The 985,126-nt window shown below is 34.5% G+C and overlaps 149 protein-coding genes, 23 long non-coding RNA genes, 12 other non-coding genes and 77 pseudogenes across 355 annotated transcripts; 128 read left to right on the plus strand and 133 right to left on the minus strand.

Moving 5' to 3' along the window:
* The first annotated feature begins 4,491 nt into the window (after positions 1 to 4,491).
* On the plus strand, positions 4,492 to 4,987 carry AT3G00690. Its single transcript, NR_143847.1, has one exon. It is a non-coding gene; the product is annotated as an uncharacterized misc_RNA (transcript).
* A 1,795-nt stretch (positions 4,988 to 6,782) lies between these two features.
* Positions 6,783 to 13,201, minus strand: AT3G43546 (annotated as a pseudogene; the record flags this gene model as incomplete). Its single annotated transcript has 1 exon — positions 6,783 to 13,201.
* A 1,740-nt stretch (positions 13,202 to 14,941) lies between these two features.
* Positions 14,942 to 16,364, plus strand: AT3G43550 (GDSL-like Lipase/Acylhydrolase superfamily protein; the record flags this gene model as incomplete). The annotated part of the gene is made up of 5 exons (NM_114223.3): positions 14,942 to 15,185; positions 15,276 to 15,406; positions 15,495 to 15,719; positions 15,808 to 16,067; positions 16,171 to 16,364. 5 exons carry the CDS (start codon positions 14,942 to 14,944, stop codon positions 16,175 to 16,177), a joined length of 867 nt encoding a protein of 288 aa, NP_189941.3. The 3' UTR covers positions 16,178 to 16,364.
* An 8,880-nt stretch (positions 16,365 to 25,244) lies between these two features.
* AT3G43563 lies at positions 25,245 to 27,176 on the minus strand (annotated as a pseudogene; the record flags this gene model as incomplete). Its single annotated transcript has 1 exon — positions 25,245 to 27,176.
* A 671-nt stretch (positions 27,177 to 27,847) lies between these two features.
* Positions 27,848 to 33,112, minus strand: AT3G43566 (annotated as a pseudogene; the record flags this gene model as incomplete). Its single annotated transcript has 1 exon — positions 27,848 to 33,112.
* Positions 33,113 to 39,651: 6,539 nt separating this feature from the next.
* On the plus strand, positions 39,652 to 41,072 carry AT3G43570 (GDSL-like Lipase/Acylhydrolase superfamily protein; the record flags this gene model as incomplete). Its single annotated transcript, NM_114225.1, has 6 exons — positions 39,652 to 39,895; positions 39,987 to 40,117; positions 40,206 to 40,430; positions 40,535 to 40,622; positions 40,710 to 40,790; positions 40,879 to 41,072. The coding sequence occupies 6 exons, from the start codon at positions 39,652 to 39,654 to the stop codon at positions 41,070 to 41,072; spliced, it is 963 nt and encodes a 320-aa protein (NP_189943.1).
* A 4,255-nt stretch (positions 41,073 to 45,327) lies between these two features.
* Positions 45,328 to 45,540, minus strand: AT3G43572 (uncharacterized protein; the record flags this gene model as incomplete). The annotated part of the gene is made up of 1 exon (NM_001125290.1): positions 45,328 to 45,540. The coding sequence occupies one exon, from the start codon at positions 45,538 to 45,540 to the stop codon at positions 45,328 to 45,330; it is 213 nt and encodes a 70-aa protein (NP_001118762.1).
* A 585-nt stretch (positions 45,541 to 46,125) lies between these two features.
* On the minus strand, positions 46,126 to 46,335 carry AT3G43574 (beta-galactosidase-like protein; the record flags this gene model as incomplete). The annotated part of the gene is made up of 1 exon (NM_001125291.1): positions 46,126 to 46,335. One exon carries the CDS (start codon positions 46,333 to 46,335, stop codon positions 46,126 to 46,128), a length of 210 nt encoding a protein of 69 aa, NP_001118763.1.
* An 891-nt stretch (positions 46,336 to 47,226) lies between these two features.
* AT3G43571 lies at positions 47,227 to 48,645 on the plus strand (annotated as a pseudogene; the record flags this gene model as incomplete). The annotated part of the gene is made up of 1 exon: positions 47,227 to 48,645.
* Positions 48,646 to 53,554: 4,909 nt separating this feature from the next.
* AT3G43573 lies at positions 53,555 to 58,255 on the plus strand (annotated as a pseudogene; the record flags this gene model as incomplete). Its single annotated transcript has 1 exon — positions 53,555 to 58,255.
* A 1,511-nt stretch (positions 58,256 to 59,766) lies between these two features.
* AT3G43575 lies at positions 59,767 to 64,098 on the minus strand (annotated as a pseudogene; the record flags this gene model as incomplete). The annotated part of the gene is made up of 1 exon: positions 59,767 to 64,098.
* A 4,224-nt stretch (positions 64,099 to 68,322) lies between these two features.
* Positions 68,323 to 69,945, plus strand: AT3G43580 (Beta-galactosidase related protein). The gene has a single exon (NM_114226.3). The coding sequence runs from the start codon at positions 69,299 to 69,301 to the stop codon at positions 69,911 to 69,913; it is 615 nt and encodes a 204-aa protein (NP_189944.1). The 5' UTR covers positions 68,323 to 69,298; the 3' UTR covers positions 69,914 to 69,945.
* Positions 69,946 to 73,080: 3,135 nt separating this feature from the next.
* AT3G43583 (uncharacterized protein) lies at positions 73,081 to 73,383 on the minus strand (the record flags this gene model as incomplete). The annotated part of the gene is made up of 1 exon (NM_202651.1): positions 73,081 to 73,383. The coding sequence occupies one exon, from the start codon at positions 73,381 to 73,383 to the stop codon at positions 73,081 to 73,083; it is 303 nt and encodes a 100-aa protein (NP_974380.1).
* A 591-nt stretch (positions 73,384 to 73,974) lies between these two features.
* On the minus strand, positions 73,975 to 75,608 carry AT3G43586 (annotated as a pseudogene; the record flags this gene model as incomplete). The annotated part of the gene is made up of 1 exon: positions 73,975 to 75,608.
* Positions 75,609 to 75,833: 225 nt separating this feature from the next.
* On the plus strand, positions 75,834 to 78,881 carry AT3G43590 (zinc knuckle (CCHC-type) family protein). The gene is made up of 7 exons (NM_114227.5): positions 75,834 to 76,374; positions 76,539 to 76,679; positions 76,772 to 76,933; positions 77,032 to 77,190; positions 77,445 to 77,561; positions 77,700 to 77,933; positions 78,035 to 78,881. Exons 1-7 carry the CDS (start codon positions 76,060 to 76,062, stop codon positions 78,560 to 78,562), a joined length of 1,656 nt encoding a protein of 551 aa, NP_189945.1. The 5' UTR covers positions 75,834 to 76,059; the 3' UTR covers positions 78,563 to 78,881.
* On the minus strand, positions 78,139 to 83,852 carry AAO2 (aldehyde oxidase 2). The gene is made up of 9 exons (NM_114228.3): positions 83,550 to 83,852; positions 81,639 to 83,470; positions 81,356 to 81,565; positions 81,061 to 81,279; positions 80,021 to 80,977; positions 79,831 to 79,926; positions 79,650 to 79,748; positions 79,385 to 79,574; positions 78,139 to 79,314 (listed from the first exon to the last, which is right to left on the minus strand). The coding sequence occupies exons 1-9, from the start codon at positions 83,680 to 83,682 to the stop codon at positions 79,085 to 79,087; spliced, it is 3,966 nt and encodes a 1,321-aa protein (NP_189946.1). The 5' UTR covers positions 83,683 to 83,852; the 3' UTR covers positions 78,139 to 79,084.
* A 30-nt stretch (positions 83,853 to 83,882) lies between these two features.
* AT3G43610 (Spc97 / Spc98 family of spindle pole body (SBP) component) lies at positions 83,883 to 90,403 on the minus strand. 3 transcript variants are annotated; one of them, NM_001339101.1, is made up of 15 exons: positions 90,082 to 90,403; positions 89,092 to 89,793; positions 88,454 to 88,651; positions 88,060 to 88,368; positions 87,561 to 87,676; positions 87,366 to 87,483; positions 86,380 to 87,254; positions 86,101 to 86,242; positions 85,852 to 86,008; positions 85,607 to 85,770; positions 85,337 to 85,419; positions 84,924 to 85,023; positions 84,621 to 84,682; positions 84,328 to 84,487; positions 83,883 to 84,252 (listed from the first exon to the last, which is right to left on the minus strand). In NM_001339101.1, the coding sequence occupies exons 1-15, from the start codon at positions 90,232 to 90,234 to the stop codon at positions 84,079 to 84,081; spliced, it is 3,513 nt and encodes a 1,170-aa protein (NP_001325538.1). In that variant the 5' UTR covers positions 90,235 to 90,403; the 3' UTR covers positions 83,883 to 84,078. The 3 variants fall into 3 exon arrangements, with proteins under 3 accessions (NP_001325538.1, NP_189947.2, NP_001325537.1); NM_114229.3 differs by having other exon boundaries at positions 86,380 to 87,483; NM_001339100.1 differs by having other exon boundaries at positions 84,328 to 84,490; positions 86,380 to 87,483.
* A 1,301-nt stretch (positions 90,404 to 91,704) lies between these two features.
* Positions 91,705 to 92,370, plus strand: AT3G43620 (annotated as a pseudogene; the record flags this gene model as incomplete). Its single annotated transcript has 1 exon — positions 91,705 to 92,370.
* A 1,116-nt stretch (positions 92,371 to 93,486) lies between these two features.
* Positions 93,487 to 96,456, minus strand: AT3G43622 (annotated as a pseudogene; the record flags this gene model as incomplete). Its single annotated transcript has 1 exon — positions 93,487 to 96,456.
* Positions 96,457 to 98,491: 2,035 nt separating this feature from the next.
* On the minus strand, positions 98,492 to 104,799 carry AT3G43625 (annotated as a pseudogene; the record flags this gene model as incomplete). The annotated part of the gene is made up of 1 exon: positions 98,492 to 104,799.
* Positions 104,800 to 105,122: 323 nt separating this feature from the next.
* On the plus strand, positions 105,123 to 105,725 carry AT3G43630 (Vacuolar iron transporter (VIT) family protein; the record flags this gene model as incomplete). Its single annotated transcript, NM_114231.1, has 1 exon — positions 105,123 to 105,725. One exon carries the CDS (start codon positions 105,123 to 105,125, stop codon positions 105,723 to 105,725), a length of 603 nt encoding a protein of 200 aa, NP_189949.1.
* A 1,746-nt stretch (positions 105,726 to 107,471) lies between these two features.
* On the plus strand, positions 107,472 to 112,229 carry AT3G43635 (annotated as a pseudogene; the record flags this gene model as incomplete). Its single annotated transcript has 1 exon — positions 107,472 to 112,229.
* Positions 112,230 to 113,178: 949 nt separating this feature from the next.
* Positions 113,179 to 114,661, plus strand: AT3G43640 (annotated as a pseudogene; the record flags this gene model as incomplete). The annotated part of the gene is made up of 1 exon: positions 113,179 to 114,661.
* Positions 114,662 to 116,089: 1,428 nt separating this feature from the next.
* AT3G43650 lies at positions 116,090 to 117,418 on the minus strand (annotated as a pseudogene; the record flags this gene model as incomplete). The annotated part of the gene is made up of 1 exon: positions 116,090 to 117,418.
* Positions 117,419 to 118,468: 1,050 nt separating this feature from the next.
* AT3G43652 lies at positions 118,469 to 121,270 on the minus strand (annotated as a pseudogene; the record flags this gene model as incomplete). Its single annotated transcript has 1 exon — positions 118,469 to 121,270.
* Positions 121,271 to 121,661: 391 nt separating this feature from the next.
* AT3G43654 lies at positions 121,662 to 126,017 on the minus strand (annotated as a pseudogene; the record flags this gene model as incomplete). The annotated part of the gene is made up of 1 exon: positions 121,662 to 126,017.
* Positions 126,018 to 126,707: 690 nt separating this feature from the next.
* On the plus strand, positions 126,708 to 127,075 carry AT3G43645 (uncharacterized protein; the record flags this gene model as incomplete). Its single annotated transcript, NM_001339102.1, has 3 exons — positions 126,708 to 126,803; positions 126,883 to 126,908; positions 126,988 to 127,075. Coding segments are annotated over 3 exons (210 nt in total), but the record flags the coding sequence as incomplete, so codon positions are not given.
* A 717-nt stretch (positions 127,076 to 127,792) lies between these two features.
* Positions 127,793 to 128,422, minus strand: AT3G43657 (annotated as a pseudogene; the record flags this gene model as incomplete). The annotated part of the gene is made up of 1 exon: positions 127,793 to 128,422.
* Positions 128,423 to 131,530: 3,108 nt separating this feature from the next.
* Positions 131,531 to 132,354, plus strand: AT3G43660 (Vacuolar iron transporter (VIT) family protein). The gene has a single exon (NM_114234.2). It carries the CDS (start codon positions 131,639 to 131,641, stop codon positions 132,233 to 132,235), a length of 597 nt encoding a protein of 198 aa, NP_189952.1. The 5' UTR covers positions 131,531 to 131,638; the 3' UTR covers positions 132,236 to 132,354.
* A 1,019-nt stretch (positions 132,355 to 133,373) lies between these two features.
* On the plus strand, positions 133,374 to 136,291 carry AT3G43670 (Copper amine oxidase family protein). The gene is made up of 7 exons (NM_114235.4): positions 133,374 to 133,885; positions 133,991 to 134,462; positions 134,572 to 134,870; positions 134,952 to 135,065; positions 135,143 to 135,595; positions 135,670 to 135,767; positions 135,849 to 136,291. Exons 1-7 carry the CDS (start codon positions 133,451 to 133,453, stop codon positions 136,039 to 136,041), a joined length of 2,064 nt encoding a protein of 687 aa, NP_189953.1. The 5' UTR covers positions 133,374 to 133,450; the 3' UTR covers positions 136,042 to 136,291.
* An 862-nt stretch (positions 136,292 to 137,153) lies between these two features.
* On the minus strand, positions 137,154 to 137,433 carry AT3G06645. Its single transcript, NR_141269.1, has one exon. It is a non-coding gene; the product is annotated as an other RNA (long non-coding RNA).
* Positions 137,434 to 137,721: 288 nt separating this feature from the next.
* On the minus strand, positions 137,722 to 141,352 carry AT3G43675 (annotated as a pseudogene; the record flags this gene model as incomplete). The annotated part of the gene is made up of 1 exon: positions 137,722 to 141,352.
* Positions 141,353 to 142,762: 1,410 nt separating this feature from the next.
* Positions 142,763 to 144,576, plus strand: AT3G43680 (annotated as a pseudogene; the record flags this gene model as incomplete). The annotated part of the gene is made up of 4 exons: positions 142,763 to 143,048; positions 143,124 to 143,804; positions 143,875 to 144,237; positions 144,287 to 144,576.
* Positions 144,577 to 145,198: 622 nt separating this feature from the next.
* Positions 145,199 to 150,736, minus strand: AT3G43681 (annotated as a pseudogene; the record flags this gene model as incomplete). The annotated part of the gene is made up of 1 exon: positions 145,199 to 150,736.
* A 159-nt stretch (positions 150,737 to 150,895) lies between these two features.
* Positions 150,896 to 151,733, plus strand: AT3G43682 (uncharacterized protein; the record flags this gene model as incomplete). The annotated part of the gene is made up of 3 exons (NM_148826.1): positions 150,896 to 151,092; positions 151,429 to 151,491; positions 151,541 to 151,733. The coding sequence occupies 3 exons, from the start codon at positions 150,896 to 150,898 to the stop codon at positions 151,731 to 151,733; spliced, it is 453 nt and encodes a 150-aa protein (NP_683668.1).
* A 105-nt stretch (positions 151,734 to 151,838) lies between these two features.
* AT3G43684 lies at positions 151,839 to 153,412 on the minus strand (annotated as a pseudogene; the record flags this gene model as incomplete). The annotated part of the gene is made up of 5 exons: positions 151,839 to 151,928; positions 152,005 to 152,346; positions 152,434 to 152,667; positions 152,760 to 152,986; positions 153,282 to 153,412.
* A 614-nt stretch (positions 153,413 to 154,026) lies between these two features.
* Positions 154,027 to 157,254, plus strand: AT3G43686 (annotated as a pseudogene; the record flags this gene model as incomplete). Its single annotated transcript has 1 exon — positions 154,027 to 157,254.
* A 1,319-nt stretch (positions 157,255 to 158,573) lies between these two features.
* Positions 158,574 to 163,701, plus strand: AT3G43688 (annotated as a pseudogene; the record flags this gene model as incomplete). The annotated part of the gene is made up of 1 exon: positions 158,574 to 163,701.
* A 784-nt stretch (positions 163,702 to 164,485) lies between these two features.
* AT3G43690 lies at positions 164,486 to 167,105 on the plus strand (annotated as a pseudogene; the record flags this gene model as incomplete). Its single annotated transcript has 1 exon — positions 164,486 to 167,105.
* A 955-nt stretch (positions 167,106 to 168,060) lies between these two features.
* Positions 168,061 to 170,205, plus strand: BPM6 (BTB-POZ and MATH domain 6). 3 transcript variants are annotated; one of them, NM_114238.3, is made up of 4 exons: positions 168,061 to 168,672; positions 168,809 to 169,154; positions 169,243 to 169,531; positions 169,616 to 170,195. In NM_114238.3, the coding sequence occupies exons 1-4, from the start codon at positions 168,251 to 168,253 to the stop codon at positions 169,804 to 169,806; spliced, it is 1,248 nt and encodes a 415-aa protein (NP_189956.2). In that variant the 5' UTR covers positions 168,061 to 168,250; the 3' UTR covers positions 169,807 to 170,195. The 3 variants fall into 3 exon arrangements, with proteins under 3 accessions (NP_189956.2, NP_001327387.1, NP_001327388.1); NM_001339104.1 differs by having other exon boundaries at positions 168,071 to 168,672; positions 169,627 to 170,205; NM_001339103.1 differs by having other exon boundaries at positions 169,243 to 170,195.
* Positions 170,206 to 170,838: 633 nt separating this feature from the next.
* On the plus strand, positions 170,839 to 171,418 carry AT3G00700. The gene is made up of 2 exons (NR_143848.1): positions 170,839 to 171,078; positions 171,169 to 171,418. It is a non-coding gene; the product is annotated as an uncharacterized misc_RNA (transcript).
* A 496-nt stretch (positions 171,419 to 171,914) lies between these two features.
* Positions 171,915 to 173,051, plus strand: AT3G43710 (Galactose oxidase/kelch repeat superfamily protein; the record flags this gene model as incomplete). Its single annotated transcript, NM_114239.1, has 1 exon — positions 171,915 to 173,051. One exon carries the CDS (start codon positions 171,915 to 171,917, stop codon positions 173,049 to 173,051), a length of 1,137 nt encoding a protein of 378 aa, NP_189957.1.
* A 121-nt stretch (positions 173,052 to 173,172) lies between these two features.
* AT3G43715 lies at positions 173,173 to 173,913 on the minus strand (annotated as a pseudogene; the record flags this gene model as incomplete). The annotated part of the gene is made up of 1 exon: positions 173,173 to 173,913.
* A 4,930-nt stretch (positions 173,914 to 178,843) lies between these two features.
* Positions 178,844 to 179,143, minus strand: AT3G06655. The gene has a single exon (NR_141270.1). It is a non-coding gene; the product is annotated as an other RNA (long non-coding RNA).
* Positions 179,144 to 181,692: 2,549 nt separating this feature from the next.
* On the minus strand, positions 181,693 to 183,616 carry LTPG2 (Bifunctional inhibitor/lipid-transfer protein/seed storage 2S albumin superfamily protein). 2 transcript variants are annotated; one of them, NM_114240.4, is made up of 3 exons: positions 183,043 to 183,616; positions 182,170 to 182,250; positions 181,693 to 181,992 (listed from the first exon to the last, which is right to left on the minus strand). In NM_114240.4, the coding sequence occupies exons 1-3, from the start codon at positions 183,404 to 183,406 to the stop codon at positions 181,856 to 181,858; spliced, it is 582 nt and encodes a 193-aa protein (NP_189958.1). In that variant the 5' UTR covers positions 183,407 to 183,616; the 3' UTR covers positions 181,693 to 181,855. The 2 variants fall into 2 exon arrangements, with proteins under 2 accessions (NP_189958.1, NP_001030803.1); NM_001035726.2 differs by having other exon boundaries at positions 181,698 to 181,986; positions 183,043 to 183,456.
* A 4,857-nt stretch (positions 183,617 to 188,473) lies between these two features.
* AT3G43723 lies at positions 188,474 to 192,991 on the plus strand (annotated as a pseudogene; the record flags this gene model as incomplete). The annotated part of the gene is made up of 1 exon: positions 188,474 to 192,991.
* Positions 192,992 to 195,636: 2,645 nt separating this feature from the next.
* On the minus strand, positions 195,637 to 196,392 carry AT3G43726 (annotated as a pseudogene; the record flags this gene model as incomplete). The annotated part of the gene is made up of 1 exon: positions 195,637 to 196,392.
* A 3,827-nt stretch (positions 196,393 to 200,219) lies between these two features.
* On the plus strand, positions 200,220 to 203,249 carry AT3G43730 (annotated as a pseudogene; the record flags this gene model as incomplete). Its single annotated transcript has 1 exon — positions 200,220 to 203,249.
* A 7,066-nt stretch (positions 203,250 to 210,315) lies between these two features.
* On the plus strand, positions 210,316 to 211,995 carry AT3G43740 (Leucine-rich repeat (LRR) family protein). Of its 2 annotated transcripts, NM_114242.4 has the most exons (6): positions 210,316 to 210,657; positions 210,895 to 210,966; positions 211,057 to 211,200; positions 211,343 to 211,414; positions 211,521 to 211,592; positions 211,681 to 211,995. In NM_114242.4, exons 1-6 carry the CDS (start codon positions 210,434 to 210,436, stop codon positions 211,751 to 211,753), a joined length of 657 nt encoding a protein of 218 aa, NP_189960.2. In that variant the 5' UTR covers positions 210,316 to 210,433; the 3' UTR covers positions 211,754 to 211,995. The 2 variants fall into 2 exon arrangements, with proteins under 2 accessions (NP_189960.2, NP_974381.1); NM_202652.3 differs by having other exon boundaries at positions 210,350 to 210,657; positions 210,895 to 211,200; positions 211,681 to 211,991.
* Positions 211,996 to 212,766: 771 nt separating this feature from the next.
* AT3G43750 (RING/U-box protein with C6HC-type zinc finger domain-containing protein) lies at positions 212,767 to 213,873 on the plus strand (the record flags this gene model as incomplete). Its single annotated transcript, NM_114243.1, has 2 exons — positions 212,767 to 213,045; positions 213,112 to 213,873. The coding sequence occupies 2 exons, from the start codon at positions 212,767 to 212,769 to the stop codon at positions 213,871 to 213,873; spliced, it is 1,041 nt and encodes a 346-aa protein (NP_189961.1).
* A 646-nt stretch (positions 213,874 to 214,519) lies between these two features.
* On the minus strand, positions 214,520 to 215,729 carry AT3G43760 (annotated as a pseudogene; the record flags this gene model as incomplete). The annotated part of the gene is made up of 3 exons: positions 214,520 to 214,632; positions 214,694 to 215,312; positions 215,619 to 215,729.
* A 1,164-nt stretch (positions 215,730 to 216,893) lies between these two features.
* AT3G43770 lies at positions 216,894 to 217,307 on the minus strand (annotated as a pseudogene; the record flags this gene model as incomplete). The annotated part of the gene is made up of 2 exons: positions 216,894 to 217,094; positions 217,245 to 217,307.
* Positions 217,308 to 217,610: 303 nt separating this feature from the next.
* On the plus strand, positions 217,611 to 219,341 carry AT3G43780 (annotated as a pseudogene; the record flags this gene model as incomplete). Its single annotated transcript has 1 exon — positions 217,611 to 219,341.
* Positions 219,342 to 221,625: 2,284 nt separating this feature from the next.
* On the plus strand, positions 221,626 to 226,433 carry ZIFL2 (zinc induced facilitator-like 2). Of its 5 annotated transcripts, none has more exons than NM_001339105.1 (18): positions 221,626 to 221,891; positions 221,972 to 222,012; positions 222,095 to 222,155; positions 222,228 to 222,330; positions 222,423 to 222,525; positions 222,638 to 222,691; positions 222,787 to 222,849; positions 222,936 to 222,985; positions 223,081 to 223,156; positions 223,393 to 223,587; positions 223,709 to 223,796; positions 224,076 to 224,161; positions 224,373 to 224,480; positions 224,554 to 224,598; positions 224,694 to 224,782; positions 224,896 to 224,939; positions 225,067 to 225,158; positions 226,140 to 226,433. In NM_001339105.1, the coding sequence occupies exons 1-17, from the start codon at positions 221,750 to 221,752 to the stop codon at positions 225,153 to 225,155; spliced, it is 1,437 nt and encodes a 478-aa protein (NP_001326438.1). In that variant the 5' UTR covers positions 221,626 to 221,749; the 3' UTR covers positions 225,156 to 225,158; positions 226,140 to 226,433. The 5 variants fall into 5 exon arrangements, with proteins under 5 accessions (NP_001326438.1, NP_189965.2, NP_001326437.1 ...); NM_202654.1 differs by having other exon boundaries at positions 221,691 to 221,891; positions 224,896 to 224,957; positions 226,140 to 226,393; NM_114247.4 differs by lacking the exon at positions 226,140 to 226,433 and having other exon boundaries at positions 225,067 to 225,539.
* A 643-nt stretch (positions 226,434 to 227,076) lies between these two features.
* On the plus strand, positions 227,077 to 228,294 carry GSTU27 (glutathione S-transferase tau 27). Its single transcript, NM_114248.4, has 2 exons — positions 227,077 to 227,562; positions 227,735 to 228,294. Exons 1-2 carry the CDS (start codon positions 227,236 to 227,238, stop codon positions 228,089 to 228,091), a joined length of 684 nt encoding a protein of 227 aa, NP_189966.1. The 5' UTR covers positions 227,077 to 227,235; the 3' UTR covers positions 228,092 to 228,294.
* Positions 228,295 to 229,306: 1,012 nt separating this feature from the next.
* CAM7 (calmodulin 7) lies at positions 229,307 to 232,776 on the minus strand. Of its 4 annotated transcripts, NM_001339107.1 has the most exons (3): positions 232,587 to 232,776; positions 230,930 to 231,299; positions 229,307 to 229,693 (listed from the first exon to the last, which is right to left on the minus strand). In NM_001339107.1, exons 1-3 carry the CDS (start codon positions 232,660 to 232,662, stop codon positions 229,495 to 229,497), a joined length of 645 nt encoding a protein of 214 aa, NP_001326523.1. In that variant the 5' UTR covers positions 232,663 to 232,776; the 3' UTR covers positions 229,307 to 229,494. The 4 variants fall into 4 exon arrangements, with proteins under 4 accessions (NP_001326523.1, NP_189967.1, NP_001326524.1 ...); NM_114249.4 differs by lacking the exon at positions 229,307 to 229,693 and having other exon boundaries at positions 230,439 to 231,299; positions 232,587 to 232,775; NM_001339108.1 differs by lacking the exon at positions 229,307 to 229,693 and having other exon boundaries at positions 230,649 to 231,758; positions 231,941 to 232,776.
* A 2,053-nt stretch (positions 232,777 to 234,829) lies between these two features.
* On the minus strand, positions 234,830 to 236,083 carry AT3G43820 (annotated as a pseudogene). Its single transcript has one exon.
* Positions 236,084 to 236,529: 446 nt separating this feature from the next.
* On the plus strand, positions 236,530 to 241,011 carry AT3G43825 (annotated as a pseudogene; the record flags this gene model as incomplete). Its single annotated transcript has 1 exon — positions 236,530 to 241,011.
* Positions 241,012 to 241,515: 504 nt separating this feature from the next.
* Positions 241,516 to 242,139, minus strand: AT3G43826 (annotated as a pseudogene). The gene is made up of 3 exons: positions 242,070 to 242,139; positions 241,847 to 241,962; positions 241,516 to 241,764 (listed from the first exon to the last, which is right to left on the minus strand).
* A 1,550-nt stretch (positions 242,140 to 243,689) lies between these two features.
* On the minus strand, positions 243,690 to 244,316 carry AT3G43828 (annotated as a pseudogene; the record flags this gene model as incomplete). The annotated part of the gene is made up of 1 exon: positions 243,690 to 244,316.
* An 851-nt stretch (positions 244,317 to 245,167) lies between these two features.
* AT3G43830 lies at positions 245,168 to 246,157 on the minus strand (annotated as a pseudogene; the record flags this gene model as incomplete). The annotated part of the gene is made up of 1 exon: positions 245,168 to 246,157.
* Positions 246,158 to 246,644: 487 nt separating this feature from the next.
* On the plus strand, positions 246,645 to 247,130 carry AT3G06675. Its single transcript, NR_141271.1, has one exon. It is a non-coding gene; the product is annotated as an other RNA (long non-coding RNA).
* A 1,469-nt stretch (positions 247,131 to 248,599) lies between these two features.
* On the minus strand, positions 248,600 to 249,181 carry AT3G43832 (annotated as a pseudogene). The gene has a single exon.
* Positions 249,182 to 253,860: 4,679 nt separating this feature from the next.
* Positions 253,861 to 255,080, plus strand: AT3G43833 (uncharacterized protein). Its single transcript, NM_001035727.2, has 2 exons — positions 253,861 to 254,416; positions 254,663 to 255,080. The coding sequence occupies exons 1-2, from the start codon at positions 254,013 to 254,015 to the stop codon at positions 254,937 to 254,939; spliced, it is 681 nt and encodes a 226-aa protein (NP_001030804.1). The 5' UTR covers positions 253,861 to 254,012; the 3' UTR covers positions 254,940 to 255,080.
* A 2,066-nt stretch (positions 255,081 to 257,146) lies between these two features.
* On the plus strand, positions 257,147 to 258,509 carry AT3G43837 (reverse transcriptase-like protein; the record flags this gene model as incomplete). The annotated part of the gene is made up of 5 exons (NM_001339110.1): positions 257,147 to 257,600; positions 257,865 to 258,064; positions 258,096 to 258,153; positions 258,174 to 258,393; positions 258,445 to 258,509. Exons 1-5 carry the CDS (start codon positions 257,304 to 257,306, stop codon positions 258,507 to 258,509), a joined length of 840 nt encoding a protein of 279 aa, NP_001326026.1. The 5' UTR covers positions 257,147 to 257,303.
* Positions 258,510 to 258,623: 114 nt separating this feature from the next.
* Positions 258,624 to 263,873, plus strand: AT3G43835 (annotated as a pseudogene; the record flags this gene model as incomplete). The annotated part of the gene is made up of 1 exon: positions 258,624 to 263,873.
* Positions 263,874 to 266,658: 2,785 nt separating this feature from the next.
* AT3G43840 (3-oxo-5-alpha-steroid 4-dehydrogenase family protein) lies at positions 266,659 to 268,150 on the plus strand (the record flags this gene model as incomplete). Of its 2 annotated transcripts, NM_001339111.1 has the most annotated exons (4): positions 266,659 to 266,753; positions 266,907 to 266,961; positions 267,058 to 267,432; positions 267,919 to 268,150. In NM_001339111.1, the coding sequence occupies 3 exons, from the start codon at positions 266,659 to 266,661 to the stop codon at positions 267,160 to 267,162; spliced, it is 255 nt and encodes an 84-aa protein (NP_001319677.1). In that variant the 3' UTR covers positions 267,163 to 267,432; positions 267,919 to 268,150. The 2 variants fall into 2 exon arrangements, with proteins under 2 accessions (NP_001319677.1, NP_189970.1); NM_114252.2 differs by lacking the exon at positions 267,919 to 268,150 and having other exon boundaries at positions 267,058 to 267,468.
* AT3G06685 lies at positions 267,391 to 267,800 on the minus strand. The gene has a single exon (NR_141272.1). It is a non-coding gene; the product is annotated as an other RNA (long non-coding RNA).
* A 241-nt stretch (positions 268,151 to 268,391) lies between the features above and the next one.
* Positions 268,392 to 270,698, minus strand: AT3G43850 (uncharacterized protein; the record flags this gene model as incomplete). Of its 2 annotated transcripts, NM_114253.1 has the most annotated exons (4): positions 268,392 to 268,557; positions 268,626 to 268,782; positions 269,880 to 270,175; positions 270,266 to 270,459. In NM_114253.1, 4 exons carry the CDS (start codon positions 270,457 to 270,459, stop codon positions 268,392 to 268,394), a joined length of 813 nt encoding a protein of 270 aa, NP_189971.1. The 2 variants fall into 2 exon arrangements, with proteins under 2 accessions (NP_189971.1, NP_001326682.1); NM_001339112.1 differs by lacking the exons at positions 268,392 to 268,557; positions 268,626 to 268,782 and having other exon boundaries at positions 269,612 to 270,175; positions 270,266 to 270,698.
* Positions 270,699 to 273,260: 2,562 nt separating this feature from the next.
* Positions 273,261 to 276,296, plus strand: GH9A4 (glycosyl hydrolase 9A4). 2 transcript variants are annotated; one of them, NM_001339113.1, is made up of 9 exons: positions 273,261 to 273,714; positions 273,803 to 274,015; positions 274,125 to 274,325; positions 274,505 to 274,582; positions 274,691 to 274,840; positions 274,917 to 275,025; positions 275,120 to 275,283; positions 275,425 to 275,783; positions 275,879 to 276,296. In NM_001339113.1, the coding sequence occupies exons 1-8, from the start codon at positions 273,490 to 273,492 to the stop codon at positions 275,743 to 275,745; spliced, it is 1,461 nt and encodes a 486-aa protein (NP_001327805.1). In that variant the 5' UTR covers positions 273,261 to 273,489; the 3' UTR covers positions 275,746 to 275,783; positions 275,879 to 276,296. The 2 variants fall into 2 exon arrangements, with proteins under 2 accessions (NP_001327805.1, NP_189972.2); NM_114254.3 differs by having other exon boundaries at positions 275,425 to 276,296.
* A 4,906-nt stretch (positions 276,297 to 281,202) lies between these two features.
* AT3G43862 lies at positions 281,203 to 282,948 on the minus strand (annotated as a pseudogene; the record flags this gene model as incomplete). The annotated part of the gene is made up of 1 exon: positions 281,203 to 282,948.
* Positions 282,949 to 283,380: 432 nt separating this feature from the next.
* AT3G43863 lies at positions 283,381 to 284,136 on the minus strand (annotated as a pseudogene; the record flags this gene model as incomplete). The annotated part of the gene is made up of 1 exon: positions 283,381 to 284,136.
* A 225-nt stretch (positions 284,137 to 284,361) lies between these two features.
* On the minus strand, positions 284,362 to 287,097 carry AT3G43864 (annotated as a pseudogene; the record flags this gene model as incomplete). The annotated part of the gene is made up of 1 exon: positions 284,362 to 287,097.
* A 1,207-nt stretch (positions 287,098 to 288,304) lies between these two features.
* Positions 288,305 to 292,945, minus strand: AT3G43867 (annotated as a pseudogene; the record flags this gene model as incomplete). Its single annotated transcript has 1 exon — positions 288,305 to 292,945.
* A 1,537-nt stretch (positions 292,946 to 294,482) lies between these two features.
* Positions 294,483 to 295,457, plus strand: AT3G43870 (uncharacterized protein; the record flags this gene model as incomplete). The annotated part of the gene is made up of 4 exons (NM_114255.1): positions 294,483 to 294,567; positions 294,654 to 294,752; positions 294,847 to 294,929; positions 295,161 to 295,457. The coding sequence occupies 4 exons, from the start codon at positions 294,483 to 294,485 to the stop codon at positions 295,455 to 295,457; spliced, it is 564 nt and encodes a 187-aa protein (NP_189973.1).
* Positions 295,458 to 304,479: 9,022 nt separating this feature from the next.
* On the minus strand, positions 304,480 to 304,923 carry AT3G43880 (uncharacterized protein; the record flags this gene model as incomplete). The annotated part of the gene is made up of 2 exons (NM_114256.1): positions 304,480 to 304,622; positions 304,803 to 304,923. 2 exons carry the CDS (start codon positions 304,921 to 304,923, stop codon positions 304,480 to 304,482), a joined length of 264 nt encoding a protein of 87 aa, NP_189974.1.
* Positions 304,924 to 307,603: 2,680 nt separating this feature from the next.
* AT3G43890 (Cysteine/Histidine-rich C1 domain family protein) lies at positions 307,604 to 309,919 on the minus strand. Its single transcript, NM_114257.2, has one exon. The coding sequence runs from the start codon at positions 309,758 to 309,760 to the stop codon at positions 307,775 to 307,777; it is 1,986 nt and encodes a 661-aa protein (NP_189975.1). The 5' UTR covers positions 309,761 to 309,919; the 3' UTR covers positions 307,604 to 307,774.
* A 6,609-nt stretch (positions 309,920 to 316,528) lies between these two features.
* On the plus strand, positions 316,529 to 316,895 carry AT3G06695. The gene has a single exon (NR_141273.1). It is a non-coding gene; the product is annotated as an other RNA (long non-coding RNA).
* A 798-nt stretch (positions 316,896 to 317,693) lies between these two features.
* On the plus strand, positions 317,694 to 318,996 carry AT3G43910 (MutS2; the record flags this gene model as incomplete). The annotated part of the gene is made up of 5 exons (NM_114259.1): positions 317,694 to 317,855; positions 318,307 to 318,412; positions 318,498 to 318,544; positions 318,637 to 318,756; positions 318,844 to 318,996. 5 exons carry the CDS (start codon positions 317,694 to 317,696, stop codon positions 318,994 to 318,996), a joined length of 588 nt encoding a protein of 195 aa, NP_189977.1.
* A 697-nt stretch (positions 318,997 to 319,693) lies between these two features.
* Positions 319,694 to 327,166, plus strand: DCL3 (dicer-like 3; the record flags this gene model as incomplete). 6 transcript variants are annotated; one of them, NM_001339114.1, is made up of 24 exons in its annotated part: positions 319,694 to 319,988; positions 320,079 to 320,250; positions 320,384 to 320,497; positions 320,894 to 321,028; positions 321,125 to 321,194; positions 321,336 to 321,373; positions 321,449 to 321,580; positions 321,677 to 321,829; positions 321,960 to 322,089; positions 322,175 to 322,280; positions 322,360 to 322,552; positions 322,641 to 322,801; positions 322,884 to 323,209; positions 323,409 to 323,680; positions 323,766 to 324,286; positions 324,367 to 324,461; positions 324,569 to 324,798; positions 324,887 to 325,096; positions 325,179 to 325,646; positions 325,737 to 326,009; positions 326,108 to 326,434; positions 326,506 to 326,638; positions 326,740 to 326,851; positions 326,933 to 327,137. In NM_001339114.1, 24 exons carry the CDS (start codon positions 319,855 to 319,857, stop codon positions 327,135 to 327,137), a joined length of 4,710 nt encoding a protein of 1,569 aa, NP_001325812.1. The 6 variants fall into 6 exon arrangements, with proteins under 6 accessions (NP_001325812.1, NP_001325811.1, NP_001154663.2 ...); NM_001339115.1 differs by having other exon boundaries at positions 320,076 to 320,250; positions 326,953 to 326,962; NM_001161191.3 differs by having other exon boundaries at positions 319,707 to 319,988; positions 320,076 to 320,250; positions 326,933 to 327,166.
* AT3G43930 (BRCT domain-containing DNA repair protein) lies at positions 327,124 to 329,713 on the minus strand. Of its 3 annotated transcripts, NM_114261.3 has the most exons (10): positions 329,363 to 329,637; positions 329,127 to 329,218; positions 328,922 to 329,024; positions 328,643 to 328,848; positions 328,432 to 328,563; positions 328,240 to 328,347; positions 328,086 to 328,175; positions 327,798 to 328,003; positions 327,548 to 327,701; positions 327,124 to 327,464 (listed from the first exon to the last, which is right to left on the minus strand). In NM_114261.3, exons 1-10 carry the CDS (start codon positions 329,568 to 329,570, stop codon positions 327,255 to 327,257), a joined length of 1,509 nt encoding a protein of 502 aa, NP_189979.3. In that variant the 5' UTR covers positions 329,571 to 329,637; the 3' UTR covers positions 327,124 to 327,254. The 3 variants fall into 3 exon arrangements, with proteins under 3 accessions (NP_189979.3, NP_001030806.2, NP_001327092.1); NM_001035729.4 differs by having other exon boundaries at positions 327,204 to 327,701; positions 329,363 to 329,713; NM_001339117.1 differs by having other exon boundaries at positions 327,204 to 327,701; positions 328,086 to 328,162.
* An 858-nt stretch (positions 329,714 to 330,571) lies between these two features.
* AT3G43940 (uncharacterized protein) lies at positions 330,572 to 331,678 on the minus strand (the record flags this gene model as incomplete). The annotated part of the gene is made up of 6 exons (NM_114262.4): positions 330,572 to 330,700; positions 330,845 to 330,965; positions 331,036 to 331,091; positions 331,181 to 331,327; positions 331,448 to 331,529; positions 331,605 to 331,678. 6 exons carry the CDS (start codon positions 331,676 to 331,678, stop codon positions 330,572 to 330,574), a joined length of 609 nt encoding a protein of 202 aa, NP_189980.1.
* Positions 331,679 to 332,667: 989 nt separating this feature from the next.
* Positions 332,668 to 333,321, plus strand: AT3G43950 (Protein kinase superfamily protein; the record flags this gene model as incomplete). Its single annotated transcript, NM_114263.1, has 1 exon — positions 332,668 to 333,321. One exon carries the CDS (start codon positions 332,668 to 332,670, stop codon positions 333,319 to 333,321), a length of 654 nt encoding a protein of 217 aa, NP_189981.1.
* A 1,805-nt stretch (positions 333,322 to 335,126) lies between these two features.
* AT3G43955 lies at positions 335,127 to 339,936 on the minus strand (annotated as a pseudogene; the record flags this gene model as incomplete). Its single annotated transcript has 2 exons — positions 335,127 to 339,514; positions 339,597 to 339,936.
* Positions 339,937 to 340,359: 423 nt separating this feature from the next.
* On the minus strand, positions 340,360 to 342,180 carry AT3G43960 (Cysteine proteinases superfamily protein). The gene is made up of 4 exons (NM_114264.3): positions 341,488 to 342,180; positions 341,054 to 341,295; positions 340,832 to 340,969; positions 340,360 to 340,731 (listed from the first exon to the last, which is right to left on the minus strand). The coding sequence occupies exons 1-4, from the start codon at positions 341,933 to 341,935 to the stop codon at positions 340,429 to 340,431; spliced, it is 1,131 nt and encodes a 376-aa protein (NP_566867.1). The 5' UTR covers positions 341,936 to 342,180; the 3' UTR covers positions 340,360 to 340,428.
* A 1,534-nt stretch (positions 342,181 to 343,714) lies between these two features.
* Positions 343,715 to 344,473, minus strand: AT3G43970 (uncharacterized protein; the record flags this gene model as incomplete). Of its 2 annotated transcripts, NM_001339118.1 has the most annotated exons (3): positions 344,406 to 344,473; positions 344,041 to 344,304; positions 343,715 to 343,868 (listed from the first exon to the last, which is right to left on the minus strand). In NM_001339118.1, the coding sequence occupies exons 2-3, from the start codon at positions 344,262 to 344,264 to the stop codon at positions 343,715 to 343,717; spliced, it is 378 nt and encodes a 125-aa protein (NP_001326894.1). In that variant the 5' UTR covers positions 344,265 to 344,304; positions 344,406 to 344,473. The 2 variants fall into 2 exon arrangements, with proteins under 2 accessions (NP_001326894.1, NP_189983.2); NM_114265.2 differs by lacking the exon at positions 344,406 to 344,473 and having other exon boundaries at positions 344,041 to 344,303.
* A 108-nt stretch (positions 344,474 to 344,581) lies between these two features.
* On the minus strand, positions 344,582 to 345,667 carry AT3G43980 (Ribosomal protein S14p/S29e family protein). Its single transcript, NM_114266.2, has 3 exons — positions 345,481 to 345,667; positions 344,952 to 345,051; positions 344,582 to 344,870 (listed from the first exon to the last, which is right to left on the minus strand). Exons 1-3 carry the CDS (start codon positions 345,540 to 345,542, stop codon positions 344,862 to 344,864), a joined length of 171 nt encoding a protein of 56 aa, NP_189984.1. The 5' UTR covers positions 345,543 to 345,667; the 3' UTR covers positions 344,582 to 344,861.
* Positions 345,668 to 347,183: 1,516 nt separating this feature from the next.
* Positions 347,184 to 348,141, plus strand: AT3G06705. Its single transcript, NR_143916.1, has 3 exons — positions 347,184 to 347,289; positions 347,540 to 347,642; positions 348,061 to 348,141. It is a non-coding gene; the product is annotated as an uncharacterized misc_RNA (transcript).
* Positions 348,142 to 348,844: 703 nt separating this feature from the next.
* AT3G43990 (Bromo-adjacent homology (BAH) domain-containing protein) lies at positions 348,845 to 351,491 on the minus strand (the record flags this gene model as incomplete). The annotated part of the gene is made up of 5 exons (NM_114267.2): positions 351,228 to 351,491; positions 351,003 to 351,065; positions 350,000 to 350,674; positions 349,090 to 349,155; positions 348,845 to 348,925 (listed from the first exon to the last, which is right to left on the minus strand). The coding sequence occupies exons 1-5, from the start codon at positions 351,483 to 351,485 to the stop codon at positions 348,845 to 348,847; spliced, it is 1,143 nt and encodes a 380-aa protein (NP_189985.1). The 5' UTR covers positions 351,486 to 351,491.
* Positions 351,492 to 353,533: 2,042 nt separating this feature from the next.
* AT3G44000 lies at positions 353,534 to 355,046 on the minus strand (annotated as a pseudogene; the record flags this gene model as incomplete). The annotated part of the gene is made up of 1 exon: positions 353,534 to 355,046.
* A 6,677-nt stretch (positions 355,047 to 361,723) lies between these two features.
* On the minus strand, positions 361,724 to 362,323 carry AT3G44005 (annotated as a pseudogene). The gene has a single exon.
* Positions 362,324 to 362,439: 116 nt separating this feature from the next.
* AT3G44006 (uncharacterized protein) lies at positions 362,440 to 363,144 on the plus strand. Its single transcript, NM_001339119.1, has one exon. The coding sequence runs from the start codon at positions 362,545 to 362,547 to the stop codon at positions 362,722 to 362,724; it is 180 nt and encodes a 59-aa protein (NP_001319678.1). The 5' UTR covers positions 362,440 to 362,544; the 3' UTR covers positions 362,725 to 363,144.
* Positions 363,145 to 365,787: 2,643 nt separating this feature from the next.
* Positions 365,788 to 367,534, minus strand: AT3G44010 (Ribosomal protein S14p/S29e family protein). Of its 2 annotated transcripts, NM_001339120.1 has the most exons (4): positions 367,378 to 367,534; positions 366,571 to 366,670; positions 366,086 to 366,490; positions 365,788 to 365,950 (listed from the first exon to the last, which is right to left on the minus strand). In NM_001339120.1, exons 1-3 carry the CDS (start codon positions 367,437 to 367,439, stop codon positions 366,482 to 366,484), a joined length of 171 nt encoding a protein of 56 aa, NP_001319679.1. In that variant the 5' UTR covers positions 367,440 to 367,534; the 3' UTR covers positions 365,788 to 365,950; positions 366,086 to 366,481. The 2 variants fall into 2 exon arrangements, with proteins under 2 accessions (NP_001319679.1, NP_189987.1); NM_114269.3 differs by lacking the exon at positions 365,788 to 365,950 and having other exon boundaries at positions 366,167 to 366,490; positions 367,378 to 367,507.
* Positions 367,535 to 367,678: 144 nt separating this feature from the next.
* Positions 367,679 to 369,162, plus strand: AT3G44020 (thylakoid lumenal P17.1 protein). Its single transcript, NM_114270.5, has 4 exons — positions 367,679 to 367,994; positions 368,087 to 368,123; positions 368,633 to 368,716; positions 368,816 to 369,162. Exons 1-4 carry the CDS (start codon positions 367,689 to 367,691, stop codon positions 368,866 to 368,868), a joined length of 480 nt encoding a protein of 159 aa, NP_189988.1. The 5' UTR covers positions 367,679 to 367,688; the 3' UTR covers positions 368,869 to 369,162.
* A 1,137-nt stretch (positions 369,163 to 370,299) lies between these two features.
* On the plus strand, positions 370,300 to 373,255 carry AT3G44030 (annotated as a pseudogene). The gene has a single exon.
* A 1,482-nt stretch (positions 373,256 to 374,737) lies between these two features.
* Positions 374,738 to 376,957, plus strand: AT3G44035 (annotated as a pseudogene; the record flags this gene model as incomplete). The annotated part of the gene is made up of 1 exon: positions 374,738 to 376,957.
* A 2,424-nt stretch (positions 376,958 to 379,381) lies between these two features.
* On the minus strand, positions 379,382 to 380,363 carry SADHU3-1 (annotated as a pseudogene; the record flags this gene model as incomplete). The annotated part of the gene is made up of 1 exon: positions 379,382 to 380,363.
* Positions 380,364 to 383,845: 3,482 nt separating this feature from the next.
* AT3G44045 lies at positions 383,846 to 384,457 on the plus strand (annotated as a pseudogene; the record flags this gene model as incomplete). The annotated part of the gene is made up of 1 exon: positions 383,846 to 384,457.
* Positions 384,458 to 384,817: 360 nt separating this feature from the next.
* Positions 384,818 to 391,418, plus strand: AT3G44050 (P-loop containing nucleoside triphosphate hydrolases superfamily protein). Its single transcript, NM_114273.4, has 21 exons — positions 384,818 to 385,329; positions 385,583 to 385,738; positions 385,819 to 385,902; positions 385,986 to 386,105; positions 386,188 to 386,301; positions 386,385 to 386,477; positions 386,844 to 386,933; positions 387,056 to 387,126; positions 387,201 to 387,275; positions 387,361 to 387,448; positions 387,549 to 387,607; positions 387,703 to 387,766; positions 387,858 to 387,923; positions 388,000 to 388,152; positions 388,282 to 388,386; positions 388,482 to 388,717; positions 388,797 to 388,866; positions 388,951 to 389,046; positions 389,165 to 389,224; positions 389,311 to 389,390; positions 389,473 to 391,418. Exons 1-21 carry the CDS (start codon positions 385,045 to 385,047, stop codon positions 391,097 to 391,099), a joined length of 3,792 nt encoding a protein of 1,263 aa, NP_189991.2. The 5' UTR covers positions 384,818 to 385,044; the 3' UTR covers positions 391,100 to 391,418.
* AT3G44060 (F-box/RNI-like superfamily protein) lies at positions 391,245 to 392,698 on the minus strand (the record flags this gene model as incomplete). The annotated part of the gene is made up of 3 exons (NM_114274.1): positions 391,245 to 391,517; positions 391,603 to 391,746; positions 391,832 to 392,698. The coding sequence occupies 3 exons, from the start codon at positions 392,696 to 392,698 to the stop codon at positions 391,245 to 391,247; spliced, it is 1,284 nt and encodes a 427-aa protein (NP_189992.1).
* Positions 392,699 to 394,459: 1,761 nt separating this feature from the next.
* AT3G44070 (Glycosyl hydrolase family 35 protein) lies at positions 394,460 to 396,130 on the minus strand. Of its 2 annotated transcripts, none has more exons than NM_001339121.1 (2): positions 395,589 to 396,130; positions 394,460 to 394,997 (listed from the first exon to the last, which is right to left on the minus strand). In NM_001339121.1, the coding sequence occupies exons 1-2, from the start codon at positions 395,783 to 395,785 to the stop codon at positions 394,484 to 394,486; spliced, it is 711 nt and encodes a 236-aa protein (NP_001327478.1). In that variant the 5' UTR covers positions 395,786 to 396,130; the 3' UTR covers positions 394,460 to 394,483. The 2 variants fall into 2 exon arrangements, with proteins under 2 accessions (NP_001327478.1, NP_189993.1); NM_114275.2 differs by having other exon boundaries at positions 394,471 to 394,985; positions 395,067 to 395,612.
* On the plus strand, positions 395,799 to 396,048 carry AT3G06715. Its single transcript, NR_141274.1, has one exon. It is a non-coding gene; the product is annotated as an other RNA (long non-coding RNA).
* A 5,808-nt stretch (positions 396,131 to 401,938) lies between the features above and the next one.
* AT3G44080 (F-box family protein) lies at positions 401,939 to 403,433 on the minus strand (the record flags this gene model as incomplete). Its single annotated transcript, NM_114276.1, has 4 exons — positions 401,939 to 402,217; positions 402,305 to 402,445; positions 402,518 to 402,729; positions 402,902 to 403,433. The coding sequence occupies 4 exons, from the start codon at positions 403,431 to 403,433 to the stop codon at positions 401,939 to 401,941; spliced, it is 1,164 nt and encodes a 387-aa protein (NP_189994.1).
* A 613-nt stretch (positions 403,434 to 404,046) lies between these two features.
* Positions 404,047 to 404,258, plus strand: AT3G06725. Its single transcript, NR_141275.1, has one exon. It is a non-coding gene; the product is annotated as an other RNA (long non-coding RNA).
* Positions 404,259 to 405,429: 1,171 nt separating this feature from the next.
* Positions 405,430 to 407,066, plus strand: AT3G44090 (F-box family protein; the record flags this gene model as incomplete). The annotated part of the gene is made up of 4 exons (NM_114277.1): positions 405,430 to 406,374; positions 406,478 to 406,564; positions 406,652 to 406,903; positions 407,001 to 407,066. 4 exons carry the CDS (start codon positions 405,430 to 405,432, stop codon positions 407,064 to 407,066), a joined length of 1,350 nt encoding a protein of 449 aa, NP_189995.1.
* A 6,001-nt stretch (positions 407,067 to 413,067) lies between these two features.
* AT3G06735 lies at positions 413,068 to 413,380 on the plus strand. Its single transcript, NR_141276.1, has one exon. It is a non-coding gene; the product is annotated as an other RNA (long non-coding RNA).
* A 1,969-nt stretch (positions 413,381 to 415,349) lies between these two features.
* AT3G44093 lies at positions 415,350 to 419,769 on the minus strand (annotated as a pseudogene; the record flags this gene model as incomplete). The annotated part of the gene is made up of 1 exon: positions 415,350 to 419,769.
* Positions 419,770 to 425,674: 5,905 nt separating this feature from the next.
* AT3G44096 lies at positions 425,675 to 429,473 on the minus strand (annotated as a pseudogene; the record flags this gene model as incomplete). The annotated part of the gene is made up of 1 exon: positions 425,675 to 429,473.
* A 2,766-nt stretch (positions 429,474 to 432,239) lies between these two features.
* On the minus strand, positions 432,240 to 433,841 carry AT3G44100 (MD-2-related lipid recognition domain-containing protein). The gene is made up of 4 exons (NM_114278.5): positions 433,490 to 433,841; positions 432,934 to 433,032; positions 432,663 to 432,823; positions 432,240 to 432,576 (listed from the first exon to the last, which is right to left on the minus strand). The coding sequence occupies exons 1-4, from the start codon at positions 433,578 to 433,580 to the stop codon at positions 432,469 to 432,471; spliced, it is 459 nt and encodes a 152-aa protein (NP_189996.1). The 5' UTR covers positions 433,581 to 433,841; the 3' UTR covers positions 432,240 to 432,468.
* Positions 433,842 to 434,937: 1,096 nt separating this feature from the next.
* On the minus strand, positions 434,938 to 437,563 carry J3 (DNAJ homologue 3). 2 transcript variants are annotated; one of them, NM_180322.2, is made up of 7 exons: positions 437,214 to 437,563; positions 436,787 to 436,952; positions 436,568 to 436,706; positions 436,141 to 436,417; positions 435,844 to 436,042; positions 435,691 to 435,750; positions 435,101 to 435,523 (listed from the first exon to the last, which is right to left on the minus strand). In NM_180322.2, the coding sequence occupies exons 1-7, from the start codon at positions 437,364 to 437,366 to the stop codon at positions 435,486 to 435,488; spliced, it is 1,032 nt and encodes a 343-aa protein (NP_850653.1). In that variant the 5' UTR covers positions 437,367 to 437,563; the 3' UTR covers positions 435,101 to 435,485. The 2 variants fall into 2 exon arrangements, with proteins under 2 accessions (NP_189997.1, NP_850653.1); NM_114279.4 differs by having other exon boundaries at positions 434,938 to 435,750.
* Positions 437,564 to 438,232: 669 nt separating this feature from the next.
* On the minus strand, positions 438,233 to 438,435 carry AT3G06745. Its single transcript, NR_141277.1, has one exon. It is a non-coding gene; the product is annotated as an other RNA (long non-coding RNA).
* A 2,789-nt stretch (positions 438,436 to 441,224) lies between these two features.
* On the plus strand, positions 441,225 to 441,763 carry AT3G44115 (ECA1 gametogenesis family protein (DUF784)). Its single transcript, NM_148835.3, has one exon. It carries the CDS (start codon positions 441,298 to 441,300, stop codon positions 441,643 to 441,645), a length of 348 nt encoding a protein of 115 aa, NP_683677.1. The 5' UTR covers positions 441,225 to 441,297; the 3' UTR covers positions 441,646 to 441,763.
* Positions 441,764 to 443,007: 1,244 nt separating this feature from the next.
* On the plus strand, positions 443,008 to 443,431 carry AT3G44117 (annotated as a pseudogene). The gene has a single exon.
* Positions 443,432 to 444,705: 1,274 nt separating this feature from the next.
* AT3G44120 (F-box and associated interaction domains-containing protein) lies at positions 444,706 to 446,137 on the minus strand. Its single transcript, NM_114280.4, has one exon. The coding sequence runs from the start codon at positions 446,068 to 446,070 to the stop codon at positions 444,916 to 444,918; it is 1,155 nt and encodes a 384-aa protein (NP_189998.1). The 5' UTR covers positions 446,071 to 446,137; the 3' UTR covers positions 444,706 to 444,915.
* Positions 446,138 to 448,176: 2,039 nt separating this feature from the next.
* AT3G44130 (F-box and associated interaction domains-containing protein) lies at positions 448,177 to 449,945 on the plus strand (the record flags this gene model as incomplete). Its single annotated transcript, NM_114281.1, has 3 exons — positions 448,177 to 448,972; positions 449,697 to 449,809; positions 449,913 to 449,945. The coding sequence occupies 3 exons, from the start codon at positions 448,177 to 448,179 to the stop codon at positions 449,943 to 449,945; spliced, it is 942 nt and encodes a 313-aa protein (NP_189999.1).
* Positions 449,946 to 451,383: 1,438 nt separating this feature from the next.
* On the minus strand, positions 451,384 to 451,687 carry AT3G44140 (uncharacterized protein; the record flags this gene model as incomplete). The annotated part of the gene is made up of 2 exons (NM_114282.1): positions 451,384 to 451,575; positions 451,664 to 451,687. 2 exons carry the CDS (start codon positions 451,685 to 451,687, stop codon positions 451,384 to 451,386), a joined length of 216 nt encoding a protein of 71 aa, NP_190000.1.
* A 2,109-nt stretch (positions 451,688 to 453,796) lies between these two features.
* AT3G44150 (Expp1 protein) lies at positions 453,797 to 455,186 on the plus strand. The gene is made up of 3 exons (NM_114283.4): positions 453,797 to 454,244; positions 454,534 to 454,641; positions 454,724 to 455,186. The coding sequence occupies exons 1-3, from the start codon at positions 453,924 to 453,926 to the stop codon at positions 455,033 to 455,035; spliced, it is 741 nt and encodes a 246-aa protein (NP_190001.2). The 5' UTR covers positions 453,797 to 453,923; the 3' UTR covers positions 455,036 to 455,186.
* On the minus strand, positions 455,147 to 458,295 carry AT3G44160 (Outer membrane OMP85 family protein). The gene is made up of 11 exons (NM_114284.4): positions 458,088 to 458,295; positions 457,433 to 457,499; positions 457,281 to 457,316; positions 457,013 to 457,157; positions 456,756 to 456,914; positions 456,588 to 456,658; positions 456,420 to 456,498; positions 456,195 to 456,310; positions 455,945 to 456,092; positions 455,781 to 455,850; positions 455,147 to 455,695 (listed from the first exon to the last, which is right to left on the minus strand). The coding sequence occupies exons 1-11, from the start codon at positions 458,119 to 458,121 to the stop codon at positions 455,532 to 455,534; spliced, it is 1,089 nt and encodes a 362-aa protein (NP_190002.2). The 5' UTR covers positions 458,122 to 458,295; the 3' UTR covers positions 455,147 to 455,531.
* A 2,801-nt stretch (positions 458,296 to 461,096) lies between these two features.
* On the plus strand, positions 461,097 to 461,564 carry AT3G44170 (plant self-incompatibility protein S1 family protein; the record flags this gene model as incomplete). Its single annotated transcript, NM_114285.1, has 1 exon — positions 461,097 to 461,564. The coding sequence occupies one exon, from the start codon at positions 461,097 to 461,099 to the stop codon at positions 461,562 to 461,564; it is 468 nt and encodes a 155-aa protein (NP_190003.1).
* Positions 461,565 to 464,873: 3,309 nt separating this feature from the next.
* On the plus strand, positions 464,874 to 466,634 carry AT3G44175 (annotated as a pseudogene; the record flags this gene model as incomplete). Its single annotated transcript has 1 exon — positions 464,874 to 466,634.
* A 467-nt stretch (positions 466,635 to 467,101) lies between these two features.
* AT3G44180 (syntaxin-related family protein) lies at positions 467,102 to 468,023 on the plus strand (the record flags this gene model as incomplete). The annotated part of the gene is made up of 3 exons (NM_114286.1): positions 467,102 to 467,443; positions 467,520 to 467,663; positions 467,901 to 468,023. 3 exons carry the CDS (start codon positions 467,102 to 467,104, stop codon positions 468,021 to 468,023), a joined length of 609 nt encoding a protein of 202 aa, NP_190004.1.
* Positions 468,021 to 469,935, minus strand: AT3G44190 (FAD/NAD(P)-binding oxidoreductase family protein). Of its 2 annotated transcripts, NM_114287.3 has the most exons (4): positions 469,588 to 469,935; positions 469,193 to 469,449; positions 468,663 to 469,114; positions 468,021 to 468,583 (listed from the first exon to the last, which is right to left on the minus strand). In NM_114287.3, the coding sequence occupies exons 1-4, from the start codon at positions 469,707 to 469,709 to the stop codon at positions 468,311 to 468,313; spliced, it is 1,104 nt and encodes a 367-aa protein (NP_190005.1). In that variant the 5' UTR covers positions 469,710 to 469,935; the 3' UTR covers positions 468,021 to 468,310. The 2 variants fall into 2 exon arrangements, with proteins under 2 accessions (NP_190005.1, NP_001326703.1); NM_001339122.1 differs by having other exon boundaries at positions 468,069 to 468,583; positions 469,193 to 469,915.
* Positions 469,936 to 472,654: 2,719 nt separating this feature from the next.
* Positions 472,655 to 478,347, plus strand: NEK6 (serine/threonine-protein kinase NEK5). 2 transcript variants are annotated; one of them, NM_001339123.1, is made up of 15 exons: positions 472,665 to 473,192; positions 473,277 to 473,343; positions 473,408 to 473,473; positions 473,560 to 473,606; positions 473,732 to 473,777; positions 473,864 to 473,944; positions 474,031 to 474,073; positions 474,164 to 474,213; positions 474,598 to 474,679; positions 474,755 to 474,804; positions 475,023 to 475,096; positions 475,330 to 475,381; positions 475,479 to 476,123; positions 476,203 to 477,674; positions 477,931 to 478,263. In NM_001339123.1, exons 1-14 carry the CDS (start codon positions 473,095 to 473,097, stop codon positions 477,670 to 477,672), a joined length of 2,871 nt encoding a protein of 956 aa, NP_001327688.1. In that variant the 5' UTR covers positions 472,665 to 473,094; the 3' UTR covers positions 477,673 to 477,674; positions 477,931 to 478,263. The 2 variants fall into 2 exon arrangements, with proteins under 2 accessions (NP_190006.2, NP_001327688.1); NM_114288.4 differs by having other exon boundaries at positions 472,655 to 473,192; positions 476,203 to 478,347.
* Positions 478,348 to 479,327: 980 nt separating this feature from the next.
* On the minus strand, positions 479,328 to 481,628 carry AT3G44205 (annotated as a pseudogene; the record flags this gene model as incomplete). Its single annotated transcript has 1 exon — positions 479,328 to 481,628.
* Positions 481,629 to 482,576: 948 nt separating this feature from the next.
* On the plus strand, positions 482,577 to 483,639 carry AT3G44210 (uncharacterized protein; the record flags this gene model as incomplete). Its single annotated transcript, NM_114289.1, has 5 exons — positions 482,577 to 482,653; positions 482,749 to 482,827; positions 482,983 to 483,073; positions 483,330 to 483,469; positions 483,595 to 483,639. The coding sequence occupies 5 exons, from the start codon at positions 482,577 to 482,579 to the stop codon at positions 483,637 to 483,639; spliced, it is 432 nt and encodes a 143-aa protein (NP_190007.1).
* Positions 483,640 to 484,234: 595 nt separating this feature from the next.
* On the minus strand, positions 484,235 to 484,438 carry AT3G44212 (annotated as a pseudogene). The gene has a single exon.
* A 1,107-nt stretch (positions 484,439 to 485,545) lies between these two features.
* AT3G44215 lies at positions 485,546 to 489,997 on the minus strand (annotated as a pseudogene; the record flags this gene model as incomplete). The annotated part of the gene is made up of 1 exon: positions 485,546 to 489,997.
* Positions 489,998 to 494,245: 4,248 nt separating this feature from the next.
* Positions 494,246 to 496,146, plus strand: AT3G44220 (Late embryogenesis abundant (LEA) hydroxyproline-rich glycoprotein family). Its single transcript, NM_114290.3, has 2 exons — positions 494,246 to 494,825; positions 495,635 to 496,146. The coding sequence occupies exons 1-2, from the start codon at positions 494,523 to 494,525 to the stop codon at positions 495,950 to 495,952; spliced, it is 621 nt and encodes a 206-aa protein (NP_190008.1). The 5' UTR covers positions 494,246 to 494,522; the 3' UTR covers positions 495,953 to 496,146.
* A 2,294-nt stretch (positions 496,147 to 498,440) lies between these two features.
* On the plus strand, positions 498,441 to 499,055 carry AT3G44230 (uncharacterized protein; the record flags this gene model as incomplete). The annotated part of the gene is made up of 1 exon (NM_114291.1): positions 498,441 to 499,055. The coding sequence occupies one exon, from the start codon at positions 498,441 to 498,443 to the stop codon at positions 499,053 to 499,055; it is 615 nt and encodes a 204-aa protein (NP_190009.1).
* Positions 499,056 to 499,590: 535 nt separating this feature from the next.
* On the plus strand, positions 499,591 to 500,270 carry AT3G44235 (uncharacterized protein; the record flags this gene model as incomplete). The annotated part of the gene is made up of 2 exons (NM_148836.1): positions 499,591 to 499,942; positions 500,023 to 500,270. 2 exons carry the CDS (start codon positions 499,591 to 499,593, stop codon positions 500,268 to 500,270), a joined length of 600 nt encoding a protein of 199 aa, NP_683678.1.
* Positions 500,271 to 501,630: 1,360 nt separating this feature from the next.
* AT3G00710 lies at positions 501,631 to 502,700 on the minus strand. Its single transcript, NR_143849.1, has 3 exons — positions 502,523 to 502,700; positions 502,326 to 502,427; positions 501,631 to 501,924 (listed from the first exon to the last, which is right to left on the minus strand). It is a non-coding gene; the product is annotated as an uncharacterized misc_RNA (transcript).
* Positions 502,701 to 506,490: 3,790 nt separating this feature from the next.
* Positions 506,491 to 507,210, plus strand: AT3G44240 (Polynucleotidyl transferase, ribonuclease H-like superfamily protein; the record flags this gene model as incomplete). Its single annotated transcript, NM_114292.1, has 1 exon — positions 506,491 to 507,210. One exon carries the CDS (start codon positions 506,491 to 506,493, stop codon positions 507,208 to 507,210), a length of 720 nt encoding a protein of 239 aa, NP_190010.1.
* A 2,080-nt stretch (positions 507,211 to 509,290) lies between these two features.
* AT3G44245 lies at positions 509,291 to 510,871 on the minus strand (annotated as a pseudogene). Its single transcript has one exon.
* A 3,940-nt stretch (positions 510,872 to 514,811) lies between these two features.
* On the minus strand, positions 514,812 to 516,552 carry CYP71B38 (cytochrome P450, family 71, subfamily B, polypeptide 38; the record flags this gene model as incomplete). Its single annotated transcript, NM_114293.2, has 3 exons — positions 515,934 to 516,552; positions 515,561 to 515,847; positions 514,812 to 515,426 (listed from the first exon to the last, which is right to left on the minus strand). Exons 1-3 carry the CDS (start codon positions 516,529 to 516,531, stop codon positions 514,812 to 514,814), a joined length of 1,500 nt encoding a protein of 499 aa, NP_190011.1. The 5' UTR covers positions 516,532 to 516,552.
* A 1,762-nt stretch (positions 516,553 to 518,314) lies between these two features.
* Positions 518,315 to 519,653, minus strand: CAF1a (Polynucleotidyl transferase, ribonuclease H-like superfamily protein). The gene has a single exon (NM_114294.3). It carries the CDS (start codon positions 519,360 to 519,362, stop codon positions 518,520 to 518,522), a length of 843 nt encoding a protein of 280 aa, NP_190012.1. The 5' UTR covers positions 519,363 to 519,653; the 3' UTR covers positions 518,315 to 518,519.
* A 1,192-nt stretch (positions 519,654 to 520,845) lies between these two features.
* Positions 520,846 to 520,974, minus strand: AT3G44261 (Pol polyprotein/retrotransposon; the record flags this gene model as incomplete). The annotated part of the gene is made up of 1 exon (NM_001125298.1): positions 520,846 to 520,974. One exon carries the CDS (start codon positions 520,972 to 520,974, stop codon positions 520,846 to 520,848), a length of 129 nt encoding a protein of 42 aa, NP_001118770.1.
* Positions 520,975 to 521,444: 470 nt separating this feature from the next.
* Positions 521,445 to 522,553, minus strand: AT3G44265 (beta-galactosidase-like protein; the record flags this gene model as incomplete). The annotated part of the gene is made up of 1 exon (NM_001339124.1): positions 521,445 to 522,553. A coding segment is annotated over one exon (1,092 nt), but the record flags the coding sequence as incomplete, so codon positions are not given.
* Positions 522,554 to 523,192: 639 nt separating this feature from the next.
* AT3G44262 lies at positions 523,193 to 523,400 on the minus strand (annotated as a pseudogene). The gene has a single exon.
* A 1,293-nt stretch (positions 523,401 to 524,693) lies between these two features.
* Positions 524,694 to 526,127, minus strand: AT3G44264 (annotated as a pseudogene; the record flags this gene model as incomplete). The annotated part of the gene is made up of 1 exon: positions 524,694 to 526,127.
* Positions 526,128 to 526,629: 502 nt separating this feature from the next.
* AT3G44267 lies at positions 526,630 to 528,080 on the plus strand (annotated as a pseudogene; the record flags this gene model as incomplete). Its single annotated transcript has 1 exon — positions 526,630 to 528,080.
* A 919-nt stretch (positions 528,081 to 528,999) lies between these two features.
* AT3G44270 lies at positions 529,000 to 530,135 on the plus strand (annotated as a pseudogene; the record flags this gene model as incomplete). The annotated part of the gene is made up of 1 exon: positions 529,000 to 530,135.
* A 1,919-nt stretch (positions 530,136 to 532,054) lies between these two features.
* AT3G44274 lies at positions 532,055 to 532,558 on the minus strand (annotated as a pseudogene). Its single transcript has one exon.
* A 2,263-nt stretch (positions 532,559 to 534,821) lies between these two features.
* On the minus strand, positions 534,822 to 537,507 carry AT3G44280 (peptidyl-prolyl cis-trans isomerase G). 2 transcript variants are annotated; one of them, NM_114296.5, is made up of 3 exons: positions 537,234 to 537,504; positions 536,684 to 536,870; positions 534,822 to 535,237 (listed from the first exon to the last, which is right to left on the minus strand). In NM_114296.5, exons 2-3 carry the CDS (start codon positions 536,837 to 536,839, stop codon positions 535,067 to 535,069), a joined length of 327 nt encoding a protein of 108 aa, NP_190014.1. In that variant the 5' UTR covers positions 536,840 to 536,870; positions 537,234 to 537,504; the 3' UTR covers positions 534,822 to 535,066. The 2 variants fall into 2 exon arrangements, with proteins under 2 accessions (NP_190014.1, NP_001325489.1); NM_001339125.1 differs by having other exon boundaries at positions 534,871 to 535,377; positions 537,234 to 537,507.
* A 433-nt stretch (positions 537,508 to 537,940) lies between these two features.
* Positions 537,941 to 538,906, plus strand: AT3G00720. The gene has a single exon (NR_143850.1). It is a non-coding gene; the product is annotated as an uncharacterized misc_RNA (transcript).
* AT3G06755 lies at positions 538,162 to 538,395 on the minus strand. The gene has a single exon (NR_141278.1). It is a non-coding gene; the product is annotated as an other RNA (long non-coding RNA).
* A 73-nt stretch (positions 538,907 to 538,979) lies between the features above and the next one.
* Positions 538,980 to 541,557, minus strand: NAC060 (NAC domain containing protein 60). Of its 2 annotated transcripts, none has more exons than NM_001339126.1 (4): positions 541,146 to 541,557; positions 540,066 to 540,319; positions 539,692 to 539,925; positions 538,980 to 539,574 (listed from the first exon to the last, which is right to left on the minus strand). In NM_001339126.1, exons 1-4 carry the CDS (start codon positions 541,324 to 541,326, stop codon positions 539,557 to 539,559), a joined length of 687 nt encoding a protein of 228 aa, NP_001326748.1. In that variant the 5' UTR covers positions 541,327 to 541,557; the 3' UTR covers positions 538,980 to 539,556. The 2 variants fall into 2 exon arrangements, with proteins under 2 accessions (NP_001326748.1, NP_190015.1); NM_114297.3 differs by having other exon boundaries at positions 539,071 to 539,554; positions 541,146 to 541,490.
* Positions 541,558 to 546,575: 5,018 nt separating this feature from the next.
* Positions 546,576 to 546,856, minus strand: AT3G06765. Its single transcript, NR_141279.1, has one exon. It is a non-coding gene; the product is annotated as an other RNA (long non-coding RNA).
* A 2,649-nt stretch (positions 546,857 to 549,505) lies between these two features.
* NIT2 (nitrilase 2) lies at positions 549,506 to 551,842 on the plus strand. The gene is made up of 5 exons (NM_114298.3): positions 549,506 to 549,766; positions 549,838 to 550,017; positions 550,565 to 550,858; positions 550,951 to 551,232; positions 551,325 to 551,842. Exons 1-5 carry the CDS (start codon positions 549,658 to 549,660, stop codon positions 551,477 to 551,479), a joined length of 1,020 nt encoding a protein of 339 aa, NP_190016.1. The 5' UTR covers positions 549,506 to 549,657; the 3' UTR covers positions 551,480 to 551,842.
* A 1,088-nt stretch (positions 551,843 to 552,930) lies between these two features.
* On the plus strand, positions 552,931 to 555,812 carry NIT1 (nitrilase 1). Of its 4 annotated transcripts, NM_001084765.1 has the most exons (6): positions 553,171 to 553,337; positions 553,430 to 553,609; positions 554,239 to 554,532; positions 554,626 to 554,907; positions 554,994 to 555,201; positions 555,284 to 555,332. In NM_001084765.1, the coding sequence occupies exons 1-5, from the start codon at positions 553,208 to 553,210 to the stop codon at positions 555,146 to 555,148; spliced, it is 1,041 nt and encodes a 346-aa protein (NP_001078234.1). In that variant the 5' UTR covers positions 553,171 to 553,207; the 3' UTR covers positions 555,149 to 555,201; positions 555,284 to 555,332. The 4 variants fall into 4 exon arrangements, with proteins under 4 accessions (NP_851011.1, NP_001078234.1, NP_001319680.1 ...); NM_180680.3 differs by having other exon boundaries at positions 552,931 to 553,337; positions 554,994 to 555,812; NM_001339127.1 differs by lacking the exon at positions 553,171 to 553,337 and having other exon boundaries at positions 553,381 to 553,858; positions 554,994 to 555,393.
* A 3,753-nt stretch (positions 555,813 to 559,565) lies between these two features.
* On the plus strand, positions 559,566 to 562,118 carry NIT3 (nitrilase 3). The gene is made up of 5 exons (NM_114300.4): positions 559,566 to 559,855; positions 559,951 to 560,130; positions 560,883 to 561,176; positions 561,260 to 561,541; positions 561,646 to 562,118. Exons 1-5 carry the CDS (start codon positions 559,726 to 559,728, stop codon positions 561,798 to 561,800), a joined length of 1,041 nt encoding a protein of 346 aa, NP_190018.1. The 5' UTR covers positions 559,566 to 559,725; the 3' UTR covers positions 561,801 to 562,118.
* Positions 562,119 to 562,878: 760 nt separating this feature from the next.
* On the minus strand, positions 562,879 to 566,229 carry AT3G44325 (annotated as a pseudogene; the record flags this gene model as incomplete). Its single annotated transcript has 1 exon — positions 562,879 to 566,229.
* Positions 566,230 to 567,185: 956 nt separating this feature from the next.
* Positions 567,186 to 568,470, minus strand: AT3G44326 (F-box family protein). The gene has a single exon (NM_001035730.4). The coding sequence runs from the start codon at positions 568,329 to 568,331 to the stop codon at positions 567,240 to 567,242; it is 1,092 nt and encodes a 363-aa protein (NP_001030807.1). The 5' UTR covers positions 568,332 to 568,470; the 3' UTR covers positions 567,186 to 567,239.
* Positions 568,471 to 572,814: 4,344 nt separating this feature from the next.
* AT3G44330 (M28 Zn-peptidase nicastrin) lies at positions 572,815 to 577,428 on the plus strand. Its single transcript, NM_114301.4, has 14 exons — positions 572,815 to 573,352; positions 573,429 to 573,589; positions 573,684 to 573,787; positions 574,082 to 574,148; positions 574,649 to 574,741; positions 574,812 to 574,976; positions 575,088 to 575,228; positions 575,307 to 575,384; positions 575,797 to 575,909; positions 576,025 to 576,085; positions 576,237 to 576,404; positions 576,518 to 576,619; positions 576,736 to 576,825; positions 576,916 to 577,428. Exons 1-14 carry the CDS (start codon positions 573,061 to 573,063, stop codon positions 576,976 to 576,978), a joined length of 1,698 nt encoding a protein of 565 aa, NP_190019.1. The 5' UTR covers positions 572,815 to 573,060; the 3' UTR covers positions 576,979 to 577,428.
* Positions 577,429 to 577,853: 425 nt separating this feature from the next.
* CEF (uncharacterized protein) lies at positions 577,854 to 586,643 on the minus strand. 5 transcript variants are annotated; one of them, NM_114302.3, is made up of 26 exons: positions 586,508 to 586,633; positions 586,354 to 586,378; positions 585,272 to 586,231; positions 584,792 to 584,971; positions 584,614 to 584,688; positions 584,415 to 584,513; positions 584,072 to 584,183; positions 583,668 to 583,795; positions 583,177 to 583,296; positions 582,927 to 583,007; positions 582,559 to 582,636; positions 582,367 to 582,459; positions 582,051 to 582,105; positions 581,791 to 581,867; positions 581,525 to 581,596; positions 581,306 to 581,389; positions 580,843 to 580,962; positions 580,688 to 580,756; positions 580,355 to 580,432; positions 580,084 to 580,222; positions 579,807 to 579,971; positions 579,277 to 579,422; positions 579,009 to 579,188; positions 578,551 to 578,639; positions 578,420 to 578,451; positions 577,854 to 578,339 (listed from the first exon to the last, which is right to left on the minus strand). In NM_114302.3, the coding sequence occupies exons 3-26, from the start codon at positions 586,178 to 586,180 to the stop codon at positions 578,230 to 578,232; spliced, it is 3,291 nt and encodes a 1,096-aa protein (NP_566869.1). In that variant the 5' UTR covers positions 586,181 to 586,231; positions 586,354 to 586,378; positions 586,508 to 586,633; the 3' UTR covers positions 577,854 to 578,229. The 5 variants fall into 5 exon arrangements, with proteins under 5 accessions (NP_566869.1, NP_001326945.1, NP_001326943.1 ...); NM_001339130.1 differs by having other exon boundaries at positions 586,354 to 586,408; NM_001339129.1 differs by having other exon boundaries at positions 586,354 to 586,633.
* Positions 586,644 to 587,305: 662 nt separating this feature from the next.
* AT3G06775 lies at positions 587,306 to 587,655 on the minus strand. The gene has a single exon (NR_141280.1). It is a non-coding gene; the product is annotated as an other RNA (long non-coding RNA).
* A 1,226-nt stretch (positions 587,656 to 588,881) lies between these two features.
* Positions 588,882 to 590,826, minus strand: NAC061 (NAC domain containing protein 61). Of its 2 annotated transcripts, NM_001125299.2 has the most exons (3): positions 590,638 to 590,826; positions 590,000 to 590,283; positions 588,882 to 589,427 (listed from the first exon to the last, which is right to left on the minus strand). In NM_001125299.2, exons 1-3 carry the CDS (start codon positions 590,792 to 590,794, stop codon positions 589,143 to 589,145), a joined length of 726 nt encoding a protein of 241 aa, NP_001118771.1. In that variant the 5' UTR covers positions 590,795 to 590,826; the 3' UTR covers positions 588,882 to 589,142. The 2 variants fall into 2 exon arrangements, with proteins under 2 accessions (NP_001118771.1, NP_190021.2); NM_114303.2 differs by lacking the exon at positions 588,882 to 589,427 and having other exon boundaries at positions 589,769 to 590,283; positions 590,638 to 590,817.
* A 4,645-nt stretch (positions 590,827 to 595,471) lies between these two features.
* On the plus strand, positions 595,472 to 595,893 carry AT3G06785. Its single transcript, NR_141281.1, has one exon. It is a non-coding gene; the product is annotated as an other RNA (long non-coding RNA).
* Positions 595,894 to 596,576: 683 nt separating this feature from the next.
* On the minus strand, positions 596,577 to 601,580 carry AT3G44370 (Membrane insertion protein, OxaA/YidC with tetratricopeptide repeat domain-containing protein). 2 transcript variants are annotated; one of them, NM_114305.4, is made up of 14 exons: positions 601,042 to 601,580; positions 600,747 to 600,853; positions 600,506 to 600,633; positions 599,897 to 599,968; positions 599,627 to 599,728; positions 599,421 to 599,477; positions 599,145 to 599,210; positions 598,599 to 598,646; positions 597,839 to 598,018; positions 597,696 to 597,751; positions 597,477 to 597,594; positions 597,298 to 597,384; positions 597,097 to 597,206; positions 596,577 to 596,978 (listed from the first exon to the last, which is right to left on the minus strand). In NM_114305.4, exons 1-14 carry the CDS (start codon positions 601,452 to 601,454, stop codon positions 596,822 to 596,824), a joined length of 1,701 nt encoding a protein of 566 aa, NP_190023.2. In that variant the 5' UTR covers positions 601,455 to 601,580; the 3' UTR covers positions 596,577 to 596,821. The 2 variants fall into 2 exon arrangements, with proteins under 2 accessions (NP_190023.2, NP_001325751.1); NM_001339132.1 differs by having other exon boundaries at positions 600,747 to 600,866.
* An 841-nt stretch (positions 601,581 to 602,421) lies between these two features.
* On the minus strand, positions 602,422 to 603,523 carry AT3G44380 (Late embryogenesis abundant (LEA) hydroxyproline-rich glycoprotein family). Its single transcript, NM_114306.3, has one exon. It carries the CDS (start codon positions 603,119 to 603,121, stop codon positions 602,561 to 602,563), a length of 561 nt encoding a protein of 186 aa, NP_190024.1. The 5' UTR covers positions 603,122 to 603,523; the 3' UTR covers positions 602,422 to 602,560.
* A 1,046-nt stretch (positions 603,524 to 604,569) lies between these two features.
* Positions 604,570 to 604,817, minus strand: AT3G06795. Its single transcript, NR_141282.1, has one exon. It is a non-coding gene; the product is annotated as an other RNA (long non-coding RNA).
* Positions 604,818 to 605,625: 808 nt separating this feature from the next.
* On the minus strand, positions 605,626 to 605,907 carry AT3G44390 (annotated as a pseudogene; the record flags this gene model as incomplete). Its single annotated transcript has 1 exon — positions 605,626 to 605,907.
* A 5,061-nt stretch (positions 605,908 to 610,968) lies between these two features.
* Positions 610,969 to 616,110, minus strand: AT3G44400 (Disease resistance protein (TIR-NBS-LRR class) family; the record flags this gene model as incomplete). Of its 5 annotated transcripts, NM_001125300.2 has the most annotated exons (6): positions 610,994 to 611,333; positions 612,479 to 612,508; positions 612,596 to 613,660; positions 613,769 to 614,113; positions 614,191 to 615,271; positions 615,401 to 616,110. In NM_001125300.2, the coding sequence occupies 4 exons, from the start codon at positions 615,973 to 615,975 to the stop codon at positions 612,638 to 612,640; spliced, it is 3,024 nt and encodes a 1,007-aa protein (NP_001118772.1). In that variant the 3' UTR covers positions 610,994 to 611,333; positions 612,479 to 612,508; positions 612,596 to 612,637. The 5 variants fall into 5 exon arrangements, with proteins under 5 accessions (NP_001326550.1, NP_190026.1, NP_001326548.1 ...); NM_001339133.1 differs by having other exon boundaries at positions 610,969 to 611,333; positions 612,479 to 613,660; positions 615,401 to 616,078; NM_114308.3 differs by having other exon boundaries at positions 610,986 to 612,508; positions 615,401 to 616,089.
* A 138-nt stretch (positions 616,111 to 616,248) lies between these two features.
* Positions 616,249 to 617,548, plus strand: AT3G44405 (uncharacterized protein; the record flags this gene model as incomplete). Of its 4 annotated transcripts, none has more annotated exons than NM_001339136.1 (3): positions 616,249 to 616,575; positions 616,709 to 616,782; positions 617,124 to 617,242. In NM_001339136.1, the coding sequence occupies exons 1-2, from the start codon at positions 616,428 to 616,430 to the stop codon at positions 616,747 to 616,749; spliced, it is 189 nt and encodes a 62-aa protein (NP_001326554.1). In that variant the 5' UTR covers positions 616,249 to 616,427. The 4 variants fall into 4 exon arrangements, with proteins under 4 accessions (NP_001326554.1, NP_001326553.1, NP_001326552.1 ...); NM_001339137.1 differs by lacking the exon at positions 617,124 to 617,242 and adding an exon at positions 617,312 to 617,548 and having other exon boundaries at positions 616,267 to 616,575; NM_001339139.1 differs by lacking the exon at positions 616,709 to 616,782 and adding an exon at positions 617,312 to 617,334 and having other exon boundaries at positions 616,293 to 616,575; positions 617,124 to 617,192.
* AT3G06805 lies at positions 616,432 to 616,676 on the minus strand. Its single transcript, NR_141283.1, has one exon. It is a non-coding gene; the product is annotated as an other RNA (long non-coding RNA).
* Positions 617,549 to 620,677: 3,129 nt separating the features above from the next.
* On the minus strand, positions 620,678 to 622,355 carry AT3G44410 (annotated as a pseudogene). The gene is made up of 3 exons: positions 621,321 to 622,355; positions 621,085 to 621,237; positions 620,678 to 620,954 (listed from the first exon to the last, which is right to left on the minus strand).
* A 248-nt stretch (positions 622,356 to 622,603) lies between these two features.
* On the plus strand, positions 622,604 to 623,151 carry AT3G44420 (annotated as a pseudogene; the record flags this gene model as incomplete). Its single annotated transcript has 1 exon — positions 622,604 to 623,151.
* Positions 623,152 to 623,311: 160 nt separating this feature from the next.
* AT3G06815 lies at positions 623,312 to 623,594 on the minus strand. The gene has a single exon (NR_141284.1). It is a non-coding gene; the product is annotated as an other RNA (long non-coding RNA).
* Positions 623,595 to 624,037: 443 nt separating this feature from the next.
* On the plus strand, positions 624,038 to 626,692 carry AT3G44425 (annotated as a pseudogene; the record flags this gene model as incomplete). The annotated part of the gene is made up of 1 exon: positions 624,038 to 626,692.
* A 7,007-nt stretch (positions 626,693 to 633,699) lies between these two features.
* On the minus strand, positions 633,700 to 634,032 carry AT3G44428 (ECA1 gametogenesis related family protein; the record flags this gene model as incomplete). Its single annotated transcript, NM_001084766.1, has 1 exon — positions 633,700 to 634,032. The coding sequence occupies one exon, from the start codon at positions 634,030 to 634,032 to the stop codon at positions 633,700 to 633,702; it is 333 nt and encodes a 110-aa protein (NP_001078235.1).
* Positions 634,033 to 634,563: 531 nt separating this feature from the next.
* Positions 634,564 to 636,057, plus strand: AT3G44430 (uncharacterized protein). Its single transcript, NM_114311.3, has one exon. It carries the CDS (start codon positions 634,608 to 634,610, stop codon positions 635,226 to 635,228), a length of 621 nt encoding a protein of 206 aa, NP_190029.1. The 5' UTR covers positions 634,564 to 634,607; the 3' UTR covers positions 635,229 to 636,057.
* On the minus strand, positions 634,925 to 635,353 carry AT3G44435 (uncharacterized protein; the record flags this gene model as incomplete). The annotated part of the gene is made up of 1 exon (NM_001339140.1): positions 634,925 to 635,353. The coding sequence occupies one exon, from the start codon at positions 635,351 to 635,353 to the stop codon at positions 634,925 to 634,927; it is 429 nt and encodes a 142-aa protein (NP_001327845.1).
* Positions 636,058 to 637,146: 1,089 nt separating the features above from the next.
* On the plus strand, positions 637,147 to 637,563 carry AT3G44440 (uncharacterized protein; the record flags this gene model as incomplete). The annotated part of the gene is made up of 2 exons (NM_114312.2): positions 637,147 to 637,381; positions 637,432 to 637,563. The coding sequence occupies exons 1-2, from the start codon at positions 637,289 to 637,291 to the stop codon at positions 637,561 to 637,563; spliced, it is 225 nt and encodes a 74-aa protein (NP_190030.1). The 5' UTR covers positions 637,147 to 637,288.
* Positions 637,564 to 637,977: 414 nt separating this feature from the next.
* AT3G06835 lies at positions 637,978 to 638,458 on the minus strand. Its single transcript, NR_141285.1, has one exon. It is a non-coding gene; the product is annotated as an other RNA (long non-coding RNA).
* A 297-nt stretch (positions 638,459 to 638,755) lies between these two features.
* Positions 638,756 to 638,944, minus strand: MIR849. The gene has a single exon (NR_141644.1). It is a non-coding gene; the product is annotated as a microRNA ath-MIR849 precursor (primary transcript).
* Positions 638,945 to 640,071: 1,127 nt separating this feature from the next.
* AT3G44450 (uncharacterized protein) lies at positions 640,072 to 641,236 on the minus strand. Its single transcript, NM_114313.5, has one exon. The coding sequence runs from the start codon at positions 640,883 to 640,885 to the stop codon at positions 640,535 to 640,537; it is 351 nt and encodes a 116-aa protein (NP_190031.1). The 5' UTR covers positions 640,886 to 641,236; the 3' UTR covers positions 640,072 to 640,534.
* Positions 641,237 to 645,738: 4,502 nt separating this feature from the next.
* Positions 645,739 to 648,213, minus strand: DPBF2 (Basic-leucine zipper (bZIP) transcription factor family protein). The gene is made up of 5 exons (NM_114314.5): positions 648,129 to 648,213; positions 647,223 to 648,041; positions 647,007 to 647,078; positions 646,864 to 646,893; positions 645,739 to 646,508 (listed from the first exon to the last, which is right to left on the minus strand). The coding sequence occupies exons 2-5, from the start codon at positions 648,027 to 648,029 to the stop codon at positions 646,422 to 646,424; spliced, it is 996 nt and encodes a 331-aa protein (NP_566870.1). The 5' UTR covers positions 648,030 to 648,041; positions 648,129 to 648,213; the 3' UTR covers positions 645,739 to 646,421.
* A 2,045-nt stretch (positions 648,214 to 650,258) lies between these two features.
* AT3G00730 lies at positions 650,259 to 650,586 on the plus strand. The gene is made up of 2 exons (NR_143851.1): positions 650,259 to 650,340; positions 650,428 to 650,586. It is a non-coding gene; the product is annotated as an uncharacterized misc_RNA (transcript).
* A 475-nt stretch (positions 650,587 to 651,061) lies between these two features.
* AT3G44470 lies at positions 651,062 to 652,875 on the minus strand (annotated as a pseudogene; the record flags this gene model as incomplete). Of its 2 annotated transcripts, none has more annotated exons than one of them (4): positions 651,062 to 651,269; positions 652,244 to 652,294; positions 652,446 to 652,496; positions 652,579 to 652,875. The 2 variants fall into 2 exon arrangements; another variant differs by lacking the exon at positions 651,062 to 651,269 and adding an exon at positions 652,149 to 652,157.
* Positions 652,876 to 656,766: 3,891 nt separating this feature from the next.
* On the minus strand, positions 656,767 to 662,784 carry RPP1 (Disease resistance protein (TIR-NBS-LRR class) family). Of its 5 annotated transcripts, NM_114316.3 has the most exons (8): positions 662,533 to 662,784; positions 662,168 to 662,353; positions 661,537 to 662,080; positions 660,303 to 661,410; positions 659,917 to 660,216; positions 658,396 to 659,809; positions 658,277 to 658,306; positions 656,822 to 657,192 (listed from the first exon to the last, which is right to left on the minus strand). In NM_114316.3, the coding sequence occupies exons 2-8, from the start codon at positions 662,346 to 662,348 to the stop codon at positions 657,185 to 657,187; spliced, it is 3,585 nt and encodes a 1,194-aa protein (NP_190034.2). In that variant the 5' UTR covers positions 662,349 to 662,353; positions 662,533 to 662,784; the 3' UTR covers positions 656,822 to 657,184. The 5 variants fall into 5 exon arrangements, with proteins under 5 accessions (NP_001326422.1, NP_190034.2, NP_001326419.1 ...); NM_001339141.1 differs by having other exon boundaries at positions 656,767 to 657,192; positions 658,394 to 659,809; positions 662,168 to 662,721; NM_001339143.1 differs by having other exon boundaries at positions 662,168 to 662,784.
* Positions 662,784 to 663,707, minus strand: AT3G44485 (Low molecular weight phosphotyrosine protein phosphatase; the record flags this gene model as incomplete). Its single annotated transcript, NM_001339145.1, has 5 exons — positions 663,426 to 663,707; positions 663,269 to 663,354; positions 663,025 to 663,043; positions 662,939 to 662,981; positions 662,784 to 662,794 (listed from the first exon to the last, which is right to left on the minus strand). The coding sequence occupies exons 1-5, from the start codon at positions 663,468 to 663,470 to the stop codon at positions 662,784 to 662,786; spliced, it is 204 nt and encodes a 67-aa protein (NP_001326882.1). The 5' UTR covers positions 663,471 to 663,707.
* Positions 663,708 to 663,785: 78 nt separating this feature from the next.
* Positions 663,786 to 664,906, plus strand: hda17 (histone deacetylase 17; the record flags this gene model as incomplete). The annotated part of the gene is made up of 6 exons (NM_114317.2): positions 663,786 to 663,860; positions 663,952 to 664,042; positions 664,127 to 664,197; positions 664,292 to 664,390; positions 664,470 to 664,536; positions 664,620 to 664,906. 6 exons carry the CDS (start codon positions 663,786 to 663,788, stop codon positions 664,691 to 664,693), a joined length of 477 nt encoding a protein of 158 aa, NP_190035.1. The 3' UTR covers positions 664,694 to 664,906.
* A 2,817-nt stretch (positions 664,907 to 667,723) lies between these two features.
* Positions 667,724 to 672,388, plus strand: AT3G44500 (annotated as a pseudogene; the record flags this gene model as incomplete). The annotated part of the gene is made up of 14 exons: positions 667,724 to 668,066; positions 668,861 to 669,150; positions 669,201 to 669,389; positions 669,501 to 669,875; positions 669,983 to 670,018; positions 670,100 to 670,222; positions 670,305 to 670,412; positions 670,503 to 670,559; positions 670,666 to 670,728; positions 670,810 to 671,051; positions 671,129 to 671,210; positions 671,690 to 671,791; positions 671,879 to 672,127; positions 672,230 to 672,388.
* Positions 672,389 to 674,406: 2,018 nt separating this feature from the next.
* On the minus strand, positions 674,407 to 677,623 carry AT3G44510 (alpha/beta-Hydrolases superfamily protein). 5 transcript variants are annotated; one of them, NM_001203079.2, is made up of 4 exons: positions 677,294 to 677,623; positions 676,711 to 676,922; positions 675,420 to 675,681; positions 674,407 to 674,908 (listed from the first exon to the last, which is right to left on the minus strand). In NM_001203079.2, exons 1-4 carry the CDS (start codon positions 677,444 to 677,446, stop codon positions 674,558 to 674,560), a joined length of 978 nt encoding a protein of 325 aa, NP_001190008.1. In that variant the 5' UTR covers positions 677,447 to 677,623; the 3' UTR covers positions 674,407 to 674,557. The 5 variants fall into 5 exon arrangements, with proteins under 5 accessions (NP_001190008.1, NP_190037.2, NP_001326142.1 ...); NM_114319.4 differs by having other exon boundaries at positions 676,711 to 676,934; NM_001339148.1 differs by having other exon boundaries at positions 676,711 to 676,934; positions 677,190 to 677,495.
* A 1,358-nt stretch (positions 677,624 to 678,981) lies between these two features.
* AT3G44516 lies at positions 678,982 to 679,528 on the plus strand (annotated as a pseudogene). Its single transcript has one exon.
* A 2,276-nt stretch (positions 679,529 to 681,804) lies between these two features.
* On the plus strand, positions 681,805 to 687,841 carry HIRA (histone chaperone HIRA-like protein). Of its 4 annotated transcripts, NM_114321.3 has the most exons (11): positions 681,989 to 682,440; positions 682,976 to 683,251; positions 683,348 to 683,599; positions 683,749 to 684,140; positions 684,412 to 685,408; positions 685,832 to 686,042; positions 686,145 to 686,246; positions 686,333 to 686,573; positions 686,662 to 686,784; positions 687,007 to 687,121; positions 687,195 to 687,791. In NM_114321.3, exons 1-11 carry the CDS (start codon positions 682,333 to 682,335, stop codon positions 687,552 to 687,554), a joined length of 3,177 nt encoding a protein of 1,058 aa, NP_190039.2. In that variant the 5' UTR covers positions 681,989 to 682,332; the 3' UTR covers positions 687,555 to 687,791. The 4 variants fall into 4 exon arrangements, with proteins under 4 accessions (NP_001319681.1, NP_001326052.1, NP_001326053.1 ...); NM_001339149.1 differs by lacking the exon at positions 686,145 to 686,246 and having other exon boundaries at positions 681,805 to 682,440; positions 687,195 to 687,841; NM_001339150.1 differs by lacking the exon at positions 686,145 to 686,246 and having other exon boundaries at positions 681,887 to 682,440; positions 683,345 to 683,599; positions 687,195 to 687,825.
* A 1,879-nt stretch (positions 687,842 to 689,720) lies between these two features.
* AT3G06845 lies at positions 689,721 to 689,930 on the minus strand. The gene has a single exon (NR_141286.1). It is a non-coding gene; the product is annotated as an other RNA (long non-coding RNA).
* FAR4 (fatty acid reductase 4) lies at positions 689,733 to 694,337 on the plus strand. 3 transcript variants are annotated; one of them, NM_114322.5, is made up of 10 exons: positions 689,733 to 690,461; positions 690,957 to 691,060; positions 691,199 to 691,404; positions 691,565 to 691,665; positions 692,109 to 692,301; positions 692,390 to 692,551; positions 692,653 to 692,734; positions 693,275 to 693,544; positions 693,688 to 693,815; positions 693,917 to 694,337. In NM_114322.5, the coding sequence occupies exons 1-10, from the start codon at positions 690,386 to 690,388 to the stop codon at positions 694,074 to 694,076; spliced, it is 1,482 nt and encodes a 493-aa protein (NP_190040.3). In that variant the 5' UTR covers positions 689,733 to 690,385; the 3' UTR covers positions 694,077 to 694,337. The 3 variants fall into 3 exon arrangements, with proteins under 3 accessions (NP_190040.3, NP_001327210.1, NP_001319682.1); NM_001339153.1 differs by having other exon boundaries at positions 692,653 to 693,544; NM_001339152.1 differs by having other exon boundaries at positions 690,328 to 690,461; positions 692,653 to 693,544; positions 693,743 to 693,815; positions 693,917 to 694,225.
* A 263-nt stretch (positions 694,338 to 694,600) lies between these two features.
* On the minus strand, positions 694,601 to 695,031 carry AT3G06855. Its single transcript, NR_141287.1, has one exon. It is a non-coding gene; the product is annotated as an other RNA (long non-coding RNA).
* Positions 695,032 to 703,882: 8,851 nt separating this feature from the next.
* Positions 703,883 to 708,577, plus strand: FAR5 (fatty acid reductase 5). 2 transcript variants are annotated; one of them, NM_114323.4, is made up of 10 exons: positions 703,883 to 704,442; positions 704,817 to 704,920; positions 705,023 to 705,228; positions 705,333 to 705,433; positions 705,528 to 705,723; positions 705,812 to 705,973; positions 706,139 to 706,220; positions 706,364 to 706,633; positions 707,298 to 707,425; positions 707,551 to 708,577. In NM_114323.4, exons 1-10 carry the CDS (start codon positions 704,367 to 704,369, stop codon positions 707,714 to 707,716), a joined length of 1,491 nt encoding a protein of 496 aa, NP_190041.2. In that variant the 5' UTR covers positions 703,883 to 704,366; the 3' UTR covers positions 707,717 to 708,577. The 2 variants fall into 2 exon arrangements, with proteins under 2 accessions (NP_190041.2, NP_001325959.1); NM_001339154.1 differs by lacking the exon at positions 703,883 to 704,442 and having other exon boundaries at positions 704,682 to 704,920; positions 707,551 to 707,853.
* A 2,394-nt stretch (positions 708,578 to 710,971) lies between these two features.
* On the plus strand, positions 710,972 to 712,029 carry AT3G44555 (uncharacterized protein; the record flags this gene model as incomplete). 2 transcript variants are annotated; one of them, NM_001339155.1, is made up of 2 exons in its annotated part: positions 710,972 to 711,084; positions 711,552 to 712,029. In NM_001339155.1, exon 2 carries the CDS (start codon positions 711,592 to 711,594, stop codon positions 711,913 to 711,915), a length of 324 nt encoding a protein of 107 aa, NP_001325960.1. In that variant the 5' UTR covers positions 710,972 to 711,084; positions 711,552 to 711,591. The 2 variants fall into 2 exon arrangements, with proteins under 2 accessions (NP_001325960.1, NP_001325961.1); NM_001339156.1 differs by having other exon boundaries at positions 710,993 to 711,084; positions 711,552 to 711,852.
* A 5,400-nt stretch (positions 712,030 to 717,429) lies between these two features.
* FAR8 (fatty acid reductase 8) lies at positions 717,430 to 720,914 on the plus strand. Of its 3 annotated transcripts, NM_114324.3 has the most exons (10): positions 717,430 to 717,559; positions 717,873 to 717,976; positions 718,123 to 718,328; positions 718,423 to 718,523; positions 719,004 to 719,199; positions 719,289 to 719,450; positions 719,602 to 719,683; positions 719,867 to 720,136; positions 720,302 to 720,429; positions 720,539 to 720,914. In NM_114324.3, exons 1-10 carry the CDS (start codon positions 717,484 to 717,486, stop codon positions 720,702 to 720,704), a joined length of 1,491 nt encoding a protein of 496 aa, NP_190042.2. In that variant the 5' UTR covers positions 717,430 to 717,483; the 3' UTR covers positions 720,705 to 720,914. The 3 variants fall into 3 exon arrangements, with proteins under 3 accessions (NP_190042.2, NP_001327123.1, NP_001327122.1); NM_001339157.1 differs by having other exon boundaries at positions 719,867 to 720,429; NM_001339158.1 differs by having other exon boundaries at positions 720,302 to 720,914.
* A 3,797-nt stretch (positions 720,915 to 724,711) lies between these two features.
* AT3G44570 (retrotransposon ORF-1 protein) lies at positions 724,712 to 726,142 on the plus strand (the record flags this gene model as incomplete). The annotated part of the gene is made up of 4 exons (NM_114325.4): positions 724,712 to 724,860; positions 725,209 to 725,662; positions 725,750 to 725,985; positions 726,060 to 726,142. The coding sequence occupies exons 2-4, from the start codon at positions 725,448 to 725,450 to the stop codon at positions 726,140 to 726,142; spliced, it is 534 nt and encodes a 177-aa protein (NP_190043.4). The 5' UTR covers positions 724,712 to 724,860; positions 725,209 to 725,447.
* A 502-nt stretch (positions 726,143 to 726,644) lies between these two features.
* Positions 726,645 to 728,144, minus strand: AT3G44580 (uncharacterized protein). Its single transcript, NM_001339159.1, has 2 exons — positions 727,665 to 728,144; positions 726,645 to 727,312 (listed from the first exon to the last, which is right to left on the minus strand). The coding sequence occupies exon 2, from the start codon at positions 727,308 to 727,310 to the stop codon at positions 726,819 to 726,821; it is 492 nt and encodes a 163-aa protein (NP_001319683.1). The 5' UTR covers positions 727,311 to 727,312; positions 727,665 to 728,144; the 3' UTR covers positions 726,645 to 726,818.
* A 1,871-nt stretch (positions 728,145 to 730,015) lies between these two features.
* Positions 730,016 to 731,304, plus strand: AT3G44590 (60S acidic ribosomal protein family). Of its 2 annotated transcripts, none has more exons than NM_114327.5 (4): positions 730,016 to 730,191; positions 730,286 to 730,377; positions 730,608 to 730,828; positions 730,939 to 731,304. In NM_114327.5, the coding sequence occupies exons 2-4, from the start codon at positions 730,290 to 730,292 to the stop codon at positions 730,963 to 730,965; spliced, it is 336 nt and encodes a 111-aa protein (NP_190045.1). In that variant the 5' UTR covers positions 730,016 to 730,191; positions 730,286 to 730,289; the 3' UTR covers positions 730,966 to 731,304. The 2 variants fall into 2 exon arrangements, with proteins under 2 accessions (NP_190045.1, NP_974384.1); NM_202655.2 differs by having other exon boundaries at positions 730,157 to 730,191; positions 730,283 to 730,377; positions 730,939 to 731,238.
* CYP71 (cyclophilin71) lies at positions 731,242 to 735,611 on the minus strand. Its single transcript, NM_114328.4, has 13 exons — positions 735,324 to 735,611; positions 735,071 to 735,156; positions 734,894 to 734,982; positions 734,448 to 734,687; positions 734,234 to 734,355; positions 733,871 to 733,946; positions 733,635 to 733,742; positions 733,377 to 733,553; positions 732,718 to 732,935; positions 732,422 to 732,554; positions 732,094 to 732,317; positions 731,841 to 731,994; positions 731,242 to 731,758 (listed from the first exon to the last, which is right to left on the minus strand). The coding sequence occupies exons 1-13, from the start codon at positions 735,506 to 735,508 to the stop codon at positions 731,675 to 731,677; spliced, it is 1,896 nt and encodes a 631-aa protein (NP_190046.2). The 5' UTR covers positions 735,509 to 735,611; the 3' UTR covers positions 731,242 to 731,674.
* A 6,141-nt stretch (positions 735,612 to 741,752) lies between these two features.
* AT3G44605 lies at positions 741,753 to 746,762 on the plus strand (annotated as a pseudogene; the record flags this gene model as incomplete). Its single annotated transcript has 1 exon — positions 741,753 to 746,762.
* A 7,673-nt stretch (positions 746,763 to 754,435) lies between these two features.
* Positions 754,436 to 758,672, minus strand: AT3G44610 (Protein kinase superfamily protein). The gene is made up of 3 exons (NM_114329.3): positions 757,870 to 758,672; positions 755,097 to 755,530; positions 754,436 to 754,949 (listed from the first exon to the last, which is right to left on the minus strand). The coding sequence occupies exons 1-3, from the start codon at positions 758,412 to 758,414 to the stop codon at positions 754,573 to 754,575; spliced, it is 1,356 nt and encodes a 451-aa protein (NP_190047.2). The 5' UTR covers positions 758,415 to 758,672; the 3' UTR covers positions 754,436 to 754,572.
* Positions 758,673 to 759,980: 1,308 nt separating this feature from the next.
* Positions 759,981 to 762,140, plus strand: AT3G44620 (protein-tyrosine phosphatase). 2 transcript variants are annotated; one of them, NM_114330.5, is made up of 5 exons: positions 759,981 to 760,530; positions 760,927 to 761,062; positions 761,222 to 761,289; positions 761,359 to 761,445; positions 761,667 to 762,140. In NM_114330.5, the coding sequence occupies exons 1-5, from the start codon at positions 760,165 to 760,167 to the stop codon at positions 761,727 to 761,729; spliced, it is 720 nt and encodes a 239-aa protein (NP_190048.2). In that variant the 5' UTR covers positions 759,981 to 760,164; the 3' UTR covers positions 761,730 to 762,140. The 2 variants fall into 2 exon arrangements, with proteins under 2 accessions (NP_190048.2, NP_001190010.1); NM_001203081.1 differs by having other exon boundaries at positions 760,136 to 760,530; positions 761,222 to 761,445.
* A 14-nt stretch (positions 762,141 to 762,154) lies between these two features.
* On the plus strand, positions 762,155 to 767,532 carry AT3G44630 (Disease resistance protein (TIR-NBS-LRR class) family). 4 transcript variants are annotated; one of them, NM_114331.3, is made up of 8 exons: positions 762,155 to 762,385; positions 762,571 to 762,767; positions 762,855 to 763,398; positions 763,525 to 764,713; positions 764,794 to 765,099; positions 765,203 to 766,610; positions 766,702 to 766,733; positions 767,176 to 767,532. In NM_114331.3, exons 2-7 carry the CDS (start codon positions 762,599 to 762,601, stop codon positions 766,728 to 766,730), a joined length of 3,645 nt encoding a protein of 1,214 aa, NP_190049.1. In that variant the 5' UTR covers positions 762,155 to 762,385; positions 762,571 to 762,598; the 3' UTR covers positions 766,731 to 766,733; positions 767,176 to 767,532. The 4 variants fall into 4 exon arrangements, with proteins under 4 accessions (NP_190049.1, NP_001327594.1, NP_850654.1 ...); NM_180323.4 differs by having other exon boundaries at positions 762,224 to 762,385; positions 762,574 to 762,767; NM_001339160.1 differs by having other exon boundaries at positions 762,167 to 762,385; positions 766,702 to 767,532.
* On the minus strand, positions 765,430 to 766,402 carry AT3G44635 (uncharacterized protein). Its single transcript, NM_001339161.1, has 2 exons — positions 766,206 to 766,402; positions 765,430 to 765,631 (listed from the first exon to the last, which is right to left on the minus strand). The coding sequence occupies exon 1, from the start codon at positions 766,372 to 766,374 to the stop codon at positions 766,246 to 766,248; it is 129 nt and encodes a 42-aa protein (NP_001327596.1). The 5' UTR covers positions 766,375 to 766,402; the 3' UTR covers positions 765,430 to 765,631; positions 766,206 to 766,245.
* Positions 767,533 to 773,846: 6,314 nt separating the features above from the next.
* Positions 773,847 to 775,365, minus strand: AT3G44640 (annotated as a pseudogene; the record flags this gene model as incomplete). The annotated part of the gene is made up of 6 exons: positions 773,847 to 774,319; positions 774,401 to 774,629; positions 774,700 to 774,867; positions 774,960 to 775,081; positions 775,153 to 775,225; positions 775,297 to 775,365.
* A 790-nt stretch (positions 775,366 to 776,155) lies between these two features.
* AT3G44650 lies at positions 776,156 to 778,471 on the minus strand (annotated as a pseudogene; the record flags this gene model as incomplete). Its single annotated transcript has 1 exon — positions 776,156 to 778,471.
* Positions 778,472 to 781,270: 2,799 nt separating this feature from the next.
* hda10 (histone deacetylase 10) lies at positions 781,271 to 782,092 on the minus strand (the record flags this gene model as incomplete). Its single annotated transcript, NM_114334.1, has 6 exons — positions 781,271 to 781,344; positions 781,428 to 781,494; positions 781,574 to 781,672; positions 781,767 to 781,837; positions 781,915 to 781,995; positions 782,056 to 782,092. The coding sequence occupies 6 exons, from the start codon at positions 782,090 to 782,092 to the stop codon at positions 781,271 to 781,273; spliced, it is 429 nt and encodes a 142-aa protein (NP_190052.1).
* Positions 782,093 to 782,403: 311 nt separating this feature from the next.
* AT3G44665 (tyrosine phosphatase) lies at positions 782,404 to 783,116 on the plus strand. Its single transcript, NM_001339162.1, has 3 exons — positions 782,404 to 782,471; positions 782,543 to 782,617; positions 782,916 to 783,116. Exons 2-3 carry the CDS (start codon positions 782,552 to 782,554, stop codon positions 782,976 to 782,978), a joined length of 129 nt encoding a protein of 42 aa, NP_001326879.1. The 5' UTR covers positions 782,404 to 782,471; positions 782,543 to 782,551; the 3' UTR covers positions 782,979 to 783,116.
* AT3G44670 (Disease resistance protein (TIR-NBS-LRR class) family) lies at positions 783,113 to 788,029 on the plus strand. Of its 2 annotated transcripts, NM_114335.5 has the most exons (7): positions 783,113 to 783,364; positions 783,544 to 783,717; positions 783,831 to 784,374; positions 784,501 to 785,626; positions 785,716 to 786,015; positions 786,123 to 787,467; positions 787,557 to 788,029. In NM_114335.5, exons 2-7 carry the CDS (start codon positions 783,549 to 783,551, stop codon positions 787,730 to 787,732), a joined length of 3,660 nt encoding a protein of 1,219 aa, NP_190053.3. In that variant the 5' UTR covers positions 783,113 to 783,364; positions 783,544 to 783,548; the 3' UTR covers positions 787,733 to 788,029. The 2 variants fall into 2 exon arrangements, with proteins under 2 accessions (NP_190053.3, NP_001078237.1); NM_001084768.2 differs by having other exon boundaries at positions 783,113 to 783,717.
* Positions 788,030 to 792,825: 4,796 nt separating this feature from the next.
* HDA9 (histone deacetylase 9) lies at positions 792,826 to 796,316 on the minus strand. Its single transcript, NM_114336.4, has 14 exons — positions 796,023 to 796,316; positions 795,267 to 795,379; positions 795,028 to 795,145; positions 794,880 to 794,954; positions 794,586 to 794,805; positions 794,436 to 794,499; positions 794,254 to 794,346; positions 794,062 to 794,170; positions 793,905 to 793,954; positions 793,720 to 793,810; positions 793,572 to 793,642; positions 793,379 to 793,477; positions 793,233 to 793,299; positions 792,826 to 793,149 (listed from the first exon to the last, which is right to left on the minus strand). Exons 1-14 carry the CDS (start codon positions 796,057 to 796,059, stop codon positions 793,076 to 793,078), a joined length of 1,281 nt encoding a protein of 426 aa, NP_190054.2. The 5' UTR covers positions 796,060 to 796,316; the 3' UTR covers positions 792,826 to 793,075.
* Positions 796,317 to 796,991: 675 nt separating this feature from the next.
* AT3G44690 (uncharacterized protein) lies at positions 796,992 to 800,617 on the minus strand (the record flags this gene model as incomplete). Of its 2 annotated transcripts, NM_001339163.1 has the most annotated exons (2): positions 799,902 to 800,594; positions 796,992 to 799,811 (listed from the first exon to the last, which is right to left on the minus strand). In NM_001339163.1, exons 1-2 carry the CDS (start codon positions 800,520 to 800,522, stop codon positions 796,992 to 796,994), a joined length of 3,441 nt encoding a protein of 1,146 aa, NP_001327662.1. In that variant the 5' UTR covers positions 800,523 to 800,594. The 2 variants fall into 2 exon arrangements, with proteins under 2 accessions (NP_001327662.1, NP_190055.2); NM_114337.3 differs by having other exon boundaries at positions 796,992 to 800,617.
* A 1,987-nt stretch (positions 800,618 to 802,604) lies between these two features.
* AT3G44695 (uncharacterized protein) lies at positions 802,605 to 803,402 on the minus strand. The gene has a single exon (NM_001339164.1). It carries the CDS (start codon positions 803,286 to 803,288, stop codon positions 802,650 to 802,652), a length of 639 nt encoding a protein of 212 aa, NP_001327661.1. The 5' UTR covers positions 803,289 to 803,402; the 3' UTR covers positions 802,605 to 802,649.
* Positions 803,299 to 804,100, minus strand: AT3G44700 (uncharacterized protein). 2 transcript variants are annotated; one of them, NM_001339165.1, is made up of 2 exons: positions 803,647 to 804,096; positions 803,303 to 803,565 (listed from the first exon to the last, which is right to left on the minus strand). In NM_001339165.1, the coding sequence occupies exons 1-2, from the start codon at positions 804,041 to 804,043 to the stop codon at positions 803,402 to 803,404; spliced, it is 561 nt and encodes a 186-aa protein (NP_001326187.1). In that variant the 5' UTR covers positions 804,044 to 804,096; the 3' UTR covers positions 803,303 to 803,401. The 2 variants fall into 2 exon arrangements, with proteins under 2 accessions (NP_190056.2, NP_001326187.1); NM_114338.2 differs by having other exon boundaries at positions 803,299 to 804,100.
* A 1,677-nt stretch (positions 804,101 to 805,777) lies between these two features.
* Positions 805,778 to 810,981, plus strand: AT3G44703 (uncharacterized protein). 4 transcript variants are annotated; one of them, NM_001339166.1, is made up of 7 exons: positions 805,778 to 805,910; positions 807,168 to 808,026; positions 809,624 to 809,719; positions 809,806 to 809,880; positions 810,066 to 810,143; positions 810,309 to 810,389; positions 810,553 to 810,927. In NM_001339166.1, exons 3-7 carry the CDS (start codon positions 809,632 to 809,634, stop codon positions 810,735 to 810,737), a joined length of 507 nt encoding a protein of 168 aa, NP_001326189.1. In that variant the 5' UTR covers positions 805,778 to 805,910; positions 807,168 to 808,026; positions 809,624 to 809,631; the 3' UTR covers positions 810,738 to 810,927. The 4 variants fall into 4 exon arrangements, with proteins under 4 accessions (NP_001326189.1, NP_001326191.1, NP_001326188.1 ...); NM_001339167.1 differs by lacking the exon at positions 805,778 to 805,910 and having other exon boundaries at positions 807,563 to 807,739; positions 807,836 to 808,026; positions 810,553 to 810,981; NM_001339168.1 differs by lacking the exons at positions 805,778 to 805,910; positions 807,168 to 808,026 and adding an exon at positions 808,666 to 808,929 and having other exon boundaries at positions 810,553 to 810,856.
* AT3G44704 (uncharacterized protein) lies at positions 810,500 to 810,655 on the minus strand (the record flags this gene model as incomplete). The annotated part of the gene is made up of 1 exon (NM_001125301.1): positions 810,500 to 810,655. One exon carries the CDS (start codon positions 810,653 to 810,655, stop codon positions 810,500 to 810,502), a length of 156 nt encoding a protein of 51 aa, NP_001118773.1.
* Positions 810,982 to 811,258: 277 nt separating the features above from the next.
* AT3G44705 lies at positions 811,259 to 816,512 on the plus strand (annotated as a pseudogene; the record flags this gene model as incomplete). Its single annotated transcript has 1 exon — positions 811,259 to 816,512.
* Positions 816,513 to 818,108: 1,596 nt separating this feature from the next.
* AT3G44710 (transmembrane protein, putative (DUF247)) lies at positions 818,109 to 819,842 on the minus strand. Its single transcript, NM_114339.3, has one exon. It carries the CDS (start codon positions 819,761 to 819,763, stop codon positions 818,249 to 818,251), a length of 1,515 nt encoding a protein of 504 aa, NP_190057.1. The 5' UTR covers positions 819,764 to 819,842; the 3' UTR covers positions 818,109 to 818,248.
* A 6,669-nt stretch (positions 819,843 to 826,511) lies between these two features.
* On the plus strand, positions 826,512 to 828,791 carry AT3G44713 (uncharacterized protein; the record flags this gene model as incomplete). The annotated part of the gene is made up of 3 exons (NM_148838.1): positions 826,512 to 827,456; positions 827,632 to 828,069; positions 828,294 to 828,791. The coding sequence occupies 3 exons, from the start codon at positions 826,512 to 826,514 to the stop codon at positions 828,789 to 828,791; spliced, it is 1,881 nt and encodes a 626-aa protein (NP_683680.1).
* Positions 828,792 to 829,352: 561 nt separating this feature from the next.
* Positions 829,353 to 830,568, plus strand: AT3G44716 (uncharacterized protein). Of its 2 annotated transcripts, NM_001125302.2 has the most exons (3): positions 829,353 to 829,867; positions 829,952 to 829,996; positions 830,317 to 830,568. In NM_001125302.2, exons 1-3 carry the CDS (start codon positions 829,537 to 829,539, stop codon positions 830,343 to 830,345), a joined length of 405 nt encoding a protein of 134 aa, NP_001118774.1. In that variant the 5' UTR covers positions 829,353 to 829,536; the 3' UTR covers positions 830,346 to 830,568. The 2 variants fall into 2 exon arrangements, with proteins under 2 accessions (NP_001118774.1, NP_683681.2); NM_148839.4 differs by having other exon boundaries at positions 829,952 to 830,568.
* Positions 830,569 to 830,618: 50 nt separating this feature from the next.
* Positions 830,619 to 831,519, minus strand: AT3G44717 (annotated as a pseudogene). Its single transcript has 2 exons — positions 831,391 to 831,519; positions 830,619 to 831,257 (listed from the first exon to the last, which is right to left on the minus strand).
* An 898-nt stretch (positions 831,520 to 832,417) lies between these two features.
* Positions 832,418 to 832,621, minus strand: AT3G44718 (Plant thionin family protein; the record flags this gene model as incomplete). Its single annotated transcript, NM_001084769.1, has 1 exon — positions 832,418 to 832,621. One exon carries the CDS (start codon positions 832,619 to 832,621, stop codon positions 832,418 to 832,420), a length of 204 nt encoding a protein of 67 aa, NP_001078238.1.
* A 5,196-nt stretch (positions 832,622 to 837,817) lies between these two features.
* ADT4 (arogenate dehydratase 4) lies at positions 837,818 to 839,720 on the plus strand. The gene has a single exon (NM_114340.4). It carries the CDS (start codon positions 838,066 to 838,068, stop codon positions 839,338 to 839,340), a length of 1,275 nt encoding a protein of 424 aa, NP_190058.1. The 5' UTR covers positions 837,818 to 838,065; the 3' UTR covers positions 839,341 to 839,720.
* A 4,073-nt stretch (positions 839,721 to 843,793) lies between these two features.
* On the plus strand, positions 843,794 to 845,222 carry AT3G00740. Of its 7 annotated transcripts, NR_143858.1 has the most exons (4): positions 843,813 to 843,919; positions 844,012 to 844,175; positions 844,491 to 844,637; positions 844,929 to 845,192. It is a non-coding gene; the product is annotated as an uncharacterized misc_RNA (transcript). The 7 variants fall into 7 exon arrangements; NR_143852.1 differs by lacking the exon at positions 844,012 to 844,175 and having other exon boundaries at positions 843,794 to 843,993; positions 844,929 to 845,222; NR_143857.1 differs by having other exon boundaries at positions 844,491 to 845,210.
* Positions 845,223 to 850,139: 4,917 nt separating this feature from the next.
* Positions 850,140 to 857,435, plus strand: KP1 (kinesin-like protein 1). Of its 4 annotated transcripts, none has more exons than NM_001339171.1 (18): positions 850,140 to 850,528; positions 850,839 to 851,008; positions 852,157 to 852,320; positions 852,519 to 852,665; positions 852,831 to 853,208; positions 853,350 to 853,418; positions 853,513 to 853,740; positions 853,874 to 853,955; positions 854,038 to 854,133; positions 854,221 to 854,400; positions 854,574 to 854,680; positions 854,786 to 854,964; positions 855,059 to 855,223; positions 855,316 to 855,569; positions 855,661 to 855,824; positions 855,904 to 856,098; positions 856,190 to 856,935; positions 857,012 to 857,435. In NM_001339171.1, exons 2-18 carry the CDS (start codon positions 850,912 to 850,914, stop codon positions 857,157 to 857,159), a joined length of 3,399 nt encoding a protein of 1,132 aa, NP_001327609.1. In that variant the 5' UTR covers positions 850,140 to 850,528; positions 850,839 to 850,911; the 3' UTR covers positions 857,160 to 857,435. The 4 variants fall into 4 exon arrangements, with proteins under 4 accessions (NP_001327609.1, NP_001327610.1, NP_001319684.1 ...); NM_001339172.1 differs by having other exon boundaries at positions 850,283 to 850,518; positions 857,012 to 857,385; NM_001339170.1 differs by lacking the exon at positions 850,140 to 850,528 and having other exon boundaries at positions 850,931 to 851,008; positions 857,012 to 857,355.
* An 18-nt stretch (positions 857,436 to 857,453) lies between these two features.
* Positions 857,454 to 858,771, minus strand: PSK3 (PHYTOSULFOKINE 3 PRECURSOR). Of its 2 annotated transcripts, NM_001203082.1 has the most exons (4): positions 858,694 to 858,771; positions 858,356 to 858,428; positions 858,193 to 858,257; positions 857,487 to 857,805 (listed from the first exon to the last, which is right to left on the minus strand). In NM_001203082.1, exons 2-4 carry the CDS (start codon positions 858,423 to 858,425, stop codon positions 857,695 to 857,697), a joined length of 246 nt encoding a protein of 81 aa, NP_001190011.1. In that variant the 5' UTR covers positions 858,426 to 858,428; positions 858,694 to 858,771; the 3' UTR covers positions 857,487 to 857,694. The 2 variants fall into 2 exon arrangements, with proteins under 2 accessions (NP_566871.1, NP_001190011.1); NM_114342.3 differs by lacking the exon at positions 858,694 to 858,771 and having other exon boundaries at positions 857,454 to 857,805; positions 858,356 to 858,669.
* Positions 858,772 to 862,159: 3,388 nt separating this feature from the next.
* AT3G44740 (Class II aaRS and biotin synthetases superfamily protein) lies at positions 862,160 to 864,277 on the minus strand. 5 transcript variants are annotated; one of them, NM_114343.6, is made up of 6 exons: positions 863,869 to 864,277; positions 863,481 to 863,624; positions 863,165 to 863,359; positions 862,837 to 863,061; positions 862,707 to 862,761; positions 862,180 to 862,637 (listed from the first exon to the last, which is right to left on the minus strand). In NM_114343.6, exons 1-5 carry the CDS (start codon positions 863,992 to 863,994, stop codon positions 862,717 to 862,719), a joined length of 735 nt encoding a protein of 244 aa, NP_190060.5. In that variant the 5' UTR covers positions 863,995 to 864,277; the 3' UTR covers positions 862,180 to 862,637; positions 862,707 to 862,716. The 5 variants fall into 5 exon arrangements, with proteins under 5 accessions (NP_001319685.1, NP_190060.5, NP_001326391.1 ...); NM_001339174.1 differs by having other exon boundaries at positions 863,705 to 864,277; NM_001339175.1 differs by having other exon boundaries at positions 862,199 to 862,460; positions 863,869 to 864,182.
* Positions 863,963 to 866,183, plus strand: HDA3 (histone deacetylase 3). 2 transcript variants are annotated; one of them, NM_114344.4, is made up of 8 exons: positions 863,963 to 864,364; positions 864,599 to 864,669; positions 864,754 to 864,979; positions 865,086 to 865,121; positions 865,192 to 865,286; positions 865,413 to 865,566; positions 865,655 to 865,733; positions 865,829 to 866,183. In NM_114344.4, the coding sequence occupies exons 1-8, from the start codon at positions 864,352 to 864,354 to the stop codon at positions 865,890 to 865,892; spliced, it is 738 nt and encodes a 245-aa protein (NP_566872.1). In that variant the 5' UTR covers positions 863,963 to 864,351; the 3' UTR covers positions 865,893 to 866,183. The 2 variants fall into 2 exon arrangements, with proteins under 2 accessions (NP_566872.1, NP_001190012.1); NM_001203083.1 differs by having other exon boundaries at positions 864,286 to 864,364; positions 865,095 to 865,121; positions 865,829 to 866,154.
* A 149-nt stretch (positions 866,184 to 866,332) lies between these two features.
* Positions 866,333 to 869,087, minus strand: AT3G44753 (uncharacterized protein; the record flags this gene model as incomplete). Of its 2 annotated transcripts, NM_001339177.1 has the most annotated exons (3): positions 867,838 to 869,087; positions 867,472 to 867,568; positions 866,333 to 866,426 (listed from the first exon to the last, which is right to left on the minus strand). In NM_001339177.1, exons 1-3 carry the CDS (start codon positions 867,935 to 867,937, stop codon positions 866,333 to 866,335), a joined length of 291 nt encoding a protein of 96 aa, NP_001327689.1. In that variant the 5' UTR covers positions 867,938 to 869,087. The 2 variants fall into 2 exon arrangements, with proteins under 2 accessions (NP_001327689.1, NP_001327690.1); NM_001339178.1 differs by lacking the exon at positions 866,333 to 866,426 and having other exon boundaries at positions 867,272 to 867,568; positions 867,838 to 868,071.
* On the plus strand, positions 868,141 to 869,038 carry AT3G44755 (uncharacterized protein; the record flags this gene model as incomplete). Its single annotated transcript, NM_148840.2, has 4 exons — positions 868,141 to 868,408; positions 868,508 to 868,624; positions 868,712 to 868,906; positions 869,000 to 869,038. Exons 1-4 carry the CDS (start codon positions 868,310 to 868,312, stop codon positions 869,036 to 869,038), a joined length of 450 nt encoding a protein of 149 aa, NP_680094.1. The 5' UTR covers positions 868,141 to 868,309.
* Positions 869,088 to 870,353: 1,266 nt separating the features above from the next.
* On the plus strand, positions 870,354 to 870,922 carry AT3G44757 (annotated as a pseudogene). The gene is made up of 2 exons: positions 870,354 to 870,577; positions 870,646 to 870,922.
* Positions 870,923 to 871,080: 158 nt separating this feature from the next.
* On the plus strand, positions 871,081 to 871,355 carry AT3G06905. The gene has a single exon (NR_141289.1). It is a non-coding gene; the product is annotated as an other RNA (long non-coding RNA).
* Positions 871,356 to 871,628: 273 nt separating this feature from the next.
* Positions 871,629 to 872,685, plus strand: AT3G44760 (uncharacterized protein). The gene has a single exon (NM_114345.2). It carries the CDS (start codon positions 871,955 to 871,957, stop codon positions 872,522 to 872,524), a length of 570 nt encoding a protein of 189 aa, NP_190062.1. The 5' UTR covers positions 871,629 to 871,954; the 3' UTR covers positions 872,525 to 872,685.
* Positions 872,686 to 872,797: 112 nt separating this feature from the next.
* Positions 872,798 to 873,037, plus strand: AT3G06915. The gene has a single exon (NR_141290.1). It is a non-coding gene; the product is annotated as an other RNA (long non-coding RNA).
* A 1,701-nt stretch (positions 873,038 to 874,738) lies between these two features.
* On the plus strand, positions 874,739 to 875,779 carry AT3G44763 (uncharacterized protein). The gene is made up of 3 exons (NM_001349594.1): positions 874,739 to 874,794; positions 875,355 to 875,402; positions 875,641 to 875,779. Exon 3 carries the CDS (start codon positions 875,685 to 875,687, stop codon positions 875,721 to 875,723), a length of 39 nt encoding a protein of 12 aa, NP_001336524.1. The 5' UTR covers positions 874,739 to 874,794; positions 875,355 to 875,402; positions 875,641 to 875,684; the 3' UTR covers positions 875,724 to 875,779.
* AT3G06925 lies at positions 875,664 to 876,015 on the minus strand. Its single transcript, NR_141291.1, has one exon. It is a non-coding gene; the product is annotated as an other RNA (long non-coding RNA).
* A 535-nt stretch (positions 876,016 to 876,550) lies between these two features.
* AT3G44766 (uncharacterized protein) lies at positions 876,551 to 876,972 on the plus strand. Its single transcript, NM_001349595.1, has 3 exons — positions 876,551 to 876,641; positions 876,738 to 876,811; positions 876,897 to 876,972. The coding sequence occupies exon 1, from the start codon at positions 876,552 to 876,554 to the stop codon at positions 876,585 to 876,587; it is 36 nt and encodes an 11-aa protein (NP_001336525.1). The 5' UTR covers position 876,551; the 3' UTR covers positions 876,588 to 876,641; positions 876,738 to 876,811; positions 876,897 to 876,972.
* A 1,309-nt stretch (positions 876,973 to 878,281) lies between these two features.
* AT3G44765 lies at positions 878,282 to 880,334 on the plus strand. The gene is made up of 10 exons (NR_143946.1): positions 878,282 to 878,367; positions 878,468 to 878,645; positions 878,742 to 878,779; positions 878,877 to 878,947; positions 879,043 to 879,115; positions 879,217 to 879,322; positions 879,398 to 879,522; positions 879,899 to 879,945; positions 880,060 to 880,118; positions 880,223 to 880,334. It is a non-coding gene; the product is annotated as an other RNA (non-coding RNA).
* Positions 880,335 to 881,039: 705 nt separating this feature from the next.
* On the plus strand, positions 881,040 to 881,789 carry AT3G00750. Its single transcript, NR_143859.1, has 5 exons — positions 881,040 to 881,103; positions 881,190 to 881,263; positions 881,353 to 881,429; positions 881,537 to 881,639; positions 881,754 to 881,789. It is a non-coding gene; the product is annotated as an uncharacterized misc_RNA (transcript).
* A 127-nt stretch (positions 881,790 to 881,916) lies between these two features.
* AT3G44769 (uncharacterized protein) lies at positions 881,917 to 882,229 on the plus strand. Its single transcript, NM_001339179.1, has 2 exons — positions 881,917 to 882,009; positions 882,097 to 882,229. Exons 1-2 carry the CDS (start codon positions 881,993 to 881,995, stop codon positions 882,173 to 882,175), a joined length of 96 nt encoding a protein of 31 aa, NP_001326495.1. The 5' UTR covers positions 881,917 to 881,992; the 3' UTR covers positions 882,176 to 882,229.
* A 9-nt stretch (positions 882,230 to 882,238) lies between these two features.
* AT3G44770 (transmembrane protein, putative (DUF626)) lies at positions 882,239 to 886,014 on the plus strand (the record flags this gene model as incomplete). Of its 2 annotated transcripts, NM_114346.2 has the most annotated exons (9): positions 882,387 to 882,562; positions 882,713 to 882,766; positions 883,026 to 883,242; positions 883,309 to 883,443; positions 883,538 to 883,742; positions 883,823 to 883,935; positions 884,013 to 884,096; positions 884,192 to 884,280; positions 885,321 to 886,014. In NM_114346.2, 9 exons carry the CDS (start codon positions 882,387 to 882,389, stop codon positions 885,763 to 885,765), a joined length of 1,518 nt encoding a protein of 505 aa, NP_190063.1. In that variant the 3' UTR covers positions 885,766 to 886,014. The 2 variants fall into 2 exon arrangements, with proteins under 2 accessions (NP_001154664.1, NP_190063.1); NM_001161192.2 differs by lacking the exon at positions 885,321 to 886,014 and having other exon boundaries at positions 882,239 to 882,562; positions 882,965 to 883,199; positions 884,192 to 884,618.
* A 1,893-nt stretch (positions 886,015 to 887,907) lies between these two features.
* AT3G44780 (Cysteine proteinases superfamily protein) lies at positions 887,908 to 888,911 on the minus strand (the record flags this gene model as incomplete). Its single annotated transcript, NM_114347.2, has 4 exons — positions 887,908 to 888,256; positions 888,333 to 888,405; positions 888,568 to 888,771; positions 888,891 to 888,911. 4 exons carry the CDS (start codon positions 888,909 to 888,911, stop codon positions 887,931 to 887,933), a joined length of 624 nt encoding a protein of 207 aa, NP_190064.1. The 3' UTR covers positions 887,908 to 887,930.
* Positions 888,912 to 894,527: 5,616 nt separating this feature from the next.
* AT3G44785 (Zinc finger C-x8-C-x5-C-x3-H type family protein) lies at positions 894,528 to 894,755 on the minus strand (the record flags this gene model as incomplete). The annotated part of the gene is made up of 1 exon (NM_202656.1): positions 894,528 to 894,755. The coding sequence occupies one exon, from the start codon at positions 894,753 to 894,755 to the stop codon at positions 894,528 to 894,530; it is 228 nt and encodes a 75-aa protein (NP_974385.1).
* A 248-nt stretch (positions 894,756 to 895,003) lies between these two features.
* AT3G44790 (TRAF-like family protein) lies at positions 895,004 to 896,842 on the plus strand. The gene is made up of 4 exons (NM_114348.2): positions 895,004 to 895,196; positions 895,302 to 895,450; positions 895,564 to 895,838; positions 896,120 to 896,842. Exons 1-4 carry the CDS (start codon positions 895,099 to 895,101, stop codon positions 896,570 to 896,572), a joined length of 975 nt encoding a protein of 324 aa, NP_190065.1. The 5' UTR covers positions 895,004 to 895,098; the 3' UTR covers positions 896,573 to 896,842.
* A 362-nt stretch (positions 896,843 to 897,204) lies between these two features.
* Positions 897,205 to 898,203, plus strand: AT3G44793 (annotated as a pseudogene; the record flags this gene model as incomplete). Its single annotated transcript has 1 exon — positions 897,205 to 898,203.
* A 3,277-nt stretch (positions 898,204 to 901,480) lies between these two features.
* Positions 901,481 to 906,325, plus strand: AT3G44796 (annotated as a pseudogene; the record flags this gene model as incomplete). The annotated part of the gene is made up of 1 exon: positions 901,481 to 906,325.
* A 2,276-nt stretch (positions 906,326 to 908,601) lies between these two features.
* Positions 908,602 to 909,321, plus strand: AT3G44798. Its single transcript, NR_143947.1, has one exon. It is a non-coding gene; the product is annotated as an other RNA (non-coding RNA).
* A 318-nt stretch (positions 909,322 to 909,639) lies between these two features.
* On the plus strand, positions 909,640 to 911,141 carry AT3G44800 (Meprin and TRAF (MATH) homology domain-containing protein; the record flags this gene model as incomplete). The annotated part of the gene is made up of 4 exons (NM_114349.3): positions 909,640 to 909,737; positions 909,836 to 909,996; positions 910,086 to 910,381; positions 910,668 to 911,141. 4 exons carry the CDS (start codon positions 909,640 to 909,642, stop codon positions 911,139 to 911,141), a joined length of 1,029 nt encoding a protein of 342 aa, NP_190066.3.
* Positions 911,142 to 916,701: 5,560 nt separating this feature from the next.
* On the plus strand, positions 916,702 to 917,744 carry AT3G44805 (TRAF-like superfamily protein; the record flags this gene model as incomplete). Its single annotated transcript, NM_148841.1, has 4 exons — positions 916,702 to 916,887; positions 916,965 to 917,272; positions 917,370 to 917,451; positions 917,574 to 917,744. 4 exons carry the CDS (start codon positions 916,702 to 916,704, stop codon positions 917,742 to 917,744), a joined length of 747 nt encoding a protein of 248 aa, NP_680095.1.
* Positions 917,745 to 924,802: 7,058 nt separating this feature from the next.
* On the minus strand, positions 924,803 to 926,290 carry AT3G44810 (F-box family protein; the record flags this gene model as incomplete). The annotated part of the gene is made up of 3 exons (NM_114350.1): positions 924,803 to 925,090; positions 925,147 to 925,293; positions 925,379 to 926,290. 3 exons carry the CDS (start codon positions 926,288 to 926,290, stop codon positions 924,803 to 924,805), a joined length of 1,347 nt encoding a protein of 448 aa, NP_190067.1.
* A 138-nt stretch (positions 926,291 to 926,428) lies between these two features.
* On the plus strand, positions 926,429 to 926,713 carry AT3G06935. Its single transcript, NR_141292.1, has one exon. It is a non-coding gene; the product is annotated as an other RNA (long non-coding RNA).
* An 882-nt stretch (positions 926,714 to 927,595) lies between these two features.
* AT3G44820 (Phototropic-responsive NPH3 family protein) lies at positions 927,596 to 931,057 on the minus strand. The gene is made up of 3 exons (NM_114351.5): positions 930,669 to 931,057; positions 930,387 to 930,456; positions 927,596 to 930,006 (listed from the first exon to the last, which is right to left on the minus strand). Exons 1-3 carry the CDS (start codon positions 930,716 to 930,718, stop codon positions 928,171 to 928,173), a joined length of 1,956 nt encoding a protein of 651 aa, NP_190068.4. The 5' UTR covers positions 930,719 to 931,057; the 3' UTR covers positions 927,596 to 928,170.
* Positions 931,058 to 935,196: 4,139 nt separating this feature from the next.
* AT3G44830 (Lecithin:cholesterol acyltransferase family protein) lies at positions 935,197 to 938,750 on the plus strand (the record flags this gene model as incomplete). The annotated part of the gene is made up of 6 exons (NM_114352.2): positions 935,197 to 935,591; positions 936,271 to 936,493; positions 936,669 to 936,955; positions 937,082 to 937,421; positions 937,519 to 937,784; positions 938,177 to 938,750. 6 exons carry the CDS (start codon positions 935,197 to 935,199, stop codon positions 938,661 to 938,663), a joined length of 1,998 nt encoding a protein of 665 aa, NP_190069.1. The 3' UTR covers positions 938,664 to 938,750.
* Positions 938,725 to 940,066, minus strand: AT3G44840 (S-adenosyl-L-methionine-dependent methyltransferases superfamily protein; the record flags this gene model as incomplete). The annotated part of the gene is made up of 3 exons (NM_114353.2): positions 938,725 to 939,138; positions 939,237 to 939,881; positions 939,998 to 940,066. 3 exons carry the CDS (start codon positions 940,064 to 940,066, stop codon positions 938,806 to 938,808), a joined length of 1,047 nt encoding a protein of 348 aa, NP_190070.1. The 3' UTR covers positions 938,725 to 938,805.
* Positions 940,067 to 940,549: 483 nt separating this feature from the next.
* Positions 940,550 to 943,570, minus strand: AT3G44850 (Protein kinase superfamily protein). The gene is made up of 4 exons (NM_114354.2): positions 943,035 to 943,570; positions 941,646 to 942,614; positions 941,500 to 941,547; positions 940,550 to 941,307 (listed from the first exon to the last, which is right to left on the minus strand). The coding sequence occupies exons 1-4, from the start codon at positions 943,236 to 943,238 to the stop codon at positions 940,924 to 940,926; spliced, it is 1,605 nt and encodes a 534-aa protein (NP_190071.1). The 5' UTR covers positions 943,239 to 943,570; the 3' UTR covers positions 940,550 to 940,923.
* A 2,307-nt stretch (positions 943,571 to 945,877) lies between these two features.
* FAMT (farnesoic acid carboxyl-O-methyltransferase) lies at positions 945,878 to 947,741 on the plus strand. Its single transcript, NM_114355.3, has 3 exons — positions 945,878 to 946,064; positions 946,171 to 946,815; positions 946,914 to 947,741. The coding sequence occupies exons 1-3, from the start codon at positions 945,996 to 945,998 to the stop codon at positions 947,244 to 947,246; spliced, it is 1,047 nt and encodes a 348-aa protein (NP_190072.1). The 5' UTR covers positions 945,878 to 945,995; the 3' UTR covers positions 947,247 to 947,741.
* A 784-nt stretch (positions 947,742 to 948,525) lies between these two features.
* Positions 948,526 to 949,912, plus strand: AT3G44870 (S-adenosyl-L-methionine-dependent methyltransferases superfamily protein; the record flags this gene model as incomplete). Its single annotated transcript, NM_114356.2, has 3 exons — positions 948,526 to 948,652; positions 948,743 to 949,378; positions 949,478 to 949,912. The coding sequence occupies exons 1-3, from the start codon at positions 948,584 to 948,586 to the stop codon at positions 949,910 to 949,912; spliced, it is 1,140 nt and encodes a 379-aa protein (NP_190073.1). The 5' UTR covers positions 948,526 to 948,583.
* ACD1 (Pheophorbide a oxygenase family protein with Rieske 2Fe-2S domain-containing protein) lies at positions 949,902 to 952,651 on the plus strand. The gene is made up of 7 exons (NM_114357.6): positions 949,902 to 950,578; positions 950,882 to 951,117; positions 951,212 to 951,338; positions 951,427 to 951,563; positions 951,647 to 951,806; positions 951,879 to 952,163; positions 952,257 to 952,651. Exons 1-7 carry the CDS (start codon positions 950,165 to 950,167, stop codon positions 952,509 to 952,511), a joined length of 1,614 nt encoding a protein of 537 aa, NP_190074.1. The 5' UTR covers positions 949,902 to 950,164; the 3' UTR covers positions 952,512 to 952,651.
* A 50-nt stretch (positions 952,652 to 952,701) lies between these two features.
* Positions 952,702 to 955,030, plus strand: RPL9 (ribosomal protein L9). Its single transcript, NM_114358.4, has 7 exons — positions 952,702 to 952,964; positions 953,299 to 953,426; positions 953,583 to 953,628; positions 953,770 to 953,867; positions 953,951 to 953,998; positions 954,150 to 954,306; positions 954,555 to 955,030. The coding sequence occupies exons 1-6, from the start codon at positions 952,812 to 952,814 to the stop codon at positions 954,268 to 954,270; spliced, it is 594 nt and encodes a 197-aa protein (NP_190075.1). The 5' UTR covers positions 952,702 to 952,811; the 3' UTR covers positions 954,271 to 954,306; positions 954,555 to 955,030.
* On the plus strand, positions 955,031 to 957,889 carry CHX4 (cation/H+ exchanger 4; the record flags this gene model as incomplete). Its single annotated transcript, NM_114359.2, has 3 exons — positions 955,031 to 955,294; positions 955,385 to 956,443; positions 956,537 to 957,889. 3 exons carry the CDS (start codon positions 955,031 to 955,033, stop codon positions 957,665 to 957,667), a joined length of 2,454 nt encoding a protein of 817 aa, NP_190076.1. The 3' UTR covers positions 957,668 to 957,889.
* A 481-nt stretch (positions 957,890 to 958,370) lies between these two features.
* Positions 958,371 to 960,886, minus strand: CHX12 (cation/H+ exchanger 12; the record flags this gene model as incomplete). The annotated part of the gene is made up of 3 exons (NM_114360.2): positions 958,371 to 959,441; positions 959,516 to 960,544; positions 960,674 to 960,886. The coding sequence occupies 3 exons, from the start codon at positions 960,884 to 960,886 to the stop codon at positions 958,371 to 958,373; spliced, it is 2,313 nt and encodes a 770-aa protein (NP_190077.2).
* A 2,345-nt stretch (positions 960,887 to 963,231) lies between these two features.
* Positions 963,232 to 966,231, minus strand: CHX11 (cation/H+ exchanger 11). Its single transcript, NM_114361.3, has 3 exons — positions 965,820 to 966,231; positions 964,546 to 965,571; positions 963,232 to 964,457 (listed from the first exon to the last, which is right to left on the minus strand). Exons 1-3 carry the CDS (start codon positions 966,030 to 966,032, stop codon positions 963,345 to 963,347), a joined length of 2,352 nt encoding a protein of 783 aa, NP_190078.2. The 5' UTR covers positions 966,033 to 966,231; the 3' UTR covers positions 963,232 to 963,344.
* Positions 966,232 to 966,582: 351 nt separating this feature from the next.
* Positions 966,583 to 967,525, plus strand: AT3G06945. The gene has a single exon (NR_143917.1). It is a non-coding gene; the product is annotated as an uncharacterized misc_RNA (transcript).
* Positions 967,526 to 968,197: 672 nt separating this feature from the next.
* Positions 968,198 to 971,131, minus strand: CHX10 (cation/H+ exchanger 10). Its single transcript, NM_114362.3, has 3 exons — positions 970,767 to 971,131; positions 969,560 to 970,585; positions 968,198 to 969,477 (listed from the first exon to the last, which is right to left on the minus strand). The coding sequence occupies exons 1-3, from the start codon at positions 970,977 to 970,979 to the stop codon at positions 968,365 to 968,367; spliced, it is 2,352 nt and encodes a 783-aa protein (NP_190079.2). The 5' UTR covers positions 970,980 to 971,131; the 3' UTR covers positions 968,198 to 968,364.
* Positions 971,132 to 975,309: 4,178 nt separating this feature from the next.
* Positions 975,310 to 975,917, plus strand: AT3G44935 (uncharacterized protein; the record flags this gene model as incomplete). Its single annotated transcript, NM_148843.1, has 2 exons — positions 975,310 to 975,624; positions 975,900 to 975,917. 2 exons carry the CDS (start codon positions 975,310 to 975,312, stop codon positions 975,915 to 975,917), a joined length of 333 nt encoding a protein of 110 aa, NP_680096.1.
* A 3,723-nt stretch (positions 975,918 to 979,640) lies between these two features.
* On the minus strand, positions 979,641 to 981,626 carry AT3G44940 (enabled-like protein (DUF1635)). The gene is made up of 2 exons (NM_114363.4): positions 981,391 to 981,626; positions 979,641 to 980,869 (listed from the first exon to the last, which is right to left on the minus strand). Exons 1-2 carry the CDS (start codon positions 981,439 to 981,441, stop codon positions 980,168 to 980,170), a joined length of 753 nt encoding a protein of 250 aa, NP_190080.2. The 5' UTR covers positions 981,442 to 981,626; the 3' UTR covers positions 979,641 to 980,167.
* Positions 981,627 to 985,126: the final 3,500 nt, after the last annotated feature.

Consider the following 985,126-nt stretch of genomic DNA (forward strand, 5'->3'; position numbering starts at 1 on the left):
TCACGGCTGAGTTATAATGCTTCACAGAAGACGAAAGGTTGCATATATCTATATATTACGGCTCAGTTGTCATGAATAGACATGTTTGTGTTTCTTTATCCAATTACCGGAACCAACTCTACACTCTATATCGTTTGTGTTAAATACATATTTGTATTTCTTTACCCAATTATCGGAAACAACAATTCCTGGAACCGGATCAATCATATCGGCAGAAGGATGAAAGAAAACTACCAAACAAACATGTAAACGAACATGTAAATCACCCTAAATAAATCAGCCATCAAAGAAAACTATAAGTCAGTCGCAACATGAATACTATTACAGTAATTAAAAAACAAAAAACGGCAAGTTAATTCAGCTGTTTAATGTCATAACTCAACCGACAATCTTGAACTCAACCGTATCGTTTAATAAGTCGGCCGTAATTGCATGCTATTCTAGTAAATAATCTTTCGCTACTAAGTTAGCTGTAACTAGGCCGAGTCTTCCGTTAATCCAGCTCATTACAGCTGATTTATGACACTCGAACGTAAATCAGGCGTAACGACATCCCATAACTAAGCCGTCTTTAATAACTCAGCCAAAATTTTGACAAATCAACCATCGGGTAAAAACTCAGCCGTAATTTAGGCTGAGTTATGCTCGAAATCTCATAACTTAGACAAATTTTACTAAGTCAACCGTAACTTAGGCAGGGTTATGCTCGAAATTCCCATAACTCAGACAAATTTCATTAAGTCAACCATAACTTCAAGCTGAGTTATGCTCATAACTCAGCCATTTTTCCTTAAATCAGCTGTAACATACCGTAACTCAGCTGTCATTGCCGCTATATCGCTTTACGGCTGAGTTCATTAAAACACGTGGCAACGCGCTTTTGCTGACGTGGCAATGTAGTTCCTCGTAATTATGTTTTTTCCTGTAACGTTTAGTAGGGACACGATGGGTATACAAAATATACCTAAAATATGATAGTAATAAAAAAGATCTGTGGTTCTGGTAAATACACCTAATTTCTATAACATTTGAGTAAATCTCCCTTTAAATCATCAGTTTATCATTTTTTTCTTTAAAGCATGAACTCTGAACCTAGTGATTAAAATCCTCAATTCTATGTTCAAGAATTCTCGTTGACTAAGCCAATTGAGTCACAAATTCTTTATTTTTGACTCCATCAGTTGATCTAGAGACAAGAGATTACTTCGAATTCAAAGAAGATGAAAGAATCCAAATAAGAAGAGAGAAAGAATCAGAAATCGATTTTGGGAGTCTAGGGTTTGTGATTTGGAGAATTTCTAACAATGTGCCTTAATTGGTTTAGTCAACGAAAATTCGCGATTAAATATTGAAACAACCCGACCCGATTTTTTAAACATAATTAAATAATCCTATAAATAATTAATTAAACCAACCAATGAAGCAACATTTAAACAGCAAGTCAAAAATATTATTTATGAATAAATAAATAATTCAACCAACAAAACCAAGAATGACTAACAATCCTAACACAACCCTAACCGGATTCCAATAACCAAAACACAAAAATAAACCAAACAAGTTCCTAGATCATCCTCTCTTCCTTGTCATGATTCCACGATCACACTTTATCTTTACTTGCACCAAAAAGAAAGAGATGCGTAAGTATTAACACAAATACTTAATGAGGCGATCCTCCCATCTACGAGCTATACACACAAGCAAATAAAAGGGATATAATCACAAATACAAACCAGTCATTGAACAATTCACCCAAAACAAATCATACAACTCAATCGCTCAGATAAGCTCATGGTCACGCATTCACCTTAACAAATTGATCCTAACAACAATTAAACCCACGAGAGACTCTCTATGCGTCTGAAACAGTCCAGAAACGTCCTACAACAAGTCACACAACCAAAAGCAACCTTGAAGCAAACTGGACATGAAAATCAGAAACAAACAGTCTCAAAAAAGAAACCCTAAAATACAAACCAATCGTTCACTATCGAATCCCTCCGGTGAAACGCTAGCCTTAGAAGTCACGAAGCTTCCCACAAAATCTCGTGCCGATCGGAAACCAGATGAGACCAAGACCTCAGTTACAATCTCCGCTGGTCCTAATTCGCGTATGAGAAAACGTGTCTCACGAAACTGCGAATAACTCAATAATCCAAATCCATTTCTGAAAAATGGAGAATGACGATAAAAGACTTGGGAATAACTCTACCAAATTTTGTTACCTTTGACAACGATTTGATAAGCCGAAACTGTTTCCTCCCAAACCCTAACGATTATGGTCCTTCTCTTTCTCTCTCTTTTTCTCCTTTTAAAACGAAAAGTGGCTAATTAAAGCCCTAATTTCGAGTTTCCTTCTTTTCTAGGCACACTCTAGGGTTTCCATTAACCCAACTGATTAAACCGGACGATTTAAAAATAAACCTTAACCGATTTTCCGGTTCACGGGCGTTACAAATATAATTGAAAGTCAACATAAAATTGAAGATTTAAAATCACAATTGAAAGCTCAAGAGTTCATGCTTTAAACCATCGAAAATAGAAACTGATGATTTAAATAACATTTTTCCTAAAAGAACAATATAAAATATAGATCAATTGTGGACGATACTATATTTATAATGCAAATCTGACTTTTTATCGGCGCAATCGTGGACGAATGTGCATGTGCATACCGGCGCAATCGTGCATACCGGCGCAATCGTGAGGGGACCGAATTCATCCGACCAGTATTGCGACAAAAGAACAGAATAATCTCATGCAGAGCCTACAAGTTATATCAATGCCGCCTTTATTGGACTCGTCGCTGCTCTGATCAGTTCTTCCCAACAAACCTACGTTTAGATTTTTTTTTATATCATATCATTGTATCATATAAAATTTAATAAATATTTTCACGTTAGACTTTAGTATTTCACTTCTTTCTATTTAGTAAAGTATATATTAGACCGTAAATATCTAAGAAACTATAGTAGCTAGCTAAATTAACAAATATAGCGAATTTAATTATTACTTTTGTATTTTGTACATTATCACTTAAAAGAGGCGGAGGATTCATGGTGGTCGACGGTCGGCTAGGGTTTCCTGGTGGTCTAGGAAGACACAAAAATATTACAAACAAATAGGAAAAAAAACATCAAAACGCAAAAGTTGGGGATTCAAACCCAGGGCATGGGATAACATACCCAAGCGTTGCCACCAGACCATGACGATATGATTGTAAAAATGATACATAGATTCCATATAACTATATTAAGACGCAAGGTTGAAATTTAACACCGTTAACTGCTTTTGTAACGTCCGTCAACGGATGTTAAGTAACGTGTCGTAATCTACAAATAATTTAAAGATGAGGTGTTTTTTACCAACTATAAATAATTAAGGTATTTTTGTTCCAAAAAACATATTAGAGGTATTAAACGGTCAAATTTAAAATAGATGAAGGTTTTTTCGGGGTTTTCCCTTATTTCAAAAGAAAAAATGATAATATTTTAAAATATAAATTCTTTTGTCAATATACTATATAATAAATTATAATTTTTGAATGATATTATAATTGCGGTGACTGCGTTTTGCGATGCGGGAGAAGTGCGGTGCGGTTCAAATAGTAACGAAAATACATAGATACACATGTATATATAGACATTTTGATATTGTTACAGCACTGTTGCGGTGCGGTTTTGGGTGCGGTCTATGTCACCATTCACCATACATATGTATATTTTAATATACTCTATCAATTCACTATGTATACTAAATTATCTCAACATATTTCATGTATTTACTATATTTAGTATGAACTTTATTATATGATATGCTATTAGAAATGTTATTTTTCAACTTTCTTTCTACAAAACAATAAAATGAAATGAAATGAAATTATTGCTGTGAAAATTAGTTTTCAGTATTCGACAACTTTTCCGTAAAGATTACCATTTGAAAGAATATAATTTGACAATATAGGTTTAGTATAAGATGTAAAATAGAATAACACAATATGTATTTAAAGTAGAAACTCTATAATTAATAATGTTGGGATCATGAAATTTATTAATTTATAGTGATATTAATTTATCGTATAAAATAATATTTATTAATACATAGGATAAATTAAGATTTTTTAATTTATCGAAATATTTACGCAAAATATAATACTATATTCTTTGTAAAATATTTTTTAATTTAAATTTTCTTATACTAAATCATTTTCAGTCATTTCTCTTTTCCACTAAAATTCCTATATCACAATTTACGTATCTCACAAATGTATCTTACTGATTATTTCTATAATTTTAAATAGTAAAGTGACTATTTTACAAATTAAAATAGTTTAAGAAGTGTGGTTCAAGAATTCTTATCCTAAAAAAAGGCAAATAGACTTTCTTTTTTCTAAAAACATAATTTACAAAACAAATGTGTGATTGGTAACATTTTGCGGTTTTCCAAAAACACTCTTAAAATACGCAATTGTAAAAGTCTCCAATCAAGGCCTAAGTTTCAAAAGCATATGAAATCTTCGACTCATCGATTTTCAAATCGGTAAGAAAGAGTCACCCGTCTCTATATTGTTCAGCCTCTAGGTTGTTGTAGGTGTTAGAATTGATTTTAGCGAGAGCTGTCCCATCTGATACAACAAACGTAACACAAATTTCTTCGTAATAGCCATGAGATTGGAGATGACTGAAAAGATTGGGATTAGTAGACTAACGTCAAAACCATGAGGAAGAATGGGAGCATTCTCATAATTGCTAATCACTTAGATTCTTCGACAATCTTTCTTCAATTTATTTATTTTAATCTCTAAAACAAAACAAAAAAATACAAATCAAAAATCAATTTATGGGTTATTTTGATTATTTTCTAAAGAAAATACCACATATATTCTCCATTTCGCTAGATTCAGATCATTTTCTCTTTGTGAGGATGAATTTTTCGGAGGATTCGAAGCATTTAATTTAGATCATTTTCTCTTTCTTGGGCCGGAGGATTTTTTGCAGATCAACCGAGACCAGAAAAGATTTGACAAAATAAAATAAAATAAGGTTTAGATTTTCTCACAACAAAAAAAAAATAAATAAATAAAAGTCTTTATATATTGGGCCGGCACAAGCCCAAAAACCCAGAAAAAATATTATGTAGAGATGAGTAAATATTCGATTCTCTTACAAATGATAATTAAGAATAAGTTCTCTCCAATATGCTAACAATTAAAATAATAGAAAAAGGAGAGAAGGAGAACTAAACATAAGAGAATCAGCACTTCAATCTCTCTTTAGAGGGGCGGTGAGAGTCATTTGAGAGCTCACCGTTAAGGGTGCTCTATCCACATTAGACATTTTAATTGGGTGTTTTCTCCTATAATAAAATAGAGAAAATTTTGAAAAACAATCTCAACTATTTTTTATTAGAACGTTTAATATCCAATAGTTTTCGGTTGGAAGAAAAATACATATACTAATTACACTATGCAATTTAATACCCAAAACATAAATTTTGTTATTTTCATAATCACAATCTCACAACAAAAATAAAATTTGAATTTTACCCTTACCATCTCAATTAATTATTAATTTTTAAATGATGTGGCATTAATTTTATAATTTTACTGAAAAATTAATTTTATTAACTTTTTTTACATTGTCTCAAAATTTTAAAATTTCGTTTTTTATTATAAATTTTTTATTTTAAACTCAACATAAAAAATTAGGAAAAAGTTAAAATATTTCTTTTTACAATCTTATTCCATCATTGCAATATCAAAAAAGACGTTTTTTCTTGGGATTTATTCTTCGATTCTAGATTTTCTCGAATAATCACTACGAGAATCGCCGATAAAAAATCTTCATCGCCCTCTTTTGCCAACATCAAATTCGATAATCGTTCACGATCTCCTTTTAATACTATCCAAAATTTCAATTGCCATTAAAATCAATTTGATTTCATTCGTCGTAATCGATATGATATCAACAAGCATTGATATGAACTTTTTCTTCGTCGTGAGAAACTCTCTATTCGAATTTATTTTTGACAAAATCTCAATCCATACCTCATTATCTTTCTCAAGATTTATCAATTCATAAAAATAGTTTTTTTTTTCTTTTTTTTACCTTTTTAAAAGATATTTTCTAATTTTGTTTTTTCTTGATTTTTTTTGGGATAATATAGAAACGAAATATTGATAAAAATTAAAGTTTAAACTAAATAAAATTAATGAGGACAAAAAAAAAAAAGTTATATAAAATTAATGCTACATCACCCAAAAATTAATAGTTAATTAAGCTAGTAAGGGTAAAATGAGATTTTTATTTTTGTGGTTAGATCGTAAGTATGAAAATAATTACATTTAATTGTTTGAGTATTAAATTGAACAATTTTATTATAAAGACGGAGACGATCCCAACTCAGCGACAAAGTGATGATTTCCTTTTCGAAAGGAGAGGGAACTCTAGGCGACGAAGGTTGAGGAATGACCAGAAATCAAGGGAATCGATGCGACGGAAGTTGAGGAATGACCGGAAATAGGTTTTTTGGTGACCGGAAAAGAGATTTGTGGTGTCGAGGGAGAGTTTGATTTTCAGAGAAAAATGATTTGCTTTTGTTTAAGTGTGATGAGAGTGGCGGAAAAACTAAAGTTTTTTTTTGCCGTCTAAAGTGAATGATATTAATAAAACTTAGTCTCACAATGGAATACAGAACATGAAAAAAAAATAGAGCATAACAGCCCAAAACAAAGCACTAAACTCCAAAACAAAACAGCTATGTGAATCAATCATGACTAAACACAATTATCTTCGTTTTTCTTCTTCAATCCGAGTAAAGAGCCATGTTGGTCCTCCTCTAGCTAAATAAGAATGCATCCGTCGATCTCTTGTAACGCTTGAAGTTATCTAACGAGCAATTTGATTTGCTTTTGGCGCTGAGAACATGAAGGATATGTCCATGAAGTCCGAAATGAGACCATGAATTCTATGGAGGTAAGAACCATAGCGCGACCAATTTAGAGGATCCTCGATAGCTCTGATGGCAGCACCACAATCTGACCAAATCTCAATGTTATCCAAATGCAAATCTGCTAAACTGTGTAGCGTCCAAATGATCACTTGTAACTCTGCAGCAATGCGATTCAAGACAGGCATAAACACATCTCTCGCATGATATTCAACATCGCCATGATGATTCTTGACTATCCAAGCACCACCACATATATTCAAGTTATTTACCCACGAAGAATGCACATTACACTTGAGAATAGTTAAAGGGGGTTTAAACCAAAACTTTCCAAACCGACCCTAAGCTATTCCACAATTGAGAACCTGTGATGGTGCCTCCCTCAATTTCTTCCACACCATTGCTTCTTCAAAAGCATGAGCTACCAAGGCATTCAAATCACCTTGTTGAGCAGCGTAAAGGATTTTGTTCATATCTTTCCAGATTCCCCATAATATCCAAGGAATACCCCTTCGCACATTAATGTGTATACCATCATCACTCATTACTTTCAAAACTAAAGTGAAATTGACAGAAATAGAATCTGAGAATCCTTGAACAGGTATTGGTAGATTAGCAATCCTCCATACATCACGGACTAGCCAAGAATGAAACAAAACATGGCTGATCGACTCCCTAGCATTCTGACACTGGCTGCAAATAATATCCTTATTTATACCATGGGCATGTAAACATTCTGACACTGCCAAAGCACCGAATAAAGCTCGCCATAAGAACATTTTAATTTTTGGAAGAGTTTTAATTTTCCAAATCTTCTCTTTAAGAAATTTGTACTCTTGTTCCTATGGAGAAAGCGTTACGGGTACATGTTTCTGTTGCGCTACTAACCAACTCCCACTCTTTACTGTATAACACCCGTCCTGATTATAACCCATATGTGACTATCTTCCATGGCAATGTTAGGTGGAAACGATAGTATTCTAACAACATCCGGCGGGACAAACAGCTCCGCTAACAAAGATTGATTCGAAGAGCCTTGAGGGGTAATAAGTTGAAACCGTAAGATCTAAATCTATAAGAGTCTTTTTGTTAAAATGTTGTCGCGGTATTTTGTCAAAGATCCACTTATCCATCCAAACGTTCGTCGACCTTCCATCTCCAATGTTCTTTAACAGCCCTTGATCAAGTAAATCTCGACCATGCATGATACTCCGTCATGCATAAGAAGGCCTAGAGCCAATGAGAGCCTCCATAAAGCCCTTCTTCCTATAGTAACGTGTCTTATACACTCTAGCCAATAAAGATGTGGGTTTAGTAAGGACTCGCCATGCTTGTTTTGCTAACAACGCTTGGTTAAAACCCCCGATATCGCGAAAACCTAAGCCACCATCTTTTCTTGCTCTACACATCTTTTCCAAAGAAACCCAATGCACTTTCTTATGTTCTTCCTGAGAATTCCACCAAAAACTCGTCATTGCACTAGTTATCTGCTGACATTGGTACTTTGTTAGCCTAAAACATGACATCGCATACACCGGTAGCGCCATAGCAACAGATTTAAGCAGAACCTCCTTACTACCTAATGACAGAGTCTTGGCATACCAACTTGTAGTGATGTATGCTAGCAACACACTTTTAGAACCACTAAAGCACTCGGGAAATCCTAAGTACATTCCTTCTCCTCCTTCTTTAGTGATACCCAAATATAGACCTAGCACATGCTTCATAATCGGATGAATCTTATTTCCATAGATAATCGACGATTTTTGCAGATTAATTTCCTGCCCTGGACATCCCAATAGAGCTTCAAGCATTTTAAAATTTTTGTACCTTCCCTGAAAGTAGCTCGGCTCATAAACAGGCTATCATCTGCTAAAAGCAAATGCTGAATCGAAGGACATCTTCTTGTGAGGCACAAATCGGAAATACGACCTTCAGATTCAACATTTCTCATGATGTGAACAAGAGCCTCCGCAAATAGGAGAAAAAGGAATGGCGAAAGGGGGTCACCTTAGCGTAGACCCCGTTCTGGTTTAATAAAACCATAAGAATTCCCATTCAGCAGCACCGAGTATGTAACCAATGTCACACATATAATTATCCAAGCAACCCATTTCCTATGAAATCCAAGACGTGTGAACATCACTTCCAAAAAATTCCACTCCACACGGTCATATGCTTTGGATATATCAGTTTTGATCGCCATAAAATCTTCATTACACGCAGGATTAGTATTTAACGCATGTATCATTTCATGTGCCAAAAGCATATTATCTGATATTAATCTTCCCGCCACAAAGGCACCTTGCGTATCTCACACAATCTCCGGAAGTATAGCCTTTAGCCTGAAACACAGAATCTTTGAAATTATCTTATAAGATACGGAACATAAGCTTCTTGGTCGAAGGGAAAGAACCAGACTCAAAAAAATCCTTCATCTCTTCACAAACTTGCTGCCCCACAACTGACCAATACGACTAAAAAAATAGGTCCGTCATGCCATCAGCGCCTGATGTACTGTTTCTTCATTCGTGACCCGTTTTGTTGAGGTTGCATTCAGCTCAGCAGCATGCCCGTCTCTGACCCAGGGCAGCATGGTCAAATGCCTAAGGTCCAAAATAAAAAAGGTCCAAATTTTTTTTTTTGTTGTAAGATTTGGGAAAAAAAAATTAGAACAAATAGGCTCATTATAAAAAAACGTTTAAGAACAAAAGGCCCAAAAAAAGTTAACCTACTTAATTAGTAAGAGAGGAAATCAAAACGTCGTTGGTTTTTGTGACTCACTCTCAGATTATGATCAAAATCTGAAACCCTCTCAAGTCTCACCTCACGATTCACAAAACAACTAATCATCTTTTCTTATTCATCAATTTATCTATTTCAAGCAAACTGCAGTTTTGATTTTATATTTTAGGTAAACTTTTCTTGATTCTAGTAATCTTCTTTTACTTACCAATCTACTGAACACAATGGAAAAAATTCTCATAGCCATATCTAATATTATTTTTCATTTTTGGATTTTTATAGTGGTTGGATCTTGGACGCAGAACGTCACACAGTCGATTTTTTTAAAACGTGCATTTCTCAATTCACAGGTGATATTGTTCTTTTTTATATTTAATCATGGTGTTGTGTGGGAATGACAAAAAAAAAGAGAAAAAAACTGAAAAACAATTTATAGAATCTCAAGGAGGATCTATGGAAAAGTTTGTTAAAAAAAGATCTGCAGCTAGTGTGAATTCTAGTGAGGCTGGTCCTAGTGTAGCACCTAGTTTAAATCCTCATGATCATTCAAATGAAAATTTAGATAATAATGTGAATGAGTCTCATGAGAACATGTCAAATCCATCTAATATGGAAAATGTGAATGTTGATGATGAACTTCCTCCTTTTGATCCTCCTTCACCTCTTCACGAACTTGCTGACCCACAACTGACCAATACGACTGAAAAAATAAGCCCGTCATGCCATCAGCGCCTGGTGCACTGCTACTCTTTATACTGAAGGCGGCTTGTCTTATTTCTTCATTCGTGACCCGTTTTGTTAAAGTTGCATTCATCTCAGCAATAACCGTGTAGTTCATCCCAGCTAGAAGGTCTGCAGCATCATTAGGCTGGGAAGAAGTAAAAAGCTTCTGAAAATAAACCACTGCTATATTACCTTTGGACCCATCATCAAATTGTTCGACGTCATTCTCATCAAACAAGGAGAAGACTTTATTCTGAGCCCGTCTGCCTTTAACACAGCCATGAAAATATTTAGTATTTCGTTCACCATCATCAAGCCATTTCTCCGAGCTCTTTTGTTTCCAATATACTTCCTCTTCGCGATATGCATCAGCTAATTCTCTTTTCCACTTAATTAGAAGGAAAAATCTGGGAAATTGTTTACTCCCTTCCTCCACTAGCTGTTCACGTAACTTCTTAATCTTGGTTTTAGCATTCAATTGAGAAGAAGAACGTTTCCAGCGAGACAAGGATCGACGACATGATGCAAGTATATCAAAAAGACTTGTAGGACCATTTAAAGTATTACAAGTCCAACCTTGTTTTACAATCTCTTTGATTTCTAATTTGGATACCCATCTTCGATCAAACATGAACCGCCCTCTAAATTATTGTTTTTCATTAACAAACCGAGTTAACACTGGACGATGATCAGATCCTACTCGCTCCAAATATTCAGAACTCACTCGTGGGAATAAACGGAACCAATCAGCATTACCAAGAGCTCTATCAAGCCGAATCTGAATCCACATACCATTGCGTTTACCCGCCCATGAGAATTTATTCCCAGAAAATGGAATTTCCTGCAGCCTACAATCATGTACCATGGTACGAAAAGGCAAGAAAGATGATTCTTCTTGCGCTGGACCTCCAAGTTTCTCGGAGTTCTCCCATATCTCGTTCAGATCCCCCATAACAAACCAAGGTTCATTTCTTGTAAGTCCTATGTTGGTTAAGTTATCCCAGACTTCTTGTCTTAAGTTCCAAGCACCATCTCCATAGACAAATGACGCATAAATTCCAAGGACCAAAACTTGATCTTCGTGTCGATGATTCTCTTATCTGAGTGTAACACTTCTATGTCGTATGACGATTTCCAAAATAAAGCTAGTCCACCACTCAAACCTTCAGGATCAACGAGGTGGGCATTATCATAACCCATCCACTTCTTAACTTCCAAAACTCGATTACTGGAGTTCTTGGTCTCCAGGAGGAACATAATATCCGGGAAATGATCACGCCTCATTTCCTATAGAATTGGAATTGCCAGTAAGCTCCTCAATCCCTGACAATTCTAGCTCATTATACTCATAACTAATTGGGCGGTTCCTCACGCGGAACCACCTCTAATTCAGACCGCTTAGCAATCTTTGGTGATGATACTCCTTCCTCAACTTCTTTCCTTTTCAAGGACAAACCTTCTTCCCCTACTTGTTTAATTTTTCTCTGTAAACCTGTGCACTTTCCGACCTTCTTGAGCTATCTTAGCAGCTTGTGCCTTCCTTTTATGCTAACTAGGACGACGTCAATATTTCTTTATCACCTCTCTTGCCCCGGATAGACTAGCGACACCGCCATATTTAAAACCCATAGAGCAAGAGGCATGATCAATAGAATTTCAACCGGAGCACTCTGAGCAACCACCAACTGATCTGATAATGACATCGTGTTCTCACCTTTGTTTCTTGAAACAATATCTAACGTTCCCGAAGTAGTCATATCAGTTTCTTTATTACCAAAGTCAAAAACCAACCCTTTACCTTTATTCACTTCAGTTGTGACTATTGTAGCAGGCTCCAACCTTAGGAGAGTCTTCCTACCTTTAGGATCCCCTTCTAGATCCCAAAGTAACTTACAAACCCTATCAATGCGGACTTATTTTTCAGTAGCATCTACCACTGACAAATAGCTTCTCATCTCATCAAGCACCTCTTTAGATATCTTAGGTCTTCATGTGACAACATCAATGCCCACATCGTCGTTTGTTAAAACACCATAGAGTGGATCATCTGGGCTGATTTATGAAGTTACACTTCCTGTTCCAATCGTAGCCACATTCATCCTCCCCATAGCATTGGCATGCCGGTTCTAAGTATTCAAAGGGCATCTCGATCTATCATGAGTCAGCCTCTAGCATTGGAAACAACGTTTTCTCACACGTTCATACTCCACACCAATAGTTACCATTTCTCCAGTAGGCAATTCCACTTCTTTGAATTCCACAGTGACTTATTGATATCAAACAAAATTTTCACCCATACAAAGCCTTTGCTCTGAGGCTTTAATGGATCAAAAGCCACCGTTCTCACTTGCCCAATACTTTCCGCAATCTCTTCAAAGGTATCCACAGTATAGAAGTTGACCGGAATGTGACGTAGACGAATCCAAAGGGATAAGATTTTCAAGTAATCTTCTGGTGACTCTCCACCCATCTCTCAAGGACTCCAATCCTCGTACTTCCAAGCTCCACCCTGAAGGATAGCCTCCAGATCATGTTCGTTATCAAAAATATATTGAAAATTTTCCTCAGATAACGATATACCCTGAGCTCTGTTATTAATGTGCCAAAGTCGTGGCATATCATGAATGAAACGCGACATCTTCTGGTTTTCCGGACAGAGTAACCTTCCCATGAGGCTACAAGCGTTTCTCTCACATGAGCTAAACTTCGGTAAGTTCTTCAGTTTTAGAGGTTTGTTCTCTTTAATCGACATCTCTTGCAAAGCTTTGTCCAAAGCAAACACCATCTCTTGAGCCAAAAGCGAGAGCAAACAATTTTGCCAAAACAATTCAAGGGATCTCAAAGCAATTGTGCGGCGGCGTTTCTTGGAATTTTTTAGATCTAGGTTAAAAACCAATAAAATTGGAAACTCACGACCGACTATGATCCAGAAAAGGAAACATAGCAAAACAAATCAGGTGGAATAAGGAAATTCCCCAGTGACCACCACCTCTCTCATCGAGCTTTGAAAGCCTCTAATTGAAGAAGAGGAACCTAAGCCCAAACAAGGGAAATCCTCCAAAAAAAAAAATCGAACTTTGAAAGCCTCTAAAGTTTTGGCTAAGTGTTTTGCCTGTAAAGTGATTTTTTCTGCTATAGTAATGATTTTTGGGTTGCCGCCTAATGAAATCATTTCCCAGCACTAAATTAATGCTACAATGTAGTTGCCATCCGATTTTATCACTTTTAGTAGCAGTTAGTGAATTAGTGCTACAATCATCTGCTACTAATGGCCAAATTTTTTGTAGTGTAATGTTTAGCTTACTTGATTAAGTTCTTTTGAATCTTTATGATCATCACTCTCATTTCCATTTTTATTTTCATCTTTTATTATTTTATAATTCTTCTAAACATATTTTTTATTCTATTTACATTTTTTTCTTACCAAATTTTGGATGATATTTTCTTAACTGAGTTTTTAATAATTAAAAAGGCCACAATTATAAATTTAGCCATAGGCCTCTCAAGGATCATAAGCACGGCATTGCCTAGAGAATCTAGCTCGACATTTGCATATGGTTGTTGATAATGTCATCGTCTAGATTAGGATCCTTCTTGTAGATGCGGATGATCCTGTTGCTTGTAGGACAGATCCTTGAAACCTTCTTGTCCATACAAAAACCATCTTTCGAACAAGTCGACTACTTGTTTTGACGTAAAGACTATCACTACCACCAACATAACACCATCTCATATAAGCAGCGTGTTGAAATCTAATGGTAATGATCTTTCCCCATTTCTGCAAGACGTTATATAGTCGATTGTTTGACTTTTCGATTTTTAGAGGTAATATTTGTTTCAAACATAAATACCCAATGCCATGAAGATATATATGTGGTACAAAACCAAGTGAGAGAAGTCATGGTTAAAATCATTTAGCAAAAAACAAAGTCATGGTTAAAATCTTTATTTGTTTGAGACAAATTGTGGAGAATTGGTTTTCAAGAATCTATTAACCATTATAAAACGTTTCAAATTTTTTTATGTAAATGTTTTTACTTTTCTTTTTGTTAGGCAAGGCAACAAATTATGAAATCTAACGTAATGTGTGGTTGGTAACAAGTAAGTTACCGTTGAGTGTTGTTGACAAAAGAGAAAATTGAATTAATTTACATTACTATATTCTGAGAGATCATGTTCAGTTAGACTACCATATTACTTATACTTTTCTTTGTGTCTTAATTAATTTACGGTTTTATTTATGAAATTGGTGTTAATCCCAAACATAGTATTTTCACGTGATATACCATTTTGTTACCATTTTATTGGTAAGAAATAACAATTAAATTTCGTTATCGTTCCAACTAATATCAAAGTAATAACTAACTAGAAATTTCATATATAGAACCTAACAACTGTTGTTTGAAAGAGTTATTTTTAGAAGTACAACAAAACGAAACCATTAACCATGTATATATGTGGACATGTCTTTGAATGTAAAATGCAAGCCAATCTCGAGGAAAAAAGTTACAAACCAAAGAAGAAGATGAAGCTTCAAATTATATGGCTCGCTTTGGTTTTAATCGCCGTTGAGACTTATGCAGTTAAGCAAGGGAAAAACGTAACGATCCCCGCGCTAATAGTTTTTGGAGATTCAATAATGGATACAGGAAATAACAATAATCTTCCCACTCTTCTTAAATGTAACTTCCCTCCATACGGTAAAGATTATCCTGGAGGCTTTGCCACTGGAAGATTTTCTGATGGAAGAGTTCCTTCTGATCTTATTGGTAACCATTTGAGTCATTTTTTTATAATTTAGAAAATTATAGATTATAGCTATTTATATATTCTGATAAGTATGTTTAAAAATAATTTAGCGGAAAAATTGGGATTGGTTAAGACATTACCAGCATATATGAATCCATATTTGAAGCCACATGATCTTCTTAAAGGTGTAACATTTGCATCTGGAGGAACCGGTTATGATCCATTGACAGCAAAAATTATGGTACAATATATCTTATGTTTCACCATCACGATCATTAGTTTTTTTTATGGGTGATTCCTTTTTCGTACATTTATGTTTATTTTTGTAGTCAGTGATATCGGTGTGGGATCAACTCATATATTTCAAAGAATATATATCAAAGATCAAGAGGCATTTCGGAGAAGAAAAAGCCAAAGATATCTTGGAACATAGTTTCTTTCTCGTGGTGTCTAGTAGCAATGACCTTGCTCACACTTATTTAGCTCAAGCTCATAGATATGATCGTACCTCTTATGCCAATTTCTTGGCTGACTCTGCTGTTCATTTCGTGAGAGTAAGTACTTTATTTGTAGTTATATATATATCAATAATATATTGTTATACCCACTAACTACTTTATCTTAACTATAATTGATAATTAGGAATTACATAAGCTTGGAGCTCGAAAAATTGGAGTGTTTAGTGCAGTCCCTGTTGGTTGTGTTCCACTCCAAAGAACAGTTTTTGGAGGTTTCTTTACAAGAGGATGTAATCAACCTCTAAACAATATGGCAAAACAATTTAACGCAAGACTTTCTCCAGCACTAGATTCTTTAGATAAAGAGTTGGATGGTGTTATTATTTACATTAATGTTTATGATACTCTTTTTGACATGATCCAACATCCTAAAAAATATGGCAGGTCCATCTAACATAATTTATATATATTTAAAATTTATCTTATAATTCATTTTTATTATCTATTTTAAACTAAATTTTATTTAAATTATCTCATTTTGTTTCAGGTTTTGAGGTGGCTGATAGAGGATGTTGCGGTAAAGGACTGCTCACGATCTCCTATTTATGTAACTCATTGAACCCATTTACGTGTTCTAACTCTTCAGCTTATATATTTTGGGATAGCTATCATCCAAGTGAAAGAGCTTATCAAGTTATTGTCGACAATTTACTTGACAAATATTTGAGCAAAGTATATTGATGTTGAGGAATCAAAGAAAATTGTTTCTTTTTGTCTCATTGTCTTCTTTTTTTTTTGGATCTCAACTCATGTCTCACTATGTATTCATTTTTTAAAATTTAGATATTCAATGTATCATTCATTTTTTACTCCTCAGATTATTAACTTTAAGACTCATCAATAAGAATTTGCATCTTATTAACTCACGAGATCATGACACGTATCAAGTCTAACGATAAGATGTTTCAATGTGTCATTAAAGATTTAACTTTTTAACTCTCTTAAAAAAATAGAGAACCTAAAAAGTAAACAAATTTACATATATTAATTTTTATGTCTACATATATATAAGAAATTCTTTTTACTAACCAAAAAGAAAATTAACAAATTTGTTTTTACATGTGTTATTAGTCAATTAAATAAATCTAGCATGTATTAGTTTAAAACAAAATCATTAGTATGGATAATAACTAATAAAAAAGATCACTGCAGTTTAAAATAATAAACTAATTTATTTAACATATATTTAATTGGGTAAAATTGTATTTTTCAATGTAATATAATATTTTATTTGAATACTCGATGAGAATATTTGTATAGTTATATTTATTTTTTAGTCTAAGAATTTTAATGCATGTAGTCATCAGTGAAAACACCAAAATTAGAAAAATAAGTCTTAGAGGGATTGATTTTTTTTTTAATATGATGAAAATGTTAATATAAAATTTTAATGTTTTATTTATAAATTTTAAGTCATTTAATATGAGTTTGATAATAGGTAAAACTAACTGATGAGATTATAGAATATAGCAAAACTATATCTTAAACAATGTTTCATTTCTAAAACAAGTTGTGGTTTTTTTTTTGGTTCATTATGTTTTGTTATTTGTAATTATTTTAATATGAAGTAATTATATTGATTAGATATGATATACATATTATTTTGATATAAAATTTAAGTACTTATCTATTTAAATAACGTGTGCATAATCAAAATTGGGATTATTATGATGAAATAAATAGTTAAATTGTATAGCAAAATATAATCTATAAGATTAAAATTTTGGTTTTAAAAAATTACTAAACAAAATACAGAAAAAGTGTGTTGACTACTATTTAGAATTTAAATATCATCAATAAGATATAGTTAAAGTCATTAAGGGGGGTGTATTCAATCAAACATTTTAAGTGATTTGTGTCAAAATAACAAATCCTATGTTATTCAATTATAAATTTTTAAAAGTCTCATGAAATCTAATGTTATCGAACTTGTGATTTTAAAATCTACTTTAAAATCCTCTATTATTGAAAACATTTTAAAGATTGAATTATTTAAATTTTAGGGGATTTCCTTAGTTAAAAATAAAGAATTTTAAATCTCATGGTTTTAGGTGGAATTTGAGAGGATTTTACAATAAACTAGATTTTAACTCGCGGTATACCGCGGGACGATTTAGTTTTTTAAAAGTAATATATATTAAAACTTGCAAATTTTATTTTTATAAAATATTTATATTTTACAGTTTATAATTGTTATTAAGTAACAGTATACCACGAATCCATGAGATAATTGTTAAAAAACTGAAGTTTTAACCCCTATTAAAACAGCATATTAATAATATTTTTAAATTTTATAAATATTGATTCAAATACATCCATCATATAACTCAATTCCAAAATAGAACTCGTTCTGTAATTTTTTTACCGTCCCGTGATTTTTTTTAAAAATAGTAATTTTTAAAATTTAAGAATAATTTTTTATATAGAAAAGTTTTGCAAATTGTATCATTCTCTAATACATTTATATCTATAGTTTAATTTTATATATAGTAACATTATACATACCACATAACATTTTTGGTTTTATATAATCTTTTCTAAATTAGGATGATTTGATATGTTCAATATTAGTGGTCTTAATAAATAATAAATTAAAGATTTAACCCGTATTGAAACGGTGGATTAATTATATTTTACTTTTTTATTAATGTTGATTCAAAAACCCGTCCCTCCAAATCCGTCTTGCCAGAAAGCTATTTATTTTGTTAATATTAATTTTATTAATGATATGACTCTGAATTAGAATCTAAACATTTTAGCTAATAACATAGGAGTGCACCATATTTATTTAATAGGAGAATGTATCATATAACCCGAATGCACTTTTATCCAAATCCACCAAAAATGTCTTGCAAAAATACTATAGAGATAAGAAACGATAGTCGATTTTGAAAGGTATAAGATTAGTTAAAGAATACAAATTGAAAAGGTATATTACACTTTATTCGAATATAGTATCAAAACTTATATAACACAGAGATTTGATAATTTTTTAATTGATGAATACTTTTTTGTGCTAATTTTTATGTGATTAAGATTTAATTGATTTCGTATATAAAATATTAAATTGACTTATTTGTTTATAATTTGGTAACAAATAGATATTTGAATATTCAATATATTTTGCTTCAGTTTAAGAAATTTTTGATGATCCGTCTTTAGATCCAATAAGCCCTATAATCTAGATATTAACCTGCGGTATATATTTTAGTTAAACTAAAATTTTTTATTGTAAAGATGATTTAAAAATATTTGATATTATTTTATTTGATTTTAAATGTATAGTAAACTGTGAATTTTATATGTTTTGTTGATATTATCTATATTGTTTAGTGTTTAAGATTATACACTTGTAGTTTGATTGTTAATTTAAGAGTTTCACCTGTAGTATACCATCTTGTATTAATATCGATCTAAACATAGCATATATATACTAACAAATAAAACTACACAATTAATTGAAAATATATACAATAAATTATAAATTACAAAACTACAAGAAAACAAATATATACAAAGTTTTTAAATATACCTACCATACATATATATTTTGAAATTTGAAATATTAAATTTCTATATAGATGTTTTTTATATTTGAGAAATTATTTTTAGTTTTTAATTTTTATGTATTCCAAATATAGAAAATACAATAGAAAAGACTTATGCTAATTATTTTCAATTTTCAGTTTTTCAGTTTGTATCTATTCCAAAAATACAATTGCAAAGACTTATGTGAATTCTAGAGAGATCTATAATTTTTCAAATATAGAAGATGTCTTTATATATATAATTAAATATTTGAAATTTAAAATATATTATGGTAAGTTTATTTAATATTTTTAATTTTTTTTTTTAATTTTGTTGTTTTTAATTTATTGCATATATTTTTAATTAATAGTATATTATATTTGTTAGTATATGTATGCAATGTTTGTTATTATTGTAAATTATTGTCGTAGCTCAGCGGTATATTGCCCCATATGAGTCCAATAGGTCATATGTTCGAGCCATTGTGGACGAGGATTTTGCATCATTATTTTCTAATGAAACGACGTCGTTTTGGAGATCTAAAAACGACGTCGTTTCGATTTAACAGAAATTTGTAACAGAAAGTTAATGCTGTTAACGGAAATTTAACGACGTGCCCAAAATGGCCAAGTCAAATGAAACTTTGTGATGTAAATGACATTTCGAAAGTTCATGCTTTTTTCGTCCCAAATTTGAAAGTTCGCGCTTTTTTGACATTTTTCCCAATTAAATTTTGTTTATTATACTATTACTCTATTAACTTTGAGCCAAATCAAAGATATGCTCGTCATTTGATACTTATTTACTTTCTAATTCATGAACTGAAACTTTTTCGTTTAATAAACTATTCATATTTTTGCATTTGTCAAAAACAGATTTCAAGATTGAATTAATTGATGATTGAAATATTTTTTTGTCAAAAATGGTAAAGAGATTCCTACCCAAGTCCATGGTCGCAGCTTTGCCTATATATGATAGATCTAATATTGTTTCCATGTTCGTAGCTTTGCCTATATATCTAATATTGTTTCTATGGTAACAGTTTTTCCTAGTGCAATAGTAAAATTTTGGTGGAATTCGTATAGCGAACAAAAAGTTAATACTGGCTGCCGTAGAAAAAAATGTGCTAGAACAAAAGGGAAATTGGCTTCAGAACCATTGATTAATTCAACTCAGCCCTATAAGCAAAACAACTTAGGACTTCCCATAATTACTCTTTGCAAAAGTTTTTAAGAGATAGATACTTCCAAAAATACAACTTCACTAATACAGTAAAATATTGTTTCTCTTTCTAATGAATGGATAAGCACCATATCGACTTGACCCCTAAGTTTTTACCCCATGCTACTCGTGGAGTTATTTGATATATTTTGGTGAAAATTATATTTGAGTGATGATAGTTATTAAATATAATCGTATAAATTATAATGTGTTGTTTTCTAAATTTTTTAAATTACCATTTAAAAAAATTCATTTTTCATATTCAAATTATTGCCAACACATGTCTTTGTATACTCTTCATATTTCTTTTTGTTATCTTTATTGTCAAATTTTCATGACCATGGTAGTCGTTACTTTCACCGTCTGCGTCGTTGTTATTCTCTTCTTCTTCCTCTTCCCCTTCCCATGTCTCGTCTTTTTCCTCATTTTCTTCCTCATTCTCTCCATCTTCTTCAACGTAAAACATTCGTTATTATGTGCTTGAAAAGAGAATAAATTTAAATTTACTAACCTTAACGAAACATAGCTCCATAAGCCTATAAATAAACAACCCGAAACAATATTGTTCATTTAACCTTTTGAACTCGAAATTCGATGTCTTTTATACCAAAACTTAGTTCCACGTCTCCTACTAAATTTCAGATCATTCCAAGTATGTTTGGATGTTCGTTTGATGTGTATACGGACTTGTCAGATTTAAAACTTTAGAAGAAAAATAGTTTCGAACAGGTTGAAGAAGCTTAGATAAAATACACATAAAAACGTTGGAATGTATATCGCACCACTCAACCTAAAGACATTAATACCAAAAACCTCTAAATATATGAACCAAATGTTGCTTTCAAAGGTCATGTCATAACTATTTTCTCCATTTTCTTTTCCTTATCTAATAATATAATCTTGTCTTATAATGTCACAATATGATCTCTTCTTCCTCACGGCAATGAATTACTGTCTATATCTATCTCGCTTCTCGCAAATCTATCCACATTTATCTCTTTCTCCTTCATTTTAACATGGAAAGCAAGTTGTTACCTAAATTATGATATTAATTGTTCATAATACAAGAGAACTCTCATCAATTAATTTTTTTACCTTTTTCTCGTTCTTGATTGAAATTGGTACTCCAAAAAAAATAATGTATTCCACAGTTTCAACACAAGTCTCCATATATTTTGCCCTGTTAGATATCATACAACTAAAGTATAGTCAACCAAAGTTTTTGAAAAGAACCACACAATAAATTACGTCACTAACCATAGCTGCATATACACTTACAGTTTCATGTAAACAATTTTCACTATATGAGCCTAAACAAATTTCCCATCAGAACTTCCTTTCACGGTCTTACATGTATGTAGTTACATGTCCTACTGTTCAACAATGATTTTTATAACGTAATAAAGAAAAGTCGAAGCTATAAGCTATTAAAGGACTCTAAGTCCATGTTTTGCTCCTTTTAGACACTTAATATCAACCTTAGTCTAAGACACAACATATGTCTTATAGCTTCAGGTCTGCTTATGGTGAATGTGTAATTCAGTTCAATTCCCCTAAAACACAAACATGTCGTTGCAGCTATAGGGGGTGTCAATCCAGTCCACTGTATTGCTAGCAATCAAGATGTGTACAGAAACAACTAAGTCAAGCCAGATTATAATGATGGTGGGTTTCTAGTAACAATCCTAGGTCAGGATTCAAACAAGTGAAAGAAAGAGAACTTAAGAGCCCTACTCGATCATTGGGTCGAGTAGAACCAACAGACAACAAAATTAAATAACCTAAATGCAATCAACAGGGGATACAAATAGGGGATACAAATAACAGGTAAATAAAAGTGCAATCAACATGAGATACAAATAAATCTAATAGAAGTTCTAAGGATGGATTCATTGATAAGGGCAACTCTAGGGTTCATCAGATGGCTAATAGGCGAAAGGTAGATACCCATGACGATAGATTCAAAAATCGGGTCAATCCACTCTCGTGACAGAGACCCCCATAACTCTACCACTTCCTAATCTCAACTCTCGTTGATGAAACATGGAAGAACGGGGTTTAAGAAACAATCAACCAAAGTCAATAGGCAGACAAGCCAATCCCTTGGTCGAGTCTACAAATCTCTGGAATTCGTAGGTCAGACATCCATTTGAACGTCTTTTGGACGCTGGACGTCTATGATCGAATCTCCACATTAGCAAGCGATAATCGCATAGGGGCCAAGCGAATCCAGAAGGGTATAAACCTAAACACTAACCACCTAATTAACCTAGAGATTACCCTAATCTAATCCATCCTCAAGATTCCTAATCACTACTCAAGCAACATTCTCAATAACACAAACCCAGAAGTTACTAAAATCATACCAAAATGTAGATCTAAACAAGCTAAGCAACTTTACTTAAACAATCAAATGCAAAAACGAAATAGATTAAGAGTAATTAAGGTTTCAAGATTCATAAACACAAAGAAAAACTGAAAGATAAAGCATAGATCCTTTGGACAAATCCCAAAGTGATCTATTTATACTAAAATGTTGGAAATCCTAGATTCACTAGAAGACAAGAGACTTGAGGCGGTTTGGGCGAATACTCGATCTTGGGGATCGCGTAAAGAGGGTGCTGCAAAGTTTGCGCCTTTGTGTCTATGCTCCGAGTGATCAATTGGTCGAGTAGATGCTTCATCCTCTCCTATCCGTATGCTCAGATGTCTGGTTGAGTGGGGAATGAGGAGAATCCGAAGACGCTTTGGTAGCTCAATAAGTCTTGTAGAGATGGTCACCCTTGGTCGAGTAAATGGATCGAGTAGGAGGGGCGAATAGATCAATTTGCTGTTTCATCTGAGGTTGCCTTGATCGAGTAAGAGGTTCGAGTAAACTGCAGCCTCCTTTGTAGCATCCTGGATCGAGGAAAGAGGTCGAGTAGAGTGATGCCTCTTCTGTAGCTGCCTGGATCGAGTGAATGGATCGAGTAGAGTCCTTTTTAGCTCCTTCTGCACCTGACAACACACCAAAACATGCAATGCATATGCAAGATGATCCTAGATGCCTAAGTGTGCAAAACAAGCTAAATGGTACAAAATGATATGATACAATGAGCAAATGCAAAGCTAAATGATGATAAACATACACCTAAAATGAGTAAAATACAGTGTTATCAACTCCCCCAAACTTATCTCTTGCCTGCCCTCAAGCAAACAAAAAAATCTTAAGTTGAAGGAGAGGTTTGAAGGTGGGGATTCAAAAACCGAAGCATGCATATAAAACGGGTAAGCTCAATGTCCATGTAGCTAACTCTAGGTTGTAAGATGATAGACCCTTACTTAAAAACGTTAGCCATACTCGTCACAATGAAACCTAACAACTTGCCTTAATCTATTCAAGCATTCACACCAACCAATTCCCTTTAACATTCATTAAGCACGAACAGTGGATCAAGCAATGCAATGGTTATGAACTCACTTGGTTTCGGGCTTAGGCCAAGAGACAAAAATCGTCCCTCTAATGGTTTGGTCGAGTAACAGGGCACGCTCAGAGAAAAGATTGAGCTTCAGTAGAATGCTAAAGGTAAAACCCAATGGACACATACAAGAACAGACTCCCATCTACCCAATGATATAGTATGATAGCTCAGAAAATGATCCCAGTCCCATAGATGTCCTAACTCTACCCTTTTTCTCATTCTTTCTCTCTATTTGGTTCATGTTCTAAGGGGTTGTCTTTGAAACGATTTAAGAGTCTAGCGGGTTTGGTTTTTTAAGCTTTGACAAACTAAAGGCTTTTCTTCTAATTTTAGCACATAGGGCGTTTTACCCTTTTCTTTGAATCACAATGCCTAACTTCTTTGAATTCCAAATCCTTTACTAGACTTAACACTTTTGTATCCCCCTTAGAACTCTAAACTCTTACTCTCTTTTTTTTTCTTTTCTTTTCATTCTCATTCTCACTCTCGTTCCCATTCATTCCATACACATTCCCAATCCCAAATACAAGTCTCCACCTAGTCCTAGCTAATCTCAAAAGCGTGGGCTAGGTCTACATGAAATACTGCTCTTGTCGGCTCATACCTAACACGTTATACCAAGTTCAATCGAAAAAGACTTCACAATCACACACAAATGATCTTTGGCTTGAAATAAGGTTAGGCTAAGGGTATGGGAAACTGCTCTAAAAATGAGAGACAGCTATTTGGATTAACATAGGGTGATGAAATGAATAAGATGATCCAAGTATGTATATGGTAGCCATGAGTTCACAAACAATGCATAGACATGATAATTGCAAATTCAGTTCAGGTTCTAATAGATAGGGAATGGCATCAGATAAGCGAGTTTCGATCAAAGTTGTGTAGTCAAGTTACAAATTCAAAGCAGAGTGCGGTCTTACTTCAGAGATACAATCGGTTGTGCAACAGAGAACTAACAACCTGGGCATTGAACTGACTTCATTGAATCAAAACATGCTTATCGGTTTGAAATCATCATTATCCCCTATGCAAATGAGCAATCCTAAATGCAAACACTCTATATACAATCCTAAAATGATATGCAATCTACATGACACTCTTTTTTTGTGAAATAATTTTCTGAATTTTTTTCAAATTTTTATGGTTTTTCTATGCCTTAAATGATGCAAAATTTGAAATAAGAAAAGAGAACACAATGTTAAACATGTCTAGAACCCTCCCCCAAACTTAAATTACACAGTCCCTTGTGTAATAAAAATCTGAAAGAGAATTCAACACCAAAGCACAAAACACACAAGAAAAATAAAAAGACGCTAATGGTATGTACAATGAGTGAGGTGGTGTTACCTCAGTTGTCAGAGGTGGGTTCCTGCTCGTTGATGCCATGGTAAGCATCCCAATTCATTCTCGAGTACTGCCCATCTTGATCCCACTGATTTTGCTCTACGTTCTGCTCGTTCTGAACCCACGGATTCTACTCGACACTTTGCTCGATATCACGTCGAGTATCTTGGTCGAGTGATCTTCTGCTGGACATAAGGAGGTCCTTGCTTCTTGGACGAACAATTCTTGTTTTTCTCCTTCTCTTCTGCTCGCGGTGCTCATGAGATGAATGTCTTGCAGGAGCTTGTGGGCGACTTACCTCTCGTTGCTCATAGGCAGATTGCCTTGATGGTGAAATTATGTGCCTTCTTGAAACCACTTCTTCAGGGCGGTTTTCTCTCACCATGGTGGCGCCTGAGGACGAACAGCTCAATACAGCCTGAATTGCGGCTATGGCCTTGCCACATTTTTCCAACATCTTTTCTTGAAACTTATTCCAAGCACTAATCGAACCAATATTCTTGTGCGCAACAGTCAGACTCTTACTCACTCTTGGTGGTGGCTTGTGTTCCTTGAAATGGAACCTACTCGCATTGTAGTTCTCCCAATTCATCTCCTCTGCTTCTTCATTCTCATCTCCTTCTTCATTCTCAGCTCCTTCTTCACTCTCAACCCTTTCTTCATTGTCTGGAGCCTCTCTCGTCGGGGGTGCTCGTTCCATGAAGAAGAGTTCTTCATTAGGCGGGTTGAAATCGATGTTACCTCTCACTGTGATGGTTGTGAGCTCTTGGTTGGGTAGGAGAAGCCTGGCATCCATTTCCGTTCTATGCTGAAACTTGAGAATATGCATCCCCTCATGACTCTGATGCTCAATAAACAAAGCCCATCTCAGGTGAGGAATGTCGATCCATCTAGGGGCAAAGGGAGTCGACTGAAGTGGCACTCCACAAGCCATTAGTATACGTGTTATCACCCCTCCTATAGAAATGGTTCTCTTCTGCTTATTCGCTAGTGCCTATTTCGTGAAACCACAAAGATGATTCAATAAACGCATTGATGGTGAAGCATAGTTGGTGTCACCCTTCATAGGCACTTTGTTCTTGGTGTAGACTAGGATATCTTTTAGGGCAATATCCAGCAGCTCTATCTCGCCATTGTTAATCGGTCCGGTCTTCTCCCTTGCGTAGAGGACGTTAGCCATTGCCTTCTGGAAGTACCGAATGCAGGGGTTTCGGATTGCGTTGCTCTTGGCCCTTGAGGACGAGAATTGTGCGTCATCACCTATTGTTACCCAAAGATCCGAAAGCTCCTCTTTCTTGAACTTAGGTTTAACATTAGTCCCTCTAGGGAATCCGAACATATCCTCAAGAGTTTTGATAGCCAAAACATAGTCTTTTTCATAGACTGCGAATGTGATATACCCAAGCCCTTCTTCTCTTGCTTCATGGCTAGATAGCCCCTGAAACAACTCTACTTCCAGAGAAGAAGAAACTGAAGCGCTTCAAGTTTTGTAGGCCGAGTGAGGGTTGGACATGAGACCCAAAAGACCACTCTTTTCTAAGAGGTACTCGACATCCTCTGTTATGCCAAGCTCATTCATGGTTTCGGAGTGGGGGTATCGAGTGCCATGGAATTCGTGAGCTGCCAAAAGCTCATAGTATCCATCCGGTGATAGCTTAGTCTTCTTCATCAAGGACTTAGTGGCTCTTGGAGTCATTTCAGGGACATAGTCTTCATCCCCACCAAGGTCTTCATCGACAAGACTTCTCTCTTCGGCCATAGCTCTCTTACCTCTTGCAATTTCCGCTCTTCTTCTATCACGAGCTAGGACCTTGGTGGCGTATTGACTGAACCGCCTATACTCTTCCATCTCCCTCTCAGGCCTAGTAGACCAAGATTCAGCCTCATCCACGTTGAATTCGGCGTCCATGGAGGATTCGTTGTTGTTTGAACTCATGGTGAAGCTAAACTTTCATAAATCAAAACTAAAGCTTAGTAGGTAAGTCTCAAACAAAGAAAACACTTGCAGTATGGATCGAGTGAAACAGGGGGGGGGGGCAAGTGATTTTTATTTTTTGGAGGAAGCCGAAAGCTGAAATTTTTGAGATTGTGTGAAGCAGAAAACAAATGACAGAGATGGTGTTGAAGTGTGCACAAAGAAGAAGGTGAGAAGAGTGATATCTTATCTTTTGGTTTTGATTTGAATGAGTGGAGGAGGATGGTCTCCTATGCTTTTTTTGTTGGGATAAGGGTGTTGACCAAATAGTGATTGAGCATGATGGGTAAAGGCTTTGTCCACCGAGTAATAGAATGACGGGGAGACAAGTGGGCCACTCGATCACCAAGCTTGGTCGTTTAGTTGCTTTACTCGACCAATTGATAGAGTAAAATGGTGATGCAACTTTACTCGATCAATTGATAGAGTAGAAATGCTTATGTTGTAGATATTTCTTGATCACAGAGTTCACAGCTCTACAAATCCTGATTTATTCCTGAATTCCAAAAACACTAAAAAGCATATCAAAATATCAAAATTAAATATGTACAGAGATAGACATGGGATTTCCTCCCAAGTGAGCTAGTTTAAAGTCTTAAGTTAGACTTCTTACTATTTTAGGCATTGATGGGTTCCTGGAGGTCAACTGTAGTTCCTTCAGGAATAGGGCAATCTGCACTATAACGTTTGACCCTCTGCCTATTCACAGTAAATTCAGAACTTCCCTCCTTAGTAAGAGTAATTGCCCCATATGGCAGTACCTCTTGATGGTGAAAGGCCCAGACCACCTGGATTTTAGCTTTCCTGGAAACAACTTGAGTATTGAGTTGAAAAGCAGAACTTGGTCTCCAATGTTAAAATGTTTTGGTGAGATCTTTTTGTCATGAAAAGCTTTTGTTCTTTCTTTGTAGATTTTTGAACTATCATATGCTTCCAGCCTAATCTCTTCCAGTTCATGCAGGTCGACTGCTCTTTTCTCTTGAGCTCCCTTGATTTCCAAATTCAAAAGTTTGGTTGCCCAAATGGCTTTATATTCTACTTCAACTGGTAGATGACAAGATTTCCCATATAGAATCTGGAATGGGGTTCACCCAATAGGCGTTTTGTATGCGGTTCTATAGGCCCATAAAGTCTCATCAAGTTTAGCTGACCAATCCCTTCTTGAGACACCAACAACTTTTGTGAGTATAGCCTTGATCTGTCTGTTTGATACTTCCACTTGGCCACTGGTCTGAGGGTGATAGGGGGTGGCAACCTTATGCTTAACCCCATGTTTTCTCAATAGACCTTCAAAGACTTTTTTTATGAAATGTGAGCCTCCATCACTTTTCACTACCTTCGGAATTCCATACATAGGGAAAATAATGGATTTAAACATTTTCAGGACTACTTTGTGGTCGTTGGTTGGTGCTGCTATTGCTTCCACCCACTTGGAGACGTAATCCACTACTACCAGAATATAAGCATTTCCATATGAGGGAGGGTTGAACGGACCCATGAAGTCTATTCCCCACACATCAAAAACTTCTACCTCAAGAATTGGATTCTGTGGCATCTCATTCCTTCTGGATATGTTCTCAACTCTTTGGCATGGATCGCATTTCGCTATAAATTCCTGAGTATCCTTAAACATTGTGGGCCACCACATACCTGCTTGCAAAATTTTCTGAGCAGTCATGAAGGTTGCGAAATGCCCTCCATAGGTGGATCCATGGCAATGTCCTAGTATACCTTGAATTTCCCCCTTTAGAGACACACCTCCTGAATAGCCCATCACTCCCCTTTTTATACAAGTACGGCTCATCCCAATAGTAATGGTGGATGTCTCTAAAGAACTTCTTTTTTTTATATGCATCCAAACTCTGGGGATCATACCACTAACCAAATAATTGACTAAATCTGCATACCAGGGCAACTTTTCTTCTTCAACTACATATGCTTCTTTCAGCATGTCCTTTGTGTTGAAGCTTTTGTTAACAAGGTCGTAGAACATAAGCTGTTCTTCAGGCATAGTGTCATCTATCGGGACCGAATCTTCAATTCTCATCCTAGAGAGATGGTCTGCAACTCCATTCTCAACATCTTTCTTGGCAATGATTTCCATGTCAAACTCTTGAAGCAATAGTATCCACCTTAGAAGTCTTGGCTTGGTTTCCTTCTTGGCACAGATGTGCCTTAGTGCTGCATGGTCTGTGTAGACCTTCACTTTGGAGCCAACCAAATAGCTTCTAAATTTCTCAAAGGCGAAAACCACAGCTAATAGCTCCTTTTCTGTGGTTGCATATTTTGTTTAAGCTTCGTCCATCGTTCTACTTGCGTAGTAGATGACGTGAAGTTTGCCATCAATCTTTTGGCCTAGGACAGCTCCAACTGCTTAATCGGATGCGTCACACATGATCTCAAATGGGTGGTCCCAGTTAGGTGCTTGAACGATAGGGGCAGACACCAATGCTTCCTTTATCAAATGGAAAGCTTTGAGACAATCTTCATCAAAGTTGAACTCAGTTTCCTTGCACAGCAATCTAGTGAGGGGTCGAGCAGTCTTTGAAAAATCTTTTATGAACCTCCTGTAAAATCCTGCATGGCCTAGGAAGCTCCTGATATCCTTAACTGTCTTAGGGGGTTGCAGCCTTTATAAACATGGTTAGCTAGCCTTCTAACATTTGATCAATGAATGGCAAGGGAAAATGGTCCTTTCTAGTTGCAGCATTTAGTTTCCTGTAATCAATGCACATTCTATGTCCTGTTATAGTCCTAGTGGGAATGAGCTCATCTAAATCATTTTTAACTACAGTCATTCCTCCCTTCTTGGGTACACAGTGCACATGAGAGACCCATGTACTGTCAGAAATTGGGTAGATTATATCAGCATCAAGCAATTTAAGAATTTCCTTTTTAACCACATCTTTCAAATTTTGATTTAATCTCCTATGTGGTTCAATACTAGTATATAATTCATTTTCAAGATGAATCCTATGAGTACATAAACTAGGTGAAATTCCTTTAATATCAGCTAAAGAATACCCAATTGCCCTCCTATACTTTCTAAGCTCATTCAACAACTGGTTCACTTGTTCATCACGTAGTCCATCATTAATAATGACGGGATAAGTGTCATTTGGACCGAGAAACGCGTACCTCAGACCTTTTGGAAGAGGCTTAAGGTCAACCTTTGGAGCTTTGAGTTCTGACCAGTCATCTGAACTTATATTCTCTCCTCCATGGTCGAGCATCTCAATAGAGTTTGTTTTTTCAGCGATTAGGCTCATGGTGCATCCTGATACTGCTTCTTCTGAGGGAACAATCAATTCCTCAAACACTCTTCTGGTCCGTCCAATGGTATGTGGGCGTCAAGATACTCTTTGTACCCTTGGGTTTCTAAGTGTAGGTACCCTTCTTCTCCATCGTTGGTTAAGGCACTTGCTAGGTGATCTCCTTCTATAAGTTCTTCCAGTAATTCGTTAGTCAATCTATCCATTTCTTCGATCCAAAAGACTTGGCCATTGATTGTCGGTTTTTTCATAGCTTTGTTAATGTCGAAGGTCATTTTCATCTCCTTCCCTAGGTTTAGGTCGATTTTTCCCTTCTTGACGTCGATAATAGCTCATACAGTAGCTAGGAATGGTTTTCCTAGGATCAATGGGTCTTTTGGCTCCTCATCCATCTCCAGTATTACAAAATCAGTAGGGTTGTCTATTGATCCGACTTTAACAGGCAGGTCTTCGAGAACTCCATGACGTATTCTGACTGATCTGTCGGCTAATATCAGTTGGATACCGCATGGCTTGTATTTACTAAAACCCAATCTTCTGGCTACAGATAGGGGTATGAGGCTAATTGAGGCACCCAGATCACATAGGCATTTACTGAAAGATAATGGTCCTACTGAACAAGGTAGGGTGAAGGATCCAGGATCTCTCAACTTTCTTGGTATTATATTTTTCTGGATGATGGTGCTGCATTCATGGCCTATTAACACCATTCCCTGCACCTCCTTGGTTCTTTCCATAATCAGATCTTTGAGGTACTTGTGGGAGTGTGGAATGAGCGTGAAAGCATCCATTAACGGCATTCTTAGCTCAATCTCCTTTAATTGCTTATCAAAAAGGGTTTTGTATTTTTCTATCAATTCCTTCTTGAATCTTCATGGGAAAGGCAAAGTCGGTTTGAAGGGTGGCGGAGCAAATTCTTTATTTTTTTCTGAAGCTGCGACTTTTCTTTCCTCAAAAGTAGGCTTTGCTCGATCGAGTAGAGGGTCGAGTGAGTCTGAAGGTTGATCAAGTTTAATTGGTTCATTAGTTTGAACTTCGTTTTGATGCTGGTCCTCCCCTTCTTGAACTTCATTGTCCTCAGTGATCTTTTCTGTTGGCTGGTTGTTGATCAATTTCCTTTCACTACGGAGTGTGACTGCGTGTGCATATTCCTTGGAATTTTGAATGGCCTTTCCTAGATGTTGTCCTGTATACGTTGAGGAGGTATTGAAAACAGCTTGTCATTCCATGTATGTCATTTTAGATGTGAGATCCTCATATTTGCTTCTTAACGCATTGTAGGAACAGTCAACTTTACTATTAATCTCAGCCAATTGTTTTTCCAGAACTAGAGCTCTAGTAGTTTGACCCTGGATGATTTGTTGAAGCATTCGTTTTGTGTCAGGATCTTGAGCTACTGGTGCTTGTTGTGGTTGTTAAGTGAATCCTGGTGGTGGATTCTGCTGTTGGTAGCCTCCATTAAACTGTTGTGTAGGGACATAGCCTTGGTTGTATTGAACAAATGGCTTAGACTGATTCTATTGTGGTGGATACACTTGATCTTGAGGGTTAGCTACATTAGTGCTTCTGTAGGAGAGGTTTGGGTTGGGCTTGTAGTTGTTGTACCCCTTGTTGAACCCTCCTTGGTTCTGGATGTAGCACAGCTCTTCAGTTTGGTCATTCCCCCCTTCTTGCATTTGGAAGTGCTCCTCATCAGTGATGTAGTGTATCTGCTTCTGCTGAGCCAGCAGCAGCTTGTCTAGCTTTTCATTCAGAGCCTTGATATCCTTGCTCTTTTTATCCTCACTTCCTCCAGTTCCTCTCATTGAGCGATCATAGTCTTCATTGTAGCACCCATCAGATTGTGCTACATTTTCGACCAACTCCCATCCTTCTGCTACATCCTTGTTCAGGAAGTTTTCATTGGAGGCAGTGTCAAGTAGCATTCTGATCTTTGGTAAAGCTCCTCTGTAGAGTGTGCTTAGTAATGAAGCCTTCTTAAAACCGTGATGGGGGCACTGAGTAGTGTAGCTCTTAAACTTCTCCCAAGCTTCACAAAAAGTTTCATTGTTTTCCTGGTTGAAACCTGAGATCTCGTTCCTCAATCTAGCGGTGCGAGCGTTAGAGAAGAACTTGGCGAGAAAAGCTTTCTTACAATCGTCCCATGAGGTGAGTCTGGGGGTAGAGTCTTCTCCCAGTGGTGTGCCTTGTCTCCCAAAGAGAAGGGGAATAGTCTGAGCTTAAACATATCTTCAGTGACACCATTGATCTTGGTAAGGCCACAGAGCCTATCAAAGCTGTCAAGATGGTCTGGGGGTCTTCCATAGGTAGACCAAGAAACTTGTTTCCTTGGATCATTGAGATGAGACCACTCTTGATCTCAAAGTTGTTGTTCTGAACTGGTGGAGGCACTATCCCTTGTCTTTGGTGATGATTCCTTGGGGCATCACCAGCACCAATGTTTCTTGGTTGATCAACATTAGGTGGGTCTTGAACATCAACTGGTCTGTTATGTTGATCAATAGCAGGTGGTCTGTTCTGATCACAAGCTGCCTTTGCTTTGGTTTCTTGTAACTCACGAGCTATTTTGTCAATTCTGTCTCTGAATGGTAGTAGGTGTGCAGAACCTTTGGATCGAGTTTGCATGCACAAAGATTAGTACCTATACCACAAAAACAAGCAGACGAAAATATGAGTTCGTAACTTGATAAATGTAAAAGAACTTGATCTTAAAAGTTTCTGATATCTTGAATGTAACAATGCAACTATGAATTGGCAACGGCGCCAAATTGATAAACAGGTTTTTCAGGCCTGCTTATGTTGAATGTGTGATTCAGTTCAATTCCCCTACAACACAAACATGTCGATGCAGCTATAGGGGGTGTCAATCCAGTCCACTGTATTGCTAGCAATCAAGATGTGTAAAGAAACAATTAAGTCAAGCCAGATTATAAAGATGGTGGGTTTCTAGTAACAATCCTAGGTCAGGATTCAAACAAGTGAAAGAAAGAGAACTTAAGAGCCCTACTCGATCATTGGGTCGAGTAGAACCAACAGACAACAAAATTAAATAACCTAAATGCAATCAACAGGGGATACAAATAACAGGTAAATAAAATTGCAATCAACATGGGATACAAATAAATCTAATAGAAGTTCTAAGGATGGATTCATTGATAAGGGCAACTCTAGGGTTCATCAAATGGCTAATAGGCGAAAGGTAGATACCCATGACGATAGATTCAAAAATCGGGTCAATCCACTCTCGTGACAGAGACCCCCATAACTCTACCACTTCCTAATCTCAACTCTCGTTGATGAAACATGGAAGAGCGGGGTTTAAGAAACAATCTACCAAAGTCAATAGGCAGACAAGCCAATCCCTTGGTCGAGTCTACAAATCTCTGGAATTCGTAGGTCAGACATCCATTTGAACGTCTTTTGGACGCTGGACGTCTATGATCGAATCTCCACATTAGCAAGCGATAATCGCATAGGGGCCAAGCGAATCCAGAAGGGTATAAACCTAAACACTAACCACCTAACTAACCTAGAGATTACCATAATCTAATCCATCCTCAAGATCCCTAATCACTACTCAAGCAACATTCTCAATAACACAAACCCAGAAATTACTAAAATCATACCAAAATGTAGATCTAAACAAGCTAAGCAACTTTACTTCAACAATCAAATGCAAAAAAGAAATAGATTAAGAGTAATTAAGGTTTCAAGATTCATAAACACAAAGAAAAACTGAAAGATAAAGCATAGATCCTTTGGACAAATCCCAAAGTGATCTATTTATACTAAAATGTTGGAAATCCTAGATTCACTAGACGACAAGAGACTTGAGGCGGTTTGAGCGAATACTCGATCTTGGGGATCGCGTAAAGAGGGTGCTCCAAAGTTTGCGTAAAGACATAGCATATATATACTAACAAATAAAACTACACAATTAATTGAAAATATATACAATAAATTATAAATTACAAAACTACAAGAAAACAAATATATACAAAGTTTTTAAATATACCTACCATACATATATATTTTGAAATTTGAAATATTAAATTTCTATATAGATGTTTTTTATATTTGAGAAATTATTTTTAGTTTTTAATTTTTATGTATTCCAAATATAGAAAATACAATAGAAAAGACTTATGCTAATTATTTTCAATTTTCAGTTTTTCAGTTTGTATCTATTCCAAAAATACAATTGCAAAGACTTATGTGAATTCTAGAGAGATCTATAATTTTTCAAATATAGAAGATGTCTTTATATATATAATTAAATATTTGAAATTTAAAATATATTATGGTAAGTTTATTTAATATTTTTAATTTTTTTTTTTAATTTTGTTGTTTTTAATTTATTGCATATATTTTTAATTAATAGTATATTATATTTGTTAGTATATGTATGCAATGTTTGTTATTATTGTAAATTATTGTCGTAGCTCAGCGGTATATTGCCCCATATGAGTCCAATAGGTCATATGTTCGAGCCATTGTGGACGAGGATTTTGCATCATTATTTTCTAATGAAACGACGTCGTTTTGGAGATCTAAAAACGACGTCGTTTCGATTTAACAGAAATTTGTAACAGAAAGTTAATGCTGTTAACGGAAATTTAACGACGTGCCCAAAATGGCCAAGTCAAATGAAACTTTGTGATGTAAATGACATTTCGAAAGTTCATGCTTTTTTCGTCCCAAATTTGAAAGTTCGCGCTTTTTTGACATTTTTCCCAATTAAATTTTGTTTATTATACTATTACTCTATTAACTTTGAGCCAAATCAAAGATATGCTCGTCATTTGATACTTATTTACTTTCTAATTCATGAACTGAAACTTTTTCGTTTAATAAACTATTCATATTTTTGCATTTGTCAAAAACAGATTTCAAGATTGAATTAATTGATGATTGAAATATTTTTTTGTCAAAAATGGTAAAGAGATTCCTACCCAAGTCCATGGTCGCAGCTTTGCCTATATATGATAGATCTAATATTGTTTCCATGTTCGTAGCTTTGCCTATATATCTAATATTGTTTCTATGGTAACAGTTTTTCCTAGTGCAATAGTAAAATTTTGGTGGAATTCGTATAGCGAACAAAAAGTTAATACTGGCTGCCGTAGAAAAAAATGTGCTAGAACAAAAGGGAAATTGGCTTCAGAACCATTGATTAATTCAACTCAGCCCTATAAGCAAAACAACTTAGGACTTCCCATAATTACTCTTTGCAAAAGTTTTTAAGAGATAGATACTTCCAAAAATACAACTTCACTAATACAGTAAAATATTGTTTCTCTTTCTAATGAATGGATAAGCACCATATCGACTTGACCCCTAAGTTTTTACCCCATGCTACTCGTGGAGTTATTTGATATATTTTGGTGAAAATTATATTTGAGTGATGATAGTTATTAAATATAATCGTATAAATTATAATGTGTTGTTTTCTAAATTTTTTAAATTACCATTTAAAAAAATTCATTTTTCATATTCAAATTATTGCCAACACATGTCTTTGTATACTCTTCATATTTCTTTTTGTTATCTTTATTGTCAAATTTTCATGACCATGGTAGTCGTTACTTTCACCGTCTGCGTCGTTGTTATTCTCTTCTTCTTCCTCTTCCCCTTCCCATGTCTCGTCTTTTTCCTCATTTTCTTCCTCATTCTCTCCATCTTCTTCAACGTAAAACATTCGTTATTATGTGCTTGAAAAGAGAATAAATTTAAATTTACTAACCTTAACGAAACATAGCTCCATAAGCCTATAAATAAACAACCCGAAACAATATTGTTCATTTAACCTTTTGAACTCGAAATTCGATGTCTTTTATACCAAAACTTAGTTCCACGTCTCCTACTAAATTTCAGATCATTCCAAGTATGTTTGGATGTTCGTTTGATGTGTATACGGACTTGTCAGATTTAAAACTTTAGAAGAAAAATAGTTTCGAACAGGTTGAAGAAGCTTAGATAAAATACACATAAAAACGTTGGAATGTATATCGCACCACTCAACCTAAAGACATTAATACCAAAAACCTCTAAATATATGAACCAAATGTTGCTTTCAAAGGTCATGTCATAACTATTTTCTCCATTTTCTTTTCCTTATCTAATAATATAATCTTGTCTTATAATGTCACAATATGATCTCTTCTTCCTCACGGCAATGAATTACTGTCTATATCTATCTCGCTTCTCGCAAATCTATCCACATTTATCTCTTTCTCCTTCATTTTAACATGGAAAGCAAGTTGTTACCTAGATTATGATATTAATTGTTCATAATACAAGAGAACTCTCATCAATTAATTTTTTTACCTTTTTCTCGTTCTTGATTGAAATTGGTACTCCAAAAAAAATAATGTATTCCACAGTTTCAACACAAGTCTCCATATATTTTGCCCTGTTAGATATCATACAACTAAAGTATAGTCAACCAAAGTTTTTAAAAGAACCACACAATAAATTACGTCACTAACCATAGCTGCATATACACTTACAGTTTCATGTAAACAATTTTCACTATATGAGCCTAAACAAATTTCCCATCAGAACTTCCTTTCACGGTCTTACATGTATGTAGTTACATGTCCTACTGTTCAACAATGATTTTTATAACGTAATAAAGAAAAGTCGAAGCTATAAGCTATTAAAGGACTCTAAGTCCATGTTTTGCTCCTTTTAGACACTTAATATCAACCTTAGTCTAAGACACAACATATGTCTTATAGCTTCAGGTCTGCTTATGGTGAATGTGTAATTCAGTTCAATTCCCCTAAAACACAAACATGTCGTTGCAGCTATAGGGGGTGTCAATCCAGTCCACTGTATTGCTAGCAATCAAGATGTGTACAGAAACAACTAAGTCAAGCCAGATTATAATGATGGTGGGTTTCTAGTAACAATCCTAGGTCAGGATTCAAACAAGTGAAAGAAAGAGAACTTAAGAGCCCTACTCGATCATTGGGTCGAGTAGAACCAACAGACAACAAAATTAAATAACCTAAATGCAATCAACAGGGGATACAAATAGGGGATACAAATAACAGGTAAATAAAAGTGCAATCAACATGAGATACAAATAAATCTAATAGAAGTTCTAAGGATGGATTCATTGATAAGGGCAACTCTAGGGTTCATCAGATGGCTAATAGGCGAAAGGTAGATACCCATGACGATAGATTCAAAAATCGGGTCAATCCACTCTCGTGACAGAGACCCCCATAACTCTACCACTTCCTAATCTCAACTCTCGTTGATGAAACATGAAAGAACGGGGTTTAAGAAACAATCAACCAAAGTCAATAGGCAGACAAGCCAATCCCTTGGTCGAGTCTACAAATCTCTGGAATTCGTAGGTCAGACATCCATTTGAACGTCTTTTGGACGCTGGACGTCTATGATCGAATCTCCACATTAGCAAGCGATAATCGCATAGGGGCCAAGCGAATCCAGAAGGGTATAAACCTAAACACTAACCACCTAATTAACCTAGAGATTACCCTAATCTAATCCATCCTCAAGATTCCTAATCACTACTCAAGCAACATTCTCAATAACACAAACCCAGAAGTTACTAAAATCATACCAAAATGTAGATCTAAACAAGCTAAGCAACTTTACTTAAACAATTAAATGCAAAAACGAAATAGATTAAGAGTAATTAAGGTTTCAAGATTCATAAACACAAAGAAAAACTGAAAGATAAAGCATAGATCCTTTGGACAAATCCCAAAGTGATCTATTTATACTAAAATGTTGGAAACCCTAGATTCACTAGAAGACAAGAGACTTGAGGCGGTTTGGGCGAATACTCGATCTTGGGGATCGAGTAAAGAGGGTGCTGCAAAGTTTGCGCCTTTGTGTCTATGCTCCAAGTGATCAATTGGTCGAGTAGATGCTTCATCCTCTCCTATCCGTATGCTCAAATGTCTGGTTGAGTGGGGAATGAGGAGGATCCAAAGACGCTTTGATAGTTCAACAAGTCTTGTAAAGATGGTCACCCTTGGTCGAGTAAATGGATCGAGTAGTGGATCGAGTAGGAGGGGCGAGTAGATCAATCTGCTGCTTCATCTTAGGTTGCCTTGATCGAGTAAGAGGGTCGAGTAAACTACAGCCTCCTTTGTAGCATCCTAGATCGAGTAAAGAGGTCGAGTAGAGTGATGCCTCTTCTGTACCTGCCTGGATCGAGTGAATGGATCGAGTAGAGTCCTTTTTAGCTCCTTCTGCACCTGAAAACACACCAAAACATGCAATGCATATGCAAGATGATCTTAGATGCCTAAGTATGCAAAATAAGTTAAAATGGTGCAAAATGATATGATACAATGAGCAAATGCAAAGGTAAATGATGATAAACATATACCTAAGAGTAAAATACAGTGTTATCACCTAGTTGGGCCAAGGGACGGATCTAGGAAGGGAGGTGTTGGGGAGCTGCCCCAGCGGCTTTCCTAAATTTTTATTTTTTGACATTAAATTTGGAAAATTGAAGACTTCAAATGGTAATTTCCTTTTATAGCACTTTGTAAATGTTTATTCAAGAATCATTTAGCAAAAAACAAAGTCATGGTTAAAATCTTTAATTGTTTGAGACAAATTGTGGAGAATTAGTTTTCAAGAATCTATTAACCATTATAAAACGTTTCAATTTTTTTTTATGTAAATGTTTTTACTTTTCTTTTTGTTAGGCAAGGCAACAAATCATGAAATCGAACGTAATGTGTGGTTGGCAGCAACTAAGTTACCATTGAGTGCTGTTGACAAAAGAGAAAATTGAAATAATATATATTACCATATTCTGAGAGATTGTGTTCAATTATACTACCATATTACTTACACTTTTCTTTGTGTCTTAATTAATTAACTGTTTTATTTATGAAATTGGTGTAAATCCCAAACATAGTATATTCACGTGATAGACCATTTTGTTACCATTTTCTTTTGGTAAGAAATAACTATTAAATTTTGTTGTCGTTCCAACTAATTAGAGATTTCATATATAGAACCTAACAACTGTTGTTTGAAAGAGTTATTTTTAGAAGTACAACCAAACGAAACGAAGTCATAGTTTAACCATGTATATATGTAGACATGTCTTTGAATGTAAAATACAAGCCAATCTCGAGCAGAAAAGTTGCAAACCAAAGAAGAAGATGAAGATTCAAATTATATGGCTCACTTTGGTTTTAATCGTCGTTGAAGCTAATGCAGTCAAACAAGGGAAAAACGCAACGATCCCGGCCCTAATAGTTTTTGGAGATTCAATAATGGATACAGGAAATAACAATAATCTTCCCACTCTTCTTAAATGTAACTTCCCTCCATACGGTAAAGATTATCCTGGAGGCTTTGCCACTGGAAGATTTTCTGATGGAAGAGTTCCTTCTGATCTTATTGGTAACCATTTGAGTCATTTTTTTTATATTTTAGAAAATTATAGATTATAACTATTTATATGTTCTGATAAGTATGTTTAAAAATAATTTAGCGGAAAAAATAGGATTGGCTAAGACATTACCAGCATATATGAATCCATATTTGAAGCCAGAGGATCTTCTTAAAGGTGTAACATTTGCATCAGGAGGAACTGGTTATGATCCATTGACAGCAAAAATTATGGTACAATATATCTTATGTTTTTCTATCACGATCATTAGTTCTTTTCATGGGTGATTCTTTATTCTTACATTTATGTTTATTTTTGTAGTCAGTGATATCAGTGTGGGATCAACTCATATATTTCAAAGAATATATATCAAAGATCAAGAGGCATTTCGGAGAAGAAAAAGCAAAAGATATCTTGGAACATAGTTTCTTTCTTGTGGTGTCTAGTAGCAATGACCTTGCTCACACTTATTTAGCTCAAGCTCATAGATATGATCGTACCTCTTATGCCAATTTCTTGGCTGACTCTGCTGTTCATTTCGTGAGAGTAAGTACTTTATTTGTAGTTAAATATATATATATATATATATATATCAATAGTATATTGTTATATCTACTAACTACTTTATCTTATCTATAATTAATAATTAGGAATTACACAAGCTTGGAGCTCAAAAAATTGGAGTGTTTAGTGCAGTCCCTGTTGGTTGTGTTCCACTCCAAAGAACAGTTTTTGGAGGTTTTTTTACAAGAGGATGTAATCAACCTCTAAACAACATGGCAAAACAATTCAACGCAAGACTTTCTCCAGCACTAGATTCTTTAGATAAAGAGTTGGATGGTGTTATCCTTTACATTAATGTTTATGATACTCTTTTCGACATGATCCAACACCCTAAAAAATACGGTAGGTCCATCTAACATATTTATCTTATAATTCATTTTTATTATCTATTTTAAACTAAATTTATTCACATTATCTCATTTTGTTTCAGGTTTTGAAGTGGCTGATAGAGGATGTTGCGGTAAAGGACTGCTCACGATCTCCTATTTATGTAACTCATTGAACCAATTTACGTGTTCTAACTCTTCAGCTTATATATTTTGGGATAGCTATCATCCAAGTAAAAGAGCTTATCAAGTTATTGTCGACAATTTACTTGACAAATATTTGAGCAAAGTATATTGATGTTGAGGAATCAAAGAAAATTGTATCTTTTTAGTCTCATTGTCTTTTTTTGTTCCATCTCAATTCATGTCTCACTATGTATTAAAATTTAGATTTTCAATGTATCATTCAATTTTTACTCCTCAGATTATTAACTTTAAGGCTCATCAATAAAATTTGCATACTATATATAACTTAGTAATATTATAATTAAATTCCATATTTAAAAGTTACCCATTTAAAATTTTAAATCAACAAAAAAAAGAGAAATAGTTAAAGTCAACATCTCTTAAGTAATTACATGTAAAATCTTACGAACCGTTGACTAAATAGAAAACAAATTACGAACTAGTCTAATTGAATTTTGTTTGTTATACTATTACTCTATTAGCTTTGAGCCAAATCAAAGACATGCTTGTCATTTGATACTTATTTACTTTGTAATTCATGAACTGGAAAACTTCGTTTAATAAACTATTGATATTTTTGCATTTGTCAAAAACAGATTACAAGATTGAATTAATAGATGGTCGACAATTGTTTTCTTAAAAAATAGTAAAGAGATTCCTACAAAGTCCATGGTAGCAGCTTTGCCTATATACATCTAATATTGTTTCCATGTTAGTAATTTTGCCTATATATATAATATTGTTTCTATGGTAGCAGCTTTCCTAGTGCATTAGTAAGATTTTGGTGGAATTCGAACAACAAACAAAAAGTAAATACTAGCTGGAGTAGAAAAACATGTGCTAGAACAAAGGGAAATTGGCTTCAGAACCATCGATTAATTTAACTCAGCCCTATAAGCAAAACAACTTTGGACTTCCCATAATTACTCTTTGCAAAAGTTTTTAAGAGATAGATATTTCCAAAAATACAACTTTATTAATCCAATAAAATATTGTTTCTCCTTCTAATGAATGGGAAACACCATATCGACTTGACTCCTAAATTTTTAGCCCACATTACTCGTGGTGTTAATTACTTGATATATGTTGGTAAAAATTATATTTAAATGATGATAGTTATCAAATATAATCTTATATAATTATAATGTGTTGGTCTCTAAATATTTTAAATTACCATTCAAAAATAATTCATTTTTCATATTCAAATTGTTGCCAACACATGTCTTTATATACTCTTCATATTCATTTTTGTTATCTTTATTGTCAAATTTTTATGATTATGGTCGTCGTTACTATCACCGTTCTACCTTTATTATACTCTTCTTCTTCTTCCCCTTCCTCTGTCTTGTCATTTTCTTCTTCATTCTCTCCATCTTTTTCAATGTAAAACATTTGTTATTATGTGGTTGAAAAGAGAATAAATTTAAACTTACTAACTTTAACCAAACATAACTCCATAAACCTATGGATAAGTTTGACTCCATTATTCTGAATTTAAATAAGTTAATGTCAACGTGATTAACGTTTGAGTTTAAATGAGAAGAAACATGTTAATAATGACTCTATAAATTAAAGTATTAGTTTTATGTATAAATAGCTATTTATAATTTAGAACGGAACACAGAAAGAGCAAACGTCATATTCTTAAAAAACAAGAAAGATAGAGCTTACCTTCAACATCCTCCCCTTCCATCAAAATACTTTCATACTTGGTTTTAATCGAGATTAAAGTAATGATAAACATCAAATGTAACGCCCGTGAACCAGAAAATCGGTTAGGGTTTGTTTTTAAATTATCCGGTTTAATTGTTTGGGTTAATTGGAAACCGTAGAGTGTGCCTATGAAAGAAGGAAACTCGAAATTAGGGCTTTAGTTAGCTACTTTTCGTTTTATAAAGGAGAAAAGGAGAAGGAGCAGAATCGTTAGGGTTTGGGAGAAATCAGTTTCGTCAAATCAAATCGTGGTAAAAGGTAACCAAATTTGGTAGAGTTATTTCCAAGTCCTTTATCGTTATTCTCCAGTTTATAGAATTGGATTTAGATTAAAATTGGTTGAGTTATTCGCAGTTTCGTAAGACACGTTTTCTCAGACGCGAATTAGGACCAGCGGAGATTGAAACTGAGATCGTGGTCTCGTCTGTTTTCCGATTGGCACGAGATTTTGTGGGCAGCTTTGTGACGTCTGCAGCTAGGAGTTCACCGGAGCGATTGAATAGTTAACGGTTAGCTTGTATTTTAGGGTTTCGTCTTTGAGACTGCTTGTTTCTGGTTTTTCCTGTCCAGTTTGCTTCAAGGTTGCTTTTGGTTGTGGACTTGTTGTAGGACGTTTCTGGACTTTTTTGGACGCAAGGAGAGTCTCTCCTGGGTTTAATTGCTATTGGAATCAATTTGTTGAGGTGAGTGCGTGACCATGAGATTATCTGAGCGATTGGGTTGTGTGATTTGTTTTGTGTGATGATATGTAGGTGTGGTGAATGTGTTTTGGGTGAATTGTTCAATGACTGGTTTGTTTGTATTGTATTCGTGATTATACCTTTGTATTTGCTTGTGTGTATAGCTCGTAGATGGGAGGATCGCCTCACTAAGTATTTATGATAATACTTACGCATCTCATTTTGTTGTTGATGCAGGTAAAGATAAAGTGTGATCGTGGAATCATGGCAAGGAAGAGAGGATGATGTAGGAACTCGTTTGTTTTATTTTTGGTGTTTTTGGTTATTGGAACCCGGTTAGGATTGTCAGTTATTCTTGGTTTTGTTGGTCGAATTATTTATTTATTCATAAAAATAGTATTTTTGACTTGCGGTTTAATTATTATGTTATTGGTTGGTTTAATTAGATATTTATGGGAATATTTAATTATATTTAAAAAAAAAAAATGGGTCGGGTTGTTTCATCTAACAACGGATGGGTTAATATGTATAGATTTCAAATCGACATGTTATATTAAAGGGAACCATATCAGAGTGGTTTCAAGGAGAAATAATCGGATTCAGAACTTTCTCAACTGTCAGTATAGCAACAAATACTAGATTCTCCAGCAACTTCCCAACTCTTATGTCCATGAAGTTGACCGATTCATACGGCACCGCTTCGCTTTCGAACGAGAAATTGGTGTTGGAATCACTCGGTGATTGCCCTGAGATAGTGCGGTACAAGAAAACCTGCCTTTTGGGACTCTTTGTTGTGACATTATTTTCGGTCGCAAACTAAACCGACGTTTTTGTGACCCCTTTGCGACTGACTAACGACTGCAGTTAAAATGAATGCAAAGCCGTCGCTTATTAACGAAACAATAAACTGGTCGCAAAACAATCTCAAATCAGCGACTTTTTGCCAACGACTTAGCGAGAAAAAAACATAGTCGCAAAAACATTGCACTTTTGCTACAGTTAAGCTACGTATTACGGACGCTCGAGTCTTACATTTCAAAATTTGTATTGTGAGGTGTGTTTGCAAGTTTTCTTATACGTTAATAGTTTGATTTGATCGATATTAGTTATAAGAATATAATCAATCTCTTCAATTCCAATGTTTACAAACTAAACATTCAAAAATCCCTAATCTATATCAAATGTTACGTGTTTAATAATCGATCGATCCCGAGCTGGCAGGTGAGTTTCTTCGTTAGATGACTCGCTCGCGGATGATTTGTCTTCGACAATAAGTGGTGGATCGATCGATCCCCTCCTCGGATCGATCGATCCGGAGTTGCGGACCCCGATTTGTCGATTCTTGCCATCGTTTCTGGTCCAAATGAGCCCAATAAGTCCCGTAAGCATCTTATCCCGCTTAAACACCTAAAACCTGCAAATGACTCAAGACACAACCGAAAAGACGCAAAAAACGGACTATGACACGACAAACGACTCAAAACTAAGGGACTTAAGACACCAAAAACGCAACATATCAATAAGTTATGAAAGCAAAATATTTACAAACCTAACATTTATATATGTACTATATAGTACTAAATTATTGAGAATCAATGATTTATGGATCAGACTCATATGGAATACAAACATTTGTCTTGTGACGTATTATATTTGGTCACAAAATAGTCACTCTTGACCTATATCCGACTTATTTTGTGACTAATTACTTTCTTTTTTGTGATTAAAGTCCGACTAATCTTTCAATTAAGTTGTGACTGTTTCTTAAGTTCAATCAATTTCACCAATTTTTTGCCTAAGTATTTAGGCGCTCAATATTCCCTCCAAACAATTTACTTTGCAACACTTTTTCGACTAAATTGAGACTCCACTTTTTTAATAAATAAATTATAAAGTCTCGATTTTTTCTTTGTATTGATTCTTCTTCTCCTCTTTCAATCTTTCTTTTTTTTTGTCAATAAGCTTTGGTTTCATTCAATCACTCAAACTTAGTACAAAGCTTAGGAGAATATCATTCTCAGAGTTTAGTACAACAAAGATAAAAGCAATAAAGATAGAAGTACAATAGTCCGATGATAAAACCATGCTAGCTCGGAGACAAGAGTTGTAAAACACAATGCCACATGCGAGAAGAAGGTAAATCGGAGACACAACCTCGGTCGATCCGGGAAGTGGAAGATTGGTCATTGTCACAAGACATAATGATGTTGAGAAGGAGTAAGGGTCTGTAGTCAAACTCAAAAAAATCGCTGAAGCAATAACCAGGGTTCGCAAGAGATATATGTGAAACTGCAACAAAACAGGTGGATTCTCTCTCGCATAATGTCCTTGACTATGGAGATTAAGAATGTCACACAAAGTTAGTCTTTGGTTTAACACAAGTAGAAGATTACCAGACCTGAGCTTCAAGGTTTTCATGAGCATAAGGAGTTTATCACTGAAATTGATAGATTTCACAAGAGAGAACTCGGTGATTGGAAGGTGAGAAAGTTGCGGTAATCACCGCACCTTGGTGACGGGACCATAATGCCGCACTTTCTCAACCTTTGCAAATGGCTTCGATAAAGGGATCTAGAAACAAGAGTAGAATCCCTAGGTGACTTTGGTAACCAGGTTCTCAAAGAAGGTATGTACCAGCAAAGCAACGATGATTGATTATGGATTAATTGACATCTAACAATTATTTTGAGCAATCGACACAAACGTTGGCAGATAAAGAACAAGGGAAAGTTTAGCCAAAACCTGGGCCTAATGGATAAAGGAGGTGGGCCGTCACTTATGACAATGGGCCAAGAGAGAAATGGGCTGAAATGGGGGAGGCCCAATAACAGGAACCCTAGTGTCTCTCTGGCTGCGATGAAGAGTTGGTGACTGTGGCGGCAGGACTTCGGCAAATTGAAGATCAGAGTGGAATGAAGCTTCACCGGAGGTTGTGGCACAAAAGTGGTCCAGAGACTCAAGATCAACGAGTGACGGTACCATTTGGGTTGAGGAACTGCAGATTCGGAAGTGAGAGATCTCGTTAGCACTAGGGCGGGGTAATAATCGTCGACAGTGGCCACTGGAGTAGATCGACGGAGTGAAGCAACGTTGAAGGGTATGGTTAAGTGATCTCCGAGAATCGAAGATGGATTTAATGGAAGGTTGATGTGGTGTTCGGGAAGATGGAGAGAAAAGCTTAAAAGGGTTACAAAAGTGATGCAAAGATAATAGAGATTGAAGCGACTTGGGATCTCCCGACGCCGGTGAGCAAGAGCTCCACCGGCGTCGGAAAGTTTGATTGGGAAGCTGTCCTCGAAAATGGTGCCCGAGAAAGTAGCGTCGATGTTAGAATCACAATGAAAGTAATTTAGGGTTTATGCTTAAACGCTCTCACCTCTCTCCTCTTCTCATTTTATCAGAACACCCTCAATCTTCAATTCAATCTAGGGTTTCTAGATTTATGGTTGTTGGTAAGGGAAAATCAAATAGAGGTCAAGGTCGCGAATCGTCCTCCGGTGTCCGTGTCTTCCATGGTAAAAATCCAGATATAGGTTCGAGTGGATTATCAAGAGCTGTTGGTTTCGTTACTAGCCCTTCCAGGTCGAGAACAGCTTCCACTTCTGTTTGAAAACCATATCCATGGGATCGAGACTCTCTGGAAATTTCTATCTTTTTCTCCTTTTATAGATTTCATTTTGCATTGGTGATTGAGCTCAGAAACCAGTTGTGTTTGTGTTTGACCATTTGTTTTGAGAGTGTTTTTAGTTAAGTTGCTAATTCTTTGTTGGTTGCATATACTAAAAGTCTTTGTAGTTTGTATACTTACGAGTTATTTTTGCATTGTCTATTGTGATATCAACTTAATAGTTTGTCTTTTGTTACAGGTTTAACCGGCACAAGGGTAAGCTGTCTAGAGTGATTGCTGGAACATTTCGGAGGAAGTTTGATAGGCCTTACTTCAGTTAGAAGGTTACACCAATACACATTCAAGAGAGATACTTCAGGAAATTTGCGGTAATATCATATATACCTTTCATTCTGTTATTGTATATATAAAGTATCTTTGCTAACTTACCTACTTGTTTTGTAGCAGAAGTATAATTGGGATGGTGGGATTACTGAGCTCGTTAAAGAAGGATTCTTGGTTATAGCCAAGAAGCGGATGAAAGGGATTGTCAATCAAGGAAAGAAGAGTGGTATACAACCACCATGGATTCGAGATAAACTTTGGGCTCGGATGTGGGAGCATTGGAACACTGAAGATGCTATTGACAAGAGTGAGAATGCTTCACAATTTAGAAACTCTACTCGTGGAGGTCTTGGAGTGCACAAACATGTAGCTGGTCGGAAATCGTTTATGCAAGTTCATTAAGAGATGGTAAAACTTCTCTTATCATCCAAACGATTCACTTAATAGATTATCTAATATTTCTTCCATGATTTTAATCTCTTTTATTTTCATTGTAGGAGTAACGTTTGAAGCGATTTGTCTCACTTGGGGAAGTTTTTATTGAAACACATACTAGGGCTGATGAATCTTTTGTGGATCAAAAATCTCAACAAGTTGGTGAGGGATATGCGGAGAGCCTTGAAGAGAGGATGTCTGAAATAGAGGAGGATGGTCCTCAAACTTCTGATAATTCCTCTCAGTGTTCAAGTCATCGTACACTCAGCCTTGAAGAAAAGAATGAGATCTTTCTAAAGGTAACTCATTTCTGTTTTTATTATACTTAGAATGCTCGTCTTTGTTTGCTTGGAAATTATGATTGTCTTACTCTTTGTTTGATGAGCGATAGATGCTTAGAGTAATGATGATTTTCTTTTTGTGATACTCATGATTTAATTCATTTTATATGTGCCTTTGTCTTTTTGTTTTAGTGTACTCATACAGATGGCAAAGGCAACCCTTATGGCCTTGGATCGCTTGTGGAGACACTGACCAAAAGAAAAAGAAAGGAGTGTTATGCGAGCTCTTCTACATCAACCATTGTGGATCTTCAAGATCAGATGCGGAAGAAGATATCAAAACATGAAGCTCAAAATGCAAAACGTGATGAGGAGCACCAACAATATCAATCTCGGATGGAGAAGCTTCTCCTCTTCATGAAGGAAAAAAACCCTAAGTTGGCTGCTTTTTTGTCTACAGGACAAGAATCACCCCTCCGACCAACCACCACAGGCACCGAGCCAGACATCCCAACTCCATGCACATTTCCAACCACCACAGACACCCCAGAAGACACCAGATTAGGGACCACTCCATTAGCCTCCACTTCAGCTAATTTGTCTAACTCTTCTTCTTACCATTGAACTTGATTTTCTAATGGTTTCGTTGAAAAACTTATCTTTTGTTGAAAACTTATTTAGGATAATAATATATTGTATGAGTGGATGATTTTATGAATGTTAACTTGTTCCATGTTTTTAACCCTCTTTGTTTAGTACTAATAGCTTCTCAATTCAAAATCTAATCATGTTTAGGTTCGGTAACAAAGACAGTAGAACAAAGAGTCTTACTTTAGTCACAACCGCAAAAGACTCATTGCGACTAAATTGTAACTAAATAGTACAGATATTGCGACTAAAGTGGGACTACATTTTGTTTTTCACCCACGAAATAGTAGTCTTTAACTGGTCGCGTAACTCCGACTGTTGTTTAGTCCCAAATCAGTTGCCACTTGAGACCGACAATTTTTGTCTCAAAACTGTCTCTAAGTGAGCCGCGTTGCGTTTTAGTCAGAATTCTGCAACTTCCTCGAATAATCAAATATCAGTCGCTTATGGAGCCGATTGGTAACGACTGTTAATTTTTGCTGTAGAGACTTTTCTTCTAAGAACTTTCATTGTAGAGAATTTGGCTGTAGAGACTTTAACTATAGAAACTTTGGTTGTTAAAGTATGATTAGTAAGAAATAGACAGTAAAAACTATATCTTTTATTTTTATTATATAATTTTTTAGAAATAGAAATTATGCTAAAAAAGAGTTTGTTTGGTATATATATGGACAAAATAAATTTATAAATAATAAAGTTGTACAAAAAATATTAAATTAATAAATAAATAAATGATAAATATTCTCAACAAATAATAATAAGAAAATCCATATAAAGATCTGGTGTGATTTTTGGATCAAAGAATCATCACTCTCACGCAATTGATAATGACTTTTGATAGTTGTTCATGCAAAAAAAAAAAAAAAAATGGATCTTACAAGAACAGAAATAAAAAGTTTATTGTTATTAATCAAAATATTTTTGAGATAAATTACTCATAGATTAAAAATTGATGTTTTATTTATCATGGGGAAGAAGAAAAAGGAAAATATAGATTTCATTTAATTATTTATTTTATACACTTTAAAAGGTCTCATATTTGTGGCTTTGAAAAATTGAAAGTGAAATGAAAAAAGTAAGCAGTTAGATGTTAAAAACTTTTAAAATAAATAAAGCCTTAAAAGTGTGATTGGTTGATTTTTGGCTTTTAAGACTTGAAATTAAATCAAAAGTTTTTAAAGTCCCTTCCAATCACCCCTTATGTGCGAATGCAAATCGCGGTATGATAATGGTCGTAAATAAGCGACCATGTTGCGACCAATTTAATTAGCGACCGGTTACAAAGTCAGAAAACCCTTGTTTGCGACTGATTTGGGACCAAATTGAGGGTTGCAAAAGACAGGTTGTTGTTAAAGATTTTGTGTAGAAGTGTTTTGTTAAAGATTCTAAGGAAATATGAACGACTGAAATGATTTTAAACAATTTGTTTGTAGCCGTTGATTTTGATCAAGATGATCACCGAGAAGACTTTGTTGTGAAGGTTAAGGAAGATGAAAAAGTATTCATGTCCAAAGTGTCCTTTTGAGTTTCATGATTGGGAATCTTATACATCGGATTCACACACGTCATTGGATTCTCCGGTAGAGAGATTTGGGAGTTTAGTTAGTGGTTCGAGCCTTGATTGGTCTGTAGGCGGGAATTGGATCACAGTCCGGTAAAGGGAGTGATATAAAAACATAGTTGAAGGCAGAGGCTTTTTTTAATGCTTGATTATAATTTTCAATGGCATAATGTAATGGATGAAGCTAAACAATGAGCTACATTATTTCCATCTATAATTGTTCAAATTCTTCATAACAATCATTAAAAGTTTTGGAAACATTTTTACATATTTTAGTAAAAATGAGTGAACAGATTAATCTTTAACATAAAAAATAAATTTAATATTTATTAAGAATAAAGAGCGTTAGGTGCAGTAAGCGTAAGGGAAAAATAACCTTTTTCGTATTCATAACTATAAATAGTGTGTTGACTAAGAATTTCTTTTTGGAAGATGAATTCACTTTAGTATGTTTGTAAATTAAACACTGTTGAGACGATATTAAACTTGACATGAAACAAATTTATAAACAACACAAATGATCCAAAGAATAAAAATAAAAGAAAACTTATGTTAAAAAAAATCAAAAATAAAAGATTATAGTACTTTTGCATTACTATATATCAACTAGATTTTAACCCGCCGTATACCGCGGGACGATTTATTTTTTAAAGGTAATATATATTAAAACTTGCAAATTTTATTTTTATAAAATATTTATATTTTACAGTTTATAATTGTTATTAAGTAACGCTATACCACGAATTTATGAGACAATTGTTAAAAAACTGAAGTTTTAACTCTTACTAAAATAGCATATTAATAATATTTTAAAATTTTATAAATATTGATTCAAATACATTCCAAAATAAAACCCGTTCTGTAATTTCTTTACCCGTCCCGTGATTTTTTTTAAAAGTAGTAATTTTTAAAATTCAAGAATTATTTATTATATATAAAAATTTTGCAAATTGTATCATTCTCTAATATATTTAAATTTTATAGTTAAATTTTATATATAGTAACATTATACATACCACATAACATTTTTGGTTTTATATAACCTTTTCTAAATTAGGATGATTTGATATGTTTAATATTAATGGTCTTAAAAATAATAAATTAAAGATTTAACCCGTATTGAAACGGTGGATTAATTATATTTTACTTTTTTATTAATGTTGAATCAAAAACCCGTCCCTCCAAATCCGTCTTGCCAAAAAGCCATTTATTTTATTGATATTAATTTTATTTATGATATGACTCTGAATTATAATCTAAAAATTTTAGCTAATAACATAGGAGTGCACCATATATATTTAATAGCGGAATGTACCATATGACCCGAATGCACTTTTACCTAAATCCACCAAAAAACAAATATATTAGTTAGCTTAAATTAGTTAAAGAATACAAATTGAAAAGGTATATTACACTTTATTCGAATATAGTATCAAAACTTATATAACACAGAGATTTGATAATTTTTTAATTGTTGAATACTTTTTTTCTTGTGCTAATTTTTATGTGATTAAGATTTAATTGATTTCGTATATAAAATATTAAATTGTTTTACGAACTTATTTGTTTATAATTTGGTAACAGATAAATATTTGAATATTCGGTATATTTTGCTTCAGTTTAGGAAATCTTTGATGACCCGTCTTTAGATCCAATAAGCCCTATAATTAAGAAATGAATATTTTCGTTAAATGATTTTGGTAACCTTAATGATGTTATTAAAGGATTTTATTTTTGATTAAATTTTTCTAATGACATTGTCATGTAATTAGTTACAAAAATTAAGGTTACATTTTAAAATGTACTTTCCAAATAATATAGTAGGATATATAATTATTTAAATGATTACTAAACCCAAACTTATATTAAAATAATTGATACAAACAAACTCCTACGTAGCAGGGATTAATGACCTAGTTTTAAATAATAATCCTTTATTATGCAATTATTTCGAATCGTTTCAAGCCATAGCACTATAATAAAAAACAAAAAAGCTCATCTTCTATTGGTCATTACCAAAGTCGCTCTTGTACAATTTTCACTTTCAAAAGTTTTAAATATTAAATGTTACTCACATATGTTTTTTTTTTTTAAATGAAAAAATACTGCCACTACATTTAAAACAGTGCATTAATGTTAAACTATCATCTGCACTATTAAACATTTATCTAGTTAAGAGTAAATATTCAATCAATATGTGGAATTTATCTAGATAACTACATGTGAATATATGATTATGATGATCCTTTTGGATTTCTTACATTAAACATTTGTTGCATCAAGTGTTTTTATTGGTTTTAGCATCATTTTTAAGAAGAAAGGTCTCACTAATAATACATGGAAATAATATCTGATGTTGGTAATGTATACCAAAAATTTATATTTAGAGAAATTATAAGTATAAAACTTCCACTAAGTTATGAAGTCCCCATTCTCCAAGCTAAGGTGTTACAAGTCGAATCTGATATTGTATAATCTAGATAACTAGTTATTTTGCAATTGTATTGGCAAGAAAATACGTAAAATTATTTAATTATTTGAAAGAAAGAGGTTGTATAATTTATCTAATTAATATTTATCTAGTTAAATATACTTGCAAATAAATTTTTGTTGTTTGAAATCCAAAATATTTAAATTTTGGCGGCATTGCATTCTTCTCTGGTCTTGAAAGGGGCAAACATTTGAGCAGACTGAGCTATTACGGTTGGTATATCTAACATTTATACATCTAACGAAACATATCAATCCAAACTAAGATATACTATGTAGAAATCCAACAAATGTTTAGTTAAACCTTCAAAAACATGTGAGAGATTTTGATTCTTTTAAGGTATCAAGAGCAAAAGGAGGAAGAGAGATATTGGTTGTGGTGTCATAAATAAGTTTATTTGAAATAATGTTTATCTATTTATGACTTAGTATAATATCATAAATAAGTTTCCATAACCTTTGCAATATATAATGTTTATTTGAAATTTCTGAATTTGATTTTAATATTATTTTTAAGTTAATTACTTGTAATATCATATTAAAGCTACTATATGTGACACAACAAAGATTACAAAAATAAATTTTCCAAAGTATTGTCAAATAAAATACCCACACTTCATTGCATCCCTTCATTTTGAAGTTTTGTATTTTCAATAATTTATCTATTTCCAAAGAATAAAAATGCATAAAAGTTCGATGGGAAGCTTCTCCCTGTTCTAGGTTTGCCTAATTTCGATCAAATTTCAGTCCAATCTGGTCTAAAATCTTCTGTTTCTTGATCTCTATCACTTTCTCTCACGCATCTAACCACTAATTTCATCTATCCTGATGAAATATGAGGAGGAACTTTGGAGATCTTTTCAACAATTGAAGATTGGTGCTGACCAAAAAGCTTGGGTGGTTCATCAAGAGGCGCAGCAACAATTTGAGAAGGACCATAGACTCTGTTTGGTGGTTAAAGGGCTCAATCACAAACACCAAAACCTAGACGCTATGAAGAACACTCTTCCAAAGGCGTGGCATCTTGAGGGTAAAATTGAAGGACAGGTGAACGATGATGGAACTGTTAATTTCTACTTCGATACTGAACATCATCTACTCACTGTCTTAGAGAATGGTCCTTATACCTTTAAGGGGTGGATGGTAGTCATCGATCGTGGGCAGCGAATGGAATCCCCAACTTATCTTCGCAAAATTCCGTTTTGGATCAAAATCTTTCAGCTTCCGAACGTTTATCGACGACATCAAATTGTTAAGAGTATTGGTTCGAACTTGGGGCAAGTAGAAGAAGTTCAGATTCTGCAGCCAACTGCTACTCGTCCTGCACATGTGTGGATCAAGGTGTTGTTTGATGTGGATAATTGTATCACTCTAGCTCGTAAAGTCCAAATTATGAGAGTTGGTGATCCAATTGAGTTAGAATTTCGATACCAAGGTTTGGAAAAATTTCTGCCTAAATTGTGGAAGCCTTAAGCATGGCTCGGAGGATTGTACGCATTCGCAAATTCAAGATAGTCATCTATCACACATAATGCAACTTTGTGAAGATCTAGGCTATAGCTCTGTACCTTCGGCTGGGCCTAGTCTCCTGCAATCTCATTCATCTACCTCTACCACAGAAATTGGAGAATCATCTCGTACGCAACGCACTTCGCCATCCCGTCAGCTAGGCCCTATGATCACAGCTCCTAGCCAGCCAAGGATCTTACATGACACTCCTCCTCACCAACAAGTTTCTATGAATACTGATCTGTGTCAACTAGGAGTTACTCAAGATATCCCTATGATTGTTGCTGAAAGAAGTTCTAAGAGGAAAATCTCAGACACAGATTTTCTAGATCAGCCCACTCCATCAAAACAGAAAACCACTCAAGCTACTGCTGTGGAAGGATTGGTAACTACCCGGCGGAAAGCACAAGACCCTGTTTCTACATTGGCTAAAGGGGAGGTGGCAACCCCGAAGCCACCCCCACCAAAATGAAGATACTACATTGGAATTGTCAAGGGCTTACGAGGAACCCCTTGACAATTCCATATATCAAAGACATCAGGAAGTCTTCTAAACCTGATGTTATGTTCCTCACTAAAACTAAAAAACGGTTATACATATGTTAATAGTCTGTGTAATGACCTCGGCTTTCCTCACAATTTTGGGCTTCCATCAGACGGTCTTAGTGGAGGACTGGCTAATTTTTGGAACAACACTGTAAATATTGACTTTGTGCATACACCCTCCTTAAACTACACGGACATGTACATATCCAAGCCTGGTAGTCCATCCTTTTTTCTCACCTACATCTATGGAGACCCAAATCAACGTCATCGCAACGCTATGTGGGAGAAAATGATCTTTTAGGCTGATATGGGAATGTACAGAAGCAAACCAAGGTTAGTACTCGGTGACTTTAATGATGTTAAGAGTAATGATGAAAAGATGGGAGGTCCTAAGAGGAGTGAAGCTTCGTTCAATCTGTTTAGAAGGATGCTCTCTGTTTCTGGACTACATAATATTAAAACGATGGGGGGTAAATATACATGGGCTGGGCAACGATATTCACATGCTATCCAAACTAGGATTGATCGTGTTGTGGCTTCAGCGGACTGATTAGATATATACCCCAAAGCTTATGTACAGCTTTTAGAGTGGATTGGATCAGATCATCGGCCCCTCTTAGTGCACACAGGAGACCGCAAATGGAAGGGCTACTCTACATTCAGATATGACAATCGATGGAGATTTAATGATGAGCTCAAAAAGGATATGCAGAACACCTGGCTCTTTGAATGTCAGAATTTACCTGGAAATAAGTTCCATTTAGCCTTGTAAAAATGCAGATCTTGTTGTTCTAAATGGAAAACCAGAAATTTACAAACACGGAGAGAAAGATTCATAGTCTGAAGCATCAAATCGAGAAAGCGTATGAAGCCAAACCTCTTGATTTTGCTAAGATACAATCTTTAAAATCTGAGCTTGCTTTTCATTACAGGATGGAAGAGGAGTATTGGAAAACCAAAAGTAGAATTCTGTGGCTCCGTGCTGGTGATAAGAACACAAGACTCTTCCATGCCAAAACCAAGCAAAGACGGAGTTATAACCGAATCAATGCAATCATGGACAATTCTGGGCAAATAAGAAGTAATGAAGAAGAGATACATAAGGTGATTGTCGATTACTTTGAGCATCTGTATAAATCTGATTCGACAGAGGCTATAGATATAGTGGTCAACAACATCAGGCCACGAGTTACTTAGGAAATGAATGCAGCTTTAATTTGTCCTTTTACGGAAGAGGAGTTATATCAAGCGACATTCAATATGGCAAGAGACAAAGCTCCAGGACCAGACGGTCTTAATCCCGGCTTTTATCAAGACCATTGGTCTACTATCCGCTCAGGTGTGCTTAAATTTGCTCAATCTTTTTTTGAGACAGGCAAGATTGATTCTGAAATGAACCATACTTACATATGCTTGATCCAGAAAATAGATCATCCTATGGATGTGAAAGATTATAGACCAATCAGTTTAGCCAATGTGGCTTATAAAATTTTATCAAAAGCTTTATCTGAAAGGCTTAAGCCATGGTTGAACTCTATTATCTCTGATAATCAATCCGCATTCATTCCCGGGCGGTTTATTACGGACAACATTCTCATTGCCCATGAGCTGATTCATTCACTTCAGACTAAAAAAAAGTGTTACTCCTTTTGTAGCTGCAAAGTTGGATATTACAAAAGCTTTTGATAAGCTCGAGTGGCATTTCTTTGAGGCAGTAATGGCGAAAATGGGATTCTCGGACACTTGGCGTAAATGGATGATGGAATGCATCACAACAGTCAAATATTCTGTACTCATTAATGGTCATCATGTTGGCAATATTTCTCCTCAGAGAGGCATCCGTCAAGGTGACCCTATATCGTCATACTTATATTTGATATGTACTAAAGGTCTATCTGCTTTAATCCAAGCCTCTATTAGAAAAAACAGTTACATGGATTTAAAGCTAGCAGGAATGGGCCAGCAATCTCACACTTGCTTTTTGCAGATGACTCTTTGGTGTTATGCAAGGCAAATGAAGAGGAATGCCACTCATTGATCAATATCCTTCAGCAATATGAGCAAGCTTCAGGTGTTCTTTATAGCTTCAGGTGCTGTAAATTTTCAGAAATCAGCTGTTCTTTTTAGCCAAGGAATAGATTCTCAAGTGCGCAAACAACTCACTACAATACTGGGAATTTATAAAACGGAAGGTTTTGGCAGATACTTAGGCTTGCCAGAGTTTGTAGGCCGAAATAAGACCAATGCTTTCTCTTTTATTGCTCATAGAATGGAACAAAAGTTGGATAATTGGTACAATAAGCTTCTTCCACCTGCAAGAAAGGAAGTGCTTCTCAAGTCAATCATTACTGTCATTCCAACTTACAGTATGTCATGCTTCCTCCTTCCCATGCGGCTTATTTATCAGATTACAAGCGCTATACGGCGGTTCTGGTGGTCAAGCACTAAAGATAAGCATAAAATTCCATGGATAGCCTGGACAAAACTCAATGAGCCTAAGAAGCTTGGCGGTTTAGCAATCAGGGATCTTAAGGACTTCAATATAGCCTTGTTAGCGAAACAGGGTTGGAGGATCTTGCAAAACCCGCATTCGCTTATTGCAAGAATTTTTAAAGCAAAGTACTTCCCTAAACAAAGTCTCTTGGAAACTGAAGCCACAAACCACTCAAGCTATGCGTGGAAGAGTATCCTTCAAGGTGCTAAGCTTCTTTCTCATGGATTAAAATATTTAGTAGGGAATGGTCACAATATTAAAGTCTTGAAAGACAATTGGTTACCATTAAATCCCTCTCGCCCAGCTAACGGTCCAGGAGCCTCTGTTTATCCTAATCTGAAAGTTAGTGACTTGATTACAGATGGCAATTGGAATGAAGAACGTCTTGCCCAATTAATCAACCCTGAAGATGTTCCTTATATTCGAACTATCAGGCCTTCAATCACTGGAGTTGAAGATGCAATGTCCTGGCTGTTCACCAAGAATGGTAACTATTCTGTCAAGTTAGGTTATTATCTAATCCGTCAATTATCTCCACCTCAACATGACATATCACCTTTGAATTTAGCTTCTGCAACAAATTTGTTTACCAATATATGGAAGCAAAATGCACCACCAAAGATCAAGAATTTTTGGTGGAGGGCAGTTCATAATGCATTACCTACTGCAGATAATCTGAAGAAACGTAAGGTGACTATAGATGATACATGTCAGAGCTGTGGAGAAGCACCAGAGGATGTTAATCATCTCCTATTCCAGTGTAGAGTTAGCAGGGAAGTATGGCAGCACACACCTCTTCAATCTCCTTAAGGTAACATTCTAATGCTCAACTCACTTATACAAAATGTGGAATTACTCCGGAATTTGAACCATGATCCAAGAAAGGATGCAAGTTTGTTCTCTTTTATTGGATGGAGAATTTGGAACACTACAAGAAAATTGACTTTTTGTAGCGTCCGAATAACGCTATCTAACTATATTATAGCGTTTTAACAAGCGCTCTATCATAGCCCGTGATAATAGGTCGAAGACTTAATATAGCGGATTTTCTTTATGCTATCGTATTTTTAGTTATTATAGCTCATTTTTGCTGCAATATTAGATTTTACAACAGCACTTCAATTTTGTTATTAATGATGTTATTCAAAACCATTTGAATTTCAATTTTAAAATTTTCATTATGAATTTAAATTTTTAAATTTCGCATTTTGGATTTTAAAAATTAATTCATAGTTAAACAGAAAAAATAAATCATTTTATTGATATAATAATTTAACATAAAAATTCAAGTGGAAAACAAAATACAAAGCAAGCAAGATCGAACTTTTGCTTAGGCTTTTACTACATTGAGATAATAAAAAAAATCATGGTTGCTACGGCCACACTTCTTCTTCTTTGCAGTTCACAGCCCTCCGATGAAAGACGAGCATTACCTAACAGAATATGTTAAGTTACATTAAAACACAAAACATTGTAATTCCATTAACTTTGCAAATAAAATTAAGATTCTATGTTTTCAAGCTAAGTCACTCCTAACAAAGCAAATTATGATTAATAGTGACAGTACCATGAAGTCAAGGAGGCAATGGTTAATCTAGAGAAGCGAAGAAGCAACCGGAATAGAAGATTTTAAGAAACTGCTTATGGAAAAGTCTAAAACCACTTGTTAAAACACTAAGAACACACAAGTGAAGTGGCGAGATGGAATCTAACCTGAGCAAAGCTGTTCTATGAGATGAGATAGAATCTAAAACCTGCACACACAAAGTTCTCATTAACACTTCGCAAAGGGGAATCATAAGTATTAAGGAGAATATGTGACAAGTAAGGAGAATCCTAAACACAATGTATTATTAACTTAACACATACATATAGTTCACTAAAATCTAAGCTAGGTTCACATGAACGAAAGGATTACGCTACCGTAAGACACATCATAGCCATGAGTCCAAGCTGTTGTCACAGTTGACATTTCCCATCTTAAAATCAATGAAGTACAGCTACAAATTTCCACATTCCTAAAGGGAAGGCATATAACTATAGAGAGTTAGGAAATTACGCTGGCTTTGGCTTCAACAAAAGCACCACTCTCAAGGAGTAGTTTTGTAACTCGTTACTTGGCTATATTTCAATTGGAAATAAAAGAATCTGCACCTCAAAAAGTCAATCTATTAAACTCATTATATGATTTAACAATAACAATAATTAAACTCCAAAGTAGACAACATGAACATCAGAATAAAAAACTAAACATATATCTCAACGAGGTTCATATATTAGAAGCCTAAAACATATATCACAGATTCAATCACTATAGCTAAATATCGGACGATAGAATTCATTGAATGAAGGATCTAAAACTTAACATTATTAAGTAAATCTAACATGTTCATCTCTATCTCTTTTTTGTGATTTCCATGAGAACTAACAGAGATTTCCAGTAAGAAAATACAAACTTTGAAGCAATTATCATCAGAGTTCAATCTGAAATTGAGGAAAAGAAGAAGAATTACCGAGATTTGTGCCTTGAGTCTGTGATGTGATGAGAATTGTTAAATGTACCATTTTTTTTTTTTTTTTTTTTGGACAAAATTTTTCCTTCAATTAAAATTACAAACCGGCCGGTACAATTGTTCTAAGAACAAACTTTGCAATCTCATCAGTTGTGGCTTCAAGAAATGAAAGAAAAGCTAGAGAATTGAAATTTAGAAGATAGAATCAGGATATCATGGAGAATCCCGTGGAGTTCCAGTGGTGGATCCTCCGTGTTGATAGCTTCGATCACTTGTTTTGAATCTGAAGCGACTGAAATCTGAGAAAAACCCAAAGTTGATGCCTGGCGGAGAGCTTCGTGGATGGCGAGAGCTTCTGCTAGTAAAGGTGACCGTACATGTCTCATTGTTGCAGATCCAAACCTACTCATCTCGATGTTAGTGGGATTGAAAATCCATCCTAGTCTGGCCAGTTTAAGATCCTTATTCCACGCAGCATCGGTGTGGCAGATCACAGTGTTAGGCGATGGTGGTCAAGCAGTATCCAGAACCTTAAGCGCGGGCTTGAGTTGGGGGATGTCTTGAGCCGTAAGCCATTCGCGGGCTAGAGCGAGGGCTCGGGTTAGGGTTTCTGCTGCTGAGGTATGACGATCCTTGAAGATTAGGTGATTCCTAGAGAGCCAGATCGACCAAATCAGCCAAGGTAGCAAAGGTCCCAATCTGATACCCGTTGGTGGGAGACACACAAATTGTTTAGCTTTCTCGAACAGGTCTTTGAGGGATGAGAAGAGACTAGAATTGATGTTCTGTTTAAAAGGTGCTGCGAGCCAGACTTCCGTTGCAAATCGACAGGTGAAGAAGAGATGAAAGGTTGTTTCCTCCTCTCCGCCGAAAGGACAACTGGCTTCTTCGAGGATCTGTCGAGCTCGCAAGTTTTCACCCACTGGTAAGGCACCTCTCATTGCTTTCCACATGAAGAACTTAGTCTTTGGTGAGGTATTGACTTTCCAAATCTTTGTTGTCCATTTGAAATCAACAACGGGCAGATTAGTGATGGAAAGTGCCGCTACGTTTGCTATGCTTTCATAGTAGCCGGAGCTGGCTGAGTAGGAACCATTTTTCGCAGGGAGCCACGCAAAGGTGTCCTTAGCTCCAAGTCTACTAAGACGGATCTCCAGAATTTCATTCTCAAACTCTGGGAGGGTTTGCTGTATTTTTGTTCTGTCCCAATCACCGGTCGATGTTGAGATGAGGTTTGACACAGTCCAGTTGTGGGATATCTCCGTGGGTGGTCCCATTGGGGTACTAGGAGACTCTAGAGAGAGCCATGGTTCATGCCACAACAAAGTCTGTTTGCCACTGCCAATAACTTTACCCAGTTTCTTCTTAAGCAGCTCTTTTCCAATACAAATACCTCTCCACCCGTGAGACGACGACGCCGGTGGTGTACTTTCTAAAAAAGTTGAGGTATGGCAGTACTTGCCCAGTAGAAGTCTAGCTAGAAGGCAGGTTGGTTTGGTGAGGATTCTCCAACTCAGTTTCGCCAACAGCGCCTCATTGAATTGTTGTAAGTCCCTGAATCCTAATCCACCTTCTCCTTTAGATTTAGTCAGGTTTTGCCAAGAAACCCAACACATGTTTTTCTTATCCATGCTAGAGTCCCACCAAAACCTCGTCAAGGTAGATTGGATGCGCTTGTATAGTGAGCATGGCAGTTTAAAACAAGACATAGTGTAGGCAGGCATTGCTGCTAACACTGATTTCAACATGATCATCTTTCCAGCTGTGGACAGAAATTTAGAAGACCAGCTGCAGGCTCTCTGACGGATTCTATCCACAATAATGGTAAATAAATCCCTCTTTTTCCTACCAAAAAGTTCAGGCAATCCCAGGTATTTGCCCAGTCCTCCCTCTTTTTCAATTCCCAATAAAAGCTTTACTCTATCTTTTGTTTCTAGGCCAGTCCTTGCAGAAAAGGTAACCGCTGACTTCTGAGGATTGATAAACTGACCTGAAGCTTGTTCATACTGTTGTAAGATGATCATCAAAGTTTCACAGTCTTGAGGGTCTGATTTGCAAAAGAACATAGTATCGTCTGCAAATAACAGGTGGTTGATTCTAGGGCTTTTCTTTCCCAATTTGATTCCCGTAAAATCTCCTCTAATTTGAGCCTTGTTGCAGAGTCCGGATAAAACCTCGCTACAGAGGATAAAAATGAATGGTGATAGGGGGTCACCTTGGCGGAGCCCTCTTTGAGGTGTGACTAGACCTTGAGCCGTTCCATTAAGGAGGTAAGAGTATGATACCGTTGTTATGCATTGCATAATCCATCTTATCCATATTTTGTGAAAACCAAGTCTCTCCATAACTAGTTCTATGAAGTCCCATTCCACTCTGTCATAAGCCTTGCTCATATCCGTTTTAACAGCCATGAAACAAGTTTCTTTTGCCTTTGAGTTGTGCAGATAATGCAGGGCTTCGTGTGTAATCAGCACATTGTCAGCTATAGCACATTGAGGAACAAAAGCAGACTGGTTCTCTGAGATTAAAAAGTGGAGAAATGGATGTAGTCTTTTGGTGAGAAGCTTCGCAATGATCTTATAGTAAACTGAGCACAAAGCAATAGGTCTGTAATCCTTCATAGATTTTGGACTTGAAACTTTTGGGATTAATCTAACATGAGTTGCATTGATGTTCCTTGGTAGGTTCCCAGACGAGAAAAACTCTTGTATTTCCAGGATGATTTGGTTACCTACTGTAATCCAGTTTGTTTGAAAGAAGCTAGCAGAGAATCCATCGGGTCCTGGTGCTTTGTCCGCATGGATGGAGAAACACGCTGCCTTTATCTCTTTTGCATTTGGCAATCTAGTAAGTTTTCTGTTTGTTTCCTCAGAGATGCACGGTTGTAGAGCAGCTTCTATGACTGATTTTCTTTCTCATGGTTTTGTAGTAAAAATCTACTGATAGTACTCTGAGATGACCTTAAGTATCTGATGTTCTTCATAAAAAGTAAGACCTGCATCATCTTCAATTACAGAAAATTTATTAACCGCCTTGCGTCCTTTAGTGCTAGCATGGAAAAACCCTGTGTTTTTATCACCCAAAGTTAGCCACAGTTGTCTACTCCTTTGTTTCCAATGTTCTTCCTCAGCCAAGTAAGCTTTTTTCAGATCTTCATTGATGTTGTTAATCAGGCTTTGGTCAGAGGTTAGGCAGGTCATGCCATTCTCAAGCTTTAACCGATATTCCTCAATCTTTTTCTGGCTATTTAAGTGCTTCTCACGGCTCCAGGCAATAATAGCCTGTCGGCAACGGTTAATTTTAAGCTCAACTTCTTCAATCAGGTCTCTCTGCCAATTCTCTTCTACTAGTTGGGTAACTTCTTCATTATCCCTGAGCCTCCTATCATATCTAAAGAGCCCTTTCCTTTTCTTCTTTTGCAGGTCGAAAAAAGTAACAATTGGTCTGTGATCTGAGCCTTCAAAAGGTAAGTACTTGCTTCTACCTGAAGGGTAGTTGACATCCCACTCACTGTTTGACATCGCTCTATCAAGCCTGCGGAAGACCACATGATCATTTCTTTTACCTCTCCAAGATAAGAAGTTCCCAGTGTAACGGAGGTCAAAGAGGTCACAAGTGGACATGAAGGTTCTTAGGTCCACAAAGGAACCCTCAGGACGAGCAGGGCCTCCTGACTTTTCAGATGAGTCAATGATCTCATTAAAATCTCCTGTAAGGAACCAGGATTCTGATCTGTTCTGTCCAAGAGTTGTTAGTTGTTCCCATATCTCCTTTCTCTTGGATTTCTCAGGTTCTCCATAGATAAAAGTGGCAAAGAAAGACCGACCTTCCGCTTCAATGAAGGTATCAATGAAGTTATGGTTTTCTGATAAATTTTGAATTGATATCTCTTTGTTCCAGAGAAGGGCTAATCCACCACCACCATGACTATGGGGTGCGACTAGCTTAGATTCAGTGTAGTTTAAACATTGAAGTGCAGTGAGAACAACCTCATTTTGGTTTTTTGTCTCCGAGAGGAAAATTATATCTGGGGAGATGGTCCTGTGCATCTCCTTTAGTCGTTGAACTATCATGGGATTCCCTAGACCACAACAGTTCCAGCTGATTATCTTTAAGGAAGAGGAGGGGGTGGATTTGGAAAATCCACCTTTTTCTTGACTATTGCAGGTACAATTGTGTTGAGAGGAGGAGCTACACTTGTAGAAGGAGCTTAGATAATGGCTCTTGCAGCTGGTTGCTGTCTTGCTTGTTTAGCTTTGATGATTTCTCTAGCATCAGCTGTAGATGATCCTGCAACGTCAGTGCCAAGGCGTCCTTTAGGTGAGGTATGCAGACCCATCAGATGTCTTTTACTAGATTTCACTCCTGTTATCCTTAGAGGGCTTTTATTGCCTGGTCTGTTGGCTGCCTTATTCAATTGGGGTCTTCCTCTCTTTTTCTTTGAGGTTGGGCCTGAAGCAGCTGGGATCTCTGCTGGGTGAACTGGCAGATCCTGAGATGGACTCATGGAAGGGGGCCGGTGAGCTACAGAAAGATCTGGGTCAGCCTGTTGACATGCCAAGCTAACTGCAGAGAGGATTTGGTCTGCAGTTTCTGTCATAAGGCCTCTAGCTTCCCCTTGTAAGACTCTCTGTTTTCTAGCCATACTTTCAGTGGGGTCTGCACAACTAGTGTACTGCACTGTAACTTCCCGTAATTCTCCCATTATTGTTTTCTTTGTAGGCAAAGATACTGGTAAAGGTGTTGAGACTTCAGTGGTCATCTCTCTTTCAAGTGGGGGGCGTCTTGTTCTAGAGGTTTCAGAAGACTCTTGCCATGTAAGTTCTCTTGGTAACGGTTTCTCTCTCCACTGTAAATTTGGATTATCGCTAATATGATTATTCCTGCTGAAAGTTCTGGGAGGTTCTCTTCTGAAAGAAGGAGTGTGTCGAGGGGGAGAGTGTCGAGAGATTGGAGATTTGAAGCCATGGGATCTTGAGTCAGCTTCGTGGTTTGTTCTCCCATACATGTCCTCTGTCTTTCTCTTATAGGGGTTCAGCGCCTCTTTGTTTCTCGAAAAATCTGAAAGGTGAGACGACCCATTTTCCTGAGATAACCTGAGGCCTTGATTGTTAGATCTGTGGCCTTCCTTTGGTTTTTGAGCTGTTCTCTCAGGGGGAACTTGATTTGTCCTTTTATTTGTCTCGTCAGCTTTTTTAAGGCCAGGGCAATCAACTTCTACATGAGATAAGCGGAGACAATGGTGGCAATGGCTTTTCAAATTTTTGTAGTCCAGACTAACTACAACTTCACTACCATCTTGGAACTCCACTGTTGTTTCTTTTGTAAGAGGTTGTAAACCGTTGATTAAGACTCTTATTTTAGCTGCAGATGGGGAGATATCATGGTCCACCACTTTGCCCACCTTCTCTCCAATCGCGTAGAGCATTTCTTTTATCCAGTAGTGCATTGGTAGTCCCTGGAGCTCAACCCAGAAGGGAATTTCTGAAGGAAAGGTGGGTGAAATGATCGGTTCCCATCTCTGAAGAATGACCATCCATTGGTCAAAATGGTAAGGTCTATTGTCTAAAACCTTTTCATACTCCTCATACTCAAATCTGAACTGGAAACATCCTCTTCCTAGGTCAGATCCCGTAGCTTTGCCCTTGAGATTCCATCTGTTTAAGAGGAAGGGAATGAGAGACCAAAGCCGCTGACTAGCAGGGTTAGTGAGTCTTCCCATCAAAGCCAGGGAGTTCTCTCTCATCAGCGCTGAGTTATCCAAGGTTGGAGCTCTGATTCTCTTCTTTGGTGGAGGTGAGAAACTTCTCTCAGAACCATGATGCCTCTCATGATATGATGTTTCTCGTCTCCCAGACTCTTTTGAGAGCTCTTTGTTGTTACTGTTGGAGTAAGATTTCTGATTGTAGGCTATGCCTTTTCCTTTTGCAGCGTAAGGTATTCTTTTATCCATAACTATGTTGAGGTTGGTAGCACAGTTAAGTGGGCAACAAACCCAGAGCTTGTTTGTGCCGAAGAAGTATACACCAAGTCTTGAAAAAGTAGTCAAAAAAGTTCTTCACACAAGGTGAGAGGGTTTGTCATCTTTGGTGGATGAGAAAAAGAGCATGACCTAAAGTTTGAAAAGGTTCTTCACATATAGTGAGAAAGTTCGGGAGATTGTACAACAAGGTTAGCCATTAATGAAGACATAAATGCACAATTCCATTTGTACCTTAGGGTTCATGAAGGCATGTGGTTGAGCATTAACTCTGGTGTACACTTCAGGAGATGGGAGAGCTTGCTGAGGTCCTCAAGGGCGTCTAAATTTCTCTTAAGCAGCACTCCTAGGTAGAAAGCCGTCTAAGGTTCTCCCCACGTCATTGTTTGGTCAAACTCCGGTCAGAAAAGCAGGGGATAAGCCTGAGAAGAGCCGGAGAAGTAGAGCCGATGAACAAAACTTTCATGTTTTAGTAACAGAAAGTAGCTGAGATCTCCTTTTTTTGAAAACCTGAACTTCTTTTAGGACCTAGGTAAACGTGCCTGAGAGAGAAAATTTCTTGTAAAACTTATTAAATGATATTCTATTCAATTAAATGTACCCTAGCAAGTCTGATAAGTGATAAGCAAGATTAACTCAAAACAAAATTGGATCTAAAACCGTGTGAGCCGACGGAACGAGATTGAGCATGATTGAGAAGAACCGAAGCCGCCATTGACGAGTTCAGAAGAGAAAACGGGAACTGAGTAGTCGCTTCAAGTTGTCAGACGATTGAGAGGGCTTTGTAGATCGATTTTGTAACTGACGATCGAGATCTAGAGGAATTGCGACTGAGCGGGATTGCGACTGAGAGGGATTGAGACTTAGAAGGCTCGAGAGTGAAAGATGAGACATACAAATTGGGATCGTTTGTGAGAGGGTTTCTAATCGAGTAGAGAGAAGATATAACCTAAAAGTTTCAGATCTAATATCCAACCCAATCTAATTTCTTTTCTTTTAATCTCTATTTCTTTATTTTCTTTTCTTACTTAGTAAAAAATTTGGAGCCAACAAAATTTTTACTTTCCCGGTTATCTCTATTATAACGTTTTGAATGTCATATATGCTATCATAAAGCCAAAAACTAAGCGCCACTACGAAATATTTTTGCGGTTAATCTACCATAGCGTTTGTTTTTTCGAAAACGCTATATAATTTTTTTCAAAACACAATTATACCAGAATCATTGAAAACGCTATATTGTATTACTATTAATACCTTCATTTCCTGTAGTGGAAAATGCGGAATGATATCATTTTCAATAATAAACGATGGTCTATTCGGGACATTATAAACAAAGCTCTCATTGACAAGCAACAATGGAATGAGAGTCTACGGTGGAGTGACGCTAACAAATAGCGAGATTCAATTCAAAGAGACCCTAATACCACAACACCTATTACAACCAAAAGAGGACGTAATGACTATTATTCATCAAGCAAAAACTTATTGTTGTTTTGTGGATGCTTCATGGGTCTCTTCTACTGCCACTGTAGGCATAGGCTGGATCATGTACACTCCAAATGCGCAATTTGTACTTTGGGGAATGTCTGCAATACGACCAACGAGTTCGCCGCTTGAAGCAGAAGTCGAGGCCTTAAAATTAGCTATGATTCATCTTTGAAGGCTCGGATATGATGAAGTTCTATTTCCGGAGATGCAGCAGAGCTTTATGAACCCCTCCACTCAGCAATCCACGGGCTGCAACATTCACCTATATTGACATACCTCCAAGAAGTACGAAACTTGGCATCAGGATACAAGTCTTTTGACTTCCTTAAGATCTCACGTAATATCAATCATGTAGCGGATAGAATTACTAAGGATGCTAGAGCTAAAAACTTAAGCCTTGTAATATCCTGAAATGATGTATCTTGATTCCAAGTTAATGCAAAAGGTTGACGACAAAAAAAAAAAAAAAAAATTTATTTCCAAAAAATAATTAAAAACAAAAATTAAAGAATTTTTTTTAATCATATTTCTTGTTTAAAAAGCAAAAAAAAAAAAAAATTAAAATAAATATAAAAGAAAAATATACTAGAGAATATTCTTTATTAAATGGAGGAAGAAATTATTATTAACTGATGTAGCAACATCTACGTCATTATTATTAGGCTTTTAATTATGTTATTCTTTAAACTTGTGTTGGGCTTTATTTGGGTTTTATTACGTCGGTTTGTGTTTGCTTTGGCAACAAGCTTTGACTAGGATTTCTTTTATGTTTCGACCATAACCAGTCTGCTTCTTAGGTTCGTTAGACTTGGTTGTTTTTTTTGATTAATAAAGAGAAAGCTTTTCTCAACTTGAAGTCATTAATACACAAAGCTAAGAACTCCTAGCTACAAATAGATCTTTGAGAATCCATTGATATCCAAAGACTCTTTTTGTACTTACCGCTGCACTATTAACTCACTTAACCATGGTATGCCACATATCATGTTATTAAGAACATGAAAAAGTGTATGTGTAGATAGATTTACCTTCCAAAACCCATCACTCCATCACAAGATAATTTTGGATTTATCTATGCATTAAATTAGAAAATTATAATTAAAAAAACAAAAGTTAACTAAAATAATATTTGCATTAAATTTATCATCCATATTTAGAGAGAAAAATAGAGTGACTAAACTAAAACTCTTTTTTCTCTCGGGTACTAACATCGAGACGCAGTCCCTAACCACCTATTCGGCACCGGTGAAGCTTATGCTTGTCGGCATCGGGAGATCTCCTCCTCTTGTCCCTGGTGTGATCTAATTCTGCTTTTGGCCGTTTTTTTCAATCTACATGTATCTTCAACCGCTTGCCTTTGTTCCACGGTGCCTCAACCCTTCGAGACAGAGACAGGAAGAGCTCTTTCTTGATCCTCTTGTTGTCTGCTCCGCTCTCAACCTATCTGTCAAAGTGGACAAAAGAAGCTTCTTCAAATCCGAGTGAAGCTTCTACCCACCCGTCTTCGTGCATGACAAGAGCTCCACCTCCCCATGCGCATCATTTGGATCCCCCATGGCTCAGTCCCAAGCTATTGGTTTGTTTCTGGTGGCTGGAAATCCTTGAACCGTCAGCTACGACGATTGACAAAACCCTAATCTCGCTGGAGGCTCCTTCTACTGGGCTTGGCCCACATTACCAACAAAAGCACCAGGGCCCAATGTTGATTTATTCGTTGACCATCTTTAAGAATTACGGCCCAACATTAAGAATCATAAAAGCCCATCTACCAGGTTTTTATTAAAGCCCAGATTGTATTTATGCACAATCCAAATGGCAGCCCAAATCCCCTGACTGCTCAATCCAGGCCCATCTGTATCATTTTTTTGGCCAGGAAATTAATAAGGCATCGTCCATTCCCATCTCTGCCTAGGTTTGAGCTGAACTCTCTTTCGTTCATTCTTAGCAACTGTTTGTGTCGTGTTATATGTATAATTGATTGTGGACGTCAGTTGGAACATAATTCACTTATGTTGATAGTCTGATACAAAGTTTTTTTGGGAACCATGCCCTTAAAACCGCTTAGGCACATTATCCATGAAGTTAATAGATTGAAGAAGAACGACATTATCATCCCATTTCTAAGGAGCGGTGATTACCGAAGCTTCTTCAATCTGTCCTTAACCTTTACTCCGAATCGAATCCAGCTCCCACATCAAGAATACTATCTAAGATTGTCGAGGATGCACGACGTTGCCTCCTTTTGCGCAGAACTCATATTTGGCCTTAAGGGTCTTTGGCGCAATAGCTGCTTCACCTTGGAGGGAATTTCAGCTCTGCCATCCTCCTTATCGAGAATTGCTTCAAGTCTTTCCGTTTTCTCCAAGTGGTTCACGCCGGAAACCATTGAAACTAAAGAACATTTTTCAAAGTCACGAATTCTTTTGATAGTGACTATTGTTAAGCTCCCCGAATTTTTTGCCAAAGTGTCTTTGACACACCATGATTTCGCTTGTGATATGTTGCGCAGCTCCTGTCTCCGAGTTCTTATGGATTTATCTCCTATGTTTAATGCTCTCTCAACCTTCCTAGCTACCCTTGATGTAATCTTATGCTTAATCTGCTTTATGTACCCAACCATTCAGTTGATGATCTGTACTCTATATCCTTCTTTGGTTTAATGAATGGATAAGTGGTTCGACAAGCAAAAAACAATTAGAGAAAAAAAAGAATATAAAGATATTGTGGTTTTAACTATAATCATCTATACTATTAATTGAGAATCATTGAAAATAAACAACCTTATGAAGGGTAAAAGATTACATAGAATTCCATTGATTGTTAATTTTTAAATAAATTCATTAAAGATAAAATAGTAATCACAAAATTAATAGATTTAAATTAATATTTTATTAGTTTTCCAAAATTAAAATCATTTTCTCTTTCCTATTAATTATGGACGAAAAATTAAAATTTATTTCTTAAAATTTGTTAACCAATAAGATTTGAAAAACTAGGATTTGATATCCAATTATACTATATTTGTTTTTTCTATATTATTAAACTAACATTTTGGAAGTTAATTTTTATTTTAAAAGATTTTAAAATCATAAAACTTCTTTGATACCATTAATAAAAAATCATAATTTGCAATAGATAAATAAATACAATTTTAGAATTTTGGGTTAAGTATTTTAAAAAATAAAACAAAAATTTTAAGGTTGAAATATCACAATTTCTAAAAAACGAGATTAGATATTACAAAGATTTATAGTTATTATGAATTAAACTAAAAATAACTAATTTAAATTAATTATCATTATGCCGTTCATTTAGAAATATCTAAACAATAAATTGTACATAATAATTTCGAAATATTTTGGGTTTTCTTTTTTGAGTTTTTCTTTTTTTCAACCGGATCTTTCTTTAAATAAATCCATAATATATTATTGCACAAACTTTTTGAAATAATGTAAACTAATTATACATTTTTCATTCCATATCCAGCAGTAATAAATTGCTTTTATACAAAATTTTAATTATATTCCAAAAATCCAATTAATTATGATTAAACAAGGGAAAGAAGAATATTGGAAATGTAGCTAAGGAAATAAACATTATTACATTTGTTAAAATATTTTTTTTTACAAAATTATTTGTTAAAATATTTTTTTTACAAAATTATTTGTTAAAATGCTATTCATATTTTTGTAAACTTTAACATCATATATGTTAATCCGCAAAACTCATTCATATATAACATGGTATTTAAAGGTAAGCAAATAAGAATTTTGAAACATATTTTTAATGGAATGAAATGAAAATACAAATTATGAGACACGAACGACATGAAAAGAGACGAAAGCACTATATAAAATAAATTGAAACCAAACTGAACATCAAATTAAATATCCAACTGAGTAGTTTGGGTTGTGAGCTCTATATAAAATAAATTTATTTACACACATAACCATATATGTATATATTTTGTGACACAAATTCTATTTGTGATGGATACGGGTTGGTAGTATTTTTATTTCACAAATACAGACGGGTTATGGGACGAAGAATTTATGATAGTTAGATCACATTATGGATTTTTGCGTTCCAAGATAGTTACGCCTAGCAATGAAATAACCCAAACTAAAACCAAATCCATATCCTATTTTACACCGGTAATCAAACTGTTGTAATGTTTTGATTAGTTTAGAAAATAAAAACTTACAATCACTAACTTTACAGTTAAGTTATATCTTAATGTTATCTTACTAATATAATTTCTCCGTGTGAGTTCGGATCTTAAAATGTAACTATACACGAACGCAATTGAATTTCGATCATTACTGTTAACTTTATAATATCTATACTATTACAAAGTTTACTCATAACAAAATATAATATATTTTTAAAATCTATTAAACAATTTTTATATTTTGCAAGTATATGCGAATTCATATCTAATACATTATATTATAATATATATCACAAAATAACAAAATAATCTACATTAAATTAAAAATATGAAATCTCGCACGTATGTGCGGGTCAAGATCTAGTATATTATTATTTGGAAAGTATTGTAAACAAATGACATTAGAATGCCATTAAAAAAATCTAATCATAGACCAAATTTATCCACATCATTAAAGTTATGATCCACTTCTTAATCTCGCGGGTCAAGTCATCAAACGGGTTTTCATACATTACATAAACTTTAATATCAACTAATTAGATAAGTGATTATTGAGAAAGATTTCGTAAACAATAATATCAACTAATTAGATAAGTGATTATTGAGATAGTTTTCATAATCAATAAGATTAAATATTCAGTTAAATCTTCTAACTATGGAACATATACAAACACAATATTTGATAACTGAATAGAAACAAAATCTTTGGCATCAATAACCTTCTATCATCACAAATCTTCAAGAACAATTTAAAATTTTTCTATCAAAATTAATATACTCAGAAAATAACATATTTAAAACATATTATTCTACAATTGTTTGTTGAATTTTCTAAAAACATATACTCAAAAAAACCTAATCTTAGACCATATTACTCTGTAAAACATTCTAAAGAGCGTCATTTAATTCATATAATCCCCTCCAAACTCATAAAAGTTTATAAACAATGATAAATTAATTCATCTCATTAAAGATAAACAAGTCAAATACTAATTTATGCAATTTAATTAATTGTAACGGTGTCAAAAGAATATAAACTGTTCATTCTATAAAGAAAAAATTGTAACGGGTCAACACTTTAGGCTTTAGTAATATATTTCTTTTAAACAAAAATTTTGACTGAGTAACGGGTCATAATTTGAATATTTATATTCAATTTCATGCTTTTTTTTTGAAATGTAAAATTTTATATACTTCAATAAACTTTTTCAATATTTAGTTTGGAATATTTTAAGATAGTTTTACTTGATATTTTTAAAGAATATCATCAACACTTAATAAATCAAAATTTAAAAATTTTTAAAAACTCTAATTTGCTTCTTTTTAAAAAACTTATATATTTAAAATATTTATAATAGATGGCGGGTTAAATATAATGTTTTATGATGAAATGAGTTATGATCTTTATAAGTATTTGAATATTTATATTTTTTTATTTTCTACAATTCTTTTTTTGAAATTCATAATTTTATATATTATAATAAACTTTTTAAATACTATAGTTTGAAACATTTTAAAATAGTTTGATTTAATATTTCGAAAGAATATCAAAAAATTTAAGAGTGAATTAGGTGAATAACCATATTTGCAAAAGTTATTAAATAACTAGCACTATAACATACATAATTCAGTAACTAACACATGTGGGATATGTAATTACAACCTACTCCTTATGGCAACGGAAGTGACTCCGGCGACGGTGGTGGCTCCGGCAGCGTGGTTGCTCCGGCGACGGTGGTTGCTCCGGTGACAATGGAAGCTCCGGTGACAATGGAAACCCTGACAATGGGGTGGTGGCTCCGGTGACGATGGTTGCTCCGGCGACGTTGGTTTCTCCGGCGACGGTGGTGGCTCCGGCGACGGTGGTGGCTCCGGTGACGGTGGTTTCTCCGGCGGACGATGATTGCTCCGGTGACAATGGAAACCCCGACAATGGGGTGGTGGCTCCGGTGATGGCATTTGTTCCGGTAAGGGTGGTAGCTCCGGCGACGGTGGTGGTGGTGATGATGGCGGCGACGGCGGTGGTAGTGGTGATGACGACAGCGGCGGTGGTTGTGGTGGAGATGGTTGTGATGGTAAGAAACAAGGGTATAATGACAAATATTGTAGAAAATATATCGAATATCATCCACTTTTTTTCTTTTGGTTAGTTAGTGAATTATTAAATTTTTGTAGGTTATTGATGCAAATTTCCCAAAATTTAATAGATCAAAAAGCTAAAATTATAGTTACTCTAATTTGATATTTTTACATCTATATTTAAAATATTTATAGCATATGGTGGGTTATATGTAATATCTTTTTAATAAACGGCATGTTAAGATTATATGAGGAGATAGGTTGAATAAGGTTTGACGCCTCTAAATATTTAAAAATAACAAATGATGGATTGTGTAAACAATAATTTTTAGAAAAATGTTTGATCCCTCTAAATATTTTAAAATTTGATTCTGCAAGCAATTTTAAAAATAACGAATGATGGATTGTGCAAGCAACTTTTTAATTGCGATTATAAAAATGAAAATATAAACTTCAGTCACATATAGAACTTTTTTTTTTTGTCAACGGATTTTATTTAGAGTTCAAAAGAGCCAATTGTGAGGGAAATTGTTTACAAAAGTGACATGAAGCGGTTCAGTACGAATTTTTTGTGCCAATTTGTCCGCCTTTACATTTGCAGTTCGAGAAATTAAAGATAAAGAAAATTTTGTGAATTCCTCTTTATCGGTTTTTAATTCCTCCAAATAAGTTGAAAACGCTGGTCATTCGGTTGGAGAAGACACCATCTTCACCATGTCTGAACAGTCTGTAAAAAATGCTACTTCTTGGTTGTCGGCACCAATCATACACTTCATCGCCCAAAGTAGAGCTTCGACTTCTGTATGGAGTGGAGAAAGACTTCTACGAAGATTAGCAGCTCCCATGGCTGGCGAGTCTCCATTTGATGATGTGCAAAACCACCATAATCAAGAAAACTTATAGCTTCCTTTTCAAGATCCGTCCACAAAACAACGCAAACCAGAATAAATATTATCGTGTGATATATTCTGGACCCAAATTTGTTTTTCCGATCCCATGGAACCGTTATTTTCGGAACTGAGCTCAAATTGAGCTAACTACCATGATTGTGCCTCTTTTTCTGCTAAACATAATACGTCTAACGGATCTTTATCCACATTTTCAAATATTTTTTCGTTCCTTGCTTTCCAAATATACCAGATTATCCATAGAAATGAAGATGAATCAAATTCTGAAGGTATTCTTGAAAATAAGTGATCCAAATTCGTAAAAATAAAATCCGTAGGAAAAATTCCTGGAACTGTAGAAATCTTTGAGAGAGCTCATATCTGTCTAGCCGGATGACATTGGAACAGAGAATGGTTTATTGTTTCCGTAATAGCGCCACATCTGACACATCCTGTATCACAATTTATACCTCTTCTCCGTAAATTCTCCGTGACAGGGACACAACCTGACAATGTTTGCCACAAAAAATGTCGTAACTTAGGTGGACATTGCACTTTCAAGCATGTGCTTTTAGAACGTTTATTTCAGGACCAATGAAAGATGAATTATCCTCCAATTTTTCTAACCTTGCTGTATGATAACCAGATTTAACTGTATATTTTCCGGATTTTGTGAAATGCCAACCTAGAGTATCCTCTTTTGTTGACGTACCCAAGTGCAATGCACTTATTAGCTGGACATCTTCCGGATCAAAGAGCTCATTCAAAAGATCAATATTCCAAAAATTTGACCGGCTATCTATTAAATGTTGGACTTTTAAAGATGGGTCAATAATTGAACCATTACTTATTGCTGGTCTCAGGAATTGAGCCGGAATCCACGGATCCTCCCAAACTGAGATAGATGCCCCTGAACCAACTCTTTTAATAAGTCCTTTATTAACCAGAGATCTAGCTGAACAAAGACTTCTCCATCCATAAGACGGAGAGTATAATTTTATATTTTCCAAAGAATTGGATTTTCGATAATATCTCCCTTTGAAAACCTTTGCAAAAAGAGAATCTGTAACCGTTATCAAACGCCATAACTGTTTCGATAGTATAGCTGAATTAAAATCATCTATACTCCGAAAACCTAAACCACCTTCCAATTTGCTAATACACAATTTATTCCAAGCCATCTAGTGCATACCTCTAAATTCACCATTCGAATTCCACGAAAGTCACATATAGAATTTGATATTATTATATACCAAAAATATGTTCATAATACATGCTAATAATTGCTAAACTATGTAATTAGCTCCAAAAAATCTCTATTTCAAACTAACTACCTAAGTAGTACGGTTCATGATCTGGTTAGTTGTAGTTAATTAAGCACTTATTTCTATTTATGTTTATATCAACCGTAATTAAGCACTTATAGTTACAGTTGTAGTTAATTTTTAAAAAACATAATAACTTATCGAGGGGTAAAATTGTAAAACGACCAAAAAACAAACCCTACCCTAATCTTCTTCTTCCTGCGCCGTATCCCAAAAAAAACACAGAAGAAAGAAAAAAAATTCGAACTTTTCTGAACCAAATCATTCCAAGCCTTTGCCGCTTAATCCTCGCAATCCGATTTCTAGGGTTTAGAAATTAGATTTTGGGTTTGGATCTCTTAATCATGCCGAGGCAGAATAAAGATGAAAAATTTGTTTTTGATGACGGAGAAGACGAAGACAGAGAAGATCCAGTAGCCATTACAGAAGTCGACAACGGCGAAGAAGAAGATGATGATGAAGCTAATGAAGATCTAAGCTTGAAGATTTTAGAGAAAGCATTATCGAGGCGTGATGTTGGGAACAAGCTTGATTCTGATCTCTCCTCCGATTCTGGTGTAGTTAGTACTGTGATGGTTAATGGAGTAAAGTCTAAGGTTAAAAAGTCTGAGAGTAGTAAGAAGATGAAGAGAAATAAGCTTGAAGCTGACCATGAAATTGTAAGTATGAACGATTCTCTTCTATATCTTCTTCTCATTACAGTTTCAATTATTGTCGTATTAATTGCTTTATAGATTTGAGAATCAGTAGTCTTTGATTTGCAATAGGAAAGATTGATTTGAGAATCAGTAGTGTTTAATGCTTATCGGTTTTTGTATAACAGCCTATTGTTTGGAATGACCAAGATGAAGAGAAAGTGGTGGAGGAGATAGTAAAAGGTGAAGGAGAGGATGATGAGGTTGAGAGATCTGATGAACCAAAAACTGAAGAAACAGCTAGCAATTTGGTTCTGAAAAAGCTTCTTGTGAGTTGATTGAATTGTTGCTCTTATCTCAAAATTGTGTAACTTGTTTGTGATGATGACCATTGTTGGGGTCTTGTTGTTGTTGTTGTTAGCGTGGAGCAAGATACTTTGACCCTCCTGATGCTGGTTGGGTGAGTTGTTATAGTTGTGGGGAGCAAGGTCATACAAGTTTCAATTGTCCAACTCCTACTAAGCGTAGAAAGCCTTGCTTTATATGTGGGAGTTTGGAACATGGTGCAAAGCAGTGTTCAAAGGTGCGGTTTTAAGTTTGATGGTAGACCCATGGAAGGTTTAGGACTAGTCTTATTTTACTGCATATGGTTGCTGAGTAAAGTTTTCGTTGTTTTGACAGGGACATGATTGTTATATATGCAAAAAAACTGGACATCGAGCTAAAGATTGTCCGGATAAGTACAAAAACGGGTCTAAAGGAGCTGTATGTTTAAGATGTGGAGACTTTGGACATGACATGATTTTGTGCAAGTATGAGTACTCTAAGGAAGATTTGAAGGTAACTTTGCTGATGATTTCTTTCATATACCTTACTGTTTTGTTTTTAAAAATTTAGTCAAAACAAACTCTGTTTAAACGAAAAGGAACTGATCATGACCATGTTTGGATTTATCATTTTTTTTCCTGAGTTTCCTTAACTTGAGGAGATATATCTTCTACACACAGCTGGTTTCACCTTTCTTGAGTTTCTGGTTGCTTTGCTATAAGATAGATCATATGGTAATGCTATTTTGCTGTATTTTCTTTGACCAGGATGTACAATGCTATATCTGTAAAAGCTTTGGCCATCTATGCTGTGTTGAACCTGGTAATTCACTGTCATGGGCTGTATCTTGCTACAGATGTGGTCAACTGGGTCATAGTGGACTGGTAAGTTATTGAGATTCTGATTTTGAATTATCCACACTGTGGATTGAGTTTTCCTCTCTAAACAGAATGTCATTTTAGTTAAAATAAATATGCCTAAAATGATTCTGCCACTCCAGACTCAAGTAATTTTCTCTCTAGGCATGTGGTAGACACTATGAAGAAAGCAACGAAAATGATTCTGCCACTCCAGAAAGGCTTTTTAACAGTAGGGAAGCCAGTGAATGCTATAGGTGTGGGGAAGAAGGGCATTTCGCACGTGAATGTCCGAATTCGTCGAGCATAAGCACTTCACATGGCAGAGAGTCACAAACTTTATGCTACAGATGTAATGGATCAGGACATTTCGCTCGTGAATGCCCCAATTCCTCCCAGGTAGGCTCTATCTCTCTCTACATTTGGTGCTTTGAGGTCTTCACTTCTTTCCTTTCTCTCACATGTTATGACTCACAGCGTTTCCGTTTTTCTTCATATAGGTTTCTAAGAGAGACCGTGAAACATCTACAACATCACATAAATCTCGCAAGAAAAACAAAGAGAACTCAGAACACGATTCTACTCCCCATGAGTCCAATGGAAAGACAAAGAAGAAGAAGAAGAAGAAAACACATAAAGAAGAACAGCCCCAGACTTCACCAAGGAAACGAAAACACAGAGGCGGTTGGATCACAGAGGAACCGGAAGAAGAATCTTTCCAAAGAGGAAAGATGAGAAGGCCAAAGTCTCCCATTACACCATCGGGTTATAACAGGTCACCCTCTACACATATTGGTCATAACTATAGATCGCCAAAATTCAATTCTGGTGGGCATTACCCGGGTTCTCAGTCTAGTAGGCATCACTCGGGTCCTTCACCTTCAAGGTGGCAGCCTTCTCATCAGCATCATCATCATCATCAGCATCTTCATCATCATCATCAGAATCACAGTTATGAACCTGCACCACCAAGGCATGGAAGAGCTAACCGCTATAGTGAGTTTGCAGGGAACTATGAACGGTGGTAGTATCAATTATATGATGATCAATGATCAAGGTCAAAGCTGGAGACTATCTAGCATGAAATCTATTATGCTTGATGGTGTGTTTCCTGGGATCAAAGGTAGCTTCCCTAGACCTCTTGTATTTGATTTGGGCTTTGGTGCAGCTTCTTGTTGTTTTGTTCTCTTCTCTTACACAAGTAGTTTGTTCAGTCCTCATTTACCCAAGTCACTTAGATTTTCCTTCGTTATGTTTGTTTAACTTATTATGAAGAGAATTTTGTATTTGTTATCAAGGATCATTACTATTATCATTTATATAAACTGATTCTTTATTCATCTGAAAGTGGCTGATTTTTTCTTACTCGAAATTTATCTACTTTATAAATTGGCAAAATCCCAAGTCATATCATCAACACCAGAAACAGAGTGTTTTCAAAGAAATAAACAGAGCAAAAGAGAAGATACTCCTGCACAGCGATTAATCTCCAAGTTTAAGAAAACAGTAGGAAACAAATTACCTTCTTTCATGTATTGTTTGTTGTTTACTCATAGGTTTGAGTTGTCGTGTAACTTCCACTCCAAATAGCTTTCAATGATATCTAGACCGCATAGCTCCTTCACAACCGGCATTGTAGCTGGAACTGGCAACTGAAACGCTGAACCGGAGGAACCATTCTCACCTTTCCACATACATAGCTGTTTGCGTGCTTCTTTAACAGCCTGTCTGGTAGCGCAGTGCACCGAAGCTGCCAGTAGCAACGGAGGCTCTCCCGAGGCTGCACTTACACAAACAATATGATCAAAAATGTTGATTGCATATGTTTTGCGTAGGAATGAGTGACTGACCTTTAGAAGAGAGTACGCGTTTTTCATGACATCCACCATTTAGTATCTCGACATTGAACTGTTTAGGAATGGTGTCAACTGTTGGAATCTTGTATGTCCATGTGCTATCCGTCAGAAGGAGTCCTTCTGGATCTTCTATGTACTCTTCAAGCATGAAAAACCCAAGTCCTTGAACAAAAGATCCTTCAATCTGAAGCAGAAACACACAAAACACATTACAAAAAAGATTCATTTGCTTTCTGAGGTCTCTCTTCATATATATTACCTGTCCTAAATCGACAGCGGGATTGAGACTTTTTCCACAGTCATATAAGATATCTGTCTGTAGAACTGTGGTTTGTCCCGTCACAAGGTCTACTTCAACCTATTAACACCATGAAAACACCAAAGTTACTTCATTTCTCCACTCCAATTTCAGATTTTTGAGAAAGGAAAAAAGAGCTTGCCTCGCTGACCGCAGTACCATAGTTCAGGTACTGCATGGGAGTGTCTTTTGGAGTATACAAGTCACTAGCTGATAAGTTCACGGATTGTGCATAAGCCTGAGTTTGGACATTAAAATCTTGAATCAGAATGAAGAAGCTCAATCTTTAATTCGTTGACACCAACAATAAGCAGCAAATCAAGGAAGAATACCTGAGAAATCAACTCATTCCAGGTGATTGGACCATCTGATCTTTCCATTAAAGGTTTCAATCTTTCGACTAAGGTTTCGCAGCAGAGACGAACAGCTGCGCAGCTTCCCTCGGATGTTGTGCTACCTCCTGTGAAATTTCCTTGGACCATGCTCAATGAATCTGATTGTATAACTCTTATCTTCTCCAAGAGTTCTTCCGTTCCATCGCATTGTAGCATACCAAGAGCATAACTAGTCATCTGCTTCACCTTTGTCCATAACCCTTGTCCTAGCTCGATTCCACCAATCTCAACAACAATCGTCCCATCGCTCAAAACACTTACTCTCCCTGGAGTAGCAAACAATAAAACCTCATAGATAATAGGTACTCGAGATATCCCTCGTTTTCTCCACATGTTAGACTCGTTGAACTCTCTGACAACAGAAACCCTCTCCTCAAACTTGGAAGATACGCCAACCTTATCCCACATCGAAGATAAAGTATACTCATGTGGTTCACCAGCACCATCCTTGTAGAACAGGGCTAAGCTCTCATGTGTATGGAGATTAATCTTTCTTATTGTATCAACCTCCAAAGAGAGGCTAGAGGCTATATTTTCGATGATGGCTTCAGCAATATACGTACCCTGCACGTCCCCCGGGGATCTCATGATTGCTCTGCTTAGAAGATTTGTTTTACAAAGTTTGATATCAAAAGATAAGGCGCCCCAATTGTACTTCTTTAGCGACCCTATGAGATTTGATGGAATAAACATACTAAAACCATAACTTGCCCCAGCATCAATTAGTATTTCTAGCTCCAAAGCTGTGATCTTCCCTGTAGATTTGAACCCCACACTATACGTTATCTTCATCGGATGCCTCCCACCAGTCATTATCATATCGGTCTTGCGGTTGACATAAGTTCTCACAGGACGCTGCAGTTTCTTAGCAGCAAGAGCGCACGCTGTTGCAACCTGAGACAGTAGAAAGCTTTCAGGTTTCGGTCCATTTCTTGCAGAAAGTGAGGGGAAAAAGAGGACAATTTTTGAAAACTTACTGGCATTGACTTGACAGATTTCCCTCCAAAACCTCCACCAACACGTCTGGTTATGACACGGATGTTATTTTCAGGGATGCCTAGGCAAGCAGCGACCGATGACTGTACGTACTGAGGGGTCTGTGTTGAACTATAGACTACAATGCAGTTGTCTTCATCTCCCACTGCAAGAGCTGTTTGTGTCTCCATGTAGAAGACGTATTGCGATCCGAGTCTTATCTGTTTCACATCAAAAGTTACAACGGTTGAACATATATATCTAATTTTTACAGTAAAAAAGGACTATATTACATACTTCCGAGCTGAGAATTTGGTGATCAGCTTCAGCCATTCCTTTTGATGTATCACCAACTTGTTGTGGATAAAGGAAAGGGATAATGTCAAACAGACTAGATTTCTTGACCGCGTCTTCTACAGATAAGATTGGTGGTTCCAAATCCTCTGTCTCGTATTCAACAACTGCAAGGTTTACTGCAGCATCCGCATGTCTCTGCGTATCAGCAACCTGCAAAAACAAAGTGTTGCTAAAAATGCTGCTGATGGAACTGATTCTCATGGACAAATATGATTGAACTTACCACGAAGGCGATGCATTCGCCTACACTAGTGGTGAAATCCTCTGCGAACAATTGGTCGGAGCCTAATCCAATCTTCATACCAATATTCTTTCCGCCTTTAGGAACATCCTTGCGAGAAATGACTGCAACAACTCCAGTAGGTACCAAATCGTCCTTGAAGTGAATACCTTTTATCCTAGCGAATGGCTTTTTGCTATAGATAAATGCTCCATAGAGACAGTTTGTGGGAGATGGAATATCGTCCACATAAACAGCCTCACCAGAAGCCTGAAGGGAAGCTCCAACTTTAGTAACAGGCTGACCAACTGGATTATATTCATTGTTTATAGGAACATTTTGTGAAGAAGACAACATTGGCAACGGTTTTGGTGGATCCAAGTGGTAACCATTTGAAGGTTTATCTGTAGTAGGATGGGTCATTAAGGTGTGAAGGAACTTGAAAAGGAAGCCAGGCGCCAAGCTTGACCTGTAAGCAGGATTGCTTGTACCGTCTTCAGGCACCACAACATTGCCAAGTAAGGTAATAGCCTCATACAGAACTTTGTCAGTGATTACTTTACCAGACAGGAACTCTTCGATTTCCTTACACCTAATGGCGTGTTTGGTCCCGTAAGCCCCGAAAGCCAATCTACAGTTAACTACCATTGTATCCTTCACTTCAGCCAAGAAAGCAGCATTCAGGTAAGCCAGAGCGCTTCCATGTGGACGAGGTGCAGCTCTATAGGTTTCAAAGAACAATTCAGAGTTTGTTTCAGAATGCCAAAAAGGAATTTCAATACTCAGAACCAGATCATGAGCCTCAAGAGGAGAACGTTCAAGGAACTCTTCAAGTGTTAGCTTTTCGAGTCCTCTTGATGAGCTCATTATGTTAACAAATGCACCAGCTGCAAGAAGTATTGTAGCCATATCAGAAGGAAACTGTTTCCTCTGAGCCATCACAAGGTTTCCACCAATGCTACCAAAGTTCCTGATAAATCTCGCCGCTATCATTTCCATATGAGTAGCAAGTTTTCCAAATATCTTCTCCACTCCCGGTGAGACCCTAATCTCCTTCAGAGCAGCAATAACTTTAGAGATTGTTACCACTGATCCTATCTCAACCCCATTCTGGTTTTCTCTGATCTCTTTAAGGTGCGGGATTCGAGTTATATCTATGTATTTGTCGTAATTCTGCTCTCTTTCATCTTTATAGTATCCCATACTTGTGTTACCAGCAACCAATTTCATAGAAACTGTATTACTATTAGCCTTGCAAGCTTCCAATAAGCTCGAGAGTTCCTCAACACTCGCTGGGCTGCACCATCGGTACATTCCAGAATCCACAGACTTAATCTCATCCTTGAGAAACTCTGGAAATGTACAAATACGCTTCTCACTATCAAACCGAGTTAAACTACTAGAATCTTTATCCCCTTTCCTACAAAAAGAGTTTAATCCAAGATCCTCAATGTCAACATCCGAAGCAAAGCTCTTACAAGCATCAACAATCGGACGGTAACCAGTACACCGACATAAGTTTCCTGAGACAGCCTTCTCTGCTTCCACAACCGTAAGGTCGGAATATTGAGACTTGTCAGCATCTAAAAGAGCAGAGAAGAGAGAAACAGACATTCCAGGTGTACAGAAACCACATTGAGAGGCATGGAAACCGGATAACCGCTTGTGAATCGGGTGGAAACCGTCTCTGCTGTTCCCAAGTCCTTCTGATGTCGTAATATTGCAGTGGTTGACGCTGCAGAGGAGTGTAAGACAAGAGCTCACAGTGAAATCTTCGACTTTTTGTAAGACAGGATCGAACTTGGAGAGAAGAACAACACAAGCACCACATCCTCCTGAACCAAAACAAACACAATAATATCAGACAAAGAACCATAAAGAGTAAGAAGAAAGGATAAAAAACAAAGCAATCACCTTCACCGCAGCTGAGCTTGACACTCTTGAAAGAAGTCTGATAACGAAGAAACTCCAACAAAGTTGTTGAAGGGTCAACAGAGGAGAGCTCAAGCTCGAACCTTTGTCCATTAATGGCGAAAACCAAGCTCATTATCTCTCTTTTTCTCTTTCTCTCTATCTGTGTCTGTAAGAGTGTAACGTATCCGAAATATTCCTTGTCCACATAGAAAGACCTCGATGAGATCTTGAAGCCAGAGTGAATATCGCTTTCACCACTAAATCGGGACTTTTGACTTGTTAACTAATACATTTTGTGTACACTTCTCTGCCTCTAAATGGTAAAAAAGATCTGCCCACAAAAATATAATATAATAACATGTCTAGTTGCAAAAAGAAGACTATTTTAATAAGAGAGTGATAGAGGAAAAGGATCAATAAAGACAGCTCAATTATTTGTGTGAAAACTGTACCGCAATAATATATGGAAGTGAAACATATAACACAAAAATATACAACACACACATAAGAGTATATCATATAATGACTTCTAAGGAATAAGAGAGAAGATGTTAGAGTCATGAAGGATATCTGAATAATAAAGGTTGAAGTTGAGGTAGTCCCAGAAGCGAGAGAGCCCATATTTCCCATGTTTTGGTGATCTCAGGTGACACTTATGCAGCTCCTTTAACTCTTTGTCAAAATTCTGCTTCACCATCATCACCTGTTTTATGTGATTATAAAACTTAGCTCTCGCAACAAACTGAAAACACCCACGTAAAAAGGATTTGGTATATACCTGAGATGTGTTTATGCCTAATGTTTTTGTCCATGAATCGTTTGGGACTCGATCTGTACTCTGAATACCTCTGGGAAGACAAGACCGGAAGTCCAGTGCGCATTGCAAGATGTTCTCTATGATGTTAGATATGATTTGGGTTTCGTCAGATAGGAAGCATCTGCTAGTGTTTGATAAAGGACGGTTAGATTATATCATGTCTTTCATTATATCATTAGATCAGGTCACTCAAATTACAGTGACACAAAAGGGTCAGAAGAAATTTTTTGCTTTGCAACTGAATTATGACTTACATGCGCAAAGCCTCACTTAGATAAGCCATATGCACAGATTCAAGATCCATCATATCCTTGACCTGAAAAGCCAGGGGAAACAATTTAAAGAAGAAACTAGGCACTTTGGTTTTAGAGTAGCCAAGCAATGACGTTCAACCAGTACCAACAATAAGCTAGAGCAACAGAAGTTCGCTTGAGATGCTCATACTCAAAAATTATACAAAGATTCCCACTTTTCGGTAAAATAACATTTCAGCAGACCATCATAGAGGCATGTTTTATTTTGACCAAATAAACTGTAAGTGCAAGGTGTGCCCAGACCTTATTTTTCAGGGAATGAAGGAACTTGGACCATGATACGTGAGACAATTCTGAATGTACATATTGCTGTAGTGCTGTTACAAAATGGTTGACCTGATGCCTGGCACACAGAAGAAAGACGTCAAAGATAGCCAGGGGAACACAGAGACTCCAAAATCTGAAAACTACATTGTGTATCAGACAAGTACAGTGATGAAAAAAACAATACAAATGTTCTAAAGACATATAACATTTTCACAGATAGTGCATGGATTGGATTGATATCAATAATTTTTTGTTACTCTCATAAATGGTCATGCCAGAAGAAATATGATCACTGTACCTAATCATGCAGTCACAATGCCTAATAGATACTTAGCTCAACGAGTCACCAGGAAATTATGAAAGTGTTAAACCTTTGTTTTTAAATTTACCTTAGTTTCATCAATATGTTTAACCACCGGAGTTCTTGCTTCAATATCTTCTCTTTCTTCTCATGCATCATATGTCTTACATCCTAAAAGAACAGTGCAGTCATTGTGCCATTAACCCAGAAGATAAATAGTGCCACGAGAAATATCAGGTAGACCATCAAAAACAATTTTCAAATAACATTTTCCACAACGAATTCAGAAAATTGCAGATAAATTTAATGTTAGAGGGGCTTTGCCACAAGGAGTGAATCAACAAAGTTGAACCTTTACCTTCAGTGAACACCAGACATCAGTTAATACGTAGGCTGCTAGTTTCACTTGAACCAGGAAACTAAATACATCAGCATACGCTGTCAGGGCATCGCATGTTAAAATTATACTGATTGGCCAATCCACTCGATAACCCAACCTTAGGAAATCAAAGGAACGCACTCCTACAAATTTCCACACATCAGTATAAGATTTAACATTCACCACGCACAGTAGTAATTAATTTGCTAAGTGCAAGACCATACCAATGGTTGATGGTGGGATATGCATTGTGCCTTGTCTTTTGTACAAAAATATCCTGTCCTTACAAATGTCTCGTTCACATGATGATCTCTGAATTGATGATTCTAGAAACCCTTGAATTTCTGCAATTCTCTTATCTGCCTCTGTAACAAGCCATTTCTGAGAATCCAAATGAGAGAAAATATATATAAGCATCATCTAAAGATGTTAAATAGAGTCATCACGATATAATAGATTGATAGCAAACTTACATGATGCCAAAGTGACACTACAAATACATCTGCCCAGTCTGCTAGTTCCATGAAATGATATCTACGTAGAGCTAGCAGATGTTCTTGCAAGCCAAATCCTTCTTCGAGCAACTTGATAGCTAGCTTACTGACAAAGTTATATCTATTGTCTGTTAAGGAAAAAGTGATATTGATATGTTATCACGAGAAAAACATTCTAGACAGAAAATGACAGCCAACTGACAAATTATTAACCTAAATATGTATATTTCTAGCAAATGGAAGTATCGAGAAGGATACTGAAGATGTATTTCCTGCAGTAGACACTTGTCTATAACAAAATCAAGTGGCAATTCAAATGTGCCAGAGGAGTCCTGTCTGCGATCACTAAAGGCACTAGTTTCAGGGTTATTTGATCTACGAAGCATACTCTCCCATCTACCTCCACCAAATGCATTTGATTTTTTTTCTTCTGCGCAACCTTTTATACCAGAAGATAACTGACTGGAAGAAACTTTAGGATCTTCAACATCAAACCTTTCTTGGTTGGCATGGCGATGACTCTTTCTATCAGTCTGAGGACTGTGAGATTCTTTCTGAAAATCAATAGGGACTCGTACAGGTATCCTGGTAATACATGTTTTTGAAGGGTCATCCACCGCGGAAAAATCAAACCAAGGCAATGATTTCCCCTGGTTCCTCTTGTTTGTGTTACCATGCTTGCGCAAGAAATCACATCTCACTAAGGGATTCATACTGAGGACATCATTAGGGTAGTTTACCTTTGTGTCTTTCATCAAATCTAATTTCGATGAAAGACAGTTTTCCAGCACATCATGTCTTCTCTCGTGCTTTGAACAGCTGCCACTGGTGGAAATGTTGTTTAAAAATAGTTTTCTTTCATCAGTATTCATTAAGTGCCTCTGTTCCATCCTAGCTCCTGAATAATTTCTTGGATCTTCGCTGTCATCGTCTGCAGACTTCTTATCAACACAAAATGGATTTCTAGGTAATCCGCCAAGGGGCCATGACTTAATCAAAAGAGGGCCCCTAAATTTATCATCTTCACATACTCCAGTTGACTCTTCTGGCTTAGTATCCACCCACTGATGATTAATATCTGCCTTCTCACCTTGCCTCACAAGATTATTGTCTATATAACCTGAATCACTATGCTGAACCAGATTCTGATTACAATTCCCATTAGAGGCAACAGAGAAACGTAGAGCTGATAAATAATTTGGTGGAGGTCCCACTAATGTACTTTGTGAATCAAGGAGTCCAACCTCGGATGCTTCCAAAGAATCCCTAGTCGATGAACATTCAGATGAGCATGATGCATCTATCTCTGAAAACCATCTGTCTTCTGTATTCTGATCATCAGAATCAGAGCCACTCTGGTCCCTGAAATCTCAAGAAAATGTCGTCAATTCACGTTCATCAGGCTAGGGGTAATCGATAAATAGAATCAGGAAGAACACCTGGTCAAGTCTATTGCCATTGTTGAAGGAATTAGTAAACTCTCATCCAGTGTGAAATAAATGGAATTTTTGTCTCCGTCGCCATAGGAGATTGGTAAAGATATTGCTCCAGGAACCTAAGAATTAAAATGTCAACATAAGACAGAACTGAAAAGAAATAACTTCCTGTTAGCTCCAAGTACAACCAAAAAAAGAATCACTTTTAAGGTCCCTATATTTTTCACTTGCACCATCAGCTCACAGTTAAGAAAACCAGAGAATGAGACGCTTCTACAATGCTGAATGGTCTGATATGAATGAGACGCTTCTACAATGCTGAATGGTCTGATATGAATGAGTCCTTAATTTACCTAAGACAAACTTGATTTCACAACAGAGTAAAACCACCTATGGCCTATAAGACGAGTAAAGTAAGGACTAGCATAGCAACGAGAGAGTACATGCAGACACGTATACCAAAAAGACTCCAGCTTCAGCAAAAAAATAATAAGCACAATACCTGCCCAGGGAACACTTCAAACTTTTCTGAAAAGTCACCAAGTTTTTCTTGCATCATTCTGTAGTAATCGTCTCTTTTCTTTATCATCACTTCTATATGTAATTTGCTGAAAGTTATTGGAGATGGGTACCCTGGACTAGTGGTAGAAAAATAGGTCCAACACGGAAGAAGATCTGTGTAATTTTTGTGTCCAGACGCAGGAAGATTACACAGTTCCAGAAGTTTTGTAATTACTTGAAGCTGTTGACCAGCCCTTACTATAGGTTCCAAGAAGCCGTTTAAGAAACACGGAACAAGCCCTCCTCGCTCCTAGGGGCAGAATATGAAGCAATTTGATACCCATGGTTTAAAGATACCAAAGTCAAAGATGCAGTAAACGCAAATAAAATATTACCCTTACGCTCTTCAATGGGGAGATGCCAGGCTTATTCCAAGAAAAAGATGTTGACTCACTGCGACATTCCACAATGAACTCCTTGTGAGGATCGTTAAGTTCGGCTTTAAACATCCAAGATCTTATAAACTCACAATATGGCTCACATGTTTTGAGGAACAAAAACTTCAGCATAGCACTGTGAGTAGGATCAGCAACCTACAACAGAATATGTCGGGAAAATAGTCAGACCAAATCAAGTGTATATTACTTACTTTAAGCATAACTCCTGGTTCAGAAAAGTAGCTTAAGCGAGTGTGAATTTCAGACTCGCCAGGTTATGTATATTACTTACGTTAAGCATAACTTGCAACTATAATCACCATATAAAGTGGTCCACATTAGAAAGTGCATAGAACAATTTAAATGCCATGACCGATATTCTTTCAAATCTCTATAAAATATGTAAATCCAGCAGTTACTGATATACAGAATTCAGAGAGTAGAGAGTACAGAGATGCAAAATTTAATGAAGTAAAACCGAAGAATGGGAAACAACTAAAACCGAAGGTGCCTCTAGGCTACATTAAACGATAACTATGCGCCTCATGAAAGAGAAAAAGGACGAATACTAAATGAGGAACATAACTTAACCTGACCTGTAGTTGTGAATATAAGTAAGTAAGAAGGTCACTTCCTCTGTAGAACCCATGAAATCGCGTGGTTGCTTCAGTAATGAGACATTCCCAAGGAGAGGCACAGTAAGAAAGGGCTATATCATACAAATCACATATGTTTGCCAGAGCTTCAATCTGTGTTCTTAACTCTCTAGTATGCAGAAAAACTTCCAATAATGTTATCTTTGGATGAACGACGTTTGTAAGGCTGCCTAACCGAGAAGAACCATGGTCAGACCCATCAACAATGTTTGATGAACGCCTCAGTTCTATCGATGCACATAATGTATCAAGCCCAGATATATAGCCTTCTAGGACCCTCCTCACAGCAATAGCAAAAGCCTGATTAACAAGAGTATAGCAGCTTTTGTTATTGACTTCTTCATTTTCACCAATTTTACAGCTCCCCTGTCCCTCAACAGCTGATTCCACATCCAAATTCAATCTTGTGAAATGGTCAACGAACTTATGGAGAAGAAATACCAAAGAACCGAAGCAGCCTATATCTCTAAGAATCTGTCCCAACGCATCAGTGCTTGACAACCGATGCCACAAGCTCGGAATTTTGTGGAAGGTCCTGTCAGCTGGCTCAGAACAAAATGCAGAAGAGAGCTGTTCTATACTAATAAGAGAAGACTCAACTCCTTGCAGAGCATTCAGCGCCAACCTGACCAAGCTCGATTCCTATCACAAACAACAAGATGTAAGAAATGAGAAGTAGGTTCAATTACAAAACATTTTTCTCTAAATAACGCAGAACTAGACTATGAAAGGACTATCTACATATCTCATCTAAGCACTAAAGACAGTACATCATTCTCAACAAACCCTAGATTGAGCCCTAATCAAACTCAATCAATAAAATAACTCACTGCAATTGAAGTTTCCCAAATCCCCAATTAGGGTATCCGATCTAAGCCACACAGAAACAGATACATTCACACAAAAGCAAAATGCAAGTTCGAAACTTACAGAGACAAAGGAAGAAGATGAAGAAGAAGAAGCAGAAGAACGAGTTGGAGGAAGAAATCGGCCGCTTTGAGACGGTAAAGATTCCCAATTTCGCGGAGGAAGGTATGGCTCCTCCACTTTAAGCGAAACGAGACTCGTCGCCAGCACCGGCATTATTACTACTGCCTTGACTGGAATGGTTTTAGCGGAAAAGGGTTTCGTCGAGTTGCTTCTCGGATCCCAGAAAGGAGAGATCTTTCGTCATTCCCACAAGCCAAAAAGCTGAGAATGGTGATGATGAGCTTTACTCACACAGAGAGATCACTGGAGGAGGAAAAAAAAAAGGTAAGGATGTTTGAAAAGAGAGTGTAATTCATGAAGATATGGTCCAATGGGCCTAACTAATCATTAGAGATAAGCCATTAAGGCCCACTATGTTCATATAATATTTTTCATAATCTTTTGACAGAAAGAGTAATTTTTGGTTTTTTGAGAAACGGTTTAAAAACAGTCATTTCTACCCTAATTATTTTCATCGTGATTATTATGGAACCATGTGTTACAAAGTGTATATAAATCTTCTAATAAATTATTTTCATGATTGCTTATATTTTTGGTTTGGTTGAGTTCAACTAATATCACAATTCCAATTTTTTTTTTGGTGCAAAGAATAAATCAAAACAAGTATTAAGAAAAAGTGATTCAAAGATCATAAAGTTAATAACAGAATTAAAATAGGCATTCTCCAAAACCAAAACATGATAGATAAAGTAAGACGACATATAAGCTATGAGAGCTTTAAAACACAAGCTAAGAAGCTTTATTGCATATGCGAGATCACGGTTAGTCACACAATTTTCCACGAGTGAATCGATGGATAAAAAAATATGGTCATTGTCAAGAGACGAGGTGATGTATCGGAAAGGAGATGAGTAGTGACGGGTCGAGAATCGGATGGGGTTGGGATAGAAAGCTGAGAAAGCTTCGGTAACCCTCGCTCCATGGAGACGGTTCATAATGCCGTTTTTCCTCGAGCTTTCAAAATCATGACTAACAATCTTAATGTTGTTGAATCGCAATGAATTGATTTCAGTAATCGGAGAAAAGGATAAGGAGAGATTGAAGAGACTTCGGTAACCACCGCTCCTTCGAGACGAGATCATAATGTCATTCTTCTTCAATCTTTTACTAGCGCGAGATGACTATTTAGAGATATTATCAAAAAGTTAGAAAACTTCTTTGAAATCCTGAGAAATATGATATAGGAAATGAGCATCAAAAGAGAGGGCTACTTGGAGGACAAAGATTGGTCGAAGCTGGTGAGACGCGTGGCAGAATAACATTGGTTGAAGCTGGAGAAAGTTGTTATGAAGATTCTTTTAAACGCAGTCTCTGCTGCTATTCATCATTATGCTAAAATTTGAGTTTGTTATCTTCTTCTTCTTCAATTCTCTCTATAAACTCTTTAGGGTTTGATATTTCATTGTTGATAGAGCTGTTTCTACTTCTAAGCTCTACCACATGAGATTTGGATTCTCGTTTTATGAACGATGATTCAATTGCTGTAACTTGTACGATTGAATTTGAGTGAGATATAGTTTTACAGTATCAAATGTATCAGAGCCATCTCTTTCCTCAGAATCGATGGGCGTGGAAACACGTGCACCGGTAACTACGGCGGACGATACAGTCAGAACTTGTAATCCATCACTGAGTATGGCTCCTCATGATCGGTCATCATCAATGGTGTTAGGATCACCAGAATCACAATCGGGGTGTTCAGATCCAAACCATGATGTCAGATCTGACTCTCAATACCATTACAGGCGTTTAAGAAGGTTGGGTAAGGTTGATTTTCCACGGTTTAATGGTGATGGCATTAAGGATTGGTTGTTTCAGATTGAACAATTTTTCTTAATTGATCATACTCCAGAGGAATTAAAAGTTGATATAGCTTCAATTCATTTTGATGACATTGATGCGACTTGGCACCAATCAATTGTACAATCAATTATGTGGAGACATGTTAGGCATGATTGGTGGAATTATAAACTCTTGTTGCAAGTGAGATATAATAAGCATGTGGATGATTCGATTGCAAAACTGAAGCTGTTGCAGGAGACTGAAGGAATTGAGGTGTATCATGCTCGTTTCGAATCGATTTGCACTAGAGTGAAGTTAGATGAAGATTTCTTGGTTAGTCTGTATTTGACAGGACTTAAAACTGATACTCAAGTGAATATTAGGATGTTTCAACCTCAGACGATTCAACAATGTTTCAACCTCAGACGATTCAACAATGTTTCTTGATTGGGAAATTGTATGAGCGAGCACATCCACTTAAGAGAGATAGTGAGTTGAAGGCAGAGGAGGATAAAAAAGTGGTAGAAATTGTGATTAAAACTGAGGTTGACACAACATCAGAATGAGCGTGATCAACAGACACGAGAATGATGATGATCAAACATCGGAAGTTGGGAAAACTGATTCGTCGAATCATGTAGAATCTATCCAGCAACTGGAGTGGAGAGAATGTGCAGAGAAGATGGAGACAGAGAAGATGGATTCAGTTCTTGAATCGCATTGTGTTCAACATACGAGCTTGATTTCACAACATCAGGTTCCAATCTCATCCTTGTAACATGGCCTTAATTTTTGTAAACCAACTTTGGATGTTATTGAGGATTATGGGATTGGGAGGAGATATCAAGCTCAGTCACATTCTAATTTTGGAGGCGTCAATGCAAATGCCTGCCTAGTGTTCGATACAATTTTACTGAGAAGACAAGGGTTATCAAAGGGACATAAGAATATATTTCCCAAGACTTGGAGATTCAAATTCAAAGGGAGGCAAAGTTTATTAAAGGTTCCACATGTTGGTGTTGAAAATGTCAATCATGCAAAGGACGCACATCAAATATTTGATAATATGCCTTGCAATGGTGTCAGAATAAAGAACAAGCAATGGTGTCCACGTTTTCAGAAGGTGGCGAGTGTAAAGGCAGATTGGCTAGAAGACACATGGTTCATTAGTAATAACCTAAAGGATATTCAAGGCGTAAATTTTGTTGCGGGTACGCTACACTTCAATAGAAGTCTCTTTCGAAGCACCCGAATCCAGCGAAGGAAGAAAATGGGGTTGTCTCTTAAATCATGGATGTATAAATATAAAAGGGAGCACTAAAAACTACTCAAACCTACTTTTTCAAGAGCTGTGAGAATGGTTGAAGTTGGAGAGTGGTTTAAAAATGGGAACATGTATATGAGATTGTTTGTACAGATCAGACATGCATCACAAGCTCTTTTAAGAAGATACGACTTGTAAAGGAAGATGTAAACACTGATGTGTCCCAAATCCTGGAAATTTAAGTTTAAGAACAGGGACTTGAGAACTTCTAAAGGGTCTCTTCTCCTCTTAAACAAAACCGGAGCTAGATCCCATACCTTTTTAGCAAAAGGGCAGAGAAGAAGCAAATGTAGGGAGGTCTCTGGACGACCACACCTTTTACAGTTCAAATCTGCAATAATATTTCTCCTTGCTAGAGCCTCGCCCAAAGGCAAAGCGCTTTTCATTGCTTTCCACAGGAAATGTTTCACTTTTGGCGAAGTATGGAGCCTCCAAATGTTTGTCTGCCAGTTAAAGTCCAAGCGTGAGTCCGGAAGTGAGTTTAGCTTGGCTAGCGCATAACTTGTCTTGGTGGTATTGTCCTGACTTCACAGGTAACCAGACCATATAATCCTTCAAAGGCAAGACGTTGATGGTAATTTTCCGAATTTGATCCTCATATTGAGGTAAATGTTTTCTTATAGCTGTTATATCCCACATCTTCAAATCATGACAAATAAGGTCAGAAACCAAAAGGGCCTTATTGTCCAACGTTGGTGGTCCGATGGGCAAAAATGGGATTAGAGGTGAGAGCCAAGCGTCAGACCAGACATTGATATTATCCCCTTGACCAGCAGACCATCCTAACCCTTTTCTTAACAATTCCTTGCCTGCTAAAATGCCCCTCCAACCATGAGAAGCAGAGGAAGGAGTTAAAAAGGATGAAGAGTTACAGTTTTTCCCAAGTAGAACCCGAGAGAGAAATGAGTTTGGTTCCTTGAGAATTCTCCAACTGAGCTTAGCTAAAAGTGCATCATTAAACTCTTCAATTTCTCTGAAAACGAGACCCCCTGCATTTTTAGGGAGTGTAAGTTTGTCCCAAGACACCCACGCCATCTTCTTCTCATCTTGTTTTGTATCCCACCAAAACCTCGTGAGAACCGATTGAATCTGCTTACACAACGATGCAGATAATTTAAAACATGTCATAGCATCAGATGGCATGGCAGATAGCACAACTTTAAGCAGAAACTGTTTCCCAGCACTTGATAGAAATTTGGAGCTCCAACTATGTGAGCGTTGTCGAATTCTATCAACTATCGACGAGAAGATGTTTCTCTTCCTTCTACTTAAATGTTCCGGCAGTCCCAAGTATTTCCCTATGCCTCCTTCATTATCAATAAGTAGAGTGAGCTTTACTCTGCGCTTAATATCCTGGGGCGTTTTAGAGGAGAAGGTGATGGCTGACTTGGCCAAATTAATGCTCTGACCCGAAGCCAATTCATACTTCTTGAGAATGTTACTGAGAGCACCACAACATGTGGGATTTGTTTTACAAAAAAACATTGTATCATCCGCAAATAGAAGATGATTTACTTGGGGACTTCCACGGGCAACCCGGATTCCTACCATAACCCCTTTTTCTTGAGCTTTGCGACACAACCCCGAGAGAACCTACGTACACAGAATGAAAAGATACGGAGAGAGGGGATCACCTTGACGCAAACCCCGCAAAGGTATTACACAGCCGTGAGGCGAGCCATTGATAAAGAATAAATATGAGACTGTATAAACGCACTGCATCACCCATCCTATCCATTTATCATGAAAACCAAGCCGCTTAAGCACCTCTTGAAGAAAATTCTACTCTATGCGATCATACGCTTTACTCATATCCGTCTTGATTGCCATTGAACAATGTTTCTTTGCACCCGAGATTCTTAGAAATTGCAGTATTTCATGCGTAATCAACATGTTATCTACAATAGCCCTCCCCGGAACAAACGCTGATTGATGAGACGAGATCAAATCAGCAAGCCAAGGTTGTAGCCGCCTAGTAAGTATTTTAGCAACAATCTTGTATTGAACATTACAAAGTGCAATAGGTTTATAGTCCGCTACTTTCCTAGGTGCTGAAATCTTGGGGATGAGAGTAACATGGGTTTCATTAACTCGGGTCGATAAACCATTATCCTCAAAAAAAGACCGGATGTCCCGGGAAATGTCTTCACCAATAATATCCCCGTAAGCCTGATAGAATGCAGCCAAAAAACCATCAGGTCTGGGTGCCTTGTCTGCGCTAATAGAGAAAAGAGCCTCTTTTATCTCTTGCAGCGAAGGTAGCTTGATCAAATCCTCATTACAATGAGTGGAGATAACCGGGAGCAAGACCTCATTAACCACTTGTAGATCAGTGTTGTTACTTGAGGTAAAAATATTTTGGAAATAGTTCGATATAGTGGCTGCAATCTGTTCTTCCTCATGAAACTCCTGACCCTCTCCATCTTCAATGACAGAGAGTTTGTTCATCATTCTTCTACTTTTGGTAATAGCGTGGAAGTACACAGTGTATTTAGCCATTGAACCCAACTTCTCTGCTTCCAGAATAATTCTTCAAGTTTATAAGATTCCTCTAACTCTTTAGTAATAGACGCAATGAGAGAATTATCTGGAATATGTGCTGATAAAGCAGACTCTAAAGCCTGTTGAGCTGTTTTTATCGTCTTTGCACTATTGGAGTTTTGCTCCTTAGTCAATTGAATAATACTTTGACGACACCGACTGATCTTGTGAAGAACAGAGTCTTGGCGAGAAAGATCCCATGCTTCTTTTACAAGTAATTGAATCTCCTCTTTTTCTTTTAAACGCGTATCAAATCGAAATGGTTTTTTTTTCTTCTATGGTGGTGCACCAAAGTATGTTACTAATGGCCGGTGATCAGAGCCCTCTAATCTTAGATACTCACATCTACTTTGAGGGAACAATTCCGACCAGGAACAATGACCTAAGGCCCTATCCAATCGGGATTTGATGAAGTGAGAATATCTTGTGCCTCTCCAAGAAAAAGGGTTCCATGAATGTTTAATATCCCACAGACCATTCTGTGATACAAAGCTCCTGAAAACAAGGAAAGAGCCCTCCCAACGTAAAGGTCCCCCTTGCTTCTCTGAGTTATCAAGAATGTCGTTAAAATCCCCTGTAAGAAGCCAAGCAGAAGTTCTCTGAGCTCCCAGCGATGAAATTTTCTCCCAAAACACAGAACGGTTCTCCACTTGCGGAGCACCATAAACAGGGTTCTCATGGTTATTCAACCATAATAACACAGGTACCTCATGGTCGAGTTGATGTCCTCGATCGAGTGGTATCGATGAATGTCTTTGTAATTGGCTAAAGATGGACAAAGAAAAGTTGAGATCAGACCTGGGCTTTGGCAAAAAAAAAATTTGGATCACCTTTTAAAACATTGGGCCTTCGACACTTTAATGGGCCAACACCAAAAAAGTCCACCAGTTGTAACCCTAGGGTCCCTTTGGGTGAAAGCGGAGGGTCATGAAGGCGGGGGTATTGTACGGCGATTACAAGAGATTTTGCGGTGGAGCATTCATCTCTGGTGAAAATAGGATCGACGGTTGGAGGTTTTGTTCGGGACATAAGGCAGAGGAAGAGAACCATAGGAACTTGGTTGTTCCGGTAACTGAAATCGTGTACCAATGAAATAGCTCGTTGTGTCTCGTAGCTTGGGGAGAGATTTCTAATCGGGTAGACGAGATCTTAGAATGATACTTTGATGGTTCCAACAGAGATGACTTCCACAAAGGTGTTGCATATTGAGGGTAAAAGATAGAGATCATCGGACACCATTCTTTTCCTAAATTGATACTTGAAGTTTTCACTAGAAGTTAGCGGATTAAAAGGACTTGAGACAATTTCAAAAGGGAAAAAAAATAACTAACAAAGAAAGAGAAGCACAACTACAAAGGAGACAAAGAGAAAAATGAGCAAAGGAAATGGAGGGCTTCCGACGCCAATGAGCAAAAGCTCCACTGATGTCGGAAACATGATAGAAAAGAAGTCCTCGATATTAGTTTTGGGATTATTTTTTATCCTGCTTTTATAATTCCACGTTTTAGTAAAATGACTACTTTTTGAATTATGTTTGAAAAAGTAACTATTTTCAACTTATTAGTTTAAATTAAATGACGAGATTCTAACCAATTCTATAAGAACAACTTATATGATAAAATATGTGTATATGTTTATATATATGAAATAGTCTAACCAATTTTTAATACAAAGTAAATATATAAATTAGTAATTATTACTATATGTTTAGAGCACGTAAGCGAATACGTATGCATGCATATATATGAAGAATCATTGCACGTAGATGTGAATGTGTGAGTTTAACAAGTGATGATAATGATATTGGTGTGGAAATCAAACTACGCTCGTCCCTCTTTCTATTATTTATTTCTTAGTGCTTTTTCAATTTAGCAATCCATTTTTTTATTAAAATTAAATAATCTTTTACTTTTTTCTTTTACGAAAACAGATTCAAATCTGACATCTATCTAAATAGAACCGAACCAAATATTTATAAAAGTTGAACTGGTAATAAATTAACTTTTTTACCTAAATTATCTGAATCAAAAAATTCGAACCAAATCTAATCCGAAATCAAATACCCATGCCTAATCCCTCCTATTATACGGAACTTATAAATAGTAAATTAAAATACATCATAAATCGTCATACTAAATTATCAAAATCGTATCGGTTACTGTGGTATTATATTATTCTATTTATTTTTTATTTTTCTTAAAACATTTTAATTTATTAGAAATTATGTCTATAAAATAGAAAACTTAAAAATGAAATAGTGGATAATCATATAAAATTATTTTATTTTATTTTTTTTGTCTACAACGATACTATTTTTTCCTACTAAAAGTTGCCTTTCATTCATTCATGCCACTGTGATATTATAAAAAGTGTATCAGTGGACTAACCACTTACAAAGCTTTGAGGCAAACATAACAACAAGTTGATACTTAGAAGTAAAACTAAAACATTAAACAAGAAACATGAAACAGAACAAAGTTAAGGATATGTCAGAACCAAAAAACATATCCAACTACTTGAAGCTGCGAACCTAGATTCCCTGCAGTCTTCAACAAAAAATGGCAGAAGTCTTGTTAGAGTGTACATCTCTTCTTGGGAAGTTTCAGAATCTCTCCCATTCTTGAAGCACTGTTTTGACGAGTCTGAAGTCTAGGATCCTCTGCTTCTCGTCTTACTTCTTGTCTTTTTGAGGATTGACCTACTTCAAAGACTGTTATTACCATGATTAGGAAGGTCTGCTCTTGTTGGAGTGGTACTAGAACCCGATGACCATTGTTGTCTTGCAGTACTAGATTCTCCAACATGTAAAGTATGAGTATCTCTAACTGATGCATAGTATGGATACGCAGCTCTCAATTCTTCAGGATTCAGCTGTGGTTGAGCAATTCGAGGAGGCGGTGTCACAGGAGCAGGAAACGAAGTCTCCGTCATCTGCGATTGAGAGTTCAGGCTTGACCTATGAACACTGTCTCTGAAGGCAGCTCTTTCTCTGGCTATGCTGTGAGGACGTGGTCTATAGGGACAATAAGCTCTGTTGTGCGTAAACCTGAAGCAGCTGCTACAGATTCTTCTGAGGCGTTCGTATTGAAATCTGATGGTTACCACTTCTCCCGAATTAAAGATGATTCGTTGGAAGAATCTGAGCCTGTCTGTGATGCCAAAACGCACTCTTACTCGGATATAAGTAATTTGAGTAGATGTCGCGTCATGGTGGTCCAGCATGATGACTTCTCCTAAGTCTCGAGCTATATCTAGAGCCGTCTCTTCACACACATAGGGAAGGGGAATTCCTCTAATCTGCACCCAAAGATCAATAGAAGTAACAAAGTTAAGAGCAGGAGCCGGTTCCCATCTTTGAGTAGCCACGAACCAGTTGTTGAATAGCCATGGTTCTCTTCTTTGTTCTGACTGCAAGTCAATTTCATTTTGGAAGAGAAATTGAACATAAGTTGCATCAAGAATTCTTCCATGGACATGCACCGTCAGTCCCCAGCACCGAGGTAAGGCTGCAATCACCGCGTTTAAGTTTTGGACTCTTGGGTTGAGAGGTCTTGCAATTATACTCAGTCGATTGAACTCTTCAACATACACATAAGCTTCATGGGGAATGAAGAGGGCTGGATCCTCAGGACCTAGATTCAGATCTTGAATTTCATCCCACAATTCGTCTGCCGTGGAGGTAAGATTGTAAAAGAGAAAAAGTACAAGGAAGACAGAGAACTAAAGAAGAAAAGGACTAACACACATATATATATATATATAGACTCTAACCTTAATGAAAAAAAATTAGGAAAATAAATAAAAGAAAATATTAAAAAAACTAAACCCGACGAAAATATGTGTTAGTCCTAAACTTACTAAACCTTTGACTGAAGAAAACAATCATTAGAAAAGGACAAAAACTAATCCACCTCCACACCTAACACTCTATTTGATTAACAACTCATGAGTTAACTGAGCAACGAAATCCCACAGTTGACACCTCCGACTGACTTGATAATCTGGATTAAACCACCTGTAACCAAAACAAACTTCGATTGATGACTGTCACATTCTTCCTGGCTGAGTCATTTCTGAAGCAAAGAGATCTCCTAGCCAATAGGGAAAACCCCGTGAAACATAAGACTGCCATCTGTGCCCAGTAATAACACTCTTAGCAATCTCATAAGCTCCTGTATTACACAATTTTGGTTCCAAAGCCATAAACCAGCCACTTTTCTTTTGCGATAACTTCAAAAGCTGAGTTGTATGGCCTAATAATGCTGGCCATTCCTCTAGTTTGTAGAGAGCTTTAATAATATCATGTGTTGAGGCTCCAAAGGTGACTCTGTCAAAATGATGTTGTGCTATGCTTGTAAGAGCCCATTCCCAACTTCTAATCTTTGCATCCAACATAGAATGAACATGAGAATAAGATCTCCTACTATGAAGTAACATCTTTCCCATAGCATCTCTCACTACCCAAGAGGCACCAGAAACTTGAAAACGATTAGACCAGGCCACTCCTATATTGCATTTAAGCTCATTCTATGGAGGAGGACTCCATTTCAACTTTGACTTTGAGTTCTTGATACAAACACCTTGTTGAGCTGAACACCATTGATTACAATCCACATAAGCTTTGTCTACAATGCTTTGAGTCACAAAATTAACTCCCTCAAATAGAATCTTATTTCTATGTTTCCATAAGACCCAGATTATCCAAGGACTAGCATAACTCACATTACTAGAACTACTCAACTTCTGACAATAGTTCAAAACATGATCCATATTAGTAAAGATTGAAGACCCAAAACCTTTTTCAGGGGATTGCAGAAGAGACATCGCCCAAACTTGTCTTGCCAATGGACATTGGAACAAAATGTGGTTAATTGTTTCATTCTCCTCATTACACATTAAGCATCCATCCACTGCCTTGATACCACGAGTTCTTAGTCTGTCTTCCACTGCCACAGCTCCTTTTAGGACTTTCCACAAGAAAACCTTAATTTTAGGCACAGTATGGAGACTCCATATACTGCAAAAAAGAGGGTTTAATGAAGGGTTCGCTGCAGCTTCTTGAAAAATCTCTGGATGAGCTTGTCGACTAATCACATCATATCCTGATTTAACCGTGTAAATGCCATTATTATTGCCAGACCAGCAATAAGAATCATTTTGATTTACCATCGGTCTTTGTTTCAGCATAATCAGAATATCCGACCATGGAAATAACTGACTCATAAGATTCAGATTCCAGTTTCCTGAAATGGGGTCAATGAGGTGACTCACTTTCATGCTAATATCCATCAAAGAGTGAATGCTCGAAGGTCTTCTATTTTGACCATCAAAAAGCCACTTATCAACCCAAACACTGGTTTGTTTGCCATTGCCAATAATCTTTTTCAATCCCTTCTGCAATAAATCACGACCATACAAAATACTCTGCCAAGCATACGAAGGACGTGTTCCTTTAGAGGCATTAAGGAAATCAGTATTGAGGAAATACCTGCTTTTAAAGATCTTGGACATAAGACTATCTTCATTCTTAAAGATTCTCCATGCTTGTTTGGCCAATAAAGCTTGATTAAAGCACTAAAGGTCTTTAAAACCAAAACCTCCTAGAGACTTGGGCAATATTAATTTTTGAGCCCCAATCCAATGAATCTTCTTCGTATTTTGCATTGTATTCCACCAAAAGTCAATCATAGCACCAGTTAACTTTGTGCATAGAGATTTAGGTAGCTTAAAGCAGGTCATTGCATACACAGGGAGAGCCATCGCAATAGACTTCAACAGAACCTCTTTACCACCCTGGGATAAAGTTTTAGCGTACCAACCAGTGAGTCTGTCTTGTAATTTTTCCTTTAAGAACTCAAATAAAACCTTCTTCGAACCCCTTAAGCATTCCGGTAGCCCCAAATACTTCCCATAACCACCTTCCAATTGGATTCCTGATCTGTTTTTAATCCATTCTTTTGTATCATCGTCAATTTTGGCTCCAAAGGTGATAGCTGACTTTTCCAAGTTAATCACTTGTCCTGAGATATGTCCATACTCTCATAAACAATGCATAAGCTCTTCACATTCATTCTTTGTAGCTTTACAAATTATCAAAGTATCTTCAGCAAACAATAAATGATTGATTGAAGTACCCGCCTCATTAAACCGAATTCTTGTCACTTTCCCATCTCTTTCTGCTTGATTTAGAATATGCACCAAAGCTTCCGTACACAAAACAAAAAGAAAAGGGGATAAAGGATCCCCTTGTCTTATACCTCTTTCAGGAAACAGTTTACCAAAAGCTTGACCATTTATCAAAACAGAATAAGAGACTGAAGTCACACAATATTCCTTGTAAAAAAGGTCATTCAACCCTATCAGATGCCTTGGACATGTCTGTTTTGAAAGCTAAAAACTCTTTGGAAATCTTATCATTAGTTCTCAAATTATGAACTATCTCATGAGCAATGAGTATGTTGTCAGAAGCTAACCTCTCAGCGACAAAGGCAGATTGGGTTGGGGAGACTAACTCTGGTAAATGCTTCTTCAGACGAGCAGATAGTATTTTTGACACTATCTTGTATAAAACCGAACACAAGCTGATCGGTCTAATGTTTGCCATTCTTCTTGGGGTTGAAATTTTTGGAATCAAACATAAATGGGTGTGATTCCATTGATCCGGCATGATTCCCGTTTGAAAGAAACCCAAGATGTCCTCAATTATTTGCTTCTTTACTAAAGACCAATGAGACTGAAAGAATAGAGCAGTGAAACCATCAGGACCTGGTGCACTCTCTGCATTTATAGAGAAAACCGCATTGTAAATCTCCTCCTCTGAGACATCTTTAGTAAGGTCATTATTCATTGCGAAAGTGACTCTTGATTGGAATCCATTTAAGATTGATTGCATATTAGCAGGATAGGACGAAGTAAAGAGATCTTTGAAAAAACTTAAAGCAATGTTGCCTTTCTCTCTAGCTACAGTATGTTCATTCCCTTCTTCATCAACTAAAAAACTTAGTGAGTTCTTAACTCTATTAGCCTTGACAGAAGCTTGGAAAAATTTAGAATTCTTATCCCCTCCATCTAGCCATTTGTCTCTACTCTTTAACCTCCAGAAAGATTTCTCTTCATAAAAGGCAGCACTTAAAAGATCTTGTAACACTGAGACTTTAGGCCAAGAAGGAAACTGAACACTTTTTTCCTCATCCAACTCTTTCCTCAAACACTTTATTCTGTTCTGTGCATTGAAATTATTCCCCTTTTTCCATTTACCAATAGCTTTCCTGCATTCAACTAATCCCAGCATAGACGATGAGACTTCTGAAGAAACAATCTCATTCACAGAAGTACGAATAGCTTCTGCACATTTAGGATCATCCGCAAATCTTTTATCAAAACGAAACTGACCCCGGAAGACTTCCTGATCATTCACAAACTTTACAAAAACAGGCCTATGATCTGAACCCATTTTTTCAAGAAACCATTGATGTGAATTTGGAAACACAGAAAACCAAGCCGAATTTCCAAAGCCTCTATCTAATTTACACTGAATCCATTGATCATTACGAGTTCCTCCCCAAGTGTAACTGTTCCCTGAACTTCCTAATTCATGCATATCACACCAGCTAAGCATATCTTTGAATGGTTGAAAAGAAGAAGACAGTCTAGAAGGGCCTCCTAACTTATCTTGATTAGATGTGATATCATTAAAATCACCTATCATACACCAAGCTGATTTCCTGAATTCACCAATAGAGCATAACTTGTCCAAAAGCAGATATCTGAGACTTGCCATTGGATTCCCATACACACAAGAAACAAACCAGCTTTGAGATCCCTTAGTCACTTTTAAATCCAAAAGATTCTTGTCTTCATACAAAAACTCAATTTCTAAGTTATTTTTCCAAAAAAGAGCGAGATCTCCACTTTTTCCTTCTGGTTCTATTGTATGAAAATAATCATACCCAAGCCAAGTAAAGATTTTCATAACAAAAGGATCAGAATTCATGGTCTCCATGAGGAAAAAAATATCAGGAAAATGATCTTTCTTCATTTCCTTTAAGTATCGAATTGTCCAAGGATTCCTCAGTCCTTGGCAATTCCAGCTAAGGACGCCTTATTGATACTGCGACAGTTCACAAGGAACAACCGTAGAGTCCACACCCTTATTATCTTGAGAATTCCCAGAACCAACAACTTGATTTCTTCTTTTAGCCTCTGTATCACCTTGGAAGTTTTAAGTCTTCTCGACTGAGTGACTTCTTTCTCAATGTGTAAACTTTCCTTTTTATCGGGTTTTTCTGCCTAATACTTAGCCCTGACGAACTTGCTTCCTCTAAAGTAGTCTGAGAATCAGATGATAATTCCATGTCCAAAAATCCAGACAGAGCTTCAGATTCTTGGATCTTCTTGAGGTTAGCTTTGAAAGGAAAAGGACCTCTCTGTATCTCCTGAGATAACTCAGTCAAAGGAACAGGAAAGGCTGGATAAGTAGAATTATCCTGAGCATCCTTCTCTTTCTGAAAGTTAATCAAATCCATATTTTCAGTACTTTCAAAGGGAGCCATAGAGGGAGACTGAAGAGATAGAGTCTTGGGTCTAGACTCTGAACCTAATTCTCCTTTCTTTAAACTTGCATCTCTAATAATCTTCTCAAAATTAGATTTATTTCTTTGCTGAGAAAACGGACAATCACCTTTCTCATGAGTCAGACGTTGGCAAAGAAAACACCTCTTCCTGATTCTTTCATAATCAAAAGTAACCGAGACAACCTCACCGGTAGGAATCAGAACCTCTTTACAATTGCGCAAAGGATTTCGAACATCAAACAGCACCTGAACTCTGACATAATCCTGAGCTTGAGACTTTTCTGAGTCTAATTCCACTTTTAAAACCTTACCAACACAAGACGCAATCTCCTTAATCGTATCAGATGTGTAATAGTTGACAGGAATATTACGCAATCGAATCCAAACAGGAAGAAACATTAGATAGTCCTCTTTTGGTTTCTCCACCCATCGATCCATTATCACACACCATTCATCCCGAGTCCAAACTCCAGTTTTTAAAATTTCAAGTAAATCATCCTCTGATTTAAAAAGAAATTGAAATCTTTCTTGTGAAAGAGCTCTAATTATTATTATTACACCTCGAACCCTTGAGTAAAGTCTCAAAATTCTCATAAAATTATTATTATTTTCTCTAAAATTAAATACTCATACCAAATTTCTCAATAAATAGAACTCAACCTTGGCGTGTGTTCTCCACACTTCACTGATATTCTCCACTTTCATTTTCAGTCTTTCTCATTTAACAAAACAAAGCAAAACCAAACTATTTAAGTTTAACCATGGAATCTCACAACACCTTGAACCTAGACATGGAGAAAGATCAAGAAAAGGCTTTTGACTACTCCAAACGAGCTCAATGGCTAAGAGCCGCTGTGCTTGGTGCCAACGACGGTCTTGTCTCGACGGCTTCACTTATGATGGGTGTTGGTGCGGTCAAGCAAAACGTCAAGATCATGATCTTAACTGGTTTTGCCGGTTTAGTGGCCGGAGCTTGTAGCATGGCGATTGGAGAGTTTGTCTCTGTTTACTCTCAATATGACATAGAGGTAGCTCAGATGAAGAGAGAGACCGGAGGAGAGATTGAGAAAGAGAAGCTTCCAAGTCCAACACAAGCGGCTGCAGCATCTGCGTTAGCGTTTTCTCTTGGGGCGATGGTGCCGTTATTGGCGGCAGCGTTTGTGAAAGAGTATAAAGTGAGGATTGGTGCAATAGTGGCAGCGGTTACGTTGGCGTTGGTGATGTTTGGATGGTTAGGGGCGGTTTTGGGGAAAGCACCAGTGGTTAAGTCGTCGCTTAGGGTTTTGGTTGGAGGATGGTTAGCTATGGCCATTACGTATGGTTTTACAAAACTCATTGGGTCACATAGTCATATGTATGTGTGAGTTTTACTGACCAAACTCACTCTTCTTCATGTTTCGATGTTTCATGCTTCAAGTCTATAAACTGAAGAAAAATATTGTCTAGTACGAATTCCATATAAAATTTACAAATATAATTTACTGAATTCTCATGAATACATTTTATATATTTTAAATTTATTTCAACAAAAAACATATTATTATTTCAAACTTTTATGAGACTGTATGTTTATTTTAACTCATCAACTTTATCGCAAGAAGTTAAACCTACCTACTATGCTTTTAGTTTCTACACTACTCAACCTCTAATTAATTTTAACATTACTTAATCAATGGGACTTTGAATTGAGCACAACTAGTCAAATCAATTTTGGGTAAAATACAACTTTTTCTTGTGCGCACTACAAAGTTCTTCATGTGTTATTTTTGTACATTAATAATGGTGTAACAACACCTATAAATTTGTATACTCCAATTTTTTAAAAAAATTTCAATGTTATGAGTCTTTGTTAAATCAAGTAATGAATTAATTGAAGGAATGTCGAGAAGCTAGTGACCGTTCCAGATTTGAAATTAAACACATAGATGTTCAGAAAAATCAAAATTAAAACAAGCACATTAACTAGACATTATTTATAACCAGGTTAGGAAAATAGCAGATCGTTTGTGTCCTAAGAAAACATGGTAAGATATGATAAGAAAACAAGTATTCTAAGAAATTAATTTAATATGATAAGAAAATAAGTATTCTAAAAAAATAATATGATAAGAAAACATGTATTCTAAGAAACAAATTTAATTAGTCTAATTGTCTAAAATATCATTTCTAGATTTTTGTAACTCTTAAGTTCACTTAACTACTTGACTCATTTTCTCAGGTGACTCACTGCAATGAATCACTAACACGTGGAGACTGCAAGAAACTCATACATGTGCCATAGACCTATAGGTATGTTTTGCGTAAGGTATATATGTTCTTCAAGTGAATACATTGCTACAGAAAGTTATGATACTTTTTCTCCATAGGCTTAATCATTTGGTCTTTTTGAAACATACTCATATTCAGGATTCATCTAATAAGAAACCAATCAGCAAAAAGTACATCAACCAAAAAGTTGTAATACTACAAGAAAACATTGAAGAAACAGAGTGTCTGAAGTTCTACAGGCGTGTATGAAACAACGCAGAGCAGAACAGAGGAACAGAGGAAGCGGAAAAGTAGCAGTTGCTTTTGCGAGCGTGGCATGTTGATTGGAGTGAAGGAAAGGCGTATCACTTTAGACAAAGGAGACGAATGCGTCAGACATAGGACGTGTGCCTAGTGTCAAGATAATGATGAGGAGCTACACTTGAACCTGCTGGATAAAGTGGAGCATCCTGTCTTTTCCGAGAAACTACATAAGAGAAGTTTTGGTCTCTTATTAGGGTTAGCCACTTTACTTGAGAAAAGTGGAAGAGAAGAAAAGTTAAGTAGAACTTGTTCTTGTGGGTTTCATTGGTGAGTGAACAAAGAGAGCACATGGCTGTTGCTGTGTTTGTGAGCTGGGTAGTTTTTAGGTTCTGACAGTAGCAAATCAGGTTGTTGATGTTGCATAATACTGTCCAAACTTATCTGTGATTGATCAGTTTGAAAGTTGTTCTAATAAAGTGTGTTTATTGGAGTTGTGTTCTTTATCTTGTCAAAGTACTTAGGGTTCTTTTACTTCAATTGGTATCAGAGCGGGTAACCAATCTGAGATTAGTATATCTGAACAGGTTAGATCCTAGTTGTGGAACCAACGGATGTTAGTACTGGTACATGCAAGGTATTACTGCTAGATACTAAGCGGTATGGATACTGGAAAGTTCGTATGACACAAATCATTAGAGGACAAGGTGAAGATGCTTGGACTGCTGTAGAGGAAGGTTGGGAACCTCCGTTCGATCTAACAGAAGATGGGTTCAAAATCACTAAACCGAAGGCGAACAGGACAACAGAAGAGAAACTTCAATCAAAGTTTAATGCAAGGGCTATGAATGCTATTTTCAATGGTGTTGATGAAGACGAGTTTAAGCTTATTCAAGGGTGCAAGTCAGCGAAACAAGCATGGGATACGTTACAGAAATCTCATGAGGGAACTTCGAGTGTAAAGAGAACAAGACTGGATCACATTGCTACTCAGTTTGAGTACCTCAAGATGGAATCAGATGAAACAATTGTGAAGTTTAGTTCAAAGATAAGTGCTCTTGCGAATGAGGCTGAGGTTTTGGGAAAGACCTACAAAGATCAAAAATTGGTTAAGAAACTGTTACGGTGTCTACCACCGAAGTTTGCTGCCCACAAAGCAGTTATGAGGGTTGCAGGGAATACTGATAAAATATCATTTGTTGATCTTGTGGGAATGCTCAAGTCAGAAGAAATGGAAGCTGATCAGGACAAAGTCAAACCATCGAAGAATATTGCATTTAATGATGGAATGGCATTGCTAGCTAGGAATTTTGGGAAAGCTCTGAAATGTGTAGAAAGAGGTCAGAATCGTGACAGTACACCCTGGAGCAATAAAGATGGAGAGAGATCACGTGGAAGATTCTCCAGATCTAAGAATGATGACTCAGGAAAGAAGAAGGAAATTCAATGCTATGAGTGTGGTGGTTTTGGTCACATTAAACCGGAATGTCCAGTCACCAAGAGAGAAGAAATGAAATGTCTTGAATACAAAGGTGTGGGTCACACTAAGTTTGAGTGTCCTAACAAGAGCAAACTTAAAGAGAAATCTCTTATAAGTTTCAGTGATTCAGAGTCTAATGATGAAGGTGAAGAGCTGTTAAACTTCGTGGCGTAAGGACAAGCTGAAGTTGGTAAAGGAAAAGCTAACCCTAGAAGCGAAACTTGCTAATGTGAGCACAGCGGATAAGCAGAAACTGAGTGGAATCACTGTTGATGGGAATTCACAGGACTACTATCAAAAGAAATTTGACTGCCTTCAGGAAGAGTGTCACAGGGAAAGAGATAGAGCTAAACTTCTGGAAAGAGAGTTGAATGACAAACACAAACAGATCAGGATGCTCAACAAAGGGTCAGAAAGTCTAGACAAGATATTGGCAATGGGCAGAACTAATTCTCAACCAAGGGGTTTGGGTTATCAAGGTTATACAGGAAAGATCAACAAGGAAGAAGGAAGAGTCATCAACTTTGTCTGCCCATTCAAAGCGAAAATCAGAACACTGTGGAATTTAGCAAAGTGCTACATTGAGCCATCAAGATTCTGCACTGTGTGGATTAAGAAGAAAGATCTGTATGGTGATATGGAAGCTGAAAGGTACAATTACAAGTTAGAAAGAATGTATGAAGAAGAGAAAATGCATTACGCTAGTGTCTGCAATCTGGTCAACAAAGAAATGCAAGACGAGGCAAATCTTGTTTGCAACTGGAATCTTTCAGAATTGGAGGACTGCACTCCACAAGCCAAAGTGGCTTATACTTCAGCTGTTTCTTAAGACAACAAAACGTGGTATTTTGACAGTGGGTGTTCTCGTCATATGACCGGTGTTCAATCTGTTCTAAATGACTTTTCTGTCATCAACAATGGGAAGGTCACTTTTGGAGATGGTGGAAAAGGAAGCATTAAAGGAAAAGGGAAGATTGAGATATATGATCAACCGCATCTGTCAAATGTGTACTTTGTTGAGGGACTCACTGCTAATTTAATAAGCATAAGTCAACTGTGTGATGATGACTTAACTGTTACGTTTACAAAGACTGGATGTGTTGCGCTCGATATTGCTGGCAACAATGTTCTATCAGGAGTTGGTTCAGGCAACAACTGCTACATGTGGAAAGACTCTGAAGTCTGTTTGTTTGCAATCACATCCAAGCTTGATTTGTGGCATCAACGGCTTGGACACATGAATACTCAAAGCTTGGTTAAGATTGTACATGCTGATGTTGTCAGAGGAATTCCAAAACTTGAAGCCTGTACAAGTGTTGTCTGCAAAGCTTGCAGCCAAGGCAAACAAGTTAAAGTGCAACATAAGAGGGCCACGCATATTGGAACTACTAGTGTTCTTGAATTGGTACACATGGATCTTATGGGGCCAGTTCAGACAGAAAGCTTGAGTGGTAAGAAGTATATTTTGGTTCTGGTTGATGACTACTCTCGGTTCACATGGGTGAGATTTCTAAGAGAAAAATCTGAGGCAGCTGAAAGTTTCAAGATTCTGGCTTTACAACTTCAGACTGAGAAAGGGAATCTTGTTCAAATCAGAAGTGATCATGGTGGAGAGTTTCAAAATGAAGAATTTGAGAAATTCTGCAGAATTCAAGGAATCAGGCATCAATTCTCTGCACCTAGAACACCACAACAGAATGGTGTTGTTGAGAGAAAGAACAGAACTTTACAAGAAATGGCTAGAGCTATGATTCATGGGAACAATGTGTCACCAAGATTCTGGGCTGAAGTTGTCAACACTGCTTGCTACATCGTGAATAGGGTGTACGTAAGACCTTGGACAAGTACAACTCCTTATGAGATATGGAAGGGGAGGTCACCAAATCTGTGCTACTTCCATACTTTTGGTTGTGTGTGCTATGTTCTGAACGATAAGGATCATCTTGGAAAGTTTGATGCAAGAAGTGATGAAGGGATATTTCTTGGTTATGCCACAAACAGTATGGCGTACAGAGTCTACAACAAGAGATTGAAGAGAGTTGAAGAATCAGTTAAAGTTGTGTTTGATGACAAGCATCCTACAAGACTCTTCACGGTGGAACAAGATGATGATGAGCAAGTAGAGGAAACAAGACATTCAACATCTCTTGTTGAATCTAGAACTTCAAAAGATGTTGAACAGACTACTGAACCACGTACATCATCATCTAGCCTCACAGTCCCCAAAAGTCACTCAGAAACTGACGTTATTGGAGAGTTGGATGGAGACAGAGTTACCAGGGGGATAAAGATGAATTACAGAGATATGATTCTGTTTACCTGTTTTATGTCAAGCATTGAGCCTAACAACATTGAAACTGCCTTAGAAGATGAATTCTAGTACCAAGCTTGCCATGAAGAACTAAATCAGTTCAGTCGTCATGAAGTATGGGATTTAGTTCCAAGACCGGTTCATGTCAATGTGGTTGGTACTAAATGGATTTTTAAGAATAAAACTGATGAAGAAGGCAATGTGACACGTAACAGAGCTCGACTGGTTGCTCAGGGATACTCTCAGGTTGAAGGAATTGATATTGATGAGACTTTTGCTCCGGTAGCTAGGCTGGAATCTATTCGTCTTCTTCTTGGAATATCGTGCTTGTTGAAAATCAAACTGTTTCAGATGGATGTCAAGAGTGCTTTTCTGAATGGGGTTATTCAAGAAGAAGTGTTTGTATCTCAACCTAAAGGCTTTGAAGATTCAAACTTTCCAGATCATGTGTACAAGCTTAAAAAGGCTCTTTATGGGTTGAAGCAAGCACCCAGGGCTTGGTATGAGCGTCTCACCTTGTTCCTAATAGAAAAAGGTTTCAAACGTGGAAGTGTGGACAAGACCTTGTTCATTCTTGTTGATGAAAAGGACATTCTCATTGTGCAAATTTATGTGGATGATATTGTGTTTGGAAGCACAAAACAGAAACTTGTCTCTGACTTTGTGGAATCCATGACCAAAGAGTTTGAGATGAGCATGGTTGGAGAGATGAACTACTTCCTGGGTCTACAGATTAAACAGACTGATGAAGGAGTTCATATCTCTCAGTCTACGTATGCCAAAGGGTTGATTCAGAGATTTGGGATGCAGACAGCTAAGACCTCAAAAACTCCCATGAGTGCTACTGCTAAATTGTCTGCAGATGAAGCTGGTCTGAGTGTTGATGAGAAGCTGTATCGTGGAATGATTGGGAGCCTTCTGTACTTAACAACAAGTAGACCAGATCTGTGTTTCAGTGTGGGTGTGTGTGCACGTTATCAGGCAAATCCAAAGCAGTCTCATCTGAATGCTGTGAAACGTATTCTCAAATATGTTAAAGGTACAACCGATGTTGGTCTGTTTTACTCTAAACAAACTAATCAAAATCTTGTTGGATTCTGTGATGCTGATTGGGCAGGAAACCTGGATGATCGAAGAAGCACAACAGGAGGGTGTTTCTTTTTGGGAAACAACTTAGTTTCATGGCACAGCAAGAAACAAAGCTGTGTATCCTTATCCACTGCAGAAGCTGAGTACATTTCACTAGGGAGCTGCTGTACTCACTTGCTATGGATGAAACAGATGCTTCTGGATTACGGTATGACCTCTAACACCCTGCTTGTATACTGTGATAATATGAGTGCAATTAACATATCAAAGAATCTTGTGCAACATTCTCGAATAAAGCATATTGACATCAGACACCATTTCATTCGTGAGCTTGTTGAAAACAAGATTGTTGAAAACAAGATTGTTGAGATCTCTCATGTCTCCTCTGAAAAACAGTTAGCTGATATATTTACAAAACCATTGGATTTGAACAGTTTCTTGAATCTGAAAAAATCGATTGGGCTGAGTGAATACTAATGTGTCTTGGTGTTAAAGCTATTGCAATAGGTTCCTTTGTACAGAGTTGCATTAGCTTTATGTTTTCATCCATATGTATATATATATATCTATTGTGTTTGTCTTTCTGGTACTTCATTTCAAGAAAAATAGCTGCTCTTCATGCTCTTCCTCAATGAAGCTTCCAAAAAGGATGTGTGTGTTATGTGTAATAATAAAAAAAGGCAAAAAGAAAAAAAAAAAGGCCTGAAGGAATGAACAAATGAAAGTTCAAAAAGAAAAAACAACAACAACAAAGGTTGTGTGTTGGCAGGAAAGGGATTGGTATTCTTTCTTCTCTTGGGGTATATATGTATCTATGAGTACCCCCACAAAACATTGTTCTTCATTACAGGCTCTACCAATCCCCCTGGCCGTGTTACACACACACATCATGAGGTTGCTTCTTCGGAGAGTATGACGAGTGTAGACTATCTTGTCTTGATCAGTGTGTATGGTTCATCTCACTGGGCCAGGAAGCTGCTATTTTCTCCATACTAAAAGTAAGCTATGCACCTCTGTACTTTGGAATTTGTCCTTCTCGCTTGGATACATTTCGCATGTGGGTTCCTTGCCTAGTAGAAGTTTTTTTAAGCTATGTAGTATAGAGGTCTATATCTTAAATTTATGCTTTGTTTTATCTTTTAGAGGATTACTTGATGAGATCTCACATTCAGTTTGAATCACAGTTCTTGAATGACAGTGGCTGTTAATTTCAAGTGTTGATTTGGTTGAATTTGTGGTTCTATATGGTTTAGTCCTTCTTTATGTTGCAATCATATTATGTACATATGTTGGCTGTCTACTACGTCTCTGGGTTTCTGTTGTGAATTGTTTTTGGGCCTGGTATAAGGCCCTGTCGATTGTTTAACGGATCTGGTTTAGTGTTTTGCAGCCTGTCTTGGTTTCTGTGCTGTTTTTAGGGTTTCCCTTGATGCGCTCGTGCCTTTTAAACCTAGCAGCTCTCACAGAAGGCTCATTCTCCTTCTCTGCTTCTCAAACCTCAAAATTCAAAGGGTTTCTTTCTCTAAAAACACAAGTCACCATGAATCAAGAAGCGACCTCGTTGACTGGAGTCTCTAGTGCTGGTCAGCCTTCCTCTGCAACTCCTTCAGACCCTCCACCGCCTCCGGTTGCTCCAATGTTCATTCCAAAGACTGAACCAGGCATCTGCATGTCTAAGAAAACAAAGTCCAAGGTCTCTGCTCCGACTCAGCGCAAGAGACAGTGTACGGCTGCATCTGCCAAGTCCAGATCTAAAGCGCCTGCTCCTGCTCTCCGACGTCTGTCAAGCAGGAAATCCAACCGATCTGCCTCTGCTGCAGGACAAACTGAAGATCTTGTCCGTGACTCTTCAGATCTGCAAGATGGTGATGTCACTGAGATTGCTCCGCCTCTGTTTCTGTCTCGTTACCGAGAGAACCGTCGGCTTCTTGCTGTTCGTGATCGTTAGTATCCGGAGCTCAAATTCCCATCGAAGACTCCCTACAATAGCTGTTTTTTGACTGAGGAAGGTCTTGGGCGCTACAAGGTCATCGGGAATCGCTGCTTCAACGACATGCGTTTCCTTCCTCTGGATGGAAACAACACTGCGAGTACTCAACAACTTCTCTTCAATGCTGGTCTGCTTCCTACTTTCACTGAAATTGACTCTTATGTGCATGAGGTTGTCATGGAGTTCTATGCAAACCTTCCCGATGGTGAAGAAGCTTCCAAATCCTTCCTATCCGCTGGATGGTGTGTCTGAGATTCAAGTTCCTGAGTCCATGGATGAAGTTGCGATTGCTCTGTCAAACGGCAAAGCCAACTCCTGGAAGATGCTCACTTCTCGGCTGTTATCTCCTGAGCTAGCTCTGCTCAACAAGATCTGCTGTCACAATTGGAGTCCCACTGTGAACCACTCTGTTCTGAAGCCGGAGAGGATGACTCTGCTTTACATGGTGGCCAAAGCTCTACCGTTCAACTTCGGGAAACTCATCTTTGATGAAATCTGGGCGTGTTCGAATGCAGTTGCGAACCCCTCCTCTACTCTCCGACTTGTGCTTCCGAACCTGATTGATCAAATGCTGCGCTTTCAGCGCATTGTTCCCTCTGATGAAGGAGATACCACTTCGTCTGCACCATTGAAGTTCACCATGGAAGTGAAACCTGTTCCTGTGCTACAGTCTGACAGTCCAACCTTGGATGCAGCTCTGGAGACCCTCATTGCATCTCTCACAACGATGCGTGTTCGTCTGGCAGGTAAGCCTCTCTCATTCAACTTACACTCTGTTATCTTTTGAGAATGGTTTTTTATATGAGTGTGCACTCAAGCAGGGGGAGAGTATTCTGATGTGTCGTACTCTGTTCCGGATGATGTGGGAGATGAGAATGTGGAGGAAGAGGACGATGATGATGAGTTAGATGACAGCACTTAATTGCTTAGTCCTGGTCGTTTTTAGTTGTGCATTGTGTTAGGGGGAGTTTGTCCCTGATTGTTTTTGTGTGTTTGTGAAAACTCCTTGATCTTGTTTCTTATCGGCTTCTTATCGGATCTTCTGTGTGTTTAATGATTGGTCTTATGTATGGAACCAAGAACTTATTTATGTTTCATGTTTAAATGGTTATGTCTTTTGGCAGTAGTTGCTTAAACTTGAGCCTTTGGTTTCTATGTTTGGTATGGAATATTGCTTGGCTTGTATGTGTGGTCTCTACTCTTTTGCAGATTACTTGAGGTGTCACACTCAGAGAAAAAGGGGGTGATTGAAGAAACAGAGTGTCTGAAGTTCTACAAGCGTGTCTGAAACAACGCAGAGCAGAACAGAGGAACAGAGGAAGCGGGAAAGTAGCAGTTGCTTTTGCGAGCGTGGCATGTTGATTGGAGTGAAGGAAAGGCGTATCACTTTAGACAAAGGAGACAAATGCGTCAGACATAGGACGTGTGCCTAGTGTCAAGATAATGATGAGGAGCTACACTTGAACCTGCTGGATAAAGTAGAGCATCCTGTCTTTTCCGAGAAACTACATAAGAGAAGTTTTGGTCTCTTATTAGGGTTAGCCACTTTACTTGAGAAAAGTGGAAGAGAAGAAAAGTTAAGTAGAACTTGTTCTTGTGGATTTCATTGGTGAGTGAACAAAGAGAGCACACGGCTGTTGCTGTGTTTGTGAGCTGGGTAGTTTTTAGGTTCTGACAGTAGCAAATCAGGTTGTTGATGTTGCATAATACTGTCCAAACTTATCTGTGATTGATCAGTTTGTTCTAATAAAATATGTTTATTGAAGTTGTGTTCTTTATCTTGTCAAAGTATTTAGGGTTCTTTTACTTCAAACATGTCATTTGCGAGGTAGGTATTCCTCTCGGATGCATCGCAAATAGCACTTGCATGTAATTTGCGACGAATTTGAATTCGTCGCGAATCTCTTGTCGCAAACTTGAATTCGTCGCAATTGTGTCGCCATTGTTGCGATAAAACAGATCCCTCGCAGAGCCCACGCTAACGTCGCAAAATACATGGAACTTTGCAATGAAATAGGATTGAATGTTTCCGACGCAATATTGCGTCGAATTGGCGTCGAACGTTTTCTTGCAAGTTCGTCGCTAGTTAGCGATGAATACGCTAGTAAATGTGTCGTGTAGAGCGAGAATTTTGCGAGAGATAGTTCAAGAATCCAATTTAAACTTTGTTTCACAAATTTGGTTTTTGTTTGAATTTAACATTAAAAGTAAATTGAAGAAAAAAACTGAAATCAAAAGTAAATATGAATTCTGAATAAAACTGAAAATTGTTTGATGTTCTAAGAAAGAAATGCATAGAAATAGTTAGGTTTTGAATACAACAAAAAAAAAGCAAAATAATTGGATCATATTATGATTGAGGAGATGGCTGAGCTGCTGCTACTTCGGTTTGTGTTTGGTCTTGTGGTTCCTCTGTTTGCTCTTGTGCTCTTTGTGTTGTAGGTCTTTGAGCTCTAAGTGTTGTTGCTAGAGCTGGACAATCTTCAGCAATAAGGTCAAAGAAATAATCATGGATCCGTTTTAGAAGTTCGTCATACTGTTTCTTCTCCGCTTCATAGGTCTCCCGATCAACAGAATCATTCCTAGCATGTCGATCAACAGAAGTAGATGGGATAATTGGAATAGAACCAACACCATAATACCGTCCCTTTTTATTCTTTGGAGTAGCCTGAAAAATCAAACAAAAACAGATGCAACTTATAGCTCACCAAACACATCACCAAACAATCTATCTTAATAGCTCAAAAGGTTCAATGATGCAACTTATATTCAATGATGCAATTGAATAAGACTTAAAAACTCAAACAAGATTGAAAAAAGAAGGGAAAACGTGAAGAACTAGCATGTTGCAGTTTCATAGGCTGAGACAATTCAAAAATAATTCCTCGAACAAGATTTGATTCTTTGCAGTTGTTGATAAGCCACCAGGTTGGCCAGAATCACCCGGAGAAAGCTGAGACTCCTGCTCTAAGATCTTGGCTTAAACTTCCTTGCAAATTTGCTCTGCAAAACCATCAATGAAATCTCCATTCTTTCTCTTGTGAGTCTGCTCCATGATCTGGACAATTGGAGGGAGTTGACCTCCATTCTTCTCAGCCTAACATGAAAGTTAAAATACTAATCATCATCATGAAACTGGGAAAATGAGAAAAAAGTGAAAAGCATAAATTACTTAAACTTTCTAATGCACGTTTAGCATAAGTCTTTTGATCTAAGGTGTTTCTACTCAGACCATGACCGGCCACACTAGTGTTGTGAGATTTTGAACACTTACCACTTTTATTTCTAGACTGTGGATCAAGCCAAAAAACTTTGAGGCTCTTCCATACCGTTGGATTCATCCACATAGGCATTGCTTTATCACCTATTTCCTTCCACATATTTTTCCACTTGCTAACAATATCACACAAGCGGATTCCTGCCTTACTTGTAAATTGCCTCTTAACCAATTCGTTAATTGAATTGTCCCAGTTATATTGTTGCTGTGATAAAAAAAATAAAAGCAATTAACACCGCAAACCTACTTCTACAAATCAAAAACAGAAATCTAATCAATTTTCGCAAACATGTGAAACCGAGTGTCAACAATCTTCTTAGGTGCCTGTGAGATGTTAGCTTGAGGTTCAGTGAAGTATCCTTTGATGCAGTTAGAGACTACCTTCCCAACTTCATTATCAACCTCTGAGCAGCAGTAGACCCATTAGACCGTTGTCCTCTATTAGTCGTAAAGTTTCTATAATGACCCATTCCTTGCATCTACAATTATAAACACCAAGAGATATGAAATTTTAGCTATGAAGTTTCTAAATTCAATATTCACATAGAGGAACAATCGATTAATAATGAACCAAGGCGTTGAAGTCAAAGTAATAAATCAAAAACGAAAGTGAAACCAAAAAGACAGCTCTAAGCCTTTACTAGTACCATGAGTAAATGAAACAAGTTACACAACAGAACTAAAAACCTAGGAATCAAACTTAAAGAGTGCGTTAAACAACCAAACATAAACATAAAGATGTTCAATCTCTCAATCCATAAGCAAAACAAAAGCCTAGACATAAAACAACAAAGAAAGAAGCATCAGACAATTGATTGACCATGAGTGAATGAAATATCTAGAAATCTTGATTCTAACACATAAAGAGCCATTTGGCTGAACTTTATATAGGCCTTGCAATAATATCTAGAAATCTAAACAATGGCAGAACGGTCACCGAGCTAGCATTCCAAAGAGCCTTAACCTAGACATATTGTATATCAACACTTCGAAGGATATAGTAATCACATAAGCAACATAAATATGCTTCACGAGAAAAAAATTTGAATGATTAAAAAAAACATTCGAGATCTCAGTGTCTATATATAAAACAATTCATCCAAGTGAGACAAAAATGTAGAATAATCTTAATCAGAGGCTAAGATTCACAAGAAAACAAAAACTTGTTCTTTAAAATCTCATCAGAAGTGAGAGCTTTCATAACCAACACAATCACGGAATCAACAAGTAGTACATAGAAAATCAAAAATCGAATATCAATATTTATTAGCTTGTATCTACAATGCTCGAGATTAGATTGTATCTCTTGAATTAACGTTTATAAACATTAGAGAACACACACTTAGCTAAAGCAGACAAAAGCAATTACAAGCTAAAGCCGACAGAAGTAATTAGGTTCTTCTAGTTGTCGATTGTCTTGATCAACATGTATGATGCTTTCGAGTGTATGTTCTAGAACATGAATCTCTCCTTGTGTGTTTTGTAGTGGTACTTATCAGAGACTACAACAATACGACCTCTTGGTGAAATTTCAATGACAGATAACCACGATACCGCAATTTGCCGAATTCTGGGATATGGAATGAAACTGACTTCTTGAGCTTGAGCGGCAAGGATAAATGGTTCAAATCTTTGATATTTTCGAGACTCATTAACATCTACAATGGCGAAATTGTTTATCCTCACACTGCGCTTGATAACAGGATCGTACCACTCACATTTGAATAATATGCATTTTAAATTAACCAATTCCGGATATTGTATTTCTATGATTTCTTGCAACACTCTGTAATCTGTTTCACCACGTAATAAAATACCAAAGTTTGTTATTGTCCGATGCTGACCGTGAGCTTGCACATGAAAAACATATCCACGGGTGAAATACATGGGTGCAGTAGTAATCTTCGCAAGAGGACCTTAGATCAACTCGTGAAACCAAACGGGATATGTTTCTATCCCATAATGTACCTGTAAAATACAATATTACTATTTAGATAAACATATATAAGATCAAATACTACTACAATAATTTGATATATAAGAATTATTAAGTTATTCTACATATTGTTTTAACCATCCCGCGAAGTTCCTGTCTCTTTGCTTCGATATTTCTTTCTCAGATATATCGGGAAATGTTTCTTTCACTTGTGTTATGAAAATACTAAAATTAGAGAGGAACTTGTTAGCAATGATATTAAATTAAAATATTAATAAAATTTGTGTTTTAGAAGAATGGTTGAACGTATTCGCAATTTAGAAGAATATACGTGTGGGCACTTTGACGATCTTTATTGGATCACCAAATTTCTTTAAGTTGTCCACTTAGTCATCTAATTTGTGCAAATATATCAGGAACACCTGTAACAGGATATACAAGTGTCACACCACCATCATCATACCATCTTGGGGCCCTTTTCCGGGTTCGAACTGTAGGCGGAAAGTAGTAGGAAGAGAAATGAGACGTTTCTTCAGTCAAACTCCCTGAAACAATCGAGCCTTCAACTCTTGCAAGATTTTTAGCTTTTCCTTTTATATGTTTCATGAATCGCTCAAATGGGTACATCCACCATAATTGAACTGGACCTCCAAGGGCTGTTTCATGTGGTAAATGGATGGGTAGATGTTCCATAACGTTGAAAAATGAGGGAGGAAAATTTTTCTCTAGGTTGCACAATAAGATCACAATGCTATTATCTAGATGATCTATTCCGTCTTCCGTAAGAGTCTGTGTGCAAAGATCACGAAAGAAAGTTCCAATACCTGCATTCATAGCAAATTATGAGTATAATTACATATATGGCTAACTAAATTAATTAAATTATCACACATACCTGCAATTGCCTCATGAACATTTTTTGGTAATAGCTCTTTGAAGCAAATGGTAATAGGCGCTGCATAAAGACATGGCAGTCATGGCTTTTCATACCCGAAAACTTTTGGCCTTGCTCAACATTCTTTGAAAGTTTTGACACATAACCATCTGTGAATTTTACATCAGATTTAACCCACTCAAAAAGCGCCGTATTTGCTTCCGGGGATAATCTAAAGGTAGGAACTGGAACCTTCTCATCTCTAGTAAGATGCAAATCAGGTCGCGAACATATATCAGGCAAATCCAATCTTGTTTTTAAGTTGTCTTTACAACGTCGCTGCACATTCAAAAGTGTATGCATCATGTTATCAAAAAAGTTCTTTTCGATATCCATTACATCAAGGTTGTGCCTCAACAGAAGATCCTTCCAGTAAGGAAGCTGCCAAAAAATGTTTTTCTTGTGCTACTTGTGATTAACCAGATATCCATCTCGCATATTAACGGGGATGTGCCAATTACCCCCACATGGAACAGTTTCTTAAGCACCCCAATAATCTATCTGCTCAAGCAAGGCTTCTCCAGACACATATACAGGTGGAGGTCACGTACCACTTTGTTCTTCTTAAAAAACTTTTTGTCCTTCCTGTACGTATGACTCATCGGAAGAAAACGACGATGACAATCAAACTAGCTTGTCTTACGACCATGCTTCAGTTGAAATGCATCCGATTTGGACAAGATAACCTACCATGTGTAGTCCAACCTGATAGCATTCCGTACGCAGAAACATCACTTATGGTCTACATAAGCATTGCATGCATTGTAAAGTTTTATTGTTATGAGTAATCAAATGTACGAACTCCAGTATACCAAAGCTGTTGTAAGTCATGGATCAAAGGATGTCAGAAAATATCAAGAGAACGTTTAGGATGCTTAGGACCAGGGACTAAAATACTCAAGAATAAAAATTCTCGCTACATACACATAGATGGAGGTAGAATATTGTATGGTGTCACGATTACTGGCCACAAAGAATACTCCCGACCGGACATACCAAATGGACTAAACCCGTCACTGCATAGACCAAGATAAACATTCCTACTCTCCCTTGCAAAGTCAAAATGTACCGTGTTAAAATGTTGCCAAGCCTTCGCATCTGATGGATATGTAACCTCTCCATCTAAACGTGAATGCTCAGCATGCCATCTCATTGATGCAGATGTCCTTTCTGATTGATATAGTCGCTGAAGTCTATCGGTTATTGGAAGGTATCACATACGTTGGTACGGGATCTTGGTTCGTCGTGAACTTGGCTTATATCTTGGCTTCCCACAAAATCGACATTCCAGCAATTGGTCATCTTCTTTCCAGAATATCATGCAATTATCAATGAAAACATCTATCATCTCTGAAGGCAACCCAATACTATATACTAACTTGTATCTCATAATACTACAAGAAAACATGGTGATATCCTACCAATTTTCCTACGAAAAGTTTGGTAAAAAATCTTTCTTACCAAGTACTTACGATTTTCCTACGAAATTTCCTACAAAACATACGGTAGGAAAATGGTAGGAAATTTTCTACGAAAATCCTATAAAATGTAGAGTCGTAGGAATATTTGTAGGAAATCGGAAGGAATTTGATGGGAAAATACTTGGTAGGAATTTGGTAGGAAACTTTCTTTCAAATTTTCTACGAAACTTTTACCAAATTTTTTTTTATAGAAAATTGGTAGGACATACTCCTTCATATTTCCTACGAAAACAAAGTCGTAGGATTGTTGTAGAAATTTTGTAGGAATAATATTAATAGAGTTATAACTATTTTTTTCTTGAGCTGAGAGACGTGAAAGACCGAGTGAATCATGGAATCTTGTGGTAGCAACAGCTTGTAAGCGACCTCGCCACATTTATCCACAATCTTATAAGGGCCATAATATTTGGGAGCTAACTTCTGATTATACCTCATCACCACGGAGCCTTGTCGATAAGGCTGGAGTTTAACAAAAACCATATCTCCAATGTTGAAACTGCGTTCAGTACGGTGAGAGTCAGCAAATTGTTTCATACGATGTTGTGCTCTTAAGAGATGAAACTTCAGCACCAACAACATATTTTCTCGCTCTTGTAAGCTACGCGCCACCACTGCCTCTTTGGATTCACCAGGTAAGTAGGGAAGGTGTATTGGTGGAGCTTGACCGTAAACAGCCTCAAATGGGCTCATCTGAATAGAAGTGTGAAAGGTAGTGTTATACCAGAATTCTGCCAAGGACAACCATTCACTCCAGAGGTGAGGTTTATCACTGCACATACAACGTAAATATGTCTCCAAACACCAGTTAACAACTTCGGTTTGGCCATCGCTCTGAGGGTGGTAAGCACTTGAAAACTTAAGCTCCACTCCTTGTAAAGCAAAAAGCTCTTTCCAAAATGTACTGAGGAAAACTGTGTCTCTATCACTAACAATGGATTTAGGACAACCATGAAGCTTAAAGACATTGTCCCTGAACACTTGAGCAACAGACATCGCTGTGTAAGGATGAGCTAAAAAGCCATGAAATGAGCTGCTTTTGTAAGACGATCAACCACAACAAAGATCAATGTTTTGCCTGCAGATGGAGGAAGACCATCTATTAAATCCATGGAGATATCAGTCCAAATGGTTTCAGGAATTGGGAGAGGTTGTAGAAGTCCAGGAGAAGCCGTTGTATCGTACTTACACTGCTGACACACACCACAACTTCTGATAGAATTCTAAATATCCACTACCATGCCTTTCCAGTAAAAAAGACTTTTAACCTTTTGATAAGTATCGTCTCTGCCTGAATGTCCTCCACTACCCGAACAATGCATCCACTGCAAGATTGAGTTCCGCAACTGCACATCATGTGGAACCACTATTTTGCTCTTACGCCGCAGAACAAATTGTGTCCAAGAGTAATGTTTCTTTGCTGCAGGATCTCCTTTTAAAGCCGTAATCATCATTAAATCTTTATCTGTCTCGTAGTGTTTCTGAATATCTTTGAGAATATCACATTCCAGAACTGACATAGCCATATGCAAAACCTCAGCTCCCTCTACCCTGGATAATGCATCTGCTGCCACATTCTCTTTACCCTGACGATATTGAATTTCGTAGTCAAACTCCAGTAACTTAGGCAACCATTGTTGTTGTATAGGAGTGTTCAACCTCTGTTTTATTAAGTATTTGAGACATCATTGATCCGTTTTGATGATGAAGTGATTGGGAAGAAGATAATGACGCCATTTTTGAACTACAAACACCACCGCCAGCAGCTCCTTCTCATAGATAGACAGATTGAGTTGCCTACCCTTCAAATGACGGCTAATATAAGCCAAGGGGGGACCCTCTTGCATTAACAATGCCTCAATACCTTCTGTACATGCATCCGTTTCCACAACAAAGGGTTTATCAAAGAGTGGAAGTGCTAAAACAGGTGCATTGCATAAGGCGGACTGCAATTGTTGAAAGGATTCCAAAGCCTCTTCAGACCACACAAATGCATCCTTCTTAGTTAACAAGGTAAGAGGTCTTGCAATAGTACCAAAATTCCTGACAAACCTTCAGTGACTGAGGAATAAGCCATTTTGCTACTGCTTTAATTTATCTGGATCAATGGAGACTCCCTCCGCAGTGATATAATGGCCCAAGTATTCAACACGGTTTGTAGCGAACTCACATTTGCACTCCTTAGCAAATAAGCTGTGTTCTCGCATTGTTTGGAATACCAACTCTAAGTGTTGTATGTGCTCTTCAAGAGATGCACTATAGATGAGAATGTCATCAAAAAATATGTGGACAAACTTCCTGAGAAACTTCTTGAAAATGTCATTCATTAAGCCTTGGAAAGAAGCATGTGCATTCGTTAGGCCAAAAGGCATAACAACATACTCAAAGTGTCCACAATGTGTTTTGAAGGCTGTTTTAAAGATGTCAGCAGGTTCCATTCTCACCTGATGATAACCAGCTCGAAGATCAATCTTCGAGAACACCACAACCCCTCCCAGCTCGTCCATAAGATCTTCAATTAAAGGAATGGGGAACCGGTCCTTAATAGTGACTCCATTCAGTCCTCTGTAATCTACCTCCCTTCGTCGAGCCTTTCCGGGGTTGTTCCTTCCTTATCAGAACTTGGCGGGCATTCTTTCCAGCCGGGGGATGGGTTTTGTTTGAACATAGGCTCTACGCAGAGTCTCCAAGTGCCATCTTTTTTTTACTAGAACGACAGGAGAAGCATAAGGACTAGAACTCTTCTGAATGGTGCCTTTAGATAACATATCCTCGAAGATTTTTTGTCAATCTCGGTTTTCTGGTGCACCGCATATTGATAGGGTCTTTCTTTGATTAATAGGGTCAGACCCTTCTTTGATAGGATTTTATGATTGTGGTTCTCCCTGAAGGGAGGTAAAGCTGCAGGCTCCTCAAAAATATATGCATATTCTTCCTGCAACTTCTTAATGATTGGAGAGACTGAAGTGTTCTCATTGCTCTCCAATTGCATTGTGTTTGCTTTGTTCCTTGTTTGAGCATAAATCATCAAGATTTGCACTTGACTCTCCTGTTTTTTGTTAAACTTTAATGTTTTCACCTCTCTGACTGAGCCTTGTTTAATGCCATGAAGCAGAACCTTTTTATGACCAGTAACAAAACTCATTTCCAGCTTTTGTAGATTCCATGTTATATCACCCAACGTCACTGACCATTGTACTCCCAATACCACATCACAATTTCCCAATGGTATAACCATAAAATCAGCTTGAAAATTAGAACCATGGAATTCCCACTTGAACTTATCCACTTTCCCTCGGACTTCAAGTTGATTACCATCAGCCACAGAGACTGTAGAACAGACTGCATGACTCATCTTAACTCCCAACAACTCTGCTGTTTTAGGGTACATGAAATTATGTGTAGATCATGTATCGAGCAACAGAAAGATCAGACGTTTTCCATGAGTGCCACGCACTTTCAGAGTGGTATAATCTGCAACCCCGGAAACTGCACTTACTGAAGCTTGTGGCCTATTGTTCTCCTCCTGAACGACCAATTCATGTTCAGTGCTTGTATCCATGTCAGATTCCTCCACTTATGCTTCTACTTCAATCATATAAATATGAGTTTTCTTGTGTTTGAGATAGTGGTCTAGTGTGTATTTTTCATCACACTGATAACATAGACCTTTAGCTCTTCTTTGACTCATCTCTTCTTGAGATAAGAATTTCATTGCTGGCATTTTCTTCTCAAAGGGTGTCACTTGTTATGTGTTGAAATTAGTCTCCTTCTTCACCAGAGGTTTATGATAAGTACCACCAAGTGATTGTTTAGGTGGAGGGTGAGCTTTCTCATACAACCTTCCCAACACTAAACACTGCCTAATAGTTTGCTGATCAAACATCCTTACATGGATTTGAGTCTCCAAACGCAGACCTGCCAAGTAAGTGTTGACCAAATACTCCTCAGAAAGATCCACCTTTGTTTTGATTAACTCAAACTTCTCATGGTAATCCTCAATTCCGTTAGTCTCTTGCAATCGTTTTAGTTCACCAACCGGATCCTCTAACACATCCTCAAACCTCTCCATAATCAGCGATTTATAAGCATACCAATCTCTCAACCAACGCTTAGGATCTGGAGTCTGAACCATAGTATGGTGCCAAGTAGAAGCTCTACCATCAAAATGTATGGCTGCCATTTTCACTTTCATCTCAGGGGGTGTAAAATCAATCTCAAAGAATCCTTCTACTTTAACCAACCAATCGCGGATCTGAGTACCATCAAAACGAGGGAAACCCACCTTACCAATTCGAGTGATACCTGCGTAATAAGGCTGATTTTGACCGATCTATAACTCCGTTGAGCTTCAGACCGATCCTCAAAGTTTCCCGGTGACGCTGAAACCATCGCAAACGTGTTGTCTGCTATGTTTTTACCACTGGATGATGCTTGATGTCTTGGCATCAGCTTCACTATCTCGTACATTTCAGCCATGTTCTTATCAACCCGCTTATTTTGTTCTGCCATCGTAACCTCCAACGCCTGAATCCGTTTGATCATCTCCTCCAAACGAGCTCTGATCGTCTCTTCCACCACTTCCGATTGTTCTTGTGTGTCACCCAACTCAGATTCAACAGCTCGAGATCGCGTTTGAACCACCATCGTTTCCGAGAGTCAATTGGCTTTGATACCAGTGATAACGAAAACAACATGTTGAAACAGAGTAACACAAAAAACAAAGTAAAACTGAATATTCCGATTGATAAACTAGATATAACGTTCCTAGAAACGCGTTACCAACGTCTCACATGCAAGAGTCTCGACGAGAGAACCTCCGGCAAACGATGAGGAAGAGTCTAGAGAATTCTAGAAAGATTACAATCAGATATTCGTGTGTAAAAGCATGAGCGTACATGTGCTCTTAATAAAGTAAAAGAAGTAAACGTTAATAACATCTTCAGTCACCATCCAATGTCGTTAAACCTCAAGTTGATTGCCAGCTCACCAAAGCGCATGTGCTACTCTTCTTAACCCAAACTTCCCACTGCCAACTGATCTTCTAGAATGCTATATCAGAATCCAATTGAATTATGATTATGAAATCATGATGAATATTTGGTGCTTTAGGGTTTCAGATTTAGCTTAACCAATGGTTTATAGTCAAAGAGATTATACACTGAATTGGATTTGGAGTAGGAATCTCAATAATTTTCGAGATGACACTTTAAAAGAATCTGAAGAATTATTATGATTTATTGTGAAGTCTCATTCTTGTATTGTTCATGTAGAGAAAAGAGAAGTATCGTTATCCTATTCTTTCAAATGTAAACAGGTGAGAGAAGTTAATTCACTGGCCAAGTTAAACCGAAACCTTCACCACGATCTTTTTTCTATCTCCTGAGAAGGCCATTGTTTGCAGAGGATCTACCTGAAGAAGCGCAAGCCACTAATCTGGTATTTACTTTTCACTGCTGATTATGAGTGTGCACGTGTGTGATCGTTGTTGTTAACTTGTACAATGTTTGGACCCTAGACAAAATGCACGTTCGTAGAGTTCCGGTAACAGAAGATAGACCCAATATTTTGTTAGGCATTGTAAAAACTGGTTTTGTTTATACTATATATTCAGAAAATTTAGGCATCCTTCCTATCAACTAACAAACATTACAATTGATTTCAGGGTTACAATGCTGGCCTTGTCAATCTTGGCAACACGATCTACATGAACTCAATGGTACATTGCAGAATGGAATATACTGTCATTTCTGTTGGTTATTACCATAACTTGTTTCTCTACTCCATTGCTTGTAAAGTCTCCATTTGTTCTTTAAATAACTAACATTTTAATTTTTTATGCAGTTGCGTCGATCTGCTAGCTCACTTGATAGCTGCTCAGCTTGGGACATGCATGAAGTTTGATGATCATCAATCCATGGTGGCATCACAGCTTCGAATTCAGGACCAAATCGGAGACATCATGAAGAGTTGTAGGTTTAACGTATATTAGCATTAGTATTAGTAAAATAAATTATACATTTAATTGATTATATTTGTAGAATAATTTGTACATTGAATTGATTATTTTTTTGTAATTGATTTTGTGACTAATTACGATGATTATTGTTTTGGGAAATTTTAATTTAATTTTCAAAATTAATATAATTATTGGGAATAAATTAATTAATTTTATTTTTTATTAAGTTCGTAGGAATATGGTAAGAAAATTTGGTAGGAGTATGGTAGGACCGTATTTCTTACAAATATTTTGGTAGGATAATGGTAAGACTAGGTCCTACCATATTAACTACAAACGTTTTTCGTAGGAAATTGGTAGAAAACAAACATTTCCTACCAATTTCCAACGATTTTGGCCGTAGGAAAACGATTTATTTCTTGTAGTATGACTCAGGAGCTAAATTATCCTCTGCCAAAAATATCGTTAATTAATTCAGCCCATGAATCCATGCAAATCTCATATAAGTTGTTATCTGTTTTAATGTTCATTATTCTAGATGCAACTGATAATCTAGACATTCCTTCTCTACATCCATCGTAGATCGATTGATTTGCAGCATCTAACATATCATAAAATTGTCGAACATCTAAATTAGGTTCCTCATGGTTATCGGTGATTGTTGTAGTTTCATGAAATACATCATGGACCATATATTCAAAACTATTATGGTTTTGTTGACTATAATCAAATTGTTAAGGCTCAAAAGTGATATTAGGTTCCTCTTCATGTTGAAAATTAGAATTACTAGACGATGCATTCACCATATTTTCTTCACCATGCCAAAACCAAATATAATAATTTGACATGAACCCTCTATTATATAAATGCTTTCGCCCGTTTTGACAGAAAAATAACGACCATTTTTGCACTTTCGACATAGAAAAGACATATTACCAGTTTCTTGCGTGAATGACAGTTGATTTGCGTTTATCATGAATTCTTCTAGTCCATCTGCAAACTCTCTTGTCACTGATCTATCAACATATTTGTGCTTATACATCCACTCCCCCCGGATATAAATCTCGTGAGACGCCGACATATTATATATATTTATTTTGAAGATAAAAGGAATATAAAATTTGAGAAGAAAAGATCTGAAAACGAGATTTGAAGAAGAATGCTTAATATTGAAGAAGAGAGATTGTGATGTTCCTTACTCATCCCAACATGGCTTTATATAGGCATACAAATCTATTTGCGACGAATTTGCGATGAATTTTTGCGACTATATTGCGAGGAATTGTAAACTAGTTAGGTAGCACATTTTAAAACGTTTCTCACCTAACATATATATATTCGTCTCAAATGCGTTGCACAATTGCGTCGAATTTTTACACGCAAATTCCACGCCAAATGTGCATGTACTTTGCGATGAAGTGGATTGGAACTGTTGACTTCCACTCACATTCGTCGCTAATTAGATGCTTATCCGCCTTGAATTAGCGAGTCATTATATCCAAGAATATTTGCGACAAAGTTGAGTTGAATTACACTATTCCATCCTAATTCGTCGCTAATTATACACTTATTTGCCTCGAATTAGAGACGAAAATTTTCCAAGCAAATTCGCGATAATATTGAGTTGAGTCGTTAATGCGATGCTAATTCCACTCTAATTACATGCAATTTAGCGACACATTTATTTCCACGCAATATTTTCACGCTACTCACATGTTTTCTTGTAGTGTAATCACATATGCTCATAACTGCACCTCACCCCATATCTCTCCTTCGATGGCTTTTAGAGAAATTGACGTGATAAAGATCTTTGTTGGGTCAGAGTTTTCAGTCACAAGGAGCTTTCCATTACAATTCAAAAGTTTTGCTCTATTTCCAAACTTGGGTAGCTTTTGCTTTCCCTTGACACGAGCCCATACCTTCTCATGCATGTACACCTTGATTTGGTTTCGTTTTTGATTGAAAGAGTAAAATCGCTTGTTTATCACACATAAACGCTTGAGAATCCTGTGGTTTACAACCTCCAATCACAAAAAGTATGTATTTGATGAGATCGGTCTCATGACATGAGTGGAAGGAAAGTTGGGTGTCGGACGCAAGACGTACTCATCGATGTAGGCTTTTTTTGCATACCGATTTTTGAATTTTGGTAGCCTAAAACATACTTAAATAATATAATTTTTTATTTAATTAAAAAGAAATCATCGAAATATATTTAAAAAATATCAGAAAAGTCATTGAATTTCTAAAATTTAGTTTTGTATCATATTTATTACCTAGTAACTAAGTTAACTAAACAAAAAACAAAGTAATAAAAAAAATATAACTTGAAGGACTTGAACCAATAATGTACGTTTGCCAGTGTCCTACGCAAAACTTACAAGATTATTAAAACTGTTAAAACCATAAACAAATTATTATTGAATTTGCATCTTTCTTTTAAAAGCCAATTTGCAAGAGACGAAAGAAAAAATCTATAGTGTTGATTATCATGTAGGTCAGTTTTTTTTTCAATCGAAGTTAGGGGTTTTTGGTCTTCTTTTTATAGTTAAATCAGGATTTCTGTTGATGATATAATTAGTTTGTCTCTAAAAGCCAATATTATTTTTCAAAAAGACCCTACAGAATAAATTTGTAGTTTTAATAATATATATATATATATAATTATTATAAAAAATTATTAAATTATTTATCGATAATATTTTAATTTGGTATAGTAAATACGGATTCACACACTTTTTCTAATATTTGACTTAGGAATTGTTGTATTAAATAAAATTTAATTATTTTCTAAACAAAAAGGAAAATTAACAAATCTGTTTTTTCATGTGCTATTGGTTTATTAAATTTAGCATGTATTAATTAAAAAATCCTTGAATAAGGATAACAGTACTAATTTTATAATGTCATTGAAGTTTAAAATACCAATATGATTTATTTGATATTAATTTAATTAGATAAAATTGCATTTATCATTGTAATATATTAGTTTTATTCGTTAAATTAAAACATAAAATAAAATTATTAAGCTTGTAAGAATAAATTTTGAATACTTAAGTTTAATTCTAAGAATTTTAACGCATCATGTGATGGAGGGTATTGCATCCTTTGATGTGTTACTACAAGCATATACTGATGTTTTATTGTAAGAAGTTTAACTCATGTAGTCATAAGTGAAAACATAATTTTTTTTTTGGGAAATAGCTTATAGGATTTGACTTATCAATTCCTTAATGAGAAGTTAGTGCATTTTGATTTATTTATTTTAACTCATCTAGAATTAGTGTGTATGAGGTAAATTAACATACGAGGTTACGCCATATAGATTTGATCTGATATAAATTTTATTTTAATATGAAATTGTTATCACTTAAGATAATGTGTGTAAAATAAAAATCAAGTTTATCATGATGAAATAGAAAGTTAAACTATAATGCAAAATCGAATGTGTAAGATAGAAATTTGTTTTTAGTTAAATCCTAAATTGAATATAGAAAAAGTGTGTAAACTACAATTTAGAATTCAAATATTATCAATGAGATTGAGTGTGTAGAATTAAAATGTATAAGGAATAAAATGCATAAAACTAGAATTTGGTTTAAAAAAAAAATTATTAAATTAAATATCCTAAAACTGTATAAATTACTATTTTATTATTCAAGATTCAAATATTATCGATAAAAAATTATATTTATGTCTTAGACGTACCTGAATAGGCGGGCTTTACCTAGTATATTATATATACGCATTACTTTGATCATGAAAACGTTGTAAGGCCCGTAACTACTTCAGATTGAAAGGATGTTTAATCAGATCGTATAATTGTTTTAGCATCTTGCAACAAATCAAACAGAATGAAAAAAAAAAAAAAAAACTAAAGGTGAGGTGATCACTTTTATTTCAAATTATATAGTCAATAAAATACATATTATTAACATAAAAAAAGAATAACTACAGCTGTTAATATAATTGATTTTGTGACTAAAACCAACCTTTTGTTTTGGTAAGTAAACCTCACAGTTTGAAAATAATAAAATCAGTGATAAGAAGGAATCAGGTGAGAGTTGTCTAGTCCACATTTTCTTTTCCCAATATAGTAACATTATAAATTATTTCCATTAGTCACACTATTACTAAATTTGTAAGAAAACTAAATACTCATACAGATTTCTCCATAAATAGAATTCATCATAGGCGTGTGTTCTCCACACTTCACATCCTAGGCGTGTGTTCACCACACTTCAATTCTCTTCTTTCATTTTCACTATTTTTTTTCTCGTTTAACAAAAGAAACCAAAACCAAAAGGTCCTAACCATGGAATCAAACAACAACAACTTGAACCTAGACATGGAGAAAGATCAAGAAACGACTTTCGACTACTCCAAACGAGCTCAATGGCTACGAGCCGCCGTGCTAGGTGCCAACGATGGTCTTGTCTCAACGGCTTCACTTATGATGGGTATTGGTGCGGTGAAGCAAGACGTCAGAATCATGCTCTTAACCGGTTTTGCCGGTTTAGTGGCCGGAGCTTGTAGCATGGCGATCGGAGAGTTTATCTCCGTTTACTCTCAGTACGACATAGAGGTGGCTCAGATGAAGAGAGAGAGCGGAGGGGAGACAAAGAAAGAGAAGCTTCCAAGTCCAACGCAAGCGGCTATCGCGTCTGCATTAGCATTTACTCTAGGAGCGATTGTGCCGCTATTGGCGGCTGCGTTTGTGAAAGAGTATAAAGTTAGGATTGGAGTGATTGTGGCGGCGGTTACATTGGCGTTAGTGATGTTTGGATGGTTAGGGGCGGTTTTGGGAAAAGCACCAGTGGTTAAGTCGTTGGTTCGGGTTTTGATTGGAGGATGGTTAGCTATGGCCATTACGTTTGGTTTTACAAAACTCGTTGGGTCACATGGTCTTTGATATGTATGTGTGAGTTTACTTACGTGACCAAACCCTTCTTCATGTTTCATGCTTCAAAAACTGGAAAAAAAAATGTAATAAGTAGAATTAATTTCTAATGAATTCCCTTTACAATTTTTAATGATCATGACCATCAAAGACAGTTTATAAATTTAAAATATTAGTCAAACAAATAAATTGATACTTTAAAAACTTATATGAGTACTAGATAAGGTTCGCCCAAATAGACGGGTATATAAATGTAAACTTTTCTTAATAGTATTTGAATTTTGAATATAGTAATTTATTCTTTCTTCTTGATATTTAATTTAATATTTTTTGTTTTAAAAATTTCAGTTTTATGCATTCTATTTTATTATACATTTTAATACTATACGCTCAATCTTATTAATGATTTTTGAATTCTAAATTTAATTTAGTATTTAGAAAACAAATTTTTATATTACACATTCAATTTTGTAATATAGTATAATACATCATAATACACTCGATTGTTTTGCTAAATTTAGTTGACTACTAATACATGTAAAACAAATTTGTTATTTTTCCTTTTGGTTAAGAATTTTTTTTACTAGATACATGATAAATCTAGTTGACCAATACACATGTAAATTATTTTGGTTAATAAAAAAATAGATATAAATGTATAAATTAGTATATATAAATTTGAGTTTTTTTTTTTATAATGTTTTCTAACTTTTTTAAGAGAAAAAAGTTAAAAAAATTCTGATACATATCAACATTTGTTCGATTGAGTTGATACGTGACACAATCTTATGAATTGCTAACTTTAAAAACCATACTTTAGATAATAAGATATTTAACAGATTTACTTTGTTAGAAAAATCTAATATTAAACAACATTATTCAACTTGAATAGACTTTTAACCATGTAAACATATATTCAAGTCACCTAACACCAAATTTGGATATACTCGATTCTTTTTATTTGGTCACTACAAAGTTGTTTATGTCTCTTTCGATGTACACTAATAATGTTTTAAACAACACTAAAAAATGTATCTATAGTCCAAAAATACTTTAAAATTTGCAAGCAATTGATTGAAGTAATAAATTAATGTGGAGAAAATAGAGTAGCTAGGGACCAGTGAAGATTTCTTGAAGATATAAATATAATCAATAATATTAGTTGTTGACAAAAAAAAAACAATAATGTTACTTATCTTCTGATCTTCCCAAAAAAAGCAACTAACAATGGTGGAACTTTCGTTCTCTCAGCTCCTTGTCTTACTTTTAAGCTTACTCTTTCTCTTCACTACTCTCGCGTCAAGTTCCAAGACCCCCCGATTCAAGTATTCGTTAGAGAAGCCTCACCACCCACTTGACCCACTAACGACACCTGAAATAAAGAGAGTCCAAACCATCCTCTCGGGTCATGATCCGGGTTTCGGGTCCGGGTCAACCATCATTCACGCCATGGCTCTCGACGAGCCGGATAAGCAACGTGTCATCCGGTGGAAGAAAGGTGATCGTCTCCCGCCGCGAAGAGCGGAGATTCTTGCTATGTCTAACGGCGAGAGTCACGTGCTCACGGTGGATCTTAAATCCGGTCGGGTTGTTTCTGATTTGGTCAACCCGACTTTTGGATACCCGATTCTTACTATGAAGGATATCATCGCAGTCTCACAGGTCAGTCCGGTTTAAATTCAATCTGTGTCAACCGGTTTAATTATTTAAATTCAAACCAAATCTGAGCAGACCGGTTTCCACAAACAAAATTCCCCCAAAATGTAGGTTCCTTACAAGAGCGTGGAGTTCAATCGCTCAATCGAAGCGCGTGGGATTCCGTTCTCCGGTTTGATTTGTATTACACCGTTCGCCGGTTGGTATGGACCGGACGAAGAAGGACGACGAGTCATAAAGATCCAATGTTTCTCAAAGCAAGACACTGTCAATTTCTACATGAGACCTATCGAAGGACTTTATTTAACCGTCGATATGGATAAATTAGAGATCATCAAGATTGTAGACAATGGACCGGTTCCGGTTCCCAAGTCTACCGGTACGGAATATAGATATGGGTTTCTTAATGAAACGGTATATATGGACCGTGTCAACCCAATGTCGATGGAGCAACCGGACGGTCCAAGTTTTCAAGTTGAGGATGGATACTTGGTTAAGTGGGCGAATTGGAAATTTCATATTAAACCGGATCAACGTGCCGGTATGATTATCTCACAGGCTACAGTTCGTGATTCCAAGACAGGTAAATTAATTATATCACAAACAAGTCCCTTGAATTTAGTTATTGTTAGAAATTGACTCCAAAAGTCTTCCAAGTTACAATGAAACCCAATTTGTTGAGGTTGAAACAGGTGAAGCAAGAAGTGTAATGTACAAAGGTTTTGCGTCGGAGTTGTTCGTACCGAATATGGATCCAGGGGAAGGTTGGTATTCAAAAGCTTACATGGATGCTGGAGAGTTTGGTTTAGGACCTTCTTCAATGCCACTTGTGCCACTCAACGACTGTCCTCGAAACGCTTACTACATTGATGGTTTCTTCGCTTCTCCTGAAGGCATTCCAATACTTCAACCTAACATGATCTGCTTGTTCGAACGCTACGCGGGTGACACTAGCTGGCGACACTCTGAGATTCTTCTCCCTGGTGTAGATGTAATGTTCTATTACACAACACTATTATTATTTTCTTTATATGATATGATACTTATGAAAATGTAATTTGGATATCGACAGATAAGAGAGTCAAGGGCAAAGGTTACACTGGTAGCTAGAATGGCATGTTCTGTTGGGAACTATGATTATATTTTTGATTGGGAGTTTCAAATGGATGGTGTGATTCGTGTTACGGTATGGTTACATTATGTGTATGCTTAAAAGTGTCTCTTAATAGTTGTTATAATGAATGAAAAACGTTATAAATATAGGTCGCGGCCTCGGGGATGTTGATGGTGAAAGGAACGGCTTACGAAAACGTTGAAGACTTGGGTGAGAAAGAGGATGATTCTGGACCGTTGATCTCAGAAAACGTTATAGGAGTCGTCCATGATCATTTCATATCGTTTCATCTAGACATGGACATTGATGGGTCAGCCAACAACTCCTTCGTTAAGGTTCATCTAGAGAAGCAGAGACTTCCACCTGGAGAATCAAGGAGAAAGAGTTACTTGAAGGTCAAGAAATATGTAGCCAAGACTGAGAAAGATGCTCAGATCAAGATGAGCCTGTACGACCCCTACGAGTTCCATCTTGTGAACCCTAACCGACTTTCTCGGTTAGGGAACCCGGCTGGTTACAAGCTTGTACCTGGTGGTAATGCTGCAAGTTTGCTCGATCATGATGATCCACCGCAAATGCGAGGCGCTTTCACAAACAATCAGGTACTCGGTTTAAGCTCGGTTTGACAGGTTCAACAAACTTAAATGTATATAATGAATGAGATCTATTGGTTTAGATATGGGTGACTCGGTATAACCGGTCAGAGCAATGGGCTGGAGGGCTTTTGATGTACCAGAGCCGTGGTGAAGACACACTACAAGTTTGGTCCGACAGGTACACCATACTTAATTGCTCCTATTGTCTTTGGTTTAACTATAAGCTTTATCTTTAACTGCTGTTTGTGTGATGAAACAGAGATCGGTCCATTGAGAACAAGGACATAGTGTTGTGGTATACACTAGGGTTCCATCACGTACCGTGCCAAGAAGATTTTCCAGTGATGCCAACAATAGCATCTAGCTTTGAACTTAAACCGGTCAATTTCTTCGAATCGAACCCGGTACTTGGGATTTCACCTTTCTTCGAGAAAGACTTACCAGTCTGTTAAACCAGATGCTTCATCTTATTCGACACTGTGCATTTTCAAATGTCATGTGTAGACTTTTCTGATTATAAATGTTGTGCATATTCTATTGATATATGTATATCAGTATATGAAATCAACATGCTCTTGATATTCAATTATTTATCTGCAACAGTATATGAGTATCATCTAAAGATGTTGCAGAGCACATTTTGGTATTATACAGTAGTTACTTTGGCAACGAAAAAGTGACCCCACTAGAATGAAGAAGTAGAGTGATGCATTAAGAAGGTAATGAGGATAATCTAAGAAACAGAGAATGTTGCAGAGTTTTCACTCGCAAAGACTAACTCAGACAAAAGAGATCAATTTGGCATCCATTGATTAGACCACCTTAAATACACAAAAGAAAGTTCAAGTTTTTTTTTTTCAGATACCTTTCTTAGAGACACCCTTGCCTTAGTGATGAAGGAGAATTTCTAAACACTTATTATTGAAACTAAAGTAGCTTTGAGCTAATTTTGAAGACAAGTTTTGTGTACTTTACAGGGAAAATCACAAAAAGGCTCAGCCTTGTCGTATTCTTACAAGATTAAAAAACAATAAACAACATGAATCTACTAGAGATCGTTACAAACACAAAAACATAAATGGTAATTATTACCTAATGAACAGATCAATTTAGAGTTCAAAAAAACCCTAATTAACTAGTGTTAAGCTATAAACTAACTAAACCAGAGGCCATTCCATTGCTTCTTCGCTTAAGTATTCACTAATATCGATCATAAACTCGTCTTTTTCGTTAGTTGAGGAATGATCTTGAAGTGGAACCTCAAGGTTTTCGTTATTAAAATCCTTGAATAGATTTTCCCAAAAGCTCTGATCCTCAGTGAAAAGCGTTGATGTCTGTGTTTCTTGGGGTACACTCATTCCGTTCTTCTCTTCCTCTATTTCACATAAGCTGTCAACAAATCCAAGATTAACATTAACCAAGTAACCAGATTGATCATCATTAACTAAGTAACCAGATTGATCAAATAATGACTCATCAACAAAGAAGATATGATTTTGATCAAAACAAGTAACTTGTGACGACCGAGGCTCGCCATGGTTCTGATAAAAGCAAACAATTTGTGAGGAATTCGGAGAATAGGTACTAGGGTTTTGACCAAAATTAGAAGCAATTTGAGAAGAAGACAGAGTAGAGGTACTAGGGTTTTGACCAAAATCAGAAGCAATTTGTGAGAAAGGAGAAGAAAACCCACCATGATTGAATATCTCGTCGGTGCTAGGTTTTTGATCGGAAACAAATTGTGATTTTTCTTTCTTTTCGAGACAATCCATCAGATGCTTCCTCGTTCTCATCAGACGATCCTCAATTATTTTTAATTCAGAGATATCGTCGCAGTTACGGTAGAGGTCAGGGTCTTGATAAGCCTGTGACTTATCGGAACAAGAAATAAGGGTAGAGTGAGAGATATACGCCTTATGCGACGGAGAGTTAAGAGAGAGAAATAGAAATGATATTGAAATGATTATGTTTGATAACAACCCTAATGGGGAAAGTTTTCCTTAAATACTAAAGACCCCCAAAACCCTTAAAACACATAAACCCTTAACACCACAAAACGGTGCGCTTTGTCCTTAGACTTATTGAGTAGAAGCAGAGCTTCTGAACCATCCAGAGTCTCTTCTTCCTTAGCCACTTTTGTTCAGGACTTTCCTGAGATACTTCTCCAAAGCTCTTGCCTTTCTTCCGCCACTTCTCATCTTCCTCCTCATCTTTCCCAATGCAACCCTGAGCCTATCAATGCTCTCCCGCAGGAGATTGATCTTGTCCTCAAGATCGAACTTTGGAAACTGTTGCACAAGTGTGATCAAAGGTTCCAGCTCGGATAACCCACTCCATTGCACTAAAACCTCTGCACTGTTTCCTGATTCTGCTTTTCTGATGTCAAGTAGCTTCTCAGGACCCACCGCCCATTCCAGCAAAGGGGTCATGATCTTGGGTAGCTCCTGAGGGCTGTAGGCTGCATGCACGGCCAGCTTCAGCTGGGGGACATGGAATACCGGGTCAATGTGGCTGTGAGCAGGGAGTTTCAACTTATAAGCCACATTGCCCACTTTACTGATTATCTGATACGGGCCAAAGTAACGGGGAGCTAACTTCTCATTCTTCCTGTGAACCACTGAGTTCTGTCTATAAGGCCTCAGCTTTAAGTACACCCACTCGTCAACTTCAAACACAACATCTCTCCTGTGTTTATTAGCATCTTTACACATCCTGTTCTGTGCTAGGACCAAGTTTTCTCTCAATTCCATTAGGATACCATCTCTGTCTCTAAGCAGCTCTTCAACATTAGCATTTGGAGTAGGGACATCGCCATACCTGATCATTGCAGGAGGCTCTCTTCCATAGACTGCCATGAATGGTGTGGTCTTAGTAGCAGAATGGTAGGATGTATTATACCAGTATTCCGCCCAAGGCAACCATTGAATCCAAGTAGTTGGACGTCTACCCGTGAAGCATCGCAAATATGATTCCAAACACCTGTTGTCCACCTCGGTTTGGCCATCCGTTTGGGGATGGTAAGCAAAGCTCTTGTGAAGAGCGGTACCTTGTAACTTGAAGAGCTCAGTCCAGAAATGGCTCAAGAATATCTTATCTCTATCAGACACCATCATTGAGGGAAACTCGTGCAGTTTGATTACATCTCTGATAAATGCCTCTACTACTGTCTTTGCTGTGAATGGGTGTTTTAATGCAATAAAGTGACCATATTTGCTCAACATGTCTACCACCACGAGAACCCTCTTGAGACTGGCAGTCCCTCCACGAAGTCTAAACTGATGTCTTCCCAAGTCTGTTGAGGTATCGGAAGAGGAGCTAATAATCCAGCTGGAGAGAGTGTTAGAATACTTGTTCTCTTAACATACTTGACAGCCTTTGATGAACTTAACAACATCACTTCTTATGCATGTCCAACACACCTCCTTAGTCAATCGTTTAAACGTTTTCAGAGCTCCTTCATGGCCTCCAACAACGCTTGTGTGGAACGTTTCCAGTAGTTTTGGAATGAAGGGAGTTACTACAGGTACTACAAGACAACCTTTCCTGTAAGGCACACCATCTTCCACAGTAAAATCTCCATTTTTCTGACAGCCTTGTTCTATATCCTGCAACAGCTTACTCAATTCTTTATCTGCCTTGACTGCTTCTTTTAGAGCTGTTATGTCGATGGTGTGAGTAGCTTGCAATGTTAGCTGTGAGAACACCTCAGTCTGGGGTTTCCTGGACAGTGCGTCAGCCACCTTGTTGTCCACACCAGGCTTGTATTCAATCTTATACTTCAGCCCTATTAACTTCGAAGCCCATCGTTGCTGTATTGTGGAGACTGCGTTTTGATCTAGGAGGTGTTTCAAGCTCCGCTGATCTCTCTTGATAACAAACTCCTTTCCCGCTAGGTAATGTTTCCACTTGGTAACAACCATTACTATTGCCAACAACTCTCTTTCGTAAACTGATTTAATCCTCCCTTGGCTTGAAAAACCTTGACTGAGAAATGCAATTGGTCTCTTTTCCTGGGAGAGCACAACACCAATTCCTGTACCAGATGCATCGGTTTCCACAGTAAACTGCTTCTGAAAATCTGGTAGAATCAAGACAGGGAGTTGAGTGACAGCCTTCTTCAATGCCTGAAACGAACTAGTGGCAGCCTCATTCCACAAGAAGCCATCTACTTAAGAGATCTGTCAAAGGTCTTGCAATAAGGCCATAGTTTTTTACAAATCTGCGGTAGTAACCCGTTAAGCCTAGAAATCCGCTCAATTCTGTAACTGATTTTGGTTGAGGCCAGCTTAGTAATTTTGATCCGCAGCCACTCCTTGTGAAGAAATGATGTGTCCTAGATAAGATATCTTGGTACTTCCAAACACACACTTCTTCTCATTGACGTAGAATTTATGAAATTTCAGCAGCTGAAGTACCGTCTCCAAGTGCTTCACGTGAGTCTTCATGTCGGGGCTAAAGACTAAGATGTCGTCAACCCGAAGGGCATTACTAAGAATTCGTAATGGCCTTGATGGGTTTTAAACGTAGTCTTCTCGACATCCTCCGCCTTCATTCTTATTTGAAAATATCCTGACTTTAAATCCAGCTTGGAGAACATCGCAACTCCTTTGAGCTCATCTAGTAGCTCCTCGATAACAGGAATGAGATACCTATCCGGAATAGTAGCTTTGTTGAGCGCTCTATAATCAACGCAGAATCTCCAGCCCCCATCTCTCTTCTTGACCAGTAGGATAGGGCTAGAGCAGGGACGGATCCACGTTGGTCTTGGGTGGGGCATGTGCCCTATACTGAATTCAATAAATATTATATAAGTTTGCACTATGTAGTTAAAAATGTACTTGGTGTAGTGGTTTTTTACTTAATGGTGCCCCACATTAACCCAAGTTCAAGCTTTACTAATGTCTTTTTATTGATTTTTTTTTAACTGTGCCTTATATAGAATCATATCCTGGATCCGCCACTGGGCTTGAGTATTGGATTATACTCGGACGTATAATCTGAGAGTCCAGCATCTCTCTGACCAACTTTTCAATCTCGTTTTTCTGTCCAAAAGAGTGCCTATAAGAACGCAGATTAATCGATGAGGTACCATCCTACAAAGTGATCGCATGTTCCCTGTTACGGGAAGGAGGAAGCCCCTTTGGCATCTGAAACACTGATCCATAATTATCCAAGACTCTCTTAATGTCTTGCACAATTGCCTTTTTATCTTGCGGCTCATATGATCAAATAAAGTAGATAACTCCAGCAAGTAAGCTGCTCCAGTGTATTTAATCACCCTTTCCATGGCTCTCAGAGAGACCTGTTCTCTGCATAATTCGGGATCACCATGAAGGGTAACCCATGTGTTACCAATCTGCCAGCTTAGTCTGAGTTGTCCCCATTTTGCTCTTGTGTCTCCTAACCTGGCCAGCCAAGAAAATCCCAACACCACATCTAAATCCCCCAAATCAAAAAGCAAGAAATCCTCTATAAATTCGATGCCTTGAACTTCCAGTGCTATGTCTGCACATTTACCGCTTCCTCTTATTACTCTACCTCCACCAACCTTTACTCCAAAGCCTCTGGTTTCTGTGACTCGCCAACCTTTGTGTTTCACTATGCCTTCGTGAATGAAGCAACTCGTGGCCCCAAAATCTATCAGTATTACCACGCTTGTGCTCCTAATGTATCCACGCATCTTAATGGATTTACCCCTCGAGTTTTCTTACATAGTGCCTAGTGAGAGTATCTGCAAGCCTTCCTCTGCTTCAGCTTCTTCATCATCCAAAGGTTGTGAGAGTCAAAACTCGCACAATAGAAATTGTTTTAAGGGTTTCTTCAAAGAACGAGTCTTTGTGAGATTCTCAAAGAACAACAGAATTGTTGATTACCGCAGACGGTGTTCTTGGTTGTATTATTGAAATAGTAAGAATTTGATCGTACAAGTGTTTTTGAATATGAAAATAAGTGTTTTTGCTTTCAAAGTCAGAGCGTTTTTGATAGCCTTAAGTTGAGAGCCTCTCTCCTTTTCTCAGAAGTTCTTTATATAGGGCTTTAATAGATCGCTTCTCGCGATATTCTCGGAAGATTTCTCCTTATCTCAGAGCTGGCGAAGGAGATTTATCTTTATCTTCCGAAGATTCTGGAAATCCCTATATTTGGTGATATCCTCGGAGATTTTCTAATCTCTTCCGGGTTTTTCGGAAATGGTATGTTTGATCACATATTGGTTAAGTCATTTCTTGAATGTTCTGTCCCGATCCGATGTTCCTCCGAGCCGGGTTGAGTTGGCTCTCAGGTTGTGGTTGAGTGGCTCGGACTTTGTTAATCGAATGATGCGCTCCTGAGGCATCTTAAGGTCCGCCTCGGGGTGATTCTCCGGATTGCTGTCCGAGGCGCTTCAAGATCAGGTCGGGGAATCCTTTGTGGCGATGTTCCGAGGCGTTTTTGGCGTCGCCTCGGGACATTTCCTCGACATAATCCCCGAGGTGTTTTGGGCTTGGCTCGGGATGGTTCTTCGACAAGGTCGCCGAGGCGTTAAACATGGTCGGCTCGGTTTATTAGGTGGAATCCGACCCCAACAGTTTGTCCCCCAGCTCATTGACTTGGCAGTGAGACGATGAGCTTCATAGATAGGTTCCCAAGCCGACTGTTTATCTCTTTAGACTTAGTTGTCGCTTCATCTTCCCGGACGGTCAAACTTCCGTTGCGTGCCGCCGATTTTATTTTTTAAGAAGTGGAAACGTTTCTCGCTTATTCCCGAGGATGACGCGGGTGTTTCCTTCTTCCGAGCCCACGCGCTTAAACGCGTTTCAATTGTTTGATGCGGACCCGACGCGCCTCCAAAAATTCTATATATATGGCGAGCTATTCCTTCGGGAGTTCACTTGAAGTTTTCGAAGAAAATAAACAAGGTTTGCTTCCTTCTCTCTGATCTTGATATTTCTATATCGTTCTTTCTTTTCCGGTGAAGCTCCCCCGTTCTTTTGTCATTTTTGGTCGTTTCTCATCTCATCGATCGTCCCCGAGCCAAAAATTAGTTCCTGTCAACCTCTTTCGACCCCGAGCGCTTCTCTCGTCGATTCCAGCGACTCGAATCACCCAGACGACCTTCCTCCAATCTATAAATGGAGAGCGGTTTGGACGTCTTCTGAAGATGAAGCTGTATCTTCTTTGAGTGCCCCCGAGCAGATGACCTCTTTCATGGCTCGGGAAGATACCAACGTCGATATTGCTCGAGAATTGGATCTGCCCGATGATCCCGAGCCGCCTCTCGTTCGGAGATCCCTTGCTCCTATGGTTGATGAAGCCGGGACATCCAATTGGCGAGATGTGCCCGAGCCTTTAATGCCGACGATAAAGAATGCCGACGATGAGTCGTATACCGACAACTTCTTCTACGTGGCTCTCGGAGATGCTGTTCACAATGATCTTCTCGGGACGGTTCTGACGAGATCGGGAACTTTGGGTAGTTGTAGTTAGCGATCTATTTATGTCCGACGCGATTTATATAATTTGTTTCTTTTTCAAACTAGTTTTTCCTTTGTTGCAGAACGCACCCTCAAGTTCCTCGAGCCGATTCCTGACGATTTCCTCTCGGCTTATCACGCGTTATCAGCTCGGAAGTGTGATTGGTCGAAACATTTCTCTCGGGATCGAGTCAAACAAGCCCTCCGTCTTCTTCACGGCGTTTCCTATCCCTCCAGTTTAGAATCTTCAGACCATCGTACTCAATTCTTCGTCGATATGCAGTCAACTAAACTCAGTTTGAGGGAGGTGTACGCGAAGAAGAAGGAAGATAAAGAGAGACGTTTGGCCGAGGATAAACGCCTCGCAGAAGCAAGGTTAATTTCGCCGCGGGCGGCTTCTCCAGAAGCGACTCAAGACCAGGATGTTGCTCCCGATGTTGCGGCCCCAGTTGACCCGGCGCCTGCTGAGTCTCAAGAGGTCGATCCTACCGCTGCTGCGCCTTTGCCCGAGGCGATTGTCGCGCTGCCTGCGAGCGACAAGGCGATGGGTAAACGTGTGCGGACGGATGATTCATCGTGCAAGAAAAAGAGCAAGAAGAAGAAGGCCTCGAGTGCCGAGGCGGGAAAAGAGCTCCCTATCTTTGAAGATCGGGTAGCCTCCGCGAACCTCCTCGGTGGGTGCGCCTATCCTTTGCTTTCTCCTCCGGATACTCTTCTGGAGTCGCGGAAGTATGCTGAAACGGCTTCCCACTTCTTGCCGGTAAGTGCCTATTCAATTTTTTCATTTTTCATGTCTGGATCTCCGATCTGTAATTTTCTTTCTTTGTTCTCTAGGTTGTCGCCTCATTGAACCGAATGGTGCATTCGTACGATTCGGCCATGAGGAACAACATGGAGGCGGCCAACAGGTTGGCCGAGATGATGCTCGGATCCAAGCTGCCGAGCGAGAAAGAGATGAGGCGCTCTCCCAAGCTGCCGCGCCGAAAATAGCGAAGGAGGAGGCCGAAAAGGAGGCTTTCGTGAACAAGGCGAACGCCATTAAGATGGCCGAGCTGAACCTGAGGGCGGACTCCGAGGTTGTTCGTCTCAAACGCATGCTGACCGAGGCGAGGGGGCTCCGCGATAACGAACTGGCTCGGGCTTCTCAAATGGCAAGGCGCGAGGCCTCCGAGGCCAAACTTAAGGCCGCCGCAGAAAGTGTTGCTTCTTGACGGGATTAATGATCAGTTTATGTATTTATCCCAAGCGCGGGGTAATGCGCAACTGATCAAGGCACTCGAGGAGGGTGGAGTGCTGGCGACCGAGAAGGACCAGGTTGAGGAATGGCTGAAAGACTTCGCCAATGTCGAGGTTGACTTTGCCAATTTTATCGCCGAGCTGAAAGAGGAACTCAAGGCTCCTACTCCCGACCCCACTCCTTTAAGTCCGGGTGGTCACAGATCGGTCGAGACTCTTGCCGACGAGGCGGGGGTCATTGATCAGTTTGGATCACTTCTGCCTGCCGAGGATATTCGCCTGTCTGAAGAGCTCGACTAAATACCCGACGCGGGGTCTTTTGTTTTTTTTTGTCATTGTTTTTTTTTTGTTTTGTTAATCTGTTCGGTTTATTGTACTTGCGCCTGGATGGCTTTATCCAATGATTTGTAGAACCTATGCCTGGACGGCTTTATCCATTTTGCAATTTGAAATACTTGGTGGGATTCTAAAAACCCGAACCGTTTTATTGCCTGATATGATTCAGTTTAAGTGTGGGTGAAGCTTTTCGGTTGCGATCCGATCCGATTCACCCTTTGACCAGCGTTTAAAAACGAGCTGGGGTACCGGTGAGTGAGTATGACCGGGTTTCCGAAGATAGAAATTTCTTTTCAGAAATAATCTGAAAGAATTTATCTTGTATTTATATAGCGCGCTGTAGCCGAGCAGGCGTAAAAGATACTCCGAGCCGTCGTTCATCGTATTTAGCCGAAGCGTTTAAAAGTTGTGAATCAAACTTATTATTTATGTCGAAGCCAGTACTTGTACAAAATAATGAGTGGGAGTATGGATATACGGACCCATTCCCCCCCTTTTTAATGGGGGGGTAGCTGAACTCGTCCGAAGACGAGCTGCCTACATACCCTTTTCAGGGATCAAGCCACCTCGTAGTTCAAGTTTAGTCACCTCGGATTTAGTTGTAGTATTTCCTTAGGTGGATTGCGTTCCAGGATCTTGGAACGGCTTTGCCGCTTAAGTCTGCGGGCTCATATACTCCGGGTCGGATAACTTTAGAGATCAAGTATGGTCCTTTCCAGTTTGTCTCGAGCTTTCCAGCGTTTGGTTCAGCGGTGTTCTGAAAAACTTTTCGGAGGACCCGATCTCCTTCATGGAATCTTCGCTGTCGAACGTTTGAGTTATAATGACGAGCCGTTTCATTCTGATAATTTTGTATGCGAACCAAGGCTGAATCTCTTCGTTCATCGATCAAATCGAGTTCGTCGAGGAGCCTCTGAGTATTATCAGAGTTGTTTTCGGGAGATAGACTCCTACGTAGGCTCGGTACTATCATTTCGGCCGGAATTATGCATTTCGTTCCGTATACTAAGGCGAAAGGGGTTTCTCCTGTGGCTCGGCGAGGAGTTGTTCGATGCGACCATAGAACACCTTCGAGTTCGTCAGACCAAGAGCCCTTTTTAGCATCGAGCAGTTTTCTCAATCCGTCGAGGATTGTTTAGTTAGCAGCCTCGGCTTGGCCGTTTCCTTGGGGATATCGTGGTGTTAACTTGCTAAGTCGAATTCCCCATTTATCACAGAAGCCTTGGAAGCGGGTTGATATAAACTGCCACCCGTTATCCGTAACGATCTCATAAGGTATCCCGTGGCGACATAGGATATGTTTCCACACGAAGTTCTCGACTTGAGCGTCCTTTATACTGGCGTAAGATTCGGCCTCTATCCACTTAGAGAAATAGTCGGTCAAGACGAGAACTAACTTTTTCTGCTTCGAGGGATGCATAGGTCCAATTATGTCCATTGACCATCGCATGAATGGATACGGCGAGGCGATTGATGATAAGAGCTCGGCTGGCTAATGGATTGTTGGCGCATGCCTTTGACATTTTTTGCATCGTTTTGAATAATTTTCGCAGTCTTTGATCATTGTCGGCCAGAAGAATCCGTGGCGTTTTATTTTAATGGCTAAAGCTCTTTCCCCGGAATGATTTTCGCACGAGCCACCGTGAATTTCCTTTATGATCTTGCTAACCTCTTCTCCTTCCACGCATGTCATCAAGGGTCCGGATAATCGCCACTTGTAAAGTTTTTTATTTCCTAGAACGAACCGTGCAGCTTGAGCTTTGAGTTTCCGAGCTTTCCATTTGTCTGAGGGCAATTTCCCTTCGGATATATAGCTTTTGATGGGTTCTATCCATTCTGGGTTGTAGTCATCTGGGTCGTCTTGATCCGCACCGATTTGTATTAGGAGGACGTGTTCTTCTTTGCCGAGTTCAATACTTGGCTTCTCAATGAATTTTATTGGGATGATTCTTCTCAGGCTCGGGTCGGATGTCGAGGCTAGAGCTGATAATGCGTCCGCCGATGTATTTTCTCCCTGAGGGATCCTTGTTAACTCGAATTCGTCGAAATCCTTCGCCAGATTTTGTACATGAATTAGGTAGGCTTCCATCTTTTCGTCCTGAGCTGTGTATTCTCCGTTGAACTGATTCGCGACGAGCTGAGAATCGCAAAAAGCTCGGATTTTTCCTATCTTTAGCCCCCGAGCTAGATTAAGTCCGGCAACGAGCGCTTCGTACTCGGCCACATTGTTGGTAGCCTCGAAGTTTAATCTAAATGACTGCTCGAGGACCTCTCCTCTTGGCGAGGTGAGGCGGATGCCCACACCCGAGCCTTGCTTTGATGACGAGCCGTCTACGTGCTGTAGCCAAGTTGTGTCGAGTGGATTTTCTTGGGCCTCCTTAGTGGGCAGTTCAACGATAAAATCAGCTAGGACCTGGGATTTTGCACATGTTTTGTTCCGATATTCGATGTCGTATTCGCTGAGCTCGATTGCCCATTTAGCCAGGCGTCCTGATTGGCTTGGACTGTGTAAGATGGCGTGGAGTGGCATGGATCCCTTTACTATGATGGAATGGGATTGAAAGTAGGGTCGCAGCTTCCGAGCCGACATTATGACTGCTAAAGCAAGTTTTTCCATTTGCCGATAGCGAGATTCCGCGCCGGTGAAAGTCTGCGAGACGTAAAAAATCTTCTTGAGTTCTTGAAAAGCTTCTTCGCATCGGGTCGTCCATTCGAACTTCTTGTTTCCCCAAAACACATCGTAAAAGGCCAAGCATTTGTTGGTTGAGCGAGAGATGAAACGGTTAAAGGCCGCAACTCTTCCGGTTAGGGGCTGCACTTCTCGCTTGTTCTGAGGTGACGCCATTCCCAACAATGCCTCGATTTGCTTCGGATTTGCCTCGATGCCGTGGTGCGTAACTAGGTACCCAAGGAACTCGCCGGATCTTACTCCGAAGCGGCACTTTGCAGGATTGAGTTTGACGTTGTAGATGTTAAGCTGCCTGAAACATTCGCGTAAATGGGGTATGTGATCTTTCTCTGCCATAGATTTCACTAACATGTCGTCGATGTAAACTTCCATTTTCTTGCCGATCTCTAATGCGAAGATTTTGTTGACGAAGCATTGGTAAGTTGCCCCGGCGTTTTTGAGTCCGTAGGGCATCACTCGGTAACAAAAGATGCCTTGTTCTGTGTAGAAAGCGGTTTTTTCTTGATCTTCGGGTTCATCATGATCTGGTTGTAACCGGCGAAAGCGTCCATGTACGATAGTAGCTTGTTTCCAGAAGTTGATTCTATGAGGCGATCGATGTGCGGTAATGGGAAACTGTCTTTCGGGCAGGCTTTGTTAAGGTCAGTGAAATCTACGCAGACTCTCCATTTGCCGTTTTTCTTTTTTACTACGACCGGGTTTGCGATCCAATCATGATATTTTGCCTCGGTGATGGAGCCGATCCTCAGCAATTTCTCTACTTCGGCTTTCACGGCTTCTGCTCGCTCCCGACCCAATTTTCTCCTCTTCTGCTTGATAGGTTTGAAAGTCAGGTCGATGTTGAGCTCGTGTGAAAAAATGTCAACACTTACTCCGGGTAAATCTTCTGGGGACCAGGCGAACGTATTGACGTTTTCTTTGAGGAAAGCGGTGAGTTCAGTTGTTAACTCTTCTCCTAGATCTCCGCCGACTTCTACGCATCGCTTGGGCTTTTCGTCGTCAAGGGATATGGAGATTACCAGATCGGGAGTTGGTGTTGCAGTTTCCCGAGCCTCCTCGATCTTTAGTTGCTATAACTGCTCGGAAATTGATTTTTCTTCAGCTTGGCCAAGCTTGGCCTTCTTATGACTCACGTCGGCCGTCGATTCAGTGACGGGGTTCCTGAGCTTGTGCGCTGCCATGAAACAGATTCGAGCGTTTTTCTGATTTCCCCAGATGGTTTTCACGTCGTCGCTTGTGGGGAATTTTAGGCAGAGATGATATGTCGAGGCGACGGCTCAGAATTTATTTAACCATGGTGTACCGATGATCGCGTTGTACACGCTCGGCTGGTCGGTAACAGAGAAATCGACGATTTTTGTTACCCCTTTGGCTCGGACTGGTAACTTGATGGTCCCGAGAGTCATAGTAGTTTCCCCAGAGAATCCGAGCACAGGTCGTGGAGTTGTACGATTTGCGTCATGTCGATCTTCATTTCTCGCAGAGTTGTAAGAAAAATGATGTCCAGTGTGCTTCACGTGTCGACTAGGACTCGTTCGACGTTGAAATCACCGATTGTCAGTGTAATGACTAAAGGATCGTTGTGCGGACGGTCTAAACTGTTGGTATCGCTTTCGTGAAAAGTTACTTCGTCATTTGGCCCGTTAAATGGCCGCGTCCAGTTATGATTCGCGTCGGCTTTCCTTTGATAAGCTTTGATTGATGCCGCAGTGTCTTGACAGAAAGCCAAATCTCCTAAAATTGTGAAGATCCTCCCCCGAGCAGCTTCTGGCTCATCGTCGTTTGCTTCGCGATTACCTCGACCTCTTTTGGGTCCTTCGAAGTTCGCTGCGGGGGCCGCCTGCTCGGGATTGGCCACAGCATTGACCTGCTCGGTTTTACCCTTTTCCGCTTCCAAGTCTTCGATGGTTAAAGCTCCACCGATCTCTCCTGCTAGGAATTTTGCAGCCAACTTTGCTCCGAGGCTACGACATCTGGAAGTATGATGGCCGTAACTCTTATGCAACTCACAATATTTCTGCTCGTTTCCTGCGAGTTGATCCTTCGTCCAAGTGTAGGATTCTCGACCGCGTCTACGACCGTGGTCTCGTCCTCGGCCTCGGGCGGCCTCGCCTCGCCTCGACCGCGGCCTCGTCCTTCATGGTGAACGAATGTCCCGCCTTGAGCGCCCTTTTTGTTGTTTGGAGCACTGGTATCGATGCGAGGCGTTTGCTTGGATGGTTCGTGTCTTTTGGATAGTAGTTCCATTTCTTCTTCATGGGATACGTAATCCGAGGCTCGGTGCAAGGCGTCTCGGATTGTCTGTGGTTTGGACAAGTTTAATTCTTTTCGAAATTCGGATTTGTACCATAGTGCTTTCTTGAGAGCAGATAGAGCCGCTACGTCGTTGATTCCTTCGACTTTGGCTAGGGTAGATCGGAATTTTGCGAGGAAGTCTCGAAGCGGGTCATTAGGCTACTGAGATACTGACCACAGGTCGGCGTCTGATGTACCGGGATCGATTAGCACCGAATATTGCTTCAGGAAGAGTGTCGATAGCTCCTGAAAACTGTCCACAGAATTTCCTTCGAGTCTCGAGAACCAATCCAGAGTTGGCCCTTTCAAGTGCTCTACGAACAGGTGACAGAGATCGGCGTCTCTTTCTTCTGGTCTAAATTTGGCTCGGGCCACGGAGATGATGAATGACTTCAAGTGTCCTTTCAGGTCGGAAGATCCGTTGAAGTATTCGATTCTTAGTTTTCCTGGATCTGAGATTATCGCGTTAGAGATCCTGTGTGTGAATGGTGTGTTGTGGGACTCTTCTAGAATGCGGTCGATGTTCGGGGCCGAGGAGACTGCGTTATGCATTTGGGATCTTACGAGCTTCATTTCGTTTTCTGCCTTGGCTAGGGAGAGCTTGATAGCGCTTATTTCCTGTTCTCTGGCGTATTCCTCAGCCCACCGAACGTTCTCTTCCGAATCTTCATCGTCTGAGACCCCGATCTGATCGGCCTCGGCAACTTCTGCTCGGGGAGGAGGGAGCTGCGGTTCGTTTCCTCTCGCTCGATTCGTTTCCCGATTTCCCAAGATCGCCGGTTCGGTTCGATCTCTTCCAATTTCCGGTGCGGTTTGGCGGACGGGCCTTGTAGTATTGCGAGGCGTGTAGAACACGAGCCGTGTTGGGTTGAGGTCTACTGCCGCTCGTCGATCCTGAAGATGCCTCGCGCCGAAACGAGTAGCCCTGATCTGTCCTTGGGAGGTAGCTGCTTCGAGTTGTTGCGCCAAGGATCGATTTGCCTGTTCTTAATCGTTCACCTTCTTCTGAAGTTGAGCCATCATACTTCTTAGTTCTGCTAGGGCCGCGGGAGCAACGTCTTCAGGAACGTCTGTCTGGTTTGGAGGGATTGGGTTTCCCTCTGAACTTCCAGTGCTATGTCTGCACATTTACCGCTTCCTCTTATTACTCTACCTCCACCAACCTTTACTCCAAAGCCTCTGGTTTCTGTGACTCGCCAACCTTTGTGTTTCACTATGCCTTCGTGAATGAAGCAACTCGTGGCCCCAAAATCTATCAGTATTACCACGCTTGTGCTCCTAATGTATCCACGCATCTTCATGGATTTACCCCTCGAGTTTTCTGACATAGTGCCTAGTGAGAGTATCTGCAAGCCTTCCTCTGCTTCAGCTTCTTCATCATCCAAAGGTTGTGAGAGTCAAAACTCGCACAATAGAAATTGTTTTAAGGGTTTCTTCAAAGAACGAGTCTTTGTGAGATTCTCAAAGAACAACAAAATTGTTGATTACCGCAGACGGTGTTCTTGGTTGTATTATTGAAATAGTAAGAATTTGATCGTACAACTGTTTTTGAATATGAAAATAAGTGTTTTTGCTTTCAAAGTCAGAGCGTTTTTGATAGCCTTAAGTTGAGAGCCTCTCTCATTTTCTCAGAAGTTCTTTATATAGGGTTTTAATAGATCGCTTCTCGCGATATTCTCGGAAGATTTCTCCTTATCTCAGAGCTGGCAAAGGAGATTTATCTTTATCTTCCGAAGATTCTGGAAATCCCTATATTTGGTGATATCCTCGGAGATTTTCTAATCTCTTCCGTGTTTTTCGCAAATGGTATGTTTGATCTCATATTGGTTAAGTCATTTCTTGAAGGTTCTGTCCCGATCCGATGTTCCTCCGAGCCGGGTTGAGTTGGCTCTCAGGTTGTGGTTGAGTGGCTCGGACTTCGTTAATCGAATGATCGCTCCTGAGGCATCTTAAGGTCCGCCTCGGGGTGATTCTCCGGATTGCTGTCCGAGGCGCTTCAAGATCAGGTCGGGGAATCCTTTGTGGTGATGTTCCGAGGCGTTTTTGGCGTCGCCTCGGGACATTTCCTCGACATAATCCCCGAGGTTTTTTGGGCTTGGCTCGGGATGGTTCTTCGACAAGGTCGCCGAGGCGTTAAACATAGTCGACTCGGTTTATTAGGTGGAATCCGACCCCAACAAAGGTTCAGCTAATTCCTCTATTAATGGGCTCTCTTTTTCTTCTTTAGTGACTTCGAGAGTTTTCAACCTTTGCTGCTTGCAGCGGTGACCCAGAAACCACCTATCACCACAGTGACGACAAGGGTTGTGATTCCTGCCTTCTCCAGTATTTCCTGAACCACTACTTGAGGCAAGATTGCTGTTGTTAATGGGTTCCAACAGTCTCTTAGACTAAACTCTGTCGTAAACCCTCGCAGCGGCAGGTGACAAGTTACTTGTAGCAGGAGGACGGGATTGTTGTCTCACATGATAGTTATGGTTATCTTTTTCTTGAGATTCAATCAGCCTAGCAATTTCCACAATATCAGTCAAATTTGTGGGTCTACACCTCACCACTTGATCCTTTAGACTCTTTCTCAATCCATTCAGAAAAGCAGATTCTAATAAATCGGCAGTAACATGTGGCAACTCCACTATGAGTTCTTCGAAACGACCTCTATACCCGTCCATAGTACTGGTCTGCCTAATATTAAGCAAATGGTCCATAGCTGAACTACCTCTACTAGGCTTCAACCTTATCTTAAACTTATCCTGAAAATCCTTCCAAGTATAAATTTTCTCCCTATCCTTTGAACATCTCTACCATGTTACAAAAGCACCAGTTAGACAAGGAATTACCTTTTCAAGCTTAGCTTCCTCCGCAATGTTGTGTAACGTGAAGCATTGTTCCACCCTAAATAGCCAGTCATCTGGGTTACCTCCTTCATAATCGGGTAAGTCTAAGCCTCTCGGCGCCGGTAATGTTGCAGGAGGTGGTACGAGACCTTGCTCAACAGGTGGGATGTGGAAACGGACCTCTCGAGGTCGCAGCTGAGTCGCAGGCGTCGGACAGGGTACGATTGCGTCTCTGTTCTGCCTCTCTGAGCTCGAAGCAGGTGTACTCTAAAACTGCGGGGATGGAATGGGTTTGAAAAAGGCCAACGGAGTAGACTCTCTTCCTTCACGAGGAGGGCCATAGATCTGAAAGCGTAAGAGTTGTTGAATGCCTTCTCTGATGTACGCCATTTCCTTCTCCATAGTATCAACTCTGTTTTCCAGTGGTGGGGGTGGCGGAGGAGTTTCGCTGGGAGGGGGGCTGAGTTCTGACAGGTCAGGATTAAACTCGATGACAACGGCTTTTGGATCGATGGGAGCCATTGCAAACTCTCGATGAAAAGCACCAATGATAAGCCTGTGACTTATCGGAACAGGAAATAAGAGTAGAGTGAAAGATATGCGGCTTATGCGGCGGAGAGTTAAGAGAGAGAAATAGAAATGATATTGAAATGATTATGTTTGATAACAACCCTAATGGGGAAAGTTTTCCTTAAATACTAAAGACCCCCGAAACCCTTAAAACACATAAATCCTTAACACCACAAAACGGTGCGCTTTGTCCTTAGACTTATTGAGTAGAAGCAAAGCTTCTGAACCATCCAGAGTCTCTTCTTCCTTAGCCACTTTTGTTCAGGACTTTCCTGAGATACTTCTCCAAAGCTCTTGCCTTTCTCCCGCCACTTCTCATCTTCCTCTTCATATTTGCCAATGGAACCCTGAGCCTATCAGGAAGAGTTGTCAAGCGGGCCGCTAGCCCGCGGGCTTTGTCCAAGTAGCCCATGGCGGAGCGGGCTTGGACGTTGATTTTTTTGTCCACAAATTAGCGGACCTCGCGGGCAGGCCAATTACGGACTGCGGATTATAGCGGACAAGCCCGTTGCGGACTGCGGGTAGCCCACGAAAGAAAAACCAACTCTTTTAAAACCCTTCATTTCTCATAGAGGCTTTCAAACCTTTTCTCTCTATTAGAGTTTCTTGTGCAGTTCAAACCCTAGAAGTAGCAGTTCACGCTCAATTGCTTAATAAGGAAACTAAAAAGTCATTCTCTATCTCTTCAAGTTTCTTTTTTACGATCATTGAAGCTTCTTAGATTCAGATTTCAGATCAAAACAGAGCATCTAACACTTGTAATGGTATGTTATTTGTGACTACACATAAACAATTAGATGTTTTACTTTTGTTTGATTGATTTGCTAGTCTTGACTAGTTTTTGTATTTTGTTAATGATAGGATCCGTTGGATTCTGTTGATGCTGAGTATTTGAGATCATTAGATGTGGAATCTCGGAGAGTCATTGAGTTGGAACAAGCTAGATATGAACAACAACAAGCTAATGATGAAGCATGAGGATCTAAAAAGCTGAAAAGAAAACTGAGAGATGAAACAGGAACACCTATGACGCAGAGGAAAAAAGTGTGTGAACCAGAAGCATCAAAAACCCAAAGAAGAAGCAAGGGTGATGAAGCTTTTGCCTCTAAAACAGAGAGAAGAAAAAAGTCTGAAGCTGAAGCATCTACAAAACCGAAAAAAGTGTTTGAGATTAGTGATGAAGAGGAAGATGATGATGATGATGAAGAAGATGACGATGGGGACAATGGAGCTGATGATGTTGATGATGATGAGGACAATGGAAAGTCATCGAAACCAAAGAAGAGAAGGCAATACTCAAAAGTCTGGAACGATTTCATAGTGATTAAAAAGGTTAATCATTTGGGAAAAAGTGAAGAAAGAGCTATGTGCAAGCATTGCAAATCAGATTATGCGTACAATGCACACAAAAATGGTACGAATACATATCGACGTCATTTGCAAATATGTAAGCTCGTGCCTAGAAATGGTGATATTAGTCAGATGATGGTGAATGCTAAGACAGATCAATCTGTTTTCCGCGAATTGGTAGCTAAGACAATTATCCAACATGATCTTCCATTTTCTTATGTGGAGTATGAGAGAGTTAGAGAAACGTGGAAGTATTTAAATGCGGATGTCAAGTTTTTTAGTCGAAACACAGTTGCTGCAGATGTTTATAAGTTTTATGAGATTGAGACGGATAAGCTGAAGAGAGAGTTAGCTCAACTTCCTGGAAGGATTAGTTTAACTACAGATTTGTGGTCTGCGCTCACTCATGAAGGTTATATGTGTCTTACAACACATTACATTGACAGAAATTGAAGGACTGGGGAATTGAGAAGAAAGTTTTCTCCATTACGGTAGACAACGCGGGTAACAATGACACAATGCAAGAAATTGTAAAATCTCAGCTTGTACTCCGAGATGATTTGTTGTGTAAAGGAGATTTTTTTCATGTTAGATGTGCAGCTCACATTCTCAACATCATTGTTCAAATTGGGCTGAAAGGGATTGGTGATACATTAGAAAAGATTAGAGAGAGTATCAAGTACGTTAAAGGATCAGAACATCGTGAGATCTTATTTGTAAAGTGTGTGGAAAACGTTGGTATTGATCTGAAAGCTGATTTGTTGTTGGATGTGGCAACTAGGTGGAATTCAACATTCAAGATGCTTGATAGGGCTCTGAAGTATCGAGCTGCATTTGGTAATCTCAAAGTCATTGATGCCAAAAACTACAAATTTCATCCTACAGATGCGGAATGGCATCGACTACAGCAAATGAGTGACTTTTTAGAGTCGTTTGATCAAATAACCAATCTTATATCAGGTTCGACATATCCAACTTCGAATTTGTATTTTATGCAAGTTTGGAAGATCCAAAACTGGTTAACAGTGAATGAGTCCAAAAGTTATCAGAAACATGATTGTCCTAATGAAAGAGAGTTTGATAAGTATTGGGCAGAAGTAAGTGATATCTTTGCAATCGCTACGGTATTTGATCCAAGGTTGAAGCTTACACTTGCAGATTATTGTTTTGCAAAACTAGATATCAGTACTCGTGAGAAAAGAATGAAACATTTGCGTGCTCAACTACGTAAACTTTTTGAAGTTTATGAGAACAAGTCCAATGCGGTATCACCTACAACTGAGTCTCGTGAAGATGTTACACATGATGATGAAACTGCAAAAGGGAATTTTAGCAATTACGATGTAAGTTTCTTATGTTTTGTTTTTGTTAGTTAATATGCAGTTTTTTTATGAAAAACAGCAAGTCATTAGTTTTTATGTTATGTTATTTTGATTTCTTATCTTTGTTATAAGATTTCTTTGCTTTTCGCAAAGCAAACGTTGTTGCCAATGGAAAGTCGACGTTGGATATGTACTTGGATGAACCGGCAATGAACGTAAAAGGGTTTGAGAGGTTAGATATTCTCAATTATTGGAAAGATAACGGTCCACGGTTTGGAAAATTGGCTTCCATGGCTTGTGACATTCTAAGCATTCCTATTTCAACAGTTGCGTCCGAATCATTGTTTAGCATCGGAACTCGAGTTCTAAGCAAGTATAGAAGTCGTCTTTTACCGAGAAATGTTCAAGCATTAATATGCAATCGCAATTGGTTAAAAGGTTTTGAATCTTATGAAAATGGTAAGTAAGTTGTTTTCATAAGTTTTATAGTCACACAGTCTTAGTCTATGAATTAACATTGTTAGTTTGTATGATATTTGTAGAGGAGTATGAAAAATTTGATGCTGAAGATGAGACTCTACCTTCCTTCCAGTCGCTTGTGGATGATGCAGATGGATGTTGAGTTGCAGATTTTATTTTAAGTTTGATATTCATGTTTGGATTTGAGTTTTAGTTCATGTTTCAGTTATCATGTTTGCGTTTAAGAAGTTGCAGGTCTTTCTCTTGACTTAAGTTCAATTTCTGTTTCACATTTGAGTTTAACTTGTTACAATTAAGGTTTGAATATGAGTTTAAGTTCAGATTAAGGTTTACAAATGAGTTGCAAGATGAGACACGACATTGTTCCTTTTAGGATATTTTGGATTTGTGTTTAAGTTAAGGTTCTGATAGCACGATTTCGCAGCTTAGAGCTATCTCAGATTATCTTGCTTCAGCCAAGCAGGCTGCAGTTCTTCAGGTTCTTTTACCTGCAAATGTACAAACTGATATCGATCAGATCGGATCGAAACTGGATTTCTCTGTAGCTATTATCACTGAGAAATCGACTAGTAACTCCAATCACATAAGACATTTCCTTGATTCTGTGTAACAAACTCCTCCTAACAGTCTATCTGTTACAGAATCTTTGGATTTTGAAAAACAAATGTATAATAGTCATTTCTGTACTCGCAGGAGAGTGGCGCTTATCGTAGTTTCAATCGTCATGCTTGTTATCATTTCTTTTGCTGCAGTTTCTTCGATTTGTACTGCAGACACATGTGTGGCAATGAGCGAATGGGTTGAGAGACCATCAAGCAATACGGCTATGGACGAGATATTGCCTTGTACAGACAATGCCACAGCTCAAGAATCCTTGATGCGTAGCAGAGAAATGCCCGCGGGCCGACCCGTATATCTGCTGGGCTTTGCGGGCCGGGCTTGGACACTGATAATTTTGTCTGCGGTCCTAAACGGGCCAACCCGCCGCAGCCCGAAAAAAGAAAGCCCACTGCGGGGCGGGCTAGATGGGCGCGGGCCGGCCCGTCTGACACCTCTACTATCAGGTCTTCCCACCAAAACCCTAACTCGTTGGATTGAGTAATCTTGGGAGGAGACTTGTCGTTGAGATAACAATGAACAATTTCAGATGCAGAAGAGTAGCCTGAGAAGAGAAAGAGTAAACAACGTAGGAGTTCTCGTCCGGAGAAGTTACGAAAACGACCATGTTGGCTCCGGAGAGAAGACATAGATCAGCCGCTTTGGAGAAGAGAGTTAGACGGCGTTTGCTGCAAGCTATGGATCGTTGTTCTTTTGTGAACCGCTTCTCAATTTCAATCTTTCTCTTTGTTCCTCTCTTCCTCCTCGTGCATGTCTCTGATACGTTAGACGACAGCATTCTTAGGATTTTTTTTTTCTACAGAGAAAATAAGAGAGAATAGAATCGTTAAGAGATAGAGAGAGAGAGAGTGAAAAAAGAGTAGTAGAAGCGAGGAACCACTTTTATAGGATTTGATACCCTAATGTATTTTCCTTTTTTACTTACTATATAAATTTATGAAATTTTTTTTACTTCTACTGAATTTTTTATTTTATTTTTGTCAACATGTACTGAAATTCATTTAAAATGTACATCTATCATGGTCCAATACCACATAATGCGGTAATGAGACAACAATCATCTTCAGGATCTAATGCTAGTCTACCAAGGGAACATGAATTTCTATAATTCTATCAAGGGATGCAAGGAGATTTGAAAATAGAAAACCTGCAAGGAGATTTGAAACTGGTGGGTCATCAAGAAATATGGATATAGGAGAATCTTCTGAAGATATATAGATGTTTGAGCACAAGGCGACTCTGTGAAGCACATGAAAGAGGTGTGCGCGGGAAGCAGCGAGACTCAAATGATGATGATGTGGCGAGCTGCGTTTGGTTGCTGGAGTTACTAGAACGTGATGAACAAGTCATTCAAGATATAAGCAAATCATGGAAAGAAGATTTGAAGATATCTTAGAATTAGGAAATAGGTTAATGACGCTTGTGTCGTTACCTATATAATCGGAAGCTAGACTTTAGGTTTAGGTAGCCGTCTTATCTCACAAGATTTGTGAATCTCAAGATCTAAGCTAGAAGCTATTAGGGTTCTTGGTGAGTGAACAAAGAGGGATACATAACTGTTGATGTGTTGTGAGTTGGATAGATTAGGAATTGGTCAGTAACAGGTTGTGTTAACTTGTGTAAAACTGATTAAACAGATCTATAAGATTGTTTAAGTGATTTTTAATAAAGAGAAGAAGTTCTTTTCAACCTATCGATATCTCTATTATTCTCATTTGGTATCAGAGCAGGAAACCGACCTGAGTAAACACTCAATACATGTTGAGATCCTGCTGATTAAGGATGTCGAAGTCTGAACTCATGCGACCTGTACCTCTCGATCACAGAGGGTATGGGTACTGGAAAACACGGATGATACAGCTAATCAGAGGACAAGGAGAAGATGCTTGGACTGCTGTAGAAGATGGCTGGGAACCTCCTTTCAGCAAAGGCAAATTGGACTGAAGAAGAGAAGAATCTGTCTAAATTTAATGCTAGAGCTATAAAATGCTATTTACTACTGTCTAGATGACAACGAGTTTAATCTTGTCTCAGGGTGTGAATCAGCTAAGTAGATGTGGGATACCTTGCAGAAACTGAATGAAGGAGATGTTAGTGTAAAACGAACCAGATTGGATCAGCTGGCTACAGATTTTGAGAACATGATGGATCCTTCAGAAAAAGTTATTGAATTCAGTGATAAACTGAGTAAGATTGCCAATGAAGCTAAAACTCTGGGAAAAACCTACAAGGAAAAGAAGTTGGTGAAGAAACTTCTCAGATGCCTACCACAGAAGTATGCTGCACACAAAGCTATCATGAGAGTCTCGGGCAATACAAATACTCTCAAATATGAAGCATTGGTTGGAATTCTGAAGTCTGAAGAAATGGAAGCTGCTGAAGATCAATGAAACCTGAACAAAGGGATAGCGTTTAAGGCTGAAAAAGAAAAAGTTCCTGATCCGCTGCAGGAAATCAAAGATGATCTATTCCTTATGGCTAGAAATTTTGGAAAAGCTCTGAAGCGCGTTGAAAGAGGCAGAACCAGAGACAGTCGTGATGCAAGAGAATCCAGTCGTTGGAACAGAAGTGATACAGAAAAATCAGGCAGCAGGCCTGTGAAGAACGAGAATTCTGGTAAAAGGCGCGATGTGAAATGTCATGAGTGTGGTGGTATGGGACACACAAAACCAGAATGTCCTGTCACAAAACGCAAGGATATGAAGTGCTATGAGTGTGATGTGATTGGTCATATCAAAGCTGAGTGTCCAAGTATTCAGAAAAGCAAAGAAAAAACTTTTCTGAGTTTCAGTGACTCTGAGTCAGACAGTGAGGATAAGACAGGTGGTATGCTGAACTTTGTTGCTTTCAGTGCAAAGGATGACAATGAATCGAGCAGTGAGGATTCTGAGTCAGACAACGATGAGACACAGATTACAAGTGAGAGCTATCGCATCTTGTATGACAGCTGGTTACTGCTGAGCAAGGACAAGCTGAGACTTACAAAGGAGAATCTGCAGTTGTCAGCAAAACTAGATCTCTTGGAGGAAGAAATAAAGGAAGAAGCTATTGGTGAAAAGCTTCCATTGCCTGATAAACAGATAATAGAAAGAAAGATGAATTGTCTCCAGCAGAGTCTGAGTCAAGAAAAGGAGAAATCTCTTTTGCTAGAAAGAGAACTGAGTGAGAATCACAAGAAGATCAGAATGCTGAACAATGGGGGTTAGAATCTTGATGAAATTCTGTCTATGGGAATAGTTGGATCTGATCACAGAGGATTAGGTTATCAACCTTCTGTGTCCTAGACGCCTCTTGATAGACCTAAGACCATGAACTTTGTAAAGAGTACAACGAATCATGAAGAGGAAGATAGTAAACTCAAGTCAGCTCTACAGAACACAGTCAAGTAAGAGCATAAACCGATCAAGCAAAAAATGACTCCCAAGGCTTCAGTATCGCATCAGAAGACTAGTTACAGAAAGGTGTGGACCAAGTCCAGACGAGGTCGAAGGGTGTTTGACTGTTATCACTGTGGAAAGACTGGACACATCAGAAGTTTCTGTTACAAGTTCAAAGACAAGGTCAAACAACTCTGGCAAGCTCGAAAGTGCTTTATAGAGCCTTTGAAGTTTGGCAAAGTATGGGTTAATAAACTGGATCTGTACAGCAAGTCACAGGAGCATGATGAGGAAAAATACAACAGAGTTGTAGATGAATCTGAGGAAATCAACCTGATCTGCAACGCCTCATTGATGCAATTAGATGAATCAGCTGAAGATGAATCTGAGGAAATCAACTTGACCTGCAACGTTTCAATTATGAAACTAGATGAATCAGATGAGGACGAGCCTGTAGTAGCAAAGGTGGCCTACACATCTACAGATGGATCAGCAAGCAATCCTTGGTATTTCGATAGTGGATGCTCCAGACATATGACAGGTAACCCAGGTGTTCTTTCAACTTATACTGAAGAAGCTTGTGGAAAAGTAACATTTGGGGATGGTGGTAAAGGACATATCAAAGGCAAAGGGAATATCGAGTGTGTTGATAAACCACCATTGGCAAATGTTTTATTATGTTGAGGGACTAAAGGCTAACTTGATTAGCATAAGTCAGCTGTGTGATGATGGCCTGAAGGTGACGTTCACAAAAACTGATTGTCAAGCTATGGACGAGAATAAAAATGCAGTGTTGTCTGGGTTACGTTCAGGAAACAATTGCTACATGTGGACGACATCAGATACCTGTTTGTCTGCAACTATCTCAGATCTGGAGTTGTGGCACAAGAGACTCGGGCATATGGATGTTCAAAGCCTGGTCAAAATTGTGAATGCTAGAGTGTTCGTGGTGTTCCAAAATTAGGAGATAAGCTGGATTATTTGTGTGGTGCCTGCAACAAGGGGAAGCAGATCAAGGTTAATCATAAAAAGGGTTCTGAAATTGGTTCGAAGAAGATACTTGAGCTAATTCACATGGATCTTATGGGTCCAGTTCAGGTGGAAAACATAAATGGGAAGAAGTACATTTTTGTATTAGTAGATGATTTCTCAAGGTATACATGGGTTCGCTTCTTACGAGAAAAGTATGAAGCAGTAGAGAGTTTCAAGATTCTTGCTCTGCAACTTCAGAATGAGAAAGGGAACATTGTTCAAATCAGAAGTGACCATGGAGGGGAATTTCAGAATGAGACTTTTGAGAAGTTTTGTCAGTCTCAAGGTATCAGACATCAATACTCAGCGTTAAGGACACCACAACAGAATGGAGTTATAGAAAGGAAAAATAGAACACTACAAGAGATGGCCAGAGCCATGATACACAGAAATGATATGTATGAAGGTTTCTGAGCAGAAGCTGTCAGCAGAGCATGTCACATCATCAACAAGGTTTATGTAAAACCTGGAACAAAGACCACCCCATATGAAATCTGGAAAGGAAAAAGCCATAATTTAAGTCATTTTAGGGTTTTTGGTTGTGTGTGCTATATTCTTAATGACAAGGAGCAGCTACGGAAGTTTGCGTCTAGAAGTGGTTAAGGTATCTTCTTAGGCTACTCCACAAACAGCTCAGCATACAGAGTTTACAACAAGAGAACCAAGACCATCAGTGATTCAGTAAATGTTGTGTTTGACGACAAAGCCAGATTTGTATTACCTCCTGTGTCAGACGAACGACCAGTAAAAGCTGCATCCAAACCAATTGAAACACCTGTTGCACCAGTAGCTGAGGAAACAGAAAACGAACAACCTGATGATCAAAAGGAATCTGTGGAATCTCAGTCACCTGTGGTGACAGCTGCAGCCAAGAAGCTAATTGTTCCTAAAAATCACAAAGTTGGTGATGTCATAGGTGATCTGAACACAAAAACAACAAGAGGGGTTTAGATTGATTTTCATGAGATGCTGCAGTATTCGTGTTTTGTGTCTATGATTGAACCTGCAACAATTGTAGATGCGTTGGAAGATGAATTCTGGTATTGTGCTTGCACAGAAGAGTTGAATCAGTTCTCCAGAAATGATGTCTGGGATCTGGTCCCTCGACCAGCACATGTAAATGTTGTTGGCATAAAGTGGATCTTTAAAAACAAGATTGATGAATCTGGAAATGTGGTTCGCAACAAAGCCCGGCTGGTAGCTCAGGGTTACTCTCAGGCTGAAGGAGTGGATTTCGATGAGACTTTTGCTCCTGTTGCAAGGCTTGAGTCTATCCGTCTACTTCTGGGAATTGCAGGTATACTGAAAATCAAGCTGCATCAGATGGATGTCAAGAGTGCATTCTTGAATGGCTTCCTTCAGGAAGAAGTCTATGTAGCACAGCCAAAAGGATTTGAAGATCCTCACTTTCCTGAACACGTTTACAAACTAAAAAAAGCTCTCTATGATTTGAAACAGGCACCTCGCGCTAGGTATGAGAGACTAGCTCAGTTTCTGTTGGATGACAATTTTCAGAGGGGAAATGTCGATAAAACCTTGTTCATAAATAGAACAGGAGCACACATTCTGATCGTTCAGATGTATGTTGACGATATTGTTTTTGGCAGTACTGATCCAAAGCTGGTGAACAAGTTTGTCAAGACAATGACTGAGGAGTTTGAAATGAGCATGGTAGGAGAATTGAATTATTTCCTTGGACTTCAGATTACTCAATCCAGCACTGGTATTTTCATCTCTCAGAGTACTTATGCAAAGAATCTCATCAAACGTTTTGACATGCAAACCTGCAAGACAGCATACACTCCCATGAGTAAAGCGTCAAAGTTATCAAAGGATGAAGGAGGTCATGCTGTTGATCAGAAACTCAACAGATCAATGATTGGAAGTCTTATGTATCTTACAGCAAGCCGTCCAGATCTCTGTCACAGCGTGTGTCTGTGTGCTCACTATCAAGCCAATCCTAAAGTTTCGCATATGAATGCTGTTAAACGTATCATCAAATACGTGAAAGGTACAATTGAATATGGTTTGTCTTATACTATACTAATGATAATCTTGCAGGCTACTGTGATGCAGATTGGTCAGGCTGTATTGATGACAAACGTAGCACATCAGGAGGATGTTTCTTTCTGGGGAATAATTTGATTTCATGGCATAGCAAGAAGCAGAATTGTGTTTCCTTATCATCCACTCAAGCTGAATACATTGGCATGGGCAGTTGTTGCACTCAGTTACTGTGGATGAAACAGATGCTTGCAGATTATGGTATGACTTCTGAAATTCTCATAATACACTGTGATAATACTGGGGCTATTGATATCACAAAAAATCATGTGCATCACACTCGCACGAAGCACATAGAAATCAGACATCATTTCATTAGAGAACTTGTAGAAGGGAAACTTGTTGAAATTCATTACATTGATACTGAGAAGCAGTTGGCTGATATTTTCACTAAACCACTTGATATTAATACTTTCTCAAATTTGCAAATGGCACTTGGCATTTGTGAACACTGACCTGGTTTGGTTTTTAAGGGAGTGTTGTAACAGGATCCCTGCACAGGAGTACATTTATTTTTTGTGTTTCGTTTCCTTGTACATAACAAGCAAAACCTCCTATTGGCAACTTCATTCAGGCAAAGAGCTGCTCATCATGCTTTTCTTCAGAGATGTTCAACAGAGACAGCCTGACTTGTACAAAAAGAAAAAAAGAAAAAAAAAAGTTGTTTTGAGAAATTCCTTTTCTCGCTGTGATAATGATTGAACCTCTCCTGTTACTCCTAAGTGGTCAGAAAGTTGTTTTGAGAATGTCTCTGAGTCGAGTATGCGGATGTGTAGACTAATCTGAGTGAAAAAGTGTGTGCAAACTATCCGACCGAGAAATAGCTACCTCACTGAGAAAAGAAGCAGTGGGTGTGAAAGCTCCTCAACTGAGAAATAGCTGCCTCACTGAGCTGTATGGTTGATCATGTTTTTCCTCTGTTACTTCAGGCTGGCTCTTGTGTACATCATGCTGCTTCAGGAACTTTTAAGCTTAAAGGTATGACGTGTCTCCTCATCTGCTAAATGGCAATCTAATGAACTTAATTTTCTATATGCTGCTTCTTGTTAAAGCTGTTTTTGGATGTTAGACATGGTAACTTCGTGTTCTCTGATGGCTTTTCACAAATGTCTGGTAGTGCTGTGCTAGACAGAAAAAATGTGTATTGCACAGGATAAATGTGTATTGCACAAGAAAAATTTCAAAATCGATTGTGTCAAAAACAAAATTTTAAAATTTTTTCCGTCTACTAATCAATTTCTAGACTGTTTTTGACTAAGCATTTCAGGGTTGGCCCAGAATAAAGCAGATCCGGTTTTGGAAGCTGAAACGTTCCCGCTTATATTCATAGTGTTTCATCGTATTGCTCTCACAAACCCTAGATCGATTTTGTTTTTCTCTCATGTCCAAAGACAAAGTCTCTTCTCCCACCGCCGATCTCATCCCGCAGCTTGCTGCTACACTCGTCGCTGCTCTTGGCGCTCAATGCTACCGCCTCACACTACCGCCGTCTCCTCCGCCCAGAATCCTGACGCCGCAAGTGCCACCTTCGTCTGCTACCATGGCTTCCTCCTTCAATCCTACCCGAATCCTTGACCATCGCGCGAGCTCTCACCGGAATCGTCGTGGGGCTTTTCCGGCTAGCAAACGTCGCCGTCTGGTCGATGAGCCCATCGATTACCCGGATCTCTCCAACCCGGCTTACCAGGTTCTCTCCACTCCGCTTTTCGCCTCTGGAATTGGGTCGATTCGCGAGCTTCTGTCGTCCTCTCCTCCGCCGACGACGTCTTCTCAGCCTCCGTCTGTCTCGATTCCACCACCGTCCGCTCCACCGCTCGTTCTCAGCGATTCTAAGGATGCCGAACCCGCTGGTCTCACCAATCCGTCTGCTCCTCCGTCCCCGTTGGCTCCCAAAAACATCACTCCGGTTGCTTCACCGGTCGCAGACGTCCCGATGCCTGATCCTCTGATTTCGCCCACCGCTGAGACTGCAGAGGGTGCTAGTGTGCCAGATGCGGCTGTCTCTTATGCTGCTCGTGCTGCAGCTCATCGTCAGGTTTTTGCCGAGAGAGATGAACTGGATAGAACTCTTCGTCGCCCTTTGGTGCCGCCACACACCAAGCGTTTTTTGTCTGCCGCTGCTGCTGAAAGGTACAAACACATCGCTAAACGCGATTTCATATTCCAGAAAACTCTGCCCTTAGATCCTGAGGTCCTGACCGCCACCAAGTATTTTCTGGAACACTCGGGTATGGCTCAGACTGTCGTTGCGGTGGAACAGTTTGTCCCAGAAGTTGTTCGTGAATTCTATGCGAATCTGCCAGAGATGGAATATCGAGAATGTGGTCTTGATCTGGTGTATGTTCGGGGCAAGATGTATGAGTTCTCGCCTGCTCTTATCAATCACATGTTCTCGATTGATGACTCCGCTTTAGATCCAGAGGCTCCGGTTACCCTCTCTACAGCTTCTCGTGATGATCTTGCTCTCATGATGACAGGTGGGACTACACGACGTTGGCTCCGCTTGCAACCTGCTGATCATCTAGATACCATGAAGATGCTGCACAAGGTTTGCTGTGGAAATTGGTTTCCAACGACCAATACCAGCACTCTTCGGGTTGACCGTCTCCGGTTGATTGACATGGGGACTCATGGTAAGAGTTTCAACCTGGGCAAATTGGTGGTAACTCATACCATGAGTTTGGCACGTTTGGGACCCCTTTCTTCACATCGTCTGGCTTACCCAAATCTGATCTACCAGCTGCTCACCTTTCAGCGTGATGTGCGCTCTCGTCCTCGTGATACTCTCTCTGACGAACCGGGTGTCTTTGTCAACGATCCGCCACCCACGCAGCCTACCCAAGCACCACCTCCGATGGGTCATAAACTCCTTCTTGAAGACATTAATGATCTTCTTGAGATAGGGAAGCGCATACGACGTCGCTTGACAGGTAAGTTGTTTTCTTGCTTCATGTGGTGCTTTGCTTATTGTGTTCTTGCCTTGTGTTTTCTGGAATTTTGATGTTGTGGCTCCTGTAGTTGAGGAAGAACCTAGGAAGAGGAAGAGGAAGAATTTGATCCTGGCTGAGTTACTATAGCTTGGGGTCTAGTAATAAGGGGAGGAAATGTGTAGTGTAGCTTTTGTTTTTTGTTTTTGTGTGCACTACTAAAACTCTGTGTTTGTCCCCTTTGTTTCTTCGGGTGGTGTGTCTGCTTGCACCTTATTCCGTGATTTGAGTTTTGGTTCTTGAATCTTTATGCTAATGGATGTTGTTTTTCAGAATTCTTGTGATGTTGGGATATATGTTGTCTTTGTGTTCTTGTGTTTTTTTGTTGGACTAATCATGACAGGATCCATTGGAGCTTGAGTTGTCACATTCAAGTAAAAAGGGGGAGAATGAAGATATATAGATGTTTGAGCACAAGGCGACTCTGTGAAGCACATGAAGGAGCTGTATGCGGGAAGCAGCGAGACTCAAATGATGATGACGTGGCGAGCTGCGTTTGGTTGCTGGAGTTTCCAGAACGTGATGAACAAGTCATTCAAGATATAAGCAAATCATGGAAAGAAGATTTGAAGATATCTTAGAATTAGGAAATAGGTTAATGACGCTTGTGTCGTTACCTATATAATCGGAAGCTAGACTTTAGGTTAGGTAGCCGTCTTATCTCACAAGCTTTGTGAATCTCAAGATCTAAGCTAGAAGCTATTAGGGTTCTTGGTGAGTGAACAAAGAGGGATACATAGCTGTTGCTGTGTTGTGAGTTGGGTAGATTAGGAATTGGTCAGTAACAGGTTGTGTTAACCTGTGTAAAACTGATTAAACAGATCTGTAAGATTGTTTAAGTGATTTCTAATAAAGAAAAGAAGCTCTTTTCAACCTATCGATATCTCTATTATTCTCATCTTCAAAACGTAAGTGTTTTATTATATTATTATTCGTTTATTATTACTTTAAATTTTATTTCTAGTATTGTTTTTCATGGTTATTGCAATTAACTATTTTCTATAGTTTGTATGTTCACATGATGTAGAAAAAAAAAGAACTTGTACTCTTAAAAATATAAAAAGAGATTTTTTTTAATTCTTTTGAAGTTGTTTAATTTATCCAAAGTAAATTTTATAGTAAGGATAACTTGTCATTTCATAAAATAAATATACTTTTAATTTTTATTTAAATGTTATTTCATACACATGAGTTTTATTACTTATACATAAGAGATTGATGTATGATTTTTTAAAGGTTATTTATTAAATAAAATGATATAATATTGTTCTTTGTTTATGTATTTGTAATTTTAGGTAAACTCTTGTTTTATTTGTTTGATGATTTTTTGTAATTTTATTAAATATCTTTATCTTGAAATTATTGAAACATTAACACCCGAGATTCTTTCAAACTTTGATATAGCTGATTAATTTGGTTGTAGGAAAGTTACAATATTAACAGTTTGATTCATTTATTTGAAAGTTAAACTTTTGGAAAGTTATAATATTAACATCTTGATTTACTCGAGATTGTTGCATTGATTCATTCAACCAATTTGATTATAGGTGTGTGATATTTTGAAGGATCCGAAAAACAGAAAATAGATCAAATATCCGAATTAAAAACCGGGTCAATAAAAAAAACAATCCGATTAAATTCCTTAAAATGTACTTAAAAATTGTTAAGTAGATAGAAGGGAGCTTTCAATTTCTTCTATCCACTTTAACATTGTTCTTCTACACAAATGTCTACTCAAGAACGTAACAAAAACCACAACAAAAAATTAAATAAACATTTTCATCAAGATCATCAACACAAACCGGATTAGAGATAACCTTAACCGGGTTTATTTTAGACTCGCAACCAAACAATCTCTCTACTTATTGGGGTTTTCCTTAAGACAATGACAATTATACCCTCTTCATCAATCATCATCAATTTTCGTCTTCCCGTTTCTTCTTTGTTTGAATTTCCCCCAAATTGGGAATCCAAAACCCTAGAAATCTCCATGAGAGAATTCTTCTCCATCTGAATCCAAATGTCAAAGCTAATGACCAGAACCAGCGGATCATCAAGCCCCAACACGATTCCAGACCAAATCGAATCACCAACAAGCTCAAGATCGGTGACGCAGACGACAAACGGATCGCACCAATTCGTGATACAAGGATACAGTTTAGCTAAAGGAATTGGTGTAGGGAAACACATAGCAAGTGATAATTTCTCCGTAGGAGGTTATCAATGGACTATCTTCGTCTACCCTGACGGTAAAAATCCAGAGGATAACTCTTCTTACGTCTCTGTGTTCATCGTTTTGGCTAGTGAATGTACTGAAGTTAGAGCGCTTTTTGAGCTTTCTCTTGTTGATCAAAGTGGTAAAGGGAAGCATAAGGTTCATAGCCATTTTAATCGTTCACTTGATGGTGGTCCTTATACGCTTAAGTACAGAGGAAGTATGTGGTATGGCTTGAAAGTCTTTTCAGTATCTTCAATGGCATATATTATTGTTTTTACACTCGTTTTGCTGCTATATTGAACTGCCTTCTCAGGCTCAGAGCCCTCTAATTCTTGTTTCTTTTCTTTGGATTTTGAATAGGGGATACAAGCGTTTCTTCAGACGGTCCTTGCTTGAGACATCTGACTATCTTAAAGACGATTGCTTGAAAATTAATTGTACAGTTGGAGTTGTCGTTTCAGAAATGCATTGCCCACGGTTACTCTCGATTCATGTCCCAGACTCAGAACTTGGATCACATTTTGGAAAGTTGCTGGATACTTTACAAGGCTCGGATGTCACATTTGACGTTGCCGGTGAGAAGTTTCAAGCTCATAAATTGGTTTTGGCTGCACGATCTCAGTTTTTCAGATCAATGTTTTACAATACTCTAGCAGAGAACAACAGCGACGTAGTGATCAGCGATTTGGAACCTAAGGTTTTCAAGGTACAAATTTCGAGTTTATAGCTTCTCGTAATATTTTTCTCGTATTGTTTGTTGGTACTTATCCAAGTCGATGGTCCACCTTATACAGGCCTTGTTACACTTCATGTATAAAGATTCCCTCCCAGGAGATGTGGAACCATTAACGGCTCATTCATTTGACCTATTAAGGCCGTCCGAAATAGATGATACACTGATTGTAAAGCTTCTGGCAGCTGCGGAAATGTACAATCTGAGTAGGCTCAGATTATTGTGTGAATCTCACATCTGCAAAGGCATATCTATCAGCTCCGTGTCCAAGATCTTAGCTTTATCCGACAAATATAATGCATCCGAACTAAAAAGCGTTTCCTTAAAATTCACTGCAGAAAACCTAGCAGGTACGATCAAGATCCAGTTTATGAGATCACGTTGATAGATAATCTTCTTCAAGTTTGATTTTTTTACTGTCTTGGAAATTATAGCTGTTCTGCAGACAAAAGCATATGAAGATCTGAAGGATGACTGTCCAAACCTCCAGTCTGAGCTACTAAAGGCGGTCGCTGGTTATGACGACACAAGTAGCAGCGGAGGAGGAAAGTCTCAGAGTGTTTGGGCTCAACTCTCTAACGGTGGTGAGACCAGTAGCCGAAGGGTCAGGCAGCGAACCACTTAGAAGTGCTTCTTCACATGTTGTTAACAAACTACTTTTGCTTACCACTCGTAAACAGATTAACCGGTTTATCTAGTATGTACCGAATGAAAGGGAAGCGGAGCCAGAAATCTTGTACCACAAGAGAAGAGCTATGCGGCTGTGCACTAGTGATTAACCGGTGCTTAACCGGTGCTTCACCTTTCAGTTCCTTCACGTCTCTGTGGATTTTTGTTGTTGAGTCTTTTTTTCAAATTCTTTTCCCAGCTTCAAATTACTAGAAACTTATGATGATATAATAGAAAGAGTTAACTATATTCCTGTATGGAAGTTATAATCTTGCAACTTGTAACACAGAATCCTAGGTTACATTTTTAGAATGCCTTTACATGATACATTAATGATATTTTTTTAATATTTTTCTATCACAATATTTTTTCTCGCTTCAAAAAATATCACGTTTTTCTACGGCGAAAAACGAAAAAAAATGGTCAGAAACAGACGTTTTCTACCATTTTCCTACCACAAATGTTCCGTAAGAAATCAATTTTGGTAGGAAATTTGATTGAAATTTTCTACAAAAAATATTCATAGGAAAATTTGTAAGAAATCTAGTAGAAAAGTGAAAGAATTTAAAATTTACTTTAATTTTTTATTTAATTTTAAAATACGATATTCCATAACTTATAGTTTCCTTCATATGTTTAGATTTATTTTAATAAATAAAATATCTCAATTAGGTTCTACCATTATTGCAATTATTTAGTACTATATATTACAAAGTTGAAGTGTATAAATATGTATTGATGACTACTATAAATTACCTGGACCCAAAGCTACCTAAAATCTCCTTTTTTATCTCTAATTATATTAGAATTTGACTCAGACTAAATAAGAGGGAGAAAGAAAAAAAGAAAAATTCCAAATATACGACCATATAGTTAAAGTCAAATCGTATCCGTGGAATAAACAAATAAAATTCCTTGCTCTCCAAGACATAAATGAAACCTATATAACTTTAAAAAAACAATAAAATCATTGAGGAAAAAAAAAAAAAAAAAATCTAGTAATCTACCAATAAAAATTTCCTTTTATTTAATCAAAACAACTTTCCAAAACCTAAAAAGTAAATCAGATAGATTTGGCCTCTCTATATAAATTGAGTTATCTAATTAAGTGTTTTGTGTGTTGAACCAAGATGGAAGAAGCAACGACGACCGGTGAAGAAACGATGTGGTGTGGTCACTGCTGCGTTAAAACTCCGATCCGCCGTGAAGGGAACGCTGGTTCTGTCAAGTATGTTCTCTTACCAAATTCTTTTTTTCCATTAATCTTTCTAATGTTTAACTTTTGTGTTTATAACTTGGATATTAAAATAATTCGCAGGTCGTGTGATTGGTGTGGAAAAGTGCTAGCAGATGAAACTGGAACCGCTGAAGAATATAATCAACTCTTTCTTCGATTTCAAGCTTTGCAAGACTCTCTTACTCTTACCAACATGAGAAGTAGACGAATCAAGAAAACTAGACGAATCAAGAGAACTAGACGAATAAACTGATTTTATTTTGTTCATGTTTTTTGAACAGAGATTAGGGTTTCATCTCTTGGCCGGTTTAGTTTGGTTAGTGAACCCGAGCCGGTTCTAGGTTTTTTTTTTTTTTGGGTTTGATGTTTGTGGGTTGGGCCTTCAGGATTTGTATGGGTCTATTTCTAGAAATAGCCCATTGACATTATTTATAAAATTTGAAACCTTCTAACAAAAAAAAAACTGATTTTATTTTTTCATTGAATTTTTTCAGACAATGAATTTTAGAAAATCTTATATTTGAATAGTTAGATATTATCGGAAATCTTTTATATTCAGACTTAAGTTTTATCTCTTAAATTGTAAACCAATATGGATATGGTTGTAAATCTTTTTTTCTTCTAAGAGATAAATAAGATACTTTTTGATAAACACAAATAAGATATTATATATATCCAAAATATTTGTTACACGCTGATAAACAAGTATCACCCAATGAGATTAGACTTAACAAAAAGTAATAGAATTAATCAGTTAGGAATAGGACGAGTGGATACATATACATATAATCGTGGAAGTGGTGAAGGAAGAGGTATAATTACAAGAGATGGAGACAACGCCAAAACGATCCAAGACTTTGTTAATGTCAAACGGAGAAGAGAGAAGAAGCATGACGTTTGGTATTGAGATGCTTCCTGATGATTTAGTATTAAGTTGTCTAGCTCGTGTGCCAAGAATGTACTATCCAATTCTCTCCTTAGTCTCCAAGAGATTCCGTTCTTTCCTCACTTCAACGGAGCTTTACCAAACCCGAAACCTCTTAGGCAGCACCGAGAGTTTTCTCTTCGTGTGCTTACGAATCGTCAACGATTCTAACCCACTACGTTTGTTTACTCTCTGCCGGAGACCAAATAGCTTGACGAAAGTTATGGTCCCAATTTTATCTCCCGATTCTATTCCCAAGTTCTTGCCAGATGTTGTACTGGTTGGTTCTAATATCTATGTCATTGGCGGTTTAATAAACAACAATGCATCTCATAAAGTCATGGTCATGGACTGTCGTTCTCACACATGGCGTGAGGCCCAAGGCACGTGTGTCGCCCGTGTGAGCCCATCTGCTTGCGTTCTTGATGGAAAAATATATGTAGCAGGAGGCTGCAAAAATCTAGATGCAACTATGTGGATGGAGGTATTCGATACAAAGACTGAAAGTTGGGAGTTTGTGTCGAGTCCTGGCGAGGAAATTTGTAGGGACCTTACTAGCTGCGAAAGCATAGGGTATGATGGAAATGTCTACGTGGAATCTATGAAGACGTATGGACTTTACGAGCTGCATAAAGGGAGATGGAGAGAAGGACAATACTCGATGAGTAGGGGTGGTAGTTTATCATCTCAATGTGTGATCGATAACGTGCTCTATCGTTCTTGGAGCTATATGGTCGAGTGGTACGACTCTGAGAACAAATTGTGGAATAGCTTGAAGGGTTTGGAGAAATTGTTTATCGTTACTAATCAGTATGTTCCTACTAAATGCGTGAATTATGGTGGAAAATTGGCGGTATTCTGGCTCGAGAAGGTGTATGCTAAACATCTTCATCAAGAGACAAAGATTTGGTGTGCGGTAATTACGATTGAAAGACGCAAAAAAGAGGAGATCTGGGGGACTCGTGAGTGGTTCGACCTTGTGTTTACAACTAATGAGGAAATGGTTGACTTAACGCATGTTTTTGCTGCTACTCTTTAATTGATAGATCGTCCTGTTGTTGTTTTTATTAAGGGATTATATTGTGTCCTCCTCGATTTATGTAACTACAAAAGAATTTGGTTCTAGAGTGTATGATTCCATCTTCTGAAACTCTTCTAATTTACATGCATGTCTTTTTTGTTATCATTTTTCACTTCCGGCAAAAACACCTCAAATGTCCGGCAAGATTGTTGCTTAATGGTAGCCTTTTACGACAATCACAGTAATCTTTTTATAATAATGTGTCAAAAAAACAAAGAAAATATTGAGACACAGGTTTAACTTCTTGTTGGAATTGAACGGGGTGTGAGACCAAGATCTTTGGCTTGTTGGAGAGCTAGAAGCATCGCCAGAGCTTCTGCCGTGAGAGCCGATCTGATGTTTCTTGCTAAGGATTGATTAGAGAGATCGGCTTCATGAAGGTGACTTTTAATTATCCATCCGAATCCTGCCTCTTTAGTTTCAGCTTTCCAAGCCGCATCAGTATAAATCTGAGTATAACTTGTGTCGATTTTCCTTATGGTTTGTACTCGGGTAGGAGGGGATGGCTTGGAGGAGGTTTGTTGAGTGATACTCCATTCTCTAGCTTGTATGATTGTTTGTTGCAAAGCTTTTGGTGGGGAGATGGTTCTATCTTCAAGTAGTTTCTTGTTTCGTGCTGTCCAAATAGTCCAGAAGATCCAGGGAGCTAGGGGTACTGCACCTAATCCTGTCGGGGGTAGATTGATCAGTCGATACGAGGCTTCTATGCCTGAGCACAGTGAGAGGATTCGAGAGGGTTCCAAGATGGTTTTAAAAGGAGCGTGTGTCCACAAGTGGGTGGCAAAGGTGCAGTGGAAGGTCTAGGTCTAAGTAGAAGCATGGTGCAAGTGTGTGTACTAATAGAAGTAACCCCAGCAATTGAAGTAGACATTATTTACTGTAAAATTATTATCAGTAGTGCTAATTAACATTTATGAAATTATCTTTATTTTCTGTTCCTTTAAATTTTTGTAAAATAGAAAAAACTAATATATGAAGGAAAAAAAAAATTTGAAAATATGAAAAGTTTTCTAAATATTTTGTTACCAAATAATATAAAAAGTATAAAAATGTAAATTTTTATTTTATTAAATTTATAAATGAAAATAAATTTTTTTATTATTAGTGTCTCTAAATTTATCATTATTTCATCTTTAATTACAATAGACAATCACAATAGCTATCTCATTGAATGATATTTTTAAAATTTACGAGTTTGATATTTAAACAACATTATAAATATGAGAAAATATGACAATACATTGAAGCAAGATGTATATAAATATAGTTATTAGAATACATTTAATAATTCATAGTAGTCTCACAATTTTGATTATACTATCATAAGTGACCAATCGCGATTAGTCGTATCACTAATTGATACTTTCGACATCATGTTAATTAATATTTTTAAATTATAATATTATATATATATTAAGATATTTATGAAAAAGAAAAAAAAAAAGAATTATATATGTATAGAATAGAAATGTAAGCTTTTGAAAAACAACATATGAATAAAAATATATATAAATAAAAAATCTAAATTTCTGAAAAAAATGTGAATACATTAAACTTCTATATTAATTTTGCTAATCTTTTATTTTTTTGCGACTTTGATTGAGGTAAATTTTTGGATTTAAAAAAGAAGGATAGAATATTTGCATACATCACTTGAAACTTGAGAGGATAGCCAATCATATTCGTTATAATTAATATGAAGCCGACGAGCAAACAGAAAAATCTGACCAATAAAAATTAAATATGAAGATAAAAATAACTTTTGCGATTTGGGTAAAAAAAAGTAACCACCGTCTATAAAGATTAAAGGATAGAATAATGTTAATTACTGTGTTATTTTCCGGTTTCTTGAGAAGTTGAAACTGGAAAGAAATCATGTCTATCGAATCTGACACGTCGTTTCATCGAAATCTCTTCGGCTGACGACTGTTTTCTTGACAATCGTTTTCTAAAGGATAATTTCGTTTCACTCACTGGAGTAACCACCAAATATATATATTATATGGCAGAAATGTAAATAATTTTAATACTGGGTGGCCCGATTCAGAGACAGTGACACTTTAATATCTGAACATATATTTTTTAACACGTTATTTCTTTCCAAAATATTGGTGCAAAATAGTAAAATATGCTATCTTGTGAGAATATTTAGGAAAATTTAACGACCAGTACATAACTAATATGAGATAATCAACTATATATGCTATATATGCGTCTTGATCTTCTTTAACATTTTCCTACAATTCAAAATTGTCTTTTGTCCTTTTTTCTTGATATAATATTTCTTTTTGTGCGGTCATGTCTGTAATAACAAAACAAATTATAAATACCCAAACCAGACCCTTATGAAACTTCAAGAATCCAATTTCATGTGTTCCATCTTCAAATACGGGTTAAAAGTTGAAACTTGGTGAAGTTGGAGGAGATCTCTTGCAAGACAAGATGACAATTTGAACGATACTTTAATATGGGGCACGTTAAAATGTCACGTAAAATCTGTTGTTATTCAATCAAGACTTTTTAAAAGTATGTTAAAGTTTTGTGTTATTCATTTAAGATTTGTAAAAAGTAATCTAAAATTTTTATAAATTTTGGGTTATTGGATTCATACTCTTATAAAATGAGTAAAAGTTTTGTGTTATTCAATTAAAACAAAAGAATCTCTGATTGTTAATGATTTCAATTATTATGTTATCAGTTCATGACTTTCTACATTTTTCTTCACAAAATAAAGTCATGAAAAGTCATGAAAGGTATTATCAAAATAGAGAGATTGTTTGAGAGACTTTACAAGATTATAAAAAAAAATTAACAAGCTTATAAAAAATCTCTAACAATAGTTTTTAGGATTTGATTGAAATCATTAAAATTCTTTGTAAATCCGAAACCAATAACACCCCCTAAGTTTCGTTACTTAGAATTTAATAAATGACTCCAATGAAACAAACTACACAACTTAATGTAGGGGTTCTAAAATTATTAGCTTAGGTATGCTATCGATGATACTATATATATATATTTTAAAACATCTCTCTTCTTTTTATTATTTTGAAAATTAACAAATTCCGCTACAAAAACTAATAATGAAAGAATCATGTTTATAAAAAAACTGAATTCGTTAAATAAAATAATTAACATATCGTAGTTGGTTTAGATTAAGGACGGAAAAAAATACTAAGCTACACCAAGTATGATGAAATACATGGCCACACATGCCAAGTTTAGAAATGTACAACCAATTATACGAACTACATGTATTGCATGTCCACATATACCAACTATATGACGACATGTGGTCAATATCACGAACATCTTTTTCCGGTATATCAATCGTCAAAATTTGGTGTTGACCATCCTTGACCGGCATTGACCAACCAAAATATTCAAAAAAAAAAAAATTTAAAATAAAAAGATATTCAATTGAATCGTTTCTACTGTTATATAATTTAAAAGGAAACATATTATATATTAAACATAAATATATTTTGTGTATCTATTTAATACATTGACTATTATAATTAGATAGTTTTTCAATTTCAAAAGTAAAATAAAAGTGAAATAAAAATAATTAAGCGAATTTATTGTTTTTACATTGTCAATAAAAAATTAACGTCTTATAGTACAAATGTTTTTGCTAAAATTGTTATCGTTAATTATCTATATATTAAAAAAAAACTTTGCGACCTATTTTATTTAGACTAAAGAATATGTAAATTTTCTATATTTTTTAACTATGTATTTTGATTTTAATTTTGGCAAAAAAATTATATTTCTTTTTACCATGTAAAATTTAGACTAAAGAGTCATCTACTTAATTTGTTCCTAATGAAATTAATTAAATATATTTTCATTTCCCTTTTAATTTAGTTTTGAAATTGAAAAAAACTAAATAATAATAAGAATCATACAAAATATATTTTAGTTAGATATACAATGTGTTTATTTATTCTAAAATACCATAAACTATTCAATAGAGTAACTTTCTAAGTAATATCAAAAATAATAAAAATTTATATCTTTTGAATATTTTTGTTGGTCAATGCCGGTCAATGATTGATTTTGACAATTCGTATGCCGGAAAAAGATGTTCGTGATGTTCACCACATGTCGTCATATAGTTGGTATATGTGGGCATGCAATACATCTAGTTCGTGTAGTTGGTTGTACATTTCTAAACTTGGTATGTGTGGTCATGTATTCTGTTATACTCGGTGTAGCTGAACATCTTTTTTCCTATTTTTAACTATGTATTATGATTTTTATTTTGGCAAAAAACTTTATACTTTTTCTTTTGCCATGCAAACTTTAGACTAAAGAGTCATCTACTTAATTTTTCCCTAATGAAATTAATAAAATTTATTTTCATTTCCCTTTTAAGTTAGTTTTGAAATTGAAAAAAAAAAAATAATAAGAATCATACAATTTTTTTTGAAAAAATATAGAATTTTTTTATTTATTCTACAAAACAGTAAACTATTCAATAGAATAAATGTTTTAAGTAATATTATAAAAATTCATATTTTTAAATATTTTTGTTGGTCAATGTTGGTCAACGATGATCAACACCGGATTTCGACAATTGGTATACCAGAAAAATATGTTCGTGAGGTTGGCCACATGTCATCATATAGTTGGTATATGTGGGCATACAATAAATCTACTTCGTGTAGTTGGTTGTACATTTTTGAACTTGGCATGTGTTGGCATGTAATCTGTTATACTTGGTATAGCTGAATATTTTTTCCCTATTTAAAATGGTTGTATAAAATGAGCTAAGAAGGTCACTATCAATATATAACTACATAAGACCTTAAGAAAAAAACACATTAGCTTTAAGAACTGATACATTGTCATAATGAAAATTTGGGTAGTAAACAAAAGAGGTAAAAGACACATGGCTTAAGTAGACCATTTTTTATAGTTATTGTTTTAAGAAAAAAAAATATATATATGAAAATATATTACATATATAACAAAAATATTTATGAAAATTTGGGTATTGAACATGTCACTTAGTGTTTAGTGTTTCTCTATATATACTGTAGAATAATGGGTTTAGTTTCACACAAGAAAAGAAAGGAAGAAAGAAAGAGAGAAAAAGAGAGAAAGAACTTAGCTAGTTGAATCAAAAGAGTCATTTCTGAGGAATGTTGTTTATATACGTGATATGATGCGGTTCGGTACAAACTTTTCATGCTAAATTGCTCGCTTTGACATTTGCATTACGAGAAATTAACACTACAACATTTTGTATCTTGATTGTACTAAAAATGTCCATCTATATTTTGATTGGCTAGTTAAGAGGAGGGAATAAGAAAAACAAATTTTGATTGTTCTTTGGTTGATTTTTAGTTTAATAAAAAAAAAAATGACTAGTAATTTCATGAGATTAACTATCAAAATTTTATGAGTTTTTGTATATTAATGAACATAAAATATAATAAGAATTTAAGAAATTGTTAGGAATGCCCATCCAAGGCTACCCCTTTTAAATTCCACCCCTTCTGGTAATTTATTTTCATTTATACACTTTTTAATTTTTAATGAAAATTTTACACCTATTTGAAAATGTTTTAGGTTAACATAATGAAATAGTGATTTTTTCTGCCAAGAATATTCCGAAGATACTTTTTCCGCTAAAAATATTCTGACGATATTTCTTATTTAATTGTATATAAAAAGATAGGTTGAACTTCCTTGCCTTGTTAAAAAAGCTTCAGAAGCCATTATCATGAATTAAAACATAGGAGTTCGTAAACAATACCACCTCTCTCTACTAAAATTTTAAAAGCAGATAACATATGCTCTTTTTGTCTGGCCTCATACCTAGTGCATAATCCACATCATTTCACAAAAGGCAAACCTCGTGCCCACATTATTGATGCACCAGAATATGTATCATGCATACGTTTAACACCATGTGAGCCCAAGATTGACAACACATACTGAAACTTGCCAAGCTTTCTGAATCTAGCAATAGTTGATTTTGTATGACATTTCTATTGGGAGATCGATGAGATCGACCTAAACCGAGTCGAAACCGATAGAGATTACAAACCAAAATCAAGATATGATTATGGAAATATTGTGGATTGTCAATATCCGAGTTTAGTAAATTTGATATTATGTCCAATTATATTATTTACATTGTGGATTGTCAATATCTGAGTTTAGTAAATTTGATATTATGTCTAATTATATTATTTACATTAGAGTTTATCATTTTGATGAAACTTAGATTTATTTTATCTTTATATAAGACAATAAATCTTGCATCTTTATTATGATAATAGTCTAATATAATTCTTCCTAAACACTTTTGTGTTCTTTACTCTCATCAATTTATCGGTTACTAAAATTATCTTAACCCATAATAAGATGGTTGTTATGAATATATTGTTAGAAGTTAAAGCATGTTAGGTAGATTGCTTGTATCTAAGACCATCTTCATTGGGAGTATCTCAATAGAGTTTCTCATAATAATAAAAGTGTAAATAATAAAAAAGAAAAAGAGAGAGTGTAGAAAGTTTCTCATATGAGAAACTCTTAGATACTCTCTCTATCTAATGATAACATTTCTTTCTATAACATTGGTTCATTTTTATAAAAAAAATTAAAATTTAATCATATAGCTAAATTACAATAAAATACTAAAAAAAAGTTTTTTTGAAAACCTTGTTGAGTTTCTTATTGATGGAGATGCTCTAAGGTTGTGTGTTATGATGATTGTTGTATAGCTTAAGAAATTGTTCTATGTTTCGTTCACTGAGTAACCCCCTTTTTCCCCTTCTTTACGAGGTGAAGATGATGTTGAATAGCTGTTCAAGCTTGTCTCTCTTCATGGTGTTCTTTGGGATTTGGGTTTATTTTTCAATAATACAAAGACATAGTTTTTCTTTAAATTTCTTTAATTATTTTTACGAGTTTTCGGTGTTACTTTTATGAATTTACTAAGAATGCTTCTTGAACAAGGTGAATGTGAAAGTGTTAAGGAGAAATAATAAGTATGGAATAATGTTTTCTAGGAAAAGTGGTACGCCTTTTCAGTATGAATATGTTACTTAAGACAAGTTATTTTTATAAATTTAATAAGAATGCTTCTTGGATAAGGTGAATGTGAAAGTGTTAAGGATAGATAATAAGTACCGAATAATGTTTTCTAGGAAAAGTGGCACGCCTTTTCAGTAGTTTGGGAGGAGGTGTTACATACCGCCTCATATTCTTGCCACCAATCGTCATCCATACCGATAACTCCAGTTCTGCGATCCGAACTTACACTTGTTTTATCCATTAAATCTACCTATTCTTTGTAATTTTCCTTCAATGTATCTATCTTGTTTTTAGCCTTTATCCAACTATTAACATGTTTTTTTGTCCTCTTTAATAGTTCGCTCATAATACGATTTCGATATGGTATATTTAGACCATATGTATTATAGTCTACTTTAACAAGCTCGGCTTCATATAGTTCAAGCACAATATTCTCTTCAGAAGGCGACCAATATTCTTTCTAAAAAATATGAAAATATTTAAATGTATATATATATATATATATATATGAATGAATCGTATAAATGGGATATAAAAAAAATTATATAACTTACATTCTTTCGTCAACGTGAAGAGGTAGGACCTTCAATGTAGGCAAAATATTAATTATGACAAATCAATTTACTAAAATTTTAGTAATAATTTATATTTTACAATAATTAATAATTCTAATTATAAAAATAGTACAAATACGATCTTATAAAATTATTTTTACATTTCAACAAAAATGTAATCATTAAAAAAATTATAATATGAATGTATTAAAAAATGAATGTGTTCTATAAGACAACTATATTATAAATATTAAAGTTATATTTACATAATATTTTTTATTTTAATTATAAATTAGCAACGTAAATAAATCTTAAACAATAATTATTACCTTGATCTTATATAACTGAAAATGAAGTAGTGTATTCTACTCTTTTTCAAGATTATGCTGAGAAATGAAATCACTCGTTTCTGAGAAGGAACAATTTGTTTATAAAATTTGCTTTGTTCTTCTTTAGGAGAAGAATGTTATACTTTATAATATTTATTTTATTAATAAAAAATAATTCAGATAAAAGAAATTTTAATCAGCCAATAGCATTACGTATGTATGATTCACGTGTTATCTCTTAACGTGAATGATTATTTTCTTTTTGGTTTTACATGAATAATTTTTTTAAATTGAGGAGAGATAGAGTTTCTTGAAGATACTGAAGACCGAAGATAATGCATACAGTTATTTTAATATTACACAGTTTTTTTTTATTGATTTTGTTTGTACAGCTTTAGTAACACTTTTTTGATCGGTAACAAAAGTTTTATACAACTTTCATTTTAGTCACCAATCAAACGCAAGGTTCCACCATAGTTAGAGATAAACATGGTTGTTGCTTACGGATCCTTATATGACCATCTCAAACATTCATCATCTAGTTATATACCACTGCGCATCACATATTCCATGATTATGGAAATGTGCTTTTGAAATTTCACATATAGCGATTAATGGTTGCAAATTGTAGTAAATAATTTTGAGTTTTGGTTCGGTATTTCCCGGTTATTGAAAAAAAAACAATCTTTATTCAATAAGATGAATGAAGAAATAATCCGTGGATACACAAAGTAATAAATTCAAGAACATAGCCTACAAAAGCAATAATACTCTTTTAAGAAAATACATAACAAATAATGGTGTTGTTAATGGTTGGAAGAGAATGAAATCAGCAAAAGATGTAAAATGCAAAAGCTAATGGGAAAATTATAAGATTGAGAAAAAGAGAATAAGGTGCACTGCTTGGTGCATCGCTCCCTCTACTAGCCGAAGGACCCGACCCAAATCCTCCTGGTGATTCTGCACCTATCCAAATTTCAATCACTATGGTTAATTAATCGGTTGACAAAGTACCGAACCAAACCAAACCAAAATACAATTCTTTTATTCAAAGTACAAAAATAATTTGATTTTTTTACTGTGGTGAATTTTCTCTTTAACCGGTTCAAGAATCTAAAAAGAGAAATGAAGTGGATCGTTTACCTGACATCGAACCTGGAGCATAGGCTGGGGAGGCTCCCTCGTCTCCCATAGCTACAGGTGCTCCAACAGGAATTCCAAAAACTGGTAATAACAGAAATTTAATTAGAACTCTTGTTGAGAAGATATTTTGAGTCACTCATCAATTAGTAAGAACTTTGTTCTTTTGATTTGCATGAATCTGAGCTTAAAGTAGATGAATTGTAAAGTTGTGGGGTAAATCTATATTTCAGTAACTTTAACATCAAGAAAGGGCAATAAAATAAGACACAAAGAAATACTTTTCGACGACCGACAAAAGTGGTTGAGTAGTAAAGTTGGATGGCTCGCCTAATCAATAAATGAATTCACATTTTCTATCGATTCTTAATTTTAACAAAATTCAAAACATTAGTAAGACACATACAGGAATAATTTTATTCATTCTTAAAACATTTCTCAATATATAAATCTATATCCACATTAGTTCATTTTCTAGAATTCCACAAAGAAAATTTAACTATTTATATGAATAAAAAATCACCTATCAAATGCAACTTTTATTTTCATACTTTTCGAATATCAATCGGTAAATGGTATAACATAAAAATTATATATAGTACACATTATTTCATGTTTTTGAAAAAATCACTAAAGATTTGTCTATATTTTCCTTCAATTTCTATCTCCTAGATTTCAGTTTCAAAATATCTATCTCCTAATATACTCAGCTTCTTATTATCACAAATTTGAATAATATAAGTTTATACATTTGAGTTATTATTGGTCATGAATAGTCATTAGTGGTCGTATAACTATATTTGCATGCAAGATTATTTCTTAACAACTCTCATGAATATGCAAACCAAGAACTAGAAAGAAGGTCAAGAAATATACGAGAACAAAGTGAAGGATCGGGAGTGATCACGCCGCAAACTCCGGGAAGTTTGAGAGCCTTTGCCTTATCAATCTTGATTCCAAGTTGTGCCGCCATGTCACCGGAGAGGAGGTAACATAAGCATTGCGGCGAGCTCTCCACTAGCCCCGCTAGCGCCGGACAACACGTCTTGTCCGGCTTGGCCGCACCACCACCTTCTCCGACCGTAACGTACGAGAGACAGCCTGTCATGTTCATTAGGTTCGCCATGCAGTCTGGTGCACCCGATGGTCCTGACGACGGAGACATATCCATTTGTGCTGACACATGTCCTGTTAGCGATGCTACGATGAGAACAACGGCGATTACTACAACGTTAGACATTGTTCTTTTGCGTTGGTTTGAGAGACGAAAAAAAATTGTGAAGATAAATAATCTCGTGAGCGGAAACAAAGCTATATTAAAGGATTTTAGTTAGTTGCCATTAATGCGTGTTAATAACTTCCACCTACCCTCTTATTTTATTTTCCTGTATTTAAAAGTTTCTTATTATAAAACAAAAGCTAATAAAAAAGTTGTAAAATACATAAAATGCTTATTAATTTGTTGCGGTATATGAAATGAACTGTGGTGGCGAGATCAAATCAGTCGAATAGATAATGTGTTATGTTTTCCTTTGGCTGAGTAAGAAATTATATGTTGGAAAATTATAAGATTTTTGTGATAGTATTATGAAAACCATCAGAATTCACAATCTGTACCATCTCTTAAAATAGTTATGTTTACATCAAATTAAAGTAACGAACAACAAACCGTACATGCAAGGGAATAAATCATATGATGATTATATATGTGAGCAAAATGGTGTTGTTGCTAAAGTAGAACAAAAAATTAAAAAACAAAAACTATAAATAACAAGAAAAATTATTTTAAAATAACATCTCTCTGAAGAAAAACATATCTAGAGTAAATGTTTTTGAAAAAATATTTAACATATATGAACTTTTGGTTTTGTTTGATTTTGGTTCGAAGTGGATTTATTTGATGTTTAGAAAGTTGAATTTGTAGATTATACCATGAATGATAGTAATTTTTAAATGAGTATTTGGATTTTACTTTATACAAAAATATTTCATTGTCCAATATAGATTTTAGTATAAAATACTTTAACATTTTCTATTTTATTTGAAAGACTAAAATTAACTTGACTGTACATTTTTCATTAACTTAGAAATTAAAATTTAACAAGCGAAAAAATAAATTTTTTAAAATAGTAAATCAAAATCTATTTTAAAGCCTAAATATAATTTCCATCTCCATGTGTTACCGACCTTTGTGTGTATTGACTATTGAGTAGGCAGTTGATACGTTGGAAAGCGTTTGAACGCATTAAAGAGAGACCACATGTGATACGAATATGATAAGACAGATATGAAATATTACTACATTTTTCAGAACATGATTTTTTTCCTTCATAAGCATAGTGAACAAATGTGACTATATGAAGATATAAAAATTTAGGTATAGATGTAATTAATGAAGCCACCATTCTCTTACCGATTTAGATAAGCAACCACATGGCCATCTTCATAACTTCCAGCTGTTTTGGTCTTCACGTTATTTTTTTGTGGTTCTCAAATAACACCTCTTTCTTAGTTGAAATAAAATGTCTCTTCATAAAAAATTTCTTAGCAATGATGAGAAAGATGATAAGGAAAGTGAATTAAACCAAATCAAAATCATTTTTAATTTTGTTAATATTAATTTCCGAATCAATATTATAAAACTAAAATAAAATCTAAAATAGTTTGGGGGACTGACACAAATATTATTAAAAAAACTTTATTATTTTCAAAATGACTGATTACTAACGCAGCGATTACAAAAAGAACAATGTCATTTCTTTTCAAAAGCCATAGAATTTAACAGCAAAAAACTTAGAGACAAGTTCAAGTAAAATGAGATAAAAAGGTAAAGAAGAACGTGTCGAGAAATCGCTGTCCATAGAGGTTTGTTCATTTAACTCTGTTAAGATGATCTTTCCGATTGGATTTTAAAGTTTTAAAATACAAGTCCAAGTTTGATTTTATATACAAAACATCTCAGATATAACATAAATGATTACAAATTCAAGGGAAGAACGTGTCCACAAGTCCTTGTCCACATAAGTATTGTTCATTTAACTCTGTTAAGATGATCTTCTCGATTGGATTTTGAGATAAAAAAAGTAAAGAAAAACATGTACAGAAATCGTTGTCCACAGAGGTCTGTTCATTTAATTCTGTGAAGATGATTTTCTCAATTTTGCACCAAAATGTAAAGAAGAACGTGTCCAGAAATCAATCTAACATCTGTGAATGAAAATTAGTCTCAAATTTAAGGTAAAACCTCCATCAATTTCAGAGAACCAGAACTAGCAACAAGGTTCTTCAATAAGTGAATCAACCATCAAAAAACTTATAAACCGTTTATGATGAATACATAAGATAACCAGATTTTCTGAAAAGATACAACCCAAATATAATCATGAATCAAATCCACATAACAGGAACTAAGCAACGAGTTCCATCAATTAGTGATTCGACCATTGCTATCAAACGATTCGAAGTCCACTACAAGGCTTTAATCCCAATTCAAGAGAAAAATCTCGAATATGTAATTGGAGAAGCAAGACAAAGAATCAAAGAGCAAGTAATCAAATTAATTTTACAACAAACAGCAAAAACATAAAACGAAAAGCAAACCACAAATCCAATTCAAGCATTCAACGAGTCATGTAACTAAATTAGCCAGATTCTCAAATTGATGGTCTGAAAAATTCTCCTTCAAGTCAGATCAAAGCAGACGCGGAAAATTTAGAAAGCTGAATCTCAATCTCTCTTTCTCATAAAAGCTGATGATTTGTTGAAGAGGGCGAAAAGAAAAAGTAAGAAATCTATTTTTTTGGCTTGATTTTTGTTTATTTTTCGATAAAGTGAGAGAAAGAGAGAGAAAGGATAAGAGAGAAAGAGAGAGAAAGGATAGGAGAAGGAGAGAGATAAAGCGATATGTGGTTAGAGGGTAAATGAGTCAAATTATCCATTCAAAGTGCGTTCTCTTTAGAAAGTGCCTAACCACGAAAATGTTTTTTAAAAAGTGTTTTAGAGTGTAATATTCTCATTAATTAAATAATAGAGTTTGTTACTACCATTTGTGTCAATCCTCCAAATAAAAATGAGAGCAAACACTATTTTAATATTAAATTGAATCAAAAACTTTTTTAAATAGTGGAAATATATATCCTAAATTGGAAATAGAGAACTCAAATATAATAGCACAAACTAATTTTAAAATAAAAAATCACTTTTAAATGGTGAAAATATATACCCTAAGTTGGAAATTGGGAACCCAAATATAATACCATAAACTAATATTAAAATAAATCAAAATTTCTTTTAAATGTTTGAAATATATACCCTAAATTGGAAATAGAGAACCCAAATATAATATTTTAAATTTATTTCTAATTTATTTTGGTTGAATAATTTTTATATAAAATTGTGGTATTATTGAAAAAAAAATTAGTGATAATACTTTTAGAACAAAAAACTTCATATTAAATCAAGTAGTGCTAATTTTGGAAGTTTATGGAGTGTGTGCTATTATTGTCCGTAAAACTTGTTTTAGTGCTATTTTTAGGAATTTCTCTAATAATTTTTTTTCACCAATATATATTTCAACATATTTGTATTTTAAAAAAAGCTGAAATTTTATCTAAAAATTAAAAATAATTAAAATATAAAAATTAATACAGATTTCGAGATGACACATGGATTTTTAATTTTTCTGAAACAAATTGGTCAATCTTCTTGTATTCTTTATTTAAGTTAGTTTTTTTTTTGTGGTCTAAAATTTTATTATTGATCTTAGATTGGAACCAAGGTGAAATACAAAGTCCAAAAGAGGAAAACTAATGCCAGACGGACGACATGAAAGTCCCCGGAATCAAAATCGGTGGAAGACGAAATTTCCCCGGAAACTAAGCCTTATAGAAGGGAAACTAAAAACAGTAGTACAAAGCAAGAGCTTTCAAACCACAAACGCAAGAGGTCGAAACCCAAAACTAAGAAAGAAGCAACAAGCTTAAACCTTAACAAAAACAAAGGACCACAAAAACACAAGTAAACCAAATCTTCTAAAGCACATGCGATTGAGATTTACCAAGGATGCCCGCGGCCAACCCAAAGATAACATCTACCTCCTCCGATCACGATGAGAGCTGATCTCTCAGAAACCAAGAACCAACACTTCATAACTCGGTAAGCAAGACAAATGAGTTAAGCGAACCTCGAGCACACTTCCGAATACGACGATCGACTGCTGCGTCCAACTGCGTACTAGAAACCTTCAAAACATGATCCTATCAAAACAGATCAAGAAGGCAACGACAAGAGGAAAGGCCTAACCTCTCGAAATCACCACTCTTAAGACCAAGAATAACGAAGAACCGAGATAGATAACAACCACAACAAACAACATCATGGAGAAGAAGGCCTTGTAAACTTAGAGGTCCATCGATCTAAACAAACAAAACGAAACTTCTTCTTAGCAAGGAAACAAACTCAATAATGTGATACAAAGGTTTAGACGAGCAGACTAGGAACGGGAGGAATAGCAAAGGCTGGACTGAACCTGATTAAAGCCCAAACACCACTCAAATTAGTTTATTTTCTTATTTTCCAATAAATATATTTTTTAAAAATAAAATCAAGCAACATGTTGACTAATAAACAAAACTATCTATTTAGTGCGTCACAAGTTAATGAGGAAAATATCATTCTTTTGCTTTCAAGCTGATGAGGAAAATGAAAGAAAAAAAAACTAAAAAAAACTAGACATAAAAGAATTTTTTCGAACGAACAACCTCTTTATCTAAGATTGACCTATTTGTTTATTCGGAAGAACAATCTCTAAAGGATTAACAACCATGTTGCGCTAAGATTGCATAAGCTGAAATAGAAGCAGACATGTTGATTAAAAAAATTGGAACATAAAGACTCTGTTTAATGAAGGGAACTACCGCCACAACTTTACGATCTCGAATATTACTTAAGTCTGTAGTGTCAGTTTCAACCTTGAGATCTTCAGTTTTTTACTTAGGTCATCAGTGTTAGTTTGTATTAGATTGTATATATAGACAGTCCGGTTTAGCCGGTTAACTTAGATTGTAATTGGTTTATTCGGTTTAGTGTAGAGTATATAAACTCATATTTGTACATTATGGTACGATGAGAAATACAGAAAAAATTTCACATATCTCTTTGATTCATGTTCTCTATCATGGTATCAGAGATTTTTTTTTGCGTCTTTCGAGTTGATTTTACCTTCCGATCTTCGATTTCTTCATAAATTCTTTGATTATTCGCTTCTCTTTACATCGATTGTTCTTCCGCACTCTCGATTTTGGCGAAAATGGTGAAGAAAGGTGGAAAAATGATGAATCTCAATGTTACACCTGACGATGGTGGTTCTGTTGCTCGATCTACTCGTAACTCGATGATTGTTGAAGATCCTGAAGTTGCGAGAGCTCAACAACAGCTCAATCGGTGATTCGAAGCTTCTGAGGTCCATGGATCGATGTTGAAGAAAACTGATTTTTTTGACAATCCATTGGTTCTCCATTCATCAGATCATCCAGGTTTATCGATTGTATCTCACATTCTTGATGGAACTAATTACAACAGTTGGTCGACTGCGATGAAAATTAGCTTAGATGCAAAGAACAAGCTAGGCTTAGTTGATGGATCGTTGTTTAGACCTTCTGAAGATGATTTGAGTTTCCATGTGTGGAGTAGATGAAATCGTATGGTGAAATCGTGGATTCTTAATGTCGTGAACAAGAAGATATATGATAGCATATTGTATATTTAGGATGCTATGGAAATGTGGGATGATCTATTCACTACGTTCAAGGTTAATAATCTGCCAAGGAAATATCAACTTGAACAGGCTGTCATGACACTCAAGCAGGGAGATCTGGATCTGTTAACATACTTCACTAAGAAGAAGACATTGTGGGAACAATTGTCAAACACAAAAACTCGGACTGTGAAGAAATGTGACTGTGACCAGGTTAAGAACTTCTTGAGGAAGCAAAGACAAGTCGTGTGATTCAGTTTTTGATGGGATTGAATGATAATTTCAATAACATGCGTGGTCAGATATTGAATATGAAACCAAGACCTGGATTGAATGAGATTTACAACATACTGGATCAGGATGAGAGTCAAAGAATTGTTGGATATTCAAGACCGGTGGTGTGTACTCCTTCTGCTTTTCAAGCTCAGGCCATTCTTACTGAACAGAACAATATTCTGAGGGCACAAGGCAATTCACAGAAGCCTAAGTGTTCTCATTGCTTCCGTGTTGGTCATACTGTGGACAAATGTAACAAGATGCATGGTTATCCTCCTGGTCATCCAAGGGCTAAGAAGAATAACTATGTGGGCAGTACCAATAAGACTAGCTCAGACCCAGTGTTGTCTCAGAATGATTCTATGGTTTTTCAAAAAGAGAATTTGTCTGAAGAGAAGAATGCAGACATGTCACCAAATCAACTTCAATAAATGATTTCTTATCTAAGCTCCAAATCTAAGCTCTAAGCTCCAGTCAAATACTATCTTTCCATCTCCTGATAAGGCTATAGCCTCGTCTTCCACTTCCGTACCATCTATCTCACAGATAACTGGTACATTTCTTTCTCTTTATGACTTATCTTACTATGACATGTTGACTTCATCTATACCTCATGAAACTGAGTTGTCTCATAGAGCTTGGGTAATAGATTCAGGGGCTAGTCATCACGTTACTCATGAAAGGGAAATCTATATAGAGTACAAAAGCCTTAGATAGAACCTATGTCTGGTTACCTAATGGTCAGACTGTGAAAATTGAGGGTGCTAGTTATGTTCAACTTACTGATGCTTTGTCTTTACATAATGTGTTACAGATTCTTGAATTCAAGTATAATTTGTTAAGTGTGAGTGTTGTGACTAAAACTTTGAAATCTAAAGTCAGTTTTACTTCTGATGCTTGCTCTATTCAGGCAATTACTCAGGAGTTAATGATTGGGCACGGTAGTCAAGTTGCAAATCTATATGTCCTGAATGTTGATAAGTCTCTTAGACATGCTTGTGAGTCTTCTTAAGGTATGTCTGTTTGTGCTAGTGTTCATGTTGAACCTGATATGTGGCATAAACGATTAGAAAATCCATCTTTGTATAAAATTGATACTCTTTCTGAAGTTTTATTGTTGTCTAAACAGAAAATTAATAAAACATCTCATCATTGTCATGTTTGTCATCTTGCTAAACAGATGCATTTGCCTTTTAAATTGTCAACACATATGCGTAATCAACCATTTGAATTGATTCATATTGACACATGGGGTCCGTTTTATGTGCCTACTATAGATGGTTTTAGATATTTTTTGACAATTGTTGATGATTTTAGTCGTGCTACATGGATTTATATGCTTAAACAGAAATCTGATGTCTTACATGTTTTTCATGGTTTTCTTAATCGTGTTGAAACTCAATACAATGCTTAAGTTTGTTCAGTTAGGTCAGATAATGCTAATGAACTGAAATATACATCTTTATATCTTGAAAAATGAATTAAAAGCTTTCATTCTTATCCTGAAACTCCTTAACAAAACTCTATTGTAGAGAGAAAGCATCAACATCTGTTGAATGTAGCTAGGGCACTCATGTTTCAATCATGAGTTCTTTTAAAGTTTTGGGGGGGATTGTGTTTTAACAGCAGCTTTCTTGATTAATAGATTACCTTCCCCAGTCTTGGAAAACAAAACTCTTTATGAAAAGTTAACTAGTGAGAAACCTGATTATCAATTTCTTAGAACATTTGGTTGTTTCTTTTATAGCTCAACTTCCCTTAAGAATAGAACCAAATTTGATCCTAGAGCTAGAGCTTGTGTTTTTCTAGGATATCCATCAGGTTTTAAATGGTATAAGCTATTAGATATTGAGACATACTCAGTTTCTGTTTCTAGACATGTTATATTTCATGAGGAAATTTTTCCTTTTTCATCATCCACTATCTCGGATGATGTTAAGAATTTCTTTCCTCAATTTTCTCTTCCTGCACCAAATCATGATGGAAATTTGCCTCTAGTGCAACCATCTTCTGATGCTCCTCAAAATCAAGATGAATCATCATCCATGGTTTCTATTCCTTCTGAATCTAAACTAACTAGGCAGAGAAAACTGCCTTCCCATTTGCAGGATTTTCATTGTTATAATAATACTTTTAAAACATTTACTAAAACTTCCCCATATCCATTAGGCAACTATATTTCTTATTCATACTTATTTGAGCCTTTCAGTGCTTTTGTTAACATCATCACCAAAATAAAAATACCATAAAAGTTTTCAGAGGCTAAGAATGATAGGGAATGGACTGATGCTATGGGTAAGGAGATTAAAGCTTTTATAAGAACTGAAACTTGGAGTATCTGTGACTTACCACAAGGTAAAACTGATGTGGGATACAAATGGGTTTTCACCATCAAATTTCATGCGGATGGCAGTATAGAAAGATATAAGGCCAGACTTGTTGCAAAGGGGTACACTCAACAAGTTGGGATTGATTTTATCGATACCTTTTCTCCAGTAGTAAAGATGGTTACGGTTAAGGTTGTTCTATCTTTGGCACCTAAAATGAGATGGTCATTACATCAGTTAGATGTCTCAAATGCATTTCTTAATAGTGATCTTAGTGAAGAGATATACATGAAGCTACCTCTTGGTTATGGAGAGTTGATGGGAGTAGAAGTTTCTCCTAATTCTGTATGTCGTCTTCATAAGTCAATTTATGGTTTGAAACAGGCTTCTCGCCAATGGTTCTCGAAATTTAAGAGTACTTTGGTGGGTTTTGGTTTTGAGAAATGTCATGGTTATCATACATTGTTCATGAAAGAAGCTAATGGGCATTATCTGGCGGTGTTGGTGTATGTTGATGATATTTTGATTGCAAGTACTCATGATGAAGCTGTTGTGGAATTGAAGTCACAGTTGAGTTCTGCTTTCCAACTTTCGGGATCTTGGTCCTCCTAAGTTCTTTCTAGGCATTGAAATTGCTAGAAATGATCAAGGTATTACTCTGAATCAACAGAACTATGTTCTAGACTTGTTAGCATCTTTTGGTTTTTCTCATTGCAAGCCATCTTCTATACCTATGGAACCTAATCAGACCCTTTCACAAGACACTGGTGTTGTTCTTGCTGATTCCAAACAGTATCGTCGTCTTATTGGCAAGCTTCAGTACTTGTGTATCCCTAGACCAGACATTACATTTGCAGTTTCTAACCTTGCACAATTCTCATCAGCTCCAACAGATGTTCATCTTGTAGTGGTTCATAAAATTCTTCGTTACTTGAACAGATCTATTGGACAAGGTCTGTTTTATGGTACAAATGCAAATTTTGATTTGCGAGGGTTTTCAGATGCTGATGGAGGAACCTATCCAGATAGTCGGAGGAGTGTGACTGGATTTGCTCTTTTTATTGGTTCTTCTTTGGTATCTTGGAGATCAAAGAAACATGATGTGGTTTCAATGAGTACTGCTGAAGCTGAGTATCGTGCTATGGTTGTATCTACTAAGGAGCTCATATGGATTGGATACATATTGACAGCTCTTAAGGTTCCTTTCACAGCACATGCTTACTTATATAGTGATAATGAAGCAGCTTTACACATTGCTAGCAATTCTGTGTTTCACGAGAGAACAAAACATATAGAACGTGATTGTCACAAGGTCAAGGAATGTATTGAAGCTGGGATTCTCAAGACCATGTTCGTTCGATATGATAACCAGCTTGCAGACATGTTTACTAAACCTCTTTATCCGGAGCTCTTCAGAGCTAACAACATCAAGCCTGGAGTTCTTAACATCTATGAAGCTCAAGGTTGAGGGGTGCTATTAGATTGTATATATAGACAGTCTGGTTTAGCCGGTTAACTTAGATTGTAATTGGTTTATTCGGTTTAGTGTAGAGTATATAAACTCATACTTGTACATTCTGTTACGATGAGAAATACAGAAAATATTTCACATATCTCTTTGATTCATGTTCTTTATCAGTTTGAATACTATAGTGGCAAATCAACTAATTTAAACGGCTTTATAACCTCATTTCGCTACCAGATGTCATTCTTATCAAATTACTTCTAGATTTAAGCAATTGACTGAGTAAATTTACAACAACATTTATCGAATGCATTTCCTCAATGACGTGAGATGTTCCAGTACCACTGACGAACCCATTATTGAGAAAGTTAGCTATGAGTTTATCAAACATCCTAAACAACGTCTAAGAAATGATTGCATTAGAGAGTTGAAGCAGGAATGAAAATATAACTAGACACAAATTAATGTTCATTACCAAAGATAACTAATGAGATAGATGTATGGACTATGAATAATTTCATACTTAGTCCATATGCAAGTTTCAAAATTTAATATTTTTATAAAATTCAAATTTTAAAATATTATGAGGAGATTTTTTGTTTTTTTTCTTGTTTTTTTTTAATTGAAGACTTTAAGGATGAGTTATTTATATGATTTTTAAAACAATTGTCAATAACCTATTATTATATCTTATATATAGAAAAGCTTAATAAGTGAGCTGAAAACTTTTCTCTCATAAGTTTTTTTTTCTTGATTTAAGGCTTTAAAACTTAAGAAACATTTTATCAAATCATCTATGTTTACTGTGATTAGTAGCCTGCTTATTCACACACCTTAGAGCAAATCCATTGAGGAGTCCTAATTGAAGCTCCTTACATTTTTATAATATTAATTTTAAATAATTTAAAGTTTGGAGTTTTTTTGTTGAATCTTTACATTTTTTATTGTCCAATAGTGAAGTTTTTAAGTAGGTTTATTAAATATATATATATATATATATATATATATAAATATAATGTAGTTTTTTATTTAACAAAACATAATAATTATTAGAAATATTAAAATTGTAAATATAAAAGTAAAACAAAATACATAGAAATGAAAAAATTGAATAACAATAAAATTTAAGCTTGATTCGGACCAAATTTTTGTCATCTATGTTCAACCAAATCAGTTTCATATTACCGAGATTTGAAGGCATATATGTAGAATAGGTAAGATCCACTTGTGAAAACCTGATTGATTCCGAATGTGTGAAATCGGATACATCATACTGAGTGTACCCATCTCAGATGTTGTGAGATTTGGTATGGAATCTAGGATGTTGTGTAAGCTAGTAGAGAATTATATGGTGGTTAGGACTTGACTAGAACTGTTTCTTACATGGAATTGATTTGTATGATCATGGTAATAAGCCAGCGAGATCGGGAGTTTCCATGTTTTTCAAACCTCTTCAACAGGTTCAGCTTTATGTTTTGCTTGAGGGCAAGCAAAGGCTAAGTTGGGAGAGTTGATATATCATGATTTTTACTGATTTCTAACATAGTTTTAGAATAGTTTTTAGAGTTTTTCTAGTCCTTTTCGTATGTTTTGAGCCATTACATGTGTAATTATACATTTGAGAGCTATGGAGCTTAATAAAGAATTTTGGAAACTTTTCAGCAGTGAAGACTATCAGAGACATTTTTCAAGCGATGGACATCACGTCTATGTCGATCGACACCCTTATTTGGCAAAGAGAATTTCTACGTTTCACCAAGTCTTTAAGAAGTCTCTGAAGTTTTCCTTATTTGCAAAATAGACCCTGCATATTTTTAGTAACCTATATACATAATTTTATGGTCATTGTTTAGACCTATGAAAGTTTTGTAAGAGATATACTTTTGGAGAGAAGAATCTTATCCCTGCAAAGAAGATTATGAACTCCTTCTACTCTTCTTCATATTATAATTCAATGAAATTTATTCAGATTATGATTTGTGTTCCTTTGATCATGTCCGAGTAATCACCTTGTTGGGTTTAGGGAGTCTCACTAGAGATTTAGATTGATTAGTAGATCGATAACCCCTTAGGATTATTTTTAGAGTCTTTCATCTATAATTGTTCTTACTTCTGGTTTCAGATTGATCACCTAGAACTTGATATTAGAAAATAGATATACACACCATAAGTATATGTTATCAGAACTATTAATTATAGATGAGCCTGGTTTATAAGTGTGCAATAAGAATCGGTCTATCTACTTAGGTGAACTTATCGAACTCGGTTAGCATGCATGTTTAGGTATAAGATTTCACGGCACATCACCAGAAATCTAAGCTCTAGGCATAGTGAGTTTCACGAAACATCACTAGTTATTCTATAATTAGAGTTTAAGTTCAAGGATAGTTCGATAACAATTTTGATCATAGCTAGATTTAAAATTTATCTACTTCCCGACACCATCCCTAGACCTGACACTTTAATCTCCTGAATCTACAACTCAATTTGCTGTTTTATTGTTTTTTACTTTTATCTACTTAGTCTAGCTTAATATTAATCATCATAAGTTTATTGTGTGAACAACGAGAGCTTAGTGGAAATTGACCCTTAAGTGCTAACGACGATATCCTATTTGAGGGAGTAAGCTTAAGGTAATTTGAGCTATATCATATATCATCAAAACAGGTGAGCGATCGAGAATATTGATATCGTTTAATGTACCTGTAGGTCCAAAAAATGCGTGCCATATCCAAAGATCTTGGAAAGCAACAATCTCTAAAACGATTGTTGATTTTTCAGATCCAAGTGTATATTTCCATTTCTAAGCGGTGGGGCAATTCTTCAACTCCCAGTGCATACAATCAATGCTTCATAGCATCCCGAGAAATCTACGTATCTCTCCAATATGGAGTAGTCGTATACGATCTTCTCGTATGAGTCTTCTTAGATACTCATCCCCAAAACAAATATATGATTTCTTCCAAAAAAAATTCCAAACATAACATCGAAGTACTTTCACCAATCTGGAGGTATTCGTCAACCGCATCAGCCGCTAAACCATACGACATCATACAAATTGCTGTTGTAGCATTCTGCAGTGATGAGAAATCGAGTTTTCCGTTAGCATCTCTTCTTTGTTCGAAGTATGGAATTTTATTTGAGAGTCGATCAACAATACGCATGAACAACGGGTTATTCATTCTAAAACAGCGTCAAAATATATGCAGAAGAAATGTCAAATCTCTTTTGAAGTAATCGTTCCATAACTAGATGTGTCCTTTTTCACGGTCTCTTTCAATATATGCTCTTTTTTGGTGGCTAGCCTTGGCGACGATCACCATAATTCTCTAAAGCTTGATCGATATATTGATGACATTGTCATCCATCATTTTGTCGAGATTATAATGCGAAGAACCAACCATTTTGGATGAAGACCAATTTTGGATGAAGTAGAATTTCTTTTCTTTTTACTTAAAGAAGATTGTTTTTTGGATTGGAACAAAGAAGAGTGAAGTTGAGTGGAGAAATAAGAGTGGTTTCGTATGATTTTATAGAGAAAATTATATAGTTTTCAATATAAGTACTTGTCTCAATATTGTTTTGTGGTCTCAAACAAAAGTGATACAAAACCAAACTAGTGGTAAAAAACAAAAGTGATATAAAACCAAACTTATGGAAAGAAGAGACGACACAAAGACTCACTTGCACTCGTTTGGTTTGACATCACTTGTGTCTCTTCTTCGTCGACAAACACAAGACAAGAAACCAACATTAAGAGCAAATAAAGACAAGAAACCAACATTAAACTGAAGACAAGTTTAAACTTCAAACTTAAATTGAAGACAAGTTTATTTAAACTTAAACTTAAACGTAAACTGAAGACAAGTTTAAACTGAAACTTAAACTTAAACAAAGATGTCATATTAGGAACATAAACTCAAACAACAATGTCATATTTTAGGAACATAAACTTAAGAGTCCACTCAAGTTCACTCAAGAGTGCGTAAACACAAGAGTAAAACAACAATGTCATATTGGGAACATAAACTTAAACAAAGTGAAACAAGTCATATTGAAACTTAAACTAAAAACAACAGACATACAAGTCATATTGAAACACAACAAGACTAAACATTGTCAAATAAGAAAACATTCAACTAGAATACTGAAACACAACAGACGGGTTATGCAAGAACATAAACTAAAAAACATACAAGCAACAAGATTAAGACAACAGATCAGTGATTACCTTGTTATTAAGAGTTATCTCTATGGCAAAGAGACTATCAAACAATTTAGTCAGACTAATCTTCTCTTATTTGTTAATTAGCTTCTCTCTCAAAGCCAAATATTTCTCCTTAATATCCCAAATAAGTTGTACCTCTTTCAGATTGCCATTTTTTTCACCAAACATAATACTTGGCTTAGCTTTGGCTTTTGCTGCCTTAACACCAGGGGAACATATTTGGCTTTGGCTTTGGTTCTCTTCAATGCCAACTGGAACAGAGGATGATGACTAAATAGATTGTTCAAAGCACTTTCTTCTCTTTGATGTTCCATTAGTAGTATACTCACTGCACCATTTCTGCTCATGGCAAACCACCCTACAAGCATGCTCAAAGGTGAACTTGGTACCATAGTCTTTGTAAAAGATCTGATGAGCCAAGTTCACCAAATCATCATCATTTTGGCCACTGGTTTGTTACTTGGTTGCAGCAAAAAAGCTTCTCACATGCTTGTTCACACCCTCATTTATCTTTGCAAACCTCTGCTTACATCATAATGTGCTTCTCTTTTCCAGACCTTTGAGCTTCTGACTTGCTGCAAAATACTCTGATATGCGTTGTCAGGAAGCTTTGCCTTTTTGCTCGTTGGAAACAACAAATCCTTTGACGTGTTCAGCTAGACACTTATAAGGACCAAAAGTTGGAGACCATTTGCATTTTGATTTCTTCTCTACAATTGGCGCTTCAACTTCGCTTGGATCATCAGACCACTGTGTACTAAACACATGGACGTTTGATGATATGGTTGGTGAAAAACGTTCATATTGAATTGGTAGAACGGTTTGGTTCTCTTGTTGACTAGTTAAGAGGTTTAAAAAGCTTGAAAGATGATTACGAAAAGGGTTGAAGGAATCCATAACCTTCTTATGAGTTTTAAAAGATAAGACAAATATTTTATAGTTTGAAGTTATGTGCTTTAAGCAAAGAAAAGCTTTGGTTTTAATAGCTTCAAAAAATGGTTAGGTGTTAAGTTAAAGTATTGAAATTAAACATAGAGAGAAAATCAATCACAGAGAGCTTTTACTTAGGCTCCGAGTGGTGACAGTGGATGATGCGGTGCGGAACAAGCGGTTTAGCAGAAGCGGTGAGGTTTAATTGTGATTCGTTCTGAAGAAACGCATCATGCGGAACAAGTACGGTTAGTGCGGAGCAAATGTGCGAATCAATATTTGAATGGTGAAAAACATATTATGCGATTCTAGACAAATATTTGAATGGTGACGAATACAATAAGCAGTACGAGCTAAATATTTAATATATTAAAATAGATTAGTAATACTAATATAATTACATTTTTGTATATAACTAATGATTAATGACCAAATAAGCAAACATTTAAAATCAAGATTCTCTTATATTTTCTTTGAATAAATAAATAAATATATATATATATATATATATATTTACAAATTAAAACTCATGAACTGATAGAAAATTATACGAAAATATTGAAATAAATCATTAGATGTGTAAGTAGAACTATTAGATGCGTGATTATATATATAAATATATAGAATTGACTAAAAAGATTAATAATAACTATAAAGATATGTAACGAGTGAACTTATTTATAAGTTTAGATTTTTTATTAATAATTCTATAAAATAATCTAGTACTAATTTATTAGTTAGTGTATAATATTCAGTAATTAATAAAGTTAAATGTAAAATTAATTTATTAATTATAGATTTATGATTTAAATTTTTATAAGAAACTATAAACAACTAAAATGAAAGACATGTACATTGTCTCACTTACATATTGAATAAAACTTTTTTGAAATATATTAGAAGTAATAAAATATTAATTTGTGTGTTGTTGTTATTATTAATAATTATTTATCTTATATAAAATAAATATTAAACAAAAAAAGATAGTGGACTGCATACGAACCACACCCTATTACATGTGTTCTTCAATTTTACTTTTATATGATTAAGAATATTGTTGCGGTCCAAAACTTTGCTTATTTTTGATGTTTTAATTAAAATTATTAACTTATAAAAGTGAGTGTGGATGGTGACAAAATGACTTACCACACTTGGAACCACAGTGTTCCGCGCTGCACATTCACTCCCTTACTCCGAATGGTTTAAGCGGACTAGGTGGTGCGGAACAAGCGGATTAAGTAGTGCGATGCGGTTTAACTGCGGTTTAAACGAGAGAAACGCATTATGCGGAACACATGCGATTGTTGCATAAGAGCGGTTTACAATAATATGTGAATGATGAATATTACAATTATGGTACAGATGTAATAATTATTAAATTTGATTAATTTATTTTAACATCTTAAAATTCTCAAAACATTTTTTTTTGAATAAAAGAATTTAAACTGATTATCTTTATTTGTGTAAAAACTTTCTGATTTTTTGGAATTAAAAAGAAATAAAGAAAAAGATGGACCGCACGGAAAATTATCTATTATGCCATTTTTTCACAAAAATAATTCTACTTTGCCACCCATATTTATCTAATTTTGTTTTCATTTAATTTTAAATAGAAAACCATGATGAATTACTAAAGAACCTTGTGTCTTTAGGAAATTTACAAGATCCAACCGCATATCCGCGGTTAGAACCGGATCCGCCCAAGTTCTAATTGGTTTCCCCTAAAATCGAAATATTTACCCTAACTATCAAATGAAATTTTGTAAAAAATCGAATCGACTACCGTATTCTTCTTCGACCGACAATTTCGATCGAAAAACCTTTCTCGTCGAGTAAATCTCCCTCCCGTCGCCGTATCTCTCCAAATCTCTATCGCCGGATCTCTCTCCTCTCTTCTTCTTCACCAGTCGCCATTATCATCGCCCTTAGAATCCGTCGTTTTCCGCGGCCGTTCCAAATCTCCATAGCCGGATTTCTCCTATTGTTTGTAAGTTCCATAACGGCGTTTTGTTTTGAATGCGAACCCTAATTTCTTTTTTAACCAAAATTTGGTTGTTGTTTTGCAAGGGAATTATGGTTTGTGCAAAGTTAGTCGATCCTTCAAATTCGAGTGAGAGTGAAGATGAGAGGATCCGTGATGACACGATCCGTGAAGCTGATGTGAACCGAGAAGAAGTGGAAGAGGAAAAAAAAAGTGGAAGAAGAAAGCTGTGAAGAAGAGGAAGAGGAAAAAGAAGTGGAAGAAGAAAACCGTGACGAATAAAATCCGGAAAACCTTCACGAATCGGAAGAAGAAAAATCTGAAGTATATACAAATATCTGAAATTTTTGTTAGGATATTGATATAGTGTATAAAGAAAACTAGAAAATAATTAGTATAACTTATTAGTATAGGGTTGTGTGATTGGTGAATGCAAGGGCGGATCTACGTATGGCAAGTAGGGGGAACTTGTCACCTCCAAATTTTCTAATTTCCTTATACACTTCTAAGAATTTAACAGATTGTCTCCCTTAAAAAATTAATTCTGCCCCCACTAAAATAACCACTTCTCAAAACTGAAAGTTATTTCTAATTTGGCATTACTTTGTTTCCTTTTTTCCACACATAATTTCTTATTTCTTTATTACAATACAATCAATATCTTTTATCCAACATAATTTTTTCATTTTCCTTTTCTTAATTGATTTTTGAAGTTAGAAAATCAATATTTCATGATTCGACTAACTACTTTTTTTTTAATTTTTTGAAGTACTAAATAGTTATTATATATATTTTATTCTTAATAATCAAGTCTTTTAAACATTTTTTGAGTGAAAAAATATTTATGCTACAAATATTTTCATTTTTTATATTTTTGTGGTCCATGGAAAAGTATAATTTTTTCATTTCATAATTTTCTTTTGGAGATATCTACTTTTTTAAAAATAAAAAAGTTGTTAAGTAAAATTATTCTTCCAAATAATAGTGTAGAATTGTTTTTAAAAAAAATATATTTTGTTATTTTTTTGAGAAAAAATATTTTATTTTTTGGTATATATAATATTAGCTCCTGGTAAAATAAATGGCTAGATCCGCCATTGGGTGCATGGATTTATACGTTAACGTGATCAATCATATATTGGTTTGCATTACAAAATTATATTCTGAGAAAAGTTGATAATGTTGGGCTGAGATAACTAGTACAACTATTGCAACGAACTCTTTAATTTTATGTTTGTGTATGAATTTTCTGGAAATTGATGATGAGGAACAACAAATGCAGCCACAAGGATGTTCTTTGGTCCAAGCGAATACCAAAAGACGTGTAAGGTAGGGACGAGATGCACTGTGCAGCAGACAGTGAAGTATTTGGAGGGGTTTAAAGAAGATTTGCCATGGTTCAAAGCGCATTCACAGTTTAGGCATGTATTCCACATGCCTGAGGAGAAAAACCACATGACTCAAGGCATGTGGATGCTTTTGCTTCGCACATCACAGACAGAGATGGATAGAAAGTGCTGGTTTGTGGTGAATGGAGTGCCTATTAGGTACTCCATTAAAGAGCATGCGCTCTTCTGTGGTTTTGAGTGTTATGAGTACCCTAAGGAGTTCTAGCCCAGTATGATTATCAAAAAAGATGTTTAAAAATGTATCAAGGATTAAAATCATATATGTTGAAAAGAAGCTGAATGAAATGAATGATTGTGGAGAAAGGAAGAAGGCAGATAGAAAGAAGTTATCTATTTTGCTATTTTTGTGCAAGGTGATTGTTGCAAAGTCAAAGGTTGATGGTAACATTGATCGTTTCTTGCTGAAAATTATTGATGATGTGCATGCATGCGAGACATTTCCATGGGATCGTTTCACATTTGATGGATGTATGGAAGGGATTAAGTCGATAATAAACAACATGAATGGGAAAGCAAAAGTGGAGACATGTTTCTCTGGATTTATTTTTCCATTAGAGGTAACAATTTATAGTATTCTATATGATGAAATGCATTATTAGACTTAAAAATAATAGTTATGTGACGTTTACATTGAATGTGTAGATTTTATCATTTGAGGCTATCCTATAGTTGGGACAAAAGTTTAGAGACCCTATAAGGTTCGAGAATGAGTGTCCGAGAATGTGTAATAGTAAATTCTCTAATAGTGTCATGAAAGAGTTCTCATTGGAAGAGATAATTGAGGAGCTTGGAAGTGTAAATGTAAGATTTGTGAATTATATCTTATTATATGTGACTATGTGCTTGAATATAATTATTTTGATGTTTGAATTTTTATAGGATATCTCTAGCATTTTTGAACCGGATGACGAAGAGAAATATTTGTTGAGACGCATTGTAGATGGTAATGTTGTTGATGATGGGATAAGTTTTGTTGATCCAGTTGTTGATAGTTGGAGAACCTGTTTAATCAAAAAGAGGAAGAAAATATGGTGGAAGGACTTGTTTGACGAAGATGTGCGTTCTCGAAGCGGTGAGCCAACGGAGGAACATGTCTCAAAAAATGGTCCGGACATTAGCACTTTGAGAGAAGCAATTGATGCAGGCTTTAAGCAAGTTGTGGAGATGTTAGGAGAATACAATCAAATGCTTATAACCACTGTAAGAAGACAAGTTGGTGAGAATGTACCTCCATTTAACGAGAATGTGAATTCCGATGTGAATGTGGAGAAGGAAGATGGTGAGAATGTTCTACCATTTGAGGAGAATGTGAATTCCGATGTGAATGTGGAGAAGGAAGATGGTGAGAGACATCCACCATATGAAGATAATGTAAATGTGGAGAAGGATGTTGGTGAGAGTGTTCTACCATTTGAGGAGAATGTGTATATGGAGAAGGAAATTGGTGAAAATGTGTCACTATTTGAGGATGTTGGTCCAAATGTAGTGAAAAAATGCACTGACATGGTTCTTTATGTTAGAGGCTCTCCAAAAGGTATATTCTTATGTCAATCTTTGATCGTTTTTAATATTTGATGTTTGTTGGTATCAATGGTTCTGTTTTCTTTTGAAGGACATGTTCAAGATGAGACCGAAGGTAATAAAGCTACTGAAGCGGATATTTGTGTTGATGAGACGCAAGGCGATGATGAGACGCCGAAGAAGGAAAACTAGAAGAAAGGGAAGTAGGGTAAAGGGAAGTGTAATGATAAGAAGAATGACAAGAAAAAAAGAGATGAGGATGAGAACGAGGGTGAGGGTGGCAAAAAACCAGAGAAGAAGCGTAAACAGAACCCATCGAGATTCCACAAGCCACCTTATACCACAGAGAGAATGCGAGGGACCATTGGTCCTGTTTATGTTTGGAGAAAAATGGATGAAACACTTGCGTCATTGTTTTTGTGTGAACGGTTTATTTATGTATTTCATGATGTATGTTTTTTGGGATGATTGATCTTGTTGTTTGGGATTTATGGTATTTATTTATGTGAATACTACACTACAAAAAAAGTTTAGTTTACATCATTTTTTTCTTAATATTTGTATTAGTTGTAAATGATGTAAAAGACTTTCACATCACTAACATAAATGATTCGGATAGTGATGATACAAATAATTTACATCAGTTAATTAACAACTGATGTCAATATACAAAATATTTACATCGATTATTGTAATTAATGTGAATATGTATCAGTTGCAGAAAATGATGTTAATTTTCAATCAATTTATTTAAGTGATTTTAGTATTAGTGTCGATTAAAAGAATTGATTTCAACTATTTACATCACTTATTAACAACTGATATTAATATTTGTGTTTTTTTTTCAATAGACGATAATAGTAAAACTTTGTATTTTATTAATATTTTTTGTATAGCAAAAGTTATTTTCAATATCTACTAAATCTTTTATAATTTTTATACAAATAATTATTGTACCAGATCGTCATTTAAAAAATGAAAAAAATATTTTAAATTTAATTCAACTAAAATAGCTCATTAGAGATTTTATAAAAAAAAAAAAAACAAGCCAACGAACAAAAAAACAAAAATGTTATATGAACTTCACAATCTATCCATGATTTCTTCTAGAAACACATCTCTTCAAGTGTTATATATATAAACACACAAAAAAAAAATATAATATCAGAGCCATATATACGTGAGAAAATAGAAAACACAAAAATGAGAGAAACAAGAAGAAAAATAATTTTGGGTTGGAGATATACGTACCTGGAGCTGATTCACTGATACCAATAAATATAACTTGATTCACATAAAGTTAACTTCTATGGTTGGCATCCTTCAAAGAAGAACTTCTGGGAAAATTGTTGTTTTTGGACAATTCTCTTGGAAGGATACGTGTGATCACGTCTAAAATTTTTTTGTTTGTGTTATGCAAAACTTGGATAAGAATTTCTGAAAAAAATTATATTAAAAAAGGGGTTCTCTAATTTTATATACAACAATTTTAATTAAGTAGTTTCGGAGAGATGGTGGAGTGTTGGAATAGTGGAAATGATTTTTTTAATTTTTCAAAAACCAGTTTTTATATACAACCGAAGAAAATAATGAAAGGTGAGGAATTTAAGGAATAAGGAATAACAGTTTTTTGACATTTAAAAAATAGAACACAATCTTGATTCCAAACAGAAATATTTGTGAATATAATTATAAACAAAAAATGATAAATTTAGTATGGATAAGATTTGTCATATATTGCTTAATTATTTTCAACTACTTCTGCAGCTTTTACAAAAATGTTACTTAAAAATACAATTATTTAAAACAAATTTTAATTATATAGATTACGAATGAGTGGATAAATGACTCAAAACAGGTACAAAAATACAATAACTAAGTGGCATTATTTGCTGTAGCCAAACACATGAAAATCAAAAGGTAATAAAATTCAAAATTCAAACCCTAGATCTTTAAGAAAATCCAAAATCCAAACCCTAGAGATTATCAAACTATCATAAACGGCAACCTTAATTCCATTCCAAACCATAATTCGATGCAAAAGGAGGAAAAATCAAAACTTTAATTTTATTTCAATCCAACTTGAAACTTACCTCTGGAGCTTAAATGGACGTCAGAAAACTTGGATCCGGCGGCAGATGCGGAAGATTCGGGGGCGTAGGCGGAGGTTTATCGGCACTGTTATTCGACAGAAAAGGAGAGAAGAATGAAAGAGAGAAGAAAAAGAGAGAAGAAAGAAATGTAATTTATTGAGAAAAAAAGAAGAGAGAATTAAAATACAGAAATACAAAGAAAATTAAAAGTAAATACAAAAGGAAATAAATAAATACAAGAGTTATTACCAATAAACGTGGAATGTGTGGAAAATGTATTGTGGGCCCCAGACAAAAGACTGCGAAGAAGGCATAGTTGTCCCATATTTGGGTTTTGATTAACATCATCAATTCACATGGAAAAATTTTTACCAATCCATGAATTTGTAAGTTGTTCTTTAAGTTTTGAGAAAAAAAAAATTGGGATTAGAGAAGGGAGGAAGGAAGAAGACAAAGATGCAATTTTTTTTTGTTTTTTTTTTTAATTATTGTTTAAACCTTCTTAATCCATTAGAAGATTTGGATTATATTATTGATGTTGAATAATAACATTTGATATTTATTTCGGGTGATAACTCGAATCGGTTTTAATTCGGTATAGTTTATTTGGATTGGGTTTGGTATCGGGTTTGACACAGTAAACCAAAGATAAACCATAAAATTTGAATATATGAAGACCAAGGATTCGAACTTTCGATTTAGGGAGAAATTGGACATTAACTTTTATTTTGTGGGGACTGAAATAGAGGTTCGAATTCGGTGTAGTTGTTGTGCAATATGAAACTTTCTGGGGGGGCCACATGTCGTTCACCCAATCATTTATTCTCCTCAATTACTCATTAAGGAGATAAGGGTAATTGCACACTCTTGAGTGGTACTTTAAATAATTAGTAGCACGCCAAAATTGTTTTCCAGTTTTTGTGTCAAAATAGATTGGTTTTCGGACCGTACCTTGCAATGTCCTAACCACACTAAAATAGACATATGCTAAAAATATTATGCGGTTTGCTAAAAGTTGAACCACACTTCCCTTTTTGATTTTTATTATAATTGATTATCAGAAAAGATAAAAGGCAAAGTAGTGATGAATGGTAAGAAAAATTAAAAGCACACCTAGCTGTTTACGGAACGCGCTGCACATTCAGACCCTTAATCTAAACCTACCAAGCATTCAATGAAAAGAGAACAAATCAGTCATGCATTTACAAGAGAGAAATCAATCACACAAATCAATCACAAAGACTTTCAGCTAAATTAAACCATGATCAACAAACTAGTTAACATGCATTTATCATAATTCAAAAATAGATATCATTCTATGATGTAATGCTATCACAATTCATGATACCAAATCAGATAAACAAAATAACAATGAAAAACACTTAACTTTTTGTATAGCTTCAAATGTAAACGTTTGAATATCTCTCAAAGAGATAATTGTATTTTTTGCATCTCTAGATGAAGCTTCATTATCTCTTCTATGTGGTTGTTTAGAAACTCTGGTGGTCCTGAAATCTTCAAAATTCAAGAGAGCAAAGACTCATTCATTTGTAAGAGAAGATTGAGACATATTTTAATGCTACCTAATCTGAACTTGCAAAATTCAAGAGCTTACATCATCAATGCTACCTAAACTAAACCATACGCAACAGACTAATTAACATGCATTTATCACAATTCAATAACATATAACATTCAATGATGTAATGCTATTACAATTCATGTTACCAAATCAGAGAAACAAATCATATATATGAAAGTTGGTCAACGCTCTCCATATGATTGCCACATCATCACACAAGAAAATTACATATGTCATTCTACATTATTTAACAAAAAGTTTAGCATAACTAATTGAGGGAAAATGAAAAGTCTTCTATTGTGTTAAATCTTCCATTAATATCACTTTTAACTACCTTTTTAAAACTTTAAAAAATACAAAATCATGCTCAAGTACCAAACACTACTTTACAACTTATCATATGACATTTTTATTTTTTATTTTTGTGTCTAATAGTAAATTGGTAACAAAAAGTTTTTTTCATGTAATGAACCTTTGAGACATTAGACATACCAAAAAGTTAAAAATACGAGACTTTTTAGCTATATGGAAAGAGAGAAATCTAAAGTGTTTAATTAAATTACTAGCATATAATGATATGGTTGGAACAAAGAATTTTTTGTTTAATATGAAGTTAGACAAGTTTTAAACCACGCAAGTAAGATAATTACATGCTATTGTATCAATATATTTTATATTGTTGTTGTATGTATCCATGATAGTGAAAAGATTAGGATCTTAGGTCTATAAATAATCAGATCAGATATATATATGAGAAAAGTATAATTGATGGTTCGAGTTAAAGATGAATCTAACCATTACAATTATAACTATATATATATATAAATAAGACAAATAAAAACATATAAAAATTAAATCAAAGAACTAAGAATCTTGAACAACAACCAAAAAGCTATTCAAGCTCATTGGTTTTTCTTATATACTAATATAGCTGAACTTTTAAAAAATAATTACAAGTCATAATTATGTTTCAAAAATAATGCATTTAAATTTATTTATATGAAAAGATATTATATAAAATAGTAACACATAAACCCGCACTACGTGCGGGTATTCATCTAGTTAACAATGAAAAACACTTAGCTTTTTCTATAGCTTCAAATGTAAACGTTTGAATATCTCTCAAAGAGATAATTGCATGTTCTGCATCTTTAGTTGAAGCTTCATTATCTGCTTCTATGTGGTTGTTTAGAAACTCTGGTGACACTGAAATCTGCAAAAATTCAATAGATCAAAGAATCATTCACTATAAGCTTTTCGAGTAAGAAGTAAAGTTCAATAGAAGCAAAATTCAATAGAAGCAAAGAATCATTCACTCCAAACCAACAGACACTGAATTCTGATTAAAAGATATTTATATTAATCAACCACCAACCCTAACCTAGTCTCAGGAGTCCTAACCCTAAATTCCGATCACATAAAATCCATAGATCCATTCAATTTTACAGCGAATCTCCTCAACGAAAACGACAACTAGATGAATTGAGCTGATTAAGAAAAAATTGATTTGAGAGAAAACGTCGTGCTGAAAAAAGGCCGTAATTTTAAGCGGAGGAAGCAGATGCAGATAAATCAAACACAATCAAAGTTTTTTTAGCTGCAAGCTCATGAAACACATCTAATTTCACCGATTCAACTTAATCCACCGGTGATGAAGACATGGCGAGATTTGATGGGGATCGTGACAGATCGAGACTTGACGGATCACAGATCTTGTGGATCATGATAAGATGATGAGAAGAGAGAGATGATGAAAAGAGAGATGATGAAGAGAGTTCATTTGTCGAGTTTCAGAAAAATCAAGGGAAGAAAGAGGAGAGAAAAAGAAATCGATTTGCGAATAAAAGGAAAAAAAAAACTTATTTTGTCTAAATAATCATCCAATAATATAATGCTACATAAGTGCACTTTATAAATTAAAACACCTAAATAAGAACTTGTAAGATGTGTATCTTATTTAGGTGTTTATATCATTGGATGACTATTTAGACAAAATAAGTTTTTTTTTTAATTTGGCCGTTTAATACCTCTAATATTAACTAAGGTATTTTTCTTTCAAATTTAATACTAGAGATATTAAACGGGTAAATTAGAAATAAATGGTAATTTTTCCTAGTTTTTTTACCTCTTATTTAATATCAAAATTCTGATTTTTTATTTGGTTTATGTTTTTTTTTTAAATTCTTGTAAAAAACTCATAAAGTCCCTACAATTTAGTTGGTCTTACAAGTTGCCGTTTCGAATTATGTAATTATACGTAGAAGTCAAAGTCTTCTGCTTTTTTTTTACCAAGAGAAAGTAACGTATTTGACATGTAAGTTTGAAAAACTAAGGCTCTGAATGTTTTGTAGTTTTTAATTGGTTCTTAGTTTCTAGTTTTTGGATTTTGGTTTTTAGTTTTTGATTTTTGTAGTTTGTGATTTTTGTTGTAGATTTTAAATTTTGCAAAATCTTGAATGGCAATTTGTTTAGCTTTTAGTTTTTTACATCCCTTTATTATTAAAAGGGAAGTACAAATTGAAATTTTGTCTAATTTGGCCTCAATTTTGATTTCAATTTTGGATTTTGTTCTTTGCTATTCAAAATCATTAAGGGTAATTTGGTCTTAACAATCTCCTAAACTTTATATGATCCGATGCAATCTAAACTGTTCAATAAAATTAATTCCCTTCAATCTAAACCGTTCAACAAAAATAAGAAATTTATGTCGTTTTTGAAATCAAAATATGATCACATTCCATCCCTAAAAACACTATATTCAATCACGAAATCAATAATCAATAATATCTAAATCATATATTACGATTCTTCACTAATCACTAGAAATTTATATTTATAAGTTTAGGATATCAAATTTATTCAAATATTTAGTATAAGAACTAAATAAACCGATTGTCCGCGGTTTGTTAAAACCTAGTAATATTTATTTTTCAACGTTTTTAAGTTCTCTATTTTAATTTATAGTTTTTTTTTTCTGTTTAAAAATTACTAAAACAATGATAATAAATATTTTCTTAATAATAAAAAATTTAAAAGATGCAGAAAAAATTAAACATAGGTATATTGCATATAAACATATATTTTGTAAATAAAACCAACTCTTACATAGAAATTAAATGAAAATCTCATATTAATACCAAAACAATGATGTAGAAAAAAAAACATAACATATTTAAAAAAAAAAAAAAAATATCACATAAATCTTCTAAAAAGCTCACAAAATTTGGTTTTTGGATTTTATGAAGAAATAAATAAAATCTCTTAAAATCTAGTTTCTCTTTTTTTAAGAAATCTACTTTTTTCTTAATCATGAATGGATAATTATTAGTTTTTGCAAAATTAAAATCCAAAAACTGTTCTAAAAACTGCAGCCATACAAAGCCTAAATCATTTTTTTTTGGTTTTGGTTTTACAGAATCAATTTTTAAAAAAACAATTATCAAAGCCACTGTCGTCTTATATATGTTGCTAAAATACTAAAAACCTCTTGTATTTTATTCATATTTTTTGCACACTAGTAATTTCAAATTTTAAAAATTTTGAACACTGAGAAAATTGCAAATCAGAAAATGGTTATTTATTCCAATGTTTTTCTTACATTTAAATAAGCAAAAAAACATTTTAGTTCTTGAGACCAAAACTTGTAAAAGGGTTTGAAAAAGTCAGATTACGAAACCCTAGTTCTCTCTCCGGCGAAAACCATGGTGGCGCAAAACAGTCGGCGGGAGCTTCTAGCAGCTTCCCTGATCCTAACTTTAGCTCTAATTCGTCTAACGGAAGCAAACTCCGAAGGGGACGCTCTTCACGCGCTTCGCCGGAGCTTATCAGATCCAGACAATGTTGTTCAGAGTTGGGATCCAACTCTTGTTAATCCTTGTACTTGGTTTCATGTCACTTGTAATCAACACCATCAAGTCACTCGTCTGTAAGATCCTCTCTCTGTCACATTGTTTTGATGATTCTTGAATTCGTTTCTTGTACAAGTTGTTCAATTTCAATTGGAATCTATCACTGTAATCTTGATTTCATTCTTTGATATAGAGAAGAACAGAAAAATACTTCATTGTTGAGAAACTTCATATACTTATCTGATTCAACATTAGTCTCTGTTTTGCTCTTATATTTGGCTTCTTAGTTTCCTAGTATGTTTTCTTCTTGGCAGGGATTTGGGGAATTCAAACTTATCTGGACATCTAGTACCTGAACTTGGGAAGCTTGAACATTTACAATATCTGTATGGAATCATCACTCTTTTGCCTTTTGATTATCTGAAAACATTTACATTATCAGTCACACATATAACATTTTGCTTTGAGTCATATAGTGAACTCTACAAAAACGAGATTCAAGGAACTATACCTTCTGAGCTTGGAAATCTGAAGAGTCTAATCAGTTTGGATCTGTACAACAACAATCTCACCGGGAAAATCCCATCTTCTTTGGGAAAATTGAAGTCACTTGTTTTTTTGTAAGTTTTGAGGAAAGGATATGAAGTTTTTAGTTTTGTATCAGTAGCTGAATACGCTAGTGAGTAGGTGTTAGTGTTACTTTCTTTTGCTTTCTCTCTGTGTTATGACATTGTAAGTAATTGCTTGACATGAACGACACAGGCGGCTTAACGAAAACCGATTGACCGGTCCTATTCCTAGAGAACTCACAGTTATTTCAAGCCTTAAAGTTGTGTAAGTCCAGCTATTACCAGCATTGCTAAGTACCATGCCACACAATTCTTTGAGTATATTCGTTCACTTGATATTGATACACTTTCTTTGTCTTATCTTTTTGCAGTGATGTCTCAGGGAATGATTTGTGTGGAACAATTCCAGTAGAAGGACCTTTTGAACACATTCCTATGCAAAAGTAAGTTCTGTTTTTTCCTTTTTTTTTTATGACCAACATTTTCCCTTACCACATGCTGGTTTTCTAACACAAAGCTCATTTGGTACAGCTTTGAGAACAACCTGAGATTGGAGGGACCAGAACTACTAGGTCTTGCGAGCTATGACACCAATTGCACTTAAAAAGAAGTTGAAGAACCTATAAAGAAGAATGTTAGGTGACCTTGTAAGAACTCTGTACCAAGTGTTTGTAAATCTATATAGAGCCTTGTTTCATGTTATATATGAAAGCTTTGAGAGACAGTAACTTGCAATGTATTGGTATTGGTAGAAAAAGTTGAAATGAGAATTGCTTTGTAATTGGATTTGTGTTTCTTATGTAACTTGAATTTTCTTATTAAAGAATCATATGAGTTTCAAGACAGTAACTTGCAATGTACATGGTAGGCCTGAGTAAATAAACCGAACCGAATGTACCAAACCAAAACCAAAACAAAAATAATCGAAACGATCTGAACCGAAAATTGGAAAATAAACGAATGGATACTAAATTCTATAACCAAAAGAACCAAAACATAAAATATCCGAAATAGAAATATATTTCCAAAAATATTAGTTATATCTAGACTAAATAATTAAAAATAGTTGAAAAATATATAAAATACTAAAAATACTCGAAAATAACCAAAAATATCTAGAAATATCCAAAAATAATCAAAATTATCCAAAATTAACCGAAATATCCGAAAATATTCAAAGTAAAATAATCGAATGGATACTAAATTTTAAAACAGATGGAACCGGAACCAAACCGAAACCGAACAGAACTTTTAAAATAACTGAATGAATACAACCGAAACCGAATGGATAACCGAACGCCCATGACTAGTATATGGTATTGGTAAAAAAAAAGTTGAAATGATAATAGCTTTTACATTCTTATGTAATTGAATTGTGTTTTCTTATGTCACTTGAAATAGGATTTGTATTTTCTTTGTCTCTCTTAAACTGTACTTTGCAAAGTTATTAATTTTAACTTTTGGATAAATATGTAATGTAGAAACGTGTAAAAAAAGTTATCTAGAAAATATAATCCTAATTGGATTTGGACTCTCTCCTATTCTCACGAGTAAGCATATATCCTCTGTTTTCTCTATATATACGCTCTGATGTAGAAGAATCTTCACATCAAATCTATGGAGGAAAGTACTTTAGTACCATCCGGCGCCATATACAAGCTTTACTTTAAGGGTATAGTAATCGAGGAAACGAGTCAGTTATTGGCGGGATTTGGGGTTGCAATTTTTGACCAAGACGATAAGCTCTTGTTTCAGATGAAGAGACCAATTCATGGCTCGGACATTACGGTTTTGGAGGCTGAACTTACGGCATTGAAACAAGGACTAACCGAAACTATGAAGTTGGGTCTAGATCGTATCTCAATTTGTTGCGATCATGATCATATTTACGAATTGGTAAGTGTTTCCTTGGCGTTTAAGTTTCTCACATGTTTATACATAATTGATTATTTTTCTTCCTAGGTCATGGGGAGATCCACGCCGGAGCAAGATAACATTGCCATGCTAATGAATGATGTGCAACGCATGAGACAACAATTGAGATATAGTAATCCTATTCTGGTGACTAGAGATCAAATTAGCTTTGCTTATAAGCTTGCAATGGAAACAGTAGTTTCCGAGATCAGCATATGTATGCCTGCGACTTGCAGCATCTGTTTCAATAATGTTTTGGAAGCTGAGAAGATGTTTTCTGTTGCTATATGCGGTCATCAATTCTGTGTGGAGTGCGTGAAACATTATATAGAAGTGAAGCTACTCGAGGGAGGTGTACCGAGATGTCTTGATTATCAATGCGAGTCTAAGCTAACTCTTACAAGTTGTGGCAATCTTTTAACACCTAAACTAAAGGCGATATGGAAGCAAAGGATCGAAGAGGAGTTGATTCTTGTAGCGGAGAGAGTTTATTGTCCAAACCCGAGGTGCTCGGGATTAATGTCGAAAACCGAGCTCTCTACATCAACTGAAGAAGATGTAAGTACTAGGACTTGTTGTGTTAAATGCGGTGAACCCTTTTGCATCAACTGCAAAGTTCCGTGGCATAGTAACTTGTCATGCGATGATTACAAGAGATTGGGTCCAAATCCTACAAAAAATGATATAAAGCTAAAAGTTTTGGCAAATCAGCAAAAGTGGAGTCAATGTGCAAAGTGCCAACACATGATTGCACGTATCGAAGGATGCAACGTAATAATCTGCAGGTATCATCATCGTTACATTCTCTAACTATTATAATTTTGGAATATGATTATGTTATTTGTTTTGGCCTAATTAAGATAGGAATTTTCTTTGGTTTGATGGATAGATGTGGATATAAGTTTTACTATAAATGTGGAGCCGAATGGAAGGAAGGAGGTTGCACTCATCGAGTGACGTACGGGCTGATCATGTGTGGAATCATCACTGTACCTGTTTTGATAGTTGGCTTTCTAGTAATCCTTATAGCTTATGGCTAATCCAATAACTAAAAAAATTGTACCATTTTATATTACCAATTAGAAGACCTTTTATCATGTTGAACAGAATATTTAAGTAAATTTTTTTTTTGAAAGTAATGTTAAATTAGATTCAAAAAAAAAATAAACGTTTTTACAACTAGTGCATCGTTTGGTTTATATGAAAAGGATTGAAATCAGAAAATTGAATGAACAACTTGGAGATTAACTTCGACTTTGAAGCCAGCGTTGGAAGCTAGCCTTGTATCGACGGTCTCTCTTTCGTTGAATGGTGGTGATTCTGTTACGCATTTGCTTGTCGATCCCTTGTATTAGAGTGGCTGCAGATTTGGGGGCTTCATCATGACGTCTTCGATTCCTTTCATGCCAGATAGTGTAAACGGTAGTTTGAAATATGTATTTCATCAAGAAGCATGCTACATTGTCCTTGCGTTGAGCCGAGACAATGGTGAGAAGTTGATTCCACTCACTAGTATAGTGTTGCTGAAACAATCCTCGAGCAAGCGCTTCCAATATTTCAGCTGAATAGCTGCAAGAAAAAAAGATATGATTTCTGGATTCAATGCAGTTCGTACAGAGGTAGCAGACACCCGTTTCACCTCTGTTCCATCTTAACATTCGGCCACCTATAGCAAGTCGAACATGAGCCGCTAAGCAAACCGAGAAGGAGTGTTTCGGGGTCTCATGTGTAAACCAAACTCCTCTATGCCGATCCATTGTGTTCGAGGTAGTCCGAATATGATTCCAAGTATCTTTAGTAGAGAACTTTTCTTTGAATATATCATGAGTACCTCTCCACATAATTTTGTCTCTCCGATCCGTCCTTTCTAACCATTGGGAATGCAACACATCCTCTATAGCATTAAGAGCATTGTTTCGGTGTCTTCTCCTGTGACGTGTTCTCCAAGCATCTGCTACAGTCATCTGCCGATTAATACCCATGTCGATTACACCTCTATCCCCAGCTATGTCATATAATCGACCCAAAGGCGACCAAGAGTCAAACCAGAAAGAGGCGAGCTCTCCATTCCCGACTTCTACCTTGCATAATGTTTTTGCAGCATCTCTGAACTTGATAAGTTTCCTCCAAATCCAAGATCCTGCACTTGTGTTCTCTTTAACTGTCCAAAAAGGCTCCTTCTTGAGTAAGAATCGTTCTATCCATTTAACCCAAAGCGAGTCTCCATGAGATAGGATTCTCCAAATCAACTTCAAGAAGGGTCAAAGACCAGCGAACCGAGTCACCATATTGTGGGGATATGACTGTTGCACTTTTTTCCCCTTATCTAGGGTTTGTCCCAATGGGTTTACCTAGAAAGGTTTTTAACGAGGCAACATCAAGTCATCAAATTTACCAAGCTAATGATTCGAAGATATCATAAGTACATATATCTGATGTACTTGCTAACAGACCGGTTGAACTATTCGCGGAACTACTTGATGAACTACCTTCTGAAGTACCACACGAAATGAAGCCAAACAAGGAAATCTTCCTTATTCTACACGTGGACGCACCTCAAAGCTACATATGGAAACTAGGAGAACATCTAGACCACACAAGACATGTACCACACGAACTTTGATACATCTTACCACCAAAGAACATGCGGAGTTACTACTTGCCATATATGGAGCCGAAGGAGATCAATTTCCAACAACTCTTTCCTTCTTTGTTTGTGCGCTTATGTGAGAATCTTGAGACCCTCCAGAACCTTCCAAGACGTCACAACTTCCTCCCCAAGTTGACAAGATACAAGGCACACCTCACTTGCCTTATTTGGACATATTCTACAATTAATGTCCAATATTTTCTTTAATGTTTTGTTTCTTTTTTTGAAGTCTTAGAACGTTGTACTCAGCTCTATATAAGCTGATTTCTCATTCATTGTAAAGCACCCTTGATCATTTTAAAGTAATAGAAACGTTTTCTTGTCAAAGTTGAGTCCTTTGTCATTTTTTCTGTAGTTCTTTGTGAGTGAGTCACTAAGTACGTCAGGAATCTGCGGATTAAGTTTGTTGAGTGATTCAACATCCTTCATTCATTCATTGATCGAGTGAGTCGATTACCCCACTGATTGAACGAGTCAATCATCCTTCTATCCATCAATTCCCCTTGAATCGATCCCACACGAGAGAAGCGATCGCTATCGTGTTAGATCTCCATCATCGACCATCTTTTCTTCACAAGAGAGAAGCGACCGCTAGCTTGTGAAGCCACCATCTCTATCAGATACAAAGCTCACCACCGAGTCTTGTATCAGGAACACATAAGACGACAGTTTACATCTAGTATCCCTGTTGTGGTGATTAAAGAACAAGCTAATTTTGTTTCTAAACTTGCTATAAAAACAATAGATTGTGAGATCAGCATACATATGCCTATGACTTGCGCCATTTGTTTCGATAATAGTTTCGAAGCTGAGCAGATATTTTCAGCTGGTTTATGTGGTCATCAATTCTGCATGGAATGCATGAAACGATATAGAAAAGTGAAGGTACTCGAGGGAGGTGTACCGAGATGTCTTGCTTCTTCTTTTAGAGATATAATAAAGAACACAATATAAAAAATAACTCTCTTTATTTCTTTAGGAAAATAACTTAAAACCTAAAGCCCTCTAGATCTTTCAATCTCTAAAACTATTAAGGAATACCACACCTTGGTATCTCTCTTTTATAGAGAAAGAATTAGACAATTTCCTTAACTAAATAGGAAAACATACAAATAAAGATTATAGGCAACTTCGTGTAATGTCTAATCCCAATTTCCTTTTTACTTGAATAGCTTCTTCTTCAAATAAGCTTCAAGCTTACTCCAACATTCTCCCCTTTAAGCTTGAAGCCATATTTAACCACATCTTGAACACTAATGAGATCTCTCATCTCTTTGACTTTCATTCTTCCAAGAGCTTTAGTTAGGATGTCTACCTTCTTCTCATTTCCCGGAATATGGTCCACCTCCACTTGTCCATTTTTGACGCATTCTCCGATTGTCTTTTAAGCGGTGAAAATCCACTAGATTTATTGGTCGAATCCTTATCGGCGATGACTTTTTTCACCGGAATCGGTGGTAGACGGCGGAGGCGAAGTCGGTTTTCTTTAGATTACTCATCTTCCATGTGTTTAAAGTTTGTACTGGTTGACGACATATGTTTGGGATGGAGTCTCAATGTCAATCCTCTTCATTAGGCTTTGGTTTTGAGCCATGTTGGGTTTTAATGAATTCTTGTAAAATCATAGTTGTGGGGATTTTATTTAGGGAATTGGACATGTTTACGAACTTCTACAAACTTTTATTCTTTTTGAGGCACTTCTCACGTACAAGGCACTTTTCCTTGTTTTTTAAAAATAAATGGATAATTATATCCCCACTCATCTAAACCAAAAATTTACTTAACCGGTTAGAAAGATTTTGTTTTGATTTGGTTCCCTTCTAATAAATCAACAGTTGATATTTACAGATGAGAAAAGAAAGTTACCTTCGCCGACTGAAATTATCTCACAATATCAATGTCGATGGTTGTTAATTCTTCCGACCAAGCAATTACTATGGAAAGTCTCGGAATCTCCGGGTCACTGTTTCTTGAATTGGTTAATATTACTGTGCAACGATCTCTCTCCCTTCAAACAAAACCTCTGGAACAATTTAAATTGTGTTGCCTCCGCCTTAACCAAGGCATTGTGACGATGTTTTTTGCAGCGAATTAACCGCCACTGTGATTGGAGAGATGACGTAGAAGTCGATTAGGAATCTCCCCCTGATTCGGGTTATCGTTTGGATCTGACTCTGTTTCTGCATCGTCTCCTCCGGAAGAAGTTTTAAAAAGGAAACGACCTACAAGGCATGATATACCGATTGGTGTTGATGGATTTGTAGCTCCGATTTCTTCATCGGCCGATGTAACTGTGACGTCGAGGGAGGAATGTAGAGAGGTTGAAAGAGAAGTGATGATTATTCTGTTTATTGTAAGAGAGGAAGACGAGAAGCTAGAGAGGTTGTATCAAGTTGGGCTCCAATGATAATGTTAGATGAGCAAACAAAAAAGTGCTAATTTTATCGATCTATAAACACATTCGCAGCAAATCAAAGACATACTTGTCCATTAATGATTGTCCAAGCAGTCCAGTCCATATGGTCATCAAATGACTCACATGGTAGTTTCATACTAATACATAAGTTTATACATAAACAATAAACGCCAATCCAAAGTACATTATCCATGTCTATTTGACCATTTATCCACATGTGTATAGACATGTTGAGACAATTTTATCGAGTTATAAACACATTCACAGCAAATCAAAGACAGACTTGTCCATTAATGATTGTCCAAACAGTCCAGTACATATGGTCATCTAATAAGTCATATGGTAGTTTCATACTAATACATAAGTTTATACATGAACAATAAACATCAATCCAAAGTACATTATCCATGTTTCTTTGACCATTTATCCACATGTATATAGACATGTTGATATAATTTTATCGAGCTATAAACACATTCACAGCAAATCAAAGACAGACTTGTCCATTAATGATTGTCCAAACAGTCCAGTACATATGGTCATCTAATAAGTCATATGGTAGTTTCATACTAATACATAAGTTTATACATGAACAATAAACATCAATCCAAAGTACATTATCCATGTTTTTTTGACCATTTATCCACATGTATATAGACAGTCAGTTACGTAGACCTCAGTAGGTTAAGGAACTTCTCCAAATCTGCCAACATCTCTACATATTTTAATGTAGACGTAATAGGTTGGTTTGAGGATATGAGGACACCGTCAACAATGAGGAGATAAGCAAGCCGAAGTCTGTGGTAAGAAGATAAGGTCTTGTGATTAACATTTTTGAAATATCACCTAACGTAGCATTCATGTCTTCACCTATTAGCTCTTCAAAATGTTGGATATTATAAATAAAATTAGCACACGATTGAATAATTGGAGCAAATAAAATGATTGGAGAAGATTAATACCTTACATTTGAGGACCGAGTAGAAGTTACTAGCACACGCCGGAAACGACGAATCGATTGAGAGACAAGAAAAGGAAGACGATGACGGGAGAACAACTGTTGACGACGACGACGGAAGAGGACGAATTAATGTCGGCCGATTGAAAGCTTTGTTGACGATAACGACGAGAGAGGGACGAGGAAATGACTTTGCCGGTAGAAAACTCGTCGGGATGATCGCCGGAGTCGAGATGATGTTATCGGCGTTGTGATGATTTTAACTGCCCAGATAAATGAAACTGTAAAATCGTCGTGAAGGATTGGGTGAGAAAGAGAAGTTTCTCACAAATTGGTTTTAGTTTAGATATTGAGATTAAAAAATTAAACCCAAAAACCGGCTAAATTTGTTAGGTTTTGTTAAACCAACGATTTCAGGGTAAAAGGGTAATTCTACTGAGTTAAAGTGACTAATGCTTTTAAAGTGTCTATTTATGGCCAAAGTTTCTAAATAGTATCTTTACGGCCAAAGTTTCTAAATAGTGTCTTTACGTGTAATATTCTCTTTTATTTATTTTAGTCAATGTTTGTTGATTCAATTTAATAAAATCAGACACTTGTGAAAAAAAAAGAGACGTATTCAAACAAAATTATTTGTCCACATTAAAAAAACAAACATAAAGTATTAATATAACAAATACTACAAAACAACGAAAATATTGGGCATAATCATTTTAGGACCAACCTTTGTATTATACGAAACTTTAGGTTTGGGATCATGGACCACGTTTTAAAACTCTGAGTTTAAAACTTTAACCTTGTACCAAAAAAAAACTCGGCGTTTAAATGTCTATGACAATAACACAATAAGTATTAAACACAGTAATTATGTTACAAAAAAGAAACAAAATAAAAAAATAAATTATGTAACTGTTCAAATTAATTGTTTTCCAACAAACCAACCAATTTTTAAATTTTTTTATGCTATTACCTATTATTCTAAATGTCACATCTTTTAATAACCACAGTTCTAGAAAATATATGATTAATGAACAAGAAAATCAATGTGTTAAAACATTCTTCTTTAGCTACTATTACTAAATCTATACTTTTTATTATATACTAGAAGAAAATCCGGGCTACGCCCGGTAATAATTTAACAATTGACATTTTTAGGTTAATTAACTTAATTTTAAATTTAATTTTATTTATACAATGAAAAGTTATATTTTTTTTTTAACATTTTACTAAATATAACCTATATGATACTATTAGTATCATACTATTGATCTATTCATTCTAATTGTTAATTACAAATTGAATTTTTTTATTTTTTTGTTTCTTATATAGTTTTTTCTCATCTATATCATCTCTAATATTTATAATTTTTTGTTAACCATCTCTAATTTAATTGTAATCGTCTCTAAGATAAAAAAAAATTCTTGTTAACCATCTCTATTAGATTCAATCATATTATTCTTTATTTTTATTTTCATAAATTATTCATTTCATACTTTCTTTCCTAACTTTGTGGTCTTTTTTTTTTTTAATTTTTTCTTCTTCCATTTTGACCTTTTGTAAAAGTTGTATGTGTGTGTTTAAACTCATCTAATGTTTCATATTATATTAGATTTCAAAACATAATTTAGAGTTACAATATGAAAATCCTACGCAATGTTATAGTCTAAACATTAACAAAATTACTTTTTTTTTCAGGTTGACAAAAGAAAATCACTCGCCTTAAAAAAGGTAGTTTTGGATTTGGCTTAAAAGATTTGGATTATTTTTGTGTGTGTTTGGGCTTATAGCCTATACGTGTTTTTTTCATTTTTCATTTTTAAGTCTATTAAAATGTTAATGTAACCGAGTAATTAATGAAGCCTAATAATAATAAGTGTGGCGTTTGATTTTGCAAAACTGAAATTGAATGTTCATAGAATGGCTGATGTGGCATTAAAATTTATTTATTTATTATTGAAAAATTTGAAGCTTATGTGGCATCATAAGAGCAACTATGAAAATGCTGATGTGGACACATGAAGAAGCCTCAATGAGCTTCTTTTATTAGTAGTAAATTTTAATTACCTAAATCAGTCAAAAACATCTATATGCAAATCATATATTTTATATATCACCACTCGGCACATATATATGATCAAATAAGATTAACGTAAATAGCACAAAAAATTTTGTTTTCAAAAATAGCACCTCATTTGAAAAGTTTCATAAATATCATCCAAAAAATTAATTAAATATTAAATATAAATAACTAATATAATTAATATTAATAAAGAAAAGTATATATTTCCCGCCAAAAAATTATCCGTCAATTTTTTCGCAAAAAAAGATTTTTATCAACAAATTTCGGCCAAAATAAATCCGTCAAATTCTTTTTTTTTTTTATTAATTAGTCGAGCAGATGGGCGGGTCTATTTTAGTTCAAAGATAAAAAATCAATTACAAAAAGTACCACTTGGATTAAAATTTTGTTTGTAAAACAACACCACTGAGATATTTTATTTGGTTCTCTTCAGAATCATTTCAGCTTTATTTGGCGCCTTTAGAATAACCTTTTTCTTAAAATCATCCGAAGAAAATAATTATCCTAAAAACAAATTAAATAATTTTGGAATGAAATAAAAATTAAATTATCATCAACCAGTCCGACTCAGTGGTTCCGATCATGGCCGATGATGAGTCAAGAACCATCCTGTTGGAGAAGAACGAAGACTGCCCTGGCTGTATCATTGATCGAACCAAGCAACAGCAACGAGGCGTTCCTTACTTGCACCTCTCCTTCATCTGGCTCGTGTCACTCTGCACTGGTTAATAAGATTTTTTCTCCTTTTGTGCTTTTGTTGTGTGTTTCTTATACTAATGTTTCAAAGCTTTTGCCAAATTTCAGCTCTTCCAATATCTTCACTGTTTCCATATATTTATTTCATGGTAAGCTAAGTTGTTGTTGCTTCTAACTCCATTGAATTAGCTTGGTTTGAGTTTAGAGAATGACCAATATGTATTGTGGCAGATCAGAGACTTCCATATAGCAAAACAAGAAGAAGATATTGGTTTCTATGCTGGTTTTGTTGGTAAGTTTTGGCTCTTTGTGGTTGCTTGAAAACTAATCTTGGAAGATTCTTGATGTTGATAACTTTTGTTAGGATCATCATTCATGATTGGAAGAGCTTTGACATCTATTTTCTGGGGGAAATTAGCTGATCGTTATGGTCGCAAACCTATTATTCTCATTGGGACATTCTCAGTGTTAGCTTTTTTACTTTGTTCATCAGAGTAAAGATGTATTGATTTTTCTTGTCTACAGATTTTTTATCAGTAGGTTTTTTGACTCTTTTCAGGATCATATTCAATACCCTCTTTGGTCTAAGCACAAGTTTCTGGCTTGCAATTTCCGTTAGATTTCTTCTTGGCTGCTTCAATTGTTTACTTGGAGTTATAAGAGTATGTCTTAGTTTTGTGAAAGAATATACCACTATATATCTTTCTATATTAAGTGACTGCTCTAGATTTGAGCAAATGATCAGGTTTTGTTTTCTACTTTGCCATGTTTCAGGCATATGCTTCAGAAGTCGTTAGCGAAGAGTATAACGCTCTTAGTCTTTCTGTCGTGAGGCTTTTGTCTACTCTTTATTTTATTTCGTCATTATTGCCAATGTTTACTTCGTCTTTAGGAAGAATAGTTTTGTTGCATTAATGTTTCAGGTGAGTACATCAAGAGGTATAGGATTGATACTAGGTCCTGCTATTGGAGGTTATCTTGCTCAGGTACTCTTGATTCTAAAAATCTGAGCTAGTAGCTTTTATACCTTTCCTGCTAGGCTTGACTTGGCTTCTGTTTCATGTTCTGTTAGCCTGCAGAAAAGTACCCAAATATATTTTCCCAGAGTTCAGTTTTTGGGAGGTAGTTTATTAAACTATTACTATTTGGCTCCATCCATTTTCAAATGCTAGCAAAAATTGTTTCCTCAATAGGTGCTTTGGTGTTGTGCATTACAGGTTTCCATATTTTCTGCCGAGCTTAGTTATATCCGTCTATGCTACTGCGGTTCTCATCGCTTGCTGGTGGCTTCCTGTGAGTATGTTAACATAAAATAGTGTACTTGTACACAAAAACCGTAATCATATTTTTTCATCAACAAGTTTTACTATATGGTAATATTTCTTTGCAATACTTATGATCATAAATGAGTTCTTAAGAATTCCAGAGCTATTGTGTGTATGACTTGATCATATTAAGATTTGAATGAAGCTAAGACTGCAAATATTAACTCACAAATATAAGCTTATAATCTATATAAATATATACAGGAAACTCTTCATACACGTTGTAGAATTGCACAAGGGAGACTTAATCCAACAGAGCTAAACGATGATGAAAGTAGAGGAGGAGGACTTGATGAACAGAAAATAATTAATAAGCCAAGTCTCTTGAGGAATCGTCCATTGATGGCTATCATCATTGTTTATTGTGTTTTTTCCCTCCAAGAGATAGCATACAATGAGGTAAGAGTGTTACAATTCACTTGCATACAATCATATGGGGGTATCTTTAACTGTAGCTTTTCGATTGATTCTTCGATAGAGGATATGATATTTTGGGTGCCCTTTTCTGTAACTTTGCAAGATATTCTCACTCTGGGCTGTTAGTGACCGAAGCTATGGAGGATTGAGCTTCTCATCTCAAGATGTTGGTGAAGTTTTAGCTATATCAGGTGGCTGTTCTATTTACCTTACATTGTTTGGTGGATCGGTCCAGAAAACTATGTCTACTTATTTGCAATTTCTCTGTGAAGGAGCTCATTGCTTAACCAGTCGTTGTAAAATCTATCTATTTAAAATCTTTAGGCTTCACATCTTTGTGGTTCATACTGATTTGGTTATTGTTTTGTATACAGTCGTTGTTTTCAACTCTGTTTCTTTAGTTTCTTGATGTATTGTCTATCCATCTCCCCCTTGGATGTTTATCATGATTTGAGTTACAATTCTTTCAGGACTTGGGCTTCTGGTGTTTCAACTTTTGGTATACCCGCCATTGGAGAAATCCGTGGGACTCCTTGCGGTTATACGTCTTTCTGCGGTAAATCTTCTTTATTTTGAATGATGTTATGTGCTTTGATATATTAGGAATGGTGTAACACCCCGGTTTGAAGAATATGGTAATTCAGACGGAGAGGTTTAAAAGAATTGATTTGACCACCTATGTCACCAAAGTGCTCTTATTTTTTCGGAGTAGGAATGGGTTGTCCAATAATCCCATCCTGTTCATTTCTTTACATTTTGTTGTTCAGGTATTGCTGATACCGCTGCTTTCGTGTTACCCCTATATAGCTTTGCTTTCTGGGGTGACTCTCCATTTGGTGATAAATTGTGCATCCATCATAAAAAACGCTTTGTCTGTGAGTTCTTGTTATAACCCTGATGCTTTTCATAATAAGCAAGATTCTAAATATGTTTCCGTGTAATGTGCAGATCTCACTTGTCACAGGACTGTTTATCATGTTGAACAAAGCTGTGGTATAGTTCTTTGGCTAGTGTATCTCTATCTTTTACATCGGTAACTTCCTCTGCCATGGCTCATACTCTCACTTTTCTTTAATATAACATTGTAGCCTCAGAATCAGAGAGGTGCTGCTAATGGCATTTCTATGACCGCGATGTCTGTTTTCAAATCATTTGGCCCTGCCGGTGGAGGGGTCTTGTAAGTATTGTCAAATGCACTCACATTCTTGCAAAAACTATTAGCAAGTACAAGATGTAGACAAGCTTCACATTGCTAATTCACCTTTTATCCATGTTTTGTTAACTCTACAGATTCTCATGGGCGCAAAAGAGACAAGACGCTACATTCCTTCCAGGTCAAATTTTTGCACCATGTACATGTTAAACTAATTTTTTAGCCGTGGTTTAAAAACTGCGAATCATCATCAAAAATTTTATGTGAAAGACAGTGTTTTAATTACTTTATGAAAACTACACATACAGGTGATGAGATGGTGTTCTTGGTGTTGAATTTGGTACAGCTCGTAGGATTGATACTAACGTTCATACCTTACATTTCCCAAATCCAGTAAAAGGTAAAATCCATTACTCTTTCTCCTTATAGTGAGGAATCAATGGGAAACTATGATTCTCTATGATTCCAGTAAAAGGTAGAATCCAGTTGAAGTGATTGTGTTTCTCTATGATTCGGCACCAAAAGACTGACTAATAATGTTCATATATTTTTGTATGTAATACTATCATTTACTAATTTGTTCACTCAAAGTCAAGGTGTTATATCTTTCTGGTCAAAACATATAAGTCATTTTGTAGGTAACGGATCTACTAATACATTTAATTCAAGCCAATAATTTTAGGGAAAAATGTCGCAAAAAATCGAAAACTTTCAAATTTGAGACGAAAAATATGAATTTTTGAAATGTCATTTAAATTTTAAAGTTTGGTTTGACTTTATAATTAAAATGGTTATATTTTGTTGACTGAATCATTTTAGACATGCCTTTAAATTTTTCTTAACTAAAGAATGACAGAGTTAACTTTCTGTAGTATTTGGGTTTAAAATGATACATTTTAATGACATTTCTAAAGTTAATGTTTTTTCGTCTTAAATTCGAAAGTTCGTAACTTTATTTTTATATTTTTCTCAATAATTTTATATATTGTCAGAATTGTTTTTTGGTCTGTGTACAGCTCAGTTTTGAGAAAATGAGTCACATAAAGCAACTGCATTATTTTCTTAGAAAAGCTAATAATGATTGCACGAGATAAGCTGATAAAGGAGAAAACGAAAGAAGGCAAAAAAGAAAACAATATTATAAAGAAGAACATTGACTTATAAGCAAGTAAGGTCCATAGAAGCTAGTTCGTTTTGGTCTACCATACATTATATACTGTATTTGGTCTTGTTTATGTCCTTCATTCAATTAACTCGTAGTTGCTACAAGTTTTTTCTTTCAAAGATTATTTAATAATCTGTTTCATTTCTTGATTATTTTTTCATGCTTCAGTAATCAGTAGTATATTTCTTTTAAAACATTTCATTTTGGTAGAAGCAGATACAAGAGTTGTCACGACGCACGATTGGGACGCGGACCACATGCACCGTTTTGGTAGAAGTAAATGCAAGAGTGGTCACGGCTCACCACTGGGACTTGAACCACATGCCCCAAAACATAACTGACATGGGCTATTATAAGTTTAATTAACTATTTCTTCTGTTTTTTTTTGTTTGATTGTTTAGGAAAAACACATATATTAAGGTAAATATATTACATTTGGTTTTAAATGTATTAGTGTTTGTGTTTTACAATTTCCTATGATTTTAAGCCAATAAAATTCAATTATTTCTACTAAAGTTTACAATTCATTAATAAGAACTAATAAATATGGCATAGAAAACTTAAAAAATCAATCTTTTTGAAACAATTTTTTTTTTTAGAAAATAAAAAAAAGGAATAGAGGGAGTATTATACAAGAAAAGCATAGAGAAATTAATTTGTTTTTTGTTTTCTTTGGAGTCATTTAAAAGTTTATTATCCTAGAAGAAAAAAAAAATAGTAGGGCAACATTAAAATATATAAATATTTTTAAACGATACGCCTATAATTAGCCAAATTCTAGTAAATGGTTTTAAGTAAACAATTATAAATTTGGAAGTTTTTTCTTCTTATAATTTATGAGAAATTAATCAAAATGATAAACAGCAATGGAAAAAAATATTGATTGATTTATTTTTCTGAATTGTAGCAGTTCAACGTTGTCGTATTTCACTTGCAACATTGTTTATCAACAACATATATATGTCTTGAAAATATTGCTTTTTCTTTCATATAACGCCGATTATAAATGGACAAGTCACTACAGTTAAAAACAGAAAAGAAAAAAAAGAACCACTTGCGACTCATGACGTATCAAACGAAGTTATCTATAATCTATTGGATTAAACAACATTACCTCACATGCATCACAAAAAAAATATTAAATCATAATCATTATTGATCCACCTTTATATGATTATTATTTTTTATATTTTTTGTCAACTGCCCTTATAAGTTAAGAGCCATAAAAGGGCTTTGATCTCCACCAAGTTCATTTCACCAAAAGAAAAGTCATTGAAAACCAAAAAAAAAGAAGAAGATCAAAAAAAAAAGGATGTCAGAAGAAGAAGTGGTGGTGTTGAACTTCTGGCCAAGCATGTTCGGAGCAAGAGTGATCATGGCATTAGAGGAGAAAGAGATCAAGTTCGAGTACAAGGAAGAAGATGTGTTTGGTCAGAAGACCGATCTATTGCTCCAAAGCAACCCGGTTAACAAGAAAATTCCGGTTCTCATCCACAACGGTAAACCGGTATGCGAGTCCAATATCATAGTCGAATACATCGATGAGGTCTGGAAAGACGATAAGACTCTCCGTCTACTACCTTCTGATCCTTATCAGAAGTCACAGTGTAGATTTTGGGCTGATTTGATTGACAAAAAGGTACTACTAGACTTTCTTAAAACGTTACATTTTTGGACGATACTTAAGAATAACAAATACAATCTACTAAATACTTCATAATATTAAATGTTATGGTGTGTATATAAAAAGTTCAACGAAAGGAGACTAAAAGTTCAATTTCATTGTGATTCATATACAAAAATATAAACAGGTTTTTGACGCTGGAAGAAGAACGTGGACAAAGAGGGGCAAAGAACAAGAAGAAGCGAAACAAGAGTTCATAGAGATATTGAAAGTGTTAGAAAGAGAGCTTGGAGATAAGGTCTACTTCGGAGGAAACGACAACGTTTCGATGGTGGACTTGGTTCTCATCTCCTACTACCCTTGGTTCCACACATGGGAGACTATTGGTGGTTTTAGTGTCGAGGACCACACTCCCAAGCTAATGGACTGGATCCGTAAATGCTTAACCCGACCCGCTATCTCGAAATCTTTACCTGACCCGCTGAAGATATTTGATCGAGTCACTCAGATCATAAAGGTCCATGAGTTTTTCTATGGTTATTGATAGTCTAAATCATATGCTCTATTTATGTAAGTTAACCAAAATAATAAGAAATGTTGTAATGCTTAAGGAAGTAGTTGGTGTGAAAAAATTTATTTTTCATTTGATATTATAATTGAAATAAAATGGGTTTGTTGTTCTTGATATATCATAAGTTATTTTTATTATTATTATCCTATGTTGATGGAAAACTTTTAGAAATTCCTATGTTATTCAATTATATAACAATGTCGATATTTGGTAAAGAATTCAATTATATATCTTACTATAGTTTAACTTAATTCTTGATGTAGTTTCTTGTGGAATGGTATATAAACACCATTACTCTCGATCTTTATTTTGCCATATCGTCTTTCGATGCGAAGGAAATGGGAACATAATCCAATACATCATCACCAACACACTGATTCTCGTAATGAAGACTTGTCCAGTCTTTTTCTAGTTTTAAACAAAAAACCATTCAAGAATAATAAAATCTACAATATGGAGTAGCAGCAATAGTATATTAAGTCTTGGTCACTAAGTGTTGAGCAATAAAATCTTCCATGACAGTAAAGATGATGTTGATATTACATGCGAGTGACTTACGAGATATTATCATGACATTATATATGGTTAAACATTTTGATAGATTTTAACTCATTTGTTTTTCTACTTTTATCTCTCAGTTGTTACAAGACTGTTTAGTGTGTTATAGTTTTTGTTTCTTTAATTTTTTTAACCTTTTTCTTTGAGTTTGTTTAGAAAACAGTACATTTCCGTAACTTAATTGGAGAAGTAGTACAATTACTATTTATAATTACTAAAATATTCGAAAAAGTTTTTGTTTGGTGAGAGAGAAAGAGAGGTGTAACAGATTTAAATAAAGAGAAAGAGAGCATTTGAGAGGGAGACGTGGGTCAAAAAAAATTTTCTAATTTTTTTTTCTTTTCTTTATTACATTTCATTCTCTCAAAGTTTAATAATTAAAATACTTGTTTGTAAATTTTATTTTTCTAAAATTGATCATAGAAAAAAAAATCTATGTTTATCGTTTAATTGTTAACATTTCGGCGGTTGGAGACACTACTGGTTTTGTTTATCGTTTATCGTTTACAAGATGAATATAAATCTATAAAACTGTTAAAATTCTAAATTCCTAGAGATAAACTTGGTAACTTAATTTTTTTTCTTAGGACTAAACTAAATGGTTTGAATCCAAGTACATAATTGTTAGTCCTCTACCAGCGGCTCGCATGGTAATCCACCAACCAATCTTTTCTTTATGCCATTACGTAGCCTATATACAAGGTTATTATTATGTTTTTTAAACAATCCCTCGATATATGCAAGTTATCTACTATTAGCTTTCACTATTCTTCGTCTTCATTGTTTTAAGTTAGTTCTTGATCAGCAAGTACAGTGAGCTATAGAATCGAGCAAGAATGAGAGCGGTGGCAGAGGAGATTCAAACGGCTAGGAACGCGATGTGACTCGGGCTGTGAGGGGTTATGCTGGATCAATTCTTTCTCATTCCTTTTAGCATTTTTGGTCTTCTTCTTTTTCTTTTTCTTCTTCTTCTTCTTCCTTTTCTTTATCAATTTACTTGCGCATTCCCAAACATGACTGAGAACAAGAAACAATAAAAACCGAGTAGTTGGTTCCTTCTTTCTTTGGGGTTTAGAAATGAAGAAGATAATAGAATTAACTGTAAAATGTCAATTCTTTTTTGTTTCTTAGTTCGTCACAAAAAAAAAAAAAAGAGAAGAGAGATATATGAACTGAATTGCATAAAAAGAGTCTTACATATTACTAAAGAAAACTTAATGAGCTTGAATGTTAAATTGACAATAACTAAATTAGAAAAACTCTATAAAAACAAACTTATAGTTTATACGGGCCGACCGGATCAGTCGATAAGATTTATTAAAAAAACAAAAAACAAACAAATTTATGGTTCTATTAGTATATAGTTGATACTAATACTAGAACTATGAGTCTATGACTAGTATAGTGGAAATTATAATAATTGTTATAAATATAACTTTAATGACTAACTTGTAAATACTAAAAGTTGATTTTGCATAAAATAAAATATAATTCAATTTTAATATAGAAAAAAATTAAACAATTGAGGAAAATTTATATCTATAATTAAATAAACATATAAAATAAAATTAAATAAAAAACATATAGAACAAACTATTATATACGTTTATGTGTATTATAAATCCAAATATCAAATTCAAATTAGAGCTAATGTTATAGTAAGAAAAATGTCTATACGTAGATAAATTAGTTTTTTTTCAAATATAATCTAGGGGAGAACCACACAAGATGGAGTAGTTTGACAGTACTATTACTCACAAGATAGGCCTTCATCAGCTAATAAACCCTCACAACCTTAACAGCCTTATCAACCATACCATTGGGCCTTAAGTGGGTATTTGAAATAGAAAATGTTTGATCCCAAGAACTTTTACTACTACTTTGTTCTTGCAAAGACACTAAATTTTAAACAATTACAGTGCACGTTTTTGCAACTAGTAAGCAATTATTTCTCCACGTAATGGATATAATTAGTCGATCTCAATAAACTGCAATATTTTAGAGAAAAGAGAAAATAACATCATCAAGTGGTCATGACTCGAGAGACTAAAGCAAATTATGAGTTCAAACGTCACGGACAATAACAAAACCAAAAGGCAAAGAAGAAGCAACGTTACCAAAAAATCACGATCAACAAAACAAACAAGGAAGCAAATCTCTCTGTTTCTTTTGGTTCAATAAATTACTTTTCTCAGTTTTAAAGATGTAAAAGAAAAACATGCTTAGGATTTCGAGGGATAAGAAGAATCTCACTTTGCCATCATGACTTTGACGAACTCTTCATAGTTGATCTGACCATCACCATCGACGTCAGCCTCTCGGATCATCTCATCGACTTCCTCATCCGTCAACTTCTCCCCAAGATTTGTCATCACGTGACGAAGCTCAGCCGCCGAGATGAAACCGTTCTGGTCCTTGTCAAAAACCCTGAAGGCTTCCTTAAGCTCTTCCTCTGAATCAGTGTCTTTCATCTTACGTGCCATTAGGTTCAGGAACTCTGGGAAATCTATTGTCCCGTTCCCGTCTGCATCCACTTCGTTGATCATGTCCTGGAGCTCGGCTTCTGTCGGGTTCTGCCCAAGTGATCTCATCACAGTCCCAAGCTCCTTTGTGGTGATACAACCTGCAATCAAACCAAAATTGGACACAACTTCAGATTTTGTAACGCAAGAGTTCCGAGTATAACTTTATGAACACTAATATTGTCAACAAGATCAGGAAGATATATAAACCAATTATCTTAAACACAAGTAATATGTCAAGTTTTCAAATGCAAGAAAGCTCAAAAATGCTCTTAGTAAAATATCCTTACACTACTAACCCCAATCATAGTATATCTCATTTAAAAGGACGACGATTCGACAAGTAAAACTGATTGTTCGGAAATCATCTACCAAGTTAACAAAGAAACTTCTTGCACACAAACCACCAAGCAACATTTAAAGCCTCTTTCTAATCAAAGGCCAGGAAATGCACAATGTTCTAAATATGATGGTATTCTCTTAGTAATCAAAGGCCAGGAAATGCACAATGTTCTAAATATGATGTTATTCTCTTAGTAATCAAAGGCCAGGAAATGCACCTATTCTCACAAGAAAGCTCAAAAATGCTCTTAGTAAAATACTCTTAAACCCCAATCATAGTATACGACAAGTAAAACTGATTGTTCGGGAAACATCTACCAAGTTAACAAAGAAACTTTTTGCACACAAACCACCAAGCAACATTTAAAGCCTCTTTCTAATCAAAGGCCAGGAAATGCACAATGTTCTAAATATGATGGTATTGCCAATAAGCATCACAAAATGCACACCGTTGCAAGTTCTCAACTATTGTAAAGAAGAACAACAGAGATGATATTATCAACTTCTTTCTCTATTTTTCTATTTGGCAACATCACACAATAAACCAAATTTCGTTTTTTAGATTTTGAGTATAAACATCTGCAGATAAATCTACATGTTACAATTGAATCTTAAAACCACAATGCCACTAAATTTTGTGAGAACGTACAAATCCGCATGATTATAATCACAGGATTTGTTCAGAATCATAGTAAATCACAGAGAAACAACTAGATTCCAATGTACGATTCCAATGTAGGATCTAGAATATGATGAATAACCTAATTAAACAAGATTCCATAACTACAAATCTTAGTAATCATCAACGAATATACTAAAGGAGATTCTACATATTCTAGATCCTTCTATAGAAGCAAAAATCAACCCTAAACACTCTGGAGATGTGAGCAAGACTGAACGAATCAAAACGAGATCGTTCTTCAAATCACATGAAACAATAAACGAAATGTGCAGAGATTCACGATCACCGCGAAGAAATCTAAAAAAAAAACGACAAGAGAAAGAGATCTGAGAGAAGAAGAAGAAGAAGAAGAAGAAGAAGAGACCATCTCCGTCTTTGTCGAATAGGCTAAAAGCTTCCTTGAACTCGGAGATCTGGTCATCGGTTAGCTGATCCGCCATTTTTTTTGTCTTCTTCGGATTTTCTCGAGAAAATTTTTGCTGTGATATTTTCTTGTTTCTGGAGAAAGTTGAAGCGCGTGAGAGTGAATGTTCCTTCTCCTTTATAAAATGAGATCTCACCAGCTACAGGTAAAATGAGGTATTTTTGAATTGACGATTTTGCCCTCCTAAACGTCTTTCTCTTTTAATTTCTCAGACCAAAAAATTAAGAAATTCTAGTTTTGGGAGAAATTTGTTTTTTAGGTTTGCAACTTAGTTTTTACTATTTTAGGCTAATCTACTAACTACTTATGTCCAGATCATGAACTTTCTGCTAATAGTTTTGAATTTGATATTTTTGTATTATTGTTATGGTATCTTGGTATGATATATATTGATGTAACCTGATATTATACATTGATATCCAAACATTGGTGTAGGCAATTTGATAAAATTCATTTTCTATTTGCTAAGTTTATTTTAGGGTAATATTAGATAACCAAATAAAACATACAAATTAAGAAACTAGTAGAGAGAAAGTTTTTTGTTACAAAATAACCATGGACCCATGTTGTCGGAAGAAATGAAATAACAAAGCTACCTTTCATTTGTTGTAAGATGAACTGTAAACGAAACACATTCGTGTAATTTTTCAAAATAACATGTAACATTAAAATTTCACATGTTATATTTAGTTTTAAAACATGCTATTTAAAAAAACGTCATGAATTTTTAAGAAAAAACATTATTATGAAATTTTCTTACATGAACATAATCCTTAAAAAAAATTTATATGTGATTTTAATAAAACCGTGTATTACTAAAAAATAAGAATATATTTTTAAAGAAATCACGTGTGATCTTAATAAAAAATGTGTATTACTACAAAATATCATGATAAAAAGAGATATTAAACTGAATAGAATGTTTTTTCCATAAAATACCATGTGCTTTTTATAAATACTATGTAATAAGAGAAAATAACAAGATAAAAAGAGATATTATGTTATCGCATGTATTTCGGAAAAAAAACATGTTACAAAGGATATTTATGTAATTACATGTGTTCTCCAATATGTTTCCGACAAGCTACTGTGACTCAAGGTTAGTTTGTACATTCTTTTCAAATCTATAATCATTTATTATAAATTCTCTTTATTTTATCACATTTCAAAATTATAACACAAGAAAGAAAATGGTTAGACAATAAATATTAGTAGACGATTGAGAATGATTTTACGGTTTTTCCGTAATTTAGTAGAAAATTTTTGTAGAAAAATTTCCCGCCAATTGCGTTGATTTTACGATTTTTAAAAAATTTATATAATTGTCATCAATTATTTTTATAGTTTACAATTATTATTAAGTAGCACTATACCACAAAATATTTTTTGATTTTATATAATCTTTTCTAATCAGACTGATTTGATAAGTGGTGCTAAAAATAATAAATTAAAGATTTAACCCGTATTCCAAAAAATAAAAAAATTCTAGTTTTGTGACAAATTTGTTTTTTAGGTTTGTAACTTAATTTTTACTAACTTAGGCTAATCTACTAACTACTTATGTCCAGATCATGAATTTTCTGCTAATAGTAAAGCAAAAATCAGATTTTCATATTGAATTTGATATTTCTGTATTATTGTTATGGTATCTTGATATTTCATATTGAATTTGATACATTGATGTAACCTGATATTCTATATTGATGTCCAAACGTTGGTCTAGGCGATTTTAACGTTAGTATATATTAAGGTTTACAACTTGTATCTATTTAAAGAAAAATTATATTTTATAGTTTATAATTGTTATTAAGTAACGGTATAACACGAATTCACAAGACAATTGTTAATAAACAGTGCAGTTATATGTTTCCCTTTGTATTCTGACTTCTTATTGTTGGAGGCTTCTCTGACTTTTTTTTATGTTTGTGATGGTAGCTCTTTTTGAATAGGTATGTGTGAAATGCGAGAAATGCAGAGGAATTTTGACTTGCCGGATATATAGCTTTGATCTATTGTTTGTTCCCGTTATTGTTTTGATGGTAGATTATTGCGTTGAGGTTAAGGTGTTTGCTTTTTCTTAGTATTATATCATAGAGCTTCTTTTTGGTATGGATCATTCTGTTCTTTTTGTTATGATTGACTTCCCTTCGTTATAGGTATGTTGAAGGTATAAAGGGTTTTTTAGTCGAAGGATGGCTTTGATCTATCCTTATTATTGTCTAACGATTTCATGTGAATCAATTTGTTCTTTCTTAATGGGTGGATAATTTATAACGCTGGATAAATAAAAATCACCAAAGATCATACATTTCTGGCCATAATGACCTTATGGTGGTTCCAGAAGGATGAAAAAGAAATTTAATTTTAGCTTGTTTAAGTATACAAAGTAACATGACTTGTAAAAGCTTTTAGTCAATTAACCAATTCAGTAGCAATTTACTACTTAAGTGGGTACCTGTCTGACCAAACCTGTGGCGTATCTTCACCACGGTTCTGGTACATCAAAAGCCCTCCAGCCCATTTCTCTGACCGGTTATACCGAGTCACCTATATTTAAACCAAAAACTTTCATCGATTATACATCAAGTTTGTTGAACCTGTCAAACCAACCGAGCTTAAACCGAGTTCCTGATTGTTTGTGAAAGCCCCTCTAATATGTGGCGGATCATCATTATCGAGTAAACTTGCAGCATTACCACTAGGTAAGAGCTTGTAACCGGCCAAGTTCCTTAACTAAGACTGCCGGTTAGGGTTCACAAGATGGAACTCGTAAGGGTCGTACAGGCTCAACTTTATCTGAGCATCTTTATCAGTCCTGCAGGCTACATATTTCTTGACCTTCAAGTAACTCTTTCTCCTTGATTTTCCAGGTGGAAGTCTCTGCTTCTCTAGATGAATCTTAACGGAGTTCTTAGCTGGCCCGTCAATGTCCATGTCTAGATGAAATGATCGTGGACCACTCCTATAACGTTTTTTTAGATCAAAAGTCCAGAATTAGCGTCTTTCTCACCCAAGTCTTGTACGTTTGTGTACATTTGAGTTTGAGGCTGCGACCTAATTAATAACGTTTTTCATTATGAGAACTATTCAGAAAAAATTTGAATGGATGAGCATACATAATGTAATCATACCATAACGCGAATCAAGCCATCCATTTGAAACTCCCAATCAAAAATATAATCATAGTATCACATCGTTTAAAGAACATAATAATAATAATAGTGTTGTGTAATAGAACATGCCATTCTAGCTACCAGTATCACCTTTGCCCTTGACTCTCTTATCTGTCGATATCCAAATTACATTTTCATAATTAAGTATCACATCGTTTAAAGAACATAATAATAGTGTTGTGCAATAGAACATTACATCTGTACCAGGGAGACGAATCTCATAGTGTCACCAGCGTATCGTTCGAACATACTTATTTATATTACTGTATACCAATATTTTCCAACCAAAACCGTAAACCGACGTTTTTTCACCAAAACCTAAAATTTGTATTTGTCGCTAAAGTTTTGTTTTGCAAAAACAAATTCACTCACAAAATGATATTTGCTGCCAAAATCGTAAAGTAATATCAACATTCACAGTAATATAATAATTTATCAATATTTAATAGAATAATCTGTAAATTTTAAATAACTATTGATTATATTATGTTGTTAAAAACAATGTTATATGGGTCTAAATGGGTTAAGAATATTTTAAATAGGTTTAAATGAGGATTATTGGGACAACATTATATATCCTCATGATATATTGAGATAAGGTTATAGAGCCTATATTTTAGGGATTTGAGTTTATCAAAGCTAAGATCTACCAAAACATAAGAAATTTACTCTCTTTCGTATTTTCAATCAAGTGTGTTCGATTCGGTTAAGTTTTCTTCTCTTTGGTTAAGAGTCTCGTATTTTCGTGTGAGGAAAACATGTCTCTCGTTGATGATGGCTCGTCTGCCAGAAACGGTGAAAGTTTCACCTTATATGTTATCTAGCTCCGACACTCCTGGAGCTATGATCTCGTCAGTTTACTTATCTAGTGACAATTACAACTCTTGTGCAACAGATATGGTGAACGCACTCCAAGCCAAGCGTAAAACAGGGTTCATCAATGGTTCAATTCCAAAACCACAATTTATTGATCCAAACTTTGAAAATTGGAAAACAGTCAACTTAATGATTGTTGGTTGGATTCGAACTTCCATTGAACCGAAAGTAAAGTCTACGATGACGTACATCTCCGGCGCTCACCAGTTGTGGATGGACTTAGAGCAACGTTTCTCTGTGGGAAACAAGGTTCAGATTCATAAACTGATTGGTCAACTTGCTGCGTGTAAACAAGATGGGCAATCAGTTCTTGATATGGTCGTTTGTGTAATCTTTGGGAGGAATATCAAATCTTCAAGCCAGTCACAGTGTGTTCTTGTGGGTTGTGTATTTGTGGTGCTACTAGCAAACCAACAAAAGAAAGAGAAGACGAGAAGATTCACTTGTTTGTTTTGGGTCTCGACGACTCTCGGTTTGGTGGTTTAAGCACAATGCTTATCGCAATGGATCTGTTTCCTACTCCTGGTGAAATATACCCTTGCGTTATCAGGGAAGAACAACGCCTTGCTTCAGTCAGGATTCGTGAGCAGAGACAAGAAGTGGTTGGCTTCGCAACACATGGCGATCAAAGTAGTTTGACATCTTTGCGACAAGAGATACGCGTGGAGGACGATCAGACTCCTCTATCACTAAGCCTCGGTCCATGATGTGTTCCAATTGTGGTCGTTCGGGTCACGAGAAAAAGGATTGTTGGCAAATTGTCGGTTTTCTCGAGTTGGATTGAACGTAATGGCGGGGTCGTGGTTCTAACACCCGTGGCAGAGGAGGTCACAGTTCTGGTCGTGGCTGAGGACAACCGGTGACAGCTCACGCAACGAGCTCTAATCCATCTACCTTATTAGAATTTTCGCAAGACCAATTGCAAGTTCTCGCATAGATGATCAAGGGACAAATGGGCAATCCAAGTTATGATAAACTGTCCGGTAAGACAAAATTTGGCAATGTTATTCTCGATATTGGAGCATCTCATCACATGACTGGGCAGCTCTCTCTTTTGACTAACATTGTTCCTATACCCCCCTACTCGATGGGATTTGCGGCCGGTAGCAAAACCTTTGCTTTGAATATGGGTGTGTTCCCTCTTTCAAATAAAGTCGCCCTAACTAATGTTCTTCATGTGCCCAAGTTGATGTGTACTTTGATCTCCGTCTCAAAAATTGTGAAACAAAAAACTGTATTGCCACTTTTACCAATACAATTTGCGTTTTGCAGGACCATTTTCGACGACTTTGATTGGAAGCGGTGAAGAGCGTGATGGGGTTTATTATCCTACGGATGTCGCTACCGCAAAGATTCATACAACGAACGTCTCTTCTGATCAAGCTCTATGGCATCAGTTTAGGAAATCCTAGTTTTTCGGTGCTTTCTTCTTTACCGGTGTTTTCTAGTTCTTCTAGTTAGACGTGTGTTTTAGAGCTAAACAAACAAGAGAATTTTTCCTCTTAGTATCAATAAATCGATAGAGTGTTTCTCTTTGATTCATTGTGATGTTTGGGGTCTATATCGCATCCCGTCATCTTGTGGTGCAGTTTATTTCGTATTGTACTTACTAATTTCTTGGCATATACAGAAAAACAATTTGGGAAGTCTCTCAAAGTGGTTCTTAGTGACAATAGGACATAGTTTATGCTTATATCTTACTTTAGGGAACATGGGATTATTCACCAAACTTTGTGTGTCGTGACTCCACAACAGAATAGTCGTGTAAAACGTAAATACCGACATATACTTCATGTTTCTAGGGCGATTTTGTTTCAAGCTAGTCTCCCGATTATATTTTGGGGTGAAGCAGTTCTTATAACTGCATTCTTAATCAATCGCTCTCCTTCATCGATTCATAATGGGCTTTCTCCTTACAAATTTATTCATAACTCCAAGCCAAATTATGATCAGCTGCGAGTTTTTGGTTCAGCTTGTTACGTTCGTCGTGTCTCTCGTGATAAAGATAAGTTTGGGGAGCGAAGTCGCCTATGTATTTTCGTAGGTTATCCTTTTCCCAAGAAAGGTTGGAAACTGTTTGATATTGGGAAGAATGAGTTCCTAGTCTCTCGTGATGTTTTTTTCCGAGAAGATGTTTTTCCTTTTGCGACTACAGACACTAATCCCGCTCATGTGTCTTCGGCTCCTCTTGTTGTCGATGAAGATTGGATGGTTTCTACGACTAATCCGGACAGGGGGAGCTCCATTGTTGTGTTTGATAATAACACATACTCTGATTCTATTTTAGCTGAGGACTCTGTTTCTAAACTGGATTATGTAATTGAACCGAACTCTGTGATTGAACCAGATTTTGTGAATGAACCGAATACTGCTTCTGAACCGGTTTCTGTTTCTACACCGGTCGAAGTATCCCCTATTTTTGATACTCCATCTACTCCGAACAAGGGCTCTGTCTCCGGTGATAATACAGTGTCTACCAACGTCTCTCCTATTGTCACAACTCTGGATCGTAATCCCCAACCCTTGGTAGGTGTTGAAAGTTCGGTTGTTGAAATCACACCTCCACGTCAAGGAAAGCGACCCATTAAACAATCTATTTGAACTACGTGCTTTATAATGCCACAAGCTCTCCAATAAACCCTCACGCTCTCTCCGACTTTCTTGATCAGTCCTCGTCAACGGTCCAAGGTACTTCCTCTTATCCTCTAACCAATTATATCTCCGATGAGTGTTTTTTCCCAGGTGATCAAGCTTTTCTCCCTGCCATCACGACTAACGTCGAACCTAAACATTTTAAAGAAGTTGTTCAGATCAAGGTTTGGAATGATGAAATGTTTAAGGAGGTTGATGCTCTAGAGATTAATAAGACATAGGATATTGTCGATTTGCCGCTAGGAAAGTCGCTATTAGAAGTCAATGGGTCTATAAGACTAAGTATAATGTCGACGGAACAGTGGAATGATACAAAGCTCGTCTAGTAGTTCAAGGAAACAAACAAGTTGAAGGAGAAGATTACAAATAAACTTTTGCACCATTTGTGCGAATGACTACGGTTCGTACTCTTCTTTGTTTTGCTGCTGCAAATCAATGGAAGGTTTATAAGATGGATGTTCATAACGCTTCTTTATGGTGACCTTGAGGAGGAAGTCTACATGAAGCTCCCTCCTGGGTTTCGTCACTCTCATCCCGACAAAGTTTGTCGTCTTCGTACGTCATTGTACGGCTTGAAATAAGCTTTGCATTGTTGGTTTAAAAAATTGTCAGATTCTCTTTTGCGTTTTGGATTTGTTCAATCCTATGAAGATTACTCACTCTTTTCATAAGCACGTAATGGCATTGAACTTCGCGTGTTGATCTATGTCGATGACCTCTTGATCTGCGGTAACGATGGGTACATGCTTCAGAAATTCAAGGAGTTTCTCGGGCGTTGTTTCTCCATGAAAGATTTGGGGAAGTTGAAATATTTTCTTGGTATTGAAGTGAATCATGGATCTGAAGGTATGTTTTTATCTCAGCGCAAGTACGCTCTCGACATCATTTCTGACAGTGGTAACCTTGGCTCTCGCCCAGCCCTAACTCTGTTAGAACAAAACCATCAACTCGCTTCCGATGATGGTCCATTGCTTCAGGATTGTAAACTATACCGTCGACTAGTTGGTCGTTTGCTCTATCTTCTTCATACTCGGCCTCAATTGAGTTATTATGTTCATGTCTTATCCCAGTTTATGCAAACTCCTAGGAAAGCTCATTTCAAGGCTGCATTGCGTGTTGTTCAAATTTTTAAAGGCTCCCCAGGTCAAGGTATTTTGTTGAAAGATGATAAAGATTTGACCCTCGAAGTTTATTATGATTCGGATTTTCAAACATGCCCTTTGACTCGTCGGTCTCTTAGTGCTTACGTTGTGTTGCTGGAGGCTCACCTATTTCATGGAAGACTAAGAAACAAAAGAATGTGTCTCACTCTTCTACAGAAGCCGAATATAGGGCAATATATGCTGCTCTCTGTGAGATTAAATGGTTCCGTAAGTTGTTGAAATAATTAGATATTGAACAAACTGCGCCTACTCGTTTGTATTGTAATAGTAAAGCTGCTATTATATTGCTGCTAATCCTGTTTTTCATGACCGTACTAGACATTTTGAGTCCGATTGTCACTGCGTCCGCGATGCAGTACGAGATAGCATTATCAAACGCATCATGTTCGTACTACGGAATAACTAGCTGATATATTCACTAAGGCACTTGGTCGCAATCAGTTTCTTTATCTTATGTCCAGGTTAGGCATTCAGGATCTTCACACTCCAACGTGAGGGGGAGTATTGGGATAATATCATATATTATCATGATATATTGAGATAAGGTTATAGAGCCTATATTTTATGGATTTGAGTTTATCATATACGATGGCTCTCTTGTATAAATACTCATGTTCATAAGTTAATAAAGTTGACATATTTTGATATCTGATTCTACAGGAGTGATGAATAGATGTAAACTTAAATGGGATCAAATGGATTTAGAATAATTGGGATATGTTTTAAATGGGGTGGGTTAGTTTACAATAACATCCCTAGCGGCAACAAGGCTAAAGAACAAGATAAAATGAAATCTATAGACTTTCTCGTTTCTCAAGACTAACGCTTTGAATAGTTCCAGGCGGATGGAACAAACAAAACTATTTATGGGTTGAGACTTGAGATGTTGTTTACCATTTATGGGTTGACATTGTAAATGGTTGTGCTACACAAGGAAAACGACTAAACGAATCTTGATACAAAAAAAAAAAAGAAAATTTAAAGAGAAGAGATTATTTATGTAGTCTAGTATAGAAATTTGTCTTTAAATCATAAAACAAGATTCGAAATAAAAATAAAAAATGAAACTTTTTGTCTTTAATTATGTTCCTATTTCTCTTTTCCCGCCCTTTCGAGAATCTAACTAAACTCATCCATGGTGTGTTTTTGGACTTTGGTTGCTCTTTTTTCGACGACGTAAAGTCTCGCAGATTGCCCTTCAGCTAGTTGCTGCTCTAGCGTCATCTTTGTTTCTCTCATCAGCGTAGTCTCCACCTAAGCATACAGACCATGTTACTATAACTGAATAAAACATTGTAACAAATACTCATGAATAACTCTTCCACATACGGTTTACCATTGTGTTGCTTTTGCAACCAACTCAACAAGTGCAAGAAGCTTCTGAACTTGCTCAACCTTCTTGAGCTTATTCTTGGTCTTGTTATCAAACAACCCACATAGCTCAAGAATTTCCTACAACCTTACAATTCAAAATCAGATAATAATAATACTATGCAATCTTCATTATACATCTAAAATTTTCATAACAAGGGGTAAAACATAAAACTAAAAGCACTCACGTTAAGGAATTGTTGACATTATTGAGTCAAATAATCCTCCAACGTCTCTTCGTTCTCTTCCAATTCATCGCCACCCGTAAAGACAATTATTATATAGTTAGTGATTTACTAATCCAAAAGTTGTTAAAAATTAAAATAGAATATAAATGAAAATGACTACATGAAAGGATAAAATAAAAAAAAAGGTAGTTTTGGAAGGACATTCTTAATAATTATTCAAAGTAAAAATTAAAAATACGATAATGTGTCGTACAAAATAGAAATTTTTTTTTAATTAAAAGTGCAAAAATAAAAGAGAGAAAAAATATGAAAACAAAAAGAGGGTAAATAATAATAATAATAATCTTATTTTATTCTATATTTCTATTATTAACGAGACAATGTACCTAACTACAATGTCTAACTAATTTTTACATGGACATTGTACGTAACTATATATATATATATATATATAGAAAACAACTGAATTGCGAGAAAACATTGTGACGAAAATAATCTTTCGCAAATTTGCTAGGAATTTGCTATGACCGTAGTGTCCTTCGCAAAATCCTTGCAATTTGCGAGTACTTAGCGACACGTATATTTCTCTAGCAAAATTTGCGATGGCTTTACTACTTGCTGATGAATTAGATGGGCATGTTTTTAATGAATATAACAACTTATTTGATAAGTGAGAATTCATTGTAAATCCCTAGCAAAATATATGATCCCGAGCAAGTCTAAGGCAAATATTCATAGCACTTCCCTAGCAAAAACAAATTATTTGCCTATAAATATCAAACGTAAGAAAACCATACATCATAACTCAAACATACACAAAAAAAAAATCTACTTACAAAAAAAAACAGTTTACAATAATGTCTTTTGGAGGAGAACGTGAAATCTACACATTGCGGAGATGGATGTACAACCATAGAGATCCGTCGACCAGTGATGTGACGAGAGAGTTTGTTGATGAATTGCGTGGTTTTATGTATCAAGTAGGCCTGGGCATTCGGTTAACCATTCGGTTTCGGTTCGGTTGCGCATGGTTTCGATTATTTCGGTTATAGTAATACAAGAACCATTTGGATATTTGAGGAATTTTGGTTCGGTTCGGTTCGGATATTAAACTTGGTAACCATAAATAAACCAAAACCGAAATAACCGACTAAAAACCGAAACAACCAAAAAATTTGACCAATAACCGATATAGAACGTACGTAAAAAAGACATATTCACAACTCACAAAGATGCAAATATGGTCCATTCACAACTCACGAAATTCAACTTGCAAACTAATAAAGAGAAGAACATAGTTAAGTGTCAATACATACAATATATATGATATATTATCTATCATACATATATGCTTTGGTTATCCTTTGGTTATCGGTTACTAACCTAACCAAAACCGAAACCGAAATCTAAGACATATAATATCCAGCCGGTTATTTTAAGCTATTCAAACCCGAACCGAACCATGTTTTTCGGTTCGGTTCGGTTCGGTTAATCGGTCAGCGGTTTTTTTGCCCAGGCGTAGTATCAAGCAACAAACGAATCATTTGCTCGTGAGAATGGTACAATATTCTGTCCATGTCGTAAGTACCTCAATGATAAATATTTGGATTTTAATTTGGTGAAGAAGCATTTATATAATAGAGGATTTATGGCAAACTACTATGTATGGTTACGTCATTGGGAAGGTTGTAGAGATAGCGCAAGAAGTATTAGTATGAAAATTATAAACATCTAACATATCATAAAAGCGTTGTGCATCTACGTTGGGTTCTTCATTAATATTTTTAGCAAATGCAGCAGTAGTTTCATGAAATATATTTGTAACCATACTATGATATCTATTTTCCTGGTTATACCGATAACTAGAATGACCAGATTATTTATGACCATAATTCATATCATTATAATTACTAGGTTGATAGAGACACCATTATTCCTATTACTATTTCTTGCGCTATCTCTACAACCTTCCCCATGACGTAACCATACATAGTAGTTTGCTATAAATCCTCTATTATATAAATGCTTACTCACCAAATTAAAATCCAAATATTTATTATTGAGGCACTTACGACATGGGCAGAATATTATACCGTTCTCACGAGCAAATGATTCGTTTGTTGCTTGATACATGAAACTATGCAATCCATCAACAAACTCTCTCGTCACATCACTGATCGATGGATCTCTATGGTTGTACATCCATCTCTGCAATGTGTAGATTTCATGTTCTCCTCCAAAAGACATTTTTAAACTGTTTTTTTTAAGTAAATTTTTTTATTTTTGTGTTTGAGTTATGATGTATGGTTTTCTTAAGTTTGATATTTATAGGCAAATAATTCTTTTTAGCTAGGGAAGTGCTATGAATATTTGCCTTAGATTTGCTAGGGGTTTACAATGAATTCTCACCTACCAAATAAGTTGTTATATTCATTGAAAACGTGCCCACCTAATTTATCAGCAACAGCAAAGCCATCGCAAATTTTGCGAAAGAAATATACATGTCGCTAAGTACTCGCAAATTGCAAGGATTTTGCGAGGGACACTTCGGTCATAGCAAATTCCATGCAAATTCCTCGCAATTTTGCGAGGGATTATTTCCGTCGCAATGTTTCCTCGCAATTCAGTTGTTTTCTTGTATCCATTTTAAGCTTCTACGTTTCCTTTTTATAGTTTGACGACGGACTTAACTACTCTAAGGTCTCCGACTCACGCATCCAACCTTTTCATAGGGCTCGCGTTATCGAGCTCCAAGGCGGTCAGGGAAGGCATTGGGATATGAATATGAGACTAACACTTCTTATTACATCATTCTCGAATGGGTGCGTTTGATGCCAAACACAACTCCATTAGTGCGATTTATTGAAAACCACTATTAATAACGGGTTTCAAAAACAAACTAACGGTCTTTTAATATTTTTTGAAAATCAAGAATAAAAAAATATATCACTGCATGTAAACAACACCATAGTGACCCCAAGCTTGAGTCACACTATTCCTCAACTTCATCCTCACCAACGTTCGGTTATGTATCTTCCTAATCTCTTGCAGCCAACACTTGTCTCTTAGGGGATGCTGAAAATTGTTTCTCATTCCACTTAACCTTCCTGCTTCCCATCAAAAGGCATTCTACAGTCTCTAGCTATGTGTCCGGCTACACCACACCTGTAACAGGTCACTTCCTGACATCTTCTCTTACTATGCCCGGTTTGGCCATATGATCCCATCGCTTCCTTTTCTTGAGCGATCCTCTTATACCGAGCCTCTTCTTCAAGTCCTATCTCCAGCGAAGCTGCCTTCTCAACCAAGTCAATCATGTTGTCGAAGTCCCGAACATGGCAACACAAGCGTATATCCACTCTCAGCCCCGAGATGAATTTATGAATCAACTCATGCTCTCCTCTTTTTCTTCTCTCAAATCTTTCGAGACTGTGAAACTCCTTCTCATATTTTCTTACTGTCTTGGTACCTTGTTGAAGTCTTAAAAACTTCATTTCAAGATCATCTATGGTCTCCTCTGGGAGATATCTTCTAGTGAATTCCTCTTTGAAAAAAGACCATTGATCCACACATCCAACTTGTTCTCTCTGCTTCACACGTTCCCACCACTCTTGTGCTTCACCTCTTAGGTAGCAAGAGGCTAGATCCCTCCAAAACTCAACTGGGCACCTCATTGACTTGAATTTGCACTCCAACATATTTCTCCAGTTATATGCTTTAACCGGGTCTGTCCCACCATTGAAAGTCTCTATATCTAAATCTCTCATGAACCTCAACATCTCCCAATAACTAGGTATTTCCATTGGTACTGGCTTGACTACCGCGACTCCTTCGGGATCACTAACCACAAAATTATTTTGAATGATTTCTTCAAACAAGTCTCGAATCCCTTGCAACACGGCTGCGCTTACTGTCGTACGATCTCCTACTTGAGGAACACCAACTACCAGTTGCACCAATACTTGTGTATGCTCATTTCCACTAACATACTTTACTGTTTGTTCTCCATTTCTTGCACTCTCGGCTGAGGTGGTTGGAACCTCCACTCTCTGTTTGGCAGCACTTCTCTGAGCTCTCGTAGGTCCCATTCTGATCACACACAAGACAAAATTCACAACCAAAACTATAAACCATAAACTAAGACACGTTTTCAAAATATTTTGAAAAAAAAAAGAAACAATTTATAAACCGACCATTCATGTAAGATTGTGGGCTTAACAAAGGTTTTGATACTTATTATGTTCCTCACTTCAGATAGAAGCTGGCGGTCGTCAGATCATCATAGCATGATTAGCATCATCAACCATACTATGACATTCTAGATCTTTTCATGATTAGCATCATCATACTATATCTTATATTGTAATCACATCATCTAAATAGCGTATCAACACATCACATGTCGTCACATGCATAACACACATAGATCAATCCATATGTTAAATGAAACATGGAAAGTGAGAAGATAAATCGAGTATTGTGAATCCACATATCACTCGCTCACCTTTAATTTGCAATGACGTGGCTGAAATGCTAGGGGTTTGTGAAGATATCTTCTTACTCTCTTCTCGGAGGATCCTTTTTTCTCTGTCGGAGGAGCTCTCTGCGTGTATCTGCGTTCTCCTTTTCTGTTTTTGTTTCTTTTTGTTTTCTAAAGGTTTCGAGAGACCTAGCTAGCTTTAGGGTTTTGGACTTAAAGAGACAAAAATATGGGCCTAGCCCGAATTGTTGGGTTTTGTTCGTTACATATAAAGTCTAATATATTGATCTCCTCTTGCTTTCGAGTATATCTATTGGTGTTAATTATTCTCCAACTGACATCGAGCGAGCATCAATAAGGACTGAGGAGATAAGAGGAACAAATCATAGTGATTATTATTGTTTAATTAATATGAATTAAAGTTTTTATATCGCCTCTGGTTTTCGTGACACTAGGCACAGTTCTCGTACTACTTGGAATACTTTCCTATGACCGTAAATGCAATGAATGGTCTAATATAATAAAATAAGGTTTTTACAACACTCAAGCAAGATTAGTATCTCTCCTTTTGATATGTGTCTTTTTTTTAAAACCTAAATACATTAGTATCTATTTTAGTTAGCATTATTCACATAATTATATTTATAAGTTACATACAAAAAACATTTAGTAGTTAAATATTTTTCGAATAAGGGTGTAAAAATAGGTAGCCCAACTAAACTCAACTTAAATTTAGGGTTAAATGAATTATGGGTTGACCCATTTAAATAATAATTTATTTAATAATTATTATAAAACAAGAATAAATAATTATCATCATCAATAATTTATTATCATCAAATTTGGGATATTTACGGATTCATAATTTTTTACGGGTTTACGTTTTTTGACGGAAAAATTATGGGTTTCGTTTCTATTGGCGAAAAATTCACGGGTAATCGTTTTTTGGCGGGAAAATACTGGTTTACGTTTTTTTGGCGAGAAAATTACGGGGTTACGTTTTTTTGAGGAAATCATAGGTTTATGTTTTTATGGTGGAAAAATCACGAATTTACGTTTTTGCAAAAAATCACAGGTTCATGTTTTTGGCGCAAAAATTACGGTTTACGTTTTCTGACAATAAAACTAATGCATTGTAACATTATCCGGTCAACAAAACTTTTAGTTAAAAAACTTCACTTTATTACAACAACTCACGATTACAAGAATGTCTAAATTTTCATTCATGAGTTTTGAACAAAACACAAGTGAGAACCTCACTCTCACTCTCACAATCGAATAACAATCGTCTCTTCCTTGTCAATAAAATTGTATCTCGATATTGGTTTAGATGTGTTGGTTAAACTTAAATTGACTTTGGTTTAGAAATTTTAATTGGTTTAATTCAATTTTACAAAACTTAATGGGTTAATTGGGTAAACCATTAAAACCATTAACCATTACAACTCAACTCATTTTATTCATCAAACCAATTGACCCACTAGCTCATTTGATCCATCAACTCATTTGAGTCAAAAAATTTAACTCATTAGGGTTCATGGGTTGAGTTGAGTTGAGTTGACCCATGAATCTTGACCCATTTTGAACTCCTAGATGTACTAATATCTATTTTAATTAACGTTATTCACATAGTTATATTTATAAGCTATATACAAGAATATATTTAGTAGGTACATATTTTTCTGTATGAATAATTTATCAATATTTTTAAATAATTACCATAATATTTTCTATAGAAAAAATCATCATTTTTTGTTTACCCTCTTTTGTTCAATATCTCAAATTTATTCTATAACTTCTACTTTTATCTTTCTTTTTATTGTTGCTTATAGAACAATATGCTTATGTTTTGCTTATGTTATGCTTATGTTTTTCTTATTTTTGTTCGATTATTTTATTTTTCTTAGTTTATTAGTCAGGACACATCAAAAAATTGCTACCATATTGTGACAATCTAATGAACACATCAGAAAGCCAAAGAAACTGGAGAAATAAGTGTGTGTTGGGCATAAAAAAAGAATAGAGATTTGGTGTTGATATGGTTTAAGACTCATGAATTCATACGACATGACCCTCCATAAAATATGTAACTACCCCAATCCTTTCTAAACATGACTCTGGTGTTGTAGAACTTATGATCGTCTACTTTTACTACTACGTCTTGAACGGGCTTGATTATGTTGTTATATACGATCTCCAAGTTGCGAAAGTAGCTAACTTTGTCAAAGCCTTCATCGGAGAAGTGACCAGATCCCATCTGTGTAATTGTGTGTCAGCCAAAACTTTGCGAATTCACAACCTCACCACCCCATTGCACGTCGTATATATAAGCTAAATTTGGAAATTTGCAGTTAACCAATATCCAACCAATGAATGGTTGGATCCCAAACTTAGCCACCAGTTCCCAGACTCTTGATCCTATATAATTGTTTATCAACGATGATATTTAACTTTTAAATTAGAAATGTAAAATTCATTAACTAAAACAAAAGATACAATCTCAAATATTTTTCCTCGGATGTAGAGACGGAGTAATGGTGCCTCCAACAACAATGTTGTTACTTGTTTGTATGAAACCAGGACATTGAAGGTTGTAGCATCCGGTTACATTGTAAGTGTCACTTTGAATATAATTTTATAGTATTTTTATAAGTAAACTTATCTTCTTTTTTGTGTGTGCACCAAATCATGAGAATTAACTTAGAAGGATACATGACGACAAAAAAAAAAAAAAACTTAGAAGGATACATGAAGATAAGGCTTATCCGGACATACTCGAATAGAAGAGTTGAGAATCAAATCATAACCGGATTATTATCAATTTTGATATAGATATAAATATCAATTTTGATAGCATCTATTAATTTCCGGTTTGACAATAATCTATAATTTAAATATACAAAATTATTTTCGTAGCTTATTTGATTTGATTTATTTAAGTGTATTTAATATAATTGATTTAGTATTCAAATATAATACCATAACTGTTATTGTATATCAAATATGTTATTATACTTCCTAAATCAATACTATTATTTGAGAAATACGTTTAGTGAGGTGGACAAAAAGTGGGAAAAAATATCAAGTTTACCATTGGATTAAAAAATTTATGTCATAAAAAGTTCGTTTAGAAAAACGCAGATCCTTTTGACCCGGGTTTTAAATATAACGGGTCATAACTTCTAATTTTAGCCATCTATTACAATTAATAGAAGTCGTTGCTTTTTTCCAGTAAAAATAAAATCCTACAGCAAGATTTTAAGGAGAAAATCTTTATTTATTTCTAAGTAATTTATTCACTTATTCAATACCATTCATAATTACGTGTGTTTCAAATTAAAAAACTAATAATACACATATATCCTAGGAATTTATAATATTCATTATATGCTTAAATATTACTAATTCAATTAGATAATTTTAAAAATCTTTCCTAATTAAATATAACAAATCTGTTTTATTTATATATATATATATAACATTATAAATATCAAATTAATATGTTTGAATTTGAAATTGGTTTAAATATTCTAAATTTATTTAAATAACTGTAAAAACAGTTAATTAGACCATCTTCTATGTTTGATAGTTAAAATATATAAATATGTCTAAAATATTTAAAATAAAATTAATTACATTTTTTGTTTGATATTAATTTTTGTTAACTAAATTAAATGAATTTAAATTTTGATAGCAATTATGTATTTAAATATCATTTTTGATAGTATCTATTAATTTCCGGTTTGAATTATCAAACATAAATTCTTTTTTTAGCAACCAAATCATATTAATTTAAAATATTCAATGTGTATATTCTTTTGTAGAATTCGAATATATCACTTCTCCATAATTAAAGGTAGTCAAATATTTAGTTGAATATTCTTTTTTTATTTAACATAAAATTTCTTAACAATTTTCATAATTAAATAACTACTTATTCGATAATAGCTAACAATCTCCTGTAATTATGTTATTCATCATAATCACTTAATTTGAATTCTACGATTTAATATTTTGTGCATATTTTTAAATTATTTTAAAAATCAAATATGGTCTCAACCTTTGAAGTATAAGTTCATGCCATCAAAACGAGAAGAATATGCCAACCGTTGTGAGAGATTTGTAATTCAAGAAGATTGGAAAGTTATGGAGAACTGTGGATTGAGTCATGAGACCTTTTTTTATACAATCAACATACTCGTGAGACTAAAGGTTCTCCTATATTGTGTTGATGATTTATGAAGTTAGAAGACTTTTATGTTTATTAAATAAAGTTTATTGATAGAAAGATGAGTTGAATCTATTTCTAATGATGTATCCATTATATTTATTGTATTCATAGAGGCAAAGTCAGAATATCCCCTTATATTTTGTTTGTTTAATGATGGACTATTTTCTGTTTTTTTTAAATGCACTTTTTTATAGGTTGTATTTATTTAACTTTTTTAATCCCGTTATATTTTGATTATCTTTTTCTAAATGACCAAATTGAAATCTATTTCTTTCAAGAGTATTTTTAAAATGGATATTGATTGATATGAAAATAGATATTCTGTATTTAATAATATTTGTTTCAATTTCCAAGTCATAAAAAAGATTTGTTGGTATCCGAAAACCTCTCACATATTAATTGAGATTTTTTTCACTTTACATACTAAATCAATTGAACAAAAAAGAATTCACAATTTAACATTAAAATTAGAAATTTTAATTATCAATAACATTAATAAAACTTAAAACAATAATCATTATAAGTACTTTAATTGATGAACATTGTAACTTGATACCATAGGGCTATAAAGTTGAATATCGTAACGGGACGACAACGGGTAATTTGAAACATAGAAAGAATATTTTTATAGGTTTTTAAAGAAACCAGAGGTTAACAATTAAAAAATACATTGTCGTTTATTTAATTCTTATTGAGCAACAATGGTTGTAAAAAAATCACTGGTCAACAATAGAAATACACTTTAGTGTTTATTCCATCTTTCGTATTGAGCAACATGTCTCTTGACATTTTGGTATTTAATTCATCTTTATTGACTAACAATTCTTGTAAGTTTTTATTAATAATTCTTTTAAGTTTTTTTTTCTATATTTCTGATTTTGATAAAAGTTATGTTTGTCTTATTAATTTGTCAAATTTGATAATTAATTATGTATACAACTACATATACAAAATATACAATTATGTACACAAAGGGACACATCAATTCTATAATAAATTCAATAGTATCCATGTTAAATGATACCAATAATAAATTAAGAAACTTTTAAAATTTATAAATTATACAAGTAAATATTTATAGACAAACAAAATATTAACTATATTAGTAATATATAAAGAAGCAAAATGTATAAAAATTTAGCATGAATACCATGCGATGCATGGGTACTGACCTAGTTTTCAAGTATTTTCAGATATTTTAGTATTTTTTGATAATTTTTCGAGTATATTTTGGTATTTCGGGTATTTTTAGTTATTCAATTTATTTTTTTAAAAAGATAAGGTTGTAGTTTGTTTTTTCGGTTTCAATTCCGGTTTAAAACTTCCGGTTTGGTTATTATGCCCAAGCCTAGACTGAATCATACAAAACGGTTTGGCAAACTATATCATGAGAGTATATTTTGTTAAAGCTTTCAACACACCGTATGTAACTCCACATAAAACACATATCTTCATGAAGAAAACATACTTAGAAAAAATAGAAAATGAAAACAAAATACCTATGACATTATTATAAAATATCTTACACATTATTTAAAAGTATTTAAAGAACAAAAAAAGCAACATTTACATGGAAGATAAACAAAATTTATAAAAAAGTAAAAATGGTCTCTTCTATTAACCAATTAAAATTTTCTATATCACTCATAAATAATGTATATGTATAATAGTTTTTTTTTTATAATTATATATAATAGTTTGCTATAAAGCTTTACAATATAAATTAGTTCGTAAAACTAAAAAGTTCATGTAATACAACAAGAAAGTTAAAAAATCAAAAACATTATAAAAGAATCACTTTATATTTATCCAGATTTAAAATTGAAAACATAATTATAATCATTAAAAATTAAAAAATATTGCATACAAAAGTTTAGAAAAAAAGAAAGAAACAAACATACCCATAGTCAACCTTTTGGACACTCCTTTGAATACACAAATACACATACCTTAAACACATTTTTTAAACATATAGGCCCTCCATACTTGGATCTCATCATTGGATAATGTCAAGAATAAATCTAGTTCAAGTGTCTATTTTTAAATTTTTCATTATAAAAATTATAAAACTTATTTGGATCTCATTGTTGTAGAAGCTCTAAGAGACATGCATCCCTAGAGTTAATAAACTTATTTTAATGATTTATTTTTAACAATCTCAAAAACCTCTCAAATATATATGGCGCATTTGCAAAAATATATTTTTTCAAAAATACCACAGTCTATTTTCAAAAATATCTTTTTCATATACAAAATGACTAAATTACCTTTAATGAGAAAATGAAACTATTATGCCAAACAAAATTGGAGCCAAAAAGTTTTTAGTAACGGAAAACAATTATCCGCGAAAAGTTGAGTTTAAAAATCCTTGTAAATATTTCAAACCCTTTTAAGATCCTTGTATATATTTTAAAATTCCTCTTATTAAATCCTTGTAAATCTTTTTAAATCTTTTAAAACTCATATAAAGTCTTTAAAAGTACTTGTGAATCTTTTTAAAACTCTTGTAAAGTCTTAAAATACTTTTAAAAGGATTTACAAGAATTTTTGAAGGGTTTTAAGACGATTTTCAAATATTTTAAAACCCTTATAAATCCTTTTAAAAGCTTTTTAAAACCCTTGTATATTCTTTAAAAAATCTTTTCAAATATTTTTTAAATTCTTGTAAATCATTGAAAATCTATATCCAGCAAAAACTTCTAGAATCATGTTCACGCCAAAATTTTACAAGATCATTTTTCCTGTCAAAAAAAGGCAAAAAAGTTTGGGCAGGAAATTTTTTTGTCAGAAAATATTTTGGCGAGAATTTTTTTTGTCAGAATTTGTTATTGTCTGATATAGTTTGAGGGAAAATTCATTCACTCATTTTGGACTTAATTATTTTTCAAGTAGGGGTAATTGATCACTAAATATTAAAAGAGGGCATGAATGAAAATAGACTACATAGGATGGTAGTATTGAAAAAGAATGTCAATAGAAGGGCATTCCTTTGCGGAGGTCATCCTAGAGAAGTTCTCTCTCATACACGCTTTTCGAGGCGCTGTTAGTTTTTTTCTTAGAGATAGTTTTTCTTCACATGCGAAGTTCCTCCGGCTTGCCCCTCTCCTAATCGACGACGGCTCTCACTCTTTCAGGTCATTCTCATCAGTTACCGGAGTTCATTCCGGGGTGTTTTCCAGCTTTTCTCCGGAGTGCTTCCGCTTCTAGTGGTGTGGTTCTTTTTTCTGTTCAAATGGCTCGATCTCTGACTACGGCTTCTCTGCGACCTTCTCCTTCGTTTCCAAAGGATCTCTGTGCTTTTTTAACTCTGAGGCGTCCACCGGCATCGACTTTGTCAATTATTCCGCCTTCTCCACCAGATCCGCTAGAACCTCCAGACCCTCTTGATCCCTTGCTAGTACGGAATTTCGCCGGTGTGGTCTCGTGGCCTTTGTTGATTTGTTTCGTTTCCTCTCTGTCTCCGGCAAGTCAGATTTCTAAATTTTTAGATCTGAGCTCAATCCCTTTGGTGGCTTCGTTGAGTGCCTTATCACCTATCGTTGGGTCTTCTTGGGGTGCTCTTTTTGCCTTTAGGCACTCCCTTATTGCAGTATGCAGGCTATATTCCGGTTTTGATCCAGCTCACGTCCCTACCAGGTTTGATTCTGGGTTTTTAAGCTCTATCTCTACATTCTATTTGATTTGTTGGTTAGATAATGAAATCATTAGCCTTACTCGATGTATTTGTGTCCATGTTTTGGTCACCCTTTCCTTTATGAATGTGATGGTAGTATATAAGGCTTCTATGGTTAGATTGCCTTGGTTGTGGTTTGACATTCTTTGTCATGTTTACTCCTTTATGCATATATATATGTCCTCTCAAATGCCCCTTTTGGTGGAAAGATTTATTGTAGGGAAGAAGATCTTCTGCGGTGAAGCTAGGCTCACTTTCGCATCTCTATGTGATATGGATTGGTGGTTCTCGATCGTCATTGAAGTTCCCCTTTTCGATGGAATTGTCTGTCGTAATGTCGCATTCGCATTGCTAGCGAAAGAACGTAGCTTGAAGGCCTCCTTGGAAGCAAAGGATGGTGCTAGAATCGGTTGTCTTGGTTTAGTTGTTTCTCGGATTAAGCTTGTTAGCTCCCCTCTATCATTATTTCTCTCTTTGAGTTATTGATTTTGCTTAAGCTTTTTCAATTGCTCGACTAACGTATTAGTCGTTAGTTTGATTTGTTTGGCTCTTAGTAGCCTTTTGTATCCTCTTCTCATAGAGACAAAACTCTTATAGTTTGAATGAAATTCCAGTGATCACCAAAACAAAGAAGGACATTCCTAATAGTTTCTCAATATACAATAAGGAAGATTGGAAAAGAAGGTGTTATCTAACGAGCAAGGCCACCATAAGTGTTGAAGTTATATATTTGTAGATTTACTTGTTCCTTTTAAACTTCTTGTTTTTGGAGATTATAAATTTTAGTGGACTTATTATTCAGGTGAAAAGTGTCATATTCATGGAATTGAGAAAGCTCTGATTCCTTACACACCAGTTGCAAAGGAGTGAGTCATTTACCTCATGAGATGATATATATCTATCATTTATGTATTGAATTTGTATAGTTGTTGAGAAAAATTATGAGTTCATATGGTTTTGATAATCAATGATTTCTATTAGCAGGAAAAAAAAGTCAGTTATGATCCTAGTAAAGTGCCTAGAACTAAGGTATAGGTAGCATGACACACGTATGCGGACAGGAGATGTGTGAGGCCATAATTTGCTCATCCTATTGTAAGAGTTACCAAGTTCTTATTAAGTGTTTTGTTGTTAAATTTATAATTATGAATTTTCTCACTAGATCAAGTTTATAGTATTTCTAGTATTACTAGTGGAAAATTCGGGGTACGTCTGGTATAATTTAAACTATTAATATTTTAAAATTTATTTTATGATTTTTACTGTTTTTAGTTTTTTTTTTTTATATATATAGAATTTGCTATGTATAAATATAAGAATAGTTTGAGATGCTTGTATATTTACATACTACCTATCTATTTACGATCTTTGAAATTAAATTAAATTAGTTTTTAAAACAAATTACAGTTTGTCAATTTATGTAATTATGGTTGTTGATGTATTCTTGCGTTGTTAATGGTGTCACTACTACCTCTAATACAACACCATGGGACGGACGAGAAAATATGATAGCTAACAAATATTAGATTTTATAAGCTGAATACCACAAGAGATATACAGTAGAACACGCATCACGAGAATAAAACAAAAAAAAAAAAGATTGATACAATAGATTAATCGAGAAATGCAAACTAAGGCATTTGAATGTACCTTTGACCTTTCGTGCATAATTATTTTTCTATAAATGTCTATGTACACTCCTAATCGGGAGACAGTTAGAAAAATTAAAGATAGAAAGACAGTAACTTCACTCACAATTACTACCACCGTTGGTCCTTTCCTATTGCTATTTGCTAATTGGCAGCTTTAGGCTTTCTACCTGCCATTCGTTTATCCACACCTATAATCATGCAATACCGGCACAAAGAAACCAGATTTACTGAACAAAGTGATGTTGTCCTGTGGAAATGAACTATATAAACGCTAAAAGAGCTATGTTAGACATTCGGACATGTCATAAGGGTGACAGATAGGTACTTATGTGGTAGTAAAACATAATTAAATTTTAAATCCATCAACCTCAGAATACCATCTCCCTAATGGTCTTTTTCTTATCTTGCTTATTGAGGTGTGAGGATTAATCCCCATCTTTGCAAAACCTAAAATATATCGTGATATATAAAGGAGAGGTCTATAAACTATGATTAATAATATAAAGTCTAAGTACCTCATATGAAAATCTTTTACGGCTTTCATCTGCATCACCAATAGGTGGGTTTAAATTTAGGGCTTATCACATATTCCTCATATTTCTACATTTTCCCAACTCTTTGCAGTGTTGTTAAGAAAACTTGTCAATCTAAAACATAATATTAAGTAATTTTTTGTTTTTGAAACAATGTATGAAGTAGTGTACAATAGATATACTACGTGTTTGTAGATAATTAACATCATGAATTAGTGGATGTGTTTGCTTCTTTATCATTGTCATCGTCTTCATATTCCTGACCTCTTTTTTTATTAGACCTATTTCAAAAACGTGGGAATTAAGAGGCAAAGGTTAATGGTCTAATCTTTGGACGATTGAATTTCTAAAATTATTGGATTCATTCTTTGTTCAGTCGAGGGATCTAACACCTATTTGATAAACCTAAAAAAGGTACTTAGCTTGTATAATAAGAAGACAGGTGGAGCTACACTAAAAGCAGTAACGACGGTTCGCCCTAATTGTCTCTCCCAGGCACAGAAACCAAGGAGCCGCTTCCCTTGGAGATATGAGCTTCTTCCTCCGACGTTACTTCTCCGGTAGCTTCCTTGTCTGATCGGTGCTAGCTGCTAATGCGAGATCTCTCAGGCGGACCTTTTTTTTTGGCGATGCTGCTGTTTTTCCGGTGAGACTTTTCACCTGAGATGACTTTTTTGCATTTGTTTTCTAGCCACTCTCATCGTTTTCTGATGTCTTCGGTTGCTTTCCTTGATCTGAGGCCTCCTCCTGCTCCACCACCGGAGTCTTCTTCTCCGCGGACTCCACCAGAACCACCTGACCCCCCTGACCCTCAGATCTGCCTCTCCTTTAATGTATCTCTTACTCAGTCGCCCTCGACGACGAGAAACCCTCTTCTTCCTGCAAAGCCACGCAATAGTTTTGGAGTGCTGCTTCTCGACGAGTCCCTCTTTGCAAACTGGTTTGGAGAGATGTTCTCCCAGGTTTGCTTGTCCTTCTCGTTCTCTAATTCTTCTAATATGGGAAGGAATTTGAAGTTCGTTGAATGTGTGGTTCTGGTTTTGTGGAACTCGTGGTTAACTCAATCGATTTCGATGGATTTAGATACTTTTGTGTTTACGTTTTTGCTCTCCTCTAGCACCCTTATCGCCTTGTTGCGATCGCTTACTGTAGTATGCAGATTCTCTCTCGATTTAGCTCGGCTTGAAATTGTCTCATGGCAACTTAGACATAGTTCTTTGTTTCAGTTTAACCGGCCAGCTGCCCGTAACTTATTGGTTTTTGAAAATAGGAGTATCACTGAAGCTAACACTTTGTCTAAGGCTCTCTATGTTGCGAAGCTGACTTGTCAGGCTCCTAAACGTGGCATACCTACAACTCTACCTCTTATTGAGGCGGCTCCCCTATCTTTACCTTGTATTGAGGTTCTTTCCACCAGCATTCCTCGGTCTGAGGCTCTTTCTCTTGTCTTACCTCAGTGTGAGGATATTACTTGTTTCACGGACGCGGCTTGAAACGCGTTCTCTGGCTCCTGCGGTATGGGATAGATTTTTAAGACTCAACACCAAAGAGTTATCCATCAGGGCTCGTCTTCTCGACTTCATACACCTTCGGCCTTAGCTGCCGAAGCCCTTGCGATTAAATCGGCGCTGACTGCAGCGTTGCGAATGGAATTCACCTCCATCACAGTTTGCTCAGACTCTCAAGTCCTCACATCTTTGCTCAATACAGAGACCACATCGAATGAGCTTCAGGGGATACTTCATGATATTACATGTTTGTGTCGTTCACTCCTATCTTTTAAATTCTGCTTTATTTCACGTTTAGCTAATGTTTCAGCTGATGCAACAGCCAAAGAGGCTTTGTTTTCTTTGGATTTCCCTGTTGTATGAACCTTTTAAGATTACTTAAATGAAGATTACAATTTAACCAAAAAAAATAAAAATAGAAGATTACTTAAATGAAGATTACAATTCCACCAATTTGTTTTCACCACACCACAAACCATGAATGAAGTTCTCCGAAAATCTGTTCAGGATCTCGATTTGGGAATTGATGATATCCCAATTGCTTTGTCACCGGAATTTGTTTCTCAAGCGGCCGCTGTCAACCGCTTCTCGCTAATTGTCACCACGGTGAACCCAAGGAAGCAAAACCTAAGAGCGTTAATTGGTCAGATGCCAAAGGTTTGGGGTTTTGCAGACCATTGTGTTGGTCGGATTGTTGGTCAAGGGAAAGTCCAATTCAAGTTTCAATCAGAGGAATCCATGAATCTGGTTCTGCGTCGTGGTCCCTGGTCTTTCAATGACTGGATGTTGTCTGTGCATCGTTGGTATCCAAACATCACAGAGAATGAGATGAAGATCATACCCTTTTGGGTCCAAATCAGAGGTATTCCGCTTCTCTACTTGACTAATGCAATGGCTAGAGTGATAGGGAATAGATTGGGACATGTCTCAGATGTGGACTTAGATGAGAACACAAACCAAACGGGCTTCATTAGGGTTAAAGTGGCTTGGAACTTCAACAATCCGTTGCGCTTCCAGAGGAACATTCAGTTTGATATGAATGATAATACCATCATCAAGTTCAGATTTGAGAGACTCAGGAATTTATGTACTAAGTGTGGTTCCCTCAAGCACGACGTGAAGGAATGCGCTCTAGCCTTCGAGGAAAATGGCCCTGACAATGAGGATGAGGGATATAATGATGATCATCACAACCAGGATCATGATGCACAGAAGATGTCGGATGAGGACTGACTTCCTAGCATTGATCCAACAACTCTAATTCTGGGACTTCAGAGAAACTCTCAAACTCCTTTCAACCAGGGATCGCCCTCAGACTCAGTCCTATCTGATCTGGCAAGTGCATTCGAGGACACAAATTAACAGCGGAACGACTCAGGTACCTCCATGCCAAACATCTGCGTGAGTCTTTGATGAAACAAAGGGAAACATGCCTTCTTGAAGAAGTCTTTGACAATGCTACAAATGAGTTTGCTTTTGTGAAGCGTAAGCGGGTCAGTTTTGAAACATTGTACAACCACGCGGAGGCTGCAGAGGAATCAGCAGTACTAGGTCATCTTCGTAAGAAAGACAGGAGAGTAAGCTTTGCTGCATCTGTGACATCTCCAATCTCAATGGACGGAGGCGCGGGGGACCCGGTACCCCCACAGCCCCCATGAGGATCGGTTCCTGGAACTGTCAGGGTTTCAGAGCGCCGCTGACTCAATCGCGTCTTACTAATCTATGTAAATTACTTAAGTTTGATGTTTTATTCCTCATTTAAACTCTAAATTAGTGTGATGTTATAAGTACTCTAGCAAGTATATTAGGATTTCCCAATGTAATAACACAACCCCTCAAGGTCATAGTGGTGGCTTGGCCTTGTTGTGGAAGGATAATGTGTGTTTATCCAAGATTTCTCAGGATGAACGCCATATCGATGTAAATCTCTCTATCAATAATATCAACTTCTATTTGTCTTGTGTGTATGGTCATCCATGTCAAAGTGAAAGGCATTATTTGTGGACACACTTTGAAACTTTATCACTTACACGCAATGATCCTTGGATATTGATAGGAGATTTTAATGAGATACTGTCAAATGCTGAAAAGATTGAAGGACCACCAAGAGATGATTGGACTTTCAGAGATTTTAGAAGAATGCTTGCAACTTGTGATATGGAGGACATAAGGTCAACAAGTGACAAATTCACTTGGGTGGGTGAACGCCATAATCATACAGTGAAATGTTGTTTGGATAGAGCCATCATCAACACGGAAGGAGCGGCTACATTCCCCTATGCAGAGCTTGAATTTCTGGACTTTACAGGGTCAGACCACATACCATTACTATTGACTCTAGAGAAGCTAGAAACACCAAAAATAAGACCTTTCCGCTTTGATAAAAGGTAGCTAGAGGTTCCGGATTTCAAAACGTGTGTTCGTAATGGTTGGAATGAAGAAACTTCTAAACAGAGTACTCAAATCTTTGATCAAGTGCGAACCTGTAGAAGAGCAATGGCTACTCTGAAACACAAGTCTAATATGAACTCACGTATTAGGATTGATCATTTACAAGCGTCGTTGAGCAAAGCTATGTCCAGTGTGATTCGAGTAGAACGGTTACTTATACCACGTATACAGAGCGATCTCACCAAAGCATTTTATGATGAAGAGAAATATTGGCAGCAAAAGAGTAGGAACAATTGGATGAAGGACGGTGATCGTAATACAAGCTTCTTCCATGCTTGTACAAAGACAAGATTCTTCGTAAATCGAATAACAACTATAAAAGATGCAGAAGGGAGGATCCGCAGAGGCGATAAGGAGATAGGAATACATGCTCAACAATTTTTCATCAATGTCTACACAAGCAACAGACGACCTGTTTCTCAAATTGATTTCGCCGATTTCAAATCATTAGTCACAAACCATATGAACGATGATCTCACAAAAGACTTCACGGACACATAAATTTTCAACGCGGTGTGTCAAATTGGAGATGATAAAGCTCCTGGTCCAGATGGGTTAACAGCTAGATTCTACAAGTCTTGTTGGGATATAGTGGGACAGGATGTTATCAAGGAGGTAAAATATTGTTTTCAAACATCATACATGAAACATCCATTGAATCACACAAACATATGTATGATACCTAAAATAACCAATCCTGAAACACTGTCGGATTATCGTCCAATTGCACTTTGCAATGTTCTATACAAGATCATTTCTAAGTGTTTGGAGGGTCGGCTCAGAAGTCATCTTAATAACATAGTCTTTGATGCTCAAGCGGCTTTCATCCCGGGAAGACTTGTTAATGATAACGTAATGATTGCCCACGAAATGATGCATGCTCTAAAATCAAGAAAAAGGGTCTCACAATCTTATATGGCCGTGAAGACGGATGTAAGCAAGGCCTACGATAGAGTCGAATGGAATTTCTTGGAGACTACAATGCATTTGTTTGGTTTTAGTGAGAAATGGATAAGGTGGATTATGGGTACAGTACGATCGATTCATTACTCAGTTTTAATAAATGGGGTTCCTCACGGCATGATCAAACCCCAAAGAGGCATTAGGCAAGGGGACTCTTTGTCCCCTATCTTTTTATATTGTGTGCTGATGTCCTCAGCCATCTTATTAAAGCTAGAGTCTCTGAGGGTGATATCCGGGGAATAAGAATTGGAAATGGTGTACTAGGGGTTACTCACTTACAATTTGCGGACGATTCTCTCTTCTTCTGCCAAGCTAATGTCCGTAACTGCCAAGCTCTCAAAAATGTTTTTGATATCTATGAGTATTATTCAGGCCAAAAAATAAATCTGGCTAAATCAATGATAACTTTTGGATCAAAAATGCATAGAGTTGTTCAAGACCGCCTTAAAAAGGTACTGAGCATCCAAATTCATGGAGGGGGAGGTAAGTACTTGGGGCTCCCAGAGCAGTTTGGTCGGAAGAAAGGAGAAATGTTCGAGTACATCATTGAAAGGGTAAAGAAAAGAACATCGAGTTGGAGTGCGAAACATTTGTCACCTGCGGGAAAAGAAATCATGCTAAAATCGGTAGATATGGCAATGCATGTGTATGCCATGTCTTGTTTCAAGCTACCTTTAGGTATTATTTCTGAAAAATTGAATCTCTTCTTATGAATTTCTGGTGGGAGAAGAATGCTAAAAAAGGGGAATTCCATGGATTGCTTGGAAGAGGCTTCAATATTCAAAAAGGGAAGGTGGTCTAGGTTTCAAAGACTTAGCGAAGTTTAACGATGCTTTACTTGCAAAACAAGCATGGAGGATTATCCAAAACGTGCAATCTTTGTTTGCCCGTAATATGAAAGCAAGGTACTTCAAAGATGATTCTATTCTGGATGCAAAACCAAGAAAATATCAGTCTTATGGATGGGCATCCATGCTTGCGGGACGAGATGTGATAAAGAAAGGAAGTAGATATTTGATTGGAGATGGAACATCAATACGTATCGGCCATGATAATATAGTTGCGTCACATCCACCTCGACCATTACACCTCATTAATTTGGGGTCAAATGATACAATGGATTCTTTAATCGCCACAAAAGGAACATACCGTTATTAGAATGAGAACTTGATCTCCCAAACAGTTAGTCTGTCTGTTCATACACACCTACACAACTATTATCTCTCTCGGGAACGTACTCCAGACAGGCTGATATGGAATTATACTACTACAGGTGATTACACGGTGAAATCAGGCTATTGGCTTCTATCACATGATCCAACAGATACCCAAGTCAAACCTATTGTGCCTTGTGGTTTGGTTGAGCGAAAAAATAAGATTTGGAAACTTTCATTAATTCCAATAATCAAATACATGTTATAGAGAACCATTTCCAAAGCTTTGCCTACTTGCACAAGATTAACCACTAGAGGCATGAATATTGCTACAACTTGTCCTTGATGCCTTGCTGAAGAGGAAACGATACGTCATGCTCTGTTTAATATTTCTCACTCCAAAAGGATTTGATGCCTTTTGAATATTCCGACATTACTAGGACACCAGTTCACAAATGATGCTGAAGAAAATTTATCATTTCTTGTTGATACTTTTTCAAACCATACTCTCACAATTCGACAGAAATTAATTCTTCTATGGCTCATTTGGAGAATCTGGAAGGACAGAAATAATTTGTCTTCAACAAATTTAGAGAGAATCCCTCAAAGGTGGTCTTACAAACAGAGGCAGAGGTTAATGAATGGGTGAACAACATGAGGAATTCGTGGAACACTTCACGACCGTCGGGATCAACATCAACATCACAAACTTCTTGGACAAAACCAATTGCTCCATACGTCAAATGCAACTTTGATGCAGGTTTTCACCCTCGCAGTACGAGTAGCTCTGGTAGTTGGATCATACGGGATCACGAAGGCTCAGCAAAAATAAAGGATTCATCATTATTGGAGCGGGCTAACACAACTTTGGAGGCGGAGACGATGGCTTTGATAGTGGCTATGCAACAAGCTTGGGTTCGGGGGTACAGGAGAGTACAATTTGAAGGTGATTGCGAAATTCTCATCAACACGATCAATGGTTTGACCACTCGCATGGATATTTCTAATCTACTTCGGGACATAGATTTTTGGGCTTCTAAATTTCTCTCAATTATGTTCACATTTACCCATCGTTCTTGTAATAATGTAGCACATCATTTGGGCACTTCTATGTACACATCTAGAATGTTTCAATCAGATATAGGAAATCAGCCACAATGACTAAGAAACCTTTACAGATAACATCATTAATATAAATTCAGTTTGCAATTAAAAAAAAAATCTTTGACAAAAAAAAGAAGAAAAGAGAGATTATGTCTTACGAGGAAGCTGATTCGTTTGATCGTTCGTAACGTATCTAACCACCGTCTTCATTTATTACGAAAATAGCACTAATAGAAAAATATTAAAAGAGTGCTACGTGAGTTATATTGATGATGTGGTATCGAGAGAGTATTTTATAAAAGTTGATGTGGATGATTTGAGAGGCCTTAATGAGTAACTTTTATTAGTGGTAGATTTAATTATTAATTATTAATAATAACTATTATAAGTATGCATTAAATGAACATTGTAAATCATTTTTAATTTTATTGTAAAAGATATTGTTGTTTAGGTGGACACTTTAAGAGAAGAAATTAGTAGCCCTCATATATATTGATTATGATTATTATTACTACTTCAAAAATTAGTAGCCATTTTGAATTTTAAAAAAAAATAGTTTTTGTTAGTTTAAATAAATTTAATGTAACAAATAATAATAATCATTTTTAACGAAACATTTAATATATATGTTATAGAAAAAGTAGTATATCATCATTTTAAGTAGGGTATTATCATTATCTATAGTTGGAAAACTCCAAAATTAAGTCTTCGAATTTTTAACTGTTTCCAATAATATCTGCTGAGTATAATGACACATGTGCCTCTATATTGTGTCAGACGGCAACATAATATTTTTAGATTTTTTTTTTTGGTTCTGATCCAACATCTGTTATACGTTAACTTAAATATTAACATATACTAAATATTTCTTGTTAACCATACTCCCGAAGAAACTATTACCGTTGTACACTAACATTTAGATGCTAACCATTTTAATAAACCATTTATTTTTAATACTGTTCCTTTTGAATTTCTCTTTCGAATAGATGACTATTTTTGTTCCGATTCAAGGAACTGTTATTCGTTAATTTACATATTAACGTAATCGCATTAGTAGATGCTAACTCTGATTCAGAACACATGAATTCAACATTCTAATAACCTTGTCTGTTTGGGTGGATTTGATCAATAAATAACATTTATTCGATAACTTAATTTTAGCATATACTAAATATTTGTTGCTAACTCTGCTCCAAAAGAAATTGTTACCATTGTACGTTAACATTTAGATGCTAATTATTTAATAAACCATTCGTTTGTTTTATATTGTTATCTTTGATTTTTCCTCGTTAAGTAGATGCTAACTATTATTGTTCCGATTCAAGTAACTGTTATACGTTAATGTATGTATTAACCTAAATACATTAGTAGATGCTAACTCTGATTCATAACACATGCATTTAACTATCTAATACCCATTTATGTTTGTGTGGATCTGAGGAATAAATTACCATTATGTGTTACCGTCCATATTAAAGTAAGAGAAAACTTAGCAACTAACATAAATATTATGTAAACCCTTCTAATATCCTTTTGTGTTTGGGGATGGAACCTTTTGTTGTTCTGTTATAAGCATATATTATCCTTTAACATATATATTTTCTTTCACTAATGATTAGATACTAACATTACCAAAAAACTCTATTCACTCGCCAAAAAAACGTCTTCTTATCCCAGCTAAGGACCCTATAAATTTTTAATTTGTTGTTAATTAATTTTATTTTTTAAAAGAGTTGTTAATGAATAACACTTTTATTATCGTGATGGGTCCTCTGTATGTTGTCTTATTTAGTAGGGTTTTGTCTCTACATTTAATGGGAATATTAAATTTGCATGTTTCTCTGAGCAATAGGATTATAATGGGAATATTAGATTTACATGTTTTATTACACCTAAATATAAAAATGTCATGTATACTTTCTTAATTAATTTATCCTTCATATATATATATATATTTAACTAACCCTTTTAAGTATCTTCGTATTACTATACAGATATCTAATATAAAAAATTTAAATGAATTTCAGTAGATGTTGACTAATAAAAATAAGAAGAATTTTAATAGATGTAAAAAATATCGTAAATTTAAATGAGTAAAAAAGGAAAATACAACCTATTCAAAAACATAGTAATTTAAAAAAGGAAATAAATTAGGATATCAAATCCTACTAAAGTGGTGCCTCGCTTCTAGACTTCTAATACTCTTTTCACTCTATGTATCTTAACGATTTCATTCTCTCTCTTAATTTTTCTGTAAGAAAAACAAAAAGAAAAACCCTAAGAATGTGGAAAATCTATTCAAGGATTTTAACAACGAAAACCTTGAGGTTCCACTTCAAGATCATTCCTCAACCAACGAAGAAGACGAGTTTATGATCGATATCAGTGAATACTTAAGCGAAGAAGCAATGGAATGGACTCTGTTTTTGTTACTTTATAGCTTAAACACTAGTTAATTAGGGGCTTTTTTGAACTCTAAATTGATCTGTTTCATTAGGTAATTACCATTTGTGTCTTTGTGTTTGTAACGATCTCTAGTAGATTCATGTTGTTTATTGTTTTCTATCAGATTTTGTGTTGTTAAAATTGAGAATAGAGTTTCTTGATGAAAGAACTTATAGGCCCATTAAAAGCCCAACTTATAACTAATAATCAAATCCTTTCGACGAATTGCATCAAATTTCCAGTTTTGTTTTGTTTTGTAAGAATGTGTTAGTGAATTTGGATTTTATGAATCTCAAAATCAACAGTTTTGAGTATTCAATTTCGAAGGGACAAGCGTACCTTGTTTGTTTTCTCATTGGCTTCTGATTCTGGTGGGGTTTTGCTTCTGAGTTACAATGTCGGTTTTGATGATGATGGTTATGGCTGTGGTTAGTGAGACTAATTGTGTTGTAAAGTTTGTAACTTTGCCTAATTTTCTGTCAGCTTTTAAGTAAGTTTTGATATCTGGTTCATGTGAACAAAAAGGTTTGAAATTTCTTCTTATAATCATCATTTTGTTGCAAATCTGATTCAAAAGCATGGCACTTTAAGTTTCAATTTCAGAACTGTTCTGTTTTGGATTTGAGACTGTTTTAGTTATCAGATATGAGGTTAAAAAGTCTGCGAATTTGCCCATCTGGTTACTCTTTGGTTTTGTGGTATGGTTCACTCTCTTATTTGCAAGATCCACTAATGGAATGCTTTGTTTCTAAAGGTTGTTTGGATTCTGAAAATTTGTCTTTTTTCTTTTGTAGGCTGCTAATCTGACATACGCGGCTGGAGAAACGCACCGTTGGTATCTCGCAAAGTTTGAGAATTATCCGGCTAATCGGCATGCCATTTTCCCTTATGTCTACTAAATGGTTAAGAGTTAGAACACAACTTAGCCAAAATATGGAACATTCTGTGGGAATTCTCATTATCTCCATATGTATGGAACATATAGTTATAAAAAAGTCCTGCAATAGTCTAGGTTGTGAACTTGCCGTAGTAGTTTGATAGTGTTATTTCTGTTATGTTGTTTGTGTTGAGATTCTACAGTTTGTTTTTTACTTATGTATAGCAGAGCACTTTAAAAGTTTGATACTACATCGCTGATGGGATAAAATCCTCCAGAACCGGTCCAAAAGGTATATCCAGTTCTTTTTTTCTTCGTTTTCGTCAGCGCGGCTTGCTTTGATTCTCGGTATTGGTCGGATGGATGTGAATAGTAGTGATTAGAGGCTCTTCTCTTGTTGAAAATGTATGTTGTTTTTGATGCAATCTTTAGTAGACATTTGTGTAGAAAAGAACAATGTTGCAGTGGCTAGGGATGATATAACATTTTGGCAAAACTAGAAGAATTATGAATTTGGCAACAATACAGTTTCATGACTTCTTGTATGTTGTAGATTAATGTAAGGAGGAAGTTGGAACATTAGGGTCCATTGACTTTGTAGTTCGAGTGGAAAAGCATCCATATACACACCTTGTTGATTTGCTGTTTCAACGTGGTACATGCAATGGATGCAAAATTGATCTTGTAGAGTTGATGATCTCTCTTTGTCTGAGTTAGTCTTTGTGAGTGAAAACTCTGCAACATTGGTTCATTGCATGATTTGTATTTTCTTTCTCAGGTGAATATGGAGAAAGTTTGATCTGGTGAAGATGGAATCAAGTAAAGGTTCAATGATTGGATCTTACGATTTGGGATGTGACTTTGGATTAATGTTGTATGCATTTTGCCCAATGGTACACAAGTGTAACACTTAGTGTTACTTTGGCTCGAATCGTGAAACCAAATGATGAACAAAGTTCGTTTTTAGATCATACATTAGCACATGCTAAAAATGAAAAGCAGTGGCCATAAAAAGAAGAAGAGTTACTACATCTTTATTAACCTTATAGACTTAAAGAATATGATGAAAATGTTAAACAGACACAAAATGAAGAAGTATCTGATTCCTAAGAATAGTTATGTTAATGTTGCGTGGCTCACTAGAAACATATATTAATGTTTGAACCAAACTGCTCTATTCACACAAAGCTTCTCTTCCAAACAAAACATCTGAGTTCTCAGTTCAATTCCCTCAGCCAATTTCTTGCAAACTTAATCAGTCCTTCCCAAGAAATACAGAGAAGTGTTGAGAAACAAACAACAAGAAGATTTAGGAACACAAGGATCTCTCGACTTCTTGATGGAAATAGGATCAAGGTTTACATTATCCAGGAAGTTTTCGGCCATCAGCTTGTCAATACTAGCCATGCTTTCACCGCTCTACGTAGAAAGTTCAACAGAAGACGATCAAGAACCTGAAGACGAACCCTTGAGCTTTTTCTTTACGCTCTTCTTGCTTCTGCTATTGTTGATCTTGGCCATTGCCTTGTCTTTATACTGTGACCAGAGCTTGACCAGGTTTGATTCACAGGCTTTGTGGCTCCTTTGGTGGCCTTCTTGTGATCCTCATCCGTCTCGCTTTTGTCTTGAAATGTAAAAGCTTCTGCTTAGAACATAACACAAAGTGATTCTAGAGGACACTTAAAACTTTCAGATTTATTATAAAAAAAATGTTAACATTGTTAAAACGAACGCATCAAGTTTAGACTAAACTTATCCTCTCATTTGAAATATAATCAAATCAAAATCAACTATATTTGTTATAGATAGAAAACAAAACAAGGTTATAATTATATCTTCAACTGATCTGTTTCTTTCATAAGTTATTTACTTATTTTTGTAATATTTTCATAATTTTATATCAAAACATCGGTTATATGAATGTTAAAAACATTACCTATTCGAACTTATTATATATATTCACATTTAATTTATATGAAAACTAAAATAATTTAGTCCCAATAACTAAAAAGATTGAGATAATTTATAATTTACAATTCTAGTAATCTAATAAAAAAAAATTCTTAATGAAAGAGGGTCTAATTTTTATTTGACAAAACCTAGTTTATCTCTTTGGTTACTTGTTCATATGTTACACATAACACATTTCTAAGACTGAGGAGGTCCCTATCACCTTAATTATGTTGACTTGATAATAAATGATTTGTTTAGAGAAAACTTTGAAAAATTTAATTAGGTTGACCTATATAATAAATGATATATGTAAAGAAAACTTTAAAATAATCGTAACTGTCGGGGCTTGAGCAGAGCACACGCTTTGGAGTATGACAGAAACAAAAAAAAAAAAAAAAAAAAAAAAAAAAAAAAAAAAAAACTTACATAATTTTCTTGGGTCAACATTTAAAGATTTAGTCATGTACACTACATAATTATAAATGATTTGCTAATAAATAATTGTAAACACATTTTGGATAGGAAAAAAAAAGAGATAAAAGTGTTGAAAATCTTTAAGAAAAAATAAAGTTGAAAATTTCACACACAAAAAGTGATATATTCAAAAGTAACAATTACTTCTTAACATAATTAAATCTGAGATGTAACATCAATGTAAAAATTCCAAAAATAAATTCCTCAATAACAGAAAGAAAATAAAAAAGGTCTAACAAATAATATTATGGATGTTCCTTCCCGCCGCCGTCTGGAAACACCGCGGCGAATCAACAACGGGAACACAATTACCAAAACTCCCTTTTCTCAGCCTCGGCGTAAGAGTCTTATGATGCTGCCTTAGAGTCGGAAGAGAATCATCACCGGAGGAAGAAGAGTCTCCTTCTCGTTGACTCATCGCTAAAACACTCTTGAATGGCTTCTTTGAGATCCCACCACGACTACATATCCGGTGACTGAGAAGATTCCTCCTCCGACGACTATAAAGATTCTCCGGTTTCGTCAAGTCCTTCACCGGCAAAGATGAAGTTTCCGATAAGCTCATGAACGACTTTGACTTCCCTTTGTAAAACTTTGATATAGCTCTCCTAAAATGAAGTCAATATTCAGACATTAAAACGTGTTCCACGTTCAGACATTAACCCTAGAAACAATCAGACAAAAACAATGACACTTACTTGATGGGCAAGGCTTCTTCAAGAGATTCCATCATATCAAGAGGACCATTGTAAGAAGACTCAATCTCATTCTCTCCACCTTCATCGTCGTCACTGTTCTCCCCGATCGAATCAGAAGACGTCGACGACGATAAGCAAGCAAATTCTTGATCCACCGTGAAAGTCCGATCAATCTTGTCAATGGCAGTAAACATTTTTTTAGAGAGAAAAGGTGAAAAATCTTTGTCAATCCATAGAGAAATAGAAGATAATGAGATCTTATAGATTTGAGTTTCTGTTTCCGTTTCTATGTGCTCTTCTTGTTTTCTCCATAAAGGAAAATAAAGATATAAAAATCTTTATTATTATTACAAAAGAGAGAACAAGATAAGAATTGAAAATATATTAGCTCTTATCCTAAGCCAACTCACTCCTTCCTTGATGTATGCATTTTTGTTTTGCCATAAAATCTTATACCCATTTGCGGGATGGGATCTATGAGGCCCATTCAGGTGTAAAAAATTGTAATATTTTTTAGCGGGAAAAAGAACGATAAATACAAAATAATAGATAGCGATAAAGACAAATGGTGGTATCATTTTTTCTGTATTACTAAATTATTTCGGTGTTTTTTTGTTTATGATTGCTAAACATGAAAGTTATATACATCTTGTAGTTGCGAAAAAGTGTTACTAATCAATCAAACCCAAAAATGGAGGTATAGTTATTTAAAGGATAATATAGCTATCTATACCGAGATGAATCAAAAATTATGATTATACCAATGTTTTCTATATAATTAGTTCTCTCTCTATAATTTATGTAAGTTAGACAAAAACGCCCTTATTGCATATATCAAATTATTTAGCAATGTAATAAAATAGTTATCGATATTTTTGTCATCAATTTCTTCAAGAATAATATATTATGAATTAGATGATTATCTATATGATAATAATATATATATGCCTGTAAATAATAAAAATTTATGTTAAAACATATGATATCGCGATAAGAAGAATGTTAAGGAGATATACAATTAGTAATGTGTTAAATTTATTTTTAACATACTAAATTATACAATATATTATATAAACTTGTCAATATATTTTAATCTTTCATTCATCATGACATAAAAGTACGGTAAAAATAACTGTAACGTACTAATGTTTCATTTAGCAAAGTATCTAACGTAATAATATAGCAAAAAAGTCTTAATCCTCTTTTATTGTGCTGAATATACATACATAAAAATACAGATTTATAATTTTAAATCGATAAATATTTTTCAACAAAGGATTTGTAAACTTATCGCGATATCATAGTTTTTAGCACGTTAAACAAATAGTTATATACTTATCATCAATATATTACGATTATTTTTATTCAATGGCATTTTTGTAATTAATTTAAAAGAAAAGGATATTTTTGGTTTATATATTATTTCTCCTTTATACTTACCTAAATAACTAATAGTTATGCATAGATTCTTAATTTCTTCATCTTCTATGCATAGATATTAATATAGCCCTTATTTAAAAGAGATATAATTAGAGATAACATTACTTTGAATCTTTTTTCTTCCCGCTAATTCTTTTTGCTTGTTTAATTGGTATGTCAGCGGAGGCACACGCGTAAGTACTTGAGGAGGAAACAATTTAGCTCAATCGTCCCCTGATTTCCGGCTTTTGAGCTGAGGTCATATGTATGCACAATAAAATTGAACCTCACTATCTCATTCTCAGCCTTACTCACAAAACAAATTCTAGACTATTGATCAAATACAGATGAATATGAAACAAACAAAATGTGAAAGAGTGAAGAAAGCACCAAAGTTTTTACGAGTTATGACTCGATAGGTATAATCGAATCTACGTCTAAACCAGATTAATTCAACAATCCACTATACGAAAATATTACACATGTAGGCATGTAGCTCGTACAACAAGAACAGAGCTCGCAACAGCAAGCGGAATCAATTGATGAAGTTAAACGGAGAAGATAGCAAACTGAGTACTTATACTCTTATCATACTAAATGATAAACCCTCTATGAGATTTGAAGAACTTCCTTTGTTTTCCTTCAAGAATACCTTTTGCGGTTAGAATCTTTCTTCAACTTTCCCCGTTAACACATCCAGCTCACAGCCTAATTGAACCTCGCGATCTTTTCCTTACTCACAAATGAAACTCAAAATAATTCATCAAACACAAATAAACATGAAACACCGAAATATAAAAGAATGAACAACACTAAGGATTACACTTGAATCTAGATTTGGGAAATCTAAATATCCAACATATGATAGTGTTACAACAAGAACCGAGCTCAAAATTCAAAAGATGAAGTTAATCGGAGAAGATAGCAAAGCGTAATTATACTCTATCACATACTAAATAGAAAAAACTATGAAATATTTAGAGACTTCTCATATGTTTTCCGTTTAGCATAGTCTCTTTGATTAGAGTCTTTCTTTAACCTTATAACTCAACCGAACCAAGAAACTTAAGTTTCCGCTGCACGATTATAATAAACTTAAGTTAAATTGGGTTATATATTTTTTTATTTAATTTTTTTGAATACTCAGAAGATTTGATCATGAACTACTGAAACAACGTTTTTGGCCAAGAAATAAGAATTTCTACATCAAATTTGTCCATATAGATCTTATGATCATTTTCACAAACAAGGTTTCAATGCTTTTGGGTACGTTGAACTTTTTCCACGGACGTTGTAATACCGTGTGAAGTTTTATTCATGTCCTCTTGTTTTTTCCAACGAAATACTAAGTTACGTCTAACCATCCAAAGAGGAACAATGTATGATCTAAATTAATTGAAAATTCGAAGAATCCAATCACCTTTTTTTAGGATCTTAAAAATTAGAAAGAAAAAAAACAAGACAGAAAAAACTAGTGACCGATGGATGTGAATCTCTAAGTCAAGATTAGTAAACCTAAACTTAACCTTCTACGAAAAATTCTATTATAAGTTCCCACTAATCGTCCCGCCATTTTAAAAAGATATAAAACCGTGGGGAGAAGTAGAAATAAAAACAATAAAACAATTAACAAAACAAGAAAAAACGAAAAGCATGCAATTGTTTTTCGTTTTTTGTTGAAACAAAAAACAAACTTAACTTCACCAAAAAAACTACAGAAAAAAAAAGATTCAGTTTCCTTTTCTTTGTCTCCACTTCTTATATAAGAGTTGGGCATTTTTATTACAAACATAACTTTTGAAATCATGGCTAATTATAAAGGAAGAGGAAATGTTATGATACGGAGCATGTTATTGGGTCTCTATGGCATCATAAACATTGTGTGTGTCAATGGTACTTTCATAAACTACAAAGATGCTTTAACCAAATCCCTCATCTTCTTGGAGGCTCAAAGATCAGGCAAACTCCCTCCTAATAATAGGGTTCCATGGAGAGGTGACTCTGCTCTCGACGATGGCAAACTCGTAAATGTAAGTTTAGGTTATATTACAAATAATGTTTATTCATAAATCAGATTTTAAGGTTACAAAAGATAATGAGATAATTATGTATGTATAGGTGGACTTGTCTGGAGGGTACTATGACGCAGGAGACAATGTGAAGTATGGTCTTCCAATGGCGTTCACGATCACAACGCTTGCTTGGTCCACAATTACCTACGAGAAAGAACTTCGAGCCACGGGAGAGCTCGAAAACGCTCGTGCTGCTATCCGTTGGGGTACGGATTATTTCCTCAAATGTGCTTCTCGCAAGAACCGCCTCTATGTTCAGGTTTCAAACGAATAATCAAATTTGTGTGTTTGCAATTACGTTATGCTAGAAACATGAACGTACCGTTTTATTACTTAAAATGGTTGTGCCTATGAATATGATCAAATAGGTTGGTGATCCAAACGCGGACCACCAGTGCTGGGCGAGACCTGAGAACATGAAGACACCAAGGACGGTGTTGGAGATAAGCGATAAAGTTCCAGGAACCGAGATCGCGGCGGAAGCCGCTGCTGCATTCGCCGCTTCCTCCATCGTTTTCCGCCATGTCGACCACAAATATGCACGCCGGCTTCTCAACAAAGCCAAATTGGTATGCTTATCAATCTATGCATCTTTTTATACATAAATACTATATTGTTTAAAACTCTTTTGTTAATGTTTAAAACAAAGACTATTTTGTTGATTTTTGGTAGAAAATGTGATATATTTTTTTTAGAGTTCCTTTAATCAATAAAAGAAATAAAGATCTGATCAAAATCTCAATTTCAGCTTTTCAAGCTAGCCAAAAGCCACAAGGGTACATACGATGGAGAATGCCCCTTCTATTGTTCTAACTCCGGTTACAATGTAAATCTCATCTCTATCTTCCAAATCATTTTTTCCTTCAAATAAATACACTTTTTGTTGTCTTTGTTCATGTTGTAATTGATATTAATTTTGACAAATAATGTGAAGGACGAGTTGATATGGGCGGCAACATGGCTATACAAGGCGACAAGGAATCATCTATACCTTAGCTACCTCAAATTCGAAGCCATAAGCGCTTACGTTGCCGAATTCAGCTGGGATCTCAAGTACGCTGGTGCGCAGATCCTCATCACCAAGGTACATAACACATCAAAATTTAACTTCTTTTTTTCAAAACCAATTTATGTATTAAAATATATGTAAATGCATGCAGTTGATCTTCGAAGGCCACAAAGGACTTGATCTATACAAACAACAAGCCGATAGTTTTGTATGCTCTAACCTCCCTGGCAGTCCTTACCACCAAGTCTTCACTACCCCAGGTTTTGCCTCCATGAAATAACATATATACATATTTGTAAAACTTAATGTATACAGTATGATTGATCATATATAGTGTGATCTTCTTGCTTAAAGGTGGTATGATTCACTTGAGGGATGGTGCCAACAGTCAATATGTCACCGCCACCGCCTTCTTGTTCTCGGCCTACGCTGATATACTACAGAAACACAACCAAAAGATCTCTTGCGGTAGCCACCAATTCGATTCAACACACCTCATGGCTTTCGCTAAAAAACAGGTATTATATATTTTTCCATAAGAATGCAAACCAAACATACACAAAATATTTGTGTTCCTTATTTTTCACATATGAGTTATGAAGTTATATATAATGTGTTAGATATATACCTAATGTGTTATCATTATATGCATGTTACAGATTGACTACATACTAGGGCATAACCCACAAGGAAGATCGTACATGGTTGGGTTCGGACCAAACCCACCAAAGCAAGCCCATCACAGAGGAGCCTCAGTGCCCATGCATGAAGCCAACGCGCCGCTAAGCTGCCCATTGAGCTTCGTGAAATGGTACAACAAGAACGTACCTAACGCTAACGAGCTCACCGGAGCCATTTTGGGAGGACCTGACCGTCAAGACAAATTCCAGGATCTCCGATGGACCTCCGTGTACACAGAGCCTTGTACTTACATCAACTCTATCGCCGTTGGTGTTCTCGCTAAGCTCGCTGCGGCTTAGAGCCTTTTGTACCACATTCGAGACTACTTTGATGAAAAGTATTCTTCTAGGGTTTCCCTTACCTACTATAATTGCATACACCTTTGTGGCAATGCAATGTAATTCTATTTTTCATTTTTTTTTGCCTTTGTAGGTAGCTTTTTGGAATCATGTTTTCTCCAAAATATAAAATTGCATGGGCATAATAATAAGCTCTAGTGATTTGAAACAATAATTAAGCGAAATTAATGAATAGCCGGAATGATAATTCTCATTCCGTTTCACGTAGATTGTTGTTTTAAACTCTATCTTTTGTTTCATGTAGAATGATGTGTTTTTGTTGATTTCCGCGTAATTTGCATAACATTTTCTAATCTATTTTTCATTTCAAATAATTGTTTTCAGTTCTAATATGTGTCTTTAAAAACACTATAATAATTGTTGTCAAAGGAAAAAACAATATTTTACGACGAAGTGAGAGTGACTAATGAAGGAAAGAATATAATCAGGTCTTAGAAGAATCTTGCGAGCAGAAACTTGCTCAGAATATTTAGAATATATATAGCACATATTCAACTTCCCATGTAATAGTTGACTCAACAAAAAATTAAGTGGGTGAAAAATGTTACAAGGAAGAATTGGGCACTCCAAACCATTTTGCCACTTTAAACATTTTGTATAGGTTAAAAGTTTAACTTATATATTTTCTTGGCACTCCAAAAGAGTTTGAAGACGAAATCTTTGGCTTGTATCACTTTAGAAAGAGCAAAACAGGCGTAACCATCTCCGATGACATCATTACACGGCCATTGATAAATCCATACGTTCTAGGATCTCTTCACTGCAATACCTAGCATATAGAAAATATGCAAGCCTTCTGGACCATTGGAGTCAAACTCACCAAAACAAAAGCTTTTTGCTTAGGTTTTTCCTCTTGATACAAGATCTGTTTTTGTGTGGCTCTGACGCACAAGTTACAACCTTCTCTTCAAGATACTTGGAATGTAGTTCAAAATTGTGTTTCTTGGCTTGAATTCATTATATCTACTCTTGTGATTGCTGCAACAGTAAATGATACACTTAAAATGATCAGCAGAAATTAAAGGTGTGAAAAACTTTATTTTTTTTTCTGTCTATTCTATTCTAAATGTGAAGATTAACACACCACAAACCAAAAACGTTTAGAGCTTTGAGAACCAACTTTGACTTTGAACCAAAAACAGAACCTTTGTAATGAGAAATGCAGAACAGAACACACACACAATGGTAACCCAGTTCACACCAATGGTGCTACGTCTGGGCCGGGAACTCTCTCCCAGAATCCACTATATCAACCTTTAGAAATTTACAAAGAGATTTCTTACCCTCTCAGCCCCTTACAAAGCTAACTAAGATTCACTCTCTTTCACTCACTGTTTCCCCAAGAACACCCAATACAAGTTTACTCTTGATTAAGTGCCTCTATGTTTCTTAACCTTTATCTCTCTACAATGTCCCTCTTCTCCTTCTGGATCCTTCTCGGTTCCTCTCCTCAATACGCTCCTCTGCAGTAGCCTCCAAGCTTGTCTTGTAGCCTGCTTTGGTTCAGGCTTAACGGCTCTTCTGCCTTCCCACACAAGACAAGAGTTGTTTCCTCCATACACCATTGCTTTAGCGGACAAGCAAAACATGTACTCTTTGTCTTGTGGTCCTGCATCTCCACGCATATCAAGCTGAGTTGGCATTGTTCTCCTTTTCTCACTTCAATTGATGTGTTCTTCTTTACTAAATCCTAACACATCTCCACCTAGTAAGTAAGAACAAACAACAATAACGACTGAAGCAGTGATACCTTCCTTGAGATAGGTTGATCATGATATAGCTTTATGATTCCGTTCCCGGACTTGAGCTTGATTACTAAGTCTTGACCCTTAGCAAGTTCAATGCTGCCTGAAACTTGCTAACTGGAACAATCTTGGTGAAAATATCTGCAGGATTACTCAGTGTAGATATCTTCACAACCTCCACAACTTTATCCGCAATGACTTCCTGGATCTTGTGGTACTTGATGTCAATGTGTGATAATAGGTTTTTCAGTCAATTATCCCAAAACACCAATCATGTCGTTGTAGTATTTTAGGTTGTCAATCCAAATGGGTGTGATGCTAACAATCAAGATGTGATCAGAAGTCACTAAGTCAAGCCAAGCAATAACAGGTTTTGGTGTGTTCTAGCAATCCTAAGTGAACAAGCAGGAAACAGAAAATAAAACAGAAACAGTAAAACACTCGACCAACACAGCTCTTTGCAGAGCCCTGGGTGAGGTCGAGTGACAGGTCGAGTTACAGAAAATGAAACAAAGATACTCGACTGCACAGTCTGTTGCCAGACAACTGGATGGTCGAGTATCAGGTCGAGTAACAGTAAAGAATTGCAGAAACTAAGCAACAGGTGACAGGATGCAGTAAACAGCAGTAGAGTAAACAATAAAATCAATCAGACAAAGAATTCCTAAGGATGGGGTAATTGAGTAGTTTCGTTTCCTCAGTTTACAGGTGATTGACATGCTCAACAAATTAACCCTAGACAACAAGTTCGTTAACCAAATCTAAGTGCCACCGCAACAGAGACTCTCAAGCTAACCTAGTCCCAGACTCAATCACCATTGACGAGAGCTAACCTAACAGGCATTACGAATCAACAAGTTAAAGCCAAAACGCTCCCTGCAACCAATACCTTGGTACAGGGTCACGAATCTCTGGAATTAGTGGTTCAGGCATTTCATCGAACACCTTTTGGGCGCGGAAATGTCTGGGCTCAAATTCCAGTTGATCAGAAAGCAATAGGCATTAAGAACAACTAATCCAGAAGGGATCTATCAATCAATACTCAATCACCTAGCATACTGAGAATTCTACACTACTCTAACCCATCCTCAGAAACCTATTCACTACTCAGACATCATCACAGAAAGCATAAACGTTGAACAGGTTGAAGACATGATAACAGCAGTATGATAACAGAATGAATAACAGTAAACAAAAATCAAGAACAGAAACTGAATATTGAATACTGAATAGATAAAGAGAAATCCGGATTACAAAAAGTCTAGAACACAAGGTCTGCGGAAATAAAAACTAGGTAAAAACCAACTTGTCTGCGAAAATGAGAAGTACATGCTACTTATAGCCAAATATCCCGAAACCCTAATACTCAAAACGACGAAGTATTTGGACGGGTTAAGAACTGTACTCGACCCACGTGGTCGAGTGAGAGCTCGAGTGAATAGCTGGAGTCTTCTTTTCTTCCTTGTGCTCGAGTGTCTGGATGAGTGCGGAATGAAGAAGGCTCTGAAGCTTGTCATCGAGTATGCAGTCGAGTGGTGTGATGGAGATACTCGACCTCTGGGTAGAGTGAGGAGGTCGAGTGATTGTCTGATGATGGAGGTGAAGGCACTCGACCTCGAGGTCGAGTGAAGTGATCGAGTGACCGTCTGGTGATGGAGATGATGGCACTCGACCACGGGGTCGAGTGGTTAGGTGAAGTGGTGATGTGCTCTACTCGACCTGGTTGTCGAGTGGTCTCTTGAGATCTTGAAGCTCCTACTCGACCTCTTGGTCGAGTGGTTTGTCATAATCAGGTCTGCTTCTTCCAGATAGCTCGTCAACAGCTCCAAATCACCTGAAATCAACGCAAATATGCAACATGCATGCAAAACTATCCTAAACATGCAAAGTGATGACAAATGATGTGAAATGGTATAAAACAGTGATGATATGATGCTAAAGTGATGACAAATGGATGCTCAAAACATGCAAAATACACACTTATCAACTCCCCCAAACTTAGTCTTTGCTTGCCCTCAAGCAAACAATCAAGAACAAGCTGGAGGTGAGGTTTGAAAGCGGGGACTCAGAGCCAAAGCACTAGATAAACCAGATGAAATCAATGTCCAAGTTGAAAGTTCTAAGCTGCAAGATCGAATTCTACTTAAAAACGTTAGCCATGCCTCATTAATCAATCAATCCGACTCATATGCTCGACCTACATAAGTTTTCAAATCCACCAATCCCTTTAACATTCATTAGTTCTGGAACGTGAATCAAGCAATGCATCATCAAAGAACTCATTTGGCTAAGGTAAAAGGTCAAGAGACAAAGATGGTCCCTTACAGAATAGGCTTTAGTAACAGGGGATCTCTCAAAAAAAAAAAAAAAAAAATGATTAAGCTTTAGTAGAATGCTAAAGGTAAGTCCCAATCTATGCATACAGAGATAAGATCCCATCTACCCAGAGTACATCAAATGAAGCTCTAATGGTAATCCTATCTCCAATCCCAATACAAGAACTAAACTCTACCCTTTGCGTTCATGAATCTTTTAAGCCCTTTTTCTAATCATTCTTTTCTCTTCTCTTAACTCTAGGCGAAGCTTCAACACCTTGATATATCTAGCGGATTTGGATTTCTTTAACAACTAAGGTTCCTGTTTTTAACATTTTAAAACCAAGGGCTTTTGCCCATCTTCAATAGCTAACAAGAACTCTTTCTTTTCTTTACAAATCCCAAAACCTTTACTAGACTTTTTCTGCTTTTTTAGCTTACTTCACCTAGAGTCCTTTACCTTTTCTCATCAATTAATCAACCTCCCCTTTTTTTTTTCTTTTAAACACATCCCAACCCAAAGTATAAGCACCCACCTAGTCCTATCTAGTCCGGAAAATGCGAACTAGAACTACATGAGACACTATCTCTGTCGTTACGAACCTAACACTTTCTACCAAGCTTAATCGGAATAAGACCTCACAAACACTCACAAGTGATATAGGGCTTGAAAGAAAGTCTAGGTTTGGGTTTGGGTTAACTGCTCTAATAAGGAGAGTCAGCTACTTGGATTAACAAGAGTGATCAAAATGAATAAGAGAATCCAAGTATTTTAGGGTATCCATGAGTTCAAATTTGATGCAGACATGATAATTAAAGATCAGATTCAGGTTCAAATTGATAGGGAATGGTATCAGATCATGACAGTGTGGTCGAGTGAGAGCAATCTAGGCATGGTTCAGTTTTATTTCAAATTCATCGACTATGCAACAGACTACTAGCAACGAGGGCACTGAGTTTATCCGGTGAATCAAAATGCTTACAAGGCTATCTCATCATCATCCCCTATGCATATGCAACAATCCTAAATGAAACACTCTAGACTCGATCCTAAATGTGATGCAACTACATGAACATTCTTTTTTTTTTTATGAAATCATTTTCTGAAATTTTTCAAATTTTTTTGGTTTTTTCTATGCCTTAGATGAGTGCAGACTCAAAATTATACACAATGCAACACACACTTCCTGAGCCCTCCCCCAAACTTAAATCACACAGTCCACTGTGTGAATAAACTTGGAAGAGAGTACTCAGGACAAATCCAATCACAGAAACAAAAAATGAAGAAACAAATCACAACAGACGGTATAATACAACGGTGAAGTGAGGCGCTTACCTCAGTCGAAGAATGAACGTAGTTGCTCGTCAATGGCTGCCTGCGATTGCTCCCAGGCCATAGACGAACCTCCTTGTTCTGTATCAGCTCCAGCAGATGGGTACTCGACCTCATCAGCTCTGTGGCGGCCAGCACCACTCTGAGGAAACTCGACCTCTCTCCTTCTGCTGCGGCCAGCACCGCGGTCGCGTAAACTACGAGACTGCAGAAGTCGTCCGCTCCTACTGCTAGATCGAGTGAGTGTGGTCCTCCTCTTCCTCCCAGATTCACGAGGCTCGAATGATGAATGCCTCGCAGGGACATGCGGGATCTCCTGCTCTCTAGGCTCAGGCCTGCGCCGACTTGGCTCGGGCGCGTCATATCTCCTCGAAGGCATGTCCTGAGGGAGATGTCCTTGCGGAATAGCTGTAGTGGAAGAGGAGCAGCTGAGCTTGTCCTTCAGAAACTTGATAGCCCTTAAGCACTTGGCGAGTAACTTGTCCTGTTTCTTGCACCACTTCTGCAGCTTGCTGTTGTTCCTGTGAGCTTCACTCAAACTCTTGCTTTTCCTCGCAGGAGGTATATGCTCACTGAAATGATACATGCTCGTGTCAAACTCCGCTTCATCTATATCATCCGTCTCATCAACATCTTCTGTTGTAGCTCCTTCGGTGTGACTAAACTCCTCGGTTGGCGGACTGCCCTCGAAATAAAGATCTTCAAGCGCAGGCTTGAAGTCAATGTTCCTGCCCTCAAGAATCCTAGTAGCGTCAATGCAGGGGAGAAGAATGTTGGCGATTCTAATCGATGAATGCTCGAACCTGTAGCGGTGAAAGTCGCCAGCCATGTCAAACTCCAAGAACTCACATCTGCGCAAATGATCCAAGTCCATCATCCTCGGTGCTAAACCTGGTTCCTTGAGCGGGACTCCACAAGCTTCCAGAATTGGCGTCACAACGCCACCTACGCATAGTGCTCCTCTCACCTTCTTCTTCCGGTTTGTCAACGCCCACTTCCTATATCCACACAGATGCATCAACAGAGGCATTACTGGTGGTGCGTTGTTGAGATCACCTCTCAAGACATTCTTCCCCTTTGTCCGGCGGAGAATCCCTGTAAGCGCATAATCTATCATCTCCATGTCCGTGTTAGACACGGTGCCTGTAGACTCCCTGGAGTAAAAAACGTTGGCGACCGATCGCTGGAAGTAGCGGATCACAGGACTTCGGATTTGGTTGCTCTTGGACCGCGCCGAGTTTAGCGGTAGATTGTTCCCTATAGTGGCCCATAAATCCTTAAGCTCCTTTCTGTCAAATCTGGGTTTGGTTCCCTTTCCACTAGGGAAACCAAACAGTTCTTCTAACTTCTTGATCGAAAGCTGATACCGCTGTTCATTCACTGAGAACGTCAAGAAGCCTAATCCCATGGTATCCAGCTCAAAGTCTGTGAGTGCTTCATACATCTCCACTTGCAGCGTGGAGAGAAACTCGATTGTCTCCTCCTTATAGGAATGGTAAGGGTAAGACATGAGTGTCTCCAGATGACACTTCTCGAACAAATGCTGTACGTCCTCCAGTAACCCCAGCTGGGCTAAAGTCTCATAACACGGATACCTCGTTCCCCAGAAGTCATTCATCTTGAAGAATCTGATATACTCCTCCACTGTAACCTCGTCGGGTTTGTTCAGCAGCTTCGTCTCCCTGCGCCATGACTCTGGCTCATACTCAGTCTCGATATCCTCATCAATCAGCTCATACCTACTTGACATCGCCCTCTTTCCTCTGGCGATTTCAGCTCTTCTCTGATTATGTCAGTCTGTAGAGCGTTCGAGTTCGTCCCTGAAACTCTGGTAAACATGTTGCTCTCTCGGTCTAGCGGACCAGGACTCAGCTTCATCCACGTTGTAATCAGGGTCCATAGATGATTCTCCACTATAGTTACTCATGATGAAACCTTGAAACAAATGTAACTCAAAAATAAACGTTAATACGTTAGTTCCAACAAAACTAAAAACACAAACCAATAGAGTAAACCGGTCGAGTGTACCAAAAATTCTTAAAAAATTTTTTTTTTATTTTTTTTTTTTTTATTCGGTTTTGTGAACACGTGGTCGAGTGATCCCTTGGTTGTGCTTGGCGATCGAGTGACCGTGAGAGGCGAGAGATGGTTAAGCGGTTTGAAAGACGTCGAGTTTGGTTGCTTAATCGAGTGAAGCGGCGATGACGAGCTTTCGTGGGGATGAGAGCAGCGGCGATGGAAACGATGGGGAGGCGTTGAGAAGCGGCGAGATCGAGTGACTGTGCAAGGTCGAGTATGTTGAGAGATGGTGGTGAGAGCGATGAAGTTGTGAAGGAGCAGCGATCGAGTAGCTAGTGGGTTTGAGACGAGCTGCGGTCGAGTGAACTTGAACTCGCGGAAGAGAAGAAACGGTGGTGTTAACGAGTGATGGCTGGATTTGAGAGATGAGAGAATGATGGCACCTTGGTCGAGTGATGAGAGACGGTGGTGAAGAGGCGAGTGAGAAGCGGTCGAGTGCGTGGGGAAGAAAGATGGTGAGGTCGAGTGACGGAGAAGAAAGGATAAGGTGAAGAGTGTTGGTCGAGTGTTTGAGAGAAGAGTGTTTGAGGATAAGAAGTGGCGAGGTCGAGTATTTGTGGAGAGAGGGGCGATGGGATAGAGTGAATTGATAAGATGAGGTCGAGTGGTGGGGATAAGGTGCGTTGAGGTCGAGTGGTGAGGAGAAGAAGAAGATAGATTCTTGTCTTTTGGTGGTGTGCATGGGAGACATGGGCGTCAGCGGCGGATCCCACAGTGTCTTCTTGTCTCTTCTCTGTTCACTAGAAAACCTCCGGGAAATCCCACAATCTTCTGTAAACTTGATAAACTTCCTAGAAGACTCTGTAGGTTCTGTTGGTCGAGTAAAGTGATGATTAAAATTTTTTAGGTTTTTAAACATCACTCATACTCGACCAATATACTCGATCTCTAGGCCATCAGTAGAGTAAAAGTTTTGAATTTTTACTCTACCTTCACGTTACTTTTTTTTTTTTTCCTGAGAACCACAAACACAACCAAAACAAATCAAAAATAACAAGAAAGTAAAAATTATTTACAAGGATAGTCATGGAACTTCCTCCCAAGTGAGCTTGTTTTAAGTCTCTAGCTTGACTCCTCACACTTATCAAGAAGAAAATGAACTGTAGAGAGGGTCAGCATAATCCTCTCTGATACCATCATCATATTCAGCGTCCTCCCTGGAAAGGTCTGCAGCAGAATACTCAATCCCCCTTTCTTCAAAATAGGCTTCCTTCTCTTCTGGAGGATAATCTGTATCTTGAGACCATCTTGAAGTGAATTCTTTTCTCGGGATAGTGTTAATCCCACCTTTAGGTTGAGCTTCCTTCTGCATCTGATTCAGCTTACTCCTAAGTTCCTCAATGGTGTTGGCTAGCTTCTCTATAGTTTCATTCTGCTTATCAGACCTCTTTCTAAGCTCTTTCACTCTTTCAGTCTCATATCCTTCTCTTGAGATCGCTCTATCATTTCCAGAGGTTCTTCCATCTTCGGTTGACCCTTGTGGAGTTTTGTTGATGCCAAACTGCAACTTGATATGCTTTCCAAGGTTGAGACTAATTTTCCCTTCCCTGACATCTATCACTGCTCCCACTGACGCTAAAAAGGGTCTTCCCAGTATTAAGGGATCCTTATGCTCTACTTCCATATCCAGCACCACAAAGTCTGTAGGCACTTCTACGCCATTAATCATGACTGGTAAGTCTTTCAGCATGCCGAACGGTTTTCTAGAAGACCTATCCGCAAGGATCAAAGTCAGGTCACAAGGTTTATATTGAATGAACTCTAACCTTCTTGCTACAGAGAGTGGCATCAAGCTAACAGAGGCTCCGAGATCGCACAGACAATCGCCGAAAGCAAATTCCCCAATGGAACATGGTAGAGTGAAAGATCCAGGATCTTCTAACTTCTCTTGAACAATCCTCTTATCAGCAGCTCGAGATGGAGTGGCATCACTTTCATCATCCGAATCGTGATACATCTTGATCCTTTCCAGTATCAAATTTCTCACATCTTTGTGAGGATCAGGAATCAGGTTAAGAACTTCCATTACTGGCATCACTGCTTCAATCTCGTCCAACTGCTTCGCTGCAATAGACTTGTATCTCTCCATCCATGCTTTCCTGAATGTCCACGGAAGAGCACGTGAGGGTAGTGGAGTGGGTTTGAATCGTTTTACCATTCTCTCGATTATGGCGGCCTTCTCTTCTGAGGTGGATTGAGTGAGATGGCGAGAACAAGCAGAATGGTTGAATTCAACAACAGAGACTTCAACCTGAGTAGAAGCCTCCCCTTCTTGAACATCACTGTCCCCAGTGATGAAATCAGGGACAGGTCGAGTTGGCAGCTCTCGATCCTGGCAGATGGTGATGGCGTGAGCGGTTGCATACTCTTTTGGATTCTGTATGGACTTCCCTGGAAGTCCTGTAACTTTTGGTGCAGAGGTAGATGCTGATTGGCCTTCCAAGTATCTGACTTTGGTATTCAATGCCTCCACTTTGGCATTCAGGTCATTGTAGCTGCAGTCCAGCTTATGGTGCAATTCAGATAATTTCTTAGCCATTTCCATTGAGCTAGATGCTTGTCCCTGTAGCAGCTGTTGGACCATCTGTTTCATATCAGCGTCAGGAGCAGCAGGACCTTGGTGTTGCTGAGGTGCAAACCCAGGTGGTTGTTGCTGGTAGTTCCCCTGGAATTGCTGCTTAGGAATGAAACCTTGGTTGTAGGGAACAAAAGGTTTGTTCTGACTTTGTTGTTGCTGTGGAGGATACACCTGATCCTGAGGGTTAGCAACGTTGGTGCTGCGGTAGGAAAGGTTGGGGTTGTTGGTTTTGAAGTTGTTGTATCCTTTGTAGCCACCCTGGTTGTTGTTGATGTAGCTTACTTCTTCCAACTGGTTACCCTCCCCATCTTGGACTTGATATTGCTCGTCATCAACAAGGAAGTGCACATGCTTCTGCTGGCTAAGAAGAATCCTGTCCAGCTTGTCATTCAGCGCTTTGATCTCTTTCCTGTGTTTGTCATCAGAGTCAGCTGTTCCTCTGACGGTCCTATCACAGTCTTCGTTGTAATTTCCATCTGATTGAGCAAGGTTCTCAACCAATTCCCAGCCTTCTTCAACATCCTTGTTCTGAAAATTCCCATTGCTGGCGGTATCCAGAAGCATTCTGATGCGTGGTAGGACTCCTCTGTAAAGAGTGCTGAGCAGAGAGGCCTTAGTAAAACCATGATGAGGGCATTGGTTGGTGTAACCCTTGAAACGCTCCCATGCTTCACAGAAGCTTTCACCAGTCTTCTGTGAGAAACCAGAAATCTCATTTCTGAGTCTTGCAGTTCTGGCATTGGAGAAGAACTTTGACAGAAAAGCCTTCTTACAATCATCCGAGGTGGTGATTGAGTCATGGGGCAGATTCTTCTCCCAGATATGTGCTTTGTCACCCAAGGAAAATGGGAACAAACGGAGCTTGAATCCGTCTTCACTGACACCATTGATCTTCGTTAGGTTGCAGAGCCTATCGAATTCATCAAGGTGGTCGAGTGGATCCTCCATTGGCAAACCATGGAATTTGTTCCCCTGAATCATCGAGATGAGACCACTCTTAATCTCGAAGTTGTTATTCTGGATAGCAGGAGGTGCGATTCCCTTCCTCTGACGATGATCACGTGGTGCATCTCCGGCACCAATGTTGGCATGGCCATTTTGCTGATTCTGTTCTTCAGCCATAACGAGTGGTTGCTGAGGTACAGGGTTGACTGTGGTTCTCCTTTTTCTGATTTCGCGGGCTGTGCGGTTGATATTGTCGTTGAAAAGGAGGTTCTGGTTGCCTGTTGATCGAGTTCGCATACAGTAGAGGTGTACCTGGATCAAGAAGACAACAAGAAAAACACACAGTTAGTAACTAAAAAGAAAATTGAAAAAGAACTTGATCTAAGCAAGTCTGAAATCTCAAATGTAACAAACAAACACCCAATTGGCAACGGCGCCAAATTGATAATAGGTTTTTCAGTCAATTATCCCAAAACACCAATCATGTCGTTGTAGTATTTTAGGTTGTCAATCCAAATGGGTGTGATGCTAACAATCAAGATGTGATCAGAAGTCACTAAGTCAAGCCAAGCAATAACAGGTTTTGGTGTGTTCTAGCAATCCTAAGTGAACAAGCAGGAAACAGAAAATAAAACAGAAACAGTAAAACACTCGACCAACACAGCTCTTTGCAGAGCCCTGGGTGAGGTCGAGTGACAGGTCGAGTAACAGACAGAAAATGAAACAAAGATACTCGACTGCACAGTCTGTTGCCAGACAACTGGGTGGTCGAGTATTAGGTCGAGTAACAGTAAAGAATTACAGAAACTAAGCAACAGGTGACAGGATGCAGTAAACAGCAGTAGAGTAAACAATAAAATCAATCAGACAAAGAATTCCTAAGGATGGGGTAATTGAGTAGTTTCGTTTCCTCAGTTTACAGGTGATTGACATGCTCAACAAATTAACCCTAGACAACAAGTTCGTTAACCAAATCTAAGTGCCACCGCAACAGAGACTCTCAAGCTAACCTAGTCCCAGACTCAATCACCATTGACGAGAGCTAACCTAACAGGCATTACGAATCAACAAGTTAAAGCCAAAACGCTCCCTGCAACCAATACCTTGGTACAGGGTCACGAATCTCTGGAATTAGTGGTTCAGGCATTTCATCGAACACCTTTTGGGCGCGGAAATGTCTGAGCTCAAATTCCAGTTGATCAGAAAGCAATAGGCATTAAGAACAACTAATCCAGAAGGGATCTATCAATCAATACTCAATCACCTAGCATACTGAGAATTCTACACTACTCTAACCCATCCTCAGAAACCTATTCACTACTCAGACATCATCACAGAAAGCATAAACGTTGAACAGGTTGAAGACATGATAACAGCAGTATGATAACAGAATGAATAACAGTAAACGAAAATCAAGAACAGAAACTGAATATTGAATACTGAATAGATAAAGAGAAATCCGGATTACAAAAAGTCTAGAACACAAGGTCTGCGGAAATAAAAACTAGGTAAAAACCAACTAGTCTGCGAAAATGAGAAGTACATGCTACTTATAGCCAAATATCCCGAAACCCTAATACTCAAAACGACGAAGTATTTGGACGGGTTAAGAACTGTACTCGACCCACGTGGTCGAGTGAGAGCTCGAGTGAATAGCTGGAGTCTTCTTTTCTTCCTTGTGCTCGAGTGTCTGGATGAGTGCGGAATGAAGAAGGCTCTGAAGCTTGTCATCGAGTATGCAGTCGAGTGGTGTGATGGAGATACTCGACCTCTGGGTAGAGTGAGGAGGTCAAGTGATTGTCTGATGATGGAGGTGAAGGCACTCGACCTCGAGGTCGAGTGAAGTGATCGAGTGACCGTCTGGTGATGGAGATGATGGCACTCGACCACGGGGTCGAGTGGTTAGGTGAAGTGGTGATGTGCTCTACTCGACCTGGTTGTCGAGTGGTCTCTTGAGATCTTGAAGCTCCTACTCGACCTCTTGGTCGAGTGGTTTGTCATAATCAGGTCTGCTTCTTCCAGATAGCTCGTCAACAGCTCCAAATCACCTGAAATCAACGCAAATATGCAACATGCATGCAAAACTATCCTAAACATGCAAAGTGATGACAAATGATGTGAAATGGTATAAAACAGTGATGATATGATGCTAAAGTGATGACAAATGGATGCTCAAAACATGCAAAATACACACTTATCAATGTGCTTCGTTCGATCATGATGCACATTGTTCTTTGACAATGCTATGGCGCTTTGGGAGTCACAGAAAATCTCCACAGTCTCTTGCTCATAGCCAAAGTCCTTGAGCAGCCCTCTAAGCTATATTGCCCCTTTAACAGCTTCTGTGAGAGACATATATTCAGCTTCTGTAGAGGACATAGCTACTACCTTCTGTAGACACGACCTCCAACTAATGGTGCTGCTACCAAGTGTAAACACCATTCCACTTATTGACCTTCTGTTGTCAACATTAGCAGCTTGATCTGAGTCACAGTATCCTCTAAGAATGAAGTCTAATCCCCTTTTGTAACACAACTTCATCTTGAGTGTTCCTCTTATGTATCTCAGCACCCACTTAACTCCCAACCAATGTTCCTTAATTGGTAAACTCATGAAGCGACTGATGATACCAACCGGATAAGCTAGATCGGGTCTTGTTCCGATCATAGAGTACATTATACTTCCCACCGCATTAGAATAAGGTACTGACTTCATGTACTCTTCATCATCCAGGAGTTGCTGCTCTGAAGCAGCCTGCATCTTAAGGTGAACACCAAGACGAGTCATCACCGGCTTGCATTGCTCCATTTTATAAAGCTCCAATACCTTATTTAGATAATCTTCTTGAGACAGTGTTAAGGTTCCTTTACTTCTTTCTCTTGTGATCTCCATACCAAGAATTTTCTTTGCAGCTCCAAGGTCTTTCATTTCAAATCTCTCACTTAACTTCTGCTTCAATTCTGAAATGACCTTCATGTCTTTTGTAGCCACCAACATGTCATCTACATAGATGAGTAAGTAGATCTTTGAACCATCCTCCAGTGACTTTATGTAAGCACAACTATCACGAGGACTCTTCTCAAAACCAATCTCTAGCATGTAGCTATCGAACTTCTGGTTCCATCTTTTTGGTGACTGTTTCAGACCATATAGGGATTTGTTTAACAGACACACTTGATCTGACTTAAACTGATCTTCGAAACCTTTAGGAGCTTCCATATAGATCTTCTCTTCCAATTCTCCATGAAGAAATGTAATTTTAACATCAAGTTGCTCCAGTTCATAGTCCTCCTCTGCAACAATGGCAAGCAGAATCCTTATGGAAACGTGTTTCACCATAGGAGAGAAAACTTCAGTGTAATCTATCCCTTCTCGTTGTGCATATCCCTTAGCAACGAGTCTTGCTTTAAATCTTGCCATCTCTACACCTGGAATTCCAGGCTTACGCTTGAAAATCCATTTGCAGCCGATCACTCTCTGTTCTTTAGGCTTTGTGACTACAGTCCATGTATCATTTCTCAACAGTGAATCCATCTCTTCATCTATGCCTTCCTTCCACAGAACCCAATCATCATCTTTCAGTGCTTCTTGATAACTTGCAGGTTCGATGGTATCTCCATCAAAAGTGGTGACAAGGGCTTCAGCATTTAATGATTCCTCATCATCTGCAGACTCACTGTAATAGCCTTCCACATCAAAGCGCCTAGGAGCTCTTACCTCCCTTCTTTCTCTATCTCTGACCAAATGGTAACTGTCAAGAGTATTAGTCACCACTTCATTGTTCTCTGAATCATCATCTTAGAGATTGACCTGAGTTTGTGAAGGACCTCCCAGGGATCCTGTTTCTTCCAAGAGGTCTCCACCTAAACTCAAATCTCCAAGGCCTTCTAGATAAATGTCGAAAGAATCTCTTGATGTTTCAGCTTGATCTTGATCATCTTTGTTTTTTTTTTTGCATCAAATCCTTGTAAACAGCATTTTCCTGAAATGCTACATTCCTGCTAACTGTGCACTTCTTTTCATCCAACACCCAGACTTTGTATCCCTTTACCCCTGCAGGATAGCCTAGAAAGATGCACTTCTTTGCTCTAGGCACCAGTTTGCCTTCACCGGCATGAACAAAAGCAACACAGCCAAATCTTTTTAGATAGCTATAAACCGGAGACTTACCTGACCAGCACTTATCAGGAATCTCAAAATCGATTGTAGATGACGGTGTCTTGTTGAAGAGGGTGACTGCAGTGTTCGTAGCTTCAGCCTAGAACGTCTTTGGTAAGCCAGACTCGCTTAACATGCTTCTGACCTTCTCCATAATCGTTATGTTCATCCTCTCTACAACGCTGTTTTGTTGAGGAGTATAGGCACATGTTCGAGGTCTGACTATGCCTCTATCCTTGCAAAACTCATTGAACTGATTATTACAGAATTCTAGACCATTGTCGGTTCTTAGAATCTTAATCTTTCTATCCGTTTGGTTTTCAACCATAACACACCACTCAGCAAATGTTCCAAATGCCTCATCTTTATGCTTGAGAAAGTAAACCCACGTTTTTCTTGAGTAGTCATCTATGAATGAGATGAAATACTGACACTTTCCCAGAAATAAAGGAACCGATGGTGCTCCCCATAAGTCAGAGTGGATATAGCTTAACTTATCTTCAGTTCCATGAGTTGCGTTCACAAAAATTAACCTTCTTGCTTTAACATAGATACATTCTTCACACATTTCAAGTCTTGAGACTCTCTTTCGGTCTAGGTACCCTTTCTTGACCAAGATATCCATATTCTTTTGACTTATATGGCCTAATCTTCTGTGACATAAGACTGTATCATCTTTCCTTCTCTCCACAGTCATTGAATTACTTATCTCAGGCTTTCCTTGGAGTAAGTAAAGCTTCTCATGTTTGTTACCTATCAGTACAGCCCTAGTTCCTTCCTTAACCACTAAGACTCCTTTACTTGACTCAAAACTATAACCTTGTTCATCTAAGGTTCCCATAGATGGTAAATTATGATCCATGTCAGGAATGTACCTTACAAGGGTGAGTAAGAAAGATGTTCCATCCTTGTTTTGGATTCTAACCCTTCCAATGCCTTTGACCTTTGAGGTTGTCTTGTTCCCAATTCTTACAGATCCTCCTACATCTTCACTCAAATCCTCAAACCATTACTTCTTGTGAGTCATGTGGTAACTGCAACCTTTGTCCATGATCCACTCATTCTCCAGATTTACGTCAGTTGAATGTAATGCCTCTGACACATAGTATCCTAAGCCCTCAAATGTGTTCTTTGTAACCAAAGGAGCTTCGCCCTTGCTGTTGTTCCCTTGGTCTTTCCCTTTGTTATGTGGCTTTCCCTTGTTTGGACATGACGCCTTGAAATGTCCCTCTTCTCCATAGATCCAACAACCTTTCCTAGTTTTAGACTTAGATCTAGATCTAGAACAGTTGTTCTTGTTGTCATTTTCCCTCTGCTCTGGTCTACCTCTTGTCTCGTTCTTCTCTTTGACATACAGACCCTCAGCTTGTCCTCGTATACTCTTCTTATTTGAGCCAAGTTCCAGCTCCTTTGAGTAAATAGCTCCAACTACTTCATCGACTGAGAGAGTTGTTCTTCCTGAGCTATACTTAAGAGTATCTTTCAGTTGATCAAACTGCTTCGGTAAGGACATGAGCAGCAGAATAGCTTGATCTTCATCTGAGATTAACACGTTTGTGTTTTCCAGATCAGCTATTAGGCGGAGAAACTCATTAATGTTTGCCTCAACAGATAAGTTCTCTTGCATCTTGAAACTGTATAGTCTTTGTTTCAGATAAATGCAGTTTGGAAGAGCCTTAGACATGTACAGTCTGTCTAAAGCATCCAACATAGAAGCTACAGTCTTCTCTTTCTTGATCTTCCTTAGCACTTGGTCTGAAACGCTTAATACTATTGTGCTCCTTGCTTTCTGCCTTTTCTCCTCCATTATGGCTTCTTTCTCAGGTTCTCTTCCTTCTTCTAACGTCTTTGAATCTGAGACCATATGTGATTCTTTGAGAGCTATGGTTAGGCCCAACAGATCCATGTGAGCCATTAGCTTCTCCTTCCACATCGTGTAGTCTCCTCGTTCGTCAAACTTCTCCATTTCAACCCTTGCTGACGACATGGCTTCTTTGTTTTGTAAGGACTTTACTGAACCACCAATACAAAGAACCTTCGCTCTGATACCACTTTGTGAAAATTAACACACCACAAACCAAGAACGTTTAGCACTTTGAGAACCAACTTCGACTTTGAACCAAAAACAGAACCTTTGTAATGAGAAATGCAGAACAGAACACACACACAATGGTAACCCAGTTCACACCAATGGTGCTACGTCTGGGCCGGGAACTCTCTCCCGGAATCCACTATATAACCCTTTAGAGATTTACAAAGAGATTTCTTACCCTCTCAGCCCCTTACAAAGCTAACTAAGATTCACTCTCTTTCACTCACTGTTTCCCCAAGAACACCCAATACAAGTTTACTCTCTATTAAGTGCCTCTATGTTTCTTAACCTTTCTCTCTCTACAATGCTCAGCTTATATAGACTTAGAGGTTTTAACTTAGTCTCCTTCTGGATCCTTCTCGGTTCTTCTCCTTAATACGCTCCTCTGCAGTAGCCTCCAAGCTTGTCTTGTAGCCTGCTTTGGTTCAGGCTTAACGGCTCTTTTGCCTTCACACACAAGACAAGAGTTGTTTCCTCCGTACACCATTACTTTAGCGGACAAGCAAAACGGGTACTCTTTGTCTTGTGGTGTAACACCCGAAACCCAATCCCTTGAACCCACCCTATTTGTTTTGTTAAAAACAAAAGTCCATGGAACCCATTGAAGCCAAAGTGAAGCAAGTCACAAAATAATAAGGGTTTTGTTACATGTGTATGTATATATGCTTATATCGTCATCTTCCCGCAGCCTTCTCACGTCATCATCTACAGCAACTCATTACTAACCTAAGAACATCAAATCAACTTGATCCCAAGCCACCATCACCATTGATGTTGAGATCGGAGTTGTTGGAGCGTGTGGTTTTGTTTTTGATCACGTACAAGTGTGGAGTGAAAGCGAATGTCACGGATCATCACTATCAAACAACGACTTGATTGGATATATCAAGTTAGCTTTTGGGTTTTTGTGTGAATATGTGAAAGAAGGAAACAGTTCAAGTGGTGGAATTGGTGATCCGTTTCCCATCACGTCCGAAGGAGTTTGGGCGATTTCTTAACGTTCTGAATAGATCTCGTTCCCAAGTTTTCAGAACAGTTTTTCGATCCAAAATCAGAGGTAAGATCAATCGGAAAATTGCGTTTAGAGTTGGTGAATAGTCACAGTTTTCAGAGCGCAGTTTTTTCTAAAGTATCTGAGAAACATTGTAGTTTCAGGTAGAGGTTTTCAGGATCAATTTCCCGCTGAATCAGAGAGAATCAAGTGTGGCGTGAGGTGTCATTGCAATAATCATAATGTTAAGAATCCATGGCCGCTGACAGAGATAGAATCGAGATTATATTAAAGAAGTTATGAGTATTTCCTTCTGGGCAAGTAACTGTAGAAGCTGTCCAAATCTGTGCTAAGTATAAATCCAGAACAGTGTGTGACTATTGGTTTTGCGATGCGTTTTCCCGATGGACCAAAAGGAATTAGATCACGATCAAGACGTCTATGGAAAGATCTTGCTTCAAGGAATTTAGAGTAGCTGACATCTTGACCATCGGATTTAAGCTCCATCCGTATTTGACTTTGAAAGGTTGCCCAGAATCATCTCAAGTTGCAGAAACCTAGATATCAGTTCTGATGCATCATATTCAGAAGAACGTGGGAGATTCATGTGAGGTCTGATCGAGATGAAACGTCGTGGACTTATTCGTGATACTACTGGCTATATATTAAACGGTGGGATCACGTTTCTAACGGTTAGTTCTCGACTTATGAGTATGTTACTGAGACAGTTTTGTATAGAGTAAACCATGACAAGGTTTTATTGTTTGAATGGGAAACGGGTTCGGTTGGAGCTGAAGCTTTGCAGAAGCCTTTAGGACTCATGGAGTAAGGTTTTGGTTGATGGAGAAGCAAGGTGGAGCTCAAGAGTATGCAGTTAAAGCTCCTATAGTATGTTGGTTTAAAAGGAGAGAAAGGAGAATAGAGATGTTCTTCATCTTCAACTAGGCTAAGGTGAGGGTGGTATTTGCGGAACATGGTATCATTTTCTTTTGTTATGCTTCTTGACGCATGATATGTAGGCTTAGATATGATTGTATAGGATAAGATTACATGATGATATGATTTTATGATTGTTGAGTATGATGTTTGATAATGTGATGTTATGTATGATATTATAAGTATGTGTATGTTAAGTATGATTATGAGTATGTATGTATGATGAATGTAAGATTGGGGAGAATCGAGCTATGGGCCGTGGTCTCCCTAGTGATGTGGACAGTGATGGACCGACGGGTTAACAGCTGGTCAAGAACGGCTGACGAGCCCGGAATGGGAGTGTCTGAGCCACGAGGGCCAGCCTCCACCTATGAGGTTCTAGTCGTCACGAGGATGACTGGACCTAACGATGTGTATGTTTACATTAATATAAATAAGATGATTGTTATGAATTTGTTATTAGAAGTTAAAGCATGTTAGATTGATTGCTTGTGTCTAAGTTTATATGTTATGATGATGGTTGTATAGCTTTAGAAAGTGTTTTATGTTTCAGTGGGCAGAGTTGATTCCTCTCCCTGAGTATTCTTTACTCACCCCCTTTTCTTCCTTTTTCCTCAGGTTAGTAAGCGTGAGGAGTTGTGTGCAATATTTTGTTCGAGTATGAAGTTTAAAGAAAACTTTTTTGGCAAGATCAGATGAATAACATGCCGTCTTAATCTATATTGCGGGGCGGGTGTTACATGTGGTCCTGCATCTCCACACGTAATAACACTAAATTTGGATAATCTCTAGCTAATTATATACATTAATTGTAACAAGTTATAGTTGTTGGTCGTAATTGAGTTTCTAATGTTTGTAATGTAGTTAGTTATTAATTAAGTGTCGTGTCTGTTAAGTAAGTTAGTTATGTTTGTTGTGTCACAAGAAAGAGGAGTTAGAACTCTTGACTTTCATGTCTGTTGGTTTATATTTAAGTTCGTTGTTGTAAACCTTGTAAAACAGTTGTTGTGTTTCACCTTTTCTACAATAGAAAGAGAAGTTCTTCTATTTATTGTTCTGTTGACGATCAAAACAATTGTGAGACAAAGTCTGATTCTCTTTCTTTGTTCTTAACTGTGTTCTGTTTCTAGAAAGAGGTTTCAGTTTCCAACAATAGTGTCTATAATAAAACTCTTTCATCACTCCCTTCTCAAAGTAAAAATTAGATCATGAATCTTAGGTTTTGATTAAAAGGCCAACCAATTCTTGTATATACGGACTCTAACCATGAGCCTGATCTATGAGATTGATTTTTCTACACTAAAAATTATTTTCTAATCAAACATATGATTCATGTTGGTAGTAGATTCTTCACTAGCTAGCTATTAGAATATGTCCCACATCGAGACTTTGATAAATTGTGGAGCAATATATAAGTATGTGGTAAACCTCCACTCATTGAGGTAGCTTTTGGGTATGAGTTAGGCCCATACTAATATTGTATCAGAGCCAAGTTTCAATGTGTCTCGATTGTGTACCACCCGTTGATGTCCAGTCCCACAAACTTCACGCTTCAAATGTTCAATCCTGAGCGTGAGGGGGTGTATTAGAATATGTCCCACATCTAGACTTTGATAAATTGTGGAGCAATATATAAGTATGTAGTAAATATTTAATTTTTCTTGGATTTATTTTTTCATTAATTTGTTAATAATAACCTGTTATTTGACTTCATAAAATGTTCATCACATATGTGTCAGCACAAGCCAATGTTATCATATATATGACTCTGCACAAAATGGGCAAGCAAACTTCTCTTGGAAATCATGGTCTCCGTTTATTTCTTCAAGGGGAGGAGATCATTTAGCATAATACAGGGAAAGGTTTAGTAACATATTATCTAATCCTCATAAACTTTAGGATCTAAACTAAAAAAAAAATTCTCAATTAGAGAGGGTAGAAAAGAAAATACAAACTAAACAATACCCAAAATCCTAAACAAAACCGGCCTATAAGGACATATATTGCAACTTTATTTCAACATCCTGAGAAAAAACAACCTCAATTGTAAATTGAACTGCAAAGAAACAAGCTAACACTAATAAGTGAATATCATACTTCCTCTACTCTGTATATATATGCTAAGAACATTTATGAAGATTCTTAAAAGAATCTTGGTATAATAAGATATGAATTATATAAAAGTCCAGCACATAGATATGATTTTACAATTTTGGCGAGAAAACATGATTTTACGATTTTGGCGGGAAACATGTTTTTACGGTTTTGGCGGAAAATATGATTTTACGGTTTTGAGAGAAAAATATGATTTTGCAGTTTTAGCGGAAAAACATGATTTTACGGTGTTGTCGGGAAAATATGATTTTGCGATTTTGGTGGAAAAATTGAATACAATTTTGACGTAAAATAATAGTCCGTGATTTCCCAATTTATACATTTTTTTGGTGCAATATGTAATTTTAAAAAATATTAAATAAAATTTTATAGAAAATTAGTATTATTGCAAAGGTTATATTTGTCATTTATTCATTTTGACTAAACCATCTCCATCCAAATAGTCAAATCAAGTTTATCCAAATGAGTTTTAAAAGTTTGCCTAAACTTACAAAGTCATTCAGATGGATCATCCAAGTGATTCATTCAAAATATCTGTTAAATTGTCAAAAACAAACATCATTTTTTATCTCTATCTAAATGATCCATTTGGATGAAGAAACAAACAGGGCCGTAGTGAAAAAAAAAAAAAAAAATTGGATTTCACTGTCTTTTCTCATAATAAAATTCACAAGCAATAGATTTATAACAGCTTCATAAACACAACCTCTATATAACATACAAAACTAGAGCCGGAATAAACTCAAAAGAGAGCAGAAACTATTATATGACTCAGACATTTATTTCACATGTTTAACTCACAAAACATCAACGTACGAATATTAATTTAACTTATACATCTGAATTCTCTTAAGAAGAAGAATCTGGCATTCATCTCACTTGATACATGCAAATAACCGACTAATCACTAACTTATTCTCTAATTTTCATTCATTCATTAGTGTCAAATGTCGATTATTTAGGAAACTTTCTATGTACTTTTTTTTTTTAACTCAAGCTTTTCTATATACTTATAATTTTTTTTTTGATTTGATTTGTACCCACAAGTAAAAATTATTTGGTGAAAAATAAAAAAAAATATATAGTATATATAGCAAATAATATGTATGTATATATAAATATATATTATATATATATTGAGCCCTCTATGTTTTTTCTTTAATAATTTCTAGTATTTCTTTCTTTCGCTCTAGAGTTTCACAAAATAGTCGTGATGAAGAAAAGACGCGAAAGAGACCTCACCATCCCCGACACAACTTGGTCACGGTGGAATCTCCACAAGAGACATCAATATTCCTATCGATCTAATAGTGGAGATACTAAAAAAACTCCCCGCAATCTAGTGAAGTTCCAATGCGTCTCGAAGCAATGGTTATCAATTATCAGGAGATGTAGAGACTTCATAGATTCGATCGTGACTCGGTCTTTGACTCAGCCTCCTCATGATGCCCATCTCATCTTCGAGCATAATTCAGGCCCCCTCAACGAATGGTTCTTAGTGTTCTCGTCTAATACGTATACAAGAAGATACGCTATTTTTAACAGACAAAATCGTCGAAATAACGTTAGAAATAGCCGTTTTCGATTATATAAATTGGTCGATTTGATCTCATCGGAAATCTGAATGTCGTCGCAAACGTGTTACAAATTATCAACAGGTTTCCGATGAGGTATTTTCCGATAATTTTTCTACGCTTTTCTAACAATAACATTAGTTGGGAAACCAGTTGGAAGTGGAACATAGTTGGAAATGATCGTCGGATCCTCATTGAAAATATTTTCTGACAATTTTTCTACGCTTTTCTGACAATACATTGATTGAGAAACCGGTTGGAACATAGTCGGAAATGATCGTCAGATCCTCGTCGGAAATATTTTCCGACAATTTTCTAACGAATATTAATGACATGCATTGCATCAGAACTTTATTGAAAATCGGTCGGTATCTTCTTCTGATGGTTTCCCGACAACGTTATTCCCGATGGTATACTTATAAGATTAACATATAATATGTATATCATTCTATATGTATCATTCTGTACAGTAGTATCTATCTGTACAGTGGTCTTTATCTGTACAGTGGTCTATATCACGTAATATTCTCTTTTTTGGGAATGTTCCACTATTAGGCATTTTTAGATAATGTTTTTCTGTTTGAGGCACTTTATAGAGAATATGCACTTTTTCAACTAATTCTTTTTTTTTAAGACTTTTTTACCCTCAATTCAATATTTATGTTTTTAATTCTCAATTTCTCTTTCTTGTTATTCCTCTTCCACGATCCTTACCCAAAATAAATAAAATCTCTCTCTCTCTCTCTCTCTCTCTCTCTCTCTCTCTCTCTCTCTCTCTCTCTCTCTCTCTCTCTCTCTCTCTCTCTCTCTCTCTCTCTCTCTCTCTCTCCACGTCTCCATAACTTTTGGAGAAGTTTCGTAAACAATTCGATCTCAATTATCTTAGGAATTTGGTAAAAGTTCTATGTCCATAAGGTCTTGGAGGTGGAGGTGTCTGCAAACTGTAAGAAAAATCAACAAACAATTTTTTGGTGTCCATAATAATGAGTCCATTTAAATATATCCATTCAGAAAACTTTTTACTGATTCATATTCATTCTAAATACCTTTTTTTTTTTTTTTTTTTTTTGATCAAAGATTCATTCTAAATACCATGTCCATAATAACAGGAGATTCGATTAACCGTGGTTTATAAAGAAACCAAAGTTCCATGTCCATAAGGTCTTGGAAGTGGAGGTCTCTTCTAACTGAAAGAAAAATTAACAAACAATTTTTTGGTGTCCATAATAACAAGTCAATTTAAATATATCCATTCAGAAACCTTTCTACTGATCTATATACATTCTATATACCATGTCAATGATAACCTTTTTACTGCTCTATATCCATTATGTATACCATGTCCATAATAACAGGAAATTCGATTAACCGGAATCTCGATGCTACATAGATGAAACGAGTTTGACACATGAGAGAGAACAAAAATCAAATCAAGCCGCCATTGTTGAAGAAGAAGAGTTTCTTAGATAACTGAATCTCAAATTTATCTCAAAACAAATATTTAAATTGCAAAAGAAATTACAATCTTAAAGAAACCAAAACCTCGTATTCTCCAATTAGTCCAAAGAGAAGAGAAAGCCATCGTGTAGAGTGGATTTGGAGATTAATTGCAGATTTGGAATTGAAGATCTTCTAGAAAATATTTTTTTTCTTCGATAAAGTGAAAAAAAAAAAAAAAAAAGAGAGAAGAGATGGGAAAAGGAGAGATAAGAGATGGCCGATGGAAAAAATGTAGTTAAAAGGTAAATAAATAAAATAATTTATCTAAAGTGCCTTCTCCATTTAAAGTACCTAATTAGGAACTAACTTTCAAAAAAGTGTCTAATCACGTAATATTCCCTTTTTTATATCCCTTACACACCTCTCTCTCTTTCTCATCAAACAAAAACGTTTTTTTAACTACTTTACTAATTATAAATAGTAACCAAACTACTTCTCCAATTTTTTTATAGTTTGCTACAACAACCACAAATGTATAGTTTTTCTCACTAAACATAATAACTATAAACCATCTTATAACAAAAAAGGTTTCTTACAATAATCTAGAATGAGTAGAATTAATTCAAATACCATATTTTTAGAAGTTCTTAAACAAAAATTATTAATTTTAAGTGTAATTGAATTATAAATTAAAATTTGGTTTAGTAAGATTTGGTTATGCATGAAGTCAGCTGACTGAGGAAACAAAGAGAGCACACAAGAGGACTTGTTGGATATGTCTAAAGATGACAGGTTCTTTAGCATGGATGAATTGTTCGATAATGCGGAAGAACATGATATTGTCGTTACTTAACATCAGCTAAGTACACCGGTTCTTTGTTCTGGGCAAGGTCACTATCTCGATACTCAACGGCAACAACAACAACAACAGCAAATAGTATCAGGATCCGGGATGGTGACGAGCAACGACAACCACTTCCAAGAAGACTGGTCGGATGTATTTAATGCGAGTACTTTGACATGGATGCAATATTGAATGATATGAAGACAGAGCAAGACGTCCGTCTACCTGAGAATGTATAATAATATAGTGGATTTTCCGGGGTACCAATTTCTGGTGAGATGTAGGGTTTCCACATTAGAGACATGAACTCGTTAATTTTTTTTGTCGTTAGCTTTCTTTATTACAAAAGAGAGATCGATATCAAAAGTGAGATGAATTTAGCATTGTCATCTATGTTTGGATATTAGGGTCATGAATCTAATCTTGTGTGTTCTTCTATCAATGATACAAATTCACGTTACAAAATCATGAAACTCGTTGCTATAAATATATTGTTGAAGGTTTATGGTGGAAAACATAAATAAATCTGAAATAAAACACAAAAATACATAAATAAAAGTGTAAATAAACATAAATAAAATGCTTACTATTGTAATTCTTAATCAAAAATTAAAATGGTAAGCATTTTTCTTTCTGATGGAAAATTAAAACACACAAAAATCAAATCAAACTCCATAGATACGTTGAGATCAACTGCTTTTATTTTCTTTCTTTCATTCCTTCCTTCACGATGTCTTCTAGTAAACCGGTATTGTTTGACACTCTTGAAAATGAATCAGAAATAAAAGAGTAATCTATGATGGAATCACTAACACTCTGCGTTTTTGGTTGTGGAGGATAGAAAATTGCCGACAGTTCATCAAATGGAGATGAACGAGGAAGATTTTGTTGTCGTTTCTTCTTCTGCACCCGACCATGATTTGATTGTTTTTGTAAGTTTTTTTCATGTGAGAAACATTTACCCTTAGAAGTCGGTTTTTTGTGAACTAAATATGATTCTAGCATGCGCGGTGAATTTTCTGACAAATGGTTGATGATCTACTCATTGTCCGTTCTTCTTGCATGTTTACTCCATTTTGTAGCTTCAATCATAAAACTGCCAATGTTCTTGCATGTTTACGAATGGTTGACGATTTACTCAAAGTCCTTCGTCTTTTGTCTATTCCGTTATAGTATTGACAATTATTTTTTTCGTTTGTGTATGTTCATGGCATTTTTCCTTATGAATAGTTGTCTAATTAAATGTTTGTAAGTATTGAATTCTCTGTATTCGTCCTTCTTTTTTAATAACTAGGTGAGTTGCCACGCTACGCGTGGATTGTTGTTTTGAAAATTGTTTAAAAATAATTATGTTTAACTATTTTTATTGCTAATTTTGGTTATTTTGTGTATGTTATTATGTAAATAAAGTTGTATATTCATTTTATGTAACTTTTTTTTGTATAGTTAGATTCACTTTTGATTCAAATATCAATTCTATTTTTTCATGTATAAATCTTCTTATCTATATACCCAAGATTCTAATCTTTTTTAACTATCATAATTACATCAACAATATATGATACAATGGTATACAATTATGTTACTTATTTTGTTTGAAAGTTGCTTAACTTGATTCTAAGCAAACAATTTGTTATTACATGCATTCTCTCCTAATCTAGTATTACAATCACATCATGATAAGCTCATGGCTAAGTATTGGAGTGACATAATTTAAATAGCAAATGTATAACTAACTATTCATTTGTTTTAAAAGTTTTCACATGAAAGAGAAAAAAGAATGCAAAAATTAAATAGTCTTTTTGGTCAACACTTTTAGGTTTCTCTTTTTTCATTTGCATATAGCCATATTGAAGAGAGTGTCGTTGTGGTGAGATCCCAAATCTGTGTAGTTGTGGTGCTATATAAAACTTCTTAGGAGGACACATGTCGTTTACCCAATCTTCTTTTGTATCGTTTTCTTCTTCAACAATAAATTCTTCAATTGTAAATGTGTACAACATTTTTTTTGGTTCTCTTCCATGTTGAATTATTTCAGCTTCTTTTATAGCTTATTGTAACATCGGACGTGTTTTGCTTACTTAGAAAAACGCTAATTTGATAGATTGTGTAATAAATTATATGAGTGATATTTTGTCTGCCTAGTGCCAAATTTACTATAAGAGAAGAACAATCAAGTCTGAAATTAATCACAGAGGTTCTCATTTTCAAAGGTTAGATATCTTAACTGTTTCTTTCCCTTACTACATTAAGTAATAATTATTTGGGTTTAAAGAAATGATTAGAGTTGGATATCAAATTCTCTTTTCGTGTTTTGTTTTTTAGAATCATTTAGTTTAACTAAATAAAATTAGTCAAAATCAATAATAATAATAATAATAATTTATAGTAAATATACAGAAAGACGTGTCATCGTCTTTTTTATATAATAACATAAGATGTCATAATTGTATTGTAACATAGGAAATGTTTTAAACTTTGAATCATGAGTTGCATATAAAAATAAGAGAAAGTACGTAAATATGTACTTTATTCATTATCTCTTTTATGTATATTCCGTAAATAATTTTGTTTTAAGTAATAAACAATTTTTTTTTTGAAATTACAGAATGTGAATATTGAATATATTGTTCAAAATGGTTGACGGCACCACTATTTCATATACCGTCAGTGTTGACGAACCTTTAAGGGATGCATGTGGGCATTCAATTATTATAATCGCAAAATTATACTCTACTCTAGGAGCACAACCAGTACAATTTCAACGATGATATTTGTGAGCAACAAGCAATTCAAAATTCTTTTGATTCATGGAATCTCATACCAAGACATGCTACTCAAGATTCAATTAATTTTTTGCAACTGATTATCTTCATGTCAAACCAAAGCAACGTAGAAGAAAACAACACAATGTGTGTTATCTGTCAAGAAGAGTTTGTTAATGAACAAATTCTTTTCGAATTGCCATGCCACTACAAGAAATATCTACATTATTAGCTAGAGAAAAAAGCTATTAAATGTCATCAATAGCATTTTCATAAACGCTGTCTTATGTCCCTGTTATGGTAAACCCTCCATATACGATAGCGTTTTTTCGTATGCTACGGTAAAGTATTCTACCATAGCATTAGTAAGACGCTTTCATATATCGACTTATAATAGCGATATATAGACGCTATGATCTATAATTTTTATGATGCTATAATATTCAGTGCTATAACTCTACTTTTATGCGATTGTTTTCAAAATATCTAATATATATATATAATAAAAAACATCCAAAAAATATACATCATTTCATAAACCAAAAAATAATGTACATAACACAAGTCTCAATCCAATACTTAAACTAATATCCTAACTTCTATATACAAAATCCTTACTTCGTTCATTACTTCTAAAGTCTCAATCCAATACTTAAACTAATATCCTAACTTCTATGTACTACTTTTGCTAAGGCAGTTATTTATGAGATCATGCAAAATCCTTACTTCGTTTTCTAGATATTGAACTCGGTTCTTTAAGGAAGTTAGCTCAGCTTCATAGGTTGTTGTAGTCTCTTCCTTTCTTTTATGTTTTCAGAAAATACTCTACCTTTTCTCTTAGGTTTTCCCCAAATACTGCAGTCTTCATCTATCTCACTTTCTTCAACGACGAGATTCATAATATCTTCTGTTAGAACAAGAAATAAAACAAGTTAAATTCAGTTTATTATTGAGTCATGACCACAAACTTGAAATACAAAATCCTTACTTCGTTTTCTAGAAATACAACAAATAAAACATGAAATAAAACTGTCTTGACCACAAACTTATTGAGTCACTTTATTAGTAAAGAAAACTCTTTATACACCTGAAAACTCAACTTGCGACTGAGACATATCTTTAGCCTCAGAAGAGACTAATTCCATTTCCTTTGTACCTTTAATTTCTCCAAGAAAAGCAAACTCAAGACCATTGCTTGTATCCATCATCGGTGACTCATAGACATAACTCGAACACCACTTACTTAGATCATAAACTTCTGAGAATTCTGAAAATAGAAGTGAAGAACCACATAAGTGAAATAAATGTAGCTAGTCTAACTAACCACTAACAATCCACAAAATAATGTGTTTGATGCAGAACGCCTTGAAAAATGGTTTGAGACAAATCATAAATGTCCATGTTGTCGATTTGAGTTACCTTCTATAGTATATTAGATTATTTTAAATTGATTATTGTAATGCTTGACATTTTAGGTTTAGATATTTTAAGAAAAATTCTTTCTAATGCCCTTTTCATGATGCCTCTTTTCAACTCTACCCTTTTGTTTTATTCATTTTCATTTCTACCCTCTTTAAATTTTTAATGACCATTTTACCCCTATTTGGAAATTATCTTATGTTAACAAAAATGTAACATTAATATTTTTTTGCCTAAAATATTCCAAAACAAATTTCCTGCCCAAATTTTTCCGCCAAAATATTTCCCGCAAAAATTATTTTTTCAAAAAACAATTTCCCGTCAAAAACAATTTTTTGGCGGGAAATAGATTTACAATGGATTTTAAAAGGATTTTAAAAGATTTACATGGGATTTTAAAATAGTTTTAAAGTATTTACAAGGAATTTTAAAAGGAAAATTTACAAGAGATTTTAAAAGATTTACAAGAGATTTTTAAAAGGTTTAAATGGAGTTTAAAGGATGTACAAGGGTTTTTAAAAGATTTTTGAAAAATTTACAAGAACACTCTTTAAAAACTCTTGTAAATCTTTTTAAAACCTTTTAAAATCCCTTGTAAATATTTTAAAACCCTTTTAAAATCCCTTGTAAATATTTTAAAACCCTTTTAAAATCCCTTGTAAATATTTTAAAATCCTTTAAAAATCTCTTGTAAATCTTTTAAAACCCTTTGAAAATCCCTTGTAAATCTATTTCCGCCCAAAAAAAATTTACAAGGATTTTTAAAAGCCTTTTTTGGCTGAGAAAAAATCTGTTACGAAAACAAAATTGGCGGGAAATTTTTTTTTGGCAGGAATTTTTTTTTGGCGGAAAAAAAGTTTGGCAGAATTTTGTTTTGGCGGAAAAAATAAATTTTGACGCCAGAAATTTGGCGGGAAAATTTCAGTTTCAAATTACATGTTCCAATTAGATGAGGGTACTTTGGTCATTTTTGGCAAGGGAAGGGGTATTTTTAAAAATGGACAACATAAAAAGGTATTGTTGCAAAAGGGTAGTAAAAAAGGGTAGTTTTGCAAATCTCCCATGTTTTAAATACAACGTTCTTATTATATTTGAGATGCTATATTTATTATAAAATATTTATTGTAGTTTAAAGCAATTTATTCATATTTTAAGTAGGACTAAATAAAATGTGCAAAGTATATCATAACCACTTTAATAGTGGGTTTATTTATTCTGTATATAATAGAACTAACACATCCAAATAATAATATTTTTAAAAAATAATATTAAAACTCGTAATCAGTCTTCTTCTGAACAATATATTCATAACACTATACATTATTACATTAAAGTACCCATATAAAACTTAATCATAAAATACAAATTTATAAAATAAGCTCCAACGCGATATCGGGCGGGTTCATTTCCTAGTTAAATTAATGAAAATAATATTTAACAAAAAAAACTTTAAAACGTAATTTTTTATTCATGTTGAAGCAAGACACGTTAAATCATATATATGAAAGTTGGTCAACTCTCTCTGTATGAGTGACACATCAACACCTAAAAGAATGTCACATGTCCAAATAGAATTTAAAGCTAAAAAGTTAAAATTAAGTTTTACCTTCCAATAATCAATGACTTTTATATACTTCTTCAATTTAAGATTATCATCAACCCTTAAACTTCTCCTCTATCATTTTAAAGCATCGACTCTTCATAAAACTATCATTTTCATGGCTAAAGTAGGTTTTAGACTCCATCACCTCATAGCTAGCTTTATATGCATCAAATAGTTTAAAGCTAAGTTATCAAGAAGTTTGTAAGGTTATTTTAAATGTTTATATCTACATTGCTTTTACTAATATTAATACCGTTCTAGCACTTAACTGAGTAAAATGCACAAAAAAAAGAAGAAAACATGAATATAATAAATGGTAGCACACAAAGTCAATCATTTTTGTTCTTACACCTTCTTATCCATACAAATACAAATTTTGTGTATATTGTTGTAAGGTAAATTGAACAAAGTGAATGATTGTAGGTTCTATGTGGCAAATAGTAGTTTGATGAATTGGCTTGCGTACATGAAGCCGAGTTTTTGGATTTAGAGACAAAGTTAGCAGAATGTTTAATAGAAACATAACCCATGACCATTATTATTATTCTTTCTGGTTGTAGATGAGATTCAAATTATTTTGGTGTAAGAGAAAACTCGTGATGTTGATTTTATGATTTACCTCAATCTAAAGCGTACACTAAAAAAAAACAAATTCTTCTGTGACTTGATACACAATATTACCAACATGATAATAACCATGCATCTCACAGTGATGACTTTGTTATAGTGAATTCTCTTATTTCTCTCACAAACTTAATAACTCTATTGTCATCTATAGTTTAGATTTATTAATTTTACAAAATTTATTAGTTATATGATACTATGAAATTTAATAGTTCCATATGAAAATAATTTCAAAAAACTACAAGTTCTTAGAACGAATGAACAAGTAAAGATAATATAAAAAATCAAAGCTAAACATAAGCCCACGCGTAGCGTGGGTACTCACCTAGAATAGAAAAAAACATGGTCGCAATCAAATAAATCAAAATCACACATCAAATATAAAAAGCTCGAAAACAACATATATAATAAAATTAGGAATAGAAACAAGCTTCAGAGCAATAATATTCATTACGGAGGCAGCTTTCATTCCATGTTTCCAAGATGACTGGAAATATGCAACGAGACTTGCATTGTTTGCAAAGTGGTCGAGACATACTGTTGTTGCGAACCACCTTAACATACATTTCGAAGTCGTCGATGTACATCGATTCTTCGCTTTCTGGCTTGAGACCTCGAAAATCGCCGAGCACACAGTCTGTATGCAAAGTAAGCTCACAATCCTTAGAGGTGTAAAACCATGTTTTTGGATCCATTTCTTTCTCACAAATATCACACCAATGTTTACCACTTGCATTTTCTTCACCATAGCACAAAGAGAGAAAATGTTGGTCGACACTATGCTTTACCTCATATGGTAATAGAGCGCACTTATAGTCCATGATGTATTCACAACCATCTTCAACGCATCTGAGCACATGAAGATGATCTTTCTTGCAAATACTGCAGATTCCTTGTGGCGATGTGTAAAATAAGGGATGAGGATGAGTTTTATGGAAAAATGGCTCAGTAGTTGAAGCACATCGCAAATCCAATGAAGTTTGCGTTGTTTCGTATCTAAAACCATTGGAAAGCAATCTACAAGCCGAACATCTAATAAAATAGTCCCAATATTTATACTCATGTCGTTCGTTGCTTACCACATGTCGTTTCCATAGAGGCAGATAGGCGCAACTCTCGTGAAGAATGAAACTACAACTCATGCAGCTATAGAAGGAGTGGTGATAGATAGGATAAACACATGCCTCACAAATCCTCTCCTCAATAAAAATACCAGACTTGTCAAGTCTTAGGTTATGCTCTTTATGGCTGACATGTTTTATTGTGTTTTCATCGATTATCGTGAATGGTTGAATAGCTTCCTCTTCTTCAGGTTCGTCTTTCATTTCTTTGCCGTCCCAAACATCTTCTCTAGTAGCGCATTTGGTATGAAACACATAGCTCGAACACTTCTGACAAGAATAACCCCCACAACTCCAATCCATTTTCTTGCGACAAATTCCACATACTGAATTCACCACACCAATAAGGGAAGTGCGAGAAACACGATGATCATGGCGGTTGATGTTTATGACCCATGGATATCCAGAGCAATCATTGTGGCTTGTAAAATCGCAAGGAAGACATACGTATGGGCTCCGATCTCCATTTAGCCCGCAAGTGGTACAGGTAAAAGAGATGGATTTTGGCATAAGAGTGAGTGGATGGTCATGGATGTTTAGGTCGTGAGGATTTTGTTTTGGTGGATGAAAAACACATTGGAGATCTAAGCTAAAGTTACAAGCGGAGCAATGATAAAAGACTTCAAAATTAGCAAGTTTTTCTCCACACAAACGACATTTTCCATCAGTGTAAGCAGGTGGTTCCCCCTTGAAGAGTTTTAGAGGGTGTAAGAAGTGGGAAAAATGGGTTACCTCTGCCGGATACTTTTCGCAATTCACATGAAACGTCAAATTACATTCCTGACATTTGTACGAATATCCGTCACCATCTTTTCCACAAGCAGCACAAGTGAAGCTGCTTATCACCATCTCTAGCTTGAGTTTATGGTCATGGTGCTGAGGAACATCAATAACCTCCGAAGGTGGGTATTTAGCACAGTTGAAATGGAAATATGAAGAACCACCAAATCTGCTTCCTTTTCTTCTAGGTTTTAAAACACAGTCGTTACATACAAAAAATAAGGAATCGTAGATCTTTTCTCCACATTTTGCACATCTCCACTTGCCGCTATCAAAATTCACTGTATGATAAAGAATGATGCCACACGCTTGAGAAGGGTGGGCGATATTCTTATCGTTGGCGCATGTCTTGTGGAATAAAGGAGTGAAACAGGAATCACATTGGTAGCCATCAGATATGTGTATGAATTTGATTCCACACCAATCACACTTCGACTCCATTTTCACAGGCGTTAATGGATGCTCGTGGAACGGTAGGTTAACCTTCAAATCGTCCATAACGTACGTAAGTATTTCAAGGATTGCGTACGTAGATTATAGAAACGAGTGAAGGAATGAAAGAAAAAGAAAAGAGTGAAGACAAAAAAAAGGGAAGAAAAAAGACTGAATATAATCTGATCAAGTAATGGCTTTTGTCTCTTTTCCTATAAAATTTCGAGCTTAGGTTTCTCTAATCTCAAGTAATAATGTGTTATATAACAATTAACTTTTTAATTATCAATCATTAGCTGTTTAAAAATAAACTTCAGATCTAACAGGGTAACCACTAACCATCTACCATTTTATATAATCCTAAAGTCAACGAGGCACGATTTACATGATAAACTGTTATTTTTAATAGAGTGTTGATGTTCAATTAGCAGTTTTTAAATTATTGATATCAAAATAATTCAACTTGAAACATTAGTATACACTACTTATAGATCTGACAGATACCTACTAACAACCCACCATTATTATGTATCGTGATAAAGATAATAGAGAGTAATTTTTAATATTTATAACCTTGCCACTTGAGTTCTATATGGCCAAAATATTTTGTAAGACTTGCTCTAACAGGGTAACCACGGAACCATCTACCATTTTATATAATCCTAAAGTCATCGACGCACAATTTACATGGCAAAATTATTACTTTTAATAGAGTTTTGATGTTTTGTTTTTCTTGGTCACTAGAATTTTATTAATCAAACCAAATATGTTTACGAAGCCAGATAAATCGGAAACTTAGCCAAAGACTTTAATAGGAAATAGAGCTTGACTTTAATGGGAAGTAAAGCCGGCGAACAACAAGATGTTCCTGGAAACAAAAGCTTAAACGAGAAAAACATAGTCTAAACAAGAGAGATATAGTCTTAAGGTACAAGAAGACAACATACAACCAAAACAATTTAGCTCAACAAGAAAAGTCTACGACCAATGCACTAAACATGACCACATGTTCCAAAAAAAACCCTACCAAATATTCTTATAGAAACTGTAAACGCCAGATAGTAGCAGGAAGACCGGAGAGTTTGATGTTCAATTGATAGTTTTTACATAATTGATATCAAAAATAATTTAATATGAAACATTAGTATACTACTATTTTTAGATCTGAAATATACCGATTAACAACCAACCATTATTATGTATTGTGCTTAAGATAATTAACAGTTTCTTAATATTAAACCTTGCCACTTGAGTTCTTTTTTTTTCTTTTTCTTTTTTTTTTGTAATTTGTAAACGCCACTTGAGTTTTATATGACCAAAGTATTTGTCTGTTGGTTAAGACTTCATATAATATTTACTTGACTTAGCAAGTTAGTATATTTTGTTGAGTCATTATATATTGGTTTAAATTATTTATCCTACAAATATAATTATTATCTTAAACGTTTTGCAAATTAACAATTTTAAAATATATATATATATATATATATATATATCATTTTTAGTGGGTAATCGAAATGAAAGAATAATCCGCTCTCGCTTTTACTACTTGCTTTATGGGATTAGAATAAAACAATCTAGCGAGTTAATATCGGATGTGCAATTCAAACAATCAAAAGTAATATAGACACTTCAAAAAGGTTCAATTGCATTGATTAGATTTCATATAAAAAAAAAATGATACTAATTTAAAATTAGTTATTTATAATCGGTACAACAATTAGAAATTAACGTTAGTTGCAATAATTGATGTCAGTATAATCACATCATTAAATTATATCACTTTCATAATATATATATTCATTTCATTTAAAAATGATTGAAAATTTAAATCAATAATAACTGATGTTTAATTAAAGATTAAGCATCAGTTGTAAAAAGGGAAAATCACGTTTTTAACTTTTAAAGTAGCAATAAGTAGCATTTTTAACCTTAGCATATTTTTACTAGCACTATAAACCTCCAAATTAATTTTACTAATACTTTAAACCTCCAAATTGAGTTTTCTGTTTATGTAGTCCTAAAACATAGCAGAACAGTTTCTCCGGTTGATATAAAACCTCCAAAGTAAAACAAATCTTTTTTTTAACGAAATAGTTTTTAGTTTTTGACTTGAAGTAGTATTTGTGTGTCCCGTCAATCAAAATTTTTTACTTTTGACATTAAAAATGATATAGTTTTATTTTTTGACGTTAAAAATGATATATTTTTACATTTTGACGTTAAATAGTTTTTTTTGTCTCGTCATTCGAAATAGTTTTACTTATTGACGTTAAAAAATTATGAAACAAGTTACTATAAACTCTCAAACTTATTTACTAATCTTGTAAACCTCAAAATAATTTTTATGTTTAGATCTCCTTAAAAGATAACAAAACAGTAACTCCCGTCAACATAAAAGTAAAATGTGTTCTATTTTTTATTTTTTTTACGTCAAAAGTTTAAACTATTTGTAAGAATTAAATTATTTTTAACGTCAAAAATAAAATTATATTTTTAATGTCAAAAGTAAAAATTAAAAGTTAAAACTATTTGTAAAATTAAATTATTTTTAACGTCAAAAAGTAAAATTATATTTTTAATGTCAAAAGTAAAAATATTTTGACAGACGGGACACATAAATACTATTTAACCTCAAAAAGTAAAATTATTTCGTTAAAAAAAAAATACTTTTTCCATTGACGGAAATTACGATTCCATTATCTTTTAAGGCGAAACAGATAGAAATCTTATTTGGAGGTTTAAAGTGTTAGTGAAATTAGTTTAGAGGTTTATAGTACTAGTGAAAATATGTCAAGGTTTAAAGTGTTACTCAGTACCACTTTGAAGGTTAAAAATGTGATTTTCCCGTTGTTAGATCGAACCTCATCAGACAAGGAGTAATCAAACCAGAGAGCAGAGCCTATTCTCTCATATCCCAAATTTTCTTACTCATAATAGTCGATTTTGTCATATCTGAAACGATCTTGCTGCGCCAATTTATGTTGATAAACAAAGCAATGGAAGAGGAAAAAGAAGTAAGTTCTTAATCTTTCGTTTGAGTAAATATATAGACTTTTGGGAGACGTAAGTTCTTGTTGTTTATCTCTCATCAAACCTACATTTTTAGGGTCCGAATGATGACTGCGTTTTGCGGTGCGGTTCAAATAGTAACGAAAATACATAGATACATATGTATATGTAGAGATTTTGATACTGTTACAGCACTGTTGCGGTGCGGTTTTGAGTGTGGTCTATGTCACCATTCATAGCCAAGACTCCAATGAATCTATGATTGATTGTACAAAAAAGTTGTGGACATTGGTTGGTTACATGATACATAATGGTTTGTTTAGTTCTACGTTTGTGGTTCATTGTTACAAACTTTGTATGAATTCGAATGTGAGTTGGTTAATTAGTTTTGTACTTACGTTCCTTACTTCCATGATTCTTGTAGAGTATAACTAAGGGCAATGACTTTCTCCTCTAAGCTCAAATCTTTCTGTTCTCGATATTTCTCCTCACATGAGAAGGACAAATATAAGGCTTTAATGAAGCAAAAATTGTTGAATCCTCTCTCTTCTTCTTCACCAAACTACGACGAGATGATTCAAGAGAATTTTAAGCCACATTGGATCATTGGGATTGACCCTAACTTATCCGGAGCTTTGGCTGTGCTGAAATTTGATGACAAGGGATCTTGTTCTGCTCAGGTGAATCCCTACTAATTAATTTCCAAAATAAAAATATTCAGTACTATATTAAAAACATAAAAACAAACGAATAGAGAAGATGATTTCAAATGGGTTCCTAAAGTGATTAGTAGGGATAGAGATCTTGCCAAGGATAGAGATATTCGCCAAGGATTGTCAAGAACCCAGATCTTCAATTGGTAATTATTTCCAATTTTATATTTAAGTTTTGTTTTCACTGAATTTTGTCACCAAATAGGAATTTGATTAACAAAACTATAATCTAGATGAAAATCTAAATCTAAGCCTAATTCTTTCTTATAATAGTTTGGTTATAATTTTAGCACTCATTAATTTTGTTTCTATATAGATTTCTATTTATTACAAACATAATGATGTTGACAAAAGAAGAGGATGAACAAAGATAAGTTTTATGAATCCATTATTACAAAACAATAGATCTTTAAATATATATATATATATATATATATATATATATATATATATATATATATATATATATATATATATATATGTAAACCTGATGCTACAAAGTATATTGTATTCAGGGCAAGAATCATTTATGAGTAACATTCTTATGGAGGAGGCAGATTTGATGTTGCCTTTGGAGCTATTCATAAATCTTAAAGTAAAGGTTAGCGAGATAATAAATGATAACACTTTTGTTAATTAGAGAAGCATATATATCTACTGTTATTCATTTTGAACTAGATGAATAAATATAGAAAACATTGTTTTGCCATCGTCGAAGCAACATCATTCCTTGTCTTCAATTTTTCTTTTTTTAACACCAACTCCTGATCACGTTAAACCCAACTTTGTCATATAAACCCGAAAAGAAAAAAAAGAGTGTTATAGTAGAACATAGTTAGTTAAAAACATAAACCATACTGAACAACCAAGACGGGCTCAATATTTTCCCTGTCCCTGTACAAATTTTCAAATTTGGCCCTTTTTATACTAAATGTTTTGAGTTTGGTCCTTAAATTTAGTTAAAATTTTACTTTGGTCCTCAGATTTAGTCAAAATTATCTTTTTATCCCTCATATTTAATAATGTTTTTTATTTTACCCATTAATTTTGATCAAAACTTTTTTGGACCCTATGCAATTGCTCCTCTTGCACTACCCCAACGCCACCCCTGAGAACAACATTAGTTGTTACCTCTTGTAATCAAATATTTTTTACATCAAACATATGCCAAATAATAACTTTGACCAAGATTTCCAGTTATAGTTAACTTGAACTTTAACTTGAATAATTACGAAAAGTTTTAAAGAGTAGCGAGTGGAAGAAAACGGATAGTCGACTTGAATATTTATAGGAAAAGAAGGTCGGCTAGCTGATTTTTTAAGGTTAAACTTTTTCATATCTAAATAATATATTTGTGAATCCAAGTTTTGGATAAAGTTTTAAGGTATATACTCAATTTGAAAGGAGTAGAATATATTTGGATATCTTTCTAACTAATTTTTGTTACCTTTACTATTCGAAACATTTAACATGACAAAAACAATTTTTTATCCTTATTTACAATTCGAAATTAATGGGATAGGTTTAAGGTATATACTCAATTTGAAAGGGAGTATAATATATTTTAATTGTAACTTTTGGTAAATGTATTGAAAACAACCATCAGAATTGGATACTTTTCTAACTAGTTTTTATTACCTTTACTATTCAAAACATTTAATATTACAAAAACAATTTTTTGTTCTTATTTACATTTCGAAACTAATGGGATACGTTTGTTATATAAATATCTTTAAATGATAACTGTCATTTTTGGTTTGACATTAGTTTTGTTTTGTTTAAATTGCAGGAGTATGGCAAAGATTCCCAAAATCCCAACCAGCCATCCAATCGAATGATCCACATGTTTATAACAATATTGCCATATTAGATTTTTATCCGCGGTCTACCGTGGGATTATATAATTTTTTTTAAAAATAAAACATTTAATTTGTTTAGTAGATTAAAAATATATATGATTTAATGTTTTTTATTTTCTAACTATACAATTCTTATATCTATAACTTTTTAGTGTAAAATTACTCTATTAGATTTTGTTTAAAAATATGGGAACAATAACATACAGTTCATTATGTTAAAATCTAAACTATAACAATAATTAAAATTGAAATTATATTTTTTGTTAATATTGTTTCTTTTGTATAGTGTTTAAAATAATATAATTGTATTTTGATTGTTATATCTAGAATTTCACCCGTGATATACCGTCTCAATTTACTATTGACCAAACCCGTCCTACCATCTAATGAATTTCACCCATGGTATACCGTCTCGTATTACTATCGACCCAAACTCGTCCTATCATCTAACCCCGTGCAGTGAAATTAAACATTATCTTATTATTTTTGTTTAAGTAATATTTTAATTTAAAAGATATATACAATTCAAATCAATTTAAAAGATATATAATTCAACAGATATCGTAGAGTAGAAATCTCGGAAAATGTATGTTGGGAGTAATTAGTTGATGAAAAAAATCTCAGATTATAGATATGTGAATAAACCCGTGTAGAAAGTTTTGAAGAGATTTTTGGAAACGTTTGTTGAGCGCAATATAAAATTTTTAAATTTTCAAATCTGAATAATTAATACCAATTAGATATATTGAGAGATTTTTGGCAACTATTATTGAATAGAATATTTCGTATTTAATTAGCAAAATAAAATATTTAATGCCACTGGCATGCCATTGTAAATAAGTGTCAAGTACATGATTTATTTGCTAAAATGGTTGCAAAAATGTAGGTGTAGATTCCAACCGGCCGGATCGCGTGTTATCCGAATTTGACTGGATATAGATCCGACCCATATATCCAGAATCCGTGTGTCAGAATGTGTTAAATTGCCCATTTTACCCCTTGACGAAATCTCTTAGTTTGCCTTAGTTTGAGAACATTTTATGTAATATTTTACCCTTTATATAGTTATTTATTTTTGAGTAATTTCCAATTAATATTATAGATCAAACTGTTTCTAACTATTAAGTTAGTGCGTTTTGTTATCTATTCCTAACCTTAAGTTAAATAAGACATGCTTTGTACACTGTTTTCTTGGTGAATAGAGAGGAAAATTCACTTTAGCATTTTGATATATATGGATTTAGTTTTGTGTGTTAAATCTATGAAGGTATATGATACTCCTGTGGAGGTGTGGAAAACTTTGTTATCTTTTCTGTCGATTCTATTCTAAATTTGGATAATCTCTAGCTAATGTACATTAATTGCAACAAGTTCTAGTGTCTATAATAAACTCTTTCATCACTCCCTCTCTAAGTAAAAATTAGATTATGAATCTTAGGTTTGGTTAAAAGGCCAACCAATTCTTGTATATAGGGACTCTAACCATGTGTCTGATCTATGTGATTGATTTTTCTCCACTAAAAATCATTTTCTAATCAAACATATGATTCATGGTGGTAGTAGATTCTTCACTAGCTAGCGTAGCTTCTTCTTATGTGTTGAATTTTGTCTCCCAACTGAGTTGGTCATTCTCCGTTTTTTTATATTTATCTAATTATTTTTAAGTTGGATTGTTAATGAAATTTTATTTTATGTTGATAATGTCGTTCAGCTGAGTCATGTTGGAAAGGTAAAACGTAATATCTCTCTGGGATGTACAATTATGTACTTGTTTAGTTAAATAAATATTTAAACTTTTTTGGATTTATTTTTGCATTAAACAAAACAAAAAAAAAAAACCTAAAACGTAATAGACGACTAATTTGAACATTAAATAGTGACTCGTTTCGTTGCTTCAGATAATATTTGGTAGATCACACCAGATTGCAGAGCATATTCTCTCATATCCCAAATTTTCTTACTTCCAATAGTCGATTTCGTCGTATCTAAAACGATTTAGCTGCGCAAATTTATGTTGAATAAACAAAGCAGTGGAAGAGGAAAAAGAAGTTAGTTCTAATTAATCTTTCGTTTAAGTAAATATATAGATCTTTGGGAGACGTAAGTTTTTATTGTTTATCTCTTATATAACCTACACTTTTAGGCTCCAATGAATCTATGACTTATTGTACAAGAAAGTTATGGACATGGGTTGGTTACATGATTACATAATGGTTTGTTTAGTTCTACGTTTGTGGTCCATTGTTACAAACTTTGTATGAACGTACGTGAGTAGGTTAATTAGTTTTGTACTTACGTTCCTTACTTCCCTGATTCTTGTAGGTATAACTAAGGGCAACGACTTTCTCCTCTAAGCTCAAATCTTTCCGTTCTCGATATTTCTCCTTACATGAGAAGGACAAAGATAAGGCTTTAATGAAGCAAAAATCGTTGAATCCTCTCTCTTCTTCTTCACCAAACTACGACGAGATGATTCAAGAGAATTTTAAGCCACATTGGATCATTGGGATTGACCCTAACTTATCCGGAGCTTTGGCTGTGCTGAAATTCGACGACAAGGGATCTTGTTTTGCTCAGGTGAATCGCTACTAATTAATTTTCGAAAAGAATATTGTTTTTCTTCTGAAACCCTAGAACTGTGAAACTACAAGATTCTAGGGTTTGTGAAGTAAATTAAGATATTCCATTGGGTAATCTCAGGACATGCACTTGGTTAGTCATAAATTATATATACAAGGTTCGATATTTCATTGGGTAATCTCAGGCAGATGGACTTGGTTTATCATAATTTATATATACAAGGTTCGATTGTTATCTATAGGAATTATATGAATGAAATTAATATTGGATGATAGAAGATTTACAACTAATTAACCTGTTTGTAACTATTGAGTTAGTGAGTTTTGTTATCTATCCCTTAAGTTAAATAAGACATGCTTTGTAAACTGTTCTCTTGGTGAATACAGTGGAAAATTCACTTTAGTCATTTTGATATGGATTAAGTTTTGTGTGTTAAATCTGTGTGAAGGTATATGATACTCCTCAGTTGGAAGTTGTAGTTCAAAACATCCGAACACGTAGTTTCAACGAAAAATCAATGCTAGAACTGATTCGTAGTCTAGATGTTCCATCCGGTAAGAACGATATTTCACTGTGTTTTTGTTGTGGCGTGTTCTTTGCGTTATGTTTAAAATCAATTTGGTCTCTTCACTGTTGTAGGAACCAAGGCATTTGTAGCGAAATATATTCATCCTGAAAACGCTATTGTAAAAATTACTCATCTCTTTTTTTTTTTACTTCAGTACGTTTATGATATGGATTCGATACACTGAAACATGATTGTGTCTTTATATCTTAGACTGCCTACAATGATGGACTTGGATGTGGATTATGGACACTTCTCACATCTAGCATTTCTGTTATTTACGTTACTCCTTCTACATGGGACAAACATTTTAATCTTAGTATTTGGAGTTTGGTGATGAATCTTAACTCTCAAACTTTTATGATTTCATGTCTATCCTCACATCAATTGCAATAAAAATATTTGCTTTTCTCTTCGTAGGATGGTGGCAGGAAACTCGCACTGGAAATGTTTCCATCACTTAAATTGACAACGAAAATTGACGACAATGCTCGAGCTAATGCACTACTCATTGCTGCATATGGTCATGCTACAAGTGATACAAGATATTACTCATTTTCTCAAATTAAGTGACATATCTAACATGTAAAAATGAGTAATGTTTTGGTGATTTCACTTATATATTGCATCTCTTTCTCTGCTCCTTTGGCTTTCAGAAAATTCTTCACTAATTAGAAAAAAATATTTTGTTTATTCTTTTTCCGTATTCAAAATCTCTCAAAATTTGGTCATTTTTCGATTTCTATATTTATCTAATTTTCAAGGTGAGAGTTGTTAATGTAGTTTGGTTATGATTTAACCCGACCGAAATCCTCATGACCTAACAAATTATAAATAATCTCTGACAAAACAAGGTAAATTGTCTCGGGTTGAAAGAGACATTAGAATTAGATGATATTAACATAAGTCAGCCCCTCTTCTACATTTTTAGCTTTCTTTTAGTCGAAAATCATTCCAAACTCGGAACATACATTGTGGTGTTTATTTGGGAAGAAGTCCACGCTAAAGTATTTTAGTACATTTCTACCAGATTACCCGGATAAATAAAAAAAGCGAAGTTACTTACAACATGAAACAGCTTGCACATTGAAGAAAAGTAATCAATCAGCAGTATATCCAATGAATCTATGCATCTTGTCAGGTCCATTGGGCCTTAGAGGCCTAAATATTTGAAGAAAGAGTAAAATCAAAAATAAAGTATCGAAAAAAGGTAACCCAAAAATTAATATAGTTTGACTAATTTTGTTGCAGTTTTTTTTTCTAGTTAAAAATTCAACATTCGAAACTCATGTTCTGACCTCATTTATACACTTGCCCAGTGGTCAGTGCAGAAAAAGAGAAAAAGAATCACCTTTTTGTTTTAATCTCAAAGTCGAAATTCGAAATTCCTCTACTCTTCCCGTTAAGTGTGTTCCTTTTTATCCGTTCGTCATGCATTCGTCGTTGGAGCCGGAGAAAATGGAGGAAGGTGGGGGAAGCAATTCGCTTAAGAGAAAATTCTCTGAAATCGATGGAGATCAAAATCTTGATTCTGTCTCTTCTCCTATGATGACTGACTCTAATGGGTATCATCATCTTCCTCTCTTTGTACTTGATTTTGGGTCTTATGGGTTTTTAGTCTTTTTCACTAAAGTTTACTTTTTTTTTGGCAGTAGTTATGAATTGAAAGTGTACGAGGTTGCTAAGAACAGGAACATAATTGCTGTTTTGGGGACAGGGATTGATAAGTCAGAGATCACTAAGAGGCTTATCAAAGCTATGGGTTCTTCTGATACAGACAAAAGATTGATAATTTTCTTGGCCCCAACTGTGAATCTTGTTAAACAGGCAAGTCTCTTGTTTGATTGTAAAAAGAAAAACTGTTTCATTTGGATTTTAATCATTTTGAGTTGATGATGTTGGCTAATGAGTCGCCTTGGGAGCTTATTTTTGAATGTTTTATTGGTGTGTGTGGTTTTAGCAATGCTGTGAGATCAGAGCACTTGTGAATTTGAAAGTTGAAGAGTACTTTGGAGCTAAAGGAGTTGATAAATGGACATCTCAGCGCTGGGATGAGGAATTTAGCAAGCACGATGTAAGTTTCTGTTTCTTTTTGTGTATATTTGGCTAGTTATACGCCAACAAAGTGACTTGCTTGTAGTTTTGGTGATTTTATATCAAAATTTCTTTGTGTGGTTAGTGAAACTTTGGCAGAATGTTGTAATCCACTTTGACCAGCTCATTGTTGTATTTTGAGTCATGAATGTTCTCTGAGTTAGTTAAAAGCCCATTCCAATTTGTTACTTTTGGGGTTGGTTCTTCTTCCAATGCTGATTATTTCTTAATTATTTTGTTTGAACTTGTTTGCTTGAGCCCTTGACGTAGATTTGTGACTGCATTGATCTCACTAACAGAATCACATACTTCTCTTTTGTTGCCGAATCCACGTGAGTCTATTATCTGCAATGAAATTATGTTTTGTATGGTTCAGGTTTTAGTTATGACTCCTCAAATATTATTGGATGTCCTTAGAAGTGCATTCCTGAAACTAGAGATGGTATGTCTTCTAATAATAGATGAATGCCACCATACCACTGGCAATCATCCCTATGCGAAGTTAATGAAGGTGTGTTTTCTCAGTAATGATAAGCTCTATTAGTTTTTTCATAATAGAGTTTCCATAACTTGTCAACGAACTAGATTCTTTCTTGTTTTCATGAAGGAATTCTATCACGAATCCACTAGCAAACCGAAGATATTTGGATTGACTGCGTCAGCCGTCATTAGAAAAGGCATGCTATTTAAAAGTTTCTTATTTCCTCTGTATGCCAAACCAAAGATCCTGCTTCCTGTAACTACTTTTTAATGTTTGAACTTCATGTAAGGAACATAAACTCATACTACAAGTGTTTCCTCTCCCTCTAACTATGCAGCTCAAGTATCAGAACTTGAGAGACTCATGGACTCAAAGGTACTTTGTTTTTGTGTAACAAGGAAACAGATATAGTTTACAAATTAATGCTATGCAATCTTACTTTGAATTCAGATTTTTAATCCTGAAGAGCGTGAAGGAGTGGAAAAGTTTGCTACAACGGTTAAAGAAGGTCCAATATTGTATAACCCATCACCATCCTGTAGTTTGGAATTGAAAGAAAAGTTAGAAACTTCACACCTCAAGGTATATAATATATGCTCACTGAATATGATCCAGAACATGACTCTTTCCTATTATGTTTCAGAGTGCTTGAAAAATATTCTGTTTTTTTTCGTACAGTTTGATGCTTCTCTTAGAAGGCTTCAAGAGTTGGGAAAAGACAGTTTTCTGAATATGGATAATAAGTTTGAGACATATCAAAAGAGATTGTCTATCGACTACAGAGAGATTTTGCATTGCCTTGATAATCTTGGCCTGATTTGCGCACACTTGGTATTTTTCTACCAGTTTAGTTTTTATTACCAGTTCTTCATTTGCTTACTCATTGTTACTTTTTTCTCCCGCTAGCATACCTGTTGTGCTGATTATTTTTCTTTTTTTTTTCATCTTGCTTTCGCGATAGGCGGCTGAAGTCTGCTTGGAGAAAATCTCAGATACGAAAGAGGAAAGTGAAACTTATAAAGAATGCTCAATGGTGTGCAAGGAATTTCTTGAGGATATTTTATCCACCATTGGGGTGTATTTGCCGCAAGGTAATGTATTCAAAGCTCTATATTGCATTGAGTCCTCTTCTAGTCACTAATTTTTACACTGTTTATCATTTGTGTTATTTAACAGATGATAAGAGTCTGGTAGATTTGCAGCAAAACCATCTGTCAGCAGTAATTTCTGGGCATGTATCTCCAAAGCTAAAAGAACTCTTCCATCTATTGGATTCCTTTAGGTAAATTTAAATTGTTTATCCAACTCCCAAAATTGCACCAAGATCTCCATCTGTTCTGACAATTTCAATTTGCTTGCAGAGGTGACAAGCAAAAGCAGTGCCTTATTTTAGTTGAGAGAATTATAACTGCGAAAGTGATCGAAAGATTCGTTAAGAAAGAAGCCTCTTTGGCTTACCTTAATGTCTTGTATTTAACCGAAAACAACCCCTCCACCAATGTATCGGCACAGAAAATGCAAATTGAAATCCCTGATTTATTTCAACATGGCAAGGTTACCTGTTCTTCATCACAGTCAGATGTTTTATAGATTGAGAAATGTTTTTATTTTGTCTTCTCTGAAAGCTTTTTAATGCATGTAGGTGAATCTTTTATTCATCACAGATGTGGTTGAAGAGGGATTTCAGGTTCCAGATTGCTCATGCATGGTTTGTTTTGACCTGCCCAAAACAATGTGTAGTTACTCGCAGTCTCAAAAACATGCCAAACAGAGTAATTCTAAGTCTATCATGTTTCTTGAAAGGTAGGAAGCAATATTTATTTAACACAAAATGTTTACCAAATTCCAGTTTTTGTAGCTTATTTCTGAATACTAATTATTGTAGAGGGAACCCGAAGCAAAGAGACCATCTGCATGACCTTATGCGAAGAGAAGTCCTAATTCAAGATCCAGAAGCTCCAAACTTGAAATCGTGTCCACCTCCAGTGAAAAATGGACACGGTGTGAAGGAGATTGGATCCATGGTTATCCCAGATTCTAACATAACTGTATCTGAGGAAGCAGCTTCCACACAAACTATGAGTGATCCTCCTAGCAGAAATGAGCAGTTACCACCGTGTAAAAAGTTACGCTTGGATAACAATCTCTTACAATCCAACGGCAAAGAGAAGGTTGCCTCTTCTAAAAGTAAATCATCTTCATCGGCTGCAGGTATGTTTTCTAATTTATTAATTCGTCAATTAGCTGGTGTCGCTGATTTTAGTCTTTAGTTCCTCTATCAGCCGCTGTTGTATCACACACATACACGCACACATCAGCAGTTGCATATCATATGTCTATGTCTAAGGTCATGGAGCTTGTCTTAATTTGTTTATTTATGTATACATTTCTTTTTCTTTTCGCTGAACAGGTTCAAAAAAACGTAAGGAGTTGCACGGAACAACCTGTGCAAACGCATTGTCAGGAACCTGGGGAGAAAATATTGATGGCGCCACCTTTCAGGCTTATAAGTTTGACTTCTGTTGTAATATTTCTGGCGAAGTATACTCGAGTTTCTCTCTTTTGCTTGAGTCAACTCTCGCCGAGGATGTTGGTAAAGTTGAGATGGACCTTTACTTGGTCAGGAAGCTTGTCAAGGCTTCTGTCTCACCTTGTGGCCAGATACGTTTGAGTCAAGAGGAGGTACATAACTCTGATCCCTAGTTATAAACAGTTTCTTGTTTCATGGTTTGAACTTGATGTCTTCTTCTTTGTGTTTTGGATGCAGCTGGTCAAAGCAAAATATTTTCAGCAGTTTTTCTTTAATGGCATGTTTGGAAAGTTGTTTGTTGGATCTAAGTCACAGGGAACAAAGAGAGAATTTTTGCTTCAAACTGACACTAGTTCTCTTTGGCACCCTGCCTTTATGTTTCTACTGCTACCAGTTGAAACAAATGATCTAGCTTCGAGTGCGACAATTGATTGGTCAGCTATCAACTCCTGTGCCTCAATAGTTGAGTTCTTGAAGAAAAATTCTCTTCTTGATCTTCGGGATAGTGATGGGAATCAGTGCAATACCTCATCCGGTCAGGAAGTCTTACTAGACGATAAAATGGAAGAAACGAATCTGATTCATTTTGCCAATGCTTCGTCTGATAAAAATAGTCTCGAAGAACTTGTGGTCATTGCAATTCATACTGGACGGATATACTCTATAGTTGAAGCCGTAAGCGATTCTTCTGCTATGAGCCCCTTTGAGGTGGATGCCTCATCAGGCTATGCTACTTATGCAGAATATTTTAACAAAAAGTAAGTGATATTCTAGCTTTGGCTGTTCTTTCAATCTACTTATCATAACTCTCTAGTTAATGTTATTCCCTTTTAATCAGGTATGGGATTGTTTTAGCGCACCCGAACCAGCCGTTGATGAAGTTGAAGCAGAGTCACCATGCGCACAACCTTTTAGTCGACTTCAATGAAGAGAGTAAGTTGATTCTTGAGAATTTCTCCAACATATGGAATCATTGTGTATGTTCTCATGATATTGTAGTGTGTGAGCTCTAAGATGTTGTTTCCAATGTAAATGGACAGTGGTTGTGAAGACAGAACCAAAAGCTGGCAATGTTAGGAAAAGAAAACCGAATATCCATGCGCATTTGCCTCCAGAGCTTTTGGCTAGAATTGATGTACCGCGTGCTGTGCTAAAATCAATCTACTTGCTGCCTTCAGTGATGCACCGCCTAGAGTCTCTAATGTTGGCCAGCCAGCTTAGGGAAGAGATTGATTGTAGCATAGATAACTTCAGTATATCAAGTACATCGGTATGGTTTTTGAAAACTATCTGTCATTTAGAGATGAAACTAGATATCTTGATTGTCATTAAACTCTTGTCTTGGTTCAATAAATCAGATTCTTGAAGCAGTTACAACACTTACATGCCCCGAATCATTTTCAATGGAGCGGTTGGAACTGCTCGGGGATTCAGTCTTGAAGTATGTTGCGAGCTGTCATCTATTCCTTAAGTATCCTGACAAAGATGAGGGGCAACTATCACGGCAGAGACAATCGATTATATCTAACTCAAATCTTCACCGCTTGACAACCAGTCGCAAACTACAGGTATCTTCTAACATTTGCAAGTAATGTCTTACATCAGTCAGAACACCAAAGAAATATCTTTCCATGGGGATTGGTTTGATAGGGATACATAAGAAATGGCGCTTTTGAACCGCGTCGCTGGACTGCACCTGGTCAATTTTCTCTTTTTCCTGTTCCTTGCAAGTGTGGGATTGATACTAGAGAAGTACCATTGGACCCAAAATTCTTCACAGAAAACATGACTATCAAAATAGGCAAGTCTTGCGACATGGGTCATAGATGGGTAGTTTCAAAATCTGTATCAGATTGCGCTGAGGCCCTGATTGGTGCCTATTATGTAAGCGGTGGATTGTCTGCTTCTCTCCATATGATGAAATGGCTCGGTATTGACGTCGATTTTGACCCAAACCTAGTCGTTGAAGCCATCAATAGAGTTTCTCTACGGTGTTACATTCCTAAAGAAGATGAGCTCATAGAGTTGGAGAGAAAGATCCAACATGAATTCTCTGCAAAGTTTCTTTTAAAAGAGGCTATCACACACTCCTCTCTTCGTGAATCCTATTCATACGAGGTATGACTTCATCATTTTCAACCCCTGCATTATTTGGCTGACTTATTCCCAGGTTTCCAACCTCATGCTATCATTTTTTTCCTCAAACAGAGATTAGAGTTTCTTGGCGATTCTGTACTGGATTTTCTAATAACCCGTCATCTTTTTAACACCTACGAACAAACTGGGCCTGGAGAGATGACCGATCTTCGTTCTGCATGTGTAAACAATGAAAATTTTGCGCAAGTTGCAGTGAAAAATAACCTGCATACCCACCTTCAACGCTGTGCTACGGTTCTCGAGACTCAAATAAACGACTATCTGATGTCCTTTCAAAAGCCAGATGAGACTGGTAGATCAATCCCTTCAATACAGGGCCCTAAGGTAAAAAATATACTTGCATGACCATTTAAAGTCCCTGCCTGAGATTTCAGATTATAAAGAGAGCAAATAGGTTGACATACTTGTCTATTTTGGTTTAGGCTCTTGGAGATGTTGTGGAGAGTATCGCTGGAGCATTGCTGATCGATACGAGGTTAGATCTCGATCAAGTGTGGAGAGTCTTTGAGCCGTTGCTTTCTCCACTTGTAACTCCAGATAAACTTCAGCTTCCTCCATACCGGGAGCTCAATGAGCTATGCGACTCTCTTGGGTATTTCTTTCGAGTGAAATGTTCAAATGATGGTGTCAAAGCACAAGCCACGATCCAGTTGCAGCTGGATGATGTTCTTTTAACTGGAGATGGATCTGAACAGACAAATAAACTGGCCTTGGGAAAAGCAGCTTCACATCTGCTTACACAACTTGAGGTATATATATTCTGATGTTTCCACTTGCGTGTGTGTTGGTGTGTGTGCTCAAACTTTCTTTGGTTCTTCAGAAGAGAAACATTTCACGTAAAACCTCGCTCGGGGATAATCAAAGTTCCATGGATGTCAATCTTGCTTGCAATCATAGCGACAGAGAAACTCTGACTTCAGAGACTACTGAAATCCAGAGTATAGTGATTCCATGTAAGCACTGTTATTTACCTAGAGAGATTCTTCTTTTCTTCTTCAGTTTTTTTTTTTTTTTGTATCAAGGGTTATGCATTTCATGGTTTTATGTGTTTCAGTTATTGGACCTATAAACATGAAGAAAGGCGGGCCTCGTGGAACTCTACATGAGTTTTGCAAGAAGCATCTGTGGCCAATGCCTACTTTCGATACCTCGGAAGAGAAATCCAGGTGACTTCTCATTTTGGTTCCTTTTTTCTCTGCTCTCATGTATCCCGAGTCCTGACCAATCTGAGACTGATAACTGCACAGAACTCCGTTTGAATTCATAGATGGCGGTGAGAAGCGGACTAGCTTCAGCAGTTTCACATCGACCATAACCCTAAGGATACCCAATCGTGAGGCTGTGATGTATGCTGGAGAAGCAAGGCCTGACAAGAAGAGTTCCTTCGACTCTGCAGTCGTGGAATTGCTTTATGAGCTCGAGCGCCGCAAGATCGTCATAATACAAAAGTAGACTAATTTAGACTGTACTATATATGATTCACATTTAGTCATCTCGAGCAGATCTTGGAAATGCGAGAACTCCCAAATAATAGTTTTGTATCTGAATCTCTAATTTATATGTTAATTGTTATGCCTTAATGATAAGCTCATAGACATTACTACAGTTGAAGCTACTAACACGTTTTAGCATCTCGAAACCTTTCTCGGATCCGAGAAACTGAATACGTTTGAATACAGTCTTCCCGCCTTTCATCACCGAGTCCGCTGCTCGGAGCTTTTCACTGTGCCTCGAGTTGGTGTGAATAGCTGCTTTGAGTTCTTCCTCGGACATGTTTTCCTGCGACAGTACATACAACACACAAAACTACTTTGAAAATGGTTTCGTCAACGAGATACTGGCACATATGAGGACATTGCTACCTGATAGAATGCATAGATGTTTTGGAGAATCTGCTGACATGTAAAGCCGGTTTCACTGAAATACGACCTGGAAGAAGGTCCCATTTCACCATACCAATCGATTGGAAGTAGTAATGTTATAAAATGGTTTTTGTATACCAACTCCATTCTCTCACTGTCATGCCATAACAACAATAAACAACATGAGCTTTATAAACTTAAAAGAGTAGCTTGGATCTCAAGTTACATAGATGAAGTAGAACATAGGAACCTTTCTGTGAGCAGTCTCATGGAGTGAGTGAATGAATCATTAGATTTAGCATCAAAGAAGGCAGATAAAGATTTTCTTTCGATATCGTCGTTGTTGCTGAAACTATCTATGATAACACTAGCTGTTGAAGTTGGTTCAGATATTGTCCAAGAGATAGAATCTAGAAGGCTGCTCAGATTTAACGGCTGGATCAGAGTCTTCCCCATCTGTTTTATGAACAAAGAAAATATAGTTCGGTTTAGCGATTGCTCGGTTTTCGAAGATGAAATAGAGAAAAAGATGAAATGCCTTTGCGTGGCGATTTGTGACAGTCTTTTTGGCGGATTCCACAATCTTCTGCCTTTCTTTGTGTGGTCTCGTCCTATCTGTAGGAGATTCCTGTAGGAGCACAAGATTAAAGGACTAGAGACTTCATGAATACTTATCTACAGACAAAAGATACCTTCCCAAGATTCTCAATCATTGTCCTAAGATCTCGTGCCAAATCATCTGACATTTGAACTAGATTTTGCGTTGGTTTCTCTTCCAACGTCTTCTGAAGCCATAGTGGCTGAAACAGGCGACAATTTTACATAAAGCAACCAAAGGATAATGTACCGCAAACAAGATGGAAAATGAGTTCTCATTAGCTTACTGTAACAAGATTGCTAGAGTGACCAAGATATCTTAAAACAGAACCACCTTCACATACAACATGACTAGCATTACATCCAATGAACCATTGAGTCATAAGCTTGGCACCTCCTTCAACAGCCACCTGTGAAACCTACAAGAATTGGAATGTAGCCGTTGATCCACGGGCGTTGCTACATACGTTTAAAACTCATAAGGTGTTTAGGACTAACCTGGCGTCTCACTTCCTCTGAAATATCAGCATCGATAAAAACCGAATAGCCTGACAAGGCCAAGTCCTTGCTTCCTGTGACCTCTATTCCTTGAACTCCTCCTCCTCTATGTAGTTTTTCTACCGCGTAAACCGACTTTAATCCATCTTCATTCACCTTAGTCTCTTCGGGATTTTTGACCGCGTAGAAAGACTCACTCAGCTTAACTACAACAAAATCACATCTAGTATGAGAAATAATCAACAAAGAATGTGCAAACTCGGTTAAAGACATACACACCATTTCTACAGACACTGTCCACAAACCACCCAAGCGTAACGATATACAAAGTCTCTCTTCTTCCATGTTTCAATGCATGCTCAAACTTCCGTCCATCATAATTGTATACTCCTTTTTGTGTTAAGAAACTAACACAAAGCTACATAAATGTTCATGTTTATAATTTCAAAAGATTACTCTAAATTCTATAGTAACATAAGGATATCTGAACAACCAAATGTGTACATAGAGAATGCAAAAGTGCACTGTATTCACCACCAAGTCTCTCTGTAGCTTCCTTGACCTGTTTCCTTGCCTCTACATACAACAATTGATACTCAATTCATAAAACTAGCTCAGAGTTCTTTACAAATACGCTGATTGATTTTGTCTATTAACAAAAAGTTGAATAATCGAGGTATTAATTTATCGAGTATTAATTTATAAATGTTTTGTTGGTACCTTTAGAGAGACCAGTTACGCAGATGATTAGACCAGAGAAAGGTCCATCGGAACGAACCGGTGGATGGAATCGGGAGGTGGTGGTGGTGGTGGTGGCCGGAGAAAAAGGCTCCGATATACGACTGCCACGTAGTGAGGGCGTGAAATCCACGCGCAGCTTCGAACACCTCTTTGTATCAATCACCTCTGCTCTTCTAACACCTTCCATAAGAAAATATGTTTGAATCTTGGAGTTCAAGGAAGAGGACGAAGATTACAAGCGTAACTTATGAAAACATAATAAACTAATAAAAGATTGTTGAAAGAAAAGAAGATTATGAGTATCTGAAGAATATGTATAGTAGAGGTGAGCATGATCGTTTATTTTAGGAAAGTAAATCCTTCGTCATTACAATCAAACGACTTCGTTGATATTTTAGTATTAACGCAATTAGTTCTCCATTATTTTATTTAAGAAAAAAGATTTTTTTTTTTTTTGACATATATCAACATATGAACGATAATTTGACATGTATCATATGATCACGCGAGTTACTAACTTTAAAAACTATATTTTATATAATAAAATTATATGACATAATATTTTAATTAACACGATACAAAATTTAATCCAATATAGAAAAAAATCACGAAACAAAATTTTAATGTAAAAAAATACATTAATATGTATCAAAATCTAATAATAGAAATGGTTAAATATGGAAAAAACTTCTTAAGAAAAAAAAAACTAGTCAAAGTAACAATAATAGTTTCAGTTTGCTGGAAAAAAAACATAGTTTAATTGGAAAACGAAATACATCAAATCATAATGCAATCATATGTATACAGGATAGTGTTATATATATCTTAACCACATAATTAAAAGACCAATTTTTATTGCAATCATATATATACAAAATAAAGTGTTATATATATATATATATATATTAACTACATAATTAAAAGACCAATTTTATTTGATTTTCTGATGTAGACAAATATTTATACATGTTTAAAACACGTACCCGTCTATACATCCGCGGATATATTTACATGTGTAAAGCTCAAGTTTCTTTTTTTAAATAGGAAAGGGGGAACAAATATCCCCCAATTTATTAATTAAGTAAAAAATTAATTACAACCAAATATTTTGTGGAAAGCTCGTCCAGTTAGAATCCTCTAACATTATTGAATGGATCACATCAGTACAAGAATCAAAAGAATGAAAACCTAACTATAAAAAAAGGCATAGTTTGCTAACCCGTCAGTCAGAAGGTTAACTATAAAACCTTCTGACTGACGGGTTAGCTTCTCGATATACGTGAATAACCCAGACTTACCAATTTCTTGTGATAAAGCCTTGGCAAAGATGTATCAAGAAAGACAGCGGATGAGCATCACTCAACCTTGTTCGTAGAAGTCCAACCACCAAATCTGAATTCAACTCCAACTCTATTCGACGAAATCCTGTCTCCCAACCAATGACCAAACCGTAGTACACACCCCCATAGTTCTTCCGTCGCTGTTGAGCATATACCTATGTTCAGCGTGAACCCTCCCAGCCATAATACCTCCCCATCGGATCACCCCCAAGCAGTGGCCAGTCCCGAGTTTCCACGAGACGCTCCATTTATAGTAAGTTTAACCCACCTTATACTCGGTGTGTTCGTTTTTCACCAAAAACATCACTACACCCCACTTCCAACTCCACCAAACCGCCATACTGAACAATGTAGGCCAACCTTACTCGCTAGTGCTTCCTCCAGTACTTAGATTTTCAAACAACCATTCCAAAAGAGATTTGGTAAAAAAGCATGTTGTCGCCGTTGAGGCACCAACCTCCTCCAAATACCATCCATCGGGGCAGTCTCTCAGCAAATGAATTATTGTTTCACTAGCAGCTTTACACACTTGGCAAATCTCACTTTCTCTAATATGACGTCTAAAACGTTCTACATTCGTCATTATTACTTGATGGCTAACCAGCTAGAGAAAAACACGCACTCTCTCCGGCGCTAGCACATTCCAAATCCATTTGTAGTAATTTGCGATACATGATCGGTGTTCCATATCCAACGTTAATAAAGAATATGTCACCGTACGTACCGAAAACTCGCCATTAGGAATACCTTGCCAAGACAACTTATCGCCTATGCCCGTCACACCTTGCACCACTACCGCAAACAACCTCTATATTATATTAACTAGAAAGTAGTGATTTAGTCTCACCATATCCCCTCCCGACCATTCTAGCTAGTAGCACTCTATGAGTTTTCCATCTCCTCTGGAAGTAACGGAGACGTAAGCCGTAGTGAAAGTGGATCCTCCAAGAACCATCTATCCATCCAAAAACGAATAGCTTTCTCATCTCCAGAGACCCATCCTATCCCATGCAGTACAACTTCTCGAATCCTCAATACCACACTCCCCCATGTGGATGACCAGCTTCCAAAGCTCAAGTTCTTGGATACACTCCACAACAAATAGTAACATGTGAAACTGAATATTTCGCCTTAGGGGATTACGGGCTTCGAACCAGAACCTCCTGGATTAAAAAAAAAAAAAAAACTGAATATTTAGGATGATATGGTTATCTCTATTGATATTTGTTACCTATATGTAATTTTTTTAACTTAATTTTTAATTCGAAAATAAATCATATGAATCATGATTCAACAATTAAGTCAATATTGATTCGAATCGATGATGTTGTAGTCTGTGACTTCTGTGTTTGGCCGTTTGTGTTTTTGAGGAGTGATCACGTCAAGTCTATCGAACAAGATTATTGTTGGGAATGACTGTTCAAATAACTTTTGTCACTGTCACTGATAGTGATCATTCATAGGCAAAGGATATTTTCTTAATAATTACGCAATGTGGAAAACAAGAAAGCAAAGAAATGCAAAAAAGAAAGTAGGTCCATATAGATGTGATTTATCTTATAACTATATACCAATCATACATTAGTCTCTTAACTATATACCAATCATAAATGAAGCAAATCTTATTGTCTTTTCTTGCTTTGGTATTGTATTCAAAGTTGGAATATGCTAAGAGTTGAAACGTTAAAAGTTAAAACACGTCGTAATTAAACATAGTGGGCTTGCTGGATCGGCCCAAATGCTTTTCTATTTTATCAAATACGTTGACCCATTAATTCTTCCAACTCTTTCAATTATCAAATGAAAGTAAAACGCAGCGTTTCATTAACATTCTTCTTCAACCTCTAAACCCTAATATTTGGAAATTGTTGATGGCAGAAGATTTGCAGACAGACAGATTTTGTTGGGGTTTTAGTCAAAATTTCTTTGGTGTTAGTGAAAGTGATGGCAGGCTGCTCAATGATGAAAGTGGATCGAACATTTCCTGATCTCAAGGAGATTCCGGTAGATCTTGCTACTCGTTTCCGGCAGATGATAGAGTGGTTGGAGATTGCAAATTCAGAGTGTAGATTGACTCCATACAAAAAGATAAGTCATATTTATCAGATTTTCCATTCACAAGGTGTTCTTGAATGTTTATTTAGGAGAGGAGAAGATGATATAAGTTTTATGATAGAGGCATCTGTGTACTTATTGGACCATCCACTAGATGGTTCAAGATCATCATCTCCAACCATTTGTGACTTTGCTGGAGTGTTGCCCACGATTTTTGTGACCTTTAGAAACAAGCGACTTGGAACGATGGTATCCGGTGCTTCGGTGGAATTCATGGAATTCGCGCATCACATTCAAGAACACATTCATCGTACGAGCTTTCCTGAAATAAGAACGGCCGAAATACACAAGATTTCATTGATTGATGTACGTTTTGGCAACATGGATCGCAATGCCAAAAACATTATCGTCAAAGTAGAAGATAACATACCCCATTTTGTTCCCATCGATCATGAAATGTGTTTCATTAACACAGGGCAAAACTACAACTTGTGTAAGCCGTATTGGTTATCTTTGGAGGATAGTAGTATTTACGAAGCATAATCTGTAGAGTGTATTGGCTATGTGGTAGATCTCGAATGGATGCAAGCATCCACATCGAGATCTGCCATATAGCCATAAATATTATTATAAAATGATGGAATAGATTTGCGTCCAAAACCCACTCTATGATGATAATGTGAGAACACTAACTACATTTTTTTGTTTTAAAAAAGTTTCAAAATCACTAACTGGGTTGTTTTTGAATCAACATAACACCTCCGAGCATTCTATACGGCTAATGGTAAAAAATACCTGGAAAAATCATATTCTTCTGGTAATAATATTCTTACTTGGATGAAATGACTGTTCATGTGTAGGTTGTGCCAACTGTTTTAATTAAACCAGTGGTCGAGTAGGTGCACATGACTTTACCCGAGTTCAACTCCATGAAGTGACTTCCATAGGTCGGCATTGTAACACAATTGATCCAAATTACTGTCCACCAATCACATTTGTGATTATCATGAAACAATATATCACAACATTGGAAGCTCAACATAGTGACAAGAATAAAAATGTCTTTGGAGGTTCCTCCTCATACCTCTTAAGACTTTATAATTTAATCTTAACATATAATTAACATACATGTATTTCTTCTTTAGGTATTGTGGTTGAAACCTCCATTTGTCACCCTTATGATCAATTCGATTTCTACTGAAAGTATTAAGGTATCAAAAAGTTTCTCAACCAATTAAAAATCTCCATGGTCTCTCAATAGAATTATAAGTTTTGTTTTTTTGTGTCTAAATGCTATAAGCTTTCATCATCAAATCCATTTTTGGAGCTTTAAACAGTTACCACTGCAATCTGCAAGATTTGGAATGTAACATATGTAACGTATGTACCATTTATGTACAAGCGTGAATACATTCAAATAAAAACATTCAAATAAGCTCATAGCTAGCCAACAAGCGTAGCGTAACTACATATAAGTAATCAAATGTCGGATAAATTCTTTGTATTTGCTTGCTCTAACATGTCATTATATTTTAGTTTTTTTAAGACATAAACTAGTAAAGATTTTTTAAAAATATTGATTCTCAATTAATTGGTATGTTATAGCCATGTGAACACATTAATGAGAGATATTATTAATGAACAAACATTATAAAACTACTTATTTTTGTATGTGTTTTAACGAGCCATCAAATACCGGAATTAAACTTCGTATGTATTGATATTCATTATTTCTTAAAATAATCTCTTGTTTTATGTTATTACTAAATAAGATCCGTTTATATAGACAGATGAAAAATAGTAATTTTTTATCGATTATATTTAAACTCTTAAATAATCCATAATTTTTTAATATTTAATTTATTAGTTTGTTTTAAACCAAATTTCAATATTATATATTCCATTTTTCTATACACTTTAATTACCTAATTTATAATATACACTTAACTATATTTTTACAAACTCTATATTATTGATGATATTTGAATTTCATTAGTATCACCCAACACATCTTCTCTATATTTAATTTCGTATTTTTTTTTAAACTAACTATAAATATTACTCATTTTATTAATAATACAACTTAATTATTTATTTCATCATAATAAAATATATATTTTTCAAAATATTATAATCTGATAAAATAATTTTGATCATGTTAAACTAATTTTAAATGACTCAAAAAGGATTTACTCCTAGGAATGAACCGAAGAATTTTTCTAAAGTAAAGCAGTTCTAGGTTGATCATGATGCTTAGGACTAGATAACACGAATCGTCGTTCATTAGGTGGACTTTAATGCTACAATAGCCTAGATGTTACAGAAGAGTTTGTTACGGAGAAGAAAATAAGAATCTCATATTATTTCTTAATAAATCTGGACTTGATTACAGACTCGTTTATATAAGGAACATTAATACCCGGTTCAATCCGGTTTACAGACTCAATCATGGTTTATTCTAAACCATACTCTAATAGCCTCCCTCAAGATGGCAAGTATATTCATTGGAGAGCCATCTTGCCAACAAGAGCCTTGAATTGAGTCGGAAATAAGGGCTTGGTAAAAACATCTGCAACCTGTTGATCAGTTTTAAGGTGCAAAGTCTTAATCAAACCACTCATAACCTTGTCTCTAAGGATGTGGCAATCAAGTTCCACATGTTTGGTTCTTTCGTGAAATACTGCATTATTTGCAATATGTATTGCTGCAGTTGAATCACAGAAGAAAGCAACGGACTTTAGCTGAGGTGCTTGAAACTCTCTGAGAAGATTAACAAGCCAAGCAACCTCACGAACTGCAAATTCCATTGCTCGATACTCAGACTCAGCTGAAGAATGAGATGCAGTCTGCTGCTTCTTTGACTTCCATGAGATCAAAGATGTGCCTAGAAACATACAGAAGCCAGAAGTGGAACGTCTTGTATCACGACATGAAGCCCAATCTGCATCAGTATATGCCTGTAATGTCATATCACAATCAGCTGAATAGAAGAGACCTGTTCCAACAGTCCCTTTAACATAGTGTAAAACCTTGTGAGCTGCCTTCATATGTGATTCTTTTGGAGCTGAAGTAAACTGACAAAGTCTATTCACTGCATATGTAATGTCAGGTCTAGTGATGGTAAGATACATCATTTTACCCACTAAGCGTCTGTAAGAAGCTGGATCTTCCATCGGAGGCTCATCTCCATCCGATATCAACTTTATACTTGGTTCCATAGGAATATTAGATGGCTTACAAGCCAATAAACCTGTTTCTTCAAGTAATCCCAACGCATACTTACGTTGACAAACTGAAATACCTGAAGCATTACGAGCTATCTCCAAGCCCAAAAAATACTTCAAAGTACCCAAATCTCTCAGTTTAAAAGCTCTTTCCAAGTCTGCTTTTAGTTCAACAACCTCTGCATCATCATTACTTGCGATGATAATATCATCAACATACACAAGTACTGCTATATATTTCCCATTCACATTTCTCACAAACAAAGTGTGATCAGCCTGTGATCTTTGGAATCCTAATAGCATTAAAGTGGTACTAAACTTCAGAAACCACTGTCTTGAAGCTTGTTTTAAACCATAGAGAGATTTTTGCAACTTACAGACTGCATTAGGTGGAAGAGTCTCGCCTTCTTTAGTTGTGTAACCCGGAGGAAGAGTCATATAAATTTCTTCTTCAAGGTCGCCATATAAAAAGGCATTCGATATATCCAACTGATGCAAACTCCATTTCTTTGCTGCTGCAACAACCAACAATGTTTTGACAATAGTCATCTTTGCCATTGGGGAAAAAGTGTCAACAAAGTCAACACCCTCCTGCTGTGTGTAACCCTTGGCAACTAACCGTGCCTTGTAACGCTCTAAACTTCCATCTGCGTTTAACTTCACTTTATAAACCCATCTGCAGCCTATGGCATGTTTATCAGGTGGTAAAGAACATATCTTCCAAGTTGCTGTTCCTTCTAGAGCCTTCAATTCATCATTCATTGCCTTTAACCAATCATCAGATTTCCTGGCTTGAGTGAAAGAAGTAGGCTCTGCATATTTTGTTATAGAACAAATATATGCTCGGTGTGAATCAGCTAAACCATCATAGTTCAAGAAATTTGAAATTGGGTGCTCCACTCCATTAGTAGACAAATTACAATAATAGTCTTGGAGGTAAGCAGGAGTCTTACTTGTTCGGCCTTTACTTGTCTTATCCGTAGAAGAAACTGCAGGAATAGTACTGTCAACAATATCATTAGTATCCGTAGGAGATTCACTCACAACTACAGGATTGATATTAGATGGAGTGACAGAATCATTCACAACTGCAGGTGCTTCAGAAGTAGATGCTTCAGTAGAAGATGCATCAACATTAGATGTTTCAGTAGCAAAATAATCAGGAAGAACAGTAGATCCACTTTTAGCAAATGGAAAAATGTCTTCATGAAAAACAACATTGCGTGAGACGTATATGATATTGGTTTCCAAATCCAAAAGTCGATAACCCTTAACACCTGGTGGATAACCAAGAAACACACACGCCTTAGCTCTTGGTTGAAACTTATCTCGATTTTTGGTTGATGTAGAACTGTAACAAAGACAGCCAAACACACGAAGACCATTAAAATCAGGCATTTTGTTAGTAAGCACTTCAAAAGGAGATTTGTCATGAAGCAATGGTGTAGGCAATCGATTGATGAGAAAGACTGCAGTTAACACACACTCTCCCCAATATTCCACAGGCACTTGAGCTTGAAACATAAGAGAACGAGCAACATTCAATATGTGTTGATGTTTCCTTTCCACCACCGAGTTTTGTTCTGGTGTTTCTGGACAAGAGAAATAATGAATGATGCCCTTTTCTTTAAACAACTTCACAAACTTCAATTCTGGTGCATTGTCTGATCTAACACCTTTCACCTGACTCTTGTACTGAGTCTCTATCATTTTCAGAAAATCTGGGAAGATAGTCAACACTTCATTCTTGTTCTTCATAAGATACAACCAAGTGACCCGTGTATGATCATCAACAATGGTTAGAAAATATCGAAAACCATCTGGAGTAGGAACATTGAATGGACCCCAGACGTCGATATGAACTAAATCAAAAGCTGAGTCGCAAACATGATTCTTGGAAACAAAGGGAAGACGCTTCTGTTTTGCAAGAGGACAAATGGTGCAATGAAAAGATCTTTCATTCCTTTGTTTAAATCCAAGTACATCAGTAACTATATCAGAAGTAGTTACAGATGGATGACCTAGTCTACTATGCCAAAGACTAGAATCAACAACAATGTTTGCATGAAAACTTATTTCCTTAGTAGGAAAATCCTTAATTCTCGGAACATCCAGGACGTATAGATTGTTGATCTGCTCACCTCTACCAATCATCAGCCCCTTGACATGATCCTGTATAAGGCAATAATCCTCATCAAATGTCACTCTATATCCCAGATCTTTAGTCAGCTGACTGACACTCAGAAGATTAAGGCGAAAATCCGGAATGTAAAGCACATTATTCAAGACGAGGAACTCATTCAGCTTCACTGTACCTATACATGTGATCTTAACTCCAAAACCAGTAGGTAAGGTAACTGAACTATTCATAGTTTCAGATAATCTCATAAGCAAATTCTTATCATGACAAACATGATGAGTTGCTCCACTGTCTATTATCCAAGTTTCCGAGGATAAAACATTAACAGTAGCTTTCAAAACACCAATAAAACCAAGAGTAGAGGAGGAGAAAGCAATACCAGGTAATGCGGTAATAGTAGCACCAGACGAGGAAGCAATAGAGGAATTCTGCATTTGAGAATTGAAGTATGCAACAACTCCATTAATTTGATCCTTGGTAAGAACCTTAGTCAGACCATTAATAAGATCATTTGTAGTACTATCTGTCAAAGCCATATGAGCAACAACAGGTTTAACTGTAGAAACTGATTTTTCCAAAGAAACACTCTTATCAGATTGGTTCTTATTCTTGTGTTTAAAACCAAGTGGATATCCATGAATCTTGTAACAACGATCAACAGTATGTCCTGTGTAACCACAATGAGAACATATGACTTTCTGTGGTTTCGCATTGTTGAATGTGGCATTCACAGAAGGTTGAACTTGTTCTGGCGCAGATACAATAAATGCAGCTGCATTAGAAGGAACCGGTGTGAAGCTGCGTTGACTGTGATCTTGATCCAACAAATTGTAAATCTCAGCTAAGGAAGGCACATGTTTCTTCATGATGATTTGGCTTCTAATGACGGCATATGATTCATTCAAGCCAGCCAAAAACTTTATCACACGAGCATGTTCAGCTTTCTTATCCATAGCTTTGCAACAATCACAACGTTTACACAAAGTCACACAATCAGAACCATCCAATTCATTCCAGAGAGTCCTCAATGTCGTATAGTAAGTAGTAAGATCCATAGTCCCTTGTTGAAGTGACCAAATCTGTTGAGTTAACGGATAAGATCTTGGAAGATTAGTAATGTGATAACGAGTTGAAAGATCATTCCATATCTCTGAGGCATCATCGAAACGAAGGATACTCTTATATATTGGTTTTGACACCGAATTCAAGAGCCAAGACTTAACCAAGCTGTTACATCGGGACCAAATTCGAAACATAGGATCTGATTCAGGAGGTCGAGGAACAGATCCATCAATGAAAACAAGCTTATTCTTCGCATCTAAAGCAATCTTGATCGAAATTTTCCAATCATCATAATTCGTTCCATCAAACACTTCAGAAGTAATAGAAGCTCCAGGATTATCACTATTCGTAAGATAATAGGGTGAATGTATACTATCATGAGATTCAGTTACCGGATTTCGAGTACGAGCTCGAGGTTCAGGTGAACCTTCAGGTGAAGAATCATCGCGATTTGCCGATCTACGAGCTGAAACAGGAACGCGAATCGTGCGACGAGTAGAGATTTTACGTCCAGGCGCCATTAGAGAAGCTCCAATTTCACGGCAAAGGAAGAAATTTTTGTTGAAATTTTTGGTCGATACAACAGTTTCTCAGTGACGAGACTGAAGAAACTGATCGAAATGAAAAAGAAAAGAAGAAAACGAGGTCAAGAATCGTATGAATGATTCACCATTCATGCTCTGATACCATGTTACAGAAGAGTTTGTTACGGAGAAGAAGATAAGAATCTCATATTATTCCTTAATAAATCTGGACTTGATTACAGACTCGTTTATATAAGGAACATTAATACCCGGTTCAATCCGGTTTACAGACTCAATCATGGTTTATTCTAAACCATACTCTAATACTAGATCTAATTGATTTAGAATTTAGGAAATTTGTTGCCTCATAGATGTTGTTTAGGAGGATATAACTGAGGTAAGCGAAGCTGTCACAATGTGATTATTTGTTTTCTTTCCAAGATATATAACTTGTCTTGGAAGCTCCCTCTCATTTTTTCTCTCTTTTTTTTAACAATGAAAGAACAAGAAAGCCATAACATCTAAAGAACCTTGATGGTCTTGTCCAAAAAACTAGGATCCTAAAGAACCTTGATGGTCTTGTCCAAAACATCAGGTAGAGCTAAAATGATAGCTTAGTTCAAGCTATAGGTTTGCGACGAATCTTGTTTCCTTTATTAAACCAAAAACCAACGAACTTGAACACCGATAAAAGTATATTTCAAAGCAAGGCCAAACTAATCAACTGAAAAACAAATAAAACAACCAATTTAAACACACTTGGAGACAACAAATGAGATGAAGAGTTCGACTTGATTGGGTATACAGGAGCTACAGCGACTGCACATTTCCCGGTTGGTTCATGGAAGTTACGTTGAAGCCTAAGGTACCCGCCTTCTCCCCACTCTGGTCCCCAAGAATTACGAATAAGCCAGTAGTCTCCTTCATCTGATGATGTTCCATACCCCACAATTAGCACATTGTGATCTCCCCACAAATTACTACATGCTCCTTTATACACACCCTAAAAAACAACACAAGAGAAACCAAAAAGAAACTTGATCATCACAACTAAGTATTGGAGTCTTAAGAAAATCAACGGTGACAAAGTCATTTGTTATTACAGATTTGTAGTCGCTCATGTTTGCAGCTGATATCATAACACTAATAGGTTGATAAGCAACAGCTTTCTTCAAAGACATCTCATCGTTTACAGGAACAACCTCATGACCATTAATGGTAACAACCCGAGTGGTTTTCATCTGCAAGACGAAAACATAGATTAACAAATTGAAACCATTATCAAAACTACAAAAAAAATGTCATTTATGTTTGGTTTTACAAACCTCAATGGCCTTGCATGCGGCAGTATCTTCACCGGTATAACCATAAACTTCATCGGATACAATACCACCGTTCTCCTTAATGAACTCAAAGGCCCATACTGCTCCACCACCAGCACATCCAAAGTTGTCGTTCCCTCTATCGCAGTCAATGAGTTCTTGTTCCGATAAAGATACTAATTCTCCGGTTGTGATCTGGTTTATACCTTCCACCGCTCCAGTCGCGGCAAACGCCCAACAACTTCCTATATATATAAAAACCACCAATCTCAACCACAAGCACAATCAAAAATCAAATAATGCAGCAACGTGCTGTTGGCCCAGTGGTAAATCTCCTAGGTGGAGGTGCTGGGTTCGAGACACAGACATTTGGGTCTGAACTTCCAGATATTAAAAAAAAAAAAATCAAATAATGCTAAGGATATTGAAAATCATACCACACTCTCCTTGTCTTTTGACTCTTGGAACAACTGCTCCTCTCTCCCTCCAATCAACTTCATCAGGTAAAACATCTCCTTCTTTGTACTGATACCTCTCCGCTACATCTGATAGGCTTTTCTTTTCCATCTTCCCACCTAAGTAACTAGCTTGAAACTCATCAGCCGTTAGATCCGAAAACTTGTTCAACCCGCGTTCATAACTCCGGTTTGGATCTGAATTGTGTTCTTCGATGCGCTTCAAGTTGTCTTTGAAGATCTTGAACCGTCTCTCCTTCTCTCCAAGACCGTTATAGTTCTTCCCATTCTCTACAAGCCATTGCTCGTACATTGTAAGCACCTCCCCTTCATTCCTCTGCGACTCTGTTGCTGTGACGACGCCGAGAGATATGGAAATTAGTAACACCGAGAGGGTCAAAAGAGCTAGAGTTCTAAAACTTATTGCCATTTCTCCTTCTGTTTTTTTTTTAACTTGATATTTCTGCAACTCTTAAGTCAAAGTATTTGTAGAAAGAAAAATTTTGGTCGTCGAGGCTTGAGAGAAGTGGGAAAACAAAAAACAAAGTAGAAATGGAGGAGGAGAGGGTTAGTTGGATAGATGTATTTTTCGTATGGGCACTAACTATTATGACAAGTTGGCCTAATAATGAATAATGACAATCATTATTTACGTTTTTTAGTTTTTTTATTTGTGACACGCATTATTTAAAATAGTTTTGGCTTGAAACTAACTTTTATGGTTTGGCAAAAGAATGAATTTGAACGAAAATGTCCTTTGTTTCGAATTTGGACGAAACAAGGAAAAAATGCGTAAAATTTGTAGTTTTCGCCATAAGAAAGAGAGATGGGTGGGACATGTACATGTGTTGTGTCAGACAAATAAATGAATATGCCATTATTTCAATATACGTTTTAACGTTCATCTTCTCATAATTACAAACTTTTTATCATAAACAGTCCCAACATAAATTATATAGGTATATTTTTATAGCTCCATTGCAAAGCACTATTTAAAAAAGTATTTTTTCATAAAATAAAATCACTTTTAACTTGTAAGTCACATGGATTGGTAAAGTGGGAACTAACCTCATGTTTTGGCAAGAGTAATGAATTTGGACCAAAATACCATTCGTTCGAACAAAACAAATAGAGATGATGCATGAAAATTGTGTTTGTCGATGCAAGAAGGAGAAACTAGATAGTTATATAACATTTTATGCATTTCTATGTTATTTTATTTGACCATGTAATAAAATAGAAATGCATAAAAATTGTGTTTGATAATGTATTAAATCATACTAGGTAACATAGAATTCTTTTTATTACATGGTTTATTTGTTTAAATAATTCATCTAATTAGATAACATAAAATGCTTTCCTATAAATGCTAAATATATTTTTTATTATTTTCTATAAATTTATGTGTAAATGCCAAGTAAAGAGATGGAACAATTTTTGGTCATATAATGATTTTTATTTTTATTTAGTTTTTCAATTGTTACAAAACAATGTATCCCCATATAGATTCGAAATGTCTAATTTGAAAATAAAAAACATTCAAAATATCTAAATTTGGTATAAAAATGTAATGTTTTTTTGACAATTTACAAAGTTACAATTTTAACTGTTATGGTAAATATGGTAACTTTACATATAAAAAACTGTTAACCAATTTTTTTTTTACGATTAATAATTACAATTTTTAACTGTTTAATTTGATTATAGTCTAATTACAATTTAAAAATGGTACAGTTATAGTCCTAAATACGATTACGGTTTGATTTTGATATGCCTAAGTAAATTAGAAATTTCAACAACTAGACATCTATTAAAATATGAGCAAACCACCATATCCTTCTAGGACATGAGCTAGCTGGGATAGAGTAAAGTTCAATTTTTGAGAGTGAAATGCAGAGATCTCTGACATCTTTAGTATAAGTTGTGTTTCCTTGTTCACCATTAAAACTTTTATTTTTATTGTAGTTATACCTTGATGATCTTGACGGTGGTCTTTTTGTATCACTGACTTAACCAACAAAGTCTCACAAGTTGATAATGACTCCATCGAGTGTTGGCTTGTGCAACACGACTTCAAAAGCTCTCGTCTAGTCTTTGTCGGCACATGAAAGTTTTAAAACTGTAAACTCTGCAACATGATTTCTTGCTGAGATTGTGGAGATCCCATGATCTAGTGAAGTGACCTCTTGATCCAGGAATGCAAAACATGTCATCTTTCTTGGACTAATGACACGGGAGGGGAAGGAGCAGGGGTTTGCGATGATGATCCACTTGAAATTTTTGCTTTGAGCGGATCTATAATGCTAAATTGAGATCCCAAGAACTTGACAACCACAACCAGCTCCACCCAAAGAAATGATGACCTTTGGGCAAAAAACGTTTTTGGGCTTTTTAGTATTATAATTTATCTATTTTATTATTTGTAATATTTTTGGCATTTTATTATAATCAAAACAAATTATTTTTAAAATTGTGGGCTTTTTTCAGTCTTTTTATTAAAAAAAAAATGGATCTTTTTGTAAACAGAAAAAACACCAAGCTGCGTTTTGAATCGCCACAACAGAATCCATCCTAAGGATAATGGCATTAATACGTTGGTAACAATTTTGGTTTGGCAATGAGGCATGAGGTCGCAAGCTGCGTCTTGGATCTCTGTCCGACGCAACCGAGTTTAAGTCATCTTGGAGACGCAGAACTCCATCGTCCTTTGAAGTAGCTACCCAGTCATGAGATGACCTGATCGTTCCCATTTCTTTCATCAACTCCGGAGGCAGCTTCTTTTTCAAGTTCGAGACGTCTCTGATATCCGCTCCACAAGGATCAGCGCAAAGAATGGAACTAGGAAAGGTTCGTTTCACTTAAGATGAAAAGCCATTAGAAAGAAGCGAAGAGGAACTTACCACTTAAGATGGCTTCAAGGGATGGTTGACAAGTTTAGACTGTAAAATTTTGAAACTAATTTTTAATTACGGTAATACAGAAACTAAAATTTTGGAACGTACAGTTAGATTAGAGAATTAACGAAGTGAGATAATGATGTTAGTACTAGGTTTCTTTATCAGATTGTGTAGTTCAGCTGAAGCATAAGGCAGAGCTCACATTGCGAAATCAAAACCATATAATAAAAACATTTGGATTTTCAAGGATTCTGATGTCTAAACGTCTTCAAGAAAACCTAGAGATTCTATGCCAAAATGGTCTATATTAACAAGCAAAATATTAATCAAAACCAAAAGATCATTGTTCCAAATAAGAGATAAACTTTAAAGAAGAATGCAACAACAACTTAAAAGATTCAAGGCCAATTCATCAACACCAACATGTTTGTGTATTATAAGCATCAGTCAAAGGCCTCTTTAACGGTACTGCAGAGACAAGAAAACATATATCAAGAGTTTAACAATCATAATAATGAAAGGAGATACAAAATCAGTAACGAATTTTACCTTAATGAATCCGATCTCCTTGGCGTTACTGCGGAAACACTGTCTGCAGCAATTCAAACCATACTTCCTGATAAGCCCGTGTGAGTTCCCGCACACACGGCTACATACATACAACAATTTGCATAATACAAAATCAGAATCTTGATTTCCACGTATAACACAAACTTCATCTCATACATAACATAAGTCAATCTCAAATGGTGAAGACATAAGCTAAATATAACACAAACTTAATTTCAGACATAAGTCAATCTCAAATAGTGAAGACATAAGCTAAATATAACACAAACTTAATTTCAGACATAAGCCAATCTCAAGTGGTGAAGACATAAGCTAAGTACAACAATGTCAGACATAAGCTAATCACTATAATCAGTGACACAGATACAAGAATTTGCAAATTTAACACATAACTAATCTCATTCACATAGCTAATGTCACATTGTAAAGACATAAGCCAAAAACAACAATCTCATACAAAAAATTTGAGTGCTTAAGGGCAAAAGTAGAGTGAGGAAGATGATTATACCATAAACGAGATCCAGGACCGTACTTCTTCGGATGAGAGTTCCAGACATTAGAGTGACCCATTTTGTCGATTTGCTCACAGAGGAATTACAAACGGCGACGAGAGACTCTTCAAAACCCTAGAAATATTAGTCTCGTTGGAGGAGAAGATTAATTTTATCAACAGCGGATTTATTAAAGAAAACAAAATAATACTAACGGGCTAGGTTGTAGGCCCATTAATAGCCCAACATTGGCCTCCTATTTTTTATTCCAAAATAAGCAGATAAGACATGTGATTAAGTACTTGATTAAGAAAGTGGAGCGTAATTTACTTTATCCTTTCTTCGTTACATAAACCATTGATTATCTCTGTAATCTCATTGATAATTTTGTATACACTGATTCATATTAATGAAGTATTTTTTAGATGAAAAAAAAAAAGACATGTGATATTGTTAAGTCAAGTTCTCTCAATGGGTTCTCTCAACAAAATCGTGAAAAAATATATCAAAAACGACAGCGGTCTCTCTTAATAACAAAATTCTTCTTCAACTCTACTCTATAATTGACTCAAAAATAGAGATTTCTACATATTGACTCTATACATAGAGCAACTCTATTCTCAATTCTATTTTTAGTTCAATTTTTTTTTCTATACTTTAGTCCCTCAATTTCTTTTTTTTATTTAATACATATAATCATTTTACAAACAACAGTTACAACACATAGTTTTATAAACTTAACAAGCAAACAAGTACTAAATATAAAATAATTTTATAAACTTAACAACAAACAAATACTAAATTTAAAATAAACAACATAAGAAACCTAAAACTTAAAACTAGTAATTTAATAGTCCGATAAATTGCTTGTAGATCCGCCAAGCTAAAATATGAGTGTGTTGGCAAACTAGTCATAGATTACTGTATATATATATAGACCAATGTACAGATATGATTACTGTACTGATATAGATCACTGTACAGATATAAACTACTGTACAAATTGATGCATCTGTTAAACGAAATCATAATTTACTGTTAATTAATTAATTATATGTACACACTTTTATTTATACAGCATATTTAATATTCATATTTATAACAAATTTATACAACTTAATTTATTATTTAACAACATATCTCAATTTTTTTATACACTTGTATACTTTTAACTATTTGATTCGTACACTTACATCTGTACAAACACTTTTAGTGTACATATGTATATAAATATACACAACGCCATATCTGTACAGTAGTCTATATCTGTATAGATATATATTATTTATACTGTGTCATATAATATAAAATTTAAAAGTCATTAAACAAAATGCATTTCAAATGATAGAGAAAAAAACATAGATTTTATTTATATGATCAATTTTTAAAAAAATATAATTTTATTAAAGAGCATTTTAATTATTAAACTTTGTTGGGATATGTAATAAAGAAAGAAAAAGATTTTTTAAAGAAAATCCTAACGCACTAAGGTCCCACACGTTTCTCTCTCTCACAATGGCATGTTGGTAAATATAGTTGTTTCTATGGGGTATAATCGATTTTCTGATTAGTGGGGTAAGAGGAGAGTGACTAAATCTACAATTATAAATAGTAACTTGCCCTATTTTATAATTATGTTCTGAAAAGTTACTAGTTTGCAATTTAACCATTAAAATATTGTCCAAATGAAGTAGATGGAGGAGAAGTTTTTTTATCTTGATTTTGATCTTGTTGTTGGACACGTCGTTTTTGTAAAATCCGTGCTTGTTCACTCTCAATCAAAAGCTGCCTTTTGAAGCCAATCTTTCCAAGTTATTACCAATGTGGTAAGACCAAACATCGATTAGAGATTGGTTTTTTGATTCATCTCTCCGTGGTGATGGTTCTAATTAGTTGTGTGCTTAATTGTCAGATGAAGTCAACGCTCCATTCTTCTCAGATTAATTTTATTGATGTAAGCACTAAGTAGAGTTTTGAGTGCTTATACTCAGGTTTAGAGTGACGAATTAGGATTAGCAACTGATAAGCTTATAACAATACGAGTGGCTAATGTTTTTGTGTATTGCTATTGCATAGTGTGTTGCAGAACAATAAGTCGGCTAAGATGAAGCAGAACAAGCTTGGTCTCCGTCGTGAACAATGGCTTTAAAGGGTTCCTGGCTTGATACTTTTTGGTCTTGTAAGATTATTTCATTGCCTCAAAAACAATTTCAGTTCGTTCTTGTTTGCAGCTTGAGTCTATTAATTCTGTAGTATCACTTGAGAAGGTTATAGTTGATTTATCAGCTCAGATTTAACATTTTCATAGTTGAGTTATAATGCCAACTTGATCGAATATATGACTATATGATGAAGGTTATCTTTTGATGTGTCATGTATAGTTCCATCATCAACATGCATCTTTTGATGTGTCATGTATAGTTGCATCATCACCATCACCAAATGCATACACGTTTGTAATTGTGGTTTACTTGTCGGCTCATATTTGTATGTTTCTTATATATATGAAAGTGGCTGCAGTTGATGTTGTTGCAATTCCTTCTGAAACAAACTATGTAGCTTTTGATGCTTTACGTCTTGGTCGCTTTACTCAACAGGTTGTTGGTCGCCTACTTCGTTTTTGGGATGCTCGCAACATCAAGAAAGATGGTCAATTTCATGGGCATAGTCCTCCTGTTACTCAATGAAAAAGTAAATCTTTTTAGATGTTTAATGTATTTTTGTTTCATATGTAATTGATGTTTAATATCCTTCAAAATTTTGTGAAAAAATATCTTTCAAAATCAAAAAGTAATATGTATATACACAAAAGAGAAATGTGTCCTTTTATTAAAAAAGTTATTTATTCTACAATTTCTTTTTAATGAAAATTGATTTCGGCCGACTCTCATAATTCATAAATTATAGTTCGGATTCAGATAACGGATTTTTCCAAGTGGCTAAATCAAATATATCAATTGTGCTAGTCCCTCAAACGACTTAGGGGGTATTGAAGAACTGAATTTAAAAGAATTAAAATGGGTGGAAAAATGAAAGATTTGAAACATTCTATCCAAATCACACCATAATATGTGGGATTTGTTTCTTCACGTTTTTACCTTTGATTTCTATTAAATTCTAATCAAATCACATTAGCATTAAAACAATCTTAATAATGAATAACAGTAGAATTTAATAGAATTATAAATTCAGTCAACTGAATAACAATAGAATTTAATAGAATTATAAAACCATTAAATTGAATAACACTAGATTTAAAAAGAATTCTAAATTCTTTCAAATTCTTTCAAATTCAATAAAAATCCTACGTTCAATAACCCGATTCAAAGAAAAGAAGAGCAAGATACCATTAAATATGTTATTTAATGTTCGGTATCTTGTTTAATCGAGACAATCTTTGTGCCCAACATTTTCGGAGGTGGATGCAACATCTTCCACCAATTTTGGTTCTTCGAAGTCGGCCTATATTTCATCAAAAGTAAAAAAGTAAAAAAGCTAGTCGTAGATTTAACATGTCAAAATCACTTAAGATGTGATTATATAAACCAGTAACTAAACGATTCAGGTTCAGTGGTATTGGCTCAACAGAAACATTCTAGTTTTACTAAAAGAAATCCATAGATTACCATCTTTATAGCTTGTTCAGGTTTTAATTCGCCATTGAGAAGTCTTGTAGCTAGCACTCTTGAATTCTGTAAACAAGAGATCACAACTAAAGACTCAAATTAAACGAGTAATAAATGAAGAAACTAAAAGCTAATTTCAATGGTAAACAAAATGAGAACATCTATAAACAATTTATTGGAGACAAGAATATTAGTGTAGAACTTACTTGGATCATGTAATTAATGTCAACCAAGATACTATTGATGTAAGTATATATACAATATAGATATATATAAGGTGTACGTAGCTTATTTTAAAACATTTTTTTAATAATCATTAATTCGTTAGACATCTCTTAAGGCCAACAAAATTTCATATTTTAGAATGAAGTAATCCCTTTATTATTACAAGAGAAGTGCAAATTGAAATTTTGTCTAATTTGGCCTCAATTTTGATTTCAATTTTGGATTTTGTTCTTTGTTATTCAAAATCATTAAGGATAATTTGGTCTTAACAATCCCCTAAACTTTATATGATCCGATTCAATCTAAACCGTTCAATAAAATTAATTCTCTTCAATCTAAATCGTTCAACAAAAATAAGGAATCTATGTCGTTTTTGAAATCAAAATATGATCACATTCCATCCCTAAAAATACTATATTCAATCACGAAATCAATAATCAATAATATCCAAATCATATATTACGATTCTTCACTAATCACTAAAAAATTATATTTCTAAGTTTAAAATATCAAATTTATTCAAATATTTAGTATAAGAACTAAATAAACCGATTGCCCGCGGTAAACCGCGGGTTAAAACCTAGTTGTCATGAAAGCCTATGACTTAATTCTATTAACAAATGCATGGCAAAATAAATCAAGAACACAATACAAAAAAAAGTAAGGAAATGGGAACTAAACTAACCTTGAGTCTCTCAACCAGAAGCTCCAACTTGTAATTATACTTTGGTACATCATCCGCGAAAGAATCATATAAAGCCTCCTCAAGAGCAAGTACCATCTGAACAACATCCTTTCGACTGGTCCCCGTACTTTCACAACACATGTTCTTAAGTACTACTTCTAAAAGCTCCAACAATGTCTTGTCACGATCCAAAGCACTGGATGGTAACGACTCTAACTTCTCCGAGATCGGGTTAGAACTCATTCTCTCACACTTCCTAACAATTCTTTTACGCCTCGGAATCGTAGTCGTTTGAACTTTCTCAACGTCAACGAGATTTCCAATTCTCGAAACCGTCTTTGCCACAAGCATATCAATCTCAAACTTTTGCTCCTCTTCAAAGCCTTCATGAGAGAACTTCCTCACCTTTTTGCGAACATTATCATAAACCATTTGCACGATGAAGCCGGAATGATGAATACGGTTTGGGATTTGCTTATCATCTGGCACGAAATATACAAGACACTTGTACTTGACAGATTCAGCAAACACTTCATCACAATGAAAACTGAAGAAAATTTCCCTTGGGTTTTCGGTTTTCCACTTCCCAAAATGTTTTTCTTCGATATCTTCTCTACGGTAAAACCACTGCACCTCCATCTTCACAAGTCCATCTTTTTCTTGTGAATAAATATCCTGTCCAACAAACAATCAAAAAATCAAATCAATTGTTGATTATAATAGGAACAACTAAAAATCATATTAACATTTTTTTCATCTTATTTTTTTTTTTTTTTTTGAAATCCAGGAGGTTCTGGGCCAAAGCCCGTAATCTCCCCTAGGCCCGAAACCACATCATGTAATATTAGTTTCGTCCCAAGCGTTACTCGAACTGCCGACCTCTAAGCTTCGCCTAGGGTCTTTACCAATTGAGCTAACGACACTTAGTCACGCTTAACTGCGGAGTTCTGATGGGATCCGGTGCATTAGTGCTGATATGATCGCATCCCATCTTTTCTTTTACCTTGATGATCGCAATGTATTCCTTTTGTTTATTGTCTTCTGGATACAATAGCACAAAGTCTTTCTACAAAACAGAAAAGAAAAATCTAATGTAAATGGTACTAAAATAACTACACAGATAGAACTTTTATTCTTATCACACAACTTTTTTTTTTTTTGTCTAATCGTAAGTTGTAACTCTTATTGTTTTTTAATAAACAAAATCTTAAAACAAATCAAAACTCACCAGTCTATATTGTTTGCCATGAAACTCGAATGTCTCGTAATGACATTTCTTGTTTTGTCCCTTACCAGTAAACTTAATCGGTTTACCAATTGACTTCGCACAATCGCTCGGTCTCTGCTCGAACTTTGCTTTCTTCTTCACTTGCATTTCCTTACTCTCCTCCACCCTTCTCTTCTTTGTCGTCGTTTCTTTGGTGCTTAACGTCGACAATGGAACATTGTCAATCACAACCACTTCATTCGATTGCTGGATGGACATGTCTATCGTCCACAACTTTCTTATACGAGTCACAATGAAATTATAAGTTACAAATCCGTTTTTCACCCTACAGTTGTTGAATCAAAAAGAAACATTAATAACTATTAACCAATAATTTTCAAATAGATTAGTCACTCAAAAGTGTACCTGATTCATATCCCACCAGACCAATGTTTAGATATGTCTTGGAATATGCTTTTCTCAGCCTCTTTCTTATAAACTGGATTATATCAACAAACAAATACTACACTACAAAGAATTTAGTTCATATTTTCCCACTTTTAAATAAACGCTTAATAAGAAATATAAGGAGGAAAGAGGGAAAATGAAAAAAAGAGATTTGAAATCAGTAGATTTTGTCCATATAATGTTTTTTTTATTACCTGTTAACAGAAAAACAAGAAAAAATAATTATATAAGGGAGTCAACGAAAAACTTTTCTCGTTTTGGTCATTTAAATTACAAAGATTCTTTACCATGCAATGTATTTTGTTAATGTGACCTGTACAGAAATAACGTTCTAAAACTGGATTATCACGCAGTCTAGAACTAACACTATGAAGATCATACATTAAATTTCATTGAGAAATGGTCAGCCCTTACATATTTGGGAGACATGTAATACGCCAAAATCCACAAGAAGATTGGTGTATATATTGGCAAAATAATGGAGTAGTCTTTTCATGGCGTACTTTGCATCTTACCTGAGTTTGTGCTTAACAAGGTAAAACCAGTTATATTATGATATATGGTTTGATACGGTTTGATCCGGTTATCTTTGGTTATTGTAACCATGGTTTAATGTATTTATATGATGTATATATAAAGGATGTCTGTAGCTGGCAGATCTACAGCCGAAGATCAGGTGGGGCTCGTGCCCTATACTCTTTTTTAATAATTAAACAATTGACTACAGTGATATGAATATATGTTACCTTTTATTTTCTTTGAATATAGGTTACCTTAATTGGTAAGAGTGCTCCACATTAAATCTAGGCAGCATGGTTCGATTCCCATTACATACAACTTTCTAATTTTATTATTTATCTTCTTTTTTTTTGCCGTCAAAATTTATTATTTATTACAAATTATGAGAACTGTTTCATAGACGATTCTACCACGGACAATTTCTTCTGAACCTTATTAGATCCACGACAGACGACACTTCCTTCTCCTTCTCCATGCGCTTGATGGACACCTTCAATATCTTCTCTGCGTAGAATCTTGGCGAACGACTATAATTGTACATCGTTGTAGATCTCATGCACACTTGCCTCCATTAATCTGCAAATCTGCTAATAAATCGCAATAGCTGAGACTCGAACCTCAGACCTCTTGGTGTATAAGCATTAATGAACCCTTGGTCAATCATTGGGTCAAGGAGGCTTCCACTATTATTTATCTTTAACATTTTTTATTATTTAAAAAACAAAATTATGAGTTAAATATAATTGATGCCCTATATAAATTTATTTCCTACATATGCCACTAGCTGGCACCCTATACTATAGTTGCTCAACTAGAGTCAACCTATATTGTCGTCAGCAAAATTCAACCTACACAAAATTATAAACTTCTCATTCCACCTAATCTCTAAATCTCTACTCATTTCACCAAATTCAATTAATCTACTCAGTTGTGTTTTAAAATTCTACTTTGGCGATCACTATACTGCGATTAGATATAATTAATCGGGTTAAATTTAGTTAACCCGACTATAATGGTATAGTCCATATTGAACCCTTCTTCCTGAGAAAGAGGTTTCGTTTTTCCCTTAAAACAAAACACATTTGTAAACGAGGACCAAAATTCTTGTTAAGACCTATGTTTTGTTTGTAATGAAAGTGCAAGAAAAAACATCCAATTTAGTCTCAAAACAAAACCAAAACATATCCAATTTAATCTAAAAGCAAAAGCAAAACACATCTGATTTAGTCTAAAACTAAAACACACGACAATAATGTTGTTGATATCTAAAAGCAACAGCAAAAAACCATGCAACATAAAAAAACCATACAACACATTCAACTGCCAGTTACCAAACCTAACTACTCTTGTGTTGCTGCAGACGGTTGGGTGATTGAGATCGTCTCCTGACCTTGAGTCTTCTTCTCCTTCTCACTTTTCTTCTTCTTCTTAGTCTTTATCTCCTTCTTATCCTTATTCTATGTCTTAGCCTTCTTTGCTTTATTTTGAAGCTGATACTAATAGTTGTCACTAGGAAGCTTAAATTCCAGTTAAGATAAAATTAAAAAACTTTAAACCAGAATAATACCTCATATATTCCAGCATTCTTTGCCTTTCTCTTCCTTGGCACCTTCTCCTTAGGAAAGTTCTTACATCCTAATGCTTTGTGACCAGCTTCACCATAGCTCTTGCAATGAATGACTATTCATGTCCGACCAAGTTTATCTACTTCATTCTTGTTCTTCTTCTTTTTTGGTGAATCATTTTTACCTTTGATCCTTGCAAACTTCTCTCTTTTTCTCTTTGATCCTTTTCTTCTACTAGGAAGAGGAGGTGGTGGTGGTGCGATTACCAACCTGTTAGTTGAATCCATCCAATAATTACCAACCTGTTAGTTGAATCCATCCAATATTTGGGTCCCCTTAATGGTAAGGTGGTTGTATCATAGGTGCTTCTCCATAAATATGTGGAGAAATAACCGGATATGTAGTCCTCCGCGTTGAAACCAGCTTTTAACATCGCAACATAAACATGCTCACAAGGAAATTTAGTTATTTGCCATTTCCCACAGAAACATTTTTTCTTCGGTATGTCCACTCTATTACCATTTCCATCTAAATATACCTCAAATATGCCATGTGTGCAACAGTATACTGTGCATTTATCTACAACTATCTTCTCAGAGGCAACTATCTTCATAACATATTTTAAAAATCTTCCTTGGTGCTTCAATGATTTCTTGTTCCTCTTAACGATACGTGTCATTTCTTGCCTCCTTATGGTTTCCAGCATTGGAACCAATGCCTTTGCTCTTGCTTTGATGATGGTGGAATTGAATGACTTGGTAGCGTTGTTGTCTACATCCTCTAAACAACTACCAAGTCTATAAAAGGACAGCGACCATGTATGTGGCTCCTCTCTCATCACATCATCAGACAAGGCATCATCATAACATCTCAAGATGTTAAGATCGGCAGCATACTCTTTCTCATTGTAGCTATAGGCTAATTTCCAAACTAATGTCTTTAGCATATCTTTGTTGGCATGTTGATATCATGCATTTTCTGTTAGGGTGCAAGTATGCAATGTACATGATGTCTTGATCACAAAAAGTTGCTTCGTCTTGACAAAGGAACAATAAACTTGCCACTTACATTTACCACCCACGCCGCACTTGAATGCAAACCTTTCCTTTTCCCACTCATTTTGAACCGCATTAAAATGGTTCTAAGAACACTCCAAAATGGTTTCTTTGAACTCAATACTTGTGAAGAAAGTACTTCTGACAACCAATTTATCATCCATAGCCCTTTTAATCCTTAGATCCCTCATCAAAATGGGATCCTCATCTTCATCTGAGCTATCTGAAATCATATTTCGGCCAATTTGAATCTCATCTGCAAAACTAGCTACTCCATCCCCTACTTCATAGTCAAAACACTCTAATGGATCTTATACCTCTCTTTTTTTCTAAGCTGTCTTCTTAGATGGATTCTTAGATTTTTTCTCTTTCTTCCTTCTTCCACTTTCCTCAATCTCCTCTTCACTTTCAGATTCTTCTTCAACCTCAATTAACGATACGATTGATATAACCCTGTTTTTCCTGATTTTAACTACGTTTTAGATTTAGGATTTTGAGTCTTTATGTTATTTCTCGAGTCTTTTTAGAGTCTTTTCAGGTATTCTATGCAGTGGGACAACAATGGTGATGAGGAGACATTTTGGAGCAAAAGCTAAGGAGAAGGAAGCTAAGGACGATTTCAGTTCCAGATTCAGTGAGAGTGTCGATCGACACAAAGGAGTGTGTTTTATAGGGCATATATAGTTTTAGTCCCTGAACGTTTTATAGGGCATATATATAGTTTTAGAGGTCATTGTTTAGACCAAATTTCTTTTCTACCAAGTTTTCAGAGAGACATAAGCTATTCATCCATATTTTCATAGATTCATTTAGTTTCCAATACAGTGAAGAGATCCTTTCATACTATAATCTTATTTGCTGTGTTTATACTTTCTTACTCAATTATATTGCTTGTTTCAAACTATATGTCTGAGTAGTTTGCCTGTTAGGAATAGGGTTTCTCATTAGGAATTCATATGGTTTAGTAGATCGCCCCCTTTGCTAGGTTATCTGTAGAATTCTTCATCTTTAATTGTTCTTAATGCTAGATCTAGAGTAATTAACTAGAACTTGAATCCAGACAATAGATATACCCGCCATAGGTATCTGTAGTTGGATCTATTATTGGATGAGCCTGGTTTATAGGTGTGTAATAAGAATCGGCCAATCTACTAAGGTGAACAATTGAACTCGTTTAGAATGCATGTTTAAGTTAAAGATCTCTCGGCTTCTCTGATTATTCTTAAGCTATAGACATAGGGAGTTTCGCGAAACGCCACCAGTTATTCCATAATTAGAGTTTGAGTTTAAGAATGGTTCGATAATAACCTAGCTATAACTAGATCTACTAACCATTACTTTCCTGAGATTACTCTACTCCTAGCTCTTTATTTTAATCGTTTCATATTAAATCAATCTGTTGTTTTCTTATTTTGTTTACTTTTTATTTCAATCATTCCCTGCTAGCTTAATCTTGACATTCAATTCATTGTGTGAACATTAGAACTTTGAGAAAATTTGACCCTTAAATACTGCAACCGATTTCTTATTTGAGAGAGTAGGTTTAAGGCAATTTAAACCATATCAAATTTGGCGCCGTTGCCAAAGTTCTTGGGAATCACCATTGAGTTTAGTTTAGAGATTTCGTCTAGCACGCGTTTCTTGTTTTCTGTGTTTCAGGTGTATGTCTAGGCAAACAAGGAGCACACCACAGAAGGAGCTGATCAACTTGTATGTTCTTGACTTGGGAAAACTCGAACGCACCAACCGCAAAACTCAGAGATTAGCAATGGCTAACAGAGTCATCAGAGCTGATGAGGAAGGAGTTTTGAGAGATGATGATGGGCAAGACTACAATGAGGCTGGTCAGAGATTGGATGATCATGGACTCATCCATCCAAAGGGCGTCAATGAGGATCAGGCGCGCCTCAATGCGCAATTAGCTCAGGGTTGAAGATTTTGGTGAGATTTCGAGACCCTTCTTTACCAACTTCGATTTGAATATTTTTGGGCAACTTGTGACCGGATTTTGTTGTGAATAGGTTGATCATACTTCTCCATATTAGTGCTTTAGTTCAAGGTTGTATTCAGCTTTGGTAGAAGAGTTTGGTAAGCCTCACCGTCTTCCTTCTTTAATTTTTCTCGATGGAAGTGAGCTTTAAGCTCTTTAATGGTGGATTTCGTCTCAGGTAGAATTAGAATTTGATTTATACCTTTTAAAAAGATCTCGTCAATACGAATCCCACGTCGGTGAGATCTCGTTAAAATAAAGTCAGAATTGATCGAAATTTGATTGGTAAGTATTTTCGATTTTGTTGATTCATGGTCAAATCAGGATTTTTATACACCGGTTCTTAGGGTTTTAAACCGGTTTTGTTATGGTCTGGCTACGTAGAATACTCGTTTAAAAAAGAATTTTGAATTGGCTGAGTTTTGAATTTCAACTGATAGTAGTTCGGACCGGTTCGGCTTTGTTTTTACCGGTTTTGGAAAATCTGATACCTGAATAAGATTGAACGTGAATTTATCTTTCGAACGGTATATGGTTCCTAATTGTTTAATCTACGGTTGAATATAGGTGAATTAATTATTGATTTGGAGTATGTGTAGAATTGCAGCTAACCGTTCGTTCAATCTGAAAATATTTTCCCGGTGAGTTCTAACTCCCTTTTAATTATTATACATTTGTATAATATTTTAGGAGTATGATAAAAAGAATAAATGAATTATTTGTTTATTTCAAAAATTGATTTCTTTGATTTCATAACTAATTTGGTTATGATAATAATAATAAAATATGTTATTTCGTTAAGACCGATGTATATTTGTATAACATTCGGAAATAAAATAGAAAGAAAATTTGAATTATTTGAATATTTGAATTCTGAAAATTGATTATTTGATTTAATATGATTATTCTAAATATGATTCTAATGATGAAATATGTTATTCTGCTAAGACAGGTATCAGCATGCGACTCTGATTTAGCTAGCTATATTGAGCAATCTATGGCGGCCGGCATAGCCAACAGATGTATTGTGTATCATGTTAGTCTGTTAGTGGTATTGAGGTCGGTTAATACAGTGGACCGTACTTCTTTATCATCTCGTTAGGGCCAGCATCCCTATCGAGTATATTATGTAAATATTCTGTTAGTATATGTGATATATCCTTATTTTTACTGTTTTTAGCTATGATTTGGGTAGTAGTTTTAGAGTCTTTTTGTTATTTCTAGAGTCTTTTTGTTATTTTTAGAGTCTTTTTTAGTCTTTTTCAGGTCTTTACATGTTTGAGATTCATTTAGAGATAATGGAGCATTCTGGAGGAAAACATAGAATTTATGCTGTTGAAGAAATCCGGAGACTAAAAACCGCGTAGGTGTCGAACGACAGCAATACGTGACGGTAATTCGACGACGCAACTTATTGAAGTTTTGAAGATTTCCAAATTCGGCTCAGAACTTTCTCTTATTTCTATATATATATATATATATAGATTTTAAGGTCATTGTTTAGACCTAAGCTTGGAGACGCTATTCTCCTTATCTCTTTTGTTCTTGGGAGCAAAACCATGTGGAGACTCCCTTTAGAGAAGATCTTTCTGACTCTATTCTTCTCTTGTTTCTTACATTGATTTCTTATTCAATCGTGTTTTGTTCTTCTATGATCATGTTTGAGTAGTTTTCTTGTTAGGGTTAGGGTTTCTCATTAGGAATTTAGATGATTTAGTAGATTGCCCTCTTGCTAGGTTATCTGTAGGATTCTTCATCTTGATTGTTCTTAATGCTAGTTCTAGAGTAGCTAACTAGAACTTGATCTTAGATAATAGGTATACCTACCATAGGTACCTGTTATCAGAACTATCATAGATGAGCCTAAGTATTTAAGAAAAAACACGTAGGCTCATAGAAGGGCTCTCCTTTAGATATCTAGGTGAATTAATCAAACTTGATAATAATGCATGTTTAAGTATATGATTCTCGGTTTCTCTGGTTATCTTAGTTCTAGGCATAGAGAGTTTCGCGGAACGCCACCGGTTATTCTAGTATTATAGTTTGAGTTTAAGAACGGTTCGATAACAACCTAGCTATTTCTAGATCTACTTTCATCTATTTCCTAAGAATAGTCTAAGTCTGACGCTTTTAATATCTTATTTCACAACCAACCAATCTGTTATTGCTTACTTTTTGTTTCTATTTATTTTTTTACTATTTTACTTAGCTTAATTCGATAGCCATTAGTCTATTGCGTGAGCCTAGAAGTTTGTGAATTCGATCCGTAAGTGCTGCAACTGACCTCTTTATTTGAGAGAGTGGTCTTAGGATTAATTTGACTTACATCATTATGGTTTGGGTCGACCAATGCTGGAGTTGTACCATTGCTAGATACCTGGTCGTTCTGTTCTGATGTTATTATTCTGTCTGATGATATTATTTTGTTCTTATGATTTATTTATGTATTTTGTCAGCATAAGTTATGATGTACTTTACTTTATTTAAAATTAATTGAATTGAAACTATGTTTGTTAGTACCAACACGTGAACATCACTTTGTGTGAGATCAGACCATGTTGGTATTTGTTTGTTGGGTTTGTAGTCTCACTGGGCGAGTTTTCGCTAACATAAGTTATGATTCCGTGCGGAGGGCTTTGACGAGGAGCGTTATGTAGCTGAGGTTTTGAACTTGTTATTTTTAGAGCGAGACTTGATAGATTTTCTAAAATTAATTTATTTTGATTTTGAGATTTGGAGTTTATACAAGATTTCAACTTTATATATTTTGGAAATTTTGAGTAATTTTATTATAGTAATGCTTCAAAAAAAAAATTGAATTTTCAAGGCGTTACAGATTCCGAACCACCATTGTAGTCGATATCATCTGGTTTGTCACTACAATTTGTTAAAAAAAACATCGTCATCTCTCTGTTATTTTTCAGAAAGCAACACAAATCTAGACAAATCCTACTTCAATAACAAATAATTTAAGAGAAACTTACGACATCTTTTCTGGGTTAGCGAATGATTCATAACCCAACGAAGCTTCAGATTCCCGACTCTTATCCAATTCAATCACCACCGGAGACGACGACACACTAGCAGATACGAAGAATTAAAAGAAGAAGCTATGAGACAACGAAGAAGACAAATCAAAATCTAGAGACTCTCGGTAGAAGGACAGTCATGACCGTTGAAACCTAATTTCTAAGTTTTCCCCAATTCAAATTTAATAGGTTTTGTGTTTAAGGGGATATCAAAACTTCTTTCTCAGGGAGAAGGTTTCAATTGAGGCTATACCACTGTAATCGGGTCAACTAAATTAAATCCAATTTAGATCTAATCGTGGTACAGTGAACGCCAAATTAGGATTTTTAAACGCAATTGACTAGATTAATTAAATTTGGTGAAATGGGTAGAAATTTAAAGATTAGGAGGAATGAAGAAGTTGCTAATTTGTGCAGGTTGAATTGGACAGAGGACCAAAGTATAGGTTGTTTTTAGTTGAGTGACTATAGACTATAGTATAGGGTGCCAGCTACAGGGAGCCCCTATATATTTTCAGCTACATAAGTTTCTCTTAGATTAGTTTTGAGTAGTTTCTAAATCTAGTAAAGAAAATTTGTTCTTTAATCTCTTGTGTTGCTGAATTATGTCCTCAAACATTCAGCATCTAAGTCAGAGCATGTCGGCTTTGATTTGATGTGAATTACAATGGTCACACAGCGGTAGAAATAATGTTTCTTGGGCAATATATATGTGTTGTAGTAATCCTCAACCTTTGAGTTAGATTTTGGGTGTGCATTAATTAGTACTTGAACTAAAGTATAAACTGAGACACTTCTTTGGTAAAATCAAATTTTTATTAGAAAATTTGTTTAGTATATGCATTTACAAGTTTCACTCAAAAATGATCTAATCTCTCGCATTCAAGGATTTATTTCAATCCACGAACCTCTCAAAACAAACCCCTTAAACATTGATGCATGTATAAGAATTTTCTTGCTCTCTCTTCTGAGTTATGGTAATCTCTCTACAAAGACTTAATTAGCACTCAAATTAAACAAAATAAGTGGTGGTTGTACAAGCCTAGTTTTAATTCTACGGATCAGTACTAATCCTGAATGGAAATTGACATGTTTTTTTTTTTTGAATATCTGGAAGTTCAGGCCCAAAGGCCTTACATCTCCCAGAGGCGGGACCCATACCAGAAATTCATCTTCTTTGGAAAAGAGATCCTTCCCAACGTGTCTCGAATCCAGCACCTCTATCTGAGAGATTTACCACTGGGCCAACAACACGTTGGTGAAATTGACATATTTTCTTTTTGTAGATGAAAAAGGAACTTCTTCTTATGTTTAAACTATACAAACTTCCAATATCCTTTCCAAGACACCATCTCAACAACTGTCTCTTGGATCGTATATTGCCATTTATGTGTTGAGCTCCTCACTCCAGCTCCATGTCATTTATTACATTGCTCTGTTGTATCACTTCCTAAGCTACTTGCAACTCGTTACTTATGGGAGTCGAAAGTTAGTCAAAGTATTATTCTTCCATATAAATGTTTTTTTGCCGTCACTTTTTCTAATTGACTCTAGTCGTTCGGAATTATTTTTGTTGAGGAGGAGTCATAAATTTTACAAAACAAGAAGAAGTAATATTCTAAAGAAATTTATAAATATGTGTCTCTCTAATTTGTTGTTATAATTCTCAAGAATTTCCAATGGTTAAGCTATAATTATTGACTTTTCCTTGAATAAGAATCTTTTGAAGATGTTGGGAATATAGAAGAAAGATACTTCGCCACGGATGGATTAATGCATCTTGTAATTGTAATCACATCAAGTTACAAGAAAAAGGTAATGAACAAGTAACATATACAATTCATTTTTTCTCTTCTTTCCAGTGAAAATATCCATTAATTCATGTTTGAGTTATCTTCTTCTCCGAGATTGTGAGAGAGTGTGGAAGCTTTTTGAACATTGCATCTCCCACAGCCATGCCTAACCTTATATAGTCATTGACGTTTTCTTCTATTGTTTAGTCCCTCAATACGTAAAACACACGCAAAGCTTGGAAAATCTTTAAGGTGGTCGGATCAAAACCCTTCTCAATGACCTCCTTGATGGCTTTTTTGGCTTCTTCTTTTCCATTGATCAAGAGGATTAACAACTCTTGAGGCACACCTAGTTGTTTCAAAATAAATACATCTCGGATTACATTGTCCTGCTTACCCTGCGGCAAAATCATACTATCCACTTATTTTTCGTCTCGTGAAATGTCTCTAACGTAATCATTGTAGCAGCTCATAGAGCTTGAAGCTCTTCTGAACTGGAGAAACTCAAGTTTTGTATATATCACCTAACTTGTGCCCCAACTTTAAGCTCCATACAGACGCTTAATTCCCTTCTATCCCTTTAACCTTGAGACAATATAAGCCAACTAGACTCATCACTTGACTATATATATAGCCTAAAAAACCTAAAATCGTCGAAAGGAAAACGATTTTGACGTTATTGAATATGTATTGAGGCTTTGTTTTTTTTTTTGGTGGAATGTATTGAGGCTTTGTTTGGGCCTATAAATATTGAGAGATTGAAATTTAGAAAAACAGACGGTGGAAGAATTCTTCTATTCTTTTATTTTTTTTGTTCGGCCAAAAAGTTCATTTAGAAGCCCAATAAGCAGTTACAGAGGAAAAAACCCAATACAATACAGACACAATTTAAACGGTCCAGATTAAATCTAATCTTTGGATGCTGATACGTGTTATAAAATGCTGGCACTTCACCAAGCCACGCGTCAGGTATTCGAGCGCCGCCGCATGCATCGTGTTGAACACCGTCGAGTCCGATCAGCCATCGCCGGTTAGTCCTGAAACGGTGGATAGTCTCCTCCTATCTGTTGATCTCGAATCCAGACTCAAGGAAAGTTGAAAATCTTCTAGATAAAGTCCATGAAAGCCGCTTCAAAAATTCTCTGAGAATTGCCATCGCCGGGAAAGCTCCATCTCTGACAATATCTAAGGAGATGTAGTCGGTTTTGTGCTCATATATGAGCAAAAAGGATTGATGAAGATTTTATTCCTCGAACTTGATTGGCTGAAACAGATGATTTGTGAAGGTAACAGAGACATCGACAAGTCATGGATAGAGATCTGAAAAACGGATAGAATCGGTAGCAGAAGTCTGACTTAAATCAGAATTTATTGAGTTCGCCTAAGCGAAATATACAAAAAATCCGATTAAACGGAACAAAAGAAAAACAAAAAGCTACATCTCCGATTAGAACGGAGAAGAGAGCTCTCTCTCTCTAAAGGATGTTGTTGAGTTATTTTGGCGAGATGATAACCTTGGGTAACATGTCCAAGGCAGATCCCAGTATATTAGATTTGTTCTTTTAAGTTACTTTGAATAAAACGGGAGGCTATGCCGCCCGATCACTTACCAAAAAAAAAAAAAAAAGCAAATGATAGACACTTGTCTAATGTCATTCTGTAATGCGAGGTCACCTAAAATATTAATAAATTAAAGGTCAGGACATAAATCGTTGGTTAATTTAATCATTTAAATTAATTTTCAATTAACCACTACAATTAAATTGTATGATTTTTTTATTTTTTTGGGTCAAAAAATTGTATGATTAAATATTTGGATTCGTTTCATGTTTTCAAAAGTTCTTACAAAAAAATACATGTCTACTTTACAAAAATCTTTTTAAACCAATTATAAGACTTTTTGTAAATTCATGCTACTATATATCCACAAGGAAGAAAATATTTTTATACATAGAGCAGAAGATGCAACGGAATTCAAAGTTTATGGAAAACAAATAACTGTACAGATTTTTTTTTTTTTTAAATCACACTTTTTAAGCTTTCAGTAATAAGAAGATAACATGCTTGAACAAACAAAAAAAAAAAAAAAAAAGAAACCACATATCTAAACAAATCGCCTTATGGCTTTTTTTTTAATCTACCCATGGCTCTAGATAATATAGTATAGCTTTGATGAGTATTCTTTCATATCATCAATTATTCCTTTTGGTGTTATAAAGTTCCTCTTCAGAATCCTTCTTGTGACGAAAAATTTGAAAGCAGATTGGTTATTGGTGATTTTGTGGCTGTCATAAGCTCTCCTCGTTTCAAGTGTATGATAATGACTTTTGTTGGGGTAAACCGATCACAGCTCGGGCTGGACCAAGCTCTATTGAAAGTGGCACTGATGAGATTAAGACCAATCCAACCAAACTACTTGAACCACAAGAAAGCGAGGAGCAGCTTGTACCGGAAGAAGCATTAATCGTTTCGGAAGATCTTCTAACAAGATCAAGATCCAAGAAGTTCAACCAATCCATCCATGGACTACTAAAGAAACTAAAAAAAATCAAGAAGACGTATCTTAATCCTCCTTCATAGTGATCACAGTTCAAGAGGTTCGGTAAAGGGTTAAGTGTTGCTTATGCACTCTTTTCCCTTGTCAAGTTTTGTTCCAATAGGTTTTCTTGATAAGGTTTTTAATGAGGCATAAGTAACATTTTCAAGTCTCTCTTTATCAGTCCAAATCGTGGTCCAAGGACCTTGGACCACTCACAATGCATTGGCCCATTTTCTCTTTTTTAATTCAAACTTGCATTTATTGCTTTAGTTATTTCCAAGACTCTTTGCATGAGTTTGCATGAGTATGGACTTGTGCATGCTCTTGCATGTTTTTCTTCTCTCCCCTCTTCTCCTTCTTCCTCCTCTCCTATATAAACTCATTGTAGCTCTCATTTGCAAAGCATCAAACATTTTAATCCAAAACTCTCTCTTTCACTTGTTTGATCCAAAAAGTATGTAATATCTATTCAACTTGTTTTCTTCTTAGTGTATAATATCTAAGTTGGATCCAACCTCGTAGTCTAAGAGTCTTTCATCACTCTTACAAGTATAACTCGTTCCCCCTTTCATTTTGCTGCATCCACTCGATCTCGTCGTCACCCCGTTCGTCGTCATTTCGCAGCTTTGTTAAAGATCAATCCATTATTCACCATCAACTAGATCATTTCCATTTCAAAACCAACAAAGTGTGTCATTGGAGAATTGATCTACGTCCAGGAGAGTAGACTTCTGGACGTGGATCTACGCTCCAAGGACACTTTGTTATCAGGTTTTCATTACATCATTCAAAGATATCATTTTCATTGAGTTTCTTCCCAAGTCTAAAAAAAAACAGTCATTTATCTGAGCTATCTAGCAGAGATATATTACAACTCCATCCATAAAAACGGAGGTATAACTTTTTCCTTCTTCTCCATTGCATACCACATCTTTTCCTCTTCGTAGCAATACTTATTCTTCAACGTGTTGGTTGAATTAGGTCCTTCGTCATCTTCAGGTTCAGATACAAAGGAGGAGACGGAGAAGGAGATCAATGGGAACGAGAAGAAAAAAAAGAAGAAGAAGAAGGACGACTTGTTTTCATGATCAGAGCGATCTGTTCAAAATGTTTTTTGTCACGCCCCAACAGCCCTATCAATGGGCCCCACGTCCTCTCTCGGGTCCATGGGCTCACCCCTGTCTGACGGTCGGTACGCTACATCCGGGATTAAATACTTGTTACCGACCCTATAAATTACCATATGATCTTTTTCATGTTTTGTCCTCACTCATATGGTTCCGACAATCAGTTTCCGGAAGGTCACTTTTCTAAGTTAAGCATGCTTAATTATGGAGTTCTCTCAGGACGTCTAACCGAAAAGATAAGTGTACTTTGGTGCATAGGTGGCTAAATCAATACTTTTAAATTTCTCCACATGCACCACCATATTCCTGAAACTAAAGGTGTTATATTTTTCAAATTAAAAGAAGCTTTTGGTCTATTGTTGAGAAGACAAATTATTTGGTCTTCATGATCAGTGCATTCTAAGTTTGGTCTCTTTCTTGCATATAAATTTGTTATATAGGTAGAGTTTGATATTATGGAGTCCATGCTGGAACACAGTTAACTGATTATGATTTATGAAGCATTTCATTTTCGTTATGATTGTTTTATTGCGTTTCAGCTATTTGCAATTTAAGAAATGATCTAAGGTGTTTTTGCTTTGTTACCGTTCGGTTTTGAAGTCATCGACTCTTCTCTAGATTTTCATATTTGTTGCTATCTTGTTTACTTCAGTCGCAGCCTGCAGGATCTATCTTTGGTTCTGATCTCAGAAGCATACATGGACCTCGGCGAGGAATATCTCCTCTCTACAATTATGATCTCATTTTGTGACAGATTCTATGGATTTTGACTGTAAATAACTAATCTTGTATACCTTAAGCAATCATCCATCAAAAAACATAGGAGCTGGATGGATTGTAAGGGCTAGTTTGTGTATTTCCCTACAATTAGCCCGTGAAGATTGGACACTCGTTTACTTGGATTGGAGACGCATTAATCAAATGGGATTTTGGTAGACTCTTGTGATAGCTAATAACAAGCAAATTCTTCTTAGTCAAATTTGACTGATAAAACAAAAATACGAGAATAGCCAAAACATCATTAATCCAAAATAAGACATGCTTAATGAGGTTCAACAACTTAATTAACTCCCAAAATAACAATGGTTCTCAAAAGTAAAAATTTCAAAAACTACAAAAGCTTAAAAGCCATACCCATCGACGCCTTCATGTTTATATCATTAAGCATCAATCATGAAGTTGGTGCTTGATTAACGGTACTGTAGAAACGAGAAAACAAAATCAGAAACAACAGTCTTGTGTAATGATGTTAACACAATTCATAGAGTTTGGAATTTACCTTAATGAATCCAATCTCCTTAGCGTTGCTACGGAAACACTGTCTGCAGCAGTTCAAACCATACTTCCGGATCAGACCGTGCGAGTTCCCGCACACACGGCTACACACACAAACAATGATTGCATAATGCAAAGTCAGAATCATAACTTGACTTCCAAATATAACACAACTAATCTCATATCTAAACCAAATACAACAATCTCATACATAAGCTAATCACTATAATCAGCTACACACATACAAGTATTGCATAATACAAAGTCAGAATCATAACTTGACTGCCAAATATAACACAACTAATCTCATATATAAACAAATATCACAATCTCATACATAAGCTAATCACTCTAATCAGCTACACACAATACAAAGTCAGAATCATAACTTGCCTGCCAAATATAACACAACTAATCTCATCTATAAACCAAATATATCTCATACATAAGCTAATCACTATAATCAGCTATACACATACAAGAATTTGCAAAAATTACAAAGTCAGAATCTTAATTGCCATATTAACACAAAACTAATCTCACATAGTTAAGATAGAAGCCAAGTATAACAATCTCATACAAATACTAATCTCTACAATAAAGAGAAGAATTGACAAACTATACAAAGTCAGAATCTAAAATTGCCAAAATATAACAACACATATCTAATCACACATGTAACAACAAATACACAAATCATCAATAGACGATCAGATCCATTAGAGAACAAGGAAATGGTGTTCAAGTTCTATACTTCTAAGAACCAAACAAATCAAAGCAAAACGCGAGAGGTAGAGGAAGATGATTATACCATAAACGAGATCCAGGACCGTACTTCTTCGGATGAGAGTTCCATACATTAGAGTGACCCATTTCGTCGATTTGCTCACAGAGGAATAACAAACGGCGACGAGAGAGACTCTTCAAAACCCTAGAAATTTAGTCACGATGATGAAGAAGCTGAGTTTTTATAACTAGTACAATTTTTATCTAAATGGGCCATATTTCTAAAGGCCCATTAATTGGTGGATTCTTTTTTTTTTTTCTTTCTTCTCCATCCACATGTTCTTTGCTTTGAATGATCCTTAGCTTTTTTTTTTTTTTTTTTTTTTGAGTGAATCCATGGCCAGTCGACCTCTCATCTCTCTGCAACTTCTTTCTTCTTCTTCTTCATCTTCCTCGTTAAAACCAACAACAAAACTTCTCTTCTTTCATAAACCTGAACTAATTAGCCACCACCATAGAAACCGTAACAAGTTGTCACGGACAAGTGTTCATCAACACTCAGCTAATCTCATCATTCACCCTTCTGTTCTTTTCCTAAGTAGCGCCTTCGATGGCGGTGGAGGATTCATCGATACACAGACTTTTATTGTCACCATTAGTCTCGTTGTAGCCATTGCTCTCTCACTATTCCTCGGCTTCAAGGTTTTGTATCAATTATTCTTCTCTACTTAATCGTTCAATAAGTCATTTTGGTGAGTTTTTGATCTTTTTAATGTCTTATTGATTTGTTTCAGGGAGATCCAGTTCCTTGTGAGAGATGTGGTGGAAACGGTGAATCTTTTACTCTGTCTCTCTTTGTTTGCATTATGATTAGTATATGTCTTATTAAATTTTTAGTCACCTATATCATGAAATCAAAATCCATTAGGTTCTATGTAAATTATCTTAAAAAAAATTCTAAACTAGTTTTACTATGTAGCATGCTTGTCTTTTGATTGGATACTTATGCATTGTTCAATGAAAGTAAACAATGTATACTGTAGTTTCACAGGTATTCTAGATCAACTTAACATTGATATACTACAAGAAAACATAGAGTTTTCCTACCCGGTTTCCTACCAAATTTATGGTAGAAAAAATTATCTATCAAAATTCTACGAAATTGTGACGAAAAATATATTTAGTAGGAAATTCAAAGGTTATTTCGAAAATTGATGTCAGAATTTCGAAAGAAATTTCCTACAAAATTCCTACGAAAACTTGAAGGTATTCTAGCGCATTCTCTTTTCCGAGTCTAATTGTCTTTGTAATCTTTTGTGTTTTATGGGTTGCGCACAAAGGCGGAACGAAATGTGTATTTTGCCTAGAAGGGAAGATGAAGGTGGAATCTGGCATGGTTGATTGCAAAGTCTGCAAAGGTTCAGGTACTTAATACTTAAACCATTTTCTTGGTCTGTTTTTTTGGGTGCTAAATACAGTAGTCTCTTGATAACATATGAATAAGTTTTGTTTTGTTAATGTAGGTTTGATTTTTTGCAAGAAATGTGGAGGTTCCGGATATTCTCGCCGTTTATAAGAAGTCCTTACTATTTTCAATATTTACATTGGTCCTTTGGACTATGATGATATACTTTCTAACTTGTTTATAGTCATATAACAAAACTGTGATGCATTTTCTTGTTTAATTGTCATCCACAGTTTTTGTTACATCGGTTCAAATACGAGTAAGTGATTGTTAATTACTAAAGAAATAGTTTCCTAGACAAAATTATAAGGCAAGTTGATTCAAGGTACAAAAGATGTAATTCATGAGCTTAGTGATGTTTTAGTTTTCACACTACAAAACTAAAATTAGTGAACACTACAAACCCAAAAATTAGTGTTCTTAGAGCAACCCCAATGGCAAGGGACCATGAGGGTTTCTTCCAAATTTTTAATCATAAATTTTGAAATTTTTAAGTTTAAAAGTTTCTGTTGGTCATTAATTTTTTGTTCGTCTAATGGTAAAATTCTTCAATGGGTTTCTTAAAAAGAAAAAAATTTATTATTAAATTAACAATTACAAATATTTTATTTCGTAAAATTTAATAATTAATACAAATACTTAAATTGTAAACATACATCGCATATATTTTTAATTTGTTTTCAAAATGTTTTGTGGTTTTTAGGCAGTGAATGGAGACACAGTATTCGCGGATTTTAAAGTGAGAGTGTGGAAAAACGTGACTTTTCACCAATCAATAAAACTAAAAGATAAATTGCGTTTTCCAAAAAAAAAAAAAAAAACAGATGCGGATTTCAAAGGATAATAACACAGGACCGCACTTCAAAACTGCCACACTCCAGTTAAGCAGTGGTCCAGTAAAATTCGCTGGTACAATATTATCTTCTTTTATAATTTCTTTTTCTATTAATTGTTTCTTCCTTATATATTGGTAAATTAGTGTAGAGAGAATTTACGAACAAAACACAAAAATTCATTCTCTCTCATTACACTCTTTTTTTTTTTCTACTTTGATATTAAAGAAAGTTGCCAATCCCCATTAAAAGTAATTATTTGTGTATAATTTTGTTTATAGAGTTTTTTAACCACACGACACTATCAACTTAGAACAAGATTATATTTTAAAGAAATGGATATAGAATTCATATTCCGGTTTATGTGAAAGCCTGATTAATCCATTGAACATCCTGCTTTTATTTTTTTGTAATATACGTGTATGTTGCATAGTAATTAGCTTAGTTTGTAACTAGCTTAGTTTCTCAACTAGTTTAGTAATTAGCTCATATACACGTGTATGTTGCATACATGTTTAATATACATGTGTAACTAGCTTAATTTGTCAAATAAAATCAATGATTTATATCGTATTTTATATAAAAGTGTTGTTGTAATATGTATAAAGTTATAAAAAAAAATATATAGATGCAAGACTAAAGTACAAGACGTAGATATATAATAATTTATTTTCTAATTTAGAAATTGTTGGATTTTATTGAATGTAGAATGGCTTCCAATCGTCGACGGAGCACAAACCCTTCTAGACGAACAGATTCAACTCATCCCACTAAAATTTTAACTCCTCCTACAAAAACAACAATACGGGTAAATTTAATATTATATATATATATATATATATATATATATTAAAAATTTACTTAAATTTGATAGAATAAATAACATTGTATTCACGAAATATGTAGAATAAAGACAAGTACAAATGGACGTACATACAGGAAAAAACATTAATTCAATTGTTCGACGAAGCAATTGCCATGAATAATTATACTCTCAAGAATCCTACTGCTATCGGTAGAGAGTATATGGTTGAAAATTTCAATATAGCATTCAACATGAATATTACTTATGGTTTTTTCAAAAACAAACTTGATGAATTCAAAAAAAGTTACAAGAGATGGAAAGCTCTTACGCACAAAACAGGCATCACGGTTGATCCTAATACATCTTTCATAAATGCATCTAACGCATGGTGGACAGAACAAGAGTTTGTAAGTACATCAAATATTTGTATTAATCAATTATAATTCAAAATTTTTGTATCACGTATTTATATTATTTTAAAATTACAGGGATGCAAATTAACAAAAAGCTTGAACCGAAAACCACCTGTATTTTGGGACGTAATGCAACGATGTCTCGTATTACATGATGTTCAATCACAATCTCAACATTTTGCTCGTCAAAGAAGAGAACAATTGATCCACGAGCATGGAGTTGATGAAGAAGGTGAAGATTACTCAGATAGTGACAGTGGTAACATGCCACAAACCAAAGTTCCTGAAACGCTAGAAGAAGAAGAAGTGTATCGTGTTACCATTGATGATGATGAAATATTCCAAAATTCTGCCGCTAGAAGGCAACAACGAGGTAGGCCAAATTTTCAGTCAACCGCTAGACGTGGAAGTAGTGCACAAAGATCTGGAGGAAGCTCACAAGTTTCTATTGGAAGTGGTTCACGAGGAAGTCGGCGACGACAATCCTTTGAAACAACAATACAAGACAGCATCATTGGCTTCAGAGAATTCCAACGACAAAGTTTTCAACAACTTCGTTCTGGTGCTTTTGACCAAGATGATTACGATGAATTTAAAAAAGCGGAAGCGATATTTATCGCGCTAGATCTTCCCTAGCACACTAGATTTCATTGGGCATGCATTAATGCACTTAAAGAGCTAGTATTTTGGCGTAAGTATTTCATTGATATAGCTGCAAGCACTGACGAGGATAAGGTACAACTGTTAGAAGCTATGAGTGGTGTTTCACGCAACAACCAAGATATGCCAAAACAGTTAGGTTCAGACCATTCATTTGGGAGTCCAGATTCAGGAGGTATATCATCTGGAAGTCCATCTTCAGTGGGTAATAATTTGGGAGGGCAAAATTCACCCGGTTTTTGGGGTCCCATTTATCCACAGTGGGGAACACCACCAAACGTTGCACAGTGGGGAACACAACCAAATACTCCATAGTGGGGAACACCACCAAATGCACAGTGGAGCACGTCACCAAATGTTCCACAATGGGGAATATCACCAAATGCTCCACAATGGCGGCAAACAGAAAATTTTCAACAAGGTGGTTCAAGCGGAACGACTCCAACAAATGTTCAATATGGTTTTTCAGTTGGAGGTCAAGGAGATGGTGCAACAACTGAAACTCCACCAATAATTCAACAAACATCATCATCTGGTCTCGGTTTCCCAAATTATTTTGAAACTGGACAAATGCCACAAACACCTAGACGAGGGGGTCTCTTTAATATTTGGGGAACTCCGCAAGGATCCAACGCAAGTCATCACAGTGATGTAGGAGATGAAGATTAGTTTGTGTTATTTGTGGTTTATCAATCTCATTTATGTTTTGAAATGATTTATGTTTTTTTTTGTTTAATGTTAATTTATTTTTTGTTAAATGATCGCAACTTAAATAATCTATGTCTAATGCAAGAATTCGTTTGTATTGAATTTCAGGCATTTCGTATATGTCAGTTGCGATCACAAGACCTTAACAATCTAAGTTACGAAGAAAGAATTGAATTGTGGAATTTGGAAAATGAACAATTTGAAGAGTTAGTAATTCAACCAGCTTTGAATTATTATGACCGATATTTCAAAGAGCACCCGTTCAAACTGATAGAGATTTGGGATGGAGAAATATATGGCGTCGGCTACAGCAAGATGATGCTGCTTGTCTTCAATTATTACGGATGTCACTTCCATGTTTCACGACATTGTGTAATATGTTGCAAACAAATTATGGTCTTCAGCCAACATTGAATATAAGTATTAAAGAAAGTGTTGCGATGTTTCTACGGATATGTGGGCACAATGAAGTTCAAATAGATGTTGGTTTAAGATTTGGACAAAATCAAGAAACTGTGCAAAGAAAATTTAGAGAAGTTCTTACGGAAACTGAATTATTAGCATGTGATTATATTAGAACTCCGACAAGACAAGAACTTTATCGAATTCCTGAAAGACTTCAAGTAGACCGAAGATATTGGCCATATTTTAGTGGATTCGTTGGAGCTATGGATGGGACACATGTGTGCGTAAAAGTAAAGCCTGAGTTACAGGGAATGTATTGGAATCGACACGATAATGCATCCTTGAACATCATGGCAATATGTGATTTGAATATGTTATTCACATATATCTGGAATGGAGTACCAGGTTCTTGCCACGATACAGTTGTTCTGCAAATAGCACAACAAAGTGATTCCGAGTTTCCTTTGCCTCCGTCAGAGAAGTATTATCTGGTTGATTCTTGCTACCCAAACAAACAAGGATTTCTAGCTCTTTATAGATCGTCACGAAATCGAGTTGTGAGATATCATATGTCTCAATTCTATCCTGGTCCTCCTCCTAGAAACAAACATGAACTGTTTAACCAATGTCACACATCTTTACGTTCTGTTATCGAGAGAACTGTTGGAGTTTGAAAAAAAAAATGGAGAATTCTTTCTGATTTTCCAAGATATAATGTTCATGTTCAAAAAAGAGTGGTAATGGTTAAAATGGGATTACATAATTTCATCAGAATTTCAAACTTCTCAGATGCAGATTTTGTAGATGTAATGACAAAGACAAATATAAACAACAGAGATTTTAATCATGATTTAGATGACATAGAAGCAACTGATATAGCAGATGAAGAATATAAGATGCAAATAAGAGAGAATATTGCAAATATATTATGGGAAAATCAAAGTAATAGATAATACTTTTTTAATATTTTTATGATGAAATTAGTCGACGCATGTAACAATATGTATGTTACAAAACTAAATTTCTATTTTGATTAATTTTTATATTACTGGTTTATAAATATCTGTTATTATTTATTTATTAACATAAAAAATTAATTAATTATTAATATATATATATATAATTTATAATCCGCACCGCAAATATTATTTCACCAATCAAACATTATTCTGTACCGCTTATTTTGTATAAACCGCACTTGTCCTACAAATATATTTCTCCCACACGTACCGTAGTTGAACCGTACCGCACTGTAATAACGCTTTTCCCACACAACAAAAAACGCGGTTACCATTCAGACACTTAGTTGTAGAAATGTTATTTTTTAAAAATTGGATCTTTTCAAATAGTTTTTTAAAACCAAAGTTGGATTTTTAAGATATATGTCTTAAATTAGTGATATTTTTGCTTTTCGTATTAAAAAAAAAAAAAAAATTGGCCACGTATGAGAAATAAACGAAACTCACAAAAAATAAAACCAAACACAAGAACTTTTTGTTTGTCTTCACTTGAAGAGCCAATAATAATTGGCCACGTATAGTCCCTCTAATGTAAAAAAATCTCTTCCCTAAGGAGTAGCCTGATCCAATTTCATTTTTTCTTTATTTTTTGGTCTTGTGGAAGGACCTTACCACCTAAGAACCTGACGAGGGACGTCTGTTGTGGCCGACCCATTTAAACCTATTTAATTTTAAGGTTTATTAGGGCTGCCCATTTAAACTCATATACCCATTTACACAATCTACCTCACAACTTACACATCTCTTTCTCTCCCACAATCTACCTCACAACTTACACATCTCTCCCTCTCCCCTAGCTCTTGCAAATCCTGAACCTGAAGAATGGTAAACGTTTTGTCACTTCCTCTTCTACTTGTACGTAGACTACTTACACATCTAGATTGATCATTTAAATCCTCTTATGTCTCTCTTCTTTGTTTCTACGTACGTAGACCACTTCTTTAATGGCTTTATTCCAAATTACCCAAATAGCAGATAGAATCGAAAACCCACATTGCATAACTAGCTATAAGCCTATAACTAAGCAAATCATGTGACGTTTAAACAACATATCTTCATAAACTAAGCAAATCCTTAATTCAAATTCACAACTGAACCAATCCATTACCAAATTGAAAACAATAGAGAGGAGTTTACAATGGAACAGCTCAAGGAAAAGTTATACCTGAGAGAGGAATCAGAAAGGGCGATCCTCTTTCACCATATCTTTTCATCATTTGCAGCGAAGTTCTCTCTGGATTGTGTAGGAAAGCTCAACAGGACGGAGTTCTAACCGGATTACGGGTCTCAAAAGGCAGCCCTAGAGTGAATCACCTTCTTTTTGCTGATGATACGATGTTCTTCTGTCGGTCAGACCCTAAAAGTTGCAAGGCTCTAATGCTAATCCTTAAGAAATATGAAGATGCTTCTGGCCAAATGATCAACAAGACAAAGTCAGCAATTACTTTCTCAAGTAAAACGCCTGAACACATCAAATCAGAAGCTCAACTCATCCTTGGAATTCAACTTATTGGAGGACTAGGAAAATATTTGGGATTACCTGAGATGTTTGGCAGAAAGAAGAGAGATCTCTTCAACAATATTATTGACAGAATAAGGCAACGTGCTTTAAGCTGGTCTTCTAGGTTTTTGTCTACTGTGGGTAAAACCACTATGCTGAAATCTGTACTATCTTCAATGCCCACTTACACAATGTCCTGTTTTAAACTCCCGAACACGCTCTGCAAAAGAATTCAGTCAGCTCTGACCCGCTTCTGGTGGGATTCAGCTGCAGACAAAAAGAAGATGTGTTGGATAGATTGGTTAAAAATGGCTAAAACTAAGAAAGAAGGTGGACTCGGGTTTAAGGATATCACAAATTTTAATGATGCCTTACTTGCAAAGGTGAGCTGGCGGATCCTGACTTCACCATCTTGCTTGCTGGCTCGCATTCTGCTGGGAAAGTATTGTAGATCTTCCTCCTTCTTAGACTGCACTGTAGCTTCATACTCTTCACATGGTTGGAGAAGTATCTGTATGGGTAGAGATCTCATCAAGTCTAATCTGGGTAAAGTCATTGGCTCGGGTTCAGATACACTCGTTTGGGATGAACCATGGATCTCGCTTTCTTCCCCGACAACTCCTATGGGTCCATCACCTGAACTTTTCTCTGGTATGACAGTTGATCACCTTATCTGCCCGGTATTGAAAACTTGGGATAGAGAGAAAAGAAGAAGTATCCTTCCCAGCTATGAAAAGGATATCCTTTCTCTGAGACCTAGTAAACTTGGTGCTCGAGAACGTTATGCTTGGCTACTCACTAAGTCCGGTGATTATTCGACAAAGACTGGCTATCACGCAGCTGCTGCTCTCGCTAAACAAGGACCCCAACCTCCAGATCCTCCATTGGAGTTCAGTTGGAATAAGGAGATTTGGAACTTAAAATGCCTTCCAAAATTGAAATTTCTTCTCTGGAAATCTATGAAGAACCCTCTTCCCGTTGGCGAAAACCTGAGGATTCGAAACATCAACCCTCTTGCTAATTGCCCTCATTGTGGTGAGGATGAATCGTGCCTTCATCTGTTCTTCCTGTGCCCTTTTGCTCTTCGGACTTGGGAACAAGCACTATTCAGGACCACTCTATTGGCTTCCCGAATTACCAGTATGAAGATGGGCTTAGAAGCATCTCGATTCCTTATCAACCTCCCACCATTTGGAATTGGACAAGGACTTCTCTTCCCTTGGATTTTGTGGAATTTGTGGAATTGTAGGAATAAGCTGATATTTGAGCAAAAACACATCTCGAGTCTGGATCTTATCTCCCAATCGATTTCTCAAGCCAAAGAATGGTTAGGAGCTCAGATCCAGGCATCGTCTTCTCAGATCGTGAAATCTTGGATTCCTCCCACAGAGATCGATTCAGACACGGTTAAGTGCTTCACAGACGCCTCCTGGCGTGAGGAGTCGCTAGAGGCTGGATTCGGTTGGATCTTTGTGGATCATTGGAATCATACTGAATCACATCATCAATCTGCAGAGGCTAATATCAATTATCCCTTAATGGCAGAGTCGACGGCTCTCCTCCTTGCCATCCAACACGCTTCAGACCTTGGCCTAAAAAAACTTGCTATAGTTTCAGACTCGCAGCAGCTAGTCAAAGCACTGAATGGTGGGTCTCCTCCTTTGGAGCTCCATGGGATTATCTTCGACATCTCAGTTCTCTCCCTAAACTTTGATGAAATTTCATTTTCCTTTGTTAAGAGAGAGAATAACTTTAAAGCTGATGCATTAGCTAAAGCTGCTTTGAATCCTATTTACTCTATACGGTTCACAATTAATGAAAACCAACCATTTAACAAAAAAGGAGTTTACAAATAAAATCAAAGAGAGAGCTGAATAGAAGCTTGACCCAAAAACTAATCCCCAACATCTTACTATTTGTATATATGGAATTCGTTTTGTGAACAATGTTTTAAAAACTTATTAATTTAGCTGAAACAATGCTCAATTTTGCCTTCGGTGAAATATATAACCAGCTTTTGTTGGCTTCTCAATAAATCGTAAACTTTTGTTAATTTTTTTTGTCGGCTTAGTGATTTCTTATTTAATCTTAACTTTTGTTGTCTTTGCTGAATTAAGATGATAAATTTCGAACAAAACTTTTATTGGATATGATTAATTTGAGCCTCCAGTCAAATGGATTTTATAAGTCATCGCAAGATGTTATGATATCAAGTTTTTTCAATATCACGTTCATCAACTAAAGTAAACAATTTTTTTTTGTTTTGTTTTACATATAGTGATCTAAATTATTTAAAACGAATATATATTATCTAACTGACGAAAAATGTGTCTTCGACGTTTCACATCAACTAAAATATTTAGCTAATTTTTTAGAATTATATCATAGATATGATCAACTTTAATAAAATAAATAGTTTTTTTATAGATATGAGAGGACGGGTTTGGCGGGACTGGGTTTTGAATCAACATTAATAAAAGATTTTAATATATCATTAATCCACCGCTTTAATACGGGTTAAATCTTTAAATTATTATTTTTAACAATGTCAATATTAAACATATCAAATCAATCTAATTTAGAAAAAATTGTATAAAACCAAAAATGTCTCGTAATATAAAAATACTTAATAACAATTGTAAACAATAAAATATAAATGTTTTTATAGTATGATACAATTTGCAAACTTTTATATGTAATAAATGATCATTAAATTTTAAAACTCACTACTTTTAGAAAAGAAATCACGAGAGGAGATAAGAAACTACGAGAAAGGTTATATTTTGGAACGAGTTATATGACTGACGGATTTGAATTGGTATTTATAAAATTTTAAAATATCATTAATATGCCAGTTTAATCCACGCTAAATCTTCAGTTTATTAACATTTGTCTCATGGACTCGTGGTATACAATTACTTAATAATAATTGTAAACTATAAATATATAAATATCTTATAGATAAATACATTTTACAACATTTTATACATATGAATCTTTTAAAAATAAATCGTCCCGCGATGTACTACGAATTAAAATTTAGTTAGACATTAGTTTCAGTAGCGAACAATATAAATTTTGTTACTTTATACCCAAAAAAAAATGTTGAAACCCCATAAATCTGATTTTTCTAGCTTGCTCTTTCTTTGAATTAAGGGTAATATTAATTAATTGCCAAATAAACATACACAAATTAAGAAAGTAGCATAGAAATTTTTTTGTTGCAAAATAGCTATGGATCCACGTTGTGAGAAAAAGTGAAAAAAAAAATTATCCTTCGTTTGTTTCAAGATCAACAGTATACAAGACAGTTTAGTGAATTTTTCCAAAATAGCATGTGATATTTGAATATCACGTGTTATATTTCACTAAAAAACATGATATTTCAAAAAACATAGTTATTTTTTGAAAAATAAATTGTTATAGAAAATTTTAATCTGAATTGAATCTTTTAAGAAGAAATCACATCTGAACTTAATAAAACCGTGTATATTAGAAAATAAGAAGTTTGGGTTCGAGTCCCAGATACTGCGATTTATTAGCAAATTAATGGAGGCAAGTATGCAGTAGATCTCCAACGATGTACAATTATAGCCGTTCGACAAGATTCTACGCAGAGAAGATCATTGTAGGTGTCCATCAAGAGCATGAAGAAGGAGGTGGCGTCTTTCTTGGATCTAATAAGGGTAGGAAAGAATTGTTCGTAGTAGAATCGTCTATGTAACAATTTTCATAATTTACAATAAATAATAAATGTAAGACGGCAAAAAAAGTAAATCACATGTGATCTTAATAAAAAACGTTTATTACTACAAAAAACATGATAATGAGAGATATTAAATTGAATAGAATATTTTTCCAAGAAATATCATGTACTCTTTATAAATAAGTTGTAATACCAAAAAATAACATGATAAAAAGATATATTAAGTTATCACATGTAATTCGAGAAAATATGTGTTATAAAGGACATTTATGTAATTACATATGTTTTCCGACATGTTTTCGACAAGTTACTGTAGCATATGGTTATTTTGGTAAAGAATAAGTTGGAATATAGTCACTAATTTCAAACATAATTTATAAAGTAATCACTTTATTATTTACAATTTTCAAAATATTCACTTTTTATTATTTATTTCCATACACTAATATTCGTAAAACACATCTTACATATACATTTTTGCAGCCATTTTGTGAAATAAATCTTGTAGTTGAAACTTATTTACGATGGTTGCCACTGGACTTTAATGTTATTTTTGATAATTAGAAAGAAAATCTTCGAATTAAATATTTGATATTTAACAATCTTCCCAAAATCTCTCAACATTAACTACATGATTAGTTACTAAAATAATTTTTTTTTTTTTTTTTAATAATTAAAATCATCCCAATGGGCAATAGGCTCAAGGCCGAACAACAATAGTACGGTTACAAAATGAGAAGAAACGAAATGACAAAACCGGAGACGCGAGATCGGATTTGGAGGTTGATCGGAAAACAAAGAAACACATCCATTAAAACCGGCGATTACAAGAAGCACTGCTTTGCGGCTACGACGGTGGATCCGAACTCATTGACCGAAGTAATCGGTTCCAGTCGCTATTTCGACCCCCCGAACAAACCTGAACCTGCAACACTTCTCCCGACATGAACCGTTCCCCAGATAATCCGGAACCCAATCTCTCTAATCTTCGACCTAGCAAAAAGAGAGAACCTAGAAATCTAACACCCAGTCTCCAGCACTGACAATAAATGTTATCTTCTCCAAGCAAAGCAAACCTCAGATCCGGCCTGACGAAAACAAAATCTTGGAAGCTGGGAGGATCAGTGGCTCAAACCAAGCCTCAACAACCAAAATCCGAGAAAAGCCAAAACAGATCCATTGGATCTGTCGTTAATCGTCCCGACAAACAGCCTAACCCACCAATCCGCCTTCATGACTTCCGCCGCAATCCACAGCCCTCACCTCGAGAAGTTGAGCCACGAGAATTCTCCACCACCATAATTCTAGCGTCCATGACCAGAAAAAATAGCATCGGGAAAATCCTCAAACTTGTCGTAGAGGAAGCCATAGATGCATCACGAACCGGAACTCCACACCACAGCTATCGGAGAGGAGAGCTCGCTCACCACCGTTTCATGGAGCAAGAACCCTGACCTACAACGAAGATCTAAAAGCAAAAAAGAAAAGCGAAAGTAGATCTGTTTTTTTTTTCTTAAGGAGAGAGAAGAGAGAGACGTGGAACGATTGTCCTCAATTGTAAAAAAACGTCAGTCAAAAAAATATTTAACAACTCCAAAAATATTCAAAAAAAATAAAACTTTCAAAATATTTAATATCATCTAATTATTACAAAATTTTAATTTTTATGTTGCTTTTCTGCATGACTATAACAATTCAATTATAATAATCAAACCGGAAAGATATTTAATAAAACATTTAATTACTACAAAATTATAAAATAATAAGACAATAATTTATAAACATATCATAAATAAGATCAACATTAATAAAATAAATGATTTTTTTTACAGGACGGGTTGGCTGAACGAGTTTGGCAGGACGTTACTTAATAACAATTGTAAACTATAAAATAAAAATATTTTATAGATAGATACAATTTGCAAACTTTTATATATACTAACTTTAAAAAATAAATTGTCCCCGTGGTGTACTGCGGGTTAAAATCTAGTTTAATATATAAATATACAAGATTTATAGGTATTTTTGTCTGTAAACTAAATGTGTTGTATGAATTTTAGTGTAAGCAAATAATAAAAAATGCCTATTTGTAAATTGTGAATAGTAAATTTGTTATGAATAAAGATGGATGTCCATTATAAGGCCCATCATCTAAGCCCATCATCTAGATGTTTGTAGGGTTTTACCCTTTCCTTGTACTCCTATATAAAGAATCCTTTATCTCAATGGAATAACACACTTATTTCCTCTATCTCTTTCTCTGTTTATAACACGTTATCAGCACGAGTCCTACCTAGCTGAGTAAACCCTAGCCGCCTAAGAAAAAAAAAAAAAAAACCTAGCCGCCTAAACAAACAAAATCTTAAGCTAACAAGATAAGTTTTCTGTTCATATTTGTTTATGCACAGATTATCTATCATCAGATCTGTTTGTATTTCTGCACTAATTATGAACTGATTATCTATTATCAGATCTGTCTATTTATCTATTATCATATCTGTTTGAATCTCTGTACGAATTATGCACTTATTATCTATTATCATTTCTGTTTGTAGTTTTGTACGATTTATGCACGGATTATATGTTATTGATTCTGAACTGTTTTATGCATTATATCGCAGAAACCCGATTTTCGCACAAATTATCATCATCTGGATTTTCACACGAAAGATAAGTTCTCTTTCATATTTTTATAAAAATAAAGATCTAATGCTTCTTTAAAAATTAAACTTTAATAGTTGATGCACTATTAGTTTTACGTTAATAGAGTTGATCATGAATATTGTTTACCCTAAATTTGCACGAAAAAATTTGTTTAAAAGATCTGTATTAATCTTTTCTAAAAAAAAAAAAAAAAAGAAAAAAAAACTAGAAATTTCAAGAGTATATTTGGCTTAACCGGATTGGTCATCCTGGTTTAATGATGATGCGAAAGTATTGAGAATTATGTGGACATTAGGTGAAAAACCAGAAGATTCTCCCTAATGATTTATCAATTGTTACTTGCTCAGAAAGCAATATGATAAAGTGATTTTTAACGAGTCAAAATAATTTGGACTTTATCTATTCGTTGGTATATACAAGGAGATGATTATGGGTTGATCACCCACTGTATGACATTTAGATACCTAATGGCTATAAAAGATGCATCGATTCAATGGACGCATTGACTCGATTGTTGCATCGACTAGAAGGTCATATTTATCCTTGTTATAAACCCGCAACATAGAGTTTGCGAGGTTACTTTCTTGATTAAAGTACAAGAGTATTTCAGTGTTTATTTATTATAACCATTATTGGATATCCGTTGGGATAAGTGTTCATACACAAAATGGTTTAGTAATATCGATACGCATCAAGCCAATGAATAATTAATAGTTTTCCCCATCATTATTGGTTTTGGGTCAGAAACCAAATAGTTTTCATCTAAAATCTTTGAATGTAAAAAGTGATCCACCACAGCACGCTGAGATGAACCCTCAAAAGAGGATAAGTATACATGTTGGATACGAATGATAACTAAGCCATCCTAGAAGGATTTATATACCGCTCATTTTGAAGACTATCATATTATATAATCAGCTATTCCAACATAAGGGGGAGAATGTATACAGCTGGTGAAAAAAAAGATAAAAAGAAATGAATTATCAATGATCCTCGGAGTAAAGAATGTATATTAAGAGTCTAAAAGATAATTTAATTATAGAATTTAGCGTTGTAATTGCCAGACGCATTTGCTGACCCAAATAAAGTGATGAAGTCACTTATACCAGTTGTAAATTAAATGCTCCAGAATATAATGAATGTCCTGTAAGGACCAATTTCAAACTGCTATTGAGTCTTAAGATCGCATGAAGCGTAATAGACCTTGGTTCCAAATATAAATATCCTCGTAAAAGTGAAGGAGCACAAAATTAAAAATGACCAAATTGAGGAAATAAATATTTTGATGATCTCTTGAAGAGAGTGAATGATCCCTAAAAGAGACATAAACATGACAAATGAAACATTCAAGTACTTGACAATGAAGAGATCTAGCTAGCTATGTCATGTCAAAATATAATGGAATCAAAAGCAAATCGACGTCGTAATATATTTGCATGCTATGAGCAGTTGAAATTATAGACAAAAAGGAGGATCATGAAAGAAAGTCTATTGAAAAGTGTACACAAAGTAATGATTAGCCAAAAATGGAAAAGAAGAAATAGACATATAATTATAATCTCTAGTAGAGATATTTAGACTAGTAGTCTATGCACATGATGTGTAAAACCAGTGGAAAATAAATGAGTCTTTATGTGAAAGAATAGTGAAATTAATGATAAGAAATGTATTATGAAGAGATATATTCTCTTGTGGTGGATGTAATATTTTTTTTTTAAGTATCTAAAGTCTGGCAATAAGAGACGGAACACTGGATATGACATTTATATGAAATTCTTGAAAGATATAATCTCTGAAGGATTAATTATATGAGAATTATGTTCTCTAGAACTCTACTCGATCGAATAAAAAAAAAAAATATATGTAACATGACATATAATCATATAAATGTATATTTATGTTGAGTTTGCAAAATATATTGATCAAACTAATATTTGTTTTGAAAATCATTAAAACTCCTAGAGAGTTATCATAAGTAATACGATGACAATAATCTATGATAAAATATCACTAGATAATGATATTTATAAGTCTATATGAAAACCATATAATTTTGATCATTAAGATTATGGTTATTAATTCCAACGAGATATTGTATTTGATTGAAAATCATCTCCTGAAGAAGATGTTTCCGAGGGGGAGATTGAATGATATGCGTGGATGTACCCTTTTTCCTTATCATAGTTTTTATCCCACATGATTTTTCTATGACAAGGTTTTTAACGAGACATTAAAGAACACGCAAATAATACACTTGATGAATGTTAGGAAATTCTATCAATCATCCAAATGAATATTATACACTAATGATATTTAGAGAAATAAATAAGATGGTCAAGATAAATCATCTAAAAGATTCATGAGCAGCAGAAAAATGGCGTTGTACTTTATCCAGAAATTTGTTCAAGAGAAGAATTGGCAGACTTATTCTCAAATACTGTTTATTCTCTGCCACATCTTCTAATCATGCAGAGATTTTACCAATTCATGAAGCTAGCCGCGAGTGTGTATGGCTAAGATCCATAGTTCACCATATACAAGAAGACTGTGGTATGTATGCAGGGAAAAAGACTCCAACAAATATGTACGAAGACAATGCAGCATGCATAACTCAAAGACGGATACATCAAAGGCGATAGAACAAAGCACATCCTACCAAAATTCTTCTTTACCCACGATCTACAAAAGAGCGTCGATGTACAAGTTTTACAGATCCGTTCGAATGATAATCTGGCTGACTTATTCACCAAGGCGCTACCTATTGCTACTTATTCATCGTATCGGATTACGCCGTCTCAAAGATCTCGACGAATATACTCATAAGGGGGAGTAATTGTGTGTTGCACTCTTTTTCCCTTAACCATGGTTTTTCCTATTGGGTTTTCCTGGTAAGGTTCTTAATGAGGCAGCATTTCAAATACTTTACGAGTTATGATACTATAATGGTCATCAGGGGGAGTGTTATGAATAAAGATGGATGCCCATTATAAGGCCCATCATCTAAGCCCATAATCTACATGTTTTTAGGGTTTTACCATTTCCTTATACTCCTATATAAAGAACCCTTTATCTCAATGGAATAACACACTCATTTCCTCTATCTCTTTCTCTGTTTATAACAAAATTTACTATTTTTTAAATTATGTTTTAAAATGTGATTACTTTCCAAACTCACTCTTTTGTTAATTATTATGATTTATCTTCAAAAATTTGGCTACTTAGTCAATATTCTCATGAATCAATACAAAATATCCGGTTCAACTATCCCCGGTTTGGTGTAATCATAACCGATGCAATCATATATTTAATGAATTAAAAAATAGAAGAAGCGCAACGTTTCAGAAATCAAAAAGCCCCAACGTTCCGATTAATTTCAAAAAACTGAAATAAATCTCAGCCGTTCATTAACACGCTCCTTTCACCCTCCGATCACATCTCGTCTTCTTCACAACGTTTCCTTTACTCTCTCTCTCCATCTCTTCCCCCTTGAGACCCAAATTTCAAATTTCTCTCTTCTCTCTCTCACTGACTCAGTGAATTCTCATCTTCTCTCATCACCCAACCAAATCAAGCATGCCGTTTATCTCCGAGACTGCTAGTGCCATCAAGCGCCGGTTCGGATTCAACGACCGTCCCGCTCCGTCGGAATCTCTCCGCTCTGTACCTTGCACGCCAGAAGCTAACACCGTCTCGAGAGATAATCACACTCATCAGTCTTTGCTTTTCTCTTCCGCCGTTCGAAGCATGCCTGAATTGGACGAAGATGGTGCGATTTGCGCTGGATCTGCTCAGATATCGAGGTCTCAAAGCTTTGAGTTCAATGAAGATCCCGCTTTTTGGAAAGATCACAATGTTCAGGTATTGAGCGGTTTTGGTGATTGATTCGTGTAGATTTGATTTCGCCTAGCTTCTGTGTAGTAGTCACAATGCCTAGTTTTTGGTTCAATTGAATTGGTTGCTCTTGAAGAATCTTAATGACGAAATAATTTTCGGATTTTGTGGTTTTAACACATTAATGAATTGATTTTGAGAACATTTTAGGGTTTTGTTGATTTTTCTGGATAAAAGAAAACTAAGTTTGTTCTATCGTTTCTTGGAATGTTGAAAATAGGTTATCATAAGAACTCGTCCACTTAGTAGTTCAGAGATTTCTGTACAAGGCAACAACAAATGTGTAAGGCAAGACAATGGTCAGGCAATTACTTGGATTGGGAATCCAGAGTCTCGGTTCACATTTGATCTCGTTGCTGATGAGAATGTTAGCCAGGTATTGCCGATTGTTTATGCATCTTTTTTTCGAAGCTCTAGAATGTTCCTGAGTCTGCTTGCTTTTATTTGTTCTTACAGGAGCAGATGTTTAAAGTGGCTGGAGTACCTATGGTAGAGAATGTTGTGGCTGGTTACAATAGCTGTATGTTTGCATATGGCCAGGTGAGTTTTCTGACTGTGAGTTTTATCTGTATTTGCTTTCTAGTGTTTCCAGTCTGATGACTGATGGTAGTCTTAATTTGTAGACTGGAAGTGGGAAAACTCATACTATGCTTGGAGATATCGAGGGAGGAACACGTAGACATAGTGTCAACTGCGGGATGACACCTAGAGTTTTTGAGTATTTGTTCTCAAGGATCCAAAAGGTTTGGTGTGTTTGTCTTTCTGTATGCATATGCTTTAGCTGTGAAATGCTGTGTTCTAACTTATCTGTCTTTTCTTTACCAGGAAAAAGAGGTTCGCAAAGAGGAAAAGCTACATTTCACATGTAGATGCTCATTTCTGGAGATTTACAACGAGCAAATCCTTGATTTATTAGATCCATCGTCTTATAATTTACAGGTATACATACCAATTGTATCATGGCAACTTGTGATCTGAATTTCGTATCTTATGTGGGATTAACCAAATATCCTCTTTTGCAGCTAAGGGAAGACCACAAAAAAGGTATTCATGTTGAGAATCTAAAGGAGATTGAAGTTTCAAGTGCCAGAGACGTGATTCAACAATTGATGCAGGTAATTTATTTTTATTCTCTTAGCTATTTGATATTAGGTGCACTTTGTCTGTTCTTCTTGGTTTTTCTGACTCTGACCTGCTCCCGTACTACTTTTCCTAAGTATAAAAGTTTGATCCTATGTAAGATTAAATTTCTCAAAATAACCTGTTATGTCAAATTATTCAGTTTCCATGGAGAAGCTTTAATGACACTATTTTCTTGAACTTTCATCTTTTCTTTTGCATCTACTAACTACTTTGCATGCTAGATGCTCTTTCCTTCCATAGTCAGAAAGATAATGCAAGAAGTAGTTGACAATTTGCTCATGTCATTCATTTATTTCATAATAGCTTTCTCATGCAACTTCCACATCTTTTATGTGTAGGGTGCTGCAAACAGGAAAGTAGCCGCTACTAATATGAATCGTGCAAGTAGTCGATCCCACAGTGTATTTACATGTATCATCGAAAGCAAGGTAATTAATTGCATTCAACTTGCTACTTGAGTTCTCAGGCTTTATTTCTGAAATCGTTATGATGATGTATAGCTTATCAATTTCTCAAAGTAAAAGTTATCCTGATCTGTGTTTTCTATTAGTGGGTATCTCAAGGTGTAACTCATCATCGTTTTGCACGGCTTAATCTTGTTGATTTAGCTGGATCTGAAAGGTAATGGCAGCTATAAGTTTCAAACATACTACCCTTTCTCTGTTCAAGATATTCTGCTAACATCTGGAATATAGGCAAAAGAGTTCAGGAGCTGAAGGTGAACGCCTCAAAGAAGCTACCAACATCAACAAGTCTCTTTCTACATTGGGGTACGAATACATCTTGCAGAAGCTTTTCTAGTTTGGTGTTTGTTATATAGTTTTTTAATGATTTGTGGCTACACTGACTTTGCAGGCTTGTAATCATGAATCTCGTAAGCGTTTCCAATGGAAAATCAGTTCATGTTCCTTATCGAGATTCGAAGCTCACATTTCTGCTTCAGGTAAAAAACTTCTTAAATGATGTGAAGCATGGATTCCTGTATTGTGGTTCTCGCACCCTAATTGCCCCGATCATTGACCGTCACTCTTATATATCTACAGGATTCTCTTGGAGGGAATTCAAAGACAATTATAATTGCGAATATTAGTCCATCTAGCAGGTAAACTGATACTTGTTTGTTTATCATTCCATGACCTTTCTGCCTGAAACATTCATTGGACTGTATCTCATGTTTCTGTCTTTTCTATTATTCAGTTGCTCATTGGAGACCCTAAGTACCTTGAAGTTTGCACAGCGTGCCAAGCTTATTAAGAACAATGTAATGAAATTATTCCTTGCCATTGTTTACTAAGTCATGGATCTGACATAGTTGGAAAGTTTAGTTGTATTAATTATATTAAATCCAACAGGCAATTGTCAACGAAGATGCGTCTGGAGATGTTATTGCTATGCGGCTTCAAATTCAACAACTCAAGGTAGTGTTTTAGCAAAGACTGTTGCTTTTTCTCTCATATGAACATGTTATTAAGTGTCTGAAGTCATAATTTACAGAAAGAAGTAACCCGCTTAAGAGGAATGGGTGGAGTAGACAATCAGGACATGGACACTATCTCAATGGGTTGCCCTGCCTCTCCAATGTCTCTCAAGTGGGATGGGTTCAATGGATCATTCACTCCTCTGACAACTCACAAAAGGATGTCTAAGGTTTGTAATTGGATTTTCCCTGATAGGGAGTTTCTATCGGCTAAGCTATTTCTTTTTCTTAGGAATCTGATCCTCATTGTTCAGCATTTGGTTTGTTTTTAAACATTTTCACTTGTATGGCTTTTGTAGGTAAAAGACTACGAAGTTGCACTTGTGGGTGCTTTCAGGAGAGAGAGGGAAAAGGACGTTGCTTTACAGGCTTTGACTGCTGAAAATGAGGCCTCAATGAAGTTGGTACGTTAGAAATAGATTCCTCACTTTTGAGATTCACATACTGTCGAAAATCTTTCATCATGAGTTGATCAACTTTTTTTTTTGTCTCCAAACAGGAAAAGAAAAGAGAGGATGAAATACGAGGGCTGAAAATGATGTTAAAGCTCCGAGATTCAGCAATCAAGAGTTTACAAGGTGTAACTTCAGGAAAGATCCCTGTTGAAGCTCATCTGCAAAAAGAAAAGGGTGACCTTATGAAGGAGATAGAGGTGCTACGTGCTCAAGTTGACAGAAATCAGGAAGTTACCAAATTTGCCACGGAGAATTTGCGATTGAAAGAAGAGATCCGCAGGCAAGAAGACTCTCTGAAGATTTCCTATTTGTGGACCCTCAGCTATATACATCTTTTCTAACTTTCACTTGCTACACAGATTGAAATCACAAGGTGAGGAAGGGGAACGGGATATCTTAAATCAACAGATTCAAGCGTTACAAGCCAAGGTGAGTAATATATTCTGTCATTTCGAGACCTCAGAAGTTTGTTTACGATTTTTATTAGTATGTGTAACTTGAATCTATGTACAGTTGCTAGAAGCTCTTGACTGGAAACTCATGCACGAGTCAGATTCCTCCATGGTTAAAGAAGATGGTAACATCAGCAATATGTTCTGCTCAAACCAGGTAAGGGCTTGATTCTCTTTCATCTGAGCTGATGTTGCCTCACAAAGTCTGTTAATTTCTGGCAAGCGAATAAGTTGTTTTTTCGCGTTCTGACACTTGTTCTTGTTGTTTTTTGCAGAATCAGGAATCAAAGAAACTTTCGTCTATCCAAGATGAGAATGAATTTCTCCGGATGCAGGTTAGTCTTGCATTGAGTCTGACTATTCAGTCAAGGTTTATGCCATTAAGTTGTCTAACTTTCTTGATTCGTTTTGTAAAATGAAGGCTATTCAAAACCGGGCAGAAATGGAATCTCTTCAGAAGTCCTTAAGTTTTTCACTTGACGAGAAAGAGAGATTGCAAAAGTAATTCACTGCACACACTATACATTTCATTTTCAGGGTCAATTATTAAGCCTCAGCTCATCTCTTTGGATTTCTCTTGCAGGCTTGTCGACAATTTGTCTAATGAACTTGAGGGAAAAATAAGATCCTCAGGCATGGTTGGTGATGATGATCAGATGGAGGTTAAAACAATGGTTCAAGCCATTGCATGTGTTAGTCAAAGAGAAGCTGAAGCTCACGAGACAGCAATCAAATTGTCGAAAGAAAATGATGATTTGCGCCAGAAAATAAAGGTCTTGATTGAGGACAACAACAAGCTTATAGAGCTGTATGAACAAGTAGCCGAAGAAAACAGTTCCAGAGCTTGGGGAAAGATCGAGACAGATTCGTCAAGTAATAATGCGGACGCTCAGAACAGTGCTGAAATTGCTTTAGAGGTTGAAAAAAGTGCAGCTGAAGAACAGAAGAAAATGATAGGAAACCTGGAGAATCAGCTAACCGAGATGCACGATGAGAACGAGAAGCTAATGAGTCTGTACGAAAATGCGATGAAGGAAAAGGATGAATTGAAAAGACTTCTCTCTTCTCCTGACCAAAAGAAGCCTATTGAAGCTAATTCCGATACTGAAATGGAGCTGTGTAACATTTCTTCTGAAAAGTCCACAGAAGATTTAAACTCAGCAAAGCTGAAACTTGAACTGGCGCAGGAAAAGCTTTCAATATCTGCGAAAACTATTGGAGTGTTCTCTTCGCTTGAAGAGAATATTTTGGACATCATCAAGCTGTCAAAGGAAAGCAAAGAGACCGAAGAAAAAGTTAAGGAGCACCAGTCTGAGCTAGGATCTATCAAAACTGTTTCTGATCAAACTAATGCAAGAAAGGAAGTTGCAGAGAAAAAATTGGCCGCTCTCAGATGCTCACTATCAAACTTTGCATCATCAGCAGTTTACTTTCAACAGCGAGAAGAACGAGCAAGGGCGCATGTAAACTCATTTTCCGGTTATCTAAACCAGAAAAATGAAGAACTCGATGTTATCCGTTCTCACAAAAGAGAAATCGATGCTGCTATGGGTAAGATCCAACAATCTGAGGCAGAGCTGAAGAGTAACATTGTAATGCTGAAAATAAAAGTGGATGAAGAGAACAAGAGGCATGAGGAAGAGGGTGTTCTTTGCACGATAGATAACATTCTGCGTACAGGAAAAGCCACAGATTTGCTGAAATCCCAGGAAGAAAAAACAAAGCTCCAATCGGAGATGAAGCTTTCTCGGGAGAAGCTTGCTTCGGTTAGAAAAGAAGTTGACGACATGACTAAGAAGTCTTTGAAACTGGAGAAAGAGATCAAAACCATGGAAACAGAGATAGAGAAGAGCTCAAAGACTAGAACCGAATCAGAAATGGAATTGGAGAACACAATTCAAGAGAAGCAAACTATTCAGGAGATGGAAGAACAAGGGATGTCTGAAATACAAAACATGATAATCGAGATTCATCAGCTTGTCTTTGAATCGGATCTGAGAAAAGAAGAGGCGATGATTATAAGAGAAGAGCTTATTGCAGAGGAGCTTAGAGCCAAAGATGTGCACACGAATATGATCGAGAGAGTCGAGAATGCGTTGAAGACACTGGAGAATCAAAACAATAGCGTATCAGGCAAGATTGAAGAAGAAGTAGAAAATGTTTTGAGTTTAGTTCACGAAGCCTCGAGGTTGCTTGAAGTTTCTCACTGATAGTTCACGTTAGAGACTCTGATTGCTGTGTACGAAATATTTTTCGTTAACCATAAATCACTAAAACAGAAAAAAAGAAAAAAAAGAAAAGAAGTTACTATTAAATTTCTGAAATATGTAATAACTTGGTTATGGATGAGGATGATCACAGGACTTGAATCTTGAGCTTGCATGAAGCTGTGGGAAGCTTTAACAGATCCTCTGTGAGCTGCATCTTTTTGGGGTCATCCAATGCAGCTGCAACGTTGACTTTCATAACTTCAAGACAATCCATATTCAGTAAGAAATGACTAATGTGTTTCAGTACAGTTGCACTTCCTTGGTACTGCATGATACGCAGTACCTTTATTTGGTTATTCGGGGGAATTGGAATCCCTACAAACCGATGTCTTCGTCCAAATGTGTAACGATGCAGATCCTGAAGCATCAAGAGAAGATACTACTTTAATCACATGTCACAATCATACATATAAATGAAGATTTGTTCAGGGTTTTCTTCATACCGAGAGAACCAGAGTTTCAAGGTTTGGAGAATTCTCTAGCAGAAGAGGCAGAAGCACTCTCCAACCTTCCTTTTTACTCGAAAACACTAACTCAACAAGGTTGTTGAACATTGGTAGTCCACCTTTGCAGTATACGGAAATCACCTGATAACACACACACAAAGAATGTTTGAACTTGGACAGCTTTTTAACAGAAAGAATCATGAGAGACGATACATTAAGAACTTACCTCGACTGTAGAACAAGTCAAGTGAAGGGTCTTGACGTTGCATATCTCCCTAATGAGATTTTTCACATCAGCGTCATTTTGCACCTCGCGATTGTTATTTTCTATGAAATGAAGGTCCAATGTAACTTTCGCAAGTGAATCTAAATGAAAAAGTGGAGCGTTATGCCGAGGGGAATCAGAGTAGTAGAGGTCGACAACACTTGGCGTGTCAAGTGTAAGAATATAACCAGCACCATAATAACCACTGTTAACGCTAAGTGAAAGTTTCTTAATGCTTTTGCTGGATATGACGCATGGGTGATACGTGTGATGTATGGTTAAGTCCTCAAGTGCAGGGCATGCAGCGAGAAACACATTAGATAATTGATCATCCCGAAACAAGATTGAATCAAGGAGCAGAACCTTTAGTGCTGGGAGAGATGTATCCGGAGGAAAACTTGGGCAGTATAGTCTCGATCCCAATGACAGCTTAACCAGTGTTGAGCTGTTGAAAACTTTAGATGGGATAGAAAACAACCACGGCCACGATTCATGCATTAGGTGTAGATGAAGTTCAGAGACACCGTGTTCCAGGGCATTACAAATCCAGCGGTCAAGTACGTGATATTCAAATGTTTTAATTTTAGTATGAAGTGAGAACTTTTTTATATGTTTACCACCTTGAAAAGCTAATGAACTGTCCACGAAATCATTGAAACTCTTTAGGATATCTTCGGGGCGCCCGGAGATGGGATCGTGAAAGTCAAGATTATCACTGCGAGTAAACAGAGTCCTCCATCTCTTGGAGAGAACAGAGGTTGAAACAGCCTCTTTCGTGGGAAGTAAATATAAGATTTGGACAAGGAGATCATCTGGAAGACAATCCATTGAAACCACGCAATCCATAGAGACAGAGTTTAAGACAGTATACCCTAAGGGTCAACGCTTCAAGGTTCAGTTTAAACCCAAAAACCCTAAAGGTTGAACTTTCAAGCTTTCTCTCCGGGACATAAAAGAAAAATTGTATACAATACTTAGATGGTGCTATTGGTTTATGATTTCAGAAGAGCTTTAATGACTTAAATTATCATGTACAATCTGTTGTTATTCAATCAAGATTTTTTTAAAGTAGGTTAAAGTTTTGTGTTATTCATTTAAGATTTGTAAAAAGTAATCTAAAATCTTTATAAATTTGGGTTATTGGATTCATACTCTTATCAAGTCAATAAAAGTTTTGTATTATTCAATAATAAAACAAAAGAATCTCTGATTATTAATTATTTAAATTATTATGTTATTGAGGTTCATGACTTTCTATATTTTTCTTCACAAAATAAAGTCATAAAAAGTATTATCAAAATAGAGAGATTATTTAAAAAACTTTACAAGATTATGAAAAACTAATCAACAAGATTATAAAAAAAACTCTCTAACAATAGTGTAGAATTACAAATCTATTGTGACAAAATTGCTCTTGGTAAGGTTTTTCTTTGTGTTGGGATGATAAATGCTATATCTGGTTCGGTTCAATGTGGCAAACCAACTTATTTCCGGTTCACCTTGGTTGCTTCCAATTACAAATCAGATCTTGTTTCTTATTTTTTTTCTAATCATTACTATAAAAAGAGTCGAAGCTATATAAGCTTCTAAAAACGTACACATAAGATTGTAATCGAGTAATCGCGGTTAGCCATCTTACTATTTAACATTTTTTAGGTTCTGATAGTTTTTTATATTAAAATTTTAGTAAAAAGAAAAAAAATTCATAAATAAATATTTAAAAATATGCAAATATTCCTAATTATTATCTTATGTTAATAAAAACATAATATAAAAATAATCCTAATGTAAACGACTAATCGCGGTTGGCCATCTCACTATTTAACATTTGTTAGGTTATGATAATTTTCTATATTATTTTTTTTACGGAAAAAGCCATAAATAAATATTTAAAAATATGGAAATAAATATTTAAAAATATGTAAATATTCCTAATTATAATCTTATGTTAATAAAAACAGAATATTAAAATAATCCTAATGTAAATTTTTAATTTTGTAAAGATTATTATATATAAAAACAAAAAGTCTAAATATATGAAATAATTATATTACTATTTAAAAAATTTTAGATTATGATAATTTCCAGGGAGATTGACAAAAATAGCATTTCTTTTGAAAAATTTCACAAATAGCACTACAAACTTTAATTAAATACTAGGTTATAAATCCACGCCACGCGTGGGTCTATTTTTAAAACTTTTAATGATTTTTTGTGTAACTAAAAATATTTACTGAAAATTTGAGATATATGTTTAGTATGTCTACTTATTGTTAATAATTTAAATTTCTTGAGTTTTAAAATTACCAAAGCAAATAATTCAATTTAAATACATAACTACAAAGAACTCTAATAAAACTTTTAGGTTTTACAACATTTATCAAAAGAACATTTTTGGCTCATATTTTGTTAAATGTTGTAATCGTTTTGATATTTTGGATGATGACATCTTTTTACGTAAGACATTTTGATTGAGTCTGATGAAATAAATTGTTGTATGAAGAATAATTTCGACGTCGCAAATTCACTATTGTTTTTTTTTTTTGTATACTTCACTAGATTAGTTAGTATACCTTTTCTTTCTTTTTTGTCAAAGGTTTGTTTTTCATTCCATTACCAAGGAAACCAAATACAAAGATGGAGGGGAAATGAATTCCCAAAGTTTAGAACATCACAATAAAGGGCATACCCCAAAGAAAACATAAGATAAGATAACATAAGAAACATAAAGGGATAGATAGGGTTAATCGATATCAAATCCTTGAGGGCTTTGAACCAAAAGCTAGGTAATTTGTTGGTGCAAGTGAGATCAAAAGAAATCGACAAATCTTCCAAGAGCAAATCAAAGGAAGAACAATTCGTCATTGTCAAGAGACGAAGTGGCGTTGGTGTAAGGGTCAAAGACGTGAAACTCGGCGGCACCAAACAAACTACACGAGGTAGTGCTTTGACAAGGGCTCGAGCAAAGACGGTACTCCGATGCGTGAGGTTGAGAGGTAGAGCTGCCGTAAGATGAGACTGGAGCTTGGGCAAGCCATAGCGAATGGAAGTAGTGTAGAGGGTGAATGGCTTAAAGTCTTCTAGAGAGCTTGATGAAAGGTAGTCATTTGGCAAGCTTCCAAAAACACTATCAAAACTCCCGCATGTAAGATTCAAGAGCAATAGACCAGGGACTTTTAAGCAACTAAACACACACCTCAAACCATTAGAGGAAGCAAAAACAAGGATTCGTAAATGTCGGGTAATAAAGCGTAACAAAACAGGTGGGTTCTCTCCCACATGGAGTTCTCGGCCATGGAGATTAAGAAATCCATACAAAGTTTGTCTTCGGTTTAACCCAGAGAGATGATAAAAGGACATGGGCTTCAAAGTTTTGAGAGTGTTAAAGGTATCACTAAAGATGATAGATGGCACATGAATGAGTTCAGTAAACAAGGGATATGGAGATAAGAGGTCGAGGAAGTTACGGTAATCACCGCTCCTTGGAGCCGGGATCATAATGTCGTTATTCCTCGACAAATTCATTTGGCCTTAAACATGGTTGCTAAAAACAAAAGTAAAACCCCTAGGTGATTCTAATGGCCAGGTTATCAGACAAAGTTTGAACCCACATTGCAACAAAGTGTGATTAGGATCCAATCGGCGTCCATGAACAATTGGTTCCATAGATCGACACAACAATTTGCAGTGAGGAATCGGAGAAGAGATAAAGCAGAACCTGGTCTTTTGCAGAAGAAGGCGTGGAAAGCACCTTAAAGGGGTGGGTCTCAATGAACGAAAATATGGGCTTGAGCCCAATAGGCGAGAAACAAGATCCAATCCAGAGGCATCTTCATATGTTAGGGTTGCGCCGCCCCCTGGTTGCAGTTTCCGGTGAGAAACGGCTTCATGGGAAGACGAGAGAGATCCAACCATAGCACATCTGGGCAGGCCGGAGCAAATCGTCACAGTTGCGAGTATGGAGTCTCGCTGATAAAGGATGGCTCCTCGAGGTTCAAAAGCGATGGATAGATCGTGGGTTGAGCTTGGCAAGGGAACGGGGTTGCCGGGAAACGTCTCTTAGCTTCAACATCCGAAGAAACATCAAAGAGCTTTGGATTAAAGGGGAATAATGGGGCTGACTGAGATAAAGGCCAACAATAGCGAGATACAGGGGATTTAGAAGAGCCAATGAAAGCAGAGAAACAAAGATCCTGACGCCGGCAAGCATAAGCTTTACCGGCGCCGGTGGAGGAAGCCAAGAGAATAACCTCAATAATTGGATCATGGAGGATATTTCTGAAGCTTTTGTTAGTGAATGGTACGAAAAAATTGGTCGACTTAAGATATGATTAGTATACCTTTTCTAAAAATAAGATTCTATACAAAATATATTCATAAGCTTATCTATACGTTTTTTAACAACTATACTTTTTCACATGTTTTTTCAATAATTCCGTCTTCACATCTTTTTCGAAAGAGCTATCACTCTTTCTATCTTTTTGCAAGGACTCATTTATTTGTTTTCTTCTTTCATGTTGACGTATATCAAATTACCCTAAGACCACTCTCTCAAATAAGAGATCGTCAATTGTACTTAAGGATAGAATTTCACAAAGTTCTTTTGTTCACAAAATGAACCTAAGTATTGAGATTAAGCTAGATGAGTGTAAGAAAATAAAAACATAGTAAATAAGCAAATAGCAGGATTGGTTGGTTGTAAATCAAGCTAATAAGATGCTTGGGTTTAGGGTATTCTCATTAAACAATTGATTAGTAGATCTAGATATAGCTAGGTTGTTATCAAACCGTTCTTAAACTCAAATTCTAATATCAGAATAACTGGTGATGTTCCGTGAAACTCACTATGCCTAGAGCTAAAATTCCCGGTGTTGTGCCGTGAAATCCTATACCTTAACACGCATGCTAAACGAGTTCGATAAGTTCACCTTAGTAGATAAGCCGATTCTTATTACACACCTATAAACCAGGCTCATCAAATAGTAGTTCTAGTAACAGATACCTATGGTGGGTATATCTATTATCTCGAATCAAGTTCTAGTTAATTACTCTAGAACTAGTATTAAGAACAACTAAAGATGAAGAATTCTACAGATAACCTAGAAAAGGAGCAATCTACTAAATCATATGAATCCCTAGTGAGAAATCTTAACTCTAACAAGCAACAACTTAGACATGATAGATGAAACAAACAACATGTATGAATAAGAAAGTATAAACAAATCAATAGAGAAAAGAGTTAGAAAAGATCTCTTCACTAGTAATGAAATCTCTGATAAAACTCTGAAAACAGGGGATGAATAGCTTATGAAAGTACTCTGGAAAATAACTTGGTTGCTAGGAAACTTGATAGGTCTAAACAATGACCTTTAAAACTATATATATGACCTAAAAAACATGTAGGGACTAATAATAAAAATAGAGAAGTCTTCTGGGGCAAATTTCTAATTCTTCAAACTTAAAAGCGTCATGAACTTCTTTCGGCCGCAACTGGTGTCGATCGACACGAAGAGTCTGTGGATCGACACTATCAACTGGATCTGAAAGTGAATTCGTCCTTTAGCTTCTTTTCTTCAGCTTTTGCTCCAAAATGTCTTCTCATCTTCATTGTTGTCCTTCTCCATAGAATACCTGAAAAGACTCTAAAAAGACTCTAGAAATAACAAAAAGACTCAAAACTCTATATTTAAAACATAGTTTAAAACACTAAAAATAGGGTTATATCACATACGGTGTCTCTTTCCATCCTCTTATGATTTTGTCTATGCAGTACGTGTCATACCTTCCAAAATTTTCACATGCTTCATATTTCTTCTTCGAAAATCCATCCCTTTCTTCATTAGTAATTTTCTTTTGAGCTCGTCGAGAGGTAGTTAAGTCAAGTCAATAAACTCTTCGTTTGAATTTCTATGAAATTTTTTTTCTTGCTCTATATTGTTTTTTTTTTTATTATTCTAATAAAAGGTTTTAACTTCTAAATTGGTTAACTCCATCACTTCTCTCCTTTGATGTTGCATTTTAGATTCTCTTCACCTTCACGTTTCCCAGACTAAAAGACCTCATCTTATATCTTTGAGAACTTGATTCAAATTGATACGATTAGAAAACACCACCATCAAAACATGTCCTTGTTGCTTTAACGCTTCACAGACCAAACACACCTTAATCTCTCTTCACTTCATTTTGTTTTGAAACACATATTTCACATACTTCTTTCCTACGGTGTCTCTTTCCATCATCTTATGATTTTGTCTAAGCAGTACATACCCTACCTTCCAAACTTTTCACATGCTCCATATTTCTTCTTTGAAAATCTTTTCTTCTCCTTGTTAGTGAAAGCCTTTTTCAAACTCGTCGAGAGTATCTGAGTCAAATCAATAAATTTTCCTCAAGAATAAAATCGTTGTTTTGCTTTATTGTTTTCTATTATTCTAATAAAAGGTTTTAGCTTCTAAATTGGTTCTTAACTTTATCACTTCTCTCCTTTAATGAGGCAGTTTAGATCCTCTTCACCTTCACGCTTCCCAGACTGAAAAACCTCAACTTATATACTCTGAAACTTTATTCAAGTTGATATGACGAAGAACAACATTATGAAACCATGTCCTTGTTGCTTTAACGCTTTACAGACCAAACACACCTCAATCCCTCATCACTTCACCTTCTTGTGAAAAAACTTTCACATACTTCTTTTTTCCTATGGTGTCTCTTTCAATCCTCTTATGATTTTGTCTAAGAAGTACGTGTACTACTTTCCAAACTTTTCACATGCTCTATATTTTTTCTTTGAAAATCCCTTCTTTTCCTTGTTAGTAAAAGCTTTTTCAAGCTCGTCGAAATGTATCGTAGTGAAGTCAATAAACTCTTTGTTTGAACTTTTAAGAATAAAATCTCTATTTTGCTCTGTTTTGTTTTCTGTTAAACTAATAAAAAGTTTTAACTTCTAAATTGGTTTTTAACTTTATCACTTTCTCTCATTTGATGTTGTTGTTTAAATTCTCTTCACCTTCACGTTTCCTAGACTGCAATACCTCAACTTATATATTCTAGAACTTGATTCAAATTGATACAATTAGGAACACCACCATCAAACCATGTCCTTCCAAAATTTAATGCTTCACAAACGAAATACACCTTAATCCCTCTTCACTTCACCTTCTTGTGAAATAATCTTTCACATACTTCTTTCCTACGATGTCTCTTTCCATCCTCTTATGATTTTGTTTAAGCAGTACATGTCATACATTCCAAACTTTTCACATGCTCCATATATGTTCTTTGAAATCCCTTCCTTTTCTTATTAGTAAAAGTCTTTTTCAAGCTCGTCGAGAGGTACCTTAGTTAAGTCAATAAATTATTTGTTTGAATAAAATCTTTGATCGGCTATCAATGATCCATAGATGTTTATTTATATAGACACCATAGCTTTATTATTTTGGACTTTATTAGTTTCTTTGGTTGTTAAGAAGAAGTTTTCATTTACGTCATTAAGGTTTTCCTTTTCGTTTAAACTTTAATTTTCTTAAACTTTCGAAAAACTTCTGCTCGATTATTTATTACTATCTTTCTGTCAATTTTTAGAAAACTACTTCTTTTATTTCACAAAAAATTGTTCGTGAAACAATTCCTGAATTAGTGAAATCTTTCCTGAATTTTGTAAAATCCTTCCTAAATTTCGGAAAATGATTATTTGAAAGATTACACGAAATTCAGAAAAGATTTTACAAAATTCAGGAAGGTTACAAAAAAAATATATATTTTGAATTTCGTGAAATCTTTCTTGAATTGCTTAGAATCTTTTTTAAAAATTTTAAAATCCTTCCTGAATTTCTTTTTTTGGCAAGAAAATGGGCTCGTAATTTGTTTTGGCGGAATTTTTTTGACAGAATTATTTTTGGGGGAAAACGATTATTGGAATTTTTTTGATGGGAAAATATTGTCAGAAATATTTTGGCGGGAAAATATTGTCTGGAATTTTTGGTAATGAATTTGTGTATTTTTTGGATTTTCTTAATTGTTTATTTTAATAATTAAAAATAAACTAATTACTTGAGTGTTATTTATATCTAAAAAACTTTTGAGGGATTTTCAAAAGTACTATTTTTTACTACTTTTTGCAACAATATCCTTTTTTGTTGTCTATTTTTAAAAATACCCTTTTTCTTGAATAAAATGACCAAATTATCCTTATCTAATGAGCACATGTAAATAGAAACTTAAATTTTTCCGCCAAAAAATTTTGGCACCAAAATTTTTTTTTGCGCAAAAAACAAATTCCGCCAAATAATTTTTCCCGCCAAAATTTGTTTCCATAACAAATTTTTTCGTAGCCAAAAAATACATTTGAAAATCCTTGTAAAATTTTTGAGAACCTTTTAAAAACTCTTTAAAAAACTTTGTAAAGTTGTTAAAAAGCTCTTGTAAAATCATTCTAAAACCTCTTAAAATTTTTATAAAGTCTTTAGATACATATGTAAATACTTTAAAACTCCTTTTAAAATCTTTGTTAATTATTTTAAAACCTTTTACAATGGTTATAAAAGATTTACAAGAGTTTTAAAAGGATTTACAAGGATTTTAAAAAAATTATAATCTAACATTTTCAAAAATTTAAAACACTCACAAAAAGTTACACGAATTTTTAGAAATTTACAAAAATTTACATATCTCTATGCCTTACGTTTTAATCACTTGAATTTACACCCTTATAATCTGCTATTGCTTGCTTTATTTTTTTTTTTACTATTTCGTTTAGCTTAATTTCAACACTATAACCTCTTGTTTGGACAAAAGAATTTAGTAGAAATCGATCCCTAAGTATTACAGCTGACCTCTTATTTGAGAGAGTAGTCAAGGAGAATTTGAACATGTATCACTTTGCTTTCTTGTGTTTTCGGTATACCGACATTTTGTTACATTTTTTCAGTTTTTTGTGTCTGTTTGATTTGGTCGTCTTCATAATATTTAGTTGAGAGATATGCGCTTAATTAGCTGCCACATTGACAATGATGGGAAACAACATGAGAATAACAAAGCTTAGCTTGTTTATATGGAGAGGTTCAAGTGAAGCAAGTGTGGAGTAAAAAGAGAAACAGACACTAAGATTTATAAAAACAAGAAAATAGTTTCTCATCTTTGATCTCTCTTTTTGTTTTTTTGGGGGGCTAAAATTTATCAAAAAGTTGTTTCTTTTGTTTTTGCTGGGAAACCAAGTCTCAAGATAAACTAGAGAAAAAAAGAAAGTACACAATATTGCATAGTTAGTCTGCCTATACAATATGCCCATATTCATTTAAATTTATTCTAAAATATTTAAAACTCAAGGTCCTGAATCAACAATTTGGTTATAGTGTGGAGCCAAGCTAATATTCTATTATAAATGGAAAAAAAAGTGAGAATTTTGAGTGAAGATCATGAAACACATGGAGTAACAAAGTTCCCAAAATTATCAGTTATTTGATAAGCATTGGAGAGCTTATTTTAGAAGGAGAATCGAAGATGACGTGGCAAGAGAGAAGAGTCTGTACGAATGTACCTACTATAAATAGTAAGAGAGAGTAGAGAAAAAGATATCTTGCGTGATCATTGTTGTGTAAAGAGGATTAAAGCTTCATGTAACTCCAATTAAGCTTATCAATTTAGGACTTTGATTCATTTGTAATTGGATTAACGGATAAGAAAGACAAAGGATTATGTTTCCGTTCTTATCCATTATTCTTCCAAGAAGAACAGATTTTGTGATACATTTTGTAAAGATTCATGGCCTTAATAATGCTTATAATTGACCGGAAAAAAGTTCATAGATGAACAAAATCATATAGGCAAATTAGATGGACGCAAATCATAACAACGTTCTTTGAAGAACTAAGTCATCAATTATTATTAAACACAAATATCAATAGCTAAATGAAGACCAAAGACCTAAGTCTTCATCAGTTCAAGAAACTCACTCTCTCCAAAACAGCTTTTGCACAAAATGCTTTCAACTTTTCTACGATCTTCTCTCCTTCTTACTTTAACGATCGAATGACTCTTTTCTGCTAATTCATTAACTTCCTTTATGGATGATTATGATCCCATGACTTGTATCTTGACCTTAGATGAAGCTGCGGGAAGCTTCACCTCATCCTCAGTGAGTTGCATCTTTTTAAGGTCATTCATTTCAGTTGCAAGATAAACTTTCACCACTTCAAGACACTCCATTTTCAGTAACAAATGGCTTATGTGTTTCAGCTCGGTTGCACTTCCTTGATATTGCATGAAACTCAGCATCTTTATTTTGTTATTCGCGGGAATTTGAATCCCTACAAATCGATGTCTTCGACCATATGTGTAACGATACAGATCCTTAAGCATCAAGAGCATCGAGAACACTTTAGTTTCATGCCACAATCTTACATATAAATTAAGATTTGTTCAGGGTTTGTTTCACACCGAAAGAATTAGAGTTTCTAGGTTTGGAGAACGCTCTAGTAGAAGCGGAAGCACTTTCCGATGTCGTTTTCGACTCGAAAACATTAATTCAACAAGGTTGTTGAACACCGGTAGTCCATCTTTGCGGCATACCGAAATAACCTGAGACAAACACAATGAATGTTTTCCTGTTTCTAATTTAAATTTGATGAGAAATCATACATTAAAACTGACCTCGACAGCGGAAGAAGTTAAGTGAAGGGTCTTAACGTTGCGTATCTCACTGATGATATTTTTCACATTCGCATAATTTTGCACCTTTTGATAGCCATATCTTAAGTAATGAAGGTCCAACGTAACTTTGGCAAGTGAATCTAAATGACAATGTGGAGCTTTACGCCTAGGAAGATCAGAGTAGTAGAGGTCGACAACATGGCGTGTCAAGTCTAAGAATGCTAGAATGATTATGTATAAGACAATTATAATAACTATTATCAATGGTAAGTGAGAGCTTTTTAATGCTTTTGCTGGATATGACGTATGGATAATTCATGTTATGTATGGTTAACTCCTCAAGGACAGGGCAAGCAGGCAGAAACACATCAGAGAGTATATTACCCTTAAACCAGATTGAATAAAGGAAGAGAATCTTAAGTACTGGGAGAGATGTCTCCGGAGGAATTTTTGAGCACACTAGTCCTCTTCCCAATGACAGCATAACCAGTGTGGTGCTAGTGAAGAATTTGTAAGGTAATTCAAACTGCGAATTTATGCATAGATGTAGCTCAGAGACACCGCGTTCCAGGGCATTACAAATCCAGCGGTTAACAACATCCACGCCAAGTCCAAATGCATATAATTCTCTACTTTTTAGTGAGAACGTCTTTATATGGCCACGGAAAGCCAATGTCCTCTCTACGAAATCCTCGAAACTCTTTTGAATGTCAGGCCTATACCGATGATAACCGTCTTCCCGGTGGAAAAGGATGTAGTCGTCAATGTCAAGATTATGCACGAGAGAATATAGAGTCTTCCACCTCTTTGAGAGAAGAGAGGTTGAAACTGCTTGTTTCGTGGTAAGGGAGGATAAGATTTCGACAAGAAGTTCATCAGGAAGACAATCCATTGAAGCCGGATTCAACTGTTCCATATCAAGAAGCTTCAGTTTTGAGTTGTTCACTTGCTTCTTGGTTGTTTTCTATGGGAAAGGATAATGGAGCTCTCTCGGTAGGGATTTAACTTTTATAGCTTGTGGTCTTAGCCATGTGTCATGATATTAATTTTAAAAATTTAAAAATTAACTATATTCAGTGTCATATAATCTGTAATATTAAATAAGATATGAGATTTAACTAAATTTACTTTTAATTAAGTTTCCATCATCACTAACATTTCTTAAATTTGTAATTAAAATGTACTTTATTTTTATAAAATCAATAGTGTTTGGTACTTTAAAGACTTAACCATATATATCCTCATTTTATATAGGAGAATTGACACAAATAGCACTAAAAACTTTATTATCCCAAAAATAGCACCTTCTTTTGAAACTTCCAAAAATAGCATAAAATTTTTTTAATCCTCTATAAATTAATTAAATAAAAAAGTTTTTTTATTATCATTTGTATCAATCCCCCAAATAAAAATGATAGCAAACACTAATCTAATATTAAATTGAATCAAAAAAAATTAAATAGTGAAAATATATAACCTAAATTGGAAATAAAAAACCCAAATATAATAGGCCTGGGCACAAGTACTCGCTACTCGGCTTACTCGCTACTCGGTTCGTATTCGCCTTGAAAATTCAAGTACTCGTCATAGGCAAGTCAAGTAACAAGTCGGTTTATTTTATTACTTGCAAGTGCAAGCCAAGTATCAAGTATCATAATTTTTTTTGATACTTGCCTCGTTACTTGCCTCATTTTGATACTTGCCCCGTTACTTGCCTCGTTACTTGCCTCAATTTGATGCTTGTCTTTTTACTTGCTTTGTTACTCGTTATTTGTACATGTGACTTGTGGGATCAGTAATAATTAAGTCTGGATATAATTTTTTTCTATTACTTACCTTGTTAATTGTTGAGCATTGTATACTTGTTACTAAAATACTAATGCTTAAATTATTATAATAGATTTATAATTTTGGTTTGGCCTATAAAAGCTAAAAATTTAAATTTATTGTAACAAACTCATTGACCTTAAATATTATGTATGAAATAGTTTTTTTTATTCTAAATATTTTAGGTTCAAGTAAAAGTATTTAATTTTGGCAAGTAAGAAGGCGGATCAAGTAACTTGCAAGTAATTAAAATTTAGACAAGTACTTACTAGATCAAGTACTCGTTTTAATAAAGCAAGTAACAAGCCAAAAATCCAATTACTTGGACAAGACAAGTCGAGTCACAAGTACCTCCAAATTGGCAAGTACTTGCCTTGTGCCCAGCCATAAAATATAATACTATAAACTAATTTTAAAATGAAAAATCTCTTTTAAATGGTGAAAATATATACCCTAAATTGGAAATAGGAAAACCCAAATATAATACCATAAACTAATATTAAAATAAATCTAAAATTCTTTTAAATAGTTGAAATATATACCCTAAATTGGAAATAGAGAACCCAAATATAATATTTTAAATTTATTTCTAATTTATTTTGGTTGAATATATTTTATATAAAATTGTGGTATTATTATTGTCCATAAAACTTGTTTTAGTGTTACTTTTAGGAATTTCTCAAATAATTATTTGAGTGCTATTTATGTCTAAAAAACTTTTTTATGCTATTTTTGTCCAAAAAACTTAAAATTGTGCTATTTGTGGGTCTCTAAAATAAACTATAGATCATTGATCATAGGCATCCAATATAAAAATTAATGAAGTTAAAAAAGTTTTTTAAGAAATGTTAGTGATAATGGAAACTTAATTAAAGTAAATTTAGTAAACTTTACTTTGACTTTAATTTTTGTTTGTTTCATTTTTTATGATCTCATATTATTTAATATTTCAGATTTTGTGAAACTAAAAATAAATTTATAATTAACGTCATGCCACATGGTAAAAAGTAAATTTGAAAAGGAAACCAATCATTATACGTATTTATAAAACCCCATTATCCTTCACAAAAACAACCTAACAACAAATGAACAACTCAAAATCGAATCTTCTTGATACGGAACATGGAGATAAAGTTGCTGAACAAATGAATCTAGCTTCGATGGATTGTCTTCCAGATGATCTCCTTGTCCAAATCTTATACTTCCTTCCCACGAAAGAAGCTATATCAACCTCTCTTCTCTCAAAGAGGTGGAGGACTCTGTATTCTCTCGTGCATAATCTTGACTTGGACGATTACATCTTTTGGCACCATGAAGACGGTTACAATCAGTACTTTAGTAACGACATTCAAAAAAGTTTTGAGGAGTTCATGGAGAGGACATTGGCGCTCCTAGGTGGTGGCCATATAAAAACGTTCTCACTAATAAGTGATGAAATATATAGATTTGACCATGTAGTGGATTCTATTAGACCCTGGCTATATTATAACCTACAAAAAGATTCTTTGTGGCAGTTTGGATTCCCATACAAAGTCTTCACCAGCACCAAACTGGTTAAGCTGTCATTGGGAACACGACTAGCCTGCCCAAGAATTCCTCAAGATACATCTCTCCCGGTCCTAAAAGTCCTCCTACTTGAATATATATGGTTTGAGGATAATCAATTATCTGATGTGTTTCTCGCAGCTTGCCCTGCACTTGAGGACTTAACCATACATCACATGTTTCGCCCATTCCTCATATCTAGCAAAAACCTTAAGAAACTCTCAGTTACCATTAATTTTAGCTATTATGTTGATCGTTCTACAATTCTTACACTTGACACGCCGAATGTTGTCGACCTCTACTACTCTGATTTTCCTCGGCCTATAGCTCCACATTGTCATTTAGATTCTCTAGCCAAAGTTGAACTGGACCTTCATTCCTTAGAAGATGATAGTCGCCAGGTACAAAATGACGCGGATGTAAAAAATCTCATTAGTGAGATACGCAATGTTAAGACCCTTCACTTAACTTATTCTGCTGTTGAGGTCAGTTTTAATGTATATATGGTCTCTCATCATTTTTTGGTTAAAAGTAGGACGACATTCTTTTTTGTGTTTTTTCAGGTGATTTCCATATTCTGCTGTTGAGTTGATGCTTTCAAGTAAAAAACGAGACTGGAAAGTGCTTCCACTTCTACTAGAGCGTTCTCCAAACCTAAAAACTCTGGTTCTATCAGTAAGAAGCAAACCCTGAACAAATCTTAAATTATAAGTAAGATTATGGCATGAAAATAAAGTGTTCTCAATAATCTTGATGCTTCAGGGTCTGAATCGTTACACATTTGGACGAAGACATCGATTTGTGGGGATTCAAATTCCCTCCAGTAACAAAATAAAGATGTTGAGTATCAAGCAGTATCAAGGAAGTGCAACCGAGCTGAAACACATAAGCCATTTGTTACTGAAAATGGAGTGTCTTGAATTGGTGAAAGTTTATCTTGCAACTGAAATGGATGACCTTAAAAAGATGCAACTCACTGAGGATGTGGTGAAGCTTCCCGCAGCTTCATCTAAGGTCAAGATACAAGTCATGGGATCATAATCATCCATAAAGGAACTTAATGAATTAGCAGAAAAGAGTCATTCGATCGTTAAAGTAAGAAGGAGAGAAGATCGTAGAAAAGTTGAAAGCATTTGGTGCAAAAGCTGTTTTGGAGAGAGTGAGTTTCTTGGACTGATAGAGACTTAGGTCTTAGGTCTTCATTTATCTATTTTTTATTTGTGTTTAATAATAATTGATGACTTAGTTCTTCAAAGCATGTTGTTACGATTTGCTACCATATAATTTGCCTATATGATTTGGTACAAAAAGAAAACCATAAAGGAGAATGAAAATCTTACAAAACAAGAGTTCATCTATTAGATTAAAAGATTTTCTCAGACTAAATGCTATATTGCATGATTAAGGCAAAAAACTTTCTATTTCTTAATTTATTTTTTGTAATTTATATCACAATTTAAGAATAAATAATAGTGTAATATTGAAGTTGTTTTAAAAAATTTTGAATTAGTAATTACGTTTATCAAATAAAAAGTGTTACTTATATACTTATATATACAAGCTCACCTATCAACTTTCTAATTCATATCACTATTTATTTTTATTTATTTTTTAAGAAGATTTCTAAATTCTCAAAGTGTTCATTATTAACACTTCATCCAAGAGAATTGTACCTATGCTATTTCTCTTTTCTTTGGTCAATTCAAATTCTTAAATTCTACATCTTCTTTTCATGTCATCGACTCCTCTTTCCCCCCCCCCCCCCATTTCTTCATAAGAATACATTGTATCGCAAATGTCTCTAATTAGAATTGTATCTTTAAAGAGGGAATGAGCGAAAGCTGCCAACTATTTCTTCATGGCATATTCAAGTGGTGTAAGCAAGTTTAGATCAATGAAAAATTTAGATATATGGAATAAGAACTGACAATGTAAACACTTAAATTATTACCAAATAAGTATTCAGTTTTGTCATGTATTGCAAAACAAGGATTTATGGAATTCAAGTAGTATTACTCATATGGTGGTATTTGACATCAAGATAATGATGTCTTTCCTCGGCTATTTGTTCCTTCATTTGTTGAAATTTCGCAAAAAAAAAAAAAAAAAAAAAAAAGAAGACATATAATGAGATTCAAGAATGTGAATATCACTTACTACAATTTTTAATAACTAATTAGTTAAATATTAAAAAATAAATTACCACATCCTTGTAGCTAGAAAATTTTGAATGGCTTTTCATCCGCTTTTTAATTTTTTTAATAAATGTCTTCATAAAAATCATCAATTTTGTTTATAATAAGTCTACAATTTAAAATTTTAGTCTACATATTTTAGGGCTGTTGAACATGATTTATTTTATTTCTTTTCAACAAAATATTTTTAAATTCTTTCTATGTTAACATAGTCAAGTGTTAATTAGTTTTAAATATATAGGTATATTAAGTTGTAATGATTTTGTTAAATATTTATAGATTAGAAGTATTAGAAGACATCACCAAGTTACAAATTATCAGAAATGTATTTTTTTGTCAAAAAATGTAAAATTACTTTCTAACGAAAAAGCTATTTTACAATTAATACTTGATAGTGCGCTGAGTTTTAAAATTTAAAACAGATGTAGAGGATTAGAATCTATTATTGTAAAAGTGAATACTAATATGATTGATGTGACTTATTTTAATGTGAAAAGAAAATTTAAACAATTGCTAAAGTTATATCAAATAACTCTAACAATCTTTGTTTTTGATCTAAATGTGAGTTAACATTACAAACTGTTATTGATGTTTTATGTTTTAGCGACTTTAATTTAGATATTTTGCAAAAAAAAAAATTTAAAAAAAAAGATTAGTTCAATATATTTATTCATGATTACTTATGTTTGTCTCCTTATATTTTTCATATTAGTTTTTGAGAAACTTTTGGTAGGAGATGTTTTATCATTATCAATCATTTGCTTAAAAATGACATGGATGTTGAGCTACCAATAATAAACAATTCATATGTATATTTAAAATATATGGTGTCAAATGATATCTAAAACAGTTTGAACTGATTGGAAATTATGAATTGAAAGAGCTATAGAGTTGGTGTAGTAATTATTTGAGAATTTTGTGTTTGTGGTATCTAAATTCATAAGAGACGAACAAAGTTCATGTGGTTTGTGGCATAATGATCACAGAAGCAGATGAATTTTAAATAATTAAATAAATTAATTTTTATTGTAAACTATTCTATTACTTAAACTTGCATAAAGAAATGAAAAACATTGATTTTTATGATGAATTTTACAATAATAATGAATTCATGTCGTACTCACCAAAAAAAAAAATGAACTCATGTCGTTTGTGGCCCAAACGTGTGAAAGTCGCCGACCTCCCTTAATTATATGATCTCTCTCTTTACTTTCGTCTGAATTATTAGAAGTATATATCTATATTTAATATATTTTTGTACGAAAAGTGAAATAATTGGGTGAGAAATGGTTATTATGGGTGGTTGAAAAATATTCATATAATGAAATTAAGCCGACGCAGATAGTGAATGAAGAACAATAAATTAAAATAAAAACATTACATGAATGTTAAAGTTTCTCTACAAGACCCACGAGATCCACTTCACTTACGTTGACGGTGTTGGTCCTTGTTGTGATCATCTAGAGCCCTCTCATTGCATAAATTTTTGTCACAATCAAAATTGATATTATACAAAAATTGAACAATCAAAAGAGAGTCAGAGAAAAAGAGGCCTGCGAAATGGACGACTCCTTCATCCATTGAGTGAGAAAAACATAATTCTTTATCAAATAATAGATTAAAGTGAGTTTGAAGAAACAAAGCTTCCAAAGTGTATGTCACACCATCAACAATGGCAAACAGCCGCATCAAATCTGTGTTTACTGCACTATCAAGAGAAGCCTACAAAGAGAAAACAATTTTTTGAATAAGCTTTCCTGATTAGGAAAGTAAGAGGCCAAGTGTAGTTGTAAATCTTTGAGAAAACACAAATATGCACGAATGATGAGACTGACCTGCATTGTGTATGAAGTTGGTCATTAACACAAGGCTTAAAGCTTGTGTAAGAGTTTTAAACTTAATGTAGGTTAGAATTTGATCTTAATATTATGTTTTTTAGGCGACAAAAACTTATAAGCTTCATTTTTATGCATATGAATGGTGATTAAGGTTAATAATACTAAAGTCCATTTCAAAACATAGCCAATAAAAAGCAATTATGTGACTTAAGTAAAATGCGCCAAACATAATTTTTTAAAAAGTTTTTTAGCGAATTATCAAATTTGAATTCATAAATACTAAAACAAAAATTATGTAAAAAAATATTAATTTAATTAGTTTGAAAAATATTTAGTTTCACAGCATTGCATAATTTATTATATTAACTAGATTCTGACCCGCACGTTCGTGCGAGATTTTATATTATAAGAAATGTGTTGTATAAAATTTACATTCAATATAGTTTTTTTTGGTTTTAGTCATATATATTGTAGTATATATAAAGAAAATTGTTGATTGTTAATTATGTTTGTTTATGACATAATAGCTAATATTGTGAACTATAAGTCAAATTGTAGAGTTTTAAACTGAAAAATAGATTAGAAATATCTTAGATGGAAAATTATCTTAAGTTATAGTGATGTTAAGTATTGTTATATAAAAAATTATGGTTAGAAAATTGTAATAAAAATTTGTGTTATCGATGGTAAAACACAAGTTAGTTTTGTTAATGTTTATTTTTCAAAATTTTAATGGTATGTATGAACTAAGAATTTGTGTTACCATGTTAAAATATTTAAATACCGATGCATTTTTTGTATATGTGTTGTGGGCAGTGTTTTCACGCCAGACCCGGACCGCCCGGTCCGACCGGTTGAACCGTGACCCAAACACTTTTCTGGTTTGGGTTTAGTGCTAAAACCCGACAAATTCAAACCCGAAAAAACTCACAAAAACTCATCAATAACCCATGACCCGTTGAACTGGCCGGGTGTGGGTTTTAAAATATTCTCTTTATTTTGGAATATAATATAGGATTTTAGACTTTATTCAATCATTTTTATAAAAAATTCAGTTCCTAAACTCATTTGATGTTTTACATTTTGATGAATACTTCACAATGCCGCCTTAAAAAATGAATCGAATGGTGAGTGAGAAACCCGATATTAGTTGTGTAAATTCACGATGTTTTATTAGTTTATTTCCGACATTGGTGATCTCCTACTATATTTGTTATGGTATTAGACGTTTAGTTGGATTTAATAAATTTAATCACTTTATTATTTTTATTTGATTATATATATATATATATATTTTTTATTTTATTTTGGTGTAAATGAATTTATATTTTATTAAATATAATCTGATTTTATATTTTATAAACATGATTATTTTTGTTTTTAAATTTATAAGAACTCTAAAATCTCTATTAATATTAAATTTATTATATAAATTTTAATCACTTGACCCGTGGTCTGACCTGCTTAACTCGATGACCCAATGACCCAGAAGGTAGTCCGGTTCACTATCCGGGTCGGGTTTAAAAACATTGATTTTGGGCTATATTTAATTGGCTGCTTGTAAATCAGTATTTTGCCAAAGTAACTTAAACAAAATAATTGCAAAGAGAAAACTTTAATATCAGTAAACATATTATCTATAGTTGGCCCATGTAGAACTTGTAAATTTTTTTGTTAGTATGGATTCGATTGCAAAGCTGAACTAAGTCCTGTTTTCTATCATTGTATGTTAATTTTTTTTTATGCATATGTATAGTAAGAATTCTCTGATTTAAATGATTCTTGTTATGTCAATTAACAAATCCGCAGAATATGCTTCATTTTGAAGGATAGTAATCTTTAAATTTTAATTAAAAGAGAAAATATTTGAATTAATGCTAGAATTATTTTCTAGTACAAATCTAAAATCCAAAAAGTATTTGTTGAATATGCTATATTTTAAATTTAAATGATGGTAGTTTAGATTATATACAATTTTGAATTAAGTAGTTTGATTTGTTATGGAAACTTTGTTAAACGATTTACAAAAAATATTGGGTAGTTATTCATTTATTGATTTAATTTTGAATTTGTGTTTTTTAGTTGGTAAATGGAAAAATATCGGAAAATATTTATAACATAAATATTATTAATTATGTTATATTTACCATTAATTTGATATAGTTGGTAAATGGAAAAATATCAGAAAATATTTATAACATAAATATTATTAATTAGATTTTATTGTTAAAATATTTTGTATTTTTCAATTAATGGTATTTGATTTATGTTGAATTTTTTTGTTTAATCTCTAACAAATTGAGAAATAGAAAATATTTCGATTTATATTCAAAATAAATATATTGATGATGAATATTCAGTTATAATTTAATAAATTGTAATATTTGTTAATTTACTAAATTACCCATATAAAAGTTCATTTAGTTAGTATTAAACTACCCTCACAATGTTGTAGTTCACAAAATGTTTCCCAATTAATAGTATAAATTCAAACTCACGCAATGCATAAGACTTTTTCTAGTAATCCATAATTTTGGAATTTTTTTTACTCCATGTATATATATTTGATGATCTTCACTCAAAATTCTTACGTTGTTCATTTATAATAGTTATTGGCTTGGCTCCAAACTATAACCAATTTGTTGATTCATGACCTTGAGTCTCAACTATTTTAGCATAAATTCTCATGAATTGTCTACTTGTGTGATATCCAAACAAAGATTGTCTCTTAAAGCTGTAGTTGATCTTCTGCATTAAACACAAACTAATCTATCCCTAATGAAATGAGAAAAATTAAAAACTTAAGACCCACGCATCAATTAAGATCCGATTTGTCTTGTAACCGAAAAGCAACCAAGTTGAACCGGTGAGAAGTTGGTTTCTCAAATTGAACTAAACCAGATAAACAAGTTCCAAGTTCCAAGTGATTTCAGATCATAACTTACGTCTTATGTGGGACAAAAACCCTAAAGGTTTCACGGCGCAAGTTAGCAACCAACAAGGTGCTAATCAAGTTGGACATTTTTACGAACTCAAATTAAGAAAGTTTATTTCATTATTCCGGGATCATAACCTAAACTCGACAGAGCTGGATACCAAAAAAAAACTCAAAACTAAACCGTGGAGGAGAAGTTGCTGGTGGTGTGCGTCTTTGTATCCCTTTGTTTATTTATTTTAATTTGATGAATGGTTTTTCTATCTATCTCTTGGATATTAAGCTTGAACCACCAAAATCAAAAGAACTCAAAGTTGAACAACCAAATTTGTGACGTATATAAGAAGTCACTGATTGTTTAAAGTCTTTGTATATCGCTTTATTTTGTTTTCAGTTTGATGAATGACTTTTCTATCTATCTATTGGAGAGAAAGCTGAGACGGTGTTTCTGAGCTTCATCTACACATGAAAAGTACAGGGTGGTATCGTTTTCCATCCCAAGTCTTCACCAGCACAACACTGGTTAAGCTGTCATCGGGAACAGAACAATACATACATAGGTTTTCTTCGGATACATCTCTCCCAGCACTAAAGGATCAATTTTCTAATCTGTTTTAGCTGCTTGCCATGCACTTAACCATACGTTAATTTTGAGGACACTCATACGTCATATCTAGCAAAAGCATTAAGAAACTCTCAGTTACCATTAACTATCTTAATTGTGTTTATAACTCTAGCATTCTTACACTTGACACACCGAGCATTGTCGACCTCTACTACTCTGCTTTTGTCATTTACATTCACTTGCCAAAGCTTCATTGGACCTTCATTCCTTAGATAGGCACATCAACATGTGCTAGATGACACGAATGTTACAAATCTTATCAGTAGGATACGCAACGTCAAGACCCTTCACTTGACTTGTTCAGCTGTCGAGGTAAGTTCTTAATATATTGTCTCTCATGATTCTTTTTGTTAAAAGGTGTTGTCGAGGTTCAAACAATATTCTTTGTGTTTGTTTTCAGGTGATTTCCCTATACTACAAAGGTGGACTACCAATGTTCAACAACCTTGTTGAGTAAAAAGGAAGGTTGGCAGGTGATTCTGCCGCTTCTGCTAGAGCATTCTCCAAACCTTAAAACTCTGGTTCTCGGTATGAAGAAAACCCTGAACAAATCTTAATGTATATGTATGATTGTGACATGTGATTAAAGTAGTATCTTCTCTTGATGCTTCAGGATCTGCATCGTTACACATTTGGACAAAGACATCGGTTTATAGGGATTCCAATTCCCCGAATAACCAAATAAAGATGATGTGTATCATGCAGTACCAAGGAAGTGAAACCGAGAGGTATTCTGGATAGGCGCGTCTTCTCCACGCGTCCCCAAACACTTTTCTCCCAAAGCTTTTTTCTGCGACAACCCTAACTCCGCCGCATCTTGCCTCTCTGGTGACTGGTTGCGACCAGCGCCGTGAGAGGGCTCACAATGATTTAGTTCACTTGTCTTGTTCTCTGGAGCTTGAAGCGGTCTTTGGGTTGTGTTTTGCTCTTAAACGCGGTGAGTGGGAGGAGTTGATTTCAGATCTGCGCTTCTCTCTCGGTGGAAGCTCCTTTGTGTGCTTCGATCTTGTCCTTCGATGTCTTTGGGTGGAGGATCCGCCGCTCGATCTACTATCACCGGCGGTTTTGGGCTGCTTCTAAACGGATTCATCGTTTGAGGACGGTGGTGTCTCAAAAGTTGTTGCCTCTATCCCCGCCGTTGTAGGTCCTCTTCGTCGGTCGGAGCTTGTGGCGTAAGGAGTGGTCTTCGGTGATTGTGGTGAAGCTTTCTCGTCTTGATGCCTTGATTGTCCTTCACCCTCTTTGGTCACTGTGGCCTCGGCTACTCTTGTCACGCTTCTTCAGATAGGTTTTCAGAGCAATGCTTTTTCGTTAGTATTTTTGATTGCTAGCCTCGACGTTATGACTTGACAATTGGATGGTAACTTCTCTGTTGGTCAATTCTGCTAATGGACGACATCAGAACTTTTAGGAGAGTTTCCGTTGTGGTGCGTCAAGTGTGTGGCTTCGTCATGGGCTTCTCAATTTGTGCCCTCGTGTAGCTATGATGGTTATTGGCTTTGATAACGGTTTAGCCTCCAGTGGAGGCTGTTTGTTGTCTTCAATTGTAATGCGGTCCCTCTTCAAAACTAGAGATTGCTAGAACATAAGACAATTGGTTTGGGTAGTAATGACTACCTCTTTTTGGGTTTTTCATTGATTTATATGGAAGCAAATTGGAACTACACGTTCCTACAAAACAGGAAGCAAATAACAAAATGGAAAGTGGAAAAGAGAACATGTCATACTCTGATCCTACAAACCAGGAACAGAGAAGACCAGTACTTATTCAACCAATTAATAAATAAAAAAAACAAAAGACTTAGTCGTTGTACTTCGGGTTTGGTTTTCTCCCGTGTGTTGACTTCCTCCTCTCAACGACTTCATCTTCACTAGTGACGACCCCATCAATACCCTTCCCTTGAAGACGAACCTTGTCCTCAAGGTTCAAGATAAACTCAGGAAAACTGGCCTCAATCTGATCTTACTCTTCCAAAGTAGCATCTTCAATGTTTAGTTCCTCCCATTGAACTAGGAGATCAGCAACCCGCTTTGTCCCATGAGTCCTCCATCGTACCTCCAAGACTGTCGTTGGTTGCAACTTCAATTCGCCATTGTTACGCAAGGGTGGTAGTTGTCCTATATCCGGCTCACCTTCACCAACCCAAGGTTTGAGTAACGACACGTGAAAAACTGGATGGATTCGTGTACCTTCAGGAAGAGTGAGACGATAGGCCACATTACCATGTTTCGCTGCGACTTGGAAAGGGCCATAAAAACGATGCGAGAGCTTCTGTGAACTGCGGCAGAACAGAGTTTTCTGACGGTAAGGTTGGATACGAAGCAGAACCCAATCGCCAACCTGAAAGCAGACGTCGCGACACTTAGAATCGGCTTGTTGCTTCATGCGGTTGTTGGCGGTGATGAGGTGCTGCTTTAATTTGGATAACAACTCATCACGGGCTGCCATCTGCTCGTCTAGCTCTCCACATAAAGCTGAGCCCAATTCATAGACCATAGAGAGCCTGAAATGGAGTCATTCGCGTAGAGGCATTGAACGTTGTGTTGTACCAATACTCAGCCCATGGAATGAACGAACTCCATTTTTGTGGGTGGTGATGGACGAAATACCTCAAAAATTGTTCAATGCAACGATTCACAACCTCTGTTTGGCCTTCTGTTTGCGGGTGATAGGCGGTTGACATACGGAGTTTTGTTTCTGAGAGTTTCCAGAATTCTTGTCAAAACAAGCTCATAAAAATAGGATCACGGTCACTTACAATGGAACGAGGTATGCCATGAAGCTTCACCACATGGAACACAAACTTTGCAGCAACGGATCTGGCGGTGTAAGGGTGAGACAGAGGGATTAAGTGTGCAGACTTGCTCAGACGGTCTACCACAACCATGAGTGAGTTATGCCCTTTGGATTGGGGTAATCCGTTAACGAAGTCAAATGTCCTCCCAGACTTGAGCAGACACTGGCAAAGGCTGTAAGAGACCGGCTGGTGAAAGAGAAGAATACTTAGCTTTTTGACATATCTCGCATGCAGCTACATATTCCCGAACAATCTGGTGCATTGACGGCCAATAATATTGGTGTGCAAGGCGGCGGTAAGTTTGCAGAACCCCCGAGTGACCACCAAGAGGAGTGTCATGGTGCTCCCTTAGTAGCTGCCTAATGAGCGGTGACGACGGTGGTACCACGATCCTGTTGTGGTAACAGATGAGACCATTTTTTCACTCATATTGGTTCCTTGGTTTAGCTGTGGCGAGAGCCCCTATTCGCTGTAAATACCAGTCTGTTTCATACAACTCCTTAATCTCATCCCAAAGCGACGATTGTGGCACGAAGATAGCATCTAAGGTGGGACTACCGTGAACACTGGACAAAGCATCAGCGGCGGAGTTGGTCTTACCCGGCCTATAAGTGATCTCATAGTCATAGCCTACCAGCTTCCCCATCCATTTCTGTTGTTCCGGCGTGAGGATGCGTTGTTCCAGCAAGTGACGGAGACTCTGATGATCCGTTTGTATTGTAAACCTGCGGCCGATGATGTAAGGACGCCATGTGCGAACCGCAATTACAATGGCTAGTATTTCCCGTGCATACGTTGACCAAGACTGCTTTGTGACTCCCAAGGTTCTGCTCATGAATGCAATGGGTCTCCCATTTTGAGACAAGACTGGCCCCAATTCCTTCACCCGAAGCATCTGTTTCGATCACAAAGGATAGTGAGAAGTCGGGAAGTGTCAGTGTTGGTGTTGTCGTGAGCGCTTGCTTCAGCTTAACAAACGCTTCTTCTACTTCAGTACCCCACCCAAATTGACCCTTGCGTAACAGGTTGGTTAGAGGTCAAGCTATGATCCCGTAGTCACGCACAAACTTGCGGTAGTACCCAGTGAGACCCAAAAATCCTCGCAGTTCTGTGACCGTCGTCGGTTGTGGCCAGTCCAACATTGCTGCAATCTTGGTGGGATCCACCTTAACTCCATCACAAGATATTATATGAACAAGATATTCTAATTCTTTTTGCCCAAAATCACATTTCTTATACTTCACTGCGAGCTTATGTTGTTATAGAAGAAAAAATACCTCACGTACATGTTGAATATGTTCTGACCATGAAGAACTATAAACGAGTATATCGTCAAAGAAGACCAGAACTGACTTACGAAGCAGAGGCCGAAAGATCTCATTCATCAGCGCTTGGAATGTTGACGGTGCGTTGCATAAGTCGAAAGGCATTACGAGGTATTCGTAGTGACCATTGTGTGTCTGAAATGCTGTCCTTGGTGTGTCAGAAAGATGCATACGGACCTGGTGATAGCCTGCTGTGAGATCGAGCTTAGTGAAATAGACAACTCCATTGAGCTCATCGAGCATATCGTCCACCGTGGGAATAGGGAACCAGTTCTTAACCGTAACAGCATTCAAGGCTCGATAATCAGTGCAGAAACGCCATGACCCGTCTTTCTTCTTGACTAGCAACACTGGAGACGAAAACGGACTCGAGCTCGGTCGAATAATGCCCGCACGACTCATCTTTTTGGTAAAACGCATAACGATAAGGCCGCACATTCACCGGATCGGTCCCTTCTTTGAGTGCTATGCGGTGCTCTATTGGCCGCTCCGGCGGAAGCTGCGTCGGCGTCTCAAACAAACCGGCAAACTCCTCTATCAGCTCTTTTATTTCGCCATCGGGTGTATTAGGCGCTAGAATTATGGGCCATAGTGATTGCAAAAATAGTCTGAGCCATTCGAGCCTCTTTCCTGATGGTTTTATGTTCCACCCCTCTAAGCCCAGTGGGCTTAATACCCATCAACCTTACTTCATCTCCGGCCCAATGAAACTGCAGCGTTTGTTCCTTCCAATTACAAAGTGTTGGGCCCAAAGTGGTGAGCCATTGGACTCCCATGACCAAATCCAAGCCCACTAACGCTAAAGCATAGAGCGTGACAGGGAACACCACACCGCCCATCACCACTGGAATCGCCTCATACCTACTCCGACAAACCAACGACGTTCTGTTCGCCACTCTCACGGTAAATGGTTTTGTTGTTGTGGCTTTGAGATTCATTCCTCGAACAACTTTCTCTCCGATGAAATTGTGAGTAGAGCCGCTATCGATCAAGGCAATTAGACGATTTCTATGGATTGTGGCTCGAACTCGTATGGTGCTCGCATTGTCAACCATTCGAGCGCGTACAACGTGATTTCTGGTTTCCCTTCTGCCTTTATATTCTCCTCCTCAACCGCTTCGTCATCATTCTCCCCTTCCATGAAGAATAGTTGAGGTTGTTTACATTTGTGTCCGGCGTATACCTCTCATCACAGCTGAAACATAAACCCAAACTCCTTTTTTCCGTAATTCTTCCCAGCTGAGTTTCTTTAGCGCATGTTCCTCTGTCTCTTTGCGCACCACCAAACGGTTAGGGACAAAACTGCGTGGAGATGGTGAGTAGCTCGTTCCCTTCTTTTGTCTTTAGATTTGCCCTTCCATCAAACGCGCATAGTTGATTACTTCTCTTAGAGATCGAGGCTGGAACATACGAATCCCATTAGAGATGGAGTAATGCAATCCATTCATGAACGTTCCCACCAACGCCTCTTGAGTCCATCCGTAAACCTTGTTCTGTGGCCTTTCGAATTCCTGTTGATACTCATTGAGCGACCCGGTCTGCCGGATTTGCATCAACGGTTCATGAAAGTTCTCTTCGTCGTTGGGACCAAATCTAGCCCACAACTCAGCTTCAAACACCTCCCATGTGATTAGCACCCTATCGTGTCGGAGCGCCTTCGATGTAGCCTGCCACCACCGTTAGCCACCCCGTCAAGATGAAAAGTGGTGAATCGAACGGCTTGTTCCACTGGCACCTCGTGGTATTCAAAATATTGCTTTGCCTTGCTCAGCCATTCCGTCGTGTCTCCTCCATGGAAGCGTGGAAAATCAAGTTTTGATGGTCTGGCGATGGCGTTGTTGTTGTTAGACGTCACCGCAACGAATAGGTTATCTAGTTCTCCACGGTTCCCTGTCGATTGGCACTGGTTCCCTTCGGTCCGTCGACTTCCTCTTGAAGTCGCTGACCCTCCACTGTCTCTCTGCGTCACTGCCTCTGTCAAACGTGCGAGAGCCTCCTCCAACCTCCTATGGCGGTCCTCGTTTTCTCCCTTGAGATCAACCATAGCCACCGTCATTCTCTGCATCTTATCTTGCATCATGCCCTGACTCGTTTCCAACTGCTCTAACCGGTCCTTGTTGGTCGCCATCGGCTCTACGGTTATCACCGGAGACACGACCTGCTTCCCTTTACGTTTGGATCGTCGGAGCGTAATGACTCTGTTTTTGTGAAAAGAAAAAAAAGAACTGTACTCTGATACCATTTAATGCGGTCCCTCTTCAAAGCTAGAGATTGCTAGAACATAAGATAATTGGTTTGGGTAGTAATGACTACCTCTTTTGGGTTTTTCATTGATTTATATGGAAGCAAATTGGAACTACACGTTCCTACAAAACAGGAAGCAAATAACAAAATGCAAAGTGGAAAAGAGAACATGTCATACTCTGATCCTATAAACATGTCATATTCAACCAAATAATAAATAAAGAAAACAAAAGACTTAATCGTTGTACTTCGGATTTGGTTTTCTCCCGCGTGTTGAGTTCCTCCTCTCAACGACTTCATCTTCACTAGTCACGACCCCATCAAATTGATCCTCACCTCATGTATCCATGTCTCTTTGATTTTGCCTCAAGCCATGTTTTTTATTGTGTCTTGCTATTGGCGTTGCTTTGAGTAGGAGTAAGTCATGTGATGGGGTTAGTTGCTTTTTGTTGCGTTTTGGTTTGTGTCCTAGAGGAGCTAGTAAGGCCATTGGTGATCGTTGTGGTTTTGGAATGTTTTATCTTGCTCTGTGCTAGCCGACTTCGGGATTGAACTTGGTAGAGGGAGCTTGCAGCGTTTGCATAATTTGGCTCGCGAGGTTCCATTTTGGGAAAGCTCATGGATGTGATTTTCAGGTCGCTCTCACATACCGGAGAAACGCATGTGATCGAGGATTTTGAGTTATCTGTCGTTGACGGCTCAATTTCGGACGTCCGGTGAAAGACTTCTAGTGTTTACAGTTTTCTGCAATTAGGCTCTTTCTCCTTGCATTAAACTCTTCTTTTCCAGCAACAAATTTGGAAAGAACAATCAAAATCGTCATCGCTTCATCTAACTCCCTTAGCCTTACTGCTTTGATTGAGTGGATGGACCGAATTTTAGTTATGGTTTATGCTTCTATGTTTTTACTTTTTTTTGCTATGGAACCATTTCTATAGGTCTATAATCATCGATTGTAAACTTAAATTGTTTTCATTTTTATGAAATATTTATATTATTAAAAAAAAAAAAAGGAAGTCAAACACATTAGTCATTTCTTAATGAATATGGATAGTCTAGAAGTTGTGAAAGTCAACGTTGCCCCTACAATGGATGATTCTATGAAGATGCAACTCACATATATGATCTATTGAAACTTCCCGCATCTTCATCCAAGCTCAAGATACAAGTCGTATGATCATCAACATCCATAACTAAGTTCATGAACAATACCCAAATTAGGTATATATCTTCAAAAATTTAATAGTAACTTTATTTTCTTCTTCTGTTTTATGTGTTTATGAGATCAGTCTTAATATTTCATACACCTGCAACAATCACAATCTCTAACGTATGACTCAAGTCACTTCTATCAGTGAGAAACTTCAAGCAACCTTGTGGCTTCTGAACTAAAACCCAAAACACTTTCTACTTCTTCTTCAATCTTGCCTGATATGTTATTGTTCTCATTTTGCTAATTAAATATTTTAATATTTTGATAATACATATTTTAGAGTATCAAACATTTGACTAATTGAAAATTTATTATTAAGTTGAGAATTCAGTAAATAAAATTATGTTCTCGTCGACAATATTTTTGTTTTTTCTTGTTTTGTTCTTAAAAACTAGAAGAATAAACATGTGATGTCATTAAACATTGTTTTCAATTGAGTAAGAGTAATGCCTATATGCATCATCAACTTCAATATGCATGTAAGATGCTAGCACTGATGCTTGTGCTGATGTTTGGGTCACTTGGGATTTTGTTTTTTGAGATATTGTAGGATTTTTTTTCTTTGTCATCAGATATTATTTAGGACTTAAACGAGCCAAAATTGCGGAAAATTGTTAACATAAGTAATGTGTAGAGATATTGTAGGTTATAGGATGGAATATCCGAGTAATCCATCTGGGTGTTATTGTTTTTTTAAATTATTGAACATTCCCCAAAAGTATTATAAATTTTACAAAAGTTTCAAAAATTATGCAAAATAGCCGTTCTGAAATTTATTTTTATGAAAAAATAGTGTTTATTTGGATAGTATTTTTAGATATCCTAATCTTTTTATCCTCTTTTGGAATTTATTTTAATCTAAATTAGTGACTATTTGGATGATCTTTTTACCTACTAGAATATTTTTAACCAGTTCATTTTACTCGGAATCTCATGTCTAATATTTTTTGGGGAATATTATTTTACAATACCCAAATTATTCATTACCGACCTTTATCCAATTTTTTTTACCTAATACCCCAATTGGTTACCCTGCTCTAGTAATTGATGCACCACATAAATAAAAAGAAAAAAATAAGAAACTAATTGAAATTTGAGAATTTGTGTTTAAAAATTCTTAATTAAAGAGTATCTTTTAATTAATTTTTGAATAAACTTATTTTATAGAATCATGATGATAAAAAACAGAGTTGATATATATTGTATTCTATTTTCATTTTATTTATAAATGATTTTAAAAAATAGAGGATGTAACTAAAAATATTAAATATCTAAAGAGAAATTCCCCAAAATAGCACAATTTTAAGTTTTTTGGACAAAAATAGCATTAAAAAGTTTTTTTGACATAAATAGCACTCAAATAATTATTTGAGAAATTCCTAAAAGTAAGACTAAAACAAGTTTTATGGACAATAATAATACCACAATTTTATATAAAATCTATTCAACCAAAATAAATTAGAAATAAATTTAAAATATTATATTTGGGTTCTCTATTTTCAATTTAGGGTATATATTTCAAATATTTAAAAGAATTTTTGATTCATTTTAATATTAGTTTATGGTATTATATTTGGGTTTCCTATTTCCAATTTAGGGTATATATTTTCACCATTTAAAAGAGATTTTTCATTTTAAAATTAGTTTGTAGTATTATATTTAGTTCTTTTTATTTCCAATTTAGGATATATATTTTCACTATTTAAAAGTTTTTTAGTGCTATTTGTGTCAATCCCCCTTTATTTTATTTAACTTAGTTTTCTAGGGGTGGGCATTTCGGTTTAATTTCGGGTTCGGTTTGGGTTCGGTTCGGTTCGGTTTATTTGGGTTTTGTAAAACTCTAACCATACTCAACCGAAGTTAGTTTGGTTTGGTTTGTGTTTGGGTTAGTTCTAGTTTGGTTCAGTTCGGTTTGGTTTGGTTTGTGTTTGGGTTTTGTAAAACACTAACCATACTTAACCGAAGACTCTTCTTTATCAAGTTATGAATAAATGTTTGTTTTTGTAAGACTTCACCATATATAGCACCATTTTATATTTTAGTTGCATCCTCTATTTTTGAAAATCCATATATAAATAAGATGAAAATATAATTTTTTATATCACTCCTCTTTTACCATCATTATTCAATAATTTATTTAAAAATAAATTGAAATACCATAAGGTCATATATAATTAGTTATTTTTATTTAGTTATATATATATTAAATTATTTATTTAAAGCTAGATAAAATATGTCTAAGAACAATTTTGAAAAAGATAAGGAAAGAAAAATAGAATATGTCTAAAAAATAGTATGTTTGATTTTAAAGATTTGTAGCCATTGATGCGTGTTTTAATCTACCTCAAAGTTTTACCTTAGAGATCACATGATTACTGCAAGGGCACATTGAATCGTCTGTAGTATTTAAGGATCGAATTACACAGAGAGAAGATGTTTAAACGAATCTATCACAAGAGAGTAAAGCTATGACAAATCTATAAAAGGGGTAAATTGCAAGTAAAATAAATAAGAAAGTAAAGTAAAGTAAATAAGAAAGTAATCGAAGGCAAGTAAAAGCAAGTAAATTGTAAGTAAAGAAAAATAAGAGACAAACGCTGGGCATTCAGGTAAATTGTAAGTAAAGCAATTCCAAGTCTCAAACATACAAACACTAAAGTTCAACTCACCCTAGGTTATAGGAGAGAGTCGGCTAAAATCCATAAACTCAATTACTCAACTCACGCAAGTAACAATGCATACGTTAAAGCAATAAGATCAAGTTTGATTTTAGTTCATAAAGTGCTATAACTCAACTTTCGCAGGTTATAACACGATACACATTCGTAAGCTAGGTTCAACCATACTAAGCAACGTTTTGAGAAACTTAGACACTTGAGATCATGGGTTAGTTCATGACACCAACCACATGCATTAAAACCAAACTTAACTAGAAAGAATACTATATAAACGATCAAACCAAAATCCTAATATCGCCAATCGGACAACCGATCATTACCCCCCTTTGATTAGCCCTTGAAACCCAACTAGAAAACTACTCTAGCATGGTGGAAGAACTCATCAAGGGTAGGTTTGATACACACATAAGAAAGAGATGAATAAGAACTGAATAGGGTTTACAAATTACTTCTTTGAATGTCGAATGCAAGAGGTAAGACTTCACCTTAATAGATCTTAGAGTACACAAGAGAAAAAGAGATATTTGGTGTTCTTCAAAGCTTGAGATTTTCAACGAAGGGTGTGGATTCTAGGTGAGCAAGGTAACGAAGGGGATCTCGTTTTGGGGCAAGAAGAAGCAAACCTAGGTTTAGGGTTTAGAAACAAGTATTTATAGGTTTTGGGGACCAAGGAGTCAGTTTAAGGGCAAATCCGTCTTTTCTTCACATTAGATCAAGTGTTGGACGAATGGGCTTAGCCCGGTCACGTTATTTCATGACTGTTCTCATCAAGGGGCTCCGGAACGGTAACGAGCTTTGTGACCAGTCCCAAGTGGGACTTCTCCACCGGTCGCGGGCATACGTCTGAGTTCAGATAAGGCTTCACTTCAAGAGGCCTTAAAATCAATCGTTGATCGTATGAGTCCAACTCCAGATTTATGCGAGTCCTGACTCTTCTATATTTACATAGAGTCCAAAATATCTCAATTCCATGCACGGGGAAGTGATCAACAAATGCAAAACCTTCGCAGCTACGAATCTGTCCGAAAACGCATATCGATCTCCTTTTGGCCAATTTTCTGTTAAAACTCTTGAAACCTTCTTGACTTCTAAAATACTTGATTATCTACTTGTTCTATGATGACACCAAATACTCCCTAAAACATAAGAAACGTATAGCCAAAAGTGGCTAAAATGTCATGTTATTAACCATTTTTTAGAACAAATCACAAAACAAAAATAGAAAGTGAATTAATGCTAAATGAAAAATAAACATGTGAGGTATTAAATTAAGGAATCGATTGTTGGCATGGGGTCATTACGAAAACTTTAAACGAAAATTTTATGGGGGTCCTGCCTATAAAATTTTAATGAGACTTACCTTAAAAAAAAAATCATAAATGTTATGGAGGCCCTGTCAATATAGCCTACAAATATCTCAAAAGAAAAAAAAATAAAATAAAAAAAAAAATCCATGTGAACCAAACATCAGTGTGTGCTATTCTCAGTACATGCATTAGTGATATCATCTTACAGGCAAAGGTATATTAATTTTTGAATCAATGAAGACATAAATCAGAACCGATCAGGAGACCATATAATCAGGATAGATATCCAAAAGTTTAATTACTGCATAAGCAAGATTGTTGATTGGCTCTCTCAGATTGTGAAATTACAACCTGCAACTTCTTAATCTATTTTATTAGTTCTTACAATAACTCATATTGAGCCAGATCACATGAGTCTGATTTAACATTGAAGCAAGATTTAACTGTTCCCGCAACTTCTTCTCCGGATTCAGTATGAAACCAAGATTCTGAGTCTTTGTTGTTCAGCAAATCTTTTTTTTTTTTGAAAGAATGTAAAATTATATTCACCCAAAAAAAACGTTTGTTACAATGAATGCGACATGATTTTAAAGAATCTAAAAGAGTTAAGAACAATTAGAATGATTTCTAGCTATGGATTTGAAACCAAAACTGCAGCCCGCCTTGGAGTCGTGTATTCCCAGACTTTATAGCCGTGCTGAATCTGTTTCGAATATTCTTGTCGATGATCTTTGCAAGTTGCGTTACCGGGATAGCAAGCCCCCCATGTCGCCTACTATTACGCTCTCGCCATAAACTGTGGATCGTTGCTTGGAAAGTATAACGAAGAGTGAAGAGATGTAGATACTGACGGGATGTATCCAGCAGATGTGGAGTGATAAGGCTCCAACTCGAGATGCGTCGACCATGAAAAAGACCTTTTGTCAAAGAGCACCAGATTTGAGAGGAATAGGGACACGAAAAAAAAAGGTGATCTCGTGTCTCCAATTCCTCATCACAGAACACACAACCATGCCAAGCTTCAGAATTCCATTTGCGGAGTTTATCACCCGTCGCAAGTCTGTTCTGAAAAGCAAGCCAAGTGATGAACGAGAATTTCGGAGTAGCAGAAGAGAACCAGACCCCCCGATACCAATCGCAGCTTGGGTTTATGGTTCTTATTTGCTGCCAAGTAGTTGAAGAAGAGAAAAAGCACTTAAAGCTGTCCTCCTTTTGTTTCCAAAGTGAGCGATCACTCTCCGTGCCTCTGTTTTGTATAGCCAACGCTATGTAATTCTCAATCTGATTTAAAAGATCCACTCTGTGTCTCTTTCTCCGATGAGTATTCATGACCTCAGCAACTGTAGCATGACTCGCAATACCCAGATCTATTATTCCCCGTGACCCTAACAGTTGATGAAGTCTGCCAAGCGGACACCAATGATCATACCAAAAGGATGTGGAAGTTCCAGAACGTACTTCCATTCGATGGAATAGACTAGCTTTGTCTCTCTGCTGAAGTATTTTTTTCCAAATCCAAGATCCCATACAAGAATTGCCCTTAACAGACCAAAACGATTCCTTACGTATCAAGTTTTTAGAGAGCCATTGAACCCACAAAGAATCCCGAGCCGACAGTATTCTCCATATAAGCTTCAAAAGACTAACCTCATTCGTTTCTTTTAAAGTCTTTAAACCCAACCCTCCTTCTTTTTTTGGCTTACACACTTCCGACCAAGCTACTTTAGCTCTCTTAGCATTGAGTTCAGGACCAGACCACAAAAAAGCTGAGAACAACTTCTCTATCTCAACAAGACAAGCCTTCGGCAATCGAAAAACAGAGAACCAAAAGTTAATGATGCTAGAAAGAACGGACTTGATCAGTTGTAATCTACCCGCAAAAGACAAGAACCGAGTGGTCCAGGATGTAATGCGAGTTCGTATCTTCTCAATAAGAGGAAGATAATCCATCTGCGACATTCGCTTAGTAAGTAGAGGCAGGCCAAGATATTTAACCGGTAATGTACCTAACGCAAAAGGAAACTGTTGAAGAATAGCTTCCTTAGCTCGTGGAGAGATTCCTGCCATGAAGGCTGTTGATTTCTCCAAGCTTATCTTTAACCCTGACATAGCCGCGAACCTATCAAAAACTTCAAGAGTGCCCTTGATGGATTTAGTAGTTCCATCTGAGAACACCATTATATCATCGGCAAAACACAAGTGTGTGAGACTCATATTACGACACCGAGGATGATAACCAATCCGTTTTTCCTCAACTGCCTTGTCAAGCATACAAGAGAGAACGTTCATACAGATGACAAAGAGGTATGGAGATAAAGAACAGCCCTGGCGAAGACCCCGTTCACTGCGGAAATAACCCGAGAGCTCTCCATTCACCTGAACCGAAAAAGAAGCAGTACTTATGCAGAGTTCAATCCAATGGATATAAATATCTGGTAAGCACATAGCCTTTAGAATATTTAACAGAAAAGACCATTGTACAGAGTCAAAAGCTTTCGATATATCAATCTTAAGAGCACTCCGGCTAGATATACTTTAAAGACCATTGTTCAGCAAATCATAACAACGTACTTTGAAGATCCTAAGCTTTATAAACCCAAACCAAGTTTTTTTTTTCTTTTTTTTTTCTAGTTTTTATGATTTGCATGATAAGAAATAATAAATCACTATCACTAAAACAAAAAACCTTACTTTGAAGACCTATAAATAACTTTTGGATGATGATGATCACACGACTTGGATCTTCAGTTCTAATGAAGCTGCGGGAAGCTTCAACAGATCCTCTGTGAGCTGCATCTTTTTGAGGTCATCCATTGTAGGTGCAACATAAACTTTCACAACTTCAAGACACTCCATATTCATTAAGAAATGGCTAATGTGTTTCAACACGGTTGCACTTCCTTGGTACTGCATGATACGCAACATCTTTATTTGGTTATTTGGGGGAATTTGAATCCCTACAAACCGATGTCTTCGTCCAAAAGTGTAACGATGCAGATCCTGAAGCATCAAGAGGATCGAGACTAGTTTAATTACATGTCACAGACTCACAGACATATATAAAAATTAGAAAAAAAATTAGGGTTTGCTTCATACCGAGAGAACCAGAGTTTTGAGGTTTGGAGAACGCTCTAGCAGAAGAGGCAGAATCACTTTCAAACCTTCCTTTTTTACTCGAAAACACTAACTCAACAAGGTTGTTTTTTTTTTTTTTGCTAAACTGTTAATATCATTAGAAAGAAAAATGAAACTGTTTGGCTTTTACAAAGTAGAGCCATTAGCTTTGAGACCTTGGCAAAAAGAATAAAACAAGATTTCAAAGAAGGGAAAACACAAAAGGGTGTTTATGATATCCAAAGCGGCATCAAGTCACGAAAACGTTTCCGATGTCGACAATGTTACGAACCTCCCTGTTAATAATTCTGAAAATAGAACCCGGAGGGATGGAAACCTGATTATGAACAACATTGTTTCGTTGCTTCCAAATATGGTAGATCGTTGACTGCGCTGCAATAATCCTCAACAAGGTTGTTTAATTAACATTGGTAGTCCACCTTTGTAGTATACGGAAATCACCTGATAACACACACACGTTTGAACCTAGACAACGTTTTAACAAACAAAACATGAGAGACCATACATTAAAACTGACTTCGACAGCCAAGCAAGTCAAGTGAAGGGTCTTGACGTTGTGTATCTCCTTGATGAGATTTTTTACATCCGCGTCATTTTGCACCTGGCTATTGTCATCTTCTAAGAAATGAAGGTCCAGTGTAGCTTTGGCAAGTGAATCTAAATTACAATGTGGATCTTTAGGCTGAAGAAAACCAGAGTAGTAGAAGTCGACAACATTGGGTGTATCAAGTGTAATAACGCTATGATGACCATCATAACAACTACTGCTATTGATAACTGAGAGTTTCTTAATGCTTTTGCTGGATATAACGTATGAACTTCCTCTAAAATTATTGTAACGTATGGTTAAGTCCTCAAGTGCAGGGCAAGCAGCGAAAAATACATTTGCTAATGGATATTTCCAAAACCAGATAGAATCAAGGAGGAGAACCTTTAGTACTGGGAGAGATGTATCAGGAGAAAACTCATAGATGTGTTGGGTTTTCCCCAATGACAGCTTAACCAGTGTTGTGCTGGTGAATACTTGGGATGGGAAACTAAGCCACGATGTAGATATTATCTGTAGGTGAAGCTCAGAAAGACTGTGTAGCATGGCCTTACATATCAAGTGGTCAATGTCATCCTCTACTTCGGATATTACTTCGGATATCTTCGGGACGCCCGGAGATGGGATCGTCAAAGTCAAGATTATGACTGAGAGCAAATAGAGTCCTCCACCTTTTGGAGAGAAGAGAGGTTGAAGCAGCTTGTTTTGTGGCAAGGAAGGATAAGATTTTGACAAGAAGATCATTTGGAAGACAATCCATTGAAGCCACGCAATCCATAGAGACAGACTATACAAGGTAGAGGTTCAACTTTCAAGCTTTCTCTCCGTAGATAGATACAAAAACCCTAAGGGTTGACCTAGAAAAATCATTCGTCAAATTAAAAACGAGAATATACAATACTTACAGGATCGGCAACTTTAGATTGTTTTGTTTTCAGGGTTTTGCCCTCGATAGGGTTTTTCTTGAGGGAAATTGTCAGAAAATTATATTTGTGTCGATGGTTCAAGAGACGATGGGATGATATATAAATGCTATATCTGGTTCGGTTCAGTGTGGCAAACCAACCTCTATTTTAGTTTTTTTAACATAAGTCTCTAATAAATTATTAAGACTAGCCGTCAATTTTACTAACTAAGACTATCCTTAAAAATATGTTTCCAATTGAACCGGTCATTAAACCGAGATTAACCACAAATCCGCGTTTACTGTACCGCGATTGTGATTTACCCAACTAATCACTCACACCGTTAAGAAGACAACGTTGTTTTGTAAGTCTACAATGGAGCTTCAAAAAAACACCACAGGGAGCCGATACAGTCACACTCACACAGAGAAGCAGTCTATGTGATCAATGAGAGTAGTTCTAGTTCTTTATTGATTTAGATTGTCATTGGAACAATTTTCAACCTCTTTTGTCTATTTTGGATGATATATTTTGGGAAGTTGATTCTATTTAGGATGTTATTGTTTAGGTTGACTGATTGATTTGGAGTCTTATCTATCCTTATGATTAGGAGTTTTATCTATTTCGATTTGTCATTTTCCTTACCAATTAACACAACACATAACATATATAGATAGATTCACATTATAAAACAAAGACAAAACGACGTCGTTTTCTTAACGGGTGTGGGATTAGTCGGGTAAATCACAATAGCGGTACAATAAACGCAGATTTGTGGTTAATCTCGGTTTAATGACCGATTCAATTGGAAACGTATTTTTAAGGATGAATCTGAAAGTACATGTTGCAATTTTAAGAATTATCAAAGTTTATGGTGGAAATTTCAGGAGCAAAAAGTGTGGGGGGGGGGGGAAAGCTGAGAATGCAATAATTAGTTTATGGCTATAAAATCATCCAACCCTTTTCTTAATGGATATAGGTGATGAATCGGGTAAATCGCAATCGCGGTACAGTAAACGTGAATTTGTGGTTAATCTCGGTTTAATGACCGGTTCAATTGGAAATGTATTTTTAAGGATGAATCTGAAAGTACATGTTGTAATTTAAAGTATTATCAAAGTTTATGGTGAAAATTTCAGGAGCAAAAAGTATAGGGGGAAAAGCTGAGAATGCAATTAGTTTATGGTTATAAAATCAGCCAACCCAATTTCGAATCTTGTTGGTATAGTTTAGTAGAGTTCTTTTACTTACTAATAAGATTAAGATAAACTTAATCGGTAACCTTGAATTTTTACAATAGACTCCACTTGAATCTTTGGGAGTAGACTCATCCGGAGAAGAAATGGTTTAACAGAATATAAAAATTTATTTGTGATGGAATCAACTGCTTGAGACTTTAGCTTTGGATCGTAGTGTTGATGAAGAAACCGAAAACAGAAGCATGCTTTCGCTCCGAAATTGGATGCTATATATGGAATAAATTAGTATTTACGCTATGAGCAGAGGGATGATGTCTTTTGTGATGAGAATTCACAAGTGGAACCATACTTATAGCTAGGGAAAGAGCTTTGTGAGATGGTTAACCAAGTTACTGTTAGAATATGTCCCACATCGAGACTTTGATAATTTGTAGAGCAATATATAAGTATGTGGTAAACATCCACTCTTGAGCTAGCTTTTGGGTGTTAGTTCGGCCCATACAAATCTAGGTTTTACGTGTTTTGATTGTGGACCACCCATGTTTGTCCAGTCCCACAAACTTCACGCTTTAGATGTCCAATTCTGAGCGTGAGGGGGATGTGTTATAATATGTTTTACATTGAGACTTTCATAGTTTGTGGAGCAATATATAAGTATGTGATAAGCCTCCACTCTTGAGCTAACTTTTGGGTGTGAGTTAGGCCTAAACTAATACTGTATGAGTTTGAGGTTTGAACAAAGAGAAAAAATGTTGATTGGTTTGTCTCAGATTGTGAGACTAGTACAACTTGCCACTTGTGAAATCTGAATCTATTTTGTTTAGCTCTATCAATTCTTACAGAAACTCATCTTGAGAAGGATTCTATGATTCACGTGACAAGGAAATAGAGGTGGTTGACTTGAAGCACACGACAAGGAGCGTGAAACAGAGGAAGTTGCATAACCGACTTTGTTTGTTATGTTCCATGAGAGAGTATAAATAGAAAGGATCGGAGAGGCTATCGTAGAGATCATCATGCCTGACCATTGAATTTTGTGTTAGGGTTCAGAGCTTGTGTGCTATGTTCATGGTCCTTAAGCAATATAGATTTTTAGTAAGAAACTTAACTAGTAGAGACCGTAAAACCTAATGTGATCTTGAATTTGAAGGTAACACAGATGACAGACCTGGAAACTCTTTTCCGCGAGTCATTAACTTCCTTTATGGATGATGCTGATCATATGACTTGTATCTTGAGCTTGGACGAAGATGCCGGAAGCTTCAATAGATCATCAGTGAGATGCATCTTTTTGGATTCATCCATTTTAGACTTTTACTTCTTCAAGAGACTCCATATTCAATAAGAAATTACTAATGTGTTTCAGCACTGTTACACTTCCTTCAGCATCTTTATTTGGTTATTCCGGGGATGATAAATGCTTTTGAAGGAAGAGATTATCATAGATTGCTTCTAACTTGATTAGTATGTTATCTTGATGACTGCTACCTTGCGCAGTGGAAACGTTAGACAGATTGGTTTGTGACTCTTTGTTTCATGTAGATCAACTCAAGTCTCTAAAGAGCATTCTTTATTTGGACACCACAAAAGTAAACGAGAGAGAGATTCACAAAGACACAATTTACACCATAAAACTTAACTAGCAAAGACCGCAGAACCTACTGTGATCTTGAATTTGAAGCTGATACACGTTAGTCTTCCGCCATTCTTGTCGTTGATTGTCATCTTTAGCGTGTAAGTACCCTGTTTCAAAGAGACGTATTGTTAGACCAGAGAAGCCACTCTAATAGGATATAGATTTGTAGATAATAAGGGTTAAGAAATCTTACAGGTGGTGTAATTGAAGGGAGTGTTTGAGAATGAGAAAGCACAAAGCTGCCAGGTGCAACCGGACATGCCGTCTCATCGCAGAGGTCATGAGTTTCGGTATGGACAGGAATCCCAACGTATAAAACCCTGATCACTACTTTTCCTCCAGAGATGTCTTCGCCTAGTACACACACCACACACAATAATATTATCAAGAAATGTCAAGAAGGTAAAGAATGTTATGATTATGTAGTGCTGAAACTTCTTAAGGAAGCAGGAAGTATCATTTACCAGTAGAACCAAAAATCTTAAATGTTGCGGCTGCACCACTCACAACAGGGTCAGGGGAGATCTTCACACCCGTGACCTTAACGGGATCGAGCCTCTTATCTACAAAGAGTCAGCAACAGTTTACAAATAAGATTCAGACTAAACAATACCAAGGAAAAATCCAGTTCATGACAAGCAAACAAAAGACATAGATAGGATCATGCCAATCGACAAAGAAGAATAAACAAGCATGGATAATCGAAATTTCTTCTGCAAACTAAAAACTTAATGCAGTTTAAACATAGAACAACACTATTAAACTGAAAGTTTCTCTCTTCTTCTGAAGTTATTGCTAAATCTGTAATAACATAGTCAAGAATTGACTTTTTGAGAAATTTCACCCTTAAATCAAACCATGCTCTAAATATTAATCTGAACCAAAATCACAATAAAGATTCAATCTTTATGGAAAGTGAAGTGTTTTAAACATAGAAAATACTGGATATTTTCTAGGTACGATCCAAAACACCCCTAATCTGAGAGAGGAAGAAGAAGAGAGTAGTAGTAAGGAACAAACCGCAGTAGGTGAAAGAAGTGGCGTGCAAAGCAGGTAAGAAGAAGACTGATAAGAGGAGAAGAAGCAGAGGCTGAGCTTGAGAAATCGCCATTGATGAGTGATTGAGAGAATTTGGTGAAGATGGAAGAGTTTTGGGTAGTTTTGAGTCTTTTGACAAAGAAATGGAATCCAACGGTCTCTGAACACATCTAACAATCTAACGGTTCTAGATTTTTTTACAGAGAAAATGTTTTTTATTTAGTCGTTTTGACTTATTGGGAATTGATTTATTTATTTATTAGAATTAGGTGCACGTGTCTCATCACTAAACTAGCTGTAGCTGCTTCCAGCACCAGGGCTCCATGTTGCTTCTCTATCTCTATTCGTTCTAAATTACATGATGTTTTTTTCAAACGAAAACCAGAAAAGACTCTGACTACGCGGCATTAACCAGTCCACCACATCAGTTGTGTGGCTATGGTTCTATGGGCTTAAGCCCATTTGACCTACGGAAGTTTCGCAAGGTAATATGTTATCTATTCAGTTTCAGTTTGAAACCATTGGATTATCGGGGTTTTTTTCTAAAGTTTAATATCTATTCGATTATTTTGAAATTTTGGTTCGGTTACAGTTTAATTTTGATTCTTTCGGTTTTAAATTTAATATACATTCGACTATTTAATTTTGAATATTTTCAGATATTTTGATTATTTTTGAATATTTTAGATATTTTTGGTTATTTTAGATATATCGGATATTTTTTATTATTTTTAATATTTTTACTATTATATATATTTTTAAATATTTTTAATTATTTAGTTTAGAAATAACTAATAGTTATAAAAAATATTTTTATTTCTGTTATTTTCGATTACCCAAAATATTTTGATTCGGTATCGATTTAGTTCGGTTCTTTTGATTATAAAATTTAGTATTAATTCGGTTATTTTATTTTCTAATTTTTGGTTTGGTTTGGTACAATTTTTTTGCTAATTTTAAAACTAATTTTATATAAAATTTTTGTTCAAGCTACAATTACAACTCTTTTTAAAATACAACTGGTATGATCTCTATTGTACTCACATAACTATTTGCGTATTTGATCCGTCATAGTTGATTTTATAAAATCTTTTATTTGAGAAAGCATTGCTAAGATTTGTGTAAAGAGAAATTGGATTAAACTTTCATGTTTATGTTTACGTTTACATTCACGTTAATTTCGTAAATATACAGTCACAAGATATTGCCAAAAAATAAATTAAAGAAGTCAAAGAAAAATAAAAAGCTGACATAATTATATATGCAAACAACAAAGCATATAGAAAATTAAATTAAGAAACATTTTTAAAAAATATAATATTATATTTTACGTAAATATTTCTATAAATTAATATTTTATTAACTTATAAGATAAATTAATAAATATTAGTTTATAAAATAAATTAATATCACTATAAATTAATAAAATTGCGTCGTCCGAACATTATTAATACATTTTTTACTAATTTATAGAGTTTTTACTAATTTATAGAGTTTTTACTGTAGTTCGTACGTACATGTCATCGGAGTTAACACCCAAAACATGGTGACATATACAACAAAAAGGATAAATATGAACATCTTAGACTATATAGCAGCATTTGTTCTGCATGAACACAAAAATTATTGAATTTTAAATCCATATCAATATAGAAAACACACAGTATATATGTTCTTAGACATTAAATTACTACAAATTTAATCATAAAGAAAAAACACAAAATTGTAATAAGGCCTTAATTTTTAAAGTCAGAGGAAAAAGAGAAAACAAGTTTCGATGTTCCACCGAAGTGGGCAAATTCTTAAACCGTACCAAACTCCCATAAAGACTCCAATACACTTAGAATGAAAAAGCAAGAGACAAATTGGTTGGAGCCCAAACCCATGTGGGTCAAAGTCTCTCTAAGGAGTTACTTACTGCTGGGCACATTGCACCCTTTGAGCACCACCCGGATGGTCATCATCTTCATCGTCATCATCATAAGCCTCTCTTTGAGCTTGTGCCTTCCTCCTCATCTCATCCTCAATGTTGACATCGTGGAGCGTGGTCTCCTCGCATTCATCTATCTCCATGTCACTCAACTGAGCTGTTGACGGCTTAGGTAGAACAGCTTCCAGTGCTTTGGTCTGATCTGGGCTCAACGAGTCCGGGAACTCCACTGTGAAGTGGATGTAGAGCTTACCCTTCATGAATGGCCTCTGGTATATCGGCATTCCTTCATCGCTTATTGCCTTGTATGAATCTGTCAAACACATAAGATAAGTGATCATGTTTCAATCAGAGACAGTTATAGTAACTGTAAAATCTGAGTATGACGATGCATCTGAATACGTACCAGGTTTCACGACCTCCCCAGGATTAGATTTAATGAGAAGACTTCTGCCATCCAAGTGAGTCAGAACAAATTGGAAGCCACACAAAGCTTCGGTTAGAGAAAGTGTGTGCTCCACAAAGAGGTCTTCTCCCTTTCTCTTGAACTTTGGGTGCTCTTTCTGCTGAAGGACAAACACTATATCTCCAGTGACAGTGTCAGGCTGCACCAACACAAAAACATAAAACAAAAGGTTAGTCTCCAGAAGAAAAGTAAACATACTAGTAATCAAAGCTGGAGTAAATGTATGAGAGTAGATACCGCTTCATCTGCTTGTCCTTCAAATGTGATCTTCTGACTGTGTTGCATTCCCTTCTCCACATTCACTTCAAGCACCTTCTTCTCAGGAATGACCTTGTCTCCTTTGCATTGTGGACACCTGTCCCGATCATTGATGGTCTCACCTGTCCCTTTGCATTCATTACATGCATGCTGCATCTGCTGGATCATTCCAGGTCCAAGCTGCCTAATAGACACCTTCATACCAGATCCCTGACACCCTCCACATTTCAAGGAGGCTCCAGATTTTGATCCCTTTCTGCAATCACAAATTCAGAACCTTTTAACCAACTGGGGTCACAAATTGAGATAAAGGGTTTCTGTCAAAACTTAAGCTAATTCATATTATTATGAACCTAGGACACATATAGCTACACCAAAAACGCAAGATCGAGTCGAATGTACTAACCCGTTACACTTAGAGCAGAGAGCATTCCTAGAAAGTGAAAGCTTCTTCATTGTACCAAGGTACACATCCTCAAGAGATACCTTCAAGGGATGAACAACATCCTCACCACGCCTCTGCCTCCTTTGCCGGCTGGTATTACCTATTCAAAAACAGAAACATATTCAAACGAAAATTCTCAATTGCGATATCATAAAGTGTACAGTGTCCAAGGAGACTCACCTCCAAAGGGGCCTCCACCAAAGAAGGATGAGAAAATATCAAATGGATCATGTCCACCTCCTCCACCACCCATTCCTTCCTTGAGTGCATCCTCTCCATACTGGTCATAAATCTCACGCTTCTCCGGGTCACTAAGCACTTCATAAGCTTGTGCTAACTCCTTAAACTGCAATCAACACATAACACAACAAATCAAACTCATAACCTAACAAAGAACCAAACTTTAACCACTCAATTATCAAAGCAAGACACATCTATATCATCAAAACCCTAATTTTTGATTAATCGCCAAAACTCAAACTTTTTTATCAGATCGGATCAAAATTCAACATTAAGAAACTAACAAGACAACAAATCAATCGAAAAAAAAAACACAATCAAACAATCGAATTCGAGAGAATCTAAGCGGATCTAAGAAATTATTCACCTTCTCGGGATCTCCACCCTTATCAGGATGATTCTTGATAGCGGCTTTTTTGTAAGCTTTCTTGAGATCTTCTGGTGAAGCGCTCTTAGGAACACCTAAGATCTCGTAGAACTTAGTGTTGTCGCTCTTCTTCGAGGGTCCTCTACCGAACATCTTTTCGCCGTTGTAACGAAAACCCTAGAGAGATTGGAAGGAGATAGAGAAAGAGAGAGAGAAAAGTGTCTCTCTTTCGATGTTTGGGTTGGTTGATGTGGCTGCCGTTTCTCTGAGAGGACTTCTCTCTTATGAAGAGGCTAAATTGCGTTTGCTTTTGTTTGAGGTTTTGTGGAGTTTGGAACTCTCTAGAATGTTTTATTACTTTCTTTTTTCCTTTTTTTCTCTTAAAAACATTATTACTATATTTGATATTTCCAACATGTAGAGATAAATTATTATTTTTTTGAATACAAAAGAGGAAAATTATATTATTTGGGTAGACAGAAAAGTATATTGTAGATGTTTGTTGTACAACAACGACTACTAAGATTATATTGACTTGTTTGACAAAAAAAAGATTATATTGACTTTTTTTTTATGACGATTTTTTTCAAAAAAATTTGTTTTGTTTTGTTACAATATTAAGTAAATAAATTTTTATACGAGCAACATAATAACAAATTATAAAACTACATGAGTTTTATGTAACTCACGTTACTTTTTATAAAACTCACATAAGTTTTTTATGTAAAAGAAAAAAAAATTGTGTTATTCTTCTCAACATAACTAAAAAATTTTACAATCGATTCACAAAAAAAAACTAATTATTAGAGTTTTGTTAAAGAGCGTAAAAAAATATTTTTTCATTTGATAATTTAGAAAAATATATTTCGTGAAAGAAATTTAATTTTGTTATTTTTTTGTTTGGTTTTTTATCTTTGTATATTTGTTTTTAGAGTCACTGACAATTGTCGGTTCGTCGGCGACTCTTTTTTTCTTTTTTTTCTTAATTCTCTTCTAAAGTAAATAATTTGTATTGTCGGAGTTACAACTGTAAAAGGTGACACTAGCGATTGAACTTTGATTTTTATAGATTTTATTATCCGCTTACTCGATCGCTCACCATCACACTTCTCTCTAACTATCAAGATGAGGTTCTGGATTCCCAAGTTTTGTTACGATTTTCTATCGATTCTATCTTCACTACTAACGCGATCGATCAAAGTGCTCTCCATCGTGTGTCCCTTGGTCGCCGATCTTCTTTATCGTTCTCACAAACTCTATCTCCATCAATTGGTTTTGTCTCTAAAGAACACATTCGTGGTTATAGCAATTTGTTGGTTGAAAACGATGACGGTTTCTTTCTCTTCATCTTTAGAGAGCGTCATATTGGTAAGTAATTTGATCATCACTGATTTTACCATCTTCTCTGGGATTTATAATAAGGATTACTCAGGTCCGAATGTTTTCTTCACCATCCCTTCAATTGATTGGTGTTATCTTGAAAACATTTTGAAGTTCCTCAACCCAAAATTGTTTGGTGTCATCACTACTGACATTTCATCTTTCTTTTACTTATAGAAGAAAATCAAATTGAGATATTGTTTGATACTTATTTCGGATTTTTTGAAGATTTGGGAAACTCTCTAGTTGAGGATTGTGTGGCTCTAAAAACCAAGACACATAAAAGTAGGAGTTATATGATCCAGATAGATTTGTTGGAAGAGATACACATGGATGTTGGGGATACATGCTATCATTGGATGATGTGGAGAACAATGTGATATATATATAATTGCAATCAGAAGATGGCTCATACTATACTGAGACGTCATAATTTATTCTCGGGATATAATGGTGAGAGAAAACAAAGTCAAAGATAGTTAAAGTGATTATGATACGGAAGTTTTGGTATCATAATGTTGATATTTCATAACTGTTATCAGAAGCATATGGTTTTAAATACGGTATGCGATATGGAAGTTTAAGCAAGAAATGCTATCCAGAAACATAATTTGCATAAGCGTAAGATCAAATACGAAAAAAATAGATTTAATAATCTGTTAACGAGTAAGACTTATATGTCAAAAGCATCGTCAATCACTATAGTTTGTGTATTTTTCTCATTTTATGGTGCTTACGTTATAATTTTCGTTCGATGTTTTGTACAATGACTTTATAGTCTTGATTTGATATTAACGAAGGTAAAAATAAAAATAAAAATTATCTTTGTTTTATGCTAAATATTTTATTTCATAAAAGAAGTTTAAAATATATATATTTTTTTTTATAATATTTTGTTTTGCAAAAAAAAAAATTTACATAAAATAATATTATTTTGTGAATAATAGTTTCTTGTTAACATGCAAGTAGGTTGGTAAATAAGATGACATGATAATCTATACTATTAATTGGAAACATTTTGTGAAATACAACCTCATGAGAGTAGTTTAAGACTAAGTAAATGATTGTTTGCATGGGTAATTAGGTAATTAACAACTAGTACAACTAGATAACGGACAATTCCTTCTGACCCTTATTAGATCCACGACATACGAAAATTCTTTCTCATTTTCCATGCGCTTGATGAAAATCTTCAATATCTTCTCTGCGTAAAATCCTGGCGAACGGCTATAATTGTACATCGTTGTAGATCTCCTACACACTTGCCTCGATTAATATGCAAATCTGTTAATAAATCGGAGTAACTGGGATTCGAACCCCAGACCTCTCGGTGTAGAAGTATTAATGAACCATTGGTCAACCATTGGGCCAATGGGGCTTCCAAACTTAATATTCAGCATCAATATATATATTTCGAATATAAATCGAAATATTTTGTATTTTTCCATTTATTAGAGATAAAACAACAAAATTCAACATAAATTAAACACTCATAATGATATATATTTAGAATACTTAATATTTGAACCTTGTACTTATTTTACTTAAAATTTTATCCATGTAAAATTCGAACATCATATCCACTAATTTGGCATCGAATATTGATACAGTTTTAAAATTTAATCCTTCAGTTTACAAGCTGAATTTGATATCACTACTTGCTTTTATTTTGTACTAGATGAGTATCCGCACTACGTGCGGGTTTATATATTACTATTTACAAATTGTTTTATATAATGTTTATTCATATAAAGTAAAGTTAAATGCATCGGTTTTGAAACATAAATATGAATTGTAATTGTTTTCAAAAAGTCCAACTATATTAGTTCATCTGAAAACGAAAGTGCTTGAGTTGTTTTTTATTGTTGTTCTAGATTCTCAGTTTTTTTTTAATTTATATATTCTTGTTCTTTTGGTTATATATTTAGTTTGTGATACGAGGAAATTTTAGAAAATTTATTTCTTACATTAAAAATATAACATGTCTTTATTAACCATGTCTCTGCATATCCATTCTAATCATATTCAACTTGATGTTCTTGGAAAGTTTAGTTAATTTCTTGTCATAATCTTATATCTTACGTATTAGTTATAAGGATAGCTCCTCAAACATCTTTCAAATTACTTGTTTTCTTAGCATAAATCTCGAAAAGCTTAGATATATTTAATCTGCATATTCATTTAGTTTCTTTCATAATAATCGTTTAATTTTTAGGTAAGGAATATGTGTAACATGTTTGGATCTCAAAATTAAAGAGGATATATTGAATTAAAAAAATGTAGAAAGAGTGATGATTCAAGTTCTGATTAATTATATCCTCATATTTTAGTTATTATGTTGAATTAATTACTAATTATGTATTATTTATTTTATGAAGTTTAGGTGGCAAGCTCTCATTGCTGATGTGTCAAGTTGTGGGAGAGAGTTGGCCAACTTTCATATATATGATTTAAATTTCAAAAAACAGATTGACTAGATAAATTTTAACGTACGATGTTTATTTATTTATCAAGAGGTTAAAAAATTCACATTAATTACTGAAGTTAATTTTATAATATTTTCTTTAGTTACGTTAGATATTCAGTCACTTATAAATAGTTTACATAGCTTCATGTCTAAAATACCAAATAAAAAAAATAGACTTCATTACATTCTTTTAATATAATAATAATAAGTCGATAAATTCTAACCATACGAAAAAATATGGCTAAACTAAGCTCTAATGTTACTGCGCTATTCATTGTTGTAGCTTTGATGTGTGCGTTTGTTCCTGTACTTTCTGTCAAAGAAGCTGAAGCAAAATCATTATGGGACACTTGTCTAGTTAAAATCACTCCTAAGTGTGCATTGAATATAATCGCTGTTGTTTTTGGAAATGGAACCCTCATTGAGTCTTGTTGTCACGATCTTGTCCAAGAAGGAAAAGTATGTCACGATAATCTCATTAAATATATTGCTGACAGACCAAGCTTAATTGGCCGTGAAACACAATACTTGAAGAAGAGGGATGATGTGTGGACTCATTCTGTCTCAATCTCTAAAACTGCTTAAAATATGTGTGTTTTTAAATATTAATTTGATCGAATATATCGATATTTGATTGTTCTAACATTTTTGTTTCCGGAAAATTAATTTTTATGTATTTACTTTAATACAAAATAAATTAAAGCAATCTCTCGTAAGATGAATAAATTTCAAGCTTTTTATATCAAAAACAGAAAAATGATCAAACTTAATATAATCCAAAAATGAAAATGTACGAATAAGAGAAAACATTGTTAGTTTTATTTATATATTTTGATATTGGGCTAACTTTACTATCTAATCAAGGTAATTACGGGAAAAAAATATTTTTTGTTCATTTAAAACAAAAAAAAATAATTTGTTTTTAATACATTTTAACTCTTTTATCAGAAAAATCCTTAAATCAAAATCTCATCACACTAACAATGGCTTTTTATTTTTCAAAATCTACACAAAACTTCAACTCTAAGGTAAAGATAACGTTTGAAAGAGTGTGCAAAATCCGTTTCTGTAGTAAATTGAATCATTAATCTTTTGAATTTTATATAAGTATTACTTTTTAGATTCATGTAATAGTTGTGGTTACAGCTCATTAGACGTCCACCCCACAACTAGGCTAGCTTAACATTGAGAATATTGAACACTCAGTCATTTTATTATGTCTAGTTCTCCGTTGCTACATTTTTCAATATTTTTTATGGAGTTTCTTGATTTAAATCCAAGTTCTTCCAAATAGTTATACTTAATATAGGTTCAGTGAAATATTTTTTATGTGTCCACTGATAGAGATCATCTATTTAGTTTTTGGTGGACGTCTTGCATAACTATTAGTTATGGATTTCAACCATATCCGTCTCTTTTAAATATATTATTCAAGTCCCGTTAATTATTATTTTTAGATTAAACCAATTGTTCAAATTTTCTTTCTAACATGACTACCATCATCAAACAAAATGTGAGTAAGACTTTTAAAAACTCATAATGATATATATTTAAATTACTTAATATTTGAACCTTGTAGTTATTTTACTTAAAATTTTATCTATGTAAAATTCGAACATCATATCCACTAATTTGGCATCGAATATTGATACAGTTTTAAATTTTAATCCTTAAGTTTACAAGCTGAACTTGATATCACTACTTGCTTTTATTTTGTATTTAAATTTCAAAAAACAGATTGACTAGATAAATTTTAACGTACGATGTTTATTTATTTATCAAGAGGTTAAAAAATTCACATTAATTACGGAAGTTAATTTTATAATATTTTCTTTAGTTACGTTAGATATTCAGTCACCTATAAATAGTTTACATAGCTTCATGTCTAGAATACCAAATAAAAAAATAGACTTCATTACATTCTTTTAATATAATAATAATAAGTCGATAAATTCTAACCATACGAAAAAATATGGCTAAACTAAGCACTAATGTTACTGCGCTATTCATTGTTGTAGCTTTGGTGTGTGCGTTTGTTCCTGTACTTTCTGTGAAAGAAGCTGAAGCAAAATCATTATGGGACACTTGTCTAGTTAAAATCACTCCTAAGTGTGCATTGAATATAATCGCTGTTGTTTTTGGAAATGGAACCCTCATTGAGTCTTGTTGTCACGATCTTGTCCAAGAAGGAAAAGTATGTCACAGATAATCTCATTAAATATATTGCTGACAGACCAAGTTTAATTGGCCGTGAAACACAATACTTGAAGAAGAGGGATGACGTGTGGACTCATTGTGTCTCAATCTCTAAAACTGCTTAAAATATGTGTGTTTTTAAATATTAATTTGATCGAATATATCAATATTTGATTGTTCTAACATTTTTGTTTCCAGAAAATTAATTTCTATGTAGTTACTTTAATACAAAATAAATTAAAGCAATCTCTCGTAAGATGAATAAATTTCAAGCTTTTTATATCAAAAACAGAAAAATGATCAAACTTAATATAATCCAAAAATGAAAATGTACGAATAAGATAAAACATGGTTAGTTTTATTTATATGTTTTGATATTGGGCTAACTTTATTATCTAATTAAGGTAATTATGGAATAATTATTTTTTGTTCATTTAAAACCAAAAACAATAATATCTTTTTAATACATTTTAACTCTTTTATCAGAAAAATCCTTAAACCAAAATCTCCTAACACTAACAATGGCTTTTTATAAACTAAAAATAAAAAATAAAAAAATGGCTTTTTAATTTTCAAAATCTACACAAAACTTCAACTCTAAGGTAAAGATAACGTTCGAAAGGGTGTGCAAAATCCGTTTCTATAGTAAATTGAATCATTAATATTTTGAATTTTATATAAGTATTACTTTTAGATTCAGGTTATAATTGTAGTAAAAGTTTTTTATACCCCCACCCCACAACTAGGCTACCTTAATATTGAGAATATTGAACACTTAATCATTTTATTATATCTAGTTCAATCCATTGCTACATTTTTCAATATTTTTAATGGAGTTCTTTTATTTAAACTAGAACTTGTAAGGAAGTGAATTGGGTGAAAAAAGAAACATAGTTTGAATTAGGAAAGCTTAAATTTTGAAACATAATTCTCTCTTCTTTAGACATCACTTATTAGCTTACCGTCTCTGTACGAGAGTATATATGTAAGGAAACATGATTTGATCAATAACACTTTAAGAAAAACTAATGTACCACTTGTGAATATGATATCAGAGCTGAAAGGAATATTGAAATGACTTGACGACCAAGACAAACAAAAAGAAACACACAAAGAAAGATATAGCTTATTTAGTCACCTCTCTTACTCTGTTAGGGTATTCATGCAGCAAATGACAAAATTTTCATTGCTCTCGTTTTCAATACATTTATTTGCTTGGTTTTACATTAAACCACACTCAAAACACCTTTTGTGTTTCAACTTTGGTCCAAAGTTGTGGTTTCAAGTAATTTGGGTGGCTTATTGATTAGTGAATATAACTGGAAGGTTACTAGTGGGTTGGATGTTATCTAGCTGTACAACTTTGTAAGGGAGTGAGTTTGGTATCGAAAAGAAAACTCAGTGCAGAGACAATGAGAAAGCTTTGTTAGTATATGTTTTAAGAATCACTTTTGTCATAGAATTAGAAAACATAAATATTCTCTTCTTAAAACATTATGAGACATGGTTTGATCAACAAAAATAAAACTGTGTTTAAAGCAAGAATTATAACACACTAAGGCAGTTGAAACATAAATATCTCATAATACCACATCTTCATAAAAATACTAATTCACAGGATGAAAACAGAAAAGGGAGAGATTAAATGTAGAGCTTGTTTTAGTAATCTCTTTTCCTTTTGCTTCCAGCTAGCTCGATCTGACCCAAACTTGGAACATAATTAACAATAATTGGCGAATATCCTCCAATTGTCTGAACTCCAAAATTCAGTAGTATGAATTTAGTATCCTCCCCAACACTGTAAACATTCTCCTCGTCTTCTTCCTCCATCCATCCCTTACTCTTACAACACAAGACGACTTTCTTCTCCTCGTCTAGCAAGAAACTTAGGCCATGCCAAAAACCAACGTCAGGCTTCGGATACAATGATAACACCTTGCTCCACGACACCACATTGGCCTCACCAATCTTACTTGTCACCCATACCTCAGTCTTGGATGTAGAACCGCCCTGTACTAACACCGAAAGCTTCTCGTCTCCGACAACGGAAAGATTAGAAGCCTCAAAACCATGCACTTGACAGGGGGGAGGCAGAGAAACATAACCAAATCTCTCTGTTCCAAAATCAAATTTGATCAAGGTTATGCGAAGGTCCGGTGGCCTTCGTCTTCTATCTATACCCAACCAGTAAGTGTTTCCCTTCAAAGAGAAACACTCTCTAAAGTAGTCCATGTAGTGGGGTGGCTTGATAATATCATCAATAACCCTCCATGAGTCAGAGCTAAACTCGTAGATTTCAGAATCCTTGTCTAAATAATTAAAGCTCATGGCTTTGTAGCTCTTATTACAGGACTTGTTGTCATATCCAAGAATAAAAGCCATACCTTCGTTGTAACGATCACCGAGTTCGATCCACTTGGTTACACCAGTTAAAGGGTTCCAAACGACGAATCTTGAATCTTTTTGGGAGGTGCATAACAACAAGCCATCACAGTGAAAGACTCGATCTATATTGAACTGAGCTGCTGAATTCTTAGAGTGAGGATCGACTAAGCTGACCTCATTTTTAACCTCTAGAGATGGAGTAGTTCCATGGAGATTGACGTTTATAGGACAAATCCTGTAGTTCTTCGTCAACGTGAGAGGTTGAAACTGCTTTGCGGCTTTTTCAATGTGCTTTCTTGCGAATCTCTTGTCATCTTTGAATAAACGATTCCATTCTTTGCAACTGGATCGTAATCGCTTCAGAGATGTGGCCGGAACAAAACAGAGTATCTCTTCTACTAAATCCTTTGGAAGCTCCGGTAACGTCATTTTTGATCACTGAAGAAAACGGCAAGTGGCTCTCAATATAGTCTAGGGCTTTCCATCTTTCATTTCAAGATAACTGGTTATGTGCATTTAGTTTAAAATTATAACTTTTAACCGGATAAACCGATAATCAATACCAAAGGATTTGGATAAGTTTTTTTAGTCACTCACTTTATCTGCCAGCAAGCAACACAACAAAACCGATAAGTTTTGGCCTTAGAATCCTCCTTGTCCTAAATTAAAATATCATTAATAAGAATCTTCCATTAATTAGTGGATCTCTTATCAATAGATTTAGTGCATGATTTAGCCTAAATTTTTTTTAAAACTTTGATTACTTACCAATCGTGTTGTAATTTTATTTTTAAACTTACAGCCCAGTTTTTCTTTTTTTTTTTAAGTTGTAGTAGAGTAAATTCTCAAATCCTTATTTTCTTGGCTGTAGAGATTTTAATTCATTAAATAAATACAAAAAATTGAAATTATCAACATAAATATATAACAAAAAAAATAAAGATAAGTTTTTTAAAAAACTGATAATTATCAAACTTAAAAGAAAAAAAACAATTTATTTTATCAAGAATTCATAGGATTTTTTTCTATCATCATAATATATTTATTTAAAATAGTAATACAAGGCATTTTATTTACTATAAAAAATATATTTTATTACAATTATTATATTTATTAATCTATTTTTTATAAATATTTAAAATCAAAACTTACAGCAATAATTCTATAGCAATAAAACTATAAAAGCTACTATTATAGCCAACATAGCTACAGCAAAATCTCTATAGAATTTGTTTTACAGTTACAGCCCAACCAATCACTCATTTAGTTCCTTAACTTTAAGTAGTGTATTTGTAAGATAGAGAGAAAAAACACCAATTAGTATATTTGCAACATAGCATGATTGGCTTTAGTGGTAGAACTGAAGAACTTTAAAAGTGAATGAGTGATGAATTCTAGTTGTACAACTTGTAACTTGGGTGAAAAGATAACTCAGATAAAATACCAGTAGAAAAGCTTTGTTCATGTTTAATGAATCACTTTTGTTAAGGACATAGAAAAGCTTGAAAAATTGAAACATAATTATGATCTCTTCTTTAGAAATCTGCTCTACAAGAAGAGATTTGATCATAAACTTTAGAAAGTTGTGTTTAAAGCAAGGAATAATACTGAGCAATTGAAACATCTGACAATACAACATCTTACATCTGACAATACAACATCTTAATGAAATATCAGTTCAAAGGATTATTCAAAGCAAGATAAACATCGATCTGTCTGATTTGGAGTTATTGTTTTGGAATGTTTTTGATTGTGTCAGCTGCTCAACATTTGATGTGATTGATTAGTCTCTGTGTTGGTATTTTGTGGAAAATTTTAGAACTAGCTTTCAAGTTGATCAATGAAGCTGTAGAGATCGCATAGGCAAAACCATAGTCCTATAAAAGTTAGGTTATATGTTCTGTGTCAAACCTACCGACCAACTACCTTTAGCTGAATTGGAAATTAAGTTTTGCATTGAAATCAATTCTTGTAATCTCGTATAATGGGAATCAATCTAGTTTCTTGTTAGATTCTGCTGATTAATTGTTTATATATATACTGAGAAAACCAATAGATCTTCTCTATTTTTGTCGTAAACCAGATACAAAGTTATAACAATTAAAAACAGAATATATAAACATGATATTTCTCCAAATATTGTCTCCTTGTTCTTAACTCTTAAGAAATGAATAGTTTTTTCTTATTTCTTACAAAAATATGAAGTTATTATTGAAATATATATTTCTTTTTATTTATAACAACTTACAGATTAATTGTTTTTTATTTATTCCTCAAATCTATGTTCTTAACTTCTTATCCTTGAGAAATAAATATTCAGTAATTTTATTATTGGAAGATAAATCTCTTTCCTTTCCAATTATTAAGAATTATATGACACTTACTTTTGATATATTTTTTAATATTGTCCCAAAAAAGGAGGGTGTTATTTCATTTTCGTAACAGATAAAAAGATCATTTTTCATATTTATTAGAGTCGCACGCGGTGGTGGTATATAGATTCTCCTCTAAAGCTACCGAAGTCGGAGAAAGGTAATGGCGTCAGGGAACCTTCCGTGGGAGTTGGAGGAAGAGATATTGTGTCGGCTTCCACTTGGATCTCTTGTTCGGCTAAGATCCGTATGTAAACACTGGAACGATTTTTTCAACGACAAATGGTTCATCAAGAAAAGTTTGGGTTGTGCACGTCCCCAATTCATAATCCTGCCCGAATCCAAGATTTATTCGATAGGAACCATCGGTCTGGACGGCGTTGATCCGAAGATAGAGGTGCGTGAGCTAGCTTGTCAGTTTCATTTTGAGGCTGAGAAGTGGGCATTTACCGCGGCTTGCGATGGATTATTGTTTCGTGACTTTTGGAATCAAGGGGTTACCATTTGGAATCCATGGTTAAGACAGGTTGGGTGGATCGAGTATAAGGAGAACAGAGATTTCCGTTTTTGCGGTGTAGGATACGATGCTGGTAAACCCGAAAAGGGCTACAAGATCTTTGGGTATTTTAATCGTTTCTATGACACTAAACTGAAAATCGACCATAGATTTGCGATCTTTGAATGTGCGTCTCAAGCAGTTAAGTTCATTGATTCCCCGGAATGGCCAATGCTGGCAGGTCGAGGTGAATATGTGTCCTTGAATGGGAATTTGTATTGGACTGCTTACAATGAAGAGACTCGTGAGCATTTTCTCGGAAGCTTTAATTTCTCCACGGAAATATCCATGCGCTTTTGTCTCCTTCCTTGTGCGAAGCATGTTTCTGGCTTACGAGATAAACTTGTCCTCACTGTATTTAAGGGCGATCGGTTTGCATTGTTAAAGCAATCTCGTATATCAAGTAATACAGAGATTTGGGTAACATAGGACAAGATTAACTCTAGTAATAACGTGGTGTGGTTAAACTTGATGACATTGTCAATACCTGATTTTCCCTCGCTATTCCATCAGCTTTCTGATATTAGTTACTTCATCCATGACATGACCCTTATCCTGTGCTGTGACGACAATCAAACTGGAGTGGGTTGCATCTTTATTGCGAGGGGAGACTTCTGCAAGAAGATTCAAATAGATTCTGTCTTTCTTGGGTTTTCTCAATGTGTCTATCTTCCAAGTTTGACCTCGGTTCCTTTGGAATTCAGATCACTACAAGTTTAGAATTTCGATTTTTCGAGTACAAATAGTCTTTGAAATGTGATTCTGTTTTCATGTCCTTTATATAATACTAAATGAATATCACGCTACGAGTGAGTTTGTTTTGAAAATTGTGAAGCGTGAGTTTGTTTTGAAAATTGTGAAAAAAAAATTACTGATTGTTCTTGCTAATTTATGTTTATTTTTTATTCGTTATTATGTAGTTAATAAAACTAAATCTATCTTATGTAATTACAATTTTTTAGATTAGAACTTATTTTCGTACTTGAAATATAACCTGGCAAAAAGACTTACTTGTCAGCTGAGACCTCTTGCTTATTCGCGTAATATCCTTCATCGTCCTCATGGCTCTAAGTTGTTTTTATCCTTTTTAAATGGGATTTATTAAACTTTCTCGTTTATATTTTCAGAGGATACAAAAGTTCTAACTGCACAATACGGACCTAAAGCAAGAACGAAAAAGAACGAAAATGCTGAGAAGGCTTGTTTGAAGTCATATGGAAGCCTTAAACCGGATAGATTGGTAATCGTAAACGCGTTTAGTTTTCAGAAGGAGGCTTGTTTTGTATAGTACAGGTGATTCTTGGTTTTTAGATTAGAATTTCTTTTGCTTTGAATATTGATAGGAAAAGTTGAAAAAGAGTATGAAACGATACTAAAAAGGACGCTACAGAGTATTTGTGTTTTGAGAGTTGTTCCAAATACCACCACCTCAGTGATAATTCAGGTGAGTAGCTATTCAATGTTGTGTATGTATATTGTCAACTTGAGTTGTATCTGATGTTTTCATTTTGTAATTTCCGTGTAGGTTGTACATGATGGTGGTTCTGTATCGTTTTTATGTTCCTTGCACCTTGGTAAACATTTACTAATGCTTTCTGAAACACATATGGTATAAACAATGTATGTTTGAGTATTTATAGAGTTTATAGTAGTGAAAGTTTGTAATCCCATAAACTGAGAGTGTGAATATGTTTTTGTGTAACTTTTACTGTAAATTTTTCTTTTGAAATGGTTATTTAATTTTATATATTTCATATATTAGATATATTCTAAACGTTTTTTGTTAAATATTCTAAACATTTTATAAACTTTAAATAACTATAATATTTATCTTTAATAAAGTATAACATTAATAAAGTCCTAAGATTTCTCCTTTTTAAAAGTAATTAGAATTGATGGAGATATATTAGATAAGGAAATGCTAATAATTAGGAATATTAATTAAATTATAATAATTAATGCCAATGGGATTCCTTGTAAATAAATTCCAACTTGAGGATTTATTGTAAAATGGCTGTAAAAATGTATATGTAGATATTGAATCAACGTGATTTAGATGAGATTGTACATAAAAAAAAAATGTCATGTGGTGTACTGGTAATTAATAATCATTATAAATCATAACCTATAAATGTCTTATAAAATAATATAATTTGAAAACTATTATATATAATACATAATTATTAAGTTTTAAAAATTAGTATTTAACAAAAAAAATTGTCCCCGATATATTGTGGGTTAAAATTTTGTTTAAGTAATGCGATATTAGCTAAAAAACAATCTTGAAAAATATATAAAATATATTTGGCCAGCTTTTCAGTACTTTTTAATTAAATATCAATTATATGGATGAAACTCGATTCTCGTAGGGGTTGATATATTAAAACAAAGGTCTCAAAATATAATTGAAATGGGAATATGTTTAAATTCTTAAGAAAATAGCTTGCATCATTGCTTTTTTTTTACTATCATTGAAAACTAAACGCAATCTTCCTCTGTATTGAAATGACCTTATATGCAACAACGGTATTTATAAGTCTAAAGATCAAATTGATTTAACTTCATAACATACAAGTTTATTGTAATTATTAAAACATATTAAAAATAATAAATTTGACTTAACCACAACACACGTTGATCTTTGTCACCACACATTGATCTTTATGCAAAAAATAAAATCTAAAAATCGCTCATTATTCCTAAACTTAAATATTTTTTGGGAAATATGGGTGTATAACCAATAAAAAAATTATAAATTAAAAAACTAAACTAAAAAACAACCTTTCATTATATTTTTTGTGTAATGTATATTATTTACAATTTTGTCCTCATCACCATCACTAATAACCACCACCAAATCATAACACGGCCACCACCACAGGCTACCGTCGCCGCCGTCACCACCACCACGGCTGCCGCCGTCACAGTCATCACCACCATTGTTGCCGTCATTACAGCCACCGTCACTGCCGCCACCATCACACCACAGTCCGTCACCACCATCACCTTTAATCATCCTCACCACCACTTTTAATCACCATCACCACCACCTTTAATCTCTCCCATCAGCACCACAACCTTTTGCCACTCCCACCAGCACCGTGACCATAACCACCATCATCACTACCTTTGGTCACTAGTCACTACCACCATCACTTTTGATCACCACCACCACATTTGGTTATTATATTTGCCCTCTATGTTAGTTTTTTTAATTTATACATATAGTGTTATATAGTTAAATAGTTTATCAAATATGGTTATTGTTGCAAATGACCCATATTTTTTTGTGCGTTAAAGCAAAATAAATGAAATTAGTCAAAGATGTTTTTGTGCAAATAAAACATTCATTCATGTTTACTCTCTTGTCTCTTATTATGATTTCGAGATTATCAATGTTTCCTTTCTTAATTTGTTAACTACCATTAGACAATATCAATGAGAATACTTATCAACTACTCTATTCAAAAACAGATCAACAAAAAACTCTAGGTCTTTCTAGAAGGCAAAAATCTTCACATTTTTGTTTTATAGTATATTTAAGTTCACATAAAAACTATATTTAAAAAAAAACAAAATGATTTGATGTCAGATGTTTGATGGTATTTTTGGTGGAGCGTGAATAATTTATTTTAATGAATTTGGTTAAATAACAAAAGATCTTTTGAAATGTTGAGTATTGTAAAAAAAATTATGGTATTACATTTTTTATCGGTTGTGGATTTTTTCTATATATATTTTGAATTATTGAAATTATGTATAGTTAATTAGAATGTTTATAAATCGTATACTATTGAGAAATATAATTTATGTACTAGTTTATTTAATACATAAATTAGATTTATGTGATATTTATAATGTATGAAAATTTTAAATACAAACATGCATAATCACATAAACAAAACATATATGATTTTATTGACTTTACGTTTTAATCGATTCTAAATCATTTATAAATAATATTTTAATTTAGAAATATAGAATAATTGCATCGCATCCATATCGCAAAGCTATCTATAGTTTTAGCTAAACATATTACTTCATATTGGAATCGAAAGCATTTACAACGGATTATCGTTAGGATCTTTAAAACTTTAATGTTATTGCACATATTTCGGCTAAAACATGTTTCCTCCTCACAACTTTTTTTATCCAATATCCATCATTTTGATGAACTCAATATCTGTATCATAACTCTATACCGCCTCATATCGTTTTGCTGAAGAGAAAAAAACAACAACGAATTACAACCTTTTTTGTTTGTTTTATAAAAATATTAGCACAAACTCAAAATGATAAGTGTGGCAAGAGAAAATATTAAAAGAGAAACCATTTTGAGATGTACCACTAGCACAAGCATGAATCCACTTTGGGATATTTGTAGAGCCTAAGATGCGATATGACCACAATTTGAGAATTATTACGAAACAAAATGGGTTTTTGGACTTGAAAATAAATAACTTGAGGTTAAGTTTATTAAGGTATAGAATTTTGATGACTTCAATCAAATCTTAGAAAGTAAATAAATGAAAGATTTTAAACGATTGTTAGAGAATTTTGCTTATTGCATCAGTGAATGATTAGATAATAAAAATTATATTTAAATTAAATAATACAAAAAAATCCAAAAATAAACCGCGGTGTAGCGCGGATGATCAACTAGTGTAAAGTAAAATTTACTCAAATTGACTCTAATCTTAACAAAAGTAACTAGAATGACTCCATTTAGCAATGACGAACTAAAATGACTCTAATCTTAAGTAAAAAGACTAATTAACCTTAATCAAAATTAAACCATATTTTTAGCAAAAAAAAAAGAGAATTTTGAATAAAAATAAATACAAAAAGATAAACTAAAAAATAAATAAAGCATGTGGCCGCATTAGGTTTTATTTCCCCTTTCAGTCTTATTTTTTCTCTTTGCATGTACCTTCTTTTTCGATTTCTAAAATCGAAACCCTAAACTAAATTGGCTTGAATCCAATTTTCCGATTAATAACTAGGTCCATACCTAGCAACCGATTAACGTCTAGCTTTTTTTTAACAAGGGGTAAACCAATTTTTTTTTTTAATTGGGCAAACAATAACAAATTACTAAAGAGTTAATTTTAAAACAGTAAATTTGTTATTACTAAAGAGTTCATTTTAAAACAGTAAATTTGAAAAAAGGTTTCTCAGAGAAGCATGGAACTTTTAACGAAAAGATAATACAGTATTCTTTAAAAAACAAAACTTTTGGAATTTTCCCATTCGAAAAAAAGCCAAACGTGAAAAATCCACAGAGACTCACTTCAACATTCACACACACTCTCTTCCCCAAAACCATTTCCACAACAATTTCAAAACAAAACAAAATGTTCTCTTCGAAAACCCTAACACTCCTCGTCTTCTCCGCCGTGATTCTAACCGTAGCCTTAGGCGGAGACAGCGGAGGTTCAGGTAACACCAACACTATCTATTCACCATGCTCCGACACCCGAATCCAAAGATCCGATGGATTCACATTCGGTATCGCATTCTCTTCTCGTCCCTCCTTCTTCATAAACCAAACGGTTCTTCTCTCTCCCTGTGACCGCCGCCTTTCCCTCGCCGCCATGAATTCACAGTTCTCTGTTTTCCGTCCTAAAATCGACGAGATCTCTCTCCTCTCCATCAACACCTCCGCCTTCTTCCCGGTAATTAAATTCCTTATTATCAATCGAATTAGTTTAGTTAATTCAGATTAGGAAACACTTAATTAATCTCTGTTCATTATATAGATTTGGTTGACTTTAGTGTTGACTTCGCTCGATTACTACTAATTAGATTACTTCATAGTCTTTACTAATAATAGTAAAAGTATCAGATTTGGTTTTATGTGTAAACTATTATGCAAAATGGTATTATAGTAAGTATACTTGAATTGGTAAGTGTATGATTTGACAATTCATGAACCCTTAATTTGTGGATGTATAATATCTTCAGGACAACTATGGTGGATATATGGTAGCATTCGCGGGTCGAAAATACGCAGCGAGGTCTATACCGGCTTTTATTGCTAATAGCACCTTCATCGTAACCAGTTTTACTTTGGTATAGCATTTTTGTATATCATATGGTTCAAGTCTTATACATGTATAGAGTTTTTATTTATGGTGTTCTTATGTTTCTTAAGGTGATGGAGTTTCAGAAAGGTAGGCTTCAGAATCTGTATTGGAAGAGAGACGGGTGTGCGTCGTGTAAAGGGAATCAAAATTTTGTGTGTCTTAATAAGCAAGATTGTGCGATAAGAACACCGAGCTGTAAAGGTCGGGGAGGTGCCGTGGACTGTAGTCTCGGGATACAGCTGGCGTTTTCCGGGACTGATAAGCACTTGGCGGTTCTCAACTCGTGGTATGAAGTTGAGAATCTTAAGCAGTATTCTCTTTATGGTTTGTATTCAAACCTCAAGAGCTCTTTAACCAATCAGTTCAATAATTTCTTTTGAGCTTCTTGAGGAGTAGTATTTGTTTGTTTGTATCACGTAAGTTAATCTCTTTGGTGACTTCTCTAATGGTTTATGAAATGTAACACGAAATTGCGGAAATAGTTATGGTTTGGTTCAACCACTACTTGTATTCAGAGTTAGTCGAGAGTCGAGCCATAGATATACGTACAAATGTAAAAGCAATAGATACTAATTCGCAACAGTGCAACACCATCAAATCAAATGTGTGTTCTCTTCTCTATGAAACCTGCAGCTTTTCAGACAAAACTCTGGTAGCTGTATATACCAAAACAATGAAAACTTATACCCGTGTAATATTACATGATTTCTAATGACAACACTACATTTATCTTCTCAAGATCTCTGTCATATACAGCTTCTCCTTGGACTGTGTTTGCCTCATCTTGTGGCGTTTCTGGTTCCAACGCAAACACAAATATATCTTTGAATCAAGACATTGAATATGTGCTTTTCTTGATTGCTTTATTCTATTTGACTATGTTGATGAAGCAAGATTGGTGACACCGAAGTAAAGAGTCTTCTGGTTGAAAGCATTTATGGCATAGTCAACCTGAAGGTGACCCAATGGAGACTTGAACCGTAGCCCATATCCGAATCCATACCCAAACCCTGGCTTCCCTTGTCTCATTGAAGGGTTTCCTGAAACCAATTCCGCAACAGCTTTATCATTTTTGTGTCTCAACTTCTTTATGATTCTTGTTCGGAGAAGGTAAAGTGAACTTACCGGGGACAAGGCGGCTTGAGCCTAGGTCTGTTCCACAATCCAAGAAGATGGTCCCTTCTGTCATCTTGTTCTGTACACAAAAAGACACCAAAGCTCAATGAAAGCTTAACAGGGGAAACCATTTAATGGTTCTGATGACCAAATCATGCAACAGCTCCACGTACCAAAGGTAACGCCAATTCTGTATTGGCAACAAGGCATGACCGACCGGATCCAACAGCACCCTCACCATATCCGCGAACACTGCCTAGCCCACCAATGGCAAATGCTTGATAAGGTGCCATGTCTCCTACAATTGAACCACCTGTCAAGCTGTCACAGAAGAGGTAAGAACCACGGCAAAACTAGGACATCTTTACAAAGCATCTTCTACGTGTAGTTTTCTAGATCAAGTGTGTACGATTCTGTCAGTACCTTGCTAAGAGAAAAGCCGGTCCAAACCTGACACCTTTTGATGCAACAAATTTGAAACGGTTGAAGATAAGCCACTTGGACACAACCGGAATACCTTGTTCTATTTGCATGCTAAACTGAAAAAGCAAGAAACCAGTATGAAAGAAAAGAAACGTTGACAAAGTTACTGCAAAAATGGCTGTGTGGTTTGCCTAGGCTATAAAACAGAAATGAAGAGTCTCTTACATGAGAAAGACCTTGGTCGGTAGCCTTTGCAAACCGGGATTCTTGCTTTAAAACTACCATACTGTCATGGGTATTTCCACTGCATAGCAGAGAATTCTACACATGTAAATATCAGTTTTATGCTAGTACTTAAAGAAACAAATTAAGGGAATCGAGATCTAATATCACCTGCATGTTATAGGAAATCCGTCCAGATCTCTGGTTATCGCGCGTCCATCATCGTTAATCGGACGCACATGCTGCACCAATGGAAAATATTACTCTTTTATACCAAAGCAAAACAGCAAAGAGAAAAATATTGTTCTACAATGTCTGAAGAAGGTAATGTGCGGGCACCTCAAACTTTATGCTGGTTGTGCTGCTCCATTTTGAACTCGCTGGCTCACTCAAGTCTAAACCAAGAGCCAATTTAGACAGATTTACACCTCCACTTCCTGACCGAGAAAAGTTGTCGACTGGGGTGCCGTGGACCCCTATCTCGGGTGAGAGAGAATGCTGCGCCAGATTAACAAATTTAAATGTAACATAGCTTTAAAATTCACTTTCTAAGATAGCTTCACAGATCAGTACAATAACAAATAAGCATTGAGTACCTGTATGAAGAAACACTGTTGTGGACGCCATTCAGGTCTAGGTCTCCTAAAAGCCACAAGTACATTGGAATCATACAATCCTTTATCCCATGATACATCAAGCTTCTCGCTTCCTCCAAACAAATTTGGATGTTTGATACAGAGGCTGCAACAAACAGATCCAAATGAACACTTGAATCGAAAAGAAAGATATGAAAATTTAGTTCTGCAGATTATATGAACACCAACAATATTTCTGTAAGCTGTAGCATTAAGTCTCGAAACTTGCCTGCCAATCACTAGAGAAAGAGGACTGCTAGTGTCCCTGTTCAAAAAGTAACAAACTGAGCTTTAATACGTCGAGAAAGCTAAAGGCGGTACAGTTTCATGAGTATTAGCTAAAATGTAAGTGACGTCAAAGTATGGATGATGAGAGCAAACCTGAAAGCAGGAAACATTAAAGAAGTACAAAGCTTGTGAGTGAAGTCCACATTAACATCAATCTTGGCTGCAATCAACAACACAAGAATATCAAAATCAATGCCGCTGCTAGAAAACTACATTGCAATTGCAAACCAGTCCGATCTTAATCTTTCACTATATTCAACAGAAAGACATATTCGACATGATGAGTTAGTAACAAAAAGATACAGAAAAAGTTACAACATTCAGATCAAAATCGATACTTTTCCCCAAAAAGACATTTAGGAAATCCACATATCAAAACCAATCTTTCACAAAACCCAAAAGCAAGACGTATCACACATAATGGTTGGTAACAAAAGTCTTAGAAAAATGTTTCTTTTACCAAAAAAAACAATGTGTACTCATGCCTAAAACATTCTAATTCATCAATTACCACAAACATAAACATCATCATAACTATACAAATGAAATGAATCATATCTTATACATTGAAAATGAATGTAAGATAATAGAAGAAAAATGGAAACAAAGCAAAGCCCTCCATTGGTTAAGGTTAAATCCACAATCAAATTCCAGAATCGTACCATTTCCAGCACAGTATCACATTACCTACTGATCCAGCAACAACACAAAATTCGAAAAATCGAGAATCTAAGATAAGAGTGATGACCTCTACCAGCGTGGATACTCTTCTGAGCTCCCATGGCGATGGAATGAGAGAAGAATCAACCATGAAGAGAACCCAATTTAGGAATTGGCATTAGACAAGCAATGACCAGAAAAAGGAGGAATTTTTATTTACTTATTTCTTCTTTCTTCTTCTTCAGGAGTGAATGAATTAGCAGAGAGGTTAAGGATTTGATGCTTTGGATATTTTTAGAGAAGAAAGCAAGTTTGGGTTTATGTTTTATCTCTTTCGTCTTTATTCCTTTTTGGGCTTTTATCCACGTGGGCCTGATCTACAACTGTCAAAAACACATTACCATGAGTTATGAAAAATATTACTAATCATCATCATTTGTTTTTTAAAACTTGAGTTTAGCTGTTTGAGATTGAGGTCTGATGAGTTATGATTCGCTTATCTTTTTGAGTTATATTTTTGTAAAATTGTTAAGTTAAAACTTAACCAAAAAAACACATGCAACTTCTAAGAAGAATATTTTCTTTGTCTTAAATCAATTTGAATAATGGGAGAAAAATTGTTGACGAAAAAAAAAAATAATAATGGGAGAAAAAATGTTGTTATTATCTGAATTTTATTCAATAACATATCATAAAAAATAGTTTATAATGTCTTATATATTTGTAACATTTTTGAATTTTTGAATTTATGTTTTCTATTTTGGTTAAAATCAAATCCTATTTGTAGACATATATGAAAATGCTGATTTTTTTTTTGTTTAAAAAAATGCTGAAATTTTAGATATGTTTAAGTTAGTATTACTTTCTTATATTATTTAAGATAATTCATAAACTTTTAATAAATATTACTATAGTTACTAGGTAATGAACCCAGCAATATCGCGGGAGAACTTATTTTCAACAAATTTTTGTATTTATGGATTAAATTACAAAAACAAAAATTTGATTGTGTTTATATATTAAATTATTATGATGATATATTCAATATTTGAATATACAAAAATTGTGATGTAAAAATGAAAGAAATATAGTAAAGAGACGTAACATTAAATGAATAGATGCAACTATAAATACACAACCATAAAGTAAAAAATACAACTATAATTGAACAATATAATTATTGGAAAAATAACCGTAAATATTTTTAAAAAAAGATGCGATTAAAAATATACAACAGGGAAAAAATAAATCATCAATATTTTGACGAAAAATTACGATACAAAAGTACAACTAGAAAAAGTAATCATTAGTATTTAAACGGAAAAGTTACGATAAAGTAAAAGAAAAAAAATAACCGTCAATATATAAATAAAAACTTGCAATAAAAAATACATAACCAAACAAAATAAGTTAAAACAATAACCTTAAATATTTCAACGAAAAGATGCGATGAAAAGAAACAATTGGGAAAAATAACCATCAATATTTTAACAGAAATTTTGATAAAAAGACATAACCTAAAAAAATAACTGTCTGTATTTCAACAAAAAGTTACGATAAAATGACACAAAAAAAACAATAACCGTCAATATATGAACGGAAAGTTACAATAAAAAGATACAACGAAACAAAATAACCGTAAATATTTTAACCAAATTATACAATAAAAAGACACAACCCAAAAATAACCGTTAATATTTTAAAAGAAGATTGCGTTAAAACGAAATAAACGGAAAACAATAACCGTCATTACATCAATATGCATTTTATACCACATATTTTAATATAATTCACATCAAATTACAACATTGAGTGGGATTCAACGTTAATAACATGTGTTACTAGTGGAGCCACAATATGGAAAACTATAAAAATATACATAGGAAAAATAAAACCTAATTCAGTTTGTAAAAAGCCAGAGAGACGGTACTTCGTGGTGCAAAGTGTCTCCGCATGTGTCTTTCCCCTCTTTACTTGGAGCTGAAAGCTTTAATTTGGGGTATGAAGAATATTTTTTCAAGAAGGATCGACTCTCAAACATTCGAAATTGATTGCACAAGGCTAACTTCGATGGTGCAGTCACCTAAAGAATGTCTTGCTTTCTCTAATCTTTTAGATGAGTTTGGTTTGCTCTATGCTTATTTTCCTTTTTTGATCTTTTCTATTTTTCGATTGAGTAATACTAAGGTGGATTGTTTAACACAGTTTTCTAAATTATTATTTTCTGAAGTAACTTGTGTAAACTCTTATCTTTCAAATTGGGCAACCAATAATGGAGCATGAACAGTTTTTGGGATGTGCAACTAGAGTAAATATGCAGGGTCTAAAAAGTATTTGAGTAAATTTGAGGCCCAAAATAAAAAATTTGAGTAAATTTGAGGGCCATAAATAAATATTTGTATAAATTTGATGGTCAAAACAGAATTTGACTAAGTTTGAGGGCCAATTTCCTTTTAAGTTTGTACATGAAACTTAAAATGTTTTGAACGATTCTGGTCATGAAATTATATTTTAATTAATGTGTGGTTGATTAAAAATAAAATAAAAACAGAGAGACGTTGTTGGGATTGGTTATGGGTTGTAAACCCAAATGGTGTCAAAACGGAAAAAAATTAAAAGAGAGAGACCTTAATTAGGAATGGAGGGAGAGAAGAAAAGATGTGGGAATGTCCCGCAAAAGATTGTAAAAGCATTATTTTTTATGAAATCCGGTGAATCAAAGTAATTCATAGAGTTCCGTGCTCACTGCTAGTAGCTGGTGTTTATATATAGCTAAGTAGACGTATAATTTCTAGAAGCACATGTACATAAACCATATTTCTATTTTTAGTAGATTGTTTATACCTCTTTAGTACCAACCAGGAAGGGAAAGAAACAGACGAAAGAAACAAATGAAGAGATTGTATATATATGAGTAAAGGAGCACCGTCCGTTATAGCTGTTTTCCCTCTATTTAGTGCACCAACTAAGTTAACAGAAACGTATTAACGAGAAAAACAGTTTCCAAAAAAATATTTATATATAATAAATCCCAAAAAGTTGTAACATCGAAGATAATTTATGTAGAACAAATAATAATTGGAAAAAAAAAAACATAATGAGGATGAATCACAAAACCCTAGTTACAAATTTTGTCATCTTTCTCCTCGTACAAATCTCAAACTTATCATTAGAGGTAAATTCGTTAAGTGCGTACAACAAGAAAGACTATAGATCAGAATTTAAGGTACGGCCAAATACGGTTGTACGAATGGTCATCACCAACGATCTATTTGGTGTAAAGAATGGAAACGCGGGTTTTGTATGCGCAAAAGGTGGTAATAAGGTATGGAAGAGGAGCAAACCAGGAGACCGTTATGTCGTGGTCGAGTTTAAGTATGATGGTAAGATGAGGCACACGTTCACGCATTGCCATCTCCGTTCTAATTTCGGGTTTGTCAACTTCCCAGTTAGCGTTCATCCTGACACATCTGCTCAGTGTTACCCTAGCTACGTTTGTGGTTACTCGGTTCGGAAAGATGGGGTTTTTTACAAGCCTGAGAAGAAGCTTTATCGATGGAAGTGATTTAAGATCATATATTGAGGATACATTGAAACTTATGGGTGTAATTACTTTAAGAAAAATTCTGTATAAATTTTTGTTTCCCTTTTTTCTGTAACGTAAATTTTACTTGAAATCAATGATTTTGTTTTGGTTTATATGATTTGGAACCTTTTTTTTTTTTGTCAAAGATATGATTTTGAACCTACTTGGATATAAAATAAAGCAAATTTGGCGGATGATTTGCAAGGATATAGTGATGTACTGTTCTTTTAATTTATTTGCATCAATTTATATATACATTTTTGGTAGATTTTTTGACCAAAAATCCCTATACTATTTACTATTAATATTCAGGTCCTTGCAAATTCTATCTCAACCAAATATTCTATTCCTAAGAAATTATACATCGTAAATTTGCATTAAATTCTTGAATTAACTATTTCCTAAACTTTTATCCTTAATCAAATCTTTCTTTATTGAACTATATTCGATTAAGACTAATTTTCTAAAATGTATATCAACATTAAATAAAAATATAATTTTCTGTCACTATTTTTATATCTAATTTATTTTGACTTTATAATGTAATACTATAAAAAAACAGACATATAAAAAAAAATCAAAGATGACAAAATTATGTAAAAGATTCTGAATAAGAATGAGTGGAAACTTTGATTTATCAGACATCCAAAATTCAAAGTGTTATTCGGTTTACTCCGACTCTTTATTTTAAATAATTAAAACTTTAAAAGTTTCAAAATATTAGATATATTTAATCTTTATCAAAAGTTAAGTATTACAATTTTTTAAACTTTTTTAAAAGTTAAACTTTATACAAATGACATTCACATTATACATCATGTACCACCTTGTTCTAAATTCACACAACTTCTTTTCGAATCTGCTGCTTAACGGCACAGGCTCCTGATTGATAGTCTCACGACAAATTTTAGGTAAACGTCTCCTACTCGCTGAATCTCGAAGAACACAAAAATAATGTCACAGCTCCAAGAATAAGCATCTCCGTCTCAGTTTCTGAAGCGTCGTAAAACATCGAAAATGCAGATGCTACGAACCCAAAACAGAGATCGAAATCCTCTCTGATTCTGAAGATCACCATTACTAGGACAAGTTGGAGATAGACGCTCACACACAGTAATCTTATCGACAATCTCTTACTAGCATCTAGTTTACAACCCAAATAGTTAAAGAACCACAATGTTAGAACTTGGCCAAAACTCTTTTTTGAAAAGATCTACCAAACCAAAATAATCATAACACATCTCTTTCTAGTATATAGCCCACCACAAATATTAATTTCTTTTAATATACACCAAATTTTTTATCCCTCATTGACTAGAGTCGTTTTCGTTTTTTACATTGATTTAATTTGTAAATCACACAATGGTAAAAGCTTCTGATATATGAATTTAGGATTCCAGCTTTCTTAGGTTTCTCATTACAAGTCTTCCTTCTTGACTTCTCATGTTGTTGTTTTGTACTTAAATTTGCTTACATACATGATTGAATATAAATTTGCTTACATACATGATTTAGTAAAAATTTGCTTACATACATGATTGAATATAACACCGGCTGCTAAGCCTATTTTCGAGTCTAAAATGTTAGTCAACATGAAATAAAACACGTTTTTTTATTTGTTTTGATTATTAATCAACTTTAAAATAGCAAATATTAAGAAATTTGAAATCAATAGTTGCCAAAACCCGTGTGTGATATTATACTTTTTGAGGCTCCATAATAATGACGTGAGATTTGGTTGTGAGGAAGTGGAAAATAAAGTTAAGCATGTCTTTTTATTATGAAATATCATTTGTTTAATCCTTTTTCTTATAATAAAGTATGGATGTTGAGCAAAAAAAAAAAGAAGGTAATCCACCTTTCTCCAAATAGAAAGGAAGTAAAGGCAATGAATGTGAATATGACAAAATCCATTGCATTTGCTTTTAAATTCTTGTAAGAATTTGAAAGAAAAATATCTTATCAACTTTTAGAGATGATCTTTGTGGCCAAAGAGAGAACCACGCAACTTAAAAATTATAAAACAAATAATTAGAACAAAATTATAAAATTTAAACAGTTTGAAGAATATAAAAAGATTATTATAAGGAAACTATACTTTTAATAATAAAATTATATGTTTATTTCTATAAATATAGAAATTAGAAAATTATTCTAAACGTTTTAATTATAAGTTATTAACTAAACAAAGAAATAGAAAAATAGAAAAAGGATGAAGAAAATTATAGGATTAGTTATTAATCTTTCAAGAAAAAAGATTGTAAATACTCATATTTATATAGAAAAATATATTATCATATTTTCGGAACGGATCAGGAAAGATCTCTATTGGCCCTAAACCAAGCTGTTCATTTCGGCTACCGCAAGATCTCCATTACTTCAGATTCACTTTTGTTGATCAAAGCTATCAATTTGGAGTCTCCCTCAAAAGAACTCTACGGGATTCTACAAGACATCCTTCAACTCTTTCTTGATTTCGAGGAAATCTCTTTCTTTCATATTTCTCGTTGGTTAAACTTAAGGACAGATGCAATTGCAAAATTTGTATTCAATTCTGCATTTATTGTACCAGCCTCTGTACCGGTTTAATTTAATGAAATCTATCCTTAAAAAATTATTCTAAATGTTTTAATTATAAGTTACTAAATAAACAAAAAAAAAATAGAAATATAGAAAAAGGATTAAGAAAATTATAGGATTAGTTATTAATCTTTCAAGAAAAAATATTGTAAATACTCATATCTATATAGAAAAATATATTCTCATATTTTCTCACCAAATAAATTAAGTCATTGATTCAAAATAATTATGAAAGTAGGCAAATAGCCATGAGTAAAAATCATTTATGTTTCATTCGCTAGCTTTATGACGAATAATTTTAATTTTAGTTCTTCATATAAGTATACCAAGAATTATTGTTATGTGATATACTTTTAATTCAGAAATTTTGAGTTATTACTATATGATATATTTTTCGTTTAAATTATTTTTAATCAATAATGTTAGTGGTGAAAAAAACAATACAACAGTAAAAATAAATATTTTTTTTGTAACTTTTGAAAGATAATTTCTGCTTTCAACGTTGTTAATTAATTTTTTGATAAATTTAATTTTAATTACAAGAAAATAAATCCGTCTATGGGACGGGTTCTTTTCTAGTATAATATACAAAAAAAAATGTACTAAATAAAATTCAACCAATTCTGTAGCACGTTTTGCAAATTAAAATAAAAATACACTATAATTTTTTTGTAACCTAGTTTTGCAAATTTCTCTAGTAAGATCGAGATGTGGTGAAAAGTAAATTAAAAAAAAAAAACAATGGCTGGCTGGCTAAGTATTTGTCAAAAGGTGGGAAAGAAACAATGATCAAGTCAGTAGCTTTGGCTCTTCCAAACTATGTCATGTCTTGTTTTAAACTCCCTCAAGAGTTAACAACTAAGTTAACTAGTGCAATTTCTAATTATTGGTGGAGTTCTAACGGAAAAGATCGTGGAATCCATTGGATAGCTTGGGAGAAAATGTGTAGGGATAAAGGAGAAGGAGGTTTGGGCTCTCATTTTCTAGATAAGTTTAACGATGTTATGCTGGCTAAGCAGGCGATTAATCCAATATCCAAATTCTTTAGTAGCTCGGGTGCTAAAAGGTAGATATTTCAAGAATATTCACCCGCTACAAGCAAAAAAAACCAAGCTCTCCATCATTTGGATGGAGGAGTATTTTTTCGACTAAAACATTGGTTGAAATGGGAGCAAGATGGTCCCTAGGTTCAGGATTTAGTTTATCGGTTTGGAGAGATCCTTGGATTCCTGACGTCATACCACGCCCCGCAAATGGAAGAGAAAAATTCCTCCATCCTAATCTAATGGTTAACCATTTAATTAATCCTGTCACGAAAGAGTGGCATATTCCTATTCTACAAGAATAAATGGATCCGGTGGATATTCCAATTATCAGAGGTCTTCCTATCAATCATTCTTATAAGCCGGATAGGTTGATATGGCATCACACGAAATCAAGGAGATATACGGTTAAATCAGGTGCTCGAGAGATGACAGATACAATAGATTGGGGCCCAAATTGTAATTTAATAAAAGCACAAGCTTGGAAGGTCAAAGACCCTCCAAAAATAAAACACTTCTTATGGCAAATTGCTTCGGGTTCCTTAGTAGTTACTTCAAAATTATCACATCGTGGGATACAGTGTGATATAACTTGTAGAAGGTGCGAGATGGCAGAGGAAACAATAAATTATGTTCTATTTGAATGCCCACATTCTCGGAAAATTTGGGAATTATACGAAAAGCCAATGGTATCAGATAATTTTCCTCTAAGTTCAGAACTTTTAAATCTAGATTATCTTTATTGGAAGTTACCACTCCCTTTAGGTGGGGGAGAGAAAACATATTGTCACGCTTGGATTTTGTGGTTCATATGGAAAGATAGGAATATAAAAAGTTTTCAAAGGAATACAATCTGAACCCGCAGATATATTAAGTCACGCTATGAGTGAAAAATTAATGTGGGAAGAAGCTCAGTTTTGGAACCGATCGACTCTACCACTATTACGAGTTCTTTGGACAACCCAACTCAATCTATAAAAAGTCAGTTTGATGGCTCATGGAAATCTTCGGATTGAAATATGGGTTTAGGTTGATGGTGTTTTCAAGGAAATGATCAAACAATTTTGTTTGGTGCTAAAAGTCTTAGGAGGGGCACCTCCCCACTTCATTCGGAGTTAGAAGCTTTAATTTGGGCTATGAAAAGTATCATTTCAAGAAGGATCAATTGTCAGGCGTTCGAAACCGATTGTTCAAAGCTAGCTTCCATGGTACAGTCACCTGAAGAATGGCCCGCTTTCTCTAATCTGCTAGACGATCTTGGAGTGCTTCGCGTCTCTTTCCCCTTTTTCTCTCTTTCTCTTATCCTCGCTCATGTAATGTAAGAGTACACTGCTTGGCACGCTCTTCTAGAATTTTATTTTCTGAAATTACTTTTGTATACACTATTCCTCCTAATTAGGTAACTAATCATAGAGATATTAGTTTTTAATTAATGTGTGGTTGATTAAAAGAAAAAAAAAAAAAAGTTAAACAAAAACCCTAGCTCCACTATCTTCCACCAAATATAAACCACCCAAAGTCTCCACCGTGCAGGCAAATCAACAACAAAGACTCAAAGCTTTGAAGAAGAAGTTGCTGAACTGTTGAATCCGACTTCAATGGATTGTCTTCCAGATGATCTTATTTTCCAAATATTATCCTTGCTTCCCACGAAACAAGCTGGTTTGACCTCTGTTCTGTCAAAGAGGTGGAGGACTCTGTTTGCTTTCAGTCATACTCTTGACTTTGACAACTCCATCCTTTTGCGCCCTAAATGTCGTTATAAAGAGTACTGTAGGATCGACATTCAAAAGAGTTTCATTGATTTTGTGGATAGAACATTGGCTTTGCAAGGCGGTAACAATATAAAGAAGTTCTCACTTAGACTTTTTCATAATGAAAAAGATAATCAACATGACGTTCACCGTTGGATATGTAACGCATTGGAACATGGTGTCTCCGAGCTTCATGTACGTCATATCCAACAAAACCATTAAGAAACTCTCGGTTACCTGTTTGAACTGTCGTTATTATGGTACTGTTCCTAGAAATATTTCATTTGACACACCGAATGTTGTTGATTTCAACTACTCTGATTATCTTCGTCGTGAATCTCCACAATGTCACTTGGATTCACTTGCCAAAGCTACATTGGACCTTCATTTCTTCGAAGATGACAAGAGAGCAGATGTGACAGATCTCATCAGTGGGCTACATAATGTCAAGACCCTTCACTTAACTTCTTCTACTGTCGAGGTCAGTACTTGTGTGTATGGACAATCATCTCATGTTTTGGTTAAGAACAGGACATCATTCATTGTGTGTGTTTCAGGTTATTTCGGTATGCTGCAAAGGTGGACTACCAGTGTTCAACAACCTCGTTGATTTAGTATTTTCTAGTAAAAAAGAAGGTTGGAAAGTGCTTCTGCCACTTCTGATAGAGCGTTCTCCAAACCTCAAAAATCTAGTTCTCTCGGTATGAAGCAAACCATCTACAATTCTTACTTTATATATATATGATTGTGGCATGACATTAGAGTAGTCTCTCTTCTCGATGCTTCAGGGTCTGGATGGTTTCACATGTAGACGACATCGGTTTACTCGAATTCCTCACATGTAGACGACATCGGTTATAAAGATGCTGAGTATAATGAAATGTCAAGGATATCCAAGCGAAATGAAACACATTAGATATTTATTAGTGAATATGGAGTGTCTTGAAGTGGTGAAAGTTTATGTTGCAGCTGAAATGGATGACACCAAAAAGATGCAACTCACAGAGGATCTGTTGAAGTTTCCTGCAGCTTCATCTAAGCTCAAGATACAAGTCATGTGATCTCATAAGTTATTATATGTCTAATACAATTAGTAAGTTATTTTGTTTCTTTAGCGCTGAGCTATATTGCTTCATAAGTTATGGCTTATTGAACAACTTTGGTTCCTTTTAGAGAAATCGAACAGATTCTTTACAAATCATGTTACAACAAAAGCAAACAACACTCCACTCTGAGAATCCACAAACAGGAGAGTGGACCAAATCAACATACAACAAACGTGTGATGAAATAAACGACGAAATGCGCCTGCACAAGAAGAATCTCATCATGAAGATAAGCACAATCACTCAAGGCTCCACAAGGTTAGGATCCAGACCTCTTGCCTTCCTCGTCTTCCCGACAAACAGATCCTTAGATTTGATCAAACCAGGTATGCAACCCGAGACTGTCATGAATGGGAACTGAGCAACCGAGTCCTTTCTTCCTAAAGATATTATGGCAATGTCCGGACCAGGCTTGTAAGTCGACATCTTCTTCTCGTTCCCACCAGACATCAACAACTTTATGTTCTTTGTAGCTACAGAGGCGTGTTTCTCAGCAATGTAGCCTTGTTTCATCTCCTGTCATAGGAATCATATACATCTTCAGCTGATATTTATAGTAACTAAAGAAAGAAGAAAACATTCTGATATCACTTACCGGGACATCAGTAATATCACCAATAGCGAATACATTCTTGCGACCCTTAACTCTCAAGTACTCATCGACCATAAGCCTTCCTTTGCCATCCAAGTTATCTTTCAGAACAGTTCCTTTTAGCCATTCTGAAGACAAAGGTTTTCCAGTACAGAGGAAGTGACAATCCGCGTGTATCGTCTCTCCACCCGATGTTCGGTACGTTTTACTCCCATCTGAAGCTGAACTCAAATCAACCCTTTGGTTCAATATCACTTCAACTCTCTTGGACTTCATCCAGTCTAATGCCTTGTCTGCAGCTTTCTGACCAACAAATTCCAGCAATCTCGGTCCATTGTGTACTATAGTAACCTTTTTCTCAGGGAAATCGACAGCTATCTCCGCAGCGAGCTCCACACCCGACGGACCTCCACCAACAATCAGAATCGACTCAGATGACTTGATCTTCTCATGTTCTGCAACCAAATACTTCAGATGTAACAAAACATATACCTAACCAAATACTTGCACTCGAAGTAAGATCATATTCATACCTGTTTGGTATTGAGATAACTTCTCTTGCCTAGTTTTAGGAAGCACATCATTGTGACCAGTAGCAATAACAAGATAATCATACCCAAAGACAAGACCATCCGCGGTCAAAACATCGGTGTCTGTGATATTAACCGCTGGAGAAGTCACAACACGACCATTTTGTAAATACTTCTTGTGGTTTATCACCGATCTTTCAGCAAAAGCTGGCTCTACCATTGACCTTAAACTTGCCCAAATAATCTCAAAATACTCCTTCCTAAATTGAGATTAATCAAGATTAAGACACATCTAAACTGATCAAACTATGTCATGTCCTAATTGAAATTAATCAAGATTTAAGACAAATAAACACACAATGTCTCCAACATTTGAAATTAATGAACCAAAAGCTTACGGATCAATGAGGGTGAGATCGGAATCGAATTGAAGAAATTTCGAAGCGAGAGAGCCGGCGATTCCGCCGCCGATAACAATCACTCTCTTCCCCTTTCCTGATACAGATTCTGTTTTTTCCATGTCTTCGTGATTCAAAAATCCAAAGCTTCTCGAATGTTCTCCAATTTGAGTTTCGATTTCTATATCAATCAGATTTATATACAAACACCGGTTTAAGTTGACGGAGAGAGAGAGGAATAAACTTAATTGTGTGGTTTACGTGTTGAGGTGACGTCAGGAGCGACGTCGCCGACGGCGGAAGGATCCTGGCGTGGTTCCGTGATCTTACGTCATTACTCAGGTAAGCCAACTCATTATTATTCTTTTTCAAAATATTATGGGCCTTTAAAGTTGGGAAAGAGGCCCATTAGTGGTATAAATTTAAGCGGGCCATTGTTTGCTACCCATTATTGGGTTAAGGTACCCGGTTTAACTGTATCCGTACCGAATAAACCAAATCGAAACGAGAAAGTAAGAAATGTGATTGGATTTCAGTTTTTTTAGGGGACAATCCCATTAAAAAAAAATCTAACAAAACCAACAAATCATAATTGCAACGAATTATTAACAAAATATTCTAACTAATTCATACATTTCTCATTTAAACGTACTCGTACCTAGTAATATTATAGTAAACCAATAAATTACCATTGCAACTATAATTAGTCTGTTTGTTTCGTCACCGTATGCGACAACGGTAAATTTTACCACAGATTATTGTTCGTTTCGTCGCTGCTGACGTATAATTTATTTTTGTTTGATGATGCTGACGCCGACTCTGCCGTTGCCGCAGATGTTTATGTTAAGGGCAATGCAAATCTAAATCCAATTAACTCCAATGGTTATATAAAGAGTAGAGAACAACATATGATTTAAAGCAAGTAAGCATTAGTGATTTAGAACCATATAGTGAAAAAGACCGTAAGTATTAGTTCCAAACATTCAGACCCATTATACAGAAACAGACATAGAATTTGGAAATTTAGAATAAACCCACCAAACTAAGAGTAGCTAAAAAAACACAAATCAAAAAGAAACTCAAAATTCCCAAGAGATTTGAATCAGTGAATAACAAAAGTACCTCGGAATAGATATTTAACGTCGTATCAGAAGTAACTAACGACGGGAGATCTAATTGAGCTAAAATCACCGAAAAAGCGAGATTGAGACGGCGGAGAGAGATTAGTTTCAAAGAACTTGAGATCGATGACTATAAGAAAGAAATGATGAAAGAAGAAGAAAAAATAAGGTTAGGTTTGTTTGTAGTTTCCCAAACATAGTAAGGATAGTCTTGTCATTTACCACATATAACGCAGCTTTTAATCGTTTAACGCTGATTTTAATTAGCGATAATAATTTTTAGCCGCAACGACTTACGTTTACTGCATCGGCATGCATCCACCAAACGAACATCACCATTTGTGTCTGCCGCTGCAACTTACGACGACCAAACGAACACACTAAATTTATCAAGTTATAAAATACAACACCTAAGATTCTCTGTTCTAGATTGATAGTTCGTAGAGGTGGCAATGACTTGCTAGCTCTCTTTTGTTTTCCAAAATTATTTACCACCTCAAAATCTTGAAAACTTTTAAACCACAAGATGTATGTATAAGAAGTGTCTCTAAGTTTAGCAAGTGGTATGAATGATTAAGTATCCTTTTACTCAACGCTTACATTTTTTTTTTCGTTTTTTTTTTCCTTTTTTCTGTTTCCAAAACTTTTAATGGTATATCTTAAACTAAGTTTTTTCGTAATTTATGGTACTTTTTTCGTTGATTTTACATTTTAAAAAAAAAACAGAACTTTCAATACTAAATAATAATATTTGAGATTTTAAAAATGATAAATGTATGAGTTGACCTATAATGCTAAAAACCTACAAGTCTACAAAAACACATGAATCAATATGCATAAGCTATAAAACCTATATGGACTTGACCTTAAAACCTATATATCTTGACCCTATCCTAAAATTTAGGTTTCAATCACCATATGACATATCTATCACATTTCGAGCAGAATCTAAAAAACATATCCTATTTATATGATTTTGATTTTTGGCCTTAAAACCCAAACACATCCTAAACTTTAGGTTTCAATCACCATTGACATATCTACAATGTTCTATCGCATTTCGAGAAGAATCTAAAAAGAAAAAACTGATTTGAAGCTTTAATTTATTATACAATTAAATAATTTGTTAGACTTTTAAAGGATTTAGTCACGTTGAGGGATCGGCCACGTCATTTATAAGAATAAAATAATATCAAATCATTATAGTTATTATTAGTAACAGTGGTATAGAGGGACAAGGAGATAAGCAGGTATCGTTTCCATTAAAACAGCTGGATTTGTCGGCACTCATTCCCATTATTGTATTTATTTCACCATATCTGTCTTATGACCAAAACTACAATAAACATATAAATAAAATAATACGCAAATAAAACAAATAATCCTCAACATTTTCTGATTTTTAACAAAATCTGTCTTAAATTATAATTTATTTTAAAATGTTGATCACACTCAATTTAAAAGTATTACAATTTTCACAATTGGAAAATTGTTATTAGTGAAAGTACTACATTATATAAAATACCCCAATTACGTCTTGAATAACCTAAAAGAATACAACAAAAAATAGTTTGAAGAAACTCATTATTGTTTTTAATTAAAAAATTGAAAACTTGCTTACAACAGATTTGATTTGAAAATGTCACATAAATTTTATGTTCACTTTGTTTATAAGCAAATGTATTATAATCAAATTAATATGGAAACTCTTTAAACTATATCTGATTAGCTATCTTATTATATACTAATAAATAAATTTAATTAGTAATAAAAACACGTTGCATAATTACTTTAACAGAATTTTGTATAAAGTTCTCATTTATATTAATGGTACTTAAAGAGGTATTTTATAAAAACAATTATAGGGAAAATCTTTAAATTGATTATATTGAATAAATTGAATTATTAAGAAAACACGTTGATTAATTAGTTTAACTACACAAAAACTTAAATTGACTTAAAACTACTCTCCTAATCTTTGTTAAACCAAACAACCCAAATAATTTACTCTGAATCTTTTTTTGCCGTCTAGATTCGTACTCTGCAACAAGTGAACTAAACACAGAAGAAGAAGAAGAAGAAGACGAGACGACGAATCCAGAAACAGAGAGAGAGGGAGAGAGCTTTGAATATCTTATTGTACACAATCTTCTTCGCATGGAAGATTTCTGTTTCTCGTCACTCTGATATCCAAAAATGTCTGGATCTGATTTTGATTTCGCGGCGTTTCGAGTTCAATGCTAAAACATCGAAGCGGTTTCGAATCTCTGAGAATCGAAGGAAAACGAAGCGTGTAGGTTAGGGAACTTAAGATTACGTTGAAGAGAAGCAAGTTCTCTTAAATCGCAACTTTGGAGAAGTTTCGTTGTTGGTTTTTGGTAAAGCGATGGAGTCACGAATGGATCAGTACGAGCTTATGGAACAGATCGGGAGAGGAGCGTTTGGTGCTGCTATTTTAGTTCATCATAAAGCTGAGAGAAAGAAGTAAAATTGGTTTCTCCATTTATAAACTCTTTTCTTTGAAGATCCTTAGGTTTTTGATTTTTGTGTATTGGTGTGTATTTTTAGGTATGTTTTGAAGAAGATCAGATTAGCTAGACAAACGGAACGTTGCCGGAGATCTGCTCATCAAGAGGTAAAATTCGAATCATTTGAATTTCGAGATTTCGATAAGGACTAACATTGGTGAAATTCTCTAGATGTCTTTGATTGCAAGAGTTCAACATCCTTATATTGTGGAGTTTAAAGAAGCTTGGGTTGAGAAAGTAAGTTTTACATCACTTTGATTTTTATGGATTTAAAGTAGATTTGGTTAAAGGATTTTGATAGGAGCTAGATTTGAAAAATGCAGGGTTGCTATGTTTGTATTGTCACTGGATACTGTGAAGGAGGAGACATGTGAGTTTTAACTTTCTCTAAAGATTTTGTAGTTAAGTTGTCTTTTTTTTTTTTTGTTGTTTTGTTCACAGAAGTCAAAGAATGTGTTATAAATCTTTTGGTGTTGTGATGGGTTTTGGTTACAGGGCTGAGTTGATGAAAAAGTCAAATGGTGTTTATTTTCCTGAGGAGGTACTGAGATTACTTTTCACCTGAAAGGTTCTCTAACAAACAGGATTTTGTGGTTGATTTTTTTTTTTTGTTCTTATGTTGTGCAGAAACTTTGCAAGTGGTTTACTCAATTATTATTAGCTGTTGAGTATCTGCATTCTAACTATGTTCTACATCGGGATCTAAAGGTAAAAACTTTGGCGCAATGTTAGTTGTTTGAATCACTGTGTCGTGCTTAGTTTTTTATGGACTTATTTGTGGTTTGTACTTCCAGTGTTCCAACATTTTCCTTACAAAAGATCAAGATGTTCGCCTTGGTATGTTTTTGATTTATGTTCCACTCAATGTGACCTGCAATAGAATGCAAGCGGATTTTTAAATAATGTTTACATTTGTGTTGTATACAGGGGACTTTGGTCTTGCCAAAACTTTGAAGGCGGATGACCTAACTTCCTCGGTATGTTGTAAAAGTCTCTGCAGTTTGTGCATGTAAAAGATGCTGTAGGAGAACAAATTAGTCCTGGTAGTGGTAGATTGCGGCTTTATAAGCACATTAGCAAATGAGCAGATTTGACATGGGTTATGCAAACAAACTTTGATGCATGAAGATATCTATTGCCTCGTTTTCAACAAATGAATTTTAGGAATTCTACATCGAAAAGAGATAATATCTTACTATGATTTATAACAGTCATAGGTTACTCCTCTCATTGCCATTTGGTTAGGAGATGGAACACAACCTCCATAATGATTATTATTCTTAGGATTGCTCTCAAGCTTCTGAACTAATACTTAGTGTGATAGAAAATGGTGTTTATGACTCATGGAATTTTATATTTAGGTTGTTGGAACTCCAAACTACATGTGCCCGGAACTGCTTGCTGATATCCCTTATGGTTTTAAGTCAGATATCTGGTCCTTAGGTATGTGTAACCCTGTCCTTTGTAAAGTTTAAGATTTTTGTTATTGTGAAACTAAGCCTGTATGCTGGTGAACAGGCTGTTGTATATATGAGATGGCTGCGTATCGACCTGCTTTCAAAGCTTTTGTAAGTTACTTATTCACTTAGATAGTCTTAATATCTCCCGTTTGTAACATTCTTTAAGAGAAGGTTAATTTCTCTAGAAGAGAAGAAAATGTTAAGAGCTATATATATAGACTTGTGTATATCACTGAAGTTAATGGATGGAGTATTCTTGGTTCCCCTGCATTTGATCTCTTCAAAGTATCTTATGGCATTTGCTTTTATGTTATATATGATTTCAGGATATGGCAGGGCTTATAAGCAAGGTTAATCGCTCCTCAATTGGTCCGTTGCCTCCGTGCTATTCACCATCTTTGTAAGATTCTCTTTCTAATGAGCTTGTGTTTTTTTATTTATTAGTATGCCGATTTATACTTATAACATGCCAGCAATATAAAAAGATAGAACAGAACATTTTGGAATCAGCGAAAAGGATGATAAATGCATCTGTAAATGATCGAATATTTCATCAAGTATAATGTGTTGAAAGGCCTGGTTAAATGACTCTTTTCTCTTCTTTTTCTGTATTGTTTTGTTATGATATTGCAGAAAAGCACTCATCAAGGGAATGTTAAGGAAGAACCCCGAGTATCGGCCAAACGTATGGTTTTTCATGAACCAGAAATTGTCTGCTTAAATGCATGCAGCCTCCGGAGTCAAATTAACTAATCATAAATTTTTCTTCATTCTCTGTTCAGGCCTCCGAGATTTTGAAGCATCCTTATCTGCAGCCATATGTTGAGCAGTACCGTCCAACGCTTTCTGCGGCGTCTATAACTCCAGAAAAGCCTCTCAATTCTCGCGAGGGTCGGAGGAGTATGGCTGAAAGTCAGAATAGCAATAGTTCAAGTGAAAAAGATAACTTCTACGTGAGTGACAAAAATATCCGATATGTGGTTCCAAGTAATGGTAATAAAGTCACTGAGACCGATTCAGGTTTTGTCGATGATGAAGACATCTTAGACCATGTGCAACAATCAGCTGAAAATGGTAATCTCCAGAGTGTTTCAGCAACAAAACCAGATGGCCATGGGATTTTAAAGCCCGTACACAGTGACCAGCGACCAGACGTTATTCAACCAAGGCACCCAAAAACTATCAGAAACATCATGATGGTTTTGAAAGAAGAGAAAGCTCGAGAAAATGGTTCACCCATGAGATCTAATCGAAGTAGACCTTCTAGTGTTCCGACACAGAAGAATAATGTTGAAACTCCATCAAAGATTCCCAAACTTGGTGACATTGCTCATAGCTCCAAGACTAACGCAAGTACGCCTATTCCACCATCAAAGCTGGCCTCTGATTCCGCAAGGACTCCAGGATCATTTCCACCAAAGCATCATGTACTTCTCAGTCCCTCACTCTAATTTCTAACTTTTGTGGATATTCTAAGGATTTCATATGACAACTTCATGTTTGCAGATGCCAGTGATTGACTCTTCTCCAAAACTTAAGCCTAGAAACGACAGAATTTCACCTTCTCCTGCTGCTAAACATGAGGCTGAAGAGGCGATGTCAGTTAAGCGTAGGCAAAGAACACCTCCTACTTTGCCAAGAAGAACGTCTTTGATAGCGCACCAGTCGAGACAACTAGGAGCAGATATTTCAAATATGGCAGCAAAGGAAACCGCGAAGCTACATCCATCTGTGCCATCAGAGTCTGAAACTAATTCTCATCAATCTCGTGTTCATGCTTCTCCTGTGAGTACGACGCCAGAGCCAAAGAGAACCTCTGTTGGATCTGCCAAAGGAATGCAGAGTGAAAGCAGCAACTCTATCTCGTCGTCGTTGTCCATGCAGGCATTTGAGCTCTGTGATGATGCTTCCACCCCATATATTGACATGACAGAACATACAACTCCTGATGACCACAGAAGATCCTGTCACAGTGAATACTCATATTCATTTCCAGATATCTCCTCAGAGATGATGATCCGTAGAGATGAACATAGCACCAGTATGCGGCTGACTGAAATTCCCGACTCTGTTTCCGGTGTACAAAACACCATTGCCCATCATCAGCCAGAAAGAGAGCAAGGAAGCTGTCCCACTGTGCTCAAAGATGATAGTCCTGCAACATTACAGAGCTACGAGCCTAACACATCACAACATCAACACGGTGATGACAAATTCACAGTCAAAGAATTCGTCTCCTCTGTTCCCGGACCCGCACCATTGCCTTTGCATGTTGAACCATCACACCAAGTGAATTCCCACTCGGATAACAAAACAAGCGTAATGTCTCAGAACTCAGCTCTTGAGAAGAACAACAGTCATTCCCATCCTCATCCCGTGGTTGATGATGTCATACATGTTATTCGCCACAGCAGTTTCCGAGTAGGGAGCGACCAGCCGGTCATGGAAAGTGTTGAAGTCGGTGTCCAAAACGTCGATATGGGGAAACTCATAAACGTTGTGAGAGATGAAATGGAAGTGAGAAAAGGAGCCACTCCCTCAGAATCACCCACCACAAGATCGATCATCTCAGAGCCTGACTCAAGAACCGAGCCTCGTCCTAAAGAACCAGACCCCATCACCAATTACTCAGAAACAAAGAGCTTTAACTCCTGCTCGGATTCTTCACCAGCTGAGACCAGAACTAACTCATTCGTGCCTGAAGAGGAAACAACTCCGACTCCACCTGTTAAAGAGACGTTGGACATCAAGTCGTTCAGACAGAGAGCAGAAGCGCTTGAAGGTCTATTGGAACTATCTGCGGATTTGCTGGAACAGAGCAGGCTCGAAGAGCTAGCCATTGTGTTGCAGCCGTTTGGGAAGAACAAAGTTTCGCCTCGAGAAACCGCTATTTGGTTGGCCAAGAGTTTGAAAGGAATGATGATCGAAGACATCAATAATAATAATAGCAGTGGCAGCTCCAGGAATTGTTCATGAAGGTAAATTATCATACAAGCATTTGCAACCAAACTCTCTTCTGTGTTACTTTTTTTCTCTATAACATTTATATTGTCGTAAAATAACAATTCTTTCATTACAAAAAAAAATCACAAAAGAAATCACTCAAAAAAAGGAAAAAAACCTTCATTTCGAAATTTTGCAAGTACAGATTTGTCTACATTATTGTATATAGAGACTGTGATTATTGGTTGGTTATTTTTTCGTCTTCACTAACATATATTTGTTGGTCTGTAGTATATTGAACAACTATGTGAATGGTGAAAGAAAAAGTGGACTGGTTCGACTTTAGTTTGGTACACAACATACCGACCAACCCATTCAAAGCCATTTTTAAGAAAATTTTCTTTGAGGAATATAGGTTTGTTTGTTTCTCAATGCTACATCCAAAATGTAGCCTCCAGATCTGCATCTACATTATGTTTGTTTTCTAAGTTTGGTGTAAAGGTCTTGCTCGAGGATAGTACTCAAGAGTTACATTGGATCATGTGTTCCAGACTCAGCTCTTGTATCTCACTCGGGATATTAGAGCCTCATAAGAAGCCCAAGAAGAGTTTCATGAGAAAATCCACAAACCCATGTAATTAAGTTATCTAAACAAGAGAAATTATAAATATTATCAAAATTTTGGCAATTTGTGAAATTTCACTATTTATTACTCCCTCTATTTTTTAAAGATTGATTATTTAGAAAAAACACATATTAAGAAATCATATTAAAAGTTAAATATAAAATTATTATTTTTGTGCTTTATATTTTTTTATAACTTTAAACCAATGATATTTAACCATTTTTCTTGAAACTTATCGTTCACCAATAACAATCAATAAATATTGCATTGAAAAATGTAACACCCCAAACCCAATCCCTTGAATCCACCCTATTTGTTTTGTTAAAAACAAAAGTCAAAAGAGTCCATTGAAGCCCAAATGAAGCAAGTCACAAAATAATAAGGGTTTTGTTGGGAAAATGGTCATTAAATTCCCTTACTATTTGAAATCGACACTTTTATTCCTCAATTTTTATGTGAACAAATTAATTCCTCAATGTGTAGTTGACTGGACACTTTTGGACAAAGAAATAGTCAACGTTTATTATTTAACAGCAACGTTAAAAACTCGAATAAAAACTTCATCAGCCCAGAAAATCCCAAATTATTTTTTTTCTTCCTCCAAATTAAAACGTGTTGTTTTGTGTCATTTTGGTTTAATCATGTTGTTATAGTCTCTCTTGAATCGACCTCTTAACATCTCCTTTGGTTCAATTTTGTTGTCTTTTTGGTTCTATATTGGAATGAAACGATGAGATAAAATGGTTCAAAATAAAATTGTATTTGTCTTACAGAACAATGTTAAAATGAACAATCATGATGAAGTCTTACACAAACAAATATACTGAGGCTTAAACAGAATATGCATGGACTAAAAAGAGAACCCAAATCTTCATTGTGATGATCCCCCTTGTGATGCTCTTACTTGAGAAGAGCCTCCTTGTGATGATCCAGCTTGAGAATATCCCTCTTGAGAAGCTCCAACATGAAATGAATCTCCCTAAAATCAAACAAACCATTAGACCAATTAAGCAAACCATTACACCACCAAACAATTAATCAAATCATTAGCTCACCAAAAAAACTACTTACATAAATACCATGTTCTTTTCTTGGACGACCTCTTGGTCGTGTTGCTTGAGGAGGGGCAGTTGGATTATGACACCTAGTCTTATTATGTCCTTCTTTTTTGCAGTTTGAACATGTTATAATACGACCATGGCGAGATAACTTGTACTTATTAGATGCAGACTCATGTGGAGACTTTCTCCTAGCATGATCATGTGGTCTTCCTCTGTTGAATCTAGGTGGGGGTGGCAGAACAGGTAACCTTCCCAACTGTGGCCACATATTCATCCCTTGGACTGGTTTAATTCCTTTCTCGTACAATGAACGCCATCTTGAAGTCAAGTAATAATCAGAGACATAATCATTAAGATTTAACTTTGTGGTGTTGATGACACACATTGCATGCATACAAGGTATGCCATTCAATTGCCAATAGCCACAACCACAAGTTTTCTTTTCCATGTCGACACAAAAAATATCATCTCCACATTCAATCTCATGCAAGTAACCTGTGGTCATGTACCTTTTCAAGTCCTTTGCTTTTTGCCTATTTAGTTCAATTTCTCTGGCTGCTCTTGGTGTGAACCTCTTCTTCCACCTGTTAGTTATAATTGTTCTCTTGGCATTCCTCTCCATACATTTCCTCCTCACTTCTGTTACAAAATCAAGTAATGGCTTCCTTCTTGATTCTCTAACATTCCTATTGAAAGACTCTGAGAGATTATTCAGATTATCATTGCAACATGATCCAAGTTTGAAGAAAGCCCGAGACCATGTTGTTGGTGCAGTGCATTGTAGTGTGTCATAAGCAGCTTGGTTGTACCTCTTCAATACTTCTAAGTTAGTCGCAAATGATGCCGTAGTGTAACTCCTTGCTATTTTCCAGAACATACGCTCAAGTTCAATATCCTTATGTGTCTTCTTCCAGTTTTCTAAAATGTGTCTAGCACACAATATGTGTTCAACTTTTGGCAGCTCATCACGAACAGCATTTAGCAAACCCTATTACCACAAGTAAACCTTATTAGAAATTTCACAATTAACTTACCTAACATCAAAATGACAAATTGAGAACAAGAAACTTACATGATGCTTATCTGAAATGATTGTAATGTCAGCTCCGTCTTCAAGGCTTAAATCTTTTTTCAGTAATCGTACAAACCACATCCAATTATCAATATCCTCCACCTCTACGACAGCCCAAGCAATTGGAAATATCCTGTTATCACCATCTCTACCAACTGCAGCTAACATTTGCCCTTTGATATCCCATTTCATAAATGCTGCATCCAATCCAATAATCGGCCTACATGACTGCCTCCAAGATGATTTCGATGCTTCAAAACATACATAGAGACGATAAAATCTTTGTAAGCCACCGGGAATTGGCCCAGGAATCGTCTCAATCTCCATCGTTGAACCATCATTAGAGGTACGTATCTCTTCTTGATAATCCCATATTCTAGCAAAATGGGATTCATGGCTAGCCCTTCTCTTTTTTTCTTAGCAACTTCTTAGCTCTCCGACACTGATGCACAATAGCTATCATATTATACTCTCTCTTAATTTCATCTACCATCTCCTGTGATTTTATTTTAGGATTCAGTCTCAGTCTTTCTTCATACAACTGAGAAATAGTTCCGCTCTTCAACAGCTTTGTGTAACCAGATCTTACACAAACATGCTCATTCCGGAATGTGCTTATTACAAGCTTGCTTTTACTCTTCTGAAAAGAACAATACACCATCCATGGACACTTTTCTTCGATGTGTTGTGTGCACTTTGCCCCAAGTCTATTAGATGATGACTTAAACATTTTGATATCATATTCGGTTTTAAGAGAATATCTGAGGAGTGCATACTTAATTTCATTTGCATTGTTGAATGTCTTATGCAATGCTAATAGATCATCAGGTTGAACTCCATCAGTGAATGGTCTCTCAGCTTCCTCTTGGTCATCGTCGGATAATGGATCAGGGATCTTGTCGTCGTCCCAAATGTCGTCTCCGCTGTCATCACAATTTTCACCTGTTGTTTCTTCACACGCATCATGCCCAAAATGGTCTTCTAAGTTGTTGCAGATTTCAACATCGATGAAACCTTCATCTTCTTCCTCTTGATTTCCAGCCAAACATGGTTCCACCTCTGTATATCCTCTGTTATCTTCCACGATAACTGGACAGTCATCTTCATCATCACTAGAATCATGAGATTCGGCTCCTTCGCCTTCAACTTCGTCTCTCTCCTTTGTGACTTCGAGTTCGATTCGGGAATCACGTTCAAATTGATTTTGAAGCTTCCTCTTTCTTTTTGTCATGGTAGTGTCAGGAATCACTCTTAACTGAACTCAATTTATGGGTTCGTCAATTTCAGAATTGCTTAAAAACCCTAGATTTCAATTTGGGGGAAGAAGAGAATAATTGGGAATTTTTATGGATAATGAGATTTTTAATCGGGCTTTTAACATAGATGTTAACTAATTAATGTTGATTTTTTTTTGGTCCAAAAAAACCCAGTCAACTACACATTGAGGATTTAATTTGTTCACATATAAATTGAGGAATAAAAGTGTCGATTTCAAATAGTGGGGGAATTAAATGACCATTTTCCCGGGTTTTGTTACATGTGTATATATATATGTTTATATCGTCATCTTCCCGCAGCCTTCTCATGTCATCATCTCCAGCAACTGATTACTAACCTAAGAATATCAAATCAACTTGATCCCAAGTCACCATCACCATTGACGTTGAGATCGGAGTTGTTGGAGCGTATGGTTTCGTTTTTGATCACGTACAAGTGTGGAGTGAAAGCGAACGTCACGGATCATCACCGTTAAACAACGGCTTGATTGGGTAAGGAAAACCTAATCTATTTATGCCTTCTTTCTACTGGAATTGTCTCTCTTAGCCATTGAATTTGTAGCAGTTAGATCAAGTTAGCTTTTGGGTTTTTTGTGTGAATATGTGAAAGAATGAAACAGTTCAAGTAGTGGAATTGGTGATCCGTTTCCCGTCACGTCCGAAGGAGTTTGGGCGAGTTCTTAACGATTCTGAATAGATCCCGTTCCCACGTTTTCAGAACAGTTTTCGGATTCAAAATCGGAGGTAAGATCGATCGGGAAATCGCGTTTAAAATTGGTGATTAATCACAGTTTTCAGAGCCATATTTTTCTAAGTATCTGAAACTTTGCAGTTTCAGGTAGAGGCTTTAAAGATCTATTTCCCGTCGAATCTGAAGGAATCAGATCGTTAATTTGGTGTCTATGGAAAGATCTTGCTTCAAGAAACTTAGAGTAGCTGACAGCTTGTCCATCGGATTTAAGCTCCATCCGTATTTGACGTTGGAAGTTTGCCCAAAATCATCTCAAGTTGCAGAAACCTAAATATCAGTTCTGATGCATCATCTTCAGAAGAACGTTGGAGATTCATGTAAAGTCTGATCGGGATGAAACTTAGTGGAGTTATTCATGATACTACTGGCTACATATTCAACCGTGGGATTAAGTTTCTAACGGTTAGTCTTTGACTTCTGCGTATGTTTTCGAGACAGATTTATATAGAGTAAATCATAACCGAGTTTTATTGTTTGATGACGCAAATGAACTCGGCTTGAGCTGAAGCTTTGTAGGAGCTTTTATGACTCATGGATTCAGGTCCTAATTGAGGGAGAATCAAGTTAGAGCTTATGATCATGGTTACAGTAAAGATTGTCTAAGGGAAAAGAGAAGGAGAATTGAGTTTTCATCTTCACTAGGCCAAGGTGAGGGTGGTATTTGCGAAACATATCATCATTTTCTTTTGTTATGCTTCTTGACGCATGATATGTAGGCTTAGATCTGATTGTGTAGTATAAGATTACATGATGATATGATTTTATGATTGTTGAGTATGATGTGTGATAATGTGATATTATGTATAATATAATAAATATGTGTATGTTAAGTATGATTATGAGTATGTATGTATGATGAATGTAAGACTGGGGAGAATCGAGCTATGGGCCGTGGTCTCCCTAGTGATGTGGACAGTGATGGACCGACGGGTTAACAGCTGGTCAAGAACGGCTGACAAGCCCAGAATGGGAGTGTCTGAGCCACGAGGGCCAGCCTCCACTTATGAGGTTCTAGTTGTCACGAGGATGACTGGACCTTACGATGTGTATGTTTATATATATATATATATAAGATGATTGTTATGAATTTGTTGTTAGAAGTTAAACCACGTGAGGTTGATTGCGTGTGTCTAAGTTTATATGTTATGATGATGGTTGTATAGCTTTAGAAAGTGTTCTACGTTTCAGTGGGCAGAGTTGATTCCCCTCACTGAGTATTCTTTACTCACCCTTTTTTTTTCCTTTTTTCCTCAGGTTAGTAAGCGTGAGGAATTGTGTGCAATATTTTGTTCGTGTGTGAAATTAAAAAAAATGTTTTGGCAAGATCAGATGAATAACATGCCGTCTTGGCCTATATGGCAGGGCGGGTGTTACAGAAAACCTAAAACATCAATCTTTTAGAAACTATTTTTTTCCTAAAGAAAATCAATCATTTAGGAAAAGGGTGAGTATATACATCATAAAAAAACGTGTTAACACGGAAAAGCATGGTCATTTTAATCATTGTATATGGTCATATGGATATTATCACAGTTTAACAACACAAAGAAAATTACATCTAGATGTATAGATAAAAGCCATTAAAATTTTGATTATTCTTTTTTTTTTAAAGGAAACAAATTGATTATTCTAGGTGACAATCCGTTTGCACGTACTCGTTCGAACTTCGAAGTAACTTGAAACCCAAAAGCTATAATCATAACTGTTGGAATCCCTTTATATTAATATTATTTGTAGTAGATAAATCGCAAACATAGAGCTTCTCAAATTTCTTAAATCTTTGAAAGAGGGAATGGATGAAGATTAGGTTTAATGACATGTATGATCAGCCTCACAAGCTTCTTTGGTAGGTGCGCATAATCTAGGTCTAACATTTCGGCAACAAAAACATTTTTTTCTGCCCTCACAACGGCCTGGCAAGCACTTTGGTAAGTTTAACTTGCTTGCCTCAAAACCTTCCAAGTTTGTACCTGTACTAGATTTTAACCCGCGGTACACCGCGGAGACAATTTATTTTTTTAAATTAGTATATATAAAATTTTGCAAATTATATCTGTTTATAAAATATTTTTATTTTATAATTTACAATTGTTATTAAGTAACGTCCTTCCAAACCCGTTCCGCCAAACCCGTCATGTAAAATAAAACCGCGGTACCCCGCTAACTTAAATTTATAATTAAAATAAATATTTTACGGGATTGCAATTGTGTTTTAGTTTATCAAACAAAATTTTGTTTTAAATAATTGTCGAAATCTAGTTCAAATTTGGAGAAATAAGATTTAGTGAATTGATAAAAAATGTATTTAGTTGCGTGTTGCTCATTTTAAGGGATTGCAATTGTCTTTTGGGTTGTCAAACATTTTTTGTTTTAAATAGTTGCCGAAATCTAGTTCAAAGTTTGGAAAAATCTGCGTGATATATGGGATTGGAATATATTTGGAATATTTTTCGTTTGTTAATAAATTTATTGCTGAAAAAGACCAATAATTAAAAGCCAGTGGCAGCCATTGTAAATAAGTTGCAACTCCAGGATTTATTTCACAAAATGGCTGCAAAAATGTATATATAGATATATATAGATGTTAATGATGGGTTAAAATTCACTGGATATCCGAAACCCACCTAAACTTTTAAGCCCATAGATCTATTTTTTGTATCAGAAAAATTACGGGCTCAAAACGAGCAGGTCTTATTTACTTAAAGTCTTACACGGGTTTTACCCTATCAGATTATGGGTACCCGTGGTTTTTTTTTGTGAGTTAAAACTAAGTCGTTTTTATATTGTTGATGATATTTCAAACATGTCTGAGTTCTAACCATCTTCGCCGCCGACATTCTACTCCGACCAATCCAAACATTTCCGATCGTTTCACTCTTCTCCGACTCTCTTTCCATATCTCTTAACCTCTTTTTCCTCACTAACTATTAGCAATTAAATCTCATTCTCATTAATTTGGAAAATAATACAATTGGGGGTTTATATACAACTTAACCAAAGGCCTAAACCATAAGCCATAAACCAAAACTTAAACCAAAACTAAGATTGATTTATAGAAACATCAATCTGTACATACTCTCTACACTATAAGAAAACTATATACAATAATAGTCCCCCTCAAGATGGGACAAAAAGATTTAGGAGACCCATCTGGCTCATGAAAAGCTTGAAGGGAGCAGGGTATAGAGGTTTGGTGAATGGATCTGCAAGTTGTAAATGTGTGTTAATATGAAGTAACTTAAACAAACCTGAAACTAACCTCTCACGGACTCTGTGGCAGTCAGATTCAACATGTTTGGTGCGTTCGTGGAAGACAGCATTGTTGGCGATGTGTATAGCTGCAGTGTTGTCACAGAAGAGCAGTGTAGGCTTGGACAAAGGTACTTGAAGTTCCCTGAAAAAGAAAGTCAACCACACAAGCTCATCTGTAGCAAAAGAAAGAGCACGATACTCACCTTCAGCAGATGATTTGGAGACGACTTGCTGCTTCTTTGATTTCTAAGATATGAGAGAAGTGCCCAAAAACATGCAATAGCCATTGGTGGATCGACGTGTATCCTTGCAAGACTGAAAAGAAGCATCTGCAAAGACTTGAAGTTGTAATTGAGCTTGTGAAGAGTAAAACAGACCTTGACCAATGGTGCCTTTGATGTAGTGAAGGATCTTCATGACTGCCATTTGATGAGCTTGACGAGGAGCATCAGAGTATTGGCTGAGCTTGTTAACGGCAAAGCTAATGTCAGGGCGAGTGATCTGAAGGTACATGAGGCGACCAATGAGGCGTCTGTAAGCTTTTGCATCAACAAAGTCACCACCAGTCTCTCTGGAAAAGGTGATACTAGGATCCATAGGGACACTAGAAGGCTTGCAACCCAAAAGACCTGTTTCATCAAGAAGATCCATGGCATACTTCTGTTGGCAAACATGAATACCAGCAGCGGAGCGAGCAATTTCCAAGCCTAAGAAGTACTTCAATGGACCAAGATCCCGTAGCTTAAAACAGTCTTTGAGTTGAGACTTTAGTTCATCGACAGCAGCATCATTGTTACTAGCTATAATAATGTCATCCACATAAACTAAAACACACAAGTAAATGTCAATAGATATTTTCAAGAAACAAGTGTGATCAGAATGAGTCTGAACATAACCCAAACCAGTGAGAGTCGCTTTAAATTTCAGAAACCACTGTCGTGATGCTTGTTTGAGTCCATATAAGGATCTCTTCAATCTACACACAACATTAGGTGGAAGAGAGTCCCCCTGTCTGTTAGCATACCCAGGTGGAAGCTTCATATATATTTCCTCATCCAAATCCCCATTCAGAAAGGCATTAGAGATATCTAATTGATGGAGAGTAATGCCATAGATAGCAGAGAGAGCTAAAATGAGCTTAACAGAAGTCAACTTACAGACAGGAGAGAAAGTATCATTGAAGTCGATGCCTTCTTGCTGTGTATAACCTTTGGCAACGAGACGAGCTTTGAACCTTTCAATAGAACCATCCGAATTATACTTGATCTTGTATAGCCATTTACAACCAATAGGCTTTTTATTCGGAGGCAAAGTGCAAATGTCCCAAGTATGATTAGTCTCCAAAGCAACAACCTCATCATCCATAGCTCCACACCACACAAGAATTTCTTTTGCTTCAGTGTAGGTTGAAGGTTCTTTGGTTTTGTCAATACAAGTAAAAAAAGCAAGATGAATTTCTGAAATTTTATGATAAGAAAGATATTGGGAGAGTTTATGGAGGGTTGAAGAAGTTACTGAATTACAGTAATAATCTTGAAGATAAGCAGGCTTTTTGGTTCTCCTATGTGATGTTTGAACAGAAGGTTTAGGGACATTGATAGGACTAGCAGAAGGCATAGTCTCTATAGAAGATGAGGATGTAGAAGCATCCTGATCAGATATAATAGGTGACATAGGAGAATTGCTAAGAAGATCAGAAAAAAAGTTTTGGGATTCCTGAGACAAATCTGTCTTAGCAAAAGGAAAGAGCTCTTCATGGAACACAACATGTCTGGATATTATAATATCATTAGTTTCCAGATCAAGCAGCTTGTACCCTTTGTATCCAGAAGGATAACCAAGAAAAGCACAAGCACGAGCTCGGGGATCGAATTTAAGCCTATTCTTGGGTGAGGTCGAAGCATAACAAAGGCAACCTAAAACTTTTAACTCGTCATAGTTAGGTTTCTTCTTTGTTAAGACCTCAAATGGACTGATGTCCTCAAGCACAGGAGCCGAAAGTCTGTTTATAAGATGAACAGCAGAGAGCACACAATCTCCCCAATAAGGAAGAGGAAGATGTGATTGGAAAAGAAGCGCCCTAGCAACATTAAGAATGTGTTGGTGCTTTCTCTCAACAACAGAATTCTGTTGAGGAGTTTCAGGGCAAGAATGGAAAGAAACAATTCCTTTAGATTGGAAAAGTTGAGTGAAATTGAATTCTTGAGCATTGTCAGACCTAACCCCCTTAACTCTAGTCTCAAACTGAGTCTCTACCATAGTTAGGAAACTAGGAAATATATGTAAGACATCAGACTTGTTTTTCATCAAATAGACCCAAGTAGCCCTAGAATGATCATCAACAATGGTCAAAAAACATTTGTAACCATCATGAGTAGGAGTAGAAAAAGGACCCCAAGTATCTATATGAACCAATTCAAAAGGAACCTTACATATATGTTGACCAGAAATAAAAGGGATATGTTTTTGTTTTGCCAAATGACAAGTTTTACAGTGATGATTTTTCTGTATATTAGGTTCTTTTGAAAAGTTTAAAAGACTGGAAAGAGACTGAAGTTTATAAAAAGAAGGGTGGCCTAACCGTTTGTGCCAGAGATCATGTGATGTGACTGAGGCAGCAACCGGTGACTCTTTATTTAAGGGAAGAGCAACAGATTCAATATCCAGGAAATATAGGTTTGCCACTTGTTTACCCAACCCAATCATTAAGTCCCGAGTAAGATCCTGAAGAACACAAGAACTCTCATCAAACCAGACTTTACAACCCATAGACTTAGTCAAACAACTGACACTAAGAAGGTTAAACTTAAACTGGGGAATGAAAAGGACATTTTGGAGCACAAGATTTCTAACCAAAGTAACAGTTCCTATACCAACAATGCTCACAAGACCACCATTAGCAAGATTAACATTGGTGTTTTCAAGAGTTTTGAAATTGGTGAAGGAAGTTTTATCATGGCAGATATGATTAGTGGCTCATGTGTCTATAACCCAAGCGTTAATAGCGATGAGATTGCTATTTGTAGAACAGGCATAAGGTCTATCAACACTGGTAAAAGAACAAATGATAGAGGGATGAAAGATACCAGGTGTTGGACCAGTGGCTGATATAGTAGGGAGGGAAGGCATTGAAACAGCCTGAACTTCAGGTGTGGGAGAAGAGCTATGAATTCTGGTGTTGAGGAAGGAGACAATCTTCTGCATATGTTCTGTGGATAGGTCATCATTTCCTATGACATTGTCAACAACTGCATTAGCTTCAATATCTCCATCCACCAAGACATTAGCCGCAGTAACTGGAGCCTTAGAAGACTTGAAACGTGGATGACCAACAGGATAGCCATTTTTCTTGTAACATTTATCCATGACATGACCAACACGTCCACAGTAAGTGCAAATTGGTTTGTCCTTTCGCTGAAACTGAAAACCACCAGAAATGCCCTGAGCTGACTGTTGAGAGACTTGGAAAGCTGTAGAATCCAATGTACCAGTTTGAGCACAAGCTGACCTCTGAGAATCATATTGATCCAACATATTGTAGACCTCAGACAAACTAGGTAAGCTCTTCTTCATCAAAATCTGACTTCTGACAGTATCATAGTTGCTATTGAGTCCCATAAGGAAATCAATAACACGATTGGTTTCTCTTTCAGCTAACAAAGCTTCAACAGATCGAGCAGTAACCTGAAGACTGGATAGTTCTTCCCACAGAGATTGAGTCTTAGTATGATAAGTAGAGAGATCCATGGTACCTTGACGAAGAGAATGTATCTGTTGACGCAGCTTGTATAGTCGAGGGAGGTTTGATTTGTGAAAACGAGTATGAAGATCCTTCCAAATCTCAGATGCAGTCGCAAAGTACAAGATGCTGGAGTAGATCTGCTTCGTGACACTGTTCAATAACCACGATTTGACCATGTTGTTACATCGCTTCCAAATCAGGTAGTATGGATCATATTCCTCAGGTCGAACGATAGTACCATCCACAAAACCAAGCTTATTCTTAGCTTCAATACTAGTGGTGATAGCCACAATCCAAGTTCCATAGTTTGTTCCATCTAAGAGATCGGGAACGAGAACTAAACCTGGATGATCGGAGCTGTGAAGATGGTAAGGACTGTGGATGTTGTCCGGTGAGTCAGAGATTTCAAACGGATGAGCAGCGGAACGAGAACGAGCAGCGAGAGGCGGATGCATAGAACCAGAAGCTCCATACACAGGCGATGCGCTACACGATTTGTCATCAACGATCGGAGATGCAATAACCGGTGGATCTGGTGTAGATGAGCGATACTTGGAGTTAGTCTTTCGTTTTCCCATCGAGATCGAGAGAAAGCTGGAAACAACGCAAAGGAGCTGAAACCGAGCTAGATCCGAAAAGGAATCGAGAGAGGACAAGTCACAAGAGGTCTACAACGGAGATCGAGAACGGAATGTGCAGAAGACGGTGGCGAACAAACTTTTTCGGTGAAGAAAAGTCGTCAGCAGGAGAGAGAGATTGTATTTTGCTCTGATACCATATTAGCAATTAAATCTCATTCTCATTAATTTGGAAAATAATACAATTGGGGGTTTATATACAACTTAACCAAAGGCCTAAACCATAAGCCATAAACCAAAACTTAAACCAAAACTAAGATTGATTTATAGAAACATCAATCTATACATACTCTCTACACTATAAGAAAACTATATACAATAATACTAACTTCACCGAAACAATGATCACCACAACTACAATAACCGAAATTCCAATCCCGGTTAAAACAATCCACCACCAATTCTTCCGAACCAACACTGGTTCGTGTTTCGGTTTGACTTTCTCCTGGTTTAGGACAACAAGTGCGTAATGCCCATGAGAATTCGTAGTGGCACACTCGTAATTCACGCTCCTTCGTATTGCTGATGTTCAACAACAAACCATTATCCCCAAAGACGATGCATTTGACTTTTGAACGATCACGAGAAGCGTGAGGATTGAATTTGATCAAGATTGGCTTGTCTCTCTTGATCGAAAGATTCAAAAGATTCAATTTTTTTAGATCATTCATGTTCGTGGCATCCGGTGAATCCAATAACCGGAGAAATAAATGAGTAATTATCAGCTAACCGGAAGTAAACCGATGAAGAGTGATCAAAGAAACTCTCAAAGACAAAAGCTATTCGATAAAAAAAAATCAATTTATCAAAATCAACATTTTAAGTAATTTAAAATCAAAATAATATATTTCAATTTTTATAAATAAAACTGAATTTTTTAGATAAATATATACCAAGATTTAGATAAATATGAAAAGAGTATAAAATACAAATACATATAACATATAAATACATATAAATCCAAAGAAGAAAAACTCAACTATAAGAATTTGGGTACTCACAGGTAACCCGAAACCCATCGTTTTTTTTTTGGGTTTACTAACTAAAACTCAAAACCCATTGGGTTTTTCAAATTCGGATTTTAAATGGGCGGGTTTAATTCGAGTTTGGACTGGGCTGGTTTTTTTACCCACAGCAACATCCCTATGTATATATATAAAGGATAAACCATTTAAAAGACTACGTATAACGAATTACTCTACAATAAATGATGTATAAAATCTTAAAGTTTATGTGGATAATACATACATTCATAAAGACTGGCAAGGAAAAAGAGGATGATAAAAAAGATAGCAAATTTGGATGACGACATTTTGATTGTTCTCTTTAAACCTTTTGTGGCTTAATGATAGAAAACCTTACATGTAAAAACATATATAGAAGTTTCAGTGGCACATCTTTTGTAGGGTGAGCCAGAAAAAACTGTACAATTTGTTTGACTAGATTAAAATTTTCCTTTTCATTGTAAAATATTGAAGTTAAATCTTTGTTTTATGGATCAAAGAATTTATTTTGGATTTTATGTTTCGATACCAATTTATAAATCTTGTTTGATATATATCACTATAAATAGAAGAAAAACACAATTAGCAAAGACCAATGTTGTGTGATCTCCAAGACACTTAAATTTTTGTTAACTAAAGGTTTAATCATTAGATCAACTCGTCGTTGTTCAGGCAAATCAAATCATTGTTGAGTTGGTTATCTGCACCATATATTAGAAGTGATGTGATCATTTTACAGTTTAATTGAATTAATTACAACCAGAAAAGAAAATAAATGACAATGGAATATAATATCGAATAATAAAAATTCGAATCAAAACTGAACAAAAGAAAAGGAACCGAGCTGAACTGAAACCGATGAAATAATCGAATAGATCCTAAACTTAAAAAAAAAAAACTGAAATTATACCAAACTAAAATATTTCGCACATCCGAATGAACCAAAAATATAAATATATATCCACAAATATCTGAATAGTAAAAATTATCCGAATATAGCCAAACAGAGAAAATCACAATAACAATTTAGCTATTGTGATATCAATATATATTTATATTTATTCTAAAAAGACCTGAAAAAATATCCAATTTTTTTTGAAAATACAAGAAATAGCCAAAAATATATATTAAATGTTTTTAAACAGCAACAATACTACTACTGCGGAATAAGAAGACACTAATTAGCAAAAAAAAAAAACATTTTTTGACTTCGGCGATAATGTTTTAATATTTTTCTTTAATTTCTTTTTTGGTTGCACAAAAAATAAACACTATTAACAAAGTAGTTTTTTTTGCCACCGCTAATTAGTTCCTCCCTATTCATGATCTGTAGTAGTGCGAAGAATTCAAAAACTCTAATCCAATTAATCTTAGAATGAATCTTTAATTTAACCACCATGAATTAGTACTTCAAACAAAATTTCTTTTTCAATAAGCATGTAGTTAACCCAAATAGAACTCTCCTAACTAAATTGACGTGATCAATAAATAAATAAATATACATTTGATTTATTTTTCGTCTCACCCACCCCATTACCTCTTTACTAAGTCTTCAACTCTTCATTATATCCCCACCTCCAAAAGGTTAATTAATAGCCAAGCTACCACTTAATTTGATACACTATCAAAGTTTTAATGACAGATAAATGTAAAAATTACATTGCACACTCTTTTCTGATAAATTAATCAAATCATATATATGAAAATTGACCAACTCTCTTCATATGAGTGAATACATCATCACACCAGTGAATGTCACATGTTATTCTAAATTAATATAATTAAAAAATAATAAAACTTAATGATAAAAATTTAAAAAATTCACATTGTTTTAAATCATTCATTAATCTCACTCTTAACAAAATATCTTCATTTAAAAGAAAAAATATAAAAAATCATGTTAATGTATCAAACACTACTTTCATTTTACTTTTCTTATTTTGCTATTTTTATAATAGTCATTACTTGATAATGACTAGAAATTTTCGTGTATTACAACTTAACTGTTTGCTACTTAACTTTTCTTAGTTTAGTAATTTTAACTTAGATTTTTCTTTTTATTACATTTTTTTGTTTACATGATATGATCTTTTTGTGTATTTATGATAAATTGGTAACATTAATAATGACATGCATATTTTTTAAGTAGTGATCTTTTGAGACATTAGATATACCAAAAAGTTCAATATACGACACTTTCTCTAATATGGATATATGCAAATGCAAAGAGAGAAACCTAAAAGTGTTAACTCAAAAGACTATTTAATTTATGCTTTCTTTTTTTTCTTTCATGTGAAAACTTTTAAAGCAAATGAGTAGTTTATATATTTGTTATTCAGATTATGTCAATCCAAAATTTAGCCATGAGTCTATCATGATGTGATTGGAATACTAGATTATGAGAGAATACATGGAACAAGAAATTGTTTGCTTAGAATCAAGTTAGACAACTTTCAAACCAAATAAGTAGCATAATTGCATACCATTGTATCATATTGTTGATGTAAGTATTTCATGATAGTTAAAAAAGTTTAGAAACTTGGGTATATAGATAAAAAAAAACTATACATAAAAAAAATATAATTGATATTTGAATCAAAAGTGAATCTAACTATACAAATATATTACATAAAATGAATATAACTTTATTAACTACGAAAATAACATAAATTAGCAATAAAAATAGTTAAACATAACAACTCATTCGTAGCGTGGGTACTCACCTAGTCATTTACTAAAGTTTATGCGTTGCTTGATTTCGTTATTTGTGGTTTGTGTTTAGTTTTCTTTTGTTGTTGTCAACGTTAGTAGTTTAGCTTTATTAATGGACATATCGCATTTTGTTAGAATTTTCATTTTAATGTGTTTTGGTGTTATCGAATAGTTGTTACTGTAAGAAAAAAATGAATTTAGATTCACTTGCAATATATATACATTTATATATAATGGCGCAACGATGCTAAGGAAAGAAGATTCTTCACCCACCTCCAAAGTCCTTTACAGTGAGTAGAGAAGCTTTTTACAAACTATGTTTATGTAATAAACTCTTTAGAATGGTTAAAACATTGCAAATTTTTTGATAGGAATATAAATATATTCCTTAGTTTTTCACTAAAGATAAAGTTAAAAAGTGAACAAGCTAAAGTTCACGAATATTGGTTTTCATGAATTAATAATACGTTGACAAAAAAAGAAAATATAAACTTACGTTTTCGCATTTGCAAATTGCAATGATAATTGTTTTTTTTAATATACATTAACTTATCATAGCAAAGGCTCCGTTTGTTGTATGATGACTCTATATATGTAACTCCATAGTAACTCACTGTCTCTTGATGTGACAATAAAAAGAAGAGAGTACCTCTCTGTCTTTGTTATATAAGAAAACATCAACTTCTTTGCTCTCTCAACGCAACGCACTAATCTCTTTCCACCACCAAACGCTAAACGCAACAGCCAAGATGACTGAGAAGGAATGTGAACATCACCACGACGAAGATGAGAAGATGAGGAAACGTATAGGAGCATTGGTGCTTGGGTTTCTCGCAGCTGTTCTTTTCGTGGTTTTCTTGGTGTGGGCGATACTTCACCCACACGGACCACGTTTTGTTCTTCAAGACGCAACCATTTACGCGTTCAACGTTTCTCAGCCTAATTATCTCACTTCTAATCTTCAGGTCACTCTTTCTTCACGAAATCCTAATGACAAGATCGGAATCTTCTATGACCGCCTTGACATCTACGCATCTTACCGCAACCAACAGGTATTGTAGAATTAGCGTTTCACGTTTTTAAACTCATTTTGAGGATTTCTTTAATGCAATTCTTACAAGAAAAAAGTGTTTATAAAGAATGGACCGACGAATCTTAGTATTATATGCGACCGATTCTCAAACGAAAACTGTTTAGTTATGTTTCATAATTGGTTTTCTCCAAAAAAAAACCTCTATCTCATCTATTTTTACAACTTTACCCTTTACTTCCAACATATGTAGATTAATCTTATGAAATCTAAAATAATACACAATATAACTTTTATACATATATTATAAACGTTTTTACGATCGTATAAATTAAAATTTTAAAATTTTGAAAGTAGAGTTGAACTCTTCATTGTAAGAGCTTCGATTTAATATATTATAATATCAATATTTTACAAAATTAGTGGTATAAAAAAAAAAGTAAAAAAGATTATAATGTGTATTATTTTAAATTTCATAAGATTAATCTGCATATGTTAGAGATCGAGGGTAAAATTGTAAAACTGGATGAATTCCAGGTTTTTTTTGCACAAAACCTTTCATAATTTGAGACATCACACATATATATAATTCTATTTCAACAAACTGATTATATATGATAAAGATTCATGTTTACAAAATATATATACTAATGGACCGACGACGAATCTTGTTAATAGGCCGTTCTCAACGTAGTCTTAAACAATATGATTTTGCATGTGAGGTTTGAATTAGTTATATTTTAATAATCTTTGGGATGTGAATTATTAATTAACTAAAATTTGTTCCTCTTTTTTTTTTCTTGTTAATCGTTTTTTTTTTTTTGTTATAAGGTGACGTTGGCGACGTTATTGCCGGCGACTTACCAAGGCCACCTTGATGTGACAATATGGTCGCCGTTTCTGTATGGAACAACTGTACCGGTGGCACCATATTTTTCTCCGGCGTTAAGCCAAGATCTAACGGCGGGGATGGTGCTTCTGAATATCAAGATCGATGGTTGGGTTAGATGGAAAGTGGGAACGTGGGTCTCCGGTAGGTACCGCCTCCACGTCAATTGTCCAGCTTACATTACCTTAGCCGGACATTTTTCTGGTGATGGTCCAGCCGTGAAGTACCAGCTTGTCCAACGATGTGCCGTTGATGTTTAAACAAAGGGATCATCATTATTCTTTAGAGAGACTAGAGTACTTTTGTTGTGCTTTTAGTGTTAGTTAAGTAAATTCTTCGAAATGTTATTATTCATAATAATAATATATTGTTTGTCTTTTTTTTCTTATGAGATTTAAGTTTAACATAATAATTACTAGGTCCCTCTTTTCCATTCTTTAAAATAAATACCAAGATATATAAAAAATAAATAAAAACATAATTTAATCAAGATTTGTTGTTCAAGTGTTAAGAAACCAATTGCGTTTTGAAAACTATTTTTTTGTTTACTGGCTAATGATCGTAATTACTGGGAGTCACCAATAAATTGATTAATCATTTTTTGCATTATTTGTGAATATTTCTTGAATTTTGGAAACAAAACTTGATTTTTGAATAGGTGACATTTGCATAAATTTTGGATCATGTTTCTTGGGGACATGACAAGATCATATATATTTGCTTGGTACTAAGTAAGCAGTTTTGGGTCAACTAAATTTCTAACTTAAACGACTTTTGTCTTCTCTTTTTCAGATGAATGCGAACTTCCCAAGTAAATCTGTTTTCTAGATCCTCATTTACAAAATTGATTAAATCTTTTTATTTATTTTATTTAGTTTATAAACTTCAACATATTGGAAAAACAAACGAGTGAAGAGAGACTTGTAAAAGTTATTACTGTATTGAAACTTGAAATTCGTGGAACATTTCTTTTTATCACTTTGGTATACTATTAGTTAGTTTAATTGGTTTATAATAAAGTAAGTAAATGGATTCGTGAGATTTATACTTTTTTTGTCAAAGTGATATGTATGCTTATTGATGACTTAATACACGTGAGAGGTGAAAATCGTGGTCATGTATGTGACATTTGCACATTTTCAGGTGCAATGCGCATGCCATTTATGTATTTTTTTATACTTTAGAAAGTTTCTTGATGAGATCTAAATTTCATTTTAAATAAATTGAATAAAATATACATCGGCAAAAGCTAATTTCGTTCTGGATAACAAAAACAAAAGTGCTTTCTTTATCATTGAACTTTAACAAAGTTTTTTTTTTTTTTTTTTTGGTTCGAAAAAGACTTTAACAAAGCTTAATTTTGCAGATGCTTAAAGGAAAAATGAAAATGATTCATATTCGCCCCAACAAACTCTCTACTTGCCACGTGTTATTGTAACTTTAGTGACGTTGTATTTGATTTTGTCTTAGCTAGCAACAGAGAATTACAACCAAAAAGGAAAGTTTATCTAACTAAAAACAATTCATCTATTTCATGTAAAGGTTGATAATTACATTGGCTCTATATAATATTGTCAATTGAAATTCAAATTTGGTTAAATACAGGGAATCCTTAGAAAAACCATATATAACAAAATAATTTTTGTAAAGCAAGGGGCCAAGGGGCTTCCAGCCAAAATTATTTTGAGAAATTATACAATTTATATTACAAAAATTATTTTTCAAACTTCTGTTAATACTTTTACACTAAGAGATTTGGGGTTCGAGTTCCAGCTATTGCGATTTATTAGCAGATTTGCAAATTAATGGAAGCAAATATGCAAGAGATCTACAACGAAGAACAATTATAGTTGTTCGCCAAGATTCTACGCAGAGAAGATATTGAAGGTGTCTATTAAGCGCATGGAGAAGGAGAAGAAGATGTCGTCTGTCGTGGATCTAATAAGGGTCGAAAGGAATTGTCCGTAAGGGAATCGTCTATATAACAGTTCTCATAATTTATAATAAATAATAAATTTAGACGGAAAATTTTCTTTGGCTACGATGCCACGTTTCTGGAAGGCATTGCCGTTAATTTTGTCTGAATTAGTTGATAAAGCAATTAACATTATGTTTATCATTGGCCAACTACAGAATGTTTAATTTTTATTTTTTAAGAAAATGACTTTCTTAATAGTTGAAAACTTGTTGAAGACTCCTTGTCCCATTGGTTGACCAATTGGTTGATTCAAAACTTTAATTGCAAAAAACTTTTTTCTTGTGTCTAATAAATCCATTAAACACATCCCCAAAGTTAAATGTCAATGGGGCAGAGTGCAACCTTGTTTACTCTTATTTACATAATTAATAGCTTAAGTAACATGTTGGACAATTTCGCTTGCTCCATAATAATTTCTTTTTCCTTGCATTTTATTTCTCGTACTTTATAATGTTAGACAAACTCTTTGGTCCGATGTGGAAAACCACACAAGACTTAATTTAGTAAATGTGGGGTTTACCAAAACATATAAATAGTTAAACAAAGTAGATTGGGTTATTAGTTTGGGTTAAAGAAAAGCTTGAATTGGTTTTGCATGTTCCTTTGCATTCTAAATATAGTTAGTCATGTTTTTCTTTTGTCACATTTATTCCTTAGGTTAATTTATAATAAAGGAGGTATTTCATGTACTATCATTCCTTCTCCCTTTCCTTTACAATTAGTTGAAAAACACACAAAAGTCGCTCAACAACTTGTGTAACAAGAGCAAAATGGATTACCAAACATTAGAGATTGAAGACCCAAATGATGTTAACATTCCCGATGCTGAGAACTGCTTTGTGGAACCAGGTTGGGCTGCCCTGTTCACCCTCCTAGCCGTGTACGCTATCTTATTTTCCATCGACAATTTGTTTTCTTGTAAGGCCAACTTCTCAATCCAATCTATATCCGTCTCCGCCTCCTCTTCTGAATCGGTGTGGATCGTATATTTCATTGTGAAGAAACCTAGCTTTATGTGTTCTATCTCTTATGAACGCGAATACGTGTCAGCCAATCTTAGTCCCCTAAAAAGTGCCATTGTAAACGTCTCTCACTACCAACGTTCCAATGGCTTCACGGATTTTTCCGTGGTTTTCGCGGCTGAGACTGAGGATATTGGACCAGCCAATGGAAGCAACGTTATTTCAGGTGTCTACAATCTTAATATTACACTTCTCATGAAGCATAAACAAATTGCCGCGAACAACAAACCAGGACATTTCAATGTTCAGTGTAGAAATTTTACCCTAGTGTTCTCATCGGATATGAAGTCGGGAGTGATGCTCGGTGACAAGAAAATTGAATGTCACTCATCTTTTCTAAATTTGAAAGAGCCTTTTCCTTGATTGTTCTTAGATTTTTCATGTTATTATTATTAACTACTACATTTTCAAATAAATACATCCCAAACCATTGTTATCAGAATCATTTGTTAGATTTACACTGACTACTAACTCACAATCCTCAGATTAAATATGTTTAAATATGGATGAACAAGATTCAACTCATGAGGGTACAAGTAAAAGTAAAATATTTTTTGATAGAAATTGTTACATTACATACAAAACTTATTAAGATATCTATTTCTTCAAAGTAGGATACAAAACTCTCAACTTTTTGCGGATCTACAACCGAAAATTCAACAGATTGATTTCTTTTCGCGCCACAAAACCAGCTTCACTTGTCTTAAAACATCAAGTTATTTATAGATAAGTTATTGTTATTGTTAGGAAGAACAAAACTTATAGTGATAACACCTATAAATATTTAGTTAAAGAAAAAATATCATGTTTTCTATTGTTGTCTCCTGAACTGTTCTCTTAGAATAAGCTGATTATAATACTTTAGCATAATATGTACTAAGCCTTCCATAATTCCAAAATGTCGTGGTCTCAAATTGAACCTCGTGATCCTAATTTAACGACTTGGTCTCAAATAACATCATCTCGTGATCCAAATTCAACGACGACTGAAGATGAAGACGGAGATGGCGAGATAGACCATCCTATTCGAAATTATTGTAGAATGTACGTAATACTGCTCTATACTTTTGGTTTTTGGTTGTATCTGTTGATAGGGCTAATCAACATTAGCAGATGTTACTTAGACCTATTCGTCGACTCTGTCTCCGTCTCCAACAATACGAACTGGAACGTCTCATTGGTTGCTGATAGTCCTTTCACATTTTGTCAGTTATCTCTCTTCACAGTTAACGGCCAACTCTTACAAGGAGGTAGGGTTATGGCTGACAGGCTGAGTCAACCACACCCTACTCTTGTGAGCAATTAGTTAATCACACACCAATTTCAACAGTCGGCTTCACCACGCGGAAGCTAGACAGCATAAAAGATGGCCATGTGGTTTGGGACACCGGGGTCAAGATCATTGCCCGCGTCCAAGCGGGCACTAGTCTTAAAAAAAAGGGATTGTTGAGGGTGACAGGCAGTGATTTGCCGGTTAGGTTTCTGTTGGATCCAGAAGGGAACATGAAAGGATCGTTGGTCGGAAACATGAAACGTTGTGAATACTTGTTTAACAGCAGCTTGGATAATTCCCTTTAGCCTTGGGCTAGCTTTTGGTTAGAATGTTATGAACGGTGACAGTGGTTATGATTGAGAGGAACATATGTGGTGGTCCCAAATATTCGAGTTATCTTTTTATATTGTTTGTTATCTATAGGCTTATTTATTGTTGTTTTTTTAACTTCATCGTTTATTAGTTTGCAATCCCTCAAATATGAGTTTTCTTAGACCTCGAATTGACTTACATTGCATAGTAAATATAAGAGCTTGAAAATCCCCTTCTAAGAGTGACAAAACTTTTACTCATTTAGTTTTGACCCATTCCTTTAACCACACCATTTTTTTTTTTTTAAAACTCTATCGGCTGATCCGGTCAGTCCCGGTAGAAATGCACTGAAATACTTTAGAGTGGACTTCTTTCAGAAGGATCACCACACTGTCTGTTCCGAGTTTGAATGCTTTCAGACTAATGCTAGGGGATAGTCAAACCACCTACATTTCTGACTACCAGATAAACCAATTAGGTCAAGACCCAACTGACAGACTTTCCAAACAAATGTAATTTTTTGTTTCCAGAGAGGATCGAACTCAAGTCTGAGAGTTTCACCTTTCCCCAAAGTTTCCCCTACCACTGGACCACAGATGCTTGGGCTTAAACACACCATTCTCATCGCGTATGATCTAACCAGACTTAATACATCCTTCTTGTGATCTCACACAATGTTTGTTCTCATCTTTTTAGTCCAATGTTGTATAACGTGCTAGGCGCTTGTTGGTAGCACACCTAGATGAACAAAACTATTTTATTAATGGAAATTCTACTTCTATATAGATTCTTTATAAGTTTTCATTTATTTTGTAGAATACAAATTATTTTGGTTTCATTTAAAAAAAATTATAAACGGTTTTTTTCCAGTTACTTTGTGTGATTAGAGAATTATATTTTTTGTAAGAAATGTATCCCTACTTAATGGTTTATTGTCTAATATAGCATTGGTATTGTGATTTGTGTTATTCTTTATTAGAAAAGGAAAGAGTCGTTGGTTTATTTGCTATAAGAAGATGATGTGCTTAGTTTTAAATTGAAACAAAGAACAGAAAATAATGTTTCATACACGTTGTGTTAAGTTTGTATTGATGATGAGTTTCGGAGAGACATTTTTGGGAAGAGGTTGATGTCGTTGTAAGGATCATAGAGTAAAGACTTTCTCCAAGGACACATCCATGATAAAAGAGGAATAAAAGATTTTGCTTTATATAACTTGTGTAGAGGTGTTACTTCTATAGTGTACATGTCTTTCTAAAGTTATCCAATAAACTCTTTTTGTAGTTTAGCTATATTACTATGTTGGTTTTGAACCAATTCAACAGTAAATATAAAAGATGTCATCTCACGGGTTAAAGTTTGTGGGTTGTTTCTCCATTCTCAAACTCATTTACAAATATTTGAAAAGTTATTCTCGTCAACAAAAAGGATTGCATTTTTATGTCTGTTATCTTGATCTTAAGGCATAGGGCTTGGGTTAAAATATTGGGCCCATATACTTAACATTTTTGAAATACATTTTAAGGAATCCAATCGGGTCGGATTTTTTTAAATTTTTTGACCCGGATATCTGTCAATCGGATCCTTCCATATTTAAATTTTTGACTCGAATTTGTTTGAATCCGATCTCTCCTTAATAATAGGTACCTACATTAAATTCAAACGTCATTTACTCCCTGATTGTTACAATATATATAGCGTATATGTAGTTATAACAAATAGATATTCACAAAGTCAAATGTTTCCTATTATAATGCTATTGATTTGATTGCATTTAGCATTTGTTTTCAAAAATCTAAATCGATATTCATTTCATCTATTAGATAAAGAAATTGTTTCGTAACTAAATTATTTTATTCTTATTTGTTTAAGCATCAATCTAGCAGATTCTCTGTTTTCCCTAATTTGAAAATATCCAAAGATACCAAATTCTTACTCATCAAGATTTTAAATATTCTCTGAACCCTAAACCACACTCTATAAATAGTTGCTCATTTTCCACTTTTCTCAGTACCATTCGATATATAGCAAAAGATAAGAAACCTTACCAGTAACAATGGCAGCTTATAGGCTTATTCGAGGGACATCAGACCTTACAAAACATGTTGCCATGTGCAACACCACTGGTGAAACGCTTAACTTAGTCTTCGCTGATGAACATGTAAAAACAGTTTATTAACACTATGTTATTGTTAATATAGATCATGTTTGTGTCATAGAAAAATGCAAGATCAGAGACTCTTACGAGCTTTTGATGTGTTTTCCCATTGTGTGGCCGATTCTCTTTTAGAGTAACATTGATTCAGGGTTCTCGATGTGTCCCTTAAATGCCTTCAACCATTCAGCTCCAATGGCACCTGCACTAAGAAGAAGAAGATTAAATTTATACAATGATGATGAAAGAACCAATGACATGATTGAACTGAATTACCGTCTACTACGCGATGGTCACAGCTCAATATAACAAGCATGTACGAAGCAAAGTTGAATTGATTTGGACCGTTACCAGGGACAACTCTCTTTTCAGTTTTTTTTTTTTAAGAATGACACAACACGAATTGGTTATTGGATGTTTTGGTAAGGACGTAAAAACTATATGAATTATGTACTCAAGATGATAATGAACTCTTATATTTGTATGAGATACATTCCTATAAAGCGAAGCTTTTTAGTTAGGAAAACCTTATTGTCTCTAATCATTGCATCGTTTGAGGATGTAAAGAATCTATAAGTTTATTCTTATCTGTATCACCAAACTTGATCCATTGGTTTCACAATCCGAAGGATAACTCCGTATTAAGAGATGCCTAAATCAATCTAGCTCTAGATACAATTAATTTTGATTTCAAATCGAAGAAATCACATCTATATCTACAAAAGATAAGAGACGAAAGGGAGGACCTTACCTAGAGATATACTTTTAATCCCTTTCAATTACATAAACTTAAGCTTCGACTTTAGGAGTAAATAAATATGGAAGAGGTCGATTAGGAGTAAATAAATAAAATATGTGGATGTTAACTTTGTTAAAGTTTCCATCCAATTCCAATATAAGTCATCAACTAGATAAACAAATTATACTTTTTAGTGTTTTCAAATATAACAGATAATCCAAAAAAATATTGACATTTCTATCTGTGGTCTTTTACCAATTTCTCGTTTCCCAAAATTCAAAATTGTCATAAATCAATTGAACTAGAAAATATCTAGGTGGCAAAAAAGCTTAATATTTGCAGTTGATGTATACCAAAATTACTCTATGATATAAAAATATGTTAAAAAAGTTAGTCCTATTTTAGGTTACTGATGGTGTAAATCCTACTATATTATTTGGGAAGTACATTTTAAATATAACCTTAATTTTTGTAAGTAATTACATAGGTATGCCATTAGGAATAAAATTTTAAAGAGTAAATTAATTTATCTCTTTAAGGATTAAAAAGTCAAATACTAATTTAATTAATTAAATTTAATTTAAAAACGAAATACATTATTAATTTTCAAAAATAATAACCAATCAAAATCAACATATAAGATTTGATATCTAAATTTTAATTAATTTGATTTAATTAGAAAAATAAAATACATTATTAATTTCCAAAAAAGTAACCAATTAAAATCAACAAATTAGATTTGATATCTAAATTATCATATTAATGTTTTATTAATTATTATAATTCACTTCTCATCTTTATATGATTCTATTTTTGCAAAAAAATAATATCATCATTATAAAAAAATAATTAGAGTTTTTTCGCATATGCAATAATTAGAATTTTTAAAAACGAATATAAACTGTTAAATACATGAAAAAATATTATACCGGGTGAAAAATAGATTTAAGAAAACTTTCTACTGAGTAACGGGTCATAATTTGAAATATTTATATTTAATTTCATACATATTATATTGAAAATTTATAATCTTATATACTATAATAATTTTTATGTGTATGATGTGATTCAATTTTTAATACAAGCTAGAAAATCCTAGAATTGACGGGTTTAGATCGATATTAATATAAGATGGTATACTACAGGTGAAACTCTTAAATTAACAATCAAACTACAAGTGTATAATCTTAAACACTAAACAATATAGATAATATCAACAAAACATATACAACTCACAGTTTACTATACATTTAAAATTAAATAAAATAATATCATATATTTTTAAATCATCTTTACAATAAAAGTTTTTAGTTTAACTAAAATATAAGCCTACCTGCGGTATACTACAGGTTAATATCTAGATTATAGGGCTTATTGGATCTAAAGACGGGTCATCAAAGATTTCCTAAACTGAAGCAAAATATACTGAATACTCAAATATCTATCTGTTACCAAATTATAAACAAATAAGTTCGTAAAACAATTTAATATTTTATATACAAAATCAATTAAATCTTAATCACATAAAAATTAGCACAAAAAAAAGTATTCAACAATTAAAAAATTATCAAATCTCTGTGTTATATAAGTTTTGATACTATATTCGAATAAAGTGTAATATTCCTTTTCGATTTGTATTCTTTAACTAATTTAAGCTGACTAATATATTTGTTAATCTTATACCTATCAAAACCGACTATCGTTTTTTATCTCTATAGTATTTTTGCAACATTTGTTTGGTGGATTTGGGTAAAAGTGCATTCGGGTCATATGGTACATTCCCCTATTAAATAAATATGGTGTACTCCTATGTTATCAGCTAAAATATTTAAATTATAATTCAGAGTCATATCATTAGTAAAATTAATATTAATAAAATAAATGGCTTTTTGGCAAGACGGATTTGGAGTGACGGGTTTTTGAATCAACATTAATAAAAAAGTAAAATATAATTAATCCACTGTTTCAATACGGGTTAAATCTTTAATTTATTATTTTTTAAGATCACTAATATTAAACATATCAAATCATCCTAATTTAGAAAAGATTATATAAAACCAAAAATGTTATGTGGTATGTATAATATTACTATATATATAATTAAATTATAAAATATAAATGTATTAGAGAATATACAATTTACAAAACTTTTATATATAAAAAAGAATTCTTAAATTTTAAAAATTACTACTTTAAAAAAAAAATCACAGGACGGGTAAATAAATTATAGAACAGGTTTTATTTTGGAATTGGGTTATATGGTGGATGTATTTGAATCAATATTTATAAAATTTTAAATTATTATTATGCTGTTGTTTTAATAGGGGTTACAACTTCAGTTTTTTAACAATTATCTCATGGATTCGTGGTATAGCGTTATTTAATAACAATTATAAACTGTAAAATATAAATATATTTTAAAATTAAAAATTGCAAATTTTAATATATATTACTTTTAAAATCGTCCCGCGGTATACCGTGCGGTATACCGCGGGTTAAAATCTAGTTTATAGATAAAGCCAATACATTTCCTTGCTAAATTCAACATACTAACAACTAGATTAGTAGAGCTACAATTGCAAATATACCATTCCTTTTACAATATAATTATTTTAAAATAGGTTTTACTAGAACGATTCATCTTAATTAATATAAAATAGAAAAGAAAGTTTATTTTTAAATTTTTGCCTTTTTAACATTTGTAATCTTATCACACTAATATTGTGATGAATATATTAGAAAGTTATTTTGATTTTAGGAAATTGACAGTCTAAATTTTATAGATACATGAACTCATTTACGGACTAAATTCAACATACTAGCAATAACAGCTACAATCACAAATATAGTATATTCTTTTTGATAGATTTATCTGAAAATATATTTTTCACTAAAACAATTAATCTTAACTAATAAAATGGAAAAAGAAAGTTCATTTATGAATTTTTGTCTTTTTAACAATAAGAGTCTCATCACATTAATATTGCTAGTGATGAAATATGTTGAAAAATAGGTTTACTTTTGGTAGTAAACCAATAAAAGAATAATCTGAATTTGTAGCATTGATTTCTTATAATATTGTGAATTTTAAATACCTGAAAGGTGAATTTAAATGATCAGTAATTACAATATTAGTCTCGCAAGAAAACAAGAAATTTCCTTTTCCAAAACCGAAATAACTAATAAAATCAAATCCAAGACTTTTGCGGCGGTGACAGACTCTATAAAGAAGTTTCAGTCCCAAGACTCCCTCACATTATTTTCTCTCGCTCTCGAACAAAATGGTCGTGAAATCTGGAATTGAAATAGGAACAAGGAGATGAGTTTAATAGAAGATTGTCTAAGAAGCTACCGTTTCATTGCAATAGACACAGAGTTTCCATCTACTTTGAGGGAAACTACACAACATGCGACAGATGAGGAACGTTACATGGATATGAGTTTTAGTGTGGACAGAGCAAAATTGATCCAGTTAGGGCTAACTCTGTTCGATATCAATGGAAGAATTGGAGGAACATGGGAGATCAATTTCTCTGATTTCGGAGTTGACGATGCTAGAAACGAGAAATCCATTGAGTTCCTTAGACGCAACGGTCTAGATCTAAGGAAGATTAGAGAAGAGGGCATCAGAATCGAGGGTTTCTTCTCGGAGATGTTTTGGATGCTGAAGAAGACGAGGAGGAATATTACTTGGGTCACGTTTCATGGATCTTACGACATCGCCTATTTACTCAAGGGTTTCACCGGAGAAGCTTTACCTGTGACTTCAGAGAGGTTTTCTAAAGCGGTCGCGAGAGTTCTCGGTTCTGTTTACGATTTGAAAGTCATGGCGGGTCGATGTGAAGGACTAAGTAGCAGGCTTGGTTTGGAGACTCTAGCGCATGAGTTCGGACTTAACCGTGTTGGTACTGCACACCACGCCGGTTCCAATAACGAGTTAACGGCGATGGTTTTCGCTAAGGTACTGTCTCCGTTTCCTCTCTTTCTTCGTTTTGGTTCTTTGGAGTTAAGAACTATAGAAAGTGAAGCAATAGTGTAGTGTGTGTGTGTGCTTTGTGCCTTTGTCTAATCCTAAGACTGATCAATGATATATGTCCGTTCAATTATTTTTCTAGTAATGAGATGTTTTCAAGACTCAAGATACATTGAAGATGGAGAAGTAGCAGCATACACCAAGAATAATTTGACATGGCCCAATTGAACAAGATCATTCCCATCCTTTACCATGTCTTGTGATCCTAGCTTGTGTTTCTGCTGTGTATTGATTTGTGATCTTAATTCAACACTAGAACTTTTTCTTCATTACATGTTGACTTGACTAAAATGTTGATACTAATATACTACACAATCATTTAGATGCATGAATGATCAAGTTCTATTCTGATTGATATTGTCTTCATAGAACTTAGTGATTAACTAAATTTTATTTATACACTATTATTCAAATAACCATTTGTATCGTATTCTCATTTACATGGCTTTGATAGAATTTAGTAATGCTCAGTTTATATAAATTGCCAAATATGATACCAAATATTTGTGCCTCGTCATAGATCATGAATTAAACTACTGTATATGATTATCTAGTTATTATTTTTATTATTTTAATTAAGTCCGAACTGTATTTAAAATGTTTAATAAAAATAATTTATTAACTTCAAATATTTCATAAATATCTCATACAATGAGCTCACAGGCAGAAAAAAAGAAATAAAATATTCAAAATCTAAAGTTCCTACCTGCTATTTTTCTGCAAATTCTCTCACTTCACTAGATATTTTTTGATTAAAATCGAGAAAAGTAAATGGTTTAAAGATGATATTTTCCGATTAGTAACCACTTTTGAGGAAAAAAATGAGTAGGAAAATCGTGTTCCTCTTTGTTCCTAATTTTGTTTTAGCATTTGCAAGGTATTTTTGTTCCAATTTCAGACATGTGGGTCCTACATTTTTCCTCATCATTCCTAAAAAAAAAAGAATAATAGAACAAAATTGTTTCACCCCAAAATTGTAGAGGAACCAAGAGTAACAAAAAAAATAAAATTCGTTTTTATTTATTAAATAAATTTAAAATAGCTTTTATGATAATATTTATATTTCTATATATAATATTTTCCATGTCTTTAGTATATATTGATATATAATTTTTTTTATCAAACTTTCAATTTAATGAATGTTATGAATTTATTTTAAATTAGTATAAATAAATGTTTTAAAGTGAAATTTATTTTAAATTTGCAAAATAATTTAAAATTTTACTATAAAATAAATAAATGTTTTGGAGAGAAATTTATAATATAATTTATTTTAAATTTATACAGAACTTTAATTTTAAATGAAATTAATAAACAAAATTCAATAAATAATTTTTTAGTAATTGTTATGTTAAATATTAATTCACCTTTTTAGTTACCATTTACCATAATCATTTTGTTCAATTCCTATGTTCCTCCTGGTTCCTACTTATGACCATTTTCCTTTTTCTTTCTTGTTTCATTTTGTTCTTTTTCATTCATATTCCTATCGTTCTTTTTGTTATCACCAATCAGAGCCAAAATAAATCTTTATGTTTATGAGTTTATCAGTACGCTAAGCACTCGTAAAAGCAGTTTTTTCCTATTTATAAACTATAAAGCATCCTCATTGAGGATGCTTATGGAGAGTCTTTAAATATAAAATGAATACAAATAGTAATAGTAAATAATTGAAAGAATCAAGAAAAGATGTGTGTCTTTCTATGGACACTAAAACCTTTTAACACTTATTTAAAGATATTTTCTTCCATGTATCTCATTTTAAATGGTCAGTCTATTTTTGATATTAAAATATTAACTATTTTGGTCTTGAGACATTCAAAAGAATGGTTCACCAATGAGGATGCTCTTATACTGCATTTAATGCAATTATAAATTAGAAAATAAATAAATTTTGGAATATTACTTTTCAAAATATTCAAGAACGAGAAATGATTAAAATAATATATATTTTATTTCTTTTTTCACTTTTCTTTTTAAAATTACGTAAAGGATATTACCGTAATCTTACACCCAAAAAATATTACTTTCTCAAGTTCTTGACTTTATGGACAAAAGTAAAAATTATAATCGCTTTGGATTTGTTAGCTAATTATCCCTTGATATGTACCAAAATTACTCTATAATATCAAAATATGTTAAAAAGTTATTCTGATTTTTAGATAGTGACCATCTAAATTTTGTAGATACAACCAATGCATTTAGTAGCTAAATACAACATACTAGCAATTACAGCTACAATCCCAAATGTAATGTTCTTTTAACGAAATGTTTATCTAAAAATAGATTTTACTGAAACAATTCATCTAAGTTAATATAAAACAGAGTATAATTTTGAATTTTTGATTTTTTAACATTTTGGGTCTCATCACATTAATATATCTAGTGATGAAATATGTTGAAAAACAGGGTTATGTTTTTGTTTAGATATCAAACCAAGATTTTAATAATCTGAATTTCTACCATTATTTTATAATATTTGGACTTTTAAGTCTAGTGACACTCAAAGTGATGACTACTTTTATATATCAATAGCCAAAAATAAATAAAGATGTCAAAATTTCCAATCTGGCTCGATTCATTTATTCACGCTTTGCAAAGACAAATTGTATTTTAAATTTTAAATATCAAAAATTACCAAATGGTAATCCTATATCAGTTAGGAAAGACTTGAAAAAGAATTTTTTTTTTTTCCAAAATCCAAATCATAGTCGACAAAAGAAATCCAAATCACTAATTGAAGAAAATCACTTATTGATGAAAAAAAATAATCACTAATTGAAGAAAATCCAAGCCTCTCTATAAAGCTCGAGTCCCAAATACTCCCCTCACATTAATAAGTTTTTTCTCATACAAAAAAACGATGTTAGAGGTACAAAAACAAACGTGTCGTGAAGTCTGGTTTTAAAATCAAAAGGAAGAGATTAGGTTAATGGAAGAGTGTCTATGAGCAACCCTCCAGGGAAGAAATAGGCGAACGCCAAGGTCTCGAGGTTAGTCTCTGACTCAAGCACCAGCTCCTCCACTCTCTCCATATCAAACGAATCGCCCTCGTGGAAGTTTTGCGAAAGAAAAGACTATAAATGAAGCAAATCATATTTATTCGGTTACCAATTTTTATATGTATTTGGTTACAAACTGTCCTTCGTTCCCAGCATTAGGATCAATTTTATTCTCTCTCTTTTATGTAATTGTAAGACAACATTAGACAAAAGCTATGGAAATGTAACCAATCAGCTGATTTATTAATTTTGGCAGACGAATTACAGATAACAAAAGAAGATTACAATCATAATATCACTTTGCTGACAATAATCAATCAATAAATTCTAAAAAAATAAAATTAAGATATAAAACATCCATAGTCTCCCTTTCTTTCTCTTAAACAAGAACAAAAAGAATGTGAGCTCTATTCAAAAGAAGTTGACAAAAAAAGAACAAAAAGAATCATATATCAATAAGGCTAACCTTAAATTCTTAGAAGCGAAAACAGAGGAAAACATTACGGGAATAAGATCTCAGCAGTAATTTATCATAAATATTTCACACTCATCGTAAATATCCCAGGTGGAGGTGTGTTCGAGACACGTTGGAAGGGATCTCTTCTCCAAAGGAGATGAATTTATCCTGGTATGGGTCCCGCCTTTGGGAGATGTAGGTGAATTCGTCATTTAATGTGATCAAATGACAAATTTGTGCAAAATCAGAACAAGGACATAGGTAAAAGGTATTTAAAAGAATGAATTAAGAGTGAGAATAGACTTTGCAAAAAAATAAAAAATAAAAATTTATTGGACAAACATATTTTTCAAATTTACACTATATAAAAGTTGAGATTATTAAAATAAGATTAAAATGAATAGAAATAACTGTTCATATTTGTTAAAATAACTATTAAAATAAGATTACAATGAATTGAAATAGCTTCTAGAGTGAAAGAAGCTCAAAAGCTTTGAGCTTGAGCTTTCCTTGAAGGTAGATCACTTTGGAAGTAAAGAGACCGAACACCTTTTCGGTTTAGAATATTTCTCAAACACCGCGACTAGCTTGCTCTCCCCAACTCCCGAGTGAATGGAGCTCAAAAGCTTCGAGCATTCCCTGAAAGTACATATTATCCTCACATTTACTTTCTTTCTAATGAGCATCTTATTCCACATTTTGATTAAATTCCAGTTAGGCCAATATAAAAATCTGGACACGTTTATTGAACTTTCTAAATTTGGGGTAATTGGCATAAACTGACATCAACTTAAAAGCACCTCCATTGGTAAATTAATGGAGGGGTGAGTGTCTTTAAAAGAAAAAAAAATACTCTCTCTATTCCTAAATAATTTATTTTTTAAACTTTTCACACATATTAAAAAAAAAATAAGAATGATTATAAATGTATTACTTTTTATGATTTACAATCATCTATAATTTAAAACCAATCATATTCAATTATTTCTCTTGAAATTTACAATTCATTAATAATAACTAATAAATATTACATAGAATACCTAAACACTCTATCTTTTTGAAACAATTTTTTTTCTTTTCTAAAATCTATTACTCCCTCTGTTCCTTTTTGTTTAATTTTGTAGGAAAAAAAATTGTTTCAAAAAGATTGATTTTTTAGGTTTTCAATGCAATACTTATTAGTTATAGTTGATAAATTGTAAATTTCAATACAATTATTGAATATCATTGGTTTAGAGTTATTGAAAATTGTAAATCACAAATAATAAAACATTTAAAAGCAACATTTAATATGTTTTCTTAATATTTGTGGTTTTCCTAAAAGATCAAACAAAAAGGAACAGAGGGAATATTTAGGAACTGCAGGAGTAATAAATTTAGGTTCAAAACACCCAATCTTTTTTTTGGTCATCCTTAAGACAATAAAGACACCTAACATCCTACTTTTTAGACATTTATATTAGACTCTAATAAAATTAACTATAAAAATGTTTTAGACACCCATATTGGGTATCACCAATAAAGATGCTCTAAAGAAATAGCAATACTGTACTCCCAAAATTTAATATCTAACTCCTTGAAGAGCAGCATAGAAGTTAATTTTAACAAGTTAAGCAAGTTAATTTTTCGGTTAAATTCTTGAAGAGCAGCATAGAAGATTGACCCCACAGTTTTGGTCTTTTACAAGTAACATTTTTTTTTTTCAACATCTTTTACACTTTAACTAGATTTTGACCCGCACATATGTGCGGGGTTTCATATTTTTAATTTAATATAGATTATTTTGTTATTTTGTTATATATATTATACTATAATGTATTAGATATGAATTCACATATACGTGCAAAATATAAAAATTGTTTAATAGATTTTAAAAATATATTATATTGTGTTATTAGTAAACTTTATAATAGTATAGATATTATAAAGTTAACAGTAATGATTAAAATTCAATTGCGTTCGTGTATAGTTACATTTTAAGATTCGGACTCACACGGAGAAATTATATTAGTAAGATAAAATTAAGATATAACTTAACTGTAAGTTAGTGATTGTACGTTTTTATTTTCTAAACTAATCAAAACATTACAACAGTTTGATTACCGGTGTAATATAGGATATGGATTTGGTTTTAGTTTGGGTTATTTCATTGCTAGGCGTAACTATCTTTGAACACAAAATCCATAATGTGATGTATCTATTAAAATTCTTCGTCCCATAACCCGTTTGTATATGTGAAATAAAAATACTACCAACCCGTATCCATTACAAATAGAATTTGTGTCACAAAATATGTACATACATGGTTATGTTTGTAAATAATTTTATTTTATATAGTGCTCATAACTCAAACTAATCAGTTGAATATTTAATTTGATGCACAGTTTGGTTTCAATTTATTTTATATAGTGCTTTTATCTCTTTTCATGTCGTTCGTGTCTCATAATTCGTATTTTCATTTCATTCTATGAAAAATATGTTCCAAAATTCTTTTTTGCTTACCTTTAAATACCATGTTATATATGAATATATGACTCAGTTTTACGGATTAACATATATGATGTTAAAGTTTACAAATATATCATAAATTAAAACACACAAATGCCTTTTCTTGATTTGTTTTCTTCTTCAAATTCAAAGATATGAAGAGCATTTTAACAAATAATCCTTTTCTTGATTTTTTTTTCCTTCTTCAAATTCAAAGATATGAAGAGCATTTTAACAAATAATTTTGTCAAAAAATTATATTTTAACAAATGTAATAATGTTGATTTCCTTAGCTACATTTTCAATATTCTTCTTTCCCTTGTTTAATCATAATTAATTGGATTTTTGGAATATAATTAAAATTTTGAAATACACCTAAAAAAACAATTTATTACTGCTGGATAATTTGTTTGAAAAATGATGATTACTTTACATTATTTCAAAAAGTTTGTGCAATAATATATTATGGATTTATTTAAAGAAAGATCCGGTTGAAAAAAAAGTAAAAAGAAAACTCAAAATATTTCGAAATTAGTATGTACAATTATTGTTTAGATATTCTAAATGAATGACATAATGATAATTAATTTAAATTAATTATTTTTAGTTTAATAAATAGTAAATATAAATCTTTGTAATTTCTAATCTCGTTTTTTAGAAATTGTGAAATAAATTTTTGTTTTATATTTCAAAATACTTAACCCAAAATTCTAAAATTATATTTACTTATCTATCGCAAATTATGAATTTTTTTAATGGTATCAAGGATGTTTTATAATTTTTAAAATAAAAATTAATTTCCAAAATGTTAGTTTAATAATATAGTATAATTGGATATCAAATCTTAGTTTTTCAAATCGTATTGGTTAACAATTTTTAAAAAATAAATTTTAATTTTTCGTCCATAATTAATAGGAAAGAGAAAATGAGTTTTTTTTTGGAAAACTAATAATTACTTAAAAGAATATTACCATTTTTTAATTTAAATCAATTAATTTTGTGATTACTATTGTATCCTTAATGAATTTATTTAAAAACACTAACAATCAATGGCATTTTATGTAATATTTTACCCCTCATAAGGTTGTTTATTTTCAATGATTCCAATTAATAGTATAGATATTTTATCAAATTAAAACGTACGTTTTTATTTATTTAAAAGACCATATCAATAAAAAATAAAATATACAATTATTGTAAGATTTTTTTTCCGTCTAATTACATCACTAGAGGTATCTGCTACGTGCATCATATGCCATCATGATGAACAGCTTTCACGAACAATGATTCCACGGCGAAGCTCTCGCCACAACATTTGGATCTTTAACGGACGATTTTGCATGTACGACATCTTTGCGATAGACATGCTCTTCCCACAATACTCAGATCACTACAAACGGCTCTACATACGGCAGTTTGGACTTCCGAATAGCTTTACACCATTAATTTACAAGAAATTACGTTTAGAAGTATTAATGAACCTTTGGTCAACCACTAGCCCAAAGAAACTACGTGTAAGATTAACATAAGTAATTTTAAACATGAAATATATCGATTACAAGACATAATAAACGTAAAACAAAGAACAAAAGAAAAACAAAACCCGATAGTAAAGTACACAAACATATAGAAATCTTGATCTTATTTAAACTTTTACATTTTCACCAGCGATGAGAAGTTTGTATGAGAACAAGAGGGACTTTCTTGGCGATAGCGAACCCTTCGTCTTCTTCCATGTCAATATCTTCAATAGTCATTCCATTGGGCAAACTCCAATCGAAGAAGTAAAGAAGGTTAAGAAGCCCGAGCTCGACCATGGTGATCCCGGTGGCCATCCCAGGACAGATCCTACGTCCAGCTCCAAACGGTAATAGCTCAAAATGTTGACCCTTATAATCGATAGGGCTATCAAGAAACCTCTCGGGGATGAACTCACCAGGTTGTTTCCAATATTTGGGATCCCGTCCTATTGCGTAAGTGTTGATTTGGATCATGGTGTTCTTGGGAATGTTGTAGCCTTGAATCTTGATGTCGGACATAGTTAGTCTTGGGAGCAAGAGAGGAGCTGGTGGGTGTAATCTGAATGTTTCCACCATCACCAATTTCAAGTACTCAACTTTCTCTAGATCTTCTTCTGTGATTCTCTCTTTGTTGGGTCCAAGCATTGCTCGTATCTCTTCTTGGAGTTTTTTCATCACTCTCGGATGTCTGCTTAGCTCTGTCAATGTCCATATCATTGTGTTGGCTCCCCCGTTCACTCCAGCCAAAAAAATATCCTGATCAATTGACATAATACCTATCAACAAGAGAAAATATTTTTCTATAACTTAAGTTAACTTGCTTCCCAAGGTATAATCTTGTTCTTCAAGTTAGAAATTCAAAAGATTTTACTATAATTATATGTACTCACTGACATGACTCCTTTAAGATGGTCATAAGTGACTTTAAACGAATCAGCTTTTGTGGGTTTATTGATCATATCCAACATGACACTGACGATGTCCGAGTGATCTTGAGGTTGTCCAGTCTTCAAATGATCATCGATTACATGTTTATAGAAATTGGTGAGTTTGTAAAAGGCTTTGTTCACCCTTGAATGTTGACCCGAGATCCTATCTATGAGCCACCCTCCAGGGAAGAAGTCAGCGAACGCGAAGGTGCCGAGGTTGGCCTCTGATTCAAGCACTAACTCTTCCACTTTTTCCATATCAACAAAATCGCATTGGTGGAAGTTTTGTCCAAAACTCATCAGTAGATTTGAGGAAAGTCTTTTTCTCCTTCACGGCTAGCATCAACAAAATCGCATTGGTGGAAGTTTTGTCCAAAAGCAAGTCTACAAATGATGCTAGCCGTGAAGGAGAAAAGGACTTTCCTCAAATCTACTGATGAGTTTTGTGTTTCGTCAACAGATTTTGATATTTTCTTGACCAACAATTCGCTCTCTTCCTCTCTAATATACCTGAAAGATTTAAGTTTTTTCACGCTAAAGAGCTCGAGCGTTGTGATTTTCCTCATCTCTCTCCAGTCGTCGCCAAAAGGAGCAAAACCAATGTCTTTAAAATTGTAAGTAAACAAGCCAGTCGCTGCCGTTTTAGGTCGGGTACAAGTCTCAAGATCATGAGTTTTGAGCACTTCCTCAGCTCCTTCTTTGGAAGAGACAACGATGACAGGGACTACCCCTAAACGGAGAAGTACCACCGGTCCATATTCTTGGGAGATTTTGTGGAAAGATTTGTAAAGCAATTTTCCAAGCTGGTGTAAGTTTCCGATGATCGGAAGTCCAATAGGTCCCGGAGGAAGCTTTCCTTTCGATGGTAAAAGCTTTTTAAAAAGGATTAAAGAGAGAGGCAAGAGTAAGAGGAAACAAAGGAAGATAGACATTTTCTTGTTATTGATTTTGTTTCCTAACTCACTTTGTATTTCGCTTTTATTGTGCTCTCATTGACGTAAAATATGGATCGAGATAGACATATGTATGTGTGGTTAGGTTTTTGACAAAATCAAATGCATTGCGAAAAAGAATTATTGAGTTCTCAACTTCTCATAGACACACAATATATATCCATATAGACAAATGCATGTGGTTGGGTCTAAATCATCGCATTGTGAGAGAAAAGAATGTGTTCACAAATTCTCATAGACGCAAAATATAGATCCATATAGACAAATGCATGTAATTGGGTTTTTGACAAAATCAAATGCATAGAAAATGAGCATTATTAAGCTAGATAGAAAACGATATTGAAGATGAAATTTTATTAAATTCAATGAAAGGCAAAAAGAAAGAACTTTAGGTTGTCACCAAGAGATAAATTGATTTTGATTAATGAAGTCAAACAACTCTCAAAGTTATATTTCTTGATCAAATAACACACATAGGCTTACAAACACATTAGGATTGTTTTGGGATTGTCCCTTGAATGGTCTAATACTACCCTAAAAGCTTGGCGTGAGGTGAAAGCAACACGACAACCTCGATGAAAATGACTTTGACAAGAGCACGCAATATATAGTTAAAGCAAGATCGTTGTGATGTAGTAGAGTTATTTACCATGGAGAACAAAACATTATTGTGAGATCTATTCTTGCCTATATTTGGAGAGTATCGCATGGCTCCCTCAAAGATATTTGTTGATACTTAGGAGAGCTAAGTTGACCTCTCTCAGATGTATTTATTACCTCTCTGTCTCACTAAGAGTCATGGTTTCCTTTACCTGTGTCACTCCTTCATCAGTTTCATTACGAAGATCTAAAGAAAATTCTGATTTTTAAAGAGGATTAACGAGAGAGTGTATTATAGTAAGAGGAGACAAGGAAAGATATACATTTTCTTGTTCTTTGTGTTTGGCTAACTCACTCTCGCAAAATATGGATACATAGACAAATACATGTTGTTGGGTTTTTGAGAAAATCAAGTTCATTTACTCTTCTTCTTTTTGTCACCAACAAAGTTTCACCTAATTATTGTTACAATAATATCGGATTTTTGTAAATATTAGATATAAAATACTTGCAGAATTGGGTAGATTTATAAGTTTTTCATAACTAAAGTCTCTTGCTCGACTATATGTATAAATATTCTTCTGTTTGTTTCAAACGTTCAATAAAATTCAATCGCTCCCTTGTTTGTAAAGCTAGATTATGGTTGGGGATATGAGCGGGAAATATAACTTTTACTAGATTAATTATCCTTTCAATTTTATAAATATCGAAATAGATTTCTTTAGAAATCAGATGAATGGATATATCATATCTTAGTATAGATTTATCAATTATTAAAAATTCTAATTAATTATATGAAACAAGAATCCTTTCTTCTTCTTTTTTTTTCTGGTTTGGTACCAAAGTTATTGTCATATTTCGCTGAAAAATCATAGGAGAAAACACTTCACTAGTGTTTCAAATTTTTATTTTTTTTGTCGATATCTTTATTAGATTAACTTAAATGAGCCAATGCTGAAAATATTGTTTACATATGTAATATAAGATATGGTTGGATACGAACATTTCGTATGTTCTGAGCATTTTGTTTTGCATTTTTCGTATGTTTGTTGATTATGCATGAATTATAATCATCAAGTGTTTAGACATGTTTTGGGTAATCTTTGTTAAAAACTTACGTGGTTTATTGGTTTATGTTTTTTTTATAAATAACTAATTCATTTGAATCTGTTTTTAAATTCATATCGATTTGTATATGATTTAAATGTGGACTAAACAAATGAATTTTCAAATTTCTAAAATTTCTTCTTTCCAAAGAACGTTTAACTACAAGGATCAATTGAGTTAATTAATTGACACTACCAAAAAAAAATAAAAAAAAAATGAGTTAATTAATTGAATTTGAATTATAAAAAAAAAGAAACCCCTTAAAAAACCTCAAGCCCATACAAAACCCCAGCATGTTTCTCCGGCCCATCTTGAACAAAATACAAATCCCTCATCCTCTGAAACGCATGCCACGTAAGCAAACTATCCGAACCAGCTTGATGACATTTCCCAACCGCCCGGTTAACCTCAAGCGTCCTTGCAACCCGGTCCAAACCACCAAACAATCTCCTTTCACAAAACTTCATCATATGCTTCACATCATACACACGCTCCCCAAACAACACTCTCATCACGCGCTTAAACTCCCCCAACGCGCCGGGCAATTCTCGGCGCGTGAGAATCTTCATCAAGTAACCGAAATCATACGCGCTATGAAACGTCACCCAGCTCACTTCCTCATTACAAACAAGCCCCGACGACATCATCAGCTCCGCAAACCTCTCCGACTCAACACCGTCGCGACAATTCCGCTCAAAATCGATACCTTGCCGACGAAGCAACTCGATCGAATCAGGCGCGTGTGCGTCACGCGCCACGTCGAAGTCACGGAAATTAAACTCCCAGATGAATCCTCGGTGAAGATCGTCACCGAGGTCTGGGAGGTTACCGTTAACATCAGAGAGAGTGAGACCGACTTGGATTAAGCTGAGAGCGTCGACGTTAGCTTTAAGAAGAGTATAAAGATCGTCGGGATTCGTAAACCGGAGATCGGATTTGAAAATCACGCCGGGAAATTCTGTGTCCATTGAGATAAATGGATAATCGTCGATGATTTCGCTGATTAGTTCAAATTCTGATTCGAGATTCTCCGCCCAGACTTCACGAGTCACGACTGTGACACCGTCCGGTTTGAGATCTCGGTTTGGTTTAATGATCGCCATTGAAACTGAATTTAGAAGCTTTGGTTTATGATTTGGTGATTAGAGTTAGTTTGTGTTATATATATGTGAGAATGTGTGTGTGAAACAGAGTGAAAGAGTTGCGAGGAAGAAGAAGTGGGGACGAGAAACGCGTCAAGTGGTGGGGTTTGAGTGACTATGTAACGTAACTTGACTCGGTCCAAGTTGGCCACTCTCTACTGGGTTTAATTCTTTTATTTATTGTTATTCGTTTTTTCTATTTTAGTATTTGTCATTATTGGGTTATATACACTGAATATATGTATGTTGTAGGAAAATTCAAATTTCATAAATGTTGTTCATCTTGGATTAACTGTATCTCTATTATTGGGAAGATCCAATTCATATCTAAAACGAATGTATATTTTCTTATATATATAATTGAATGAGTTTATTTTTGTAAAAAAATAACATTTTTCTAAGAAAGTAACTCTAATTTAAAAAATAAAAAATAAAAAAAAATTCAACAGTAGTACTATAAGTTAATTGTGTCAATAAACTTTTTTTTTTAAAGTTAAATTAGATATTGTGGAGGTAATGGTAAGTGGCTAAAATTTCGATCAATATTATAATTCCAACAGTAATAATATTTAAGTCAATTGGACAGACTACAAAAAGGGAAAGTCTCAAGTTGATGGATAGTCCAAACTTCCAAGTGTGTTTTGCGTATGAAAATCGTGTCGTAAATCGTGTATTCTTTGAATATTTTTCATTTATTTAAGGGAAAAAGGGTCACTATCTTAAGTAATTGATCTATTTGATTTTGGAATTAGGTCGATCGTCAAACAAATACATGAATTGAAAACATTTCTTGGCTCTAGAGTACATTAGTGTTGACCAACACAAGTTATCTTGTTTGAAACTTTTGAATTTAGGGTGAATTAAAAATTTATGTTCAGAAGACTTCAAAATTAAAAATCTATGCATAGTTTTTATATTATTAGCTTTCTCTTCATAATTTATGTAAGTTGATAAAAATGTTCTTCTATATATAACAAATTAGTTATCGAAGTTTTTCGTTTTGTTTTACATAGATTTCCATCAAATATGTAAGTAAGAATATATGATAAGTTATATGATTATCTATTCGTTTAACACGATAACACAATATATATCAAGCAATTTATAAATATATGATGTGAAATCATATTGTATCGCGATAACTTTATAATTGGTATGATAATATTTATATTATCATTGATAATATTTATGCTAATAAATGTGATATATAGATAATATTTATATTAATGTGTATAACAATGTTAATATGATAACAATAACAAAAACATGCTTTATTCTAATTCTTTTCACCAACAAGGTAAATCTAGAAAACAACATAATTATGTTTTCTCGCCGCCAGTGTCTAATCTTCAATCATTAACTCTTCCATCTCCATCTCAATCTGACATAGTTTTCCGACCTAACGCCACCACTGCTTGTGAAATCATCGATGTTGGTATCATCATCACCACCACCAATCCACCATTCCATCACTATCTCCATCTGACGTAATTTTCCGACCAACGCCATCACTGCTTGTGAAATCATCGATGTTGGTATCACCATTACCCCACCAGTCCACCACACGTGACATGAAATCATCATTGACGGTGTCACTTTTACCTCCTCATTTCTCACAATCATCATTGATAGTTTTCTAAACCGCTTATCTGATAATTTTATTGTTAACACGAGTGGAGGATATTTTTGGTATTAAGTTGAGTGAGATGAGAGAGAACTAAATAAAGAAACTTCAAGCATAGATTCTTAATTTCTTGTTCTTCTGAGCATATCCATTATAATTTCCCTTGAATTTATTTTTTCTTTTGTTAGCAGTTAGTCTTCCTACACAAATACTTTCCAAATTTGAACATGATCTTTGAGTAAAGAAGACCACTCACGAGGTGTATTTTTTTATGTGTTTTTTTAGTGGCGGAATCAAAAAAAGTTTTTACCGGAATCAAAAAACTATACTAGGATTATATTAATTTATATACCAAGAAAACATTAAAATTAAGAATATACCTATAATTTTTGTATAATTAGTTCTTTTTTTTTTTTTTATCAAACAAGATTTGTATTCATTCCATCAAATCCCATAAGGGCAAGTTTACAAAGTTCTCAAAGATGAAACAGGTTACAAAGATCTTAAAAAAACATAAGCTAGCAACAAAGAGAGATAACTTGAGAAGATAGACCAATGAGAGTCGGAGACAGAGGCAAACAAGCCACATACCACACACGACTTCAAAGTGTGTCAAAGACACTTCCACGAACACTTCGGGGAAATATGAAATATTCACTATCAAACCAAGATAAAGTGACGTTGAGAAGAAGTCCTTTGCCTCATGGTTCGGCGACGCGAAACGCATAGAGGGCGTTGAGACAAGAGGGTTAATATCCTGAGAGATACAGATAAAATCGGGTATGATCTTGAGTTCCAAACACAGTGGGCTGGGAGAAAAGAGTTTGGAGAAGAATGGGTAATCACCGCTCGATATTAACGGGATCATAATGCCCATCTTCATTACTCTTGTAGAATCCTTAGGTAGATCTCTGATGATGCTAAGAAGCAAAAGCGACTGAATAAATTCAATGGATAGGTGCAGCAGAGATGACAATTTGAAAAGAATGCGGTAATCACCGCTCTTTGGAGGCGAGATCATAATGCCGCTCTTTTCCAAACTCTTACAACCATGGAAGAAGGATATAGGTGTTTCTAGTGGCAGGGTTCTCAAGTAAATCTTGAACCAACATAGCAATAATGAGAGAGTATGCTCTAATTGACGTCCACAATCAATAGATGACATGAATCTACTCAAAATTATATTAAAGGAGAGCAAGAGAAAGTTTGGGTCAGACCTGGGCTTCTGAAGAAGACGTTTTGGAACACCTATTCTGCAAATGGGCCTCAAAGGTAAGGAGAATGGGCCTAAGCCCACCTGGGAGAAAATTAGGTCAGAACGTGAGGCAACCAAAGTAATTAGGTCATCGCCGCCGCTCACCCTAGCTACCTTCACCGGAGAGAGCGTTGGCCGGAGGCTCCCCAACAGTAAGAATCCCGAAAGCTCAAAGACGAGACATGAGGGATTTGGTTGAAATGCAGGGGGAGGTGAAGAGGTAACTAAAGGCGACGAGACACGGTGGAGAAAGGTTTCAGGGAAAGCGAGGGAAAATTAGAATCGATAGATCTGGGCAAGAGGGAGGAAGAAACGTCGTTCTTCACTTGAAGACGCATGGGAACCGTAGATGATTGAGAAAGTGGCCGCGCAAAGGAGGAAACATATATCATTGTGAAGCAGAGAGAAGCAAAGAAGGAAAAGTCCCGACGCCGGCAAGCATGGCCTTTACCGGCGTCGGAGATGGTGGTCGAGATAGTGTTCTTGATTATCGGGCCATAGAGCTTTTACCGTGGACGAGGTTTTCTGAAATTGTATAATTAGTTCTCTTTCCTCAACTTCTATAAGTCGGACAAAAATACCCTCCCGCTCATAATAAATTATTTAACAACACAAGAAAATTATTACCGACGTCATTTATCTGATTTAAATGATATTGTTTATTAAATATATAAGTAAGAATATATTATGAATTACCTGATAACTACTATATTAACAAAATAACAAAATATATATCAATAAGTTTAAAAATATATTGTGTTAAACTAAATTGTATCATAATAAGTTTATAAATATATTATGTTAAATTATATTGTATCGCGATAAATTTATAAATATACTGTGTTAAATCATATTATATCGTGATAAATTTATAATTTATGGGATATATTATATTAAACCATATCAGAGCGAATCTAACTCCGAGGATTTTTTGGTTACAGTTACGAGGACCGAATCTAGCTCCGGATTCACAAATGTTTCTCCACCGTTTTGGAACCGGTCTGAGGTTGAGATCTGAGAAACTCATCCGCTCCGCCCAAATTCCGGTATCGAAAACGCAGATGATTACATCTGATCCGCAATCAGATTCTGAATAGAGTCCTTTTATGTATTTGTAGTCTTAATTTTTATGTTTTCTGGTTTTATAAATTAACTATTTTGTTATCTTGTTAACATAGTCATTAGTTAATTGATAAAAAAAAAGAGAAAGAAATTATAAAGGGTAAAATAGTCTAAAATATGTTAACAATGACATTTATACAGTTAACAACCGGTCAAACTAATTATAAGGTCTTCCATGGATATAGAATGATATTACCCAAAAATTAACCCAAAATTAATCTATGAAATGCCAAAATGATACTACACTTAGATATATTCTACGTTATCCATAAGTGACGAAGAGGTAATAATTAATAGATAAAGAGTTTTTATCCTACAAGTATAAAAGACACAAGAAACAAAAAATTAGTTAGCGCATCAATAATTGAAGTTCTAGGTTTTTTCCTGTTCGGGTGAGGAAAAGTTTTGTTATTTTTTTGGCATAAAATTAGTTAATTTGACTGAATTTGTTTAGTAATAACTCATCTATACTATATAAAAATTGAGGCTATTTGCTTCTAAAGCCGTCCACCTAAGCTTTTAAACGACGAATCGGGAATTACCACGTCAATAGTTAACATATTTAACATCTTATTAATTAACATTTTGCAAAATTCTAAGTAAAAATCTACATCTTGCTTTTCATTTTGCAGGGTGGCCTTTGTCTTTCGTAGATTTGTGGTCGACCCAAATGGATATGCTGGGCCTTGGCCTTTTCTTTTTTTTTTCTGGCAAAAACAGGTATTGGCTTTTATAATAGTGTTTACTTCTTTGTTTATCAATAGTTCTTTTTGTATATATGAAAATTTATTAGTAATATGTTTCAGTATTAAGAAATTGTTTTAGTTGATTAATAGGAATTTTTTTAACAAAAATATATAAGACAAACATCGAAAAGCCTAAACATGTACATATTTTGATAATTTAAGCTGCAATAATTTCTAAATATAATGATGTATAATATTATTAATATGTTTTACACCAGAATTTATATTAAAATTTCTGTCTTACTTATTAAAACAAAATTTTAGATTAAAAAACACTTACGTAAAAAGAAAAGAATAGTCCTTTTGCATCTATATCATCAATGTATAGTTACTTATGTGATTACTAAAATCAGAAAATTATATTAAATAATCAATAAAAAACAAATCCCCGCGTAGCGGGGTTTCAAGTAAATTATAAAGATTGTGTAAAACAGAGTATAAAGTATAAAAGTTTTTCTTATTCTCATTCATCAATCATACAATGTTTATATACATATAGAGGATCCATTACTTTCTCTCCAAGCTAACTTTTTCTCCAAGGTTAACTTATTAAAAAACTCACATGAGAGTATTTACAAGATATTCACAAGATATTCACTACGAATATCCTCCAATAATGATTTCAACCATTTAAGCTCACACGTAGCTAATACCATAGACAGATACTCAAATTCAGCGGATGATCGATAGACAACATCTTGTTTCCTTGTTTTCCATGACACCGGTGAATCTCCAAGTGTAACAAACCACCCACCAACTGATTTCCTAGTAATCGGGCATCCCGCATAATCAGCATCACACCAACCAAACAACTTTAAATTCGAATTAGCACGCAAAAGTGTGCCTTGCGCTAGCATCCCTTTCAAGTATCGAACAACACGTAACGAACTATTCCAGTGATCCACTCGCGGCTCTTTCATAAATTGTGACAGAGCGTGTACGACATATGCCAAGTCCGGTTGAGTGGCCAGTAAATAAATCAATCTCCCCACAAGTCGTCTATATCGATCTGGATTATCCATAAACGGTTCTTTAGACAGAGCAAGCTTCTGTTGTTGCGCCATTGGAGTGCTCACGGATTGTGATCCTAACAACCTAACTTCATTAATAATATCAAGAGTGTATTTTCTTTGACATAAGAAAATTCCTTCTTGATTTTTTGCAACTTCGATTCCCAAAAAATATTTCAGAGAACCCAAATCTTTCATGTGAAAAAAATATTTCAGGAATTCCCAAGTATTTCTTAAAGCTTTCTATTCCAGCAGAATCATTGCCTCCAATAATGAGATCATCAACGTAAACTAATATATATATTTCCGAGTTTCTTCTCCATAGATGAAACAAAGAGTAATCTGCACGTGATTGACAAAATCCATACTCAAGCAGTGAACTCTACAACTTCGTAAACCAACACCTTGGTAATTGTTTCAAGCCATAAATCGATTTTCTTAATCGACACACCAAGTTCTTATCTCCAGTTTGGAAACCGGGTGGCAATGTCATATACACTTCTTCATCTAGATCCCCATGAATAAATGCATTATGAACATCCATTTGATGTAAAGCCCATTTCTTCTTAGCAGCTACCTCCAAAAACGTTTGAACAGTGGACATTTTTATAACAGGTGCAAACGTTTCTGAATAATCAACCCCTTCTTCTTGTCTATTTCCAAGTGCTACTAAACGAGCTTTGAATCTCTCAATCGTCCCATCAGCATGATATTTAATTTTAAAGATCCACTTACATCCAATAGCCTTTACTCCAATCGGAAGTGTCGTCAAATCCCAAGTTTTATTGATCTCCATCGCATCAACTTCGTTTGACATAGCAATTCTCCACCTTTTATCAACCACTGCTTCTCGAAACTTCTCTGGTTCCGTATTCACACTCACGACTGCAAGGAACGCAAGACATGGTGCTGGAAAAATTGTTGTTCAAGAAATTGTGACAAAGGATACAAACTCTTTTCATCAGATTTGACTTGAATTATTGTGTTCATCACATAATCTTTAAACTTTGCAGGAAGTTGTGTTTGTCTCTTCCCAGGTCCCAATATCACTTCAGGTCCATTTATAACAACCTCTTCATCAGAATCTGAAAGATGAATCTCCTCTGTTTCAACCTGTTGATCGTCCTTTGTTTCAAGAGAAGGATCTTTGTCTGTTTAAACAAAAAGATCTACATCATTATTCAGCTCATTCACTTCTCGTGAATACTGTCCTCGACTTCGACGTCGTCTTCACCTCGCGGCGTGATCACTTCGCCCATAATCTTCCTTTCGACCAGTAATCTCATGGGCCTTACTCTTTATGGGCTTACTCTCCATCTACGTGGCAATCTTCGGTTGGTCCCAAACTCCGGTGCAGGATCCGACACCAACAATGTTGGAATCTCTCCAAGAACAGTGATATGGGAGAGATTCAGGGGGAAGAAGAGTCATCAAACCGCATGATTCTATTGATCCATCGGCTGTTATTCATTGGACATATGTTATGCAAGGGGAGTTTGAACAGTTCAAGCTAAGCGGAGTGTAGAATGTTATGGATTCTGGTACGATCTTCCGTAACCAGAATACTGAAGATGGTGTGGCTATCAGACACAAGACTAGGTTGATTGCTCAAGGATATACTCTGATGGAGGAAGTCTCAGTTCGTTTTGTTAGATTTGGCTCCATCAGGACACTGCTTGGTATCGCGTGTGCATCAAATTCCAGGATACATCAGATGGTGGTTAAGAGAGGTGTTCTAAGTGATGAGTCTCAGAAGGAACTCTATGTTGATCAACCAAAAGGTTTTGAAAACTCAAGTCATCCTTAACATGTTTATAGATTGACAAGAGCTATACACTGTTTGAAGCAAACTCCGGAAATCTATTATGAACGGTTGCCGACTTTTCTTGAGGATCAAGGGTATGTACGGAGCAGTCAAGACAAGATAGTGTTTGTTCTTACAAATGATAGTGGGATGCTAATAGTTCACCTCTATGGGGACAATATAAATTTCGGTTCTACCAGTCAAGAACATGTTGAAAGATTTATCGAAAGCATTACCAAGGAGTTTGAAGTGAGTATGTACGGCGTACTGAACTACTTTCTGGGCTTGTAGATTAACGAGATGTATGAAGGCATCCTCATATCTCAGAGTACATATGCCAAAACTTAGATTGAGAAGTTTGGATTGATGGCCAATGAAGAAGCTAGAAAACCAATGGGTGTTTCTGACAAAGTCTCAACTGATGAGGAAGGAGAGGGTATGGTAAATGCATGTACGGAAGTATGATTGAAAGTCTTCAGTATCTGACTGCCATCAGACCATACATCTGTCAAGCAGCAAGTGTTTGTGCTCAATATCAGGTCAAACCAAAAATCTCCCATATGACGGCAGTAAGAAAGATCCTCAAGTACGTGAATGCTACAACAAACTTGGGCTTATACTACATTAAAGACACTACCGGGAGTCTCATGGGTTATTGTACTGCGGATTGGGCTGGATCACTGGAGGACGGACGGAGTACTAATGGAGGGTGTTTCTTCATTGGAAACAACATGGTTTCATGGCATAACAAGAAACAGAACGACTTGGCTTTATCCACACCTGAAGCAGAACTCATTGCTCTTGAAAGCTGCTGCACACAACTCATGTAGATGAAACAAGTGACTGAGGACTGTGGTATGATCTTTGACTCTCCACTAATTTTGTGCAATAATCAAAGTGTTGTAGGTAGTTTCAAATAACCTATTCGACAGTCTCATACTAAGCACATTGGTCATCAACATCATTATATTCATGAACTTGTTGAGGCGAAATTGATAGCTATTGACCATGTGGGTACTAAACATCAACTCGCTGATTTATTTACCAAACCTTTGGACTCTAACAGATTTTGTAATATGCAAATGTTCATTGGAATGTTTGAGATGTTACTTGTTTGTGAGTTGTGCTGATCTAAAACAAGGGCGAAAAGATCAAGAACAAGCCATCGAAATCCAAAGATGAATAGAAGATCAGTACTCTGTAAATAAAGATATGTGGAAAATAGTTGTCTGTCATGCCGATTCCAATTAGACGTAAAACATTGTCGTCTAATAGGAGGTCAAAGAGCTGAGGAGATCAATGCATTGTGTGACCCATGTCAAGTAAAAAAAAAAAGAAAAAAAAAACTTGTCAAGATCACTATGATCAGATATCAGCAGTTGAGAAGTCAAGTGATATTGCTGGTATGGCAAAAATAAAAAGGGAGTTGTGCAAGTGTTCATATTATCACACTTTTGTTGATAACCCTATCTCCAAAGGAAAATTCCAGCTGCCTGTTACACGTTGATCTGATCTACTGGAATTAAAGGCATGACAGTGTGAAAGACTACCCACTGAACATAGAGCTGAACTATCGAATATGAATGATTATGGCAGTTTCTTGTTAAGTCCTGAACAAGTGGTTGGCATAAAGCACTTAACAGAGCACAAGGTATAGGCCAAATTGAAAATTAACAAAGTTCTTGGTACCCATTTGTGTCAATTGTCTATTTGGGTCACTAAACAAGTTCATAATTAAGTTGTTGTGAAATATTATCAATGCTGGAAAAACATGTGTTAACAGAATGTTGAGAATCAATGGTTTGACTACTTGCAAATGTGCACTAATTAGTTTGTTAAGTGTCTCAGATTAACACGATTTTTAGGTCCAAGGCCATTTGGAGTTTCAAGAGCCCATGAGAACAAAGGAAAATTCGCTTGGGTATTGGAGGGAAAAAGAGGAGTTAGGGTTTGACAGATCAAATCAACCATCCTAGGAAGACGAGAAGGCGAAAGCTTGTGCCCAAAGAGAATTCATCAGAAATTGAGTGAGAAAGAATGGAATCCATCTTCTCCGATCTTCAGCGCCTTGTCCACCAGAAATCCAAATCAAATTCCTCCGCTGAACAATCTCAGACGAGAGCAGGCTACGAGAAGCCTAAAATTCCAACACAGACGGAAGCAGAATTTCAGGTGTCAAAGCCAGTCAAAGAATCAGAGGAGCTAGACAATCGGTGGGGTATGGTTCTTTAACATCTCTGCCGCCCCTAGTCATCGAGGTGGAGGAAAGTGTGCATTCTTCAATTGATCGTGTTCAGAAGACTGAATCGACTGTACCAGAGGTTGCAACATCTCAACCCTCTATAGCATATCGTTTGCATAAGAGGAAACAGTCGACTGCTGCTCAGGTTGACAAAAGGCAGAAAAAGGGCAAGGGCAAAGGAGTAGCCGCTTCATCTACCTTCGAAGAAACCCGGTTTGTATCTCGAGAGGCTGAAAAGAGGTATGCTTACTTCTCCCATAAGAATATTATTGTGGAAGAAGGTCTTTCTCGAAAGACTGATGATAAGGTTAGAGAATTTATCTATGATGCTGGGTTAATCCGGACTGTGACTGAGCTGAAACCGTTTGAAGAAGAACTTGTGTTCGAGTTCTGGGCCAATCTGCCAACAGTAAAGGTGGACTCTACATCTGTTAGTGTCATGGTGAGAAATTGAGAGTATGATTTCTCCCCTGAAAAGATCAATGTGTTGTTTGGTTTGGAATCTGATGTCAGACAGCAACAAATGGATATGGCTGGTCTGCTGGAAGATGAGGTGGCGCAGTTCTTGACTGATGGGAAAGTTAAATTACTGAAGCGCCTACTGTTGAGTGCCTTCTCTTTGCCAGGACGTGAGCTGTTTAAGCTATGCTGCACAAATTGGTCACCAACATCAAACAACAGTTATGCACAGCCGGACAGAGCCAAACTTGTGTACATGATCATGCACAAGATGCCATTCAACTTTGTAAGATTGGCTTTTGATCACATTCTCCAGCTGGCACTGAAACCAGAAACCAAGTTCTTCCTGCCATTCCCCAATCTTGTGTATCAGCTTACTCAGATACAGCATCCTGTCAAGATCACAGTGAACCCACCAGCACCAAAAGCCTCAACGATTAAGAAGAAGGTGAAGAAGAACTCAGCTGCATGATCCGAGATTAAAGGATCTACCAACCGCAAGGCTATGAGGATTGTCATCGACATTCTGAAGGTTGCCTTAGATGCAGGTAAGTGTTTTCTCATTTCTATCTCGAATTCTCTATCTTGTTGTTGATTTTGTATGGTTTTTGACTAAGTTATGCCATCAAGCAGGGGGAGATGTGTCGGATTCTGATGTGGATGGGGGGGAGATTAACTTGTGGGGGAGCTTAGTTGTTGTTTTCCTTTTTTTTAAGCTCGTTTGTATTTCAGACCAAAACAATTGTGTGTGTTTTTTGTTGTTCTTTTGAACCGATGATTGTATCATCGTAAACATGGGTTTGTAATAATTTTTGAACATGGCTTTTTAGACTAATTGCAGTTTTTTTATGCTAGACTGTGCATCTAGATATTTTCTATTTGTTGTGTGTTGTGTCTCCTGTTTGACTTTCAGGTTAGTTCAAAAGAGGAGTGCTTGAGTATCAAACTGAGTCAAAAAGTGGGAGATTGAAGATGAAGATTCCGATCAACCAGCTGATAGCGATCAGGACGCTGTTGGGTTTCAGGAAGCTGCATCGAATCACATCAGACGTTTGAGTTTTTGACATGGAGGCGGGAGCTGACGTGACAAGCTAAGGCGAATGATGTGATAAACCAAGGAGGGAAGCTGACTTAACGCTGTATCAAAGACAAGATTCATCGAGAAGATATGGAAGATATCCTCTCGAAGAATAAGGACGGAATAAGCTTGGAAAACAAGAAAGATTTCTTTTAGGAATTCTTGGAGATCCTAGGTTTAGGGTTCTGGAGAATATGTATAAGTATTCTAGAGATGAGCGTGGAGCCGCTTGAGCACTCTAGAATACTGTCATATGATTGTAAACTTCAAAGCATTGTAAAAGCTTGAAGGTGAGTGTGTTAGTTCTCTTTATCTTTAAGTGTGTGTGAGAAGAAACAGAGGAGAGAATTAAGTTTAGTTATTCTTAGTCGGAGTTGATCATTTGGGTAGAATAGATTAAGTAAGATCTGAGATAATACTTGTAACAGAGTTGATTATCAATAAGAATAAAATTTAAGCAATTCTCTGTGTTGTGTTGTTCTCTATACCTTTTACAGTGAATTTTGCTATTAGATTTTGACGTTTCCCTTGAGACCACACTTAAATAATGGTAGCCTTTTGGATCCTTCAAAGCCTTATTTTGTAGGTTTAGAAATTTTTTCTTTTGCAACCAATGGACATGGTGAATTTCCCTAATGATCTTTGTATTGATTCGATTTCGATTTATGAGAACATCAAGCTAGCTCTAATAAGGGTTACCATGGTATTGTATCAATATGTGCTTATTTTGATATTAATTAGTGAACACAGAAGACTTTGAATCAAAGTTTGAACAAGCAAGAGATAAACGTGCAAGATTTAATACGATTTTAGAGGAACTTATGTTCTAGGAAATGGACCAAAATATACCATCAAATTTTAAAGGCCATTTTACGAGATATCTCAAAAGTCAAAAGACTATCTATACGTATGTTAGTAACTTAGGTCTCTTCGTTTTGGAAAACAAGACATTATAATCTTCTCTAAGCACATTATAAAAGCTTAGTACAACCATCTTATGATGCCAATCAGGACTCATGACTCAAGAGTGTTAATTAGTAATGTAAGTTCACAACCTAAGCGAGAGATAATCGTAGGATTTATATGATTCTACAATAAGATCTTATCAATCATATAATGAATAGTATAATCCATCTAATATTTTTTTTTTAGTTTGCTTATGTGTATACATAACGACTTCAAATAAAATAAAGAAAGCTTATAAACATTTAAACATTCAAACATTATAAATGGTATTATATTTATTCAATCATCCTCTTGGTTACATTGATTTGATAAATTATAGTGAAAACAGAAACTTTTTTTTTTCTTTCTTAAGGACCATCTTCCCATTTAAAACAAGAAGACAAATATCCCCCTTCCCGAACAATACGACAAATATGGCCGTTATCACCATATTTTCCTACTTCCCACATACATTTTTTACAAACTGAAAAATGTCTTGTTGGATTATCATCTCTAGATACTTTAAAAATATTAAAGTAATGAGATCCGCTATTATGCCAAGTAAAGTGACAACGAAATTTCGTATTTTTCCAAAAGTTGACATGAAAGCTAAAATCCCATGTACCATTCCAAGGAATATGGACCCACCCAAAATCATCTTTACTGGATCTACAATGTACATTCAAAATTTCTCTGTTTTTTACCTTGTTGCGGATTACAACATGTTTTTTGGCTAGAGGTAAGAATCCGTCAGGATCCTAACTTGGTGCTTCCGCGGGAGCATTAGGAAAATGTAGTGCAGATACAAAAAAAATAAAAGTAGAAGAGATCATAAATAATATTATAAAATAAGATTTATTATTGCAAGTCATGACTATGTAAATTATGTAGGCGTGATTAGATAAAACTTGAAAACACCTTATTTGTAGATATAAGAACATGTTAATATATTTGAGAGTGAAGGTGACTAGCATTCATGTAACGTTGAATACATGTACTTAGTCTATGTTAGTATTCAAAGATATAAATTTTTAGTGTTTTCCTTTTTAAGTTATAGATTTATTAGTTTTAATAAGAAATATATATATATATATATATATATATGTTTGGTAAGAAATATTTTCGGAGTATATCTTAATATTTGGAAAAATAGTTAATCTTTTTGAATGTCGAAAAAAAGGAAAAAATCTTTTTGATGCTTTGACTTTGTAAAACTATTAAAAGATCCCAAAGTCTTTTTTTTATTGAATTTTATATAAGACCTATGATTTTGTTTCGTTTACACAAAACACAAATTAACTGGTTTGGGTGAAAAGATGACAAATATATTCAACGGACTTCGTCAAATGGGCTTTGCAGCTGATGGGCTTTACACGTTCGTTCTTCGACCCTTTATCAGTCCGATCAACTTATATATAAATGAACATCAAATCAGATTTTGCTAATGAGAATTATCATGGTAATTAACGTATCAATCAATGCACATTCTGATACTAATCAGAACACAAAAGACTTTGAATTCATCGGAGGTTAAACATTACACACCTAAGTAAAGAGTTAAGAATATGATTCCATCGTATTAAAATGTTCCACATTACTTGGGATTAAGATTTTTAGGTATTATATAAAGGATGTGGCAATCCTTAACTCTTGAGCTAGCTTTTGGGTTAAAGTTAGGTCACATTTCTAATATGCTATTAGAGCTCAAGGTTGGCCCAACAAGCAAATTCTCAGAAAAATGGTTTCACACCTATGTGGCTCATACAACTGGCATAAAAAATGGGACAAAATCTTTAGCTCTTAAGCTAGCTTTTAGGTGTGAGTTAGGCTCATACTAATATGGTATCAAATCCCATGGTTTCAATGTGTCTCAATTGTGGACCACCCGTGGATGTCCACTTCCACAAACTTCACGCTTCAGATGTCGAGTCCTGAGCGTGAGAGGGTGTGTTAGAATATGTCACATATCAAGAATTTGATAATTTGTGGAGCAATATATAAGTATGTGGTATACCTACTCAAAAGCTAGATTTTAGATTAAGTTAGACCACATTCCTAATACATTGAACTACCAGAAAAATGATATTAACTCAAATTGATTCTTCGTGTAATAAATAAAAATTGAATCTTTCGACTTCAAAAAAGTTCTATCTTCCTCGTCTTCTTCTTATGTGACAAGAACGAACAATCCTCCACTGACCCAAACACTCTTTTCGAAAATTTCAACAAATCTTCTTCTTCTTATTCTCCTATTCATTTCTTCATTTATCACTTCATCTCTGTCAACTCCGTCGCCGGCTGATTCTCCTCCTTATCTATGGCCGTTATCGACAGAGTTTTCGTTTGGAAACGAAACTCTCACGGTGGATCCCGCTGTGATCCTAATCGTAGCTGGAAATGGAGGTGGATCTTCTATTCTTTTTTGAAGAATTTAGATGTGAAACATGAGTAAAAAAAAAAGACCATAGGCGAAGCTTAGAGGTCGCCAGTTCGAGTGATGCTTGGGATGAAACTAATATTACATATTGTGGTTTCAGGTCTAGAACGATTATGGGTTTCAGCCCAGAACCTCCTGGTATTCAAAAAAAAAAAACCATGTAAAAAACTATGAATTTGGATGGGCTATCAGGCTTACAATATAATTTTCTGATTTCACGTAACCCAATTTTGTTTAATTGTTTTTATAAAAAATAATTGAAAAAATAAAAACCTATGTGGCAAATTTTATTGGTTAGGTGACTTGTGATATATAAGATAAAGAATTTGGAGCATTTGCAAAAATACTCATTTTCTTTTTTTTTTCAAAAATACCTTTTTCTATTGTCAATTTTTTAAATTATCCCTTGTATTTACAAAATAACTAAACTATCTTCTTTTTATTGATAACGAAAAAGTAAAAAAAAAAAGTAAAAATTCCCGCCAAGCGAAAGATGATCAATTCAACGGAAACAGAAAGTAAAAACTCCCGTTAAACGAAAGATGATCAATTCAACGGAAACAGAGACTCAAAACGATAGATGGATCATATGAATGCTCAAAATTTTAGATTTTAGAAATTGAAACAAACTCGCATATCCTTCAAACGTTTTTTTTTTTTTTCTAGAAAGCGTTCATAAGCTTTAAAATATTTTGCTGGCTTAAAAGTCAATATTTTGCTTGCTTAAAAAGTGACTTTATCGGTCGTCGATTATTGAAAATTGCCTTTACGTTGGGTTGAGCATTTAACATTGGACATTGATTTAGCGAACGACATAAAAAAAAACCGACGTCTTGTTCTTGTACAATACAACATCTCAACACAAAAGTTAAAAGAGTGATTTCTTTCACAACTTGTACATTACCAAAACAGTTATTAAAATAATGTTTTGTCGCTGCAGAGTTTAGCCTTCCAGGATTTGTTTCCTTTCGACCTCGATGAATTGTTTATTTATATGATAGCTTTTGGTGGCATTTTGGGTCTCATTCTCTCCCTTGCATTGCAGCAACTGCAATTGAAGACTCCTGACTAGCTCATTTAGCCTCTGGATATGTCTCTCTTGTGATATAATGATCTGTAAAAAACAGTGAACTTTGCTGTTAGATTTTGACGTTTCCCCTGAGACCACACTAAAATAAGGGCAGCCTTTTGTAGATGGTGACTGAAAATACCTAAGTGAGAACCATTCTACGAGCAGATGAAGTAAACAATCATCTGAAACTAACCTGGAATGTGTTATTATACAGATGAAAAAGAGTACAAGCCCATAACTTATATCATGTTGAGTCCCAAAAGCTACGAGCTACTAATCCATATATCTAACTTCATTTCAACTCTTGGATTTGCAGCTATTACAAGTGTCATTGTTGTCTAAATGAAAACTTGTGATCCTAGCATAGATAATGATAGCCTCAAGATGGATTAGCATGGAAAGATATAGATTACTAAGATGGAAGTTGGTAGAGAATACATTGAGATCAAGACTAAGTGGAAACCCGAGGTTACTCGATGGTACTAAAATATAAGATCAAAAGAAGTTATGTTTAATATAGTCATATAGTTTTGAATTCTTACTTATGCATCAGAGAAAACGCACTAAGCAATCCAAGCAAAGGATACAACACATTTTTGAGAAATCTTATTGAATTATTTCATACATAACAGCAGAGAGGAACAGAACAAGACACGGAAACCTATCCAAGAAAACATATAGAATCGTAGAAAGTCCAAGAAAACGTAATCAATTCAAAAACAATAGGTCAAATGGTAATCAATACACCTTCTAAGACAGCAACCCAAGGATTAAAAACTGATTTAATGAATGCATACACTTAGGTATGACGCCAAGCAACAGATATATAAAGATGAAGCGTAATCATCATGACACTAACGAAAGGTAACCAACCACTACATCTAGGCCATAAGGTCACCATCCCAAAACTATATCATGTATCTTACATACAACTAAACAAGCTCTTCTTTTAACGGGAAACCGCACAGAAACATGCATGAAAGAATTGGGAACCAGTGCCTTCCAATTGGATCCTTATAGTACTAAAATGTAAAATCAAAGAAGTTATGTCTAAATTAGTCTTATGAATTTTCCACTTCTCTCAATTAGTCTTATGCATAAGAGGAAAACCTACTAAGTAATCCAAGCAAACAGTTGAACAAAATTTTCAGTATTGGAGAATTCCAATACACAACCGCATAGACTAACAGAATAAGACACGAAATCCAATCCAAGAAATCGTTTAAAGTTGCAGAAAGTCCCATAAAAGATAATCAATGCAAAGAATAAAGTCGATTCAAAAACAACGTGGTTAAAAACTGATTTAGTTAATGAAAACATATGACCCTTAAGCACGACACTAAGCAACATATATATGAAAGTGAAGCTTCATTAACAAGACACTAAGGTACCCACTACACAGGGCATAATCCCAAAACTAGATGTTGTATACAACTACAATTCTCGTCTTCTAAAAGGAAACACACAGAGAAAGTTTGGAATCAGTACCTTCTCTTTGACAGCTTCTTCCCTATCTGAAATTTGCTGCTGTTTCTGAGACGAGCTAGTGGCTGTATCTAACTCAACAAGTGGTTGCCTCCATTCAAACTGAGAGGTAACTATAAGTATAACTAGTAGACACACGAGCAGGACCGGTTTCGACATTGTTTAATGTTTACTTCAGTTTTTAAAACACCTGCCACCCCAAACACCCAAAAGTTTTAGCCAATTCATAATCCAATACACTATTTACAAGCCTAGCAACTCAAAGACTACACATTTCCTTTGGATTCACAAAGCAATTTTAACTATTTCTAGGTAAAACAAAAGTGGTGGATTAACAAATTCAATTTTATTAATCCATCATCATCAAATTATATTTGGAAAGTTTCTAAAATCTGCAATTACTAAAGTCAAGCAATAACACATTTAAGACCTATCTATCAACTTGGGCTTTTATCGGCCTCTAAGATCAAAATTCAATTTTTCTTGTAACCCTTTTCTCAGAATCGACAAAAATGAAGACCCAGTGAAGCGATTAAGATAATCTTGAACTTACAAATCGAATTTGACCAGAGGAAGAACGAAACTTCATGATCGACCTCTTCCTCCGTTAGGTTCCGTGAATGGTGAAATTGAACGAGATCTTTCAAAAATCGAATTTTGAGATCGAATTCGCAATCAGAAACAGAGAAATGAGAGTTTTTGTGTTAGTAGAGAAATCCAAAAGCTGAGGTTTTTATTTGATTGATGATGAATTGCGCAAAATCTTTTCTTTACAAAAAAGAAACAGAACTAATGACGTTTCAGATTGACCCCATAATTTAATTTTTGTTCTGCTAAAAGTAATCCTAGATTTTATTACTTTTAGTAATTTAGCTTGAAATTTCAAATTGTCACAAACACCCCTAGTTCCCTACCCAACATTGTATTAATTGAGGAGATAAAGGTAGGAAACATATTATACAGAGATAATAAAGTTTATGTTTATAGACCAATTTTAGGCTAAGTCAAATATATGTGAAGTATTAGTATCATTATTTTCTTTTGGATATTTGATCTGTTACTTAAAAGATATTTTTAGCCATAACATAAAAACTCATTACTAAAAAAAATTATCTTTATGAAAGAGACTTTTAAGACAATTTAGAGAGAAAAATGTATTGTAAAACCCAAATTAAAGATTTGGAAAATAATAACTAAAACCCAAATAAATCGATCTCTATAATTCTATTATTGATATCATAGACTCATAGTAACAAAAGACTTTTATACTACATGAAAACAAAAGTTAGAATAGTCGGTTCTCTCTATTCTCTCTATTGAATCTTTCAAAGGAGACTCATTAAGTTTGTTGCCGTCCGGATCTTTTCCGGTTATCAAATCCCGTGTAACGGACTCTTTTCCAACATGCACCAGATTTTTAAGGTGTTTGGTTGGCTTTTATCCTACATCAATTGACTTTTACAGTCGAGATGATCAAGTTGGCTGTCGGCGTTTCTTGCTGCTTTGCTCTCGGTTGTTCATGACCGAATAAAGTTTATGTTGTGATGGTCAACTAGGTGCCCAAGCCATAGATTCTCGAAATCAAATTTTGATCCCTAGTTCTCATGCTTCCTCAAATCCTTCAGATTTAGCTTCTCTTCCCTAGGCCTTCAACCGATTTATCCACCTCTCTCATCTCTGAGATGAGTGATGTTGCGGTTAGACGGTTCCTTCAGTTTCCTCCAACAAGATTTCACAGTCAAATTTGGGTCAAGACCTGAAAAGTCTACTTCGGCTTATCGGTCTTCCATCAAATGAATCTCGAATTTACCGGTGTCAACATGTATTTGATGATTCCAAAGCTTCATCATCGAAGCCTCATCAAGTTGGGGTTGTAAGTAGATGTTTTGATTTCTTAAATCTAGTAATTATCAAGAGATGACGCGTAGTTCAGAGTTTTCCGGTGGTTGTAATGATCTCCGTCATCACTAACAAAATTCAGTTCAGAAAAGAAGTGGTGTTCACAGATGGCATCTCAATTGGAGCATTAGGAATTAACTTTTAGATTTTGTTTGTTTGATTCTGGTTTGGTACCTTTAATTGGCTTTTGTTTTTGTGTTTTAGATCTGAGGAATACTCGTTTCCGCCGGTTAAATATCTGTGGACTTACATGTGTCTTCCGGCTTTGTATCTTAAATGTGTGTTTTTTTTCCTTCGTTTGAAAGTGTTTGATTGTAAAAAAAGAATAAAGACTCATAGTAACACCAAGAAATACTACAAAGTGTAAAAGAAGTCCTCTTTAACTTGATAATTAAAACCAAAATAAAATATACATTTTCCACATCTCTTTTCTACCTGAAAATCTCATTGACAATGAATTTATAAAGATAGAAAAATCTACCTGATACAGAATTCATATATATCTCGAAAACCACACAGGTTCATATACTTAGAACACATAGATGCTACACGTAAACTAAGCCTAACAAGAACAACATATTCTCTCAACATTAAGAAAGAACCAAGCAAACTGCCTAGAAGATGTCTTCTTTAACCTCACACTAAATAAAACACCAACACGGCTATCATAACGAGTAACCAAACAACAACGTCCCATCGCGCTCGGTTTATAGACTTAATCGAGTAGATACCGATAAAGCAATTTGACATGGATATGTTGTTCTCTTCTCCAGTGTCATTTTGTAATGGTAGTTTCTGTAGCAACGATTGCATTTGTTTGTCTACCATGTCAGGTAAAGGTAGTACTCTTGTGGTATTGGACTCTGTTTGAAGCCTTGGTACATTGATCAGTGTATTACCGGATACCGCCGGATCATCTAGCTTTACTATTTCATCCCTCAGTATATCGGCATAGAAATCTTCTTCACTAGGAACCTTTAAACATGGAAAAATTCCTGGGAATCAAATCATGAATTTAGACCTCACCATTTGGGTTAATGTGCTATGTCAACCCGCAAATGCATCATGTGACATACTTAATGATACAAAGAACTAATTAAAAGAGGACCAACCTGTGGATTTTGTGAAGATTGTGAAGATTCTGCTATTTCACTAAGTAGTTCTTGCCCTGACTCACTTGATAAGTAGAAATCAACCATAGTTTCCCAACCATAAATACTTTCTGAAATAGCTTCATTCCGCAAGTTTACGTGCTTATCCAGTGGTAAACTTGGTTGTGGTGGCTTTTGAATTGTACTCCCTTGAAATTCAGTATTCCTCCTAAGTCGGCAAATAACCAGAGCATCCTATATAACACTCAAGAAAATTCAATAAACATAACAATATTCTATTTGCTAGTTAGTACTTTGAAAAGCCTTGTGTTTCAAATATATAGTACTACTATTTTGTGGCAAAATAAGGCTTCAAGGATCAGAAAAAAGTTTACCAGTGATACTCCAATCATGCAGTACTCATGCATAAGCCATTCCGTTCTTCCTCCTTTTGGCGCGCGGCCAATGTGGAATACAAGCGTTCTCTTTGTTCCAATGACCTCAGAACCTGACTTCACATTACGCTCTTTTCCTGTGGCTTTCCAATATCCTATCTTGGTTGCTCTTCTGTTCTGTGAACCGTGGGGATACTTCTTACCGCGAGCACAGAAGAAGAACCATTCGCTATCCGATTTAACGATAGACTTATCTGCGAGAAACATGTAGAAGAACTTGTTAAGAATAAAAGGGAGACACATAAATTTTTCTCAGACAATGGACAAGAAGATTTTGTTGAACAAAGCCAACAGTACCTCAATTGTCATAGTCCTCAACTTTTTTTCATGCAAATATAAATTAATTTCCACGTGAATACTTACAAATGCAAGAGCAGTTTGTAGCGGTTCAACGCACAATAACTACAAGTATGAGCAAATCAGGACAGGCATATCAAGCAAACGTTGAAACAAAAAACGCGTATTTTGATTACTTTGATGCATTTAACTAGTTGCATATTAGAAGCTACCAACACAAGCCAAGTAACCACAACTTCAAACCAATCCATGGTTTTGCTACTTAGTTGATTAGGTTTTCAACAAATCAGCCTCCAAAAATAAACACTGTACCATCAACGTGAAGAAAATGGTAAAAACTAATTAACCGCATGACTAGGGATTCGATTCACATGTGTAATGAGTAAGCTTCACAGTCCAGTAAATTGCTACAATCATATACCAAATCAGCTAAATTTCAAAAAAATTATGACATACCCTAAGTTGTTGACATAGGGGACTCAAGAATCAATGAAATTCACACACGAAAATGCTACAATTAGTTCCAAATTTGTGACCCGATTTTTTTTTTTAAGAAAATAACAAAATTCCCATGATTCCAAAATAGTACGGTCTACTCTTTGTCTTTTTCTTCCGACAAGAATAACCTAGTCCTAACATAACAAACTTGAGGAAAAAAAATTACAGAACAAGAAGATTAACTTTGTAAGAAGAAGAAAAAAAGGGTAAGTATAGAAAACGAACCAGGTAAATCCCAAGGCTCGAAGTTGTAAATCTCAACCTCAGGTATAATCTCAACAGATCTCTCCAAACCATCCATCTTCCTCTTCAAGTAATAAGATATAAGTTCGATGTCGGTCGGGGAGAATTTGAAGCCAGGGAACGTCGTCGTCACCGCCGGCTCGATCGGTGGTGCAGCTGCCATAAGGGTAGAGATGATGCAAAGAGAGTCTTTCCGATCCTTTGGCTTCTGATAAACTTGAGGAGTCAAAAAAAATAAAAATGTTCTGTCTCGGGAATCGGAACAAGACTCGTGAAGAAGACAATACAATATAGTACAAAAGAAGGCGATGATCGAGTGCTTTGCTCACTCACACCTGCGTTTCAGTTTTTCTTTTTTCTCCACAGGTGTTGCTCTGCTATTGAAATATTTACGTATGACTTCCACGTTACTACTCCTGCCTCAAATTTTAATTTATTAATAGGTCACTAAGGACGATTTAGATTATTCAAAGAATTAGCGTCTGATTGTTGTAGGCTTGTAGCTCTAGTCTCTAGAATTGTTATATATATATATATATTTTACTGTATAATTATGTTGGCTGTATTATAAGTTTTTGTTTTGTAAGTTTTTTCGTGTAATTATTTTTAAAATAAAAACATAAAATTGAAATTTGTATTATCAGCCTTGTGGGAAATTCCTCGGCTGTAAAAATAGACGAATGTATATCATTGTAGTATGTACGTTCTGTTTTTTTTTTTTGTGTGTGTCAAAATATGTACGTACGTTCTGTTTTACAATAAAATTTTAAATTGTATTCATAATTTACCTCATTATCAGAAAAATTACTGATCTGGCTAAAAAAAATCTATAGTAAAAACTCTATAAATTAATAATGTTGGGACCATAAAATTTTATTAATTTATATTGATATTAATTTATCTTATAAATGAATAAATATTAATTTATATAATAAACTAATAAATATTAATTTATAGAAATATTTATGTAAAATATAATACTAAATTATTTTAAAAATATTTTTTTATTTAGTTTTTCTTATGTTTTGTTGTTTGTATATTCAATTATGTTAAGTTCTTATTTATTTTTTAATTTATTTTCCTGCAAAGATATTGTGACCGTATATCTACGACGTTAACGTGAGGCTTAATCAAATTTTTCTTTACACAAATTTTAGCAATGATTTTTCACATATAAAAAATGTTACAAAACCAAATATGACGGATGAAAGCAAAGAGTTATGTGAGTACAAAAGAGATCATACAAACAATACTCTAAAAAGGGTTGTAATTGTGCTGTGATTTGAACAAAAGTTTCATATAAAATAGTTTTAGAATGTATGCTTAAGATTTATGATTATTAATTTGTAGTATTATAGAGACCATATTTTTACATAGAGATTTCAAAAAAAATTATTATCTTATTATCTTATCGATTTTGGTTAATTTTTACATTGACCCGACTTGAGACCGACAAATTTTATTAATTTATCGTGTTTATTAATTTATCGAGTATTAATTTATAGAGTTCCTACTGTGGAAAGAACAGCTGTAGAAGGACAAGCAGAATCTAAAAAAAACCAGATTATAGAATATTTTATTTTTTAAAAAATAAAATAGATTATAGAACATTTTACTGATCTGACTAATCGGTTTTTATAGGAAGAGAAATAAAACATTTTCTTATCAAGAAAATTACAGATTCGGTTAGGAGGAGGTGGGAAATGATCAAATATGGAGAACGAGTTCAATCTATATATTAGAAAAACGATTATGGAAGAATAAATAGGAATGGAAATAAAACGTCTTTTCAGGAAAATTACCAATTCGGTGAAGAGATGAGAAAGAACTAACTTTGGACGGATCAACAAAATCTAAAATGAAAAGAAACCAGAAAATAGTCATGTCACTCACAGACTAGCTCACATACACCATATATATAATTAGATAAGGCCCGTCTATTTAGGCGGATGTACGATACAAAAATAAATATTTATCGATAATATTTGAATATTGTATAGCAATCTATATATTTTTCTTGATATTTAATTTAATAATTATTGATTTAAACAAAATTTTGGTCTTATGCATTCTATTTTAATTATATACACTCAATCTTATCAATGATATTTGAATTGTACAAAGTAACCGACCATTCTTCTATATTTAATTTAGTATTTAGAAAAAAAAAGAAAAAACAAATTTGTATCTTACACCATTCAATTTTGTAATACAGTTTAACTATCTATGTCATCATAATAAACTCGATTTAAATTCTACAACTTCATATTGAGTGATAACATTTTTATATCAAAATAATATTTATGACATATCAAATCTATATCCTATTTAGTATTAAAAATAATTAACAATTAACAAAACATAATTAATAGGCCTAGGCATAATATCCAAACCCGAAGAACCGACCCGAAAAATCCGATCCGAACCCAAACCCAAAATTTTCAAGTACCCGAACGGGTCTAAAATTCAAAACCCAAAAAACCCGAACCCAAACCCGAATAGGTATCCAAACATATCTCAAATATAAGTATATATTAATATTTTCACGGGTTATACTTATATATAGAAAATATTACGATTTTTTAGATATTTTAGTTATTTTTGTGTATTTTTAGATATATTCAAACAAAACTACTCGTGTTGTTTTGGGAATTTTTGAAATTTTCAAGTAATTTAATAGATTTGCACACAAAATTTGATATTTCAATATATAAATAAACTCGAACCCGAATCCGAAGCCAAACTGAACCCGACCCGAAATTTTAAATTACCCGAACGCGTCCTAAACTTTTAAACCCAAAAACCCGAACCCAAAATACCCGACCCGAATACCCAAACGTTTAGGGCTAATAATTAATAAAAAACCAAACATTGTTGAAAATATATTTTCTATATATGCCGTAATCTCGTAAGTTAATTTTACATCATGCAAATTAATATTAGATGAGTTAAAATTAATAAATGAAAATAATTGAAAAGTTAAATCCTATAAGTTAAGCTATTTTTTTAAAAATGTTCTATTTTCACTTATGATTACATGAGTTAAAAACAAATTTGTTAATTTTCCTTTTGTTGAATAAATCTTAATTGTTTATAAATATATAAACATATAAATTAGTATATGTAAATTTGTTTACTTTTTAAGATTTTCTATTTTTTTTAGAGAATAAAAAAGTTAAATTTTGAATGACACATGTAAACATCTAATTGTTTGACTTGACACGTGGCACAATCCTATGAGTTAGCAACTTTGAAAACCATACTTTATATAATAAGATATAAAAATCTGGAAAATTGAGAAGTTTAAGAATTGTCGTTACCATTTTTTTTTGCATGAAAATAACAAAAACAGCTATTGTACATGCTCCAACTCCACCAGCAAATGTTCCCACTAAAAGTCTAACTAAGTCAAATTTCTAAGTAGCTATAGTAGTCGTTCTACGATGAAAATCATAAGGATTTAAAAAGCAATTTAAACCTATATATCGAAGCAAGCTATCCTCTAGTAGTCAACTTTGCAAACTTTGGCATCAATAGTAGTTAAAATCTCTTTCATTTCAATAGTTCTTTTTCTTTTATAATTAAAATAAGAAAAAATGTACTGTGCAATCTGTGTACATTAAATAAGTATAAGAATCAAATTGAGTATATTTATGTACATATGGATACTAGAAAAGATATATTTATATACAGATCACATTACTATTTCTATCTAAAAATTAAACAAAAATTATTCATAAATAATAATATATAATTTTATTATTAGTGGCATTATTTTGTAATTACATCATTTGATTGAGGACTTGACAATCATACAAATTGTGTCCAATTGCGAAAACTGGGTATTTTGCTAATTTTGAATAGTAAAAAAACAACTACTTTACTAGGTATTTTTCAACTTATCCCTAAAAAACTGAGCACCATAGTTATAAGAAAATGGGATAAAAACATAAAATCGTAACTATCATTGTAGACATAGTTTGAACGAATATCTTTAAATTTGTCTTCTATTTATCATCATTTAAACAATTCTCCTTAGTTAAACAAAGAAAATTATTCCTCTTTAAAAATGTTAGTTAAGTTGTCGATTCATAATCATAGTCTTAGCATCAACTACAGAAGAAAGCGGAGATCTATATACGAAGGATTTTAGTATTGAGCTTTTGATTACATACTTACCCAATTTTCTCATTATATCGGTCCAACTAGATTGAAGTGTAATTCACTTTTTGTGCAATTTTATTATTTACATTTTTAATGGAAGAGTTAGTAAACAAAATCTCAAATACACTTGCCATGAAGAGTTGGGTTGAATGAAATATGAATCATATTTAGAAATATATCCGAATATTTCAAATTAGCTCTAAGTTATGATTAAAGAAAAAACTAATTTCTTTAATTATTTAAATGTTAATTCAGTTAATCACAAGAGAAACTAAATGTGCAACCCTATTATTTAGTTAGTTTATGACTGTTCTTTTTTCTAAAATGTATATAAATGTTTATCTTGAATTATTATTTTCAATCACCACTAACCATTGAAAATCACATCCAAAATAAAATTGAAGGTAAACATTTATATCCATTTTAATTTTCAAATAAAATATTTTGATTATTTTTCTCCTAATCTCCTATATTAGTGGGTACTAAAAACAATTATATTTCATATTTTTGTTTATCGACTTTTTCTGTTGCGGGTGCAACTTTGAAATATTTTTTTTTTACGATAAATAAAACGACCACATATAATCGTAAAGTGGATGTCTTTTTTCAAGTGATCTTCTAGTTTCTCTATTAAAAATGATAATGTATTTAGCATTATGGCAAGCAAAACAAATATAAACCGATTACAAAATATTATGATATACCTTTAAAAATAAATTTTTCTAAATATTCTTTATTTTTATTTATTTTTTCCATCCAATAATATTATCATTGCAAATTTTTTACATCATTGTTTACAAACGGCTTTAAAAAGCTAGGACATGTTTGATATAATTCAAAAGTTGTATTGCTATCAGTAGCTTTCTTAGCCAAGACACTAGCGCAGCCGTTAATATTCTTTAATTTTCCATCAAGAATATATATATATATATATATATATAGGAATATTTATGCAATTTTTAATATTAAAAAAAAACAAATTAACCCATATACACAACTTATCCGCCTCTACCACTGCTTGACGTTGTGTCGGAGTGTGATGTACGATCGTTAATTGGAACAAAGGATTGAAATTAGGTTTTCATCTACTGATTGCATAACTTGTGCCACACGCATACGACATACTCTATTTTAATAATGCTTTGTGAATTAGTTATTTAGGTTTCAAATCGAAGTTGAAATTTTTTAATTTTATGTCACACGCTCTGTGCCTAGTGCAAAAAAGTGAATGCATTTTTTTTTTTTTTTCTCAAGGAGAGGTTTGAAATTTTAGTAAAATCATCACTTAGGTTAACATGCACCTCGTAAAGTCTCAACTAATATCTAAACCTTTCACATCAAGTTGTTGCTGAAAACTTTCTAAAAGTAAAACTGTAAAGATTGGCTTATCGATATCGTGATTCCTACGCTCCCGCCATGCCACCGTTAAACAACTCCATGCTGCAATCTCAATAAAACATAGTTGTTTTCATGTGTTTTTGTACCTGCCTCCACTTACAAACAAGTACGCCACAAATTCGTAAGAACATAAAATGGCCCTTATCAAGAACATAACTCTCACAAAACTCAAGATTCAAAGCTTTTCTTAACAAGAACACTTCTCTTTGGACTCATATGATCAAGTCTGTTATGCCATGAGTTGGTTTCGTCTTTGCCTTGTTCAATGTGATTCTTTTTGACAGACCCTTAAGACCCTTTCTGATTTTAAGATAAGCGTTGTAGTTGGTTTATGTGGGCCGATAAGGCCTATTTAGTTGGTGAAATACAAGGTATGTCGGCGCCAAGCTTTTCTCTGTACATCGTTGGTTGATAGACCTTGAAGAAATTGAACCGTATCCGGTCCGCTAAACCGGACAACGTAGCTTAATTTAAGTCGAGATGCCATCGGACCGTATTTCGATTAGAGTTTAAGAATTATCAACGACAGTGAAGAGAAATTGAATCCATTTAAACCATATAAAATATGATTAAGTTTCACATTGAATATGTCAGTTTGGTTCTTTTAGGATTGGATCTATTTAACAAGATTGAACACCCCTGGCGAGGAATAAGCATGACTTTTCCACAGCTACAGTTAAAAGAGTATGATCCAATTGCTTCTTGTGGATGATTTATCGGATAGAGTTGATAAGATCAGATTTTACACGTAAGTGCACAGTTATTGTGTCGTATCGATAAGTCGATAACTACATCAAAACTACAAGAAGTAAGCAATCATCACACGTTGGGTTTCCAAGAGTATATTTAATTAAGACGGAACCTTTTTCATTGGTTTTGGGTTTGTATAATTATGACTTATAACATAATTTAGAAATTAAAAAGAAACAAAAAAAAAGTGCCATACTCTGACGAATGTATTTTGTAACACATACTTATACTTTTGTTATAGCTAATTTTCCATTATTTAAGTTAAAATCTGTAATCAACTAATCATATTTATGAACCATAGTTCATTTAGCTAGCAATTGTTTATATATATATATATATATATGAGTGAAACAAAGTTTGTATTTTGATAAAAACAAAGTTTACCAAAAAAAAATTAATTTGACCTTGTTAAATTATATATATAACGGGTCCAATAATGTAATATTCAAGGGAGGAACTCGACCTTGTTAGGAGGACTCAATAATGTAATATCCAATGATTCACTGGGATTGATCTGAAAATGTCAAGTTTTTCTAGGTGAAAAATGGTCCGTTACAAATACTATTAGTTGAACGTTATTTGACATTTGTAGTAGATGTTTGAAAAAAGTTTTTTTTGTAGTCTTTTCGTATTAACGAACATTGATTTCCAAGATAGAAACATATCTCCAAAACTTTCACTTTCATCAGCATAATTTTCAATTTAGTTATAATAAAAATAATGATAAGAAAGAAAAAAAAAACGTTTTCTTACTCGTCCTAAAATAAATAAATGCAGTCAACTTATTAGATAGATATCTACATTTACATTTTTTCAGCCATTTTACCAAATAAATACTCAAGTTGGAATTTGTTTACAAGAAATATTGTTAACATTAATTATTATTAATAATTAATATTGCTAATTATTTGCATTTCCTTATCTAATATATCTCCATCAATTCTAATTACTTTTAAAAAGGAGAAATCTTAAAACTTTATTAATATAATACTTTCTTAAAGATAAATATTATACTTATTTAAAGTTTATCAAATTTTTAGAATATTTAACGAAAAACATTTAGAATATAAATAATATATAAAATCTATAAAATTAAATAACTATTTCAAAAAAAAACTTTTAAATTGATTGGAATTATAAATCTTTTATTAAAAAATTTATTAGAACAAAAAAAAATATTTAATTTTACCAAACTAGATTAGATGGTAAGACGGGTTTAAAATATTATGATGTATGAATTTTATAACAATTAAATAACTATTTGAAAGAAAAAAATTAAATTAATTTGAATTATATATCTTTTAAATTAAAGTATTATTAAAACAAAAATAACAAAAACAAAATGTTTAATTTCACTAAACGGGTTTAGATGGTAGGACGGGATTGAGTCGACAGTAATACGAGACGGTATACCAAAGGTGAAATCCATTAGATATGTTTAGTTTTACTTAACGGGATTAGATGGTAGAACGAGTTTGGGTCGATAGTAATATGAGATGGTATACCACGGATGAAATCCTAATAATAACAATCAAAATACAATCATATTATCTTAAATATTAAAAAAACAAATAATATTAATAAAATAAATATAATTTAAATTTAAATTATTTAGTTATAATTTAGATTTATCTTAATGAACTATATATTATTGTTTCTATATTTTTAAACAGTAAACATCAAAATAGTAATTGTATACTAAATAATATATAAATATAAGAGTTGTACATTAAGAAAATACAAAACATTAAATCATATATATTTTTAATCGAATAAACAAAATAAATTTTTATTCTTAAAAAAACAAAATAATCTCACGGTTTACCGCAGATTAAAATCTCACGGTGTATCGCAGATTAAAATCTAGTACGATCGAAAAACAAAAGTAGGAAAAAAGAAGAAAGAAGAAAAAAAAGATTACACCATACGAAAATAGAAAAAATGCATGGAATAATGGAGTAATAATATATTTTGTTTAATTGTCAGTCTATATTTGGGTGAATATTTTTCCAAATTAACTGTAGCAAATAAGAAGGCAAATATAATTTGATAACAACTATTAGAGAATCTCATAATCTTATCTTCTTACTTAGTAACCATTGGTCATAATGTTATATATATTGCGAGTCAAGTCTCTCGGTAATATCGAAGTAAGACTAAAGCTCAAGTTAAAACAGAAAAAATGTCAACTTCAGAAAACACTCCGTTTAATGGCGTTGCCTCATCCACCATTGTTCGAGCTACCATTGTCCAAGCCTCCACCGTCTACAACGATACTCCCGCCACTCTAGGTAATCTATTAATCATTTTCATTTTAGGTAGGTCAAGTTTACGTAACGTTCTACATGAATTTTGTTTTCAGAAAAGGCGAACAAGTTTATTGTGGAGGCTGCAAGCAAGGGATCGGAGCTGGTTGTGTTCCCGGAGGCGTTTATCGGTGGTTATCCTCGAGGTTTTAGGTTTGGTTTAGGGGTGGGAGTTCATAACGAAGAAGGGCGTGATGAGTTCCGCAAGTACCATGCTTCTGCTATTAAAGTTCCTGGTAAATGCTATTCTGTTGACTTTTTTCTCTTATTGTTTTTTTGGACAACTTTAATCTTTGATAAACGTCAAAACAATTGTGCTTGATTATCTGAATATCCATGTACACCACCTGATCTCGGATCCCAATCTCTGATCCAATCATATCGGGTCTGAAAAATTGAGTATCCAAATCAGTTTTGTGTAAACTAGGTTTGGACACTGATCCGTAGTCATATGCCCTATATCTGATCTTTGCAACAATTCACTATGTATATGCGTTATTACCAAACCGAAAGATACCCGTTTAAAACTATCTCTACATATTTAGTATTTACATAATTACATATAATCTTATTTAAGAGAAAACAATTATATTTGAAGTTAGAAATCATGGTCTTTGAAATATGATGTTAGCTTTGAATATTATAATTTTTGGTTAAATATTCTGAAAAGAATATGACTTTTTAAGCATTAAAATGTTATAAAAGTATGAATACTGACTAAAACGTAACTTATAAAGTATTATTTTGTTTATATGGTACTTTTTTTGTGTGATGAACCTGTAGGCCCTGAAGTAGAAAAGTTGGCGGAGTTGGCCGGGAAGAACAATGTGTACTTGGTAATGGGAGCGATAGAGAAGGATGGGTATACACTCTATTGCACAGCACTTTTCTTCAGTCCACAAGGTCAGTTCTTGGGTAAGCACCGTAAACTCATGCCCACAAGTTTGGAACGTTGCATTTGGGGTCAAGGAGACGGATCAACCATCCCCGTTTACGACACTCCGATTGGAAAACTCGGTGCTGCTATTTGCTGGGAGAATAGGATGCCCCTCTACAGAACTGCTTTGTACGCCAAAGGTCAGCTCTTGATGCAATTTAGTTTGAGTGTTTGACAAATGTAGCCTTTAATAAAAGATTCTAACACTTTTTTTTTTTTTTGGTGCGTTCAGGCATTGAGCTTTATTGTGCACCTACTGCTGATGGTTCGAAAGAATGGCAATCGTCGATGCTTCACATTGCGATCGAAGGTGGATGTTTCGTATTGTCGGCTTGCCAGTTCTGCCTTCGTAAAGATTTCCCTGATCATCCTGACTACTTGTTTACCGATTGGTACGACGACAAAGAGCCTGACTCTATTGTTTCCCAAGGTGGAAGTGTTATTATTTCACCTTTGGGACAGGTTCTTGCGGGACCAAACTTTGAATCAGAGGGTCTCATCACAGCTGATCTTGGTAAAAATATATATAATCTTCTTTAGTTTTTATCTTAGGCTATAGAAAAGGATAATTTTTTTAGCTAATCATATTTTATTTTTGTCATCAAGATCTTGGTGATGTAGCAAGAGCTAAGTTGTACTTCGATTCGGTTGGACATTACTCGAGACCAGATGTTTTACACTTGACCGTAAATGAGCACCCGAAGAAACCGGTCACATTCATTTCGAAGGTGGAGAAAGCGGAAGATGACTCAAACAAGTAATCGGTTGTGATTCGTCAGTTCATGTCACTCCTATGAAGGAGTCAAGTTCAAAATGTTATGTTGAGTTTCAAACTTTTATGCTAAACTTTTTTTCTTAATTTTCGTTAATAATGGAAGAGAACCAATTCTCTTGTATCTAAAGATTATCCATCTATCATCCAATTTGAGTGTTCAATTCTGGATGTTGTGTTACCCTACATTCTACAACCATGTAGCCAATTATTATGAATCTGGCTTTGATTTCAGTTGTGTTCTTTTCTTTTTTTTCTTTGCATATTTGCATTTAGAATGTTTAATAATTAAGTTACTGTATTTCCACATACATTAGTTCCAAGAATATACATATATTAATTTATTTTTCTTAAAAATGTTTTGGAATGACTAATATTGACAACGAAAATAGAAGCTATGCTAAACCATTACGTATATGTGACTTCACATGTTGTTGTTTTACATTCCCTATATATATGGATGGCTGTCACAATCAGAAACGTGATCGAAAAAAGACAAACAGTGTTTGCATAAAAAGACTATTTCGTTTCATTGACAATTTGTGTTTATTTGTAAAGAAAAGTGGCAAAGTGGAATTTGAGTTCCTGCAAGTAAGAAAGATGAAATAAAAGACTTGAGTGTGTGTTTTTTTCTTTTATCTGAAAGCTGCAATGAAATATTCCTACCAAGCCCGTTTGATTATTAATTGGGGTTTGGTTTTCTTGATGCGAACTAATTGGTTATATAAGAAACTATACAATCCATGTTAATTCAAAAATTTTGATTTCTCTTGTAGGAATATGATTTACTATATGAGACTTTCTTTTCGCCAATAATAGTAAATCCAAAGATATTTGACCGGACCAAAACACATTGATCTATTTTTTAGTTTATTTAATCCAGTTTCTCTGAGATAATTCATTAAGGAAAACTTAGTATTAACCCATCCTAAGATTAAATAGGAGCCAAACTCACATTTCAAATATTAAATAACATAAAATGGATTTAAAAAATCTATACGTCAAATTTTATTTATGACATTTCTTATTTAAATTTATATTTAATGAAATACAGCTAAGACAAACCAAAAAAAAAATACTTTCTAAGTGGTCCAAAACATCAATTCCGTTCAATATTATTAGGTAGAATCGTACGACCAAAAAAGGTAGGTTAATACGAAATTACAAACATATCTATATACATAGTATATATTATTACCTATTATGAGGAATCAAAATGCATCAAATATGGATTTAAGGAATCCATAAAAGAATAAATTCTACGGAAAAAAAAAAAAGAATAAATTCTTTTAAGTTTTTAATTTGTTTTTTATTTGGTAGTTCTCCATTTTGTTTTATTTCGTTTGGATTTATTGTGTCCAAATACTTTGTAAACCACCGTTGTAATTCTTAAACGGGGTTTTCACTTCTTTTTTATATTCAGACATAAAGCATCGGCTGGTTTAATCAATCAATAGATTTTATTTTTCTTCTCAATTATTAGTAGGTTTGATGTGAACTTTACAAAAAAAACAAAAACAAATCAATGCAGAGAAAAGAAACCACGTGGGCTAGTCCCACCTTGTTTCATTTCCACCACAGGTTCGATCTTCGTTACCGTCTCCAATAGGAAAATAAACGTGACCACAAAAAAAAAACAAAAAAAAAGTCTATATATTGCTTCTCTCAAGTCTCTGAGTGTCATGAACCAAAGTAAAAAACAAAGACTCGAGTTGATATGTCTAGTACTAAAGATATGTCAACTGTCCAAAACGCAACTCCTTTTAACGGCGTTGCCCCATCCACCACCGTGCGAGTTACAATCGTCCAATCCTCCACCGTCTATAACGATACTCCTGCCACTATAGGTAACCAATCCATTAATTCATCCTCTGACCTATTTTTATTTTTATTTTTTGATATGTAAAATTTATCGAAAACGTTCCATTTCAATATGTAGACAAAGCGGAGAAGTATATTGTGGAGGCGGCAAGCAAGGGAGCAGAGCTAGTGTTGTTCCCGGAGGGGTTTATCGGTGGCTATCCTCGAGGTTTTAGGTTCGGTTTAGCGGTTGGCGTTCATAACGAAGAAGGGCGTGATGAGTTTCGGAAGTACCATGCTTCTGCTATTCATGTTCCTGGTATTACTATTTACTTCCATTATTTGTATTCTTTTTATTATCATCTTATCTTGTATTTTATCCATAAAATGATTTTTGATACATTTTTAACCAATCAATGACTTTGAACCATATCCTCAATTATTGCATGCTTATCCTAGGCCGAGTGTATTCAAAGTATACACCACCCGATCTCGGATCCAAGCCTACCAAAAATTTGGATATGCGGATCTAGATGACAATATTTATCCTGATCTTTATCTTTTAAATGTATAAATTACTATATGTTACATTAAATTTTATAATTTTTACACCAAAAAATATAATATTAAATCTCTTTAATTAAAGATTTTTTTTATTTCTCCTTTATTTGGTTGCTGGATTATGATTTTTAGTTGGCTATGGTTGGAGTCTTGGTGATGTGTATAAGTTTTGGACAATTGAATTTTATTTGGAACAAAGTAAACTTAACTTTGAGGGAAAATATGTTTGATTTCGAGTTCTCTTTTTTTTTGTCACGTTTAGATGAAATTTAATTGGAACAAGCATCTAATTAATGAGTGTTCTTGCTCTAGTTTAAATTTAGTTGAGCACTCTCAATATCTTGGAACACAAAATGACTCTTTTTGGTTTTTGTGATGAATCTTCAGGCCCTGAAGTAGCAAGATTGGCTGACGTGGCTAGGAAAAACCATGTGTACTTGGTAATGGGAGCCATAGAGAAGGAAGGGTATACCCTCTATTGCACAGTTCTTTTCTTTAGTCCACAGGGTCAGTTCTTGGGCAAGCACCGTAAACTCATGCCCACAAGTTTGGAACGTTGCATTTGGGGCCAAGGGGACGGATCAACCATCCCCGTTTACGACACTCCCATTGGAAAACTCGGTGCTGCTATTTGCTGGGAGAATAGGATGCCCCTCTACAGAACTGCATTGTACGCCAAAGGTCAGCTTTTAATGCAATGCCGTTTGAAACATCTAGGCTTTTACAAAAAAATCTTACAAAGTTTTTTTTTTATTTTTCGTTTTTGGTGTTTAGGCATTGAGCTTTATTGTGCACCTACTGCTGATGGTTCGAAAGAATGGCAATCGTCGATGCTTCACATTGCGATCGAAGGTGGATGTTTCGTCTTGTCGGCTTGCCAATTCTGCCAGCGTAAACATTTCCCTGATCATCCTGACTACTTGTTTACCGATTGGTACGACGACAAAGAACATGATTCTATTGTCTCCCAAGGTGGAAGTGTCATTATTTCACCTTTGGGACAAGTTCTCGCCGGACCAAACTTTGAATCAGAGGGTCTCGTCACAGCTGATATTGGTATGTATATGTATATTTACACTCTCATTTGATAGTCATCTTAGGTTATAGAAAAGGATAACGTTTTTTTTTTTTTTTCCATCAAGATCTTGGTGATATAGCAAGAGCCAAGTTATACTTCGATTCGGTTGGACATTACTCGAGACCAGATGTTTTACACTTGACCGTAAATGAGCACCCGAGGAAATCGGTTACATTCGTGACGAAGGTGGAGAAAGCTGAGGATGACTCAAACAAATAGTAAGAGACTTGAAGTTCGTATCTGCTGGAGTTATGTCAATCGTATGGAGTCAAGTCCAAAATGTTCTGTTGCGTTTTCATTTTATGTTCAAGTTTATTTATCTTTCTCTTCAATGGTAAGATCTATGGAGTCAAGTAATAATGGTAAGACTTATGTTGTTGAATAAAACGAATTGGTTCTCTCCTCTTGTATTTTAAAACTGTGCCATTATGTTTATCTAATTTGGGCGTTGGGCGTTGAATCTCAATTGTTGTTCAGCCGTATAACTATTTAGCCAACTATTATGAATTAGGCTTTTGAGATCTCTGTTTTTTTTTTTTTTTAATATCAGGAAGTTCTGGATCGAAACTTGTAATCCTTCCAGGCCCGAAACCACATCGTATAATATTAGTTTCGTTCCAAGCGTTACTCGAACCGATGAACTCTAGCTCCGCCTAGGATCTTTACCAATTGAGCTAACGACACTTGGTTTTTTCTCTCAGATCTCTGTTATGATCTTTCTAATTTTCTTTGTACGTCAAAAACATATATTTTCATGTTTTAATAATTTTCCTATTGCATAGAATCACAAGGAAACATATATAGTCAAGACTTGAAAATCATCCATTCGAATCTAATGAGAGTTTGAAAAGAGTCTACCAAATTACTCAATTGTCAAAAGCCGAATCATATAGGATAATGATGGCTAACCAAAACCAGGAAATTCAAGTCACATATAGGATAACTAAGAATTAGTGAGTTATTAAGTCTCAAAAATTAGAACGTCGTTTATTTATTTTGTCGTCAATTTTGCTATACTTCTATGGTTGTAGTATTGTTTGGGGTCAAATATATCAACCACCCCGCTCTTTACATAATTAACTAGGTGTTGTTCCATGTCTTGCGTACGTACGTCAGATTCATTTTAAATATGTGGTTTAGACATGTGCATGTGAAGAATACTTTCCGTGAAGAATACTCCCTTTAACGAAGACAATTTGGTTATAACATAAATACATAATTTGAAGTCTAGTTGCGATGGTGTTTGAAATGGTCTTAATTATAAATCACAAATTTGGATTGTAATTGATGAACATGGATTTTGAAATACTTGATTGAAAAGGAATCTATGTCACGTAGCTTTTTAACGAGTCAAAGATTGCACAATCGAAGCTACAAGCAAAAAGTTGTGAATAGCTGTATGCAAGACGTAGACGTTGCATTGCGAAGGAAAAGGAAGTCTCTATAAATTGGAAACCTTTGAAAATTCTAATCAAAGCGATCATTATATAATTATGATAACTCACAACTCGAGTTTTAACCCAAATACGAACTTACTTAACCGCGCATATTGGACAGTCAAATGCATGTTAGTAAGTCATAGCCAAAAGGGTCACACACCAGAAAATATTGGGGTACGTAGAACTTAAGTAAGACGAAATAAGTTTTTTTTTTGCCTTCGTTGTCAGAAAAGAATATCAAAGCATTATGCATATTTGCATGAATTCATGAATGTACAAACACACAAAGCACCAATAATGGGATTAAGAGTTGAAATCGTTCTAGAAGTCATATAACGAAATTAGATCAATCTTCTTTCAAAAAGTATAACCTAAATAGTTCAAATATATATGAATCATGTGCCATCCTTTGGATGAGAGAAATTTAAGAAAAGTTAAGTCGAAGTTGACCAGTTCACAGAAAAAAAAAAACAGCTAAACATTAACATTGATTAGCCAAATATTTTTTGCTCCTCTAAGTTACTATACGCATTTTAATTAAAATTTAGGTGATCAATCAAATATTAGCACGAAGATCATCCTAGATGGAAAACTAATTGAATAAATCTCTAAATCATCATCTTTAATCTAACAAGCAAAACAACTCCTTGATAATCCTAACCCCAATTGAGGATCTAACTTAGTCATAACAAAAGAACATAAGAAATAAATATAGAAGAAATATGTTAAAATATAAAATAAAAAATCCAGGTTTTTTTATTTTTTTGGTTTTTAAAAAGTTAGGTTTCATAAATGTTTTTAAATAAAAAGTGTAGAGTCAAAGATTCGATTCACCAAACTATCTCTTTGCCTTTCTAAGAACCAGAATAAAATACAAATTAGTTGAGGTGAAATGATATGGTGTAATTTTGTTTTTTTATTTTCTTGGTCCACAACATAATATGAATAATAACACATGAATGACACTAACACAGACCATAACTCACACCAATTTAGTATAATTTGTTAAATATATTTGCTTAAAGGTTTTTGTAGTGAGAAGTTACACATGAAAAGTACATAAATAAATAAAAAAATTACACAAAAAGACCTTCTTTGCTGTCGATTGAATTAATAAACATGTGCAAATTAATGTAAATATAGAAACACGACACAGCCAAAAAGAAAATAACATTTTCTTAGTGGTCCACAAATGACAAATTAAGTACATACAACTTCTTAGATAGAACCAAACGAAGAGAGGGGAAAACAAAATTACAAAATAAAAAATATTATCTATCACGTGGAAACAAAATGCATGAAACTATATATGGGGTAATAGCCTAATAGGAATTAAAAAAACAAAAAAAAACCTAAACAAAAAAAAATCCATAAGTTATACACAAAATGTATTTGGCTTGTCTTGTGTCCAGATTCTTTATAATGTTAATGGTACTTTTTCTCTTTCGTTGAAGGCATCAAAGATGGTTTGATAGTGTTACTTTTTTGTTGTGCAAAAGAAAAACCTTTAGTCCTATTATCTTCCATTATCTTTGTATATTTTCACTATAAAGTCGATATAAACGTTCTTTATTGTGAACTGTAATCTTTCTGTATTATTGAACATGCGTTAAAAGAAATTTTTTTTTGCAAACCTTTCACTTTCATCAATTTAATTTTCAATTCAATTAGTGGTCCTACGTACAAAGTAGTTGTACAGTATACAACTTATTAGATAGTATGGCGAGACAATAATTAGAAAAAGATTGGACTGCTTGAAAATTAAAGGAAAAAAGATTCATAGCAAAATCGTAAGTAAATAAAAATTATTACTTCTTATGATGAAGCAAAATGTTTGGGATATGAAATAATATGAACAAAAGAAAAAATCATTAAGTTCACAGTTGAATAAGTGGTGATGGTCTAACGGTTTTTTAAATAAATGAAATATATTTTAAACACGATATTATCAACGATTGATATTTTATTAGTTTTAAAAATGAATACTTAAAATCACTAGTTAAATTCTATTTTTCTTTTAAATCTTAAATCTTATAACAAAAATCCGAAATTGCTTAACTTTTACATACAAGTGTGTTTATAAATTTGTAGAGTTTTGATTACTCAGATTGGAGATATCTTGCTAATGATATTTTTTCTTCTTTGGGATGTGTTGCCTTCTTCGCTAAAGGAGAGAGAACCCCATTTGTGAATTCTGACGTCTTCGGAAATGTAATGAGGCTACATTTGACAAACTTAAAAATTGCTCAGAATCTTATTTGCTCCTAAACCAAATGATGGAGAAAACAGTCTTTTACGGTAATTTTTATCTTTTTCTTGTCTAATTTTTCTATGAGATTTTTTATTTAAATAGTCAGTTATAAACATTAAAATATTACTTGATATTTTGAAAATTAAAATGATATATGCTATGAAATAATTTTGATTATTTTAAATATATCATCTGTTAAACGGTCGTCCAATATTAGTATAGTACCACTTTCTCTCTACAATCTCTTTAGCTTTATATACATTTTTATAGGTTTTCTAAACGTCTTTGTCCCACAATAATCTCTCTAAGTACATTTTTATACATTTTCTTTACAAATATTTGTATACATTTTATATACGTATTTTTCTATGCTTAAGAGTTTTGGTTTACAAATAATATAAATAATTGAGTATGTGAATCCGACATCCACGAGATAGTCTTAATATAAGTGACAATAGTTTTAAAATATAAGTAACAAAAACTAGAAATATGTTTTTTGCAGATTTTTTGAATTAAAAGCATTTTATGCAATTGATGATTAAAAGATTCAATTGAAAAAATCTCAAACTTGTTTTTCTTTTATCATGTAATAAAGTTGTAGTTCCACTTGAGAATATGTTTTTTTTTTCCTGATATATGCTTCGCAAATTACATATATATCATTTTTTAAAAATGTTACATATCACTTATTAATTTTTTTAAAAACAATTAACGATTTATTAATTTATCGATTTATGTCATTTTTTACATTGTTTCAATTTGAAATCGATTTTTTTTTATTAAATTATAAAAATGATTAATTTATTGAGTATTAATTTATAGAGATTTTATTCTATATAACATTAGGTGGAGAATTACATTTATATTCTTCTTACCTTCATATTAGGTGGAGGATTACATTTATATTCTTCTTACATAAGATAAGAAAAAGAACACGTGAACTACTGAACACGTGAACGCGTGATCCACCACCGGTTCGTTCTGCAATACCGTCTCAAGTATAAAACTAAAAATTGATCGACAAAAAAAAAAAGACTATATATAATGCCTCCCAAGTCTCTTCAGTGTCATCAAAGTATAAAGTAAAAACAAAGACTCGAGTTAATATGTCTAGTACTGAAGAAATGTCATCAGTCAAAAACACAACTCAGGTTATTGGCGTTGACCCATCCTCCACCGTACGAGTTACCATCGTTCAATCTTCCACCGTCTATAATGATACCCCGGCCACTTTAGGTAACTAATTAATCCATTAATTATTCCGCTATATATATATATATTTTTTTTTTTGATATGTAACATTTATCAAAACGTTCCATCTCAAATTGTAGACAAGGCGGAGAAGTTTATTGTGGAGGCGGCGAGCAAAGGAGCGAAGTTGGTGTTGTTTCCCGAGGCGTTCATCGGCGGTTATCCTCGAGGTTTTAGGTTTGGTTTAGCGGTGGGAGTTCATAACGAAGAAGGGCGTGATGAGTTTCGTAACTACCATGCTTCTGCTATTAAAGTCCCTGGTAAAATCATCCGTTGACTCTATTTTTTTTTTGTATCTCAGTTTGTAGTTTCATTTTATTATCTTGTTTAAGTAAATTGATATTTTGATAGATTTGGGACTAATTTATCAGTAACATTGAACAAAAATCTTCAATTATTATGTGCTTATCCCCGAGTACGACTATTTCAAAATCACCACCCGATCTTATCGATTTTGTAAGATTGGATATGAATGATATAATTAATATTCAGGATCCGTTAGAATCGGATCCATATGTTTAATTGTATATAGTATTACACTTCATTGTCTTTTTACTTTTGGCAACATATGATACTCTGTTATTATTATTATTATATATATTTTTCTGTCAATACAACATATAAAGAGTTTCTTACAAAAATTACAAAAGTGTTTTTAATTTTTTTCTCTGTCCACATCTTGTTTGTTTTCTGCTTGTCTTGTTTTGTTTGATTTTAACGTATCCGGATTCGTTGCTACCCATAAGGGTTCGGAAATCCGGATTATGGTTTTTATTTGGTTATGCATGTTAGCTGCTGTTGTTGGAGTCTTAAGGACAGTTAAATTTTATTTGGAACAAAGTAAACTTAACTCTTAGGAAAAACATGTTTCTGCTTCATGTAGAGTTCTCTGTTTTTGTCACTATGAGTGTTATAGCTCTAGTTTAAGTGAGCACTCTCAAAGCTTGGATCACAAAATGATTATTTCTTGCATATGTTTGGTACTCTTGTAAATGATGTAATGAATCTACAGGCCCTGAAGTGGAAAGATTGGCTGAGTTGGCCGGGAAAAATAATGTGCACTTGGTAATGGGGGCTATAGAGAAGGATGGTTATACACTCTATTGCACAGCTCTTTTCTTCAGTCCACAAGGTCAGTTTTTAGGTAAGCACCGTAAAGTCATGCCCACATCTTTGGAACGTTGCATATGGGGTCAAGGGGACGGATCAACCATCCCCGTTTACGACACTCCTATTGGCAAAATCGGTGCTGCTATTTGCTGGGAGAATAGGATGCCCCTCTACAGAACTGCATTGTACGCTAAAGGTCAGCTTTACAATGCAATGTAGCTTGACATATCCGGCTTGTAAAGTAAGATTCCTAATAAATATGCGCTTTTTGGTGTGCAGGCATTGAGATTTATTGTGCACCTACTGCTGATTATTCGTTGGAATGGCAAGCATCGATGATTCACATTGCGGTAGAAGGTGGATGTTTCGTGTTGTCAGCGCACCAGTTCTGCAAGCGTAGAGAGTTCCCTGAACATCCTGATTACTTGTTTAATGACATAGTAGACACTAAAGAACATGATCCTACTGTCTCCGGAGGTGGAAGTGTCATTATTTCACCTTTGGGAAAGGTTCTCGCCGGACCAAACTATGAATCAGAGGGTCTCGTCACAGCTGATCTTGGTATATATATACACTCTTCTAGTCTTCTTTATATTCATCTTAGGCTATCGAAAATGTTGACTTTTTAAGCTAATCATATTGATAACGTTATTTTTTTCATCAAGATCTTGGTGATATAGCAAGAGCCAAGTTATACTTCGATGTGGTTGGACATTACTCAAAGCCAGATATTTTTAACTTGACCGTAAATGAGCACCCGAAGAAACCGGTTACATTCATGACGAAGGTCGAGAAAGCAGAGGATGAATCAAACAAATAGTCAAGATTTGCAATTCGTCTACTGAAGTTAAGTCAAGTTCGAAATGTTTTTTTTTCAGTTTTAAAGTTGATGTTCAAGTTTATTTTTCTTTCTCTTCAATAATGTAAGAGGACTATTTCGATATGTTAAAATAAAACCAATTGGTTCTCTCCTCTTGTATTCAATTGTCGTGTAATAATGTTTTGTTCAATTCGAGTGTTGATTAAGTTGTATTCTTTATTTTTCCTTTGCATGTCAAACACAGATTTTTTGCTGTTTAAATAAGTTGCTAGCTAAGTCTAGATGTGAGTTTGAAAAGTCACTACAAAACTACTTAATTAATTGTCTATTGCAGAATCAGAATTGAAAACACATATAGGAGTAGAACTAATATATATCATGAAGAAGTTTTCTCAGAATGTAGTCGGTGATTTCCAACAAAAATGTTATCGGACCTTCGTTGAATATTTTGACAGATCTCAACCAATCGCTCGATCTTCCAATGTAGTTGGTCGTGTGTAATTTTCGATAAATTTCAACGTTAATTGTCGTCGGAATATGATCCATCTTGCCATTGTCAACATCTTATATGCATGAAAACAGGAAATATAATTATTATACATTTAATTAGTAATTTCAAAAACTAGAAACTTTAGTGAGCAAATTTAAACGACCATTTCGTCTTTAGGCCTATTGAATGTTTTGGCATCGTTGTTGTTGTGCATTATAATGGCTCACCCCAGTCTTTGGTCTGATGTGTTTCTTTATTTGATATTCTCGAGCAAAACTAAGAAGGTTCCAAGATATTTCAGTTTGTTTGGATAACAAGTTAGGTTTTTGCTTAAGAACGAAGAATAAGAGCTTAGGTTTTATTTATAGATTTAGAGATCGTAATGGAAGAGAAATGTATTTCCAATATATTCAGAACTGAGATTACAAGCGTTTAAATAAATTACACACACTATCTTAGAGGATCTATGGAGATTATATCTACATCACAACAAACTAAGAAAACCGAAATATATGGAACAACTTCTTGTTCTGTTTTATTGTGTAACTCACCGCATAATCCGCTCTATTATTCTCCCTCAAGTTGGAGCATGCAGGTCATGGATGCCCAGCTTGATGCAGAATTCTTCGAACTCCCGTCTTCCCAACGGTTTAGTGAAAATGTCTGCAAGTTGTGAGTCTGTCTTGACATGTAACAAACGAATGTTTTTAGACATAACCTCATCTCGCACAAAGTAACAATCAATCTCCACATGTTTAGTGCGCTCGTGAAAGACTGGATTAGTGGCAATGTGAACTGCTGCTTGACTGTCGCAGTAGACTTGCATCGATTGAGTGTGTGGAGCTCCCAACGCCGATAAAATCATCTTTAGCCAAATTAATTTATGTTTCAAAAACGCCATTGCTCTGTATTCTGCCTCAGCAGAAGAACGACTCATTGTTTTTTGCTTTTACGTTTTCCATGAACAAGAAGTTGTTCATGCGATGAGTTACACAACAAAACTGAACAAGAAGTTGTTCCAAATATTTCGGTTTTCTTAGTTTGTTGTGATGTAGATATGATCTCCATAGATCCTCTAAGATAGTGTATGTAATCTATTTAAACGCTTGTAATCTCAGTTCTGAATATATTGGAAATACATTTCTCTTTCATTAATTGACCAAGAGAAATCAGATTTGATTGAAAATCCTCAACATAATAAACTGAGTGAAGATACATTAACTCTCGACTTTCTCTCTCAGACACGATTACCAAGGCACCTTATCCAAACAGCCTTTCCGACGTCGGTGAAGTCTTTGCTCGTAGGCGCCGGGATTCCAGTTGCTTTTTCATTTTGACATCGCATCCTCTCTTTAGTTATCTTCTGTACTTTTCCCCTTTGATGTTTTTCCCCAATTTGTTTTCTCTGTTTAATCCTTCTCAAACCCCTTTGAACACTTTCTACCACCTTGCAATTGCATCGCATCCAGGCTGCTATTTAATCACAAGCGACAAAGGAAGGATTTGGGATCTGACAAATCACGCTTCCCTCTTTTACCTCGCAGCTCTCTCCACAGATCTTTTCCTCTGGGCTATTGTATTTCATGCCGGAAAGGATCCAAACTCTTGGAGCTATGCTTTTGACTCGGGCCAAGGCCATCGCCTGTTACCGCAGATCCGTCATGCATCGGTGTTGATCTCTGCGTTGCAAATCTCATCGTAATTCACGGACGGTGGCCACAACCTCCTCTCGATCTGGCAATCCACAGTGAAACTAGGGTTTTCCCCAGTGGACCTTGTTTCCAAATTTGACCCATCCCATCCAAGAAGGCCCAAACCCATCAAATATGCAAAAAATTCAAAGCCTAATACTCTCAGGTCTGTTTTCATAAGCCCTATGCTAAGCCCAAAACTTTACTTGCGTCGATCTTCTTTACTCTGTGGTTGTGACTCCATCGAAGAGAGGTATCACCATTAACGCTTTGGTCTTTCATTTACTCTTTGCAAACCCTGGTATTTGTTGCTCTTAGGGACTTGTGGTATGTTTACGAAAGCTTGAAGATCTATAATCTATCTATCTCGAATCGTCCTTGCTGGTGGTTTAATTGTTGTCTTGTTCTAACCTTTCGTTAATGACCAATGTTCCCCAAGCAGTTCTTATGTCGTTTACAAGTTTTGTACCTTCATCACCATCTCCATCATCCAGATCCTATGCTATCCAATGTTTGGATCTATCTATCGAAGTGATCTCTACCTTCCGCTTTGGGTTTTAAAGCCTCCCTCAACCGACTATAGCACCATAGTCTCTTGAATCTCTGTCATAGCATTATTGTGGGTATCGCAACGTGTCCTGACGAGAACCTTAACCTTGATTCATTCTTCAACGTCGCAGCGTCTTTCGACCATGACCAATCTATCGTCCTTCAAAGAAGACCTCTCGATTCACCGTGATCTCACTTGTTGCAGTGCGCTTCCAAGCCCTTGTTCCAAAGTTCTCATGGATCTACAATCGAAGACCTTTATCTTTCTTGTCTTGGCATTGGGGAACGTCATTTATTGTATGGAATTATGTTCTGGGTTTTCTAAAACTCTTTCCTCTGTACTTGTTCTCGTTCTTTAATGAAAGCAAGTTAGTTTGATAAAAGAAAATAAAAAAATAAAAAAAACAAAAAAAAACTGAGTGAAGTATCAAAGTTGGCCCAAGCCGTACTCATCCTTCTTTTACTGACAATCTTTGCCTACCATCAGCTAATAGAACACTAACTGGTTGAATATCCTTAACATCTGTTAAATGATGCGAAGCACCTGTATCCATTATCCAAAGGTTTACGTACCAGTCAATTTTCAGATTCGTTGACCTTTCCAGCATTGAGAAGAGTCTTTATCACCTTCCATTGTGAGTCACTGAATCCGCTCACACCATCTGTGTCTCTGTCCGTTACCACATAGTTTGAGCTTTCGTAGCTCACAGGCTCATGCACTTGGACATCATTAGCATATGAGACATTGTTACGACCTCTCCCAGCCGCTCTATTATGTCCTCCGTGGCAACGTCCGTGACTCGATGATGTGCAAGATCTTGGCCTGTCTCCTCACCACTCGGGGTACCCTATCACTCCGTAGTTGCTTTCACTCGAATGACTGGCGTGATTACAATGTTTACAAAACATTGTTGGTTTGTCTTCCTTATGAAATTGTTGAGTTGTTTGGACCGCAAAAAGCATTCACGTCTTGGCTTTCGTCGACGCCCTTTGTACAATTCCTCACTAAATTCTCCTCTTGTCTCACAATGTTATAAACCTCCTCCATGGGCTGAATCGGTACTCATGACACCAAGGTAGACCTCACTGTTCGAAAAACATTGTCATCAAGTCCAAAGAGGAATTGATGCTCTTTGTCATCTTCACAGTCTTTCTCATGCAACTCACCAAGATTGCATTCACATTTACCACACTTGCATACTCTCAATGGTCGATAAGCTGCCATACTATCCCAAATGCGAGTAAGCTTTCCGAAGTACGCTTCAATTGCAAGTCCTCTGTGCTTGCAACACGCCAATTCTGCCTTGATTTGTTAGATCTTTGGCCCATTCATGACAGAAAAACGCTTTTTGAGATGATCCCACAAGTCCTTAGCTACATCTCGATGGGAGATGTTCGATTTCAGATTCGAATCAATCGACATCTTGATCCATGACACGAGGAGTGCCTGAATCGTCCACCAGTCTTCAAGGTCTGGTGATCCTTCAGCCGGTCGAGCTATAGATCCGTCAAGGAATCCAAACTTCTTTCGTGTAAGGAGAGACGTCTTCATTCCGCATGCCCACTCATCATAGTTCGTTCCCTGGAGCAGAGGATGCGAGATCACGACTCCTGGGTTGTCGGCAGCAGTCAAATCGTACGGAGAAATCGTTCGTCGGACCTCCGTGGCTGCTGGTATCGTTGTCGGGTTGGGTTGGTTTGCCGTCGAAAACAAGAAAAACAGAGTTTAGATTGAAATTTCAGGCTCTGATACTATATAGATTCAGAGATCGTAAAGGGAAGAGAAATGTATTTCCAACATATTCAAAACTGAGATTACAAGCTTTTAAATAGATTACAAACACTATCTTAGAGGATCTATGGAGATCATATCTACATCACAACAAACTAAGAAAACCGAAATTTATGGAACAACTTCTTGTTCTGTTTTGTTGTGTAACTCACCGTATAATCCGCTATATTATTATTTGGTAAAAATTGCGGATCTTTTACATACAAAAGACTCCCTATTTTATACAAAAGAGACTATTTCACGATATATAATACTTCCTTCTTTCCCAAAACGGATATATTTTATTCTTCTTGTTTTTTTCGATTTTAGTTTTATCTTTTCTATTTTTACTAAGCAGTCGAGTCCGAACTTAATTTAAATTTGTTGACCGATCTTCACGAATCTCGGTCCATCTACAAATAATGTTTTCTCGTAAAATTTTATTTATGTCAAATACGGATCTTTTGTGTTTTTCACTATTTTAAATGTTTGATAAGGTGCTAAATTGATGACTGAATACTATTTAAGTTTGAAGTCACTACAAAGTGGCTAATTTGTCCTTAGCAGAATCAGACATTATATAGTGACAGACTAACCAAAACCAAATGAATAGAAATAAATAAGTAACATGCAATTATTTGAACGTCAAATTAAGATATTGCTATAGCAGTATAGGCTTTTCCTTTCAAGAAGGGGTTTCCGATTTAAGGCATAAAGAAAGAAAAATTACGAAAGACTAGACCAAGCTTTAGTGTTTTGTTTGGCTAGCAACTAGCAAGGCCAAAAACATATAGTAGTACTAGTGTAGTGTAGTTAGTTACATCTTGACTCTTGTAATGGTGCAGTAGTTGTGGGTTCAGTGGTTGAGAGATACCGATTCAATTCCTCTTTGAATAAAGCAATTCCATTGAAGTTTTGAATCAAAACATATTATTTAACTATTTTATTAGTTTTTTCATAATAGCTACTAAATTTTTATGCATAAACAGATAAAAACACAAAAGGAAACCAAGTAAGAGGACGGCGATCCAGCACGCCGCCGTCTCCATAGCCGTTTCTTTCCCTCGCCGCCACTTCATCTCCGCCTTCGCGGTCTTCCTCTCCATATATTCTATGTACTTCTCTTTCCCTTCTTCTTCCCCTCCCGCCCTAAACCTACGTTTCATCCCCATGGCCGCCACCAAAATTTCCAAACTAACCTTCCCTCCTAAATTCCTCCCATCCTTGTCCTCTGCTACTAGGCTCACCTCTCTTATCTGCATCACTGCTGTCTCCTCTTCCCTCCGGTTAAACACCGCCAGCACCACCGTTACAGTGAACTCCACTTGCTCCGACCTTTTCTTGTTGCCCACGACAAAAATAGAGGAGAATTTTACGTGGACTTCTCCGGTTAACCAATGACGGTGCACCGAGACAGGTTTACGGGTTGATACATCCGCCGCACGTTTACATGTCGGGTCAATGAGTATCCAGCTCAAGGAGAGATTCTCTTCCAAGTCACTTTTCCACGTGTCATCCTTACATTGGTCCGTAACCAAAACTCTGGTCGGAATTAGTTCTTTCGGTTCGACAAGATCGACACGCATAGGTGAGCAAAGGAACCAACCAGAGACTGTCTCTGTAACATGAACCCTTGAGAAAATCACGTCATCTTTGTAGAATATATCAACGGCTGAGATTAACTCCGAGGTATCAACGGACGGTGGGAGATTGATCCCAACATCATGTTCAAGAAACGGAAAGGAATCGGAAAAAAACGTCCGGTGACCGTCGGGGAACGTTGAGATGATGCTTTGGACACGTGTATCCGAGGTAGAAGGCCATGTAGCGGAACATTGTTGCCTCCAGAGGGACTCGTCGGAGCAAAAAGAGTTTAGGTTGGAGCACGTGCAGCTTAGGGCGGCGAGAGAGGAACCGTCGAGGCGGGTTAGGATGTTAGACCGTAAAACATCGGAGGACACGGCGTTGATTCCCGGACTTCCGCCACGTGATGGTTGCTCCACCGTTGACGAAGACGAAGACGAAAGCATGAGATAAAGATTGAGTTGAAAATGCAAGAAAAGAAGAATTTATTGAATAGTCCAAGCATTTTCCATTAGTTCATTATTTATGGTGAGTAGTAGTACTATACAGATAAAATCTATTCGAATTTATAAATATATTAATTTGGGAGAATTAGCTAAAAAACAAATCTTTTCTTGATATAATAAATTAATAATACACCTAATTATAAAATGTTTTACGCACGTAGCTTAAGAAGACCGTCTACGTGGTCTACATATGTTTGTTAATTGGTTGGAATTAGCATTCTTAAATAAATAATACTATTAAACGCGTTTGCTTTTGTAGCAATACAGTTTCACGTTTTTTATATAAGAATACAAATATACAATGATGTTGACTTACATGGTCCAGTTTGTATTTTGTATATTATAAACCAAATTACCAAATATTATACACGATCTATAATGATGGGATCGATGATCTTCTCGTTGTGTAGGGAATCAATCAAACCAAACCAATCACGATCTTCTCATATTCAATATACCATGATATTGTTTTTATTTTGATCACTACCAATGGCCAAAGTTAGTTAGGTACTTACTTATCATTAATGTACAGTATAGAAAGAAACAAATCTACTTTCAGTTTTACAGTATACAATTCTATTATCATTTAAATTGCCTGTCTTGTAAAACATACAAACTTTGATAAGTAGAAACAAATCTACTTTCAGTTTTACAATACAATTCTATGAAATTTATAACTTCTTTATATATATATATATATATATATTACAAATGACTTATGTATACACAACAGGTATGCTTATGTTTTGAGAATTCGAATGATGATCTGACCAAGATGTGATGGGCATTAGCACCCAAAGCCACATAATATGTCATTATAGGTTGGTGTAGCCAGTTAGGAGAACTTGAAGATTGCGAAATCGACTTGAAAAAAAGTTAATATTTTAATTTGTATATATTTTCTTATGTTAATATTTGTATATATTTTCTTATGTTAAATAGATAGGTTTCATATTATCGAATATGTAAAAGAACTTGTCAACAAATCTTGTTATGATCATGTATAAATAGGCTAGTGTCTAGTAAATAAAAATGAGAGTGATTTGATAATAGGAAGCATCATGACTTGTGTTCATTGTTTGAAGTATTTATATACTCAATAACTAGGAATCATAATTAATTAAGCTACAAACTGAGTTATTCTATAATCTTGATCCATGAGAGAAGAAGTCAATAACGAGGAACCATAATTAATTAAGATACAAAGTGAGTTATTCTATAATCTTAATCCATGAAAGGAGTCAACTAAGTAGATTCAGCTCAAAAACAATCAAGGAAGATCAATTTTCGTCCATGGGAAAGACTACATTTAGTTATGTCTATTTTTCTCTTACGTGCACTTTAGAGTTTGATTTTCATCTTCCAAGAGTATGTTAAGCAACTATTATGGAAGAATTGCTTGTAATTACTCTATATAATGAGGTTCATGCAATGAATAAAGAAAATAAGCATGTTTGATACTTTTGGAATATTTGAGTGTGATTTTTTATTTTTCATCGATGGTGTATAATATTATTGGTTTGGTTAATGATGTGTAATATCCATTGATCAATACATGATCCGTCTTGATGCATCATATCCAGGAGGATTTGTCGAGAGTGGTTCTGATTTTCAACACCAAAAAAGAAAAATTTAATCATTATTCTAATTGATTAGTTATAATTTAGTTACTTGGTTAGAAATTGGTTGACCCAAAAAAATTTACTTGCTTAGAAATTAATAATATTAGTTAACAATTTAAAAGTTGGACAAGTAAAGTTACAAATTAAAACTAAATTGTTTTGGTAAAACTTGCATCCTACATTCATTTTTATAAGAACAAATTTCAATTACATGAAATTTATTAAAACTAGCTAATGTAAGAAAAAAACTAACTACATATTAACTTTAAAATTTTTGTTGTGTATATAAACTCTTATATTGACAGGACTTTAATTATCCTCATATTTAGATCTCCAACTACCACATTATATGTCCAATATAGAATAATCTTATCAAGTATCAAGTTTAGGTATGATTACACTTGCATTATTCTTTCTTTTACAATTGAAACGTATTAAATTCATTTTTAAAATACGAATTAAAATCTAATTGTGGGGTTTTCCACGTTTATATATTTGTAATTAGAAAATTTGAAATCGACCAATATCGCGCACTGGATAAAGTTATTGTATTAAAATATATTGATAAATAATAATGCTATCATAACATATCAAATATAGTTGGCTCTTAGCATCTTTAGTTAGGAGATAATTTTTAATTAGAGGATGTCAAAGATCAATTATATTGGATATTCTTAGGAATATAGTAATAGATGTAGAGATTTTTGTGAATTAATAATTCAGTATTCATATCCTCTATGAATATTTTATTGATATGTTGTAGATATGGTAGATTAGAGATTATATGTAATTTGTTATTCAGATTTTCTTAAGGTACAACACGCATCGTTGATTCTTTTAGTTCTTTATCAATATCTAGAAACCCCGAAAATTATATTTTGACTTTGAATGGTTACATTTGTAATAATTTCGAATATATGAACTCTTATTTATTTGAAAATCACATTAAAGGTTATAACTTTTCATTTTTAAAATACTACACAAAATGACTGACATTTGTAAACAACAAATATGTGATAGTTCCAAAGATATTTTTCCGAAGAGAGGTGAATTTTTGTTTAAAAGTTCGAGAATTAAAGGTAATATTTTTTGTTTAACACATAACATTTTTGTTATAAAAAAACAGATTAGACTAATAGATGAATAATTTCATTTGGAATACTTTTTTGTTTTTGTTTTAATAAGTACTAGATTCGTAATTGCATCCTGAAAACCATTACACCCTAACGGGCTCAGCCCAAAAAGCTCATTGTTTCGACTAAACCCGGCTAGTCCACAATGGAGAGCCAAATTTATACCAACCCAACATGGTTTATTGACCTCTGTACAAGATTAAATCCAATTTGACACTAAAAAATTATAGGGTAGGGCAAAAAATCCTAACTTAAGTAGGATCCAATCCCCAACCCAAAAAGCTCGATTCGAACTGGTTTTAGAGAAATACAAAAATGGAGTTTAGAGACTAGTTACTTCATGTATCGAGTGATACTCAATCCAAACTAAAAATGTCGAAGTTTCGGGTAATTCATATACTTTTGAGTCTTTGAAAAAAATACCTTAATCGGAACTAAACTGGAAAAATAAACTAAACCGAATCGGAATCAACGTAAATGTCAGAATGGATCCTAAACTTTAGAAATAAAAGAATTAGAACCAAATCAAAATATATCAGATATCCAAAATACTCAAAAATATATACACTCGAATAATTAAACAAATACTCAACCAAAAATCCAAAACCGAATGAACTCAAATTGATATAACCAAAAGTATAAGAAAATACTCAAACTCAAAAATTCCCGTATTCTTTTGGATATTTGGGTATCTTAAAACGAGAACCAAAATATACGAGTTTTTAATCGGTACTTAATTAACTACTCAAATTGAATAGTACTTGAATCGAAACATAATCGATTTCCTTTCGGCTCCTATATGGATTCTAATGTTGAGAATTGAAAGAACAAGAATCAAATGAATCAAAACCGGAACTAGGCCTTGGCATTCAGATATTTGGGTCAGATTTGGGTTGGTTTTTCGGATTCGGATTTTTCAGATTTAGAAATCTAGGACATGTTCGAATATTTTAAAACTTTGGGTTCAGATCGGATATTTCGGGTTCAGATTCGTGTTTACCCGAAGTATCCAAAGATAAAAAATTTTGTATCCGATTCTATGCAAACATTTGAAAATACCCTAAAAAGTACAAAACTCGAGTATTTTTTACCCGAATACAAAAGTAGCTAAAGTACTCAAAAATTTATTCACATTGAATATTTTATTCACTTAGATTATTACAATAAACATTATAAGTTACTTATCTAGGTAACTGGGTTCGAACTCTCTGGTTGTGAAGTTTAGAACACGTTAGAATATTATAAATTTTTGGGTTTCGGTTCAGGTTGAGTTTTGCAGGTCGGGTTCGGTTTAGTTCTTCCGATTCAGGTATTATCCCCATGCCTAACCGGAACCAAAATGAATACCAACTGCCCACTACTACTTTCGAGTATTTTCAAGCAGATGGATAGTTTTTACTGGTGTTTTGGGATATTTTAGATACTTTTCAGTAGTTTGGGTTGTATTTTACCAATTTTTTTAGTTAATCCAAAAACTTTTCAATATTTTTGTGTAATCCGGAACCGACCTAACCCGAACCGGCGAACCGAAATTGATATATATTAGAGTAATCCACACCAAACCAAACTAAACTAAAAAAAACGAATCCAACCTGAAATTTAGAAAAACCCAAATGAGGCTTATGAGCTTATCACCCCCCATAAACCAGAATAAAACCGAGACTCATAGTTCAGAAATGTACCGATTCAGCACTAATAAATGAACGTGCATAGATCATCTTTCATCTAAAAATTGTATATATTTTTCTTGGTAAAAAAAAAACAACCGAAAGTGAAAAAAAAAGAGAAAAACCCAGAAGTCAAATAACGATAAACTAGTGGTGACTACTAAAACTCATATAATAGCTTCGGATCAAATCCCAGATCTCTTCTCTTCTTCTTCCACATTTACACAAAAACCCTAGATCCACAACAATGGCGGAAGAGAAGAAATCGAAGCAGAGACATCGAGTCATGGTCTTCGAATCCATGTATCCCATCCTCGCTCTTATGCTTATACTCGTCGCTTGCGTCGAGCTTTGCGATGCAGCTACTGTTGTAGATGTTTATCGTCTAATCCAGTACGATATCTCTGGTGTTCCTTTTGGTTCTCGTTTCTCTTCTCTTAATCATCATGCTGCTTCTCTTAGCTTCCAACGTGGTGCCGATCTATCTCGTTCTGTACTTATACTTCCTCTTCGTGAGCTTGACATTGCTTTTGTTCAAGGTTTGGATTTTGTGGATTAGCTTAAATCGGACTTTGATTTGGATTTCTTTTGCTTAGATTTTGTTACTGTTGGCAGATTACATCTCGCAAAAGCAGTCGCTTGGTGGATTGTTGATTTTGCTTCCTCAGACGTTTAGGCCTGGGAATGTTGGTGGTGGAAGTTTAAGCTCTGAAAATGATGGGTTTAGGAGTTTATTAGGTCAACTTGAGAAGTTACTTGTACATGGAAACATACCTGTGAGTGTTTTGTTTCGTTTGTGTTAGTGAAGTTGAACAGTGTAGTACTACTTAACATAGCTTCTTATGGTGACAATTGTTTATTTTTTTATAGTTTCCTGTGTACTTCGCGTTTGAGAATGAAGAGACTGATGCTATGTTGGCTGATGTAAAGAAAAATGATGCACTTGGTCAGCAAGCTACTGCTACTACTGGCGGGTTAGTACTATCATGAAATGTTGTAGCGATATGCCCTCTGGCTAACATTTTTGTTATATACTAAGTATAACAATGCTGATGTGTGAGTTCAAAGATTGAGGAAGCTACATATTAAATACAAGTCTACTACTAGCACATTTGTATATATAGGTAGATGCTTGAAGGTGTATTGAACTGTGTATCAGTATTTGAGTATGCTCATTCTATCTACGATATTGCTCATTTCCAAGAAATGCTGTACTCATGGACAGTAATTTGAGTGTGTAAACTATTTCTTTCTGTGACTATTTTCAGATATAAGCTTGTTATCTCTGTATCAGAGCCTAGGAAAATTGCATCTCCAACCATCACAAACATCCAGGTACCTCATTAGTCATTACATATAATTTAGTTCTGATAATGCCATGACTAGCTTTGATATATCTGTCGTGTCTTCAACTATTTGCTAATTTAGTTTTGGAACCTAGGCTGACTGTATCTTAAGATGAGTAGGATTAGCATGACAGCTTGTGTAGACACCTCAGTTGTTAAACGCTGATTGTCTGGTTTTTGGTAGCATGCATATGTGCATCCCCTTGCAATGCAGCAATCGTTTTCGCTTTCATCATCTTTATAGATCAGTTTAAGATCTTCCGTTTTTCAGCAATTAGGAATTTGGTGTATAGTTCCTTCATGTTTAGTACCGTCGAACCTAGATTGAACATTATTACTTTATCTTAATATTGATCTGCCCACTCCTTGTAGTTACTATTAGTAACTGTTACTTATTGGATCTGGACATGTGCTCTTTCACCCTCTTTTACTTGTTAATATTCGATGCTTGACATACAGAACAACTAAGACGATGTGGTTTGTGTGTAGGGATGGCTGCCAGGATTAAGAGCAGAAGGAGATTCCAGCCAGCTTCCAACAATTGCTGTAGTTGCATCGTATGATACCTTTGGAGCAGCTCCGGTATGTAATATGAGTAGTGGATCTTCTTACCGTAATATCAAGTACATACCTGACAAACTTGTATATGTAGGCATTATCAGTTGGAAGTGACAGCAATGGAAGTGGGGTTGTGGCGCTTCTTGAAGTGGCTAGATTATTTTCCGTTCTGTACTCAAATCCCAAGACGAGAGGGAAATACAATTTACTTTTTGCACTAACATCTGGTGGACCCTACAACTACGAAGGAACTCAAAAGGTACTCGACCTAACTTATTGATTCTACTAAAACCATATCCTTCCTGCTTCTTCTGTTTGGTGCATTTGTAAACTTGGTTGTATCCTTCATTAAGCATCATATCTTCTGCAGTGGCTAAAGAGCCTTGATCAGAGGATGCGTGAGAGCATTGATTATGCCATTTGCTTGAACAGTGTTGGTTCTTGGGACAGTGAACTATTGATCCATGTGTCAAAGCCTCCGGATAATGCCTATATAAAACAAATTTTTGAGGTAAACAAAATAGTGCATGGATTATTGCAGTGACTAGCTATGATGATAGTTTATTGGTTAATGGATTCGTCTCTGCAGGGCTTCTCTAATGTGGCAGAAGACTTGGGTTTTCAAGTTGCTCTGAAGCACAAGAAGATTAATATCTCTAATTCACGAGTGAGTCAATACTCCACATTTTGAAAGTCTTGCGTGCACTTTTTCATCTTGATCCTGGAAATCGTAGGTTCCAACTTCCAACTGACTGTTAGAACTGTCCTGAAATTTTGATAGTCAGAATTTTCATGTCATGATCTGAAAATTCTAATGTTTTGTAGCATTAAAATTGTTATCTCCAGTGAGTAGGCACTGCCTTTACAATTTTCAAGTTCTAATTCTTTATAATAACCTACCCTTTGCTGGTTGAACAAAAAGAAAAGACCTACCTTGTGCTTAGTTATATGATATTATTTTCACTTCCTTTAATTAGCTTCCTATGCTGGGGTTATTGAGAGTAGTTTGACTTTACTATGTTCTCTCTCCGTCAATTTATAGACCCTTTCTAATTGAATTGTGTTGCTGAATTATTTAGGTTGCTTGGGAGCATGAACAATTTTCAAGACTCAGAGTAACTGCAGCCACATTATCTGAACTTTCAACTCCACCCGAGTTACTGGAAAATGCTGGAAGTCTGTCTGACACAAGGTCGCAATTACAAAACTAATCATATGTCAACCCATATCACTTTTTACTTTTCTGTTCTATCCATCAAGAATTTTCATTATCCTTCAGACTAAATCTGGCGATGCTTTTTCTGCAGGCAATTGGTGAATGAAGATGCTATCATTAAGGGTGTCAAGTTGGTGGCTGAAAGCCTTGCGGTAAGACAACCACTCAACTCAAGTACTTACTTCTTATTCTGTCGTTTATTTAGTTGGAAAGAAAATGTGTTTCAGGTTCACAAATCGTTGAAATTTGTATTCTTGTTATGTTTCCTGATAACTGACTTAAATAACATATTGTCTCCCGCAGAAACATATCTATGGTCACCAAGGAAAAGACATTAAGATTTTTGCTGATGACAGTAGTTTGGCTGTAAATCCATTCTATGTGAGATCATGGTTGGATCTTTTGTCACAAACACCTCGGGTAGCACCGTTTCTCTCAAAGAACGAACCATTAATCATGGCTCTGAAGAAGGTATATCATCTATTCTCACTCTCACCATGTTGTTTGCGGTTTCTCTCTACCTCATCCTACCCATCAATTGTATATGATTTCTGGTGTTGACTACGTGAGGTGCCTCTTGGCAGGAACTAGAGGATTATACTGCTGAAGTGAGTGTTCAACATGAATCTTTAGATGGAAGTTTCACCTTTTACGACTCAACAAAGGCTAGCCTTAATATATACCAGGTACTTTCATCAGTCTCTTTAATATTTTATAACACTAGCTTTGCTCAAACAGAGTTTATTCTTTTCTCGAACCACTGTTTTGATCCGTGTGTCTATTTTGATGTTTGTGTTTGTAGGTGGCAAGTGTAACGTTCGACTTGCTCTTGCTTCTGGTTCTAGGATCATACTTGATAGTGCTTTTCAGTTTCCTCGTCATCACAACTCGGGTAACTATAATAAACTGATTTATCGATACATATACGGGTATGTTAATTATGGAATCAAATTTAAGTGAGATTTATTTGAAATGATGACAGGGTCTGGATGACTTGATAAGCTTATTTCGCCGGCCTCCTTCCCGGAAAGTGAAAATGGGATGATTTTCTTCCTTTTCCGGTAACTTTATATTCTTCTCATACCTGCCTTTTGGCGATTCACTCTCAGATATGTTTTGTGAGTCGTTAGAATTTGAATCATGAAGAATTCAAAGGAGAAGAGGCAACAAGAAAAAATGAGTGTTCGTTGAGTTTTGGCCCCCCTTTCGACTTTTTGTTTGGTTGTATGCCTCTCTATAGGCTATATGGCTTCTGATTATTTTGCGTGGGCGGCAAAGAAAATAAGATCGAACATTGTAGTTTTTTCTTTGGTTTAAATTAGTCTTTTTCCATTACCTCGTAATTGGTCGCCCAACAAATTTGCACCAAAAGATCCTAATGCAACATATTCTTAATATGATAATTTGTGGTTAAAAGATAGGAACTTGGGGTCTTAGTTGTAATGAACAAAACGATCAGCAAGAATTAAAATGAATTTTGTAATGTTATATTGATGGCCACCCACCATCGAGCCAACCGAGCTTCCACATGACTGAGTGGCAAGATTTTTATGGCGACCTCTGCCTCCACTGAAGCACTATTGTAACAATCGACTCTGTGAGATCCAGTTGACGCTGTAGCGCATCAACCCCAACCTCTCTCCTGTGGGTCCATCTGGCCCACATATAGGTTATTGGTGCGCTTGGCGTTCTTCAAACCCAAGATCTCACTTTTTAACAACTTTTCTACATGACAAAATTAATTGGTAACAGCTTGTCCTCTGAGAAAGTTGTGGACCAGATCGGTCGATGCGCTGCAGCGCCAACTGGGTCCCATATGACTGGTTGTTACAACTTTAATGATCTCTTAACACTTCACTAAACACGATGGTATTTGAAGTTTTAACTAACACACAAAAATGCCTCGATTATTTCAGTCGACGAAATTAATTTTTGCTATTTCAACTTGAAGCAACAGAAAAAATTGCAAAATAGCAGATAACAACACAGGGATAGACCCAGAAAACACTGTCGTAATGTCGTTAAATATTGTAAAACCTTTTTTCTGAAGTATACGCCACTACAAAAAAACTGTTGTATAAATAAAAATCCACAAAAAAGGCAGAAGAATATCTAGCTCTCTCTCTCAATCTGTCTGTCTCTGCTCTCTCTATCTTCCATTGAATATAGAACTTTCTATCAAGCACATAAGAACTTGAAGAATAATTATAAAGTTTCCAACCGAAAGTATGTACAAAGGAAGAAGATTGTCTTTCCTTTTCTTCTGCTTTGCTCCAGAGGAGACTAGAGAGACCTATCAGTTCAGTTTGTGTTGGATTTGACGGTGAACTGAAACGAGAAAATCCACGTACGAAGCCCCACCCGATCCCCTGTCCTCTACCATATACGATTGGAACAACATATTTCCTGAGAGAAACAGATTACAAGATTGATCAATCTCTGCTGAACCGAAAGTGATCAATGGTTCATTAAAAAAATTAACTCACCAGCTGGATCTCCTTTCTTGCACAATTTAATGCTGCAAAAGAACGAACACGAATAATTTTATAAGGTTAGAACGGTAATCATTCCAGGAGACAAAAAAAAAGAAGATAGATAGTGAGATTTTGTTTGATACCGTAGGTAAGAACTTCTTTGCCTCCTTATTTCATTCACCACGTCATTGAACTTCTTTGATAGCTGATTATCATACTTTTGCAGCACATACTGTGAAGGAAGTAAAACACAAAGAGTATCATTTTAAGCAGGTTTCACTAACTTAAGTAAATATGTAGAAACAATCATTTTCGAGCGTGTAACATGGAATGAGCAAGTAATTCATGATCTGTTAGGTCAGGAACTATGGTCCGATTTGAATCGGAGAGGTCAATTCCGTTCCACTTAACCCCGTATGGTTTTAGTTGGAAGCCGGTATGGGCGGGCAAGTTTAGGCAAAACTCGACAATATCAAATATCACATATAAAAGTGTTTCTTACATAATGTAAGCTAAGCATCATTGGCTTGGTCAACCAATCAGGTAACAGACAGATCCTACAGAATATATATACCATGTGCTAAGATGATGATTAGTTTACCTGACTTGGAAGTTCAGCAGCTGAGCGAACATTAAAGAGCTTCTGTAGGATATCTGAATTTACTGATTCTCCAATATATATCAAACCATCTTCACCGTTCTCAAGAAAATAGACTCCCTCATCGCTAAGGTGTTCACTTTGTAATGGGATTGGACAAGGAACCACATTTTCTTCATTATCCTGATAGATTAAAGAACAATCATCAAATCTTTTGAAAGTTAGTAAATTAAGGAATGACAATACCTGAGCTATAAGTTTAGCTCCATACATTTGCATCAAGGTCATGGACAGCAATCATCCTTGGATAAACTAGCGGAATAGCCAAAGGAGTGGACAATGAAGACACATGGTTTATCCAAAATGATCGGTCATCAATTCTCCCGTCCATTCGTAACCCCACACCTTTGGTTAAGGCTGAAAAAGGAGAAATAATGAGATCACTAGTTGCATTGAAAAATGGACAAAGCAAGAATTGTACCCATAAATCACGGAACAGAGGATTAAATACATCATAATGAAAAATAATGTCTAACTTGCTCTCGCATATGACCAGTATCAAGCATGTAACAATGTCTCAAAAGTTAGTAGAAAAGGAGTACAGCAGTCCCTAAACGCTTTTAATGCAAGCACACATCTTTTCCTATTGTATATTAATATCCCAAATAAATCTAAGGCAAGAATTAGCTAGCTTTTGATTCAAGACAAGGCATAGAAAATGCCTTGCACACAAGGAGAAAACCAACCTAAAAGTTGTGTAAAATTCTTGTTTTAAATGGATTAAAAGGGACAAGGAAATACCGAGAGTATATAATGGCAAAAGCTTGAGTGCTTCAGGTAGAATAAGTTGTCCAGTTGATGTAACTGTAGCGCAGAATTTACGATAGGAATGTAGTATGGTGATGCAATCATTAGTTGCTTGCTCCTTTACCAACGGAAGTGCCTTCGAAGGGATCTCATTAGCCGCTACATAAGAAAAATATCATAAGTATAGATTATATATTACACTGAATGGTTTTTTGCGCTAATATCATTAGATGGCTAGCAGTAGAATCAGAGACTAAATAAAGAAACCTACCTTGTTTCAGCATACAAGCAAATTGGGAATCTAGGTCAGCTGAGCGGAACAAGTTACTGAGCATGTTTGTACAAGGGATTGATAAGTTAAGAACCCTAATTCTCCTTTCTCCAGATATGGTGGTATACAGAAGGGCACACTGAAAACCAAAGAAAAATCATAAAACAAACGTAAACATTTTATAAAATGAGACAGTGTACCAACATTTCAGCAAAGTAGGGTCTTGCCAAAACTATTTCGAATGGCCAATTAACATGAGTACAAAGTATACCTGAAAACCGCATTCAGCTCCATCTTGTAGTTTGTCATCATGCTTTAATGTCACCATTATAGCTTTGTCACAGTCAATCTGCATGGCACTCAAGGCTCGTCAAAAATGTAGTAAATTTATACCAAAGTGCTTCTCCAAGGTAAACTTGCAGCAAAAACATGTGTTTCCCTCTTGACTAATATTATACGTTTTAGGTAACAAAGCAACATGAACATAATGTTAGCCCCGAAACCAAAAACGAGAAATATTCATTTTTGGTATTGACACAATAAACACATACATGGAACGCATCAGAGACAATTAATCGTAAATTTTGAAGGAGGATGCACCCACCGCAGGTAGATCGATGTCAGTTGGTATGCGCTTACAGAAGTTCCCTGAGTATTCTTGCACTTGAATACCCTACAATAATCGACAAAAGTGGTATTTATCAAATAACCTCAAGCTGAAATTTGACTTGGACAGAGCTCTCTGCCACAAAACATTACCTGACTGCATCTGACTCGCATGACAGCCTCAAAACCTTGGGGCCTCGTGATATTCCATCTAAGATCGTTGTATAACTTTGGGGGGTCTGAAAGAGCTGAGAAAGGGTAATAACAATAAACCTGGAAACAATTACAATGGGAAGTTAAAATCAAAACATAGAGCTTAAAATCCATAAAAGATTCCCAGGAAGACATATCAAGTAAGAAAAACTTTCACAGAAATTTTAAGAAAGGGTGATGCTCGTGCCACAGTAATACAATAGACACATGCTTTCTTTCGAAACAATATACACATGCTTCCATGGGAAAAATAATCAAAGTATAGAGATGAGATTCCACTATGTTAACAAGTATTCTTATTGAACTATGTAAGTTATATCAATCATTAATGGAAAGAAAAGCAAGTCATTTTCAACTAAAAGAATAAGTAAAAACCTGAAATGATAAAGAATATTGAATCTACCTGTCCTCCAGTTGTTCTTGGGATCTCAGAAATTGAAGCCATGTCAACATACGCTTGAGTTGTGATAAACAAATCTACACAGACCTGAAGCATGTCTGGATGCATTAGATAGGGAAAATATTGCAACAACTAAGAGAAAGTGATACGCAGTAGATGATTGATATGCAGATGGTAACACTATTGGTTAATTTTTTCCGACATAGATCTATATTGGTATACCTGGTATTCAGCAAATTCAATAGCCATGGTCCTTAAAGTTTTGTCTGCGGGTTGTAGTAATTTATGGGCCTCCTGAAATCATAATAAAGAGGATTTACTTTTTAGTAATGGTACAGAGAAATCTTAGGAACAGAAGCCATTCAAGTTTTTAAACAAAACAAGCCAGCAAAAGAAACCAAGGAAAGCATTAAAAAAACTATAACTTCAAGACCTCTAACGCAAAGAGTCAGAATGCACAATTAGAAAGAAAAAAAATGCATATGTACTTTTTCACCCGCAGAGGCATTAGCTCTCCCATCGGCTTCTCTAGAAGAAAGTGCTCCAATGCCAACAGAAGGCAAAACTGTGGAGGAGATGGTAATCATATCATTTAAGCTATACAGGTACCAAACAGTAGACTAGTAAGAAGAAGAATGAACTGGTACTAAACAAAAAAATACATAACCATCAAAGTGAATAGATATATTTCAGGTTATTCAAGATACACAAAAGAATTAGTCTGATGGCACAAACAGAATAAGCAGACCTGATTGGAACACCATGAGCTTTCCTCCAGTGCTCTTCATCGCTAAGAATGCGGCCTAGCAGGAAAAAGATAGTAGATACATTAGTCAATGGCAGAGGAGAGTAATAGAGGTAATCTTCATCATTTGCTAATAGAAAATCGTGATTACATTAAAAAGAGATTGGCCAATTGGTCCACAAAACCAACTTAACTTCCTTTATTGTTTTTCAAAAATGATTAACCGTTTTACGCTTACTAATTAACTTGTAAAAATTAAGGATACCATCTACCTGCATCCAATTTATACTTCAAACATTTACATTAGGCAATCACATACCTTAACTGCTGCACCAAAAGCAGATTCAGGACTCTTACTTTCCTGAAACATTGTTGGGATACTTTCCAGCAAAATCTCTAGGTGTTGACGGCACTGAAATCCAGTAGAATAACAGAGAATAAGAAAGAGATTAGGAATTGACACTGTAAGAAATATAAGCAGGGCGCACCCGGAACAATGACAAGAGCTTACCTCAGATAGCTGAACAATGACATCTGTTTCTAAAGGTGTATACACATCTTGAACATCCGGAACAATGAGCATCAATGGCTGCATGTAAGCAGAACAAATTAAATTCAAATGGAATCCAGCAAAACCTTATTCTAAAAAGAGAGCACACATTCTGGAAAACTATAGCGACAGGGAAGTGCCTTTCAAGTGAGAAAACAAAACAGTATAAATTTATTCAGCCAAGTGACAGAAAAGAATCTTTGCTGCAAGATAACATCACATCAACGATACTATAGGAAGAAAGATCTCCGCAGAAAAAGATCACTCCATTTCCCCTTTTATATGGTTTAGCAAAAGAAACAAGGATATAAAATAACGTAACAAATCACCTGCTGCAGTGCACGCTTCAAATTATAAAAGTGAATTGTTGAGTCAAACGTGGCAATTCCAACAAATGTCCTAGGACCTTCCTGCAAAATGTATACAAGACTTTGTTAAAATAATGTTGAAGCAAAACATGTCTATTTAGAATCATTACTCTAGTGACCATATCCTAGCCTCATTTCCCAACTCAACTGTTTATAAGAAATAAAAAATAAAAAATACATGTCTATCACTGGAAAGAGCGAGAAGATTTACAGGAAGGTCTGAGAGGACTTGCTGGATTGCACTGCAAGCAGCTGCAGTTGCACCTGTTTGAATCGCGTTCATTGAGACATCAATGAGGAAGAAATATACTGCTGGCATTGGATCTCGTACCTGTAAAAAAGATACTGATATTTATCTTCACCTGGTTGCAATGGATAAAGTAGCTTGCTTCGCATTACCAAGCAAATATAATCATCATACATTCCTTCATAGAAACTCAATCTCTTAGCTCAAAACCAAATCTTAATTTATAAGGGTTGTTTTTAATTTGTGGATCAACATTAGTAAGAGGTCTCGCAATAACACAGAAACCACAATTTCTGCCTTAGAAAGTTCCAATCTTCTGAAAAACGAATGAAGATGAGTACTGACCACTTCGTAAAAAACTATGATGTTTTGTCTGAGAGCCAATAAAAGAAGACATCTTATAAAGGCATCACATAATTTTGACGTAAAATAGTCAGAAACGTTAACAAACTAACCATATATTCTTTTGTAGCAACAAAGTCAACAGTTCCCCTACACAGCTCAGGCCTTTCATCAGCATCCCTACGTCTACCATCTGGACCGAGATTACACTGGTAGTCACGAGGAGTCTCATCAGTGTATCCTGTGCAAAGAGAGTTGATGAGAAAATGGATCACAAAACCATTCCACATTATCAAAATCCTAAAGTGATTAGGATGATAGCAATTCAAAGGGAGTCCTAATTCTAGGTGAATTCCAAATTCACATAATATTTCCTTCAAATCAGTAAAGTAAACCAGACTTTAGTTCTCGCGTATAGTAATTATAGTTTCTTTCATAACCTGGTACTCATTATTGCACTTGATATAGCAGTAACCCATTTTATATGGCTTTTCTATACGGAAAGAGTAATAATTACCACACAAGTTACATATGAACTTCCTTCCTTGGTCAATGAACTTCATGAAAGGATTCACGTAGCCCTTACAACGTGAACATCTAACAGGGCCACTCTCACCAAAGTCCACAACCTGCACAATAACATAGGTTCATGTCAGCATGAAGTTTTTCTAAAATTCTTAGAAAGCATTGAATTCTGATTTTTTTCATCAAAACATAAGATTCTATGCTCAATTAGAAACTTATAGACTGGTCAATAATAGAAGAGAAGACAGTAAAATATAAACAGTGCAAACAACGAATGCCAAAAAGCTCTAAGTGATCAGAAAAGGCAGTATGTTAAAGAGTTTAATCAATATTACTTGGATAGGCTCTTCAGATGGATGAGAAAGCGCCATTGGTTGGACTATTAGTGCCAGTTGCATACCAGATGTAGATAGAAGATCAACAGTGCATGGGATCTATGGTGGATAAAGGGAGGCAAGGTATCAATATCCGAGGTCAAGGGGCACAGTACATAAAGAGTTACATTTGGCTCAAGAAATTTCGCTTTACAGTTACCTGATTGATTGTGCATCGCATGTAACGCGGGCTGGAATTTCCAGTGTCTCTAGTTATATAATCAACAGTAGTAGGCTTCAAAAAAGAAAAATATGAGATTCAGGGGAAATAAATAGCAGATTTACACTCTCACTTGAGATCAAACAGTAATTTCCAAAATTAGAGTTATATGACATACTGGTGGAGGATTAGCCTTATTTTCCACACGAGTTTCATACACAATTGGACTGGAGCTTGAACCTGGCCTTGGTATCTGATTAAGATCAATCTTTGAGGGGCTAGAAACAGAGGTCATTGACTGATTTTGCATTGGACCCATGCCATAGATTGAACCAGGAGTGCCAGGAGCAGAAGGTAGCTACCAATTTTCAAAGTGGTAAAGCAATCATAACGTGCAACACAAAGGAAATACATCAGTTGTGAAATAGATGAAAGGCAAAAATCTAAAGATACTACATAAATTGTCCCCTATTCTATTACTAGGCAGAAAGATCCATAAATAAAATAAATATTGTTCCCTTCTGGAAAGATCCCCAAGTCACATCAAGAATATGTTTCACTGTCATCTCTAAAGGCATCGCCTGTTTCATCAATTCAAAAGTCGACTGGGCAATTACTGCTAGACAAGAACATACATAATGAGCTTCAATGGATGTACCTGTTGTGGTGGTGCTCCATAAGGAAAGCCTCCTGGCATGGGTGGTCTGCCATAAGGGACACCAGGAAAATTTGTCGGCGGGGGTATTGAATGAGCAGGAGGTGAAGATAATGGTGAATTTCCCGTAAAAGGGCCTGCATTAGGAGGCTGTCCATATGGTGGCGGTGGAGCCATCATAGGACCACTTGTGAATTGTGATCCTCTGGGAAATGCCCCCGGACCCATCATCGGAGGAGGAGGTCCATTACTCAACGGACCGCCAGGCATGCCAGAGGGAGGAGGCCCATTGCTCAAATGACCGCCATGCATGCCAGAGGGAGGAGGCCCATTACTCAACGGACCGCCAGGCATGCCAGAGGGAGGAGGCATGGACATACCAGGTCCCATAGGTGGAGGAGAACCAAAACCAATCGGACGTGCTCCTGAAGGAGGACCAGAAGGTACACCTCCTGGTGGACCTGAAGCTGGAAAACCACCAGGCTGAGGAAATGACGAACCACCACCAACCAACGGACCTGTAGATGGTCTTCCACCAAACGGTGGCTGATTAGAAGGTGGAGCAACGGGTCTTCCAACTGGCGGAAAACCACCAGGTTGCGATACCTGAGGAGGTCCACCTGGTCTAGCCATAGCAGCAGGAGGAGGAGGTCCAGGTCTAGCCATTGGAGAAGGCCTTGGTTGTTGTTGTTGTTGTTGAGGAAAAGATTGTGGTGACTGACCAAAAGGTGGAGATGGTCTAGGACCTGAACCAGGCATAGGAGGAGGTGGCCGATTAATGTTCAAATTCTGCATATTAGCAGCTAAAGAATTGGGGTTTCCTTGTGAACCAGGAACAAAATTCGGAGGACCACCAGAGTTTTGCTGATTGTTATTAGGTCTATATGCTCCTGGAGGCACTGGAGCAGCCATGCTTGTTTACCAAAGAGATCAACAAATCCAATTTCACGAACGTTTACAAATCTACGAAAATCGAAAAATCATGATCATCAATCATCAACAAATGCATCAAAACAACAAGATCAAATTCCATAACCGTAAGCGATCAGTGATACAGAAATCGAAAATTGAAGAAATCGAAATACCTGTAAACGAAGAGAATCCTCGGATCTGTGACAATGAGAGGAAATAGGATCAGATCTGATGAATTCGAATTGAAACGATTAAGGTTTAAGAGAGATCAAGAGAGTAATCGCAATTTGGTGATGAATAAGAGCAAATGCAACGAAGATCACGAACCTGGAGAGTAGAAGGAGATTACGAGCTTTGAGTATCGATGAGTGAGGAAGGAGAAGAAGCTATGAGGGCCCTTTGAAGCTATATAATACTGTCGCGTTTTAATTGAAACTGGTAACGGTGCGTTGCATCGAACCCGAGACACTTGATATAGATCCGGTTATAATAGAACCGGACGCTCGTCTACTTTTTTGGTTAATTTTAGTCCGGTTCTCATGTTATTTGTTCGGTTTAAGTTCGGTTATATAATGAAAAGGAAAGTATATCATGTAAAGGGAAAGTATGACATAGTCTATCCAATTAGAATTTAACATATCATTTCTATTTTGTATTTAACTTGATTTCATAACAAAATTAGAAAAATTCTATTCTCTCTGTTCCTTTTTATTTGATTTTCTAGGAAAAAAATTTGCTTCAAAAAGATTGATCTTTTCCTAATTTCTATGCATAAATACCTTTATATTTCCTATTATATCTTTCTTTATTCTTTGTATTTGTTTTCAAATTTATTAGAATAAAATAAATTAAGAATATGAAGAATTTTATTTTGATGCTTAGGTTTACGCGAAATCAGCACTAAATGAAACAAAATGTTAATTCACATAACTATTATCTTGATTGTTTTATAGAGTATATGTGGAAAAACGAATGCTATTTTGATCATCACAAGTTTTTTTTTCATCATCTTCCTCTTGTTACGTTTATTCTCTTTGCTTCCATGATTAACGTTTCTTCATCTTATTATTCCAGCTATTGATTGTTTTTTCTTATTTTCCTCTCTTTGACTCAAAATTCTTTTTGATCTGTTTTTTTCAAATTCATAAAATATTTTCAAAACAAGCAATAATGGCAATGGTCAAAACATTCAATGGTCAACCAGAACAAGCAATAAGGCAGCCGATCGCCTAGCTAAAGCTCATTATAATGGCAATGTTTCTTATGTATCTCATTCTTATGTACCAACTTTTCTTGTACAAATCCTCCATGAGGATTACACATCATCACTCTAATAAAGCTTCATGTTGATGTTAGAAAAAAAAAAATATTTTCAAAACAAGATGAAGACGGAAGAAGGTTTTCATGTTAACAATTTCAAAGTTAAACATGAATTCGATTTGAACAAGTTTCATGAGATTAACGACGACATAGAAATGGTGGAAATTGTTCAACCAATTCATGGAGATCATTCTAAAGTAAATCATCAATTCGACTTGAACAAGCTTCCAAACTCAATTCAATTATTGAGAATATATATAGCCATTTGATTAAACAAAACATACTAGTTTTGCCGGTAAACAAAATTGGAGTAGATTTCTAAAAAATTTGGCTCCAAATTTTAGTTTTTTAAAAAAGTTTACGTGAGTAATTGAACCAACGTAGAAGTGTGTAGAATTTGTTAATAATGCTGACGATGTTGACAAGAATAATTGTTGTAAATGCATGGGGATCTTACACATGGGAAATGGATACATAAATACAAAAATAACCCATACCTGCCTTTCTTCTTTTTTGCGTATGTTTATCAGATTTATAATTTTATTAAATAAAATTTTAATAATTCAAGATTAATTAAAATTGTCATTTTTAAATTTACTTTAATATGTGTGTTTTTCCTAAACAAAAAAATAGAGTATATGAAATTAAAATGGATCATTTGTTAGATAAAAATTAGTTTATAATTTATAGAAATGTTGATTGACGATGAACTTTTATAATTATTAATTTATGATATTGATAAAACAATCAGTTTACATAGAATTTTCAATAAAACTTTAATCATTAATTTCCAGAAAAACGAATTAGACGTGGACAACCTAACTGACATCCCTAAGCACTTGACCTTATTTTTTGTAAGAGTAATTTGCACCATCGATAAAGCATAAGCCATATTTCAAAATATGTACACCTCACTCAATAAATTAATTTAAAAAAAAATGTTTTCTTGTCTCATGTGTTCTTTCTATATTGCAAACATAATGAAAAAAAATCTAAGAATTGTTTTACAGTTTTTATTTCGTGGACAGAAGTTTGAACGACTAACAAAGAGCTTCAACGTGATCAAAGACATGACCCGGTTGAGATGCTTATACTCATTCAGTCATCCTTGTCTTTTTGTGTCGATCTAATGAGAGATCACATCTCTATATATATAAGAACACCTCTAAAACAGATGGTGAGAGTTAAAATGATCACACATACAATACTAAAATGGAAATAAAGAAAGTGCAATAAGTGTCGGCGGATTTATATTGAATGTGAGACTGATCTAATTGATTGAAGCTAATTTCTATCGATTTTTTTTTTTTTTTTAAGAATAATACATGCAAAGTAATCTAAATATCTTCCATGATCAAGTAGAACTAACCTTTCAAAAATTCTCTACTCATTCAAAACAAAAAGCAAAAAAAAAAAAAAAGGTACACATGAAAATAAAGGAAAAAAGACTTGCGTGAAAAATAATGAATCTTCAAGCTTAGCCTAATAATCAGGTTAGGCTTAAAAATGTCGTGGTCATATACTACTAGTTGGCGACTGAAAAGAACAAAAGTTGCCACAAATCTGACGACTTGTTCTTTTTTTTTCTTATCTTCTATTGTATATTTAGTAACAAATGAACATAAGAAGTAAATTAATACGTTTAAGACCAATTCATTTGTTCCCACTCCCAAAAAGGTTGCGATAGCTCATCAACCATATCTGAGATGCTTTGTGTAATAGTAGTAGCATTCACCGGTAAATCAACTTGGTTTCCTCCTGAATGTGAAGTTTCTGGTGAGGTTGATATTGTGGCACGAGATGATGTCTCAACTCCATTGCTAGGAAGATTTCTCTCTATCGCATAAGCTTCTGTGGGACGTCTGTCAAAGGCTCTCGAGCTTCCTGACTTTATGTAGATTCGACAGATACTGAATTCGGGCCTCAACTATATTGAATAGGAACAAACTTCGTTAGAACCTGTTTTGATAATGAAAGCTTAACTATTGTTTTACTAAAATATTATCAGTAACTTAGATATTATAACATTATGCATCTTAGGGAATCCCTAATAGGGATGGTAGAAATTCTATAACTCTAATATATAACCAATAGACAAAAGAATGCATGCATGAATATTTTGGTTTTTATCATTTATGTATGCATGATATTTAATTGGATAGTTTCAAATACTTAAAAACACATGTAATTTTTCGCACACTCTTTTACCACATATATAACTTTTGAAAACAACGATATATGTAAGACAAGATTATATATGTGAGATATAAAATAACCATGATAAAGATTTTTGACATGAATCAAAGGGTGATTCGTTTTTAATAATCTCTGTTTGTAATAATTGTATTAAAGATTATTCTGCTAGTTCACTGCACATGCTTGTCCAAAAAGGTGTTGAGACATCAGTTATTTTTATATTGGAATCCCACAAATAGAATTTGGTATATTTGAGAAAAATTATTTGATGAAAGTCTTCATTTTAAAGAAGTGATTATGCACCTTTGGGATGGTAGATACACTGGCTGTTTCAACTGCTTTATATTCATTCATCTTCCACTTTGTCTTTCTCCCAGTAGGTGCTTTTCCGGTATAGAAAACCATCGTCTTCTTTACTCCGATCACTCGGTTATCCGGCGAGAACACGGGTCCAGGTGAACCAGTTGCTTTCCAGTATCCTGAACCAGTGGTCCTACTTGGTCTGCCTCCTCTAGCTTCACGCTCTTGTCTTGGCACAAAGAAAATCCATTGTTCTGCATCTCCTCGACACCTCTCTCCCGCAAGATCTACAAACAAAAAAACACACAAACCAATAACACACCTCTCAATTTTTTTTGTGTAAATCCTCAGTTTATGTGTATACGTTTTCCTTAATTACATGTAAAGTTAAACTTTGTCGAAAATGAAATTGTTTAATTTTAGAAATGTGATTGTTTGTAAAGTTTTTTTTTGTAACTTATAATTAACCACGAAATCAAGAAACACAAACCTAAATCTCATGCATACAATCTCAAGATAACGTTAGTCACGTTACTCTACTCAAGAAACGCAAGAAGGAAAACTCTACAGTGAAAGACTACACATATATACGACAAATATATCATCGACATTATTTATATAGCTAATGATTGCATACGTACTTGGAAGCTGAGTAGGCTCAACGCTAAACACATCGAGGATCGGTATGAGACTATGAATGGTGGCATTTCCTCCACCAAGCTGGATTCTTAGGTAATACGTAAGGAGCTCTACTTCGGTCGGATAGAACCGAAACCCTACAGAAAGCTCTTCTCCCATTTTTTGGTGTGTTACAAATTTGCTTCTTGAATAAAGTGAAACCACATGGACTCATGATGAGTTTAAATAGGTGCAAGTAGAGATTAGTTTTCTCCGAGTGAAATGAGAAAAGTTTTACGCGTTTGGACTTTAGTTTTTTGTTCATGTATTATTACTTGTCTTTTCATATTTTGTTGGGGAATTGGACACGGGCCCATCTTTGTGATAATTTCGTGCCATTTCTATCATCTATACGTGAGACAGTGAGTGCTTTTCACAAACCACGTACTTTATCATTGAATAAGTCAAGGTTTATTCTTACTAGTCTTCTTCTAATATTCTTTATTATATCCTCCTATTTTTTTGTTACCTCAATGAATGTCTGTTTTTCGTAGAAACGTAGAAAATAATAAATCATATAAATATATTTGATTTTACAGTTTTTTTTTACTAAAAATATATGGATAAATGAAGTAAAGTAAATATCAATATTGCATATATTTGATCTTACATTTTACAATTTGAAACGAGGTAAAATCATCTTCAAGTGATTTTTGCTGAATTTCGATCATTTGGTCTACTACATTTTAGGTTTGGATGAGCTATATATATTATTGAAGTTCAAAGCATAAATCATCCATTCTAGTGGCATTTAGTTTTAGATGTTGTGGATTAATACAATCCGCCGAAGCTACTTAAGCTAAAAAAAACATTAAAGGAAATTAATACTACTACCATTTTAGTTGTACGGAGTCGTTAGGCGGGGTATCACATTGACACATTGGGATGTGGAGGTACTGTTTTTTTACATCAGCTATGACGTTTCTTTGTTTGAAATCAGCTATTAGTCTCAAATTTATGGTTTAAGAAATTTCTTTCGCCTTTTATAGAGAAAGAGATTGTTAATTGTTTTATGCGACACAATTGTTTTATCATGTCGCATATTAAACAAGTCTACGAGAAAAATAATAGGCAAACCAAAATATGTATTGTGTGATACAAACATGCATGATTATCCACATACCTATTCAGAATTAAAAAAATTTGAGAGTTGAAGACATTATTCGAATAATTTAAATATGCCTGAATTGAATAGTAGTTGATTAATCAATGATTTTTAGTGTGAAGTAAAATATAAGAATAATATTGTGTAGAAATAATAAACTGATGCCAATATAATAATCTTTTCAAATCGAATAAATAATTCATAGTTTTTACTTTCGGTTTTAAGATTTTTTAAGTTTTAAGGGTTAGTGTCCGAATTTAGAGTTCTATGATTTAATTTTAGTCTTATAGAGTTCAAGAGAATGTGGTTAACCAAATTTCTGTATGAACAACTATTTTTTAATAGAAAAATTCAATAGTTCTTGGTAAATGGATTAGGCCCTATGAGCTCCAAATCCAAATTGACACCATTAATAAAAAAAAAGCTATTGTAAAAATATCTTGTTATTTAATTTATATTGTCAAAAATATTTCTTATTTAACAGATTTATTGTTGGAGTGGACCATAACAACAACAAAAATCGACATAACTTTGTGCCAAAAGGCTTCCACGAACAAGACAAGTTTTGGAAGGAAGTATGAACCAAGAAGTCAAGAGACAAGGCAAGGTGAGATATAAGTGTTGGTGCGGTCTTCTGAACATTAATCCAAGAGTGAACAAAAGATAATAAATCGGTTGAAAAGTTTCAATTAACAGGTGATACCGTACAAGTAGTGAATTAAAAAAATAACTAAATGGTATCGAAAGAAAGAAAAAAGAAACCCCAATAACTTAAGTGCAAGTGTCAAACATTCCACGAGCAGTGAACGTTAAGACTAATTGGTCCACAAGACCTCATACTTGTGTACTTTATATGTATACAATAAATTTAGTTGTATAAATATTTATTGGTTGAAAATTTTTAAGGTTTCATGCTTGTGTAGTAAATCAATCTTTCAAGCAGTTCCATGATTTTCTTAATATATAGTGTTTCCGATTAGTCATGGGGTTTATAGTAATGTTAGAACATCACAAAATTTTCGGAAAGCACTACTATAATCAAATATTTAAAAAAGGGTTCGTATTTCTGTAGAAAAATGGTCTGCAATATGATCTATTTTTTGTTTGTTTTTTCGGGTTTTCACTAATCCAAAATGCTTTAGAAAATAGTTGGTTCCTCTCAATAAATATTTGATCTTTTAAACATTGGATAGATGAAAGTATATATATGAAAAAATGAAAATAAGTTAGATATATATGAGCTATAACGAGCTTTTTGTTTTGTTTTGACATCAGCTCTGACGTAATGAATCTCAAACTTTTACTCGATGAATTTATATAGTTCCTTCGTATTAGTCCACACAAGACTCTTTCCTAGTGAAATTGATGGTTTTATCATGCCGCTCAATAAATTTTCTCGTAGACTTCTTATATATATATATGCATCCAAAAAAAAGACTTCTTAGATACATAAATAGTCAACCAAGATGTACATTGAAAAGAAAAAAGAAAAAATATGTACAGTTAGCCATAAACATATTTTTTTTGTTAAAGAGCCATAAACATATTGCAGACCATTTCTCGACAGAAATATATATATATATATTAGCCATAAACATTTTGCAGACCATTTCTCGACATATATATATATATATATATATATATATATATTAAAAGGGAAAAAAATTCAAAAACCAAATTTAATATCGCATACGATTATAATATCTTTGTAAATCTTATTATTTGTTAATTATTAAGAATTATAATAGTAAGACTAAAGGATGGTTCCTGCTATATATGCATGAAACAAAAATAATATTTTAGGTATTAAACAAATTAAATATTTTTATTTTATGTTTGAGAATGGTAATGATATTAATTTAATCCGAATTTTAAGTTACATTGAGACTAGGGTTAGTATAATCATAGGGTTTATTATTATATTGACCCAAACAATTATCAATATAATTTATGACATATAAGAAAGTAGTAAAATCATCCTATTTACGATGGAGTGGATAAACCTAAGCAATGTGGCTCTTGCTTAAATAGACTCAGAGTAAAGAAAAAATAGGAAGCTACAAGTTCATATCAAGTGGGTTCATTATGTCCTCAAGTTCACATATTCATAAATCAGTAAAAGTGGTGAGTGTTCAAACATATGCACAAGTAGTGAACGTAAGACTAATTGGTCCAAGTGTATATCGAACTTTAAAGTTTCATGCATGCGCCGTAAATAACTTTATTATTTTATCTTTCATGTAGATCCATGATTTTTTTTCTTGATTGTAGTTTTACTCGGAACATACAAATTATTTAACAAAAGGCGTCAGTAATGTATGATACGCTAATTATTTCTATACATGTAAGAAGTCTCCTAGTCGCACCATATAGGATTTATGTGGATATATGTTACACAAAAAAAAAAAAAATCAAGTTCATCATTAATGCAGTTTAGGTCTTAAACAATGTAAGATTCGTTTAGGTCTTTACAAATGGGAAGTGAGTTTAGAGAAAAGAACAGACAAAAAGTTGCATCAAGTACATGTAAAATAGTCATGCCCGATTTTGATTTCATTATTGCACAAAGTAAGTTGTGAAAAAAAAAAAATAAATAATAATAATAATAATAATAATAAAAAGAGTTGTGTGGAAATGATAATTTACATGTTTTCATGTAAGACAACCGCAGAAATTTTCTCGGAAACTGTCTTTCGCTTTTGATTGCGGAGACCCAAAATGCAAAAAGTCTTGTTTCTTTGGTCTACATTGCGGAAAGAGATGACGAAAAGGTCAAATCAAATTCTCTTCTTCTTGATCTTCTTATTTTTTCGGAATAACAGATCTTCATATTGATTATATTTTTCATATTTTTTTTTCTTTTTTTTTTGGTGAAGAGTCTTAGCTTATTCAATGAGGTTTATATACTATTCAATTAAAAAAAATTATCGTCTAAATTTATATATTAAACAAATATTTTCTCACATAATTATTGTGTATGCAGTTTTATTTTTTTACTATAAGTTTAAATTGAATATATATTTTGTTATAATTCTTATCAACCGAATTTTTTATTACCTAATTAGCTATGAGATCAAATCATCTACTCATCTCTTCCTCACTCTATAAAATTCATATTTCTAAAATTATCATTTTCAAACTACATATTTCTTAATTATACTTTTAAAATGACCCCTTTTACTGTAAAAACACACTCATAATTTTAACTTATATAACTTTTTTATAATTTGATAAGATCACTAGGCTTTCAAAGCACAATTTGTATAACGGCATCATACAAAAAATTCATAAATAAATTCATAAATATAAAAATTCATTTTACAAATTCACTATTTTAAATATTCAAATTGGATCTCAAAAAAAACAGAAAAAATAAAATTAGAATTAATCAATAGATTTTTTTGATAATAAAATATGAATAGTTTTTAAAAGAGTTTTGTAATTGTATGAGTAAAGAAAAAATATATTTGTTTTGTTTTATTATTCTCTCTCAAAGTGAAAGTCTGGTTTATGAGACTTTAGAAGAAAAAAACAAAAAGAATAGTAAATGGAAAGAGAAAGACTTTAAAGGCTTTAAAAACTAAATACTTTGCTTAACACCTCGACTAGTTTAAGATAACCTAATTGTATTTAGCCGATCTGCGTTTGCTTATTCATTCTGTATTCTACCGATTTCCGGTTAAGTTCAATAAGAAGTATCTTGTTTCGGTTCTACTTACAGTTCAGTTTTAAGTTCGAGTTCGGCTAAACGATCATTAGACTGAACAACTATTTTTAATATATATGTGATACTAATTCTAAAAATATATTATTACAAGTTACAATAACAATATCAAATTCTACTTCCAGTCTTCCACTATAATTTAATACAACTCTCCCTGGTTCCTTCACATCAAATATGCTTCGCTGTCATCATTGCATTGATTTTCCATGGGTAGTCTTGGATCTTCCGAAAACAAAAAGATGAATGTCCATTTATAAATTCCATATATAAATTTAAAAACCCTAAAAAAAGGTTTTGTGGGTTTATACAGGAAGTAAGCAAAACACATATGACTCAAGAAAAAGCTTTGATCTCCAAATTATAAAGAAAATATACTTATATGCGATTAAGATAATATACGTATAAAAAATAGATATATATGGATTCATTTTCTTGCGACAAACATGAAAAAAAAAAAAGTATAGATCTTTCGTCGAATCTCTTAAACTATAGATAATATGAAAGGTACTAGATACCTTAAGCTGTGTAAAAGCTTACTGATTTCGGAAGATAAAAGAGGCCATGGAAAATTAATGAGATGATGATAATGAAGTATATGCAGTGTGAAAGAACTATCTTTTCTACAAAACAAAGAACAAATTTGATTAAAAGGAGAGAAATGAAGTTATATATACCACTGCAAGATTTAGTATATAGTAGTGAGATTACGGATTCAACTAGTGAAAATAGAAGTGTTTATAATGGTATGGGAGGATTTGAATTGGTTAACAAAGAGCAATGAGACTGATACCAAACACCTAATTATTAAATGTCTACATTGAGATATAACGGGTGAGTATGAGCTGTTTTTGTTACTATTACATGTTATGTGTGCCGGTAAGGTAACATATAGCCAACCTTATTTCCTTAAGAGAACAAACAGTTACATATGTAGCTTGATCGGTTAGTTTTTTAGACTCCCTAGATGTAGATTGCTCTTGGTAGAGAAACGTTAACATTTTTTGTTGACAAAGATGATTTTCTTCTTTCTCCAATCCAATCACATATTTACTTCAGGAACTTTCTTTTTTCTCCAAGTCCAAAGCATGTGGAAATCTTAATGTGTGTATCAAGCCGTTTTACATTTTGAAAGTAAATATGTCTATCTGCTTTTCTTCTCTTGTATAATCATATCCGTATACATTCTTATTACAAATATAGTAAAAGAAAATAATCTATCCACACGATTTAACCAAAAAAAGAAGAAAATGGTGCAACCCCAAGAGAAAATCAGTAAAGGATGGAAGAAAGATACCAATACGAAAAAAAATTAAAAAACTTATGAAGTTTTGCTGGTAGAATTAGATGAAGAAGAAGTGGGAATGGTATCATCTTCTTCGCATTGTTTCAACAATTCACTGAAGGAAGGATCATAAGCCACCACTCTTCTCAAATACTTTGCTGCTTCCTCTCTCCTTCCTTCGTTGAATATCGCACTGCACACATAATGATAAGAACAACAATTCTCAGATTCACATATTCTCTTAGTATTTCTGAAATTACATGTCACAAGACCAAACTCATGAGAATAATTTACTTGTTTTTGTTTTTTACCTTGAGTAGAGTACCAATGCATCCAAGTAATGAGCTTTGCTCTTAGGATCGTCGGGCTCTTTCATGTTTGCTACTCTTTCAAGGTGTGTGATTCCTTCTGATGTCTTCCCCTGAAGCCATGAGCGAACATTTCTTTGAGTATTTTCACATCAATGAGAATAAAACGATAAGACGAAAACAAGCTATTTGAGAATAATGCACCTGACGTATATTGGAGACACCTGCCCATTGGGATGCAACAATTAAAAGATCGACTTCTTCAACTTCGGTTGGACTGGTATCAAGAAGCTGAGAGGATCATAATTACCTTCGATTAATACGATTATAGGTTTCTTATCAGATGTCCTAAAGAATGAGATCAAAGAACATCAAAAGCTCACCTTTGAAGCAGCCTGCTCTAAGCATTTTGCAGCTTCCGCGAACTGGTCTTTCTGATATAAAGCCTGTCCAAGAATAATCATAGCTTGAAGGTATTCAGGATCCTTTTCTAATGCCAATCTGAAAAAACACAACTTAAGTCACTGGAACAGCCACATCGACAAAGACAGGTCAAAGGAAATGGTTTTCGCAATGAGAAGCAATCATAGCTACATAGTTACCTTAATAGCGGAATTGATTTATCCTTGTGCCCTCCGGATAAGTATTTAGCAGAAAGCTGACAAGAAAAGCTGCTAACGTTAGTAACAAAGATGTGGAAGATTAAATTACTGTTAGAACATAATGATCCATGACATTGACTTACAGCAACCAACTCCTTAGGGGTTAAGTTATGCACTGAGATCAACCGTCCTTTCGAGGATGGATCAGTGAGTTTCCCTTCATTTATATTTGTTAATATAGGATTGCCAGCTTCTTTCTGTACAGAGTCATTTGCTTGTAGGCCCAACTTTGCACTTACAACGGGATGGTTAAGGATTGATTGCTACAAAGCCATTGCGCTTTATAAGATAATCGAAAGGCTACTTACATATTTAATGTTAAAGGGAAGGTAGAGTTGTTGTGAACAGAGATTCAGACCATAAGAATCTAAGAAATAAAATCAGATTATTTTGCTCATATGAGCTGGATTGAACGAGGAGTTCCTCTTAGATAAACTTCTGTCTACCCATAACCAGCACAAAGACCAAATCCCCTAAACATACTAAACTTCTTGAACTAATTACTACACTATTTCAGTAACTTAGAACCAACGTCTAAGAAATGATGTTGAACCTTAAGTCAAAAGCCCGCATCATTCCCCCTGACTCAAAAAGCCACTCTTTAATTGGGTGTTTAGTTTACATGAATACAAGATTAAGTACATCCTCAGAAATTTATTAATATCCCCATTTTCACAAATTAATCATCTTAACAGGTTTGACTAAGATATCAAGTTTTGCCTGAATTCGAGACAGAAAAGTACTGAGCTCCTCTCTTATCTGGTCCAAACAAAGCTTGTCCCAATTGACACCATATCACACAAAGAAGTTAATAAACCATAGATTTCAATCATTAGAACAAACCTGAGCAATGCTGAATGACAAATTGGTAGCCCAGTAGAGTAGACTTCCCTGAGAAGTAATTGTGAAACAAAATGAGAAGAAATTAAACTTTTGAACAGGTAGCAGTTAAAAAATACAGTATTTTCCTAATAGAAAGAATGGAGAGAAAATAGCTGTTCCAGGGGGTAATAGTAAACTGAGAGCAGCAGCTCTTAAACAGAACTCACTCAGATACTAGATTAATAATAAACTCCATGTGACTCTGAAGATGGTGTAGTTTGAATGGCATAGTTTCAAGATTAGTCACCATTAAGGGTTTTAACAAAAGAGTAAGAGTCAAGTAATTTGAACTTTTGCATTTTAAGAGACTTAGTTGAAGGACCTTAAGCTAAAACAGAATCAAAATATAGTCATGGCCACAAAGATAAAGCATACCCAGAGTTCGCAGTATCATACACTAACATGTTCAATTAGAAGATGTCTTTATTAGAACCTCTTTGTACCAACAAACCGGAAACAAGAATATGTGAACTTCAAAAGGCGGTATATTATCAGAGATTAATCTACCTGAGGCATTTGGAATGAAAGGAAATACAGAGCACATGTCAAAAGATTCAGAAATGTCTTGTAAGCCTGCAGAAGAAAAATGAACACCCATCAATTGTTAAGTAGCATAATGAACACTTAAGATGTTCTTCTTTTTCGTCAGAATTTGGTATTTTTACTTAATGCCAGGCAACCAAGTCCCAGTTACTTTTTCGGCCAAAGTTCTTTGAAGTATATATGATCAAATATAGACATCCTATAATCAAACTGCACAACAAAGTAGAAAAAAAAACTCACTTTTGCCAATTCCGTGAATTTATCAACTTTGTGAACTGAGGATGCTGTAAAAGTTATCTGCAGGAAAATGTATATATAATTCAAACAAGCAGGACTGCAGAAAATAACAGGAAGTATAGTTCAAAAGAAATGATTATAGTTGATGAGATGTAGCATAATTGTTACTTAACGTTTCATGATCCAACAAAGAACCAAACAGTACATACCTGTGTGTTTGTGTAATGCAAACCAGCTATTAAAAAGGGGAAAAGTGGACCATAAAGACCATTGGGAATTTCGGTCAAATTCTGAAACCATAAAGCTCCACCCTGAAAGCAATGGAGCAAAGGATTCTATCAAAGTGTAGCAGAAGACATTTTCCAAAAACATTGACTAAATGACAGTAGAAGGGCAGATATACAAGAAAACAATAGTCCTACAATATACAATTCAAAATATGCTTAAAAGTGATCCCAATATACTGGCTGGCGACTTACCGAATCAAATCCAGGATGATGATCAAGTGACATTCTTCTGATGCTAGTTATCCACAAGAAAAAACATGAAATCTGCAGGAAGGAGAACGGGGGAGTAAGCCTACAACTTCTTGCCACTCAAAGAATTATACTTCATGATATCTGTAATTCTGTATACCATATATTTACACTCATTGTTGATGTTACTGTAACAACCCGCCCCGTGGGACCCGCTCACGTGGCCACTCTCTGCCACGTGGCGTCCAGTTGGCGCTGCAGCGCATCAACCCTAACCTCTCTCCTGTGGGCCCTTCTGGCCCACCAGGTAGGTTATTGGTGCGCTTGGCGTTCGACCAACTGGACGCCACGGGTAGGTTAGGGTTGATGCGCTGCAGCGCCAACTGGACGCCACGGGGCGGGTTGTTACAGTTACAAGAGTGGTAATAGCTAAAATACGCACTAATAACACAAAACTAGCCATCTAAGCTCTATAAATATGGTCTCATGATTCACTCATGCTCTCAACAGGGCTGCGAAAAAATAACAGTTTCTAAATTTCTACAGAAATATGAACGGCATTGAACAACATCATATCACGGTCTAGTTCCACAAGAAGATACGAAGCATCACCTGGATGGAGAAATAAGCAGGAACCCACAAAAACGAAGGGCACCCGATATCTTTTCTTTCCTTCCGAAAAAGCTTCAATTGATCAAGAACACTCCTTCCTGAACCTTGTGGAGGCCAGAAATGCGGTACTACAAAAAAACCACTATCAAATTATCAGCATCAAGTGAACAAAAGATTTCACTTTATAATGCTTTAACAACCACCAGTGTTGAAGAAACAAAGGGATAAAAAAAATGCTCACGCTTAGGTAAGAACTGTGAGATCCTTTTAGTTTGCTTCCGTTGCAAAATCAGTATAGGAAGCAAAGCCGTTCTAAATGCCACAGTAGACGTAGCAATAACCACCCACCTGACCAATTCATCTGATTCAAATTAACAAAACTAATAAACTTCGCAAAACTTTTCAAAAGACACAAACTACGAAACTGAAACAAGAATCTTAATTTGTTAATTAAGATGTGAAAGATCGAAACTTTCGATTGAGAGCTAATCATACGATAAAACCCCAAATCAGAAATCAGAGAACTTTGTATTTACCAAGGCAATCCAGTGATGTCATGGTATGAATCAAGCAACGAGATCACAGGTTGAGTCAAGTAATCATAGTTTGACAAATCCTGGCTCAAGTCACCGAACTCTAATCCATAACCATTGCTTCCCAAGCTACCGATTGAATCGCCGAACTCTAAGCCATGACCATTGCTTCCCAAGCTAGCGATTGAATCGTCGAACTCTAAGCCATGATCATTGCTTCCAACGCCAGCGATTGAATCGTCTCTGAATCGAGTTAGCTCAGAATCTAGGTCAGATGGAGTGGAAAAGAAGCGGGATTGGAAAAGAGCGAGCGCGATTGAAGGTTGGGTTGTGGCGGAGACATGGTGAGGAGAGAGAGAGGAGCAAGTGTGGTGAGATCGGCGGAGGTGAGAGAGTAAAACCCTACGAAATGCCATTTCCGGTGAAGAAAACTGTACGGTGTAGCTCTTTGATATGTGGAAAGTAACTCCGTTCACGGTAAAATTTTAATTGACTATTGACCATTTAAGTGTAAATTGTGTTTATCTAGTTAAAATATATGTAATTTAATCATTGGATTTGATTTGTAAATTGAAATCATGTGTTTCAGTAATTAACGATATTAAAATATAATATACATATTCTACCAAAGTGTCAAAAACAAAAATTATGTAGGCAAAGACTCAGAAAATAAATTACTAATTTGAAAAAATTAAAAAATATTTTTTTATCATTACATATACATATTTCACTAGGACAAATTCTACAGGTCAATTGGCTAAATTAAAAAGAAAAGAGTTTACAAAAATTTACATTAGTAAACGTAATTATCTAGTTTACAAAGGAACATAGTAAATTTGTCTTACATTACAGCAAATAATGCTATTTGTATCCTAATTTTATTTTTCTATATCAGTTATAATTGATGTAAATGAAAATTACATTATTTGTATAAATGATTCTAAAAATAGTTATGCAAATATATTGAATCGAATTGATATAAATATTTTATATGTAACTATGTAATTAAAGAGGGAAAAATAGTGATCGCCTATTACAAAAAAAAAAAAGAATATCTAGTGATCGCGGCAAGGTGGTGATGATGTTTGCGGTGGTTGCGGTTGACATGGTGATTGTGAAGGTGAGGACATGGTGGTGGTGACTTCGTGGTTGTGGTGGTGGTGGTGCTGCTGCTGGATGGTAGTGATGAACCTACTAATGAAAAAAGAAAAGAGGGTATAATATTATCTTTCTTTTTCTGTTGCAGATTTCTTAATCCTAATAATAATAATTTATAAGCCCAAATAAAAATTGTTTTCTAAAAAATTTCAAAAAATACTTGGGGTTTTTCCATAATTAACAAAAATGGTTAGCATTTGGAAGAAATGTTGAATTAAAATCTTTTTGCTGCATCGTTTATATCGCCGTTGTATAATTAATAGTATTATATCTCGAATTTAAGGTTAACTATAGAATTCAAAAGACTTTTTCAATTACTGAAAAATAGTAAACTAAATAAAAATGGTACAACAATAATTATTTTTTAAGTAAGAAACAAATCCATCTGAGACTTATTCTCTTGACCAATAACATCAAGAAAAACAGGATCAACGGTGACAAAACTATCCACGTGAACCCTAAAACTATGATCCCACCACAAAACCTTAGCCGCTCCTTCAATAGTAAGCTTAGCCTCAAGTTTCATCTCTCTATTCGCCACGTCAGAAAAGAACTGCCGCGCGTGTTGCGCAAGCTCCATACCGTCCAGACGCGCCGGTAGCCGGAGAAGCTGACAAGATCTCGCCGGTTGCGAGCCAGCTTTGACCTCAGCTGAGCCAAGAACCGTGCCATCGTAGAGGATTGTCATCTTGGTGGAGGAGTAATGGATGGCTGCGATGTTAGGGTTAGTGACGTGTACGGTAAGCATTAGCTCTGCGTCGAGGACAGGGAGGTTTAGTTTCAGTGAGGTAAGGTCTATGGAGATAAGGTGGAATGTTGGATCTTTTGGCTTGGCGCTTAGGAGTGAAGCTGCTGCTGTTGCTGATGCTGCTCCGATTAAGGCTGAGCTCCAGCTCCATTTTACCTTTTGGTCCCTTGACCCCATCTCGAAATTACAGTCTATGCCCTTGCGATTTGAAGAGGAGAAGTTCGATTTTCAATTGTGCCGACCAGAACGAGGAAGCTATCGAGATAGAGAAGAGTTACAGACAAAACAAAACTACTCACAAAAGTGTCAAAAATACCAAAATGACCTACGATTCTGTACTTGTTGTCGTAAACGTGACAGAGGTGTTTCAGTCATTTGTTCAACTAGTGGGTGTTATTTTTAGTGGTGTTTGTAGGGCCCACTAAAAAATCACGGACCAAGGGTTATGTATGAATTGCAGTTGTAGGCTAATAGGTATTGGTTTTGGACATTTTGTTTAGATTAACAAGTTTACATATAATTTGCACCCCAAAAAAAGTATAATTCTGATATCAGATGACATATTGGAAAGAAACAACCCGAGTGCATCGAAATACACTATCCCAAAAACTCTCATTTAAACATATCACTGTCAAATTCAGCTAGTAGTCTAAATAATTTTGGATGATATTTAATATTTTAGTTAGCGTAGGTAATTTATAGAGAAATTCCTTAAAATAACACTAAAACAAGTTTTATTAACAATAATAACACATGTCTCTTTAACTTTCAAAATAGCACTATTTGATTTACTATGAAGTTTTTGTTCTAAAAATATTATCACTAATTTATTTTTTTAATAATACCACAATTTTTATATAAAATCTATTCAACCAAAATAAATTTAAAATATTATATTTGGGTTCTCTATTTCCAATTTAATTATAAATTTCAACCATTTAAAAGAAATTTTGATTCATTTTAATATTAGTTTGGTATTATATTTGGGTTCTCTATTTCCAATTTAGGCTATATATTTTCACCATTTAAAAGAGATTTTTTTTATTTTAATATTAGTTTGTAGTATTATATTTGGGTTCTCTATTTCTAATTTAGGGTATATATATCCATTATTTTAAAAAAGAATTTGATTCAATTTAATATTAGATTAGTGTTTGCTCTCATTTTTATTTTCTATCTTATATTTTAATTAAGTTTAATTAAAGTTTATAGTGCTATTTTTGAAATTTTAGAAATGTTGTGTTAATTTTGGAAGAAAAACTTTTTTTGGTGCTATTTTTGTCAATTGCCCTAATTTATATGTGTATAATTCTAATTACTTCTATGATCGCCTTTGTTATGTGCTCATGAAATTGCAAGTCAGGTGGTCTTAAATTCTAATCCTTGATGAAGTATGAATAAGATGGCCCAAAAAATTTTAACCATGCATTATTGAAAGCAGTTGAAAATTAGGCACTCATAGGTGATGATTGTAATTTAAAAGCATAGATGAAACAAAAACCAAATGAAAAAAAAAAGCGACTCCACATAGAACTAAAAGGAATAACGAAACCAAGTTATGAATGAATCAAGTCCCAGGGAGAAACCATCGAGCATCCTTGAGAATCAAGTTGTCTAGTCGAGGGAAGCAAGTGTTGTTTGACGGTCTTGGTTGCAACATTGAACACACAAATGTCCAGATCCAAAGGGACCCGGAGACGGGAACGGTCATGATGGGTGAAATAGATAGAGTTTGGTTGGAAACCAATGGTATGGTTAGCAGACACGGTAGTACCCAAGTCGACAAGCAGGGCCTCATCACTAAGAGAATCTAACTCACCAAGATAGGGCCCAAAATAATTATGATTATGAACCTTCTTGAAGAGGCAGAAGCTCCTATGGTTATTTGCAGAACTTTGTTTTTAGTTTAACAGATAGTGATTAACAAATAACTAAAAGAACGATCATTTTATTGGAAGTATTAATAATATAAATTACCGTTACATGAAAAACAATATCTAAGGATTGAAAAAATGTGATTAAAAAATGCCTAACCTGAAACTCAAACCAGAAAACATTCAGTTTATATATAAGTTTGTACATTTGAAGATTTTTAGAATTATGTTTTCCTTTTATATCACCCAAGTACATGCATATAATCCTAAATGGTATTCCAACATGTTTAACTTTAACCTATAAATATTTACAATAAAGATCTATTTGATATCATTCTTTTGGCACCTTAAAAATGAGACAAAAATAATCTCATAATTAATGATGTACAAGAAAAAAAGAATGATACAAAGTGATAAAGTCTTAAAAAAAGAATAATAATGAACTAAACACTGGTAATTTGTAAGAAATCTTAGTCTTTTGAAGAAAAATAGATAACAAAGGGCCAAAAAAATCCATGCTGTTATAAACAGAGAAAGAGATAGAAGAAATGAGTGTATTATTCCATTGAGATAAAGGGTTCTTTATATAGGAGTACAAGGAAAGGGTAAAACCCTAGAAACATCTAGATGATGGGCTTAGATGATGGGCCTTATAATGGGCATCCATCTTTATTCATAACACTCCCCCTGATGACCATTATAGTATCATAACTCGTAAAGTATTTGAAATGCTGCCTCATTAAAAACCTTACCAGGAAAACCCAATGGGAAAAACCATGGTTAAGGGAAAAAGAGTGCAACATACAATTACTCCCCCTTATGAGTATATTCGTCGAGATCTTTGAGACGGCGTAATCCGATACGATAGACTAACTTCTTGAAAGTAGCAGTAGGTAGCGCCTTGGTGAATAAGTCAGCCAGATTATCATTCGAACGGATCTGTAGAACTCGTACATCGCCGCTCTTTTGTAGATCGTGTGTGTAGAAGAATTTTGGTAGGATGTGCTTTGTTCTATCGCCTTTGATGTATCCGTCTTTGAGTTGTGCGATGCATGCTGCATTGTCTTCGTACATAATTGTTGGAGTCTTTTTCCCTGGATATATACCACAGTCTTCTTGTATATGGTGAACTATGGATCTTAGCCATACACACTTGCGGCTAGCTTCATGAATTGGTAAAATCTCTGCATGATTAGAAGATGTGGCAGAGAATAAACAGTATTTGAGAATAAGTCTGCCAAATCTTCTCTTAAACAAATTTCTGGATAAAGTACAACGCCATTCTTCTGCTCATGAATCTTTTAGATGATTCATCTTGACCATCTTATTTATTTCTCTAAATATCATTAGTGTATAATATTCATTTGGATGATTGATAGAATTTCTTAATATTCATCAAGTGTATTATTTGCGTGTTCTTTAATGTCTCGTTAAAAACCTTGTCATAGAAAAATCATGTGGGATAAAAACTATGATAAGGAAAAAGGGTACATCCACGTATATCATTCAATCTCCCCCTCGGAAACATCTTCTTCAGGAGATGATTTTCAATCAAATACAATATCTCGTTGGAATTAATAACCATAATCTTAATGATCAAAATTATATGGTTTTCATATAGACTTATAAATATCATTATCTAGTGATATTTTATCATACATTATTGTCATCGTATTACTTATGATAACTCTATAGGAGTTTTAATGATTTTCAAAACAAATATTAGTTTGATCAATATATTTTGACAAACTCAACATAAATATACATTTATATGATTATATGCCATGTTACATATTTCTTTTTATTCGATCGAGTAGAGTTTTAGAGAACATAATTCTCATATAATTAATCCTTCAGAGATTATATCTTTCAAGAATTTCATATAAATGTCATATCCAGTGTTCCATCTCTTATTGCCAGACTTTAGACTTAAAAAAAAAATATTACATCCACCACAAGAGAATATATCTCTTCATAATACATTTCTTATCTTTGTGAAAATCTCATTAATTTCACTATTCTTTCACATAAAGACTCATTTATTTTCCACTGGTTTTACACATCATGTGCATAGACTACTAGTCCAAATATTTCTACTAGAGATTATAATTATATGTCTATTTCTTCTTTTCCATTTTTGGCTAATCATTACTTTGTGTACACTTTTCAATAGACTTTCTTTCATGATCCTCCTTTTTGTCTATAATATCAACTGCTCATAGCATGCAAATATATTACGACGTCGATTTGCTTTTGATTCCATTATATTTTGACATGACATAGCTAGCTAGATCTCTTCATTGTCAAGTACTTGAATGTTTTATTTGTCATGTTTATGTCTCTTTTAGAGATCATTCACTCTCTTCAAGAGATCATCAAAATATTTATTTCCTCAATTTGGTCATTTTTAATTTTGTGCTCCTTCACTTTTACGAGGATATTTATATTTGGAACCAAGGTCTATTACGCTTCATGCGATCTTAAGACTCAATAGCAGTTTGAAATTGGTCCTTACAGGACATTCATTATATTCTGGAGCATTTAATTTACAACTGGTATAAGTGACTTCATCACTTTATTTGGGTCAGCAAATGCGTCTGGCAATTACAATGCTAAATAGTAAATTCTGTAATTGAAGTGACTTCATCACTTTATTTGTGTATTAAAGTTAATAATTTTATATATGTACAATTAAAGAAACTGATGCTGATAAAATATTAAAACAAGATTTAAACTGTATTATTACTTTTGGTTGATGATATTATAAATTTGTATTAATATCGATCCAAACCCGTCCCACCATATAACTCTCGTGAGATATTACTTTTTATAAGTTTTAATATTTCAATAATCTATTTCAAAAATTAATATTTTTTTACCTTTTACGTAATGACATATTTTGTAATTCTTACTAAACAAAATAACTCTACAAAATGTAGTTCAATTTTTTTAATGTAGATAATGTTATAAATAAATATTTAGTTTAGTCATAATTTGTGATTGATATGTACTTGAGTTTTTGGACTACCTGTATTTCACGTCATTTAATAGCCTAAATTGGGTAGTTTTGTAACATTATTTGAAACAATAATATTATCTTAATACATGTACATTTTACTAACTGAAAATATGAGATTGATTCTTTATATTACACTGAAAATGAATGATTCAAAGTAAAGATCAGAGTGTAATATAGTTTAGCTTAGAAAATAATTAAAACGATTTTATTTATATATTTAGTTTCCTAAATTTTAGTTTAGATTCAGAAAATAATTGTTTAACTTCCTTAGAAGATGATAAACATATATGGAAGATTTGAATCTCTATTCATATATATTTAAAAAATCAATAAAGTCAATATAATTAAAGGATAGATTAGAAGAAATTTTCTTGAATGCTAAATAATTAATTTGTTATTTATAAACGAAATATTAGATGCTGTAAAAAACGAAATATTAAATAAATATGGAAAGAAAATCATACCTTAAAAGATTTGTATAATTGAAACTGATTTTTTTTACAGCAAATTAAAACCAAAAATTAATAAATACTTATGAGAGGTTTTAGGAATGATAATTTTTGAAGTAATGCTAGATTTTTTTTGAAGTAATGGTGGAGTTAATATAGAGAGATTTTAGGCAATATTTTTGTTAGGTAAATATTTGATTTAAAATGTCGATTGAAAAAAATATATTCAGTGGCATTGACTCGTAAATAAGTTTCAAGTCCAAGATTTATTTGTTAAAATGGCTGCAAAAATGTATATGTAGATTTTACCCTTATTTGAAAAAGTTGAAGGTTAACAAAATAAAATAATAATTTTTCCCGCAAAAAAATTTCGACAATAATTTTCTGCCAAAACTCTTAAAAACTCTTGTAAATCCGACTTTTAAAAATCTTGTATATCTTTTTAAAACCTTTTATAAGGGTTCACAAGAGTTTTAAAATAGTTCAAAAATATTTACAAATGTTGTAAAATATTTATAATAATTTTTTTGAAAAGTTAAAAAATGATTTACATATGTTTTTGAAGACTTTATAAGAGTTATAAGGATTTTAAAAACTCTTGTATATGATTTTAAAACCTTTTACAGTGGTTTTAAAAAGACTTACAACGATTTAATGGATGACGATAACAGGACGATGAAATTTTTAAATCGACATTACCAAGTTTTAAAAATTTATATTTACATATTTTAATAAGCATTAACACAAAATTGATTAAACAAAAGATATTTAAGCGGAATCTTGCCATATAAAGTATGGTTTTCAAAGTTAGTAACTCATAAGATCGTGACACATGTCAATTTTATCGATCAGATGTTTACATGTGTTATTTAAGATTTAACTTTTTTATTCTCTTATAAGAATAGAAAACCTAAAAAAAGAAACAAATTTACATTTACTAAATTCTATGTCTATAAATTAATAAAAATATTTATTTTTACGAACAAAAACAAAAATTAACAAATTTGTTTTTATATGTGTTATTGGTCAATTAATTTTTTTTAGCATGTATCAAATATAAAACAAAATCATTTAGTATGGATATTAACTAATTAAAAAGAACATTGAAGTTTCAAATAACAAAATAATTTAATTAACATTATATTAATTGATTTCAATTGTATTTATCAATGTAATATAATATTTTTATTTGAATACTTAGAGAGAATATTAGTATATTCATACTTGTCTTAGTCTAAGAATTTCAACGCATGTTGTCATTAGTGAAAACACCAAAAATTAGGAAAATATGGTTTAGAGGGATTGACTTTTAATTATTTAATAAATTTGATGTCATTTAAATTAGTTTGACATTAGGTAAAACTAACTTATGAGATTATGGCATATAGCAAAATTATATCTTAACAATGTTTCCTTTCCAAAATATTTTTTGAATTATTCATTTTTGTTTTGTTTATTATGTTTTGTTTATTATGTTTTGTTATTTGTTAGTTATTTTAATATGAGCTAATATATAGATTTGATATGATATACATATTATTTTGATACAACACTTAATTTTTAATAAAACTCCGTACTTAAAAGGTGATTTGCATTAATAATTTAGTAAGATGTTTTATATTGACTGATTATTAATTGAATGGTTTTTTCATTGGACTTTCTTACATGAGGGTTTTTTTAATTAAAAATTAAGTTTAGGGTTTTTTCATTAAAATTCTTTAATGGGCCTTTGGGCTTCCCAGCGGCCCATATCCACAACGATTTCTACAAAAACGACGGGTCCATATTCGACCTCCGGAATCGATTCGCCGGTAAACACAAAACCTCCGTAGAAAGGTCCAACGGCACCAATACGGCAATGTCAGACCCATTTAAGAGAAGTTCTCTCTATCTCTCTTATCTTTTTTTTCCAGAGATCCTTCACTTTTTTTCTTCTCCTTGAGGTCAAAAACTCTATTTCACTTACCGGCAATCCAATCTTCTCTTTGGAGAGTGTATTCAAATTAGAATTTAAAATGATTTGAGCTTTCTTGAGTTATCTATCGATTTTAAAATTTCATTCTCGACAATTCACTGATGCTTGTAGATCATGTTTGTTTTGATGGTCTAATCTAAATTTGTAGGGATTTGGATCATTGTTCAATACTCAAGTCTTGTTTAAGTTTATGAACTATATCAATGGATAAAGCAGAACTAACTTTGGAACAAGTTTGTGATTTGATTTTGCAATATAGTTAATTATTCATTATGTAAGTAAATCTCCAGAATTGATAGGATACACCAAATTTAATTCAATCTCTATTGTTGTTTGTACCTTGTAGGTCTGTTCGTTTGCTCATTTGGGATGTCCATCCAAATGATTCATCTGACTAATCCATCTAAATGATGTTCGTTTCCATTTTTGGTGGTTCAGTAGGATGATCCATCTAATTGTTTTTCTTAAAAAAAATTTGCTTGTTTGTTCATGGATGATCCATCTAGATGTTTCTAATAAAAAATGTCTAAAATGCCATAATTTCATCTAATTATATTTTAATTCTTAATCTAACCATATTAATTTTTATTTTACTGATCAAATCCATATTTACAATCAAATAAATTTCAAATTATTATATTTGATATTTAAACTTCCATTTTCATGATTTTTTTGTTTTTATATAAAAACCAAAGCATATAAGCATATATTATGAAATTAAAGAAACTCCAAAAATCTTAATATCTTCAGTGTTATATAAGTTTTTACCAAACATAGATAAAACATGATACATACGCATGAAACGAGCATATCTGAAACACATGATCTATTTATTGACTTGTGATGATCTCTCAGAGAGAAAAAGAAACAGATTTAACCAAACAAACACCAAGAGACGCAAAGAAAACACTGCAAGCAATCAAGCTCATTACAGATGGAAAATTATTACCAAAAGGCTCACTTAGAAGAAAGAACAAGTCCAGAGGCTGAAGCAGGATTTGGATCACTTAGAAGCAGTACGTGATACCCATTCAACACACAATGGCAGCTCCTATTAAAGATTTTCAATCACCTGCATTTATCACATCAATGATATGTCATCAAACATAGACGAATACTAAAATAATGTACAAGAATCAGATAGAATTAGCTCAAATGATGAAACCAATCAAATTTGATAAGGATGAAGTCGATTAGTATTTAGAAAAGACCAATCAGATTCATTAAAAACAGAACTTGCAACCAAAAATGCCAACAACATACACAAATAAATCAAACGCAAGAAAATATTTGCAAGAAATATTAGCAGTTTAAAAAGTAACATGTCATTATATAACTACATTAGCTTGCCAAATCCGACTCAAATGATTAATCAATGTGTAGTTTGCAAACGGTTTCCAGTAGCTAGACACAATGTTTATGATACATAAATACCATATAAGTGGTCTTTAGAACACTAGTAAATACTCATACTTACGACTAATTGACAAAATCAGTAGAACTAACCTATCTAAATTATTGTCTTATCTTACACATCTTGGAATGTGGTAATTAAAGCTTCTTTACTTAGACTAGCGATTGTGTCCATCACAATCTTATAAGTTTGCTTTGTTTTTGAAAATTTCCTAACACTAACATATATAAAAAAGGCACTTATTACAGAAGACAAACAACAACAACAACCACAACAACAACAAAAATGCCAGAGAATTAGAAACTTGCAAGAAATGAAACCAGCAAAATAGACATATCCATCAATCAAGCATTATATGACTTTACACGACTTTCATGGCTAAACTTAAGTCTTATTGATGATCCCAATCACTTTCACAAAAACCAATCGAAAGTATTTGGTTAGATAAATAGCAAAAGACAAAACAAAAACCACACTGCAGAGATATTGAAAGAGGCAAAAAATAGCAAGCTTTGAACATCAATGTTTCATCTTTAAGATAATCCTTCGTAGCTATCTATACAGATAAAAAATAGCAAGCTTTGAACATCAATGTTTCATCTTTTTATAAATACACGACAGATACAAAAACCCATGAAAAATTACAGCCTATAAGCATCATAAACTCAATACAAAACCCATGAATCTTACTTTTCCAAAACGAGCTACCACATATTTCACAGCTAACTCCCATTCACACAAAATAAAACCAATAATCGAATCCATCGAATGACTCAAGGAGAAATCAAACCCATGATTCTTACCTCTCAAACAGTGGTCCTAGCTAGAAACATCTGAAACCCATTAGGAAAAATCGAATCATTAACCAATCCATGAGACAGGGAGATAGAAGGGGAGAGTGTGAGAGAGAGAGAACGCACGAGAAGATCCCGACGAGAGATCCGGCGAAGAATGTCTCCTATCTATCTTTGGAGTATCCCGCATTCTCCTATCTTCCAATTGCTTCTGAATGATATGAACTCAAAGACAAGCTCCGTGGAAGTCACCTCCTCTACTTCAAGTTCAAATGTGTATATATGCTCTGTTAAAACTGGATATATATGATGATAGCTTGGTGTACACTGAACTTTGATAGCTTGGTGTACACTGATGACAATGTCAACGCTCATCGATCTCTGATCATAACTCATTTCTTCATTAACCTTAACAAGCATGATACAAGCCTTAAATCTCAAGGTTGTAGGAAAAGGCGACTCCTTCAACTTGATTTTCAAGTAATCCCCAGAAGTAGCTCGGTGAATGAAGCAGGCAGGCACTTGTGTACCGGGTAACATCGCAAATCTAGAAGTCGATGTGTGCATGATGAGATCTCTGGCTTCTTGATTCAGTTTGAAGCAATTGGGAAAATATAGACTAATCTCTGGATTGTTAAAGCAACAGTCCAGTCTCTCGAGGGACTTACAATTATCTGCATATATGTAATCAAGGGAGTCTGGAAGTTGGGGGAGTGATACCAGATTATTGCAGTTGTTGAGTGTCAGAACACGTAAACGAGACATTCTCTTGACCCATGAAAGAGGGAGCTCTATTAGACTTGAGCAATTTTGGAGCTTCAATTCACGGAGATTAGTCGCATTCTCGATAGCAGGGAGCTCCACAACACGTGAACAATTTCTTAGAGACAATTCCTGGAGATTATTGGCATTGATAGATGGTGGGAGCTTCACAAGACTCGAACAATTTTCAAGATCTAGTTTCTCAAGTTTAGTTGCGTTTCCAAAAGAGGGAAGCTCCACAAGACTTGAGCAACTGTGGAGATCTAATATCTGGAGACTGGTGAGTTTTTCAATAGAGGAGGGGAGCTCCACTAAACTTGAGCAACGTCTAAGCTTTAATTCTTCGAGATTAGTTGCAGTTGAAAGATTGGGAAGCTCTTTCAAGTCTTCAGAATCACTCAAATCCATCCACTTGAGATTTCTAAGTTGCTGCATTTGACAAAGAAGATCATGTTGATACAATTGGCTAATAAACATTTACGGAAACAAATTATAGATTTAAAAAAAAAAATGAAAGTTTTCATCAAAATCACTTACTTTAGTTCCTTCCCATAGCTTCCGAAGCTTGCTGGAACTCATATCTAGTTCGACGAGAAACTCTGGATTAAAAGTAGAAGGCAAACATATATTCTGGTAACCAAACCATTTCAATGATCTAATTCGTGGAGAGTGATAAATCAGATCTTCTAGTGCTAACTGCACTCTCTCAGGTTGATGTATAATCTTGAAGTGAAGCAGTTTCTGTCTCTCCTTATGAGTAAATACGTCATTGATTCTAACGAATTGAAAATCATGCATTCTTTCAAGTGTTTTCTCACTTATTTTCAATTCTTTCTCATTCTTACGTAAATCCAAATTTATCCCTATAAAACGTCTATTATCCTGAAACATGAGCCAAAAAAAATATTAGTAATCAAATAAACTCAATTAACAGGGGGAGATGCAATGGCAAAACTTACTCTTGTATCATCGTCGAGCACTTCACATATATCCCTTTCACCTACCAAAAGTTGATGTTTCCTATAGCCATGATGAACGAATTGCTTACAGGAAGTTTCTCTTCCAAATTGTTCTAGCAGAGTATGCATCCGTATTGTTTCTCCATAAAAGGATATGAGAGATTTCTGAGCTAATACGTGAAGACCTTGTTTCACATCCAAGAACTTTCCAAGAAGCTCTTTCACTTTGGTTGTTGATTCGTAGTTAAAAAGGCAGGCTATATAAAGAAATAGATATTTATCTTCGTCACATAAGGCATCGTAACTGAACTGTATAATGTTCCCGATTTTTCCGTCGAGGCTAGTTCTTAACCTTGGTAGTGTTCTTTCCCACTCTGGCTTGGACATCCCCCGCAAAGCGGAGCCTAGAACCTTCAATCCCAAAGGGAGTTCACCAGCTAATGCCTTAACCTCCCAAGCAAGGTCACAGAAACCTTCACATGGTTGTTTCTGACCAAAGGCATTCATACAGAAGATTTGAAAAGCCTCGTCATTTGATGGATATCCCACTTTGTAAACATGATTGATCCCATGGGCCTTCAAAACTCCTAGATCTTCTGTTGTGATAATAATCCGACTTCCAGGACCAAACCATCGAGTTTCTTTCGCCAAGGCATCTAGTTGTCCTAAGTGACCCACTTCATCAAGAACGAGAAACACTTTCTTGTCTTTCAAACGTTCTGGTGCCACTCCTAAATGAGAAATCATGGTATCTTTCTGATTGAAAATCTGAGACAACATTTGTTCTTGTAGTTTCAATTGTGCATTGCGCTCATTCAAACAAAGTCTTGGATAGCATTCTCTGATATCCGTCATGATTGCAGCAAATGGAAATCTCCTGGAGAATCGATCAAACATACATGTAGCGATGGTCGTCTTACCAATCCCAGGCGGACCCAAAATCCCAATCATCCTTACTTCATCCAAATCTAGGCGTAACAATTGTTCCGTCCTTTCCATATGAGCTGCCATCCCAACAAAATCATCGAAATCTTTTGAAACATCAGTGGATATCTTTTCAATCATCTCCGCTTCATCGCACCTAACATTGATGGATAACAATTAGTCATGAAATATTCTCATATATACACATCCAAAACATATGTATATTTCTTGTCTTAATATTTTTTAATTAAGGTAATTAAGGTAAGTATAAATCAAGAAGACAAACCATTTGTGAGAATGATATCCGGCGATTGTTGCCACATCCTCCAAAGCTTTTCTCCATCTCTCAATATGCTCTTTTGTTTTACCTCTACATGTTTTTGTGAAGGCTTTTCCGAATTCACCAGTCTGTTTCTTTATGTCAGTTGGCTCCACTTCATAGAAAATGGTCATGACAATCTGACCCACCATTTCCCTGCATTTCATGATCTCGGCCAACTCATCAAGACACCATGACGAAGAAGCATATTTCCTTGAGAGCAAAACGATTGCGATCTTTGATCCTTTGATAGCTTCTTTGAGCTCAGGACCGATCGACTTACTCCTCTCTATATTATTATCAATGAATGTGTCAATTCCCTTTCTTCTGAACGATTCCTTGATGTGACTAAGAAAGGTTCTTCGGACATCTGCCCCATGGAAGCTCGGGAAGACATCGTGTTTCCAGTTTCGAGACACAGAAGTTGCAGGAGATGGAAGAGATAAAGAAGAAGAATTACTTTCTTGGAATCTGAATTTTCGAAAAAGTATGAAGAAGCCTATAGCAGCTGCGACTACGACAAGGAAAAAAGAAGAATCCATTAGAATGGTGAAGGATGGAGCAAGATCCTAGATGGATGGAAGAAGGATTTTAACAAGGAAGAAAAGGATCCGTGTGACCGTTGACTATTGGCACAGAAACTCCATGGATGTTTCCTAGAAAATGTTACAAACGACAAAATCTTTAACATCCCCAATTCTATAATTAGTAGTTGGGCCAGTTTGTTGTTAATAAGTTGCAGCCCATTTAGCCCAATGACTAAATATGACAAGGGTTTCTTTGTTACATTTGTGTGCTTGTGTATATCGCCGTCTCTGATTTTGGACGAAATAAAAAGAACTATTTTGAGTTAAACCCTAAGCCACCGTTAGCGTGATCGAGACTATGCCTCACCGTTGGTTATCCAGCCACCTTCTTTAAAGCCACAACCACCGTGATTATGAGAGAGACGATTGAGCCACCGGTATTGTTGTCATCGTGCTGTTGTGTTTGAATGGATCGAGGAACTTGTCAGAAAGGAGAGATCTTTGTCGTTCATCACCACCACCACCGCCGTGTGTTGCCAGAGGTTTCCAACACGAGTCACATGACGTTAGCCACTGTCACCGGAGCAGTCGTAGACATTGTCGAGGCCGTTAAGGGTAAGAAAGCCCTAGATTTAATCTGTAACTTGTGCTGGAAGTTTCTGGCTTGCTTTATGATATGTTGATATGTTGTTGTTTAACTATCGACCCATGAGGGCTAACCACCATGGCTTGAACCGCCACATATCAGATTGCTTAGCCGTCCACTTCACCGTTCCAGCCGCCGTGTAAACAGTCCCGCCGAGATCCAGTGTTGTCGAGAAGGTATCGGCTGAACCTTATCTCGTGTCGTTGATATCAGATGGATTATTAAACCGATGTTCTATGAGGTGATTGATTATTATAGGGATGGATTGAACCAGCCTAAATCATGAGATTCTACGTGTAATTGATTCCTTTAACTGAAACTTGACGTGTAGTGATTAACTATGTGAATCGTTGACGTGTAGTGATGGGTTCTCTACAGTAAAATTCGGGACTTGTAGGTTACTTGGGAGTGGCAATGGTTATGCCATTCTAAAGTCCTATAGACTAAATCACCATTTTGATAGACAACCTCTAATGACTAATTTGGAGAAAATTTTGGTTTTCGGTATATATAACAGAGCTGACTGGTGAGACTTTCCAACGTCACCAGTTAAGAAATGAAATTGGGACATTCACCACTCACCAAAGTTAAGGTCATTTGCGTATCTGCTGAGACTCTTGAGATATGTTGTTAGTGTAACATTGCTTACAGAAATTTTTAAGTTAGTGATTGAAATTTAAGTGATGATTTTTGTTTTTGTTTCAGGTATACTTACTTTTTTGTTGTAAATCAATACCGATCGTCGACAACCTGATTCATTTAACTATTAAGACTTATTGGAAAGAAAGACAGAAAGCTTTCGTCGAATTTACTCGAGAATTTTTCGAATCTGGAAACCCTTGTCTTCGAAGTACAACCACATATGACATATCATTGTTCTGCATCAACCAGGAATATAAGCATTTCAATAGAAAGACTCATTAAGAGAAGAGCAAACTAAGCCACGCATCTATCGACCGAGCTAACTGCCAAAACGACCTTCTTTTAAGGAGCTACCTAGCTATAGTAACTTATTGACTTACAACTAAATAAGCTCTAAAATGATGCTTGGGGAGCAACTTTCTAAACAACAAACACTAACGGTACCTTTTTATCTTGATTTCATCATGCTGTGTCCGATGACGTGGTGGAGATCATGCTGATTAAAAAACTTTATTTCACTTTTCTATGTCCGATCTTATCTTTTTTTTTTTATCATGCTGATTTCAATAATTTTTTAAAAGATATTGGAATTGCGTTTGCTACTTGATCTAACTATTTTTAATATATTTACAGTTCCCGGATGTTTGTAGATGAGATCGTATTTGTTATGATATTAAAAATGGTCAAATTTGTTATAACCTAATTTGGGTAGTACTCTTTATATAACAAAATTTGTTATTTTGTGGTTTAATCTCAGAGTAGTATTTGATTTTGGTGCCTTGGTTGTATAACATTTATGTAACATACAGCCTCATTTACATATAGTGCTAGGCTAAATCTGGTAATGGTGTTATTTGTTGATGGAGAAGCTTCAGGGTTTTTTTTTTTTTTTTCCGTCGAACATTATTTATGTATTAAGTAATCTGGAAGAGACTCTCTTCTATAGAAAACCATTCATGAACCGATTTGCTTACATGAGAAAACAAACTATTACGAGCACGTGCTTTGTTCCGAGGCAATGCCCCCTCACATTAAATCAACGAGAAAGGAAATTAATACTAAATGAAGGAAAAAATCAGACAAGGGAACCAAAAGTCGCTATCTCAGCTACTAACGTCGGCCACTCCGAAAGTTTCTCAAGGATAGAGATAAGATCTGCACAATCGGTTGCAAAGGAGCAACTCGTAACACCTATCGAGATCATACATTCCATTGCCAAAACAAGGAATCAACTTCAGCATGAAGGGGTGATAAACTTCTACGCACACTCTTCAAAGAAACATATTACTACAATTGATGAACATTCCCAATTATTTGGTGGAGTAGCTTAGAGCGTCTCCATCAGTAGTCTCTCACATGGTTTTTTATTAACTAAAAAATATAAAATAATAATAAAATAGAAAAGAGATAGGAGAAAGTTTGAAAATAGTTTCTCTGCAGATAAACTTTAAAGTAATGATTGAGAGATTATGTGTATAGATGTGTGTTTATAATTGGACAGAAACTAAATTATAATAAAATATTATTATATATTTTTTTTGAGAAACTTTTAAAGTATCTCACCAATGGAGATGACCTTAGTGCTCAGGTTTCTTCTTCTTTTCTCTTACTCTCCTTCCTCTTTATTTTATTTAAGGGGGTGTATTGAACTATGTATTTTGAAAGAGTTTACTATTTTTTTGAAATCATCTCGTATTGAATTAGTGATTTTGAAATACATTCACAAATCTCATGTTATTGAACATGGAATTCAATTTAAAAAGATTCGAAGTGATCTACAAGCACTTGTTATTCAATCTGTGATTTATAAAACTCTTACAAAATCTGGTGTTAGTCAAAAGTTTAGTATTATTTTTAGAGTACCTTTTGATAAGGATTTGAGGAGACTTTTGATACAATTTTAGTTAAAAATATGGGTAAGAAATTATCATCTCCTGACATGGAATGTGGAGATTTTGTCCAAACAAATGAATACGATGTGACTCATACAAAAAATGCATAAATTTTTTCCCATTAGAAATCTTATCTTTCCACCATTATCAAACTCATTCTTAAGCTTCCACGAAATCTGGTTTCAGCCAAATCAATTAGACTTTGGGATCTGTAGAACAATTGGGAACAACCTTTTCACGATGCCACAAAACTATTCCCAGTGAAAAATAAGTCTCTCTCCATGTGGAATTTGTGATTGAATCTTACCAAATCACGAATAGAATTGACCTTTTTTTCAATGAAAACCCAAATTAGTCACCCGAACCTCCTTAAAATTCATCATAAGTCCCACCAAATCTAAAATCCACCAAATGACTTCAAGTCTATGTTCAGTGGTATAGCATGTAGATAGTGGGACTGAAGCAGTTAACATTTTTTTGTTTTTGAGGAAATCAGCAATAACAATTCTAATTCATCTCTCCATGCATGCCTTTGTTAGGTTACGCAAATCCCACACGAGAACGCTGAGTTCACCAAGAACGCCTGCTTGTGCATCCAGATGCTTCCCTTGGGTGCTAAGTATGCTTTTATGTACTTTGGTTGCATGGTTTTAGTTCAGATACGATTCTGCTGCTTGTTATGTGACTGCAACAACAAGACTTACATTTTTTTTAGTGCAATCGATTATCACAGCATATTAGTCAATAAGAATCTGCTCAAATATTATTATTTTAAGAAAAAAAAAATCAGAGAAAGAAACGATACTCTGGTTTTAGTTTGGACAACATGCTTCCTACTCTGGTTTCAGACATGAAGCTAAAATAAAATGGGTATTTGGTCTTTTAACCCAAAAATTGTGTTAATCAAGTAAACCACAATGTTTGAGTGTTAATTTACTTATTTTTTCTATATCTGGGTCAAGCTAGGTAAATTCCAGTAAATCAAACTAGTAAAAGTTGCTTTACAAACTTTATTTCACTTTTCTGTATCCGATTTTATCTTTTTTTATCTTTTTTTATCATGCTGATTTCAATCATTTTAAAAGATACTGGAATTGTGTTAGCTACTTGATCTAACTATGTTTAATATATTTACGGTTCCCGGATGATTGTTGATGAGATCGTGTTTGTTATGATTAAAACTGATCAAATTTGTTATAACCTAATTTGAGTAGTACTCTTTATATAGCAAAACTTGTTATTTTGTGGTTTAATCTCAGAGTAGTATTTGATTTTGCTGCCTTGGTTGTATAATCCAAATTTATTAGATACAGTTTGGAGCAGATCTGTACATGCAGAAGCTCTTTCAGGATACATAGTTACGGGTTTTGACTTTTATAACATTTATGTAACATACATCCTCATTTACATATAGTGCTAGGCCAAAGCTGGTAATAGTGTTATTTCTTGATGGAGAAGCTTCGGGTTCAAAGAAACATATTACTACAATTGATGAATATTCCCAATTGTTTGGTGAAGTAATTACTCTCCTTCCTCTTTGTTTTATTTATTGTATATGTTCAGTGGTATAGCATGTAACTAGTGGGACTGAAGCAGTTAACATTTTTTTTTTTGGAGGAAATCAGCAATAACAATTCTAGTTAATCTCTCCATGCATGCTTTTCTTAGATTACGCAAATCCCACACGAGAACGCTGAGTTCACCAAGAACGCCTGCTTGTGCATCCAGATGCTTCCCTTGGGTGCTAAGTATGCTTTTATGTACTTTGGTTGCATGGTTTTAGTTGAGATAAGACTCTGCTGCTTGTTATGTGACTGCAACAACAAGACTTACATTTTTTAGTGCAATCAATTATCAACGCATATTAGTCAACAAGAATCTGCTCAAATATTTATATTAAATAAATAAAAAAAAAAAAAAAAAAAACAGAGAAAGAAACGGTACTCTGGTTTTAGTTTGGACAACATGCTTCCTACTCTGGTTTCAGACATGAAGCTGACTCTCTATGTTCTCTTTTCAAAAACATAACCATGGTTTTTTAGATTCTACTCATGACTTCTCCTCGTCTCTATCTTTGTTTTTATTTTTTTTCCTTATCTGCAACTTAAGCCAACATTAGCTACACATTGATAACATACACAAGTTCAACACAAGATGAAAATGGTAGAGAATTTCAATACCTCCTCCATCGATGCCATCTAGAAGCTTTCATCATGCTCATGAATATGAAGGGACCTCCATGATTTGGAGTAGCCCGCATTCTCTAATATTCCACTTGATACTGCTTGTTCGGAACTCAAAGACAAGCTCCATCGAAGTCACCTCCTCTACTTCAACTTCAAATGTGTATATATGCTCTGTTAAATATATATCTACTTCATGGACGCTTGGTGTACACTAAACTTTGAGATCATTTTGTTTGTCCTTGACGTTAATCCATACCAACGTCGAAGACTCACGAATTTTATTTGCACGTATAACCAGCCTGATACAAGCCTGAAATCTCAAGGATGTAGGAAGAGGTGACACATTCAACTTGATTGGCAATAAACCTCCAGCAGTAGCTCGGTGATTGAAGCATGCTGGAATTTGTGTACCGGGTAACATCGCATATCTAGAAGTCGATGTGTGCATGATGAGGTCTCTTGCTTCTTGATTCAGTTTGAAGCAGTTGGCAAACTGGAGACGAATCTCTGGATTATTAAAGCAACAATCCATTCTCTCAAGAGACTTACAGTTATTTGCATCTATCCAAGATAGGGAATTGGAAAGTTGTGGGAGTGATACCAGATTGTTGCAATCGTAGAGTCTAAGTACACGTAAACGAGACATTCCCTTTACCCATGGAGGAACTTCTTGTATATCTTTGCTCAACTGCAGCTCCGTGATGATGTCAAGGGCATGTGGGAATTCCATGAGGCTTTCAGAGTATGACATTTCAAATTTAGAAAGACGAGACCACGACGTGACCGACAAAGGAACATTCAAAGTACATCAGTTCGATCAAAGTGCAGATTTTGGAGAATTTGCGATACATTCAACACGCTCCAAGCGTACAGATGCAGGAGGTAAACTCAGATCATCATAGGACACATTGATGCTTTAATCTATCTAACACGGATCAGTTTTTTTACTTGAATCTCTTAGGTTCCACCGGATTTCTACATACCGGATTTTGATGAAGACGAATGAAACCCGGATGTACTTTGTAACAACCCGTCCCGTGGGACCCGCCCACGTGGCCACTCTCTGCCACGTGGCATCCCGTTGGCGCTGTAGCGCATCGACCCTAACCTCTCTCCTTGGACCCCAAAGCCCACCAGGTAGGTTATTGGTGCGCTTGGCGTTCCTCGAACCCAAGACCTCACCTTTTAACAACTTTCCATAGGACAAGCTGCTTAACCTGAAAATTCAATGAAAATATTCTGAATATCTTCTAAAAAGAGTTCTTAAGTCCATAAAGGTCAATCTGGCACACACGAAACCAGAAAGTGTTCAATCGTCAACAGATCCAACCTGAGGAAATCATGCTCCTTGCTATCTTAAGAGTGAAAGAATGACAAAAAGCACAAACCAACAAAGCTAAAGGGCAAGTGATCAAAACCCGAACCTGTACCAAGACTTCCCATCCCGAGCTTGTGATCTGCAATACGAATGCAGCGTGGAAGGATGATAGAGCCACAGGTTTGGCTTGGGTTTTCAAGAGATCTGAGATCCAATTTGGAAAAGGATCAAAAGGGATTCGAAATATTGGCTCGCCATTAATGGCGGAAGCTTCAGCAGTCCTCTCGGCAATCCAACATGCAATTGAGCTTGGGATTCGCCATCTTCACTTCGCTTCAGATTTGTCTTCACTAATCAAAGCGCTAAATTCGGAGACTCTCTCAAAAGAACTCCATGGGATTCAATACGATATCCTTCACCTATCCTTTAATTTTGATGTACTCTCATTTAATTTTATCTCCAGAGCTTCAAACAAAGCAGCAGATGTGCTTGCTAAGGAGACTCTCCGTGTATTTCTTTCCTCGTCTTGAATGAGAAAAACGAGTGTTTGCCAAAAAAAAAAAGTCCAGCAAACAACAACAAACACCTCTAATGGTATAAACCAGAAATTAATATCCGCATTCAGCTTCTCCAGTCTCTTAATGGAAATTACCTTCTCAAAACTTTGAGCTCCACCATAATATGGATCATGAACAAACTTGTCATTGTGTTTCTTGCAATAAGAACACATTAGCTTAACCTGAAAATTCAATGAAAATCTATCAACTAAATAGAGTTCCAAAGTCCTGCAAACAAACACCGACGGTACCTTCTTATCTGCATCAGGCGGGAAATTCCCTCTCGCTTTCTATACATTGTAAGCCTTCAATATATCCTCTGCAAACATCAAACATTCAAACTCATATTCACTACAATTCTCCATAACTAATCAGATCTAACCACACAATTCCTCTATTAAGTTAAATAAATTACTATTTGTTCTACGTTTGTTTTGTTCATCCATTGCAAGAATGAGATCAAACTCTATGATCTTATAAAGTCTGCAAACCATTGGTAAATCATTTTAAAAAAAACCCTCAAGTATCAGCAGATCCATTTTAAAATTCTAAACTATATTATTAATAAAAACCCTTACCTAAGAGATTTAAGTGACAAAAACCCTTAAGTACTAATCGATCTATTTAAAACCTCTACACTATTAACAAAACTAACCCACAAATATTTACAGATATATTTTAGACTCCTCAAGTAAAGATCTTTTAACCAATAAACTCACTTGTCTATAGTATCGTCATAATCCTAAACGACTGTTATCATATAAATATTATTGTGTTTTGATTTAATAAAAGATGATGTGTATATCGTCATGTTACATCAAAACATTCTGTAATTAAAAAGTGGGTGGAGGAAACAGATTTTCAGTTTGGATGCTTGTTGGAGACAAGGGTTAAGGAGAAGAAAGCGGAGATATTAAGAAGTAAAATGTTTATGGATTGGACAGTGATAACAAATTACGAGTTCAATCCAAGGGGACGTATATGGGTAATGTGGAGAAGTAGCACGAGGCTAACTCCATTTTTTAAAAGTGCTCAGATGATAACTTGTTCAGTTAAGCTTGTTGATCGACAAGAAGAGTTTTTTTGCTCTTTTGTTTATGCGTTGAACACAGTAGAAGAAAGGAAGACCTTGTGGCAGGAACTGAAAGATCACTACGATTCACCAATTATCCGGGGAAAACCTTGGCTCATTTTTGGTGATTTCAATGAAACTTTGGACATAGAGGAACACTCCCATGCGGATGTACACCCTGCAGTAACGTCTGGTATGAAGGATTTCCAAGATACAATGAGTTATTGTTCTATAACAGATATGTTGTCACATGGTCCACTTTACACATGGTGTAATAAGCGGGAACATGATCTAATTCTGAAAAAACTAGATCGGGTGCTGGTTAATGATGTGTGGCTCCATGATTTCCCGCAATCTTACACGTTTTTTGAGGCTGGAGGATGCTCGGACCATTTGCGAGGTATAATAAACCTCCATGGTGGAGAAGAAGACAAAACAAAATGTAGGAGACCTTTTAAGTTTGTCAATGTTATTGCAGAAATGGAGGAGTTTAAGCCTTTGATTGATAACTATTGGAAGGAAACAGAGCCGATATTCTTGTCCACTTCTACTCTTTTCCGCTTCAACAAGAAATTAAAGGGGCTTAAACCTAAGATAAAATCGCTTGCCAAAGAAAGATTAGGCAATCTGGTGCAGAAATCAAAAGAAGCATACGAAGTCTTATGCAAGAAACAAGAGGAAAATTTATCTCACCCGTCATTGCATACTATGGAAGCAGAGAATGAGGCTTACACGAGGTGGGATTTTGTGGCTGGACTTGAGGAGAAGTACCTAAAGCAAAAATCGAAGCTGCATTGGATGCAAGTGGGAGACAAAAATAATAAAACTTTCCATAGAGCAGTGGTAGCTAGAGAAGCAAAAAACCAGATCAAGGAAATCCAATGTTCAGATGGGAGTGTGGTTAAAGGTGACGCAGTAAAAAAGGAAGCTGAAATTTTTTTCCGAGAATTCCTGCAGTTCATCCCCGAAGACTATCTAGGTTTTGAGCTTAATGAGCTTCAAGATCTGCTGCCTTTCCGGTGTTCCGAGAATGACCAAGAGATGCTTACTAGTGAGGTGTCTGCGGGAGAAATTCAGAGGGTCTTGTTTTCCATGCCGAAAGATAAATCCCCAGGCCCGGATGGATATACTACGGATTTCTATACGGCAACATGGGATATCATCGGACCTAAATTCACAATGGCAATCCAATCTTTTTTTGCTACAGGTTTCCTTCCTAAGGGAATAAATTCCACTATTTTGTCTCTGATTCCAAAGAAGTTGGAAGCCAAGGAAATGAAAGATTATCGACCTATCTCATGCTGCAACGTCCTCTACAAGGTTATTTCGAAAATCATTGCAAATAGATTAAAAGTGCTATTGTCAGAGTTTATCGCAGGGAATCAATCGGCGTTTATAAAGGACAGATTACTTATTGAAAATCTACTTCTCGCTACAGAACTAGTCAAGGACTACCATAAAGATTCGATCTCAAGTCGTTGTGCTATCAAAATAGACATCTCAAAAGCGTTTGACTCGGTCCAATGGTCTTTTCTCATTAATGTTCTAGAGGCCATGAACTTCCCACCCATGTTCATACATTGGATAAAGCTTTGTATTACTACGGCTTCGTTCTCGGTCCAAGTTAATGGAGATCTTGTCGGTTATTTTCAAAGTGCTAGGGGTTTACGACAGGGCTGCTCATTATCGCCATATCTTTTTGTAATAAGCATGGACGTCCTCTCTAAGATGTTGGATAAGGCAGCGGATGCACGTCGGTTTGGTTTCCACCCGAAATGCAAGAGCTTAGGCTTAACACATCTTAGTTTTGCAGACGATTTAATGGTCTTATCGGATGGCAAAGTACGTTCAGTTGAGGGAATAGTGGAGGTGTTTGATGAGTTCTATAAGCATTCAGGGCTGCGGATTAGCATGGAGAAGTCGACGATGTATATGGCAGGAGTTCCACAAATCGTAAGACAAGAAATTGTTGGGAAATTCCCTTTTGATATTGGGCATCTGCAGGTGAGATATTTAGGTCTCCCCCTAGTCACTAAAAGACTCACGGCTGGGGATTATGCACCTCTTATTGAGCAAATTCGAAGACGCATTGCGTCATGGACATCTCGTTTTCTCTCATTTGCAGGTCGGTTAAATTTGATACACTCTATACTATGATCAGTTTTTTTACTTGAATTTCTTAGGTTCCACCGGATTTCTACATACCAGATTTTGATGAAGACGAACAAAATCCGGATGTACGTGTGGATCGTAAGTATCGATAACCACCTTCAAGTAGTCTACTTTAGTCCCTTTGTTTTCTCAATGACTAATGTTATATATTGTAAACGGTTTGAATGTTTCAGAGCGTTCACGGGATAAGCAGATCCAGAGGGATGATGAATATTTCGATGGAGACAACGATAACGATGCGTCGTAAAACATCGATTCTTAGAAATTGTTGGTTAATTTTTTTGTTTAGTTATGAGATTTGTAATGATATCAACATTTTAACGGCTATTGGGGCACCAAAACCGCTTCTGATTGATTCCATCTTCTTCATCTTTTCGTCTTGGTGTATATGAATGAAGCTTTTTGGTTCACTTTCTCATCATTGTGACTTATATAGTGATCAAATTCGTTATATATTGTACAGTACAATTTGCACTTGATCAAATTCAATTTTATTTTTAGGCACCCTTGTTAGTAAAAAACACTAAAGATTAATAGAAAAAATAGATTTAAAAACGCTAGTGAGAAATACGCAGAGAATTATTAAGATTAAACAGAAAAATACATTTGAAAAGCAAAATTCAGTGATTATTAACAAAATCTGAGAAAGAACAGAAAAAAAAAGATCAAGGATATGATTTTTCTTGATCAAAATTTGCATCAGAGTCATGGAAGTTTTAGATTTCCAACACTGCTCAATTGAGCTTCTTTTATCAATGGTGATTTAACTCATCATTTGCAATCAGATGGATGTATATGTATATATATAAATCGAGCAACTTAAGACTCGATGTTAAATAAAAAAACATTAGAAAGAATATACAACGAAAACACAAATGAATAAAGAAATTTAGAAAATGATAAGCAATGGGGAGACTGAAAATAATTGTTTTCCTGGTGCAGAGGTATTTATTGGGGGCTGCGAGAGAGGTAGGTTTTTTTTTTGTTATATAGAGGTGGTCAGAATCTAAGCCCTAGGGTTAAATTTGTTAACCATGGTTAAGTTAACATTATAATTTTAGATATTCCATTAAATATATGAAATTTTTTTATAGAAAAAGGTTTGGTTATTTATTTATTTTTTTGGAGTTTGAAGTTTTCAAGTTTGTCTGATCAATTATTTTTCGTGTTTAGGATTTTCAAATTTGGAAAATATAACATAAAGTCTGAAATGATTAAAGTTGATGGAGCGGACAAAACCGTCTATGAATTATACTTTTTTTTTACCATTCTTAAATTAGACAAATTGTTAGGAATGTCTTTCCAAAACTATCATTTTTTAATTCTACCCATTATGTAATCTATTTTTATTTATAGTCTTTTAATTTTTAATGAACACTAGATTTTAACCTGCGGTATACCGCGGGGCTATATTATTTTAGAAAAAATCAAAATGTAATATGCTTAATTGATTATCATTATTATATAACCTATTATTTTGTATTTTTTTGAATATAAAAACCTTATATATATATATATATATATATATATATATATATATAATTTAGTGTACAATTTTAGGATTTAACATGTGGTACGACGGACAATTTTTTTTATTAGTATAGACAATAATGTTAGATTTTACGATTTTTTTGTGTATTAAAGTTAATAATTTTATATATGTACAATTAAAGAAACTGATGCTGATAAAATATTAAAACAAGATTTAAACCGTATTATTACTTTTGGTTGATGATATTATAAATTTGTATTAATATCGATCCAAACCCGTCCCACCATATAACTCTCGTGAGATATTACTTTTTATAAGTTTTAATATTTCAATAATCTATTTCAAAAATTAATATTTTTTTGCCTTTTACGTAATGACATATTTTGTAATTCTTACTAAACAAAATAACTCTACAAAATGTAGTTCAATTTTTTTAATGTAGATAATGTTATAAATAAATATTTAGTTTAGTCATAATTTGTGATTGATATGTACTTGAGTTTTTGGACTACCTGTATTTCACGTCATTTAATAGCCTAAATTGGGTAGTTTTGTAACATTATTTGAAACAATAATATTATCTTAATATATGTACATTTTACTAACTGAAAATATGAGATTGATTCTTTATATTACACTGAAAATGAATGATTCAAACTAAAGATCAGAGTGTAATATAGTTTAGCTTAAAAAATAATTAAAACGATTTTATTTATATATTTAGTTTCCTAAATTTTAGTTTAGATTCAGAAAATAATTTTTTAACTTCCTTAGAAGATGATAAACATATATGGAAGATTTGAATCTCTATTCATATATATTTAAAAAATCAATAAAGTCAATATAATTAAAGGATAGATTAGAAGAAATTTTCTTGAATGCTAAATAATTAATTTGTTATTTATAAACGAAATATTAGATGCTGTAAAAAACGAAATATTAAATAAATATGGAAAGAAAATCATACCTTAAAAGATTTTGTATTACTGAAACCGATTTTTTTTACAGCAAATTAAAACCAAAAATTAATAAATACTTATGAGAGGTTTTAGGAATGATAATTTTTGAAGTAATGCTAGATTTTTTTTGAAGTAATGGTGGAGTTAATATAGAGAGATTTTAGGCAATATTTTTGTTAGGTAAATATTTGATTTAAAATGTCGATTGAAAAAAATATATTCAGTGGCATTGAGTCGTAAATAAATTCCAAGTCCAAGATTTATTTGTTAAAATGGCTGCAAAAATGTATATGTAGATTTTACCCTTATTTGAAAAAGTTGAAGGTTAACAAAATAAAATAATAATTTTTTCCGCAAAAAATATTCCGACAATAATTTTCTGCCAAAACTCTTAAAAACTCTTGTAAATCCGACTCTTTAAAAATCTTGTATATCTTTTTAAAACCTTTTATAAGGGTTCACAAGAGTTTTAAAATAGTTCAAAAATATTTACAAATGTTGTAAAATATTTATAATAATTTTTTTGAAAAGTTAATAAATGATTTACATATGTTTTTGAAGACTTTATAAGAGTTATAAGGATTTTAAAAACTCTTGTATATGATTTTAAAACCTTTTACAGTGGTTTTAAAAAGACTTACAACGATTTAATGGATGACGGTAACAGGACGATGAAATTTTTAAATCGACATTACCAAGTTTTAAAAATTTATATTTACATATTTTAATAAGCATTAACACAAAATTGATTAAACAAAATATATTGAAGCGGAATCTTGCCATATAAAGTATGGTTTTCAAATTTAGTAACTCATAAGATCTTGACACATGTCAATTTTATCGATAAGATGTTTACATGTGTTATTTAAGATTTAACTTTTTTATTCTCTTATAAAAATAGAAAACCTAAAAAAAGAAACAAATTTACATTTACTAAATTCTATGTCTATAAATTAATAAAAATATTTATTTTTACGAACAAAAACAAAAATTAACAAATTTGTTTTTATATGTGTTATTGGTCAATTAAATTTTTTTAGCATGTATCAAATATAAAACAAAATCATTTAGTATGGATATTAACTAATTAAAAAGAACATTGAAGTTTCAAATAACAAAATAATTTAATTAACATTATATTAATTGATTTCAATTGTATTTATCAATGTAATATAATATTTTTATTTGAATACTTAGAGAGAATATTAGTATATTCATACTTGTCTTAGTCTAAGAATTTCAACGCATGTTGTCATTAGTGAAAACACCAAAAATTAGGAAAATATGGTTTAGAGGGATTGATTTTTAATTATTTAATAAATTTGATGTCATTTAAATTAGTTTGACATTAGGTAAAACTAACTTATGAGATTATGGCATATAGCAAAATTATATCTTAACAATGTTTCCTTTCCAAAATATTTTTTGAATTATTCATTTTTGTTTTGTTTATTATGTTTTGTTATTTGTTAGTTATTTTAATATGAGCTAATATATAGATTTGATATGATATACATATTATGTTGATACAACACTTAATCTTAATATACATTCTTTACTCCGAGGATTATTGATAATTCATTTCTATTTATCTTTTTCACCAGCTGTATACATTCTCCCCCTTATGTTGGAATAGCTGACTATATAATATGATAGTCTTCAAAACGAGCGGTATATAAATTCTTCTAGAATAAATTAGTTATCATTCATATCCAACATGTATTCTTATCCTCCTTTGAGGGTTCATCTCTGCGTGCTGTGGTGGAGCACTTTTCACATTCAAAGCTTTTAGATGAAAACTATTTGGTTTCTGACCCAAAACCAATAATAATGGGGAAAACTATTAATTATTCATTGGCTTGATGCGTATCGATGTTACTAAACCATTTTGTGTATGAACATGAATTTCAAAATGTTAAACACTTATCCCAACGGATATCCAATAATGGTTATTATAAATAAACACTGAAATACTCTTGTACTTTAATCAAGAAAGTAATCTCGCAAACTTTATGTTGCGGGTTTATAACAAGGATAAATATGACCTTCTTGTCGATGCAACAATCGAGTCAATGCGTCCATTGAATCGATGCATCTTTTATAACCATTAGGTATCTAAATGTCATATAGTGAGTGATCAACCCATAATCATCTCCTTGTATATACTTACGAATAGATAAAGTCCAAATTACTTATACTGGTAAAAATCACATTATCATATTGCTTTCTGAGCAAGTAACATTTGATAAATCATTAAGGAGAATCTTCTGGTTTTTCACCTAATGTCCACATAATTCTCAATACTTTCACATCATCATTAAACCAGGATGACCAATCCGGTTAAGCCAAATATACTCTTGAAACTTTTAATTCTTTTAAAACTTCTAGTTCTTTCAAAACTTCTAATTTACTTTTCATTGCTTATCAGTTACTCCCTTAATTAGATCTTATAATCAAAATTACTTCCATGTATTTTAATAATCAATCATATGTTAATAAAACAATAACGAGATAATAATTAAAATTTTAGATTCTAATATAAACGATACTAAATTTAATTTGACTAGCTATGTAAGATCTTATATTCACTTCAGAATATGAGTATTACTTATCATCAATAACTCATATAAATTTCTTTCAAATATTGTGTCTACAGGACAACGATACTTGCGTAAAAGTTTAATCGTCTGTTTTACCATCTCCGCATCAGAGATATTCTCTTAACAATGTGAGTTATATTCAAAAAGAGACTTCAAGTCTTGAAGTTTTAGTAATAACTAATTATAATTTATTTTATCTAATAACACATTCATATAAGAATTGCTTCATACAACTTTTAGATCTTTAGTAGTCAAAGATTGAACATAATCTTCTGGATATGTCACTTATTATCCATTCATTACTTCTCCTTCTCGAGATGATGAAACTTCAAGTTCATCCATCTCGTATTGAATTCCACTCTAGAATCATAATGTATTTATATCTCATCATATTAACTTTGAGATTTGGAGAACTATACCGCATCGATAATTTTAATTTTGTATTCCCATAGAAAACAATGTATATGCTCTTCTAGAGTCTTTTAATAAGATTTTATACTACTTGATATACTAGATTATTTCATCGTTAGAATTTTTTTTTTTTTTTTTTTTTTTTCTCAACTTCTGATGATAATTTAAGTTCTTGAAAAAAAAACTTTGACCATCAAAAATATGATATCTTCTTAAGATACATTAAACTAGTCATTCATGAAAATTTCTATAAGTGATTATACCTTTAAATTAAGTTATTTATCAATCAATTTATTTTATAAAATAATCAAGTATTATATACTAATACAATTTTAATGCAATATTGTAAAACCAATCAGAATAAAACTATTTTGTGCAAAATCTGGATTTTACATATATCTTGAAAAAACTTTTATTTAGGGTAATATGAATGCGTGCAAGATTTGGGTAAAATGATTTCGTGCAAAATTAGGGCAAAACCATGAACAATTTTTTTTTTTTTTTTTATTTAGATACCACAAAGATTTAGAGAAAAAAATCTTATAAAAAGAAAAATTATCTTGGAACGTTTTTAGTAAAAATAATAATAACACAATCAAATATATGAAAATCTTATAAAAAGATTTAGATAATAATAACACAAAGATTTAGATATATGGAATCTTATAAAAAAAAAATTATTTTGCAACATTTTTAGTAAAAATAATAATAACACAATCAAATATATGGAAATCAAATATTTAATATGGAAAAGTCAATATCTAAAAGTGATAAGATATGTATAACGTTTTAATCAAAAGAGTTAAATAAGGGATATCATATCAATCATAAATGGATTTTAGACAATATAATATTTATAAAATGATATTGAATATAGATGCAACTATTCAAAACTGGAATGCTAAAACATTAATACATGCTTGCATCACCCACCACCGGGGTATGAATAGTTACAAAATTAGTTATATAATTATAAAATTGGTAATTTATATATTCAATATTGTAATAGTAAATCACAAAAATTAACAATTAACAAGCATGATTCTCTTCTTTAACGATTTTCTTTGTAGAATCATTGAATCATGCGATAGTAATTATAGAAACAAATGATAAGCATGATTCTCTTCTTTATTGAATCATTGAAAACATGCTTTTACCGATCTATACTATAATCATCGATCGGCTCATATTGTTTTGTTTCAATAATAGAAAATAAGTACTATGAACCATGAGTCGATAAATAAACATGGTTCTTAAAAAAAAATGTAAGAATCTCTATATCTACCTTTTAGAGCGTGCTGATAACGTGTTATAAACAGAGAAAGAGATAGAAGATATGAGTGTATTATTCCATTGAGATAAAGGGTTCTTTATATAGGAGTACAAGGAAAGGGTAAAACCCTAGAAACATCTAGATGATGGGCTTAGATGATGGGCCTTATAATGGGCATCCATTTTTATTCATAACACATGCATATCTTTTTTTGTTTGTTAATTAGTTACAAATACGAGGAATTACCGATCGAGACCCTTATATCGATTCGCTGGGATATAAGATCCCTTCTAACCAAGAATCAAACTATGGGTCAATCTTCTCGCTCCCAACAAAGAGTCTCACAACCACTAGACCAATGTTTAGTTAGTAGAGCCAACACATTATTTTGTACTTATTACAAAACAATTTAGGTAGTGATTAACAAATTACTAAAAGAACTATCATTTTATTAGAAATATTAATAATACAAATTACCATTACATGAAAAAAAATATCTAAGGATTGAAAAAATTGTGATTAAAAAATGCCTATTAATTTGCATGTCATCTTAAGTATAATACGGTAGTAGAAACGCATAGGAAATAAAATCCCAAAACAAACTTCGGGAAGACCGAGTAGAATAATGCAACATTCTTGTTTTATATCTTTCACAATGCCTTGTTTCACTGCCTCTACACAATCTGGAATTTTTCTTGCGTCAGCCACACAAGACAATGGATTTGGAAGCAACCCTTGTTCTGACATTGGAGCCATAGCCAAATCATTATTACCTTTCGTATCAGAAAGTGATAGTATTACAACCATCACTGTTAAGATAGACGCACACACTCTTTGTATGTTCTCACCCATTGTTAAATGTTTGTATAACTTGTATTTTATCTTGTGATGCTACTATGACATATTGTTTATAGTAATTATATATCTTGTACGGTTATGAATTTTTTTGATGAAATATATATATTGCCTTTTTCATAGATTGTATACATGTATCATGTATGTGTTAGTTGTCCTTGAACATTGTATGTTCTTGAGAATAAGAATACTATGTATGTAATCAAAATAAGAAGAATAGAATGTAATGCACGAGCTTTTTGTTTTGGGGTCAAAAGTATTGTGTTAGATTATTTTACTTTTCTCTCTTTAATTCGTATTTAATTGTTATCAAATAATTAAAACCAAAAAATGTTTTAATCTATAAATTGTCAAAAGACTTTGTGTTGTTTTCAATAGAAAATAAAAACTGTATATTAGTTTTTATTATTTTCAATCATAAATAAACAAAAATTTGAAAAATATTTAACCAAATGATATAGAAAGAAATTAAAAAATAGTTCTAGAGGCAATAAAATGAAATTTAAGTAATACATTTTATCTGGACAAATTTTTTTCTCCCAGACCCAGTTATCGAGAAGCTTCTCTCGAATATGTTTTCTGACGCCGGCGGAGGCGCAAATCGTCGGCGTCGGGACTTAGCTCTTCCGATCAATTTGCTTTGGTTACTTCTTATGCTTTTGTTTACAACTTCTGTCCGCTACTCGAAAACTCTGTTTCAACCCTCTCGAATCATTTCTCCTTCACCGGTTTTCAACGGCGGCCAAAAAACCAGCTACGGAGGAAGACGATGTGGTCCGGCGTTTGCCCTCCTGTTCCACCCTCTTCTCGCAAATTCTTCGCCAAAATCTTTCTTTTCCAGCGATGCAATCCCTCAATCAGAAGCTTTTATCATCTCTCCGCCTTTTATTTACAGATCTAGATCTGTTTCAACCACCCCAAGAGAATACTCACACCGGAATTCGTTGATGGCAAGAGATGTCTCTTGGACCGTCAGATGCGCCATCTCCGGTGGAGTCGTCGTCGGCGCACGACGTTTTCTTCTTATGGGTGATGGTTCCATGGCTCTCCGACAAGCTTCCAAAGCAGCTGCACGCTTCACCGACGAGGGAGACAACAAAAGCCAAAACCCTAATTGCAAATGTGGGCTCCTCTTTGAAGATGGGCCTCTCTTTTCATGGCCCAATAAGATATCTACTTCGGCCCAATTCTGATTTTTTGGGTCAAACCTAATTAACTTTTGGCCCAGGTCCGTTTTCTTTATTCTTTTGGCAAACCCTATTTTATTTAAGTCTTCTAACTTTGCTGAGAAGAATGGTCGTGGACTCCATTCTTGCATTGTTATGACATTGATAGATAGGGTTGTTCAAATTCATCTAATAATCCTGGTGGAAGATATCTTTAATGTTGTCAATCGTGGTAATCCATCTAAGAAACCTGTGATACAACCTTCCTCTTTAATAGAGAGAACCTTTGCTTGGTCTCCGACCACTTTGTTGCAAAATCATCTATGGACCTTAACCATCTTTTTAGAAGCCGTGTGTACCAATCCGAGAATATCTATGGTTAAGGCTTTCCTTTCAACGTCACTATGCCTTTATTGGAACGTGACCAATCATCAATCTCCCAAAATCTTCGTGGAATTGTCTTCGACTCACCAATCTCTCGCTTGTGGCAAGCTACGATCAAGTTCTTGTCTCCGATATTTGGATCTTCCGTCGAATTATCGTATGTTCTAAATAACAAGTATTAGTCACTTATGGTGGGTCACTAATTTGCCAAGTAAGTTGTGAAACCATTGACGGTCACCTATTTGCGTCAAGTTAATAGCGGTAATTTTGTAATTGTCTCTTATCTATTGCAAGTTTGTGTTTGCAACAATTTCGGTCGTTGCTTTAACCTTGTTTTATTATTGGTTCTAGCTTCTATGTTAGACTCGGAGAGTATTCTTGTCCATCTCAGTACAAGTAACCTATGGTTAATAGATAACTAATTTATGTTTAGACAGTTGATATATAAATAGCTTTTAAAAGATAAAATTTGAAACCATGATATTAACCATACATAAAACTACTAACCTGAAACTTAAACCAGAAAACATTCTGTTCATATATAAGTTTGTACATTTGAAAACTTTTAGAATTTTGTTTTCCTTTTTTATCACCGAAGTACTGTACATGCATATAATCATAAATTATTCAAGGGTGTTATTAGTAGATAGCCAAATTTGACATCATAATTAAGAAAATAACTATACGTCAGAAATGTTAGGTAAATGACTCTTTTTATGGGGGGCTATTGTCTAAATAGAAACTTATTTGACAAAAAATTTGAAATTAGGCATTTATCAACTGGGCTTACAAGAATAAGCATTTTCAAGTATTTTAATTGACGATGTTGCCCCTGTGTTTTACTCCTTCTTCTTTCTTCTTCTTTCTTCTTCTTTCTTCTTCTTTTTCACCGTTCTTCTTCTGCTTTTTTTTCCTTCTTTTACTCCAGAAACTTTAAATGGGTTTTGATCATTCAAAATTAATAGAACTCAAACAAGATATGATATGTATCTTTTAAGGCGATCTTCGTTTTCGATTTGTGGTAATGAAAAAAAGAAAATAATTTTGGTTTTAAATAGTTGATTCTCTTGAGATGAATTCAATGGATCCAATTAAACAAGCTTTCATAGAGAAAATTTAAACTCTAGAAGATAATATATATGAAACCCAAGAGTTCTAATCTTAGATTCTCGTCAAATCAAATTTGGATCCAATTAAACAAGTTTTCATAGTAGAAATCTAAACCCTAGAAGATAATATATATAGAACCCAATTGTTCTAATTTGAGATTCTTATTAAATCAAATTTTTGATGGTAAAGAGAAGAAGAAGATGAGCTTCGCCACCATTGAAGAGAAAACACACGCTCGTGGATCATGATATTGTTTTGTTTTCAGATTTGCTTTTTTTTCGATGGGATTTGCTTTATATTGGAAAGGGTAAAATCGTAAAAGTGAAGAGATAGAAGTACTTAAATTTGTAAGGCATATGAGATATGCCTTTTTTGACAAAGACATAGACTTAATTGTGTCAATCCCATAATTGATCCCTTTTTATGGTGGGGTAAGGGTGAGTAAAAGACCAATTAACCTTCTGAAATTATAGATTTTACAAAATGATATATCTACTTTGTAAGTTGTTGTAAAAATTCGGTGAAGAAAAATAGCTCTAACGGTGGAAGCGGTACAATAGTCTTGGAACCATGATGAATGTGGTATAGAAGTGATGGTGGTTTTAGAGGAAGCAGTAGTGGTGAAAGATTGGGGGAGGAAAAATAGATACCATGGTGGAAGTGATACGAATGAAAGTGATGAGGAGGTTAAGAAAGTGGCCGTAATGAAGAACCGAATGTTATAAATTTGGTAAAGGCAGTGGTGGTTGATGTTGATATGATGATGATGGGTGCAGAGAAAGTGATGATGGAGAAGATCAAACCAAAGATAAAGATCTTTAGTGGTGGAGATCAAGAAAAAAGAAAAAAAAAAAAAAAAAAAACATGAGAATTCGAAAAATTACATGTGATTACGTAAAAATACATATAATTTTGTTGAATCTTGTGAAATGTTGATAAATATATAGAGATTTGTTTTAATAGCATGTTTTTCAAAAATGTTACTTGTATTTTTTAATATATTTTTGGTTAATAGAACTGTTATAAAATATGACAATTCTAAAAAACACGCTTTTAAGTAAAAATAACATATATCTAAAAGAAAAGTATATATATTTTGTTGAATAACATGAAAATTATCTAAAAATACATGGGATTTTGTTAAATCTCATGAAATATTGATAAATATAAAGAAATTTGTTTTACTAGCATGTTTTCCAAAAATACTACTTGTATTTTTCATACAGATTTGGATCTAAGAAATCGATTTATGAGTCATAGATTCGTATGGTAATTGTAGAACATGAAGATGGGTTACGAAGAATATCAAAATCAGAGAGAAATAAAAGAATATGGAAGTGAAAGAGATATGCAAGAGTAGAAAGAGACATGTGGCTCTTGAAATCAATGGAGGTGGAAGAAAATTGAAAATTCTAAATGACTAAAAAGATTAGTGAATTTTTCTTTAGAGCTCTATTGCAATGTCAGAGGAAACAAGGATTGTAGTGGCGGTGGAGTTGAGGGTGGTGTTGATGATGATGGTGCCATGGTGGAAAGATCAAGTTTGAGGTTTAATAATGGTGGTGAGAGAAAGATAAACAAAAAAGAGAAAGAGTGAATGGAGGTTATATATGTCATTTTCTCTATCTCTCCGACATGGTTCTGTAGATCATAGTTAGTTTCTTCTTTGTTTTCAAGTCAAATGTTAGTTAATGCATATACTCATTATTCAATGGTATTCTAACATGTTTAACTTTAACCTATAAATACTTACAATAAAGATCTATTTGATATTATTCTTTTGACACCTTAAAACTGAGAAAAAAATAATCTCATAATGATTTACAAAAAAAAACAAATGATACAAAGTGATATAGTCTTAAAAAATATATAATAATGAACATACATCACTAGTAATTTGTTAGAAATCTTAGACAATATATATTTTAAAGAAAAATAGATAATAAAGGGCCAAAAAATATCAATGCATGTCTTTTTTTGTTAATTAATTACAAATCCAAGGAATTATTGGTCGAGATTCATATATCTCTTCACCGGGATATAAGATCCCTCCGAACCAACAATTAAACCAGGGATCAATCTTCTCGCTCCCAACAATAGAGTCGGACAACTACTACACCAATGTTTAGTTAGTAGATCCAACACATATTATTTTGTACTTATAACATTGGATGTACTAACTAAACATTGGTCTAGTAGTTGTCCAATCATAAATAAATAAAAAATGTTGAAAACATTTAACCAAATTATATAGAAAGAACCAAATTATATAGAAAGAAATAAAATAAAAAGTATTAGCTTCAGGAGTTCACATCCTTTCCAGCATGAAAAAACATAACCCAGAAGAAAAGCTCACCGTCCGCCGACGACGTCTCCACCGGGTAAGGTATTTCTGAAGGTTTAAGAGTAAAATCTCCTGCCATCAAATAAGCTCGGTGAAAAGGTTCTTCAGGGTTGAATAGTTTTACAAAAGTCGGAAACTTTTGGGCAACAAGATCTGCCGAGAGAAAAGGAAGAAGCGTGATTTTTCAGATCCCAAATCTTTCCTTCTTCGTTTCTTATTAAAAAGCAGCCTGTATATATGCCATGCAATTGATATAAAGTGTTCAAAAAAGTTTGGTAAAGATTAAACCGAGAAATGTTTTTGATAAAAACATCAAAAACAGAATAATAAAGAAAACAATTAAGGAAAAGATGCGATGTCGAAGTGAAATGCAGATGGGATCCCAAAGCCGGTAAGCAAAAACTTCACCGATGCCGGAAAAAATGTTTAGTAAAGGTGTTTTGGTAGTCGTGTCTGAAAGGTTTTTTGGAAGCCTCTCTAAATATTATAAAAAAAAAAAAAACATAACGATTTTGTTAATTATAATTTAACAGTAAATAAATAAATTTTGACTAATGTACTTTGTTTTTTTTTGTGCAAACATAGTTGTATTCATTCAAACCCAAGAAAGCCTCTTCCACTTTAATAACGGTACTTAATAACGTTTTTTAATATATGGTTGGATCGATCAATGTCATGGACAATAGCATTCCCCTATGCTGATCAATTACTTGTGATATTTAATTTGTTGCCTTCCAAATGATTTATTTACTTTACGTATATAGTATGAGGGGATATATTGTATTGCGATGGGTAGTTTTATAATTCTCGGACATTTAAACATTTTTCATCGCCTTCTTTTTTGATAACTAAAACCTTTCTCATCTTGTAACATCCCTAAGGAAAAAGTAACATCAAAAACGTAAAAGAGTAGCTGGGAGAAGTTGGTTCTACTTATTAAATTTATGTATCTCTCTTAAGGAATAAAGCTATGGTTCACATTCGAGAGACTACGAATCAAAAAATCAATAATTTTTATTTATTGAAAAGAAATTGAAAATGGTCATTAAATAATCATAATAATAGAGAGTTTGATAATAACCCTGAAAATTCAAAATCTAAAGTTGATCACCAAAAAAAAGAAAAGAAAAAGTGAGCCAAAATGTCATGATAGGAAAACAAAAAAAAAGTATGAAAAAAAAATAAAAAAATCTGACTTGCATGTTATCAGAAAAGCATGAATCCTTCACTTCACTATACAATTCTTAATCAATATCTCTCAATTTTCAACAGAAAATAAATTACTCATCCCAACTATATAATGGCCAAATTGTCTCACGCACATGCAAATTCCATTTACAAATCAATTCAATTAGACAAGTACTATATGAAACTTTGAATAATTGTATCAATGGTTCAAAATTTCAAAATCAATGTGAAGATAAGGTATCTAATAATAACATTCAAAATCATGATGAGAGTATTATTTCATAAACATTTCTCTAAGACAATGAAATCAACAAGAACTCTCAACTCGAAGGCGTTGAGGCCTACTTCCTCTAGCTCCGGCATCGTCTCCTGAGTCAGCCATTAACGCAGCTCGAGCAGAGACAATCTGGCTAGACGTAAAAGCAGCGTCGAAGGTCGAAAAATCCATCCATCCCATAAGCAATCCTTCTTTTCCCCAACTATCCGGTATAGGAACTTTTCCGGCAACCTCTTCTCTATGTCTCTTTAGCCTATCACGTCCTGACAACACCGTTGTTTCCGGGAAACATGTCTTTGTACCTGTCTTGTTTTGTTTCCGGTGAGAAGATCCTGGAGAGATTGGTTCCTTGGTTTCTTCAGGCAAATTGGTGTTCTTCATTTTGAACTCTTTTCTTTATTTTTACTTTTGTAGTAGAGATTTTTATTGGCTTCGACGTGTGTGTTGTATATATAAAAATGTTGAGATTTAGAGAGAAATAATAGAAAGAAGAAAAATAATATACAAGGTTGAAAACGAAGGAGAGTGTGACAGAGATTTGTGGTGGCCGTGTCTTCTTGTAGGATCACATATAATAGTAATACCATTATATGGTCGTTGACGTTTCTACGTCTCATGGCATGTTTGGTTTTTCCTTCACCGGTTATCTAGACCCGGCATGAGCATCTAACGTCTAGTCGAAGTATAGATGACCGCTTAAACCGCTTTGTAGAACATGCATAAATGTTATACACATAGAATTCACTGATTTTTATTTTATTTTTGTGAGTTCTTTATTTATTTGATGAGTTAGCTACATTTTAACATAATCTGTTATTTATAGACATCACATACATAATTTATAGAGTTCGATTGGTAATATAGTTTACACATAACGGTTTAGAGCTTCTTTAGTGGTTGTTGAAAAAACGGTTAGAAACAATGTTAGATAAAAGGCGGTTAAGTTAAAACCAAGCAGCTAAATTTTTGGTAATTGATAAGAAGTGGTTGAATACTAAAAAAGTTATAATATAAAATAAATTAAAATATAAATAAATTCCAGAAATTTTTTATTTCTATTTTAAAAAATTCCTTTAGATAATAGTATAAGAGAATATTAATATTTAAAATTTTAAAAATTAAAATATATAAGAAAAAGTCCAAGCATTTCATTGCCAAACAAATTACCTTAATCTTTATAGGTGGCGGGCAACAATCTCTTCAACCCACTATTTCCAACTGCTTCTTCTAATCGCTATTGATCGGAATTTTAAAAGCGGTTTGTTTGCGAAGCGGTTAAAGATTACTAATCAAACTCAAATCAATCAATTTGTTGTAGCATTTTAGTTATATATTCATTATTTTTGCCCCCTTCCCCTCTAAAAGAAAAAGGTTATACATTCATTATTATTTACTTATTATTGACTTAGAAAATATTTATTTATTTAATATCAGAAGAAAAGATATATATATATATATTTAATTGATATGTGTGGTTTTGCTACATCCTAGATATTTTTTTGGGTCTCTCTTCTCAGATCTTTCGTTATTTCCACTTTGGGAAGAAAACAACGTAGCAAGAAGAATCAATTTTGGCTCTCCTTTACGTCACAACTCACACGCAATGAAAGGCACATCTTTATTTTTTTCCACACCAGTCAAATTGATTAATTGTGAAGATTCAGAACATAAATATTCGTCACACATTTCTCAAAAAAAAGAAAAGAAATCAGCATACATGAGGAGAACGTTTCATATTTGATAGTTTATCCGCTGTTTAATACATGATCAAGAAAAATAAAATCAAATAATGAATAAACCCAACCAAAAAAAACAATATTTTGACTAACGTAATCCATTATCAAACCAACCATTTTTTTTTTTTTTGTTAACTCTAATTTAATTTGAAGAAAAATCATATTTATTTTTCTTTAATTCTCTGTGTTGATTGGCCCCATGTAAATTTAAAGCATCAAAATCAAAAGGTTGCGTCAACTTCAATTCATTTGTAAGCCACAAAACAAGATATATTGCAACTTGCTAAAGCAAATTTACTGTCCACTCATGTTGTGATCATACTCATAATTTCTTTTTGTCTACTGAAAGCAAATTTATGAAAACTGACCATTTTTTTTTTTAAAAAGGAGAAACTAGGTTACCGACAATAATTTTCTTGTAATGAACCTAGTTATATTGACCATCCTAATTAGAGGCTCTTAATTGATAACTCTCTTGGGCACGATTATTGAGGCAACTCTCCCTTATCCTACAATGATCACATGTACTTGGTCATATGTGAGTAGTCTCATCAAGAAGTTTTAGGGACTCCAAAGGGAATGACCATCTAAACACTTTTTTTTTGGTAAAAAGTGAAATTTTATAGCATTTTAGTTTTTGACAGACGCTTACAAAGACAAATGAGAAGCAGAAAAAAGATCGAAAAACTACAAAGGAAGAAGAAGAAGGAATAACAAACACAAACAACTACTAAACCGGAAAAACAAGGAAGACCTGAGACGAAAAGAACCACCATCTAAACACCTTTCTATGTATTTCTCTTGATATGATTCAAATTTGTTGTCTATCTTTATTTGTTCTTAAAGCCTTAGATGAATTAGGCTAATTCACCTATTGTCAAAGCTTCTTTAAGCAACCTAGCCACAAGTTGTTGTTATCAAGCTTTGTGAATTTATTAGATTCTTTTCTCAATGCTTGATTAAATTATTTAGAACAAGTCTAGCCAATGTTTATGGATTTCTATAGTCTCTTCATATGAATTATCACTAAAACGCCATTAGAGTAATTCATAATAGAAATCTGATTTGTATTTTCTTTTATGATATTTTGTTCTTTTGTTTATATTCTATATCTATAATTTATTTATTTTGTTTTTACAAACTTCACATGTGTTCCTACAACTCTCTATTATTCTACTTTAGTTTTCATAATAGTTGTCATTTTAGATTTTCAATGTAAATATTTAGTACAAATTCCAATTATATCCTCATTGTTCTAGTGTGTTAACCACTAAAAATATTAGAAAATACATTAAACAAGGGTATAGTAAAAAAATTTAGTTGTTTTATTAATTCGTGTACAAAAACCTTAAACGACTAACTATTTTAAAACAGAAAAAAAATATTATAACATATGTTTTTTTTGCCTCTATGTATTCGATCCTTAAATACTACAGCGTTTATTTGTGCACTTGCCTAAAAGTTATAGATGAATCAATGGGGAGGATAGCTAGAGTGCCATAAATCCATTGAACTTGATATCAGCAGCTTTCAATTTCTCGTGAGTGTATTGAAATGTTTGGTAAGAATTGCAAGAATCTTCAGGTTAGGAAACCGAATTATGTGGATCCTATATTTACTTTGGGGAATATTGATGCTTTTACAAATTCGAGATACATGCAACATGTTAAGCACCTGGAACTTCGATTCAACACATTGACTGATAAGGGTTTGCCTCTATTTATAAACAATGTTTAAATCTAGAGTATCTCGACTTGTTCGGGTGTCCAAACTTGACGATGGATGCCACACTAGCTATGTGCGTTTGGGTATTCGTTTGGGTTTGGATTAGTTATTTTCGGTTTTCGGGTTAAGAGGTATGGGAACGGGTTTAGATTACCCATAATTCCTAATAATCAAAAAAATTTATAACTAAATCTATCAAAATATGCAAATATCTAAAAACATTGAATAATGTTTACCTAAACATTGAATAATGTTTACCTAAACATTGAATAATGTTTACCTAAAATAGATTAAATACCCTAAAATATTTAAAATATCTAAAAATCTAAATATTTTGGACAATTAGGTTATTACAAATATAAATATTATTACTATATATTTAAATTGTCGGTATGTTTGAGAACCTGTTTGGGTTCATGTTTGGGTTTTTGGGTTTGGAAGTCTAGAATCTGTATGAGTATTTCTTAATTTAGGGTTCGGGCTCAGATCAGATTTTTTGGATCGGGTTCGGATCGGATGCTCGAGTTTGGATATTGTGCCCATTCTTAATAGATGGTGTTGTTAGCGGTATCTCGAGTTTGAAGAATTTGAAGGAGATCAAAAAGCCAAAATTTATAGCTTTATTTTATCTTGATCTCTTATAGTTTTGTGTTAATACTATTTTCTTGCCTTGGTTGAATTTGAAAATGCTAGTTAAATTCTTCTTCTGGGCATTCCTTTATATCTTCTTGTAATTGGTTTTTAATTTTACAACAAAACTAAAATGTTACAAATTTAACAAATTTGTAAGAAAATGATTGTGTTCTACTTTCTTTGTTTCACAAAAGTTTATCTTTATTGACTAAATTTTCTCTTTTACATATATTATTGTCTTAGAAGTATAATGTAACTTTTGGTAAAATAAACTAATTATCTCTTGTTGAATTAATACAAAATCCAGAAAAGACAAATTGATACAGGTTCAACTCAATTTTCTACCACTACACACAATATCATCAAAAGAAGATGAAAAAATACTCAACGCAAGATAATAAGAGAGGTTGTTTAAGCCCATTGGCATAGTAATCAAGGATTGAAAGGCTTTTATTCTAGATATAGGGTTTGATTACCAAAGAAGGTCTAATAAAAAAATTCAGAATGCTGCAGAACCGTCAGTCGTGTTCTCGAGTGTTAGATGTAAGATTGTTCATCGCTGGTATGGTGCAAGGAACAATCGTCAATAGATGATCCAAGTGTTGTGGGGTGAGATGCTGGTATGGTGCAAGGAAGAACCGTCAATAGATGATCCAATTGTTGTGGGGAGAGATGCACGTCGTGGATGTTGCAACTTTTTTGACATAATAGTTTTTCGGTAACTTTCCAGCCAAATTTCGTTTAAACGGTTAAACGGAATTGTCGGGTTGTTAGTGCAATGGAAGGCTGGTAAAGAGTACTACAAGATGGTATACTCATACGTTAAAAACGAAGTTGTATTGAATGAGAAATAAGGGTGTGAAGTGGGAAACTTGGACCAAACCGGACCGAACCAAATCGAACCGAACTTGGCTGAGCCCGATTGCGGGTTAGCGAATTGTCACGTCGTCGACTCGAGGACTGTCGGGTTTGTGGACCGTTATGCTTGTGAGTTATTGGGCTTGTTGGGTTGAATCTTACGAAAATACTCCATATTCTCAAAATATTCCATATCCTGAGAATATTCTCACAAATCCTACCTCTCTCTACTATATATAAAGAGACCAAGTCTCTCATTATTTCTCACAAACACAAAACACTCTAAGTTTTAAAGTCTCGCTTCTCTCTTGCTTCTTAAAAGTAAGTTTTTATTTTAGTAGTTTCGAAAACATATCGTAGATTAAGTTCGCTTGAGTTATAGTGTGTTTGGGTATTAGTTCGTGATCGGTTGTATCCTGGGATATATAAATCGTGATCGATCATCATGTGTAATAAAATTGTTTCAAAATATCTTTGAAGATAATATAGCAGACGACCAAAACAAAAACAAAAAAAGGTTCAATAACTATAATGTGGTCTTTGTTTTGTGGCTTCTGGAAATGATGTAAGGGCATTTTTCAGAAAATTACTATGTGAGAATCAAGAAGTGGAGATGAAATATTTCCAGCTTGTGTATACAGAAATAATTCGGTATGTTGTATAACATGTGCTTAAAGCAAGTGGTGTATTCTAATATCTTCAAAATTTTCATCTACACTCACAGTCTAACACATGATTAAAATTATCGGATTAAACGATGTAATTTCAGCATCGGAGAAAGATGAAGAAAACATAGAAACTAAATCTGGCGATTATGATTTATGAGTATATATAAAAAGAAATGATCCTATATACACAAATTCCATGTTTGTCTCAAAATATAATATAGATACAAATATTTATGTGTATAGATAGAAACGATCAATAAAATATCATATGTAAATTACACAAACTCTCATATCTATTTACCACCCGGCACTGGCCATCCTCCGAATCTTTCTCAATTTGTCTCCGCTCTTCTCTTTAGTCACTTGTTTGCTTCTACTTATTATCTGCATGCCATTTCATTAATTTATTTTATTTATATTTTTAACCACAGAGATCAACTTCTTTCTTTTAAAAAACTAAAATTATATAAACTTTATGGTCGCTAAATTGTGAAGTAGAAGATCACTTGAAAAAATCAATTTCTATCTTAATTTATAATGAAAGTTCATACTTCAAATAAAAACCACTAACCCATCACAGCTTAGTTATTAACTTATTATCATTTAAGCTATATTTGTTAGATAACGATATTGTCAACTTTGAATCCAACAATATCACACATAAATCCAAAATGATGTATTTTGATAATTCATATTCGTTAAGTAACCGTTTTAGTACATATGGAAATTGGAGTATTACCTCTTGTCTTCTTTTCTTCTCATTTTCCTCCTAGCAAAAAGTATTAAATTGAAAATGGTTACTAGGATATTGTTTTCCAAATATGAATCATAGCTTAATAGCTTATATTAGTCGTTATAAATAATGTTTTATCAAGAAATTACCACAATTTCCTTCAGCTTCGTGTTTTCTTCCGTGAGGTTGTTCAATTCCAACTCCAGTTCCACAGTATAAGCCTATAAAGAGTGAAACCCAAATTAGTCTCTAACTCTAACTTGGCCAAAAAAAATAAATTTTCAAACCGGATTTAACCAATGGCCCCTATAGTCATGTTATACAAAACACAGTTCCTATATATTGTGGTCCAAACTCCGACTTACTTGTCTCCGGGCTCGAGACCGAGCCGCAGATTCGCGGTTTTTAATCATTCGCCGTTGTCTCCGCTCCATCAAAATTTCAGGTGGACCATCAATTATCCGTTTCTTGATCCGAAAAGCATCTAAACCGGTCAGATACTGATTACTCCTCCCATTCCCGGTCATACAGCTTGAAGATTCTCCCAAAACCGAGTAAAACGGTCGGTTTTCACTATAAACCGACCGGTTATCACCATAATTGTTTTGGTTCTGACAATGTAAACCAACTCCAAACTCGGGGTTATAACCAAAATCAGAACTCGACATCCTCATCGTTGTCTTCAACGGTTCTTGTACAACACCAGCCTTAACAAGAAAATCCTCGAGAGTGATCTCACCAAGGGTTTGTTGCCGGCGAATATTTTCGGCGGAGTTTTGACCGGAATTCGACGACGGTGGATGTTGTTGTACACCGTTTTGTATCTCGAGCCAAACCTCGTCGACCGTTTTCTTGCATAAAGGCACAGGGAGGGACAACGACCCTTGACGTGGCAGCACCGCCGGCTTCTCTCCGTCGTTGTGAGCCCCACCTCCTTCGTTGTCGTTTTCTTCAACGGTTGTCCACAAGTTCGCTAGGAACTCGTCCATGTTCATCGCTCCAAAGCTCTTACCGCTTTTCATCTGAATTTCGTCAAGAGTTAGTGACAAAATCGAGTTCTGTCTCCCTACCGGTTCCTCCTCCGACAGAAACGTTTGCATTTGCGGTTGCGTTTGGATTTCGTGGTTGTTGTAGACGTGGAAGTTCGAAGTCTCCGATTCGAAAACCGACATCGTTTGGTAGACCTATAAATCTTGAAATATTAACATGCATTCATATATCAATCTAAGATTTAAAGAGTATAAAAGTGACTTAAAAAGATTATTTGTTACCTTGAAAAAAATGTGTAATAAAGATGAAGAAGAACAAAGGAAAATAGTTAAGGATTGTGTCAGTGTAAACTGATACTTTTAAAATGAAGAAGAGGCGGAGTTTACTATGGTGTATATATATGCATGCATGCGAGTATTTTTTTATTGGAGCAATGAAAAAGAGTGTAACTGCCAGAGCAAAAATAAAATAACATAAAATGTTTTGATATTTATTAATGTGGTACGTCGAATCTGGATTCTATAATTCTCCTTTTCGTTTGTTGATTGACACGTTCATGACACTTGTCTTAGATTTCCTGCTAAAATTCTTCTTGCGAAATTTTATCTTACTTTTACTCGTATACGGATTTTTACCTCGCAGCTAATTGGCCAATCATATCATGGATAAAATTACATTGTCAACATTTGTTTGAATGTCAAAAGATAACACAATAGTTTATATGTTGTACACGTTTTCGAAATGTTTTTTCACAAATATTTATTGTATACGCATGAAATATCTTCTAGAAGTTATTTTATATTATAAGCGTTTTCTTAAAGCTACAAAACCTTAATACATACAACAAATAAAATTATAAGTATTGAGTAATAAATGCTGCTTGCTTTTCACATATGCTGCAACTATTTTTATACTAGATTATGTCGGAGCAACAATGTGCAGACGTATATATTGTTTAATTATTAAAATATAAAATAAATTAGAAACATGTTGTTGTAGTGTTGAAGACTGTTAACGATAATTAATCCAAATTTTTGAATCAGTTTTTAAGTTTTTAAATTTCTTTTTTTTATGAACAATGAAATTAAATGGTATTTTGCAATATTTTTAAATAATTTTCTAGTTTTAAAATATCGTAACGGCTGATTCACATATTTAACTCGATATCTGCCATCTGTTGTATACGTTAAAATAAATAAATATTATAAAGTAATAGTTATTCGAACTCGTGTGAATACAATATTAGAAATCCGAGATGCGAACAGGTTGGATAGTTAATTCAATATAGTGGCTGCTAGGGTTATGCGGCATCTCTCCGAGCTTCGTCATGCCAAGCTTCGTTACGGCGAGCTTTGTCTTATTTCATGAAAATTGATCTAGATCTAAGATTTGTTTTCATTAGACCAAATATATGAAAGTTTTACACAGAATATTTGTGCGCATAAATTCTACCCCAATTATATGTTTAATATATGAGTAGGTAAGTTTTTCAATATTTTCAAATTAGGTAGCCAAAAAATTAATATGACTAATTTTATCTTATTTTCGTCCTTATCTTGATAAATTTATTAAATATCTTTCATATTTAATGTCTTATTATTTTATTTAACTCATATTGTTGACAAAAAAGTATTTAATTCAAGTTTTATAAGTATATATAATTTGATTTATTCCGTGTTTTCTTTCATTTTTTCTCTTTTTCTTCTATTTCTTGTTTATGTAATTTTAAGGCGGATTGTTTAGCTATATTCTCTACACTTTTTGTTTCTGAAGTTACTTTTGTACACTCTTTTAATTTCCTCTCGTGGAGTTAATTAGTATGGTTTAAAACAAAATAGAAAAGAAAAATCTATGTAATTAATTAATTATTTTTTAAAAAAATCAATAATCATTTAAATTCTCAGTTTTTCCTCCAAAATTCTTCTAGAAATTACCTTTAATTTATGTGCAATTGAGCTAAATTTAAATTCATTTATTTTCAGCCATAACAAGCATAGTTTAGGCAAGAAGAAAATAAATTATCATCATTGATTTTTCATACAATTTTAATACTAGGAGGCCAAACAAGACAATTTCAAGTTTGCGGTTGTGAACTAGATATATATATATATATATATATATTTTTGGTCTTCATTTTTCTAGACACTTCTCAAGTTATTTGTAGCATTTCGGGTATAAGACTTGGATTGCTATCTACCCCTTTTATAAACTGAAACTCAAACTGGAAAGTACACTGATTAAGTTTAGTCGTGCCGGTCTTTCTTATTATCAATTTCTCACGGGCTACGAAAAAGGCTTTTTCAGCTAATCGGTTTAAGGAGTTGTCTACTATGGCATGTGATGTCTTAAGCATCCTCATTAAAAATGTAGCTTCAGAGTCTTCATTCAGCATAGGAAGTCGGGTTTTAAACAAGTATCGGAGTTGTCTCCTTCCTTCTACAGTTCAAGCTTTGATATGCGCGAGGAATTGGCTACGCAACTTTGAAGAGATTGGTATGCTTCTGACTTCTTTTCTTTTGTCATATTTCAATCAATTTGAATCTTAATGCATATTGAGTTCTTCTTTTCTGTTGTACTTAGATGATAATATTGAGTTCCTTAATGAAGACAAAGATAGCGAGGGAGAACAAGAAGAAGTTTAATTTTGCTTTTAATTTGTTTTTGGATTTGATACTTTGTTGAATACTTGAATTGTGTTTAAATTTGCTTTTGGATTTGATACTTAAATCATTTAATACTTTGTTGTTTAAATTTGCTTTTGGATTTGATAATTGGATTGATTATGAAGCAAATACTATTGGGTTAAAATTTGGTTTTGTTATGCCCATTGGACAACTCATTTGGGCATGGTCTTTAATGGGCATGGGCTTCAGTGGACATGGACACTATTTGTCCAATATCGAAATGGACATTATTGGACTGGGCTAATGGACATGGACAGCCCGTTTTGACAGCTCTAGAAAAAGCCAACAGAAGGAAAAGTACGGAGGAGGAATCCCTGGCATGAATTCCAGAGATTAGAATAGAATGTTGACTTCTAGATTTTTCATACAAAGCAAATAGCATTTCCTATTGATTTGTCTCCTGGACTGGTGGAACTATTCTAATTCTGAATTATTCGTCGCTATGCTATTCCCAAGGACTAGCAAAATCGAAATGGTGAAATTTTTGGATCATCTCAATGGGTTCAGAAACCACACGTTTCTCTGTATCATCATAGCGTACTATCAAAAAAGAAGTTGTTGGATAAAGTAAACTTCCGCCTTGGACGAGCACGAGGCTTAGTCAAGTAGAATCGGATTACGCTGCTGGATGCTCTGATCGAAAACAAATCATGTGGTTCGTGGGGCACTTGAGTAAGCCGCCGACGCTCGATTGTGTCTTGACCCCTATCCAATTTTTGGGCCAATTCCCCCCTCGTGCTACCAAAAAATGAGATGGTGTTCAGGTTGCGAGTTGGATCCATCTTTTTAGAACTAGCCCAAATTTTTTACTGACCTTATGGATTAATCAGATTTTTTTTTTTTTACGTGTATTTGTGACAGGCTATTGGTATATATTGAAAACATTATTCCAAAATGTAAAAATGTTAATATTTGATGAACATTTGAATAGTAAGAAAATGAAAGAATCTTATATTTAAAACATCCATACTGAACAAGTGGTATACAATTCTTTCCTAAGTAACTTATGGTTAAACGAAATTTTTGTGAGATTAGTGCATTGGCAGTATAAAACGTTATTTTAATATGCGAAACAAAATATTTCTTTTATAAGAGTTTAAAACAAAAATGATAGCTCAAATTTTAAACCTCTAAATTACCAAGTCCAAGGAACTATTTATCTAGTGTCTAAGAATCGTATCCAAATATAAATATAAATAACTTACTATCCATATTATTAACTGGGAAGCATGGTGTGAATTACAATATTATAAGGGTAGTTTAAAATTAACTAAATGAATTTTTGCATGGGTAATTTAGTAAATTAACAACTACTACAACTAAATAAATATTTTGGATTTTGTTCTTTTAAAAATCGAATTTAAAATCAATAAATTCATAACTACCCAATATTTTCGGAAATAATTTAATAACGTTTTCGTAACATATCATGCTATTTTAATTCGAATTGTATATATGTAAATTTATTTATTTTGGTAATATGTTATTAGATAATTCGGAAACTTCAATCTAATTTAATTACAAATTATCATTTAGTTTAGATTTTAAACAATTTCTTTAACAAAACTATGTTAATTGTTTCTCATTAGTACACATAAAAGAACATTACCTCAAACATCAATCTATCTTAAATAATGATTTTACAAGGATTTTTAAAAGGGGTTTAAAAACGTTAATAATGATTTTACAAGATTTTTTAAAAGGATTATTACCTGAGTAGTAGATGCAGAATGAGAAGCAAAAGGATTTGAAGTCGTCTCAGCCTGTAATAAACTCAATCACTGACTTAATAATGATTTTACAAGGATTTTTAAAAGGGGTTTAAAAACGTTAATAATGATTTTACAAGGATTTTTAAAAGGGGTTTAAAAACGTTAATAATGATTTTACAAGGATTTTTAAAACGATTAGTACCTGAGCATTAGGGACAGAATGAGAAACAAAAGGATTTGAAGTAGTCTCAGCCTGTAATAAGCACAATCACTGACTTAATAATGATTTTACAAGGATTTTTTTAAATTATAACACAAGAAGGTTATTGAAAAACCTGCTCAACTGTCACAGAAATTTGCTCTACAGTCAAACATAACTGAAGCAATCCTCCACTCTGTGAGAATTTGTGCATAAAAGTTGCAAGCTGTCTATCGTTCCTAATATAAAGAGGATGAGATTGTATGGTTGTAGACGTGGAGACTAACTTGTAACTAAGCTTCAAAGAATTGGTTGAACTATCTATTTGAAAATCCTCTACAAGAATATCAACCAACGCGTGATAGGTAATGTGCTCATCAATGAGCACTAAAGAAGCTCCCAAATCAATGTCTAATTCAAATTCCCAAGTCATATTGTTTGTCAACTTCCACAAGCCACAAACAGAATACAATTCTAGCATTATAACCTGATAAGATAAATAACAACAAAATCAACACCCACAAAAACACTGTCACTACAGAGAGAAGCAAGGTTTACAATTCGTTTTAAAGCGTAAGTAAGTAGCATAGAATAATTTACAAGAGATTTTAAAAGCTTTGAAAAGTGGTTAACATGGTTTACAAATCGTTTTAAAGCGTAAGTAAGTAGCATAGAATAATTTACAAGGGATTTTAAAAGCTTTGAAAAGTGGTTAACATGGTTTACAAATCGTTTTAAAGCGTAAGTAAGTAGCATAGAATAATTTACAAGGGATTTTAAAAGCTTTGAAAAGTGGTTAACATGGTTTACAAATCGTTTTAAAGCGTAAGTAGCATAGAATAATTTACAAGGGATTTTAAAAGCTTTGAAAAGTGGTTAACATGGTTTACAAATCGTTTTAAAGCGTAAGTAGCATAGAATAATTTACAAGGGATTTTAAAAGCTTTGAAAAGTGGTTAACATGGTTTACAAATCGTTTTAAAGCGTAAGTGACATAGATCTATCACGAAAGCATATGCAAAAGAGGTAAACACTAAATCAGAACCAAAATCTATTACGAAATAGTATAACAAATTCACATAAGCAAATCTATCACGAAACAGTATAACGAATTCAAAAGGATTTTAGAACAGTATAACGAATGTACAAGGATTTTAGAAACAAATTCAATCATCAAATCTCAAACAAAATTCAAATTCGAAGCTGAAGCAAATGTCAAACTGTCGATTGAATCAGGATTCAAATAACGAGTTCACATAATCAACAACCAAAATCGAATAAACCAATTCGAAAACGAAGATTTAAGCTAACATTATAAAATCAAACCTGGAAAACGCAAGAGATTCGACGGCGACACACAGCTCTACTTACGACGGCGAAGATGGGTTTTCACGGCGAGTAAACTCATTATTTCCGACGGCATGAGATTCAACGGCATTCACAATTTCCGATGGAGGAAGAAGAGAGAGAGTGAAGAAATGAATTAGGTCTGTGGGTAGCTCATTAAGGGTAATTTGGGGAGAAAAGTATTAGAAAGGGTAGAAATGAAAATGGGAAAAAAAGGGTAGAGTTGCAAAAGGGCATTGAGAAAAGGGCATTAGAGTGAATTATTCTTTGAAAAAGTTTAAGGTTAACAAAATAAAATAATAATTTTTTCCGCAAAAAATATTCCGACAATAATTTTTTGCCAAAACTCTTAAAAACTCTTGTAAATCCGACTCTTTAAAAAATCTTGTATATCTTTTTAAAACCTTTTATAAGGGTTCACAAGAGTTTTAAAATAGTTCAAAAATATTTACAAATGTTGTAAAATATTTATAATAATTTTTTTGAAAAGTTGAAAAATGATTTACATATATTTTTGAAGACTTTATAAGAGTTATAAGGATTTTAAAAACTCTTGTATATGATTTTAAAACCTTTTACAGTGGTTTTAAAAAGACTTACGAGGATTTAATGGATGACGGTAACACGACGATGAAAAATTTAAATCGACATTACCAAGTTTTAAAAATTTATATTTACATATTTTAATAAACATTAACACAAAATTGATTAAACAAAATATATTTAAGCGGAATCTTGCCATATAAAGTATGGTTTTCGAAGTTAGTAACTCATAAGATCGTGACACATGTCAATTTTATCGATCAGATGTTTACATGTGTTATTTAAGATTTAACTTTTTTATTCTCTTATAAAAATAGAAAACCTAAAAAAGAAACAAATTTACATTTACTAAATTCTATGTCTATAAATTAATAAAAATATTTATTTTTACTAACAAAAACGAAAATTAACAAATTTGTTTTTATATGTGTTATTGGTCAATTAAATTTTTTTAGCATGTATCAAATATAAAACAAAATCATTTAGTATGGATATTAACTAATTAAAAAGAACATTGAAGTTTCAAATAACAAAATAATTTAATTAACATTAAATTAATTGATTTCAATTGTATTCATCAATGTAATATAATATTTTTATTTGAATACTTAGAGAGAATATTAGTATATTCATACTTGTCTTAGTCTAAGAATTTCAACGCATGTTGTCATTAGTGAAAACACCAAAAATTAGGAAAATATGGTTTAGAGGGATTGATTTTTGATTATTTAATAAATTTGAAGTCATTTAAATTAGTTTGACATTAGGTAAAACTAACTTATGAGATTATGGCATATAGCAAAACTATATCTTAACAATGTTTCTTTTCCAAAATATTTTTTGAATTATTCATTTTTGTTTTGTTTATTATGTTTTGTTATTTGTTAGTTATTTTAATATGAGCTAATATATAGATTTGATATGATATACATATTATTTTGATACAACACTTATCCATTAAAATAAGGTGAAAATAATCAAAATTGGATTTATTATGATGAAATAGATAATTAAATTTTATAGCAAAATCAAATGTGTAAGATTAAAATTTGGTTTAAGAAAATTAATAAAATAAATACAGAAAATTGTGTGAACTACTATTTAACATTCAAATATCATCAAAGTGTAAAATTAAATTTCATTTTACTATGAAAGTATAAATAGTTAAAAAGGAAATTGTGAAATTGAAATTCGATTTTTTTTTAATAATAAATTAAATATCAAAAAAGTAGGTATGAGTATTTAATATTTAGAATTCAAATATCATAAATAAAAATTTCTAATTCATTTTTTCATTCGCCTATTTAGGCGGGCCTTACCTAGTTATAAATAAACGGGTCATTTTAATAAAACTCCATACTTAAAAGGTGATTTGCATTAATAATTTAGTAAGATGTTTTATATTGACTGATTATTAATTGAATGGTTTTTTCATTGGACTTTCTTACATGAGGGGTTTTTGTATTAAAAATTAAGTTTAGGGTTTTTTTCATTAAAATTCTTTAATGGGCCTTTGGGCTTCCCAGCGGCCCATATCCACAACGATTTCTACAAAAACGACGGGTCCATATTCGACCTCCGGAATCGATTCGCCGGTAAACACAAAACCTCCGTAGAAAGGTCCAACGACACCAATACGACAAATGTCAGACCCATTTAAGAGAAGTTCTCTCTATCTCTCTTATCTTTTTTTTTCAGAGATCCTTCACTTTTTTTCTTCTCCTTGAGGTCAAAAACTCTATTTCACTTACCGGCAATCCAATCTTCTCTTTGGAGAGTGTATTCAAATTAGAATTTAAAATGATTTGAGCTTTCTTGAGTTATCTATCGATTTTAAAATTTCCTTCTCGACAATTCACTGATGCTTGTAGATCATGTTTGTTTTGATGGTCTAATCTAAATTTGTAGGGATTTGGATCATTGTTCAATTCTCAAGTCTTGTTTAAGTTTATGAACTATATGAATGGATAAAGCAGAACTAATTTTGGAACAAGTTTGTGATTTGATTTGCAATACAGTTAATTATTCATTATGTAAGTAAATCTCCAGAATTGATAGGATACACCAAATTTAATTCAATCTCTATTGTTGTTTGTACCTTGTAGGTCTGTTCGTTTGCTCATTTGGGATGTCCATCCAAATGATTCATCTGACTAATCCATCTAAATGATGTTCGTTTCCATTTTTGGTGGTTCAGTAGGATGATCCATCTAATTGTTTTTTTAAAAAAAAATTTGCTTGTTTGTTGAGCTGGATGATCCATCTAGATGCTTCTGATAAAAAATGACTAAAATGCCTATAATTTTATCTAATTATATTTTAATTCTTAATCTAACCATATTAATTTTTATTTTACTGATCAAATCCATATTTACAATCAAATAAATTTCAAATTATTATATTTGACATTTAAACTTCCATTTTAATGATTTTTTTTTTTTATATAAAAATCAAAGCATATAAGCATGTATTATGAAATTAAGAAACTCCAAAAAATCTTAATAACTTCAGTTTTATATATGCTAAAACAAATGAAACAACAACAATATAAGTTTTACCAAACATAGATAAAACATGATACATACGCATGAAACGAGCATATCTGAAACACATGATCTATTTATTGACTTGTGATGATCTCTCAGAGAGAAAAAGAAACAGATTTTACCAAACAAACACCAAGAGACGCAAAGAAAACACTGCAAGCAATCAAGCACATTACAGATGGAAAATTATTACCAAAAGGCTCACTTAGAAGAAAGAACAAGTCCAGAGGCTGAAGCAGGATTTGGATCACTTGGAAGCAGTACTTGATACCCAATCAACACACAATGGAAGCTCCTATTAGATTTTCAATCACCTGCATTTATCACATCAATGATATGTCATCAAACATAGACGAATACTAAAATAATGTACAAGAATCAGATAGAATTAGCTCAAATGATGAAACCAATCAAATTTGATAAGGATGAAGTCGATTAGTATTTAGAAAAGACCAATCAGATTCATTAAAAACAGAACTTGCAACCAAAAATGCCAACAACATACACAAATAAATCAAACGCAAGAAAACATTTGCAAGAAATATTAGTAGTTTTAAAAGAACATGTCATTATATAACTACATTAGCTTGCCAAATCAGACTCAAATGATTAATCAATGTCTTGGTTGCAAACGGTTTCCGGTAGCTAGACATAATGTTTATGACAAAATCATTACATGTGTATGATACATTAATACCATATAAGTGGTTTTTAGAACACTAGTAAATACTCATCCATACGACTAATTGACAAAATCAGTAGAACTAACCTATCTAAATTATTGTCTTATCTTACACATCTTGGAATGTGGTAATTAAAGCTTCTTTACTTAGACTAGCGATTGTGTCCATCACAATCTTATAAGTTTGCTTTGTTTTGGAAAATTTCCCAACACTAACTAATTACAGGATACAAACAACAACAACAAAATATGCCAGAGAATTAGAAACTTGCAAGAAATGAAACCAGCAAAATAGAGATATCCATCAATCAAGCATTATATAACTACATTAGCTTTACACGACTTTCGTGGCTAAACTTAAGTCTTATTGATGATCCCAATCACTTTCACAAAAACCAATTCAAAGCATTTGGTTAGATAAATAGCAAAAGACAAAACAAAAAACACACTGTAGAGATATTGAACGAGACAAAAAATAGCAAGCTTTGAACATCAATGTTTCATCTTTAAGATAATCCTTCGGAGCTATCTATACAGATAAAAAAATAGCAAGCTTTGAACATCAATGTTTCATCTTTCTAAATACACGACAAATACAAAACTCATAAAATCCATACAAAACCCATATTTCACAGCTAATTCCCATTCACACAAAATAAAACCAATAATCGAATCCATCGAATGACTCAAGGAGAAATCAAACCCATGATTCTTACCTCTCAAACAGTGGTCGTAGCTAGAAACACCTGAAACCCATTAGGAGAAATCGAATCATTAACCAATTCATGAGACAGAGAGATAGAAGGAGAGAGTGAGAGAGAGAGAGAGAACGCACGAGAAGATTCCGGCGAGAGATCCGGCGAAGAGCTCCGGCGAAGTGATCTCGTTTCTCTTTGGAGTATCCCGCATTCTCCTATCTTCCAATTTCTTTTGTTGAGTTGTGGGAACTCAAAGACAAGCTCCGTGGAAGTCACCTCCTCTACGTCAAGTTCAAATGTGTATATATGCTCTGTTAAAAGTGGATATATGCTTGGATATATGCTTGGATATATCTTTTCTTTGAGATCATTATGTTCGTCCCTGATGACAATGTCAACGATCATCGGTGTCTGATCATAACTCATCAGTTCTTCATTAACCTTAACAAGCATGATACAAGCCTTAAATCTCAAGGTTGTAGGAAGAGGCGACTCCTTCAACTTGATTTTCAAGGAATCCCCAGAAGTAGCTCGATGAATGAAGCAGGCAGGCACTTGTGTACCTGGAAACATCGCATCTATACAAGTGTGCATGATGAGATCTCTGGCTTCTTGATTCAGTTTGAAGCATTTGGGGAAATAGAGACGGATCTCTGGATTGTTAAAGCAACAATCCAGTCTCTCGAGGGACTTACAATTATCTGCATATATGTAATCAAGGGAATCTGAAAGTTGGGGGAGTGATACCAGATTATTGCAGTTGTTGAGACTAAGATCACGTAAACGAGACATTCTCTTGACCCATGGAGGAACTTCTTGTATATCTTTGCTCAAATGCAGCTTCGTGATGATGTCAAAAGCATGCGGGAATTCCATGAGGCTTTCAAAGTATGAAATCTGAAAGTCAGCAAGAGGAGACCACGACATGATCGACAAGGGAACTTCTTTTATTGCAGTTCCTTTTAACCTGAGCTCTGAAATGTGTGTGGAGATCTCAGGAAAACTTTTCAACTGAGAGCAATCTGTGAGATTAAGTGTATCGAGAGATTTCAAGTTGATGTTGATTGGAAGAGCCTCTAGCTTTGAGCATCCTCTCATAATTAACTTGCACAAGTTTTGAAGGTTTCCTATAGAGGAAGGAAGCGTCACCAGACTTGAGCAGTTAGATAGATCAAACACTTCGAGATCAGTGATATCTCCAATTGAGGATGGGAGTTTCACGAGACTTGAGCATCCGCTAATATTCAATTGCTTCAGATTTGTGGCAGTTCCAATAGAAAGAGGGAGCTCTATTAGACTTGAGCAATTTTGGAGCTTCAATTCACGGAGCTTAGTCGCATTCTCGATAGCGGGGAGCTTCTCAAGACTCGAACAATTTTCAAGATCTAATATTTGGAGACTCGTGAGTTTTTCAATAGAGGAGGGGAGCTCCACTAAACTTGAGCAATTTCTAAGCTTTAATTCTTCGAGATTAGTTGCAGTTGAAAGATTGGGAAGCTCTTTCAGATAACTAGAATAACTCAAATCCATCCACTTGAGATTTCTAAGTTGCTGCATTTGACAAAGAAGATCATGTTGATACAATTGGCTAATAAACATTTACGGAAACAAATTATAATTTTTTATAAAAAGTGAAAGTTTTCATCAAAACTACTTACTTTAGTTCCTTCCCATAGCTTCCGAAGATTGCTGGAACGCATATCAAGTTCGACCAGAAACTCCGGATTAAAAGTTGAAGGCAAACATAAACTCTCGTAACCATACCAGTTCAGTGATCTAATCTTTGGAGAATGATAAATCAGATCTTGTAGTGCTAACTGCAGTCTCTCAGGTTGAAAACTAGCATCGATTCTAACGAAATGAAAATCATGCACTCTTTCAAGTACTTTCTCACTTATATTCAATTCTTCCTCGGTATTAGACAACTCCAAATGTATCCCTATAAAACGTCTACTATCCTGAAACATGAGCCAAAAGAAATATAAGTAATTACTGTTATCAAATAAACTCAATTAACAGGGGCAGATGCAATGGCAAAACTTACTGTTGTATCATCGTCGAGCACTTCACATATACCCCTTGCACCAACCAAAAGCTGACGTTTCGTAAAGCCATGATGAACGAATTGCTTACGAGAAGTTTCTCTTCCGAATTGTTCGAGCAGAGTATGCATATGTATTCTTTCTCCATCAAAGGATATGAGAGATTTCTGAGCTAATAAGTGAAGACCTTGTTTCACATCCAAGAACTTTCCAAGAAGCTCTTTCACTTTGGTTGTTGATTCGCCGTTAAAAAGACAGGCTATATAAAGAAATAGATATTTATCTTCGTCACATAAGACATCGTAACTGAACTGTATAATGCTCCCGATTTTTCCGTCGAGGCTAGTTTTTAACCTTGGTAGTGTTCTTTCCCACTCTCGCTTGGACTTCCCCCGCAAAGCAGAGCCTAGAACCTTCAATCCCAAAGGAAGTTCACCAGCAAGGCAGGTAACTTCCCAAGCAATCTCATCGAAACCTTCATGTGGTTGTTTCTGACCAAAGGCATTCATACAGAAGATTTGAAAAGCCTCGTCATTTGATGGATATTCGACCTTGTAAACATGATTGATCCCATGAGCCTTCAAAACTCCTAGATCTTCTGTTGTGATAATAATCCGACTTCCAGGACCAAACCATCGAGTTTCTTTCGCCAAGGCATCTAGTTGTCCTAATTGATCCACTTCATCGAGAACAAGAAACACTTTCTTGTCTCTCAACCGTTCTTGAGCCACTCCTAAATGAGAAATCATGATATCTTTATGATTGATCATCTGGGACAACATTTGGTTTTGTAGTTGCAATTGTGCACTGTACTCATCGAAACAAGGTCTTGGATAGCATCCTTTGATATTGACCATGATTGCACTAAGTTGGAATCTGTCGGAGACTTGATTAAACAGAAATCTGGCGATAGTTGTCTTACCAATCCCAGGCGGTCCCCAAATCCCGATCATCCTTACTTCATCCAAATCTAGGCGCAACAATTGTTCCAGCATATCCATATGAGCTCTCATCCCTACTAACCCGTCGAAATCTCTTGATGGTGTGAAACTATTTAACATGTTTGAAACATCAGTGGATATTTTCTCAATCATGTCTGCTTCATTCCTCCTGACAATAGAGGATAGATATCAAATCAATATACAATCGTTGCGATAAAATGGTCACGAAGATCTGAAAGAATACACTTTAACAAGGAAATATTAATTAAGGAGAATATAAATCAAGAAGACAAACCAGCTGTGAGAATGATATCCGGCGATTGTTGCCACATCCTCCAAAGCTTTTCTCCATCTCTCAACTTGCTCTTTTGGTTTACCTCTACATGTTTTTGTGAAGGCTTTTCCAAATTCACCGGTCTGTTTCTTTATGTCAGTTGGATCAACTTCATAGAAAATGGTCATGACAATCTGACCCACCATTTGCCTGCATTTCATGATCTCGGCCAACTCATCAAGACACCAAGACGAAGAAGCATATTTTCTTGAGAGCAAAACGATTGCGATCTTTGATCCTTTGATAGCTTCTTTGAGCTCAGGACCGATCGACTTACTCCTCTCTATATTATTATCAATGAATGTGTCAATTCCCTTTCTTCTGAACGATTCCATGATGTGACTAAGAAAGGTTCTTCGGACATCTGCTCCGTGGAAGCTCGGGAAGACATCGTGTTTCCAGTTTCGAGACACAGAAGTTGCAGGGGAGGGAAGAGATAAAGAAGAAGAATTACTTTCTTGGTTATCTTGTTGGAATCTGAAATTTGTTAAAGCTACGGCTGCCACTGAGCCAAGGGAAATAAGAATAATTCATTAGTATGGTAAAGAGTGGATCAAGATTTAAGATGGCCTTTATGTGAATGGATACAGACCACTGATGACTCTGTTGGCACATAAACTCCATGGATGTTTCCAAGATGACTCATCCTGAATGAATCTGCAATTCTCAGCATCGTTTGTTGAGCATATCTTTCGTCTTTTACGAGATTCGGAATCAACATCCTGATTTGTTGCTTTCCTCTTGGAACAGCCCAAGCTCATTACAGAACCCATGAGAACTTTGATTATCGAAGAATCAAGAAATTAATATAAAATCAAGAACACATAATCAAGAAATGAGCTCAAAACACTAATCAAAGCATCAATATCAGCATAATCATCAAGAGCCAGTCCAATCAATTCGATTCCACAGTGATAAAACCTTAAGCAAAACTTAAAAATAGTTGGAAAATCTCACCGATACATGAAAGGATGAGAAATCTCTAGAGAGTTGAAGAATCACACGGGTTTAGTGGAATTTTTGTAGTTGAAACGATTTGTGTGACTGAAGATATAGATCGTTGACGACTCTAAACTCCATGGATGTTTCCTGGAAAATATAGTGAGATTTTGTGGAAAATATTGCAAACGACAAAATTACTGTCCCTATGCTCCACCATTCACTGTCTCAAACAAAGTTACGTCCACACAATATATATTTTTTTCTTTCTATTTCTCTCCTAATAATAATAATGATAAAACAAAAGAGTTAATATCATTCAATCTTGTAAAGAGTTCATATCATTCAATCGTGTAAAGAGTTCAGTTTAACAAGATTTATATCAGCAAGTTTCAAGCTTCACATCATTTTTCTGTTATAATACTGTCCAGCAAAGACTCACAAGCATCTTCTAGCAAGTCCAGTACCTATGAAAGAAACAGGTAGACAAGTAACAGATCAAGATTCAACTTTCGAAGTGACTTTTGTCCTAACAAAATAGATCAAACAGGAAATATAAGCATTCCCCCTTGCAAAATTCTCGAACGGAAGGCAATTTGGGAGTGACAACAATGGTATGCTAATGCCATAGTAAAGTCTTATAAACCAAATCAACCATTTTGAAAAGACAACATAGCTGAAATTTTATAGGTAGCATCTGCCTAAACCAAAAAGTTACTAATCCACAACTGGCTTAGTCTCTAATGGTAATTACCTTCTCAAAACCTTGAGCTCCACCATCATATGGATCAGGAACAAACTTGCATTGTGTTTCTTGCAATACGAACACATTAGCTTAACCTGAAAACTCAATGAAAGTGTTCTAAAAAGAGTTCCAAAGTCCAGCAAACAACAACAAACAACAACGGTACCTTCTTATCTGCATCGGGTGGGATTCCCTCTCGCTTTCCACACATTATAAGCCTTCAATATATCCTCTGCAAACATCAAACATTCATACTCACATTAGCTAGACCTAAAAATTCAATGAAAATGCTCTGAAAAATCTCCTAAAAAGAGTTCCAAAGTCCAGCAAAAACCAAAAAAACACTAACGGTACCTTCTTATCTGCCTCTGGCTTTCCACACATTATAAGCCTTTAATATATCCTCTACAAACATTCAAACTCATATTATCGACTAGGATGCTTTAATCTCTCTATTGATGGTGCTTTTTCTTCTTGTAATCAAAAATCTCCCGTTTGCTAATTTCTTTGCGAATCGGGTTTTGAAATGGCTTTCTCTATGCTTTTCACAGGACATGCTGAATGTGTTAAATTCGTGAAGAAGTTCAATCTTCCCTTACTGGTATCTAATCTCTCTTGACTTATATCTAGTACGACTTTTTGTAATTAAGTTCCTCTACGAATAAGTCAGTTTTTTTCCGATTGTTTATTAGGTTACAGGAGGTGGAGGATACACAAAGGAGAATGTAGCTCGTTGTTGGACCGTTGAGACTGGCATTCTTTTGGATACAGAACTTCCTAATGGTTATTAAAAGTTTGTTTCAATATTTTGTCAGAGAAAGTTTAATGTTGCAGTCTTTGGAGCTCAGGGGTTAGTTGTTTCTGCAGAGATTTCTGAAAACGACTACATAAAGTATTTTGCGCCGGATTTTTCTTTGAAGATACCGGGTGGTCACATTGTAAGGAGCTCTTATGTAACTTATAGTTCCTCATTGCTTTAACAAAATCTAAAGAGAGATTGAGAATCATTTTTTGTGTTTGAAATGAAAACAGGAGAATCTTAATACCAAATCATACATCAGTTCCATCAAAGTGCAGATTTTGGAGAATTTGCGATACATTCAACACGCTCCAAGCGTACAGATGCAGGAGGTAAACTCAGATCATCATAGGACAAATTGATGCTTTTATCAATCTAACACTGATCAGTTTTTTTACTTGAATCTCTTAGGTTCCACCGGATTTCTACATACCGGATTTTGATGAAGACGAACAAAATCCGGATGTACGTGTGGATCGTAAGTATCGATAACCACCTTCAAGGCTCTACTTTAGTCCCTTTGTTTTCTTAGTGACTAATGTTATATATGGAATGTTTCAGAGCGTTCACGGGATAAGCAGATCCAGAGGGATGATGAATATTTCGATGGAGACAACGATAACGATGCATCGTAAAACATCGATTCTTAGAAATTGTTGGTTAATTTTTTTTGTTTAGTTATGAGATTTGTAATGATATCAACACTTTAACGGCTATGGGGCACCAAAACCACTTCTGATTGATTCCATCTTCTTCATGTTTTCGTCTTGGTGTATATGAATGAAGCTTTTTGGTTCACTTTCTCATCATTGTGACTTATATAGTGATCAAATTCGTTACATATTGTACAGTACAATTTGCACTTGATCAAATTCAATTTTATTTTTAGGCAGCCTTGTTAGTAAAAATCACTAAAGATTAATAGAAAAAATAGATTTAAGAACGCTAGTGAGAAATACGCAGAGAATTATTAAGATTAAACAGAAAAATACATTTGAAAAGCAAAATTCAGTGATTATTAACAAAATCTGAGAAAGAACAGAAACAAAAAGATCAAGGATATGATTTTTCTTGATCCAAATTTGCATCAGAGTCATGGAAGTTTTAGATTTCCAACACTGCTCAATTGAGCTTCTTTTATCAATGGTGATTTAACTCATCATTTGCAATCAGATGGATATATATATATCGAGCAACATAAGACTCGATGTTAAATAAAAAACATTAGAAAGAATGTAAAACGAAAACACAAATGAATAAAGAAACAGAGAAAATGATAAGCAATGGAACTGAAAAGAGTTGTTTTCCTTGTGCTGAGGTATTTATTGGGGGCTGCGACGAGGTAGGGTTTCTTTTTTTCTATATAGAGGTGGTCAGAATCTAAGCCCTAGGGTTAAATTTGTTAACCATGGTTAAGTTAACATTATAATTTTAGATATTCTATTAAATATATGAGATTTTTTTATAGAAAAAGGTTTGGTTATTTATTTATTTTTTTGGAGTTTGAAGTTTTCAAGTTTGTCTGATCAATTATTTTTCGTGTTTAGGATTTTCAAATTTGGAAAATATAACCTAAGGTCTGAAATGATTAAAGTTGATGGAGCGGACAAAACCGTCTATGGATTATACTTTTTTTTTTTACCATTCTTAAATTAGACAAATTGTTAGGAATGTCTTTCCAAGACTATCATTTTTTAATTCTACCCATTATGTAGTCTATTTTTATTTATAGCCTTTTAACTTTTAATGAACACTAGATTTTAACCTGCGGTATACCGCGGGGCTATATTTTTTTTAGAAAAAATCAAAATGTAATATGCTTAATTGATTATCATTATTATATAACCTATTATTTTGTATTTTTTTGAATATAAAAACCTTATATATATATATATATATAATTTAGTGTACAATTTTAGGATTTAACATGTGGTACGACGGACAATTTTTTTTTATTAGTATAGACAATAATGTTAGATTTTACGATTTTTTTGTGTATTAAAGTTAATAATTTTATATATGTACAATTAAAAAAACTGATGCTGATAAAATATTAAAACAAGATTTAAACCGTATTATTACTTTTGGTTGATGATATTATAAATTTGTATTAATATCGATCCAAACCCGTCCCACCATATAACTCTCGTGAGATATTACTTTTTATAAGTTTTAATATTTCAATAATCTATTTCAAAAATTAATATTTTTTTGCTTTTTACGTAATGACATATTTTGTAATTCTTATTAAACAAAATAACTCTACAAAATGTAGTTCAATTTTTTTAATGTAGATAATGTTATAAATAAATATTAAGTTTAGTCATAATTTGTGATTGATATGTACTTGAGTTTTTGGACTACCTGTATTTCACGTCATTTAATAGCCTAAATTGGGTAGTTTGTAACATTATTTGAAACAATAATATTATCTTAATACATGTACATTTTACTAACTGAAAATATGAGATTGATTCTTTATATTACACTGAAAATGAATGATTCAAACTAAAGATCAGAGTGTAATATAGTTTAGCTTAGAAAATAATTAAAACGATTTTATTTATATGTTTAGTTTCCTAAATTTTAGTTTAGATTCAGAAAATAATTGTTTAACTTCCTTAGAAGATGATAAACATATATGGAAGATTTGAATCTCTATTCATATATATTTAAAAAATCAATAAAGTCAATATAATTAAAGGATAGATTAGAAGAAATTTTCTTGAATGCTAAATAATTAATTTGTTATTTATAAACGAAATATTAGATGCTGTAAAAAACGAATTATTAAATAAATATGGAAAGAAATTCATACCTTAAAAGATTTTGTATTATTAAAACCGATTTTATTTTACAGCAAATTAAAACCAAAAATTAATAAATACTTATGAGAGATTTTAGGAATGATAATTTTTGAAGTAATGCTAGATTTTTTTTGAAGTAATGGTGGAGTTAATATAGAGAGATTTTAGGCAATATTTTTGTTAGGTAAATATTTGATTTAAAATGTCAATTGAAAAAAATATACTCAGTGGCATTGAGTCGTAAATAAGTTCGAAGTCTAAGATTTATTTGTTAAAATGACTGCAAAAATGTATATGTAGATTTTACCCTTATTTGAAAAAGGGAGATTTGCAAAACTGCCCTTATTCTAATAACCTTTTGTAAAAGTGCCCTTTCCTAAAGGCCATTTTTAAAACTACCCCTTCTAATATGCCAAATGACTGTCTTACCCTCTGAATGATTAGGTTTCACGTTGGTTTCACAAACTTCTTCTTTTTGGCACAAAGTTCTTCGTTTTCCTCTCCGATTTTCCTCTCCGATTTCACTCAAAATCGCCGGCGAATTTCCTTCTGATTTCACTCAAAATCGCCGACGAATTCCCTCTCCGATTTCACTCAAAATCGCCAACGAATTTCCTCTCCGATTTCACTCAAAATCGCCGACGAATTTTCTTTCTGAGAATCCCCAAAATCGCCGACGAATTTCCTCTCCAATAAACCTGTTCTTCGCTGAAGGATTCAGATCATTTCTCTACGACGCAAACAATCCCCAGAGATATCGATAGATCAGACGGTAACCGTTTTTATAATCGATTTTATAGTCGATTTTATAGTCAATTTTATAGTAGATCTGACGCTGTTTCATAACATGTTTTGCAGATGGATTCAGAGAGTGAAATCCTTACATTGCCTGAACAAATCTACAGAGAAGGTGAGGAATCTATTGCACTGGGAACCGTTCAACAATACTCGGATTGGAATTTAGTTAGTAAAGTAGAGGAAGCTTTAGGCGAGTGTTTATTTCAGAAGATTAGAAGTTCGTTTTTTGGTCCTCTAGTTGAATTGGGACCAAAAATGAAGGCTAAGAAGGGAATCAGATTTTCTGGAAAAATCTTTCACTATCTCATGCAGCAGAGAGTGAAAACAAAAGGATCAACTCTTTGGTTTAGAGTGGATTCTCAACCTATCCGTTTCTCCTTGAGAGAGTTCTATCTCACAACAGGTAATAAAGTTTTACAATCGTTTTTAAAGCTTAATTAACTGTCGTAGAATGATTTACAAGGCATTTGCATAACTGTTTGCGTAGTTTACAATCGTTTTTAAAACATAAGTAAGTGTCATAGATAATTTACAAGGGATTTTAAAAGCTTTTAAAAGGGGTTTACTTCATTAACAATCGTTTAAGAAGCATAAGTTAGTGGCAGATAATGATTTACAAGGGATTTTAAAAAGGGTATGCATGGTTTACAACCGTTTTTAGGCATAAGTAACTAGCATAGAATAATTTACAAGGGATTTTAAAAGCTTAAAGAAGTGTTAAACACGTTTACAAGGGATTTTAAAAGCATAAGTAAGTGTCTTAAAACGATTTACAAGGGATTTTATAAGTGTTTGCATAGTTTACAATCGATTTTAAAACATAAGTAAGTGGCATAGAATATTTACAAGGGATTTTAAAACCTTTTCTAAGGGTTAAACATGATTAGTAATCGTTTTTTAAGCATAAGTAAGTTGAATAGAATGATTTACAAGAGATTTTAAAAGCTTTTAGAAGGGTTAAACATGATTTACAATCGTTTTTAAAGCATAAGTAAGTGTCATATAATGATTTACAAGGGATTTTAAAAGTGTCTACATGGTTTACAATCGTTTTTAAAGCATAAGTAAGTGGCATTGAATGATTTATAAGGGATTTTAAAAGCTTTTAAAAGTGTTAAACATGATTTACAATCGTTTTTAAAGTATTTACTATAAAACCTGTAATAATAGTCTCTACACTGTCTTTTGTTCATACAGGAATTCAATGTGAACCTGTTCATAGGGAACTTCGACGAAAGGGGAAAGATCCTGTAAAAGAACCATACTTTTGGGCTAGTAAAAGATCCTATACTCTTGGTGATCTCGAAGATCGATTGTTTTTAAAACCTAAGGAAGGTGAACCTGCTGTTGAAGATGAAGAAAAGTTGTGTCTTGCTGCAGTAGTGTTGATTGAAGGAATTCTTTTGACACCATATGGAAAAGAGAAGATACCTTTGCCAAGATTGCAGCATGCTTCTGATTTTGAGATGTACACAGCCCAACCGTGGGTAAAGAAGCATTCAATGTTCTATCAAATTCAATTCTGAGAATGGACGAGAAAACTTGGGCAAAAGAGAAATATGATTTGAGAGGATTTGGACTAGCGCTAACAATATGGGTGTTGAGCGCAGTTCCAGCATTTGGTGCAGCATATGGAGTTAAAGATAAGGAATTCCAATCTGAATATCCATTGATATTGAAGTGGAAAAGCACTACTACTCCAGAGTTTTTCAAGATCGTAAACCTTGTAAATGATGTTTCTGAGTTAAGCTTTTGTCTATTTACAGAATTCTTTAAATGGTTTTTAGATTTGAAGTTCTGCTTTCTCAAGATTTGTAATGTTATTGTATCTTCGCAGATGGAGGTGAATACAATTATTGGAAATCCAGAAGAATTCAAGTCTTTAGTTCCTGATTTCCACACAGACGACACAAAATTCCAACATATTTTGGGACTAGTTAATATGGGCTACAGATTGAAGAAAACTGAATGGAATACAAGATGCGTTGATGTTTGTGCTGCCCTTGAAGAAGTAGGTCAAAACAAAATCAATAACAAAATATCTGATAGCGAGAAGCTTGACAGGATTTTGACAATCCTTGAAGATCTTAACAAGAGAGTCGAGCTGATTGAGAAGATTTTGGACATTAGAATGGAGGAAAAGAATAATCAGAGATCTGAGGAAGATGAAGAAAGAAAACAAGAAGATGAAGGAGTAGAAAGACAACCAGAGGTAATTGTAAATGTTTCTTTAAAAGCTATTTGAAAGGAAAGGTTTTACAATGTATTTTAAAGGTTAAATACGTAGTAAACCTTTACAATGTACTCTTTTTTTCGCAGGCTGAAGAAGAAGGAGGACTAGAAAGAAAAGCAGAGGTAATTGAAAATCTTTACAAGCTATTTTAAAGGTCTACTAATTATATTAATGATTGACTTATTGTTTTTATTTTGTTACAGAATGACAATGAATCATTTGAAGATTCAATCCGAGAGCCAAACACACAGTATGGGAGCTATCCGGGTGATGATGAAAACACCCAACGTGATGTTGGTGATGAATTAGTTGAAGAATCATCAAAAGTACAGTAATTTATATCTCTAAAAGTCTTACAAAAATGATTAGTATCCTTTTTATAATTTTACATTCTGTTATCTTTTCAAGGATAAGTCTCCTACTCCACGATCCTCTACACCAAATTTCAATATTTTGTCTGAAGAAAGTCTGGATGTTCAAAAGGATAAGAAGAGAGTTAGCAGAGGAAGAAATGAGGTTAGCATTTAAAAAAAATTGTATTATCTAACCAAGTGTTTATAATATTTTTTTCAAATCTTTAAAAGTTTATCTTTCATGCAACTTCAGAACAAGAGAGTTAAACCAAGTGTTCATGCTGAGGATAATCTTAAAATAAGAAAACAGGTTAGTATTTGCAACAGTACTGTTTTTAAAAATTGTCAATTGTCTTGTTATGATATTTACAAGGGATTTTAAAAGTACTTTTAATTGGTGTTTTTTACTATTCTAGGTGCCGAGAAAGAGGCAGAAACAAGTTGATAGTGCTGATGTTCATGTTCCAACAAGGAAAGAGGTTAGTATCTAATTTATTATGATTTTGAAAATTTTGTTTACAAGGTATTTTAAACATCTATTTTTTTATTATTTTTGATAGGCACAGAGTAAGAAAAGGAAAAATATTGGCAATGATGGTGATAACGCTGATAATGATGGCGACAATGATAATTTTCAGCCCGCTCCGCAAAGAAAGAGTAAGCGGGGTACGGTTCCTTCCATTCATACCCAAGCACCTTTCACAGCTGAGAAGAAGAAGCATCCAATTTTGCATCCATTTGCGAAAGTTGATGCCACAAGACTTGAGAAATTGGCTGAATGGAAGAAGTCAAGGAAAAACAAGTGAGTTTTGTTAGTAAGATAGTGAGTTTTTTTTAATAATGGAAGAAGCATCATTGTTGACTGTTTTGTTGTTGTAGGCCACTATCAATCGCGGGAAATAATGTAGATACAAAGTGGTTTACAACCCTAGAGACGCCAGGGAAAGCAATCACAGCAACGGTATGTCTAAAAATCCTTGTAAAATTGGTAACCCATGAATTACATATAGTTTTTAAAGCATCATTAAGTTATTTACAAAAGGGATTTTAAAAGGGTTACGTGGTTTATAAACAATTTTAAAAGATTAGAAAGTGGTAAAGAATGATTTACAAGGTATTTTAAAAATGATTTACATGACTTGCAATCGTTTTTAACGGATTAGAAAGTGGTAAGGATTGATTTACAAGGGATTTTAAAAGCTATTAAAAAGGGTTTAATTGATTAACAATCGTTTTAGAAGCAGAACTTAGTGGCATAGAATGATTTACAAGGGATTTTAAAAGCTTTTAAAAGTGTTTAACTTGATTTACAATCGTTAAAAAGCATAAGTATGTGACGTAGAATGATTTACAAGGTATTTTAAAAAGGGTTTGCATTTTTTACAATCATTTTTAAAGGGGTTTTCTAATATGATAATTTTTATTTTTTGTTGTGTTTAGCATGTTGATGCAGCTTTGGAGTTGATGAAAACGAGGAAGGAAAGCAATCCAGAATTATTCAAAAACAAATCAGTTGTATTTGTTGGATCGTCTTTCTTAAATGTGATTGATGAGTCATACATGGAGTTTTTGGATAACAAAGAGGGATTTCAGTTTCAGTCTGAATAAATCAGTAAGCTGATAATAGAGGAAGAAACCAAGTGCATATTGGCTCCTTTCTGTATCAAAGGAAAATGTTGGGTTGCCTTGCTCATCCACTTGGAACAGAAGACAGTTTGTATATGGGAATGTGCAGCTTCTTATTTAACAGAAGAAGTCAAGAAAAAATATGTTGATGCCTACTCTATAGCTATGCCATACATTGTTCGGAACATCCTCAAAAAAGAAGACATGGATGTCTCTCCATTTAGCATCAAAGTCCTGACCACTTTTCCTCAGGTAACTTCTTTAAATATATCATAGTCTTAGAAATGAATATTCCGTAAGTCCTGACTTCTATAACTTCTTTGCTTAAGTAATTCTTTTGGTTTTTGGTTGTAGGCTCCTAGAAATGAAGAGTCTGGTATATATATGCTGAAGTTTATGGAATGCTACTCAATGTATACCAGCCATTCAAACCTTGAAGGGAACATAATTCAAAACGTTAGGAATAAATTGGCTGCTGACATCTTCACCGAATTAGGGTCAGTCATTTTGTAGAAGTAGCAGACTTCTAATCAAAAAGTAGTGGAGTATTTAAATTTTTTTAATGCAAATATTCAAAATGAGAAAATATTGATTCACAACAATATTTTTATTTCTTTCTTTGAAATTTGAATGACTTTTTTTTAGGAACAAATAGTAATATGATTATTTTGACATATTAATAATGGTATTCGAACAATAATAACTACCATATTTGCGATAATGCATAAGGATAAGTTTAATATAAAAAATACCAAAATTGTTGAGATCATAGTAAATTTTAGATTTAAAAAAATAAATAAAAAAAATCGTCATCCTAAATTTTAAATCCGCAATTCATATTAGTTTTTTCAGTAAAGCTAAGATTGAATCCAAATTAAAATCTAATTTTGCGTACACTCTATCTCTTATAATTATAAATTTTATGCATACATTCACATTGCCTCACAATCAATCTAGAATATCGATTCTTTAAAACAATAGAGAGAGATTCATAAGTAAATTACTTCATGTTCTAATGATGTTTATCTCCTAATATTACTATCTATTTATGCGTATTCTTATGGATTTTTCTTTCAGGGTCAACACAACATTACAAGAAACTAGATTATAGTTACACAATCTTAAACAATAAACAAAACAAATATAACTTACTTTAATTTTTTATTTTTAACCAAAATCAACTAATTTATTAGTTTAAAAAAAAAACAAATACTACTATTTAACGATATACAAACCAAATACTATTATACTTTAATTATAAGAACTACATCTTATTGAAAGGTATACACTAAAAGTCAGTTTTATATTCTAAAATATCATAAATTTATAAATAACAAATTATTTTTAAATATATTAATCCAAGATGTACCACATGTCAATCCCTCAATTCTTTTATATATTAGAATAACAATATTTAAAAATAACAAAATAATTTTTCATTTTACGGAATGAAGTTATATGGTGAAACGAGTTTGAGTTGATATTAATACAGGACTATAATAAACGAGTGAAATCTTAGAATTAATAATTATAATATAATTATACAATCTTAAACACTAAACAAAATAAATAATATTTAAAAAATAACTATATCTTAAAATTTGAATTTTTAGTTACAAAAAAAGTCGACCAACGGTGTACCGCGTAGTAAATTTTACATTATATCATCTAATTGATCAAATTTCAAACAAAAACAATCAATTTATATATACATCAAACTAACAAAAATACACAGATTTTTTAAATATCTCTATATTATTCGGCAAATCGAAACAAATCTATTTACTATTTACTATGTAAAATACAAATAAAATATAAATAATATAAATTAATTAAACAAATTAGCTATTTTATCATAAATAACACTATACACTTTTCTATGGATATTATAATTTATACACTATAATATCTTTTACTAAAAATGTATTCCAATACATTTCTTAAAATATGAAACCCCGCAGATATGTGCGGGTCAGAATCTAGTATTTTAAATAAGGAAAACTAATTACTAAGAAAGTAATTGTTTTGGTGGTTTCTTCCACGTACTTACTAAGCAAATGAAAGCATAACAGACCATTGTATTTGAGTCTAGCTTGAGAGAAAATATGAGTCTATAAGATGAATGGTGACTATACTTATAAAACATTCAACTTCGTTAGCATATTTTTCTAACCAAACTCGACAAGAATAAGAATTAAATGACCAAATTAGAAACCTTTTTTGTTGCTGAAAAAAATCATATTTTGTTTTCCAAATACTTTTTTTATATACCGGGATCTAGTAGTTGTTATAATCTTTTAGAAAAAGCATTGAATTTCTATAGGAATTGGGCGTTAGGTGGAAATATGTAGTAAGCTTAAATATCAATTAACTTAATATGTGATGTGTTATTAAATCACTTTTGATTTACTACATACCAAAACTTATAGAGTCGATCAGTTGGCTAGGAGGCGAGGGAATACCATCGGATCTAAATCCTTGAAAACATATCATGATTTTCGACAGAAATTGTCGTAGCTAGGGAATTTACCTTTCTTTGTAGTGGATAAAATAAATATGTCAAGATATGAAAAATTCATAAGTACATATATATATTTTACAAATAAGAGAATTCGATTTTTGTCAAACAAAATCAAAGAATCAAGCAAGAAACCGAATAAATTAAGAATAGTAACTTAGTCTCTAAGCTGGCTCAGTGATCACAGCTTTTGGTTTGTACATTGGGAGATCTTCTCCTAAAAGAAGTGATTTCAAAATCGCATCACATATGCCGTCGTAGTGCACGATCAGGTGGCCTCCTTTAGGGACCTCATGGTACCTAATCCATGGTAGCTTGCGGCACAAACATCTTTGCAGCTGAAATGGCATCACTTTGTCTTCGTAGCCTTGCCATATGTGAACAGAAGAAGAGCCCTTTTCCGGTCCAGACAGAGACGGGTCAGGTAGGTCTGCCGGATCGAAGTCCCAGTCGCCGAATGCTACCAAAAAATCGCTTCTCAGCGTCCCGAAGACGCCGCGCTCCCGTAACTTCTCCTGTTGATAGTACCCATGAGTATTCGTAATTTGACTAAGCAACCCCATATTTTCTTTCAAGATATCTAGTTCTGAACTAATATCACACTTTGTAATTTAAATACGTATATATAATTTAGAAAAATCATGAAGGCTATCAACTTTATCAACCACTTCATGTTTTTCTCACTAAAATTCTGGTGGAAATTGTCATAAACAAATTTAAGTAACATGACTCTTGATATTCGAAAGCTTAATTCAATGAGTACATTATATATTTTTGGCCCGTCTACAACTCAAAAATCTAGATTATGGGCAACACTAACACAAATCACTATGATATAAATTATAATAAGTAAAACTCTTAGTATTTAAATTGTTGAAAATGCATGGCTTGATAATTTGGTCTCCTAGATCAATAAATATTGGGTGTACATTTGGTGATATTTTAAAATAAGATAATAGTTCTAAAAGAATATAGCGGAAAAAGCTCTAAGGGATTATAGTCTTCTTGGTAAAGAGTAATATTTACCTTAGTGAGCATTGGGAAGCCTTTGATGTGCTTAAGGACTTCAATGTCTTGGTCGTTGAAGTAGACAGGGTTTTTCTCTAGCATGGAAGTTGTAGAGAACATGTTCTGAGTCACCAACCATTGCAAAAGTCCCGGAAAATAGTTAGCTATCCAAACAGACCATTTCGCCACTTCTCTTCTGTAGTCTTTTGGCATCAGACTCTTTGGAATAGACGGCCACCGGAAATTCACCACCGGAGCCACCATTGCCACTCCTGCTAACCTGTTCAATTTCATATGTTTATGAAACTTTACAATTCTGATTTTAATATAAATATTATTCTTGAAGATTTCTGTTTTTTTTTTCTTAACAAGTTCTTTAGTTAACGGCTCAAATCAATCGGTTCAATCCGGAAAAGTACACTAATCATAACTCAAAAGGTGTAAAGCAATGTACTAACTACGAGTCTACTATTCAAGCCTGATTGATTCGAGATTTGTTTTTGTATGTACTAGTAAAAATTATATAGTATGAACCAGACTAAAATATTTCTAACTAGTAAGACTTCTAAAATAGAGTTCCTCTACCAGCATCTCCAAATCCACTCTATTTTAGAATAAATTTTCTCCAATCTCACTCTATATGTTACTCTAAAACAGGTCCGGCTCAATATTTTATTGGGCCCTGTGCTACAAAAAAAATGACCATCTTTAAACCCTTAAATCTAAACAAAATAATCTTATGTGACATATATTTATTGTATTCTTCTTCTAAACCTATTACTATAACACAAAAATTAAGAAATAAATATGAGGACCCTCTGTATTGGCACCTCTGACACACCCCTAGAGTCGGGCCTGCTCTAAAATAGAGTAAATAATATGATTGCTCTATATATATAGAGTAACTCTATTTTTTTACACTATTTATATTTTAGAGTAACATATAGTGATATATCGGAGAGAATTATGTTCTATTTTAGAGTTACTCTATTTTAGAAGAAAAAATAGAGATTTACATTAGAGATGGTCTAAACCGTTAGTACTTAGTTGAACAGAATTATGTTTGCTAGCTAGGTAAAAAAACAATTATGTGCTATTTTGAAGATTTAAATCTAGAGCAAGAAAAGATTATGTCAACAAAGATTAAAAAGCAGTTGATCCTACAATATGAATTTGAACGTTTGCTCTGACAATTTTTATCCAATCTTCAAGCAATTATTTTTTGCAACATGTGGCTTTGGCTTGCAAGACTTGAATGCATTATAAATAAATTAATTTATAATTAATTTAATCGATTTGATTTCTTTACCTTTGAGGAATATGTTTAAGGCAGCTCCAAACAGTGTAGGAACCCATTGAAATTCCAATCAAATAAAACCTGGATCCGATCTCTAAACCATCCGCCAGTTCCTGAACATCGTAGGCTTCACTCTTCAACGAACGTTTAGGATTCGGGTCGCTCTCTCCGTAACCAGCTCGATCATATAGCACAAAGTATATACCAATTTCATTCACAAGCTCCTGAGATTATAACTAAAACAAGCCTCATTAGTCTTCAACCATATCTCTAACAACATCTCTTTTTCTAACTTTTTTTGCTTGTTTAATCTTTAGAAACTTGAAAAATAATTTAGCTTTTCAGACATCTAATTTTTCAAACATTCCACATTAAAGATTACAATTACAAAATCATATGTGATCTCCAGAAGTCAGTTTCTTGAATCTTGTAATGGAATGGAAACTAACGATGCTGAACACAAAAAAGAAAGCAGAATTTGAAGCACATACTTTTGGATATATGTGATTAAAACTACAAATTTTGGATCAAGGACTCAGAAAAATATATAATATAGGAATCGAGAGGATCAAGGAAATAAAGGATCAGTGTATACTTGTGAGACATTGAAGTTCATATCCTTGGAGCTACCAAATCCATGAACAAGAACGATCGTGAACTTTGCATCATCCTTGGGGACACCTCTTTCCTTGTAGGCCAAGTATCTACCATCGTGAAGTTTGATTCTTCCTTGAAGATGTTCCTCCATTGTTGTTGACCTTGTGAAGAAGAAAAACGAAGAAGATCAAGAAGAATATGTTAAGCATTAGGACAAGGAGGGAAGGTAGATCTAGCTGGAATTGTTAGTAGAATCATTATTCTAATTATTAAACGGTTGAATAGTATTATTTTATTTTATATAAACATAATTGGTTTTCCCTTATTGGTTCGATTATGAATCTTTTTAATAGAATATTTCAAGAATCACTGGAATATTCGGACTACTACTTTGAAGGAGAAAGCCAGGGGGCCAGAGAAAGAAAGGACAATTTAAAGAATTGAACACATATTCACTCAAATCAATAGTTATCTTAGTATAGATATTCACATCAGTCTTCATCGGTTCAGAATTGTTTAGTGTTGCTTAGGCGGTTTCGTAAATAATTAATGGTGCGGTAAAAAAAAAGCTGTAAAACGAGTGTTCAAAATTAGTGCTCCATTTGGGTTGCTCTCATGGCAATTCACTTAGGCAAATCCGGGCCCTGACTTAAAACTATCAACCGAGAACACTAGTATTGCTTTTAGGACCATAGTTGTGGTGTAATACTAGTTAACTCCAAACCCTTTCCACTATAAAAATGCCAAACTTTAAAATAAAATCATTCAAAAACTTTTATACAATTTAATTATATATTGTCTTTGTAGATAAACCTAAATATATTTTTTCTTTTTTTAGGTTTGAAATTATTCTAAGCCAGCCATGCACCAAGGCCTAAGGGTTGAGAATCCAATTCTAGTGTGTATCATATTTTTCATTAAGCTTAATTTCTTTTCTTTTTTTGGCTAACATCCTACTAAGGGCCGGCCCAAACAATTTCCATGCCTAAAGCAAAATTTTTTTTAAGCCCACTAACAAACAAAACTTAAATGAAAAATCCAAAAAAAGGAAAATAAAGAACACGAACCAGTCATCTCGTGGACGTTTTAGTACAGTTGTACCACTATGCCACAAGTTAAATTTGGAATGATGTCCTCAACTTTTACAATATATCTGTGATGCCTAAAGCATCAGCTTCATGAGCTTTAGCCTTGGGCCGGGCCTGATCCTACTCTTCCTCTCCGCTTTGCAATATTTTGTGATATTCATTTGCTTCGTCCCACGTTCTAGATAAAGAAGTTGTGCACGGAGGATGGGAGGTCAAAGATCGGAGGAAATTTCATAAACGATCCACAGTCTCTAGATTGGTAGATCGGCCAAGTTGAGAATATGACATTTGTGGCTTCATGTAGTTTTCAAATTTCTCATTTTAATCCCTACTTTGATCATATTTGGTTGAATGTCTTAGGTTTTTACAGTAAAAATTTTCTTAATTTAAGTCATGTATTAAAAACATGAATCTTGAGTTCCTGATTATCGTTCATCTTGTTCTTGGATAAAGTTAGTTTGAGTCAACGTAGAAATAACATGAATAGGTTAGTTAATTTATGAGTAAAATGTGACTTTTAGTTATTTTATGAGGAAATATGGCTTTTATTCGTGTTTGATTGTGATATATTTGACTTGATCGTTTATAAAATGTACAAGTCATTGGCCCAAGAATGAAGTGGCGTTTTCGATAGTTGTCATTTCCCTCTGCCAAGTGGTACTATACAGTGATGTAATTTGTATATTTGATCTGGGTATTGGGATTGACAGTGAAGGCGAATTGGAGTGATGTTTCATGCATTCACCGGTTCATAGCACCGGTTCGTGGCAGTGTCTAAGGATATGGTGGAGACTGTAGAGAACATGTTATCTTTGATGTTATGAATATATCTCTGCAAACCTTTTCCTTGGATATTATTATTGATTAAGGATTATGAACGCTCATCAATTATCGGACCTTTGGGAATATCTACATGGAACGAGATTCAGAAGATGGTATTAACCATTTCAGCCATTATGGGCACAAGCTATAGCCAAGAAAGATTCCATCTCCTGTTGTTGGAGATGTTTTGATGGGAAACTATGTAAAAGATGGATCGCAACCAAGGATCATTTTAACGATTATTGGAGTTTCGTCAAAAGACGATAGCCAAACAAGATGATCATGTTGGATAAAGGAAGAAGACGGATAAGAGCATCTCCAACCACAACACACCAAAACACCAAATTTTAACACCAAATATGGTGTTTTGGTGTTTCAATTGTTTTATCATCTCCAACAATAACACCAAATTTCACACTAAAAGTATTACTTTTTATTATTATATTATTAAACAAAATATTTTCTTTATTTTTGTTATAGTTTGATATACACAACTTATTTTATAACTAAATTATTTTAACTTAATTAATATAAAATTGCAATCGATAAATTGAAACTACAAGAAAAATATTTTGTTTGTATTTTTTAATTAAATGTTTTTGTCTGAATTTACTATTTCATATCATACTACTTATAAATAAAAGTTCATATTAATAAAAATAAAATCACCCAAAAATAATGATAGTGTATTTGTCTTTTAGTGAAAAACAACAATTTAAATATAATACTAAATCAAAAACATGAATAAAATACTATTATTTTTTTTAGTGTTTTGTGAACTACAGTATTACACCAAATATGATGTAATACTGTTCACAAAACACTAAAAAAAAATATTTGGTGTTGCTTATACCGTTCGATTGGAGTATTATGAACACTATACAGTATTTGGTGTTTTGCAGTCCGGTTGGAGATATCTCCAAGGAAGATAATAGATTTGATCATTTATTAGCGTGTAAAGCTTACGAAAGAAAACAGTATGTAATTCAGTTGTAAGATAATAGATTTGATCATCTATTAGCGTGTAAAGCTTACGAAAGAAAACAGTGTGTAATTCAGTTGTTTGATTGTATTTTTTTAAAAACGTTAATCATTTTTGGTTTATGTGTATGTCTAAAAAATAACTATGTAATCTCTGTTTCAATCTTAATAAAGTAAAGGAAGATGTTAAAAAAAAAAGGAGATGAATGGTCAAAAATGTTTATTGTTTTGGGCGAAAAATGATGGTTTCTTTGGGTGTAAACAGGCCCAAGCCAAACAATTAGGCATAGTGCGACTGTCCATAGACCTTTTGTTATTTCTTTTATTATTTTTTTTGTGTGTCGGCTTGTTAATTTTCTTAAAAATTATCTTGTGAAGAGGCCTGTTTAAAAACTATTACAACTAAAATTAGACCGCCGAATTCACAAAGATTTTCAATTTATTTTTAAAAAGCTTATAATTTTTAAAATAGTCACAAGTATTTAAAGTTTTCATACCTCTTACTTAAATTAGATCTATTTTAATGGGATATCTTTCTCTCTCTTAACAAATCCTTATCTTTGAGAGAGATGCACCGGAAATCTCCTCCAGTGATATTCGGTTTTTGTTTGTTTATAACTTCTAACTTTCGTCGGATCTGTTTTTCCGTTTTGTAGGATTTAATAATCTCTCATTTAGTTTGTTGGTTTCTTTTTGTTTTGTTTTTTCCTCTTTCTATAGGATTTCATCTCAAATCATGTTGGGTGTCGGTTGATATCTCATATTTCAACCATCAACTTGATTCTTCTCAAAGATTGGAGTAATATCTTAACCATTTTATCTTCGATGTATTGCGAAGTGCAAATCCGCTAAACTGTTGATTTGAGTTTCGCAAAACAAATCAATAGTTTAGGAGATTTGAAAAACATGTATTCAACTTAACAGTGCCACGTATAAAGATGAAGTGCCACGTATTCATCTTTATAAACAAATCAACAATTTAGGGGATCTACATTTGCAAATGCCCTATACTGTTGTAAGACTAAATTAAAGTTGCAAATGTAGGGGATTTGAGCTTCGACCCACCATTTGGAAGTCAAAGTTTGGTTTTTTTTTTTTAAATGGAAAATTGCTGGAAAAAAAAAGAAATTAGGCCCATTTCAAAAAGTTAAATTTATTTGTAAAACGTAATGTTTTGAAGAGGCCCAAATATTTAAATCTTTCACAGCCTTTTTAGTAAAGAGGGTTCAATATTTTATTTTTTTCTTTGTCCTAATTCTTAAGCCCTTAATTGTATTGGGTTGGGGTTGAGTGTAAAATAATGGGTGGACCAAGATATGCTAAATGTTCGAGAGTTGAGATGACCACGATAGACCGAACCATGTGTTGAAGGGTTGAGATAGGCCAAACGCCAAACCATGTGTTCGAATGTGGTGATAACCAAAATATTTTTTTTTTTGGTGGGCATGATACTCGAGGACCAGATGACTGTGGGTTCAACAACTATGGTGCCGAGCTAGCTGCTCGAGGCATGTGCAATGTGGCCGTGAACAAGGGTTTGTCACTAAATGACCTAGAGATATGTAACCAATTTGAAACAAGAAAATGTGATATGCTTTTAAGATAGTTAAGTCATTAGCAAACATCTAACAACATTGGGGTTGCATTAATAAGACTTAACAAACATTGTGATTGAAAAAAACTTCATCGAGAATCTTACAAAGAAGTCGAAGAGCTCTTTTCTCCAAAGTCCAAAGGTAGGGTTTTTATTCTCACATATCAATCAGTTACACAAATACACAAACAAAACACACACAACTCTTGTCTTCCAAATTTGTCACATTTAGCCTAAAACTCTTCTACTTTGTCTCTCTGCTAAACACGAAAAATTAGGGTTTTTTTAAAAGAAAATTTTACCGAATTGAGGAAGAAAAAATTAACCTCGAAATTGACTTCATTCTTCTTCACCGTTTCAGTTCCTAGTATCCTTCTCTCGTCGTAGCTTTCTGGGTTTTTGGTTTCGTCAATGAATTCGTGTTTTTTGCAGAGTCTTTGACTCTCTGTAACTTCCTTGAGCTTGTTCATGGGTGTGATCTCAATAAAATTTCAGTCTTGAATCTTGGTTTTTTCTGTTTTTCGATTTTTAGTTCGAATTGAGAGAAGAGAGATGATTGCGGAGAAGCCCTTTTGGGTTAAACATGAAGGGTTACAGATATTCTCCATTGATGTTCAACCTAATGGAGAAAGGTTTGCTACTGGCGGTGGTGACCACAAGGTTTTTAATTTCTCTTCTTCTTCTATTGCTTTATGGTTCAAGATGAGTTTGCTTATGTTATGTAGTTCGTTTGATTGGTGGAATTTGCTTGTTTTTGTCTTCTTTGAATCGAAATTGAATTGGCATTCGATGTTAAAGTTCGTATTGTAAGGATGGTTCTTGCATTGCTTATTATTATGTACATGTGAAGTTCTTGTATCTTTGTTTCTTGTTTCGATTTGGTGTTGCTTTGTTTGAGCTTTGAGAATGTTTATACAATACTATGAATTGTGGATGTAGTTTACTTGGATCTTGACTTGTACTACGCCATCATTTGAGTACCTCTTGGTTCGATGAAGATTGTGTAGCATTTGAATCATGTCACTGACATAGGCTTGTTGAGTATGGATTTATAAAGTTCAGAAGTGGTTTTTAAGCTTTTAGTACACAGAACTGTTTTTGCTTTCATTGTTTGTGATCGGCTAGTGAATAAAGTTTGTTATTTTGTGCTTGGTGATTTTAGTATCATTAATCTTAATCTCTAATATGAATATAGGTTCGTATATGGAACATGAAGTCTGTTGACAAGGATTTGCAAAACATAGATACAAAAGAGAGGCTTCTTGCAACTCTTCGTGACCATTTTGGGTCAGTCAACTGTGTTAGGTGGGCCAAGAACAGTAGGTATGTAGCATCTGGTTCTGATGATCAAGTGATTCAAATCCATGAGAGGAAGCCTGGTTCAGGCACCACTGAGTTTGGTAGTGGAGAAGCCCCTGATGTTGAGAACTGGAAAGCTGTAATGACTTTAAGGGGACACACTGCCGATGTGGTAAACGACTCTTCGCTTTTCTTTATTATCTTATAGTGGTAATGTCAGTGGTTATGTAATAACTGAGGTATTTTTTTCTGATTATCCTTAAAGTAGGTGGATCTTAATTGGTCTCCAGATGATTCGATGCTGGCTAGTGGGAGTTTGGACAACACAGTGCATATATGGAATATGCGCACTGGTATGTGCACCACTGTTCTCAGGGGTCACTTGAGTTTGGTTAAAGGTGTAACTTGGGATCCAATTGGGTCATTTATTGCTAGCCAGTCGGATGACAAAACTGTGATAATATGGCGAACAAGTGATTGGGGCATGGCTCACAGAACAGATGGTCACTGGGCAAAATCGGTATGCAATATTTGTTTTAGCATTACTGTTAGGATGTATTTACATAGATGAAATGATTGTATAAAGGATTTGAATACTGATTCAAACTCTATTATTACAATTGCTTCCCTGTTCTCTGGATGTTTACTGCTAAATTTTTTTTTTTCTAGCTTGGATCCACATTTTTCAGGCGACTTGGGTGGTCACCCTGTGGCCACTTCCTTACTACCACTCATGGGTTTCAGAAGCCGAAGCATTCTGCTCCTGTTTTAGAAAGAGGGGAATGGTCTGTAGCATATGACTTCTTAGGTCATAGTGCTCCAATCATTGTTGTTAGATTCAATCATTCAATGTTCAAAAGAATCCCCTCTAGTACCCATGAAACTAAACAAGTTGGGTGGAGCAATGGAACATCAAAGTCAGGGGAGAAAGATTTGCAGTCATACAATGTTATTGCAATGGGGAGTCAAGACCGTACTATAACCGTATGGACAACTGGAAGTGCGCGTCCTCTTTTTGTCGCCAAGCATTTCTTTGGCCAAAGTGTTGTGGATCTATCATGGTAAAGTTTTCTCTTTTTTGGCCACAATCTACATATTCAATGACTTCATGATTTACAGTATTGTCTTTATAATAGGTTTTTGATTGTGTCTCAAAAGTGCATTTGGTTTTGCCATTTGTGGGTTTTACCGTTTATGAGTTTATTATGTAGTTAATTTAGGATTCGTCTATGAATTCGTAGATTTCTTTTCTGGGGTCACAATTAATCTTCTAAAACATAAATGAAGAGGAAAGTCTGATTTTAATCACATTTTTACCTTATCAAAATACAGGAGTCCCGACGGATATTCACTTTTCGCATGTTCCTTGGACGGAACGGTGGCGATGATTCACTTTGACCCAAAAGAACTAGGCGTCAGGCTAACCGATACTGAACTCGACGAATTGAAGAAATCTCGATATGGAGATGTCAGAGGCCGGCAAGCAAACTTAGTTGAGAGCCCAGCCCAGTTATTACTTGAAACAGCCTCGACAAAGCAAGCCGGTAGTAAGAGGGCGGCATCGGATGTTCAACAAAATCAGGTGACTACAAAACCATCTGTTAGTGTGGAGAGTACTGCAAAGAGGCGTAAATCGCAAGTCGATGATCGGAATAAGGCAGCAGAGTCTACTGGTCAAACATTAAATAAAGCATCAACCTTAAATCGAGTATCTAGTCCTGTGAATCAAAAAGTGTATAGAAGGCCTGACGGAAGAAAGAGGATCATTCCTGAAGCTGTTGGAGTTCCCCAACAGGAGAATAATATCATGATTAATGGGGAATCACATAATTTTCTGCCTGCTTCCGCTGCTGCTCCTGCTAAGGGAGATAGTGGAGATTTTCCTGTGGAGATTAGCAATAGGGATTTGTCCGGGAAAGAAATAGTTTGCAGGAACCCTGATCTGAAAGAGCGTTCAAGGATTACAGCTCGTGCTACCATTACTGAGAGCCTTGTTATTGAGAAGGTTCCTGGAACCTCTGGTAGGGATGGAGTTTTAAATGTTGAGCAATCTGTAGGTATAAAAGAATCTTCTAGCACTGATCTGTTGATAAGGGTATTCGATTGGAAAGATGGGGAAGCTGCACCACCTGTTTGCTTAGAAGCTTGTCCAAGGGAGCATGCTTTGGACACTGTTGGTGCAGTAAGTACATCAATGGTCAAGGAAACTGAGATTTCTTGCAAAAAGTCAGGCGAAACTCTTTGGTCTGATCGGATTATGGGGAGAGTCACTGTTTTGGCTGGAAATCCAAATTTTTGGGCTGCTGGATGCGAAGACGGAAGCCTCCAGGTAAGAATAATATTTTTGCTGCATTGACTTGAAGTCCCTGTGTGTCATTTTATATCCATAGATCAGAGTAGACCATGACTCATGATGCTTTCTGCTTTTGGCATTTGGTGTTATTGATATCATTCCTATTTTAATGGCATTTATGATCTGGATTTTAATAGCTACAGTCCCTCTTGGTGTTGATATTCTGAATTATATTTTTCCTCCACCAATTTATTTCCATCGAAGTCACTACACTTTACACTAATAGTGATATTTCTGTTGGGACCTGATCTTCATAGGAAGTGCCTAGTTCTAGATCCGATGCGATGAATTGATTAAACTCTTGGTGAAGCAATTTCTGAACGACATAAATAACCTGAATGCGTTGTTGTTCTTGGGATAGTATGTGATAACATGTTTACTCTCTCTTTTATTTTGAAGGTTTACACTAAGTGTGGAAGGCGTGCTATGCCTACAATGATGATGGGGTCTGCTGCAACTTTTATTGATTGTGACGATAGCTGGAAGTTGTTGCTTGTAACAAGAAAAGGATCTCTATATGTATGGGATCTATTCAATAGGAAATGCGTTCTTCACGACTCTTTATCTTCTTTGGTCTCTTCCGATGTCAATTTATCTTCCACAGTGAAAGGTATGCTTCAATACTTGAATACATTACTGGCTTCTCATCGTCTAAAACACGTCTCTTGAGGCACCATATTATATTTTGAATCGGATGGTATGGGTAACTCAGTAAAAAGAATGAAGAACTGGTATTTACTAATTTTCCTCGTGGGTGACTTGGTAGTGGAGTTACTATCTTGGTATGAAGATAGCTCTGTTATTGATTTGGACTGTATGCTTACCTAGTGGAATCTGTAAAATGAATTTAAACTTGTCTGATGCGACCAGCTCTGCTGATACATTGTTACGATTTTGCAGGTACAATAAAAGTGATATCTGTGAAATTATCCAAATCTGGTTCACCGCTTGTTGTTCTAGCCACACGTCATGCATTCCTTTTTGACACTAGTCTAATGTGTTGGCTGAGAGTGGCTGATGACTGCTTCCCGGCCTCAAATTTTAGTAGCTCCTGGAATTTGGGCTCAGCTCCATGCGGCGAGCTTGCTGGTTTGCAGGTTGATGTCAGAAAGTACATGGCTAGAAAGCCAGGGTGGAACAGGTTGGGCTTGTCTTCCATTTTTCTTTTGCCGGCCCTGAGATGGACCACCTATTCCAAGTCCTTAAAGAAGCTTATATCATTTTTACAGGATAACTGATGATGGAACGCAAACACGTGCACATTTGGAATCTCAACTTGCATCTTCTCTTGCACTTGAGTCTCCTAATGAATACCGCCAGTGCCTCCTTGCCTATGTGAGGTTTCTAGCAAGGTCTGTGCCCTTTTCTCATAGAAACTCTTTTTTCAGTTCGAATGTGAATACATTTTAGTATAAATGAGGATTAAGTCTCGCATTTGTTAAAATATATTCTCAGTTTCAGATTCTGTTTCGTTTTTCCACTTGACAATGAAGTGCTATGGGATTACTTTTATTTTTGTGATTTTTCAACTCTATCATAGTCAACCTGCTTAAGGTCTGTGCCTTTGTCTGCAGAGAGGCAGACGAGTCCAGATTAAGAGAAGTCTGTGAGAGCTTTCTTGGACCTCCCACTGGTATGGCTGAAGCAGCATCTTCAGACACAAACTTGTCTTGGGATCCTTATGTTCTGGTGAATACTTTCTCTTGATCAGAGCCTAACCTTTTCCCAATCGGAACGCTCTAAAACTCGCTTTAATTTGCAGGGGGTGAAGAAGCATAAACTTTTGAGAAACGATATTCTACCTGCAATGGCGTCAAACAGAAAAGTGCAGCGTCTACTCAATGAGTTTATAGATCTCTTATCTGAATATGAAGACGTAGAAACAGCAGATCCTGCCCCCAAGGGCTCGACACCTACCATGAACTGTGGTGGAGTCCCATCTTCACTGGATCAAATTGGCTCTGATCCTCCAGCCATGACAGCTACTACTCCTATGACTATAGACAATGACAAACCAGTCTCTCTGGAGAATCCAGCGGCTTTGGATATAGGTGTGTGTGAGAAAACGGGTTCTGAGGACCGGGATAAACAAGACCAGAACTCAAGAGACTCGGGCTCTTGAACTTCTCTCGATGTTTTGTTTTTGTATATCAAGCTCAGAGAGCTGTGTAAAGCTTCTCAGTTAGGCGTTGTTAAAGATTGATAGCAGAGAAAAAGGATGAGATGTAACAGAGGGATGTTGAGAGTCTCTCAGGTTAGTTATATAGTGACCCGGTTTGGGTTTTTTTTTTTTGTTTTTGTTAGTTTTCTTACTTTTCAAAATTAACAATATTTTGTATCAATCCATTTATGTTTCTCTTTTTGTTGTGTTTTAATCAAGTTTTACCATTTTAGAATATAATGTTTCTAAATATAACATATACTAAAATCCTTCTTGAAGGTCAAGCCTATTCTCTTTTTAAGGTGAAAGAAAAATGTGACCAAGGTTGATTCTGGACCATTATTAGAGATATGTTTCGTACTCAAATCAATCTAGCAACATTAACAAAACGTTTGTGGGAGGCTTCTTTTGTTTTATTTGAGCCTTCATTTCAAACCCAAATATTGTCTCATGAGAAGCCCACTACATTTTTCATTAGGTGCTCTTATTCAGGGAACCTATGTCCGAACTCCGAATTGGCTTGATATGTCCGATGCATTTAGACAAAAATCAAATTGTTTTGAATATCATCGCTGGCTTCTTCATATTTTGTTGTTCAAAAGAAAAGTTGTTTGTTGTACAGTGAATATTTGTATGGCCACAATCAGATTTAGTTTGATATTATCAATTATTCAAATTTATGCAGAATTTTCTTCAAGTTACATACATGGCTTGTATGCATATTCTTCCGTAGCAGTTCTAACCCCGACATAAGGGATAGGGCAGCGGTGTATGGACCTCATATTTAATATTAAAAAATTATAAAAAAATTGTTAGTGGTATAAAATACTCTCGAAAATATAAATACATTTTTTTTTGTCACAATAATACATATTTATATTTGCAAATATAGAATTTTATTTAAATAACAAGACTAAAATCTTCTTTTTTTTCCCTAAGGCTCTTTTTACAGTTGGGCCGGGGCTGATCAGTTCGCTATTGAAGTATACATGTCAAAGAAAATGAAGGAGAATAAACCATCGTATTAATTAAATCGATTTGACTAATGAGACAACTTAATTCAGCTTTAATATAGTTTAAATTTCGTACATGACCAGGTAATCAAATTTTCTAAACAAATGGAACAATATCAGATAGGGTAAACTGTTACCATCTGTGTAACTTTGCAAATTAGTAAGTCTAAATTATAAGAAACGATGACTTGTACTTCTAAAACTCCAGCATATCATATAAAATTTTGAGGTTTGAGACATTTCTATAAGTTCAGATTTAATTCTTCCTAACGTATGAGGTTAGGTATTTTCTGTCGCTTTACCAAAAAATTTGACGTTTCCCATACGTTTTAGCTTGTTATGTCATTGTTGCATAATTTATGACCAACCAAACCTAAGACCAAATCAGGTTTTTAGATAGTCCTTTTTTCCTTTGAAATTATAAGATGTTTTGGTTGTATTGGCATAGATTACAAAAATTACTCCCCCCATTTTAGATTAGCTGTCGTTGAAGATTTTTACAGAATAATAAAAAAACATTCAATTTTTCTGTTTTACCCTAATTAATGTATTGTTATATTTGATATCATCAATAAATACGTTTAAAAATGTTGATAAAATTGGAAACTTTGTCAAACATCTGCATTGTAATATATAATCTAAAAAAAATGATTTCTTATATTCTATCAAATATGGCTAACTATACACATATAATTTGGGCTGAGCTGTCATCTTTCGACATGAAATTACTCCGAATTATACATAATTTGCCAGAGAAGTTATGTTACATAACAACACTCATATTCAAAAGAAAACTAGATGTATAATGTATTAGCTATTATTTAAGTAACACTAACAACTAAATAAAATAGAATGGATGAAACTATAAAAAATTAAGAATTATTATTGAATGAGTATATTTTTTTCTATTTTGGTCAAACGTCGAGGTGGAGTTTAAGAAAATCGTGATTCTAAAATAGTGCAATAATGAAATATTAAAAAATCACGTTATCATCTTGTTCTTTTATTTTCCACTATTTTCTCTTGAAATTTAAATGAAATATGTTATTTTCCAAAATGTTGTTACAACCGATTTACTATCTCATAAATATGTTCTTTTGTGATTTTAATTTTTGTATTATTAATGTTCCCCTGCTTTTTGTTGACTAAACAACTCGTTACTCGTTAGATATATATTCACGTTGAGAAAAAAGCGTTTAACCAAAACACTTAGGTATATTGAAGAGTTCTAAAATTAGAACGCCAACCTTCCAAATCAACACACCTACGACAATTCTAGTCCTACAACATAGATCCTTCTAGCAAACCACAAGGAAACTTCTTGTGGAAAACACTAACACTATCCTCACTCAGTTACTCTCGTATTGCTCTACCTAGAGTTTCTAATTCTGCTATGTTATAAAAATTCTTACATACTTATTCTTTTTTTTCTTTCTAAACATTCCATTCGTTTTAAAAGCTAGGCCCACGATTAGTAGTTAAAATATTTTAATTTTTAAAAATATGGGTTACATATTTTTTATTCTTTTTAGAGCTCCGAGATTTCAGAGCATGTTCTAATTGGATATGTGATATTTAATCAGAAGTAGTTTTAATATTGTTTTTTTTTTATAAAAGAAAATGTAGGTAGGTTTACGTACAAGTAGTAGATATGATGGCTCAACAAAACGGGTCAACATTTACGGGTCTATATATATTCGTGCCTCATCGCCGAAGGTGTTATGGTTCAAAACAATCTATCGTACTTAGTTATTAATTGGATAGATATAAGTTTCTTCAATGGACTCCAATTGCATTCAGTTCCTCCATGACAAGACGATTCTCGTCACCGGTGTTCCCGGTTTCCTCGCCAAAGGTACCAACTTGGATCCGTTACCATACAAACAAAGATTTTGTGATTCAGTCCAATGTTTGTGTTTATTGTTTTAGTGACTACGGTTCATTACTCATTACGGCCTTTGAATTTCATTTGCATGGCATATATAACATTAATTAGTGAACGTAAACTAACAATTTTTCACATTTTATCACTGGCAGTTCCTTATTTAATTTGGTATTCGTATATATTTTTCATAAATAACTTAAACTTTCGATATTATATTATTCATTAATTTGTTCAATCTCTTTTTGTCGTCCATAGAGCAATAACTTCTAGTTTTGTCTCTTTCTATTTTCATCTAGAATCTATCTATTTCTAATTTTGACTAATGCTATCAGTTGCGATGGTGAACTACTTCCTCTCTCCGCGGAATTTTCTCATCAAAACTATTTTGTTTAACTGAATAAATTTCTAACATAATTAGTGACTTTAAAATTTTAATTTAACTTATAATTTTTATAAATATTTTAGTGTTTGTGGAGAAAATATTGAGGATTCAACCAAAGGTAAAGAAGCTTTTCCTTCTTTTGAGAGCAGCAGACAATGAATCAGCCATGCAACGGTTTCACAGTGAGGTAAAAATAAACATTTGGTCATATATATAAACTAATATCTATGAAGATTAAATAAGCTTTAAAGCCATTTTTTTTATGTAAGTTCTATATTAATGTTTTGGAAATATGATCGAACTTACATGAAATATAATTCAACAGGTTTTGGAGAAAGATCTTTTTAGAGTGTTGAAAAACGCTTTAGGTGATGAGAATCTGAAAGCTTTCATAACAGAAAAAGTCGTACCTATTCCCGGTGATATATCCGTTGATAATTTGGGAGTGAAGGGTTCTGATCTCTTACAACATATGTGGAATGAGATTGATATCATTGTCAATGTAGCCGCCACAACGAACTTTGATGAAAGGTGTAGAAGAAATTGTGGTTGATACAATCATTCAACTTTTATCTTATAAGAAGATATTGAATTTTTAATTAAAAACTAAATTTATTTTGACTTTTTATATTTTATTTTGGTTTGATTAAAATCTAACTTTAAATCATGTTTCTTATGTGTATATATAAAGATATGATGTTGGTCTTAGCGTCAACACATTTGGACCGCTCAATGTCCTCAACTTTGCCAAGAAGTGTGTTAAAGGACAGTTGCTTCTTCATGTTTCAACCGGTGAGTTCGATAATCTTATTATTTTCAAAAAACAATCATACAGTCATAGACACCTCTAAGGGTGTCAAAATTGATCAAGATTCATGGGTCAACTTAACTCAATTCAAACCATAAACCCTAATGACTTGAAATTTTTGACTCAAATGAACTGATGGATCAAATGAGTTATTGGATCAATTGGTTTGATGAATACAATGAGTTAGATTGTAATGGTTAATGGTTTACCTAATTATCCCATCAACTTTGGTAAAATTAAATTAAATCAATATCAATTTAAGTTTAACGAACACATCTAAACCGATTTAATAAAGTCAATTTATTTCCCAAATTTCTAAAACATACAAGTGATGACATTGAGAAGACGGTTGTCGATTTAAACCCGTAATTTTTCCGCCAAAAACGTAAACCCGTCATTTTTACACTTCACATTTGTATTTTGGTAGCGTATGTGCGCGGAGAGAAGTCTGGACTTTTACATGAGAAAACATTTCACATGGGGGAGACATTGAACGGACATAGAAAATTAGTCATTGAGACCGAAATGGAGCTAATGAAACAAAAACTGAAAGAGCTACAGAAACAAAATTGTTCAGAAGAAGAGATTTCACAGTCTATGAAAGATCTTGGAATGTCAAGGTGATCAGTGTAATAATCACAAACTAGAGTTATTATTTATTACTGAAAATATCCACTGACCTAGAACCAAACTGGTCTTCATTATTAGGGCAAAGCTTCATGGATGGCCAAACACATATGTGTTTACCAAATCAATGGGAGAGATGCTTCTTGGTAATTATAGAGAAAACCTTCCCATCGTTATCATCCGTCCCACAATGATCACTAGCACTTTTTCAGAACCATTTCCCGGTTGGATCGAAGGGTTAAGGTAAATCTATACCGGTTATAGATTGATCATGGAAATTATTTTAGACTTTTGCATGAATTTTCAATCCATGACGATACCCTTTATTTTCTATATATGTGCAGAACCATAGACAGTGTGATTGTTGCATATGGCAAAGGAAGGCTTAAATGTTTTCTTGCAGATCCAAACTCAGTCCTTGATCTTGTAAGTTCAACTTAATTTTGGTTGTGGTTGTCTTCAAGTCAATTATGCGTTTACGTAGACGTAAACATAAATAAATAACACTATCGAAAGATAAAACAATAATATATAAATAACGTAATATTTTCTTCCATTTGGTGTTTGTGTTTAAAATTAACAAAAGAAAATTACTTCATAGTTCTAAAAAGGTGTAATTTGGAAGAAAAGATTACCATATTTAAAATCTATAGTAGATAAAAGCAATTTCACACGCCAAAACACTTTCAAAGGTTTAGTTTGTCCATTGGTTGACTAACAGACTAAATGTACCCAAAATCCAGAGTTCAAGTAAGAAAACAAGGCTAGGATATTTTTCAGTGTGTATAGCAGAGATAAATAAGCAGAGGCCTTAAGACCATAACATTCTATTCGAATGGCACACAAAATTAATAAGCTAGTAAACATTGCTAATTCTTCCATGAAAGATTACATATGCTATATTAATTTGTGATTATTACACACTATATTATTAGTCATTGTGGTCCACTGAGAATGTATTCACAGATACCTGTGGACATGGTCGCAAACGCAATGGTCACGGCTGCGGCAATACACGCAGGGAAGCTAGGTTCCCAGACCGTGTACCATGTCGGATCATCTTGTAAAAACCCGATCACATTCGAACAGATTCATGATCTCGCGGCTAGCTACTTCACGAAAAACCCTCTTGTTAGACGCGATGGTTCATCTATACTAGTCTCCAAAGGAACTATCTTGTCCACAATGGCTCAGTTCAGTTTCTACATGACCCTTCGTTACAAGCTACCTTTGCAGGTACGAATATTTTTGTTCTTTCTTACATATTAATAATAAAACCAAATGTTGAAAGAGAAAACTAAATCCAATGAGAAAATATTGAAAAGAAAACGAGTTTTTATTAATTGAATTCTTACGCATATATTTTCTTATATTATCAGATGTTGCGATTGATATATGTAATTTATCCTTGGTGGAATGGTAATAAATATAAAGACATTGACCGCAAGATTAAGCTGGCGATGCGGTTGGTCGACCTCTACAGACCTTATGTCTTGTTTAAGGGCATGTATGTATCAATCTCAAATTTTTCATAAATGACTTTTGATATCTACAATTTTAATCTTCATTTTCCAGTTATTTTGACGCGAGATTCTTTTTGTTTTGCAGATTTGACGATACGAATACTGAGAAACTGCGGTTGAAAAGAAAGGAGATTAATAAAGAAATGTATGGTTTGTTTGAATTTGATCCAAAGTCTATTGATTGGGAGGATTATATGACGACCATTCATATTCCCGGCCTCATCACCTATGTACTCAAAAAATAAAACGTTAAAGGCATTAAAATGTTTATTGTGTAATTACATTTCTTGGTTACATAAAATTTGCTTGGACCGAGTAAAATTGTGTATTGCTAGTGAGTTGAAATTTGATAACAACTACAAGGTGTGTCTTGCATTATTAAACTAGTTTTATATCTCTCATGTAATGTGTTAAGTTCTTAGTTTACAACTAGAATTTAATTTCTTGTTTCAATCCTATCATCTGTCGTAATCTTTAAATGTAACAAATGATTTTTAAAAGGGAGCTTAAATTTGTGTTAGTACTTTTTGTGATGTCCATATATTTCTTAGACGATATTGATGAATATATACAATGAAAGAAGTTGGAGAGTGTCATTTACCTATAACATATTTTTTGAAATTCGAAATGTTGGAAAACAATCCAACATTCCACATCCAAAAAGTAAGAAATAGTAGTTTAATATATAAGTTAAATCTAACTCCAATTAGTATGAGGTTTGTAAAACAAAAGTCTATAAACAAGTTTGTACGGATAGGCCACTTCCAAAAAAGACACTATCATACTAATGGAGAAGAAGAAGCGGGTCAACCGCAAACCCGCGGTGAAAAATGGACAAACTAGTTTTCCCGCGATCCAAACAGACCAGGACCACGAGGTCCACGTTTTTTTGGCTTCTTAACATGGGTCTAAACCCGTCCCGCTATATCCCTAAACGGACCAGGCCCGTGGACCTTAGGTCCGATTGACATCCCGACGGAGAAGTTGGCGTCTTGGAGAAGCCCCGACACGGAAGCTTGAATAGATGTGCTTTACACGGCTAACCCACACATGTTTGTTCCTCGCTGCTTACCTGGACTGATCGAGTCGAGCTATATAAACTCAGATTGGTATGAGCTATGTTTTAAAATATATATTGTTAATTTGTTATAGATTTCAACCCCAAATGAAACAGGGGACGTCGGTTGTATGGCAGAATTTTCTAAATTATATATACACATGAGGTCTGATTTAGCCATTTGTCGTTTCGAAAAGAAAAGAATTATTCTTTGATAGCATGAATAAAGATTAGAATGTTGCGCGACTATATATATGCATGAATCACAATGCCAAATTTTGTGATCCCATTTGAAGATTGATACATTCTTCTTGTTCTATTACTTGAGAACTTTATAAAATGTATTTTGACTATTTGAGTTAGACTCTTATTGTAGTGGTTTTTTGTATTACTGGACACATTATTTATTTGGTATTCATGTAAACAAGGTGTGTAATGGATTATACTACTGTTGTTATTGTCTCATATTCGATAGTTGGCACACAAACAAAAGGGTGAAAGTAATCTTTAATTCTATTTATTTTGTTTATTGTTTTTTATATAAAATTCTTGAATAAAAAATGTTGAATTCCAAGAAGTTACTAGTCAGTATGAAAACACTCCAAATCCAAAAAGGTGCATTGGTATGGTCAAACAAGTTTGGTGCCAACTTATGGACATTCTCGTGATTTTGGAATTGAGTGAGTTGGATTTTGCAAAGATCTTTGGAGAAGTGTATCAATTTCTATGTCTTGTTGAGATAATAAAATCTTCTTTCAAGAAAGTAAAAAGAGTTCTCCTCCGCCTACGCACAAGGAGTTGACAAAGGTCTTCCAAAAAGAAGATGGATCGACAAAAAAGACTTTACGTGTGGTTTAGTTCTTAGATTATCAAAGTATGGAAAAATGCCTCTAGGCAGGACCGCCTTTTTTTTTTCTTTATTTATCTAGAACAAATACACACACAAAAACGTCATGGGTTCTAGTCTACTTTAGAGGAAGGATTATTTCCTAAGAAAATAGTGTAAAGGCAGTTTTTCTGATCCGTGGAGATTAAGAGGTCCTCATCTAAATAAATCACAATTATAACTTTTGAAGTAATTCTGAGATAAGGACATGCCAACATCGTTCCTATTTTTCCGGTACCTTAATTGAGTGTGAAATCACGATGTCTTATTAAAAACTAGAAAATATCCCACGTGATGCGTGGGTAAAATATAATAAAATATATAATATTCTATAACTAATAAACATTAAAATATATTTACTTGTTAAAAATAATTCAATAATAAATAGCATAAATATTGTAATTATGATATATTAAACAAAAAAGTTTTAGGTTTTATGAAGGGTTTATAATCTAAAACTAATTTTTTTTTATCAAATTGATCAGAAGAACTATATTTAAATATGGATATACTATAGAAACTTTGGGTTTTATTTAAATCTATGAAAATTATATGCAAATGTTCTTTAATATTTAGATTCCAAATTTGAAATTATATATTATATATTGATTATAGTATGTGTGTAAATTATAAGATTTACAATACATTCAAAGTTGTGAGATTGACAAAGTTTTGATTAATTAGTAAAATCAACATATATGAATATTGATATATTGATACTAATTGATATTAATCGAAAGAACTCTAAAAACTTTATAAAATCAGTATTCAAATTATTTATTATTTATTCCATCATTGAATAATATGGTAAAAACTTATGAATATATATTTGTGAAAATTATTACTTCATTTACCCACAAAGACATCAAAAAGGGAGAATTACGATGGTCACTAGAAAACTTAACAAAAATATAACTTAAAATTCAACATCATAATTAAAAGATAACACTCTTTCAACTATTATGATCATAAAATGACGCCAACTCACATTTGTACATATGTCACCTTCTTCTAACTCTCACCATAATTTATTGTTTACTACATAACTTTGTATTTTTTTTTCCTGTGAGGAGCAAAAATATATTAAAGTTTTCTAACTAAAATAAAACAGATTTCCATCTTAAACATTCCACTCAAAACCATGCATAATTAAGACCAAACACTCGCAAAACATCTTGGGAGACACTTCTCATATTATTCTGTCTGACCCAAACAAAACTATAAGAAGAATTAACATCATCTGATAGAATCTCCCACCATCGAATGAAATAAGAATGGACTTTAAGCTTCTTTGCTTGATTAGGGAGATGTGGATTAGAGGTTTTTTTTTTTTTTTTTTTTGTTGTGAAAACACTTCATATTAGGTTTAACTATGAAGGTGGAAAATAATTTACAAAAGACATGTGAGATGTGACCGTGAGATTCCTAATTGATACCATATATGATGGACAACGGTTTTATAAGTACCATAAATTGAGAACATAATACAAACACTAAAAACGAATACACATGTACAGGAGATCCATTTCCTACTTTTTAGTCTCTAGGCACCAAATCAACTTACTTCAACATGTACATGCTTCGTCTACATTCAGCTAAATGTGGTTTAGATGTCTTGATAAATCGAGAAGATGCTTTCATATGTATGGCGGAAGTTAGAGGCTTGTTCAGGTTCTTAATCCTTATATCAAAGAAAACGCTTGTCAATATGATAGGACACGTACGTTATACACCTTAACGTTTGTTTTCGCATATCAAGTGTTGTGGTTTGAAAACATAAGAGCAACCACATTGGTCATTTATTTGTGGGTGTTTTAAATATAAAATTATTTAAAACTAAGAAAAAAAATATAAAACAAATAGAAAGTGTCCTTAGTTTTAGATTGGTGTCTCTAGGAAGACATTTGAGACACCTAAAAAAGGGAGTGTCTTTAATTTTATTATTAATCAATGTTAAAGACATACATCAAAAATTGTCTAATGAAGATGCTCTAAGCGATACAAACAAACCTATGAATTTAACTAATTTTAAAGCAATTTATTATCATTTAATACTGAATATGCATACGTTTTTTTTAGCTTTAAAGAGGATTGACACCTTTGAACTCAAGTTGGTCAAGATAGGCTGGTTTATGAGTTATGATCTTTAATTTTTATAATTTTGATAAATTAATTAGTTAATATTAGATTATATACACTATAAAAAGATAGTTAAAATGTTTAAACCCATATACATTTTAGGTCAATTATATAAAACAATGTGCTATAAACTCAAGATTAACAACAATATTCATTAGATTTTTCTTAACAATATTATTGGTCTTTTACTTAACAAAAATATTAATAAGTTTACAATTTTGATTTATATAATACTGAATTGATATTTTGGTTCCAAAACGGTTAAAAAAAAAAAAATATATATATATATATATATATATATATATTTTTTTTTTTGTCTAAAAGTAAATATTATAATTTGTAATATTTGTTATAGTTTGAAATAATTTTAGAATAAAAGAAATTGATATTTTGGCGCAAAAAGTATCATACTAATATTTTATTCTTCAATTCCTGACAAATTATTATTTGAGAAATTATATTTTATGGTAATTATAGAAATTATTAATAAATGATACCTCGTTAATAAAGATAAATAATTACTAAAAGTTATTTACAAATGGTAAGAGATTTGTTTAAGATAAATATATATAATTAAATTGAATGAATATAGTAAATAGTGTATTTAAATTTTAATATAGAGAAATGACACGTGTCGAAAGAATAGAGCGCCACTTATCAACCTCTTAGAACATGATTTTGAGAAAACCTTACTTTATTATATAAAATACAAATTTTGGCACATAGAGCAAGAAATTTGTTTCTCAACAAGTAAAACAAAAACTATAGAAGCAAAAATTGAAGTTTGCATAAGAAACAAGCGACGTTAGGTCAATTTTTTTTTTTTTCGAAACCTTAATCCCGTAAAAATAGGATCAATACTCTCATACCATGAAAAGTTTAATGAGAGTATAAAATACAAATGTGTATAGGAAGAATTGTAATATACTCTCCTAACAATAAAGTAAAGTTGCATTCTATATGAGAGTAATATGTTTATATTTAGAAACTTGATTTCCTAATATAAGATAAAGATAAATGTAAATATTATATTTAGAAATATGTTTAAAATATTACTAAACTAGATATTGTAATCTTATAGATTTTTCTCGAATTTTGTGATTTCCATAGTCCTAAACAATCATCTCGACCGTCGATCTCCGATTCTCCTAATAGTTTGTCCCCTGTCGATTTTGTGGTTAGGAATTGAACACCTTCTTCTACTTCACATTTCTATTTTGGTCTCATTAGCTATATAGTTTGCAGCATTCCTTACTACGGGCCTTTCTTTTTCCAATCATCAATATTGTTGTCATATAATTAAGTTGATTCTTCAGTTTGCTAGACGAGTTCATCCTTTTAAAGTATTAATTAAGGGATTATTTAATAGTTTCTCTCTTTGTTTTGTACAACATCTGTTAGATTGTAAAACTGAGTGTTTAGACTTTAGACCGTACGTTCAGGTCAAACCAAATTTTTGATGATCTTTAAACATATCTTTAAGACTAGACCACCAATCAATGAGTTTTGTTTAATATAATTCTGCAGTTGGAAACAAAGATTTGATTCTATAAAATATTAATCCTACGCACTGCTTGCATGTTTTTATAATTTGCATTTCATGTATCTTTTTCTTGATATTTACGTTTCCTTCTTTTATGTTCAACATGTATTTTCATATATTATGAATAACTAATATTTTACCATAGTTCATTTTCTTTTGATAGATTAAGCAGAGTTCATTGAGATCTGCATTTTATCAAGATAAAATTATATATTTTAAATTGAGTTAAAAATGGTTTTAAATAATAATACTCTGTTCTATTTTGGTTGAAGTTTCGGAGTTTATTTTCTACCTTTTAAAGACTAATATTATTATCATTTTTACGAGAATTGTAGTTTTTACAATACATAGTAACTGGTGTCTACAATTGTGCAACTTATTCAGTTTGTTGGTGTTTCAAGATATTCAATTTTCCGTAACACCGTAAAAGGGAGGAAGAACTTTTGTATAAATACATGCTGATTAAATGTCAAAAAAAAAAAAATGCTGATTATAGTGCTTGTTTTGATATATGAGTTAACAACTAATTAAACACTACAATATTTCAATTTTTTGAATTATTCTCTATATTAACTATAATTCTTAACTGTATTGTTTCATTCACGGTAACTAGTGATCAAAATCTACCACTTGTTCGAGGTCTTCTCCGGTAAAAAGAAGAATCATGGCTAGAGATTTTCTTGTGATAAAAAATCGTGGCTGAAGTTACTGATGATTTGGTCGAGTATCTAATGTAAACCAAATCAAGAGGAAATAAAGTTAAAATGTTAACTTAAAGAGCCCATTTATACGGTACATCAATTTTTTGTTCTATCAAGTGACACTCGGTTAAGTAATTTTTTAAAAAAGAGATCAAAAAATATAATTAGAAAAAAATAACTAGTTCCAATCCGCTTGTGGAGACAGATATTTCCAAAGTGATCAGTTTAAAAATAGCCTCCAGTTCCACAGAGATTAGAACTCTGATCTGAACTTTGAGGTTATAAAAAACAAATTTTGTTGTTCTTTTGTTTTTTGGTTTGTGATGATTTTATGGGATGCGAAAAAAAAGTTATAAGCTTTAGAGGATAATGAAAGAATAAAATTTTCAACTTTTCAAAAACAAAGGAAAACTATAAATTTTAAATAAATAAATAAACATTGATTTAGATAGTAATTCAAATAAAAAGTATTCACGAATGAATAAGTTTCTATTTATCTTGTAACAATGTATCTTGCTAGGAAAATAGGGGGAAAATAATATTACAAGAGTTACTAGATAAAAATACGGTGCCATATCTATCAATGACCGTCACATGAACGAAACATGTTATAATTTGGCTGATAACAGCTCCCTCCACCAACCAAACAGTTGATGTTATGTTATGTTGTTCGGTTCAAAAGGCTATTAATTGGAGTGCAGTCTGCAATGTCGGCATATCTAACCACATTCGTTTGTGATAACCATTTTTTTGACGATATCAAGGTTTTATATGTAGATATCATTTAGCAGAATCACGCTTTTGTTCTGGCCATACACAGTAACAAAATATACTTTAAACAGCGTAAGAGATGAATGTTCAATTAGTTTTGCTTTGATTTTCTTGTAATGTCACTTTACGACTTAAACAATTACTTTTAAATTGGGTTTTACCGCTTGGATTATAATGCTACTTTAGTACCACTTCGTCTTATCATTGGGTTTTACCGCTTGGATTTTTTATTTTATTTTTGGCCAAAAGTTTTACCGCTTAGTAAAAATCGAATTAAAATTTTGAATATTGCAGTAAAGAAATTTTGTAATATCATGTGTTTTCAATTCAACTAACATTGATGGCATATCAAATTGTTACGACAGTGTTTAGCAAATGTTTTCAATTTTGTGCATATTTCTTAAAATTTATAATTTTGTGCAGATATAGTATTCATTCACTTCATTCTAGTAAAGTATAGTATATAGCTAAAGATTTGTCTGACTAATTTAGCGATGAAAAAACACTCTAGATTTGTAGCTAATTCATAGCAAATACATTGCCATTTAGCAACAAATTAAATCCAATAAGGAAATTATTGGTATGGCAATGGATGGTGATAAGGAAATCTTTGCCGATTAGCAACGATTTAGAGTCCTAGCCAACTGTCACTATAGGGTAAGGTTTGGTGACAAAGTTGTTGTGACTACTTCTTTACATGAGTTCTTAAAACGTTTGGACACAACTACGATGGAGAATCATTTATATTTAAAGAGATTTATGGGTAGCTATATTGCATGAATATGTCATGCATAACGTTGTGTTTTTTCTGGCGAAACATCATCAAGCATGGTAGGAAATAAAAGAAATATAAAGAATTGTTGTCCTATTCCAGTTGAAGTTGATCAGGTTGACAATAGTGTTGATGCGAAAACAACCATCTCACGAATTTCTTTAACCAATCATTTAATCAATCTGCTTTGGACTCTAGCCAAAAATAATAACGGTGAGCTTTTCAAATTGCATTTGCATTGCATATGTTTGTTGTGTTTTTATATTTTTTGACTTATAGCTCTGAATGGTCGTTGTTGTGATATCCCAACTTTAGAGTGGGAACTGGTCGTGATTATGATCCCATTAGTAGAGTTGATACTGGTCCGATTGGAACATCCGGTATAACACCCGTGCTTCATATGCTCATAAGGTTTTATGGCTCATGTCCAAAAAATAATTGGACCCTTTTTTGTATATATCTCTTTGCCCCTTTTACATGGATACCATTTTGATCTTACAAGGTGAATATATAATGGGAATGAAAAGGAGAGCATAAAGAAGAGTATAACTTGTGAATAATAGTAGAGAGAGAGAGAGGTTGAGAGGTTTAATTTGGACTTAATTTATAATTCGTATTCACTTTGATACAAAATGAGGGAAATCAATTTTGAATAAAAATGGAGCATTTATTGGTATGGCCGTACGATGTTACAAGCCGCGTAAAATGTTTTTTGATAAGTCACAAAACACTGTCGTAACAATTTGATAAAATCAAACTGACCACCGTTGATTACGTAGGAGAGCCACATGGGCTCCTTTGAAACTTATACCACATGCAAAGGAATAAAAGTCCTTTAGTCAAATATACACATGTATTATGCACAAAATTTATATCAATCAGAATTCAATATGTACTATTGAGTATTGGAGCATGAGTTTTTTTTTGTTCTTTTACTGTTGTTGCATATTGACCTATATTGTTGACCCATATTATCTACTATTTATAGATCTACCAACATTAGGAAAATGGAATTAAAGTTATTAGTTTTCTCTATATTTTAATGAATAAATAGAAACACATAACCCCGCTTCTAAGAATAATAACTATTTGTTGGCCTATATTCGTCCATATATTTCATATGTACATATCTGTATGTCAAAGTAGTTGTAAAAAAAAAAGCTAACGTATCATTCTCTAAACCAACACAGAAATTAGTTTTACAATTTGATAATCCTTGGAATAAGAAATTTAAACATTTGTTCCTTAAGAAACTCAGTTTCTTTCCATGAGTTATATGCTTTTAATTTATAAGGTAACGAATATATAATCTCTTACGAAAGAAAAAATCCTAAAACAGTTTCAGACTTACTAAATTTAATAAGGAGTGCTTATATTACTCTTACACTAAATTTTCTTAATCGACCGACTTAGAGAGAAAAACTTACAAAAATTGAAAATTTTCATACAGATTAATTGTATTAATAATAAAATTTTATTCAAAAGAATAATCACTAATTCTAACCACCGGTATTAATTAAAAAGATAGTCAAAATTTGGTAGTACTATGCTGATGATACCCATTTACTAAACTCACCATTCAAATTTTGTTCTTTCCTTTTATATTAATTAACCACACTTGTTCAGCTTTTTCATTCTGATCCAATTTTTCCTTATGTACCGTCCATCATATTACAACCATTCGGACCTTATACATATATAGTTCTTCTTATTATAGAATAAATTACTTTCACAGTTTCACGTTAAACCAAAACAAAATGTACAAATACTCGTAAAACATTTAATTGATCAAGCATAAATTCGTAAACTGTTTTTTTTTCTTTTGATGAAAATAGTGTAAGGCAAGTTTAATACATTAAATATTACGCATAGTCGGTGATTCGTCTATACATATAAAAGACTTGGAGCCGAACAAATAGATTGTGTTGTTTTCAAACAAATTGCCCAAAATCTTGCAAGTAGAAAACAAAACTGTACCGAGTCAAAATCTGTCGTCAGCCGGCTATCAAGAACTTTTCTTTTACAAGCCCCTTCTTAGTTAGCTCAAGCTGGCATATCTATAAATTTATGATGTATGATTTTATTTTTGTTATATATATATTGTACGGATTAAAAATGTACGGATTTAAATCTAGAAAATAAAAATAATCTCGTTATGAACATTTAATTAACTGATAAACATTCTCAGTGTTTTCTTCTTTCAGATTTTATTCAGTTTTTATAACCATACTTTAAATTAAACCTTACAAAGAGTTTGATACAAACAAAGCCAAAACTAGCTTTGCAAAAAAACCAAGTTTTTCAATGCACTAAAAAATATCTGCCAAAACACCATGGAGCTCCGATAAAAGGGTCTTCGACTTGATTGATGTAACCAGGATCAAAGTTGTTTTTTGCACTTTAAATTGTTTGAAACTAGTAACTAATATAAATAAAAGACTTCTCGCTAAATTATGGCAAATTTTCTTCTTAATATATTAAATTCTGATCATATAAGGTCAGAGGACATTGGACAGATATTGGTTTTGTTTATTTTGTTAGGCTTATTGGAGGAGGGTACAATAGACTTTCTTGCAACGTCCTTAGCTGCTATAAATACTCTTATACTACAATGGGTATATTTGCCTCATTAATAACTTCTTCCGAATTAGACCAAAGTCCAGACAATGGAACTCAATTGTGTTCAATTTCTTCGAAACAAGACGATTCTTGTCACCGGAGCTACCGGTTTCCTTGCGAAGGGTATGTCTTAAATTTCTGCTAATTTTTGTTAATTATTCAAGATTTGTTATAGAGTGTTAATGACTTCGTTAGTGCTTTGGCAACACAGTTTCAAATTAATAGTGACATATAACATAAGATTTCGTCAAAAATCGTGATTGCTTTTGATATCTCCTTTTTTTATATAACAACAAATGTTCAATGAAGATACTTATATATTATTGATTTTTTCATACAAAAAAAGAAGAAAAAAGAAGAAGAATATACGTATAAAATACACGATATTAATAATTAAGATGTAGTTTATAACTTATAAGTAATGACTGTTTTAGCTCGTGTGATCCATAATATATATTATAAGAGGACCTATTTATATTTTCATTGATATTTCTTAGTTTTTGTGGAGAAAATTCTGAGAGTGCAACCAAATGTGAAGAAGCTGTACCTTTTGGTGAGAGCATCTGACAATGAAGCTGCCACTAAACGCTTACGCACAGAGGTTTGTGTATATACCAACTAAACCTAATTTACCACCTAATACTTAAAAGAATATATATTTGATGTTGATTCATGATCTGATTTATTGCATTAAATATAACAGGTATTTGAGAAAGAACTTTTTAAGGTATTGAGACAGAATCTTGGCGATGAGAAATTAAATACATTGTTGTACGAAAAAGTTGTTTCGGTCCCGGGTGATATAGCGACTGATCAATTAGGCATAAATGACTCTCATCTTAGAGAACGTATGCAAAAAGAAATAGATATTGTTGTCAATGTTGCAGCCACAACAAACTTTGACGAAAGGTACTAGCTACAAGAAATTTTATATACCACCTTTATAGGTATATTTTTTTATTTCTATCTCTACTTACATATAAAATTTATCTATCCATATGAAAAAAAAAAAGATATGATGTTGGGCTTGGGATCAATACATTTGGAGCTCTCAACGTCCTTAACTTTGCCAAAAAATGTGTTAAAGTTCAATTGCTTCTCCATGTCTCAACTGGTGAGTCTTTGTCAAAAAAATGTTTGCATATTCAAATTCTTTTACTCTCCATATGGTTCTTGAAAGCTTTAGTCTTACTTATGTTTTGCTATAGCTTATGTTTGTGGAGAAAAGCCAGGTCTCATACCTGAAAAACCATTCATCATGGAAGAGATTCGTAACGAGAATGGTCTTCAATTGGATATTAACCTTGAAAGGGAGCTTATGAAGCAAAGATTGAAAGAACTCAATGAACAAGATTGTTCCGAAGAAGACATTACTCTTTCCATGAAAGAACTCGGAATGGAAAGGTGAGTAGTGTTGATGATTGAAATATCCCTATATAGGTTACTCATCAGAATAGAATGAATATAATTTTGTTATTACGTTAATGATTAGGGCCAAGCTTCATGGATGGCCTAACACATATGTTTTCACCAAATCAATGGGAGAAATGCTTCTTGGTAAGCATAAAGAAAATCTCCCCCTCGTCATCATCCGTCCCACGATGATCACTAGTACTCTTTCGGAACCTTTTCCTGGTTGGATCGAAGGCTTGAGGTAAGTTTATTATGGATTAGGAATCTAAATATTGATTCTAAAAGTTGAAAGTAGGATTATGTTAGTCCATAGTGATTGAAAAACTCAAGATTTCTTGCCATTCTTTTTTTTTTTTTTTAATTCTTACTAATTACAATTGTCCACAATACTGGTATTTATATGTAGAACTGTCGACAGCGTGATTATTGCATATGGAAAGGGAGTGCTCAAGTGTTTTCTTGTCGATGTTAACTCGGTCTGCGATATGGTATGTTATTAAACATGTTCCTAAAAGAATTTACAAAGTTATATGCCTCATTTCTTATATGCATATTTAAGAGAAAAAAAAAATTGAAGAACCAATGTTTCTATGCGCCAAGTACACATGCTAAATGACAGTCATGTTGACAGATACCAGTGGATATGGTGGCAAACGCAATGATCACGGCTGCAGCCAAACACGCTGGAGGTTCAGGGGTTCACATGGTGTACCATGTCGGCTCATCTCACCAGAACCCAGTCACATTTGGAGAGATTCATGAGATTGCGGTTCGTTACTTTACGAAAAACCCTTTGCGAAGTCGCAATGGCTCACTCATAACCGTCTCAAAAGTGAGGTTCATACCAACCATGGCTTTGTTCAGCCTCTACATGACCCTACGTTACAAACTACCTCTCCAGGTACTAACATGAACAAGAGTTTTGTCCTTTTAGCTAAATAGAAACTCAACTATATATGAATTACTAATATTACAAGTTTTTTTTTCTTGTAGAATATACTATTCTGTTTAATCTTGTGATTCCGTAAAAGCTTTTAAAGTATAGCGTACTTAAGCTAATTTGCCCAAAAAAAAAAAAAAAGCATACTTAAGCTAATTGTTTCAAAAATATATCATTTAAAATTATGTATCTTATCATAAAAAATATTATACTATTTATACCATTTATAATCTATTCTGGTTAAATTTATACAATTTAACAAAAAAATAAAGCATACTTAAGCTAATTGTTTCAAAAATATACCATTTAAAATTATGTATCTTCTTATAAAAAATATTATACTATTTATACCATTTATAATCTATTCTGGTTAAATTTATACAATTTAACAAAAAATAAAGCTAAATATTTTCTTATGGCATCCTTTTTTTTTTTTCTGGCGATAGTGTTTTGATCTGTATTGTTAGTTCTTCATTTTTGTTCAATCAATACTAAATTGTTTTTCACAGATATTTTTCTCTAATAACGTTTTGATCTTTTAGAACGAAAACTAAATATTTTCTCATAGATTTTTTTTTGTAGTGTTTTGATATGTATTGTTAATTCTTTCTTTTTCCTCAATCAGTTATTAAAACTAGTTGACATAATATATCCTTGGAGAAACGGAGATAAATATGGAGACAAGAACCGCAAAATCGAGTTGGTGATGAGATTGGTAGAGCTTTATGAGCCTTATGTACTCTTCAAGGGAATGTACGTATATTAACTTCAAATTTTCTGCTGTAGAATTTAAATCTCTATAATTTTAATCGAAATTATAAACTTGAACTATAATATTTTATACTCACATAGTATTAATATACATATTTTTCTCGCAGATTCGACGATAGAAATACAAAGAGTTTATGCGCAAACCAGAAGGAAGAGGAGATCAAAAATACAGAAAAATTGATGTTTGATTTCGACCCAAAAGGAATTAATTGGGGAGATTATCTCACAAATATACACATTTCTGGACTCGTCACACACGTGCTTAAGAAGTGAAATTTTATTTATTTCTGCATGTATCTGCAATAAAACAGATCATGATGGAAAATATTGTTTGTTTGTACGCCAAACGTAATTATTTTAAAATAAAACTTATTACCTATTTTTAAATAATGGTCTCCCAATTCCAATAAGCCTTCGATATTTAGATTGTAACAAATTTATTGTTTTGTTTTACAAAGATTAAATTTGTGACTTTCAATAAGTTTTAATGTTGGGAGATTTGCAAAACTACATTTTTTTACTAGTTTTTTGTAATAATATCTTTTTATGTTATATATTTTTAAAAATACTTCTTCCCTTAAACAAAATTACAAAATTATCTTCATCTAATAGGAACATGTAATTGAAAACTAAAATTTTCCCGGAAAAAAAAAATTCCCGCCAATTTGTTTTCTCGTAACAAATTTTTTTCTGAGCCAAAACAATGTTTTTAAAAATCCTTGTAAAATTGTTTTGGCTGAAATTAGATTTATAAGGGATTTTAAAAAGATTTTAAAATATTTACAAGGGATTTTAAAAGGGTTTTAAAAGATTTACAAGGGATTTTAAAAGGGTTTTAAAATAGGGTTTTCTGCAAAGTAACCCCCAAAGTCAATTTCGTTTGCAAGTTTACCTTTCAAGTCCGAATTATGCAAGTCAACCCCACCATCTCTAAAGTCACCGCAATACAACCCTCCTATGTATCGATGACGTGGCACTCGATAACTCCGTTTAAAAACAAATGGATTTTGTGCAAAAAAATCCTCAATATAATTTTTTGTTGCAACATAAACCTCCATGTCAAATAAATACAGGTAAAACCACAATTTGAAAAATCTCCTACAACATAGCTCTTTCGTGTATCGATGACGTGACAGTTGATAACTCATTTATAGATTTTATAAGTCTATCGAATATATTACTTTAATGCATATAATTTAATTGAGTTATTGATTTAAGTGTTAAATAAAATAAAACCGAACCTTTAACCAAACGGTTAACCAAAATATCCAGAAACTTAGAAAATATCCAGAATTAATACCCATAACTATAATTTTATAAACTCAAAATATTAATTATTTTTCGAAAAAATCAAATTCCTTAAATAATCAAAATATCTAAATATTGTTAGTTATATTTGTCAAAATTAAATACTATTTTACAAAATAAAACCATATTTTAATTTTATTTCTAATATTTTCTTCTTTAATTTTTTTTTTGCTAATTTTGGTTAATTTGGTCAGTTACAGCTATCGATTCAAAAAATTAATTATATTATTTTATTTAAAATTACGGTTATCATTTGTTTAAGTTTACCCATTGCACTTTAAATAAACGACTCATAAAATCTCTATCTATTGCACATGCTCTAAAATAAGTTATCGACTATAACGTCATCGATACACGGAAGGGCTATGTTGTAGGAGATTTTTTAGATTGTGGTTTGACCTGTATTTATTTGACATGGAGGTTTATCTTGCAAAAAAAAATTATATTGAGGGTTTTTTTGCACAAAAATCTTTATGTTTTCAAACGGAGTTATCGAGTGCCACGTCATCGATACCCGGGAGGGTTGTATTGCGGGTGACTTCAGAGATTGTGGGATTGACTTGCATAATTCGGACTTGGAGGGTAAACTTGCAAACGAAATTGACCTGGAGGGTTATTTTGCAGAAACCCATTAAAATATTTACAAGGGATTTTAAAAGGGTTTTAAATGATTTACAAGGGATTTTAAAAGGTTTTAAAAAGATTTACAAGAGTTTTTAAAGGGTTTTAAAATATTTACAAGGGATTTTAAAAGGGTTTTAAAATATTTACAAGGGATTTTAAAGGGCTTTAAAAGATTTACAAAGGTTTTTAAAAGAGTTTTAATGGGTTTAAACAAGGGATTTTAAAAGGGTTTTAAAAGATTTACAAGAGATTTTTAAAGGGTTTAAAAGGGTTTTAAAAGATAATAGACATGACCTGAAACCCGAACATAGGGTTCGATTGGTGACCTATAAAGGAATATTAGGAATGAAGAGAAACATGACTAAAAAAGAACAAACTCAAAGAGAAAAAATGATAAAATAGGAATGAAAAAGAATGAGTGTAAAGGATAAAATAGCCAAAATAGACATGTCTTTATCAGTAGAACCTAGAAACCCGTTAATGACTGTTAATCTGTCCAAAACAACGTCGTTTGAGAATAATCGAAAGAACATAAAGATTTTTCCCATATGAAATCTCCATACCAAAAAGTTTTAAGCAGAACCCAAGAACATAGTTTGATATAGAGATAATCGTAGTGCCATTAATTGGAAGCAAATAAAGGTGTTTTCGTTTATATATTTGTTTTAAATTTTAAAAGGAATCATGGAAGCAAATTGAAGACTCATTATAAGATTGTTCGTCTTGTTTGAGCGGTTGTAGAAACAGATTTGGGGAACTGGGGTTTCATTTAGAAAACAATCTCGATTTTCTTTCGATTATTCTCAAAACAAAGTCGTTTTAGGGATCTAATAGAGTCGTTAACAAGTGATAATGAATGTTATAAGTTCTTTTAATGAATGATGACAACATGTTTATTTTGGCTTGGTCAACGAATTTCTCATGTTTTAAATGGTAGTCAACGCTTAGTTCATGTTTAAAATGGCCACATATAAAGTCGATGTTTAAAATGGCCACAATTTAAAACTTGACTAATAAAGTCGTTAACGGATGATAACGGACATTAGAAGTTCCGTTAATGACTGATAACGGCATGTCTATTTTGGCCTGGTCAACGAATAATCATGTTTTAAAAGTTAGTCAACGTTTAGTTCATGTTTTAAACGGCCGCATACGAAGTTAGTGTATAAAATGGCCATTTTTTAAACGTTGGGGGATTAATTGACATTTTTCCCGAAAAATAGAACAAATGTTACTGTAAATGATAACCAAAGTATAGAACAAATAATAACAAAAATTAAAAAATAAATAAATTATTTTCTAAATTAAATATTAAACGAATATGAGTGTAATTTAATTTCTTAATTAATAAATGTTTAATTGCTTTCCTGTTTATTCCTCATCAAATTTGGGAAGAAACAATTTTCTTCTATGATTTTTTAAAAAATAAGGAATGATTAGGAATAATATGAGATCCACATGTTACAATTTAAAAAAAAAAATTATTGCTAAATGGTGAAAAAAAAGAGGAACAATAAGGAACAACATTGTTCATGCTCATTATTTTCTTAAAAAGTGGTTAGCAATCAGACCATAATAGACCTAACCTATCGTTATCAGTTCCACTCTCTCTACACACCTTTTTCCCTTTGTTCGACACTAATTTCAAAATGGAATCTCTAAATCCATTACGTTCATTCTCTCAAGCTATGTCGAGAAATCGATCACATGTATGATGTTGTCTCCTTCTTCCTATTCGATTATTATGTTAAATTGTATCTTGTTCTTTGTCTCTGTCTTATCATACGTTAGTGTTAGTTCTCACTTCGAACTATGTCTCAAGCTTGTTCTTCGACTTTGTTAGTGCTAATTTTGATCTTTGCCTCTCTTGAGTCACTTTTGTGTTTTGATTATTTTTCTTTGTATACTTCGTCGTCTCTTTTGATTTAGTTTTAGGTTTTTGTTCTTCTTCACTAACTCTATGTTCATTTGTTTGTGGTTTTTATTGTTAATTTGTGTATTCTTAATTAAAGTTACTTCTTTGTATGCTTCGGATATGTTATCTCTAACTCACTTTGTTCTTCATATCCAAGTGACTTCTTTGTCTTAATTAAAGTTACTTCTTTTGATTCTCGTCTCTCTTGATTTAGTTCTCATCAATTCTGATTAACTTGTATGTATTTCTCTTCTCTTTTAGATGGATTCTTCCTCAATACCGGAAGACTTCAATACCAAGAATGAAAATCAAACTCAAGAAGCAGAAGTTGATTGGAGGACTTCTGATAATAAAGGAAAAAGGAAGGAAGTTCCAGGGAAAGGTGCATATATATAGTTTTAAGGCAAAGACTACAAAAATAGGAAAACAAGGTTTACAGTGTGGGAGCATTATACAATATTCAAGGACAATAAAGTCAAGTGCAAATGTCAATATTATACAGAGATTTTTACTTACTCCGCTCTACAATATTTGTGAAAGATTTAAGGATCTTATTATCGAGAATGAATTGTATCGAGTAGCAAAACAACAAGTAACAACAGTGAAAGTGACTTTATATTGCTAAGAGTCGTCCTCTACAAAAGATTGTTTGTCCTCTTTTATAGCCACGAGCTCTAATGCTCCTATTGTCATTTAATACGAGGCTTTTCCTCTAAATACATTGATTACAATATCTGCCATCACCCCTCTGTTGCTTAATTACAACGCGAATCTCATCCTAGCATTTATTGGTATTAGCTCCGGAGTTTCTTACTTCTTTTCCAAGCTCGTCTTTCGCTAACGGGCCATTTTGTTGCTCAATTCGAGGCCTATCATTTGAGTCGACAAATGTTGGGCCTCAACTTGCGATATCGGCCCAGTTAAAGGTAGCACAGCATTTCGGGTTGGATCCTGTGCGAGATTTGACACCAACGGTTTGCAAGCCAAGTTTTGCAAGCTAAAAGTTCAAAAGACGTAAATGCTAAGATTTTCTATCAATGAATATTAAAAATCATGTGTAATCCCATGTATCTAGGTGATTTGACATTTCATGTCGTTTTGCTTGCTTGGATGTTACCGCCCATTTTTATTTAGGCCTTCCCCTATTTAAACGAATGGACTCTTGGAATACTACACCTTTCATTGAATCATTGTAATTCCTTTCTCTTTAAAGAACAACCCTCTGTTCTCTTCTTCATTATTTTCTCGTTCCACATTAGGTTGGCTAGAAATATTTGGGATAATTCTAGTTAACCCTTTCACTGGACGTTCTATGTCAAAATCCAAATTCCATCAAAATTCAACTTATTAAATTTATGATTTATGCAATATTGGGGATGATTCTAGTTAAACCTTTTCATTGGCTTGTGGACTTTACCCTTGTCTGACGGTCGGTTCACTATTTTTGGAGGTTTAGAGAATTGCTTAACGATTGTACAAATCACCACGTAATATTTTCAAACATTGATCAACTGAAAAATAATGTGTTTCTTGAAGTTTAATTGGTTGTTTGAGCTAACTTCTTAGGTTGTGGGAAATAAATGTTAATCGACTGTCACGTCATCGATACACGGAAGGGCTATATTGTAGGAGATTTTTCATATTGTGTTTGACCTGTATTTATTTAACACGAAGGTTTATCTGCAAAAAAAAGTTACATTGAATTATTTTTTGCACAAAATCCTTATTTTTTCAAACGGAGTTATCGAGTGCCACGTCATCGATACACGGGAGAGTTGTATTGCGGGTGACTTTAGAGATAGTAGGGTTGACTTGCATAATTCGGACTTAGAGGGTAAACTTGCAAACGAGATTGATTTGGAAGGTTATTTTGCAGAAAACCCTTAAGTTTATGAGAGTAGTTTAAACATCTGTTTGAGATTTGAAGTCTATAAATTTTTAATTTTTTTTGTCAAATGAAAATTACGATAGCAATTTATTCCTTAATGATTACTTGTATTAATTGAGTTGATCGATGAACCTAGAGATTCCATATATATCCAAAGTTTTTTGCTTAGTGACTTATCTGATCGTTATTCGTTGTTTACTAACTGCCTTTAGTTTAATTGTTCGTACATAATCATGGCAAAACCCTAAAAACATAATCTCGTCTTTATTTTATTTTTTAGCTTGATGCTCTTCTCTATATATAGGTTTTTTGTGCATCATTCATTCTTTGTGTATTGATCTTACGTACTTCAACATATAGTTTTGCATTTGCAGCATATGTCATGTGTAATTATTTAAGATTTTGTTTATCTGAATTGCTTAGAAAATTAGGCACACATCACTATAGCCGAAGATTGGTTGTGTAATGTTGGTAAGAAACATTGATCTTAGAACAGGACTAATGAATAGAATAAGATAAAAGTTACACAAACGGCTAAATTTGTCGTAGAATATTTTGTTACTTCAAGAGACAAAGTTGGTCATAAAGTGTTGATCCTATGGTTTTAATAGCTCCATGAGAAATAAAATTGCCTTTCAAGGTTCTCAGCATCTTATGCTACTTCATTAGTATTTCTGAATGACCTAACATCAACAGTATGTAAAGAGCTCACCTAGCAAAGAATTATTTTGAAACAATATTAGGTTTTGTCTGATTACATTCTACCAACAATATATGAATGGGACAATATATTTCTAAAAAGAAAAAGGACATAGAATAGTATTGGCATTTGGCATAATAGATGAATGCTTCTTATCTTTGTAGTCTTTTGTTTTCTATCTTTTAAATAGAATTTTAGAACTCTCCAATTTATATAGCCTGAAAATAACCAAATTAGAAAAATGACAATCAGTTTTTTGTACTACCATAAAATATGAAAACTACAGCACAAAAGATCTATTGCCTAAAATTTAGATAAAAGTTTGCTTATCTTCGCAATGAACATGGCGATTAGAGAGAGAGAGATGACTTTTATGTATTGTCACTTTTAGGTACCACGATTATGATTCGATCTCTTGATATCAGGTTAGGTGCTAATGTAGTTAGTAAAGAAAATTATATAAAAGGTTGCACATATGAAGAGATGACTAATATATAATAATCCAACCCATCAATACTCAGGAAACCATCTTCTAAATAAATATATATCGTATTTTTGCTAAAATTTCTTGGTGGGTGGGACAAAATGATTTCGGATCCTCTCGGAGCCCCACCCGTTTATATTTTTCGTTCATAAAAAATTTAGTGGATCGGTTCAAGTTGTATCCGACTCATACATTGGATATTCGATATTTAATAGTATATATGTTTAGAAGATTTGATTAAGATTTAAATTTATGATTCTTCTATCATTTTATTTCATTTTAAAAAAAAAACTATTTTCAATAATCATGTGATATATAAAGTAAACAGAAAATTAATTTTTTTTTTACTTTATATTATGATTTGAAATTTTAAAAACAAACATATATTACTCAATTGAAAAAAATTGTGTATCAACGTTTCACATTGACTAAAATATTTAGATAATAATTCAAAATCATGAATCAGATTAACATTAGTAAAAGAAATAGGATACACAAGTGAGTTCTTCAAGGCGTCTTGGTCCATTGTAGGGAATGACTTCATAGCTGCAATTCAATCTTTTTTCATCAAAGGGTTTTTACCAAAGGGTTTAAACACTACAATCTTGGTTCTTGTACCAAAAACAAAGGACGCAATGATGATGGAGGATTATCGTCCTGTTTCGTGCTGCAATGTCGTATACAATGTCGATAATTGCGGTGGGCTTTTTAAATTGCATTTACATTGCATATTTTTGGTGTGTTTTTGTATTTTTTGACTTATAGTTCGGATGGTCGTTGTTGTGATCCTAACTTTAAAGCGGGGACTTTTCGTGATTATGATCCCATTAGTAGAGTGGAGACTGGTCCGATTGAGAGTTGGGACATCCGGTATAACACCCGTGCTTCATATGCTCATAAGATTTTACGGCTCGTGTCCACAAAATCATTGGACCTTTTTTTTGTATTTATCTCTTTGTCCCTTTTACATAGATCCCATTTTGATCTTACAAGGTGAATATTTAATGGGAATAAAATGAAGGAAAATTAATTTGAATAACAATGGAGCATTTATTGGTATGGCCGTATGATGTTTCAAGCCGCGTAAAATGTTTAAAATTTTGATAGTCACAAAACAAAACACTGCCGTAACAATTTGATAAAATCAAACGGACCATCGCTGATTACGTAGGAGAGCCACATGGGCTCCTTTGAAACTTATACCACATGCAAAGGAATAAAAGTCCTTTAGTCAAATATACACATGTATCATGCACTAATTTTATTTATCAATCATATTCATAATTCAATATGCAAACTACTATTGGGCATGAGTTTTTTTTTGTTCTTCTACTGTTGTCGCATGTTGACCCATATTATCTACTATTTATAGAAGAAGCTAATGTATCGTTCTCTAAATCAATTAAGAAAATTAGTTTTACAATTTAATAATCCTTGGAATAAGAAAAATTAAACATTTGTTCCTTAAGAAACTGAGTTTCTTTCATCATGAGTTATATGGTTTTAATTTTATAAGGTAACGAATATATAATCTCTTAAGAAAGAAAAAAACCTACAAAAGTTTCATACTTACTAAATTTAATAAGGAGTGCTTATATTACTCTTACACTTAAATTTCTTAATCGATCGACTTAGAGAGGAAAACTTACAAAAATTGAAAATTTTCATACAGATTAATTGTATTAATAATAAAATTTTATTCAAAAGAATAATCATTAATTCTAACCACCGGTATTAATGAAAAAGATAGTAAAATTTGGTAGTACTATGTTGATAATACCCCATTTACTAAACTCACCATTCAATTTTTGTTCTTTCCTTTTGTATTAACTATGTATCTTTTAATAAAGTAAAATGTATTGTATATTGTTCTTAGAAACTAATATTTTACTTTAAATTTGGGGTTTTGTTTAAAATTGTACATATAGAATTACATATATATAATTTTCTTCCATTCTAAAACTCATTTATACATTTAACATTTGAAGCATGATCATTTTTAATTTTTATCAGTTAAAAGTTGAAGTATATTTTTGTAATATTATATTATTATTTTACCATCTCATTTATTTTACATATTTCGTTTTTAATTTAGTTAAATATTTTTATTAATTATAAATAACATAAATATGCACTAAATGAATATTTTAAATTTTGTTTTAATTTAAATTAAATAGTGATGTTTAGAAGAGTGCTTAGGTGGATGCTTAGGTGGATAGGCTAGATGGAGAAAGTATTATCCTCTTATACATAAAATATGATGCATAGTCGGTGATTCGTCTATGTTTAAAAGACATGGAGCTGAACAAATAGATTGTGTTGTTTTCAAACAAATTGCCCAAAATCTTGCAACCAGAAAACAAAACTGTACCAAGTCATAATTTGTCCTCAGCCGGCTATCAAGAACCTTTCTTTACACCTTCATAGTTAGCTGGCATATTTATGATGTCTGATTTTATTTTTGTTATATATATAATGTACGGATTTAAATCAAGAAAATAAAAATAATCTCGTTATGAAACATTTAATTAACTGAAAAACATTCTCAGTGTTTTCTTCTTTCAGATTTTATTCAGTTTCTATGATTTTTTTTTTTTGTTCAACCATACTTTAAATTAAACCTTACGAAGAGGTTGATACTAGGACTCAGCCTCTGAATTAGATCCCCTAGGGATGAAAACACAAGAAAAAAAACCCCAAGTTTTTCAATGCACAAAAAAATATCTGACAAAACACGATGCAGTTTCGATAAAAAGGTCTTCGACTTGACTTGCTGACCGGGACACAATCTGACAATGTTTGCCACAAAGAAAATACTATAACTTTAATAATACCGAATTTTTAAGATCAAATAGTTAAAGAAAACAAAAATCAGAAAGACATGATTTGCCGTTTTGCGTTGTCAGCACGGATCAAACCTTGTAGAAAATTAGAGGATACTGGTCTTACTTATTTTACTAAAATTAGAATTATTGGAGGATATTATAGACTTTCCTGTTCGTACTACGTCGTTTACAACTATAAATTCCCTTCCACTTCTTCTTTGCAACATATACTCATTTCTTCTTTGTTAGTGACAAAAAAAAAATCATTTCCTCAGAGTTAGACCAAAGTCCAAACAATGGAATTCAGTTGTGTTCATTTTCTTCAAAACAAGACGATTCTTGTCACAGGCGCAACCGGTTTCCTTGCCAAAGGTATGTCATTTTGGTTAACCCTCACCAATTAACGTACGTCCAAATGTTCTTCAAGACTCGATAAGTGACAAAGTAACTAGAAAGATTGTTCGAGTTCTCATGATAGTGTTTAGAAAAAGAATAAAACTATAATAAGATTATTTTTGAATCTTTTATGTCTCCTTGTGTTGTGAACAAATATTCCTTGAAGATAATTAAGGTGTAGTTTATGTATTTAACTATTTCAGCTCGTGGGTTCCTTATATATTAAATGGATCATTTCACTAGTGACAAGCAATCAGATTACAATCAACTTTCTTTAATAATATTTTAGTTTTTGTGGAGAAAATATTGAGAGTGCAACCAAATGTGAATAAGCTGTACCTCGTGGTGAGAGCATCCGACAATGAAGCCGCGACGAAACGCTTACGCACAGAGGTTTGTTTATATACCAAGTTACCAACAAACCTTATTTATGTACTATGTAATATATATATATATATATATTCGTTTTGCTGAAGTATATTCATAAATATATAATTAGATTTGTTCATCTGATTAACTGAAGTATATACATATGGCAGGCATTCGAGAAAGATCTTTTCAAGGTGTTAAGAGATAATCTTGGCGATGAGAAATTGAATACATTGTTGTCCGAAAAAGTTGTCCCGGTCGCAGGTGATATCGCGATGGATCATTTAGGCATGAAGGACTCTAATCTAAGAGAACGTATGCAAAAAGAAATCGATATTGTTGTCAATGTCGCAGCTACAACTAATTTCGACGAGAGGTACTAGCTACAATACATTTTAGTGCAACATTTCTTTTTTCTTTTTCTTTTATCTCTGATAAGATATAAATTTACTATATACATGTGATAAAAGATATGATATTGGTCTTGGAATAAACACATTTGGAGCTCTCAATGTCCTTAACTTCGCCAAAAAATGTGTTAAAGCTCAATTGCTTCTCCATGTTTCAACTGGTGAGTCTTTTTTTTTTTTGATGATTATATCTTTGTAATAGGATTCTTTAAAACAGTATTATCTTATTATAGTACTATCAAAACTTTGTTAATTATTTTAACTAACCCAAGTGGAATTACAAAAAATATTATTTAATATGTAATGCTTATAAATTTATGGAATTATACTACAAGAAAATAAGTAATTAGCGACAACATAAAAGGTATCTTAGTAGTCGCTAAATCCAATAACACGACTATTTGGCGACTAAAACACGTAGTCGGTAATCCATGCGTCGCTAAATTAATTAAGCCAAATCGTAGCCGAGTAGTGACTGAGCAACGACTAAAATATACGTCGCTAATTGAGTCGCTACACAGTAACGACTGAGCAACGACTTAAATTTAATAAAAATTTATGTGTTAAAATTATTCAAATGTCTATATTCTATGATATGGTTATTGAAATTTAATATATTACTTCTATCTTTTTTATTTTAGCTTATGTTTGCGGAGAAAAACCAGGTCTCCTACCTGAAAAACCGTTCGTCATGGAAGAGATTTGTAATGAGAATGGTCTTCAATTGGATATAAACCTTGAAAGGGAGCTGATGAAACAAAGATTGAAAGAACTCAATGAACAAGGTTGTTCAGAAGAAGGCACTACTTTCTACATGAAAGAACTCGGCATGGAAAGGTGTTGTTGATGATTGAAATATCCTTACATGCTACTCATGATCAGAATGGAATGAAATATAGTTTGGTATTATGTTAATGATTAATTAGGGCAAAGCTTCATGGATGGCCAAACACATATGTTTTCACCAAATCGATGGGAGAGATGCTTCTTGGTAACCATAAAGAAAATCTTCCTCTCGTCATTATCCGTCCCACGATGATCACTAGCACTCTTTTTGAACCATTTCCTGGTTGGATTGAAGGACTAAGGTAAGTTTATCATCGATTACGATTTTTAGTTTTGATTCAAAAATTTAAACATACCTTGTCGTTAGTCCAGGGTATAACTTTCATTATGATTTAATAACTCAAGATATTTTTCCTAGTTACAATTGTTCTCACATTAATGTTATGTGTGTAGAACTGTAGACAGTGTAATTATTGCGTACGGAAAGGGAGTGCTCAAGTGTTTTCTTGTCGATGTAAACTCGGTTTGCGATATGGTAAAGTTTCATGACTAAGATGTGTATTTTCCTAACAGTCACATATCTTAAGTATATATATATATATCTCATCCTCCTTATTTATGAGTTTGGTATTTAGTTATAATAATATTAACTAAACTTAAGTAAAACTCAAACTCTTATAGCCTAACTTTTTTTATTGGGTGTGATATGAAAAAACAGATACCAGCGGATATGGTGGCAAACGCGATGATCGCAGCTGCAGCCACACATGCTGGAGGTTCAAAGGTTCACATGGTGTACCAAGTTGGTTCATCTCACCAAAACCCAATAATATATGGAGAGATCCGTGAAATTTTGTTTTGTTACTTCACCAAAAACTCGTTGCGCAGTCGCAATGGCTCAATGATAACTGTCTCGAAAATGAAGCTGATACCAACTCTGGCTTTGTTCAGCCTCTACATGACCATACGTTACAAACTACCTGTCCAGGTACTAATAGCAATGAGAGGGATTTTAAATTACTTAGTATATTTACGCTAATTATGATCAAACTTATAATTACTTTCTAACGAAGAAAACTAAATGTTTTTCATAGATAATAGTGTGGTAATATATAGTGTTATGATATTAATTCTTTCTTTTTTCCTCCATCAGTTATTAAAATTGGTTGATATAATATATCCTTCGAGGGAAGGAGACGAATACAAAAACAAAAACCGCAAGATCGATATGGTGATGAGATTGGTAAAGCTTTACGAGCCTTACGTACTCTTCAAGGGCATGTACGTAGAATATTATTTTTCTAGTGTGAAATTTTAACTCTCTATTAGTCACCAAATTAAATTTCAAAGGATGGTTTATATATTTACATAAATCAATTTGTTTTTCCAGATTCGACGATAGGAATACTAAAAACTTATGCGCCAAGCAGAAAGAAGAGGACAACAGAAATTCAGAAAATTTTATGTTTGATTTCGACCCTAAAATCATTAAATGGAAAGATTATCTTATAAATGTACACATTCCTGGCCTCATCACTCACGTGCTTAAGAAGTAAAACACATACAATTTTTTTTATTTTTTTCAAATGTATCACCAATAAGACAAGACCGTATTAATTTGTACTGCAAACGTAGTGATGTATATATTTTATAACTATATATAGCTGTTTTACATTGTGATTACACTGCTAATTTATAAATGAACGAGACTTGGTACAAAATTTGTGAATTCAAAGAAAAACAAATTTTTGGCCAAACGTGAATAAAATCAAAGAAAATTTCACCGTATGCTTCTATTTTAGTTTTTCTTTCAGAAAATGGCAAAGTGAATCGGATCAATCAGATTTTAGCCATTTGGACTTAAATGGATAAATATACCCTCGAACGAGAAATGAAATAAAGCGGTTAATTTCGTTTCCTTTGTTTTTTTGGTTACCAAAATAATATTTAAACTTTAAAATTAAATCAAAAACACATTAATAATTTTTAAACTACAAAAAAAAAATCAAAAATTGTTTCGTCGAAGACGCAGAACAATTCCGACGAAACATAAACTCATATCGAAAGTGAAATTTCGATTGAGGCTTTGTGCGAGTTCGAGTCGTTGCTTAAATGGAGGAAATTTCGATCGAGTTCGTGTTAAAGGGTAACAATAAGAGGATTTTCGGATTTTTCGAGTTACTGTTTCTAGAAGAACTCAAATGGCGGAGATGAAGAAGAGTAGTCGGCGGCGAGGACTTTCGGAAGTTAATGTATCATCGTCGGCGACGACAATTATGGGTAAGGGTAAGAGGTTGAAGAAGAGTGCAAAATTAGGGTTGCAGAGGTTGAAAAAGAGTGCAAAATTAGAGTTGTAGAGGTTGAAGACAAATGCAAAATTACAGTTATACCCTTCATTAAATTTCTTATGTGTACGTATATGTAATTTACGGTGTACGTACATGTTGACATGTAAATATAATAGATTATATTTTATTGTTAAAGCGGTATACACAATTATATATTGAGTTTGTACATTATAAATCTTTGGTTATTTCGATTAGATGAGATATTTTCGGAGTTTTCTCCATAAAATCTATGCATATATAATAATGAAGTAAAAATATATGGTCAAAGTATATATATTCTTAATACTTTTGAAAAATGATGTACGTACATCTTTTTTCATGAGTTAAAATTGTTGAAATATATTTATTGATACAATAATAAACCAATATTGACGATGGTGAGGGTATATTATACGATAGTCCTACTAGAGATGAGGACATTGTTATTTACAATATTGACGAATTTTTGTAATGTTTGGTATCTACGATGGTGCATACGGCGAGTTAGCCAAATGTTATGTATTTAGTACGATATATATGATATTTTTTGTTTTGATGTTGTGGTTTCTATTTAATTGTTATTTTGACATTCTTTAGTAAGCGTTATGTTATACGATATTATTTGTTGAGAATAGATAAGATTTAAAACTAAACTCGTAGACGTACACGATAATATTGAGATACACGTACACGTGTATGACCTCTCCAAACATTTATATCCTAAAAATGCCTAAATCACATAAGTCTTATACTATGTACGTACACAAAAATATTTATTGGAGCGTACATGGTACAACATTAATCTAATTTTTTGACATCAAAATTAAGTTATTTGTATGGCTATTTATCTCAATATAAATTATGCAAATATGATATTCAACAAATCGTAGTCTGATTCAGCTAAAACTTATTTTCCAATACTAAATTGCAAGTCTTTCATAACTATATGTATTCATGTACGTAAAATATTCACCTTTCCATATTATACCTAATACATAGTTAGTAGTGTGCTTATATTATTCCAAAAATAATGTCTTATCTCCCGTTTAGGCATCGAATGACTTAATTCTTTTCTAAATGATCGATGCTTTTTCGATCAAGAACATGTTTATTAGTGACACTCAAATGCAGAAAAGGATACTCAAGTTGAAGATGACTGGAAAATTACAGTTATACATTTCATCGGATTTCTTCATGTATATATATTTAATTTATAATGTACGTACACGAAATTATTTAGTGGAACGTATATGGTACGAATTCTAATAAATATCTAACCACCCACAACAACAAATTTAATATATAAATATATATGTCCGTTTCATGTATTTTTTTCATGTGTTGTTCATATATGATTTGAATGTTTTGCTTTTATGGTCAAAAAATATTTAAAACGTAAATATACAAATTATTTAGATATTTACGTACATATATACACACACATTACTACCGTGTACGTATATATTATTACCGTTACGCACATATGTTTATATGATATTGCTAATCGTGAATTGTCTTCCGATGATAATAAATAAAAATTATTTAAAATAAAAATAAACACGTTAGATTTTGTTTTATTGTAAAGGCGGCATACACAATATTTAATGAGTTTGTACATTAGAAAACGTTATTTATTTTGATTAGATGAGATATTTTTTGGGGTTTTCTCCATAAATCTATTCATATATAATAATTAAATAAAAATATATGGTCAAAGTATAGTTGTTCCTCATACTTTTGAAAAATGTTATGTACGTACATGTATAATAATGTACGTACATCTTTGTTGGTGAGTTAAAATTGTTGAGAATAAATAAGATTTTAAACTAAACTCTTAAACGTACACGATAATATTGAGATACACGTACACGTGTACGACCGCTCCAAACAGTTACATCATAAAAATGTATAAATCACATAAATCTAATACTATGTACGTACACAAAAATATTTATTGGAACGTACATGGTACAACATTAAAATAAGTTTAAAATTTTAATTTTAGTTTTTTGACATCCAGATTAATTTATTATGTAAGTTATATGTATGCTCTATATTTCAATATAGATTATGCATATATAATATTTCAACAAATCGTACTCTCATTCAGGTAAAACCGATCTTCCAATACTAAATTGCACACCATTACAATTTATTTCACATCTTTCAAAATATTTCAAAATATGTATTCGTGTACGTAAAACATTCATCTTTACATAATTCACCAGATACATAGTTAATAGTGTACGTACATATTCTTTGATAAATGTACTAGTGTACGTTAAGTTCGATTTTATAATTGTAATTTGGGTAATTGGAATATAAAAATCTAAATATAATTTATGTTAAGTATATAATTATATTTTGAATATCCATTCGGTTCTCAGTTTGCTTTGGATAAAATTTTGGGTTTTCAACTATGGGTCAGGTTATTCAGGTATAGAAATTTAATACTTTTCGAATAATTTATCAGTTTTGGGTTTCGTTCTTATATTTCGAATAAGTTTGTTTGATTCTTAAGTTTTAATGTATTTTTCAGGTGTAATTAGTATATGGATTGAATGTTTTCTTTTTATATTCAAAGATTCTTTTAAACGTAAATATACAAATTATTTTGATGTTTATGTACGTATTTAGACACAAATTACAACCGTGTACGTACAAATGTATACATGATATTGTTAATCTTTAATGTAAAAATTAATAAATTAATTAATAAAAATGAAAATATGAAAGTGGGTCTTAAATGATAGTTTTTTTTTTAAAACTAAAAGTACAAAAATAATAAATATTTACAAAATAGAAATAAAAAAAACTGTTAAAACTAGTGAAAATGAAAATTATTACTTTTAATTTTTAATAACATAACTATACATTGTACATCCGAACGATTCTAACTAACTCGTCTGTACGTACTGTACACCATTAGACAATTCAAGGACATTTTTGTCTGAATTTGGCTGAATGGCTAAATAGTGGAAGTCTCAGTCCACTTTGCCAAATCCTGCAATATAAACAGGTCAATGGCTACTGTATATAATTTACCCATAAGATCAACGTGTAAGAGGTGAAAAATCTTGCATAACCATGTATAGAGATCGATCAATGCTAATGTAATCCAAACCGATCGAATTTTTGTTAACCGGAACTAAACCGGACTCCACTTAAATTGAACCGGATAACCGAACCGTTTATCACGGGATCGAGTTTCTCTTCGCCATTCAAGGGCTCCACTTCATCTTTTTCGTTTTTGTTCATAAGAACACCAAAATCAGTAAACCCTAACTCTCTCAATTCTTAGTCGTTTTTGTCGAATTTAGTGCCTATTTCAATCGGATTTTTGTCCTCTTTCCATATCTACTGTCTGTTTTCTCGATCTGCAAAGGTATGAGCTCGCTATTCCCTTTTTTGGTTCCGTTTTCAAAAGTGAAAAATCTCTAATTCCTTGAATTTCATGATGTTTATGGGTTATCTGAAGCTAGCTTCTTGTCTACGATAGTTTTAGGAACCTTTTTGAGCCTTTAATTGCTGGATTAAGCCCTAATTTGAGATTTGAAAATTTCCCCTTTGGTAAAAAACAGACATATTCATACACTTTGGAAAAAACGGATTTTAGGGTTTAGAACTTGATTATTCATGATGCATTGTTTAGTTTTAGTAACTAAAATACAATGTTTAAGTTATTTGATTTGTTTTTGAGTGATTTCTTGACTTCACTTTGTCTTTTGCAAAGGTATGGGAAAGACAAACGACGCTGCAGGCACTTCTCGAGCACGCACGAGCACTTCCGGAGCACCGACAAAAGAAGATCCTAACAAGCGTCCTGTTACCGGCATATGAGATAGGGAAGACACAAAGCTACTGGCAGCTTTGAAGCATATTGATGTGCGGCCAACACGAGTCGCTTCCAGACCTTCTCTACATGTGCTTAGCCTGTACGATGATGTTGTAACGGTGTTTCAAACACTTGGTATGGGACGGTATTGGGAAATGGATGAGGATGTATATCCTAAACTTGTGAAGGAGTTCATTGCCACATGTCGCCTCACGTACGCGAATCCAGAGAACCCGAAAGCGAGTAAAGGAAAACTCACATTCTTTCTCAACAAACAGCATTACAGCAAGACATTGTTTGAGATCTGCGACATGTATGGATTTACGAAAGGAGAAGCGGTTGAGTTCCCGAAGTTGTCTCTTGTAGTTGCTGATGACTTTTAGAACACGATAGCTACATGAATATATAAGTCGCGCACAGCGAAGATAACACATATCAGGAGTCCTGTTGTGCGATATGTTGCGAAGCTTCTCGGTAGCGTTCTATACTTCAAACCGGTGATCACTGTTGTGCAAGAGATCGAGTTACCACTGCTTTTCTATGGGGTCAAACATCTACTAGACGCCTACTCCGATATTCCAGCTCCCGACACTAATGTAGCTGCGGTTTTGTGTGACACATTGGTGAAGATGAAGAATAATGTTCCTACATCAGCCGCGAAAAGCATTTTAGCTGGTATCGCAATTACTCCATTGTTCCTTGGCTGCAATCTAGACCTCTCTAGGGCTTTGTCATCCATTAAACGAGAGCGAATGGACTTGATCTACCTGATTCATACCAGTTTCACCAAGCCAAGAAGTCGACTGTACCAATTTCTAGGAAGGGACGGTAACACTTATTTCTGCAGGATATCCAACCAGCATATTATTCACTCCTCTCCGCGACGAACCTAGTGTTCAAACCTAACGAGCAGTACCTTGTTACCTAGTGTTAGACTGTCACTTGTCTACTAATCTAACACGGTCTCAGAAGGGTTAGGAACAAAGTACTGCTCGTTAGGTTCAAACACTAGGTTCGTCGCGGAGAGAAGTGAAGTAATATTCTGGTTGGGTATCGTGCAGAAATAAGTGTTACCTTCCCTGCCCAGAAATTGGTACAGTCAACTTCCTGGCTTGGTGAAACTAGTATGAATCAGGTATGTCAAGTCCATTCGCTCTCGTTTAATGGATGACTCAGCCCTAGAGAGGTCTAGATTGCAGCCGAGGAACAATGGAGAAGTGCAGTACAAGCTAAAATGCTCTGCACGGCTGATGTAGGAACATTATTCTTAATCTTCACCAATGTGTCACACAAAACCGCAGCTACATTAGTGTTGGGAGTTGGAAGATCGAGTAGACGCCTAGTCGATGTTTGACCCCATAGAAAAGTAGTGGTAACTCGGTCTCAGGCACAGCTGTGATCACCGGTTTGAAGTACAGAACGCTACCGAGGAGCTTCAAAAACATATCGCACAATAGGACTCCTAATATATGTTATCTTCGATGTGCGCGACTTATATGTTTCTGTAGCTATCGTGTTCCAAAAGTCATCAGCAACCGCAGGAGACAACTTCGGGAACTCAACCGCTTCTCCTTTCGTAAATCTATACATGTCGCAGATCTCAAACAATGTCTTGCTGTAATGCTGTTTGTTAAGAAAGAATGTGAGTTTTCCTTGACTCGCTTTCGGTTCTCTGGATTCGCGTACGTGAGGCGACACGTGGCAATGAACTCCTTCACAAGTTTAGGATATACATCCTCATCCATTTCCCAATACCGTCCTATACTGAGTGTTTGAAACACCATCACGACATAATCGTACATGCCAAGCACATGTAGAGAAGGTTTGGAAGCGACTCGCGTTGGCCTCACATCAATATGCTTCAAAGCTGCCAGTAGCTTTGTGTCTTCCTTATCCCATATGCCGATAACAGGACGCTTGTTAGGATCTTCTTTTGCCGATGCTCCGGAAGTGCTCGTGCGTGCTCGAGAAGTTCTTGCAGCGTTGTTTGTCTTTCCCATACCTTTTGCAAAAGAGACAAAGTGAAGTCAAGAAATCACTCAAAAATAAATCAAAGAACTTAAACATTGTATTTTAGTTATTAAAACTAAACAATGCATCATGAATAATCAAGTTCTAAGCTCTAAAATCCGTTTTTCTCAAAGTGTATGAACATGTCCGTTTTTTACCAAAGGGGAAATTTTCAGATCTCAAATTAGGCCTTAATCCAGCAATTAAAGGCTTAAAAAGGTTTCCAAAACCATCGTAGACAATAAGCTAGCATCAGATAACCCATAAACATCATGAAAATTCAAGGAATTGGAGATTTATCACTTTTGAAAACAGAACAAAAAAAGGGAATGTCGAGCACATACCTTTGCAGATCCAGAAAACAAACAGTAGATATGGAAAGAGGAAAAGTCTGATTGAAATAGGCACCAAATTTGACAAAAACGACTAAGAATTGAGAGAGTTAGGGTTTAGTGATTTTGGTGTTCTTGATGAACAAAAAACGAAGAAGTTGAAGTGGAGCTCTTGAATGGCGAAGGAAAACTTGATCCGGTGATAAACTGTTCGTCGTTCCGGTTCAATTTAAGTGGAGTTTGGTTCAATTCCGGTTAGCAGAAATCCAATCGGTTTGGATTAATTGAGATCGATCTACTGGTGGGATCGATCGATCCCGTTCTGGCTGATGATGTTGAAGCTCGAAGGAACGACTGGATCGATGATGTTCTAGCAGATGATGTTGACGCATTGGTATCGATCGATCCCCGGCAACGGCGCCAACTTGATTGCTCGAGTAATTGCTCGATAAACTTAACCGCAAGGTAGTATATGCGAGGTCGATCCACAAGGACCAAAGATACTCTAAGGATTTCCGAGACTCGTTCTTAGCTAAAGCAAAAACGTTGTTTGTTTGGTTTTTGAATTATAAATTAAAATGCAAGAAAATAAACGATTAAAATTATGGATTAAAGACATTGGGCGTTAGGGTATTTCAAAAGACAAAGATTAGCATAATAAACAAAATAGAGAATTCAATTATGAAGAATCGTTCTGAAACATAAACATAATTCTAAACTAACTCTCTCTCGAGATACTAGCCACTAAATTTGACTACTCAACTACTAAACTTTCGTTTGTAGTCTCCTAATTGGCATTAATGAGTTGGTTTATTTAGTTCACAATGCGTTCTAACGTCAACTTTCGATGGCTAGAAATACAATGCTCAATTTATATTCGTTTAGGCATTCTATCGAACACTTTTAATGCATAGAAAAACCTAAGTTCTAAAACAAGGTGATCAATCCTATTCTAGCATTAAGAACACATAAATTGAAGAACCTAAAGATTGAGAATTCCCTACGACAGCTTAGTTACTAATTCATTGACTTCCTACTTAGAACCCTAAAACCCAATTGTTACTCAGACATTGCAATAGAAATCAAGCAAAGAGATATGAAAGAAAACATGATTCAAATAGAATAATTAAGAACAGAGTTTAGAAATCTTCTCCAAATTGTCAAGAAGGATGAATCTCTAATCCCCAAAAGTGCTTACAGAAAAGTTTTTAGAAATGTTACTGAAAAAGAAGCGTAAAAAGATAAATTAAGTTCCTGGGGTTTTTTATACCCAAATACAGAAAAAGACATATAAACCCGGTTAAGGAAATTCGGTCTGGTTATCGAGAGTGTTGGATCGATCGATCCCGAGCTGGCGGACATTTTACTTCGGTGGATGAGTGGTGGATAGATCGATCTCCACCTAGGATCGATTGATCCCGAGCTGGCGGATGATTTGTCTTCGACGATGAGTTTTGGATCGATCGATCTAGTGGTGGGATCGATCGATCCAATGTTTCTGACCCCGGTTTCTCGATTCCTGCTATCGTTTCTTGTCCAAATGAGCCCGATAAGTCCCGAAAACATTTGTGTTCCGCTTAAACACCTAAAACCTGCAAATGACTCAAGACACAACCGAAAAGACGCAAAAGACAGACTACGACACGACAAACTACTCAAAACTAAGAGACCTAAGACACCAAAAACGCAACATATCATATAGTTTAGCGTTTAATTTCAGAGTAGTTAAGCTTAAGGTTCATAAGGTTTATCAATTTGTGATTACTTGATGATTTGGTAGAATGTGAATGATTGCGTAGGGTATAAACGTATAGTTTATGGTTTTGATTAAATGATTGATTGCTTGAATGTGAATGCATGAGATATATTTGGATTAGCATTTGTCTTTGAGGAAAGCGTACATAAAGAGCGAAAATTGGCCAATTGATGGGTTGTTGGACATCAAAAATTAAGAAATTACTTGATTGTATATATTTAAATTTCAAAAATATATTCCTTACCAGTATAACAGATATCGTGTTATTAGCATCAATAAATAACCATAAATCAGTTTTTCGCTTATGGAGAAAACTCTAGTGATCGATTAGATCGGTTTCTAAAAAAGTTATAAGTGATCGAGTAATGAACAGTTTAGATGTGTGGCTAAGCAGAACCGTAGCCGAACCGAAGTTTCTAAAAATACATAATAATATACTAAACCAAACCGTATCTAAACCAAAGTTTCTAAAATAATCGAATGGTTAATAAAACCCCTATTCAAACTAACCAAAATCAAAAGGGAACCGAACCAAACAGAACTGTTAATCAAATGATTAATCGGAATATCGAAAAACCTAAAATATTCAAAAACCTAAATGTTCATAATTGAACCCCACAAAAAAAAAAAACAATTGAAGGTAACACCGGAACCGTAGCTAACCGGAAACCGAAGAAAACCCTAACTATATATAATTAACTCATCATCTTCTTCCTTCATTTTCGTTTTCACTTTCTCCGAACAACCAAAAGCTTGTAGCTTCCTGCTCCTCAAATCTTCTTGGTAACTCTTCTTCCAATGTCTCTCAATCGATTCCCTTGTGTTTAATTCTATTTCTGAGTAATTTGATTTGGTTTTGGTTTTGTATTAAAAGCAGAAAAATGAAGGTTGCCGCTGCTTTCCTCCTCGCCGTTTTGGGCGGAAACGCTAATCCTTCTGCTGATAATATCAAAGATATCATCGGAGCTGGTAAATTTCTGTGCTTTTGAATTTGTTTATGAATGTGTTTTGATTTTATTGGATTGTGTTACTGTGATCGGCGAAGTAGTAGCAATGATGATTTGGGAAGATTCTGTATTTGCTTTGTTTTAGCTATAAGAGTTTTAGTTTGATTGTTGAAGAGTATAAGAACAGAAGATAGTTTTGTTCACTGTATATGATTCATTAAAGGACTTTGTTTGTTATGTTTTGTTATGTAGTTGGTGCTGATGTTGATGGAGAGAGCATTGAGCTTCTATTGAAAGAAGTGAGTGGTAAAGACATTGCTGAGCTGATTGCTTCTGGTAGGGAGAAGTTAGCGTCTGTGCCATCTGGTGGTGGTGTGGCTGTTTCAGCTGCTCCATCAAGCGGTGGTGGTGGTGCTGCTGCCCCTGCGGAGAAGAAAGAAGCCAAGAAGGAAGAGAAAGAAGAGTCTGATGATGTAAAGCATTTCTCTCTTTATCATTTTGTTTCCTTATTACTTAGTCTTTGTTATGGTCTTGATATTGGTCTTTATCTGACTCTTTGTTATATCCTTCACCTTTGATGCAGGACATGGGATTCAGTCTCTTCGAGTAAGGTTTTTGTCCCCACGGAAAGGAGTCGAGATTTGATTTTTTGTTCTCTTAGTGGTTCTGGTTTTTGCTTCTTGGATTACGAATTTTACTCCTTAGATAATGAAGCAAGAAGAGTTTTTTCAACTATGTTGCGACCTTGCGGGTTATTCATTTATCGTTTTCCGTTTGATTTACATGTTGAATCTGGTCTAAGCTTGTAATTTACATAGTTTAGTTCATAGTATGTTAGCATATCACAAAATAAGTGCCTAAGAGGGCTAGAATTTGATACACTCATGGAAAAGTTTATCTTTAGTGATCCCAAATAAACAGAAAAATCCAAATCCAAGTGAAATTGAGATTCTATGTTATTAACTTCAAACATTGGTGTTGTCGTGTTGTCGTTTCAGACATAAACCCATGAAGCTTGGATAAATTAGAAGAAAGTAGATCAACTCTATTTCAAGAAAATAAGAGGAATTGAAGTAACATTAGAAGTTGAAGTCTTTTTGTTCACTAAGCATTCTCATAAAATTTGTTTGACAAAAACATAAAATAATGTTTAGTGTCAAGAAGATGATGCCACCAACTTAACCTGATCTGCTCGGGTACAACAAACATATCCCACAGTTCGATCCATCTCCGCAAGAACAACTTCCCAGCATAGAACCAATCACGGGGTTACGGATCAGCATAGATTGTTCACTATCTTTGAGACAGTAGCAAAGATGCTAAGATTTCGGAACGGTGACATTAAGTATCTTCACATCTTGGTAAGGCCTGTCGTTCTTGTCTGTCTTCACTTTCTCTATACCCTGTTCATTTGGTTTTATGGTTAGGCACTAAGTCACACTAAGCCAACAAGTAAAAATATTCTTTTTGGTTTTCAAATCATACCTGAACGACGTCCATTCCCTTCACAACTCTTCCAAAAACAGTGTGCTTATTGTCTAGCCACGGTGTAGCCACTGTTGTGATGAAGAACTGAGACCCATTTGTGTTTGGGCCGGCATTTGCCATAGACAATGTGAACGGCCTGTCATGCCTTAGACTGCAGGCCAAGTAAAAGAACAACGTATCAAACTAAGTTAGATTTCATTTGTTTCTAAACGGATGGCTAAACTCAAAGCAGCCTGTAAGAAATGTTTACCTTTTGTGAAACTCGTCCTCAAATTCTCTGCCCCAAATTGACTGTCCTCCAGTACCATCCCCAAGAGGATCTCCAGTCTGTATCATAAATCCTCTGATAACCCGATGGAAAAGGTGGTTATCGTAATAGCCATTTCTACAGTGTGTTGTGAAATTCTCCACAGTTTTGGGACATTCTTCTGGGTAAAGCTTCATGTGAATGTCACCAAGCGTAGTATGCATTATCTGGATGATTAGGAGTTAAAAAGAGTTATTGTGTTAAGGATCCAAATTACAGTACGTAATGAAAAGTAAAATAGATACCAACATTGTGGGTTATGAAAACATACCACGTTCTCTGGAAGGGATGTTGTGGCTGAGTTTCCAATATCTGAGACAGACATAAGTTCATCAGCAGCAGGCTTCTCGTTAAACACATCTCTCCCTTGGCTTGCATCTTCAGGTTCTTCTGGCTCTCTCCGACTGCAGAAACCAATTTGTTGATAATAAATTCAAAGTAGTTCTCGGGATATCTAGAGAAAACATATGAGGTCTTTCTACAAAGTAGAATCTAAAGGTGCGAAAAAATAATTCTTTCTCCCACAACATAAAGATGAGTCATTCTAGCACAATATGAGTCACGTACCTGAACATATAGATCCTGTGTTTCTTAAAGGCACAGCATAGGATAGTCGGATCAGTCAAAGGCTCCTTGCTTTCATTTACATTTGCTGCAGCTGCAGGAATCTTTCTAACTTTCTTGCCTCCTTGATCACCTTGATATAATGCAACTCTCAGATACCTTTCATTACTCTCCACCTTTCCAAGGATCCTTGCAACTGTGTTGGTGTGTAAATTTATTACCTAGAGAACAAAAAGGTAGACAGAGAAATTAGCAGTTGCTTGTCATGATTCCATTTACTACGCATGGAAGAGTTCTGATACAATCAAATCATAAAAACTGGTCCGCTTTTACATAATGATCTGCTGAAAATACATAGATATTGAGGGTTAGTGATAATGGAGCTCCTCCCACTACCCCTTAGACACCCAAATTTACAAAAAAAATCTCAAGCTTCTTTTATTCTAAATTCACTATATTGGCAGAAAGTATAACCACTTTCATATATGGTACAAAGAAGTAACCACATTATATCTTGGTCATCACCTAAGTAAAGGTGAAAATCCCAGGTCTTTAAGCTCGTTAATTGTATCATGTGCATGTGAGACAGGATACTTATCATGTCTAGACTGTTATGCTAGTCTATGGTAATTTAAAACGAAAACAATAAGTGGATTCCTTACTTTTATTCCAAGAAAAGTGGCGTATATAAGGAAATTAGAGCTTTCATCAAACACAGCATTGGGCTGCGGAGCACTCTCGGTTTTTTCAAGTTCCTTTTCAACTGCCATTCTTCTACCAAAGTCAATAGCTTCAAGCCTGTATAAGGGAGCATCACTCCTCTGCAGATCTTGGGCCACCTAATAGTGGAATGGATCATTAACCATGACAGATTAACGTGAAAACATGTAAGGAAAGAAGCATAGAGTATGTAACCTTACCACAAGTGACTCATCATATACCCGCCTCAGTTTACCAGTTCTAAACCAGAACACACGAATCCTACGATCAGGAGCTGTAATGGAAAACTGTTTACCATCTGGACTCACCTGAAAAGAATTTCACTAAACTTAGAGACCAAATTTGCATTATGATTTTCACCAGACATATCAATTGCTAATAGCTGCATTCTAAGGATGTAAAGAAAAACCAAGGATACTAAATGCCAAATAAGTACCTCAATGGCAGAGATTGTTGTTTTGCACTTTATAATCTCAAAGAGATTTGTATCACTCTTCAGTTTAAAGTTTACCCTACAACAACAAGTAAAAGGTCAACCTGTGAACCATTAATGAAAGCAGCCCATCAACTATACTGAAATTCTAAAGATGGTCAACTAAGAAGTTGGCAACTAAAGTATTTCTACTACAGGCTCCTCTTTGCATCATTCTCAGTAATATGATATTTAACTACATTAGCCACACGCAGAAAAACAGGTATGCTTCTCTTATCCTACACGCTCCAATTTATAGAAAACAAACAGCAATACCGAAATGGAATAATAAAAGCGTTTTTGATAAGAAGTGAGACAAGGACATACTCATCCTCGGGAAACTGTAATGTAGTTGCACTCCAGTACTCAATGATTCCTTTTGTGTCACCAGAGATCATTGTGTCCGAAACAGGATTGTACTTCATGACCTTAATTGGATTCATATGTATCTGGGTATACAAAGATTAAAAAAAACTGTTAGCTTTGATAAAAAATGATGAGTCAAGAAATAACAACAAAAGAAAAAGAGATTGAAACAAACCTCTTTTGAAGCAATGGGTTCGTTGGAACCAGAACGAGGATCATAAATGTGCACAAACAAAGAGTCTCGGTCACTGACAGCAAGTTTAGCTTTGACATCCCCTTGCTTGTAGACCCACTCAACAGCACCAGGAATATATGGCAAACGGATCATGGCCATCATATCGTAGTTGACAACATCATATATTTTAACAGCATGATCATTTGAGATTGTACAGCAAAGCAAACCATCAATGCTAACCTGCATTGCTGAAACGAGTCATTGGTTGATAATAGAACTAGACACAAACAAAAAAATTGCGGAAACCATAACATGTCTAACTATAATTTCCCCGCCAGGTCAACTATCTTCATTCAATAAACAAATAAAAAGCTAATCTTTCAAAACATGGAGCATATGCCTGGATTTGAGGTGACAGTATCTTAAAAACCACTCGCGATACTTACCGCTAGACCTTCAATTGGACCGAGATGGGAGCGGAAATGCTTAGCAAACTCGATACCAACACCCTTTTTCTTCCAAAATTTCAAGTGACCTAGATTATGCAAAATATACATATGTTATGCTTTGCCATTACAAAACCAGAATGAAATCATAAATATCACAAAGATGAGAAACATTACCATCCATACTTCCACTTATAAAGAACTCAGCTGCTGAAACAGCAACATGTGTAACTACATCTCGATGCATATAACTTTTCTCATACCTAGTGAAAAAATATACAAGAGTTACTTTTTCAATACCAATTCACAGATAATAAGCTCATATATACCAACAACAATACTAAACCAATAAGCTCAAATTAAAACCCTAAACCCCAAAACTTGATTCGATTAGGAACAGAGAGGGTTCCAAAGCATAAGACATACTTACATATTAGCAGAAGGAAGCGAATCAAGATAAGCTTGCTCGAATTGAAGCGGACGCTTGCGTTTGCCTCGTGGAGCTGGTCCAGGTCCGACCATCGGCTCCTCTTCTTCTACTACAGGTGGCACCGCAACCACCGCCAATTCTTCAGTCGGAATCGTGGTTCCGCCATTCTTAGATTCTTCCTCCATTGATTTCTACTCACTTCCTCAACTCAAAACTCCTTCGTCGATTGAAAGCAAGGTTTGCTACAACTTCGAATTGTCAGAGAGAGACAGTGAGTGAAATAAATAGAGAAGAGAAGTAGATTCATGAACTAAATATATCTATTGGGCCTTATTTTTAAGCCCATATATAAATTTATGAGCCTGACCCAATTGGGTATTTTGCAGAATTTTCAGCTCCTAATTCATAAAAGTAATAAATCGAGTTTTATCTTGAGAGAGAATAATAAATAAATATATAAATAATTTATATTTTATTATCAAATAATTTTGATTAATTAAATAGACTTTTATTTTATTTTTGATCCAATTTGAATACTCCTTCCGTTTCATAATATAAGTTATTTTAGATCAAATTTTTTGTTTCACAATATAAGTTGTTTTCAAGTTTCAATACAAATTATATATTATTTTAATATTTTATGATTATCTATATTATGCACTCTCTTTTATGATTGGTAGAACTTTTTAAAAGTAAATATTCTTAATTTGTGTGCTTTTAGCTAAAACAACTTATATTGTGAAACAGATGGAGTATTTAAAATAGTGAATTTGTAAAATAATTTTTTTTATTTATGAATTTTGTAATTTTCATAATAAATTTATTTTAGTCACTAATTTTTCAAATAAATTCATATTTAGCATAAATTATATTTATAAAAAAATATTTAATAATAATAAAATAAGTTGTTACAGTTTTTTTTTGTTACTAATCAGATTTTAATAATTAAATTCTCCATAGTCAAAATCTCTACAGCCAATTTTTTACAATTAAAATCATAATAACCAAAGTTTTTACAACAAAAAATAGCAGCTGCTCCTAATCGGCCTCCTTATCACTTACTTTATCCATTACTGTTTGTTCTTATTTGACTATGGACTCTTATCCTCGAGATGTTTCTTGGTCAACCTCAGTTTCAGTGTTTGTCCTAATAGGGGTTTAGCCTTAAACCATTTGTCAGATTCAACGTAATACCTAAACTCAATTTTGGTGAAACTTGAAAGCAGTCTATGTTTCAACTTCTATTATGTACAAATAGTCCGTTAAAAGGACATGTAAAAACTTACTTGCTGCTTCGTCATGAGGCCATTTTGTTTGCAACTGACGTGGTGATAACTACCAAAATTTTGTTACTGAAGAATCCAAATAATTTGAGTTTAATAACCAACATGATTATATACTATCTAAAGTTCTAAACTATTTCTTAACATACATCATTTCAAATTTAAATAAAGTCCTATAATCCTTATTATAAAATGTAACGTAAGGATGTAAACACTTAAATATACATGAAGCATATAATTATAGACCGTAAAGGTCTTAGTTTCTTGAAGACCGTTAAGGTAACTAGAAATAATTTTATTGGTTATTTGGGATAATTTACTTGGTTCATCATATTCGTCTTCTGTCCAAAAATTCAGGTACAGTTCTTTTATGATCACATTCATTCTCTTGATACTAGAGAATTTATTTTAAAAAAATAAATATGATCATAAAAGAAGTATACTTGGATTTTGGAGCAAAGGGAGAATATGATGAACCAAATCAATCAACACAAACAAACGATGCAGTTATTTCTCGTAACCTTAACAATCTTCGAGTAGCTAGGACCTTAACGTTCTACTCTTAGCTGCATCTTGAATAAACATAAGATTTGGTTTTGAGAACAAAGATGCATACGAAGGATTTCGATGGAATTAGGATTCTTATCAATAATCTCCTTAATTTGAAGACTTTCACTTTCAATATTTTTTCTCAACGCCCTTTCCTAGTAAAGCTTTCAATGTATGCAATAAAGAGTAGTCATATTTTTTAATAATAAAACGCATAATCTTGAATTAATGTTTATAAAATAAAGAGAGGGCATATGTTCGCATCAATATATCCTCAAACATATTGGTTGCAAAACATAACATATAAGTGGCTAGGAAAACACTTAATGTTGTGGTAGTTAGAAACTTTAGTGGTGGCTTGAACGAGTTAAATCTATTGAGGTATTGTTACATCTAACTTGTTCAAATGACTATGAAAATTCCTAACCATAACAACCTTAAGTGTCTTCTCAAACACTTATTTGTTATGTTTTGCATCCAATGTATACATTGATCAATACCAATATATCACAAAGCTCTTTACAAAATAGCAAATAAAAATTATGAGATTTACTACTAATGTAAATATAAAAATTCATAACAGTAATGCGACTAATCTTTATTCCATATTTTATAAGTATCTTACTTCGAAAGTGTTTGGCAGAAAAAATATCGAGGGAGAGAGAGAGAGTTACCAAGTTTGGGAAATTATCGAGAAGTTGTCTAATTCTCATACTCTCCTTTGGATGCATGTAAAGGCTTTCCTACCAAACATGCAAAATGCTTTTGTCAAAACTTCATCAACAACAGAAAAAATCTTCCACCCGCGACTTATGAAACTTTTACTAACCTGAGGAAAAAAAAGAAAAGAATGATAAGTAAAAAAAATAGAATATTGTTAGCTAGCTACAAAGAAAAAATATCTTGTGGATAGTCTAGGAATCCTGATACCGTACCTTTTCATATACTTGTTTGAGTGTGATACTTAGAATTGAACAAGTAAATACATACATATATATGAGATAATTTATGGTTCTGCCACTGCATATCAGACTCTTGCCAACTTATTTGGCACCATTATTAATCTAATTTGCTTTTATTGACTACCATGTTTGTGGTCAAATATTTGACTAATTTTGTTTAGGAATGAACCTATTAAATCTCTTACTTTGACGGGATATTTTAAGGAATGTAATATATTGACCAAGAGATTAGGGTATGCATTTTAACCGGAGTGAACATAAACCGATTCAAATCGAACTTTCATCAATGTTTTTCCTTCAACTGAACGGTTTGATTTAATTTTAAATCGAATAAAACTGATAAACCATTTTTATTTACGTATTTCTAGTTAAAATAGTATTATAAATCCAAACACGTTTGATTAATGTAAAATAAAATTTATTTAGTTTAATTTTTCCTAACTCTAAGAGCCCTAAATCTATAGGGAAAACATACAAAATCACATTGAATTACTTTTCCTTTTCTAATAGTCTTACTGTAATATTTAAGTAACTAGATATTAACCTCCGGTATACCGCAAGTAGGCTTATATTTTAGTTAAACTAAAATTTTTTATTGTAAAGATGATTTATAAATATATGATATTATTTTATTTGATTTTAAATGTATAGTAAACTGCGAGTTGTATATGTTTTGTTGATATTATTTATATTGTTTAGTGTTTAAGATTATATACTTGTATTTTAATTTTTAATTTTAGAGTTTCACCTGTAGTATACCATCTTCTATTATAATTAATATCGATCTAAACCAGTCAATTCTAGGATTTTCCAGCTTGTATTAAAAATTGAATCACATCATACACATAAAAAAATCTAATACGTTACTAATTATTGTAATATATAAGATTTTAAATTTTTAAAATAAGATGTATGAAATTGAATATAAATATTCAAATTATGACCCGTTACTCAGTAGAAAGTTTTCTTAAATCTATTTTTGACTCGTTATAATATATTTTCATGTATTGAATAGTTTATATTTATTTTTAAAAATTCAAATTATGGCATATGCAAAACAAACTCTAATTATTTTTTTATAACGATGATATTATTTTTTTGCAAAAATAGAATCATATGAACTATAATAATTAATAAAAAAATAATTTGATAATTTAGATATCAAATCTAATTTGTTGATTTTAATTGGTTAGTTTTTTGGAAATTAATAATGTATTTCGTTTTTCTAATTAAATTAAATTAATTAAAATTTAGATAATTTATGGTTCTACCACTGCATATCAGACTCCTGCCAACTTTATTTGGTACTATTATTAATCTAATATGCTTTCTATTGACTACCATGTTTGTGATCAAATATTTGACCAATTTTGCTTAAAATGAACCTATTAAATCTCTTACTTTGACGGGATATTTTAAGGAATGTAATATATTGACATTAGGGTATGCATTTTAACCGGAGTGAACATAAACCGATTCAAATCGAACCTTCATCAATGTTTTTCCCTCAACTGAACGGTTTGATTCAATTTTAAATCGATTAAAACTGATAAACCATTTGTATTTACGTATTTCTAGTTAAAATAGTATTATAAATCCAAACACGTTTGATTATGGTAAAATAAAATTTATTTAGTTCACTTTTTCCTAACTCTAAGTGTAACACCCCAAATCCAATCCCTTGAATCCACCCTATTTGTTTTGTTAAAACAAATGTCCATGGATCCCATTGAAGCCCAAGTGAAGCAAGTCACAAAATAATTAGGGTTTTGTTACATGTGTATGTATATATGCTTATATCGTCATCTTCCCGCATCCTTCTCACGTCATCATCTCCAGCAACTCGTTACTAACTTAAGAACATCAAATCAACTTGATCCCAAGCCACCATCACCATTGACGTTGAGATCGGAGTTGTTGGAGCGTGTGGTTTTGTTTTTAATCACCTACAAGTGTGGAGTGAAAGCGAATGTCACGGATCATCACCATTAAACAACGGCTTGATTGGGTAAGGAAAACCTAATCTATTTAGAAAGAATTGTCTCTCCTAGCCATTGAATTTGTGGCAGATATATCAAGTTAGCTTTTGGGTTTTTGTGTGAATATGTGAATGAAGGAAGCAGTTCAAATGGTAAAATTGGTGATCCGTTTCCCGTCACGTCTGAAGGAGTTTGGGCGATTTCTTAACGGTTCTGAATAGATCTCGTTCCCAAGTTTTCAGAACAGTTTTCCGATCCAAAATCAGAGGTAAGATCAATCGGGAAATCGCGTTTAAAGTTGGTCAATAGTCACAATTTTCAGAGCGCAGTTTTTTCTAAAGTATCTAAGAAACATTGTAGTTTCACGTAGAGGTTTTCAGGATCAATTTCCCGTTGAATCAGAGAGAATCAAGCGTGGCGTGAGGTGTCATTGCAATAATCATAATGTCAAGAATCCATAGCCGCTGAAAGAGATAGAATCGAGATTATATTCAAGAAGTTATGAGTGTTTCCTTCTGGGCAAGTAACTGCAGAATGTATCCACATCTGTGCTAAGTATAAATCCAGAACAGTGTGTAACTACTGGTTTTGCGATGTGTTTTCCCGATGGACCAAAAGGAATTAGATCACGATCAAGATGTCTATGGAAAGATCTTGCTTCAAGGAACTTAGAGTAGCTGACATCTTGTCCATCGGATTTAAGCTCCATCCGTATTTGACTTTGAAAGGTTGCCCAGAATCATCTCAAGTTGCAGAAACCTAGATATCAGTTCTGATGCAACGTGGGAGATTCATGTGAGATCTGATCGAGATGAAACTTCGTGGACTTATTCATGATACTACTGGCTACATATTAAACGGTGGGATCACGTTTCTAACGGTTAGTTCTCGACTTATGAGTATGTTACTGAGACAGTTTTGTATGAAGTAAACCATGACAAGTTTTTATTGTTTGAATGGGAAACGGGTTCGGTTGGAGCTGAAGCTTTGCAGAAGCCTTTAGGACTCATGGAGTAAGGTTTTTGTTGATGGAGAAGCAAGGTGGAGCGCAAGAGTATGCAGTTAAAGCTCTTATAGTAAGTTGGTCTAAAAGGAGAGAAAGGAGAATAGAGATGTTATTCATCTTCAACTAGGCTAGGGTGAGGGTGGTATTTGCGAAGCATAGTATCATTTTCTTTTGTTATGCATCTTCATGCATGATATGTAGGCTTAGATCTGATTGCATAGGATAAGATTATGTGATGATATGATTTGATGATTGTTGAGTATGATGTTTGATAATGTGAAATTATGTATGATATTATAAGTATATATATGTTAAGTATGATTATGGAAGTTGGGTGAGTTAATAACAAAACGGTGCGTTTTGCTCTGGAGGCGAAAATAAGTGCGATTTAGGGTTTTTTGCTTTTCACGCAAGTTCTGATGCCGCCAGTGGCCACGCCGCCGTTGGTAGATGGGGTTTTGAGTCAGAGCAGGTCAGATACGAGGGAACTAACAGAGGTTGGTGAGATCTTTGTTAGCGAAGAGGTTTTTCAAGGTGATGCTACGAAAGTAAGTGAGGTTAGTATAGATGGTATGATTGGTGTGGAAAGTTGTGAGGAACAAGATCGGGGCCAGGATTCACAGAGTTTGTGTGAGATGGATCCAAAGGAAATGCTGCCAAAGATTGGTTCGGTGGAAGTCGTGAGCCAAAAGGAGGAAAAATCAAAGTTCCACAGTTCATGGGTATCCATGGTCAAAAACGAAAAGGAATTGGAGAAGGTGGAGTTAGTGGTAGAAGAAGTTGATGGCATTCCAACAGCAAGGATACCGAACAATGTTTTTGAGGAAGCACATCCATTGTGGGAAAATTTTCTTGTTGGCAGATTCCTCGCAAAAGCTCCGTTTGTGGGAGGAATTCATGCGCTAGTCAACAAGATTTGGACTCTAGGAGATAGAGTAGTGAAGATTGATGTGTATGTGGTAGATAAAACAACAGTGAGATTTCGTATCAATGACGAACGTACAAGAAGTCGAGTCCTTAGAAGAGGAATGTGGAATCTATGTGGCGTCCCTGTGGTTTTAACTAAGTGGAGCGCCATAGTTGACACAGAACAAGAAGAAATCAAAACTATTCCTCTTTGGGTGATAGTAAAAAATGTGCCACCGAAATATTTCTCCTGGAAGGTCTTGAGTGCGATCACTAGTCCACTTGGAACACCAAATAAATTACATTCGGACACAGAGGCGTGTAAATCTTTTGACGAAGGAAAGGTATTTGTGGAAGTGGATTTGACAAAGGATCTACCAAAGAAATTTTCTTTCAAGTCAGAGAAAGGAGGGGACACGATAGTTGAATTTGTATATCCTTGGCTGCCACCGAGGTGTCATACATGTTCAAAATGGGGACATCAAACCATAGATTGTTTAGCAGGCAGGAGGATAAACCACGTGGGTGAGGTAGCGACTAAGGTGCATGAAAATAATGAGGAAGAAAGAAAAATACAAACAGAGGTTTTGGTGGGAACTGAGATCTGTGCAAATGTAGCGCCTGAAGAAACTGCAGTCACTAGAAAAACAGAGGATAAGGGATGAGAAAAAATAATTGTAACCGAAATGGGTATGGAAAAGTCGGATCAGGAATGGAGTACCCCAACAAAAGTAACTCGAAGCCCTGCAAAAATAGAGCTACGTTATGGTGAGGTATCAATCATGTCGAATTCTTTTTCATGTCTTAGTGATAAAGGAGAGAGAGGGGAAGCTATGGAATCAAATGAGGTTGATATGAGGGATTTAGAAGAAACTGCAGAAGCTGGAGGAAATAAGTTGATAGAAGTTCCAAAAAATAATGTGGCTGAAGTTGTAAGCACAAGTTCATCTCAAGAAGTGAGTTTGGTTTTGAGTCAATCGCTTCCCCGCGTCTCAAAAGATGAAAAAAAGTTTCTTTCTACAAGCAACTCGCATAGTACTAGGCTACCAATTCCTAGTACTTTGAAGACACGTAAAAATCCAAAGAATTTTTGATGTCGGGATTCTTCTGGAATATTCGCGGCTTCAATAAACAAGGAAAACATGGAGTTGTTAGGGACTGGATAAACAAAGGAAATTATGATTTTGGTTGTTTGATTGAAACAAAAATCAAAGAAAGTAAAGCAGAGAGGATAGTAAATTCAGTATTTCATGGCTGGTCTTTTCTATCTAATTATGAAGAACACAGATTGGGACGGCTTTGGCTGGTTTGGCGAAGTAATGTACGGGTTACTCCGATTTATAAAACTTCACAGCTCATCACCTGCTCTATACACATTGAAGGACGTCCGGATGAATTTTTTGTCACTTTCATTTATGCCTCCAATTTTGTGACAGACAGGAAAGTTTTGTGGAGTGATATTACACATCATCATAAATCACCCCTGTTTCGAGATAAAGCTTGGCTCCTCTGTGGAGATTTCAACGAAATTTTAGAGGGTGATGACCACTCTCTTCATGATTCTTCACCAGTATCTCCGGTTGGTATGAGGGATTTTCAGGATGTAGTCCGCACATGTGAATTTACAGACATGAGCTATCAGGGACAATGATTTACATGGTGTAATAAGAGAAAAGAGGGAGTTATCTGTAAAAAACTAGATCGAGTGCTAGTGAACAAGCAATGGATACATCTGCATAGTCAGTCATATTCTGTATTTGAGCCAGGGGGTTGCTCTTACCATTTGAGATGTAGATTCTATATCAAAGATGAGGCGCATAGGGTGAAGAGGCCTTTCAAGTTTGTAAACTCTATCACACAGCACCCAGATTACCATCAGGAGCTAGTGGAGAGGTGGGAAGCATATCCACCACTTTTTCACTCGACATCGGCTATGTTTAAGCTCTCAAAAAAGCTTAAGGGACTGAAACCACATTTCCTGAAAATGGGAAAACAAATGGTAGGAGCAATATCTCTTCGCACAAAAGAAGCGTACACTTCTTTATGCGAGTTGCAGGCGAAAACTATGGCAGACCCTTCCTCTCAAGCAGTTCAAAATGAAGCCGATGCCTATGAAAAGTGGATGAGATTATCAGATATTGAAGAGAAGTACCTTCGGCAAAAGGGAAAGCTCCATTGGTTAAAGGTAGGTGACCAAAACAACAAAGCTTTTTATACGGCTGCAAAATTAAGGGAAATCAGAAACAACATAAAAGAGATTCAATGTGAAGATGGACGCATTGTGGACAACCTGGATCAAATAAAAAGTGAAGCAGAAAGATATTTTAAAGAGTTTCTTTCTTTTCAGCCTACAGACTATGTGGAATGGTCACGAGAGGATCTAGAAAACACTTTAACATTCAAATGCGACGAGAGTGATCAGAGTATGCTCACTGCTGAAGTATCAAACGATGAGGTCAAGAACGTGCTCTTTGCAATGCCGACAAACAAATTCCCTGGTCCGGATCGTTACAGCTGTGAATTTTTCAAGGATTCATGGTCGATAATAGGTGCTGATTTTGTCGTCGCGATCCAATCTTTTTTCACGACGGGTTTCTTACCTAAAGGAGTCAACTCTACAATCTTAGCTCTAATCCCCAAAAAGAAAGAAGCAAAGGTAATGAAAGACTACAGACCAATCTCTTGCTTGGAATGTTCTTTATAAGGTCATTTCAAAGATCCTTGCCAACCGACTCAAGATTATTCTCCCAAAATTCACCTCGCCAAACCAATCAGCCTTCGTTAAAGATAGACTGCTAATGGAGAATCTGCTGCTTGCAACAGAGATTATTAAAGACTACCACAAGGATACAGTCTCCCCTCGATGTGCAATGAAGATCGACATATCGAAAGCTTTTGATTCGGTGCAATGGGGTTTCTTGCTAAACACTCTTCGTGCACTGAACCTCCCGGAGAAATTCATTCTGTGGATACAGACCTACATCTCATCAGCCTCTTTCTCAGTGCAGGTTAATGGTGAACTTGCAGGTTATTTTGGCAGCAAACGAGGTCTCCGCCAAGGCTGTTCGCTCAGTCCTTACCTCTTCGTCATTTGCATGAATGTTCTTTCTCACAAGATAGACAAGGCAGCAAGTGACAATCGCATTGATTTCCACCCAAACTGTAAACAACTGAAACTCACTCACCTATGTTTTGCTGATGATCTGATGGTCTTTGTCAAAGGAAACATAAAAGGTGCTCTTGAAGTCTTTGATGAATTTGCTACACACACGGGGTTAAAAATCAGTCTTGAAAAATCAACTCTATATATGGCAGGAGTGCCTGCGGGAACAACAGAGGAGATACTACAGCAATTCCCATTTGAATACGGTCACTTACCAGTTAGATACTTGGGGTTACCTTTGTTAACAAGACGAATGACATCTGAGGACTACTCCCCGCTTCTAGAGAGGATACGCTCACAGATTTCTTCGTGGACAGCTAGAACACTCTCTTTTGCAGGGAGACTTCAACTAATCAGTTCCGTGGTGTTTAGCCTCACAAATTTTTGGATCGCAGCTTTCAGGCTACCTAAGGCATGTATCCGAGAAATTGATAAACTTTGCAATGCTTTTTAGTGGTCGGGGCCCTCCTTGAATACAAAGAAAGCTAAGGTTGCTTGGTCAGATGTCTGCTCACCAAAACATGAGGGTGGTTTGGGTCTGCGTTCGATAGACGAGGCAACCAAAGTGTGTATTCTGAAATTAATATGGAGAATCATGTCAGCTCATGGCTCTCTATTGGTAGATTGGGTCAACAAATACCTAATTCGCAGTGGCTCCTTATGGACAGAGAAAACAACTTCGACATATGGATCATGGATTTGGAAGAAGCTGTTGAAATACAGAGACAAAGCAAAAACTTTCCATCGGGTTAAGGTGAAAAATGGGGACTCTACTTCTTTTTGGTTTGATTATTGGAGTCCGTTGGGACACCTTCATGATACTATAGGAGATAGAGGGTACATTGAGTTGGGAATACCAAAACACACTACTTTGGGTGAGGTAATGGATATGACAAGAAGGAGGACGCATAGACAGCCGTTACTAAACCGGGTGGAAGAGGAAATAGAGAAACATAAGCAAAACCGGATTCATGGTGAATATGATGTTGCGTTATGGAAGGGGAAGAACAACTGCTACCAAAAGAAGTTCATGACGAAAGAAACTTGGTCCCAAATCCGAGTTGCAAAGCCTTTGTTCGTAGGTCACAAAAAAATATGGTTTCCGAATGCTACACCAAAGTATGCTTTCGTAACGTGGTTGGTGGTAAAGAACAGAGTTGCTACGGGGGAGAGAATGGAAAAGTGGAACCAAAATGTTAACACACGTTGTGTTCTCTGCAGCCACCCAATGGAGACTAGGGACCATTTGTTTTTCTTATGCCCTTACTCACAACAGGTTTGGAGAACACTAGTTCAAGGGATCATGCTTCACAGGTTTACTACAAAGTGGGAAGACGTGATGAAAATTCTTGCAAGCAGAGACTTAGACAAAGGAAAGCGATTCTTGCTAGAATATACTTTTCAGAATGCCATACACGTCATCTGGGGGGAGCGGAATAAGAGACGACACGGAGAACAACAGTTTACACCGGAAAAGCTAGTCAAGTTAATAGACAAGAATGTACGTAATCGGGTGAGTACTATCACAAGGGGAGGAAACTCATCGCTCGCGGGATGCATCGAAACTTGGTTTGCGACAAGGCAATACTAAGGATATATTTAAACCAAAAGTTAAGAAAAGTTTGCATTAATCATGTATAAACGTTTATTTTTTCTTTGAATATAATTTAATATTAAATTCAAAAAAAAAAGTATGATTATGAGTATGTATGTATGATGTATGTATGACTGGGGAGAATCGAGCTATGGGCTGTGGTCTCCCTAGTGATGTGGACAGTGATGGACCGACGGGTTAACAGTTGGTCAAGAACGGCTGACGAGCCCGGGATGCATGAGAGTGTCTGAGCCACGAGGGTCAGCCTCCACTCATGAGGTTCTGGTTATCACGAGGATGACTGGACCTAACGATGTGTATGTTTATATTAATATATATAAGATGATTGTTATGAATGTGTTGTCAGAAGTTAAAGCATGTTATGGTGATTGGGTGTGTCTAAGTTTATATGTTATGATGATGGTGGTATAGCTTTAGAAAGTGTTTTATGTTTCAGTGGGCAAAGTTGATTCCCCTCAATGAGTATTCTTTAAGAGATATGTTGGGAAATGATACGTTTTTTGAACATAATTATGGAACTAGTACGGTTCCTATTCATAATTAGAGATTGCACCGGTCCCACTGTTTCGTCTAATAGACGAGCCGTGAAATACAATAAAGTGGGGTAGGAGTTGTTTAGTGGAAATTACGTATAAAGGCTTCACTCATAAAAGTCATCTACCACTAAAATAATAAAGGGAAGGCTTTATAGAGAGAGAGCAAGAGAACTAGAGTATAAGTTAGTTTTTTTTATATATTTTCTTTTTCTTTATTTATAATATTTCATTTCCTCCAATTTTAAGAATCAAAATTCTCGTTTGTAAATTTTATTTTTCTAAAATTGATCATATACATTAAAATCAATATTTTTTTCTCTAGATATGTATTTTGTTTAATAATTTTTAAATTTTATATTACTGAACACTGTAAAGATAAAGACTATATACTACTGTACAAATATATACCATCGTACAGATGTTACTATGCATTTTTTTTTCTCTCCTTCGAGTTATATTTTTTTGCTCGTCAATCAATAATTTAGTCGTTGGTTGATTTTGATCTATACATTAATAGGGTTGCTAATTCAGATTTTTGTGGTTGGTTTCGAATCATGTACATACTAATTGATCACGTTTAGGCTCAAAATTTTATGTGATGTTTGTCACTGCTGGTAATATCCTTGTTTATATTTGATTAGCGTATTTAACCGCAAACCTGTCCTCTCACAACCACAAATCATGAAAAATAAATAAGCATACAATATTAGCTAGTCTCTAAACCAATTGAATAAAGAAAATAAGAAAACTATTTTGTTGAAATACCAGAAACAAAAAGAACACAAAAACAAAAGTAAATTTTGTACTATCTCGACACTTGTTTATTCATCTATATTAATTTGTATCTATATATTTAAATGGCTTATATCTGTACAGTAGCTTATTTCTTTACGGATTGTATCTGTACAGTGGTGTACAGATGTATCTGTACAGTGGTCTGTACAATGGTGTACAGATACATATGTACATGGTGTACAGATGTGGTGTACGGTATTAGCTAGTATTAGCTAATATATAGATAAATAAGCAAAAACATACCAGAAACAAAAAAGAACTATAAATAGACATTTTCTCTCATAACCACAAATCATGGGAAATAAATAAGCATACAGTATTATCTAGTGTCTAAACTAATTGAATAAGATGTGGTGTACAAATGTGGTGTACGGTATTAGCTAGTGTCTAAACTAATTGAATAAAGAGAATAAGATAACTATATTGTTGAAATATCATAAACAAAAAAGAACACAAAGAAAAAGAATAATTTTTGTATTTATATGTACAGTTGTTTATTCATATATATTAATTTATATCTATATATTTAAATGGCTTATATTTGTACACCACTGTACAGACTGTATCTGTACAGTGGTGTACAGATGTGGTTACGGATATATCTGTACATTTTTTTTTATGTATAATGGTTTATGATATAATTTTTAAAAAAAATATCAAACAAATTGCATATCAAAAGTTAGAAAATAAAATGTAGATTTTTATGTATCTGATAAATTTTAGAAAAATAAAATTCATTAACGAACATTTTAGTTATTAGATAAAGGAGGAATATGATGTAGTAAATAAAATAAAAGAAAAAAATAAAAAAACTGACCCACACAAACCCTCTCTCTCACGCGCTCTCTACAATTTCAGTGGCATAAAATCGTAAATATTACTTCTTCAGAGTGGCAAAAAGGGATTTACAACAAATACAACAGTAATGACATGTACTATAAACCCAAATTTAAATAGTAATCGTACTAGTTTTCTAATTATTTTTCAGAAATGTATTAGTTTGCAAACAAACTCATTCTTTAATCACCCTTTTTTCCCCTTTTTCCTCAGGTTAGTAAGCGTGAGGAGTTGTGTGTAATATTTCGTTCGTGTGTGAAGTTTAAAGAAAACGTTTTTGCAAGATCAGATGTCGTCTTGGCCTATATTGCGGGACGGGTGTTACACTAAGAGCCCTAAATCTATAGGGAAAACATACAAAATCACATTGTATTACTCTCCCTCTTCTAATAGTCTTACTGTAATATTTAAGTAATTGGGTGTTTTTTTGTTTTAATTTGTCATTTTTAATAAAATTAATATCGAACCAACCTAAAATAAAATGAACTAATTCGAGCAAAATCAAACACAGTTCAAAACAAAGTAATTCTGGTTGAGTTCGCTTAAGATTTTTATCAAAACTAAATTAACCAAACCAAACCTAAAATTAAACCGAATTGCCATCCCCTGTTAGAGATATTCAATAGTGGCATCCCCTAATTTCAAAACTGTCCAAACGTTTTATACATTTGAATTCTCAAACAAAGGAAATTTTGAAAATTATTTTGTGAAATATTCATGAGCTTGCATACAAGTAAAATCTATCGAGTTCACCCAAATATTTATAAAAAAGATGTAAGATAATAGAGTTCCGCCAACCAATAGTGATGCTTCTTAGCACTTTTATTTTCTTCAAAATCTATGGTTCGGCGTAACACGCGAATAGTTTCAATGACTCTTGAGTGTTGTTTGACAGTGAAAGCAACATAGCACGATTAGACAACACTCAAGTTAATGAAGGTTTTTTCTTGTTCATATTTTGGTATTTTTCAGGGTTTTGAATCTGTATTTCTAACCCTACTTTGAGTTTCTACATATATTATGTTTTAAGGTTTTTAATAGTGGTTTTAGAGTCTTTAAGATGTTTTCAAATAAAGGGGATCAAAAGCATTGAAAATTATATGAAGAGTCTTTGGAGTTTTTAGGATATATTTAAAAAAGACAAAACAGATTTAAAATTACAACAAAATAGACAAAAGATTATTGGACGTAAAAAGATGACTAATCCACTAGACGGATTCATCAATCACATATCCAATGAAACTGGGTATGGATAAATTAACCAAATGAAAACGGACAGGAATGGACTTAAATATCATTATGGTCATACACCTTTTATCCCGAAAAAATCAAACCGAATCCGATATATCTAACATGTACTCGAAAGTATCCAAAATACTAGTACATACCTAAAAACATTAGTTAATTTATACTTTTAATAATCCAAATGTCCAAAATTACAATTATGAATTCGAATATATTTGATATTCTTGAGTAATTTGGATTAATTTGGATAGATTTTAGATAACAAGTAACCAATATGTAAGTATGAAGAACAATGCGTATGAGAAGATTCCACCTTGAGTCTTTTCACTTTTGTATGATAACCTCATGAAAATCATATTGATTAACTGTGTGATCATATACACTCAGTAACTCGCATTTACCTTAAGAAAACTTAGCTTTCTCTAACTAATCAACGCTCCCTGGCTACTTATTCTTTTGGCTTGATCGTGATAATTAAATAACCTGTTGTGTTACGTACTATGAGTGGATAAAAATAAAGCAACCAATCGATCTTTCTTGACAAAAAAAAATGGATAAATAAAACGAGTACAAAATTTAACAAGAAATCATTTCATGTTGGCCCATCACCAATTTTCTTTTACCTCGAGTATTTAGAACTTGTGCAACCCAACTCCTAATCGGTATACAAATTTTGGTCACACCCTCTATAAAATTTGGAGAAGATCCAATAGATCCAGTTTTTACACTGTCTTTCTTACATAAATTTCAGACTTAAATCTCTTTTTCGTTTTCAGAAGTAACATACCGATATAATATGCCGCATACCAACTTTTTTGATCAAATCATGTCTTTGCTCTTTTTTGTCCAATTCTTTTTGCGTTTTCAACCAAAAACTATTATTCATTTATATTGATTTAAACTTTTGAGAGTCATCACAAAACATCAAACTAGTGTTCTGAGGCTGCCACATGTATGTCACGTACAGTATGACCATCATCTACAGAATTGTTTTTTTGAAATAGAGGGATATATAGTACGTGTTTTATTTACGGAATATAATACCCAATTCATTAGCCTCCCGTAACATTTCACGTGGGAGTGGGACATTTCGATGAAGATTCGAACAAACCCGTAAGACTCTTTTAGAAACTTTAGTAGACTTTTCTATATATTACATTCCACTATTAATTAGTAGAGCGATGAGGAACTGATCTATTTTTTGAAGTTTATCTCATATGCGAAGACAAGAGACCAGATTCTGTTCATTGATTTAACAAAAGAGTGAATTGCTACATTGCATATATATGAAACAATAAAATGTACCTACATTGTTTTTCCACTGAATCGAGTCTGTTTTTCAATCAGCAAAGAGTATTTAAATATTGGAATTTTATATTCTTATATGATATCTACTCTTTTTTTAGACAAGGTCTATGTATGATAGAATTTATCTTTAAAAGGTTTATAATTACATTTCTTTTAGGTGTTTTATGAACTACTAGATGAGTACCCGCACTATGTGCGGGTTTACGTATTACTATTTACAAATTGTTTTATATAATGTCTGTTCATATAAAGTAAAGTTGAATGCATAGGTTTTGAAACATAAATATGATTTGTAATTGTTTTTGAAAAGCCCAACTATATTAGTTCATCTGAAAAACGAATGTGCTTGAGTTGTTTTTTATTGTTGTTTTAGATTCTCAGTTTTTTTTGAATTTATATATCCTTGCTTTTTTAGTTATATGTATAGATTGTGAGACGGTGAAATTTTAGAAAATTTATTTCTTACACTAAAAATATAACATGTTCTTATTAATCATGTCTCTGCATATTCAATCTAAGCATATTCAACTTGATGTTTTTGGAAATTTTAGTTAAGTTTTTGTCATAATCTTATATCTTACGTATTAGTTATAAGGATAACTCCTCAAATATCTTTCAAATTACTTGTTTTCTTAGCATAAATCTCGAAAAACTTAGATATATTTAATCTGCATATTCATTTAGTTTCTTTCATAATAATCGTCTAATTTTTAGGCCAGGAATATGTGTAACATGTTTGGATTTTATCATCACTTTAGCCACTTAAGTAGATCTCAAAATTAAAGAGGATATATTGAATTAAAAAATGTAGAAAGAGTGATGGTTCAAGTTCTCATTAATTATATTCTCCTATTTAAATTGTTATGTTGAATTAATTACTAATTATGTATTATTTATTTTATGAAGTCTACGTGGCAAGCTCTCATATGCTGATGTGTCAAGTTGTGGGAGAGAGTTAGTCTTCTTTCATATATATGATTCATTGAAACTCAAACCAAAATGTAATGTAGATTTTCACAAGAAAATATTGTTCTATGAATACTATGATGATCCAGCTTTTATATACTGTTCCCTTTTTGTTTGTTTCTGTTTTCATGTTTGCTACGTGTTTATGGAATGGAACCGACCGATCATGTTGTGAATTAAATTATCGTTAAAAACCACTATATTGATTTTTCGAATTTTTTTTCTAACATCATCATTTGGCCTCATCTACATTAATGGGGAACCACTTTTTTATAAAACATGTTAATTATTTATTTCAACAGAATTTTAATTTGGAAGCAAAGACTCGACGTCTCGACCATTCCTATAATTAAGTTTATTATTTCTAACTACAATGTGTTCTCTATATATGGAACTTATTCTTTGAAATATTTTCAAAGTTCTAGGTACACAAAAGCAGGGTTAGGTATAATATAGCCTTGGAGACTATTGGATCATTATTGGCTTCAAGTTCTTGGTGATCCTCAAGGCCTCAACAAAAAGCGGAACAAGTAGATATTTGTAGTATTGTTTTGCACCCGTTAACACTATTTTTGCAAATATTTATATACTTGTATTAAATTAAAAAAGAATATAAATAAAGCTAAAAATTGGAGTTTTAAGATAGAAAATTTGGTGGCGACAAAAGAAAAAAAAGATAGAAAATTTGGTAAATTTGTGATTTTTTTTACGAAAATATATATTTGAATAAATTTCTTCTGCATTTGTCCGAAACAGGCAGCTACTATGAACACGAGAGAACCCATGACACGGCCTACCCATGACGGTCGAATTGGTGTAGAATCAATGATTGGTTTGTACAGTTTTAGGATAAGCCAAAAGTACAATTACAATAAAGCCATGCACGTGAAGTTACTTCCATGTCATGAATGAGGGCACGTGGGTCTTCATTCAATTACGTCATTTATCTGTCCAAATCTATTGGAAATAATTTAAAATTTCCTTGTCCGAAATCAAATGGCAGTAATATCATAAAAACATAAAAGAAAAAAAAATATTTCTGGGGAAAACGCAAATGATTCATAAATGTGGAACTCAATTTAGGTGTACCAAAATTTCAGTGTAGAACAAACAGCGTTCGAAAAAAAGGTTTAGACGGTTGTTTAGGTTCCGAGTAAGCCTTAATTGTTTATGTGACATCTAAACAACTGTTAAGTCCGGCTAAAATCATATATATATTTTAGTATATTTTTTTAGTTTTTAACTAAGTTTATATTTATAAAAATGTTCATATAATATTTGATATAATTAAATAAATATTTTATCTAATTTTTGTTTACATTTTAACAAAAAAACTTTCAGATATTTTACATAATATTTAGGTATAAAATCATATTTATACTATAAATATATGTTTTAACCGCTTAAAATTGTTTAAATTCCGATAAAACGTTCAATGCGCTAAATATTAAATCTCCGTCCGTTTAGCGCTTTGTTAAACAAAACACTTAGAGCATCTCCATTGGAAGTATTTCAATGAGATACCCAACAAAACAAAAAAAATTTAAAAAAAAAAAGTACGAGAGAGATGAAAAAAAGTAGAAGAGAAGGAGAGTTAAGTTTTTCGGAGGAGAAACTTTGAGAAACTATTCTCATCCAATTTGGACAGGTGTCATCATATTATTAGTTTAACTATTAAATAATAATTAATATATCTGTTTTGATTAAAATATTATTATTTTTTTTTTTTAGAAACTTTCCTTATTTTTATTGATGGAGATGGTCTTACAATAAATGGCTGAGATGCTTCGTGTATATTATTATTATTATGTCGCCAAGTCCAGCAGGGTTTGCATTAGTTTTGAATTTGTGTTTCGTATATTGTTTGTTTTTTTGTTTTTTTTTTGCAGCTGACATTAATAATTTAGCAAGTTATTTTCCTTCAATTATACTAGTTTTGAAGAACTTACAAAAAGAACATCTAAACGTTAATTAAATGCATTTATACTAAGCTTTTTTTCTTCATAAAGTGCAACTATACTAGTATTAGGCTGATTTTGTTTCTTAGAAATAATTATATCTGAAGAAAATTAATTAATTACGTAGCGCTAATTAAGTTATTAATAATAGTCGACATGGGTTTCCGGACAAATGTCATCTGACAAAAGTTCTTTGCGGAAAGGCGGAGGAAGAAAAGGAGGACGAGTACACATGAGCAATGCCCAATTCACTCCTTGGAAAAATGGATGACGTTTCACGGCCGTTGCACCTAGAGATGACCCTAACCGTCGGCTAGGATCCTTGGCAAGTAGCTGAGAGATCAGATCCTTGGCCGCGCTTGGAATCGTTGGTTCTTTCGGGAATTCGAGTGCTCGAGCCACGATATTGGCAAGGGTTAGCTCGTGGTCCATTCCTTTGAACGGTGTTGTTCCGTAGAACAGCTCGAACATGAATATCCCTAATGTCCACCAGTCCACTGCACTACCATGTCCTTCTCCTGCCATCCACATTTTACGTTTCATGTTAGGATACCACATCGGAAAATTATACATTATATAAACTTCCCTAAGAAGAAAAACGTTTGACATAAAAATCATTCAAATCGAAACAGGGGAAATGAGAATGAGGAAGATTTGAAGAATACCTGAAACAATCTCAGGAGCCAAGTACTCATGCGTCCCAACGAATGACATGGACCGGACATCTACAGGTTCAGCCACAAGCTCAGGACCGTTGTTACGGTGATCAGTTTTCTTCTTACGCCTTCGGATTCTCGGGTGGAAGCAAGAGACAGCAGGGACAATACAGTTAGGGATCATGCAAGAGGATGATGTGGTTTGACGGTGGTCCATGCCTTGGTTCTCGTTCTGGTCAGACGAGCCATTAGGAAGATTGTTCCGGTTCAGCACTATCTGTGGTGTGGAAGTCGATTCATCACATTTTAAGGAGAGATCAAAATCAGTTAACATGATGTGACCATCTGATCGAACCAGCACGTTCTCAGGCTTCAAATCGCGGTACACAATCCCCAACATGTGAAGATATTCAATCGCTACGATCACTTCCGATACATAGAATCTGAAAAAATAGTAAAGAGATGTTGATTAGTAATCTGAAAAGAAGGGACAAAGAGAAGAAAACATGGTAGTGAGGACAAAACGAATAATTGAGATTTTACAATAATTTAACAAGAGTTTGTTTTGGAATTATTGGTTTACAGTTTTAGGTGTTGTGACAAAACAGCATTTGTTTGGATTTGGAGACAAGAAGATGATGTTTTGGGTTTGATGTCACTATACATAAGGAACAAAAGAGGACCTACGAAGGTTGGTTGGCTTAACGAACTCTTTTGTCTAATAGAGAATTCTGGTGCTAAGACATTATCCAAGATTCCTCTAGCTGACCCTTTTTGTCTTCACGGGTCCACAATCAACAAACATACTCCACACAAAACAGAGTCATAGTGTACAACAGACGAATTCTAAGAACAAGTTCACACAATCTTATTCGGTTCATGTATGAATTTCCGTAGAGCCATTGTTCTCTATATCATTTAAAGAAAAATCAGAATCTAAATGAGTTCAAAGGAAGTAACCCATTCTATATGAAAAAATGCAGCTAAGTGGAGAGAAATGGGGACCTTTTTTGTAGGACAACCTTAAAAAAAGAAGATATATATTAAGGAATCCCTACAATACATGTTTTGGTCCCAATTCTAAATCATTTTACTTTAATACTAAAGAAGAAACCTTATAAAAACTAAGTCCTGCTCATGAGTAAAACACACAGATACAAGTCGCGAGAGTGAAGCAAAAATGCTCAAATGGTAATGACCTTGACTTCACTTGTAGGATCTTTAACGTGTAAACCACTACTACTATGTCAATCTGACAATAACTTAAGAACACAAATAAATCAGATTTAACATCAACCAAAAACAACAAGATCCGGTTTTCAAGTACTTACCACGTGATACAAATTGGTCCATAAATGGTTATAAAAGTGGCTAACTCAACTAACAAATGATATAACTTCAGCTACTTCAATTCGAAGCCACAGCTACTTTTCAAAACAGGTTAATAATATTTCATAATTTTTCCAAAAATTTCCTCCTAATTGTAGGACCAACCAATTAATAAGGAATGGCACAATTGTAAATATTGTTATGAAGAACAAGCTTGGCACAATTGTAAATAAGAACAAGCTTAGCTGGGATGTTGTTTGTACTGTAACCACATGCCCGATTACAAAAAAATATTAATTTTCAACTTCAATGGCATGCTACGTGATTTTAATTCAATCACGCGGAGTACCACTACAAGACTTACACGTGTCTCTGAGTGATTTGTTATTATTTCAAAGTCAAACCCCACTCGTTTTGACTTTTTATTAATCGTTATGGCCTACGATATGCCCACACATGTAAGTAAGATGCACACACAACTTTTGTTAATCGTGCATACATCTGCTTACAAAAATAAAAATAAAATAAAAACCATATCTTATACAAATGGTTTTATTTAAAATATACTTTTTAGTCCCTTTTCTCGTGTAGCGTAAATAGACTTTTCCTAGTTTATAAAACAAAAGCATTTATCGAGCACATCAATGAATAATATATAGTTATTGGTGAAAAATACCAAAAATTCGGATTAAATTACGGAAATTAAACCTCGATTGTGTGTGATTTTCACTAGGATTATTATTATTACAAGTAACAAACTTAACGGGCCTATGATATAATTAGTGCATAATTGCCGTTAAAAAGTATATATTATAAATAAATCGTCACTTTATGGTTTTATAATATACACTTTCTAGTCCCTTTTTGTGTGGCGTATTATTATTACAAGTAACAAACTTAACGGGCCTGTGATATAATTAGTGCATAATTGCCGTTAAAAACTATATATTATAAATAAATCGCCACTTTATAGTTTTAATTAATAACTAAATTACACTTTCTAGTCCCTTTTCATGTGGCGTATATAGACTTTTCTAGTCTATCTAAAAATACACTACACTATCGTGCACATCAATCAATAAAAACATATATTCCAATAACAAATCTGGAAAAATTCATTTCAATTATATAAGTTAAGGTTACTGAAAACTGCCAAAAATTCAGAAGAAATTACGGAAACTAAATCTCGTTACTATAATTACGATGTAATTACCGTTAAAAAGGCAATAAATCTAGTACTAGTGATTAATTAACGGTGCCATTAAATTCAGTTATGTGTGTTTTAAGTGTTAACTACGAGACAATTCGCCAGCTGGCGAGTCCCACTTCCCTGATTTCATCAGGCTTTTATATTTATTCACTGCTTCATAGTAATAATTACTTCCCAAAAGATTTTTTTTTGAATTAGAAACTGAATATTTAAAAAAATAAATAACTTAACGGAAACTGTTACCTGACGGCGGATTCATGGAAACGTTTATGAGTCTGTTTTTGACGGAGAACGTGAAGGTCACCGCCGGGACAAAACTCCGTTAATAAACAGAGCCATTTCGGAGAATCAATGGCGGCGTAAAGCGTCGGAAGAAACGGATGATCAAGAGATTCGAGAATCTCTCTCTCCGTCTTAGCTCTACCTTCTTTGCTTCTGCTCGCGAGCTCCTTTTTATCCATAACTTTCGCTGCTAACAGAGGTAATTTAACGGCGGTGGTTTCTGTTACGGCGGTTAGGGATTTGAATTCGGCTAAGAAAACAGAGCCGATGTCGCCGGAACCGAGACGGAGACGGAATCTGAGATCGGAGAGTGAGAGAGATGATCGGAGTGAAGGAGGGAGTTTCGAAGATGAGAATGAACCGTGAGCTGATGGTGCTGGTGTTAAAGCTGCGGCGGAGGAGGAAGAGCGAGAACCGGAGCTTGTGCTTCGATTCACGGTGGTTCCGGCTGATGTAAAGCTTACACTCTGTAAGTCGTCGGTTAATTCGTCAATCCATGGCTCCATTTTCCGATCTACTGAGAGTGACGACGAGAGAGAGAAGAAGAAGAAGAAGAAGAGAGGGAGAGAAAGAGAGAAGTAACTGTGAGATTTTGCCTTTTTGGGGAAGAGAAAAAATAGAATCAAAAGAAGATGGCAAAGTTGTAATTTAAGGGTTGAGATATGGTGCGTTTCGTAATTTAAGGTAATAGTTCGATTGTTAAGGAGATGATGATACAGTATTCTATAATTGAGATGTTTTATTTATGTAAATAGACAATAATTAGGGAATTATTTGAGAGGGATTTTTGATTTCTCTATGAATTTTTAAGATCTTTGGTATAGGATTTGTTTCAAAAGAGAGAAACAAAGAGACATATAAATCTAGGCCCCTACAGAATTAAGATAATGACATATACATATCTTGTGTTTGTTCTATTTCAGTTGTGATTACTAGTATTTTCTTCGTATGGTACAATTATAAATAAATATCTAATCACTGTCTTTTGAATATTATGTCACCAAGTACAAGGATGGTGTTATTGGTGAACAATTTGTATCGTGAACTCAAATCCCTATTGCACGAACCTCAGGTTAGTGGTCGACTGGTCGCTCGGCCTCGTTTTCATTTCCTTTGAAACCATTATGGTTTAGATATTGGTTTAACTCAATTGCATATACCTAACCGGTTTGACTCGGGTGAATATGTTAGATAAGGAAAGTGTATATAACCCTTGTATTTTCTCATTAATGAAATCAGCAGAAACATTTTAGGTTGGATAAGGAAAGTGTCTATAACCATATCATTGAAAGACAAATTGCTTGGGTCGAAACCGGTTTTGTTAAGTCCGGCCCTGGATATATTACCAATTTGTAACACTCGTCTTAAACCGGATATTTTCTAGTCAGACCGAAAAAATACAAGTGAAAGAGGTTCAAATAAATTGATAACTTAGAACATTCATAACAATGACCAAAACAAATCTTTTCAATGAGGTTTGTAAATTGTAACTATATATCCGAATTAAAAAATAATCGTCATAAGTACTAACTGTTTTTCGGAGAATGAAATGGGCTATCTGTTGAAAACCTTAGGCCTGAGTTTAAAGACCATCTGTACAATTGGGCCAATAAGTAACGCATTATCCATCAACAAAGTACTGAAACATGAGACACTTAGACCATCTCCATCGGGGGTTTCTTGTAAGAATTTCTCACAATTAAAAAAAAAAAATAATAAAAATGAAGGAAAAAGAGTGTAGAAAGTTTCTCACTTGAGAAACTCTGAGATACTCTTTACAACCCATCATGATAATTCTCTTCTCATTATTGGTTCAACTTTTTAACAAAAATATTTTTTTAATCAAAAAATCAAATTATAATATAATATTAATTTTTTGTTTGTTTGAGAAACTTTGTGGGTTTCTCATGGATAAAAAGGCCCTTAACTTGTCATAGAAGTTACAACACAACATGAAAGTTAAACATCGCCGGCCAAAACAAAAATATTTCTGTGAATTTACACAAAATTATTTGCATTACCGACCATAATGTTCTCCTCAGTACCTTCAACACAATACAACAATACATTAACAAAATTGGTCTTCTAGCATTAGCCTCGTCTCTAAAATCTAACATCTTCTTCTACTCCTAATCCAACAATTGTTTATGTATATTCCCAATTATACCCCTCTATTACTTTGCTTATTACGGAAAAGGAGTTCAAAGAGCAGAAGAAGAAAACTCGTATATCCCAAATCTCCAACTTTTCAGGGGAATGATGATGTACTGTCCCAACCTCACGGCTTCTCTAACAATCCCTTCATATTTACCATTTTGCCACTACACTAGACAATTTCGTCCTTCTCATTTCCGATCATCTGATAAAAACCCGAATCTCGTTTCTATCATCCGAGCAAAACCCAGAATTTCTCATTCGCTTAGGTGCTTTGTATCATCTTCAATGGCGACTCCTCCTCCGACGCAGAGCAGCGAAACCAAACCTTACTCTGTTCTTTTTGTCTGTCTCGGAAACATTTGTCGCAGCCCAGCGGCTGAAGGTGTCTTTAGAGATATCGTGAAGAAGAGAGGTCTCGATTCCAAATTCAACATTGATTCCGCTGGAACAATTGATTATCACGAGGTATGATAATTAGTTCCAAAACAATTAATCTAATTTTAGGGTTTATGAGAGATGCTTGATTCATGGTTGATTTGAAATATTGGTGAATGATGGTTTTGTATGTAGAAAGGTTTGGTTTTGGTTTTAGGTTTTTTTGGTGGATGTAATTTGGTAGGAATACAGAGTTATAGAGACTTTGAAATTCATGTTTCTGAATCAATTTTGATGTGAAATTGCTCTTCTTACTAGGGAAGAGCAAAAACAGTAATCTATTTTTATGGTGATTGATGCTTTGATTGGAACAATTAGGCAATGGTGCTTTCAGATTTTGGTGGATGTAATGTGGTTGTAAATTAGGAGCAGTGGAGACTTTGGAATTTATGTTTCTGATTTGTGAAAATGTTGGTTTTTTAAAAGGGGAATATGGCGGATCCAAGAATGAGAAGTGCTGCGAAACGTCGCGGGATTGAGATAACATCACTATCCAGACCGATCAAGGCATCTGATTTCAGAGAATTTGATCTCATTCTTGCAATGGATGACCAGAACAAAGGTAGCTGATAGAGTAATTTATTCAACCTTTGTAGGGTCTGATCGATTTCTATGCAAATGGGATTCAACATAGGATAGAGACTTTTGCAAGTTGGGATCTGATTAGAGTTATATATGTAGAATTGAAATAAGTATGAGTTTGAATGTTTGATGTTTGCAGAGGATATATTGAAGGCTTATAATGTGTGGAAAGCCAGAGGGAATTTCCCGCCCGATGCAGATAAGAAGGTACCGTTGGTGTGTGTTTGCTGGACTTTGGAACTCTATTTAGTTGATAGATTTTCGTTGAATTTTCAGGTTAAGCTAATGTGTTCTTATTGCAAGAAACACAATGACAAGTTTGTTCCTGATCCATATTATGGTGGAGCCCAAGGTTTTGAGAAGGTAATTACCATTAGACTCTAAAGAAGCTGAATGCAGATATTTAATTTGGTTCATACCATTAGAGGTTGTCTATCAAAATGGTTGAGTCAGTCTATAAGACTTTAAAATGGCATTACCAGTGTCACTCCCAAGTAACTTTTCCATTCCCGAATTTTAGTGTTTTATGTGGACAAAACTCACTTGGAAACATGAATCTTGATCTCTTACTTGTTCTTTCACAGGTACTGGACTTGCTTGAAGATGCTTGTGAGTCTTTGCTGGATAGTATCACTGCGCAAAGTTGATGATACTACAAGTACAAAGTCCCAATCCTAGAACCTTTGTTGTTTTTGCACATAGAACTGAAAAGTTCTCTTATTATATTTAAGTGTCATCAGTGATGACAATAGAGTGAGAACTGATGTGAAGCTTGGATCTTGATCTTGTTGGTGTTTTCCTTGAAAAACCCTTTGTTAAATGATCTACTGATGGATCATTATTATTGAGATTGATAGCTTCAGTGATGTCAATAGTTTGTGAGGAATGATCTTCCTGATTCTTAAGAATCATAGAGAGTGGCACTCTTTACACGCTTGAATAATACGAATTCTTTTGTTCGATCATTATTATTAGGAAAGAAATAGATTTAAAAAAAAAAGAATGTGTGGACGTGAAGTGTTGTTGTTTGAGATGATAACAGAATATTTTCTCTTATCATTATGTGGCTTCCGAGAAATTAAGTGAATGGTGGTGGAGCATATGGACAATGATTTTGTCGTTTGCAATATTTTCCACGAAATCTCACTATATTTTCCATGAAACATCAATGGAGTTTTTCTGTGCCAATAGACTCGTCAACGGTCTATATCCTCATTCACACAAATTGTTTGAACTACCAAAATTCCATTAAACCCGTGTGATTCTTCAACTCTCTGGAGATTTCTCATCGTTTTATGCATCGGTGAGATTTTCATTTTTTTACTCCTCACTGTCTGAACTAAGTTCCAACTATTTTTAAGTTTTGCTTAAGGTTTTATCACTGTGGATTTGAATTGATTTGATGATAATGCTTTATTTGTTTTCGATTAGTGTTTTGAGCCCATTTCTTGATTATGTGTTCTTGATGGTGGGAATTAATGGTTGCAGCAGTGAATCATCAATAATCTAAGTTCTCATGGGTTCTGCAATGAGCTTGAGCTGTTCCAAGAGGAAAGCAACGAGTCAGGATGTTGATTCCGAATCTTGTAAAAGACGAAAGACATGCTCAACAAACGATGCTGAGAATTGCATATTCATTCCGGATGAGTCATCTTGGAGTTTATGTGCCAACAGAGTCATCACTGGTCTGTATCCATTCACATAAAGGCCATCTTAAATCTTGATCCACTCTTTACCATACTAATGAATTATTCTTATTTCCCTTGGCTCAGTGGCAGCCGTAGCTTTAACAAATTTCAGATTCCAACAAGATAACCAAGAAAGTAATTCTTCTTCTTTATCTCTTCCCTCCCTTGCAACTTCTGTGTCTCGAAACTGGAAACACGATGTCTTCCCGAGCTTCCACGGAGCAGATGTCCGAAGAACCTTTCTTAGTCACATCATGGAATCGTTCAGAAGAAAGGGAATTGACACATTCATTGATAATAATATAGAGAGGAGTAAGTCGATCGGTCCTGAGCTCAAAGAAGCTATCAAAGGATCAAAGATCGCAATCGTTTTGCTCTCAAGAAAATATGCTTCTTCGTCTTGGTGTCTTGATGAGTTGGCCGAGATCATGAAATGCAGGCAAATGGTGGGTCAGATTGTCATGACCATTTTCTATGAAGTGGAGCCAACTGACATAAAGAAACAGACCGGTGAATTTGGAAAAGCCTTCACAAAAACATGTAGAGGTAAACCAAAAGAGCAAGTTGAGAGATGGAGAAAAGCTTTGGAGGATGTGGCAACAATCGCCGGATATCATTCTCACAGCTGGTTTGTCTTCTTGATTTATATTCTCCTTAATTAATATTTCCTTGTTAAAGTGTATTCTTTCAGATCTTCGTGACCATTTTATCGCAACGATTGTATATTGATTTGATATCTATCCTCTATTGTCAGGAGGAATGAAGCAGACATGATTGAGAAAATAGCCACTGATGTTTCAAACATGTTAAATAGTTTCACACCATCAAGAGATTTCGACGGGTTAGTAGGGATGAGAGCTCATATGGATATGCTGGAACAATTGTTGCGCTTAGATTTGGATGAAGTAAGGATAATCGGGATTTGGGGACCGCCTGGGATTGGTAAGACAACTATCGCCAGATTTCTGCTTAACCAAGTCTCCGACAGATTCCAACTTAGTGCAATCATGGTCAATATCAAAGGATGCTATCCAAGACCTTGTTTCGATGAGTACAGTGCACAATTGCAACTACAAAACCAAATGTTGTCCCAGATGATCAATCATAAAGATATCATGATTTCTCATTTAGGAGTGGCTCAAGAACGGTTGAGAGACAAGAAAGTGTTTCTTGTTCTCGATGAAGTGGATCAATTAGGACAACTAGATGCCTTGGCGAAAGAAACTCGATGGTTTGGTCCTGGAAGTCGGATTATTATCACAACAGAAGATCTAGGAGTTTTGAAGGCTCATGGGATCAATCATGTTTACAAAGTCGAATATCCATCAAATGACGAGGCTTTTCAAATCTTCTGTATGAATGCCTTTGGTCAGAAACAACCACACGAAGGTTTCGATGAGATTGCTTGGGAAGTTAAGGCTTTAGCTGGTAAACTCCCTTTGGGATTGAAGGTTCTAGGCTCTGCTTTGCGGGGGAAGTCCAAGCCAGAGTGGGAAAGAACACTACCAAGGTTAAGAACTAGCCTCGACGGAAAAATCGGGGGCATTATACAGTTCAGTTACGATGCCTTATGTGACGAAGATAAATATCTATTTCTTTATATAGCCTGCCTTTTTAACGGCGAATCAACAACCAAAGTGAAAGAGCTTCTTGGAAAGTTCTTGGATGTGAGACAAGGCCTTCACGTATTAGCTCAGAAATCTCTCATATCCTTTGATGAAGAAATCTCTTGGAAACAAATTGTTCAAGTTCTTCTTTTAAACAAGTTCTCGCATGTGAGGCATACGAAGAGAAACAAGTCGCAAATAATACGGATGCATACTCTGCTAGAACAATTCGGAAGAGAAACTTCCCGTAAGCAATTCGTTCATCACCGCTATACGAAACATCAGCTTTTGGTTGGTGAAAGGGATATATGTGAAGTGCTCGACGATGATACAACAGTAAGTTTTGCCATTGCATCTCCCCTTGTTATTTGATAACACATCATCATTACTAATATTTCTTTTGGCTCATGTTTCAGGATAATAGACGTTTTATAGGGATAAATTTGGATTTATATAAGAATGAGGAAGAATTGAATATAAGTGAGAAAGCACTTGAAAGAATCCATGATTTTCAATTCGTTAAAATCAATTACGTATTTACTCATCAACCTGAGAGAGTGCAGTTAGCACTAGAAGATCTGATTTATCACTCTCCACGAATTAGATCATTGAAATGGTTTCCTTACCAGAATATATGTTTGCCTTCTACTTTTAATCCGGAGTTTCTCGTCGAACTAGATATGCGTTGCAGCAAGCTTCGGAAGCTATGGGAAGGAACTAAAGTAAGTGATTTTGATGAAAACTTTCATTTTTTTTTTTAAATCTATAATTTGATTCCGTAAATGTTTATTATTGTATCAACATGATCTTCTTTGTCAAATGCAGCAACTTAGAAATCTCAAGTGGATGGATTTGAGTGATTCTAGAGATTTGAAAGAGCTTCCCTCCTCTATTGAAAAACTCACCAGTCTCCAAATATTAGATCTCCGGGATTGCTCAAGTCTTGTGAAGCTCCCACCATCTATCAATGCCAATAATCTCCAGGGATTGTCTCTAACAAATTGTTCACGTGTTGTGAAGCTCCCCGCTATTGAGAATGTGACTAATCTCCATCAATTGAAGCTCCAAAATTGCTCAAGTCTAATAGAGCTCCCTCTTTCTATTGGAACTGCCAACAATCTTTGGAAATTGGATATCAGAGGATGTTCAAGTCTCGTGAAACTTCCATCCTCTATTGGAGATATGACTAATCTCAAAGAGTTTGATCTATCTAACTGCTCAAATCTGGTGGAGCTTCCTTCTTCTATTGGAAACCTTCAAAAATTGTTTATGTTGAGAATGAGAGGATGCTCAAAGCTAGAAACTCTTCCAACAAACATCAACTTGATATCTCTCCGTATACTTGATCTCACAGATTGCTCGCAGTTGAAAAGTTTTCCCGAGATCTCCACACACATTTCAGAGCTCAGGTTAAAAGGAACTGCAATAAAAGAAGTTCCTTTGTCGATCACGTCGTGGTCTCGTCTTGCTGTATATGAAATGTCATACTTTGAAAGCCTTAAGGAATTCCCGCATGCTCTTGACATCATCACCGACCTACTTTTGGTAAGTGAAGATATACAAGAAGTTCCTCCATGGGTCAAGAGAATGTCTCGTTTACGTGCTCTTAGACTCAACAACTGCAATAGTCTGGTATCACTCCCACAACTTCCAGATTCCCTTGATTACATATATGCAGATAATTGTAAGTCCCTCGAGAGACTGGATTGTTGCTTTAACAATCCAGAGATCCGTCTCTATTTCCCCAAATGCTTCAAACTGAATCAAGAAGCCAGAGATCTCATCATGCACACATCAACTCGTAAATATGCGATGTTACCAAGTATACAAGTGCCTGCCTGCTTCAATCACCGAGCTACTTCTGGGGATTACTTGAAAATCAAGTTGAAGGAGTCGTCTCTTCCTACAACCTTGAGATTTAAGGCTTGTATCATGCTTGTTAAGGTTAATGAAGAAATGAGAGATGATGAGATGTGGCCGAGTGTACTCATTGCCATCAGGGTCAAACAGAATGATCTCAAAGTTCTATGTACAGCAAGCATATATCCAGTTTTAACAGAGCATATATACACATTTGAACTTGAAGTAGAGGAGGTGACTTCCACGGAGCTTGTCTTTGAGTTCACACCATTCCACAAAAGCAATTGGAAGATAGGAGAATGCGGGATACTCCAAAGAGAAACGAGATCATTTTGCCGGAGCTCTTCGCCGGATCTTCCGCCAGAATCTTCTCGTGCGTTCTCTCTCTCTCTCTCTCACTCTCCCTTTCTATCTCTCTGTCTCATGGATTGGTTAATGATTCGATTTCTCCTAATGGGTTTCAGGTGTGTTTCTAGCTAGGACCACTGTTTGAGAGGTAAGAATCATGGGTTTGATTTCTCCTTGAGTCATTCGATTATTGGTTTTATTTTGTGTGAATGGGAATTAGCTGTGAAATATGTGGTAGCCACATGTAATGATTTTGTCATAAACATTGTGTCTAGCAAACTAGACATTGATTAATCATTTGAGTCGGATTTGGCAAGCTAATCTAGTTATATAATGACATGTGACTTTTAAAACTGCTAATATTTCTTGCAAATGTTTTCTTGCGTTTGATTTATTTGCGTATGTTATTGGCATTTCTGGTTGCAGGTTTTGTTTTTAATGAATCTGATTGGTCTTTTCTAAATACTAATCGACTTCATCCTTATCAAATTTGATTGGTTTCATCATTTGAGCTAATTCTATCTGATTCTTGTACATTATTTTAGTATTTGTCTCTGTTTGATGACATATCATTGATGTGATAAATGTAGGTGAATGAAAATCTTTAATAGGAGCTGCCATTGTGTGTTGATTGGGTATCAAGTACTGCTTCTAAGTGATCCAAATCCTGCTTCAGCCTCTGGACTTGTTCTTTCTTCTAAGTGACCCTTTTGTTAATAATTTTCCATCTGTAATGCGCTTGATTGCTTGCAGCGTTTTCTTTGTGTCTCTTGGTGTTTGTTTTGTTTCTTTTTCTTTGTGAGAGATCATCATCACAAGTCAATGAATAGATCATGTGTTTCAGATATGCTCGTTTCATGCGTATGTATCATGTTTTATCTATGTTTGGTAAAAACTTATATTGTTGTTGCTTCATCTGTTTTAGCATATATAAGACTGGAGTTATTAAGATTTTTTGGAGTTTCTTTAATTTCATAATATAGGCTTATATGCTTTGGTTTTTATATAAAAAACAAAAAAAAAAACATGAAAATAGAAGTTTAAATGTCAAATATAATAATTTGAAATTTATTTGATTGTAAATATTGATTTGATCAGTAAAATAAAAATTAATATGGTTAGATTAAGAATTGAAAAATAATCAGATGAAAATATGGGCATTTTAGTCATTTTTAATCAGAAGCATCTAGATGGATCATCCAACTGAACAAATAAGCAAAGTTTTTTTTAAAAAACAATTAGATGGATCATCCAACTGAACCACAAAAAATGGAAACGAACATCATTTAGATCGATTAGTCAGATGAATCATTTGGTGGACCATTTGGATGGACATCTAAATGAGCAAACGAACACGACCTACAAGGTACAAACAACAACAAAGATTGAATAAAATTTGGTGTATCCTATCAATTCTAGAAATTTTCTTACGTAATGAATAAGTAACTGTATTGAATCAAAACACAAACTTGTTCCAAAGTTAGTTCTGTTGTATCCATTGATATAGTTGAGAAACTTAAACAAGATTTGAGAATTGAACAATGATCCAAATCCCTACAAATGTAGATTAGACCATCAAACAAACACGATCTGCAAGCATTAGTGAATTGTCAAGAAGAAAATTTAAAAATTGATAGAATAAAGAGAAGATTGGATTGCGGGTAAGTGAAATTGAATATTTGACCTAAAGGAGAAGAAAAAAGTGAAGGATCTCTGAAAAATAGAAAAGAGAGATAGAGAGAGCTTCTCTTAAACTCGGATCTGAAGCGTGGAATGAAGTTAGAAGAAGAGGATGACAATTTTCTACTAATTGGAAATTACGATATTATTCCTATTTTTTTGCCTTCGTGTCGCCTTCTTCGTTGTGTCTGACATTGCCTTTGGACATTTCTACGGAGGTTTTGTGTTTACCAGCGAATTGATTCCAGAAGTCGAAGATGGACCCGTCGTTTTTACAGGAATTGTTGTGGATATGGGCCGGGGGAAGCCGAAAGGCCAATTAAAGAATTTTAAAGAAAAAAACCTTTTAATACAAAAAACCCCTCGACTTTTTACAAAAACCCCTCAACTAAAAAAGTCGAATGAAAATTTCTCTTCATTGGTCAATATAAAAATTCTAACTAAATTATTAATGAAAATCACCTTTTAGGTACGAAATTTTATTAAAAATACTCCTTTATTTATAATTAGGTAAAACTCGCCTAAATAGGAGGGTGAAAATATTAAACTATTAAATATTTTTAAATCGCAAATTTCAATCTTACAATTTCCATTTTGTTATATATTTTAATCTTACAATTTTCATTTTGGTGAGGTTTTTTGAGCATTTTCCATTAAACTTTGAGCATAAGCTTTATGTGTTAGTATCGCTATGACAACTTTGTTCCATATCCATTCAAGGTTTTGAAAAATGTAGAACATAAAGAACAAAATGTAGCCCATAGAAGTTGAATATAACCCAAATTTATCAATGCAAGTGCAGAACCTAGTGTTGTTATAATTCAGTAGAGAAATTTTATGGATAGAAGTGGATCACAATTTTGTGTAATTAAACCAAATTAACGAAATTAATTGAAATTTATTTATACTAAAATTTAGAATAAAAGTACATTTAAACATAATAAATTATATAGTAGATTGATGAGTTTATTTTTCCAAAATTATCCCACAATTATGTTGTGTGCGCATAATACGTTCAACTGTCCACAATACAAAATAATAGAGGGCGCCAAATTGATGTTTTTTATCTAATCAATTGAAGCTTCATATATAGATTGAGGAATATCAAATAATGAATCATGTTTAATTATAACAAGAAACTCAGCTTTAAGAAGATCTTACCCCTAGACTTTGATTGGAACATCTAACGAAAACTAAAAAGAAGTAGATCACATCGATCAACTTAGATAAAGGAGTCTCCTTGAACATCTCCACCCATGGAAATGATACTTGGGAAAGTCCTTTCTCAAAGTAAAAGTGCAACGCAAGTAAATCACTGCCCAGCACAGACTATGAACAAACAACAAGAACAAAAAAAAAACAAAGTTGTGATTTATCAATTAACATTAGAATTTATTAAACAAAACAAGCAGAGTTTCAAATTGCATGCACTTATCGGTTTGGCAAAGAAATCTGCAAGATGTGAAGGATCGATCTTCACAGCAGCTTCGAGCAAAACAACTGACTTTTTCAGTTTCTTATTCTTCCATACACCGGGACCCTCCGATTCATCTTTCACAACGGAAGTAACCTTGCCGGATACGCTGTCACTTCCCCCAGATCTGCTGGTTTTTGCTTCTGGTTACGCTTCCAGCTCACGACGTGGGAGTTACCTTTTTTAAGCCACCGAACTCCATAGATTTGATCACTTCCATTAGTTGTACTAATGTTTTTCGCTTTATCTGTTCCCTTTTATTTCTTAATTCTCTATGCGACATTAAAATTAGATGCTAGACGGTGTGTAAATGCAAGAGGAGACTCAGATGCTGAGTTTAGGTTTAATTATATAAACTGTCGTTTGATTTGAACTGTTACGATCGTTAAAAGAGCCTAGTCCTACCCAAATCTGAAATAAATCCGTCACCAGAAATCGGAAAAAAACTTTTATCTATTTTTTTTAATAAAAAAAACAAAGTAACAAAAAGTAGATAATATATATATATATATATATCGGGCTGAAACAGTTTTAATTCCTTATAGAACCCGATATATATATATATATATATATATATATATAAATATTATTTTCGGTTTACATAAAAACAAACACATTCTAACAAATCATGACGAGGACGAAGCAGAGTCTATAAAGGAAGAAGTGGCGATGGAGAACGACTCCGGCTCGTGTTATACAACTCCGAATGAGCTCTCCACTGCTGAGATATATGATGGTTACGAAAACGACGACGTCGTAGGATGAATTCTTCGGCGATCTGGGTTTCGCAGAGAGAGCGGCAAGATTCTCGTGTTTCAGTAGCCGCAGTTTTAATGGCAGACCAAACTTAGTCGTTCCTGATTAATGCTCACCCGTCACAAACTAATTGTTGCCTATATATATATAGTTAAATTTCAGAATCTGTTTTAGCCCATTTGGTTATGTATGCTTAGAATGTTCTAAAGGTTATGGGTTCGAAAGGTAATTATTTTCTTTTTAAAATATGATAAAACAACGTCGTTTTGATAATCTATATACAGACTTATGCGGTTTGCAAAATCTATACACGTCTAAAGGTAATATTGTGGGTGACATTTAAGATCGTGGTATTGACCTGCATTTATTTGACATGGAGGTTAAGTTGCAAAAAAAATTATTTATACGGTTTTTTTGCATAAAACTCAACTCAAAATGAAACAAAATGTAACAACATTAGGTTTTGAATGAATGTTATAGATGAAACTAACTAAACCGGACGAAAATCATATTTTTTGTGGACAATAATCAGTCGTGACCCATATTTATTTTAGGAAAAAGTAATTTGAAGTTTGTTTGACCAAATTTTTTTTTTTTATTTTTTTCGTCACCATTACCATTTAATTTAATGGAGATTTGTAAAAATATCATTTTTCAGGGCATTTCCATCAAGGAGAATCCAAAAAGTTTCTCAAACAAAAAAAATATATGATTAAATTTTTAGTTTAATGAAAAAATTGAACCAATTGAAAGGAGAGAAATGTAATTATGGTTTGTAGAGAGTATCTCCTAGTTTCTCACTTGAGAAACTTCTTACACTCTCTCTTCTCATTTCATTATTTTTATTATTTTAATAGTGAGAAACTCTCTTGACAGACTACCAATGGAGATGGTCTCAATGTCTTTTTGCAAAAATACCCCATTCCATTGTCCATTTTTAAAAATACTCATTTTCATAAACAAATGACTAAATTACTTTTCATCTAATGAGAACATAAAATTATAAATTGAAATTTTCCCGCCAAAACATTTTTGGCTCCAATTTTTTTTTTTCTTAAAATTTATGTTTCCTGCCAAAATTATTTCCTAACGATCATCTGCAAAAATATTCCCGCCAAAATTTGTATTTTAAAATCTTTGTAAATTTTTGTAGAACCCTTTAAAAATCCTTGTTAATTCTTTAAAAAATCTTTCTAAAATTTTTAAAGCCTTTTAAAACATTTGTAAAGTTGTTAAAAACAATTGCAAATCATTTTAAAACCTCTTAAAATCCTTATAAAGTCTTCAAATACACATGTAAATACTTTAAAACCACTTTAAAAACCTTTGTAAATATTTTAAATCCTTGTAAATCTTTAAAAACCATTGTAAAAGATTTTAAAATCATTTACAAGAGTTTTAAAGAATTTTAAAAGGATGTACAAGGATTTTTAAACCTTTGTAAATCCTTTTAAAATTCTTTTGAAACTCTTATAAAGTCTTCAAAAACATTTGCAAATCATTTTTTAACTCTTCGATTTTTTTTTTAATATTTTTAAAACATTTTTAAATCTTTTTGAACTATTTTAAAATTCTTGTTAACCATTTACTTTAAAGATTTTTGGCGGGAAAATATATTATTTCATTTTATTAACTTAAAATATTTTCAAATAAGGGTAAAATTATCATTTAAAATTTAAAAAGTTATAAATAAAAATAGACTACATAATGAAGTATAATAAAAAAAATGGTCATATTGGAAGGATATTCCTAACAATTTGTTTAATTTAAGAATGATAAAAAAAAAGGGTCTAATCCATAGGCGGTTTTGTCTACTTTATCAACTAAATTGATCCCTTGGATTCTATTTTCCAAATTTGAAAATCCTAAAATCTTAAATAAATTGATCGGACAAACTTGAAAACTTCAAAATCCAGAAAGAAAAATTAGAACCATACCTTTTAAAAAAAAAATCTCATATATTTAATGGAATATTTAAAATTATAATGTTAACTTAACCATAGTTAACAAATTTAACCCTAGGGCTTAGATTCTGACCACCTCTATATAGAAAAAAAGAAACCCTACCTCGTCGCAGCCCCCAATAAATACCTCTGCACCAGGAAAACAATTCTTTTCAGTCTCTCCATTGCTTATCATTTTCTCTGTTTCTTTATTCATTTATGTTTTCGTTTTACATTCTTTCTAATGAGTTTTTATTTAACATCAAATCCATTTGATTGCAAATGATGAGTTAAATCACCATTGATAAAAGAAGCTCAATTGAGCACTGTTGAAAATCAAAAATTTCCATGACTCTGATGCAATTCAAGAAAAATCAAATCCTTAGATCTCTTTTTTTCTGTTCTTTCTCAGTTTTTGTTAATAACCATTGAATTTGCTTTTCAATTGTATTTCTGTTTAATCTTAATCATTCTCTGCGTATTTCTCACTAGCTTTTTTTAATCTATTTTTTATATTAGTCTTTACAAATTGTACTGTACAACATTTAACGAACTGAATTTGATCAAAATTGAACTTGGCCCAAAAAAAACTAAAGTAAAAATCAAAACTGTAACAATGATGAGAAAGTGTACAAAAGATGAAGAAGATGGAATCAATCAGAAGTGGTTATGGTGCCCCAATAGCCGTTGAAATGTTCATATCATTACAAATCCCATAACTAAACAAGAAAATTAACCAACAATTTCTAAGAATAGATGTTTTACGATGCATCGTTATCGTTGTCTCCATCGAAATATTCATCATCCCTCTGGATCTGCTTATCCCGTGAACGCTCTGACACATTCAAACCGTTTGCAATATATAACATTAGGGGGGTTTATTGGTTCTTACATTTATAATGACTTTAAAATCTTTATAAATCCACTGTTATTCAATATTGAATGTTTAAGACTTTGTTAAAGTCTTGTGTTATTGGTTTGGTATTTTAAAAATTGTTTTTACAATCATTACAAGTCATGCGTTATTGGGTTAAAGATTTTAAAAATTTAATCAAAGTTATGTGTTATTCAAATAAAATGAATTTAACAAACTTTATGACTCTATTTAAGTATAGTGTTATTGGTTTATTGAGTTTAAAGCTTTTTCTTCGTATAAAGACTCTTCCAAAATAATAGATGCAACCTTGATATTTCGAAAGTTTTGTAAAATGATTATTATTAATTCCACATCAAGCACACAACATACTCGTACACCTAAAAAGTATCATGATTATTATCCCCTACCTCCTAAAAAGCAAACGCCACACAAAACAATAGAGAAGCTTTTATTAAAAACTGTAATGGTAATGAAAAACTCAAGAATCCTAAACGGTAATGAAAAACTGTTTCGTCACAAAAAAAACACTCATCAAGCTCCTGTAGCATCCATCCACATATTATGAGATATTGTGTCTCTCCAATTGTTAGCATATTCTCTTTGTTGGGATTCCAGAATTCCAACATCTCCATTTTCTTCATAGTTGTTTTCTTCATTGTCATCGCTATTCTCTTCATTAATACTTGTTTCAGGAGGAAACTCATCTGATCGACATTCTTGATGAAGAAAATTATGTAATCCAGCACAAGCAAGAACTAGCTCTGTTTGAGTCTTAAAAGGATATGGAGGTGCTGATTTAAAAATCAGAAAACGAGATTTGAAAATACCAAAGATTCTTTCGATGACATTCCTCAAAGAAGCATGACGTAGATTGAACAACTCATTCTGGGTTTTTGGATCGCGGCCTTGACCTCTAAAATCTTGAAGATGATAACGAGTACGCCGAAATGGAGCCAAGAACTTGCGGCGATTTGCATATCCACAATCAACTAGATAAAATTTTCCTGAAAATAAAAAAATACAAGATAAATTATTCTTCTTAAATAAAATATAGAAGAAATTATGGATACATAGAAAATAAATACCTTCTGGAACTTGTAGCCTGTTAGTGTTCCTTGTTAAAGCATCATTAAGTACTTTTGAATCATGTGCTGAACCTTTCCATCCACTAAGGATGTATATAAATTGTAGATCAAAGTTGCAAGCAGCTAGAACATTTTGTGATATGAACCCTTTCCGATTACGAAAACTAGCTGCATCACATGTTGGTACCATTGCAAAAATGTGTGTTCCATCAATGGCTCCAATGCAATCCTATATATTAATAGAAATTTTTTATATGCTAGTTAATTTCAATAAATAGTAACGTTATATAAATAAATACCTTGAAATAAGGGTAAAAGCTTGTACTTTCTCTTATCTTTGCAGGTACTCTAACTTCAGGTTTAGCCATCCAATTTGGTGCGACGAAAGCTAATGCCTTAAGTGCCTTATGAAATTTATGCTTGTAGAATAACTTGATCTCTGAAATGTGTCCATTGTATAACAGTATCTTGAGTTTTGGCCAACCGTGAGTAAAAAAGTAGCCAAAATTTCTTCGACGCATATATATCGTGTATCTCTTAGCCATGTCTTCACTCTTACAACATCACAGAGTTTATGAAACACTTCTGGTTCCATACGATATAACTGGCGGAAATGCGCAGGATTAACTGTAAGAGCAGTTTGGATATAATTATACCCAACTCTTGAGACGGATCGACGAACTGGACGATCAATAAAAGTACTCGTTGTTGCATTTTCCAATAACAAAACATGATGTCCAAATCTGACTCACCATCTTCTGCTTCAATTTTTTCTCTGTCATTTAAGTTCTCTTCTTCGTCACCAATGTTCTCCATGTTAAACACCTTCAAAAGAATATATTTGTTAAATATGTTCATAGCACGTAGTAAGATATTAATATGTACATAGCACGTACCATCATATTAGACGTAGCACATAGCATGATATTAAAGAAGACATCATAAAATGACAAGTCTCGAGCCATCTTAAAAAAAGAAAGAAAGTATTATTCATAAACCAAATAGAAAAACCAAAAAGAAAAACTAAAACAAAAAACCATGAAACAAATAGTGTAATGATGAATGATGATAAAAAAGGCAAACAGATAAAAGTATTGTATCACGGAATCTGACATATTCTCACAATCTTTCTCATTCTTAAGGATATATTATTGTAGAGCATGCTCTTTAAATAATTTCAGTTTGGCTTATGCTTTAGTTGCTCAATCTCTATTTAAAGAGCATGCTCTGTTCTTCTTTATTTCAGGTTTATTAAATTTAGAGAACGTTCTTTTCAAACCTTTCCTTGATCTCATTACCACTTTTGCTAGCTGATTCTGATCTTTGCGAATAATATGCAACGTATAAATATAAAATTTGCGTCGAGTTTTCAGAAATAGCAAAGGAAGCATTTACGTTTGACACCTAAACTGAAAATTAATGATGTGAAAAAAAGATCAAAGAGGACTCGATTAATGCTTCCAAAGATGATCCGTGGTGCATTTCTCTCTTAGAAGATAGCCTTTTTCATTAATGCTTCTTAATTACTCAAATGGATCCAAAATTTTGTAACCATCGATTATCAAGCATTCCAAAAAAAATTCCTTTTTTTTTTTTTTTGAATAGAATATTAAATTATACTCAAAAGAAAAAATAACGTTGTTACAACTTGTGCATCGAGTAATTTATAAAGAGAAGATTAAAAACAGTTTGAAAAATTGATCTAAATATCAAGAGCGGCTGTGGAGCCACGCTTGGAAGCATGCTTCGTATCTATTATCCTTTTGCCTTTGAATTGTGGTGATTTGATTCCTGACTTGTATGTCGATCCATTGAATTAATTGGCCTGCAGTATTCGGTGTTTCGCCATGTCTGCTTCTGTTTCTCTCCCTCCAAATGGTGTATGCAGTGGCTTGAAGGATGTATTTGGTGAGGAAGCTCTCGATTCGACAACGCTTGTGCTGCGTAGCATAGGTGATGATTTGGGACCAGTTGTTTGAGTGGTTTGTGTTGAAGACGCCTTTGGCAAGAGCTGTCCAGACTGCCGATGTGTAGCTGCATGAAAAAAAGGTGGTCTCGAGTTTCAATGCCTTGGCGACAAAAGGTGCAGTCACCTGTTTCTCCTCGGTTCCACTTGATCATGCGGGCTCCAGTGGCGAGGCGGTCGTGTGCTGCAAGCCATAAGCAGAAAGAGTACTTTGGTGTAGCATGTGGGAACCAAACTCCTTTGTGCCAGGCTACCTCGTTTGATGTTGTCCGGAGATAATTCCAAGTGTTTTTGGTGGAGAATTTATCTTTGTAGATGTCATTCTTCCCTTTCCATAAGACACGACCCTGCTGCTGCTGCTGCGTTCTCTTTTGATGTTGAGTGGACAACACTTCTTCAATCGTGTTTAAGATCTCTTGTCGATGATGTCGTCTTCGACGAGAAGTCCATGCATCCGCTACAGACATTGTGCGACTAATCCCCATGTCAATGGTGCCTCTTATCCCTGCAACATCAATAAGTCGACCCAAAAGCGACCAGTCATCAAACCAAAAGGAAGTACTTTCACCATTTCCCACCTCAGCCTTACAAAAACGTTTTGCAACCCCTCTGTATTTGAGAATTTTCTTCCATATCCAAGATCCTAGATTTGCATTCTCTTTGACAATCCAAAAAATCTCGCGCTTTAACAAGTTGTGTTCTACCCATTTGACCCATAACGAATCACCATGAGATATAATTCTCCAGACCAGTTTCAAACAACAAACATCATTTGCCTCTTTCAAACTCCGGAGGCCAAGACCTCCCTCTGATTTTGGCTTGCAAACTTGGTTCCAAGAAATTTTTGCCTTTTTTGAATTCAAATTTGTTCCTGACCAAAGGAAACTTGAGCAGAGCTTCTCTATTTCTTGGATACATGCACGCGGAAGTTGGAAAGCACTTAACCAGAAATTACAACTACTCCAGATGATTGAACTGATCAAGTTAAAGCGTCCTGCAAAAGAGAGAAATCGAGATGACCATGACCCTATACGTTTTCTTATCTGCTCAATTAACGGAGCGTAGTCCACCGATGATAGTCGCTTTGTCACTAAAGGTAGTCCCAGATAGCGTATAGGTAACTCCCCAACTTCAAAAGGGAAATGAGTGTGGAGCTGAGCCCGAGAAGTACTAGAGAGACCAGCCGAAAAAATAGTGGATTTCTCCATGCTTATTTTAAGACCCGACCATTTTGAAAACAGATCAAAGACCTCTATAATGCCCTCAATTGATCGACATTGACCATCCGTGAGTATCATTAAATCGTCTGCAAAGCTCAGGTGGGTTAACCCCATACGCTTACAATGAGGGTGATAGCCAATACGTCCTATTCCTACAACCTTGTCCAACAATTTTGAGAGAACGTCCATACAAATCACAAAAAGATATGGCGAGAGAGCACACCCTTGTCTCAAACCTCTAGAACTCTGAAAAAACCCAGCCAATTCTCCATTGACTTGTACCGAGAAAGAAGGCGTGGTAATACAAAGTCGTATCCAGTGTATAAACATTTCAGGAAAATGCATCGCAGTGAGAGTGTTGATGAGGAATGACCATTGGACTGAGTCGGAAGCCTTAGAGATGTCGATTTTTATTGCACAACGCTCCGAGATAGAATCTTTATGGTAGTCTTTCACCAAATCTGTTGCTAGAAGGACGTTTTCTATTAGTAGCCGGTCTTTAACAAACGACGATTGGTTGCCTGCGATAAACTGTGGCAGCAAAAGCTTTAATCTATTAGCTAAGATTTTGGAGATAACCTTATACATTACGTTGCAGCACGATATAGGTCGATAATCTTTCATCTCTTTGGACTCCAGTTTCTTAGGGATGAGAGCTAGGATTGTTGAGTTAACACCTTTAGGCAGAAACCCCAAAGCAAAGAAGGATTGAATTGCTAAAATAAATTCAGGACCTAAAATCTCCCATGACTCCTTAAAGAATTCAGACGTGAAACCATCAGGGCCTGGAGATTTATCATTAGGCATAGAGAAAAGGACCTTTTTTATCTCTTCTGCTGAGACAACACGGGTAAGCATTTGTTGATCGGTTTCGGTGCAGCGAAAAGGAACAGACCGCTTATTTTCTCCACTGAAACACCTTCATAATCTGTAGGTATGAGTTGTAGGAACTCTCTAAATACGAAATAGCATGTCCTGTCAGGGGGGGGGGATTCCGTCTGACACGCAGAGACATAGAGAAGCTCGTCAGCTCGTCCGTCTCAAGAAGCTCGTCCTCTCGCCTGCCTCAAGAAGCTCGTCAGCTTGTCCGTTCAAGTAGCTCGTCAGATCGCCCGTCTCACGAAGCTCGTCAGCTCGCCCGTCTCACGAAGCTCGTCACCTCGTCCTTCTCAAGAAGCTCGTCAGCTCGAAACATAATTTTGTCATTTTCTTATAAATTTCAATATTATAAAATTTGAAACTTAAAAAAATACAATATCGACCCAAAATTCATCATTGAATTTTGATTGTTATATTTAAGATTTTTCCTGTAATATATCGTCTCGTATTAATATATTTTTTATATATTTATAATATTTAAATTTCTTGTAAAATTCAATTTATAATTTTTAAAACGTTATAAGTTTTAAAATTATAAATATTTAAAGCATTTTTTAAAGATAAACTTTATAAAAAAAAATTAAAATTATAATATTTAACTTTTGATAAAGTTATAATATTTATAATTTCTTGAAACATTTTAAAGTTTCAATTCTTTAAAATAAAAAATCCGAGTAAAATCGGATAACTATTTTAATTTTGGACGCCTGATAAATCAAGCTTCCTGCTTATTCGTAATTAGAATCATTTTGGTCCTTTTATAATATGGGTCTGAACCATTGTCCAATTTTTTTAAGCGATGTGGGACATTGTACACATATTATTTCTTCATAGGTTGAATAATATATGTCCATTTTAAAAAATTTGAATTACATCATATTCAGAAGAAAATATAATATTTTATTAACTATATATATTTTATATAAATTCAAAATAAATAAAGTATAAAATCAAATAAAAATGAAAGAAGAATTATATATTTATGTTTAAATTAGGTAGAAATATTTTAGGAAATTAGTTAAGGTAAATAAGAAATATGGTTAGTTTAGAGATATTGTTTATATTAAATTTGGTAATTAAATCATTAATTTTCGTTTTTAATTATTAGTTTTTAGGTAACTTTTCCAAAAATTAATGTTATCCAAGATCAGAACAAAATTAAACATGTTATCCAGGATCCGAACAGAGTTAAACCGGGTAAAACCCACCCATTTGAATTAATTGTTGAATTATGGCTCAAATCTTCAACATTATCTTCAAAAACCTCCTACAAAAATGTATATATAGATATCTCACGAGAGTTATATGGTGGGACGGGTTTGGATCGATATTAATACAAATTTATAATATCATCAACAAAAAGTAATAATACGGTTTAAATCTTGTTTTAATATTTTATCAGCATCAGTTTTTTTAATTGTACATATATAAAATTATTAACTTTAATACACAAAAAAATCGTAAAATCTAACATTATTGTCTATACTAATAAAAAAAATTTGTCCGTCGTACCACATGTTAAATCCTAAAATTGTACACTAAATTATATATATATATATAAGGTTTTTATATTCAAAAAAATACAAAATAATAGGTTATATAATAATGATAATCAATTAAGCATATTACATTTTGATTTTTTCTAAAATAATATAGCCCCGCGGTATACCGCAGGTTAAAATCTAGTGTTCATTAAAAGTTAAAAGGCTATAAATAAAAATAGACTACATAATGGGTAGAATTAAAAAATGATAGTCTTGGAAAGACATTCCTAACAATTTGTCTAATTTAAAAATGGTAAAAACAAAAAGTATAATCCATAGACGGTTTTGTCCGCTCCATCAACTTTAATCGTTTCAGACCTTAGGTTATATTTTCCAAATTTGAAAATCCTAAACACGAAAAATAATTGATCAGACAAACTTGAAAACTTCAAACTCCAAAAAAATAAATAAATAACCCAAACCTTTTTCTATAAAAAAATCTCATATATTTAATGGAATATTTAAAATTATAATGGTTAACTTAACCATGGTTAACAAATTTAACCCTAGGGCTTAGATTCTGACCACCTCTATATAGAAAAAAAGAAACCCTACCTCGTCGCAGCCCCCAATAAATACCTCAGCAGAAGGAAAACAACTCTTTTCAGTTCCATTGCTTATCATTTTCTCTGTTTCTTTATTCATTTGTGTTTTCGTTTTACATTCTTTCTAATGTTTTTTATTTAACATCGAGTCTTATGTTGCTCGATATATATATATCCATCTGATTGCAAATGATGAGTTAAATCACCATTGATAAAAGAAGCTCAATTGAGCAGTGTTGGAAATCTAAAACTTCCATGACTCTGATGCAAATTTTGATCAAGAAAAATCATATCCTTGATCTTTTTTTTCTGTTCTTTCTCAGATTTTGTTAATAATCACTGAATTTTGCTTTTCAAATGTATTTTTCTGTTTAATCTTAATAATTCTCTGCGTATTTCTCACTAGCGTTTTTAAATCTATTTTTTCTATTAATCTTTAGTGTTTTTTACTAACAAGGCTGCCTAAAAATAAAATTGAATTTGATCAAGTGCAAATTGTACTGTACAATATGTAACGAATTTGATCACTATATAAGTCACAATGATGAGAAAGTGAACCAAAAAGCTTCATTCATATACACCAAGACGAAAACATGAAGAAGATGGAATCAATCAGAAGCGGTTTTGGTGCCCCAATAGCCGTTAAAATGTTGATATTATTACAAATCTCATAACTAAACAAAAAAATTAACCAACAATTTCTAAGAATCGATGTTTTACGACGCATCGTTATCGTTGTCTCCATCGAAATATTCATCATCCCTTTGGATCTGCTTATCCCGTGAACGCTCTGAAACATTCCATATATAACATTAGTCACTAAGAAAACAAAGGGACTAAAGTAGAGCCTTGAAGGTGGTTATCGATACTTACGATCCACACGTACATCCGGGTTTTGTTCGTCTTCATCAAAATCCGGTATGTAGAAATCCGGTGGAACCTAAGAAATTCAAGTAAAAAAACTGATCAGTGTAAGATTGATAAAAGCATCAATGTGTCCTATGATGATCTGAGTTTACCTCCTGCATCTGTACGCTTGGAGCGTGTTGAATGTATCGCAAATTCTCCAAAATCTGCACTTTGATCGAACTGATGTACGATTTGGTATTAAGATTCTCCTGTTTTCATTTCAAACACACAAAATGATTCTCAATCTCTCTTTAGATTTTGTTAAAGCAATGAGGAACTATAAGTTACATAAGAGCTCCTTACAATGTGACCACCCGGTATCTTCAAAGAAAAATCCGGCGCAAAATACTTTATGTAGTCGTTTTCAGGAATCTCTGCAGAAACAATTAACCCCTGAGCCCCAAAACATTAAACTTTCTCTGACAAAATATTGAAACAAACTTTTACTAACCATTAGGAAGTTCTGTATCCAAAAGAATGCCAGTCTCAACGGTCCAACAACGAGCTACATTCTCCTTTGTGTATCCTCCACCTCCTGTAACCTAAACAACAATCGGAAAAAAACTGACTTATTCGTAGAGAAATTAAACACATTCAGCATGTCCTGTGAAAAGCATAGAGAAAGCCATTTCAAAACCCAATTCGCAAAGAAATTAGCAAACGGGAGATTGAAAGAGAGAAAGAGATTTTGATTACAAGAAGAAAAAGCACCATCAATAGAGAGATTAAAGCATCCTAGTCGATAATATGAGTTTGAATGTTTGTAGAGGATATATTAAAGGCTTATAATGTGTGGAAAGCCAGATGCAGATAAGAAGGTACCGTTAGTGTTTTTTTGGTTTTTGCTGGACTTTGGAACTCTTTTTAGGAGATTTTTCAGAGCATTTTCATTGAATTTTTAGGTCTAGCTAATGTGAGTATGAATGTTTGATGTTTGCAGAGGATATATTGAAGGCTTATAATGTGTGGAAAGCGAGAGGGAATTTCCCGCCCGATGCAGATAAGAAGGTACCGTTGTTGTTTGTTGTTGTTTGCTGGACTTTGGAACTCTTTTTAGAACACTTTCATTGAGTTTTCAGGTTAAGCTTATGTGTTCGTATTGCAAGAAACACAATGCAAGTTTGTTCCTGATCCATATGATGGTGGAGCTCAAGGTTTTGAGAAGGTAATTACCATTAGAGACTAAGCCAGTTGTGGATTAGTAACTTTTTGGTTTAGGCAGATGCTACCTATAAAATTTCAGCTATGTTGTCTTTTCAAAATGGTTGATTTGGTTTATAAGACTTTACTATGGCATTAGCATACCATTGTTGTCACTCCCAAATTGCCTTCCGTTCGAGAATTTTGCAAGGGGGAATGCTTATATTTCCTGTTTGATCTATTTTGTTAGGACAAAAGTCACTTGGAAAGTTGAATCTTGATCTGTTACTTGTCTAGTTGTTTCTTTCATAGGTACTGGACTTGCTAGAAGATGCTTGTGAGTCTTTGCTGGACAGTATTATAACAGAAAAATGATGTGAAGCTTGAAACTTGCTGATATAAATCTTGTTAAACTGAACTCTTTACACGATTGAATGATATGAACTCTTTACAAGATTGAATGATATTAACTCTTTTGTTTTATCATTATTATTATTAGGAGAGAAATAGAAAGAAAAAAATATATATTGTGTGGACGTAACTTTGTTTGAGACAGTGAATGGTGGAGCATAGGGACAGTAATTTTGTCGTTTGCAATATTTTCCACAAAATCTCACTATATTTTCCAGGAAACATCCATGGAGTTTAGAGTCGTCAACGATCTATATCTTCAGTCACACAAATCGTTTCAACTACAAAAATTACACTAAACCCGTGTGATTCTTCAACTCTCTAGAGATTTCTCATCCTTTCATGTATCGGTGAGATTTTCCAACTATTTTTAAGTTTTGCTTAAGGTTTTATCACTGTGGAATCGAATTGATTGGACTGGCTCTTGATGATTATGCTGATATTGATGCTTTGATTAGTGTTTTGAGCTCATTTCTTGATTATGTGTTCTTGATTTTATATTAATTTCTTGATTCATCGATAATCAAAGTTCTCATGGGTTCTGTAATGAGCTTGGGCTGTTCCAAGAGGAAAGCAACGAGTCAGGATGTTGATTCCGAATCTCGTAAAAGACGAAAGATATGCTCAACAAACGATGCTGAGAATTGCAGATTCATTCAGGATGAGTCATCTTGGAAACATCCATGGAGTTTATGTGTCAACGGTCTGTATCCATGACACTCACACAGAGGCCTCTTCCTCTTTGTTAATCCTTCATCCATCTTAAATCTTGATTCACTTTTTACTAATAAATTATTCTTATTTTCCTTGGTTCAGTGGCAGCCGCAGCTTTTACAAAATTCAGATTCCAACAAGACAACAAATATACTAAATCTTCTGCTTTATCTCTTCCATCTCCTCCAACTTCAGTGTCTCGAATCTGGAAACACCACGTCTTCCCGAGCTTCCACGGGGCAGATGTTCGAAAAACCATTCTTAGTCACATCCTCGAATCGTTCAGAAGAAAGGGAATTGACCCATTTATTGATAATAATATAGAGAGGAGTAAGTCGATCGGTCATGAGCTCAAAGAAGCTATCAAAGGATCAAAGATCGCGATCGTCTTGCTCTCAAAGAACTATGCTTCTTCATCTTGGTGCCTTGATGAATTAGCAGAAATCATGAAGTGTAGGGAATTGTTGGGTCAGATAGTCATGACTATTTTCTATGAAGTGGATCCAACTGACATAAAGAAACAGACCGGTGAATTTGGAAAAGCCTTCACAAAAACATGTAAAGGTAAAACAAAAGAGTATGTTGAGAGATGGAGAAAAGCTTTGGAGGATGTGGCCACAATCGCCGGAGAACATTCTCGCAACTGGTTTGTCCTCTTGATTTCTACTCTCCATAATTAAGATTTACTTGTTAAAGTGTATTCGTTCAGATCTTCATGACCATTTTGTCATAACGGTTGTATATTGATTTGATATCTATCCTCTAATGTCAGGAGGAATGAAGCAGACATGATTGAGAAAATAGCCACTGATGTTTCAAACATGTTAAATAGTTTCACACCATCAAGAGATTTCGACGGGTTAGTAGGGATGAGAGCTCATATGGATATGCTGGAACAATTGTTGCGCCTAGATTTGGATGAAGTAAGGATGATCGGGATTTGGGGACCGCCTGGGATTGGTAAGACAACTATCGCCAGATTTCTGTTTAATCAAGTCTCCGACAGATTCCAACTTAGTGCCATCATTGTGAATATCAGAGGAATCTATCCAAGACCTTGTTTCGATGAGTACAGTGCACAATTGCAACTACAAAACCAAATGTTGTCCCAGATGATCAATCATAAAGATATCATGATTTCTCATTTAGGAGTGGCTCAAGAACGGTTGAGAGACAAGAAAGTGTTTCTTGTTCTCGATGAAGTGGATCAATTAGGACAACTAGATGCCTTGGCGAAAGAAACTCGATGGTTTGGTCCTGGAAGTCGGATTATTATCACAACAGAAGATCTAGGAGTTTTGAAGGCTCATGGGATAAATCATGTTTACAAAGTGAAATATCCATCAAATGACGAGGCTTTTCAAATCTTCTGTATGAATGCCTTTGGTCAGAAACAACCACATGAAGGTTTCGATGAGATTGCATGGGAAGTTATGGCTTTAGCTGGTGAACTCCCTTTGGGATTGAAGGTTCTAGGCTCTGCTTTGCGGGGGAAGTCCAAGCCAGAGTGGGAAAGAACACTACCAAGGTTAAAAACTAGCCTCGACGGAAATATCGGGAGCATTATACAGTTCAGTTACGATGGCTTATGTGACGAAGATAAATATCTCCTTCTTTATATAGCCTGCCTTTTTAACTACGAATCAACAACCAAAGTGGAAGAGGTTCTTGCAAACAAGTTCTTGGATGTGAAACAAGGTCTTCACGTATTAGCTCAGAAATCTCTCATATCCATTGATGAGAATTCCTTATATGGAGACACAATAAATATGCATACTTTGCTCAGACAATTCGGAAGAGAAACTTCTCGTAAGCAATTCGTTTATCATGGCTTTACGAAACGTCAGCTTTTGGTTGGTGAAAGGGATATATGTGAAGTACTTAGTGACGATACAATAGTAAGTTTTGCCATTGCATCGCCCCCTGTTAATTGAGTTTATTTGATAACAAACCATCATTACTTATATTTCTTTTGGCTTTATTTCAGGATAGTAGGCGTTTTATAGGGATAACTTTCGATTTATTTGGGACTCAGGATTATTTGAATATAAGTGAGAAAGCTCTTGAAAGAATGAATGATTTTGAATTCGTTAGAATCAATGCTCTCATTCCAACTGAGAGACTGCAGTTAGCACTACAAGATTTGATTTGTCATTCTCCAAAGATTAGATCACTGAAGTGGTATAGTTACCAGAATATATGTTTGCCTTCTACTTTTAATCCGGAGTTTCTCGTCGAACTACATATGAGTTTCAGCAAGCTTCGGAAGCTATGGGAAGGAACTAAAGTAAGTAGTTTTGATGAAAACTCTCATTTTTAAAAAAAATCTAGAATTTGTTTCCGTAAAGGTTTATTAGCCAATTGTATCAACATGATCTTCTTTGTTAAATGCAGCAACTTAGAAATCTCAAGTGGATGGATTTGAGTAATTCTGAAGACTTGAAAGAGCTTCCCAATCTTTCAACTGCAACTAATCTCGAAGAATTGAAGCTTAGAGATTGCTCAAGTTTAGTGGAGCTCCCCTCCTCTATTGAAAAACTCACCAGTCTCCAGAGATTATATCTCCAAAGGTGCTCAAGTCTTGTGGAGCTTCCCTCTTTTGGGAATGCAACTAAACTTGAGGAACTATATCTTGAAAATTGTTCGAGTCTTGAGAAGCTCCCACCATCTATCAATGCCAATAATCTTCAGCAATTGTCTCTAATAAATTGTTCACGTGTTGTGGAGCTCCCCGCTATCGAGAATGCGACTAATCTCCAGAAACTAGATCTTGGAAATTGCTCAAGTCTAATAGAGCTCCCTCTTTCTATTGGAACTGCCACAAATCTGAAGGAATTGAATATTAGCGGATGCTCAAGTCTCGTGAAACTCCCATCCTCAATTGGAGATATCACTAATCTCAAAGAGTTTGATCTATCTAACTGCTCAAATCTGGTGGAGCTTCCAATCAACATCAACTTGAAATTTCTCGATACACTTAATCTCGCAGGTTGCTCGCAGTTGAAAAGTTTTCCTGAGATCTCCACAAAGATCTTCACAGATTGCTATCAGAGAATGTCTCGTTTACGTGATCTTAGAATCAACAACTGCAATAATCTGGTATCACTCCCCCAACTTCCAGACTCCCTTGCTTACTTATATGCAGATAATTGTAAGTCCCTCGAGAGACTGGATTGTTGCTTTAACAATCCAGAGATTAGTCTCAATTTCCCCAAATGCTTCAAACTGAATCAAGAGGCCAGAGATCTCATCATGCACACAACTTGTATAAATGCGACGTTACCCGGGACACAAGTGCCTGCCTGCTTCAATCACAGAGCTACTTCTGGGGATTCATTGAAAATCAAGTTGAAGGAGTCGTCTCTTCCTACAACCTTGAGATTTAAGGCTTGTATCATGCTTGTTAAGGTTAATGAAGAAATGAGTTCTGATCTGAAATCGATGATTTTTGATCCGATGCGTGTAGACATTGTCATCAGGGACGAACAGAATGATCTCAAAGTTCAGTGTACACCAAGCTATCATTTTATAAATTATTTTATCATTTCAACAGAGCATATATACACATTTGAACTTGAAGTAGAGGAGGTGACTTCCACGGAGCTTGTCTTTGAGTTCATACTAGACAAGGAAAGCAATTGGAAACGAAATTGGAAGATAGGAGAATGCGGGATACTCCAAAGAGAAACGAGATCACTTCGCCGGAGCTCTTCGCCGGATCTCTCGCCGGAATCTTCTCGTGCGTTCTCTCTCTCTCTCTCACTCTCTCCTTCTATCTCTCTGTCTCATGAATTGGTTAATGATTCGATTTCTCCTAATGGGTTTCAGGTGTTTCTAGCTACGACCACTGTTTGAGAGGTAAGAATCATGGGTTTGATTTCTCCTTGAGTCATTCGATGGATTCGATTATTGGTTTTATTTTGTGTGAATGGGAATTAGCTGTGAAATATGGGTTTTGTATGGATTTTATGAGTTTTGTATTTGTCGTGTATTTAGAAAGATGAAACATTGATGTTCAAAGCTTGCTATTTTTTTATCTGTATAGATAGCTCCGAAGGATTATCTTAAAGATGAAACATTGATGTTCAAAGCTTGCTATTTTTTGTCTCGTTCAATATCTCTACAGTGTGTTTTTTGTTTTGTCTTTTGCTATTTATCTAACCAAATGCTTTGAATTGGTTTTTGTGAAAGTGATTGGGATCATCAATAAGACTTAAGTTTAGCCACGAAAGTCGTGTAAAGCTAATGTAGTTATATAATGCTTGATTGATGGATATCTCTATTTTGCTGGTTTAGGGTTTAGGGTTTAGGATTAGATAGATCATCCTACTGAACCACCAAAAATGGAAACGAACATCATTTAGATGGATTAGTCAGATGAATCATTTGGATGGACATCCCAAATGAGCAAACGAACAGACCTACAAGGTACAAACAACAATAGAGATTGAATTAAATTTGGTGTATCCTATCAATTCTGGAGATTTACTTACATAATGAATAATTAACTGTATTGCAAAATCAAATCACAAACTTGTTCCAAAGTTAGTTCTGCTTTATCCATTGATATAGTTCATAAACTTAAACAAGACTTGAGAATTGAACAATGATCCAAATCCCTACAAATTTAGATTAGACCATCAAAACAAACATGATCTACAAGCATCAGTGAATTGTCGAGAAGGAAATTTTAAAATCGATAAATAACTCAAGAAAGCTCAAATCATTTTAAATTCTAATTTGAATACACTCTCCAAAGAGAAGATTGGATTGCCGGTAAGTGAAATAGAGTTTTTGACCTCAAGGAGAAGAAAAAAAGTGAAGGATCTCTGAAAAAAAAGATAAGAGAGATAGAGAGAACTTCTCTTAAATGGGTCTGACATTGCCGTATTGGTGCCGTTGGACCTTTCTACGGAGGTTTTGTGTTTACCGGCGAATCGATTCCGGAGGTCGAATATGGACCCGTCGTTTTTGTAGAAATCGTTGTGGATATGGGCCGCTGGGAAGCCCAAAAGCCCATTAAAGAATTTTAATGAAAAAAACCCTAAACTTAATTTTTAATACAAAAACCCCTCATGTAAGAAAGTCCAATGAAAAAATCATTCAATTAATAATCAGTCAATATAAAACATCTTACTAAATTATTAATGCAAATCACCTTTTTAAGTACGGAGTTTTATTAAAATGACCCGTTTATTTATAACTAGGTAAGGCCCGCCTAAATAGGCGAATGAAAAAATGAATTAGAAATTTTTATTTATGATATTTGAATTCTAAATAATAAATACTCATCCTTACTTTTTTGATATTTAATTTATTAAAAAATAAATTGAATTTCAATTTCACAATTTCCTTTTTAACTATTTATACTTTCATAGTAAAATGAAATTTAATTTTACACTTTGATGATATTTGAATTTTAAATAGTAGTTCACACAATTTTCTGTATTTATTTTATTAATTTTTTTAAACCAAATTTTAATCTTACACATTTCATTTTGCTATAAAATTTAATTATCTATTTCATCATAATAAATCCAATTTTGATTATTCTCACCTCATTTTAATGGATAAGTGTTGTATCAAAATAATATGTATATCATATCAAATCTATATATTAGCTCATATTAAAATAACTAACAAATGACAAAACATAATAAACAAAACAAAAATGAATAATTCAAAAAATATTTTGGAAAAGAAACATTGTTAAGATATAGTTTTGCTATATGCCATAATCTCATAAGTTAGTTTTACCTAATGTCAAACTAATTTAAATGACTTCAAATTTATTAAATAATCAAAAATCAATCCCTCTAAACCATATTTTCCTAATTTTTGGTGTTTTCACTAATGACAACATGCGTTGAAATTCTTAGACTAAGACAAGTATGAATATACTAATATTCTCTCTAAGTATTAAAATAAAAATATTATATTACATTGATAAATACAATTGAAATTAATTAATTTAATGTTAATTAAATTATTTTGTTATTTGAAACTTCAATGTTCTTTTTAATTAGTTAATATCCATACTAAATGATTTTGTTTTATATTTGATACATGCTAAAAAAAATTAATTGACCAATAACACATATAAAAACAAATTTGTTAATTTTTCGTTTTTGTTAGTAAAAATAAATATTTTTATTAATTTATAGACATAGAATTTAGTAAATATAAATTTGTTTCTTTTTTTAGGTTTTCTATTTTTATAAGAGAATAAAAAAGTTAAATCTTAAATAACACATGTAAACATTTGATCGATAAAATTGACATGTGTCACGATCTTATGAGTTACTAACTTCGAAAACCATACTTTATATGGTAAGATTCCGCTTAAATATATTTTGTTTAATCAATTTTGTGTTAATGCTTATTAAAATATGTAAATATAAATTTTTAAAACTTGGTAATGTCGATTTAAAAATTTCATCGTCGTGTTACCGTCATCCATTAAATCCTTGTAAGTCTTTTTAAAACCACTGTAAAAGGTTTTAAAATCATATACAAGAGTTTTTAAAATCCTTATAACTCTTATAAAGTCTTCAAAAACATATGTAAATCATTTTTCAACTTTTCAAAAAAATTATTATAAATATTTTACAACATTTGTAAATATTTTTGAACTATTTTAAAACTCTTGTGAACCCTTATAAAAGGTTTTAAAAAGATATACAAGATTTTTTAAAGAGTCGGATTTACAAGAGTTTTTAAGAGTTTTGGCAGAAAATTATTGTTGAAATATCTTTTGCGGGAAAAATATTATTTTATTTTGTTAACCTTAAACTTTTTCAAATAAGGGTAAAATCTACATATACATTTTTGCAGCCATTTTAACAAATAAATCTTGGACTTGGAACTTATTTACGACTCAATGCCACTGAATATATTTTTTTCAATCGACATTTTAAATCAAATATTTACCAAACAAAAATATTGCCTAAAATCTCTCTATATTAACTCCACCATTACTTCAAAAAAAATCTAGCATTACTTCAAAAATTATCATTCCTAAAATCTCTCATAAGTATTTATTAATTTTTGGTTTTAATTTGCTGTTAAAAAAAATCGGTTTCAATAATACAAAATCTTTTAAGGTATGATTTTCTTTCCATATTTATTTAATATTTCGTTTTTTACAGCATCTAATATTTCGTTTATAAATAACAAATTAATTATTTAGCATTCAAGAAAATTTCTTCTAATCTATCCTTTAATTATATTGACTTTATTGATTTTTTAAATATATATGAATAGAGATTCAAATCTTCCATATATGTTTATCATCTTCTAAGGAAGTTAAACAATTATTTTCTGAATCTAAACTAAAATTTAGGAAACTAAATATATAAATAAAATCGTTTTAATTATTTTCTAAGCTAAACTATATTACACTCTGATCTTTAGTTTGAATCATTCATTTACAGTGTAATATAAAGAATCAATCTCATATTTTCAGTTAGTAAAATGTACATGTATTAAGATAATATTATTGCTTCAAATAATGTACAAAACTACCCAATTTAGGCTATTAAATGACGTGAAATACAGGTAGTCCAAAAACTCAAGTACATATCAATCACAAATTATGACTAAACTAAATATTTATTTATAACATTATCTACATTAAAAAAATTGAACTACATTTTGTAGAGTTATTTTGTTTAGTAAGAATTACAAAATATGTCATTACGTAAAAGGCAAAAAAATATTAATTTTTGAAATAGATTATTGAAATATTAAAACTTATAAAAAGTAATATCTCACGAGAGTTATATGGTGGGACGGGTTTGGATCGATATTAATACAAATTTATAATATCATCAACCAAAAGTAATAATACGGTTTAAATCTTGTTTTAATATTTTATCAGCATCAGTTTTTTAATTGTACATATATAAAATTATTAACTTTAATACACAAAAAAATCGTAAAATCTAACATTATTGTCTATACTAATAAAAAAAATTGTCCGTCGTACCACATGTTAAATCCTAAAATTGTACACTAAATTATATATATATATAAGGTTTTTATATTCAAAAAAATACAAAATAATAGGTTATATAATAATGATAATCAATTAAGCATATTACATTTTGATTTTTTCTAAAATAATATAGCCCCGCGGTATATCGCAGGTTAAAATCTAGTGTTCATTAAAAGTTAAAAGGCTATAAATAAAAATAGACTACATAATGGGTAGAATTAAAAAATGATAGTCTTGGAAAGACATTCCTAACAATTTGTCTAATTTAAGAATGGTAAAAAAAAAAGTATAATCCATAGACGGTTTTGTCCGCTCCATCAACTTTAATCATTTCAGACCTTAGGTTATATTTTCCAAATTTGAAAATCCTAAACACGAAAAATAATTGATCAGACAAACTTGAAAACTTCAAACTCCAAAAAAATAAATAAATAACCAAACCTTTTTCTATAAAAAAATTTCATATATTTAATGGAATATCTAAAATTATAATGTTAACTTAACCATGGTTAACAAATTTAATCCTAGGGCTTAGATTCTGACCACCTCTATATAACAAAAAAAAAACCTACCTCTCTCGCAGCCCCCAATAAATACCTCTGCACCAGGAAAACAATTATTTTCAGTCTCCCCATTGCTTATCATTTTCTCTGTTTCTTTATTCATTTATGTTTTCGTTTTACATTCTTTCTAATGAGTTTTTATTTTCTCTGTTTCTTTATTCATTTGTGTTTTCGTTGTATATTCTTTCTAATGTTTTTTTATTTAACATCGAGTCTTAAGTTGCTCGATTTATATATATACATATACATCCATCTGATTGCAAATGATGAGTTAAATCACCATTGATAAAAGAAGCTCAATTGAGCAGTGTTGGCAATCAAAAACTTCCATGACTCTGATGCAAATTTTGATCAAGAAAAATCAAATCCTTGATCTTTTTTTTCTGTTCTTTCTCAGATTTTGTTAATTATCACTGAATTTTGCTTTTCAAATGTATTTCTGTTTAGTCTTAATAATTCTCTGTGTATTTCTCACTAGCGTTTTTAAATCTATTTTTTCTATTAATCTTTAGTGTTTTTTACTAACAAGGCTGCCTAAAAATAAAATTGAATTTGATCAAGTGCAAATTGTACTGTACAATATATAACGAATTTGATCACTATATAAGTCACAATGATGAGAAAGTGAACCAAAAAGCTTCATTCATATACACCAAGACGAAAACATGAAGAAGATGGAATCAATCAGAAGTGGTTTTGGTGCCCCAGTAGCCGTTAAAGTGTTGATATCATTACAAATCTCATAACTAAACAAAAAAATTAACCAACAATTTCTAAGAATCGATGTTTTATGACGCATCGTTATCGTTGTCTCCATCGAAATATTCATCATCCCTCTGGATCTGCTTATCCCGTGAACGCTCTGAAACATTCCATATAGAACATTAGTCACTAAGAAAACAAAGGGACTAAAGTAGAGCCTTGAAGGTGGTTATCGATACTTACGATCCGCACGTACATCCGGGTTTTGTTCGTCTTCATCAAAATCCGGTATGTAGAAATCCGGTGGAACCTAAGAGATTCAAGTAAAAAAACTGATCAGTGTTAGATTGATAAAAGCATCAATTTGTCCTATGATGATCTGAGTTTACCTCCTGCATTTGTACGCTTGGAGCGTGTTGAATGTATCGCAAATTCTCCAAAATCTGCACTTTGATGGAACTGATGTACGATTTGGTATTAAGATTCTCCTGTTTTCATTTCAAACACACAAAATGATTCTCAATCTCTCTTTAGATTTTGTTAAAGCAATGAGGAACTATAAGTTACATAAGAGCTCCTTACAATGTGACCACCCGGTATCTTCAAAGAAAAATCCGGCGCAAAATACTTTATGTAGTCGTTTTCAGGAATCTCTGCAGAAACAACTAACCCCTGAGCCCCCAAAGACCGCAAACATTAAACTTTCTCTAACAAATATTGAAAACCTAACCATTAGGAAGTTCTGTGTCCAAAAGAATGCCAGTCTCAACGGTCCAACAACGAGCTACATTCTCCTTTGTGTATCCTCCACCTCCTGTAACCTAATAAACAATCAGAAAGAACTGACTTCGTCATCAATGAACTTAAGATTACAGAAACGCGTCATACATATATATAAGTTGAGAGATTAGATACCAGTAAGGGAAGATTGAACTTCTTCACGAATTTAACACATTCAGCATGTCCTGTGAAATGCATAGAGAAAGCCATTTCAAAACCCGATTCGCAAAGAAATTAGCAAACGGGAGATTGAAAGAGAGAAAGAGATTTTGATTACAAGAAGAAAAAGCACCATCAATAGAGAGATTAAAGCATCCTAGTCGATCCCTGGCTAGTGAATCTGCCCCGCATTGAAGAACAATTGCACCCGGTTGATATATCTCAACAACCTTGGATATTATCTAGAGATCAAAGGAAATGATGAAACACAAATAAACGGTGAACGCATCGAGAATTTTTCATTGTTTTTAGTTAAAGAACTTACAGTCCTGAAAAGACGGTTGAAACTACTGTCATCGATACCATCCTTCAGCGGCACATTAATGGCGTAAAATTTCCCTTCTCTTTCTCCTATTTCCTTTTTAAAGAAAAAACATCACAATGACAATTCAACCAAACACATTGAAACCGTCCTCACAAATCAGGAAAATGAATTCTGAATATTACCTTAACATCGCCTGTCCCTGGAAAGAACTTATCCCCAAACTTATGAAAGCTAACAGTCATTACTCTACCACCACAAAATTTAAAGATATTGGCAATCAGTTTCTATAGTAACAGCTTTCGAGAAGTAGTGTTATGGATTTGTAACTGTACCTGTCAGTGAAGTAAAACGCTTCTTCAACCCCATCACCATGATGAACATCTATATCTATGTATAGAACACGGGGATGGTGTTTTAACAACTCAAGAATTCCTAGCACGAGATCGTTGATGTAGCAAAACCCAGATGCATCACATTTTTTGGCATGGTGCAACCCGCCCGCCCAATTTATAGCAATGTCACAGAGTTTGTTGTTTAACCTGCGTGCAGCATCTATAGACAAAATTCTCGGTCAGTCGTTTCTCTAAAGTGACAAGCAAACATGAATACCAACTGTGTATATTTACCTATGGTTCCGCCGGCGTAAAGTTGACAAAATTCAAACAAATCTTCAAAGACAGGACAATCCTCTCCCAGATTATCTGCAACACAGTAACTTAATTTCAGCTTAACATGTAGATTACAAAAACAAATTAATGAAGACACAAAACTTACATCTAGCCATTTCATTGGGGAACAAGTTCTGGTTTTCTGGATTAATTCGTTGCAGGAACTCTACATAGTCAGGAGAATGGAACTGAGCCATCTCGATAGGATATGCTTTGTGTGGACGCTGAAACAATAGAGAACATATACAGATTTCAATCGAGATGTACCGTGATATCATAAACAAAAAGAATAAAAGGATCAAGAACAAAAACAAGAAACATATATGATGAGCAAGAGACACTAACATAAACTTCCATCTTGCTATGCAGGCCATATGCAAGGATAAGATGATGGGTCATACAAAGCCTGTGAGGTTTCATCGGGTGATTCGGACCAAAATAGACACTCCCCACATCCCCTGCAACCCAAAAAAAAACATTCAGCATAACATCACAATCTCATATAAACTGCCTCAAAGGCTCCAATCATCAACAAGAATATAATCTGAAACTCGCATCAGAGTTTGAATCATGCAGAAAATCTGAAGTACGAAAATGAAAGTTATATAACTATCAAGTCTATAAAAGTTTCTCAGAGAGGAATCTCGAAAGAACACAATTTCAAACATTATATGCAATGCCAAATTTAACAAAAGTTCTAGGGTTTCATATTTTAGCAAAGAAATAACAAAGACTTGACCAAACCAATCAAAGAAGTCAACTTCACAGGTACTAGAGTCGTCTTCACCACAAGAAGGCTTCTATCTTAAGCTTAAACTCAGGCCAAAGAATCGAAAAAATCAGAAACTTCACCTAAAACCCTTGTTCTTTTCATCAAAAACCCTACTCAATTCTGGAGTATTTCCAAACTAATCGTAACCCTTTACTTATTCTAGACTATAGATATGAAAGATTTCACCTTTCGATGCATCGATTGAGCAATAAAGACAAAAACTAGTGCGGTTCAAGTGGATAAAACTTGCTCAAGAGTTACATCAATCTCAAGGATTTTGGAGTTTCTTTACCATAAATAAAGAAGAAAAGGGAAAGAAATGAATATACCATCATAAAAGTAAGAGATTTTGTCCTTGGAACGCATCTCTTAAAGAAGAAAAGACACGAAGATCGTACGAAATCAATCTTAAAGAAAGATTATACAGAGATATTTCAGGTCTGCTTAGATTCAGTAGAGAGATGAGACGATTTCTTCATTGATGAAGTCGCAGAGATTTCACGATTCTCCGGCGGAGCCGAGAAGAGAGCAGCAACGAAGCGAAAAGAAGAAGAGAGAAGAGAAGAACAAGGGGAGAGTCAAAAGTGAAACGATGTCGTTTTAGTGTTCTGATGACATGACAGATGACGTCATTTAAAGTGTATTTGATAAAAAGCGGTTTTGACTCATGGTTTTATAATACCAGACCGGTAGCTTTCCATCATTTGAACCGAATCGAAATTGAATTTGATACTGTGTATATAAATCAATCGATTTAGTTATATCTTCTTCTTTCTCTTGTCTGGTTTAGTATACATCTTCAATTTCAAAACATGTAAACTGAATCAAATTCGACCAAGGAATGATCACAATCAAAATGAGAAAGAAAACCAATTTCGAGATTATAATAGTAAGAAGTTGTTAGATTATATAAACTTGTTGAGTTATTTACTTGTTGATCTCCGATGTCAATGTCACTACCAGAGACCAAAAAAGACCAACGTCTCGTAACCACTGTCTACTTGATTGATAGGTCGATACAAACCACCGACCAAACAATCTAAAAGACAGACAAAAATCTCAACATTTTAAAGTCAAGTTCAACGCCAAAAGAAAGCATATCTACTAACCAAGATAATATCCTCCATTGCCAAAAAACTTCAATCCTTGAATCTGTTTCTAACCTTTTTCAGACCAAAAAAGAGCCGAGATTACAACTTTAGGATCCTTCGTTTTCACACCCATCCTTTGAAAACCTAGGAGCTTTTCTCTCTCAATCTTGTTTGGAGGAATCAACAATGTTGAGAGAAATGATGACCTCAGGAGAGGTACCTCTTATGGGACTTACCTTTTAGGTTTGGGTTTCTAACCTGATGCAGTCTATGTTTCACATGAACACGTGAATCTTCTTCAACACGCCCACCTAACCGCTCCTTTGCAGATAATCGACGGCGTCGAGTTGATGTGTGATCAACATTACCAGAATTCCTTTCATCAGCTGAGTATCGGAATTGTTCTCTGCTTATTCCTCCATCCACTGCATAGTTCCCTAGCTTGTCTCTGTAATCATATGCTACTTCATGTTCACGGAACCTTTTACTATCTGCCTTCTCATAAGACATTCTTGATTGCTTAGCATCCCTGTAGTTGTAATCATAAGGCATATTCTCATGCATAACCTCACTTGCGTTGTCTCTAAGACCATAATCATCTCTTGTACGCAAAATTGAATCATTCGAATGATAAACCTCTTGTCTACCATCTTGATATCTCATATTGGCATAAACTTTAACATCACCACCATTACGTCGTTGCAAACGCTCATCATCCAAGTAGACTTGATCTCGGTCATCAAAAAGATATCTCCTGCCTCGAAGAGCTTCCTCATCTTGCTTGCCAGCTGATGATCTACTGACATCAGGATGCATCACCCCATACGAATCAATTTCATGATCTCTTAGGAGTTGCTGGCTTTCATAGGGCAAATAGGCTTCCCTTCCGTCATTCGAGGACATTCCTTTACGCTCTAGAGCTCTAGCACCTCCTCGGTCCACAATCTCTGCTTTGGTGACAGCAGGATACATCCTCTCATCAATGCCAGAGTCGTAGTACTTCAGTTGTTGTTTATTGTAATGCTGATAAACATCCTTGCTTTCATTATCCAAATACGCTTCATTTCTATCAATGAAGGCTACTCTCCTAAGCTCTAGCGCCTTGGCATCTCCATGGTCTACTATAATATCTGACGAGTTGACATCACGATATATCCTGTCATCAATGCCATAGTCATGATCTTTCTTAAGTTGTTGGCTTTCGTAATGCAGATATGCATCCCCCCTTTTATAATCCATGTATGATTCCTCTCCATCATCGAAGGATCCTCTTCTACGCTCAAGAGCTCTGGCTTCTTCCCCGTTTACAAGAATATCTGATTTATTGAGACTGGGATGCATCATGCCAAAAGAGTTAGTTTCATGATCTTTTAGGAGTTGCTGGCTTTCACTTTGAAAATATGCTTCCTTTCGATCATTTAAGGATACTCCTCTATACCTTAGACCTCTTGCATCTTCATGGTCTACTAGAATATCTGATCTGTTGACATCAGGAGGCATCATGACATAAGAGTCAGTTTCATAATCGTTTAGGAGTTGCTGGTTTTCACATTGCAAGTATGCGTCCTTTTTATCATTCAAGGACACTCCTCCATACCTCCGACCTCTGGCATCTTCATGGTCTACCAGAATATCTGATTTGTTGACATCGGGATGCCTCATGACGTAAGAGTCAGTTTCATGATCGTTTAGGAGTCGCTGCCTTTCACATTGCAAGTATGCTTCCTTTTTATCATTCAAGGAAACTCCTCTATACCTCCGACCTCTGCCATCTTCATGGTCTACCAGAGTATCTGATTTGTTGACATGGGGATGCATCATGCCATAGGAGTTAGTTTCATAATCATTTAGGAGTCTCTGTCTTTCACATTGCATGTATGCTTCCTTTTTATCATTCAAGGACCCTCCTCTATACCTTAGACCTCTGGAATCTTCCCGGTCTTCCAGAGTATCTGATTTGTTGACATCGGGATGCATTATGCCATAGGAGTTAGTTTCATAATCATTTAGGAGTTGCTGGCTTTCACATTGCAAGTAAGCTTCCCTTCTATCATTTAAGGACCCTCCTCTATACCTTAGACCTCTGGAATTTTCCCGTTCCCAGTCTGCTAGAATATCTAATCTGTTGACATCATCAGGATAAATCTTAGCATCAGAGCGAGAGTCATAATCTTTCTCCAGTTGTTGGATTTTGTAATTCAGATAAACATCCTTCCTTTCATTATCCAAGTATGCTGCCTTTCCTTTGTTTAAGCATCGTCGTTGAAGCTGCACTCCTCTTCCATCCTGATCTACCACAATATCTGCCATATCTACATCAGAATGTATCCTACCATCATTGCCAGGGTGATACTCGTTTCTCAGTTCCTGTCTTTTATCATCTGAAAAAACAGCATTTCTCTCATTATCCAAATATGCTTCCCTTTCTTTATTTAAGCAACGTGTTATGCTCTGTGAAGCTTTATCATCTCGATCTACTACAGCATATGGTTCACTGAAATCAAGATTCTTCTTACTGTCAACACCATCATATAGATAATCCTTTCTCAGTACTTGACATTTGTTATCCAAATAAACAACCTTTCTTTCTTCGTTACGGAAGTTCCTGTAGTGATCATCTCGTTCATCCACCACTCTTGATCCCAACTCCACAAAAGGATAATCTTCCTTCACAGACTCATAATGGTCAGCCATCCTCTCTTTCCTGCTAAACTCAAGATGGGTATCGGCCGCATCAACATCAGCTATATTTGAACCACAGACATGGGATTTTGATAAAGATCCTCTCCTCTGCATAAAAAGATCATTCTCTCTAGCCACATTATTGACCTCATGCCTAACACTGGGAAACTCTCTCATTGCTATATCAGAGCCTATATGATAATTATCCCGAGCTTCATCCACTATCTCTTTGACACACCTGCTCACAACTGGTGAATCATGGTCTCCACGACTTAAATCTCTAACTTGTTGATCCCTTGGTGAGTTTCTACCAACATAATCATCGACACGTCTAGTACGTAGAACCTGTGGTACACAAAGATTCCCATCATAATCATGTCTTCTTCTCTCATCGGAATCATTCACACAACCGAAAGATCTAGAATCTGAACTTACAAGCCTAGAGCTTTCATCTTGGAAATCAGCAACACTAGACCCAACTTGTGACAGAGGGGATGATTCATATCTATAAGTATCTCTCTCTCTACCATCTTCACTATGACGAGATGAATCACTACACTCACGAGAAATCGATTCCAATCGTTTAGTTTTATCGTTCCTTAGCAACACATTAATCTTCCCATGAGATGGAGAATACTCATCATCATGCGATGTGATGAATCTAGAGGGCTTAGGTTCGTCGCTCAATCTCGATGGATGATCATGCGATGTGATGAATCTCGATGATTCCGGATAACGTTTGCCGGAATCTTCCTGAAGATGATAATGTTTCGTATAACGTTCATCGTCTCTCTCTTCTTCTTCTCGTCGGTCCTTATTAGAAAATTCAGTGCTTCTTTGAATCTCTACATCGTACAGATCAGAATCTTGCCGGATTCCGTCAATATCGTGTTTCTGTTCGTCGACTCTGTGAGAAACCATATCGATTTTATCGGAACGGCTTGAAACATCGCCGAGTTTAATCATGCTCGACTCGTTCCCGTCACGGTCACTCGTCGGAGAAGGTGACGACAATCGTTGAGGCAGAGAATCGCGAATCCGCTCTCTCATTAACATAACCAGAGATTGCAATCGGAAAAAGTTGACAGATCGCTAGAGAACCTGAACCCTTAAAAAAAGCTAACCGTCGAGGAAGAAGAAGAACTAGGGACAAAAATATAGGCTGGTCTGGTCCTGGGCCTGGGCCCAAGAGCCGTTTTACAACATTAGGCTTGTGCATGTAAAATAGTTCGTCCTCTTGAATTTTTTTGTTTAGTGTTTAATTTGAATAAAGATTTTATCTTATAAACTACGATAGATTTTAACGACCATCTCACTAATTAAAACTTTTAGCCATCACATTATAATTAACATTTTAAAAATATAACATTTTCTATACTAAGATATTCATAAAAAGGAGAAAAACACAATATATGTGACAAGAAGAGAAAATAAACTTTTGAAAAAAGCAACATATGAAAATAAAAAAATAAAAATTTAGGTATTATAATATACTACTAAACTAGATTTTAACCCGCGGTATACCGCAGGGACAATTTATTTTTTAAAGTTAGTATTTATAAAATTTTGCAAATTCTATCTATCTATTTATAAAATATTTTTGTTTTATAGTTTACAATTGTTATTAAGTAACGTCCTGTCAAACCCGTCCCGCCAACTCGTTCCGTAAAAAAAACTTATCGATCTTATTTATGATATATTTATGAATCATTGTCTAAATATTTTGTAATTTTGTAGTAATTAAATGCTATCAAATATCTCTGCGGTTTGATGATTATAATATAATTGTTATAGTTATGTAGAAAAACAATATAAAAATGATAATTTTGTAGTAGTTAAATGATATTAAATATTTTGAAAGTTTTATTTTACAGTATAACCTCTATAAATTAATACTCGATAAATTAATAACCTCTATAAACTAATAAAAAAATGCGGTCCTGAGTTGGGACCAGTGTAAAAAATGACACAAATCGATAAATTAATAAGATAATAATTATTTTAAAATCCCTATGTAAATATATTGTCCCATTAATAACATAAATTAATAGTTGTAAAAACTTCTTAAAATATATATATATATAAGTTATATGTTAGAAATATTAGTAATATATGAATCTGCTATTATTTTTATTTTTATTATACTAATTCTTAGTAATGTTCAATTTTAATAATTTTACTACATCGAAAACACTTTTTTGTTATTTTATAGACACGATAATTTAGTCTTATTTGCAATTACTTCTAGAAAAATAATGATTATAAATAAAAACAAATTATTTTAAACATAATATTTTTTAAAAATTACAAAATTAGTCTAAACTCTCTATAAATTAATAATTATTAATTTATTGATAAATTAATACCTCTATAAATTAATAGAAATTTATGGTCCCAACATTATTAATTTATAGAGGTTTTACTGTAGTAACCAATCGTGTGGTTAATGTGGAGAGATTTTGGGAAGATTGTCAAATATTCTGTCATTGTAAATAAGTCTCAACTACAGGATTTATTTCACAAAATGGCTGCAAAAATGTATATATAGAGATTTAGAAATATAGAAAATTATAAATCACAAAAAATAATACATTTCTAATCAACTTTTAATATGTTTTCTTAATATGTATGATTTTCCTTTAAAAAAAGTGATACATGTATTATAACCAATAGCAAGTATTGTATTGCCATTTCTAGCCAATTGAGATAAGGATGGGATTTGTCGAAACATAATGGTTACTTTCTCTGCATATTTGTACATGAAATGCTTCTATAGGCATGAGACATAACTATCATGCATCTTATCATCGTAGCACACAATACTTGGAAATTAATGAGAAATTCGCTACTCACCCTTCATCTTTTCTTTTCTTTTGTTCTCCAGGTCAAGATGAGATTTTTGAGTAGTTATGCAAGTTTGTCTCGCTCTTGGTAAATTTTAGGAATCGGGGTGTTACAATTGGTGCTTTCCCAAGTCCGATAATAATATAGAGGGAATATCGAGAGACAAGAAACGACTTAAAATAAAAAAAAATAAAAAAAAAGAAGCAAAGACAAAACAATTATCTTTAAAAATATGTAAAAAGATGCGAGTCTACTAACTACGAGGAAATAACGAAACAAGAAACTACATATTACCAAGAATGAATTTATTGGATCTCTACTCTGTATAGACCTCACCAGTCACTTCGGAGGACGATAATAGGCATACACTGCAAAGACGGCTTGTAATGTCGTGAGAAGGAGAATCGTCAAACCAGTGCAACATGAAAGACATGTGCGAGGAGTATCGTAAGTAAGCTGGGTATTCTTGAATACCGACCAATATGCATGCCATCCTCGTGAACTATATTCATTAACTCCTTCGAAAACATCAGCTAAGTAACTCGCGTTGAGATAAAAGTGGCTATCTGTACCGATGACCTTATAGAATTGAGAGATCTCATTCACTGATCCGATACAGTTTGTTATAATTCCTTTGCGGCAAAGCAATCTCGCATCGTCCTCGTTTTCGAGAAGACATCCCATGAAAAAAACGTAGCTTGTTATGTGCTTGGTACAATAAGCATAAAAATCTTCAAAGGCAACACAATTAAAGAAGAACAAGATGAGAAATTCATCAAAGATCATTGGTGGAATCTCAAGAAGATTTCTTTTGTGTCTTATATCCAATAGCGTTTTTGCATTGTTCCTCAGTTCGAACTTTATCCCCCTAAACCGAAGATTTGTTGCTGAGGGGATCAGTTTTAGAAAAGGGCGGCCGCGACGAAGGTAGCGAGGAAGACCCAGTTCTTGTTTTTCTTTTTTAGGAATAAGAGGCATGGTAATTATTCGAATCAGATCAAGAAGATGTTTTGCCTCTAATTGATGGTCTTCTAAACAATATGGTATATCTATGGAAATAGAACCCTCGAAGAAACTAATTGTTATCTCAACTAGCCCTCTTGACGTCCCAATCTTCGATTTGTCATAAATAGTTTGAAGAAGAAAGAAAGGAACCTGATTCTCCAAAAGTAGTAGGTCACTCCTTTAGCCGTTAAAATCCATTTCATTCCGAAAATAGGATCCTTCACACGCTCAGGGTAGCTGACTTTTCTAGCTACCACCAGGAACAAAATCAGAATGAAACAACAATCAAGAACCATCATATCAATCAATTTCTTCCGACCAGATACATCACCATTATAAAGACTCTCGGAATAGGACTCTCTTATATCTTCTTCCAACTCTGACACTGCTTCTATCAAATCCTTCATATCCACACCCTTCTTTTGAGCTTCATCCATGAAGATCCCGAGAAATCGATGTTTGTGCTCTTGAATCATTTGGAGATGTTCTTTTCCATGATGGTATGGACCGATTGAGAGAACCCTTGGTTCGTAAGCGTCCTTGTAGTTGTTGTTCCGGAGTCTCTGATGGATTCTAAAGATGCAACACTTTTCTCCACCGGCTGATTTCTTGAGAAGCTTCGGGACCGACCCTCCTGAAATTAAATCATGAGATTTTTCTACAACTATATCTATACCACCGTTGTCTTCATCATTGTTTGCCCTCTTTGCTTCTTCACGATGGTTCATTATATTATTCTCACTCTCTTTTGCTGGAAAAATCAAGGAAGACGACTAAAAATTGTATCAGGACCCGGAAACTCAGCTTTAAGAAGGAAAGAACAATAAAAAAATTATTATTGGCCAGAGAGAAGAGCAACTAGTCTAATACATTTAATTGGAGAGCTCAACTACAATGAATATTAACGGTTTTAATAAGATCATTGACCTCTAAAATTAATAAGAAATGACCATTGAATAATCACTAAACTAATAGTAGTCATTATAAAGTACTAACAAGTGAGTACCCTAAAAAACGGATACTTGTGGGTTACATCTAAATTAAAATAGTTACATTCCAGTAAATACTCACTTGCTAAAATTAAAATATTTAAGCTTAAGAAGTTAGATTTAAATTTAAAAATATTGTAAGAAGTTGTTTAAACTTCAAAAGTTATATAATAGATTAAGTGAAGCGTAATAATTATTAAGTAGAATTGTAAAGACTTTACATCCATGCATGATCATCACTTTTATTTAAAAGAATTGAGGAACAAATATATTAAGAGGAAATTGTTATTTAATATTCTAATTTTAGCTATTTTAAATATAAATTTTATATTAAAAAACTATTTAAAACATCAACTAAACGTTGACTGCAGTGACATCTGGGTTGACATGGCGAATACATATATGACGTTAAAATCCAATAAAAGAACCACTAACGGTCGTTATCAAGCGTTAACTGCTATATTAGTCAAATCACCAACTTTCAGATTTAGACTATTTTAAACATGAACTTCGTTTCATCAACTAATCGTTATCTGCCATATTGAACATTAGATTGTATTGACCCAAGCCAAAAACGATAGGACGTTAAAATTTGATAACATAACCACTAACAACCGTTATCTGTTGTTAACGAACAACAAAACTAAGACAAAAGAAAACACTATCCAAAGAACCAAGACACAAACCAAACACCAAAAACACAAGACACTAGTAACCAAAAATGAGAAATTTGTTGTTAATTACTAGTGTGCAGATGAATGGTGAGATCGAGGTAAACGTTAGACATTAGACAATTATTAAAAAAAATTGAGAAAAATGAATAGATGAATACTTAATTTGAGGGGAAGCATGATGAAGCTACATAACATATGTATGCAAATGGAACAAAATGAAGATATTATCTCGATATAAGTGAGTTTGTCGTTTTTGAATTCTATAGATTCTTTTTTAAAGGAGGAATGCTCATATATAAGAGTGTTTATGGTGTGGAATTCACCTAGATGGATGTTTAGTGTTAGGCACTAAATGAAAAATTTGTTCTTGGTGGTTAGTGGTTAATCTTTGATAACGATCATTAGTGGTTCTGTTATCAGATTTTAACGTTATTGTCTATATTGGTCAACTCGATCAACGCAGTCTGATGTTTAAAATAATATATCATAAATTTATATTTAAAATAGGCATAATTTAAATATTGGAGGATGAAATGATATTTTTCCCAAAATATTTTTTAAGGAGCCAATTTGACATTGAAAAGAAATTAAATTTGCCCAAAAAAGAAGAAAGAAAATTAAATATTTAATATGGGGCAGCTGCCCATTCGTTCTCCTAGATAAGGGTGAAGATATCAAATGGATCCAGTCAATAAGACTGTACAGAATTTAATTAACTAATTAAATGTCAAGTTGTTGAGAGTAGCATCATACATTCATATATTCTATATTCACGTTAGCCAAGCCACACCAAATTAACAAACAAACTCACAACTCAATGGTTATAGACTTAGAAACTAGTTTGAGTGTTAACGTAGCAACCTTTCTTCTTCTTCCCATACTATGAGCAAGAGTGCAGATATCAAAACGGATCCAGCCGAAATACAAACGAGGTCTGATCTTTAATGATCCATATAGTTTTTGATGTAATAATTAAACGTATAGTATAATATCATTCATGATACTATTTGCAAAAAAAAATTCTTTTATGAATTTAGTGTTAAATTATATTCAAAAGAAAAAATCACTATTTGTTATATTAATATGCATACTTTCCATAGAAACCAAACATACAAAATTCTATCCTTGATTTCTTCTTGTTTCAAAACCATGGTACAAATGCCACCTTTGTAATTCAAGAGGCCTCCACTCGTAAGCGTGCTGAACCAGTTTTGTAAACGGCCTGAGCCTAAGAGCGGGTTTACAACATTAGGCTTGTGCATATAAATAGTTTCTTTTTTTTTTCTTTTCTTTTTTTGTCAACACACATGTAAATAGTTCGTGCTTTAGAAATTTGTTTATTGTTTTTAATTTGAAAAAAGATTTGATCTTCTAAACTATGATAGTTTTTTATTCGTAAATCGTAACTACAAATCATAAATCGTAAAAAGGTACAGTAAAACCTCTATAAATTAATAATGTTGGGACTGTGATATTTTATTAATTTAGAAAGATATTAATTTATTGATAAATTAATATTTATTAATTTATAGAGAGATTTTCCTAATTTGGTAACTTTTAAAAAATTTCTATAAGATTTCTTTCATTAGAAAATATATTTCTAGAATCAGTTACAAGTAAAACATAATAATAATGTCTAGAAAACAACACCAAAAGTTTTGATACGATAAAATATGAAACCTATAGTCAAACAAAGAACAAATATGAATTTAAGCAAAAGTATATTATAAATATATTTTAAAGAAATTTTTTACTTATAATATATATATATATATATATATATATATATATTTGATACATTTATACAATTATTAATTTATGATATTGATGGGACCATATATTTACATAGAACTTTCAAAAAAATTATTATCTTATTAATTTATCGATTTGTGTCACTTTTTATATTGGTCCCAATTCGGGACCGAAAAAATTTATTAATTTATAGAGGTTATTAATTTATAGAGTATTAATTTATAGAGGTTATACTGTAGTTTTTTTAAACCACACAATTTAAAGTTTTCCAAAATTTTAAATTTTACAATTGAATAAAACAAAATTAAATATCATTTAACTCATTCCTTTGCAAAATAGTAGATGAAGGGTTGAACAATTTTTCTTTATAATTTGGGAAAAATTACATCATTTGCCATATTTTTCAAAATCCTTATGCAATCTGCTATATTTTTCAGGGTCTTACAACTCATGCCACATTTGGTTGGAAAATGTCCATTTTGTCCTCATCATTTCTTCTCTATTTTATCTCTCTTTCCTCGATATCCGTGCATTTTGACCATACACCATTATCTTTCCGAAGACAAAACGAAACGTTTTAGTCTCTCTATCACTTTCCCTGACAACCTGCACAGATTCTCTACATGTAACTTTCAATTAAATTTGTCTCCCAATTTTATTCATCATAAATTCTCTGTTGTATCTAGATCTTGTCCCCGATTTTATCATCTTTCAAAATTATCATATAAGATGGCAAAAATAGATGGCAAAAAATAGATGGTTTCAGTTTCAGCATCTCTGTGAAGACAATAACGCTCAACTAATCTGTGGACCAAAATAGATGGCGAAAATCTAAATAAAATTCTAAATTCTAAAATGAGAACAATTGCATATAAGATGTAGGATTCATAATAATAGAGAAACATGATGAAATCGAGGACAAAACGTAGATGCAACAGAGAATTTCTATTCGGAGACAAGATCTGGAGACTAAAACAAAAGTCTTCCTCCAATTGTTCTCCTCTAACAGGTAATCATGTCCCCTAATGCATTATATATTACGTTGTCCCCCAATATTAGGTAATCATGTCTCCTAATATATTATATATTACGTTGTCCTCCGCAGAATTTTGGATAACCAATTTGCTTAAATAAGTCATTTTTAAATACTCAATAACAACCGTAGAAGCCACCTGTTCTCCAATATTCTGTTCCCTAATCCTTTATGCTTCCATCATGATTTTTCGTCATGTATCATCACATCAGCCAAAAGTTGTTATGTCACCATCTTCGTCAGAGCGCTGACCCACCTTAAAGGTAATTTTGTCCACGAAATTCCACGTATAATTAAATGTGGTAGATTTTGTAAGGCAACTGAAAATATGACATGGATTATAATTTTTGAGTGGAATATGGCAAATTTTGCAAGATTCCCTATAATTTATTCATTTTTTTCAGTTTTTTTGGTTAAATAGTTAAAAATTGAGATGAATAGTCATTTAACATTTTCAACCTTTTATTTTACAGTCACATCCAACATCTACCGCCAAAAATCTATTGCCAAAACTATAAAGCGACAACTGGAACCAATTAGCGCAGCATTTTTTCTTTTTCTTTCTTTTCTGAATTTATTTTTAATTTTCAAGTAAAAAGAACCACATGTGAATCGAAAAGTATCCAATATAAAAAAAAATCTTGACACCCGGTTAACCCTAGATAGATCCACAGGCTAATTAATGACTAGGATACTAATTTAGTAAATAAATAAATTTACCACTTGTTACTTTTTTAAATTGATCTTATACAGTTGAGGACGCACCTCATGAATGACATGAAACAAAGACTTGAGATTATAAAAATGTAACCTCCACGTCAATGTGTGATGTGAACCTTACCCCCAAAAAAAAAAATATATGTGTGCTGTGAAGCGTAGTCGTTATTAAATAAGAGTATGAAGTCTTTAATTAATGAACTAAAATGTGAAGTGTCGGAGCACATCATACATGATACATCCATAAGCCATGACTTCTAACGTTCTATATATATACAACAAACAACTCACGTTAGCTAAGAAATACCAAATTAACGAACAAATTCACAACTCAATGGATCTATACTTAATAACCACTTTGAGTGCGAGCGTAGCAACCTTTCTTTTTCTTCCCATACTATGGATAAGAGTGCAGAAATCGAAACGGATCCACCCGGAATATAAACAAGGTTTGATCTTTAATGATATATGTAGTTCTCAACATACTAATTAAACGTATAATATACCATTCAAACTACTATTCAATTACTTTATAAATATCTCTTCTGATTTTCTGAGAATTTTTGTTGGTTTTGAATTTCTCTCAAGAAAGTTTCTCTATTCTACGTAGTAGCTATGGAAACTTGCTTCGGTTTTGTTTTTTTTAACTTTTTAAAAAATTTCCAGTTTTCAATCTCGTAAATGAAATTTACATATATATTCAAGTGAAAGAAAACTTTAAGGACCATTTTTAGCTAAGAGGTTTTCAAATTAACTTTATAATTTAAAGCACTTTGATACGTACGTTTCTATTCTACTAGAATCTGATCCTTTCAGTCGAGCGGATCATCCAATAGAAATTATTTTTAAAAAAAAGAACAAAAACAATTAACATACAAGAACATAAAAAATAGTTAAATAACCTCTTTTATGAAAAATGCGAGTTTATGAAAAAAAAAAAAAAAAGATAAAGAAGAAAGTAAACAAAAAGTATATAAACAAAGAAGAAGAAAATAATACTACGTGCATGCTTCACCGTAATCGAAAGAGATGAAAGGAAATGGTCAAATGTCTACAATAAAGACGACAACTACCACAGTTTTGATGCTTATTATTTGGTATTTCAGCCACAAAATTTGTTGTGTTGATTATTTTTATTAACAGGAATCACGATGGGATTAATTCTTCTTTTCGCACTTGTGGTATTATGCACAAGAGCATATACGGAGTATGCATACTATACCGATATATTTCAACTAGGTTTGTGAATGTCTCAAATATTCCAAAATATTCATAATCTCATTTGATCGCGATCAGTTCACACACACTTTTTGTGATGAAAATAGCTACACTTCTCGTTTGTGCCCTACTCTTCATGTTGGTAACAAGAAAGTGTTGCGGAGAACGAACGAACAAACTAGGTATACATGCCAAAGCTTCTCTGTATCGATTAGTTTTCATTTTTTTTATCATTATGTGTAGTCATATATGCTATTCACATTTAATAAGAAAACGTATAGTATATTAGTATATATTATTAACACGTACGTATAACACAACTTTGCAATACTATATGCTTTTTTTTAATAAGAAAAAATATTTGCAGGAATAATGATATCGGTAGCAGTTATCATGCTCATGTTGGTGGTAATAGCGTGGTGGGGAGAACGAATGTACGAAATAGGTATATATGCCAAAGCTCTTTATCTCTTTTCTTTGTTCATTTTCTATCATTATGATTAGTAATAAATGATATTCACATTTTAACAAGAAAGAGTATAGTAAATTACAAACACGTATAATATAGTACTTTGCAATACTATGTTTCAAAAAAAAAATGTATTTGCAGGAATAATCATACCGATAGCAATTACCATGTTCCCGTTAGTGTCAGCTTTTGCGGGAGGGTTAACCCCAAAATACTCACAAGGTACTAATTAAATAGACAAAATACTTATACATATTACATATTACTATTGTGTATGGCACTAATGTTCATTTGAGTTGTGATAATTCTGAACGTTTTCTTATTGCAACTAATTATATAATTTTTTGTACTTTGTTCTTCCTGATTTTCCGTAAATGATCAATAGAGACGATATCGCCCTCTGCTGTCACGTGCAAACCTCCCGAGAACGCGGCCATGTACGAGCCCTCTGCTGTCACGTGCAGACCTCCCGAGTGCATGGCGGCCATGCCCGAGCCCTCGAAAATGCTGGTGAATCAATTGATTTACGGCAAAATATTTAACATTATAAAGATAAAATCCAAAGTGTAGTTTCTTGTGTGTTCGTTGCCTTATGTATGTGTCTTCTATGTGGAGACTCCATAATGGAGTGTAGAGCGGAATTGATCTACGACTAAGATGTCTACTTCCATATCGTTTTTACGGATGAATTATTCGTAAACAATCTCATTTATATGTTTTATCTATTTAATACTTTCGAATATTAGAAGTTTAGAACTCTTTATGCAGCACAATAAAACATATCTACAGGTGCGATGGCGACCTTTTGTGCGATTTTTTGTGCGATTGTAACTTCTCTTTGGATTGGATTTTCCGTCTCTTTGAAGACGGTTGTTGGCAGTTTCGCCGGCGTCGTGGGGCAGTTTCTCCTCTTTGGTCGTCAGGCGGTTATCTCCACGTCGTGGCTGATCCCATTACGTGCAAATGGGACAGTTTATGAGTTTGACGGTGACTATATATTCGAGGAGATGCCTCACCCTTCAACACTTGCAATCCAATTTCTCCTTCTCATCACTACCTTTCCTCTTCGATTCTATAAAAATCTGGCAAAAATGGGTGATAACTTAAGACGAGCGGTTCAAGACATTGACTTGGGGGCTGACGATGTTCCAATCGCAATTCCGGCGGATGTGGTGGCCGTTGCTGCAGCAGAGAACCGTTTCATACTCATGGGTCGGCCGGTGATACCAAGACGGCAGAATGTACGCTCTATTATAGCGTCTATGCCTCGGGTGTGGGGCCAATCGAGCCTTGTCCATGGCAGAATTGTGGGTGGTAACCAGTTTCAGTTCATCTTTCCCTCTGAGGAATCCTTGGCGACGGTCATGCGCAGAGGTCCTTGAGCCTTCAATGATAGAATGTTGGTCCTCCAAAGATGGACTCCTCTTGAGAACCCACCGTTAATCGACTTCATTCCTTTTTGGATCCAAGTTCGTGGGATCCCGTTTCACTTCCTCAATCGCGACGTGCTCACACACATTGGCCGGTCTATTGGTAATCTTCTGGATGTCGACTATGATGCAGAGGCGGCCGCTAGGGTGGAATTCGTTTGCATCCAGATTCACTGGGACATTCAACAACCGCTACGGTTTCAGAGATATTTTCAATTCCAGGTGGGGGTTAACACTTTGCTTCGCTTCCGTTACGAGCGCCTCCGAGGTTTCTGTGAGATCTGTGGCATGCTGACCCATGACTCCGGAGCCTGCATAATTCCAAACGGCGGTGCTGACCACATCCCAGAGGGAAACGATGACGACGATGCTGCAATCCCTCCACCTGACCGTGCTCCTATTGCAGACATCAACGCTATCCCGAGGGATATCGATGGGAATGCTGAGGACGAAGCGAGGGCTGACATGGATGATGGAGAGGCCGAAGCTGATGCCCTTGATGACATTGACCCTAATCATGATGCGTTGGGCTCTCATAAAGAGATGGAAGGGAGAGCCGGGGTTTACAATTGGTGGAATGCTGAGGGGGAAACAAGCAGTGTCACTCATCCCACTTATGCAGATCTTATCAACCGTATGGGCCCTCTCCCAACTCCTAACCTTGACGACACTGCTGGGGTTCGCTCCTCGGACCGTGGCAAGAGAAAGAGAGAAGACTCACCTGACGAGACTGTGAAGATTGAAAACGTGACGATGGTCATCCGGGAGATTGGTGAAAGCAGTGGCTGCTCGGGTGAAGCTTCTCACCCTGGACTTGAGCGAGGCGCGGTGGGCCTAGAACCACCTCTTCCGCCATGAGGACAACCGCTTGGAACTGTAGAGGACTAGGCAATGACCTCGCAGTTCGACGTCTTAAGGAGATCAAACGAAAGTTTTCTCCAGACATCATTTGCCTCATGGAAACAAAGCAAAACGACGACCATGTTCGTGATGTTTGTGCTGTTTTGGGATATGACAGAGTTATAACTGTCCCCCCTGTAGGATTAAGTGGAGGAATAGCCTTAATGTGAAATAGTAGTATTTCAGTTTCTGTTCTTTTTCAATCCCCAAACCTTGTAGATACCCATGTTCAATCTAATGGATTTGCTTTCTATTTGACTTGTGTCTATGGCAATCCAAATCCTTCATTAAGACACTTGGTTTGGGAAAGATTAGAAAGAACAGCAACTACTCGAACCGGACCATGGACGGCTATTGGTGACTTCAATGAGATAAAGAATAACAATGAGAAGCGTGGTGGTCCTCGAAGACCAGAATCATCGTTCATGGATTTTCGCCGAATGCTACAGATATGTGACTTTGAAGACCTGAAGCACTTTGGTGATCCATTTAGTTGGATTGGGAAACGTTATACCCATGATGTGGCTTGTTGCCTAGACAGAACATTGGTGAATAATGAATGGCTCGCTGAACATCCGGCTTCCCACTCTGAGTTTTTGGAATTTATAGAATCTGATCACCGACCAGTGATAACAACTATCTCCAATGACTTCACTCCAAGACAAGGACAATTTTACTTTGATAGCAGAATGATTGGTCAGGATGGGTTCAATGATGCAGTGAAGATGGGCTGGAAGTTGAGAATGAGGGGTCATCATGAAGGCATTGGATCTCGCCTAAAGAATTGTCGTACGGAAATTTCTAAGTGGAAACGAAGATATCGCCGGTCTGGCTGTGATGAAATTGTCTTGCTTAAACATCGTCTGGATAAGGCTCACTCTGTTGGTTCATCTACTCAACAATTAAGAGATCTGCGTCTTCAGCTAACTCGGGCTTATGAAAATGAGGAAGAATTTTGGCGAATCAAAAGTCGAAAAACTTGGCTATCGAGTGGCGAACGCAATACTCAGTATTTCTTTGCCTCTGCTAAAACTCGCGCAGCTAAAAACAGACTGATCTCCCTTATCGATGATCACGGCACAGAGCATCGGGGTGATACGCATATAGGAGTGGTGGCGGAACAGTTTTTCACGAAGCTTTTTGAAAGTGACTTAAACCCACAGAATAATCACTATCATGTCCTACACGAGTTCCAGACTAGAGTAACTCCGGAGATGAACGCCAATTTGATAAAACCTGTGTCAGAAGAGGAAATAAAACAAGCTGTGTTCTCCATTGGATCCACGAAGGCGCCGGGGCCTGACGGATTCACTGGTGCGTTTTTTCAACAATATTGGGAGGACATAAAAACAGAGTTAATAGAGGAGGTACAAAACTTTTTTGAACACGGTTCCTTTGACAAGTCTTTAAACCACACAAACATTTGTCTGATCCCGAAGACGTCTGAGGCTAAGCATTTAAGCGAATATCGTCCAATTGCGCTGTGCAATGTTAGCTATAAAGTCATTTCAAGGGTTTTGGTAGAGCGACTTCAGCGGCATCTCTCAAGCATAATCTCTGAAGAGCAAGCGGCGTTCATCCCGGGGAGGGTAATTACAGACAATGTCCTCATAGCTCATGAAGTAATCCACGCTCTAAAAGTTAAAAAGCGATGTGCAAACTCGTTTCTGGCAATCAAAACGGATATCACAAAAGCGTACGACCGTCTCGAGTGGGATTTTTTGCAAGCGACTATGTTCAGGTTTGGGTTTGATGTTAAATGGATCAAATGGATCATGACATGTGTTCGTACAACTACTTATTCGGTGAACATCAACGGCGCTCCTCATGGTTTCATTGAACCCAAGCGGGGCATCAGACAAGGCGACCCCCTTTCGCCTTACTTGTTTATTCTTTGTGCAGAAGTTCTCAGCCATATGATGAAAAGAGCAGAGAGGAATGGAGCTATCAAAGGCATTAAGATCAGTAATGGTGGGCCTGCGATTAGTCATCTTCTCTTTGCAGATGACTCTTTATTTTTCTGCCAAGCTAACAAGAAGTCCGTCCAAGAAATTAAAAGCATCTTATACCAATATGAGCAAGCTTCGGGTCAAAAAGTAAATACTCGCAAATCAGCCATCACTTTTGGTAAACGCGTTTCAGAGGCTACCAAAACGCAGATTCGGCGATGTCTACAAATATTAAATGATGGAGGGTGCAGTAAATATCTTGGAATGCCTGAGCAATTTGGGCGGAAAAAAGTTGAACTTTTTCAATACATTGTCGAGAAGGTCAGGGAAAGAACTAACGGGTGGAGCAATAAATTCCTTTCTCAGGGCGGGAAAGAAGTCCTTTTAAAATCAATAGCCATCGCAATGCCGGTGTACTGTATGAATTGCTTCAAGCTCCCGAGGAGTATATGTGATGAGATAGAAAGGCTTATGGCTAACTACTGGTGGCAAACAAACCGGAATGATTCACCGACTCATTGGGTTGCTTGGGATCGACTGAAACATCTGAAAAAGGAAGGAGGATTAGGCTTCCGTGATATTGAAAAATTCAATGAGTCTATGCTTGCAAAACAAGCATGGCGAATTCTTCAGAATCCATCTTGCTTGCTAGCACGGGTTTTGAAAGGCAGGTACTTCTCCTCTTCAAACATTTTGACGGCTACAAGAGGTTCAAGACCATCTTTCGGTTGGCAATCCATTCTATTAGGGAGAGATCTCCTAAAAAGGGGTCTTCGCTTCACCATAGGAAACGATACTACAATCCAACCATGGGTAGACCCCTGGCTCCCAATTCACCCACCTCGACCACCGCGATTAACTAGTCCAACGTCTATCACTCGCGTCAATGAGCTCTTCCTCCACCATCAAGCAGCCTGGAATGAAACACTAATCAGAGCAGTTGTCCACCCCGACGATGTGTCCCATATCCTACGTATTAAGATCAGCTCTCACCAGGACAAAGACTACCTTGGCTGGCATTATTCAGATACGGGGATATATTCCGTGAGATCAGGTTATTGGCTAGCGATGCATCTACCGGATCAAGAAGTCTTGCCACTCCCACCGCATGGAGACCCGCAGTTAAAACAAAGTATCTGGAAAACAAAAACTGCACCAAAAATAAAGCACTTTCTATGGAAACTTCTATCAAGAGGTCTTCCCACGGGTGAGGAGCTCGAACGGCGTCATATGATTACTAATGGGCCCTGCCGACGCTGTGTTACAGAATTAGAAACCACCCATCACCTTTTCTTCACCTGTCCGCATGCAACCATGATGTGGCGAGCGTCTCATGTACCTATTCGCAGCATTTTTGATCCTGTGGTTTCCTTGGAAGCTAAAATCAGGGCAATTCTCGACTTTAACAATCAAAAAGATACTTCTAATCATCTTACACATTTACCTTTATGGATCTTATGGAAGCTTTGGCGAAGCAGGAACATCCTCACCTTCCAACAGCGTTCAAGTAATTGGCAAAAAGACTTACGAGAGGCGAAACAGGATGCAACAGAATGGTCATCTCTCCTGCTGCCCTCATCTCACAATCGACATACGACACATACGGGTCATCAGACGCGGGTTGTCACATCGAAGACCTGGAAGAGACCGCGGGCCGGATTGGTAAAATGCAACTACGATGGCGGCTTTCTCAACAGCGAACAGAGCGTTACAACGGGGTGGGTTCTCCGGGATGATGACGGTGACTACAAGGGCTCAGCTCAATCTACTGGTTTCATGGTCACGTCGGCGGTGGAGGCGGAATGTCAAAGTCTCATTACTGCGATGCAGCATCTATGGACAAAAGGTTACAGACGTATCATCTTTGAAGGAGACAGCAAAATTCTTGTATCAGTTCTTCAGTCCAATTCTATGCGCTTTGACTTATTCAACTGGCTTAAGGAGATAAAGCACTGGCAAGCACGCTTTGAAGAAGTCGAATACGCATGGGTTCCAAGAACAGCAAACGCACCTGCAGACAAGCTTGCACGGCATCAGCGACTTTCACAAACACTCTTTACTTTTCATAATTTAATTCCATCATGTCTTTCACGTGCTCTGTACTCAGATTCTATTAATCAATGAAGCAGTTTAGTGTTAAAAAAAATAAAATAAAACATATCTACATGAAACTGAATACCCGGTTTTCTTTCATTCAATAACGTATTTTGCTTTATCAGCGATGTCAAATGTTTACACTTTAATCACAGTCAGAAAAAAACAAAATCAAGAAAACAATTTCGTATATAAAAATAAGTAATTGTTGTAATAGCTAGGTCCTACGCAGTAACTGGTGACTGAGAGCATTCTCAATTGAGAACTTTTAGATAATTTTCTTAAATACAAAAACTATTATTATTTTAATACAATTTAATTATATAATTATATTAAAATTTTAATGGAAAAATTGTACCAATATATAAGATAAGTGTATATCTTTTTACTTATATAAACTCTCAAATATCAGAGCTTTTACATAAGAGTTTTTCTTAGTCTCTTTCTTCTTTTTCAATTTTTTTAAATCGTTTTTTACAGACAAGAATCATGTAAGAGCCCTCCATTGAAAATGTTCTCTGAGCTTATTTCAAATAAAAAAAAGACCTGTAAGAAACTGTATGTAAGACTTTCACATGCATGTATGTCAAAGAAGATGTGTGTGGTTCTAGTTTACTGTGAAACGTAGTAATAATTAAAAGAAAACTGTATGTAAGACTTTATTAATTTATAAATGAAAGGTCAAGTAGTTGAGATTAACATCATTCCACTACTTCGACAGGTCTACAACTATATATATAATATACAATATATCTAATATTCACGTTAGCTACAGATCAGTGAGAGCTTTACCTCAATAAACTCTGATTTGTATAAACAAAAGACCAGTACAAAAAGCTTCGTCACATGCATGCTCGTCAATAACATGTGTGTGGGTTCTAGTTTAATTAATAAGACTTTGTTAATTCATTAATGAAATGTCAAATCGTTGAGATCAACACCAGAACATCTCTATTGGGGTTTAAATATCCCCATTATAATCACAACAAATAAAGAAAAAGTAGAAATAGATCCATAATAATCCATTACTTCTGCAGTTCTATATATTACTATAAATAAACAACAATTCACGTTAGCTTAGACACACCAAATTGACGAACTAACTAACAACTCTGCTGCATTGAATGTTAATAGCAATGGCGAAATCGTGGCTACGTATCTGCTGCATGGACATCAGCTATATTTGAATCACATAAATAGGATTTTAACAAATATCTTTTGGTTTGGATTAGAAGATTACTCTCTCATGCCATCATGCATGCCTAACAGTGGGAAACTCTCTCAATGCTAAATTATCGGATACTCAATTATTATCCACAAGTAGTAGTATTGTGATACCTTTTAGGTCAACTTTAAAATTACGAATACTATTATTTTGAGGACAATACAAATAAGTAAACAATTGAGGAGGAGTAACGTATTAGTGCATCCACGTAAATTGTAATATTGTATATCACTTCACATAATCTAATTTTTTTTTTTGTTGTTGATGGCTGTAGAAAAAGATTTATTACATTTTGGAAAGAAACATTATTGTGCTTTTCGAAGTTCGATATAATATTATAGAGTGAATTGAATATCAAATATTAGCCGAATCAAAGAGACCAAAGACGAAATAATTATTTCTGAAATATGAAGATGCTACTAGTAAAACAAAAAAACATGACAAAACTCTAGCAGGAAATAGTCTTGTTCCCGACCTCATCAATCACTTAGGCGGATGAAAATAGCCATACGCTGCAAAAAAGGCTTGAATTATCGTGAGAATGACAAGCGTCAAAGCAGCGCAAGATGAAAGAGCTGTCCAAGGACTATCAAAATGGGTATGCTTGAATCCCGCCCATTGTACATGCCATCCACTTGAAGTATACTTATTAACTCCTTCGAAAATACCAGCTAAGTAACTTTCATCAATGTCAAATAAGACATCTTTACCAACAACCTTAAAGAATCGGGAGACTTCATCCCCTGACCCGAAATAGTTCTCTAGAATCCCTACTTCGCTTAGAAACATCGCATCAGCCTCGCTTTTGAGAAGACATCCCATGAAAGCTACATAGCTCGTCATGTGCTGCTTGGTACAATAAGAATAATACTGTTCAAATGCAACACAGTTAAGTAAGACAGCAATGAGAAAGTCATCCAAGATCAATGGTGGTATCTGGAGGAGTTTCCCCTTATGCCTTATGTCCATTAGTGTTTCTGCTTTTTTCCTCGCTTTGAACTTTATCCCCTTCAACTGAAGTTTTCTTGCTGAAAGAACCATTTTCAGATGATGGCGACCAGTAGTACTATCTTCTTCTTCGAGCGAATCTGATTTTGGTATTCCTTCTTCCAGCATGGAAATATCCACTTCCTGTTTTCCTTTCTTGAGCATGACATCCAATTCTTGTTTTGATTCTCTAGGCATACATATCTTCCGGATCATCATACAATCAAGAAGATGATTTGACTTTTTTTCTTCTTTAGGAACATCAGGCATGTAAATATTTCGAATCAAATCAAGAAGATGATTTGCCTCAACTTTTTGGTGTTTTAACCAAAACGTATTTGATTTTTGTAAGGAATAGTTGAAGAAATGAAATATAATCTCATTTAGCCCACTCGATTTTTCTATCTTCGATCTATCAAATATAGTTTGAAGAAGAAAGAACGGAACCTGATTCTCCAAAAGTATTAGGTCATTCCTTATAGCCGGTAGAATCCATGGGATTGCAAAAATAGGATCATTCTCAATCTCAGAGTGGCTGACTACTCCAGCTACCACCAGAAATATCATCAGGATGAAGCAACCATCAAGAACCATCATTTCAATCAATTTCTTCCCATCACTATAGAGGCTCTCCGAGTACGAGTCTCTTATATCTTCCTCCAAGACTGAAACTGCTTTGATCAGACCATTCGTATCCACACCCTTTCTTTTGGCTTCATCCATGAAAATCTTGAGGAATCTAAGTTTGTGCTCTTCAATCATCTGTAGATTCTTTTTTCCGTGATGGTATGGGCCGAGTGATACAACTCTAGGTTCATAAGCGGCCTTGTACTTCTTGTTTTCGGGTTTATGAGAGATTTTAAAGATGCAACACTTTTTTCCACCGGCTGATTCCCTCAGAAGCTTTGGGAGGGCCGATTCTCTTGAAAATAAATCATGTGGTTCTTCTACAACTATACCACCATTGTCTTCATCATTGTTTCCTCTCTTTGCTTCTTCACGAGGGTTCATTATATTATTCTCTAAATCTTTTGTTGAGGAAGACGACTAAATTTGGTTTGAGCAAATTTGGAATTCCGGCGTGTACCGTAGCATGAAAAGAATAAGGCAATCTAAAATATAAAACTAAATATTAATATTACAGTAAAAACCTCTATAAATTTAATATTGACATCAATGTATTATAGTGTACATGAAATAAGATCTCATCAACTAAGATGAATATTAACGGTTTAGATAAGACATTGACCTTTAAAATTAGTAACGAAAGACCACTGACTAATGATGAAACTAATTAATAGTCATTATAAAATAATAAGTGCTTCTCGTTTCCCTGATCGAAGTTCCGCATTGAATAGTTTAATAGCACAAATTGGTATTTCTTTATATTTTCTTGACAATATCAACCGTTAGATATTAACGTTAACTTCAGAGAAATCTTGTCTTCTTATTCTAACGTTAACTTTTATTTTACCAAATATCTTTTTACAGTATTCTCAATCAAGATCAACTGATAAAAATAAATTACTCACTTTTGACTTAAATGCAGAAAATATATTAAGGTTTTGAATGGTGACAGTGATTTAGATAGTGTGGGACAAATAGTTATAACAACAATGTGATGCGATAAAAAAAACGTATGCAGAACAAATACTGTTAATATAGAAGAAGCAGTGTAAAACATTTAGTGTAGGTTTTTATTGTAAACACTTAAACTTTATAAAATGTGGTTCTTACTTTGTGATAAAAGTCTGACTAGTTGTAAAAATTGTGACTGTTTGAATTCCTCTAATTCATTTGTCTGCAATTCTAATAATTTATTATAACTGTGAAGAAAAAAAGAGAACCATTAATACATCATGCATCCAATTTCCTAGATAGATAAATTTATTTTACTAGTTGATATAAAATATGCATTTGCTGGTAATTAGACTATTTTTGTAGTAATTTTTTTTTAAAAAACTTGTCTATATATATATATATCAGATTTTTGGCGCTTATATAAGAGATTAAACAACAATTTTAATTAAGATGAATACTAACGGTTTAAATAAGACTATTGACGTTTTCTTAAAAAATAAAATAAAACAAAAACCATTGACGTTGGAATATAGATTGTTAGAATTCAATTTTACATATGTGGCTCCGGCCAACTTTCCGGCGACTTTTCCGGTGATGTATGTCACCGGAATCACCCGATTATGGAGTCTTTGAATTTCTTGTAATGAGTTTTGACCAGAAGAATAAAGACCACTGCATAATATACTACTCCATAAAATTACCCTCAGATCCAGCTAGTAAAAATTATTTTTCGTTATCAAGGATGTGACAAAGCTTGCTTAATCAAGACCCATTTTACATGACATATAAACATGTTTCAGTGGACGGACCTGAATCTTGAGGTTGCGATTGTAAAACTAATATTTAGGGTTGGTGTTTTTAGAGTTGCAATCCTTAGAACAACAAAATATAAGAAATAAGCTGCGATAATATTTAGAAACATAAATTGATTGGAGAAAATGTTGTACTTAAAAGTTAAAACGTTAAAAAAAACTACAGCTTGTAAAGTCTAAATAAACTAATCATCCCCTTAATCTTGTTATAGTTATGGATTTGTTTAAACGAATTTGTCCACTTTGATTATAACACTAAGCTTGGGCTAAAAAACCGGATTCGATACCCAAACTAATAATCAGACAAAAAAAACTGGATTAGAGCGGGTTAAGATTTTAGGAATTTTATTGGGTAGAATTTTAATAAACTCATGGGTATCTGGTCGATCCGGAGTTTACCCGTTATTCAAATAGGCTACATGAAAACCAATCATATAATTTAATATCCCAAATATTAATTATATTTAATCTTAGTATAATAAAAATTATCTAAAATTATAATCATAAATCTACATATGTCAATTAATTTTAGACCTAAATATCCAAAACAACTAAATTATTCCAAAATTATTTGTTATATTTATCAAAATTTAATAAAATATATTCAAATGTAACTAAATTTATTTAAAATTAACAAATTTTGTAAGAGTTTATTTGGGAACCCGATATTTACATACAAAATACCCGTTTTTATTTTTTGAGTATTTATAGGGTTTGAAACTTTTTATCCAAACTGACTTGAGCCCGATTGAACCCGATCCGAACCGGAACCGTATATTTAGATCTACTCTAGTGGTAGGATATTAGATACCCATTAAATCCGAACTCGAACTGTTTTATTTGATTCTGCAAAAAAAATTATTACTGGTTGAATTAACTTTAAATAATAAATAGTTTTAATATAATATATAATTTATGTCGTTTATTAATCTGTGTGTAAATATCATAAACATCATCTATATTAAGTACTATATATCTAAACACGAAAATCAGATTATTTTTTTGTTTGCTAAACTTATTAGCAGAGTGAACTAGCATTACCAGAACTTATACCAGATATTATAGAGAATAAATAGCATCTCATCCAAACCACATGTAACAAGAAAAAATATCGCTGGCTTCTCAACTAATATAGAGAAAACTAAGACGTTCAATAGGTTAACCTTAGATCCGATTACCAATAAATTAATAAAATTACCACTCGTCAATTTTAAATTGATCTTGTTTCTTGTACCATTGACATTGAGAACGTACTTCATTAAACTTATGTTTTATATAAACAAAGACCAGAGATTAAATAAATGAACAAAAACTGTCACATGCACGTCAATAACATGTATAGTTCTACTCTAATGTGTATCGTATACGTAGTGGGTAGTAATTAAACCAGATTGTAAGACTTAATTAATTAATGAATGAAGAAGTGTCAAGTCGTTGAGATCAACATCATACATCCATAATCCATTACTTCTACAGTTGTATTACTTATATATATAAACAAAAATTCACGTTAGCCTAAACACACCAAATTAACGAACTACCTCACACAACTCAATGGATTTAGACATAGAAACCAGTTTGAGTGTGAGCGTAGCAACATTTCTTTTTCTTCCTATACTATGGATAAAAGTACAGAGATCGAAATGGATCCAGCCGAAATATAAAAGAGGTATGCTCTTTTACAGTACCATTTAAAATAATATACAGTTTCTTTATAACTGTTGATTTTCTTAAAATTCTTGCTGGTTTTGAATTTGTTCTCAAGAATTTTTTTTCTATTCTAAGTTGTGGCGATGTAATATTTATGCACTCTTCATTTGCGTCTTTTCCAGTTATGTCTACATTGTTTTTTGTTTTGTTTTTTCCCCCAATGTTAATTAAGCTGATAAAAACAAAAGACTAGTAATTTTTCTTTTTGGGCCTCACAGAAAACTTTGATGTTTGTTCCATTTTTTGACAGGAGTCACGATGGGATTAATTCTCCTTTTCGCTCTTGTGGTATTATGCACAAGAGCATATACGGAGTATGAATACTACACCGATATATTTCAACTAGGTTTGTCTCCAACATTCCAAAAATATTCATAACCTTATTTGATCGGACTCACAAACATTCTTTGTGCTGAAAATAGCTACACTTCTCGTTTGCATCATACTCGTCTTGCTGGTAACGAGAGCGTGCTGGAGAGAACGAATGTACAAACTAGGTATATCCACGCCAAAGTTCTTTATCTCATTCTCTTTCATTTAGTCATATATGATATTTACATTTAAATACATAGTACATTAGTATCGCAATTTGTTTTTTTTATAAGAGAACGTATTTAATTTGCAGGAATAATGATACTCGTAGCGGTTATCATTGTAGCATTAGTGGCATTTTTTGCGAGAGAGGTATCTCCAAAATACTCACGAGGTATATAAATAGACACTAATACTTTTGCATATTATTTATTCTTGTTTTGCCGACGATGCATGACACATATATACTATGTTCATTGAGTTGTGTAATTCTGAAAAAATAATATCGCAACTTATAGATTTTATTGTGTTTTTCTTTCTGATTTGCGTAAATGAGTAGAGACGATACCTCCTCTCCCTCCCATGCCCATGTCCATCATGCCCACTCCAAGCGCGCCCATGTCCTCGGAAACGCTGGTGAACAAATTGATTTATGGCAAAAAAATTAAAATAAAACAGATAACATCCAAAGTGTGCTTTCTTGTATTTGCTGTCTTATGTGTCTGTTATGGAGTTTAGAAAGGGACATTGTTTACGACTGAGATGTATACGTCCATCGTTTTTACGTATGAACTATTCGTAAACAATATTTTCTTTGTTTTGATCTATTCATGTAAGACTTTGCCAATATTAGAACTCTTTATGGAACACAATGTTACATATCTACACGAAACTGAATACCCAGTTTTTTTAAGAAATACAATTCAGACAGACACAGTGAATAAAACTAAGTAAATGATGTAATAGCTAGGCGATGACTGGTCATTGAGAGCTTACCGCACTAAACTATTGTTTATATAAACAAAGACCAGTAAAAAAACATTCATGTGCATGCACGTCAATAACATGTGTCTACTTCTAATTTACTGTGAAGCGTATTGATGATTAAATGAATGTAGGAAAATATCAATCGATATGCATAGAAGATGTGAAAATTAGATTTTTACTATTAATAATTCAATATTAGATATGTATGAAAGAAAAAAAAATTAAAGTCATAACTGTCATTCTTACTTTGTTAATTTACCAAATATGTCATGTATCAACTATTTTATAGTTTCACTATATATCAAATATCTTACCATATTTATGTAAATATTATTTAGATATTTAATATGTTAGCACGATATATTCAGTATAACATGTTATTATAATTTTAAATTGATGATTTCATATTAATTTGTATGATATGGTAAATGGTTTAATATGATATATATAAATTTATCGTGATACTATACTAGTTAACATGTTAATCAAATAGTTATCTGTATTTAGCGCGATATTATATACTTGTTAACATTTTAATCAAATAGTTATCTACATAAATCATAAATGTTTTATGCAATCCAATGATAAATAGTGTTGTAAATTTTGGATGAATAGTGTCGTCAGGTGTAAGATGAACAATATCATGCTTACAGTATCCGGTAATAAATAATGTTGTGAGACAATGGCATATTAGGTAAATTAAATAGAATATAAAAGATATTTATGCCTTTAATTTTATTCTCTTTCATACTTACTTAATATTAAACTATTTATAATAAATAACTAATTTTTAAGTTTTCCATACATATACATTAATATAACCCTTAAATGTAAAGTCTCGCGTTGAGATTAAACATATCATACATCCATCACCCATTACTTCTAGAGAAATATCAATGGATATGCATAGAAGATTCAAAAATTAAGAATCTATGCATGATTTTTTTTTATTTAGTTCTCTTTCATCTGACTCAATTTAATAACAAAATATCCTTTGTTACATATCCACGCGCGATAACAACAAAATTATCAGATAAAAGTTTAGGAATAATATGCTCATTAATTTATCTTTTTAGGTTTAATTTTGGTGTCATTCTTTTTTCTCATCACTAGATTACATGATCTTTTATCTCTTATTTGTTTTCTGGTAACAAAACATCATATTTGATGTAAATCTGATTTTCAAAGCTTTGAAATCGACATATTTACTTAACAAAAATTTTATGCTAACAAAACAAAACTGTGAGATATTTTGCTAAATGAAACATTAGTACGTTACAATTATTTTTACCGTACTTTTATGTCATAATGAATGAAAGAAAAAGAAATATTGAAAAGTTTATATGATATATTGTATAACTTAGCATATTAAAAATAAATCTAACACATTACTAATTGTATACCTCTTTAACATTTTTTTTATCGCGATATCATATGTTTTAACATGATATATTTCTTTACTTACATGTATATATATTATTATCACGTTAACTTAATAGATAATCATCAATTTATAATATGTTATTCCTCAAGTATTTGATGATAAGAATATCGATAACTATTTTATTACATTGCTAAATAATTTGATATATGTGATGAGGGCATTTTCGTCCAACTTACATAAATATAGAGAGAGAACTAATAATACAAAAAACAATGATATATTCTTAATTTTTGATTTATCTGGGCATATAGATTAATATAGCCCTTACTTCTATAAACAACAATTCACATTAGCCTTTGACGCACCAAATTAATGGACTAACACTCGGTAGTCACAACTCGATGATATTAGACATAGAAACTACTTTGAGTGTTAATAAGAGAGGCAATATAGCCACGAAAATGTTGAAGAAGTTGAGAAGAACCTAATTATCTCTTAAAGATCCCTACCATTGGACATGATAATTTTAAAAGCTTCAATGAAGATCATTAACTTTAGAATTTTCAAAATTTAAAATTAGAAAATTGGTAAGAGCCCCTCATGACCTCTTACCATTGCGGATTGTGATACGTTCATGAGAAGTTGGCACGTGTGAGAACTAAAGTGAGAGATTGGAGTCACGTGTGAAGAAGCTTATAAATAGTAAGAGAGAGTAGAGAGAAAAGGATCCTGCGTGATCATTGATGTGTAAAGAGGATTAGAGCTTTATGTGCTCTGTTCTTGGGAGATAAGATTGAAGAACTGTAACTCCAAGCTTATCGATTTAGGGTTTGTTTCATTGTAATTGGGATTTTAAGGATAAGAAAGAGAGATTCATAGTTTCATTCTTATCAAATGGTGCGTTAGTGTGCTCGGATCGAATCGAACGCAAGAAGATTAGGGTTTCAAAAGTTGGGGATTTTTGTCAATCGCAATGTGTCTTGAGGGATTTCCCACCTTCAATGGTGTGACTCATGAATTGCGATCATGGATTTCATGGTTGGAGGATTTCTTTGTTTGGGAGAATTTTACGGACGACGAGAAGATGAATCTTGCACAGAGTCTTATCGAAGGAGAAGCTGAGGCGTGGTTTTATAGGAGACAGAAGATGATTCTTTTTCGATCTTGGGAACATTTGAGGGATTGTTTGGTGCTGAGATTCGGCGACAGAAAAGATCTGGAACTAATCAGATTGCTTGCCAAGCAAGATCAATTTTTAAAGGAAAGGAGAGACGAATCGAAGATCCGGAGGATGAAGAATACATCGGTCGATCCACAAGAAGCAACTCCTTCAATGGCCACGATTCAAGAAACGATTCCAGTGGAGAAATTACATAATTCTCTGGAGATCACTGACAAATCTTTGAATCAAGTTGATGAAATCTCAGTTGAGAAAGGATCGAAGAATGATGCGACATTGCTAAGTCCACAGCTACTTGTTTCTGATTCTGAAAATTTGAGGAACAACGAACTTATGGCAATAAATTCAGTGGTGGAAAACTTAGAAACTGTAGTGATTAAGACAAAGATTCAGAAGAGCAGTAAAATGGATGTGGTTAACGGTGATGTTGGGAGAATTCAACAAGTGAGTATAATGAAAAGTTGTTCTGCACACAAGATGTTCGATAAAATGTCTCCACTTAAAGAACGACTGGAAACGAAGAAGAAAATGAAAGGATTAAAATCTTGGATGTTCAAATACAAGGCTGAGAAGAGAAGAATTAGGAAACTACACAATCAGGGCTGGTTACGCACTTGGATCAAAAGCTTGAAATACAAGTTTGAGAAAAGAATAATTGAGAAACGAAACGATCATAGCTGGTTATACAATTGGAGTAGAAGAGTGACTTGTAGGAAAATCAAGAGTGCAAAACTACAGGTTACTTCAGAACTAAAGGAATCTAATTCATTGTGGGACAATCGAGAAGTTTTGGTTTTGTGCGCGCAAAAGGAAATGCAGACTGCTTGTTAGCTTTGGAGAATCTACTGCAAGAGTGTTTACCATACACCAAATTTTTCAAGCTCCACTTGAGAGGGCAATTCTTCCTACGAAGGGACATAAACAGGTTCTAGAACAATTAGGTGACACACTTGGAGAGGTTGATAAGGTAGCGTTGCAATCTGATATTGGCGCTAATGTCTCTAAATCAAAAAAATATTGTGAGTCAATCACATGGATTAAAGACCATAGAGTGGAAGACATTAATGAGCAAGCTGTTGCTTATGGAGAAGCTTTCATGATATCTCTAACTGAGACGGATGTATTGCAGTCTTCTTGGGAACACCAAATGAATTCTCACATACCTACAAGACTACTAAGTAGAAGGAAACAGAGGAAGTGCTTTAAGTCTTGGAGATTTAAGTTCAAACAGGTGAAAGAAGGAAATAAGCAACAACACAATCTCTTCCGACAAATGGGTACTATAACGATCTTGTGGTGGTGGCTTCAAAATGGAAGCAAGGTGCAGTGGCATATCTTGATTGTCAAGAGGGTGAGTGAGATTTTTGGGGAGTTAAAAAGGGTTCAGGCCAGCAATGGAATCATCTATGTTCTGTCCTATGGCAATCATCATTATAAGTTGTCATGGCATTTCAAGCCATCTATTGGCAGTTTCTGTTTTCTTTTAAGACTGAATTATATGAAGAGGCTGTCACAGGAACTGAACACTTCCAACATCATTAGCAAGACAAGTTTTTAACGACTTGGTTGCTCAAGTTTGATAAGCCATGCGTTCAAGGGGAACTGATTGCTTATGAAGGGGAGATTGTCGGATTTTACACAACAATTGGGGACAGAGACATCTATTTTTCTGTGTGGCATTGTTGGAGAAAGAAGAAACTGCATATCATTAACCTACAACAATTGGCCACAGTTTTGCACATCTATGAGAAACCAAAACTAGGAGACTTCAGTCAATCTTATCTACTAGTTGCTGCAACACTTTGGAGTACAAAGATGCAACGTGGGATTGAAAGTTACCATGTTTGGCACCGCTGGAAAGCTCGGTATTTGCAGATATTTGAGTATAAGTTTGATGCAGGATCAAATCCGAATTGTGAGTTGGCAACATTAGTGCAAAACAGAGGCTTGAAGTTGTCGCATGTCCATGAACTTCAGAGAAGGGGTCACCACATTCTTCAAGAATTGTCAGAAGCTTGCAGTTCGTCAATGCGGTACACTCAATATCTTAGAGACAATGTCAGCTTGGGATGAATTAGTAGAGTAACCAGAGGTTGATACATAAGGGAAGCCGTCATGGTGGTACTAGAACCTGTCACAGAGATTCTTCATTCATTTTCAAGCTTGAGGACAAACTTGTCTAAATGGGGGAGTATTGATATGTTCATGAGAAGTTGGCACGTGTGAGAACTGAAGTGAGAGATTGGAGTCACGTGTGAAGAAGCTTATAAATAGTAAGAGAGAGTAGAGAGAAAAGGATCCTGCGTGATCATTGATGTGTAAAGAGGATTAGAGCTTTATGTGCTCTGTTCTTGGGAGATAAGATTTGAGAACTGTAACTCCAAGCTTATCGATTTAGGGTTTGTTTCATTGTAATTGGGATTTTAAGGATAAGAAAGAGAGATTCATAGTTTCATTCTTATCAAATGGGCCTTCGCATCAATATATGAATGAATAGTTGTGAAACAAAAAGCTTGCTGCTTTTTCAATATTTGTTTTTTCTGCAACTGCTTGTTCATTCCTAAACATTTGATAAATTTCGAGGCGATGGACCAAGGGTCGTATTTTGGAGTTACAAAATACAAATGATACACTTTTAGAATGTGATTTGGAGTAGAGTAAGAATTTGTAAATAGTCTAAAAAGAAGTGATGTATGATTGTATATGACTTTACTTTAGCAATGTAACTTCTGTTTGGATTACTAAAAATCACTCTCATCGTAAATTACTGTGCAAAGGAACAAAGCACAAAAAAAAAAGCAACAAAGAAACAGAAGAAATGCAAGAAATTCCCAGAAAAATCGTCCTTCTTCTTCTCTTCTTCTCTCTAATTCTCCCACCTTCCACACAAAACCCACAAGAAGAAATCTACTACTGTGGTAACACTCTAATCTCAAACCCATCTGAACTCATAACCTGCAGATCTGGAAAACTCTACTTCAAAAGCTCAACTGGTCTCTTCCATGTCTCCGGAACAGAGGAAGTGAAATTAAGAGCTAGGGTGTCTATGGAAGTCGAAGGTCACATACCGGACTTATGCATCGCTTGTGAGAGACCTAAGGGTAACTGTGGTGTTGCTCTAAGATGTCTTTGTCATCCTAAAGAATGCAGTTAAGTCTTGAGCTAATTCTGACTTGCATTAATGAAGATTATTATCTCTCTGTTTATTGATTCTTTTGTGGGTGATTTTGTAGAGAATAAAGTTATCAACTTTGGAACCAAGTCTCGAGCTTTATCTGGTAACTTACAACAGCTTCTTCCACTTTTGTTGTTGTTGGCTATGTTTCTTATCTGTTTTTGATTTGTAAAACTGTTTGATCCTTGTGACTAGTCTTTAAAACAAACATATGTAATTCAGCTTTGGGATTTGTGTTTAGGCTTACTTCTTGAATACAAATTTGGATATAATCTATGGTTATTTGATATTTCAGTGTGTGTTCCCTGGCTGGATTATGATTTATGTACTTTTGTTAGACGGTTTTTTCATACACAGACAGAAACCAAACTGAATTAGACTCTAGAGTGACCAGCTATGATAGTAAAAGAGATAAATTTTTAGGTGGAATTCAAGAGGTGGAAGCTGTATAGGAGTGTACAAGTCCAGAAGCGAAAGAGTTTGTTTTGATCCCTAAAGGAGGTAGCTTTGTTTCTCAGGGAGTGTTCATGCTAGGAAAAGATTAGGAGATAACGCTAAGATTTTGGTAAATCCAGTCCATTGTTTGCAAATCGGTAGTATGTGTTTGTGTAGAGAAAGGATCAGTTGTATTGTAATTTACTGTTATAAACATTAAAGAGGTTCTTCTCTTTTACCAAAAAAAAAGAAAAAGAAAAAAAAAGAGGTTCTTCTTCTCCTAAGAGAGAGCCTTCTACTGCTCCATCTCCATATTCTTCTCCTTCTCAATCTTCTTTTTAAAACCTAATATAGAGTGTAAACAACGAAACTAATGAGAGGTTTTTAATATGTTACCAAGAATCAAGAAGGCATGAGCAAATTTGTTACATCCACTTAGTTTTAGTGCCTTCTTTACACATCCTTCTCCTATAATAGAAACGCGAGCATAGCTAGGGAGAACCATTACTCGCGTGACCTCTCCATATGAAGAGAGATATTTACACACCGCCATCTCGATATCAATCACAGGAAGCAAAGTGTCATATCCAGTAACGTTTAGGCTTTGTTCTTTGGTTCTTCTCTCAGCAAGAGCAGCACGTCAATGAATGATCCATGGTTTCTTTCTGTCATGGTGCAGCTTTAACGATTGCAGTTCCACTAAGTTCCAATGCTTTCTCTTCAGCACCTTTTCCCTCAATCCTCATGAAGGAAACACTCTTGATGGTACCCTTTTCAAAGTCTCTAGGAACATAAATATGTTTGATCTTTCCGCATGAAGAGAAGTGTTTTCTCAATGCGAGTTTGAGAGTATAGGCATGAAGCTAAGTGTTATATCCCTCAATGGAAAACGGGTCATCACTATTCTTCAACTCCAGCGATTTTAAACCCTAAAGGTACAAAAGAATTAATCAGAAATTCTATTACGTCATAATTTTTTTTTTTCTTTCTTGTGAAGAAAGAAACCATTAATAAAGAAGCAAAGAGTACGTAAGAAGAAATATTTAAGGAGAAGAAGCTTACTTTGGTGGCTGATTCGTCCATGGAGAAGTTGAGAAGAGCGACTTCTATGGTTCGAAAGATATGTTTTCAGATTTAAGTATCTGAAGAAGGTTTTTTTTTGGCTTTTGTTATTGATGTTTTTCTCTGTTTCTTTGTGAGTGATTTTGTAGAGAATAAAGTTGTAACTAGAGCTTTATCTGATAACAAGCACCAGCTTCTTCCACTTTTGTCTTGGCTTTGTTTCTCATCTGAAAATAACGTGACAAAGGATTTATCTCTTCGGATATCGTCCATGAAGATATATCTTGCTACAAGAGTACAACTAATGCATAAAGACAAAAATGATCTTTGAAAAGGTAAAGTATTGAAATTCAAACACATCTTAAACGATTACCTTTTCTTTGTTGATACTTTGACCAATATATATGTATGGTCTCTTAACACATATATTATTTTATACATTGTTTTTGATAGGAAATAATATTCTTTATGAAAAGCAAGCCTCTATGTTTGGATGGTCTTTTAACTGAACTTCCGCGAACAACATATAGACTGAAGAATTCACTAGTGGTTTAGTAAATAGTGATAAGATTGTCGTCTCTACATGAGTTGCCTTTTATCAATGTCTCTTTCCTCGAACCTCAGTTTCTTCATTGTACGTATAATTCTTCCCATGTAAATTCCTAGTCATGTATAAAATATGGTGTATTTGAAAAATAAAATAAAACAAAGTTTCACTTTTATTTATGAAATTCAAAATTTAAGTGTGACCAACAAGGGTGTTAATTCCAATCATGAACCCGCATGTTAAGTATAGATGTCATGACAACATGTTAATTAGAACTAATTTTTAAAGGTTCAAAAAAGATTAGGTCTTTCGAGTTAGTCCATCATGATGGATGATTTTAAACAGCTAAATCCACACTATCGGCAGGCAAACCCGCAATCATGATATTTTACCATGTTGCGAAGAAGATTAGATGGAGCAGGCTAGTCCGTTTTAACGATATTAGGTACCAACTCTATCATAAAGAAGAATGAAAAAAATCTACCTTGAATTAGTTTTTGGAGGAGTAGGACCACCACATTTGATCTTACAATGTTCAAAGCAATTTCCATCGTACTCGCTACAGCTGCGAGAACAATACCTAAAGCAACCTATCCAAGTCTTTCTATGTTTATGTCGTGCTTCTCCTCCTATTGCAGCAATCATCACCAACAATATTACCATTATCACATTCGATTTTGTCATTTTCTTTTTCTTTTCAAAACATTAGTTTTTGCGTTTATCTTACAGGAGCTTTTATCTGCGTCACGTTCTATTTATAAGTTGTTTAGTACATTTCTATAGAAAGTTAGTTTGCTAGTCAATTTGAATCGGTTTACTAACAAACTTGGATTTGAATATGTCTTAACTGATTTGTAATTTCTATTTAGTTTAACAAATGCAAAATGTGAATTCAACGCGAGAAAGTCAACCTTAAATCATTAAAAAGATAAGGTTTTAGTTTTCGATCGTCCTTTTTATAAATGGAATCAATTTATTATTACTAGGTGATCACCCGCGTTACGCAGAGGATTTTTTCGTATTATTTAATTTATATATAATTTTTATTTATCTAATCATTCACTCATGCAATAAGCAATTACTTTTACTATTAAAAATATTTTTTCTAAAAATATTCTCAACAATGCATCATACACATAATTCATAAACAACGTTTGTATTAAATTTATTTAGCAGAAGGTAATATTGGATTCTAGAAATTTAAGAATCTGATGATGGAGTTCCTTACGTATTTTTCATCCTCAGTGATTTATTGTATAAATATCAATTTAAGAGAATATAAATATCAATTTAAGAGAATAACTTATTCAAATCATTAAGTAATCCACAATTATTATATACTCATACTTTGAGTTTGGATTACAAAAAAAAAATCTTCGAGTATGAGAAAACTATTAAAATGGTTTTATTGAAAAATCATGTAATATTAAAATAAATTTAGTAATACTACAATTAAATAATAAATATATTATTAACTTATAAATTAGAAATTGAAGAGATTATATTAATTAATTAATAGATACATGAAAAATGGTAAAGTAATGATGTGTCAATTATATATAGAGAGTTGACCAATTTTCATATATATGATTTGAATCTGCTATCTATGTTTTTTTGAATAATTTGATTTTGGTTGTGTCACAAAAATAAAATAAAATATGCCGTTCGTATAAACAAAAATTAAATAGATACTAGGGATATGTGAAATGCACTATAGAGAAAAAGGCAGTTGCATTAAGAAAATTAAAAATTTAAATTACTTATTTATAATCGATACAAAAATTATACTATTAATTAGGAAGCATTGGATATAATATAACCTTATAAAAGGTAAGATATTACAAAAAATACCATTGGTTTTAAGTATTTTTAAATTAATTCATTAAGGATGTAATAGTAATTACAAAATTCATAAATTTAAATAAAAACAGAAAATACTTTTAAGTAATTATTAGTTTCCAAAATTCATATCTAGCTGGTATGAGTACGGGTTATGAAAACTATATAAAATAAATTTGTTTGCACACATAACCTTGCACATATATACTTTGTTACACATATTCTATTTACGATGGATATAACAAGTTAATGTTTTTGTTTCATGTATACGAGACGGGTTATGGGATGAAGAATTTATGACAAATACAAGACGGGTTAGCTTTCCGTTCCAAAATAACTAATATAACATGATATAACCGAAACTAAAACTGAATTCATATCCTATTTAACACCCATAATCAAATGGTTAAAAATATTTTGATTAGTTTAGATTTTTTTAAAAATAAAATATGAAATTCCCGCACGTACGTTATAGTTTAAAATCAGATACAATAATCATCGATGATGTTGCATTACTTTCAGAATATTAATATAAATATATGAATTTACGTCATATAGAAAATAATAGAAAATTTTAATCAATAACAATCGATAATTTATTAATGACTAAGCATTTGTCGTAAAAACAAATGATGCTAATTTATCTACGCCCACATCACTTTCACTTAAAAAAAGAGACATTTAAGAATGTTATATAAGCGACTTTGGTTTTTTTATGGTGTAACAAAGTTTTTTTATTTTTTTTTCCAGCCAACCAAATATAATATATCATAAAAAATTTACAAGATACATAAACATTCTAATACAACCATTGACACAAATAAGGGAAATCGAAACAATTTCGATGAAGAGGTGGAGAGCAACCAAGCTATTTTTAGTCTTACAGGCTAACAGAGAATATCTGTTATGTCCCCCCTCCATATAAGAAAGTTTATTAGCAACTATTATTCCAAAATGAATTTAATGGTTTGCTTCCATATTAATTAATGAAATTAAATAATATTGGTTATTATAAAAATGATTTAATATTAACGAAATTAAATATTAAGATTATTTTAATAAATTAATGTAAATACTAACATCATTTATATTAACTGATGTAAAATTAACCTCATATTTTGCAGCTGATACATATTAACATTAATTCAAATAATTCTTTTAACCGATGCAAAATGCATCAATTATTTCAATCAATGCTAATATTTTGCACCACCGAATTTAACTATTTAATTTTTATTTAGATTACATGTATCTTTTTCTTGAGTACACTTTTTTTGTTGATTATAATTTATATATGGTTTAAGCTATATGTATTTTTATTAAAATCTTAACTATTTTGGTTTTTTTGATGACTTTATAATCGAATAAACTATTAAAAAATTCCATAATTTTTTTTTTTTGCGAGAAAACAGATTTGTGTGTTTTGGTAAAGCAATAGGGTTGTTGTCGATGACAAAAAAAGAAACTATATGGTTATTGTTGTGTCGGGAAAATGCAATTTTATGGTTTTTAACCAAAAAAGAAGAAGGAGATTTGCAAAACTACCTTTTTTTTACTACTCTTTTGTAACATACTCTTTCGTGTTGTCCATTTTTAAAAATACTCATTTCCTTGAACAGAATTACCAAATTATCCTCATCTAATAGGAACATGTAATTGGAAACTAAAATTTTCCTACCAAATTTTTTTTTCCCGCCAAAATTTTTCACAGCTATAAAAATCCTTGTAAATTTTTTTTGGCGAGAAATAGATTTACAAGTGATTTTAAAAGGGTTTTACAAGATTTACAAGAGATTTTTAAAGGTTTTAAAAAACTTTACAAGAGTTTAAAAAACCCTTGTACATCTTTTAAAACCCTTTTAAACCCTTTTAAAATCTCTTGTAAATCTTTAAAACCCTTTTAAAATCCCTTGTAAATCTTTTAAATCATTTTTAAGCCCTTTAAAATCCCTTGTAAATATTTTAAAACCCTTTTAAAATCCCTTGTAAATCTTTTAAAACCCTTTTAAAATTCCTTGTAAATCTTTTAAAACCCTTTTAAAATTACTTGTAAATATTTTAAAACACTTTTCAAACAATTTAAAAATCCCTTGTGAAGCTTTGTAAATCTTTTAAAGCCCTTTAAAATCCCTTTTAAAATCCCGTATAAATCTTTTAAAACACTTTTAAAATCCCTTGTGAAGCTATTTCCCGCCAAAAAAAAAATTGGCGAGAAATTTTTTTTTCAAAATTTTTTGGCGAGAAATTTATTTTGGAATATTTTAAGCGAAAAATATTAATATTTCATTTTGTTTACCTAAAACAATTTCCAAATAGGGGTAAAATGGTCATTAAAAAATTTAAAGAGGGTAGAAATGAAAATGACAAATAGGAAAGAGTATAATTAAAAAAGGATAATGTGAAAAGGTCATTTTCAGCAATTATTCAGAAAAGAATATAAGATAATGATTCTGTCGGAAAATTCAATGTTACACTTTTTTTTTACGGAAACAAGATTTTGTTACTTTTTACGGGATGACATAGTTTGCGACTTTTACTGGAAAACAGTTTAAGTAAAAAAATCACAAATTTAGGGATTTTGGCATAAAACACACAATTTTGCGGTTTTTTGTAGTAGAAACGGATTCAATATCCAAGATCCTGAAATATGTTATCAGTCAAATACAAATCATGTATATAAATATATGCTCCCGAAATGACAGATCATAGATCACCTTCCGAGTTTCGTAAAACAGTATTCACTTTGTTAATTAATTACCAAATATTTTCACCAAAGCGAACAAATAATAGACATCGTCAAAAATGAAAATGACCAACAACTTCATAAATCATAATAAATACAAAACCATTTACTATATATGTGTCCATTATGGTCTGCGCATGCTCTCACAGCTTGGCGATTGTGTCAAAGTAAAAGAAGGTGAGCTGAACCGTGTTATTCGTGGACATATAAAATTCCACATATGAGAAAGTGAACTTTGGGCCTACTATATATTTTCGTAATCAAAATTTTTATTAATTTCTGAATTCATTTATCCTCTATATATTAAATTATTAATAGAGAATCACACTTAAAAAACAAAATTTAGTTACAGTCGTATTTACAGAAATGCCAGCTGATGTGTCAGAGCAATTCTCAATCAATTTACTTCATTGTCCCTCATTTACTAGATCATTTATAAAATTTATCATTAGTAGTACATATAAATATCTCAATAACAGAAACAATAAAAAGTAAATCCAATTAAAAGTAGTAAATAATTAAAAAAAGAAATTCCAATTAAAATAATCTAATAATTAAGCAAGTAATATTTCAGAACTTAATATAGAACTACTTTCGTTTTTATATAGAAACATAAATCATATGTTAACAAAAATATTAATATAGTACTACTTTCATTTTTCTAATCAGATATTACCAATACATTTATAAATAAAGTTTTTTCCAAAAATAATATCAATTACACTTAAGTAAATTATAAATATTCAGAAGATTCTAAAAATATAATTTTAATTTAATTTAATAAGAAAATTATAAAAATAATAACTAATATATTTATACATATTTAATAACAATCAATATACGGGCAATAATAATTTTAATGCAAAAACTAGATGGTTCAAAAAAAAAATATTACATTAAATAATACACAGGCAAATTTCAGATTTCAAATAATAAAAAATTTACTATAATATATTTATCCCACACATAGTGCGGATAAACTATCTAATTTTTCTTGAAGTAGGTAACTAAGTTTTAATTGAAAAACAAACAATTAAAAAACTATATATATATATATACATATGTATATATAATAATAGAATATTCAATACTTTTTAAGAGAAATTTTACCATCCACTGCTCAAAAGAAACACCAATGATCTTGATATTTGTAGAAAAATCTATGGACGTAACACCAACAATACAAAACCATGGTAAGAACTAAGAAGAAATGAAGAATATCGCTTTCACGTAAACCAACAATATCATATATTTCAATAAAGACAACTATTATTATAGTTTTCAGAAAGAAAAAAAAGTATAGAAATTACATGGAAGGTGGTAGGTGAAGGATTTTACCGAATTACATACGTCAAGACTAATTTTGTCAAAAACAAAACAAAATTTATTCTTGTGTGTTAGTGTGTATATAAGACCATCTCTCTTCTCCTTTATCTCTCAGCTTGAGCTTCTCTCTCAACGAAAGAACTCAAGCTTTCCAACACTATAAATCTATAATACAGCTTTTATTCTCAAATTTTGTTTGTCTTACCATCATTACCAAACCATGCAAGCCGCAACGTCGTGTGATCTCAAGTTCCGATCAACAGATCCGACGTCTAGGAACAAATGTTTCTCCCACGCGATTCCAAAGCGCGTGGCTGTTACGTGCGGTTATAGGTCGGAGTCGTTTAGCTTCCCTAACGGTGTCTCCGTGAGTCGATCTGATTGGCAAAGCTCATGTGCCATTTTATCTAGTAAAGTTGCTTCTGTTGAAAATACCGGTGGTTTAGCGGACAAAATCGCCGCCGTTAATGGTCACACGAACGGCTCTGTGAATCTTGGTCTCGTCGCCGTTGAGTCAACTAACGGAAAGTTAGCTCCTGCTCAGCCGTTGACTATTACTGATCTATCTCCGGCACCGTTGCATGGTTCTAGTCTACGTGTAGCTTACCAAGGCGTTCCCGGAGCTTACTCGGAAGCAGCTGCCGGAAAAGCTTATCCCAATTGCGACGCCATTCCTTGTGACCAGTTTGACGTTGCTTTTCAGGCGGTGGAGCTTTGGATCGCTGATCGAGCTGTGCTTCCGGTGGAGAACTCACTCGGTGGTTCGATCCATCGAAACTATGATCTTCTTCTCCGTCACCGTCTTCACATCGTTGGAGAAGTTCAGATTCCGGTCCACCATTGCCTCCTCGCACTCCCGGGAGTCCGAACTGACTGTGTTTCGCGGGTGATCTCTCACCCGCAAGCCCTAGCGCAGACGGAACACTCCCTCGACGTCCTTACACCACATGCAGCGCGTGAGGCTTTCCATGACACAGCGGCTGCTGCGGAGTATATCTCAGCTAACGACCTACATGACACGGCGGCTGTGGCGAGCGCACGCGCCGCTGAGCTTTACAACCTCCAGATATTAGCGGATGGGATTCAAGACGACCCGGGGAACGTCACTCGTTTCCTAATGTTGGCGCGTGAGCCTATAATCCCACGCACGGACCGGCCATTCAAGACTAGCATCGTCTTTGCTGCCCAAGAGCACAAAGGAACTAGCGTCCTCTTTAAAGTCCTCTCGGCTTTCGCTTTCAGAGACATTAGCCTGACCAAGATCGAGTCCCGGCCTCACCATAACCGCCCGCTTAGGGTTGTTGGTGACGGGAGCTTTGGGACGTCGAAGAACTTCGAGTACATGTTTTACGTGGATTTTGAGGCATCGATGGCTGAGCCGCGTGCACAGAACGCGCTTGCGGAGGTTCAAGAGTACACGTCGTTCCTAAGGGTGCTGGGAAGTTACCCCATGGATATGACACCATGGTCCATGACATCCACAGAAGAAGCATGACCCCATCGCCAAAAACAAACTCACCAATAAATTTATTAAATTATTCTGTTCTTTCTTTTTTTGTGAAAATTGTAGTATACATTGAAATTAAACCGTAAATGTAGAGCTCATTATTCACGTGGTGATTAGGAGAAAACAAAATTTTATTTGTCTGTTACTAGCTACCAGATATATCTTACATTCTTACTTAATAGTTATGAACATTGTGGTTTATTCGCAGAATCTTTTTGAGTTCCTTGGTTTTCTTTGGTAAATTCACTCGATTTTAACCAAGAAAAGCAAAAATGATTGGCATTACCAAAAACAAAGACATATATTTACACATATTTTTTAGAAAAATGTGATCAGTTTTGTAACTTTGTTTATCTTAACAACGTTATTAGTATTTTTACTACAAATTTCTATTAAATCATATTTTTAGTAGAGATGATCCTAATATTTTCTTCAATATCAAAAGCTTAAGACCAAATTCTTTTATGTAATTATCAGCATAATGTTGTTACTAAAACTTTCTGTTAGGACTTCATCTCAAGTTCACTAAGCTCAACCACAACATATGTATACCATTAAACAATCGCTTACATGATAAAAAAAAGTAAACCAATGAAAATGAATGTGAATAAAAATCAACTTATCATATTTAATATACAATACAAAGATTTTGTTCGAAGTTTATATAATATTCACAAAACAAGTCTCCATTATTGTAGTTGGTGATATAATTTCCAACATCATTAAAATATTTTGTGAAGATTTCCTTGAAGTTTTCACGAGTAGATACAAAAAAAAAAAGTTATGGTCACCGGTCACGTGTGAACTCAACTCAAGGGTTCAACGTTTGGTTTCTAGGTGAGTCGCAAGAAATTAGCAATATAATTTCCAAGAAACTTACATGTTGAATCTAGTAATAATTCACATGTAAATCGGAAGCTATAAACAGCGCCGATTATTAATAATCTACTGTCTTAAAACAAAAGAAATAAATATGGTTCTATAACAAAAAAAGATTTGGGACCAGTGAAACATTGTAGACTTTTCAATTTATTTTAAAAATCGAATAAATAATACTCCAGTTTATTAATATATAGTCTAACAACGACTTGTTGTGCTAACTTTATAGAAAGTCAGGTCTGGATAATATAACTTGTTACAGATACGTCTGAATTCACAGTCTAGGCTAATATGAGTCTTCCAACAAACATTTTTTAAAAAATTATCAACTAGGAGGATTGTATACCAAAATCCAGACTAATCATCAAAATCTATTTGAAAACTAACTTTTTACCCACTTAAAACATCTGTAGTGACCAAAACAAGATAACATTTACGATTAGTAGATTGGAAAATATATTCATCACTCGCAATTTGACATTAGAACCACTATCCATTGGTTCTATTAGGCATGGGCATAATAACCGGAACCGAATACCCGAACTGAAAAACCCGAAAAATAATCGAACTGAACCCGAACTCGATTTTATAATTACCCGAATAGGTCTTAAATTTCACTACCCGAAAAAACCCAAACCAAACCCGAACCGAATCTAATACCCGTGGGTACCCGAATACAAATATAAACCTAAAAATATTAGTTATATATATATATTTGTAATACCTCAAACACCCAAAATTAAAATTATAAATCCGAATATACATATTTTTAGTAATTTATATATATTTGGATATATTTGAGATAAAAGTAACCAATGTTATATTTTTTTTTAGATAATTTAAGTATTTTGGTTACATTTGGTTATATTTGGATAAAAAGTAACCAATATATTTACGGGTAATCGGGTATTTCGGATAGATTTGGGTATATATAAGTAAAAAACCCGAACCTAACCCGAACCCAAAAATCCGAACCCAAACCGAAACCGAACCGAAATTTAAAAATATCCGAATGGTTCTTAACCTCCTATCCGAATAGATCCGATACTCGAAAAAAAAAAACCGAACCCAGACGGGTACCCAAATGCCCACGTTCTCTTCCCACAAACATTTGATCTTTGAAATTGCTATAAAATTATATTATAGATTATCGCAGTCAACAAAATTAAACTTGATTTATATTTTCAGGTGGGTGAATGATTATGTGATGATGGTAGGAGAGAAAAAAAAAACCCATATGGGGTTTGGTGGGAGAGAATGAAATGGTCGAAAATATTTGATATATTAAATATTTAAACAAAAATCTAACATCATCATGTTGTCATCTTTGATCATGAATGGTAGTGTTTATGATCTTAAGAATTTCATGTACGATATTGTTTTCCCATTATTATAGCCTAACGACATAAAATGAGGCTTGGAAGAATCAGCCGGGGTGGTAGTTGAGTTTGTCTCGTTGCATTTCTTTTGATAGATAAAATTTATTAAAAATCTATTAAAGTATATCAATAAGTCACTTTCATTAGCTAAGCAATTTAAGATTTAATTTTTTGTTTTTCTTAGTAATCATGTACTATTTTATTACTCTGTAGTAATTTACAAAAAGTGTGTTAAAGGTAATCCAAATGTAATATATAATTTTATTTAAGAGGAGTCAAGAAAAATGGCGAAATGGTGATGAGTGGAGAGTTAGGTGGAAGAGATTTCATATATGGTGGTAGGTGGCGTCGAAGGGAGCCATCAGCCATGCATTTTAGGATCTGCCGGATTGTCCATGTTTTTTTTTTTAATATTAGATTAAAATTATTTTTAAAATTTTGCCCATGTTAATTTTTTAATCTCAAATAAAATATTATATACATTTAGTGAAAGTATTTGTTATGAAATAAACTAAAAAATTGTATAATACTAGATTTTAATCCGCAGTACACCGCGGCACTATTTATTTTATTTTAAATTGAATATATATTTTTTTATAAATTATCTATATGTAACATATTGTTTTATATTTTATAAATATATAATCTTAATTTCTATATATTGTACAATCCATTGATTTTATCATGGAGTAAACTGTAAGTCGATTGTTTGTTTTGTTATATATTTTAAATTATATAACTGTATTTTAATTGTTAGTTATAGGATTTCACCCGTTGTATAACGTCCTATATTACTATAAATTCAAATTCGTCTTATCATCTAATTTCGTTCAGTGAAATTAAACATATTTAATGGATTTCATCCGTGCTATACTCTCTCATATTACTATCGACTAAAACCCGTCCTACCATCTAACCCCGTTCAGTAAAATTAAATATTATTTTATTATTTTTGTTTTAATAATACTTTAATTAAAATATATATAATTCAAATTAATTTCAATTTTTTTTATTTAAATGGTTATTTAATCGTTATAAAGTTTATATATTATAATATTCTAAACCCGTCACACCATATAATCCCGTTCGTTGAAATTAAATATTATTGTTTTATTTTTTGTTTAAATATTATTTTTATTAAAAGATTTATAATTCAAATCAATTTAAAAGGTATCTTTCAAATAGTTATTTAATTTTTATAGATTTCACATTTAAAATATTTATCTATATGTAACATATAGTTTTGTATTTTATAAATATTATAAATGTTTTTCCGTTAAATATTATAAACGTTTAATAAATTTTAAATAATTACAAAATTTACCTTTTAATAAAGTATAATATTAATAATGTTGTAAATAATTATGTGTAGCTAATTTTAAAGGATTTGATTTAAGATTTGTTGTTTGGATTAAATTTGAATGATAATGTGATTGATATATTAAATCAAAAATTAAAAATCAAATCAAATAATTAAGGAAAAAAGATTTAATGTCAATAGCATGCTATTGTAAATAAGTGTCAAGTAGAGGATTTATTTGCTAACATGCCTGCAAAAATGTATATGTAGATACTATGCTTTGTTCGTGCCATTTTACGAATGCATACATATTTAAACTTAATAATATATTATATGTAATATGTTTATATCACTGAGCTTGCTATTAATAACTATTTGATTTCGTTTTACTTGTCAAACAGCTAGCCGGACTATTAAAAATGGGAAAAACAAAAAAATGTATTTGTAATAGATATGAAAATGTCAACCATTTTGAAAGGGTGGATAGATAGTAATCAGTTCTATAAACCAATCTAACAGGTTAACAACATTGTATTGTATAATCCATAGATCCCATTTAAACCAATCTAAAAGGTTAAACGGTGGATATGATTTACTTAGCAAGGAGACAACGCAGTAAGAACTTTCAGAAACAACAAAACGATAAAAAAAAATAAAAAATCAGGATAACAAATAATCTTTGTTTGGTCTAAAACGAAATGAATTTTTTTAAAAATGTTATAAAATTGAAAGGTTAAACAATAAAAAGACAACTTTTATATTCTTGGGTAATCATATATATGAAAGGAGCTCAACTCTCTCCATTTGCTTGACACGTCAGCAATAGAGGTAAAGACACGTGTACAAGTTAAATATTCAGTTAAATTATTATGTGGGGAGAATCGTGTGTTTAACATTAATGTTTTTCAGTTTCGCTACCCTCTTCATCTTCCTATCTAGAGTTTAAAAGCATACTTTAAAGATGAGAATCAATGTAGATGTGAATTTCAAGTGTCAGCCGATTGCAAAGGTTTTCAGTCTCACTTACAATCTCCTCTAAACAGATCTGGTGCATCTCACATTCGATTTCTTTTTAAGATTCATGTAAGTAAATTGTTGCAGGAAGGTCTACGGTTACTCCATACAATTTTGTTGATCTGAGATTTGTCACACTTCTTTATCACTTCCAAATCTCTTCTAAATCACAACAGAGAGGGCTGCAAAAATATTATTTAGATAAAAAGCATTTTGAAGTTTATCTATAGATGATCGGCTTTAGTTATATGGTGAGTAGTTCATAAGTTTTAATTTCTTTTTGAAATCATTCTTCGTTATTTTTGTATACCACTTTAATCCGATAACCTTTTCTAGGTACGACAATGTCACTGCTCATGGTTATATTTTTGAATGGAATAGTAATATATCTATGGTACAGATGCAAATCTTTTCAAAAAAGTTATGCTTTTCGTATTTTTTGTTTTTTTCCTAAAACATGAACCGAGAACCTAAAAACTAGAGTATGAGAGAGTGGGCATATGCATGAAGATATATCAGATGGCCTCTGATAACTATGATGAACATGATTACTAAATTTTCTTCAGTACACTTTGAAAGTAGAACATGCCTCTCGAAGTGGACTACGAGAAAGAATTGGTGAGGACGTAGAAAAAGATGAAGCAAAATCTGAAATCTAAATCTCCCTCTACTACAACTTTGAAGATAAAGCGCAAGAACTCCTACACGATTAGGTAATCCATATGTCTCTGGTTTTGTCTTTAATTTGATCATCTCTACTACGTGAAGTTGTAGTTTATTTGTAAGTTTTGATTGACCTTGTTGGTAAGATTTTCATCTATTCATTCCTTTTAAAGATACATTGGAGGTAATTTATAAAAAAAGTAATGTCCACATCTTACCTCTAGCTTTATGTTATTCGGCTCTCCTCTTCTTTCCACAATCAGAGAGGCTAAAAAGAAACAGATAAAAATAATAATAAAAAATAAATAAAATAAAAAGAAACAGATTACGTTTTGTTGCAGATATACATTGGATCTATAAAGTTTTGAAAGTGAGATGCAGTGTTGAAAAATCAGAACCAGTGAATGAAGATGTGGAAGAAGAAGGTCAACAATGGAGAAAGGGGAACTTGAAAATCAAGCATAGTCAAAATATACTCTTTGAAGAAACTACAAACGAGACTAGAGCGTGAGAAGGTTAAAAGAACAAACTAGATATAGCAGAAACTACAAACTAGATATCCATATAACACTTGTACATGTTTGAACCGAAATGTGTTAAAAAGAGTATATACTAAACGAGATCATTTTTAGTAGGGTTTTTGTAGGATTTTCTTTCTACAAACACAATATATTTGTATTTTAGTTTAGTTTGGTTGTTAGCTAACCTTTATTAGTTTAGTAATTTTACAGAAAGAAAACTGGCTTGATCGATTCTAAGTGATAGAAAACAAACTAAGACCTTTTAGAAAATAGATTAATATAGTTAATTAATATGTTTATTGTTCCCTATAGCTGATGAGTATAACTTGTGGCTTTTTAGTTGATAAACCATTAATAACAATATAATTTTAGTTGATAATTTTACTTACAAGAAATATTTAGTCGATATAATTTAGTCAAAGTGTATCTAACTTTATAACAATGTAAGATGAATCTAACTTTACTAATAATAAAAACAATCAACATAATTTATTTTAACAAATTTTAAAACAAAAGCCCACGCGTAGCGTGGGTACTCACCTAGTCTATTAAATATACCAAAAGCAGGTTTTAACATTCTCTTTTGGGAAATTACAAGATTCACAATAATCTACATATACATTTTTGTAGCTATTTTAGCAAATAAATCCTCAAGTTGGAACTTATTTACAAGGAATGTCATTGAAATTGATTATTATCAATTAATTAATATTCTTAATTATTAGCATTTCCTTATCTAATATATCTCCATCAATTCTAATTATTTTTTAAAAAAAGAAATTTTAGGGCTTTATTAATATTATATTTTATTAAAGATAAATATTATAGTTATTTAAAGGTTATAAAATATTTAGAATATTTAACGAAAAATGTTTAGAATATATATAATATATGAAAATTATAAAATTAAATAATCATTTCAAAAGAAAACTTTTAAATTGATTTAAATTATAAATTTTATAATAAAAAATATTTTATTAGAAAAAAAGAAAAAAATAATTAAATAACCAATTTTACCGAACTGGATTAGATGGTGAGACGGGTTTAGAATATTATAATGTATGGATTTTAGAAAAATTAAATAACCATTTGAAAGAAATTTTTCAATTAATTTGAAGTATATATCTTTTAAATTAAAGTATTATTAAAACAAAATTAACAAAAACAAAATGTTTAATTTCACAAAACAGGGTTAGATGGTAAGACGGATTTGGATCGACAGTAATACGAGACGGTATACCACGGGTGAAATCCATTAGATATGTTTAGTTTCGCTGAACGGGATTAGATGGTAGGACGGGTTTGGGTCGATACTAATACGAAACGGTATACCATGGGATGATTCCTAGATATAACAATCAAAATACAATTAGATTATCTTAAATACTAAACAAAACAAATAATATTAATAAAATAAATATAATTTAAATTTAAATTATTTAGTTATAATCTAGATTTTAACTTAATGAACTGTACGTTATTGTTTCTATATTCTTAAACAGTAAAAATCAAACATAGTAATTGTATACTAAATAATATACAGATATAAGAGTTATACATTCAAAAAATACAAAACATTAAATCATATATATTTTTAATCGACTAAAGAAATTAAATTTTTATTCTTAAAAAAACAAAATAGTCATGCGGCATATCGTAAGTTAAATTATAGTCTTTTTCATATTTTTAGCAAATTAAATGTCTTTGATCAATTCAGATCACTCTACTTGTCTCGGAAGGTTTAACGTTTTATCATTAAAGAAGCATGTGACATTGAGGCATGTGAGTTGAATTGTTAACGATTAAGTGCAAATTTTGGCCGTTCATCAAAGAATAAAATATTAATCCAAATTTATTTATTTATTTTTCTGTTTAGACTGAATTAATAATATTATAGGTATCAAAACAAAATCATATATCCAAGAACCTCAATTTTATTAAAAGAGATTGACACAAATCCAAACAATATATACCATTTACCATTATCCCTTTTTTCTGCATCCATCTTTAACCACCATACAATAATCAAATTCTACGACATCCATTTGACTGCTTCGTTATGGTCGACGTCACATCAAATTATTATAAAATCCAAAGCAATTTCTTCACATGTTATGGAAGTAGCTAGTAAAAGAGCTAATCACCTTAATAATTTTGTCTCATTTTTTTACCTAACGGTGTCGTTATCGACTCTCGAAGTTCTGGGCAATGAATAAAATACATTAATAATGGAAAGTTTTTGTGTGAGGGTGTCTAAACGAATATATGTATTAACAGAAAATGATTGGTGTTATTTACAATTATATTTAGTAAAATAAATATTTTATTTTAAGAAAACCATCGACGCTAGAGAGTTATAATTTAAAACGAAGATAAGTATTGTTTTAAGATGATTTTATACATAATAAGAAAATAATTCAATATTCTATTTTAATTTTTATCCTTAAAAATAATAGAAAATTTATTATTAGTTGTACACATTAAAGTAATGGAAAAAATGGAAAGTTGTACCAAACATTTGCACTAATAATATCTAACAACACTTAGTTTGAAACAATATTTACAATCTAAAATGACTCCTAATATAAAATGGAGAGAGTATAAACAAGTTCGCTTATTTATTGCATGTTTTTTAATCATAGTTTTTCGTTGATTTTTGTTTAATATCTTGTTGTTCTATGAATATTATGTTTCATGATATTATAAAATTTATTTCAATCACATAACCATACTTCTTATTAACATGCAGCTTTATCCCCATTTACCTTTGATTTTTGGCAACCCATACCTTTTTAATTAAAAATTGGTTTTTGGGAAAGAAGCTAAACATATATTAGAAATTGATTTAGGATTTTTTTTTAAAAACAATAACGACATGAAATTGAACTTGTCTAGAGGACTTGTGGTATATTGTTACTTAATAACAATTGGAAATTACAAAATATAAATATTTTATAAATAGATACAATTTGCAAACTTTTATATATACTAACTTTAAAGAATAAATAGTTTCACGATTATCGCTGATTAAAATCTAATTAAGAATAATAATGTTTCACATTGGACATTAAGTAGGATTTTAAGTAGTGTATATATAAGATATGAACCTTTCTACTCATTATTAATTAGTTTTAAGTTGAAAATTCACCGTCTAATGAAAACATGAAATCATTTTTCTTTCAAAACTTTATATCATAGGCCAGCCTTGAGCTCACAAGTAAAACATACGAGTATAATAAAACAAAAATGAGAATTAAATATAATGAAAGTATTCATCCCAGGCCAGCCTTGGGCACGAGTAAACCTTTGGGCCGCTTATAACCAGCCCATATTAGTGCATAGATATTATTGCGCAATTTATGGTAAAACACAACAAATAAAAGAGAGATTCATGCGCAAATGATGGTAAAGAAAATAATGGACCATGCGACCAACAAACAAACAAAGCATTCTTGCGATCATAACTACTTCTTTCTTTCTTCTTTTTATTTTAATCTCAATGTCTTAAACTTAATTGATTGGTTTATGAAAAACAGAACAAACAAAAAGAAGACTTGATTGAAATTACAATCTCATCACACCTAATTACTTCTGTCATATCTGATCACAATCTTCTACTTCAAGCCTTTTTTTTTCTTTTAACAACACTTCTACATCAAGCTAGGGTTCTCTTTTATTTTTGTTTTCACCTTCCATTTTTCTTATTTACTGTTTTCAACTTTTAACCACATAATATCTGTTACTATTAAAGACTAACACCAATTAATACTGTTTGAAAAAGATATTATAACTTCTTTTTTTGGGTTAAATTATTTATAACTATTTCTTTAAATTTTAGATAGAATTTTCATAAATACAACATTTCTTAAAGATAGCATATGAAAATATTTATGAGTAACACTGAAAATCCTGTTGTGTTTTTGTGGTAATTTGTTAGTGTTAATAAATTAACTGGTTCGCTGAATTGGGTTAGGAAATGTGGGAAAAGAAAGAATAGAAAAAAGCAATCTCGAAAGCTTTCATTGTGCCGCCCGTAATCATTTGAATTCCATAGGATCCAACGTCTACTATTCATATATGATTTCTTCTTTTATTTTTGTGGAAATAACATCTCCCACCACTTTCAAAAATAAAATAAGAACAATTTATAAAAGTCACTAATACAATCTAGAGAGAAGGAGAAATTGAGAGAGGAGTTTATTACGATTACGAATTCTGTTTTCATGAAAGAAGCAAAACTATACAATATGTTCTTTATATACAAGTATCTAACTTAACCGGTCAACTGAACCCGAAAATTAATCTAAAGTTTAAACTAAAACTATATGTATAACTCAATAGTCGTTGTTACATAATGGCAATGATAACGGCTAAATATATATGAACAAAACCCACAAATGTATTTCCCTATAACAATGCAGTATTATATCCAAAATAAGTTCATTATATTTAATTTCCATAATATTATTGAATCGCTTTACCAAGTTCAATTTCGGTGTTTCCAAAAGACAGTGTTTTTATTTCTTAGTCCTTAGAAATATTCTCTTTCCTAACACTTCAAACATATATAATCTACTCCAAAGTCACTTATATATATAAATTGATTCCAAAGTCACACATATAAAAAATTGAAAATACGATACGAAAGCAAAATATACAAAATTAAGTATATGAAAAAGAGGGAGGAATTGTTTTAGGGCATATAATGCTGCTTAGTGAGGTATCAGGTGGGCCGACTTACGAGTTACGACTAGAGTACGTTTTCGTTAGCTGACTTCGATGGATGCTCGCCACGTGTCAATCTTGAATATTTAAAAGGTCAACCATCATATGAGCTGCAAGAAGAGGAGTGGGTTTTACGTTTTAACACAAGTACTAATTACAATTCACAACTATAAAAAGTAGTCTACACTAACTATACCATTCATGTGTCCGACAAAAAAAGAATAAAACATAAGATTTACTTTTCGATTCGGATTTCCAAATCCATCAAAAAAACGATTGAAGTTTGTAACTATTTTGCCAAACTATCTTGTGAAAGATACTAATAAATTCATAATAACAATACATCCTGATAAACAGTTGAAATAAGCTTTGACGTTTTAAGAAGAAAAAAAAAACGGAATAAATAAGCAAAAGACAGTGAACCAACACTTGATTTTCTCTACACACGTCTCTCTTTCTCCATCTTCTACCCGTTATAAAAAACACACAATAAAGTGCAAAAGGCAACGAATCAACTCTTAATTTTCCTCTTCACAAATCTCTATTCTCTCTATCCCATCTTAGAAGTTACGACATCCAAGAGCTCATCATCCCAAGTTCTTTGTTCTGGTTCGAATGGTGTGATCGATGAACAACATCATCCGTGGATTGTCTTGTCCCTTCAAGTTCAACACTTGTAATTAAGGTTCGTGCATGTAAGTTCTCTCTAGTCCCACTTCTAAATCTAGTCAAAAATCCTCCATTTATTGATAGACCTCTTATGTGAAATTAGTTGACCAAATTATAGAGATATAGAGGGATCTATCACTTCTTCAATGGATTTGATTTACAGATATAAGATTATTGTTTTTAATTACAATGTGGTCTTCTCACACAATAGTCTATTAACGTCAGCAAACGGGTTGCTTCTAAAAGCTAAGATTTCTGTGTAAAATGCAAAATGAGTGTTTAAAAATCATTTTTGTTGAATTTGAGAGTTGTGTATTGATGAAACCGTGTTTTCAGAAAATACTATCTTGTGGAAGAGAAGTAATAAATCAACTCAACAGAAAAATAATAAAAGAAGAAAGGTGAAAAAATGCCACAAGAATTAATGAGAGGATTAAAGGGTTTGGTGGTGTCGTCCACAAGCAATGGAGATTATGAGCTTGCTCAACGAAAAGCTGAAGAAACAGGTTTGTCTCATCATCATCACTGTTTGTTTTTTAAAATTGTTTTTCATAATGAAAATGAAGATATAAATCAGATAAAGTAAAGAAAAAAGAAGTCGAAGATGGACCATATATATGTTAATAATAGCTTTGTGATTCAAAAACAATTACGTTGGGTTTGATTTGAATTTAGAGAAAGTCGTTTAGAAATTTGCTTTATGGAATATGGCTTTCATTATAGGGTTACCCACCACAACCGCAAAACTATTATTACTTTTATGTTTGGTATGGTGGATATACAATTCAAATTTTCTATAATCTCCCAAATCTTTTTTCTATAACACAACTATTACTTTTAAATTGAAAAAACATATTTTTGTAAAGCTTGTTTAAGTAGATTTTATGTCATAATTAAAGAAATAACCTTGATGACAAGATGGTAAATAGGAAAGAGGGTGATTTTGTGAGGATTGACAAAAAAGCGCATTTGCCACTATAGCGAAATGTCATTAACTCTTGCTAATTCGAGGACTCAAAGAGTAATTATCCAAAAATAGTGTTTACATAGAGAAAATTTAAAAGCAAAATTCTACTAATTCAGATGGTCAAACGGTAACCAGCTAAAAAGTAAAATTTTTTAAACCAACAAAACTATTATTATTATTTTTTGTCAATAGTTTTTATTTAGAGATCAAAAGAGTCAATCTTAATAAATATTCTTTACATAAGTGATATAAAGCAGTTCGGTACGAATTTTTAGTGCCAAATTGTCCGTTTTAACATTTGCATTACGAATTTTTTTTGAATTTTTCCTTATTGTTTTGAAAATTCTCTAAATACACTGAAAACAAAATTTGTTTATTTAATAAAATAATCATAAGTAATTTACTTAAAAAATGTAAGATTATCTAAGTATATATTCCCTAAAGCAATTAGTGTATTTTAGCCAAAAATATTCCCTTAAGCAACATAAGTTGCCATAAGATTATATATAAGAACAGTAACAACAATATTTTTTTAAAACCCATTAGGAAAGATATTGGGCTTTGAATCAATATCTGAGCCCAATTTATTTCCGCGTTAAGTTTTCCGTTATTAATAATACGTTTCTCGAGAAACATGTATTTTGAATTTTTGATTTTGGGTTTATGTGAATTGTCAAATTTCGTTAGCTCTGAGAAGATACCAAGCGGTGGCATGGCTGAGACAGATGGACCAAGGCGCGATGGAGACACTCCCGGAAAAACCGTCGGAAGACGAGTTCTCCCTCGCCCTCCGCAACGGCCTCATTCTCTGCAACGTCCTCAACAAAGTCAATCCCGGTTCTGTTCTCAAGGTCCAATTTCTAATCCTTCTATATTCTTCTAGTCTAATGCAATGAACTAGGGTTTAATTTCTACTTTCCGATGAGATTAAGAGTTTTTTTTGTTGTTGTTGTGATTGATTCAACTTTGTTTTTTTGTTGTTGTTGTGATTAATCTTCTACAATTTCGAGTAATTTCTGAATTACTTGTGATTTTGATTGTTGAATAAGGTGGTGGAGAATCCGATTACGCCAGCTATTCAGTACGCGGATGGAGCGGCGCAATCGGCAATTCAATATTTTGAGAACATGAGGAACTTTCTTAAAGCTGTAGAGGATATGCAGCTTTTAACATTTGGAGCTTCTGATCTCGAGAAGGTTCTATTTCAATATCACATTATGTAGTTGTTTACTTTATCTTTTGGCATATGCATATGTTATGTTCGATGAAATTCCCCAGAGAATGATAATATGATGAATGATGCATTTCGTAAGTTGTTTAGGATATGAAAGATTGTTTTTTTTTGGCTTCTGTTTTTGCAGGGAGGATCGTCGAACAAAGTAGTAGATTGTATTTTGTGTTTGAAAGGTTTTTACGAGTGGAAACAAGCGGGTGGAGTTGGAGTATGGAGGTATGGAGGGACTGTGAGGATAGTATCATTCAATCGAAAAGGCAGTTCTCCGCCGCAGTATGGGATTGGTAGTGAAAGTACTACCGATGAGTCTGTTTCTTTGGATGAATCTGAGTCTTCTCAGTATGACCAGCTTTTGGATTTTCTTCATCTTTCTAATGAGATCTCAGCTGAGGAATCTGAAACTGCAATCTCCTTGGCTTTTCTTTTTGATCATTTCGCGCTTCAGCTTCTACATGGTTACCTTAAGGAGAGTGATGGGATCAATGATATGCCTTTAAATGAAATGGTAGGTAAGACATGTTTGAGTTATGTTTGATTGCTCTGTAAGTTACGCAATGTGAAAACCTTAACTCCTGTTGAATCAACCATTTAAAGACTCGAATAATATATCGTGTTTCACCTTCTCAGTTTTTGGTTACTTTTATAGGTGATTGATACATTGCTGAACAGGGTAGTTAAGGATTTCTCTGCAATACTAGTTTCTCAGGGAGCTCAGGTACTACTTACTCTGCATACTCTTCATGGAATTCTTTTCGAATGGTGAGACATTTCTCCAGGGTTTACAATTATTTTTTGGTATCTATTTGCAGCTGGGTTCGTTTCTAAGGAAAATACTGAAATGTGATAACGGGGATCTGTCAAGATCAGAGTTTCTAGCAGCAGTCTTCAGATACCTTCAGCACAGAAAAGATTTGGTGTCAAAGGAGTTTTCAAAGTTTTGTAAATGTGGCGGAAAGCTTGAGTTTAGTAGACTAAACGCCCGCGAATTTTCTCCGGGTCATGTAGAAGCTATTGGTCTTCAACAGAAAGAGCTGGAGGTCAGAATTTACATTTCTCTTCCAATACTTTCTCTTGCTTTCGAACTTTCTCATTTGGTCAATTCGTAAATGAAAGCTGTGTAAGAATCTTGAATTTACGGAATGGATTTCTTGCTTTGATGAACTCATGTAGGAAGTTAAATCAAATTTTGTGGAAACAAGAAGCCAAGTTAAACAAATGCAGTCAGAATGGCAGAAAGAGCTTCAGAGGATAGGTAATGAATCTTCTTATACCCAAATTTTCTCTTCTCGGTAATTAGAGATTACATGATCAATCTCTATCATCCTCTATGGCAGTCCATCACGTTAAGGCCATGGAAGTTACATCTTCTTCTTACCACAAGGTTCTGGAGGAAAATCGCTTACTTTACAATGAGGTTCAAGATCTCAAAGGTACCACGACCTACTACATCCTTGCATAGTTGCATTTGAGTTTTAGTATTTTGTAGTGTATCAACTTCTGTTTTCGTTGTACTGTAGGCACCATTAGAGTTTACTGCAGAGTCAGACCTTTCTTCCAAGAACAAAAAGATATGCAATCAACTGTGGATTATATTGGAGAAAATGGTAATATTATCATTAACAATCCTTTCAAGCAGGAGAAAGATGCACGGAAAATATTTTCCTTCAACAAAGTATTTGGACAGACTGTCTCACAAGGTATGTTTTGTTATTCCATCGATGTCCATCTCCAAGTGCATTCAAATTTTCAAAGATATTTTGAGACTTTTGTTATATATGACTTAGCTTTGAATTGGTTGGTTTTGCACCACCTAACTATTTTCATGATGCTTAATTTCTTGTCTATTGATATTTGGTTGTTTACTTACCAGAGCAAATCTACATTGACACTCAACCGGTAATAAGGTCCGTCCTCGACGGATTCAATGTTTGTATCTTCGCGTATGGGCAAACCGGTTCAGGGAAAACGTATACGATGGTATGACCATTTCTATTTGCTTGCATGGTGACTCCCATAAACCGTCAGACATTGTTATTTCTTACTCTGCCTTTGACATTGGTTTGTCTCTGTTTTGCCTTACAGAGTGGGCCAGATCTGATGACGGAGACAACTTGGGGCGTGAACTACCGAGCTCTACGCGATCTCTTCCAGCTTTCAAATGCAAGAACACATGTGGTGACTTATGAAATTGGAGTCCAAATGATCGAAATATATAATGAACAAGTTAGAGATCTACTAGTCAGTGATGGTTCCTCCAGAAGATATCCTTTCATATACTTTATAGTGTTGAAATATTTACATATTCTTCTCGAGTGTTTCCTCTGAGAATCCCGTAATCCTTGACCAGTTTCTCACATTAGACATACGCAATAATTCTCAACTCAATGGCCTTAATGTACCCGATGCAAACTTGATTCCAGTTTCTAATACTCGAGATGTCCTTGATTTGATGAGGATTGGCCAAAAGAATCGTGCTGTGGGTGCCACTGCTTTGAATGAGAGGAGCAGCCGTTCTCATAGGTAAATCTTTGTTTATACCAGTGCTTAATTCAAGCTTTAAAATTTTCCTATGATCATATAATAGTCGTTGAATGCTGTGTGTTCTACTGCAGTGTATTAACTGTTCACGTCCAAGGAAAAGAATTGGCCTCAGGATCCATTTTAAGAGGCTGCCTTCATTTAGTGGATTTGGCTGGAAGTGAAAGAGTAGAAAAATCCGAAGCTGTAGGCGAGAGACTCAAAGAAGCTCAACACATAAACAAATCGTTGTCTGCATTAGGAGATGTCATTTATGCACTTGCACAAAAGAGTTCCCACGTTCCCTACAGAAATAGCAAGCTTACACAAGTTCTGCAGGACTCCTTAGGTAAACGAACACAAAAACTAAGTTTTGCAAGCCATTTTATTTCCCCGTGCTTTGTTGTAGCTTCATCTCTCATCTATGAAACTATGTGCAGGTGGACAAGCAAAAACTTTAATGTTTGTACATATTAATCCTGAAGTTAATGCGGTAGGGGAGACTATCAGCACCCTTAAGTTTGCCCAAAGGGTTGCATCCATTGAGCTTGGAGCAGCTCGATCAAACAAGGAAACCGGTGAAATTCGAGATCTTAAGGATGAGGTACATATGGCATCAGTTTCATTTTCGTTGTGCAAATCTTAATAAATATGTTGTAACAATCTTTCTTCCACATATTTAGATATCCAGCCTTAAATCGGCCATGGAGAAGAAGGAAGCAGAGCTGGAACAATTGCGATCAGGTAGCATTCGGAACACAACTGAATGTCAGAGAGCAAGAGCAGTTTCTCCTTTCCATCTCCCAAGAACTGGTAACGGTGCTGGAACAAAGGCTGAGGCAAGTCCACAGCCAAACGACGGTACCAGAAGCTACGAGGTAAATCACTCAGAGACTAGATTTTTCTTTTTTATTGATCTGTTGGTAAAAGAGACTTTTATCTAATCAGTTTGGTGAATGCCATTTGCAGACCAGAAGTTGCTCAACTGGCAAGCAGAGAAAGTCAGGGTTTCCGTCTGCACTGAGAAATAGAGAAGCAAGCCCGAGGATGCCGAATCTAGCAGAAGAGAGGTTAAATCCGAGTCCAAGTAGGAGATCACTATCCACAGACAGAGCATCAACCATCAAAAGTAGGAATAAGCCCGACGTTACCCAAAACCTTCCGGTTTCAAGAACACCTTTTCCAGCTAGAGTACCAGTAGTCAAATCCTTTTCAACTGTTCCATTGAACCCATCAGCAGAAAATAACCACAGGCTTCACACTGATAACTCTTCAGAGGCATTTCAAAATCATCAGAAGTTAAGCGCTCGAAAGCTCTTCCCTGAGATCGAGGAGGAACACATAAGGCATGCACTACACATACGTCAAGGTGGTGTTAAGAAGACCAGAGCCGAGAGCAGTAAAGCCAAGGCAAAGCAACCATCACCAGCTAGGTTTCAGAAACTCGATGTTGGGATCAGTTTGCGTTCTGATGCAGATTCTGAAGCAAAGGTAGGAAATTATCAGACCCAAAAGGGGAACAACAACCACAATGTGATACACTCAAGATTCCAAAACTTCGACGTGGGTATCAGCCTATTCTCTGACCTTTGTGCCGGTGACAAATCAGATTCAACACTCAAGAGTGATTCCTCAGAGACAGACAACGAACCACCCTCGAAATCTAAGAATGCCCAAAGAAACTCGTCCAAAAACTCCCTCAACCACAAACTAAGGTTACTATAAAACTCCACAAGATCGTTCACTATGTATAACCAAACACTTGTTAACTTCATTATATATACCGCGCAGGACGATCTATGCTCATGAGGACACTTCACTCGTGGACGACAAGCCTTCTAATGGTACAGCCCATATCAAAGAAGGTAATAATAATATATCTATGCCTGAGTTCAGGAGAAGTCGTTCAACACATCATGCAAGGTTCATGGTACCATAGAAACATATCCAAGACTACAAAATATTTATCTCACACATCCGTCACACATCATATCCTTTGTACATTTTGAAGTTGGGTTTTCTGGATCTTTTCATGTTCTTTTACTCCAGAGTTTGTGACTGAGATTGAACCGTTTATCATAAAGAACGAGTGTCCCATGTCGCAAAAGTTATATTTATTCTTCTTGAGGTTCTTCTTTACCCTCTAAATTGTTCATTTAAATTGCCCTACTCGTCATCGAAGCAAATCTAACAGAGACAACAAATAGCTGAAGATCTGTTCCATGCCCAACCCTACGTTTGATACACTAGTATTTGCACATTCTTAACAAGTTTGAAAGATTTATTCAATCAACATTTTTTCTCTAATTAAAAACAAAAATATTGGTTTCTTGGAGCTGTTTTGTCACATAGGACTCATATACAATACAAATATATCTAAGTAACATCAACACAAAACATACACTTTTTTTTTGGGGGCAAAACATACACATACATATATGTATGCAAATTAATCAAAATGATAACAATTAATGTCAATGCTTATGGTGCTGTGTGTAAATATAGTCTAAGTGAGATTCCGTCATCATCCTTCTCCTCAAACATTCTTCATCTCCTTCTCCACAATATTCCATCCCCATCAATTTCTGTTTTTACAAAGACAAAAAGGTTAAAATATTGATCTCTGATTCTGCATATAAATTTACTAAACTACTTTGAGTTTCCTTAACCCTTTTTTTTTTTTGTCAACTCCCTAACCCTATTCAATTATGAGATACTTATTACTACAATTAGGAAGAAATAAAAATACACCATTGAGTTGAGTTTCTCATATCTTTTTTTTGTAATTATTAAAAGTGAGTTGAATTCTTTCAAGTTCAAATTTCAATTTAGAAAAGTAGAACATTACTCTGAAATATCATTAAGAAATTAACTTTGAAAATGTTAATTGGTATGCATCTGATAGCATATTTTAGGAAAATAAAATAAGCAAATTGTTTATTTATCTTAGGGAAAAATTTAGATGAACTTACATTAACTGAGTCCTCTTCCACTGATGTAGCTGAAACTAATGGATTTATCTCTTGATCTTCTTTTCCTGATTACATATAAAGATTTAGAGTTGAAGGAAGATGATTTTGGTTATTGATAATATTAATTTTAAGAAACTAATCATTACTGTATTCAACAACATACCTCTTCGAATTGCAGATGAACTTGTTGATAAAATGAGGAAGAGAACTGCCAGGCACAAGCTTTGCTTCATGTTCTTGGTTGAGAGAGAGAGAGAGAAAAAAAGTGAGAAGTTTGTGATAGACAGATACTGAATATAAATACACAGAGTCGATCTGAGATTCCATTTTTTAATTATTATCTAAAAAAAATTCTTAGTTTGGTCAAGTTTTTGTTTTCTTTGTTCACATCAATATGTCAAATTTAACTTGAATCCAGCTAATAGATAATAGACTACATTAGCTCAAACTAATATGGTACATTAACAAATATCAAATGCAAATAATGACATGAATCATTACCTCAGTAATGATTAAGTGTATATAAATCACATAGTTGATTAGTAGAATACTTTTTATTATGAGTTTATCAAAAAATATGAAGGGAGACAAGGAAATCTTTTAGTAATTCGGGGGAGAGCAAAGTTTCGCTAAATAATTGAGAAAGTGTGGTCCAACCAAAGTCTTAGACATATACTAATGCTAAAGTCTTGCCTGTTTTGTCAGAGTTTTTCAACCTAAGTCAACTCTTCCGACATAATTTGACAGCTGTTTTCCCATATCCCCATTTTCTGTTTCTCTTCTTCTTTTTTTTCATTTGTTTTCTATATTTTTTCATATTCATATTTGTATTCAGTTTTTTCGTTTCTAATATCTCATCTAAACATGTTTTTGATAATCATCCATCTATATTTATTTTCTAAACATAATTTCATGTAATAGTATTAGTAATACTCTGAACTAAAATGTTCACTTTAATTTGTTTTTGTTTTTTTTGTTTTTTGTTCAACTGTTTCTTTAATATTATTGTTTTGTATTTGTTATCGTTTTATATGATTATATCACATTTGTTATCACTTAATCTGGAGATCTTTTAGATGATGAACACCACAATTACATATTTACAAAGCAGAATATTTTTTTCTCGTTCATTTTTTTTTTGTAGATCATATGTAGTGTAGCCATATATTATGTTTTGTATTTTAATAAATTGGAATAAAATGGTGGAACGTTGGCAGGTAATTAGTAGCATTGAATAAGAAATTAAAAAACCATAACAAACAACTATATATATTTTGGAAAGATAACAAAAGTTGTGGACGAAACTGCGTAACACATGTAAGCAAAACCTACGTATGTGGCAACACCACTTCTGTCCCTTAATGCTATAGTCACTATCCCTCTTTACACCTTTTATTTTGTTTTTATGTCGATGTCATACCATTACCAAACATTTCTTAAAATAAAATAATTATAGATATGCAAAATAATAAAGATGACATCTAAAACAATAAGTACAGTTTGATGACAAAAACAATGAGATCGAAAGAAAAACATATGCAACAAGTTTTGATTGGTAACACAAAAAGTATACCATTTTGATTGGCCAGACTATAACATTCCATCCGAGATCTAGGTGAGAATGAGGTCTTAGTGGTCATTCGGTTGTACAACCTGTTTTAAAACAAATACTTGAAATTCTGGATAAACCAAGAACTATATTTCCCAAACTCAGAACCACTGAGTATTACTTTATTAAAAATCTGATTAAGAAGTTTACAACTACCTTAATTGGTTTTACACAAGATCTAAACTATTTTAGCTTGTCACCTAAGATTTCCTTAACACACACAAGAGACGATTACAAGAACACACTCTTTGATCTCTCTAGAATCCTAATCAGAGTAAATCTTACCCTCTCACAATGAAAAGCTTTGCACTTGCTTTTCACCACTATTACGACCGAGTCTAAGAAGAACCTTAGCACCTCTATTTATATCATCGAGGTCTTTGGTTTTCTAGGTTAGTCTTCAAGATCTTGGATCACTCCAAATCTTCGCGTGAATATCTTCTTTCCAAACCGAACTCATCTTGTTGTGGTCTCCACGTCATTCGTTCATTTGGCGGTATATCCACGATCATCATCAATTACTTGATCTTCATTTTAGTCTTCTGAAACAGCTTCCAGCTTGTTCCAGCAAACAACACTCCTTCTGGTTTGTTCTGATAGAGGGTGCACTAACAATACTAACACTTTTGAGTTTTGAATAACTTCGGTTAAGGGCACAAAATGGATCGGTTATATAAAATGGTAGAAGTTATTTAGCGGATAAAAAAAACGGTAAACGATACTAAAATAGTTACAAGTAGTACGAAGTAATTGAAGGTAACAACGGTACAACAGTGCATGATTACATGGTCAAATTTCTGTGTGTTTATTTAATTGGTAATTTATATTAATTATAGCTCTCATACGTACAAGTTTTGTGGTCAACTTGCAGTTTACCAATGTGACCCAAAGTCTTACCCATTGGTCAAATCGAATTACAAACATAGCATGCAAGCACGAGCGTTTCATTTTATTAATAATTCTTATCTTGGTTATTTTTATATAGATACTATTAGTTTTTGTTTTGTTAATTTCGAGTTATTGCATTTTTAATATTTGTTGTTTCTTTTGTTATTGCGCACTCTTAAATGACTTGGAAACTAGACTACAATAATACACATGAAATTTTCTTTTGGTTTTAATAACAATGATAATTTTCTTTTGGCTAAATAAAATTGATAATTAATATTACCATTATCAAAAGTCAAAACTGAAACAAATTGTAGAGTTACGACTTCAGCTTCTATATATAATCTATTTTTTTAATATCAGGCGAGAAATGTACCTGCACAGGATGATTTAACATGGCCATAACCACTGCATAAGTTGTAATCATGTATTAGATTTTTAAAACACCAATATCTTCTAGTGAATTTTGAAAATGATTGTGATAACGATGCTGTTTTGTTCCATTATCTTTCAAACATTATAAACCAGTAAGACGAATATAAATATTAGAGTTTCAAGTTATCTATATATAACACACACAAAAATGTTTCAGACACTTATAATTGATATAATTAATGTATATGGATTTGTGCACAACAAACAAAAAATGACTTATTCACATGCAAGTTTTTGGGAATTGCTAACTTTGCAACCACGTATATGTGTACAATTGAAAAGTCACATAGAATGACGACTGCATAGACCTATATTATTAAAAAAATAAAAATTGTCCATTTTGATCAAGAATGATGGATCATAATTTGATGTATATATACGTATGATGATTATAAAATCACATATTTTGGGAGACTCACGTACGCCTTGAGGAGACCAAGACCAACCCTAACCCCAAAGCTTAATCGCTTTAGCAACGACAAGGACAAGACACCACTTACTTCTATGGAATCTTTACCACAATGTGTGTAATAATCTAACAGCTGAGTAGAATTTGCTCACACTGATACTACATACAAAATCTAATTGTATCAGTCATTCACATGTGAAATAATGTATGATTTAAACGAAAATTATGTGTATAATAATTAACGTAACTGAAGATAAAAAATATAAAATAAATATTTGCTTATTTTATGTGTGTTAATTGGAGATAAGAAAAAATTGGTATTTTATTTGAAATCGTGGTAGAAAATTTCTCAAAAGTCGTACTAATGCCTTGAGTTTTGATCAGTTTTGAGTTTTTTTAGTTTTTTTTTTTCTTTTTCTAATTGTGTGCCATTTGTAGTGTTTAGGTGTCTTTTATGTGTACATAGTTGTCTATCGATTCATTCAAGTTCCAAACTGCTTTTAGAGAAAAAAAAAAGGGGGGCATTAATTGGGGATGTTATCGACATAAGTATGTGTATATGGGATGTGATGAGAGATTTTTCATTGCTGGATGGAGCTCAAATTTGGCATATACTAGAAAACTGAGAGAGTTTTATTTGGAGGTGGTTTGAGATCATTCGAATGGTTGAATACTTTTTTAGAAAACAGATTACTTTTGCGAAATTTGTTTGAAAACAAATTTGGCATATACTAGAAAACAGATTTTGAACCTTTTCTCTAGTTTAATCTAATCATGAATTACTTTACAGTTTCTTTTGTGTTTAGAGATTGACACCATATTCTTCTTGATGCTCACGTTTCTCTTTAGGGTACATACGTAAAACTCTACTTCCCCTTTGGTTTCCAAGATTGCTTTCATCTCCATAGCTTATTGCTCATTCATCGCCTAACAAAACATTACACGAAGCATGTTGTTTAATGTAAACCAACATCATGAGACAAAGAAATATGTCAGTAAAACAATAGATTTCAGTCACTCTATATCTAAAGATTTAACGACATGCTTTTGATTTCCCTTGAATGCAAGAACCAGTTCTTTCTTCACAGGAGTAATCACAAGTTTCTGAAATAACAGAGAACCCATATTAAGAACAAGCTATAGAGACAGAGATGAACATGTTGACTTGATTACCTCTACTTCTTTAGGTTCTGGAAATTTCTCTCAGCCACAGAGCAACTTTTCCTACCTACGGGTTTTGATCATCAATTCTCTAGCTGTCAAACGAAATGAAGAAAATACAAGATAAAAGTAAGTTTCTTACCGAGTGGGCACGTAAGTCGAATGCAGACCTATCTGCTATACCAACACATTCAATCCACCCATATGAACTCTCAAATTCAGCATCCAAACAATCTGCAGCATAGCGGGCCATTTCATTTGCAAAATGCTGGCGGAAACGCAACTGTTCCTTGTCTGTGCCAAGACGGACAAGGAAAAGATACACTCTCGCAATGAAGTAGCCTACAGTTTCTTTGTTCACAGTTCCCTATTCAAATACAGTTGCAGGCATCAATAAGCAATTAAGAAACAAAAGGTCTGAGGGAGTGCATACTAGAAGTAAGTAGACGCAGATGATTACAGATACTGACCTTGGCAACAACTTCGCCAAGGCAAAGTTTTTTCGCAGATTGGCCAGACATTTGTTCCTCTCTTGGAAACATAAGGAATTCAAAATTTGCTACATCAGAGAATTTCGGATGTGACTTATTCCCAGGATCAACAAAATGCTCAATTTCTGCCAGCGTGAATTCACAAACTCTAAGAAGCCCTTGACGATGAGATATCTGCAAGTAATATGCGTCACTTATTAAAAGCCAGACATAAAAGAAAGAAAAAAGAGTCCCTGATTGAGATAAACACATCCAATCTATCAAGCAAAGGAATAGAAAATTAAACGATAATCACCTCATTTCTAAAGGTTGACCAATTTGAGCAGCAGCAAAGGGAAATTTCCTCCCATTGTAGTAATACAAGTCCTTCACAAAAATGCCTTGTTAGAGTGTTCTTCGTGTCTGGAGCAATAATCCTTAAGCAAGTGGTCCGTCCGCACTGTAACAAGTTCCAGTTTTCTCATTCTTAACCATTAGATCAGTGAACTGGTCTACATGTCCAGATGCCTTGAGAACAACCTCTGGTGTCACACATGGACAATCCACTTCATACATATTCTCCTTAAGAATGAAATGCTATCTGAGAACAAACCTAAAACAATCTCTACTCTTCTCTATGAATCATGTCAAATTTGTCTCAATTTCTACTCAAAAGAGAAAGGTGAATGATGTTCCGTACTTACTTGACGCCAGAAGCTAAGAACATTGGATTTAACAGCACAATCCTTAATCAAATAGTCCGGCGACGTCACGGTTGATTTTGAAAGAAGGGATATAGAACAAACGCCGCTCGAGAGTATTAACCACATTTTGTCGAAATCAGCAGCTCCATGGCTGCATCAATCGTGAAGCCTTGAGAGCTTGAAGACATTCCCCTGAGCTTCGACGGAGGAAGATTTCGCCTATACTGATTTCCGCCGTTTGAATTTGATCGGAGCATTTTGTTTTTTCACAAACTTTCATATCTTTAACGACGTCGTTAGTACTGAAGAAAAACCCTAAAGAGTAAAGACCCTAACGGCGTCGTATTAAAACCCTAAAACGGCTTCGTATTAAAACCCTCTGTCTTATAAATAATCTCTTAAAACCCTTTCTTCTTCTCTTACATTTTCAGCTGCTCATAAACCCTAAAAATCCTCTCTTTTTCTCAACCTTGATTCTTAGCCATGGAGTTCTGGGGTAAGAATCTTCTCTGTTTTGTCTGAAGCTTTTTGGGTTTTTCTTAAAATCTGTTTTCGAACTCTCTTGTGGCTGCTTCCTTGTGTGGTGTAGTTGTGTAGCTTCATCTAGGGTTTTAAGTTGCAATATTCTCACATAGAAATGGTTATATTATATAGGAATTAGTGTGGTAGTGTATAACTTGAAGCTGTATCTTGATACTCATGTTGGTTTTTGTTAAAACGATGTAATCAGGAATTGAAGTTAAATCAGGAAAGCCAGTTACAGTGACTCCTGAAGAAGGCATTCTTATCCACGTTTCTCAGGTTTAGTATCAAATCTTATTGATTTTGATTCTGAGAGTTGTTAGAGGTCTAGTGTAAACAATCTTGGATTGTTTATCTGTGTAGGCATCGCTTGGAGAATGTAAAAACAAGAAGGGAGAGTTTGTGCCTTTACATGTAAAGGTTGGGAACCAGAACTTGGTTCTGGGAACTCTATCGACTGAGAACATCCCTCAGCTTTTCTGTGATTTGGTATTCGACAAGGAGTTTGAGCTTTCTCACACTTGGGGAAAAGGAAGTGTTTACTTTGTTGGATACAAAACTCCCAACATTGAGCCACAAGGCTATTCTGGTGAGTTTGCAAGATAAAATCTGTTTCAATTCAATTATTCTGTTTGTAACTGTAATATTGGCTTGGTTGCTGATGATTCGTTTATGTGTTGTATTGATATATTCAGAGGAAGAAGAGGAAGAAGAGGAAGAAGTTCCTGCTGGTACTTAAACTAGACAGAGACTACTTGATTTGTGATCCTGATAATTGGTAATAACTAGTTCCATTTGCAGGGAATGCTGCCAAGGCTGTAGCTAAACCAAAGGCTAAGCCTGCAGAAGTGAAGCCAGCTGTTGATGATGAAGAGGATGAGTCTGATTCTGACGGAGTGAGTTGTTATAGCTTTCTGTGATTTGTCTCTTTTTGTTTACCATTTCAGAATAATGACTGAGGAGATGAGACATCTTTTTTGAACAAATGTTGGTGACGCATTCTTGTGTTATGATTCTTGCAGATGGATGAAGATGATTCTGATGGTGAGGATTCTGAGGAAGAAGAGCCTACACCTAAGAAGCCTGCATCAAGCAAGAAGAGAGCTAATGAAACTACCCCTAAAGCACCTGTGTCAGCAAAGAAGGCGAAAGTAGCAGTTACTCCTCAGAAAACAGGTATAGATACAAACCATTCTCTTACATTATTCACTAAATTGGGAAACACGAGTATTCATTTGAACCTGCATCGTCTTCTTTGGCACAGATGAGAAGAAGAAAGGGGGAAAGGCTGCAAACCAGAGCCCAAAGTCGGCCAGTCAAGTCTCATGTGGTTCATGCAAGAAGTGAGACTCTCTCTCTTTCTCTAACTCTTGTCTTCACTGCTCAAAATTTCTGTTTGTTATAACATTTCGCTTGTTGGCTTATATCTCTTTGGCAGGACTTTCAACTCAGGGAATGCACTTGAGTCTCACAACAAGGCCAAGCACGCTGCTGCCAAGTGAAGTGGTTTCTTATTAGAGCTTGTGATTTCTATGGAATTTTGCCTGTAGTCTTTATGAAACCTTCGGATTTTCTTATATTTTCTTTTGATAACAAGAGTCTTAATGAAAGAGAGCCAGTTGGAGTCTTATTACCACTATATTTCAACATTCTATCTTGGCTCAAATGTGTTAATTTTAGATTCACGTTTTCACCATTTTCTGTTTCCACAAATCTGTTGGCCAATAGCAGAGTTTATTAGAAGAATAAATGAAGGTTTCACAACATTAAAAATGATCAATCCTTTAAGCCAGCAACTAATTTGAAGAACAAATATCCTCTGTTTTCATTATTACGGTTCTAGTTTCTTCACTGCTCTTAATGCTAAGTGTATGATTGTATGATTGCATTACTAGACTCAAGCTTATAGCGTGGTTCTTTATCGGCTTTCAACTTTTAACAACTATCTTTGCCAATCATTTTCACAAGGCTCATGTTTTGGAGGAAACATTGACAGGAGTCTTTCACCAGTTTTTTTAACCCCAAAGGTTAAAAACCTGCCAACAAGTATTTCATAATAAACAATTTCTCTGGAAACAATTACTAACAAAGAAATTGAAATCTTTCAAGAAACCAGAGAACTAGTATCAGCCACGGTTACAAAATTAGCTTCACACACGAAGAAACACAACACAAAACCAGAAACTACTGATTTCTATTAGGAAATTATCAGAGCAATCAAACTTGAAAGACTGGAATTGGGCAAAATAAAGCATGATCATTTAAAAATGAAATAGTACCTGTTAAAATGTAAATCCATGAACAATTGTAATTTATAGTAATCTGTAGAAATATTGTTGATCAACGAAAATTGTAATTGAGCACTAAAGATTTTTTCTCACTTCTCAGACACTCATAACAAAAGAAATATCTCATATCAAACCACTACTAAGCGATCATTACAAATCAAGTAAGATAATCTTCCAAGGACAATCAATAACCATCTCTTTTCGAGTTCATCATAAATTTCAAAGTTAGTAATATCATATTTTTTTAATTAATACATAAACCACACAAACAAACAAGGTATTCAAGTTAGCACTAAACTACTCAACACAGAGATTAAGGTAAGAAAAAACCCATGTAACAAAGCAAGCAAATACTACACAACAAACAACCGAAGAAGTCATAACTTCAAAGCATAAACCACCATAAACCACACAAGCACATATTCAAGTCAGCATATTAGACCATACAATACACAGATTTAAGTAAGTACAGATCATGCGCAACTAACAAAATTCAAGCCATAGCTTCAAAGCATAAACCATGGTCCACATAATAGTCCATAAAACAACCAATAAAATCATATTCTCACATCTAAATGTTCGTAACAATACTAAACAAGTAAAAGGTATCTTTTTCACTTTATACCCTGCACTAAGGAGAGTGATTGTCAAATAGATTCCACTGAATCAGTTGCTCAGGTATTCAAAAGTAGAAGCTTGTTAACATAAGATTTCTAACATTGGTAACTATATCAACCAATCTAATACAAACATAGGAGAAGCACATGACAAAAACCACAGTTGAGAGAATTACATGAAGAGTATGTAGACTGTTGTGAAAGTATTATCGAGAAACTCTTTGTGATCGATGAGAGAAGAATCCAGTCTCTGTCTTCTTATACGAACTAGATCTGCAACGATAAGAAGAAAAAAAACGTTGTTAGATGAATATACAAGTCTTTGATCTCTTAACTGTACTCAAAATTAATTTCACGATAACTGAAATTGGAACCCTAATTCAAAGAATCAGAAACACAAATCTTCAATTAATTTGAAGTGAAATCGAGTAAATCGAAATAAAAAACGATCGAAAGATTTTAAAAGAAAACCGATTTTTGAGAATTTGGAAGCCAGAGTTAATTCGATGAAGAGCATTATATAAATCTTTGTTTAATTTTACCCAAATCGAAGAGAGAACGAGAGAAAGAACTTAAAAGCGATTTTGAAATTTTGAAACTCTCGATTACAGAAATTACTGAATGAAGATAATGATTAATCATCGATTTCAGAAAGCAAAATTATATATACGAAAACAGGATTAACCCAGATGAAACTGAAGAATTCGAACGAAAATTTACAGAGCAAATTTCAAAATCGCCGATGAAAGAGTCGCAGAGAAAGAGAATAATAGAAACCCGGTTTCCGTTTTTAGTAATGTTTTGTGCGTGTGAGTCACGCGACCCCAATATTTTCTCTCGTTTGTGAAAGAGCGAAACCTAGATCGAAAATTCGTTTTGTCCTCTCCGGCGACGGTGTTCCTTACCGTTTGCCGGAGAGGACCACTCTCTTCTTTCCCTTTCTCTAGTTGTCTTCTCCGTGTTGTCTTTGTCGATCCGGTGGTGCTCTGACCTTGGTTGGATTTTCGTCTCTTGATGGTGGTGTTGCCGCAAGAAGTTTCGCTTGTGGGGCAGTTTGCTACTGTCTCATGTCGAGCTCTTGTTTACGGTGCTTGTGGACGGTGCTATGACAGGGTTCTTCGCCGGAGTGTGTAGCTTTTTTCTGCTCTCGTGCGGCGAGCTACTCGTAGTTTCTGGTCGTGGCTCCGATGAGGCGTCTTTTCAACGGTTTAGCTCCTAGCGGCAGGACCTTTCGCTCGGCCTGAGAAACCGGTGGTGCATCGCCGTGTTCTTCAGTCATCGTCGTTGTTTCTTTGGGGTGCGGACTCTCCGGATTGTCTTGATGGGACGGTTCTTCTTTTCTCGGGCCTCTCTATCCTTGTTTTCTCCAGCTCCGGTTGGTGTCGTCGCTGGATCCGACGGGCTTCTCCTTTGGAGGCAAGCCTCAGGGTCACTTTTGTGATCTTGGCTTGTTCGTTGCGGTTAGACGCGTTGGGGATTCTGGTTGTTGGTGGTCATCGTGTCTCCTCCTTTGGTGGGTTGTTGAAGGTGGTAGCTTCTTCAGCCATGGGTACAGCTTCTCCGTGCCCGTTTGTCTTTGTCCCCGTGGCTTCTTCTCCGTTTTGCTTTAAGGTAGAGTTTTGTTGTTTTGGTGTTGTCGGTTTATGTTTTTGTTGCTTTGGTTAGCTTTTGGTGTATTGGTTGGGTTTGTCGAGTAGAATAGAGGGGGCGAATAAGTCTAAGTGGCGATACTATCTCAGATAGCATAGAAGTCCATGATTGCTTATACGTTTTTGCGTTAGTTTTCGGAGAAATTGTAGGCTTCTATCTTGAGGTTTTGTGAACGGGCCTTACATAGATTTGCTCGTGGCAACTAAGATGAGGACTCCAGTTATTTGGTTCTGTGGCAACCACGCAAATTTTCGAGTTTCGCGGATTTGGAATCTGTGTTTCTCCTTACAACTTGACTTTGACCGCTTAGCAGTGATCCTTTGCAATTTGAGTTGTAATGTTGTCTTTATATTTCTGTAGATTGCTTTAATCTGTTTCATGTTTTCCCTGTAATTCTGTCAAAAATGAAAATGGTATAAAATTTAACCTTTTATTAAAAAAAAAAAAAAAAAATAGAAACCTTTTTTTTACTGACATTATATAAGCCACGTGGCACATTTCTAACGTTCTCGCCAATGCCAATAACGGCTACATTACGTTTTAGGAACAAATGTTTTGATTTTTGCGTGTTGTGATTAGTGAATGTGGCCACGTCATAAGCGTTACATGTAAAATTTGTTAAATATTGAAGTAAAACATGCCAAAAAACACACAAAAAAAAACTAAGATAAAAGCAAATTACAAAGACATCTGTTGTGTAAACATGATCACATTATCGTTAAGAAAATAAAATACTATTATTCAAAACTGAAACATGTTGACACAAAATTATTTTACTGAATTTATTTATCCTTTAAAATAAACATATGAAGTCTTCAAATCCTAATCATCAATGAGTATATTTAATGTTTGATAATTCTGATTACTAACAATCTAGTATCTTTGCTAAAGTTAATTTGTAGTTAACAACTTAACATGTGGTTTATATAGGTCGTTCATGCTGCCTTTTATACTCTCTTATTCAAGTGTAGTGATCTCGATTTTTAAGGAATTATGAAATTGGAGGGAAAAAAAAGTTGTGATGTTTTGGTTTCTACATAAAGTGTAGTGATCTCGATTTTTGGTTGTTTGTGGATGATGCAGCATCATCAAAATATCTTTTTATGATTTCAGATTTTACAGAACCAAAACCCAACCAAAAATGAATAAAGAATCATTCTGGTTCAATTCACACTAACTTAACCGGAACACAACAATATTGGGGAACCGGTTGAACCGGGTCAAATAAGGTCAACAGATGTTAAAAACAAATGGGCCTAGAAAAGCCCTAACATTGTCTTTCAAACCGACACCTAATTGGATTATATTGATCACGTAAACTCGTAATTTCGATTTAGGTTTTTCTCAACAAAATTTCTTCAATCTTCACTTTCATCAAGATTTTTCATCTTTCTTCTCACTCAAAACGATGACACAAAGAGGATTCACATACAGATTGATTCCCTCCGACGAGTATTTCATCAAATTCACGTTAACACTCAACGTTATCCTTGTTGCAACGGTGCTTATACTATATAATATGATGGGTCGAGCGAGAGATCCTGAGTTCGTAAACATTGAGTTATCGAATTTAACTTTTCGTCAGTCGATGTGGCTTTTAGCTGAGTGGATGGCACTTTCTTGTTGCTATAAGTCAACTCACTGCGTAGTATCTACCTGGTACGATGGTAAGACCATTGATTTCGAAAGAATTGACAAAGAGATTGCTACGGTCTATGGTTTCTTCACTTTGGTCTTTTTGCTTATGAACTTTTTCGGATTCTTCTGGGGAGTTTTATGTCTACTTGTTTCTCCTCCGTTTCTCTTTTTGGTTATTCGTCAAGTTCAGAAACGTTAGAGAATCTCAAGATTAGATTGCTTGGAGCTGAAGATTCAACCACAACGATTAGTTTTAGGGTTTTTCTTTTTTTTCTTTTAGGGTTGAATCGTTTGGTGGTGATTTTTATTTTCAGGTGTTGTAATTACTGCTACGAGTAATCTAAAGCTTAGATGCTTCGGGATAAAATTCAAATCTACGGTTAGGGTTTTTTTCTGGTGTTGTAAATACTTCAATCATGAGTTTGGTATAGATTTATTGAATTCAGATTTTACTATAGTCTATGTTATTAAAGAGTTTGCTTGATGATTTGCATACTTGCTCAACTATCTAAGCACGAGCTTGAACAACTTCGAGTTATCAAAAGTAACTTTTCATGAGACGATGGGGCTTTTGACTATGTTCATGTTGTTAGCTAATTTGTGCTTACCTGATAACTGGACCATATATCACTCGTTCATCGCTGTTTTGTCCGGCGAAAAGACCATTGATTTAAAAAAAAAGAACTGAAAAAGAGATAGGTATGATTTTAGTTTCTTGGCTTTGGCTTCTCATGAACATGTTCAGATTCTTCTGGGGAGTTTTATGTCTACCTGTTCCTCCTCCATTTCTCTTTTTGGTTCAACAATTTTCCTCCATTGGATTTTGACTGCTTATAACTGAAGAGTTTTTTTTTTGGGTTGAATTGTTTAGTAGTGGTGATTTTTAGTTTCCTGGTGTAATCTCGAGATTAGATTGCTTGGAGAAGAAGGTTCGAATTTGGGGATTAGTTTCTTTTTTTTGAAGGATAGAATCGTTTTGTTTGTTGAGTGAGTTTGGTTTCAGATCTTGTACTGCTATGATTCTGCCACTAAGTAAAACACTTTAGAGCGAAAGCAAAATATATTGATTTGTCAAATTATAAATTGGACTCTCCTTAATCCTTAGAAAAAAAAATGAACTGTCCTTCCAAAATTAAAGACTCGAGCTGGTTTAATTCACACTAACCAAACCGGAATACAAGAAGATTTGGTCAAATAAGGTCACGAACAGATGTTAAAAACAAATGGGCCTAGAAATTAAAACCCTAACGTTCTTTAAAACCGACACCAAATTAACATTATAAAACCACTGTTCATCTCCAAATATCTTCTTGCAACTTCTCATCTTCACTTTCTTAAAGATTACGCTTCTTTCTCTTCTGTTACTTAACGATGAAGAAATTGGGATTGACTTGCAGATGGATAGCTTCGGATGCAGTTTTCAACAAACTCTCGCTCAAATTCAACGTTCTCGTTGTTGTAACGCTGATGTTGCTGAGGATCTGGGGAGAATCTAACTTCATCGATTTCGTTAACTTTGAGATATCGAAAGTAACTTTCCGTGAGGCGATGGGGCTTTTGACTCTGATGATGGCTTATTTTTACTACTTGGGAAGTTTACGCTGGATTGTATCTGAGTTGCTTGAGCTTAACGATCCATTGGTAAGGATTGAAAAAAGAGTTGGCTATGATATATGGTTTCTTGACTCTGGCCTTTTACCTCGTGAACCTGTTTGGATTCTTCTGGGGAATTTTATGGCTACTAGTTTCTCCTCCGAGTATTCTTTTGGTTATTCGATTCGCCAAGTCCATTACCTTTTGAGAATCTCAAGATTAGATTCCTTGGAGATGAAGATTCAACTTAATTCAGCATATGGATTTTTTGGGGTTCCTCTTTTAGGATTGAATCGTTTGGTGGTGATTTTTTTGGTTTTTAGGTGTTGTAATTACTGCGATGAGTAATCTCAAGGTTTGATGCTTGGGGATGAAGGTTCAAATCTGGGTTTTTAGGTTTTTTTCTATTGTTGAATCGTTTCGTGGTGATTTTGTTTTGTCTTTTTTTTTGATGTAAAATTTTATTCACAAAAAAGGGTTTTACAATGAATGCAAAATAAAGAAGTTATAGAAGAGTATTACAACTTGGAAGGATCATTAGCGATTATGGGTTTCGAAATCAATATATATGGCAGCCTGCCTTTGTATTTAGTTGACCCAGTCATTTACCAAAGTTCTTAGCCGGTTTCGTACAATTCTTATCGATAAGTTTTGCAAGCTTTGAGGCTAGTGTGGGTGACTCACCATTCCGTTTACTATTCCGTTCTCGCCAAAGACTAAATAAAGAGATGAAAAACGTACCTCAACACAAACGAATGTAATCGTGGAGTCAGATCAGCATGGAGTAGAAGAGGTCATGAGTAAGGGAATTAGAGACTACCAGCTTGTCGTAAATCGAAGACCATGCATTTCCCGAGTGAGTGTTTACCAGATTTTAGAGGAGTATGAAGTATGAACATAAGGAAAAAATGATCCCTTTTTTCTACAACTTTCTTACACAAAAACGTAATTACTATTGACACTAACATTCCACTTTACCAATCTAGCTTCTGTAAATGTCGTTAATGTAAAGACAAGTGGTGTAGAATAATACAGTAGTTTAGTGCTGGGAATGATGACTAATGTGATTTTATTTTGTGTTAGAGAAGAGAAACTTGCGGATTTACTTCAGCACAACAAAGCAAATCCTTACGAGATTGACATATGAATTACGACTAAGGTTGAGGACAAAAAGATATTATGGAGACCAAATATATAAAAGAAAATACTTAAACAGCAGGAATTATAATCCTTATGAGATTGACATATGAATTACGACTAAGGTTGACATCAAGCTTTGATTACAAGAAAGTGCATATGAGTAATAACCAGGTGTGAAACATAAATTGTACGTAGGATTTCATTTTAGGGTCGAATATAACAAGACTGTGATCCTCGACATTTGTATCCAAAAGCAGTAATGATTTCTTATTCTTCATAACCTTGATCAGAGTGAACACTTGGGTAGATACATGTAGATGTAAAATTCATTCCTCATTATGTAGTGAGTGCTCTTCTCTGAATCAATGGTTTATAAACATGTAGCGAATCGTATTAAGGTGATGTTTGTTTGTGCATCTAGATTGCATCCAAATGCTATATCAAGATGATGAATTCAATCTGTGTTTGTTTCTGTATTTGGTTGTGCATTTGGATGCTTAACAGATTAATTTTTATTTTATTTGTTTGTTTAATTTTTGTAAATTTGCATGCATCTCCATTTCGATGTATCTATTAATAACAAAATGACTAAACTGAATATATTTATGTTCTAAATTATATTTACAAGTTTACAACTTAATAGTTTCCAAAAATATATTTAAAATTATTAATTTATATTTTCATAACATAGTTAAATTGAATCAATTATATTTGTAGAAAAAATAAAAACATTATAATAAAATATATTTCAAACATATAATAAAATCAATCTAAAAATAGACATTTCCAATTAAATAATGATAAAATTTTCATTAATAATTATATATATATATAATTTCGTTTTAATAGTTTGATAAATCTAAATATAAAACATTAGATATATCATATTTTCAATTAAAAGAAATAGTAAAAAAATTCCTAAATAATTTAGTTTTTTTTTTTTAATTTTCAACGTTATTTTTTAATTTTCCTGTTTTTTTTATAGTTTAGCATTATTCTTTGTTAATCTAAACTCCAAGGGATTAGTTTGGGTTGGAGCCTCCAACTTGGAGGTTTACAAAACGTTTAAACTACTCTAGCACGTATGAGATTCTAACAAAAAAAAACTCAAAAGCGGGAAACAAAATTTTGAAAACTCAGGGCCATAATCGTAAATTAACATGCCGATTGTTTCAAAAGAACCAGATAAATTAGCTGGCCTCACTACTCTATTTCGCAACGTTAACTCTTCCCCTTCCACAAGTAACGGTCAGCGAAAGTTGAAATTTCAAAATTCATTTCTTCAAATCCTCTTTGATCTTTGAGAATAACGCGTTAGGGTTTACATAATCGCATGGAGAAGCGAATTTTATTTTCTATCTTCTTCTGATTCTTTTCTCTGATCAATTGAATTGCGTCTCTGATTCGTTGGGTCAATTCAAATCGGGATCCAAGGGTTTTGATTTTGGGTCGGTGATATTCTGACGAAATCGAAGAAGGTACAAAACGTTTCGATCTCTCTCTCTCTTCTTGGTTAATTTGGGATCCTAGGGTTTGGATTTGGAATTTGCTTCCGTTGATTTCTGTTGGAATTTAGAGGTTTGATGGTTCTGGGATCTTTCTATTAGGGTAATGTCTAACTTATTCGATAGGTTTTAAATTTGGTGATCGGAGAATTTGAATGTTCTGAAACAGTTGAACAGAGTCTACATCAAAATTTCTCTCTTACTTGTTGAAATTGATGAGTCTAAATGATTAAAAAAACCAACGATTTAGAGAAGTTCCCTTATGTCCATGAATTTGATTGTATCGTTTTGGGATTTTAAGGAAGCAATCATATTCGCATAATCTGGACTAATGGATCTTTCTTTGGTTGTGGCGTCATTATGAGTCCATCACTGTCTTTATCTGTGAATTTGTGAAGATTTATTTTGAAAAAGGAAAAAAAATGGTTGATTGTTATATTCATGCAAGAACAATCTGTGAATTTATGTTTCTTATTTGCATGTTTATGTCTCCATTTGCGAGATCTAATTAGTCTTGTGGTCATATGATTCAGGCTATCAAGTGGCAATTCATATCTCAATTTGGAGACGGGAACATTACTGTAAGTTTTGAAACATTGTTTTAAAGTATATTTGTTGCCTAGATGATGCATTGGAGTCTCTTTCTATATATTATCTTTATGTGTTCTCATGAGTGAGATTGTTTTTTAACTTTGATAGTTATGTTTTACAACATTATCCAAGTGAAAAGATTAGCAAGCAGTCAGATTTTAGTACCGTATGAATCTTACCAAGTTTTTTTCTTGGCATTGATTTTGTGGTTTCATTCATTGATTATAGGTGCCGTAATATCATGTGAAGTTTGGTTCAAGAAGCAAAAGCAAATGAGAGTCGTGTATTCTGCTTTATGTAGGTATCTTTGAGGTCCAGAGAACAAAATTTTCGGAGGTGATTTTTATAGCCAAAAGCATATGAGAGGTCAGATATCTCTCCCTCTATTCTCATGTATATTCTGTCATGCATAAGTTCTAGAAACACACACGTTCACAGACACAACAAACACAACAAACACAATGCACTCAAACTCAAAACACACAAAAAACGCAACAAAACTCAAACAGAGCACAAAAACTCTAAGCAAACTCAAACGCATCCACTCAAACACAAAGAATAAAATACAGCACAAACTAGAGACAAGAAAGAAAGAAAACAACAATACTTCACGATTAATATTTGTTTTTAAGATTCTGTTGTTAAGTCAATTTCAGGTGAAGTATCTTTTTCTTCTCATTTTCTTTCCTTTCTTGGTCACAGTGATGCTTAGTATGTTTTGTTAGCAATTTCGTACTTTGATGCTATTCCAAAAGAGAAATTCAAAGCCACAACAGGCAAAAAAACGTCCTACATACGGAATTTATTTGATTATTTAGATATCAGATATGTTGCTCTTTCCATGCATCAGATATATCAGTTATAAGGTGAAGTTTCTCTATTTCTGCTCATGCTTCATACAAATTGTCTTATCAATACATACGTTACGACAAACCAATCGTAACAACTGGTTTTTTTCATACTTAATAAACATGTTCAATATATCAGCTGTTGACATTGTTTCTTTGTCAAGATTAACAGGAGCAAAGCAGTCGAATCGGGATTGGATCATAATTTGTAAGATTTTCTGTAAGTTTCTTAATTAGCATTATTTTGTGTTTTAATTTTACAGTCTTATGTATATAGTAACTGCTATTAGAATGGTATTGTATCAAGATGGACGACTCTTAAGCTGAAAATAACTAAACTTAGGAAAGTGCTTCAGTTGCCTCGGAGAAAGGAAATATCAGGTAGATAAACTACCTTCATCTCTTTTTCAGAGTTTTTGTAGTTTTCTAATGGTCTTGTGTATATAGTGTACTGCTAACATAATGGTTCTGTACCAGGATATGTGATTCTTAAGTGGAAAAAGACCAAATTTAAGAAAGCTATTCAATCTCTCCGTAAAAAGAAGGGTCAGGTAGATAAACACACTTTGATACAATGTTTTTCTACTAATTTCTAACGTGTTTAAGTGATATCAACTAAAAAAGCATATCATATAGATCTCAATTTCCAAGGTACAATACTGCCATTAGCAACAAGAAGCCATTTTACGAAGTCTACAGGGACAAAAAATGTAAGGCTACGCTTGATTTTACTGCAAGAAAATCCATTGTTATATATTTGTATTTGCTTTTACTTAAGTTCTTGCTCTTAAACTTTTGTTTACATCTCCTATGATCTTGTCATGTTTGTTTTTTGAAAGGTTTTGAAACACTGTTAAATCATATTTGCTGCCAAGATGATGGTTGGATTCTCTTTTCGACATCTTAATGCGTTTCAAGCATTTTGCAGTTTATATTCCTCTGGAGTGAGATTGTTTTTCTAACTTGAAGAGTTATATTTTCAGCTGGGTATCATTATAAAGCATGATTACAAGTAAAAAAGAGTAGCATGCAGTCATATTTTGGCTCTCTGTAAGACTCTTATCTAGTGTTTTTTATATTTATTTTGGTATTGATTTGTGGTTTCATTTTATTGTTTGTGTTGTACTTTCAGGTGAGATTTTGGTTTAGTAGCCAAGAGGAAAATGAGGGGTCGTGTTTCCTGCCTCTTGCTGATTATTTTGAGGTCAAGAGAAAAAATTTCGAAGGTGAATATGTAACCAAGTGCATATGAGAGGTTAGATATCGCTTCATTTATTCTCATGTCTATTAAGTCATGCATAAGTTCTGAGGATTATCTCAACAGGGTCTTTGCATTTGATTAGCCAAGTTGTCTTGCCTTTCTTTGGGTTACTCACACTATCTAAAAACACACACTTTCACAGACACGAAAAATTACTCCACCACAATGCACTCAAAAATCAAAACACACCCAAACACAAAACAAAACTCAAACATACACACAAAACTCAATCAAGCACATCTCACGTAACAAAAATCTAAACACACTCAAACACAATATAACAAAAGAAACAAAATACAGCACACCACAAAAGTAGACACCAAAAAAGGGACAAAAAAAAACAAAACTTCACGATCAATATCTTTCTGTATTGGTAAGAAGTTTGAGATTTTGTTGCCAAGTCAATATTTCAAGTGAAGTATCGTTCTCTTCTCATTTCTTTGTCTTTTACAACTATCAATTATTTTGTCACATTGAATCTAATTACTTTTTATGATGCTCTCAAAGTGAAATTCAAGCCAGTACAAGCGAAAACAGTGTCCTGCATACAAAAGTAAAGAGCTAATAAAAATATTTAGTTAGATATGACGTACTGTGATTTCTTGTGAAGGGATACTCAATGATGATTCAATATCCAAGAAAAACACTAGAGTTTTAACTTTTAAGTTAAGTTTCTCGATTTTTTCTCACCTACTTTTGCTACATACACATTTTCTTATTAATACATACTTCACAACCAAGCTAACAACTGTTTTTGTCAACATGTTCAATATCTCAGCTGTGGACATTGTTTCCTTGCCAACATGTTCAAAGTGATTCACTTGCCTTGGAAAGAAGAAGGATCAGGTATATAAACTATCTTAATCCCTTTTCAGAGGTTTTGTAATTTTTCTATGATCTTGTATATATATTATACTACTAACATTATGGTTTATTACCAAGATAGACGATTCTTGAACCAAATTAAGAAAGCCATCCAGTCTCCTCGAAAGAAGAAGGGTCAGCTAGATAAACTACACACACTGATACAATGTTTTCTCGAAATATCTGACGTGTTTGAGTGATTCGTAACTTGCATGAACTACTAAGCATATCATATTGCTCTACGAGATCTTAATTCTAAGGTATAGTACTAACGAAATCAGGGATTAGATTCTTGTTGTTGGTGAGTCTTGTGCATATAATTATATCAACATGTTCAATATTTCATATGTGGACAGTAGGAGCCAAGCAGTGGGATCCCCACTTGGATTAGTTAGTAAGATTTCCTGCAAATTTCTTTATTAGCATTGTTGTAGTTTTATTTAATAGTCATATGTATTTAGTAACTGCTATAAGAATGGTTTTGTCTCAAGATGGAGGAGGACTCTTGAGGTGAAAATAACTTGGGAAAGTGATTCAGTCGCCTCGGTAAAAGGAGGGTCAGGTAGACAAACTATCTTTGTCTCTTTTCAAACTTTTTGTAGTTTTATATGGTCTTGTGTATTAAGTATACTGCTAATATAATGGTTTTGTACCAAGATAGAAGATTCTTGATCGGAAACGAACCAAACTTAAGAAAGCCATTCAGTCTCTGTGAAAGTACAAGGGTCAGGTAGGTAAACATTTATAATGTTTTTTTCTGAAAATGTTTGATGTGTTTAAGTGATCTATAACTTGTAGGAACTAATCAAACATATCATATTTCTGTTTGAGATCTCGATTTCCAAGTACATATCATACAAACGCAGTCAGGGATCGAATTCTAACTGTTGGAGAGTCTATCTCACATGAGACAACCAGATATTTTCTCAGTGCTAAGGTGGCTAATTTTCTTTATCCCCTCTTACAAAACTTGACATTCTCTTGTTTGCTAACAAAATGCTTCAAATACTAGATAGTGGAACTTTATTCTACAAAGAACAAATTTCTTGCCAAGAGCAAACGAGAGGTCATATATCTATCAGCTGCACATAACAACATTTCTAGGGTCGATTTCTAGCCAAGAGCCTATGAGATCAGGTAAAGTAATTATTTTCCTCTCTTCTCTTGTGTATTTTCTCATACATTTGTCCCTACAGGTTCTTTGCATTTGATGAGATACCTTGGCTTGTTTGGGTTATTCAAACTAATGTTTTGCATTTGATCGTTTTGGCTCTGTCTTCGAATTTAAAGAAGCCATCTTATTCGTATAATCTGGACTAATGGGTTTGGTTATTAGTCTATCACTGTGTTTATGTGTTTCTATGGTGATTGATTTGGAAAAAATGGTCAATTGTTATATTCATACAAGAAGATTATATGGCATCACATACATTGTTTATCTCGATATTCCGTGTTTCAATAATTGCATGTTTATGTTACGAACTCTTATCAGTCTTGTGGTCATATGATTCAGCAATCAAGTGGCAATTCATATCTCAATTTGGAGACGAGAACATTGATGTAAGTTTTAGAACACTCTTTAAATTATATGTGTTGTTTCTAAGATGATGCAGTCTCCTTAATGTGTTCTTAAAGTGTGATTGTTTTTCTAACTTTGATAGTTATGTTTTTCAGTTGTACTCTTTGTTAACACATTTTCCGTCAAGATTAAAAGTAGAAAATATTAGCAACCAGTAAGATTTTGGATCTGTAAGACTCTTACCATGTTTTTTTTTTCTTTCTTGGCAATGATTTTGTCGTTTCATTTTATTGTCCTATTTGTATGATGTACTTTCAGGTGAAATTTTGGTTCAGTAGTCAAGAGAAAATGAGGGGTTGTGTGTCCTGCTTCATGGAGATATCTTTGAGGTCCAAAGAACAAAAAATTTCGAAGGTAAAGCATGTGGGAGGTCAGGTATCTCTCTCTTTATTCTCATGTCAATTGTGTCATGCATAGCTATCTTGGCTTTGTTTTGGTTACTCACAATATCTGAAAACACACACTTTCACAAACACGGAAAAATCTCAAACTCAAAACACACCCAAAGACAACAAAAATCAAACTCTACAAAAAAAAATCACATCACACGCAACAAAACTATAGACATACTCACACGAAACAAAGCTCAAACTCAACATAACACAAGAAATAAAATACAGCACAACAAAAAACTAGACACATGAGAGAACAAAAAAACAATCAATATATTTCCTTACAGTAAAACATTTTGTGATTCTGTTGCTAAGTCAATTTCAGGGGAAATTTCTTTCTCGTTCTTTTTTAGTTTTTTACAACTATTAATCATTGTTTGGTCACATTGAATCTAAGTACTTGTTATGCTACTCTAAAAGTGAAATCCAAGCCACACAAGCTCAAACGGTGTCATACAAAAATAAATATATTTACTTAGATTTGTTTAATCATGTGATTTCATGTGAAGGGATACTCAGTGATACTTCAAAATCCAAAGTAAAACACAAGTTTCAAGGTGAAGTTTCTTTATTTCTTCTCTTTTACTTTTTCGTCATACAAATTTTCTTATTAATACTTATTTCACAAAGAATATTTATCATACGTAATAAACATGTTTTGTGGACATTGTTTCCTTGTCTAGATTAACAGAAACAATAAGAGCAAAGCAGTCGAATCCTAGCTTGGATCAGACTTAATAAATTCCAGTAAGTTTCTTGATTAGCATTATTTATGTGGTTTATTTATAGTCTTATATGCTTAGTAATTGCTATTAGAATGGTTTTGTATCAAGATGGAGAACTCTTAAGCTGAAAATAACTAAACTTAGGAAAGTGATTCAATTGTCTCGGAAAAAGGAAGGATCAGGTAGATAAACTATCTTCATCCCTTTTTCTAGAGTTTTTGTAAACAAATTATGGTCTTGTGTATATACTGCTAACATAATGGTTTTGTAGAAAGATATACAATTCTTAAGCGGAAAAGAACCAAATTTAAGAAAGCCATATAGTCTCCTCAAAAGAAGAAAGGCCAGGTATATAATTTACACACACTGATACAATGTTTTTTGGAAATGTCTGACGTATTTGAGTGGTTTTCAACTTGGAAGAACTAATAAGGCATATCACATTTCTCTACTAGATCTTTATTCCCATGGTACAATACTAAGGAAAACAGGGATCGGATTCTTCTTGTTAGAAAGTCTCGTGCATATGAGACAACAAATATATTCTTCAGTGCTAAGGTGATTAAATTTTTTTATCACCTCTTACAATAGTTGTCATTCTCTTGATATTTTCTAACTTAAAGGGTTATGTTTTATATTCGGGATTTTCGTTATACAACATGTTTCGTGAAGATTATAGAACAAGAGATGAAAAATCAGTCAGCCTCTGTAAGATTCTTACCATATTTTTTCTTGGCATTGATTTTGTAGTGTTTTATATATTATTTGTATGTTGTGTAAGGATCCTGTTTTGCTCTGCACATAATGTTTGCTAACAAAATTCTTTGAATTCTAGAGAGTGGATCCTTATTCTGAAAAGAACAAAGGTCCTTGCCAAGAACAAATGAGAGACGATTTTGCAGCAACAGCATATGAGAAGTCAGGTAAAGTAAAGTTTCCTCTATTCTCATGTGTATATGCTCAATTCTCATGTATTCTTCCTAAAGTTTCCTCTATTCTCATTTGATGAGCCTAGGTGGCTTGGCTTGTTTTGGTTCCTCAAACTATCTAGAAACACACAACTTCACGAATTACAAATACATGCAATCACCTAAATTCAAAACACACCGAAAGACAACAAAATTCAAACATAAACACGTGAAACTGAAACACGATACAAAAAAAAAAAACACGTCACATAGATAAACTCAAAACACCCTCGAACACAACACAACATTTTGGTTTAGCATGCAAAGGGGAAAGACTCCTACGTGATCCCTTTAGTCCTAAATGCACCAATCTACCTCCATATGAAATAAGCCAACCATGTCCACTCCTCGCCTCCGTCGCATGCCAAGACTCGTCAATAAAGCATACCGGTCTATCCGCTGGAATTGGCGTCACTTGCACTATAGGGTTCCTCTCGGGTTGGGGATTTTCTTGATGGTTTGCTCGCCTCCACGCCTCTTCCTCTTGAATTGCAATGTCCAAGGTTTCTTGAGGTGATTCACTCATATTATCAAAAATCTTTCGGTTTAGGAAATATTATTACCACATAATCCATGGAAACATTTCGCTTCAATATTGTTTGTCATATTTAAGTTCAGTATGTTGTTTTAACAAGTTGGTAAATTTTTATGTTATTTTGAAAGAGGAATTCAAGCCACTACGAGGGAAAACTGTGCTTTGCATACAAAAACAAAGAGGTAATCAATGAGATATGTTTTGCTTTGTCAAATTTTACGTTCTGTTCATGTGAATGGAAATTTGGTGATGATTCAAAATCCAGGAAAAGAAACGAGAACTTTGCTTTTGCTTTAAACAAAATACTTATAAAATTCATACTTCGCAGAAATTAACATAATAATAACTTAGTACAAAATAATAATAATAAAAAAAAACAGTTAACAAGCCCTAAAAATCTTGGAGCTTTGGATCTCGGAGATGGCTGATATTCTACGGCAGCTGTTGGATTGTGGAAAATTATCTGACGAAACCTGCCACTCGATTTTGTGTGGATTGGGTCAACATGTCGATGCTTTACATTTATCCAAAACCGAAGAAGAAGTCGACGGATGGACATCTGAGGAAGATGAAGAACTTGACCAAGAATACTGTCGCCAAGTTACCGAGTCTCTGGTACTCTTCTCATGTCTCTGCTTTGATTTGGTATTTAGGTTCTGTCTTTCTTGGAAAGCTTTTGTTTTTTTAATCAAAATTTTGATAAAATAAAAAAAATTGGGTGTAGGGTTTCGATATTGATGGTAAAGTTTGTATCCCAGCATGTGGAATCTCACCAGTCTTTCTAGGTGCTAATAAAAACCCGCGTAGCGAAGTCGCTCTTTATGGCCGTTTGGGAGTTCATTGCTTCAACATTGACAAGGTTTTAAGTTGTGACTTGTACTTTGAGTATTCTCATATCTGAGTGACAACTGTGTGAAATCTTGTCTTACTGTCTTTTGTTTCAATCTTTGTAGGAGAGGAAGTTTCAGTATATGCGCATACCTAAATACAATGTTCAATATCCTGAAGCTATGTCTTTCCATATAACCGTGGAGGTGAATGATCTTGCTGATAATTCAGCTCACACTTTACAGAACTTGGTCACAAGATCTTTTTCTAGGAACGGAGAGGACTTAAGAGTCTCTACTGGAATTTGCAGAATCAAACCCAAAACACCTGGTACACTCTATTACTAGTGATATCTAAACATTCAAAGTTGTAGCTGTGAAGTTTGAATTTGTGTGTGTTTAATATTGTAGAAAGAGAGATCTGTCTTGTGGATGAGGAAGCAATAGATAAGTTTTACAGAGGTGTTATGCCCAACTTTGTGTCCAAACTAGGGGCTGACGATGATAAGCTGAGGTTCTACGAGGTAAAACGTGTTTCTTCTATGTGTTTGAACTTTGAAAGAAACGTTCTTCTATAAAAAAGATGTGTTGTGTTTGATAGGTTCAGGAGCAGGACGTATGTGCAAATGATTGGTTACGTCTATATACTGAATTCGCACTTTTCTCCTACTGGAGATATAATGAGGTACTTGAGAGTGGGAACCTTGCAGGATGTTTGGGTTTAGTCTTCTTATATATCTTATGCAATTTTTTCAACTTTTAGTAAGCTTTTTTTTGCAGGACGGATTTGAGTCTTGTTTACCTGTGGAGATCAAGAAGATAATTGTGGAAACTTGTGACACTCACAGAGAGCCGCGTATGAAGCTGAAGTCTAGTAATGCCATCTTCCATATAAACTTCAACGCCAAGAGTTGTGATTATAAATCGGTTTCGAGGAGAACGACTGATGGGAAACCGGGACATATAGTTCTCGAGATTAATACATGGAAATTAAGCTCCACCTGAACCGCTGTCCTTAAGCCGCCGAATTTACTAGATTTGATAGATTAATGTTTCCACAAAGGCTTTAGTTTTTATCGTTAATGTGGCCTAAACCTTATTTATGCCTTTTAGTCATGGATGTACTTTGTTTTTCACACCAGCTAATCTTATGAAGGTGTATGTGTACATTTATTGACACTATATTATGTATTTCATTTCAAAGACCAACGAGCTTTTGCACTTACATGGACCTCTATATATGGCGGTTTGTATTAGGAGATCTAGAGGATTAGGAGATCGACTTGAAAGGTAAAATATATTCTTATTGTTAAATAGGTAGATTTTCTATTATCACATATGTAAAGAACTTGTTAATTAAGTTATGACTTTGTATAAATAAGCGTATTAGGCTAATCAATAAAACCGAGAGAAACTATTACACTATAAAGGTTTCTTCCAAACTTATCAGTTTGTTTAGCTTGTCTTAAGTGTATTGTGTAGGAGCATTTCTTGATGACCAAATTCGTTATTCTAAAGGAAGAGAGTAATTGTGAAGAAGGGTCAACATTCTGCATCTTCTATTGTTGGTATATAGTAGTTTGAACCGGTGGGAGAACCAATTGGACCAGATCAAATCAAGTCAACTGATCTTAAAAAACAAATGGGCCTGGAAAGCCCAGCAACACCAAAAACTAACTGACACGTCAGCGATCTGCAGACGTGGAGATTACTTTTATAAACCGTCGATTAAAACTCATCAACGGATACGATCTCTTTATCTATTAACTCCCCCACTATATATAATAATCTCAGCGTTTTAGGTTTTTCTGATTTGGTTTGTTCTGTTTCATCTTCTTCTTCACTTTCTTCAAGATTACGCATCTTTCTTCTCCGTTAAAACGATGAAGCAAGTGGGATTTAGTTACAGATTGAATCCATCCGACGCAGATTTCATCAAATTCGCGATCATATACGACATGATCCTCGTTGCAACGATGATTTCACTGTGGATGATGTTTCTTGGTGAGAAGCCTGAGTTCATCGATTTCGACAACTTTGAGCTATCCAAAGTAACTTTCCGTGGAACGGTGGGGATTTTAGGTATAATGATGGCAGGTGCTTATTTGTGTGGACCTAATAACTGCATCATATTTTGTTTGTTCGACGTTGCTTTGTTTGGCTATAAGACCATTGGTTTCAAAAGAATTGGTAAAGAGTTGGCTATGATCTATGGTTTCTTGGCTCTGGCTTTTTTGCTCATGTACTTGTTTGGATTCTTCTTTGGAGTTTTATGGCTACTAGTTTCTCCTCCGAGTCTCCTTTTGGGTTTCCAATTTCTCAAGCGAAGAAACGTAAAAGAATCTCAAGATTAGATTGCTTGGAGATGAAGATAGCTTGGAGATCACGAAGATTTGGGTTTTAGGGTTTTCTTTTTCTTTTAGGGTTGAAATCGTTTGGTGGTGATTTTTAGTTTTCTGGTGTTGTAATTACTGCGATGAGTAAACTCAAGATTAGATGACTTGGTGATGAAGATTTAAATCAGGGTTTTAGGGTTTTTTCAAGGGTTGAGTTTGTTGAGTTTTAGTTTTCAGGCGTTGTAATTTTACTGCTATGAGTTTGCTACTAAGTTTGGTTTTGTGTTTCGAATTCAGAGTTTGTTCAAAATTACGTTTCAACGATAGATTTTACTAGTCCATGTGTATTATAGAGTTTGGTCACTAGAAAGCAAAAGCAAAATACTGATTTTTCAAATTAACTTGTACCAAAGGATGTAATTATGGACCGCACAAACTCGATCCAGCAAGGCTTTATTGATTATACTAATGATTCTATAAACTAATGAGAAGTGAGATTAGCTTTGGTGAAAATTGAAAAAACAAAGTACATCAATGACTAAAAAGGCGTAAATAAGGTTTGGCCACATTATTCGATTAAACGAGTAAAAGTAAAGAAATCGATGAACGGTCATCTGAGGAAGAAGAAGCACTAGATGAAGGTTACTGTGTCCAAGTAAATGACTCTCCCGTAGTCTCTTTGTTTACCACTTTCTTATAAAGCTTGTAGTTGGTTATGTGTTATGAAGTTGCTACAATTCAGTTAAAGATGTTTTGTATGTGTTTGCTTGAGGTATATGCTCCTCGATCTTATGCATTTTATATGTGTTGTGTTTTACAGGTTCAAGAGCAGAACATATGTGGAAGTGACTGAAGTACTTGAGAGTTTGAAACTCATACGATGGTTGGACTTAGTCTTTTATATCTTCCGCAACTTAGTAAGCTTTTGTGCACGACGGATCTGATTCTTCTTTGCTTGTGGAGATCAAGAAGATAGTTGTGAAACTCATAGAGATTGAAATCTAATAATGCCATATTCCACAAAGCCTACTCCGGCAATTAATCTGTTAATGTTGCCAAACCCTAGCTATTTATATCTTTTGATATATACATTCTTTTTCACCCCAGCTATTATCACTTCTCTTTAAGAACGATTTCGATTCTACATCTGGATATATAATTAGAACAAAAACAGATATATGTGTACCATGGTTTGTAAAGTGCTTGCTAGTTGTTAGTTTTTGTTAAATCTGCATACACGACGCTTGGTATTCAAAACAGGAAGACATGTATATTCAATCAATGGTTACAACACGGGTTTTATTTAGTATAAAAGTTATATATTATACTGTATGTTTTTGAATAAAGTTATGATATATTATAGTAGTAAGTGAAAAAATATTAGTTTATTTGTGTGTCAATCCCTATTTATAATATGAGAATGAATATATTTTCCTTTTATATAAGAGCCTTTATATAATACTCAATTACGGATAATTTGTTTTAAGATATGAAAACAGAAAGTAATATATTTTTGAAGAAAATTAATTTTGTTTGAACAATGAGTTGATTTATGTTAACAACCACAAAATAAGATTGCATATAATTCAGTTAGATCAAAAATTAAAATATCATAAATGAGCCCCATCTAAAATGTAGATTATTTTGAGTTAATTAAAAAGTTAAATATTAAGTTGAGTTAATTTAAGAAGTTTATTTTCAATTTCTAATTCTTTGGTTGTTAAATAGAGATTTTTTTTTTAGTTAATTACGGAATTTAGCAATTATTTGCATGATCAAATATATTATACTATATAATAATACTAATGAAAAAATTGCTTGCACAACCCATCATTCATTACTTTAAAAATTGCTTGCAGAATTACATTTTCAAATATTTAGAGGTGTCAAACCTTATTTAAGTCATCCTATCATATATTCTTAACATGTTATAAGGATAATAACTTTTTCTATCAAATATTTATAGGTATATTAAGAACAATGAACCAACTTGTGATTATTTTGATATGTACAAAAATTGACCTTTCATTAATATTTGCTATTTGTTCTACTATGTTTTTCATTTTTTCATTAATATTTGCTATTTGTTCTACTATGTTTTTCTTCTCATTATACCAAAAATTTTTTTTTTTAATTATTTTTCTTTTTCTCATTTTATTTCATGTTCACATTCTTCCAAAATCTCATAAGTAGCAATGTTGTATCAACTTGGCGGCACAAATATACCCTCCTAGGTGGGAATTCGATAAAACCCGAGGCGGTGGAAACTCTTTGCACCCATCGAAAGGCCGATCTAGTGCTTTTTGAATACCTTGTCGAACAACATACCTCAAAGCTTTTACGATGCTGAGCTTATAACAGAAATGTGCCTTATTTTTTTGCAGCTTTCCTTTCTCGGGAAACACAAAATCTACAAGCTCTTGATACAAGTACTCAGTCCCGTTTTCATGTTGTTTGATCCACCGTATCGCAGTGACTAATTCAGCCGTCACGATCGCCCAACATATATCTACATTTATCAAAGTATTTTTAGGAAAAACAAGAACCAGTTCATAAGTAAAACAACCTAGAATTTGAAACTCTACCGTGTTCTCCCTGATCTTTCATCGGACCATTAAAAGGTCCCCAGTCCGCCTTCTTTGTTTCATCAGGCAATACCTTTATTGGTCGATATGTGAAAAGTAGAAAATAACCGTCATAAGCACCTTGTTTTGCTCATATAATAACGAAGTATAAATCATTCAAACACCAAAAATTAACAAACAGAACAAAATCGTTTGAAAAATCAAGAGATTCAATCAAGTTAACATCATTAAATACCTGGTGTTTTCTCAAGCGAGTGTAGACAACATCAATAGTTTCACCCTCTACTTTAGGTTTCACTACTTTGTTCTTCACTCTGAGTATCTCAAATTTTCCGTCAAGTTTTAGTTTTAGAATCTCGAGAAATGTTGAAAGTGGGATGTACTGTCCAATCTTCTTTAGTTCTGAAAAGAGTTGATCGGATTCGTATAGAATCTCAACCTGCGTAGATAGATTTACGACGTCGTTACTAAACAAATAATCATCACAAGAACATCTTTATTTACTTTATCAATAAACACTACTTCTGAAACTAAATTGATCAAATCTTAAGTACTTACTTTAATAGGAAGTTCCTCCATTGATGTTTAGAAAATAACAAGACCTCATGCACAAGAAAACTTAAGAATGTTGAAATCAAGACCACATTCACTCTCAATCAAACGCCATCATACACGCAAAGAAGATTTCTCTCACATACATCTCAAGGTTACATAATATGGACGAAGACGAAGAAAGATAAAAGGATCTCATCGATTGAACCTTTGTAAACAGAGATTGAAACGATCAACACTAAACATTGAAGACATTGAGAAGCAAAAAGCGTGGAGTGCAAGAAACAAGAAACATTATATTTAAGAGCAGAAATATGTTTTTTTTAACCTTTACGAATGGAAGGAGATGAAAGAAGAAATGTGTTTGTTCAATTTCTCTGTCAATGGCGTATCAAGAAGACGAGATCAAAAAGAGAAAAAGAAGAACGAAGAAAGATTTTTTTTGGTGGAAAGAAGAACGAAGAAAGATTAAGAGTACTTAATTACTATAGCTGAACATTACTAAAATGACAATACTACCCTTGACCATATAATAGCGTGTAATCGATTCTTACAAATATTATGTATACGCTATACATTATGTATTCGTGACATTAATATGTTACAGTAAAACGAGCCTTTTAAGGTAAATTACATGGCATTATTGTTCCTAATTTTCTTACTTTAACCTGCCTGATTACTTCCTTTAGTTTATAATCGACGTCAACAAGAACGCGTTTCAACTTTTCTTTTGTTTTTGTTTTTATTGGGGAAAACTAAAATTGTGTTTTTGACTGTGTTTTAATAGAATTCAAGGTGGAGCACTAATTGCACACAAGAATAGATTGTTTTTTTGGTTTGTTAACATTAAGATTCCATTATTTTGTTGTTCCATTAGAGGAAATCGTAACTATATATCATTTTGATGACAGGGTTGTAACATTGAGTTTTCTCTTTTTATCTCACTAGTCATTAAAAAGTTAACATTTTCAGAGAAAACGTATAATGATAATTAGATTACAGAACTAATAAACAATCAGATTTAGCTTCTTAGTCTTGTAACTTATTTAATATTTTAAGTGAACTGAAACCTGAGGTTGGTTCTATTGGATAGGCCTAAACCCACAAAACAATTTGGGTTGCTGACTTGGGTTATCACAAACTGTTGAAGAAAATTTTATTCATTATAATAATTTCATTCCTACTTTGCGTTTCATGTGATCCTGATCCTATCAGTATAAATCAGCTGTAGAATCATTTGTATTAACTCATGATTCATCAACATGAATCACAACGCTACTTTCTATTTCGTTCATAGAAACCTTTTCTTGGTTTGACAAAAAAAAAAAAACAAAACCTTTTCTTGAAAATGATTGGAAATTCTTTATCAAAAAAATAAATGATTGAAAATGATACTAACGAATTTGCACGTAATGATTCATGCTTAATAGTATATATAGAGTTTATGTTTTCTCCTATTTTTGTTGTACATAAAATACATTCAACATTTAAATCTAAAGAATAGAAAAAGACCTCAAGAAAACGAATACATATATATACTGTAAAAAAATGAAATACAAAATGTAATACAAAATGTAAAATAGACAGAAGTTGTTTTATCTCTAATGGAGTTGACTTCAACTTATAGTCTTATACAACCAATACACCCCCTTAATTCTAACAAAACTATGTCCAAAATAAAAAATAACATTAAAGTTATTTATAAAGAATTTATCAAAAATTAAATAACATCTTGACCAAAACAAAAACACTATATATGTAATGTGTCTTTTTATTTTTTGATAAAGACATTGTAATGTGTCTTTATTACATTTTTGAAGTTGATTTAAATTATACATTATTTTGGGAGTTAAAAGTTAAATCTGATGTAGTTCGCCATGCAGATTTGTTTCGTAATCAACACCATTAAACATGTTTTTGTCACTTCATACTGTTTTGATGACTAATGATGGACGTGTGAGTTTATTGACAAGTTCACATAACTTCGAGATTTAAGAACATAGATCTCCTAATGGATATTCCGGCAAGTCCACACATGACACAACACAAGTCCACATAAAAATATATATCACTAATAAATTTGGCAGTAAAACTAATATGATGAAAAAAACTCCAACCGAGTCCTCCATGAAAATTACATTTTAAAGTATAAATAAAACTATAATATTACAACTATACAATTTTAAACACTAAACAAAACAAACAATAATAACAATTTTTTGTAGGTTTTCTAAAAATCAGCATTATAATGTATCAAAATAAGTATTAATTTTTTTGACACATCTAAATTTGAAACTGTAATACAAAGTTTAAATTATATATTATAATAAAATAAATTGTGAATAAAAAATAAAATATCATCACCATGGGTTAAATCCTAGATTAAATCCTAGATGATAAAATCCGTACACAATATAATTGAGAATTACTAATCAACGCAAATAACAACAACAAAAAAAAGCCGTACACAATCTTATCGATGTGAAACTTTGAACACACACATTTTTTTGTCAATCAGGTAATACATGTCCATTTTAAAAATTTGAATCACAATATTAAGTTAAAAAAAGTTACTTTTTCAAAACAAAAATAACTTTATGTGTTATATGATTATTCAAAACAGTTTTAAAAAATCAAACAAAGGTTATAGCTAGGAGAAACATAATTTTAAACCTTAATCAAATCTTCTAAATATAAATATTTTTAAATATAAAATATCCAATGTATGAGTCAGATAAAATACTGGAGTGTGTTGATGGAGCGATAGGCATAAGTGTGTTTGATACCATGCATGTCGCCCCAAAAAATAAATACCGTAAAACTTACGACTCGATCAATAAAATCCATACACAATCTAATCGAGAATTACTAATCAACGCAAACAACAACAAAAAAAAAGCCGTACACAACCTTATCGATGTGAAACTTTGAACACACACATTTTTTTTTCAATCAGGTAATACATGTCCATTTTAAAAATTTGAATCACAATATTAAGTTAAAAAAAGTTACTTTATCAAAACAAAAATAACTTTTTATATTATATGATTATTCAAAACAGTTTAAAAAAATCAACCAAAAGTTATAGCTACGAGAAACATAATTTTAATTCTTAATCAAATCTTCTAAATATAAATATTGTTAAATATAAAATATCCAATGTATGAGTCAGATAAAATACTGGAGTGTGTTTGATGGAGTGATAGACATAAGTGTGTTTGATAACATGCATGTCGCCCCATCAAACACACTCCAATAATGTCGCAACATCTCTCTCCTCCTCCTTGCCGCATGCTGTGAATAATTCACCAAATCAATATTGATTTGTGCCAAAGAAGGAGAGTATACATCAAAGAAAGAGCGTCAAGTAGGAGAAAGAGTTGCTTCTTTATCTTCTACTGCAGAATACAACGCCATTATAGAGCTCAAAGAACTAAAGAATAAATTCAAGAAGAAAAGACTATGTTTTCCTCTGCAACTGATCCCTCAAAAATAAAGAGAGTGAGCGTGACTAGCAAGCGAAAAGATCTAGAATTCAAGAGAGGCAAAGGAGAACGTATCTTGTTCCTTAACTCGGTTTATTGAATCTCTATGTGTAGCATCTTTCTGGTTTCTTGTACTCGATATTGAAACCCTTAATAAGATACTTTGTGAGCTGGTCAGTAAGCTCACCAAGACGTACCTTAGCCATTTTGGCTTTGGGAACTTGTAAATCTTGTGTCGTCTCTTTTCTTTTTCTTTTTCTCATCTCTTCATTCTATTTACTTATTCGGCAAACAAACACAAACAAAATAAGAGTTAACATGTGAGAAGATGGACTAAAGGAGGGAAAACCGACAAACATAATTCACAACGCTACTTTGTATTCGGCTCATAGAAACCTTTTATTGATAATGATTGAAAATTCTATATCAAAAAAATTATAGGATTGAAAATGATACTAACAAATTTGCACGTAGTGATTCATGCTTAATGTTATATTAAGAGTTTATGTTTTCTCCTATTTTCGTTGTACATAAAATGCATTCAACATTTAAATCTAAAGAGTGGAAAAAGAACGTCAACAAAACGAATACAAAATGAAATAAAAATATATAATAGACGGAAGATGTTTAAGCTCTAATGGAGGTGACTTCAACTTATAGTCTTATATAACCAATAACACCTCCTTAAATATAACAAAATTATGTCCAAAATAAAAAATAACATTAAAGTTATTTATAAAGAATTTATCAAAAATCAAATAACATCTTTACCAAAAAAAACACTATATATGTAATGTGTCTTTTTTTTCTTCTTTGAATTTGTTACCATTGGGTGTGTTTGCTTTGTTCGGGTATGAGGTCTATGTAGTGTATGTAGAACTTCAATATCTTTGTGTGTTTATAATGCTTAGTTAGGGTGTGAGGTTTACCAAACCAAGTTCTATACTTGCTACATTGATTCCACACCCTAACTAAGCATAATAAACACACAAAAATAAATTCAATGACACTATGACTACGAGTAACAAACAAAATTCTCCTCTTGCTACATCAAATCACACCCTAACTAGCATAATAAATACACAATGATAAATTCAATGACTGAGTGAAGTACAAACCAACTCAAGAAAACACAGGGAAAAAATTGCTTTTCTTTGTAATTACAGAAATGAGCGTATCAAAAACTTGCAGCTTTAAGATAGTTGATTTGATGAATACAGTTTTGGAAAAATGAGAATGTTTTCCCAAATGCAAAACAGAGCAAACTAACCAATCAATGTAAACTAAGCAAACTAATTAATTTTAAGCAGAGTTTCTGACCCTGCACAAATCTGCACAGCGGAAAATGGGCTGTGAGATATAAGGATTGACAAGACGTACCCATCGGTGCAATTGTCACTTGCCTGTTATTTGCATTTTTCTGTTCTTCGCTCCCATCCCTAACAGGACTTCTCTGTCTCCTTCCACCAGGACTTCTGCTTCTCCTCTTACTCCTCCGTCCTCTCTTGCGGCGAGGACTATTGCTCCCGTATCTTCTGCTCCTGCTACGGCTCTCCCCATCATCATGACCATACTTCTACTGCGGTTATGCCTTTCATGAGAGCGATCTTCGTGACTATAATGCCTGTAAGGGCTCCTATACTTCCGCAATGGCTATGCCTGTTTTTGTATCTTCCATATAACTGCCTCCTCAATCCACTGTCAAGAGAGTCAGGTGGTTTTAGTACAACATAGGAAATCTATATGAACCACACATGACAAAAGAAGAAACATGTGACATGCTAATGCTTTTTACTGTTGAATTTTGGGATGATTTATGTACGAAGCTACTTGTCAACAGTACGAGGAAGATACTTGCAAACAAGTAGCTTCGTACATAAATCATTCCCAAAATTCAATCTCCTGAGGAAGAAAAAGTTACAAACCTCGAAATCTTTTTGCATACATCAACACCAGGAGTGATAATATCGGGACGTTGATTGATGATTTTGCTGCAGATCATGTACAAAGAAAGGCTTTATTTACTTGAACGATTATGCAATGAATGTTTTGAAGGATGTTCTGTTGTCCTCTGTTTTTTTTAGTTGTCGATGTTCTCTTTTCATCAGATTAATTAGGAATCGTTTTTATCACAACTAAGAAATGTAATTTTCTTAAGTTAAAATTTTTTTTTAGGGTCCTTCTCTCGTGATTGTACTGGGTCCAGAAATTGTTTGAGCCGGCCCTGCTGATACGTATTCGAAAGGAGAAGCGTTGGGCTGATACTTGGTTTGGTGTAGAGACGAGAGCATCGATCTCCGTTACGACAAACGCCGATTTTGAAGTAGAAAGGACAATTCACGCGATCTTTCTCCGTTCCGTATATTGACGCTAAGTGCTCGACCATCTTCCGATTGCTTTTTGAAGAACACGAAACTCTTTTCTTCTTCTTGGACTAGGGTAGGTCTCTCTCTGATACTTGCTATGCCTATGGATGTTTCAAGAGATTTAAGTTTATTTACCTTTTTACCCCTTCTGTTTTAACTATTTTCAATCCAACCACAAACTTATGTTAAATTTGGCCAAAATGCGATTGGGCTGAAGCCCATAATCTATATAAGTGAAGAAGACGAGCGCTGCAAGAACGGTTCGACACAACAGTGTCAGTGCTAGTGAACAGTCAGGTTATAGGGTTTCGTTGCTTTGGTCGTCCTTAACTTTAGGCTTTGATAGTTTGGTTGTGAAGTTCAATGGGGTATGAGAAGTTCACTTGGGTGATTAAGAATTTCTCATCTTTGCAATCTAAGTACATTAATTCTGATAAATTCGTTATCGGTGGCTGCAAATGGTAAGAAGAAGACAAGTTTGTTATATCTCTAATTTTGTTTTTTTGGTCCAACTTAGGGTTTATGAGAACATCTTTCCATTTTTTCTATGGTTTTTTTGCTTGCAGGTTTCTTAAGGGATATCAGAATGCTAATTATTTGTCTCTGTTTCTGATGGTTGCTACTTCAAAAACATTGCCTTGTGGATGGAGAAGATACACACGATTTCGCCTAACTGTTGTAAATCAACTTTCCGATGAACTTTCCCAACAACGAGGTGATTTCTATAAGGCTTTTGGACAAAGCAAAGTTCCTATTTTTGTGATTTATATTTCTGTCTGCTTGTGTTTGTTTTGAGTTAGATCAGTTCTATCTTTTCTTTGTCTATAGAAACGGAAACATGGTTTGACCAAAACGTTGTTCTCTCTGGGAATCGACACATGATTTCCCTTACCAAACTTAATGCGAAGAAAGGTGGATTTCTTGTGAACAATGAAGTCAAGATTGTTGTGGAGGTTGATGTTCTTCAAGTTATTGGCAAATTAGATGTTTCAGAGGGATCTCAAGAAGTAACTCAACCTCTGAAAAGGATAAGGCTAAACGATGATGGTGTTTCCGTAAAACAAAGCATTGATGTCAATGGGTTTCAGGTTCTTCCTTCACAGGTAACAAGTTCATAAAGATTCAAACTTTTTAGATGCTTTTCATTAGATAGGAGGAACTGATTTCAGATGCTTTTCAAACTTATAAGTCTTACCAGTTCCTTCTTTGTTGTTGCTGACTTTGGATTAGAGGTGGTCTCTTTTTCTGTTTAGAAATTATCAGTAGAACACTAAGACAATGTAGGGAATAAATGGCATCTTTATAATCTAACCATTCAGTTTGTGGATACGTATACAAACTATACATGAGTTTATACTTTATCCATCTTTTTTTACAATTGTAGGTGGAATCGGTGAAACGTATCTTTGAAAGACACCCAAACATGGCACTAGAGTTCCGAGCAAAGAACCAACATGTGAGGACATCATGTATGAATGTCCTCCTCAGCCTAATCGATACACTGTGCCAGTCACTGCAAGACATTTCCATTGATGACCTGGGCCAGGCAGAGAAAGCACTAAGATACCTGAAAGATTCGGACTTTAAGGTGGATTGGTTAGAGCGTAAATTGGAGGAAGTGAAGGAAAAGAAGATGGAAGAGCAGATTGGTAAGTCTCGGATGCAAGAACTAGAGGAAGAGCTGAAGATCTTCAAGCAGAAGTGCTCTGACATAGAAGCTCAACTGGAGAAAGAGAAGCAAAAGTGCTCAGACATAGAAGCTTTGCTGGAGAAAGAGAAGGCAAAGTCGTTGGCCGCTGCCAGAGCTCCTCCTCTAACGTTGGATGATGTTGTTTGATGACTTAGGCTCCGCTAGGTGTCAAAATTAACGTAGGCAGCTAGAGAGACTTCTGTCTATTGGAAGCTCATATATGTTGTAAAGAGCTAATCTTTTTGTTAGGAGAACTCGCTAGGACTAAGAGTCTAGGATTTTGTTAGTTGTCTCGTAAACGGATTAGTGCCGGCTAAGGTTAAGCTACCAAGTGTAGTTTTCAATTTTCAGTTATAATCTTAGCTTATTAAGTGAAACAGAGCTTAACTTTGGTCTTAAACCGAATTTATTCTTACGAGGTTATAATTCATCAACGAAAACAATCAATTGAAAGCTGTTTTTAAGCCACTTTAATGTTGTAGCTCGTAATGACTTTAGGGAGATTAGCTTCCTGCATAATAGTCGCTTGTCTCGTATCCAACATCCTTCACTGCTCTTATCGATTAGGGAGATAATGGATACTGATCGAATCAGTTAAAAATACTTTAGCATCAATCAAACAGAGTAAGTCACTTACACAAAGAAGATAATAAGATAAATTCTGGAACATGCTAATAAGTAAGAAGTTATAACAGTTCATGCAAAACTCTGAGTTTGATGTACTCTCGATTACTCAATAGCACACATATAATAATGCATGTATCTTTATCCAGATTTAGCTTAATCCAACTCATAACATAAGATTAGCATCCAAAATATACATAATGCTCTCATTGTCTACCCATTTCCTCATTACTCATCATTAAGCCGTTTAGTACCATCACTACTTACTTTTTAGGTGTCAAGTATCCTACTGCTAATGTGTATTTTCTGCAAGTGTGGAAAATTGAGCGTCTTTTGAAAGACTATGCAGTTTGTGGTGATCTTAGAGTGGAAGAGATGGCTAGTAGGATGCAGGTAAAGTTTGATAAGTATTGGGATCAGTACAATATCATTCTAGCTATAGGAGCTATTCTAGATCCAAGGTTGAAGGTGCAGATTCTTAAATCTGCTTATAATAAGGTGGATTCGAGTAGTTCATAAGAAAAGGTCAATGTTGTTGTGGACAATTTGAAGGATCTTTACAAAGAGCACATAGAAAAAGTTTGGACTTCTTCCACATTCTCAACAACCCAAACTCCACATGACCTTCTTACAGAATCACCACTAGAGGATGATCCAAATTATGTAAGTATTTCTCCATTCGTTGTTTATATCATATCATCTTTATTGTCTAACTAGTGTCTATACTCTATATCATACAGGATGTGTTTGAGCTTGAGAGGAGCATACAACCTGGTTCTGACAACACAAAGTCCAATTTGCAAAATTATTTGGATGATCCAAGGCTAGATTTGAGGTCTTTTACAGACATGGAGGTTCTGAGCTATTGGAAAGGCGATGGGCAACGATATGGTGATTTAGCTTCTCTAGCTTCTGCTATACTTAGCATTCCAATCACTACAGTGGCAGCTGAGTCATCATTCAGTATTGGAGGTCGGGTTTTAAACCCTTTCAGAAACCGCATTCTTCCCAGAAATGTTCAAGCCTTGTTATGTACTAGAAATTGGTTGCGTGGTTTTGCAGAGTTGGAAGGTAAAAAAAGAATAGTCTATTTTTTTATGAGAAAAATGTCAAAAAAATCGTGAATTTTCAAATTTGGGACGTAAAAAACATGAACTTTCAAAAAGACATTTAAATCCTAAAGTTTAGTTTGACTTTTGATAAAATGATCAAGTTTTGTTGACTTGGCCAATTAGGGCTTGTCGTTAAGTTTTCGTCAACAAAACAATCACGGTGTTAACTTTTCGTTAGAATCTCCGTGAAATCAAAACGCCGTCGTTTAGGACATTAGAAAATAAGAAGGAAAATTTGCTAACAAGGAGAAACGAACAGCTGACCTTTTGGACTTATAAGAGACACTCAACCATTGAGCTACAATAATATTCTTGTATTATGGTAAACAGAGCATGTATATATATATAATGTAAAAAATTAACAGAAACCATTAGAATATATAATATTAAATATGTGAGTTTAAGTTTATACAATCCTTTTCATTTAAATATATATACCATTAATACAATTATCACTTTTTCTTATAATGTAACTAAAATAATTTTTATTTATTTATTTTCCATCTAACTATAAATATTACATCAATTTCAAGTTAGAGTAATTATGTTTATATTTATCTAATATATATTATAATATAAATACAAATTAATTTATCCAAGTTTCAGTTTGTTTTATATAATTTAGAAATCAATAATTTTTCAAATATAGAAGAAACTAACATAGCAAATTAAATAATTGAAATTTCCAAATATTTATTTAGGGTAAATATATTTAATATTTGTGTATATTTGGTTGTTGATTTTATTTAGTTTTGTTATTTTTAATAAATTGCAGATATTTAATTAATTGTATATTATTATGTTTTGTGTAGATATATATATACTATGTCTGTAAGATATTAAAATGTTAATGCAGCTCAATGGTTGAATATCCTCTATTAGTCCAGAATGTCAGCATTTCGATTCACTTGAAATGGAATCGAAATGCTGTTTTCTTTCTCATTTTCTAATTTTCAAAACGACGTCGTTTTGATATAAGAGAGATTCTAACGGAAAGTTAACTCCGTGATTGTTTGGTTGACGGAAACTTAATGACATGCCCTAAATGGTCAAGTCAACAATTTTTGATTATTTTATCAAAAGTCAAACTAAACTTTAGGATTTAATTGTCTTCTTGAAACTTCATACTTTTTTCGTCCCAAATTTGAAAGTTCGCGATTTTTTTGACATTTTTCCCATTTTTTTATACTTAATTTTTTTTTATTTGTTGATTTATATCTTCTACTTGTAGGTGACATTGAAGAAAACTTTAATGATGGAATTGAAGGTACTACATCGATAGCAAGTACCTCTGGAGTATGAGAAGATGTTGTTTAGATTTTTTTTCAACTACTTTTGTATTTCAGTTTTAAATTGATTTTCAGATTTTTGATTACTTTTTAAGTTTCTCTTGTTTACTTTGAAATACAAATTATTATTATTTTGCAGTAAAACGAAATTTACATGATATATTTACATACCAGCTTACTTTATAAGCAAAATATAGATACAACATACATATAATAGTATATTAGCAGTTAAACATAAACACTAAGAAAATGACATAAACCAAGTTGGGTACCCACGGGTAGTCTCGGAATAATCGGTTTTTTTTGGCTTTTACCCACTAAATCAAAAACCCATCTGGGTTTTCTAAAGTTGAGTTTTTGGTGAACGAGTTTATTTTGGGTTCAGGTCGGGCTGGGCTTTTTTACCCACCACATCATCTCTATACATGTGCAAGAACATTAGAGGCAGAGGATATAATGTTCTTAGTATCTCTAGTCCAAGACTTGGATCGTATATGCTTGAGGAAGACATGAAAACAACGTTGGGTTCGTTAATTTGTTGCTACTATAACAAGAAAACAGAAAAAAAATAAGTGAGGATCTTGACACATTTCTTGATCTACACGTCATATATCTGTAACGCCCGTGAACCGGAAAATCGGTTAGGATTTGTTTTTAAATCATCCGGTTTAATTGGTTGGGTTAATTAGAAACCTTAGAGTGTGCCTATAAAAGAAGGAAACTCGAAATTAGGGCTTTAGTTAGCCACTTTTCGTTTATAAAAGAGAAAAAGAGAGAAAAGGAGAAGGAGCAGAATCGTTAGGGTTTGGGAGAAATCAGTTTCGTCATATCAAATCGTGGTAAAAGGTAACGAAATTTGGTAGAGTTATTCTCAAGTCCTTTATCGTTATTCTCCAGTTTACAGAATTGGATTTGGAATAAAATTGGTTGAGTTATTCGCAGTTTCGTGAGACACGTTTTCTCAGACGCGAATTAGGACCAGCGGAGATTGAAACTGAGATCGTGGTCTAGTCTGTTTTCCGATCGGCACGAGATTTTGTGGGCAGCTTTTGACGTCTGTAGCTAGGATTTCACCGGAGAGATTGAATAGTTAACGGTTAACTTGTATTTTAGGGTTTCGTCTTTGAGACTGCTTGTTTTTGGTTTTTCCTGTCCAGTTTGCTTCAAGGTTGCTTTTGGTTGTGGACTTGTTGTAGGACGTTTCTGGACTGTTTCAGACGCAAGGAGAGTCTCTCATGTGTTTAATTGCTATTAGAATCAATTTGTTAAGGTGAGTGCGTGACCATGAGCTTATCTGAGCGATTGAGTTGTGTGATTTGTTTTGGGTGATGATATGTAGGTGTGGTGAATGTGTTTTGGGTGAATTGTTCAATGACTGGTTTGTTTGTATTGTATTCGTGATTATACCCTTTTATTTGCTTGTGTGTATAGCTCGTAGATGGGAGGATCGCCTCACTAAGTATTTATGATAATACTTACGCATCTCATTGTGTTGTTGATGCAGGTAAAGATAAAGTATGATCGTGAAATCATGGCAAGGAAGAGAGGATGATCTAGGAACTCGTTTGTTTAATTTTTGGTGTTTTTGGTTATTGGAACCCGGTTAGGATTGTCAGTTATTCTTGGTTTTGTTGGTCGAATTATTTATTTATTCATAAAATAGTATTTTTGACTTGCGGTTTAACTATTATGTTATTGGTTGGTTTAATTAGATATTTATGGGAATATTTAATTATATATATATATTTTTTTTTTAAAAAAAAGGTCGGGTTGTTACAATTTGGTATCAGAGCGATCACGGTTCTGGGATGTGTAGAATAATTAATTGATGAATTTTTTTCATGATGATTGATGTGGGATGAGCTACGGTGTTAGCATAGTGAGGATTGACTATGGAGTGTTTAGTCAATTTTGTGTTGTTGGAGTCCTAGCATCATCTTCTCCGAGCCTTAAATGAGATTTCACGGTAAGTTGTTTGTGATATATTCGTTTGTTTTAGTTTCTTAGCCATTTGTTCTTGAGTAGCGCAGATGGTTATAAGAGCTGGAGTTCGTGGTCGTGGTCGTGGTCGTGGTCGCGATAGGGGACGAGTCCTCAAGGGTACCGGCGAGAGTGATGGCCACAGTTGAGCAGAGTGTGGGTTCGCAGCTTGAGTTTGTGGAGTCCGGGGTTAGGAACGATCTTGGTGCCGATATAGCTGGTGCAGCCGGAGTGTGGGCTGGTGGAGCTGGTGTCGGTACCGGTGTGCATGCCTTTGGTGCTGAGGGCCGAGGAGTGATGGGTGCCACAGCCGGAGGAGCCCAGGTTCCAGAGGTTGGTTTGGCAGGCCTGCTGAGGCAGTTGTTGGAGCGGTTACCAGGTGTGGTACCAGTGTAGGCTCCAGTTGCGCCACGAGTGGCGGAGGTGCAGTAGAGGGCTGCGGTTGCTGAGGAGGTTCCATCTTATTTGAGGATGATGGAGCAGTTGCAGAGGATTGACACCGGATATTTTTCTGGTGGTACTAGTCCTGAGGAGGCCGACAGTTGAAGGTCGCGGGTTGAGCGGAACTTCGGTTCGAGCAGATGCCCGGCGGAGTATCGGGTGGATCTAGCAGTGCATTTTCTAGAGGGGGATGCACATTTGTGGTGGCGGAGTGTGACTGCCAGGAGGAGGCAGGCGGATATGTCTTGGGCAGATTTCATGGCTGAGTTTAATGTCAAGTACTTTCCGCAGGAGGCGCTCGACCGTATGGAGGCGCGTTTTCTTGAGCTGACACAAGGTGAGCGGTCGGTTCGGAAGTATGACCGGAAGTTTAACCGACTCTTGGTTTATGTGGGTCGGGGCATGGAGGATGACCAGATCCAGATGAGGAGGTTCTTGAGGGGAGTTCGACCGAATTTGAGGTGCGGTGTAGAGTGTCGCAGTACGCCACGAAGGCGGCACTGGTGGAGACGGCTGCTGAGGTAGAGGAGGACCTTCAGAGGCAGGTGGTGGGAGTGAGTCTAGCGGTACAACCGAAGAAGACTCAGCAGCAGGTGGCACCTAGCAAGGGCGGCAAGCCTGCGCAGGGGCAGAAGAGGAAGTGGGATCATCCTTCCAGAGCTGAATAGGGTGGTCGTGCAGGATGTTTTTCTTGTGGGAGCCTTGACCACAAGGTGGCAGATTACACGCAGCGAGATGAGACGAGGGAGTGCTACCACTGCAGGGAGAGGGAACATCTCAGGCCGAATTGTCCTAAGCTGCAGCAGATGGCAGTGGCAGTGGCAGTGGTACAGCCGGCGGTGCAACACGGAGCGCAGGTGCAGTAGGGAGTGCAGCAGTTAGCACATATTGCAGCGGCACCGCAGGGTTACACTACGCGTGAGATAGGCGGTACCAGCAATAGAGCGATTACAGGTATGATTTCTGAGACTCAGACTTTGTGAATTATTTCTGTTGTTTTGGATATCATTGTTTTGTGATGAATGTTAGGGTTCTTAGCACATGAGGTTTGTGTAGGGACCTTATTAGTGGGCGGTGTAGAGGCTCATGTGTTGTTTGACTCTGGAGCATAGCATTGCTTCATTACCCCGGAGAGTGTCTCGCGCGGCAACATTCGTGGGAATCCTGGTGACCAGCTTGGAGCCGTCAAGGTTGCTGGAGGGCAGTTTCTAGCGGTTCTGGGAAGAGCGAGGGGTGTGGATATTCAGATTGCAGGGGAGTCAATGCCAGCAGATTTGATTATCAGCCCTATAGAGTTGTATGATGTTATTCTGAAAATGGATTGGTTGGATCATTACAGAGTACATCTTTACTGCCACCGTGAGAGAGTTTCTTTTGAGCGGCCAGAGGGAAGGTTGGTTTATCAGGGAGTGAGACCTACCTCAGGGAGTCTCGTCATCTCAGCAGTGCAGGCAGAGAAAATGATCGAGAAGGGCTGCGAGGCTTACCTGGTGACGATATCTATGCCGGAGTCTTTGGGGCAGGTAGCAGTGAGCGACATTCGGGTTGTTCAGGAGTTCGATGATGTATTTCAATCGTTGCAGGGATTACCACCATCACGGTCTGATTTTTTCACGATTGAGTTGGAACCAGGGACAGCGCCGTTGTCTAAGGCACCCTATAGGATGGCTCCAGCAGAGATGGCAGAGCTAAAGAAGCAGCTAGAGGATTTGTTGAGTAAGGGATTCATTCGTCCTAGTACTTCACCTTGGGAAGCGCCGGTGTTATTTGTGAAGAAGAAAGACGGGAGTTTCCGATTATGTATTGACTACCGGAGGTTGAACCGGGTCACTGTGAAGAACAAGTACCCTTTGCCAAGGATCGATGAGTTGTTGGATCAGTTGACGGGTGCTACTTGTTTCTCCAAAATCGATTTGACGTCGGGTTATCACCAGATCAAGATAGCGGAGGCAGATGTTCGCAAGACTGCTTTTAGGACGACATATGGACATTTTGAGTTCGTGGTGATGCCTTTCGGGTTGACTAATGCACCTGCAGCGTTCATGAGGTTGATGAACAGCGTGTTCCAGGAGTTTTTGGATGAGTTTGTGATCATCTTTATTGATGACATTCTGGTGTATTCTAAGAGTCCTGAGGAGCATGAGGTACATCTGAGGAGAGTGATGGAGAAGCTGCGGGAGGAGAAGTTGTTCGCTAAGTTGAGTAAGTGCAGTTTCTGGCAGAGAGAGATGGGTTTTCTGGGTCACATTGTTTCTGCAGAGGGAGTTTCAGTGGTACCAGAGAAGATTGAGGCTATCAGAGATTGGCCTAGAACGACGAATGCCACTGAGATAAGGAGTTTTCTTGGGTTGGCAGGGTATTACAGGAGGTTCATCAAGGGGTTTGCGAGTATAGCACAGCAGATGACTAAGCTGACAGGGAAGGATGTTCCTTTTGTGTGGTCACCGGAGTGCGAGGAGGGTTTCGTGAGCCTGAAGGAGATGTTGACGAGTACACCAGTGTTAGCATTGTCAGAGCATGGAAAGCCTTACATGGTGTATACTGATGCCTCGGGAGTTGGTTTGGGTTGTGTTCTGATGCAGCGTGGGAAGGTTATTGCTTATGCATCACGGTAGTTGAGGAAGCATGAGGGCAACTATCCTACTCACGATTTGGAGATGGCTGCGGTAATCTTTGCCTTGAAGATTTGGAGGTCTTATCTTTATGGCGGGAAAGTGCAGGTGTTCACAGATCATAAGAGTTTGAAGTATATCTTCACTCAGCCAGAGCTGAACCTGAGGGAGAGGCGATGGATGGAGTTGGTGGCTGATTATGATCTGGAGATAGCTTACCATCCTGGTAAGGCTAATGTGGTTGCAGACGGTTGAGCCGTAAGCGCGTGGGCGCGGCTCCAGGGCAGAGTGTTGAGGCCTTGGTGAGTGAGATTGGTGTTTTGCGGTTGTGTGCTGTGGCACGAGAGCCATTAGGATTGGAAGCTGTGGATCGAGCAGATCTTCTGACTAGAGTTCGGTTGGCTTAGGAGAAAGATGAGGGGTTGATTGCGGCTTCTAAGGCAGAGGGCTCTGAGTATCAGTTTGCAGCTAATGGGACTATCCTTGTGCATGGGCGAGTTTGTGTGCCTAAGGATGAGGAGTTGCGACGGGAGATCTTGAGTGAGGCTCATGCGAGCATGTTTTCCATTCATTCAGGAGCGACTAAGATGTACCGAGACCTCAAGCGGTACTATCAGTGGGTCGGGATGAAGAGGGATGTAGCTAATTGGGTTGTAGAGTGCGATGTTTGCCAGTTAGTTAAGGCTGAGCATCAGGTGGCAGGTGGCCTGTTTCAGAGTTTAGCTATTCCTGAGTGGAAGTGGGATTTTATCACGATGGATTTTGTGGTTGGGTTGCCTGTGTCGCGAACCAAAGGTGCTATTTGGGTGATCGTGGACCGTCTGACTAAGTCAGCACATTTTCTGGCCATCAGAAAACCCGATGGAGCGGCGGTGTTGGCTAAGAAATATGTGAGCGAGATCGTGAAGTTGCATGGAATACCTGTGAGTATTGTGTCAGACAGGGATTCCAAGTTTACTTTTGCATTTTGGAGAGCCTTTTAGGCAGAGATGGGTACTAAGGTGCAGATGAGCACGGCTTATCATCACAGACAGATGGGCAATCTGAGAGGACTATTCAGAAGCTTGAGGATATGTTGCGGATGTGTGTCTTGGATTGGGGAGGTCATTGGGCGGATCACTTGAGTCTGGTAGAGTTTGCTTATAACAATAGCTATCAGGCGAGTATTGGGATGACTCCTTTTGAGGCGTTGTACGGGAGGCCATGCAGGACACCGTTATGCTGGACCCAAGTGGGGGAGAGGAGCATATATGGTGCAGATTATGTTCAGGAGACCACGGAGAGGATCCAGGTTCTTAAGCTGAACATGAAGGAAGCTCAGGATCGACAGCGGAGTTATGCTGACAAGAGGAGGAGAGAGCTTGAGTTTGAGGTTGGGGACATAGTGTATCTTAAGATGGCTATGTTGCGTGGTCCGAACAGGTCTATCTCAGAGACTAAGTTGAGTCCGAGGTACATGGGTCCGTTCAGGATTGTTGAGAGGGTGGGACCAGTGGCATACAGGTTAGAGTTGTCTGATGTTATGCGTGCGTTTCACAAGGTCTTTCATGTGTCGATGCTGAGGAAGTGTCTTCACAAGGATGATGAGGTGTTGGCTAAGATTCCAGAGGATCTTCAGCCCAACATGACTTTGGAGGCGAGACCAGTGAGGGTTCTCGAGAGGAGGATCAAGGAACTTCGGCGGAAGAAGATTCCTTTGATCAAAGTGCTGTGGGACTGCGATGGTGTGACAGAGGAGACTTGGGAGTCAGAGACGAGGATGAAGGCAAGGTTCAAGAAGTGGTTCGAGAAGCAGGTTGCTGCATGAGTTGGCCTTTCCTTGGTTTCCAGTTTCAGTGTTGTTGAGTTTTTGAGCTTTTAAGTTGTTGTTCTTATTTCTCTTTCATTTGTATTTACGTTTGGAGTTGTAACGATCATGACAGTTGATGATTAATAAGATGAGTATTTTTTTCTTGGATTTGACTTGAGTTGTCTTATTTAAGTATGTGTTGTGCGGTTTCCAAAAATGGAAAGTTTCCCAGAAAGGACTTGTTTATTTTTGGAAAGTTTGAGTAAACAACCTAAGAGAAAGGTGTGTTTACGAGATGGCCGGGAGTTGGTCATAAGGATGTTCTCGAGGGGATATGATCGATGATGAGGCATAGAGGTGTCTTACGCGAATCCATGAGAGAGTCTGGATATATGCTCGGAAGCGTTTAGTATTGTTGCTCGAGGGACATGAGGGTCCCAACGACTCGTGAGGAGCGGGGTATGCTCCTGAGGTACCGGTAACTCGAGGGGTATGGTGGCTTCGGGTGACGATCCGAGAGCACGCTTTAGGGTGACGACCCGAGAGCGAGTTTTGTGGTATTATTTTCTCCAAGTGTCGTAACTCGATGACTTTGTGGCTGAGAGTGAGTCGACACAACTCTGGGTTTGACTTTGAGTGGGGAAGATAATATGTGTGATACCCGAGATATCGTAGGCCGAAGCCTGAGAGTGACGGTTTATGCTCGAAGATTGCGGTCTGAGAGTGGAGAGTGAGTTGTGAGCAACAATGACTAGTAAATCGTGAGTATATCGACTGGATAGAGAGACCTAGAGGGGGTCTGGTTGGAGGGAGTGCGGACTGTAGTGATGGTTGCACGGAGTTCCTCGGAGTGGAAGGGTGAAGCTAGATTCGAGGACGAATCTATGTTAGTGGGAGAGAATTGTAACGCCCGTGAACCGGAAAATCGATTAGGATTTGTTTTTAAATCATCCGGTTTAATTGGTTGGGTTAATAACAAACCCTAGAGTGTGCCTATAAAAGAAGGAACCTCGAAATTAGGCTTTAGTTAGCCACTTTTCGTTTATAAAGGAGAAAAAGAGAGAAAAGGAGAAGGAGCAGAATCATTAGGGTTTGGGAGAAATCAGTTTCGTCATATCAAATCGTGGTAAAAGGTAACGAAATTTGGTATAGTTATTCTCAAGTCCTTTATCGTTATTCTCCAATTTACAGAATTGGATTTGGATTAAAATTGGTTGAGTTATTCGCAGTTTTGTGAGACACGTTTTCTCAGACGCGAATTAGGACCAGCGGAGATTGAAACTGAGATCGTGGTCTCGTCTGTTTTCCGATCGGCACGAGATTTTGTGGGCAGCTTTGTGACGTCTGCAGCTAGGATATCACTGGAGCGATTGAATAGTTAACGGTTAGCTTGTATTTTAGGGTTTCGTCTTTGAGACTGCTTGTTTCTGGTTTTTCCTGTCCAGTTTGCTTCAAGGTTGCTTTTGGTTGTGGACTTGTTGTAGGACGTTTATGGACTGTTTCAGACGCAAGGAGAGTCTCTCCTGTGTTTAATTGCTCTTAGAATCAATTTGTTAAGGTGAGTGCGTGACCATGAGCTTATCTGAGCGATTGGGTTGTGTGATTTATTTTGTGTGATGATATGTAGGTGTGGTGAATGTGTTTTGGGTGAATTGTTCAATGACTGATTTGTTTGTATTGTATTCGTGATTATACCCTTTTATTTGCTTGTGTGTATAGCTCGTAGATGGGAGGATCGCCTCACTAAGTATTTATGATAATATTTACGCATCTCGTTGTGTTGTTGATGCAGGTAAAGATAAAGTGTGATCGTGGAATCATGGCTAGGAAGAGAGGATGATCTAGGAACTCGTTTGTTTTATTTTTGGTATTTTTGGTTATTGGAATCCGGTTAGGATTGTCAGTTATTCTTGGTTTTGTTGGTCGAATTATTTATTTATTTATAAAATAGTATTTTTGATTTACGGTTTAATTATTATGTTATTGGTTGATTTAATTAAATATTTATGAGAATATTTAATTATATTTTTTTTTTTTAAAAAAAGGGTTGGGTTGTTTCAATATCATTCTTGATCCAAAAATTTGAACCGGTAACATTTTGTTTGGACACTGTAGAACGTTTCTGGAAGCTGCATGTTTATAGCGTTACTAGGTACTAATCCGTATAACACCGGGTAATATTTTTTTTTTTTTTTTGTCATATATATATTTTATAAAGTCCAAACGAGCATATAGTCAATACAAAGAAAGGCCTAATAAGGTCCACTAATTGCAAAACAGTACAAGATAAGGAAAACAATTTTGAAACATGTGTTATGCAACGTGGGTTATGAAGCTTCGTCAACTTCGCCGTTCACCGACTCATCACTAACCAGAGTTCTTTGTCGGAAACTTTCGTAATCGGCCGACGTATAATTTGTTTAGGTTCTTCATGAAGCTTTCACTCCTATAGCCTTCTATTGTACCTATTGCCTTTTGCGATTGATCACCGGAAGAAATGGTTGGATTTAAACTCGCTCACCGGAAATTTGACCTCAGTTGACCAGATCCAAAATATTCTTGAGAGAATCATCAAAACACGATGAGAACTCCAAATCTTCATATTTCGTTTCCATCAACCGCAACCACTTGATTGAATCAACCAAAAGTAGAACCGACGCTTTTAACGATCTATTAGGACAAGCGGGGATTTACCTTCTCTTGGTAGACTAATCAACCATCCAACAATGCAAGAATCCATCTAAACTCCTGGAATTTTACAGCTTCAAAAAAACTGGGTTTCAAAGCTGCAAAAGGCTACAAAAGATCCGAACAAAGTCGAAAAATTATCTTAAACAAGTCGGAAGAACAAACCGGACTTAGCCGGTAAACAAAGAAAAAGAAACAAACCAATACAAAATCGGAAGATAACAATGATACAAGATCCGATTTTGATTTATGAAAACAAAAGAAGATTGTAGCTTTCCTCTCTCTAAAAGATACTTTAGAAGAAAGAGAAAACTTTTTTTTTTTTTCTTTTTAAAGTAGCGGAAGTTAGTTAATATTGTAGAAAAAAAAATACTATAGTGATTTTGTGATCTCTATAGATTGTTTGCTGACGAAATTCTACAGATAATAACACTTAAATTTTATGATGTAGTTTTTTTTCATTTTGTCAACCATATTTTTTTTAACTATTTCCAAATCAACCACAAAAGTTATGTTAAATTAGGCCAAAATGGTAAAATCGGGCCGAAGCCTATAACCAATAAGTGAAGTAGACGAGCGACGCAAAAGTCAAGGTTCGACATAACAGTGCCAGTGACAGTGAGGTTATAGGGTTTCGTTGATCGTCTTCAAGCTTTGATAGTTAGGTTGTCTTACTTCAATGGGGTATGAGAAATTCACTTGGGTGATTAAGAATTTCTCATCTTTGCAATCTGAGTACATTAAATCTGATATATTCGTGATCGGTGGCTGCAAATGGTAAGAAGAAGACAACTGTTATATTTGGTGCCTTTTCGTTCAATTTTAGGTTGAAAGAACATTCTCCATTGTTTTAATGGTTTTTTAAATGCTTGCAGGTGTCTTTTGGCCTATCCCAATGGAAAACAGAATGCTAGTTATTTGTCTCTGTATCTGGATGGTCCTACTTTAAAAACTTTGCCTTGTGGATGTAGAAGGCGCATAAGATTTCGCCTAACTGTTGTAAATCAACTCTCCGAAAACCTCTCCCGACGAGGAGGTGAGTTCTATTAAGGCTTTTGGACAAAGGAAAGTTCGTATTTTGTTTGTGTTTGAGTTACATCAGTTTTGTCTTTTTATGGTCTACAGAAGGAAAACGATGGTTTGATAAAAAGCTTCCTCTGTGTGGGTATGAAGAAGTGCTTCTTCTTACCAAACTTAATGCCAAACATGGTGGATTTCTTGTGAACAATGAAGTCAAGATTGTTGCGGAGGTAGATGTTCTTGAAGTTATTGGCAAATTAGATGTTTCTAAGGAATCTCAAGAGGTAATTAAACCTCGGAAAAGGATGAGGCTATATGGTGATGGTGGTGCGGTGTCTAGTCATTTGCACAAGGAAACTTCATCAGTAGATGTCAATGGGTTTCAAGTTCTTCCTTCACAGGTAACATGTTAATAAAGATTCAAACTTTTTAGATATGTTTCGTTAGAGAGGAACTGATTTGGATAAATACTCATAACTATTGGCTTCAAACTCATGAGACTTATCATTTAATTCTTTGTTGTTGCTGATTTTGGATTAGAGGTGGTGCTTTTTTGAATTTATCAGTAGAACACTAAACCAATTAGGGAAAAAAATGGTATCTTTATTATCTACCATTCAGTATGTGGATATGTATACAACTAGACGTATGAGTTTATACTTTATTCATCCTTTTTTACAACTGCAGGCGGAATCTGTGAAGCGTATATTCGAAAGACACCCATACATGGCATTAGAGTTCCGAGCAAAGAACCAACAGTTGAGGGCATCATGTATAAATGTCCTCCTCAGCCTAATCAAGACGTTGTGCCAGTCACTGCAAGATATTTCCATTGATGACCTAGGCCAAACAGAGCAAGTACTAACATTCCTGCAAAATTCTGGATTTAAGGTGGATTGGCTGGAGCGTAAACTGGAGGAAGTAAAGGAAAAGAAGATCCAAGAGCACATTGGTAAGTCTCGGATGCAAGGATTAGAGGAAGACCTGAAGGTCTTCAAGAAGAAGTGCTCTGACATAGAAGCTCTACTGGAGAAAGAGAAGGAAGAACTCAAGGGATTGAAGCAAAAGTGCTCAGACATAGAAGCTCTGCTGGAGAAAGAGAAGGGAAAGGTGTTGGCTGCTGCTGCCAGAACTCCTCTAACGTTTGACGATATTCTCTGATGACTTAGGTTCTGTTAGGTGTTATGTTCGTTTGTATCTAGTTTTCGAAATTAAAGTCCTAACTTAGGAAGCTAGATGCTAGAGAGAATTCTGTCGGAATTGTAAAGAGCTAATCTTTTTGTAAAGATGACTCACTAGGACTAGGATTTTGTTAGTTGTCTCTTTCGTGACTATGTAAAAGTATTAATAATACTGTATTATCGCTGGCAAAGGTAAAGCTACTAAGTGTACTTTTCAGTGATCAGCTATAATCTTAGCTTATTAAGCAAGTCAAAAGCTTAACTTTTGGTCTTAAACCAGGTTAGATCGCATGAATATTCTCATTGGGTATCGAGAAATGATTTCCCTTACCAAACTTAATGCCAAGAAAGGTGGATTTCTTGTGAACAATAAAGTCAAGATTGTTGTGGAGGTAGACGTTCTTCAAGTTGTTGGCGGATTAGATGTTTCTCAAGAGGTGACTCAACCTCTGAAAAGGATAAGGCTAAACGATGATGGTGCAGCATCTACTCATTTGCAAACCATTGATGTCAATGGGTTTCTAGTTCTTGCTTCACAGGTAAAACTTTTACCGTAAAAGGTTTAATACAGGAGATGAGTTTTTCTTTGTGCGTTTTGAACACATCTTAATACAGAGCAAAAGAATCTTTAATAGTCAACCATTCAGTTTATGGATATGAGTTTACACTTTTTCCATGCTCTTTAACAATTGCAGGTGGAATCTGTTAAACGTATATTCGAAAGCCACCCTGAAATGACATTAACGTTCCGAGCAAATAACCAACAATTGAGGACTTCATGCATAAATGTCCTCCTCAACCTAATTGAGACAATGTGCATGTCACCGCAAAACCTTTCTATTGCTGACCTGGGCCAAACAGAGCAAGCACTAACATACCTGAAAAATTCGGGCTTTAAGGTGGATTGGTTGGAGCGTAAACTGGAGGAAGTAACGGAAAAGAAGATCCAAGAGCACATTGGTAAGTCTCGGATGCAAGGATTAGAGGAAGACCTGAAGGTCTTCAAGAAGAATTTGATCTGAAATAGAAGCTCTACTGGAGAAAGAGAAGGAAGAACTCAAGGACTTGAAGCAAAAGTGCTCGGACACAGAAGCTCTGCTCGAGAAAGAGAAGACAAAGGTGTTGGCCGCCGCCAGAGCTCCTCCTCTAACCTTGGATGATGTTGTCTCATGACTTAGGTTCTGCTAGTTTTTATTTTCGTTTGAGTCTAGGTTTCAAAATTAGGGTCCTAACATAGGAAGCTAGAGAGACTTTTGTTGAAACTGGAAGCTCCTATATTTTTTAAAGAACTAATTGTTTTGTTGAAGACTTGCTAGGATTTTGTTAGTTGCCTTGTTCCTGACTATGTAAACAGATTATTGCCGGCAAAAGCTTAAACTAATAGGTGTATCTATCAGTATTCAGTATTTATCTTAGCTTATTAAGCTAATTAAAAGCTTAACTTTGATGAATCCGTTAAACTTTTACCAACTAGAGAGTAACTCTTAATTAAACAGCACCAAGTGGTCACAGTTAGTCATTTGGTGCTCTTCTTAATTACAAAGTAGAAAGATTATGTATAACCTAATTACAGTCAAGCTATAAACTCTTAAGGTTAATGTATACTCTACTCTCCATTTATTTATTAGTCATTTACAAAAGAAATATAACGAGGATAAACTAGTAGGTACAACCACGTAAGAGATAAATATTTAGGATCAAATAAGGAAACAAAGTGTTTAAGATAGAAAGTAAAATATCAATATATAGATTTTTGCATTATGAAATAAATCTTCAAGTTGGAACTTATTTACAAAGAATGTCATTAGCAATATTTTTATCAATTAATTAATATTTCTAATTACTAGGATTTTCTTATTTAATATATCTCCATCAATTCTAATTAGTATAAAAAAAGATAAATCTTAGGACATTATTAATATTACTAGGGCAAAACCTGCGCCAAGCCGCGGACTTCTTTTGTTTAATGAAACTTTGTTAAGTTGTATGTAGGTATTGAATGTTATTTGTCATAATTCATGATATATGTAGAACAAAAATATTCATTAGAAAGTGATTGAAAACATAATGCATTTTGATTTTTTTTAGTAAGATCTATATAGCCTTTATAAGTTTTGGAAGCTAATTTTTTGTTTTGCGAACATATATTTAAAAGAGCCATTAAAAAACAAAAGTGAAAAGAGTTAAAAATCACCAAGTGCTAATTCTGGTGAGGTTAAAGTCATTTTAGATTCTTAAGAATATGTTATATGGAGTGATCATATTGGATTTTAATGTTCCCAATGCATACTTGATTCATATGTTGAAGATGCATAAAAAGCTAAAATCTATGTTTGTTTGTTTTTCAGAATTTGAAAATTGAAACTTTTTTTTCTTCATAAGAGTATAGGACGTACTCAAATGATTATTAGTTAGTGATTAAGATCCACAATGACGCTTAGTAAATCTGATAAGATCCTTGAATATTTTGAGGAAGAAACTCAAAAATCTTTGATATCTCTTCTCTAAGATTCTTCTTCCATTGACCTTCTTCCTCGTTGTTTCATCTTGTTAAGACTTCATTCTGTACGGAAATAAGCTCTTGAACTAAAAAATGGATAGTAAATTATTGACTTTATGGACTTTTAAGCCAACCTATAATTTATTGACTTTTATTTGGTAATTATATACATGTGTTAGATTATCGTTTTAAGTTGTTATATTGTACCTTTAAAATTTACATTTACTTTACTTAGCAACCGAATTATGGTTTATTTTCTTCAATATCTGATTATGTGCATCGAAATAACTTTGAACGTCTTTATTAAATTTCACAAGTCTATATAGTAAATAATTAGTAATTAAATTCAATGATGGAAGAAATAGTAAATAATTTGAATATTGATTGTATAAAGTATTTAGAGTTCTTTTGATTAATATCAATATATCAATATTCATATATGTTAATCTCACAAATTAATCAAGATTTTGTCAATCTCACAACTTCAAATCTATTGAATATTCTACAATTTTACACTCATACTATAATCGATATGTACTCTCTTTGTTCCTAATTATTTGATGTTTTGAATTTTTTACTTGTTCTATCAAGATTGATGTTTAGAAAACTATCATTATTATTTTAGTTTGTGACGAATAGTGAAAGGAGAGAAGTAAAACTAATATTAGTATTAAACTAATAAATAATTATTAAAATAATAAGTCATTTTTTTCTTAATTCCTATGCGAAATCCAAAACATCAAATAACTAGGAATAGAGGAAGTATACAAGTTCAAATTTGAAATCTTTAAGTCAAAGAAATATTACATATCATTTTCAGAATTTAAATTAAACTCATAAACACTCACGCAAGGATTTTCAGATGGTTTTTAGAAGTGTTGCAAGTTTTTAAGATTGTTACATGTTTTTATTGTTTTGAGTGTTACAGATTACTATTTGCTAGTTTTGGTTTCTTTTGTTCCTATTTTGACATTGTTACAGATTTATGTTGGTTTCTACTTTGACATTGTAACGGATTTATGTTGGTTCTCATTGTCATTTGTTAAGATTTAAACAGGAATCAACGACATTACATTATCTCACTTACTACATGCCACAATTTAAATTGGGAATCGACAACAATACATTAATTCACGACATCTCGTCTCTCATGTGTTTCAGCTCACAATTACAACGACAACATCTACTCTAATCAAAGTTGACTTAGCCATTTCACGACCCAATTCTTCCATATTCTTCATCTTCTTGACCATCTCTTCTTCCATATATGATGTAACTGAAATTACAAGAAAAAACATGTTGTCACTGAAATTACAAGAAAAAAACAAAACATATGTTGTCACTAAAATTACAGAACATATGTTGTTACATGAAAAAACAAAACCTGGAACTCTTTGGTAGATGATATTGAATGCAACTTCAATGGTAGATCTCACGGGACGATAGCTAACAAGTCACTTTCTTTGCAAAAGCAATGCTTTGCATCTGTTCCAAAATCAACCTGAAGAATCAAGAGAGATGTCTCATTTTCACAAGTATGATTAAAAGTCATCGTAACAAAATAATGTTTTTCTCAATTAATCATAAAATACAAACTTTAAAGGCGCTCATATAACACAATTTGTAAGAGATACAAGAGCATGCATGAATGGAGAAGGAGATCACCATCTCGTTGTATCTGCTAGGTGTTATGTTCGTTTGAATCTAGGTTTTAAAATCAGAGTCCTAACATAGGAAGCTAGAGAGTCTTTTGTTTTTTATTTTTTTGTTAAGAGGACTCGCTAGGACTAGGATTTTGTTTGTTGTCTCATTCATGACTATGTAACCAGATTATCACCGCCAAAGGTAAGGCAATGTTAAATTATAATCTTAGCGCTTATTAAGCAAATCAAAAGCTTAACTTTGGTCTTAAACCGAGTTTTTTTTTTATGAGTTTACAGTTCCTCAAGGAAAAAAACAATCCTTGTAGCTTTTGGAAGCTGAATTTAGAAAAAAAATCTACAAATTCCCTCGCTAGTGTTGCATGTATTTTCCATTATACGTGTGCAAGAACATTAGAGGCAGAGCCTATAAAGTTTTACGATCTCTAGTCCAAGAATCGGATCATAAATCTACCTGAGGAACATAATGGACATAAAAAACATTATGGGTTCATATGTATATTGTCTTTTAAAATATTTTAATACTGTCAAAAGTTTACTTCTCTAAGAAAATCTGAAACTTCATCACTCATTAGGGGAGACTAATGATTTTTGAAGTTAAGAAAAGACCAAAAAATCGTCAAAACATATATACAAACATGCATGCTCAAAAACTACAAGTATTGACTATACTTAGTAATTCTGACTTTTGTCAAATGCTGAAAGAAAAACTCATTTTTATACCAAACCTGAAAATTTGTTTTTATTTTAAGCTGTTTGGAACATTTTCTAAGTACTATAGTCTGTACCAAGCAAATATTTGTGGGTGGTTTCGGAAAAATCTCTCTAAATGGCATTTACAAAATTGGGCCGAAGCCCATAAAACCATAATGAAGAACACCAAACGACGACACAAGCGTGGTTAAGACACAACAGTGCCAGTGGGGAACGAGTTCACTTGAATGAGCACAAAATTGCTGCTTGTCTTCACGCTTTGATAGTGTTGGACCTTTTTGGTTGCGACGAGTCGTCTCCAATGGGGAATGAGTTCACTTGGATGATTAAGAACTTCTCATCTAATTTGCAATCTGATTTAATTTGGTTCTTGCAGGATTCTTATGGGAGAAAAAACTGCTAATTTTTTTTCTCTGTTTCTCGTTGTTGCTGATTTTCAAAATTTGCCTTGTGGATGGAGAAGACACGCAAGATTTTGCCTAACTGTTGTAAATCAAATTTCCGATAAACTCTCCTTACATCGAGGTCAGTTCCATAACGCTTTTGGACAAAAGAAAGTTCGTGTGTTTGTGTTTGTTTTGAGTTACATCAATTTTATCTTTTCGTGGTCTTCAGAAACAGAACGATGGTTCGATGAAAAGATTCCTGTTCATGGGTATGAAGAAATGATTTCTCTTGCCAAACTTAATGTCAGAAAAGGTGGATTTCTTGTGAAAAATGAAGTCAAAATTGTTGTGGAGGTTGATGTTCTTCAAGTTATTGGCAACTTAGATGTTTCTGAGGTGTCTAGTCATTTGCACAAGGAAACTTCATCAGTCGATGTCAATGGGTTTCTAGTTCTTCCTTCACAAGTAACAAGTTCTCAAAGATTCAAACTCTTTTATAGATATGAGTTTTATACTTTATTCATCATTTTTTATAACTTCAGGTGGAATCTGCGAAACTTATATTCGAAAGACACTCAGACATGGCACTGGAGTTCCGAGCAAAGAACCAATATGTGAGGACATCATGTATGAATGTACTCCTCAGCCTAATCGATACACTGTGCCAGTCACTGCAAGATTTTTCCATTGATGACCTCGGCCAAGCAGAGAGAGCACTAACATACCTGAAAGATTCAGACTTTAAGGTGGATTGGTTGGAGCGTAAACTGGAAGAAGTAAAGGAAAAGAAGATAGAAGAGCAGATTGGTAAGACTCGGATGCAAGAATTAGAGGAAGAGTTTGAGTCTAGGTTTCAAAATTAGGTCCTAACATAGGAAGCTAGAGAGACTTTTATTGAAACTGGAAGCTCCTATATTTTATTTTAAAGAACAAACCTTTTTGTTGAGAGAACTTGCTAGGATTTTGTTAGTTGCCTCATTCTTGATGACTATGCAAACAGATTATTGTCAGCAAAGGTTAAGCTACAAGGTGTATTTATCAATTTTCAGTATTTATGTTAGCTAATTAAAAGCTTAACTTTGATGAATCTGTTAAAAAGAAACATTTTACCACGTAGAGAGTAAACAATGAAGTCAAAATTGTTGTTCGAGGAAAAACTCTCTTGTCATGGGTTAGAAGAAATGCTACTCCTTTCCGAACTTAATGCCAAAGAAGGTGGATTTCTTGTGAACAATGAAGTCAAGATTATTGCAGAGGTAGATGTTCTTCAGGTTATTGGCAAATTAGATGTTTCTGAAAATACTCAACCTCGAAAAGGATAAGGCTAAATGATGATGGTGAAAGCTTTGATGTCAATGTGTTTCAGGTTCTTCCTTCACAGGTAACATTTTTTATAAAGATCCAAACTGTTTAAGAATGTCTTTGCCAACTCCATCCAATAGTGTTGTGTCTTTGTGTTGTGTAATGTATTCAAGCAATTATCAATGTAGAAGATTAAAGTAAAATGGTTTTTGTTCTTTCTCTCTAAAGACAATGAAACCAAAACAGAGTAAAAGATAGAGAGAAAGTGAGAATCACAACAGATTTATGCATGATGTCCTCATATGTTGGTTCTTTGCTTTGAACTCTAGTGCTATGTCTGGGTGTATTACGAATATACGTTTTAAAGATTCCACCTGCAGTTGAAAAAATGATGTAGAAAGTATAAACGGAATGGTCTCATTTTAAGTTGGTTGAAGAGCGATTATATCTCCTAGAACTCCTTTTTGTCCTTTTCAATATGTTCTCACCAATTAATCATCCCTTCTTAATAGAATCAATCAAACAGACCCATTCTCAGACCACCTCCATTGGTGATCCTTAAGAGTTTCTAAGCACAAATCCTTATGAAAAAAGTTTAAAAATAATTCAAAAATGTGAAATTAAGCAAGGTATGCACCTTAGCTTAGGTATTCTTTGGTTTCTAAGAAACTTATATGTGGTAGTTTTTCATTGGCTGGAGAAGAAGACAAAACAAAACATAAAATCTTTCACATTTTTTTAATATCTTCTGAAGATAAATTTGAAAATAAATCTAATTGCTTTTGGTTTCTTTTAATTGAATAGATAGCAAAAATATTATTTGAGTCAAATTTAAATTTAATCGTTATTCCAATTTTTTATTTGTCTTTTTATATGTTTTTATGTCATATATGTTTATGATTTAAGAATTTTTAATAATTATTATGCTTTATCAAATCGAAATACTTATGATTTTTCATTTTAAAACTAACCTTTTTTTTCTTTAAAGAAACCCACTTAAGGATTCCACCATTGGACAATAAAAATAGTAAAGACTCAACAAAATCTCTAAACTTCAAAATAATCAAAATTTATTCTTAAAAAAATTAAAAGATTCCACGTTAGGACTCCACCAATGGAGGTACTTTCAGGTTTCTACATTTTATAACGACCTCTTATTGGACACCATCCTTTTATGGACGTATATGCAATAAAAATAATTATAAGTTGCAATTACCATACGTGAATAAAATATATGTGTGATTGCAAATTTTCAATAGAAACAGAAGTAAACCAATATGTGATATAACTCGAACCAGATTGAGTAAGTGTAACCAGTGGTATAAGTAAGTGTAACGCTAAATAGAAATTCCAATAGCCAAAGCTTCTTTTATTTTTTGAACTCTTTAAAAGAAAAAACATAACGAGTTACTCGGCCACACCATTTTCTTTATATACTAAAACGAGTAATGTTTTATAATCACATCTATTTAATTCAACTTTGAACTTTGAATTCTCGTTGGTCTCGTTTGTTTCCTAACGGTCGTTTTTAATTGCGTAAAACATTTGACGCTTCCGGCCATATTATTTCTATCAAAGTGTAATTTAATGTATAATTGATCAACAAATGTTGCTCCTGTCAAGAATCAATCACGATTACATTACAGATCAACCATGGTCTCAAATAATCAATCATGGTCCCAAATAAGTCAAAGTATATGAACTACAATTATGTTGTAATTAGAAGGCTGTAGAATTCTTGATGTATATAAATAGGGGTGTCAAAACGGTTAACCCAACTCAACTCAACTCATAATTAAATGAGTTTAGAATTAAATAAGTTATGGGTTGACCCAACCTATTTAACATAATGAGTTGGGTCAACCCATAACTCATTTAATTTGATGGGTTAACCCATTTGAGTAATAATTTAATTAATTATTATTATAAAACAATAATAAATAATTATTATTATTAATAATTATTAATTTATTATCATCATACTAGGATATTTACGGATTTCACTTTTACGAATTTTCGTTTTTGGCGGGGAAATTACGGGTTTACGTTTTTGGTGGGAAAATTACGGGTTTACGTTTTTGGCGGGAAAATCACGAGTTTAGGTTTTTGGCGAGAAAATCACGGGTTTTTGTTTTAGGCCGGGAAATTACGGGTTTAAGGTTTTGACGGAAAAATTAAGGGTTTACGTTTTAGGCGGGAAAATCACGGGTTTACAATTTTGGCGGGAAAATTACGGATTTAAGTTTTTGGCGGGTAAATCACGCGTTTACGTTTTTGGGCGGGAAAATCACGGGTTTACGTTTTTGGCGGGAAAATCACGGGTTTACGTTTTTGGCGGGAAAATTAAGGGTTTACGTTTTTGGCGAGAAAATTACGGGTTTATATTTTTGGCGGGAAAATTACGGGTTTACGTTTTTGGCGGGAAAATTATGGGTTTACGTTTTTGGCGGGAAAATCACGAGTTTACTTTTTTGGCGGGAAAATCACGAGTTTAGTTTTTTGGCGGAAAAATCACGGGTTTACGTTTTTGGCGGGAAAATTAAGGGTTTACGTTTTTGGGCGGGAAAAATTACGGGTTTATGTTTTCGGCAGGAAAATTACGAGTTTACGTTTTTGGCGGGAAAATTTCGGGTTTACGTTTTTGGCGGGAAAATCACGAGTTTACTTTTTTTCAATTTCATCGCTTGTATATTTAAGAAATTTGGCAAAAATATTGATTTTATAAATTGGTTTAGATATGTTGGTTAAACTTAAACTGATATTGGTTTAGAGATTTTAGTTGGTTTAATTCAATTTTACAAAATTTGATGGGTTAATTGGGTAAACCATTGAAACCATTAACCATTCCAACCCAACTCATTTTACTCACCAAACCAATTAACCCAATAACTCATTTGACCCATCAACTCATTTGAGTCAAAAATTTTAACTCATTAGGGTTCATGGGTTGAGTTGAGTTGGGTTGACCCATGAATTTTGACCCATTTTGACACCCCTATATATAAACAATTCTTTTTTTTTCTTTGTATATAAACAATTGTATCTCAAAGCTACAGAATCTTCCAATTCGCAATCCTTTTTCTATAGCACCATTTTTCATTATTTTATGTATGACTAGAGAGTGAGACTGACTCGTGGTATACTGCACATTGATATTTTATTAGAAAATTGAAGATTTTATTTAATTAATATTATTTATATATAAATTATATTAAAAGGTATACCACAAACTTATATATTTATCAAAATTAAATTTTTGTTTTTAAAATAATTTAGATATATGCTATTGTTTTTTATTTATGATACACCTTAAGACGATTTTTATAACTAAAAAAATTAAAATTTTAATTTATATTTGTTTTATTAATATTGTTAGTTTTGTTATTTTAAACAATTGTATAATTGTATTTTGATTGTTAATCCTATGATTTCACCCATAGTATACCATCTAATATTAATATCAACCTAAATCCGTCACACCATATAACCCCGTCCCATGAAATTAAACATCATTTTGTCATTTTCTTATAAAGTTCAAATGTAATATTAGAAACTTCAAAAAAGTTTTAACATCGATCCAAATTTTATAATTGTATTTTAATTGTTATATCTAAGATTTCACCGTATTATACCGTCTTGTATTAATATATTTAAAAATATTTATAATAATTAAACTTCTTATAAACAGTACTATACCCTAAACACTATGCACTAAACCCTAATGGTAAACCCTAAACCCTAACCCCAAAACTCTATAACATTACCCTAAACCCTAAATCCTAATCTCTAAACCCTAAACCACTAATTTGCTAAACTATAAACTCTAACGCTAAACTCTAAAATCCATACAATAATAATTATACCCTAAACACCAACACCTTAACCCTAGATCCTAAACCCTAAAATATAATTCCTAAACAGTATTTCCCTAAAACCTAAACCCAAATAAATAAATAAACTATTAATACTTATCACTAAACCATTTACACATAATTAGCAACCATATATCCTAAAAATTTAACCTAAACAATTAACCTTAACAACTAGCGTTAGCTTTACGTTATCCATCATAACAAACCCAAGTGGTTTGAGAACCCAAAAAATACTTATATATTGGGGCATATATTGTTCAACTATACATATCAACGTGGTCATATATTTTAGGTTGGACAAATCTAGAGATTTTGTATACTGGTCCAGTCTTGATAGTCTCTACAATCCTTTTTTTTGGAAATGTCTAAAGGCAAAAAATCTTTATGTACTGTATGGAGAAATTCTTATAACTTAAACCTTAAACTCTAAACCCTAAACCTTAAACCCTAAACCCTAAACCCCTAAACCCTAAACCATAAAGACTAAACCCTTAACAATATACATATACCATATCACGTACCCTAAACCCTAAATCCTAAGCTCTTAACTTTAAACCTTCTTGTTGTTGTCCATAAATATTAAACATAAGTCTCCTAAATATAAACAAATTTAAATAGAAAATTCATATGATTCAATCCATATGGACAACAATGGAATATATAATCTCAAACGAGAAACATGTAACCATAAACCCTAAATCATTGTAGACAACCATGATTCTTCAACGCAAAACCCTAAATCATATAAACTAAACGCTAAATCCTAAACAATAAAGCCAAAATCCTAAAATGTAAACCCTAGATACTAAATCCTAAACCCTAGACATTAAACCCTAGCCCTTGACTTTAAAGCCTAAACCCTAAATCCTAAGTTTTATATGTACATAATCTATAACCATCAATTCTGGTCCATGATAATCTAAAGCATTCTTCTTAATCTGAAAACGTAAAATACTATTGAGATCGATGTGTTCATAACCAATCATACAATATACACTCGTATTTATTATTTGTTAATATGTAATCGTGGATAAATAAATATTAACATTTTCGTAAATAAACTTTTGTGGATATGACCAACAGAACTTGTTTCACCATATTTTATCAACATCTTTTTCATAACGTAACACTTGTTTTATGGATAGTATTATCAAAACGCAATCATTTTGAATTATCGACCATCAACACACATCCACCAAACTTTGACCATGTGGTCATTTCAATCATTTCGAATTATCGACCATCGATGCACATCCACCAAACTCTGACCACGTGGTCTGCATACAAATAAGAATGACAAAATAGTAATTTGTATACATATCATCCTTTCCTTGAAACCCTAGCCGCCTATCACTCTGATATCATCTTCTTCCTCCGACCCATTAACCTATTCAACCACCATGTCTTCTTTGATTCATCAAAACCATAACCATTATTACCACCATCATCATCATCCCTCTTCCACCTCTCACATTTCACCTCTCCATCAACTATCACAAAAACAAATTAAAGTCTTTACCTTATTCATCAAAATTAGGTCAAATTAAACAAAGAAAAGTAAAAAAAGATTGAAAATATTTGAGTTTATCACCGGATCTTAACAATTTTGACTAATCAAGTTGAATCAAACAAATTGGTTTATAAAATCTATAAAATTTAATTTCTATTTGAATCAAACAAGTTGAAATTTGCTATAAAATTTGAGTTAGTCTTGGGAGAGAGGCTTTCCTTTCGCACTATATACGGGTATGAAATGAAAATAATGGAAAAAGTTGGATTCAATTGTCAACTACTCCTATCGGAAATAGGATTGACTACGGATTCGAGCCAGGAAGTGTAATTGAGATTTGAGAGAGATGTCACGTCATTTGGGAGAGAGGAAGAAGAAAGAAGGAAAAAGGAAGAAAGAAAAGAAAAGGAAGAAAGAAAAGAAAAGGAAGAAAAATATTATTTAATTCCTCAACTATATCAAAGTAACTATAGTTAACTTAGTTTTGAGAGATTAATGGTAAAAAAACTTGAAAAAGTGCCTACTCCCATGAAAGTACTCTATTGCCTAATTAGAACTCAAAAAGTCTCATTCTGCCTAATATTCCCTAAAAATAAAGAGAGTTTTGGGGTTGCTTAGAATTTTTAAATCAGGGGGAAAATATTAGATGCATTGTTTTATATACAACAATTAGAAATGAAGCTATGCATAAACAAATTTGGTATTAAAATAAAATAAAAAATAATATGGTATATAATATGATTGTTGTTTCCTAATATTGATGGCAACTATTTTAGGAATATAATAAGGACGAATTTCATTTCCCTATTTGTCCCCAAAAATGTTTACCATTTAGAAGGAATGTTTACTCAAAGTAGATCCTACGTAATTCCTCAATATTCTTCTTATGACGAACCATAGAACAAAATTATTGTTCCTCAAATTTGAGAGGAACAAAAGGTAAAGATCTTAAAGTCACTTAAAATTGGTTATATGATAACATTTACATTTAATTAGGGGAAAAATTCAGTTTATAAAATATTTTGAAAGTAAGTTTTAATTATAATACATTAAGAATGTATTGTTTTAATTGATAACAAGTGAATTCAGATTAATTTTTAAAATTCAAAATAAGATTATTAAATTTATTTAAATCAATATTAATACTTAAATTTTTTATAAAATTATATATATTAACTTCATAGCTTATCCCTTTGGGACATCCGATTGTGACATTTTTTATTAAAATTTGATTTATTCTATTTTTAATTAAATTTTAAAAACACATTCATTGACTCATTGTTACATAAGATTCAGACACAATCATATCAGATCAGACAAGACGATTATGTTCTTTGGTGTATAGATCCTAACACTAATTATTACTTTGAACTACCATATCAAAACCTACAAAAATCACAAAGCCCTGTCTTTTCCGAAACACTACTAACTTCTATGGTAAGAGTACGAAGAAGCCAACAACAAATAGTTCCCGTTATGCTGGAGAATAAAAGAAAAACACATAAACAATAATTGTTCAAGAAGCCCTATTTTCAAGACCAAAAGACCTAAACATAAACCATAAATAGTTAAAACAATAAAGACCTTATCAATTGAGTTTTGAAGAAATAAAACAACACATGGATGATGATGATGATGATGATGATGATGATGATGATGATGATGACGATGATGATGATGACGACGACGATGATGATCAAATGACTTGCATCGTGAGCCTGGATGAAGCAGAGGGAAGCTTCATCAGATCCTCTGTGAGTTGCACCTTTTTGGAGTCAACAATTGTCTCTGAAAAATTGACTTGCACCAATTGAAGACACTCCATTTTCAGTAAGAAATGGCTAATGTGTTTCAGCTCGTTTTCAGTTCCTTGACACTGTATGATACGCAACATGTTAACTTTGTTACTCCGGGGAATGTGAATTTCATCAAACTCATCTTCATCTGTGCCATGATACAGACCCTGAAGTATTAAGAAGAGAGACTACTTTAATCCCATGCAACAGTCATACATAGATAAAGTAAGATTTTACTTCTTACCTCGAGACACAATTTTGTTAGGTTCGGAGAATGCTCTAGCAGAAGTGGAAGAAACACTTTCCAAACTCGTTCAGTGTTACCCAAAAACACTAAAACAAGGAGGTTTTTGAACATGGGGAGCCCGCCTTTGCAGCATTGCGAAATCACCTGAAACACACACACACACACACAAAGAATGTTATCATGTTTTCTAACCGAAAGATTATGAGACTTTACACAAAATGAAACTGACCTCAGTAGCAGAAGAAGTCAAATGAAGCATCTGGACATTGCGTACCGCAATCATGAGATCCGTCACATTCGGTTCAAAAGCCTCATCACAATTTTCTAAGAAATGAAGATCCAGTGTAGCATTGACAAGGGACTCTAAATTGCAATGTCGATACCTATGCCGAGCATAGGTAGAGTAGAGGAGGGTGACAAGGTTTGGTGTGTCAAGTGCAACAGTGCGAAACCAATCGAAATCAGCAGAATATTTATAGACGATGGATAGACTCTTAACGGTTTTGCTCGAAACAACGTTCGGCAACCCTGGAAAAGACTTTTGGTCTATGGTTAAGTCCTCAAGTGCAGGGCATCCAGCAAGAAGCACATTAGAGAACTTTATTCTATCAAACCAAATCGAATCAAGGACGAGAATCTTAAGAACCGGAAGACACGTATCAGAAGGAAAATAGACGATGAAGAGATTTGTTCCCAATGTAAGTTTAACCAATGTTGTGCTCCTGAATACATTGGATGGGAAACGATGTAGACGTCGAGTCACAGATGTTAAGCATAAATGAAGCTCAGAGACACCGTGTTCCAGCGCGGTATTTATCCAGCGATCAACACGAACATCGTCATGTTTATCTCCATATATAAGTGAGAACTTGTTGATAGGGACACTGCCTTGGAAAGCCAATCTTTTATCGACAAAGTCCCTGAAACTCTCTTGAACGTCGTCCATGTTCTGTTCACCCACTTCCGGGTGAGAAATGATGGAATCGTCAAAGTCAAGATTACGCCGGACAGCAAACAAAGTCCTCCACCTCTTGGAGAGAACAGAGGTTGAAGCAGCTTGTTTCGTTTCCAGGGAGGACAAGACGTGGACAAGAAGCTCATCTGGAAGACAATTCAGTGACGCCGTAGAGACAGAACTCATCCCTAACGGCACCTGAAACATGAAATTTGAGCTCTAGCACTAACTAACACGTAGCAAGAACCAAGAATATACCACAAGCATGTACAAGACTTTGAAGAAATTTGAACAATCCGACAACCAAGACAAAGCTCAAAATTGCCACCACAAAACCTATACATCGAATTACTACAAAAGAAAGAGTTTAAGACAAAGCCCTAAAGGTTCAAGCTTACTGTCCAAGAGACATGAAAATCATTCATTAAATCGAAAACAATCTGAAGGGATAAACAAGATACTTCCGACAGACCGTTAGATCCAGTTTCCATATTGAAAAATATTAACAAAAAGAGAGTTCAATACAAAGCTAAAGGTTATAGCTTTTAAGGTTCAATGTAAACCCTAAATGCCCTAAAGGACTAAAGGTTCAAGCTTTCTCTCCACGAGACATGAATATCATTCAGGAAATTGATAACTTCATTCATCAAATAGATAAATAAATGAGAATCATTAACTCAAGGAATATACAAGACTTACAGGATCAACAACTTCTTCTCCATTGTCCATTTCTCAAGGTTCAGTTTTGTGTTTTGTTTCTTCTGGAATCTTGATAGGTAGGTGAATAGGAGGATAATCGAACTTATCGTTAAATGGATAAGTTAGCTTCACTAAACTAATCTGCTATTGGTTATTACTGGCTAACTACGCTCGAAATGTCGTCACGAGGGAAATTTTGGATTTCTTTCCTTTTTAGGTAATTTTAAGTGTTTGACTCTATATATAATTGAAATGTATTAATCATAAACATTACAATTTATACTTGTTAGATAGGGAAAAATCCATAATGGTTTGGTGTTTTTTGCTGCTCTTACAAACCTTTGCATTTAACAGTAGGTAAGGTAGAGTTAATTGGCATAACTCCATTGTATCTTATGTTTGAATTTCTTTCTTGATGCGGAAGAAACTTTGGTGTTTTTGTGGATCTAATTGTCGACGGGTCAGGTGTAACCGGGTTAGCTGGACCAAAATTTGGGCCGCAGGAGCCATCAAGAAGTGGGCTACGGCCCAAAACATGTTTTGTGTGTTTTTGTTCCTTGTGAAAGAAGCAACAGCATTCCAAGAGGGAAAAGGACTTTAAATCTGATTCATACAAGGACTAAGGAGACGTTGGAGCTAATAAATACAAGTTCAGATCTACATAGTACTCGGTCATTTTTAATTTATTGAGTTTTAGTTTTATCTAAAAGGTTAAAATACTGTATACAATCTGAAGCAGCTTGTTACGTGGGAAGTAAGGACAAGATTTGGAGAAGAAGCTCGTCTGGAAGACAATTAAGTTACACCTTAGAGATAGATAAGATTCTGATTTTGTAATCTTTCCTTGAACATCATCTGTAACAATGTAGTTTTCTAAGCAAAACAGATTCTATATATTGACAAAGCAGTAACCTCCACAAAACGAAAAAAGATTTACACACAGATAGTACTTACAAGACATCTACAAATATTCAAACACAAACATATCAAATCAGACAAGAATTATACTCTTTTTTCTTTATCTCTAGATACTAGATCTTGTTATTTACTTTGATCGTGTATATAAATACCCCAAAAAACCACCACGATAAGGCCAGTCTTTTCCGAAATTCTATCAACTTTGATGGTATGTACCTTGGGAGAAAAACCGCGGCAAATACTCGAAACCGAAGCAGGAGATCATCTTCTTCTTCAAATGGCCAGCTTCTATTCTTGGGCCCTTTTCCTGTTCATACAAAGCAACATGTTTCTGTTGTTGGTTTTCCCGGGAAAAGAGAGAAACTTCTTCGAGGGAATGCCTCAGGAAAGAACTTTCTCTGTGTTGGGCTTTAAGAGAAGAGAGGAAGATAAATGTTTTTGAATGAAGATTATCCGAAGAAAGAGAAGCTTTTACGGTGTTTGGAATGGCGGGAGGAACGAGGGAGTGTATGGTCAGCGGTAGCTGATCTAGGAGTGCTGGACACTGAGTTCTGGACTGTATCATTCTTAGCATCAGAAGCTCGTGGAAGAAGAAACTTACAGCCGAGCTTGACCAGACGAGGCGAGCTCATTGAGCTAGAGGACTTACTAACTCTCTTCTTCATCTCCTGCTTAATACTCTGAAACTCCTCTTCTAGTTCTCCAACCCTTGACCTCATTTTCTGCATATCAACTTTCAAAACCTGGTTTTGGCGCACAACAGTCACCCAACCATCTCTCTGAACTATCTCCTGTCCTGTTCTTCCACCAGGGATCGTCACTGCATGAGCTGTTTCGGTGTTTGCAACATTTAGACCACCTGCAAGAGCGGTTCTGAGATGCATTTGTTCAAAGAAGAGTACTTGGAGAACAACTCTAAGCGGTAACCTATCGTTATGGGAAGCATGAGCGCAAGCGTCTATAGAGAGTCTTTGATAGTCCATGATGTTGCATAGTTGTTCCTTGTCTCTATCTGATAGCCATGGATGCTCCTTGAAATAAATATCAAACGCTCTGTATAAACCATCATACAACGGTCTTGAAGATTCTGGAAGAGCTGCTGCAAGAGACCGCATTTTATCCGGTTTCAGATTCACATCAGAAGCGACTTCTGCCATGTAGCTATCTACTAGATTCGCCACTTTTTTTAACGGTGCTGGAGAAGGAGATGTCACTGGATCCAAAGATGGAGGAGAGAACTCAGGTAACTGTGAGGATGATGATGACAATGATGATACAAAATGGCGGACTATTCGTTCTACACAATCTACATTGTACAACGTCTCTGAATCAGAATAGTTCAAAATCAGAAGATTATCGAGCGTTGCTAGCTCCAACTGCATTCCTATTCTTTTCTCCAACTTCTTTACACAGTTCCCATCAACTCCTAAAATGAAAGCAACACGAAGGAGACCTAACAAGAACTTACAAAAAGATCTTCCTCTCTTTTCAGGTAAAAGACTTAAAATGGTCTCAAGCAAAGCAATCTGATCAAGAGGAGGCATAGAGGATGGTGAAGAAGCTTTTGCCAAATTAAAACTCACTACTCTTCTTCTGCTTTTGCTACTGTCACTTGTTCCACTCTGCCACCGTCCTAAACCCGGTAAGTACTTTCTCGCATAGTACATCATAGCGCCGGCTAAACTTTCAGCACGTATACCTTTTGTTTCCATTGTCTTGATGAGTCTTTTAAACAAATCTACACTAAGATAAGAGATATCTTCATACCACCAATCCGAACCTGAGCTTCTCATTCGCGCCCCCGTGTTTATTCCATTCCATAAAATGCTTCCACCTGGACTCTGCAATGTACCATACATCATCATTGGCCATCCAAATAAACTCGGGTCAGTACACACCATTGTGGACACAGCGTTCATGAGTTTTGGTATCATCTGAAGCTTTTCTGCACTCTTCAACACCGGACTAGAGCTTTGTAACGCCAAGATACAGTCTTTCCAATTGCGAAGCACGTGCTTGTGCAAAAAAGTTTCAACTTGGGAAATCAAGTTATCTTCCCCATATTCATTTGTCATTTCAAGGTACTCAGCTGCACAGTGTATGGAAACTAAGTTTTTCGAGGTGATATCTACTCGAGCCCCGTAACAGAATCTCGCAACTATCAAGAAATTGTCTGCACCACCAGGGAACTCTTCAAGGACTGTTGTCCAGAGAGATTGCTTATCAGTGCTTTTAGAATCTTCATACATCCTTGCTAGCTTTCCACATTTTGAAACCAATGGAAACTGCATATACACACATACATAACTCTTGTTGTTATTTTACACAGTTGCTACAAATACTCATAGATACATACTTACAGAAGCAGAAAGATGCAAATACCATGATACATATATTTCAATAAACATAACCATACATGTGTACACAACTATAAGAAAGGTATACACATAACTGGTAGCTGAATCTATGTAGCTTAACATGATCTAATTGTTTTCACAGGTAGACTAATTGGAACAAGTAAGCACCAACTAGACTTATCTCTTTTCCTAAAATCATCATACTAAGAACCACTTAGCTAAATCCAGCAATGTTCCTATGAAGACAAAGGAGATACCAAACCCAAGAAGAAAGCAAAGGATCAAAAGAATAATAAAAAAGCTTATACCTTATGAAGATGGAACTTCACATCATCAACAACAACAGTGATATCACTTGACAGTCCTGTCTTGCAAAACCTGAAAATTCCAATTCCAGTCTCTTTAAGGAGAATCTTTGAAATGACTTGGCAAGTGAAGAATTGAATAAAGCTGCAAACTTTAAGGTCTCTGAGCTACCGACATCATAAAACTGGACAACTGAATGAAGTTTGGACAGAACCCATGAACTGAAATTGTATAAAACAAACACACATACATGCAAATAGTGAGAAAGAGAGAGAGGTTTGTACCAATCGTTCCCTTCTCTGTGAAACTCAGAGACTTTAGCAACAGGTGACATGCCTCAGAGAGAGAAAAGACCCAATTCCACTCACAGAAATATGATCAAAATTGAAACTTTCACATCTCACAAGGAAAATTAAAACAAAGAATTTAAAATCCTACCAAACCCATAGAGAGTATAATAATAAAATGGAAGAGAAAAGGAGAAAACTTTAAAACAAAAAGCAAATTCTAAGAAGAAGAAGAAGAAGAAGAAACAATTTTTATTCATCATTCAAATCAAAAGTCACATAAGAGAGAGACGTCAAGAAACCAAGGGGTCGTTTTTGTGGGCAATAGTGTGGTGTGTGGACCTTTACAGCTAAAAAATCAACCAAAGACAGAAGAAAACACACAAAAACGATTTTAAAATACAAAATACTTTCTTTTTTCACTAAAATTGAAAACAAACAATTTCTTGGTTTTGGTAGGTACTAAAAGAATAGATATCTTTCTAGAGTGAATTCAGGACAAAAGTGGATTATATTTATAGATCCCAGAAAGAAAAGGGTTTTTTCCTTCTTTACGTTATGTAATGAATATTGAGCTGATTTTTTTTTTTTTAAAAGCAATAAATCTGAGGGAATTAAGGAGACAAAGAGACAAAAGTAACTGTGTGTGTGTGTTAAAGTGTTTCAGACATTTTTTTTTGAGGATCAGGAGAGTTTAAATGGGCTCTAAAGAGAAGGTAACCAACGTGGCTTATGATGAAATTCTGGTTTAGTGTTGAAGAATTTTATTAACTCGGGTATATTTAAGGTTTGGGTTATATCTTTAACACTAGTGTTTAACCGGGTAATCAAGACTGGGTTTGATTGATCATACCTCTTGTTTAAAGAATATTCCCTTTGTTTCTAATTACATATCGTTTAAAGATTTTTCACACAAATTATAAATTACTCCCTCTATTCCTTTTTATTTGAATATTTTAAAAAAAAAAATTGTTTCGAAAAGATTGATTTTTTAGATTTTCTATACAATATTTATTACTTATTATTAATGAATTATAAATTTTAATACAAATGCTTGAGTATTATTGGTTTAAAGTCATAAGAAATTGTAAAACACAAAAATTAATACATTTAAAATCAACTTTAATATGTTTATCTTAATATGTGTGTTTTTCCTAAATAATCAAACAAAAAAGAACAGAGAGATTATAAATTAAAAAAACTATTAAATTTTATATTTTACCCTTTGTTAATATATTTTATATTTTTTTTTATTAGCCAAAACATTTAAATAGTAGGGGATAAAACTAAAATTTTCACAAAATATGTGCATTAAAAACCTAAAAATACAACTATTATGAAATGAAATTTAAATATTAAAACGACAACTAAACCGAAACAGAAAGAATAATATCTTACATTTCTAGCTCTTTTTTTTGTATTTAAGCAACTGTAGAATAGTGGTATCAATCATAAAGATCATATAGATTTTGTTCCCTAAATTTTGTAATATATATGATAATAAATTCATTGGATAATTTTTTAAAATACAAATTCGAAAAGGATAATCGGACATTATGAATTTTCTTCTTAATATTATTAGGTAGATTTTATGGATACTAGAGTCTCTAACTCTTCGTCTGTCCTATGCGAAAATGTTACTATTTAATTGCCAAAATCCTTTTGATCATATTTGATTCTAACATTATTTTTTTTTGAATATTTTAAAGCTTGCCGCCTATAAACAATGATATGATAAAACAATATCATGGTTATGTTGTTTTGCATCCATATGTCTCTCAATAGAAAGAATTTGTTCTAAAGTTGTTTAAAGAAAAAACTAAAGATTGATAATTATGATTTTGATATAGAATTTATTCTCAACCTCCACTCGTTAAAAAAATTATTTTCATTATCAAATTCATAATCACCACCATTACTAAATCAGGGGCGGACGTATGTAGACGAGAGATGGGGGTGGGGTATATGCATTAAAGTTAACAAATATTCTCAAATTTACTAGATTATGCCATATAAAAATAATTTTTGAAAATTTATCAAAACTATTAAAGTTATTTATGTTTAGAAATCGTCGGTTCGAATTATACCGGAAAAAAGACCATATAAAATGCTATAATCTTTGATATGAGGAGATATATGGGCAGAGGATCAGTGTTGTGTTTGTGCCTACTCAATTATAAATGGGGCAACAGCCCTAAGCCACATCTTAAATTCTAATTTTTGAAGCCACATTAAGCCTTGTATCAGCTGTTGGCCTTGGTTTAAAGTTTTAAACGAGTTGAGCCCTTAGTTTCATTCAACAAGTGTTGACGCTTAGTAATTGAACGAAACATATGGACCCGGATTAAATTTCTAAAATGAAACAATGATGTCTTCCTAATTGGCTTATAATTTAATACTAATATTACTATTGTTTTCTTATATAGACATTGATTTCCAAATAATGAAAAGTGAGTTCATTTCCGTTTTATGGTTGATAAAAAGTACATGAGCTTCTTGAATCCGTGCAAACGAGAGCTTATTATTCTTCATATATCTTCTAATACAATTAACACTATCTTTAGAGTCTCTCCCGATTGGAAGTTGGAAAACTGCTGAAATATATGTTTTTTAATTTAACAAGATCTTTTTAGCAAATAAACGTACGTATATAGACAGAAGCCTTGATCAGACATTATGTTGTCTTAACACAAACGTTAATACTACATGTCGTATGCATGATAATATCTTCTTGTAGTATGTGATGTGCCCCAATGATTGACTGAAGAGAGTAAGAGACGTAGCATAATCTTTTCGATGATCTCATTTTTGGCCTTTGGATTCTCTGACTACCAAAATAAAATTGTTTATTCTGCAGCACCTCTTTGTAATTTGTATCACTATTTTAATATATGGACAAATTGAACAAAACAGAAATATCAAAAAGGCCAAAATATATTTTGTTAAATACATACTAAAATAATGGCAGCAAGAAACCTGATGATTAAGATGGAACGGTGAACAAAAAGAAAAAGGTGGAGAAGTTTTGGTGGCAAGTGATCTGCAAAAATGGGTTTACGTGCTCCACTACCCTTCACGTGTCTTCGTGCCTCACGATGCCAATCTACAATTTTGACGACGAAAATTAATCTCTTATTAACTTTAGAATATAATTCAATGATCAATGTAATGCACAAAAATGTTATGACCCATTTGAGAATAATTTCTGCATTTATTTTAGAGTTGTATTACAGAAATGGTACGCATGCATTTTTACATGTACTATAGAGTTTGATCTAGCTAGTAGTAACCAATTAACTATGTATCCTTAAAGGGTCTGGGGAATTCGTCTAATCTGTGACATAGGCAGGATTGTTACCGGATGGCGTAAACCGAAAATCGTAATGATTAACGAAAGCCGGATTCTCCAGAGGGTTAAATGAACGGTATAGCCGGATTCTAACCGGTACGTTTTCTTGTAAAAGATTAATTTTGGTGATATATAATGTGTAATTAAAATTTTTGTTATTCCAACTTCCAAGATTATAAATTATAAGTAATATATGTATATATACAAATTAATTTCTATTAAAGTGATTCAAAAGTAATACTCCCTCTTTTGCCATAAAAAAACAAAAACAGTAATACTCCCTTTATTTTAATTTATTTGTAGTTTACGGAATTTAGTTTTGTTATAACATAAGTGATGTTCTTATTATTCTGTGCAAGAAATTTGTATTCCACATAGTATTTCTTTTGAATATTTGTATTCCACATAGTATTTTATTATTGATTTAATATATAATTTTCAAATAAAAATGATGAGAAAATTCAAATATTTTCATAATCTATGTAATTTTTTTAATGTGTACATGTGCAAAACTCTTAACTACAAATAAATTGATTTTAAAAAATATTGTGATCACTTGAAGATGTATCTTAGAAATTGTGTTGACCAAAAAAAGGAATTGTCTTACGAATGGTACTAATTACCTTCGTATTTGCTAAATAAAACGAAAGAAAAAGGAAAGTTATTTTTAATATTTTGATTCTAGAAATTAAGTTCTTAAGCTATATATGTCACTTGGTCTTAATTCTTAAAGTATTAATATACTAGGAACTGTGACTGATTAGTATGGCAATAGAAAAAAAAACTAAAGCAAGACTGCATGTAAAAAGAAAGACAAGTGTCCTAAAAGTAAGCAATCTTCATGCTTTTCACACACTAGCTTACAAGTCACCTCGATCGAATATTCCGCCCATCAACACAATAAATGTTGAAATTTCTTACTACTACTATTAAACACACACAAAAATGGCGGCGTAAGAAGGAACAATATTAATTCTTCTTCTCATTCTCATTATTTCCATCTTCAAAAAATTGTCGTCAAGCTTTTTAAGACCAAAACTGTTCTTTCCTTCTTTGCATTTTCCGTATCTATCATTTAATGGCAATAATTTTTTTCCTAATGAAATGAAATCTTTTTTTTTAGTCTTTTTAAGTTATATCAATTTGTGTTTAGCTCATAATAAAATACATTGTTCGATGTCTCCACTTCTCCGGTTTAGAAAACTATCGTCCTTCTCTGAAGATACCATTAACCCTAAACCCAAACAATCGGCAACCGTCGAGAAACCAAAACGGCGCCGTTCCGGGAGATGTAGCTGCGTTGACTCATGTTGCTGGTTGATTGGTTATCTCTGTACGGCGTGGTGGCTTCTCCTCTTTCTTTACCACTCTGTTCCGGTCCCGGCGATGCTTCAAGCTCCGGAGTCTCCGGGAACTCGGTTGAGTCGAGACGGTGTCAAGGCGTTTCATCCGGTGATTCTTGTTCCGGGGATTGTAACCGGCGGGCTCGAGCTTTGGGAAGGTCGGCCTTGCGCTGAAGGACTCTTTCGTAAACGTCTTTGGGGTGCTAGCTTCTCCGAGATTCTTAGAAGGTAACACATTAGACCGTTATGTTCGGTTCGAGATATTTTTTTAGACCCGGTCAGATATTGGTTTGGTTCGTCTGGTTAGGGGTATGTATAATTGGTTAAGCTTGGTTTCTTCTTGAATTGGCTTTACGTAGTGTTATACTGTTGTTGTTATGGATGGTCTTTGGATTTTCATTTTGGTTAATGGGTGGAGATGGTTCTTTGGGTTTTGTTATTGTTTTGCAACTAGTTTATGAAAATATTATTTTCTAAGTAATGATGGATGGTTTTAGGAAATTAATAATTAATCGTGATTTTTGGGATATGTTTTTAAATGTCATTCGAATTTGGAAATGGAAACCGTAAGTTTTGATTTCTATATAGGAAGTAGAAAATCGTCCTACAAAACTATAAAATATATTTATGTTCAAAACATGAATGACGATTTCATTGCATTTTAAAACTTACTAAATTTAGAATATCAGTTTTAACATATTATTTTAGTATTTCTAAATTTTCATATATTTTTGGTTATGGTTTTAACATGGATTCTGGAAAATATATATATATATATATATATATATATATTGATTGTTACGGTTTTTGATTTACATGATTTTCTGGTTAGCATTTCGATTTTCTCAATTCTGAATTAGTTTGAAGTGTATACTTGGTCGTTTAATTGTTGTAATTTGATTTATAGGCCATTGTGCTGGTTGGAGCACTTATCTCTAGACAGTGAGACCGGTCTCGATCCATCGGGAATCCGTGTCCGAGCAGTCCCAGGACTAGTGGCTGCAGACTATTTCGCACCATGCTACTTTGCTTGGGCAGTTCTCATAGAGAATTTGGCAAAAATTGGATATGAAGGCAAGAACCTTCACATGGCCTCTTATGATTGGAGACTCTCTTTCCATAACACCGAGGTATGCTCAGATTAGTAGTTATTAATACCTATATGATCACAGTGACAACACTGGTAGTCTAGAGAACGATGATAAGACATCCATGCTTACTACTTTAGTGTATGTAATTACAGATTGTTGTAGAGATTGGGTTGTGTTGGGACTAATCTATAGTTTTTGGATTGAAACCGAGCAGGTACGTGACCAATCGTTAAGTAGACTGAAGAGCAAAATCGAGCTAATGTATGCCACCAATGGGTTTAAGAAAGTTGTGGTGGTTCCGCATTCAATGGGGGCTATCTATTTCCTTCACTTCCTTAAATGGGTAGAAACACCTCTTCCTGATGGAGGCGGTGGGGGTGGTCCAGGTTGGTGTGCCAAACACATCAAATCCGTCGTCAACATTGGACCCGCCTTTTTAGGTGTTCCTAAAGCCGTCAGTAATTTACTTTCTGCTGAAGGCAAAGACATCGCTTACGCCAGGTTAGGTCCATGAACATTTTTAAATTTACTTTCACTTGTTATGTTAGTATTCATGAGAACTATAACATTTTTAGTGAATATTTGAATTGGCTTAATGGATTTTGATTGGTCATTTTTATGGTTCAGATCTTTGGCTCCAGGTCTCTTGGACTCGGAACTTCTCAAGCTGCAAACACTCGAACACCTTATGCGGATGTCACATAGCTGGGATTCAATAGTATCTTTATTACCAAAGGGCGGTGAGGCAATTTGGGGCGATCTAGACTCGCACGCTGAAGAAGGACTCAATTGTATTTACTCCAAGAGAAAATCATCGCAGCTATCGCTAAGTAATCTCCATAAACAAAACTACAGCCTTAAACCGGTGTCACGGGTGAAAGAACCCGCAAAGTACGGAAGAATCGTATCTTTCGGGAAACGAGCATCAGAACTGCCTTCCTCACAACTCTCTACGCTAAACGTCAAGGTTATATTAAAAACCTTTCCATGGTTCTGCCTTTTCCGGGTCGTCATTGGAATCTAACAGCACTTCACTCTCTTTTTTTATTGTCTATGCTTAACAGGAACTGTCAAGAGTAGATGGCAATTCAAATGACAGTACATCATGTGGAGAGTTTTGGTCAGAGTACAATGAAATGAGCCGAGAAAGCATAGTAAAAGTAGCAGAAAACACAGCTTATACAGCCACCACTGTTCTTGATCTTCTTCGATTTATAGCCCCTAAGATGATGAGACGAGCCGAAGCTCATTTCTCTCACGGCATTGCTGATGATCTTGATGACCCTAAGTATGGACATTATAAGTACTGGTCTAATCCACTCGAGACCAAGTAAGTCCAAAACATAGTCCCATTGTCCTTTCTGTTTATAGCTAGTAGAGATGCTATCATGGCCAAACTGGCTTGGCCTCACCCACTTTAAGTCTTGTCTTTTAAATGTTTTATCCTGTCATGTGTTGAGCCCGCTGTTAAACATCAAACAGAAAGATAGATATTGCGCCTTGGCGGGCAAGTTAGGGCTAGGTCAGTCCCAATTGTCCCATGTCGAGCTTAGCAACAAAAAGGGTGGTTATTTCTGAGACGTGAATGAGCCTGTTCATGGCTGGTCCGCGAACATGTTTCGTGTGACCACATCCCTAATAGCTAGTAAACTTAAGTACTCATAGAAGAAATCTACAATGGCTGGAATTAATTTATACCTTGTTATATATTTTCCCTAACAGATTACCGGAGGCACCAGAGATGGAAATGTACTGTCTTTACGGAGTAGGGATTCCGACCGAGAGATCTTACATATACAAGCTCGCAACCTCTTCCGGTAAATGCAAGAGCAGCATTCCCTTCCGGATAGATGGATCTCTGGATGGAGATGACGTTTGTCTTAAGGGAGGAACACGGTTTGCGGACGGAGACGAGAGTGTACCGGTGATAAGTGCGGGGTTTATGTGCGCAAAGGGATGGAGAGGAAAAACACGGTTTAACCCGTCAGGGATGGATACATTCTTGCGGGAATACAAACATAAGCCGCCGGGAAGTCTACTAGAAAGTCGAGGAACGGAAAGCGGAGCTCATGTAGACATAATGGGTAATGTTGGACTCATTGAAGATGTTTTGAGGATAGCTGCCGGAGCTTCAGGCCAGGAGATTGGTGGCGATAGAATTTACTCGGATGTGATGAGGATGTCGGAGAGAATTAGCATCAAGTTGTGAAATAATTAGGACATTAGCCAATTTTGTTGTTGTCATGTATAAAATACTAATACAAAGCATAGTTGAAGATTAATTTGGTTACGTTTTTTAAGTAGATACCTTTAAATAAAAACATACATCAATATAGTGATCTTGAAACAAATCAAATTCTTTTAAGCACAATAAGGTATTGCATTCCGGGTTTGGCATTAGCAAGTTGAGGAAGCATTTCTTGTGTCTTTGTCTTGACAACTTCAAATGTTTTCTCCATGACATGTTGACCAAAGTGTGAAGCTACAATTCCTCCAACAGTGACCTTAAACGAGACCGTCAAAAACTCGGGGTCTAATGGAATCTCCTCGTTTTCTTGGCTGATTATATCGAACCTTTCTATCGTGTAATACACATTATCCTCGATGATTTGTTTTATCTCACCCGCGTATGCAACATAGATAGGCAATTTGAAAGTGTCAAGCTTTTCTTGATCAATCAAGCCCTTTATTTGGTTAAAAGTCGTTATCAAATTAAAGTCAAATATGTTAGTAACGACTTTTATTACTCATAATATCATATGGAAGTTGTTTATTATTTTACCTGTTTAGCTATGTCATTAAGAGAAGATCCAATGCAATCTATCATCATTCCATTCAATGTTTCTGACATTTGAACTCCATTTGGTAGACATGATCCAAGAAGAAAGAGCAATCCACCGGAGACGAGCTCTTGAGCTCTAGCAGTCAAGAAACTCTCCATGTCGATCTTGTATTGATCAAGATATGCTCTCACAACTTCTTTTGAGAATCCGGTGCAGTGTATGTCCTTGTTCCACGCATGAGAATCGCAGTCTTTAATTTTCTTGGGAATCTTGGATAAGAAATGGAGTGAGTAAGAAGAAACTCCGACATGGAGACTGCTCCTAGGAAGAACACGTCCAAAGAAAGAGGCTGGAACTCCAGTTGCAAAATATTTTCTAGCTGGAGGAAGTGTCTTGAAGAGAGTGTTGAAATCGTTGTTTGAAGAATCGTTGAAAAAAACTTGGAACTCTATTTCCTCGAGATTATTTTCTTGTTGATACTTGTGTTCCACGGCATCTATTATGGTTTGAACCGCTCTGAAAGTATTAGGTCCAGTGGAACAACCGAAATCAGCTATGTTAACAAGATTTGAAGCGAGGTCTATATTGAGTTTCGTGGAGATGGCTTCGTTGATCTTCTCGGTAGCTGCTTCAAGCAATCCTCCCTATAAACCATCAATATGCAATCAATATCTTCAAAACTGAAAAATGATGAATATGTTGATGATAAAAAGGTGAAACAATTTTACTTCAATAATCAAATTTTGTATAAAGAAAAAACCTGATATTTTGAATGTTGTCGGTAACTCTCGGGACCTTCACCGCCGATCATCGTGAAAGAAGTCGACATGACTCTCTTGTTCCGTGATAAATCTTTTCTTTGAGTGATTTTTGCGTGTCTTTTTGTTGTTGTTGTTGTGATAATTATATGAGGTACAAGTGCAGACTTTTGTACTTGTTTATGTATGAATTGGTCTTTCCTTCCTTTGAGGTTTGTTAAGTACAGTAATCAAGAAATGAAATTTTATAATATGCTTACAATATATATATATATATATATATATATAATAACCGTGTAACGTCATGTACGTTTTACTCCAGTTAAAATAATTTGTGTAAGCAGCCTCTCAATATGGACTTTTCTTCCAACTTATGGATTAAAGATTAACGAACTCGCCGAAAGAGAAATTTAATATATCGTAGTACTAGTAGGGTTTAATGAATAATACTAGGAAGAAGTAATTAAGCTATGTGATTGGTAAAAGGAATAATTAATAACGAAAAATATACGTAAAACTAGAGCTAGTCAACACGATTTTTAGGGTCTAGATTTGTGATTAAGAAAAAGAATGATATGGAACATGTGAGGACGAATGGTGACATTGAGAGAAGTCTAATCAAAGATATGAATGTTGTTCTAATGAAGTAGAGAATATGAATTCGTAAGGATATATGGATTTGCATTGAACCCCAATTTGTGTCTCTTATAATCTCACCACTTTCAATCTCAATTGGTTCCAAGTAACAAAATTTCAAATCTTACCCTCAAACACGAAACGAAACACACAAGTCTGAATCTTCGATACCGAAAAAAGCCAAACCTCAAACAACAAACCGAAGACGAGACAGATAAATAAATTTTGGAGGTAGTTTTATCATTTTATTACGTGCGAAGATCTCGACCATATTGACGTCCTTCTCTCGTTGTCACTTCGGTTCAGAGACATCAATAGCGATATTCCCTACACCAGCTTCCATTGCTTCTCTTTCGTCCTTTTCCTTTTCTATGTTCTCATTTGCTGCTCCTTCTTCTTCTCCTTTTGGTTGTTGTGGTTTCAGTGACGGTTCAAGCAATCTCGGGCCAGGATTGAACCATGGGTGTTTTAGGCATTGGGCGGCTGTTGGTCTCTTCTCAGGCACAAATTCAAGAATTGTGACTAAGAAATCTGACATGTCTTTTGCGTCCTGCTCGCTGAAATCATATTTCTCCTTCAAGACTTTGCTGATGGGCCAAAACCGCAACCGCCGGATGTGCCTTAGCTCACCTTGTCGGTTGAAGAAATCTCGTGAGTATCGACCACCTAATGCAATCTACGGTTGAAAACAAATGAAGCTCATCAATACAAAATTAGGCTCTACTATTTTCTGAGTTTCAACCATCAAGATTTGCAGTCATATGCAACCAAAACAACTAAGATCCAACTTTAGAAAGGATTCGATACTAGAGATATATCATGCAATCTTATATGGTCACAACACAACGACTATGTTTATCAGCTTTACCTTTCGTGGCATCATCCCTAGAAGCTCCATCATCAATGCCAGGTGATCCTGAAACAAAGGCAACCAGTTCAAGACTGCACATAATAGTGATACAACTTAGCTCTTCATACCAAACTGGCAAAGAAAGTGAATATATATGAACATACCTCATCCCGGTCATAATTTTCACCACTGTGAGGATCGAACAAGACATCTCCGGTGGCCAGCTCGAAACAAATACAAGCAAAGGACCACATATCTGCAGAAGTTGAGTATTTTGAGCCAAGAACAACCTCTGGACATCGATACTGTCTTGTCTGAATATCGCTTGTGAACTGTTTATATGTCCAACAAGCATTCCCAAAATCTACTAATTTGCATTTGCACTCTATATCACTCAGTAATTTCTGCCTTGTGGATCGGCTTCCTCTCCTACTACCCCGACCATTCTTTTTGTTAGCCTTCTCTCTGGCTTCTTCACCTTCCATTAATCTTGTGGAACTTCCTTCAGATCTCTCTACGGTGGAATTGCCATTTATTCTTGCTTCGGAGTTAGAATCTCTCTCACTTTCTTCCAAAGCTTCCTCTCCACCAAAATCTTGAGCCACCACCTTCTTCGCTTTCTTACGAATCTTCTTCTTCTGATTCTTTGTCAAATCACCATTGTACGTATAACTTTTAGTTTCAGGTTTAACAGCAGACTCAGAAACAATCTTGTCCTTGGTTATAGGCAGAACAAGTGGAACACCTGATCTCCTCACATCTCTCGACGGATCAATCGTAGACAAAAGCAGAACATTCTCCGGCTTTAAATCAGTATGAATAATAGAAAGCTCACGATGAAGATAATCCAACCCAACCAAAATATGAAAACAAAGCTCTTTAACCATGTGAAGAGGAACCCCTCGGTAATCACTGTACTTAATAACCGACAAAAGGTTATCTCCCAAATACTCGAAAACCATACAAACATGCTTCCCATTAGGACCCGTATGCTTGAAATGATCCAGTAGCTTTACAACACACTTCTTATCACCCGAGTCACCTTCAGCTATCTGTTTCAAAATCTTTATCTCATCCATTGCTGCCTCTGTATAATGTTGAGCACTCTTCTGAACTTTCAAAGCTACATAACGCTACACAAAAAAGAACTTTCAAAACTTCACACATGAAACTAAAGAACTACTGATCTAAGCCTAAAGATTCAACCTTTAGCATTTCTCTACAACAAGTCAAACAACTTGATCAAGCACATTACACTCAAAGAGTCTTATATACTAAGAAACCTAATAAAGGAATCATTTTTATGCTGGTAAATTGGTTTTCTAGCCTAAAAAACTAAGAGATCTAACGATCTATGAATAACCCATCCCGGGTAATCGGTAATCTAAGACTAAGGATTCAACTTTTAGCATTTCTCTACAACAAGTCAAACAACTTGCACAAGCACATTGCAGTCAAAGTCATATATACTAAGAAAACCTACTAAAGCAATCATGTTTAGAACCTCAATTGGTTCTCTAACCTAAAAAACGAAGAGGGTATAAGTCACATACCGATTCTTGCGTATCCCAAGCAAGCCAAACAGTGGAGAAATGCCCCCAACCAAGTTTACTCTGAATCACATAAGCTCCATTCTTAAAAGTATCACCGACTCTTACTGTATGGTATCCTCCTTTCTTATAATCCTCTGTTCCTTCGTCCTCCGACGAGTACTCACTTTCGTCATTCACACGTCCGTTGTTTTTGTCCTCCGCCATAGCTGAAACTTGACTAATGAAGCAATCTCAGAGACCAAGGATTCAGAGTAGAGGGTAAAATCTGAATCTCGATTTCAATAAAACCCTAGAAATTCGTGTAGAACAAAATTGAGGTAATGAATTCAAAAAATTGACTGATGATGATAAAAAAAAACAGAATCTGATGAGATCAATTTCGCTGAATGAAGAAAACAAATCACAATGGAGAAATAAGACGGTATGGTGAATCGATCAGAATTTGGAAAAGGTAATGATTGGAGATTTGGAATAGTCAAGAGAGAGATCGTTGGTGGTGTGTCGTCTCGTTGGTTTGGTAGTTAGAAATTGGGTTTGGAAATTAGGGTTTTTCTTCTTCGTTTAGTATCAAGAGAGAAACCGTTTTGGTTAGACCGGTTTAACTATTAAACCAGAAATACGATTTGGTTGTTAAAAAAATAGATATAATAATAGCCGTTACGTTGTGAAGTCAAATTAAAAAGCTGAATCAAAATTGCATGGTAAAAATCTAAAGGGATTTTCTGTCATCATAATTCATAATTACAACATTTTGGTAAAAGCTATCCGATTTTACCACATTGTATACTTATTAGTTTTTAAATCTACCAGATTTTTATGGTAAGGTGATAGAGAAAGAATTAAGTCCACCTCCAATAGTAAGAACCCCTTATATTTAATAGAGCGGTCTAGACGTAATTTTTTATCCGTAATCCTAGCGGACTGATCTGTCGCACTTTATCAAAAACTAATGCCTATTGTGAATCGATCCTGATGGACGCGGAGCAGCCCGTTTGATACATTTAGTTTAAATGTTTTGGTGGAGACATTTTTGATAAGGGTGTCTCATAATTAAAAACTCTTCACATTTTTTTTTTGGTCAAACAAACTCTTCACAATTAACTATTAATATTTTGTAATTTTTTTTGCCCAAAAATAAAAATAATATATAAATTTTGTATATTCAAAATTTTAATATTATTATAGACATTCTCTTCACATGTGGACTGGAGGTGCTTTTAGAGTTGTTGGTAAACCTTGCTTGTAAGATTGGTTCTACCTTAGGGTACTGATATCTAGAAGTAAGGTTTAGGTCTAAGTAGAAGCATGTGTGTATGTGTATGTAAGTAGAAGTAAAACTAGTATAAAAATGTGGGTGTGTGGTGTTGTGTAAATGTTATCCTTGGATCCAACAATAAAAATGTAGACAATTAATGTTTTCTCTCTTCTCTTTTACTAAACGTTTATGTCTTTGTGTTAAAATTAAAATACCAAAAGACTTGAGAGAATGATAGTTCAATTATCTTTGTGCTTGTGTTAAAGTGAGTGAGTGAATCAAAGCATTAAAATGAACTAAGAGAGGTCAAAAAAGGTAAACCTTTGAATAATGAAATCAGAGGAAGAACCGAATTGTCAACTATTGTTCTTGTTTAGAAGAGACATACATGATGTTACCGAACCCGACCACTGGTAACATCTTTGCAACTGCAAAGAAAATTTCTCATTGACTCGTAAACATAAAGAAGAAGTCTTGTTACGTTAATAATTAGTGACACATATTCTTTTATCAATCTAATCCTTTTAGAACACATGTTTAGGCATTTCTAAACTTTGAAAATAAATGGATCACTTCCGAAGATTGACTACTTTGCATTTAGTTTTTACTCTACCAAATAAATTTGTTGATTAGTTATACATTGTGGTTCATGTTTTATGAGTTATGGTTAGTTTTTAAGAGCTGAAAATAGCAAGTCCTTGATGATTTATGTTTATGTATAAAACTTACGACTGTAGATTGTGAAAACTACCAATCTCTTTTGTTGTTTCCATTCACTAATTTCTCGTTTATACCTATACGAAATATATTATACCGTTTGATCTTAGGGAAACTTTTGGAAGAGATAGACCATATACTGAATTACAACTTTGACGACAGAATAAAATAATATACGAAAAATGTTTGTGTAAGAATGAGATAGTGGCCTAATGGTTGAGTGCATCTTAGGAAGAAAATAGGTAATTGGATTGAGTCTTCATGGGCTAACAATCGTTATTTTATTTCAAAAATTTTAAAACTAAATCGTTTTGCTTGCAACAGAAAATACTAATGAAAAATTAACGATTTTTTTGTTAACGGAAAGTTAACGACATGTTTGAAATGACAAAATCAAACAAAATTTTACAATTTTAGTGAAATTTTCAAAGTTTATATTTTTTTCATCCCAAAATTTTTATATACCATTATATATGCTCAACACCATGAAAACCAATACATTATAATCACACACTTTATGAACGAATATCCAGTTTGAAGGAAGAAATTACTTCATGATAATATAAATAATTCAAATAATTCAAAAAAGCTAAAAATTGATGATAAAAAAAAACTAAAAATTGCGGTTCTCATTAATTACTTTTCAAAAAATATCTTCATTTTGTTCTTGTCCGGATAGTTTGTCATGTCCTAAACCATTATAATATTAGTTGTCTTTTATTGGCACGTTTTGTGGATGCAAAAATTGGAAAGACAAGTCAACACCAATCGGCTGCCTCCACAATGACAAAACTATTCGTCAATAAGTCAATCTCCCATGTTTTAATATTTATATAAAAATATTAAACATATATTAATTGATTAGTTTATATGGATATGCTTCACGCAGACCGATTGATATAAATAAGCACGAAGTCTTCCAACTAAAAATTCATCACATCCTCACACACAAAAATAAATCATCACAAGACCAGAGTTAAAAGAGAGACATGTCGACTTCATTCACAATGATCGGCGGTGAAGGTCCCAACAGTTACCGGGAACATTCGAAATACCAGGTTTACTATATTAATTATCATCTAATATACTCATGTTTTTTTTCTTCTTTGAAATCATTTCTATTTAGCTTTAGATAATTGATAGCAAAAAACTTATGGTTCATAGGGAGCACTGGTTATAGCTGCAAAGGAAAAGATCAATGAAGCCATCTCCACGAAACTCGATATCGACTTTACTTCAAATCTTGTTAACATAGCTGATTTTGGTTGTTCCTCTGGACCGAACACTTTCACCGCGGTACAAACCTTAATTGATGCTGTGGAAAACAAGTATAAGAAAGAAAGTAATATTGAGGGAATCGAGTTCCAAGTTTTCTTCAATGATTCTTCAAACAACGATTTTAACACTCTCTTCAAGACACTTCCTCCGGCTAGACTGTATTTCGCAAGTGGAGTACCGGGTTCTTTCTTTGGTCGTGTTCTTCCTAAAAATAGTCTTCATGTGGGAGTTTCTTCTTACTCACTCCATTTCGTATCCAAGGTTCCCAAAGAAATCAAAGACCGTGACTCGCTTGTGTGGAACAAAGACATACATTGCTCCGGATCTTCAAAAGAAGTTGTGAAATTGTATCTCGGTCAATACAAGATCGACGTGGGAAGTTTCTTGACCGCGAGAGCTCAAGAGCTCGTGTCCGGTGGATTACTATTGCTTCTTGGTTCATGTCGTCCAACTGGAGTTCAAATGTTTGAAACGGTTGAAGGCATGATGATTGATTTCATTGGAAGTTCTCTTAATGAAATTGCTAACCAGGTAAACTTCAAAACTCATAAAACACTAGTTAACTTGTCTATATGTTAGTACTAATTGATGCTAACATGTTCTTTCTTTCTTTTTTTCTTTCTCAAAAGGGTCTCATAGATCAACAAAAGCTTGACACTTTTAAATTGCCTATCTATGCTCCAAATGTGGATGAATTGAAGCAAATCATCGAGGATAACAAGTGTTTCACGATTGAGGCATTCGAAAAGATTAGCCACGCAAAGGGGGAGTATCCGTTAGACCCCGAGTATTTGACGTCCGCGTTTAAGGTCACTGTTGGAGGATCAGTAGCTTCACTATTTGGGCAAGATGGGATGGAGAAAACCTATGAGCTTGTGAAAGAGAAGACGCAAGAAATGCTTCCTCAAATAGCCAAAGCCAAACCTGGAATGCAATACCTCATTGTGCTTCGAAGGAACTGATTTCATGATATAGATCTGTGAAATGAAATAAATCTTGAGGCCTCAGTGATGTCATTACTTATGTGTATGTTCTGTTCTTGTCATTTTAACAGTCTCTTCTTTTAAATATCAGTTACAATTAATATTTTCCCTAAGAGAGATAATGTTTCCCTTATCCTCTCCTCTCCATTCTATTCAGCTCTTAATATATAATACATGATGCAAGAAGACCCACCTGGATCAAGTCAACTTCAAGTTTTTCCACCCAAACTCATAACTCCTCGTGAAATATTCAATATTCACCAATAGTATGGATATTTAGGCAATACACCTTTGTAGATTACAGACCAAATCACATGAGTGCCATGAGAGCTTTCCTAGAGTGCCCCTAATTTTGCGATTTACTACTTGTTTGGACATTAGAGCTGTTGTATTTCGAGCCTATATAGCTCAGCTCATTTCTCATTGTAAAATATCCATTATCATTGATTTAATAAAAGTTTGTTTTCTTTTAAAGACTATCTTTGAATTGTTCTTGTTCTTTGTCTTTAGAATCTGAGTGTGGAATTCACTTCCTTTCTATCAATTTACGGATTTGATTGCTTGTGGAATCAAACCTTCTTGTTTATATGTGATTATGGAATCAATCACAAACTCTATCTCCATCGCTACCAATATCTACTTTCGCATGAAGTTTCAAAAAAAATAAAAAATATATATATATATATATATTATTTCTAATTATGATGAAATAGACGATGACAAAAAAAAACTCAAATCGTTTAATTAATAGAGATGCAACTACATCAAAAATGCTAGCTGAAAATTGTTTAAAAATAAATAAATATATTAGTAATTTTAAACGGTCCAAAAAAATATAAAACAATTTTTGTAGTTATTATCAAACGATAATAACGGCAATCGTGTTTGCAAGAGAATCAATCAAGTTTTTAATGACACATTTTAAATTAATAGTTATATCCTATTTAGCACACATGTTTAATCATTTCTAAAAGTTCTAATTAATAATGAATTTGGTTGTTGCGGTGGTCAAGTGATCCCTGACAGGCTGCAAAATCCACATTATTGGGCTGCATCGTGAAAAGTGAATGGTCAAATGATTCCCTGCATAGGCTTATAGTATTAAAATATGATAATTATGTTTATTAGTTAATGTATTCGAAAATTTGTTTAATAAAACGTGGCCAATATGTTTATTAATACTAGCAATACTCAAACCCTCAATGGCAAGCCGATTGATAGATATAAATAAGCACAAAGGCTTGAAACTAAAACATTCATCACATCCTCACGCACATATAAAGAAATCATCACAAGACAGGAGTTAAAAGAGAGACATGTCGACTTCATTCACAATGATCGGTGGTGAAGGTCCCAACAGTTACCGAGACCATTCGAAATACCAGGTTTACTTATTAACATATACACACAAAAAAACTTTTAAATCATCTTTTTATAGCTTGAGATATTGATTGCAAAACATTTATGGTGTATAGGGAGCATTGGTTGAAGCTGCAAAGGAAAAGATCAATGAAGCCATCTCTACGAAACTCGATATCGACTTTACTTCAAATCTTGTTAACATAGCAGATTTTGGTTGCTCTTCTGGACCAAACACTTTCACAGCGGTGCAAACCTTAATCGATGCTGTGGAAAACAAGTATAAGAAAGAAAGTAATATCGAGTTCCAAGTTTTCTTCAATGATTCTTCGAACAATGATTTCAACACTCTTTTCAAAACACTTCCTCCGGCTAGACTGTATTTCGCAAGTGGAGTACCGGGTTCTTTCTTTGGTCGTGTTCTTCCTAGAAATAGTCTCCATTTGGGAGTTTCTGCTTACTCACTCCATTTCATATCCAAGATTCCCAAAGAAGTTAAAGATCGTGATTCTCCTGTGTGGAACAAGGACATACATTGCTCTGGATCTTCAAAAGAGGTAGCAAAATTGTATCTTGGTCAATACAAGATCGATGTGGGGAGTTTCTTGAACGCGAGAGCGCAAGAGCTTGTGTCCGGTGGATTGCTATTGCTTCTTGGTTCATGTCGTCCAAATGGAGTTCAAATGTTTGAAACGGTTGAAGGCATGATGATTGATTTTATTGGAGCTTCTCTTAATGAAATTGCTAACCAGGTACTTCAATCTCATAAAACACTAGTTACTCGTTTGATCATTACATTATACTAATAAATCCATACTAACATGTTATGTTTTTGGCTGTCTGTTCAAAAGGGTCTAATAGATCAACAAAAGCTTGACACTTTTAAGTTGCCTATCTATGCTCCACAAGCGGATGAATTGAAGCAAATCATCGAGGATAACGGGTGTTTCACGATTGAGGTATTCGAAAATATTATACACGCCAAGGGAGAGTATCCGTTAGACCCCGAGTTTTTAACAGTCTCCTTTAAGGTCACGGTTGGAGGATCAGTAGCTTCACTATTTGGGCAAGATGGTATGGAGAAAACCTTTGAGCTTGTGAAAGAGAAGACACAAGAAATGCTTCCTCAGATAGCCAAAGCCAAACCCGGAATGCAATACCTCATTGTGCTTCGAAGAAACTGTTTTCATGATCTATTTAGATCTTTGAAACGAGACTTAAATAATGTAATTGCAATGATGTGTGTTTGTGTGTGTATGTGTTGTATTGTTTGTTATTTTAAATAGTCTCTTTCGTTTATGTATATCACAAATACATATCACAACGTTCATATTTGCAATGTGCCAAAATCCTCCACGTGTTAAATCCATTTGTTCATAGTTTCTCGTTACAAGACAACAAATGGTATCAATGTCCACGGAAAAATTGCATACTTGCACGCAATCTCTTCTTCTTCTTCTTCGTTCTTCTCGTAGCTTGAAATAAGATTCATCAGAAGAGTAAATAAACATCAAAATCCAACAAACCAAACTAGAAAAATGTCAGTAGTTTTACTCTCTTCTACTTCTGCAACAATCACCAAATCCCAATCCAAAAAGATTCCCTTTTTATCTCCCACCACAAAATTCCCATTAAAGGTCTCAATTTCTCCATCAAGATCGAAACTTTTCCACAACCCTTTACGCGTGGCGGCGCCGCCGTCTGTACCCACTTCGGATTCGACGGAGGAGAAGCGGATCGAAGAAGAATACGGCGGAGATAAGGAAGAAGAAGGGTCTGAGTTTAAGTGGAGAGATCATTGGTATCCAGTTTCTTTGGTTGAGGATTTGGATCCGAATGTGCCAACCCCGTTCCAGCTCTTGGGTCGAGACCTTGTACTCTGGTTTGATCGGAATGATCAGAAATGGGCAGCCTTTGATGATCTCTGCCCTCACCGGCTCGCTCCTTTATCTGTAATCTCTCTCTCTTGGAAGAAACAGTTCAAGTAGTTTATAACTGTGATTTGGATTTGGATTAGAAGAATAAATTATTGTAGATGATTGTTTATTGTAAAGTTTTGATTTTTAAAGTATATCAATTAGGTTAAAAGCTTCAAAGAATAAAATATTAGGGTCAGAATCAGAACAGTTTTGTGTTGTTGTTATTGTTATGACTTATGAGCAAAAAGAAGTAAACTTTGTTGTGTATGTAACCAAAGTTTTGAGCTTGACTCATTGATGTGTTTGTGTATGTGTTGATGCATTGTGGTTATGTAGGAAGGAAGGTTGGATGAGAATGGACACTTGCAATGTTCGTATCATGGATGGTCATTTGGTGGGTGTGGATCTTGCACTAGGATTCCTCAGGCTGCTACTTCAGGTCCTGAAGCTCGTGCTGTTAAATCCCCGAGAGCTTGTGCTATTAAGTTCCCGACAATGGTGTCTCAAGGTCTTCTCTTTGTGTGGCCTGATGAAAATGGTTGGGATAGAGCCAATTCAATTGAACCCCCTAGGTAACGAAAATGATTATCTTCTCAGGCTTCCATGAACATAGCATACTCGTTTTATTACTCGTTTTATTAAATGCGTTGATCTTTAACATAAAAGGTTGCCGGATGATTTCGATAAACCGGAATTTTCGACGGTGACAATTCAAAGGGATCTTTTCTATGGATATGATACTCTCATGGAAAATGTATCTGATCCTTCCCATATAGATTTTGCTCATCACAAGGTGTTGTTTTCTTTCTCAAAGCTCCCAATGTGTTTGCATTTCCACTAAGGGATATTATCCTCAGGCGATGATTACGTGTTGTAAACAGGTTACAGGAAGAAGAGACAGAGCCAAACCATTGCCGTTCAAGGTGGAGTCAAGTGGGCCTTGGGGTTTCCAAGGTGCGAATGATGACAGTCCAAGGATAACCGCAAAATTTGTTGCTCCGTGCTATTCTATGAACAAGTGAGTGTTGAGTTTGCTCACTATACATAATAAATGGTTAGCATACAGTTGCATAGAATGAAATTGTGTATCCTTGTCTACAGAATTGAGTTAGATGCGAAACTACCAATCGTCGGTAATCAAAAATGGGTCATTTGGATTTGCTCATTCAATATACCAATGGCTCCAGGAAAGACCCGTTCCATCGTTTGCAGCGCCCGTAACTTCTTTCAGTTCTCTGTACCAGGACCAGCTTGGTGGCAGGTAAAACAAACTTTGATTCCATCTCTAATCCGATTTTACTACGTAAATTCTTCTGAAGCTGTTCCTTGTTAGGTTGTACCAAGATGGTATGAACACTGGACTTCGAACTTAGTCTATGACGGAGACATGATCGTACTTCAAGGACAAGAGAAAGTATTCCTCGCTAAATCAATGGAGTCACCAGACTACGACGTGAACAAACAGTACACAAAGCTCACATTCACTCCAACCCAGGCAGACCGTTTTGTTCTAGCATTCAGAAACTGGCTCAGACGGCATGGTAAGAGTCAGCCTGAATGGTTCGGCTCCACCCCGTCTAACCAACCTCTCCCTTCCACTGTCTTAACCAAGCGTCAGGTGAGCCATCAATCATGCATCCTAACATCATTTGATTGATCTCTATATATATACAAACACATGTCTGAAAACGTGACAAATTTGAACAAACAGATGCTAGATAGATTTGATCAGCATACACAAGTATGCTCTTCCTGCAAAGGAGCTTACAACAGTTTCCAAATCCTCAAGAAGTTTCTCGTTGGCGCGACGGTTTTCTGGGCCGCCACGGCTGGTGTTCCTTCTGATGTTCAGATTCGACTGGTTCTTGCTGGTTTATCACTGATATCAGCTGCTTCTGCATATGCTTTACATGAACAAGAGAAGAACTTTGTGTTTAGAGATTATGTACATTCTGAAATCGAGTAGATTTGTTGTGTATATGTATAATCATCATACAAAGTACAAACATTGTAAATCAAAATCCAGAGGAACTTTTAGCACTATAAAACCGATTTAACCGTTAAATTTTGGGTACTCAATTGAACTTTATAAAACTTTTAAGTAAGAAAACAGAAAAGTAGAATAATTACGGGGTCAAATTCGAAACATAAGAAAAACATTCGTCACTTCACTTGAGCAAGCACACGAAAAGCCGATAAGAAGATAACAATTACTACAACTGTGCGCTCTTGTTATCTCTGCTTTGAAGTGAAATCAGCTTTGGCTATGGCTTCTTCGACAGCTTTGTCTCTCTCATGGAGCTCCTCTCCTTGTTGGTCACACAGCTTCAATGGCGGTGCAAATGAAACCCTAAAAGTATCTGAGCGAAGGTTCAATTTTGAAGTTGTTTCCCAGAAGAAAGCTAAGAAACTTCGCAAGGTAAAAGTCATTACCTTTCATGGGTTTCCTTCAAAAATTTGATTTGGCTTTTAGTTAGTTTTTGATTTGAGCTTGTGTTTCTGAAGAATTTTGGTGGAGATGAAAGTAAAAGACTTGAAGATGCTTAATTTATGGGTTTAGTGTAAAAACATCGTCTTTGTTCTTGTATCAGCGTAGTTAGGAAGAAAGATGAATCAACATTAGAAAAGTAGACGCCTTTATATTACCAGTTTAGTTTCAAGTAGTGAAGATAAATTGGTTTGAAGCTTTGTTTCTGTGTAGAGAAATGGAGTAAGTGAAACACTAATGGTAAATCTTGTTTTGTGTCTTTAAGGTAATTTTGAAAGAGGATGTGACGGATTTGGGTAAGCAAGGGCAATTACTTGATGTGAAAGCTGGATTTTTCAGAAACTTCCTCTTGCCTACTGGAAAGGCTCAGCTTATGACTCCACTTCTGCTCAAGTAATTCACCTCAACTTCGAAATTTCCGTTCGCTTTTGTATGCTCTTACTATTCGGTTCTAAGGCCTTTGTATTTCGAGGGACTTTGCTACAATGTTGTAAGATCAACAAGAAAAACATCATTTTCTTTCTTTTTGTGTGTGTGTTTTTCCCCCAGGGAATTGAAGATGGAAGACGAACGGATTGAGGCAGAGAAGCAAAGGGTAATCTGATATGAATACATTGATTGTTTTTATTTGATCATCATGTAAAGTTTTGGTGTTTGAGTGATCACCAAAAAACTCTTTGGTTATTGATTTTCATCTGTTTGTTGGTTTTTTCTTTGCGTGGAACCTTTTTTGCAGGTGAAAGAAGAGGCACAACAACTGGCGATGGTATTCCAAACCGTTGGTGCTTTCAAGGTTAAACGCAAAGGCGGTAAAGGCAAACTGATATTTGGATCGTAAGTCCTACTTAAGCAAATCTAGATTTTAACAGTCTTGAGAATAGTGTTTAGCCTGTACTTAACTTTATATTTTCCTGCAGTGTCACAGCTCAAGACCTCGTCGACATCATCAAATCACAGCTCCAAAAGTAACAACATAGAAAATTTTACATTTCCACATAAAAAGCTACAAGCTTTCTCATGTGGGCGGTTTAGTTGGATCAGTCTACATTTGGTTTTTAGTGTTGTTCGAAGAACCTAATATGGTTTTATCTGCTTCTCTGTGGCTGTGTTTTGCAGGGACATCGACAAACGCCTTGTCTCTCTCCCAGAAATCCGTGAAACCGGAGAATACATAGCCGAACTCAAGCTTCACCCCGATGTCACTGCTCGAGTTAAGATCAATGTTTTCGCTAACTAAACCTTCAACGATTCAAGACTCCTACTGCATCCCAAGGTATTTCTTGATTTTCCATGATCATGTGGCTTTTAACCATAAATGAAACTAAGTATTAGTTTTGTCTTAGTTCGTGTCTTAATTGGCATGAAATAAGTAGTTAAACCGATGTTCTGAACTCTGAACATCGGCATATAAACATTGGTCGGGAATATTGGCTGTTGAACGGAGTTTTGCGTTTTAAGGTCTAGCCGCAAACGCAGATGCTAATTGTCCATCGCACTGTGTTTGGTGTTTTGAACTTGCAGGAACGTATAGAGAGGGAAAAGAGAGTAGCCTCTTGTGGTGAGGATTGAAGGTTGTGAAGTTTTTCCTTTAGATTGTTTGATGCATTTGTATTTTTGCTATTTTTGGAATCTGGAAACGCTAAAAGTATAATATTCTCTTGCAAGTTATGATATTTACTTGAAGTTATATTGTATTCATTTGTCTGTTGAAGTGATGAGAATGCTTAAATTAACACTAACAAGCTGTTTAAAAAACTAACAAATAACCAGAAATCTGAAAAACTATGTCGCCGTCTCTTGTTCCCACAAGATTGACTATTTTTAGAGAGTTGTTGTTTAATGACAAAACCCAGATGTTTTTTTGTTTCACTGCTTCTCTTCAATTCTGTTACCAAAACCTTTTTTGTTTAAGACAGTTATAGCTCTTGATTCGGTTTTTATAATCATATGATTCTCTTGTTTCTATCATCTTTGTTCTTGTTAACAAGTTTTGTCCAATGGAGTTTAATGGTGATAGGATCCCTTACCTGAGAGATACATGGAGAGATGCAAACATGATCTGCGGTATCTTGCCTATTAACCCGAGCTCGAGCGGGCTATGGCCCTCCCCGAAGCTCCCAGATCCTCAAGCAAACATTGAGTTCTGGAATTACATGTTTCCACATGTTCAGATCATTTTCCTTATCGTCACTATTCTCTGGCAATTCTTCCATTTCTTCCTCAGACGTCTCGGCATGATTCGTTTCACCTCCCATATGCTTGTAAGAACTTTACTCAATTCTTGAATCTTCAAATCTCTCTTCCTCTTTGTTTGCATTGCTTATGTTTGATATTCTGTGTGGTTTTGCCAGACTGGGATTCTCTTGAGCAAGTCGTTTCTTAAGGAGAATACACCGGCTAGGAAATTCCTCTCGACGGAAGACTATAAAGAGACTCTGTTTGGTTTAGTGGGTGCATGTTCCTACATGATGTTTTGGTTCTTGATGGGAGTTAAAATGGACTTGAGTTTGATCCGCAGCACCGGGAGAAAAGCTGTAGCTATCGGTCTTTCCTCAGTGTTACTCTCTATAACGGTTTGCGCCTTGATCTTCTTCTTGATCCTAAGAGATGTAGGGACGAAAAAGGGAGAACCGGTTATGAGTTTCTTTGAAATCATTTTCATCTATTTGATCCAATGCCTTTCGTCGTTTCCTGTAATTGGAAACCTTCTTTTTGAGCTTAGGCTCCAGAATTCAGAGCTTGGCCGTCTCGCTATGTCTTCTGCAGTGATCAGTGACTTCAGCACCTCGATCCTCTCTGCGGTTCTAGTCTTTCTAAAGGAACTCAAGGACGATAAATCTCGGCTTGGATCAGTTTTTATCGGAGATGTTATTGTTGGAAACCGTCCTATGAAGCGTGCGGGCACAGTGGTCTTGTTTGTTTGTTTTGCCATATACATATTCAGACCATTAATGTTCTTCATTATCAAGAGAACACCTTCTGGTCGTCCCGTAAAGAAATTCTATATATATGCAATCATCATTCTTGTCTTTGGATCAGCCATTCTTGCCGATTGGTGCAAGCAATCTATTTTCATAGGACCTTTTATCTTAGGCTTAGCTGTTCCACACGGTCCACCTCTAGGCTCTGCAATACTTCAGAAGTTTGAGTCTGTGGTTTTCGGCACATTCCTTCCTTTCTTTGTGGCTACCTCCGCGGAAGAGATCGATACTTCGATTTTACAGTCTTGGATAGATCTCAAGAGTATTGTCATCCTAGTGTCTGTATCGTTTATTGTCAAATTCGCTCTCACGACTCTCCCTGCCTTCTTATACGGTATGCCAGCAAAGGATTGCATTGCTCTGTCTCTAATTATGTCATTCAAAGGCATTTTCGAGTTCGGTGCTTACGGTTATGCGTATCAAAGAGGGGTAAGTAAATGTATTTGACATATTTCCTTCAAAATGTATCTAACACATTTTGATACACTCAGAAACTGAGCTTAGTATTCATTTTGATTGCAGACTATTCGGCCGGTGACCTTTACGGTTTTATCTTTGTACATCTTGTTGAACTCTGCAGTCATACCTCCGCTCTTAAAACGCATTTATGATCCTTCGAGGATGTACGCAGGATACGAGAAGCGGAACATGCTTCACATGAAACCAAACTCCGAGCTCAGGATTCTATCGTGTATCTACAAAACAGACGATATCCGTCCGATGATCAATCTCCTTGAAGCTACTTGTCCCTCAAGAGAAAACCCTGTAGCTACTTACGTCCTTCACTTGATGGAGCTAGTAGGACAAGCCAATCCAGTCCTCATCTCTCACCGATTACAAACCCGTAAAAGTGAGAACATGTCTTATAATTCTGAAAACGTCGTTGTCTCATTCGAACAGTTCCACAACGATTTTTTCGGCTCTGTTTTCGTTAGCACTTACACGGCTTTATCCGTGCCGAAGATGATGCACGGAGACATCTGTATGCTGGCTTTAAACAACACAACGTCTCTCATCATCCTTCCTTTTCACCAGACTTGGTCTGCTGATGGATCAGCCATTGTTTCAGACAGCCTAATGATCCGGCAACTGAACAAGAGTGTCCTCGACCTCTCTCCTTGCTCTGTCGGAATCTTCGTCTATCGAAGCAGTAATGGACGGAGAACAATCAAAGAGACAGCTGCAAACTTCTCATCTTACCAAGTTTGTATGCTCTTTCTTGGAGGTAAAGACGATAGAGAAGCTTTATCACTCGCCAAGAGAATGGCTCGTGATTCAAGAATAACCATCACAGTGGTTTCACTCATCTCTTCCGAACAGAGAGCGAACCAAGCAACCGACTGGGATCGCATGCTCGACTTAGAACTACTCAGAGACGTGAAAAGCAACGTTCTAGCCGGTGCTGACATTGTCTTCTCCGAGGAAGTAGTGAATGACGCAAATCAAACATCACAATTGTTGAAATCTATTGCGAATGAGTATGATCTGTTCATCGTCGGAAGAGAAAAAGGAAGGAAGAGTGTTTTCACCGAGGGGCTTGAAGAATGGAGTGAGTTTGAAGAACTTGGTATCATTGGAGATCTCTTGACTTCACAGGATCTAAATTGTCAAGCTTCTGTGTTGGTGATACAACAGCAACAACAGATGATCTAGGATTTTTAAGAAATCAGGAGATGACTAATAGAACGAGTGTTTCTTGGGGATAGAAACATCGATCGATCAGCTGGAAATGGCAACGAGAGAGTCTTGGGGCTTCTGGAAGTTGCCTCGGCACATATACAGAGATGTGAAGCCCTAGTTGTTACCATTTCATGTTAGAAATTGATTAGAAACAAAGACTTTCTTGAGTTCCAAGTAATGATTACAATGTTTTTGAATGTTGTATATATTTCAACCTATTTCAATCTGTGAATAGTTAGAGATGTTTTTTTCCGAGTTTTGGCTTAAAAATTGGTTACATATAAAATTAGTTTTTTTTTTCTTTTCTCAAATCTCAATTACGGATTTTAAATATAAAAACAGAATCTAATTTTTTTTTTTTTTTTTTTGCATACGTTAGTTATGTTCTTTTTTTTCTTTTTTAATAGATTTTCGGCCCAAACCTGTAATTATTGCAATCTCAGGCCCGAAACAATAGCATTTAATATGTTAGTTATGTTATGTGTACTTTAGCCATGTTCTGAACTCTTTTATTCTCTCGGTTCCGTCTCATCGGTCTTGTTGTGAAGTTTTAATGGAACATCTTCTTTTTTTTCTAATTTTAGTCCTGCAATAGTGAAAACCTCTTAAAAGAATGAGAAATGTATATATGAACACCTTCTAATAAATATGTTATACACAAACAAACAGAACATTTTCACGTTTGTTGTTGTTGTTGGACTACCAAAACAGAAACCCTAGAGTCGAGTTCTCTAGACGCTAGCAAATCTCCAATGACACCTAACTCGGGTAGTTCGACCCACTCCATGAGTCCATCGAAGTCCGGTGATGCCATGCCATGATCTCTCCCAACTACCATAAGATCATAATCCTCAGAGAGTGATCGGACGGTAGTGGCCACTTCTGGACCTCCAGTCACAATCCTCTCTGTATATGCAATAGAGTTTGTGGCCTCTGTATCTTTAAGATCCTCTAAAACCTCGTGATCAAGAATGTAATCCCAATTAGTCGACTCTGTTTCTCGGTCAGAGATGAGTCGGATCACAGTGATTTTGACTCTAGGGTTTTGCTTCATCTTTTTCACCAACGAGAGTGCCTCCCGATCGTCTTTGCCTCCAATGAAGATCACACCAACGTCGATATTAAATTTTCTTGTTCCTTTCAGCGACAACTGTCCACGGTCCACAAGAATCCCAATAGAACAAGATGCACTCTTGAGGAGTGACTCATTGAGACGTCTTATAGCTTCGTCCTCTGACTCAAACGCCCCATCTACGGTCCATTTCCTCCCCGAGGGGACGATAATAATCGATGTGGCTTGTTCCAAAGCGACCTTGCAAATTTCATCGTGCATTAAGTTCTCGTGCGTGATGGCAGTGAACATGGTCATGGTCACTGACTCCAACTGGCTGAAGGCAAGGTTGGCGGTATGGATGTAGGAGTTAGTTACTACACGATTTATTTGCTTGTTGTGTGAGATTAGGACGGGAACGGTTTTGCCAACAAGCTTAACGAGATGGAGGACTGTGACCACAATGGTGGAGGGCAAAAATTGGAGAAATGAAATGGCCGCAGAGATGTTCTCAGGTCTATGTATACAAGTCAAGATCCGGAGATCTGAATCTGGTTTTAGATTCATGATGTTCTTTTTTTGGTAACCAACGTACTTCCGCTTCGGGTCATATAGTCCGGCCAAGGCTGTGGGGATAATTCCAGAGTTTATTAGAGCACAAGTGATCAAGAATGTATATGTTGCTTGCGATATATACTGCAAAAACAAACAAACCATATAAATATGTGAAGATCATGACGAAATGGATTATGGATTGGTAGGGAAGTTACCGAATCGTCGTATGTTGATTCGTAGAGAAAGATTTCAGAGAAACTCTTAGAGCATAGAAGAAGGGAAGCGGCTATTGCCTCCTTGAATGGTATCTTGCAGTACAAGCAAGGTACCATCCCGGTCGCCATTTTCAAAAAGCCCGTAAATGTCATTAAGAAGATGTTGTACCAAATGTCATCATATTGGTAGACGATCTTCATCACATCGCATCTCATCGTGCTGAATGTGATTGAGATTGGTATTAGCACGTTCATTGTGAGAGCCTCATACTTGGCTTCCAAGGCAGATCCTATAGGTGGACCTTCTGGTATGATGATGCCGAGTAAGAATGGTCCCAAAAGGTATTTCATATTAAAAAATGAAGAGTATGCGGCGGAAGCAATTACGCTCAAAACCACAGCATGTACATACACATCTGCCACAGGTTTGCCTTCTGGTGTGCGTTCTACTATCCATTCTACGACCGGCCTTAAAACGCAAAAGGCTACTAGAATCAAAATGATCACCGCTATAAGGTCACGATATGCTGTCATGGGAGAGATGTTCTTGTACGTTCCCACAAGATAGGCGAAAATGCTGACAGTAGACGCGAAGATGTCATTGATAAGGGATGCAGACAACACAAGGCGACCAAGCTCTGAATTGAGGATCTTGAGTTCTGACAGGAAATGAACGACGGTAGGCAAGAGAATCGAGGATTGGCTCGAGATGACCACAATGCGCTCGGCAAGGACTTTATTCGGCGACATGTAGTAAGGGTCTATATTATCAGTGTGGAGGTTTCTCACACAGAAGCCACCCAAAAAAGGAACAATGAAGCTCAAAGTCCCTATCACGATGGGTAGCCATCCGTTGTTGAATGCCAATCGACGGCTGATTTTGACTGTCATAAAAAATGCAAGCATAATGTTTCCACACACCGAAAGGCCTCGTAGCGGCCCGTTTCCATCTAGTGCAGGATCCCACGATAATTTCCTTGATGATACCTCCCTAAGATTGAACAATTGAGGCCCCAGAATCAGACCAGCCTGAACATAAATATACATTTATTAGCATGTAGGATTGTCAAATGTTGCTTAAAACGTTTTCGTGCTTGTCAAGTTACATCTATTTTTCCTGTTACGTGACCGTCAAGTTTCATGTACAAGGATACTTACCAACATATAAGAGGGAATCGGGGAAATGCCAAAGCTTTTAAGAAAACTGTGAATTATGATGATGAATACAAATATGAGTAATATCTGAAATTCCATGAGAGGCAATGAATACCCGAAAATCACATCCGGTGACTTTAGGTTTTCCCAAAATCCAAAAGAAGAGATGTTGAATACTAAGGGTATGCAACCGCGGATATAGCTCGTTGTATTCATAAATTGTGGAAACTTGGTGTATCAACTCTGGAGAAATAAGAAGGAAAAAAAAAAAAAAGGTTTGAAGAACTTGTGAGTTTTTGCATATGAATTTCAGTGGTGATCGTGTCATTTTTGTTGTTTACTTTGTTTTGGTCTTGATTTTTTTTTTTGTCTGAGAGTTAGTTAGTCAAAAACTGTTTGGATATTGATGGGTATGATTTGCTGGATGAATTACAAGCTGGAAAATCTATACATAAAACACACACAAAAGTACAGAGTTTTATTTGCTGACAACAAATATTTTCTGTTACTAATTGACCCTCAAATTTAGAAACACTAATCCACACATAATTTTTTTTTCTATGAGTACTTCACAATAAGTAGAATCCTAATAATCTGTAAAAGTATACTTTTAATGAGAGCTCGTTTGTCTCTTTAATTTTTCCTTAATTTTTTTTTGTCTTTTTCTCTTCTATTGTTTCTTGAATATTCTTCCGGTTTGAATCCTCAGATTGTCACAAAAAGTGACAAAACCACACCTTATAAATATAAGACATAGATTTATTTTTCATAGGGTAGAGTTGGAGCAGGCAGCACCCCAAATACTAATCGTTATGTGTTTTTTTGGCTTGCACATAGTTTTGACTTTTGATATTAAATAATTAACTACCCGAGAACAAAAGTGTTGTTTCTAGTATAATAAAAGGTAACTCCCATGTTGTGAGCTGAAAGCGTAACCAGAAGCAAAAACCAGCGGATTTGGGAGAGAGTGACAGCGTATCCGGCAAGGTTACTTTTGTTGTGAACGACGAATCGGAGGGTCCCGGTGCAGTTTATATTCCCTCTCATATTTCTCCATGAGCAGTTTTTTTACTCCGGTGGTCTGAAAAAGCCCTTGCACGTGTCAACAGTTGAGGAAAGATTATTTGACATCAGTAGTCAGATATCTCGAAGAGCATGTCACCCTAAAACTCCTTTCAACAACAAATGTTGGACATTGAAGAAGAAGAGAGCATCCTCTACCAAGTGTATATGGATGTCTCTAAAATCTCCAAATCCTTTTCTACATCAAGAGTCTCCACATACTCGACCATCTCTACGAAAATTGTGCTTGTGAATAAGAAAAAAATAAATAATGTACCAACGTGCTGTTGGCCTAGTGGTAAATTTCCCAGATGTAGGTGATGTGTTCGAGGCACGTTGGGAGGGATCTCTTCTCCACAGGAGATGAATTTAACCTGTTGTGGGTCCCGCTTCTGGGAGATGTAGGATCTTTGAGCTTGAAATTTTAGATATTTAAAAAAAAAATAAAAAAAAAATAAAGAAGTAAATAAATAATGTAAAATAAAGCTATAAAGACGCAATTAAAAACATGATACATCAATAAAAGAGAAGGAAGATGGTTGATATGAGTTAAATAATGGAGTTAGAGTTGTTAAGTTTTGATATATCATAGTTCATAAACTAAATAGAGGGAGAATGTTAGAGTCAAATTAATTGTTAATATCCTTGAAGAAAAAAAAATTACATGGAAATGGAAAATGGAGAGTTGTTTGAAGTTTAAAGCTAGAGTCAAATTATTTTATTCTCCTTTAGTGATTTAGATTTTTGTTACGTTTTATGCTTGATTCACAACACAAGATCTTCACAAACTTTCTAAAACTCAGCAATCGAAACTTCGAATCAGCTCAAGAACAGAAACGAATTGAAGAACGAAAGAAACAACACAAGAGATTTGATTACCCAGTTCAACAAGATCGGTATGATCAAGTTTCGGCCGAATCAGTTCGGCAATCCACTAGAACAGAATGAGAATTACAGAGTACAAGCAGAGCTCAACAATGGAGTTTCAAGCTTTTCTTTTTTGTTTGTTACAGATCAGAAACGGATAATGAAGAAGAAGAAATAAAGGCCTTTTATACTAATTCCCAAATAGAAACAGAAGACCCTCTCTCGCGAAAAGAAGGTTTCCTTTAGCCTCTTCAATCCGGTTTAAAACACTCCATCTAACCGGTCCTCAATTCCTCTTAACCACAACACCTAAACCGGTCACTTAAAGTTGAATCAGAATTAAGATCCACAACAATTTTTTTTTTGTTTTAAAGGGATCTTTTGAAGTTTTGAAAACTTAAGGAAAAATCAATTAGATGCTTTTTAATTCATTTAGAAGATATATGTGTGTGGAGATGTGTATTTTAATTACATAAGGGTTTCATAGTCTTTGTTAAACGTGCGGCCAAAGAGAAAAAATCATGTAATGCATGTGAGGTTAAGAGTCGTTTTGACTATTTTAGGACTGATCATTGTGGTGTTATTGTTCGCGTGGCCGCCATTGTATAACTGGAATTTAGCGATGCCGATATTCCAAGAGATTTGTATGGATATTATATTTAGACAAATGAATGACTATTTATACATGTTAAAATTTTCTAAAGGTTAGTCCTAAAAGAACGCATAGTCTTACGGTCAAAACATGTCACGTTTGTTGTTGTTGTTGTTGAACTACTAAAACCGAGACCTTAGAGTTTAGATCTCTAGCCGCCAGCAAATCCCCGATGACACCTAACTCTGGTAGTTCGACCCATTCCGTTAGTCCTGATAAGTCTTGTGATGTCATATCATGATCTCTCCCGACCACCATTAGATCGTACTCTTCTGCAAGCAATTGGACAGCTTTGACTACCTCAACGACACTAGTCACAATCCTCTCTGTATAAAGAATATCTTCATTGGATTCAGTACTCTTTAAATCCTTCAGGCCCTCGTTATCAAGAATATAGTCCCACTCTGACTCTATTTCATGGTCGAAGATGAGTCGGATCACGGTTACACGGACCCGCGGGTTATATTTCATCCTCTTCACCAATGATAGTGCCTCCCTATCGTCTTTGCCTCCAATGAAGAGCACACCAACATCAATGTTGTACCTATTCTTGCTCGTTACATAGCTTTTCCGCGAGAATTGTCCACGATCTACTAGTATGCCTATCGAACAAGGCGCACGATCGAGTAATGACTGGTTTAGTTGTCTTGCAGCAAGGTCGTCAGACTCGAACATCCCATCTACGGTCCATTTCCTCCCCGATGGGACGACAATCATCGATGTTGTTCGATCAAGTGCAAGTGTACATATGTCTTCGTGCATCAAGTTTTCATGCGAGAACGCGGTGAACGTAGTCACGGTTACAGACTCTAAGCTTTCTTGCATGAACTGTCTAAAGGCAAGATTTGCGGTATGGATGTACGAGTTTTTGTGAAGCCGCTTCAACTTCTTGTCGTGTGACACTATGATAGGGTTGATCTGACCAACTAGCTTCACAAGGTGGAGAACTGTGACCGCGATAGGGAAGTCATGTATCGGTGAGGAAAACAATTGGAGGAATGCTATGGTCTCCGAGACGTTTTCTGGTTTGTGCAAACAAGTTAGAATTCGAAGACCTGAGTTTGCTTCTAGATGCAATATGTCCCTTTTCTGATAATTAACGTACTTTCGTTTCGGATCGTACATGCTCCTTACGACCATAGGGACAATCCCTGCACTTAGTAGCGAATATAGGATTAAGAACGCGTAAGTGGCCTGTGATATGAACTGCAAAATCAAACCATAAAAACATGTTTAGATTTACGGCAAAATCAATAATAACAATAATAGACTCGTTTGTGGGTTAGGAGGTTACCTTTTCTTCTAATACAGCTTCATAGAGAACGAATTCAACAAAACTTTTGTAGCTTAAGATGAGGGAAACAGCCAAGGATTCACTGCGAGGTAACTTGTAGTACAAGCAAAGTGTAAGGCAAGCAACCAGTTTTATGACAAGTATAAGCAATGTTAGGAAGATGTTGAAGTAGATGTCAGTGAACTGGCTAAGGATCCTTAGTCCATCACATCTCATCGCGCTGAATGTGATTGAGATTGGTAAGAACACGTTCATCGTGAGCCTCTCAAACTTAGCCTCCAGAGCGGATCCTAACGGTGGACCCTCTGGTATGATGATGCCGATAATTAATGGTCCTAAGACGTATTTCATGTTGAAAAACACAAAATAAGCCGCGGAAGCAAATGCTGTCAGAATCACGGCATGAATGTATATATCCTCCACGGGCTTGTCTTCGGGTGTGCGGTCTATGATCCATTGCACCATCGGCTTAAAAACAAAAAAGACGATGAGAAAGAAGATGATCACCGCGACAAGGTCACGGTAAGCTATTGCATGTGAAACATGAATGTAGGTTGCTTGTGTAGTGGCGACTATCATGGCAAAAATCCCCAACATGTCGTTGATGGCACTTGCAGATAATGCAAGGCGACCAAGCTCGGAGTTGATGATCTTGAGCTCTAGCAATATATATGTAGTGGAAGGCAAAAGTATCTGAGACTGAGTTATGACAATCACAGTGCGCTCGGCCAGGGCTTTGTCTAAAGACATGTAGTGAGGGTCGATGTTGTCAGTGAAAAGGTTCAGGAAACTGAGACTAAACAAAGGAGCAAAGAAGGACACGATCCCGATCACAACTGGCAATTTTCCGCTATGGAACGCCACCCGCCTGCTGGTCCTAACAGTCATTAGAAACGTAAACATTAGTCTTCCAAATACTGAAATGCATCTTAACGCTGCGGTTCCATCCAACGCAGGATCCGCCGATAGTTTTCCTGAAGACTTCTCTAGTATATCGAAAAGCTGAGGCCCTAGAATTAGTCCAGCCTGCACATAAATTTATATATAGTATGTTATTTTTGGAAAACTATCTTCATGCACGCATTATCTTCTATGCGCCTTAAACAATTTACGTGCATGTCAAGTTACATGTCTACTTTTGTAGTTCTAATAGATACAAATCTTAACTTTTGTATCTTTTAGATACATGTTTTTTCCCATGCAAAAAATCTTTATTTTTGTAGTTCTACTTTTCTCTTATGTGTTTGTCAAGTTAAATATGGAAAGCTGCTTACAATCATATATGAAACGATCTGGGAAACGCCGATGCATCTGAGGAACATATGAGACATGACAATGCAGAAGAATATCAATATTATTTGAATCTCCAGGAGAGGCAACGAGTACCCGAAAACCACATCAGGCGATTTTAGGTTCTCCCAAAATCCCTGAGAAGATATGTTGAAGAATGATATCCGGCAATGCCCAATGTAAGTAGTCGTGTTCATGAATATAAGTCCAAGAAATTAGCAAAACTTGGGGATGAAAATACCGTCTTTGTGTGATAAAGTTTCAAGTCTTTGAATTTGGGTTTTGAAAGAAGTCGTGTTAGTTTATTGTGATGTTTTTGTCTGGTCTTTGGTAAGTATTTGTCATGATCTCTCTGGAACTAATGGAACTTTCCAATTTAGAAAACAAATACCACAGAGAGGAAAAAAAAAATAGTTGGTTCTTTCATGGAGAATTTGCTTTGCTAAATAAAAAATTGCAAGTTTTGAGGTTTGATACACTGCTCCAAAATTAGCACAAAGTGTCTGTTCAGGGACCCAAGTTTAGGTCTATAGCTTAAAATCCGATTACACATAAATTTAGTCTAGAAATATTTTCTAACTGCTTCAATATATGATCTATATAAGTTTATAATTAATGTTTTTTCCTTCCCTGGATAATACTTATAAGTATAATTATTTTGGTCTAATAATACTTCTAAAATTAGTGACCACCCTAAAATCTGATGTACTACACTATGATAAATTTAGACGTGCATGCGAAAAAAGTGAGGAAAGATTTAAACCATATTTGAATAGGTGAAGAACGAAAATGAAAATGAAAATGGGGAGAAAATGGAGCTAGTACATAAGCTTCGAGAAAGAAGAAGAAGAGAAAATGAGAACAGGAGAAGAAGAAGAAGACAAGAAGCCAGCAGCCGAGAAGGAAACCGAGTTCTTCTCGTAGCTCCTCGAGTCGCAACTAAGTTGAGCTGATTTGGAATCCTTTTGCTTAGGTTTAGATCTTTAGATCAATCTCAATCTGAACCTACGAAGATGTGAATGAGATGAGAAGGAGACGTCAATCATATGCGAAAGAGGAAGGCACAGACAGATATATATGTCAATGTGCTGTGCACAATAACGTGATGTGTTTGATTTTCTAATGGATGTCTTTTTGTGTGATTTTTCTTTTCAAATTTAATGCATTTGTGTGTCTAGACTCTAGATGGCCACGAGGCCCACGACTGGATCGGCAAGGGAGTAGAGGCATATTGAAGACGGATGAATCCTAGACGTTGAATTGTGGCCCAAGTTAGGGTTGCTTGTTTTCTAAGAGATTATTAAGTGGGTTAGAAGGATGAGTAGAGCTGTAGAGGCATATTGGGGTTGCGTGAAGACGGATGAACCCTAGACGTTGTATTGTGGCTCAAGTTAGGGCTGCTTGTTTTCTAAGAGATTATTAAGTGGGTTAAAAGGATGACTATCAAACTTTGAACAGAAACCTTAGCGAGATATAGAAGATGGAGAGAGAATCTCATCTTTCGACTCCTGATCCCAGCTCCTATGATATTTTTGATTTTGCCTCATTATCAACAATTGATGTCTCTATATGATTTTATTTGAGGATAATGCGTAACAGTGTAACACACAAGTTATCTATGTTGTATATTATTAGGAGAGACTTCATAATTTCTTTACTGGATCGGAACAGAGCCAAGGGTATGTATCTCAGATCCTGAACTTGAAAAACATATCTTGTCGAACAAGTTAGGTTTCTTTGTAAAATCTAAGACATGACTTGAGGCCGTTAAACTTGTCGGCCCCAAAGAACAAGTTAGGTTTCTTTATCGAATCTTGAACCCTGCTTTCTCCATCGATAGGCTCAATGTCTTTAATACTTCTTCCTTAAACTCGATTTGAGATATTATTAACCCTTAGAGAAAGCAGATATACATTAAGCTACATTTGGTTGTAATTTAATTTTGTTGATCATATCAAGACCACTGTGATATTAGAGGAGTGGAGAAAAGAGAAGAGTAAGGAAGAAACAAAGCAACCGAAGATTAAATTGGAAATGAACAGATAGATTTCCAAAGACTAACAAAAGATATAATATAAAACCCCAAATTCAGAAACTTTCTCCCAACTAGAACTGGTAATGTTTTTAATATTTTCAAAGGGTTTCTTCTTAGACAATGTTTCTTGCAGTTGAAGAAACATGTTTCTTTCTTGAAGATAAACATGGAGTCGCTTCGACTTTACAGACCAGTGTCAGCTTTGGGCAACCTAATGTTCTAAGAATACCAGAAGCTAGTGAAAGAGTGAAAGAGTGAAAGGACGGATTGAGAAACACAGAGTTGAGCTGGAGGAAGTATAACAATCTGAATCAAAGTTTATGGTTATTCCTTCTTATGGATTCTAAGTATGTTTAATTTGTATATAATGTAAAAAAATTTGTATGAATATATACGCATATTATATTTAAACAAATGAATGACTATTTATACATCTTAAAATTTTCTAAAAGTTTGCCCTAAATGAATACACACAGTCTTGCGGTCAAAACATGTCACGTTCGTTGTTGTTGTTGTTGAACTACTAAAACCGAAACCTTAGAGCTTAGATCTCTAGCCGCCAGCAAATCCCCGATGACACCTAACTCTGGTAGTTCGACCCATTCCATTAGTCCTGATAAGTCTTGTGATGTCATATCATGATCTCTCCCGACCACCATTAGATCGTACTCTTCTGCAAGCAATTGGACAGCTTTGACTACCTCAACACTACTAGTCACAATCCTCTCTATATAATCAATATCTTTGTTGTCTTCAGTACTCTTCAAATCCTTTAAGCCTTCGTTATCAAGAATATAATCCCAATCTGACTCTATTTCATGGTCGAAGACGAGTCGGATCACGGTTACACGGATCCTCGGGTTATTTTTCATCCTCTTCACCAATGATAGTGCTTCCCTATCGTCTTTGCCTCCAATGAAGAGCACACCAACATCAATGATGTACCTTTTTTTGCTCGTTACAATACTTTTTCGCGAGAATTGTCCACGGTCTACTAGTATGCCGATAGAACAAGGCGCACGATCGAGTAACGACTGGTTTAGATGTCTTATAGCAGTGTTGTCAGACTCGAATAACCCATCTACAGTCCATTTCCTCCCCGATGGGACGACAATCATCGATGTTGTTTTGTCAAGTGCAAGTGTACAAATGTCTTCGTGCATCAAGTTTTCATGCGAGAACGCAGTGAACGTTGTCACGGTTACAGACTCTAAGCTTTCTAACACGAATTGTCTAAAGGCAAGGTTTGCGGTATGGATGTATGAGTCTTTGTTAAGCCGTTTCAATTTCTTGTCGTGTGAGACTATGATAGGGTTTATCTGACCAACGAGCTTCACAAGGTGGAGAACTGTAACCGCGATAGGGAAGTCTAGGTTCGGTGAGGACAACAATTGTAGGAATGCTATGGTCTCTGAGACGTTTTCTGGTTTGTGCAAACAAGTTAGAATTCGAAGATCTGAGTTTCGTTCTAGATGCAATATGTCCCTTTTCTGGTAATTAACGTACTTTCTTCTTGGATCGTACATCCTCCTTAAGACAGTAGGGACAATCCCGGCATTTAGTAGCGAATATAAGATTAAGAACGAGTAAGTGGCTTGCGATATGTACTGCAAAACCAAACCATAAAAAAATGTTTAGATTAATGGCAAATGATACCAATAATCGACTATTTGCGAGTTAGGAGGTTACCGTGTCGTCTAATACAGCTTCATAGAGAACAAAATCAGCAAAACTTTTGTAGCTCAAGATGAAGGAAACAGCCAAGGATTCACTGAGAGGTAACTTGTAGTACAAGCAAGGTGCAAGGCATGCGACCAGTTTTATGACAAGTATAAGAAATGTTAGGAAGATGTTGAAGAAGATGTCATTGAACTGGCTAAGGATCCTTGCTCCATCACATCTCATCGCGCTGAATGTGATTGAGATTGGTAAGAACACGTTCATTGTGAGCCTCTCAAACTTAGCCTCTAGAGCCGATCCTAATGGTGGACCCTCTGGTATGATGATGCCAATCATTAATGGTCCTAAAATATATTTCATGTTGAAAAACACAAAATAAGCAGCGGAAGCCAATGCGGTAATAATCACGGCATGAATGTACATATCCTCCACTGGCTTGTCTTCCGGTGTGCGGTCTATGACCCATTGCACCATAGGCTTAAAAACAAGAAAGACGACGAGAAAAAAGATGATCACCGCGACAGTGTCACGATAGGCTGTTGCATGTGAAACATGAATGTAGGTCGCTTGTATAGAGGCAACTATCATGGAAAAAATCCCCAAGATGTCGTTGATGACACATGCAGACAATGCAAGGCGACCTAGCTCGGAGTTGATGATCTTGAGCTCTAGCAAGATATATGTAGTGGAAGGCAAAAGTATCGAAGATTGAGTTATGACAATCGCAGTGCGCTCACCTAGGGCTTTAGTTAGAGGCATGTAGTGAGGGTCGATGTTGTCAGAAAAAAAATTCTGGAAACCGAGACCAAACAGAGGAGCAAAGAAGGACACGATCCCGATCACAACGGGCAATTTTCCGCTATGGAACGCCACTCGCCTGCTGGTTCTAACAGTCATTAGAAACGTAAACATTAGTGTTCCAAACACCGAGATGCATCTTAACGCTGCGATTCCATCCAACGCAGGATCCACGGATAGTTTCCCTGAAGATTTCTCTAGTACATCAAAAAGCTGAGGCCCTAGAACTATTCCAGCCTGCACATAAATTTATATATATGATTTCAGTTTCTGAAAAATATCTTCAATAGCACGCATGCATGATCTTCTTTGTCCCTTAAACAATTTACGTGCTTGTCAAGTTACATCTACTTTTGTAGTTCTAATAATTGGAAATATCTTGTGTGCTTGCCAAGTTAGATATGGAAAACTTGCTTACAATCATATATGAAGCGATTTGGGAAATGCCGATGCATCTGAGGAACATATGAGACATGACAATGCAGAAGAATATCAGTATTATCTGAATCTCTAGGAGAGGCAGCGAGTAGCCGAAAACCACATCAGGCGATTTTAGGTTATCCCAAAATCCCTGGGAAGATATGTTGAAGAATGATATTCGACAATCCCCAATGTAAGTAGTCGTGTTCATGAATATAAGCCAATAACTTAGCAAAACTTGGGGATGAAAATGCTTTTTTTTTGTGTTATAAAGTTTAAGTCTCTGGAAAAGAAGAAAAAAAAGTGTTCATTCTTTGAATTTGGGTTTTGAAAAGAGTCTTGTTAGTTTTTTGTGTTGTTTTTGTCTGGTCTTTGGTAAATAGCTGTCATAATCTCTCTGGAACAAATGTAACTTTCCAATTTAGAAAAAAAAAATATATATATCCAGAGAGTAACTGTTTTTTTTTTCCATTTTGTTTGTTCAAAAACGTAAAATCTAGAACATGAAGAATTTGCTTTGCTAAATAAAATTGCAAGCTTGGAGGTTTGAGCCAAAATTAGCTCAAAGTTTCTGTTTGGGGACCCAAGTTTATAGTCTAGAAATATTTTCCAACTGCTTCAATCTAAGTTTACAATTTTTTTTCTTTCCTTCCCTTGATAATATTTTTTCCGATCTAATAATACTTATAAAATTAGTGACCACCCTAAAATCCGATATACAATTAATCCGATAGATCTATATATACATTTTTGCAACCATTTTGTGAAATAAATCCTGTAGTTCGGATTTATTTACAATGGTTGCCACTGGATTTTAATGTTTGTTTTTGATAATTAAAAAGAAAATCTTCGAATTAAATATTTGACATTTAACAATCTTCCCAAAATCTCTTCATATTAACTACATGATTATTTACTAAAATAATACTTCTAAAATATTTAATATCATTTAATTACTACAAAATTATCATTTTTGATATTGCTTTTCTCCATAACTATAACAATTCGATTATAATCATCAAAGCGCAGAGATATAATCTGATAGCATTTAATTACTACAAAATTACAAAATATTTAGACAATGATTCATAAACATATCATAAATAAGATCAACATTAATAAAATAAATGGTTTTTTTTACAGGACGGGTTTGGCAGGACGTTACTTAATAATATTTGTAAACTATAAAATAAAATTATTTTATAGATAGATATAATTTGTAAACTTTTATATATATACTAACTTTAAAAAATAAATTGTTCCCGTGGTATACCGCGGGTTAAAATCTAGTTTAGACGTACATACGCAAAAAAGTGAGGAAAGATTCAAACCATAATTAAAATGTTTAATATGGCTGGTGGTCAAAAGTTTATCTGAAATTTCTGGTGCTTATTACCTTTCATTACCTCAATTACTAAAAACATCTGAAATATGAAATAATTAAAATCAGTATTCAAGTTAAATTATATTACAAATATTAAACATACAAAAAAATGTTGTATTTTTTATTGTTTTAATGGTGAGAAATGGTAAAATTTTTGGAAAATGTTTTAACAATAAAATACACCAAAAATAATAATATATAATCGTTTGATTTGCTCAAAGGCTGATTTCAAATGAGAATCTTTCAAAATCTACCACTGAATAAATACAGATTAATTGGTGGACAAGATGTGAGATTCATGATAATAGAGCAAGATGATGAAATTGAGGACAAGATCTAGACGCAACAGAGAATTTCCAATCGAAGATAATATCTGGAGACAAAAATGCGGAATTATATAAGGGTTTGTGGATCTATGGTCGTTTTATCGAAGTTATCTTTCAAAATTTCTTTCAATCTAGATCTTGAAAAAGAGAAATTTTAATTTTTATGTGCCAAGTTCACATTTTTTCTTAACCATTAATCTGTATTTATCCACTTTTACTAATTCTTGCTATACACTTTTAATTCTACAATTTTTATACTTATTTTGTTTTTGGTGAATATTTTTATACTTATTATTTCAAAACTAAACGCAAATATATTTTATATTAAAAAAAATTTAAATTCGAGAAAGAACTCTCAGAAATGATCATGGTAATTTCTTCTCCAAACGCCTTAATTTGTTTAAGAAACCTCCCTCAACTTATATTTTGATGCATAAATCGCCCTTCTCGATAAAGGTGTTAGTCAACCGTTATTCACTCGTATTTTTCGACATTTTACCAAACTTCTGAGCTCTAAGTAAAATACAATGAAAATTGAGATAACTTATTAAAAGTGAACTTAATTTCATAAACTGTTATAAAAGCATAATCTTCTTTCACATATTTTAAACCATCATAAGCTACATGGTTTAGACTATAGAATCTTAAATTCTTCTGCTATAGAACATGAATCTTATCCGCTGATTACTGTTGAAGCCATTTGTGGAGAATGCTAGCTTGGAGTTTTCGAATTTCAGGTTTCGGACATTTGACTTGATTCCGAACTATATGATGGAGGAATATAATGAGAATGTAACCATTGCGTGGTAGAGTTAGAGGACGCAACTGAACTGTCAAAAAACTATATGTTGCTTGGAAGACAAGGACTGCAATATGAACATTGTAAAAGAGACTAACATTGTAATGGTTAACTTGAGTATGCAGTTTCAATTAGTGTTCATAACGTTTAACTTTTTCTATCCCTATCCATACCAAATCTTGTTTTCAGGAATTTCGAGTATATTCTTCAACTGAAACTGGTTTGTATACAAAATAAAAAAAATGGTGTTCCTTCCAGTTTTATAAAAACCAACAATGAACCCCCATATCGATTTCTCTAATATTTATAAACTTATTTTATAAAAACAAATGTGTATATTTGTATAATTTTCCCTTTTAGTAAGTCTCGTTAATTTTATTTTCCCGTAACTAAGTGTCAAATCAATAAAAAAGGAATAAGCATAATCATGACTTTGTAAAGCTTCAAAAGAAAAGAAAAAAAAACAAGATTTTCTCGTACAATCGAAATTTTTCTTGTCTGAAAAAAAGAAAGAATAAGTAATTTTATAGTCTTGAAAGAATTTGTAAGCAACACCAAGTATTGGACTTTTGCTTTAATTAAGGAAAAGACCAATTAATAGAGAGAATAAGGTCTATATATATAATCACTCTTAACTTTTCCCTTTAAATATCTACGTATACATTATTATAGACTTTTTGACCAAAAATCCCTCAACTATTTATTATTTTCAATATTAGTCCTTACAAATATAATCTCAAACAAATAATTTATAACTAAAAATTTACAATTAGTTAATTGCATTAATTAGTTGAATTCACTCCAAAGACACTTAAATTGTTATAGAAACTTATCATAACTTTTTTTGAATCACATAACTCCAACGCCACAAATTTTTTATAGAAAGTTTTCATACTCAACAATGTGCATTCATTTCAAATAAAATTCTCACTTCAGATATATGGTAAATATCAAACTACATATATGACTTTTCCTAGATAATACAAGTTTTAAATCATTATTACTTCTAAAAAAAACTCAATTCGTAAACAAAAAATACTGAATTTTAGCATAATAAACTAATATTCAGCAAATATCATAACATAAAACATGAATAACACAAGCGATAAAAATTATAGAATTTTGAATATATTATTCATATACAAATAATAATACTTATAAAAATATTTATAACTTTTCAATGAATATATACGCCCGCAGTGTACCGCGGGTCAATATCTAGTAGACTATTAATAATGGGATTACAAAACTAGTATACCTTCGTCTAAATTTTTGATAATTAATAACAACTAAACTTTTGTTCTTTTTGTAATCAGAATTCCGATGTTTGATAAGTTTATATTAATCTATGATATTATTAGACTATATAGTTACATTGGATTTTCAAACAAATTATCATTTTATCAAATTATGTTAAATATTACCTTGATCTGACTCGAGATCGGAAAATAATTAATTTATAGTGATTATTAATTTATCGAATGTTAATTTATAAAGGTCATTTTTCGTACAAAGTATTTACGAATCTAATCGGTTTTAGTGGTTTTTGCTTCCTAGCCATGAAAACCGGATTTAAACGGATGAGTATACAGAACATAAAACTCAATGGCTCTTCCCAAACCCAATGCATTTCAAATTTTCTTGTTTTCTTGCATACATCTTATATTCTCAATCTTAATTTGGTAACTGAATAATGATCTTTTCTTACAAAATTTCTCATAGAAAATTCAGGAAATTGTTTCTACTTGGGAGAGCGACATCAAATATGGCATTACTCAAGCTCGGTATGTACAAGACTTGGTGGATGTTGCTACTCCGTCATTTCTTCTAAGCCGCTAGCATCAAAACGAGTTTCGAGCTCCCTCTCTTGGAGCAGTGATTGGAGAAGTTGATGATGTGCAATGTGGACCTTACACTCTTACTCTGTATTGGCGAGTAAAGATCTGTGGTATCCATATTATTGGGTAATGACTATGCTCATGACATACGTTATCATCCCAAGAGCACACAACTCCACGGTTTAGCAATGAAGATGGATATGCTAGAGGATGAAATGAGCCTTTGCAAAGTCATGATGCTCTATTTAGCAGAGGGACGATCGCTAGAGTTAATAGAGAATATATTCAGATCTTCCAAAACGAAAGGAAGAGTGATATATAACACCATGATCTCGGTGTATGGAAAACACTTTGCTGAGAATGCACACCAGTTGTTTCTGGAGATGGTCAACAACAGAATTCGTCTCAGCGGTCACACCTTCAAGTATCATCTAGAAGCATGGACGATAGCCTGCAAACCACAAAGGACTCTTGAATTCTTGCATTTCATGATATTGTTTTTTATAAAGGTATACTTTCCATGTATTATAATAGTTTTGACACCAAAACATAATTTTGAAAAATGAGATCAGTTAGAAAACGTTGACATAATTCTTTTCCCAAATTTTTATGGTAATTATTTTCTTTTAGAGAGTAAGGTGAGAGTTCTGTTTTTTTCCTTATTATATATGTTTTTTATAAAGTTTCATGTTTAATGTTTTCTATGTATGTTTTGCATTCTGATTTTGATTTTAACAAATATAACATCTAAGATCTTTAATTATTTTTGTTTGATTTCTTGCAGGGTAAGAAAAAGATGTAGGATTCTAATTTTTTTATTTGATCTCATCTTCCAAGTTTTTAAAAATATTTGAGCAATTGATGTCAAAATGGATAGAAAACAGAGAAATAAGCTAAGAATATTGTATAATTTTATTATAATATATGTATTTTTATTTCTTACGTTTTAACCTCCACAAATGATACGTTGGGTTAATTAAAAAAGATATGTCATGTTATATATTTTAGTCTCCTATAAAAGAATTGTTACTATGTAACAATCTATATTATTAATTAGGAATCATTCGATATAATATAATCTTATAAAGAATAATATATTATAAAAAAATACCATTGGTACTTTTGCATTTTAGAAAAAAATCGTCGAAGGATAAAGTGGAAAATTGGCAACTAAAAAGAATGCGGGTCTTGGGCTTGGTATCGGATAAACACTCGGATCTATAAAGCTACAACGTCTACTTTGATCTATAATATTATCTACAAGTAAAAAAAGGGATATTGTTGAGGCAACTAAGCACAAAAGCAAAAAGCATCGGACTAAGAAATGAAGAATAAGAACATTTAGGATGAGAAGACTAATGAGAAGGAAATTACATATGATAATACCAAAGAGAAAGAAAGGGATAAAATCAACACCTAAATTTATTGGTTTTTGATTTTTAGGTTGTTCTTGGCAATTTCTTTTGTTTTGTATTCTTTATATCCCTATTTGCCTTTGTGTTGTTTTAATTCTGATAGCATTGTTATGCTTAATAAATAAAGTGTCTAACTCTCGGTTTAAAGAATGAAAGTTCTATGTTATCAGTTGGAGAAAATTTTAGAGTGCTTAGACAACAAAAATAACCAAAACTAAGATAGAATACTTACATATGATCCATTTGATGGATAGTTCTCCATCGTTAATCCTAGATTAAAAAAAGTTATAATAATAATAGCGGAAAAAAGTCAATCCCAAATGATTTCATATATATCTCCGTGAGTTTAAGTATGTAATTTTGTAAAAGTAAAGTAAACAATCACCTGGTACTTTTGTTGTTGAGAAGAAGAGACATTGAAAACGAATAGCTTAAAAATACTAAGAAAGTGAAGCCTCAAAAACACCATGTCTGTGCAATATTGAGAGCTCACGAGCTCCGACAAGATGGAAAAAAATAGCAATTAATGAGCCATGAAACGAACTAGATACTACTTCATATGTAACATATGCTAACACTTATCTTTCTGTTCAAATGTGTAATTCAACAAACAGACAACAAAATTGTTTCAAGTATTCATTTGAAAACACAAAATAATATTTTACAATTACTTTTTATAATTCATATCTATACTATTATCCAATTCACTAAAAAACAGAAAACAAATTCTGTAATTACTAATACTACTATTTTAAAAAATATAGATACTAAATTTTATCTAACACATATGTTAAAATAAGAAATCCCACACGTATGTGCGGATCAAGATCTAATACTATATGTAAAGAAGAATTAATCTAAGGGTCTAAACCTAGCTAACTAAAAATGACCATAAGTCAAAATTTTACGGATTTGTCTAAAAACACTCACAAAATTTCTTGCTCTTATATAAGGCAATTGTTTACTAAATAATACATAAAAGCAACTAATTTAATATTTGTGGATAAAGTTTAAATATCCATAATTATTATATGAACCACAAAGTATTATACATAACAACAAAATGTTTACATTCACAACAACTAATTTTGATTGATTAAATTTCAAATGAAAATAATAATTTGTATATAGATCTAGCACATAAAATTATAAATATCTCTATATTTTTCTACAAAACTAAACAAATCTAAAAAATTAATATATCCATTATTATATTATTTAGTAAATTATATAAAACATATAAAAAAAAATCTTGCGATGTAAGGCGGGGTAATCGTATATATACTGCATACCAAACTTGTAAAATCCAAAACTTTCAATTTCAAACAAATATCACACAAACAAAACAAAATTCAAATATTCAATACCCCAAATAAAATACCCAAACAAACAAATTATTTACCATATATAATTACATAAAGACTCAAATATACAACAAACAACATAGCATAATACGTAATTTATGAAATAAATTATGTACATTCAAATTATACATCTTGATTATGTTATTTAAATAAAAATAATATTAATTAAAATAAAAAATTCTAAAATTGTAAAGAAAAAATCATCCCGCGGTATACCGCGGTCAATTTCTAGTAATATTTCATAACGAGTACATGAAAATATATTATTAAATTGCATACGGAATAGTAAGTTTTTGAGTTTTTATTATATATATGAATGCTACAATTATAGCACATTACATGAAAATACATTTATTAAATTGCATACGGAAGAGTAAGTGTTTGAGTTTAAGTATATATATTAATGCTATATTTATAGCACAAGTTAAATGACCGTCGTAATACTTATGATGTTACTTATGACCGTCTTAACACTTACGTTACTTACTCTTCAATCTCTCACTAATTATATACTCTCTTATTATGAGTGATTATCGTATTCAGATTATATTTTCATATATTTTTGTACATTTAGCCTTTCCAAATTTATCTAATCTATCTATGTAATGAAAACAAAAGTGAAAGGAGAAGCAACTTGAACAAAATTTCCCTCCACATCAGTTAGTAAGATTCAAATCACAATTTTTTGTCCCATTTCGAACCAAATTCCGCATTTTATTTACTAAGTTAAACATCGAAGAAATTATCGGAAAAAAAAACACATTATATATATTGTTGTTCTAAAACTATGTATGTGCCAATTTACCATCACAAAAGATTTGTTTCTAGTGAACGAAACGAGTTACATTTATATAACGAATCCAAACGATAGTTGATTTATATCCGTATTTGAGTACGACTTCAATAAATTAGATTCCTTGATACCATAATTTTTAGATAAAATTCTGAATCTGATGACAAAAAAAAAAAAAAATCTGAACTGAATTTTGGATGAATCCGTTAAATGACCAAATTGGAGAAACATTTTTTTTTTTTTTGTTAAAGGAAATTGGAGAAACTTGAATAAAAAAAAAAGTTAGGAGGTCCATGCAATAATATTTAGCACAAAGACAGAAATCCGATTTAAGATCTTCAGGACCCACAGGGGTTCCAAAAGAACACATCAAATCCTTTCCGGTTGTTGGCTTACCCATCGACTTTCCGGTTACCACTTCCCACCCATCTCCCATTGAAATATAATATTGCATTAAAATACCTTAAAAAAACTTTTAGTTATGAATATACCTCGAAGTTCCCAAAATTAATTAAACACCTCCAAACCATAGACCTCTTAAGTCTTTTAGACTTTTAGTAGAGATGGGCATCCGGGTACGCGGGTCGGATTTTAATAAAATTTGATTGGATATGGGTCTTTCGGGTAGAAAAGTTTAGGACACAATAAGATAAATTTCAATCTCGGTTCGGTTTCTGTTTGGTTCCAATCGGATTCGGATTGGTTCAAGTATAGATTTTAAGGTCATTTTTAGAACCGATATCCCCGAATTTTTGGGTAAATACCCAGATTTCAGGTAAATCTTTGAGTTTTCGGTAAAATTTTGATATTCGAATAAATATTAGCCTATATTTGGGTTTGGTTTTTTGGGTTGAGGAATTTAGGATCCAATAGAATAAATTTTTGGGTTTGGGTTCGGTTTCGAATCTAACTTTTCGGGGCGGTTCCGGTTTATTTGCCCGGCACTATCTTTTAGTATATATATTATATATATATAATCAAAGTCTTTACATACTATACATTACATTTCCTGAAAACAGAAACATCACATTTCCTTTAGATTTTTAGTATTTTACACCAAGGTGAAATTGGATTACAAAGGAAGAAAAAAAACACAAAACACCCCAATAAGTTTACATTCATGGAGCCAAAACATGAATGTAAAATTGGGTTTAGGAAACAAAACAAGAAATCAATAAGCACAACAAAAGAAAAGCAAATAGCAAAACTCTCTCACTTGGTAAAAAAAACACTCATGTTCGAGTATGAGTTAAACCAGGGGAGTTTCATTCCCATCACTCTCTAGATCTAAACCCTAAATGGATCAGATTCACTCTCCACAAATTCAAATCAAGCTCTATCTACAACAAACTGACTAAAAAGATCACTCTCACTAGTACCCTAAGTGAGATTAATACTGAAAAGTGATCTGTATATTGGTATATTAGAAAGACTATATATTAGTATTTTGTTGAGTAAGGATAAAAAGATCAGTAGCCGGTTAATGGAGAAGAACTTTCTGATACTTAGTCTCTGAATAAGTTTCATCTGAGATTGAGAATGCCCTTTTCTTGTTGGAGTTCCCACAGCCATTGTTCTGAAACTGAGGTAGTGGAATGGTGACAGGAGGGATCTCAGAGGTCTCAAGTGGAGGCGGTGGGTGGCGCCATTGAGGCAGAGGACCAGCTAAGAGAAGTGTCTGAAGCAAAGGACCTGCCTTGATAACAGCTTGTAAGAGTTTTCCCTTTTCAGGCAGTGGTTTGTCAGGCAACAATGTAGCCAACATCTCATCTCCTGAGACTTCAATCTGTTGGTTCATCGTCACTGGATCAATCACTGATGGTGACATGATGCTTTCTTCAGTGTCTGAAGACGAAAAGCTCTTGTTTGAGTTAAGCTGCGGCTGCTGTGGCTGAACTTGCTCGTCTTCAATAATACTTGAAGCTCCTGATAAAGGAGGAGTGACAAGTTCTTGTTTCTGATTCTGATTCTGTTGCTGCTTCTGTTGAAGTAAGAGATTATTTAAGAGGAGATGATTATATTTCTCTAGAGCTTCGTCTCTTTCTTTGAGGGTTTTGGTTAAAACATCTTCTAGGTGGATCAGTTGTTCATCTCTCTTCCTTAGCTCCTCGTGAGCCACAAGCTTTGTTTGTTCTAACTCCATTGTTGTGTACACGAGAGTCTGTCTTAGCTCTTCCGTTGTCTGAACAATTCAACAGGTACAAAAAACACAAAAACAATCAGCTAGACACTGAGAAACCATTGAGCATTTCTTTGCAGATTCATAACAAAATTAGGGTTTTGGTCATAAACACACAACAAATCCCCCAGTAACATACAAAGAAACAGAGAAACCCCTAAATTTGAGCATTCATATCAAAATTAGGGTTTTTGGTCAAACAGAACAAATGTCCCCAAAGTCTTGTCTTTTCCAGCTAATTTACATACAAAATGTGAAATTTAAACTAAAATTTTAAGATTAAGAACACCCATTAAGCAAAATTAAGCTCAGAAACAGAGTATAAGTGATTTCAACAAATTTGATATAAAAATCAGAAATTGAGTCAAACTTAGGGGTTTATAACATAAACGAAGAAGAAGACACAAGAAATTTATGTTTTTTAGACACACATTATGCATAGATCTAAGCAGAATAGTGAACCCATCACAAATGTTAAGAAAAACAGAGGAAGCCAAAATGTTAGAGATAAAAAAAGTCTCTACCTTTCCATGAGAGAAGTAAGTCCAGCTAAGAAGAGAATTGCTTTGGTCCATGATCTTGCAAAATTAAGCTTAAGAGATCTTTAGGTTTAGTGAAGAGTTTTATGGAAGAAGAAGAAGGAGGGAGAGAGAGTTATAAAAGTAGTGAAATTTCATGGACTGGTTAAAGGAAGCATATATGCCTGTGACTGTCAAATAGAGAGCTTTCAACACCTTTTATCTTCAGTATCCAATATTATTATTCTACAAAAGTTGATAAACCCCACCCAAATTATATATTTATATTATAATTGGTAATTTATGAGAAATTGTAAAGGAAAAAGTATTATATCACTTATTAGGTATTACTAAACATAAAAGTATGGTTTAATTATATATTTTTTCTTTTAATAAATGATCATGAATTAGAGATTCTTGACTGTATATCACTTACAGTGAAAATTAAAATTTTATCAAATAATATAACTATTAACCTATTTGGTTGTTTAACATCGTTATTATTCGAGTTCATATTCGTATAAAACATGAAGTTAATAATTATAAAAACAATTGTAAATTTTATTACTGTAGTAGTTTAAAATTCTAGATGATTGTACCGAATTGTCTGTCTAATAAAATGGTGGTCCTAATTTTTTTTAAGAAAAATAATTTGAATGATTAAAAATCAATGACATTTTTTCACATTTTCTATTTAAAACCTAAAATAAAATTAGTTTTATATAGAAATTGGTGGGCACTGAAAACATAATTTTTACTGTAAGAAAACTAATAGCCCTTAAAACAGAAAAAGAAAAAAAAGTTGTTTAGTATGCTTATCTTTCGGATCGATCTGCCCTAATCGTAGAATTAAAATATATGTAGTTTAAACTGTTCGATGAAATCATAGAATTTTAGAGTGGTAAATACCCAAAAAAAAAAAAATACTTTCAACGAAAGTTTTTTTTTTCTTCCAAATAGTCATAGTGATCGAACTATTTATTTACTGTTTCTACTAAGTACTTTAGCATATGTCAATGGTTTTGTGCAATGACCAATTCCGTAGTTTACGTACTTGCTGGGTCTCACTTTCTTAGAGTATTTTTGTTTTCTTCTTTCGTGTTGTCAATGGATACAACAGCATTTCTTTGGCTTTTACCCAAAGACGAAACAAGTTTACGAGTGTAATGTCTTCACATTACACCCATTTCACACTACCAAGTCTACACCGAGTAGAACGGGAGAGGAATGCTATATTTCAACATTTAGTTTCATTATGTCTGTGTCGAGAAGTTAGGACCTTGATCAGTAGTAGGACAAATATAAAAGAGTGTCTAACAATTTTCGAGGTGGATATTATCAACTCACGCACGCACATTTGTTCTTTTATTTGACACGATAAAGATATTTATATAAATTATTAAGCTAAAGTTTCGGTCTAATTTCTCATTTTTTTTTTTTTAAAAATTGTGTGTTTTTAATGGGAAAAGCAAAGTGTGTACTTGAGAAGAGTACTAAATACATTTCTTAAAATATTATGCATGTATTTGTACATGATTCTTGATTAGTTGATTTTTATCTTAAATCGAGATTGCAAAAAAGATATAGCATAGTCATATATTTTAATCTAAGTGGACTTGCACTGTTTCACATTGCTTTTATTTTACTTTTCCTCCTCTTAAAATATTATTGGTTGCGCTGTAAGAAATTTTTAAAGACATTAAAAAAGTTACAGCCCCAAAATTGAAACAATCATGCTTTAGCTTTCCAATTTTTTCTCATAGCACAAATAATATTTTTTTTTTATTATTTTATCTGTAAGTTCATGTTTTTCTAAGAAAAAATCTTTCTAATGTCCTTTTCATGATGTCCCTTTTCAACTATACCCTTTTGTTTTATCCATTTTCATTTCTACCCTCTTTAAATTTTTAATAACCATGTTACCCCTATTTGAAAATTGTTTTAGGTTAATAAAATGAAATATTAATATTTTTTCGCCTAAAATATTTAAAATGAATTTCCCGCCAAAATTTTCCCGCCAAATTTTTTTTTCCAAAAATATTTTTCCCGCCTAAAACTTTTTTTTTACGGGAAATAGATTTACAAGGGATTTTAAAAGGGTTTTAAAATATTTACAAAGGATTTTAAAAGGATTTTAAAATATTTGCAAGGGATTTTAAAAGATTTACAAGGAATTTTAAAAGGATTTTAAAAGATTTTTAAAGGATTTTAAAATATTTACAAGGGATTTTAAAGGGCTTTAAAAAATTTACAAATGTTTTTTTAAAGATTTTTAAAAGGTTTAAATTTGTTTTAAAAGGGTTTTAAATATTTACAAGGAATTTTAAAAGATTTACAAATGATTTTAAAAGGGTTTTAAAATATTTACAAGGGATTTTAAAGGGCTTTAAAAGATTTACAAAGGTTTTTAAAAGAGTTTTTAATGGTTTAAAAGTGTTTTAAAATATTTACAAGGGATTTTAAAAAGGCTTAAAAGTGTTTTACAAGATTTACAAGGATGGTTTTAAAAGATTTATAAGAGATTTTTAAAAGGTTTAAAAAAGTTTTACAAGATTTACAAGGATGGTTTTAAAAAATTTATAAAAGATTTTAAAAGGGTTTAAAAGTGTTTTACAAGATTTACAAGGATGGTTTTAAAAGATTTATAAGAGATTTTTAAAGGGTTTAAATGAGTTTTAAAAAATATACAAGAGTTTTTAAAAGATTTTTAAAAAATTTACAAGAAGACACTTTAAAAACTCTTGTAAATCTTTTTAAGACTTTTTTAAATCTCTTGTAAATACTTTAAAACTCTTTTAAAATCTCTTGTAAATATTTTAAAACCCTTTTAAAATTCCTTGTAAATCTTTTAAAACCTTTTTAAAATCTCTTGTAAATCTTTTAAAACCCTTTTAAAGTTCCTTGTAAATCTTTTAAAGTCTTTTAAAACCTCTTGTAACTCTTTTAAAGCTCTTTTAAAATCCCTTGTAAATCTATTTCCCGCAAAAAAAAGTTACAAGAATTTTTAAAAGTATTTTTTTGGCTCTGGAAAAAATTGTTATGAAAAAAAAAATTTGGCGGAAAATTGTTTTTTCGGGAAAACAATTTGGCGAAATTTTTTTTTTGGCGGGAAAAATAAATTTTGGCGCCAAAAATTTTGCGGAAAAATTTCAGTTTCCAATTACATGTTCCTATTAGATGAGGGTAATTTGGTCATTCTGTTAAAGTGAAGGGGTATTTTTAAAAATGGACAACATAAAAAGGTATTGTTACAAAAAGGTAGTAAAAAATGTAGTTTTACAAATCTCCCTTTTTCTAAAACACAATTTTATGGTCTTTAGAAGGTCTGTACCTTTTTTTTTCTTTTTTTCACTTTATTTTCTCATTTTCTTTAAAAACATTACTATAGTTTTCATATATATATATATATTAAATTTAGTTTTATGGATATAAATAATAGGTAAATACCTACTTTATGACATATATATAACTTTCATTATTTTTAATATATATATATATATATATATATATATATATTAAATTGATATTTATGAATTCTATTATATAACACATAAGTACAATTTACTAATAATATTTTTTTGTTTAAAAATACATACAACCATAATCTCATTTCTACAACCAATTTCTTCAAATAATAATATTTAATTAATAAAATTTACAACCTAATTTTTACAACAATAAAATCTACAACTACAGTCATCATACATACAACTAAAATTCTACCGCAAAAAATCTACAGTTA

The sequence above is a fragment of the Arabidopsis thaliana genome, chromosome 3 (genome assembly GCF_000001735.4).
Source record: "Arabidopsis thaliana chromosome 3, partial sequence".
In the NCBI taxonomy this organism is placed as follows: Eukaryota; Viridiplantae; Streptophyta; class Magnoliopsida; order Brassicales; family Brassicaceae; genus Arabidopsis; species Arabidopsis thaliana.

What these genes read in the sequence shown, in the direction of transcription:
- AT3G44700 (NM_114338.2), bottom strand. Translation starts at nt 804,043, where the DNA reads ATGAACCATCGTGAAGAAGCAAAGAGGGCAAACAATGATGAAGACAAC.
- ADT4 (NM_114340.4), top strand. Translation starts at nt 838,066, where the DNA reads ATGCAAGCCGCAACGTCGTGTGATCTCAAGTTCCGATCAACAGATCCG.
- AT3G44370 (NM_114305.4), bottom strand. Translation starts at nt 601,454, where the DNA reads ATGGCATTTCGTAGGGTTTTACTCTCTCACCTCCGCCGATCTCACCAC. An exon ending in AATTCACGGAATTGGCAAAA is followed by an intron (nt 599,211 to 599,420) that starts GTGAGTTTTTTT and finishes TTTCTTCTGCAG; the next exon opens with GCTTACAAGACATTTCTGAA. An exon ending in GTGTCTCCAATATACGTCAG is followed by an intron (nt 597,207 to 597,297) that starts GTGCATTATTCT and finishes TCATGGCTTCAG; the next exon opens with GGGAAGACATCAGAAGGAAT.
- CYP71 (NM_114328.4), bottom strand. Translation starts at nt 735,508, where the DNA reads ATGGAGGAAGAATCTAAGAATGGCGGAACCACGATTCCGACTGAAGAA. An exon ending in TCGCTTCCTTCTGCTAATAT is followed by an intron (nt 735,157 to 735,323) that starts GTAAGTATGTCT and finishes TTTTTTCACTAG; the next exon opens with GTATGAGAAAAGTTATATGC. An exon ending in CATCCCTTCCAGAGAACGTG is followed by an intron (nt 732,318 to 732,421) that starts GTATGTTTTCAT and finishes CTAATCATCCAG; the next exon opens with ATAATGCATACTACGCTTGG.
- AT3G44580 (NM_001339159.1), bottom strand. Translation starts at nt 727,310, where the DNA reads ATGGGAAAGACAAACAACGCTGCAAGAACTTCTCGAGCACGCACGAGC.
- RPP1 (NM_001339142.1), bottom strand. Translation starts at nt 662,348, where the DNA reads ATGGGTTCTGTAATGAGCTTGGGCTGTTCCAAGAGGAAAGCAACAAAT. An exon ending in TGCTCGACGATGATACAACA is followed by an intron (nt 660,217 to 660,302) that starts GTAAGTTTTGCC and finishes CTCATGTTTCAG; the next exon opens with GATAGTAGACGTTTTATAGG. An exon ending in AGCTATGGGAAGGAACTAAA is followed by an intron (nt 659,810 to 659,916) that starts GTAAGTAGTTTT and finishes TGTCAAATGCAG; the next exon opens with CAACTTAGAAATCTCAAGTG.
- AT3G44590 (NM_114327.5), top strand. Translation starts at nt 730,290, where the DNA reads ATGAAGGTTGCCGCTGCTTTCCTCCTCGCCGTTTTGGGCGGAAACGCT. An exon ending in CAAAGATATCATCGGAGCTG is followed by an intron (nt 730,378 to 730,607) that starts GTAAATTTCTGT and finishes TTTGTTATGTAG; the next exon opens with TTGGTGCTGATGTTGATGGA. An exon ending in AGAAAGAAGAGTCTGATGAT is followed by an intron (nt 730,829 to 730,938) that starts GTAAAGCATTTC and finishes CCTTTGATGCAG; the next exon opens with GACATGGGATTCAGTCTCTT.
- CAF1a (NM_114294.3), bottom strand. Translation starts at nt 519,362, where the DNA reads ATGGCGATCATTAAACCAAACCGAGATCTCAAACCGGACGGTGTCACA.
- AT3G44220 (NM_114290.3), top strand. Translation starts at nt 494,523, where the DNA reads ATGACTGAGAAGGAATGTGAACATCACCACGACGAAGATGAGAAGATG. An exon ending in CATCTTACCGCAACCAACAG is followed by an intron (nt 494,826 to 495,634) that starts GTATTGTAGAAT and finishes TTTTGTTATAAG; the next exon opens with GTGACGTTGGCGACGTTATT.
- AT3G44070 (NM_114275.2), bottom strand. Translation starts at nt 395,395, where the DNA reads ATGAATTTGTCGAGGAATAACGACATTATGATCCCGGCTCCAAGGAGC. An exon ending in GCTTCCTCTAATGGTTTGAG is followed by an intron (nt 394,986 to 395,066) that starts GTGTGTGTTTAG and finishes TGTTTTTGGAAG; the next exon opens with CTTGCCAAATGACTACCTTT.
- NAC061 (NM_001125299.2), bottom strand. Translation starts at nt 590,794, where the DNA reads ATGGGAGAAGAGCTTTCTGTAGGGTTTCGGTTCTATCCGACCGAAGTA. An exon ending in TGAGCCTACTCAGCTTCCAA is followed by an intron (nt 590,284 to 590,637) that starts GTACGTATGCAA and finishes TTTTGTTTGTAG; the next exon opens with ATCTTGCGGGAGAGAGGTGT. An exon ending in GTGTATCTACCATCCCAAAG is followed by an intron (nt 589,428 to 589,999) that starts GTGCATAATCAC and finishes TATTCAATATAG; the next exon opens with TTGAGGCCCGAATTCAGTAT.
- AT3G44670 (NM_001084768.2), top strand. Translation starts at nt 783,549, where the DNA reads ATGGGTTCTGTAATGAGCTTGGGCTGTTCCAAGAGGAAAGCAACGAGT. An exon ending in GGAGAACATTCTCGCAACTG is followed by an intron (nt 784,375 to 784,500) that starts GTTTGTCCTCTT and finishes CTCTAATGTCAG; the next exon opens with GAGGAATGAAGCAGACATGA. An exon ending in AGCTATGGGAAGGAACTAAA is followed by an intron (nt 786,016 to 786,122) that starts GTAAGTAGTTTT and finishes TGTTAAATGCAG; the next exon opens with CAACTTAGAAATCTCAAGTG.
- CEF (NM_114302.3), bottom strand. Translation starts at nt 586,180, where the DNA reads ATGGCTGCTCCAGTGCCTCCAGGAGCATATAGACCTAATAACAATCAG. An exon ending in ATGGAGCACCACCACAACAG is followed by an intron (nt 584,972 to 585,271) that starts GTACATCCATTG and finishes GAAAATTGGTAG; the next exon opens with CTACCTTCTGCTCCTGGCAC. An exon ending in TTGAATTTGCTGAATACCAG is followed by an intron (nt 581,390 to 581,524) that starts GTATACCAATAT and finishes GACATGCTTCAG; the next exon opens with GTCTGTGTAGATTTGTTTAT.
- KP1 (NM_001339171.1), top strand. Translation starts at nt 850,912, where the DNA reads ATGCCACAAGAATTAATGAGAGGATTAAAGGGTTTGGTGGTGTCGTCC. An exon ending in TTCGAGATCTTAAGGATGAG is followed by an intron (nt 855,825 to 855,903) that starts GTACATATGGCA and finishes CCACATATTTAG; the next exon opens with ATATCCAGCCTTAAATCGGC. An exon ending in ACGGTACCAGAAGCTACGAG is followed by an intron (nt 856,099 to 856,189) that starts GTAAATCACTCA and finishes TGCCATTTGCAG; the next exon opens with ACCAGAAGTTGCTCAACTGG.
- HDA9 (NM_114336.4), bottom strand. Translation starts at nt 796,059, where the DNA reads ATGCGTTCCAAGGACAAAATCTCTTACTTTTATGATG. An exon ending in CAGGGACAGGCGATGTTAAG is followed by an intron (nt 794,347 to 794,435) that starts GTAATATTCAGA and finishes TTCTTTAAAAAG; the next exon opens with GAAATAGGAGAAAGAGAAGG. An exon ending in CCCGGATGTACGTGCGGATC is followed by an intron (nt 793,150 to 793,232) that starts GTAAGTATCGAT and finishes GGAATGTTTCAG; the next exon opens with AGCGTTCACGGGATAAGCAG.
- DPBF2 (NM_114314.5), bottom strand. Translation starts at nt 648,029, where the DNA reads ATGTCGGTTTTCGAATCGGAGACTTCGAACTTCCACGTCTACAACAAC. An exon ending in CGAAGCTGAAGGAAATTGTG is followed by an intron (nt 646,894 to 647,006) that starts GTAATTTCTTGA and finishes ACTTTTTGCTAG; the next exon opens with GAGGAAAATGAGAAGAAAAG. An exon ending in AGAAGAAAAGAAGACAAGAG is followed by an intron (nt 646,509 to 646,863) that starts GTAATACTCCAA and finishes AATGGCATGCAG; the next exon opens with ATAATAAGTAGAAGCAAACA.
- AT3G44326 (NM_001035730.4), bottom strand. Translation starts at nt 568,331, where the DNA reads ATGCTTTCGTCTTCGTCTTCGTCAACGGTGGAGCAACCATCACGTGGC.
- AT3G44703 (NM_001339168.1), top strand. Translation starts at nt 808,731, where the DNA reads ATGACTTCTAACGTTCTATATATATACAACAAACAACTCACGTTAGCT. An exon ending in CCACCCGGAATATAAACAAG is followed by an intron (nt 808,930 to 809,623) that starts GTTTGATCTTTA and finishes TTTTATTAACAG; the next exon opens with GAATCACGATGGGATTAATT. An exon ending in AACCCCAAAATACTCACAAG is followed by an intron (nt 810,390 to 810,552) that starts GTACTAATTAAA and finishes AATGATCAATAG; the next exon opens with AGACGATATCGCCCTCTGCT.
- NIT3 (NM_114300.4), top strand. Translation starts at nt 559,726, where the DNA reads ATGTCTAGTACTGAAGAAATGTCATCAGTCAAAAACACAACTCAGGTT. An exon ending in TGATACCCCGGCCACTTTAG is followed by an intron (nt 559,856 to 559,950) that starts GTAACTAATTAA and finishes CTCAAATTGTAG; the next exon opens with ACAAGGCGGAGAAGTTTATT. An exon ending in TCTCGTCACAGCTGATCTTG is followed by an intron (nt 561,542 to 561,645) that starts GTATATATATAC and finishes TTTTTCATCAAG; the next exon opens with ATCTTGGTGATATAGCAAGA.
- AT3G44790 (NM_114348.2), top strand. Translation starts at nt 895,099, where the DNA reads ATGGGGTATGAGAAGTTCACTTGGGTGATTAAGAATTTCTCATCTTTG. An exon ending in GTTATCGGTGGCTGCAAATG is followed by an intron (nt 895,197 to 895,301) that starts GTAAGAAGAAGA and finishes TTTTGCTTGCAG; the next exon opens with GTTTCTTAAGGGATATCAGA. An exon ending in TTCAGGTTCTTCCTTCACAG is followed by an intron (nt 895,839 to 896,119) that starts GTAACAAGTTCA and finishes TTACAATTGTAG; the next exon opens with GTGGAATCGGTGAAACGTAT.
- GSTU27 (NM_114248.4), top strand. Translation starts at nt 227,236, where the DNA reads ATGTCAGAAGAAGAAGTGGTGGTGTTGAACTTCTGGCCAAGCATGTTC. An exon ending in CTGATTTGATTGACAAAAAG is followed by an intron (nt 227,563 to 227,734) that starts GTACTACTAGAC and finishes AAATATAAACAG; the next exon opens with GTTTTTGACGCTGGAAGAAG.
- NEK6 (NM_114288.4), top strand. Translation starts at nt 473,095, where the DNA reads ATGGAGTCACGAATGGATCAGTACGAGCTTATGGAACAGATCGGGAGA. An exon ending in CGGATGACCTAACTTCCTCG is followed by an intron (nt 474,214 to 474,597) that starts GTATGTTGTAAA and finishes TTTTATATTTAG; the next exon opens with GTTGTTGGAACTCCAAACTA. An exon ending in CCGTGCTATTCACCATCTTT is followed by an intron (nt 475,097 to 475,329) that starts GTAAGATTCTCT and finishes ATGATATTGCAG; the next exon opens with AAAAGCACTCATCAAGGGAA.
- CHX10 (NM_114362.3), bottom strand. Translation starts at nt 970,979, where the DNA reads ATGAACACGACTACTTACATTGGGGATTGTCGAATATCATTCTTCAAC. An exon ending in AAATCGCTTCATATATGATT is followed by an intron (nt 970,586 to 970,766) that starts GTAAGCAAGTTT and finishes ATTTATGTGCAG; the next exon opens with GCTGGAATAGTTCTAGGGCC. An exon ending in AAGCTGTATTAGACGACACG is followed by an intron (nt 969,478 to 969,559) that starts GTAACCTCCTAA and finishes TTGGTTTTGCAG; the next exon opens with TACATATCGCAAGCCACTTA.
- ZIFL2 (NM_202654.1), top strand. Translation starts at nt 221,750, where the DNA reads ATGGCCGATGATGAGTCAAGAACCATCCTGTTGGAGAAGAACGAAGAC. An exon ending in TTCCATATATTTATTTCATG is followed by an intron (nt 222,013 to 222,094) that starts GTAAGCTAAGTT and finishes GTATTGTGGCAG; the next exon opens with ATCAGAGACTTCCATATAGC. An exon ending in TCGCTTGCTGGTGGCTTCCT is followed by an intron (nt 223,157 to 223,392) that starts GTGAGTATGTTA and finishes AAATATATACAG; the next exon opens with GAAACTCTTCATACACGTTG.
- AT3G43890 (NM_114257.2), bottom strand. Translation starts at nt 309,760, where the DNA reads ATGGACGATTTGAAGGTTAACCTACCGTTCCACGAGCATCCATTAACG.
- GH9A4 (NM_114254.3), top strand. Translation starts at nt 273,490, where the DNA reads ATGGCTAATTATAAAGGAAGAGGAAATGTTATGATACGGAGCATGTTA. An exon ending in ACGATGGCAAACTCGTAAAT is followed by an intron (nt 273,715 to 273,802) that starts GTAAGTTTAGGT and finishes ATGTATGTATAG; the next exon opens with GTGGACTTGTCTGGAGGGTA. An exon ending in CGCAGATCCTCATCACCAAG is followed by an intron (nt 274,841 to 274,916) that starts GTACATAACACA and finishes AAATGCATGCAG; the next exon opens with TTGATCTTCGAAGGCCACAA.
- AT3G44380 (NM_114306.3), bottom strand. Translation starts at nt 603,121, where the DNA reads ATGGGGTCAAGGGACCAAAAGGTAAAATGGAGCTGGAGCTCAGCCTTA.
- HIRA (NM_114321.3), top strand. Translation starts at nt 682,333, where the DNA reads ATGATTGCGGAGAAGCCCTTTTGGGTTAAACATGAAGGGTTACAGATA. An exon ending in GGGGACACACTGCCGATGTG is followed by an intron (nt 683,252 to 683,347) that starts GTAAACGACTCT and finishes TCCTTAAAGTAG; the next exon opens with GTGGATCTTAATTGGTCTCC. An exon ending in TATGTGAGGTTTCTAGCAAG is followed by an intron (nt 686,785 to 687,006) that starts GTCTGTGCCCTT and finishes CTTTGTCTGCAG; the next exon opens with AGAGGCAGACGAGTCCAGAT.
- AT3G44020 (NM_114270.5), top strand. Translation starts at nt 367,689, where the DNA reads ATGGCCAGTCGACCTCTCATCTCTCTGCAACTTCTTTCTTCTTCTTCT. An exon ending in CACTATTCCTCGGCTTCAAG is followed by an intron (nt 367,995 to 368,086) that starts GTTTTGTATCAA and finishes GATTTGTTTCAG; the next exon opens with GGAGATCCAGTTCCTTGTGA. An exon ending in TGAGAGATGTGGTGGAAACG is followed by an intron (nt 368,124 to 368,632) that starts GTGAATCTTTTA and finishes TTGCGCACAAAG; the next exon opens with GCGGAACGAAATGTGTATTT.
- AT3G43670 (NM_114235.4), top strand. Translation starts at nt 133,451, where the DNA reads ATGGTGGAACTTTCGTTCTCTCAGCTCCTTGTCTTACTTTTAAGCTTA. An exon ending in ATATCATCGCAGTCTCACAG is followed by an intron (nt 133,886 to 133,990) that starts GTCAGTCCGGTT and finishes CCCAAAATGTAG; the next exon opens with GTTCCTTACAAGAGCGTGGA. An exon ending in CTACAAGTTTGGTCCGACAG is followed by an intron (nt 135,768 to 135,848) that starts GTACACCATACT and finishes GTGATGAAACAG; the next exon opens with AGATCGGTCCATTGAGAACA.
- AT3G43660 (NM_114234.2), top strand. Translation starts at nt 131,639, where the DNA reads ATGGAATCAAACAACAACAACTTGAACCTAGACATGGAGAAAGATCAA.
- AT3G44610 (NM_114329.3), bottom strand. Translation starts at nt 758,414, where the DNA reads ATGGAGCCATGGATTGACGAATTAACCGACGACTTACAGAGTGTAAGC. An exon ending in TTCCATGAATCCGCCGTCAG is followed by an intron (nt 755,531 to 757,869) that starts GTAACAGTTTCC and finishes CTATTTTTTCAG; the next exon opens with ATTCTATGTATCGGAAGTGA. An exon ending in GGCTCCTGAGATTGTTTCAG is followed by an intron (nt 754,950 to 755,096) that starts GTATTCTTCAAA and finishes TGTGGATGGCAG; the next exon opens with GAGAAGGACATGGTAGTGCA.
- LTPG2 (NM_114240.4), bottom strand. Translation starts at nt 183,406, where the DNA reads ATGTCTAACGTTGTAGTAATCGCCGTTGTTCTCATCGTAGCATCGCTA. An exon ending in CGATCCTTCACTTTGTTCTC is followed by an intron (nt 182,251 to 183,042) that starts GTATATTTCTTG and finishes TGTTATTACCAG; the next exon opens with TTTTTGGAATTCCTGTTGGA. An exon ending in TGCTCCAGGTTCGATGTCAG is followed by an intron (nt 181,993 to 182,169) that starts GTAAACGATCCA and finishes AAATTTGGATAG; the next exon opens with GTGCAGAATCACCAGGAGGA.
- AT3G43580 (NM_114226.3), top strand. Translation starts at nt 69,299, where the DNA reads ATGCCCTTAAAACCGCTTAGGCACATTATCCATGAAGTTAATAGATTG.
- AT3G44635 (NM_001339161.1), bottom strand. Translation starts at nt 766,374, where the DNA reads ATGGCAATGAGTACACTCGGCCACATCTCATCATCTCTCATTTCTTCA.
- ACD1 (NM_114357.6), top strand. Translation starts at nt 950,165, where the DNA reads ATGTCAGTAGTTTTACTCTCTTCTACTTCTGCAACAATCACCAAATCC. An exon ending in CCGTGCTATTCTATGAACAA is followed by an intron (nt 951,564 to 951,646) that starts GTGAGTGTTGAG and finishes CCTTGTCTACAG; the next exon opens with AATTGAGTTAGATGCGAAAC. An exon ending in CAGGACCAGCTTGGTGGCAG is followed by an intron (nt 951,807 to 951,878) that starts GTAAAACAAACT and finishes GTTCCTTGTTAG; the next exon opens with GTTGTACCAAGATGGTATGA.
- AT3G44100 (NM_114278.5), bottom strand. Translation starts at nt 433,580, where the DNA reads ATGGCGATTTCTCAAGCTCAGCCTCTGCTTCTTCTCCTCTTATCAGTC. An exon ending in CACTTCTTTCACCTACTGCG is followed by an intron (nt 433,033 to 433,489) that starts GTTTGTTCCTTA and finishes GACTCTTTGTAG; the next exon opens with ATAAGAGGCTCGATCCCGTT. An exon ending in TCCCTTCAATTACACCACCT is followed by an intron (nt 432,577 to 432,662) that starts GTAAGATTTCTT and finishes TCTTTGAAACAG; the next exon opens with GGTACTTACACGCTAAAGAT.
- AT3G44450 (NM_114313.5), bottom strand. Translation starts at nt 640,885, where the DNA reads ATGAAGAACACCAATTTGCCTGAAGAAACCAAGGAACCAATCTCTCCA.
- AT3G44760 (NM_114345.2), top strand. Translation starts at nt 871,955, where the DNA reads ATGAAGAAATTGGGATTGACTTGCAGATGGATAGCTTCGGATGCAGTT.
- AT3G44115 (NM_148835.3), top strand. Translation starts at nt 441,298, where the DNA reads ATGGCTAAACTAAGCTCTAATGTTACTGCGCTATTCATTGTTGTAGCT.
- AT3G43740 (NM_202652.3), top strand. Translation starts at nt 210,434, where the DNA reads ATGGTGGCGCAAAACAGTCGGCGGGAGCTTCTAGCAGCTTCCCTGATC. An exon ending in ATTTCAAGCCTTAAAGTTGT is followed by an intron (nt 211,415 to 211,520) that starts GTAAGTCCAGCT and finishes ATCTTTTTGCAG; the next exon opens with TGATGTCTCAGGGAATGATT. An exon ending in GAACACATTCCTATGCAAAA is followed by an intron (nt 211,593 to 211,680) that starts GTAAGTTCTGTT and finishes CATTTGGTACAG; the next exon opens with CTTTGAGAACAACCTGAGAT.
- AT3G44430 (NM_114311.3), top strand. Translation starts at nt 634,608, where the DNA reads ATGTTTTCTGACGCCGGCGGAGGCGCAAATCGTCGGCGTCGGGACTTA.
- AT3G44280 (NM_114296.5), bottom strand. Translation starts at nt 536,839, where the DNA reads ATGTCGAAACCGGTCCTGCTCGTGTGTCTACTAGTTATACTTATAGTT. An exon ending in AAGAAGCTGTCAAAGAGAAG is followed by an intron (nt 535,238 to 536,683) that starts GTACTGATTCCA and finishes TGTTTTTTACAG; the next exon opens with ATCATTATATCACAAGAGAG.
- CHX11 (NM_114361.3), bottom strand. Translation starts at nt 966,032, where the DNA reads ATGAACACGACTACTTACATTGGGCATTGCCGGATATCATTCTTCAAC. An exon ending in AGATCGTTTCATATATGATT is followed by an intron (nt 965,572 to 965,819) that starts GTAAGCAGCTTT and finishes ATTTATGTGCAG; the next exon opens with GCTGGACTAATTCTAGGGCC. An exon ending in AAGCTGTATTAGAAGAAAAG is followed by an intron (nt 964,458 to 964,545) that starts GTAACCTCCTAA and finishes TTGATTTTGCAG; the next exon opens with TTCATATCACAGGCCACTTA.
- NIT1 (NM_180680.3), top strand. Translation starts at nt 553,208, where the DNA reads ATGTCTAGTACTAAAGATATGTCAACTGTCCAAAACGCAACTCCTTTT. An exon ending in CGATACTCCTGCCACTATAG is followed by an intron (nt 553,338 to 553,429) that starts GTAACCAATCCA and finishes TTCAATATGTAG; the next exon opens with ACAAAGCGGAGAAGTATATT. An exon ending in AACTGCATTGTACGCCAAAG is followed by an intron (nt 554,533 to 554,625) that starts GTCAGCTTTTAA and finishes TTTGGTGTTTAG; the next exon opens with GCATTGAGCTTTATTGTGCA.
- AT3G44050 (NM_114273.4), top strand. Translation starts at nt 385,045, where the DNA reads ATGCCGTTTATCTCCGAGACTGCTAGTGCCATCAAGCGCCGGTTCGGA. An exon ending in TTGAAAGAAGAGATCCGCAG is followed by an intron (nt 388,718 to 388,796) that starts GCAAGAAGACTC and finishes CTTGCTACACAG; the next exon opens with ATTGAAATCACAAGGTGAGG. An exon ending in ATGAATTTCTCCGGATGCAG is followed by an intron (nt 389,225 to 389,310) that starts GTTAGTCTTGCA and finishes TGTAAAATGAAG; the next exon opens with GCTATTCAAAACCGGGCAGA.
- AT3G44120 (NM_114280.4), bottom strand. Translation starts at nt 446,070, where the DNA reads ATGACGTTACCGGAGCTTCCAAAGGATTTAGTAGAAGAGATACTCTGT.
- AT3G44150 (NM_114283.4), top strand. Translation starts at nt 453,924, where the DNA reads ATGTTCTCTTCGAAAACCCTAACACTCCTCGTCTTCTCCGCCGTGATT. An exon ending in ACACCTCCGCCTTCTTCCCG is followed by an intron (nt 454,245 to 454,533) that starts GTAATTAAATTC and finishes TAATATCTTCAG; the next exon opens with GACAACTATGGTGGATATAT. An exon ending in TCGTAACCAGTTTTACTTTG is followed by an intron (nt 454,642 to 454,723) that starts GTATAGCATTTT and finishes ATGTTTCTTAAG; the next exon opens with GTGATGGAGTTTCAGAAAGG.
- AT3G43980 (NM_114266.2), bottom strand. Translation starts at nt 345,542, where the DNA reads ATGGGTCACTCTAATGTCTGGAACTCTCATCCGAAGAAGTACGGTCCT. An exon ending in GGTCCTGGATCTCGTTTATG is followed by an intron (nt 345,052 to 345,480) that starts GTATAATCATCT and finishes GTATGTATGTAG; the next exon opens with CCGTGTGTGCGGGAACTCAC.
- AT3G43960 (NM_114264.3), bottom strand. Translation starts at nt 341,935, where the DNA reads ATGGCAATAAGTTTTAGAACTCTAGCTCTTTTGACCCTCTCGGTGTTA. An exon ending in CCGCATGCAAGGCCATTGAG is followed by an intron (nt 340,970 to 341,053) that starts GTTTGTAAAACC and finishes TTCGTCTTGCAG; the next exon opens with ATGAAAACCACTCGGGTTGT. An exon ending in ACATGAGCGACTACAAATCT is followed by an intron (nt 340,732 to 340,831) that starts GTAATAACAAAT and finishes GTTGTTTTTTAG; the next exon opens with GGTGTGTATAAAGGAGCATG.
- AT3G44620 (NM_001203081.1), top strand. Translation starts at nt 760,165, where the DNA reads ATGATGATGTACTGTCCCAACCTCACGGCTTCTCTAACAATCCCTTCA. An exon ending in GAACAATTGATTATCACGAG is followed by an intron (nt 760,531 to 760,926) that starts GTATGATAATTA and finishes GTTTTTTAAAAG; the next exon opens with GGGAATATGGCGGATCCAAG. An exon ending in GAGCCCAAGGTTTTGAGAAG is followed by an intron (nt 761,446 to 761,666) that starts GTAATTACCATT and finishes GTTCTTTCACAG; the next exon opens with GTACTGGACTTGCTTGAAGA.
- AT3G43930 (NM_114261.3), bottom strand. Translation starts at nt 329,570, where the DNA reads ATGGAAGGTGTTAGAAGAGCAGAGGTGATTGATACAAAGAGGTGTTCG. An exon ending in ATGAGACTGCTCACAGAAAG is followed by an intron (nt 327,702 to 327,797) that starts GTTCCTATGTTC and finishes ATGGCATGACAG; the next exon opens with TGAGAGAATGGAGTTGGTAT. An exon ending in ACATCTATGCATTCTATCAG is followed by an intron (nt 327,465 to 327,547) that starts GTAGCAATGTCC and finishes GTACTGTCGCAG; the next exon opens with GAAAACATGTCCGAGGAAGA.
- NIT2 (NM_114298.3), top strand. Translation starts at nt 549,658, where the DNA reads ATGTCAACTTCAGAAAACACTCCGTTTAATGGCGTTGCCTCATCCACC. An exon ending in CGATACTCCCGCCACTCTAG is followed by an intron (nt 549,767 to 549,837) that starts GTAATCTATTAA and finishes TTTTGTTTTCAG; the next exon opens with AAAAGGCGAACAAGTTTATT. An exon ending in TTCTGCTATTAAAGTTCCTG is followed by an intron (nt 550,018 to 550,564) that starts GTAAATGCTATT and finishes ATGAACCTGTAG; the next exon opens with GCCCTGAAGTAGAAAAGTTG.
- AT3G44160 (NM_114284.4), bottom strand. Translation starts at nt 458,121, where the DNA reads ATGGGAGCTCAGAAGAGTATCCACGCTGGTAGAG. An exon ending in CAGAATTGGCGTTACCTTTG is followed by an intron (nt 455,851 to 455,944) that starts GTACGTGGAGCT and finishes TTTTGTGTACAG; the next exon opens with AACAAGATGACAGAAGGGAC. An exon ending in CTCAAGCCGCCTTGTCCCCG is followed by an intron (nt 455,696 to 455,780) that starts GTAAGTTCACTT and finishes AATTGGTTTCAG; the next exon opens with GAAACCCTTCAATGAGACAA.
- CAM7 (NM_001339107.1), bottom strand. Translation starts at nt 232,662, where the DNA reads ATGGCGGATCAGCTAACCGATGACCAGATCTCCGAGTTCAAGGAAGCT. An exon ending in ATTCGACAAAGACGGAGATG is followed by an intron (nt 231,300 to 232,586) that starts GTCTCTTCTTCT and finishes GTTTGATTGCAG; the next exon opens with GTTGTATCACCACAAAGGAG. An exon ending in GTCAAAGTCATGATGGCAAA is followed by an intron (nt 229,694 to 230,929) that starts GTGAGATTCTTC and finishes TCTTGTTCTCAG; the next exon opens with TCATGTTTGGGAATGCGCAA.
- AT3G44716 (NM_148839.4), top strand. Translation starts at nt 829,537, where the DNA reads ATGCAAGAAATTCCCAGAAAAATCGTCCTTCTTCTTCTCTTCTTCTCT. An exon ending in TTGTCATCCTAAAGAATGCA is followed by an intron (nt 829,868 to 829,951) that starts GTTAAGTCTTGA and finishes GTGATTTTGTAG; the next exon opens with AGAATAAAGTTATCAACTTT.
- HDA3 (NM_114344.4), top strand. An exon ending in ATGAGTCTGATTCTGACGGA is followed by an intron (nt 865,287 to 865,412) that starts GTGAGTTGTTAT and finishes TGATTCTTGCAG; the next exon opens with ATGGATGAAGATGATTCTGA. An exon ending in AGTTACTCCTCAGAAAACAG is followed by an intron (nt 865,567 to 865,654) that starts GTATAGATACAA and finishes TCTTTGGCACAG; the next exon opens with ATGAGAAGAAGAAAGGGGGA.
- FAR4 (NM_114322.5), top strand. Translation starts at nt 690,386, where the DNA reads ATGGACTCCAATTGCATTCAGTTCCTCCATGACAAGACGATTCTCGTC. An exon ending in TCCCGGTTTCCTCGCCAAAG is followed by an intron (nt 690,462 to 690,956) that starts GTACCAACTTGG and finishes TAAATATTTTAG; the next exon opens with TGTTTGTGGAGAAAATATTG. An exon ending in ACAACGAACTTTGATGAAAG is followed by an intron (nt 691,405 to 691,564) that starts GTGTAGAAGAAA and finishes GTATATATAAAG; the next exon opens with ATATGATGTTGGTCTTAGCG.
- AT3G44850 (NM_114354.2), bottom strand. Translation starts at nt 943,238, where the DNA reads ATGGCGGAGGACAAAAACAACGGACGTGTGAATGACGAAAGTGAGTAC. An exon ending in CTTGGGATACGCAAGAATCG is followed by an intron (nt 942,615 to 943,034) that starts GTATGTGACTTA and finishes TTTTTTGTGTAG; the next exon opens with CGTTATGTAGCTTTGAAAGT. An exon ending in TAGGGATGATGCCACGAAAG is followed by an intron (nt 941,308 to 941,499) that starts GTAAAGCTGATA and finishes TTTCAACCGTAG; the next exon opens with ATTGCATTAGGTGGTCGATA.
- AT3G44630 (NM_180324.2), top strand. Translation starts at nt 762,599, where the DNA reads ATGGGTTCTGCAATGAGCTTGAGCTGTTCCAAGAGGAAAGCAACGAGT. An exon ending in TGCCAACAGAGTCATCACTG is followed by an intron (nt 762,768 to 762,854) that starts GTCTGTATCCAT and finishes CCCTTGGCTCAG; the next exon opens with TGGCAGCCGTAGCTTTAACA. An exon ending in TGCTCGACGATGATACAACA is followed by an intron (nt 764,714 to 764,793) that starts GTAAGTTTTGCC and finishes CTCATGTTTCAG; the next exon opens with GATAATAGACGTTTTATAGG.
- AT3G43610 (NM_001339100.1), bottom strand. Translation starts at nt 90,234, where the DNA reads ATGCCGGTGCTGGCGACGAGTCTCGTTTCGCTTAAAGTGGAGGAGCCA. An exon ending in CTGCAGGAAATACATCTTCA is followed by an intron (nt 86,243 to 86,379) that starts GTATCCTTCTCG and finishes AACAGACAATAG; the next exon opens with ATATAACTTTGTCAGTAAGC. An exon ending in TAGTGTCACTTTGGCATCAT is followed by an intron (nt 86,009 to 86,100) that starts GTAAGTTTGCTA and finishes TTGGATTCTCAG; the next exon opens with AAATGGCTTGTTACAGAGGC.
- NAC060 (NM_114297.3), bottom strand. Translation starts at nt 541,326, where the DNA reads ATGGCAGCTGCACCACCGATCGAGCCGGCGGTGACGACGACGTTCCCT. An exon ending in CGAGCCTTGGGATTTACCTG is followed by an intron (nt 540,320 to 541,145) that starts GTTCGTTTTCTA and finishes TGTTTCTCGCAG; the next exon opens with ATAAGTCTATCGTTAAATCG. An exon ending in AATCTTCACAAAATCCACAG is followed by an intron (nt 539,555 to 539,691) that starts GTTGGTCCTCTT and finishes CCATGTTTAAAG; the next exon opens with GTTCCTAGTGAAGAAGATTT.
- AT3G43590 (NM_114227.5), top strand. Translation starts at nt 76,060, where the DNA reads ATGCCGAGGCAGAATAAAGATGAAAAATTTGTTTTTGATGACGGAGAA. An exon ending in TGGTTCTGAAAAAGCTTCTT is followed by an intron (nt 76,680 to 76,771) that starts GTGAGTTGATTG and finishes TGTTGTTGTTAG; the next exon opens with CGTGGAGCAAGATACTTTGA. An exon ending in ACTCTAAGGAAGATTTGAAG is followed by an intron (nt 77,191 to 77,444) that starts GTAACTTTGCTG and finishes TTCTTTGACCAG; the next exon opens with GATGTACAATGCTATATCTG.
- AT3G44695 (NM_001339164.1), bottom strand. Translation starts at nt 803,288, where the DNA reads ATGCCTCTTATTCCTAAAAAAGAAAAACAAGAACTGGGTCTTCCTCGC.
- BPM6 (NM_114238.3), top strand. Translation starts at nt 168,251, where the DNA reads ATGTCAAAGCTAATGACCAGAACCAGCGGATCATCAAGCCCCAACACG. An exon ending in AAGTACAGAGGAAGTATGTG is followed by an intron (nt 168,673 to 168,808) that starts GTATGGCTTGAA and finishes GATTTTGAATAG; the next exon opens with GGGATACAAGCGTTTCTTCA. An exon ending in TGGAACCTAAGGTTTTCAAG is followed by an intron (nt 169,155 to 169,242) that starts GTACAAATTTCG and finishes CACCTTATACAG; the next exon opens with GCCTTGTTACACTTCATGTA.
- J3 (NM_114279.4), bottom strand. Translation starts at nt 437,366, where the DNA reads ATGTTCGGTAGAGGACCCTCGAAGAAGAGCGACAACACTAAGTTCTAC. An exon ending in TGGTGGAGGCCCCTTTGGAG is followed by an intron (nt 436,707 to 436,786) that starts GTGAGTCTCCTT and finishes GTTTTTGAATAG; the next exon opens with GTAATACCAGCCGGCAAAGG. An exon ending in CTCTGCTCTAAGTGTAACGG is followed by an intron (nt 436,418 to 436,567) that starts GTTAGTACATTC and finishes TTGTGATTGCAG; the next exon opens with AAAGGGATCAAAATCTGGAG.
- AT3G44510 (NM_001203079.2), bottom strand. Translation starts at nt 677,446, where the DNA reads ATGGAGGAACATCTTCAAGGAAGAATCAAACTTCACGATGGTAGATAC. An exon ending in CTTAAACATATTCCTCAAAG is followed by an intron (nt 675,682 to 676,710) that starts GTAAAGAAATCA and finishes GAAATTGAACAG; the next exon opens with GTTAGCAGGAGTGGCAATGG. An exon ending in GCTTCCCAATGCTCACTAAG is followed by an intron (nt 674,909 to 675,419) that starts GTAAATATTACT and finishes TACTATCAACAG; the next exon opens with GAGAAGTTACGGGAGCGCGG.
- AT3G44820 (NM_114351.5), bottom strand. Translation starts at nt 930,718, where the DNA reads ATGTCACCTGTTGCTAAAGTCTCTGAGTTTCACAGAGAAGGGAACGAT. An exon ending in CACAGAGAAGGGAACGATTG is followed by an intron (nt 930,457 to 930,668) that starts GTACAAACCTCT and finishes TGGAATTTTCAG; the next exon opens with GTTTTGCAAGACAGGACTGT. An exon ending in TGAAGTTCCATCTTCATAAG is followed by an intron (nt 930,007 to 930,386) that starts GTATAAGCTTTT and finishes GTGTATATGCAG; the next exon opens with TTTCCATTGGTTTCAAAATG.
- FAMT (NM_114355.3), top strand. Translation starts at nt 945,996, where the DNA reads ATGTCGACTTCATTCACAATGATCGGCGGTGAAGGTCCCAACAGTTAC. An exon ending in GGGAACATTCGAAATACCAG is followed by an intron (nt 946,065 to 946,170) that starts GTTTACTATATT and finishes TATGGTTCATAG; the next exon opens with GGAGCACTGGTTATAGCTGC. An exon ending in TTAATGAAATTGCTAACCAG is followed by an intron (nt 946,816 to 946,913) that starts GTAAACTTCAAA and finishes CTTTCTCAAAAG; the next exon opens with GGTCTCATAGATCAACAAAA.
- AT3G44740 (NM_001339173.1), bottom strand. Translation starts at nt 863,994, where the DNA reads ATGTGGTTAATACTCTCGAGCGGCGTTTGTTCTATATCCCTTCTTTCA. An exon ending in TTCTTAGCTTCTGGCGTCAA is followed by an intron (nt 863,625 to 863,868) that starts GTAAGTACGGAA and finishes AACTTGTTACAG; the next exon opens with TGCGGACGGACCACTTGCTT. An exon ending in TTGGCGAAGTTGTTGCCAAG is followed by an intron (nt 863,062 to 863,164) that starts GTCAGTATCTGT and finishes GTATTTGAATAG; the next exon opens with GGAACTGTGAACAAAGAAAC.
- AT3G44330 (NM_114301.4), top strand. Translation starts at nt 573,061, where the DNA reads ATGGCGGAAGAGAAGAAATCGAAGCAGAGACATCGAGTCATGGTCTTC. An exon ending in CAACCATCACAAACATCCAG is followed by an intron (nt 574,149 to 574,648) that starts GTACCTCATTAG and finishes GTTTGTGTGTAG; the next exon opens with GGATGGCTGCCAGGATTAAG. An exon ending in TGGTGGCTGAAAGCCTTGCG is followed by an intron (nt 576,086 to 576,236) that starts GTAAGACAACCA and finishes TGTCTCCCGCAG; the next exon opens with AAACATATCTATGGTCACCA.
- AT3G44665 (NM_001339162.1), top strand. Translation starts at nt 782,552, where the DNA reads ATGTGTTCGTATTGCAAGAAACACAATGCAAGTTTGTTCCTGATCCAT. An exon ending in ATATGATGGTGGAGCTCAAG is followed by an intron (nt 782,618 to 782,915) that starts GTTTTGAGAAGG and finishes TTTCTTTCATAG; the next exon opens with GTACTGGACTTGCTAGAAGA.
- AT3G44010 (NM_001339120.1), bottom strand. Translation starts at nt 367,439, where the DNA reads ATGGGTCACTCTAATGTATGGAACTCTCATCCGAAGAAGTACGGTCCT. An exon ending in GGTCCTGGATCTCGTTTATG is followed by an intron (nt 366,671 to 367,377) that starts GTATAATCATCT and finishes TTGTGTGTGTAG; the next exon opens with CCGTGTGTGCGGGAACTCGC.
- AT3G43833 (NM_001035727.2), top strand. Translation starts at nt 254,013, where the DNA reads ATGGCTCGATCTCTGACTACGGCTTCTCTGCGACCTTCTCCTTCGTTT. An exon ending in CCAGCTCACGTCCCTACCAG is followed by an intron (nt 254,417 to 254,662) that starts GTTTGATTCTGG and finishes TTTGGTGGAAAG; the next exon opens with ATTTATTGTAGGGAAGAAGA.
- AT3G44190 (NM_114287.3), bottom strand. Translation starts at nt 469,709, where the DNA reads ATGGAAAAAACAGAATCTGTATCAGGAAAGGGGAAGAGAGTGATTGTT. An exon ending in GTTATCTCAATACCAAACAG is followed by an intron (nt 469,115 to 469,192) that starts GTATGAATATGA and finishes ATTTGGTTGCAG; the next exon opens with AACATGAGAAGATCAAGTCA. An exon ending in GTGATATTACTGATGTCCCG is followed by an intron (nt 468,584 to 468,662) that starts GTAAGTGATATC and finishes TTCCTATGACAG; the next exon opens with GAGATGAAACAAGGCTACAT.
- AT3G44006 (NM_001339119.1), top strand. Translation starts at nt 362,545, where the DNA reads ATGCTGATACGTGTTATAAAATGCTGGCACTTCACCAAGCCACGCGTC.
- RPL9 (NM_114358.4), top strand. Translation starts at nt 952,812, where the DNA reads ATGGCTTCTTCGACAGCTTTGTCTCTCTCATGGAGCTCCTCTCCTTGT. An exon ending in ATGACTCCACTTCTGCTCAA is followed by an intron (nt 953,427 to 953,582) that starts GTAATTCACCTC and finishes TTTTTCCCCCAG; the next exon opens with GGAATTGAAGATGGAAGACG. An exon ending in GGCAAACTGATATTTGGATC is followed by an intron (nt 953,868 to 953,950) that starts GTAAGTCCTACT and finishes ATTTTCCTGCAG; the next exon opens with TGTCACAGCTCAAGACCTCG.
- AT3G44710 (NM_114339.3), bottom strand. Translation starts at nt 819,763, where the DNA reads ATGAACCCTCGTGAAGAAGCAAAGAGAGGAAACAATGATGAAGACAAT.
- AAO2 (NM_114228.3), bottom strand. Translation starts at nt 83,682, where the DNA reads ATGAGCTTGGTTTTCGCCATTAATGGACAAAGGTTCGAGCTTGAGCTC. An exon ending in GCGAATGCATCGCCTTCGTG is followed by an intron (nt 81,566 to 81,638) that starts GTAAGTTCAATC and finishes TTGTTTTTGCAG; the next exon opens with GTTGCTGATACGCAGAGACA. An exon ending in ACCAAATTCTCAGCTCGGAA is followed by an intron (nt 81,280 to 81,355) that starts GTATGTAATATA and finishes GATGTGAAACAG; the next exon opens with ATAAGACTCGGATCGCAATA.
- FAR8 (NM_114324.3), top strand. Translation starts at nt 717,484, where the DNA reads ATGGAATTCAGTTGTGTTCATTTTCTTCAAAACAAGACGATTCTTGTC. An exon ending in CGAAACGCTTACGCACAGAG is followed by an intron (nt 717,977 to 718,122) that starts GTTTGTTTATAT and finishes TACATATGGCAG; the next exon opens with GCATTCGAGAAAGATCTTTT. An exon ending in GTTACAAACTACCTGTCCAG is followed by an intron (nt 720,137 to 720,301) that starts GTACTAATAGCA and finishes TTCCTCCATCAG; the next exon opens with TTATTAAAATTGGTTGATAT.
- AT3G44940 (NM_114363.4), bottom strand. Translation starts at nt 981,441, where the DNA reads ATGGACCAAAGCAATTCTCTTCTTAGCTGGACTTACTTCTCTCATGGA. An exon ending in CTTACTTCTCTCATGGAAAG is followed by an intron (nt 980,870 to 981,390) that starts GTAGAGACTTTT and finishes TGAATTGTTCAG; the next exon opens with ACAACGGAAGAGCTAAGACA.
- FAR5 (NM_114323.4), top strand. Translation starts at nt 704,367, where the DNA reads ATGGAACTCAATTGTGTTCAATTTCTTCGAAACAAGACGATTCTTGTC. An exon ending in GGTTGGATCGAAGGCTTGAG is followed by an intron (nt 705,974 to 706,138) that starts GTAAGTTTATTA and finishes ATTTATATGTAG; the next exon opens with AACTGTCGACAGCGTGATTA. An exon ending in TATGTACTCTTCAAGGGAAT is followed by an intron (nt 707,426 to 707,550) that starts GTACGTATATTA and finishes TTTTTCTCGCAG; the next exon opens with ATTCGACGATAGAAATACAA.
- PSK3 (NM_114342.3), bottom strand. Translation starts at nt 858,425, where the DNA reads ATGAAGCAAAGCTTGTGCCTGGCAGTTCTCTTCCTCATTTTATCAACA. An exon ending in TTCATCTGCAATTCGAAGAG is followed by an intron (nt 858,258 to 858,355) that starts GTATGTTGTTGA and finishes ATATGTAATCAG; the next exon opens with GAAAAGAAGATCAAGAGATA. An exon ending in TGGAAGAGGACTCAGTTAAT is followed by an intron (nt 857,806 to 858,192) that starts GTAAGTTCATCT and finishes TTGTAAAAACAG; the next exon opens with AAATTGATGGGGATGGAATA.